Genomic DNA, 1107337 nt, shown 5'->3' with positions numbered 1-1107337 from the left:
AGACAGATCTGTCACGAGCCATGCAAACATCTCACCCTTTAGAGGTCAAGAGCTGAGTATGACACCAGTGAGCAAATACTGGCCCCACCCAGGACCTGGGAGGGCATCTCCTCCCTGCCAGCCCAGTGCTGGTGACCACCACACCACCAGTGAAACACCTGCCCTGCCCAGGGATCACTGAGGAGCCCACGGGCAGGCTTGACCTTCTGGTGCCTTCTCTCACTCCTAAGTGCCAGAGGAGTTTGTTTCCTGCTCTCTGGTCAGGATGTTCTCATCGAGATAACATCCGAGGGGAATGGCTCCTCCCGTCCTCACCCCCCGGCCACCCGGGGCTGGCACAGCCCCGAGGCACCGCTGGACCCTGGCTCTCAAACAACCTCCTCCTTTCCAGTAATTACTGTTTTGCAATGTGGAAAATAATAAAAGTCTTGGGACTGTTAAGAGTTCTGGAAGGAGAAGAGAGGGGGGAGCAAAAGACCCAGCTGAGCAGATTTCAAACCCCATCCTGAGGGCTTTTAGACTCTCGTGGCATTTTAATCCTCATTGCATTTTCAGCTGCAGGGATAAAGGAGCAGAAAACATCGGCAGAGATGAGGGGGCTTCAGGACACAGGTCTGGCTCTGACCAGCTGGGGCTGGTCTCAGTGAGGGAGCTCTGGGCTGGAGTGGACATCAGGATGCAGCAGAGCCCTCCCAGAGCCCCCCAGCATCATCCACTGGGTCCCTGTCCCCACCCTGTGCTCATGTGGGTGCTGTGGCACTGGGGAATGGGATGGCAAAGGCCAGCTATAGTGTGGCATGGCTCTAACAGCTCCTGAAAACTGTTGCAAGAATAAGGAAGGAACCAGAAAAATTCTTGCTTCAGATGCTTTGTTAAAAGTTGCATAAGGTGGAGAGACGTGGCTGCACTCTGTAGGTGTAATCATAAAATCCCAGAATGGCTGGGGTTGGAAGGGACCTCAAAACTCATCTAATCCAGCCCTCCTGCCATTGACAGGGACTGCTTCCATTATCCCAGGCTGCTCCAAGCCCTGCCCAACCTGGCCTTGGATACTTCCAGAGATGGGGGGTCCAGAGCCTCTCTGGGCAACAACGACCATTGTTGTTGTACAATGGAGATCGATCAGTAAAGATCAGTTATGTTCTAGGCAAGGTATGGGGAGAAATTACTTCATTCCACTGCAATTCCCTTTTAATTGCAGTGGGAAAGGGAAATGAACTCATTTTGGGGAGTCTGCTCACTGCCAGGGACTGAGGGTCTCAGCATGGCTGTGTCCACAGCCTTGCAGGACCTGATCTGTTGCTCCCCCCTTCACCAGGGGTTCTGCCCTTCCACCTGCACATCTCTGGCCACCAACATCCTCCTCCTGCCATCCCCTGCAGGCAGCAGGTCCTGCCACACCTCTGCCAGGTGGAACCTGGGCAGACACCACAGCCAGAGAGGGCCAGGGCCACGTGCTGGGGGCAGAGAGAGGGAACAAGCCTTGGAGAAACACTGGTCAGCTGTGCAAGAGACATTCCTTACCTCAGGCATCACCTGCTCCTACAACCCCATCCTCCCCTTCTTTCCAGCCTCACTGGGACCTCCACTAAAATCTTCCAGGAGTCTGTTCATGCTCAGCTGATCATTCCCTGCCTGAGCAATGCTGGAGAACCACTGGTCCCCAGCTCCACCTCAGCTCTGCCCCTGCCTTGTCCTCTTGGTCCTGACTCCAACACACAGACAGACTCCTCAGCCAGACCTTGGACCTACCTGGTGGTCCCCAGGATGTCTCCAACCCTGCCACTGTCCCCAGATCTGATCCCAGGCTCAGACCTTCCCCGTCACCAACAGATCCCAGGAGATCTGGACTCTGGGCTGAGTCCAGCTGCTATCCAGGGCCCATCCTGATCACTTTGGATGGAGACTGTGGGGGACAAGGAACATGCTGGGGTCCCCATTCCTTTGGGAGCAATCAGCCCTTGTGGTACCCTGGCATGCAGGCAAGAACACAAAGCTCTCCCCTGGTTAGACCAAGCTATGGGAAATAAGACCCCAGCTCTTTGTAGGGCTTAGATTCCATACCCCAATCCATTTCTATCCCACTTTATCCTAGGCAGTGGTTTCTTGTATGCAGCAGTAAGATTTTTCCATCAAACCAAACATTTCTACTGAGCCTGGCTCATCTCACAGATGTCCCAAGCTGACATCAACACCACCCTCATAAACATGCCATAGAGACACAACATGAACAAACAGCAGGAAGAGCTTTGTGGAGATTCTGTTACAAGCAATATTTTTGTTCCTTTTGCACATTCTCTGAGGTGGGAAATCCCCAGAAAAGGACCGGGCCTTTGGTCAAGGTCATCAGCCTTGTGTAATGACAGCAGGCTCGGGGAAGTTGGAGCCACCAACCTGTGTCTCCTTCCTTGTCTACCACGAGGGATGCCAGCACAGATTTTCGGAGGACAGCAGCAAACAGCTTCCCAGGAGAGAGCTTTACACCAAATGAGCCATCACCTTTTTTCTCATTAGCATAATATTTCCATTAGCAACTCTTGCAGGCTCTGACTGTGGCAGAGGACTTATTAAACTGCAGAGGACAAATGAAGGGAGCAGGTTGCACTGGCTTAGTCCCTAACAGATAAATCTGAGCTGCCTCCCTCATTCCAGAGTGTTGACACCTTCAGAGGGTAATTACATTAGGGGTACCATGGAGTATCCCCTGTTAAAGGTGGTGGCTCAGAGGTATTCCCACCTTCAGCAATCCAAGCTGAATTAAAGGATTAACTGCAAGTCGAGCTGTTCTGGTTTTAAGGAGAGCCTGCACTTGGAGCAGTTCAGGGTTACATCTGTTGTGCTCACAAATACCAAAGTACAGCCTGCTCACTTGTCCAGCAGCCACGGGGCAGTTCCTCCTGGTCACAGGTGACCAACCAAAAATAAAAGAGGTCTAAGCAGAAAGGGCACCAAGGGAACACAGAGGATGTGCCATGGCCAGAGTCCTGTGGCAGGGACATTGCCCCCAGCTGGGGCACCTGGAGTTTGGGACTGTGGCCAGCTCCTGCTCCAGTCCTGGCAGCACTCAGGGTCCTGGCTCGAGGGGACAAACCAGGGGACAGTATCCCAACCCAAACCCTGGACATTATCATTCTCTGTAGGATTTCAGTGGGGTGCAGGCTCTGCTCAAGTAATTTTCCTCCATCTGCAATCTTGTTGGCTGAGCCAAGAAGGGAACTCCAGCTCTCAGGCACAAGACACAGCCCTGCCCCAGGAACAGCACATCCAGCTGGACCTGGGGCTGCTCTTTGAGCTCTAACACAATGCAGGATTCCCACTCTGGGTTCTCAGTTTGAGGAACTATCCCCTCTTCTTTAACTCATCCCTTCCTCAGTTCCCAGTTGGCAAACTCTCATGTTCACACACCTCCTACTCAGAGATTTGGATGGTGAAAGGGAAGACAGGGGACATCTAGAAGGCTGTGATCTGTAAGATTAACTAGGTTAAGGAGCAGTGTAAAGGTGCAGAATGGTTTTATGCACTATCCCCTGGTGCTGGTTGTTCAAAAGAAAATAATTCTCCCAGACTGGCAGAGGAACATCTGGAAAAAGACACCTCCTGCACCAACAGAAGGACAGTGGTCTGAAGGTCTTTGAAGAGTCCATATCCATTCCCTGGGGTGCAGGAGTGGTTCTGGAGGAGCATCATGCCCAACCCTCCGTGGAGCTAGCACACATGGGAGCACACAGACCAGCCCTGCAGACTCTCTGAGGCTGCTGGAAACCACTGCAGCTACACAGACACCCAGAGAGCTCCTCCACTCCTTGTGACCTGCCCTCACATCTGTCACTCATCCCAAGGCACGTTCAACCACTTATATCTCTGTGGCTTCCCCTTTCTGCCCCTTCAATGCCAAACAGCTCAGAGTGCTCCAGTCTCTCTTTCTGGGGCTCAGTTCCTCATCTCCTCACCTCTCCCCAACCTGGACCTGCATTCCCCTTACTCAGAAATTGCCTTTTCAAGGATGGGCTCAACCACTGGGAAGAGGAGACAGCTCCTTTTGGGAGGTGGTGTCCCAGCTGATTGTTTGCAACAGATTCTATTCCATTCTTCCCTGCTTCCCAGCCAAGTTTTGCTGAGTATGGTGAGTATTCTTCAGCATGGATCTGACAGGGGAAAGATGTCTCATGACCAGTGCCAGTTGTAGTGACATGCCCCCCAAGCCTGCACACACCTCTTGCTTTCACCCACAGTATGTGCCATCTGCATTCCCTGGTTTTGCAGGGAATTGGATGTTTTCCTAAATATCAGCTCTTGCCTCCTTACAGCATCCCAGAGACAGGCTTCAAGAAATGCATCAGCTCTACTCAATTCCATGTCTGGTGGGACTGAAGCCCCTCTGAGCAGTCCTGCCAGCTGCCCCAGGTCAGGCTATTGCAGAAGATACAGAAGATAACTGTGAGGAAGAACCATGAGGCAGCAAAGATAGAAATAGAACTTATCCCAGGGAAGCTGTGGCTGCCCCATCCCTGAGAGTGTCCAAGGCCAGGTTGGACAGGGTTTGGAGGAACCTGGGACAGTGGAAGGTGCTCCTGCCCATGACAGGGGGGTGAACAGGATGAGCTTTAAGGTCTCTTCCACTCCAAACCATTCTGTTATTCCATGACAAATGGCCCAGATCACTCCCCTGGCCCACAGCAGAGAAAAGAATCCAGAGCTAAGGCAGCAGAGGTGAGGGGAGCACAAGTTGTAATAGGTGATTCCCGGAACAAAGTTCAACCCACCTGGAGCCTAATGAGTCCCATCTGTGCAATCAGCAGCTGCTTGCTCAGCAAACACTCCTGCCCCAGCCTTGCTGCTGCTGCCACAGCCCTGACAGCACTTTTGGAGAAGGGGATGTTTGAACATCTGCAAAGAACTGGTATTTGGGCCACTTTTGCAACTGTGGGGTGGGGGATGTACCTTCACACACAGCCCCAGTGCACCCCATCCCCCTCAGTGACCCACAGCAGAGCAGGGACTCCATCCCCACCTTCTTCAGCTCCTTGGCTTTCTGTAGGACTCCCTTCAGTTCCTGTGGGACAAATGTGCCCTCACACTGCACAGAAAGAGAGATCTCTCCAGGCCAAAGAGCCAGAGGAGAAGGGACATCAGAGCCAGGGCAGGAGGAAGAAATGAAGGCAGCCACAGACCTGGTGCAGGGGCAGAGTGTGTGTGGGCAAACACGCAGGAAGGAAACGAGCGCATTGTGCTCCTCTTCCTCACAACATCCACCTCAATCTGCTCATCCCCTCCTGCCCCAGAGCCCCACATGGTGCACCCACTCTGCTCCTGAGGCCTCCCCTCTCAGTCCCCAGCATCTGTCATGATTCTGATGAGTCACAGCTCTCCTCACACATAGACTCTGGACCCAAACCTGTCCCTCTGAACCTCCGACCTTCTGCTGCCAACAAGAAATGGCAGCGGCAGCCTTGGCCCGGCACGTAGTGCTCTGTTTGCACAGCCCTTGCTCAAACACAATGGCCAGAGCTGGCTCTGCAGCCCCCCCAGCAGTGCCACCACCTCCCTGTGTCCATGGCAGGATCACAGTGGAGCACTGAGCACCTTCACCTCAGCTCAGGCACCTGCAGGAGCCCATGTGGCCACAGGGCTCCCCCTGAGGCTCACCTTGTCACTCCTCAGCCACCCCACACTGTCCCACAGGGCACTGACACCCCAGTCAGGGCAATTACTGGAGCTGGATATGGTAATCAACCATAAACAATGGTTTAGAGTTAATTAATTTGTCACCATATTTTCTGAAAAATCCCTTTGCCAGGATTTTTTCTCCCAGGAAGCTGAGAAGCCTCAGAAAAGAAATGTAAACATTATCTGATTGCTTCTCCCTGTGTTTTGCTGCTTTGGAATGTGGCAGGTGCATCTTCGATTAGTTCCATGTTAATTGTGTTTATTTAATGGCCAATCCCAGTCCAGCTGTGTCAGACTCTCTGGTCCATTAGGGGTTTTTATTATCCATTCTTTTCCTTCTGATGTATCCTTTCTCTTTCTTTAGTATAGTAAAAAATAATATAATATAATATAATATAATTATAATATAATATAATTAGAATATAATAGAATATATCAGCCTTCTGAGAACATGGAGTCAAATGCTCATCTCTCACCTCGTTCTGAGAACCTCACAACACCACATTAATTAACCATATAGCTGATGGTTTAATTAACCATAAACAATGACAATATTGCCCAGTGGGGCTCAGTTGGTCTTGGAAGAGATGACAGTGACTTGGCCAATGTCCAAGCCCTGGATACCCTCGTGTCAACATTGTCCTGAAGACAAGAAGGGATGGGAATGATGTTTATCAACAGCCTCAATGCCAGCAGAACCAAGGAGGGAGTTGGGAGCCTCAGCAGGAGCCTGACCTGCAGCTCCTGCTTGAGCAAACACTCCCCATTGACACCTTGAGCCATGAACTCCCCCAAAGCAGCACCATCACACGAAAAAGCCTCAAAATTAACAAATAAAAAAATAGATAAATAAATAAATAGATATAACTGATAGATAAATAAACAAACTGATCAACAGGTCAACAAAGGACCAACTCCCCTTGCAGGAGAGCTTCAAGTGCTGCTGGAGAAAGGAGGACTGGCCACCCTTACCTTCTGGGGTCATTTATGTGTGTGATAGAGCAGTTGTAGGAACAGAGCATCAGCTTTTCATTCATGGTTGAGAGTGTCACACACTCACCTGTGGGAGCTCCAGGGACCAGACCACAAAGCTGGTGGGACCAGCACAGCTCAGACCTGAAGGCCTTCCTGGGAGGATTTGATTTAAAATTTTTTCCTTCTTGGGATGAAGATGATGGTGATGAAGGAGCCAGGCCACAAAAGACCTGGAAAAGCAAAGGTGTAAAGTGAGGCTGTCTGTGAACTTTATCCCCTTTGCAGGTTTCCAAGGCCCAAAGATTAATTTTCTTGCCCTTAAAATGTGTCAAGATTCCTCCATCGCAACTGAGGATAGAAAACACAAATCTCAGGGGCGTTTTTCCCACAAAAAGTAACCCAGAGCAGGAACTAGTTCATTGTACCTGTTCCCTGGGCAGATACCTGGATTTCCACGCTGCTTTGATGACCCCTGCAGGGACAAGCAGTAACTAACTTGAGTTTTAATTCCTTCCTTACCTGGAAGTGCGTGGTGTGGTCATGGGCACTGCCTCGGGCTCCTGCTGGGCTTGAAAGGAGGAGTCAGTTCCCAGAGATGTTCAGGTGTTAGGAAGAGCTTGGGATGGAGGCAAGGCTGCTCTCTGAGGAAGGAGCTGGGTGTTGTGGCAAGAGCTTGGCCTTTTGTCCCCTGGCATCTCTAGGAGAGAGCCCCTGTGTACGTGGGGGGGCCTGGGGGCTCAGCCTGCAGCCCCAGCAGTGCAAGGGAGCTGGGCTGGCAAGGAGGATGGAGCTGCCCAGGGCTGGCCATGCAGCACCCACGGCCCCGTGTGAGGCTGGGCAGGACAGGAGAGGCTGGGCTGAGCAAAGCTGCCTGTGGGGGGACTCCCATGGCTGGGATAAAACTCTCCTTGTGCAGGGCCAGGCTGTGGAGCTCAGCAGAGCTGCTCCAGGTTGAGCTGGGGAGCTGAAAGAGCCCTGGCTGGGATAAAACTCTCCCTGTGCACGTTTGTGGAGCTCAGCATGGCTGCTCCAGCTGAGCTGGGGAGCTGAAAGAGCCCTGGCTGGGATAAAACTCTCCCTGTGCAGGGCCAGGCTGTGGAGCTCAGCAGAGCTGCTCCAGACTGAGCTGGGGAGCTGAAAGAGCCCTGGCTGGGATAAAACTCTCCCTGTGCACATTTCTGGAGCTCAGCATGGCTGCTCCAGCTGAGCTGGGGAGCTGAAGGGCCGGGAGCCCTGGCTGGGATAAAACTCTCCCTGTGCACATTTCTGGAGCTCAGCACGGCTGCTCCAGGCTGAGCTGGGGAGCTGAAAGAGCCCTGGCTGGGATAAAACTCTCCCTGTGCACGTTTGTGGAGCTCAGCATGGCTGCTCCAGCTGAGCTGGGGAGCTGAAGGGCCTGGAGCCCTGGCTGCTGCCAGCACGCCCCAAGGGCAGGACTCGCAGGTGACTTTTGATCCAGATTGTCCCTGGCTATGCCAGAAGAGGCTGGGGTGGGAGGATCAAAGGGACTGGCCCTGCCAGGCTCTCTGGGGGCTGCTCTCCCTCCCCGTGTCCGGGCAGGGGCTGCGCTCGGTGCTGCCCGGCAGGAGCCGGGGGCGGTGCCGGGAGCGGCGTGTCCGGGTGTGCTCGGCACGGAGGTGATGATCCAAAGAGATCCATCCCCGTTTGGCTGGAGTCCCCTTGGGCATGGAGGATGGACCGTGGAGCCCAGTAAAGAGAAGGGAAAGTGCTGTCCTGGTTGTGCCCTTCTGCAGCTCCATTCCCTTCCCTGGACACACTCCAGCCCCTCACTGTCTGTCTTGTAGTGATGGGAGCAACTGTTCTGTACATACATGGAGATGCTGAACTTTCCTAGAAACCATAAAATCTCTCCTAGATTTCACTGTTTTGTTGTTTTTTCCGCCAGGTGAGGCATCACATTTATCTGGACATCCTGTCACACTTTCCATAAATAGGAGGCGGCATCAGTTCGTGAGGTCCCCACCCTGTTTGCCTGCTGATACCTTTCAAAAGGCATTTGCTCTGTAAACACCTGCTCCACCCAGTTTCCCTCGATCAATACAGCTTTTCTCTCCAGGTTTCCCCTGAAAACTAGGTCTGCTATTTTCCTGTGGGCACCAAGCTCTGGCTGAGACAAAGCCCTTACCACTTCCCACTCCTCAGGGTCAGACACAGCACATGGCTCCTGCTGGCCATGCAGAGTCCTAAAGACATCCTTGGCCTTCCCTAGGTCCAACACAGCTTCCCTGGCCCCAGCAGCCTCTATTCCCACTCTGCTCAGTGCTTGTGAGGCCACACCTGCACTGCTGGGGCCAGCTCTGGGCTCTCCAGTACAAGGGAGATGCAGGGACTGGAGCCAGTCCAGTGCAAGGCCATGAAGGTCTAAAGGATCCTTCATGTGAGGAGCAGCTGAGAGGGCTGGAGCTGCTCATCCCACAGCAAAGTAGTCTTGGAAGGGCTTTGTAGATGTGCATAAACATCTGATGGGAGGGAATGAAGGCAGGAAACCAGGCTGTTCTCAACAGTGCCCTGTGACAGGACAGGAAGCAATGGGAGCAAACTAAACTGCATGAAATTCACCCATGGGAGCTGCCCCACAGAATCCCAGGATGGGACCACAGTGAGTCCATCTGGTGCCACCTCCCTGCTCCAGCAGGGCCATCCCAGAGCCCATGGCACACATTGTGCCCAGACAGCTCTGGGATATCCCCACTGAGGGAGACCCCACACCCTCTCTGGGATCTGTTCAGGGCTCAGGCACTGCCCAGGAAAGTTCTTCCTCATGTCCAGGTGGAGCTGCCTGGGCTCAGGCCCTGCCCGTGGCTCTGGTGCCATGGCTGGGCCTGGAGCAGAGCCCGGCCCTGCTCTGCCCCTCCCTGCAGCCAGGGCCAGCCAGGGCTGAGGGCCCCTCTCAGCTGGGGCTCCTCTCCAGGCTGAGCAGCCCCAGCTCCCTCAGCCTTTCCTGGGCACCCACATGCTCCAGGCCCTTCAGCATTTTTTCATCCTCCATTGGACCCATTTCAGGTGCTCCAGGTCTCTCTTCTGAACAGCCCAAAACTGGACAAAATATAATGACAAGGGGAGGTTTGTCCCACCTCTGCTGAGGAGAGCCCATGGCACCCCGTGTTTGGGATGCCCAGTTCAATTTCTTCTTCTGCTGACAGACCAGCAAATCCTCCCAGTAACCTGATGTCTTTGATGAAGACAACATGCATAGTCTCAGGAATAGTTCAGATCCTGGATCCTACAAGGCCCTGAGGAATCTGATCCAATGTCAGTCACCCTAAAACACAGATGTCTTTCAGCACTCAAGTGCTGCAGCCTCCAGAGGCTTAAAGGCAAAACCCAGGTTTGTGAGGGATCACTTAATCTCCTGGAGGTCTCTGGCAAGCAAACAAAACCAACCGAAAAGACACAGCAAAGCCTGTTCTCCAGCTGAGCAGAGATGTGTTTGGTTGTTCAAAGGCTTCTGATAAGGTGACTGAGATTAAAGAACAAATAAAAGTACGATTAGGGCCAAAGTCCCAACTCCAGCCAAAACCACACAGCCAGAGCAACAACGCACTCCTTGCCTAAAGCCACACTTATCCAGCTGCTCCTCAGCCTTCCCAGCCAAGAGGAGTTCTACCCAGAGCTGGCACAGGCTCTGCCTTGTCTCTGGGACAAGGTCCCCAGGACAGTGATGTCCCACACAGCCCAGCAGCCACAGCACTGCTCCTGCACTCAGCTCCCACCACACTCTGCTCCCAAATTCCCAGCTGGATGCATTTTCTCCCTGAGCATCCTTTCAGAGAGCTGGTATCCATGGGCATGGCCACTGCAGGCCAGGCTCCCTTCAGTGTCCAGGAGAGCTGTTGGAGTTAATGGGAAATGGGCATGCCTTGCTCTCTCTGCTGGGTGTAAAATTAACTAAAGATCAATTTAGGTGGGTGCTGCTGGAGTGTGGTGCCCGGCAGCGGAAGGAGAGGCCCAGGGGCTGATAGATTGGAGAACGACTGGGAGAGCAAACTGCACCTTGCTGATAAAGCAGAGTGCTGGATACCCCTGAGAGAGTCATCCAGAAATTATCATGGGGCAGTCCAGGAACAGGCCTGTCTGGAAACTGGTCTGAAAAGCAAACAGAAAAATGGTTCTCTGGCAGCGAGGGGACCTTTCTCAAGTTTCTCTCCATTGAGAGTTTTGTGGGAATAATTGCAGACCCAGGAAACTGAAGTGTCCCAGAACTCAGCTTCTCCAGTCTGTCCCTGCATCTGGGACTGCCAGCTGATTCCTGCTGGGACAGCACACACAGTCCTCATGTCTTTTCAGCCCCCTTTATGATCCAGCAAGCTCCAGGCTGCCAGGGTACAAGTGACAAAATGAGCACAGGCTGGCAGAAAACAATGGAGATAAATCCTTGTTTAAGCAAAGTGCATATGCAAACACACAAACATAACGTAAATATAAAAAGAAAAAATAAATAATTAAATACAGGGGGAAAACACAAGCAATGTGAGCAGGGTCCTTGTGGTCATCTGCAGGGAGGAATGGAACCCAGTCCCACATCAGGCATTACTTCCCTGTCTTATCCCAGTGGCAACAACCTCCTTCCAGGTCCTCAGGCTGTGGCTACCTGCAGGAGGCAAAGGGATGAGTGTGGAGCCAGGAGACTCTGTGCTCAGGCACCTGGGCTGCCACTGTGGATGCAGCCAGTGCCACCCTGGCACTGCCCTGTGGGATGGCTCCTCATCCCCTTGTACCAACCAGGCTTCTCTGGAGTCTGCCCCACCATCACAGCACTGCCAAGAGATCTTCCAGGCCCCTCTGACATGAGTTTATGAGTAGCACTCTAAATCCTGGACCTTCCCGGGATAATTTTAACCCTGGATATGACTTTTCTGTACCTCTCCAGTTTACCTGCTCCAGCTAATGGGCTCACTTAAGCAACATGGACTCCTTCTTCCTGAGGTTTTTGTTTATTTTGCAGATGTTCAAAGCAAGGAGCCATCTCCAGCAGGAGATCCATCCCTCTCCATCCCCTGCTAAGGAAACCTCTGCAGGCCGTTCCAGACCAAGGAAATTCCCAGATATTGCTCCAGCTGGCAAAGCCCTACAGCAGTTCCATCTTCCCCAGGATTCCAGACTCTGCTGCTAACAAAGAGCCCTCCCTGGCTGCCTGCACCCTCCAGGCTCAGCTGCCTCCCTTTGCCAACACATACGAGGATGTGGGACTCCTCCTTAGGCAAGGAATTGTCCCCGGGACTAACAGTGGCTTTTCTCCTGCTCCTCACTTCTGCAGCACTTTCCTGCCATCCAAGCTCTCTCAGAAGATCAAGGAAGCTCCCTCAGGAGAACAAAGCTCCCCTGCTCCTGCCTGGAAGCTCCTTGCTGGCTGTCACCCTTGCCAGGAGCCCTGTTGTGCCGCCCACCTGCAGGCAGCTGTTCATAGCTCAGGGCTCAGCAGGGCTCAGTGCTGTTGATGGAAAACAGAATCTGCCAGCAGATTCTGACCCTGACCCTCAGCCCCTGCACCAGAGAGGATTTGATCCCTGCAAGCTCTTGCATGGCTCTCAGGCAGCCCCAGACTCCCAGGGAAGCTGGCAGCCCTGGCACAGAGCTGGAGCCCAGGATGGGTGGAGAACATGAGAGCCCCACAGGAAACTTGTGGTTTTGATGAGGTGGACAGGGAGAGGCAGTGCCTGCCTGTGCCAGGGTGAGTGAGGGGAACAGCTGCCTCCCTGCTGGCAACAGGGAAGGAGGGAGCCCTTCTGTCCCTCCAGAGAGTCAGGGTCCAGGCTGGAAGTGACTTATCCACCTTTTATACACTTCCTGAGCCCCGTGGGAATGGGTCACGGGAAAGCACACATGGCCAGGGTCATCTCCTCCAGGGCCAGGAGGCACATGGGGCACCTGCTCCTGCAGACAGTGTGTGACACAGCTGGAGCCACTCATGTCCCAGCCACCCTCTCCACCTCCACACTAGCCTGGGAGTGTGTGCCCAAACAAGAGAAGCACACAGTCCCTGCCAAACTGCCTGGGCCCAGTCACACAAGGGCATGGCTGATGCTGTGCAGGATGCTGGGATGAGACTTGAAGGGGAAGGATGTGGCCAAAGGACTCCATGGTAGAGGGCAGCCTCTTGTCCTCCTTTGAGCTGTCCTACATTGCCCATCAGCCAGCAAGAAGCAGAGCCAGTGACCACTTTCCCAGTGGTCCTGGAAGCCAGCTGGTCATCCTGGCACAGCACAGTCCCAACACTGTGCTGACAACTTTGCTTTCCCTCATCCCATTCACCTCTCCAGACACCACACATTGATGTCTTTCATGTGCCATCCTCAGACTGGCCCCTGTGCCCCCCAGGCCAGCAAAGGAGGGAGCTGGGGACAGCCACATCCCCAGCCCAGCATGGATGGAGCCATGGTGCACTGGAGAGGACAAGGTCCCTGCCATGCAGGGGTGACCCAGCCACCACAGAGCCTCAGCAGCACCGACCTGGAGACACCAGGATTGCCAAGAGCTCAGCAGTCACAACCAGCTCTGCCCTCAGCTTCATCAAGAAGCAAAACCAGGAAGAGAGAGGGTCAAAGTGGACACCAGCAGCCATGGGTGAAACCAAGGAGTGAGCAGGGACAATGGCATCGCGTGCCCAACGCTCTGTGTGACGTGGCAGGGGTGAAGGTGCCACTCACCCTCCCAGAGGCTGGGCACTCCCTGGGGCAGGCACAGGGCACGGGTGGGAAGGTCTGACAGGATCTGTGTCCCAGTGCCCCCCCTGGGGAGGAGCCTCTGGCCACAGCACACAAGCCAGGCTCCAGGTGTTTGCTTTCCAGTCTCCTGGGCGGGTGATAACCACCCGCTCCCAGCCAAGGCTCCAGCTCACCATGCTGAAATTCAAGAGGTATTTGATCACGTAAGTGGAATATTTTTATGTATTTATTTAAGTCAAATACTATTTCCCTAAGTAAAATTCTCTTTCTGTCCTACCTGGAGGTGATGTTCTGACGTCCTTGCAGACCCCTCCATGTTGGGAAACAGCTGAAGTGGTGAAGGGAATGGGCAGGCAGATGTTTCTGCTCCTCATCACTGCAGGGCAGTCTGGGGTGATGGGGATTTTCCCTTCTGGTGATGCTCCAAGGGCAGCTGGAACACTGCATCTTTTGTGAGGCTGTTGCCACAAAGGAAGGAGAATGGCACAGACCTTGGCAGGGCACTGGGATGCTGGTCCCTCCTGCAGCATCCCAGGATCACCAGAGGAGTAGATGTGGAGCAGAAATGTGTCTCTGGGCAAGTTTTTCACATGGCAGCCCCTAGGGTGAGGTGCCCCCTTCCACAGGCTCTGATTTGGACAGGAGGGATGAGGGAAGGGCAAGGCTTGACTCTGCAGCAGAGTCCTTTGGCTGGGGGAGAGCTGCAGGGTGAGAGGGCTCAGGGTTATTCCCAACCTAGCTATCAAGTGTAGGGTGGGCACTGATGCAGGCAGGCAGTGCCATTGTGCCCTTGCTGTGCTACCTGAGCATCCTGCTGACCATTTTGCCCAATTTCTCATTTACTGCCAAAAAAATTGGCTCCAGTGAGTGGTCAGAGGGAGGCTGTGGCTGGTGTACATACTCTGTACATTAATTCCTTGTGCAACTTTGCTCACTACCTGGAGAATATCTGGGCACAGCAAAACTGTAAAATCTTTTTTTGCCACTCACCTGCCCGGTGAGCTCAGCCTCAGCACCTGGGTGGGACCCTGAGGGCCCCAAAACATCCAGCCAGCCCCATCCTGGCTGGGGCTTTTGTCTCTGGGAGACAGGGAAGGGCATGGGCTGGAGGGAAGATCTGCTTGGAGCAGGAGGGGAGTAACAGAGGGGAAATCTGCAGCCCTGCTGAGAACAAGTGGCACCCTCTGCCCTGCTGGGGCTGGCACTCAGACAGCTGGAGCACCATCCCTTGCAAAGATTTGAGCATCAGTTCAGGTTTGGATTCAATTCCTGGAGCCAGCAAAGGGGGATCCAGCTGCTCTGGCTCTTCCACTGAGCCCTTGCAGCCAAAGGCATCTTTGGGGTGCTGCATCCAGCTCTGCACCCTGCTTGTCACTCCTGGAGGTGACAGCACCCAGGCTCTGGTCTGAGGGGGCTCTTCAGCTATCGCCTGCCCACAGATGGAGGCATCTCCAAAGACTCTGCAAGAGCTGGGCTCTTGCAGCCCAATCTGCCCTGCAGGGCTCCAAGTGCAGCCTGGACACCTTCCTGGTGCTCTGGTCTCAGGTGTTTAACTCTGCCCCAAGATACACAGCCCTGATCCCATCCCAGAGTGTAAATGGAGAGCAGGCTGTGCAGCACAGAGGGCAGCTGAGCCTTTTGAAGGTTTGTGGTTCAGGCACTTCTTGCCAACCTGCTCCAGCCTCCAAGACAAGGGCTGCTCATGCACCATGTGCCATTTAATGGGTGTTTTGCTGCCTTCAGTGCAACTTCTTGGCAATTTGAGCGCTGCCACTTTCTCAGCACACCCTCCTTGATGTCCCTGTATCTCACAGAGCCAGCCCAGAGGAGGAAGGAAAGGCTGTGGCTTTGTGCCAGCCTGGCCTGCCCCAACACATGTCAGCTCAACACGTGTTGTGTTCTCAGCTGGGTGTTCCACCAACACACCAGCCACCTCAAAAGAGCCAAAGGACCTGGATCTTTCACAGATTCTCTCAGGTTGAAAGTTTAGGACCTCTGTGGAAGCAAGGCCAGGATTATACCTGCACCAGATCCAGATAAGGGAGTGGCAGAGGGTGCTGTCCCCAGCCCTGCCTGGGGGGAAGTGTTCCATCATTCTGCCTTCACTACTGGGTGCTCCTGCAGGTCCCCCCGAGAGTTTGTGTGTACCACTAAATATCACAGTGGGGCAGCTCTTCATTCCCTCATTGCTGCTTGTCCTACCATGGTCAGCCAGACCAAATGATGACCAGCCTTGCCTGGAGTGATGGGAAAGGTGGATCAAGCCTCCAACCATCACTTCATTCTGGAGCATCTCCTCCCTCTGTGGTCTCTCTGATCTTCCACATGGAATTATTTTAACAAACCTTTCCTCACACCAGCTCTGCTCTCTGCTTCAACCCTCCCTCTTTAACACCTCTTGGCATTTTAAGCTCTCTTTAAGCATTTGGCATTTTTCTGCTCTGTTATTTGTCACATCTGTTAATCTCTGACCTCACAAGGGTTTCCTTGTGCTACTGGCATGGCCATGCAGTGACCCACACGTGCATCTGCCACCTCCTGTCTCATCTGACTTGGCAGCCTGCTCCTCAAGTGGCAAAGAGCATGGGCACCTCCAGGTTGCCATGGGGATTGGGGATGCTGTGATGGGCAGTAATCCTGTGCAGTGATGACACCTTCTGAGTCCTCAGCAGCACTGCCATGGCCTAAGACCTCCCAGCCTTTCCAGTCCTGAGTGCTTCAGACACTAAAATCCTCCTGGGAGCAGCTGGGAGTTTCAGCTCAGTGAAGGCACATTTCTGGGAACAGAGCAGAACCGTGTCCATGAGTGTCCAACCACTGCAAGCAGTGCTGTCATTATCAAACCACTACTTAATCATGACAGCTGATGATTTTCCTGGAACAAAGCCAGTTTCTGAGTAGCAAACCTAAATTCCTGACCTGTACCCATGGGATGCACATGACCCCTTCAGACAGCCCACATTTGTGTCACTGCTGCCTCACCAAGAGAGCTCACAGCAGTGCCCAGAGCAGGATGTAAAGCACCATGGAGGTGAGGAAGCTCTGGGACAAGCAGCTCTGTGCAGTCCAAGTCCCACTGTCCTGATCCAAAGCTGACTACTGCAGGAAGGCAGAAATCCCAACAAACACAGGTTGGCTGAAATGTGGCTTCCAAGCAGGCTGTGCCCAGATTTCTGCTGTCATTAATTCCTCCCATTCAGATCCTTGCTGCCTGTGAGTCTCCCTCCCTGTGAGGGGAGGGCAACCACCTGGGGCTGACTGGCTGGACTTCCCCTACAGCAGAGCCCAATCCCAGAGGGTTTTACCAGATCTTCAGGACAAATCATCTCCTGTTATGCCACAATGAGCTCCCTGGGGAAAACCCAGCAGCATAATGGCATCATTCAGGTTGCAAAAGCCCTCAAAGATCATCGAGTCCAATCTTTCCCCCAACACTGCCAAGGCCACCATTAACCCATGATTCCAAGTGTCACATCTCCTGAGACTGGACAACCTTTATGTGAAAAAAACCAAACAAACAAATCCTTTTTTCCAGGAAATTCAGCCCCTCGACTGTTCCACTGAAGATTAAAGCTACAATCAAGCTCCACCAGGGTTTGCAGCAAGCCCTACAAACAGAAGGAGCCCTCTGGCAGCATTTCCATGGCCTTAATGTCACCATACACAACCCAAAGCCTGACAGCACAATTCTGATGGCCTGAAGAAATAACACTGTTGTTGTAGACATGGCTAAAATCAGACCAAAACCCAGGCACTGCTGGGGCCCTCATGGTGGCACCACATCTGCAGCCACAGCTGGAGCCTGTGCAGATGGCAGTCCAACAGCAGAGAGTGGGGAGAGCAGGGAAAAAAGAGTTTTATTGTCCAAGACAAGATCCTGATCCTTCTTGGCCAGGCAGGGCAGGGAACACACAGGCAGTGCCCTGTTCCTGCTGCCCGGGGGGAGCTCTGGCTGCTCCAGGAAGGTGTCCCTGAGCAGCCAAGGGACTCAGTGGTTATCACTGTTTGCTTTTCAGCACAATGCCTGTGGCCCATCTGGAAATTTCCACGAGGCTGCACTGCTGGGGCACAGCCTCGGAGGTTCCCCAGTTATCGCTGCCTCTGCATCATTTCCGCCCCTGAAAACGTGACCTTACCTTAAATATATAAAAAAAAAAAAGCCTCAAGGTGCCTCTCCCACCTGCCTCACACACACCACTGGACTTGGCTTTTCCTCCCCACAAATGGGCTCAAATGTCTGTTTCCTTGCAGGAAGCTGAGTGCAATCTACAGGTGCCAGCCAGGTCGGCTCTGGATCTCCTTCAGCCTCCTCGTCCTCCTCCTGGTCACACTTCAGGTTGTGGAGAAGCTGCAGCCTCTTGGGTAGGTCCTGAGCACAATTATACACCTGCACCTCCTTCTCCAGCCTTTTGCTGGCCACTGAGGTGGGCTCAGAACTGCCCTCCTGAAAACCACCCAGCAGGGTCTTCCTTAGGGAGGAAAATCCAGGGGAGAGAGGGCCCTTTGGGGGTCCCACAGCTCACCCCTGTGCCCTGGCCAGAGCTGAGCCCGCCCTGGGTCAGACAAGGCTGCTCTGGGCTTTGTCCTGGCTTACCACAAAACTTTATAGCCCTTAAGCCCAGCCCTCCCAGTCTAGGGTTATCTGCAATGGTTCCTCCAGCTTCTCCAGACCACCAGCTCTTCTGTCTCCTCACCTTCTCTTGCTCTGCCCCTTCCACCATCCTGTCATGCTCCAGCAGGACAGAGACACTGCCACATCACTGCTGACCTGTCCTTCTCCTCTTCATAGAATCATTAAGGTTGTAAAGGACCTCCAAGATGATCGAGCCCAAGTTCTTGCACCCCCAGCCCTCAGGGCAGCAATGAAGCCCATCAGCAAGGCCACCCACCCCATGAAAAGGAGGGAACATGTTTTGGGTTGACTCTGGGGGGTGAGGGGGTTCATTGGGCTGCACCCTCTGCATTGTCCTCCCACCTCCTGCAGCTGAGCATTGTGTCCTCCCCATCACAGGAGCTGCCAGTGTGAGCTGGAGCGGGGTCTGCAGCAGACCACAGGCCACGAGCTCAGCTCTGCCCTGCACAGCCCCCACCTGCTGTGGGAGGATGACTCCCCTCAGGGGCAGAGGAAAATTGAGCCAGCCCTCACCTCGACCGAGGATGTTTCCAGGATGCATCTGTACCTCAGACAGGAGACCCCTCCGGGCAGCAGCCAGGAGGAGAGCTGGATGCAGCAGCCTGGGGAGAGCAGTGAGAAGGTGAGAGCCCATCTGTCACCCACAGAGCTGAAACCCCAGTTTCCTGGCCTGGAAAACGCAGCCAGAGAAAATCCTTCTCTAAGCCCTCCCGGGAGGGTCGCCGCAGATTTGGCAGAAGCCGTCACCAGCAAGTTCATCATCTTTGCAAACAGGCTGAGCACAGAGGAGCAGAGGGGAATGTCCCCACCTGGAATGGTGCAGGTGGAGGTACAGAGCCAGACTCAGCCTCAAGCTGTGAGTTCTCTCCACCCTGAGTGGGGCACCTCATTTATACAGCCCATCCCAAACTCACCCCAACCTCTGCAGGCAGAGGATTCTTACAAAAGAGACCTGGGGACAGGATTTCTCCCAAGCTGGACAGAAGCCTTTAAGATTCAGGAGGTAACAGCTGGAGAAGCCCAGCAGGCCAGAGGAGTCACCTCTCAAGGGAAGACGTGCAAGCCCAAGACTGACATTGTTTTCCTGAAGGTCCACAAGAGCGCCAGCAGCACGGTCATGAACATCCTGTTCCGCTTTGGGGAGATGCACAACCTCACCTTCGCCTTCCCCCAGGGCGGGGGCTTCCAGCTCTACTACCCCCACCACTTCCTGGCCAAGTTCGTGCAGGGCTTCTCCCCTCTGAGCCCCCGGCAGTTCAACATCCTCTGCCACCACATGCGCTTCCTGCAGCCGGAGGTACGGGCAAAGCTGCCACCCCCGGGGGCACGGGCAGGGAACGGGGACAGGGGCTCGGGGGGCACAAGGAGGGGCATCTGTCGAGCACATCAACTCTGCAGGGATGAACTAAAGAGAGGCAGGATTGCCCACGGGTACCTGGTGTGTTGTTGGCACCTCCTGAGAGATTCTGTGAGCGGGTTTGATGAAGCTGTGCTGTGAGCCATGGCAAAGTGGGAGACAGCACTTGTAGCAGCCAGCAACTCTCATCTCTTTCTTGCCTGGTGAGCCCTGGGACATGTCCTGCTCCCTGGACAGGCCCAGAGGGGACCAAGAGGAGAACAACCAAAGTGCATCAGCTCAGGTCAGCTGTGCCCAGCATCCACCCCTCTGGGTGCCACCTCAGGACAGGTGGAGATGGGTAAAAGGAAGGAGATGGGCAGTATCTTCATCCCAGCCTGGCCACACAGCTGTAGCAGCCCACTGTGGGGAGCTTTGCTCACTGCTCTCCCCGTGTGACTCTTCTGGAGCTCCCTATAGTTATCATCTTATCACAGGGGTTCCATACTGTTATCTCCTTATCTCAAAAGTTTCACAGTGTTTCTCATGGGCACCTCCTCAGAACACTGCCTCTTTCTTCTCCACAAAGCAGCCAACCAACTCCAGTTCCCTCCTCAACCAGCCACCCCATTCTTTTATAGCATCTTCTTCTCATTGCTTACAGCTGTGGCCTGTTAAAGTCAGGCCTGTTCCTAATCTTTGATAATTGGCCCAGCTGCAACTCCTTAGGGGTAAGATTACTTTCTACACTATCTTTATTTTCTTATATTCTATCCCCTACCTCCCCACAGCTCCTTTGATGAGCTGCACCCTGAAATCCTCCCCAGCACCCACCTCTGCTCACCAGCATTGTGGGTGAGTGGGTCTCTTCTCCCTGCCCTACCTTCAAACCCTTCTTTTCCTCCTCCACAGGTGCAGAAAGTGGTGCCCAGCTCTGCCGTCTACTTCTCCATCCTGAGGAACCCCGTGCAGCTGATGGAGTCCTCCTTCGTGTACTACAAGGGCGCCTCGGCCTTCTCGCGCGTCCGCAGCCTGCAGGAGTTCCTCAGCCAGCCCTGGCGCTACTACGACCCCGCCAGCGGTGACCGCCACTACGCCAGGAACCTCATGACCTTCGACTTCGGCTTCAACCCTGACGGGGACGTGTCCCCCGAGCGGGTGCAGCTCATGCTGAAGGCCATCGAGGCGTCCTTCGACTTCCTGCTCATCTCTGAGTACTTCGATGAGTCCATGGTGCTGCTGAAGGAGATGCTGTGCTGGGACCTGGACAGCGTCGTCTCCTTCCCGCTCAACAGCCGGGACAGCAGCACCAAGTCCCCGCTCCCAGACTCCGTTGTGGAGAAGCTGAAAGCCTGGAACAGGCTGGACTGGGAGATCTACACGCACTTTAACAGGACCTTCTGGGAAAGGCTCGACCGCCTCATCGGCCGGGAGCGGCTGCGGCGGGAGGTGAGGGCGCTGCGGCAGCGGCGGGCGGAGCTGGCCCGGGCCTGCCTGCAGGGCACGGGCAGCGTGGGCCCCAAGGACATCAAGGACAGCTCCCTGCGGCCGCTGCAGCACGGCGGGGCCCGGATCCTGGGCTATAACCTCAAGCAGGGCTTGCCTCGGGAGCTGGAGCGGACCTGCCGGCGGCTGGTGACGCCGGAGCTGCAGTACAGCAGCCTCCTCTACAAGAAGCAGTTCCCGCCGCCGCCACCCCCGGAGAGCCCCCGACCCGCTGCGTCCCCAGCCCCGCCTCACCGCCCGGAGCCCACCCGAAACTGAGAGCCCCCGGCCCGCTGCCTCCTCAGCTCCATCTTCCGCAGCGGCCGGAGCCCACCCGAAACTGAGCCCTCCTGGACCCTCGGGCATCCTTCCCCATCTGCTGAGGACAGCGGGGCTCCATCTGCTGCGGACAGCGAGGCTCGGCCCTCAGGCATCCTTCTCTATCTCCTGAGGACAGCGGGGCTCGGCCCTCAGGCCGGGGATGCCCTGCCCGAGCCCTCTGTCCGTGCCCCGCTGGGCACAAGCTCCGGACAGGCTGCAGAGGGGGTCCCAGGGGCTGGACAGGACTTTTCCAGAGGGAAATCCCCTCAGACAGCAGCTGGAGCCTCAGGACAGCACCGGCTCCAGCAGCGAGGAGCAGGTCCAGGAGGGCAGCCCAAATCATCAGTGGGGTGTGACAGAACAGAGCTAAGCTGTAAATCAGAGCTGTGGGCAAAAGATCCCAGCGGGATTGACTCTCCCAAAAAATCCCAGCAGGATTTATTCTCTCAAAAAAATCCCAGTGGGATTGACTCTCCCAAAAAAATCCCAAAAGTTTTGATTTACAGCGTGAGAATGAGTCTGTCTGTGCAGCTGCACCTTGTCCCTGCCCCGTTGATGTTACCATGCTGGAAAAGCAGCCTCTTAATTAAAAATAACAACAGCCACTGTCACTCCTTAAATTCCTCTTAATTACATCGGTCTGCTCAGTAGATGACCTCCTCAAAAGCCCCAGAAGCACATCCCAAACATTTGAATGTGTCCTAATATGTCCTGAAAAGTGGGGGGAAAAAAACCCCAAAAAAACTCCAAAACAAAACAAAAAAAACCCCAACCAACCCCCCCCCCCCAAAAAAAACCAAAAAACTCCAAAAAAAACCCAAATAAACAAAAAACACAAAGAAAAAACAACCCAGAAAAAAGGGAGTCCCGAGCACTATTTTGTGCTGACTGTGGTTACAGGTTGCCTATGGATGCTGAATTTATAGGATCAACAGCCTATTCTGCAATGTCAGACTCAAGTTCCACCCCTGTGTCCTGGGAAATATCCCACAGGAATGGCTTGTGGACGGGCAACCCAGCCTGATTTTTCCATCCTGCACTTCTCCTTGAATCAAAAGCAGAGCCAGCAAATCAGCTGGGATAAACAGGAGCCCCATCTGTGGCTTTTCAGCACGATTTCCAAACCAAAAAAGGTTCTGAAAAATTTGCCCAGAAGGATCTGGGTGTCCCTGGGGCAGGTACAAAGAGTCTCAAAGGTTTCAGCTTCCACCAAAGGTCTCCTGCTCAGTTTAACCAGGAAAAAAGCCAGACTGTGCTCCCAGAGCCTTTCTTGGGGCAGTGCCAGGCATCCAGCCAGGCACAAGGAGAGGGCACCATTTGGGGATTTTGCTCCTTGGCTTTGGGGTTTTTTATGAAGTTTCATCTCTGGGGCACATCTGTGCATGGCTGTGTTGGTCCCTTCCCTCATTTCTCCTGTTGGGATGTGGGGTGGGCTCATGGTGTCAGAGGTCTGGGGTTCCTACAGGTGCCTCCAGAGGGCAATCCCAGAGGAAATCACCTGGGATGGGCAGCCCAGAGGCCCAGCAGCGCCCTGGGGATGTCTCCCCATGGACACAGCAGAGTGTGGACAGGAGCAGGGCTGCACACTGGGTACCAAACCTGCATCTGACACCTCCACTCCAGGTTTTCACTGGGTGCCTCTTGCTTATTCCCTGTTTGCACCTCAGGAAATAGGAGCAGGTGATTCCTGTCAGGAGCTCTGATCCAGGGCAGAGATACTGGAACAGCCAGAGCATCACAATGTCCCTGTGCTGTCACCCAGGGTGCAGCTCCCATGGGGTGCCCTGGCCCCAGCACAGCCTGGGGGGATCCCCATTGCCAGGAGGTGTTTCCCCCCTTTCCAGAGCAGGCAGCAGGAAGGGCAGAGGTGGTTTGGGCACCACAGTGACTCCCATTTTCAGGGATGTCTCCCAGGAATGACATCACTCACCCAAATGCCAACCACAGCAATTTATTTTTTCCCCCCCCCCACAAACTGTAATTTTATAGTTAGGAGTATTTCACCTAGACATGGAGCAGAGCACAGGGATGCACAGAAGCTGCCTGGGTCTTTTTTTTTTTTTTTCCCCCCTAACCACAGACCCTTTTTACACCATTTCTTGATGTTTTACAGCACCAAAACCCAGGCTAAGCACATCCCCAGAGGAGCAGGTCCTCCTGTGGCCAGTGAACTCTCTTGCTTTGGAGCATTTTTAATTCCTCTCCAAGACTTGCCAGGTTCAGCCTGTGCAACTCAAGGACTTCAGGCCAAGTTTAACTCAAACCCCACCAATTTTCAACCAGTATCCATTAATAACTCAAAAGATCAAAGCCTGTTTCCTCCCCATCCCAAGTGTCCCGGTCAGTTACTGGCTTATGCTTTGTTTTTAGGGCTGCAAGAGACCCAGTGGGGTTATTGCAGGCACTGCACGATGCAATAACCCCGGGTTGCTCAAGCCTGCCCACGGAACGGTCCCAGCTCTCTGTAAAATTCCTGGCAGCACAAGACAACCGGCAATTTATGCAAAAGCGTTCCGTGTTTTCTCTCTGAGCCAGCAGTGTGGGCTTGAAACATTTCGGGCTCTCCAGGGAGGCTTTCAAAGCAATTCCCAAAGGAGCTCAGGGGCATCCTGCAGGATTCCTTTGTGATTCTTTAAGCACTGAACGAGCTGCAAAATCCTCCGCACCGGGAAACCCTTTCCCAGGAAAAGGGCTGCCGGGACCTCTGGGCTCAGGCACGGGGCTCCGAGTTGCTCTTCCCTCCTTTCCTCTTCTTCTGTGGTTTGTCACCCTCCACCTGCGCTGTCACCTTTGCCTTGGGCACTTTGTATTTGCTCTTCTGGCTGTAGAGGAGGTTTTTCTGGAAGAGGCGTGGGATGTTGCCCTGGAACAGCAGGAGGGCAGCGAGCATCCCTGCAATGAGAGCACAGATCCCTTCCGAGTGCTATGTGGAGAATCTCCAGCCTCCCCACAGCTCAGCAGCGGTTTTGGGTCCTTGTCACAACCTTCACCATGACCAAAAGGCAGCTCAGCACCACTGAAGTCCCCACTGAGAGCTGAGGGACCCTCGCTGTTCTGCTTTAAGGAGAATTTACCACTCTTATGTCCTTAACATAACAAACAATGCTTGTTTTGACCCATAAACCACCCCAGTTTTCTGGCAGAGAATCATTAAAGTTGGAAAAGTCCTCTGAGCCCATCAAGCCCAACCATTCCCTCATCGTTGGTCGTGACCCCAGTGCCACATCCAGGTTTTTAAATCCCTGCAGGGACAGTGTCTCCACCACTGCCTTCAGCAGGGTGCAAGTGCCTGACCACCCTTCAGGGAAGAACTTTTCTCAATAGCCAACCTAAACTTCCCCTGGGGCAACTTGAGGCTGTTCCCTCTTGTCCATCTGGGAGCAGAGCCCGATCCCCACCTGCTCCACTCTCAGCACACATCCAGGTCCCCATGACCACACTGGAGCTGGGGACAACCCCAAAGCACAGCTCAGCCTGCCATTGCCCTAAAACACCTCTGCTAAACCTCCCCAGACTTTGCTTTCAGGGAGATTTCTGCCCTCGTACCACGCAGAAGTTGGATTTTAAAAAACTGGATAGCAGAGATGACCCCAGAGCCAACAAGGCAGGATGAAAAGTGACACTTGCCACTGGCAACCCCAAATTCAGCTCTTTGCCAGAACAGTCCATGTCACACTGAGCATTTCTGCCTTGTCCCCATGCCAGCTCCTGCCCCTGGGAAGATCTCACCTGCGAGGGGACCCAGCCAGTAGACCTGGATGTAGTCCCAGAAGCTGCTCCCCGAGCAGTGGAAGGTGGTGGCTGTGGCCAGGGCAGGGTTGAAGAAGGCCCCCGTGTACGGTCCAGCTGTGTGGGAAGAGAAACGTGGCCAACAGTCCCACTGCATCCACTGGAACACTGAGAAAGGGCTGAGACCCCTCCTGTCTGCCTTCTCAGACTGGGGAAATCCCACCCTTGTGGCCCTGAGCTTTGTGGGAAGCAGGAAAGCTCAGTGCAGGACTGGGGGATTGCAGTAGGGGAGGTTCCAGGGAAGGGATCCCAGTCTTGAGCTACGGCTCTTAGCCAAAATTCACCAGCAGCCTGTCACTGTCACATTTTCTAAAAAAATCCCCTTGCCCAGGATTCTTCTCCTGGGAAGCTTCCTCAGAGAGAAAGGAAAACAATATTATCTCATTTGCTTCTCCTGTATTTTGCCCCTTTGGAATGTGTTTGGAGATTGTTTACCCACAGGTGATTGTTTCATTGGATTCTGCTGTGAGTTGTTTTCACTCTTTGGTCAATGAGAGCCAAGCTGTGCTGGGACTCTGGAAAGAGTCACGAGTTCATTATTATCTTTTAGCATTCTGTAAGTATCCTTTCTATATTCTTTAGTATAGTATTCTTTTATATAATATAGCATCATAAAATAATAAATTAGCCTTCTGAGAACACGGAGTCAGATTCATCATTCCTGCCTTTGTCTGGGAACCCCGCTAATACAAGAGCAGCCCAGATAGCCCAAACTGTCACCCTCATCCCAAAATGAACACTCCCCAAAATAACAGAAAACAAACACCTTAGTAGTCATTACCTTGTTAACCCCTACCTCTGCAGTCCTGGAAGATGTAAAACAGGGGGCTGTTCCTCCCCCCAAATGAGGTATTTTTCCAAATGACTGAGGAGAAGAAAGGCCAGTGCTGCTCACCTGTGTAGGTCAGGAAGGTGACAGTGGCTGCCAGCGCAGGGACCCGGTACAGGGGGTGACTCTGTCGCACCCTGAGGAGGATGAGGTGGAACAGGAAGGAGCAGGAGCCCTCCACGAAGGCAGCGTGGGGCAGGGAGGCGCGGATGGAGGAGCTGCACTCGGGAGCGATCAGGTTCTGGATGAAGTGCAGCTGTGTCAGCTCCCAGGACCAGTAGAGCCGGGTGAGAGCCCAGCCCGTCCCTGCACCCACACCCTGGGCCAGCAGCTTGGCTCCTGTGGCTGCCAGGCTGGACTCCAGGAGCAGGAACTCCTGCAGGGACACCGTTGGGTTGGCGGATGCTCCATCCAAAGAGGCGCCGTGGACAGCAGAGAGGAGGAAGAGGAGGGTCAGGACCACGTCCAGGCCAAAGCCACCACCCCAGGGGCCGATGTCCATCAGCATCCTCAGCTCCAGGCAGCTCATGCACAGCTGGAAGGAGCCAGCAAATTCCCTGACAAGGCAGCCATGTGTCCCAGGGGACAGAAGCCTCTTGGAAAGCCACCTGAGCAGCTGGCACACCCCAAAAGCCAGGAAGAAAAAAGCAATGGAGACATTCAAGCCATCCATAGTGAAGGCTGTGCTGGGGGCAGCCTGGCAAGGAGCAGAGGAAGCTCCTGCACCTCCTCTTTATAAAGCCAAGCAAAAGCAAACGTGGCACAGCCTGACAGGCCTGGGAAGGGCCCCATGTGTTGCCCCCATGGGACAATGCCAGTGGCACAGGGAGCTGCTGGACTCACAGCAGCTGGAGCAGCCACCCAAGGTGTTTGTCCCAGGAAATCCTGGTGTTATCTCCACCAGGCACTGAGCCCCCAGCCCTGGCATTCACACCTGAGAGCCCACAGCTCTTCCAGAGCTGACAGCTCTTCCAGAAGGAACAAAAAACTTCATTTGCTTTCTGCTTGGCTCCAATGCCCGTGGCTGCCCCTGGATCCCTGGAAGTGTTCCAGGCCAGCTTGGACAGGGCTTGGAGCAACCTGGAATAGTGGAAGGTGTCCCTGCCCATGGAAGGGGTGGAAAGAAATGGGTTTAAGGCCCCTTCCAACCCAAACCATTCTGGGATTCCATGGTAACCAATACCTGATGCATCTTCTGGGTCATTTCCCTGATCTGCAGCAGAAGTGTCACCACTCTGAACCCACATTTGCCATCTCTACAGGACAGGCAGTGTTGGCAGGTAACCCAGCTCCTCTCACTGCCCTTCACACACACAGAGCCACAGCTTTGATTTGGGCCATTTTATTTCCCTTTGTGTCATTTATAAAAGAAATTACCAGGAAACCCAGGTTTGAAGCACACTTGGGCAGGGATGAGGCTCTTCATACAGTTCAAGGTGGCTCCAGAAGAGCAGCCCAAGCCAGGAAAAGCAGGAGCAGATACCTCAAATGCACTGGAGCCTCTCCCTCAAGAGCCTTTGGCAGCAGAGAAGAAACAGGACATTGTGGGGATGCTTGTGAAGGGCACAGCTCAGCACCTCCCCCTGCACCACCCTCCCTCCTCTCACCTTCCCACCCCCCAGTGCCCACCCTGCAGGGGTTTTGGGAAGGGTCCATGGGATCACTGCTCACAGCCCTGGCTTTGGGAACCATGGGAGGTCTGGGCAAGGAGAGGGAGCAGCTGCCAACCACCCATCATCCAAGCCCTCCTCTCCTCCCACCCAAACCTTCTGGCCAGCCTGCCTCAGAACTTCTCCCATTTTAACCCTTTTTGCCACAATTCACTCTCCAGATGGCAAAACAAGCACCCATCTTTCACCTCAAATGAACAAGCACTTTGCTTGAATAACAGAAGATGAAATATTCTTTAAGAGTCTCATAAATCAGTAATTTTGTCCTGAAGAAAATTGACCTCTAGCAGCAACAAAGTGCTGGTCAAAGCTACTGCAAAACCAACCATAAAATACCCAACATCACAATCCAACTCAATTCCTTCCACCTCCCCTCCCTCCTCCTGTGTTTCTCAGGAGTAGAGAAACCAGTACATTTTCCTCTTTAGAAACAAAACCTCACAAGGACCCAGCAACACAGCCCAAATCCAGTCCCTGGAAAAGAACCACCAGATCATAGGACACAGACTGGTAAAACTGGGAAAGAAATTCCAATTTTTCCTTCCCCCAGAAATGGATTTTCCCCTTCTTCTCAACCATTGTAAGAGCTGGGCCTTAGGAAATAAACATTCCAAGGTTTAAAAACTATTTCCCACCCATTCTTGCAATTCCGCCCATGGCACAGTTGTGGGACATTTAACCCAGGCTGGAGAGAGGAGCTGGGAGCTGTTGAATCCAAGGATAACTACAGGATTAAACAAAGCCAGGGGCTCATTCCCTATTTGTGTTAGTGCTGACAGCAGACCCCATGCAGCTTTGCAGGGTTGCTCTTCTAGGAACAAAACCATCTAAAAGTTCCAATATTCCCACCAAAAACCCCTTTTCTGTAGGTGGAACATCAGTGTCCTTCTAAACCAAACATGTTTCCAGGGCTTAAAATGCAGGTATTGAAGTTTAGCCACTGGAGAGGAACAAGTTGGCACTTCCAGATTTCAGTAAAATAAACACTCCCCAAAAACACTGAACAGTCACAAGAGCTGAGCAGAACCACCCTGGCTCCCTTGATCTTTTTGCCCTCAAAGAGGCAACAGCTACAGGAAAAAAGAGTTATAAGGTTATTTAAGGGAAGTTTCACTGGGCAGAGGGTGGATTAGAGCTTTCCAGGAGCAGCCACATGTTCCCAGCTGCTGAGACAAGGCAGCAGGAACCTGGGGCAGGTTTCCCTTCATGGTCAGGCAGGAAAATGGCTCCAGGGGATCCAAGAGTTAATTGTGCTTTGTGAAAGAACCCAAATCCTTAGAATGAGCATTCACTGAAGGGAAAAAATAACAAAGATGGGTCATCCTTGGCTCTAGAAACCTCAAGGAATCCAGAAGACATCAGTCCTGAGGAAGGTCAGCCCTGCACATGGTGTGGACACATCTCCCCTGAAGACCATTCCAAGGGGCTGCCCTGAGTCCCCCCCTCAGTGTCCTCAGCATTGATCCACAGCTGGACCAAGCTGGATTCACTGTCCAGAACCCTCCAGGGAACACCAGGATGTGGAGCCTGTGCACTGAGGCACATCCATGCCTTGACACAGCCTGTCTGCCCTTCCCTCCTCTGCACTGACTCAACACAGCTCCAAAGCAGAAGTCTGGGGGCCCCCAAGGACAGTGAGCAACTCCTAACTTCCCACTGGGAAAATCCCATCAGAAAACCCCAACCACTGGTCCCTATGGGCTGTTTTAACAGTCAGGTCAACGGGGATTTGAAATCTTGATGGATTTGATGATCCTAAAGGTCTTTTCCAACCTCTCTGATTCTGTGATTTGAAGTGATGATGTGCTGGAGGACATTCCCACTGCAGACACCAGCTGGGAAAAGCAAGACAAGCAGTGTTGGTGCTGCCCTGCTCCCTCCAACAGGCTGCAGGTGAAGAAGTCACAGAAAGTCATTGTTCTCACTTGGTGGTATTTCCCTCCCTCAAGGAAAAGAAATCTGTCCTTATGCTGGATTCAAAGCAGGGAAAACAGCTCTTAGAGAACCTGCTTCCTCCACACATCTGGAGAGCAATAGCCAGAGTTTGGCTGAGCTCAGCAAACTTTCATGCTGCTTTCTCACATGACTGAGGACAGCTGTTTTTATTAAAAATAATCTTGAGAGCAAAATGCAAGTTATATTTAAAAAGGGGAAAAAATGTAGCTGTGCAAATCCCTGGGAGCAGGGATCTATGGACAGCACAGTGCTCCAGCACAGGAGCCACTGGAACTGCACTGAAATCCAACAATGCTCTTCAGGCACCACCATGAAAATGCTGGTCCTCACTTTTCACCCACCTTGGTTTTAAGCAGTGTGCTCCTGGTGCTGTCCAAACAGTTGTGCTCAGCTCTGCAGTGACTCACTGCAGCTGAACAGCAGCCCAGAGAGGGAGAAATTGCTGCCCCCAAATTTACTGCCTTCAAGAACTGTGTTTTAAATACCCAATCTTGAATAAGCTGATCTCAAGAAATGGGGCTGCTCTTGGGTTTAGTCTCAGACAGGTCCAAGTGTCAGGCTCAATGTAAGGGATGAGCAAGTTCACACAATACTTAGGAGGATTTACCAAGGACTTGCAACTTTCAGCCATGCAAGCCAAAATCAGCCAAAGCCCTGCTCTCCTTCAAGTACCAAAATCCCAACAGTCCTGAGTTCCACTAAGCACCTTCTCCTCCTGTCCACTTTTCCCCCAGAAATTAAATGCCAAATCACTTAAATGCAGTGTTAAAGAACACCAGTTTAAATGCACAAAGAGTGGCTCATATAGGAAGACAAAGATACTACAACAAACTGGTAACCCTGAAGAGACAGGCTCTGAGCAAACCAACATTCTCCTGTGTGGGTGAGGCAGCTGCTGGAGATGAGTGGTTTCTTCATTTCCCTTTGTCAGTGTAGCAGCAAAGCTTGTACAACATGCAAGAAAGGGGAAGAGCCCATTTCCCAGCAGCACACAGGGAACACAGGACATGCCAAGTCCTCACCATTCACAGCCGAGGCAGGAACTTCATCCGGAGCCAACTGACCCGGACTCAATCCCAAAGCAAATCCCTCCTTGTCCTTGGCTGGACTGGCAGGCCAACATCCCACAGCCTTTTTGTAGGTCCAGTGGAAAACAAAAGTGGCTCTCTGCAGCCTTGGAGGCCAAGAGGCACCATGGATCTCATCCCAAATCCTCGAAGAGCTGTCAGCACCCGGTGCCCTCACTCCCATGGTCCAACACCGATCAGCGCCAACGGAGCAAACCCTGGAGCCAAATCTTCCCAGCAGCCAGCAGGACAGCTCAATTCCCATGGATCCTGTGCCATAATAAGCAGGATAGTGGATGGTGCCCATGGTGCAACAAAGCAGAGCTCTTGGGAGCAGCTCCTGAACCACCAGCACATCTCCAGAGGTCACCGGGCCCATGGGTCCCACCCCAGCACTGGCCAAGGAGGGGGAAGGTGCAGCTGGGATGGGCCAGGCTGGGGTTTGCTCTGCTCCCTTCACATGGAGGGCGAGGGATCTCTTCCACACTGGGTGAAAAGGGTGTTTTGGAGCTGCTCTCCTCCCATCAGCCATCCAGGAAAGCTTGTGGGGATCCCAAGGCTGGTACTGACACTGATGAGTAATAAAACTTTAAAGAAACAGGCTGGTATAGCATAAAATTATATCCACCATCATTAAAGCATTCATAAAAGCTTAATTACAAATACATTCTGTTAATCTCAGTAAAACACTGACATATTAAACCCTCTTGTTATCAAAGGTATAAACTCATGACAGGGAAAAGGGGGGAAAAAAAACCCAAAGGTTTTTTAAAAGTTTATTTCTAGCCCTGAAAGAACAGTTATTAAACAAAGTCAACAAATACAGTAGTTAATATTGCAGTAACAATTAAATAACATAATGGGATTAAATTACACAAAAGGCAACATTAACATCTGAAGACAGTTAAAAAAATAAAAAGAAAGCTTGCACCTACTTCCATTCCCATCAACAGCATAAGGAACAGAGGGAAAAACAGACCAGAGAGATTTATTGACTCAATTCCAGCTGGAGAGACCCTTAATCACATTTTTGCTCCCTCCCCAGCCCCTCTGACAACAGGACCCATCTGCTGTAGCCAAAACTTTGCACCTCCCTGCACAGAGAGCCAGGGGGGAAGGCTCCAATTAATCTCATTAACACCTAAGGCAGGGCAAAGTGCTCATTCCCATGGTTATTTTTAATAAGAACTCTGGTTTGTTCTATGATAACATCCCAGGAATCTCACACTCCCTGCACACTTGCACCTCAGCCACAAGCTGCCCAGCTGACACTTGACAGGGGTCGTGTGCACATCTGATCCCCACTCAGATCTTGGGTGGGCACCCAAGAGGGATGCACAGGAATCCCCACATTTGGATGCAGCTCATCCCTTCCCATCATTTCCTCCAGCTCTGGCTGGTCCCCACCTGCCACAGCAGAGCTGTCAGCCCTGCACCCACCCCAGGACTCTGCTCTGCTCCCAGCAGGGAAAACCCACACCTCGGAGCTTCTCACCGTGCAGACACCCTCAGAAAAGTGATGCCTGACCCTCCAGACACAAAAGCACAACACAAAAACCTTCTTCTCCTGGCTCTCCTCTCCTGCCAGCCCCACCTCTGATCCCCATGGAAACCTCACCACAGAACAGCTGCTGCGTGGGGCCAGGGAGATGCTGGCACTTCCCAGCCTTGGAGCTGAACATCATCCCAGGTCACACACACACTATTTGGGAACTTGGGACTGGGCCAAGTTTTGTGCATTAGGATGGCTGAATCTTCAGAAATCGTCTCCAAAGCAGGCTAAATTGGACAAATTTTGCAACATATGTTTTAAACCGTTCTCATTCACCAGTCAAAGTGAACTAATAAGTTAAAAATTACTTATGATTTCTTGTTTTCTATTTAAAAAAGCTAAATTTATCTAGATTGTGCCATTAAAAAAAAAAAAAAGATGAAAGAAAGAAAAGCTCCCATTTTAACTCTGGCACAAGGAGTTTCACCAAGTCCATTGCCAGCAATGGACAAAGAGGGAACCACTGGTACAACAGGTTTTTTCCTCAGCCAAGCCTCCTCACTGCTCCATTTGACCAGGGAGCCAGGACACACTCAAAACAGGATGATTACAGTGCCCATGGCTCATAATAAACTTTTTTCCAGGCAAATGCACTTGGATTACCTTACCTGGCATGAGACACTTCCTTGAGTTTAAAATTTGAAGCCATAACTGTTTTCACACTTACAGCAAGAGAGATTTATCCCTGTGAGGAACAGTTAAGATAATTAACCCAACACAGATTTTAACTGCCACACAGGAGCAGAACACAAGCTGAACCTGCCCAACAAGGCACACCCTGCTGGCCCCACAGGGGCTGTGAGACCCCAGCCCTGCTCCTTTCCACCATCCCCCCCCAAACTGCCTCTGCCATCCTGCCCAGCCACTCTCACCTGGAAGTTTGTTTTGTCATACCTTGGCTACCAGTCCCCAAAATGTCATTCTCTCTAGAGAGATACTGAAATTCTCCGAAAATTATTTCTATCCCCCATAGCCAGCAATGTTTGGAAAAGTGTGCAAAAATTTTTATTCAGGGTCCTCTGTCCATACCCAACCGTAGCTCTGTCTGTCCCAGGCCCTGTCCCCCTGGGAATGCAATACAATCCCACTAAAGTCACGGTTATTCTTTCACAGACTCATTTGGCACATTGGTACTACTTGGCTCTTCCTTAAACACTTGGGGAGGTTGAAATGCATAGACTGTAGCATTAGAAGGGGCACAGGCTCTGCTAAACTCAACCCTGGCAACACCCCAAGAACTCAACCGCTCAGGCTGTCGCTGTCCTTCAGAAGGAAGCCCTTATTGTTGTGTTGAAGGGTTGGCTGCAGCCATCCTGGCTAGCACAGAATCCTCAGTGACAAGATCAGAGTGACACCAGCCAGTCCACCAGGCCCCACGATGGTCTGACAGCACTGCTTCCCCTCTGCTTCATCTCACAACTTTGGCATCTCCAGGTGTTCATCATCATCTGTTCAGATCATGTTTCCAAAATCCTGTATCGTCAGTGTCCTCAGATCTGGTTATTTGTTCTTCTGGTTGCATTAGTACAAATGGAGCACATACAAAACTGGAAAAAAATAGCTCTAATACTTTAAACTCTGACAACTCCATAGGTTGATGCATTATTTGCTTGGCGGGGGGAGGAGGGGGGAAATTACAACATATACAAAAATGTATTTGATACAAAGAAGGGAAATGTAAAATAAAAAAAGTCAAAGGCACCAGCATAACTTCCAAAGCCCAAGTCAGAGCACAGATACAAGTTTGTGAACCACCCACTGCACCAAGCACGTTATCCCTCAAGCTTCTGGCCAGCAAGTCTAACAGGGGAAAAAAGAGCAGACAGGAAGACAGCTGGAATTTTTTCTTGCCCTGACTAGAACTGATCATTTGATCATAAATAAAGTATCTGACCCCAACCTACACATCCATAACCCACATCCAAAGACTTGACCGATCATTAAGGTTCTACAAAGAGGCCACATTTTTGATTTAAAAAAATGTCCACAGAGCACAGGTATGAGAAACAGCTGAATACTTCTCTTCCCCCTCTCTCTCTCTCTCCTTTTTCATCATAAAAAGTGAAAAGAATCTCCATACATTGTGATTCCTTAAGTAACCGAGTTGTTGATTCTACAGTACAGCGACAGCTAATCCGAAAAAGAAATGAGGGGCAAGATGTACCTTCACATTCGCCACACCTGCTGTGAATCTGGTCACTGGGAGCTTCCCACAGGGATTGCAGGTAGAGGGGAGGAAGAGGAGAGTCAAAGAGATCAGCAGGTAAAATTAGTACTGCCCTCTGAAAGCTTGAATCTGTCATTCAAGTATTGAAAGTACCCAGAGGGTACAACGGGAGCTGTTACAGCGAAGTCGTTAAAACCCCTTAAAGCCCCGGGCACAGCAAGTGGTATTTCTGGGCTGTCTGGGAAACAAAAAAATCAGAATAAAAAAACCCCACAAAGGCCAGTAATTCAGCCCTCAATTCCTTCTGGACCCCAGACAGGGATCTCTAGAGTCGCCACAATGTACTTGGGTGTCTTCTGGATGAGAGTTTCTTCCCTTTTGCAGACGTTTCCCACCCCCACAAAAACCCCTTCCCTCCCCCTCCCAAAGTGTAACAATTTCATATATTATAAAGATTTGTAAAATACAAACAAAAAAAAAAGGAAGAAGGCTGTGGCAGGATGTTAGCGGTTACTCTTCATTGCTTCTTTGGCTGCCAGGATCAGTGGCGTCAAGCTGGACAGAGGTTTGGCCAGTTTCAAGAAGGGATGCTGCCAGGAAGACAGAAACATGAGGAATCAGTGAAAGACACACTTTTAAAGGTTTTATTTCCAGCAGGATTCATGTTTCCATGGAGCTTGGCAGCAATGAATCTGCATTTTAACTGTTCAATTGTGTCATTTGTTTCTCCTGATGGTTACAAGGACAGCACGATCCCAAGCTGGCTGGGACCGCACTGCCTTACCCAACAGAGTTCCTCCTGGAATATCTCACTGGTTTTGGAAAAGGTGAGTATTGAAACTACACTTGCAATGAGCAAAACAAAGATCTAAACAAGGAATAATCAGAGAAAGGTAAGAAGCAGCAGCTAGCTTTACTGGGAAAGCCTCTGCACCATCTGCCTCAGAGCTAATCCTTGCTCTCCCCAGGAATGGCATCAGTGGATTCTCTCACACCCTCACACAATGCTGCCTACAAGCAGATCTCATGTAACAAACCAGCCTTTTTCCAGTGCACAGAAAGTATTTAAAAATCAAAACTAAAAGGAGAAATGGTGTCACTGCTCCAGCTGCTCAGCTCGTAGGGCAAAACCCAGCAGGGAGAAAGGAAACTTTTCTTTTCAAGGCTTGAACACTGATGTCAGACCAGCAGATTATTTCATCAGGAATTCTGAGGGGGACATTTGCAAGTGGAGGTACGAAAAGCAATGCAAATGCTATCAATGGCCACCCTCTAAAAGGAGTTCCTAAACTGCTGGACACTTTGGCAGTGACAGAGTGAAATCACAGATTATGATGGAATAACTTTGGAGTATATTATAAATCTTTCCTGCCAACTGCTCTCACTACAGTTCCCAGGAGAAAACACAGAAAAAAAAAAAAGAAAGGGTGCCAATCTATAGTGCAGTTCATCACAGGCTGACCTTACTCTGCCTTCTGGACCTCACTGTGAGAAGAAGTGGAGTCTCACCTGTAGCAATTCTTTGGCTGATCCTCTTTTCTCCACATCCATCTCCAAACATCGGTTCAGGAAATCCCGGAATATTGGGGACAGTTTCTCGGGGTTCTGGAGTTCTGGTGTGCCATTAGTTGCTATCAAATATAAAGCCTGTAAAATGAAGAATAAGATGTAGCCAAAACCAAGCTTTAAAAGATCCCAAACTGACCTGCCTTGTGGCAAGCCCTCAGATGAGAGTGCTCTGTAGCTACTTGTCCTCAGCTTCAGAGACTAGAACTGTAAAAATGCCACACATGTAGGCACTCATGACCTATCCTTGCTAGCAGCAAAATAATGTTCAAGATCTTTAGGCAACAGATACTGACCTTAGCAAAGAAAACATCAGTTTGTGACACAGCAGCACTTTCCATAATATCTTGGGTTTACTATCCCCAGACTATCACAGAGGCCTGAGGTCAAAGTCCTGTGTTTTATTTACAGGCAGGCAAATCTTCTAAGTACCATCACAGAATCCCAGACTGGTTCAGGCTGAAATGGACCTTAAAGCCCATCTTGTTCCACCCCCTGCCTCGGGCAGGGACACCTCCCACTATCCCAGGTTATTCCAAGCCCTGTCCAACCTGGCCTTGGACACTTCCAGGGATGGGGAGTCAGGGTAATGCTGATTGCAAATTCAAGACAGCTGTCTTCCTTTGGAAGAATTTTCTTGTACTGCTGAAGCTTGTTGGCTTTTTCATTTCATTTTCTTTTTAACACAGATGTAATTAATGAACAATTACTGACAGTGGTGAACACCCAGTTCCAGCAACACCAGGAGCTTCTTACCCTCAGGGGGTTCTCGTTGAGGTATGGGGGCTCTCCTTCCACCATCTCAATAGCCATGATGCCCAGGGACCAGATGTCCACTTTGGGGCCGTAGGCTTTCCGTGTCACCACCTCGGGAGCCATCCAGTACGGAGTCCCCACCATGGTGCTGCGCTTGCTCTGCTCAGGGGTGATCTGGGCACAGAACCCAAAGTCAGCTGCAGGACAACAGAAGTTTAACAGGTTAAACTGGTGCACCCCAAGAAGTGGTTTTTCTAGAAGACTTTTCTATTGCTACACATACATTTCATTGAGAGGGGTTTGGGGGCAGTTTCTTCTTTCCTCCCCCACTACATTCTCCGTATTTAAAAAGCCAACGTGCAATGAAAATACAAAACCTGAAAGTGCTTAAGCAGGGCAGAATTCCGTGGAGTGAAGACAAGGCTTTTGTCCTCTGGAAACAAGAATTACCCTGCAGAAGAATGGTGTTTTGCCCAGTCCTTCCTTCAAGAGTTCTACAATGGTAGCAAGCCAAAATAAGCAATCGGGCAGAACACAGGCAGAGTGTTCTGCATATGGTGTGTTATGTAGCCTGAATTAGAAGAAATCCATCCACAATCCATGGCTTCTGCCCTGCTAAACAGATTGTACTTGTGCAGCTACTGAGGTCAACATTTCACAGCACTTTGGCCATCTATACAGGTACTACAGCTGACAGACACGGAAACAAGGCTCCAGGGAAGTGCAGTGCTACCCCACTCAGCAGCAGGAACCTGGACAAACAAACCTTTCCACAAGGTAACTACCAAAGAGAACAACCACACTCAAGAAAAGGAGAAAAGTCACCTATTCCTATAGCCTTCAGGTGCAGCAGCAATGCATGTCCCATCATGTTACTTTATCCAGCTGCAGCACTCCCACTTCCCAGGCATGTAAAGCATCAATAAGAACACAGTTAAGGCAGGAGACAGATATTACCTTATCATTGACACTAAGTTAGAGAAAGAGAGAGAGAAAGAGAGAGGGAGAGAAGAGAGAGAGAAATTTAAATTCCAGGGTGATTTTGGAAGTGTTATGCCAAGCAGTGCTAAGGAAAGAGCCAAGTCATGGAAGTGCCAAGTTGAACCAAGACCATTTAACACAGAACTAACCCACCCTGACAGTCAAAAGGATGCCTTAAAAAAAACCATACAACAAAACCAAATAAAAACCAACCCTATAGGAGTCACCAAGTTCCTCCTGCACTTTTTGGCTTATCAAGGTGTCACAGTCACCTCCCAGCATGGCCAATTTATGTGACCAGCCCAGGGAAGCAGCAGCATTGTGTTCTCCTGACCTTCCAGCCAGGCCTCCAGCACCAGCCACCAGCACAGAGGAAGCAGACAGGCAGGAGCACAGTTTCACCCACCAGCAGCAGGTGTAGCTGCAGTGGTGACACCTGTCCTGTGACCACACTCCTTCAGAGAAAAGTTCAAAAGAAGGTGCAGCTTCTCCCACCCTAAACTTCTGCTAAAGCACTATAACCACATAGCCCCAGAACAGCTTGCTCAGCACTGATTACACCACCTCCCCTTCACAGAGGGAATTTTTGCAGCTGACTCCTGTCTTCTCCTGTGTCTCCTTCCTCCTCATCCTCCCCCAGCCTCCTGGCATGATGACTTTGACTCAGATATTAACTCTGTCCTTTGGCCACTTTGCTTTGACACCTCTTTTGCAATTTTGATCCTTCTCTGGCTAACTCTTCTCAGCCACATCCTCTGCTGTAACTGTTCACTTCTCTTCAGCCTCTGAATCCACAGCTTGTGCACAGACACATCACATCCTTAAAATAAAATTCCCTATGCAAGCAAGCAGTGCATCCAACAATGCTGGCATGCAAATAAGATTGCTGGTAATCTTTCTTCACACTCCATCTCATAAATAAAATGAGACTGCAAACCATCTAGAATAGGAATATTGCTAAGACACATTTTCATGGCACTTCAGATTCCTACTGAAAACACTTTTTGCTCCACACCTTTTTGCCTTAACTCTTTGATTTTTATATGCTTGGTACATTCCTATATACAAGAAGGGCAGATAATGCACCTGTTTCTCAACAGTCCTGACAGATACCAGTACTTTCACATCATTTTTATATACACACACCAGAAAAGGATTTATTGTCCAAGCCCATGCATGCATAACCATTACCTGAAAAGCAAGTGGTTTGTTTTGTCATGATTATATTAATAAAAGTGCTACACTTCCAGTCCAAGAAAAGGTACACAGTTAGACTAGATTGCAATAAATGACCAATAATGCCCAATTTTCTTGTTAGTGGCCTTTTCATGAATGGGGCAAAGCATTAATATCAACTCCTGACATCCTAACAAAGCCACTGCAGTTTGCTGCAACTTTGCTCTTGCAATCATTCCCATTTTGCTTCACTGTCTGTGCCAGTTACTTCCTATTTACCAACGAATTCATGGGGCCACAGGTTTGCTTCATCATCCTTCTGGGCCAACACATTCACAGCCCCTGTCTGAGGGCCCTCAGAGTATCAACACCTGCTGTCTGATACATATTTTATAACAGAATTGGTTTCTATTACTCATAATCAATAAAAACCACCTTAAATTTCCCTGCTAATTCTCCTTCTACCGATTTACGCACTCCAAGGCAGAGATTCCTGGAAAAGGGAAAACAGAACATGAAACAATTGTCTGCTACTCACTTAATTTAACTGATCCATCCATTCCTAACAGCACATTGTCACTCTTGATGTCCCTGTGGATCACCTGGTTGGCATGGAGGAACTCAAGCGCTTGCAAGCACTGGATAGGAGAGAAAAAAACACCACTGAACATCCAGGAACAAAACTGCTGCACTTGAGCACAAATTCAAAGCCAAGTTCACAGCCTCAGCCAGCTCTGAGTGCAAGAATAGAAAGGTATTATTGAAAATAACCAGCAGAGGAAGCTCTTGGGCTAAAAAAAATACACTCTGGATTTCAGGAGCTCAAAAATCATTTCACCGTGGAGTTTCTCTGTCTCAACAAATGAATCCTTTAAACTCCTCATCACCCAAGATGCTCTCAGAAATCCCTGATGGTAATTTTGGTACATCCCACAGATTCTGCAGTGGAACCAGAAAGGATTAAGTGAAAGCTTCTCAGGCTGAGGTCTCACCAAGAAGAACTGGTGAGGCTTCATGTCCAACATCCACACAACTTCTACAGTGAAGGCTGTAAAACATCTTCATTCTGAAAGGCACTAATACTGGTTTGCATTGTTTTCAGATGAAAACCTTTCACACTAAGTTGCTGCCCAAAACCATAATGAAATTTACTTTTGTTATTTGAGAATAAAAGGCAAAAGAACAAAAGCCAGATTTTTCTCTTTCTATCTAAGTAGAACATTTGCCATTTGCAGCTTGGCACAGATGTCCCCACTGAGTTTTCTTTTTAACCTTGGTTTGCTTTAGCAAAGTGACACTGATTTGCAAAACTAAATGTATCTAAAACACTGGGCAGCAGAGTTTTGACAGAGAACAATAGTTCAGTATTTGATTTCTTCCTCAGAAAAGTTGATTACTGTCACAGTAAACAGTTACTCTTTTGGTTCTCTGCTTCCAGCTCTGGTTTCTCTGGAAACCATTCCCTGTCCATACACGTTACTGTGCAAGTTTGCTTTCCCTCCCCTCCCTTGGGGTGAGTCACAAAACCTCTCGTCATGCTGATGGAGTCAGATGGGCTTTTTAAAAGCCTCCAGTTTCTCCTGCACAGCAGATAACACAATTCTCCTTCTGCCATGATAAAATCAAGCCTGAGCTGGATACTGGCACTTGCTCAGGGCAGAAACCACTGATAAGATGTGATATCAGCTGCTTTTAACACTTTCATTTGAAATCTTACTGCAACCTCCAAGTTATTCCATCTACAACCTTCTGGAGCATTATTTTCCTGAGAAATCCACAAAGAAAGCTTAGCTGGCACAGAACTATGGATGCCACACATTAAGGGAATGACTGAAGTGGGAAAGGGATAGTCTGCACTCAGTTCATCTTTATTTTAGTGTATGTTTAAACTACTCCTGTTTCAGCAGATCCACTTTCAAACTGTGAGCAAACATCATTCCCCTTCTTCCTTCTGGAAAACACTTCAAAGCTTTCAGGAGTTTTTATTTTTCTTTTTTCTCCTTTCTACATTACCCATACATGAATATGCAGATTTTTTCTTAGTGCCTCTGAATGTTCTTTGTTAGTCCAAATTAAAAAAGCCTTTCCTTCCAGCTGCTAAACTTCCCTCTTGCTCCTCCCTGAACTTTATTCATATTACTCTGTTAATAAGAGTCCACATTATTAATATCTTTCTGTTAACACTGTCAGCAGGATGAGGCACCCCAGGTACCAAACCCACAGATTTTATTTGCTCCATCACCAAACATTCTCAAAAACCACTGTAGCTCTTTTGTCTTACAACTTGCAAAGCCCCAGTTTTCTGAGGTAACCCAATTTTGTTATTTTCTGCACTTCTGATTTCTGCTCATGGTACCATTCATTCTTTACTCAACAGCTTCAGCAGCAATTGTGGCAATTAGTGCTAACCTGAGCATGCCATAAAAATTTAGGGAATAGGGAGCACCTTGATTCCTCCACCCAGCCCCTCACACTCACCTCTCTGCAGACAGCAGCAATCTGTGCTTCATCCATACATGTCTCTGTGACCACATCTGTTAGAGAGCCTCCAGCCAGGTACTCCATCACCACAAACAATTCATCCCCTACAAGGTAACTACAAAGAGAAAACCAAAAGCATGTCCCTGTGCCACCAGGGGGACAGTCCAGAGAGAGCCTCACCTGCTTCCAAGACCCTCAGGTAGAGAAGAGCAGGTGTGAGCAAGGGATAACCTCCTGTAACCCTTGGGATGAGGAATCAGCCAGCTGGCTGCATTTACCTGTCCAGGAAGTTGACTATGTTGGGGTTCTTTAGCTCCTTCATTACCAAGATCTCATTAATTATCAGCTCCTTCTTGGGCTGTTTCTGCAAATTGATCTGTTTAATAGCCACCTGAATAGGGCAAAATAAAACAGCAATCTCAAACCTCAGCACCCAAACCTTTCAGTCACACTTAATACAATGAAAAAGCAGAAGGAATTATGTAACAGGATTAAAGGAGTTTAGAACAGCTTGTGGCTGGCAAATTGTTAATTTATCAGCATACAACTTAAAAGAATTCAGCTTGATCAGCACACAACTTGCACCATGGCCAACACCATCCTCTTGCAGCTGAAAGGATCCACAAACAGTGAGAGAGGCCAGACCACACAGCAAAGGGCATTCAGGAGACAGAAGGATATTCACTCAATTCCATATTAACAGGCCTGAAGCAGAACAGAATCCTGTAGCAACTCAGAGATAAAATTTGAGCCCACCAATGCAAGATGAGGCAATTTATTGTTCTTTATTCTAACCAAACTGGTGTTTGGATATAAGGAATGCTGGGAGGCAGAAGGAATTCCTCTCAAAGCCATTAATGAACTGCCCAAGACAGAAAAGGGAAGATAAAGGCCCACCTCATCCAGGAAATAAGCTAACAAGGACAAGTACAGAGTTTAGAATGGAGAAGAATCATCCCAGCTCTGTTAACTCCAACACTCTGAGGAGGCAGTTTGGAGTTCTGCAAGGCAACCTGGGCTGACTCCAAAACCAAACACAAGAACCAACATAATCCTGTAAAAATTATTGTTATTATATTGCTAAGGACTTTGAAGGAAGAAATTCTCATAATTCTGCAGCACACAGTGACAAAATAACTATGACTGGAGGTGGAGCAGGTTGCTGAGGGTCTTGTGGGAGTTTGGAATGGAGACCTCAATGAGCAGATATTCCACAACCCCTCTAGAGCTCCTGCACCATGCCCAATCATCCTGTCTGAGAGGGAAATAATTCTAATATCTAACTAGAATTTCCCTTATGGCAATTTTTGTCTGTTCCCTCCTGTCCTGTCACTGTGTAGCTCTAAGAGGAGTGTTCTTTTTACTGAACAAACCTAACTCTGTGCTCAGGCATTAAGCAGAGGAAACCTGAGCAGTGCATGAAGTGGCACTTTGCCATTCTGGGGCCCTGGACCTCAAAATTCCCTCTGCAATCAGAAAGAGGACATGAATAGTGCAGTGTGTAGAGAGTAAATTAAGAGACACTGAGGTGATGGCAAGGCTCATGCTGCATCAAGATGTAGTGCTCCACTGCAGGACTGCTGAATGTGGTTACTGCTGAAAGGACATTTATTTATCAGTCACCTAAAGAATGCCTACTTGTGGATTTTTAAAGGAAAATTTAGGAAAGAAAGGAAATAAAAATTGAAATAATATTAAGGAAATCTGAAGTTAAATAGAGACAAATAATTCCTAAAATCTGAGTCCCAAAAGCCCTCTGTCTCCCAAGATATGGACACTGGGTGACAAACATGCAGAGTACTGCTGATGCCAGCAGTTCCACTGGAGAAACCAAGGGATGAAAGCAAAGAGTAGGATATGGAGAAGACATTCTGAGGGCATCCCATGAGACAAGCTGCTTCCCTAGAGACAGACACAGCCAAGTGTGCCAAGGCTAAACAAAATTTTATTTCTTGTTCTACAGCAATGCCTGCAATTCTTGAAGGATAAGCCATTTTACAAAGTCACTTCTGGAACACCTCACTCTCTCTGCTTTTCATTGGAAAGACTGTTTTTAGCTTTCACCATCTGATTACTATAGAACAAGGCACATTGTTAAAACTGACTATGACAAACAGATCTGAGAGGTGATAGCAGCAATGGGAGCCACTGAAGGAAATCACTCAAATCACTCTGGCCACTTACAGAAGAACATTTAAACAAAAAATGAACATAGAAATCTTACCTCCTGCCCTGTTGCCACATCAATAGCTGTGAAAACTGTACCTGAAGCCCTGTGAAGAGAAAGAAAGATCTTAGAGCAAGTTGCACAGCCAAGTCACAAACACAAAATGGTTTCAGTTTTCAATTCAAAATTTCCACCACTTTTCCAGTGATGCCTTCACTGTTTATTTACTTTACTGTTTGCTGCCCAGAGAGGTCACAGCTGCCTCATCCCTGGAAGTGTCCAAGGCCAGGCTGGACAGGGTTTGGAGCAACCTGGGCTAGTGGAAGGTGTCCCTGTTCATGGGAGGGGGTGGAACTTTAAGGGATGGGCTCTAAGGTCTCTTCCCACCCTAAATAGGGTGGGATTCTGTGATTTATCTGCTCAATGCCTGCACAGGCAGTGGTGTGAGGCAGAGAACAGCACCCTGCTGCTAACGCTGGCCCACTGGGGATAAAAGTTGGGGTCAATACTTACCCCTGCCCGATTTTTTCATATCTGGTGTATTTTTTCTTGGGATCTCCTATGCTTACAATAGTGCCTGAAAGACAAAAACAAACAGTCAGTCCAATCCCACTGCCCCCCAACAGCAGGGCTGGCCTGGTCAAGATAGGCACAAGAGTGGGTCAGCTCAAATAGCAAAGCTGGTGCACCAACAGCCAAAGCTGCAGGGGAGCATTAACACAGTGAAAAATCATCACCAAGATGATTATGGAACAAGCAACAGCAGAAACTATTTTGTTACTATGGTTTGATGGAAATCCAGTTGTGACACTGTGATGTGCATGTATGATACAACCCCAAACCTGCTCTATCCCTGTTTTTCACCCCACAGGGCTCCAAGCATTACAAACCTCCCCAAGCCAGCGCAGCGCTCTCAGCTGCTGCTGCACACAAAGCCACCCAAGCACTGCACACAAAGCAAGGCTGAGGCCAAAACTCTCATAGTGCTCCCCTGCTTATCTGAAATGAAGGCACCTACGTAGTTTTTCCATGATGTCTTCATCTGACATCTTGGTTTTCTTTTTCTGTTTATCCCCTGCTTTGGAGGCGCTGTCGGCGCAGGTGTCACCGGCCGGGGCAGGGATGGGGTCAATTACAGAGCGGGTGTAAATCTGCAAGGGACACCAGAGACCTCAGCAGCTGCTCTGCCACCACTGACCTGCAGCTGAAACCCACCACAGCCCTGCAAAGATCCCCAAGCAACATTTTATAACAGGTATGAGGCAGAAATTAGAGCTGAGACACATTAAAGCTCCATAAAACAAGATGCTGGCAACATTACTGACCCTTCAAAGAGATCCAGGCACCTCCTGAACAGAGAGGATGCCAGGAGATTCCACAGTGGGTTGCTCAGATTTTTATCTGCTTATTCTTTATAATCCATACCAGTTAACAGAGCAGAAAGCACTATTTAATAGTGAGATCAACTCTCTACTAAGATCTAAAGGAAAAAGATGTTTGATTGCCACAAAAAGAAGGAGGAGATTCTCAAATACTTCCCTGTTGTACCCAATTTAAGGCTTTCCTAAAGGGATTTAATTTCTTGGAGCTTTATTTAATTTCCTCCTGAGCTGTTCACAGATCTACACAGCTACTCCAGAAATATCCAGCTGTGGATCTCTCACTTTTTATATGGCTAAATCCCAAGAGTGGGAAATTATCAAGCAACATCCCTAGACAAATAAACATAATTCACATTTGCACTCCTGGAAAAAGTGGGCAGCAGAGAGGCAAAATGTACAGCTCCCACAGCCAAAAGAAAAAGCTGGAGTAAGTGGGACCCCTGGGACACCATTACCAAGGTGTGCAGATGAGGGCTGCCCTAAAACTTAATTAACATCTTCTCTAGCATTTCCTGTAGTAATTAACATCTTCTCTAGCATTTGTTCCTGTAGTGCTGATGACTTTGTGAGTGAAATAAGCTTTTAAATCTAAAATTTGCATTGGTTGGGGTTTAGGTGGTGTACTTGGGAGGGGCTACCACACTGCAACCCAATCAAATAAAGGAAAGAAAATACATTACACCTGTATCACTGTGCTGCACAAAGTTCCACAAATGGCCTACAGGTTTTATTTAGGAATAAGAATCCTCCTCCTCCTCCTCCTCACATGTTGGGTTGAAGGATAAGCATAACTAGATATCTTCAACACAAGCTGACAAACAAACTGACAAATTTCAGTGATCTGAGAGGTTTTTTTCAACCTAAATGATCCTACGATTCTATTAACTACAGGACTTCTAATCCAACTGATATTCAGAAATTAGGTATTTTCTTAGCAAATTCAAAAACCAGAACTTTCCCCTAAAAACTAACAGCAGCTTATTGCCCAAATAAAACACTTCCCTAAAAAGCAGAAGTTCTGCAATGCTGAGAAATGCAGGTCTGTCAGTTTTCCAGCTGCTCACCGATTTTGTGTGATCTGGCCGTGGAGCAATCACAGGAGGAGGAGCTTCTTCATCATCCTCATCATCATCTGCCACAGCTGTTGATGGTTCTGAACCTTTGGCATTGGCCTACATTTTTACCAAAGTTTAAAAAAGACAGATAAATGAATTCTCTCCCACAGTATTAAAGACTTTACATTTTTCTTCTTCACATGAAGAGAAAATAATTCTTACCAATGTCAAAAGAAAATAACTTAAACCACCAGTCTACCCTTCAGTTATTATATTTTATTATCAGACTCAAACACTGTTGCTGCAGTAAAATATGTGATTGACCACCCAAATTTATGTTTCTATTTCACAAAAAAAAAAACCTCTTAATTTTTATACTTTTAATCTTTACACAGTTTAATACTTCAAGATTCAGGATATAACAAGTACAGAAAACCTGAACTTGTATGCAGCACAGAATAGCCAAATAATAGTAAACACACTCACCGTTGGTGTTCCTGAAGGGAAACCATCTTTTTCTAAACAGGACAAATAGCAGAATACATAAAATCATCAGAAAAGAAGTAATACAAAGTGAACTTGTCAAGCACAGGGTAAGAATATTACAAAGCCTTACTACTAAGCTACTTTTGCAAAGAATTTGGAAGAAAAGTTGTAAAACTGCACCTGTTTGTGGGACAGTCCTTCTCTCAGCCCCCAACTAGGAGTCACAAATTATTCTGCACTGCTGATGTCACCAGCTGCTGACATCAAGTTCAGAGACAGCTGTGAGGAGCAAGGCCTCCAGCACAAAACCAGTTCATCCCAGTCCCAGAGCCCCAGCTCGATAAACACAGCCCATTCAAGCTCATTTTGGCTGCTCTTCTGAAATGATGCAGTTCCCTTTCTTCCCCTCTCCACTTAAAACAGGAAATTAACTGGACAACGCCAGTTTCCAGTCAGTTTGAAATCCATCTTTGTATATTTGTGCCTCATTGAAATGCACCTTGATTTTAGCACTTGAACCTGATTTATCATTCTGACACAGAGGAAGACAGTGCTCCAAATTCCCAACTCCAGTGTCTTGCACACTTGGCTCTCACCTGGAGCAGAAAAACTCAGATATTTCTGTTTTGCTGTGTCTTTGGAGTCGTAGAATTTCAGCACATCTAGTACCGCCTGGGGGTTTTTCTTCTGTTCTAGCTTGGTGATATTTGAGGTCTGCAGCAGCCTAGCCCATTGTTCTGGCATTCCCTGAAAAAAACAGGGGATTTAAAGCACCCTTTTTGTATTTTAAGGTTTTTTTTAAAGCAAAAAAAATTTCTTTCCTCTATCAAAGTATAACATGCACAGCCTTATGCACACAACTGAGTAGGATGGGGAGGCAAAGGTGGAAATACAGATCACAGGATACAACTCCTCCAGGTATGCTGGGGCAGATGTGAGGAGTGGGAACACAAAAACACTCAACAGATCCAGTGTTACCCAGGAAAGAGAGCAAACTGAAGTGGGTTTGTCAGGGAGGGCTCTCCCAGGTGACACAAAGCATCAGATGTGACACTGGCATTGCAGAAGAAATAACAGGTCACAGTGTGCTGTACAAGCACAAAGGGAAAAGACTTCCTTGGTAGAAACAAAGACTAAATTGCTCTTTATTCTAAAGCTCTGCCTTGGCTTCAGTGCAGCACTGACCTATGGTGTTGCCTGAGCTGCTCCAAGGCAGGAATACTCACAGTGAACTCTCCAGTGACAGCATCAAAGCCAACATGGATGGTATGTTCAAAATCTGACGGTGGGGAGATTTCTGGCCTTTCCTTTTCCTTCTTCTTGCTTCCTGAAAAAGATATTCAAAGATCTCAATGTTAGAAAGAAATCCTTCCCTGTGAGGGTGCTGAGGCCCTGGCACAGGGTGCCCAGAGCAGCTGTGGCTGCCCCTGGATCCCTGGCAGTGTCCAAGGCCAGGTTGGATGGGGCTTGGAGAACCTGGGATAGGGGAATGTGTCCCTGCCCATGGCAGGGGTGGAACTGAATGGGCTTTAATTCCCTTCCAACCCAAACTGTGCTGGGATTCTGTGATTCCTTGTTCCATTCAAATAATTTATACTCAGGCAGCAAGAAAAGAAAGAGATTAAGAGCACCAGAGTGATGAAATCTAAACATATTAAATGTTTACAATGCAAAAAAGGACATTTTAATATAGATTAAGAATAGCAGAAAAGACAACTTCAGTTCAACCTCAAGTTCACCCTAAAGACACTTAAAACTCAGTTGCCTCACTGCTTCAATTCAAGGTAATTAATGCAAACTAAGACTTCCTGTGATGAAGATAAGAGTTTATAGCCTCAGAGCAATTACCTAATTTAAATTAAAGGTGGGGGAAGCATAATAAGTACCAGAAGCAGGAACAAATAATTAGAGGGACCACATGCACAATCCAACCTAGAGTCAATTGAATTTATAAGATATTTTCTAACACCTCGGGCTTTGGATTTTTGTTTGTTTGTTTTGGGAGTTTTCAGGGTGTGGCTTGGGAGGGGGGGTGTTATTTTAATTTAATTTTTCTGCTTTGTTTCTAAATTCACCTTAAAAGTCCTGTTGTTTGAGTATAGAAAAAGCAGGTAAAGCAGCACTCTCTTGGTTACTACACAGCAAGCAAAGCTGGTGCTGCTCAGAGGCAGGAATCCATGTGAAATCCCCTCCTGCTGGGAAGGGAAGCACGGGGAGTGAGGACAATACTCAGAATGAAAAGCCATGTGGGCTGCCTGTAGCTGAACAATGCCATGGAAAGACACGGCTGTTATAAACAGGATATCTTTAATATGGCTGCACAGGGCAGAGCCAAAAAGCAAACAGGCTGTCAGATGTTTCATTAACACACAGGAGAAACTCGTTGCTGTGAGAAGCAAGGGAAGCACCATTTCTGATCTATTTCTTGCAGTTTTTTATGTGGAAGCAAGGGAGAACATGATATATATATATATATATATAAAGTTGTATTTCTTAGGAAAGCCCCTGTTTGGGAGCACTTGACACGCAGTGAACAGGAGCTGGTGCTCAAGCCCTTCAGCATGTGCTGGGTAAATAAACCCACTCCTTCCAAAAATACACAGATCCCATGAGTAGGCAAGGCAAGGAGACTGAAACCCATTGCTCTGCCCACAGGAACAGCAGAGCAGCACTTCAAACAAACAGCCCCAGCCAGAGGCAAGCCCGGTGAGTCATGTGCTGGCAGGACATCCTCAGCTCTGAGAACAAGGCCATGGTGAGGCTACGCTGCCTCCCAGCCCTGGGACTGAAACAGGAATCCCCCCAGTGCAGGGCAGTGCTCCTTCCCAACTGCACGTGGTGAGCCCCAAAGTACAAAGTCTGTAAGGAGAACATGAGAAGCTACCACAGGTTGGTGGCTGCACCCCAAAAGAGATTCCAGCTCGCTGAAGGTGCTGAATGTGGCAGGTCTGGGTGCTGTGCAGTGCTCTTTGTCTGGAGGAAGTTCTGCCTTACCCCTTCAATCCTGCAGAAATGGGTGTTTGACCATCTTGTTATTGGTTATGGGACCCAGAATTTGGCCCTTGGCCCTGCAGAGACACACAGGTCCTTTGGAAGGATCTGGTGAGCTGGAGAAAAGCTCTGTGTGGTTAAGAAGGTGCTTCAAGTACAACTGGACTCTTCCCCCAGGGCAGCCACAGGCACTCAGTACGGTGCCAGCCTTGGTACTTCCCAGGGCCAAGTACCTCAGGGTGCCCTTGCTTGCCACCAACCAAATTCCACACACAAGGCAAGAAACACAGCTGTTCCCCAACAGCTGGAGGCAGCAGGCAGCTGATTCCAGATGTGCACCTGGAGTTGCTGAGCTCCACCTGAAACCACACTGAAATGTGCCCCCAAACACGTGATGTGCAGGATCTGGGTGATGCCCTCAGCATCAATGCTTTCTGCTCAAAGACAAACATTTCTGGTTTTAGGGGACTATTTTAAAGCTTTCCAAAACCACACAGAGGTTCCTTTCACTTCAGAAGTCAGGCCAAGAAAATTCATGGCAATAAAGTGCTCTAGTAAGAAGATGACTATCACTTCATTTATCCTAAACAATGGAAGCAGGGGGGGAAAAAAAATCTTCCATGACTGGTGATTAAATAATCCCTTCAAACCCTTAGGATTATTTCAGCACAGAACTAGCTCAGACTTGGGACAGAAACTGTGTAATTGCTAAATCTCTTCATCTGCAAGTCCCCCAAAGCACAAGAACCTCCCAAGAGAGGATCCAGAAGCAGATGAGGCTGGCCAGGAGGGACCTTGCAAAATCATATGGACAGAGATGTGCAGACAAAGCCAAACAACATTCCTGGATAATTTTTTCATTTTCTGAAAAGGAAAACTGAACATTTCCGTAGTGATTTGTTAAACTTACTCACTGCCTGGAGACATTTTTCCCATGACAAAATTTCTACCCCAGGTTGACAGATTATTTTTCATCTAGTCCCAATGTATTTTTTAAATCTGAGCATGAAGTTAATATTTCTGTAAAGCTTCCCAGCAGCTGAATTTAAAGAAAAGAAGGATTTAAAAGGGCATTTCTGGGGAGGGTGCGTCCCAGCCATGCTAATGAACAAAACAACTAACATCTGACCATTGTGTGAGTGCCAGAAAGACACTGGGCCCACTTCTGCTCTGCTTACATTCAACAGCCAGTTTTGCAGACTTGAGGGCCAAAATCCCTTCTTTGGATATTTATATTAGCCTTGCTGCAGGTCATGCAATAGACAAGTTTCTTCCAAATTAAAAAAAAATACAACTTCCAGATAGTTTCTCTAATTTGGGTAATTCAATTTCCATTTTTCCTAATATCTTGCCATGCAGGAAAGCCTACTTTTCTTTCAGGAGGACATTAATTGAATTACTTTTTAACATCTAGAAAACACAAACTGACACTCATTTCCCCTAAAATGCAGTTTTCTCAGAAGAAATCCTTTCTCCTACTTTCAGTTTGCAACACAAAGTATCAGTAGGTAGATGCTAAATAAATATGGAGATTAATTTGCCTAAACTTGGTACTTGTCAATATCTAGAGTGGTCTGAACAATCATCAAAGGACTCCAAAGCAACTTGAGATGAGCCAATACAACTTCAGATAATTCTTCAATCACCTCCCCATTCCAGCAATGAACAAACCCACCATCAAAATGAAAAGAGAAATTGTCCCTGGAAAAAAAAGGTGCCATGGAATGTCACAAAGCTCTCACTTGCATTCATAATCATTTGTTACTAGTTCAGAGCAAGGACAACCTTCCTTAATGTGGGATTTATGTTCTACTTTAACATGTCCTACTTCATCCCCCCTGTAAAAGGGCTCAAATGCTCTGATGAGCCACCAATGCAACAGCATAAAGACAAGTGCCATCCCAGCTCCTAAACTATTCTCCTTGCCTGAAGATGGACAGATTTGGTCCTTCCATGTGATTTTTTTCCAGTATTTCCTTGTGGGACCAACAAGAACATGGTCAAACACCCATTTCTGCAGGACTGAAGGGCTAAGGCAGAACCTGCTCCAGACACAGAGCACTGCACTGACCTGACAGCACCAAACCTGCCACCTTCAGCACCCAAATTCAGCACCCCAAGGGCTGGAGTCTCTCTTGGGATGCAGCCACCAACCTGTGGTAGCTTCTCATGTTCTCCTTACAGACTTTGTACTTTGGGGTTCACCCATGTCAGTAGAGAGACCATCACTGCTACAGCCATGGACAGGCTATTTCACAATAAATGACCTTGTGAAAGAACTATTCTGCCTCCAGAAGCTACACTGGCCAAATCCTTCCATCCTCCAAAAAAGGAAACACACCTTCCACTGCTCAGAGCAGAAAGCTAGGCCCTGAGAACAGAGGGAAACCTGTCTCTCTGGGTTTGATCTGCAGGGAGAGGCAGACTGCAGAGCTGCTCACACAGCTGAGAGAGAGTGAAAACCAGCCCTGGGGAAAACACTGAGCCAAGAGAATAATCAACCAGAGGAGCAGAATCTCTTCAAACAACCAAACCTGTGTCAGCATGACTGAACCAGTCCTGCCCAGCACACCAGCAGTGAGGCACAGGGAGCCAAGAGCACAGAAGGCATCAAGAGCAGCAGGGTCCACTCCAAGGTGCATAAAAAGTCATGTTAACCAGTAGATTAATAAAATGCTGAGCAGATTCAGGTCAGGCTTAAGTTCCTGTGCAGTTTTACCATCTCAGATGTTAGGAGGTGTTTTTATCTGTTTTGTTGTACATGGACACGTTCTTGAGAGCCAGGAGCAAGAGCTCCACTGCTGTACATGCACTTCCCATACAGAAAAGAGGACAAATAACACACAAATACAGTCTAGTATTCATTATAGCAAACTTTCTTTCTCAGAAATAAACCTGATTTGCTGTAAAAAAGATTATCTATCCACTAGTAATCAATCCTAACAGTGCAGTTCCACAGACAAAAATATGTAATTTCTCTGAATTTTCTTTCATGCAACTGCACCTTCACCACTACTTCTTTACTGACTTTTTTTCCTCCTCAAGGTGCCACATAAATGACCACCAACATGAAGTAACTTCCAAACCAGCTGGGTGCTCAGTTTGAATCAGAAATCTGCATCTAAGTAACATAATCCCCAGGAATGCCAAACATTGATTAGGGCTGTTTGGATATGCATTACTTCAAGCTGGGCAGCAAACAGGGGCTGTTCTTCCAATCCCCTACACTTGGACAGGCTGGACTCTGACATGTAAAGCACCACCAAAACTTACAAGGAGAGTAAAGAATAAAACCAGGAGTGGATAAAGGAGGCATCTTACCTTTTTCATTATAGAATATGGAGATGATTTTATGCCTGGGTTTCCTCTCTTCTGGGACAGAGGGCAGGGGTTTAAAGCTGTTGTTGGTTGGTAACTGGTCTTTGCCCCCTGCACTGAAGATAGCGCTGCTCATCCGCACAGGAGGGGCAGGGGGCTTGTCTTCCAGTTCTCCGTTGTCAGACATGGTTCTCAATAGCTAGGGGAAGCCCTGGAAGAGAAAAAAAATGTGATTTGAACACAGGAAAAGAGCATGGAGCACATGAATGTACCGTTCCTTCTGCTGGCACAGGGGAAGGAGGCGTGAATTCAACTCTGAGGAACGCAGACACTGCCGCCTCCACCAAAGGAAGCAAATCCCTTCCTCATTCCCACTTCTGGGCCACCCATTCATTTGTGCCAGCAGCAGCATTTGTGGGATGGAGCCACAAACATTTCCAGTGATAAAAGTAATCCAGACCAAATGAACAATTCCCTGATCTGGCTCTCTGTTCACACAAAGGGCCTAAGTACAACATCCTTTGGGGGTAGCTCTAGTCCAAAAAGCTTCATGCTCTAGTACCAAACAGCTTTAAAAGCCTTCCCCTTCTTGTCATCTATCAGACAAAAGAACAGCTTGTGTTTGTAAGCCATAATTCAGCACGCTATCCACATTAAGTGGCACTCAAAACATCTCTACCCAAATCACACAGCCTACATTAAAGAGCTCAGCACTGAGATCCACAGGATCCACTTCTGAATGAGGCTTGCTTTGCTTCCCCAATTGGTGCCAAACTTTCTCCACTTGCAGAAAATAACACATAAGTATCACCACAATGTTCTGAATCCTCAACAAAACCATGAGTGAAAACACGGACAAACAGCTGCTAGAGCTGCAACCACAGCACAATAAAACATCTACGTGACACATTCCCCATTCAGAAAGATCTCTGCTACCATTTCCTCCCTCCTTGTAGTATTTCAGGGATTTTTTTCTGATCACCAGGAAACAGGCAGCCCCTCTGCTACAGAGTAAAGAGCAGAAAGAAAGAGAGAAAATACTTCTCAATGACAGGTAACAAAGAGTAACAAATGTACCCTCAGTTCCTCTGTTCACTCAAATGACAAGTTACTTCTTTGGGACAGGAGCCAACACATCTTTGTGTTGACTTCCTTCTCCTCTCACAACAGTTGGAGAGGGAAATGGCAATTTCATTGGGAAATGAATGGCCTCCTGATGCCCACCAGCTTCCCATCACATCTCAAGGCATGACTCACATGGTCAGTGCCATTCACGAGAGCCACAGCAAGGCAGTGCCATCCCCTGCCAATGACTGTGCTCCAAACAGCACAACACCTGCATCCTGCCCAGCAGCACAACTAAAACAACGTGGGCTGTCATTCCCTGGCATTTCACAGGGTGGCTGAATGCTGCCAAATCCCAACAGAGAGACACAAGCCAGGCCAGCAACCTGGACTGGAGCAGCACTCTGGTTTATGTTGTGAAGCTCAAGGAGATTAACATTAATTATTCCCATAAATGGCCATGAAAGAATGTAATTTCTGTAATATATCATCAGAGGCACAAGCAGCACAATGTTCTGGCAGAGCAGCAAAAACTGGACACGTGCTGGTTGCTCCATGACTTGGAGGGCAGGGGGAAGACCAATCCAAACTGCACAGCCCTGCCTTGGAGCCTTCTCTGCTGATGGAATTATGAACAGACCTGACACCTGAATGTGGCTGCAGGGATGCACCTGTGAATCAGGGACTGAGTCCCAAGTATGGAGGGGCTTGACAGCTGGCCTGCAAGCAAAGCTGAGTTAATAGAAGAAATAACAATTAATGATTTTCAATTGTATCCATAGCTAAGAAGAAGACAAGGTCATCTGCATGGAAACAGATTAGAAAAAATAAATGAAAAATTTTGTAAGCTAGACTATGTGCCTAAGTAGATGTGCACAGGTGTCTTATTAAATTTCTGTAAAACTTTTGCCAATTATATTGATGCAAATTGCTTTACACCAATGAGTATAAGTTATTGTGATGTAGGTAATGACTTAAGATCACGCTTTGTTAAGAGTACAGAAGCTAAAAAACATGCAGAATAAAAAACTTTTTTCTTCTTAAACCCTGATCACGTGTGTGTCACATCCAGCCTAACAGTGACACCAACACTCTTCCAAATCCACTTACTGATTGCTATTTCAGGTGTGGCAAGTTATCTGCAAGATTGTCTTTTTTCCACCACAATATGGGGTACAAAAATTAAGTATCCTGCAATCCAACAGCAGGCTTGAGCAGCCAACCCACAGGGATTTTAATTGCAAATGCTTCCCTTACAAGACATTGCAGCAAGGACATGCCACCCATTTCAGATGTATAAATCAAATAAGGTATTGGCTTTATTAACATATAATAGATCCACCAAATCCAACTGATATACTCATATATATGTATATATTCCTATACATGTATATTTATATATACAGATATATATTGAAGTTGAGTTTGGAGTGATGGTAATACAGGGAACCATAATCTATGTCCCTTCTGTTAATCAAACCTCAGAAAAGAGGTGGATATAGGGTCCTTAGGTATCCAAATGGGGACAGGTAAAACAAAAAAATCTCCTCTTTGCAGCCAAATAAACCACGGCAGGTAAATAAGTGCATCACATAACTTCAAACCCAAATTGGTACACTGGGCAAAGAAAACAACATAATGAGTGGCCTTTTGTATTTTTCTAAAGGAAACCCTATTAGTACCTCCATCTGTGCAGTTTTTCTGAGGTGTCTGATAAGAGCAAGAGGAGGATGTAAGGATAAACAACTCACCTGCATCTGAAACTGGACAAGAACAGACTTGGCACTCCAAACCCACAGCAATTCCCCACACACTCCCTTAGAGAGGCAGTCACTAAATCAACAACACTGCCATGTGATATTCAGGCTACAGATTTAAAAAAACAAAAAAGCAACACACCAAAAAAAAACAACCAACTGCACTTCTGCTTATTTTTTAAATAAAATTTAAAATAATTTAGAATTTTATTTTAAAATAAATTTATTGTGTTATAATTCTAAAATAAAATTCTCACTCTAGCAAAAATCCTTCATTTTCAGTGACAAGCAGCTCATCACATACTCAGTCTTGAGCCAAAACAAATTATTCCTTAGTATCTTGTGTGCTCAAGAGGAGAGACTGTGAAATAACAAGTTGGAAGGAAGGATATGGAAATCCAAATTTATTTCTGGAGAAAATCAGCACCCCAAGGAACTGGTGTAGAGCATCTGAGCAGAACCCTGAGCTCTGAGGAGCTGCTGACTGTTCAGAGTGCTCAGAGATCCTTGACCTCGCTCAAAGTACAGCCCAGGAGCTCCACAGCAGGAAAACAACCTGTGGGGCTGGTGGGGCAAACTGGAGTGACAGAAAGAGCTCAGGCATCAGCTTCCACCCAGAGGACTGCCTCCAGCACCAAAACCCTTCCAGCTCAATAAATCTGTGGTCTAGGAAAACCTCAGCTGCAAGGAACAATTTAAACTGTGATTTATTTAACAAGACATGGTAGAATTTCTCAGTGGCCGTTTCAAAGATCATTAATAAAATAAAGTGCTGAATTCAAACCTAGTTTGCACAAAGGCCTATTTCAAAGCCTTCAATTCATCATTTAAATAAATGACAACAGATCCACTCAGGCCAAGAACATCATGAAGCACAGTTCTGATTCTTCAGTCATCATAGGAAGTAAAAAATCAATCATTTTGTCCAGGTTCAAATTCAAATAGCCCTCTTATTTCTGCACTCAGCTGTAGAAGAGAGCAGTTCCCCTCTCCTTTATCCTTATCCTGCCTTTATCACGCAAAGAAAGTTTCCACAGTGTCAGGAAGTTTTTGGAAATGGCTACAGAGGTTTGGCATTATAAGCAATGACTGGAACAGGGACTGAAAAAAGGAAAAAAAATTAAAAGAAGAGTGCAAATACCCCCCAAAGCTGTTCCTGCTCTCTCAGGCTCCAAAGAGGAGAAGGAGCCTGTTCAGAGCAGCAGCCAGACAGAATCACTCCTGCACCATCACCCACTGCCTGCCCTGCTGATTTGCAGGGAATTGCAAAGACATGGGGGAATTTTTTTCCAGTGCCTGCCAGGAATCTGTAACCCAGCAAAGGGGATGTCAGGCTCGTATTTCTTTGACACAATCAGACAACACAAGTAATGGTTGGTTTTTTAGCTTGGCTGAAAGACATGCAGCCGAATAGTGAACCTGAATTTGAGCAGCCCTACAAAAATAGGCTAAAGGTAATACATGGAAGAGGGATTCACTTTCATCTTTGCCAGTGAAGGAAATACCAGTAATAATAATGTATTCAAGCACATCAGCAGCTCCCCCACAACCACTACTCACACTACATTTCGTGCAAGAACTAGAAAGCAATGGATTGAACCACAGAGAGCTGAGAAGCTGCAAATAACACTTAACTACAGCCTTCACACAGGTTCAGTCCCACCACAGGACACAACTGCAGCCCAAAAAGACAGACAAAAAAAGCTAAAAGCTTTTCTCCCCACAGTTCTGCTGCTTAACCCACAAAACACAGTCACAGGTGCCAGTGCTGGTGACCACAGGGCTCTGATTCTCAGCCCTCATCCCCAGGACATGACACTCCTCCCTCCTTTTGACAAAAGTTTCTTGCCCTGCACTGGGGCAGTGAAAATGAAGTGCTCTCTCCATCCTACACAGCCAAAGAACAAATGTGCTCTTCTGCAGAGGCAGCAGAGAGGGTCCAGAAGGGTCTGGGTGTCCTGAATCCCTCACCACCAACGCTTGGAGAAGTTGGAGAAGTTGCTCACAACTGCAACTCCTCTCTCCCATCAGATCACTGAGTCCAACAGTTCATTCAGCACCATTAACTCTCCCACCTTTGCCCAGAGAGGCTGAGGCAAGACAAGCACAGGGAGCTCCTTGTGTGGTTGAACCCACCTCTGGTCCCTCCCAGCCCCTGCAGGGACCTGCCCACCACGTTCACATGCTCCAAGTTTCATTTTTACAATCTACATCCTGCTGCTCACTGTCTTTCCTCTTTTGGGGATGGAAAGGGCCCCAAAACTCAAGGTCATGGCCAGGTCACAGAAGAGAGACAGCCATTCCTGTCCCTGGTGGGGAAACACCCAGAGAAACGTAACCCTGCCAGTGAGTAAAAGCTGAAGCGAGGCTTGGGCAGCGCTTTCACAAAGCTGACAAACACACGCTGCTGCAGCACGTCAGTCTCAATGCTTTGGCTTTGACTTGCCCTTTTTTGTTGTTTGTCCCCCCCAGTTCCCCTTGTGTGAACATAAAGCTGGCTGCTTCCTGAAGGACTTCCTAAGCACAGCTCTGGTGCCAGCCCAGCTCCCTCGTGATGGGGATGGAGCGTGACACGCACTCCCATCCCAGCTGAAGCTCTGTGCTGCCCTTCAGGCCCCCTGATTCTGGAAAAAAACAAACATTTTTCTTCTCCAACTTGGCTTGCAGACAAGGAAAGGAAATAAAAGGAAAATTGAATAAAAGGATGAAAGGAAATAAAACAAAATAGAAGTCAATCACTCTGCTATCTGCTATTAGTGCACACTCACATTTTCCCTGGAGCACTTGTATTTGAGCAGATTCAGTTTTAAATCTGGATTACAGTGCACACAAATGAGCTTTACAAAGCCCTGAGCAGGGGTAGGAAGATGGCACTGTGTGCCAAACCAAACAGCTGGTGTAGAAAGTTCTCACATCACAGTGACCTGAATTTGTCCTCTTAAGATGTTCAAATTAATGAATTTGAGCAGTCTAGGCTGCACCTGTATTTCACTGCCTGGGACACAATGCAAAACTACATCAGGCTACTGCTTGGAAAAAGAAACCAAAACAAAACAGATCCAGATTAGAGCTGCTTGATAACATGTCCCTAAATTCCTGCTGCTGGCACACAACACTGTGCTTTACACTGCCACTGATCTCTGAGGAGTCAGAGCTGAATCAGTGAAATACATCAAATAAATGTCACAGGAGCCACAGAGAGCTGCAAACTGAACTCAGCTCTTCACTGCAGGTAAATATTACTCAGCTCATTTACTATCAGCAGCACAACACAGGAGGAGCAGCACAAACATCACATTTAAGTCCATTTGGCAGGGCTGACCAAAAAGGAGGAGGAACGAATTTGAGGCTAGTAAGGCATTAAGAAACAACCACTTTGCTTTTAATGTGCCACTACAGCTGCAGGATACTTTTGGGACAACACCTGAAACACTTGGGCCATGCACACAGCTTGAGGGCAACACAGCAAAACTGTCTGTGGCCTGGCAGAAGGAACTGAAGAAAAGAGAACAGGCCAAAAATGAAGGAAGGGCTGCTGGTGGGTGCAGTCCCTGCAGAGGACACCAGGGTTCCACTGCAGATCCCCAGGCAGAGCCTTCACCACTTCCCCGGGGGCCTCAAGGGGCCACTGGCCACACGTGTCACTGCATCAGAGACAGCCACAACCAGAGCAGGGGAAAAGAGCAAAGGAGGCGTCCAGGAAAGAAATCTCCAAGGCAGAAGGTGTCATGTGAAAAGGAGCACAGAGCAATACAAGAGCTAGTGTGTGATGCTCCAAGGGAAGACTGGAGTGACAAGGCAGATTTAAGGTAGTCATGTCCCACTCTGGCTTTACATTCTAAAAATCCTTGCTGAAAATGCCTAGAGACTCATTCCCATCCCCTCAGGACTCCTGTGCTAGTGGTAGTTTCCTTAAACACAGCCTCCCCACACCACCACCTCCTAATACCTGAAAATCACCACACTGCAAGAGAGGAGGCTTGATGCTTCATTATTCTGGAAAAGAGGTGCAGTTTTAAAGTGGAGATTGAAGGGCTGCTTACTTCATCAGATATTCCATTTTCTTAGATCAAACAGATTTTGGTGTCCAAAAGCAGAATGAAAAATCTCCATGGGTATTCTTCTTTTCTCCCTGCCCCCCTCCTTTTTTTCAAAGGCTCCTGTTGAGCAATAGATTTCCTGTGATTAGCTCACTTAGTGCTGATTATAGCTCACTTCCTCCCAGGGATTAGCAGAGAGCAGCTTTCTGACAAGTTTTTATTCAGATGGTGCTACCTAGCCACAGCTTCCTGCCCCATCACTAGCAGCCTCTTAGTTCAGCAGCTCAGCAGCTCGAAATTATTTCACTGCTGCAGAAAAATTCACAAAACCAGCACATCTCAGACTGTCTTCTCCATGAAAAACAAAACAAGTCTTTTGGGATGTCTAGCTTTCCAACTTGAAGCGTTTGGATCCACGAGATTTATTTAATCAGCTCCAAAAAGGAGTTTTTTGGAACAGAATGAGACTACCTTCAGAGCCTGAAAATACTTATCTCATCATTTCAACTGAGAAAACCGTGCAAAAAAAAAAAAACCAGCAGAGGCAGACAAAGAATTGCTTTCTTGCAGACTTGGCAAACATAGTCCTAGATCTTCTGCCTGCCAAGAGAGGACTCGTGCAAAAGCACGGACAAGAGTAACTGTGAGAGTGGCCAGGAAGAGGCAGAGGGATCATCTGTTCCACCTACGGTTATTGGAAACAGCGCGGATGCTCAGAGCCAGCCCGCAAAAAGCAGGTACCCACTTCCATGGGATGTGCTGGAACCTCTCCTTCCAGCTTCAGGGGGTCTCAGAAAAGAGGATTTGGTCAATGCCAAACCACACACCCGTGAAAACCAAGTTATTTTTATTTAGTTTTCTTTATAGGGAGCGTAGAGGAACCTACGCTGACCTAAAATACTCCGACCAAGCTCAGATTTACAACCACAAAAAGGCAAGACACTCACCCTTACAAATGATGCAGCTAAGAAAACAGCTGAAAAAAAACCCCAGAAATAAAAAATACCTGAGCCAAACCAATCTGTCATTAAGATTTACAAAGGGACACAGTAACCAAACCAACTACCATGAAATTTATAGACAGGTCAGGTCCCTCCTTGCCTCAGCAAGACACTTACTCTTCAAATGATGCAGTTAAGAGAACAGCTGAAAAAAACCTCCAGAAATAAAAAATACCTGAGCCAAACCAATCTGTCATTAAGATTTACAAAGGGACACAGTAACCAAACCAACTACCATGAAGTTTATAGACAGGTCAGGTCCCTCCTTGCCTCTTCCCTTTACTGCTACAGGTGGCAGAGAAAACACACAATATTCCCACTCCTAACAAGGGTGTAGGAGAAACTCAGCCTGACTTGGCAAAATCCAACTGGATGACACACAGAACATACCCAGCTAAATTCTTTCCAATTTGTCTTTTTCCAACCCATTAATTTCCTTAGGATTTTTGCTGAGTCACACAAACAGCAAGAAAACATAGCAAAAACAACTGTTAATTGCCAAGTGATAAAGAGATTTAGGGGAAAAAAAAGATAAAAATCACAGTTGAGTGGAAGGAATAAAAAAAGCAGAGAGGAAATTATCTTTAGCACAGAATAGCCAAAGATGTAATAAATGTGCTTACCATGAACTGAGTTACACAAGACAGATGTGTATTGAGGGCTATTTGAAAGGGTTCCTAAGCTTTCCTAAAGGAAAATATTCTTCAAACCCACTGCCAAAGTCCATTACAACCTGAAGCAATTATTGACTCTGTAAGGCACTGATCAGATGTGCAAAGTCTTGCACGAAAAATGAGTGACCAGACTGCAAAAATGTCATTTTTGAAATCAAAAAGGGATCTCAGTCTTTTGAGGAGGATCATGGCTGAAAAAAATAAACAGGGAAAATCTGAGTTGGCCCAGATGTGCAAGCATCCTGGTAAAAACCAGTAAGTTATTAGCTATGAGTAATAGCAAATTTAAGCAAATTAATGATACTTGGCTCACTGAATACTGGAGCCACCTGTAAGCAGTGATTCATCTTCACCTTGTCCCTTGAACCCTGCAGAGCACTCAGTGCCCACCCGAGTCATCACTTCTGCTTCATGAAACAAATGTGGCTCTGCTGAACTGTGGTGGCATCTCACCATCAACAAACCAGGAACCTCTTCTCTGCTTTATTGCCTCTGAAAGACCTCAAACACCACAGGTGACAGCACCAGATGGGCCTTAGAAGTGACTTCCCGACTGCCCTGATTTCCCATTTCCCCTAAATTTGGCAGGAAAGCTCACTTTGGAAGGCAGCTGATGAGAGCAGCACACAGAACCAAGGCAGAGGGATGTGCTGATGGACACAAACACCCATCCCCACCATTCTCTGAGGCAGCCCTTGCAGGAATACAGAGATCTGAGCAGTGTGGTGGAGGAGGAATGAAACCAGAGGGATCCAAGGGATCCATTCCCAGCCAGTGCCCCAGGGCTGGGGAGGTGCCGCCTACCCACCAAATTCAGGCCACGCTCTGTTTTTATCCAGCCCGCAGCCAGAGTTTTCCCTTCAAGGAACCATTGTGCAAAGATGCATAATGATAACACGTGCTCCAAGGTGTTTGAACCAGCCTGTTCAGCAATGAACAAGGAAATTATCCTTCTTGTGCCTACTGAAAGTCCTGAGTCAACTAAAGGCAGACAAGGCAGCCGGCGGCACATGCAAATCCGTGAGTCGAGTCGGGGTGTTTGTGCTTACTCATATTTCACCACCTAGCAGACACTTTTCAGTCTTTATTTTTATAGCTGAGGTTTTCTAAAGATCAAAGGAGAATAGGGAAAAGGGCAAGTATGGAAAGTTTACAAGAAAATTTAAAAAAAAAAAGAAAAGAAAAAATAAAAGGTTTGCATCTCATTGTTGAGATTCTCTCTTAATTAAAGCTGACATTTACAGGCAGGGAGGGACCACACATTCCAGAGCAAAAGTTATTTGACTAAAGGCTGCCCTGCATGAGGCACCTGTACAGTTTGGTGCATTTCTGTGTTAATAAGAGCATTCCCAGCTCTTTAACCTGGAGATTCACCATGCAACAGAGCTCTAAAAACCTCAGGCTGCTGGCAAAGTGCAGAAGGGTCACCAGTAATGCCAACGCAGAATGAAAGTGCTTTTTAAGTTTTTTTTTTTAACCTCTAGAAATATTATTGGGCAATGGTAAGACAAGGCCATGGCTTCCCCATCCAGATTAGAGATAAGTGGAAAAAGAAAAGGTAACATGAAGTGTTTATGAGGGTGGCAGAACCAGAAAGAATCCAAGGTTAAGGGATCTTGTACTCCCCCATCACACTGGAAGAGCTGTCAAATGTCAGCTAAGGGAAAAAGGAGTAACAAGGAAGAAGACAAAGGGGAAAGATGAAACACCTCCCTCCAGAAGAGCTGTCTTTTTCTCAGGCACCAGAATAGAGCTCTTTGTTTCTCTCTAGTGGCTGCCCAAGGCTGCTCCAACCACAGTAACCAGAGGATACTGGGAACTTCAGCTTGGCAGAGCAGTCCTGGGGCCAAACCTTGATTCTTCCAACAGGAGTGCCAACCTGCCACACAATGCCACAGGGGAAAACCCCAAGGGACATCAGTACAGCTGCTGACCAGACAGTCACAGCCCCTGGGAGAGGTTCAGCAGTTTGCTGAAACCCCTGCACGACACAAGCTCAAGGTGCTTCCTTTCTCAAAGCCACACTGGACACAAATCTGGCAGAGAGAGAGAAAAGGCTTCAAGAAATCAAATGCACGAGCTGAAAATACCAAAAGAACTTGAGCATGGCAAAAACAAATCCCTTCCAGAGATGGCTCTGGTGGACACAGCTCATTTCCAGTGTATTCAGCAGCACCACACAGAAACTAGAGACCATTTCTCCTGGGAGAGCTTTATTCCATTTGTGTCACAACAGACCACACTGGCTTCTTCACACATGGAAACTTCTACAGGACTTGGGTTCCCTGCAGCATCCCACTTCTGCACCAGGAATTTCACTGCTGATAGCTGGGAAAGCTGTTTGTGGAAGGGACCATAAAGCTCAGCTCATTCCATCCCCACCATGGGCAGGGACACCTTCCCCTATCCCAGGTTGTTCCAAGCCCTGTCCAGCCTGGCCTTGGACAGTTCCAGGGATCCAGGGGCAGCCACAGCTTCTCTGGGCACCCTGAGGACAGGGAGGAACTTCTTCCCAACATCCCATCCAAATCTCTCCTCTTTTATTCTAAAACCATTCCTCACTGTACTGTGTAAAAAGCCTCTCCCTCCTTTTTGTAATCCCCCTTTAGACACTGGAGGGTCTTTCCTGGAGCCTTTTCTTCTCCAGGCTGGAGACCCCCAGCTCTCCCAGCCCAGAGCAGAGAAGCTCCAGCCCTTGGAGCATCTCCACAGTCTCCTCTGGACTTACTTGAACAGGTCCACATTCCTTCTGCTGAGGACTCTGGAGCTGGATGCAATATTCCCAGTGGGATCTTTTCATTAAATGAGATTGCAACACAGGAAGGATCATCCCAATATTTCCCTGCCAACAGCAGCTCAGGATGAAATCAGATCTTAGTAAAATACTCTCAGAGCTTGGTAGTGAAACCTCACTCACATTTCTGCATGAGTGTTTCAGGACTGCCACATCTTCCTTACACTGCTGAGGTTTGAAGGTTTACAGATTTTATACAAGGACACAACCCCTCATTTTGTTTTTTCTTGGCATCTTTAGGTCTATCAGGAGAGGTGAAGTACCTAGATGAGGTATACAACCAATTCTGCAGCCCAGGCAACCCCTTCCCCATTATTTCAAGACAAAATAAACAGTACAAAAAGTACAAAGCACAGCTGCCACAAATTCAAATTATCCTGAATACTCAGATACAATTCTGAACATTAGACCTGGATTCCTCAACAGAAAAACTAAATACTGTAATCATGTTTTCCTTAAAAAAGGGGGGAAATGAGCAAGGCAGAGGTGATCTAGAAATCACACATTGCAGTTCACACCCAGTGCTCCTGTTGTGACACTGCCAGAGTTTTTCCTGTGTGCTCTACAGATTTTCTACTTTAAAATTACTTGCACACATATAAGCAACATATTCACTTAGCCTGATGCAGCAAATTCCCTGAAATTTGGGGTAATGTTCTTGTATGCTTTTCAGGGAGCCAGAACACTCATTTGGACACTGGAAACAACAATTTTCTCTTAAAATGCTGGCTGCCAGAATGAGTTTTTAAACTAACTTTCTGATTTTTCTTTTTTAAGTCATTCCTTGTAAAACTACCTCTCTCACTCTTCTTGCCCACAAACAGGTTTTTATCTGAAGTGCCAAAGGAAACAAATCCAAACCAACTAGAACTGTACACAGGCTACACATCAATATATATTAAACAGTCAGAAAAAGCCTGAAACTATATCATCATTCAAAATATATAAATAATTCTTATGCTGATGTGGAAATTGATTTTTGCCAAGCCTACAGGACAAGTACAAGAAAAAATATGAAAAGACCCAACATTTGTGTTAAAATGACTACCCTCTACTTACAATCTGCAAATCAAATATATGATAAAAATGCCCTAAACATAGATTTTTAAATAAATGTACAACGCTTTAAACACCAATTGTGAGTGGTTAATCAAACTGAATTTTCAAAGTGATTTAATGCATCCCACCAATATTAGTACACTTTGAGGGAGTTACTATCTATGGCTGTTTATATAGGATGCAGCAGCACCACAGCCACAAAAATTGATTTTACAGCTCAGGAATGAAATGCTTTTTAAAAAATAAAAAACACAAAATGAAGAACACAGTTACCAATTGAATAGACAGAAGGCCTGTGAATACTACAACCAGCACCCTGGGAATCTGAAGAGCTTCCAAAGGAAGCTGTCAAGTTAAAATAATATTGAAACAGTTGACAAAACATAATACTGCATTTAGAAAGCTGCAAAAGGCTTGGAAAGATCTACTGATATTGTTGCACAAATTCTGAGTTTAACACATAAGCATAGGTAACTGTGCCTGTTCATTAAACAATAAATGGCATTCCTATAGGCAGAATTAGAAGATTTCAGGGAAATATGACAGAGCAGGAGTAAAGCTCCAGAAAATGCATTTTCATGAGGCTCAGGCATTTACACACCAGAAGAATGCAGCTCTCAGACCTTGCTCCACCTTATTCTCTCGCCCCAATAACAGCTGTGCAATTCTAAAGCAGATGAAAATATTTGTGAGAGTGAGACTGAATTAATGTCAAACAGACCTCCAAGACCAATGTCTGACAGCCACAAAACACAAACTCAGTGAGGTGACAACACTGAGGTGTCTGTCCATGATGTCCTCACACACAGACACCACCCCAATTCCAAATTAGAGCTGTTTATTTTAATAGAAATAAGAGAGACAGCACTTATCTGAGTGGTCTAATTCCACTGCAAGGGATGCATGATGATAATTATGGAAAAACATCAGACAGCACTGCCTTCACCTCCAGCCTCACTGAGCCCTCATCACAGGAGGGTGAGTGGAGGCAGCACTAATAATCCATTCCTTCAGCCAGAAGAACACAAACAACAGCCCAAGCAAATCCTGGGCCACATCCCAGCTCCAAAAACCCATCTAACAGAGTGCTTCCACTAAGCTGGTACCATCCCAATGACACTGCAGTCACCACATGGGGCAACTCACATCACCCAGCACAACAATTTGATGCCTTCCAAATCTTCCTCTTTTTAATTCACAATACCAGTAGCTGCTACCAGGCAAGGGTGAACATAGAAACAAGGGCATAAAACATTTTTGCTGCAACAAATGAGCATGGAAGGCTTACACTTTCTGTGTTTATGAAAATTCAAATGCATATATTTTTTAATTTAAAAAAAAATATTCTCTTAATAAATTTTATGGTAACTAGGGAAGAAGGTCATACCTTTAGAAGTGGTCAGCTTTCCAAGAGTTTGTCATCTAAAGGAAAATTTTCTCAGGTCCTTTCAGTTGTTAAGAAAACAGGAAGCAAATTTCAGCAAGCCATTTCAATAGAGTAAAACAAGAGATAAAGATCTCTATTAAACTTGGCAGCAAAGACAGAAGCCACAGAGTAGCAGTCTGAGCAACCCCTTGCCACCAGCCTGTCCCACTCTGCTCACTGGGGAATGAACCATCATCCACTGCCAACCAGCTGTGGCTGCCCCATCCCTCTGGAAGTATCCCAGGCCAGGTTGGACAGGGCTGGGAGATACATGGGATAGTGGGAAGTGTCCCTGCACCCAGCAGGGAGTGGGACTGAATGGGCTTTAAGGTCCCTTCCAACCCAAACCATCCTGGGATTCTACAACCAGGTATATGTGAGAGCAGAGGCAGTGAGTGAGAAACCAAAAGAAAGCACTGATGACATCCTCATCTCATTTATGAAATAAAAACATGGCCAAGAGAAAGGGAAATAAAGACCCCAAGTGCTGAGGATTATTGGCAAGTTATTTGACAAAACCCCTCAGGGTTGGGCAGCAAAAGCTGCTGCAGTAGTGCAGGACACATGGTCACTTGTGTGTGGAATGAAAGTCACAGCTACTTCAAATCTTGACCAAGATCCTGGAAACAAAGAATTCTCCAGTTCAGATGTGTTTGAAATTAGAAAGCTGCACCTCTCACTCTGGTCCATGGGCTTTGGAAGTGCTGAGGAAGTGAAGTGCATCCAGCATCAGTCTCTCAGCCAAGCAGGAGCAGGCACAAAGGTGCTGCCAAAGACTTACAGCCAAAGATCTTCGATCCCAGAGCAAGAGAGATCTCCAAGGAGCCCTGCCCAAAGTGTTACAAGATAAAACCCAGTGCCAACCATTGTGTCTGACAAGTATCTCTTAGGAGCAAGGAGGGAATGAAAAAAAAAAAAGTCATTTAAATCCTGATGGTGTTCGTAAAAAAATTGTTTTGCAGGAGTAACAGTCATCACTACCATGAATTAAACGAAATTAAAAATAATTTCATCTCAGTATTTTCACTTATCTTTCATTCTTTCAGTTTATTCCCTAACCCTTCATTCCAATTCTTTTAAGACACTAAAATTTTATTATACGAGATGCTCCAAGTTGTAGTCAGATTGATGTGGATGGATAGGTTCACCAGAAGTCTTAACTTCTTCCACAGCAAAACTCCATCCAAGTTTACCAAGACTGAGTACATTTCCTTTTGCTGCAAAAAGACTTTCCAGCATGCACACAACAAGCCAAGGAGAACGAGAATTATGCCTCTCAGAAGTAAAATATTTTACAATGGAATAATTATTAATGAACAAGGAAATAAAATACATCACAACTACACATTAAAACACAGAGCCCTGCTTGTGAAGAAACCACCCAAACCAGCTCTACTGAACTATCCTGAATTTTTATTTTTCATTTCCAGCAGCTACCTGGGAAAATAATCTACATCTAAAAATCTCAACACCAATTCCCCCTAAAAATATATCTATAAAAATATAAAATCCCTGTAAATAGGCCCAAAAGGGCTGAAAAGAAAAAGCAATGAGTCCTCAGCCAACACATGCTTTGGTTACTGTAAAATAGCTTCATCCCAAAAATCAGGAGGAGGTACTTGCCTGAACTTCCTGGCTGCAGCAGTCAAGGCTCTCTTCACCACAAAGAATGAATTCCTAAGCTTGGGCACTGGTATCAAAGAGCCTTAGCACGTTGGCATCAGATTAAAATTAACTGTTCTTGCTGCTAAAGAGCTTTGAAAATCCCCAACTTCACTCTCCTCTTTGCTTTTTCCACTGAAGGGGTAGAAGCAGAAAATATTTCACACTTGGTGATAATGCACCGGCTCTGACAAATCAAAGATTTCACATAATTTATTTTTATAGTAGTGACAGCTAGCACTTCACACATTGGAAATAAAAGGCTGTTGCAAAGCCAAAAATCATTTAACAACATTAGGGACCTATTTGCTAGGCCACAGAAAATGATGGTGGTATTTTGTGAGATCCTGCTCATTTTTATGTGTTTGATCTGAAGCAAAAGCTCAGCAAACACCTGAAAAAGGCAGGAAGAGCAGAAAACACTCCCAGGCTGTTACAGAGAATTAGTGTCAGATCACTCAGCAACATTCCCAAGCCAAGTTTAACATCAGGGATTCCTTTTCCAGCAGCCAATTCCCTGATGTGGATCCCCACAAAGGGACTTTGGGATCACTGGAATAACTGGTTTGGGGCCAGGGGAGGGCAAAACCTAAACTGTGGCTGCTGCCACCTGCCCAGGTGGCCCCAAGTAACAAATTCATGGTCACATATTTTTGTCTCAATTAATGCCAGCAGGTGGATTTAATGTCCTGGTAAAATCTCAAGCATTCAGCTTATTTAACACAAGTAGAAAATACCAAGTTTACCTTTTAAGCAATGTTTTGAAATTTTAAAAGTTGCTCACTTTCAAACATTAAGATATTTTTATTTTATTATTTTGGTTATTTTATTTGGTTTTATTATTTTGGTTCTTTTTCAGGGTAAAGCAGATAACTCACAAGCTGAAGCCCCTGCCAAAGAGCTATTTCCACAAAAACCTGCCCAGCCAGGTCCTGCCTGGAGCCCAAATCCCCAGATCCCTTTAAAGAGCCTTTTGCTGCAGACAGGCTTAGGGGAAAGATACTGTCATTCTTCCAGGTTCTCACTTTACTGGAGACCTTTTCAACAGGAAATGGGTTAAATATTCAAAGGTGACTTTAAAAAGCATCTTCCAGAAGCAGTTTTTTCTTGCTCTTGTGCAGGAGATACCTCTGCTAGCTAAAGCAGTTCTAAAATGACTGTAAATGAAAAACTAATGCAATGTAGAGTAGAAACCATCCCATTTCTAAAATAAACCCCACACTATCAGATAACTCCAATTTTACTCATTAAAGAAGCTGTGGGAAAGCTGACAGTGGGTACACACTGAGTCAAACATCCAGCACCTAAAACAGGAAGCAGAAAACTTTAGGGGAAAAAAAAAAAAGTAGAAGTTGAACTGGAAAAACTTTTCAGTGTATTTCCATTCCTTACTACACCTGCCAGCTGCCCTCCCTCTGATTCACACGATGTTAAATCCCTCTCTTAACACTGAGCACCACTGAAATCACACTCAGCACTGCCCCAGTGTGCTGGCTCCTTCCCACAGCTGCTTCTGTGTTAAATCAAACTGCAGAATTAAAAATAATTCAACCTGTCTTATCAAAATCATTCCTTTCAAGATATAAACCAACTTTTGCTCATTAGCTGAGAGAACAGCCCCAACCTAATGTGCAAATATCACTCAGCTTTGGGTTACACCACCACCAGTGCTGGGCTCAGATCTTTTGGGGAACAGTGATCTATCAATTCTACAAAGCCTCCAGTACTTCCATGAGTATTAAAAATATTCTATTTCTCTAGTAAAATGTATTCATTCAAACAATTTTAAGCACCAATACATCATTAGAGGCTGAAGATTTTTAAAAGCATTTTCAAATTCAGAAATATAAATTAGATATATCCAGCTGAGAACTTCAAAATCCACTTGTTTTGCCTGAAGGTAAAGAGCTGCCTCACCAATTTTTGGAGCATTTCAGTGTACTGTAACCTTTAGAGAGCACAAGGAATTCCTACTATGAATTCACAGTGTATCTAATCAAAATTTATCTCAACAGAAAAACTGAAACTCAGTTTAAAGTCATCTTCTTAACACTTACATCCCTCCCTGCCAGGTGAGACATTTTCAAAGCCTGGTTAATCCCCATTTCCAGCTGAGAAAACAGAAAGAAGCTGAGAAAACATTAAGAATGATCCACTTAAAAAGCCAGCAAGTCAGATAGAGAACTAGGACCAAAACCTGCATTTCCAGCTCTCAGTGACACTACATCAGTGAAAATACAAACCCTGAAATGTGTATTTTCCCTTTAAAGGAAACAACTTTAACAGCTTTAGGTAAAATTATGCACTGAGTTCTCACAAACCCTAAATAGTGAATTAAGGCTTGAACTAAGCTCCATTTGCACTTCATACCTAGTGGGTCACTAGGAGATTTCTTCTCACCTGCAAGCGTCTACTACCTCTTACCACCTGCATTTAAATGCAAATAAGAGCTTTCAAAAGTCTTATCAAGCTCAAGACACGGGAAAGCAGAGCATGATAAGAATCCTCCAGGAACACTGCAGATTTTCCTTGCTAAAACGAACCAGTGCCTTGCCCAAGGCCTTCTTGTCCTTTGCCCCCAGGTGAGTACTCTGGACTCTTCTCTTCCCCACCTCCTCCTGAGAGCTGGCAGGAGATTCTGCCTCCTCCAATGGTGCCTTCCTGGTCAAACTGCCCTTGCCAAGATGCAGAACCAATCCAGCTCGGCATTAACTGGACTTTTATCTTTCCTTGGAGCCAGCCTGGCAGCTCAGCCTGGCACCCAGCTGCTTGGTTATCTCTGGGAGGGCAAGTGGCAACCAGGGGCAAGGCACCTGCAGAGGTTCAGTCCCTGGCACTAAAACTCTCTGAGAGGACACTGTGCCCTCCAAGCCCAGGGCCAGACACATTTTGCTCAGAGAAAAGGAGGCTCAGAGGTGCCCTCATCACTCTCTACAGCTCCTGAAAGTGATTGCAGTCAGCTGGGGCTGGGCTCTTTCTCCAGGCAGCACTGACACAACCAGAGCACACAGCCTCAAGCTGCACCAAGGGAAATTCAGGTTGGATATTAGGAAAGAGTTTTTCACAGGAAGGGTGATAAAGTTCTGGAATGGCTGCCCAGGGAGGTGATGGAGTCCCCATGCCTGGGTGTGTTTAACAAAGCCTGGATGTGGCACTGGGTGCCAGGGCTGAGTTGAGGTGCTGGGGCTGGGTTGGACTCCGTGGTCTTTAAGGTCTCTTCCAACCTGGTCATTCTGTGAATTCAGATTTAGGAGGGAGGTACCTGCATGGAAACTGAAAATGAAGCACTGCTGAATTAATCCCAGCCCCAAGGAGTGCCTTTGCTTTGATCATGCTTCCAGGGAAAGAAGGGGAAGAATAAAATCAAAATATCCACCACCACCTTACTTCTGCCTCTTCCCAGCTGCCAGCAGTGGCCAGGATGAGTTTAACCCACAGGATGAGTTTAACCCACAGGGTGAGTTTAACCCACAGGGTGAGTTTAACCCATGAGTTTAACCCACAGCAGGTGCCTGCCTGCTCATGTCCCCTCCTTGCCCTGGCTCTCCCCAGCACCAGCCCTCTGCTCCATCTCCCCAGGGATGCCTGGAACACTCAGCTCCCTCCCAAAGCTGTGTCCCGGTGTGGGAGGCAGCACTGGGAGCTGTGCTGGTGCTGTCCCTGGGCTGGGCCATCCAGAGCAGCCTCTGTGACTGGGGCTTGTTTGCAGAACAAAGAGCTGCTTCACAGGCACGCAGGAACTGTGCGTGTTGTGAGCAACCAGAAAACACTGGCACAAACCTCAGAGCACAGAAACCTCCTCATGCACAAAACAGATAAAAGGAGGGAAAACCCAAACAAAACCAACCCAAGACAGATGTGAGGGCTCTGAAGCAGAAAATCTTACTAATAGCACACAGACCTACACTGGGCTCCTACAGCTTTTCTTGTCACAAGAACAAAACCAAACCTGCAGCATCAACCAATACCCTGAATTGTGAAGTTATTTTGAAACCAAAGGTGCTTGAATAATTTCCCTCTTTAAACACAACCAGAATTTTGACCAACAACAACCCAAGTTTTAAAACTTGGGATTTTAAGAGGGTATTAATTTAAAATGTGCCCAAGATTGGAGCTGCCTCACGTGGCTGAAGCATTCACCCACCTAGGCCAGCATCCAGCCCAGAGAGGCAGCACCAGCAGGTGCCTGCAGGAATCAGCTCCCACTGTTGGTCAAAGGTCCAAGATGTATCCCAGCACAAACTTCATCCCAGTAAATCTGCCTCTGACAAGCAGCTGCCCAGCAGAGCACAAGCCTCAGGTGCACTAAAAAAGCTGTGTGGTGATAAAAAGTGCAAAATATGCAGACAGAGCCAATATTCCACAGTTAACAGCCTGGTATTTTTGTTTTAACAACCACCTCTGTACAAAGACCAGCCAAATTCCATATGCAACTTAGCAGAGAAAATCCAAGTTACCCTCCCTCAAGCATTTCTGTTCTGCCCTCCAGAACTGCAATATCCAACCAATGAACTTTAGAGTGAGGTTTTTCCTGCCTCTGAAATACATTACCCAGAGCATTTTGTTTAAAATGCTTTTACTAGCTCAAAGATTCTACTCAAAAACTCGTAAAACAATGACTTTGCATTTTTGTATTTCAACTTTTCTTCTATTTTATTTCAGTCTGTAATGACCAACCAGTTTCCTATGCTTTAACCTGCCTACACAGTATCTCTGTAAGGTTAATTACTTCTGTCTCTAAAATGAACAAACCTAAGCACAAAGTAGCTAATCCCAGGTTTTTTTAAGGAGATACCACCCCAGAACTCACATTATGAGGACACTCCAACTGCATAGCAAATCCAGACTCTCTAGAGCAGGCATTGCTTTTGGAAGCATTAAAAAAACACACACAAAAAAAAAAAAGCAAAACCTGAAAAGACAGAAACAATAAAAACTTCACAATATACCATGTTTGAATTGCACCTTACATTGCTATTACTGCAGGACCTCCAGAGCAATGTTTATATTCCATATCCAGACATTGCTGGCCGTAGGGCAGCTGGTGAACTGGTTTATTTTGACTACAGCAAAGCACAGCCTTGCTCCTCGAAAGCAGCAGATGAACTCTCTGCTCCCAAATCAGCCTTTGGGCACTTGCCACATGGACCAGGCTACATCCAACTTTACTTTCCTGGCTCCCCACTGCCGTTAACCTACTAAGAGTATATTTAAATCAGATATTAGCAAGAAATTGTTCTCTGTGAGGGTGCTGGCACAGTTATCCAGAGGAGCTGTGGCTGCCCCTGGATCCCTGGAAGGGTTCAAGGCCAGGTTGGATGGGACTTGGAGCACCCTGGGACAGTGGAAGGTGTCCCTGCCCATGGTAGGGGTGGAAATGGATGAGCTTTAAGGTCCCTTCCAACACCACCCACCCTGCTTGGCTTTCACGGGATAAACACAAAAGGCAACCACGGAAAGCAGGCAGAAGCACAGGGCACAGTAAAGCGGTGGGTGCGGAGCCCAGGGAGCAGCAGCAGCTTTTCGCAGGGACGGACAGACGCGGGACCGCCAGCACCGGGGGCCGGCGGGCTCTGACAGCGCGGGGCCCGGAGCGCGGCTCTCCGCTGTAACCCCGGCGGGGCCCGGAGCGCGGCTCTCCGCTGTAACCCCGGCGGGGCCCGGAGCGCGGCTCTCCGCTCTGACCCCGGCGGGGCCCGGAGCGCAGCTCTCCGCACTGACCCCCGGCGGGGCCCGGAGCCGCGCTGTCCCGCCGCTGCCGGGGCTCGCCCCGCTGCACGCAGCGCCCGGCGCGGCGCTCCCGGGGGCGGGGGCCGAGGCGGGGCCGGCGGGGCCCGCAGGAAGCGGGGCCGAGCGGCGGGGCCGCGGCCGGGGCGCGCGGGGGCAGCGGGGCCGAGCCGGAGGGAGCGGCGGGAGAGCGGGGGAAGAAGCGAGGGGCGATCCGCGGCCCGGGCGCGCCCGCCGCAGGCCCGGCCCGGCCGGGGCCGCACAAAGGGCGGGGGGCGCGGCCGGCAGGTGTGAGCGGACTCACCGGGTGGGGCGGCGCCGCCGCCTCGGCGGACGGACGGAAGGACGGACGGAAGGAACGGGGCTGAGCGGGGCGGCGGCAGCGGGACCGGGAGCCGGCGGGGCGGCGGCGGCGGCGGGGCCGGAGGGGAAGCGGAACCGCCGCGCGTGGCCACAGCCCGCGGGGGCGGGGGCGGGGCGGAGCATTGCCGCGGGGGCACCGCCCGCCGCGCGCCGGAAGCTGAGTCACCGCAGAGCATGACGGGAGTTGTAGTCCTCCCCTGGCTGGTGGGGAGCGTCACTTATATCTATAAACTATATCTAATATTTATGGATCTTTATTTATAAATATATATTATATAAATGTAAATATATATCATGAATATATATTTTAATATATAAATATATATAAATATATAAATATATAAAAATATATATAAATGTATATATATATTGGTTCTTTCTATATATATATTTTATATATATAGAAAAAATGTTATATTTTTCTCTGGACCAGAGTCACAGAAAAATAAAAGAGCCTGACAGCATTTAAAAATTAATTATATATATATATATAGTATGCATAAAAATATTTATATTACGTGCTTTATAATAAATGTTATATATATCATGTGTGGTATAGTAATTAGATTGTAACTATAAAATACATATATTTCATGTATATACGTTATTTAATTTACAATACATATTTTTAATAATGAAGGTTATGCACAATATATGTATATTATATATTATATACATATATCCAAGAAATCCAGCAGGAACACACCATATATGTGCCCTCAAGGCTTCTCCCCCAAAATTCCCCTGGTCCATTTAATCTACCATGATTTCTCCAAGATTCCACCTGCCCTGGGGACTGGATTTCAGCTCCTCTATGCACCCAGGTTTGCAGCAACATCTGATTTTCCTTGTGGAAGGAGCAGGACAGCAGGAGTTTCCTTTCCCCAGCTCTCAGGGAAAGGATCCACAGACACCCCAATCCTCCCGCAGGTCCAGGCACATCCCAATTTCCAGCTTGTGGCTTCCAGCCAACACCTGTTGGCTGTCTGCTCCCTCACTCTGCAGAGCCACAGAACCCCTGTCCTGCAGATGTGCCCATTTTCCAGGAACATTCCCAAGTGACCCCCATCCAATCCCCTGCAGGCACAGCCGTGCTTTCACTTCTCTTCCCACGTTTGCTCTTCCCTCTCTGACTCAGCCCAGCCACTGCTAATTCACCTCTGCAACACCCCTGGAGAAGCTCCAGCTGGTTTGTGGCTTCACCCTTCCCTTGGCCTTCCTCCCATCCCTCCTCACCTCTCCATGCTGCCTTGGCCTCCTACCCCCAGCCCCTCTCAGCTCCAGCTCCATTTGCAGGATCCTGACTCCCCTCCCACCCTTCTGTCTCCCTCCCCAGGGAGGGTTTTTTTATTTTGGTTTTTTGTCGTTGTTGTTGGTTTTTTTGTTGTTGTTGTTTTGGTTTTTATACCCATTTCTTTGTGATTCAGAAAGCCTTAATTCCCAACACAGCCTTTAATGCCCCAACCCCTTTTCTTTCCCTGCACTGATCCAGTCCTTACACATATTGAGGATGGGGATATTTGTGTCCAACCCTCCTTGTGGTGATTTCTTGCCAAGAACTCCTGAACACCTCATTCCTGTCTCCAAAACTGCCAGAATTTTTGCACAGGACTTACAGCTCCTCCTCTGATCTCTGTGATCCCTCTGGAGCTGGCACTTGAATACTCCTGCATGGCACACCTGCTAAATTCTGTGCTGCCTCAGTGACAGCAGTTTCTGCTCTGAGAGAGATATTCACTGGCAAATTCCTTTGTAATTAACACTGCTATGATTATCAGATTATTTACAGCTTGTAAGGAAAAATGTGTCTGCTATATTTATAATACAAGTGCAGTGGCAAATATTTGCCACAACAAAACCCACCCCTTGTGAAGCTCTGCCATTCCTCTCATATTTTACATTAATCAGAATCAATTAGTTAGGTTCAGTTGAAAAGGTGATTGATGGAAATCTTGATATACACTTTACCTCCAGATTTTCCCACCTGCAATAATTTTTGTTCCATTGCCATTCCCCTTCCCTAGGTTTTGTCAGGGAGATTGATTTAGCTGAGGGATTCAACCTATGATTTTCAACTGGTGTTTAAAAACAGGCAATGAAATCCTGTCCCTCAGCTCTGACAATCTGGGATGTTGCCATTCCAAGGGTCAGGCTCCAAACCTACAGAGCACAGGAACAAACTGAGCTCTGGGAATGAAACATCTCACTTGGAGACAAGTGACACAGTGCTGGCAGGGCTGGACAGCCCAAATCTCTCCTTGATTGTTTCCCAAGGAATTCACTCTGTTCAATTCCAGCAGGAGAAAGATACCCAAGGGACATGGATGAATTTTCATTCACCCCCTCAAACACACACACTCACCCAGATTCCCTGCTTTGATTAATTGACTCGAGGTTAATGGGGAATAAAATCTCTTTTCTCCACACGGGGTTACCGTGGGCTCCCAGTGCCACCTACCGACAGCTGCAGACAGCGCCCGAGCTCTGCTGCTCCAGAGCCTCTCGGCTTTTCCATTAGCTCATTTCCCTTCCATTTCCTTCTATTTATCAACTGTCCTGGAGACTGAATGTACATCTTCTAAATATTTGCTTCTGGTCACTATCCTGTCCCTCACTTTCATCTTCCAAGGGTTTCTTTCCACTCATGAAATAGGGTGAAATTTCTTCAGATTTTCTAAATTCTCAATTCTGACCAATTGTTCAGCCTGGAGAAAAGGAGGCTCAGGGGAACCTTCATTCTCTCCAGAACTCCTGACAGGACGTGGAGCCAGGTGAGGGTCAGGCTCTTCTCCCAGGAAACAGGGACAGGACAAGAGGAAACAGCCTCAAGCTGTGCCAGGGGAGGTTCAGGTTGGATATTGGGAAAGGTTCCTCTTGGGAAGGGCTCTCCAGCCCTGGCACAGCTGTCAGGGCAGTGGTGGAGTCCCCTGGAGGGGTTTCACAGACCTGTGGATGTGGCACTTGGGGACATGGGTTAGGAGTGGCTTTGGCAGCACTGGGGGAATGGTTGGTCTCAATGATCTTAGAGGGCTTTTCCAACCTTAATGACTCTGTGATTCTAATTAGGCCAAGAGCAGCCAATCCCTCAGAGTCATTAGGATGGGAGAGAATATTGAGGTGTCCCAGGTAGGCACAGAATGTATCTTCACAACTTCATACATAACCCATCTGCACAACAAGCTTAAAATTCAAAAATTTTAATGACTCAATGATGTTTTTCATACCTTAATAACCAATCCCTGAGTGAAGAAATACAAACACCTCTGCAAGAGGCAGCACTATATTGGAAGCAGGTTCTGGGCCAGGAGGAGGGAAGAGGAGCCCCAAACCCACTCCTGATTGTTGCCTCATTGCCCACAGCAGTGCTTTCAGCTTTTTGAGACTTTTTCCTACTCTCCATCTGCTTTGGATATTGATAACACACCCAAAATGTTTTGTGGGCTGTGAAAGGCATTTGTAAGCATTATGAGCCAAAGGAACCATAATCCATTATGGGACTCTGGCACCCCCTAAGAGATCACTAACAGCAGAGCAGGATCCATCCAGAATCCCAGTGCAATGTGCAGTCAGTTGTGCTGGAGGGAGCTCAGCCATCCCACATTCCTCAGGTCACTGTGAGAAGTGTCCATACTTGCAGGCAGCAGCCAGGATCAGGCCAGAGCAGAGCCCTGTGGTGAGCAGGGTCAGGGCACACACCAGGGAATTGTGCTCCCTGAGCCCCACAGGAACCCTCAGCATCAATTCCTCATATGCCTACAAAGAAAAATAAATATATAACACTCATCTGGCCAGCTGTTTCTTTTTGACAGGATGAGGAACCAGAAGAGCAGCCATGCTAAAGAGCCAGAAGACCACAATCCCTGTAAACACAGCAGAAGGGCAGGATGACCCCCACTAAAAGCCAGTCAGAAAGGGAAAAAGGATTAAAAATTAATCCAGAAAGGTGTTAATCCCAGCAAAAAGGCAGCAGTTGTTAAAAAGAACCAGAGGGAGAACTCACAGGTCTGTGTTTTGTGGTGTGCCACTGACAGGAACTGTTGGTGTCAGGTGAGCAGGGAGTGTCCACTTCAGCGGGTTCCCAGCACTCTGCAGACAGCTGACCTAGGGAAAGCATTCCTGCATCACCAGGAGCCAGGCAGGATGAGCAATCAGCCTGCAAGCTTTTCCAAATAAGAGATTTTTCCCCTACAACAGCTCAACAGAATCAATTCCCTGGGAGCCAAGTGGTGAAACACCTCTGCATGGCCAAAGTGACACTGGGCAGTCTTTGCAGTGGACTTTACAACTCTTCCCTTCCTGATACAGGAGGAACCCAAGAAAGAATCTCACCTGTGAGGTATCTTGGCCCTTCTGTCCTTAACAGGGCAAAGAATTCCTGGTTAGCCTGCAGACCCCTCAACTTCAGCCATGTAGTTAGAATTTCCCTCAAAATAAGTAAGGCCATTTCTCTTCTTGGCCTCCTGTCAGCACATAAAAGATCTCCCTTCCAATACTTCAAATCCCTCCCCATTATTCATTAATAATAAATATTTTCCTGCTTATAACTGTAAATGTGCCAGGAAGATTTAACACCCCTTTTTTAAGTGACCAGGTAGTCCTGCCTGTCCCTATGCTTATCCAGAAAATTATTGCTCAAATTATGCACAGGTAAAGAAAAAGGAGTTGAAAATCATGAGTGTGCTTGACTTGGCAGGAATGATTCTGTGAAGGGACACAAAATTTGTAACAAAAATATAGGATTTTATAGTAGAGGAAATGTTTTGTATTTGAATTTCTGTATAGAGGCTTTGCGCCAGAGGTCCCAGTTGTCCTTGATGGGCTGCAGCTGTGATGTCCTTAATTGGGCTGCAGCTGTAACCAATGAAGATAACTGGGATAAAAGGGGGGGTGGGTTAGCCAGTCAGGGAGAGCCTTGGAGGAGCCCTGACCTGAGAGAGAACAGCATGCAGCAGACAGAGTCTGTGCTGTGAAGATCTGCAGCCATGAGAATACACCAAAGAGGTATGGACTTTAGAAATCTGATAATATCATTATGAGACTCTAGGGAAATAATAGAACAACAAGAGCCTTTGGTGACCCCGATGTGATAGTTAGCAGGAGATAAGACAGCCAAGAGCTGTGACAGAACATAGCCTTTGGGTCAGGGAGCTGTGAAAGAGTATGGCCTTTGAGCAAGGAGCTATGGGTGTTGTACATGGCCTGTGAGTTGTGAGAGAATATGTGGGTTGTACATGGCCTGTAAGCTATGGAGAAATGTATGTATTGTACTTGAATATCTGTACAACTGTTAACTCGTGTAAAAGAAAAGGGGGAAATATAATAGAGGAAGTGTATTTGAATATCTGTATAGAGGCTTTGCTGTAGAGGTCCCAGTTGTCCTTGATGGGCTGCAGCTGTAACCAATGAAGATGACTGGGATAAAAGGGAGCAGGATAGCCAGTCAGGGAGAGCCTTGGAGGAGCCCTGAGCTGAGAGAGAACAGCATGCAGAAGAAGGAGTCAGTGAAGATCTGCAGCCATGAGAATACACCAAAGAGGTATGGACTTTAGTAGTCTGATAATATCATTATGGGACTCTAGAGAAATAGAACAACAACAGGATTTTATTCTTCACATAACTTGAAATACTAATTGTAGTGGATATTAGGCTCTTGTTTCACCAGAGTTTGAGACTCCAGCCATTCCAAGCTTCAGGCACAGTTTCCTACATTCTCCCTTTATATAAAGGGAATGCAGCAATAGTGTCAGAAGCTATTTGAACACTTTGATTACTGTGAATAGCTGACAGTGGCTACTGAACACACCCTGCACAGCTCTAACTGCCAAGAGAAAAGTGGTCAGAGCAGGGGGCCTTTGGCAAGCCAGGATCATGACAAACACAGGTTGTGACAACTGCCACATCTTCCAGCTGGAAGACCCCACTCAGCACAGGGATACAATGGCAGCAGCACAAGACAGAGCAGCCTCTGACAAGCCCCTGCCTTTGGCCAGGCAGCAGCACTCAGTGAGACAGACCTTTATCATATCACAGAGGATTCACAAGAAGAAGGATGGGAGGTCACAGATCAGCAGTCATATAATGCCTAAAAGGCAGGTTGACAGTGAGGCACTGCATGGGATTTTTTTTTCCATGTCATTAGGGCTATCCAGCCAAAAAGGAGCAGGAAGGAATCAAAAGGAAGGAACCAAAAATTCACAGAACTTCAAAACTCTCTCAGCAGTGCAAATGCATCTTCACAGTAAGCACAGAGCAAGTGAAAGGTGTCAAGGAGCTCAGTGGGGTGCAGAGGGAAGGCTGAAGGGAAAAGGATGCTAGGAAGTTGACCATAAGGGTTTCTCCATTCCCTCATCATCCAGAGGACCACAGCAGCCTTTTCTAGTCCAACTTCCTCCTCAAGGATCCAGTGCATCTGCCTCTACCTCTTCCTCACCTTCCAAATTCCCTTGGCTTTGGTTATAAAATGTGGTTATAAATTGGGGAAATGGGATCACCTGATCAAGTTCTGACACTTGGAATGATGCTGACTTAAAAGTATCCAGCAAGATAATCTTTATCATGTTCCTGAAGGAGAAAAGTCTCTAGATTTTAGCATCAAAAGGAAGAAAGCTCCTTATCAGGGCCATGCCTTCTGCTTATGTTCACACAACTACCAAGAGCCCCATCTCAGACACAACTGTTGGAATTCAGGACATCCCTCTGGCTGTCCTGGACTGCCAGGACCCCTGCCAGGGGGCTCAGAGACCCTGGCACAGAGCCCAAGATGCCTGTGATTTTGATTATGACCCATGGAGCAAATTACCAACCTTAGATGAAGATCTGCAAGCCACAACAGTTTAAGTAGAATGATAGTGAATTTATCACAGGGTGAAAAACAGATGTTTGGGGTTTCTAGAATGGGAGCTCAGAGGGCAAGATGGAGGGATCTGGGTGCGTCCAGCCTTTCTCCTTCTTCCTCTTGGCCTCTATCTTCTGCTGTGATGTTGGCACTTTTGGATTGGTTTAGAGTAGAAGCTCATTGTCTAACATAGGTGATAGGTATTGGGAAGTGATTGTAAACATTGTATATGTAGTTTTTAGTATAAAAGGATAACACAACCTCTGAGGGGGGCAGAGTGCCTGGACTGTCCTGCTGAGCAGACCTTGGCTGGACAGGTCTCGGGATCTTTTCATGGCTGCTGTGACCCCAAGAGATGCTAAAAGTCTCTTTTCCCAGCCCAACACTTGAAGAAGGAGTCAGAGCTCTTCATTTCTCAGTCTCAAGGTTGTTTATTGTTTCTTATCTATAAAAAATTTTCTCCTGCCCTGCCAAGGTCCATCCAACAGGACAGTCAGAGGCACTCTGCCTGCCCCCAGGGCAGGGTTATGTCTTTATACTAAAAATTATGTGTACAATGTTTATAGTTACTTCCCAATACCTATCACCTGTGTTAGACAGTGAGCTTCTACTCTAAACCAATCCAAAAGTGCCAACATCACAGCAGAAGAAGGAGAAAGGCTGGACATGCCCAGATCCCTCCATCTTGCCTCCTGAACTCCCATTCTAAAAACCCCAAAATCTACTTTTTCACCCCATGATAACTTCACTATTATTCTACCTAAACTGTCGTGGCTTGCTGATCTTCATATAAGGTTGGTAATTTGCTCCACGGGTCACAATCAAACCCACAGGTGTTTTGGGCTCTGTGCCAGGGCTTCTGAGCCCCCTGGCAGGGGTCTTGGCCATTCTGGACAGCCAGAGGGATGTTCTGGGTTCCCACAGACAAGAGAAAGAATTTTATAGATAAGATACAGCAAACAACCTTGAGACCAAGAAATTAAGAGTTCTGACTCCTTCTTCAAGCGCTGGGCTGGGAAAAGAGACTTTCAACGCATCTTGGGGTCACTGTAACCAGCTAGAGACCCCAGACACAGCCAGATTTGGGACTGCCCAAGAGCACCCATGAGGATCTCACCGTGGCAGCAGCAGAGCAGCACCTCAGGGCTCTGCAGAGCCACCAAGGCCTGGTGTGTGGCCCGGGCTGGGCGGTGGTAGCGGGCGTGCACGGGCACGGCACCGTGGAAGCAGCGGGAGCAGCGCGCCTCCGGCTCCAGGAACAGCAGCAGCACAACAGCCTTGGCCAGGTACTCAGGAGCCTCCAGGTCTATGGCATCAGGGAATAGCACTGCCTGCAAGCAGGGAGAGACACAGCAGTGGTGGTGATGGAAATCAGAAAGTGCTTCCCCCACCTCCTTCTGACACTGAGAGTGATTCTGTGGTCAGGATCATCAGGTTGGGAATTCCTTAATTCCCAGCCTTAAGCTGTTCCAAAATACCTTTCCAAGACTGTCCTCAAGGAGTGTGGAGAAAGTTCACAGTGCCACTGTGTCTACAGCCAGACCTGTGAGGTGTCAGCTCAACAATGGTGCCCACAGCCTTTGACTCATGTTTTAGACCAATTAAGCACCTAAGCAGATAAAAGCCACAACCTTTGCACATCTCTCTAATGCGAAGCAAAGACTGGGCAGCAGCACAGAAAGCTGGGATAAAAACCAAAGGAGCTGGGAAGCTCCTCAGTCCAACCACAGCACAGGACTTAGAGCTCACCAGCACCTCTCTGGGGGTTTCTGTGGTGGTGTTTGCAGGGGTCTCAGGATGAGGGAAGATATGAGAATCTTGGCTCCACGTTTCAGAAGGCTGATTTATTATTTTATTATATGTATATTATATTAAAAGAAAATGATATATTAAAACTATACTAAAAGAATAGAAAAAAGGATTTCATCAGAAGGCTAGCAAGGATAGAAAGGAATGGAATGATAATAAAATCTTGTGACTAACCAGAGTCTGAGACAGCTGGACTGTGACTGGCTATCAATTAAAAACAACCAACATGGACCAATCCCAGATGCACCTGTTGCATTCTACAGCAGCAGATAATTATTGTTTTTCTTTTCTTCTGAGGCTTCTCAGCTTTTCAGGAGAAAAATCCTGGCAAAGGGATTTTTCAGAAAATATCACGGCTACTGGTTTCCCTTCCACCTTCTGAACTCCAGGCCCTTTTACCACAGCTGCTCACCTGGGGCTAAGAGAGGAGCAGCAGCTCCCTGGTACATCCCCTGTGTGTGACAATACCAGCAGCACCAGGGGCTGCCAAGCAAGCTGGGCTACGAGGAGACACCAGGAAGATTATAGTGTTTGGCACCTCCTTCCAGGAATAACCACCTTGGTTCAATGAGCCAGATAATGAGCAGACATTCCAAGTCCCTGAGTCCTTCCCTGACTCACTGCCACATCTCCTGGTGCTGGGGCCATTACCTTGGTCAGGTTGTGCTGCTGCAGCGTTGCCAGCTCGTAGGGATCCACGTAGATTCCAGGTGGCAGATGCACGTGAGCTGCCACTGCACATCCTCCTGCATCCTCCCCCAGCTCTACCTTCACCAGCAGGTCCCTTCAAACAGCAACAGGAGCAAAACATTTACACCCACACTTCAAAAGTAGGGCACAAGTGCCGTGAGAGACATTTCTCAGAGGAGATGAGATCTCACACCGAGTGCAACTCATTCTGATCCCATTTCCCTGTCCAGCTTTCTTAACCTCAACCCCACATCCACGGCCAAAATGAAGTTTCACTTCTTTGTTAATGCCTCAGAACCACCAACAGCCTCCACAAAAGCTTTAGAAAGGGACCTCCTATTTTCCCTCCACTACAGCTGGTTAATCCCTTGGTGCTGTTAATACATTCCCAGGAATCATGGCCCAGGGAGTTGCTACAATTCCACATGAAAAGAAGAGCAGTTTCTTCCAACAGACAATCCTGGGGCACGTTATGGTGATGGAGGGCGGGGAGAGGACTCACCTGTGAAACCCCTCCTTCAGCAGCTCCTGTGTGACAGTGGTGACCCGACAGGCTGCCTGCACATCTAAGGTGACACAGAGCCAACACTGTAACAGCACAGCGACCACAGAGGCTGGAGAAGCTTTATAACTCATGAATGCCTCATCTGCAAACCCTCTCCCAGAAGAAGGGAAGCAGTACTTGACTGTGACCAAAGAGCAGAAGAGCTTTCTTGGTTCACTGGCTGAGCCATAGTTCCCAAATCCAGAGTCACAGGATGGTTTGGGTTGGAAAAGATCTTCAAGCCCATCTTGTCCCAACTCTCAGCTTTGGGCAGGGAGGGAGCCCCAAGACCAGGGTGCTCCAGGTCTGTCCTTCAACACCTCCAGCCACAGCTGCTCTGGGCAACCTGTGTCAGGGCCTCACCACCCTCATACGGAAGAATTCCGTCCCAATATCCCATCTAACCCTGCCCTCTGGCAGTGTGCAGCCATTCCCTGTGTCCTGTCACTCCATTCCTCGTCCCCAGTCCCTCTCCAGCTCTCCTGGAGCCCCTTTAGGCACTGGCAGGGACTCTGAGCTCTCCCTGAATCCTTTCCTTCTCCAGGCGGAATACCCCCAGCTCTCCCAGCCTGGCTCCAGAGCAGAGTGGCCGCACCCCTCCCACCCCGCGCTCCTTTCGCGGCGCGGTTCCCCGCGGGCACTCACGGAGGGCGCAGAGCAGCGCGCCCAGCCCGGCCCCGACCCGCACCGGCCCCCGCCGCCCGCCCGCCATGGCGGCCCGCTCCTCACGGCCCACGCGGGCTGCCCCTCGCGCCGCCTGACCGCGCGGGGCCCGCCCATCCCTTGCTCCGCGGCGCCGTGTTCCGCAGGCGTTGGTGAGGGCAGCCCGAAGGGGGCCTTGAGTAGAGGGGGCCTTTACCGCCGGGGCTCGGCGGCGGCGGCGGAGCCATGGCAACCGCCCGGAGAGGCCGGACCGCCCAGGGGGAGGAGCGGGAGCGGGAGATGGAGCTGGAGGAAGAAGAGGAGGAAGGAGAAGAGGAAGAAATGTGTTTCTGCGCCCCCCGAGGTGAGGGGACGGGGCGAGAGTGTAAGGGAGACAGGGAGTTCCTGGAGCAGGGCCAGCGGAGGCTGTGGAGGAAGGGCCTGGAGCATGTGGGTGCCCAGGAAAGGCTGAGGGAGCTGGGGCTGCTCAGCCTGGAGAGGAGCCCCAGCTGAGAGGGGCCCTCAGCCCTGGCTGGCCCTGGCTGCAGGGAGGGGCAGAGCAGGGCCGGGTTCTGCTCCAGGCCCAGCCATGGCACCAGAGCCACGGGCAGGGCCTGAGCCCAGGCAGCTCCACCTGGACATGAGGAAGAACTTTCCTGGGCAGTGCCTGAGCCCTGAACAGATCCCAGAGAGGGTGTGCAGTCTCCCTCAGTGGGGATATCCCAGAGCTGTCTGGGTACAATGTGTGCCATGGGCTCTGGGATGGCCCTGCTGGAGCAGGGAGGTGGCACCAGATGGACTCACTGTGGTCCCCCCTGCCCCTCCCAGGATGGGCCCGGCTGGGAGGGACCAACCCGGCCCTGCCCCGCTGCCCCTCGAGCTCAGAGCTCGGGCCTTGGCCGTTCGTGCGGCTGAACCGCGGCTCTGAACGGCCCCGGCCCTGACCCACACCCGGCTATGCTGCCGGAGCCGCCGGTGACGCCGGCAGGGAAGGGCTCAGCCCGGTTACCGGGAGATCCAAACGCTCTTTGCCGCAGATCCGAAGAGCTGCTCCCGTTTGTGCTTCTCATCTTCGCAGAATCCCGGAATGGTTCGGGTTGGAGGGACCTTAAAGCTCCTCTCGTTCCAGCCTCTGCCATGGGGCTACTCCATGTTCCTCCAAATCCCCACCAGCCTGGCACTGGAAATTTTCACTATTAAGGACATTACTGCATGTTCGAACTCTTTCCTATGTGATTTTATACAAAGGAGGAAGTGTTTCCAATTCTGCCTCAAAACAGCATTTCAACAATAATGCCATTTTTCTTGATGTGGAGAAATACATTGGTTTTTGGGGGTAAAATATGTTACTTTGCCTTACTACAGTCTGGAAATCACCTTCGTGTTTGACATATTTTCACTCATTTAAAACCAAATTTTTCTTTGGTTTTAAACCAATAAAAATATTTAAACCAACAAAAACACTGGGTTTTAACCAATTTATTTTATTCAAAATAAAAGTAACACCTGCACTCAGTGCAGTCCTCTGAGCTGGGAAACAGGATCTGCAACTCATCTGGATTTTTAAGTCCCCTCTAATTTAATTTCATAATTACATTAGAATGGGTTTTAAGCCCATTCTGACCCAAGCCACTCTGGGGTTCTGTGATTTTGCTGAACTCCTGACAAAAGGAGCACCACTGAGTGTCACTGCCATATTTTCTGGAAAAATCCCTTCACCAGGATTTCTCTCCTGGGAAGCTGAGAAGCCTCAGAGAAAAAGGAAAACAACATTGCCTCATTTGCTTCTCCTGTGTTTTGCTCCTTTGGAATGTGGTTGGAGATTGTTTATCCAACGTGTGAATTGTTTTTACTTAATGACCAATCACTGTCAAGCTGTGTTGGGACTCTAGAAGCGGTCATGAGTTTTTCATTAGTATCTTGTTCTGTAAGTATCCTTTCTCTATTCTTTAATATTGTTTTAGTATAGCATTCTTTAATATAATACCATAAAATAATAAATTAGCCTTGTAAGAACATGGAGTCAGATTCATCATTTCCTTCCTGCCACAGGGTACCCCAGAAAATACCACAACTGAGAGACTCTGCCCCCTGTTTTCCTTTTTCCCTGTTTCCCAGGGACAGCTGCTGGGGACTCTGATGGAGCCAGGATGATTTTCAGTGCACAGAAATGTGGGGTCTGCTTCCAGCCCCCTTCCATCATCCTCATCTACAGAGACAACGTCCAGGACAAGACTCGCCAGCGCATCATGCCCATCAGGAATTTCTCCAGGTTCTCAGGTGAGGGGCATTCCTTCCTGAATGCATTCCTTCCTGTCTGCAGGAATGAATTCACTCTTTTCCTCCAGCTGCATGCAGAGGAGCCCGTTGGTAGCAGCACCCTGAGTGCCCTCCCAGCAGCCTGCAGGGAGAGGCTGTGCTGGGGTTGTTGTAAATCAAAGGCAACTCCGACGTTGGTGAGGGAGAGAGAATGATGCATCTGACTCCATCATCAGAAGGCTAATTAATGATTTTATTATATTACACTATGTACATTGTATCTAAACTGAATCTGCCATGCACTCACAACTCTTTGCACTGCTTAGAACTGCACTCATCTCTGGTTCTCTCGTGACTGTCCCATGACAGTCTGACACACACACACACTCTTGGCCCTGATAGGCCACGGGAACAAAACATCCTCACTTTGAGTAAACAATTTCCACATTGCATTCTACTTTAGCACAACACAGGCACAGCAAGTGATAAGAATTGTGTTAAGTTCAGAGAATGTGAATCTCAGAAATCTTTGAGAAGAATTGTGCCTTGCTTTTTTCTGTGAAGAGAAATGTGGCAACGGGGTAATGTTGCCTCTCCCAGGAGCCCACATGTCAATGGCTCTCTGAGCCTGGAGGGTTTGGAGACACCCCTGGGGAGGGTTTGGGAGGAGGTGTGTCAGTGGGAAGAGGTTTGTTGGAGCTGTGTTGGCTCTCCCCAGACTGCAGCAGGGCTGCTGAGCAGCTGAAGAACAACCCTCGGCACAAGCCCTACCTGGAAGGGGTCTCCCTGCGCCAGCTAGAGAAGCTCTACAGCTTGCTGAGAGATCATCTGGAAGGACAGAGCCTGTCTGAGAGCTTGGGAAGGTACCACCACGAACACACCATTGACCCAGAGGAGGACATGAACAAACTGGATGACAAGGAACTGGCCAAAAGGAAGAGCATCATGGATGAACTCTTCGAAAAGAACAGGAAGAGGAGGGATGACCCTGACTTTGTTTACAACGTTGAGGTGGATTTCCCACAGGATGAGCACCTGGAGGCCTGTGCTTGGGACACGGAGTCAGATGAAGAAATGTGATTCCAGACAAAGACAGGATGTTCAGAGACAAGTCTCAGTGTCCCAGCAGAGAGAACAATGTCACCATACACTGGCTCAGGAGAACCCAAGGTGCCACAGCAATCCCAGGCTTAAGTGAGCTTTATTTAAGAAGCCAGACTTGATTAAATGGAAACTGCATAGCTGAAATTGTTGGCTGGTTTTAGTCTTTTTCTACATAAAAGAATTTTGAATTATTTAATCTTTCCATTTTTTACATTTCAGTCAGCTTTGGCTGAAAATGAGGTGTTAAATATTCATGTCCTGAGGACACTGTTAAAGCTGTACTGTACAAATAGGGTGATTATTATTGCCTGCTGGGAAGTTAAATATGTATCAGTCATTCTGGATAAATCAACTCTGCATTGAGAATATTACTCTCACATTTCCCTAGCATGATTAAATCTCTAGTTTTATCTTACACAAAAATAAGTCCTTACATGTAAGAGAATAGGAATATCTTGAAAATGAATTAGTCTTGAAAGTACTTTTGAAAACACAGTCATTTCAAACTGCTAAAATGGGATGATTGGATCCTTACACTCCTGGGTGATGCTTCCTCATAAGTGCTCAGTTCTGGGAGAATGTGCTTAAAGTATCTGAAAAACCAGAGTGGTAGAAGGTCAGAGGCTGGGGATGGTTCTAGAGTAAGACAAACTTGTCCCACTGAAGGTTTTAATCCAGCTGTCTGCCTTGGCTGGCCTCTACTACATCAGTCCTGCTCTCATGTAATACCTGGAGGACTAAGATTAGGATTCTTTGGGAAATTTTACAACTCCAAAAGCTTTCTGGGTTTTGGCTTTCTGAACCCAGGCAGCTGTGAGGGCTGAGGGTGAGATGGGCCTTCATCCCAAACTGAGGGGCCTCAACACACTGCTGAAATAACTAAGAGGAGTGGCTGGAGGAGCAGCTGGAAGAGCTCTCCTCCTACACCCCAAAATGAGTCACTGCTGTGAAAAACATGGAGCAAGTGTCAGTTAAACCAGAGTGCTTTACTAGAGAGGACAAGGGAGCTCACACTTGGCCAAGGGGGTCTTCAGTCAGGAGAGAAATAAAAGATGAGGCCTCACTTGTCAAAATTAAAAAAAAAAAGTGAAGGCCGACTCTGCTCTCCCAGGACAGGAAAGGGCATGCAGGGGTCTGGCACAGGCCTTGCTTCAACAATTGCAACGTAACAACACAGAAAGATCTCCCACTTGGGAGGGAGAGGGCCCCTGGGAATTTCTCCTGACTTCCAGCCTCCCCCAGCTTCATCCTGACCAGGACATGGCCTGTGCCCAGCCCCAGGCATGGCCCCCTCTCCAGTGAGGGCTACATGAGGCCAAAGGAGTGCCTGGACTGTGAGGTTCCTGGTCCCCATTCCTCCAGCCCAGCCCAGACCTTCAGCAGGGAGCCATACTGGTCTTCCCAGTTTGGGATCCTCTGGGAACATGACAGGAAGGCTCTTGACAGCCAGCTTTAGATCATGCATAAAGACATGACATGGGACAGATCCCAAAACAGTCCCCTCAGCAGCCTCCTGGTGAGCACATCCCACCAGCCACAGCCCTCTGCACTTCACTCCCACCGATCCTGACCTGCCTGGCTGCCCACACATCCAGGCCTTGACATCTGCACTTGTAGGCAGAACATTGTGGGACACTGTGTCCAAAGCCTTGCTGAGGCACACGGAATCCACCACTCTGCCCTTGCCTACACACCCATCCATTTCATCCTGAGAGGAAAGGTTGGGTCATCCTGAAGGCAGGTTGGGCAGGCATAATTTAGCCTCAGCAGCCCATGCTGACTTCTGACTTTTCCAGCCACCCTCTTTTTCTAGAGCTGTGCTCCAAACAAAGAACATTTCTTCCATGGGTTTCCCAACGTGAGGGTGACTGCCCTGTTGCTCTCTGGGATGGCCTTTTGGCTGTTACTGAAGCTGGGTGGGACCCCTGGGTTCTCCAGTCACCAAGGACCTTCCCTGATCACCATGGCCTGGCAAAGATGCTGAGAGCAGCTTTGTAAGGACACCTCAGAAAGTGGAATCTCCTCCTGCTGCCCCAACATCCCCTCACATCACAGCTCCAAGTGAGCCATGGCCTTCCAGGCACCATGATGAGGGAATGTTGAATATCCCCATCAGCTCCATACAATTAAGAATCCCTCCTTATCCATGCCCTGGGCAGTGCCAGGTGCCTGGGTTCCTCCCTGTGTGTTCTCCCACAGCTGCACCCCATGCCAGATGGAGCAGCAGCATTGGCTGTGGAGGTGGGGAAGGACAGACATCCCTCTCCAGCTGTGGAGGTGGGGAAGGACACACATCCCTCTCCAGCTGTGGAGGTGAGGAAGGACACACATCCCTCTCCAGCTGTGGAGGTGGGGAAGGACAGACATCCCTCTCCAGCTGTGGAGGTGAGGAAGGACAGACATCCCTCTCCAGCTGTGGAGGTGGGGAAGGACACACATCCCTCTCCAGCTGTGGAGGTGAGGAAGGACACACATCCCTCTCCAGCTGTGGAGGTGGGGAAGGACACTCATCCCCCTCCAAGCCCAGCCCCAGGGAGAGGGGAGCTCGCAGGGGCACCCACTCACCCTGCCAGCAGGGAGACACCAGAATGCAATTGGGGAATGGTGTAGGGATGTATTTATAGGTCACTGCTGTCCCCCAGGGTGCAGCTTACAGGCAGAAGAAGGGTTGAAATAGGCTGAGGGATTCCCCACTTGGGGCCTGCTTTGGTTTTGGCTATTTCAGTCTAAAACTGGGGCAGAAAGCGGTCATTTCCCAGCCAGATCTGACAGATGGGTCTCCAGAGCCTGTACTGCTCTCAGCCCCAGTGGAGCTGCTGGCTGGTCTAGCAGGGTCTGACCCATGCATTTTCCAGCCTTGCACAGCCAGCAGCCACACCAGGCTCCCCCATGAGCCCAGTCCCACACCCGTGCCTGGGAAGGGTTTGCCCTGCTGCCAGCCTTGGCTCCCCTGCCTGCACCATCCCCAGCATCCTCCCAGCTTCAGACCAGCCTTGGGCATCTCCATCCATCACCTCACAGGGCAACTCCACCAGGCTTGATCCCCAGCACACCCCACATCACCGACTGAGCCCACCCACACCCAGGCAGGACAAGCCCCCAGAATTCCACTCCAACCCTGCTGCACACTTCCCTGTGCCCTGTTCCCATTAAACACGTTTCACTAGAAAAATCCCAACAGTGCCACAGGAATAAAGCCACTCCTGTTCTCAGAAGGGCTTTTGAGTTAGCACAAACCACCATCACTTCTCCTTTCCCCTCAGTGACCCCCGAGGAGCAGAGCAGCACTTCCCCAGGTAGTGCTTGCTGCTCTGGCAGAGGCAGAGCTGCTGTGAGCAGAGCTGGGTGGAGGAAACCCCCGGGCACTGCCCGCCAGAGCAGGGCTTGCAGAACAAGGAGGAAGGATTTCTCGTTTCCTTTGTATGTTTAATCCAGCAGTCACTGGAGAAATATAAATCCATGATAAAATATCACTGAGGGATGTAATTTACTCTCCTGCTTTTCAATCGATATTTCCTGTTGCTGCAACTTGGGCTGTTTCTAATGGACTTTTCTGGCCCAGACTGTGACTTAGTGGAGAAACAACACCCCAAAATGTGTCTTTGAGCCCTGCTGACAACGCCTGTGTTTATCAGCACACCCACATGGTGCATGAGCAGGGTTGCCTGCAGTGCTGGCAAGAGCAGAGTGGAAAGCTGTGGCTACAGAGACCCTTCTCCACAAGTGATGTTTGCTCCAGCCTGGGGCACTTTGTGGAGGCTGGTTGCAGATCTGGAAGACTTTTTGAGTTGGCTACAGGTGGGAATAAATAAAAGGAACTGCTGGAAGGTCGGGGGCAAAGCACTGCTGGAGAAAATTGTCACAGAATCCCAGAGTGGTCTGGGTTGGAAACGACCTTAAAAATCCATCTGGTTACAACACCTTCCTCTAGATCACATTGCTCCAAGCCCACTCCAACTTGGCCTTGTACACTTCCACACATGAGCATTCAAAGATTTTCTGGGCAACCTGTCCTTTCAGCCAAGGCATGTTTGATGTCATGTCCACCCAGCTCTCACCAGCACCAGCTGAAGGTTTCTGCTGCAGACACGTTCCTCGAGGATTCCCAGCGCTCCATCACCAGACACAGCTCTCACCCTTTGGTACCATGAGGGCAGGAATGGCAGCTCTCCCAGCACCTCCTGTCCTGCATCCATCAGCTTTCCATCTTGACCACCTCGGAGGGGTTATCACCTGCACTCCTGACCACCCCCTCTTATTGACTCTTCCCGAGCCCTTCCTCTTCCTCAGCCATTAGTAAGGGCTGGACACCCCACACCGATTTTTCACCATTTTCAGCAGCTTCTCCTTGAGCATGAGGAAGACAACCACGAAGGCCACCAGGAGCGTCAGGCAGGTGGGCAGAGCCAGCACCAGGTAGAGCAGCTCCATGTTGGCCGTCTGCCACTGGCAGCTCTGCAGGACGGGCTGGGGCAGCGCGCCGGGGCTGAGCGTGCGGGGGCCGTGCCTGCAGGTCACCTCCTGCCTGTCAGGGACATGCAGGCCCTGGGCCTGCTGCAGGGCGTCCCACCAGCCCAGCGTGCAGCAGTTGTAGGGGTTCTGGCTGAGGTAGAGCTCCCGCAGGCTCCTGCCCAGCGGTGCCTGGTGTGGCAGGTCCCGCGGCAGGGCCGGCAGGCAGGTGTCCCGCAGGTCCAGGCTGCGCAGCCTCAGCGCGCCCAGCCAGGCGGGGAACGCGGCCAGGCAGTTCCCAGAAAGGTCCAAGCGCACCAGGCTGCTCAGGGCAGAGAAGTCCGTGGTGGAGGAGAGGCTGGTGTTCCTCAGAGACAGCACCTGCAGTGTCAGGACGAGGTCCTGCAGCCAGCCCAGGTCCCTGGACAGCAGCTGGCGGTTGTCAGAGAGGTCCAGGTGCATCAGTGATGTCCCCTGGAAGGGGCGGCCGCCCATCCCCTGCAGACCACAGCCAGCCAAGGAGAGGTGGCTCAAGGTCTCCACGCCCCTGATGTCCACGCAGGACAGACTCTGGGCCTCACCTGGCTGGGGACAGAGGTCAACCCGGTTGTAGCTGAGGTCCAGTGTAGTGATCTTCCTGGTGTGGGTGAAAATCCCAGGAGGAAGAGCCTGCAGCCTGTTGGAGCTGAGGTTGAAGAGCTTCAGGCTGGGCAGGATGTCCCCAGTGCCCACCTTCACCCCCAGCTCCACCAGCTGGTTGTGGCTGAGGTCCAGCTCTGTCAGCATGGCCAAGGGGTCCTCCTCCGACAGGTGAAATGCCTCCAGGCAGTTCTGGTTGATCTTCAGGTGGGTCAGGGAGGGCATCTGGGCAAGGAAATCATCTGGCAGGCCCCAGACCTCGTTCTGGCTCATGTCCAGGAGGCGCAGGGAGGAGAGGTTGCTGTGGCAGAGCTCATCCCAGAGCCTGACCGTGGTGATGTTGGTGGAGTTGCCATCGATGATCAGGAACTGCATGGTGACGTTGGCCAGGGAGGTGCCGTTGGGGAGCCGCTGGTAGAAGCTCATCCTGTTGTCCTGCAGCAGCAAGGAGTGCAGCTTGCTCTGCCTTGGCAGCACAGGGAAGAACAGCAGGCGGTTGTGGGACAGGTCCAGCACCTCCAGCTCAAAGAGGTCATCAATTTCCATGGTCAGAAACCACTCAATGACATTGTTGCTGAGATTGAGCACCCTGAGCTGGGTCAGGTCAAACCCCACCAGACATGGGAGGTAGTTGTAAGCTAAGTTCAGCCTCTGCAGCCTCTGCAGCCCTTCAAAGGCATTGTCAATCTCAAAGATGTAGTTCTTCTCCAGGTTCAGCTCCAGCAGCTCTGTCAGGTTTGTGAAGGTGGACGAGTCCAACCTCATGATGATGTTCCTGGCCAGAGACAGGGACTCCAAGGAAGAGATGTTCGAGACTAAAACTGATACCATGTCCTCCCTGAGCTGGTTTCCAGTCAGATCCAGCATCCTCAAGGCCGGCAGAGCAGAAAGAGCAGCAGCTGTCAGCGAGTAGTTGGTGAAGAGCAGGTTGTCTGTCAAGGAGAGCACCTCCAGGCCTTGGCTGCTGAGGAAGGCACCGGGCTCAATGAGCTCCAGCCGGTTCCTGGTCAAGCTGAGATGCCAGAGCTGGGGATACAGGAGCAGGGAGGCATTGCCCAGGACCTGGATAGTGTTGTCATCAAGAAACAGCTCCTCGGTATCGCCTCGAAGGTTTCCTGGGATGGAACTCAGCCATCTGCCAGTGCAGTCCATGATGCTCTGCACCTGAAGAAAGAGGAGGATATCTAACACCACCTGGGAGGCAGGAGATGAAGAGGGAGCAGTCTGGGGAGCACAGGAAGGGGGGAGGAGGTGGCTCTTTGCTTGTAGCCTTGGCACACCAGTCCGCTCCAACCAGTAGCTGGGATGGAGAAGGTCTGGAGATGCTGAGCTGCCTGGGCTTTGCCAGGCAGGAGCAAGCACTCAGACGGGTGAGGGTTCACAAGAGAGGACTTACAAGCGCACAGCCCCCAGGAGATGATGCCCAGGCTGCATCCATCCTGCTTCCCCATCCCACTGCCAGGAGGAGAAGAAGCAGGGAGAGACCAGGGAGCGGGGCCTCCATCTCAGTGGCGGCACTCCTGTGGAGAGGGAGGCAGAAGGGAGGAGGTCAGGAGCTGCAAACTGTCCACCCCAAAAGCCCCAGGTGATGCTGCCCGTGGAATAAAGGGCACAGAGCCTTGGCACTGAGCCCACCCACCCCTGCAGAAGCCCTGGTGGGGCTCCCCCAGTTTGGGGAAGGGCAGGCACGGGGGTGGCAGCACACGGGGGGAAGGCACTGTCACTGCTGCACAGCTGCTCGTGAAGGCCACTGAGCTGCATCCTTCCAGCAGGGTGTCCCCCCAGCAGGGCTCATGTGCCCCCTCTTGGCACCAAACACTCCCCCAGGGGACACCAGCCCACCCCCCCATGTCCCCCCAGTGCCCATGCCTGCTGGGGACCCTTCCAGGGAAGGCAGAGGCTCTCCAGCAGGAGCTGGCCCATCACTGACCTGGTGGGAGCGGAGCTGACGGCATTTGCATCTGGGGAAAAGCTGAAACTCAGGCAAATGAGCAGTGAGGGCTCAGCCAGTGTTTGACACACAGCACTTTCACAGCTGCCACTGCATGAAGGAGAAACAGGGTTATTTTGGGTAGCCAGGGAGCCAGAGCCTCTCAGCACAGAGGGAGCAGGGCATGTCCTGGGCTGTCTCCTTCCTTGGGACAGCCAAAGTGTTGAGCTGGTGCCTTATCAAAGCAGGATTTATTTCTCTGGGGGAGATGGAGGGGCAGTCCCCTTTCCCCAGGCTGCAACAGACACACAGCACCTTTCACCCTCTCAAATCCTTGGGGTCCAGCAGCAACTCCTACCCAGGCACGGTGGCAGGAGAGGAACCCTGCTGTCCTGGACCTCGGTCCTTGCTGCACCCAAAGAACACAGTTTTGGTTCTCTGCAGAAACTCCCACTTTCCTTCACCCACCTCAACCTTCCTCAGCTTCTCCCGACACCAGAAGCACCTCCATCCTCCCAGTGCTCCCTGGAGCTGGTGGGATGGCACCTGGCCAGGCAGGAGAGGAGGCAGCAGCCCCAGCAGGAAACCCTTGCTCGCAGCCCTACACCAGAGCCCACATCCAAGAGCTCTGGGAGCTGCCGGGCTGCTCCCCACGCTTCACACCAACCCCAGCATGAGCCCACGCAGCCACAGCCCTTCGAGCACGGCTGTTGGTGACACACAGGTCCCCACATGGGCTCAGGAACCCCCACGCTGGATGTTTCCCCCAGCACAGGTAAGGGGTGCAGTTACTCACCGCGTGGGCTTTGGCACGCTCCATCCTGCAGCCCCTCAGCTGCTCTCAGGGGGTGCTGGGGACAGGGCTAGGGGTCTGTGTGCCACCCTGGGGGTCCGTGTGCCACCCTGGGGGTCCGTGTGCCACTCTGGGGGCCGTGTGCCACCCGCCCTGTGGCTGAGCACCAATTTAGGCTTTGCGGAAGGAGCGACGGAAGCTGCAGTCACATGGAGGCAGCGAGCGGGCCCTGCTGCTCTGCTCACTGAGCACAGCACTCCCTGCACGGGTCATGCACTCACTCACACCCTGCAGGGAGGAACCACGGGGCCCAGCAGGCAGCCAGGGTGTCACACAGCTCCTGGGGACAAGCCTTGCATGGTGACTCCTCTACGCAGCTCCAGGGGTCTCAGCCCACAGAGATGGTGACCAGGGTGGTTCTGCCCTGCACAGCCACGCCATCACTCCTGCAGGATGGAGAAATGCCACCCCTGCATGGCATCTATTGCCCCTGTGTCCCTCCAGACCCCTCTTGCCTCCAACCCCCAGCTCAGGTCTTTGAGAGGAGCCAAGGGATGTGTGTCCCATGGGGGATTAAGGTGCTGGTATTTCCTGTTGCATCCCAAGCCAAGCTGGACATGTCCCAGGTGTTGAGTCTCCAGTAACTTTGGGAAGCCAGTGCCTGTCCCTCACATTGTCTAAGTGAGATTCAGGACACTCCTATCCCCCTGCTCCCAGACCTTTGGGTGTCCTGGGGCTGCTGGGGATTTCAGCAAACCCAAGTCAGAGACACCCAGATGCAGGGACCTCCTGAGTGCTAATCCCAGTGTGAAAGTCAGCAGAAATGGCTTTTCAGGAAAGAAAGATCCACATTCCCAAGGCAATATGCACAGGGAGGTCCCCTTCCTCCTCAGCCCCATCTACCCCTGCTCTCCATCTCCTCACCCCATGTCTCCCCCTTCCCAGGGTCCTCACACACCCCCAAGTCCCCAGCAAACCCAGCCTCTGAGGAGGAAAACTTTGCCCAGATCTACCCAGCTGGGAAAGGGTTCAGAACTATGGAGAAAGGGTCCAGCCCTGCAGCAGGACCTGTCTGGGATCATCAGGTCCATGCTCCACATGCCACATGTTCCATGGTGCCCATGGGATATTTGCAGAGTCAGGAGATGAACTGCCAGACCACGTGGCCCCCAAACTCCTGAAACCAGCAAAAATGACCAGGGAGATCATTTTCTTGCCTTCCCCTTAAATTTCATTTCTTCTCTGGAAGGAGGCTGACCTCTCCCTTGTCACTCACAAAAAAGCCCTGTGGTTTCATTTCCTCCATTTTCAAGGAAGTTTGATGTATAAAAATCAAGAAGGAGAAGAGAGAAGCGAACAGGAGTTGGCAGAAGCTCACAGAAGGGCAAAATTCCCATGGCATTGCTCAAGGGCACACAAAAAGCTGAGAGCAGCTGATAAGCACAAATTCCTCACCCAAACCCTGCCAGGAGGCCACACTCAAACCCCTCACCTGGTGCTTGGAGACACAGGAGCTGGCAGAGCTGTAGCACCTGGGTATCCTCCACCCTCTGGATCAGGAGGCTCTGGGAGACCTTCTGGTGGATTCTGATGGATTTGGGAGGCTTCTGATGGATTCTGATGCATTTGGGAGGCTTCTGATGGATTCCTTTCTGTGGTGCCACCCTCAAGGTGATGCCCTGGGGGGTCAAACAAGCTTCCTCCTGCAGCCCAGCAGGAACTGGGAGACCAAACAACCTCCTTCATGCCCTGCTTGGCCCCCAGCCCATCCCCACAGCCAGGGCAGTGCAACCCCCATCCCCAGCAGCTCCAGGGGCTGGCAGAGCCCCTGCAGGGCCCATCCAGGTTTTCCCCACGCTGCTGTTCCTGGAAAGCAGCCCCACTTCAGGGCTGACCCCACGGCTCTGTGCTGCTGCTGCTCTTCACACTTTCCCCACATCCTGCAGCCGGATGGCTCTGAAAAGGTCCTGAAGCTGCTGTTGGGTCCCCTCCTTTTCCTCCTCTCACACCCCCACCCAGCCCTCTCAGCAAGGATTTGATGTGTGCTTCGAGAGGGGGTGTGAGAAACGCCCATCACTTGGTTTTAACATTTTAAAAGTTTAATAGTAATAAAATGGTTATAAAAATAGTCATATAATTAGAGTAATAATAATTTGGACAATTTGGATTAGGACAATATGAGACAATAAAAACAAAGAGTTACAGAGAGTCCAGGTACCTCTTTCTGGGCAACATGAGCCAGAAAAAGGACACACATTAACAGAGGATTAACCCTTAAGAGCAATAACCTGTTGCATATTCAAACACCTCATACATGATGCATAAATTCCATTCAAACAAAAGATTCTGTCCTGTCAGTTTCAGCTTCTTTCTCTTAATCCTGATGGCATCAGTTTGTTTCTTCCGATAAGTGAGCAATAAATTCTCTTTCTCTGAAAGATTTAGGTGTCCTATGGCTGCTATCTCAGTGGGAGTCCCTCGTTCCTCTCTTTTAAAAAAGGTATCTTACAGAGCATAGTTTCTATTTTAACATTATGTTATAACCTAAAACTGTATTTAACACACTACTTAAGAGAATTAACACAGCATTACTTTCTAACACAACTCATCGAATATTCATTTTAATATTTGCAAAAAGCCAATCATAAAATACGCATTTTTCACAGGAGGTAATTTATTATTTAATACCAGCACAGGGAAGGGACAGGGATTGAGCTGCTCCTCTGATCAGCCCTTCAGGAAGCTCCAGTGCAGCTCAAAGGCACGGGTGGGTTAAACTGAAGGAGATTCAGCTGCCTGGAGCCATGTCCAGACGTGCAGATGCAATTCCTGGGAATCCCCTTATGGTTTTACACCCAGTGAGCTTCTTCTGTTCCTCCCCCCTCCTCCTCCTCCTCCAATCTTTTTCCCTTAACAGCCTTCAAGTTGTCAAACCCAGCCCAAGAGCAAAGCTGTGATAAGAGGGCAGGTTCCCTTCTGGTCTCTCCTGGAACGCACCCAGCACAGGACACAGGAAAGGGGAAACTGCAACAGGAAACAGCAGCCCCATCATTGAGCATGTGTTTTCCTGCAGGAAATGTGATTTATTCCCAAGTGGAAGCAGCAGAAGGGTCACTCATGGTTCACTCAGCAGCAGAACCTGTTGAGTGGGGGAAAAGGGAAACAGGAATATTTCTCCATGGGCTTCCTTGACTCCCAGTGGGATGGAGAACTGGCAAGAATTTTAAAAATGGTTCTGCAAGGGATGATGGTGCAAAGCATCGTTAATTTAATTTATTTTATTTAATCACCTCTCAGGATAAAACAAGCCTGAGGTCTCCTGTATTTCTGGAGCTGCCAGCAGCAGTAGTTGCCTTCAATTTAAGAGGAAACACGAACACAAAAAAGAAAACAGAATTTGATCCATGGGCAAAAGGGAAAAGCTGAAATGGACAGCTCGATGCCTGAAGCTTAAACTTGAGCTCTGGAGTTTCATCTGGCTGAATTTCCCAAAGGGAATTTAACCTCAGGGGTAGCCAGGGATGTGTCCCATCCCAGGATGGTGCCTTGCTGACCAGGAGTGTGGGCTCAGAGAGCTGCAGCAGGGCTGGAGCTCTGCAGGAAGCACAGCTCCTCTGGGGCAGTTCCTGCAGGGCAAACCAAGGGACAAAACCCAAGGATCTGTAATCAGCCTCAAAACCAACTTTTCCCCCAAGCTGTGCCCAAACCACCTCCCTGCTGCTTTACCTGGGTCCGAGGAAAGGCACGTGCCAGCTCTTGCATCTGTCAGTAAAAATCCAGGCTCTGCTTTTGCAGTGACTTGTGTGTCTGGGAGCCCCTGGAGCCCCCAGCACCCCCCTCTGGGAGGCCTCCATGCCACCCCTGCCATGGGCAGGGACCTTCCTACAGCCCAGGCTGCTCCAAGCCCTGTCCAACCTGGCCTTGGACATTCCAGGGATCCAGGGGCAGCCACAGCTGCTCTGTGCCAGGGCCTCACCTCCCTTACAGCCAGGAATTTCTTCAGCATATTTCCAGCTGTCAGCAATCTCCTAGCTCTTGCCAGGTTTTCTGATGGAAAGCAGGGCTCAAAGAAGGCTTCTTTGAAGCCAGGAGTAGTTCTGGGTTGTTGTGAGCAGAGCCCTGGGCTTGCCCAGCCACCCTTGCAGCATCACACTGGCTGCCAGCACCAGAGGAGTTGGGGCTGTGGGAGATCAGGGAGGAGAGGGAGGCAAAAATGCCCCCAGACTGACAACATGCAACAAGCCTACAGGGATCCAGGTGAGCTGCAGCAAAAACAATTGGGGAAAATCATGTCTTTGGGCTTGGAGGACATTTGGTGAAGGATCTAAACACCGATCAGGATCCCACCTTTGACCCCTCAGTGCCCAAAAGGTGCCCATTTCCTCTGTGGGACTCAGAAGAGAGGGAGGAACAGGATTAGCGGGAGTCAAACCCACGTTCCTGAGAGCGCAGGGTGGGAAGGGGAGAGGGATTTTTGACTGAACACTGGTATGGATGCTTGTGAGAGCTGCCTGCAAAGGGAGTGGACCTCCATCTGCTGAAGCCTCAGAAGGCTGTGGAAGGCACCAGAACTCACCCAGCCTTCACAGTTAGCACCAACATCTTCATGTTGTTTTCTTTATTACCTGTTTATTAACACTTTGGTTTCTCAGATAAGGGTGATGTTTTTCATTTCCTCAACAACTGCTTTTCTTGCCAGGAGCATTTGTTGCACATATAAAGGCACAGCAAGGACATTCAGATATTCACACACAAGAACAGGTTCTAAAATCCACTGTTAACAGGTTCTAAAATCCAGCTCTGGCCTGGCATTACAGCGCTTAACACATCCCTGTTCCAGTGAGCCAGGGATGTGTTAAGCATCCCTCTGCTTCACCCTGATTCCAACAAGCAGCTATGGAAGGGCTTGACAGCTGGCCTGCAAGCAAAGCTGAGTTAATAAAAGAAATAACAATTGATGATTTTTGAGTATATCCATAGCAAGGAAGAAGACAAGGCTGTCAGCATGAAAACAGATTAGAAAGGATACATGAAAATTTTTGTAAGCTAGACTACGTGCCTAAGTAGATGTGTACAGGTGTCTTATTAAATTTCTGTAAAACTTTTGCCAATTATATTGATGCAAATTGCTTTACACCAATGAGTATAATAAGTTATTGTGGTGTAGTTAATGACTTAAGATCACGCTTTGTTAAGAGTATATAAGCTGGAAAACACACAGAATAAAAAACATTTTTCTTCTTGAACCCAGATCACGTGTGTGTGTCACATCCAGCCTAACAGTGACATTAGCCAGCACTGGAGGGCTCTGTCCTGAGATGGCTCTGTGGCTCGGTTTGGAAAGACAGGAGGCTGCTAAGGAAGGCAGGAGCCTCCCCTGAAATGGAGAATGTAAACCCTCCCCACCCCTCCAAATTGCTATAAATTTTAAATTAAGGGGCTCTCAGGAAAAAATATGGGAGCAGGAAATAACAGTTCTTTAATAGGGAAGAAAATAAAAGGATAAAATAAACAATGCAGTAGACTGGAACAACACTGACAGAGTCAGAACCCAGCCTGACACCCTGTGGGTCAGGGTGTTGGCAGCAGTCCCATTGGAATTGTGGCTCAGCCCTCCTGCAGTGTCAGGGGTGGCTCTGCTGGAGCAAGGGGGTCCTGTAGAGAAGGATGGATTCTGCCTCTGAAGATCCAGTGGAAGAGGCAGCTGCTGTTCCTCTGGGAAATCCACTGGAGAAGCTGTGCTGGTGTTCCAGAACCTCCAGATTATATCCAGGTAGGAATGCTTGGCTCCTCCCTCTGGGCTCACATCTCCCAATGGGATGCTGTATTTCTTATCAGCCATGCAGGGACATTCAATGGCTGTTATCAGCAATGTCCCCTCCCGAGGGAGGAGTGATTGTGAGCACTCAGAGAGAGAGATAAGGAAAATTGCCCACTTGACAAGACAGCAGCCGTACAGATGGTAATAGAATACATCTTGCCTTGCAATCTGGAACACTCAGTCAGTGGCTGGGCCACAGCCCCTTCCCAGACCCCATGCAGGGCGTGAGGCTCTGCCCAGTTCCCTTCCCACAGGCAGGTCCAGCCCAGGCAGCTCCATCCGTGGTCACAGCTCTTCCTGCTGGGGCTGTAAATGAGGAGGAAGCGGCTGCAGAGGGAAAGCTGCAGCAGGGATCTCATTTCCCCTGCCCCTCCCTGCAGCACTGCTCACAGCCCTCACCCTCCTGCTGTTCCCAGACTGGGGTCTGGGGGCTCCTCAGGATCCACATCACGAGGATGAGGTGAATTTCTCCTGGGAGAGCAGGAGAACATCTGGATCTCTTGGTCCTCAGAGTGCTGTGGTATTTTCTGGGGTCCCCCGTCGTTGGAAGGAAGGAAAGATGAATCTGACTCCATGTTCTTAGAAGGCTAATTATGGTAATCTACAAAATTAGAGGGTTTTGGGAAAGCTGCAAAAGGCAGATACAGCAGAACTGTGAGTAGAGCTAAAGCAGCAGGCATGAGATAGGTCAGCAGAAAAAGTATTTAAAATGTAGAAAAGCAAGGGCAAATAGAACAATGGCCTGTGTATTAACGCTTGTCTGAATAGCTCTCTAAGCTACAGAAAGTTTATCTAGCAAGATATTAGGAAGGTTGAAGCTTAATAATAGAGCTCTGTGCGTTGTGTTTTAAGGCTTACAAGCAGGTATTGTATTGGAAATAAGCAAGCATTGTTTTAACCAAAGGCACGAGTGCTTATGGTGATTGGATAGAACTACTGTCAATGTGCTTTTGCTTTGTGTGATTGGTCAAGAAGCTTATAAAGTAAGTTGTAACATTAAGTTTTTTGGTCTGCTGCCTGGAATGTGAGCTGCTGGCATCTTCCCATTGTCATAATCATGTAATGAGACTGATGCTGAAAAATAAACAGCTCGAAGCACTGTCCATAGCAGCCCCGTCTCGTTCGTGTCTGTAAATAGCCCCCCGTCCGGCGTCACTAATTTATTATTTTATGGTCTATATTATATTAAAGAATACTAAACTAAACTATACTAAAGAATAGAGAAAGGATACATGCAGAAGGCTTAAAGATAGTAATGAAAATTCGTGACCCTCTCCAGAGTCCCGACACAGCTTGACGGTCATTGGCCATTAAGTAAAAACAATTCACCTGTTGGATAAACAATCTCCAACCACATTCCAAGGCAGCAAAACACAGGAGAAGCAAATGAGATAATGTTGTTTTCCCTTTTTTTCTGAGGCTTCTCAGCTTCCCAGGAGAGAAACCCTGGGCAAAGGGATTTTTCCAGAAAATGTGACAGTGACAGAGCACAGCATGCAGCAGGATGTGTTGGACGCTGAAGCAGCAGAACCTCGTATTTCTGAGCAGCTGGAAGCCAAGTGCATCCCCTCCCTTGTGATCCAAGACAGTCCAGATGCTCTGGAGAACATCTGCAGGAGAAGCCAGTGCCCAAAGTCAGAGAAGACCTCTGATCCTTTGCCAAGAGTGGCTGTGGCTGCCCCATCCCTGGAAGTGTTCCAGGCCAGGTTGGACAAGGCTTGGAGCAGCCTGGGATAGTGGAAGGTGTCCTTGCCCATGGCAGGGGGTGGGACTGGATGGGCTTTAATGTCTCTTCCAACCCAAACCATCCTGTGATTCCTCCTAGATCTCCTCAGGGGCTGGAAAGTCCCACAACCAGGTTGCTTTCATCTAGTTTGGACTTGGATTGCAGTTAGAGCTGAAGGAGCTGCCCGAGCTTTTCCCACAGGATTGCCAAACGTGTGGATAAATTGACCTTTGTTGTACTGTACAATAAAATAAACACTGAAAGCAACAAATCCCCCTGACCCAGCTACCCCAGCACATTAACCAGTCTTTTATCACAGAATCAGGGAATGGTTTGGGTGGGAAGGGACATTAAAGGCCATCTTGTCCCACCCCTGCCATGGGCAGGGACACCTTCCACTATCCCAGGTTGCTCCAAACCCCTCCAACCTGACCTGGAACATTTCCAGGGATGGGGCAGCCACAGCTGCTCTGGGCAACCAGAGAGGGAAGAATTTCTTCCTAATATCAAATCTCAGCCTCCTCTCTGTCAGTTTTCAGCCTAAAACTCTCAAGACTGGAGACTGTAAGTCACCAGAAGGAGAAGGTTTGGACAAGTCACTGCTGTGACATCATTCAGGAATGCAAATTTTGACCAAAAAAAAAAAAAATAATACCCCCATCTGCAGCCCCACAAACTCCCTCCCTGCTGCCTTTCTGCTTAAGAGAAGTGAGTAATTCAGTCACAACCCCAAAGGGAAGTGAAACTCTCTCAGCTCCTTGCAGAGCTCAGCATGTCCCACCCATCTTCCTCTCTGGCCACAAGGGCCAACATCCCTGTGCCACAGCCTGGTGTGCCAGGCAGACCTGCTGGAAGCAAATGCTACAAAAATTCCTACAAAATTCTCTTTTCTCAGGTTTTCTCAGGTTTTCAGCCATGGGACACAGCATCCCTGCATTTCTAGCAGGCTCCCTGAGGGACCAGGACAAAGCCTCTCTGTGGGTTTTGGGTTTGGAGCTCGCTCTAGCACCTTGGACATATCCCTTGGTCTTGGGTAAGAAAACAGGAAAACTGCCAGGATATTTCTGTGGGGTTTTAAAACAAACTCGAACATGTGACACCAGTGTAACAGAGGTGACATCACTGCTGTATCTGAAATGCCATCTCTGGGAGAGACTGAAAGCAGCTCCAGCTCTCAGCTGGGGACCTGAATCAGCACAGGAGCACAGGAGGGGAGGTTCAGGCAGACTCAGGATCAATATCACATCTCCCTCCTGCTCTCCACCTTCCTGCCAGGAAGAGCAGCTCAGCAGAGTCACATCCCAGAGCTGCACAGCACTGTGGGGTGAGGTGGGCACTAAAAACCACCTGGTTTCCATCCTGCACCCTCTCCTGAGCCCCACTGATGTTCCAACTCTGACCCACTCTGCTCATGTTGATTATTTACCCAGGAATAGATCAAACCTTATGCTGAAGCTGAGATAAAGTCTTTTGGCTGCTTCCAAAGCAAGATGCCACCCTCAGCTCTGCTCTTGCCCAAGAGCCTGTGGAAGGAGTCAGGTGCCCAGTGTCAGATGGGACCTGGTGTGAGGAAAGTGGCCTCTGTCACCTGAGCACAGAAAAACAAACAGGAAGCCATCAAAGAAGCCCAAAAGGTGATTTGGGGCTGGCAAAGGCTGTACAGCCTGGTCTAGTGGAAGGTGTCCCTGCCCATGACAGGGGCTGGAGATGGATGAGTCCTTTCCAGACCAAACCAATCTGGATTCCACAAAAAATGTTAACCCCTGCAGTATTTGAATGCAATAAAAAAGCATTTTGGCCAACATCCATTTTCCTTACTAGAAGGTTTGTGCAGCACTTTATAAAGCCACACATTGGGGCTGGCAGAATTTACTCTCTTAGATTGCTATTTAAAAGTGATGGGATATGGCTGAGTTCTCCTAAGAAAGGGAAGCTCCACATTAAAATAAAAAAGTCAAAATAAATCAAGTAGACATGAAACCACTGCAAGTAGCTCACACCACACCTGCCAGTGCAGGCATGAAGGGAAAATCCCTTCAATTCCTGACTTGGTAAAACTGCAGAAGAATGAACAACACTTGTAGCATACAAGTTTATTTTCAAAATTCCTTTTCAATTACTCTGATTTATTTTTTTTTCAATTGCAATGGATTTTTAAAAAATAATCTTTTGCTAATATCACTATTTCTTCATCAGAAAGGCCTGAGGGGAAGAAAAGCAAGTCTTGGAAAAAGTGGACCTTGAACAGCAAATCTGACATTTTGCTTGAGCCTCTCAAATCCCTTTCAGTCCTTTAAGGTGATCTTGGAGCTTTGGTGTCACTAAAAATAATTTTCTGAAATGCAAATATTTGCTCAGCCTATTTCAGGACGCAGGGCTCAAATGAAGGAGTGAATTTTAAAAAATTCTATGTCCATCACCCACTTCTGTTGAGGTTTTTTAGCTTGGTTTGGTGTTTGAAAAGAACAGGAAGTAATTGTTAAGGGGGAAGGTTCCACATTAAAAACATTTATTGTACTCAGCACTTGTCTGAGCACAGGTCGAGGCTCCCACAGCTTTGCCCTCTCGTGGGCAGATGGGAGAGTTCCTTTGGTAGTCACACAGCCTCACCCAGCTGTAGGAAAAAAATGCTTAAGGGATGAAATAGCAAGTCCAGCAGGAAAAGCTTTCTGTGGTCATTCACTGCTTCATTCATTTTTTCTTTCAATCATACTTTAGCACAAGGTGGGCTACTGTCACTTACAGAGTCAAGCATGGCCACTGCCAGCCCCCTGAAAAGCAGCTTTTTAAGAGAACAAAGGATCTTAATGCAATTTCAATATTGCTGCTTTCTGTCTGCAGATTTCACTGCAAGTAAGTGAAAAAAAATTCACTTACACATCTAAGAGCTATTTATAACATGTAAAAACTGAAATATTCACATGGAAATACACAGCTTAAGGAATGACTGAGGGCTGCTCACCTCTTAAATACTTTGAAAAAACCAGTTTTGCATGATCAGACTATGATCAGGCCCAGGGTTATTTTAACTCAAGGCTGCTGTCATCAACCCAGCCAAAATGGAAGAGGAAAAAAAAATAGAGGCAGCCATCTGGAAACACACCCAATGTACTCAGGGAGTTTAGAAATGTAGATCAGAGACAGGCAGGGAGAAAAGTTGGATTTCTCACTGTCACATTGGGAGGCAGGCAGGGAAGAGCACAGCCACAGCACCGGGGCCATCTGCTCCTGCCTGGGTTTGTCACCTGAAACGTGGCCAGGAGGGACAGGACCAAGGGGCCTTTGCCAGGGGAAGGAGCACACAGGGCTCCCAAAATTGTACACCCACTGCAGCCTTCCAGCTGGGATCAAAGCATTTTGCAGGAGGGAGTTTCCCAGCCCACCTTGATTTATCAGTGTGTCAGCAGCACCCGAGGTGTCACACAAGTGGCTTAGGGCCAGCACAAAGTGCCACCAAGGCCAGGAACAGCCTTTGTCCCCAAACCAGTGACCACATGGAGCTCCTCACCTCCCCAGAGATATGGCAGGGACAGAGGACTGACTGTTCAGCATCCAACAGATTTCACAGCACACTCAAACCACAAGGAATTCTGGATTTTATTAAAATGACAGATAAAAGGCTCACTTATCCCGAAATCCTGTAGGAGTCTAAAGTCAAGACCTGTTAATCTGACTGATTTCTGTTATGGGGGCTGTGAACACTTGATGCTCCCCCTGACCAAAGCCCTTAAATCCCTTGTCAGGGCAGGAAAAATAACCCAAACAACTGCTCAGCTGACTCTGAGGTACCTCAGGCTAAAAAAACCATCTCTGCCTTCTTGGCAAACCAGCACAAACCTCTCTGCTCCTGCAGGAGGTGTGGCACAGACATCTCTTATGGAAAATCCTTTCCTTAGGATTGTTCCTCCTGAGAAGCTGAGAGGCCTCAGGAACAAAATGTAACCAATGGTTATCTGCTGCTGGGGAATGCAACAGGTGGATCTTTAATTGGCCCATGTTGGTTGTTTCTAATTAATGGCCAATCAAAATGAGCTGGCTCAGACAGAGAGTCAGAGCCACAAATCTTCGTTATTCATTCCTTCTTTTTCTATTCTTAGCCAGCCTTCTGATGAAATCCTTTCTTCTATTCTTTTGGTATAGTTTTAATATAATGTATATCATAAAATAATAAATCAAGCCTTCTGAAACATGGAGTCAGATCCTCGTCTCTTCCCTCATCCTCAGACCCCTGTGAACACAGTCACAGAGTTGTCAGCCAGGATTTACTGCTTAAAAGCAAACTCTTGGTGCAGAGAGTTTGGAAAGTGCCTCAGAGCTCAAACCCACAATACTTCTTCCTAAAAGCACTGTGAAATATTGAACTTCTACAGGGAAAGCAAAGCAAAGAGCAGGAAGCTGAGGGGGAAGGAGACCCCTCGGTGCAACAGTGCTGCCCACACCACCCCATCTCCACCCCAGAGGTCCCCAGCAGGCAGGAATGCCTTTCCCACAGTCAGGAGAGAGCATCCCTGTTTCAGAGGAGGCCATTTCCCATCAGAGCTATCAGATCCCTGAGTTTCCAAGCCCTCCCTAAGCACTCAGACTCTGTCTTTCCCAGCAGTCACACAGCAGATCACACACCCCCAACACCTCTGTCCTCTTGGGGCACCAAACTGCAGCTCCCTTCTTCCCATCTGTGGGGTTCTGCAGATGCCATTCCAACAATCCACACCAATAGATCCTTCTCAATGATAGCAGAGTTTATTTTAATATTTTGTACAGCCAGCATTGGTCTCCAGGAATAAGTTATAATCACATAAGTGAGTCAGCCCAAACCCACCCTTAAGGAATGTTCAACTTTCAGCATTTCTGATTTAGAGGGAAATTATTTAGAGGGTAAGATGCAGTCTGAAGAATGGGAATCAATTTGAATTTGTGATTAAAACTCCTCAGAATTCTCAGGGTTTCCTTGCCTCTAACTGGATCATGGACAACAGCAGAGGTTGCATCTTTCAGGACTGCACTGAGGATACATTCATCCTGGGGACTATTTATTTTCCTAAACTGGGCAGGGTTTTGTTTCCTTTATCCCCAACTCTATGCCCCACGGTTCTGCTCTGCAGACACTTCACAGTCCAGTACAATCAATGCCTGTAACAGATTTGTCCAGGGACTTGGATGCCTGTCCCACATCCTTTATTTGGCTGCTCTCAGCACCACCTCAAACACCTCCACTGCTCACAGCACATTCTGGCTGCTGCAGCAAGAGGAACACACCTTGATTTGCCTTTCAGCAATGAACACACAGAACAAATAAATACTTTAAAATCCTTTAAATTGTAACAACTTACACAGTTCCAGGGCAGAACCTGGTGATCTACCTGGCCAAAAGCACTCCAAGGCAAAGCCTCACTCACTTCCTTGAAGAACAGGGAAGGGGATGAGCAACAGCCCAAGCGGAATTCCTCTTTCTTCCATGCTCAGAGAATTGCCAGTGTCTGGTACCAAGCAACTCACATTCTCTAGCACAAAACAAAACAAAACAAAACAAAAACAAAAAACCAAGCAAAAAGAGGTTGTATAAACATTTCCTTTCCCTCTCTGAAAAGCAGCTCTGAAACAGCCCAGGCAGCTCTGGGAGATGCCAACCAGCACCAAACCAGAATCAGGAGCCAGTCATGGGTCTCACAGCCTTCCTGCCCTGCTAAAGGGCCCTCCCTACAGACCTTCCAGCCTCACAGCAAAGTGGTTTCACCAGGAATTCCCTCCTCACTACACCTGGCAGCTTCCCAGCCTGCACAGGCCAGCACACAGACACGCCTGGGGGGTCTGGACATGGCTTTGAGAAAATCAGTGAAGAGCACAAACACTGAATGTGACCCAGAATCCCCATCAAAGGGCTGGTGAGAGTATTACTAGTCCTGGGCAGGTGAATGTGGGGGTGCTGGGGGATTTCATTCAGTTAAGAAAGGTTCAGGCAAGCCTTAAAGCTTTATAAAGCCACTGAAGCTGAAAGTAAGGTCTGGTTGCAGAAGCCAAATGCTCCTTCCACATTTAAGTTGAGACATCTCACAACAGTGATCAGCAAGTGAGAGAATGCTTTGAAAAGGTGGCATTTTTGACATGGAAAGGAAGGCAGGCTCAGTGCTGTGCTCAGCCTTCCTTCCTGAGGGGAGCACGAGCTCTGCTGAAAGGAAACTCATGGGGAAAATGTTTTTGTTTCCTACAGAGAACAAACCTGTCACTGAAGCCATGGAAACTTTCACAGGAAACAACCCAAAGCAGCACCTCACTCCACAAGAGCATCCCAAAACACATTACAACAGAACTGCACTGACATGAAGGCTCTACACCTGTCCCAGCTGTGTGTTCTGGTGCCAGGGAGGGGGGGGTGATTTTTTTTTTCCCCTTTAAGAAATTCTGTCCCAGTTAGAATAAAGCAAACCCTTTCTTTTAACTGTTCTTTTCAACGTTTTCTTTATATACAATCCTTAAAATACACTTAAAAATAGCTGCACACGTGTTGTATGGTAATACCAGAGAAGGGCAGTTGCACAGACCGTGCCTCTGAGGACACTAAAAACTGTAAATACCCCCAGCTCTGCTCCAGCCCCCATGCTGGCCCCAAGGAGGGAAGGAGGGAAGGAAAGAAGGAAGGAACAAGCAGTTTGGAAATGGGAGTCTCTCACAAAACACGCCACTTACAAATCCCAGGGTAATTTCCTCAAGCATTTTTGTATCAAGTCCTTTCATAAATGTTTGAGGTCACACTGCCATTTTAGCAATAAAATCTGTTGCGACATGCATGTGTCAGCTTCCCACTCAACCAACTGCAGCCCTGAGGATTTTTCTGGCCTGGTAGAAAGAGGAAATGTAACACAATTTCTGAAGTACGGCTGGTCCTCCGTTTCCAAACTCCATGTGGTTCCCTCGATGGCTCTTGGACACACACCCACACTTTTTTGTTCTTTTTTTTTCCTCTAATACACGTTTCCCTCTAACCAACATGCAGATTTCTCCTCCCATCTCGACGTCCCAAGGAAACAATCCATGTCATCCATCCAGAGGCTTTCCCAGGTAGACCAAAGTCACTTCTGTGTTACCATACACAGCAGACACTGCTGGATACAGGCAAACTTTTGGCAGTCCTCTGAAGGCAACTCCCAAGAACTCATAGCCCCTCTCAAACGCTAATGTTTTGTCTTCCATGTCCAGGATAACTCGAATCCTTTCACCTATCTGGAAACAGAGACGGGAGGGAGAGTAAAAATAACACAGAGAGAGAGAGTCAGCATGTTCAGATGGAAACAAAAATAATGCAAAGTGTAACATAGCAGAGAATTGTAAAGCAGGACTGTCCTGTGTCTCATGATTGATTGCTCTTGTGATGGGAATTTCTCAATTTCACCATGATCTGAAGCAGGACAGCATCCACCACCTGTTTACAGTAATAAAGATGATCTTTCCATATGAACCTGTGAGAGCACTGAGAGCAGGCACTATGTGCTCTGTGCTTTGGAAATACTGCAGAGCTCTGGAATCTCTGCAATGGGCTCCAAGTTACCTGAACTCTGTGTTCAGCTGCTGCTATCACTGAGCAGCAACTGCTCTGTGAGGAGCATCTTTAAAGACAATGGGTTTCAGAAAGACAAGTGCCACCTACCAAAAAATCCCAGAATAGATTAATATGCAGGTGCTGTCGCTGACAGAGGTGTTCCCTCACCAAGGTAAAAGGAAATTTCAGTACAAAAATGTAAAATGAAACCCCTAAATATATACATATACATACAGACACACAAGTGAAACCAGCGTTGACCACAGCAGGAGCCTTAGATCCAGGCAGGCCCAGAGCTCCCTACATTTATCTAGCACACATTATTTCAGATACCAACAAAAGTCCCAGACAACAGCCACAAGCAGAGCAGGCACCACACAAACTTCTGACTCTTCTCCAGCCAGCTCCAGCACTGGGAATTTCTTCTAGCCAACACTAACACACACATGTGTTTCCTGCAAGCACTTTTTCTATGAGCAGATCACTGCACAGGGCTTAATAAACACAAAATACATCAAAGGGTCACTGATTTGAACTTTCACACAAAATTTAGGAATATCAGATGCAAGGCACTACATAGATCTTCACTCACAAGTGAAACAAAGCCATGGCACTGGGGGTCACGCTGGATTATTTCTGAAGTCCCTTCTAACCCATTCTCTGAATATGAGATGGAAATAACAATGATCCAGTTTAAGTTGTAACACGAGCAAATCCAGCAGTGAAAAGGCAGTTGTGTGAGCAGGCAGAATGACAAGACAAGCACTTCTATAATGACAAAAAGGCAGGGTGGCCTCTGCTCTTTAACATCCTGAAGTTATCTGAATATCAGATTCCAGATAAGAAATGTCACCCACGGAAGGTGGCCAGTGAGCAAAGCAGCAGCAATCAGCACTGCTGCAGGTTTTTGCAGGAAGAATCTCACCTAAGCACTAACTTCAGCTCACCCTGCCAGACAACAAGGCCCTCAGACACTCACCTTGCTGTGGGGCAAGTCGCTACTTCAGAAAGCTACAACAGTCTTTCAGGTTTTATTCCAAAAAGCACCACGATGTCTAAGCAGACAGCCACAGTACAGGTTTCACACTCAGTGTTTGAGATTAAAGTTGGGAACAACCCAGGGTCAGGTGCACTGAACACCAGACAGGTGTAGCCTGCACAAGCAGTAAATGAAGGGGGGAAAGAGCTCACAAGGTAGAATCATTTGCCTTCTGCAGGGAAGGCAAAGAGACCTTTGAGAGTCACTTAGGAGCAATTCAGCAGCCAGCCGGGACAGTGAGGGACAACCAGCACCTCCCCAGCCCACTCCAAACCCCCTCACCTGGTATTTGGGCGCGTTATTGCACTGGGGGAAGCTGCCGTTCACCTCCCCGTTATGCAGCAAGTTATTGTCCACCAGGTTCCAGCCCCAACTCTGGTCGTCGCTGCCCAGCAGGGCCACGTAGCCCTGGCACTGCATGGGGGCGCGCTTGGTGGCGATGCCGATGACGGCCACGGTGCCCAGCGGGCCCTCCCACCACACCTCCCAGGCGTGCCGGCCCTCGCTGAAGCCGATCTTGGTGCGCGCCCCGTCCGTGCTCTGCGCGATGGGGTTGCGGTGCAGCGTGAAGCCGTTCTTCTTGATGTACACGTTCCTCGAGCAGTCGTTGGTGCTGAAGGCGTGGTGGAAGGCACGGACCTGGGCGAGACAAGGCGGGAGGGGGAGATGGACGGGGCTGGGACCAGCCTGCTCTAGTGGGAGGCGTCCCTTCCAACCCAAACCATTGTGGCTCTAGGAGATAAAACCCCGTCGTGTTCCCCAGCCTCCCGCCCCCTTCGTTTCCAATGGGGGGTGGGCCGGAGGGCTGCGGGGGTGTCCCCAAGCGCCGGGGGAGGCGGTGAGGGGGTGTCTCGGCGGGGCGGGGGTCCCGGCCTCACCTTGCCCTTGTAGGTGGGCACGTTGCAGAGGATATCGGTGCGCAGGGCCTCCTCGGCCAGGCAGCGGGCGGCCAGGCTGCGCCACACCTCGCTGTTCTCGTCGCCGTGCAGGACGCGGTGCCACAGCTTGCAGACCAGCGCGCAGCTCCGCAGCTCCCGCAGCTCCAGGTACGAGAACACCAGCTCCAGCACCCGCCCCGGCAGCCGCCAGCCCGGCCCTCCCCACGATGCCGCGGCCGCCCCGGGGCCGGGCCCGGGGCCGGGCCCCGCCGCCATCGCCCCCCGCGCTGCCCTCGCCCGCCCGGTGTGGCCGGGGCCGCCCGAGGCCTCACGGCGCGGGGGCGCGCGGCGCCGCCATCTCGGCCGCGGGCACCGCCCCGCGCGTGCGCGGCGGGCGCGGGGGGCCGGCGAGGGGCGGGGGCGGCGGCGGCGGCGGAGCCGAGCGGAGCCCGGGGGAGGCGAGGGGAGCGCGGCGGAGCTGAGGGGAGCTGAGGTGAGAGCTGCGGGCCCCGCGCCTCCCGAGCCCCCCGGGACGGGCCCGGCAGCGCCGTGCCCCGCGGGCCCCGCCGGACCGGGGCGGGGGCGGCCGCAGGGCCGGGCCTGCCGGGGCGGGGGGCGGTCGGACCGAGCTGCCGCGGGGCCCGGAGGTTGGCGGGGTACGACTCACCTGGGGCTCCCAGGGACCGGCGGCCGCGAATCGGTCCCGGTGCGAGCTGCGGGGAAGGTATCGGCCTTCTCTGTGGTGTTATTTGATTGCCAAGAGCGAAGTTCCTCTGGTGGAATGAATGGGAGAGCTCTGGCTGCTCTTTAGATCTGGGTCAATAAGAACCACATGGAAAACATAACGTGGTAAAAAAACAAAAGAAGGTAAAACCACCAGAAACAAGCCGTTTGTTGCCCAGTAGTTAAATTAATGCATGGACCATAGGGCAGCGAAGCGGCTGCTGGGCTGTCACACAAGCCCCATGTGCCTCTCTCCTTTTTTCCGAAGCGTCCCAGTCCTTCCAACACTTTTGTGCTACCCTTTTTCGCCCCTCCCTTAATTTTCTGCTGATGTGCTGCCCTAAGCAGTGCTGTGACACAGGCGCTGTGGGCAGTCGCACCAGGGAGGGTTAAGGTTGGTGAGTGCCATGGGTGTGCTCTGAGAACCAATTAAATATGTTGCAACCTGTTTTAAGTTAGTAATACTTGTGAAAAATGTGTATTTTGTGATTGGCTTTTCGCAAATATTAAAATGAATATTATGTGTGTTGTGTTAGAAAGTAATGCTGTATTAATTCTCTTAAGTACTGTGTTAAATACAGTTTTAAGTTATAAGAAATGTTAAAATAGAAACTATGCTATGTAGGATACTTTTTTTTAAAGAAAGGACTCGCAGTGAGACAGCAGCCACAGGACACCTCAATCTTTCAGAGAAAGAGAATTTATTGCCCTCTTATGAGAAGAAACGAACTTCTTCCTGCCTCGAAGGCGCTGTTAGGATTCAGAGGAAGAAGTTGACACTGACCAGACAGAATCCTGTGTTTGAATGGAATTTGTGCATCACGTATGAGATGTATGAATATGCAACAGGTTATTGTTTTTAAGGGTTAATCCTTTGTTAACGTGTGTCCTTTTTCGGGCCTGTGCTGCCCAGAAAAAGGTACCCAGACATCCGTAAGTCCTTGTCTCTATTGTTTCATCTTGTCCTAATTCAAATTGTCCAAATTATTGTTACTCTAATTGTACTACTATTTTTCTAACCATTTTATTACTATTAAACTTTTAAAATTTAAAAAAAACCCAAGCGATTGGCGTTTTTCACAATACTTCTTTTACAAAGTCTCATTGTATTATTTTGGTTGGAAAAGACCAGTCAGCACCGTGGCTGTGCCTGGTGTTGGGAAAGCTCCATTTGGATACTGAGCTGTCCTGTCGAGGTGCCCGTTTTAGCTGGACACCGCAATTTCAGGATGATCTTCTTGCTTGATAAGTTTCTGCTGTAACCACACAACCACCACCTCAGCTCAGGGCTTGTTTTGGTTTGTTTCAGGGTGTGCGTGGAGCATGGCAGTGAAGTGGAGCGGTGGCCATTCCTGCTCCGTGCTGTGCCTGACCGTGAGCGCGGAAGGGCTGGTGGCCTCCGGCGCGGAGCGGGGCGAGCTGGCGCTCTGGGACGGGGGAGGCTCGCCCGTGGCTCAGCTGCGGCTCCCGCAGGCGGAGGACGTGACCTCGGTGCTGTTCTCCTGCCGCCGGCCCAGCACGCTGTACACGGCCCACGGGGAAACCATCAGCGTGCTGGATGTGCGCTCCCTGCAGGAGCCCCTGCAGCGCTTCCACGTGAACGAGGAGGAGATCAACTGCCTCTCGGTGAACGACACCGACGGCCTGCTGGCTGCGGCCGATGACTCGGGGGCCATAAAAGTTGTGGACTTGGAGAGCAAGAAAGTCAGCCGGTCCTTGAGACACTCCAACATCTGCTCGTCTGTTGCCTTCCGACCTCAGCGGCCTCAAAGCCTGGTTTCCTGTGGACTGGACATGCAGGTGATTTGCATACGTTTGCACGGGTATTAATGAAGTGAAACAGTAATTACCCACCTGTGTAGTGAGGCACCCACAGACTTTCACTGAGCACGAAGGTGTTCAGCCTGCAGTCACTGGAAAGCTCCCTCACTATTCTGAAGTAGTTTCGGCCTAAAACCTTACTGTTGGGGCTGTTTGTGCACTGAGCAGCTTCTGCCCCTGTTTTTATCTTCATTGACATTTACAATTCAAAAGTGAGTGGGGTGAGGGGAAATCAGAATACAGTGCAAAGCTGACTTGTGCTGTATTAGCTCTTTGATGGACTGAGCAAAACCAGCAGCTGTCCCTAGGGATCAGTTGTGGCTGCAGATCAGATGCAAATGATGATGAGGAAAAGGCACAGTGCTTGAGGCAGGCAGGTAGAGCAGCATCTTTCCAAGTGGAGCATATCACTGTGAGGACAAGTGATTTGTATAATTTATCCTTTGTTCTGTTAGCATCTTGGAAACATGAAGTGTTCTTTGCCTTTTAAACTTTCCTATCCTCATCAGGAGGAAACTTTGTCCTTTGCATTCTGAGAAGAGCCATGCTGGTAGTTAAGCCCAGAACAGATATTTTTCAGTAATTTCTTTCCAGTGGTTGAGGTGTGACCACATTCCTGGTTTGGCCCAATATGAAAACTGTCACTTCTCAAAAGTTTCTGTGGTTCCAGCGGTGTCAGGGTGAAGTTTGTGTGACAGCTTTGAGCAGTTTCACCCTGTGTTCTTGAAACCAAAGTACATCTCACACCCATTGGAGCAAATACATGCTGATATTTAGTTTAAACTCATTTTTCTGTGTTAAAGCCACGATGATAGATCCTGTTTGGGAGGAGTAAACACTCAGTCCCTCAGCTGGCTTAATTTTGGTCCCTAAAATGCAGATACACAAGCTTGTGGCTGGAAATTTTTAATCAGAATTGTAAACATTTATGTACAACTCAGTACAAGTGAGCTGATTATTTTTTGTGACTTTTTAGTATTAGTTTCATTTATTGTAGCTCAGCAAGTTGGTTTTTAGGTGAAAGTCAGTATCCCAAACCAGGATTTCATTAGTGTGCTTTGGTACAGTGAAAAGAGCATCATTCTGCATTGAGGCTGCATTTAAGATACATCATTTCCCAGAGGGGAGCTTTGCTGCAGAACTCTGAAGCCCTGTGCTGCACCATGCCTTTGGACAAGTTATGAGCTCTACAAAACATGTTCTGGGCTTGTCAAACCCTCAGGGAAGCTGTGCCTGATGAGAATTGAAATTCAGGTTGCTGGAGTTCTTTCAGGAGTTTTGATGAAGCAGGGCAAATGCTGTGAGGACAGAAAATACTTAGTTTGCAGAAAACTCTTCAACAGTTGATGGATTCATCAGATTGTTGCAGTCCTGTCTCTGATGAAAGCAGGAGTATTTTCTGTAAGCATCACCCAGCCCCTCTGATTAACAGTAAATCACAGTTGTTGTGGAAGTAGTTTTAGTGCAGCAGCAACAGCAGTAACTGAAACAGGAAAGTGACAGGAAATATGTTTCAGATGTTTTAGTGTGATTTGGATTCCAGAAATGCAGAGCCAGGCTCTTTTGTGAACTAAATTTAAAGACTCCTGTACTTCTTATTGGTGTTTACTACTGAAGGAATATTTTTATTAATAACAAATTGAAGCTTAGCTTTATGAAGCAAACAGTACACCAGTGCTGCATTAGACTGACTTGTGGTTTTTGGTTTGTTGGCCTTGAGAATGCTCAATGTCAATTCAGATCCTACAAAAGTCTTGAGAGCATTATTTTTAATTGCTCAGTATAAATCTGTAGTGCTTGAACTGCTGTACAAGAGACACAGGATTCTTCACTTGGAGGTGTGGTGGCATTGGAAAAAGAACTCTAAAAGCACAACCTGCCCCCATGGAATAGGTAAAGCACGCCCTACTCCATAGCACAAACCAGATCTACTCACTGGATATGAAAATAAATACAAATATGCCTGTTTAAAAACCACAGCCTCAACTGCTGTTTGCCTTTTGCTGTCCCATTTTTCAGACATGTTCGTGGAAGTGACTATTATAGGCCAAGTAGCAGAGACAGAAATCCAGAATGATAATGATCTCTATTCACTGCTAGGGTTTCCCTGTCCCTCCTTCTCAATAATTGATGTGCAGTATGTCATGATTACTACTGCTGAGATGAATGCAAAAGCTTTTAGAGCAGTGTTTGCATCTCTTCCGTGGTCTAAAGGTCTGAGTCATTGACTGCAGAGTGTGGTGGTGGGGCTTTGGAAAGCAGGCCAGAAAGATTTGCTACATTTATTAGGGCAAGTTTAACCACATACCTTACACCCCTTGGAGTCACACACAGCCTTTGCTCTGCTTGGACAAGAACTGTGGTTGCTTATTTTACTATTAAACATCCAATTTGAAGTAAAACACACAAACAATTGATTTTTTTTTCCAGGTGATGCTGTGGAACCTGCAGAAAGTTCGTCCTTTGTGGAGCACCAACCTGCAGGAGTGTGAGATGGAGGAAGAGAGCCCCCAGTCAGCTGGGCAGTTCTTCAACCCACCTCTTGCACATTCCCTGTCCGTGGCCTCTTGTGGCAACATCTTCAGCTGTGGAGCTCAGGATGGTAAAGTCCGACTGTTCCGAGTCACTGGTGCCAGGTTTGAGCGGGAGCTGGAGTTCCAGGCTCACAGCCTGGGAGTCTCACAGGTGCTCTTTATGCCTGAGGGCTACTGGTTGTTGTCTGGAGGAAACGATGGGAAAGTCTTGCTCTGGGATCTCAGCAGCAACCTCGGGAAGCAGCAGAAAAGTCCAGCAAAATCTCTGCACAGGAAAAAGGCCCAAGCAGCTGCTTGCAGCAGAAAAGATGGGAAGCTCAACAAAGCAGCCTCAAATGAACACCCTGGAGTTGTGCCAAAGCTCAGCATTGAGCACGGAGAGAAGGTGAACTGGCTCTCGTGTGCAGAGATCAAAGGCTCCAGGAGAGTGTTGGTTGCTGACCAGAGCAGCTCTGTATCAGCCTATCCATTGCCAGAACCTTAAGGCACCCAGGTGCTTACAGAAGTCTGGGGGATAAAACCACTTCTGAGAGCCAGTTACATGCACTGACAGAGAACTGGACAGTGAACCCCTCTGGGTCCCTGGGAAGGGAAGGGGTTTGCTGTGCACTTGTGATGTCCCTGGCCTCGTGCTGGCTCTTTGTGGCTGCTGTGCTCACAGCCACTCTCTCTTGCAGGGTTGGCAGCTTGCTGCTTGAATTTAAGTGAAACGGGTCTCTATATTTAGGGGTAACATTAGTTCATGGCTAAGCTGACGTAATTAAGGCTGGAGGAGAAAATTAGTGCTCAGGAGACACCCACAGTGCCAAGTGAGGCTGCTGAGCAGTAGCAGGGCTGTCACTGGCTCAGCCCTATGTGGTTTGGGCTGTTGCAGTGCTCTGTGTGATTTCTCCCATGAAGCTGTGTCCCAGTTGGCTTAAACTGGTCATGGTGCAATCTGGTTTTCATCACACTCTGTCAGCAACTGCATAAACTAGAGATGCATCAATTAACCAGTAATCAAATGAGTTTCCCTGTGGTTGCCAACTGAATTTTTTCACTGCAGCAAAAGAAGGAGCAGGGGAGCTGTTACACCTGTTTGCTTGGTCAGCTGTCAGTTAGTTGTGTATCCCAGGGAAAAAGAACTATTACATTTGTCTTAATAAATGCTTTCTCTCTCACTATTCCCTTGTCCTTAGAATCACTCTAATAGTGCCAGACTCACACAAAATTGTGTCCAAAAGTTTATTTTACCCCCATCACAGGGTGAATCTGAGGGGCCAAAGGCACAGCTTCCCCTTATCCAAATACTTCCTGTCTTCCCAAAGCTTTGAAACATAATGAGCAGAACTTGGCTTGCTATAAGCTTCCCTTCATTTGCAAATTGAAGGTAGGAAGACCTAAGTGGAAATATTACAGCTCTGGGCATGTTCAGTTCATGCTGGATTTCCCATGAAGTGGGCAAATAATTTTTTAAAAAGGGAATTTTTCCTGGGTTATCCTTATCTTGTCACAGAACTGAATTCCTAGTGCTGGCTGAGGACCTGCTGCACTGGTGGTAGGTTTGGGTTTGTGCTGCTGTGTTTCACCAACTGGGCTGTTACCAAACTCATATTATATTGGAAAAATTTCCAGCTCTATTCTTTTACATACTCAGCTCTGGAAAATCATTATCTGGTTATGCTGCCTCTCTCCATCCTTTATGGAAGAGATTCCAACTGTCTTGGCTTTGCTTAAAGCAGCTCCCTGCAACCAAACACAACTCATTCTCATCCAAATCAGATTTTACCTTCATACCTTTTTAATTAAAAAAAAAACAAAGGCAATCTGCTTGTACAGCCTTTCCCAGCAGGAGACTTTGGCCCAAGACATGATCTGGTGGGTGCAACAGCAAATCGAAGCCAAAACACAGCAATAAAAAAAAAAAAAAAGCAGAAAATTGTGGTTGCTCCCTTTTGTGTTAGCTGTGAATTAGTTCATGTGTGAAGCCATGGGATCAGTGGGGCAGAGGAAGGGGCTGTGTGGTTCAGTGTGTGACATGTCCATGGTGCATCCATGGCCTATATTTGGATATACAGGCTATAAAAAGCCTGGAACAAACAACCTCCTGCAGGACTCAGATCCCCTGTCCCTGCTGCCGGCTGCAGCAGAGAGCAGCCAGCCCACTCCAGCTTTTATCCCTTCTCTTGGTGTTCTCCAGGAAGATGGCGAAAGGCAGCATCTCCCTGCGCTCCCTGAACGAGACACTGAACAGGTGCTGGGGGGCTGGGGAGGGGACAGGGAGGGCTGGGACATGGGACACCATGCCAGGGTAACCTGTGCTTCTCTGGAAACTTCTGTGGGCAGCAGGGTGGGGTGTAAACAGGGAGAGAGGAGCTCATGAACAGGCTTGATCTCTCCTTTGCTCACTGGGGAGGAAAGAGGGACAGAGCCATCAGCTCCATGGTGGTTTTCATTCCCTGGCTGCCATCCTGGCTGTTCCCTGCAGGATTTGGGCAGTTGCTCTATCACCCATGGCCTGCAGCTGCATGAGGGCATTTGGTCTGTTCAGCCTGGAGGAGACTGAGGGGAGACCTCACTGAGGTTTACAACTTCTTCATGAGGAGGGACAGACACTGATCTCTCTGGTGCCCAGTGACAGGACCTGAGGGAATGGCCTTAAGTTGTGTCAGGGGAGGTTTAGGTTGGATATTGGAAAAATGTTCTTCTCCCATAGGGTGGTCAGGCACTGAAGAGGCACCCCAGGGAATGTCACAGCACCAAAGCTGCCAGAGCTCAAGAAACATTTGGACAATGCTCTCAGGCACAGGGTGGGATTGCTGGGGGGGGCAGGAGTTGGATCCTTTCCAACTCAGCATATTCTGTGTTTCTGTGAAATTCAGGCTTGCTGTTCTAATTGGAGATTTGAGGTGAACTTCTGATTTTCAGACCATGCCTCAGAGTCTGGAGGGTTCAAAGATAGGGAGTAAGCGGTTATCATGAGCAAAAAAAGACCCCTAAGAATGGACCTTTCTTAAAAGTTTAAGGAAAGCAAATCACCACCACTGGGGAATCAGGTGACGCTGATTCACCCTCCATTTCCAAAGCCTGCACTTGGCAGAGCAACGTGACCAACAGGTTCATGGACTTCCTGAAAAACAATCCAGCCTCAGCTGCCCCCACTGGCACTGCTCTGTGCTGGGCTGTGCAGCAGCAGGCACCAGTGGTGGTGGCTCAGAGCAGACATCAAGATATGAGCATGGATCTTCAAGAAAAAGAGTCAAAAGAGGGTCTGAAATTCTCAGCAGTTAGAGGCAGGCAGGATACTGTCCCCACTGTCTGGATTTTCACATTACTGGGAGGGAGGTGAGGGCCTGGCACAGAAGCTGTAGCTTCCCCTGCATCCCTGGAAGTGTCCCAGGCCAGGTTGGACAGGGCTTGGAGCAACTTGGTCTAGGGGCAGGCGTCCCTGCCCATGGCAGGGGGTGGAATGAGCTGAGCTTTAGGGTCCCTGGTCCTTCCAACCCCAAACATTCTGGGATTCTGTGACATGGTACATTTAAAGGCAAACTATGCAGTGTTGAGACATTTAAAAGTCAAATCGGGTGTCAGACATACAACTGTGGTTTACCTGCAGTGAAAAGGATCCCTGTCCAGAGTATCACAGCTGATGGGATGCAGTACTTCTGCTCAGGAAATGAATGATTGTGTTGACAGACAGACAGCTGACAGACTTGGAAAGAATCTGCTCCTCCTGTCGAGGTACTGCTCATACTGTTGGTTCACCCACAGCCTGGCTGACTCTGATTCACACAATGGTGAACACAAAAGTAGCAACTGGAGACCTGACCAGAGGGAGAAATGGTGAAACAACTCCTGAAAGAAAAAAGGGAAAATTAATTCTGTGGGAAACTGCTTGAAGAAGTGTGTGTCTAATGTACCAAGGAGTGAGGGAAGGGGGAGAGCTTGGAGAAGTGTGGGATGCTGCACTGGCCTGGAAAATCAAACCCACAGAGTGACAGCTCCAAAATGTCATTTTCTGTAAATGCCTGAATAGCAGAAATAAGGTTTCACATAGAACCACATTTGCAGAGAATTGGGAATGCTGGAGCTTCTACTGCATGGCTTCCAAGTATGTTCTGTGTGCTAATGAGAGGAATTTTAAAAGCTTTCTGGTAAAGAATGGGGATGTGGTTTGTGTGTACACTACTCAGAGTCAGAGGTCACTGACTTAGTGGTAACTTCACTTACACCAAAGGAAAAAGTGTTCAGAGGTCATGATGGAAATGAAAACAGGAGGTTTAATCCATTCTTCCTCTTTTCATTCCAAACTTAGATCAAGAGGCAGCAGCACTCAGTCTATCAGAATTCACTTAGAGCTGTGGGAATTCAGTGTGGTATAACTGAACAGACATTTTTAGATCCAAAATCGGCAAATGCTGAAATGTTTGTTGCAGATGCTTAAAAATACAGAAGATTAATTTACAGACAGGCAATAAAAACAATGTTTGAGAGACAAAACTGGTCAAATAGTAAAGTGATGGACTGAAGGTTGCTGAGGAACTACTGCTGCACTGAGAGTAGCGTTAGTGATGAGATCTTAGATAACTTCACTCTTACTTGCAGAGGAGGAAGTTGGAGAATGGGCTGTGAGGAAGCTTATTTACCATGATAAAAAGCTGCAAACCAACAATTCACCGGCAAGAACACTCATTATCTGACAACCCAGCTCTGAAAGTCACTCATAGCAAACCCCAACTCACCTCACCTCAGTTTCTGCACTTGCTCTCTCTGTGCTGACAGATTCAATCCAATTATGACACATCAATCCTTCCAGCTCTTCTCAAGTCCTTACATTTCTACATGTCACCAGCTTAGTTTTCCAATTAAAGTTCTATTTTCGTCCCAAAATTCTTGCTGAAGCGAGAGGAGTCCTACATCAGTAAGAGGAACTTCACCAGGCTGCAGAGGAAGCCTCTAGCCTCAGGAAACAACAGAAAATCGTTAGACAAGCATCTCCACAATCGGCCAGACAATGAATTAAGGCCGGGGATACTTAGTAAAATATGCCACTGTTGAAATATTTTTATTTTCTCCTCATTCAGGTCAGCTGCAGACAGAATCCAAAGAAGGGTTTGGTTTGGAGAAGGGGGAGGCAGGAATAGAGACAGGCAGGGAGAGGGAGGAGCTGCTGATAAGAAAAAAAAAAAGGCATTTTTGATCCATCTCTTATGACAAGAGGCATTAAAACACTGTGGGATGTATGTGAAAGAATGGGAAAATATTTGAAGGGTTTTGTTTTGGCTTTTTATCTTTTAATGTCATCACCAGCTGCTGTGTATTTTGTCCTTACAAAAAGTTCATCCAAAGATACAGGCAATGGAGTGTTTAACACAGGTCGGTCACAGAAGCAGTGGAGCAAATTAGGAATGAAAAAAGGAAAAATATGTAGGTAATAATATTTTCTGATAGTGTAGTTATTGTTAGCTGATACAGCCTGATGTTTTGCCAGTAAAATAAAAAGGAAAATCACAAAAAATTCTATAAGGAGTAGGTGATGTTCTGCTAGTAAATCACTATTGACTACATGGTACTGAGATAGTTGTTTAGTGCTTAGGAAGGAGCCTTGAATTATTTACATTAGCTTTCAGATCCTCAGGATTCTCAATAACACACCTTGATGTCAATCAGGTAACTGAGGAAAATGTGGAGAAAACTAGGTTTATAAAAACCACCCACAGTGACAGAAGCCCAGCACAGCCTGTATCTCCAGGAAAGAGAGAAATGGGTACAAAAATAAATTCTGGCATTGCCTTGTACCTTGTCTCAATACAGCAAGTTCTTTTAAACAAGGCAGTTTTCTTCAGCAAAAGTGGAGTGGCTTAAAACTCAAAACCTCATCTTTATAATTTTCAGTTTTAAATAGGCAAAACCACAACAGATACCAAATAATGAAAAAGCAGTTAATAAATACAAGCTATGAAGTAGTTTTTATCACAGTCATTCCGTGGAAGGAGTTCTATTTAAAAAAAAGACTGCTGGTGGCTTGTTTATTATTTGCATAATTTTTACCAGAGGAATAATGATAAGTTCTGCTCAATGTTAAATGAAAATGGTTCAAAAGACCATGACATTACAAATAAAAACATAAATCCCCTCAAAATGTGTTAGAGAAAAACCTATGCCACTGATAATGCGTATGGTTGAGAGCCACAGATATGTCTACATACTAATTTTGCAGCTGTATTTGGAGATGTCAGGATCTCTGCACCAGCAAACTGCCAAAAAGACCTGACAACAAACCTTGACTTTTACTGTTGTTTGTTCTCACAAACCGTGGGAGGACCCCCAGAACGGGGTCTGAAGCTGTTCACAATGCAATGCCACAGCAGCAAGCCCCAATTCCTTCTGAAATTCCCTTACTCTCGTTTTCCACCGGCCAGAGTAGAAAGCAGGCTGCTGTCCCTGGAGGCTCGGTTCGCTCAGCTCGACTCCAGCCTGCAGAGCCTGGAGCACGAGTTTGACCGGCAGGCGGAGATGCTGGAGGAGGACCTGAGGCGGGATGTGCCCTGGGCACCTGCGGCCAGGTGAGCTCAGCCAGGGAACAAACCGGGAAAAACGCCAATCCCTGGGTTTTAACATTTTAAAAGTTTAATAGTAATAAAGTGGTTAAAAAAATAGTCATATAATTATGACTATAATTAGAGTAATAAAAATTTGGACAATTTGGATTAGGACAATATGAGACAACAAAAACGAAGAGTTATGGACATCAGGGTACCTTTTTCTGGGAAACATAAGCCCAAAAAAGGACACACGTTAACAGAGGAGTAACCCTTAAAAACAATAACCTGTTGCATATTCATACACCTCATCCATGATGCATAAATTCCATTCAAACACAGGATTCTGTCTGGTCAGTGTCAACTTCTTCCTCTTAATGCCAACAGCATCATCCTGCCTGAGTGAGGCAAGAAGAAGTTCGTTTCTTCTAATAATGGAGCAATAAATTCATCTTGTCTGGAAGATTGAGGTGTCCTGTGGCTGCTATCTCACTGCGAGTCTTTTCTTAAAAAAAAAAAAATCTTCCATAGCATAGTTTCTATTTTAACATTATGTTATAACCTAAAACTATACTTAACATACTACTTAAGAAAATCAACACGGCATAACTTTTCAACATAACACATCTAATATTCATTTTAATATTTGCGAAAAGTAAATAGGCATTTTCCACAAAACCAAGGACCAAAGCCAGGGAGCAAAGCCCGGCTTCAAGCCCGCCCGGCCGGCCTCGGGCACTGTCGGGCATAGACCGGCCACGGCTCCCCCGGGCCGGCCGCGGCTCCCCAGGCCAGGCTGTGCCGGGCCTCAGCAGCCTCACAGGGCAGGATTTATCCCTCCCATCGCACCTAACGCTGCTCTCGGGCCGTGCGAAGCCATTCCCGCCCGACCTATCACAACAGCCGAGCCCGCCTTCCCTCTGAGGGCCTCTGTCTCCCAGCAGGCTCGGCGCAGCAGGTGGAAGAGCAGAAGGAGGAGACAGAGGAAGAAGAGGAGGAGAAGAAGGAAGGAGGAAAGGAGAAGAAACAGGAGGAGGAGGCGGAGCCCTGAGGCGGGCGGCGGGAACAGCCCCTGAGTGAGGGGCGGAGCGTAGCGCAGCCGCCGCCGCCATTGCGGGAACCGCGGCCTTTGCCGCCCTCCGGAGCGGTGGGTGCCGAGTCCGCGCTGGGACCCTCAGGGGCTGGGGGTGACGGGGGGGCCGCAGGGGGACCAGGGGCTCCCTTTTCCCTGGGCGCCGACCTCCTGGGGGTTATTTTTTATCAATAAAAATAGCGGAAATAATAAAACTCGCCTTAACGTGTATTTGTCTCCATGGAGAGTTTTCTGTGAGGAATGGCAGCCTTTTTTTTTCAAGGGCCTCCTGTCTCTAAAGCTGCCTGTTTAAAAAGCTTGTAGCTTAAATATCAGTGGGGTTTTTATTTTGCTGTATGTGTCTTTTGTTTTTTCTCCCACAGTATTGCTGGGCCAAGTGGAAAAATCGTGTGAGGAGACAGATGACCCCCACAGTTTCAAGTCGTACAAGAAGGTGGTGAAGTTTTAATTCTTAATTTATCTTGAGAAAAAAGGAATTTTAGCTTTATAGTCCTAGCTTAAGCAAGCAAATGAATGAGGAAGAAGCTGCTCTGCTCTGTTGTATTTCACCTTCAGAACGTGCTGGGATCAAGCTTGTGCCAAAAGCAGCTCTCAAAGGATGTGCATATATTGAAAAAAATGAGTGAATGGAAAGTTAAGGTAACTGGAGTAACAGTTACATCCAGAATATCCAGCATCTCTTATCATAGATAGGGAGAAGAGGGGAGTAACAGAGGTGGCTGGAAGAGCTCTCACCTTCTTTTCCCCCCTCTCCTTACCACCTCCTTGCTATTCCCAAAGCATCTGTTACAGCTCACAGAAAAATGCAGTAGGAAAAACTGGTACAGTTTTTCCATGAGTTCTGTAAAGCTCTGCTTCCTCCTCAGGAATCTCTCAGGCCCAGAGAAAAGCAACCACTTAAGCAGGCTTCTAAATCCACTAGCATTTTCTTGAAGTAGCTGTAAAACATTTTGTATTTTCCTGTTATATTTTACTTCCCGCAAGGAACATAAATGTTTCTTTTTGCTCTCAGGCCCTGATGTTGTCCTAGTGCTGTTCCTCTACCTCGAGTCAGTATGTCAAAGAAATCCAAGGCCCCGCTGTCCTTGTCCGACTGCCTCTGCCAGATTTGCATGGAGATCTTTGTGGAGCCTGTCACGCTGCCGTGCAGCCACACCCTGTGTAACTCCTGCTTCCAGATGACCGTGGAAAATGCCAGCCTTTCTTGCCCCTTTTGTCGGCGTCGAGTCTCTTCCTGGGCACGGTACAACACCCGCAGAAACACTCTGATCAACTGGGAGCTCTGGGAGAAGATTCAGAAGGATTACCCCGAGGAGTGCGAGCGCAGGATGAACGGACAGGATTTGGACGAGGAAAGTAAGTGAAATGTCACTTGTCCTGGGATGTCTGTGCTTTGTCACAGGAATTGCTGTGGGTGACTTCAGATGTTGGGAAATACAGAGCTGTGGGTATGCAGGTGTGTTAGTGCTGGTAGAAACGGAATTCTCCTGCAAAAGGGGCAGGGGAAAGGTGGGGAATGCCTTCTTCATTTGTAGCACAGAGGATAAGAATTACATTGGCTGGTGATTTCAGTGGGTACTTGTTCATGCCTCTGGTGTGGGGTATCAGTGCCTGGCCTTGTTCATTGCTCATTTGCAGCTGTAGCATCTGCATGCAGTGTGTTTGAGTCTGTGGGTGTGTTTCTTTATCATTGTCAAGTGAGTGAAGTGGTTAAAAGATTTTCAGGTGTTAGTTAGTTTGGTTGAAATTCCAGGGGTTCAGTCAGTGCAAGAATCTGTGAGGTGAAAATTGTGGTGTCACAGAGAAGGAAGTGAAATCTGATTAACTTTTTGAAGAAGGATTTTGGGGTTTATGATGTTGCAAGCGCCCTTGGGGCACATTTTGATAGGTTTCCCTTAGGGCAACTTGTTCCACTTGCAGTGTTCTGAGGTCTTTTTAATGAAAGAGAGTGAAATACACAAATTATGGTCAGTGTACCAACAGAGAATGAATGAGGGAATGGTTTGGGTTGGGTGAGACCTTAAAGTTCATCCTATTCCACCTCTCTGCCATGGGCAGGGACACCTTCCACTGGACCAGGTTACTCCAAGCCCTGTCCACCCTGGCCTGGGACACTTCCAGGGATGGGGCAGCCACAGTTTCTCTGCAGACTTGTTCCATTATATTTGCTTTATATACAGTGCTTGGGAAATGCTGCCTGTTCCTGCCACTCTGTAACACCACGCTTTTCTACTGTGTAAACTTTATTCCTTGGTACTTTTTGCTTTATTCCTGCCTTTTTTCAATCACAGCACTTGATTTAAGTCAAGTCATTCTCATGACAGGGTATGGAGTTAAAATCCTTTGTTGTTGATGGACTGTCATGACTTTGTTGACTTTGGTTTTTTCCTCTCCTTCCAAGTCTGTCTCCCCAAGCCACAGCACCAGCTGAGCAAGCCTGGGGAGCTGAGGCAGGAATATGAAGCAGAGATTAGTAAGGTAAGTCTAAAAATATGTTTTAAAAGCATAAATGCTTTTTATCCAGTTATTTGAATTGTTCCTACAAACAGGTGTAATTTTATTTAATAATAAAGATACTTAAAAGGGCACTGCAGCTGCAAGAACATACTGGTCACTCCTGAATCATGAATTAAATTGGTGGAAGAGATTTCTTTGTATTTGACATGAGGTGACATTCTTGATCTATACTTCCTGCCTCATCTCTCAGTCAATGTACACAAAAGTAGCAAATGTAGAAATTTGAAACTGTTTGGGCTTTGGTTTTATCTTTGTCTTTTTGATTTCCCTCCAAGTAAGAGGCTGCAACTAGATAACTTTCAGTAATGACCATAGAGCATTTTCTCTGTTCTTTGTTCACTCTGTTACCTTTGCATATTTGAAAATCAGTAAAGATTTTAAAGAATTCTCAATTTTGGCCTATTTAAGGATCCTTCCTCCAATTCAGACACAGTAGCATTAAGATTTAGAGCTGGAATGTATGGGAATGCACCTTTCCCTGACAGCCCCTTGCTGGTGATTACAGGAGCACATGAAGCAGAGGACTGGGGGAATTTCCAAAGACAGCTTTATTCTTGAAGTACTTTGCTCTCCTTGTGGAGTTGCTGGTACCTGATCTCCCAGCATGTCTGCTGTAAGAAAGGCAGATGTAAAATTCCTGGCCTGCTGCTTTGGGTTTTGCATGTTTCAAGAAGAGAGATGTGCTGTCTTTGGGATATATAATGATAAAAGCAGGTTGAGCAAATGCTGTGGGACAGCTGGCATCCAGCCTTAGACAGAATTCTAATCCCACTTTCTCTGTAGATCCATGTACTTGGAGACCTTAGCTTTGTTACTAACACTTTGAAAAGGTGAAGAATGGAGTTGAACCTTGCAGTTTGATGGTATAATCTTAGAGAAACCAAAAGGTTTGCCACTGGGGTCAAACCCAAGGCTCTACACACAGCATCCATGTGATCCCTACATCTCTGAGACTCCTGCAATGAAATGCTGCTGAATTTTGTGACCAGTGAGTGGTTCAAGTTTAAGCAGTGTCAGCTGAGAGGTCCTGGTGTAAAGTGTGGCCCTGCAGTAGTAACCAGGTGGGTTTTTTCCAACACCTGCTTTAGGTGGAGGCAGAAAGGCGAGCACATGAACAGGAGGAGAACAAAGCGAGTGAGGAGTACATCCAGCGGCTGCTGGCAGAGGAGGAGGAGGAGCACAGGCTGGCAGAAGAGAGAAGGAAGGAGATGGAAAAGCAGCTGAAGCAAGATGAAGAGCTGGCCTGGCAGCTCAGTAACAGCCTGGTGAGTTAGGATTGAGTGGGACAGCAGCAAATATCAATGTAGTGCAAGTAACTTGGACTTCTGAGAGCAAATGAAATTTGGAATAGTTCAAATTTATTTTAGTTGTAGTTGAAAGTTGTTGTCACCCCCCAGTACTTTAAAACCTTGATTGACCATTGATTTTTGAAGCCTGTGTAATACACACTTGAAATCCAGCACCCACCATGTGTGCTGCATGTTTTCATTGTGAAACATTTTAAAGCATTGATTTTCTGCTGTATGCTTCCTTTTCCTCATCTTTTTTAAAATCCTTCTTTGGAAGAAATGAATATGTGTAACCTGTACTGGCAGAAAGGAACATACAGTGAAAATGTACCTTACCTCTTGGAGTTTTGGTTTTGGGGGTTTGTTTGTTTGTTTGTTTGGAAGTTTTTGTTTTTTGGGTTTTTTTTTTATTAATTTGTTTTGCTTAGTTGAATTTTTGCCACCCAATGATGAAATCTGTGTACTTATTTGAGCAAAGCCTCCTGTCCCTCAGTGCTAGATCCAGGAAAGTGTACAGAACAGGTAACATTTCTTTCTCCAGAACCATGTGTTACTCACAGTTCTAGAATTCTTTGGACAACAGCAACTGATTCTGCAGCAAAATCTAAGCAGTTCCCTGAGGTTTCTGCAGTTTGTGTTGTGTTTTGTTTTACCTAATGCTATTTTTACTTGTCTGGAAGAATGAAGATCCTGAGGGACACGTGCCTGGCAGCCTGTCACCAGCACACAGCCTCTCCCTTCCAACATCCCCACTGAACCTGAGCAAGGCAAAGAACAAACCAAGCAACTCTGGAGACATTCAGAAGTAAGGGATTCAGCCAAGTGTTTCTTTAATTATTGGCCTGTTTCAGTGTCCCTCTGCCCCATTTGCTATTTTGGAATGCTGTAGGCCAGCTTCCTGAGATAACTGGGGACAAATGTGAAGTTTTGAAGTTTAAAACATTTCCTCGTAGGAGGAGAAGGGAAACACTTGCCTTCTTGTTTTTTTTTGTTTGTCAGAATGAACCTGAAGACCTTGAATAATTCAAAGGACTGACAATTCAAGGACAAAATGTTTATCCTTTTTTTCTTTTGAAGGTATCTGTCTCCAAAGAATTATGGTATGTTTGGATCAGTATCGTCCTCCAGTACCACAGGAAGAGGCAGGAGCAACTCTATCTCTGGGGTAACAAGAATCATTTTGTTACAAATCTCACAGTTACTAATTATGGGATATTTTCCCCTTGCCTGTAGGGTTCCAGTCCTCTATTCCCCTTGCACAGTGGCACTGGGTAGGTTATATTGCCCTTTTTAAGCTACCTTTGGTATTCATGATTGGCAGTTCTGGAGCCTGCTGGAAGAGGGTGCACCCTGATTTACATCATTCCATGGCATTCCTGATCATTCCTGTGAGGCCTCCAAAGAAGATGAGCAGGCTTGCACATTTAGTCTGAATCACTGATAAGAGGAAAATGCTGTGGTTATGGTTTCAATCCTTTAGCTGGGCTTCTGCAGTTATTTTAAATACTTTCATTGTTATTAAACAGGTATTTTTAAAAAGAGAAGTATCTGAGTTGCTATCCCAGAGCACTCAGGCAGTGCAGCCATGAGAAGTGAGTTTGGTATTTATTCACACCCATGGGCTTTTGATAAATTTACTTCATTAGTGGTGTCCTCCTTTTCTTCAGGAGACCAACAGCAATGAAGGCAGCAGTTCTGCAGTGCAGGATGAGCAAGAAGAAATGCCAACCCTGTCTCCACAGCTGACCAGTGTAAATAAAGATTCTGGAGCTAAGGATTCATTTTTGGAATCGTGCATGAACTATTTCAATGCCTCAGCTTCAGGTGAAACTGCCACTGTCAAGGAGGAAAAACCACCAGGACCAAATGGTTTAGAAGATGGAGTTCCAGATGCACTTCATGGAACCACAGAAGGGGAAGGGTCTAGGACAGTTCTTCTTACATCCAATGGAGATGATGATGATGGAATTGAGTCAGACAGTGGCAATTTGACACATGTCCAAAGGGTAAACCTTGAAAAGGCTGATGGAACTTGTACCTCTGGTCAGTTAGGAATGAACTGTGTGATGTCTGTGTTGCCTGGTCTGGGGAAGGAGGCTGGACGCTCACAGGAAGAGACACCAGAAAAGCCACAGAACTCTAAGGAGACTCCCAAAAGGAAGTTAGTGGAGGTCCCAGCTGATGCCATGATTGACTTGGACATTCTTGATAAGAGGAGAAGAACCTTTTCAGAAAGTGTAGAAGACCAAGGAGAGCAGATGAATGATTTTAACTTGCAGACACAAAGAGCCTTTGAGCAGGAGTTCTATGAAAGGCGCAGGCAGGAGGAGCAGGACAGGCTCTTGGCTCTGCAGCTGCAGAAGGAGCTGGACAAGGAGGAGAGGACACTGAACAGACAGAAGGGCTCTCCTGATGAGTACCTGCTTCGTACCAAACCACCTCGCTCTGGGAAAGACTCTGCTGCCAGGAAGGGAAGCTCCAAGGGGGCAAAAGACTCAAAGGGATCAAAAAGTCAGGCTGAAAACAATCACCACAAGACTAGGAAAGGTTCCTGCAATGAAAACTGGCAGACCCCTGCCAAGGTCCGGGTGAAATCCCCCAGCATCAAGGAAGGAAAGGTTTTGAATTGTGTGGTTAATACCAGTGACACAAATGATATTTGTTCATTGCCTAAGAACAAGCAAAAGACAATCCTGCAGATGTTTAAAAGCCCTGTTGCAGAGTAGATGAGAGCCATGGACACATGGTGGAATGGGAATGGGAACTGTGGTGATGTTCTCCTGTGCTAGGCAAAGCTTCCCTAAGCAGTTTTGAGTGGTTGCCTTGGAGGGGAACCACTTTGGGCAGCAGTTCTGTGAGTTCTGAGAAGTTCTAGCAACATACACCACCAGAATTTACCATTTTTTAATTGTTCCTTTCTTGAATATTATTTTCTAGCACTTGCAGCACTTCTTGCAGGTATGGGAGTATTTCTTATTTTCTAACTTGCATTTACATGGTTTGGAGTGTGAATACTGGTAGTGTTGGAAAGCAATGATAAGTGATGGTCTGATCTGGAAATGAGAATCTGAGGCCTTGAATGGAAAAAATGCCCATTCCATGGAGGAAGGAAATGAAAAATGAGTTTGTATTCCCAGCTGGCTGTCAGCTGCAAGGTTGAAGCTTCCCTCAGCACAAGCACAGTTCTGTAAATTGCAGCACCTTGCTGGAATTTCGGCTGTTGCTGCAACTGCATTGTTGGCACACCCATTAACAGGAGTGGAAGCAGACAGCCACTCTTTCCCTCTCATGTGCTAACCCCTCCCTTCAACAAAAAGGAAACAAACAGGTCATTCTCCCCTGGCAAAGCCAAGGATCCTTCATGGATGCCAAGGCTGTGGGCTCCCATTCACCTCTGTTCACAGAGATCCCTCCTGCAGATCCCATTTTCCCTGTTATGAACAGGATACTTTTGTTTTCTTGTTGTTAATATCCTGTTAATGGTACCTATGAATGTACAATGGTGTTACTATACTTAATGCTGTTTCATTTTCGTATCAAACTGGTTTGAATGTGATTAGAACAATAGTCCAGAAGCCAGTTATGATGGAGAAAGTTGAAAGGGAAAGAAGCAACTGAAGGCTGGAGTTGTCAGTAATGATAACTGTAATTAGAAATTCACATAACTGCCCTGCCTGGCTGTAACTGTTCCCCTCCATTTTTAGAGGCACTACTAAATACTGTTCCTGTTGGGTTTAAAACTGAACTCCTCAAAAAAATTCTAATTTAGATGTGGAGGTGCTGAGGCCTGTAGGAAGTTGAGGCTGGGGAAGAGGCAACCAGATCCTACTATGCAGAGGAAGTTTTCTTGTTTCATCTGTTGTTTTATGAAGCCATATTTTGGCTGTTTGCTTCTTTGGAGCTACTTTTGCACTGTCTGTGTTTGAAATGGAGCCAAGTGCCAGCTGCAGTGCTGAAGAGTGTGTGCTAGTCATCAAAGTCAGCAGATGTTTGAGTTCTGTCCTTTTTGTGAACCCCATTGATGACTTTAATTCTGTTCTAGGACGTTCCTAACAGACTTGTTTCTTCAGCAGCATCTTCTGATGGTTTAAGTTTCAAAGAAACAAATTTTATGGAAAGCATGACCAGCACACTGAGCCAAAAATATGAATTGTTGGGATTTTTTTTTCCCCAGAGCCTGCACATCTTTATCATTGGTGGGCTCCTCATAAATAAATAAATATATGTTCTGTTCAGAGATGTTTTTTGAGAAAGTTACAACAGGTGACCAGTGGCAAATAATTTGCTTTTTCTCCTGCTGCCTCAGCCATTGTTCTGGAAGCTTTCCTTCAATATGGGTCTGTTTTTCCTTAATCCTTAACACAGTTGGGATTATTTTCTGGTTTACCCATGATGTCAAAAAAACTTAATTAAAGGGTTTTTTTTTAAGGCAGAGCTTCTGACTGTTTCCATGCTGGTGACTCAGCCTGTCCAGTCAGGGTAAGCCTGTAAAAAAACAAACCCCATTTTCAAAGCAGAATACAAAAAAAAAAAAAAAATCAAAAACCAAGACTAAAAATTGATTGTTAGTTAAAACCCAAACTTAACTGCAAAATATACAAAACCTGTCACCTACAGCAGCAGCCTTATCTAAGATGGGATGCTGCAAGCCCCCAAATGATCCCATTCCTCACCATATCCATGGCACAATAAATCCTCACCAGGCATAATTTGGCTTTTAGATCTTCATTGTTAGAGGGTGGAATTTGGCTGAGTTGGTTTTGGTTGTACCAACAGCTTTTTTCTGACCCTGTGGTCTGGGAGCTTTTTGAAGGAGGTGAGATCAGCTTTGTTTTACTGGTGTTGGTGAAGCAGGAGTATCTCTGTGTTTGAGATGGCTGAGCTGGTGTAACAGTTCACTGCTGCTCACCTGCCTTCAGCCCTGGTGATTAATTTGTCTTGTTTGTGAACAAGCTCAGCTCATCCAACTGCCAGGAAAAACAAAACAAGTGCCAAAACCCCAAATACTTCACAGGCTTGGTTGCTTCTCTGAGCACCAGAGCTGCTGTGGGGATGGGAGACAATAAGAGAGGGAACAGATGGACCTGTTTCCATGGCAGTGAGGTAATAAATTATTAGAATTCTTGGGAAATCTCAGCTTTTTGTGGTACTCAGAGTTCACAGGTGTTACTGGCAAGGTGTTCAGCCTCAAGGCAGCCACATTCCTGCTGTGTCAGGAAACTGGAAAGGAGTAAAACATTCCTTTCCTGACATCCCTTCGGGGGGCCTGGGGATCAGAAACACCTGGTACAGTAGGTGGGGACAAATCCAAGGGTTTCCTCCTCTGGCTTTGTGACAGTGATGGCAGGGATGCCCTGTGGGTGCAAATGAGCTGTTCCTTGACCACCTCAGGTGCTGCCCCACAGAATCCCAGAATGGGTCAGGCTGGAAGGGACCTCAGTGGGTCCATCTGCTCCAGCAGGGCCATCCCAGAGCCCATGGCACACATTGTGCCCAGACAGCTCTGGGATATCCCCACTGAGGGAGACTCCACACCGTCTCTGGGATCTGTTCAGGGCTCAGGCACTGCCCAGGAAAGTTCTTCCTCATGTCCAGGCGGAGCTGCCTGGGCTCAGGCCCTGCCCGTGGCTCTGGTGCCATGGCTGGGCCTGGAGCAGAGCCCGGCCCTGCTCTGCCCCTCCCTGCAGCCAGGGCCAGCCAGGGCTGAGGGCCCCTCTCAGCTGGGGCTCCTCTCCAGGCTGAGCAGCCCCAGCTCCCTCAGCCTTTCCTGGGCACCCACATGCTCCAGGCCCTTCAGCATCTCCACAGCCTCCCCTAGACCTGCTCCAGCAGCTCCACGTGTCTCATCTCCTGAGGGGCCCAGAGCTGGACACAGCACTGCCAGGCTGGACAGAGGGACAGGATCAGTTCCTGACCTGCTGGCAGTGCTCTTCCCAGTGTCCCCCAGGGTCCCACAGGCCCTTCTGGCCCCCAGGACACTCTGCCGGCCTGGGGACAGCTGGGTGCCTGTCAGAACCCCCAGGTCCTTCACCGCAGCGCTGCTCTCCAGCGGGTCAGCCCCGGCCTGTGCCGGTGATCCGGGCTGTTCCTGGGTGTCTCCCTGCCCACAGCACTCGGCCCGCGGCCTGCCCAGCCCCTCGCTGCTGCGCCGCGGGCACCTGTGATGGGGAAAATCCGCGTGGGAACCCCAGGTGCGTGTCCTGGGAGTGCCGCTCCGCCTCTCAGGCCCGTGTCCCCGCTCGGAAGCGGCGGCGGGTCGGGAATTCCGGGGGCATTCCCAGGGAAAGTCGCAGAGGCGGCGGGGGAAGGAGGAGGGCGTTGCCACGGCAACTCCCGCCTCCCGCGCGGCAGGAGGGGGCGGGGCTTGTTCCCACGGCAACCGCGCCCTCCTCCCGGCCCTCGCGGCGGCGGCGGGCGGGGGAAGGGGCGCGCGCGCGGGCGGGCTCCGCGCATGCGCAGCGCGCGCCGGCCGGCGGCGCGTGTGTTGTGGTGCGGCGGCGGCGGCGGCAAGATGGCGGCGCCCGGGGGCTCGGCGGGCGCCGCGGCGCTGAGGGCGCTGGTCCAGCAGTTCACCGCCATCACCGGTGGGTTCGGGGCGCGGGGCGCGCCGAGGTCGCGGGGCTCACGCGGGAGGGTCCCGCCGGTCCCCTACCGCCGGCGGGCCGGGGCCGGGAGGCGCGGGCCGAGACGGAGCGGTTCCGGGCGCGCTGCCCCTGCCCTGAGAGCGCCTCCCGCGGGGCGCCGGCGGTGCCGGGGCCCGTCCGCGGGCGCGCCCCGGGGCCGGCCCCGCTCCCTGCGCGGCGGAGAGAGCTCGCCTCCCTTTGAGCGGCGGCTCGGAGGCTCCTGTCGGTTGTCCCGGTGGCGCGGGTGCGCGTCCTGCTCCCTCCTGCCCCTTCCCTCCGTCCCTCCCGCCCGCGCTCCGCCCCGGCAGCCGCTTCCCGCTCCCGCCGGTGACTCTGACCGCCGGGAGGGACCCGGGAGCTGAGCCCCGAGTCCGCCTTTGAAAAAGCAGAAACGTCCTACAGCGCGGGCGGCTCGAGTTGGGGAACGGGGAGAGCTGGTCGCTTTTCCGTGGAAGTTCGCGTCAGGTGACAGCTCCTGCTTCACGTTGTGTGCTCGGAGCTCTTGACCCACTTTGTGTTTAATCTGCTTCGCCGTAGTTACTAACCCCTGGCTGATGGCTTTGCGTGTCAGATGCTGCGGGAGTGGTTAATAAGATGTGTCAACTAAACAGCCAAAGGGAAATGAAACTGCTCTAATTCCGTTGTCCACACACCAGCTCCGTTTCAGATTGTGTCCCTGTACTTGGACACACTTAAATCCTCGACAGGATGTAAGCAGGGAAATTACTGATCTCTCAGCTATTCCTAAAGAATCTTTATAGAGTAAACCCTTTGAACAAAAAGAACCTACAGCAATTATATATCAGTAGTATGTGCCTGTGTGGGAGATTTTTGCTAAAAACGTGACCCAGAACAGGCAGAGCTGTGCTGGTTTCCTCCTCCTGACGCCTTTTATGTTTAGACACATATTTTATGCATAACACAAGAGAACCCTTCTATGCTTTCAAAACCAAAAAAGAAATCCCCTGCTGGGCTTCAGCCATCCACTATTAAGTGGAGTTTTGAAGTTTTGTTTTTACCTTTAACAGAATTTAAGGTTGCATCTAGGAGTGTGTGGAGCTTGTCTGTGGTGTGACAGGTGCTCACACCTCAGTGCTTTGTGTTAGTAGCTTTTTCAACTCAGAGTTGTAAGTGTTTCCAGTCACTCCTGTCTGTGGGGAAAAGGCTGAGGGAATAATCTCCAGCATCAGGGATGAGGAGAAATAGTCCTTGATGCTTTTCTTTGATCCTGGTGGCAGAATTGTGTTTCTTTGGTGCTCTCAACCAGGAAAGTACTGCTAAGAGAATGTAACTCCTGTGTGTCTTGCTGCCTTAAGTTTCAGTTTTCACATTTTCCAGATTCTGTTCTGCATTAGTATATAACTCTGAACTTCATATAAAGTGTTAGCAAGTTATCCTCACGGTTTAGTCAGACAAAATCCTGTTCCAGCCCAAGAACCAAGGACACCATTGCAGCTTCAGGCCCCAAAAGTATAAAGAGCAGTGAATTGAGGAGAGCAGGCTGAGAGGATGGGACTCCATAACCTGCAGCTGTAATTGGACAATTAACCCCAATATGGAAATGGACCAAAACTTATAAAAGTGTGGAAACTTGTGATTCTGGATCCATCTTGGGTGTAGCCTTGGCCAGGCTCTTGTACTCCCAAGGTGTATCCTTTGAAGGCCTTTTAATAAATCCCTACTTTATTCCTTTAACTCTGCCCAGCCTGTCCTAGGTAGCCTCTCAAGACATGAGTCTTCCCCAAGGAAATGATAGGATATCTGTGAATTTTGCTTTGAAACTTAACAAATATTTAGAATTTTCTGTTTTCCAGCATGAGGACTGAAAGCTTTGATATGCTGGCCCTTTCCTCAGGAATGATGAGGACTCAGTGAAGGCACTTGCTGTGTCAGTGTCTCTTTTAATAACAACAGAGGGTTGAATATCATTTTTCTTCCAGTTCTTGAAAATGAATCTTTGCATGACTCTGCAGGGAGGTGTAGAGTGGGGTCTGTGTGCTCCAGGCTCACAGGTGTGGTTTCATTGCTACAGCTAACACTGAAAAGTGCTGAAAATGCCAAAAAATCATCTGAGTGAAGAACTTGAACTTCTTGGTTTTTTGGGATGTTACTAGTTTTTATTTTGTGCTTTCTTCAGCTCAGTTAAGGTCTTAAAAATACAGCTGCCTGTCATCCCAGTGTGCTTGTTGTGGCAGGTTGGGTGTTTTGGGAAACCTGTTCCCTCAGTCAGTTTGGCTTTCTCCATGGTTTGATGTGCAGGTTAGTTAGAACTGATTGACCTCCACAGTTTCAAAGTGTATTCTGTGCTCAAACCAGAGCTTTTTGAGTCTTTCCCAAAAAATCTGAGAAATACCTGAAGATGTTTTGCCCACACTGACGTTGTCTGTGAGCCTGGTTTTGGGCAAAGTGTTGGTGTCATTTTGGTGACTTGCTGTGAACTTAGGAAGAGTTCCTACATATCCCAAAGCTGCTCCCAGACTGGTTCAGCTGCATTTTACCACTCTTCCTCTCTACCAGCCTTTCTAAAGGAAAAGAAGCTCTTTGGCAGTCCACCACCTAGGGAGGAGGTGCTGTAAAGAATTGGGTTGCAGGAGAGCTACTCCTGAGGGAACTTCTGCTGATGGGATGGTTTTTGAGGAGAAGTTGGGGCATAGAGGCTCATCCTCTGAGGAAGGATTTACAGGTTGGGAGCAGCAACATCAAAACTGGGATTAGTTGCACTTTAGGTGTTCAAAGCCAGTCTGGACAGGGCCTGAAGCAACCTGGGGTAGTGGTAGGTGTCCCTGCCCATGGCAGAGGTGTAGAACTGGATGAGCTTAAAGTTCCCTTCCACCCCAAACCATTCCATGATTCTGTGATTTGAATAAATGTTAATCATTATACAAAGAACTCTGTAGAAAAGTATTACTTTCTCCCTCTTGGCTGCTTTTTTCCCCTCTTCTTATATAAAGTGAGCTTCTGCTGGTTTGATTTTGCCTTTCAGCAGAATCAGTAAATCAGAGTGTCTTTTCTTCCCTCTCTAAATGTCTGTTACAAGTGGATAAAAATTTTTAGCAGTTGATTTAATATTCTTCCTGTTAAAATGTTAAGTCAGGTTTTCATTTTTCTTTCTGTATGCCTACTTATGTTGGAAAATCCACAGAATCATGGAATGGTTTGGCATGGAAGGGGACCTTAAAACTCATCTTGTTCTACCTGCTGTGATGGTCAGGGACACCTTCACTGTCCCAGGGTGCTCCAAGTCTGTCCTTGGGCACTTCCAGGGATCCAGGGGCAGCCACAGCTGCTCTGGGCACCCTGTGCCAGAGCCTCCCCACCCTCACAGGGAAGGATTTCTCCCCAGGATCTCTCCCATCTAACCTGCCCTCTATCAGCCATTCCCCTTTGCCTGTCCCTCCATCCCTGGTCCCCAGTCCCTCTCCAGCTCTCCTGGAGCCCCTTTAGGCACTGGAAGGTGCTGTGATGTCTCCCTGGAGCCTTCTCCTCTCCAGGTGAGCACCCCCAGCTCTCCCAGCCTGGCTCCAGCCCTCACAGCACCTTTGTGGTCTCCTCTGGACTCATTCCAACAGCTCCATGTACCAGGAAAATGCCTGACCTCTAGAAGAAAATCCACATCATGCTCAAACCCCTCAGATGGTTTCCTGTAGGTTTTCAGTTGCTGACAGGAAGAAGCCTGGCAGTCCTGACTGCAAACATCCCCTTCCCCCTGAGCTGTGTACGTTTGTCTCCTTTCACAGTTGTGCTTCAGGGATAAATGGCAGCTGATGAACTGTTCCTCCTAATTATTAATGCTTTGAGAGAGAAAGCTGTTCTGGGCACTTCCAGTCAAAATGCTGTTGTTACTGTTATATTTTATGAAAAATCCCTCAGCTAGGATTTTTCTCCTGATAAGCTGAAAAGCCTCAGAAAAGAAATGTAAACAATAATTATCTGATTGCTTGGAATGTGGTTTAGAAGTTGCTTACCAACAGGTGCATCTTTAATTAGTTCCATGTGAATTGTTTTTACTTAATAACCAATCCCAGTCCAGCTGTGTCGGGACTCTGGTCAGTCAGGGGATTTTTATTATTCATTCTTTTCTCACCTTCTGATGTCTCCTTTCTGTTTCTTTAGTATAGTTTTAATAGATCATTTTCATTTCATTTCATATAGTATAATATAATACAATATAATGTAATACAATGTAATGTAATACAATGTATAATATAATATAGCATAATATAATATAATACCATGTAATATAATACAATATAATGTAATACAATGTATAATATAATATAATACAATATAATATAATACAATACAATATAATATAATATAATATATAATATATCAGCCTTCTAAGAACTTGAAGTCAGTTCTCACCTCTCAGCTCATCCTAGAAACCCTCACCACACCGCAACAATTAATAACCACTCGTTGTGATTTCTTTCCCTTTGGCATTGCAGGTGCCAGTGAAAGTGTGGGGAAGCACATGCTGGAAGCCTGCAACAACAACCTGGAGATGGCTGTCACCATGTTCCTGGATGGAGGGGGCATAGCAGAGGAGCCCAGCACCAGCTCTGCAGCCGTGTCTGCTGCCCGCCCTCACCCCGAGTACGTACCCTGGGCACGGCTGTGCCAGCCAGCCTGGCCCTCTGATGGCACTGAGATGGCACTGGGCAAAGCACAGCAAACCAGGCAGCTGCCACTTCTCAGCACAGCATTGCACACTGCTTTGCTCTTGGGCAATTGATTGCTCCAGTGTTCTGGTTTGTGAGTCTCTTGCACTTCAGAAGTTTTCTGGAGCTTTCACCTGGTGTTTTTTACAAAGCCCGAGTCGTTAAAGTAGGGATGCAGTAATAACTAATTTGGCAGTTAGAGAGTTCTCTTGATTTGGTTCTTATAAATGCAGCCACCTTACTCCCATTTCATAAATTCATAGAATTTAAGGTTGGAAAAAACCTCTAAGATCATCAAGTCCAGCCATCAACCCAGCACCACCACCACATTCACCTCTAATCCATGTCCCCAAGTGCCACATCCATATGTTTACTGTGACTCCACCACTGCCCTGGGCAGCCTGTGGCAGTGCTTTACAACCCTTTCTGTGAAGAAATTTACCATAATATCTAACATAAACCTCCCCTGGCACAACTTGAGGCCATTTTATCTCATCCCGTCTCCTTATCTGGGAGAAGAGTCTGACTTGTGAGGGTTTTATAGTGGTTGTTTAACCAGTTTGGCACTGGAAAAGCCAGGCCTGTATACCAGTATGCAGAGGAATCAGCAACTTCAGCACCTTCACCAGTCTCTTACACATCAGTTGCCTGCAAAGGGAAGAGAATTTCCACTTGAGCATATCAGAGAATCTCAGTGCTGCCTATTAATGTGACTGCTTGAGATAAAGGGAATATCTTGAGTGATATAAATCACATTCATTAAATATGGTAAGTTAAACTTAAGCCAGGCTTTTGTACTTATGAAAATCTTCCACTCCAGGAAAAAGACAGCTGACTTATAGAGGAAAATCCTTGCCTCTCATACTTCTGAAGCACATGTAAAAATTTAAATTTAAATAATTCTTTTAGTGCTTTATAGCTGATGTGAGGTGCCTTCCTACTTGAACCTTTAACAAAATTAAAATAGGTATATAGGTTAGTGTTCTTATTTCTAGACAACTTCTGGCACATCAGTGACTCCAGATTTTTCTTGGAATACTTTCTTTTTTATACTCAACACTCTCCAGGTGCTGATCAGCTCAGCATTCCTTATAGGAGGAGAGAACAGTAAATATGCAAATGGAGAGTAACTAGCTGCACAGAGCAATGAAAGTTGTGGAGGGAATGAGCAGGGTCAGTGCATCCTGCTGACATCCTGAGTTACCTTTTGAAACCTGCATGGTCAAGAGCTGCAGAGTGCACTTCTCACACCTTGGGAGTCTGGGGGAAGAGAGAGCTCACAGACAGGATGTAGCAATGGATGAATCCTTCTGCACAAAGATCTGTGGGCCAGGTGACCACACTGTTGTCACAGAGCTGCTTGTGATTTCTTTGTGATTTCCTCTCTTCTCCTAATTGTAGTTTTGGATTACCTGTAAGTGTCTGCAAGTGTAACTGACTGAGCTGTGGACATGTGAGGGAGCCCAGTTATGGACTGGGACTGAGTCCTTAAGCCAAGGACTGCTTCAGAAATGGGGGAAATGGCCATCTTGACCTGGTTTCCTCCTTCTGGAAAACAGACAGGTGTGACTTTCAGGTGGAAGCAAAAAGTCTTCTGACAGACAAAAGCTGGTAAACAGGAAGATAATAGTTTTTTCCATGTAGGTAGCAAGGAAAGTAGGATGGCAAGTAGATTATTTAACATCTTTTGGTAAGGTTTTAAAAACTTCCAAGTTCTAACAAAGTTATTCAAGAACAAAACATGTTTAAATATAGATTGACAGAGTCTGGGATCAAGTCACTCAGGGGTTTGTGTAATGTTTTATCAAAGGTTTTCCATGCCAGCTCTCAGTGCACAGGGTACCAGGTCCAGCAGCAGTGCCATGAGTGGGAACAGATGCTCCCATGAGGTCCCACTTAATCCCAAACCCCTTCATTCTGTGCAGTGGTACAGCAGCATCTTTAACTGGTTCAAGTTGCAGGAGCCTTGGAGCATAATGAGATGTGGTTTGTAAGTACTTGGAATATTATCATCTCTCTGATTTTTCTTTTTTGTTTCTTCTCCTTTGATAGGGATGAAGTACGAGCTCCAATTCCTCAAAAGCAGGAAATCTTAGTAGAGCCTGAGCCCTTGTTTGGAGGTAGGCTTGTGTTCTTAATTTGTTTCTGTTTTCTTTACCTTGAGGTGAGCTAAGTGACAAAAGAAAATCAAAACTTGTTTAATAAGAAGAAATAACACCAGTGGTATTAAAAATCTCACCCACAAGAGATGCTTTATTCCCAGGGGTACTAATTTGCTAAATCTTGCTTCATGAGACTTTGTAAGGTGGCAGCCAATTAACTTAATTAAGTATACATCTGGGGGCCTAGAACTGTGGGGTACTGCTGTGGAAATGTTTGAGGTGCTGGGATGGAAGATGGAGCTTTGGCTGACAAGTGAAAATGAAGAGGACAAATGGCTGTATCTTGAGATGACAGATCAGAAAGAAGGGCTGAACTCTGTGATTGCTCATACCCTTCTCCATTTCTCATGCAGGAATTTAATTTGCTCTTTAGGCTGTGCTGTGCACAGCTCTTCTTGTCTCTGTCCTTTTCATGTGGACCAGGTCATTTCTGGGCTGGCCTTTGCCATGTCAGATGGATTGAGAGCTTTGCTCTTTTCACCAAGAAGGCCTTGCAAGTGCTTGTCACTGCAGTGGTCTCACCCCATGGGAAATGCTCTTTCCTATCATTTAGTAGAAAGGGGAAGGAGGCCAAGCTTCAGGTGTACCCTGGAACTGATTTTTTCTTGACTCTTTTTCAACATCAGAGAGGTGTTTAGCCAGGATGCACAAGTGGAGGGTGGTTCAGAGGGAGCACACAATGCCAGGCAGTACAGGTGCACGCCACTTCCCTTTTTGCTGTACTTGCACTGATAGCAATATTAGCTTTTCTAGTTTTAGTCCTTCTAGCAATTTTTTTCCCTGTCTGTTTTGGGAGCTGGACAATTTTGACTCCTTTAATATGTTTCATTCCCCAGTCCCATCAGAAAACGTTTATTCCTTAGACAGAATATGAGTCACTGAAATGGACTAACTTAACTTCTACTTCTACATACTGATGTGAGATGCATAAAGTAACAACAATTTGAAAAACTTAAGTTGCACTTGGGCAAAAAGGGAATGATATACAAAGTATCTGCTTTCCTTGAAGTGTTTTTGCACTTCTGTGAGCTTCATTGATGTAGTTTTGTGACATTCCCCTTGCTGCTGAAAGGCCACCTTGTCAGCAGCAGTGAAGCTGGACTTTGAAGGTCTCAAGCATAAGAAGCAGTGACTTGAAAACAAGGACACACTGTGTTTGTCTAATCCTTGCACTTCCCATCCTGCCTGGATTTTGGAAGTGGGGAGTTTAGCAGTTCTGCAGCAGGAAATGTGCATCCAGAGGAAGATGCCCTGCTGATGCCTCTCTGAAGATAGAGGAGCTCTCTGCACTTTTTCCTGTGTCCCAGCAGTGTTTTTGACACAGATCTGTTCACTCCTGTGGGTTATTAGGATTCAGATCTGCTGATCCTAACGCTTGGTGTTCTTACACCTACCTTTTCCACACTGGTCCCAGTGACATGTCACTGCCCTGGGTCAGTGATTCCCTCCTGGCACTCTGATCCAGCAGTGCCACTTGTGTTTCTGGCACAGAGCAGCCTGACAGAGTAGCTGAACCTGAAGAGATAATTGGTCTCAGCTGTAGCCTTACAGCAGGGGAGGTGACAGTTTCTGTTTTTAAGGGTCATACTGAGCTGGTTGTATAAGCTCAGGTTTTCCCAGCTGAAGAGGTGACCCTGTGTGTTTGTGCCCTGCTGGGTACATGGATCCCAGCATTGAGTACAAAGGATCCTCCTGGATTGCTGAGAGCCTCTTCACCTGTTCTGCCTGGCAGGGCCATGCTGCTTTTGCTGAAGTGGTCCTTCAGCTCCTGTTCCAACTGAGTTCAAGTTGTTCTGAGGTTGGCTTGTGCCTAAGCACTCAGGGTGAAGGAGACCTTACTCCCTGGAGTTGAGAGGTGTTATTCCCCAGCACATCCCTTCTTCAGGCTTGCTTTCTGCTGGATAATCACATTTCCACTGGGTATAGGTTGTATTTATTTCAATTTGTTTGTTATTTATTATGTCTTGTAGCAATTGGGCTTTGAAAGTTCTGTCTTGCAGTTGATGGGAAAGGAGATAAGTAGCTGCAATAATCTTGACAGGCAGTTCTGTTTTCCTTCCAAGTTCAGTGTTTGTGCTGTACCTTAGGATTTTAGTGGGACTTGAGGGTGCTATTTCTGATTCCTTCCTGGGCTCTCTGCAGATAATCAGTTCTGAAAGTTTCCTTGCAAACAGCAATGCTGGATCTACTGGAAGAGTGTAGTTGGGACAGGATCAGGATAAGAGTTTAGAAAAGAGTAGAAATGCATTGTAGAAAAATAAAAACAAAAACAATTCTCATGGAATTTAATCTTTTGAAGTTTTTCATCCCTTTGAAGGCCTTGGGTAAAATCTTGGCTGGAATTGTGACAAGGTGATGCTGTGACAGCACTGCCACTCCATGCTGAAGGGTCTTGGCAAGCCCATCAGAAGGGGCTTTAAGCCTCTCTGTATTGTTGGTACATGTTTTGTTTCTGGGCTAAGGTTTGCTGGAGGGAGGATGTGTTAGGAAATGGAATTTAAAAATTACCTTCTGCTTATTTCCATCCACCTCCAGCCCTTCCCAATGACCTCTACTCCCACATAGTCCCTGCTTGGGGTTCCTATTCTCTTCTCCTACACATGTGATGGAAAGTACTAATATGTATTTATTTTGATAATATACTTTTCAAATAATTCTTTCCTTTTTTTAAAGCTCCTAAAAGACGCAGACCTGCTCGCTCAATATTCGATGGCTTTCGGGATTTTCAGACAGAAACCAGTAAGTGTCTACAGATCAGTAAGCTTGATATTTTATTTTATTTTATTTTATTTTATTTTATTTTATTTTATTTTATTTTATTTTATTTTATTTTATTTTATTACTTTTAATGCAAATAAGATGGAGAAATCATTCCTGTTGTAGGCTAGGACAGCTTTCAGTTGTTGAAATGTTTTTTAAATTGTCAATTGTGTAGCAGGGTACATTATTAGAAGTATAGAATTATCAAATTATGATTATCACAGTATATTCTGTCTGCTTTAGTGTTGCTAACTCTCAAAAAACCCCTTTTTCTGCTCTAGAGGGAACTGAAAAGGGGGAAGAATCCTAACACCCAAGTGGGAATTAAATTAATCCACTGGATATTTCTTGGCTAGGCAGTGGACATTCTGGCACTTGAGTTACATTGGAGTAGCCCTGAGGCTTCCTCCTTGAGCAGGAGGTTCTAGTGGCTTTAATTGCTGTTTGCCCTTGGCTGTTCATGCACAGAATCTCCAGATGCCAAAGCATGGCTGTTATTTCATCCAGGAAGTGTCACAGAATGTGATTCTGTGACAGCACAGCACCAGGTGTTTCACATCTGAGCTATGGCTGTTGTGCTGATGTTGCTGGAGCGTTCCTGAGGTGTAACCACAGAATCAGGAAAGTTGGAAAAGTCTTCTGAGGCTGAGTCCAACTGTTTTCTCAGCAATAGCAAGGCCACCACTGCCCCATGTCCCCAAGTGCCACATCCACATGTCTGTTAAATCCCTGCCAGGGCTGGCCAACCCTTTCCATGAAGAAATTGTCACTAGTATCCAATCTCAGCCTCCCCTGGTGTGACCTGAAGCTCTTTCCTCATCCTGTCACTGGTTACTGGGTCCATGGACCATGTTCCCACACAGTTAGGGGTTGGCTGCCAAACTGACAATAGGTGTTGATAGTTACTTTCTTTCCCCTTTTCCAGCAATGATGAACACAACAAGTATTGACATCACTGGCAGCTTTAGAAGTGAAAATGCACCATGTACAGAATCAATACCCTGAAATTTTTTCTCACCATCTTCCAGCCTGGACTAGCAGAGGGTGTTCCAGCCCATGGCTGATCTTTAGGGTCTTCCAAACCAAACCACCCTGTGATTCCATTCTTAAGACATTTAGAGATGCCCAACATGTGAGAGATACACTGTAAGGGTTTATGGTGAAACTTTATCATGTTTTTTGGCAGAACTTGACAGATGGACATCACTGTCTGGCTGTCTCTGGAAAAACAGCCCTGGCCATGAAATTCCAGATTATCTCCTGGCTCATAGGGCTACTCCACAGGGATGCTTTATTCCCTGTATGTCTGCTCAAGCATGGTTTTTATGCTTTGGCCCATTGACAGCTCCTTCCACACTGGAAAAGTTGTGGCCATGGGATTGTTATTGCCCATTTCAGCATAAAATGGTTCCATAAAATACATCATGTATTTGCTGTGATTTACCTTTACTGTCCATGGTCCTGTCTGGGTAGGAAATGTGTTCTGTATTATTTCAGATGGAATTGATACTCTTTGAAAGAAACATCCAAAGAGATTTCTCTATGTAAACTAAATCTGTTTCTTTGTTTCTTTGCTGTGGGATTGCCCCACAACCAACTAATGGAAACACTACAATAGAAACATTCCTTTTAAAAGCTACATTGCTACAATCTAGCTGAGTTTCCCATTTAAAAGCATCACTGGGGACAAATCACGGCTTTTTTTGGCTCCTTTGTTTTCAAATATTGGTATGTGATCCCTCAGGTTTATTAAGATATTGTTTAAAAGAGAAAGTTGAGACAGGGAGGTTCTGCCCTTCCACACCAGCTAATCTTGTTCAGTGGGGTCTCACCCTGGCACTCTCTGTAAGAGATATCCTGGGATTGGCACTCACTAGCTGCCCTAGCCTGTTCTCCCCAAAGCTCCCAGGAGCTGGAGAGAGTTTCACCCCAGCAGCTGTGTGTTTGAGCATTTAGGCAGTGATGAATGGCCCTGGTGAGTGTGTGTGTGTCTAACTCCTGTCCCTTTCCTCCTGGGGCTGTGCAGTCCGGCAGGAGCAGGAGCTCCGCAACGGAGGGGCCGTGGACAAGAAGCTGACGACGCTGGCAGATCTCTTCAGGCCTCCCATTGACCTGATGCACAAAGGCAGCTTTGAAACGGTGAGGGCTCACCCTTGGGGGTCAGCATGGATCCATGGCTGGACAGTCAGAGGTTGCAAAAGACTGGGCAGTGATAAGTGTTTGGTGGACTGCCCATGGGAATGTTGGTGATGGTGTCACCTGGAATGGACCCATCAGATCTCTTCAGGCCTCCCATTGACCTGATGCACAAAGGCAGCTTTGAAACGGTGAGGGCTCACCCTTGGGGGTCAGCATGGATCCATGGCTGGACAGTCAGAGGTTGCAAAGGACTGGTTAGTGATAAGTGTTTGGTGGGCTGCCCATGGGAATGTTGGTGATGTGTTGAAGGAGTTCACTGGTGATGGTGTCACCTGGAATGGACCATCAGGATCATCAAGTCCAAGTCCTCACCATGCAGACCACGTTGTTTTGTGTTTCAATATCAGTGTGGCAAATCACATGTGGTGAAAGGCTTCAGTGAGCAAGGGAGGCTGGTCAGGATGGGAAAATTGCATCCCTTGCACTGTCTCCATAGAGGACACAGAAAAAGCTGGAGTAGGATTGCTTTGCACAGGTGAGGGAGGATTCTGCAAAGGGCAGTGTGGTTTGCAGCACAGCCCTGCTGAGAAGCTCAGGTGGAGTTAACATGGCTGAGTGGCTTCTGATACCTGAGTGAGTAGAAGTATTTGAATGTGTCTTTGCCATCAAGCCACAGCTTCATCCTCAGTGGAGCTGTTGTTCTTCTATAAAATCACAGTGGCTGTCTTTTACCTCTGGTGGTGCTAGGGAAAGTATCCCAGAGATACAGGACACTGTCAGCTTTAAACAAGCTCAGGTGTCACCTTCTCTGACTGTGTAGGCATGTGTGGATCTATCCCTAAATTGTTAAGATATGGATCAATGACTTAAGTAATGATTAGAGAACATGCAGGTTGGTAGATATTTTTAATTTTTGAGTCTGTAATTTCCAGATATTTTTCAGAAATTCCAGTTACTACTAAACTTTCTCCTGGTCACCTTTGAATAGATGAGCTTGATGATGGAAATTATCATTATTTTTACTGCATGAGAATGCAAAGTAATGAATAAATGGTGCAATACAACTGCACAAGTCTGCAATACAACTGACAGACTGAACAAAAATATTATTTACCTTGTTTTCACATGTGCCTTGACTGCTGTGCACAAGTACAAGAGCACTGCTGGAGAGCTTTTGGTGAAACACTGTGTGCCTTTATGGAGTCTCCAGCTCTCATCCCATTACCCTCATCTCTCTTTTTATGCTTCCCATATCACTGGGGATCAGTTGCCTTGTCACTAATTCCTGTGTTCTGAGGGTGCCCTCCACAATCTCCTTAACAGAATTCTAGCTGTGAGAGGATGCTGGCAGAGAACAGCAGTGTCCACCTTGGGGAGGAATTTGGTGCAGTGGGAGCAGAGGAGCAGCCTTAAAAGATGTGTTTCAGGTCTTCCAGCTGATGGTGCTTGCTGGGCCTGGGGTCTAGAGCTGTTGGTGACTGTGGCATTTTCAGAGACCCTCATCGAAGGGAGGAAAGGGTGAATCTGACTCCATGTTCTTAGAAGGCTAATTTATTATTTTATGATATTATGTTATATTAAAGAATGCTATACTAAAGAATAGAGAAAGGATACAGACAGAAGGCTAAAAAGATACCACTCAAAAACTGGTGACTCTTTCTTCAGAGTCCAGCACAGCTTGGCCCCTGATTGGCCAAAAAGTAAAAACAATTCACTTGAAACAAGCACCTGTTGGTAAACAGTGTCCAAACCACATTCCAAAGCAGCAAAACACAGGAGAAGCAAATGAGATAATATTGTTTTCATTTTTCTCTGAGGCTTCTCAGCTTCCCTGGGCAAAGAGATTTTTCAGAAAATATGACAGTGACAGGTGACACCAGCAAATGTGTGGTTAAAGGCACCAGTAAGGGGAATTGACATGGCAACAGGCAGTGCTGCTGCAGGAGCAGTCAGCAAGTGCCCTCTGAGCTCTGCTGTGGAGTTGGAGATGGGTGCTTGTCTCTCCTTGGGTCTTGCTGGAAATGTATGAAGACTTCAGCAGTGTTGATTGTGGCATCTGTCACAGTCAGAAGTGGTGTCAGAGTGTGAAATAAATGATTGATGGATTTGTTTGTCCTAAAGTCTCTGCATTCTTATTCAGTCCTGAAAGGTAATTTAAAAAAGGGGTGGGCTGGGGTTGGGGAATGGGTTTGTGTATACTCACATTGCCCTGCTCTGTGCAGTACCTGCACACTTTCTGGTGTTGGCACTCACCCTGCTGTGTTCTTGTCCAGTTCCTTGTCCCATGGGATACCCTTCATTTCACACTGATGCTCCTCAGCTTCCTTGCAATGTAACTCTTCTCACCTCCTCACTGTGTTGACCATTTCCCTTTGCATTTTACCTTTTCTGACTGCAAACTGCTCTACTGCTTCAGCCTGGAACAGTGTAAGGCCTCAGTGACCACAGCTTCCCAAAATTCATCTCTAGCAAGCTGCTCTTGGCTTCTCCCTTCTCTGTATGCTGAGATAAATGGATATAAACCATATGATAAACCAGAGATGCTCATCACATTCCAGAATATCAAAGACCAAATCCTGTCATTGTGATGCTCTTGTAGTTAAGCTTTGATCTAAGTGGGGTTTTCTTTCCAAGGCTGGGGTGTGGTGTGTTCCAGCCTCTGGAGGGGTGGGCAGGAGCACTCTGCCAGGGTTGAACCAAGCACATTTATCAGAGAACCATTTAGGATTTAGGGCTTCCTTGGCAGGAGTAGTGACATCTGGGTTTATCTGAGTATCTTTGTCACTCATCAGCTGCTGCTGCTCTTTGGGTACTTTAAGATTGGTTTTTGATAGTAAGTGTATGTAACTATTTTTATTTTTCCCCAAGAAACCTCACTTTTCTTGAGTTACAAGGAAACTTTGTTACCAGTAAGGCCCAAAAAGTTGCTGTTTCATTTTAACTTAGTAATACTAGCTTTAGGAATAGGTGGGGTTAACTCCATGGCAGAAAAATTAATTTGAATTAAAATTAATTTCAAAAGTAAAAACTTTGGTTTGGGGAATAAAGTAATTTTTGAGTGTTGAATTTCAAAAGTAAAAACTTTGGTTTGGGGAATAAAGTAATTTTTGAGTGTTGAATGGCAGGTTTTTTTACCTGCTTTTTCATATAAGCATTGTGCTCCACATGCAGAATTGATCTGCTGCATCTGCATCATACAGCTTATGATCACTGTACTTGTAAGGTTCAGTGTGTGACTGACTAAACTAGAGTTCTCCCATTAATGTGGAATCTGTTAGGAGTAAATCACTCAAGTAAAATAAATAAATTACACAGCAAACATGTCTGATAGAGGAGAGTGTGGTTTTGTTCTCATCTCAGGCTGCTCTCAAGAATTGCAGGTGTTCTCTCTACATGCCTGTGATGTGAGAGATGAGTGAATTTGAGGAGGACACACCAAAGGGACTTAGCTTGCACTTCTTGTGGGCAAGGGTGGGTCTGGTGTGTGGAGTTCTGTGCTTAACACTCAGCAGGGTTTCAGTGAAGTGACTGAATGTCACATTGCAGAGTTTCAAGTCTGTCTATAAGATTTCTTTTTCCCATTTAAGAATAACCTTTTTTAGCTGCTGCCTGCTTTACAGCTGAGACTGAGGGGTTTTTTGTTTCTACTTAAAAAGCAGCAATCATTTGGAAGCTGACCTTGTATTCAAGTGGAGCAATTACCTGTGCATAAAGTGCTTCTGGCCTGGTTTGGGTCAGCAGTTGCAGGTACAGCTGTGGCTCAGGGGTGCCTGGGTGCTGAAAGGATCTGTGCCCTGCCCCAGGTAGGAAGGAGAAGTGTGGCCTAAACAGGAGATTTCTTGTTTGGTTCTGTCTTGCTCTGACTCTCTGTCAGCTGTTATCTTCCCCACTGAGTCACAGAAATGTCCAGAGAATCACAAGGTGCTGGCTCCACTTCCTTCTTCTCTCTGCTGCCTTGAAAGGATTGCATTTCAAAACTGAGCCAGCAGGAACCACCCCAACATTTCTAAACCATACATGTTCAGAGAAGTCAAATGGGAGGAAAACTTATTTTTAGTAGTGCAGGAGCCAGTTCCACAGAGATCCAGCACTGTGCATAAAGCAAGACTTGTCTCACAGATTGTCTCACCAGGTTGCTGGTGTAGTGATGAATTGTGTGACTGGGCAGAAAGGGTAAAGGCACACTTAGGGCAGATTGGATTGCTTTGGGTTGGTTTTTGCATCTGGGCTCCACTGGCTCTGCTCTCAAGGAGTGGCTGTCCTGTACTGCCCTGTCTGTGGGCTCTGTGAGTGCCTTTATACTTCAAAGGAGGAGGGGAATGGGGGCTTGCACTTGGTCTTGGAAACAGAGGATCTAAATCCATCAGATCCCAGCTTTTGGGATACACAGGCCAGCTCTTGAGCCTTCCCTTGTTGCCTTGTCACTTACCAAAATGACCCTAATATAATCTCCAAATCCACAGTGTTTCTTCTCCTCACACTGTTGTCCTTCCACCCTCTCAGAAGAACCCTTTGAGCTGTGTAAGAACTCTGTGTATGAGACAGCAGCAGTTTAACTTTGCCCTTTAAATGTTAAATCCAAAGTTTGCCTTTAGAAGGAAGTTAAAAGTAATTTCAAAAGCTCTGACTGTTCTGCAGGTGAAAACTCAGTTTTATAGATTTTCTTTTTGGAATTTCCTGCTTGCATCCTTCCAGGGCCCTCAGCTGGACAAAGGAGAGGTAGAGCCAGAGGTTTGCATTAATATTAAAATATATAGAGAGTGAGGGTAGAAGAAGGAGATTCACCTTCCAGCTTTCTAATTACATATTTTTGGGAGTATTCTCTTAACAGACTGCATGAGAACACAGAACTAAGGCAATCCAATTGACTTAAATAACATAAGGATTTTTATTCCCTTTAAACTTGGGCAGTGCCTCTAGGCCTCATCTCATACTGGTTTCTTAGAACTAATTCTCAAAATGCAGTTAGCTCAAAACAAGTCCTTCAAATAAAAACATGACAATTATTTATTATTTAAGACCCTTGCCAGTTACTTAGGTGTCACCTTCCCCACTTTTCTCACCTGGTGACCTGGATGCTGGCAGTGTAAATTAGTGGTAAGTAGTTAGTGTGAGGCCCCTTGTGGGAATAGGACTGTTCCATGCTTCTGCCTTCATTTTTTTTTCCTTTTTAGTAATACAAAAGCTGCCTCTGCAGGGCTCTTGGCCACACAGACTGATTTTGTAGGCTGAGATTCTTGCCTTGGTGAAGCTGAGTGTGTGGGGTTCACATGTCTGTCTGTCACACAGGTGACAGGCAGACTGTTCCAAACTGCACAGGCTAAAATTCATTTCAAAAGTACAAACTTTGGTTTGGGGAACAAAGTAATGGCCAAACAGCACCATCTTGCATAACATCCTGATTCCCCTAAATTTTTTTATCCTTTGAATTCCTTAACAGTAGATTACCCAGCAGGATGGTGAGCATAACTTTTAAATTTATTTTTTTTTAAAGCAAAGAGAGTTCCTATGTCAGCTCCAGTCTTTCCAGGTGGTAAGAGCATTCCTGCTGTTGATCTAGCCCTCTTTTTTTCAACAGGTATGACAGTTCAGCGATCAGAATTACATTCTTGATCAAACTCCTACCATTAACTTGCAACCAAGCAATCAGACAGTGCCAGCTTTGTGACTCAAACCAGTAAGATTTCTTCCTGCGCCTTCCTGTCTCCCTCCCCACTTGCAGTCTGGATAAGCAGCATCAAAAAAGGATGCCTAATTGGGCAGTTGGACAGTCACAGAGTAACTCAAAACTTGGAGAGGAAAAGAAAACATGCAGAGAAGGGGTGCTGTTGAATCAATGCATGTCCTCTGTCAATTATGCAGCCTACTTAACTAGATGGTCCATGGGTTTATCTTTAGACTGAGCAGGTCTTTGTTGTCAGATCAGTGGGACTGACTACACTTTTCCCTGAATAAATACTTTATTCAGCAGTGCCATGTGTGTCCCCCCTCTGAGTTGCTTTTCCCTCCCTGTGCTTGGCTTGTTGAAATGCAGCAGCTCTGTTCATCGATGTGATTCTGTAATTCAACCAGGCTCATTTAAAGCAGATCCTTCAGCCCTGCCTTCTGTTTTGTGGGTGCCTTTTCACTAGCTCTGTCCATCCTCCTCACTGTGAAGGGGTTTGGTGGAAGGTCTGGCAGTGGTAGAAGCCATCTCTGATCATTGCTGGCATCGGTGCTGTCTGGTCCTTCATTCTCATCTAACCAAGTTTTTCCTTCTGCTTCCAGGCCAAGGAGTGTGGTCAGATGCAGAACAAGTGGCTCATGATAAACATTCAGAACGTGCAAGATTTTGCCTGCCAGTGCCTCAACCGTGATGTGTGGAGCAATGAGGCTGTGAAGAACATCATCAGGGACCACTTCATTTTTTGGCAGGTGAGAAATTGCCTGGGGGTGGATGTGTGGCTAACTCGGTGCCTTGGTAGATGGGACAGTGGGAAAAAAAATTGAATTATTTGGAAAAGATGGAATTCTCCTGGTGAATCTGCAGAAAAGGTGTGTTTCATGGAGTGTATGTAGTTTATGGATGGAGGTGGAATTCATGGATATGCATTTGAAGGCATAAACTGCCTTTCACTTGTGCAAACAAGATATTACCATGTATTTTCTAATACATGGAGAGCTAGAGGCTTAATTCCAGCTTTTCAGAGTTACAACTGTTTGTACCATTTGCAGTTTATACTGTGGAAGAGAGAAAAACACTGTGCATTTTCAAGGTACAGTTTGTTTTGTTCCCTCCCCAGCCACTAATGTGCCCAATTTTGTAGGTGTACCACGACAGTGAGGAAGGCCAGCGGTACATACAGTTTTACAAATTAGCAGACTTCCCTTATGTCTCCATCCTGGATCCCAGGACAGGTAAGACAAGTGGCAGCTGCTTTGCATGCAGTTATCCCATGGGAAGCACTGACAGTTGTAGGCTGGAATACTTTCCACTGCAGTTTGTGTTACACTGGGCTGAAGAATCTCAAGGACTGACTCAGCATGTTCCCAGAGGAACTAAGGGAATTAAACACCCAAAACTTGCAGAAATTTTGTGTATTTGAAGCTTGGCAAGTATTTTGCTTAGAAAGTGAAAATAGTTCCATCTGGTGGAAAAACTCTGAATTCTTTTTTTTGAAGTCTTTCAAAAGCTTCTTGAAGTCATGTGATAAATAACTACAATATTTGTAATTGCTGCATGAATCTGCTTTCTGCTCCTCCCACAGAGCTTTGTGAGGCTCAGCAATGATTTTAATTGCTTCTTAATTTTGAAATACCATCTTGGCTTCGAGTTTTTGTTTTATTTTGCTTGGTTTTTACCTGAACAATCAAACTTCTCCCTCTCCCTACAGCTCTTTCAAAGTTTTTGCTTTTTCTTCTGTATCCAGCAGCTTCTTTTATCATCATATAATGGAGCTGCCTGGTTATATAATGTTGGTCTGGTCTCCTGTGTCTAAGGACTGAAATGATAGAGATGAGACCTCTGTGTAACTGACTTAAACCACCTAAAAATACATACATTTTTTAATACTGCAACAGAAGTTAGAAAACTCTTCTTAGCACTTTACTTCTGGGAGCAAATGCTGCTTGCCAAGGGTTAGAATCACTTTAACAAGAATGGAGAAATCCTTCTTAATAAACTCAGTGGTTTTGTTTGAGGCCAAATTCACCATTCTGTGCTCACATTTGCATTGGTTAAAAGACAAGAATGGAAATAAACTGTGTCTGTATCCATGTCTGTCCCTTTTCAAGGGGGTGGAAGGAGGAAGCTCCATAATTATCAGGTGGTAATTCCTGTGGGAAGCTGGGTAATTCCTGTGGGAAGCTGCAGTTCCTCAAACAGGGACTTCTGCAGCAGTGATTTGGTGTGTTTGATGTGAAAAATGTCAATCACTTGTTTTTAAATTTTTAAAAGTTTAATAGTGATAAAATGGTTATAAAAATAGTCATATAATTAGAGTAATGAAAATTTGGACAATTTGGATTAGGACAATAGGAGACAATAGAAACAAAAAGTTACAGACAGTCCAGGTACCTTTTTCTGGGAAACATAAGCCCAAAAAAGGACACATATTAACAGAGGATTAACCCTTAAAAACAATAACCTGTTGCATATTCATACACCTCATATATGATGCATAAATTCCATTCAAACACGGGATTCTGTCCCATCAGTGTCAGCTTCTTCCTCTGAATCCTAAAGGCATCTTCAGGGCTCAGCAAGGCAGGAAGAAGTTTGTTTCTTTTGATAATGGAGCAATAAATTCCCTTTCTCTGCAAGATTTAGGTGTCCTGTGGCTGCTATCTCAGTGGGAGTACCTCATTCCTCTCTTTTAAAAAAAGTATCTTACATAGCTTAGTTTCTATTTTAATATGTTATAACCCAAAACTATATTTAACACACTACTTAAGAGAATTAATACAGCATCACTTTCTAACATAACACATCTAATATTCATTTTAATATTTGTAAAAAAGCTAATTATAAAATACACATTTTTCACATCTGACCACTAAACTGCGGCGTTTTGCTGAAACTTTGTTTGATAACACCTTTTGTTCCCTAGGCCAGAAGCTCGTGGAGTGGCACCAGTTGGATGTGACTTCTTTCCTGGACCAAGTGACCGGGTTCCTGAGCGAGCACGGCCAGCTGGACGGCCACTCCAGCAGCCCTCCCCAGAAATGCTCCCGCTCTGTAAGTGTGAGGCTCCCTGGGGACAGCCTGGAGCTCTCAACACTCTGACCTGTGCTTGTCCAGCTCTCCTGATTTCCCAGACACGCTCAAGGAGTTAGTGCAGGGGCGTGCAGAAACACAGGGAGTGCCTTCTCCCAGGGTCACTGTTTGTGCTTTTGGCACTTGGTTTGGATTTAGCAGTCAGAGTGTGAAAGGAATATTGATTACTCCATGCAGAACTCCAAGGAGAAACCACTAATTACAGCATGCCTAGCTTTCCCTGCTGTGCATTCCTGACAGGCTTAGTGGCTTCCCTTCTGGAAGACTGATGTCCTTTTGGTTTTCAGTACATGTTTGCAGGCAGTTGTGATGTGTTGTTGAATTTGCAGGGTCCTCAGGACAAAGGGGGAATTGAGAATCTGACTCCATGTTCTGAGAAGGCTAATACATTATATATCATATGATAATATTATATTACATTACATTATATTATGCTAAAACTATACTAAAGAATAGAGAAAGGATACAGACACAAGGCTTAACAAGAATGATAATGAAAATTCATGACTCTTCTCCAGAGTACAATACAGCTGGATGTGATTGGTCATTAAGTTAAAACAATTCACATGAAACCAATCAAACAACCACCTGTTGGTAAACAATCTCCAGACCACATTCCAAAGCAGCAACCACAGGAGAAGCAATCAGATAATTATTGTTTTTATTTCTCTCTGAGGCTTCTCAGCTTTCCAGGAGAAGAATCCTGGGCAAAGAGGATTTTTCAGAAAATCTGACAGTGACATGTTGTGTGCATCCCACAGGAGAGTCTCATCGATGCCAGTGAGGACAGCCAGCTGGAAGCTGCCATCAGAGCCTCCCTGCAGGAGACCCATTTTGATTCCTCCCAGGCCAAGCAGGAGAGCAGGTCGGATGAGGAGTCGGAGTCAGAGCTTTTTTCTGGAAGCGAAGAGTTTATTTCTGTTTGTGGATCTGAGGAGGAGGAGGAGACAGAGATTCCAGCCAAGCTGAGGAAGTCTCCACACAAGGACTTGGGGTATAAAAAAGAGGAGAGCCGGAGGCCTCAGCCTGAGCCCTCTGCAAGGACTGAGCCTGGGACAACATCAAACCACAGAGTCTTGCCCTGCATTGAGGCAGGGGCTCTGGAGGAGTCACCTGACAAGCCTGAAAGTACCTTCAGGGGCCTGGACGTGAATGGTAAGTGCCCCTTTTTATTGCTTGTGCTGGGGCTTTTTTGCCTGAAACTGTTCATAGGCTGCCAAGCCTGGTTTCAGCCCTTCTTTTAAAAGTCCCTTCTGATTTCCTCCCTCCTTGCCAGCAGACCTGTGAGTGGTTCAAGAGCAGCACCACTTGGGCACAGCAGTGCCCCAGCCTGCAGAGCCCTCTGGGTTCCCTGACTCAGGGCCTGCCCAGGAGTAAAATCCACTCTGGTGTAACACAAGTGCTCTGGGCACTGCCTGGGGTCAGTCACTGCTGCTTTGGAAGAGTCCTGAGCCTTGAGCATTGTGATAGAAATTTATCTCCACAGCCTGGAACCTTGTGTTTGTCTCCAGTCCCTCACCCTGCTGTGCTGTCCCACCTAAAATCTACCCAGGAGCTCACCTCAGCTGCCCTGGTGTTAACTTGTGATAAATTCCTTTGTGTAGGACCAAAGGCACAGCTGATGCTGAGGTATCCAGATGGAAAGAGGGAACAAGTTTCACTGCCTGAACAAGCTAAACTTCTGGTGAGTGGCCTTAATGGGAATCCTTGTCTGAGCAGAGGAAAGATGAAACTGGAGGATTTCTGTGCCTGGGGAGACACTGTTGAAATCTCTGGTGGGAGAGTTGTATCCAGGGGGTGCCTGCACTGTGTTCCATGTCATTCTCTCTGGTTCTGTGTCTCTCCACTGCAGCTTGGGTTTTGTGTACACTCCAGTGTCTTCCTCAATCCCCACACTGCTCATTTCATTGTAAAATGAATCTAAATGGCTTTTGCATGAATTGTTAATTACCATGAAATGCTCTCAGCTTCCTCATTTCTGGGGCTTTGTTTCTAAAGTAGTTGGTTCCCGTGGTAAAATCAAAGGGAAAACTCCTCATTCTCCATCTCTCCCATCATACTTCCACCCTCCCTTCTGGACATGGATGTTGGAGCAGACTTTGGAGGAAGTTCTCCCCAAACGAATTTATTACACAATGTGGTGGTTTTGCATGGGAGGTAGAATTTTGATCAATTACTGTGCCTCAGGTGTGTGTCTCAACTGTGCTTTGGGCTCCTTACTTTGGAGAATTCCATGTGAATGGCATTTCCTTCAAAATATTCCAGGGACCAGAGTGTAAAGAGGTTACTGTGCTCCTGTTTGCCATCAGTTTTCAGGACACAGTGGCCATTTAAGCTCATTTAAATGTAGTCAATCTAACAGCTGGAGTCATAGGGAAGGCAAAAGCACACCTCATCAGAAGGATTTTGTGTAGATTTGGGAGAAAAGTGTCCTGTCTTTGACAGAAAATGGGGCTATTGCCTAGCCAGCAGCTCTAGGAATATACAGTGTCCTCAGCTTATGTTCTCATCCTTGACTCTCCTGCTTGAAAATAAAAGGAAAAAAAAAGCTTGGCTGCCTTTTGAATGCAGATTGTTAAGTAAATTTGCATTGCATTGTTAAGTAAATTTGCATTTTATCAGACATGTAGCACTTTTGAATACTTGAGCAATTCATTTAGGCAGTACAAAAGTGTTAAATTGAAATAAATCCTGACTTTTGGTTTGGCTGCTTTTATTGACTGTGGAAGTTAAAGGAAATTAATCTCAGCATATGATTTCCCTTTTGCTCTAGAGTCAGCAGAGGAATTTAGCTGAGTCAAGGTTTGTGGGTAAAGACATCTTTTGGTTGCAGAGCTGAACAAGCAGCATTTGTGCTCATCTCATGTGATCTTCTGGAGCCTTTCACTCAGATCCAGATTGATTCTCAGGTGTTTCTTTGTGAACATCATTTCCATACTGATTTTTTTCAGCCTTTAGTTGTTTCCATTTTAAAGCTGGCCAGAACTAGCAAAAGAAATTGCTTAAGGAGACAGTTGCACTTCAGGAGTTTTAACTGATGATACTGATCAGTTTTAGCTGATGATATAAAATGTAAAAAAAAGTTTTATTTTTAATAATTGTGTTGTTATTGACAAAGCACTGGGTTCCTTACACACATTTCCAGGAGGTGCTTATGCTTCCAATATTACCATGATGCCCTTTCTTCCCCTCAAGCCAAGAAAAAAAAAGAAATGGTGACGCTTTTAAAAGGAAAACAGGATTTTTTTTCCCATTCTGACTTCTGTGACAGTGGTTTGCCTTCCTTTCTCCCCAGGCTCTTGTGAAACACGTCCAGTCCAAAGGATACCCCAACGAGCGCTTTGAACTGCTCACCAATTTCCCCAGGAGGAAACTCTCCCACCTGGACTATGAGATCACGTTACAGGAGGCAGGCCTGTGTCCTCAAGAGACTGTCTTTGTGCAGGAAAGGAATTAGCACTGTGGCCTGAGTTCTCCCAGCCTTCCTCCCTCTCCTCTTTGCCTGGGACAAGAGTGGTTAAATATGCAGTTAAGGGTCATGGGATTGCAGTGCTGGAATCAGGCAGCTGACTGGCCCTTCCTTCTCCCTCCTGCTCTCTCTCCCTCCCTTCTCCCTCTCTAGTGACCAAATGAGAGTGCTCAGAGTTTTATTTTCTTCCTCAGCTGCAGAGAGCATTGGGAAGAACATCTTTCCTCTGCTTTCCTGGAATAAAGTAAAACAGTGATCTGTGTATCCAGCATGCTGGAGCTTGGAGTGGCCATAATACACAAACCCTTCTCGCTGCTATTCTTAAATCTGTTTTGTTTAATTTATTTTTGAAAAGAGTGTGTGATGAGGCACAGAGGCATCTCTCTGGAAGGAGAGGGCATAACCTTCAGGACACTCTTTCCTTTGTTTGGATTCCCCACACAAAAGGTCTCCATTAACCTTCCAGCCTTCTCTTATCCAACACTCTGGTTTTGGAAAGGAGTTGGGTTGAGCCATGGCAAAATGCTCTGCTCCATCTCATTCAAAGGCTTCTAGATTGCCTGCATGTTTTCCTCCTCCTTTAAATTGCCAGTGGACATAGTAAAAAAAAAAAAACAAAAAACAAACCAATTCCCCAGAAATCCAACTGTGCTCCATATGGGCTTGACTGCTTGGCCCAGAGGGAAAGCTGTGAGTCCAGTGCTGGAGCAGACCCAGCTCCTTTGTGGGGGTGGGTTATCCATGTTCCCTTCCCTGCACCCTCAAAGTGTCTCCTTACTTGCTCTCAGGATTTTGCAAATAGTAACAAGGGTACTGTAAAGGTTTTGGATTCTCTGAAAACACCTGCCACAGAGACCTGACAGTCAGATGGCTTTTTTCCCTCTTTTTCTAGGAGTGGGTGGCTTTACAGGGGTTTTACATCACTGACAGCATTGACCATCAATTAATGCATCATAAAACACTTCCCAGCCTGGTGGCTTGAATTCCCTGGGGTGATTTTTGTTCTATTTCTGTGTTCATCTACTGTCACCTCTAAATTTGGAGGGCTGCATGGAAAGCTGCTCCTTGGTGCAGGCTTTCCTTTCAGCTCTGGAAGCTGGCACACAAGTCAGTGCCCTGGTTTTCCTCCAGTATCTCCACCAGAATGTCATCCTTCAGAAGGATTTTGGATTTTTCTGATGGAGATCGTGGCCAGTTGGTGTTTCAGCAGATGGGACAGGAGTTAACTGGCACAGCCCTCAGCACAGTGTGGTGGATTTGTGTATTTACAGCTAAAAACTCAGTTTAACATGGTTTTCAATCACTGAGGAGAAAGCACATGGGACCTGGCATAACTGCTGACTTTTTCTGCCTCTCTCAGATGATTGTCTTTGTTAAAGACTTTAGTAGTCAGAAATTTACATTTTCCAGTTTTTCAAGATATTTTGCCTTTGATTTCATACTAGCATCAGTACTTTGGAACCTTTAAATGCAAGAAATCACAGAAAATGTCTGGCATTCCCCATGAAAACTTCAACTCACAGCTGTCTCCTGCTCCTAATTGAGCTTTGACATGTAATCATGCAATTGTAGAAGTTGATTTCCCTTTCTGCTGCAGGATGTAGTGTCAGGAAAGCAGATTTTCATCTCAGTTTCCTGATCAGTGCTTGATGTGACACCAGATGTCCTCTTTGGTTTGTAAGGACCCCCAGGTGTGGAGGCTGCTCCCAGCAGGGGGAAGTGAGGGGGGTCTTGTGTTTGGCCTGTGGAGCAGCCTCTGGACTGAAGGATCCTTTAGATCCTGCATATCCAGACCCCTAACTCACATTTCCATGTAGTCCTAAAGCTCCCAAAGCAGCTCCAGCTGTCTGGTTGGAATAACAAGAACCAGGTGTGGTTTATTGGCACCTTTCCTCCCCTGCCCCTCCTGGGCCTGCTCCTGTGTGTGGGGCTGTGATGAGACCAGGAATTGCTCAAACAGGGGAAAGAAGATAGGGAAGTTGAACATTTACACTGAAAATGGCATTTTCTCATGGTTTCTAGGAGTTTGTTCTGTTCCAGGAAACTGAGTTGGAGTTTTTCTGTCTCACGGTGTGGTTTTTTCTATCACTTTTCTTTTGCTTTGCTTTGAGAACAAGAAACAGAGAAAAAAAAATTTAAGGAATACATGTCCCTGCATGTGGCTCTTCTCTTTGTTCATTCCTCCCTCTCTCTCTTGTTGCCTTCTTGTGAAGGCCACGGCGACCTGGTTTCAGGGTCCAGCACTTCGATCTCCTTTGTGGGATCCCTTGTGGCCAATAACGGACGCTGACACCAATGTGGTGGACGGTTAAAGGCGTTTATTGAGAGATCTTAAGGGTATTTATGGACTAAGGGGTCTCTCTACGTCAGACAGGGGTTTGGCTATACTTTCTAGGGTTAGTATGGAGTGGAAAGTTACTGGCATGCATAGGTTAGGGGGGCTACACGTCTGGCTACATTCCAAGGGTGATCCTTATCTATGGGGAGGGGGATAGAAGGATTCCTGTAACTTTCCGTTACAGCCCGAAATCTTCCGAGCGCCTGTCCCTGGCCTACCACACTCTCTCTCTCCCCTTCCCAACCCAAACAAACCCAGTGCCACACATCAGCTGTGCTATGGGGGCTGATGAGAAATTGCCCCAGCCAGGATACAGCTTCTTCAGCTCTTCATCCCTTTGGAGGAATGTGTTTTGCTGGCCTGAGGAATGTGGTTGAAAACACAAATCAAGTCCTGCCTGGGACAGGACAGCTCATGGCAGTGAAGGTGATGGGTTGGGCAATGCTTAAAGAGTCACTTCTAGATGTGAAATCTGAAGCTCAAATTGCCTTTGCTGGAAAAAATGTGTTGGATTTGGTTGAGAAATCCAATGTTGAGCTGTGAAGGACAGAGGAAGCCAATCCTTCAAAAGCTGTGGTTTGTGGCTTCCTGTGGGTGTCACTGGGTCAGGATTTGCTGCAGGGCTGGTGGCAGCAGAGCAGCAGCAGTGCCTGTGGGCAGGGCAGGTTTTCCTGAGTGAGAACTGGCAGGGCTGTTTTGTTTGAAGCTGGAGCTCCTTGCTCTTTGGAGATGTTCCCTTTGCCTGTGCTCTTCATCTAACACAGCTTTGTTTTGAGGTGTAAAACACATCCCATTTGGTCACAACCAGGATCCTGGAACAGAAGGGGAAACAAGCTCTGGCTTTCCCTGCCAGGTGCAGCTGACACATTTACTTCCCATTCAGAGGCCCACAGAAGGATTTTGGATTTTTCTGATGCTCTGTGCTCTTAAGTCAAGCTGGTTGACCAGCCTCAACCTCACAGCATTCCCCAGTGACCTGAAATGGGCCAAACACTTCTGGCCATACTTTTGTTATTTTCTTTAGGATTTGAACAAAAGTCTGTGACTGTTATGATTTCTGACATTCATGGACTGCAGTGCATTGCTCTTCCTGATAAATCAGTTCAGTTGACACCACTGATCTTGGAGGAGTGTCCAGGATCTGCAGGTGGCTTTGTAAAATACAGTTGTCTATAGAAGGCATCCAGATGTATCATTATTCCTAAGTGGGTCTAAACAGGAATTTTCCATCAGCTCTTCCCAGAGCTCCCTGACCTTCTCCTCACTGTTAGGAGAAGTGACACCTCTCCTTTGTCCAGCTTGTGTTTCACAGGGTCCACGTCCTTCAGAGCTGATTTGTACACTCAGCCTGCCCTGGCACTGCTGCTGTGGTTTGTACCTCTGGGTTTGGTGCAGGTTTTAGTAACTCAGCCTCTCTGCTGAAGGGTCTCAGATTCCTGTTCCTGTCAGAGCACCGAGCTGCTTCACTGGGACTCGAGCAACAAGGGCTAAATTAAAACCAGTTTTCTTTTGGGGGCAGGGCAGCATTTTGGGCTGTTTGTCAGGTAGCAAACACTGCAGAGATGCTTGAAACATGGTGGTTTTTTGGTTAACCACATAAAAATGAAATATGACCACAGGGACCTGTGTAGGAATGTCCGTGTGAGTGGGAAGATCTGTATCATTTCAGGGCCTCATCACTTCATTTTTATTCCCTTTTTAGTTTGTACTAGATGTCATTATCTTCTTCTGGTTTAACCCCTGTTTAGTGAAGTTGATTATCAGGTGTTCCAAGAGGAGAAGGGGTGGCAGAGATGTGCTTTAGGTGTGTGAAGGGCAAAGTCTCTGTCCTTAAGGACTGGCTGTGCCTGGTCTGGCTGTGCCTGGTCTGGCTGTTCCCACAGGCTCAAATCCAGCCTCTGCTCTCCCTCACCCTTTCTATTTATTTATTTTCACCAGTGATTTTCTGTAAGTGGAACAGCTCCTGTTTCAAAGACAACACAAACTGATGCTGAGCCCTGTGCTGGCTGCGTTGGTGGAAGCACCCCCAGGCCCGTGTGGGTTTGGAGCTGGGCAGGTCAATGGATGCCCTTTCCCTGTCTCCTCTTGTCCTTGGGATGCTTGGTGTCTGTGCAGTCCCCACAAACAGAGCCATATTTATTTACACCCACAGGGCTTCAGTCAGAGACTGCTGCACCTGACAGCAGTGCCTGGACCTGCCTCGGGTTATGCCCTGTGTTCCATGGGCACCCTGGGAGGGAGGACAGAAATTGGGGATTTGGGCACTGACAGAGCACTGGGAGTGTCTGCAGTGCAGAGAAAAGTCACTTTGTAACTCTTGTGAAATGGTGCCCACGTTGAAGGTGTGGAACTGAAACTGAGTGGAGCAGGGGATGAGGTGCTATTTTATAGACCAGATTTATATGAAGAACATCTGGGTAAAACTCAGCTCAGAGACACCAGACTCTAGGACAGATGGTTTTTTAAAAATGAGGCTGTTTCCTGGAACTGGGGAACATCCAGTTTCTAAGGGACAGCTTTTCACAATGGTCAGTTTATTCAATAATGGCAACTTCACATGGGAGGAGGGAGAGAATTAATTTGGAAGTTTTCAGCTCACTGTGCTGGGAGGGACCAAACTCAAGGAAACCTCTGATCTATATACACAACTGCTGCATTTTTTTATAAATATATGTAAATGTCCTATTGTAATATTTGATCCTGGAAATAAAACAAACTGTTTTCAGTAGCTTTCTTCAGCTCTTGCTTTTTTGGGGTTGGGGTTTATTTGTTGGTTTAGTTCTAATGGAAGTCTGTCCCTGTGTTATTTGTGGAGTTCCTGAGTTTTTCCTAAAGATACTGGGCTAGAAGGATTAGAAACTTGATGACAGCACTGCCCAAGAAAGCTTCAGGCTGTTGTAGAGGATAGAAAATCTTGAAGTGAGACAAATTTACAGGACCTTGACAGGAAAAATACCTGTATGAAACTAATAAAAACAGGCAGGGCTAGGATTTCCCATCCTTCCCAGTGAAGGAGCAGAGGAAATGAGGGTTTCTATTCGGAGCTGTCAGTGTCCTCCCAGTACAGGTGGTGGCAAGGCAGAGCCTCTGACTTAGGGAGTTTGGGTTCCTTGGGACATTCCTGTTGTGGCCTGGCATGAAATGCTGAGGAGCAGGGACCCTTCTGGGCCAGGGCTTGGCAGGTCCAGTGGAGAAACAGAAATTAAGAAATCAGTTTTGGGTCATCCTCATGTTCCTGACTGTAGGTGGGACTCTGCTGTGGAGCTCAGCCCCTGCCAGGGTCTTGAAGCTGGAAAACCCTGAACTCTTCACACAGCCTAGGAAAATATTTCCAGTTCCAACTGAGTCAGGAATCTTTTTACATCAGGTCAAGGAACTGCAGGGATATCTCAAACTCGAAATACCTCTTGGGTTTCATTTACCTGTTCTTCCTTTCTGTAAACTTCCAACTTTTCATGGAGTTGGTTTATCTGAACTGTAAATTCAGGTGACATTTCTAAGCCCTAAAGGGAATATTGTGCAGCATTGTGTTGGTGTTCCTCAGTTCTAGCCAAACACCCTGCAGGACTTTGTCTGAGGGGATTTTGGAGAAATCTTGGCTAAGTAGTGGCACAAACAGGTTTGCAGGTGCTGAGGAGAGGAGTGGGAGAGCCAGAGATGTTGATGCTGAACATCTTCCATCCAGGAGCAAGGTGGAGGCTGCTTTGGCACAGAAGGTTTCCTTCTCACCAGGTCAGGCTCAGCTCAGTCTCCTTGGTTCTCCTTGGAGCCAAACCAGTCTTGAGACCCAGGCTGCTGTGCAGTTTCCCCAGCCCCAGAGGAGCCTGGGGAGGCAAAGGCCAGGGGAGCAGGGAGGTGAAGGCTCCTGTTCAGCTCTGAGGAACCAGCAGGAGCTCCTGGCCAAGCTGGAATTGCCTTAGGTGGGACCACGTTTGGCTGCACCAGGACTGGGTGACTTGGCAGCAAATTCCTTGCTGTGCTGACACTTTCACAGTTGCACTTTGGTGTGAGAAAGGCAAGCACTCAGCTCCTCACGTGCAGGGCTAAAATTACCCTTCCATGAAGATTATTCTTATAAGGAAAAGATCAGCAGCCCAGGGAGCAGTGTCAGCTGGATGCTTCACACTTCCTGGCGTGGGGTTTTCTGTGGGTGATGGAGCAGATCATGTGTGTGCTGGGAACCTCAGGCTGCTGTGACGTATGAAAGGCACAGGATGAGGTTGCAAAACATTTTCTTCCAGCAGAGTGAAAGATGGGTTCCCCTCTTTCAAAGTGAGAAAAGGGAGGAAGGAAAACTCGGACTCTGCTTATCCTGCATCTCTGGATAAATGTCTGTCTTCATTTTGGAGACTGATTTGTCTAATTTAAGGATGAAATAGCCTGAGATTAACTCAGGTGCTTGAGCCCAGTGCCAAGGAATGCCAAGGTCTCAGGTTCAATCCCTGCATGGGCAACTCAATTCAGCGTTGGGCTCCATGATCCTGCTGGGTCCCTTCCCCCTCAGACTATTCTGAGATTCTCTGACTAAAATGGGAATTCCTCTCCTGGTGCCAACTCTGATTTTCCTTTCACAGGGACTGTCTGATAACCTGCTCCTCAGTTTATTTTTGCAAGAGGAATGGAATTGCCTGCTGTAACTCAGCCTCACCCATTCATCTTTTCCCATGTGGCTCTTGGAGGCCTCTCAAAACTCTTCTTTGAGGTTCTTCCTTGTGCCTGCACAGCCCATGAGCCATTCTTCTCTTTGCTTGTGCCACCTGCAGCTCTTCTGCCAACAAAACTGCCCCATTTTTGCCATTTTTGGTGCTGTTGTTTCCCTGACCCCTTTTCTCAGACACAGAGATCACTGATGTTCCCCTGATCCTGTTCCTGACCTCTGTGGGAATTGGAGTTTCCCATTGCACATTAACTGCCAGCCATGGCAGATAGGAAATGCTGATATCTGATAACTTTTAATAATGAAGATACCCAGAAATAACCTTCCTCTCTCAATCTCATCACCAAGGCATGCGACATATGTGTTGGGGATGCACTCAGCACCTGAGGAAAAGCTGAGACACCTGTGAGGAGCAAAAGGTGGGAGGTAGGAGCCAGTTAACACAAGGGAATGTTTATTCTGAACTTTTATTGAAGTATTAGAGAGGAAAGCATTATCCCAACAGGTTGTTCCAGGAGCAACAATGTTCAATACTCAGGCAGTGATTGAGGCAATTAGTGCAGACGTGGTAGAAGCCTTAAAGTCTGAGGGTGTGCCTGTTTGGGTGAGCTCTGCCAGGGTAAATTCTGAAATGGGGAAGAGCAAGGCAGAGGCTGGCTCATGCAGCCACTCATCCTTCCCTGGGATGGGGACATGGCCCGAGGGTCACGCTCTGGTGGGCGGCCCCTGGGGGCAGAGGGAGGGGAGCCCAGGCTGAGGTGCCATAAATATGGGAGATCCTCAGGGCTCAGCAGGGCTGGACACTGCTGCTCCTTGAGGCATCGCTCCAGGTAAGCTGGGAAGGGGGGAGAAGCTCCCTGGGCTGTGCTGGAGTCTCTGTGCTTTTGGTCATGGGGCTGTGCTGGCAGAAGGAGCCCTGCTGTCCACATGGACACGGGAGCACCTGCACAGGGGTTTGTCTGTGCTGGCTGAGGAGCTGCGTGCTCAGGGGATGTTTGGAAGGGACAGCATTCCCTGGGAGATTCCCAGGGGAAAGAGACTCCTGCCATCCCCAGGGAGAGGGCAGCAGTGGTGGGGGGGAAGGAGAATGCTTGGAGAGGTGGAAGGGAGATGGGCAGAAAGGTGAGAGCCCAGGCTGTGAGCTCAGAGGAGTTGGAGCTGTTCCAGAAGGTGGAGGGGAGGTGGGACTCTGCACAGGGCACTCATGGCTGTGGCAGGAAACAACCACACACAGCCCCTGGACTGCAGGCAGGGATTGAAGGGGGCAAAGAGGTCCTAAATTCCCTGTAACCAAGGCAGGGAGGATGGAAATCAAGAGAGGTGGGATTCCAGGGTGTGTGGAGCTAATGGTGCTGCTCAGGTGTCTCAGAGCCCTGGCCCTCCATGCTCAGCCCTCCCCAGTGCCCTGCTGGGACCAGTCCCAAGCAGATCCCTTGGACTGGTGTCCCCCAGCCCCTGGGGCAGTGCCAGGGCTGGATGTGCTGCCCTGGGCTCCTCCCTGGCCCCGGGGCCCTGCAGGAGGGGCTGAGAGCTCTTCCACAGAGCCAACCACGGTGCCACAGCTGCTGCTGCTTTGCAAAGCCAGAGCAAGAAACATCCTGAGCTGGGAACTTGTGCAAAATGGGCTGCAATCGAGCAGGAAAGGGGGAAATGCATGAGCCCAACTTCAAGCCAAAAAACTCAGGGTAGAAAACATCTGGGAGCCAGGACAGCAGCAAACCATGCTGTTTTCAGCAGTGCCAGAGTGACCAAAGGACATCCTGTACAGAAAGGGTCTTGTAGGTGCAGGAGAGAGGCAATTTTGGACAAGGTATCACCTGGAGATGGGCAGGTGCTTTCTAGATAAACTCATAACTTAATAAGATGCCAGTGGAACTGGAGGATAGATAATAATGTTTTCTTAATTAAATTTAATCGGTTTCATGCTCAGACCTCGGACAGGGATGGAATTGCTGTTGGATTCAATTGGAGACTGATGTGCTTTCACAAGTTCTGTATAAGGATTTTGCCTCTTTCCTGGCTCCTCCTGCTCGCTGTAAACCCTGAAAGCCAAGCTGAGCTGTGGTGGGTGCTTGGCTCCCTGCAGTAACATTTCCATACAATCTCAGACTGGTTTTGGTAGGAAGGGACCTTAAAGAAAAAATCCCCCATGTTCCCCTGCCAGGAGCTGGGACACATTTTGGAAGAGCCCTGCAGGTCTTGGGGCTTGGTGTAGGAACACCAGCGCCCATTTAGCAAACAAGAATTAGAATTTCCATTGGAAATTGCCCCAAGTAGGGGCAGTGCCAGCAGGGTGGGCTGACACCCAAAAGCACAACCCAGCAGCTCCCACCCACCCACCCACAGCTGTGAGATGGGCTCGGGGTGGGCCAAATGCAGCCCCTTCCTCTCCTCCTCCTCTTCCTCCCCGTGCCCATGCAGGACAGCCATGTGCGTGGGGAAGTGCAGCCGGATCGTGGGGCCCTGCCTGCTGGTGCTGGGCACGCTGTCCATGTTGGCCAGCGTCCTGCTGCTGTTCCCGGCCGGAGCATCCCGGTACCTGCTGCAGGGACACCTGGGCCGCCACGCCCGCGCCCTGCCGGGGCTCTGGGGCGGCGGCATCGCCGTGAGTACCGCGGGGCACAGCGCCCTTCCCGCCGGGCCAGGGGCGCGGAGCGGGGCCAGGGGCGCCGAGCGGGGCCGGTGGCTCCCCTTGGTCCCCCAGCTCTGCTTCTGTCCCCGCAGGTGCTGCTGGCAGCGACCCAGGTCACGGCGCTGGGCTGGCAGCGCCCCGGCTGCTCCGGCCGCCACAGCGTAAGCCAAGGGAGCCGGGAAGCGGCGGGGATGGGGCCGGGAGGCGGCTCCTTCGTGCCCTGCTGTGGGACACGGCAGGGACCTTCCTGTGCCATGGAACCGCTGTGGGACAGGGCAGGGATTCTCCTCTGGCCCCACCTGGGACAGAGATCCTCCTCTGCCATGGCCCCAGGGTGGGACAGGGTAGGGATCCCCCTCTGCCATGGGACAGGGCAGGGATGCCCCTCTGTCCGGCCCCCGGTGGGTTGTGTCGGGTCCCTCTCTCCTGTGCTGGGCACAGATCCCTTTCTCAGGTGCCACGGTGGGGTGTGGAACGCCCCTGTCCCACAGCGGGTCCTGAGGCAGGGAGCTGCTCTCCAAGGGCCCTGTGGCAGGCTGTCCCCTCCCCAGGTGCCACGGCAGGCTGTCCCGCCCCAGGGCGTCCCGGGATGGGCTCTGCCGGTCGCTGCCTCTCCCTGCCCGCTTCTGCCATCCCAGCGGTGCCTCCATCCCCAAGCACAGCTGGGCAGGGCAGTTCCCCCTGCCAAACAGGCTGGGCTGGTTTGTACCCCCTGCTCGTGTGTGTGCCCCCGCAGGCGCTGCTGTCCGTGCTGCTCTCCAAGCTGGCGCTGCTGGGCGCCGCCGCCTGCTTCGTGCTCTGCGGGGTGGGGCTGAGCACCGGCCCGCTCTGCCTGCACAACAGCACCGCGCTGGGCCCCGGGCACGCCGCCCTCTGGGGTTACCCCTTCCTGGATCCCATCGACCTGGGCGCTGGTGCCAGGTGAGGGCTCAATCGCTGCTGCCTCATTCATTCATTGCTAATTAAGTGGATTAAGGGAGGGGGTGGGTGGGTGCTTGCTGGTGGTGGTTGATGCGGGACCCTGGTAGCTCGAGGAATCCTCACCTTCCATGGGTTTCTGAGTGGTGCTTTCCATCTTCATCACCCTCCCACCTCCTAGCTAAAGTAATTGTAATAACAAGTAACAGAATAGAACTTGAATAAGAAGTTGCAGCGCTGTTTGCTAGTTTGTTATGAATGATCCCTTTGCATTCACTGTTTGAACCCCACTGCCCCATTTCTTTACTCCAGACTCTTACCAACATTTCATCTTATCTGAACCCATGGTTAATGTTTTATTCCAATGATTTTGCACTGCAACATCTTGACATTAGCTTCCATGAGTTTGCTTCCAGTGGCCAGGTCAATTCTCGGAGAGATGGCAGAATTATTGTATAGGTTTCTTTCCCTCCTGTCATTGTATGTGCTACAAAATAATTCTGTTCTCTTTTTAGATTCACACACATGAGTACATGTGATTCTTCTAACCATTCTTTTTCTTGCCTGTTCCTTGCTTTTTTGCTTCTGAGCTTTTATTCTGCTCATCCCCTGGATGAAGGGTGGGGTGTCTGGGGGATGTTTCACGGCAGAAATCGATGGGATCCTGCACTTTATCCCCTTCCTGTCACGCAGGGCTGAGAACTACCTGTACAACCGGAGCACCTGGAGCACCTGCCTGGAGCCCGAGGGCATCGTGGCCTGGCACGTGGCGCTGTTCTCGCTGCTGCTGCTCATCAGCGCCGCCGAGATGCTGCTGGCCCTGCTCCAGATCCTCAACGGCCTCCTCGGCTGCCTCTGCGGCTCCTGTGACGGCAAGTAGGGCCCGCCAGGAGGAGGTGCCAGCCCGGGTGTCCCTGGCTGCGGGCACAGAGGGCACAGCAGGAGCCAGAGCCCTGCGTGAGACGGACGGAGCCCCCGAGGGGGATGGACGCCCCCCGAGGGGGCTGGAGCAGCTCGTGGGGATGATGAGCCAGGGGCTGCTCCTGTGCAGGTCCCTGGCCTGGGCCGTGTCCCCTCCCTTGGGGCTGGGACTGGCCTGGTAAGGGACGGAGGGGAGGGCCTGGCTGCCTCAGCCACCCCTTGTGATGCTGAAAGGAGAAGAACTGAAAGCAGACAGCCTTGAGATACTGCAAGGCAGAGAACCAATTTCCTGCCCCAATCTGGAGCATTAGAAAGCAGGCACTCCTCATCCCAGAGCTGGACACGCAGGATGTCTCCTCTGACCCAATGTGTGCTGTGGAGCCTCACAGCAGGGTTTGTTCCACCATGGTCACACAGGTTCATTACAAGGGGCTTCCTGGAGAACACAGAAGCAGCACTTTGCCTAGAACCTCCATCCCTTCCTGGAAAAGGGATTTTTGTTCCTAGAGGGTTGTCTACAGGGGTGTGTGCTGGTTGTACTCAGTGCCCCAATACTGTGACCTTGCCTTGAACCTCTCTCAGGGCACGAGCTGCTGTTTCCTGTTATATAACTTTGCCACAAAAGTCACCATGTTCCAAAAGGTTAATTTTTTAATCCAGAGGAGTTATTTAATCTGCTATAAAACTATAAATATAGCTTAATTGTTTGAGGTTGACATCCTCACTAAGAGATAAATAAATCTGTGGCATCACATTCAAACAGTTCAGTGAACACCCAGCATTACATATTAGCACCCAAAAAGACACAGTCAGATCTGAAAGCTCCATCAGAAGACTTGGCCATTTGTTGTAGCTTTGAGTTTTCTAAGAAAACCAACACCCTGAAAACAAATCTCCATTCAACACTCACCATGTGTTGAATGTTCCCAAGAAACACAGCAACAACAGTGCTAAAGGGATTTGTCCTGATAGAGAAGAAACAAGTTTACATGAAATGTTTTAGGGATTGTCAGTAACCATCAGGCGTAAACCAATCACCTTGACAGCTCATCTGTCTCATTACCTGTTTCTCCAGTGGTTCCAGATGTGTTTAGCATCCTGTCTGCCTGCTTTTACACCCTTTTGTCTCACTTGCTAGTAAGTCTTTAAGTACTATTTTGCAGCTTCCAGGGAACTGAAAATTTCTATTCTATGTGTTGTCTGTCACTTGTCAGCCTCCACCCACCCTGGTGGAAAATGAGGCATGGTGGTGTCACAGACTGAAGAGCTGGGCACTCCTGTTAATCAGTTTTGTTAATCAGTTTTGTTAATCAGTTTTGTTAATCAGTGCATGTTTAGGGCAGCTGAGCTGGTGTTTGTCACCAGGCCAGGACAGGTGAGGGAGCCTGAGGCGCTGTGCTGGGGGAGGCAGAGCAGGAATTGAGGTGCACCCCCAAAGTTCACCCACACACAAGGGTCAGGAGCAGCTGCTGCTCATTCCCTGGAGCAGGACCCCCCTCCTGTGCTCAGCCCCCTCCCCATAACCTTTATAGGACCCTGAGCCTGATGGGCTGGGAGGGGCTTTGTCCCCAGACTGACAAGGGTCAGAGAGCAGTGATGGCCCTGGCACATGAAAAACCCAAATCCCACAGCAGACAAAACAGTAACTGGGCCATTGGGGTGGTTGAACCCCAGCTGGCACCTGAGGACCACCCAGCCACTCACTCCCATGCCATGGGAGGGGGAGAGAATTGGAGGGGTAAATGTGAGACATCTCCTGGGTTGACATAAAAACACTTTAATAATGGAAATAATAAGAATAAATTGTAATGAAAAGGAAAATAACAAAGAAAAATCACTAAAAGCCCAGACAGACAAGTAATGTAATACAAAATTTTCTTTATCATCAGCCCAAATATAAAACCCAGCCCCATCCCAGCTACAATGAAGGGACAGAACTCTACCCCAGCTCAAACCCTCAGAGTGATTTCAGAGAGATCATTGAGAAAAAGCCTTTCCATGAAAAATAAAGAATTTAGCATTATATATACCACATTTATATAGCATAAGAAGGGGAGGAAAGCCCTTGGAGCAGGGGGGTGGTACCAGCCATCCCACATGCCCCTGAGCCAGCACCTGGCACACGGGGGTGGCACAGGGCACCCCTGGCTGCCTCCCCCCTGCACTGCTGCTGCTGGCCCCCAGTATTTGTTTCCAGAGGTGGATCTTGCTTGGAGAGGAGCCTGAGGCTGGGCTGGCTGTCACAGACGTGTTTTATGAAAAATCCTTTTGCCAGGATTTTTTCTCCTGAGAAGCTAAGAGGCCTCAGAAATGAAATGTAACCAATGGTTATCTGCTGCTGTGGAATGCAACAGGTGCATCTGGGATTGGTCTCAGGTGGTTGTCTCTAATTAATGGCCAGTCACAGCTCAGCTGTCTCAGACTCTCTGGTCAGTCACAAGATTTTATTATCATTCCTTTTCTTTCTTTCCTTTGCTAGACTTCTGATGAAATCCTTTCTTCTATCCTTTTAGTATAGTTTTAATATTTCATTTTCTTTTAATATAATATATATCATAAAATAATAAATCAGCCTTCTGAAACAAGGAGTCAACATTCTCATCTCTTCCTTCGTCCTGGGACTCCTGTGAGCACCACCAGAGCTGGGGGCAAAAGCCTCCCCACCCAAACCAGAATTTAAAAAGCAGCAATAAAAATGAGACAGAGCCCAGTGTGGGGACAATGACACCTCCGTGTGCTGGGGCCGTGCTGGACGGTGGCAGGACCCAGCCGAGGGGCGGATGCTCCAGGATCCAGCACTGGGGTAGTGGTGATGGGGGAGCACACCTAGGCGGGCTCTAGGAGATGAAGCAGCTCCTCCTCCTCCTCCTCTTCCCGCCGCGGGGCCGGGGGGGAGCAGCGGCTGTCAGGGGGATGTTCTGGAGCACATCGTGCAGCGTGAACATGCTGAAGGAGATCTGCTCGTAGGGAGACCTCACGCCGTTCTCGTAGAGGCAGGCGAAGGCGGCGGCGGTGCCGCCGGCCACGGGCGCCTCCCGCTGCGGCAGCTCCAGGTACGCCAGGTCCGAGTAGGCGCTCGGGCCCTCGTAGATGACCCAGGGCTCTGTCCAGCTCTCGGCGTCCCTGGGGAAGGTGCTCAGGTGAACGCCCATGTTCACCCTGGACATGGGGCTGGTGGGGTGCGAGTACAGGATCCACGTTGGCGCTTGGAAGAAGGGAGCGGGGCTGGGGCTCGCCGCAGAGTCCCCCTGCGCCAAGGTGACACCGTGGGCATCACCGTGACGCCCTGGGGTGGGACAATCCTCATGGGGCTCAGGGCGGCCGCCAGCGGGGGGCTCAGCTCCTCCTGCCTGTCGGGTGGGCGGGTGCCCAAGCGCCCGGAGCGGCCCGGGGAGCAGGCGGCGCCCCGAGCCCCGGGAGGGCATCCCGGCGTCCCGGGAGGCAGCGGGGACGTACACGAGCGGCGCGGGGAAGCCGATGACGCTGCCGTGGCAGCCGTGGGGCGGCTCCACCAGCCGCTGCACCAGCTGCCCCCCGTGGAACACGGCCCCGTCGTCCGTGCTCAGCGCCTGCACCCTGAAGCCCAGCGGGCTGCGCGCGTTGCAGTAGAGGACGTTGGAGCCGTCCTCCTCATCCACGGACACCAGCTGGCACTCGCCCGACTGCAGGTTGGGGATGAACTCCCCGAAGCGCCAGGCGCGGCCGTGGTCGTCGCTGTAGAAGGCGAAGGAGTGCGGGGTGGTCTTGCAGAGCTGCCCGAAGCACTCCTTGCAGTCGATGTGGTAGCTGTAGGCGGGCACCAGCAGCCGGCCCGAGCGCAGCTGGATCCCGTGCCCGGGGCCCAGCGCGAACGTCGCCCAGTCTGGGGAGCAGAGGCGGCGTGGGGTGAAGGTGGGATGGGGTAAAGAGGGAGCACCATGGTGCCCGCCATGCCCAGCGTGGGGGGGTCCCCGGGGCTTCCCCTCGAGCGGTGGGGTGGGGTGGGAGGGTAACACAGCCCAGCGCTGCCTGGCTGTCCCCACTCATGCCTCCCCATCTTCTCCCCACTCCCACGAACTGATATGCAGGCTCCCTCCCTCCCTTCTCCCCTCTGCCTGGAGTCCTCCTCCACCTATTTGGAAGCTTGGGGGATTCCTGTGTCAAAGTCACCCCCAGCAATGTCACAGGTGGCTCCAGGACAGCAAAAGCCAGGGCCACCACCATGCTGGCTGCTGTCCCCTTGTCACAGACATCTTTTATGAAAAATCCTTTCCTTAGGATTTTTTCTCCTGAGAAGCTGAGAGGCCTCAGGAACAAAATGTAAACATTGATTATCTGCTGCTGTGGAATGCAACAGGTGCATCTGGGATTGGTCTCACGAGGTTGTTTCTAATTAATGGCCAATCACAGTCAGCTGGCTCAGACTCTCTGTCCGAGCCACAAGCCTTTGTTATTCACTCCTTCTTTTTCTATTCTTAGCCAGCCTTCTGATGAAATCCTTTCTTCTATTCTTTTAGTATAGTTTTAATATAATATATATCATAAAGTAATAAATCAAGCCTTCTGAAACATGGAGTCAACATTCTCATCTCTTCCCTCATCCTCAGACCCCTGTGAACACACGGTCACATCCCCTGTCCCCCAGCACCCCCTGCCACTGGGTACCTTTGATGGTGGCACCAATCACCTGCTGTGTCAGGTCTGTGGCCGTGCTCCAGCTCAGGCCCTGGTCAGCGCTGGTGACACAGCACAGGCGGGTGACATTTTGGCCAGTGACAATCTGGTAGGCTTCGGGCGTCCTGCCCAGCACGGTGATGAAGAAGAGGAAGAGGGTGCCCGTGAACTCATCGTAGAGTGGGCAGGGGTTCATGGAGCGGTGGTGCTGCAGCGTTGCTGTCTCCAGCACACGCATGTCTTCCCACTGCCCACGGAGGAGGAGGAGGAGGAGAGGACAGACAGGGGTAAGGACCATCCCAGATTTTGCCCAGAGCAGCTGTGGCTGCCCTATCCCTGGATTGTTCCCAGCTGGGTTGGATTGTTGGAACCCTGGAAATTCCTCTGACTGCCCTGGAGGACTCGAGACCCTGGCAGGGGCTTGGAGACCTTGGCACAGAGCCCAAGACCCCTGTGCCTTTGATTTTGACCCATGGAGCAAATTACCACCTTTATATGAAGAATCACAAGTCAAGAGAATTTAAGTAGAATGATAGTTAGTTTGTCACGGGGTGAAAAAATAGATTTTTGAGGTTTTTAGAATGGGGGCTCGGAGTCCCAAGATGTGGGAATTTGGGTGTACCCTGTCCTTCTTCCTTCTTCTTCCTAGCCTCCATGTTCCGGGTGATGCTGGCACTTTTAGATTGGTTTAAGGTAGAAACTCACTGTCTTACATAGGTGATAGGGTATTGGGAAGTAATTGTAAATGTTCCAGGTGATGTTGGCACTTTTAGATTGGTTTAGAGTAGAGACAGACTGTCTAACATCGGTGATAGGTATTGGGAAGTTATTGTAAATAATGTACATGTAATTTTTAGTATAAAAAGACCCTCTGAGGTGGGCAGTGTGCCTCAACCCGACCTGCCAGACAGACCTCGTCAGGTCAGAGAAAAAATGTTATAGATAAAAAATAATAAACAACCTTGAGAATGAGAACAGAAGAATCCTGACTCCTTATTCGACTGCCAGGCTGGGAAAAAGAGACTTGTACGTATCTCAGAGTCACTCTGACCAGCAGAGATCCTGAGACTGGATGGGGCTTGCAGCAGCCTTTGAGATCCACCCAAAACCAGCCCGTGGCCCTGTGACTCACTCCACCAGCCATCCTCCCCTCCCGGTGTGGCAGTGTCCACAGCCTGGCTGTGCCACGCCAAGCGATGGGGACAGCCCCAGCGTGTCCCCAGGCTGGCACACCGCGTCCCACCTGCACGTAGCTGCCGTAGATGGAGCCGCGGCGCAGCACCAGCAGGTTGGCGTGGGCATCGTCGGCGCTGAGGCGCTCCTCGGCGAACGCCAGCAGCTTGGCCACGCAGGGCAGGTAGAGCAGGGCGGGCACACGGTAGGTGACACCGCTGGATTCCTTCTCGAAGAGCACGGTCCGCGCCGGGAAGTGCCGGGAGCCCATGGCAGCTGCTGCGGCACAAGGATGCGGCGGGCCTGATGAAGGCGGGGGAGCGGCTGCTGGGTGTCGCCCTGATTTTTTGGGATTTTCTAAGCTTTCTAATATTAACATTCTTGTAGCGAACTTTCTCACACACTTTCTGTAAATAACTCATTGTTTTGCGTTCTTTTATGGAGGAGGAGAAAGCTGATAGACTGTTGGTTTGTCCAGTGGCATTGGAGAGGTGGCACTGTCACCCTCCAATCCACTGTCACTTTTAGAAAACTGTAAATGTTGGAGTCAGAAAACAAACTTCCCTTTTTTCCTCACCTTAAGAACAGCGGTGTGCGCTTGTGTTCTTTCGTGTCCTACAGCCACAGCTGGGCATGGCCAGGGGTGTGGGGCTGTCCTTGGAAGGGTTTGGGCTTTAACTCGGTGGGCTGGGGTCGGGGTAGCCCCCGGAGCAGGGGCTGGGGTGGACAGGGGATGATGAGTGTGTGCTGGCCACTCACCACAGCTCAGGGCTGTCAGGGCATAGGGTACCAGCGAGGAGGCTGAGCTAGGGACCCCAAAATAAAATGAAATAAAATTAATTTGATCTTTAAGATGCTTGTCTGGGAAATCAAGGCCAGTGAGCAGAGAGCAGGGTGAGACCTGCAGCTGCACCCCTTGGGAGGGCAGAGCCCACAGAGGAGACCCCTGGAGCAGCCCAGGCTCATCGTGACAGGGTCAGGGGTGCTCCTGTGCCCCTGTGCCTCCAGTGACACGGACCCGGCTGAGCCCTTGCTCCCCCTCCTCTGTGGGGGAACCTGAGCTGCACAGCTCGGACAGCGCCGTCCCCAGCTGGGCTGTCCCTGTGGCACCGGCTGAGAGCTGTCCCCAAAGCCTTTCCTTCAGCGACAGGTCAGCTGTCCCCTGCTTACACGTCCCTGCATTTCCCTGGAGATTAGAAGGAGATGGGCACCCACTCCAGGCTCAGCTGGAGCTCTCACCTGTGGATTCATCAGGAGCTTTTGCTGATTCAACCCCCCGGAGAAAGCGATGGCACTCACCGTGTCCCGCTCGGCTGAGTGTCCCCTCTCCGTGTCCCTGGCCCCAGCACGGAGTAACTCCGGCTCTCGGCAGAGCCGTGGCCTCCCCGCTCGGCCCCCCTGTCCCGCAGGGTCCCCCCTCCGCTGGGTCACGGGGCTCCCCCGCTCGAATCCCTGACTCAGCAGCGGCGCTGCGGCGGCGCCCGGGCCACAAAGGAGCCCTTATGGGCACAGCGGGGCCCGCGGCTGCCCGGACACCGTGCTCGGACCCCCGGAGGGGAAGCGAGGGCATTCGTGCACCTCCTGCCTCAGTTTCCCCCCTCCTGCAGGCTGGGAGAGGCCAGACTGCCCTGTCCAGGGGCTCCAGCCCATGTTCACCCCAGTGCACCCCACTGTGAGCTCCCCAGCCTGGGAGCTGTGGGACAGAGGGTCCCAGCCCTCCCAGGACCCCCAACCTTCCATGGAGCCCCAGCCCCCTCAGCCTCTCCAGGATCCCCAGCCCCCCCAGGACCCACAAACTTCCCAGGAAACCCCAGCCTTCCCCAGGATCCCCAGCCTTCCCACGACCTCCACCTGCACATAAATCAGCTATGAAGAAAACATTTTTATACCTATATTCCAATATTCCATCTCTGTGATCAGTTTAGCTAAAAGGGTTTGACAAAATCCATATGGCAAGTCACAGGTCAGAAGCTCCAAGGGGAAAACAGGTGGAGGCTGCAGAACTGTTCAGGAAGGGCCCCTGGGATGGCCCAGGGTGACCAACTGTGGTTCCTGCAGCTTCACCTGGCTGCTACAAAAGCCTCAGGTTAATTTTAGTGAAGCAAAGTGCTGTTAACCTGGGTTGTTCCTGCTGGGCTGCCTCAGCAGCTGCTAAACACAACTGAGGAAAGTCCTGGCTCTGCTTCTCACCCCCCTCCCTCTGACAGCATCACCCCTGATTCCCAGCTGGAGCTGCTGCCCCACAGCTTCACCCCAAAGGCAACATCTGGACCCCAGAGCCATCCTCCCCATCCTGCCATCCAGGGCACTGCTGCTGGGGCAGTGCAGGAAGGTTTGTGAGGGTGGATTTGGTGTCACTGTCACCTGTCCCCAACACATCTGTCAGTGCCAGCTTACCCTGACAAAACCCCAGTGTTTAAAGCTGGGCCAGCATCTCCTCCTGCTCATGCTGGTCAGGGCAGCAGTGGGGACCTGGATGCACCAGTGTGCCCAAAGCTGTGCCTCACTCCATCCCCTCCTCATCTGTGCTGGAGAGTTTGGCCAACACAGCAATGGGAGCCCCAAAAAACTGTCTGCTTTGCCAAAAAAGGGCTTTGGGGATGCTGCACCCAAAGGAACATCCATGCCCAGGCACCCTTGCCTGGGAGCGAGGGGCAAAACCACAAAACCTCCTCCCAGGGGAGCACTGAGCTCTCCCACATGGGACAGAGGCCCATTCACCTGGTGACACATGTGAGAGGCACAGCTTACATGCCACTGGGCAAGGCAGCCAGCCTGCCTGGCTTTGGGCAGGGTGCCTGGGGCTGCCACAGCAGAGGCAGCTCCAGCAGCGTGTGGTGGTTTGTCCTCAGTGAGCGTGGATGCTGCTGGATGGGACAGCCACCATCTCCCCTGCTCCTCTGAGCACTGTGTCCCCTTGTCACACCCCCCTGACTTCCCTCCCCCTCCCCTAAACCCTCCAAAATCAGGACCTGCTCCAGTGAGCTGTGACCAGACTGATGCAACGATGGATATCAAATAAAATCAAATGAAGGCAAATGATCACGCTCCTGATTAATGATTAAGAGGCTGGAATGTCTTGGCCAGCTGCAGCCAGCCTGGCTCCCTCCAGCCAGGAGCAGGCAGGTGGGATCACCCAGGACCTGGACAATGCAAAGCCTTTGGCTCAAGGTCCCCAAAGAGACCAACCACCAACTTGGTGTCCCTAAACAAAGCCCCACTGCCTCCCCCTCATGCACAGGAGTCCTGTGGGTCAGTTCCAGGTCAGACAAGGGGGGATGCAAAGCAGTGGGAAGCCACAGTGGGCTGCCACATGTCCTAGTTGGACCCTGGGAGCTGCATCTTCTCCTGGAGACTGGTCCACAGCAATGGCAATCCCACATTTTTCCTCTTCTTGTGTGGGTGCTGGACAGCATAAAGGTAGGAGGTGTACTGGAGCTCTGGTATGACCATTTTCTGGCAGGTTCTCAGAGTTGTGTTGTCCAAGTCTTGTTTGAGGTTGTAGCCCAGGATATTTGCAGCCCCTGACTGGAAAGGCAGGAGAGCTTTATTCCTGATGTGGTCCTTCCTTACTGCCTCCTGCTCTGACAGACAAGTCTCCATGAGCTCCTTCTGTCTGGTCCGCAGGTGATCCACCTCCTTTGCCAGCACCTCCAGCCCTATGGTCTCCTCAATTCTCCTCCAGAAGCTCTGGTTGAAGTGCAGGTAGAGCTTCCAGTCCAGTGAGCACCAGGCTTTTATCTGCTCCTCACTTTCCGGAGTCAACGTCTGGACAGTGTCCTGGCTTCTGGAATTGAGCTTGAAGTAAATCACATCATCCAGATCCCAGCACAAAGTGTACTTCAGGAGGATCATGGACTCATCAAAGTAGTCTGCTATCAAGATGAGGTGGAAGTTGTGCTCGATCTCCTCCAGGACAGCCTGGGTGTAGTTGGTGTCATCCTTGGCGTTGTTGTTGTAGCCAAAGTCAAACCACATGATATTCCTGGCGTAGATGTTGCTCCTGTAATCTGCTGGCTGGTAATACCTCGTGGGTGACTCCAGGAACTCGTTCACGTTCTTGGAGTTCCTGAAGGCAGGCACATAGTCCTTGTAGTAGATGTAGGAAGACTCCAGCAGAGGAATGGGGTTCCTCAGGATGGAGAAGTAGAAGGTGTTGGCTGCCATCACCTTTTTTACCTATTTGTGGGAGGAAGAAGAGGTTACTCTGTCTCAGAGGAAAAGAAAAACCAATAATTATCTGCTGCTGTGGAATGCAACATGTGCATCTTTGATTGGTCTCATGTGGTTGTTTTTAATTAATGGCCAATCACAGTCCGGCTGTCTCAGACTCTCTGGTCAGTCATGAGATTTTATTTTCATTCCATTCCTTTCTATTCCTTTCAAGCCTTCTGATGAAATCCTTCCTTCTATTCTTTTAGAATAGTTTTAATATATCAATTTCTTTTAATATAATATATATCATAAAATAACAAATCAGCCTTCTGAAACATGGAGTCAAGATCCTCATCTCCTCCCTCATCCTGGGACCCCTATGAACACCACCACTGTTAGTCCTGTCCCAGCCAAGTTTCTCCTCAGGTGTCGTGGCTCTTTCTTACCTCCGAGGGGTTAAACCGCAGGTGATTGCACATGATGTTGTAATTTTGGCCTATGGTTTCAAAGCCCTCCACAAAGTGGGCCATGAAAGTGCTTGGGTAGCCCAGGTGGAGGAGCTTGTCAGCAGGGAGGGCGACAGTGAGGTTGTACCTCTCTGCAAACCTGAACATGATGTTGAGCACAGTGCTGCTGGCAGTCTTGTGGGTTTTGAGGAACATGACGTTTGTCTTGGCATGGCACGGCGTGGGAGGGATCAGCAGCTCCTCGTGGCTCTTTGAGATTCTGCAGGGAGGTGACAAATGGGGCAAAGAGACTCTCTTGGTGCTGCACCCCTTCTCTGAGACCTGGCAAAGCCAAACCCAGCTGCTCCTCTGACCCCACACCTGCAGTGGTCCAAGGCTGCATCCAAATCAGCCCCAACCCTCCAGTGTAGGTGTTTTCCCCCCTCCAGTTTTCCCCCTCTCCAGACTCTCACTTACCAAAGATTTCAGCTCAATCCCCTTTTCCCACACAGCTGATTTTGTCCCACAGAGGCTGAGCTTTGGCTAATTCCATTCCTTCCCCAAACCAGGACCTAGTTTGGAGCCACCCCCCTTTGAACATTTGCACAAGGCTTCATGAGAAATAAATCAGATGTCAGAGGCCACGTCCTGGCTGCTCCAGGTACAGGAAATTGTGCAACCTTGCTTCAGCCTCCCTTACCTGTAACTCTTACTCTTCATATGGAAGAATCCCGAGAGGCAGGAAAGTCCCAGGCAGAAGCTGAAAATGATGAGACACCTGGCATGCCTGGAAAAAAAGAAGAGTTTCAGTGGATTTTTACCCAATAGTCCTTTCCCAAACCACCACATTTTGCATCTTGCCCTCAGGAATGCGAGCACAGTTTTATATTTCCGTTTTGGCAGCCAGCTTTGGACCCTGAGCAGGTGTTAAAGGCAAGACAGTGAGAAACTGCACTTTCCCTATTACTCTCCTAATTTTGCTTTTGGCAAGACACAGTGCGCTTCAGGCAGAGCCTGAGCTCTTCCCACAGCCTCCTGCTCTGCTTGGCTGCCTTTTGTTTTGCTTTTCTTTTGGTTTTCTGGGGCTTTAGAGCTTATTCACTATTCAAACTCCTAGATTATTCACCAGAAAACGAGCCCTTTGTAGGGGTATAAAGACTTCCCTGGTGAGAAACCTGAGCAGCTCCTGTAATCACATCACTCCAGAAGATGAGGTTTAGGAAAAAACACACTAACCTGAGGGAAAAAATCCACTAAACTGAGGTACTTTTGCAATAAAAATATGATTTTTCAAGACTGAAATATCAAATAACCCAACAACACCTGTAATGGATTTATTACACCCCACTTTGAAATGGGGGGGGGGGGTGAATAATGATGAGGGAGGAGTCTTTTCCAGCACTAATTAAGCAACCATGATGCATCAAGGGTTCCCTGCACATTGCAGGGGGTTGGAGTGGGATGGTCTTTAATGTCTTTTCCAATTCAAACAATCCTGTGGTACCATGATCACCACCAGTGTGCTCCAGCTGGGACACAGAGGGGATCTTTTGAAGGTTTGGTGCCCACCTAAAAGGAATTTTTCACCACCAAGTTTGATCTGACTTCTCTCACCCTGGAAGCTTTTTTAGCTCTGTGTGAATCTCATATTTGCAGACATGGCCAAAATGCAGCAGATCTGGCTCAGGCTTTACACTGTTTTAAGAAGATATCATCCCAATTTCCAGCATGCTATGGTCACACTTGTGGTTTCCACTCTCCAAAGGGAGCAAGCAAGCCTTCAAGCCTTCCTCCAAAAGCCCTTCCCAAGGCCAGGGGAGACCCTCAGCCATAGCTGGTACCAACCTCTGTCAGGAATTTGCAGCACAGCTTCTGCACACAGAATTTCAAGACAGTCCTGCAGGCAAGATTTCATCAAGATTTCCTAAACTTTGTGCCCCAGGCCTGTTAGGGGGATGGCAGTGGGACAATGCCCTGTCCTTGGAGATGAGGTGGGAGAAGAAAGACAGAGGAGCCCATGGGCAGCGAGCAGGCTCCATGCAGCCCCCACACCAATCTTCTTGGTCTTTCATTTAAACTGAGGCTGCCTTCTATCTGATGGTTTTCCAAAGCACATCACCCTGCCTGCCTGCCTGGAGGTCCTTCCTAAGCTGACATCCTCCTGCTGCACCTTTTCTGTCGAGTTTAATGGGTGCAGTAACAGTCCATTTATTAATTTAGGTCGTGTCCCCAAAATGGCAACTCTGAATGATGTTTTATGGGGCAAACAAATCACATACACCCAAAATCATCCTGAGGGCAGATACAGATCACAATATGCTCTAGAAGACCCAGAGCATAGGTCCCCCTTCTTGTTCTTCTGGCTCAAGCTGAAAATTATAGACATCTGCATCAAACTAACAAGGTTCTTTTAAATTCAAAGACCTGGAACACAGGCAAGAAATACTAATGGCAAAATCCCTTCTGCTGCAAGAAGACAGGCTCTGTAGACCTCTGCACCTTATCACCTCAAGGCATCCCACAATATTTTAATAGCTGTTTGCTTAAATGAAGGATTACACAGTGCCATTCTGCCTCCCAATATTCAGACACATTTAGCACACCAAGCCCAACCCCAGCCTAAGTGAATGTTCCCAGAGACCCATTTTGTCTGGACATGCCCCAAACCAAACAACAGCTATATTTTGTCCCTGGAGACACAGGGAGGAATGAACCTTTGAATTGTCTAGACCAAAACTATTTCTTCCTGGAATGGTGAGTTTTAAGGAGCAAGAGTGACTGATCTCTGCAGAACATGGTCCATGCAGGTGCCAGTCCCCAGGCAGAAAGGGCAGGATCCTTGTCCCAGGGGTGACAAACAATGCATTATCATGGCATGGTGCTTGTTCCTGTGCCTGGGATGGATGGATGGATGGATGGATGGATGGATGGATGGATGGATGGATGATGGATGGATGATGGATGGATGGATGGATGGATGGATGGATGGATGGATGATGGATGGATGATGGATGGATGGATGAATGGATGGATGGATGGATGATGGATGGATGGATGGATGAATGATGGATGGATGGATGGATGGATGGATGGATGATGGATGGATGGATGGATGGATGGATGGATGGATGGATGATGGATGGATGATGGATGGATGATGGATGGATGATGGATGGATGGATGGATGGATGGATGGATGGATGGATGATGGATGGATGGATGGATGGATGGATGGATGGATGGATGGATGATGGATGGATGGATGGATGATGGATGGATGGATGGATGGATGGATGATGGATGGATGATGGATGGATGATGGATGGATGATGGATGGATGATGAATGATGGATGGATGATGGATGGATGGATGGGTATCTGCCTTCCTGTCACCATGATATTTTCTGAAAAATCTTCTTTGCCCACGATTCTTCTCCTGGGAAGCTGGGAAACTTCAGCTTCTCCCTGTTTTGCTGCTTTGGAATGTGATTTGGAGAATTGTTTACCCAGCATGTGAATTGTTCTTAATTAATGACCAATCCCAGTCCAGCTGTGTGAGACTCTCTGGTCTGTCATGGGTTTTTATTATTCATTCTTTTATAGCTTCCTGATGTATCCTTTCTCTTTCTTTAGTATAGTTTTAGTATAGCATACAATATAATACAATATAATATAAATAATATAATATAATACAATATAATGTAATATAATATAATATAATATAATATAATATAATATAATATAATATAATATAATATAATATAATATAATATAATATAATATAATATAATATAATATAATATAATATAATATAATATAATATAATATAATATAATATAATATAACATAATATAATATAATATAATAATAAATCAGCATTCTGAGAACATGGAGTCAGATTCTCATCTCTCACCTCATCCTGGGGACCCTCATAACACCACAACACCTTCCAGCCCAGGGAACAAGCAGGGAGTGGTGACATGGAGGGAACTCTGCTGCACCTCAGCCCAGCAAAGGTGAGCAAGGAGGGTGTCCAGAGGAAGAGCCAAGGGCAGGGATCCAGGAGATCCCCAGGGAGGAGTGTGGGGATGAGAGGAGGGCTGCAGGTACACAGGGTGCAGGTCAGTGCACCCATGGAGTCCTGTGCCCATCACCCCTGTAGGGCACTGCACTGTCAGGGCTGTCCCTGGCTCCAGGGTGACATCCCCACACACACTGGGGGAATAAGGGGGCTGAATAAACAAATCTCTCACACAGCAAACTGATGGCACTTTTCCCTCCTCTTGCAACAAGCCTCCATCATTTCTGCACATCTTGTGCTTGGAAACAAATGAGCTCCTGAAATGTTTCAGGGTTTTTACTGACAGAAAGGGTGTAGGATCTTCACCTGGAGCATACACAGTGTTTTGAACACAGTGTGACTGCTCTCCCAGAAAACAGCACAGGGCCAGTGTGGGATTTGCTCCCAGACCTGCTTCCAGTGTTCAATCCAGAATAAGACATGACAACTGCTTGAAATTCTGCAGAGAATGATTACATCTCAGGCTCTCTATGTTTCAAATGCATGCAATGGAAATTATGAGAATATCAAGAAGCACCTGGAAAATGCTGTCATGCACTTGGTATGGTATTTGGGATCGTCCTTTGCAGGACCAGGAGTTGCACTCAATGATCCCTGTGGATCCCTTCCAGCTCAGAATATTCTGATTCTCTGTCTGCAGACCTGCACTGGGGTTTCACCTCAGCTTGGCCCCCACCACCCTGGCACATCTCTGTGAGAGCCTTAAGCTGTGCTCCCTTAGTATCACACACCCCCTTTGTCACAAGACTGCAAGGCTCTGACCTGCACAGCATCATGGAATTGTTTAGGTTGTGAAATACCTCTAAGATCTGGTGCAGCAAAGTTCAGGAGAGAAAGTCCAAATCTGAATGCTGTGCTGAAGTTACCTGAACGAGCCTGGAAAACCTTTGAGCAGCACATGGGAGACTCAAAATTCTAAGAAGACAAAAAACCCACGGAACACTTGGTGCCAGAGGTTCCACTTGCCTTTCCAGCCTCTGCTGTGCTTTTTTCCCTTCTGGGAAGAAAACATGGAAATCTACCTCTCTTACACAAAATCTACCTCTCTTAGAGGTGCAGCTATAGATGCTTTAAGGCTTGTGACCCCCTTCTTGTTCCTTTGGCTTAAGCCAAAAATAACAGACATCTGCATCAAACTAGCAAGGTTCTTTTAAATTCAAAGATCTGGAACACAGGCAAGAAATACTAATGGCAAAATGAATCCCTTCCCTGGAGCAAATTGTAACTAACTCTGTGGGTTATTAACAACTTCCAGGGATGACTTGAAGCAGACCTTCCTGCAAAGCAAGTTTTAGTTGGGCACCCCCAGCACTCAGCACCCTCTGCCCTTACCTTGGAGTGCACCCAGGGCTCTTCATGCTGCTGCAGGCTGGGAAATCTCTCCTTTTGCAAACTGACTCCAGTGCCTGTTTGTCTCCTCTGGCTCACAGTGGCCAAGTCTCTATTTCTAGCATCTGTTCACTGCTATAAATGGCTGGGATAGGTGAGGATGAAGGGAGTGGCTAGGTGTTCCCAGAAGGGGGTGGGAGTTAATTAATAAGCCATGAAAAGTGCTGGTATCCAGGACATCAACACGGGCATAAAGAGCTGCCTCGGGACACGGCGTTTGCAGCAGCTTTGCTGGGAAGGAGAGGCTGAACTGGGATTCCTTAGAAGGGATCCTTTTCTCTCCTGGCTGCAGGAGGGAGGCTCACAGGGGCTGCTGGAGGGCACTGGACCTTTGTCACCCTGCACCAGGGGCCATGGTCAGTGACTGCTGTCCCTTTTATCTGCTTCTTGCTCGATGGGTAAGGACAGGAATTCCCTGCCAGACACATTTGGCAAGAGCAAACAGGAATGGTGTTCACCTATGGGAAATTCATCTTAAAACATTTAGACTTCAAATTTTTGGTAAAAATGCAATTACTGTAGCTGGAGGTTAAGAGCTTAATAGACTTGGCTGTATGCATGCCTTGGGAGGGAGAAATCTTGTCCCTAAAGGGGCGTTATTTTATCTCTGGTGTCATTAACAACCGTTACAATTCATATTATGCAGGAATTTTAGATTCCACTGAGGCTGCTGTACACCAGGACTTCACAAACTGGATTTGATGGTTGCAGTTTGCCCTGGGAGAGCAGAATCTGTCCTGCAGGTCTGCAGGGGGGGTCATCTCCCTGCTCCCCATACTGGGATGAAGCCACTGCTCTCCTCATTTGGGCAACTAGAAGTGTACCCACACCTCCCAGCCTGGATTAGGGGGCACTGAGTTGTTACTTTGGTCTTTTACAGCCATGCTGAGTTCCATGCACCTCCTGGTGGTCCCCTTTCCCTCCCCTCACACAGTGCCACCCTTCTAACCCTTGTGTACTGTTGGACCCCCACCAACAGCCAAATCCTCAGCACTCCAGGATCCTTCAGCTACATTGCTGCATTTCCAGAGCACCGAAATTCACAGCATTTCTTTTTAAATCACAGCTTCCCCAGACCAGCCCCAACTCCAGCACTTACCAAGATGCAGAGATTAGCAAGGTGTAGGGTTGCTTTCCTTGAGTTTCTTGGTAGAACCTGTGTCAATGTGCTCTTTTATGGAGAATTTCTAGGGTTACTCTTGGCACAGCACCAGCTGCTGCTGGCAGGGAGGGCACATTTCAGCGACCTCTTTCTCCTGTTACATTACACACGTCAGCTGTGCCATTTCTCACTCAGGAGCTGGTAGAGCCCGCAGATCACAAAAGCCCATTTTTTACACTTTTACAATTGATTCATTGCTCTCTCCTGGGGTGTTGTCAGCTTTGGTTACACCAAAAAAAAAAAAATTATGCCAGGCATGAATACTTGTTCTGATGTGGAGGTGGGCTGGGGCCGGGAAGGGCAGCCAGGTGACACAGAATTAGTGAGTTGGGTGGGATTCATCACTCCATCCTGCTCTGCTTCCTCTTGGGGGTCAGGCCCTGGGAGAGTTGCCCCTTGCAGCAGGATGGGGAGAATCAGGAGGAAATGCAAAAACTCGTGGGTTGTGATAAGGGCAGTTTAACAGGTAAAGCAAAACCTGCACAAACAAGTGAATCAGAAGGAAATCATTCCCTGCTTCCTGCCGCAGGTGGGTGCTGGGCCATCCCAGGAAAGCTGAGCTCCATCACCCGTAACGGTGACTTGGGAACACCCCCTTCCTCCTTCCTGCCCGGTTTTATTGCTGGGCGCCGCCTCCTCCGGCGCTGTGCTCAGCCAGCTCGGCTGGGTCCCCTCGCAGCTCCGCACTGGTGAGGAGCAGAACAGACCTTCATGTTGTGTAAGCACCACTCAGCAACAGCTACAACATTCCTGTGCTTCCATCGCCGATCCAAACACAGATCCAGACCAGCCACTGTCAAGAAAATTAACTCTGTCCCCGCCATAATCCTGTACAGAGAAAGACAAAACCAGTAGAGAGAGCCAAGAAGACCACTGGTTCTAAGTGCAGAGCATTCACAGCATTCTAGTGTTTAAGTCTGTCTCAAAAAAAATTAGAATTTTGGACAAGAAATGCCTGTCACACTGATTCTTTCTAAAAATACACATGCATGTACCCACCCTGTCTCTCCCTGCTACAAACAGCAGTGCACCACTATGTGAAAGCATCGCTGAGAACACAGAAGTAAGGTCTAGGAAAGATAAAATAACCCTACACTGCCTCCTCCCTTGTATTCCCCCAGGGAACTGCTCTATTGTTCAGTGCAACAGTGCAACTTACATGGGGCTTTAAGATCTGCAAGTGTAAGGAAGATGTTAAATGGAGCTATGCCAGAACTCCCCTGGCCACAGCCCAGGGTTGTGTGTCTCCCTCCCGAGCACCCTCTCTGTACACAGCTGAAAAAGAGAACTATGGAAAGTTCCACTTCCCCAAAAGAGCTTTTCATGTGGAAAGTCTGTATTTTACACAGTGATGGTCAGTAGTTTAGGGGGAAAAAAAGAAATAATGGTGTAGGGAAAGGGCAGAAAATATAAACAGCTTGATTCAGGAAGAACTAGCTGCATCCTGGCAGATTTCTTTTCCAAGGACATCATGAACTTCCCTTAGCTTTTCATCACCCCATACCCAAGCAGCACAGACTGTCTTCTCTTTTCACAGAGCCACAGAAGTCCAGAACCATTTGAGCTGGGAGAGACCTCCAAGACCACTGAGCTCAGCCTGTGAGCAATATCCACCTTGTAACCAGCCCAGAGCACTGAGTGCCACATCCAGGTATTCCTTGAACACCTCCAGGGACTCCAGCACCTCCCTGGGCAGCCCCTGCCAATGCCTGGGCACCCCTTCCATGAGAAAATTCTCCCTCTTTGCAAGTGATGGCATTGTTCACTTTGCTTTAGCCCAGAAGAGGACAATCAACTCCTCTCTGACTGGTCCTGAAGGATGCAGGGAGAGGTGGGGAGTGTCCCATAATAAAGAGAAAGGGTTGAATGGCCAAGAGTGGAGAGCAGGACTAGGGACTGGCAGGCCATGGAATATATGGAGGTATTTCTGTCAAAAGCATCCACAAGGCTAAGCTGAGAGAGATGTGGTCTTAGGAACTGTATTGAGAAGGGCACTGAAACACATTGCTGAGCACAAGCCAGCATCCTTAGTGCAGTCTGACAGTGTGCAGCCTTTGTACTGCCTACAAACAGAAGAAAACACTCTTTAGGATGGTTTTTCTTTGAAGAACAAGGCTCTGGACGGAACATTTATTTCACTGCTCTGTGGAAGAGCCAACAATCACAGAAAAGCAGGTAGTGGAGAAGATGGCTACTGCATAAGACACCACCTTCCCTTCCCTACTCTCATGGCATCCAGTAAGGCTTTCCAAACCAGTACAGCTGAGTAAAATCCATCAATGGGCTCCCTCTGAGCACAGCCTGAGCCAGCTTATTACCTGTCCCCCAGCCCACCCAGGCAGCCCAGGAGAATGACAGAATCACAGGATGGTTTAGGTTGGAAGCTCACCCTGTTCCAGCCCCCCTGCCACTAGCAGGGGACACCTTCCATTAGGCCAGGCCACTCAAATCCCTGTCCAGCCTGGAGAAGATTGTGGGAAAGAGCATAACAGGCTTTGCTGACATCCACTGCTCTGCCCATGTTGAAAGAAAACATCCTTTTGTTGTAAAAAGTTATCAGCTTAGTGAGATGATTTACTTTTGGAAAATGCTCTGGCTCTTTCTTATTACCACCTGCTTCATTTGGATACAAAAGAGCCTAGATTATGAGTGACACATATCAGCAAATAAGGATATAACTAACAAACACCAAGTAAGCCAGAAGATGAATGATTCACTGCCTCTGTAGCAGAAAGGTGACTGTGGTTTTGTACAACAAACCATACATTACAAGACACTGTAGCAAATAAAACCAAACCCCAAAACCAACAAAACCCTTCATGTTAGAATAGAACAGTTCAGCTGGAAGGAACTTAGGACAACCATCTGGTCCAACTGCTTGACCAGTTCAGGGCTGCTCTAAAGTTACACCACTGCTCAAATGCCTCTTGAGCACAGACAGTCTGGGGCATCAACCATCTCTCCAGGGAGCCTGGTGCAGTATTTGATTATCTGCTCTATAGAGAAACACTTCCTAATGTCCAGCCTGAACCTCCCTGGCCCTGCTTTGAGAGCAGCATTCCCATGAGATCAGCACTTCCCTCTCCGTGCCCCCTCCTCAGGAAGCTGCAGAGGGGATGGGGCTGTGCCTCAGCCTCCTTTTCTCCAAAGCAGGCAAAGCCAGAGCCCTCAGCCTCCTCCCAGGTCACACCTCCCAGCCCCAGCCTGGTTCTCCTGGGCACACTCGAGCCCCTTCCCCCATCCCTGACCCTGGAGCTCTCTGGGTGAGGCTGCCCAGAGCTGAGCACAGCCAGGCCATGCCCTCTCCTGTGTCAGTGTCCCCAGGATGCCACCTGCCCTCCTGGCCATGGCTCCTGCTGAGCTGCTGCCCCAGCACCCCCAGACCCTTCCAGGGGCTGCTCCCCAGCCTCTCCCCTCCCAGCTCAGCCTCGTGCCCAGCCTTGCTCCCCCTGAGTGCAGAGCCCAGCACTTGGACTCAGCAGTTCTGTGCCACTGGCACTGCCCTGTGGTGCATCTGTGCAGAGCCCTCTGCAAGGCCTCTCCTCCCTCCAGAGAGCCCACAGCACTCCCAGCACAGTCACACAGTGGTTTGGCTTGGAAGGGCCCTGAAAGCCCATCCCATTCTACTTCTCTGCTATGGGCAGGGACACCTGCCACTAGACCAGGTTGCTCCAAGCCCATCCTTTTGGATTATCACTCCAGGTTATCCCAGGTATTATCCAGCCAGGTTGGGAGGGATAATTTTACACCTCTATGTGAGAGCAAATCCTGATTTGCTGTGAAGAACAGACTGGAAGTCAAGGAAGCAGGAAACACTGGCATGCCTAGAGCCTGCCCCTGGCCAAGCAGGAGGGCTGGGATCCCCCCCATCATCCTGGCTGCTGCTATTTCTCCTCCAGGTAATAAAATCCAGAAGCTGAGTCTCCAGAACCTTTTCTTCTCCAGGCAGTCCTTCCAGCACTGCAAACCTGTACATGGGACAACACTGGTACTTATTTGGGACAGCCTGGAGGTGGCATCACTAAAGAGGCCATGGCCAGATGTTGTTGTGGGCTTTGGGATAAGTGTATTAGATAAAACAAGTGAGGAAGTGTCTCAGGTTTGGCTGGTGTGTATTAAATTACCATCTGGTAAAGGCATGGCAACTATCCTCTGTTCATTGGGCAGTTTGTTTTATCTTTTCCACACCCAATCCTCCCTCCAGGAGATCTCTTGTAAGTGTCCCTGCAGGGCTGATCCAATTCCAGCATCCCATGGGGAGATGCTGCATTGCCCAGGGCAGGAGCCAAGCATTCCTACCTGGATCCAATCTGAGCCTGGCACAGCCCAGCAGCCTTTGCCCAGTGCATTGCCAGAGGAGCAGCTTCTGCTGCCCTGCATTGCCAGAGGGAGCCCAGGCCCATCTCCAGCAGCCCTGGGGCTGCAGAGGAAAACTCCCCCCTTGTGCAGGATCCTTGCTCCAGCAGAGCCACAGCTGGCACTGCAGGAGGGCTGAGCCCCCATGGGATGGGGCTGTGCCACCCCCTGACACACAGGGACAGGGCATGCTCTGACTCTGTCAATGGTTTTGTTTGTTTGTACTATTGCAATTTTATTTTAATTTTCCTAGTAAAGAACTGTTATTCCTATTCCCATATCTTTACTGAGAGCCTCTTAGTTTCAAAATCATAACAATTCAGAGGTAGGGGGTTTACATTTTCCATTCCAGGGGAGGCTCCTGCCTTCCTTAGCAGACACCTGTCTGTTCAAACCAAGACAGGAAGAGCAACACCTTCACTTGGAAGACTTACATCCACAGGCTCTCCTGTGTCTCTGATGCTTCACTTGCACAGCCCAAGTGAGAAAACGCCTCCTTTGGCTGCTGTCACTGATAAATCAAAGCAAACCCAAGGGGACAGAGAGTTGGAATACTCATACACACACAGTATCTCCATGTTTGGTTTCAGTGTTCAGACTAAGTAGAAAACCCAGCAGTGTGTTCTTCAGCAAGAGCAGGCACCCCCAAAGAGAGCAACCACATTCCTTTACTTGCTCCATCCCACTAACAAAATCAAACACAGAGCACTCCATGTTCTTGCTGATCCAGGATGCTTATGGCCCAAGTGCAGGTACAGAGCTGGAGCTGCCCTGCTCTGCTGCCTCCTCAGCACGTGCTCCCCTCAGGAGCTGAGGGCAGAGTCTTGTAGGGGTTGAGGATCCCTTTGGGGTCCAGCATGGCTTTGAACTGCTGCATGAGCAGCACTGCCTGGCGTGGTTTGCTGTAGTGAATGAAGTGCCTCTTCTTGAAGCCCAGCCCGTGCTCTGCACTGATGCTCCCACTGTATCTGGCAGTCCATTCGTACACGAAGGGCTCGATGGCATCCAGCAGGGAATGGCTGTAGGACTCTGCAGTGATGTTCAAGTGCAAGTTCCCATCTCCTGGAAGAAAACATTGCACAGCTGGGTCTGGGAGAAAAACCTGGTGGCCCTGCAATGGATACTCATTCCTGTTCTCAAACAACAGGGCCTTTGTTAGTCTGCAAACTGTGCAGAAAGGACAAGCTCACTGTCCTACAAATGTCAGCCTCTCCGTGCACAAATAATTCAAATGGGATCTTTGCTTTTCCATGCTCCAAGTGCAGTATTTGAGGAAAGGTTCTGAGTTAAGCTACTTTCAAACTCCGACTTTTGTGATTTTCAAATTCCCACTGTGCTGCATTAATGTTTGTGCCACCACCGTGATGCAATGACAAAGACTTGCCCAATGGCATTTCATAATGATTATTAGATTTTAACATGGTCCTTCATCACTTTTTCTCTCCCTATTATGTTTGTGCAATGCCCTAAATGTGCTTTGGCACTGTGTCAATAGAAACAAAGAAAGCAGAACAACTTCTCCTTTTGCCACTGTGTGTGACAGGATTTGATTAAGCACAGAGGAGTTGCTGGGTACTCCAAAAGACAAAACACACAAAGAAAAATACAACTTGCTCATCCTCCTCCTGCATCCTAGCAAACCCTCACTGCACACAGCTTAGTCCTCAAAGAGCTACCAACAGGAAGCTTTTGTTATGCAATGTGTCTTTCAAATGATCCCTAATCAAGTGTGCTCTACAGTGTTTCAGATTTTTTTGTAACAGAACAGCTCTCCTAAATGACCAGTTGACCTGCTTGTAAAATCAGGTTAGTTTCCTAGCAAGCTGACAAATCTATCAGCCTTTCTGTGCATTTATCACTCTCTGTTGGAGGGTTAATGGCTCACAAAAAACTGATTTCCAGTAGGATTAATCACTTTGGACAATAAAGTGGTTATCTGCCAAATGTGTCTAAGTTCATCCACCAAACTGATGGCCCAATTGAACAAATTACATATTTAAATAGAAAGTACACAGCCAGAAGATACAGGTGACCAGTTCCATGGCTCACTGGCCAGAAACCTGCCATCAGTACATGGAAAACAGTCTGAAAGCAGTGAAATTCAAACACAAAGATCCTGATGCATCCTCCTCTTCCACAGCCCTCAATTTAAGCCTCTCACCCACAGCACAGAGGGGCCATCACCTCCTTTCCCAGCACCCTTGTGGCATTCACATTCTCCGAAAAAATCCCTTTGCCCAGGATTTTTCTCCTGGGAAGCTGAGAAGCCTCAGAGAAAAGGGAAACAATTCTTGTTTCATTTGCTTCTCCTGTGTTTTGCCCCTTTGGAATGTGTTTGGAGATTGTTTATCCACAGGTGATTGTTCCATTGGATTCTGGTGTGAGTTATTTTGACTCATTGGCCAATCAGGGTCAAGCTGTGTCAAGACTCTGGAAAGAGTCATGAGTTTTCATTATTATCTTTTGAGCATTGTGTAAGTATCCTTTCTGTACTCTTCAGTATAGTTTAGTATAGTATAATATCATAAAGTAATAAATGAGCCTTCTGAGAACATGGAGTCAGATTGGTCATTCCTGCCCTTGCTGGGGCGTTCCCTGCAAATCCAAGAGAGCCCCACTTACCCAAGTGGCCATAGCCCACCACGTTTTTGGCAGTGTGGCCCAGCCGAGCCCTCATGTCAGTGACGAGCTCATAGAGCTTTCCCAGGGGCAGGGAGATGTCGTACTTGTACACATAACCCTCGTGAGTGAGGGCCTCGGTGATCCTCTCCCGCAGGCTCCACAGCACCTGAGTGAGGAGGGATCACAGAAATCCACATCAGCCAAGCAGCTCTTGGCTTCCATGCATACACCAAACCTGAGTCTGAACACCTGCCTATATAAAACACAAATCCACATAAAGAGGTTTGTGGGAGAGGAAACACTGACTTGCCTTTATTTTCTTCTCGTCCGTTGCCACAGTTCCATCAGTGACCAAACCAGAAGCCATGGCCCGTTCTAGGAAGCTGTTCAATTTTTCTTCATCATGAGTTGAGTTGGAGCCCGAAGTTTCAATTAAAACATAAAAAGGGCTGTCTGAGAATGAGGGTAAACAAAGTAAGTAGATGCCCTGGGGCAAAACAGAGGAATTCAGGGCAGGTTTTTGAGTTTCCCCCACATGTTATGTGCCCAGACTCCCTGGTGCCAGAGAGAGCACTTCACTGACATGCTAGATCTTTTATTAAGCAACCACTTCCCAGAAAGCTAGCAGTTTTGTGAGGACAAATACAAGTAAAAAGTCTCATCTTTAAAGATAAAAGGTGTTTGGAATGGATATACTAGGTACAAAAATTATGAGGGATGCCCACACAATCACCAACCTTTTAAAAGTCAGTGAGTCAACTTTTTAAAATGAGTCACTTTTTAGAAGTGTTTAGAAGTAGTCTAAAAATCCCCAAGCAGGGGATTCCCTGCCCCTTTCTACAGTGTGAATATCACTGGTACCTGCCACTGGGCTGGATAGCTTGAGATGTGTCTCAACCAGTTCCATGCACTTCTCATCCATGAACTCGTAGGCAGACAGGATCTCACCCAGCATGGCTCTGCAGGTTGTGAATGTTTCCAGAACCTTGGCAAAACTCTGACACCCTTCAGACAAAACAGACAGGAATCATGACCAAAAACCAGACACCACCCCAAACCCTCTGGAGGTTTCTAAGAAGTAAAACAATCTCAGTGAAGGCTTCCCACAAACAACTCTGGACCTGTTGAGGGACATCCAGAAGCAGCTTTTAAGCAGCCTGGCCACATACTCTGCTGATCCAGAGGCTGACCTGCAGATGTGATTTCTCAGCCTTGCCTCATCACCTGGTCACTCACCTGACTCCTGGATGGTGGCTGCCTCTGCCTGCTGTCACAGTCTTGCCCTGCTCATCTCTTGAGCCTGTCAGACCAGGCCCTCCCTCACCAGTGAGGGGACTGTCCTGCCTGCCTGCTCACCCTGCTAAGCTCCTGGCTCCACTGTCCTTACAGAACAACCTGCCCTTGCAGATATTTCAACAGGTATTAAATACCTGCACAGGTATTTTAGCACAGAGCCGTACACTATTTCCAAGAAACCAGTTGATGCTGGCAGTCCAGCTCAGCAGGCTGAGCAATGCTTTCTCCTCTCTATCCCTATTCCCAGCCTTTGAATTCAGGTGTGAAGTCATATCAGCTTCTACCTAGGAATGCCACATTCACAGCCTTGGGCTTCTGAGGACAGAGTATGGAGACAGCAGTGATAACTCCCAAGGTCCCCTCGGATCCGATGAAGAGCTGCTTGAGGTCATAGCCTGTGTTATCTTTGCGCAGAGAGGTCAGGCAGTCCAGAGCTGAGCCATCAGCCAGCACCTGTGGGAACAGGGGCCCAGTCAGAGCACCTGCCTAGGAATCTGCTGCCTTTGGGAATGAACTCACCACCAAGCTGATGGAAGTGTCACAGTGTCACTCCCCTTGAGCACGTGACACAGTTGCAGCCCATTCCCACACTGCTCCTCCATTCCCAGCTCTTCCCCCTCTCTATATCCTACCCCAGTAGGATAGAGTAGGTATTTCCTTCCTACTTCTCTCCTTCCATCAGGAGAAGCAATAGCAAAAGATCCACTTAGCTCTGCTTTTCATACTAATGGTGGAGAAGACCAGACATTCTCTGCAGCTCTAGCTCCCACTATCCAGCAGAAAAGGAAAGCTACTTGAAACAGTGAACAGTCAAGCAGAATGAAGTAAACCCTCTGCCACTTGAGCCTTAAATTAAGGCTGAGTATCTCCAAGACAGGTTATTAAAGGCTTTTTGACATTAGAGCCAAACTGACCTCAGACAAATGCTCTCCTTTCTAAGTCTACACAGTAAAACAAAGCCATGCTTTTGTTCCCTGCCCAAATTTTGTCCCCAGCCATGAAAACTTTTAGAACTCTTAATCCAGCCTTTACATCCCAAGGCACTCGCCTGTAGGACAGGAGCAGCTGAGGAACAGCAGAGACTCTAGGACACAGCCAAATGAACCCAAAGCAGACAGCTCTGTTATGGGGTGGGCTTTAAACCCTAATCTTCAAAGTCCCATCCAACACAAACCAGTTTGTGATCCTATGAATTTATTAAAATCCGAGTGAGCAGCCACTAGAAGAGAGTGGTGCAGGATGGATTTAGCAGAGTGTTCCAGAGACCCTCTGCTCAGAGGAACCAACTCCATGCAGATAACCTGGGACGGCCCAACCTCTCCCTACCTTCTTTTCACTTATCTGGATTAGAAAACCACCTAACACCACCTCTGTCAGCAAGCAGTGGAAGTCAGGAAGCTGGAAACTGCAGCAGCAATAACATGCTACACACATGAAGACATGTGCTGACCCTTCTCAAAAGAGCCCAACAAGGAAAAGATAAAGAGTGGAAGCCTGGAGAGGAACCTGGCAGTGTGCTGGGCAGTCAGAAGAGCAGGAAGCAGTGCAGCAGAGGATTATACAAGAAGGGAACTGCCAGGTACTCGCCTTACCACTTCCAGGCCCAGCACGGTCCCTCGCAGAGAGCCGTACCTCAGGAGCCGCAGGCCCCCGGCGTTGGTGGCCACGTTGCCCCCGATGTGGCAGCTGCCCTTGGCTCCCAGGTCGAGTGGCATGATGAAGCCCTGCTCCTCCAGGTACTCACTGAGCCTCTCCAACACACAGCCTGCCTGGCACACAAGGATTCCTGCAACACAAACACCATGCTACAAGCTGATGGCCAAGAAGAAGGTGCCTCCTCAAGAAGCAGGAGCAGTTTGAGCAGATACAAGCACCACCTTCTTCAAAACTTCCTGGGATTCGGTTTAAATGCAGAAATCTGTGCATGTTCCAGGGAGCTGCCCCCTCCTCAAGCCTCAGGGAGCTTTGCTATTGTCTCAATATCCCATCACCCACAGCTGTAGACTGGTAAAACACAGTCACATGAAATGTGTCTCTGCCTGTTGTTCTCCCTCTCTGAACAGAGATACTCACACCAGCCTGACCCCCCAAATCCAAACAAACCTCCTTATGATGCTGCTGGGCTGAACCCCGCTGATCCTGCTGCTATCTGTTCCCAGGAAAATGCCTGTTTTGTGGCCTGGGGCTCATTTCTGTGCTTCACATCCCTGGAATATTTACCAGACACCTTGTCAAAGCTGATGATCTGGTTCATGAGAGCAGTGGAGAGAATGATCTCGTCAAAGACAGGAACGCTGCCCCCAACAAGGCCTGTGTTGCCCCCCTGAGGGTTCACTGCCAGGTTCCTCTCATGGCAGTACCTGGAAGGAAAAAGTTCTCTGAATTTTTATGCATTTAAAAGCCACAATCAGTCTGTCAGAGAAGTTTCATCTCTACATGAACGTCACTGTTGTGACAGTGCTCCTTAAAATTAAGCAGCATTTCACTGAAAGAATAAATTGATGGAAGGAGAGAGTTTCAATGACAAAGTGAGAAAGAACAATTTCTGTCTGAACTCAGCCTAGGGCTGAGCAAAGAACCAACACTTGAGGTTAGACCCCTACACATGTGGCACACACCATCTGCCTGGAAAGCACTGCTTCTGTTTCTATAGCAGTCTGTTCTAACAGCTTGGGCTCCCCAGTGGGCTCTGTCAGCCATCCTCTGGCAGTGCTTTCAGACATGAGTGCCCTCCTCCTCCCAAGAAATTCATGTCCTGTAGGCAACAAAACGTGCACCTGAGCCTCAGCTGCTGCACCTGCCACATCCCTGCCAAGCAGCACCCACCACATCCCCTCTGAGCTCACAGCAGCTCCTGCACAAGGGATGGCACAGAGCCCACGGCACCAGAGCTCCCTCAGAAGCCCTGCCTGCCTTTCCTGTGCCCTGCATCCCTGTTTGAACAGAGCCAGGAGCACGTTCCTGCAGCTGTCAGCTCCTCAGCCAAACAGTGACCTGGCACAGCACTGCCCCAGCAGAGCTGTGCTCACACCAGCGTGGATAAAACAGACCCTCAAACTGCCCTAACCTTCTTCACCTTCTCAAACAGACCCTCCTGAATCTTTCACAAAACTGCTCTTTCCTGAGCACCTGTATAATACCTAATTTCAGCCAGTTATCAGAGCAGAAAAGTCATGAAGAAAACGAACTCAGCAAGTCCAGTGCTTAAGGAATTGGTGTCTGAACACCTACAAGCTGCCTTCAGGTGCTGGATCATCCCTGACTCGACCCAAGTCTCCTCAACACCAAGCCCAGCAGAAAAGGTGTGTGTTACCTGAGAATCTGAGACACCTCTGCTGTGGTCTGGGGCTTCAACACCAGCTGGCTGCAGCCTGCAATGAAAGCAAGGGACTCTCAAGGCAAGCTGTGGCTCTGCAGAGGTCAGAAAGAAACAGGGGGGGAAAGGATGAGGTGGGAAATAACAATGCTCCCTCCACTGTTAGGCATTTCAACCACTTTGACAATAAATATTTCAACAGCAGCCTTTCCCTTTAAGCCCTGCAAAAAACTTTGCATGTATAGGCAGACTTGGGTGCCAATGGAGGCAATGGGAAACAGTTTAAATTCTCATGAAATCTTTGAGAGAAGGAACAGAGAATTCACAATGCTTGATTTAGAAACACAGAATCACAGGATGATTTGGGTTGGAAAGGACCTAAAAGTTGATCTCATTCCATGGGCAGGACACCTTCCACTAGCCCAGGTTGCTCCAAGCCCTGTCCAGCCTGGCCTTGGACACTTCCAGGGATCCAGAGGCAGTCACAGCTTCTCTAGGCACCCTGTGCCAGGGCCTCAGCATCCTCCCAGGGAAGAATTTCTTTCCAATATCCCATCTATCCCTGCCCTCTGGCAGTGGGAAGCCATTCCCCCTTGTCCTGCCACTCCAGGCCCACATAAAGTCTCTCTCCCTCCTTTTTATAAGCCCCATTAAGGTACTGGAAGGCTGCAATCAAGTCTCCCAAAAGCTTTCATATTCGTTTGTGAGGTTCAATCAAAACTGTTAGCTGAATCAATTTGTCTCAGGAAAAAATTAAGTTAGAGGGTTTAGATTTTTTTTTATTTTTGAGAAAGCCTTTAAGTTTTCCAGCTATCAGGTAATTCTTAAAGGAATAATTTTATGAGAAAAACTAATTTTGGATGGGGAGGCACTCATCTGTTCTCTGGTGACCAGTGACAGGACCCGAGGGAACAGCTGGAGCTGTGTCAGGAAAGGGTTAGGGCGGCTATCAGGGAAAGGTTCTTACTCCAGAGAAGGCTCCCCAGGGAATGGGCACGGCCCCAGGGCTGCCAGAGCTGCAGCAGCATTTGGACAATGCTCTCAGGCACAGGGTGGGATTGTCGGGGTGTCCGTGCAGGACCAGGAGTTGGACTCCATAATCCTCATGGGTCCCTTCCAACTCTACGGCCTGTACAGACGCGATCCGCCATTAATAAAGAAAAGCTTTCCTTTGGCAAACTCCTTGTTCCGGTAATTAACGGAGGCAGGAAGGAGGTTTCACCGCGCAGCTCGCTTACCTCGCACCGACTTCAGCCAGTCCACATTAAATGGCTTCACCTCCTCCTCGCCGGTGACCACCCTGCCGGGCATGAGGCGCTCGAAGAAAGCCACATCGCCATCCGCCAGCCGGCCGAAGGGCAGCCTCCGCACCGCGTACCGCTCGCAGGTCGGCACCACCTCCCGGGAGCCAGCACAGCCCCTGGCCCGGGCCACACCGGGGAGCTCCCGGTTCCCTCGGCAGCTCCTGAGCCAGGCGGCCCCGCGGCGCCACACGACTGCGGCAGCCATGGGCAAAAACCGCGGCTTCGCTCCGTGAGGGCGGCTCTTCCGCTGCTCCCACCGCGACACGCGGCCTTCTCAGTGTGGTCTAGCGCGGGCCGGGAGGGAAAATTCAGGATTATCCCGGTAAAACGGAAGATTCCAAGGACGCTCCGGGGCCTGGAAGCGGCGGGGACGCGCCGCTCGCCTCACTCCGAGCCGCCAGGGGGCGCTGCCGCCCGCCGCGATGAGCGCGAATGCGCTCATCGCGGCGGGCGGCAGCGCCCCCTGGCGGCCGGAGGTTGCAACAGCACCCCCTCACATTTCTTCCCCCCCAAAAAACCCCCCTCACACATTTATTCCCAAAAATACTTTATTTATAATATAATCCAACATCTCCAAGATCCAAAAATACAGATATACATTTTTTTTCTTTTAAACATTACATTCCTTAATTTTTTTTTTTTTTCGGGAATTGGGTGAAAGTCGGTATTGACCTCCAGTTTGGATGAGCTGCAGTAAAGCTGGGCCCCCCTCTCTTTGCGTGGGGTTTTTTTTTTTTTGGGGTTATGTTTAGTGGGATATTCCTTTAGGGATCACCCTTTTGTAGGAAATATTTTAACACTGTACATTCAAAAGTCAGAAGATTTAAATCTTTTAGTAAGCAAAAATGAAGGCTGCTGGTATTTCTGTCTACAAGGAGTCGTAAAAATTCTCTACGACCAGGTGTAAAGAGGGCAGGAGATGCTCCTGAACCCATCCAAGCCCTGAACTGGCATGTTCCCAATGGGAGAGTTTATTGCTGGTATCAGATCTCAGATGCTTTACACATCACAGGTGTTGTAAAGAACAGAATGTTGTACCTCCCACTATTCATCATTCCTAGCAAATTATCCTTCCTTTTGAGGGCTCTACCTTCCAGAGCTTGTTTTCCTTTTTGTTTTGCTGGTTCAAGAAGAAAATGCTCTTCAAAGCCCCAAAAGTACTATTAGAAATGTGTTTTGTTTATCCTACCTGACCAGAATTTTAGAGCTGAGGGAAGTCAGCTCCACACTGGCTCACCCAGAGCTGCTCTCCCCTCATGGCACATTTCCAGCAAGATCTCCAGAGTGGAATTCTGAGGTTGTTTCCTATCAAATGCTTAATCCACAGCAATGCCAGTACCAACAAAGCTTAGGAAAATCAGGAAGAGAAGCTGCCTACAATACCATTGGGTGGGAGGGGAAAACAAACCCTGGGACAGCATCAGGGACGGGATTACAGGCTGGCTCATGAGGTACCACAAATTTGCTCTCATGAAGAGGCAGGAAGAAGAAGAGGGCTCACTGAACTCCAGGTTTTTGTGACTGCTGTTCCTCCTCCTTCCATCCAGAACTCTGGCTTTAATTTCCCTGCCTGCTGTTGTCCATGTACTGCTCTGAGGCAGCAATGACAAATGTGTATCACAAACGTGCATTTTCATGCACACAACTGTGGGAACTTCATCTCTCTGTGATGCAATGCAGTAAAGACACCTGCAACACCACACTGGAAATGACAGCACCCTGAAGACAGGGATTTCTTCCTAAAATCCACCCTTTTTTCCTGCCACAAATCAATATTCATGGAAAAGCTGCCTCACAATTGAGAGGTCTGTTCTATGTCAGCAGCAGGCAGAAAGCCCCACAGAGGGAAGGAGAGGTGGCAGGAGCTGTGTTCTACTTTCCTTCATTGCAAAACAAGAGTAAGAGGCTCAGTGTAACAGGAAAAGCCACCTTTCTTTTGAAAACAGGTGCCAGAATCTGAGCAGAAGTGTTTTTAATCTTCTGTACTGTTTTTTCAGCAGAAGAAAAGTTTATCTGGGAGTTTCTCGATGCCTTCCCAGCAGTCTGTACCAAGAGCTCCTGCACACTGGTATGGGAAGCAGCACACAGCCCTGCACAGAGCTGCCACCAACACCCACTGGGAACCAGAACCAGCAAAGTCCTTGAGTTTGGGGCTTTTTTTCCTCCTTTCACCAGCAGGAAGGAAGCCTGGAACACCTTTCCCCACTACATCTTTCACTGAAGGCAGGGAAGCCTCATGATGCAGGAGACAGATATAAAAGCAATTGCTCTTCCCTCAAAAAAAAAAAAAATTGCTCTTCCCTCAACTTCTGTATCTCAGAGGAAGAAAAAGACAGAATTTTTGCTGTCCAGCTCCTGAGTTCCTCTCTCTCTTCTGCTGCAGCCACTGACACTGTGCTAATGCAAGGGTTCACATTCATCATCTGAAAGGCAGCTAGAGAAGTCAAGAACATGCTAATGTGGCCAATTAAAAAAAGACAAGAAGTTCTGTTAGAACATTCCTGATGGCCTTCTTCAAGAGCAGAGCCACACCATCATGGGAACAAACAAATATCCTCATGGAGCCTTTCCCTAAAACCTGATTTACCCATGTGCCACACAGGCAATCACAGCCAACAATTGAGGCCTTCATCTTATTTGGTGAATAAATCCGACCTTCTCTCTCCAAGAATACTGCAGGTTTCATCTTCACAGTGATGTACTTAAAGAATCTTCAGGGAAATGGAAACAGCCAGAAAAGGCAACACCCTCCCTCAGTATTATTGTGCAAGACTAACATAAATAAAATCTCCGTGGCAAAGGGATTTGGGACTCCCTCCCAAAGTCACTGTCTTAGGAAAGAACAGGAATTTCAACTGGCCACTGGATAATTAAATATCATACCAGAAAAAGATGGAGGATAGACTAACAAAAAATAATCAAAGGTAATATTGCAACATGAATGTAGGAATATATTAAATTCTTCTTGCCTCGGCGGTGTATCCCTCTCTACTGCTTACTTCTTTTTCTTTCTTTCCTGAACACAACGAGGACAAAACCTGTAGGAAAACAAAAAAGAGGCAGTAATTAGCTCCTGAAATTACCAGCACAGAGCCTGAGAACTGTTTTTAACATTTGGGCACAATTAAGCCTGTTTCTGACTGACAATTGGTAATTTGATTAAAACAGTCCATTAGATAAAAATAACAAGCCCACAATCCTTTCCAAGATAAGCACAGAGTAAAACCCTGACAAGTCTTCAAAATTTGCCTCCAGAAGTGAAACAAAGAGGTACCTGGGTCTGTTTTAAGCACAGCCACAACTAGTGACAATGGAGCAAATGAAACATGTCCCTGTTTACACAAGCCTCAGGTCAAAACCTGCTCTGTTTATCAGGCAGTTTTGCTCCCATCAGTACCTAAGACTTCTGTGGAAATGATTTTTTTAACAAGAAGATTCATCTTGTATCTTCTACCCTCAAATTAATCCCCAATCACAGAGGATGCAAACTGTCAGGGTCACAGCAGGGTTTTAATTCTTGCTGAGGCAAACTGCAGCCTGATAAAAACCCCAAAGCTGAATGCTGTCACACTCACCATTTCCCTTTTGGTTTGGTGGTCAGGTCCACACATGCAAAGTGGAACCACTCGATTGGGCACTGCAAAAGAGAAAGGAAAAACCCACAGAGGAGATTCTTAGTGGCTCACAAACATTCCCATCATTTGGCATGAGCTAACTGAGAAAGGACCCCCTCCTTGGGCTGTACAGGGTTGGGAGGCAACAAACACCTGAAAATCAATAATCTCTCAAGTGCTTACATCTGGGTTGTCACAGCCAATCATCTCTCCATAGGACACCTGGTGACACAGGCAGTAGGTGGGCTCATTGGGATCCACTGGCATGTCCAGGACATCTGAGGGATGCACTGACAGGATGGTATCAGCAAACTCAGACCTGTGGGCAAGGACAGAGTCAGGACAAAACACTTCTCAACTGCAGACAGCACTGTGTACAAGGGCATGGCTCCCCACTGCCAGAGGGAAGGGTTAGATGGGATACTGGGAGGAAATTCTTCTCTGTGAGGGTAGGGAAGCCCTGGCACAGGTTGCCTGGAAAAGCTGTGCCTGCCCATTGCTGAAGTGTTCATGGCCAGACTTGGAACAACCCAGGCTAGTGGAAGGTGCCCCTGCCCACTGCAGGGGATGGTCTTTAAGGTCCCTCCAAACCCAAACCATTCTGGGATTTGGTGTTTCCAAGATCCAAATCCTACTTGGGAAAATTAGTGTTTTACAGTATCTTCCCTAAACCACACTGAGCCTGTTTTAGAGTTTGTATTACATTACCAGTAATTAAAATCATACGGCAGGTTGGATCAAACACAGTATGACTGGAAAGAATTAAGAGAGGGATTTGTAGCTGTCATGAGTAAAGTAACAAATTATCATACAGATCACTCCTGGTTGTGGGTACAATAACCTCTTTGGGGTTTTTCCCAACCTGTTTCAATACAGATTTTTTCTCATTGTTAGGCATGAGTGAACCCTCTTACCCTGACAGGGATGTGCTGACATGCCAGTAGCAGTCCATAGAAACTACTTTTAGTTTCCTGCCACCTGAAAATAGCATAATAAACTGAGCCCCTTTAATATAAATCTCATCTCAGAGAGGGGACAAGCTTTCCTCCTTGCCTCTCAAAACCAAATCAGATTATTCAAGGCTACCTAGGACACAATTCTGTGAAAACAACCCCCCAAAATTCTCCAAGATTTCTAGAACAGCAGCACAACATCAGTTTCTGTCCTGATGGCGAAGTTAATTTCTTTTACCATCAAGACCACAAGCAACTGTTAAAAATAGCCCTGTGACAAAAATCAAAGCTATTTTCTCCCAGCTTGCCAACAGCAACAGGATCTTGTCCTTCCAGTCAGAGTGTTCCAAGCATGCTGAGCTTCCACATGCCAACCAAGGAGTTAATTAACAATGCTGGCCTGTCCTAAGCAGGACATTAATGAAATGGTATAAGACCAGAGCACTCCTAACACTGCTCTCCATCTGGGCATGAGTCACAAACAGGGTAATATGAGCCTGTGGAAAATTCATCAAGCGTCACCACCAAGGCCCTGGAGTTGTGCCTGGCTCTGCCTTACCCTCCTTTGAGCTTCTTTTTCTTTGGTGTATCTTCTTCAGATGTTCTCCTGCCTCGACCACGAGAGCTTCTTTTGTCTTTCTGACTTCGTCCCTCTAGAAAGGAAAAACAAAACTTCAGGCTATCTGAGTGGCAGAAACATCCCCAGCTGTTCTTTTGATGCAGTTACTGGCTTGAAATCCCTATTTCATATGCAACTGAGTAATCCTTATTATATATGTAATTGAATATGCCGACTGAAATGCATTTGTAAGCCACAAGTACACCAAATTAATAACAACTGAGCACCAAGCTCTTGTGTTTGTAGTTTTGGCAACAAAGCACTGCAGTGTGTCATAAACAGCATCACACTTGATTAGACATGCAGTATTTTTTTTTTCATCTCAGTGTATTTTAAAGCACATTTAATAGATTACTCAATAACTAACATAACTTTTATCCCCACCTCCTTGCTCCTACCCCTTATTTCATTGTTCAAAGGCATAAAGCTGTGCTGCACTGCTGCTTTTAATTTTAAATCTTCTTTTGATTCCTAATTTCTCCCAAAACTAAGACTGTTATAGCAGTGCAGTTTTGGCACAGCACCCTCCTTAGAACCAGTAACAAGCTCAGGATGAAACAGTGACAGTAAATTTGATCCCAGCACCACATTTCTCTTCATCTCTTGCCCACTGTAAGAACATTAAAAACAAACAGAACGACACATTTCTTTCCTTCCTCCAGAAATAACAGCCTATTTTACATCTCAGCCTTCCTTCTTTGATACTCTAAGTGCTGGAAAAGGCTGCCAACTGTAAAATTCACCCACTTTTCAGGCTCCTGGATGCAGGGGTTTCAAAGTCGCTGCCTTCCAGTTTATCTTTGAGATCAGCTTCAAAGCGCGCCAGGTCCGCATCCAGCCGGCGGATGTGCTTATCCACCTGCCCCGAGAGGAAACCACAAACTGAACTGCAAAGAAACACCCCAAAAAAGAAAAAAAGAGCCCCAGACAAAAACAGGAAGGGCTCAAACTTGGCTGTTATCAGCAGGAGCAGTGTGGTGGTGCAGAGTGAGGCAGGAAAGGGGTATGGGGTGGGGAAAGGGAAATGGCACACGCAGAGGGAATGAGGAGGAAAAGCACAAGGATCCAACCCCTCCACAAGCAGGCAGAAAGGAAGAAGGGAGGCAACAGACACTCAAAGCAACTCAGAGTAATGATTTTCAGAACAAAACAAGATGAGAGATACTAAAAAAATGGTTTTGTCCCTGCAATTTTCAAAATTGAAAGGCAGTCCTTGAAATGTGTCGAGCTGAGCAGTTTGGGTTTTTCCCAGGGTACTCCACTGTCACGTGAATCAAAGTTTAACAACAAATACAGACAGAGGCCGGCTATCCTCAGTATCAACTCAACACACACTAATTAAGTACCTGAACTACCCTGGCTGCAATAAAGTGACTTTCAGAACAGGGATTTCAAGCCACCCCCCCAAACTGTGCTGCTACAATAGTTTGTCATTAAATTAGTGCATTAATTATCAGGGCATTAATATCCTGGGACATCATTTCCTTTTTTGCAGTGTTTGATGGCAGCCAAACACCTACTGCAGCTGTAGCAAAACTCAAAGCATCTCTGCAAGCTGGACAGCAAACATTTAGTACAGTCAAAAGGATTCCCCTCACTCAACTTTCATCCAGGGGGTAAAACAAGTGGAGATAAGAAATATTCAAGGGATAGAAGGGAAAAAAAAAAAAGTGGAAATCTGCATCTTAAGAAATGGGATTTTCTCCCAAGGTCTATAGAGGAAATTTTCAGGTCCAATAAACCCAGGCAACTGAGCAGAATTCCTGCTGTTCCTCCACAACACAGCACAGCAACTGGCTTAAAAAAAAGACAACCAATTTGCTTTCAACTAAGTGTGCCCTAAATAAATTATCAGTGACAGAGAGCTGCTGGGGAGGAGGGAGTGGGGTAAATTTGCTGGCATTATCACACAGCAGACGAGTACTGCTGATAAAGCCACCTCCAAGGGGGGGGGGGTAAACTCACTAATTCTTCAGCAAAAGAGAAACCTGGTGCCAAAGGAGAAAGCTCTTTGGGGATGGCAACAGAGAGAAACAAACTTGAGGACTAAATTTCTTTTGGTAAGAAATTTAAGTCAAAAAGAAGAAAAAGTGAAGGGAAGCTGACACTGTGAAGCATCTCCACGTGTAGCATTCCAGAGGATGCCCATTTTTCCATGGCTCACCATCTCATAGGTCTGCATGGCCAGCTGTACTTTGTCATCACTGTACTCCTTGCACTTGCTGTAGGCACTCTGGATCTTCCTCAGGTGCTCCACCCTCTCCTCAGGTACCATGTTCTTCACAGACTCAATGTATGCTGCTGCCAGGCTGTCAATCTCTGCTTTCTTATCTGAAGAAAAGAAAAAAATCTTTTTTTTTAGGTTTTCTATTTCCATTTAGGAGACCCTTCCTGACAGCTGTTATGCTCCCCTCAATTCCTTAATGCATTTTCTTTTTTAAAAACAAAACCTGTTAAGTTAAAGGTGTTCACTGTTTGTCACTTGTGGTGTGATTCTGCTTTCTCAAGTGTTCTACAGCTAATTCACAAGTTAATTTACAGTTAATTCACAGTTAAGATCATGACCTGAACCCATGGGTTCACAAGTTTCAGCCTCTCTTCCCACATACAGAACATTTTACTTGTTGGGCTGTCACTTACTGTTCTGATGGTTCAAAATTAAAATAATTAATGCACAGCCAGACACCAACAAAAACTTCAAAAAGCAAGAAAAATCATCCTGCAAGGCACAGAGGAATCTAGAACTTGTTAGATATGGGAACAGGGGGAAGGAAGGCCACTGAATAGAGTGATCACAGAGCTATGAATTTAAATTGGAAACAAAATCAAGCCCTGCCATGTGAGCTACATCCTCAGAGGAAAGAGGCAAACACTGCAGAGCACTCAGCCTGAGAGAAGGAACAGCCACGGCCTCTAAAGCCCGGCCTCCAGGGGGCTCTCCCGGCTCTGCTTGCCGGAACACCTGCACGTACCTTCCGTCCTCTGATCCAGCTCCCGCATCAGCTGGAAGTTCCTCTGCAGCTCGCACGGCAGATTCTCAATACCTACAATAAAAATGCTGCTAAATGCTCTGAGCAACCTTATCAACAGAATGTGTCCCTGCCTAGGGCAGGGGCTGGAACGAGATGAGTTCTAAATCAAACCAACCAACCCAACCCAACCCAACCAAACCAAACCCAGCCTGCGAGTCACGCACCGTGAGCCACCCGCTCACCTCAGCAGACTTTGAGCACCTGGCTGGGTTTTGGAACCACCCAGAACCACGGCCCAGGGGGGCAGCGGGGCCGTGAGCAGAGGAAAGGGACGGGAGCGGGGCCCCGAGCAGCGGGAGAGGACAGGAGCGAGATTCAGAGCAGAGAGAGGGGACGGGAGCGGGACTCCCAGCAAAGAGAGGGGACGGGAGCGAGATCCCGAGCGGAGGGAGGGGACGGGAGCGGGACCGAAGGCAGAGAGAGGAGAACAAGCGGGACCCCGAGCAGAGGGAGGAGACGGGAGCAGGACCCAAGGCATAGGGAAAGGACAGGAGCGGGCCCCAAGCGGAGGGAGGGAACGGGAGTGGGATCCAGAGCAGAGAGACAGGACAAGAGCGGGACCCTGAGCAGAAGGAGGGGACAGGAAGAGGATCCAGAGCAGAGAGAAGGGACAGGAGCAAAACCCCCGCCGCTGACCCCCACAGCCGCCATGGCTTCACTCCCACTCCCTAGCGCACACCGCTGACGTAGCCCGGCGCCGGCTGATGACGCAATCACCGTGACGCGCCCCCCCCGCCCCCCACTCCCCCGCGCTGCCCATGGCGCAGTTTTAATTCCCGCGCTGCCGCCGCCGCCGCCCCCGCCCCGATCCCGCCGCCCCCGCCCCGTTCCCCGTCCCGGCCCCTCCGCCGCCCCCGCCCCGCGCTCACTGTCCAGGTAGTGCTCCAGGTACATGGCAGTCGCCATCTTGCGGCCCGCGCGCCGCTCCCCGCCGCCCGCCGGGCCCGCATGACAAGGCCCGCGGCCTCATCCCGTATTCACGGCCCGCCCGCCTCCCATTGGCCGCCGCCGCCGCCGGCAGCGCTGCATATTCATGAGGGGCGGGGCGGCCGGCGATTGGCGGGCGCGGCGGAAGGGGCGGGGCCGGCGGGCGGCGATGGCGGCACGGCGCGGGGCGCTGATCGCGCTGGAGGGCGTGGATCGGGCCGGGAAGAGCACGCAGGGCCGGCGGCTCGTGGAGGCCCTCCGGGAGGCCGGGCACCCCGCCGACCTCCTCCGCTTCCCGGGTACGGTGCTGGGGCGGGAAGGAGCGGGGGCCGGCCGGAGGAGCTTCCTGCGCGCCCAAACTCTGCGCGGGCCCGCGTTTGAACGGAGGGACCGCCCCAGCCCTGAGCTATAGAGCCCTCCCACCCTAGACAGACCGACCGCCTCCCACCGGACAGATGGACTCCCACAGCCCGGACAGAGCCATGGGAGGATAGACTCGTCTCGGACAGACAGACCCCCCCGGGTGGATAGACCCGTCCCGGACAGACAGAGCCCCGGGCGGATAGACTGCTCCCGTCCTGGACAGACAGACAGAGCCCCGGGTGGATAGACCGCTCCCGTCCCGGACAGACAGACGGACAGACTCTCATCCCGGATGGACCGAGCTCCTCTCCCCCAGCCTGTCACAGGCAGGTAGATCCAGCCCCTTATGGACCGACCTTCTCCCACCGTGGCAAATAAACATCCCCCTCACCCTGGACAGACCTCCTGCCACCTCTGATGGACAGACAGACTGATCTCAGCTCATCCATGACTGACAGACTGACCCTGCCCTGCTGAGAACAACCTCCCACCCGTGACAGACAGACTCCCCTGGACAGACACCTCTCTGCGAAGAGCAGTTTGGGGCAGCCTTTGCGTTTTCTGTGTTTCCTGCAGACAGAACGACAGAGATTGGGCAGCTGATCAGCTCCTACCTGGGCAGGGAGAAGAACCTGGAGGACCACACCATCCACCTGCTCTTCTCTGCCAACCGCTGGGAGCATGTGTAACGTCATGTTTGCTCACTTGGGAGAGAAAAATGGCTGGGGTGGGCTCCCACGGGCTTTGAGCTTGCAGTGGGCACAGGAAGTACAAGAATGTGATTCTGTTCAGACAGGGGAACAGGCTGGAAATGGGGTCTTAAGGACTCAGATTTAATCACAGGATGGTTTGGGTTGGGAGGGACCTTAAAGCCCAGCCAGTGCCACCCCTGGCATGGACAGGGACACCTTCCACTGTCCCAGGCTGCTCCAAGCCCTGTCCAGCCTGGCCTTGGACACTTCCAGGAATCCAGGGACAGCCAGAGCTTCTCTGGGCACCCTGTGCCAGGGCCTCCCCACCCACACAGTGAAAAATTTCTTCCTAATATCCCATCTAACCCTGCCCTTGTAATCTTAGATCAGATCCCACAGTTTGGGATTTTTTTTGGAATCATTGGTGCCATATTTCCAACTCCTGTGCTGTACTGGATTAAAACATTGGGCAGCTGAGACTGAACCAGTTCAGACTGTGAATTTATTCCCTTTCCTGAAGATAACCTTGCTTTGCCAGGCAGCCCCTGTGAGTGACAGTGCTTAAGGAATTGGCTGTCCTTGCTTTAGTCACAGAGCCTGTGTGTGGACATGGGGAAATCACTGTTGGCTGTTGTTTCTACCTGGAAATACAGATTCCAAAATGTTCTCATTTTACAGAAAAGCTTTGCTGGCTCTGCTGTAGTGGCAGTGCCAGTTAAGCAGAAGGCACAGAAGTGAGCTCTAAGAAGAAGTGTCATGAATAGAGGTGGCAGAGCATGTCACAAAATCTGCTGTACCACCTAAAAGGGCAAGAGGACTATCTGTCCATGTCAATATAGTTCATCTTTGATCTTGCCTGGAATCCCTGGAGCTGCCTAGAGCAGTGCCCAGTGCTGGCACCCTGAGTTTGGGTGTCATGAGGGGGTATTTGGTCAGTGCCTGGTGGGGAATACAAACATCTCTTCACCTGCCACCTGCATCACAGCTGACCTCCCTTAATGATGACATATTTGGAGTTTTAGATGAACTCCTTCCATTCCTGTCACCATAAAGGAGTGCAGCTTTGTTATTTTATCTCCCCATGGTTCCAGACCGATGATGAAGGAGAAGCTGCAGCAGGGGATCACGGTGGTGGTTGACAGATATGCCTTCTCTGGAGTGGCCTTCACGAGTGCCAAAGGGGTGAGTGAGACCTGCAGCAGCCCCTGCCCCTCTCTTCCTTGGGGAAGCAGCCCCAGGCTGTTGGTGTGGATGGCCCAGGGGCCATTCCTCTGGGAGGTGAGGGGTGGAAGGGTCAGCTCAGATTTTAACATGGGCCCACCCTTCCCCACAACAAGCAGAAAAACTTATTTGGTGACTTTTTGTAAGTCTGGACAGACTGCTGGACTGGAAGCTGACCTGTAGACTCTCTGTACTTGCTCAGGCTGCTGGCCCATCAATTTGTGGAACAGAACCACATACATTAGAAGGGACCTGTGGAATTCAGCCTCCAGCAGGGCTGACATAAGCAGGCTGCTTGGGCCTACATCCAGCCAAGGTCTGAGTGTCTTCAGGGATGTAGATCCATTCCTTTCTGGGTTCTTCTCTGCTCACCTTCAGAGTAAAAGTGGTTTTCTTCATTTAGTCTGAATTTCCCACTTGTCCTTGCCAGGGCAGGGACACCTTCCACTATCCCAGGTTGCTCCAAGCCCTGTCCAGCCTGGCCTTGGACACTTCCAGGGATCCAGGGGCAGCAACAGCTTCTCTGGGCACCCTGTGCCAGGGCCTCAGCTCTCTCACAGGGAAGAATTTCTTCTCAATATCCCATCTAACCCTGCCCTTGTAATCTTAGATCAGATCCCACAGTTTGGGGTTTTTTTAAATCATTGGTGCCATATTCTAACTCCTGTGCTGTACTGGATTAAAACATTGGGCAGCTGAGACTGAACCAGTTCAGTACCCTCAGAGGGAAGAATTTCTCCTCAATATCTTGGGAATTCCCACTTGTGCCTTTTGGCTTTCAGAACAAGTCAGCTCTGTCAGCCTCTCTTGGAGCCATTCTGCACAGACACTTGTCCCACTCCCTCAGAAGTGTCCTGTTCCTGCTGAGTAGCCACCAATCCTCTAGGAGTGGTCACAGAAGCTCCAGCCATGCCTGCAGCACCAGCTGTGACCTGCATTCATTCCTGCCCAAGCCTTTCTTGCTTCCTGGAGGGACTGAGGAGATCCTGGGCCCCCCAAGCCCTGCACCCTCACCTGCATCTTCACCCCCCCTCCTGCTTGCCTGGACATTGTGTAGCTTGAGACAGATGCATTGAAGCATTTAGGTGCTAATTAGGTGTCTGCAAAAGCCCCAAATTAAGAGCCAGGATGTGTAACATGAGCTGATCACCCCAAAATAGTGATCCCAAATCCACATGGGCACAGCAAGGAGTGCTCTGCTGCTTTCTGGTGGGGGAAAAAAAGGTGTCTTAAAGTGTTTGCATTTCTTTGAATGTAGCTGGTGAGCTGCAGGGCTCAGCCATGTGGATGCCACCCTTGGGAAGCAGGGATGGCATCCTTTGCTGCTGGAATGGGCCTCCTCTGCTTCTTATAAGACTGGAGTTTGGCATGTTTTTCACTCAAGAAGCATTTCCAGGAGAAGGGGAGATGTTGATGGCCATACCTAAGACAAAAGTCTGCTGGCTGCCAGATCTCACACCCAAGATGTTGTGGCACTTTCAGCTTCTCTTACCCCCTCATGGGATTGAAAAACCCACTGCACATACATCCCAAAAATACCCAGATTACCAGGATACAGAACATCTGGGGAGAAACTGGAGGGGCAGATGTGCCAGCTCCTCCTAGAGGGATTTAAGATGTGGATGAGCAGTAAGTGGACTCTGTAGTCTCACCAACATCATGTATTCATTCATGGATTCCCTGGTGAAACTCTTCAGACCTGTCAGCAAAATCCAAAAGCTGGAAAACTGCATCTCTTGTGTCTGGGCTGAAATTCCTGGGGAGGTGAGTATTGGGAAGGAATTCCAGGGGCTCAGAGAGATCTGCATTGCAGCTGTGTGGTGTTTGTGTTTGGGAGCAGCTTTCTTCTGGACTGAGCAAGTTCTGGAGTGGCACTGGCTGTGTGGAGGCCCAGAATGTGCCTTGGTAGAGCTCAGATGGGATCTGCAGCAGAGGCACAAAAAGCTTCCACTCTCTCCAACTTGAATAAGCACAGGAGGTGCTGAACACCTGACAAAACCTGCTCACCCCCAGATGAGCTGAATTCCCACATGGCCAGCTGGGCTATCACCTGTGCACTTCATGGCCTGTGCTGAGTTTTGGGTTGCAATTCCTGCCATCCTTGGCAGTTCCTTCCCCACCTCACTCTCCAGCCAGCCTGCTGCTTTCCTGTCTCTGTGTCTCACCTCACACTCTCTTGTCCTTGCTTGGGGCAGAACTTTGGCCTGGACTGGTGCAAACAGCCTGATGTTGGGCTCCCAAAGCCAGACCTGATCCTGTTCCTCCAGTTAAACCCAGAAGCAGCAGCAGAACGAGGCAACTTTGGACAGGAACGTTATGAGACCAGCTCCTTCCAAAAGAAAGTTCTTCAGTGCTTCTATTCCCTCATGGAGGACAAGACCCTCAACTGGAAGGTGAGGAATTAACTCTAATGGGCTTGTCATGGACTGAGGGTCTCTAGTGAGAGCTCCCAAATTTTGCCTGTCACATCCCTGTGCTGCCCCTTCCCACTTTGCTCAGCAGGACATGTTGGGGACCAGCCAAGAGCACTGTGAGATGTGGCAGAGAGGGCACTTCCCTGTTCCAGGAGACCCTGGGCAACTCTTGGTGCACCTGGGATGAATCCCCAGCTTACCTGCCTCTGTCACACACTCCAGACACTGCCAGCAAACAACATCCAGCAGCAGCTCCTTCTGTTTACCTTCACCCACCCTCACATCTACTTCTTAAATGTCTATTCCTACCTATTTTGATTTCTCCCAAATGCACTCCAGAAACTGCAGAGAGGTGTAATTAGCTCATTTCACTACTCAGGAAGAATAACATATTGAGTAATGGGGGGTAAGCAGATGTTAACAGCAAGGTTTTTCTCATTTCTGTGTTCTCTGTTATCTGTCCTGTGTTTTTGTTGTCTTGGAAACAGACAGTGGATGCTTCAAAGAGCATTGAAGACTTGCACAGAGAAATCAAGTCCATTGCAAAGGAAACTATGCAAGAGGTTCAGAATAAACCTTTGGGAGAACTCTGGAAATGAAACTTCATACAGGTCTAAAAGAATAAAGGAAAGGTCACTTTTTGTATCTTCTGCACTTGGATGACTGTGACATCCCAGCAGCTTAGATCCTGTGTATTCTTTTGGGTCCAACATGCTGCTGATGTCCTTTTTATTTTCTGCTCCTCCCTTCCAGCCTGCAGAGTCCCTTCTGCATTTTTTAAATGAGCATGCCATGAGTGTGTATCAAATTCCTTGTCAAAACCTCCCTCTCCCAAGCTCCTGTTCCAGCTCCAGTCCTGGAGTGCAGATGTGGGTGTGGAGCCCAGGCCACCCCTGGACACAGACAGTTCCCATTTTTAGGGAACTACCACATTTCTGATCATTCATCCTCTCTAGAAAATGCATCCCCCCATGCTCAAACCAGTTTGTAGAGGATTTGCTAATAAATTACTCTTTTAAGCATTTGGCACAGGGCTTTTGTTTCAGTATGATCATTTATCTTCTAGAAGGATATATGGGAGTTGAAAGTGCTGCAGTTCAGGCATGAAATCCAAGGAAAACTGTTTGCTAGAGCTGTGGAAAAAAGGGGAGAGGTGAATTCAAGCCTTCTCCCCAGCTGTGAGCAGGTAAGAACTTGAAATAGATGGATGAGCTCATAGCAAGGCCAGTCTGGAGGACAAGAGGCACATAAATTATTTTAGACTGCCCAAGATGAGAGGAACAGTCACTGGTGGCTCCTGCACACACCTCAGTGCAGTTTGAAAGCAGACCAGCTGTGAATCACCTAAATCACCAGAACAAACTGGAATATTTATCATTTCCAAGGAATACTGAGAGATGGGCATGGCCAGGGGAGTTCAGGTCTCTCTGCTGAATGTTTGAGTCACCTTCCAGCAGGGTGGACTGCTCTGATCCCCACAGACTAAATCCTCTCTAACTCAGAGAGAGGCAGATTGAACTGATTCAGGAGCAGGAAGAGGAAGCTAAATATTTAAAACAACATTGCTAATACAAGCATCAGCTAGAATGGCAACAGCTTCCTTCCAGAGCTGCCCAGCACTTGGCAGCCAGACACTCCTGGTGAAGGAGGTGAGCCCTGCAATGCTGCATCAGGCCCTGACAGTAACACTGGGACAAGGCAACACACTGAAGAGCCAGAAATGCCTGTTAAAAGATTTAAGAGAGAGAGCTGAGCTTAGCTCTGCTATTGGGGTTGTGTGAACACTCGGGTAAAATCTTGTCTGGCAGAGCTGTCCTTAAACATAAACCCATGAATGTGAAACAAACAGTAGAATCACAGACTGATTTGGGCTGGAAAGGGATCCTAAGGATCATCTTTTTCCAAGGTCAGGGACACCTTCCACTAGACCAGGCTGCTTCAAGTTCTGTCCAAGCTGGCCTTGGACACTTCAGGGATGGGGCAACCACAGCTGCTCTGGGCAACCTGTGCCAGGCCTAACCACCCTCTGAGTGAAAAATGTCTTCCCAGTATCCCCTCTAAGCCTGCCCTCTGGCAGTGGGAAGCCATTCCCCCTTGTCCAAAGTCCTTCTCCAGCTCCCTTGGAGCTCTGTACACACTGGACTCTCCTGGTGTACTCCATACTACCCACACTGCCTTCAACGTGTGCAAGGACATCAGGACAGGCAAAGATTTTACATCTGTTTATTCAGATAGAAATTGAAAGCAGATGAATGGAGCACAGCCCCACTTCCTCTGCTGCCTCTTCCCCTGACTACAAGAGAGAAGAGGAGAAGCAGGCAGAAAGCAGCAAATAATAATTTAGTGACAGAAGCATTGTGGTTCCCAGTTCAAACCTCTGCTTTCGGGTATCACAGGGACAGTTAGAGCATCAGTAGGTCAGTCACAGGGGAAACAGGTCATTTCTAGCCTGGTGGCACCACCCTTGGGCACACCACCATCATCTGACAGGTTCCAAACCTGAATGCACAAGCCTTGTAAACAGGGTTGAAGTGTGCAGCACACACTGAGGAAACCATGGCAGCACTTCCCTAGCAGTGTGCATGGAGACAGCTCTCCTCCACAGTTTACCCTTCTCTCTGTGGAGAAGGGCCCCAGGCAGAGCTAAAATTTCCAGTATATTTGGACCTTCTCAAGGCACTCTGCCCTTCTTGGGATGGTCACCTGACAGGGGTTTCTCCAGGTTAGCTCCTACAGCACCTCTGGGCACACTCCACAGCGAGGGGAGCTGGCAGAGGCAAGGCAGCAACACAGCTCAGAAACTTACTCAACCTTCAGGCACCTCTTCTGCTTTGGAAAGGGAATGTCTGAGAGGAGGAGCTGCAGGAAGTGCTGACCAACCCACCCAGGGCACCTCAAGAGGTTTTACAGCTTGGGTTTTTGGCAGGACATCACTCCCTAGTCACTATGCCAGCACACTGGTGGCACAGGCAGAAGCCTAGCACATGCCTGGCAGATAGATCTTTGTTGCCTTGTTTCAGCTCTCCCAGCTCTGGACTCTTTTTTTCCAGGGCTGTGGAATTCAGTTTTCTGTTCAAAGCAGCTTTCCTGAAGGTACTTGCAGTAGAGACTATTCCATTGTAGAAGCACAAGGACTGACTTACTGAGCAACACACACATTTTCTACTCTTCCATTCCTTCTGTTATTTAAACTGGGATTGAGATGCTCCCCAACAGCACAGCACTGCTCCACACTTCACTTAATGAATTCTCAGTCACTCAGAAGTTCCCTCAATTCCCTTTCTATAGCTTGTGGACAGGAGAGGTAGTGCTGAGTGTCCTGCAGAGCATGAACAGGAGTTGTACCGTAGGCATCTGCACTCCGGAGGCTTCACAGCTGTCTGTGGGACATGGCTGCTGTTCCCTGGCATTGTGAGCTGCTGTCCAGGTTGGCCAGTGAGAAGGGAAGCTGCTAAAGGCATTAACTGGACCTTTCTCCTGCTAAATGACGGGTGGGCTCTACTTAAGCTTCAGAGGGGAGTCCCCATGGGAGGATTGAGGATTCAGCGCTCTAACGATTTCCGTGCCTCCCCCGGAAGGCCCAGCTGACCTGCTGATGTAACAGATAGGCTTTGAACTCCTAAGCACCACTGCATCCACTTCCAGCAGCTGTTTGCTGCTGAGCAATTGCAACTGCAGCCAGTAAGGCTGGAACACCCTCTGGGTTCTTCATCCCACTGCAGACACCGCTCCGAGGCTGCACGGAATGCCGGGATGGACGGGAGGCAGGGATGGCAGCAAGCGCCTATGAAAACCGGTAGCCCCAGGCTCTCGAAGGAGCTTCCCTCCCCCCTTCTCCCCACACATACACAAATTTGCAGAGTCAGTTTCCTATTTGTTTTCAAAGGGACAGGATTTCAAAGTCTTCATCTTCCGAGTCAAAGAACCTTTCCAATCTGTCGGCATCAGAGGAGTCTGGAAGAGAAGAAGCAGAAAGCGCTGCCTCAGTGGGATGCTGTGACTGTCAGTGAGACCAGCAGCTGGAGAGCATCACAGGTTGAGTGCCAAGTGCCTGCAAGTTCTAAAACTCAGTGACAAACCCTAGTCAGGGCTCTGAGGAGGGTAAGAACATGTCAGTGGTATGGAAAATGCCCCAGAGAGAATTACATGGAGCACAGAAGCATGGCATCTTTCACAGATCCAAACACATTTCTGCTGCCACTGTTTTGTACAACCTTCCTGTGCCCCAGCTCTGCATTAGCAGGAGACTGTTCTGCCTCAAGAGGATCAGAACAGGACAACTTGCCAGGTCTGGACCAACACCCATGAAGATTTCTGTCCCAGTTAGAGATACATCTACCCCTATGTGTTAGGGAATAGTTTCTACTATAGTGGTTTTGGTGTAACTGTTAGGGAATGTAATTACAACATGCACTCTCCTAAAAGCAATTAGCACAGTTCACTTTGTGAGGAAAAGTAATGTTGATCCCACCTCTCCATCCTTTCAACTATATGGTGAAGAAGGAGCTCACACTTAAAGCAACTTTAGCACAGGGGGAAGGAGAAACCTTTATCAGTTCAGGCTGGAAAGTTACAGAATCCCAGAATGTTTTGGGTCGGAGGGGACCTTAAAGATCATCCAGTCCTGCTCCCCTGTCAGGGGCAAGGACACCTTCCACTATCCCAGGTTGCTCCAAGCCCTGTCCAGCCTGGCCTTGGACACTTTTAGGGGTGGGGCAGCCACAGCTGCTCTGGGCACCCTGTGGCAGGGCCTCACCTCCCTCACAGGGAGGAATTCCTTCCCAATACCATCTAACCCTGACCTCTGGCAGTGGGAAGCCATTCCCACTTATCCTGTCACTGTGCCCTCTCCAGCTTTCTTGGAACCCCTTTAGGCCCTGAAAGGGGCTCAAAGTTCAATGACTCCTTCTAGTGAGAGACAGGACTAACAGAAATGAATGGCCTTGGCAGATGGGAGAGGCTCTGCAAGCCAGGGAAGAGGGAGAAGGACAAGTAGTCCATTACAAAATTTTAAGAGTAGGAAAGACATTAGGGACAATTTAAGACAGGCAAAGATCAATTAACAGTTTAAGGGAATTGAGCATGCTTAACAGCAAAGGACAGTGTGATAATGAAAGCTTTTAAGGGAGGGCAGAGAAAGGGAGAGAAAGAGAGAGAGAGAGCAGAAATGCAGGGTGCAGGTTGCCAGGAGGCCTCCCCATGCCTGGTGATAGGATAGGCTTGCCCACACACTCACTGCTCTTGGCAGAAGCAGCCAATGGCTTTATCTCCTGCAATGTTTGCTCATGTCATTAATGTGATAAGCAGAGCCTGACAGGCAAGGTTAGGGCCCAGCACTTGTCCTTTTTCCCACTGGTAATGGTACATGCCAAGAAGGAGGGAGTGCCTTATGCTGGAACTAAGTGTGACCAGCCCTGTCTTGGAGCATTTTCATTACCTACAAACTCGGTTTTCAGCCTTTCCACTGGACACTTTTGATTCCTCCAAGCATCCCCTCAGAAACCACAGGGTCACACTGCCATGACAGCCTGTGAGCTTGTTTGTTCTTCTGCTCAGTCACCATCACCATTCACAGATTATTCTAAAAACCATCCTGAGACACTGTGGGATCTGCAAACCTCTAGCTGAAAGCTGAAGAACGACACCAACCGACCCAAGAACTCCAGGTTAAATTCCAGTGGGAACAGGAACATACCAGAAGTCATCATGTAATTCCACATGATTTGCAGACAGCCAGAGGGAGGTGCCCACCCTCAGCTGTCCCTCCTGGTGGCCTCACCTGGTGTGAGATTCAGGACGTCGGGGTTGGAGAAGTGGGAGGGCTGGCGCTCCACCAGCTCGAACATGGGCAGCGCTCCTCTGACCAGGGACAGCTGTGGGGACACAGCACAGCCATGAGAACCACAGCTCTGCACTGCTGGGGTAACAGTCATCTCCTGGCACTTCACTCCAGCTGGGAAAATGGTTTTTAAAGCTTTTGAATCACATCATCAACAGGGTTTCAGAGCTATGCTCCTTTTGGTAGTTTAAAATATTATTATATGCTTAAAATGGGGTCATGCTGCTGCTACATGGTCTCTATGCAGTGGTTTGGAAACAAAACAATACCTGATATTCCTTTCCCAGGGACAGAGAATCAGAGAGAGGGAGAGAGAGGGAAACTGGACAATAACTCCAAGATCTTCGAGTCCAACCATTCCCCCAGCACTGCCAATGTCACCACTAAACCATGTCCCCAAGTGCCACATCCACATGCCTTTTGAACACTTCCTGGGATGGGGACTCCACCACTTCCCTGGGGAGCCTGTTCCAATGCCTGACCAGATCTATTAACACAAACCTTTTTGATTTGCTGGCACCAGTCATTAAAGTCTGCCTCTGTGTTGCAGAAAAAGCCCTGGAAAAAAAAAGAAGAAGAAAAAGACTTTATCTTTCTATATTTTAGATTGATAATTTCAGACTTAAGGCCCTGTGCCAACACTGAGTACCATGATCACGACTGGGAGCAGTTACTACTCCTGACTGCCTTGCTTTAAAAATGTGCCTCACACTGCCCTGTTAACACTCCACAAAGGCTTGATGTGACCAGGCTATCCAAGTGCTGGAATCATCAATATTTTCTTTACTGCAGAAGGAAAACCAGGAGGAACAAAGGAAACAAAGTGCAGGCATCTCAGGTTCAACAGAAAACAAGCCATGGTGCATCATCAGATGGTTTCAGGAATGGATTCAGATCTGCCCATCAAAAGGCTGGAATCAAAGCCCAAACTAAAACCCAGAGAATGACACTGGCTCCATGAGGAATGGTATTTAACTGCCATGCAAGGGGGATGTCACTGTCAAATTTTATGAAAAATCCCTTCACCAGGATTTTTCTCCTGAGAAGCTGAGAAGCCTCACAAAAGAAATGTAAACAATAATTATCTGATTGCTTGGAATGTACTTTGGAGGTTGCTTACCAACAGGTGCATCTTTGATTGGTTCCATGTGAATTCTTTAAACTTAATAACCAATCCCAGTCCAGCTGTGTCGGACTCTCTGAGTCTGTCACAGGTTTTTATTATCATTCTTGTCTAGCCTTCTGATGTCTCCTTTCTGTTTCTTTAGTATAGTTTTAGTATATAATTTTCTTTTAATATAATAGAATATCTTAAATAATAGAATATCTTAAATAATAGAATATCTTAAATAATAGAATATCTTAAATAATGTCTTAAATAATAAATCAGCCTTCTGAGAACTTGGAGTCAATTCTCATCTCTCACCTCATCCTGGGGACCCTCACACCAACACCACAACGACTGGTGACCACAGGGGAACTTCCCTGACACAAGCCACTCTCTGTGAGGAGCTGCTTTACCAGTGTCCCCAAAACCCAGAGCCCAGCAGCACAGAGTGCCCAGGCCATGCCCAGCCCTGGGGAGCAGGAGGAGCAGGACCCACCACGGCGATGGAGGGGTCGAGCTCGGCGATGCTCATCCTGCACGGGGGGTGCTGGCAGTGGAAGCTCTCGTCGGGGAGGCAGCCGCTGTCACCGGGCTCCACCGCCGGCTGCGTGGTGTGGGGGTCCAGGTAAATGAGCTCCTCACCTGCCCACAAGGCAAGGACACATCAACAGCAGGACACAGGTTGTGGAGAGCTGAGATATGAGGAGGAGGAAGAGCAATGGCAGAGCCAGCTCTCATAACCACACAGAGGAATTCACATGCCAGCGACACCTTTCAGCCACTTCCCCAAATGCTTCTCAGCCAGGCACAGCTGTCAGCACAACCACAGTGGCCACTCCACTGAGACACTGGAACTGTTTGGGGTATTGTTCCTGCTCATCCCTTCCTGGGTGAGCTCAAATAGACCCCAGAAATCTAAAGCACAAATAACCTAAGATCTCTGGCAGAAAGGAAACCAGAGGGAAGGAGGAGAGTAACAGGAGTTTGTAGGGTTTGAGGAACACCTAAAGAACAGTTAAATCCAGCCAAGCTGCAGAGGGAGGTCAGCTCTGAATGCAGGAAGCAGGCTCTATGCACTCCACAGACCAGATTTCATGTTATGCCACTGTTCAAATCTAAGTTTATGGCCACTGTTCAAATCTACATCACTCAGCCCACAGCAGCTTTCCACACTTCCAGCAGGAAAGGAGAACCCTGCAGCATGCACCACAGGCTAAGCAGGAGAGCTGTGCCACCCCACAAGCATTTTTTAGCCAGGGGGAGATTCTTTGGACAGTCTTTGCAGTCCTCTGGGCACTCACCTACATAGCCAATGAAGTAGTGAGCACTGTTTGGCTTCCCTCCAATCACTCCCAGGGACTGGGGCATCATGAAGCAGTGCTGGAAAAGCAACACAGAAAACACACAGCTGACAGACAGTGAAACAGCAGGTGGCAACAAAGGCAAACATCCAAAAATGCAGTGGGAAAGATGGACAGGGATATGGAAAATCAGCAACTCTAGCAGCAAAACCAGCCATTTCTGGAGAAAATCTCCATCAGGCTGCAACACAGGGCTTTCTAGGAACATGGAAGCAGCTCAAAAATACTTTAAACTGCTGACAGGAGTAGACAGGTGGCCCAAATGAAAGAAGCTGCACTGCTCTAGGACTTGGCCCTGCTGCAATCAGTAGCAAGATCCCTGAAGCTGTCATCAGGTTGCAACAGTCCTCTCAGGAGGGAATTCAGGAAACAGTTTAAGTAAGTTCCTTATCCACCTGGAGCAGCCAAGCATGATCTACTGAGTTAAGGGAAGTAACCTCCCACAGATCTGAATCTGGAGGTCTCTTACCCTAGCTCAGAGCTTGCTAGCATTGTGCTCCCTGTCTTGTGTACACCCTAAATTCTGCAGCTTCTCAATACTCCAACCTGCAACCACCCGACAGCTCTTAGCCTCAGTCTGCAGCACAAACTTCAGCATCTGAGCCAAGGGGAGTGTGCAACACTGTATTAATTAGCACTCAGGCTACCACCAAGCAGGTATAGCTGTGCTGAACAAAGGCTTCAGCAGGTTGGGACCATCTGCACACAAAGAGAGGCTGAGATCTAAGCTGTGAAGTAAGGTTATTGAAAGAAAAAAAACCCAACCCAACCAGGAAAGGCCCAACCCCTCAACTCCCCCCCATTTTCCTGACTACAGCTTGCAAGAACCTATATCCTGACCTCTGACAAGGACTGTCTCTAAACACATTTTTCTTTTGCAATAACTTCTGAGCAATTACTTAATTCACAACAGGATCCTTTAGCATGCCCCCAGCAGGAATTGAGCTCCAAATTCCCTACCTTTAGTGTTTCAATGTAGGCTTCATTGATCTCTGTGAGCCCGAGGCGGAGAGGTATCAGCAGCACCAGTGGTTTCCACAGGGGGAGCCTCCCTCTGAGCCCCAGGTCCTCTGGGCACCCATTGTAGAGCACATCTGAGTCCAGGGCAGGGCATGCTGCAGCTCCAGCACATGGCACATTGGACTGGCACAGCCTCCCTATGGGAAGGGAACAGCAGCACAAAGCATCAGGACTCTGTTCCCAGGCCTTCAGCCATTCCTCTGATCAACAGCTGCTCTTGACCAGAAGCCTACAGCATTTAAACCAAAGAAGAGCTTGAAGGGGTTGAGTGCTGGGGCTGTGTGATGTGTGCTGAGCTCACACCAAGCCACAGCAGCTTGTACTCACAGCTACCAACTGCTGGGCAGTGAAAATGCAAATTGTTCCAGAATGCAAATTCTTCTGAGCAACCACCTGTGCCAGCAAAGCTGCAGGGGTTGATTAGCTGGTCAGACAACTGTCCTGAATTCACAAAGCTTGTAGGCAGAAAGAAGAAAGTTCTGGAGTGTTCAACTCCAGAGGAGTTCATGAATGAACAGCATTATGAGTTAACACAGGAAATATTCACCTGTTATTAAGTGCTGCAGCAAGACACAAACATGGTATCTGTCTAGAGTAGTTATAACTTCCCTAAAGGTCACAAAAAGCTTCATAAATTTTCTTGGAGATCATTTACAAGCTACTTTACAGACCTAAAGCAGTATGGTCATTAAACTCTGCATTTTCAGCATGAGCTCTGCCTCTAAGATATGGGGCAGCAGAACTCCTCAGGGCATACACATGACATAAGCACTCTGCATTCTCATCCTAAAGGCTTGACAGACACACAGCCTGGCTGTAATGCACCCAGATTATGTAAATTCTGGTCCAGAAACAACTCCAAGCCTACCTGTCTCACTGGCCAATTTAATTACTTGCTGGGTGTGTGGAAAAAAAAACCAAACAAACCCAACCCAAACCCCAAAGAAACCCACAGCATGATTAAAGAATCATGAAGCCAAGGCAGTTGGACAGAATGCCAGAGGCTCATTTAATTTATTCCCAGTTTAAACTGAATGCCAGGACACTCTAGCAGGTAGGATGTGATGTAAACACCTTAATCACCAGCCATTTGCCATTTCAGCTGGGCATTTGTTCACTTCTGACAGCTTCAAACCCAGCTGAATGAGGACAATATTCCACCCGAAATTAGAAGAAATAGGACTTTGATCTAAAGCCTCAGGAGGAGAGACAACCTGCACAGATGTTTGCAGTTCCTCAGGAAGGGAAAAGGTGTATCTGATGCACAGACATGGTTACCAGAGGTTCTGAGGAAACTCAAAACCATTATTTGTAGCCATTTCTCCTCCTAAATCAGGTTTTTTGTTGCAGTAGCCTGCCTGTCCAGATGATGTGAAATCAGCTGCCAAGCCAGGGCTGTTGCTGAATGGGGTGTCACTGCAGGTCTCCTCATCAGGCAATCCTGCACTGTGGATGAACATATTTACCTGCAATTTAAGCAGCAGAGAGCTTGGCACAGGCTAAATTCCCCCTGCTATCTGGCAGGCTTTGCAGTTCTGTGGTGCCCCAGCAGAGCAGAACCTACCTAAAGCTTCCCAGCTGGATCCAAAGCATTTACTGCAAACATATTCCAACAGATCTGACATGACACCTCTCCTGCTGGCAGGTACTGGCTTCAACTGCCTTGGATTTTCACCACCTTTGTGATTCTCCTCCATCTCAGGTCTAGCTGAGATGCCCTTTCTCATGGATAAAGATTTATGTTCCTTCACTGCTGTAACAAAAGGCATTTCCTCTGAACCTCTGGCTGAACCCTATCAGTGACAGAATTAACAGATGTATGAAACAACATTACTTTTATCCACAATGTTTGGGGCACAAGGTATCAAACACAAACCTATAGACATGTAACACATCAGACCCACTCTCACAGTGACTTTCAGTCCCTGACCAGGTAGATTATGATCCACATTTGAGGAAAACAAGCACACACACCCCTGCCCATGACAAGCTGTATGAACATGTCACTTGAAGCAGCATCAATGCTGAACAGCCAGTGCCACACAGACAGAGCCTGCAGCACACCTGAGCCTTGTAGCCAGCATGCTCTAGTAGTGGTATCTGCAGGCTGAAGATGAAATAAAATCCAATTTCTGTTTTAAAACTGGCCTTTATTTAAGCCAAGGGCATCAGCACATGCCTTCAGCTAAGGTTAGGCACACACTTCTCTGTCAGGCCCAACTGAGCCTACCTGACAAGAGATGTGACTTTACAAAGGGACTGTCCTGCACTCCAGGCAAAAACTGCCTGGTTATTGATCCTGGCCTGTGGCAGCCAAGCCAGCCTAAATGGTGCCTGCCACCATCTCACCTGTAAAACCCTACCCCAGCTGTTTGAGAGCACTGCCCTGGCAGAAACACTGCTAGGTTTGTGCTGGGTGAGCTCATTGCCTCAGGAATTAGCCTGAAGCCAGCCATGGGAAGGCTGCTGAGGCCAGGACCATGCAGGGCTGCAGCAACCACTAGTGCAGGAGCTCAGCTTTGTAGCTTTGGTTACTGCAGTGCTGCAGCCAGAGCAGGCAGGCTCACGATGGGCAAGAAGAGCTGCTCAGCCTCCAGAGCCAGCCTGGGGGCAGGATGCCTCAAAAAACAAAGAAGGAAAAAAGAGGAAACCATCAGTGAATATTCCATAAAATAATGAGAGTGGTGGATTCCTTTCTTATCCTCTCCCCCTGCCAATTTTGGCCCTTTTCATCTTCAGATCTGTTCTGGCTTTCTCACTCTGTCCAACAGCAGAACCCTCCCTACCAGTTATGTGACAGCCATTTACTGCTTGCTCCCTGTGGCCATAAACAAGGCTGACACTGCCTACCAAGCAGCTCCCATAAGCTGTCTGAAGGTCAGCAAACCTCCTCTCCAGATCCAGAGGCATCAGCAGATGAAATGAAAGTCAAGCAAGGCCCTTCCTTGCCCTGGAACAGCAATTCTCACCTTGTTTTAGCACACCTGGACACAGCTTTCAGAGATCATGAGTGTTGGAAGGGACCTTAAAGCTCATCCAGGCACCTTCCACTATCCCAGGGAAGTCTAAGCCCCATCCAACCTGGCCTTGGACACTTCCAGGGATGAGGTAGCCACAGCTTCTCTGGGCAACTTTGCCAGGGCCTCACCACCCTCACAGAGAACAATTTCTCCAAGACAGAACATGTACTTCATGCTTGTGCTCTCCAGCTTTTTTCTGGCTCTTGCTGCCCAGGATATACCAACCACATCCCAGCTCCAGGTGACACTTACGGATTTCTTCCATCACCACTGTGTTGTCCATGGCTATGTGTACTGCCAGGGAACTCCAGGTATCAAAAGTTGCAAGTTTTCTAGAGGAAAGTTAAAAACAAGTAAGTAATGAAGGATTAATACAACTGCAAGGCAGAGATGGTGGTGTATCAGAGAGGAGAAACTGGATTAGGAGAGACTGGTGTTACCAGTTATGCTGTGAAATGTGCTTTGAGATGGGAAAACTGCTGTTAGGCAATTCCAGCCTATTCCAGGGAGCTGCCTGCTCATCTACCAACATGAGGGGAGAATGTGAGAAGAGGGAGGGTGTTATTAAAGGCAGAAGGTGCCAAACACCAACAGCCCCTGATCTGCCAGAGAAAAGGAAAGGGCAGCACTTACTTGAGCACCTGTGCCACCGTGTTCGGGCCGTACCACTGGCCTATGGATTTTCCCTCCCCGACTCCCATCTGGGCTGCAGCACAACAAAAAACCAAAACAACAGAGTCAATAACTTCATCCACACTGCATCCCTTCCTAATCAGCCTTGTATTTAATAGGGAAGAGTTCTCACTTGGAAACTGTATTGAATCAGCAGTATTTAGTATTTCATGGGGGTGAGAAGGACATCCTGAAGGACTGCAGAGCAAATCCTTTCTCTAAAATGCAGCAGCACAGAAGTTCAAAGGGCAGTGTTGCATCAGAAGGAGCTTTGATCACTAGACCACCCCTATGACCTGAGTTCTGGAAACACTGGCACAGGCTGCTTCTCTGATTTTTCAGGGAAGTTTGTATCAAGGTGAGAGCCTTCCTTAGCCCATTTGCTACATCTGAGCATTTCTTTCTTCTTACCTATCTGGTGAATGGAGTAGTAGCTGTCTTTTTTGTCAATGAAGGCATTAAGAACGTTGAAGTAATTATCCATCTGCCTCTTCCCTTTTATCCACCTCCAGTCTAGGACAGACAAGGGATATATGAAATAAACATGGTACTTATTAGCAACCAGAGGCTGCAAGCTGCAATTCTCTTCCTGTGTATTGACCAACTCAATTTTCATGTCATCCTATTATTACTAAACATCTGAGGCATTCCCAACAGTGAAGGGCTAATTTTAAAATAACAGAAAACATTCTTACAGCTGGGGTAAGATACCATCACCCATAGAAAAGCAAATAAACAAACATAAAATCAGAAAATACAAATATCCCCAGAGAGTTCCAAGTAGACTGTTCTCTCAACAGCCCTGAACTTGAGAAGAGTGAAGAAAAAAAGTTACAGAACCCTCAGCAGTTCCCAGCTGTGTCCTTGTTATCCCTGTTCTTCCAAGTGCTGCACTCCTGGGAGCACATGGCCCTGGAAGTCAGTGTGGGCTGTGCACTGCTTTACCTCTTCCCAAATGCCTGCAGACCAAGGCCTGAGCAAAGATCATCTGGCCACAGCGCAGCATGCAGCCCCAGCCCGTGTCAGAGGTGGGACCCGTTCCTCCTGGAAACAAGGACAGAAAATAAACAGGGGGTGAGTGGTGAGACAGAGCCAAGAGGGAGGAGAATGAATGGGCAGCAGGCTCACCAAGAAATGAGGGAATGAGGATTAGCTTAGCTCACACAGCCAAGGCTGAGAACCAAAAATGTGGTTACTGATGAGTAACTTAGTGGTGTCCTTTAAAAACAAATAAATAAATTCCACTAACACTATCTGAAAGGGGAAAAAAATTCCAAGGGAAATCTAAACAGCCCAAGGGAGAGCTGAATTTCTCAGGAGAACAACAGCCCTTGAGCCTGGCTGCAGACTCTCAGCCCAATTGTGACATTCGTACATGAAGGTGTTTGTTAAAGATGACTCTTGTAATCCTCATCTTGAGAAGGCAACTCACCCTGCAGAACAAACCAGTCCCAGGGAATTCCCACATCAAAAGTGGCTACAAATAACATTCTGAAGTGAACAATGCAGTCAGGCCAAAAAAATAAAGGCATCAGCCAAAAAAAACCTACCCAAGCAGTGAAAAAAGACACATCCTACATATTGTTGGAGAAAGCTGGATATCAGCTTGTGCTAGAAAGTCTAAGACAAAGGACACAAGGCTGAAAGCATTTCCCTGACAGACCTTCCAAAGGAAACTGCTGCTCCTCCACTCCAGCTCTGGCTGTTAGTCCAAATAACAGAGATCAAATGTTCAGTGTGATCACAGCAGGTAATCTGTGCCTGGGCACAGCTTCTGCAAGTCTTTGTAATGCTGCTTTCTTCTTTTGGTCCTAATCAGGGAGGAAAAGCACCTGGAGGACTATTTAATCAGCTTCTCAATGGTCACCAGTTGTCTTCTATAATTTCACCAGTAATTCATAACATGTACAAATTCCAAAAGTGATAATGCTTTACAAAATTAGCATTAGACTAATTAGTTCCCTAAGCCTTACAATAATTAAGTGGGCTAGCACAGAGGGAAGGGATGAACAGTAACAGGGGTGACTGGGAGAAAAAATACTGGAAAAGGTTTACTGTATATGACTTGCAGATCATATCTATGGTGTAAATGGGAAATGACTCAGAAAATGGGGTCTGTCTTCACCCCACAGCCCTTTAATGACTCACAAGGAAACCAAAACTGTGTCTGTGAGCCAGTTAAACATGTGCTAACCCTTTGTTCTCAAACATATGTTTAACTATGGTGCACAAACATGAATTTAAAGGGATTAAACTGCATCAAAGATGTCTCAGAGCTTGTGAGGCAGAGAGCTTCCCATCAGGGAAAGAATAGCACAAGCCAGAAGGACCAGTTAGGAAGAAGTCTCATTTCCAATGATGAGCCATGTTCCTTTCCCACTGACTGCTGGGCATGACAGTGACAGAAGGGGCACATGGAGTCCTCTTTACCTGCTCTTAGATCTCCTCTGATACACCTTGCACCAAACACCAACCCCAGAAGAGGCCATGCAGAGTATCTTAAGGAACCCAGACATCCTCCTTTGAGCTCATTGGGAAATACTCCCCTGTCACTACAGCTCCTGTGTGTAACAGACACTGCAGGCACATAACTCCCCCTAGACAAACAAAACCCCCACGTAGAGCCTGAAGCAGATGCACAAAGGCAGCAGTTTCTGTAGCATTCTCTAGGCTTCATCATTTTAATCCACTTCAAGCCCAAGACCATCATTCAGCAATATTTCACACTAGGATGTGATGTAGGATGTGATGAAGTACAAAAATACTCCCATGTTGCCTAAAAAAAGAGCAGACTTCCCAAACTTCTCCTTATGTCCCTTTAAAAACCACTTCTATCCCTCCTACCCAAGGGGATGAGGAATTCTCATTATCAGATAAACAAAAAGTCTGTCTAATCAATTAGATGAAGCACATTTCCCACTCTCATGAATGGAAATGATGCCATGTTTGTGGGGACTGTTTTATTAGGGATATCTAGATTACAATCATTTCCTTTAGACTCCCCCAGAGTACATACCAATAGCAGGAAAGTTCTTTCTGTAGGTGAACCAAAGCCTAGAGGTCACATCCAGCAGGATCTCTTCCTTCTCTGCAAAGTGTTCAGCATGGAAAGGCACACACATGAGGGGGGCACCAACACTGCCAAATCCACCTCCCACCCACCTTCCCTAGGAATTCTGCTCCTCACAGTCTGCAGGCCCAGAGAGGCAGAGGCTGCCTGAGGAACAGGGCAGTACTGCTGTGCACAAAGTACTTCCTTTCCCCCCTAAAACAGCTGCAATCAACCCAAAGATACTATAGCCAGAGGCAAATTATGAAGCAGCAAACCATCCTCCTGTCCCCTGCCTCCACCATGCTGCCCTCATGACATGTCCCAACAACTCCCATGTGGTAACTTCCTGCACAAAAATATTCCTGAGCTCACAGAAATGGCCAGCCAGACAGAAGCATGGCAGCTAAAACCCAAGTGCAACACTAACAAAGTCCTGTGGAGCCTTAAAACATTGCACTGTGCACAGAAAATACCTGTAAAAACACTGTATTTCCTGCCAAGGATCCAAACAGGTTCTTTGGTCTCAGGGAAGTCTTCATACTCAAACCTGAGGGTGTCGTAGGTAAGCGTAGCTGGAAAGAGAAAGGAGAAATCACAGTCCTTTGATAGCTTTTCCTTTTGTTTTTAAAGCCAGACAAAGCTGCAGAATCAGAGCTGCTGTGGCCCAGTGAGTCCCAGCCACCCCCAAAGGCCCTGGGCTGGCAGGAAATGGTCCCAGCGCTCTGCACTCAGCTCTGGGAGGCACAGACCCAGCCCTGGCCTGCTCCTGGCTGCTCCACAGGCAGAAGAGCAGCAAGATTCCCAGGTTAAGCCAGCTCCAGGTTCTGCCTGGGGCAGAAAACATGTAAAGCTTCACCTGGCAGCTACACCATTTCCCAGAACAGGCACCATCATGCACAGCATCAGCTACAGCATTGATGTTGAGGGCCTCTTTTCCATCCAGCAAAGTGGTTCAAATCCTCTTGCAGAGAACACAAATTTTGAGGGAAGAACATGCAAAACACAGATCACCTTAAGGTGGGAACTAAACCTTGCTCAGTCCCTTCTCAAGAAGCACAAAACCCAGCAGAAGCCTTTACAGCTGTCACCCCACCAAGTGAGGAACACAAGCTGTGAAGATGTGCTCATGCAAAGGTGACAGGCACAACTTTTGTCTCTTTTACTGACTCCCTTCACAGCATGGCATCCATCAGTGCCTAAAAATCCATCCCCTTCCAGGACCATGACAGAACAACCCAGCAGCCCAGGTTGCCCTTGGATCAGGATTCAGCTGCTGTGCACAGGGTACAGACAACAGGGAGGAAAAACCAGAGGAGCTGGATGAGCTGTGCTCCACTAGATCTGTGTTTGGAACACAGACTTTAAAGTAGTCTGGGAATTCTGGAAAAGACCCACATGATTTTTAAGGTGACAATTCTGTAACAAAGTACCTCTAACATTTAAAGCAGAGCTAAGGCACACTGTTCTGTAACTGTAAAAGTAGTGACTGAAAATATCTCTCACAGCAAAGGCAATAAAATCTGTGGTAATGTGATGTGAGTTTAAAGCAGGACAAAGGAGTTCATGGCCACAAGCTCCTGTCAGCCCAGTTCTCTGCACAGCCACCCCTCTCCATGGGACACACACTTTTGGCTTCTTCAGAGCAACCTGCTGCTACAGAAGACACTTTGGCCTCCTGAAGTAGCTCAGCCTTCTAATGAGGGCTCCCTGACCTGGAATTCCAATTCCAAATGTCCAAGAAAACACTTGAGCAGACACCATCACTAAGACCAACAAGCAGGAACCCCAGCAACAGAAATGACAACAGGCTCCTAAATCAAATTTTGAATCGCTCTGCCTTAATTCCAGCCCACAAGACTTAAAGCACATTCTTTGTGTGAATTAGTCTTTAAGACTAATTTTAGGCACCTTTAGGATTGCACAGGCCACATGGTCCCATTGCCACCCCATGATGTGACTCCTCAGCAAGCTGAACAAAACAATTCTGCTTGCACAGAAATGTGCCAACAAATCACTGCTGCAGTCTGCTCCTCTAACAAACTTCCGCAGGGAAAGGAAGGATTTCTTTCCCAGCTACCACCCAAACTTGCAAATGTCCAGATTTGAAAAGGTAACTGGCATGATCTTAACAGAAAAAGTGAAGTTCTCAGGAAGGTTTGGAAGCTACAAGGAATATTCTGTGGTTTGTCATGTATCCAACTCTCTGTCAGGAGTCTCAAATAGCCTAAGGAAAATGAGTGAAACAAGGATGCTACAACAGGAACATCAAGCTATCCACAATCCCTCCTTCTCCTTCCCAGCAACATTCCCTGACCTGCTCAAATATCACAACCTCTGCAGCTGCACAGTTTGCAGGGCACCAGGTCCTTAGTAAGGACAGGATTTGCAACTGGACACTTCACAGCAAGGATCAGCAGCTGGAAAGGAGCTGCTGGAGCCTTTCCCCTCCCACCAAAGCTCAGAGAGGAAGGGGGCAGCAGATAGAGGGGGACCAGCCACGTGTGCAGGGAATGCAGCACATGTGTCATGACACAGCACATTGGGGAGGAGAGTCCCAGCCTTGCAGCCCTTCAGCTGGATGCCCAACATCTGGCTCTGTACAAGGCTCTGTGTGTCCAGCTGTGCATCCAAAGAGGTGGTCAGACATTTGTGTTGGCATTTGGGGAGAAAACAGTTGAAAAGGCACAACTACTAAATGCAGGAGTTCAGGTTTTCCCACCACAGGGAAGAAAATTCAAGAGGTTGCTCCCAGTGAGTATCAAGGACATTCTAATGAGAGCAGAAAACTCCCCACAAGGCCTGAGGTCACTGAGTGCTTCCTTTACAAGCCTCCACCTTCATATGTTCCAGCACTTTTCCAAAGTCCATCCATGGTGCTATTTGCCCAGATAGGTTAAATTCCAGCCAGTGGGACCCAAACAATTCAGGCACGGCACAAAGAACATCACAGACTGCACAGGAGCCTTTCTCTCCTTCTTACAGCCAGAGATGAAGAAGAGAAATCCATCTGGAAATTCACCAAGCAGAAATCCTGTTTGAAGCTGCTCCTCTCAGAGCTGCAGAAGCTGGGTGAGATCAGCATATTTCTCAGGCAGTGCTCCAAAACTTCACCTTCAGAAAGCCCTCAGTCTATTTTAATTACCGACCTCTGAGCATCCAGGACAGTGGAGCAGCAGTTTCTGCAGAGAAGGATGTGCAGTCTCTGCACATCAAACACAGCAGCTCAACTTCACAAGGTTTTTAGAGTAAAAAAGCAGAGTGTGAGCCCTGCACAGCTCACCCTGAGAAAGGCAGCCTTGCTTTCCAGGAGCCTTGCACACACTGGGACTGAGGGGAGGCTGCCTGGATTGCTGCCCCGTGGGATCTGCAGAACACCTCACCCCAGAAAGCCTCAGCAGGAAAGGCAAAGCTTTGTCCATGCCACAGCAGAATCCCAGAATGGTTTGGCCTGGAAGGAACCTTAAGGCTCATCTCATTCCACCCCCTGCCATGGACAGGGACACCTTCCAATAGACCAGGTTGCTCCAAGCCCTGTCCAGCCTGGCCTGGAACAATTCCAAGGATGAGGCAGCCACAGCTTCTCTGGGCAATTGTGCCAGGGCCTCAGCACCCTCCCAGGGAACAATTCCTTCCCAAGATCCCATCCATCCCTGCCCTCTGGCAGTGGGAGCCATTCCCTGTGTCCTGTCACTCCATCCCTGGTCCCCAGTCCCTCTCCAGCTCTCCTGGAGCCCCTTTAGGCACTGGAAAGGGCCCTGAGGTCTCCCCAGAGCCTTCTCCTCTCCAGGTGAGCACCCCCAGCTGTCCCAGCCTTTCCTCACAGGAGACGTGCTCCATCATCTCTAAACACACAGAATTAGGGTAGAAAGTGACATTTCCCATTTCCCCTCCTTTCTCATAGCCTTAATCAGCACAATGAAACACTGGAGATAAAAACATTGTCCCAACTTGTATCAAACACACCCAGAGGCACAGCTGGGCGCTGGGAGCAGCTCCTGGGTGCTGCTGTCAGTTTGCAAACGTGCTGGAGGCCAGGCCTGTGACAGCCCCTGAGGGAACACAGCCAAAGCCATTTGCTTCACCATCAACTCTGGGAAACAAGTAACAACAAGTGCAGGCTTGGGTGACTCAAACAGAAACACAGGAGGTGATTTTCACAGCACCAGCTACCACGGTCAGTCAGATGCTGAAGAACTCCTCACACAAAATGCAGAAGCTGAGTTTTGGAGCCTGGCACTGAAGGAAAGCCAGGCTTTGCCATACCTCCCTTCCCAAACTGCTCCTGGAGCTTCTCCTTTCTCTGAAAAGGCTCTCATGCCTTCCCAAATCCCTTAGTATCCAACTAAGGCCACCCCAAAAGGGGCAGAAATGAGGTGGATGATCTCTCCTTTAGCTGATACAGGTACCTCACCCAAGGCACAGGAAGAATACAACTGGATGCAGAACATTTTAAAGATAGTCAAAAAGAGAAGGTAAATTTACCACTTTAGTAAAACACATTGCTGGAAAACACCAAACAGCTCAAACCCTTCCTTCTGCCCTTTGCAGAAAAAAGACTAAATCTTTTCTTTCCCCCAAGCTCTTTCAAACAAGACAAATCCTGATTATCCAAGCACTAACAAAGAGACAGACAGTGAGGAAAGTCAGGCTACTGAAGGATGGTGCTTTCTTGAAGGCCTGGAGCAAATAGTTCCAAATTTTGCTGTCAGCTCCCTGACCATCTCAGGATCAGGGCTGGACACAGAGGGGCTTGAGCCCAGAGATTCTCCTCCTCCTCCTCCTCCTCTCAGGGAGGAGACCCAGCCCCACCATCCACCACAGCCCAGTTTTCCTTTGCCCTCGCCCCAAGGGAAAGCAGACACATCTCCCGGACTGGGGGCGCAGGTTCAGGTGTGACACGAGCCGGGGACGCTCTCAGCCGGCCCACAGTGACACCAACAGCGGCACAAAGGCCGAACCAAGCCAGGAGAGCCCTGCGGAGGGACAGGGGACAGGGATCCCGGCACACCGTGCGGAGGAGGAGCCCAGGGAAGCGTTTGTTGTTGTGGAACAACACTTCTGTCTGCCGAGGGGGTGGGAGCCGCTACTACGCTAAGGCTGGAGGGAAGCGGGTCCCAACACAAGTGCAAACACTTATTTTTACTTTACCCCGCACGAAACCAAAATCTCTACCACGAGCAGCTGTGCTAGAGCCCTCTGTGAGGGTGATGAGCGGCTGAGTCGCCTTTTTACCCCCCGGGGACACCTTCTCACCCCTCTAAAGGCACCCTCTTACCCCCACGCTGCCTCCCCGCTCCTCGAGTCCTCATGGGGAGCGGGACACAGCGACACCAGCCCTGTCCCCGCTCCCCACTCCGGTTCCCCCCGGGCAGACCCGACCCGGCAGGGCTCCGAGCTTTCGAGGAACGACGGCAGCAGCGGGGCTGGGGAGGGCAGGGGAACTCGCCGCCCGGCGGCCCCGCAGCCGCCACCTTCCCCTTCGCCCCACCGGGGAGCGCCCCGGTCCCGGAGGGCCGCGGCTCCCAGGGCCGTGCCCAGGGCGGAAAGCGGCGCCTTCCCCGCTGCCCGCCGGGGAGGCCGCGCCGCGGAGCCGCGGGCCTCGAGCGGCAGCCAGGCTAGGCTGGGCCGAGCCGGGGAGCCCCGAGGGGAAGCGCGGCCGCCGCGCCACGGGCAGGGCCCACCCGAGACCCACCTGCGTCCATGGCGGCCCCACCGAGGCTGCGGCCGCCACCGACTCTCACGCCCGGCGCGGCCCTGCGCGGCTGCTGGCGCGACGCGCCGCTCCTGGCCAATAGGAGCGCCGCTCGCCGCCGGCCCCCGCGCCAATTGGCTGCCGGTGATTTCGTCACAGCGCGGCGCCACGCGCCGCTACCTGCGGGCAGGGAGCTGCCATGTTGCCGTACGGAGAGGCGAAGCGTAGCGCGGGGCGGCAGCGGGCCGGCAGTGGGGCTGAGATTGGGGATAGAGGGCGGCGCGGAGTGTGACCGCTCCGCTCCTTGCGCAGAACGCCGACGGGCGGGTCCTGTGACACGTACACCTAGGAATGATGTGATAAACGGGCGCCGCCATGGTGTTGTACGGAGCCGGTCCAGCCCCGCCCCTCCGTTCCCCGTGAGAGCAACCCCCTCCACCATGCCCGCCCCACTCGGAGACGCCTTTCAGGGCTCGGCTGCCACGGACCGAGCGGCTCGTCGGGAGGCGGACGCCCAGCTGCGCCGACGAGGCAAGCGAGAGACGCTGGGAGCGAATCCCCCTTTCCCCACCTGCCCCACGCCGTACAGCTGCTCCCCGGCCAAAATGGCGGCGGCCATGTGGCGGCCGCCATGTTGTGCCGTACAGAAACCCCTTCCCCACCGGCGAGGGGCGCCGGGGTGACCCGGCTCCGCCATCTTGCCGTACGGCGGCGCGGCGGGGCCGGGGCCGGGGCGGGGGCCGGGGCGGGCCCGGCCGGCCGAGGGCGGCGGCGGCGGTCGGAGATGGTGATCTGCTGCGCCGCCGCCAACTGCTCGAACCGGCAGGGCAAGGCGCGCCACGGCGCCGTCTCCTTCCACAGGTAAGGGCGGCCCGCCCGGGCCGCCGCAAGTGCCGCGGCCGGGCCGCCCGCGCCCCGGTCCCGCTCCCTTCCTCGGGCCCCCACGGCGGCGACCGCCCTTTGTTTCCCTCAGGGGAGACCGGCTTGGGGCTCCCGGATCCTCCAGCCCCGGGCGGGCAGCGGGAGCGCCCCTCGCCTGGGGACCGGGCCCTCCCCGGCCTGTCACCCCGACCCTCCCCCGGGCTGTGCCCCCGCCGCCTCAGCCCTCGCTGGGGATGCTGCCGGCCGTGAGCCCCCGGGGAAAGTCCCTGTCTCGGGAGTCCCATTGGAAACGGAACCCGGCTCCCCTGCTCAGGGGCTTTCTTGCACTGCAGGCATTTCTACAGCTAATTAAATGTTATTAAGCACACCCGGTGCGAGCAGCACCCGGGTCACGCTGGGCAGCGCGCTGGCTGGGCTGGGTGCTTTGGTGGTGGTCACATCCCCCTTCCTTGTGGCCAGGCTGTTTGTTCCTCCTGGGGCTGGTGAGGGCAGTAATGGATCGATTGCTGATGGAAATGGAAACAACACCTTTTAGTCCTACGCTTGTTGTAAAGTGGAGCTGTTGACGCAGCGAATGAATATCAAATGTTTCAGCCCAAAGTGAAGTAATTCTTAAATGAGCGTAATTTAATTTGTAGATGAGTGTAACTTACCAAAACACAACTTTCTCCAAAACCTCCTAAACCTAGCCATCGCCTTGGACTTGGTCACCTCAGAGGTCTTTTCCAACCTCAACTGTTCTATGATTCCATGGTTCTGCAATTCTTAACGTACCAACCCTTCTGATTCCCGAAATGTAGCTTGTTTTTTAGTGGGTTTTCTCTGTTCCCTTTTCAGATTCCCCCTGAAGGATTCGAAACGCTTGATCCAGTGGCTGAAAGCTGTTCAGAGAGACAACTGGACGCCCACCAAGTATTCCTTTCTCTGCAGCGAGCACTTCACCAAAGACAGTTTCTTCAAGCGGCTGGAAGACCATCACCGCTTGCTGAAGCCCACTGCTGTCCCCACCATCTTCCAGCTGGTGGAGAAGAAGCACGGCAAGCTGGATTATGTCAGGAGCAGAAGGAAAATAGCCAGGCAGGTGCTGGTACAGGATGGGGAGGCCCCGCAGGAAGGAGGCGGTGAGGTAGCACACAGGTCTCCATCTTCTGGCCAGGACTTCATGGTGATGCAAGGGACAAAAGAGATGGAGGAGGCCACTCTGAAAGAGGAAATAGGATCCATGCCCAAGGAGGAACAGGCCCTCCACAGCCAGCTGGACGGCCCTCGGAGAAGGACGTTAGGGGATCATTTGGGCACCAAGCCTGGGGTGCAGGTAAAGCCTGAGAGGTCTCCTGGCAAGGACTGTGCCAGGGGCAGCTGGGCAGGGAGCTGGGTGGCAGACAGGAGCGGCGTGTCCGTGGACGATTTCACCCCTCCTGCCTCAGGTGCCTGCAAGTTCATCGGCTCCCTGCACTCGTACAGCTTTTCCTCCAAGCACGCCAGGGAGAGGCCGTCTCTCCCCAAGGAGCAGCTAGAAAGGAAAAGGCCAAAGAGAGACGTGGAGCCCAGCTGCAGCAGCCAGCCCTTGGGGCACGACAAGGCCGTCACAGAAGCGTCCCCGACATCATCGCTCACGGCCACCCCCCAGAAACCCTCGCAGGGTCTGTCAGCATCCCCAGCTGACCTGACCCCTCGTCCCGCCGCCGAGGCCGTGCTGGGGCGCAAGGGGGACACGGACGCCAACCCCATGTCCATCAACGAGGTGATCATGTCGGCCTCGGGCGCCTGCAAGCTCATCGACTCCCTGCACTCGTACTGCTTCTCCTCCCGGCAGAGCAAGAGCCAGGTGTGCTGCTTGCGGGAGCAGGTGGAGAAGAAGAACGGGGAGCTGAAGCTCCTGAGGCAGAGGATCAGCCGCTCCGACAGCCAAGTCAGGAAGCTGAAGGAGAAGCTGAACGAGATGAAGCGCAACAGTTTCCCTTACTTGAACAGCCTGATATCCCAGGACTGTGGTCAGTATCGCCAGGGGTGCTGCACTGAGGTGGAATTCCCTGCTTTCTTAAGTTGGGGGCTGTGAAAGGTGTGATGGGGAAAAGGTATGACACTCTGGGAAGGAGAAGTAGCAGCTTGGTAAGACCAATGGATACAGATTAAAGAATTCACTCAGTGGGCACACAAGTTAATTCTTACATCCCTAACCTTCCCAAGATGTGGAATCAGAATTTAGATTGTGGTGTTACAGGCAACTCTGTTCATGAATTTATTTTCTTTTCTTTCTGAATTATTTTAACTTGTTTATGAAGCAGTGGCTCCTGCTAGGATTTTCCTTCTTCCTTTGGCACGTGCCTGTGATATTTTTTTCTGGTGTCTTAATGAGCTGTCCTAGCAGCAGGTATCTAGGAAAGCTGTTACTGTCCTCAGTGGCATAAGAAATAGTTTTGATATTGGATTTCATATACTGAACTCAGTACTGAGGATACAGGAAATGCAAGTGAGGTGGGAGGTATCAAATATGACAATGTCATGATGCACATCGAGGTCACAATTTGTAAGCAAATGTCTTTGCTTTGATCCTTTCTTCTCTTGGAAGGCAGAAAAAGTTGGGAAACATAATAAAGCAGGGAAGATGTTTCTCTATCAATTACAAAAATAATAATTAAGCGCATGAAAGCATAGGGGAACTCAGTGATGGATGAGGTCATGTAAAAAGTTTGTTACCTAGAAGCCAAATGGGGCCCTTCTTGCAAAAAAAAAAAGCATCTTTTAATGTACAATATGCACACAGTGACTGTGATTGCAAGGTGCATTTCAGGGCAGGAGTTCAGGACCATCTAATGCTGGTGTGCATGGTTGCTGAGAAAACATTGGGTTGCCTTGGGAAGGATCTGGGATATGGGGCTTGCTTGGAGAAGTTGTCACCTGTGGAGGAGGGTTGGGTGTCTCCTGATGGCTAATCCTCACCTTTCCTTTAGGAGAAACACTCCATGGCTTCTTCTGGAGATGCTGGGAAGTCAGAAAAGTGATGCTGGCATAGACAGGCACATTCTCCAGGCTGTTATAGCATGGCCAACTTCCTCACTGGAAGAGGAAAGTAGACTCTAAAATGCATGAAGCTCAACACCCAGCACTACTTTCCCCATATTTATCTAATTTTTCACAAGATGGGGAAACTCACGCTTTTATTTAGGTAGAGGGGGAAAAGTTTTGCCCTAGGAAATCAACATAGTCTTGTTTGTACCTTCTGGTCCGTGTTTTTGTATTGTTTAGGTGTCAAACGAAAGAAAATAATGAAATATTTCCATAGTTGTCATTCATATATATAGATATATTTATGTATATATATGAAATATTTATTTATACATATATTTATTTTGTTGGAATACCTTCCCTGAGATACTAATTGCAGAAAGAGTATCTTTAAGGATATTTTTCTTTTTTCTAATAAGCACTATGATTCTTCTCCTTTTTCCCAAGATTAGTGTTTTTATGGATACGTCTTTAAGAAATGAAAATTTAATGTTCTTGTAAAAATATTCTTAATATATGAGCTACATGCTCTATTTTACAAGGGAAAATGTAATTTTCCTTAATGAATTGACCAATTCATTACCCATTCTCCCATCTTTTATCAACAAAACTGGAGATCAGTGTGTGAAAATGAACCATTTTGGCAGTTGTAGCTTGGCATGATGGGAAGTTTATATGGAACCCTTTGGCTGGGAACTTTTTTAATGGGTTGGTTGGTGACTGACTGGCTTTTTTTTTTTTTTAGCTTCATCTTGGTGTTTTTGTGTTTTGGAGTCTTTTTTTGTGTGCTTGTAGTACTAGTTTATGGCAGTGAAAATAGCTGATGAAATGCAGCCAGCTGAGTCTGGTTCATGCCCAGACACCAAGTTTTACTGTAATACCAAGCTGAGTTAAGAAAGGCTTTTAATATTCATAAAAATACAGTCAGGTAACACATCAGGTTAATAATAGTCTTTGTTAGCAGGCCTGTCTCAGTTGTCCCAGCTCATCTGATGTGTGGTTGAGGTGATGGCTTTAGCTGTGAACCTGAGCCTGCATATTTTTTTCTGCTGAAGGCAGTTCCTTGAGTGTAAGTACCAGGCTGGAGTGGCTCTGCAGGTTGTTACCTGTCTGCATCCCTCACCTTCAGCTGTTTCCACAAAATCCTGAGCACAAAACACCAACTTTAGGCCCACACCCACTCAGCAGGACTTCATTTCAGTGCTAGTTCTCACATATTTTCCTCTAATGAGACCAATAAATTTCTGCTGGCTGTCTCCAAGCTGCAGCAGGCTGGGAAGAGCAGGTTTGTGCAGGACTGCTGCCCAGCACTGCCTGCCAGCCACACTTGGGGCCAGGTGACTCAGGGTGGCCAAGTGGCTCCAACTCCAGCTGTCACAATGTGCTTGAGGGCTGTTTCCCAACCTGTCTTACCAGAGGCATCAACTGGTGTAGGAGAAGTCCCAGGCTGTCTACAGCACAGCTGCCATGGTGGCTTTTTCCATCTAAACTTTTTGAATTTAGGTGTTTGTTTGGTAGAAAAAGATTTCCTTCTGCTTCATGAGGTCCATGGAGGCTGAGGAATGCTGCTGGTGGACGAGTGGGGTTAGGCACAGTGTACCAGGCAGGACAGGGTGAGATGTGGCTTCTGGAGGATCACAGGATGCACTGGAGAAATGAGGGAGAGCCAGCAAACAACCAGAGATGTGTCCTGGAGAAGTCATGGGTGTGCTAACAGCACTGTCTGACCATCTGCTTCTGCATGAAGGTTTCACAGCTCTGCTGTGTCAGCTCTGCTCACTCAGACAGGAGATCCCAGCAGCTCCTTCCACAGCACCACCTCCTCTTGCCGTGCCCCAGTTTGGGCTGGTTGTAAAACTACATCTCCCAGCAGGCAGCAGGATCAGTGTTTTACCCAAATATGAGCTCATTTCCCTCATAGCCATCTTGCCACCCTGTGCTTTCTGGGGCAGGGGGGGCTGCAGGTACAGAAAATAGCAAAATATCTACAAACATGGCTGTGCACGGAGCAGACACAGGTAGGATTCCATGGGATTTGAGTTTCTGTGTTCATCAGAGAGGTAAAGCTCTTGGAATTCAGCTGCTTGGGGGTGTGAGGAGCCTCTTCCATGGTGCATGTCCGTTTTCATGAAGGTCATATTAAAGGCAGGAGAGTTTGCACAATGAGTTCATGTGAAAAACAGTTAGAACTTTGCTAGGAATCCGTGGGGAATCTGGCTTGGATTTGTATTTGAATATCTGTGCAAAGCCAGTGTAGAAATGGGGTCGTTTACAGGACGTTTTGCATGCAAATGAAGCAGAGTTGGCAAACTTCAGGCAAGCAGAAGGACAGAGCACTTAATGTGTGGTTTTGTGCTGAGGTGGAGTCCTGAGACCTGGTCTGTGGGGCCTGAAGTGGTGCTGCCCATCCTGGTGGCAACAGATTTCATTCATGTTGCAGAAAAGGAAAAGCAAAATCCTGTTCCTGACTGGCATTGAGAAGTGGGGCTGTTAATGGTGGAGGTGCTGTGCTCTCACCTGGTTGGGGATTGTGCATGGTTGGAGGTGCTGTGCTCTCACCTGGCTGGGGATTGTGTCTGTGCTGTGCTCTCACCTGGCTGGGGATTGTGCATGGTTGGAGATGCTGTGCTCTCACCTGGCTGGGGATTGTGTCTGTGCTGTGCTCTCACCTGGCTGGGGATTGTGCATGGTGCAGGTGCTGTGCTCTCCCCTGGCTGGGGATTGTGTCTGTGCTGTGCTCTCACCTGGCTGGGGATTGTGCATGGTTAGAGATGCTGTGCTCTCACCTGGTTGGGGATTGTGCATGGTTAGAGATGCTGTGCTCTCACCTGGCTGGGGATTGTGCATGGTGCAGGTGCTGTGCTCTCACCTGGCTGGGGATTGTGTATGGTTAGAGATGCTGTGCTTTCACCTGGCTGGGGATTGTGCATGGTTAGAGATGCTGTGCTCTCACCTGGCTGGGGATTGTGCATGGTTAGAGATGCTGTGCTCTCACCTGGCTGGGGATTGTGCATGGTGCAGGTGCTGTGCTCTCACCTGGCTGGGGATTGTGCATGGTGCAGGTGCTGTGCTTTCACCTGGCTGGGGATTGTGCATGGTTAGAGATGCTGTACTCTCACCTGGCTGACAAGGACTGGACCAGCAAGGGGCTGTTGTCCAGCTCAGCTTGAAACTGGAATGTGTCTGATGGGTCACAGAGATGTGCTGTCAGGAAAATTGCATCCACCAGGGCAGGCACTGTTAGCCTGACAGTTGCATGTTAACTTGGAGCAGGATTTTGGGAGAAAACTGCTTTTATTGTGAGATAGCAGGTGCTGCTTGGGATTTTTTTTTGTGCCTGTCTGGGGTGGGAACGGCCAGGGTAGAAAGCTGGTCTGTAGGGTGAGCATTGCAAAGAGCAAAGAGAGCCATAAAGTAAACTGAGAGTGAGATAAGGAGTAGAAATATGTGTGCACAGGGGCTGAATCCATGGCAGGAGGTATCTTGAGAGATTTCATCATGGCCTGAGCACTTGGGTAGGAGGTGAACTGTTTTGTGCTCAGCATGGGAGCACAGTGTGCAGGAACACCAGCTCTGGGACTTGATTGAGGGAGGTGGCTCTTTGACCTCCCCCTTGGAGAGAAAGTTGGTTGGAAGGGAGGAAACAAGACATTTTTGCACTGCTGTTGTTTTTTGGTTTTTTTTCAGTGCGATGGTCTTGTTCTTTCCAGGGTTTTTTTTTTTGCCTAATAGTCTATAGAGTTTGTGCATTAAGCATTTAATTTTGCAGTGAGTTGGCAATGACTCACAACAAAAACCCAGCTTGCAGCTAGGAAGCAATGAAACAGCAAACTAAGGAAAACTCGAGAGAAAGTCAGGCTGAGCTCAGGTAGGGTGTTTGGTTTCTCATGATTGAGTAGAAATTAAAAAAAAAAATTCTCTGTATTTTGTAAAGCAGAACTCTGGCAATGACTACAGGCACTGGAGCATTACCACCTTGGAACTTGGCTGTGAAATGAATTACTGAGTCTATAGCATGGACATTTGTGAATATAACCCCATTTCCAGCTTTTGGAGCAGAGATGGGATGATCTGTTCAACAGCTGATCTGCTGGCACCTGGTGGGATGCATCTTTCTTGGGGGAGAAAGAATTCTAGCACAGGAGCTGCTAGAGCTTGTTGATAGGGCCTTAAACTAGCTTGGAAAGGGGAAAGGGACAAAACCAGGGTCACCAGGGAAGAGCAGTGGGCTGGAGTGCCTAAACTTGAGGGAAGGAGCACTAATGGGATCCCTAAATCTGCTTCACCAGGTGCTGGTCACAGTGCACCACAGCAGAAATATCTCTGCATTAATGCACCCAGCAGGAGGGACCAGTGAGCAGCTGGAGGCTTTGGCTCAGAGGTCTGGCATCACTGGCATGAGTGAAGCCTGGTGGGAGCTTTCCCTGTGACTGGAGTGCCCTGAGGGACAGTTCCAGGCTCCTCAGGAGAGGCAGAGGGGTGGCACTGTGTGTGACAGAAGGGCTGGAGTGTCTGGAGCTCACAATTGGCAATGTTGAGAACCTTTGGATAAGAATCAAGGGGCAAACAAATAATGCCATTTCACTGTGGGAGTCTACTCTGGACCTCCCAGCCAGGATAATGACACTGATAAATTATTCCTTGAGGAATTAAGGGATGATTCCAAGTCATCTGCCCCAGGGGACTTCAACCTGTCAGGAATTAACTGGGAGCATCCCACAGCTGGTACAGCCTGAGCCAGAGGGCTCCTAAAACACCTGCATGACAACTTTATGGAACAGGTCCTCAGGGAGCTGACTTGGAAGGATGATCTTCATCTCCTGCTTGTCATCAGAGAGGATCTCATGAGCAAAGTGAATATTGGGACCAACTTGGCCACAGAGACCACAGAGCCATCACCAAATCTCTGGTGACAGGAAGAAAAGTGCCTGAAAAACCTCAACTCTGGCCATGAAACCTCAGGCTGCTCTGGGAATTAGTGAGTAAGGTCCCCTGGGAAATGTTTCTGTAGGTGCTGGGGTCTGTCAGTGCTGGTCACTTTTAAACATCATCTCCTAAGGGCACAGGAACAGCAATTCCTGAATGTCAGAAGTCAAGCAGGTGAGGCAGAAGGCTTGGCTGACCAGGGATTTCTCTTGGAAATAAGAGGGAAAAGGAAGGTGTGTGCCCAGTGGAAGCAAGGTCAGGTGATGTGGGAAAAACATAGAGATGCTGTTCCCCACTGTTGGGAGAAAATTTATGCAGGCAAAGCTCAATTGGGGTCAAAGCTGCCAAAACCCTATTTTTTCAAATATATAAATGGCAAAAAGCAGTTTAGGAATAACATTGCCCCATTCCAGGATGAGAATGGTCACCTCACAAGCAGGGACAGGGACAAGGCAAAGATGTTGAATGCTTTCTTTTAAACCCAGTTAGCAACTGTGCTGAAGGAAGAATTTCAGGGAACTGCCCAGTTGATGCTGCAGACCCCACACTTTGAAGACTCAGGGATTTTGTTTTGGGGATTTTTGGTGGGTTTTTTGTTGTTGTTTGTGTAGTTTTTTCCCTCAAGTTTTCTGCAGGAAGTGTTCCCCAGCTCAAGGAAATGGGTTAGCTGCCTTGTTAGCAAGCAGCTGGCCACTCACTGTGGCTTTACTGATAAAGCTGTGTAGGAATTTGTGCCAGCTCAGCTTTCTGTGCCAGGGATCCCACTCAGAAGCAGGGAGAACTCAGTATCTCCTGGTGCAAAGCCTGGACAGCCAGTTCCAGTGCAGGGTGGGATTTGGCTTGGAAACTCTTTGGGGATGGAAAAGATGTAGGAACAGTCTGTCTGTGAGCTTGGAGGGGTGGAGCAGGGGCAGGTGGTGACATGGAGCTGACCTGTGTGCTCAGGGCCTGGCTTGTGGCCTGAGTGACTTCCTGAAGGAAAGAGATCAAGGTGATCAGGTTGCTGATGGGTGTGTGGCTTTGTCTCATGAGTGTCATGTGAGATTTTGTAGAACCACAGGATTGTTTGGGATGAAGAAACCTTAAAGCTCTTCTTGTTCCAACCCCCTGCCATGGGCAGGGACACCTTCCACCTCACCAGGTTGTGGAGGAATAGGGTCTTGGAGATGCTGGGTCCCTAATGGCTTCCAGAAAGTGCAGGAGAAGGTGACTCCAGGAATGTTTTTGTTAAGAAAGAGGATGCAGAGAGAGCCTTCTTGTAGCAGGCAAAAGAGGAGCTGTGCATATGAATGCAAGAGAATCAGCATTTAAGAGGGCCCCCTCTGAGTGTGAAGCTTTAAGTGTGCAGAAGGGTGACCAGGGTCTCTTGTGCTGCAAATTCTCAGATGTCATTTGCATTCTTGATATTATCATAGACTTACCTTTTAAGCCACATTAGTGGGGTTTTTGTACACATGATGTGCTAGGAGTTTAGACCTGTAAAAAGGGACATACAGGCTCCTTCACCAGTGTCTTGACAGTGACTGTATCTATAAACCTGAAATTTGAAACAAAGCAGCTCAGCATAGAATTTCTTGTTGCTACAATAGTCTTGCATTTACCAGCCCCAACCATGACATAAAAAAGCAAATTGCTTTTCAAATAGCTGCCCTTTGTTTTGTTTTTTTTCTGGTGGATTCAATCAGACTCTCTCCTGTCTGTCTCCCCTCTTGCTTTTCCACTCTCCCAGCCCAGCCTTCCAGCCAGGAAGGAAAAAATTCTTAGTCCACAAGTCAGAGACCAACACTGAAGGTAAGAAGAGCATGGGATGAGATCAGGATACCTGCACTTACCTGCACTTCACTGAGCCCCTGCTCCTTATTCACTTCTGCTGCTCTTGACTTTTCCAAGCCACATGAGAATTAAAGAGCTCTTTAGCTTTGCTGCCATCTAGGTAATTTAGAAAAGGAATAATAATCACTTGGCTGTGCTGTTTGCCCAACTGCCAGAGACTCCAGGATGTACAGTTCCATCTTCACTTCTCAGCTGGCTGCAATTCCAGCCCTTTGGAAGTGAGACCAGGTCAGGCACCTCCAGCCTGGCTGGGTGCTGCACAGCAAGGCAGTGGGATGGTGGAAATGGCTTCTCTTGGTTTATAATCAAGTCTATAGAGTGGGAATGGCTGCAGCCATTCCTTTCATCTATTGTTTTGATGCTTTTCCTGAAGTGCAAGCAGGAGAAAAGGAAGTGCCCTATGGAAGCACTGTGGTGACAGAAACTGGCCTGCTCCTGGCATGCTGACCCAGGAGAGGGCAGCAGCAGCCCAGGCTGCAGGCTCCTCCAGCTTTTCCAAAGCTTTGCTTTTCACTTCCATCATGGGAAATGAACCTGCAAAGAGCTTGTAAAGAAATGCAGCAGAGAGTGAAAGGCAAACATCAGCTGGAGGGAGGAGCAGTGTGCTCCTTATCTACAGAACTGTGTGCTCCCCTCATGGGACTGGAAAGGTGAGCACAAGGAAATACTGTGCAGTACACTGACACTGCTCACAGATTGTGGGAACCCCTTTCCAAGGCCTGGGCAAGCTGCACAGTCTGTCAGGCTGTTCTACAGATCCTGGCTCTGATGCTGTAGGCCTTTATCACTGATTTCCTAGTGAGCTCTCATGTTTCCTCATGTTGCTTCCTTTGCAAAATACTTCAGCATAGAGCAGAGCAAGCAGCAGCACTTTGCTGACATGGGCTGGCTTTTCAAACCTGCTGTCTGGGGGAGAATGAGTACCACAAGTGGTCTCTCTTACCCAGGAGAGCTGCTCTTCCTTCTCCTCTGGCATTTCAGGTCTGGACTGTCCTTCCTCCTTGCTCAGTCTCTTAGTCTGACATTTCATAAAGAGCACAGTGAAACTCACACTGGTTAAGCAAATTTTGGCCACAGCCTTATTCTTTTAGGTTGTGATTTCTGCCTGCAGTTGAGTCTGTGCCTTTTAGATCAGCCAGGCAGCTTGTTCTTGTATTCTTGATCTCACTAGGTGTGGAAACACCCCCCTGCAGCACCCACCTTGCCAGGATGCAATGTTTATCCCATGAGGGGGAAGAGGACATGCTTTAAGCTGACTTCAGTCATGTTTCTCTGCATAACAGACTACTGAGAGTAGCAGGCACCTTGTTTGTGTGGGAATCCATCTTTCCCAACATCCTGTGGGTGATGTTTGGCTTTCCCTCCTTACACCTTAGTAGTGGATCTGCTCTCCTCTTCATGTGGCTTTAAGTTGTCTGTCTCCATTTTCCTGATGTATTTTTTTCAGGTCACAGCCTCTGAAAGTAAAATGCAAAACTGTTTCTCAAAACTCTCCTACAGCACCAAGCCTGACAGAGTTCAAGAAGCATTTGGATAACACTCTCAGGCACATGGTGTGACTCCTTGGGATGGTCCTGTGCAGGGCCAGCAGTTGGACTTGGTGATCCTTGTGGGTTCCTTCCAGCTCAGCTTATTCTGTGGTTCTGTAAAATGATTTGTTAAAGAAGTTTTACCTTTGTGAAACAGGCTTTGGTTGCTTTTTCATAGCTGCAGTGACAAAGGGAAGTATCGTTCTCTTCCGTTTACTCTTTGCCTGACAGGCACCCAGGTATTTTTAACATGTTTGCCTTAGTCCAGAGCCTTAGTAGAACAGCTTCTGAATGATCCTTCCTTGTCTCTTTGTACAAGTTCAGGCCATTGTTAACCTCTTAAAAAAATATTATAGCCAAACTTTGATCTTGAATATGTACACAGCCTGATTTTCTTTTGAAATGAGGACTCATTTCCTCAGCCTCTGGAACAAACAGGAACAGTATGAACTCAGTGCTTGAGAGAGATGAGCCCAGAGTGTTAGAGGTTTCATTATCATTTAATGATTATTCTTTGTGCTGAGCTTTCAGTCATCTTCTTCCCTGCATGTGTTTGGGAGAGGGCTTTTCTTTCAGATCAAGCTACAGAGAGGAGTCAGAAATGGACCACCTGCAAGAATGCTCTATGTATGACTGGTTTGAGGGCTGGTTTGGGAACAGACCCACTTTCCATGACTGTTCATTGTTCTCCATCTGCCCCCTTGGAGCTGGCACTGCTCTGAAGAAAAGCATTTCTGTGGTGTTGAACCATTTCTGAGGTGTTTTGTGCTCACTTCCAGCCAGCTGGAGGCTGCTCACAGCAACCTGCAGGGCACAGATCCTTGAGTTTTCATTCTTCCTTCTTTCTTTTCCTCCACAGAGACTCCCCAGCTGAACCCTGTGATGGAACCCCTGTCCTGGATGCTGGGCACCTGGCTCTCAGACCCACCAGGAGATGGCACCTTCCCTACAATGAAGCCCTTCCAGTACCTGGAGGAAGTGCACATCTCTCACGTGGGACAGCCCATGCTCAACTTCTCGTAAGTCAGGAGGTCTGCCTGTGTTAGCAGCAGCTCCTGGATTGGAGCAGGCATGGATTTGTTAGTTGAGTTTCTTTTCCAGTGGCAAAGTACATAAATTTTCACCTCAATTCACCAAAGTACATAAATTTTCACCATAATTTTCACCTCGTTTTCAAAACAAGATGATGCTGTGGTATGTGACTGCATGGTCTAACTTTGATTTTCCTTGAAAACTTGTGATTAATTGGCATTACAAATGCCAATTACAGTGGCCCTTGAAGGGTAATTTTAGATGATTGGCTTTAAGGCATTTGCAACATAGTGTGGCAAAAGCTGATAGGCCAAGAAATGCTTATAATATATTGCAATTAAGAAAGAGTTAGCTTCTGATTGAGATAGCATGAATTATAACATCTGTATTGTTCACCCTTCACATGAAACTGAAAATGAAATAAAAGTTTTTAAAACACCTCTCAGTTGCCCCATCTCTGAGTCAGAAGAGAGCATAATCTAACAAAAAACTTTTGATTAATTGGCATTCTTTGTGAAATTCCCACTTAGAATAAATGCAGGACCTATGGCATGGCTACCAGGTTTCTCCATTTTAAGCTGTGGTCCTCAGTCTTCACCACTGTGAAAATCTGAGAAAAATTAATGCTTTCAAACAGGAGGCAGGTAGCTTAACTACTTGTTTGGCTTCAAGTGGTTGTTCCAAGAAATATCAAAAGGAATCCAGAGCGAGGGAAGTGACAAGCTGGCTACTGCTGAGCAGTGTTCCAGTGTTCCTTCAGGAGGGGTGAGTTGGAAAGTGTGTTGCTTTGAAAACCAAGAAAAGAAGAATTACAAGATGGAAGTGCTGGGTGAGAGATGCCCTGTGTTCCTGGAGTGTGCTGGAGCTGCCAGCTCACCCTGGGACTGCTTTAGTCCAATTTCCAAAAGAAACAAAGCTCTGACAGTCTTGCCCTGGCTGCACCTCCCTCCCCAGCTTGTGAACAGTTTCTTATTTGAGTCACCTTTTTTTTTGCCCCTCCTTTTCTTTGTGCCAAGGAGTTACACAGCTGTGAGCTGTTGAGCTTTAGGAAGCACCAGGAAAACAGGCAGCAGTCCTGGAGGACAGAAACCCTGTGCTTTCCTGGAGCAGTGGCTCTTAAGAGACAGTCCCTGTATCCCTTAAAGGCTCCAAGCACTGAAAACTGCCTGATTTCAGTTTGTTTCTCCTTTGATAAGTATAATCACCCATGTTATGGGTGACCAAACCTACAGTTCTTAAGGCCTCCTGAAGAATAAATAAGAGTCTGAGCTGAATTTGTTATCTTTTTGAAGGAGGTGATGGGAGAAATATGTCTGCTCTGTTGCTTCCTACAGCAAGGAATATACAGACAAAACAACTTTTCCAGGTGTAAAAGCTGAATAAAGATGATACAGTAATTCCAGATATTTATTTGAGAAAAGGAAGTTTTTGAGACACATGTGGCTTCAGCATCTGTGAAACATCTGAGTTCCTGAGGGCTTTGTGAGCTAGTTCTTAGAAGGACCTGGGGGTCATGGAAAATCTAAAGCTTGAACTTAAACTTAAGGACTTAAGTCTTTAAGTTTAAGTCTTTAAGTGAACTTGAACCTAAAGACTGAACTTACTTAAAGACTGAACTTACTTAAAGACTTGAACTTAAAGACTTGAATTTAAAGACTGAACCCCAGCTCTAAGAAATAGCTGTGCCTCTGTAAAGTAAGCATATTTTTCCAGGTTTTCATCTCTCAGCTGTGAACTGTTGTCAGTCTTTTACTCTTCAAAGAGTACTGCAGGCACTCATGTGGTTAAATAAGAAGAAACCAGGCCAAAAAATGTCTTTTGAGTACAAAACACATGAGATTTGTGCTCTGGTTTGCCCTCAGGTTCAACGCCTTCCACCCGGACACCAGGAAGCCCATGCACCGGGAGTGTGGCTTCATCCGCCTCAAACCCGACACTAACAAGGTGGCCTTCATCAGTGCCCAGAACACAGGTACACTCCTGATAGATACCCACTCTGGGGAAAAGAAGAGGTTCTTACTCTGCTGGGCCATTTCATCACTTTTTCAGACAGTTCTTGAACCTCTCACAGTTTTATTTTATTAATTTTTGCTGTTGGAATCGCTGCTCTTTGCTGCTGGACCCACAGTGGATCCTAAACTAGGAGAGCCTCCCAGTGTGTAGATGCAGCACCTTGGTGCTTCTTGCCTTATGGGGACTGAATGAGAGAGAACCATGTCACAGACACATTTTCTAAAAAATCCTTTCCTTAGGACTTTTTTCTCCTGAGAAGCTGAGAGGCTTCAGAAAGGAAATGTAACCAATGGTTATCTGCTGCTGTGGAATGCAACAGGTGCATCTGGGATTGGTCTCATGTGGTTGTTTTTAATTAATGGCCAATCACAGTCCAGCTGTCTTGGACTCTCTGGTCAGTCACAAGTTTTATTATCATTCCTTTTCTTTCCTTTGCTAGCCTTCTCATGAAATCCTTTCTTCTATCCTTTTAGTATAGTTTTAATATATCATTTTCTTTTAATATAATATATATCATAAAATAATAAATCAGCCTTCTGAAATGTGGAGTCAAGATTCTCATCTCTTCCCTCATCCTGGGACCCCTGCAAACACCACCACAGAACCACATCTCTGTTATTATAAGCGAAATTGTTAAAGCCCAGTTGATGCTTAAGTTTGCATCTAAAATGAAGGTGCTGAAGGGAGGAGTGCCAGTTGTGCTGTGACACTCATCCTACACAGTGTGAATAAGTCCAGCTGGATTTTTGTGAGCAGCATTCCATGTCTGAGGCTGTGTGGATCTGCAGTTGTCAACAAATAAAATTAATTAGGGCAAATAAAACCATTTTCCACAGGGAGTGCTGGTCTGTTAAGCAGCCTAATAGAGCATGGAGTGGTTTGGGTTGGAAGGAACCTTAAAACCCCTCTCATTCCACCTCCCTGCCATGGTCAGGGACACCTTCCACCAGACCAGGTTATTCCAAGCCCTGTCTGACCAGAGTTTGAATACTTCCAGGGATGGGGCAGCCACAGCTTCTCTGGCCTCACCACCCTCACCCTCACAGGGAAGAATTTCTTCCCAATATCTAACCTAAATTTCTCCTCTTACAGATTAAAAACTTTTTCCTTGTCCTGTCCTTATCTGAATGTGTATAAAGTCCCTCTTCCTCTTTTTTATAAGCTTCCTTTTAAGTACTGAAAGGTCAAAATAACAATTGTGACATGCTTAAATAACCTTTGTAGCCTAATATGTGTGCCCTTGCTTTTCCCTAGGTCTGGTGGAGGTGGAGGAAGGGGAGGTGAATGGACAAGAGCTGTCTATAGCTTCTCACTCCATAGCCAGGATCTCCTTTGCCAAGAAGCCCCATGTAGAGCAGGTGAGTGCACACAGAATGAGCCATTCCCACAGAATTGCTTGCCCCAGGAGGAGTCTGGTTGAGAGGTTGTGTTATTTAGCATGCTTTAATTGCAGAATGCCATCAGGGGTTCTTGGAAATACTGCATGGCATCCTGGCTTATTCTTTCTGTAAGAGCCTTCAGAAGAGATTTTGTACATTATGAGACCCAGAGGGATCATTATGATAAAAACTGACAGGCTGGATCAGAGCAGCTAACCCAGAATCCTGTCTCCAAAATGGCCAGTAGCAGGTCCTTAGGGAAGAAAAGGGGAAAGTCTGGACTAAATACTCTTTTATGGCAATGGGATTAGTTATTAATGCTGGTTTTCTGGATTGATTGCAGTATGAGGATGCAATTTAAGGTATGGTCAGTACTGGGCCTCATGAGGATGTTTCAGGAACATCTGCAGTTCTTGCTCTTTGCTTTTCAGAGCCTTCAGACCTTGCTCTGGGCTCTTTTCCCATCTGTGGCTGCAGGGTAGGGCTGGCACTTACTGTCAGCTGCACCTTTGGTTGGCTGCTTTTGGGGGTTTGACTTTTTTGGGTGTGCAGTGGGGGTGTGTTGATACAGCTGGAGGGGTACAGCCAGCAGTGAGTGCAGTGACACTGCTGGAGCCAGTGTGGCATCCTGAGGTCACCTCTGGAAGTGTCACTGTCACATCTGAAGCTGTGGTGGCTGAGCAGCAGCTGAGAGACAAGCTTTCACAGCCTGGCTTTTGAGTGCTATAAAACTGGCCCTTAGACAGCAGAGAGCACAAGTTTGTGCAGATGTAGACAAAAATTTGATTTGCCTACACAGATAGTGTCCTAACTTTGGGAAGTCCCAACTCCCCTGCCTTTGGGTGCATGTTTTCCATTGTTGGGCTTCCTCTTTCCCAGAAACAGCTGTTCTGCCTCCTTCCCATAGCAGAAGTGAAGCCATTAGATACTGTGGCTGTCAGCAGGGAGGCAGAGCTCTGGATTGCAAACATTTAAATTAAAGGGACTGTCCTCCTTGAGTCACTGCCTGGACTGTGGGCAGATGGACTGGCAGGAGGAGAGGGCAAAGCACAGAAAGCCAGCAGATGTATTCCTAATTGAGGGCTCCAAGGCTGGCCTTGGCTGGGAGAAGGAAGGAAGCTCTGGGGCTGGAGGTCTGTGCCCATCTGGCACCTGTGGGAAGCTCAAGCCCAGGGACTGGTCCTAGTGAGTATCTGAGAGGCCCTTGCTGGTGAAGGAGGGTGTGGAATGAGAGGGGATGTCAGGAAACCAGCTCCCAGAGCCTTTTCCCCTTTACCAAGAACAGCTTAAATTACCTGTGGAAACAAAGAGGCCCCAGGTTTGTGAGAAGGACATGTGTGCTACTGCTGGAGTTGCTCATTTTGAGAAAACTTCACCATATTGTTGCATTCCTGGTGAAAAGTGATTCAGGGTGGCTGTGGCTTGGCTGAGCTATCACTGAGGCAGGAAGGCTCATTTCCTGCACCAGGCTGTGTCATGAGTGGTTTAGGTTGCTTGAAGAATCACCTTTAAAGGTGTTATCAATGCAGATTTAATACAAATTTGTGAAAGCACAGCTTAACAAAATTTAATGGCAAGATTCCCTCTGTTGCTACTCATGGATGAGGAGGGGCAAGGACAACCTCCATTCTTTATTGGATGCAGGGGGAATATGCAGGAGAAGAGGAGGCTCAGGGGAGACCTCATCACTCTCTGCAACTCCCTGAAAGGAGGTTATAGCCAGGTAAGGGTTGCTCTCCTCTCCCAGACAACCACTGACAGAACAAGAGGACACAGGCTTGAGCTGCACCAGGAGAGGCTTAGGTCAGACATTAGGAATAAGCTGTTCACAGAAAGGGTGGCTGAGCTTTGGAAGGGGCTGCCCAGGGAGGTGGCACAGTCACTGTCCCTGGAGGTGTTTAAGAAAAGCCTGGATGTGGCACTCAGTGCCATGGTTTAGTTAATAAGATGGTGTCAGGTCTGGTATTTAGTTAATAAGATGGTGTAGGCTGGACTTGATAGTCTCCAAGGTCTTTTCCAGCTTAGTTAATTCTGTAATTCTGTGAAGGTGCCTTGTTCCATGGGTAATGGCCTTGGAGCTGGTGTTGTGGCTGTTTTCTTTAGGAGAGAAACCTCCTTGTTTATTTGCCTGCTCTAGTGAGGATATCCTTCCTTGGTGGATGGCAAAGGGAAGAAAGCACAGCTAATGGATTCAGCTTGTGGACACTCATTGCTTGATTTCCTTATTTCTTTTTCTCCCCCCTGGTTTAGATTACCAGAAAATTCAGGCTCAATTCTGATGGGAAACTCGAACAAACTGTCTCAATGGCAACCACTACACAGCCCATGACTCAGCACTTACACATCACCTACAAGAAGGTGACACCCTGATACCAGGAGTGCTGGGTCACCTCCCTGAGGGCAAGGAGCAAGGACATCATGCACCAAGAGCAGCAGCAGCAGCAGCTCAGGAGCACAGCATGGCAGACCCCAGATCTGGCTGCCTGTGCTCATCCCTTGGGCCCCAGAGCTGCCTGTCCTGTTGAGAATGTTACTCAGATGTTTCTGTAATGGTATATAAAGAAAAAATAAATAAAAAGCTTTTATTTTTATGGCTGTGTCTTTGGTGTGACTGCAGGGTGGTGTGTGCTGCCTGCTGCTCAGCAGTGCTCTGGAGGGGCTTTGTGGTGCCTGTTCATTAGTAGGTGTTGGGGTGGAGATCCAGCCTCCTGGACAGCCTGGAGAACTCTGGGGAAGCCACAGGTTCTGGAATGGGTTTGCACTGCAGGGAAAGACCCTGAGAACTGCAGAGCCTGTCCAATGAAACTTGGCTTGAATAGCAAGAGAGAGCACCTACACCTTGCTCTGGGAGTTTGTCCAGCAGTTTGAGGGGAATTGCTGCAGTGTGGGAGGGATATCAGAATATCACAAGAGTTTGGGGGACAACTGTGAGCCAACAAGCAAGAGAAACTGCTAACAGTGGGGTTCAATCTCCAACTCTCAATTTCCAGCTCTGGAATCAGGATGCAGCCTTTGTGAGATCTGTCATCAAGTCCCTCAAAAATGAGGGAGCCAAAGGACTGATCACTGCTGGCCTACAGCAGAGACTCTTCAGCAGGGGCTTGGGCCAGATGGCCTCTGGAGGTCCCTGCCAGCCCCAGGCACTCTGGGAGTGTAACAGTGGCACAGCCCCACCCCAGCAGGGACTGCCTGGAAGGGATCTGGGCAAACACTGAGGTGTGCAGCCCACTGCCAGGTGGGCTTTGTGCCACAGGATCTGTCTGTGGATGGGGAGCTCCTGGCTGTGCCCTTCAGAACCCCGTGATGTCACCAGAGCCAGCATCACTCACCTGCAGTGGGTAACCATAAACAAACTGTGACCAGCAGTGCTGGGCAGTGCCAGAGCACCCAGGCTGTGACCCACGGCAGCCGAGGAGCTTCAGAGTCCTGCCAGAGGCTGAGGAACCTCCGAGTGCCCCGAGTGGAAGCCAAGCCTTCGAGTCCTGCCCGCGGCTGGGAGCAGTCAATTCCGAGAGCAGCAATGTCGGAGGCCAGGGAGGAGCCAGTGGCGCCCCGAGCCGTCCGGGTGTGCCGCATCTGCGTGGATTTCCTGCACAGCCCCGCTGCTGCCGTGGAGCCCTGCGGACACGTGTTCTGCCACGCCTGCATCCAGCCCCAGGCCGCCCCCGACGCCGCCGCCACCTGCCCGACCTGCCAAGGGCCCATCGGGAGCATCCGCGTGCTGCAGGAGCAGGAGAGCCGCCCCGGGCCGGTCCCGCGCCGCCCCCGCCGCCGCCTCCATCCCTTCGTGGTGCGCTGGCGCCAGCGGCAGCAGCGGCAGCAGCAGCAGGAGCAGCAGCAGGAGCAGCAGCAGGAGCAGCAGCAGGAGCAGCAGCAGCAGGAGTAGGCAGCTCCTGGAGGGGGCCAACCCTGGACATTCTCCGATGGGGACAGGGTGCCGAGCCCCCCTGGCCCCAGCAGCATTCCCAGAGAGTGTCAGGGGAGCTGGGCAGAAACAGGCCAGGGCAGGCCTGGCCTCGGGACCACGTGCACCTCCTCCCCTTGATCCCATTTGATGTGGATCCTCCATGGCCCCTCTGAAATGAAAACCAGGATGCTGAGAAGGGCCTCGCCTGGTTTCTTCTGCTCCTTTCTCATTAGTGCAGGACTGGGGGAGTGGGAGCTGTGGGAGAGGGAAGGATATGGCTGTGGGAACTTGGACAGAGGGTGGGATAAGGCTGAAGAACTGGTGGAGAAGTTCTTCAGCCTTATGGGGCTGAAGCCCACTATGGCTTCTGGGGGGATGGAGAGGGGTCATGGCTGAGAGAGGCTTGGAGTGAGATCCCAGCTCCAAAAATCCCCATGAAGCTGATCCCAGCTCTGCAGCACTGGCAGGAGGTTTGCTGTGCTTTGGCAGGAAAAAGCACCCTGGATCCCAAACATTCCTATGGCTGAATGTGACCTGGGGCAGGGGATGTGTGTGATGTGTGTGCTGTGTGTGCAGGCACAGCCCCTGGAGCACAGCCAGCCCTCCACGCTCCCACTCCTGCAAATGGATGTTAACTTGCTGGCAATTGCTCTCAGCTTCGCTGGTTTCTAGCTGGGCTTTTAGGAGGAGCAGTGGGAACCACCCTAGAGCTGGCTCCAGGCGAGTCCCACTGGCCCATGGTGGTTTTGGCATGTGGAAAAATGAAATAAAAGCCCTGTTCTCTGGAGAGCCAGCCAGCCCAGAGCGGATGAGCACTCCCATTAATGTGTCATTAATGTGCAGCCCTGGCATCCGCTCTCTTGGCACTGCAGAGGTAATTACAACCCAACTATAAAGCCCTGCACATGGATTTATTTACTGCCTTATTAGCAGCATCTGTTCTCCCACAGAAGTGGCTCAGCTGTTTGCTCTTGTTCAGGGAGAGCAGTGGAGCTCACCTCCTTGGGCTGGAGGGTGAGCTGAGCACACCACTGTGGTTCCATTCTCACCCTGCTTGTTGGTTTAGTGCCTCTGCCCAGCACAGCATGAGGGGGGCACAGAGCTTCACCCCAAACCTGGAGGACATGGCTGTGTTTGAGATCCAGCAGCATTTCTCTTCCCACTTGTCTCCTAGCACATCCCCACAATGTTTTACCATCAGGGAACCCCAGAATCATGGAATCATCAAGGTGGGAAAAGCCCTCTAAGGTCACTGAATCCAACCATCAACCCAGCACTTCCACTAAACCATGTCCTCAAGTGCCACAGCCACACATTTTTTTGAACACTTCCAGGGATGGTGACTCCACCACTGCCCTGAGCAGCCCATTCAAATGCTTGACAAGCCTTTCAATGAAGAATTTTTCCTTAATTTTCAGCTTAAACCTCCCCTTGTGCAGCTTGAGGCTACTTCCTCTTGTCCTGTCCCTGTTCCCTGGGAGCAGAGCCTGATCCCCCCTGGCTGCCCCTTCCTGCCAGGGAGTTGTGGACAGTGAGAAGGTCCCCCCTGAGCCTCCTTTTCTCCAGGTTGAGCCCCTTTCCAGCTCCCTCAACCATTCCTTGTAAGGCTTGTGCTCCAGACCCTTCACATCTGTTTCCTTCTCTGGACACAGCTCTCTCCTCCAGCAGGAGCCATGGGATGAGTGCCCTGGTGCTACAGGACCCTCAGCTCTCTCAGAGCTGCAGTTGCCCAGGCTCCCAAGTGTTTTTCTGCTGCTGCTGATCCACAGCAGCCAAATCACTGCTGCAGCATCCACTGCCTTGGCTGCTGGCCTGGCCTGGCTTTGCTGCTGAGCACATTTCCCAAGGAAAACGGATGCTGGGTTTGTTAACTGAGTGTTGTGGCAAATGCAAGTTAAGTGGCTGCAAATCCACCAGAGAACCAGTTCATTCAGGGCACAGAGCATCACAGCAGGAGGGAAGCACCATCCAAAAGGCTTTTGTTGCCTATGGTGGGACATGAGGTTCCTCAATAAAAATTCAGATGTGGCCCATGCCAACCAAAGGTGCCAGGTTGGGATGCAAAGCTTGGAATTACAAAGTGTCAGTATTTATTCATGGGTGTGAGATGTCCCAGCTAAATCAGGGCACCCAGGTGGGGTTTTTTATGAGGTTCTTTAGTCCATCTCATGCTCGGGTACAACACAAATTGACTGAGCACTGACACCCACACTAACAGATCTCAAATCACAGTAAAACTTGGCAAAGCTGCTCTGTTTCTGCTCGTCCATGGATCCAGGTGTCCTTGAGTCCCTCTGGCTGCAGTGACTGAGCTGTGACACCAGACCAGCCTGGGAGGGTCTCAGAGCCTGGGATGCTGTGGTACCTTGGTCATCCCAGGGATAAAGCTGTTCTTTATCCCCCAGGGACTGCTCTAAGCCTCCAAAAGCAAAATCCTGCTCTTCAGGGCCAGGCTGTTTGTTTTACTTCAGCACAAACAATCCCAAAGTCTTCAATAAACACTCAACTGCTTCTTTACATCAGTATTTAATTAATACATATAATATATGTAAAGTTAATATACTTTTTCACTATAAAGGATATTTGACAGTTAGAAAAGTGATTTTTCATCACATTTACCAAGCCTGTCACACACCTGGGCTTCCATCAGCACCACCAGGCTGCTGCTCCTTTCTGTCACCATCCATCCCCCAAGTAGCCCCCGCTCATCATATCAGCCAGCAGAGAATGAAACAGCTCATGCCTCAAACATTAATAGCTTTTTCTCATTATAACAAGAACTGTATAAAGGAGCTACTAGAAAAGAAACCTCCCTGAACATGCCTGACTAGGACTTTGAACTGAAAGTCAAACTGCTGAGATTAGATAAAGGGAAAACCCTGCCACAGCACATGTCACAGTTGAGATGGCCACCATACACAGAGCATCACCACACAGCTTCAGAAAGCTTCAACCCAAACAGAGTTAACACCTTACCTCATCAGAAGGCTGCAAGGCTCTGCCCTCCTTGCTCTTGAGCCCAGCCTTTTATCCCCTCCTGTTGATGCACTGCACCTGTGTGCCCTCTGCTCCCTTTGGTGGTTGGGCAGTGCCCCTGGGCACTCCATGGCTCATTGCTGTCAGTGCTGCTCACCTGCTGCTCACAGCTGTGCCCATTGAGGCTCAGCCCCACTCCCAATCACCACAAACTTCCAAAACCCATTCCTCAATCACCTGAAACAAACAAGTAAACAAGGAAAAGAATGTGAGCCAGCCCCAGCAGCTGTGCTAAGAATCATCTCTGGCTTTCTTTGGGATGGGGGAGGCCATAGCCCACAGACCCATTTGCTGGGAGTGGGTTTGCACAGATTTCTCCCCCAGCTGAGGTGGAGGAAGAAGTTCGGGTGTGCTGTGACCTCTGCTCAGGGTGAACCCATCCATCCTCCCTTACACAGATTGCTGTGGAACCCCCAGTCCCAGGAAGGCCACATCCACAGGACATTCATATGAGAGGCAGCTGAGGTTAATTAATCCATTAATCCATCAAAGGGCCTCCCAAGTCATTCCTGAAGCCTTGCACCACAGGGCTGCGTGGGATGCAACAAACCCAAAATCTGTTGTGAGAGACAACGGCAAACTCCCCCTGCCACCCCCACCCTTCCCCCAGGGAATTACCTGGATTTTCCTGCCTGGCTTGAGCATGTATTAAACCACTGAATTCTATGCTTTTTGGAGGGGACCTTGACCATCAAGAAGACCAGCAGGAGAGAATCAGCAGAACATCACTGAGATCCACAGAGAGCTGATATTTTCCTTATTCTGTCCCTCTTTCTATCCCCCACCACCTATTTCTTATTTCTTTATTTCCCATATGGGGTTAACTTAACAAACAAACCCCATACCATTGTCACTGACCTACGTGACAGCGACATTTGCACTTCTGACAACCTCAATAACCCCATCCCGACATCTGCCCCGAGGGGTTTGGGTGCAGCGAGCCCTGCCTGGGGCTGGGGGCAGCGGGGCTCGCTGCGGGCACTGCCAGGGTGACTCAGCCTCTCCAGCAAGCTCGGGACCGCCTGGGCTCTGCGGCTCCCCGGCACGGATCGCTCCTGCAGCCTGATTTGCTGGGAAGCTGCCAGCGGCTGCCGCCTCCTCCTCTCTGCAGGCAGCTCTGCCCCGCTCCCCGCCGCTGCCTCCGGTGACAGAATGACAAAATGACCCGGCGGAGCGGAGGGACACGGCGCTGAATCGCTGTGGGGACACGGAGCGCAGAGCCGGGGATGCGGCCGGAGGATGCGGCACGAAAGGTACGGGCAGCGCGGCGGGTGTGCCGGGGAGGGGCAGGAACTGGGGCACTTTGCAGGGGTTTAGGAGCACGGGCAGCTTGCAGGGGTTTAGGAGCAGGGGCACTTTGCAGGGGTTTAGGAGCAGGGGCACTTTGCAGGGGTTTAGGAGCAGGGGCAGCTTGCAGGGGTTTAGAAACAGGGGCACTTTGCAGGGGTTTAGGAGCAGGGGCAGTTTTCGGGGAGGCAGGATCAGGGGCAGTTTTCAGGGGGTTTAGGATCGGGGGCAGTTTTCAGGGGGTTTAGGAACAGGGGCAGTTTTTGGAGCGGGAAGCATCACAGGCAGTTTTCAGGGGGTTTAGGATCACAGGCGCTTTTTGGGGTTGGTAGGATTATACCAGCAGTTTTCATGGGGGTAGGGGCAGTTTTCAGCGGGGGCAGAATCAGGGGCAGTTTTCAAGGGCTTTAGGATCACGGGCAATTTTCGGGGGGGGCGGGGGGCAGGAGCAGGGGCAGTTTTCAGGGGGTTTAGGAGCACGGGCAGTTTTTGGGGGGGTAGAATCTAAGGCAGTTTTTGGGGGGGCAGTTTTCAGGGGGTTTAGGAACAGGGGCAGTTTTCGGGGTGGGAAGCATCACAGGCAGTTTTCAGTGGGCTTAGGATCACAGGCGCTTTTCGGGGTTGGCAGGATTATACCGGCAGTTTTCAGCGGGGGCAGAATCAGGGGCAGTTTTCAGGGGACAGGAGCAGAGGGGCAGTCTTTGGGGGGTTTAGGATCACAGGCAGTTTTCGGGGGGGTCAGGATGGGGGCAGTTTTCAGGGGGTTTAGGAGCACAGGCAGTTTTCAGTGGGGGCAGAATCAGGAGCAATTTTTAGGGGGTTTAGGCTCAGGGGCAGTTTTCAGCCTTGCACTCCATCCTGCTGGGTGCTGTGGCCACCCCACGCGACCCAGGGCTGACCTGACCCCTCAAGCTGGGGGGCAGGCAGTGTGTGCCACGGGAGGGGCTCTGTCCTTGTCCCCAAGCCCCTAAGGACAGGAATTCCAGGTGCTGGAGGATGGACAGGTATTCCAGGTGCTGGAGCCCTTCCTGCATGGGCTTATGAGCTGTTTGTGGCCATGCCCCAAGCCCCACGAGCCTGTGTGCCTTGTGGGGCCATGGACAAGAATTAGGAGTGCATTTGACCTTATTTCAACTGCTCTTTCTCCAAAAATCAGATCTGCTGGGGGTTGTGCTGATGCAGAAATCCAGCCTGCCAAAATCTGCCTCCCAAGGTCAGTGGGGCTGTGGGAGATCCCAGGAGGGAGGCTGATAAAAGAGCTTTTCATTGCTACTCCATGATTTAGCATCAGCACTCCTTTTTCCCACAAGGACTCCCCACCCCTGGGTGAAATGCAGGATGTGGCTTGAAGAAAGCAGAAAAAATCCTCCTTAAAAACAGACCCCACAGCTTGACCAGAGCATCACCTGAGCCTGGTGCTTCCTCCATTACCTAATCCCAGCTCTCCTGAGAGGACACCACCCCCTTGGGCTCCAGAGACCCCAGGAGCATTTCCACCTTTGCTCCAGCAGCTCTCCCATCTCAGCAAAGGAGACTGTGGGTGTTCAGGGGGGCTCAGGAGTTTTGCAGCAAGCCCATGTGCATCTTGGGGCTCTCAGGGCACCTTTGCAGGGGACACAGGACTCCAGCACCGGGTCCCTGCAGCCTTCATGTCCATATCCCCAGATTTTCCATGCAGGGCCACGCTCAGGCTGCTCACACAAGAGACCTAGTTTCTGCTCTCCCTGCTGCCAGAAATATCCCAGCTGCCTGCAGTGGAGAGCAGGTGAGAGAGCCACAGGCTGGGGCACTTTGTGGGCATTGAGGGGCTTCCCTGGGGAGGAGCAGTGCATGCTGTGGTCACCACACACAACCCTGTGTCAGGATTGTGCTGAGGAGATGGCAGGTGGACCAATTTCCACCCTGGCAATGATGATGGATGGAGCACCTCAGTGCTCTTAGCTCATGGGCATCCTTTGTTTCTTTGAAGGCCAGGTTGGACGGGGCTTGGAAAAACCTGCTCTAGAGGAGGGTGTCCCTTCCCTTGGCAGGGGGGTGAAAGGAGATGAAATTTAAGACCACTCCCCATCCAAAGCATTCTGGGATTCTCTGATTCTCTTCCACTGCCCTCAGGATGGGGATGTTGAGGAGCTCCCAGCCTAGGAACAGGAGAAAGGAGGCAGAGAAGGCCGAGCCACAGGAGCCATGTCAGCGCGTGGCCGCTGCGCCCGGGTGCTCCCCTCCGAGCTGAACAAGGTGTGCCCCGAGAGAGGAGATGAGCCTGCCACGCACCCCAGCAGGATGAGCGACTTCGAGGTGGTCCCCAACCTGCAGCAGAGCAGCAGCAGTGTCTCCAGGAGCAGGAGAAAGGCTCATTTCCCCGCTGGCAGCAATGAAAAGGCAAGTTCAGGAGGTGCTGGAAGAGGGGGCGGTTGGGAACACGCATGAAACAGCATTAATGAGTGGCTCACTTACAGGAGCATTAATAACTGATCAGGTTGGTTTTAGGGACAGACAGAAAACCTGCAGACGCCTGAGGCACATGGCCAGCACTCATATCCCTCCTCCTTGGAGTGCATCTGGCTTTGTGCTTGCAGACAGCGATGAAGCTTTCATCCTTCACACCCCAAGGAGCGCCCAGATGTGCTCCCATCCCCATGGTGTCTGACCCCTGGAATAACTTCTGGCCCTTTCCAGAAACCCTGACCCCTGGCTGCTTTTCTTGCTCCACCAGGAAAATCTCATCTCCTGGATTCCTGAAAACATCCGAAAGAAGGAATGCACCTATTTTGTGGAAAGCTCCCAGACATCAGATTCTGGGTAAGTGAGGCACTCCCTCCTTCCCTCCCCTGCAGGAGAGCAGAAGTGAGGGTTGGTGATAAAGCTACAGCACCAGAAAATCCCGGCTTTCTGTCACAGGGATTCAAAACCCTCTTTTTAACTGGTTCTTCAGCATGAGGTGAGTCACCACGTGGCTGAGATTCATGTCCCGGGGAAAAACATTTCCAATGCTTTTGCAGGCAGTCATTTCCACCCTAAATATTTCCGTCCTAAATATCTACCTGTGGAAATATTTGGATTTTTTCCTTTAATTTCCCTCCAAACATTGCCCTTGTTTCTGCACAAGTTCTGAGCTGGAGGAGTAGCTGGGTGGGAGATGTGGGGTCTGTGATGTTCCTGAGGAGAACAGCACCTCCTGCCCAGGCTGAGGCTGGGCTTTGCCTTTGGGGTTTCTCCATGGAGCTGTTGGTGTGTTTTTCAGGAGGATCGTTTGTGAGTGTGGCTATCTCAGGGAACAGCACCTGGATGATGCTGCCAAACCTCCCATCTTCCTGGGGAAGGAATGGGACCCCAGCAGGCACATCCAGGAAATGCCAACGGATGCCTTTGGTGATATCCGCTTCACAGGGCTGGGACAGAAGACAGGGAAGGTGAGCTGCTTGTCCCCCTGTGGGTTTGTGGGGAGCCAGTGCTTGGGTCAGTGAAGAGCTCATAGGTGTTGTGGAAGAGGACACTCAGTTTGCTCTGGATCAGGGCGATGGTTATCTTGGTCATGGGCAGGTTGGCCACCTGCACGATGACGTGGGAGATGGCACAGGAACATTTCCCTCCTGGGTGAGAGGACATTGGGAAGGGCTGGAATTGCCCCAAAGGCAACCGTGACTCAAGCAGTGGAGGGGCTGAGACAGGACCCCTCCTCCCAGCCTTAAACCCTTTCTGAAGCCACAAGACTCGTGATTCCAGGAGGGGCTGTTCCCTGTCCTTGACCTCAGATTTGTCTGGGGAGTGTTTGTTCCAAAGAAAGCGAACAGGAATAGGGTCATGGATAAAGACCTGGACCAGCAGCAGCAGGACTCTGCTGTGGAATGGTGTTGGGAAGCCTCTGGGGTGGGACAGGAGGAATTGTGTTGGAGGAGGTGTCCTGTTACCCTGACCCTGTTGTTTATACCCAAAATGTGTTTATGGTCCCTTTGTCTGCAGTACGTGCGTGTCTCCTCGGATACCCCCCCAAGGGTCATCTACCACCTCATGACACAGCACTGGGGCCTCGACCCCCCCAACCTGCTCATCTCAGTCACTGGGGGAGCCAAAAACTTCGTCATGAAGCCAAGGCTGAAGAACATCTTCCGGCAAGGGCTGGTCAAGGTGGCCCAGACCACAGGTAAGAGACTTCAGAATAATCAAATTGCAGAATCATAGAATAGTTTGGGTTGAAAGGGACTTTTAGAGGTCATCTGGATGCAGAGGGTCTGTGGTGGTGTCCACAGGGGTCCCAGGAAGAGGGAAGAGATGAGGAGCTGACTCCATGTTTCAGAAGGCTAATTTATTATATTATGACATATATATATTATATTAAAACTATACTAAAAGAATAGAAGAAAGGAATTCATCAGAAGGCTTGAAAGGAAAGATAATAGAAAGATAAAAGCTTGTGACTCTCAGAGAGTCTGAGACAGCTGGACTGTGTTTGGCCATTAATTAGAAGCAAGCACATGAGCCCAATCCCAGATGCACCTGTTGCATTCCACAGCAGCAGATAATCATTGGTTACATTTTGTTCCTGAGGCCTCTCAGCTTCTCAGGAGGAAGAATCCTAAGGAAAGGATTTTTCATAAAATGTGTCTGTGACAAGGGTCTCCCTGTGGTTGTACCTGGCCATGCCAGGTTCAGTGAGCGGGGCTGTTCTGGTGATGCTGAGCTGCTTTAGGAGCCCTGTAGGTCCTACCTGGACCATGACCACCAGGGATGGGCTGCTCCTTCTCAGCCACTGCAAAGAGGCTCAGAGAGGTGCTGAAGAAGGCATTGCCTGTGCTGCCAGGGCAGGGAAGAGACATCTTGTGTGGGATGGAGCACCCCAGGGACCCACAGCCACACGGGGGAGGCTGGGAGATCACTGTGGGCAGAGCCTCTCCCTTCCCATGGCCCTCTGTGACCCCCAGGAGCCTGGATCATCACAGGGGGGTCCCACGCTGGTGTGATGAAACAGGTGGGAGAGGCAGTGCGGGACTTCATGCTGAGCTGCAGCCACAAGGAGGGCGACATTGTCACCATTGGCATTGCCACCTGGGGGACCGTGTACAACCGCGAGAGCCTCGTCTGCCCCATGGTGAGCCAGGCAGCCCAGGAAAACCCAGCTGTGCCACAAGGGATGCCCACAGAACTCCAGAATGGGTTGGGTTGGAAGGAACCGTATGGCTCACCTTGTCCCACCCTCTGCCATGGGCAGGGAACCTTTGCTTAGACCAGGCTGCTCCAGGAGCCATCCAGCCTGGCCTTGAACTCTTCCAGGGATGGTCCCAGGCTGACATTTGCTGAGAAGCCCCCCTCACCCCGCCCAGTGGTTCTGTGCTTCTCCTGGGTGGACTCTTGTGGGTGTGAGGGCCAGTGGAGCATGGGGCAAGGCTGATGTGAGCACTGTGGGGGCACAGGGACAGTTTGGCCAGACTGTCCCCACGTGCTGGTTACCTTGGCTGTCTGCTGCTCCTCTGCCAGGCTCCTCCCAGAGTGTCTCCTCCTGCACCTTACAGGGGGGCTTTCCTGCTGAGTACGTGCTGGATGAGGAGAACCAGGGCAGCCTGTCCTGCCTGGACAGCAACCACTCCCACTTCATCCTGGTGGATGACGGGACCCACGGGAGGTACGGGGTGGAAATCCCCCTGAGGACCAGGCTGGAGAAGTTCATTTCAGAGCAGACCAAGGTGAAAGGAGGTAATGGCAGCACACAGCCTGGCCTGAGGCAGGGATGGGCCATCCCCCTGGAATGGTGTCCTTCCTGGGCTCCAGCAAGGGGCTGTGGCTTCCCCAGAGGATCCAGGCACAGGGTCTGAGAGGATTGCCATGATAAATGTGGAACCTGGTTCCTCCGTGACAGAGCAAAGAACCTTTCTCTGCCAGACTTATGGGATCACTAAAGGAGTCCCCAAACCTTGTGATGCTGAGTTGTTCAGGGAAAGTCATTTCTCCCAGAGGGCCAGGTCCCAATGGAGCTTCCAGGTGTCATCCTCTCACTGTGCAGATGATCTCCTGCCATAACACAGGCATACCTGTGCTCACAGAACCCCAGAACCCCCTGAGCTGGAAGAGACCCTCAAGAATCCTCTAGTCCAACTCCTGGCCTTGCACAGAACACCCCCAAAAATCCCACCATGTCTCTGACCTGCCATGCCAGACAAACACTGGACATGGTTTTCCTCCCCTCCCCTGAAGCCTGACATGTCAGGGACTGCTCCCACCTTGCCTTCTGCACTCCAGCACTCAGAGGAGACCACACGGGGGGATCAGCCCTATGGGAAGGTCACCCTGGACTTGCTTCCCTGCAGGTGTTGCCATCAAGATCCCCATCGTGTGTGTGGTGCTGGAAGGAGGCCCTGGGACTCTTGATGTAAGGAACTGCTTGTGGCAAGCTGAGGGAGAAGGCAAAGGAGGGACAGCTCCTTCCCGGGGTGCTGCTCCTGTTGGTGCTGCGCTGACAGGAGCGCTGGGAGCAGCAGAGGGTCCCAGCTCAGACAGGGCCTGCAGGTGTCTGGTGGGGACCCTGACCAAGCTCCCTGCTCTGCTGCAGACCATCTACAATGCCATCACCCACGGGACCCCCTGTGTGATCGTGGAAGGGTCGGGGCGCGTGGCCGATGTCATCGCGCAGGTGGCCAACCTGCCCGTGGCCAAGATCACCATCGCCCTGATCCAGAGCAAGCTCAGTGTCCTCTTCCAGGACACCTACGAGCTCTTCACTGAGAGCAAACTGGTGGAGTGGACCAAGAAGGTGAGTCCCTTGCAGCCTCCTCTGGGCTTTGGGAGACCAAAGAGCTCCCAGGGTCATGCCCTATGAGCAGCAAGGGTCCCAGAGGGGAGTTTAAGCCTCATCTGCCCCCAGACACCCTCATCATTGTCCTGGTGGGCTCTCCAAGGGCTCAGGCTCCCTTTGGGCACAGAGGGAGTGTTTGTGACCAGCCCATGGTGGAGGACACAGCACAGGGGCTCTGCAGGAGTGGAGGGCAGTGAGGAATTGCCCAGCACAGTGGGGAGCAGCAGGGAGGAGATGCTGCTGCCCACTGCTTGCCAACGGCTCTCCTTGTAGATCCAAGACATAGTGCGGAGCCGGCAGCTCCTGACCGTCTTCAGAGAGGGCAAATATGGCCAGCAGGACGTGGATGTGGCCATCCTCCAGGCCCTCTTCAAAGGTGAGGGCTGGGGCCTCCCTGGGAGGGTGGGGCAGGGTGAGCAGGACAGGCCTCAAGTCACCTCCTACCTCTGCTTGACTCATGGGGTCACCAAAGAAGTCCCCAAACCTTGTTACTGGGGAGAGATGATTATCCAAAGGGCCACACGTCCAAGGAGGCCCCCAGGTGGTATCTTCTCACTGGGTGATGCTCTGTTCTAACCTGTGCACTTTGCATGCAGCATCCCGAAACCAGGACCACTTTGGTCGGGAGAACTGGGACCACCAGCTGAAGCTGGCCGTGGCCTGGAACAGGGTGGACATTGCCCGAAGTGAGATCTTCACAGATGACCACGACTGGAAGGTAGGGCCACGCCTGTGCTGCTTGTCTGGTCAGGCTTACAGCTTGTCAGGCACTTCTCACCTTGGCTGTGGGAGAGTTTTCAAGGGATTTCTCCTGGACCCTGAACTCCCAGTGCATTAACTGGGGCTGTTCTTCAAAAAATGCTCTCAAACACCCAGGGCAGAGCTAAACACACACAAAGGCAATTGGTATTTTTGTTCAAAACCAGTGTTTTTAAAGATCCCACCCAGAACATAAAATACCTCTTGACAGCTCTGCCCTGTGGTCCCTGCTCAAACAGCAATTTGTCTCTAAAGTCATCTCACCCAGCCTGGTGCTTCCCTGCTCATACCTTACTACAGAGTGGGGCAGGGGCCAGCTCTGCCATCCCTGCCTGATCCTGCTGTTGAGAAGCCAAGGCTGAGCAGTGTTTTCTGTCCTTCCTGATGGGGCTATGGAACTTGGAAGGGATTTTCCTATAGCAGTCAACAGTTTGGGTTCCCCCAGCTCACACACCTTTGGTGAGACTGGGAAGGGCTGGTGGGAGCTGGGAACCCAAAAGTGAAACATTGGAGGATATAAGCCCCAAATGTTGAAGGTCAAGCTGGCAACCTGGACACCTGCAAGGCATCCCTGCCCCTGGCAGGGGATTGGAATGAGATGAGCTCCCAACCCAAACTGTCCTGTGATTCTGTGATATTCCTGAATTTGGGATAGGTGGTCTCTACCCTGCCCATCCCTCTGCCCAGCAGCCAAGGGGGCAGAGGGCTCCACTGCCACAGAGGAGTGCCCTCTTCTAACACCCTGGGAAGATCCCACAAGTTTTAGTGCATGCCATGTGCTCTTTCACACCCAGAGACTCCTCCTGTGCTCAGGGACAAAACCTCCCCCCAAGTGAAGAGCACGGTAGGGTGCTGCTCTGAGACCAGGGAGCCCCTCACCTCTGCCTCTGGCCTGCCAGCCCTCAGATCTCCACCCCGTGATGGCAGCTGCCCTGATTTCCAACAAACCCGAGTTTGTGAAGCTGTTCCTGGAGCAGGGAGTGCGCCTCAAGGATTTTGTCACCTGGGACACCCTGGTTTACCTCTACGACAACCTGGCGCCGTCCTGCCTGTTCCACAGCAAGCTGCAGAAGGTGCTGCTGGAGGAGAGGGAGCACACGGCCGGCTCCAAGGTGCCGAGGCTGCAGATGCACCACGTCTCGCAGGTGCTGCGGGAGCTGCTGGGCTGCTCCACGCAGCCGCTCTACCCCAAGCCCAAGCAGGCGGAGCGGCCCCGGCTCTCCATCCCCGTGCCGCACATCAAGCTGAACGTACGCATCTCAGGTTACCGCCGGGGAGGGGAGGGACACCTCCTCCGGGTCTCTGTCCTCCTGTCTGCTCAAAAATGGTACTAAAAGTGCCTTTTAGTCGTCTAAAAGGGGCAGCTCCCAACAGCTGTAGCACTGTGTGGATGCGCGATGCTGGTGGGGTGGGTGCACGGTGGATGCACAGATCCACCCGATCCCACTAGAAAAAGGGAAAATCCCGGGACTGATCCAGTCTTGGCCACCCCTGTAGCTGGGCAAAGCCCTTTGCATGGGTGGTGGAGGCAGCAGCAGGGGTTTGAGCATGGCACACCTTGCAGGTGCAGGGCTCCAGCCTCAGGTCCCTCTACAAGCGCTCTCCTGGCCGAGTCACCTTCACCATGGACCCCGTGCGGGACCTGCTCATCTGGGCCGTGGTGCAGAACCGCAGGGAGCTGGCAGAAATCATCTGGGCACAGGTACTGCAGGAGCCAGGGGGGTGGGACAGACAGAGAGCAGAGATCTCTGAAGCCAGGTCAGGAACTTGGGGTTCATTGCAAAGGGCCTGGGTGCAGGGCCCTGCTGGGAGCTGCCAGGCACAGCTCAGAGCAGGACTGAGAGAGGATGAGAGGGAAAGAGAGTAGGAGCATACAAGAGTAAAAGGGGTAAGACCATAAAAGAGGCAAGAGAGCAAAAGCATAAGAGAATAAAAGGGGTAAGAGAGTAAAAGGCAAGAGAGCAAGGTTCCCCTTACAATAGATCTTCTCCTGTGTTGAATATTCTGATTCTCACTAACCAATCTAGCACAATATACAAATCCTATAGCATTTCCATACAGCCTATAAGAATCACTACATTACCATACTGTGCTACATTTTAAACCCTATAAACTCCTCTTTGGGCCCCTTCTGCCAAGCTGGCAGGGTCTGCTCTGACCCTTGGAGCTGCCTGCAAGCAGAGGGTGTTGTTCCATCAAAAGGGGATCACCTTCAGCCAGCCATGCCATTGTTTTCCAGTTGTTCAGTAACTAAAGGATCTCAAAGCTTGCTTTCATTTCAATCTCACTTATAGTTTCCATATTCTCAAAATCTTTTGCCAGGCAATCATATTTGTAAGGCTTTCCTGTTTCATCTTCCCCAACAAGGTACCACAGCCCAGAGCTGAGGGGCTCACATGGAGCCAAACCTCACAGCCCCACTGGGATTTGGGGTAGTGGGAGAGTTCTCCTGAGCCTGACCCCAGCCAAACAGGAGCCAGCCAGCCTGAGGGCACTTAATGTCCATCCCCAGCCACACCATGAGGCCAGATCCCTCATTTCCTGGCCAAAACAGGCACAGGAGATGTGCTGGGCCAGAAGTGGGCTAAGTCAGGCTGAGAAGAGCCCCCAGGGACACGGCAGCTGGGGTGGAGAAGGCTTCCACCATAAACAGCATTCCAGGACAAGAGGCAGTGCAGCTGGTGGCACAGTGGGTATGCCAAGGAGCCACTCTGTCCCATCAGCTGAGGGCAGGGCTGTTCCCATATTCCCCAGGCAGGGGGTTATCCACAGGTGAGCATGGCTCAGCCCTTGTCATGGCAAACTGTCCATCCTGAGCACCAATCTGCTTGGGCCACCCTCCTTCCTTCCTGTGGCAGCTGGGCAGGGCTTGTCAAGGCTTCTGGGACGTGACAGACAGAGTGTCCATGCTTTCCTTATCCTCTTCTGTGCCAGAGCCAGGACTGCATGGCAGCTGCACTGGCCTGCAGCAAAATCCTGAAGGAGCTGGCCAAGGAGGAGGAGGACACGGACACCACTGATGACATGATGGCCCTGGCTGAGGAGTATGAGCACAAAGCAATCGGTGAGCAGGAGGGCACCAACGCCCCCAGAGCTGCTCCTGTCTCCCCAGATCTGCTCCTGCCCCCTCCCCAGAGCTGCTCCTGCCCCCCATGGCTGGTGAGCTTTACCCAGGAGATGTCTGGGGGTTGAGAAATGAGGGTCCCATCCCCACAGCTGGGGATTATGCTGCACAGGCCATGCCCACACGCTGGTGGGAGTACAGGGAGTGCCAGTGTGTGGTGCCATGTCCTGCTCCTGCTCAGAAGGGTGAGGACTCTGTGAGCCCCAGAGCTCAGGCTCCTCCTGCTGGTCCTGGCCCTTGCAGGTGTGTTCACAGACTGCTACCGCAAGGACGAAGAGAGAGCCCAGAAGCTTCTCACCCGTGTCTCTGAGGCCTGGGGGAAGACAACCTGCCTGCAGCTGGCCTTGGAGGCCAAGAACATGAATTTTGTGTCCCATGGGGGCGTTCAGGTGGGCTGCCAGCAGTGGTCCTTGGAGGGAATGTGCCCAAGAGCTCCTCGTGGGTGGCTGTGTGACTCTGCCCTTCGGCCTCTGTAAGCAGCACTCCTCTTTGTCACCCTTCACAGGCTTTTCTAACCAAGGTCTGGTGGGGGAAGCTGTCTGTGGACAATGGCCTTTGGAGGGTGATCACGTGCATGCTGTTCTTCCCACTGCTCTACACCAACCTCATCACCTTCAGGTATTCTGGCAGCTGGGACGCTCTTGCACTTGTCACAGACATGTTTGATGAAAAATCCTTTTTAGGATTTTTTCTCCTGAGAAGCTGAGAGGCCTCAGGAACAAACTGTAAGCAATAATTATCTGCTGCTGTGGAATGCAACAGGTGGATCTGGGATTGGCCATTAATTAGAAACAACCGATGTGGACCAATGGATTGGCCATTAATTAGAAACAACCACATGGGCCAATCACAGATGAACCTGTTGCATTCCACAGCAGCAGATAACCATTGGTTACATTTTGTTTCTGAGGCCTCTCAGCTTCTCAGGAGGAAAAATGCTAAGGAAAGGGTTTTTCATAAGACATGTCTGTGACAGTGCACTGAGGCAGGGCTTCCTCCAGCCTCCCCCTGCAGCTGGCTGGCTGGGGGGAGATGCTGTGGCACCTCCTGAGCAGCTGAACCCACGTCCACCCCTCCTGCAGCAGGGAGAAGAGGCTGCAGCCCCCCATGGGCTGCCTGGCGCGCCTCCGAGCCTTCTTCACAGCGCCCATCGTCATCTTCCTCATGAACACCCTCTCCTACTTCACCTTCCTCCTGCTCTTCGCCTACGTGCTGATGGTTGACTTCCAGCCCGCGCCCTCCTGGCGGGAGTACCTCATCTACTTCTGGCTCTTCTCCCTGGTGTGCGAGGAGACCCGCCAGGTGTGGGCAGGCACAGCTGGGGCTGGCAGGTGGCACAGGAGGGGATGCAGCCCTCTGGGTGCTCTGGGAGGTGCCACCACATGGCTCATGGTCCCGTGCTGCTTCTCGTGTCACCCCCTGTTCCGAGAGGCCCTGGCACGTGGAACCACCCGATCCCCCATGTCTGAGGCCAGGGATTCTCCTTGGCTGCAGCTGGCTTGGCCCTGTGTATTTGCAGAAGAAAATGCTGTTGGGCTGGTGGGCTTTTCCCAGGAGGTATCTGTGTCTGTTTTGGGAATGTCAGGAGATGGAGGGAGCTCATCCTTTGGGTGAATTCCCAGCAGGATTTCCAGGTTTTGCTTGACATTTGAGATTTTCCAGCTTTTGCTTCAACATCTCAGTGCCTTTCTCCTCCAGCCTGAAGAGCCCCAATGTCCCAGGTGTCCTCATGCTCCTCCCATGCCCCTAGAGCAAACCACATAGGCTCAGGTTTCCTTCGGGTCAGCAGGAGTGTCCAGTGATGGCCAGATGATCTGTGTGGTCCCTCCCCTCCATGAGACACGAGTATCTTACACCCAGCCCCTTTTCTCTTCCCAACAGCTGTTGTATGATCCAGATGGACTCGGGGTTGTGAAAATGGCTTCCCTGTACATCAAGGACTTCTGGAATAAGCTGGATATCTGTGCCATCCTGGTCTTCATTGCAGGGCTGACTTGCAGGTGAGCTGCAGAGCTCAACAGTATTTTCACAGAATTATGGAATCTCAGAGTGATTTGGGTTGGAAGGGACCTTAAAGCCCATCCATGGGCAGGGACACCTCCCACTCTCCAGGTTGCTCCAAGCCCCATCCAGCCTGGCCTTGGACACTTCCAGGGATCCAGGGGCAGCCACAGCTTCTCTGGGCACCCTGTGCCAGGGCCTCACTTCCCTCTCAGCAATTCCAGCCTAAGTGATTCTGCGTGGTTCTATGGTGGCACTGAGGTGTTTCCTTTCCTCTCTTTCCTGTCCAGGCTGATCCCATCAACGTTATACCCTGGGCGCATCATACTGTCCCTGGCTTTCATCATTTTCTGCCTGCGCCTGATGCACATTTTCACAGTCAGCAGAACACTGGGGCCCAAGATCATCATTGTGAAGCGCATGGTGAGAGCTCCCCTCTGTCCTGGGGGGTGAGGCTGGACCCTCCTGCTGCAGCAGCTGGGTGTGCCACCCCTGTCATCCCATCCTGGAGAGGGGCTTGCTCCAGGATACAGCCATCCTCCCCCTCTGTCTTTGCAGATGAAGGATGTCTTCTTCTTCCTCTTCCTGCTGGCAGTGTGGGTGGTGTCCTTTGGGGTGGCCAAGCAGGCTATCCTGATCCACAACGAGGAGCGCGTGGAGTGGCTTTTCCGTGGCGTGGTCTACCATTCCTACCTGACCATCTTCGGGCAGATTCCCTCCTACATCGATGGTACAGGACACTGGCTGTGGCAGCCATGGCACGAGCAGGGTGGCTGTGGCAGCCATGGCAGGGTGGCTGTGGCAGCCATGGCACGAGCAGGGTGGCTGTGGCAGCCATGGCACGAGCAGGGTGGCTGTGGCAGCCATGCCGTGAGCAGGGTGGCTCTGCCAGCCATGCCGTGAGCAGGGTGGCTGTGGCAGGGCTGGTGTACCAAACTCATGCTGTGCTGGCCCATGGAAGTGCCACAGAGCTGGCAGTGAGCAGAGCACCTGGTATGGTGCAGATGGAGGTCAAGTCCCTGCCTGGTGCTGAGCTCCCTGGAGCTGTCTGAAAACAGAATGTGCTCCCCAAGACACCCAAGGTTTGGCCACTGTAGAATCACACTGTGCCCTCCCACAGGGGTCAACTTCAACATCGACCAGTGCAGCCCCAACGGGACTGACCCCTACAAGCCCAAGTGCCCGGAGACAAACGGGGACAACAAGACCCCCATCTTCCCAGAGTGGCTGACAGTCATCCTGCTATGCCTGTACCTGCTCTTCACCAACATCCTCCTCCTCAACCTCCTCATTGCCATGTTCAAGTGAGTCTGGGGGGCCCTAGATGTGGTGGAAGCAGTGGGATCCCACCTGGGGATTGTAGACGTGGTAGGAGCAGCTGCAGCTCAGGGCTGATGAGGGAGCTGGGTAGAGCTGGGACACCGTCCAGCCACGATGTGCCCCCTCATCCCCACGGCACGGCTGACACCTGGGCTGTGCCCCAGCTACACCTTCCAGCAGGTGCAGGAGCACACGGACCAGATCTGGAAGTTCCAGAGGCACGACCTGATCCAGGAGTACCATGGCCGCCCGCCCGCGCCGCCGCCCCTCATCCTGCTCAGCCACCTGCAGCTCCTGCTGCGCCGGGGCCTGCTCCGCCAGCCTGCCACCCACCACAAGCTCAGTGAGCACCAGCATCCCCTCCTGCCCTCTGCCCCCTCCTCGGGGCATGGTGCCACGCACCGAGGCACAAGGCTGGGCACAGGGGCTGTGCTCCTGGACTTTGGGATGGCCAGGGGTGTGACTGCACTGCTGTCCTCTTCCCTGGGCAGAGGAGAAGCTGGAGAAGAATGAAGAAGCTGCCCTGCTCTCGTGGGAGATGTACCTGAAGGAGAGCTACCTGCAGCACCAGCAGTGCCAGGAGAAGCAGAACACAGAGCAGATGATCCGGGACATTGCACAGAGGTATGGCTGCCCCCTGGGAAGGAAATTCCTACTGTCCTTCGGTGTCCTGGGCATGGAAGAGTTGGGATCAGGGCAGGGGTGGCTGCTGAGGGTGTTCCAGCCTGCACTGTCTCTCCAGGGTTGATGTGCTGGCAGAGCTGCTGGACTTGGACAGGGTGAAGAGGACGGGGGTAGTGGAGCAAAGACTGGGCTCTCTGGAGGATCAGGTGAGGCAAAACCAGGGCAAGAAAGATAAAATTTTTCCAGGGTCTGAGTCAATTGAAAGGTGAAATTTTTCCAGGGTCTGAGTCAATTGAAAAGTGAAGTTTTTCCAATTTTTCAATTTTTTCAATTGAACCAGAACGTACAATCTCTCTGAGTCAACACCCTTTGAGACAGTTTGAGTTTCCTTGCTATTAGCCGTCTGAGGGTTAAAGGTTTATAGGAAAAGCTCTGTTTGACTCCAAAGTAAACAGGATGCAGGTGGGAAGTGCTGGGATGGGCCACTGCCCCCACTGGTCACCCAAAGAGTTAGAGCTGACCCAGCTCTTCTCCTTTGTTGTAAATCAAAGGCAACTCTGGCGAAGGGGAGAGAATGAGGAGGAGGACTCCATGGATATCAGAAGGCTAATTAATTATTTTATTATACTGTATTATATATATTTCATCTAAACTGAATCTGCCAAGCACTCCCTCTGCACACACCTGCTCACACTGCACTGAATCTTGTGACTGTCAGTGACAGTCCCAACACACACACACACACACACACACACACACACCTGGCCCTGACAGGCCAAGGGAACAAAACACCATCACTGTGGGTAAACAATCTCCATATTGCATTCTGCTGTGGCACAAACACAGGCACAGCAAGTGATAAGAATTGTGGTTTTCCCTTTCTCTGAGGTTCAGAGAATGTGAATCTCAGAAATCCTCGGGAAGAATTGTGCCTTGCTTTTCTTTGTGAAGGGAAATGCGGCAACACTCCTTGGCCTGAGAGGGCCCTCCAGAGCTCCTGGGGACAGAGGCTCTCTGTCCCCTCCCTCTGGAGCACTGGGGTGCCCAGGGAGCCAGCCCATCTGTTTCCATCTCCCTTTCCACCTGCTCTGTAAGAATATTCCCCTGGAGAAGTTTCTCCAAGGCAAACACCAGGACACAGCCAGGCTCACAGGGCGCGGCGGTCGGTGCCCAGGGTGGCCGCGCCAGGGCAGGGTCCCGTGGCACTCGGGGGACAGTGGGGCTGGGGGTGACCCTGTGCTGTGCCCTGCAGGTGCATCAGAGCGCCCAGGCCCTGCGCTGGATGATGCAGGCGCTGCGGGGCAATGGCTTCAGCTCGGCGGAGGATGCGCCGCCCGTGGGTAAGCACAGCCGGCTCCTCCCCAGCAGCACCGGGCTGGGCTGCCCCCCACGCCCCTCTGCCAAGCAGGGAGACACGGGTTCCTTTGCTCCTGGGAGGTTTGGTGCCTCCATGAGGTCATCCAGCCCCTCCTGAGGCCGTTCCCACCCTCCCCGGGGTTTAATGCCAGAAGGGAAGCCAGGGGACACCAACATCCCCATGGAGAGACCCAGGCAGCCCCCTCAGCAGGGCCCCAGCCCACAGTGCTGGACATGGGCCCTGCTTTGTGGGACCCTGCAGTCTGTGTCTGCCCCACAGGCTCCTCCACAGCCCTGGGCACCAAGGAGATTGCCCTGGAGGGAAGAGCTGAGGAGAGGCAGCCCCCGTGCCACGTGCTGGCCCGGAACCTCCTGTATCCAGGGTCCCACATTCTCCGCTTCCCTGTGCCCGATGAGAAGGTGCCCTGGGAGGTAGGGGCTGTGAACAGGGGCACTGGGGCAGGGAGGAGAAGGCACATCCTGACAGTGGTGGGAAGAGGAGCCCATCATCCATCATTTGGGAGCTGTTGTTCTTCCCAACCCTGAGACCCTTGGCTTCCCGGAGTCGCTGTTTGAGTGACCCCAGAGAAAAGGGCTGGGATCCATTCCTGCCAGGACCTGCAGTGCCAGGAGTGCCTGGGGATGCTTGGTGGGACACAGGGGGTGCAACCAGCCACCTCTGCATTTCCTGAAGCACGGCTGCCTCAGGGGCAGGGACAGGATCCAGTACTGGCTTCCATGGGGGTGTGTGAGTCCTCCAGCCAGGACTCTGAGCTCAGCCCCCAGCAGAGCCCGGAGCATCCCACGAGCTGGGCAGAGGAAGAGCCTGGACCCTGAGGTGTCCCTGGGGTCCCAGCCCCTGCCTGCTGTGAGAGCAGGGGCACGGTTCAGGGGGCAGACCCAGCCATGTGTTGTGCAGGTGGATTTCCCGCTCTACGACCCCCCTGCCTACTCGGCTGAGCACAAGGACATGGCAGTGCAGGACCCCTTCAGCCTGTGAGTGTCCCCCCACGGCTCCCCAGCCCTCCTCCCCTCCCTGGGTGGCACAGCCAGCCCTCCCAGCCGGGCTGCCTCCCACCCTGCAGCTCCTTGGAGTCTCTGCTGAAGATCAACTACAACACCATGGACGGGCTGATCGACCGGCAGAGCTTCCACGGGCTGTACACCGTGCAGGACGGGCTGCCACTGTGAGTGCCACTGTCACTGTGTGTCACTGTGAGTGCCACTGTCACTGCCACTGTGAGTGCCACTGTCACTGTGTGCCACTGTCACTGCCCCTGTGAGTGCCACTGCCACTGTGAATGCCACTGTGAGTGCCACTTATCCCTGTGAATGGCCACTGTCACTGTGTGCCACTGTGAGTGCCACTGCCCCTGTGAATGCCACTGTGAGTGCCACTGTCACTGTGTGCCACTGTCACTGCCACTGTGAGTGCTACTGCCCCTGTGAGTGCCACTGTCACTGTCACTGTGAGTGCCACTGCTACTATGAGTGCCCCTGCCACCGTGTTTCCCACCACCATGGCAGCTGCCTGGCAGGACAAGAACGGGCACACAGAGAGGCCAGGGCTGCCTGGGCACATCCATCCCATCCCATCCTCACTTTCCTATGGGGCAGGGATGACTGCATGCACTGTCCTTAGGGCTGAACCCCAAAAACACCGCCAAAGTGTGGGGTGCAGGGGTAGGGAAGGGTTATGGGGTGCACAGAGGGAGCCCTCACTGTCACCCTGCAGGAACCCCATGGGCAGGACGGGGCTGAGAGGCCGTGGGAGGCTGCACTGCTTCGGGCCCAACCATGCCCTGCACCCCGTGGTGACCCGGTGAGTGTGGGGTGAGGATGTGGGGTGGAAAAGGGACCATGGGGTCACCCCAGAGACATGGCCCAACCCCACACTGCCAACGTGAGCACTGCTGGGCACAGGGGAGCCACAGCTGCAGCATGACAGGGGCCTGTCCCACAGCTGGAGGAGGAACTTGGATGGGTCCATCATAAGGAAGAGCCTGAAGAAGATGCTGGAAGTCCTGGTGGCCCAATACCCCCTGTCAGATGTGTGGGCTCTGCCTGGGGTGAGAGCTGGCAAAAAACAGGGAAGGGAAGGGAAGGGAAGGGAAGGGAAGGGAAGGGAAGGGAAGGGAAGGGAAGGGAAGGGAAGGGAAGGGAAGGGAAGGGAAGGGAAGGGAAGGGAAGGGAAGGGAAGGGAAGGGAAGGGAAGGGAAGGGTCACACAGAAAAGGGGGAATCACAGGCATGTGTCCCAGCCTGGCTGAGGAGGTACCTCTGCCCCTCCTGCAGAGCACCTGTGTGACTGTGTTCACAGGGGTCTGAGGATGAGGGAAGAAATGAGGATCTGACTCCATGTTTCAGAAGGCTTGATTTATTATTTTATGATATTTATGATATTAAAACTATACTAAAAGAAGAGAAGAAAGGATTTCATCAGAAGGCTGGCTAAGAATAGAAAAAGAAAGAATGATAACAAAGGCTCTGTCTCGGACTCTCTGTCCGAGCCAGCTGGCTGTGATTGGCCATTAATTAGAAACAACCAACATGGGCCAATCACAGATGCACCTGTTGCATTCCACAGCAGCAGATAACCATTGGTTACATTTTGTTCCTGAGGCCTCTCAGCTTCTCAGGAGGAAAAATCCTAAGGAAAGGGTTTTTCATAAAATGTGTCTGTGACACACCTGCATGCCAGGCTGCTGGGGGAGCAGTGCTCTCCTGACATTCCCCCACTCACCCTGACCCCCTGCCTCTCCCTCCATGGCTTCAATCCTCACATCCTTTATGTGAGCCTGTTAAGCCATTGGCAGAGCATCCTTTGGCAGACACTGGATCAGGCAAACTCAGACATCAGCTTGGGCAGAGCTGAGGACTTTGGGCAGCAGAGGGAGGGTGGGAGGCACCAGCAGACCTTGTGGCATCTTCTGCAGCAGTGGCAGGCCTGATGGCCAAGCTGTTGGCAGGGAGGGAGGCTGGAGTGTGCTGGTGGCAGCCCCCAGAGCTGACATCTGCTTTGTCACAGGGCTCCCTGGAGCCAGGGGAGACGCTGCCACTGAAGCTCAAGTGGATCCTGCGCAGGGAGTTCTGGCCCCAGTTCCAGAACCTGCTGAAACAAGGCACTGAGGTGGGGACACACAGGGGTCCCCGTGGTGTGGGGTCACAGGAGGGCTCAGGGGTGTGGGCATCACCCTGGGTGACACACAGGTGTCACGGGGACATCACCACGGCACGGGGACATGTGGCATCATGGTGTCACAGGGCCACATGGGTGGGCCAGGGTACAGAGGCAGGGTGCATCCCTCTTGGCACTGCTCCCACCAGAGGGGAAGGGGCAGGGGAGGTGAGAATGTGCCATAATTTGTGTCTGGGGGTCGGGGAGCAGCCCAGAGACCCCGGGGGAGGGCTGCCCACACCAGTCTGTGCCTGCAGCAGTGACTCCCCACGGCTCTAGGGGCAGAGGAAGGGGCAGGGGAGGTGAGAATGGGCTGCTCCCTGACCCTGAGACATGAATTATGGCACAGAGACCCTGGGGGAGGGCTGCCCTCACCAGTCTGTGCCTGCAGCAGTGACTCCCCATGGCTCCAGCTGCACTGGGAGCAGGGCTCCGGTCTCCAGCAGGGCAGAGCTGCAGGACAATGCCCCACCCACCCCCAGGGTGCCCTCAGAGAGGTGATGAGGGCTCTGCTCAGGTGTCATCCCCATGCACAGGTGCACAAGGGGTACCTGGACGACCCCCGGAACACGGATAACGCCTGGGTGGAGACGGTGGCCATCAGCGTGCACTTCGACACCCAGCACGACCTGGAGATGAAGCGGCTGAACTCGGTGAGGGGCTGCCACCCCCGGGGCTCCCTGGGCACAGCAGCCACATCTGCAGAGCCACAGCCCCACAGGACTCTGCTGCATGCAGCAGGAGAGGAACGGGGGATGAACATGGGGTGGCACCTCAGTGTGTGCCCCAAAAAGAGGCAGGAGGCTGGGGATGGGAGGTGCTGTTGGGTGTGGCTGGCAACACACGTGTGACCCTGGTCACAGGGGTCTCGGGTTGAGGGAAGAGATGAGGATCTCATGTTTCAGAAGGTTTGGTTTATTATTTTATGATATATATTACATTATACTAAAAGAATAGAAGAAAGGATTTCATCAGAAGGCTGGCTAAGAATAGAAAAAGAAGGAATGATAACAAAGGCTCTGGCTTGGACTCTCTGTCCAAGCCAGCTGACTGTGATTGGCCATTAATCAGAAACAACCCCATGAGCCCAATCCCAGATGCACCTGTTGCATTCCACAGCAGCAGATAACCATTGGTTACATTTTGTTCCTGAGGCCTCTCAGCTTCTCAGGAGGAAAAAATGCTAAGGAAAGGATTTTCCATAAAAGATGTCTGTGACACACACGTGTGCCATCTGTCCCCCTGCAGTTCCTCCAGGGCTGTGACCCCGAGCTGTGCATCCGCTGGCAGGTGCTGGACAAGAGGATCCCCCTGCATGCCAACCACAAGGAGCTCCTGCACAAGGTCTCAACCCTCCTTGGTGCCTACTACTGAGGCTTCCTGCCTCCCAGGCTCTGGCTGGGACCTGCAGCTCTGAGAACACGGGAGCTGCTGGAGCTGAGGTGCTCTGGGTGTCTGTGTGAATGTATGCTGCAGGTCTCTGGGAGGAAAAGTGTCCCCTCCCTGCCACCTGAGCCACCAAGTTCAGCCCCAGCTGGTGTCTTGGTGCTTCCACATCAGCCCCCAGCACTAGTCCAGAGCTTGGGGCACACAGAGCCACAGAGCTTTTCCTGTGAGATGGTCCTTCTGTCCACTCCAGCCTGCTCTCGGCTTTGGGGTGGGCACTGGGGGCTCACCAGCCCCAGCTACCCCTCCTCCAGAATCTCCATCCCTGCTCCCTGCTCCTGCTCCGAGCCCTGGCAGCCCCAGTGCCACAGATCCCAAAGGATTGCTCTGGGGAAGGCCTGGAGCCACTCCTGTGGTGGCTGCACCCGTACCTCTGGTTGCCTCAGACCCAACAACATGGTCCTGAGCTGTGAGCCAGCACTCCTGAAGGTGTGAGCAGCTCTTGGCTTCTATACCTATGGTTTCACAGCCCTGCACAGGCCCACCTGCCATGCCCCAACCTGTGTGTGATCCTGCTTGTGTATGCTGAGCACTGGCTTCTAGCTAAACTTCCCTCCTCTCTCTGAGCTAAGCGTCACCTGCCTGTCCCCACCCCTCGTGCACACGGGTGGGAGGTGGCAGCTTGCTGGGACACAGGTGATCCCTGCTCTGTGGTTCCTTGGGCAGGTGGGGACAGGAGAGGGGACATCTGTGTGTCAATCCCAGACATCCCTGCTTTTTAGGGGTCTTTCACTCACGTTTTCTGCTGCCAGTGGACACATTTCCTGATCATTCAGAAGAGCCCCACAGCAGCGTGTTATGCCTGGCACTGCTCAGGAGGGGATTTTAGTCCCCCACCTCCTCCCCGTGGATCAGACCCTGGCCAGCCAAGGCTGTTCATCCCACACTGGTGGCCACCAGAGCACAACTGCAGTTTTATCAATGCTGCACGGGGCTTTGGCAAGGGGAGGGGGCTCAGTCTGGCAATGTGTTCAACCCAGCTCAATAAACCATTATTAACCACTGCACGCTGCTGGTGTCTGACAGCTGTTTATCCAGGGGCTGCTCCTGGGGGCCATGCTTGGAGCACACCTCAGGGATAAGCCAAAATCCCACCCCAATCTTGCTGTACAAACTCACTTTGCCTGCAGACTCACCCCCAGGGATGGCTGAATCACAGAAGGGTTTGGGCTGGACAGGATTTCAGTGATGATTTCACTTCAAGCCCCCTGCCATGGGCAGGAACAGCTTGCAGCAGGCCAGGCTGCTCGAGAGGACTGGCCCCGTTCAAAGCTGGTGTGGGAGCTGTGCTGGCAGGGCACCTTCTCCTCCTGCTCCTGGACTGATGTCTGCTCCTGCTTTCCTGGCACCTCCAGGCCGGGGCCCGGCCGGGGAGGGACAATCGCTCCTTACAGCAGCTGATGAAGCTTCTAGACTGGCAGCCCGGACCGCAGCCTCCAAAACCTGCGGGAATCTCATTAGCAGCACTCAATTTGTGCGCACTGGGCTCGGCGCGGCCACTCTCCCGCAGCCCCCGGCTGTCCCACCACGCTGCTCCCGCCGCTCCGCTCCCGCACTGCCCCCATCCCCATCACCGCCCCCATCCCCATCACCGCCCCCATCCCCATCCCTATCCCCATCTCCGCACCGCCCCCATCCCCATCCCCGCCCCTATCTCCATCCCCATCCCCATCCCCATGCCCGCCCCCATCCCCGCCCCCGTCCCCATCACCGCCCGGTGCCGCCGCGGCGGGGCCGCCCGGCCCGGGGAGCGGCCGCAGCAACAGGTGGGGCCGGCCGGGACCGCGGCTGAACGGAACCGAACCGAACCGGCACTGACACCGGCACCGAGCCAACAACCGGAGCGAAGCAGAGCCGCCCTGCCGAGCCGGTAAGAGACCGCCGGGCTCCGGGGTCGGCGGTGCTGCGCGGAGGAGCCCCGGGTCCCCGGCAGGGCAGCGGGGCGGGCCGGAGCATCTCCCCTGACAGCCCCGGTCCGGGGAGGCTGCGGCTCCTGAGAGCCCCCGGAGCCCTTGCATGCGGTGGGAACCGGCATAACGCGTCCTTGTTCCCCCGGAGAGACGGAGCTGTGAGAGCTGCCAGAGCCAGGGGCATTTTGCAGGGCCGGAGGGATTCCCGGGAAGCCCAACTTCATATCCCGGGCAGAATCCACTGCTGTGGGCAGGGCTGAGGGCAAAGCTGCAGGCAGCATCCCTCGGGTATGAGCACACCTCGGGTGTGAGCATCCCTCAGGTGTGAGCACGTCTCAGGTGTGAGCATCCCTCGGGTGTGAGCATCCCTCGGGTGTGAGCATCCCTCAGGTGTGAGCATCCCTCAGGTGTGAGCATCCCCCTGTGGTACCCTGGGCACACCTGAGGGATGCTGCTGTTGCCAGGGGAGTGCCATTAGCAGAAGGATTCTGGTGCCAGAGGGACAACCTGGTGTCCATAATGACATCACATGGGACATTTAATTCCTGTGAGAAATGTTCCCTTGGCCTCCCAGACCTGCCCTCAGTGAGGATCTCTTCTGCCAGGCTGGCCAAGGCAGCAGCAGGGACATGAGCAGCACCAAAGGCAGAGGAAAGGTGCCCCACCTGCTCCACCTCCTGCCTTGCCACTGGCAGCACTGGGGTGCCCTTTGGGGCTCCTGCATCACCCCTTTTACTGTGCCAGGCAGTGGCTCCTCCCTTCCCCTCCCAGCCCCAGAGTCAGGCTGTCAAACCACACTCTTTGTTTACTTTAAAAACACAAACTCACCTCCAAACACTTCTTTGGTGAAACTCGTGCAAACGTGGCTTGTACCAGCTCGCAGACCAGAAGGGAAGGGAAGGGAAAGCAAAAGAGCTCCACATTTTGTTATTTAAAACCCTGGGGGTGATTAAATCACTCTGATGATTCTTGGAGTCTGACTCATAATTTTTTTTAAACACTCAGGGTTGGTGAGATAGGGATTTACCGCTGCTGCTCTCCAGCAGCAAACCAATGCATGCCCCCTGGAAACTGGCAGCAGGATGGGGCAGAGGCTCCCAGCCCATCTCCACTCCCCATCCTGCAGCTCCCTTTGTCCACCTGGGTGCTCTCTGCAGAGACAGGGGTAGGGCAGCTGGGGTTTCTATTCCTAATGAATCCAAATTAAGCTGTCCTGGGAAAGACAGCCAGTGTCACTCCAGTTTCATGAGCCCAGCCTCTCACCCCCTTGCCAGGCACATCACACATGAGCCATGACCTCTGTTGCAGGCAATAATGCTGTGTCACATTGTGATGGTGTTCACAGGGGTCTTAGGATGAGGGAAGATATGAGAATGGTGACTCCATGTTTCAGAAGGCTTGATTTATTATTTTATTACATATATTATATTAAAACTATACTAAAAGAATAGAAGAAAGGATTTCATCAGAAGGCTGGCTAAGAACAGGAAAAGAATGAATGATAACAAAGGCTTGTGACTGACCGAGACAGCCCGAACAGCTGACTGTGATTGGCCATTAATTAGAAACAACCCCATGAGCCCAATCCCAGATGCACCTGTTGCATTCCACAGCAGCAGATAACCATTGGTTACATTTTGTTCCTGAGGCCTCTCAGCTTCTCAGGAGAGAAAATCCTAAGGAAAGGCTTTTCATAAAACGTGTCTGTGCCATCACATCCCCTCCACCCACAGCTTCCCTCCAGCCATGGCAGAGGCCTTGCAGGGACGCACAGGGACCCTCCTGGTGCCCAGGAGCTGCTGCCACGCCCGGGGAGCTGCCAGGGGCCGTGCTCAGCTGCCTGCCTGCAGGATGACCCTCACCAGCACCACCAGCGTGGCCCAGGCTTTCTTCTGCCTCCTGCTCTGCATCCCCTGGGGCAGCTCCTGCCCCCGCAGCTGCCGGTGCACGGAGCGGGCCGGGGCCAAGGCTGTGCTCTGCAGCTCCCAGCACCTGCAGGAGATCCCCAAGGACATCCCCAGGGACGCGGTGCTCCTCAAGCTGGATGCCAACAGCATCACCAGGATCCCCAGCAACGCCTTCAGGCACCTGTCCCACCTGCGGGAAATCGACCTGTCCGGGAACGCCATCGAGCACATCGACAGGGCGGCTTTCAGAGGGGTGGCAGCCGGGCTGAGGAGCCTGGACCTCTCCGGGAACCGCATCCGCAGCATTCCCAAGGAGGCGCTGCTGGCTCTCAGGGCCAAGCTGCGGCTGGCCAACAACCCCTGGCACTGCGGGTGCGCCCTGCAGGAGGTGCTCGGGGAGGCGCGGCTGGACCCCGACTCCGTGCGGGGCATCACCTGCCACACGGCCCCGCGCCACGAGTACGTGGGCAAGCCCCTGCTCCAGGCGCTGGACAGCGGAGCCAACTTCTGCAGCGTGCCACGGAGGAGCACGGACGTGGCCATGCTGCTCACCATGTTCGGCTGGTTCGCCATGCTCGCCGCCTATGTCATCTGCTACGTGCGCCACAACCGGGAGCGCTCCCGCGGCCACCGGGAGCACCCGCGGGCACTGCCGGGCACCCGGGGCCGGGCCGAGAGCTCCAGCACCGCCCTGTAGGGAGGGCTGGGTGCCAGCTCCAGGCTTAGCCACAGGGAGCCCAGGGCAGAGAGCACCAGTCTCGGGGTCTCCAGCTGGTCAGAGTGACCCCAAAATAGGTTAGAAAGTGTGATGGTGTTCACAGGGGTCTGAGGATGAGGGAAGAGACGAGGATCTGACTCCATGTTTCAGAAGGCTTGATTTATTATTTTATGATATATTTTATATTAAAACTATACTAAAAGAATAGAAGAAAGGATTTCATCAGAAGGCTGGCTAAGAATAGAAAAAGAAAGAATGATAACAAAAGCTCGTGGCTCAGACTCTCTGTCCAAGCCAGCTGACTGTGACTGGCCATTAATTAGAAACAACCCCATGAGACCAATCCCAGATGCACCTGTTGCATTCCACAGCAGCAGAGAACCATTGGTTACATTTTGTTCCTGAGGCCTCTCAGCTTCTCAGGAGGAAAAATCCTAAGGAAAGGATTTTTCATAAAAGATGTCTGTGACAGGAAAGTCTCTTTTCCCAGCTTGGCACTTGAAGGAGTCAGAGCTCTTCATTTCTCAGTCTCAAGGTTGTTTATTGTTTCTTATCTATAAAAGTTTTTCTCCTGTCCAGCCAAGGTCCACTCAGCAGGACAGTCAGAGGCACTCTGCCCACCTTGGTGTTATCTTTTTATACTAAAAACTACATGTACAATATTTACAATTACTTCCCAATACCTATCACCTGTGTTAGACAGTGAGCTTCTACTCTAAACCAGTCCCAAAGTGCCACCATCACAGCAGAAGATGGAGGCCAAGAAGAAGAAGGAGAAAGGCTGGACATGCCCAGATTCCTCCATCTTGCCCCCTGAACCCCTATTCTTAAAACCCCAAAATCTACTTTTCCACCCCATGATAATTTCACTTGTTCTACCTAAACTGTCGTGGCTTGCTGATCTTCATACAAGGTTGGTAATTTGCTCCACGGGTCACAATCAAACCCACAGGTGTTTTGGGCTCTGTGCCAGGGCTTCTGAGCCCCCTGGCAGGGGTCCTGGCCATTCTGGACAGCCAGAGGGATGTTCTGGGTTCCCACACCATCACAGCAGAAGATGGAGGCCAAGAAGAAGAAGGAGAAAGGCTGGACACGCCCAGATTCCTCCATCTTGCCCCCTGAACCCCCATTCTAAAGGCCCCAAGAATCTATTTTTTCACCCTGTGATAAATTCACTATCATTGTACTTAAAGTTTCGTGGCTTGTAATTCTTCATATAAGGTTGGTAATTGTTTTTTCCAAGGGATAAATCAAAGGCACAGGGGTCTTGGGCTCTGTGCCAAGGCCTCTGAGGCCCCTGGGCAGGGGCTCGAACCCTCCAGGGCAGCCAGAGGAATTTCCTGGGTTCTGACACACCAGCACCACCCTGTAGTGAGTGCTGGGTACCAGCCTCCAGCACCTCCACAGAGAGCTCATCACCACCTGATGGGCATCAAAGCTTCTCAGCAGGATTCTCCAGTGCTTTCTCCAGACCAGTGCCCCAATCCTCCCTCCCCAGCAAGGCTGGACTGAGTGTGAGCAGGTGACATGGGACACCCCACATGGGTCTGTCCGTGGTGAGCAGCCTCTGGGGACAGACAGCCCCAGCCAGAGCCTTTTTCCCTACCAGAGCTGGCTCGCAGGGAATGCAGCCCCAGGCACACCCTTGTGGTGGGAGAGATGCGTTGTGGGGCCAGGAGGTCCCTGCAGGGGTGCACAGGGCTCACCCCATCCTGGCTGCAGCGAGGCATCAGCCTTGCCAAGGGCAGGACAGGCTCCCCAAGGCCCTCAGCACCAGGGAAATCCAAAACCTTTGTCTCCTCAATAAAGGCCTGCACTTAGGGAAAAGCCCTCAGGGTTTGTGCTGTGCTGGGAGATGGTGGAGCTCATGGTGCTCGTGGGGCTTATCTTAATCCAATCTGTCCCAAAGCAGACCAGCCTAAATTCAATGTACCAGCACAATTCCCATTAGGTGCCATCCCCTCCCACCCTCAGCCCAAATACATCTGGTCTTGCCTTATCTTGCCCTTCTCAGGGCTGGATTAGAGTTGTTGCTCAGAGCTCAGTGATGGAAGCAAATCAAATTCTCCCTTTTCTCACAAGGGAGAAATGGTCCTTCCTGGCAGAGCCAGCTGCACTGAGCAGGAGGGAGAGGAGGGAGGGATGCAGAGGCTCACTCTGCAGCTCAGGACCCTGCACAGGCTCAGGCTGTGACCCCCCAGCCCTTCGTGATGGGGCTGGCACCTCCTGAGTGCTCCCAGTGCTCAGCTCTGGGGAAGGCTGAGAGGTGCTCTGGGACACTCAGTGGGGCTGGGTGGGGGGAACAGAGGGGCACCCCCAGCCCAGCACACTCCTGAGCTCAGGGCCACCTCATCCTCGCTGCCCATGGCCATTCAGGGGTGTTTAGTGGGTGAAGGGATGCAGAGCAGCTGGGTTACCCATGTGGGAGAGAGGCTGGGTGCACACAGTTTATTAGAGCTCTGGTTAAGCAAAAGAGTCCCCCCCAGCAAAGGTGAGGAAAAGAAAAGGCCACAGTTTCACCTGAAGCAGGTTTGGGTTTTTCCCCACTCCCATGCAGGTGGATGGGTCCAAATGCAAAGCAGGTTTTCTCAGGGGTCCCTAACCCCAGGCAAAGGTGCATGGAGCAGCAGTGGCCCTGGAGCACACCCACAGCTCTGTACAACACACACAACCCTTGTTGAGGGACACCCAAGCCACAGAGGGAGGGTGGGCAGGCTCTGTGGCACACAGGTGACATGAAGAATGGCTGCAATGCCAAACCAGATGGTCCTCAGGAACATCACAGGTCCAGGCAGACAGAGCCAAGCCTGGACACACTTTTCCCCCCAATTTCTCACGTGTTTACTCCCCTGTGCCATGCACCCATCCCAGCAGCTCCTGCTCTGCTCTGCCTCTTCCTTCCCTGCCTTTGTGCAGGCTCTGGGTCCCTCCTGGGCACTGAAATTGCCAAGCACCACGGTCCTGGCTAAGCCAGGGGATGCGCCCAGGCTCCAGCAGCCTTGGCTAGGACATGGCTCTGGAGCGTGGTGGCAGAGCTTTCCCAGGAGAAACAGCCCCTGGACAAGGCTGCAGGGAGCCTGGAGCTCTCCCCTCCTCCTCCTCCTCCCTTCCTGCAGCAGCCCCTGCCCGGCTGATGCTCTGATGCTGCAGCCATTCCCGGGCTCCGTGTCCATCTGCGCCGATGGGCTGGGCGTGTCTCAGCTGCCTCAGGTGGTTTTCAGCTTGAGCACCTTGGAGAGCGGCTCCTTGGCGCTGGAGTAGAGCAGGAAGGAGCCCTCGGCGGTGTGGAACGCCTCCCAGTCTCTGCAGCCCACCGTGGGGAGCTGGTGGGCGGCCACGAAGCCTTCGTAGCCTTGCCACCTGCACAGGGAGGGCAGTCAGCTCCCGGGGGCAGGGAGGGCACCTGGGAAGGGCAGGTGCCATGGGGATGCCAGCTCCCAGCTCCCTGCTGTGGCTCAGGGTGGGATGTCCCTCCTCAGAGCTTCCATGCCTGCCTGAAAGCAGGGAATAATCCTGCCCACCCTCCCTGGGCAGGTGCAGCAGGGTGTGCCCCGGGTGTCCCCGCTGGGAGCAGCCCCCAGCCTGCCCTGTGCAGTACCTGTAGATGATGCTGTTGACAGAGAAGGTGAAGCCATCGAAGGAGTTGGCCACCACCAGGAAAGAGTCGTCTCCCACTGAGAAGAACTCCCAGTCCAGGGCACTGGGGAGGGAATGAGCAGAGGGACAGGTGAGGTGATCCCCATGTGGCCAGCCCACCCCAGTCTCTGACACCCTGAAGACACACAGAAAACCCTGCTCTTCCCCCCAAGGCTGTTCCTGAAAGAAATCCACCCTCATTCCCAAATCTAGGCCCTTCTCCCAGTCCCCACTGGGATTTGGTGCCAAGGAGCCATCACCCACCACCCTCCCCACCAGTCCCAGTCCCTGGGAGTGTGAAGCCTGCAGGAGCCCTCCAGGAGACAAGCAAGTGCAGATTGAAACTGAAAGAGGAGAGGCCCTGGCACAGGGTGCCCAGAGCAGCTGTGGCTGCCCCGGGATCCCTGGCAGTGCCCAAGGCCAGGCTGGACAGGGCTTGGAGCAGCCTGGGACAGTGGGAGGTGTCCCTGCCCATGGCAGGGGTGGAACTGGGAGGGCTTTAAGGTCACTTCCCACCCAAACCATTCTGGGATTCTGTGAGACCTTTGGGGTGCTCAGGGGAAGGGCACAGACCAAGGAGCACCCTGAATCCGTGCACAGGTACCTGTAGGTGAGAAGGTCCTGGAATTTAACAAACATCTGGGCCGTGATGTTCAGCTCATAGATGGAGGAGTTGATGGCATAGAAGTTGGAGGGTGCTGGCATCCCACTGTCATAGCTGTGGCTGTTGGCAACAGCCAGGAACACTCTGTCCCCAATGTGGAAAACCTCCCAGTCAGCTGCACCAAATGTCTGTGGGGAAGGAGGCCATGAGGAGCTGGATGTGGCTGCCCTGTGTAAACACAGAGGAGCAGGGGCCAAGCCTTACCAGGATAGACTGGAAGAGCTGGAAGGAGCCCCTGAGCCAGATGTAGATGTGTGAGTAGATCCTAGTGGACGTGCCATTGAATGTGTTGGCTACAGCCAGGAAGGAATATGGCCCAATGGTGAAGAACTCCCAGTCGTAGGCTCCAGAGGTAGGAATGGTCTGGTTAGTTTCAAACAGCCCTGTCCTGGGGTTCCACCTGTATATCACACTGTCTATGTTGTGGTTGTTCCCTGGGGGAGACAGATGGGCACCATGAGGGAGAGCAATTCCTGCTTTGTGTAGGAAACAAGACCCCAGAACAGGCTCAGCTATGTTAACATTTACCAGCAGGTCACGAGGCTGTTTGCAAGTGACCTGCTGCTCCCCAGGAAGCAGCCAAAGAGACCCTACAGCCTCCATTCCTGCCTAAAGACCCCTCCATCCCTACCCAGAGCCTCCATCCCATGGAGCACACCAACAGCCTGGCCCACGGGCACAGTGGCAGCAGCAGCTTTGTGGCAGCCCTGGCAGAGGAGGGACAGGGAGGGGCTTTGTCCCCACACAAGCAGCACTCCAGAGGCTCCCTGCCAGCAGCCCAGGGTGGACAAGCTCTGCTGGCTGTCCCACAGGATGCATCCCTACACCACAGCACATGTGGCAGTTGAGATGGCCACCATACACAGAGCATCACCACACAGCTTCAGAAAGCTTCAACCCAAACAGAGTTAACACCTTACCTCATCAGAAGGCTGCAAGGGGCTGCCCTTCTTGTTCTTTAGCCCAGCCTTTTATCCCCTGCTGTTGATGCACTGCACCTGTGTGCCCTCTGCTCCCTTTGGTGGTTGGTCAGTGCCCCTGGGCACTCCATGGCTCATTGCTGTCAGTGCTGCTCACCTGCTGCTCACAGCTGTGCCCATTGAGGCTCAGCCCCACTCCCAATCACCACAAACTGTGTGCCTGCAGCCCCAGCATCCTGACACTGGGGGCTCCCCCCTGCCCTAAAGCTCCATCCAGCTCCTGGGCTCTGCTCAAGCATCTCCACCTCACGCCTGTGTGGGACCCAAAATCCTCATTGCAACAGGGACTTGGGCAAAGAAGGGCAGCAGGAAGAGTGGGAATGGCCACATGGATGAGTGGCAGCTCCTCAGGGACTGAACCCCCAGCCCCCTCTAAGGGAAACATCCCCAGCTTGGCTTGGCCGTGATGGTCTCAAGCCCTGTGTGATGTGCATGGCTGCCACAAGGGAGGGTCTCAGCCACCTGGCCCTGATGGAGTCCAGCAGGTGACACAGGGACTTTCCAGCCCAGCAACCAGCTCTGAGCCTGGTGCCAGAGGCAGTGATGCCCCCTGAGCCAGCCCTGGTGGCAGGGAAGGAGCCAGTGGCCATCACCTGAACCCAGCTGGGAGCATCCACAGAGCCAGGGCTGTGCTGTCAGCCAGGGCTGCACATCCCAGCCCAGAACGACTCCTGGGGAGGGGAAGGAGGCTGGATCATGGCTGCAGGGTAGCCAGGGAGGGAGGTCAGCTGGCTCTCACTCAGTTTCCTGTGTGCTCACAGGGCTGAGGATCTGGCTTGACCAAAGGCTCAACCTGTGGCACTACCAGGTTACACAGAATTGGGGACAAAAATGAAAATAAGCAGAAAGATTCAGCACAGACCCCATCCCCACTCTTTCCTTGTCCCTTGCAGCCAGAAGCCCGGAGGGTGACTGTGTCAGCCACCTGCTCAAGAGCTTTTCTCTCCTCCCAAGGCATTGGGTGTCCTGGGGGACCCCAGGCTGAGTGCTCACCTCCCCTGCCCTCCTGGGCATGCACGGGGAGCCTCCTCTGAGCAGGGCACTGCCAGGCTCCCAGGCTGTTGGGAAGGATGGAAGTTTGACAAGAAAGTCTCACAGATATGTGTGCTTAGCAGAAAGATTTTTGAATGGGGAGCCTGAAGAAAGAATAGAAATGAAAGCAAGTTTTGATATAGAAGAAAAGAATTGCTGAGCCAGTTTTGCTGAATAACCAAGGAGGCAAAGGGTGTGTTAGTTAGAAGGGGTTTTTATGGCTTAGAGCAAAGGATAAACCCACCTCAAACAAGAAGATGTTTTTACCAAGCAGAAAGACAGCACAGGCAAACAAGGCAGCAAATGTGGCAAGTAGAAAAAATGTCTCAGAATTTTCCACTGCAAGAAAACTGAAAACCAACTTCTAGCTTAAACTGTAATGTGCTAACTTTGAGTGATTGGAGAACAGTAACATGAATATGGTAATTATAGTAGTTATGATAGGCTATAGGTAATAGTTAAGGTATAGATTGGTTCTACTGTATGAAGATGCTAAGCAAAGAAAAGTATAGAATGCATTGTAACCAAAAGAAAAGTCTATAATGCATTGTAACCAAAACCAAAGGGTCTCCAGGCCTGCCTGCAGCTGGAGCTGACAGCTGTGGGCACAGCTCTGTCACCCACCACCCTGGGCTGCTGTAATGTCTTGGATACCATAAACTGCATTTTGGATGGAATAAACTGCATTTTGGATGGAATAAACTGCATTTTGGATGGAATAAACTGCATTTTGGACGGAATAAACTGCATTTTGAAGAGTCCCACACCCCTCATTTTGGCTCCCACACCAGACACCCCCCTGCAGGGAGCACTGAGGGCTGGCTACCTTCTCTGTGGTTGACCACAGCCAGGAAAGCCTCTCCCTGGATGACAAAGGCCTCCCAGTCGCGGGCGCTGTGCGTGCTGATCCTCTGGTACGCCAGGAACTTCGCCTTCCTGCGGCTCCACTTGAAAATCACTGAGAACTCCTGGCCCCTCTCGTTCTGCTCAAAATTCGCCACTGCCAGGAAGATCTGGAAAAGGAAAAGCCAGGATGGCTTGGGTTTCTCCTCTCAAAGCAGCATGGGCAAGGAAATGCAGGGGGAGGTGGGATGGAGGTGGCTGGTGGGGGATGAGATGGTCCTTGAGCTGTCCCCAAGCAACACAAAGTGGGGACAGGGACCCAGTGGCCTGTGGGGGTCTTTGTGCATGGCAGGGGCACAACTGGCAGCCAGCAGCTCCTAGACAAGGAGTGGGAGAGCTGAACTGTCTGCACTCACACCCTCCAGCCCCAGGAAGGGGAAGCTTGGACATGAAATGCACTGGGGAAGGAGGGAGGTTCAGCTGACAAACCCCCCTGAAGGCAAAGGTGGTTCAGAACAAAAAAAGGCAGGTGTGATAATAATAACAATGACAATAATGATAACAATCCCCTGAGACAAAACATCTTCCAGACCAAGAAACCCAGCAGAGATGGCCAAGTGCAAGGCAGGGAGCACACCCAAGCTCTGTCATGCTGTGCCAGCCCAGTGTCCTTCAGATGGAAGGAGATTATGCAGAGATTATGCCCCAGTTTGGGCCACAAAGAGGCACAGGGCCACAGCCCATAAAGAGGAAAGAGTCAGTGGGGGTGTCTGCTGCCTCCTGGCCTGCACAGGACCAGGGCTTTGTTCAGCCACCCCCAAGGACGGGGCTGTGCTGGGCTGTCCCCCCACAAAAGGTGAATCCCCAGCTCTGCTCTCTCTGCAAGCACCAGTCCAGGGAGCCCCTTTGGAGCATCTCCAGAAACAGCTTCAGTGGGAAGAGAAAACCCTGGGGACAAAGCCAGAATGGGTCACAGCAAAGGGGGAACAATCCCAGCTTCCCTGGGAGCCCTGCACAGAGCTGGCTCTCAGCTGATGGCTTTCCTGGGCATCCCCAAAGTGCTAAGTAGCTTCCCAGGGAGAGAAACCAGGCAAATCCTCTGCTCAAGCCCCAGGGCAGATTGCCCAGGGGAGGAGAGGTAGCTCTGAATTCCTGGAATAATTTAAAAGCAAGAGAATTTAAAAATGCAACAGGTTGGACTCAGTGGGTCTCAAGAGGGAACTGCAGGCCCTGATGGCTCTTTAAGACCACAGGCAGAAGATCTGAGATGCAGAGACCTATATTCCCTAAACCTATATTCCCTAAACCACACCCAAGACTCCAGGCTTAGGAGAACCCAGTGTTGGGCAGCTGCAGTTTATACCTTCAGTTTATACTTTATACCTTCAGTTTATACTTTATACTGAAACATGGGAGCACCTTCCTGGCAGCCTCACCTTCTTCCCAATGGTGAAATACTTGCAGGACTGTGCCTGGTGTGTGGGGATGTTCTGGTAGTGCACAAACTTGCCGTCAGTCCACCTGTAGATGGCTGAGCCGGGGGGTGTCAGCCGGTTGGCCGTGGCTGCAAACAGCCCCAGCCTGGGGATGGTGAACACCTCAATGCCCATGGTCTCCGAGTTGGTCACCAGCTTCTGGTGCTCCTCCACGTAGTCCAGCCTGGGTTGGACTGGGAGCACACAAAGAGAGGGATGAGGTTAGAACCAGGTGGGTTTGAGCTGGAGAGGAGCCCCATGAGGGGGGCTTAGCGTGGGTATTTTTGCCCCCAACAAATGAGAGGAATGGTGAGGAGGACTCCATTGACATCAGAAGGCTAATTAATTACTTTATTATACTGTATTACTCCATTGACATCAGAAGGCTAATTAATTACTTTATTATACTGTATTACTCCATTGATATCAGAAGGCTAATTAATTACTTTATTATACTGTATTATTCTATACTATATTACATTACATCTAAACTGCAGCTGCCAAGCACTCAACTGCCCAGAATTGTAGCCATGATGTTTTCTGCAAAATCCCTTTGCCAGGATTTTTTCTCCTGAGAAGCTGAGAGGCCTCAGAGGAAAAGAAAAAACAATAATTATCTGCTGCTGTGGAATGCAACAGGTGCATCTGGGATTGGTCTCCTGTGGTTGTTTCTAATTAATGGCCAATCACAGCCAGCTGTCTCAGACTCTCTGGTCAGTCACAAGATTTTATTATCATTCTATTTCCTTTTCCTGTCAAGGCTTCTGATGAAATCCTTTCTTCTATTCTTTTAGTATAGTTTTAATATAATATATATAATAAAATAATAAATCAGCCTTCTAAACATGGAGTCAAGATCCTCATCTCTTCCCCTGTCCTGGGACCCCTGTGACACCACCACACAGAATCTGGTGACTGTCAGCCCACAGTCCCAACAAACACACCTGGATTCAATTGGTCAGTGAATCAAAACACCCACACCAGAATCCAATTAATTACCAATTCCCTTCAGGTAAACAATCTTCCACAATGCATTCCACTTGTGAACAACACAGGAGCAGTAAATGAGATGAGAATTGTTTTTTCTTCCTCTGAGGCTCAGAGGATGTGAAACCCAGAAATATTCCTGGCCAGAATTGTGCCTTGCTTTTCCCTGTGAAGAGAAATGTGGTGACCCTGGCTCAGTGGCACCTGCTGCTGTGCAGAGCTCTGTGGGGCACATGAAGGTCCTGGTGCCACTGGGGGTGAAGGGCCAAACCCAGGGGTGGGAAGAGGCTGAATGCAGCACATCCAGCCCTGTTCTCCAGCAGAGAGCAGAGCTGTGTCCCTGGGAGCAGGGAAGAACCACATGCCACAGATTTTGATCACTTTGATGTATTTATCCTCTAGAGAACAAGGAGGAGATGACAGCAGGAGAGGTTAGGGGAGGCTAAGACAGAATTCATGTCAGAAATTGGAGCAGAAACCTCCAGAGTGGCCCTGATAGCAGACAGATGGGGACTGCAAGGGGCAGTGCTGGTGGCACCAAGGGGCACAGGTCAGTAAGACCCCACCATGAGCTCTCCTTGGGGAAAGAGGGAAACTGTTCCAATCCTGATGGCCTCCAGAGGTAGGGAAGGAAGGGGGGTCCCATCACTGCTGTGGGGAACAAATGGCTCATCCAAACCCACCCTGTGGGTATCAGCAGAAGAAATATGCTGGGAGAGGAGGGAAGGGAAGGACAGCTCAGTTAGGGACTTATCCCATCCTCCATGTCCTCTCCAGGGATCCTGGGAAGACAGCCTGGAGTGAGTGAGAGTGCCAGTGGATGAAATCCATGTCACTATTGAAGAACACCCGTCCATCCCAGGCTCTGGTTGCCTTTCCCACCTTGGAACTCCCACTGATTTCCTTACCAGAGCCCAGATGACATTGAGACCTGTGTCTGCCACCCTCCCAATCACCCCCAGCATTTCTGGCAGCTTTGGGGTCTCTTTGTTTCCCCTTATCCACCCCACAAATGCTTCAGCACTGGGGCAGCACCCCAACACCCTGAGCATGGCTCTCCATGGGGTAAGCTGTCCTGCTCAGACAGGTCAGGAGCTCATCCAGCCCAGAAAATTCCCAGGAGGGACAGATAACATGGAGAAGGACAGAGGCACTTGAATCCAGGGGTGCTCTGGAAGCCTCATGGGCACTGAGAGCAAAGCAAAGCCAAGCCTGGCCAAGCAGAGCAGAGACGGGGCACAGCCCAGCCCCTCACTGCTGCTGATTCCCATCCCAAAGGGGTCTGGAGGGCAAACTGTGGTGTTCACATGCCCTCTGAACAGAGAGAAGCTGTGAGACAAGCAGAGAAGAAGGAAAACACAATTCTTATCACTTGCTGCGCCTGTGTTGTGCTAAAGTAGAATGTGACATGGAAATTGTTTACCCAAAGTGAGGATGTTTTGTTCCCATGGCCTATCAGGGCCAGGTGTGTGTGTGTGTGTCAGACTGTCATGGGAGAATCAGAGACGAGTGCAGTTCTGTGCAGCTCTGAGCAAGAGTGAGTGCATGGCAGATTCAGTTTAGATGAAATACACATAGTATAATAAAGTAATTCTTTGGCCTTCTGATGATGGAGTCAGATGCATCATTCTCTCTCCCCTTTGTCAGAGTCACCTTTGATTTACAATAGCAAAGCTCAGCTCCTGCTCTGCTGCAAGGGTCTCCTTCCCTTCCCCAGAGCCTCCCCTGGTACCTTCCAGCATGGAGAGCCAGGTGCTGCCGTTGCAGAGGTAGAGCCCTCGCTGGGAGGCGTTGAACCAGAACTGAGCCTTCTCCTGCTTGGAGCAGCGGGGCCGGGCCCCCAGGGTCACCTTCATGTCAGTCTCTGGGCACAGAGAGTGTTGTCATTACATTGCAAGGGTTCCATATTGCTAGAGTTTTTTTGTGCCTCCTTGATGTTTCATGTAGGCAGCTCCTCTGGGCACTGACTCTTCCTCACAGCAGCCAAGTGACTCCAATTCCCCCCTCACCCCACCAATCCACTCTTTTATAACACTCTTCTTTTTGGCTACAGCTGTGGCCTGTTAACATCAGGCCTGCTCCTAATCTTTAATAATTAACCCAGCTGCAACTCTTTAGGGGGTAAGATTATTTTCTATACCACCTTTATTTGCTTATGTTCTATCCCCCTACAGGAGAGGAGCCAGGCAGGAGCCTCTCAGTGCACACAGTGCAGGAGCACAGAGGCAGGAGGGGCGAACATCCTGCTCTCATCCTGATGATGGGCATGGGGGAAAATGGAATCCCAGCACAGATCTGGGAAGCCACAGACTGGGAGAATCTGTGTGGGGCCACTGACACGAGGCCAGGGAGCCAGGCAGGGCCACCTTGCCTGTTCAGGGAGATTTTGGACAGGGATCCCAACACACACATACACACTGAGAGTGCTGGGAGCAGGAACACCCTCCTGCCCTCTGCTCCTGCTTCATTCCCAGCCCCTTCCTGCCAGAGGTGGAGGAGGCAGCAGAGCCTGCCATGGGGCACTGACCGTAGGGGTATTTGAGCACCTCGTTGCTCACTGCCTTCGCAGGCACATCCTGGAGGACACTGGGCACAGAGAGCGTTGCTACTTTGAAGTTCAAGCCGTGGCACATCCGGGGGGTGGCATCAGCTCCTGGCAGCAGGACAAGCTGTCTCAGCAAGCCCTGGGAAGGTGGGAGCAGAGGGATGGAGACCAAGTGCCACAGATCACAGGATGGGACCTGCAGGCAACCCATGCCTTGGGCTTCCTGCCTGCCTCCTGCTGCCCTCCCTGCTTGCATGCACAAGTGCCCAGGGGATTCGTGCACATCTGTCAGATCCCAGATGCACAGCTGGGGCAATCCAACAGCTGGAGTAAGGGGAGCATTGGCACGGGGCTTGGAGCAGCTGCCCTGCAGTGCCCTCACATGGGAGGGACCCACAGGAGGGACTCTGCCTCCTGTGCCATGGCCCAAGCCCTGCCAGCACAGGGGACTGACTGTGGGTCACCCCAGAGCAGCCAGGAGCAGCCCTGAGCCCACCTGGGCATCCCACAGCAGGGGCACCTACCGTGAACAGGCCTTTCCTCCTCCTCCTGTTGCCCAGGTAGAAGCTGGCTCTCCTCACGGACAGCGAGGCTGGAAATGGGGTCTCCACCACCCTGGGGACGGGCAGAGGAGACGTTTCACAGAAAGGGACAGTTTCAAAGCATCTATTGGTGGCCAGAGGAGATGTGGGTTAAATGGGAAAATAATCTAGGTGTCAGGTCTTAATTGGATAGTTTAGCCTTAAAAGACCTTATAACAAGAGATTGCTGGCCATTTTGTGCCTTCTAATGAAAAGCTGCCAAACTCACAGTAATGAGACTGTTTTACTGATAATAAATAATAAAAAAATAATAATAAACCTGAGTCTGAACACGAATTACTGTCTCAAGTCTTCAATCCAGACCCAGAAAAACCAATGACTGGTACTCCCAGAGTGCAACAACATCACCCTGCCCACCCCACTGAGCCCCCCAGTGCTGCCCCAACCTACACATCCTTGGGGGTCTTCATTGGATAGTTTAGTCTTAAAAGACCTTGGAACAAGAGATTGTTGACCATTTTGTGCCTTCTAATGAGAAGCTGCCCAACTCACAGTAGTGAGAGTGTTTTACTGATCAGAAACAATAAACACCTGAGTGTGAACACGAATTACTGTCTCAAGTCTTCAATCCACAAAAACCCACAACTGGGACCCACAAAAACCCACAACTGGGACCCACAAAAACTCACAACTGGGACCCCCACAGTGGAAGAACATCACCCTGCCCGCCCTGCCGAGCCCCCCAGCGCTTCCCCAACCTACACATCCTTGGGGACGCTGCAATCCACCGTCAGGGAGAAGGACTGTCCGGACACAGCCAGGACGAGCGTGTGCCAGCGGCTGTCGGACAGGGACACGTTGGGGAAGGTGACGCGGCTCTGCCATCCCCCGGCGCGCTCCTGGCTCCAGAAGAGGAAGTGCAGCTTGTCGGGGGCGTAGCGCAGCCCCACCAGCACGCCGGGGCTCTCCTCCCCCATCAGCGTGAAGATGTACTCGTTCCTCTGCGGGAGGGCACGGGCTGGCACCTGCGGGGCCGAGCCGAGCCGAGCCGTGCCCAGCCGTGCCCGCGCTCACCTGGGCGGCGCGGCGCAGCGCCCGCAGGGTGACGATGATGGAGAACTCCTCGGGGAAGCGGTCGCAGTGGATGAAGAGCCTCGAGGCGGGGAAGGCCAGCGCTCGGGGCCGCGATGCCGAGAGCTGCAATCCTCGCAGCCCCTGCGCCTGCAGGACCCGCATGCCCCGGGCCAGCCCCCCGGCCGGCACCGCCTCCGACAGCACGTCCAGAGGGCGCAGGTCTGTGCCGAGAGACAGCCCGGGGGGTTAGCCCCAGGTGGGATGTGCGGGAATTTATAAAATTAGAGGGTTTGGGGAAAGCTGCAATAGGCAGGCTTTGGATAGCAGCAGAGCTGTGAGCAGAGCTAAAGCAGCAGCCATGAGATAGGTCAGCAGAAAAAGTATTTAAACTGTGGAAAAAGCAAAGGCAAATAAGAATAGCTTGTGTATTAATGCTTGTCTCAATAGCTTTCTAAGCTGCAGAAAGTTTATCTAGCAAGATATTAAGAAGGTTAAAACTTAATAATGGAGCTCTGTGCGTTGTGTTTTAAGGCTTACAAGCAGGTATTGTATTGGAAATAAGCAAGCATTGTTTCAACCAAAGGCACGAGTGCTTATAGTGATTGATAGAACTACTGCCAATGTGCTTTTGCTTTGTGTAATTGGTCAAGAAGCTTATAAAGTAAGTTGTAACATTAAGTTTTTTGGCCTGATGCCTAGATTGTGAGCTGCTGGCATCTTCCCATTGTCATAATCATGTAATGAGACTGATGCTGAAAAATAAACAGCTCGAAGCACTGTCCATAGCAGCCCCGCCTCGTTCGTGTCTGTAAATAGCCCCCAGCCGGTGTCAGGATGGGGTACCCGGCTCTGGCAGAGCAGCAGGATGGGCTGGTGTGCTGCAGGAGCATGCCAGTCCTTCAGCCCTTCCCTGGGGTCTGCCCCGAGCCCCTGCTCCAGGGCCAGAGGAGAGATTTGCCCTTCACACACAAGGCCGGCATCTCCATCGCCACAGGGGAACAGCGGCAGTGCAGAACCGTTCACTGAGGCAGCTCTGAGTGCTGACACTGGAGCTGGGACCTGCCAGCCAGGCCCTCCCTCGGGATCCCCCGGCCCCAGCAGGCAGGGATGTGCTGTGAGCCCTTTGGGATCAGTTCTGAAGGGGATTGGGGGAATTGTTCTCAGGGTGACATCCCCAGGTCGCAGTTCCCCAAACCACACTGGGTTCCACACCTGGAGCACCTTCCCCAGCACGGTGGGATGAGGCCTCCATCCTCAGCTGCTTCCAAGGCTGCCACAGAGCTGCTCTCAGGGCAGTGGGGACAGCTCCACCCCTCCGGTGCCGCTCGGGCTCTCCCAGCCCAGCCCTCATTGCACACACGCACTCTCCCAGCAGGCACCAAAACCACTCATTAGAAATAATTACCCTCTCCCCTGAGAAGAGAACGCCGTGCCCAGCCCCAGGGCATCGCCCCGGTGAGAGCACACAGCACAACAGCACCAGAAAGAGCCACCCCATGGAACAATGCCAGGTCCAGCGTCGTGGCATGGGAAGGGCTGGAGCAGCTCTGGGGACTTCTCCTGGCCTTGGACCCTCCTGGTTTTATTTTGGAATGCTTTTCTGGCAGAGGAGGGAGATGGTGCCCGAGAGATGAAGCAGCTCTTGGCTGCACTAACCAGCCCTGATTCGGTCCCTCCCCGCTGAGACCTGGCTTTTAGCTCCAATTTGTACAAATAAATCCGGGCTGCTGGGGCACAGCAGGAGGGCTGGGAAGGAGGGAGCTGCAAGCAAGGCTGGGCTGTGTGTCTCAATCCAAACCAGCTGCAGAAGGGAAGTGCTTCCTCCAGACACGCCTGGCCAGCACCAGCCCCGTTCCAGGTGGGCAGAGCCAGGAGGAATCTGCTCATGTGGCTCCAGCCAGACCAGAGCAGGGACATGGGTGAGGTCCTCCCCACCCTGGCAGCTCTGTGTGCCCCCTGCCCACCTCACTGCTGGTTTAAGCTGTTCCTAAAGCAAAGCCCTGGTGGGGGGGGTTTAACTGGAACAGCTTATTTCAGAAATGCATCTCTCAGGCAATGGCCAGTTCCTGTTTTTCCCAGCAAAAAGTACAAGCTGAGCTCAGGCTTGGATTTGCAGAGGGGTTTAGGAGCCCCCAGTTGCCCCTGAGATGCTGAGGATGAGCTGGGGGAGAGCTCAGTTGTGGGCCAGGAAGGGGCCAAGTCCTGAAACCAAACCCAAATCCCTAAATCCAAAGGTGTGCCTCCCACATCCATCACTGCTAGGGCTGGCAGGGCAGCTGGGGTGCTCCAGCCCAGCTTGGGCAGCACAGGGGGGGCCAGGGGGCCTCGTGCTGGGGTCCCCAGGATGATGCTGGGGCCTCAGCACCCCCAGGATCCCCCCAGCCAAGGCTGCCTGGGGACAGCAGGGACATTCCCAGAGAGACTGGAACCCCTCAGGGAGGAGGCAGAAACTCTCCAATCCCTCCCTGTTTTTCTTCTCACATCACCTGGGCTGGAAGAAAAAGCAAACACAATTGCCATCACACTGGGACAAGCCCTCAGCAGCCCCAAAAACGGAGCTCAGGCTTCGCTGCCTGCAGAGCACAGGGGTGGGGAGGGGACGGCAAAGCCGGGGCACCGGGACCCTCCTGGGCTCGGGAATGGCACCGGGGACGGCGGGACGGGAACTTGGGCTGCCGGGAGGGTGGGGATTGTGCCTGTCAGAGCACAGAGGAGTCCGGGCAGGAGGGACTTTCCAGGGGGACTTCATGGCTTTGTCCAGTCCTTCCCCTGCCCTGTGCCTCCAGCAGAACCCGGGACCAGCCCTGTGCAGCAGGGACAGGCACAGCTCTGCCCGCAGCTCCCAGAGGGCTGGGGGCTCCCCTGGTGGCCCTGCCGGGGCTGCAGGCACGGCAATGACCCCACACCCTGCCACCATCCATGGTGCTGGCATGCAGCCCTGAGGCATCACTGAGCACCCAAACACCAGGGCTGGGCTGCCAGGAGAGGCTGACCCAAAACAGAGCACATCTTCTGGGCTTTGCCCCCCAAAACAGAGCACATCTTCTGGGCTTTGCCCCACAAATCAGAGGAGACCTTCTGGGCTTTGCCCCCAAATCAGAGCTCACCTTCTGGGCTTTGCCCCCAAAACAGAGCTCACCTTCTGGGCTTTGCCCCCAAAACAGAGCTCACCTCCTGGGCTTTGCCCCCCAGAGCAGAGCTCACCTTCTGGGCTTTGCCCCCCAAATCAGAGCACATCTTCTGGGCTTTGCCCCCCAAAACAGAGCTCACCCTCTGGGCTTTGCCCCCAAATCAGAGCTCACCCTCTGGGCTTTGCACCCCAAATCAGAGCTCACCTCCTGGGCTTTGCCCCCCAAATCAAAGCACACCCTCTGGGCTTTGCCCCCCAAATCAGAGCTCACCTCCTGGGCTTTGCACCCCAAATCAGAGCTCACCTTCTGGGCTTTGCCCCCAAATCAGAGCTCACCTCCTGGGCCTTGTCCCGGCAGCGTGGGGAGCAGCCCAGCGCTGGGAGCAGCCCGGTCCCGGCAGGTGAGCGCACCTGGCCCCGGTGCAGCATCCCCCGCGCTCGGCCCCTACCTGTGCAGTGCTGCCAGGTCCTGCCCGCCCGGATGAAGCCCCCGCCGCTGGCCCAGCGCAGCAGAACCACCCAGAGCAGCAGTGGCGCCGACATCGGGGCCCGCCCGAGGGGGGTCCATGCACCGGGACCCCCCCGTGCCCGCTCCCGGCCCGGCTCAGCGCCCCGGGGGCTCCGGCATGCGGGACCCCCGGGTCAGCCCCGGCGGCTGCAGCCCCGCTCTGTGCCCGTGCCCTGCCCGGGCATCGCCCCCGGGGCACGGCCGCAGAGGCAGTGCCGGCTGCAGCCTGCACACAGACATTTAAATGAGAGGTCGGTGGTGGGAGAGGAGGAGTCCCGGCTCCTCCGAGAGCTTTTATCTTTTGCCCAACCCTCTGGAAGGCGGCTTTGGGGAGGGATTTTTTAATCTTTTTTTTTGCTTGCTTTCTTTGCTTCCTTTAATTTTTGGTGATTCATTTTTCTGGGCTCACGTGGGAGTAGGTGAGAGATTCACCCCTGCCTGGAGAGAACCGGGTGGGAACCCTCCTGCCCCTAAAATGCATTGGTTTTCAGCTTGGATTGGATGAGAGACCCTCTGGACCACTCCACTGTGGCCAGATCCCCAAAACCGTGTATTTTTCCCTCAGAATTGTCCCAGGCAGGTGATGCACATCCCCCAGGCAAGGCTCCCTCCCAAGGGCCAGCCACCAGACCCAGCCCTGCCACCAAAGTGCCACCGACTGAGAAACCCTCCAGGTTCTGCTGCTGCAAGGGAAGCACCAGCAGTGGGAAAGCTCCCTGCACACAGTGAGCTCTGCTGGGCTCCACCATTCCCCAAACAATTGGAACAGGCTCCCACCCCCTCGTCCCCACAGCCTCCCTGCGAGGCGAGCGCTGGAATGGAAAGCGGATTTTTGGCGAGGACCAAACGCCAAAAACTGTGTCGCAAACTGGGGGTTTTGTCAGCGAGGAAGAGCCAGAGCCGGACCCACAGCCCTGTTTGCTGTCAGTCTGTCCTCACCCCAAAGTGCTGGGGCTGAGAGTGCAGCCCAAGGAGTGCAGCACCGTGCCCACATCTCGGTCCCACAGCCCAACAGGAGCTGTGCTGAGCCCCATGAAGCACAAGAATGTTGGTGCCTCTGTCTCAGAGCTGGAGATGGCTGTGTGTCTGTCCAACAGCCCTAGCAGGGCTGCCTGGAGCTCCCCCCTCCTAACAGCCTCCCTTGGGCCATCCCCCAAATTTGGGTTCTACCAGGATTGTGCTTAAACAGAGCTTGACCTCTCTGCAAGAGACAAAACACTGCTGTCTCCTCATCCTCATCCTCATGCTAGGGATGGTGTCCAGTGGCACAGACATAATCAAACCTGGGGGTCCCAAAAGGTAGGTGGGGGTCCTGAATGGCTCCTGGGAGTTCCAAATGGCACCTGGGGGCCCTGAATGGCTCCTGGGAGTTCCAAATGGCACCTGGGAGTTCCAAATGGCACCTGGGGGCCCTGAATGGCAGCTGCTGGAGGTGAACACAAGGCATGCAGGAGGACAAACCATCCCATCTCCCCTGACAGGCACAGTCCCTCCTGATACTCCTCACAGCCCTGAGAGCACCCACCAGGGCTGGGACTGGGAGCAGTCACTCCACTGGAACCCCAGGCCATCTCCAGGATGGATTTGGTGTTCCAAGCATGTCTGGCAGAGAGGTTTGCACTGGAGGGAAGGCTGCTGTCAGGTTGGAGCTGGGGAAGGCATCACAAACAAGAATCAGAGCCACCACAGTTCCCAGGGCTGCACACATGTGTCAAGTTAAGCGTGGCTTTGGGAGCTGGCAGAACTGCCCTGAGCAAGGGAAGGATTTGGGGAAGGCTCCTGCTGAGGCTCTGCAAGGGTCCAGGGAGGGAGGGAGGGAAAGTCCTGGCAGAGATTCTGAGTCCATTGGTTTTCCAAAGGGGATGCAGCTACCTTTCAGTGCTTTCTTGGCCAAAAAACCCAGTCAGTGGGGACATCCTCAGAGCCAAGGATGTGCTGTGAGACACAGGGAGACCTGTGGATTTCCAGGCAAGAGGTGGAGGGACTGAAGCCCCCCAGTGATGAGCACAGAGGACGTGGTGGGCTCAGGCTGCCCACGTTAATGAACAGTCTCCAGGTGAGGACAGGGACATTGAAGGTCCTGAAGGGTTTTCCCTCTCCCTGGGCTGGGATGCTGGCGTGGCAGGAGGAGGTGGAGTGGCTTGGCCAGGGCCTGGAGCTTTGCTGGAGTTGTGATGTGAAGTAAGGACAGGGACACATCGCTCCCCTCTGTCACATTGGGTCCAGGACCTGCTCCTTGTCCCCAGGACAGTAGGAAGTGGTCTGCAAAATAGCTCCTAAGCACACAGGCACACATTCCTGTGTGCAGAAACAAGCACGAGGGGATGAAATAAAAGAGACAAACAGCGAGACGTTTGCCTAATTCTCATGGGGCGTAAATAAAACCATGTGGTGGCTCCGCAGAACAAAATGATCCTTGGATTTTCACCAGAAAGGTTTGGCCCTCCCTGGGTTAGGAAAGGTTGAGAAAGCCATCAAAGCAAGCAGAGCTTTCCTGCAGGGGACAGAGTGAGGAGGGCACCTCGCCGACGCCAGGGGCCGGCCGGACCCTGCACACGGGGAACGTTCCTGCTCGTCCAAGGCTGTAACTCATTCCTTATTATTTGCAGACACAAAGCCGTGTTTCAGGGCTTCATGCCTTATTCATTTCAGTCTTTATTCCTGACATCTGTATATAATCAGAGGATCCTTTAGGTTGGAAAAGACCTCTCTAAGTCTGTCAAGTATTTTTCCCTGAAACGCAGCGCAGGCATCAGCAAGGGCAAAGCTTTGAGGGACCCCATAAGTAACTGATGGACAAATGCCCACCCCATGGTGTCCCCAACTTTTGTCTGCTCTGCTGTCTGCATCATCAGAGCCTGCCACACTCACATGCACGGGGAGAGAGCTGGAGGTCAGTGATGAGCACGTGGAGCTGGTCTCACCTGTGTGAGCAGCACGATGGACATCAGCCCTTAGGGATCAGCTATGAATGGGATGGGGGGAATTGTTCTCAGGGTGACATCCCAGGTTGCAGTTCCCCAAACCACACTGGGTTCAACAACTGGAACACCTTCCCCAGCATGGTGGGATGAGGTGGACATCAGCCCTTTGGGATCAGCTATGAACGGGATGGGGGGAATTGTTCTTAGGGTGACATCCCAGGTCGCAGTTCCCCAAACCACACTGGGTTCAACCTTCCCCACCTTCCCCAGCATGGTGGGATGAGGCCTCCATCCTCAGCCACTTCCAAGGCTCCTCCCTTGTCACCTCTGCCCTTTCTCCCAGGCTGAAAATCTTCCCTGGAGCAACTTGAGCTCCCTGAGTCCAACCCAGCACCATAAGCAGTTCCGGCGAGAGATCCCCACCCCAGGGAACCTGTCAGCGTTGTACAGAAGCGCAAACGTCTTTAACCCCAACGCCTTTCAAAAGCTGAATTCCCAGAAGTTTTGGAGAGGTTCTGCCAGGAAAAGTTTTGTGAAAGACTGGGAGGATTGCAAAAGGCACCGTTTTTAGGAAAACCACCAAAAAAAAAAAAGCACAAAGCCGCCCCAACACAGCAAGTCCTGCTGCCAGCTTCCCAGCATGGAGCTGCCTTCGGGAGCAATCCCTGCCAGCCACCAGCATCGTGTCCCAGAGCCCTCCCTGGCCCCACACCCACTGCCAGCCCCAGGGAAGGAAGGAGCTGGGAGCCCCCAGCCTGCTTTGGCCATGGGTTGCAGCCCATGTGCCTGTCCAGGCAGCCAGGAGGAAGCTGAGCATCCTGCCCTGCATTTGGAGGACACATGGCAGCTGAGCTGGCAGGCTCTGAAAGGGCTCCAGAAAGCAGACTTAACTTTCACCAGTACAAGGGAAGACAGGCTTTGAGACCATGCTTTGAGACCATGCTTTGAGACCACGCTTCCACACTGGAGTTGTTTCAGATGGGGCTGTGCAGCCCCCACAGCTGCATCTCCCCTCATTTCGCCCTGCATGTGACCAACAGCTCTTCACTACTGCCTGTCCCTTGTTGATGTAGTTGTTTTAATTTTTGTCACCTTCCCCCAGTGTGCCCAAACTTGTTGAAGAGGCTGAGCCACCTCCCCACAGCCACAGGATCCCCAGACTCACCACTTTGGATGGACAGCATCCAACCCAGGCAAACATGAGCACACCAACTGTGGGAACAGTGCTCTGGGTATTTTCTGTACATCTCAGAGGCAAAAGAGCAGGACAGGGGCTTACAGCTCACTGGGTGGTGGTGCAAGAGACCCAGGAGCTCTGCCTGGACCCCCTGCTCCACCTGCAGTGGGAAAATTCTGCTTGGCTTGGAGCTCAGCTGAGATCTCTCCACAAAGGGAATAAACAGAGTTCAGAGGCCAAGGGGAAGGAGGCAACACTCATGTTCCTTGCTCACTGCCTGTGCTTTAATCTCCTTCAGCAATGACTCTTGTCCCAACACCTGGGGTTGTGCAGAGCACTGGGTTTTGGAAACACCTGAGCTTTCCTCCCTGCATCAGGATCAGCAGCTCACCAGGCTGAGCATGCACACCCAGGGGAGTGTGTGAGTGGGGAGCTGCCAGCCTGGCCAAACAAGCCCCATGCCAAGTGCTCTGTGCTGACTGTTGCCCAGAGATGTTGTGGGCTCTCCATCCCTGAAAATGCTCAAGGCCAGGCTGGATGGGGATTGGAGCAACCTGGGCTGGTGGAAGGTGGATTGGAGCGAGATGAGCTTTAATATCTCTCCCAACACAAACCACTCAGGGATCCTGATGCTGTGATCTCTCTCTGTAGGCTGCCTTGGAGTAACACCTGAGCCCCAGGGCTGGCTCTGGCATGGGGAATCTCCCTTGGCAGTGCAGGGGGAAGCCCTCCCCCACCTCTGCTTGCAGCCCTTTGATCTGGGCAGTGACCACAGCACCAGCTCTCAGCAGGCAGATGGCTGTCAGCAGCACAGGCAGCCACAGCAAGGAAACCCAGGGATTTTCCCCACGTGCTCGGGCCCACTGAGGGCTGGCAGGGATAGCAAACGGGAAGCACAGTGCTGAAATGATCCCATGGCTGCCAGGTTAGGGACAGTCAGCAACTTCTGTGCCACAAACCCACCTCAGACTGCCTGCCCCGGGAGAGTGTGGGCACCACAACCCCCAGTGCTGGCAGCAAATCTGGGCTGAGATCACGGGGTGAGGTCCCTGAGCAAACAGCAGCTTTAGCATCTGCAGCCATAAGAAAACCTCCTGCCCCCAGACACAGAGAACCACTGGCAAATTTTATCTCTGACTCGTATGACAATGTCAAACTTTAATATGAAAAGTGCATATTATTATATGGCTCTACGCAGATATTTACTATATGTATTTTGTTGTATTGATTAGTAGTACTGTATTAACATTTTAATAGAATGGTAAATGTAGTTTTGTAGTTAAAAGGTAACTTTTGTAGTTAAAATAGGAACGATGTATGTGGGATTTTTTTTTAAAGAAAGGAAAGAGGTAATTGCACCAGATAGCAGCCACAGGACACCTAAATCTTTCAGAGAAAGAGAATTTATTGCTCTCTTATCAGAAGAAACAAACTTCCTGCCTCGCTCAGCCATGAAGACACCATTTAGGATTAAGAGGAAGAAGTTGACACTGACCAGACAGAATCCTGTGTTGGAATGGAATTTATGCATCATGTATGAGATGTATGAATATTCAACAGGCTATTGCTTTTAAGGGTTAATCCTTTATTAATGGGTGTCCTTTTTTGGGCTTATGCTGCCCAGAAAAAGCTACCCGAACTGTCTGTAACTCTTTGTTTCTGTTGGCTCATATTGTCCTAATCCAAATTGTCCAAATCATTAATTCTCTAATTATATTACTATTTTATAACCATTTTATTACTATTAAACTTTTAAAAATTTTAAAGCCAAGTGCTCGGCGTTTTCCCCGTTCAATTCCCGCAGGAGCGATGATCCCGGCGCGGGAGGAGCGGGGCAGGCGGGCTGCTGGTGCCACGCTCGCTCTGCTCTGCCCACCCGCCGGCTCCCTCTCCTCCGACATCCGGCAAGGAAAGCGAACAAAGGCAGAGAACAATTCCTATTGTTTTCCACGACTTTCTTCAGGGCAGCTCTTCCAGCGCGGTGCTGCTGCCCAGGCTCTCCGGCTGCGGCACCGCAGCCCCCTGCGCTCCGGGGACGGGGTTCCCCTGCCAGGGAGCCTCCGAGCTCTCCACCAGCGCACAGACAGCAGTGCCAGCAGGGGCATCCACCCACCACAGCTCCTCTCCAGCTCCACAGCAGCGCTGCGCATTCCTGAGATGCTCATGCATGGGAATATGGCAGCGCTGGGTGGATGGTTCGTCTCCCCGATCTTAGAGGTTCTTTTCCAAATAAACGATTCTGTGATGGCTCGCGGATCCCTGTAACCAGCCTGGCACAGTGCCTGTGGTGGGGAAGGGGTGAGCTCAGCACGGGCTCAAAGTGAAGGAGAACACCCTGATCACTTCTCAAAAAGGAGATCATCCTGATCACTTCTCCAAGCGAAGGAGATCACTCTGGTCACTTCTCAAAGTGAAGATCACCTTGGTCACTTGGCAAATTGAAGGAGATCACCCATATCACCTGTCAAAGTGAAGGAGATCATCACCCTGATCACTTCTCAAAGTGAAGGAGATCACCCTGATCACTTCTCAAAGTGAAGATCATCACCCTGATCACCTCTCCAAGTAAAGGAGATCACCCTGATCACTTGTCAAGGGAAGGAGATCATCACCCTGATCACTTCTCAAATGAAGATCACCCTGATCACTTCCGTGTGTCTCCAAGGGGGAACAGAATCTAGAATGATTTGGGTAGGAAGGGACCTTAAAGCTCATCCAGTTCCACCCTTGCCATGGGCAGGGACACTTTCCACTGTCCCAGGTTGCTCCAAGCCTTGTCCAGCCTGGCCTTGGACACTGCCAGGGACAGGACAGCCACAGCTTCTTCTCTGAGCAAAGATCTACTGTGTGAGAGAGAATTCAACCTATGTGTCTTGTAGGATGGTGATGAATGGATAAAATAAAGCAAATGCCCCCTGGTCGCTGACTGGGTGTTCCAGGGACAGATGCTGAAAGTTTCAAATGCTATGTGAGGCTGGATGGGGACACTTTGGACAAGTGGTTTCTCCAAGAATACTGATGTTTTTGTAAAGCCACTCTTCATACAGAGCCTTAGGAGCTTCCCACAGCCCACAAACCCCAGGCCTCCCACCAAGGCCATGCCTAGGTTCCAAGGAGAAGATCCCATATCAAACCAGGATCTGGCCAAGGACAAAGCTCAACTTCTAACTGCCTCTCCAGGCAAAGTGAGCTTGAAAACCCCTGGCCTGCAGCCTGCCTGTCTGCCCTCCTCCTCCATTGAAAGAACAGGTGAGAAAAGCCAAGCTCTGGCTGAGCAAGGCCCCTCTGGAGCCACCCTCAGAGCAAGCCTATTAGATACCAAAAAAGGATCTCCAACACCAGAGGTTTTTGCTTCAGAACAAGTTCACCTGATCCAACCCACTCCATATTTCATCATTTCCTAGCTCCCAGAAGGATGAAGGGCAAGGGGAAGCACGGCATCCCTGGGGATGAGCTCTGCTGTTCATTTTCAGCTTGGAGACCTGGCCATGTCTCTAACACACCTGTCTCACAGAGGGAGATCCCCCAGCACCTGACCTGCTGACCAAGCTTGGAGGGATCCAATCTGATCAGATCTCAGGGATCTGACCTGAAGATCCCTCAAGACAGGGATCCTGGTGAAGCACCACACCAGGAGAGGAGTCTGTGTGAGCCCATCCCAGGCAGACTTTGCAAAGAAACCCGATTCATTCAACATCCCCATGCCAGCCCAATTGGGTTCAATCTGCCAGATTATTTTGGCATGGGGAGAACTGTTTGGGGCCCAAACTTCCATCCCAGCTGTGGGTGGAGAACCTCCCCATGCTGGGCCCTGCACACAAGTGCGTGGGTGCCCCCCAACCCCTGCATGTTGCATCCTGCATTTCTCTGCTTTGAACCCACCCCTGGCTGCAGCAGGGGTGTTTGCCTTCCCTCCTCAGTGAGCTCTGGCCCAGGACAGCCCTTCCTGGCTGCGGCATTCACATTCTCTGAAAAAATCCCTTCACCCAGGATTTTTCTCCTGGGAAGCTGAGAAGCCTCGGAGAAAATGAAAACAATTCTGATCTCATTTGCTTCTCCTGTGTTGTGCTCATGTGGAATGTGTTTGGATATTGTTTACCCACAGGTGATTGTTTCATTGGATTTTGGTCTGAGTTGTTTTCACTCATTGGCCAATCAGGGCCAAGCTGTGTTGGGACTCTGGAGAGAGTCACAAGTTTTCATTATTATCTTTTAACATTCAGTAAGTATCCTTTCTGTATTCTTTACTATAGTGTATTATACCTTAAAGCTCATCCAGTTCCACCCTTGCCATGGGCAGGGACACCTTCCACTATTCCAGGCTGTTCCAAGCCCCATCCAGCCTGGCCTTGCACACTTGCAGGGATCCAGGGGCAGCCAGTTTCTTCTCTGAGTCACAGTTTCTTCTCTTTCTTCTGTATTCTTTAGTATAGTATATTATACTATAATATAGTATAATAAAGTAATAATTTAGCCTTGTAAGAACATGGAGTCAGATGCATCATTCTCTCTCCTCGTTGATGGACCCACATTTTCCAATGCCTGGCCACCCCCTGCAGTCCCTCCAGGCAGGGACACCCAGCTCTGGTCAGAGCTGTGACAGAGCCCCAGCCTCATCCCCCCCTCAGGATGGAGCATGGAGGGAGGGGACTGAGGCCAGGACTTGGCAGGGACATGACCAGACAGACGTGCTCCCAAATCCCTGCTGAGAGCTCCCCCACACACACACACTGCTCCCTCCAGCAGCTCCCCTGTAATAACCCACGGGCCGTGGCACTGCCATTCATTATCTATTAACACACCCCATCGCCTCAGCTACTGCCCAGTGCCCTCTCAGGGCTGTGAGCCACCTTCAAAGCCACCTGGCTGGTTCTCCTGGGGCTCTTACACCCCCTGCCCAGGGAGAAGCCCCATGGAGAGGCAAAAGATCACCAGGATTGAAAGGCACAGATCTCCCAGCCATCCCATGCTCCTGTGGGGCCATGAGAGCACCAAGCAGGACCACCAAATGTCAGATGGCTTCAACAATTCCCTCCTCAGTGATGGTTTCATCCCTGCTGCACCAGGGAGCCTGGCACAGCACTTCTGGTGCCCAAGACATCAGGTGGCACCTGGCAGCAGGAGAGGGGGCATCAGGAGCCCTTGCAATGCCACATCCAAGACAATCCCAGTCTCAGCAGCATGGCTGGCACTGGGAAGGGACATTTCAGATCTCTGCTGCTTCTCCTTTCCATCCTCACGGGGGTAAAACACACAGAGCATCCTCACCAGGAAGGCACCTGGCACAGAGCTTCCCTGCTGCATCCATCCCAGAGCAGAACAGCACCTTCCATTCAAGACAGCACCCCAGAAAGGCAAAAAAAGAGCTGGCAGGGAGCCCAGGGCTGGCTCTGCCCCCGAGCTGCAGCCGTTTCATGTGGCTCCAACGCCTCTCACACTTTCAAAGGCACACCAAGCCAGTTAATGGATGTCTCCCAGCCCACTGTGTGTGTTCTGACACAGCCCCTCTGCCAAGGAAAAACAACAGTGAGCGTGTGTGGATGGGTGTATATACAAAAGCTTGACAGAGGATGTTGCTTGCATTTTTACAGCTTTGTTGGAGGGTTTGGTTGGGGTTCTTTTTTTAATATAAAAGCCTAAAGCAAATACAATCCAGAGAAAAGGATTTTTAAAAAAAAAAAAATCTTTAATACTTTCCTACATGCATGACACCTGTAGAGCTCTGACACTCCCCAAGGAACATGTTTTATAGTAAGTGTTTCAGGCTGAAAAAAGACAACTGCTCAGAAAAACATTGCTACTGGCCACTACTGCACATCCTGCCAACATGAGTGCTCATTCAGGGACACAATTAAGTCTTTCAGGGAAGTCTATCCCAGGAGCTACACACCTATTTGCCAAAAAGAACTAAAACTTCAGGTGTTCCCCACCTGCAGGAGCTGAACCCTCCTGCTCTATGCAAGGATTCAGTTTGTTGCAGAATAATGAAGTTTTAGTTCTTTTTGGCAAATAGAAGCGGGGAATCTAACCTTTAAACCTTCCACAGAATCCCAGAATGGTGTGGGTTGGAAGAGACCTTAAAGCTCATCCCATTCCATTCCTTGCCATGGGCAGGGACACTTTCCACTATCCCAGGTTGCTCCAAGCCCTGGCCTTGGACATTTCCAGGGATGGGGCAGCCACAGCTGCTCTGGGCAGCCTGTGCCAGGGCCTCACCTCCCTCATTCCTTCCTAAATGATCACAAAGAACAATGAATTTCAATGCACACAAATGCTCACCCTCTGCCTGCAGCTGAGTAAACAGCCACCAGGGTAGGACAGTTCTCACCTCAACACCAAGTTTCAGTGCTCTGAGGTGAACTTCTGCCATCTTTAAGACTGAGAGGTAGATATTGTCACTGGGTGGCTTCAAATGCCCATCAGCAACCCCACTGCATGTCAGTCACTTAAAAAGAAAGTTTGGGTTTTTTTACTTTTGAACAGAGATTTGAGGACTATGGGAGCTCTGAGTAGGAACTGGGCATCTGAGAAACCTGCTTGAGTGGAAGTTGTCCCTGTTTGTGGCAGGGGGCTGGAACTAGATGGTCTTTAGGGTTTGTTCCCATCCAAACCTTTCAGTCATTCTATGATCTACGTGTTCTCCTCAGATCCAAGTGCTGATACCAGCACATTCTGAATGAATTCACCTGTTGCATGTTCACAAGAACTTCCTAGGCCAGACACATGGATATAATGACATAAACTACACCACATCTGCCCACCATCAGATTTTTATAGTTTTCTTTTAATTACCCAGCCACTGCCAGCATTAGAGACAAGACATTTGCCTGGAAAGTCCATGCAATCATGTCAGCTCTTTCACTGCTAAAGTATGCCATGTTTTAGCTGGGTTAGAATGAACCCTTCCACCCCTTTGGAGCAGGTCTCTTGGCTGTGTGGTTACTCATGTACAACACCCACTGCAATACATTTGTGTACAACTATAAAAGGAGAAAATATAAGCACTTTATTTTCAGTATACAGACTAAATCCCACCATAAAATCAAGATAATGAGCAAGCACACATGAATAAAACACTCAGCACTTAAGCAAACCCCACTTTTGCCATGTCTGTGTTTCTGCAGTGGCTCCTGCAGCTCTCCAGGGTTGTTCCCAAAGGTGGCTGCAGTACTCCCAGGAACAATCCTCCCTCTACTCCAGAAAACACTCCCAGTTTGCATAAAGTGCTACATTTTCCTGTATGCCTTGAAATACTAGTTAGGTACAACACTATTTCATCATCTCTGCTCCCAAACTATGTCCAGTCCCACTTCCACCCTGACATCAAAGCCACAATTATTTCTACAAGGAGGTAAAATCAGCAGGTTGTAGCAATACAACTCTTCAGAGGTGCACAACAATGGCAAAGTGTGATCTGCAGCACAGACAGCAAGACAGAAATGCTGAACAGTTGTACCACACACATGCACACGATCACCTCTGTAAAGCTTTCTTCATGGTGTGACTCCTTCCACATCACACTTTTTCACATTAAAAAAAAAACAACAGCCCTTGTCAAATTTAGCCCATTTAAAGCTGCCAACAAAATTGGATTCCATGTGCTATCAATGGGCATGTTATTGCTTGTAGTAAATTGGAGAAATTTGGACCTACACATGAGATTGGCTTGCGAAGCAGAAAGGTCAGCAGAGGCCCCTCAGCAGTTTTAGGAACTGACCAGCTGGTATTTCCTGCACCCTGGCTACAACACTGCAGATGTCCAAAGCACACCTGGTACCATCCTCCAGCAAACAGCCCATCCTCTCTGGCTCCTATTTAATACACCAGAGCACTCAGGTGATTTTTGTAAGTCCATCATGCTCACCTTGGCTCGTTCACCTGAAAATGGGGGACAGGTGTAACTGCAGAGCAGTGCCAAATCCTCTCAACACTCACATGTCACCAGAGCAAGCTGGTACTCTTGCAGAGCTGTGAACATGCCCAGCAGAGCAAAAACATCCTCACTGGATTTTGCAACTGCCAAGGACCTACCTCACCCAGGTGACCTTGCACAATGCAGCCTTTACACCTTGTGCCTCTGAGTGTGAAGTTTACAATTGAGTGTCCTCAAGGAGCAGCTCTTGGGATTTCTGCCAAGCCAGCACTGACTCAAAGGCTCAGTACAAACTCACAGTGGTACATGGGAACACCAGGCCATTCCAGACCCCAACCAGCCCTCACAGCTCACTCCCTGAAGTTCCTTTCTTTGCTAACACACCTTGACTACAGCTCTGCTCTACAGCCTCTCCTGCTAACTAAACTCTTCAAATCAGCTCTGACTGCAACTGCTGCCCTTAACCTAACAAGTACAGAATGGATAGAGTAATTCCTGTCTACTGCTGCTCCAGATGCAATGCTACCTATAAAAACACAACTAATTCTGCCAGCAGATGATCCAAACCAGCACTGCTCTCCAACAGCAGATGGGTGAGGGAGGGCTGCAGATTGCCAAATCTCCAGGCTTTCCACACCACAAAGGAAGGTAGCAACAAGCAGCCTTTGAAACAGCATTGTCTCTGTATTTTTCTCTACCATTAAATCCCTTTTCCACACAATTTAGTGAGTGAACTAGAGGCTTCTCTGGAGCAGTGGAAGAAAAGAGATGGTAAATAAATAACAAATTATAAGAACTAGGCCAATAGTTTTACAAAGTTTTCCTTTTTGGTACCAGCACTGAGCACTGCTCGTTTCCAGGTGGAGAGAAATACAAAACACTTCAGTCTCTCTGTGAGCTTAAAGTCCAAGTGACTTCTGCACAATCTGCTTGGCAATTTTGTTAAATTGTTCTCTGTCTTCCCGCCACATCTTGGAGGCGTCTACGTTGGCTCCACTTTCATCATTTGGCTCTGAAACAAGAAAGACAAAGGTAGGTGGGCAATGGAGCTTCTTGCTTTCTCAGGAATGCCACTTCCCCAGGGCTTTCCAACACTTCTCCTCCTTGAGGCTGCAGAAACACCACTACAGCAAATCCAGTGACAGTTCCTGCATTCCCAGAAGGTTCTGATTTGACCGACCACGAGAGAAAGGATATCACAACAAGTTTGAGTTTAGGCAAGAAACAAGGGGCACAGGGGCAGCAGGACTTTCTTTTGTTTGTGCTTTCAGCAGTGGAGCCCCACCATGCACATGGCCAACACAATGTGGCACCCCCAGTACTGTCAAGGGCTTTTAAAACCGTGTGTTTCTCCCTGCACGACGTTTTTTTCCTTATTCTCCAGCTTCCCAGACACAAAGCCCCTCCAAGGAGGGACCCAAACAGGCTGTCCCTTGTTGGGATGGTTTGGTCTATTAGAAACCCACAAAATAATCCAAGGAAACCCATGGAATATGCTTTCACTTCTGCAACATCTTTCATCAGATGATTTCAGAATGCTTTATGAAGCACAGGGAGGTCTCCATTTTTTATGGAGGTAAGCTGAAACCCAGGGTTTACAAGATCTGTGGGCAGCAGGACACTGTCCTGGGGCTCCAGAAGGCACTACCATCCTCTGCTCACCTCCCTTGACACAGAGTCACACCCACCCCAGCCCAGTTCATGGCAGTATCTGGGTTCCATCCTTCTCCACGTGGAATATGCCCCACTCTGCCATCTCTGGTTCAGAGGAAGGCTTCTTGAGAAGAGACCTGGGGTGAAAAACTTTTTGTGGAGCCTTTCAAATGGTGCACCTTAAAAGCCAGCAGGTGTGCAGGTCCTCCAGCCTGGTGAACCTGGGCTTACACTACCTGCACAGCCAGGGCTCAGAGGTTTCCAGTGCCCTGAAAGAAGCTGGCCACTGGTGTTTCAGCCTAATTTCTCCAAAAGCCATGGGAAAACAGGATGCAGAGGCAGAGAAGGAGACCAGGTGACTCCCACACCTCCCAGTCCAGGTGAGGCTGCACCACAAACCAAGCTCTTGGAAGCCATGGGACTCCCATGGGTACTGCTTGTCTGCACAGCTTCCCAACTGCAGGTTACTATTCCAAAGCTGAAACAGTCCCATGCAGGAATCTGCTGCTTGCTCTTTGGTCAACTTTGCAGCTTCTAAACCCATTTATCCTTCACAACCAGTTCTAAGGGACATGGCTCTGCCCTCTTCAGGCAGTTCAGTGGCTCTGTCCACTGTGTGGAAAATGATCCATCTTTCAGAGAGCTGTACATGAGAGAGCTGATCCACAGCCCTTGTTAGATTTATGAAAAACCATTTGAAAGGCTCCACAAAAAGTTTTTCACCCTAGGTCTCTTCTCAAGAAGCCTTCCTCTGAACCAGAGATGGCAGAGTGGGGCACATTCCCAGGCTAGGAACAACAAAGGGAAACAGAGTGTGCTGGCTTCTGAACCAGAGGCCATGGGCTCCAGTTTACTGTACTGGTTTGGTCTGATAACCCTTCAGCTGCCAAAGGCAAATCCAACACAGCTTTAAAACATAAAGAACAGCACAGCAAATACAAAGAGGGCTTTGTCCAGCTGAGCCTCTGGGACCACCTGACCCATCACTACTTCCCAGCCTGGAAGGAAAGCCTTGCAGTAACCCCCATTACTAATTCAGTTGCATTTTTCCCAACCCTTCTCAGAACACTGGTTCACTAATAAATAAATAAACCCCAAGGCTTTAAGAACTGTGGCTGCTGCTGAGCAGCTTTCCACATGCTTTGCTCAGTGAACAAAGCAAAAAGCAAGAGGCTACACTCAGGGAGGGCTGCCAGGACAGCAGGGCTCACCTGCCAGCATGCTGACAACAGACAAGAGGATCTTCTCCACACTCTGCACGGGGCTCCACCGCTCCGCGCTGCTCTCGTAGCCCATGGGGTCATCCCCAGGAGCGTGAAGGATGGAGATGCACACTCTCCCATCTGGGTAAACTGCACAAAAAGCACACAGGATTGCTTGTTACTTGGTGGAAATGCTCAGCATCTCCATCTCTTAGGCACAGATCAGCCTTAAGACTTAGCTCTTCTATGATTAAAACTAAGTTGAGGTTTAAATTTCCTCTATAAGCAAGAGGACACAAAGTATGATAAACAAAACCCCAGGGCAAATCTTCTTTAAGCAACTCCTTCCCCAAATGCCTGCTGGGAGCACTTGTGTCATTTAATAACCAGTGGAAGGCTCCATGGAAAAAATGAGTGATGGAGCCTGGTGGAATAAGGCAAGAATTTATGCACAGACACAGCTCCAAGCAGGTAACCAGTCCCACTTAAATGGAAATGAATGCACTGAATGCACACTGGAGTCCTCCACTGGACTGTGACCATGAAAAGGATTACACAAAGGAGGGAAAAGTGTTATGTTATATATATTATAAACATGAGAAAAAAATAAAGTGTTATGTTAAATATATTATGAACAGTAGAACTGATCTTTTTTTGAATATTACTGAGGTGCAATCAGAAGAATTCCCACTACTATTTTTTTTTTTTTGCTTAAAGCTCAGCTGCATTAAAGCACCTGGAAACAAGGAAACCTATGAATTAAGGATCCAGGTGCTTCCCCTCCCACCTTTAGCACAAGCAACAGTACAAGTTGTCTTCACAGAGACTGGACTCCACTGACTTGGTAATGAAACCAAACAAAGGTTGAAGAGGCACCTCAAAAGAAAACACTGCTCTACCAACATGGCCTAATTCTCCTGCATGGCAGGCTCTTGAGGAATGACAACCTTAGCACAATAATTTCAGGGCTCCTATTCCTCAGCTGACCAAGCTGGTGCCATTGCCAGGAAAGCAAGACAAAACAAAAAGTGGGAATGACTGCTGGAAGCAGCTGTGCTCATTTCCAGCTCCTTCCATTCACCCAGCTATGCCCAAGCACGTAAGCACTGTGGAGCACTTCAATTTACAGTCCTTCCTGCAGCCCCAGGCTGGGGACTGGAGCTGCTCTAAACCATAGCTGGAAGAGGTGAAAACAGCAGGGCAGGTGCTGAATCAGCACTTCCTGCAAGTCAGGAACCCACTGGCAGAAGGGATTTCACTCCTGCTCCTGTGCAGTGCCTCATTTAAAACAGCTGGAACACAGCAGCACAGTCAAGACATCAAAGGCTGATTGCAGGAAGATGTATGGAGCTGCTGTGCCTCTGCTCAGGTGAGACCCACCCCTGTCCAGCTGTGGGGCCCCAGCCTAAGGACGTGGAGCTGTTGGAACGAGTCCAAAGGAGGCCACAGAGAGATGCCCCAGAAACAGGCTGGGAGTGCTCAGCCTGGGAAACAGAAAGCTCCAGGAGACTTCAGAGTCCCTGCCAGTGCCTAAAGGGGCTCCAGGAGAGCTGGAGAAGGACTGGGGACAAGGGGCAATGGCTTCCCACTGCCAGAGGGGATATTGGGAAGGAACTGCTCCCTGTGAGGGTGGGGAGGCCCTGGCACAGGGTGCCCAGAGCAGCTGTGGCTGCCCCTGGATCCCTGGCAGTGCCCAAGGCCAGGCTGGACAGGGCTTGGAGCAGCCTGGGAGAGTGGGAGGTGTCCCTGCCCATGGCAAGGGGTAGGACAGGATGGGTTTTAATGTCCCTTCCAACAATCCTTCCCAAACCACCTGTGATCCAGTGATCTCCCCACACTGATGCTCAGTGCCAATGCAAGCAATGCCTTTCATCACTATTCAGTTACTTTTGCCAGAGTATCCAAGGTCATTTTAATATAAGAGAAGACAGAAGTTCTGTGATATCCCAATTCACCCTTCACGTAAGATAAACTGCAAAGATGAGGGGACACAGCAGACTTTTTAAACATTTTCCTTGTGATTTCTCACAGGGGGAGAAATAAACAGAAAAAGCACAGCCCAGCCACCCCTTTCTGGGTAGAAGCAGCCCACCACAACCCCAGCTGAGAAGAAAGATTCAAGTGTCTACTTCAGGTGATCTCAGCTTCAGATTAAGAAGACTCAGAGACTCAGGGCTTTAAAGAGCTGAGCTGACCATCCAGTGTGTTCCAATTATCCCATGGAAGATACACCCATGTGTAAAGCCACTCTTTAACACAGGAGTCAGGCAATTTGTGCTTCTCCACACCCCACTCCTCCTGGCAGTGCTGCACACAACACAGCTGCAAGCAGTGAACCTCAAGCCAAGGCCACAGCTGGAGCTGCAGGGACAAGGATTTGCTCAGGGAGACCAGTCCTGGCAAGAAGTTTGGGTAAATTAGTCCAGCTGGAGCAAGGTGCTGACATGGCCACACTGCTTCCAAGTGCCAAAGTGCTCCAGAAATGATGCCACAATGCCTTGGGCATGTCCACACAGTTCTGTGCTGTAACATGCAGGTGTGTCCTCCACAGGAGAATAAAGATGTGGATTAAATGGGCAAGAACCTGCACAGGTGGTGCTTCCAGAAAGGAATAACAGAGAAACTTCAAGAAATTGCAGAATTCCTTGTATATAGGGTGAAATAAATTGATTGCCAGCTGAGATTATGAGCTGTGTTTTCCAAGTGCAAGAATGTCAGCTGAAGAGGCAACACTAGGCAGGAGCACAGCATTTGCCTTTTCCTTAAGGAACCTTAAGGGTTTTTAAAAAAAACTTAAGGTTTTCTTCATGTCCAGGGCTCAAAGTTGTTAACTGTATTTCTTGTCACTGCAATTACTCCCACTGAAGAGTCTTCAGGAAATATTGTCACCATCACAGATTCACTAAGGCTGGAAAAGGTCTCTAACTCAATCAGTATCACAGAGCAAATGCCAGCAAAGTCTTAATATTAAACACCTGTAAATGTGTTGTCTGCTTGGACAGAGCACTGTATTTCAGAGATCCCTCAGAAATGTTAAACCCGTGATTTCATGGGCCAAAAGCCATGGGCCAAAAGCCAAATAAAGCTGGACCCATGAACAACCTTTCAGTCATCAAAATAACACCAAAATACCTAAATACAAGCCATAGAGCAAGACTGAGCTCATGGTGTGTTGGGACAATGCTCTCAGGCACATGGTGGGATTCTTGAGGTGTCCTGCATAGGGCCAGGGGTTGAACACCGTGATCCTGATGGGACCCTTCAAACTCAGCATATTCTATGATTCTGTGTCTGGAAAGAGCCTCCATTAATTCACTAAGTCTCACATCCTGTACAGAAGATTTAAAGGCATGGAATTTGCTGGAATCCTTTTTGGATGAGCAAAAATTTTATGAGGAATAATGGGATAAAGATAAAAGGACCTTAAGACAGAGCAAAACTGCTGGGCAGCTGAATGCTCGTGCTGCCTGCTCAAGGTTGGGAAGGGAGAGAAGCACCCTTGGGAAGGATGCCAGATCTTCTGCTGCAAAAGTTTCTTTTTAAGCTGCACAAGCAACCCTTCCCCATGGTCATCCTGCTGCATCAGACTCACTGTTGGGATGGAACATCTCACAGGTGAACCTCATCTTGGGAGGGCTCAGCGGGTAATCCAGCGGGAAACTCAGGATAGCAGGGAAAACCCCATACTCAAAACAGGTGTCTTCAGGACCCCTAGAAACAGAGAAAATGTTATTCACCAACCTTTTAAACAGCTCTTTCACCCAAATTCTTGTTTAATGAGACTTGTGAGGCATGGGTTACATCATCTTCTCCAGGAAACAAAGAGTTAAGGTGCTCTTACCCCACACCTCATAAACTTAAATCCAAATATGAGGCTTGGGAGGCAAGGGGGAAATCAAAGCTTGCACGCTAAATTACTAGGAAGGTCACAACACTGTTTAATTAGCAGGGTGTGTCTGGATATAATTGGAGTATCTGGCTCCAAGGCATGTTCCAGGATTTGAGTGTCTGCACGTCAGAAAGCAGAGGCAGGTGTGGGACTCCTGTGCCTTTGAAGATACTGTTATGCTCTGCAAGACAGAGATGTCAAATGCTGGAGCTCAAAATTAATTTATAAATGCCACAGAGATCCCAACTGGCAGTATCTAGGACAACCACACAAACACTTATCACTGTCTGATGCAGAAAGCACAGCAAAGGTTTGTAAAAATAAAAACACAGCTCAGAGACCATAATTGTCAGAAGAGATGCAGGACAACAATGTGTCTTTGCAGACTTCAGCTACTGAGTTTGCCCTCCCTCGAGTGCAGGTGGAGAACAAATGGCTTCATCAGGGCTCTTGTAGAAACATTTCCTTATTGTGTTCAGAATCTAGTTCAAAGTGCAGCGGAGTTGAGAACATAAAGACAACTATTTTACCCTGCCTACATAAAACACTTGTGGAAAGTGAGCAAAAAACAAGTTATTTGAGAGCAAAAAACGAGTAATAAATCATTAGCCATGATTTATTCAAACTTGATGAACCATCTGGAAGTTGTAACACAAACATGATTTCCCTTGATTGGAAAGATGACGAAAAAAGCTTCAGCACCAAAAATGTTGCTAGGGAAACCTCATGTATTTAGTAAAAGGCCATTCAAACAAAGGTTCCACTGTCTGGGAAATAAGGGTTAGGAATATATTCATGTTTCCTCCTCCCAGTCCACATTCTCCACACAGAAAGAACATTAAAGTTGGAGAGCAGCAAATCCTAAAGCACTGGAAGACTGTCTCAAACTTGGGGATTCAAAAGACTTGGCTGGCAGATAAACACAAGAACTATGTGATTTAAACATGGATATTGACACTGGCAGGTAAGGTAAGAGAAATGCACCAACATTCTGCAAGAATGAAAGCTAAACTGTCTCAACCACTTTGTTCCCTTTCTGGCCTTTTCCCTAAATTTAGTCAGGATTCAATTCACATCTGAGAGTAAACTGAATGCATTTTTTCCTGACCATTTTAATTCCAGCTGCATTTTAAAGGCTTATTGTTGAAGTTCTGAGAGTATGTACATACAGGCATTGAAAAGCTGGTGGGTGTCTATGTTCTGTTTTGAGAGCAAACCCACAGCCTTAAGGGCTCTTCTGTCAAATACACTCAACCCAACATACTCCATTTTAGGCCCTGTATTATGTGAGCAAAATGCTTTTGTTTTAGCCACTCAGCGCTGCCAGGATCAACTTCAAAGAAATTATTAAAGTTAATCCAAGACAGCATTTGCAGCTACAAAACACTCAGCATTTGAACTTGACAGCATCACTTTTAGCTCACAAAGGACATTGGCAGGGCCAGGGAGGTAAGAGCATGGCAGCTGCTGCAATCACCCCCTGCTCTGCAGTGATTCCAAAGCTGACAAGAAGACAAAGCATGAAAATGAGAAGCTCTGCCCTCCAGGAGCTGGCTGTAACTCATGCAAGGGGCAGAGAAGAGTGGTGGGTATCCTCCAAACAGGAGAGAGAAGTACCTTGAGGAGGACAGCTAATGGGAGTTTGGAGAAAAGGCACCTCAGGGGGGACCTTCTACACCTGCCTGACAGGAGGGTGCAGCCAGCTGGGAGTCAGGTTCTGCTCCCAGAGGACAAGAGACAAATCAAGAAGAAACAGCCTCAAGTTGCAACAGGGGAGGTTTAGGTTGGATATTGAGAAAAATTTCTTCCCTGAAAGGGTTGTTCAGGCTGCCCAGGGCAGTGGTGGGGTCACCATCCCTGAAAGCATTCAAAAACCATGTGAATGTGGCACTTGGGGACATGGTTTAGTGGTGGATTTGTCAGTGCTTGGGGAATGGTTGGATTTGATGTCTTAACAATTCTGTGATTCTAATTCTATAATCACAGCTTCACATACATTTGCAAATGGCTTATTTGTGAAAAGATGCTGGAAAAACACCAAACCCCACAATCATCAGATGCCCAAAAGGGGAATGGAAACAAAAGTCATAAGCCTAATTATAGATCTAATTACCTTTCTAAACAGCTTTGTGATAAGTTGACTTCAATTTATGCTGTTTTGTTTTCAAGCAATCTTTAGGCTAATAAAGTTCTTAACCATTGCATGCTTTTGTGTCTTTTGGGGATAAACTTTAATAGCAACACACACTCATACATGCCAACCAAAGAGGGCAAAACTTGGCCTTGAAAAGTTAAATCCATGAACACAACACAGCCTGGAGGACCTCACACAACGCTAGGGAATGGAGCAACATAAGGCAAACTCTCCTGAAATGATGTTGCAAAGACCTGGCTTTCAACAATGCTCCCCACCTCTGGTCTTCAGAAAGGTTTTCACATGGGTATTTTCAGTTCTGTGGCCACCACACTCATTTTAGGAGTGTAAGATTTGTTCTCTCCTTTATTTTATTATGGTCTTAACATTCATATGTTTCATATTCATCCAGCATTGCTGCTGCAGACCAGAACACTGGAGATACAAATAATTATTATTTCCATTATTTAAAAATGCAATGCTTTATCTCCAAGTCAAGCTCTTACATCAATCTATGTAACATTACCCAGCCTACCTTTGAATTGATAAATGAGAGATGTCTTTTCTCTCTTAGGTCTCTTTTTTAAAGTTATGTGCCATTATATGTGCTCCAGCTTTATATAAATTGGGTGAAGGAAAGAAAGTATTCTGCTCTTTTCACAATTATGTCTCTTACCATTTGCACTTCATCTGTCTAAAAATTTGAAGGCAGCTTTACTCCCATTTTCTCATCTGCACACCTCATTCCCTGAATCTCACACAGCACATCTGAGATTACAAAACACTGGAGGGAGACCACCACAGACAAACACAAACAAGTCATGTAACTTACTTTCCAAAGGCATTGCAAACACTGCTACTAACAAGATTTGTAAAGAGATGAAAGTAACCAAATGTGTTTGGGGTAAACATGTTTCTATTGTATCACACCTTCAAAATTGAGCAGATCTTAAAATATAACTTTATTATGACACACACACCATATAGAAACCAAAATTAAAGCACCTCCGCCTCTCATTTTACGCTGACAAAGACCTGAAGCTCAACACTCAGCACTTTAAAGGGCTTTCAAGTCTGCAGAGCAGCTCCTCTGTTCTTTAAGGATGTGACAGGAAACATCAGAAAAGGTATTTTCTAGGCAGTTCAGGAGTACCTCTGAGTGTCCCTCAGGAAACCTCTACTCAGCCACAGCACTTTGCTAGGAGGAAGCACTAATAAGCAGGAATTTCCTTCCATGTTCCAAGAAGTGCATTAAACCCTCTGGGATTTCCACACTGCCAGCAATCACAGCTGTCTGACCTGAAATCTGGCCCATTACAAAGCAGATGTGCTGACTATACCTCTCACAGAAAGCCCAAAAGACCCTCCAGCCAAAATCTCTGATGTCAGGCAACAGAACAAACCAATTCCCATGCTAAGTGTTTCTTTTCAGGGGACTGAGCTACCAGGAAGCACAACCTGTTATCCCAGGAGAAATCACTGCACATAAGCAGAGGCATTTGCCAACTCTTGCCATCAATGAGCAAAACAAGCAGTGGTAATCAAAACCTCCACTCAGCAAGGTCTAAAATAACTCAGAGCCGTGCAGCAGGATCACCCACACAGGCACTTTGTGTGGAATAGGGAACTCAGCTTTTGGATTGGTTGCACCCCTGAGCCCAAGAGACAGAAATCTTGTTTTTCATCCCTAGACAACACATCCCAAGCAAACCCAGCTAGGAAAACTCTGCCACCCACACCAGCTGAGAATCTCCCCAGTCAGCACTGGTGGGTGCAGGGAAAACCTGCCCAGATCACAGCAGACACAGAGAGAGCAGGGTCACAGCCACTGCCTGCTGTCCCCAGAGCCCTCTGGGACAACCCAGGCCTGGCTGAAGGAAAAGAAATCCCCAATTCTTACCAAAGGAATCCTGAAATACAGAGCCAGGATCCACCCCAACAACAGACCAACAGACCACCAACTTCAACATGAGCTCCAGTGGTCTGGAGCTTCTTCATCTTTTAATTGTGCAGTATCTGCATAAATTGTCAGATGTGAATGACAAATGTTTTTTTTGCTCTCCTCTAGCATTTTAGAAGTTTATTTTGTAAAAATCACTGGTTATTCCATGTACTCAAAGTGCCCAAAGGAGGTACAGCTTGAGTAGGAGTACAAGAAAGAGAGAAGACAACCTGTAAGATGCTGGGCAAAAAGATTTTGTCTTTTCATGGCAAATTTTGCTACCAACAACCACACCCATGAGCTGGGGAGTGGAAGAGAGAGAACACAGCTTTGTAAGGGAGTTTTCATCAGCCCCAAAACACAGCAGGTCAGGATCAGAGCTATTCACCAACAGAAGAGTGAATTTTTTTCTACACAAAACCACTGCATCCAACCCTTGGCAACACCAACTGATTCATGAAGGGTAAAGAACTTCAAAAGAATTTTTACTTAAATTTCAATACTTTTTCTGACCAGAACATTTCAATATTTCAAGAAAAAAAAGAAATAGTAAGTAAACTAATTTTAGACATTGATTTTTTTTCTCCTGTCACTAATAATTTGTGTATTTTGCTCCACTCAAAACTTGTCCTGCACTTGCAGTTAGGCAAGGTTCCAACAGGTATGTGTGATCTACAAGCAACTGTTTGTTTCCTACAGTGTTTGTAAATGTACCATATAGCCAAGGGAGCCCAAATGAGGATTCCTGACAAATTTGTGAGCTTGTTAATATGACACCTGTACAACAAGTTGTACACATCACCAATGCTGCCTCTGTCACTCTGTTTAAAGTCCAAATTAAGTCCCTGCTTGGATCAGAGGAGTTTCCAGGCCAATGCTGATGTCATATAGAACTGAAAGTACTTTTTTAAATTCCTGCTCTCCTAGAAGCTCATCACAGCAGCTGCTGATTTCAGACACCAAACAGAATTTAACTCACATGATCAGGGCCTCCCATTCAAAGAAGTTCTCTTCATTCATGGGACCTGTGAAACAGAACAGGACAATGCTCAGAGCTACCTGAACACAAGGTCACAGCTCCAGAGGGCACAAACCCTGCTCAGCTCCTCACCTGCCACAATCCCTTCTGGTGGGTTCAGGGTCAGCTCTGCAAAAACAGAAACACAAAGAAGATTGAGGTGACTTGTGAGCCCAAGAATTTCAGGGAGTGTGAGAGTGGCCCTGGCTTAGCACAGGGGCCCCACCACCATTGCTTAATGCAGCACAGTGTTCTAGACAAAATGATTTGGCACTTTGGGGTTTTCCAGGCTCCTAGAACTAGCCTTGGAATCACAGAATTGTTTAGGTTGGAAAAGACCTCTAGGATCAAGTCCTCTGTCTTCACAGAGGCAATAATTTAAACCTGAGAAGGAAGCCAAAATCATTTCACAAATCCTGGGAAAAGCTCTACTCTTGCACCCCTGTGGTATCTGCTGGATACCATAACAGCCTAAAGTTTGTATTTCTGTAACCTCTCCAGGTTTGATGCACCTCAGTGCAAAACCCAGAACAACACAAAAACAGCAGAATTCAATCCAACCTCCTGCATGGCCTGGAAAATGTGAGTTTAAAAAAAGCAGCATCAATAAAACAGCCATGGCTGCACAGCAAGTTTGGATCCATCAATCCTCACTTTCTCTAGGAAACTGATACAATTCCAAACTCATGAAACAATCTGCAGCATCAGTCCCATACTTCAAGCTGGTGAAGGCCAGTACACCACGTGCTGATAAAATAACAACCAGGTTTTCTCTATCTAGGGGACTGACCATCAGTTTCTAGGTTCTGATGTTCTGCAGGGAGGCAGCAGCAGCTGAGGCACAGCTCAGCCACAAACAGGCAACCAATTCCTGGGGGCTCAACACCAACCCCAAGGCTCTGAGTGAGCCAGGGGGCAGCTGCTGCAGCTGGTGGCAGGAGGTGACACTCCCAGCTGCTTATCCAGCACTGTTTCCTCATCAATGACCTCTGGAGCACCTCAGGAACACACAGAACACAGCCAGAGACACTTGACCTAATTCCTGTTCAGGCTGTAGGTGAAAGCTGTATGGGCAGTGCTGCACAGAACAGATTTCTGTCTTAAAACAGCTCCTTTAGTGCAGCATTCAAAGAAGATGCTGAGATGCATTGCCAGGAGAGATCTCCAGTTTCCTCAGAGTGCCCTTAACCTTGGCACAGCCCTCTCTGAAGTTCCAAAGGCCAGCAGCAGACTGAAACTCAGCCCTGCTGTTTTCCACACTTCTGACATTCCATGGCAGGCTTTTCCAGCTTCACAGTGGGTCTCCAGTAGCTTTTCTTGTTGATGTTTTTAGACAGAAAGAGGGAGATGTCAAACACAGGAGCTCCTGGAAGCATTTTGCTCCATCTTGTGGTTCTCTCTAAGAAGAAAATCCCTCTGATGTCTCCCTGGAAAAGCTGGCAGCAGTCCCTGGGGTGGGCAGCCACATGGAATTGTGTCATACAGCACTCCAAGGAGAACAGGGGCAATGGGAATGAACAGCCAAAGCCCACAGAGCAAAGGGTCTTCATGAGGACAGAGGTTCCATTCTCCACCTCCTTACTCAGCTCTCCCCTCAGAGAAAGGTTTCCATCCTTGAGGATCAGGTAAAGATGAATCTGGGCACTCAGGGGCACAGGAACTAACTTTGATTTTCCATCTTGTGGTTCTCCCTAAGAAGAAAATCCCTCTGATGTCTCCCTGGAAAAGCTGGCAGCAGTTCCTGTGGTGGGCAGCCACATGGAATTGTGTCATACAGCACTCCAAGGAGAACAGGGGCAATGGGAATGAACAGCCAAAGCCCACAGAGCAAAGGGTCTTCATGAGGACAGAGGTTCCATTCTCCACCTCCTTGCTCAGCTCTCCCCTCAGAGAAAGGTTTCCATCCTTGAGGATCAGGTAAAGCAGAATCTGGGCACTCAGGGGCACAGGAGCTTTGATTTTGAGTGGCTGCACATGATCACTGAGAAAGGTCTCCATGGGGACAGTGACATCCTACCCTGTGACTTCCCCAGAGCTGTTCAAAAGGAAACTGAGAGCCCAGCTGAACATGAAGCACTAGGAGCTGACCCAGCATCAGCTCACCAGAGCCTCCAAAACAGGGTCACTCCAATGGAATGTCAGGGAGGTGTCCAGTTATTTGTAAGTGAGCAGCAGAAAGCAGGGAAAGGCTAAAACCAGTGCTCTGATCACATGCACAGTGACTCTGACAGAGCAGCTAGGCCAAGCAGTCCCACTCAGTGCAGAAATTTTCCATAATAGCCAATCTAAACCTCCCCAGGTGCAACTTTTTATTTGTTCCCTGGGAGCAGAGCCAGATCTGGTGAGCTTAAAACAGAGAGCTGACATCAGACAAGTGTGATGCCTCTATCAGGAATTCAGGGCAAATTTGCTGCACACACAATCAGCCCCTTCCTCTTCATGTCACTGCTCTTTGTGGAGTCATTAGCAGCCATTTCCACTGTGGAGATGGTTCTCAGGGGAACTGAAAACACATCTTGTGAAAGCACTGAAGAGACTGAGATCATCCTTAAAAGAGAAGTTCAGCAGCATCCTAAAAACTGCAGCAAACCTGCAAGGGGATTAAAAGCCCAGGACTCAGGAAATATTATGGGTATGTGCTCAGTGCAGTATCTGACAGCATCTGGACTGAGAAAAACAGTGAGTTTTCTTCTGACTCCACACAATCTCCCCAGGCACTAAGGATGGGAGGTACCCAATGAAGCCCTGCCAGGTTCAGAAGGTTTTTTGTTTCTGTGACTTCCCAAATCTCACAATTCACATAAATCTTTTATTTTCAACCTGACAGCACTTCCAAAGAAACCTGTTGGCATTACAATCCACTGCCCTGCTGCCTGTTTGTACCAGGAAGGAAATCCAGTGCACACAGTCAGGGACTGCAGTTCTCAGGTCTCTAGAGATTTAATTCTTCCACAGTGACCCATTTTAGACTTGAAATTTCAGCCAGCATAAGACATCTTCAAGATCTGGCATCAAGAAACAGTAAACACAGAAAAATAAGGTTTCCAATTTTTAACTCTCACAAATATAAGCTACTGAGGGACTTAGGTCAAGCTTTAATACTATTATACATCTAGAATTAACAACAGGCACATGCTCTAATAAAAATGATGCCCTTTTTTATATCTATTTTTTTTAAAGCTTTAGCCAAACTAACTCTGGCAGAGTAGAGAGTAAATCTGAGAAAGCAAAAAGTCAAACATGCAAAGATCCAAATGAGGACAAGAAACCAAATCTGTGTCATCTGGATGCCCACAGCTTCCCTTCCTTCTTTAAAAGGAAAGAAAACCAGTGCAATTTCACAGCCTCTCCCAAAATGCAGTAATATATCTGGGCTCCAACAGATAGAAACTCCTCACAATGTCAAGAATTTTTCACAGAAGGAAACAATAAATCTTTAAATTAAGACTTAAACATGAGTGTGGGCATGCACAGAAAAAGATGAAAGACAAAAATTGAAAAAGGAAAAAATGGAAAGAATTAGAAGTCTGGTAAGGAAAATACACCCACCAGCAAGGCACTGACAGCCACACTGTCACAACTAGAAGTAACTAAAGGGAAGAGCTGGAGGAGAGGAGGGAAAATGAAGAAAAAAGAAGTGTCCACAACTTTGTAGATAACACATACAAGATTTCACCCAAGGTGAGCAGGCAACAGAGGGTCACTGAAAACCATTCCCATGCCCACATTCACCCAGGGCAACACACATCATCAGGAGGGAGAAACTTCACACTGAGCTGAAGCTCAGACTCCAGCCCTGTCCCAAGGCAGGACTGGCTCCTTCTCTGCAGAAAGAGGCAGCAGAACTACCTCCAACCAGGAGCTATTTTTATTTTTCACTATAACTTCAGCTGAAAATCTCTAGAGGGCTGAGGGATTCTGCAGAGCTACAATTAACTGCCAGTCTTTAGAGAGACACAAGGGAAAGGCTGTAAGTCAGGCTTGATTCTGGGGTTTGTGCTAAAAGAAAATAACAAACATGCAGCAGAGGGGAATCCACAGACACCAAAATGTCTGTTTTACTGCACTGCTGCAGCTCAGGTTTCCAGAAAGCACTGTGCACTCAGCCACTGCCAGTTACATTCATTTTTTACAATACTGTGTTCTATTGGGCATGGGAAAGTGCTTGTAAAGGCAGATCACAGACAAAACATTATCTCTGTTCCTGCCTAGTGTTACCCTGGGAAACTAGGCAGAGAAGATTCACCTCATGCCTGCCTGTGGCATTAAGTAAAAATCTTTCTGAGATCATTTTATATAATTTTTCCTAAAGATTTTGTTCATACAAGACACTCCAGTAAGATCTCTGTGCTCCTCAACAACAAAGGATCATAAATGCTTTTTTGAGACTTAGGGCATTGATATGAGAGGACAGAAGCAGTGCCAAGACTTTCTGTGGTTGTTTTTCAGGTCACTGCCTCTGGATTACAACAGGAAAATGCAGATTTCTAGGACACACATTGTCAGCACAAAATACAGCCAGCCCAAGCTGGGTGGGGAGCCTTGGCTGCCCAAACACCTGTGTGACAGCTCAGCTTAGAGAGCTGCAGAGCACCCTGAGAGCAGGCACAGTGCTGGCAGAAAATGTGTGTCTATAAATGCTCTCCTTCACACAGGCTGGAGTATTGCACTGAATGATGACAGAAACAAGTCCCTGCCTCTGGACAGAGCACAGGAAGTGACCTTCCCTGGAGCAGAGAGTCTGTTCTTACAGCCCAGCTCCCTCCAGCCCCACCAAACATTTCTTTCCTCCATTCTACTTCCTTGCTGTAAATAAAAGCCAGAGCATTAAAGCCCAAAAGCACCTAGGTACACGAACAAGTATTTCTTGCCAATAAAAGGCACCTCTGGACACGTCTCAAACCCATGAGGGAGCAGATGAGCCATCCCAGAAGCTCTGGGATTCCCAGAGGTCTGGTCTCTGGTCCCTGTGGTGAGCATCACTGCAGCCACCCCCTGCAGCCACATCCCACAGTGGTTTTTAAACAAACAAGTCTAGTCTTTCACTACTAAATTCGAGTTTAAATCCTTTTACTAGCCATTCTGCTTCCATTAAAGATTCCAAAGAATTACAGAATCATTCAAGTTGGAAGGGACATTAAAGTTCATGTCATTTCACCCCTGCCATGGGCAGGGACATCTTCCACTGGCCCAGCTCTCCCCAAGCCCTGTCCCACCTGGCCCTGGACACTCCCAGGGATGGGGCAGCCACAACCAGAAGGATCTGTCCTGACAAACACCTCGACTTATCTTTGCTGTAATAACAAAGCTCTGCAACGGAGATTTCCATACCTGTATTCTGTCCCATCTGGAAAATTTAACAAGGAAAACATCAAAATAACTGGCCGCTTGCCCAGGGTTACCAGCCTCCCCCTGGAACAGCGGAATCCCAGAGGTGTCACCCACACACCGAGCTGTCCCCTCGGTGTCCCGGTGGGACACGGGGCAGGACTCCCTTCCCACAGCCCCCTCAGAGCGGGCAGTGCCCCGGACCCGTCCGTGACCCTCAGCCCGCCCCGGGAGCTCTGCACGGAGGCAGAGAGGACCCGGGGCACGGCGAGGCCCGCGGCCCGGCCTGCCCGGCGGCCGTCACGGCCCCGCCCCGGCCCGCGGGCCCTGCCGGGCTTTGGGAGCGCTCCCCTTCGGGAGGGCAGCGCCAGGGGGGGCCCAGGGAGCGCCACTCACGCTTGTACTCGGCCATGAGCCGCTTCAGCGCCGTCCCCGCCATGGCGCGGCCCCGCCGCCGCTTCCGGGTGCGCGGCCGGAGCGGCCGCCGGCGGGGCGGGGCGGAGGGCGGCGCTCTATCCGCCCTTATCGCCTCTATGGTAGCGGCCGGTCCTCCAGCCGGCAGCAGGCGGGGGGGGAAACCTCGGGAATTCCCTGTGGGAAATGTGAAATACAAAGCTGTGTTTCGTGTCAGATACATACAGGCAATGTGTGTATTTGTGATTGTGAGATGTGTGGAGACCGACAATGGGACAGTTGTGAATTCTAATAATAACTGAGGAAAGTAAAGCATGGAAGAAGGCCTTTGAACCTATCTTTTGTTTGCAATTAACCTTAGTTGATTTAGGAGCATTGGAATTAAAGCGTTAAGGATGTTGCTTTTTGCTTGTAGTTAATCCTTACAGAGTTCTGCAATAATAACCTTTAGAAGTATAATTTTAGAATATTGCTTGTATCCTTTAAACTATAGCTTTGGAATATATGTAAAGGAAATATGCTTATCTCATGCCTTAATAAAGCAGAGAAAAACAGCTTGAGAAAGGAAGATGAACATCAACTCAAGGATTTATAGTTTCAACCAAGGGAATCTGGACATCACTGTTGTTAGATTTATAGTCTTTGCAATTAAAAGGTGGACCCGCATTTGGGGAGCTGGACTTCACCAGATGGGATTCATCTTTCTTCTTTCGGAAACTGGACCCCCACCATCTGGGGATGCTCCTTTTGGGATACATCCTGAGAAAAACTAAATCACAATAGTGTATAGAATTGTGATGTAAAAATTGGGAATAGAAACTGCTGAGAAAGCTGATGAGTACCCCTATAAATACCTGTAAGCCTCAACTATGGGTGTGCAGTTGGAGGGAAAACTCCCCCCACTGTACCCAGCGCTGTATTGCTCATACTTTACCATATTAATTAATAAATTGATTGCTGCTTGAATATTGGCCTAGTCAAGCTTCTCCTTTATAACAGCAACAACGGGGAGGATGCAGGAGAATCTGCAAAACGCCCCAGGGAGCAGGGGTAGTGCGGAGTAGCCCCCACGGCGCCTTTCCTGCACAGAGCGGACCCGAGTCCCAGAGGGGATCCATGGGATATCCCACCCCAGCTCACTGCCACCCCAGAGAAGGGAACAGGGACCTTTCCAACCAGATTTCAGCAAGAAGGAGCACAGCTAATGTGAACAAATGGAAAGAGAAAAGGCTGGGGATGATTCCATGGAGCAGCAGGACAGCCTGAGTTAAAATTCCTCTGGAACGGGCTTCACAGAGCCCAAACCACCACACAAATAATTAAACCTCAGCAAGGCTGGAGGGGCAGGACAGCCGTTTATTATTATTATTATTATTATTATTATTATTATTATTATTATTATTGTTATTTTGAAGACACCTAAATGTCTCTCCTCACTTACTAGCTCTTTGCACAGTTTGGTGACATTAAAAGGCATTTTCCCCCTCTCATTTACCAGGTTTATATACCAGAAAAGAGAAATTAAAAAGAAACCTGAGGCCACAGACTTCCAGTGCCCACAGAAAAAGACTCAAAGTTAAGGGGCAGAGGGACAGATGCTGCCCAGCCCTCAGCAAACAGCTGGAATTTCAGTGATGGGATTTTTTTATAACCTTGCACAACAAAAAAACACGGCTACTCTATCACAAGCATTAAGTTTTTAGACCAGCTGTCCTGCTGCTACATCCAGTTATGCAATAGTGTAAGCCAAAAAAAAACCCTCTAATTTCTGCACTTAAAAAGTATATTTTGGCCTACTTTATCATAATATGAAAAAACACATGTAAACCTTTAGTATTTAAACACTATCCCTAAGCATTGTATTGTGTTCTAGCCCCAGTCAAGGGCAGGACGCTGTCCAAGGGACTGACTGAATTTGTAACACGAGCTAAAAATTTAAAACCTGTATCTGTGTTCCTTCTCTCATGCACATCTTAAAAGGAAACTTTTACACTCACACTTGGCATGAAAATACATTGAACTATTTATATAGTTTGAGTTAAAACAGAGGGACAAGACCAACCAGAGACAGGAATGAACACTCAGTGTCCCAACACATGGATGAATGCTTAGGCCACAAGTTTAAAGAGAGAAAAAAAAGATAATACAACACATTTTAAAAAAGGCTAACAACAGAGAGACAACACATATTACTTAATCTGAATTTTAAATGGTGAAATTCAGACACAGCTCAATCCCTGCAGATACTATTTTGACTTGTGCACACAGAATGTCAAAGACAACAAGCAACTTTGGTAAATATCCTGTGAAGTTTCAAAGAACGTTCATCTGTTCCCTAATCAAACAGCAAATCCAAGGAGAGATGAGAGAGTGGGGTGTGATGAGGATCCTCAAAGTGTTCCCCAAAAGATGCTGTGTCTTAGCACCCTCCTCCTGTCTGCTGCTGGTACACTTCGATCGTGTCATCGTGTTCCATCTCCAGCTGTGGGAGTAACACAGGGATTATTTTAACATTTTAAAAATAAAGAAATTATGAGAAATATAGAAAACTTGAAAAACATGTGGTGACAAAAGCACGTGGCTCTCTGCTCCTCATCAGCACTGCAGGAATAATTAACTAAGACATGAAACACTTTTCATCAGTCACCCTGCACACATTTGTTGGAACATGCTAAACTCACAGCAACTATTTCAGGATCATTTTGATTTCAAGCCCCTTTGATCACCACTCAGACACCCGAATATCTGTGTAACAATTTGCAGTAAGAGTGTTTTTCATACCTGTGCAGGTGTGTCTGCTTCTTTAATGGGCTGTCCATCAAACAGGAACATAATGTGCTTCAGTGACAAGCCCTGCAAGTTCAAAGTTATAGATGAGAAACCACACTTGATTTCTGAATGCAAACTAAGTGTTCATGGATTTACTATAAGGACACATGGTAACGAAATTAACACTCAAAAGACAAAGGGGATGACACAAGATAGATTTAGATTAGGTATTGGGAAGAAATTCTTCCCTGTGAGGGTGGGGAGGCCCTGGCACAGGGTGCCCAGAGCAGCTGTGGCTGCCCCTGGATCCCTGGCAGTGCCCAAGGCCAGGCTGGACAGGGCTTGGAGCAGCCTGGGATAGTGGAGGGTGTCCCTGCCCCTGGCAGGGGTGGCACTGGATGGGCTTTGAATTCCCATCTAACCCCAAACCATCCAGTGATTCTCTGATTAAGATTTAACCACCAGGACACTGAGTATATTTGTCTGGCTGTCTACACTGAGGGAAGGTTAGATGCTGTTAACTTTACATTACCCTTAAAACCTGAGTTACCACACTACTGAATCCTGTTCTGACAGTGTTTAATCACATGAGGAAATCTTTATTCCCTGCATCAGGGATTGAGGACCTTGCTCTGCCCTCTAAAATCCATGTGATTCACACTTCTGTCACACACAGGAATGCTAAAACTCCTGTACCTCTCCAAAACCCAGAGAGGTGTCAGGGTGCAGCAGGCACAGAGCAGGGCAGAGTGTAAATAATAATAAGCAAATAAAGGATTCAGCAAGTAACAGAAGGGCAAGGGCAAACAAAATCTGACTCCGTTTCCAAAGCCATTCACATGCCCACCCTTTGCTCTGTGTAAAACTGGGAGCTCCAGGCTCAGGAACTGAGCTGTGGGATCCATCCTTCTGTTCAGTTCAGGATGGCACCGAGGAACAGCCTGTGACACCTGTGGGACACAGGTCACAACTGTGCAATAGGCAGCAGGAGACACAGGAGGGGAGAAGGAAACAACCCATGAGAAAGCTGTGGCAGAGAATTTATTTTGTGCCGTTTTCCAAACAGAAAATGCACTCAAAGTTGATGAAGTTTTTGAAGATGACAGGACTGAGGGGTTAGTGCATTGTCTCAGAGTCAGGAATGGAACTGGAGGAATTTTTGTAACTCTGTCACGGGACATTAGGGAGCACACATTAGGGAGGAGGAAGAGGCAGCTTCCATTCACCAAGAAGCTGCCAGCATCCCAGCTCCTCATTCTCCCACACACCTGGACACCCCCATCCTGCCCACAAGCATGTTCCACGATCGGGGCAGAGAAGCAGCGAGGGTTCCACCAGCACGGGGATGCTTCCCCGGGGTGTCGGAGCCCTTTTGGTCCGTGGGAGTCCGCACGGAGCCTGGGGCCGTGCCCTCGCCTACCTGTCGGCAGCAGTACGCCTTCATGAGCTTGCTCAGCGGAGTGTGCCGCTTGATTCTGAACTGCACCACGGAGCCGTCCTGCCCGGCAACTTTCAGGTCGATGTGCTCGTTCTCCGTTTTCACGCCTTCCTGGACGGAAAACTGCAGGATGTGGCGGGCTCAGAGCCCCGCTCGGGCCGGACAGCACCCGCCACATCCACCAAGGCCGCCCCTGCTGCCCCCGGCCGGGACACCTCGGCGGCCTCGCGCCGCGGGCGAGGCGGAGCCGCACCACAGCCGCGCCCCCGGGACGAGGAGAGGCGGCCGCTCCTCGTTCCCTCCCCGCTGTCCGCTCCTCCCCTCCCGCCGGCTCCTCCCGTCCCGCCTTCCAGCCGCTCCCCGCCCGCCGGCTCCTCCCTTCCAGCCGCTCCTCTCCCCGCCTCACCGGAGGCTTCTCCTCCGACATGGCGGGGGGGGAGCAAGGGGGTCGCGCTGGGGGCGTGGCCAACGGCCAAGGGGCGTGGCGGGGCCGCGTGCAGGCGCGTCCTCGCTGAACCTCACGGGGGCGCTGTGCTCCGGAGCGGGGAGCGGCGTGAGGGGAGAGCCCGGGACACCCCGAAACAGCCCCTGGACACCCCGAAACAGCCCCGGGATAGCCCGAAGCAGCCCTTGGATAGCCCAAAACAGCCCCTGGACACCCCCGGGACCGCACCTTCCCGGTCACACGGCAGCTCCTGTGTGAGGGAAAACGGGAGGAGAAGCCTTCCATCAAAGCACCCAATGTCTCCAGTCCAGCCCAGACCGGTGCTGGGGTGTTCAGATCCCCCTTAAGGGGAGGAGAGGCAAGTTTGCCTCGATCCACAATTGAGGAAAGAATTAGATTCTAAACATACCCGAAAGCGAGATTTAAAACACAAACGAGGTTAAATATTGGGATCCAAAGCGATATTTCAACCTTTATTTTTTTTTCATATAAGAGAAAAGAAAGAAGATAGAAAAGTGGGGATAGCCAAGAATAATAACGTGAAGCAGAGGGAAGGTGTTACCACCACCGTGGGTCCAGCGCCGCCTCACAGAGTGCGATGGGTGTTTCACAGCTGAATTCCATCCGACAGCTGCCAGTGGAGGAGCAGAGCCGGGCAGCTGGACCAGCACTGTGGGAGGGCACGAGCAGACAGCAAAGACTCCCACACTTTGTAGATTTAGCAGCTGCAGCTTCTGTGGCACTCGCTTATAGAGGGTTTTGAGAGTGGCAATGTCATATCCACCTCAAAGCAACAGCACACCCGTGGGCAGATTCATGTTTGCTCCCTTAAACTTCTTTGGCTGGTCGTTGGAATCCAGCTGAAGTTTGCCTGATGTATCAAAAAGTTTATTGCTTGCTTTTCTCATAAATCAAGCTTTGCTGCTTGGTTGCCTGATGTATCAACTACAAGCTCTCTTCATGACTTCAAACAGGGTTTATTTTCCAAAATAAAGCAGGAATTAAACTTTTTGCTAGAGGCAGAGCAAAACTTTAATTTTTAAACTTGAATCTTCGAAGAGGCAATGGAGAAAAACATTCCTTACTTTTTACTCGTTCACTACACAGGGCCGGGTGAGAGCAGGACGGGGGGTTTGTGCTGAGGGAGCTGCCCCTGCACGGAAGGGCAGAAAGGGGCCCGAGCTTCTTCAGAGGAAACCCCCTAAATATGAGATCCATCCCGGCTGAGTCCACTTCTCCCACAGGCAGTGCCCTTGAGCCGGTGGCCAAGGCTGCCTCCTCCAGCCTCAGGGGTGTTGTGGGGCCAGGAGAGAGGAGGAGGTTCTGCCCCAAACCTCCATCTCAGCCTCTGTCCTCACCCTGACCGTGAGGAAAGCAGACACTGGTCCCTTCAGCATATGCTCAAGGGTCTTAAAGGATTTTCCCTTTTCCATTCCCTTTCCCGGCTGTGCCCCCTCAGAGATGAGCAAAGTGGCACAGAATCAAGCAGGAACGGCCCCTGTTGGAGTCTTAGGAGTTGGCTTTTTTGTTTTTCCCTTGAGGAATTTTCCCCAATACGTGTTGCCAGGATACAGTAATGACTAGATACTTAAGAGAGACAAAGAAGTCGTCAGGTCAGGGGAAGGCTGGGTAATTTCTCTTTACCTGAGGTTTCCCGTGGAGGGCAGAGATATCTCGAGATTTGGACTGGGAAAACTGGGATAACTGTCGATATTAGGAGGGGAGAGAGGCTACGGTCGCTGTAGGGAGAATTCATCACCACTGCGGGGTTCTGCCTTCTGCTGCCTTTCCTCTACCGTGAGTGGAGCTCTGCTCGTAAGCTCGTTGCACTGGGACCCTACTAACACCCTACCTCACTAAAAGTGGGATTTTTCCCCATCTGCTCGGCTGCCTCAGTGGAAAACCCCGGGATCCCGAGCCCGCCTTTCCCTGCCCCCGCCGCTTCTTCGGCACTGCTCCGAGCATTCCCTGCACTATAGCTCTTCTTTCCCTGCCTGCCGAGACGCCCCGTGGTTCCCGCTACAGCTGTGGGGTTTGATACATCTCGTTTACCACCCGAGATTGTAAAGCAAGCCTTTCTTCCATCCCTGCCCATCTCGGTAGAGCCGCCATTAACTACCGCGTGTTCCCCGAGCTGGCAGCGGAGCGCCCCCTGCAGGCGCGGGGGAATCACCGCACCCGCCCTGCCCGCCGGGAGCCAGCAGCGCCCCTGCCGGCGGTGCCCGGAACTGCATCGCAGGGGAAAAGGCCTGCGGCCCAGAGGGGCTGACGCTGGATTTGTGTTCTCTTCGGTGCTGCTGTAGTTATTGCTGTTTGTTTGCCTTATTAATGTTTGTTTGCCTTGTTATGCATTCATGGCAGTCACTCTAATCATTGTATGTGTTTGTATTAACTGTTACAGTTGTTGCAGCACTTTGGGCTGGAAAATGAAGTATTGGGACTTGCCTAAAAGAGACAGTCTTAAGAAAAGGGGGGGCTTGATAAATAACACAGAGACTAGAAATTTTCAGTTCCCCTGAAGATGCTGAATAGAGCTTTAGGGCTAACTAGCAAAAAAGATTAAAGGTATGCATAAAGGAGGATAAATGTAGCTGGAACCAGTGGAGAAAAAGATAGAGGACTACAGAGGGGTTTTTGCAAGTTACGTAACAAAAAACAATAGTGCATACCAAAGAAAAAGTTCAAAGAAAGGTCACCAGTAATACTGAAGCATTCAGTGAATATGACCATGAGACCCCCCTGTTAGATGACCTCCAGGACCAAAAAAGGACTTCCAGTTAAAGGCGAACGCATGCAAATTAGTTCTAGGGAAGTGGTGTTAGCGTATTGCTAGGAGACACATTGTAATGAATATGTATGATCAGGATGGAATAAATACCCTGTTGTGAATTTTCACCACACACATCAGATTAAAGGAGATAGATACACTTCTGCGTGTCCAGCACTGATAAAGAATGACTGCTTTCTAACGCTTTAAGTTGAAAAAAACGTTTATTTCATAGCGAACATCCTAACGAACATCCTAACATCCTAACAAACATCCTTAACATCCTAACAAACATCCTAACATCCTAATATCCTAATCTCCTAATATCAATGTCGAACTCTATCCCCAAGTTTCTACAACTACATGCTTTCCCTCCCACAGTTCCCATTCTCCTAGTCTTGAAGTAATATGCAAACGGGAAGAAGAAATCAGACGAGGCCCTTCTCAGCATGCTGGTTTTCAGTTCAGACGGGCCGTGGAGGATCCACATCAAATCAGATCACACGGGGGCGGTGCTGGTTGTCCCCTGCGGCCATGGCTTCAATTCCCCTCGGTGGCCGCTGTCCCAGCCCGTTTCTTCGCAGGTCATCCAGCTCTCTCCGGGGACGCTGGCGGGGCACAGGGCTTGGGGCCCTGTCCCCATCAGCCAGTCTGCGGCGCCGGCCGCCTCCAGGAGCCGCATCCTCCTGCGCCTCCTGCTGCTGCCGCTGGCGCCAGCGCACCACGAAGGGATGGAGGCGGCGGCGGGGGCGGCGCGGGACCGGCCCGGGGCGGCTCTCCTGCTCCTGCAGCACGCGGATGCTCCCGATGGGCCCTTGGCAGGTCGGGCAGGTGGCGGCAGCATCGGGGGCAGCCTGGGGCTGGATGCAGGCGTGGCAGAACACGTGTCCGCAGGGCTCCACGGCAGCAGCGGGGCTGTGCAGGAAATCCACGCAGATGCGGCACACCCGGACGGCTCGGGGCGCCGCTGGCTCCTCCCTGGCCTCCGACATTGCTGCTCCCGGAATTGACTGCTCCCAGCCACGGGCAGGACTCGAAGGCTTGGCTTCCACTCGGGGCACTCGGAGGTTCCTCAACCTCTCGTGGGACTCAGAGATTCCTCAGTCTCTGGCAGGACTCAGAGGTTCCTCAGTCGCTGGAAGGACTTGAAGGTTCCTCTTCACTCACTGGCAGGACTCAGATGGTCGTCTCCACTCACTGGAGTAATTCAGAAGCTCCTCGGTCACTGGCAGGACTCGAAGGCTCCTCGGTCACTGGAGTAACTCGAAGGCTCCTCGGTCACTGGAGTAACTCGAAGGCTCCTCAGTCACTGGAGTAATTCAGAAGCTCCTCGGTCACTGGAGTAACTCGAAGGCTCCTTGGTCACTGGCAGGACTTGAAGGCTCCTCACTCACTGGAGTGACTCGAAGGCTCCTCGGTCACTGGAGTAACTCGAAGGCTCCTCGGTCACTGGAGTAGCTCGGAGGTTCCTCGGTCACTTGCAGGACTCGAAGGCTCCTCACTCACTGGGATAACTCGGAGGTTCCTCGGTCACTGGCAGGACTCGGAGGTTCCTCGGTCACTGGAGTAACTCGGAGGTTCCTCGGTCACTGGAGTAACTCGGAGGTTCCTCGGTCACTGGCAGGACTCAGAGGCTCCTTGGTCGCTGGCAGCACTTGGAGGTTCCTCCTCAGTCACGGGCAGACTTGGAGGTTCCTCACTCACCGGCAGGACTTGGAGGCTCCTCAGTCACTGGCAGCAGTCAGGTTCCTCAGTCACTGGCAGCACACAGAAGATGCTCGCTCGCTGGTAGCACAGAGGCTCCTCAGATGCTGGCAGCGCTTGGAAGCTCCTCAGCTGCTGTGGATCACAAGCTGAGTGTGCTGGCACTACCCAACGCTGGTGGTTATAGTTACGCAGGTGGTGTCATAATGACCATGAGTGACACGGCCTGACATCACAGGGCTCTGAGGGCCACACCCAGGAGCTCCCCATCCACAGACAGATCCTGTGGCACAAGGCCCACCTGGCAGTGGGCTGCACACCTCAGTGTTTGCCCAGATCCCTTCCAGGGGGTCTCTCCTGGTTTCCATGCCATGTGCTGGGGTCTGGGGCTGCACCTCCCCAGCGGGAGGACTCTGTTCAGCCCTTAGTTGAACTTCAGGAGGTTCCATCAGCCCATTTCTCCAGCCTGTTGAGGTCCTTGTGGGTGCAGAGTCACCTTCTGGTGTCTCAGCAGCTCCTCCCACTGTAGGAAATCCAGCAAACTTGCTGAGGGTGCCCTGGACCCCTTTATTCAGGCCACTATCAAGAAGGAAGAGGACTGGTCCCAGTGCTGATGTCTGGGCTACACTGCTGATGATCAGCCTCTATCTCAGCTTCATGCTGCTGATCAACATCCTCGACTTAAAATCCAGTGTCAACAGTTAAAATCACTTCCTCACAGGGCAGAGCTTATTTGCAAAGTTCTGCTCCCGCCAAGCCTCCTGCTTTCTCCAAACTCATGAGAAATGTCTGGCTGATCCTTTATCAGCCCCAGTGAGCATTTTCCCCTTCAAATACAGCAGCTCTGGAATACAGCAAAGGATCTGTTGAATCATTTGCCTCTTCCACCACTTTTCCTGAAATATACCTGAAACATACCTGGTATTTTCCTGAAAATACCATTGTAGCACTACACACCGACACCAGCTCTTGGAATCATTTTGTGCCCTTCGCAAAGAGACTGAGGTTGTTTGGCAGAGACTCTCCAGGACCAGGCAATACAACAAGGCACCTCTAGGGCCCTGCTGCTGCCACCATAGCCCTGCTGTGGATGGAATGGAAGAGGCTGTGATGGCAGCAGGCCACCCCAGCACAGTTATCCACCTGTAGCTGGGCAGCCTGTGCTCACAGCTCAGTCTGTCCCTGGGATTTCCCCCTCAGAGTGCTGGCTGTTTGTCCCACCTTTCCTGTCACATGGCTGGAATTGGCCTAGTGCCAGCTTTTTGTGGCCTTTATGTGCAGGGCTGTAGAACTCCCCTTGGGCTCAAAGCCAAGCTCCCTGTTACATCTCATTAACCCCTTCTTTCCAAGTTCCCTTGTGCGTCCTCCTAGTACCCAATGCGGGTGGTGGGGCACTGTCCCACTCCTCAGCTGTGATGTCCCCATCACTATCTGCTTACCCATCCCACTCAGGACAGATTTCCATTGTGGCAGCCTTGCAAGGGACCAGTTAATCCTCATGAAATGTCTTTTTAGCTGCCAGGCTCCACTCTCAGTTACACTGCAGGCGCTTCTTCCCAGACCTGAGTGGCACCTTGGCCACCCAAGGACACAGCTTCACCTCCCCACCAAGGCCCAGCCAAGCCAAAGGGTTCACCAGCTTTGCAGTGCCTCAGCCACATGATCCCTGCACACAGAAACGTTCACAGGAGGAATTAGAAACATCAGTAGCTCCATGCCAGGCTATGGGAAGCAGCCCCTGGGATGAGGATGCTGGAGCCCAGGACAAAGCTCAGGATGAGAGCAGAGGACACAGTGCCTCTGTCCAGGGACACTGGGTGCTGCCCTGGCAGCATGGCCTGGCCTCTGCTTGTCCCCAGGGCATGGCCACATTCCATCCACCATCCATCCTGGCGCCCAGCAGGTCTCTCTGCTGCCCTGGCTCAGCAGAGGTGGACAGAGCCAGTCACAAGTGGGGTTTCAGGAAGAGGAACTCGCTTGCAGGGGTCTCCCATCCCTGATAGGTTTGGAGACATCACCCCTTAGTGCCAGTGGGGGCACTTAGGGAACCCAAAATGAATTTACTGGTCCCAGTCCCAGGGCAGCAGGGGGACTGGACCCTCGTGCAGGGGAAAGGCAGCTCAAAAGGATTTAGCACCAGCTGTCCCTGGATGTTGCTGGCCCTCAAAGTCCTCACAGCTTTCCCTGTACCTTTGGTGGGCAGAGACACCATGGGTCCTTTGGGCCAGCAAATACAGGACCCCTATCAGCGCTTTCCCTTCTCTTTACTGGGCTCCGCGGTCCATCCTCCATGCCCAAGGGGACTCCAGCCAAACGGGGATGGATCTCTTTGGATCATCACCTCCGTGCCGAGCACACCCGGACACGCCGCTCCCGGCACCGCCCCCGGCTCCTGCCGGGCAGCACCGAGCGCAGCCCCTGCCCGGACACAGCGAGGGAGAGCAGCCCCCAGAGAGCCTGGCAGGGCCAGTCCCTTTGTTCCCCCCACCCCAGCCTCTTCTGGCATAGCCAGGGACGATCTGGATCAAAAGTCACCTGCGAGTCCTGCCCTTGGGGCCTGCTGGCAGCAGCCAGGGCTCCCGGCCCTTCAGCTCCCCAGCTCAGCTGGAGCAGCCGTGCTGAGCTCCAGAAATGTGCACAGGGAGAGTTTTATCCCAGCCAGGGCTCTTTCAGCTCCCCAGCTCAGCCTGGAGCAGCCCTGCTGAGCTCCACAAACATGCACAGGGAGAGTTTTATCCCAGCCAGGGCTCTTTCAGCGCCCCAGATCAGCCTGGAGCAGCCGTGCTGAGCTCCACAAACGTGCACAGGGAGAATTTTATCCCGGCCAGGGCTCTTTCAGCTCCCCAGCTCAGCTGGAGCAGCTCTGCTGAGCTCCACAGCCTGGCCCTGCACAGGGAGAGTTTTATCCCAGCCATGGGAGTCCCCCCACGGGCAGCTTTGCTCAGCCCAGCCTCTCCTGTCCTGCCCAGCCTCACACAGGGCCGTGGGTGCTGCATGGCCAGCCCTGGGCAGGCTCCAGGGCAGGCAGCTCCATCCTCCTTGCCAGCCCAGCTCCCTTGCACTGCTGGGGCTGCAGGCTGAGCCCCCAGGCCCCCCCACGTACACAGGGGCTCTCTCCTAGAGATGCCAGGGGACAAAAGGCCAAGCTCTTGCCACAACACCCAGCTCCTTCCTCAGAGAGCAGCCTTGCCTCCATCCCAAGCTCTTCCTAACACCTGAACATCTCTGGGAACTGACTCCTCCTTTCAAGCCCAGCAGGAGCCCATCAGCCTTGCTTCTGCCTCCCCCAGCTCCCCCCAATGAGTCAGAGCCACATACCAGTGACAACTCCATCTGCCACTACTCCCAACCTGTGCCTGCCATGGAAGCAGAATTAAACTCTTTCAGACCAGAACAGTAATTGAATCAGTTTAATATACAGTCAGCATATTGTAAATGCACTTGAAACTTACAGTATTGCTAACAGATGTGGCCATTGAGCCCAAGACCACCTTTCTAGAAAGGCACAGAGAGGTAGGAAAGTTGAGGCATTTCCCCAGATTAGTTGCAAGTGAGAAGGTGCACATAAGACCTTCCTCCTGGAAGCACCAGATCACCAGAAACTTGTGCTCTTGCAGAGGACTGCTAATGTGCTGGGATAAGTGCAGGCACCTGGAGTGACAGCCAAAGCCTCCTGCTGACCCTGATGTCAGGAAACTCGTGCTGGCTTTTGCATATACTAGAAGAAAAAAAGAAAGGGAGGGCAGAGCAGAAGAGCCTAGCTCTGTGTGCATGAAGTGTTCTTGGTGAGGCAGGAGTGAGGGAGAGGTGTGGCATTGCTTTTGCCCTTGGCTGGGACAAGGAGTGTTCTGTGCATTGCTTTGAACACCACAAACACCCTGGGGTGAGTGAGAAGAAATGCTCCATCCTCCAGTATTGCCACCATAATTTCTTGCACCAGCAGGGCAAGAGCAAAGCTCTGGCCAGACCAAGCACCTGGAGTGGGGACAATGGTGTCACCAAGGATTTGGGTCATCTTCTGTGGCAGTTGAAGTGGCACCATGGTGGTGGGGGAAGCCTGGAGACTTTTGGCTCTGCAGAAGGCACTGTTCACCAGGGTGGGTGGGTGTGTCTGGAGATGCTAATTCTCAAATTTTGCATAAGGGTTCTCTTCCTTGAACAGACCTACAAGAGAGGAGAGATTTGTTCACACAGCAGCTCCCACAGTGGTCACAGCCAACAAGAAAACCAGTCCTGGGAAACAACTCTTTGTCATTTAACCCTCCTCAAGCCTCCCAGCTGCAGTTCTCCCAAAACACCTGCTCTTACTTGAGCAGTGCCCACAGTCAGCACTGTTTCACTCTTCCTTTCTGCACAAGAGGAGACATCCATAGAGAAGCTTGACCTGATGGCAAACTCCTCTCCCAGGCAGTCCAGGTAAAGCAGCCTGCCTAATCTTCCAGTGTTCCCTCTGCACACCCCTTCTGTCAGACTGGACTTACAAGCAGAAAGCCCAGACCCAAATTAAATTAAAACTGTTCTTAGACTTGCTTCCCTGCTCCAGCATTGAGACTAGGAAGCAGCAAGGCAGGGTATGGGGCTGGCTTTTGGGCTAGCAACAAGCCATGTGCCGTGTTGTTTGCTGCTTTCCCAGCTCAGCACTTTTGAGGAGCAGCCACAAAGGACAAGATTGCAAACTCTTGCTGCAGCAAGACAGCCCTGACATGGCAAGACAGGCCCAGAGCACAGCTCTTCCACGGGAAGATGCTTCCCATCCAAGAGCTCCTTCAGGAACAGCTTTGCCTGCTATTTCTTCCCCAAAGGAGCCTGCCCATCCAGAGGCCCTGGGATCTCCTGCCTAACCTGGACCTGCAGCAGGCAGCAGTTGCAGGCAGAGAAAAGGTCTCTAGTATTCCCTACAACCCCCCCAAAGCCAGAGACCACCAAATGCAGCATGCATGACCCCAAATGCCCCACAGCCAGCCACTGGCAGAGCCCCTGGCAGCCCCAGTGGGCAGGCTGTCCCCTGCACAGAGCAACTGGCTGTTCCCTGCTTCCTTCCAAGCTGATGTTCCCCTCAGCTAGGTCCAAACCTGGCCCAGGTCTGTGGGACTCACTGTGCACTCCCATCCCCAGGGGACTGAGACACCACTGCTGGCACAGAGGACCAGAGGGATTGGGGTGGGATTGGTGCCTGCTCTGTGCTCCTGCAGCTGTGGCCATTCTGATTCCTACCTGGCCCCACACCCCAGGCTGCTGGTTCACCACAGGGCTACTGGAGGGCTGTGCCTGAAGGGTAACAGCATCATGATGGTGCTGTGTCTGCCAGCTTCTGCTTCTCCCCTCCAGTCAAGCTCCATCAGCTTCTCCCACAGGGTAAGCTTGGAGGACACATTCTGGGGAACATTATACACTTCCTCTTCCCTGCCCAGGGAAAATAGCCCTGTGTGGGCTCACACACCATGAGCCCAGCATCTCTACACTTACTCTGAGCCAAGAGAAGCAGGGACCATGTTTTCCCTGCTGGCCAGGTCTCATCTACAGCTGTGACCATGGCAAGGAGCACAGTTACAGAGGCTGCTTCACCTAAAGCTTAGTTTGCATCACTCATGTCAGCACTGTACCGTATTTTCTTCGGATTTCATCATGCCGTGATTTCATCTCCGCTCTCCTGCGAGAGGCAAACAGAGAAGCCATGAGTCAGTAATTGCTGATACAAAAGGGAACAAAAAGAGCCAGAGCTCCTTGCTTATTCCCAACCGAGGGAGCTCCAGGCTGGCAGGTTTGCTCAGCCTCCCACCTCAGGGAGGCTCTGGGGACCAGCAGAGCAGCCCTTGGGGAGCTGCACACACAATACTTGTGATGCTACATCCACGAGTCACCCCAGCATGACATTCCTAATGAGGCTTAAGTGTGAGCTGGGGCTGAAGCAGCCACTGACTGCATGTGCTGAGCCCCATGTGCCTCCTGGCATGACATTTGATGGCACAGACAGGAGCCAAATCATCCTGCATCCCCAGGGCCTGTGGTACAAACTCACCTCTCCTCCTGCCGCACCCGCCTCTTCTCCCGCTCCCTGGCTGCTCTCTCGTCATCCTTGTCTGGCCTGGTAGACAAAAAAAAACTCTCAGTGCTCTCAGCACTCAGTTCTGCAGCAGCACATGGCTGCATCTGAGCTGCCCCACAATCAGGGGACCCCCCCAATACTTGCTTTTTGCTCTTTTTCTTGCAACAGCAGCAGCAACAGCAGACCCCCAACATGATCACAAGTGTTCCTCCCACCACGGACATTGCAATGATCAGGGCTTCAAAGTTCACTGAAGGATTTGACAAAAACATGTTTAGCACACACAGACACAGCTGCCTGGGGTTACAATATAGGATCACAGGATCATTAATGTTGGTAAAGCACTCAAAGAGCATCAAGTCCAACTGTTCCCCCAGCACTGCCAGGTCTTCCAGTAAACCATGTCCTCAAGGGCAACAGCTCTGTGTTTTTCAAATGATTCCAGGGATGGTGACTCTACCACTGCCCTGGGCAGCCTGTTCCACTGTCTGACCACCCTCTGAGTGAAGAATCTTTTTCTTACTAGAACCTAAACCTCCCCTGGTACAACTTGAGGCCATTTCCTCTTATCCTACAGCCATTTTCTCTTGAACATAGAGCTATTGTCACCGGCAGCTTCAGTGACTGGGCTGTAGATGTGCAACCACCTGGGAAAGCAAATGGACATTGTTAGCTGCAGATAACAATGTAGATATACCAATGAAGATATAGCAAGTGTTGGTACCCACAAATAAACACCAGCTGAGCACATGTCCCTGCTAACAGGAGTGCTCAGTTACTGGCTGTGAAGAAAGACAAGGAAAAATGCACTCAGGTCAAACTCCTCTGGCAGAAATGGGAGCAAAGCTATCTTAATCACTAATCCAGGTAAAAAGTAACCATCAAGGAAAAAAACCCAACAACTGAAGGGTTCAGGGCCAAGGAAGGATCTCTGACAGGGAGGAATTACTGTCCATGGGAGCCAGCCTCAGAAGTCATCTCTGATGAGATGAGCACTTAGAGGTGTCTGAAGTCCTTGGGGAAGGGAGAATCTGAAACAAAAGCTGTTGGGATTTATCAGCTTGGGGGCAGCAGTGCTGCTCAGGCAGCTGAAGGCCAAGTCCTCCTTCCTGCTCCTGACTGCCATGTCTCCCCAGGGCTGGGGGGCTCTGCTTGCCCACACAGACATCAAAACCTGCTGGAACATGGTGAGGCAGCAGCCACGAGCCCTGGTCCCTGCTCATCCTGCTCAGCTCCTGCAGTAATGGCAGTAGAGACACCAGCCAAAAATGACACATCTAGATGCCAAGGATTTCAGGCCACAACAAAGAGGAGTTTCTTCCAAGCGTGGTTCAGGCTGTTCAGAGACTTGTGCCTGTGGAAATATTTGTTTAGGAGCCACTTTGCACACAACAGCCAGGCTACAGAAATCTCAGTGCATCTGAACCTGCTCAGAGCACGTTTGAAGGTCATTTAGTCCAAGTCCCTGCCATGGGCAGGGACATCTTTCACTAGACCAGGCTGCTCACAGTCCTATCCTGCCCTTGAATGTTCCCAGGGATGGGGCATTCACCATCTCTCTGGGCAGCCTGTGCCAGTGCCTCATCACCCTCATTGTAAGAGACTTTTTCCTTTTATCTGTTCTCAATAGATCCTCTTTCAGGTACTCAGCTTTAGCTGACTTCACCACTGAAATTGTTTTCAAAGCCTGCAGCAGCATCAGTGCTTCTGAAAGCCTTTTGGGGTTTCAGGGTGAGCCTGGGGTTCAGCTCCCCCCTTCCCACACAGAGAGGTCTGTGCAGAGCACCAGGCACTCCTCCAGCTGATGACAGATGCTAAGTCACACACACCAAAAATGCAGAATCACATAAGAGCTAATCTCCCACAGGACTAATCTCCTCACAGCAAGTTTTGCAAGCCAAGGAATGTGATCTTTTATAATGAAACCTTTTGTGAAGCTACTCACATCAAAACTAGTATTTCAAGGACTTACAGAAGTTTCAGAAAAGCATACCACAGGGCTCACAAAGAGGAGATTCTTCCTCCACAAGCATAAGAGCAGTTTGAACTCCTGTGGGCAGACAGCAGAGCCCAGCCTCGAGCATAAAAGATGACAGGCCATGGCAATTCAGCTCCAGGCTCCTCATCAAGGGGGTGGATAAGAGCAACCACTCCCAGCTTGCTTCCTTCCTGCTCCAGCCCCCAAAAGCTGGTTCCTGTCCGAGCATGAACATGCACTAAGCTTGGTCTAAACAAGCCACCAATCTCTGCAGAAATCCTTCAGAAAACAGAGCAGCAGGGAGGAGAGGCAGCTGTCCTTCAGAAAAAGCTCCCAGAGGAGACCTGCACGTGCAGGGGTAGTTTTAGAGGAGGTTTTTTCTCAGGTGGGTAAGAGCTGAGCAGAAGCACAGTGCACTCAGCACTAGAAGCACACACAGGCTCCCAGAGAAGTCACCACACCTCTGGTTCCAGGAGCCCACCTGGGACAGCAGCCACGTGAAGAGCCAGAAGCAGTGCACAGAGTGACATGCCAGCTGCAGGGGAGAGATCTTCTGGGACTCAGACACCAGGAAGGGCTGCACAGGCCCACACAGAACCTTCCACTCCTGTTCCCAGGCGCCAGCCACGTCTGGAGCCTCCATCACACCACAGCAGAAGGGATGTATTTTGGAGCAGCTAAATCCTCACGGGTCCTACTTGCCAGAAGGCAGGAACTGCTCATACTCTGCTTCCCCGCCCACGCTTCAGCAAGTTTGCAGAACCTTGACTGCCTTCAGCCTGTCACTGCTGCACTGGCAGAGAGATGGGAGGCAGGGGAACCTCCCACAGCAGCAGGCACTCCCACAGTCAGCAGCCCAGGCTGGCACTTACCCCAGCAGACTCCCCAGCGGGCAGAGCGGAGCTCACACAGGTCGGCCGGGGGCAGGATCCTTCTGACAGGGTACTCCATGCACCTCCTGCTGCTGGCACACCACAGGCACTAGGAGACAGGGACCAGGCAGCACAGAGTCACTGCTGCACTGCCAGTGAGCCACGCTTTGCCCTGGCAGCCACAGCACAGGGCCACCTCTGCTGGTACCACCCAGCAGACACAGGGTGCTCAGGAGTAAGAGCTGTGTCAGCACAGATCACACCAGGAGAGGGGAGTGCAGAGTTAAAGATGCTGAGAGTCCTTCTCCTGGCTTAGAATTGTAGACTATCCTGAGCTGGAAGGGACTCAAAGATCATTGAGCCAACTGCTGGCCCTGCCCAGGACAGCCTTAAGAATCCCACCATTAATAACACAAATCCTTTACATCTATTTTTGGGATAAGAAGAAAGCCTTTGAGACACTCCACACACACAAAGCTGATGAGCAGGACAGGTGTGCATGTGCCCAGCTGTCACAGACATCTTTTATGAAAAATCCTTTCCTTAGGATTTTTTCTCCTGAGAAGCTGAGAGGCCTCAGGAACAAAATGTAACCAATGGTTATCTGCTGCTGTGGAATGCAACAGGTGGATCTTTAATTGGCCCATGTTGGTTGTTTCTAATTAATGGCCAATCACAGTCAGCTGGCTCAGACAGAGAGTCTGAGACACAAGCCTTTGTTATCATTCTTTTTCTATTCTTAGCCAGCCTTCTGATGAAATAATTTTTTCTATTTTTTTAGTATAGTTTTAATATAATATATATCATAAAATATTAAATCAAGCTTTCTGAAACATGGAGTCAGATCCTTGTCTCTTCCCTCATCCTCAGACCCCTGTGAACACGGTCACACCCAGCCACTACAGACCATCTGCAGAGCTTTGCATGCTCCTCTCCTGGTGGCTCCAACCCCCAAGCCCAGCATTCAGTAGGGTTTGGTCAAACTGGTTCTGGTTACATCAGCTCCAAGATCTGACTCAAGTTCAAGTTTGCTGATATCTGTGATAAGGCAGCAGGGACTGGCAGGACACCAGTACACATCCTGCACCCACCCAGTGCCACAGCCCAGCTGCTGGAGGGGAACCTGACCAGCCAGCCCAGCTCACTCAGCCCCTTCTCCAAGCCCATCCATCAGGAAGCAGCTCAGCCATTCCATTACTCTAATCAAAAAGCACACAACAAAACCCACCCAGTTTCTAGCAACCTCTTTCCAGAGCACCAGACAGGGACTGCCCTCTCACCCTCATAGCTGGGTGGAATTTGCAGCATGTCTGGGACAAGGGACCAGCCCTGCTTCCAGGAAGGAAACTTTTTCAGGTGTGGTGAGAGGTTGGGAGTCTCACTGCTGCTACTCACAGTGACATTTTTCAGGCATTCTTCACAGCTCCTGTTCGTGTACTGGCGACAATCTGCAGGGAGGAAAGAAAAGACACCTCAGGACTTTGAAGAACTTCAGTGGTTTAAAACTCTGGGTTCCTCCAAGCCTGCTCCTGCCCACCACTGGGCCAGCAGCAGTGCATGCTGCTGCTGCAAGAACCATCAGCTTCAGCATGTGCTCTGTGTCACGGTGGGAAGCCCAAATGCAAGGCAAGTTCTGCCTTGCTCTGCTGACAAAGCCCTAAACTGTGAGTTCCTCTCTTGGGTTTTATTTCCCTAAAAGCCTGAGCATCAGCTGTGACAGTAGGGCAGCCAAGGGACACAACCAAGGGACACAGTAGGTCTGGAGGGACCCTGTGAGGATGAGGGCAAGCAGCTCAAGCAAACAAGCCCCAGAAGTTGCCCCAAACAAGACACAAGCTGCTACCAGGAGAAGTAGAGGAGCACATGGGGACACACAGAGCTACAGATCCTGCAGGAAGCCTCCTGCTGCACCCTACCCCAGCCAGTTCATCCAAATCTTCCTTCAGCAGGACACAGTCCAGGCAAAGGGAGCAGCACTGCAGCCAAAATCTGTGCTCATGTTCAGAACCTGTTTCCACCCCCTCCTCTTTCCAGACCCAGGTTCTACAGACACAGGTGGCTCTCAGGACCAGAGCCACCACGGATGAAGGCACCCAGCTGGGCAAGGGAATGGATAAAGTCTGAACACAGGACAAGCTGGCCCCATTCTGAGCTTAGCTACATCTCCCAGCAGTGCTCCTGGAAAACGTCTTTCGACAGGATATTCACCTGCAATTCATTGGTGTGCCTCCCCAGATCTGGAGGGAGGGTGCTTTGCCAAGCCTCAAGAATGAGACATTTAAAACTGACTCCTGCTTAAGAGTCTAAGCAGAAGTCTGTTTGACAGTGGTTTAAAAGGAAAACTCAATTTGCCTGACCACTCACTGCTGGCTGAAGGATCATTGCTTTGCAGTGTCGTAATCAGGAAAAAATCAATCCCAGAGGTGCTTGTTTTCCACTCTCACAATCAGCAAAGCTGGATTTTCTCCCTCCAGCTGGCAGGAACCCTCAGCTATGACCCACTGTCAGCAGTCACATGCTCTGTATAGCCTTCCAAACAACTGGGCAATTGATTAACATAGCTCAGATAAGGGTGTTTACACACCAGAGAGGCTGAGATTGCAGGTTTTAAACACTCTGAAGCTGCATCTTCCCTATTTCTTCAACTGAGGCTGGAAAAACACAGCGGTGCCTCTGCTGCTCCAGTGCTGTTCTTTACTAGGAGTCACAAAACACCCTCCCACACCACAGGAGGCCAGTGGTGGGCAAAAGTAGAACTTGTGGTTTTAAATAGGTTTTGCTTTCGCCCAGGACATCCCCTCTCCCTAGCTTGAGGCATCATCCTCCAAGTCATTAGGTCAAAGGCAGTGAATGACAGCTGTTTGGGAATGGACTGCTTCGAGGACACCACAGCCCTTCAGGATTTGTCCCAATGTCCCATCTCAGGTGAGCAGACAGCTCACATGGCACAGGAAGCCCTGCACTCCTCAGGGACAGAGACACAACAGCAGCTCTTGCTGTGCTAGAACCCCCCTGGGTAATGCTTTTGGCTACAGGAGGAGTGAAGTGAGTGGAGAACAGCTCCTGGCTTGGAAGAGGGGGCATACTTCTTAGGACACACTGAAGGCAGTCATCCCCACCCTTTGCTACAGCTTCTTCTCCACCTGGTGCAGCACCTCTGGGGGCTCTGCTCCATCCCCAGCCACTAAGGAGGAGCAGCTGGACACCCATCCACATCCAACAACACCCATCTTCTTCCTGGTCCGAGGCTGCCCAGCCACTGTCCCACACCCTCCAAAGGGCCATCAGCAGGAGCTTGGCTGCCCCCTGGTCAGGGAAAGTAAGCAGCTCTCTCACCTCAGCTGTTATCATCACTAAATCATGGAAGCATAGAATGGTTTGGGTAGGAAGGGCTTCAAGCCCACCATAGGCAGGGACACCTTCCACTATCCCAGGCTGCTCCCAGCCCCGTCCAACCCGGCCTTGGACACTCGCAGGGATGGGGCAGCCACAGCTCCCCCGGGCATGGAAGTCCCATTGCAGTGGAAGCCGGAAAAGCGGCGAGCAAAGCTCCACTTGCAGCACCCACCCAACTTTCCCGACTTCAAGGGGACACACGGGGCTGCACTGGGTCCCGCCCTGCGGAACTGCCACCGAGGGACACGGCCATCCCTCACTGCCCGCAGCCCCTGACCAGCTGCTGCCGGCCTGCTTCCCGTCCCTACACCCCACAGACACGGGCTCCAGAGCCACTGCCCGCCCGGGATTTTGGGGCGCTGTGCGAGGATCACCGGCCGCCGCCAGCCCCACGGCGGGGCCGCGGTCACCGCTTACCTCCGGCCGCCTCCTGCGCGGCCACGGCGGCGGGCAGCAGGGCCAGGGCCAGCGCGCAGAGCGGCAGCGCCGGGGCCATGGCGGAGCGGGCCGGCACCGGGGGCGGCCCCGCCGCTATGTAGGGCCGGCCGGGGGCGGGCCGGGGGCGGCCCCGCGGGCCGGCGAGGGCCGGGGGCGGCGGGCGGAGCAGCTGTCACGGGGAAGAGACCTCCGGGGCTGCCGGACCTTACCCTTACCGGGGACCCGCTGGACCTTACCGGGACCCACCGACTCTTACCGGCGACCCTCCGGCCGTTACCGCGACCCGCTGGCCCTTGCCCTTACTGGGGACCCCGCCGGCCCTTACCCGTACCGGGATCTCACCAGCCCTTACCCGTACCGGGATCCCGCCGGCACTTGCCGTTACCGGGACCCGCCGGCACTTGCCGTTACCGGGGACCTCGCCGGGCCCTTACCCTGACCGGGACCCCGCCGGGCCCTTGCCCTGACCGGGACCCACCGGCCCTTGCCCTTACCGGGACCCCACCGACCCTTACCGGGACCCCGCCGGCCCTTGCCGTTACCGGGACCCCGCCGGACCTTGCCGTTACCGGGACCCTCCGCACCCGCGGCCGCCCGCAGGAGGGGGCCAGACCCCCGCGGGAGGAGGAGCGGGAGAGACCCGGCCTTTCCACAAGCTCCCCGGTAAATCACTCCGGGAAACTCACCCCAAAGGGTCCCGCATCAGTTCATCGATCTTTACAGCACGGAAGTGTGTTAATGGTAAAATAAATATTAGTGCTCATGACACACCGCGGTGTGATGGGGTAGTGGAGTTTTATTGGAGACTTTGGGATTGTTTGTGGTAAAGTGAAACAAACAGGCTGGCCCTGAAGAGAAGGATTTTGCTTTTGGAGGCTTAGAGCAGTCCCTGGGGGATAAAGAACAGCTTTATCCCTGGGATGACCAAGGTACCACAGCATCCCAGGCTCTGAGACCCTCCCAGGCTGGTCTGGTGTCACAGCTCAGTCACTGCAGCCAGAGGGACTCAAGCACACCTGGATCCATGGACGAGCAGAAACAGAGCAGCTTTGCCAAGTTTTACTGTGACTGGAGATCTGTTAGTGTGGGTGTCAGTGCTCAGTCAATTTGCATTGTACCCCAGCATGAGATGGACTAAAGAACCTCATAAAAAACCCCACCTGGGTGCCCTGATTTGGCTGGGACATCTCACACCCATGAATAAATATTGACACTTTGTAATTCCAAGCTTTGCATCCCAACCTGGCACCTGGGTCAGCACTGGCCAGGCGTGAGTTTTGTGCTAGGAGCTCCCTCCTGGGCAAAGCCCTGGCCATACACCCATGTGTTCCAACATTCAAGACATGAGAAGCTGCATCAATATAAATAAGGATTTTCACGTGCTGTAGGTCAAGAGTGAGCTGGGCACTGCCCTGGCACCCCCAGATGCCCCCCTCGAGGAGCAGGCAGCCTGGCACAGGCAGTGGAATGCTGAGATGTGAGTTACCCTGGCACGGTGGCCAGAGCCTCCCTTGGGTTTAGGCTGAGGGACTGAGCACTGCAGGGTGTTCCTCTGGGAAAGCTGCCTGGGTTTTGCAGGGCAGGTGAGGGGTGCTGTGAAGGTACCTGTAGGTGAGGATGGGAGGCAGCTCTGCAAAGTGTGGGTGCCAGGGAAAAGCTCTGGCTTGGAGAGTCACTGACCCCTCGGCATGGAGGCAGCTCAGGGAGCAAGAAGAGAATATTTTAGATTGCCCTAAACAAAATGAAGAAGATAACCAATATTTTTCAGCAAAACCCCAAAGAAAGCAATCCTCTATCTTGAACAAACAGTGACACTGGCCACCCCTGCATCGTGGAGCTCACCATCCATCTGCTCAGAAAGCTTTGTCCTCCCTGCTGTGTTCTTGGTGTCCTTGAGAGCCAGATGGGCTGGCTGCCGGTGACAGAGCTCCTGCAGGCTGGGAGCGTGAGTGGCCAAAGGCACTGAGGGTTGGCATGTTGGGGAAGATGAAACATCTTCTTACAAATATGATTGCCTGGCAGAAGATTTTGAGAATATGGAAACTATAAGTGAGATTGAAATGAAAGCAAGCTTTGAGATACTTTAGCTACTGAACAACAGGAAAACAATGGTATGGCTGGCTGAAGGTAATCCCCTTTTGATGGAACAACACCCTCTGCTTGCAGACAGCCCCAAGGGTCAGAGCAGACCCTGCCAGCTTGGCAGAAGGGGCCCAAAGAGGAGTTTTTAGGGTTTAAAATGTAACACAGTGTGGTAATGTAATGACTCTTATAGGCTGTATGTAAATGCTATAGGATTTGTATCCTGTATTAGATTGGTTAGTGAGAATCAGAATATTCAACACAGAAGAAGATTTATGGTATTGTAATGGGAACCTCATTCTTTTACCCTTTTACTCTCTTGCCCTTTTTACTCTCTCACCCTCTCATCCTCTCTCCCCCTCTCTTCTCTCAGGCCTGCTCTGAGCTGTGCCTGGCAGCTCCCAGGCCCTTTGCAATGAACCCCCAGTTCCTGCCCTGGCTGCAGGGATCTCTGCTCTCTGTCCGTCCCCCCGTCCCAGCCCCCGGCTCCCCCCGGGCTGCAGGGGGCTGAGCCGGGCTGTGTGTGTGACCAGAGGTGCGTTCCTTCCTCTTCCTCCCTCCGCCACAGGCGAGCGCTCTGCTGCCAGCAGCCGCCTGTGCCTGTGCCTCACATCTTGGCAGCTCCTCAGGAGAAACACGGGGCTCTTCACGTGTGATGGGCACTTGGGCTGTCAGAGACATGGGAGCTGTGTGTTTGCTGCTCTGAAAGCAGCTGGTGCTTGAAGCTGGGCAGGCACTGATAATCACCCTGGTGTTTGCTGGCACAGGGGAGTCTCCCTGAAGCCCTCTCTGGGGCTGAGCAGTGCCCTGACACCAGAGTCACTGCTGGATGCTTTGGGAAGCAGGAGGAAGCACCAACTGATCCATTTCTGTTTGCAAAGCTCTTCATCCCTTTGTCCTGGGTCTCTCCCTGAGGTGACACCTGGACTACAAATCACCCCAGTGGCGTGGGCAGGGACCCAGGCAGCAGGAGCAGGCAAGGAAAGTCAGGGGAGACACGAACACCACTCTGATCCCAGCGGCCTTTCCTCTCCCTCTCCTTATTTGTCTCTGAAGGGGATTTTCAAACCCTTCAAGATGGCCTCAAGTGGTTTCCAAGGCGACGGTGCTAGAGTCATCACTGCCATGGAAACCCTCTCTTTGGCATCATATAAATATTTCCCTTGAAGGAGGCTGGATGAGTGGGCGATGCACTATTTTCTAGCACTCCCTGGCTGCAACAGGACAACCTCCAGGAGATGGGAGGGAGCCTGGGAGGTTAAAATTAGCTTGCCATGCTGGCCAGCAATGGAAAGAGGTGATTGCTGATGTTTCAGCCCAAAACCTGGGGTTATTTGTGTCAGCAGGATCCAAATGAAATAGATTTCCTCTGTAGGGAGACAAAAACGAGGAAAAAAAAGGCAGGGAGGAAGTAAAGTTGAAAACTTGTGCTTTTTTTGCTGTTCTTCAGAAAAACTTCTTAAACTTTTCCCTTTAATGCCAATCCCACATTCTCTTGGGTCAGAGGGGACTGAAAACACCGGCTCCTCCATGCTGAGAGCTCCTGGGGCAGCTCAGAAATCCCTGCTGGCTGCTGAGAGCTGGCATGGGGGGTGACAGCCACGTGCTGGGCTGGTGTCCCTGCAGGACACTGGGAATGCTGCTGGCAGCCCCTCCAGAGCTGTGCCCTGGGGCTGGGCACAGCCAGAGCTGGGCTGGTGCCCATGCCATGCAGGGCACTGGGAATGCTGCTGGCAGCCCCTCCAGAGCTGTGCCCTGGGGCTGAGCATCCTGGCTGGGCAGGGCTGGAGGGGATGCTGGGCTGCAGAACCACTGGCCCTTAGGGGACAGCACAGCTCCAGAGAGTGTTTTGAGGCTCCTGTCCCACTGCCTACGCTCAGGATGCAGGCAGACACCTCTCCCTGTGCTCCTGTAAAGGTGCTGGTGAGTTGATGAGACAGAAGGGAGGCAACTAAAAGCAAAGCAAAACACCTCAGCCTTGAATATGCTGCCAGGAGAGGGTGAAGTACTCCAAGACCTCCATCTGCCTGCACCCTGAGCATAGGCAGTGGGACAGGAACCCCAAGACACTCTCTGGAGCTGTGCTGTCCCCTAAGGGCCAGTGGTTCTGCCAAGGGCTGCAGCCCAGCATCCCCTCCAGCCCTGCCCAGCCAGGATGCTCAGCCCCAGGGCACGGCTCTGGAGGGGCTGCCAGCAGCATTCCCAGTGCCCTGCATGGCAGGGACACCAGCCCTAGGGCACAGCTCTGGAGGGGCTGCCAGCAGCATTCCCAGTGCCCTGCATGGCAGGGACACCAGCCCAGCTCTGGCTGTCACCCCCCATGCCAGCTCTCCGCAGCCAGCAGGGATTTCTGAGCTGCCCCGGGAGCTCCCAGCCTGGAGGAGCCGGTGTTCTCATAAACAGAGACGTCTGCCTTCAGCACCGGGGCCAAGCTCCGAGCAGGGACAGGCTCTGCAGAGGGCGTCTGCGCCCGGGCTGCTGCTGTAAACACCTCCTGTCCCCGAGCAGATGGCTCCTCTCACATCCCTGCTGCAGGCAGATACCAAAGGGCTTTCCTGACAAACAAAGCACGGCCGCCTGCAGCCCTGGAGCGCTTCTGGCTTTCCTGGAAGAAGGGGATGCTCCCTCCTCGTCGCACTGCCCAGGCTATTTTTAGACCTGCATAGCAACCAGAGGATGGGGAGACACGGTGTCCCCCCTGCCACCCTCTCACCTGCTGGCTGCTGGCCTTTGGCAGGGCTGCGGATGAGTGTGGGTGCTGGCTGGGCTGGAGGAGAGGGTTTCCAGCTGATCAGCCCCCAGCACCACCCCAAAAAGTCTCCCGGGAGGCACAGAGCTGCTCCAAGACCCACTTGCTTTCCCCACTCCAGAAGGAAATCTGGAGACCAGCAAGGTCAGGCCCCAGCACCTGCTTTCCTCTTTCTCCCTTTAGAAAAAAATAACAACCCACCCTAAATCCAGAGCAAACAATTAAAATGTTCCAGTTGCTGGCTCAGAGCAGCGATCCCAGATAAAACCCCAAGGATCTGCCAGCTAAAAATAGCCTGAGCCCCATAAATTAAACAAAAGCTTTTTGCTGGGCTCTTGGAAAGCCAGTTCCAGTGCAGTTTTCTCTATGTAAGGTATAACTGTAATGGTATTTGTTATTATTAGCCCTACCTCCCCCGTGTCACCGACCTTCCCAGCACCATTGTTTAGGAACAGGAATTTTACAGAGCCAGACTTCTTCCTCCTGGCAGCTCCTCTGCTGGAGTGGGATCCCACCTCAGCCACTTTCCTGCCTTTTTATATTAGTTTAAACCTTTTTTTTTCCCCTTGCGGGCAACTGATTATTTGATACGAAGACATTCTATGTTTTGTAGGGCCACCCTCATTTAAGGCCTGTCTCAAACATCTGCTTAATTTCTATCCCTATCAGCTGTCCTGGGAGCTGTGGACCCTTAAATTAATTCCTGCTTGGAATGCAAATGTATTGGGCAGCCTTTGGTGGACACTGTGCAAGCCAGCATGCATGTAGGGGCTTGTCTCACCTCCTTTCTGTCATCAAGCCCATTAACAATATTTCCTCATATTATATTTTATATATATGTGATGTTAGACAGCCAACAACTTACAGCTTTCTGGGAGTTTTCTCCTCCAACCCTTTAAAGAGCTTCCAGCATCCCACTGCCTCAAGCACACGTGGCCAGCTCATGAGGATGACTTCTCTCCAGTCCTTCTCCAATGCTTTTTCCCAGCACTCCATGCTGGCTGTGAGGAGCACATCCAACACCTGCTCTCCCATCCCAGATATTTAGGCTTTATTGCTTTTTCTATTGGCTTTTACAAAAGTATTTCACTTACTGCACTGGGAGCAGCTGCATCCCAAAGCCCAGCTGAGATCCCTTGCTCCATCCTCGTGCTGGACTTCAATTTTTTTGCTTCACTTGCCAGTAGTTCTGTGGCTGAGTAATCCAGCCCACATCTCCAAGAGGTGTGAGCAGGGCTGGCAGCTCAGAAAATCCACACTGCCTTTTCCAAGTGAAAGCACCATCTCCTTGCTGAGTTTTTCTCAGCTTTCCATCCCAGCAGCAGGACTGGCTCTTCTGAAACCACCCAGCAAAGCTTCTCCTTGCTGAGCTGTGTGTGACTGAGTTTCCACAGGTGCCACCCACTTGGTGTGTCCCAAATTTTTTGGCTCCCTGCAATGTTTTTTAGGCTGTCAGACCTTTCTGGGCAGGGTGTGAGGAGGAGGACACCTCGTCTGGTTCCTGCTCAAGGGCTGGAGACAGCCTGAGTGCTCTGCACCCACATCTGCTCCACCCTCAGGACCATTCAAGGATGTGCAGGAGGAAGGGTGATGTTCCCAGCATCCCACCATGGCCTTGGGTTTGTAACTGTGTTTGTAAACATGCCTCTACCTGCCCCCTCAGCAGGGCACAAAAAAAACCTCAACATGCTATTTTAAGTGAACTCAAACCAAAGGAAAAAAAAAAAAAGGAAAAAAAAAAAGAAGTCAACTCTGAGGCTGTCATGTCTATATTTAGTTGGAACTTTTCTGTCCAGGATTCAGACTCTATTTGGAAACCCTGTGCCTTGGCATGCAGCCAAGCATCTCAGTTTTATACAGTAATCCCTCAGCATATGGCAAACGTTTCTCTTCTCCTGGTGGCTGCGGCAGCAGCAGCCTGGCATGGAGGGGTTTAAGCTGAACCCAAGATAAGCTGGCTGGCTGAGGATTCACATCACAGACCCAGAAAGTCTTTTAATAGCAACATCTTTTGGAGGAAAAATCCCTCAGGGTGCCCCTACCCCAGGCCCCAGGGCCAGGAGGGCATTTTTGGGGTGCAGGCCTTGGGGCATTTCTGCTGGCTGCTGGTCTGGGGTGATGGGGATGGAGATATGGCACATGCCAGGTCACATCCCCAGGTCTCCCTGGCTGCTTCAGCTGTCAAGGTGGGAAACAGCTTCTGGCTTGTTTTGCCTCTCTCTCCACTGAAAATGTAATAAAATTCCCATCCATTATTCTGAGATTTCACATGCCAGGACTTCTGGGATTGACACAAATGTTGCCCAGTGCATGGTGTAGTTCCCAGTATGTGTTTTGTCCCTGATGGTATTTCAGTGTCAACAATTTTGTCCTGACACCTACAGGTGTCTGACTGATGTTTGGGGAAGCAGCATCCTTGTGAATCCTGCTCCTCTCCTCTCCTCTCCTCTCCTCTCCTCTCCTCTCCTCCCCTCTCCTCTCCTCCCTTTCAGATTAAACAAGGCTTGTGACAGCACCTCTCATGAAAACTCAAGAAACCTCTCATGAAGGTAGCTGAGAGTAAACTTGCACATTCTGAGTGCCATGCACATTTCCCCACTCTGTGGCAGATGTGGAACAGGGAGAGCCAGAAGCCAGATGAGAAAAGGTGATCACACAGTTATTTATACAGCCCTTCCAAATATTTGAGGCTTGTGACACACGTGATGATGTATAACAAAAATATCTCCTTCAAAAACCTTCCAAGTTAAATCCCACATCCGTATTTGAATTCAGGAGTTGAAGGGATTTAGGGAAGTGTACACTTGCAGTGATTCTTATCACTGGCAGTGAGCAGCTCTCCAGCCAGCCCTCACAGACAGTGCCCAGGGCTGGGACAGAGCTAAAACCCTGCACCATGACTCTGGGGAAGGGGAGCCTCAGTGGGGACAACAGGCTGGGCCACCTGTGGGAATAACACAGAGGGGAGGTGTTGGGGAAGATGAAACAGGAAAGCCTTAGAAATATGATTGTCTGGCAAAAGATCTTGAGAATATGGAAACTATAAGTGAGATGGAAATGAAAGCAAGCTTTGAGATCCTTTAGTTACTGAACAACTGGAAAACAATGGTGTGGCTGGCTGAAGGTGATCCCCTTTTGATGGAACAACACCCTCTGCTTGCAGACAGCCCCAAGGGTCAGAGCAGACCCTGCCAGCTTGGCAGAAGGGGCCCAAAGAGGAGTTTATAGGGTTTAAAATGTAACACAGTGTGGTAATGTAATGATTCTTATAGGCTGTATGGAAATGCTATAGGATTTGTATATTGTACTAAATTGGTTAGTGAGAATCAGAATATTCAACACAGAAGATTTATTGTATTGTAACAGGAACTTTGCTCTCTTTACTCTTCCTTGCTCTCTCATTTTCTCTTTACCATGATCTTGCCTTCTCTCTCTGAGCTGTGCCTGGCAGCTCCCAGCAGGGCCCTGCACCCAGGCCCTTTGCAATGAACCCCCAGTTCCTGCCCTGGCTGCAGAGATCTCTGCTCTCCATCTGTCCTGACCGTCCCCACCCCCCTGGCTCCTACAGGGAAGGGTCTGCAGGGATGCACAGGATCAGCACCTTTGATTTGGGGACCCCCCTCTCCCCAGCAGAGTGGAGACTCACTGTCCCCTGCAGCCTGGTGCTCCACTGCTCAACATAACAGGATTTCTAGTGAAATTAGTTTAATTTTGCTCACGCAGGAGAGGCCAAATCATCTGAGGGAGCTCTGCAGAGCTCAGGAGCTGGAGGTGGCACCAAACATTCCCTGGGCAGGCCAGTCATGGCAAATCTCAGCTCACACCAACATGCCATGCTGGGACCACATGCTCCATCCCAAGGCAGCCATCTACAGGTCCCTTCCTGTTGCCCTGATTTTTTAAGATTTCTAAGATTTTTTAAGATTTTCTTCTGATGTTTACATTCTTGTAATGAACTTTCTCACACACTTTCTGTAAATAACTCATTGTTTTGCATTCTTTTATGGAAGAAGAGAAATTTGATGGACTGTTGGTTTGTCCAGTGTCATTGGAGAGGTGGCACTTTCACCCTCCAATCCACTGTCACTCTTAGAAAACTATAAATGTTAAAGTCAGAAAATAAACTTCCCTTTTCTTCACCTCAAGAGCAGCAGTGTGTGCGCTCTGTTTATAGCGACACTTTCCCTTGCTTTGGGGATCCCCACGGACACTGTGGAGTTTGGTTCCCCTTGATGCCACAAGGTATCCCCAGCCCTGGGAGGAAAATCCTGGGGAAAGGCAGGAGAGCACGTTCCTGCCTGCCCAAATGTCTGCTGCAGCTGAGCCAAGCTTCAGAGAGCTTTGCACCACCCACCCGCGTGTTCCCTGCAGCCCGGTGATTCATCGATAGCCACTTGACTCAGCTCTACCCTTTCAGCGTGCCTGAATGTGGCATTTCCCACATCACATGGGCTTTTTCTGCTGCTGTTCCACACCTCCAGGCCCAGCTGCTCCTCTGTGTGGTGCCCTCCTGCACTAGGAGTGCTCACTGCCAGCCCGGTGACACGTGCTGCCCCGAGATGACACAGGGGTTTGGCACAGCAGATTTTATCCCCACAGTGTCCCCACAATTCTTCTTCCCCCAGACAGGATTTCCTTCTCACAGTTATTGCTTCATGCAGCTGCCTGTGTCTCTTGGGACAAGGACAAGGCAGGATGGACATTCTGATAAAGGCTGCTGGAAAACCTGCTCATTCTTTTGATTAAGGATGCAGGATCCATGTGCACATTCCCAGGTGAGAGGAGTGTCTGTGGGAACCAGGTACATCCCCAGAAGTGACCCACAGCTGGATCAACACATCCCAAAAGATGCCAGGAGTTTCCCAGGAGCTCTGTGCTGCAGGAAGGATTTGGTTGCAATCCTGATTTCCTCGCTCTCACGCTGGGGTGTTGGAGCTCGTGGTGCCAAATGCTGCCCCAGCCTGTTTATTAGTGCTGATTGTAAAACCCTGGCACTAGCACTCCCAATCAGGCCTGCAGAAATCCTGCTGGATCTGCTGCCTTCCAGACAGATGGGCCTTATTAAGAGGTGTCACAGCACTAACAACATCTGACAGCTCCTGTGCTCCCTGCCCTGCTCTTCTCCTCACAATCTGCGGGCCAGGCAGCAGCCAGAGATGGAGACAGGAGGCAGATCCCTCTGTTCCCACACCTGCCCCCAGGGCACAGAGCTGGGGCTCTCCTTTGCATGAATTCCTGCACTCTGAATTTGCTCCATGCTCTTCCCTTGCCCTCCTCCTCCCACCTCCCTTCTCCACCAGGGAGGGCCCAGCTGCACCCATGGCTGGGCAGTGAGGTGTCACCCCCAGCACTGGTGCTTGGGGTTGCAGATGATACATCAGATCTCTTACAAGAGGGGGTTTTCCATATATTTTGTTACATTTGGGATTTTTTTTCACTAGGTGCTCTGTGTGGGTTCTGATGTTGTGATGCTGTGACATTATTATGTTCTGAGCTGCTGCATTGTCACTGTGGCCATCTCAAGTCTAGAAGAGGCCACAGAGTTGTTTGGAGGGATGGAATCCCTCTCCTATAAGGAAATTGTGGGGATTGTTCAGTCTGAGGAAGAGAAGGCTCCAGGGGAACCTTATTGTGGCTTTTCAGTACCTGAAGGGTCTCCAAGAGAGCTGGAAAGGCACTTTGGACAAGGACAGGGTTAGGTGATAGGAAAAGGCAGAATGGCTGTACACTGACAAGGGCAGGGTTAGACTGGAGTTGAGGAAATAATTCTTCCCTGTGAGGATGGTGAGGCCCTGGCACAGAGAAAAGATGGATGCCTGGAAGTGTTTCAGGCCAGTTTGGATGGGGCTTGGGGCAACCTGGTCTTAGTGGAAGGTTGTGACCGTGTTCACAGGGGTCTTGGGATAAGGGAAGAGACGAGGATCTGACTCCATGTTCCAGAAGGCTTGATTTATTACTTTATGATATATATTACATTAAAAATATACTAAAAGAATAGAAAAAAGGATTTCATCAGAAGGCTGGCTAAGAATAGAAAAAGAAAGAATGATAACAAAGGCTTGTGGCTTGGCTCTCTGTCTGAGCCAGCTGGGCTGTGATTGGCCATTAATCAGAAACAACCACATGAGCCCAATCCCAGATGCACCTGTTGCATTCCACAGCAGCAGATAACCATTGTTTGCATTTTGTTCCTGAGGCCTCTCAGCTTCTCAGGAGGAAAAATCCTAAGGAAAGGATTTTCCATAAAAGATGTCTGTGACAGAAGGTGTCTCCACCTGTGGGGATGAGATGGTGGAACTGGATGATTTTTTGGGTCTCTTCAAACCCAACCATTCAGCAATTCTATAATTCTGTGGTCACCTTCTACCAGCTCTGGGTCACTCGAGGGAAATTAGGACAGGGGCAAAATTGAAAGTACCCATGGGTGCTCTGACCACTCTCAGTCTCCCTGCTGGGTTTCCCCAGCCTGTGCTGAGTTCCTGGGCTCAGAGGTAGCCATGGCTCTCAAGGCTCCATGCTCTCAGCTCAGAGTCCTCCTCCAGCCTCAGGAAGATGCTGCTGTGCCAAAATCCCTGACTCACACCATCTTTCCCTGACAGCAGGCAGGTTCTGCAATTGGAGCTGGGCTTGGGCACGAGCCACAGAGCCCTGGAGAGCTGCTGCTGGCACTGCTGTGGATGTTCCTTCTGACTGTGCTGCTGCAACCCTCTCCTGCTTCCTGTCAGCTCCATGGTTTCCCAAATCAGAGTTATTTCACCCCCCAGAAAGCCACCCTGCCTAGAAGTCACCCATGCTGTTCTGCAGGTGCACAGGCAGGGATGGAGTCAGCTGGCAGCCAAGTTGTTGTTCCCTCGGTGATGCTCAGCACCCCAAGGCTTGGGAAAAGCCTGCTGGGGTGACACCAACTTCTCTGGGAATATCCACAGTAGTGAAAGAGCAAGTGAGTGCCCTGCCCTGCCTCTGGCTCCTCTCAGTGCCTGCAGGATCCCAGCACAGTGCCCAGGACACCCAGATCACCGTGGCTGGCAGCTGGGAAGGAGCCAATTCGGCCACGCTGGCATCTCCTGGCTCTTCAGCCAGGCCCCTCTCAGGGGACATCCCATCCCTGCAGTGTTTTCTAATTTCCAACCTAATCTACCTCTCTCCAGGCTCACTGAGACTTAATATAACACTGGCAACCACCCATGAGCTCATCCTTCTCCCAGGGAGCAGATCTGTGCTGAGCAGAACTGTAGAAAAAAAAAATCATCCTGGAAATTTCTTCTGGTTTTATGGGGTTTTTATCACCTTTCCTGTGGTCACTGAGAAATAACTGGGCTGTGAAGTGCTTCCCAAGCAGCTGTTAGTCTTTGGAGCAAGAGCTGGGACTGGGGGAGCCTGGGCTCATTTTAATTTTATCTTGACTGCAGTGCTCATTGCTCTGCAGTTCCCATTTGTAATCACACGTTCAGTAAAATAATCAAGTTATAATTGCTTGGGATTCCTTCTCTCCTACGTCACAGAGCCCAGGAGGGGAAGCAGTGCTACAACTGAGTCAGCAGCCAGCCTTGGCATTGCCTTGGGCCAACATTTCAAGAGAAAATTAACCACAGTTAAACCAAGAAGAGAACTGATAAAAATCTCCCAAATCTGCCCAGGTGACAAAAAGAGATTTTTAACCTCTCCTTTTCTTGTCATACTGAAAAAACAGCATCTTCTTGCCTGTGAGTGCCCCCAAAATAAGGCTGGATCAGTGCCCATCCTTTGCAGGGCAATCCCCTGTGTGTGCCCAGGGTGGTCAGGGAAGGTTCAGCCCCTTCCCTGCTGATCCCTGCTGGGTTTGGGCTCTGCCAGGGGCAACCAGTGAAAGAGAAGAAATCACAGAGCATGATTTCAGAACAAGGAATCATAAGTGACTCAGGTTTAAGAAGAACAATTTTTTGCCAGGCAAAATGTAATGGCTTTTTTGGACAGGGATGGAAAACAGGGCTGCAGCTCTCATTAACCCATCAAATGCCTTAATCTGGGGAGTGAGCCTTGGACAGACCTGCCCTTGAGGAACTGGGCTTGGCAGAGGTCTTGTGCCAAGGGGCACCTGCAGACACACCTGGGGCTGTTTGGTGGGTGGTGGGGCATCCCACCAAGGGGATGAGCAGAGGGAATATGGGGAAACTGGCAGGGACCAGGGAGGCATCTCCATTCTGGCACCTTGTCCTTCCTGCTTCTCCAAACTGGGCTTTTCCTCCTGCATGTGCAGAGGCAGAGCTCAGAGGCTGCACAGCTCCTGCCAGGCCCCCTGGCCCGTGGGCACTGCCACCCCAGCAAAGGGATCCAGCAAAGGGATCCTCCTCATCCTCATCCTCATCCTCATCCTCATCCTCATCCTCATCCTCATCCTCATCCTCATCCTCATCCTCACAGCTCCTGCCAGCCCCCCCAGCACATGGGCACTGCCACCCCAGCAAAGGGATCCTGCTCCTCCCTCAGGTGTGGAGCATGGTCAGGGCTTTCAGACTCAGAGATTAGTGTTAAGCAGGTCTCCTCCTCCCAAATCTGACCCCAGAGTCCCACTGAGGGAATCAGTCTGGGGGGGTGAATCTGCTGCTTCAGCCCTTTTAGGGACTGGGAGTGTGTCAGGACACAGACACATCATCACTGGGGCTTGTGCCTAACCATAATCATTTGGTTATTCTACCCTTTTAATTTACTAATTAATCCCTGGAAGGGATACTTACTGGGATGCAGGGAAAGAATGAAACTCTCTCATCTGGGAGTGCTGAGGATTTCACCAATAGCCCTGGCAGAGCATTAGCAAAGTCAAAGCAGAGTCCAGCATCTCACTGGGCCAGCAGCTTCTCATGACTGAGCTGGCCACATTGCCTGGAAAAAACATTCATTCTCCACTCCTGCAGGGCCATTCCCATGGCTGGAAAACCTGTGAGAGCTCCTGGCTGTCTGGAAAGCCCTGGGAGACTGCTGCTGGCTGGAAATGATGGCAGGAGGTAACACTGCATCCTGAGTGTGTTGCTCCTGTGAGGGCTGGGAGCAGCCCTGAGCTGGGAAAGGCATCATCTGGTGTGAGTTGTCTTTTGGGAAAGGGGCTCTGTGTCTACCAGCTGAGCCCTTGCAGGAGGAATTTCACCAGCCCTGGCCAGGTCTCTTCCTGCCCAGCCCAGAGACCACAAGCCCTGGCACCCTGGATGCAGACAGACACAGGTGTCTGGCCAGGAGACTTCTTCATCCTCATCCTCCTCCTCCTCTCACCCATGTGTTTGACAAACTGCTGCCTCCATGCAGTAGTTGCTAATGATAAAACTCATTTATTATTCATTTCCTATCCTGCCGCCCCCACGGTGTCTGGGCTTTCCCTACATCCCAGCCCAGCCCTGTGCCCTGAGGCCCCACTTCTCCATCCCCATCCCTGGCAGGGAGAGCTAAGCCAGACAGGATGAGCACAGGACTGGGACACTCAGGGGAGAGGAGATGCCACCTGCCCTGGCTCAGGCTGACACAGGTACAGCTTCTGAGGGAGGTGGCTGGCATGGATGGCAGCAGGGAGCTCAGGGTCCTTTCTCCTGCTCTGGAGTGTGACATTTCTCTGTGCTTTGGCACAGCCCACCATCAGAGACCAGTTAGCTCTTTGAAGGGATGCTGCTCTTTCCCAGGCACAGATGACAAGTGCCACCATCAAAAGTTAAAGGTTGGACTCACAGGTCTTTCCCCACCTAAATGATTCCATGATCCTGTCTCCCCTGAAACTGGTGTGGCTCTGGGGACTCCATCATTCTCAGCACCCCAGCCAAGAGCCCCAACCCATCTCTCTGGGGTCCCAGCCAGAAGAGAGGGAGGGAAGGTGAGGCTGGGGCTGAAGAGATCCCTCACACAGAGCAGGAACATCACCTGGGACTGGCACACAGTGAACAGCTGTGGCTGCCAAACCTGCTCCTGTTTCTCTCAAGAAAGTTCAGTCCCAGCTGTCTGTCTCCTTCTCCTGCTTTTCTTTTTTGAAGTTGGAGAGCTACGTGCATGGATCACGTCTCTAATTAATATAAATATAGCGAAACATAAATAATAGACATGCCTGAAATAGTGTCACTCCCAAGCAGGCAGGCAGACGCGTCATGGAAAGAAAATAAAAATGCTTTTTATCTGTTTTGGCATTTTTTTGTTTGTTTGTTTTCAGTGGTTTGTTCTGTTCCTGAGGAAAGAGCAACCTTTGCCATGGGTGAAACTGTTTGAAAGTGAAAGACCGAGGTGCAGGGGGAGGGAAGGCCCGAGGAAGAGTGAAATGGGGACTGGGATGGGGACAAGGATGGGATGAAGATATAGATGGGGACAGGGATGGGGACATGAAGATGGGGACGTGTGAGGGGATGGGGACGAGGATGGGCTTAGGGCTGGGCATGGGGACAGGCACGGGGAGCGTCAGGGCTGCGGGGCAGTGTGCGCGATCATGGGGAAGTGGGGAACACCCTGCCGCCGTGGGGAGGTGGGGATTCATCACAGATGAGTTTTATGGTGCGAACCCGTCTGTCTCCCGCCGCCCCCGCACCGGCTGCTCCCGCCCCGCTGCCCCGGGCCCGCCGGGCTCTTCCCTCCAACTCCTCCTCCTCATCTTCCTCCTCCTCCTCCTCGTCTTCCTCTCCCTCCCGGCCCGGCCGCCCGGTGCCGGCGGAGGCGGGCGGAGCGGAGCGGGGCGGGCCCGGCCCATTCGCATCCCCATCCCCATCCCCGCCCCGCCGCGGGAGCGCCGGGCTGAGCAGCGCTGCCCGGAACCGCCGGGCTGAGCAGCCCTGCCAGACACCGCCGGTACCGGAACCGCCGGGCTGAGCAGCCCTGCCCGGTACCGCCAACCCCGGAACCGCCGGGCTGAGCAGCCCTTGCAGGCATCTCCAGCCCCGGAGCCGCCGGGCTGAGCAGCCCTGCCCGGTACCGCCAGCCCCGGAGCCGCCGCGGCCCGTCCCGCCGATGGCACCGCGCTGCCGCCGCCAAGTAAGGGGACAGCGCGGGGGGACGCGGGGCTGGGCGGGGGGGGTGGCGATGTCTTGGGCTCACCCCTTTCCGTCGTGGGGAATCCCCCAGATCCGCTCGGGATCCCCCACCCCAGGCGGGAGAGGCTCGGCAGCGCTCCCCGGTCCCTCTGTGCTGCCCTCGGAGTCCGCGACCCTTGCCCGGGCCAGCCCCGACCCCTTCCCCTGCGGTTTCGGGAGCGGGGCAGCGCTGGGATTGGGGAATCGGGATTCCCTGGCGTGTGGTTCCACTCCTGAGGAGAGCTTCCCGAAGGGTGGAGAGAGGGCAGCGTACCCCTGTCTGCAGGGTGAGGAGGATGGCAGCCAGGGGCTACACCACCCTAAACCCCCCTACACCACCCTAAACCCCCCTACACCACCGTCACTGGTGTCTCAGCGTGTGTTGGTTCTATAAAGCCACCCGTGCTTTGGCTGGGCAGAAGAACAGCCCAATCCAGCTGCTCCTGTGTGTTGCCAGGCTGGAAAAGCTCGTTAGTGTCTTTCTTGTTAAGTAGAAATTGCTGGGGCCGTTGGCTTTGGAGGACTTTGGAAGGGCTGAGGCGGTGCTGGTGTGGCTGGCCCGTGGAAGGGGGCTGGATGTGACTTGTTCTGCAGGTTGTGTTGGGGGATGAAAGGGGAGAATGCCTTTCCAAGCTACCAGGAAGCAGCTTCATCCTGCACAAGGTGTGGTTATAACCCTCTGGACTCGTGGCCGCGGGATTCCTGCAGGGAGAGAGAGCCAGGGCTTCCATCTGGCAGGTTTGGAGGTGTCCTGAAGTGCTGGGCTTACATGTGCAAGGAGATGGAGGTGGGATCCTGGGGTGGATCCCAGTCCTTCCAAATGCTGCAGGCCCAGCATTTGCTGCCCTGTCTGGAGTGGGAAAGGGCTTTTCCATGAGACCAGGTCTGCTTTGAGTGGGACCTGCAGGTCCAAGGGGAAGGGTCTTGCTCCAGAGGTATCCCAGCTCAGATCCAGTCTGCTCTGAACTCAGCCAGCAAAATTATTCTCTGAAAATCCAGCAGTACTAAGTCAGGAAGTTGTTGGTGTCTCTGGGGGATGAGCTGAGCTGTCCTGGCCTTGGCGGTGGGTGAGTTCCAAGGAAGGCTGTGCTGCCACAAGGTTGAGCCAAGCTCTCCCAGCACCCAGCTGGGAATTGGTGCAGCCACAGCCCAGCCCTGGCTGCAGCCTCCCACCTTCCCTGTGTCACTGCTGCCTGGATGCTCCAGGCACCCCTGCCAGCACCTCTTATCATCCTGGTGCCATGAGGGTCTCCAGAGCAGAGTTGGTGTGAGGCACCTGGACAGCGTGCCTTGCTCTGTGTGGGTGTTGGTCAAAGGGTCAGGGGAATGTGTAGACAGCAACAGGTTTGGAGAATGGAAAAACCCGATCCTGAGTGTCCTCCCGGGCTGGCAAAATGCAGAGAAGTGCCTTCTCCTGTGGCTGCAGAAAATAGTTTGAGCGTGACTTGGTTGGGGTTTGTTTGCTGCAGTGGGACAGGAGGGATTTATACTCCACCCACCGCCTCAGGGGCCTCTCCCCATCCAACACAAAAATAGGCTGATCTTTCCAAAAGATGGTGGGGGAGGCCTGGAAAATGCCATTCCTGCAGGGACCTGCCACGCTTGTGCCCCAGGAGATGTGGCACATGACTGTGGCTTCTGCAAGCCCGGGCAGGGAAGCAGGGACGAGCCCAGCATCGTTCCCTGCTGTATCCCACTGCTGCCAGAGCCTCTGCACGTGTGTGTGAGCTCAGCAGCAGTGGTGCCTCCTCCTGCCACCTCCTGCAGCTCAAGGAGCCCATGGTTTCCTTGCTAGAGGGCATCTGGAGCAGGAATCTCCTGTGGGGCAGGTGCTGCAGCCCCCTCCGCACATTCCTGTGGAGCTGATGGGAGGCTGGAGGCTCTGCCAGCACCTGGCAGCTCCCAGCCCAGCCCAGCCCAGCCCATTGTCTGTGGTGCTGTGCCCCAGCGTGGGCAGGGCTGGGACCCATCAGTAGCTGTGCCAGAGGCTCCCAATGACCCCAGAGCTGTGGGATGAGGAGCTGGGTCCTCCATCCACAGCAGCACCTGGGGCTGGGCAAGAGGCTCCAGGCAGGGATGTCTGGCTGGGAAATCAGCTCCTGTGCCATCCCACTGCTGCTTCTGGGATTCCCCATCCCTGAATACCAGAGGGACAGCCCTTTCTTAGGGACATGGGCTGTGGCTTGGTCCTGCCTGGTGTCCAGGCTCCAGTCCCCACCGTGGGCTGGCCATGGCTCACTCCAGCCTGGCATTTCATTTCCCTGTTGATGCATTTCAGGCCCTACATGGCTGCGCCCTGGCTCCCTCCAACAGAGCTGCACCCATCCCTGCTCCCAGCAGCTCCTCTTCCATCCCTGCAGCTGCCAGGGTGTTCCAGCAGCTCCCCAAGAGCTCCAGCCCTGCTCATTCCCTCCCAGGGAGGTTTGGGAGGCCCCGGGGTCCCCCTGTCCTGTCCATCCTCCCCCGTTCTGAGTCAGGGCACGCCGGTGAGCGCCTCCAGGCAGGGTAATCCGGTGTTATTTGTAACACTAGTAGGGAGCTATTTTTAGAGAGAGGCAAATTTGATTTAACAGAACATAATTTGCTGCTGACAATTCAGAGGGCGGCCAAACGAGGAGCAGCTGGATTCCTGAGGAGGCTTTTCCCTGCCCTTCCTGAAACCCGAGGCTGACGTGCCACCAGTGGCATTTGTTATTCCAGCAATTGCTGGGGGAAAGCCCCTTGGGATGGCCCAATTAGCTCTGCTTTGCTTTCCTCCTGGAGCTTTGTTCTACCCCATCACCCCCCAGTAAAGGAAGCCAGGGATGGTTTTGCTGCCCTCAGTGCCCCCCAAACTCCTCTGGGGAGCTGGAGCCAGCCAGGTCCCCTCCCTTTGCCTTTTCTTCTGCACTCTCAGCCTCTCCTTGGGTAAGTTTAGGATAAAAAAAGAGGTTCTGATCAAATCAAACAGCTTGTGTGCCAGGAAAGCGGAGTCTGTGTGCGTTCCTGGGCATTTCTTACGGGCTGAGCTCTTCTGGACCAGCCTCAGAGGTGCTTTGGGACAGACCCATCATCCAGCATAGGAGCAAACACCATCTTCTTGCTTGTGCTTGCAGCAAGATGAAGATCCCCACAAAAGCAAAGGCATTGGGTTGTTTTTCCCTAGCCATAGCCCTGCTGTGTCCAGCCTGTCCCCAGCTGGTGGCACAGGGCTGGGATAGTCACAGGCTGCAGGTGAGTTGCCGTGGGGCTGCAGGGCCCCAGTGAGCATGGGAAGGTGAGATTTTCCCCAGGATTGGTGTTATCCCACCAGGAATCACATTCCAGTGAGAGCACTGCTCCCTGTCCTGGGCAGGAACAGCCCCTTGAGGGGTCCCCAGAGCCCTCCAGGCAGCCTCAGGGGCAGCCGAGAAGTGCCAGGCCATGGAGGGGTGCAACAAGAGCCCAGTGGCTTTGTCCTCCTGGAAGGAAAGGACTGGACAGGACTAAGGAGGGTTGTGCCATTGAACTCTGGCAAAGGCTTTGGTGGGCTCCTGTCTGTGTGCAGCCACTCCCTGCAGCTGGAAACCCCTTGGCAGCCATGCAGGCAGCCCTCAGGGGTGCCCATCCTCCCTACAGCCCCAAAGAGGGTTTGCTCCTTCCTCTGCCAACACCAGGCTTTGCCCCTGGGACCATCTCTTGCCCTGGAGCATTTTCAGCAGTTGGATGTAAAGCCAGAATAGCATTAGTGAGAATATGAGAATAGCATTAGTGCAGAGATGTGGGCAAAGTCCTGGGGATGGGGGGTGAAGTGACTGCTCCTGGTGCACCCCCAAGTGTGAATGTCCCTAGGGACTCTGTGTGGGGTTGGTGTGGCATGTGGGACCCGAGGGCTCCCCAGAATTACTTGTTCCTCTTAATCAAAGGTGTTTTTCTGTGAATGGAAAGGTGCAGCCAGCTGGGGGATGTGGGTGCTCCCCAAGCACCATCCCAAGCCCTGGGATCTTGCCCAGCTCATCCTTGCTCTGCTTTCTCCAGTCTGTCAGCTTAGGCTGGTGGAAACTGGGAGCCAATATTTAACAGGGAAACAGCCCTAAAATGGAGATCAAACTCCTTGGAGAGCAACCACCTCCTCCAAATGCTGCCCTTTGCCTGATGACCAATTTGGTTAAATGAAAAAGACTAAAAAATTGTGAAGCCTACAAATGGGTGGCCTGGAGAGAGCCCTTTGCTCAGGGTTATTCTGTGGCACAGGTCTTTCTGTGGCACTGTAGATTTTCATTTACAATGATTCTCTGGAAGGAAACACCAGCTTCAAAGGTGCAGGAGCACGCTGGAAGTTTGTATTCCCTGCTTCCAGCTTTTGCATCTTCTTTAAATAATCGTGCCCTTCCTCCTGCTCCCCTTGCTGGGTTCCCCTGGGAAGTGCTGGGGGTGACAAGTTCCTTTCCTTGGCCTCTGTCAGCCCTGGCCTCACATGCTCTGGCCATGGGAGTTGTGGCTGTGGGGTGGCACTGGGCTGGCTCTGTGGCAGAGCACACCAAGGGGACACCAGTGAGGTGCCCTGAGCCCTCCTTGTGCTCAGCCCCATTTCCCTGCAGCTCACACACTCTGCTCCCCATCCCCTGGGGTTCAGATCCCCCACATCAGCAGTGGGGCAAAGCCCCCCTGGCACCCCATTTCCAAGCTCCCACTACTGAAGGTGACTGTCCCCAGGGACAGCAGGACCCTGGCTCTGCCTCCTGCTGACCCCTCCTCTCTCTGTGTCCCCTCCAGGCCGACCAGGTGCCCTGAAGCTCTGGGCTGGCTTCCCCCAGGCTCAGCAGGATGATGCCAGCAGTGCCAGAGCCACCCCTGCCCCTTGTCCTGCCGATGTGACCGAGCTCTGCTGGGACCTGTGGCACTGAGGCAGTGGCTGGTGGCCCCTGCAGTGTCCCTGCTGCCCCAAGATGAGTGATGGCACGTGGATCTCGCTGAGCCCCGCTGAGTTTGCCCAGCTCCAGCAGTACACAGACTGTGAGTACCCTGGCACGAGAGGGTGGGATGAGCTGAAAAGTGCTGCTGATCTGTGCTGGACTCGTGTCCTACCTCTCCTCAGTGTCCTCCTGGACAACTCGGTGATTCCTTAGGTTTTTATGAAGCCCCTGACCCCTCAGCCAGGCTGTGTGGGGTCCCTGTGCCTGCCTGGCTGGAGGATGGAGCTGAGCTCTGGGGGCTGCACACGTGAGCTGGGCTCAGTCCGTCTGAAGGCGGCGGCTCCCACGTTCTCAGCAGAGTGAAATGCCAAGCAGGAAAAGCAGCCTGGCTTTTCCCAAACACACCAGAGCAGCTCCACAGCGTGCTTTGGGCTGCCAGCCCTCTGCAGTAATTTTCCTTAGTGCTTTTGCAGAGCAATTCTCTGCTGCAGCTCCTGCTGAGGAAAGGAGATGTGCAGCAGCACCAAAGGGGTCCTGGAGCTGGGGGGTGCTGCAGACAGAGCCTGGGTGGAGGCCAGAGTTCAAAACCAGGTCCTTGAGGTCGAAAACCAGGTCCTTGAGGTCCTGCCTGCCACAGAGCTGGAGTGTGGGCGTGCTTTTTACAGCAGAGGATGGAGAAGCAGTGCAGCTCGTGAAGGTGCTGAGAGCAGGGCAGGGTAGGGCAGGAAAACCACAGGGTGAAGGGAGAAGGGTGTGAAATCACAAGGGTGCTGCTTTGCATTGTTTGCAATTGTCATCACCCTGGGGTGAGCAGGCTGGCTGGGAGGTGACTGAGAGCCAAAGGGGACACAGTGAGCTCTCTGAGGCTGTCCTTGGGGATGCTGTACATCAAAAGGGGCTGGGGACAACTTCCTCATGGCCATCCCACCCCAGCCCACACTGCTGAGAGCATTTTGGGGCATTGCCTTGCCAGGCAGAATCTGGGAAGGATTTGTTCTCCCCCTCAAAGCAAATGACTTGGCCAGCATGGGGATGGGACAGCTCTGTGCCCTCTTGCTCTCCTCCAAAGAAGGTTGGGATTATTTTTTCCAAGGGGATTATGTTTTCCAGAGACCTCAGGCAGGGCTGCAGGCAGAGGTTTGTGTGTGTGCAGTATCCCTCTCTGCATCTCATTCTGCCTCACTGGAGGATGATGGGCTTTGCTTTCCTGAGTCCCAGACCATGGAACACCCTCTGTAACACTGGCCTCAGAACCCTGATGGCATCTCAGTTCCATGAACCAAAGTGTGGCCAGCAAGGCTGCAGCAGGGGCAGCTGCCTTCTCCCCTGTAGGATGGCTCAGCACTGGGCTGGGGAATGGGATTGGGGGTCTCTAAAGAGGGCCAGGATCCCTCTCCTTGAGTGCCCCAGACATCCCAGACAGCTGTGGGCCAGTGCCAAGTTCTGTCCCCAGCAGAGGGCTGGGGGATCAGAGCCAGCACAGCCCTCACATGGAGAGAGGATTTCCCAGTAATTAACAAGGCTGCTGTGTCTGAGAACCTTTTAATTGCACGTGCCCAGGGATGTGTGTGAGGTGAGGGCTGAATGTTCACTCACATTGATCTTTTTTTCTGCTTTTCCCTTTTTTTCCCCTATTTTGAAATGATGAATGTCCCTCCAGACACTCCAGGCTTAAGGACACTCAGCCAGGGTGTGTTTACTACTTGTGTGGAAGTTTGCATGGACAAATCCAGTGGCAGGACAAGAAGGAATGGCCACAAGCTACACTAGGGGAGGTTCAGATTGGATATTCAGGAAAATTTCTTCCCCAAAAGGGAAGTCAAGCACTGAACCAGGCTGTCCAGGGCAGTGGTGAAGTCACCATCCCTGGGGTTATTTCAAAGCCATGGAGATGTGGGACATTTCTATCTTTGTGCTGGTTAATGGTTGGACTTGATGATCTTAGAAGGCTTTTCTGACCTAAATGATTCTGTGAATACAGTTCTATTTCTCCCTCCTGGCACTTCCTGGAGATACCAATGGGCATGCCAAGGCAGCCTGTGGGATGAGTGGCCCTGCCAGGGGTGCCAGCAGCCACTGGGGCAGGGACATGCAGGGTGTGCTGAGCGCGCCAGGGCGGCTGGGACTGGAGTGTGATCCACACCTTCCTTGCTTTGTTCTGGGCCTGTGCTTATTTTCATACTGGCAAGAGGAAGTCCTCTGTGTATGTAAAGCTCCCAGCTTTCCATATCTGCCCTGCCCTTGACGGTGGAAGGGGAAGCAGAGCACGGCCGGCCTCTTCCCGGCACGGAAGGATCCAGAAATTGTACATCCAGCCCATAAACCCCTCTGCAGCACCCTGCTGGTGGATGGGAGAGGCAGCCCAGCAGGGCCATGCTCAGCAAGGTGCTTTTCTCTCCCCAGACTCCAGCAAGAAGCTGAAGGATGTTCTGGAGGAGTTCCACGGGGATGGGGTCCTCTCGAGGTACAACCCCGAACAGGTACGGCCCCGTGCCCGCCGCTGTCCCCCCGTGCTGCTGGCAGCCCCCAGCCCCCTGCAGCTCCCCCAGCCCAGCTCCCCCAGCTGGGAGCAGCCAGGAGAAGGCAGGGCTGCCTGCTGGCCCCCAGCTCTCCCCGTGGTTTTGCACCCAGGACTTGATTCCCTGCCCAACCCTGGACCGTGCCTGCTGCATGGCCATCCCACCCCAGCCCACCCTGCTGAGAGCTTTTTGGGGCAGTGCCTTGCCAGGCAGAGTCTGGGGAGGATTTGCTCTCCCCCTAAAAGCAAATGGCTTGGCCAGCATGGGGATGGGACAGCTCTGTGCCCTCTTGCTCTCCTCCAAAGAAGGCTGGGATTATTTTTTCCAAGCGGTGCTTTCAGAGGGACCTGTAGGTGTGCCAGCAGGACAGAGCCTTCTGTGGGGCTGTAATCACTGGAATCAAGGCAAAATGAGAAAAATCAGTGGGCTGAACATGCAAGGAGGGGCACAAAGGTACCTTGTGTCCTGTGGGGCTGTAATCACTGGAATTAAGACAAAATGAGAAAAATCAGTGGGCTGAACATGCAAGGAGGGGCACAAAGGTACCTTGTTATTCCAGGGCACCACAGGACCCTCACTCCAGCTGGGGCTACAGAAGCCATTGAGAAATCATCATCCTCACACAATGGCACTGCCCAGCAGGGAAGGAGGGGGCACAGAGTCCCCAGGAGGAGGACAGTCCCCATGGGGCTGGAAAGTTCCACTGCTCTGCCCTTCCCTGCCTCTCTGTGACCATGTTCACAGGGGTCTGAGGATGAGGGAAGAGATGAGGATCTGACTCCATGTTTCAGAAGGCTTGATTTGTTATTTTGTGATATATATTACATTAAAACTATACTAAAAGAATAGAAGAAAAGGTTTCCTCAGAAGGCTGGCTAAGCTAAGAATAGGAAAGAATGATAACAAAGGTTTGTGGCTCGGACTCTCTGTCTGAGCCAGCTGACTGTGATTGGCCATTAATCAGAAACAAGCACATGAGACCAATCCCAGATGCACCTGTTGCATTCCACAGCAGCACATAACCATTGGTTACATTTTGTTCCTGAGGTCTCTCAGCTTCTCAGGAGGAAAAATCCTAAGGAAAGGGTTTTCCATAAAAGATGTCTGTGACACCACTCCCCCAGCTCCTGCTGTCCCCTGGCTCAGCCACACTGGCACTGGGCATTGCTGGGTCCCTTCAGGTTACCCCAGCCACTGGGATTTGGGAAAGCAGCAGCTTTGGGGAGGGCTCTGCAGCTGCTGTGCCCAGTGAGGGGGGCCAGGCCATGCAGCCCCTCATGGTGACCTGGGCCACCTCCATCCTCCTCCTCCTCCTCCTCCTCTGTCTGCTCCCCAGCCCATCGACTACGAGGGCTTCTGCCTCTTCATGAAGACCTACCTGGAGGCTGACGTGCCTGAGGAGCTCTGCCAGCACCTCTTCACTTCCTTCAAGCGCAAGATCTGCCCAGCCTCCCCCGAGAGCCAGCAGCAGAGCCCTGGAGTGTCCCAGCACAGCAGCCTGGGTGAGCCAGCCCTGCCACCCAGCTGGGCACTGGGGCACCCTGCCACACTCCCACCCTGCCCACAGGAATGAAGGCTGGGGTGGCACCTCCAGGGGTGGCACCTGAAGGTGCCAATGTTATGGTGTAGTGTCAGTGCTTCTATGAAAATATATATATATTTTTTTAAGGTTTGCTGTGAGATGTGACTAGAAATAGAGCAAAGTAGGCTTTAGCTTAGGAATAAAGGGAAGAACTTCGTTAATTTACAATATGAACACGCAGAACTTAGAATGTGAACTTTCTAGAAACTTTTGTTTTCTTCTTTCTAATTTTTAACAGTACACGGTGAGACAAAACTTTGGATTTTTAATTTAGTTACTACTTTTTAGAGAATCGACTCTCAGTTCATCACTACTTTTTAGATAATCAACTTTTAGTTTCTTAAGAAGAGAAGAGTTTTTTTTTGTACTATAGGCATTTTTAGGAACCACAGTTGAAACTTTTTCTGTTTTTATGTTACACATGGCACTGTTTGGAGAATATTTGCTATTGTGACTTTTTTTTAATGTTTAGTGTTTTTTCTCCTGTGCATGGACTAGGGCTGCTTTTAGGGTTTTTCTTTTAAGGATGTTTTGCTTAGTTTTAAAAAAGTAACAGTTTTTTATTTTTGGGACACTAGTTTTTTTTTTTTTAATTTATTTTTTGGGGTTGAGGGGTTTTGAGAACAGAGATTTATTTATTTTTTTTTCCTGTGGCATACAGACACATATAGACAACCCCACCTGTCAGATGGGCTGCCAAGGCTGCTGCAGGGAGGGATTTCTCCAGGATGCAATGGAGAAAGTGCAGAGGAAAGGAGATTCAGAGCCCAGGTCACTGTGTCAGCATCTCTGTCAGGCTGGGGGGGCCTGTGCTGTGTCACAGGTGCCAGCAGCCCCCTGCACCCAGAGCAGGCCGTGAGTGCCAGGCACCCAGCTCAGCCTGGGTGCATTCCTGGCTGCTGGGGACATCTGCTGAAAGGACTATAAACTGCAAAGGGAAAGGGAGCACGTCCCCAGCTCTGGCTGGTGATGGAGGAGCACATGCTCCCTGCCTGCTCTGAGCACTGTGGTGTCCATCACCCGGGCATGGGAGCACTGCTGGGCCAGGCAGGAGGGTCAGGAGGGTGGGGAGCTGCCTGTGCTGCCCCTCAGAGAGCCCTGGGGCTGGGCTGCCAGGGCAGAGAGGCTTGGGCTAGCACAGAGGGCACAGGGTGAGCACCCAGCACCAGTTCCTGAAGGAAGGGACGTGGACACCCTGGTGTCACACTGCCCTTGGGCCTGTCTGCTTGCAGGGATCAATGGGAAAAGCCTCCGCAGTGCTCTGGGACGACACACTCCAGAGCCCAAGGGCAGCTCAGCTGAGCCCCAGCCAGCATCCCTCACCCTGGCATCCATCCCCAATGCCTCCCCCAGCTGGTCCAGATCATCCTCCCAGAAATCCACCACTGGCACCACCTCTGCTCACAACTCCTCAGGCTCTTCCAAGATCTCCTCCGTGTCTCTGCTCAACCCTCAGTCACCAGGTGAGCTTGACTGGGGCTCCACAGGGGCACTGGGGCAGTGACAAGTGACAAGCCCTGCCCAGCTTCTGGTCAAGTCCCCAGCGTGGTGGCAGTGACCTCCCAAACTCACTGGGTTCCTGGCATCTTGACAGACTTAATCTACAGATCCCATCCCACAGAGCCCCCATCAGCGATGTCCTAATGAGCTGGCAGCATCTTTAGGGAGGGGGAATGGGGCAGTGAGTCACAGCTGCCCCTTGCCCCAGCCCCTGAGGAAGGGCCCCTCTGCCAGGAGCATCCCTCCTGCTCTTGGCACAGGCATCAGTGAGCGTGGGCTGTCCTGGCACCCTGGCAAGCTGCCTTGCTGCCCACTGAGCTTCTGCCTCCCTCTGGCTGGATGCTTGTTCCCATCAGGACACATTTCTCCAGCTGCCCATCCTGCCCATGGCTGCAGGGATGGAGGTGTGGCAGTCTGCTGTGTTAGCAGGGACCCCTGTGGCAGGGAGGGAGGAATGATGCATCTGACTCCATGTTCTCAGAAGGCTCATTTATTACTTTATTATATTATATTATGTTAAAGAATGCTATACTATAGTAAAGAATACAGAAAGGATACAGACAGAAGGCTAAAAAGATAATAATGAAAACTTGTGACTCTTTCCAGAGTCCTGACACAGCTTGGCTCTGATTGGCCAAAGAGTGGAAACAACTCACAGCAGAATCCAATGAAACAATCACCTGTGGGTAAACAATCTCCAAACACATTCCAAAGCAGCAAAACACAGGAGAAGCAAATGAGATGAGAATTGTTTCCCTTTTTCTCTGAGGCTTCTCAGCTTCCCAGGACAAAAAGAGATTATTTCAGAGAATGTGAATGCCACAGGGATCTGCACCCCAAGGACTGAGTGGCACTGCCCAGCCCTGAGCCTGTGATGGCACCAGCCCCAAATCTGCTTTGTGCCCCCAGGCCTGCAATGGCACCCAGCCCCAAGTGCCCTTTTTATGCCCCCCATTCCTGTGTCCCCTCTGTGTCCCAGCCCTGTCCCTGTGGTGTCACTCGGTCCCACTCCGAATGGATCCCTCCCCAATGTTCCCATGTCCCACCTGGTGACAATTCCTGCTCCAGTGTCATCCCTGTGTGTGTCCCTGCCCACAGGCACGAGGAGCGTGGAGAAGAGGTTGCCCTTCAGCCTGAGGAAAGGCTCCAGCTCCCTGAAGGCCACCCCTCCTCCTCCTCCCACCCCCGTGGCCCAGGTGGTGCACCTGAAGGACATTGTCTGCTACCTGTCCCTGCTGGAGAGGGGACGAGCAGAGGACAAGCTGGAGTGTAAGTGTCACCCTGGGCTGGGGAGGGGGACCAGGGGCTCAGGCTGTCACCTGCAGGGGGGTCTGGCTGCTCCTGTCCACTTGGAAAATGCCCTCAGCATCCCCTTCTGCTCCTGCCTGTGTCTGTACTACTTGTGTGGAAGTTTGCATGGACAAATCCAGTGGCAGGACAAGAAGAAATGGCCACAAGCTACACTAGGGGAGGTTCAGATTGGATATTCAGGAAAATTTCTTCCCCAAAAGGGAAGTCAAGCACTGAACCAGGCTGTCCAGGGCAGTGGTGAAGTCACCATCCCTGGGGTTATTTCAAAGCCATGGAGATGTGGGATGTTTCTATCTTTGTGCTGGTTAATGGTTGGACTTGATGATCTTAGAGGGCTTTTCTGACCTAAATGATTCTGTGATTCTGTGAATAAAATTCTATTTCTCCCTCCTGGCACCTCCTGGAGATACCAATGAGCATCCCAAGGCAGCCTGTGGGATGAGTGGCCCTTCCAGGGGGTGCCAGCAGCCACTGGGGCAGGGACATGCAGGGTGTGCTGAGCACAGTGTCTGCCCAAGGGGCCTGGATTCTGCACAGCCCTGGGCTCACATCTCAGCCTGGCTGAGCCAGCACAGTGCTGCTCCCACCCTGAAGCTCCAGCAGCCTGGAACAGGGTCCCTGGGGCTGGGCTCTAATTATCATCCCCTTCTCTCCTCCCCCAGTTATGTTTCGCCTCTATGACACCGATGGAAACGGGCTCCTGGACAGCTCGGTGAGCCTTCCCTTGGGACACAGAGCAGGGGCTGGGAACATGCAGGACACTGCTGGGGTGTGCCCTGCCCTGCTGAGGGGCTCCACAAAGGGGCAGGGATGTGGGAAGGGAGGAGGAAAGCAGCAGCTGGGCTGCAGAGCTGGGAAAAAATCCACCCACCAAGAGCTGTAGCACTACATCAGGTCATGGTGTTTCAGGGAATTAAAAATCATGCACAGCTCCTTCCCCTATGATGTTTTCTCCTTGTTCTTTGGGTATTGCCTGTGAAACCCGCTGCAAATAAAATATGGTTGATCAGAATAGTTCTTCCTAAGGAAAACCTGTTACAGATTTTCTTGCACGGCAGAAGGCCCTGAAAAAAGAAGGAGCACCCATTGAGGACTGGGGTGTTGCTGCCCCTCCTGTGTGGCTGGGACTAGGGTAGCCATGGGCATTTTGGGATGCAGACCCTGGGAGCTTGGGGGTGGACACTCTGCTGATGCCTGGAGCTCTCCCTAACCCTGGGCACTGTTTTCTGTGTGTGTGTGCTTAGGAGCTGGATCGTATCATCAACCAGATGGTGCACGTGGCTGAGTACCTGGAGTGGGACTCCACCGAGCTGAAGCCTGTGAGTGCTGGGGCTGGAGGCACCAGGGGCAGCTCCAGGGGCTCTCAGCCAGAGCCCTGGCTGGCCTCACTGTCCCACACCACTTTTTGTGCCCCCCTCCAGATCCTGAAGGCCATGATGGAGGAGATAGACTACAACCACGATGGCACTGTGACGCTGGAGGAGTGGATCCGGGGCGGCATGACCACCATCCCCTTGCTGGTCCTGCTGGGCATGGAGACAGTGAGTGTCCCTGGGACACCTGGTCCAGCCTACCCCCAGCAACCAACCACACTCTCATGGAGCACCACACAGCCCCACACTGGCCCCTTCACACCCAAATCTTTCCAAGTTAATTTTTGAGCTGCTGTGCCCAAGCAGGCTGGCCTTGCTCCTTGCCATGGCAGTGCACTCCAGTTGGGTGAACATTTAATCAAAGCCTAAAATGAGAAGGTCACAGTCACAGCTGCCCCTTGCCCCAGCCCCTGCCACCCCCTGAGGAAGGGCCCCTCTGCCATGGGGCATCCCTCCTGCATTTTAGGTACCTAAAATGGCATTTCCTCTTGTAGAGTGAGGCTTAAAGGGCAAAGGTGGGGTTGTTGGGACCCCCTTTATTTCTCTGTCTTGTTTTTTCATCCTTTTGGCCTTGATTTCTTTCAAGTGCACCCCTGGCCATCAGGTAATAATTTGCAGGGAAAGACGTGATGCCCATGGTTCCCCTGGAGAGGTGGGGTGGGGGACAGGCTTTCTGGCAGAAAAAGTCAAGAAAGCAGGGAATTTTGACAGGCTCCTGAAAAGCACTCATGCCTGGCCCCAGATGGAGGGGTTTGTGCCTTTGTCACCCCATGGTGGCAGTGGTGGCTTGGCCCCAAATGTGAAGTCACATTCCTGTCAGCTGCCAAGATCTTCCCTGTGGCTGGGCTGTGCCAGGGGTCTGTGGGAGCTGGAGCTGGACGTGCCCAGGGGGATGCAGTGGCAGGGATGCTCTGGGGAGCACCAAGAGAGAAGGGAACAGGAGGAGCCCATGATCCTGCCAGGAGCAAACTCCCAGAAACACCATGGGGGTTTTAGGGGGGAAAAAATTATTAAAACGATGGGCTGAGGGTGCTGGGATTCTTGGCAGCAGGGGAGTGACCTCTACCCTCCACTTCCTTGCCCTGCAGAATGTGAAGGACGATGGGCAGCATGCCTGGAGGCTGAAGCACTTCAAGAAACCTGCCTACTGCAACTTCTGCCGCACCATGCTGCTGGGGGTGCGCAAGCAGGGCCTCTGCTGCTCCTGTGAGTCCTGCCCAGAAGGTTGCACTCCCAGTCTGATGGCTCCTGCCACAGCCAGAGGTGCCCTGGGGAGGGGGGACTGGTCCCTGTTAGTGCTGAGCCCCGTGGGTGCTGCAGGAGGCTGAGAGGGGAGGGGGCAGCTGCCATGGTGGGGGTGATGCTGGCCACCTTGTTGGTGGCACTTGGGGTAGCGGTGCCCTGGCGGTGTTGGGGTAACAGCTGGACTGAAAATGAAATTATTTCAAACCCAAATGATTCTGTGACTTTATGGTTTTTGTCTCTCACCAGTCTGCAAGTACACAGTCCACGAGAGGTGTGTGTCCAAAGACATTGCTTCCTGCATCAGCACCTATGTTAAATCCAAGAAAAACACAAGTGTGAGTAAGCAGCTGGTGCATTTCTGAGCCACTGGGTGTCCCAGTCTCCTGCTCTGCTTCCCCACAGCTTCTTCCCCTGGGTTTTGCTCCTCACATCCTGGGCAGCAGCTCATGGGCATTCCCAGCATCCAGAGCCTTGCAGGATGCACCCCGTCCCCAGTCCCCAGGCACCCACAGCACCTCCAGCTCCAAGATTTGCTGTGGCTCTGCAGAGGGGCAGGATTGGATCAGCAGCATCCTGCAGGACAAGCTCCCAAAATCCTGACAGGCACCCTTAGCAGGAGGGAGGTGCCTGTGGGTCAGTGGGTGCTGTGCCACCATGTCCCTGTGCCTTGCAGGTGATGCAGCACACCTGGATCGAGGGCAACTCACCTGCCAAGTGTGACAGATGTCACAAGAGCATCAAGTGCTACCAGGGCATCACTGGCCTGCACTGTGTCTGGTGCCAGATCACGGTGAGTACCCAGGGCTGGGCACACCCTCAGTGCCTGCATGGCCAGCTCTGGGCTCCTGCTCAGGGCAGGGCAGGTGTCCTCTGCTCTACATCCCTTCCTCCCACCCCTGCAGCTCCACAACAAGTGTGCCTCCCATGTGAAGCCAGAGTGTGATGGGGGCCCGCTGCGGGACCACATCTTGCTCCCATCCTACATCTGCCCAGTCGTCCTGGTAAGTGCCCCCCTTTGTCCTGGTGAGCACCTTCCTTATTCTGTAAAGTGTCCTGGTGAGTGCCCCCCTTGTCCTGGTGAGTGCCCCCCTTGTCCTGGTGAAGTGTCCTCCTTGTTCTGGTAAATTCCCCCCCTTGTCCCGGTGAGTGCCCCCCTTGTCCCGGTGAGTGTCCCCCTCCTCACTGCCAGTGACAGGGACCCAGCAGGGCCCTGCTGAGGCTGCTGTGCCTCCCCTGGCTGCTGGCACTGCCTCGTGGGCAGGGTGGGCACCCACTCCTTGGTTCCCAAAGGACAGGCAGTCCCACTGCCGGCGCTCCGAGAGCGACTCCCCTGCCAGCACCAGCCCCGAGGACAGCCAGGCCTTCAAGTTCAACTCCACCACGGTGGATGGGCAAGGGCTGCAGGTAGGTTCCAGGTGCTGCAGGTGAGCTCTGCCCCTGAAAGCTGCACAGGCTGAGGAATTCACAGGTGCCTTTTCTGCCCCCCAGATCAGCCCTCAGCCCGGGACACACCCGCTGCTCGTGTTTGTGAACCCCAAGAGTGGAGGAAGGCAAGGGGAGCGGTAGGTGGGCTCCTGCCTGGGAACAGCACCCTCCTGGTGTGGGAATCACCTTCGTGCTGTTAGAAATGAACACTCCAATCTAATAATTAAGGAGGTTTATTAAATAATAAAAGTATACATTTGGAAAAAGCCACAAGCAGTTTCGACTCTGAGCAATCAGAGTCAGGGAAACCCAGGATTTGGCCTCTGTTGCACCAAATCCCCGTGGGTGTCCAAATGTCATTTCTAATGTCTATTTCTAAACTAAAAATGTCATTTTTCAATTTATACAGTCTTTTGGGCTCTGGAAGGGGCTTCTCTTTAGCATATTTTTGGATATTATCATAGTTTTTCTTTCTTGCTGCCGTGTTTCCCGGTGGATCATTGCTGGAATCCTGTCAGTGAAAACTTTCTAGGATAAACTTCTGATGATGCCTATCAAATGCCTCCTGCTGGGGTCTTGTCAGACAAAAAAAAATCCCTTGAAATGTACATCCCTGGAGACAGTCATCCTCCTGGTGTTTGAATTTCTATCCTTATCACTTAGCTTATTACTGCTGGTTACCTCACTGGTTTTAGTACACAAAATGCTGTGGTTTTTCATTTCCTTTGGCACTAATTATTTTGTAACATATGTTAGAAATTATTTTATCACATACATGACGTCCCTGACCCCTCTCTCCTGCCAGGGTGCTCCGGAAGTTTCACTACCTGCTCAACCCACGCCAAGTGTACAACCTGGACCGTGGCGGGCCCACGCCAGGGTAAGGAGCTGCTGCTGCAAGGGATCCTGTCAGGGAAATTCATCCTCAAACACCAGAGGTTTATGTCCAAAAAGGAGACAGAGGAGTCCTTCTGGCTTTATTCCAATAAAGGGAGAGGCCATGGGGCATTCCCCTGGGATGTCTCACATTTTTGGAGGATGCAGCCTCCCTTTTTATCCCAATTTCCTGGCTGTGTCTTTCCCTTCTCTCTTTCCCCATTGGCTGGGGTACTTGAGAGGTACAGACTTCCCAAAACACCTGATACCAAAGATTTCCCTCTAATGTACAACCCTCCCTTTTCATTTTTAATTCTTACGGAATTTAGGGGGTTTCTTTCTTCCCTATTGTTTCTTTCATCTCTCAATGTCTAATTTCATTTATCAGCAAACCTAAAGTTTATTTGAAAAAGCAAATATCTTTTTCCATTCATCAGTCAGTGGAATCCTTCCCACTGTTCCTTTTATCTTCCAGAGCTAGTTTTACCTACCAGCAGACCCACAGCTTGTTTGTAAAGACAAATCTGCTATTTCTCTCAGTGCTCTGCCCCCTGTCCCCCATCACCCCTTGTCTCTCCTGGCTTTCCCCAGGCTGAACTTCTTTCGGGACACCCCGGATTTCCGTGTGCTGGCCTGTGGAGGGGATGGCACCGTGGGATGGATCCTGGACTGCATAGGTGAGCCAGGCACAGCTGTGTTCCTGCTGAGCATCATCCTCCTGCATCCTTGGTGGTGGGCCACAGATTCCCCATATTGCCCCAGGGAAAGTGGAGTGGTGATTGTGAAAAACACCAATCACTTGTTTTTAAAATTTTAAAAGTTTAATAAAATTGTTATAAAAATAGTAATATAATTAGAGGAATAATAATTTGGACAATTGGGATTAGGACAATATGAGACAATAGAAACAAAGAGTTACAGACAGTCTGGGTACCTTTTTCTGGGCAAAATAAGCCCAAAAAAGGACCCACGTTAACAGAGGATTAACCCTTAAAAGCAATAGCCTGTTGCATATTCATACACCTCATCCATGATGCATAAATTCCATTCAAACACAGGATTCTGTCTGGTCAGTGTCAGCTTCTTCCTCTGAATCCTGATGGTGTCTTCAGAACTGAGCAAGGCAGGAAGAAGTTCATTTCTCCTGATAATGGAGCAATAAATTCTCTTTCTCTGAAAGATTCAGGTGTCCTGTGGCTGCTATCTCAGTGGGAGTCCTTTCTTTAGGAAAAAAATATCCTACATAGCATAGTTTCTATTTTAACCTTTTGTTACAACCTAAAACTAAATTTAACACACTACTTAAGAGAATTAACACAGCATAACTTTCTAACACAACACATATAACATTCATTTTAATATTTGCGAAAAGCCAATCATAAAACACGCATTTTTCACAGTGACCCTTAGCCAGCAGCATCATTCCAGACTGGGAATGGGGCAGGGAATGAGCCTTGCCAGCCCCAAACCTCTCTTTTCTCTTCTCCCTTGCCCTGCAGATAAGGCCAACCTGGTGAAGCACCCGCCGGTGGCCGTGCTGCCCCTGGGGACGGGCAATGACCTCGCTCGGTGCCTGCGCTGGGGAGGAGGTGAGGACAGGACAGCCCTTGGGAACCCTTCAGCAGGGCCATCCCCAGGGGAGGGAGGGCTCCCAGGCTCCTGGGGTGCGGTTCAGAGCTGCATCTGAGCCTGGTGCCTCTCACTCCTTCCAAAAAGAGCAGCTGCTGCTCTCTGAACCCTCCATAGCTGGGTGTGGGAGCATCAGGGGTAGCACGGTGGGGATGGATGGAGATGAGAGATCTCTGCAGCCAGGTCAGGAACTGGGGGTTCATTGCAAAGGGCCTGGGTGCAGGGCCCTGCTGGGAGCTGCCAGGCACAGCTGAGAGCAGGACTGAGAGAAGAGAGGGGAGAGAGGATGAGAGGGTAAGAGAGTAGGAGCATAAGGGAGTAAAAAAGGGGTAAGGGAGTAAAAAGGGTAAGAGAGTGAGGTTCCCTTTACAATACCATAAATCTTCTTCTGTGCCGAATATTCCAATTCTCACTAACCAATCTAGCACAATATACAAATCCTGTAGCATTTACATACAGCCTATAAGAATCATTACATTACCATACTGTGCTACATTTTAAACCCTATAAACTCCTCTTTGGGCCCCTTCTGCCAAGCTGGCAGGGTCTGCTCTGACCCTTGGGCCTGTCTGCAAGCAGAGGGTGTTGTTCCATCAAAAGGGGATCACCTTCAGCCAGCCACACCATTGTTTTCCAGTTGTTCAGTAACTGAGGTATCTCAGAGCTTGCTTTCATTTCAATCTCGCTTATAGTTTCCATATTCTCAAAATCTTTTGCCAGACAATCATATTTGTAAGGCTTTCCTGTTTCATCTTCCCCAACAGCTGGGTCCTGCCCAAGCTTTTCCATTTGGAGAGCCTTGCCATGAGGCAAAATCTCTGCCACTGCTGGAAGGAGGTGCCATTGCAGCACCCCCAGTGCTTGGCACCTGGCTGTGACATGGCTGTGCTCTCCTTCATCCTCCTTCATCCTCTTTCCCTTCCAGGCTATGAAGGAGGCAACCTGATGAAGGTGCTGAAGGACATAGAGCACAGCACGGAGGTGATGCTGGACCGCTGGCACATCGACATCATTCCCACTGACAGGGAGGCCAACGGGGACCCTGTCCCATCCACCATCATCAACAACTACTTCTCCATTGGGGTGGTGAGTTCCATGGGGCAGGAGTTGGTTTCTCCCTCCCTGTTCCTCCTTGCTCACTCTCCCAACCTCCCTCCATCTCCTGGGGTTGAGTTTGCAGGCAATCCTGACAAGGGAAGAGATGAGAATCTCGACTCTGTGTTTCAGAAGGATGATTTATTTTCTTATGATATATATAATATTAAAAGAAAATTATATATTAAATCTCTACTAAAAGAATAGAAGAAAGGATTTCATCAGAAGGCTAGAAAAGAAAAGAATAGAATGATAATAAAATCCTGTGACTGCTCACAGCCTCGACATAGGTGGCTGTCATTGGTCATCAAGTAAAAACAATTCACATGCTGGGTAAACAATTCTCCAAATCACATTCCAAAGCAGCAAAACATGGGCAAGCTAAAGCTTCTCAGGACAAAACATTCTAATGAAAGGATTTTTCAGAAAATATGTCCATGACATCCTGGTTTTGTCTTTTTTTTCTGGTTTTATTGTCATTTGTGAAGGCAGCACCAAGACACATGAGCAGGCATGGGATCTCTATCTTCCCAGCAGGAATGTTGCAAGAATGAGTGTGAAGGGAGTTTAAAAAGGGTTCAGGAAAGTTTGGGGTGCCAAAGACAAGGACACCCCACCTGCCAAGACATCAGCAAAGCCCTGCTTTGGTGTTTGGACCCATGTTTCCCCACATTTTCCTGACCTAGGGAGACTGGGGAGCCTGGGGATGGTGACAGCCCTGTGCCATGGGGCCAATCCTGAGAGCAGCAGTGTTTTGGGGAAAGCCCCTCTCTTCCCAGGGGCTTGCAGCACTTTTGTGCTGTGCCATGGCAGGGGTCACTCGCCTGCAGCTCTGCAGGATGCTCCTGGGCTCACAGTGGCTCCTGCTAATGCAGGTGGCATTTGGTGACAGGGCTTAAACATCCCCCCTGTGCACAAGGAGAGGTTGGGATGAGTTTAAGGAGAGCTGCCATCCTGCCAGGGTGCAGGGTCTTGGGGTGTCCCCAGAGCCCCCCTGCTCCATTGGTTGCCTTTTCTCCCCTCTCATCATCCCCTCCATGCAGTGATGAGGGAAGGAGGCCAAGTGCACTAATTAAGTCCCACCTAACAAGCTTTGGGAAGAGCCTGGCTGAGGGTTTCTCCATCACCTTGGGCCATCAGTGTCATCCTCTGTGTCACTGTGCCACAGGGACCAGCATGAAGAGCTGAGCAGCCCTGCCCTGGCTCATGCCCAGGGGGCACAGGGTGTGGGTTCTGTTTGTGTTTCTGTGCCTCTGATGTCTCTGTGCTCCCCACAGGACGCCTCCATCGCCCACCGCTTCCACATCATGAGAGAAAAGCACCCCGAGAAATTCAACAGCAGGTGAGGGCTCCCCAAGGACCCCCTGAGAGCTGGGGGGTGTGGGGAGACCCCCTGCCCCAGCACCCCATGCAGCATGCCAGGAGGGTTTGGTGTTTGTCCAGCCTGAGGGACAGGCACCAGCCTGGTGGGGCTTTGGGATGCTCCTTCAAGTCCTGTGCGGTGTAGCAGGCTGCTCAAAGTCAGCCACACCCCCAGTTAGGTTCATTCATGCTTTATAATTAGTGTGGAATGCCAGGACAGGCAGGAGCAGGCCGGGCAGGGAGGGCAGGGCAGGCAGCAGGTCACAGCTCGTTCCTGCTGTGCTCAGGAAATGTGCCCAGCAGGAGCTGTGGCTGGTGATCCCCATCCCAGGTTTAGAAATGCTTCTAGAAAAATCCCAGAGTGGACCAAAATGTCTGGCTGTGCCCCCAAGTTAGCCCCTTTTGGATGACAGCTCTCACAGCTCCCCCTCCAAGCCTGGCCCAGCAGCTGATGCAGGAACTGAGCCACGGTCAGGGGGTGCTGGGGGCTGGGACATCCCCTCCAGAGGGTGCCCTGTGCTCTGACAGCACATCCCATGCCCTGGGAGCACCCAGCACCCCCGTCCTCCCCCTCTGATGGGTGCCAGAGCCCCCAGGCACACCCTGGGCCCTCCCTAGGGCCAGCATCCCTCTCCACAGTGGCTTGTGTCCTCATCCATGGCTCGTGTCCCCATCACAGCAGCTCCATTCAGTCTCTGGCAGTCTGTCCTGCTGCTGGCTGGGGTAGGATGCTGCTTCCAGGTGGGATCCTGACATGTCTCTGTGCCCCAGGATGAAGAACAAGCTGTGGTACTTCGAATTCGGGACCTCAGAGACCTTTGCAGCCACCTGCAAGAAGCTCCATGACCATGTTGAGGTTGAGGTGGGTTCCCTGGCATGGCCCCTGGCTCTGGCCATGGCACAAAGGCTTTTTGGATGCCCATGGATCCCTCAGCTGTTTGAGGAGAGGGTGCCACCACTTTGACCCCTCACTGTGGCAGAAGGACAGGGTGGCTGTCAGGACCCCTTATTGCACTACACAGCCCTGGCTACAAAGCCAGCCAGCTGTGGGCAGAAGAATAATCCTGTATTCCCCACTTCCAGCTGTATTTGAGAGCATGCCTGGAACATTCTCCCTGTAAATTCTGCACTGCTCCCAGCCCTCATTGGATGACATGGAAACAGCCTTTAATTAGAGCTGGGAGGAGGGCCCGTGGTTGCTAAGAGTGCTGTCACTTCTCTGTGCTGGGGATTTGGGCTGTAAACTTCCATCTCTCCCTATCTCTGGATAATCCACCCTTTTATAACTTAGGCTGGAGGGTGAGGGGAGGAAATAGCACTTGCCAAGAGCTGGTGGGTGCAGGGTGCTGGTGGTGGGCACAGAGCAGAGCTGGCCCCGCAAAGTGTGCCCATGGGCAGAGGGATTTGGGTGCCTCTTTCTATACAGGGAGTTTCTTCCCTTCCCAAAGCCTGGGCTGGGTAGCTGCACCCTTGGAAACTTGTGGGAAGGGGCAGGAGCAGCATCACAACCATCTCACCCCCTTCCCCATCCATGCTGGCATGTCCCAGGGTGGATAAATTCCGTGTTTGTGGAGCTGAGTGCTGCTGGAGATGGGCACGAGGTGCCCCCTGTTCCTTCTCAGGGTGCTCCCCAGCAAGTGTGCATGCCCAGCAGCCGAGCCCACGGGCAGGAAAGGGTTAATCCCACAGCATTTGGAGTTGAAAGGAGCCGCCTGTCCTCCCTCCAGCTCCCAGGCAACTGTCAGCCTCGCCGAGAAATAGCAGTTTTGTTTTGGAAATTGGCACTCCTTCCCCCTACAACTCCTGGAAATGAATTTGCTTTTTCCCCCAGCTGCAAATTTCTCCTTCCAGCCTCGCTGCCGTCAGCTGCCCCTGCTCAAAGGGCCCATTGTGGCTCCCTGGCAGGAGCAGGAGCAGGGAGGGCTCTGCAGGGAGAAGCCAGAATCCAGAATCGCTCCTGCCCGCGGCTCTGGGCGGGCGTGGGCGGCTCTGGGCAGGAACAGGCTCCTGCTGCAGCATCCCAGCATCCTGCACTCCTGGCAGCCAGCTCCCACCCCATCCACCCCATTCCACCCCACCCCATCCCATCCTATCCACCCCATCCCACCCCACCCAATCCACCCCATTCCACCCCATCCCATCCTATCCACCCCATCCCATCCCATCCATCTCACCCCATCCCACCCATCCAATCCATCCCACCGATCCCACCCCATCCCACCGATCCCACCCCATCCCCACCCCATCCCCACCCCATCCCCACCCCGTCCCCACCCCGTCCCCACCCCATCCCCACCCCATCCCCACCCCATCCCCACCCCATCCCCACCCCATCCCACCCCATCCCCACCCCATCCCCACCCCATCCCATCCCATCCCACCCCATTCCATCCCATCGACCCCATTCCATCCCATCCACCCCATTCCATCCCATCCACCCCATCCCACCCCATCCTATCCACCCCATTCCACCCCATCCATCCCATCCCATACACCCCATCCCATCCCATCCATCCACCCACCCCACTGGTAGCCACTGCTCAGAGCATTGAGGTCTTTTCTCCCCCTACAAATCACAATATCATTACATTGTATTGAGAACTCAGGGATTAACATCCTTTCCAAGCCTTGGAGAGACAGCTCTTCCCTCCCAAACCAGAAGATTCCTGCTTTTTTTTGCTTTTTTTTTTGCTTTTTTTTTGCTTTTTTTTTTCTTTTTTTGCTTTTCTTGCTTGGCTAAAAATAAGATCCTGCAGCACCAGGGGAGGCAGGAAGGATCTGACACATGGAGGTGTGAGCACCCAGCTCCTCACACACAGGGTTGGAGTCCTCAGCAATGGCCAGAAGGGTGGGAAAAATCAGCTCCAGACCTTTGTTCAAGGAGAACCCCCAGAACTGGAGCAGCTCATCAGCCCATTTCATTCCTCTCAGCACAAGAAGTGAGGGCAGGGGTGTCTTTGCATCACCAAAATGCAAGGAAAAAGCTGTTCTGGGATTTGCTGAGGCACAGAGTGGCAGGTAAAGAGCAGATGCCTCAAGGAAAATAGGAATGTTTTATAGAAATTCAAGCTGAGAAGTGGCTGCTTTGACCAGAGGTGTTTAGGAAGGGGATCCATGTCTGGGGAGTGTGAGAAGAGCTGAAGTTAAGAAATGCATTTCCATGGCTGGTGCTTTCAGTTCTGTGGGAAAGCTGCAGGCAATGGATATTTTAACTTTCACAGGGAATTTTCAGCCCTGCTGCATGACAGCAAAGCCTGAGATGCCAGTTCTGTGTGCTGTGCTGTGCTTTGCTCTCCAAAACCTGACATTTTCCCTCTGACACCTTCCCCTAATTTCCTTCCAGCTTTATTTCTCTTTTCCAAATGGCTCTTGAAGACAAACTGGTGTGAGCTACATTTTGGGCAGCCAAACTTTCCAGTCCTTTGGAGTAGTTTGGATAAGGAGAGGGGGAAATCAGGTGCTGGAGCTCCTTGGGTGGAAGCTGCTTTAGGGTCAGGGTGGTGTGACCGTGTTCACAGGGGTCTGAGGATGAGGGAAGGGATGAGGATCTGACTCCATGTTTCAGAAGGCTGATTTATTATTTTATGCTATATATTATATTAAAACTATACTAAAAGAAGAGAAGAAAGGATTTCATCAGAAGGCTGGCTAAGAATAGAATAGGAAAGAATGATAACAAAGGTTTGTGGCTTGACTCTCTGTTCAAGCCAGCTGACTGTGATTGGCCATTAATTAGAAACAACCAACATGGGCCAATCCCAGATGCACCTGTTGCATTCCACAGCAGCAGATACCATTGGTTACATTTTGTTCCTGAGGCCTCTCAGCTTCTCAGGAGGAAAAATCCTAAGGAAAGGGTTTTTCATAAAATGTGTCTGTGACAGGGTGGTGTTGCCTCCCATTTTGGGTGACAGCACCAAGTCTAGCCAAGGTTTTATGTGCTCCCCCAGGAATTTCCTTTTTGAAGCTGACATTTTGGACCTGTGGTAAAACTCCTGTGGAAGCAGAGGGGAGAGCAGCACAAGGAGTGTCAAGGAGTTGACAATAAATCTAGGAAAAAGTGAGGGGGGTATTTGCATCTTGCATATTTGGCCTCAGCCACTCTGGAGCTGCCAGTGTTCCCTGGAGCCCACCCAGTGTCACACAGTGCTCAGGGAGCCACATTTCCATGGCAGGGAGAGGAGGGGGCTCCCTGAGGCGGGCACAGCTCCCCCTGACACCCCCCATGTGCCTGGCAGTGTGATGGGACCCTGCTGGACCTGAGCACCACATCCCTGGAGGGCATTGCTGTGCTCAACATCCCCAGCATGTACGGGGGCTCCAACCTCTGGGGAGAGACCAAGAAGCAGCGTGGCTACAACAGGCTGGGCAAGAAGGTGCCAGACAAGGTGCCAGGCACGGTGGTCACCGATGCCAAGGAGCTCAAGTTCTGCGTGCAGGGTGAGTGGAGGGCACCAGGGGAGGGTGGGGGCAGCACAGGGGCACTGGGCAGCACCTGCCACCATCTCTGGAGCAGCAGCAGCAGCAGCACTGGAGGAGTTTGATCAGCTCTGTGTTTTTTGGGCTCAGCTCTGTGTCTTTTGGGGTCACTCCTCTGTATGGCAGAGGGAGAGCTGGAACCCAGCAGCAGAGCTGGCTTTTGTCAGCACCTTGCCAGGCTCCAGAAGCACTGCCAGCCTGGATGTGGGGTTTGGGAGCAGCAGGACCCACACTGAGCCCAGCTGGCACCTCCCGGCCACTGCTGAGGCCACCAGAGCCACCCCCGTGGGCAGGGACAGCCCAGAGCGCTGGCACTGGGGAGCAGAGGGGTACAAAACAGCAAAATCCACAGAGTGCCTGGGTTTTGCACCCGGCAGCTCCCACAGCCTGGGGCTGGGCTGGGAATCAGCCCCCCAGAGCAGCAGTGTCACATCCCTGGCTGTCACTGTCCCTTGCTGCCTGAGGCAGTGGCAGCAGGGAGTGGGATACAGGGCAAGGCAGCCCCAAAGGGCTGCAGGGGACAGCAGGGCTGCTGCCCTGGGGACATCCCCACTCCCAGGTGGGAAAAGGGTGTGGGAGGCTCAGAGGATCCCTCACAAGGCTGATGTGAAAAGGGACCCTGAGGCAGAGCTGTGCCATGGCCTGGTGTCCTTGCTGGTGGCCCAGAGGAGCAGGATGAGCTGGGAGAAGAGGCCATCCCCTGGGATTTGACCAGATCCTCTGCCACATGTGCTGGCTTCTGGGTTTGACCAGATATTCTGCCACATGTGCTGGCTTCTGGATTTCACCAGATATTCTGCCACATGTGCTGGCTTCTGGATTTCACCAGATATTCTGCCACATGTGCTGGCTTCTGGGGAGCTGCAGCCCCCCGGGGCAGCCAGGCAAGGGGTGTCATCCTTTCATACACTGCAAACAAACAGTGCAAGGGGCTGGTGGGGATCTGGGCTGGCACCGTGCAGACCCAGGTGCTGTTTCAGAGTTTTCCTCCGAAGATTTTGGCTAGCAGCGTTGCCCAGTGCTGGAAACACCCAACTTGGTGGTCTCAGGACACAGAGGACATCAGGATAAATCCCCTCAGTGCCACCAGGACAGCTAGCAGCCCTGCTGTGCTGGCCCTGAGGTTTCCAGTGAGGGCAGGAGGAGGGGGATTCCTGCTCAGACCCCTGTGTCCTGCAGATCTCAGCGATCATCTCCTGGAGGTGGTGGGGCTGGAGGGCGCCATGGAAATGGGGCAGATCTACACGGGGCTGAAGAGCGCGGGGAAGAGGCTGGCGCAGTGCTCCTCCGTCATCATCAGGTATTTGTCCCCTTCCCAGCGAAACCTGACCCCCGTGTCGCCGAAACCTGACCCCCGTGTCACCAACTTCCCTCCCTTGTGCCTTGCAGGACGTCCAAGCTGCTGCCCATGCAGGTGGATGGGGAGCCCTGGATGCAGCCCTCCTGCACCGTGAGTGCCCAGCGAGGGGCAGGGGCTGGCAGGGGCTGGGGATTGGGGAGAGGGGCTGGTAAGACATGGGGATGGAGAGAGGGGCTGGCAGGACGTGGGGATGGGCACCAGGGGCCGGCAGAGTGTGGGATGTGCAGGATGGGCTGGCAGGACGTGGGGATGGGCAGGAGGGGTGGCAGCACAGCAGGCTGGGACAGCCTTGGCTCCTGCTGGCAAAGCTGCTGGGTTTGGAGGGAGCCTGGTGCTGGCTTTGGAGGGAGCCTGGTGCTGGCTTTGGAGGGAGGCTGGTGCTGGCTTTGGAGGGAGCCTGGTGCCTGGTTTGGAGGGAGCCTGGTGCTGGGTTTGGAGGGAGCCTGGTGCTGGGTTTGGAGAGGCTGGTGCTGGCTTTGGAGGGAGGCTGGTGCTGGCTTTGGAAGGAGGCTGGTGCTGGCTTTGGAGGGAGCCTGGTGCCTGGTTTGGAGGGAGCCTGGTGCTGGGTTTGGAGGGAGCCTGGTGCCTGGTTTGGAGGGAGCCTGGTGCTGCTGCTGGTGGGTGGCCACAGAGCTGAGCTGTGACTCCGTGCCCTGCACTCTGGTCACTCCCATTCTTGCTGGATGGGCACAGCAGCATTCCTCTCTGGGGAGCTGCAGCAGGGTCCCCTTCCATTTCTCCTCTTCCTCTTCCCATCCCAGCAGGACCTGGATGTGATTCCAGAGCTCTTCACTGGGTGCTGAGCTGCTCCCACCTGCATGGGGTCACTCCTGAGGGTCCTGGGGCTGGAGGGTGCCTGGGAGAGCTCAGGCTCCTCTTACTGAGCTGGGTTTTTCTGCTTCTTTTTAGGTGAAAATCACCCACAAAAGCCAGGTGCCCATGCTGCTGGGGCCCCCACAGAAGAGCAGCTTCTTCTTCCTGAAGAGGAGGAACCGAACTCGGGATTAAAGCATCACCCAAGGACCCACAGCCTGGAGCATCCCAGCCACCTGGGGATTATTTATCCTGGGAAGGTCTTGTAGGCTCCTTCCTGATCACCAGAAGCATCCTCTCAAGCTGGGATGGAAGAAGGGGGAGAAGGCAGGCTGGAGCAGTGAGCACATTTGCTAGAGCAGCACTAGGACTGGGATTTTATTTTTTTTTCCCCTTTATTTAAATTCCCTCCAGCCAAGCTGCCAGTGAATGTGCTCCTGAGGCAGCACTGAGCTCCATTTATTTATTTATCCTCCTCCTGAAGACCACTTGATGTCTCACTGCAGTGGCTTTGTCCCCCAGTCCTTGCAATGGGAGGAATTATTTATTTCTTGAGCCCAGAGGAGCCATCTCAGGCACTCACCTCTGTGCTGTGGGGTTTGAGAGAGATGCAAGAGCCATTGCTGCCAGCCCAGTGAGCCACAGGCTGGGGACAGTGCACAGGGACAAGCCTGGGGTGGATGGCAGGAGATTGTGTTTTTACAGGGAAATGGCAAAAAAAGGGATTTTGGGGGGAAGCAGCCCCAGCTCTGGGCTTTGTGTTCATATTTATGTATTTATTTAGCAAACTTTGGACAAAAAAGGGACTCTGGGGGTCACCTTTATAGGAGCCCAGACACAGACACCACCTCCCTTCTCTGCTGGACTTTTCCTCTCTCCTGAATCCTGCCAGCCTGTCCTGGGGGCTGGAGACCCTGGGCACAGACATCCAGAAACTCTTCTCCCTGGAAGGTGTCCCCAGCACCTTTTACACATCTCCCAGTGTGTTCTGCCAGGCTGGTGCTCCCCCTGTGCTGCCCCTGGTGCTTGCACCTCCCTTTCTCTAGGGCCAGCTCTCCCCACTGCCCTCTCCAACCCCAGGAAGCCTCATAGGTGATGGCAGCTGGGATACACAGGCAGGTCTTGGTGGCATCACCCATGGATGCACAGAGCAGGGCATGCAGTTTCTCTCCAGGGACCAAAAGGAATGCCAGGAGTTTGTGGTGGTCTGGATGCACTCCCAGGGGCCAGGAGCTGGCAAGGGTGGCCATGGGAAGGGGCCAGCAGTCACCCAGTGCCTCCAGCAGTGGCCTGCATGCAGGATACAGCCACTTCCTGAATTAAACCTGCCCCCAGGCTGCTCCCTTGGGCTGGTGGAGGCTCCTGTGCCGCTGGGAGCAGGAAAACTCCTGCTTGTCCCCTGCCACAGGGTTGGGACAAGTCCCCCTGTCCTCCCCAGTGCCCACTCAGTCCCTGCTGATGCTGCAGGTCCCCCTTCAGCAGCATTCTGTGGCAGAGGGTGCTGCCAGCACTGCTCCACAGGGGCTGGGAGGGACTTGCTGGTGCCCTGTGTGCACAGGCATCAATCTGTCACCACCGTGCATCAATCCACTGCTGTTCTCCTCCTCCTCCTCCTCCTTGTCCCCCAGGGCAGCTGTTTATGAGTAGCCAGGTGAAAGCAGATGGAGCAAGGCCAGGCAAAGCCCAGCTGCCTCCATCTGCCCAGCCCATTGCCAAGGGCAGCAGAGCCTCACAGCCCCACCCCGGGGGAGGGTGACAAAGCCACCTCAGCCACCTGCAGAGCTCTGCCAGCAGGAGGGTGACAATCTGTGGGATGGCAGCACACGAGGGCAGCAGGTTTGGTTCCATTTCCCTGCCCAGCCAGCCTCAGGGCAGGGTTGTTTTGTCCCGGATGGGGAATCAGCAGTGCATGAGCAGTCAGCTGTGGTTTCCCTGCCCCTTGCCCCTGTCTCAGTTTGCTGGGCTCGGGGCAAAGAGCAGCACTGGGGGCTCTGCTGAGCTTTGCTGTCTGTGCTGGCAGAGCTGGGAGGGCACTGAGCCCGTCCCTGCTCCCTTGGGCTGGAATCCAGGGCTGAGCACTCAGCCACGTCCTGCAGGGCACAGGGAGCCCAGGGCCACCCCTCTGGGCCATGGGACGGTGACACACACCAGCAGCACTCTGCCAGGCTCCAGCCCAGATGTCCCCTCTGGGGGCCAGGGAGGTGATCCCTGCCCCAGGGGCTCCATCTGCTCCCACACTGCCAAAGGCAGGGTCCAACAGGCCTGCCAGCCCCCACCTCCTCAGCCTGATGGGGCAAAGCTCCTGAGCCCAGCAGGGACCAACAGGGGCTGGGATTGCAGCTCCCACCTCCTTATCCTGATGGTGCAAAGCTCCTGAGCCCAGCAGGGACCCATAGGGGCTGGGATTGCAGCTCCCACCTCTTACCCTGATGGTGCAAAGGTCCTAAACCCAGCAGGGACCAACAGGGGCTGGGATTCCAGCTCCCACCTCTTACCCTGAAGGTCCTGAGCCCAGCAGGACCCCCAGGGGCTGGGCTCCATCCCAGCTGTCCCTGGTGTAGGGAGGATGAAGCCATTGCAGCTGGGGGGCACCCGAGGCCTTCACCCCCCCATTCCCCAGTGCCTCCCAGTTCAGCCCAGCTCCCAAGGGCATGGGGTGGAACCAAACCCCCAAACGAGCCCCTGGGCACTGGGGAGCCCCAGCTGGAGCCCCAGGAGCTCAGCCCAGTCCCTGTGTGTGTGTGTGTGTCCCGTGCTGGTGCATGGAGTGGTGTCCGTAGCGCGTCTTGCCGTGTGCACCCGGGTGCTGTGGCCTTGCCTCCAATAAAGATGGTCATGAACTCCTCAGCTGCTCCTGGCCTGCATGGGGGTCATTCCTGGCCAGGTGTGGCCCTCTGGGGACCCACAGAGACGGTGCCACTCCAGGCTGCCGGGGCTGAAGGGGTGCAGGCAGCGCAGCAGCCATGGAGTGGTGCTCAGTGCGAGCTGCATCCGGCTAAATTTGGAGCCTGCAAAAAAAAAAAAAAATTTTTTTTTTTTTTTTTTTCATCAGTGGGGGCTAAATTTAGCAGGCACCGGTCACCATCCCCCCCCCACCACCAGCAGCCCTGGCTCTCCAGGGGTTTCAGCTCTTCCTGTGAGCTCCCACCCGCCTGTCCCACGGCTGGCACCTCTGCGTGTCCCCGGGGTGCTGAGCAGCCCCCAGCCCCCAGATCTGCAGCTGCCCTGGGCTCCCTGTTGTGCCCCCAGCTCTGCAGGGACCCCCTGATCCCCAGTGCCCCCCATGCTCCCCAGGCTGGGTTTTGCCACCTGCCCTCCCATGTGTCATCTGCTAATTTTACCTGCAGTGATTTCATCGCTTGCCTCTGTGCAGAGGGGAAGTGAGAGCCTGCAGAGCCCCCAGGAACGAGCTCTGAGCAGCAAGGACACCCCGTGCCCTCTGTGCTTCCTGCCCCCAGCAGCCCCCCCATCATTCCAGCCGGGACACGCTGGCACATGAGCTACCTGCCATGATCCCTGGGGCTGGAGGTGGCCCTGGGGGACTCTGGTAGCTCATGAGTGACCCAGCATCCACAGAGCAGCTCCCTCCAGCAGCTGGGCAGCTCGCCCAGGACACTGACAAGCCCATGAGCGGAGCATTTCAAGCTGGCCAGGACATCTCTGTACTGACAGGCTTCTGAATCCCTGGGCAGCTTCCCAGGATCCGAGCAGAAGGTTCCTCTCCTTCCCAAGCTGAGATGTGCAGTGTGTAACCAAACACTTTGTTTTTGCCTTCTCCAGCAATTGCTTCCTAGTCTCCCTCCCCAGCAATGTGAGGCCTCCCCACAGCCCATTTATCCTGTCCCTGAGCAGCCCCTGCCAGCTCCCCACGGCGGGTCTCACCCCCTTCTTACAGGTAGGGAAACTGAGGCACTTAGCAGGGAAATGCTGCAGTGAGGGGCCTGGCAGGCACCCGGCAGCTCCATTGTGTCCTAAATTCATTCCCAGACTTCTGGGACGTTTGGTGTCCTTCAAGGGTGTGTGTCCATGGATCTGCTTGGAGGGATCCATGGCTCCAAAGCCCTTGCAGGTGGGAACTATTTTTCCCATGCCCCTTTTTAAAGGCAGCCATGGCTGCAGGGCAAGGCTGCCGAAATCAGTACTCAGGCTTGGCTTAGCCCTGGGATCGCACGGACGCTGCCTTGTTTGTGTGAAACCACAACCCAAGAAAGCAGAGGGGACCCCACGGCCTGTGAGGCCCGAGCTCCGTGCCATCTGCGTGCCTTGCTGTGTGCCAGCTTCTTGGGCACGTTGTGCACCGACCCGCTCCTTCTCTCCTCGCCACCCTGAACCCGGAGCCGGGGTGTCCCCCTCAGTTCTCCCTCCCCAAGGCCGCCCGTTGAAGCCCCATCCCCGCTCCTGCAAAGGGCCGCGGCCCCTTTAAATCCTGCGCGGCCCCGGCCCCACCCGTCAGTCTTTTCCCCCTTCTATTTTTTTATGAATGAAAAACGTTCGGGGCGGAGCCATGCAAATCCCCGCGCGCCCACTGGTTGTCTCCGCCCCCGCCCACTCAGCCGTTCTCAATGGTGCTCGGCGGAGCGGCGCGCGGGCGGGCGCGGGGCGGCCCCGCAGCCAATCAGGTGGCGCGGGCGGCAGAGCGGCGGCACGCCATTGGCCGGCGCGGAGGGTAAACAAGCGGCGCGGGGCGGGGCGTGGCGGAGGCCGCTGGCTCGGGGGCTGCGGGCCGGCGCAGAGCGGCAGCGCGGTGCCCGGGCTCCGAGAGGCGCCGCTCCATCCCCGGCCCCGCTCCCGCTTCGTCCCGCCGCCGCTGAGGCTGCGGCGCCCCGGCCGGGTAGGTGTGGGCCTGGCGGCGGGGCGCAGCGCGGCCGGGGCCCGGGCCCGGGGCGGGGGCGGTGTTTATGAATGGCGCGGGCCGCGCGGCGTGAATGGCGGGGGGCGCGCGCCAGCGGGCGCTCGAGCGCGCGCTCGGGGGAGAAGCGCGGGGAGGGGAGAGGAGGGGAGGGGGGGCGGAGTTTATGAATGGGGCGCGCGGGGTGGCGTGGGAACGAGCCCGGCTGCGGTGAGGGGCGGGGGAAGGGAAGGGAAGGGAAGGGAAGGGAAGGGAGGCGAAGCGAAGCCAAGCGCGGCCCTCCCCGCTGCCTCCTCCCGCTCCTACGGCGCGTGATGTCACGGCCGTTTCTATAGAAATTAGGTGACATCACGAGCCGGGGGGCTGCGACCCGCCACGACAGGAGCGGGCCGGCTCCCCGGGGAGGCGTGGCGGCACCGAGCCAGCCCCGGGGGTGGCAGGGGCCACGGTGTGACCCCTCCCCGTCCCCTCCACCCCCCAGCCGCGCACCTGCCGGAGCCCGGGCGGGACCCCCCTTCCCGGGCCGGCGTCGATGCTGAGCGGGCCGGGGGCACTGCCCGCTTCGCCCGCACCATGGACGGCTTCTACGACCAGCAGGTTCCCTTCATGGGCCCCGGGGTAAGTTTGCCCACCCTGATCCCCCCGTTGACAAGTTCCTCCGCGACCTTGGGGACACCCCTTCCCCATCCTCGGGTCACCCATTCCTCATCCTTGGGAGTGCCCCCCTCGTCCTTGGGGGCTGCCACCCTCACGGGCAGCTGTCGCCCTGTTCCTTGCAGAAGTCCTGCACAGAGGAGGGCCGAGGCCGGCCGGGGTCCGATAGGAAAAGAAAATTTTTGGAGACTGACCTGGCCCATGACTCGGAAGGTAGGCAGGGCTGGCCCCGTGAGACCGTTGTTTTAGAAATAATCCTGCAAATAATGGCAGTTTGATTTATTCTTCTGTGGAGCACATAAGTCTTTCACTCTGTTCCAGAGCTCTTCCAGGATCTCAGCCAGCTCCAAGAGGCCTGGCTAGCTGAAGGCAAGTCTTCACCTCCTCCTTTTGTCATGTAAAACCTCTCTGTGAGCATCTTTTTGAGAACTGAAAACGCCATAAACCCACTTTTTTTGTTTGTTTTTTTTAGCTCAGGTCCCCGATGACGAACAGTTTGTCCCAGATTTCCAGTCTGACAACTGTGAGTGATTGTTCCTGGGTTTTCTTCTCTGGGGGTAGACGTTTGGGTGCCTGTGCAAACATTTGCACTGGGTTTGGAGTTGCTTCCTTGGGAAAGCAGTTGTTCCTGGGGCTGAAACGTGAAATCACGGGCTTTTGGGAGAAAGCACGTGTGCTTTGGGTTCATCGAGATGCAGCGTGCAACCTCCTGCCTTTTGTTAATGGGGAAAACCGTGGCCAGATGCATGGAAATAGCTCTGAACTGCTCTCTGGGCTCCTCTGAGGCGTGGTGCTTGTTCCTAGTGAGGTGCATTCCCTCCTAAACCCTCCTTTTCCTTTTCAAGTGGCAGAGATAACCCGTGCTGGGCTGCTTGGTTAGCCACAATCTCTGCAGTTTCTAGAGCTTTTCCGAGTCCTGGCCCGGCGCTGTTGGCAGGAGCGAGCGCGAGCGGTGAAACTTGAGCCGCTTTAAGCAGCATTAATCACTGGCAAGGCAGCCTCTTTAAAAGGAGGCCAGTGAAAATGCAGTCCCTGGTGAATTGCATAAGAGCCAGAGTCGGTTCTGAGGCGGGCTGTGTTGCCAGAGAGGGTTGGTGGCGAGGGCAGGGGCCGGGGATGGCGCGTGGGGCTCGCACAGCTCCGGGGGAGAACGGGGGCGGATTCAGGATGTTTGGAGTTGTTACCTGGCAAGCACAAGTAGTGGCTTGGTGTCGGTGGCTGGGTTTTGCTGCTGAGCCAGGCAGCCAGGGAGCTCGAAGGAAATCAAATTTAGCCTGCAGTCGAACAGATTTTTTCATTCCAGCTCTGTCACAGCATGCAGCGGGGTATCTCCTCCGACAGCAAGCCCTGTTAATTATTGCTCTTTGCTTACTCTGGAGTGGGAAGCTTGCCATTGAGCCCGTCCAGACAGCCCAAGTTTCAGATGTGTTTTTTTTCCCCTGTCTCCCCTGAGATAAAAGGCGAGCCCGGAGTCAGAAACACAAGGGTCTGTTGACATCCCCAGCACAGCCCAGCAGCTCTTGCTCGGAGCAGCAGAAACTGCAGTGTGCGTGGGAGGGTGGCTCTTGAAGCTGAAGCTGTTTCCAGTGCCTTTTGGCAGTCTCTTTTTCCTTGTAACCTGAAGAGCTCAGAGAGGAGAGACAAACTTTTCTGGGTGATGCAGGAAAAAAGAGGAGAAGAAGAAGAAAAAGGCGTTTCTTTGGTCAGGACTCTTAAAATGTTCTGATCTGCTCAGCCTGTGGAGCTGGCGTTGAAATGATTTTGTCACTTGAAAGATCTGCCTGCGTGACTCCCTCCAGCAATAACCTTCTTTAACTTGCCTGGGGAGAGAAAGCAAAGGTCTCTCTTGCTGCTGCAGTGCTGGCTGTGCAGGGTCTCAGACTGAGGCAGAGGGGAATGGGAAGCCCAGCTCTTGCATCCCTGCACTATTGAGAGTTTACAGAGCAGAGAAACTCCAGTTTTGAGCTGTGTGCCATGTAGAAAGGGAGAGAAGGATGGCCCTGGTGCAGCTGAGGTCTGCACCCAGCTTTCACTAGCAGGGACATGCTGCCTTCCTGGGCTGCCAGCCACAGTGGAGTTCAGCATCCTTGGCTTCTGAGGAAAGGTAGATCCCTCCTCAGTCCCTCTGGACGTTTGTGGGCTCTGTTTCTGCAGCTGTGTGGCTCCATGCCTTTTCCCTGAGGAAACTGCTGCTCTCTTACCCTGAGCAAACCTCAGCCTTGTGCCCCATCTTGCATTCCCTGGGCCTAGCTTCCCAAAAGGGACGAACCAGGCTCCATTTGGACCCCACTGCAATGGGGAATGTGCCACGTGGAGTCTTGGAGATGCTCAGAATCCTTCTTGCCTTGCTGAAACCCCCTCATAGCTGCCTGCAGCTCTGTTAATGCTCACTCTCTGTTCCCAATTCCATAGCCAAGATCCCTGGCACACAGGGTATTAAAGCTGGGGCTTGGTAGCAAAGTAATATGGAGGGCAGTGGGTCGCTGTGCTGGGGAGGAAATCCCGGTGTAAGGAAAGCAAGGCTGCTCCAGATGAGGGATGCATTGTTCTTAGTGCCCTGGACTGGGTGGCAAGAGGCCAGATTCAGTGCTTTTCAGTTGCCCAGGGAAGTGTTGGATCCTTCCATGGGAGCCAGGAGGCTGTGGTGACCCCACAGAGCTCACCTTGCTGCCCCCCTGGCTGGGTATGGGTGAGCTCAGCAATGTGGTCCTGTGGCTGAGGGTGTACATCCAGTGTTGTGTCTCCACTGATTGTTTAAGTACCTGGGAGGTGATGGGATCATGCTGAGGAGATCAAGCTCCACAAGCAGTGATTTTTATCCCAGGGCACCTGTGGCCTCCCTGCCCAGGCAGCACGTGGCAACAGCCATGGGCAGGGCACAGAGTTTCTTACACACCAGAATGAAAGAGGGAGGTTTGTTTGTGAGGAAGAGTTGTTCAAACAAAGGAAGGCAGGATCCTGGCTTCTATTTCTGACTCCTCTCCTGGTGTGACCTTGGGTGCCTCCTGTAGTGCTGGGGGATGGAGGGGCAGGCGCAGAGCTCGGCTCCCAGGGGACAGCTTGAGTGGGTGCCAGTGTCCCTGGGCTGGAAGTGTGCCTTGGTTGCCTTCCCTTGGCTCATTCAGAGGAAGCCAGTGCTCTCTGAGCTTAGTCTCATGGAGGTCCAGTCGTGCTGATGGGTGGGAATAACCTGCCCTGTCCTCCATCGAGGGATTCACTGGGAATTCAAGTCCTCAGGCGGCTCTGTGGTGTCACCCTTTTCCATGGGACATGGCTGATGGTTGGCATCGGGGGCATTTCTAGTTCCACTGCTTTCATGGCACTGGGAGGGTTTCCCTGAGCCTCCCCTACGTGCCCTCCTGGCTGGGCACAGCTGTGGCACACGTGGCTGCTGCCTTGCCTGGCCTGCCCAGGGTCCCTCCACCTCCAGAGGGGCTGCCAGGCACCCTCGGGTGTCCTCGCTGCTGCTGTGGCTCAGCCTCGGCGTGGATCTGCTGACACATCTGCTCCAGCCCTCTCTAGAGCTGAGCTGCTCCCTCTGAGTATTTTTCTATATTTTTTTTAGCTTTTAATTACAGTGCCCAGGGCAGGACCGGAAAGGGTAAAAGCGCTTGTGCGCCCGCTGCTCCTTTGAGGTGTTGGGTGCTGCTCCTCCCACCTGGCTGCTCGCTGCTGGGGCCCAAACCCAGCTCCTTGCCCCAGAACTGCCCCTCAGTGCCCCCCAGGCTCCTCCAGAGCCTGCCTGCCCGTGAGCTTGGCACGGGAGCCGTCGTGCTGAGCAGCGCCGGCCGGCCCCGCCGTGTTTGTGTAAGGAATCCAAACGTTGCACAGAGCCCCGGCTTGGACAGCTGGTCTCTGTTAGGATCTTAAGGCTCATTTCCCTTTTTTTTTGAATGGCAGTGCTAAGCTCTGGGGAAATTTTTCCTTTCTTTTTTTTTTTTTTTTTTTTCCCCTCCCTCAGCCACATGAATGGAGCGCTGCGAAGTGTTTGTGAATGGAGGGTGGTGCCTGCTCGGGGACTGGAGGCTTTTTTTTTTTTTTTTTCAATGAATAACCAGACCCCATTGTACGGCTGGCGGAAAAACAACTCGCTCCAACAACACGGAGCCTGTTTGGGAGAGCCGTGCCCGCGATAGGCAGCTGGAGCCCTTCCAAAGCCAGTTCCCCTTTGCTTTCCCATGGCTCAGGGGGTGCCTGTGCTTCGCTGCTGCCTTGCTGGCCCCCTTTGAGGGCTGGAAGTGCTGAGAGTGGCAAAAGCCGGCTGGGGAGGGGGGAAGGAGGAGTGGGATAAATCCGGCTGGGGTGGAAGGCGTGTGGGGGGCTGTGCTGGCTCAGCGCTGGGCTTTGTGTTTCAAATCCTTCCCGGGTAGGGACGGGGGGGTTTATGCTCTTGGTACCAGCTGTATTGAGGCCTTTCGAGGGGGGGATGGGGAGAAAGGGGAGTCAGCAGCTCTTTAAAGGTTTTGACAAATTAGGGGAGCAGCTAATTACCTGGCAAGCTGTGAACAGTTGTCCTGGAGCTATTTGCTCCTCTCCAGTGTAGCTGGGCTGTGTTTAGGCTTCACATGAAGCTAATACTCCACTTCCGATTAGTCTTGGCTCTCCTCTGAGGCACTATTTAGGTACAGAGCTCTGAGGCGCTTTCCCTTTCCTAGGGCGCCTGCTTTTAGAAATTAATTAGCTTAAGCGTATATTACTCAGTTTATAATTATATATATAGCAAGTGAGCTTGGGAGTGGGTGGAGAGGATTTGGGTTTAATGGGATGTTTGTCACTTGAGCTCATACAATTGTGGGACCCCAGGACCAGATCCCATTGGACCACCTCGGCTGTGGGAAGGTGGATCCCACTTAAAAGCTCTGCGAGTGGAAACGCCCGTGTGAGGGCAAGTTTATGGTGTGGGTATGTCCCTGTGAGGCCGAGTGGGTTGGTGTTTGTGAGGCCCTGGAGCTCCAGACTGTCACCCCTTGCTCTGTGTCACAGCCACTGCCTGTGGTGCCTGGGCTCTGCTCCGCTCACTGGGGAGCTGGTGATAGCTCATGTCTGATCTAAGGCTGTTGTGGAGCTGCCTCACAGCCCTTGCAGCCCTTCTGAGAGCAATGTCCTGGGCTGCTGTCACTGTCCCAGCTCTGCCCTCCCCTGCCAATGCTGGGATCTGAACCCTGGTTCAGCTGCTGAGTGCTCCCAGGGCATAACTCAGCCCCTTACTCCCAAGCACAGAGCTGATGCTTGCAGGGCTGATGCTGCCATGGCCCTGTCCCCTGTGGCTGAGCCTGTGTCCTCCTCGGTGTCCCTGCAGTGGTCCTGCACGCCCCACCTCCGGCCAAGATCAAGCGGGAGCTGCCCAGCCCGTCCTCGGAGCTGTCCTCCTGCAGCCACGAGCAGGCTCTGTGTGCCGGCTATGGGGACAAGTGCCTCTACAACTGCTGGTAGGTACCGGGGCGCTGCGCTGCCTGCGGGGCCCTCGCCTGCTGCTGTCCCTCGGTGTCACCATCGTCCCCTGTCCCTTGGCAGTGCCTACGACAGGAAACCCCCCGCCGGGTTCAAGCCATTAACGCCGCCCGCCACGCCGGTGTCCCCCGCGCAGCCCGGGCCGGCGCTGCCCCCGCCGGGCCCCGCCGGGCCAGGGGCCGCTCACGGGGCCACCCCGGGCCCCCAGGTGCTGCAGGAGCAGCGGCAGCAGCCGCCCTTCGCCGTGCCGAGGCCGCCACACCCGCCCATCCACATGCCAAAGATGATGTCTGAGAACCAATTCCCCGCAGAGCACAGGTAAGGCAGCCCCCAGCGGCCACAGGGCTGCTCCGGGGCTTTGTGGGCACTCTTGGGGTGGGTTGGTGGTCCCAAAGGGTAAGGGAGAAAGAGCCACAAGATCCCGGTAGGAAGTGGCAAGTTTTGCCACGTGGGACCACAGCCGACAGCATTTGTCCCACCAACTGCAACCGCAGCACGGGGACAAAGGCACAAGCATTTCTCTTTCTCCTGCTCCTTCCAGTCCCTGAACACTGCAGAGCCTTTGCTCCCCTCTTGGGAAAGGCAGGGGAGGCAGAGGCTGACTCCTGCATCCTCCCCAGTTCCAGCAGGGGCTGGTCCTGAGTCAGGGCTCTGCTCTCCTCCTTCCCACCCACTGCAGCTCTGCCTCCTGAGCCCGTTGGGCTGTGGAGCTGTGCTCAGCTCTGTCCTGCCCGTGTGCACCCTGGGCTGGGGGTGATGCAGAGCTCCCCCTGACATCACCATGATTTTGTGGGCTGTGGTGGGAGACCCCTGTTCCCTCCTTCCTCTCCAGGCTGTGGCTTTAGTCCCCATCACTCCCACATCCCTGGAGGCTTTGCCAGTCCCTTCCCTCACCCTGGGTTTGCTCCTGTGGGTGCTCTGCTTGTGGCCTCTGCACGTCCTTTGCTGTGAAGCCACCGTGTCACCCCTGTGGGCATGGGACAAGATGTGGCAGCCTGGCAAAGGCCATGCAGTGGGGCCAGGGAAGCCCTTGGAATGTGCCCATCCAAGCAGGCAAGCATCCCTCCCCAGCAAAGCTCCGTGTGACCTTCAGGCAGTGCAGGGGGCTGGCTGCGACCCCTTGGGAAGCACGGTGCCAGCACGGGGCTTGGGTTTCATTCAGGAAGGGCAGAGGGACATGGCTCGGAAATGGAGTAATCCCAGCCCGGCAGCTGGGAGGGCTCGGGTTACAAAGGCAAATGGCGCAGGGCCGGCTGAGAGGAGCCGGCACGGAGATCCAAGATCACCTTTCAAGGTGCCGGAGGAGGACGAGGGGATGTGGCAGCACCCCCTCGGGATGGTCCCTCACCCTTTGCCACCGGCAGAGACCGTGCTCTCAGAGCAGTGGTGGCAGCACCACAGAGCCCAAAATAGTGCTCCCTGCTGTGGAGTTCAAGGTTTAATCCCAGCTGCGCGGGCGGATTAGCAGCCGGCTGGAGCTGCGACATGGATTTGGCTTTGCGTAAGCGCCCACCCCTGCTCAGCATCCCTGGCCCCTGCCCCCCTCGCTGGGCACTGATTTTACTGCTTTACAGAGATACCTGCGCTGGGGGGGATGGTATTTTAGTCCTTTTCCAGATATCTGAAGGCCAGAGTGCTTTACTGTGTTATCCTACTTTACTGTGTTATCCTACTTTACTGTGTTATCCTACTGTTCCATTTTGGGGTTCTCAGAGCTTAGGGGGACACAGGGCTTCTCAGCCCCCTGTGGTGGCTGTGCTTCTGAGGAACCACCCCAGCTGTCAGGTGGCTCTGGTTTGGGCTGGGAGCTGAGCCCCACTCCTCAGTAATGCCACGTCCTTCCCCCCAGGTTTCAGAGGCAGCTGTCGGAGCCCTGCCACCCCTTCCCGCCGCAGGCCGGGGTCCCCGGGGACGGCCGCCCCCTCTACCACCGGCAGCTGTCGGAGCCCCTGGGCCCTGCTGCCCCCCGCCCCCCTCAGGGATTCAAGCAGGAGTACCACGACCCTCTCTACGAGCACGGCGGCCCTGGCCTGCCCGGGCCCCCCGGGCACAGCTTCCAGCCCCCCATGGGCATCAAGCAGGAGCCCCGGGACTACTGCATTGACTCAGGTGGGTGTGGGTCAGGGGACAGCCAGGGGGGGCTTCAGTGACACTCCAGGGAGCAGAGCATCTCTGCCATCAGCGTGGCAGGGGCAGGGTTGAGCCTCAGGCTTTGCCATTTTCTTTCCTGCTTTCCCAAAGCCAGGGGATACAGCAGGAGTTCACCTGATGCCAGTGGTGTGGTCGGGGCTGTAGCCACGGGCTGGGGTGCCCCACAGCTCCTGGTGGGTCCCCCCTTGGCTCTGGCCTAGGGCCAGCTGTGATTGCTGGCTGCTGGACCCTAGCAGCATCACGGAAAAATCCTCTAATCGCCTTAGGACCTAAAAATACCCCAACCTCGGGATGGAGGGTGGCACAGCCAAGCAGATGGTAGGGGAGGTGCAGCAGTGCCTCCCTTCATGTAGGGCCTGTGAAAACTCGAGTTGCTCCAGTCTAAATTCCAGTTCCCCCCCAAATCATACTGGGTTTCTTTTCCCCAATGTTGAGGGTGGATGTAGTGGACCAGGGAGCATGGAGAGGGGGGGAAAGTTCCCAGACTTCACTGCAGGACATGGTTGGGGTAAAGAACATGCTGCCAAATCCATGGGTTTACAGCCCTGATGTAATTTCCTTTCCCCCTCAGAAGTGCCTAACTGCCAGTCCTCGTACCTACGGGGGAATGTCTTCCCCAACAGCCATGACGGTGAGTGACCCCCACTGTCCCCTGGTGTGACCCCATCCCTCCCTTGTGGCAGGCAGCACTCCCTGGGCACCCAGAAAACACCCATGAGAGCCCCTGGGGCCTGTGAGGGCACAGCAGTGCCGTGGAATCTGGGATAATGCAGAGCTGCCAATAGGGCTTGGGAGCAGTGAGGGGGGCAGAGCTGCACAGGACTCAGCCACTGAAGGAGCTGGGAATGGGTCTGCTCCCAGAGCTGTGGATGGGGTCCTGAGCTGGATTCAGCCAAGGCAGGGTTTTTGGGGTCCAGCCAGGGTAGTGGAGGGGCCCTATGCTCACAAAGGGTCTTTTCCCCACAGGATTTTCATATGAAAAGGACACACGATTGTATTTTGATGACACCTGCGTGGTACCCGAGAGGCTGGAGGGTAAGAGCCTGGCCCCAGAGGAGCCTGCAGGGGAGCTGGGGCTCATGGAGGAAGATGTGGGCGCGCTGGGATCTGCAGTGCTTGGCTTATAAAGCCAAGCAGTGTTGGCACGGTGCTCTGAGAGCTGCTGAGCATCATCCCACGTGGCAGCTTGGCATCACTGCCTTGCTCCATCTCTGTCACTGACACCTACCTGCCTGCAGCACCATCCCCAGCACCTCTCCCACCCCATGGCCTGATCCTGCTCAGGTGTCTCAGCACAGGGATTGCCCGTGTCGTTGTACATATCTCCTGCTGGTGACACAGCCTGGGAGAGGGGCAAAGCCAGGCTGTTTAACCAGGTGTCTCTTTGTGTGAGCAGGTAAAGTGAAGCAGGAGCCCACCCTGTACCGTGAGGGCCCTCCCTACCAGCGGCGTGGCTCCCTGCAGCTCTGGCAGTTCCTGGTCACCCTCCTGGATGACCCTGCCAACGCCCACTTCATCGCCTGGACCGGCCGGGGCATGGAGTTCAAGCTGATCGAGCCCGAGGAGGTATGAGGGGTCCTGCCCTGGAGCTGGGGAGTGCCTGTGGATCCTTTCTTTAGTACCTTCCACTGCCTCTTGGCGTGGCCCGTGCTGGCTCCCAAAGCTGGCAGTGGTCACCAGCCGTGGTGCTGTTGCCTCTCTGCTGTGCCTTGCTGCGTTCTGCTGCTCTGCCACAGCTCCCTCCTTCCCAAGCTGCTCCCATCCTTTGCCCTGGGTTTCCAGGAGCAGCTCTGTGCTGGAACCACACAGCTCCACGGGAGGGTGACACAGAGGAAGGAGCTGTTTGGGCAGTAATTGAGAGCAGCTGTAGGCAGCCCCGAGCTGCGCATTGTGGGTAATTACCCATAATATCTCTTGCGCCATGCATGGAAATTGTGGTATTTTGAAGCAGCTTTTTTGGCAGGCTCTGCCTAATGAAATGACTTTTGATTTGGCCCCTGATCTGGCAGTGGCTGTGTGGCCACAGCCCGAGTGTTTATCATGGCAGACGGGGAACCACTCCCAGACCACGATGACACCTTCGCTCCAGCTGCCCCAGCCCCCTCAAACCAGCCTCCAGCCTGCATTTCCGCTGTGATTCCCTCTGAGGATCCCTGTTCCAGCCCTGGCTGGAGCCCTGATGGCTGCCCCTCTCTCCCTGTAGGTAGCACGGCGCTGGGGCATCCAGAAGAACCGGCCAGCCATGAACTACGACAAGCTCAGCCGCTCCCTGCGCTACTACTACGAGAAGGGCATCATGCAGAAGGTGAGGCCACAGCAGGCTGTGACCGTCCCCTGCTGTCCCAGGGTGCAGCAGCACAGGGATTAGGTCCGATGTGAGGGCAGGGAAATGCTCAGGGCACCCCTCACTCCCGTGTCCTCCCTGCAGGTTGCCGGCGAGCGGTACGTCTATAAATTCGTCTGTGACCCCGACGCCCTCTTTTCCATGGCCTATCCCGACAACCAGCGCCCTTTCCTGAAGACAGAGCCGGACTGCCCAGTGCCAGAGGAGGAGACGGTGCCCCTGACACACTTTGAGGACAGCCCTGCCTTCCTCCTGGAGATGGATCCCTGCGGCAGCCTTCCCTACGCGGAGGGCTTCGCCTACTGACTCGGCCGGCTGGCAGAGCCATTGGCACTAGCGCATGCACCTGGGGCAAACGCGGTTTTCTAAAGAATATTTTTGGCTGTCCGTAAGAGGGAAAAAACAAAACAAAACAAACAAAAAAACCAAACCCCAACGACAAAACAGCATGGGTGCGCACGCAAATTTGAGGAATTTAAAACGCCCCGTGTGTGTCGCCGCCGAATTCCCACCCTTCCTTTCCAAGGGCTAGTGCACAGGACTGCCCGTGGCTGGCACCTCCTGCCGTGCATCAGTGTGATGTCTTGGGGCGCCGGGAGCCTAAAGTTGCAGTCTCTTCCCCAGGCCCTGGCTCTGGCCGTGCCCCAGGGCTGGGCTGCGTGGCTGCCGAGCCAATTGTCACGACAATCTGCTTTGCATCGAGCACAATCCGCGTAGCTGCCTTGTGTGGTGGAAAGGGCTTTGATTTGCACAGAGAGAGAGGAGGGATGCGGGGGGGCCGCCCGGGCCAGCGCCCCGGGGCTGATGTGCGCAGCATCCTACCCCAACCCCGAGGAGCCTTCTGCCTTCTTCCTGAGCCCCCTCCCCATATAACCTCCTGTTGTTCCCGTAGAACCTCCTGCATCCTCTCCGTGCCCTCCATCCTCCTCAGCTCTGGCTCTGGGCCATGGGTTGCATTTTGGGGGAGGAGACCCTGACACTAACTTCCTCTTCGTTTTTGGTTTTGTTTTTTTTTTTGGGATGTTTTAGGAAAATACTAAAGGTTTCTAAACTGATTTTTGTAGATTTTTTGTATTTTAAGGCAAAGCTATTTTTTGCAGCTCGGCTGCTGTCCCTGGAGCCCCTGGGGACACCCCAGTGGCTTTCCTGGTGGCAGGGGGAGCTCTCGATGCCTGTGGCTTCCTGGGATGGCTGCCGAAGGATCTGGTCCACTCCATTTCACTGCTCCAGTCCTGTTTCCCAGGGGAGCCAGGCCTGAATCCCAATACTGGCTCAGCTACGCTCCCCCTGCTCGGCATGGCCTCGGAGCTGGGCTGCAAGGCTGAGGTGGGCAGGGATGGGGATCCCCCCTTCCTCAATGCCCCACTTCTCTCCAGCTCCCCCACCCCTCGCTGCACCTCTTAACACTCCTCCACCACTCATATATCCATACCTGCCTCCCCTGCACCAGGCTACATGTTTTGTTGTAAATGCTGTATAGGAATTTTTTCTCTTCTTTAGTTAGCTTTGGTTGGAATTTTTGTTTGGTTTTGGTTTTTTTTTTGGTTGGTTTTTTTTTTTTTTGTCTGATTCTTTTTTTTTTTTTTTGGGAAGTATGAAGATTAACTCTACAATGACTTGGTTGCTCTCCCCATGGTGGCTGCAGTGGCCTGTACCCATGGGGAGCACTTGGTTTTGGGAACCCCACCCTTGGGGGACAGGTTTTTAACCATTTGCTCGGTGTGGCAGGTCTGCAGTGCAGAAGGAGTTAATCTGAGGACTGATTTGAAATATCTTTATTCAAGCAGGGCTATGTATCTCCTGCAAAGCTGCATTACATTCTGTACTGTGTACAATAAAGGATCTTGCTTCCTGTTCCTCCCTGACTGCCTGGGCTCCTGCCTTGCCTGTGCTGTAGGATGCTGCTGGGCTGGGAGGAGCCCCTGGATGTGCTTGTGGGGTCTGTAGTGGTCCAGGCTACAGCCCAGCACTTGGGGCCTGCAGCATGGTGTGTCTGGAGCTGGGACCAAGGCACCAGGTCTGCTCTCTCCCCAGCCCCCCTTCCCTCTCCCCAGTTCTGGATTTGTTGCTGCTGGGTGTGGATGGTGCCATGGCTTTCACAAAGCCAGATCCCATGAGAGGATCCATTTGGAATGGGGGTGGCTTCTGCCCAGTAGGTGCAATTTAATATTTCCTCTTGCCAGGGTTTCTCAGTAAGTCCTCCACTCCCCTGGAAACCCGAGTACCTGCCATCAAGCAGGACTAAAGCTGGTGGGGGCCTCTCAGGACAGCCCCTCCACAAGCCACTGGCAGTGGTCCCCCATTGCCCCCATTGCTAGGCTGGGAAAAATTCAGGGTTTGCAAAAAGTTGAAGGAGGTGGGTGGAGGGCAAGGGCTGTTCTGTGAGGACTTGATTCAGCTGAAGTGTTTCTCCTGACAGACTGCAGAAAAACTCAAAACACCCCAGAGCTCCCACTGCCATTGGCCTCAGTTTTAGCTGGGCTGAGCCAGGGTGTCCATGGGCTCCCAGCCCACCCTGTGCAGGGGGCTGGTGTGATGCTTTTGAGATACTCTGACACGTTTTCTCCTCCATCTTATTTTCACAGCCCAGCCAACCCCCATCCCTGGATGTGGTAGTGGAGAGATGAAAGGTCCTTGTGTGCCATGATGCTTTTTACACACCCACCCCAGCTCCCCTGCATCCCCTGCTGGCTGCCAGCCACGGTGCTAATGGGTCCTTAAGCTGCTCTTCCATCATGCCTGAAGGATTAAGCTGCATGGGGAAGTGTGGCTGTCTCCCAGCCCAGGCAGGGCAAAGCAAGCTCTAAAACATCCAGCAGAACCAATTCCTCTGGCATGAAGCCTTCAAGGAGCTAAATCAGCTGTTTAGCCTCAGGAGACATCTTACACTCCCAACCCGTTCCACCTTTATTTTCCACCAAGTTCTGTGCTCTGCCCAAGAGTGCAAAACCCAGGTGCTCAGAGCTGCAGACAGTGCCTGGTAATCCCACCCCAGTGGGGATTGCAGCAGGCTGAGTGCTGGGGCTCAGGATGGAGCCAGGGGAACTCGGGGCACCGGCAGCGCGGCCGGCGGGCAGATGGCCGAGGGGCAAAGAGCTGGGGCCAATTATGGAGGCTGAGGATGAGGATGAGCAGATAAAGCAAAGCCTTCCAAAGCCTTCATCAAGCGTCTTGGCACACCACAACGCTGACCCTGGCCCTGCAAATCTTGCTGTGGGCAGGGCTGGGGCCCCAAGGGCGTCTCTCATGCTGCTCTTACAGCAGGGAGAGGTTGGGTAGAGGGGTTTTTCTGGTCCAGTTGTCAGTGTGACACAAAAGGGTTCAGGCCACAAAGGGTTTGACACCTCACTGGCTTTTATCCCTTAGGACACCAGGAATTTGCTCCTCATTTGATCCTGCTGTGTGTCCCCCCTCCCTGTCCTCACGCTCCATGCAGAGGGGATGGAGCTGCCCTGGGTGCCTGGACCCACTTGTCCCCACCCTGAGGCTGAGCAGGACACAGCCAGAGCTGCTCAGTGTCCTGCCTGCAGCCTCCCAGGGATGGGGGCAGGAGCTCCCAGCAGAGCAGGGGCTGGCCCAGCATTGGGAGATGGAGGGGGTGCAGGTGGGGAAGCATGTGTGCTCCCTTCTCACCTCCTGCCCCATCAAATGCTGCTTCCAGGCACGGGGATGTGCCCTCTCAGGACATGCTCCAACGTGCCATGGGATGGGGAGCACTGCTGCAGCTGCCACCACTGCCCCCAGGGCCAGGAATGGCTCAGGCTACCCCTGCTCCATCCCCAGGACTCACCACCTTGGCCCCCTCCTCCCATATTCCCACACCATTTGCCTCCTGCCTTCCTCCCACTCCTCCCAGCCACAGGGGAGGATGAAGAGGAGTGAGCAGAGAGGATGGTGAACAATGAAGAACCATTTTGTGGAGGATTCACCTATCCAGGCTGGGAAAACCTTGGTGCTGGTGTCCAATCCTCCAGCCCACAGCTTCCACCTCTGTGTGGTGGTTGTGGTACAGAGTGGGGTGAACAACAACCTGTGGCCCTGGGTAAGCAAACAATAAAATGGCAGCTGGTATTGAATGGTTAAACAAAAACAAAAAATGGAAAAAGCAAAAAATGGAAACCAAACAAAAAAAATGTGGGTTTTTTTCCCTATTTTCTTCTTTTCATGGTTTTTCTAATGTGCCCCAAGTTCTCCCCTCCCTGGAATGAGAGTTTGGAGTTACCAGATGGTCCAAGAGGCACAGGTTAAAAATCATTTGGAAAAGAGGAGCCTGTAAAAGGGAGAGGATCATTACAACCCTTTACACATCCATAATTCATGGAGCACATTTCTGCTCTCCCTGTCTTGGAAGCATATAGCAGGACTGGAAAATGTTCAAAAAGCAACAGAGACAGCCAAGGGTCTGCTCTGGCTCTTCCATGGGAGTGTATAAATAGTCTGGCACTTCCGACTGGGGCAGGATTTGTGGCTCAGGGGCTTCATATTTAATAGCCCATGACAGAGTTTTCCATTGCTGCCTGCAAAAGCATTTTGGGGAAGAATTACTGCCCACGCAGCTCGTTCTTCTGGCAGGGCTGACAGGGCCAGAACTGGAGGTGCTGCAGGGCCCACCAGGGGCAGGGAGGCACAGCTGCCCCCTGGCCCATGTCCCAGGGCCCTGGTGGTGGCCTCGTGCCTGTGCTGGGCAGCTGGCTCTGCCAGGGTCACACCACAGCAGCTCCTCTCCTTCCCAGCTCTTCAAACACTCCATGTTTTCAATAAGTGGGTTGATTTGGCTCCTAAACACCTGGAGCAACACGAGTGGCTCCATGTGTGGGGCCAACTTCAATATGAGTCAGCCCCAGAGGGGAAAAAAAACCCAAAAACAACCACACCAAAACAAAACAAAACAAAACAACAACCAAAAAGATCAGGCAAGCAAGATCTGGGCTGGTGAGTGAGGAAAAGTGAGGAACTTCCACCTGGGGATGTGCAGGACACCCAGCTCCCTTCACACTGGTGTGGCACCACCTCGTGGATGTCCAGCAGCTGCTTCTGGCCACCACGGGGTTTTTGGTGGCACATCTGCAGAGGTTTTGGTGTCCAGATGTGGTTCATACCCGTGGGCTGGACGCTCTGTGGCAGGCAGGGCTCAGGCACAGCTTGTTCCCCAGGGCTTCTCTCTGCTTTGTGCTGGCTTTCCTGGGAGATGTGGGTCTGGGTCACTGACTCCAAGCCTCTCACTCCTGGCAGGATGCAGGAAGAGGGAGAACACTGAGCCCACCTCGTCCTGTGCTGCACTGAGAAGGGAGCTGGGGCTCCACCAAGGCCCCAGAGCCCTCCAGCACTGAGCTCCCAGCCTCTCACAAGGCACTAACACTGCAATGAGCCTTTAAGTAGCTCCTGAAGCCATGAGCCAATTGCTGAATTAAAGGCTCTCAGAGCTACAGGGGAGGCTCCATCATCCTCTTATCATTAACTATGGCAGTAACTGTCTGTGTTATTCCTGTGTTCTGTAGGTGCCCATGGACTACTCCCAGCCATGGGACACCTACACAGGATTTTCTGTCTGGAGAACCTGAGGAACCTGCAATCCTGAGGCAGGCAGCCTACCAGAGGGAGGTGTCCCTGCCCATGGCAGGAGGGTGGAACTAGGTGGTCTTTAAGGTCTCTTCCAACCCAAACCACTACAGCCTTCTATGATTTCTTGGCCCCTTTTTGGAGAGGCTAGCAACTGGACCCCAGGGGCTCAGATTTTGGCAGGAGGTTGCCCCCATTTGTTGCAGAAACAGGAGATTCCCCCCTGCATTGAAGGGCTGGGTGCTCACCTGGCTGGTGCCTCCCTCTGGCCAGGAGGGGTCCTGGGCAGGGGTCAGCCTGGGTAGGACAGAGCAAAAGATGCAAGATGAGGTTTTGTTCCAGCTGGGAGTGGAGCCAAGGTGAGGGGCAGAGCTGGGAACTTGTCTGCAGCACAAGGAATCAACCATAGCCTCTTATTTAGAAGGATTTTTAGTTTAATACAAATAAAACCATCCTGGACAGAAGAGGCAGCAGATGAGGTGAGAAACCCTGAGCTCCCACAGCACTGGGTCAGCCCAGCTGCACCCCTGCACTCCAAGCTGACCATCCATTGTCCTGCCATGAATTGTGCTGGGATTCCTGGAGGGATCTGACAACAAAGGCACAGCCAGGCCAGCACTGTGCCAGCCTGGGCAGCATCCCTGGGCCTGGCACCCTCCAGTGCTGCTCCCTGCAAGGATGAGAGAGGATCTGCCAAGGGTGGCATGAACCCAGGCCTGCGGGGATCTCTTTTAAAAAAATCATCTCTTGATTTCTTGGCCACCTTGGACCCAGGAGAGGGCAGCAGCAGCCCAGGCTGCAGCCTCAGCTACCCTTTCCAAAGCTCCTCTTCATCTCCTAGGCTTCTCAGAGACAGCAGAGAAAGAAAAGCTCCGTATGGAGGGAGCAGTGAAGAGCAAAAACCCTCTGGGTGGGCTAGTGGTGCTCTCCTGGGCTTCGAATCTTTTGCTTTCAAGATGGAAGTGGAAAGAAAACAATATTTCTTTGAAAACTAATTAGAGTGCCAGGCCTTTCCATGGCAGTGTCTCATTCTTTTGGAGCCAGTGATCCCTGTGGATGCTTGTAATGGCAGCAAAAAGTGAGGTGGTGAAACTGAGGATGTTCCCAAAAGAGGTGGGAGGAAAATATGTGCGGTGTGTGCCCATCATGCTGCTGCAGGGATGCTGAAAGCCCATGAGATCCCCACTGTGGAGCTCTTATGGCTTCACTCAGAGCCCTCCAGGGGGATAAAACAAGATTACCAGTGCTGCACAGGCATGCTGGCTGCCTTGGCCTGGCTGATTTTGTTGTGCCTGAAGGAACAGTAAAGGGAAGGCTGGAAATAGGGACATTTTCTACTCCTCCACCTTGGCACCCCACACAAGGCTCCCCCCCAGCTCGGTGCACTGCTGAGCACTGTGAAACTCAGGCTCCCACTTCCAAGGCAGCATCAGAGGTGTAGGTCAGCATCTCCAGGGGCAGCGGTGGCATTTCCACCCAGCCAGGCTGGCAGCACCTCCTGCCTCCCGGGATGAGCTCACCGGGCTGAGTCACAGAGCAGGTGAGTGGGAGGAGACACCCTCAGCCCCAATTCCTGCCCTGCATTCCCAGCCACCTGCTCTGACAACAGCCAGCCTGGTGTGGAGCCAGCCTGGGCTTTGCTGAGGCATTTCCATTTCTGCCTGGCTTGGCGTGCCCCGAGGCACAGGGGCAGCAGCGTGCCCCACTCCTGGCTCAGAGCACACAGCTCAGCCCTCTGGCCTCTGCTCCCTCATGGGGTTTTTGTGTTTGGTTTGGTTTTGGGGGTTTTTTTTGGTGTTTTATTGTGGGTTTGGGTTTTTTTGTTAGTTTTTTTTTTTTTTTTGTTTTGGTTTGTTTTGGTTTTTTTTTAGTTTACACCCTCTGAAATCACAGAAGTGCAAAATTATTGCTTACCAAAGCTGTTCTCCTGAAATGAGTCATGAAACAAGGAGTTTTGTCACTCTGCCAGACACAGCCTGGCTGCTTTTCTAAATTGAATGGCACCAGGGAACAGCTTGCTCCTCCCTTTGGGTTTCAACCCACCTGCACCTGGTGTTACCAGCCTCCCTCCAGAGCCTGGAGACAGAATTATTCCCACCTGCATTATTCTCCTGCGTTATTCCCACCTGCATTATTCTCCTGCATTATTCCCACCTCTTCAGACCACCAACCCTTTGTACCCCATTTTTGGGTCAAGCTCTGCATGGTGTGGTAACATTTTGGTGATGCCATGCTTTGTACCAAGCTTGTTTGGGGAGCTACCACTGTGTGCACAACTCCTGCAAAATAAATCTCTTATACAGATCAGCCAGTCAGGGTAGCCTTGTCCGTCCATCCATCCATCCATCCATCCATCCATCCATCCATCCATCCATCCATCCATCCATCCATCATCCATCCATCCATCATCCATCATCCATCCATCCATCCATCATCCATCCATCCATCCATCCATAGAATCACAGACTGGTTTAGGTTAAAAAGGACCTTAAAGCTCATCTTGTTTCACCCTGGGGCAGGGATATCTTCCTCTAGACCACATTTCTCCAAGCCCTGTCCAACCTGTCCCGTCTGTCCATCCATCCATCCATCCATCCATCCATCCATCCATCCATCCATCCATCCATCCATCCATCCCCACCAAACCCCTGCAGCTTTTGAACAGTGGCTGTTTTGAAAAACCTTTTCTTTTGTGGGGGAGATACAAATCTATCCATTTATACAAATATATCCATATATACAAATATATCCATATATTTTTGAGCTCCAAAACCCAAACATGTACAAGCATCAGGGAAACAGGCAGCTGGTTAGAGGTGGAAAGCCATCTCCTCCCAAAGTCCTGGAGATGCTGCCATCTGACACCTGGCACTGCCACCTTCGAGTAGCCACCTGTGTCTGGTTACGTTGCCTTCGTGAGGAAATACTGCATGGCATCCTTGCTTGTCTTCTCTGTCACAGTCTTCAGAAGATATTTCATGGATTACAGGATGGAAAAGGATCATTTAGAGGGCAGGTTTAGATTTGATATTAGGAGGGTGGGGAGGCTCTGGCGCTGTTATCCAGAGAAGCTGTGGCTGCCCCATCCATGGAAGTGTCCAAGGCCAGGTTGGGTGGGGCTTGGACCAACCTGGGACAGTGGCTGCTACCATTGCAACACCACTGCCAGCATCCCAGCATCCCAATACCTCAATACTCCAACATCCCAACATCCCAGCATCCCAGCATCCCAACACCCCAACATCTCGATATCCCAACATCCCAAAATCTTGATATCCCAACATCCCAGCATCCCAATATCCCAATATCCCAGCATCCCTATATCCCAAGATCCCAACATCCCAACAGACCAACAGCTCAACATCCCAGCATCCCAGTATCCCAACATCCCAGTATCCCAATATCCCAATATCCCAAACATCCCAGTATCCCAACATCCCAGCATCCCAGTATCCCAATATCCCAATATCCCAACATCCCAATATCCCAACATCCCAGTATCCCAACATCCCAGCATCCCAGCATCCCAGCATCCCAACATCCCAGTATCCCAATATCCCAATATCCCAACATCCCAATATCCCAACATCCCAGTATCCCAACATCCCAGCATCCTAGCATCCCAGCATCCCAACATCCCAGTATCCCAGCAGGCTGGGCAGAGGGCAGAGCTGGAGGATCAGCAGCTGCTCTTGAGGCTGTTCTGGCTGAGTGGTGGCAGAGAAAAGCAGGAAGCTAAAGTGGGAGTTATCAAAAATGGACACAAGCTTGTTCTTGCATCCACTTTGCTTTCTGGTGTTGGCTGGGAAAGCAGTGTGGCTGCCATCCAAAGGGCACAAACACCAGATTTCATTTAGGGTTTGAGTTTGTGTGGATAACTCCATGGCTTCAGTTGCATTCACAAATCCACATTTGTACCTGCAGAAGCAGCATCCCAGGCCTGGAAAGGCAGTCCAAACTCTGCTTCCTTATGAAATGCCTTTTTTTTTCTGGTTTGTTTAGTTTTTCAGGAGTTGCAACAGTGTCTCCTTTATTTAATGGCTTTATTTTTAGTACTTTATAGGACACACATCAGCAGGGAGCCAGAGCTCTTAATTACAAACATTTCAGCAAAAAATGGACCATCCCACTGTGTGGCGTGTCTCCTCAGCATCATGCTGCTGCCTTGGAGGCCTTCCTGCCTGTGGGCATTAGAGCTGGCTGGGAGGGGCTGGAGCCACAGGGATTAGGGTAATGTTTAAGTTCCCAGACTGTTTTTGAGTTAAATAATGTATTTTCAGCAGGTTGAACTGTTCCTAAAGGAGGAGATGAAGGTGTCAGGCTTTTTTTCTAAACCTACTCCTTATGTTCTCCCAGGAGTACATTTGCAAATGTTTTTCCCCTTTTAGAGCTGTTTTTCTCAGTCTTCTCTGTGCACTCTTGACACTCCTGCTGCTGGAAAGTAAGGCCAGGAAGCTGGTGCCTGTAAATCTGTAAATCCCATTTGTCTGTGCTGTGTATACACACCTCTGTCTGGGACCCAGGGGCCCCTTGAGATGGTGACGTGCATGAGAGCTCTGCAGGGACACAGCCCTGGGATTTTCCCCACCTCCTGGAGCTCCAGACTGTGGGAATCAGCACTGGAGGCTCCCCAGGAGAGGCCACTGCTCTCCATCACACCAGGCTCCCACAGCTGCCCCCTTAAGCTGCGTATTTTAAGGGGCCAGGTTAACCCTGCTCTGCTTTCTCTGCCTCTCATGGCCTGGCAATGGCCACTTCCAGGACCTGTCAGCCATGCAAAATGAGATTAATCATGGAATGATGAAGGTTGGAAAAGCCCTCTGAGATCATGGAGTCCAAGGGCAGCACTAACCCACATCTCCAAGGAGCCCCTGCCCCAGTGCCAGCCTGTCCCAAAGCCACCACTGTGGTGACCCAGCCTCTGGGGGAGGAAGAGCCTCCCTCTACAGAGTCAGCCTGAGAGTGACAGACATACCCTGCAAATGCAGAGGCCAACTGTGCTGTCCTAGGCTGGGTCTAGGGTGTCAAATCACCCTGTCCCATCCCTTGGTTGCTCCACTCTTCCTTCTTCCCTTGGTTCCTGGCCGTGGGATGGGAATGTTCAGCTCTACATCCACCCATCCATGGATGGCAATGTTCAGCTCTACATCCATCCATCCATGGATGGCAATGTTCAGCTCTACATCCATGGATGGGAATGTTCAGCTCTACATCCACCCATCCATGGATGGCAATGTTCAGCTCTACATCCATGGATGGGAATGTTCAGCTCTACATCCATCCATCCATCCATCCATCCATCCATCCATCCATCCATCCATCCATCCATGGATGGGAATGTTCAGCTCTACATCCATCCATCCATCCATCCATGGATGGGAATGTTCAGCTCTACATCCATCCATCCATCCATCCATCCATCCATCCATCCATCCATCCATCCATCCATCCATCATCCATCCATGGATGGGAATGTTCAGCTCTACATCCATCCATCCATCCATCCATCCATCCATGGATGGGAATGTTCAGCTCTACAATGGCAACAGGGCAGGGAGGGCCATGCCCATGTCTGGCTTCCTTCAGACAATCTCCCAGTATTTCGCTCCCTCACAGCCTGAGGACATCACTTCGAGAAGTTTCTGGAGTAAATTGGAGGCACTTTGTTAAATCTTCCAAGTGAGAGATGGCAGGATTAAATTCCACTTTTGATTTAATCCTTAACCCTCTCTTCAAGGCAAATGCAGCTTTGCCTCCAGCCCTGGCTGGTGCCTCCATGCTGAATCACTCTGATCCCAAAGTAAATAAAGCTCTTTGAAAAAGGGCAAATGTTTTCTCAGCTGCTCTTCTTCCCTTCAAACGCGGGGCTGAGTGAAATTTTTATGTCTGCAGACAGAAATATATGCAGTCAACAAATGCTCCTTGCTAGGAAGCTGTCTCCACAAGATAACTGGGTTTTGGAAAGTACACTGAGAATCCATGGGATACTCCTGGACCACACTGCTCTCCTTACAGCTTTCCTTTCTCCTCTCCTTAAGTGCTTTACATTTTATGAACTCCTAAATGAGCAGATTTAAGGGACTGCACATTAATCTTGGCATGTAGACAGTCGAGGCTCCTGGTGTCCTCAGGACTTTGTTTCTGCTCACCCTGGAGCTGTGCTTGCTGTGGCAGACAGCAAACAGAGCCAGCCCTTTGTCATGAGAAGCAGCAGTGATCTGAAGGGCCAGAGCCCCCTGTGGGGCCAGGCTGCCTCCTGCCAGCTGCTGTCACCCATCCCTGCAGCTCTGAGTGCTCCTTCCCTCCAGCTCCAGTTCTGAGAAGCCTCAATCTGACAGGAAAACCTTTCTGACAGCTCTGAGGGCAGAACATCCCACTCAGCTGCCCCACACATCTTCTTCCCTCCAGAAACTCCCTCAAGGCTGTGAATTCAATGTGAACACAAACCATTCTACTAACACTTTATTTTTATTGAACTGCTTACATTTCAGCAAAGCTGCTGTGCAATTTTTCCAGTCTTCCCCCTGATGTGCTGCAGGGTTTGGGAAGGGTGCCTGATCATTTAGCTCAAGCTAGCTCCAACCCCCAGTAGGTTTATTGCTTGTAATAATACACAGCCTGGGCTTGGCTCTGAGAATTCATTGCTCCCCCTCAGAGACAAAACACTGCTTTGAACATGTAAGTATTTTTAGTTGTGCTGTTCTCCTCCTCCAGTTAAAACCCAAGGGCACAGATATTCCAAGCACCTTTCCCCAGCTTCAAGCACTCTACCACTAGGCACAGATTACAGGCTCACTGAGAGCCAGGGTACCCAAACCTTGCAGAGGCAGCAGGAGGGGCTCTGAACACAATCCTTGGAGTTTGCTCCCTTCCAGAAGCCAGTTGTGCTCTCTCTTTTCCCACTCTGTGGAAACACAGAGTACCAGCCCCAAAAAAAGAGAAAACAGGGCAGGAAATGGGGCACACTGACATGCAGGGAGCACCCAGCTCTGCCTTGTCTGGGGCAGAAAACAACCTGGCTCAGGTGGCCATGGGCATCAGCCACCTCCAGCCAGGACCAGTGCCAGGGAGCTGAGAGGGAGAGCTGAGAGCAGAAGGCACAGGGACTTGGCTGGCAGAAACTTGCCAGGCTTAAAAAGGGCAGTCTGGGCACTTCTGGCTGAGGAACTGAGAGCAAAGAATGTTCTAGCAGCTTAGCAGTGATTGAATTGTTCTTTTGAAGTGACAAGGAGATTGAAATAAAAGGCTATTTTGGTGGGGGTTTTTTTGGTTTTTTGTTGGTTTTTTTTTTTTTTTTTTTTTTTAATCCCCTTCTTAGATTACCAGAAAATCCTGGCTCAGCCCTGGTGGGAAATAGGTACAAACTGTACCCAGCCACCACTGCACAGCCCCCAACTCCCCTCCACCATAGGAGGAAAATGGCAACACCACAGCGTTGAGAGGGCTTCAAAATCAGCTTTCAGGTGGTTTTGTGTCCCTTGGGCAGTGGCACAGAGCACGGGGAGAGTGGATCTGCACAGCAGGGACCAGTGCAGGATGTGCAGCTCCTGCCTGATGAGAGCTGGGTGGGACCCTGGGCGGGCTGGACCTGCCAGGCAGCCCCTGCTCTCAGCTCCCATCCCAGCAGTGATGCTGCAGGGCCTTGATGCTGCCCATATCTCAGGTTTTTGTGGTTGAGATGACTCTCCAGGTATTAGAAAGTTCTTTTTTCTTTTGCCTCACAACTGGAGAAGAAGTTGAGATTCATTGGTTTTGTTTTCTAAGGTTGTTTATTTTTTATTATCTGTTATATTCCTTCTCTGACCTGCTGAGATTTGTCCAGCAGGTCGGGTTGTGGCACAGTGCCTGCCCTTGGGGTGGTGTTAGCTTTTCATATTAAGAACTACATGTGTTTTATTTACAATAATTTTCTAATACTTATTACTTATGTTAGACAGTCTGTCTCTAAACTAATCAAGAAGTGTCACTATTCTAGTAGAAGATGGAGGACAAGAGGAAGAAGGACAGGACATGCTTAGATCTTTTCATTTTGCTTCTTGAACTCCCATTCTAAAACCCCAAAATTCTACTTTTTCACCCTGTGACAAATTAACTATCATTCTACTCAAACTCTTGTGGCTTGTAAATCTTTACACAAAGTTGATAATTTTTTCCATGGACTAAAATTGAAGGCACAGGTGTTTTTAACTCTGTGCCAAGGTCTCTGAGCCCCCTGCCAGGGTCTTGAATTGTTGCCATGAATTTTCTGAAAAATCCCTTTGCCAGGATTTTTCTCCTGAGAAGCTGAGAAGCCTCAGAGGAAAAGAAAACCAATGGTTATCTGCTGCTGTGGAATGCAACAGGTGCATCTGTGATTGGTCCATGTTGCTTGTTTCTGATTAATGGCCAATCACAGTCAGCTGGCTCAGACTCTCTGAGAGTCAGGAGCTTTTGTTATCATCCTTTCCTTTCCTTTCAAGCCTTCTGATGAAATCCTTTCTTCTATTCTTTTAGTATAGTTTTAATATATCATTTTCTTTTAATATCATATATATAATAAAATAATAAATCAGCCTTCTGAAACATGGGGTCAAGATTCTCCTCTCTTCTCTTGTCCTGGGACTCCTGCAAATTCACCACCACATCCAATCACCCAGGGCAGCCAGAGGAATGTCCTGGGTCCCAACACCCAAAGTCCTCCAAAGCCCAAACCAGGTGCCCTTGAGGTGGCTGAAAGGGACTCAAGAGCAAGCCCAGGGCAAGTCACACTCCAGCAGGGAGTGGGGAATAAAAGAAGTTTATCTTGCTTAAACACAGAGCTCAACAAAAGCACGAGAGAAGGTCACGAGATAGGGACAGCAGTGGAAATTTGAAACAACAGGAGGTTGTGTTTGACACCAGTAGAGAGGTACAAGCAAGTTTTCCTCCTGATGGAGAAGAGTTAAATGCTGTTTGCTGTCCTCTAAAGGAGGCCATTTCTCCTCAGTTAAAGCTCTGAAATAAATGTGCTTTAAGGAAGGAAGCTGGAAATTCCCTTCCCAACTCCTTCCTTCTTATTTTCTTCCTTCTGTGAGAGGGGAAGTTTTTTCCATCTGACCTTGCTGGACATGGTCTGCCTGCCATGTGATTGACCCAGGAGCTCTCCCTTTCCCACAGGCTGGAACATGCAATGCATTTCCAGGTCCTGGGGACAGTGTAAAGTTCAATTGAGGATTGCTCTGTTTAGCTGTGCTGGGGGCTCATAATCCCAGTGGGTCTAAATGTTTAGAGTTAAAGAGGTTACAGGCTTTTCTGAGGCAGTATTTAAATTCCAGCTGTCAAACCATTTGCATAGAAGAAATTTGTAGCCAGCAGTACATTAAATTGCTGTTTTCTTGTCATTAATCTAGTAATATGCATTGTTTTCCCGTTGCCATAAGAGAGTAATTAATCTGTGGCAATTTTATGCCTATAAAATGATAAAAAGTAGGCCTAAAAATAAACGGCAGTGAAGAAATTCAAGGGGACACACATTGATGAGACCCTCATCAAAAAGGCTCTTGGCAAAGCCCTTGGAATGCCTGCAGGGTCTCATCTTTTTCCCCATCTTTCTCAAGACTTTGATCCAGACTTTTCAGGGTCTGATCTTTTCAGAAACCCAACTAAGGGACTTGCAATCTGCTTCATATTCAGTTTAACTGTGCACCAAAAAAAAAAAAATCCACTCGCAGACTTTTCACATTAAAAAGAGAATTAAAAAAAAATAGAGCTTTTTCTTGGGGTCTATAAAATGAGCATGAAAATGAGGAAGTTTGGTGTTGCAATTTCCTGGGAAACCTCAGTCTCACTCCCTGTCATTATTGTACTGTACTTTGTAGCACAGATGCAGGGCTGATAAATGCTGGGTGTCACAGACTGTTTTCTTTCCCTTTGCAGGAGAAAAAGCAGTGCAGGAACAAAGGTGACATCTGCTGCCAGACTGAGCTCACTCTCTTTGTGCTGCTTTGAAGAAGGTGAACCTGCTGCAGGTGTTTGATAGGGGAGAGGCACCAGCCAGGCTGTGGCTGGGCCAAGGCCATGTCTAGGACACGATAAGCACTTCTGAAATGCTTATCACTGAAACTGCCCAGCCAAGAGGGCTTTCCTGCTTCCCTCCTTTGTGAGAAAGGCTTTGCTGTTGACTCAGTGTAGGTTCACTGTTGGGAAGGATGAAAGTTTGACAAGAAAGTCTCAGAGCTTTGTGTGCTTGGCAGAAAGATTTTTGAATGGGGAGTCTGATGAAGGAATAGAGATGAAAGCTTGATATAGTTTGATATAGAAGAAAAGAATTGCTGAGCCAGTCTTACTGGATAACCGAGGAGGCAAAGGATCTGTTAGTTAGAAGGGGTTTTTCTGACTTAGAATAAACCTACCTCAAACAAGATGTTTTTACCAAGCAGAAAGACAGCACAGGCAAACAAGGCAGCAAATGCTGCAAGTAGAAAAAAGGTCTCAGAATTTTCTACTGCAAGAAGACTGAAAAACAACTTCTAGCTTAAACTGTAATGCACTAACTTTTAGTGATTGGAGAACAGTAACATGAATATGGTAATTATAGTAGTTATGATAGGCTATAGGTAATAGTTAAGGTATAGATTGGTTCTGCTGTATTAAGATGCTCAGCAAAGAAAAGTCTATAATGCATTGTAACCTAAACTCAAAGTCTATAATGCATTGTAACCTAAACCAAAGGGTCTCCAGGCCTGCCTGCAGCTGGAGCTGACAGCTGTGGGCACAGCTCTGTCACCCAGACCCTGGACTGCTGTAACCTCTTGGATGGAATAAACTGCATTTTGTATACAATAAACTGCATTTTGTATACAATAAACTGCATTTTGTATACAATAAGCTGCATTTTGAAGAGCTGCCTGGAGTCCCACATCCCTCATTCAGGCTCTTACTGTTCACTAGAAAGAAACAGAGAATGAGGTTGGTGTTGGATGGGGAGAATCCTTAATGGAGCAAGTTCTGTGAACAAAACCAAGATGAGGCTCAGGTCCCTCCAGGCTCTACTCTGCTGTAACCACAGGCAAAACTCTCCTCTGCAAAACATTCCACAGCCCCAAAAATACTTGAGGTGCCGTTTTCCCACCTCCATCCAACCCTTTCTTCCTCCTCCTGCTTCTCCCTAAGCACCTCCCATGCCACTCCCTGACCTTCCCTCACCTTCTCCCTGAGCCCCCAGTTTTTCTGGTGGCACAGAAAGGCAGGGGGCAGCTGGGACTTGGCTGGGTTCTGCAAGGGCCCAACAGGGTGAGCAGCAGCCACATCCCCCTGTGCTGAGAGGAGGTTTGTCCCCTGCCACTGTGACTGATGCCCTCAGCAAAAAGGGATGAAATTGGGACTGAAAGGTCACTATGGACAGGGAACAGCCCCCCAAGACAGCTTGTGAGTCTCATTTGGAACATTCAGTGTGTGAAACAGCTCAAAAAAAATGAAGGCAGCTTTTACTGCAAGCAGATTTCTCAAGCAGATAGTTGGGAACACTGGGGGAAAAGAATGAGGTGGTTGGTTTGGGGTTTGATGATGGAAGAGGAACAACAGACTGGCTTTTGGTATGGGGGAGCACAATAATACTAACCTTGGTAGTTGTTTTTTTCTTCTTTTTCTCTAACAAATAAATTAATTGGATCCACTCCTAAGACCTTCACCAATCATTTAAAAGGAAAATGTTTATTAGGCTGATAAACAACCAACCCTGATGTCTCCCATCAGGTAGGACTGGCAAAAAGAGAAGAGGGAATAGAAAAATCACAGAGCCCCAGAAGAGCTGAGATTGCAAAGGACTCCTGGAAGTACTCCAAAGTGACTGAATATTACAGATAAGACAGAACACAACATAAACACTTGTCTGTATTGTGATTAATACTGTTAGCTCCCAAAAGCACAGTGGTGTGTGCCATTCTTTCTGCTTTGCTGTTTATTTTGGTGACCAGGCTGGGGGTGATGTGGTTATTACAGGAGTGAGAAGGGTTGCAGGACCCTCCTTTAACACCCCGTGCAAGGTGAGCAGCACACTGCTCAGCTCTGGCATGTATTTTGCAGGGACTAGCAAAGACAGAGAGAAGCCAGAGAAGTCTGATAGCTGTAGAGGGGAGCCCCACCATCTCTTCACTATCAGCAGTTTCCAGGCTGAGCCTTTGTCTGCCTCTTGTAAGCCCCTTCCCACCCACACACATTCCTTTCCAGCAATGCTGCTTTATTTGGCTTGTCATTATCTTCTTGTTAAATCCACTTAATTGGCGCATTTAACTCTTTGTGTTCCTTAATAGATCCTCTGATATCACTTGTTTACCGAAAAAAAAAAGAAAAACCCATAGCCTAAAGTATAACATTTCAGGACAGCATCTGAATTGAGACAGGTCTTGCCAGTCCCAGGAACTCCCATTTACTCCATGAGACTCAAGGCAAGCTGGACTTGATGAGCTGTGAACTCATCCAAGTCAAAGTCTGCACACAGCCAGGGTATTTCCAGAAATCCAAAATCTCCTTTTCCACAAGCTCCTTTAGGACAGTAAATCTGCATCCCCTGCTATGGACTATAAAGCTTTTAGTGCCTCTGTTGCAGACTGGAAGGGTTCCTCTCTCTGCTGCTCACAGGTGATTAGTGCAGCTCCTCATGTGCTCTGTACCTGCTCGAAATTTCCACAGCCAGATCTACCGAGAGTCTAAGGAAGAAAATCCCGACTGAAAGTGATGCCAGGAAAATCCCTAATGCCGATATGTCGACAAATTTTTAAAACTTTAAATGTTCCTCTGGCATTTTTTGTTTTATCTGGGGAATTGCTGCAAGCTTTACACACATAAAAATGCCCCAACTTCATGGCACCATGGCAACTTCATCAGTGTAACCCACCCCAAGTCCCTGCAGCCACTGCCCAAGGCAGCACAGAGCTCTGGTGTGCAGTGGGAGGCTCTCTCCTTCTCACTGAGTGTTTTTGGTGAAGGGCTGGGGATGGAGGTTACCCCTGAAGGGCTTTGATCCACAAGAATTGCTTTGCTACTGAAAATGTGCTTGTGGACCAAGCTGGCACAGCGCTCTGCACTGGGGGTGCAGCACTTACAGCTGGGCACCTTCATGCCAAGGCAGCAGCCAAGGTGCAAAGGGCTGGGGCAGAAAATGCAGGAATGTGCAAGGATCCAGCTCCTACACATCCTCTGCTGTGGAGGATGTCTGAACACACATTTTAGGGGACCTGATCCTCTGCTGGGGCTTCTGCTGATCAGAACACAGCACTACTCACTGTGAGTACAGACCTGGCCCACAGGCAGTACTCAAAATAAAGGCTCTGCTTTATTCTCAGACCCCTCTGTAACTCCTGGATGAAGAGTAAAGCCCCTCCAAAATTTCAGGAGGGAAATCAGGGGAAAAAAAACAGCAAATCCCCCTATAGTGCCACATATTCTCAATCCACTTTTTTTTTTTTTTCTCCTCTGCCTGGTGCCACAATTTTGGGAGCAGGGAGTCTCCAGAAGGCTTTGGCAAAGAAGAGTGCTGACCTCAGGGAGGCCCTGCATCTCTTGGTGGAAACAGCATGTTTCTGACATGGCAACAACATGGGTTAAATTCCAGACAAGTCATAGCTTTAACATGTTAACATGCTCTACCAGGGGAAAAGCTGAAGTATTTTTAGCATGGCCAGAGTGTTTGTCTCTGCACTGTTCTGGCCTTTTTTGGAATTGTTAACTCTGCTCTGGAAACAAATACAATAGCCTTTGCAGTAGTGAAATACCACTTATTTTCTTTTATTGTTTGCCACAAAGAAGACTACTGGGTTGTACTTGAAGGAGATTAAAGGAGAAACATACATCAGCTACTTTCAGCACAGCTCACTGCTTTTACAATGCCAGCCACTTCACTTGCTGCTTCCCTATTTCTGCCCACACCCCCAGCCTTTCCTCCTTACATGCCTAGCTCTGACAGAATCTCAGTGGAGAATGCATTTTTCTTCATGATGAAACATTTTTCTTCATGCTGAAGTTCCATCCTGAGCTGTTGCTTGAAGGCATTGCCCCTTGCTCTCCTGTTTGACTGGGGTGAGTGCAGTAAGAGGGGTCAGCAAAACACACATTGCTCTGCCATCCTGCCCCTCACACCAACCTCCAAGACATGGCAGGGACAAGCATCTCTTCACAGATTACTTGGTTTTATCTCATTAAAAACCCACCACACTGAGCCCACCAAGTGAATCAGGGACAAAGGAGGAGATGGAGTTTAAGCACAAATGAAACAACAAGAATCAACACAAGGCAAGTCTGAGGACTAAAAGGGAAATCACATGGAGTGAAGGAGGGACTCTCCCCTTCTCCTGTTTTCTTATCCCATTTCAAACAATATTCCCTTCCTCCTCCCCTCTGCCTGGGGCTAGCAGAAGCATGCAACAGCCACGAGGAGCAGCCACCTGACAGCCCCAGCCACACCTGGGCCACACATGCAGGATACCCAGGGAAACAGGATTCTTGGAAGGATTAATGGTGAGAGAGGCTCCTGTGGCTGCAAATGGGAGACTGAGGTTGATCATCTGCTCCCACTTGATGGGAGAGGAGAACAAGCCTTTTTTATTGTCCCAGTTCTTCTCTTCCTCCTCTTCAGAGATTGCCATTACCAGTCTGGAATTACTTCTCCAGTTACTTCTCGCTGCTTCTGGAGTGGGAGAGAAGATGGGGCAAGGGGGTTGTGTTTGGAATCTCAGACTCATCTCTCAGGCAGCAGGACAAAGAAGATGGCCTTGAGGAAGTGCCCAAAACTGCAAACAGCAGCCACGAGCCAGTGGGAGCGAAGGCTGGGGTCAGTGTTCACCACACACTTTGTGATGTCTGCCTAAAGAGGAGGGAGGAGAGATTGTCAGAGACATCCTGAGACACCACCTGGCATTTGCACCCCAAGGAGCAGCTCAGTGTCACAGCATAAAAGACTAAAGCTTGAATCAGTTATTAAATCAGTTGGGTCTAGTACGTATACAGTAGTTGATAAACACTTGTCATGTGCTACATAGGCCCAAAAAATATTTTGGCAAAACACTGTGGAGGTATTAGAATACTCCCAACACAACTTTCATAGGTTATTCTTCACCTGCTTCAACACCTCCTATGAGAGGTGGATTAAATCTGTGACTATCCTCAGCCAAAAAAAAATGAGCTACTGCACCAAAATCTCTTGTGCTGACTCCTGATAACTTGCATTAACTTTCCTCAGCCTTTACAGCTTCTTTGTTTGACCTTTAGTGCCAGGTCAGCCCCTTCTTCAGGCTGTGCCAGCCCCACAGCCCAGGGTATGGCACCACCCCTGCTGCAGCACCAGGGGCTGGCTCTGACACTTCCACACACTCAAAGTTATTAAATCAGGTTCAAGAGCCCTGCAAAATGCACTTTCCTAATTCCCCACCAGTGAGGCAAAGTGTCCCCCTCTTCAGCCACCCCTGGGGAAAGAAATGCTACAGGAAGATTATCCAGCACTTCCCATTTTGGATAGCTAAATGCAACTTTCTTTCCCTGTTCAAAAGGTCTAGGAAGCCTCAGCAGTATCAGCATTCCCATCCTTTTCTGTAAAGCCAGATGCTTCCCAGAGGTTGTCCTGGTTAATATCAGCTCAAGCTGCTTGTACATTTTCTCTTGCCTTAATGCTTTCTTTGGAAGGCATTCAAGCAAGCCACCCCCCAGTTTAAATCTAAAGCAATGCAAGCTTTGTAGCTTTGTTTGTGGAAATCCATATGCCAGCAGAGATGCCTCCCAGATGTGTGGGCCAGATTTAAAGATCACTTGGGCAGCCAGTTTCAAGTATTAATGAGAAGTTGGCCTGCAATGATTAAAAAAATTAAAAAAAAAACCAAACTAAAAAAACCCCATCAAATTGATAGAAATAGGGTCTCAGCTGGCATGGGAAGGAGAAAATAGAAAATATCGAGAAGGTGAAGTGAACAGAACAGAGGTAGAGAGAAAAATGCATTTTCTAGTGCAGGAATCAGAATTAAAAGCTTTGCCCATGATGTAACTGAGTTCTGGTCAAACTCCAGCCCAGCACAACAAGATGTGGACTGAGGCTGTGCACTGTTAGCACATCAACCCCCTGTGGTTTGCAGAAACAGCTTTTGGGAACAATAATCACATCACAAGGATGGCAAATGCTCACAGCCCCAAAAGTTTTTTCTTTACAAGCTTAGCTCAGCAGTCTTCCAAATTTTCCTTCTGACATAAATCTCTCATTGACCAAGCACAGACAAGTGAGACTCTCAACCCTGAGGTGTTCCTCACCAAAACAGGACACAAGAGATGATGAGTGCTCCAATAATCTTCTCTATTCTTTCTGCTTGTGCTCAATACGTGCATGAGCCTTGCCTGACCAACCTTGGTCATCATCAGAAGAAAGGAAAAAGGGGCTGAAGGGACAAATCCCAGAGTCTGGTTGGTGGGTAGAGCCACACTAACCAACCCCATCATCATCTACAGACCACAGCTGTGCTGCCAGCAGCCTCTCACACATTCCAGCAGCTCCTTGCTCACCAGGTCTGGAAGGCTGGCACAGTACAGCTCACCCCATTGCTGACCTCCTGGGAGCACCAGCAGGAACTGAGCTCATGAATAAGTGACAAGCAGAGACTGCAGAAGGGAGGAATCCAGAGCATGCAGTGATGGGAAGGAACAGGATGGCAGGAGAGAGCTGGGTCAGCACCAAGGTGTGGAAATACTGCTGAAAACCATGAGCAAACAGAGCAAGCAGAGCCAAGACAGCAGTGGGGATGCTGCAGTGTGGTACCAGTGGTCACAGGTATTGTGGAGGAAAGCAAAGTGGGTCTGCCTGAACACTTCCTGCACACTGACCCTATTTCCATTTGAAAATAGTCTGAACTGAGCCTGTCAGATTCCAGCAGCCTGCACGGGGTCAGGTTTAACACACACTTGTGTCAAACTGTCCCTTCAGCTGAGGGAAGTCATGCATGCAGGACCTGTCTGAACACACATTTTAGGGGACCTGATCCTTGATAACAAAAGCTCTAATGGGCTTTAGTGCCTCCTGTGAGCCAGGACAACCAGCCCAACACACCGGGCTGATTACAGCCATGAGGGGTTAACAGCCAAGTGAGAAAATGAACTCCTCAAAGCCCTGCTCTGTTCTCCCAAAGGCAATGACCTCACTGCTCTAACCAAGAGGAGCTGCACTCAGAAGCACTTAGAAATTTCTATGGGGCTTGCTCTGATAAGCAAAATTGCTCAGCTGTTTAACAATTGCCTCAGCTGTTGTTATCCAAATCAAGCCTACCTGATAAGGCAATGGAATTGAAAACTTCAAAGCCACTTAGGGCTTTTTGGCTGGGCAGGCACTGATAAACTATTGCAATGGCAGTTTGATATTCTGTGTTAATTGTTCAAACAAATTCAAGTCACCTACACTGCTTTGTAACAAATGCTGCTAAAAAAAATGTAAATCTTTCTATTCTACTGTAAAGCCACTGTTGAGGCTGCAAACTCTTCCCAGGAGGAGATGATGCCTCAAAGGTTCTTTCCTGCTCTTCCTGTGAGGTTTGCATTGGTTCTGCAGTCTTCTCCACCCTGTGGAAGCAGCATGGGAACCTGCTGCTGAATGGAGAACTCCAAATGCCTTTCCAAAATCTCCATGGTGTCTTCCCTGGACCAGCTCTGGCATGGGGGTTATTCTTGGCAGCCTCAGCCAAGGCTGATGAGCAAGAGATGGGGAACAAGGATGGCAAGGCAGGACAAACCAACACAGCTGGGCCTGGCAGTGGTGAGAGGGCTCCAGCAAAGAGCTGCTTGGTCTGGCCTGTGAGGGAACAAGGCTGGGAAATTCCTTCCTGCAGTGCCTGGATCAAGAGGAAGAACATTCAGGGAGGCACAGCTCAAGATGGGATTAGCAGCCTTTTCCCAGATTGAAGAGACCCCTCATTTCTAGAGGGAAATTATTTCCTTTTCACACCCAGAGCTGCTGCTCAGGGTGCTGGCAATGGCTGCATCAGAACAGCCCAGCAGCCTCCACAGGCCTGAGCTTGATGAGGGGCAGTGAAATTGGCTTCCCTTCCTCAGGGCCAGATCCCAGGAGCAGTCAGCATGGATTCAGCAGCCCCAACAGGAATGTGCTGTCCATCTAAAGGGGGATGGCTGGAAAAAGAGCCAGTGGTGCATTTATCTCCTGAGCTGCACAGAAGCAGTGCTTGTAGCCACAGCTCTCTTCACAGAGAGCAGACAGGCACAACTTCCCAAGGGTATTTCCTGGGAATGGCAGCAAGGAACCTCAGAGAAAGAGCAAACAATTCTTGTCACTATTCTCTGCTCCTGTTGTTCTTGCACATGTAAAATGTGTTAAGGAGGTTGTTCACCTGAAGGGATTTAGTAACTAGATTCTAGTAATAGTTCTTTATATTAATTAATCAATTAGGTCAAAACTGTGTCCTAACTGTCTCGAGACAGTCACGAGTTTTTCTTTAGTATTCTTCAGTATCTTTTTAGTATCTCTTAAGTAATTTTTTAGTATCTCTTTAGTATAGTATCTCTTTAATATACTATAGTATTGTAATGTAATATAGTATAGTTTTAATAAAACAATTATTATTATTTATAATTATTTATATTTATATAAATATATAATTTATAATTATATATTTTAATATAATTACTTAATAAAACAATTATTCAACTTTCTGAATCAATAGAGTCAGATACCAATCGTTCCCTGGGTCCTAAGACCCTACATACAATAAGTGCTGGTCTGGAGATGGGTTTTGAAGCTTGTTTGCTATGCAACAAATTTTCCAAAAATATCTTTTTGGAGCTATCCAAACATTCTGTTTTGAACTCTAATGAAGCAATACAAAAATTAAAACAAGATGCTAGCTTATCAGACCATGCAAGTTTCACCAAAACAAAATAAAAATAGTTGGAAACTAGAAAGAGATGTGTTCATACACAACATTTCTGTTTTAATGAAACTAGATCTTAGGGGAAAAAAAAGTTTCAGAGAACACATTTCAAGCAGCTCCACAGGTATTCAGTTAAAGAAAGCCTGAAATGATACTGAGGCAGGGACTGGCATTCAAAGGCAGGAACAGTGTCACTTAATTCCAGGATATCCTCTTCACCTGCCTCAGCACAATTAATTTTTGGAACACAAAATGAAACAGATCAGGGCATTCAAATCAAAGGTTACTTTTAGCCCAACCAAACAGTTCCCTGAGACAGCTGGCCTCGAGGTGACACAGTTTTAGAGAGGGCAGGGATGATTTAAGGTAGGATGGGTACTTAGTAAGTGCAAGGGATCCAAAATCAGAACAGTGATACCTTCCCAGTTCTTCTTCACACTCCTGAAGAAATCAGGGAACTGAACCAGCTACTGACACAGTTGGGAAGTCTCAGCACAAAGGAGCAATACTAAGTTTGGAAAAAGATACCCCACTCTCTCCAGATCTGTATGGGTGAGGAGCCTGACCATTGTCTGACAGCTTAGGAATAAATTTCACCTCTTGGAAAAGAGGGAATGTGCTGCTGTGGCTCAGTCTGGAAGGAGTGTATGCCTTGGGAACAAGATGTCCTCTGAACTGAGCGGTGTCTCAGGGCAATATTTTGCCCCAAGCAGCACCTGCCCAGCAGCACAGTGGAGGATCCAAGGACTGTCTGTGTCCCTGCCTGGTACATGCAGACATCCCCCAGCTGCCAGGCTCACACAGCCAGCCAGTCTCTCCACTCAGCTGGAGAGGTCGCTGGGAAGGCATTCAGCTATGCCACAGCACCAAAATAAAGTTCCTACTCTGAACCATCCTCCACAGGAACCAATGCCCACATTAAGAGAGATCAAAGAAATCCAGTGCTTAGAGGTGAAATGAGAATTAAGCTGGCAGGCCTCATTTGTTGCCAGTTTCTAGAAAACAGCTGGCCAAGAATATCACAGAATCAAAGAATGGTTTGGGTTGGAAGAGACCTCAAAGATCATCCAGTTCTACCCCCTGCCATGGGCAGGGACACCTTCCTCTAAAATCAGCCTGCTCCAAGCCCCATCCAGCTTGGCCTGAACACTTCCAGGGATGGGGCAACCCCAGCTTCTCTGGGCAATCTGTACCTCACAGGAATGACCCCTACAGTGCCCCACTATGGCTGGCTGTTAGCTCTGGAGAAGATCAGGAACACAACAGGTGCTGGTGGGTCAGGACTGAAATAAGAATAATAAGACGGAGAACGATAAGAAGAAGAATGAGGAGAAGAGAGGGAGGAGGAGGAGAAGAAGGAGAAGCAGAAGAGGAAGGAAGGAAGGAAGGAAGGAAGGAAGGAAGGAAGGAAGGAAGGAAGGAAGGAAGGAAGGAAGGAAGGAAGGAAGGAAGGAAGGAAGGAAGGAAGGAAGGAAGGAAGGAAGGAAGGAAGGAAGGAAGGAAGGAAGGAAGGAAGGAAGGAAGGAAGGAAGGAAGGAAGGAAGGAAGGAAGGAAGGAAGGAAGGAAGGAAGGAAGGAAGGAAGGAAGGAAGGAAGGAAGGAAGGAAGGAAGGAAGGAAGGAAGGAAGGAAGGAAGGAAGGAAGGAAGGAAGGAAGGAAGGAAGGAAGGAAGGAAGGAAGGAAGAATTATTGATGGTTTTGAGGATGGGACCATGAGGCAGTAACAGAGTTCTGCAAGTCTAGCACAGGTGTAAGGTGTAAATAGGACAGAGGTGGCCACAGCATTGTGAAAGAGAAAATCCCACAGCCTTTTTCTGCGTAAAGCTGTGGAGAGCACACTCTCACTTTGATTAACTGGGATATTTCCTGGTCTGAACACACAGAAACAAGTCCAATGAGACATGCAGCATTTCTTACCCAGCCTCCTCTCCTCTTCAGCCACGTCACCAAGGTCTTGCGGACGAACTCGCCCAGGCAGTCCACGATGGTGTGAACCATGGCTGGCTGCGCGTGCCGCACGCAGTCCACGGCCAGCCCCGCTGCCACGGCGTACAGGGACACCACCTTGCCCCACGTGATGCCTGGAGGAGGGAAAAGGACACTCACATTGGTGGGAGCCTGAATGAGGGATGTGGGACTCCAGGCAGCTCTTCAAAATGCAGTTTATTGTATACAAAATGCAGTTTATTCCATCCAAGAGGTTACAGCAGTCCAGGGTTGTGTGTGACAGAGCCTGCGCATACAGCTGTCAGCTCCAGCTGCAGGCAGGCCTGGAGACCCTTTGGTTTAGGTTACAATGCATTATATACTTTTCTTTTGGTTACAATGCATTATATCCTTTTCTTTTGGCTACAAATTCATTATATACTTTTCTTTGCTGAACATCTTAATACAGTAGAACCAATCTATACCTTAACTATTACCTATAGCCTATCATAACTACTATAATTACCATATTCATGTTACTGTTCTCCAATCACTAAAAGTTAGTACATTACAGCTTAAGCTAGAAGTTGGTTTTCAGTTTTCTTACAGTGGATAATTCTGAGACCTTTTTTCTACTTGCCACATTTGCTGCCTTGTTTGCCTGTGCTATCTTTCTGCTTGGTAAAAACATCTTGTTTTATCCTGGGGGTTTATCCTTTGGTCTAAGTCATAAAAACCCCTTCTAACTAACACACCCTTTGTGTCCTTGGTTATCCAGTAAGACTGGCTCAGCAATTCTTTTCTTCTATATCAAAACTTGCTTCTGTCCCTATTCCTTCATCAGACTTCAGATTTAAAAATCTTTCCAGGATTTTTAAATCTTAGAAAGCATACATATCTGTGAGACTTTCTTGTCAAACTTTCATCCTTCCCAACACATATTTAAACACACAAACTCAGTTCAGTCCTGAATAACCAAAGGAATGACTCTGCTTCATTTCATGTGCCCGTGCTGCCTGCGTGCAGCCACAGTTCTGTGTGCTCTCCACATGGGGGGAAAGAAATAGTAGGGGACCAGAATTAAGGAAAATTCTCCACATGGAGAAGCAGAATGAAATAATCTGTGCTTGGTATGGTTTGATTGCCTCTCAGCAATGGCTGCACAGCTTTGGAAAAAAAGCAGCCCAAAGGCATCATCAGGATAGGGGAGATGTGCACTGCTATGTTTTGAATTGCCACTGGCTCTCAGCCATGCACGTGCTGCATAGGAGGTGACAGAATTCAAATAGTTTGAACAGCCTGGGGGTTTTGCCTTCAATATAAAGCTTAAACACCCTTAAACAAAGCATTCCTGTTTTTTTTTTCTATGTGACACTCAAAGCATACAAGATAAGCATCTTCAGTTCTATAATGGCACAAAAGCAATGAGGGGAGGCAAAGATACAGGGCCAAGACAGTCATAGCTGGAATAGAAGATTCACAGAATCCTGAGCTGGGGGGACCCACCAGGATCATTGAGACCAGGTCCTGGCCTGCAAAGGACACCCCAACAATCCCACCCTGTGCCTGACAGTGTTGTCCAAATGTTTGTGGAGCTCTGGCAGCCCTGGGGCTGTAACATTCCCTGCTGTACCTGTTCTTCCCCACACTCTGGGGAAGAATCTTTTCCTAATACCCAATCTAACCCCCATGACAGCTTCGTGCCATTCCTTGGGTTCTGTCACTGCTCACCAGAGAGCAGAGTGCCTACCCCTCCACTTGCACTCAGGAGGGCTGGTGTCCTCCTCAAGGTAAGCACCAGGCTTCAGTCTCCACCTGAAAAACCTGAAGGCAGCTGCAAGGATTTGGCCACTGCCTACTTAACATTGCTGTGCTACCCTATCAATGCAGGGCATGCCCAGCACAGGGAGTGATGTGCTCTGACTCCATTGATTCAGAGGGCTGAATAAATTGCTATGTTATGTTATGATTATATATTAAAGAGATACTATATTAAAAAGATACTAAAGAAAAACCCATGACTGTCCCAACAGTTACAGCACAGCTTTGACCCAATTGGCCAATCAATCCAAACAACCATTGCCAGAGTACAATTAACAAATCACTCTGGGTAAACAATCCCCATAACACATTCCACATGTGCCAGACAACAGGAGCAGCAAGTAGAGATAAGAATTGTTTTCTCTTCTCTCTCTGAGCTTCTCACTGCCTTCCCCAGGAAAAATCCCACAAGGGAGAATTTTGTCTCTCTCTGTTCAGAGAATGTGAGTACCACACTACCCCACTGAAGGCAGTGCAGGGGTGGAGAGTCAGTCAGTTATCTAATCTCCCAGAGCACAGCCTTCCTGCCAGGCTGCCCTGACTGCAGCAAGTGCTCCCCAGAAGCTGTCCCAGCAGCTGGGACCATCCTGGTGGTGTCAGTGACGAGGGTGGGAGCTCAGCTTGAGGTACCAGCCAAGCCCCTGGGGCTGCCCTGCGCCTCACCAACACCCCTGGGCATAAATCCTTCATGCTCAGACATTGCAGTCATAAATCCTTGGTGCTCAAACCCTGCAGTCATAAATCCTTCATACTCAAACCCTGCAGTCATAAATCCTTCATACTCACACCCTGCAGTCATAAATCCTTCATACTCACACCCTGCAGTCAGCTGCCCCTCATCAGGCTTTGCTCAGGACCAGTGACCTGGAAACACAACCCTTTCACTCCCATGCAGAACTACTGCTGCACAATTTACTTTATTATCTGTAATAGCCATATTTGTCAAGCACACTGGGAAGTATTTTACAGTGTTGAGTCTCTATGGAATCTGTCCAAAGTCTCTCCCAAGCACAGGCAGAACCTGGTGAAGTTCTAAGGTTTAAAAAACACACAGAACTGTTCTCAAAGGATTGCAGCAAGGTGAGAGGATGGAAGATGTGTGCAGTGATTAGATGGACCAGGAGGGGTTAAACACACCATTAGAAAACTGGATGTGCTCAGCAAGCAAAAATACAATTTAAATGGGGTAAAGAGTCTCCCTCTTCCCTTCCTTGCGCTCTCAGATCCCGAGGTAGCCTGAACCAGCTCTGGGATGGAGCTCCAGCCTCCTCACAGCAGTTCTCATTGCAGCAGAATGCCCTATATTTCTTTAGAAAACCTGCAGATTTCAGAGCATTTCCACAATTCTTGGACTTGGTGCCTCAAAAGGGACATTCACACTAACAATTTTAGAAATTGCTTGCTTTTCTCTTCCTTTAGAAAAAAAAAAACAAAACACAACAACTAAACTTTAGAGGAACTCTTCAAATGTCAGCCACGGGAATACCTTGTAACACTGAAGAAAATCCATTCAGCATTACAAAAAAACCCATTTTTCATGACTAATGCGAGATAAAAATCTACAGATGAACCTTTTGTGAGGGTCTCAAATCCTCTGTGACACTCTGTCCTTCCCCAGAACTATCCCTGAGATGAGGGGAAGTTTTTAATGTAGCTAAAGTGACTGTTCTTCTTCTGGCTTTATTTGCTGAGCAGACCCTGCGCTGTCCCTGACACCAGCGCTGTCACTCAGGAAGTTCACTCCCTGTTTTGCATTCACACTATTTATCTGCCTTTCTCACATTGTGTGTCACCATGACAGCCAGCAGAATGAGCCAGGAAGAGGCTATGAAACCACACAAGAGTAGACAGAGGGGTTCTCCCTGCAAGGAAGAGGCTGTCCAAGTGCAGGTCAATGCAGTTCTACCCAATGAAAGAGGCTTTCAGGGGTTACACTCCTTACTGATGATATATTCAGGACCAGAGCCTCAGCTGGCTTATATTCAGCTTCAGTATAAGTCACTTTTACAGTTCTCCATCCCTGCAGAAATGTGGTTCCCTGCATCTTGAGTTACATAACAAAAGTTACCCAAAATTCCAGGGAAGAGTTCACTGGCTTACTCCCAAGCTTTTGCTGACAGCACTCCTCAAATATCTGAAGCAAGTCCATTAGCTCTGAGATATTTACGTGGCAGTAACAAAGACTGACAGGACTGAAGTCACTCTGCTACAGAAAAACAGCTCCAGTCTTGGTTAGTGCTGTTTTGAGCCCAAGTTTCACTTTCCAATAGAAGAAAAGTGTATCCACAACCTGTGAAAGACAGAGACCCCTGGCTTCCCCAGCACAAAGCAGCTTGCTCTGTGGCACATCAGTCCAGAGAGGATGGAGAGGAAGCCCTTCAGCTCCAGTTTCCCTGCTAAGATTGTTCCTGCTGCAGGATTTGCACGAGGTGAGTGCTTTCCTGGCACGTGGAGAGACCCCTCTCCCCTTCACAGCAGAAAGGGAACAGATCCTTGGTTAATAATGGTGATGGATGTGGAGGGCTCAGGGGTCACATCCTCGTTCCAGAGCACGCCCAAAGGAGTCAAACCAATCCTTCAGGCTGCCTTTCCTGTTAGAGTCAGTCCATGGGGCAGGAGAGGAGGAAATCCCTTCCTGATTTCCACTTGTTTGAAGTCCCCTTGCCACTGCTGGAGGCAGAAGATGGAGACAGCAGGCTGGCTTCTCACTCACAACAGCAGGGCACAGTTTATGCTCCTCCTCTCATATTGTAGGAAGCAAGGGAAGAGCAGGCTCCTCCAACACCTGGGCCATGCTTGTGGCTGGGCCCCTGCCCAGGAGGGCTCCAGCACCCACCCAGCCCCAGGCAGGAGAGGCAGCAGCCCCAGCAGTTCCCCTCTGCACCTTCCCAGGACACCAGCTCCATGAATTTTCCCTCTCAAGGACTCCCTTGGCAGGGACAGAGGAGCACAGGTGCCTCTGTAAGTGCCCCTGTCCCCTGTGATGTCCAGGCCAGGCTCAAAGTGGCACTAGTGTGATACATCTCAGTATAATCTAGAGCTGCATCTGCCCAGTGCACATGAGAAGTGAAAACACATTGGCTTGCTCCAAATCCCTCAGAAGGGCTGGCTGTCATCCACGCTGGGTGAAACAGGCACTCATCACCAAGCAAGACAATCCATTCACAGCTTCCCACTGCGTGGATTAACATGCACAGGAGCTAACAACAACAGGGAATGGAAAGCTGGTCCAAAAAGGAAGCAAAGAGAGAGAAAGCTCTGCTCACAGACATGGAACAAAAGGATATGGAAAAAGTGAAGGGCTGCTTAGAGGGCATTATTAAAAAATAGGAAATACAAGTTGCACTCTCTAGGCCAGCCATGGAGCTGAAGGTATGGAAACCCTGCTGAGCCCAGGGTAAAATGAATTAGCAGGAGAGGAATGCTTTTGAAAGTGTTCCTGCTCATAGGAGCTTGTCTGCCCCAGGGGAGAGATGAGGAAGCCATGAGACACCAGGGCACCACACAACCTGAGGTTATTCAAATAAACTCAGCATCAAAGTCCTGCTCACAAATCAGACCTTAAAGAAACACCAGCCACTGCTGCACTCCAGCAGCTGGGAGAACACAGCCAGACACAGCAAGCTTTGGAGAGAGAAAAGCTGAGAGGGGTGTGCACAAGGCAGGAAGCTCAAGCCATAAGGCCTAAGTGATGAGGGAGCAGCAGGATGCATTTCTAACAGAATTTCAGAGAAATGGTCTGGGTTGGAGGGGAATTCAAAGCTCATCTCATTCCAATCCCCTGTCATGGGCAGTGTTTCACTTAATTCCAGGGTTAAAACCAGGGTTCTTTTGCTCTGGATAGATTCAAAGGAGAAAATCCCAACTAGATGTGATCAAGAGGTAAAAAAAACACATGAAAGTTTACTGGCAAACTACTGAAAATTAAGGAACACTGGCAAAAGAGTAAATGCAACATAACATCACCTACCATTGCATACACTTAGCCCACAGAACACAGAAAACCTTTAAACCCATTCAATGCCTTGTTCCATGAGAAGAGATAAGAAGAAAGGGAGAAAGACAGGAAAGATACAGAAAATTCCAACCAGATATTCTCAAGAGGTGAAAAAAAAAAACCCACAATAAAGTTTGCTGGCAAACTACAGAAGATTAAGGAACATTGGAAAAAGAGTAAATGCAACATAGCATCACTTATCATTGCACAGACTTAACCCACAGAAAATAGAAAACCTTTAAACCCATCCAATGTCACATTCCATGAGAAGGGAGAAGAAAGGAGAAAAACAAAAAGACAGGAAAGGTACAGAAAAACAGACTTATAACTACTAACTCCAGTTCCAGTGATGTAAAACTCCAAAATGAAGGTAGGGTCTGTCACTGTTATATTTTCTGAAAAATCCCTTTGCCAGGATTTCTTCTCCTAGGAAGCTGAGAAGCCTCAGAGAAAAATATAAATAATAATTACCTGATTCAATTCTCCTGTGTTTTGCTGCTTTGAAATGTGGTCTGGACATTGTTAACCAGCAGGTGGGTGTTTGATTGGTTTCATGTGAATTGTTTTTACTTAATGACCAATCACCACCAGCTGTGTCAGACTCTGAGGAGTCAGTCAGAAGCTTTCATTATCACTCTTGTTATGCCTTCTGTCTGTATCCTTTTCTTTTTTTAGTATAGCTATATATAATATAATATAATATAATATAATATAATATAATATAATATAATATAATATAATATAATATAATATAATATAATATAATATAATATAATATAATATAATATATGCCTTCTGAGAACAAGGAGTCACATTCTCATCTCTCACCTCATCCTGGGGCCCTCACAAACACCACAGGGTCAAAGGACAGTGTTTTTGCCTCGTGGTCAGGCTTCTTACAGCTTTGGCCCATCCTGGCCCTTCCTCCCAGCTGGGATGTGCAGTTTCTTGGCCACACTGGGGTGCTGCCTTCAGTGGCTGCCATGGCTGACAGACACTGCAGGGCTGGGGGTGCAGGGCCAGGGCACCACCCCACCACAGCAAGGGCTGACCCACCCCTACCACACATTCCAAGCACCCTAAGATGTCTCAAAACAGATTCCATTTTCCAGTCTCTGACAGGCAGGGACACCTTCCACTATCCCAGGTTGCTCCAAGCCCCATCCAGCTTGGCCTGGAACATTTCCAGGGATGGGGCAGCCACAGCTTCTCTGGGCACCCTCTGCCAGGGCCCCACCTTCCTGGGGAAAAATCTCTTCCTTATATCTAATCTAAACCTACTACCTGTTAGTTTGAAGCCATTCCCCCTCATCACTCCAGGCCCTTGGGAATATTCTCTCTCCAACTTCCTTGTTGGCTCCTTCAGGGCCTTGGAGGCCACACTGAGGTCACCCCAAAGCTTCTCTCCTCCAGGCTGAGCAACCCCAGCTGTGCCAGCCTTTCCTCCCAGCAGAGCTGCTCCATCCCTCTGCTCACCCTGGTGCCTCCTCTGGACTCTCTCCAGCAGCTCCAGGCCCTTCCTGTGCTGGGCCCCAGGGCTGGGGACAGGTCTGAGCAGGGCACAGGGGCAGAATCCCCCCCTGCCCTGCTGCCCAGCACACAGGGGGTCTCTGGGTCCCAGTCACAGGGCTGGGGCACGTCCAGCTCTCCCCCAGTCCTTCTGCCAGGGCTGGTCTTGATCTGCTCATCCCCAGCCTGGACTGGTCCCAGCGGTTGCCCCAGTGCAGATGCAGCATTAGCACTTGGCCTTGTAGAACCTCATGAGATTCCCAAGGGTCACTTCTCCAGCTTGTCCAGGTCCCTCTGGATGTCACCCCATCCATCAGGTGTGTCAACAGCACCAGCCAGCTTGGTGTCACCTGCATCCACTTGCTCCTGCAGGGAAAGTGCTTTGTCCTCAGAAAGCATTTACCCTACATTCCTGCTGCACAGGGCTCACTTCAGCCCAGGCACTCTTGATGAAAAGCCAAACCCAGTAAAAACCAGGCTGAAAGCTTTTAAAAAGCCCTCATGCCTAGCAGCTCTCATCAACAGGGTAAAACTGCTTCCTTTAGGAAAGGAAAATGCCTCTCCCTTTTCTACTCCTGTTTTTCCACCAAGTGACCTCTTCCTTCTGGCATTTGTTTTAAAATGTAAGGAAAAAAAAATGTCAGCTTAGCCAGGCCCCAAACCAAAACTTGTAGAAGTCAGGGGAATGTCTCCTGCTACCTGCAGAGCAGCTCTGGACCACACATGAGAACAAGTGGTAACATCACAGAGGTGATGGTGCTGCAGATCCTTCACCATCAAGAGCAGATCAGGGCTCTGCAGGGCTTGTCTCCACACAGGTGGGCTCACCTCACCCTGAACTAACTAATGAGATGTTTGGAAGCAGGGGAACAAAACACAGCTTGAGCCTAAAGTCTGTTCTCCCAGATGACAAGCCATGGGACAAGAGGAGATGGCCCCAGATGGCACCAGGTGATGCTCAGATTGGGTATTAGTGAAAAATTCTTCCCTGAGAGGAGAGGCATTGAACCAGGCTGCACCAGGTGATGCTCAGATTGGGTATTAGTGCAAAATTCTTCCCTGGGAGGAGAGGCATTGAACCAGGCTGCACCAGGTGATGCTCAGATTGGGTATTAGTGCAAAATTCTTCACTGAGAGGAGAGGCATTGAACCAGGCTGCACCAGGTGATGCTCAGATTGGGTATTAGTGAAAAATTCTTCAGTGAGAGGAGAGGCATTGAACCAGGCTGCACCAGGTGATGCTCAGATTGGGTATTAGTGCAAAATTCTTCCCTGGGAGCAGAGGCATTGAACCAGGCTGCACCAGGTGATGCTCAGATTGGGTATTAGTGCAAAATTCTTCCCTGGGAGGAGAGGCATTGAACCAGGCTGCTCAGGGCAGGTCTGGGCTCAGTCAGGACTTGCAGACAGTGTGGACAGGAAATGAGCACAGACAGCTCCAGAGTGAAGACTCAAAACCAGACCAGAATGTGGAAGATAGACATGTAAAAGATTAAGAAAGAGAAAACCTCTCCAGAAAAAACAAAGGGTCAAAATCCCCTGCTTCCTTGCTGGAAAGGCATTTTAAGTGACTTGTGGGGCTCCCCAAGCTGTCTAAGCACTGTAGTGTCTGACTGTAGCTGTTTTCTTAATAAACTTGGTAATTGGCATGAAAACTCACCCTGAACTTGAGTGTCTGGTTTCCTTTGCTCAATAAGAGCCTCTTTCCTCTGAAGTATGAAAAAAAATAAAAAAAGGAATGAATGTCTTGCTGCTACAGCCAACTCCAATTTGCTGGATTTATTGTTAAATGCTGAGTTTTGAGACTGCAGTGGGATCCAGGAATGCTACAAAACAGCAAGCTCCTACCCCTCTGCCACTCAGCAACCTTCTACCTAGGAGAAATTACAATACAAGCTGATAAAAGCAATTAAATGCACAACTCCCAGCAGAGATGAGAAAGAATTAAGAGCATACATGGAGAGCTGTGGGAAGGTTTGAATCAGCACACCAGCAGCCATTTCTGCAGCAGGGTGGCTCCAGAGGAGGGGCAGCACTGTCAACACAGTCCAAAGCCCCCAGCATTGTCAGCCCCAGAGGGCTGAGTCCAGATTCTATTCTTAATACCCTGAAAACCCAGGTTTAGAACGATGAGATATGATTCCTACTTTAATTTGAAACTACCCACACATTTGGCTCCTGAGCTGAGAAGCTGAAGAGCACAAAAAAAAAAAAAAAAAAAATAAAAAAAAAAAAAAAAATAAAAAGCAGCTCTCCATGAATTTGTCAATGCACACTGAGAGCAGAATTCCCAGGAGACAGCAGCTTTCTCCCCAGCATCCTGGCTGTGCAGCACCACAGCACACACAGTCTGCCCCCCCTGCAGCATTCCTGGCCTTCTGCCTTAGCTCTCTGTGCCACTCCAGCCCTGGAGGTGGCCCAGCCCCAATGCTGCAGTCACCAAAGATCACCTGCAATGCAAACTGCACCTGGGCCTGCCAACCTGACTGCTGGCTTTCAGTAAAGCTCAGCACTAAGGGACAAGACAGGGCACCTGCACTCTGTACACAGCCACAGTGACACATTCCTGCCATACTTTCCCAGCTCTTGCTCCCTGAGCTCCCAGGCCCTCCCAAGCTGCTCTGAAAGGCTGGTGAGTGCTGCAGAACCAGGCACTCAGTCCAATTCCATCCATTTCCAGTGCCACAGCATCCATTTCCCTCACCCAGGGAGTAAAATCTGCCCTGCTCAAACTGCCAGGAGCCCTGCTTGGGCAGTGCCTCTCTGAGATCTATTTTGACACATGTTATGATTCTGGGGAGGATCTTTGCTCTCCACCACAGGGCTTCAGACCTTCTGCATGCCAGGGCTTCTCCAGAGTGCCAGTGGTTCCAGATAAAGCAGTTATTAACAAAGTTGTTTGTGAGGATTAAAAGGTTTTGAGTGAGGTAGCCTATTTGAAAGTACAACTGAAACCTGGATTTCTATCCTGTAGCAACTACTGCCAAAGTGACAGGAGTTACTGCATGCTGTGACACCTCTGTGCTATTGTCACTGCTTTCAGTGGTTTCATGCTGCTAGCAAGGTGCTTTCTTTGGGCTTTTTTTCCCCTTTTTTTGGTTTTGTTTCCAATATTTAACATCTACCAGCCCTTCCACAGACAACACAACAAGACACTGCAGAAAACCTATAACCATGTCAGAACCTGCCTGACATAAATCCCTCTAAAAGGCTCCTCTTCCCTCCATTCCCACAGGCTGCTTTTCCAGTTGTGAGCAGGGATTGTTTCCAGGAAAAGCTGAATGCAGCACAGGGCTTATTTTTGCTTTTGACCATCATCTCTGGAACCAGTCTAACAGCAGCAGCAGAACATTCACATCTAAGCAGAGAGAAAGCTCAAAGCACCTGCTCATCTGGAACAGCCTTAAGGAGCAAGGCTTCCCCAGCATGAGAAAGGAAAAGGTCTCATTGCAGCTCTGGGTGTTGCTGTGGGAAAGGAAGCCAGGAGGAGAGGAGCTCCCTTGTGATGAGCTGATTCTGGCTCCCAGCATCAGCAGCCTGAGCTGGAACAAGGGAGACTCCCATGCAATGAATCTCCTGCAGCTGCCAAAGGTGAGCAAAGAAGCTTGGAATGAGTGACCTCCCTCTGCAATGAGGCAACAACCACCTCCTAATGAGGAAGGGCAGGAGGCGCCTTCTAGAATGAGACAGAACCTACTGGGAGGATATTACAACCCAAGACATTTCCCTGCCAGAAGACAGCAGAGAGGAGCCCTCATTAAATCATTAAAGCAGGGCACAGTGCCAAACTGCCCACAGCCCTTTGAGAAAGCAAGCCCCACCTTGCAGGCTCTGCCTTCTCCAAGAGAGGTGTTGGATAATACCCTTTTCTTGACTCAGAGATGGGGCAACTGAGAGGTGCTTTAGAAACTTTTATTCCATTTTCAGTCTCATGAGAAGGGTGAGACAATTCAGATGTTATAATTCACGCTATCACAATCAGACTATTTCTAATTACAGTACGTTATAAGCATTTTTTGGCTTATCAGCTTTTTACCACATCATGCCTTAAAACCAATCATCTAAAACTACCCCTCGTGGGTCCCACTAGAATGCATCTTTCACAATTTTATTTAGTCTTATTTGTAAGGGTATTTTTAAAAAATTTTTAAGCTCTATTTCTCTCTCAACAATATCTCCCCTCTTCCACACCATCTCTAAACCAACATTTAGAAGACAATTCCTTGTCTCAGAGCTCAGACACAAATCCACACTATGTAAGAACTCCCTCCAAACCCATTCCCCACAGGAGGTGGCTCCATCCTGCTCCTTGCAGCCAGCCCTGCTGCTGTGTGTGTGTGTGTGGGGACCATACCTGCAGTGAAGATCTGCGTGGCCACGGCCAGGAAGGCGTCGGACACCACGGACTCGGAGTGCAGAGAGATGTTCAGCTGCCGCGCCACGTTCCGGTACACGTTGGGACGGATGTACTCCAGCTCATCCCCTGCCAAAAGACAGCCAGGTCAGCTGGACACAGCACCCAGCCCTGCTCCCACCATGGAGGAGTCCAGGGATGCCATCAGGTCAATGTGCTCCAGCTCATCCCCTGCCAAAAATAGCCAGGTCAGCTGGACACAGCACCAAACCCTGCTCCCACCATGGAGGAGTCCAGGGATGCCATCACGTGAATGTTCTCCAGCTCATCCCCTGCCAAAAATAGCCAGGGGTCAGCTGGACACACAGCAGCACCAAGCCCTGCTCCCACCATGGAGGAGTCCAGGGATGCCATCAGGTCAATGTGCTGCAGCTCATCCCCTGCCAACAAATAGCACCAAGCCCTGCTCCCACCACGGAGGACTCACAGCTAGGGTAATTCCAGGGATGCCATCAGTGGATGTACTCCAGCTCATCCCCTGTCAACAAACCAGCCAGGTCAGCTGGACATAGCACCAAGCCCTACTCCCACCATAGAGGAGTCCAGGGATGCCATCACGTGAATGTTCTCCAGCTCATCCCCTGCCAAAAAACAGCCAGGGGTCAGCTGGACACACACAGCACCAAGCCCTACTCCTACCACGGAGCAGTCACAGCTGGGGTAACTCATGGAGGAATCACAGCTGGGGTAACTCCAGGGATGTGATCAGGTGAATGTTCTCCAGCTCATCCCCTGCCAACAAACAGCACCAAGCCCTGCTCCCACCATGGAGGAGTCCAGGGATGCCATCAGGTCAATGTGCTGCAGATCATCCCCTGCCAACAAACAGCATCAAGCCCTGCTTCCACCATGGAGGAGCCACAGCTGGGGTCACTCCAGGGATGCCTTCAGGCAAAGAGCCCTGTGGAAACCCAGGGCACCACAGGGAATATTCCTCTGTCTGCTCTGGGGTGCCCTGACCCCCAGGGAAGCACTGGCTTTGACCTTCATTCATGGAGAAAGTTTCCCAGACTTCAAGATAGACTGGAATCCACAAAAATGTGGAATAGATTATAGAGAGCAGTATAGGTAAATCACTTAGGTGAGAAATTGAGGTTTTGGGATTTTTAGTGTGTTGTGGATGGAAGCAAGATGGAGGGCACAGGATGTCATCCTGGGTTTCTACTTCATGCTGCTTCTTCCTTCTTCTCCATGGGTTTGGGTGGCATTTTGTAATTGGGCAGAAAAGTCCCCATTGCAGCTCTTTGGGATCAGTTATTGGGCAAAAAGGAAAATAATCCAGGTGTCAGTTCTTAATTGGACAGTTTAGGCTTCAAAGGCCTTGTACCAAGAGATTGTTGGCCACTTTGTGCCTTCTAATGAAAAGCTGCCAAACTCACAGCAGTGGGACTGTTTTACTGATAAGAAATAATAAACACCTGAGTCCCAGCATGTAATACTGTCTCAAGTGCCTTCCATCCAGACCCAGAGAAACCCACAACTGAAAGCCCCACAAAGCCCAGCTCCAGCTGAGTTTAGGCAGGCAAAGGAGTGCTTGGGGTTGCTGAGATGCAATTTCATCCCATCTGTGTGGAAATCACAAATCCTCTGAACAGAGAGAGGCACATCTCTCTCCCAGGGTTTTCCTGGGAAGCTGTGAGAGCGCTCAGAGAAAAGAATGAGAAACAATTCTTATCTCCACTTGCTGCACCTGTTGTTGTGCACATGTGGAATGTGTTAAGGAGATTTTCTTACCAAAGGGTGATTTCTTGATTGGACTCTGGTGATGGTGTTTGGATTCATTGACCAATTGGATCCACGTTTGTCTGGCAAGGGTGATGGGTTTTTCTGAATGGTATAGTATTGTGAAAAATGCGTGAATGTATTTTATTTTATTAAATTATTATTTTATTTTCTTGTGAATGTGTTTTATGATTGGCTTTTTGCAAATATTAAAATGAATATTACATGTGTTATGTTAGAAAGTTATGCTGTATTTTCTTAAGTAGTGTGTTAAATATAGTTTTAGGTTATAACATAATGTTAAAATAGAAACTATGCTATGTGGGATACTTTTTTAAAAGAGAGGAATGAGGTACTCCCACGGAGACAGCAGCCACAGAACACCTAAATCTTGCAGAGAAAAAATTTATTGCTCTCTTATCAGAAGAAACGAACTTCTTCCTGCCTTGCTCAGTCCTGAAGACATTGTCAGGATTAAGAGGAAGAAGCTGACACTGACCAGACAGAATCCTTTGTTTGAATGGCATTTATGCATCATGAATGAGGTGTATGAATATGCAACACGTTATTGCTTTTAAGGGTTAATCCTCTGTTAACGTAGGTCCTTTTTCAGGGCTATTTTGCCCAGAAAGAGGTACCTGGACTGTCTGTAACTCTTTGTTTCTATTGTCTCATATTGTCCTAAATCCCAATTGTCCAAATTATTATTACTCTAATTGTATTACTATTTTTATAACTATTTTATTACTATTAAACTTTTAAATTTTAAAAACAAGGGATTGGTGTTTTTCACAGTATCATACAATAAAGTACAACAAAGCAATTTATCAGCCTTCTGCAATCATGGAGTCAATGCTAATTACTCCCCAGCAGGGATTGCTGCTCCCACACATCTGCACACTGGGACTCCTGAAGGGAGCATGGGCAGGTAGTGGCCCTGTAACAGTGGTGTGCCTGCAGTAACCCCTGATATAAATGCTGGCTGCCTGGCTTTCCTCCAACACAGGAGACAGGCCTAGGATAAGCAAAGCCATGTCATTTTATTTCAGAAGTGAGAAGGAGGCATGAATGTGGTGTTGTGAGGTCCTCAGGATGAGGTGAGAGATGAGAATTTGACTCCATGTTCTCAGAAAGCTGATTATATTATATTATATTATATATCATACTACACTATATCATATCATATTATATTCTAAAACTATACTAAAGAAAGAGAAAGGATACATCAGAAAGCTAAACAAGAATGATAATGAAAGTTTGTGACTGACTCCTCAGAGTCCGACACAGCTGATGGTGATTGGTCATTAATTAAAAACAATTCACATGTTTCGATAAACAATCTCCAGACCACATTCCAGAGCAGCAAAGCATGGAGAAGATGAGGCTTCTCCTCTTCCCAGGAGAAGGAATCCTAGCAAAAGGATTTTTCAGAAAATACCATGGTGACACATGTACGTCCATGGCAGCTTTTGAGAGCTACGCCCTTCCTCAGCACCCCATCAGTACAAAAATGCCTCAAGTGCAAGAGAGTGACTCAAGAATGCTGATGAAAGCCAAGGATCCACCCAGAGCTGCACAACATTAATTAAACTAAGAGACTGCCAGCTATTTTATGCTCACACAGGCACTTGAGAGTCAGTCTGGAGTTCTTTCTCTCCTCCAAATGGTTAAAGAGATGCTCATCTGCATGGCTGACTGCTCAGCAGCAAGGTACCTGACACACACACAGATGTGTTTTCACCTCCAGAGTGCTTTCTGCTCAGCTGGGAAATGGTAGGAGGTTTTATGCCAGCTTGAAGACCAAAAAACAAAAAAACACCAAGGACAAGCAGAGAACCTCCTCCTAAAGGACTGACCTATGGAGCTTGGGAAACAACAGTAAAGCTTTTCCTTTTGTAGCAAAATAAACAATTTTTTGGGTAGTAGAATTAGCAAAGCCCAGTTTCCAAGGGATTTCTCTCTCTGTAGAGGTTCATGGATATTTAATGAAGGTGGCACAGCTGCTGTAGGAGCGTGACACAATGCAGACCCCCCATGGGACCAAGCCCCTTTGTGCACAGAGAGCCCTTTTTGGCCTTGATTTAGGCCACACTGTGCTCCTCTCCTGCACAAGGGTGCTCTGGGAAGAGGGAGAGGTATCCCAACAGCTTTATATCCCACTGCAGGACCCAGGTGACTTGGCCCAGCCAGGGGGCAACTGATCTTCCTCAAAATTTCATTTATATGAGAGAGAAAAAAGAAGATATCAATGCAATCAGGACCTTTTCATAGAGCCATTAGCTACTGATCCTAAATTCATTTATCTGGCACTCAGCACAAAGGCAAACCCCAGTTCTGCAGAATTCCACAGCTGAGCTCTCCCAGCCCTTTCTGAGTGAGGGATTGTCCCTTGTTTGACAGAAAGAGGAAACCTGCCAACACATGGTCAGCCCTGATAAGAGGAAACCTCACTTGGACTGCTCACCAGCTGTTTTCTCCTCCCAGGCAGCACACAGGCTTCCTGGAAAATGCCAGGAAATGGGGATAGCCCAGCTTAGCTGAGAGGGAGGCCAGGAGCCTGGGATCAGCCCTTGGTGGCCTGCCACTGCTCCAGCTTCCAACAAGCAGCTCCTGCAGGCCCCAGATGAGATCAGGGTTTGGTTGGAGGCACACATGCCCTGTTCTGCAGTGAGGCCCATGGCAGGCAGGAGCATCCAGGGAAGGAAAGCACAGGAAAGCATTCCCAGGCTTGGAGAGCCTCCCTGCCCCAGCAGCACCAGGACCTCCACATTGGTGCCCTTGTTCTCATGCCCAACTTTGCAATATTTAGGGTAATTTGGGGGCTTCTCCTCCTTTCTCCAGTGATTATGGAGGAATTAGCAGGGCAGCAATGGCAGTTTCCATGTGCAGAAGCTCATTGCAGTGGTCAAAGGGCACCTCCCAAGGCCAGAGGAAATACAGGTTCAGATAAACCAGGCCTATGACAGACACAGCACCTTGGTCTGGGGTGCCTCATTTGCCTAGACCATTAGGGCTTACCACGTCTGACTCATTAATTGCACTAATTAGCAGCTAAGCCTCACTGAGCTGATGGGGTCTCCCTCCCTGTGACCTCCAACAGCACTGCCTGTGCCCAGCACTTCTGCTGGCCCACCAGGCAGCTCACCAGAGCCTCTGTGTGCAAGTGGGCTAGGAAATACCCAAACTTCCCATCTCCACAGGCTTCTCTGCACTGTCATGAAGGAAAAAACTGGTGCTGCTTGCTGCACTGCTCAGGAAGAGGCTGAGGATTAGCATTCCTGGCAGGTGGCTGGATACCAGCTGGCCTTGCACTGGTCAGAGCAGCAGAGGGGAAAAGAAAGGGATGGGCCCCGTGACAAGTGGAGTTTCCAAAGGAACAGGATGGAAATTGTTCTTCATCTTAATGAGGAGCACTGCTCACCTTTCTGGTTGCATGGGTACCACGTGGTGCTCTCCAAACAGATTTGCTCAGAGAAGGCACCAAGTTCCTGGGACTATCAGCCAAATCTTTCCATCTGGACAATCCAGGAGACGCCTTCAGATCCAGAGAGCCACCTGCCTGCCCTTTCTCATGTTCCTGGCCACCCACAGAATTTTGGGTTGAAAGCACATAAATCTCAACCCCCAACACAGGCAGAGAAGAAAGGGAGTAGAAATAGACAGTGAGATTGACAGAAGAACAAGAAAATTTCCCCCAAAACCAAACAACCACTGGAAACAAAAGCAGAAGTAAAATCAGCATAGAAGAGAAAAAGTGAAAAAGAAATCATTTTAAAAAAGAAGTCCTTTAAAACAAACACAGCTGTGCCTTAAAAAGAAACTAAGGATAATATCAAACTGGTAGAAAGGGGAGAAAGTGGGAACACCAGCCCTGGTCCTGACTTTGTTAGGCCCAGCTAATGCTTACTTCACCAGACCTGTTTGAACTCTGATGTAATTAAATCAGATGCAAATTCTGGTGGTAGTTTCAGCCAGATGTGAGCTAATATACCAGCCTGCAGGCAAAGAGGGATGTTGGAAGCAGCTTCCAAGAATAAAGGTGTTGGGTTCCCAAATAACAAACAGGATTTTGAGCCAACTTGAGCACAGAGGATGATGCTACACATCCCAAAAGAAAAGACCAGGCAACTGTTAACATTTAAAGGGTGCTGCTGGTACAAGCTCTAAAGCTCATCTTCATGTCACCAGACACGACCCCCAAATTGCTCTCCCTGAAGCCCCCACAGTTGCTGTGTTGTGAAGGTGGCACCACATGGCAGTGTGTGCCAGACAACATCAGCCAACTCCTTCTTGCCCAGCACAAAGCAAGAAAACTCAGGTCTTGCTGAATAACTAAGGTAGACAAAGGAAAATTAAACACAGTCATTAAAAAGCAGCTTTTATAAAATCTCCAACAACACATTTTCTGAGCACCTACCCCCAAGTTAAAGCTGGGTGAGCTACTGCTGAAGCCCAAGTCCAGCAGTAGCAGTGCCCCAGAAGATGCCAGATGTATTGTGGCAATCAAGTCACTCACTCAGGAGAAAACCCTGCCAGTCCAGTTAAAACACCCAGCTGAGAAAGGCTGCTCTAAGTGCTGTGGGAACAGCTGGTGCACAGCTGGAGACCTGTGCCCACACAATCAGTTTGCTGCTGGGCTTTCTTGGACTGCTTTGTTATTTTGAGCTGTTGGAGGTCCTCAGAAAAAGGCAACTTTGCAGAAATCCTGTGCTGAGCAGTGCTCCAAGAGACTGAGGAAACTCAGGCAAGGGAGCTGTTTAGGGAAGATCACCAAAACCAAAAGCAGAGAAGAAAAACCTCTTTATTGCAGTGGTCAAAGGGCACCTTCCCTAGGCCTTGGCCAGAGGAAATACAAGTTCAGATAAACCAGGCCTATGACAGACACAGCACCTTGGTCTGGGGTGCCTCATTTGCCTAGACCATTAGGGTTTACCACGTCTGACTCATTAATTGCACTAATTAGCTGCTAAACCTCACTGAGCTGATGGAGTCTCCCTCCCTATGACCCAACAGCACTGCCTGTGCCCAGCACTTCTGCTGGCCCAAAAAGCCTCTTCCAGGAGCCTTATTCTGGTGCAAATCCCTCCACCCCAGCTGAGTTCCCCTGCCAGCACTCACCCAGTCGTAGCAGTATGGTGGAGACCTCGGCCAGCTTCCCCCCAGGCACCGGCGCGTTGTACTCGGGTTTGCTCCAGCTGACACCCGCCTGCACCAGCCTGGAGTTTATGTAGTCTCTGCACAGAGCCTTGGCTTGGGACACAAGCTCTTTGTCAGTGGGAGACCTGTCAAAAACCTCCATCACCTCTGCAGCAAAGACTGAGGAACGACGCAGAACCTCCATCCTGGACTGCTGAACCCCCAGCTCTGGCTGCAAGGCCGAGCCACAGGAGAATCTGCAGGAGAATCTGCAGGAGATGTCCTCAAGGTCTGTCAGAGATCCCAGCAGCTCTTCTCTGCAGGCCACTTTTTCGTTTTAGCTGGTAAATAAAAGCATCTGTGAGTCCTCTAGCATTGCAAAGATGTACATCAGAAGCTCAAGAACACAGTTATGCTCAAGTCAGTAGTGTCACGTTTGCAAAACATTTGTCTGGGTCCATCTTACAGAAAAAGTCTTGCATCTCTCAGCCACTGACTATCCCTGGCAGGATGGTCCACAGTTTGGAACTCTGGAGGTGTTTCCTCTTTTCCCATTCAGATTTGGCAGTTCTAGAATTACCCATCAGAGAGACTAGACAGTCAGAGCATGGAAACACTTCATACAATCTGCAGAAAATCTCAGCTTGTTTCAATTAAACTGAAAAAAAAAAAAAAGAAAGAACCCCGAATACCAGTTACAGTAACCTCAACCAGATGTCAACAGACATTCCAGCTCAGTAGGTCATGGATCTTTCTGAAGAAATGGCATTATTGCAAGAACAAGGCTATGGGAGCATTGGAAATGCCTTCATGGAGACACTTTTTGGGACATATTCCCAGTTTAGGTTTTGGTTGTGCCACTCTTTTTCCCCAAAACAACATGCATGCTACTACTTGAAAACATCTAGCAATAGCAGAGAAAGCAAAGCAGAAATGTAGATTTTTGAAAAGGTTTAAGCTGTGAATACCTTAAGGGAAACGTCAAAATTTCTTCAGAGGCACCTGAATTCATCTGCTAAACTGAGTTTTTAACCCAGTGCTGCTTATGAAGTCAGAGTCAGACCAGTCTTTATTCAGAGGTTAATAAATGCATTTTTCAGTCTGCATTTCAGTTTCAGACACCTACTTACAATGACAATTTTCAGACAAAACACAGCCAGTTATCCCAATTTGCCCAAGTTAAAATACATTTACCTCTCATGTTGCACTTTTTCCCCCTCAACGATTTCTTTTTGGGCTTGGTTTCATGTTTCTTTAGAAGATCTGCATCACTGGTCACCTGGTTCAGGATTCACAGGTGACTGTCACCCTGCTCTGCTGTGCTCTCCACGGGGCTCTGTCAGCAGCGCATCCCGGCTGGGCTCCAGCCGCGGGATCCTTGCGCTTGTTCTCCTGCTTTTAAGGGAGCCAGGCGCCGAGGAAAGCTTCAGGCTTTAGCCTTGTAAGGAAGATGAAATAAGCGGGAGGTGGGGTTGCTGTAGCCAGAGGGAGACGCTCTCTCCTCCCCTCTGGTCTCTCTTAAGGAGGCTCTCTGCTGTTCTGCGCTGGGCTCGGCTCCAGCCTCAGCGGGAGCCTGCGAGCATCATTTCTGACCAAACAGAAGGGGATGAATGCGCTGCTGAAACAGGAATGATTCCTGCTGGATTCCCAGAGCAGCTACGGCAGAGCTGATGCTGGCCGGTCCTTTTCGCACAATAGCCAAGGGGGGAGTTATGCTCTGTCATATTCAGCAGTGGGTTAATCCCACACTTCAATCACTGCCATCCTTTTGGACTTTGTCCCTGCCCATGCAGGGGGCTTCAACCCCCAACAGATGATCTGCAAGGTCCCTCCCAACCCAAATCATTCTGTAATTCTACAATGATTTTATTATTAACACAGAGATGTTGGGAAGGATGAAAGTTTGACAAGAAAGTCTCGCAGATATGGATGCTTAGCAGAAAGATTTTTGAATGTAGAATCTGAAGAAGGAATAGAAATGAAAGCAAGTTTTGATATAGAAGAAAATAATTGCTGAGCTAGTTTTGCTGGATAACCAATGAGGCAAAGGATGTGTTAGTTGGAAGAGGGTTTTGATAACTTAGAGCAAAGGATAAACCCACTTCAAACAAGAAGATGTTTTTATGAAGCAGAAAGACAGCACAGGCAAATAAGTCAGCAGATGTTGCAAGTAGAAAAAAGGTCTCAGAATTTTCCTCTGCAAGAAAACTGAAAACCAACTTCTAGCTTAAACTGTAATGTACTAACTTTTAGAGAATAGTAACATGAATATGGTAATTATAGCAATTATGATAGGCTATAGATAAAAGTTAAGGTATAGATTGGTTCTACTGTATTAAGAAGCTCAGAAAATAAAAGTCTATAATGCATTGTAACCTAAACTCAGGGTCTCCAGGCCTGCCTGCAGCTGGAGCTGACAGCTGTGGGCACAGCTCTGTCACCCATGACCCTGGGCTGCTGTAACCTCTTGGATACAATAAACTGCATTTTGGATGGAATAAACTGCATTTTGAAGAGCTGCCTGGAGTCCCACATCCCTCATTTCAGCTCTTACATAGAGAGCCACAGCTCAGGGCTAAGGAAAGCAGTGCTTGCAACTCCACTGAGCTATGAGTAGTCTGGTTAAAAAAAATGAAGTGGCTTTGTTGATAGGAAATATCAACATATTCTTTATCCAGGATGAAGTGTATTGCAGGAACTTGCCCACTTTATCTCAATGTGTTATGAAAAACATGTCAGTGAGTTCCAATATATTTATAAATTAATTTCAACATCAACTTCTTGTTGCAATATTATCATATTGATGCCACAATGTTCAGCCTTCTTCCACGTGCATGTGTGATACCATTCCATCTCAATAAACCATATTCAAATATTGGCTTTCTGTGTTACAATTTGAAACAAAAGAAGTTTTGATAATAGAAGTTTCCTGCAGCCAAGAAATTCTACCAGACCAAACAGAAATTGTCCCCAATAACAGTTTGTATATTAGCAACTGGGCATTGGGCATGTCTGAAACACAATTTTTCCTAAAGGAGGTCAGAAATGAGATGTAACTGTTGTCATCTTGTTGCCCTCAAGAAAAGACAGGAGAAAGTGCACCTCTCCAAGGTGTTGAGCACATAAATCCCTCCAGTACAACGTGCACCAGTGCTGGTCTTTATCCCTCCAAATCAAGGGATGAAAAGGAACAAATGAACTGCATGAAAAAACCCTGATTATGTGACGTGTTGAACATTCTGGCCAGCATCCAGCACAGATTAACACAAAGCATGTTGGCTGCTGTTACCTGGATTGCTGGAGCCTGCTTTGCTGTCTTGGGAAAGGGCTGAGGTACCTCACACCCTTCAGATTTTCTGTCTGAGCTGGCTTTTCCAGGGAAAGGAGCAGGGTAGAGGAGAGGTGCATGCAGTGATGCAGCTGGGACCCCAGCTCAGCTCAGTGACATCTTAATACAGCAGAACCAATCTATACCTTAACTTTTATCTATAGCCTATCATAACTACTATAATTACTACATTCATGTTACTATCCTCCCAGATCAGCTCAGCTCAGTGGGAACTGTCCCCAGTAACAGTTTGTATATTAGCAACTGGGCATTGGGCATGTCTGAAACACAATTTTCCTAAAGGAGGTCAGAAGTGAGATGTAACTGTTGTCATCTTGTTACCCTCAAGAAAAGACAGGAGAAAGTGCACCTCTCCAAGGTGTTGAGCACATAAATCCCTCCAGTACAACGTGCACCAGTGCTGGTCTTTATCCCTCCAAAACAAGGGATAAAAAGGAACAAATGAACTGCATGAAAAAACCCTGATTATGTGACGTGTTGAACATTCTGGCCAGCATCCAGCACAGATTAACACAAAGCATGTTGGCTGCTGTTACCTGGATTGCTGGAGCCTGCTTTGCTGTCTTGGGAAAGGGCTGAGGTACCTCACACCCTTCAGATTTTCTGTCTGAGCTGGCTTTTCCAGGGAAAGGAGCAGGGTTGAGGAGAGGTGCATGCAGTGATGCAGCTGGGACCCCAGCTCAGCTCAGTGGGATCAGGGTGAGATGCCAATAGTGACTGTGCAGCTCCAGCACCACATGTGTTTGCTCCAAGGTTCTCCCAAAAATCTGATTTTATCCTCTAGCTTTACTAAAATTTAAATACAGACAAAGGCCTGTCCCACAGAAGCTGAAATCAAGACTCCAGATATTCTGTGCAGCTGCCTACCCTAAACCCACCTATTCCCTGCAAAATGGGCCTGATAGTGTCTTGGAAAATTGTATTTTTGCCTTTGCCACCTTGATGGCTGAAAAAACCATTAAAAATTATGCCTTAGCTTCCTGCAGCAGCTGACAGCTTGACACAGGGGCCCTATCTAAACTGTTCCCATTCAGTGGGGCTATGAAATGAGGAGGAATGTTTAAATATCAGTATTGCTTAACTAATGATAATTTTTCCCAGAAATCTGGCAAATATGCAAGTACCACAGTGCTTCCCAGCTCCCTGTGAGTGCCAATCTCATCCCACATGTGTTCCCTGCCCAACTGTCACAGCATGCAGCACCCCCTCAACTTCCACCCTGCAGCAAAGACACAAAACCTAAAAGCATGAGGGGGTTGTGCATAAAAAACAGACTTTGCATTACAAAACCCCCACCCAATAGTGCATGGTATCCCACCTATATTATTTACACTTTTTAGTTAAAAATACAGTTTCACGCTGGAAGATGCCTCAATAAGTAAAAACAGATGAAACCACAGCATACAGTGCTCAGCTGACCAGAAAAGAAGAGGGTGTGACAATCCAAGGTGCTGTCAGTGTAATCAGAGCCCTTTTTTCTATAGAATGTTTATGCTTAAGGACTTGATCTATAATGGGAAGACACCTGTGGCAAAGGAATGACAGGCAACAGCAAAAAAGCAGTTTTTATCCCCCCAAAACACTGTTTCCAGTGTAGCTGCTCCTGGCATGACAGTGTTCCAGCCTCCACACCACAGCTCCTGTCTCTGGTGGGGTGACCCAAACAGCTTGGAGCACTCCTTTAGTAAAACCAGGGGAGCACAAGGATGTATTTTATAAATATGTAAAGTGGGAACAAACCCTGGAGAAGCCACATCAGCAAGAACACAGAGTTAGTTTAATTGTGAACAGCTTTCGTTCAATATTAAGCAGTTCAATTGCTAGAGAAGGAAGTCTCTGGGAATTACTTTCAGCAGGTGTAGTTGAAGGAAAATATCCAGTGAAGGAAAATATCTCTGCATGGCAGAGTTGCTGCAAGAGCAAGAGAGCAGCCCCAGAGGCCAAGGAGGTCGTTCAGCATCGTGTTCCCACAGCCTGGCCCTGACTGGGGCTGTTGTGGTGCCTCACCTTGCAGAGCTGTCCCAGCCACTTCACACAGTCCACAACTGCAGCAGAAGCTGCACACACAGGTGCCATGCTATGAACACCTGCAGAGCAAGGACTTGGAGGAGCAGATGGTGCCAAAGACACCCAGGTAATCTTCAGAGAGGCTGGGAACCAGCCCAGCCCCTACCTGCTCTAAGGAGTGTCCCTTCAGAGACAAGATGCTCAGGGAAAAGTCTGGCACTGTAGCCAAACCAACTCCTACCAAACCAATCCTGACTCACCTTCTGCATTGTCTCACCTACTTTTAAGGTACAATTTAAAGTGATTTTTGCAGCAATGCTTCCAGTCTGTGTTTGTGAAGTTATCACCTCTGCAAGCATAGCAGTTTGTGATTTTGAGTGCAGCAAAACATTTTTAAACCCTTGATACACCTCTAGACTTTGTGGAACTCCACACTGGCAAAAGTTTTCTTCAAGGCTGCACTGGTTGGACAAGAATGACCCCTCTTACTCTGTGGAACAGTACAGGGCTGTTTTGCTCAGCAGCTACAGCAACCTTCATTAGTGTCCAGCTGCTCACAGCAATTCCTAAATCATCCTTCCAACCCAGCCCCTACCTGCTCTCAGTGTCCCATCAGAGACAAGGTGCTCTGGCAAAACTCTGGCACTGCAGCCAGACCAAGTCCACATCTGCAGAGACGTATTAGTACAAGCAAGGAAGTTACAAGAAAAAGGAAACAAATTCAGCTTTTCCATCAAGAAAAATGCCCAGGAAGCAATTGCACTAGTGTTGATTGTCCACATGAAAATGCAGCTGTGGTGATCTGGAGCTTCCTAGTCCACTGCAAAAGACAGAGAAATACTAAGAGAAAGAAATCAACAAATCCTGCTGTGAGCTCAGCATGTCTGGATTTTCCTGCATTATAAGATGAGAACTTTTGTGGCTTCTGGTGGAAGAGACCTTAACCAGAAGGAGGAAGAAGGAAAAAGGAAAAAAAGACATGGTAATGTTCTATTACCTGACATTAGGGTATCCAAATCTGGCACTTGCAATAGCCAGGACAAAAGCAATTCCCACCTTCAGGCTGAAACACGAGCTTGATTTTGGTGTCCAAAGCAGGGTTAACTTGCATTTGTTGACCATGAATTTCACTGTCTCCCTTACTTCACTCCACTTTGGGCTGGAGTGTTCCCATGATTCTGAAAGACAGTTCAGAGTCTGGGTGCAGTAGCTGTGTCACATTCATATTTTCTGAAAAATCCCCTTGCCCAGGATTTTCTCCTGGGAAGCTGAGAAGCCTCAGAGAAAAAGGAAAACAATTCTAACCTCGTTTTCTTCTCCTGTGTTGTGCTCACATGTGGACTGTATTGGAGATTCTGTATCCAGCTGGTGATTGTTTCATCGGTTTCTGCTGTGAATTATTTTGACTCTTTGGCCAATCAGGGCCAAGCTGTGTTGGGACTGGAAGGAGTCACGAGTTTTCATTATTATCTTTTTAGCCTTCTGTCTGTATCCTTTCTGTATTCTTTAGTATAGTTTAGTATAGTATTCTTTAATATAATATAGTATCATAAAATAATAAATGAGCCTTCTGAGAAGATGGAGTCAGATCCATCATTCCTTCCTGTCACGGGGCACCCCACAAATACAAGAGCAGCTGCCATAAGTGTTTGGGATCAGGTGATCCATGTGCCCACCCCTGCTCAGGGAGGAAGAAAAACCTCACCATCATCAGCAACCCCTCCTCAGGCTCCTTAGTGCATTCTGGTTGGAAAAGAAGTGCCACAGGTCTTGAACCATCAGTTCAGCAAGAACCAGGAGGCTCTTGGGGCTCTGCTTCTTGCCCAGCCTGCAGATCTCCAGCGTGTCCCTGAGAGCTGCCATGACAACAGCAAACATCTGGCCAGATGTTAAAAAAAAAGGACTGCCAAAGGTGCTCAGGGTGGGCCCACTTTAGTCAAAGTGATTCAAATCAATCTTAATCACATTTAGGAATCAGCAAGCAGGAAATGTTGTTTTGAAGTCACTGATTTGATCTGTTTCTAAGGGAAGGCGAGTCAGAATCACCTCTCACTTGTGTCTGAACACAGCTCATTGCCAGGGTTTCTCTCTCAGCAGAAAAGAAGATAAGTGATGTGTATTTAAGCAATTTTACAGCTGATAGCAATCAGAAATCTGAATGTGTCCAGGGTGTTCTGTACTTGTGCTATCTTAACTTCCTGTTGCTAGTGTATGCACCCTTTAACATTAGGAAAAAAAAATTAAAATGCAAGGGAAATAGAATAAAATTATGTCTTTAAGTGCGAAATAAACTATCAAACATGAGCTGAAAAGCGTTTTGGAGTGCAGAAAAGCACTCAAGACCAAAAACACCCATAACACAACCATTCTTATACAGGTATTGAACTGAGTCAACTGTTGAAATGATTCAGCAGTTAGAAACCAAAAGCCTTCTCTGGGGACAAATTCAAGACTTCTGAGATGTTGCAAGCTCAGATAAGTCTTTCTTACTGAGCTAATTCAGTTTGTCCTTTGACTATGAGGAGCCAGAGAGGTAGAGGGGGAAAAAATCTACTACAAATTAGGCAAGATTAATTACTTTTCACAAAAATCCTGAAGAACCACCTCAACATAAGCAATGCTGGTTGCTTGTATTTTAAAAGTCAGTCAAATTTTATGCTTTGCTTTCCATGACTTAAGAATTTCAACAAATCCTCACAGCTTTGATTTTTTTTGTTTTACAGCAAAAAAAAGTGTTTAAATTGGACTTGATGATCCTAAGTGTCTTTTCCAACCCAAATGATTCTATGAAATATTTACTTACCTACATGAATAAATGAAAATTTGCACCAAAAGGTCCCTTTAGCATTCCACAAATTTCACCTGAGCAATGAACTCATTGCCTGAACTGGCCATGAGTGCAGTGAGCCACAGGTGATTTGGGGGAGAAACCAGCAATACTCTGGCCAGGTTAAATCTGAAGTCTCCCAGCAGCAAGGAGGAGGTTAATAAGTAAAATAAAAATAGGGAAGTGTTTTCAAAGAATGAAGCAGAAACTCCTAAAACTACAGTTCTGGGGAAGAGAGGTTATCTCCCAGCGTCTCAGCTGAAGTGTGGAGTTACTTCACTATTTGCAAGTCAGTGGTTTAAGGGGGAGTTCAGTGCTGCTCAGCATCATTGCACGTGGCAAAACCAGTGAGAAATAACACACAGCCAAATCCCACAGAACTGGATAGGAGCAAGCAATGAGAGGAACACTCCCAGGTAGATTTTCACTGCCACCAAGGCCCTGGGAGCAGCCAAACACATCTCCTGCTCCATGAGGAAGCCACTGAGCTGCCTTGTGCACTTCCTGCCATATGTTTGCTGTTTAAGGGACAGTGGTGCCCCTGGCAGAAGGCTCAAAGTAGGGCAGATGAGTAATTTAATAGGCAATCTTGATATAAAAGAAGTAGATGCTGGTGATCATGAGTTATCAGAGCAAAGGCAGCTTCACACAGGCCTGCACAGGGTCTGTATCTTGTGGTGGTGTCACAGGGGTCCCAGGACAAGGGAAGAGATGAGAATGTTGACTCCATGTCTCAGAAGGCTGATTTATTATTTTATGATATATATTATATTATATTATATTATATTATATTATATTATATTATATTATATTATATTATATTATATTATATTATATTATATTATATTATATTATAATGATATATTAAAACTATACTAAAGGAATAGAAGAAAGTATTTCATCAGAAGGCTTGAAAAAAATAGAAAAGAATAGAATGATAATAAAGTCTTGTGACTGATTAGAGAGTCTGAGGCAGCTGGACTGTGATTGACCATTAATTAAAAACGTCTGAGGCAGCTGGACTGTGATTGACCATTAATTAAAAACAACCACAAGAGACCAATCAAAGATGCACCTGTTGCATTCCATAGCAGCAGATAATCATTGTTTTCATTTCATTTCTGAGGCCTCTCAGCTTCTCAGGGGAAAAAATCTGAGCAAAAGTATTTTTTATAAAATATGTCCATGACAGTGTCTCTCACCAACTCCCAAAGCACATCTTCACTTAAGGTTCAATTTCTCATATCCTGGAAAGCTCAGACCAGTTTCTCTGGATAGAAGCCAAGGCAGGATACAAATTCTTGCTGGCATTAACATCCACACAATATTTTCTTAGGAGAAATATAATCTTTGTGACTTCAGCTGTAGAAGCAGCTGTGAGTTCATCAGGCCCACACTGCAGTGGCCTGGAGTGATTTACATAAATGAGTGATTTATGTAAATGGAGTGATTTACAGAAATGATGAGTGAACCTTGCAGGACCTCAGGAGAACAGAGGTTAATGTGGCTTTGGCCCAGCCAGCAGAGGCCAAGGAAGTGCTCACTAATGAACAGAAGTTTGATGCTGGCACAAAGCCCCTCAACACAAAGAGGCCTAGAAGAGCAGGTAGCTTTGCTACCTTGCTTGAAAACAGAAAGCAAGCTCTCCAGAATCCTAATTCGAGCAACTATTAACTCAACCAGGTAACTGCATCTTCCTGTTTCAAAATGCTGCTGGACAAATCTGGTTGAAGATGTCCCTGCCTTTGCAGGAAGGTTGAACTAGAGGACCTTTAAAAGGTCTCATCCAACTTGAACTATTCTATGAAATAAAAGAGGAGGCTTTAATTAATTTCTGGTTTTCCCTTCCACAAGGTATGTTGGGAGTTAATGGGAACATGGACTCAGTTCAGGTTAGTTCAGTTCTTTCCTCTTAAATACACGAATCTGAACAATTGGTTTTATTTAGTGTTATATTCTAGTTTAATGCCTTGGAAAAACAGGTTTTGGTAAGAAAAAATGCTGTCAGAAAGGGGAATATCAGCTGTCACATCACCTCTAGGTTTTTGTCCATGAAACCTTGCATGCTGAACTCAGACCCAGGGATCAGCACTACATTGGTTTTACTTCACTGTAGTTCTCTACACACAACAGAAACCCTGAGATTCCTTTCCAGGAGTCTCCAAATGGCTCACACATACTGTACTGGCCTCACAAAGCAGCAGTTAAGGCAGTGCAAGCACAGAAGGCATAATACAATTTTCACAGGCAAAAGTTGGAACACAGAGGGGTCAGAAGCACCTCAGAATTAATTAGGAGATCATTTTGAATTGCAGAGATCTTTGTAAACACACATGTGGCCACACTGTGTGGTTTTGCCAGAATTACAGCTGAGTATTCCTGCTCCTAACTGGGACAGGAGTGAGAAAATAGGTGTTTGGCCAATCTGCACAGGCAATAGGCAGCTAGAACAAGCTGATTTTCTCCAGCACTTCTGGACAGTACCATCTTTCTCCTTATTTTTCTGGGTGGAAAAACTCAGTGGGGATTCAACCACATTTAGCAGCTGCAGTTTAAAAGCACAATGCCATGCTATCAGTTCCAGCAGAACATTTTTTCCTCTGTTTCAAGGAGCCTTTAAAACAATTTTCATAGGGATTATGTGGTACCAGACAGGAGCTACCCCTGAAGTGCTCAGTGAGTGCCAGGTCCATCACCCAGATAAACCATGTGCCAGCAGCCATCCCTCACAGCTCTGTTAAACAGGGCTCTCCCCACTCACCTGCATAACAGCTTCCAGGGCAGCCAGAAGAAATAAGCAGCAAAGCAAAAATCCCTCCAGAATTACATTAGCCACATCCATTCCTGCCTCTGCACAGCACAGAGGCCTGCAAGAGCCCGGAATTCAGCTCAGCCCTCTTGAACTGCCTGCTACCACTACCCAGAAAAACAAGCATTCCATGCTCTGGGCTTGGAGGAACCATCATTTAATTTAGGGATGAGTTGCTGTGGGAAGCAAAGGGCTGCTGAGCCAACAGAGTGTCAGCTGCACTCTGAGCTTTACAGCTGCAAGCATCACTCTTGCTCATTCCACTCTGCCAGCAAGATTGAGAGATAAAGACTCTTTTCTTTGCTCAACACTCAAGACAGCCTTAAGAGCCACACTATCAGCAGAAAATCAGCCCTGTGCAGCCAATATTGCAAGATTTGTAGTGATAGAGTCTGAAAGCAGGAAGGAGACTGATGTAGCTTTAACAGCCTGCTGCAGTCTCCATACAAGCATAGATCTGAAGAGCCATCATCAGAGCCAGTGGATTTGCACAGTACCAGCTCAGACTGAGCTGTCTGGTAAAGGGTAGGGATTTCTCTTTGAATTCTCCCTGGCTTTCCTACAGTGAGCACCATGTAAGGCCTGGAGCAGGACATTACTGCCAAAACAAAATAAGCACATTATACTTATCAATAGCTGTGATGCACCCAAATAGAGCAGAACTAATGTCCCGTGCCTTACACCAAAGGAAGGAGCAATTTAGATTCTGAATGCTCTCTGCTCCTAGTTTCCTTTGTTGAATTCAGGTAAGGGACTGCTGCACTTCAAAGTCTTCACCAAAAAGCAAGGTGACTATGGAGAACATCCCCATTTAAAACTGTCAATGCAGCTTGCAAGCTCAGGCAGAGACTGTTTTGGCATGAGCTTGGCTAGCATCTGCTCTACAGAAGCTCAGGGGCCAATCCAGACAAAGAGTAAAACTGCCAACGAGTCCAGCTCTTGCTTCTTTCTGTACAAGTGCATTCTTTGCTAGGGCTTGAAGGCTCCACTTCGCACTGGGCAAAGCCATATGCCCTGGGGACATGACAGATTCAAAAGGATCCTCTTGTCGAGAAGATAACTTGCCTTCTGTTCCTAGGGCAGTAGTGTTTAACTGCATAATGCAGCAATGGTGCTCCTCCACATCACTGCTCTCCACAATTCCACTCCAGTCACAAACCACTCCAGCCTCTTGGTATCCAAAAGGAGCCAGAAATAGCTCCTCTCCAAAGGAGCACCACAGCACCAAGAGAGCTGTTCTTGCAGCACATTTTACAGGGAAGTTTGACCCCCATCTATCCTGCTAAGTAATTCTACCTTTAGGGAGAGCACTTAACACCCAGCTCTCGGGCTAACCACTCTGCTCCACAGCTCTGTTTATGCTAGCAAAGTGCTACCACTTCTCAGGGCTCTCAAGGTGCCTAAGCTGCTGCTGCAAATAATCATAGAATCGTTTGAATCATAGAATGGTTTGGGTTTGAAGGCACCTCAAAAGTCATCTCCTGACATGTCCCTTAGTGACTCCAAAGCTAAGGTGCCAGACCTGATATCAGCCAGCCACCATGTCCCCAGTCACCTGTGACTGTACCCATCTCCCTGCACAGTTATTGTCACCCTCCACGATGCACTCCACTCTCTGCTGGTTTACCCTCACCGTGCTGAATTTTTAATGTGGTACCCAGAGTAGGCAGAAGAAATTGAACCAGATTTGACCCCACTCACACAGCAGGAAAGCTCAGAGTTCCAGGACAGAGATCCAGGCACAGGATTTCCAGCACCCAGCCTGCTGTTCCCTCCTTTGGAAGGGAGATGCCAGCCTCAAGGCTGGGTGAGCAGCCTGGAGCTCCTGGCTTTGAGCAGCGCTTTATGCAGCACTGTGGTGGTGTTTGCAGGGGTCCCAGGACGAGGGAAGAGATGAGAACCTTGACTCCATGATTCAGAAGGCTGATTTATTATTTGATGATATATATTATATAAAAAGAGAATGATATATTAAAACTACACTAAAAGAATAGAAGAAAGGAATTTATCAGAAGGCTTGAAAAAAATAGAAAAGAACAGAATGATAATAAAATCTTGTGACTAACCAGAGAGTCTGAGACAGCTAGACTGTGATTGGCCCTTAATTAAAAACAACCACATGAGACCAATCAAAGATCCACCTGTTGCATTCCACAGCAGCAGATAATTATTGTTTACATTTCATTTCTGAGGCTTCTCAGCTTCTCAGGAAGAAAAGATCCTAACGAAAGGATTTTTCACGAAATATGTCCGTGACACAGCGGCTGTGATCCTCAGGAAAGGGATGAGCAGTGACAGAGTAGCGAGGATGTGGCAGGAGCAGTGAGCGAGCAGCGGGGATGTGGCAGGGGCAGCGCAGCCTTTGTTGCGGTGACCGAGTGGGTGCTGCAAGGAGCCGGGGCTGCAGGGCGCTGTTGCCATCTGCTGGCACCATCACAGAGCAAACCAGGCTGGCTTCCAAAACCTCTTCACACACATCCTCAACTTGTAGTATGATTGATCTGTAGTCACAATTGCTAATTTTAAAATAATTAAAAAAAAAAAAAAAAAGAGAACTAGCCTGCTAGGAATAAATACAGCACTGACTGAAAACCAGGGAGCAAGACTTTGGCTCCAGTTGATCATTCTGGAAATCAAATGGAGGTGATGGTGGATACAAGCATGCTATGGACAACCCTGGAGAAGTCAGGGACACCTGCTTCCCCAGGGTCAGCATTTGTTTCTGCATTCTTCTGAGCACATTAATAATCTTCTCCCTACAAAACAGGCTCAGAAACAGCTGCCTGACAACAGAGAAATCATCTCCATGCCCTGTACCCCAGCTCATCCAAAAATACCCAACCAAAGTGTCCAAAGTGACCAGCTGCTGATCCATAAATGGTTTCCTCCATGTGGTGGCCAGACCAAAATCCCACACACAGTCTCTCCTGCCCCATCCATGGAGCAACAGGCTACGAGGCAGATGAGGAAAAGCAGCAGCCCACATTTGAGCCCCTCTGTGTCCTGTGCTCCTGAGGCAGCTTCAGCAATTTCAGAAGGAATTGCCATGCTAACCCCACGTGACAATCACCCTTAGGAAAGACTTATCCTGAACTGACAAAATAAATTAATTGCTGCTCCTGTGTGTATGTTCAGACTTAATAACACATTAATTAACATAAGACTTCTGCCCTTTGGCCTCATGCCAACAGTGGCTGAATTAATGACTGAAATGAATGTGACAAGAGGTGGAGAGCTGAGGCACTGGGGTCAAATTAAGTAACATACCCAGGGACTCAGACAGAGAACAGATCAGCCCTTGGTCCTTGCTGCAGTAGAATCAGAGCAGAACTTCACTCTTTGTGCTTTCCTGCTTCACATGAAGCTTTAGTTTCTGTCTGTTCATAGATCTCCTAAGTAAAGGTGCCATGTTGGAATAGTGAAGATGTCATGTTGGAATATCATGTCTCACCTGTTTATGAGACAAGATGGTCAGATTTTGTGGGGCTAGAAGGCTGGACCTGCAGGTATCAACTCACAGCTCCAGAAACCCTAGGATCCAACAGGCAAGAGTTTTGTGCAAACCTTCCAGTGAGGCACAGCTGATTTAGATACAAAGCCAGAATCTCACTGCAGGAGTTTTTGATAGCTGTACTCTCTCCATTTGATGTTTTCACTCAGGTACCTCAAAGTGCTGATTGATTTGATCAGGGGCAGAGAAAGAGAAGGGAGATGGATGGGGGAGGAAATGCAGGAGGGAATAAGAGGAATGTGGAGGAGCTGCTGGCTGCTGCCAGACTCATCTGCCCATGCAGCAACAGTTCCAGGTGTGAAAAACGTCAATCACATGGTTTTAGAATTTTAAAAGTTTAATAGTAATAAATGGTTATAAAAACAGTAATATAATTAGAGTAATAAAAATTTGAACAATTGGAATTAGGACAATAGGAGACAATAGAAACAAAGAGTTACAGACAGTCCAGGTACCTCTTTCTGGGCAAAATAAGCCCAAAAAAGGACACATATTAACAGAGGATTAACTCTTAAAAGCAATAGCCTGTTGCGTATTTATACACCTCATACATGATGCATAAATGCCATTCAAACACAGGATTCTGTCCCATCAGTGTCAGCTTCTTCCTCTGAATCCTGACGGCACCTTCAGGGCTGAGCAAGGTGGGAAGAAGTTTGTTTCTTCTGATAAGTGAACAATAAATTCTTTTTCTCTGCAAGATTTAGGTGTCCTGTGGCTGCTATCTCCGTGGGAGTACCTCATTCCTCTCTTTTAAAAAAGTATCTCACATAGCATAGTTTCTATTTTAACATTATGTTATAACCTAAAACTATATTTAACACACTACTTAAGAAAATCAATACAGCATAACTTTCTAACATAACACATATAACATTCATTTTAATATTTGCAAAAAGCCAATTATAAAATACGCATTTTTCACACCAGGGTTGCTCCTCTTGCTACAGCTCACCTGTGCTTCAGAGCAGTACCAGCTCCCCATTAGAAGCAGCCGGTTGTGATAAAGGCTTTGTGTATCAGCACCACGGGTAAACCTCTGCCTGGTTTGTTCAGCCCAGGACCAGCGTTAAAGCTGCCTGGTAAAAGGCTAAAAAAATTGGGTTAGTTTTTTTTTCTTCCTTTGAAAAACGTGAATCAGTCACTGACATTACAGCACGTGAAGGAAAACCCAACCCCGCAGAGAACGAGGCCATGAGAGAGCGCCGGTCCCCTTGGCTCTCCTCCTCCCGCCCTGCCGGGGTCCTGGCGTACCGGGGCAGCGGCAGGGGACAGTTCCTCACCCTCACGACGAGCAGCGGGCACAACAGCTGAGGGCGGGCCTGCCTGGCATCACCCGGGGGGCTCCCGGGCACAGTCCCATAAAGGCTGGCGAGAGGACAGCCCCGTGAGGCCAGGCTGGGAGCACAAGAGCGGCTGTCCCGCTACCTCCTCCCCGCCAGAGCGCGGGGGCTGTGGAGCCGCCGGGCCGGGCAGCGCCCGCCCCCCGCGCCTCAGGACTCCCCGCCCCAGCCGCCCCCGCGCCGCCGCCCCGCCCCGCCGCTGCGCGCGCGGCACTCTGGGTATTGCAGTCCAGAAACTCGGTTTCACTGCCGGGCGGCCTGGCGTGGAAACTACATCTCCCGGCGTGCCGCGCGGCGCGGCCTCCCCCGCCGCCGCGCCGTGTTGTTGCGCCCGGCCCGGCGCTCTCCCCCAGCCGCGCCTGGTGTCGCGGGGCAGCCCGGGGCGGCGGCGGCTCCGTGCGCCAGGGCCCGGCATGGCGCTCCCGACGGCCGCGCCACGCTGCCCGTAGGTGTGGCGGCGCCCAGGGCTGGGCGGGCCCGCGGCGATGAGCCACAGAGGGACTGTGAGGGTGCCGGGCGGGGCGCGCTGAGTAGCCCATGATGGCGAGGGGAACGCGGGAGGGGGGAGATCTCTGAGGTGTGAGGCGGGACGAGGTGTCCGTGGCGGCAGTGGGGGTGGAGGGCAGCTGTGGGGCCGCACCGTGACGGGGGATGCTGGGCTCGGGGGGCCTGCAGAGGGCCGGGCCGAGGGGCCGGGCTGGGTTGGGGCTCAGCTGTGGCTGGGGTGCAGGGAGGGAAGGGCCGCTGAGAAGAATTGGGGAACGGCCAGGGAGGTGCAGGGCTGGGGCTCCATGAAGGGGAAGGTGTGAGATGTAGAGCTGGGGTTCCCTGAAGAGGAAGGTGTGAGATGCAGGGTTGGGGTTCCCTGAAGAGGAAGGTGTGAGGTGCAGGGTTGGGGTTCCCTGAGGAGGAAGGTGTGAGGTGCAGAGCTGGGGTTCCCTGAAGAGGAAGGTGTGAGGTGCAGGGTTGGGGTTCCCTGGAGAGGAAGGTGTGAGGTGCAGGGTTGGGGTTCCCTGGAGAGGAAGGTGTGAGGTGCAGGGTTGGGGTTCCCTGAGGAGGAAGGTATGAGGTGCAGGGTTGGGGTTCCCTGAAGAGGAAGGCATGAGGTGCAGAGCTGGGGTTCCCTGAAGAGGAAGGCGTGAGGTGCAGGGTTGGGGTTCCCTGAAGAGGAAGGTGTGAGGTGCAGGGTTGGGGTTCCCTGAAGAGGAAGGTGTGAGGTGCAGGGTTAGTGCTCCCTGAAGAGGAAGGTGTGTGCTGAGCAGCTGAGCTTTGCCAGTGGCTGTAGCAGGGACAGTGGGAGCAGAGGAGCGCTCCCAGTGAGGGGATTGCTGAGGAGGAGCAGGAGAAAAGGGCTGTGTGAGGATGATGCTGGGAGTGGTGGTGAGGCAATAGAACTGTGGGGTTAGCTGTAATACTGGGGACCGTGCTGAGGTGATGGCAGGGAAAATGGAGCCCGGGACTTGGTCAGTGTGTAACATTAGAGTGAGGTTCCTTGACACATCTGGAAGGCATTTCTGCAAAGAATTGAGAAATGTGGTGTGCAAGGAGAGCCTGGCATACTTAGAATGTGCTGGCAGGTTCAAGGAGCACTTCAGATGAAGGAGAGAAAAAAGATGCAGGTAACTCTTCAGGGGAATGAGCCAGCTTCCAAGAACCTCACTTCAGAGCTCTGTGTTCTTGCTTGTCACAGTTGACCAGTGGAGAAATCATCACTTTCCTGCTGTGCTGCAACATCCTAATCCTCCCTGATTTTGCAAAAAACCCCATCCTGTAGGCATGGCTCACCTGAGAGAATTTGCTAGCCAGGTAAGTGGTGATTAAAAGTTTGTTTTAAAACCCTCTTGGAGGGTTTACATAATGGTGTTTGCTCTTGATTACAAGGGTTTCAAACAAATAACCAGAAAATCACTTTTTGCCACTCTTTATCTCTGTTGCACAGGTCTCAGCTTACTCCTGTTAGCTGATTGACCTGTGCCTGACTCTGTACCTGGTGTTGGGCTGATAGTGATGTGTTGCCAGCCATACAGAAAGTGAATTCTTCACCCACTGTCGAGCCTTTCTCTGGGATTAAGTGTGTTCTTTTTAGGGAGACAGGAGTCATTGGCTTTCTGAGCATTTTTGGAAGGGGAAGTCTAGAAATGGGAGTAGGAAAACTGTGTGTGCTGACCCTACCTACCTTTCTAAAGTGTTCATGGCATTAGTCTCAGAAAAATGGTGCCTGTAACCTTGCTGCATACGAGGCAGTGATATTTGATACTGGGTCATAACTCTTCCAAGAGATCTCAGCCTCCGTGGATGTGGTTAAATGTTGCTGTTGTGATGACATTTTCACAAGGTGAGTGTGGAAAGATGATACCAGGATTTGGGACTAAAAGCTAATCCACATTAATAGTATTGCCTTGCATCTTCTTCCCTCTGAATTTGGTTGTGAGGTGTGTTTGATTATTGGTATAAGCACAGGTCTTCTTATACCATGTTTTGGGGCATTATTCTGTTCTGCTCCTTGGTGTAGAATTACTAAAAGCTTTAGTGGTTTGAGCTAGTGCTTTCTCTGAACCTTTACTGATTTAAAATTGATTTGCAATGCACCTTAGTTTACCTGCTGTCTTTCACATCAACTGTTTCCCCAAAGTGTGTGTGGAATTAAATGTAAATATAATGCCTGGCTGAGTCACTGTAGAGGGAGAGAAAGGGAAGGATACTGTCTGATTAGGGCTGAAAACAGTTCTGGAGCTGTAGAGGAGGTTGCTCTGAAGCTTTTTTTGTACACAGCATTCACTCTTGAAGCTTATCAGCATTCTGGTGGTTTCAGCTCTGAATTTATTATGGAAATGTTAGGCATTCTCAGACCCTGTCATCCCATGACTGTCTGGGCCTGGAATAGAAAACCAATCTGTGTTGTCCATTGCTCCAGTCTTTCCAGGAATCCCTGGTGTAACTGAGGCTTGCTGGGAGGGCAGTGGGAACTGCCCTGAAGTTTTCTTCCCTGGGATTTAGGGAGCAGTGAGAGGTGCTGTGAAAACCAAGAGACTAAGACTTGCATTGGGCTGTCAGAGACTGGGCTTGTCTTTGATTCTCAGCCCTGGTGCTGATGGGCAGAGTCACCTTAGGCCACTGCCCAGGCTGCTCTGCCTCTGTGCTGCCATTCCCCTGCTCAGCTGGTTCTCCTCTCTTTCCCTGCCTCCCTTGTGCTGTGAACAAACAGCACTGCAGGCCTCTGGTCTTGCTCTGAAGCTCTACCTGCCAGGTGATGTATTTGTGATAGTTACTATGTTTAAAGCTCTGATTTGAGCTCTGTTTCTAGATTTGTTGTTCCTTACCTGGCCTTGGAGAAGCCATTTAGGGTTTTTTTTTGGCTACAAAATGCTTCATCTCCTGAAGCAAAAGAATACTATCTGTGAAGAGAGCTGGGGGTTTCAGACAAACAGTGTTTCCAAGTGTTGAACACAAACTTCCCTCTTTTCTGTACTCCAGAAATTCAAAACTGTCCCAGGTTTTGGCAGTTGCAGAGAGCTATGCACAGATTTCATATAGACAGGGAAGCTTTCAGTGGTTCCAGATACAAAGCTGGTTTCACCAGAGACTGTTGGTAGCTCAGAGGTGAGTGTTCATCATGCTGGGTGGGAAGTTGGGGAGCAGAGGAGGCAATGAGGGAAAAACAAGAGCAGATGAGTTCCATTAAAACCAACTTCCTTCTTCCACTGTGTTTGGCAGAGCAGAATTATGTTTGTTTGTTTGTTTGGCTGGTTGGAAAGTGCTGCAGTCAGAAATAACTCTAAATGTGGCTGCAGTTCCACATAAACCCTTTGAAGTTGCTACATTCCTGGTCAGCTTCAGCTCATAAACTATTGTGGCCTTGGCAATCTTCTGTTGCAGAGCTCTCCCATACAGAACAGTGATTCCAATTCCAGCCTCCACCAGATTAAGGAGTTCTCATTTCCAGGAGAGTTTAAGTACCCCTCAGTGGTTTTTTGCAACAAATGCAGGCATGATCCTTGCTCTTGAATATTTTGAGAGTAAAATCCAGCTGGACACAGCACAGAGAGAAGATCTGCAGCTGCTTCAAATGGTGTTTGCTTCTGTTCCCCATATGCAGCTTATCTTTTCAGCAGTAGCTTTGAAATGAGGGCAGATAGTTACCCTTCTTCTCTAGTACTTACCCACTTCTTCTCAAAGACTGTGGCTATCATGTCTCAGCAGCTGGAGGTGCCAGAGCTGCCAAAACCATTCTTTCCCCATGAAGCAGCTGGTGTTACTGCCAGGCCTGTCTCATAACACACTGCAATTCCTGGTGGCTGCAGTGAGTTGGTCTGTTTTAAAACATGGTATCATCAGTCAGGATGGCAAACACTCCCACACCTGTCAGGACAGAGCATCCTTCTTTCCTGTGCTGTGAGATTGGATCCCAGAGGGCAGAAGTGGAGCACATTACCAGGAAATTGTCATCATCCCTCTCATACTTACTCCCTTCCTGCCCTTGCAACTGAGCTGGTGCATTGTGTGCCCTCCCTCCCAAGCAAAGCCTGCCCAGGCCTGCCTGAGCCATCTCCAGGGCCTGACTGGCTGCTCTCAGTGGACAGGAACAGCAGGAGGCTTTTTGCTTCAGAACTGCTGTGTAACAAGCAGTCAGCCAAGGAAGAAGTTACAATGTAGAGATCATCCCTTAACAGCTTTACATGTAGAACAAGGAGCAGCTGCTGCTGACCTGGAGCTCTGTTTTTCAGCTCTGATGGGTTCTGTGCATGTGGAAGAAAAATGGGAAGAACCCAAGCTGGTGAGCAGTTGCAAAGGTGACAGGTCCTAATAAGCTGCTTTGGGTTATCTGTGCTCATTTAAGCAGGTATAAATCATTTCATCTGGATTCTGTTGCTTCCTGCTAATGAAGTTTTCCAGGTGTGTTTGTAGCACTGCAATTCCAGAAGATTTCCAGCCAGGGTGGTTCTGTGACAAGATAACTGGTACTGAGATAAGTTATATTGAGGAGAAGGAGGGCTGGTGCTTGTTACACCTCTCACCATGCTGCAGGTGTGCTGGGGAAGGGGAGAGTCAGGAGGTTCATGGAGTGCATCCTTCTCTCTCCTGACAGAGCAGTGCAGTTCCATAGCTCAGCATTCCTGCTGGAACTGCATTTGTGCTGCTCTCTCATGAGTGCTGAGGCTTTTATGCCCACAGATCTGAGCATTTCTTTTGTCAGCACAGGTCACCATGTGGTGTCTCAGACTGGATTTTTTTAATGGACAAGGGCTTTTGACCAATGTCCTGCAGACAGCACATCTTAGTTTGTTGTGGAAGTTCAGAGTTGCTGAAAATGCCACCTGGCAGTTTCTTCTGTGGTGTCCACAGTGGTAATTCACAAGGTGTGCTCTTGAGCAGACATTGACCTGCTTGAATTGGGCATGGTCCTGTTTCCTCCTCCCTCTTACAGAAAGGGAAGAAATTCATCAGCAAACTGTGCTCCTCCAGCAGTGTCTGGTGTGTCACAGTGTACCTGTGGCTGGAATGGCTCTGTACCCCTTGGCCCTGTGCTGGCTCTGGGTTCTTTCTGTTGCTGGGTCTGATTTCTGCAGTTTTGGCCAGTGCACTGAGGGATGTTGATCCTCAGACTCTCTGCAGAGCCAGACCCTTACCCTGTCACCTGTGTGCTCTAAAGCATTTCCAGGTCACTATTGGGAAGGTAAATCCAATGTCCTAATATTTCCACCCTAATGGGGGTGGGCCTGTCTCACCTGCCCATCAGTTACATTGTTCTCCTGAGTCTCTTGGGCAGAATTTCTGTGTGCTTGTCAGAGGCTTTGTCTCCTTCACCACACACACCTGAACTTCTTTGTTCTACAGAAAACAGGATAAACCAACATCCAAGTCTGGAAGGTTGTTTACAAAGCTGTCCATGATTACAGAGCCTGCCACATAAAGTGGTGGCTGTCCCTAAAGCTGCCTGCCACAGCCAATGCTCTTATGTTTGATGTCTTGATCTGGAGAAATCAGTCCTGTCTCTCTGATGTGTCCTACCAAGCTGAGGGGGGAGCAGTTACTTCCACTTTGCTGTTTCTTACCTCATGGAAAAGTTACATGGGAGGGGAGGAATGTTTTCATGAAGATTTGCTTCCCTGCAGTATTCATGTGGGTAGTGTTTCTTTTCTGAGCTGAGCAGGTGCTTTTAGCAGATGATTTCTTTCTCTCCCTGCTCCCTGATGTGTGGGAGTGGCTGATGTGTTGTAGGCATTTTTAGGGTGCAGTAGGTCACTGTGCACAGTAATGTTTGGGGCACTTTCTTGCCCCGTCCTCCAAGTTGGTCAACAGGTGGAAAGTGTTCCTGGTCTGTAGTGAGCCTGGACTGGTCAGACTCTTCTCCCTGCCAGTGGTCATCATTCTCATGTTGTCCCCTCACATTTCTCCAGCTCAGATCCTCTTCCCCCCACCTCCTTCTCTCCAGTCTCTGCTATGTATCTCCAGTTCTTATCTCTGAGCATCCTTTCTAGTCTGTTTCCAGTGCATTTGTTCAAAGCACAGCCTGTTTGGGTGTTGCTAGGATGCAAAAGGATATTTAGTTATCCTTCTATATCTTGGGCTGGAGTTTGTGTGGAAATCCTGTTGAGTGAGCTGCCTGTAAAACTCACCTGGGCCTGGCTTCCAGCAATGCACAGAAGGCAAACAGCCTGTGATGACAGACTGGCTTAATCATTAAGCAACACCTTGGGCTGCTCAGTGATGGCTTGCTGCTAGAACGTGGTGTGAGATGGAAAAATGCAGCCTCTGTGTTCTCTGATAAAATCTGCCAACTCAAGGCCCTTGTGAGAGAGCACTCGCACTGGGTGACGTGTTGGAGGTGAGACTGAGAAGTTCTGGGTGTGGAAAATTCCTTCTAATGGCTTGGCTGCTTCCTAAGGTCAGGCCATATTTTCCAGGGTTTTTTTTTTTTCAAACTATTAAAGAAAAAGGCAGAAAAGCTAATCACAAAGAGCATTTTAGTAGCATGAAACTAGTAGTGGCATGAAGGACCTCCTGGTGTGCAGGTGGACTGAATGAAATAGCATGAGAAAGTGACTGTGATTTATTCCCTTTCTTACCCATACCTTAGTGAAGAATTAACTGTGCAGCTGCTGTTAAAAATCAGTATTTGTCTGTTAGTAACTGCCTAGTTGATGTGCTTATCTAATGAGGGAGATGCTATTTGCCTTCCCATCTGAGGGTGCCAGCTAGAGAAGAGGCTGGTACAGAAAAGCAGCTCAGGAAGATGGAGTGTCCATTCTGCTCTCCTGCCTCCTCCTTGCTGCTGACCTTCCAAAAGATGTGAGGCTCCATCTGCAAACATCTGAGGAGAGCTGGGCTGGGAGCTGCCTGGAAATCAGGCTGCAGCAGAGGAGACAGTAAATGTGAATTCATATTACTGTAATAGTTCACCTTCCAGACAAGTAGGGAAGGGTGCAGATCTTTCTAATCATTTCAGTCTTTGAGTGCAGGAAGTCTAACTAGGGAAACATTTTTATGGCTTCTTGCTTGTGCCCATTTTCTCATCAGATCTCCAGGAGAAATCTGGTTCTGGTAGCCCTTGCTGGTCTGTATTGAAGTGTGAACAGATGCTTGCTCATGGAGCTGCTTAGGCACCAGTTGGTGCCTGCAGTTGAGCAGCCCTGTCCCAATGGAGCTGACACTTTCCATAGCAATATTTGCTGACATTCCCATGCTGGGCTTCCCTCCTTTTCCTCCCCCACTGTGGTCTGCAGGGTTGGAAAGCCTGTGGAAAAGGTTTCTTCACTTGTAATCTTGGATATATTCTGTGCTAAGTTTCTAAGACTGTTTAGATAGGCGAGTTTCAGGTGAATTGATCAATTTGCACAGATATGGAGATGAGCTGTATGTGTGTGTGTGGTGCTCTGCAGCCTGGGAACTTGATGGGATTCTCCCATGTCATGGTTTAGCACTCCAGGGTGGATCCTGAGGAGCTGTTCACCAAGCTGGAGAGGATTGGCAAGGGATCCTTTGGGGAAGTGTACAAAGGCATCGACAACCGCACCAAGGAGGTGGTGGCTATCAAGATCATTGATCTGGAGGAGGCTGAGGATGAGATTGAGGACATCCAGCAGGAGATCACCGTGCTCAGCCAGTGTGACAGCCCCTACATCACCCGGTACTATGGCTCCTACTTGAAGGTACAGCAAACCAGGCTGCTTCCTTGCCAGTGCTTTGGGAATGGGGAGGTGGGGTATTTTCTGAGTGCCCCATCATGGGGAGGAAAGATGAATCTGACTCCATGTTCTTAGAAGACTAATTTATTATTTTATGATCTATATTATATTAAAGAATGGTATACTAAACTACACTAATGGATACTTACAGAAGGCTAGAAGATAATAATGAAAGCTCATGTGTCAAGAGTCTGACACAGCTTGATGGTGATTGGTCATTAAGTAAAAACAATTCACATGAAACCAATCAAACAACCACCTGTTGGTAAACAATCTCCAAACCACTTTCCAAAGCAGCAAAACACAGGAGAAACAAATGAGATAATATTGTTTTCCTTTTTCTCTGAGGCTTCTCAGCTTCCCAGGAGAAGAATCCTGGGCAAAGAGGATTTTTCAGAAAATGTGATGGTGACAGGGAAGGCTGCTCTGTGGATGCTGCAGTGGGTGGTGGCATGTGGCACTGCAAAGGGATGTGTGAGAGGCAGCATGGCACAGGAACAGTGGTGCCTCTGCTCACTGCATTGATGTGCACTTGATAGCAGACTGGCCTTGAAGGCACTTGCTAAGCACATGGAAATGAGGTGCGCTGTACTTTGGGGTACCAAGAGCAAGGCACTTCACTGAAGAGCAAGTTATTTGTTGAAGACTGAACTTTCCCTGTCTGACAGTTCTGGAAAGGAAGTTGATGAAATACTTTTCTAGAATAGCACAGTGTTAAGGCAGTACCACTGAGGGATTTATGCCTCTGAAAAAAAGAGGGGGTTGAAACTACGCCATCAGAAATGGTGAAAAGAATATAAACTGAGTCTATGTAGGAGCACTAATACTGCTTCCACTGAGAGCAGGTTTAGGAATCCCTATGGAAGTGTTGATCAGAAGTGGCCTATGCATGCTGGCTGCTGGAGGTGAATGTAGCAGTGGGAGGTGAATGTAACAGTGCAGCAAACAGTTCCTGAGCTCTTTGGGTCCTGAATATTCCTCCTTTATTTTTCAAAGGCCATAATGTATTTTCTCAGCCTTCTGCTGTAGTTTCATGGACCTGCTGCTTATCTTCTGTTGAGACCCTGGAACCTCAGCATGGAATCTGTTCTCTGAGGAGTAAGAGTGTCTTGCTGATTGTGCCCTTCATGCTGGCAGCTCTGTTAATGAGATCAAAAGCTGCAATGCTCCCCTGCCACTGCCAAGAAGGATTTATGCTGGCTGAGCTGTTGCAGAAATGTTAAAGGGCTCCAGCCTAGGAATAAGCTTATCTATGGGCTGGGCAGTCTGGTGCCTGTAGGGGCACTTGCCCACGTAAAACTGCAGACTGAGAGTTAGAAATGTGCTGGAGGCAGGTAATGCTGTGGCTGCAGAAAAGAGGGAGCTTGGGGTTCCTTCCTTAAGCCCCTGAGAGCTGCAGTGTGCAGCATCTCTTGGATTGTGTACAGCACTACTCTTGTGTCTTGCTGCCTCATGGATGTCTCACTTTTCTGTCTGCTTTTATTGCTGCCTTTGCTCTTGATTTGTGCTCTTGCTTGCAGGGCACTAAGCTGTGGATAATCATGGAGTACCTGGGAGGAGGCTCAGCCCTGGACTTGGTGAGTAAGTGGCAAGTTCTGGACTATGAATTTACTGTCTGAAGACTTGGTTTGTGAAATGCCCACAAGCCAGACACTCACTTGCCACATTCCATCATTTAGGCAGCCCTGTGCCCAAGGGTAAGCAGTGTAGGACACACATGTTGGTCATGCTTATCCCAGGACTGAGGGAATGTTTTCATGGAGCTCAGCTGTCTCAGCACTGTTGTCCAGCATGCTGTGCTGCTGTATGATGGAAAGAGCCAGTGAAGTGAAAAGTGAGCACAGCCAGTTGGTTTTGAGCAGTGCAAATCTGTACTTCACCTAGTCAGAGTCATGGTATTGCTCAGTGCTTGCATAGCTCAATAAGGACATGGTCTGTGATTAAGTTACCCCAAATTTTGAGAGAATACAAATGCAGAATTTACCCATAGGCAAAGGTCCACTGCACTGTATTTTGTCACAGCATTTTTCTCTTCTCTTTAGGACAATCATGCCCATTTTTCCAGAGAGATAACTAATGATGTAGGGAAAACTGCTGAGCCTACAGTGCCTTGGAGCAAGGTGTAGGGGGGTGTTGTCATCAGCAGAAGTTATCTGAGTGTCAGAACCTCAGTTGTTGCACTGAGAAGGCAGGATTTGGTTAGAGGAGAGCTGATGGAAAGGAGAAGAGCTTTGATACAGTACTCCACAGCCTGAGGGTTGATGTCTCAGAGGCTGAAATTCAGTACTTGCATGCTGGCAGAGAGACCTGAACAAGAGAAACTGTTAAAATGTTCTGTTAGCCAGTGTATTTCCAGGCCAAAGTGAGAGATAAACTGCTGTTTGTTTGGGAAACCTTTAAAAGACTGATAGGCTAGCAGAAAATCCCCAAAGTTTTGCCATTGAATGCTGCCAGGTGCAAACTCCAGCATTCTGCTTGTAGCACCTAAGTCAGGTGTGCAAGAAGGTGCTTCCTGCTTGGCCAAGGTTCCCAAGTAACAAACTGAGAGCCTGGAAAACCCAAGGCATCAGTCACCCTCTTTTAAGTCATCTTTCTGCCTTTTGTTAGCTGAAGCCAGGACCACTGGAGGAGACTTACATAGCTACTATCCTGAGAGAAATCCTAAAGGGTTTGGATTATTTACATTCAGAGAGGAAGATCCACAGAGACATTAAAGGTAAGATTGAAGAGCTCAGCTCCCTTTCTTGTAATGGATGTTAGTAACATAATACTCAGAGGTATTTAATTCACCATAATCTGCAAGGTTTCAAAGACTTTCTCAGTGCTGCTTTTCTTGTTGGGTTGCTGTTTTGTGAATCTGATGCCTATCACTGTATTACAACTCATGCTTTTCATGTCTTTAGGGTTTAGAGTAACAGTGAGGATCTGTAGCTCTCCTCTGGCACTTGGAGTTTGGACAAGTCAGGGAGTGAAGTGAAGGAGTCAGTGAAAGGCATGCTCAGATATTAGCTGACTTGTGTCTGGACATTTGCTTTTCTGCTGGACCCCAAGGGTGTGTGTGCTGGTTATTGTGCTTGTAGCTCACAGCAGGAGTGAGCTGTCCTCATGCAGGGTTCACAGCCCTAGAAAATCAGGGCAGCTTGTGTCAGCTTATCCTGTTGCTGTTTTTTATAGTCCCTGGCCACGTGTGGTGTACAGAGCTGGCATCTGCCTCTCAAAGAGCAGTGTGCCAGCAAGCCCAGGGCATCAAAGCTCTGCAGGAGGATGGAGGGACAGAGCTGTGGAGCTGGGCCAGTGCCAGATGCTCACTGCTCTGACCCACTGCAGGAGGGGGTGTGAGCAGTCAGGGCACAGAAACCTCAGGCAGGGAGATTGGGAGAAAAGATTTTGTTGTGTATGTGAGACAGTGTGTTTCTAGCACTGCAGGATGTGTAGGGGTGTTGGCTGCCAGTGGTGGGGAAATGCTGAAAGTTGTTAGGTAGGGTCTCAGGATGAAACCCTCATTCCTAAACTTGCACAATGTTACAGTCTTATGGGTGAGTGGGAACCAGTACAAGAGTGGGCCCTGAGCTCTTTAGAAGGATCTGCTGTTTAACCTGTGCTGAATGCTACTCTGGGAATAAATCAAGAGCATTAGAGGCTGTGTTACCCTCCTGTTGCAGTGTGAAGCAATGTCCTGTTTTGGCTATCCCAGTCCTTTCCCAGGTGTGGCAATACCTTCTCCCTTCCCTCCCCTTGCCTGCTGCTAAGTGCTGTCCATCAAGCTTAACATTCCAGCAAGGGCCAGGCCTAACATTCCAGCAAGGGCCAGGCTTAACATTCCAGCAAGGGCGTAGTCTGGTTGGTGAAGTTCAAAAGATGCTTCTCAGCCCTGGGGTCATTGGCCTAGCCAAGTGTCATTGTCCCCTGAGACTGCCCCCTCCCACCTGGTTGGTGGCTCACCTGTCCCTTCCCTCCCCCTGCCCCCGAGCTTGAAAGGACACTGGGACCACGGGGTCACGATTCTGTGGGAGCTGTTACCAAGATTCAGAGATCTGTGACCCTGGAATAAAACTCTGGATCAAACCCTACAGCAGAATCCATCTCATTTTCTCCTTCACCATTGCCTAAAGCCTTTCCACCAGAGGTAAACCTGAGTTCCTGCTTGCCTGGACTTGTTCCAAGTGCCAGCTGCAGCCTCCAGCCAGCCAAAGGTGTCTCTGGGGTGAAACACCACAGCTGCCACCTCTGGTCAAGCAGCAAGGGCCAGACAAGCCCAGGCACGTTCCACCTGGTAATATTGGGATCATATTCCAGTACCCTCCCTTCTCTGTGTGGCCAGCATCTAATTGATGGTGTGGCCCTTCACACCTATTTCCTGTTCCTACCTTACCAATATTCCCCTTCTGATCCAACAAAGTGCCTGAGCTTGTTCCATGTTACCCAGTGCAGTTCAAAGCATGAGAATGGGTCTGAGGCTGGAAATCCAGGCTGAGAGTTATCACTGGGGTGAAGGAGGATCCCACAGGAAGGCTCAGCTCAGTATGCAGTTCTGTGTGGGCTAGAGGTGATTCAGAAGCCAGCAGGCTTAATTTCTTGTTTGTGCATACAGCTGCCAATGTGCTGCTCTCAGAACAAGGAGATGTGAAACTGGCTGACTTTGGGGTGGCTGGCCAGCTGACAGACACCCAGATCAAGAGAAACACCTTTGTGGGGACTCCATTCTGGATGGCACCAGAGGTCATCAAACAGTCTGCTTATGACTTCAAGGTGAGCTGGGAGCAGGATTGCTGCTTGGGGCTGCCATACCTGAGGTGGTGCTAGGACAGAAACAGGGATTGGAAGTGCTGCTTACTGCAGGAATTATTCCTTTCTGTTATGATGCAGAGTCTGCTGGAGAAGTTTGTGTATTAGACATGAAATGCCCCATCTGATTTATGTGATTATCTGTCCTAAAACTGTGCTTTCATGTTGTAGAATTGTTCCTTGCTGTTCTGTGTTCTTCTTCTTCTCTTTTCCAGGCAGACATCTGGTCCCTTGGGATTACAGCCATTGAACTAGCAAAGGGAGAGCCTCCAAATTCTGACTTGCATCCTATGAGGGTTCTCTTCTTGATCCCCAAAAACAACCCTCCAACACTTGAGGGTCACCACAGCAAGCCCTTCAAGGAGTTTGTGGAAGCCTGCCTCAACAAGGATCCTAGATTTGTGAGTATTGCTGCCCACTGTGAATTTGGGTAAAGGCCAGCAGAGGCCAAAAATGCCTTCAACAGGAAGGTTCCAGAATTTCAGAGAGAGAGAATTGTTGAGCTTACAGGATGGACATGTGTGCCTGGCAGGACTCCTCATGAGGGGACATGGAGGGACAAGCACTGATCAGTTCTCTCTGATGACCTCAGTGGGACCTAAGGGAATGGCATGAGGCTGTGTCAGGGCAGGTTTAGGTTGGATATTAGGAAAAGGCTTTTCCCCCAGAGGCTGGTTGGGCACTGGAACAAGCTCCTAAGGGCAGTGGTCATGGCCTCAAGGCTGCCAAGAATTCAAGGAGTATTTGGATAACACTCTCAGGGACTCTGTTGGGGATTGGTAGCATTGTTGGGGGCTGTCCTGAGCAGGGCCAGGAGTTGGATTTGATGATCCTTGTGCATCCCTTCCAGCTCAGGATATTGTGTGACTCCAGAAGGAGTCAGTGAGTGTGTGTTCAGTGTGCAGGGATGGTTAGATGTGACATGCTTTCCTTGTCTGCTCCAGAGGCCAACAGCTAAAGAATTGCTGAAGCACAAATTCATCACACGCTACACCAAGAAAACCTCGTTCCTGATGGAGCTCATCGATCGCTTCAAGCGCTGGAAGTCAGAGGGCCACGGAGAGGATTCCAGTTCTGGTGACTCTGATATGTACGTGCATCTTTTGCATGGAGGGGTGCCCTACTGCCCCTGCTTGCCCCAGGGTGGCCTGCTGCAAACAGCTCAGCTCCTTTTCCCACCTGAGATCTTAACCTTGGAGCTTTTGTCTGTGGGAGCAAGTGAGTGCTGGTACCTCCTGTTCAGTGGGACTCTGTTGTGGTCTTAACCTGTGGAGTCTCTTTGCTGAGTGTGAGGAATCAGAGTACTGACACAAAACATTTAGTTTGCCTGTAACCAGTAGAACAGGGCTCTTGTGGCCTGTATTTTATGCACCCTTCATTAACTACAAGAGCTCCAGGCTTTAGGAACTGTGGCAAAGGCTGTGTTGGTGTGTATGTGTACTCAGGGGAAATCTTTGCACTGCCATGCAGGACAGTCAGGTTATGGGCCTTGGGTGGGGAAAGGGCCCTTAATTGCCAGAGTGGTGTCACAGAGCTGTTCTTCACCTGTGGCAGCACTCAAGTGACCAAGCACTCAGAGAAATTGGCTTATGACATCTAAGTCTGGCCCCTTGCATTGTGAGCTTGGGTTGTCTTGAAATTCTCCTAAATTTAACTAGCACTAGAAACTTCTTCAAGCTGGCTGGATCAGAGAGGTGATGTGGTGATTTGGAAACATGATGTAGTACTTAGCTCAGATCTCTTTGATGCTGAATAGGTGTAGTAGAGACTGAAGTGGTTTCTCTTCAGAATTTTTTCTGAGATAGGGAAAAGCCTGAAGGCCTGCAGGAATATGGCAGTCAGCTGGGGAGAACTTGTGAATCTGGGAAAGTGTGGGCAAACCCCCAATGTATGGAGCTGAGGCTTTGTCTTGACTTTGCCCTTTTCATTTGCAGTGATGGAGATGCAGAGGATGGAGACCAGGGTCCAATCTGGACATTCCCACCAACCATTCGCCCCAATTCCTTGAGCAAGCTGCACAAAGGAATGGCTCTTCATGGTTCCCAGAAGGTCTGTGTGCTGTCTGGTCTTTCTGAAGGGGACTGGGTGTCTTGGGGAAGCCACCAGGCCCTCATCCTCTGTCTGAATTTGACTTCAGTCTGGCACCAAGGGCTGGTGCTCCAGAGCTGCCTCTTCCACATCATCAGGGTACTGTGACTTGTGGCTTTGCCAAGAGCTGGTGATGGGATTGCTGTGGAGGTGCTGTGAATTCACAAAGGCTGAGTGCCTCGTGTGCCCTTGCACAGCTTTTCCCTGTGCTTGTAACTTCTTCTTGTTGCTTTCCAGCCTACTGAGCCCATCAAGAGGCAGCCACGGTCACAGTGTCTCTCCACACTTGTTCACCCAGTTTTTGGGGAGGTGAGTAGAACCTTCTTGGTGTCTCTGCTGGTTGGAGATGAAGAGATACCTGACATAGATAAATGGGAAGGATTTGGAGAAGGGAGGTGTGGAGAGGTGTCTAGTAGGGTTAAGGGACTCTGAAACATTTGAACCAGTTCAGAGGGCTTGACCATATATGAGGAAAGTGAGTATGTCCCTGGTGTGTCCTCCTGCAAACACTTGTATTGGAAGAAAGGCATTACCCTTCTGGCAATCTGTGTTCTGGTGAGCAGCTGATAGAGGAGTATTTGTCTCTTAAGTGCATCTTAGGCTTGCTGATGCCTGGGCAGCTCCAGACTCTGATGTCTGTGGCTGAAGTCAGCCCTTGTTAGAGCAGACTTGATCTGTTTGTCACTGTGCATGTCCATGGCAGAGTTCCTGAGGGGAAGGTGAGTGGGTTAGAGCAGGAATGGGCTTTGCTGGTTACTAGACCATTTCTTGATCTCTACAGACTGCTGTTGGTAGAATGCCAAGACCAAGGAGTTCCCTGCCACCCAGCTTCTGGAAGGCAGGCAGAGAAAATCTGTTTAGAAAACTGACCCAAGTTCCCCTGCCTTGTGCTCTGGATGGGGATGTGGAGTAAGAGCTGCCATTACTGACAGGATGGTGTCTGTATCAGCATCACCTTCCCAGCTGGCTGATGTGGTCAGGGAAGAGGAGGAGAATCATAAGTTGCTGCTGGCTATGAGCTCTGGTTGCTCTTTCCAGCAGAATGGCAGGAAAGGAGGTTATGCTTTGGAAGAAATCAATTAGATGCTGCATGTCAGGGTTCTGCTCTTGAGCTGCTGCTGACAGACACCCTTTCCTGGTCCTGAGGAGTTCCACTTCTGGATCCTGATGGCATGGCCCAGCAGAGGGCTGTGCTTTTCCCAGGAATAGTTTCTGAACTCTGTTTTCTCAGGTCTGCTGCTCTGTGGAAGGAGGGTTTGCTGCATGGCAGGCACCAGAGGTCATTCTGAACAGCAGACTCTTGAGACTGCTCTGCTTTGGAAATTGGGAGTGTATCCAACCAGCCTCTCTGTGCTCCATGGGCACTGACCTGGCTCTTGCAGGCCCAGAGCTATGAGATGAAGCCACATTCAAGCCATGCTGGTTTGTGATGCAGTTTGTTTGTGCAGCACAGTCACTGATGTCTGGGTCTCTGTTCAGTTTAGGAGCCTCCTGGGGCAGAGTGCTCAGGGCTGTGACTGTAAATGAAGTTTGTGCTTTTCCTTACTCACCTTGCTGCACCAGTTCCAGGCAGGAAGTGGCTTCCCAGACATTTCATTTTTGCTGGTTTGATTCCCTTGCCCCATTTTTTTGATCCCCCTTTCCTTTGATTAGACTTTTGCTGGCTGTGAAAATCTCACTGAGCAAAATGAGGAGCAGGAAGGTTCTGGGCAGTCTCAGAAATAACCTGGCTTTTGTGTGCAGTAGAGAGGGCTTGAAAGAAAACTTCTCCATGTTGGAAATCTGCTTCTCTGCTGGTTGCATGTTATTCTTTGCTATTGGTAGAGAAAACTTGGTTCTCCTCACTGTTGTGTGATTGCATCTCAAACCAGCTTGATCCCCTCATTCCCTAAAGGGGCTGAAGCTGGGCTTTGTGAATGGAAATCTGACTGAGATGTTCTTTGTAATCTTTCATCTGCCTTTCCTGCATGTGAGTTATTGGATGTTAACACTGAGAACAGCTCGTGAGGAGCCATTTACAGGTGTGGGGAGCTGCAAATCTGGAAGCAGGGAGGTAAAATGACTTTTTCAACCTGGTAAGGTTGAGCTCAGTGCAGTGCTCTTAACTCCTGCAAGCCTCCAGAGAGCTCCTCTGCAGTGGAGGAGACAGCCCAGCACACTCTGCTCCCATCCCAGGCTGCTGGGCAAGCTGAAGTTCAGGGGCTTGGCATCCAAGGCTGATGACAAACTGGCTCCTTACCTCCAGGACAGACAGACCCTGTGCTTATTCTGAGGCAGGCAGCCTTTGGTAGGTACACATCAAATCCTTGCTCTAGCATCACAGCTATTTTTGGCCTAAGAAATCAGCATCCTTGATGAGTAACTGAGTTGCCCTCCATGCCCCTGCCACTCTTGACTGAGCAGAGGGGTGTGTGGGTTGTTCCCACAGCTTTGTGGCAGGGAACAGTGCCCCTCTGAGGAGGCAGTGGCTCTTTTTGGCTGGGAACTGTTTGTTCCCAGCAGGGACTTGGTGCACAGGAATGCCTGCAGCTGGGAATTAGCATTCACACTGCTCTGCTTTCTGAGAAAAGGTGAGCTCCAACAACAGGGAAGGCTGATCCTAGAATTGAGGGAAAGAACTGCAAGGCTTATGTAAAGCCCTTTAATCAGCAGGGCCTAATGAGAGCTTCATTGAACTGGACCAGATATTGCTTGTTCAGCAGGATTCTTGATTGTTGTTCAGCTCCTTGTGTGCTGGTGCCCTGGGGAAGGGGCTGTCAGATCAGCAGCTTGTGGGAAGAGGGTGGGGAGCTGCTGCTGGGGGTGGAAATGTAGGATTTCCAACAGCAGCCTCCTTCAGAGACCTGTCAGGTTCCCTCTCGACAGAGCTGTGGCTATTTCAAGTTAACAACTGGAAACTTGTGCAAGCAGAGGCCATGAGAGATGTGAGCTGCTGTAGGTGCTGTGTGTGGAGGTCTTGGTGTGTGGACTTTGTTCCCCTGCCCCCTGGGTAAAGCTCTCTTAGAGAGGAGTGTTGGAGGCCAAGGGGCTCAGGATCCCTGCTGTGGCAGTTTTCTGCCTTGGCCTCCCAGTCACTAGAAGCAACTCAAGACTTTTTTGTGGTTGTTAAAAGAGGTGATAACTGACTCCTGGCACTGGGTATATTCTGCCCAACCTGCCTGTGAGCCTGTGTGTGTGTCTGGGTGCTGGGCTGTCATTAGCAGCAAAGGGGATTGTACTGCTTCAGATACACTTGGAGTTCTTTGTGCTGTGATGAGTTTTCAGGGCTGTTGGTCCATTCCTTACAACATTTAGTTAGTTTAAGAATGCATCCTGATAGGTAAGGGCTTTGATTGCCATTAGTACCTGGAGGCAAAGGTGAACCCCAGACATTGGACTTCTACCTTGCTGACCTACAAATGAGCTCTTTTTGATTTAAGTGGAGTTTGTGTGCCCTTCTCCACCCTGGTGGGGTGGGACAGGGTCTTACTGTGAGTGCTGCACTTCTTGTCCAGTGCTTTCTGCAACAAAATGAGGCCCTAATGCTCTGTTTCTGGGTTGCAGCTCAAAGATAAGCACAAGCAGACTGGAGGCAACGTGGGAGCCATGGAGGAGCTGGAGAATGCCTTCAGCTTGGCCGAGGAGTCCTGCCCAGGCATCTCTGACAAACTGATAGCACACATGGTGGAGCGGGTCCAGAGGTGAGCATGCCCTGGGGTGGAGCTGCCACTGACACAGACAGAAGTGCCTTCCCAGCTCCTCTGGCACTTCTTCTAACTGCTTGCATTTAATGGCAACAGGTCCTTTGCCTCAGAAGCTTTTCCTCATGCTGGACAGGTTTCTGTAGTGTGGGTGGATGTTGTAGGGCACAGAAAGATGCTGCTGCTCAGTTCATTTTGCTCATGTATCTGTGTACACATGGTGTCCTGCTGGTCTCATTACCCAGGCAGCAGGGACTGTGTAAAATCTCACTGGGATTGCTTCTGGGATATAAAGTTTCTGTTAATAAATACCTGTTTCATTGCAGGGAATGTGCTTTAAAGCACTAGGTGCAGCTAGTCACTGCTTGCCCACCTTTAGGTGTACACAAAAGTCTACTTTTCCTACAAGAATTATTTATTAAACCAGTGAAGGAATGTAGCCTGGTAGAATTTAATTCTTTGCTGGGTCAAACTTGGCTCCATTGCTGGCACCAAGTCCAGTCACATCCATGTGTTGCAGGTACCAGCACAGTTAACCTGGTCACAGATTTACCAAGCTTTATTTAACATGAATTTGGCTTTTCTCCCTTTCACAGCAGGCTATCCTAAATCTTGCCCTTTCCTTACCATGAGAGAAATTTAACATTTGGCTCCTCCCTGGTTAGCAGGCTGGGAGTGTTTTACCATAGCAAAAGAAGCTGTTCTGTGCTCTGGCTGCCCCTATAAACACAACCCAAATTATACAGTCTTTACACCCTGGAACTCAGGCTTTCCAAGCATTTCTTTCTGGTGGGTTAATGTTTGTGCTGTAATCCAAGTTCCTATTGAATAGAGGAGAATCATTAAGGTTGGAAAAGGTGTCCAAGGTTGAATCCAGCCTTTCACTGATCCCCACTGTGTCAGGCACAGTGAGCAGGAGGTGCAGGTAGATATGTGTGGGTGACTGCAGACAGCTTCCAGCATCATTCACTTCTGTCAGCCCAGAAATGACACTGCTGCACAGGGCAGAAACACAAAATAATTGTTTTTTTGAGGGGCTTGCAAAACCTCAAGGACCTGCTTGCTTTCTTACCATAAAACATCAGTGCTGAAAACTTCTTATTAGGTTGAAATTGAATCTTAAAAGCCTGAAGAAGCGCCAAACCACCTTGGCTCTTTGCTAAAAGTGCTGGTTTTGTCTGTCAGGACTGCAGAACCTGGCAGTGGCAGTGGGACAGAGCCAGGCAGCCCTGCCCAGTGTCCCTTGTCCCCTCTTCCTTGCAGGTTTTCACACAGTCGGAACCACCTGAGCTCTGCCCGCTGACACTCACCTTCCCTGCTGCTGCTGCTGCTGCCAGGGGGGAAGGATTTTTTCCAGCTTCATAAGAACTACATCTCTAATCCAGACCACCATCTGTTGGATGTGACATTGTGATGGACCCCAGGACATTTCAGAGCCTTCATGTTAGCCGTGTTTCCATGATAACCCAGGGTGGGTTTGCAATGCAAGTACAATTTAGACCTTTTGCAGAACCCGAGATGGGTGGTCTAATTGTTTTTACAATGTAATCAATGCAGTTTTTAATTGTTTTCCTACAATGGATGTGTCCATTTTGGCTTGGTTTGATTCACAGCTTGTTTCTGGTAAATGCCTGGCTGCTGGAAAAAGGGAGATTCTCTTCCATTGATGGATGTTTCACAGGCAAGTCTGATGGGTTTAGTCTCCTGCCCTTCCTAAAGAAGTGTTTGTGAGCAGTCTTGTGTGAGTGCAGGGATGTTGGGAAGCTCTCCAGGCACTTAGGGCCTCTGGGAGAGTCAGAGCAGCTCTCCAGTTGTTCTGGAGGATCACTTCAAGCCCTTCACACACCAGGAACAACACTGCCCAGTGCTGCAGCAGCTGAGCTGATTGATACACGGTTGCTCTTTCCCAGCCTGTCATTTCATAGGAGGGGTTGCTGATTGTTCTTTTTTTGGCTCTGGGACATCATTTTGTGTTAGGCCTTAGTTCATCTACTTCAGGCAACAGCAGAACTTGCCTTGGGTCTGCAGGGAGCAGGAGGCAAAGGGGGTGTGGAGTCTTTGCTGTGGGAGCTGTGCAGTTCCTGGTGCTCCTGGCAGTGCTGGGCTGAGCTGGGCAGGCCCACAGGGGGCAGAAGGGTAAAAAAGGGGAGTGGGGGAACACAACAGTGCAGGGCTTTGGTTCACAGGGCAGAGGGACACTAAATAGCAGTTTTTGGTGTAAAAACCTGTGCTCTACAGGAAGACATAAGCTGGATGGCTCACAGCAGTGGGGTAGGGCTGGCAGTTCCCAAAAGCTGTTCTAGGCCTCCCTCTCCTTCTCAGCCTTCCCTTGTGGCTGCTCAGACTCACTGCAGCCAGGGCTCTGCTCCAGCTGACAGGCTGGGCTGGTGTTTGGTAGCAGAGAAATTACAGCATCCACTGCTGTGTTGGCTGCTTAAGGTATCCCAGCAGAGCATCCCCAGGAGCTTTGCTTTCTGTATCATACTGGTTTATAGATCTTTAATTCAGGTAAGCACATGGATCTTAAATCTACATTTTAAAGGTCTAGAAAAATAGACTTAGGAGAATAACCCCTGATAGCTGTGAGATTGCTTAGAGAGCTGCTCTCTAACTGAGAAGAGACTGCCATGAAGTCAGCAGGAACTCAGTTACCCAGCTCTTTCTGTCTGGGTGTTTGTGTGTGGATGGGCTGGCTCACCCCAGAGCCACTGGGAACAAAGGCTGGAGCTGTTCAGCATTTTTTAAAGACAGGCCACTTGGTTAGAAACAAGGCTTGGTTTTTGGTACTTAGACTCAGACCTGCAGATTTGAAGTGCTGGGCTGCAAGTAGCTCAGGGGGCCACAGGTTCCCTGCTCCTGGTGTAGGGTATTCTTTACCTTATGAGTGTCCTTTATTTCTCCTGATGGATAAAGCCAGGCTCAGCAACACTATGAACTTGTACAGTAGAGAAGAGGTGCTGCTGTTGGCTCTCTGCTGCAGGGCAGTGTTCTGTGCTGAGAGCCAGCTCAGAGCTTGCAGTTAGGAAGAACAGAACACACCCACTTTTCCCTCAGGAGGAGAAGGTAATGTACAGACAGGAGGCTTGGAGAGGGGGAAGGCAGAGGCTGCAGGCCAGCACAAGGGCCCCTGCTGCTTTTCAAGTTGCTGTTCACAGCAGTAGCAAAGGTGTTGATAAGGTACCCGTGTTGTTCCTCACATGCTCTGCAGTGCAACGAGGAAACTTTCTAAAGGAAACAATCCCCACCCCTTTGCCCAGTATTCAAAACCAATGGGTTTAGTTTTCAAAAACATTGAAAGGGATCTGCCACTTTCAATAAAGTAACAAAACCAATGAGGCTGGTGTAACTGTGTTATTGGGGGAAAAGGATTGCTTCCAGCTGCTTTTCTCTGAATTCTTCTTGGTCCTCCCCCACATCTTCCTCATGCATCTATAACAGAGACCCCAGAGCCAAGTGCTGAGTGTGCAAGGACAGCAGCTGCAGGCACATCAGTCCTTGCTGCTGGCACTCCACTGTTGGCAGAGGTAGAGCTGTGCACTGAGCACATTGCACTGCAGGGCTTTGCTGGAGTTTGTTCATTACCTGCAGTCTTTAGACTCAGGTGAGACTGGCACCAGGGCTCTCTGCCTTCCTCTTGGTGGGCAGGGGTGCCCAGGGAGGTGGTGGAGTCTCCATCTTGGGGGATAACCCACTGCACCATTGGTAAAGTTCCCTGAGGTGAGGTGCTTGCAGTTTTGGCAGGAATACCAACAGTTTTGGCTTCCCTGGCTTGAGCTCCTGCACTTGAAATGCACAGATATTTGAGCTCAGCATTGTCAAACCAAGAAGGGACTTGAGCTGCCTGCTGTCCTTCCAGAGGCTCCTGGTTTAGAGACCCCACTCAGCCACTGCATCTTCAAGGGAGATGCTGAGCTGTGGGTTCAGCACAGCAGCAACAAAAGGATCATTCACTCACCAGCCCACAGACCTTAAGAGAAGATTCCTGCTCACTGTGGGAGCCCCAGTTTGGATGGAGAGCACTTGGTACAGGATGAGCTGGAAAACTACTGAGTAACTTGAACCTGGATGGTGGGCCCAGGAATGGGGATAGTGAGCTCAGGAATAAGAGGCTGAGAGAGTTTTATACCAAGATGCTATTTACTTTGAACAGTCATATTCAGCCACAGTATAACATGTCTAATCAATCCACATGGATACACCTACAACACGTAATTAAAAAAATAATAAATGAAGACACTAATAAATTAAGTACATTTAACTTAGATGGGACAATGGTCTTTGTAACAGCAGTGGCAAAGGCTGGGTCTGCAGTCACTCCTCTAGGATGCAAATGCCAAGCAAGAAAATCCCTCTGGATTCCCCCTCCCCTCAGTCCTCATCCCACAAATGCTTGAGACCAAACCTGAACACTCCTGCTGGCCTCTGTCCATCCCACTGTCCCATGGCATCTCCACATTCCTCCATCCCCACAGCATGCAACACTTTCCTCTTGCTTTCACTGCTTCACTGCCTTGTTCCTTCCATTGCTACACAAACACTTTTCTATCTAACACAAACCAGAGTCCCCACAGGCCATCAAAGCCACGTCCAACAGCACCTTGTGGCACTTAGCAAATGTCAGTCCTTCTGTGGAGGCACCCAAAGGTGACAGCTGTACAAAAGAGAACAAGCTGCAAACATTTCAGATTTAATACAGAAATTTAATAGAGTCCACAGACACTAATGCTCCATCTGGAATCCAGTGACTTTTACACCTTCATGAGAAACAGAAGATGGATCCCACCCTGAGCTGAACTAGAAGATTAGGGATTTTCACAAGTCTTTGCATGACAAAAGCACAAGCAACACTGACTTTCAGAGGCTTGTTCTCCTACAGTGCTTAAATGCCTTGAAAACACCCACACCAGAGTGGAGAGTGTTTGCCATCCCATGCCTTACTTAACTCTTACTAAGGGATAAAGGAACTGGAGCTGTGATATGAGAACAGTGATTGAGTTCAGAGGACAAACCATGCACCCCCCTGCACCGAGCCACAATCCACCAACACCTCCACAGAGACTCAGCTTGCCTGGAAAGCTGCTGCCTTGGCAGCTCCTGAGGAGCAGAGCTGTGCTGGGAGAGCTGCAGTGGCTGCTCAGGATGAGCTGGGAGTGAGGCAGCACGTGGTGTGTCCCTGTTTGTCTGAGGCAGCTGTGCCAGCTGATGTTACAGCAGCAGAGCAGCACAGGCTGTGCTGCCAGCCCCACCAGCAGCAGGGCAGGGAGCCCTGGCACCCACTGCTGCCAGCCAGCTGCACCCCTGGAGGCTGCTGGGTTTCCCCCATTGGTGCTGATCATCCAGTCAAGATGTAAAAGAAGGTGGGGCCAGCCTTGAGGGCAGGTGAAGGTGTCACTGTACAGGTACCATGGAACAAGAACCCCTCCATGATAGTGCAGCCAGCACTGCTCTTGTTGGGCTGAGCAGGTCCAGCTGGAACAGACTGACCCTCTCCCACACCCTTGGGAATGGATGTGATCCCTGGCTGCAGCCCCACCTGCCATTCTGGGGGGAAGGAGCCTCCTGGCTCTTTGCTTTGCCAGCTCCAGAGCCTCCTGTTCCTGCCTGGTTGTTGGTGTTGCCAGCAGAGATCCAGCTCTGCCCTGCATCACTCTGTGTGAGTGTCCCTCTCCTTGGGCAGCAGCAGGCTCGACCTGGCTGGAGAGCTGGTGGCTCTTTTGATCACCTCCATCCACCTGCCAAGAAAAGACATGAGAAATGTTTAACCCTCACTCACAGGGAATCTTGTGCTTTGTTATGAGCTGTACCCCTTTCCAAAACAGCCATTTTCTTTCTTTTACAAGTCTTCTGGAGAATTAACTCTTCAAAGGGACACCTTGAGATGTGGCAAATACCCTGCAGAATGTGGTTGCCTGTCCAAGTAATGAGTCCTCAGTGCTCTGAGCTCCAGAGAACTCTCATGAGAGCTCACTGTGCTCTCTCCTCAGTGTTACCAAGGGTGACAAGCTGATAATAATCATTGCTTTTCTTAACAATAAATTACTAAATAGGTAACAGCCTTGCTTCTGTGGAAGAAAGCAAAGCAACAGTGAAAAAAGCAAGACAAATCCACTGTGAATTGGACATTTTTGCCCTGAAATCCTTACCAAGAGCCCAGTGCATTAAAGAGCACAACTTATGGCTGAGGTAGCTGATACCTCAGCTGTTCACAAGTGTGTGACACTCTCCCAGGGAAGGGGGACATGTGACACCTCAGTAAAGCCACATTCCAAAACTACCACTCCAACCCTGCATGGCAGGACCCAGGGCAGGGGTTCTCAACACAGCAGCAAAGTTTTGTGGTGCATTTCACACAGTTTGGACTCTGTGGAAGCCCCTAAGAGCAATTAATTGTAATTACAGAGGGTAATAATAAAATGTGATCACAGAGAAAGCAGACAAGTGAAAGGGAGCCCTGCACTTGTTGCTCTCAGCCTTGTGTTGTAACTTCTACTCTCAGAGATGGAAGATAAAAACCAAAAAACTCTTTCCAGAACCTGGAAATCTGACTCCCAAGAGCTGGAGGAGCTGAGAGCCCACAGCCCTTCCCCTCCTACATTCCTCCCTGGCTCCAAGGAAGCCCCAGACTCCTGGCACAAAGCAGAGCTCTCAGCTCCAGGGGTATCCCCAGCTCCCCCACACACAGGAAGGTTCTGTCAGAGGAGGGATCTCCAAATATCACTGGTGGGAAAAAGAAGGGAATGTTATTCCTGAGAATGAGCTGGAAGATCACTCAGACTAGGAGGAAAGAGAGTGTGGCATTCACATTCTATGAACAGAGAGAGAGATATTTCTCTCACAGGATTTTTCCTGGAGAAGCACAGAGAGAAGAAGAGAAAACAATTCTCATCTCTACTTGCTGCTCCTGTTGTTTTTGCACATGTGGAATGTGTTAGGAAGATTGTTTACCTGAAGGGATTTGGTAATTGGATTCTGGTGATGGTTGTTTATGTTAATTAACCAATCACTCAAAGCTGTGTCCTGACTGTTGGGAGACAGCCCTGAGTTTTCTTTAGCATTGTAATTACTAGTTATTGTATTGAATTTAGTTATTGTCTTAATTTATTTACAATAAAAATAATTGTAATTAATTTTGTATTTTCTTTAGTATGGTAATTTAGTATAGTATCTCTTTATAGTATTATAGTATATTTATAGTACTACAGTATAATGTAATATAATATAGTTTTGATAAAGCAATTGTTCAGCATTCTGAATCAATGCAATCACATGCCAGTCATTCCCTGATTACTATAAAAGAGGATGGAATGATCAACCACTGATTTAAGAGCAGGTTATAAACCAAGACAGAAAAAACAGAAAATTACCTCTCAAAGGTGTATTTGCTCTCAGCCCTGAAGAAATAGACGTGGGACTTGAACTGCAGCTTGAAGACGTAATCCTTGTGAATGCCATCTGCCTCCACAGGGCTGCTGACCGTGTAGCCCAGCAGGGGGAGGCTGGCCAGGGGATAATCATCCTGCAAGAGCCCAAGAGCCCAGCCCTGAGTGCCAGGCACCCTGAGTGCCCCAGGGCAGGGCTGTGCACTCTTGCTCAGGAGACAACAGCAGAACTCTTCTGCAAGGCCACCAACAGTTTATAATTAAACCTTCCCCCAGCTCTTTCCATTTTTTAATGGTTATTTGTTTCTGCTCCTCTGCCCAATGCCACCTCCTGGGCTCCCTCTTCCTTCTTCTTCAAGAAGCCAGAATAACCCAATTACTGGGTTATCACAGTTTATTTGGTTAATAAGATGAAAAAGTTGCACTGCACCATGGTTCATTATCAAGCAGGCACTGAATGCACCATGGGCAGAAAAATCCCTGGAGCCTGTCAGGCTGAGCTGAAGCCCAGCACAGAGAGAAGTGGGCAAAGAAGGCCCAAAGGCTGCTGTGTCCCTCACATCCCTCAGTCACTGCATGAGGTGACATTTCCCCCTCACCCACACAAGTTCAGCACCATCAGAACTGGAAATTCTGATTAAGTTCTACAAGAAGTGTGTTGTCATCTTATCACAGGGGTTCCATACTGTTGCTCTTTACCTCAAAAGTTTAATATCTTCTGGTGTTTCTCATGGGCACCTCCTCAGAACACTGACTCTTGCTTTTTCACAAAGCAGCCACCTGACTCCAGTTCCCTTCCTAACCAGCCACCCCCCTCTTTTATAGCATCTTCTTCTCATTGCTTACAGCTGTGGCCTGGTAAAGTCAGGCCTGTTCCTAATCTTTATAATTGGCCCAGCTGCAACTCCTTAGGAGTAAGATTACTTTCTACACTATCTTTATTTTGTTATATTCTATCCCCCTACAGAAGTGCCCACAGCCTTTCAGAGACCAGCTCCATTATGAATTGCCTCCTCTTCCCCTTGGGCTCTCCCTCAAACAGCAGAGATTGAAAGGCCAGGATCCCCAGGTGCCCCCAGGACCCTGCCCATCACCCCCTCACCTGGTGTGTCTTGTAGAAGAACAAGCAGAAGTTGGTGAAGACGACCCACAGTTTCTGCCAGCCATTGCTGTTCTTGAACTTCCTCAGCAAATACCCAGAGAGCTGATTCTGGCACAGAAGGAAAAGAGAATTCCCTGAAATCACAGGCTGCCATCCTGCTGCAGCCCAATGCTGCTCCTGTCCCTTCACCAGGCATGGTGACAGCCACCAGGGTCCCTCCCCTTCAGCCACCCTTTCTGACATGCAGAAAAGCCACGTGGAACACACTGTGTGAGAAGGGAAATAAAGCAGGAGAGGACACAGAGGATTGCAGAGCTGGGAGATAAACAACACTGGCAGCTACACCAAGCAAAGCTGGCGTGGAAGGGGCTGCAGGGAGGGGAACACCACTGCCTTGGAGTCAGCCAGCAGCACAGGGAAGCCTCTGGCATGGAATGGCAGCACAGGAATTTTGTAATTTGAGAAAAAGACAGGATTTGTGGCAGATTTACAGAGAGAACCATTTTTTTGAGGCATAAACAGGAGAACCTGTCTTAACAAGGCAGTGGTACACGTCTGCCTCTGAGGATGAGGATCCTCACGTGAGCAGTTAGGAAGCAGGACATTTTCCTGGACATCCCATGGCTCCTCCCCACCAGCACAACATGTGAGAGGCATCTTTACCTGGATCATGCACAAGTAATCAGACAGGGAAAGGCTCTGGTTCCGGTACCAACAAACATGGGTGATTGTGTTGGGCCGTTGGGCCTGGCCCAGCAAATAGCGAGGAGGAAGCTCTGGAGAAACAGCAAGAGAGCAGAAAACTGAGCAGAGAAAGGAGGAGAGAAAGAGAAAAACAGAATGTTAGGGTGAAAGGAGTGATGCAAGAAAGGTGGCTGTCAAAGGAAAATGGATTGTGAAAAAATGACGGTGTTAGAACATGGAACAGATCAGAGAGCGAGTGCAGGAACTCACACGTTCCATCCCAGAGCCTGCAGCAGGGTGGGCCTGTTCTCCATGCACAGAACTGTCAGCTGGTGTCTTTGCCCAGCTGTCAGCAGGGAAAGGCCTGGCCCCTCCAACAGAAACCACAACAGCTCAAGAGCCCAATGTCTGTACCTTGAGCCCAGGTCACATCTACAGCACTTCCTTACCAAGCTGATGCACACAGTCTCGACCAGAAAAACACAGGAGCTCCAGTGCCCAAAAGTTTAACCCCCCCTTAAACAAGTGTCTCAAGAGCAGAGCAGGACAGGCAGGCACAGACACAGCTGCAGCCCCTGCCCCATTGCTTTTGTCAGGTTAGTGACCTCCTTTTTCTGTCCATGTTATTTAGGGTCCTTCCCATTTCTGGAAGTCTTCCCAGCCTCCAGGCAGGTGTCCTGCCCTGCCAAACTGCTGCCTAAAGTAAAACCAGAGTTGCTGCAAGCAGTGTAAGGAGTGCTGAGCTGATCAGCCTTGAAATCTGCAGGATTCAGTGCCCAAATGTGCCACCAGTGCTGCCTTGCACTGTGGGGAACAGCAAGACTGCAGGAACCAGTGGCTCACAGAACCCAAAAAGGTTTGGGTTGGAAGGGACCTTAGAGCTCATCTGGTTTCAACCCCTGCCATGGGCAGGGACCCCTTCCTCCAGACCAGGTTGCTCAGACTCCCATCCAACCTGGCCTTGAACACCTCCATAATGAACACCTCTGCTCAGCATAAAATGATGGTGCCATGAAAAGACACTTGGCTGCTCAGTCCTGCCAGGAAAGGAAGGGCAGAGAATTCCAACTGAACTCTCTCTTCTTAATTCTGGGTGCAGTACAGCAGCTAAGCAGAGCTCAGTACAGCAGTCAGTCTCTAAAGGAAAATATCATGGAGAGGGGACCATTATAATCATAGAACCATTAAGGCTGGAAAAGACCTCCAAAATCATCAAGTCCAACCTTTGACCTAATCCCACTTAACAATTTAGCAAAGGGCCACATCCACACATTCTCTGAACATTTCTGGGGATAGTGACCCCACCACTGCCCTGGGCAGCCTGTTCCAATGCTAACCACTCTTTTTGCTAAGAAATTCCTCCTGATTCTCAACTTGAACCTCCACTGTGCAGCTTGAGGCCATTTCCCTCTTGTCCTGTCCTTGTTCCCTGGGAGCAGAGCCCAACTCCCACCTGGCTGCCCCCTCCTGTCAGGGAGTTGTGGAAAGCCAGAAGGTCCCCCCTGGAGATGCCATGGGACAGAGAGAGAAACAGCAAGCATTTCTCACAGCAGCTTGTGGAAAGTTTTAGGGAGCTAGAAAGATGTGATAACTTGTTGACTATAAACAATTTGCAAGTAGTGTTTTTCTACTTTATTTTTCTGTTCCTCTCAAAGACAGTGGATGAGAAAGATGTTTCTGTTAGTCAGCCAATAGAACAGAATCTATTGTACCACTCTATAAAAACCACACAGTTCTTTTGAATAAAGCCTTCTTTGCCTTTGCTAAAAAAACCCCCAAAAATAAAACCAAAAAAATCCACAAAAAACACCCCCTAAGCCTCCTTTTCTCCACGTTGAGCCCCTCCAGCTGCTCCTGGTGCTCCAGACCCTCCCCCAGCTCCACTGTCATTCTCTGGACACGCTCCAGCCCATCAATGTCCTTCTTGTCAAGAGGGTCCCAAAACCCCTGGATTTGAGGTGCACCAGCAGTGCCCAGCAGTGCAGCAGCAGTGCCAGTGCCCAGCAGTGCAGCAGCAGTGCCAGTGCCCAGCAGTGCAGCAGCAGTGCCAGTGCCCAGCAGTGCAGCAGCAGTGCCAGTGCCCAGCAGTGCAGTAGCAGTGCCAGTGCTCAGTCCTCCAGCAAAGCATGGTGACACCCAAAGGAGAATTCAGCCCCAGCATATCCTGGCTTTCCTTTAACCCTTCCCCACTTTGCTCCTGCTGCCCAAGCAAAGCCCTGCTGCACGGAGAGCAGACACACAGACAGCCAGACAGGGGACAGCATGCAGAGGGGGTGGGTGGCCACGCTCTCCCTGGGCACAGCAGCTGTGCCAGGCTGAGAGGGGGCAGGAGGGGCCAGGGCTGGCCCGGGTACCTCGACGGCCGCGCTGTGGTCGGCCATGGAGACGCTGGTGCTGCGGTACCAGCACACGTGCACCGTGGTGTTGGCACGGGGCTGGCTCTGCCTGTCCAGGGAGCTACGGGAGGAGTGAATGTCATCTTCTGACTCCTGCTCTACTGACACCTCATCAGAGGATCCTGGGGGACGAGAACGGGGTAGTGCTTTAAGTGAACTGTGCAATAGAAAAGGAAGAGAAGCTGGGATGCCTGAGAAAGGAGGTTTTCTCTTGCCATGGCCGTGTTTAAGAATGTCACACTGAACTGGTTACACAGCTCCTGCACCACTCTGAGCACGTCAGTCTGGGTTTCATTACTCAGTTCTGCCTGGGGCAGCTGGCTCACAGGATCAAAGGATGGTCTGGGTTGGAAGGGACCTTAAAGCTCATCATTCCAACCCCCTGCCATGGGCAGGGACACCTTCCACTAGAATAAAATCACAGAGTGGTTTGAGTCAGTGCTGTGACAGTTCTGTTCCTTGAGTCAAGGAACAGAACAGAGGTCTCCAAGAAAAAATACTCCATGTTCCAGCCATAGCACCACCAGACAGGCACAGGAATACTGGGCTATAAGTGCTGACCTCCACAGACTCTACATTTTGGACAAAAAAACCTCACCACTTAGTTAAAGTGAGAAAAATCTATGTGAGGGTTTTTAGGATTTTATAAAACCCCTTTATAAGGGACCTTATAAAATTAACAACTCTGCAATGGGAGCATCTCTGCTGCATTTAAAGCTATCTTGAACATCAGTCTAGGAAGACAAGGATATCTCTTTTGATTAAAACCAAAGCCCAATTAATTCTCCATCATCATATGAACTATAAAAATATGTCATTTATGTCCTCAGACTCACAGAAGGCAAAGCAGAAAGGACAGGACATCTGCTGCTTTCAGGGGGCAGGGAACAGCACTCACTGTTGGAGCGGTTGCAGACGGAGTTTTCCAGAAGCATCTCCGATTTCTCTGTGGATTTCTTGGCCATCTCAATGGCCACATTCAGATCTTCCATCCACTTGCCCATCTCCAGGCGGGTGCTGCAAGGGAAGCAGGGGCAATGGGCATCTGCCAGCCCAGGGCTGTGCCCAGGGCTGAAGGCACAGGTCACTGCCCAAAACAAGGCACAGAATCATTCCACTAGGTAAATAAAACCAAAATTAGAATTCCTCCAAAGCAGGAGCTTTCCAGAAGGGAAACTGACCTCATACAGCCTCCACCTCTATAGTAAAGCCTTGAAACAAGATTAAATTAACAATTAAACACTTGGACTCTACAGCAAATAAAAGGGACAGACAGCTGGCAGGGGTCAGGAGAAGAATTCTGGAACATTCTGGGGGATATGAGCCATGATTTTTTTGAAGGATAAATGGCAGCCTGAAGCACAGCCCATCTTTTAAAGAGCACCTGACATCTCAAGCAAGTAAAACCCAGAGTGCAGGAAGAGGAAACCTCCTTCCCCCTTCCCAGGATCCTACAATGTGAGACCTTCCCAGCCCTTCAAGGTGTATCTGTATCCACAGGGATGCAACAGTGGCAGGTTTGGCTTTAGACACAGCCACAACATTTCCTTGTTTTGGTAACCACCCCTTTTTTCTGAAAGTTTTTAATTTAGACTGAAAATTCCACACGTGGCCTAAGCCTAGCAGCAATTTTTATTTTTGATAGGTAACCTTTGAGCTATTTTAAAGTCATGACAAGGTAAAAATTCTATTTATTTTTCTAACTTTAGGAATCTTTCAAGTACCTTATGACTCACAGCTGCTGAGAAATGGTTGATCTTAAAAAAAAATAAATTCCATTCTCAGGTGTTAGGTTGGAATTTAAAAAAATATATCTGCATACCAAACATATTGGCTCCTGTGCCACTACACACCTGATTTATAAATATAGTCTAGTGGTTATTTTTCAAGAACAGGTCAGCAAGCAGTAAAACCCCTGGGATTTAAGGTTGAGATTTAGTGCTCCCACCCTGCATCATTGGCATTCCTGATTCCAGCTGGGTTTTCACAGCAGACTTGCAGAGAGACAAAAACTCCTAAAGCTGATCCTGACTCCTTCAGGAGCCACCCTAATTACAGAAAGGCACCAAACTCACTGCACAGGGATAATTGAGGCTGAAAAAGGATTCTTTTTATTTCCAAGTCAGCCTTTAATTTTTCCCCAGCTTCCTCCATGAGATTCTGCAGGAACTGTCCCCTCCTCACAGCAATTCATATGTTCTGAATTGTCATTCTTTGGATCTCTAAAATATTTGTATGTTTAGATTTTTGTCTTCTGAAGTGGTTTGAAGGATGACACTGGCAACTCCCAAATAAACAAACACAATGGCAAACTTATTGCTGCTGTTTGTGTTTTGGGTCAGACAGAAACACAGAATCACAGAATCACAGGATGGTTTGGGTGGGAAGGGACCTTCAAGCCCATCTCATCCTACCCCAGCAGGGCAGGGACACCTCCCACTGTCCCAGGTTGCTCCAAGCCCTGTCCAGCCTGGCCTTGGGCACTGCCAGGGATCCAGGGGCTGCTCTGGGCACCCTGTGCCAGGGCCTCCCCACCCTCACAGGGAAGGATTTACTCCCAATATCCCATCTAACCCTTCCCTCTGGCAGTGGGGAGCCATTCCCCCTTTTCCTGTCCCTACAGGCCCCTGTCCAAAGCCTTTTTCCATCTTCCTTGTCAGCTCCTTCAGGCACTGCAAGGCCACAATTTGGTCACCCCAGAGCTTCTCCTCTCCAGAAGGAGAGGAGAACAAGCCCAGCTGTGCCAGCCTTTCCTCCCAGCAGAGCTGCTCCATCCCTCTGCTCACCCTGGTGCCTCCTCTGGACTCTCTCCAGCAGCTCCAGGCCCTTCCTGTGCTGGGCCCCAGGGCTGGGGCAGCTCTGCAGGTGGGGTCTCACCTGAGCAGGGCAGAGGGGCACAATCCCAATCCCTTTCCTGCTGCCCACCCTGGGATCAGCCCAGGATAAACTAACTGCTGCTTCTCAAAATCCAACACTGAAAAAGGAGCTGTGAAGAGTCCTGGGCTTATTCTGAAGTCCAGAGGGTGCATGAAACACCCCCCTGGCTCTGCACCACTTGAGCAGTAACTTTCTGGAGAAGGAATGCATCAAAGCCACAGGAAAAGCAGGATTACCTGGCTGCCACTACTATGGTTTTCTGTGCAGAATAGATTGTGAAGCAGTGTGGGACAGACCATTCATTCTCACTCTCCTCCACCTGCAGGAAAAGAAAAGATTTTTCTCATCAGTGCTCAGTCACCAATAAACACTAAAACTGTCCTGTGCTGGCTGGGACTGGAGTCAAACAGGATTCCAGCCTGGCTGCAGGAGTGCAGAACAGCAACTCTCTGATGAATACCAGCTACTTTCAAGTCTATTTTGGCTCTCTATGGAAATCTATGGTGTGTTTCTACTGCAGGGGCACAGCAGCACTTCCAGCAGGGCAGGGAAAGGAAGGGTTGGAGCAGATTTGGCTCATTACTCACCGGGGGGTCAAGCACTATCAGCTGCAAACCAAAGACAGAAAGAACAATCCTGTTAGAAAAGGTGTGGGGAGGCAGGAGCATTGATTACATGCCCAGGTGTGTGCAGGGGGACAAAACACCAGAGTAAATAAATCCCTATTTCCAGATCAGCCTCTCACAGCAGTGTGAAAATGAATGGGCAAAAGAGTGTGCTCCAGCTCTTTGGCTAATGTGGAAGGAACAGACTGATCACCTGCAGATAAAGAAAGCTCTGTTTGACACATATCAGGGTCCAATTGCTGCTGAGACCTGCCTTGGAGCAGTTTGTGGCTTTGGTCCTCGTGTTCTGAAGGATTTCCTCAGCCTGCCTTAGGCAAAGCCATTTCCTTAACCCTGTGGTGCAACATGGAACCACTTACCAACATGCCATGCAGAGAGAGGTGTCCGTGGATTTTGAACTGATTTGTCCCTGTGACCCCTTTGCTTGTGTACAGTAACATATCTGAGAACTGGAAAGGCAGGAAGAGAACAATCAGTGCTCTGAAAGCAGCAGGCAGGGCCAAGGACATCTCCTTGAAAATCTTTTTTGACATCTCCTTGAAAATCTGTTGTTTAAAGGCCACTGTAGATGCATGAAAAATGCCATTTCTCAGCCAGTTTGGCCAACTACCCTTCCAACCTCTCTTTTGTTTACTCATAAAAGAGGAAATTAATTTTTTTAATTCTGTTAAAACTCTGTGCCATTAAGGAACCAAGCTGACCAGAGAGTAGTACCACAACCACACCCTCTAAAAACATTGCTTAGCATGAGTTTTCAGTCTCAGGTGCCGATTTTAAGCACAAGTACATAAAAACACACTTCCCCAACAACTTTATCTTGAAGACTTTGGGTTTATAAAAGTCAGGAGCAACACCCACCAGAAAGAACATCCTCTGCTGTAAGCCCTTCTTAGTGAGCTTGTACAAGCAACCTTCCCGGATAAACTCCTGCAGTGGAAAAGGAAAAGTTAAACCATATTTGATCTTCCCTGACTTGAGGGAATTTTATTTTCATCCCAGAGTACACAGCTGTTGATTGATGCCCAGCAATGACCACTAACAGATTTCTTGGAGTCAATGACACCTTCCTTCCTTTTTTGTGACATGAATCAGCTCCTTGCTGCAGCCAGCATTTAAATCAGTGAAGGAAGAGAGGGGAAAGGAGCAGAATTCCTGTTGGACACCAGCAGTTCACCTGTCACACTTACATCCCACTGCAGTGACTGCCAGAGCATCCCCAAAGCCCATGCAATGCTCCTGTATTTATATCAAAAACAAACAAAAAGCCAGGCAGGAACTGCACAAACTCCCGTAATACAGAGGCACCCACACCAGTTCAGCCCAGTGCTGTGCTCTCACCACCCCTGTGCTCTCTGAGTTTGCACCAGGCAGACACAAGCAGAGCTGGGAGTGCATTTCCAGTAGGACACACCCCAGCACACCCAGTATCTGTACTGGGAACACAAAACTGAGCCAGAGTTTAAGCAGAATCTTCCTGATCTATTCCTCAGAATATCAGTAAGGTGATGATCCCATCATCCATGGCATTCACTAAGGGACAGTTACATGAAGCTACACAGACCAGAGGGGCAGTGATGGCAAATCCACTCTTCAAAGGCACTTCCTTGGAGATAAAACCAGCAAAGGCTCTAAAAACTAAGCAGAGGCACTTACCCTGCCAGGTGCTGTGAGATTGTCTACCCCAATCAGGTCATGCTGCAGCTCTGTAAGCTTCTGGAAGTTTTCCAGGCGGATGAGGCTGTGCTGCAGCTGTGAGGTCATTTCTGTGACTTCCTTCAGGGCATCTGTGTGGAGAACAGGACCAATGGGACCAGAGCAGAGCAACCCAGGCCACCCATTTCACCCCTGTGAAACTGAATCTGAAATTAAGATCTGAAATTTACAGCCAATTCTGGAACAGAATGGTTCATATGGAAGGGACCTACAATGACCACCCAGTCCAAATGCCAATTTAAGTGTATTTTAGAGAAGAGTAAAAAGAGCAAGCAACTTCACAGCATTTCCTATGCTTCTGCAGATCATTGTGTATCTGAGATTTTGCTTAAACAAAAAATATTCACTATGTTGCTGAAAGTAAATGAAAAAATCAAACCAAACTATTTCTGCCAAAGATTACTTTGTCATGAATGGACTTTACTACACACACTTCTGATGCTGCAAAACAAGCATTTTTTGGTCACATTTTTACATCTAAATGACAAAAAGGTTGTAAAAAAACCTCCTCTTTCTTTCCCTGCTAGGAGACAAGAAAAGGATTAATTTTCCAGCTTTGGGATCCATCATGAAAAAACAACTTCCTGGAATGCCAGGAAAAGGAGGCACTTACATTGAATTTGTGGACATAACTGAAAATAAGTGAACCAAGTGTTCAGGGCCAGGCTGGACAGGGCTCTGAGCATCCTGATCTAGCAAAATTATCCCTGTCCATAGTGGAAGGGGAATGAGCTGACTTTAAAGCTCCCTTTCAACCCAAACCATTCTGAGATTCTATGAGTGTGTAATTCTTGTGTTCCCAGGGCACAGGCTGGGTTTAGGGCGTCCATGGGGAGGGTGCTGCCAGCAGGACAGGGCTGGGCTGTAGAAAACAGGGGAGTGGGATGGACAGAGAGCAGAGATCTCTGCAGCCAGGTCAGGAACTTGGGGTTCATTGCAAAGGGCCTGGGTGCAGGGGCCTTTTGGGATTTGGGGTTCATTGCAAAGGGCCTGGGTGCAGGGCCCTGCTGGGAGCTGCCAGGCACAGCTCAGAGCAGGCCCAGAGAGGAGAGGGGAGAGAGGATGAGAGGGAAAGAGAGCAAAAGGGTAAGAGCATAAAAGGGTAAGAGAGTGAGGTTCCCATTACAATACAATAAATCATCTTCTGTGTTGAATATTCTGATTCTCACTAACCAATCTAGTACAAGATACAAATCCTATAGCATTTCCATACAGCCTATAAGAATCATTACATTACCATACTGTGCTACATTTTAAACCCTAAAAACTCCTCTTTGGGCCCCTTCTGCCAAGCTGGCAGGGTCTGCTCTGACCCTTGGGCCTGCCTGCAAGCAGAGGGTGTTGTTCCATCAAAAGGGGATCACCTTCAGCCAGCCACACCATTGTTTTCCAGTTGTTCAGTAACTGAGGGATCTCAAAGCTTGCTTTCATTTCAATCTCACTTACAGTTTCCATATTCTCAAAATCTTTTGCCAGCCAATCATATTTGTAAGGCTTTCCTGTTTCACCTTGCCCACACTGGGCGCTCACTCACTGCGGCAGTCGGCGAAGTCCCGGTGCTCTGCTGTGTAGTGCTTGCACAGCCTCCCCAGGATCAGCTTGTAGTGCATCAGTCTCTGGATGGGTTTGAGCAGAAAGGTGTTGAGGGGCAGGTAGCAAACCTTCTGCAGCTCAAACTCCTTATAAACCATCTCCAGCTTCTTGAGGCGTTTGGTTGCTTTCTCCAGTTCCGTCAGGACCTCGTCGTGTTTCTGCAGGTAACCGGTGAACTCCTGTGGAAATGGACAAAAAGTGACTTGGATCAAAGGAAAACAGCCTTTCATCATTAAAGGAAGTGGCAGGCAGCTCCCAGTCAAGGTCAAAATAGGTGTTTGTATGGCATTGTGCCCCTGCCTGCTGGGAATACCAAATGCTGGTGGAAATAGCAGTCCCACACTCCTGCACTCCCATTCAAGCCACTGGTTTTAATTAAATAATTACTCCACTACTGCAGCACTAATGTAACTGTCCCACATAGGCACTCTGCTGCACCAAATAAAGCTGATTTCATTTCAGAAGAAATTATTCTGCCTTGTGAATCAAGGTCTCAATAGGGGAGCTAAATAAATAATTTTTCTTTGTTTTCTGCTCAATAAGCAACACCTTTTCTCAAGGTAAATGTAGGTGGCTAAATAAGCAACAGTGATACAAAACCTTCCTGCAATTATTTTACCATGCTTTTTTTAAAATTGTTTCTCAACAGGAACTGTTTGCAAGTTATTCAAGATTGACTGAAAAAGAAAAGGTTTAGATGAGACATTGGAAAGAAATTCTTCCCTGTGAGGGTGGTGTCAGATACTAGAATCTGATAGTTCATGGCTAAAACTTTGTTAGGAACATTTTTCCTGGTGTGTAAAGAAGCTACAGTCACAGAAGCCCAGCCCTCCCTGAAGATGCCTGACTGGAACTTTGGACTGAGAGTTAAGATGCCTTGATAAGATAAAGGGAACACTATTATTCAATAATCATGGGCCTAGGGAAAATAAACAAGGCAGAGGGAAAAAAATGCATGCTCAAAAAAGCCAAACCCAGCAGGAAATCATTCCAGTCTGGTTTGGGTGGGGGAGGCCATAGCCCAAGAGGCCAGGTTCGCACAGAACCCCCCCAAAAAAGGGGAGAGGAGGAGAGTTTTGGGTGCTTAGCAAAAGCTCTGGTCAGAGGCAGTGAACCCCCATCTTCCCCCAGACCAACTGGATCAGTTGTAACCCCCAACCCCAGGATGGCCACATCCATGGGACATGCACGTGGGAGGCAGCTGAGGGGGGGTCATAATCCATCAAAGACCCCCCCAAAGTGCTCCCCAGACTCATTCCTATGGCCTTGCACCACAGGACTGCACAGGGATTCAGTCTGCTGCAACAGACTGTGTAAGACTGGCCCCCCTCCAGGGGAGGTACCTGAGCATTCCACCTGGCCTGAGCACATTTTAATCCCTTGGATTCTATGTTTTGTGGGGGACCCTCACCACCAAGAAGACCAGCTGGACAGGATCATCAGGACACTGGTGGGATGCACAGAGTGGTGATATTTCCTTTAATCTGTCCCTGTCCTGTCTTTCTTTTCCCCCTCCTCTTTTCTATTTCTTTCTCTTCCCTCTCTCTCTGATATTTACTATTAAATAAAGCCCATACTATTGACTTTGGCATATGGTCTTATTTGCATTTCTAATTTTTTTTGCAGTTCTAATAATTTTAAGAACCAGACCATAACAGGTGGTGAGGCCCTGGCACAGGGTGCACAGAGCAGCTGTGGCTGCCCCTGGATCCCTGGAAGTGTCCCAGGCCAGGCTGGCCAGGGCTTGAAGCAGCCTGGGATAGGGGAAGGTGTCCCTGCCTTGGGTGGGGGTGGAATGAAATGGGCTTTAAGGCCACTTCTAACCCAAACCCTCCTGGGATTCTGTGATGAATGGAAATATTAACCCTGAGCTCTGATCCTTGACAAAACAAAACAAAACAGAACATCTCAATAATCCCCAAATTCCAGGTCTTGCATCCTGTGTTACCTTGAGAGCGTGCATGTTCCTGAGCATGACATCCCCGATGCGCTGGAAATCCCCCTTCACGTGAGCATTGCTTCTGCCCTCCCTGGAACACACATGAGGAGCAAAGAAAAAGGCAACATGCATGGGGAATCAAGAAATTTCTGTTTTCTCCCTCCATCTTCCCTTGTAATTCACAAAAATCTTTATGCATTTGATATTCTGATTTCACTGTTCAGATTGAAAACTTGGTACGTTAAATATGGATGCTGCACAAAACAGCAAACACAAAGACATGCTTAAAAAACTGAGAAAGGACTAGAAAGGAACTGGAGTGAAAGTCTGTTTGAAAGCTTTATGTTTCATAAATGTCATGACAAGACCCCACCTGATTTTGTGAATTTATTTTTGTTCATACTTTGTTTATGTTGATCACCTCCTTTTGAAAGGGAGTTATACTGTAATATATAACATGGCAGGTCAGGAGAAAATAATATAAAGTTTAAAAGACTAAAAACATCATCAATGAAATATACTGCATTGCAAGAACCAAACTCCCACCTTAATCACAAAAATGTTTCCTAGATTTTCACCTGGAGATTTCATTAAAGGTGGGGAAAAAACACCTGCATCATCTTTTTGATCTTGTGTTCCTTCTTTTTTCTAAGGCTTAATAAGCACTATCAGGTTATATCAATAATTGATGATCTTAAACGTGTTTTCCAAGGTAAATGATTCTGTGATTACAAAACCCTCAGTCTGGTGCACAAGTCATACAGCTACAGGATATTATATACAAAGCAAAGATTGGAAAATGGCCTTTGTGCAACAAGGTCCATACTTTTTTCATAGCTTTAATTTCATAAAAGATTTCTCCTTGCTTCTATTGATGCGGAAATACCAACTGCAGTGTGGTTTTGATGTGAGGATGTATAAAGAGGTCCCCCTGGTCACTTACCAGAGGGAGAGCCTCTGTTCAATCTCCTTCAGAAAGCCTCTGTGGAACTCATAGATGGGGTCTATGTTGGAGAAGAGCAGGGTCATCAGGCCCTCGGGCATGGCGTTCTCCTTGATCACAGCACTGCGGAACCACTGCCAGAAAGGCACAAAGTCTCATCAATGTCTCTGCTTCAGAAATTCATGGTTAGCATGAAAATCCCTGCTCCTGCAGTGATGGGGGAGGAGAGGGTATGCACAGGGAAAAAGCAGGAAGGAAGAAGTAATACTTAGGGAAGACGTAATTTGTGAAAAATGAAAAGATGGGATTTTTTTTTTTCCTTGCCAAATATGAGGAAGATGAGGCCCATGGCTGGCTGTGGGCACAAGCTGGTTTCTGAATGCAATGATGGGATGGTTGGGGACAGCTGAGTGACAGTCAGTTACCCAGGGGCTGCCCCAGCTGCTGCCACTTCCACGCAGATAAAACTGCCCTCATAGGCCTGGAGCCTGTGCCAGTCACTCAGCTGAAGACATCTCGTTGAGGTCACATTCCACACCTTTAGTGCTTCTGGCAGGGATGGGGATATTACAAAAATCCTCTGAGATTTTTCCCCCTTCTTTTAGGAGAAGTGCTGGGAAGCCTGTAGGAGGAATTGGAGTGAGATGGTGCTCAATGAGCTCACAGAGAACACCTCCACTGAGGCCACGCAGCGTTGAGGGACTCAAGCTTTTCTTAAATGAAATTAAAACAACAGCTTATAGAAAGGCAACAGTCACAGTGCTCAGACATGGAGCTCATGAACAAAAAAAGCTCTTTTAGAACCACATGAACTAGGAATTCATGCTGCCCTCCAAACTGGGACTCACTTGTCTATTCTGGGTGAAAGGAGGAGGAAGAAACAGAAGCAACAAAACAAGAAGAAACTCTTCAAACCCCCATGGGTTCGATGCCCTTTGCAACTGCCACCTGCTCACAGATCCAAAGGCTAAAAGCTTTCCAAGGCTAAATGCTTCCCAAGGAAAACCACAGAGGACACAGCCAGGTTATAAGCAGAGCTGGCAGATATCACTGAAACAGAATGTTGTGCAGTTGCAACACAAAATCAGAGTTAGCCTGAAAACACAGATTACTAAAAATCATGTAATATGAACAAGGTAAGGGACTCCTGCAAAATATTTTTAGGCTTTCCTTGTTCACAGTTTTCAGAGCAAAAGTTTGCCTAGGTCATCAGGATGGCACAGGATGCAGCTGCTGGAAGTCCAGGGAAGGTATCTGCTCCCCCACAAAAGGAGCTATGCAACAAGGAAGGGGACAGCTACTTGGCTCATGGTTTATGCTACATTACAAGAAGAAATTCCAAGTTTTTCCAACCTAACAACCACCAATCTGTCATAAAAAGGGAAAAGAAATAAAGCAAAAGGCACTTACCACTGTAATGACCTCCAGGTCCTTTAAATAGGTGCGTTCTGTGGCGAGGATCTCCTTTGCTATGAAGTAGGCCTTGTCAGTGGGGCAGCGCTGGAAGGACACACAGACACCAGTGAGTTCTGCAACACAAACCTCCATTTCCTCCTGGGCATCAGCTCCAACCTCACATCCACTTCCCTTTGCTGTGTGCAAATGGAGCAGCTCGTTACTAACAGGACATCTCTTTGTTCAGTATCATACTCCCAAATGCTGACTTTACTAGAAAATATTCTTTCTATTGTTAGAGTATTAAAAATAATGCCAATTATCTGTCAATTATCTTAGAATCATAGATGGTTGAGGTTAGATGGGACCTTCAAGCTGATATCATTCCAGTCCCTGCCATGGGCAGGGACACCTTCCACTACACCAGGGTGCTCCAAGCCCTGTCCAACCTGGCCTTGGACATTTCCATTACAGGAACTTCCATCTCAAATCAAGGGAGTACTTTACAAAAATATGGAAACACCTAATCTAAGATACCAAGATTTTAAACACTTCTCTAACCACCAAACACAGCCCAACAGATTTGCAAGCAGTCCTTTTCCAAAACTGTTTATTTCCACTTACAGCTTTTACTCAAGCTACTCCTTTGAAGACCACATTAATTAGCTAAGAAAAAAAGAAAATCAAACCACAGCAGTTGTTGGCTGCATGATTGCTCTGGGCTGCTCTTTAAAGAGAAGACAGAATGGATATGGAAAAACAAAGGAATGAAATGGTGGCAAGAGATGCTGTGCAGTTACAACACAAAATCAGTTAGCCTGAAAACATGTACTACTAAAAATCATGGAATATTAAGGAATTAGTCACTCTTTAAGGTAAGGGACTGCTTTGACTCCTTAGCTCACTATGCTGTGCTGTTCTGTGCCAAATGCCACTGAGTTATGTCAAAACTTGGTCTCCTCCACCTCTGCCCCTCCTGAGGGAAACACTGCTTTGAAAATTCTTTCTTCTGTTTCCTTGTATATTCTGAGCTAATAAAAAATTCTCTTTATAGAGTCACTTTGAGATGCCTCCAGTGCTGTCAGCACTGAGTGTTTCCCAATCCTCCAGCTCAGTGTAACCCATGGAGGAGACATTCTCCTGCTTGCTCAGTAACCTCTGCATTCAGTCCACAGAATCCCTAGAGGAGTGTATCCTCAAATAATTAATTTTTAGACACTGTCTAGTCTCTTTTCAGGTTATTTTATTCTAGTTATTGTAGTTCCACATGTCAGCCCCCTCCCTGGAGGAAGCAGAGGATATAATCCTACTCACCCTACAACCATTCCCATCAATCTACCTGTCTCATGCTGTCAGGCAAAGTCCTACCTAATCCTGGATTTTTTCCCTGGCCTATTTACCTGACTGCAGCCTCATTTGCTGTGGGAGCTCAGTGGGCATCCTCCATAAGCAGCCTCTTCCCAAAGGAAACATCATCATTTTCCTGGCCTCCCTGGCCTCAGGTGGCACAGTTTCACCATCTCACTTCTCAGCCTCAGTTCCTTACAGACAGGAGAGTTTCTGCTGTCAGGGATGTTTTCTCACAGCTCTGGGTACATCCCCTTCTGGACTATGTACAGGATCTTACTGCACTTCTTACAAATCTTACAGAGCCTGCAGGTGTGTGAAATGGGAGCATGACTTCTACACAGGCAGGTAGTGATGGGGGAACTTCTTTAAAAACTAAAACCACACCATGGTCATAACCTGTCACTCCTCACAGCCTGCATGGATCATGTTTTTCTCCTCCTCTGAACACTTCTGCAGGTTTCTGCTTCATTCTCCAGCTGACTCTGTGCTCAGCTGGGGCACAAGAGAGCTTTTATTTTTCCCAGGCATCTTCTCTTCCTTTCTCCCCCTGCAGCACATCAGCCCTTTCTGTTTATTCTCAGAAGTTCCTGCTCTTTCCAAATTGCTCCCTGGTGGAATTCAGTGCCCTTAACTTGCTTTTCTTTCAGTTTTGCAGGAGTCCTAAGTGCATCCCTTGTGCTGAGTGCTGGCAGCAGCGCTGGGCAGACCCTGCACCAGAGGAGTGGAAAGGCAGTCACAGTGCACAGGGCCCTGCCAAACACCTTCACCACTGCTCAGGCTCTGCAAGGGGAAAGAAAATCAGCTCATGCCTCAAAAGCCAAACACAAGAGCTCTCTGAGGTGGCAGTCTCCTTCTGGAGTCCAAAGAAAATGTTTCTACAACCACAGCAGGCATCCAGGTAAAGATCCTTACTTGGAAAAACTGATGTTTCACCATATAATATACAAACAATCCCACCTGGAAACCTTCAGCACTCACCAGATACAGCAACCCCAGCTTGTGGGGAGGGAAGAGCTCTACTCTGAACTTGCAATGGCCAAAAATGTTTAACTTTTCACTTCAAACATCAGGCTTCAGAAATGTTAAAAATAACTCTGAGTGGGGGAACTCCCCCAAAAAGCCCAGTTTCAATGTCCCTTTTTAAGTGGTTGCTACAACCAACCTGCTTTAGAAAAGGAACAGGGAGAAATCTACCAGTGAGATGAAAGAAAAGCACAGTGATTTTAAAAGAAAAAAAAAAACCCTCATCTTTCTCAAGGTATCAGTACTGGACCAGCAGCACCATGGCAGCAAAGAGCATTCAGCACACATTGTGAGGGCTGGAGAGTTTGCAGAACCTGCCCTGATTAACCAGGTGGAACTACAACAGTATCACCTTCAAATCAGAGCTTTGGTCAGTGAGATAGTGCAAGATTACATTTTTTTTGTACAACAAAGCTGTAAAGCTCCTGTGAAAGGTATCCAATTTCACACTGGTTCCCTCTTGTGTCTGTTTCACTTACAACAATGTCTCTGAATAGATATCAAAGCCTTGGAATATTCAGGAGTTGATCAAGCTTAAGATCAATACAATAAAAAGAAGTTCCCTTCTAAGTTTCAGCCTGAAGGAGAACACAAGCTGCCAAAACACCAGACCTTGCAGAATGTGGCAGAAATGGTTGGGCTTCACATTTAAGTCAGCTAACACAGTCTCTGCTCATTATTTCCAAGCTATAAGGATAAATGAGAGGAGTTATTTTTAAAATAACTATGGAAACTAACAGTAGAGTGATCAGCCAAAGCTATAAACTCCACCTCAGGAAGTCTAAATGAGACAGGGAAGCTGCCAGTGGAGTGGGTTGTGTGCAGCTCAGCTCCCACTTAACTGGTTAAACTTTCCTCTTTTTGGCAAGCACTACTCACACCACATCCACACCATGGGTGTTTCTCAACAGCATCACAAAACTGCCTGGAGGTGCTCAAGAATGTGGTAAAGACACCAAAGAGCAGGGCCTGTGGCCTTGCCTGAGGATTCTGACAGAGGTAAGACAACCAGAACACTGGATGGGGCAAGCAGAAGAGCAGAAGCAAAGACCACACAAGGTGGTTTCTTCTTCTTTGTGGCTGTGTGGAAAACTGCAGATGCCAGTGTGGCCACAGACTCCACATGGAACTGAGTTTGGACAGTGGAGCCTTCCTTGCACTGTAATGGAAGGTCCTGGATCCTTCTCAAGCACCAGAGCCAACAAACCTCTCTGCAAGCAAGGCAAGGAGAGCAGAGAGCCTTCCAGAAAAATGGTCATGGAACTCTACTGTGGACTTCTTTATCCTCCTGGAAGAAATGCAGCAAATCCTGAGCTCCACATGGGGGTGAGGAAAACCCCACATCATGTGGGGGAGTCCCTGGTTAAAGCAACCAGTGCTCAGTGGTAGGCAGAAAGAAAACAGCCCAGGCATGGAGCAGCACCCAGACATAAGCACATGTTTTTAGGTCTTGAAGACCTAAAGCTGTTCCTGGTTTGAGACTCACTCCACCTGCAAAAGTCAGGAGCATTTTTGTCCCCCTCTTTCCAGAAAGTGAGCCTCAAGCTTCTGCAAGGCCAGAGCACTGTGTACCCCTCTCCAGACAGAAGGGTGAGCCATGGAGAGGACAACTTCAACAACACAGCCAGCTCTGCTGACCAAGCCCACGATGAAACGGATGTGAGAGAATTCACACTGAGCTCAGGTCCTCCACAGCTCAAAGGGAACACCACAGGACCCCTCTAAAGGTCAGAAAGCATGACCTGGAGGAACAATGTATGGTGAGATGGAGCAATGAGACTGTGATGAGATTGCATGGCAAGGAAGGAACTCAGGAAACAAACTCCTTATACATTAACAAATAAGGATCTCTGAGGATCACTGAGTCCAGCTTCCTACTCCTTGCAGATCCACCTGAAAATAAACCATATAAATGGAGGCAGCAGCCAGATATTCCTTGATCTTTGTTAGGCTTGGTGTTGTGATCACTTCCCTGGGGAATCTGCTCCAGGGATCAGCCTTGGGGTGAAGAACCTTAGAACCACTTTCCCCTGATATCCAACCTGAAGTCGTTCCCTTGGGTATAAAAGGTGGATCTTGAACACAGCTCCTTGACACACTGCTCCTGCTAAACCAGAGGGAGGTGCTCCCAGTGGCCATGCCAAGAAGACTCAGGATGCCAGGAGGGCAGAGGGGACTCCTGCCACAACAGCACAACACATCCAACCAACCTTCAGCACTGCCCCAGCCACCACAGAATAAAACACAATCAGCATTCAGCAAGCAAGCACAGCTCCTCACTGGCACCTGCAGTGCCCAGCACAGCTCCCACATGGCACCATCACTGCCCAGCTCTGTGCTCTTACCTTCCTTTTCATTTCATCATCCTCTTCTATCCTGGCCCCACCAGCATCGCTGAGCACAGGGCTGAGCAGAGGGGACGAGCCCTGGGTGGCTGCAGTCACCTGAAAGCCTGGGCTCAAACCCAGGGGACTCTTCAGCACAAGGGAGGACAGCTGGCCATGGTCCACAGGGAGGCCTGGGTGGGAAAACAACAAGAAAATGGAGTGGAAAAGGAGAGAAAATTATATTAAAGATAGTGCAAATAAGGTGATTATCCACTGTTACAGCAAACCAGCATTGCAATCTCATATTATTTTTAAAAAGGTAAAAAAGGAAAAAGGCATATAAATCCAAAGACTTCAGTGTGTATCTTAAAGTAAAGGGAGTGTTCCCTGCATCCCAGAGGTTATAGGGCAGTGCAGTAAGGACAGACACAGTGACAAGCACAGTAAAGGGAAGGATAAATTGCTTATTGTCACAGAGTAGCAGCACAGTTCACAACACAGGGTTATACTGCAGCAAATGGAATACAGCTTTTAATTTTTGCTTTTTAATATAAGAGTTGCTGTTCAACGCAGGGAAAAGCTAGGATGAATTATTCCATGACTTGCCACTCCAGAACACAAAGTATGTTAGAAATACATTCAGAAATGAGGGTATCTCCAAAACTGATCCAAAGGGAAAGGAAAGCCTATTGCTATGCAATGAGAGAGCATGGAAAAAAATTCATTCCTGGCTTTTTAAAGTATACAAACAGAATAATCACAAGGAAAACAATTTTGTAGCACTGAGTATTAACTGGATGGACACAATCCACAGCTAAACGTTAGAAGCAACAGGTACCACTTTGCTTTAGGTTATTGAACTTTTTTTTTTAAATTATTATTACTATTTTGTGGACCCTTTAGAGATTTCTGACACATCACAGTGAATTTAAGCCTCCTCTTTTCAGCACATAGATCCCCCCGCTTGGGGGTGAAAACGACCATTCAAGATCAGCTTTTTTGGACCAAAGGAAGGTGACAGACACACTACACCCAGAAAATTCCTCCTAATCTCACATACTGTTTTTCTGATCTTCTCTGTGATACACAAATGAGTTTTCTCAGATCAGGTAACCAAACAGGTATCAGCACTTAAACCAGGAAAACTGAAACAGCCTCCCAAGCCTCCCCAGCAGGATCTGTTGTGTCACGAGTGCTGAACCACCCACCCAAAGACAAATGGGGAAATCAACAGCCAACCCCAAACTGCCAAATCATCATTCCCCAAACTGCTTAGAAATCATCACAAAATCTTAAAATGTTTAAAAATCAGCCCTCACAGGTATCCAGTATCCCCTCACACGGTCATGGGTGCTGCAGGAGGAGCTGGGAGCTTTCGATTCCCAGCTGCTCAGGCTTGGAGAGCACACCCAGGGCGAGGCAGCCCCAGCCTGTGACTGCACATGGACAAAGGCAGGAAGCTAAACAGAGCTGCACTCGGTCACCTGGAAGAGATTCAGATCATCCAGGCTGCTGAGTTAACTATTTGTACACTAGTCCAGCACCACTTCTGGAGGAGATTTTTGCTCCTCCCTAAGCGTTTTTGTCCATTCACCCCAGGAAAGCAACATTTGTTTCACCTATCCAGGCACAGGATTCAAGTTTGCTTTTACATGCCAGGAATGCTGAAAAAACCAGCTTCCAAACAAATGAGTTTGCAGGGGTGAGGAGCTTCTTTAAGTTCCTGGAATTTAACATGAAGTAGCAACAAATTCCAGAATCTGTAACTTGAACTGCTTCCAGACAGCCTGAAAGCTCAGACACAGAGGGAACAAATGGGATATAACTTGTTATAAACCACCCTGCTTTTTAACTCAGGTTCTTCTACCTTTTATCTCCTCCAACAGAAGATGGCCAGGAAATTAACTGCAAACATTGAATCTGAAAGCAAGAGCTCCTCCCCAAAGCCAGAGTGCCTGATGGAAATGAGGCACTTTCACAGAATCTTAGAATGGTTTGAGTGGGAAGAGACCTTAAAGCTCACCCAGTCCCACCCCTGCCATGGGCAGGGACTCCTTCCACTGTCCCAGGTTGCTCCAAGCTCTGTCCAACCTGGCCTTGGACACTGCCAGGAATGGGGCAGCCACAGCTGCTCTGGGCAACTCTGCCAGGGCCTCTTCACCCTCACAAGGAAGAATTTACTCCATCTAAAACGTCCCTGCTTCAACTTAAGGCCATTCCCTCCTGTTCTGTCACTTCCCCTTTTTTTATTTTCCCTGGAAGAGGCTATAAGAAGTCACAGAGCAGCTCAAGTCAGCTTTTTGGCTAACAGTTCTTTAATTAAATATTTGATTTGAGCTCAGTGTGATGGCAGATGATATTACAGGTGAGGACTGAAATTTTCATTCTCATAGCCCAAGTCTTCTCCACCAGAGCAGCACAAGAGGACTCCAGGCAAGCAGGTAGGAGGTACAGCAATTCCTCATTCTCACAGAGAAGGATGGTAAAGGGAGAAGCCATTTCAACTGCTGCTCAATGTAGAAAACTCCTAATTAGGTGGAAATATTGATGTGAAGATCAAAACATGTGAATGATTCCCTCTGACATCAAACCTTGGTGCTCTGAGGTCTTCCCCACAGGCAGCATCCTCCAGTTTCATTAAAAGGGATTACTCTTTCAGAGGAATGTTTCTGTGTTTCAATGTTCTGCATCAAGTGGAAATTTGTTCTCTACAAGTCACACAAACATCCCAGATTGTTGTCTGTAAATGCTGGGAGCCCAGCCCTCCATGCATTGATGTGGGAATTCAGAGTTGTAGCCCACACAGTCAGACATGGCTGCATCCTGTACACAACAAATTTCTGCCTCTCCATCACACTTAAGGCAACATCCAAAAATGCATCAGCTCAGTGTAATATTCCACATACTCAAAGATCTTCAAGTATGCTCATACTTAGTTACACTACACAGCTAGAAACGTGCCCTTAAGCAAACAAGCCCACAGTTTCATAGAGCCCAGCATACACCTAATAGAAATTAAAAATAAAAACTAATCAATAAAACATTATAAAAGCTCTGTAGTATTCAAGAGCACAGCTACAGAATCTGGTGAGAATGCTGAGGATATCCTCCACAGCTACTGTGTAATGTTGGTCATGTAGAAGCAGGCTCCATTTGATTTTCACTGAGATAACAAGCAGAATAATAAGATAACAAACTTTTGGCATCACTTCTCAGTTAGTTTTTCAGCAGGTATTTCCATTCTTCAATCTAAATTCAATTCCTACACAGAAAGCCAGATTTGAGTGTACAGGCTGGCCAAAAAATACAGGTTCTCTAAGCTTTATGCATGGATGCTTAAAATAATTCAAAGACAGACCACTAAAATAGTACCCCAATAATACTGAGCATTATGGGATGGACAAAAGCTATGTGAAGGTCAAATGTCAGCAACAGCTCCTTATCAAATGGAGTGACAGAGAACCTTTAGAGATGCAACTTTATTATTATATCATTGCTATTTCTACAGCTCCAAAAGCAGAGATTGTTTTCAGGCTAAAGCCCTGCAGAGGCTGAGCAGAGGCCAATGGGAGCCTGCTCTGAGCCTCCCACCCCAGGCCCTGCTGAACCCATCACATGCACAGACCAAATGATTATTTCTAGAGTGAAACACACAGTATTACTTCCAGAGTGAAGTCATTAACAAGCTGATGTACTACAAGTAAAATCCTGGATATTTTCCCTATCTTTCACATCTAGCAGATTTTCTGCATCACAACTAGCAGATTTTCCCTCTGCAAATCTTCCCTTGAAAAAGGTGAGAAATAGTTGGGAGATAAGAGAAACTTGAAAATTATCAGAGCCTAAAGAACTGATGCAAGAGACTTCAAATTCAAATATCTCTCTTTTTATCTTTCAACAGGTACAGGTCATGTAAAACATTAAAGCAAATTTACAGCACTTGGCATGTGCCCAGTGCTGTGTACCTGTGAAGTCACATACCACAATCCTAAGGTTGGCCCTGGTTTTATGGTGATGCCCATAAAACAGCTGAAACAATCCCAAATAATCACCCTCCTTTTGCCACCTTTCCACCTTGTAAAAGCCCTGTTTGCAGGGAAGAGGAATTACCTAAACACTGGCCACAGACACCTGAAGGAGAACCTGCCAGCTAGAAAACATGCAATCACCTTCACATGCTGTGTTTGCAAAAAAAAAGGACAATCTTCCAATAAAAGCAGATACAAGAGAGAGTTCAAGGGATATACCCAGTTTAAAAGAAAAGGTCTCCACAATAAATATCATTCCTACAAAGAAATCTGAGCTTCTAGTCCCATTTGTATTCCAAGCAAAAGATCTGCACGGAGCAGGAATTTGAAACCCACACACCAGTGTTTGCCTACTGTGCTCTATTTCCAATGAAGTGCTACAGGGGGAAGGAAAACTGTGTGGAGAAAGCTGAGAATAAAACTATAAGATGCCTTGGCTAGGAGAACAAATATTTATTCTATTTCAAAGGTAAGGGTAATGAAAATAAAGCTAAAAAGCCCATGTTGTCATTTATATCAAAGTTTTCCTTGTTTTATTGCATAAACAATTAAAATTATGAATTAGTACAAATCCGTAGGTTCATAATTGGCAATCTGAACAGACACAAAGATACTCAAAAACCCCAACATATAATTCAATAAACATTTCCCATATAAAAGATAAAGTTCAAGAGATCAATTAAAAAATTCCAGCTCTCTTTGTTTGAATGCAATCTTTTCCTGGCAAGAGTAGCACCTATGGAACTGGGGAGTCCCTCTAACCAAGGCACACGTGCCCCTGTTCGTACCAATAAACTGGAATGTTGGGATTCCAGCAACTGCAGAACATTCTTTGATTTTTGAAAATGTACAGGAAACCTTCCCACAGAGCAGGTTCAATTCATCATGTTCCAAATTTGAACTTCCAAACCTCCAGCTCAGCCACTGGAGTGATCCTATGGGAGCCCATGGGCAGGTAATTAATGAAGAGGATTTGATGATGTGTTTGGAACTGCAAGGTCTCCCCATCCTCAGACAGAGGATGTATATGTACAGCCATACATATACACACAGCCCTTGTGACAAGTGAGGTGGAAGAGTCCCTAAAAATGACAGGCAATGCCAGCTAAAGGACTGCATTGACCCCTGTGATTACACTCATTCAGTACTGAGTCATTATGGCTTAGAACATTTTTCAAAATGACAATAATGGGAATGACTTACCGACAGGTTTGCACCAAAAAAAGCATAAAATTATAACAACTTTTATTAGTATCTTCACAAAACCTTATCCCTACCAAGACTTGCAGCTAGACAAAATCTACCACCACCACCAAAAAAAAAAAATCAAATAAAAACACCCAATATCAAACCATAACCAAGCCACCAAAAAAAACCAAAATAAAAATCCCTTAAACAAAATCACCTATGACCACAATACAAATAAGCACAGGAAAGAGGAGATCAATACTTGGTATTATCCAGATTATTCAGGAACTCTGAAATTCACTGGAAATTAAAGTGAAAGTTGAGGGTAGATTGATATATCACCCTATTCCACCCTAAGATAACATATGGCAAGTCCTGGGAATATACAGTATGTATTACTTGACTAATGAATACTTGAAAATTACAAAGTCTACACACAATAGGTAACACAGGTTAGTAAACTTAACAAAGCTTAACCAGGTGGTGGATAGGTCAGAGAACATTCCATGACCCATGTTTTGTGCAAATTAAGTTTCATTAACTGCATAGATGATGATCAAAAATGCTCTGATGTAGTGCTTTACATTTAATAAATGTCTTTAAGCATCAGAAGGGTTAGGAGTACACACAGAGAAGTGCAGGTGGGGATTAAACTGCTCACTCACAACACCCATTTTGCTTTCTCTCAGGGTTCAGGTGAGCACTGCAGAGTTAAGCCTGGCAGCCTCACTGGGAAAAGCCACCAATATTGGCATGCATCCTACAGGTGCCTGTGTTTGCTAAAACAGAACAGAGAGATGTGGAGGGATGGAAAAGAGCCCTGGCCCAGTCCCTTTGCTGAGCTGCAAACAACTGCTGGGTGCACTGTGCAGAGCAGGGAACACAGCTGGACACCCCTGTGGTTCTCCTACTGGAAAAACACAGCACCAAAGGCTGTGCCCTGGCTAGAAATGCTCCCAGCTGTGTGTGCCCAGCTCCCCACGGGGTGGGAGGCACAGAGCAAATGTGCAAGAACCTGCAGAGGCACAGACTGGGAGGGGTGGGGGCATGACCACAAAGTTTACACCCAGGTTTTATCTGCTCTACCACAGTTCCTCAAATGCTGCCTTTTTGCATGTGATACTTGGCAAAGATCTTCTCCATCTTGTCACTTTTCCTAAGTCATTTCCCCTGTTTTCCATGCTGCATGGTTCCCACAGCAGAGGTCACTGCAAGGCTCCAGACTCTCCCACTGCCAACTCACCACTCACCTTCATGAAAGGAAGGCTTGTGTTCTCAGGAAATAAACAGAAATCAGTACCAGGAACTAAGTTTTAGTATCAATACAGTAAGAAGAAAACAAAACAAACCCCAGGGAACAATGCTGGAAGTTAAGCAGCATCACCAGGACTCAGGACACAGCACACTCCCCTCATGCTACCCACAAGTGAATGAAAGGGACAGAGCAGGGACAGACCTTCCTTGTCCCACCTTCTCCTGCCACCTCAGGAGCCAGCCAGGGGAGGAGAGGACAGCTCCACTGCACTGAAATAACCCACACAGCTCCCTGGGAAGGTCTGAGCTGCTGCATTCCCTCAGGGCAGCTGGTTTTCTCTCTATCTCTACCAGAAAGTGAATCTGATGTCTCTGAAGGAAATGATGAAGAGCCTTTGCTCACAGCTTTCTTGCTATAATAAAAACTCTACTTATGAACCAAATTTTCTGCTCTTTTGTGTCTGTCTGGGAAATCTTGAACAAAACAACACAGCTCAGCATGCAAAGATATCCTCAGAAGCCATATGGCTTTGGAAACCAAGTGAAGCACAGAAGGAAACCTTGATGGCTTGCTCTATGCTATCAGTCAGCCAGAGCACAGATAGCACTAACAGGGGCACAGCAGCAGCTCTGAACTCTCATTCTGTACCTAAAACCTTCATCTAAACACATCTGTACCAGGGTCAAAGGTCCCCTCACCTCTTCCTCACCACAACTTGCCCTAAGATAGAAGACTGGAATCCTAGTCACCAGCATTCCTTTGGAAGACAAAAGGGGCAATACACTAAGAATCTTATTGCTTTCTTAAAAAAAATAGAAAATCCCTGAGAGTTAGAACTGCCAATAAATGATCTGCACAGTTTAAAATAAAAGAAGAAAAACATTGAAGATGTCTTTTCAAACTAACTGTGGTGCAAGAAAGCAAATTGGCAAGCCTGTACATTGAAAATACAGGCAGCTTTTTACCAAGATCTTTTGAAAACTAAGAGAATTTAGTTGGATTTATTCCCTGTTCTGACACATTTAAAGGAATGCTTGTGACTGAGGCACAGGACAGGAAATAGAGGCAGCACAGTTGTATGTAATAGCTGAATCCTGATCCTCTTTTTAAAAGATCAAAGATATCAACAGCCTTTCTCTACATCTTAATCTATATACTTGTCCCTGATGCCACCACCTGTTATAGAGTCTGCAGACAGAATTCTGTCTTTTTGCTGATTTTCTTTCTCTTCCTTAGGTTACATAATGTAGTTCATTCTGGGAAGAAATCAAACAAATCACCTAAAAACTTAGTTAAAGGCACCAGCTCTCTACACCACTGCCCTGTTTCAAAATGTCCCACCACACCCCCATGACATCATCTCCACAGGCCTGAATAAAGTCCCACAAAGAGCCAGAACACACATTCAACAGGAAAGAAACAAAATGGAAGTAACATAGAGCCAAAAAAAGAGCACCTTGTAGTAGGTTACTGGAGATCTGAGCTAATATTTTGTTCTCAATGTGCTTTGTCTTTCTGGGCTGCTGGCAAAGGGGGCAGGTTTCTCATGGGACAACACACATTCCACTCAAACACAGATAAAAGCAAGCACTGTGCAGAATAGTAATACCTTGGTAGAACTAACCTGGAAGAAATGGGTGACTAAAGGAGGTTTTACCTCCTCGAGTTCTGCCTCATGTTGAAAAGTATTCCATGGAAGTTTTGGTTATCAGAATTTTGAGAAATAATAGTATTTTTTAAATGCTTGAGTAAACAATGCAGGTCTTTAATGATATATCAAGACCATATTTAAACTGGTAGCAATAATATGGACCATAAAGTTATGTTTGTAACTAAGCTGCTTATTTGGGAGGCATCAGCTGTAATAGTGCTGCACCCTCTCTGCAAAGGACTGAAAAGTGGGCAGAAGGAACCCCAAAACCAAGTGGCTGAAGGAGATGATGCTTTCCACAACAAGATTTGGGTCAGGTGTTATGGATTTCCCATTCTTGCTTGCATATGGTCTAAAAAATGTCCTCACAAGCTGAAGCTCAGAATTTCACCTCCACAATCCACAACAGTTGGGAAGGACATTTCACAACTTCTGTTGTTTTGCCTCAATAAATGTTGCTAAATTAAATGTGACCAGTTAAGCAACAATTCAATTGTCTTTTCCATTACACTTCCTAACTTACAGCTCATGTCTCATGTAAAAGTCACCTGTCTAAAAGAATTTACAAAAGCCCTGAAGCTCTAACTGTTGTCTATAGTATTTACCTCTCCTAACAACTCAATTTCGCAGAAAAATTACAGTATTTTTCTGAATACAGTCCATATTTTAAAGAAAAAGTTAAAGCTAACACCAGGTTTACCATTAGCTGTCCTCCACAGACACAGGACACTTCTCTGAATTTCTTTGTATTTTTATGCAGAGTGATTAATAATAAGAAAGAAGGGAAATGTGATGGGGATTAAGTGCTTTTAAAGTCTCTGTATATCTCCAAACTGCTGCAAAACGTTTGCTGCTGGACTGCTGAAGACACCTGCAGGTCAGCAAATAAGCTTGTCTTCACAAGAAGTTTGGAAACTGCTATTTCCATTTGGTTGGATACACATCCCCTCTTCCAAAGGTAGGTAGAGTCTATTTGTTCTTCAAAGCATACCACAGATACGTTGCATAGGTTGGTATTTTAAAACTGCCCTTCAGAGATGATTTGAAGATTCTTCAGGGGTTTTTTTTGATGATGGAAACAAAAACAAACCCAAAATGAGGATCTTGCTACAGTGCAGGAAAACAGGCAATTTTTGGATGCAGCTGCTGGTTAACAAGCATGTGCAGAAGTGACTGTTTTATTTGGATTTTGGAGGAACAGTATACTATATGAGACTCGTACAGATATGTTTACAGCCGAAGAAATCCTTCAGTGTAGTGTAAGTTGTGATGTCTGCATGAGCCAGTTGATACTTAAAATTCTCTGAAATCAGTGTTTTTTCCTAAATGTAGTATTTTCCAACATTGTAGCCTATTATAACCCATTCTTGATGTAGTGGGATGCACAGAAACACAGCACCAAAACTTGGATGCTTTGAGGGACACCGAAGAGGCACACAAATTTAAAAAAAAAAATTAAAAATCAACTATGTTAAGTGATTTAAAATCCAGCCATTGGATTGAGTGATATCACACCCTATTGACTTCCAAGCCTGAAAAGCATTGAGGAATCCATCCCAAAAAATCAAGACCATTCAATTGATCTGTGACTTCTCTGTCCAGTCTTCTTGAGTGAGATTTTTTAAATTATTCTGAAAGTCAAAGGCATAGTTATCCCCTGTGCTTTGAGCAAAGGGGTTGCTAAAGAACAGGTTTACATCCAAAGGTGCAGCTGTTTCTGAGTCCCAGGAGTCGGTGTCTGTGCTGCTGGAGTCCTCTGTGGTGGTGGGAGGGCAGCTGAGCTGCTCCAGCTGGTCGATGATGTCCGTGAACTGGAAGGCGGAGCTGGACTCGGAGCGCACGGAGCAGGCGGGGAAGTTGAGCATGGAGCTGGCAGAGGAGTGGTTGGCAGAGCCGTGGGTGTGCAGGGAGCAGCTCCCGTTCAGGGCCAGGTTGTTGAGGGAGCTGCTCTCGGAGCGGTTGTTGATGAGGGAGCTGGTTTCAGAGGGGCTCAGCAGGCTTTGCATTCTGCTGGCTTGGGCCTTCACCTCAAACAGCTCCGAGGTGTCCGATGGCCTCTCGTTGCCGTTGAAATCGCTGCTTTCTTCAAATTCAAACTCCTCTTCCATATTCATATCCACGGCCTCCGTTGAGTACCTGTCAGGGCTCGACTGAGCAGAGACTGAGCTTTGCTGGAGGGCATCTGCAGCTAAACCAGCTGGCTCTGACAGACACTTGGAAAACTCAGAACCCTTTAATTCTAACCCACTGTACACATAGGAAAATGCCTCAGAGCCCCCAGCAAAAAAGGACATTTCTGCTGGGTCATCGTCAATAAACTCCTCTGACAACTGCAACTGGGAATTTGCCAGTGTGAAAAGAGGGGCCCCACGGCTGCCATGCTGCTGCTCTTTTTCAGCAATGAATACACCTGTGGTAAAGTCATCCTCATCATTGTCATTTTTACAACCAGCAACCCTGCTCTCCTTACTACTTCTCACTATATCTACGTCTACACCGCAACCACTCTCAAGGACAGGACAAGACGGGTCACAGTTTCCTGCAACACTACCAAACCCAACACCTTGGAGCACGGGAGATCCAGGCTGCTGCATCAGCTTCCTCCCCACTTCTTCCACTGGTGCTGCAGTGGTTTTGTCTGGAATCCTTGTGTACGATGCTCGGGGCTCCAAGGAGGAAGGGCTGGGCTCAGCAAACATGGGCAGGATGGAAGCGGGACTGGCCAGGGAGTGAACCGAGTGGAAGGGGGCAGCTGTTGAGGCAGGAGACCCTGGAGTTCTCAAGCCCTCAGTGAATGGGGCACTCTAAAAGGGGACAGAAAAGCAGAAACACAACAGATAAAAAGGTTTTTGTAATACATAAAACAAATGTAACATCCAGTTACATCCATATGAAGAAGGAATATATGGTTCACAGGAGCTCACTTGACAGCAGACACTGAACCTGATCCAGCAGCCCATGAAAAAGGCAAGGATTTTTTCCTTAATTCTGATAACTGGATGGAAAGTTAAAAACATAGATTTTATAGCTGAACAAGCATCCACAAATAACAACAAAATGACAGTGAAAGAGCATTCAGTGAAATGATGGTTTCTTGCTGTGTCCTGCAGAAGGCATCTTACAACAGCTTTAAGACTGCCAGAGAGCAGTCACAGAGTACCTAGAGATAACTAATCCTCTGAAATAACATCATACTAGAAAGTTCAACACTTCCTTTTCAGTTCAGTGGAACTTTGAGTAAAATATGACTCACTTCACACTCCACTGGCTACAACTATCAAATCAGTAACACCAATAAAAAGAACTGTACAGCAGACAAAGAGCAAACAGTGGCAGCAATTCTGGTGACTTGACTCCTTCACTATCACCTCAGAGAGCTGTCTGTCCATGCCCCTGCCCACACCACAGCTCAGAGAGTGCTGCACAACTGACCTGCTTTGGCACGTCTGCGTTCGAGGTGCGAGTGGACGCTCTGACCTTGCTGTGCCTCCTGTGGAACAGAGCAGCCTGTCAGCATCCCAGACATGCTTCAGCCTCATTCCTTCCCCCATCACTCATGGCCATGCCAATAGCCAACAGAAACATCTCAAGCTCTATTCTATCTGTGTTTTGTTAATACCTAGTTCAGGTTTTAAGAGGTCAAAAGAGTTGTAAAATAAATGATGCAAGATAAGAAATGTGCAAAAGTAGAATAAAGGAAGATCCAGATCATTCACAGAATCAGAGAATCATTAAGATTGAAAAAGGCCTCTAAGATCATCAAGTCCCCTGGGTTAGTGCTGCTCCCCCAGCACTAACCCATGTCCCCAAGTGCTTTATCTCCACCTTTTCTGAACACCTCCAGGGATAGTGACTCCAACACTTCCCTGGGCAGCCTGTGCCAGTGCCTGATCAATTTTTCCCAGTATCTGACCTAAACTTCTCATGGCACCACTTGAAGCCATTTCCTCTTGTCTGTCACTTGTTACCTGGGAGAAGAGACTGACCCCACCTGGCTGGTGGGGATGTCTTGGTACCACTGAAGGAGACTTCAAGAACAACTTGGGATTGAATACTAACTGAATACTAAACAGCACATTTTAGTTTAACTCCATCCTTTTTCATTATTATAAACATCTACAGAAGAATGGCTTCAGAACCAGAATGAGTTAATAATTGTACAAATTTTTGTAAACTCAGTCAACCATATAAAATTTTGTACATTAGACTCCAAAAAGTGATATCCTGCATTACACTTGAGATTCACTCTATCTCAATAATTAAGTAGAAAATCAAATTTTCAAACAGAAAAGGAGTTCAACTGGAGTCTGAGACATTAACAATACCTATTAATAGTAGAGGAATGCAAACTTTTTAAAATTCCTATTAAGCCCCTATAATCTTTTGTATTAGGAGTAAGATTTCCCAGACACAGTTTGGATTTGGAATAGGAGGAGTTTCCCATGTGTAGACTGGATAGCATTAGAGTCAAGTAAGGAAAAAACTGTTTTATAATGAAAGCACATACTCCTAAACTGTTTTATAATGAAAGCACATATTCCTAATTTATATATTTATATGTTTAGAAACAATTGAGTATTTTAGGTCACAGTTTCAAACTTGCAGATCCCAAGTTCTGTTATGTGCTCTGCCACTGGCTGATTGCACAGCTACAGTGGCACAGACAGGTCCTCAGTAACATTATGGAATCTTCAGCATGTGCTGAAATTTCACACAGCTAAGCCACATTATCCATAGACATCAAAATGTGGAACCAAAACTTTTCAAAGCCTCTTATATCACCACAAAATAATAAATTTTTTACATTTTAGTTCAGCTACCTTAATGAATGAGAATGAGCCTGCCTCCAAGCAGCATTAAAACACTGAAATTTAGGCAAGAAGGGCACTGTGAAAGTCTCAGCTATGTTTTGCCTTACAAAGCCATTTCATCTTACCTTTCATATGGGGTTCTCTTCATCCCACTGTCCTTAATATAATCCACTAGTTGCTTCTGTGTTCGCCCACTGTGAACCCACAGAAGCACAAAGGTTACCAAACACAGGGGATGAGCATTACAGAGGAATGTCTTTAGAAAACTTCTTCCTTTTGCTCTCATTTTCTAAGACACAATGAGTGTGCTGTGCTTCTCCCTACCTGTATCTGAAAGATGAGCCTCTGGTGAAGAACACTGCTTTAGCCTTTGGCTTTGGCTGGTCGAAGAGCCTAAAGAATGTGTGATACTCAACACAGATTTTCCAGAAGTTTTTACACTCATCCCTACTTCCCAAAAGAAACTCCAATGTATCTTGATATGGGCCCTGGGAAAAAAACATACAAGTTCAGTAGCACCTAAAATGACAGTAAGGAGAAAAGGATGGCACAAATGTGTGTCACCAAAAAAGATGAACTCCAGCAAGATGCAGGATTTTGCTAAGTCACTTCTCATCTGCCTTAAAACAATGGGAGTGATTCTGAATGCAGTTAAAATTATTTAATAGCTGTCCAAAATGTTTGCTTACCTTGAAACTGTAAAAGTATTTTAAAAGCACTTGACTTTAGAAATATGCTCAATATAGCCCACCTTCAGAAAATTCAGAGGAATTTAAATATTTAAGTGAAATAGAAGCTATTTTAAAATACTATTCCTTTTTTAGGAGTTCTGATGCTTGTCCCCTGGAAATTCAGACAAAACCAGAAAATACTGCATATGTCAGAGTACAGTTATCACATGAAATTTCTGAGGGTCGCTTTGTGAGACACATTGCTACATCAGCAGACAGTGGGTCCTGTTTCAGGTATTCTTGATACATGAAATTATATTATGTCCAAAGTTGGTCTTTTTCCTCTATTTTAATATAAATTAAACACTGAATGCAATCTAGTCATCCAGCATGGAAGGAACAATTTTGATGACATCTGCAATGAAAAACAATCAACTGTAAATCATCTACCTATGCAAAATGACACTTGTGCTATGGAGATGTATAGAAAAGATGAAGAAAAAGTAATCACACCATCCTTAAATTTAAGCTATAACAATACAATTTCAGTCACCTATTTCTACCTGAGGTGTATCAGATAATTTTTATTTGAATCAAGAAGGTGGATGCAACTTTTCCAAAGGAGAAGTACTGAGAAAGGCTGCACCAAATACTTGGGTCTGGTAATTTTTTTCTGTCTTACATTTATACATGTGTAAGCTTGTGTCAAGGATAAGCTGAGATTGAAACACAAAACCTAAAGATCCTAAATTGTGGTGTGAGAAAGGAAAGATTGACACTTGAATGATGCAGCCAAACCTGCCCACTGAGGCTGTTTATAAAATCACAAGCTCCAGAAATGTTCATAATAAAATGAAGCACAGGTATTTTTTTCAACACTGCCCAGTTGATATTACAGTAAAAGTTACACAGACCTCTGGGTGGAGCTTAATAAGGAATCTTTTCCTCTTGAAGCTCAGCTTACGGACCTTGGACCAGTTGAAGGTATTGATTTTTGTGTTACCCTGAATCAAAATGAGAATGATCAAATGTTAGCAAAAATTTCAGAAAAGCAGAGTAGCAAACAAAATTCTGTTGTGGGTATATAGATGTGTATGTGGACACATCCAGCTGGATTTTTAGTTCTGGTGACAATATCTCCTTAAACAAGAGAGGTCACTGAGCAGTCTGAGAGGGACTGCAGGACTGATGCACCTCCAAAAGAAGCTGCCCCACAGTAAGAAAAGAACAGGTACCCAAACAGAAATATTTCAGTAAGTCAGCTGCCTCTGTGTTTTGGGGAGAGGAAAACCCTAGCATTGCATTCATAACAGGACTCTGAGCACTGAGCTTCTTCTTTAATACAACAAACATAGTGACATTATTTGGTCCAATTACTGCAATCAATCAGCATTCCTATACAATAAGAGCAACAAGACCCAGCAAAAATCCCCTGGAATATTGAAATAAGAGAAACCAAACCAAAATTCCAGGATGACAGACCTGTCCCAGGGCTGTCCCAAAAATGAATTAATTGATGATTTTCTCTTATCACACACCTAACTTCAAACAAAGCCCCTCTACCTCACTGTCACTTGGCTTTGATGTTCTGCTCTCTGCACAAGAACAAGCTGCACCAAACAGAATTTTGGGGGCTTAAATGACACTCCTTGACCACAGAACCCATTAAATTTCCAAGGCATCAGAGACACCTGATGTTCAAATGAGAGACTTACTCCAAACATGCTAAAGGACAGAGTCTGCCATCCCTGCCATACCTGGAACACCAGCACACCCATGTGTGAGACTGCCAGGTTGATTTTGGTGCCCTCACGGTCAGAGGCAAGGTGGAATCTGATGCCATACATCTCCAGTTTCCTGGCAATTTCAAGCACTTGAAAGTCAGATTCAGCAGGAGTTTGACCCCTATAATGAGGAAGAAAAAGAAAATTTTAAGAACAATCTGATCTACAACACAGCCAACACATTTAAGTCTGAACTCTGGCACTAAATGAGACTTTTCTATCTCATCTAGTTGGGTGGTTTCACTCCATGTCATGTGTCACATTGAAAGGTCTGTAATGACACAGCTGATGGCCAATGTCAAGTGCATCCCAAGACAGAAACTGAGAGAGATATTAATCAGCTCAGAGCTTTTGCCAGTTGAGAAACTATAAAGTTGAACAAATCCAAATTCAATCCACAGTGCTCCTCCTTTTGCTTGCTTGTGTACACATTAGCATTAACTAAGATAAGAAGTGAGAGTTGGCAGAGTTGCACAGCCAGCAAAACAGAAACAATGCAAATATTGCAACAGAATGACCCTTTTCAGGTCAGGTTTTGGGACCACAAAACTATTACTCTATTACTACCAGGTGCCTTTGGCTGGATAATTCCCTCCCTGCCAAGGAATCCAGAGAAGAATCTTTAAAATAAAACTTCATCTGTTGTCAAAATTACTTAAAAACAAGAGGAAGCTGTACATAGACAGGAGCAAGTGCTCTGTAAGGGTGCACAAGGTCCAACACAGAGACTGTTCATAACCTGGCACAGTTTCAGCCCTCACTGACTGCTCCCCAGGTTAGCTGACATCAAACCACTAAGATTTTGCTCTCCTACATGAAAACAGTCCTTTCTTTCCTCAATCCCCCTTGTTTTTTCCCATGAGAGGGAGTGCATTAGATTGTAGTGCATTTTCAGTGGGTACTTGTACTGGCAAGAGCATTTCCCTGTAAGTTCATGAGTCCTGACAAAGAGTTAAAGATCCTCCAAGAATGAGCAAATGGTGCTGTGGAAATGAAGGATTTCTTGGAGTCATAGAATCATAAAATTATTAGGGCTGAAAAAGACATTGAAGATGATCAAGTCCAGTTATTGCTACTGATCATGCCCCAGTTACAAAACAAAGACTTTTTTGCCCCCAAAGCAAAAAAGCCTTTATCACAAACATGAGCATGTCACCCAAGTAGGTCTCTGAACTACAAACACCCTGCAAGAAAATGCTCCAACCCATTTTTAGGCACAACATGGTTCAGGAGAAGCAGGAGAAGCTTCTCCTGTGCTAACCCCAAGGAAACCCCACTGCAGAGCTGCTGATCTGGGGTCCCCAGCCTAAGTGGCCACTCCATAAGATGAAGCAAGATCAGAGGAGATCACAGAAATGCTGCAAGGGCTGGAGCCCCTCTGCTCTTGAGACAGGCTGGGAGAGCTGGGGGTGCTCCCCTGGAGAAGAGAAGGCTCTGGGGAGACCTCACTGTGGCCCTTCAGTTCTTAACAAGGGCTTTTAAAAACAGAGGGACTTTTTCTATGGACAAAAGGTAATAGGAGATGGGGGAATGGTTTAAACTAGAAGAGATGAAATTAAAATTACATTAGGAGAAATTATTCCCTGTGAGGGTGGTGGGGCCCTGGCACAGGGTGCCCAGAGCAGCTGTGGCTGCCCCATCCCTGGCAGTGTCCAAGGCCAGCTTGGACAGGGCTTGGAGCAATCTGGGACAGTGGAAGCTGTCCCTGCTCGTGGCAGCAGATCAAAATTTCAGTTGCCTTCCATCCCAAACCACTCTGGAATTGTGTGAAACACCAGCAGCACAGGACCTGCTGGGGGATTCAGAGCAGTGAGGCTGCAACAGTCACAGCTGGATAAACTGACCTCCTACATCACTACTGACAATGATTAGAAATAATAAATACCAAATTACTTCCATGTGCAAGTTCACTAGGATAAATGTAATGATACACAGAAGATGCAGGTGCTCAAAAATTATTATTCTATTTACAAACAACCAGTGCTGAAACCAGATTAGATTTCTGCACACACAGACTAAGCAAATTTTACAAGCCTTTTTTTTCCAAGAAGAAAGTGGCCTTCCTTTCATAAATCTGCAGTTCATTTTATTAAAACAGATCACAAACTATTTTTAGCATTACCTATTTTTGTGTACTATGCTGTGCCAACCACAACATCACTACTAAATAAATTCTCCTGGTCCCTTGACTGGCTTTTCTAGTCATACTCCTAAAAATACCTCCTTCAACCTACCTAGAGTCATGTGTTAGATCAAACAATTGTTTAGCTCCATATAGATTTTTTTTAAAATACAAATAGAAAATACTGAAGTGAATTATTACATTTGAATTAACAAAACTAGGATGATGACAATACACATTAACCCCAAGTAGGGACTGTATCTACAATTCAGAATTCAATTATGAAATTTATTTCATATGCTACAGTTTTAAAAATAGAAGTTGTTAGAAAAAGCAATGATTTTTTTTATAGTTAGTAAAATTCTCTTTAGTGTAAAACACACACACACACACACACAAAATGCCCTGAGAAAGTGAACCTGAATTCACACAGCAGCATTTCAGCAGTGTTCTGCTGCCTTGCTCATTCTGGAGGGAAAACAAAGAATCTAAAACACTACAGCAGGAAATCACAAATTTATTTTGCCAGCTGCAGAAGGCAGAGATTCAATGACATTCCTTACTTTACAAGCTCACTCCATAATCCACCCTTATCCAAATGTCAGTATTATGTGACCATGTAACAGAAAGGGAAGAACCTAAGAGGCACAAAAACCTGATTTCAAATGGAAACAGAAATGCCAAACAACAGAGAGAGTAATTTCCACCACTGTTACTACTACATGGAGTAGTTATGTCAAAGAGCTCAGACTGGTACAGCAGATTTTTCTTCCCCTCACTGAGCTGAGTAACACTGGAGTGAGTGCTTTTAACATTGCCTTTAACTGTTGTTTCATTTCCACCACAGATTCCTCAACTACATCAAAAAACCTGGAGCACCATGGTTCCTATGTATTAAATACACACAAGACAAAAGAGGTAGATCATAAATCCTGCTTTTGGCCAGGGCTCCCTGAGCTCCACTCTGAGCTCTGTGTGTAACTCCCACCCACGCTAATTCCTGCTATAATTCTTCTGAACACAGCGACATTAAGAATGAAAGCAGGGCTTTGTCTTTTAAAAAGGGTGCTGAGGTTGGGAAGGAGGGTTGGAGGGGAAGGAAGGCAAAAAACCAAAAAAATGGCAACTAGAAAATTGGAGCTCTACAGTACTAAAAATTCCTCATGAACAGTCTGGTGTAACTGGGGAAAAATCACTGATTATTATTTCATATACCATTAGATAAGATCTCAAGCACAGCACATCTCAGAAAACAAAACCAAAATAAGATAGCAGGCAATTTTAAGAGTGTTCACTTGCACACAGGCTGCCTTGTAGCCAAGAGAGAAGGCTGAACCTGGTGTGGAGGAGCTGGGAGCAGAGCCAGGCAGCTCTGATTGAACCACAGACAGGTACCAAGAGAGGCAGCTCCAGACACTGCCCTCAGATGCTGCCTGCAGGCTTAGCTGCACAGCCCAGCCCCAAAACAATCTGCTCTAATTTTGTTCAGCCATTAAGCAGATAAATCTACTTAATCTTCCCCAGGTCAATGGATGACACACTAATATCAGTATTTCCAGCAAAAACTGCTGTCAGTGCAATAGGTGTTGCTGTAGAGGTTCCTTACAAGCATCCAGCTAGACAAATGTTGGTTGTGATACAATATTCCCATGGCAAAGGACTCAAAATAAATGCTCTCAAGTGTTAAGTGATTTACAGAGCATTTAAACCCAGTGATTAACATAGAGCTTTAAAGATGAAGTGTCAAGTTAGAGTTTTTCTACTTTACAGGCAATTTAAAGAATTTAAATTCATGGACAACTAAGCTAACAAGTTGTGAAAGGACGTGAGGGATATCAGTAAATGTAAATATAAATCTATTAAATCTTTTTCTTCTTTCCTGATTTAACTATGCACAGACAAAGAAACCACAGACATGTGAACACAGGCCAAATGTGTCATGTTGAATCCTGCACTCACCTTGCAGCAAGTATTGTACTACTCACAGGAAGGCAGAAAACATTGTATTTTGGGTGTCTGGGTGTCAGGAATTAACTGCACCAGCACCAAAACACCATCTACAAAATATACATCTTTTATTTTTCATAAACTATAGAAGATGGTTTTTATTTATTTCCATTTTATAGAAATAAAATAGGTTAATTCAGGCTCTTGCTGAAGCAATAATTAATGTGCTACACCAAAAATATAACTCATCTTGTTTACCATTGCTACATTTGCAAAGTATAGAAACCATATTCCTATTCTTTATGAAAGTAAAAGTATTTCCAAATGTAAAAGAAAAAATATGTTTAGTAGAAAATAAGCATTCAATTGCCATCTTTCCAATTACAACATTCTCTATTTACAGAATGGATTGGATACACAGGTTCTGTTTTACTCAGGGTGATGATGTTCTCCCACTTCTAATAGCTACAGTGAAGCAATTAAAAAAAAGAAGGAAAAGAGGCAAAAAGAAACAATCTGGAGGAGGTGAGCCATCCTGCCAGAAATGGGTTTCTCTTCCTGAACACCTGGTTTGTACAAGAAATCTTCCAGGAGCAATGAGCAGTGGAGGAATCACAGAATCCCAGGATGGTTTTATTACATGAAAGCTTTTTTTGGGACCTTATTAAAGGCACACTGCAAAAATCACTTGAGAAAAACTGCTGCCCAACAACTCCATCCTGCCCATGTAACTATTGCTACCAACCTTTCTTGCTCAGGGTAAATGGTGTTTAATTTACACACTCTTAATGTCATCCTGCCATGCAGCTGCTCACCCTCCCCTAGGCAAGCCCAGCTGCTGCCCAGGGGTTCCCTTAGTGGTTCACATTAATCCTCACTTACACATGCTTCCTGTGGAAGTCCAGGATCTTTCCTTCAAGTTTTTCCTGATTTGGCAAATATTGGTTTGTTTTAAGGTGTTCTCGATCTTCTGATTCATCAAAATCTCCTATTTCAGCTACAACAGAAAACAAAACTATGTTAGAGGAAGAAGAAACAATGGAAGAGGAACAATGACAGAAAATACTTGGTAAGGAATTAGAGAGATGTTTAAGTGCTTCAAATTTGTGCATGATGTTTTGTATCCAGCTTCATTTTACCAAAATCACATTTATCCCAGGCTGACTTCCTGGGGATTACAGCAGTATTTGAACATTGTCTGGAATATTTAGAATTCTTAAGGGTGCAAGATGTGAAACTTTTAGAAGACCTGGGAGGCGGTCTGAACATTTCCTCCTTACAGATACCTTATAGCAAATACCATATTTCAATTTATTTTTTGCTATATATATATGCAAAATAGTAATTTTACTATCTATATGTAATATAGTAAAAAATAGTATTTTTTTACTATATATATGTAAAGTAGTGTCCAGTAATATACAAGGTTAGTTGGGAAGATGGCAAGTTATATCTGGAATTTTGGTCTCCCCTTCACATATCCATGTCTTTCAGATGCAATGCTGTGAATTTAGGAAGATTTACAGAAGAAAAAAGCATTATTGTAAAGTGCAGAACAGCTTCCACCTGATACAACACAAAATAATCACAAGTCTTTGGCTCAGAATACAAAAGCACAAGGCAGGCAGAACATGTGGCAAATGTACATAAAATTACAATTGAATAAATAAATTTTAAGGATTTCTTTTTTCTGATAAAAAATATGAAGTTGCAACATTTAATTCAAAACCAAAATGTTTTAAAAGATAAAAGTACATATGTTGTCCTAAAAACTTCCCAAAAACTAAGCTGTAAAGCTCATTTCTGTGGAAGGATGCCAAAAATATAAGGAAATTCAAAAATTAGATAAATACCAGGGCAACCAAACAGATGCAGAGTCAGTCTGTGGTGCTGTGTGTGCAGTGATTATGGGATGGATGCAGCAAAGGAAGAGCTGCTCTGTGTCTGAGGGCATCTGCCATCAGCTATGGCAGAGAAAGGAGCACAGCAAATCCTGTTTAAAATCTAGCCAGCACAAGAGGGAATGAGTAAAAAATACTGACTATTTTTGAAAATAATTTCTGTTGAAGATAAAGCTGTTCTTTCTCACATTTTCCAGAAAAGCAAATCAGGCTAAGCAAGGCCTGATGCTGAGATTCTCTCATCAGCTCCACAGTGCTGGAAAACCACGAGCAGGTTTTAGTGGTGTCACTCACTGATGGCACCCACACAAAGACAGATTTGCTCCTCCCATAAAATCACCAGAAGAAATACTATTATAACTGTATTATTATATTGCATTGCAGAGTTAGACAACCAATAACTACTCAGCAGTGCACATGTGAAGATGAATCATTGAATCATTGATCAGCTTTTGCTTCCAGCCAGCCAAGAGCCACCAAGGCTGGGCTGCAGACCTGTGAACACTTCAGCTGCAGCAATTTGATGTCTGAACTAACTCAGGGTTTCCAACCTCCTCCTCTCAAAAGCCACATTTTAGGTTTTTTAAGCATGTATAGACTGAGCCAGCAGCAGCATGGAGTGCTTCCAAATAAATTGCTTCCCATTTCCATGTTCAGTCCCAGCAAGGAGGAAAGCTGCTGACAGCCCCCCTACAGAACCTGTTCCAGCATGGTTCTCAGCTGCATTTCAGCCCAGTTCCTGTACAGCCATCTCCTCCCAGGACAGGGAAAGTGAGAACTGAAGCCAAGGGAGAACTTAGACAGGTGGGAACAGCTGTCTGGGAGATGTGGAGTGCTGGCAGCAGAGCTTGCAGAGCCAGGGAAACAGCAAGGCTGGTTTTGTAATACCCTCTGAAGCCAGATTTACCTCATACATAAGCACCAGCTGTTCCTCCCCCTGATGACTGTCACCCTGATTTTTTAAGATTTTCTGAGCCTTCTGATGTTTACATTCTTGTAATGAACTTTCTCACACACTTTCTGTAAACAACTCATTGTTTTGCATTCTTTTATGGAAGAAGAGAAATTTGATAGAATGTTGGTTTGTCCAGTGTCATTGGAGAGGTGGCACTGTCACCCTCCAATCCACTGTCACTTTTGGAAAACTATAAATGTTAAAGTCAGAAAATAAACTTCCTTTTTTCTTTCACCTTGAGAGCTGCAGTGTGTGCTTGTGTTCTTTTGTGTCCTATAGCGACTGATGACCCTCCCAGGGTTGAAACCCAACATTTTTACAGTGTGTGGAGAAGGAAATACTGTGAGACAGAGACTTCTTCTAGTCACCAAAAGCTTCTGGATGTGATTTAATGTGGGTTAGCAGTGGCACCATCAGCAGTGCAGCCCAGCTGGGATACTCACACTGCAGCAGGTGGGACACCAGCAGAGCAGCTGTGTTGTCACTGCAGGTCAGCCTCTCCTCTGCCAGGTCCCTCTTGATTTGCAATGCAAACAGGTACCTGCAGGAGAGGCACAAGGGCTGGAGTTACATCCTGACACCAGAAAACACAGCAGAACCACTGAGCAGGAGCTTATAAAAGCAGCATCTCCTGATCCTTCCACTCTCCAAAGAGTAACAACAGCCTGGCTACCAAGGAGTGTCAAATCAAACCAAAATATCCTGTGACTGTTCCAGGGCAATTTATCAGCACAGAAAGACTCACAGCAACAAGGAAGCAGGAGGAAAACCATGTTTTAAGCAGGTTTCATCTGTGCAGTAACAGCAGCTGTCATTTTTAGCTGGAAAGAAACTTAAAGAACACTTCAAGTGATCTTATCTATTAGAAAAAAATATTGAAGAATATCACTGATTCCAGTATTTTGTTAGGAAAACTGATAAGCTTTTCTGTTAGCACTCAACTAATCTACTCAGCAGTTGTATTTTCCAGAACTATATTAGCAGCCTACAAAGACAGTAAGAAGTTCAATTTACTTTTCTGATACTGCTATATTAGTTCAACTAAAATATTACCCATTCAGTTGTTAAAGAGCAATAATTTCTGTTTAACAGTTTTGTATGCTGTTCCTTTTACTTGGAAGGAGATACAGTAAGGACTCCAGGAAACAGGCAACAACTCACTGCTATAAACCTTCAAACTGACAGACTGATTCTTTTTCTTTACTGAATTATACCCTAAGAGATGGTAATAAGATTTTTTTAAAAGAAGAATTTATTTTAAAATTTTATTCCTGATGTAAAATATATTAAAAGTTACACATTTTGAATAATAGGGTTTTTTTAAATTTTTAAGTAATGCATTAAAGGATTCTCAAAAAGTATGCTCTGCTTTCTGTATGTCTGATGAGCTCTCAGTTTCTTCAGTACACTCATAATAAAGAATACACTATCATTAACAGCATCATTAATTACCCAGATGCTCTAAGTGCAGACCATAAATACTCAATAAATAGGCAAAATACAGTTCCTGCTCTAAAAAGCTGTATTCCTAATGAATTCCCTATATGAAGCAGCAGTTAATAGAAGAAAATCTAGTGCAAAGGAAATATTTAAATAGTTTATCTCCTTACAAGAGACAATCACAACAGTTGTCATGCTGGTTTGTTCTTAAATATATCTGAAGGATAATAAGGAACCTTTGGGAGGAATTCCAATTGAAAGTAGTGAAACTGAAAAGCACAAAATGAGCTCTTTAAACAGCAACATCTGGGTAATGTCCTTGTGAGAGGCAGACTTCAAACCAGGTCCCCAGGTGCCAGCAGGTGGACAGGGCTGCTTAACTGACCACAGATCCATCAGCAATCCCCAAAAATAACCCATGGTGAGGACAGTTTAAACTGTGAACAGTAAAGTGTGTTTGGAAGTTTAAATCACTTATTAAAACATGTACTGGTTATTTTATATTTATTTTTCTAGACACTGTTTATAAACATTAGTATTTTCTGCATACTCTGACTCCCTTGGCACCAGCATGCTGGAAAGCCCTAACCTGTGCTGTTTTCTGTTTGGAAAGGATTTTTTCTGATAACATTCAACTGCCAACACATGTCTGCTGAAACTGTAAGTGCTCTTTTACTCATCTTCCACCTCAGTTTTGCTTGGAAGCAGCTGTGCTGCCTTCCTGCTCTATTAATTCAGTATACAAAGCATGTCCAATAATTCTAAAAACACTTTACCTAGTATATTCCTCTTGCAGCTGACCAGGGTCAGGAGGGAAAAACTTTACAGCCAGACGAAGCATTGTAGTCTTTGGTCCTGGAAGAAAAGTTGGTCATTTCACAAAAACACCCCCTGCTCTTCAGAAAAACTTGCATATTTTGTTTGCCAACAGGCAGAGAAACAACAGAGAGAAATTCTGGCCAGTTTCAAACCCCAGCTAATCACAGCAGGCTCTGGTGTTGATTGTTCATGTCCAGTGAGATAAAGCAGCTGTTTCCAGAGGAACTTGGATACCACTGACAAGGTGAATGCACAAAAGCAGTTTCCTGCACTGTGAAATCTGTAATACCCCAAAGCAGCTGCTTGGCTGCATCAAAGACCCTCAGAGGTGACCCAGGGAGAAGGTTCCAGAAGGGAGACACATCCCCCCACAGGCTCCCAACAGCCAGCTCACCATCAGGACTGATGCAGATAAAAGGGTGTTTGCAGCCTGCTCCCAGCATGCCTGGTGATACACATTTCCTCCCATTTCCAGAAAATTAATTTCATTTTCAAAATTATAGAGAACCCTTGGTCACTATTGGGAACAGTCCATAATGCTGCAAATTTCCAGTTCCAGCACCACAGCTCAGCCTGTGGAGCCACAATGCCAGTTTCACCTGGATTTCTGAAGGAATTACTACAGAGTACAACAATTTCTCACCATGCCAGGACTGGGCACCACCGTTTTCCTATGGTTTTATCCTGCCTGAAAGCAAATGAGGCCAAGTATTCCAGAGGCAGGCAAAGCACTGGGCAGGCTGTGCTTCCAGGAGCCTGCTGAGCATCCACCTGATGTGCACAGGCACCCCTGGGCCAGGGCCAGGCAGTGTCCCCAGGGACTCCCCGTGCTGCTGCTGTTTCAAAGTAAACTCAGCCAAATTAAAAATAAATCTAACTTGTTGGAGCACAAGCAGCCTGCTTTTGAATTTATTTTAAGCACCAGGATCTCTCAAAGCTTAACAAAGTCCAGTTTAACCCCATCAGCCCCAAAATACACTGATTTTTTTCTGTCTGGAATATCTGATTCCCACAGGCCAAACATTCCTTCACCCATCCTCTTGTTTGCTAATGAGAGAATATCAAACTTTGCTTTTTTGACAAGTAGCTGGGAGAGCTCCCAGACTATCACAGCTGTGACAAGAGCAGCTCCCAGCCTCCAATTCCAGAATTACCAAAGCTTTGGTCAACAACAACAACAAAAACCCACAAAAAACCCCTAAAATCCACATCCTAATTACAGTGTAGTATCTAGAAATGAAAGGAGGCTGGAAATAACACCCTATAATGACACAGAAAGCCCACATTTGGCAGAGACTACGGATTCTACAGTTCTAGACATAGACCAAGTGAGGGAAATAAATAGTTTTAATGATTCCAGTGAAAAGAGCAAAACTTTACATCAAATTTCTGAAAATACTGTGAGCCTCTGGAAGATCTTCACAAGGTTAAGAACAGTCCTGCACATTCCTGATGCCAATCAAGTGGAAGTATTAATGTGGGAGCAATTTTGGAAGTGTTTCAAGCATCATTTACATCAAATGATAATAAATATAAAAAAGTTAAAAACATAATACTGCATATTAGCTTCTGTAGCACAACCCTCCTCTTTCTGTTTAGCCACCCTTGCCTTTCCTTTATGAATCAGTTCCTCTCAAATCAGGAAAAGAAACACTTGCCCAGCCTTAACCAATATTCAGAATTTATTTTAAGAAGCCAAATCTGAGCAAAAGAAAGAAACAAAAAGGATGTGAGGAAAAATCACCCAGGGAAGAATGGTGAATACAACTCTGTATTATATAAAATAGCAGCACCTCAGAGAAGGTACCCAAATGTCAACCTGATACTGTGTGTCTGGTAGGAGGCTGAAAATTTGGATCCAAACTCCTTCCCACATGGAGTGATTCACTAGAAAAACTGCCTGCATTCATTTGAAATTAATTTAAAAACTCCAAACCTCATCACACAAGACAAAGTTCAATGGGTGTGACAAAGCCAAAACTACCTGGGAGTAAACCAAGAATTTCTGTTTTTAGAGAAGTGTCCATGTGCAGGTACACAGCAATCACCAGCAACATCAACCACAACCCTGAGCAAGATCACCTTAAAGCCCATAGCATCTGTGTTCCCCTGCAGCTGGACTAAATGTTAGAAGTTTAACTTCAAAATCATTACATTCTACAGAAAAAGGGAAAAAAAAATCCAAGCAAACAAAACCCCCAGTATATAGAAAATAGGACATTTCAGTCAATTTAAAATTGATTTCAGAACATGAACATTTGCCAGACAACTGACTGGTATCTCTTACAGAATAATATTAAATCAATAAAAATTAAATAAATCTTTCTGTTTCACTGGCAACACAACATGGGTGGCAGACTGTAAAGCAGCCATAAATCTCAGTACACCCCCATGATTTTAGGCCATTTTAGAACAGTATTTGTATCATCAGGGAACACTGTCTGTGGTCTAAGGTCAAGTTTCCACAATTTATACAGTAGAGGATACAGAAGGAGTAACCAAGCAGCACTGCAGGCCTATGATCCATCAGATCTTCTGACTGGGACAGAATTCCTTCTAGCCACGAGCATGTAAAGAGACAGCACTCCCAACATCTTTTTGGCAGGGAAAATAGAGTGAAAATATTCTGTACTCTCCCAAGGGAGCCCTATTTTATAGATTATTTGGTTCTTCTGCTTAAAAAACAGCGTTGACAAAAGTCAAAAATAATGACCTTAGAGTTAGAAAATGAGCTAGAATTGATGATTTCACATTTTCTGGCAATCAATTTTAGACAGAAGAGTAGCTAAAAGCTACTTCCCAGTACTCATTTTCAACATATTTCAATCAAGATTTGCAAAGGAGTAGGAATCCACCACACCCTCCTGATCTTGTTCCTCCACAAAGCCTCTACAATCAGAACCACAAAACAAACAAATTGCTTAACTGTGTTCTACAGAGAAAAAAACAAAAAGCTGGATCTAATCTTTCAACATCTGAAGAACCAACCAGCAACCTGCATTCTTCAGCTGGTTTGGGCCTTTAAATTGCCTGTCACATTCACACTTTTGAGGTGGTATAAAGACCACATTTGAGAGCCAAGGCAGAGGCTCTGACACTGCAGCCACCACCCAGGTGGGACATCCCCACCTCTGCTCCTCCAGGGCAGCTGCTCCTGAGCATGTGGAAAGAGCTGCCATGGGAATCAGCCAAAATGCTCCTTTTTCTTCCCACGGTATGACAACACAACTTCCAAAAGCTAACACAGCAAGTGTTATATTTCACTTCAGTCCAGCAGCAGCTGAGCCAAGCTATCCAGATATTTATCAGAGAAAGAACCCTACCCGCAGGAAGTTTCCATTCCACCCACCACATTGTGCCTATTAAAATGTCAGGTTAGCATGCCCCAGCAGGAACCACTCTCACCCCTGCCATGTGTGTTTTACAGGGAAGCATAACCAGTAAATCAAGTAATAATTGTGAAAGCAACCCACATAAAGAAGATGCAAATTAAGGAAAACTTCCTTTTTTAAAACTACTTACTCCGTACTTGTTTAATAACAGGTTTCATAGGTTCCAGCCAAATCTGAAATTGAAGAGAAAAAAATTACAAACTTGCATTCTTATTTAATAGAATATGAAAACATCAAAAGGAAATTCAAATTAAGCAGTAATTTATGAGTAGCATTTCTTCCTCAATGCAGTAATTCCTTTGCTTTACAAAAAGTGTACCTATCTGTTTGAATTGACATTTCTCATGCATCAATACAAAAGCCACTGATCTGTGCTTAAAGCTCATCTGGACAGAAGAGCCAGGTCAGCAAAAGCAGAGCCCCAGTGCCAAGAGGGCAGGAGTCATGCCAAAACCCACAGTCTGACAGGAGCCAGGCTGCAGAATTACAGAAAGTCTGCAGAACATGAAAAGCTCCAATGGTTTTTTTCCCTTCTGTGCTATTTCTGTCACTCTTCCCTACCTACTTAAAGCTTTTTACTCAATATTAACTTCCCACCATTTTTTCCCTTTTGACAAGCACATTTTACAAGAAACACGTTTGTTCTAGTAAAAGGAGAATCCAAAAAAGCAATGCAAAATATTCTGCAAGCTCAACCTTTTATTTTCCCCACTCTTCCAAAGAAAAAATTGTTACAAGGCAAATATGTTTGGTCCTTACTAGTTACTGCTCTGTTTGTGAGACAGCTGAGGATTTTAAGAACATTATTAGCTGCATGAACAGTTTGCACACCATGCACAAGCAACAGAAACTAAACAAGCTTTAGTGTATTTCCTCAGCTCAAGAGCAGCATGGATAATGCCTTTAGCACTCCCTATATTCTCAATCACATTCTCTGCATGTGAGTCCTAAAACTAAAAAAAAAAAAAAGTAATTAAAAAAAAAAAGTTGAAAAAACCAAAACAAATCAAAATGAAAGGAAAGTTTGGGGAACATTTTCTAGTTTAGAAGCCACACTGTCCTCTTTGCAAGGTTCAGGATAAGTGACTAGGAGGCTTAAAGGTGTCAGCATTGATCTAAATCAATGATTTAAAAAGCTTGCAGCCCTTTGTGCCTGCTGAGGTTTTTGTTGATTAGAAAGAGGTTTGTAATGGGTCTTCAGGAAAATTAATTGAAGACTGAATTAACTGAAGATAAATACGAACACTACCAAAATTACACACCACAATTTGATTTGGTAAGTGCTCTGCAGAGTACACTTTGAGTTCATGTTTCTCCTTTCAGAGGAAAGGAGGATTTTATTTCTGTCCCTGCAAGTGGGAACATCAGCAGCTATTTAAGTTTATACAATTTCTGAGACTTAACAAGAAGCAGGATCTGATTCCTCCCTTCTTCTTCAATAGCTCTTGTCATTCTGGTGAGTAAAACAGATTTACAAGAATCCAAGAGATAATCCCACAGGAGACTACAGGAAACTGCAGCAGGCTGAGAAATTTTTGTCACTCAAGGAACTGCATTCACCCAACTTTTTTATTATACCAGATTTGTCAGGGAACTGAACTCACCCAATATGACTGGATATTCTGGAACTCAATTCCAAAGTAGTCTGATTCAATCAAATTCAGATGCTTGTAAACTTCTGTCAATAATGTCTGGCCGTAACATTTTGACTAAGGAAATAATAAAAAAAAAGTTACAGTGAGATTAATAAGAAAAAACAAGAGTAAGTTTACAGCAAAACCAAATGGCATCTTTATAAACTGGAGAAAAACATCACAAAGTATAGGAATGTGCCTTTTGTTGATGGAGTGACCAAACTATCCTTTGTTCCCTCAAAAAGGAAAGAAGCCCAGAGGTTTCTCTCCTCGATTAGGTGAAAAAGCTGCCTCATAAGACTTTGAGGACTTCACCTCAAACTTAAGGAGAGCCAATTGGACAGAAGCCAAAAAGTCCTGCCTAAACAATTTACCAGAAAAAGAAGTTAATAAAGAAACTAATCACTTTTGTAAGGTGTTTCACCAGGGGCAGGAGGACCTCTTGCACCTGGCTCGATTTTTCTCTGTTTGTTATTTTGCCTTTTATTAAACCTTTTTGTTTCCAACACTGCAACAGAAGCCATCCTGCTGATTTCATGTCTCCAAAGGTAGCTGAGCTATCTTGGGTGAGTACTAGACCTCCAAGAGATGATGAGACCTGGCTCGAAGAGGCTACTATTACTACAAAGATCATTCACGGCGTTCTTGTCACTGTAACACACAAATATCCAATATACAAGACTCCATACAAAAATCCTCCACAGAAGCAGAGGAACTGAAGTTGACAGGGGCCACTGGAGGTCACGTACCCCCAGCCTCGTGCTGCCAGCAGGGTCAGCAGAGAGCTGAGGACAGCAGCTGCGGGCTATTTGCAGCTCCCTCAAGAAACCCACACGTTTGTTTGTGTAGCTGAGTGCTGTGGCCTGGAGCAGGAGCTGCCAAAGCCCTGCTCCACACAGACCCTCACTCACTCCTTCCCACCGCAGGGACCCCAGGGCCACCCCCAGGCTAGAAATGCCTGCGGACAGCGGGAACCCATCCAAACCTCCTCTCACACCACGCTGCCTGGGCAGTCTCGTCAATGAATCCCTCCCTCAAGAAACTCCCTCACTCACAAACCCTTTCTGAGAGCCAAGTTAGGGGCAAAGCCACAAACATCAGCAGAAATCAGCTACAGCAGAGAGCAGGATAATGGCACAGCACACCCAAAGCAGTGACACTTGGGGCTGCTGGCTCAGTCACCCCCTTTGCTCTCAGCACCTCTCACTGCAGCAGGCACCAGGAGAAAAGCAGCATCTCTGAACCCACACATCAGCACATCTGCATCACTCAGCAAAGAATCCAAAGGGCTGTCACAGCCCATCTCAGCAACACACAAAACCTAGCGTGGCCACCAAGCTCCACCTTGGGCCACAAAGCAGTGGCCCAGCTGTGGGGACAGGGTGTGGCACCATTCTGGATGGATGCCTGGGTTACCCAGCAGAATGCACTGACAGCCTTGATGCCACTGTGGGTTTGCTTATTTGGAAAAGCCCAGTGATGGAAGACTCTATGACTTTCCCATCAAAGCAGGCACAGAGTTCTGTAATGACTCTACACACCCAGAATAGTACCTGCTTTAAAAGTATTAGGCATTATAATGAATTATCACAGAGTCACAGGATGATTTGGGGAGGAAGGGACCTTTAAACTCATCCAGTCCCACCACTGCCATGGGCAGGGACACCTTCCACTGTCCCAGGCTGCTCCAAGCCCTGTCCAGCCTGGCCTTGGGCACTGCCAGGGATCCAGGGCCTTCTCTGGGCCACCTGTGCCAGGGCCTCACTACTCTCACATCAGGGAAAAATTTCTTCTCAACATTTCATCTAAATCTACCCTCCTTCATTTCAAAGCCAAATTAGTGATAGAATTAGAATAATTTAATACAATGCAAATTAAAATATCTGAAAGCAAGAATGTGTTATTTTAGGCTTAAAAGATAAAAAACAAGGGGTGACATTGGGAAAACAGTTTCACATGATTGAGGTGCATAAAAAATTCAAAAGTAATCACCTCTTACAGGAAAAAGATATAAACTGTCAAAGTTTTTAGAGCAGTGCAAATGCCTCTACGACTCTTAAAAAACCCCTAACATTTCATAGAGAAAAAGTCTGAGAGCCCTGCAGTGCTGCAAATCTGAAATAGCTTTGGTATCTGCAGTGGTGTGAGCAAAGCTCACTGAATCCAACCTCAGAGAAAAACAGAGAAGCAGGACACAAGATGGGTTTGTACCTCTCACTCAGGCTTTCAGCAGCCATGGTACCTGTAAGAGCAACCACAGCTTCACTCAGGTGAATTCATCTGGTGCAAACACCAATCATTCAAAAAGTTGCTTGGTATCACACTGGCTCAGGCCACTAATGCTGAAACCCCTAAATAAAACTGCAAGTCAGGAGAAATGATGCAATTCTCACTCACTGCAGATGGGACAGAGATGCCAGGCTGAGTGCTGACATGGTACATGAATTTGAGTATTCATATCTTTTTCTGAACGGGTTCTGTGATGTTTAAAAAGGCATTTTCTTGGTAAGAATACAGCTGCACTGTTTTAGCCAAAATCTGTGCTTCCAGAGGACTCTGTGGGTATGGGCTTTGGTTTTTAAATGGTGACAATGAAATAAGGAATAATACAGGTAATGGCAAGCCACATCTCCAGTAAATTACATTATTTCTCTGCTGTCTCCTGAACATTTCCCATGCAGGTTACAGACTCTGCCACAAGAGACATTTGTGCCTGGAAAAATGAATTTTGGAAATCAAGTTTTTTAATTTTCAACTGAAACACATTTCTTGCTATTCACAGAATGACCAGGTTGGAAGAGACCTTAAAGACCATGGAGTCCAAGCCAGCCCCAACAGCTCAACTCAACCCTGGCACCCAGGGCCACATCCAGGCTTTGTTAAACACACCCAGGCATGGGGACTCCACCACCTCCCTGGACAGCCATTCCAGAACTTTATCACCTTTCTGTAAAAAACTCTTTGCTAACATCCAACCTGAATTTCCCTTGGCGCAGCTTGAGGCTGTGTGCTCTGGTTGTGTCAGTGCTGCTGGAGAAAGGCAACACTGACAGAACAACCCCAACCTGAGCACAGGCACCTTTCAGGGAGTTGTAGAGAGTGATGGGGTCACCTCTGAGTCTCCTTTTCTCCAGACTGAGCACCCTCAGCTCCCTCAGTTGTTTCTCAAGTTCCCTCAGTCACTCCTCCATGTATTATGCTATGGACTTGTGCATAAATCTTAAAATAGGAACAGAAGAAAATATCCTCAAATATAGCAGGACCCTTGTTTTTTAAGGTCCATACCCACACATCTGTTACTGTGCACCTCCTTTTCCCAGGCCCCACAGAAGGGAACACTTTTCAGGCAGCAATGTCTGTGGGGAGGCAGCAATACCCTGACCAACCTCATGTGCAGAAAATGGGACGTGCACCTTGCCTTTGCATGGTACAAACCTTCAGAAGCCTCTGAACAGGACATGTCCTGTGCCCCAGGTCTCTGATTTCTCAGTCATTAAACAAAACCCAGTTCTGGTTCCAACATCACCTTTTGTTAGAGCTGGCACAGTTGGATTAACTCCTGAAAGATGCCTGCTGACAATCAGACAAGTTTTACAGCCAAACTGAGCTGCACAAGGGATCTGTGTGCAGGGCTACTTCCATCCAGGCATTAAAATGATCCCAACTGGATTTTAATACACAGCTTTCTTCCTTTCCCACTCAGCCACAGCTCCTGGCTCCATCAAGGTCTGTGCCTGAAGACAATCCAGCTGCCTTCACCTCTCCCAAAAAAGAGGCTTTATGGCACAGATCCCTGGCACTTCTCCCCTTCCACTGTCAAGTCCACACTCCTTCAAGATAAACTGGAGATGAAGAAATTTAGATGGTTGGAGCTGGAAGAACTTGACAACCAAAATTATAATTAAATTATAAAGGTGCCATCCAAATGTTAAAAGTGTAAAATAATTTTGCTTGGGTTACCAACTGTAATTTTGGGTGTCATTTACAATGAAAAGCTAAGAAAAACCTCAGTTTAAGCTCAGTATCATTTTGCATCTTTCAAAGGATAAATGTCACATTTTAAAAGAACAGTATTAATTTTATTTTAGAATAAAAATGGAGTTCAAAAGCTTGAGCCAGAACAGTCTTTTATTATTTTGCTTCAAATTCTTTGGGAAAACTCCTCCTAGAAGTATTTGATTCCTCAAGTTGTTTATTGCATTTATAACCATCCTTTCCAAAGAGTTGAACATTTTGAAGTAGACAGAAATGAAAGTAACATAGTGGGCAGCTCCATGTCATTGTTTAATTTGCATAAAAGCAGCACAAAGCAAAATATTTGACGTAATTTCTTAATTACTGTAATTTTGACAGCAAGGCAAGTAGCTGCATGAATGCATTTCATAAAGGTCCTGCTTTCAATACAAATTCACAACATGGCATACTTTCCATTCCAAACCTCTCAATTACTCTTTATTTTCTGCCAAGACAATGACTACTGATATTGCTGAATTATTTCACATTAAAAAAAAAGAAGAAAAAATTGGGCAAAAAAACCTAAATAGGCAGCTAACAACAGCTTTCCTTGGTGACCCTGCTCTAACTGTACTGTGGATAATTTTAATGAGTCACCATTAAAAGACTGATAAGTAGAATAGATTTATTTCAAATTGATTTCTATAGTGAAATCAAACTTTAAAAGTTCCCTCCGAGCTGCACAAGTGCCAGCAGGTGCCCTGGCAGCCAGTGATGGCACAGAGAGCCCTGTGTGGCAAGAGGAACCCCAAACCAAACCCCAAAACCCTCCCAGTGCTAAGACAGCATCAAATAGGAGCAGCCATTCCCAGCTGAAGGTTCCTGCCTCAAGGAGATATCTTTATTTTTTACTTTATAAGAATAAACATATTTAATGTTAGGAGTGCTTAGGACAGAGGTATAAAATATAAATTTTTTTTTTAAGTAGTAACAGCAGTTATTTTTGTTTTATAGAACAATATAATCACAGGATGGTTTGGATAGGAAGGGACCTTAAAACCCATCTCATTCCACCCCTGCCATGGGCAGGGACACCTTCCACTGTCCCAGGCTGCTCCAAGCCCTGTCCAGCCTGGCCTTGGACACTGCCAGGGATCCAGGGGCTGCTCTGGGCACCCTGTGCCAGGGCCTCCCCACCCTCACAGGGAAGAATTCCTTCTCAACATTTCATCTAAATCTCCCTTCTTCATTTTAAAGCCAAATTAGTGCTAGAATTAGAATAATTCAATACAATGCAAATTAAAATATCTGAGAGCAGGAATGTTCTATTTTCCACTCTCCCAGGCTGCTCCAAGCCCTGTCCCCATCCTGGCCTTGGGCACTGCCAGGGATCCAGGGGCATCCACAGCTGCTCAGGGCACCCTGTGCCAGGGCCTCAGCACCCTCAAAGGGAACAATTCCTTCCCAAGATCCCATCCATCCCTGCCCTCTGGCAGTGGGAGCCATTCCCTGTGTCCTGTCACTCCAGGCTTTGTCCCCAGTCCCTCTCCAGCTCTCCTGGAGCCCCTTTAGGCTCTGGAAAGGGCCCTGAGGTCTCCCTGGAGCTTCTCCTCTCAGGTGAGCACCCCCAGCTGTGCCAGCCTGGCTCCAGAGCAGAGGGGCTCCAGCCCTTGGAGCATCTCTGTGGCCTCCTCCAGACTGGCTCCATCTCCTCCTGATGGGGTCTCACAGAGCAGAGCAGAGCAGAGGGGGACAATCAAGCCAAGTGTAATTTGCTATTTTCTCAAATATCACTGCTACATGGCAGATTCCCCCTCTGCCATGAAGTCTGAGCTTAGGAAGAGAGAAAACAAACTCATAGCCTAGGATTTTCAGTAGACCATAGCTCAATATCATAGCTCCAAATCAGGCTTCCTCTCTACCTCCCAAACTTGTCTTCCAGACATCTTAACTTTCTGTTTCCACATATTTTAATTTAAAAACCAAAAACCCCCATATTTTCATAAGGACTAGTACTCTCATCTTCCAAAACTGGCAAGCTGTCCTTGCTCCAACTTTCCAAAAAAGAAATCCACTTTTGGCAGCAGATAAGCTGGAAGGGAAAATCAGTCCAAAAGTCAAGAGTTTGGGAAAAAAAAAAAAAGTGTTATAAAGCTGAGGTTTAGAATGGAAACTCTTGTGCAACCAGAGCCACTGGACCCTAGCACCAGCAAACACCTTGGATTTTTGTGTCACAGAAATGAGAAATCAGCATCTGTCAGGACACCAATTCCTCTGGTTAACAGTGGATGTGCATGAGAGGCACAAGTTCAGGTTTGACATCATCACTCACAAGCAGCCAACACAGAGCACCCTGTGAATGGCCAAGGCAAACTAAACTGATTGAAATAAAGGTCAATCCAACATGGATTTTTATTGTTTTTTCTTCTTTGGGGCGTTTTAAAAGTTTTCCTAATGAAAAAGTGATTTTTCACTTTATGGCAAATTAAAAAAAAACAGACATTTGCAACTAAACATAGATTTGTTATTTCCTTTCTTAATCAGAAATATGCAAACATTTTGGTGAGTTTATAGCTCTGTTTATCTCCAACTCTTCTGTAATCTGTTAGATCTCTGTCCAAATGAAGCGTGAGACAGAAAAACAACCCTCAAAACCCCCTGTTAATAATCACCATTAATGCCACATGTAAACAAAACTGCATTTCTGAATACAGGCTGGACATCAGAATCTTTAGTAGAAAGAAGGAAATAATCTCATGTGGCAAGGAGTACCAGCCATCAGCTTTGTGCTTCCATGGCTGAAACAAGATGACCTTACAGCTCCATATCAAATATTCAATCTGCAGACTGGAAGAGCAAGAAACAACTGCCTTCCTTTTCAGTACTTTATCAGTTTTCTCAATTCTGATTGGAACTAGTGACTCCAATGAAAATACTCCCTGATTCCCCACAAAAACAAGTACCAGGTAACAAGTCTGTCAAACACTGTTTTCATCTGCTCAGCCAAATTGCTTAAATACTATTTTATTTTGATCATCTGAACATTTAACAATAACTTTAAGCTTCAAGTCTTTCAATTTTTTCTTTTAACTCTTTGTGAAGAAAAGGGTATTTTAAATACACTTATTTTATCCACCCTTCTATACTGACAGGTCCCAGCTGCAGGTTACTTTACTAAGAGCACATCAAGAATATTCTGCAGGGCTTTTAACAGCTTACAGAGCACAGGATGCAGCTTCATTATCACAAAATGAGCTAGAGTGCACTTTCATCTTGAAAGTTCTTCTTTATAAAAGAAGATTATGTTACAGAAAAAGATATTATGTTACAGAAAGAAGAATTATTGTGTTACAGTATTTCCACACAACATTGAAGTATCATTTACTCAAGTATGGAAGCTGAAAACCCAAATAAAAATCTTGGAGCTATTTTAAGTTCCATTATTACACTCCATGCTGGGCATTTTTTTGTTTAGGAAAAAAAATAAAATTCTAAGACTCTCTCCCATTTTTTTTTCTCCTAGGATGTCAGTGGTTGGTTTTGATGTGGTTTTGTCAGGGTTTTTTAAAGCAGAATCCACAGCCAGACAAATTATTCTAGAAATGGAAGCCTCTGGCTCATTTAATTAAGGCTAGCTTTAAAATTATGATCATTTAAAGGGTAATTTAAGGCAATGTCAAAGCACTGAACCAGCTCTACCCAACAAACAAGCTTTTCCAGAGTGGTTAAACTTGCTGGATGCCTGAAAGTAGGAAAACAACAACTGGTTGACATGGGAAGACATTCCCAAAAGGGAGGGAATTACATGAATGAGACTGGGAAATGTACACTTAGGTAGAGAGCACATGGAGAAAATGGCCCTAAGTTTTAGAAATGGTGCTGTGCTGAAATACCTGGAGTACTTGGAGTAAAACTGCTGTAGACTACTTGGGGAAGAAGAAAGTCACATTAATTAACACCAGGGGCCACATCCTTGGACAGAGTTTCACAGATACTGCTGGAGGATTTGGCAGCAGAGCTCCTGCTTGTTAAAATTAAACATCCAGGTGACAGCAGTGACAGCACCACAGAGAGGAGCAGCTTTGGGGTAGCTGATCCCAAGTTCAGGCTCATACCAGAAAGTCTGAGCACCTCCTTTGTCCACACAAGCTCACAAAGAGAAGGAATGAGAAGGGATTGATCTCAATTTTCCCCCCTTGAGCATTGTTCCTTGCACAAACCCTGAACTTTCCTACAGCCATTCCCTCAGGGCTGGCCACCCCACACACTCAGAGCTGCTGCTCCTGGGACCTTGCACAGCTTCATTCCATAGGCATGTACATGCATATAAATAAAACTCTGTATTTTTAAGTCATTTTAAACAAAGAAAATACTCTGTTTTCCTCTGTTCATAAAAACAAAAAAACAAACAAAAGAAAAAGAAAACACCACCTCACTAAAATTGCAAGTCTTTCTCCATTAATTATGCTTTTGCCTCAAAACCCTCATCCATGCCCACATTCACCAGATTTGATCTGGCCTTTCATACAATTACTGAATAGTTCAGGTTGGAAGGGACCTTAAAACCCATCTCATTCCAGCTCCTGCCATGGGCAGGGTCACCCTCCACTGTCCCAGGTTGCTCCAAGCCCTGTCCAGCCTGGCCTTGGACACTGCCAGGGATCCAGGGGCAGCCACAGCTGCTCTGGGCACCTGTGCCAGGGCCTCAGCCCCCTCACAGGGAACAATTCCTTCCCAATATCCCATCCATCCCTGCCCTCTGCAGTGGAAGCCATTCCCTGTGCCCTGCCACTCCAGAACCTTTTCCCAAGCCCCTCTCCAGCTCTCCTGGAGCCCCTACAGGTGCTCAAAGACCTCAGAAAGGTCTCCACAGAGATTTTCCTTCTCCAGGCTGCACAATCCCAATTCTCCCAGCCTTCTCTCCTAGGAGAGGTGTTCCAGCACCCAGGGACTGTACTTCCCCTGCAAGGCTACTCCAGGCTGACACTTCTTTGAGGAAATCTGCCCAAAGGAAATCATTTAAAACATCTAGAAGACAGCTATGACAGACTCTTTGGACAAAAGGCAAATACAAATTGGGTATTTTTATAGAAAAGGCCAAAATTCCCTTTTGTTTTGTGCAAAACTGAAATGGTACCAGCTGTCCTAACATCACACCCCACTGTACTTTGAGCAGAGGTGGTGATGGGTTAATAAATACCTACAAGCCAGATTAGATAAGGCCAAGCTTTTCTAACTTCCCCTTTGCCAGCAGGGGTTTCCTACAGCACTGCCTTCAGGCTGCCTGCCTGACAAGTGGGCTGAGGGCACAGCAACACTTTTCCTTCATGATTTCAGTTGAAGATGTGTCAGACAGCTCTAATAGAGTCTCTACAAAGCTTTGGGGGTTTTCCCTTCTCTAATTCTTGTTTTTATTAATGAAAGACTGCTCAGTCAGAGAGAGGGGCCCACCCCCCTCCCATATCCAACACTCCAGCCTTGAACAGTAAATCTCTCATGCCAGGCATTGCCACCATAGCACAGCTTTTTAAATATTCTATATATATGGTCTCTCTTTTACCCAAGCAGGCAGCACTGCCCTTTCCAAACAGGAATTTGGCTGACACACAGGTGTGTTTAGCTAAATGCACATCCCAAGTCTGTGTGCTCTGAACCTTTAGAGCACCATGACACACAATCCTTGCTCAGCTCCAAATCCCTTTTTCCAGTAATCACAAACTTAAAATTTCTCTGATGTGCCTCTCAGCACACTGAACTTCTGTGGCTGTGTTTAGCTGCCCGTTGCCTGATTCTTGGTTTGCTCTTGGGTTTTCTTCCCTTTCAGGCTCCCTATATTTTACAGAATTACCCATCTGTGGGCCCCACCTTGAATGCCACCCACACCCAAAAAAGGTTTAAAAGGTTTCCAGTGGACTTCTTATTTTTGGGGTTTTTGTAGAATACAGCATTTCCTATGCCATTTTGGTTGAGTGGCATAGGACTGACTTCAGCTGATTTTCATTATCCTACATCAGTAGATTATGAAAACAGAAACAAACACCTGCCTAGCCATACAAACTGTTAGGAATTCAATTCACTACTATTAAAAATTATTATTTCAAGGACTGTAATAATACTTGATCACCATTTTCCTAAACGGTTTCTGTGTTTTAAGATGCATGCATATAATCAACTTTTTGTACAGGGCTATTCAGACTGGTTTTTCTTTATTGCAGTACAACACAATTTTCTTTACATATAATATATATATAATATGACACCTAAGGCCAAGAGAATTGTAAAATAATAATTTTGGCTTATACAATTCAAGTTCATATTTTTCAAAAAAAACCCAAAAAACAAAAAAATCAAAAAACACTTGAATGAACAAAACACACTCTAAATGTCTGTCAATAAAATGGCTGTGGTTTCACCTTTCCCCACCCCATACCACATTCCTACATAGCATCAAAAAAGTCCAGCTTCCAAACACAAAATAACAGGCCTAAAAAATATATGGAGGAAGCAAACAGCACACAAAATGCAAAGCTTTAGTTACCTTCTTCTTAAACCCTGTAATAATTGCAAATTTAAAAGAGTGAATTACTAACTTTCTCTTCTGAGGTCAGATAAAAATAAGTCCTAAGGCAGCTTATTTGCCATATTTAGGAGACTCAAACTGAAGCAATGACAAACATCTGGCTATGATTCTTTCTGGAATTTTGACTATTTCTTCCTGGCTAGGGAAGAAAAACACTGTGAGCTGACCAACAGCACCTCGATTCCTCCAGCACAGCACTTAATAGGATTCAGCAGCAGACTATTCCTTGACTCCTCACATATTTAAGCTGTTAATACTTTCACAGCACAGAGGGGGAAAGCTTCATGCAAGGAAGGTCTAAGCAGGCACAGGGAGAGCAAGGCAGAGGCAGGAGGGCACAAGTGCCAGTGCCAGAGCCAGGACTGGGCTGTCTGTGCCACCAGCAGCATGCCCAGGGCTCCTCATGGCACACAGCAAGAGCTTTTCAGTGCCCACAGCATCATCCCAGTGTTTGACATATTTCTTACTTAAAATTATTCAATAACAGCAGTTAAAAGTTGCATCATTTCTGCACCATCCCCATGAAAGTTCTTGGGGACACTAAAGCCACCAAAAAGCTGCTACTGAGAGCAGCATTTGCCATGTGCAGAGTGGGAAACACTCCCCAAGTCATGGGAAGGATATTGCTTGGCTCCTCACATATTTAAGCTGTTGATACTTTCACAGCACAGAGGGGGAAGCCATGCAAGGAAGGTCTAAGCAGGCACAGGGAGAGCAAGGCAGAGGCAGGAGGGCACAAGTGCCAGTGCCAGGATTGGGCTGTCTATGCCACCAGCAGCATGCCCAGGGCTCCTCATGGCACACTGCAAGTGCTTTTCAGTGCCCACAGCATCATCCCAGTGTTTAACATATACATATTTCTTACTTCAATTACTCAAAATTACTCAATAACAGCAGTTAAAAGTTGCATCATTTCTGCACCATCCCCATGCAAGTTCTTGGGGGCACTAAAGCCACCAAAAAGCTGCTACTGAGAGCAGCATTTGCCATGTGCAGGAGTGGGAAACACTCCCCAAGTCATGGGAAGGATATTGCAGTCAGATTGCTTCCTCTGCCATCCCAAAAACTTCCTGCAGCCCCAGGCCAGCTCCTGATTTCAGGGCCTCCAATGGCTGCTCAAAAACAATGGGCATCCCAGGGGAAGCCACTTTCATGGCACCTTTTCAATCACAGATAACTGCAGACTGCACAGAAACCAGAATAACCAGAGTTATTCTACTCCATGCTGAACACAAGGATGGAGAGTAGCTTTGCACTTTTATTAATGCAATTTATAAATTCCAATAAGCCAAGGAGGTGCCCAGCAAAGACACAATCACTGTCAGAGTAATCATCAAGTACACATGTTCAGTTTAGTACAGAATAAGCCACTTTGGTTCTGCAGTAATTAATAGTTTTGCAGGCTATGTCAATGAACACCAAAGCAGACAAGAGCAGTGAGAGGACACTAATTCATAAGAAAATAAAGGGAAATTACAGTGTAATCTTATCTAAGCAGCTGTTCCCAAGAAGGGCAGTGGAGTGGAGCATCTCCCTGCTAGGAGTCCACCCCTGTCAGAGGGAAAGGGACATCCCAGACAGCATGGCAGGGATGCAGAACATCATTACTTCATTGCATTAAAAATAATTGAAAAGAACAGACTTTTGTTCTCAAAACAGCCCCACAAAGATTAGCACAAAAGAAAAAAAATCCACTTTAAATTTTTCCTTAGAATGGAGCAGGCAGGCAGATCCTATAATAAAATGTACAAATATTTTTGATTCCCAAATTCCATTTGACATCCAAGCAGAAGGAGAAGAGGAAGTACATGCCATTGAAGAAGCACCAAGTTCTCCCCCAACAATTCAGTAAACTTGAAGCACAATAATATAAACTACTTTTTCTGGGGCACTTCCTCATAGCATAGAGAATAGTTCATGTAAAAGAATTTCCTAAATGACACATATCACACAGGCCAAATATTAAACATCATCTGTTGGCAGCAATTCCATTAAATGTCATTTTGGTGAATTCAACCCAGCCCAGACCCTTTTACTTAAAGAGTCTGCCACATTTTTGTGTTGATCAAAAGCCTCCAAGTTTAATCTCTTCAGAAAATCTGGAAAGCTGGCAGAACTTCTACTGTAAAACCCTGCTTACTTTGAAGTGTGAACAAAATTGAATTTGCCAATCAATCATTCATCTCACAGTGTGCAAAACCACCCTTTGGACAGACTTAGTTTGGAGAGAAGAGGCCAGGTAACCCATGAAATGGCACAAGCAAGATTTGAGCTGACTAAACAAGCTGGCGGTAAAAAGGGAAAAAAAACAACTCATGGAAATAATGAATATTGCAGCCTAGCTCTGAATGGATGTGTTTCATTCTCTCTTCTGTTTTGGAAGGGAAAGGAGAACCCATAAATAGCTCATTTTCAGTTTTTCAAACTCCAGAAAACATTGAGTATTTCTCCATCCCCTAACAATCAAATCAGATTCACTGGAGAAAGTTTCTGCCCAACATACTTTAAAGAATAATTCCCTCTTAGTAATTAATAAAATTCCTACTTAGAAATCAAACCTCATGAAACAGATGGGGAAAATTGACAGAGCCAATAGACTTCAAAGGTGGTTGAATGTAGCTATGTGGAACTTCCAGCACACTGTTCCAGATACACCAAAAACACAAAGAAATAAAACTGTTCTTTCCCATTTTGTTCTCTCTCCATCCATTACATCACTCTGGCAGTCTCTTTCCTTGCTCTTTGGCAAGTTAAGAAGTCAGGTGGGTTACCAAACCCACCAGGAGAGAAGCAACTGTTTTAACCACATCCTGGAGAAAGGAAGGGCTGGCAAGGTAAAGCTGCATGGATTCCCTTGTTCCTGTGGTTACTCTGTTCATCCCATATGGTTAAAAATGCTGCTACTGTGGCTCATTTTAGGCAGGGAGGCAACAAACAGGGCTACTGCAGCAGGGAAGGGTCTCTGCAGGAGCTGATCCTACACTCAGTCTGTCTGCCCTTCCATTGACACACCAGTTTTCCCAATAAAAAGTCACTTGCCATAGCTCTTACAGATAGAAAAATTATTTTCCCCAAAATAATTTGGAAAAAAAAGCCCCAAAGCACCTTTTGGGATGACCCCCATCTCCCCAAGCAGGCAGTGCCAAAACCCCATGGGAAAGGCCTGTGCCCCTGCACTGACAAAGCACCACTGACCTGAATCAAACACAAACCCCACCTCACCACATCTTGTGACAAAAATGACAAAAGCAAAGAGAAGTGGGCAAGTGGCAATCTGAACCTGCACTCTCTAGGACAGCTGCTTGGCCACCAGTTTCTCTCATTGCTTTTTGAAAAATGACTGTGCTAGCACACACCACCTATTCAGCAATGTCTTTTCCTAATTCCTGCCCTCAATCCCAAGTGAAAAATTCCCATTTTCCATAACAAACAGCAGTCAGCAGCTCCTGCTATCCCAACAGCTCACCAAAGAAATCAGGCAGATGGTCACAGTTTAATACCTCATGCCTGTTTCCTATCATTTGCTACCTTATTTAGCCAAAACTGAAAGGCCATGGAGGCAGTGTTAGCTGGACTGTAATGCCACAGCTGCTGACTCTGGACCTTTTTGTGCTCAGTGCTCTGAAGCTGACCCAAGGCTGACCCCTTTTCCTCATCACTCACAGCATCAGGCATGAAGTTTCTAAGTTTTTCAGTTCCAACTAATCTCATAAAGAAAAGCAGCACAATATTAATTATGGCCTCAGCATGCTAGTGCCTGAATTTGGGTGTTTCTGTGGGTGCCATAATCAGAGAGAGCTTTCCAGGTAAAGAAAACTAAGATAGCTTCTAATTATGGTTAACACATACAACACAACAGCTGAAAGCCCCATAAACCTGGCCTTGCACTGACTTTCAAAATTACAGAGCTGAGGGTGTTGCTTGGAGTTGTTTTTTTTTTTCTTTTTTGAATCAAAACACAAAAGCACCATCTACATCAATGTGGAAAAATAAATAAAATTATCCAGCAAAAGAACCAAAGTCAGCGGATTTTCTAAAAAAATATTCTAACATAATGTAAAGGGGAAAAAGAGGCTTTTGTGTTCTATGTGGTACATGAGGGATGGGTGGGTTTGCAGTACCAGACACTCTGTGCTCAAGTGCAAGGATACAGGCACAGCCTCACTCTTTAAAAAAAAAAACAAAAACAAAAACAAAAAAAAAAAAAAAACAAACAACAACAACAAAAAAAAAAAAAAAAACCCCAGATTTCACATCTGAGACTTGAACAGCTGGACAGAATCTGTGGAACACACCCCCAGATCCAGTATTTCTTCAGAGTTCCACAGAAATCTTTTTCACTCTATTTGAAAAATCCTTTTTGAGTCTATGCAACAAACTAAGGCTCCAAGTGGTAATTATAAATTACTCATTACAGTTTGATACTAATGTAGAATATCTGATAGCTGAGTATCTTCATTACAACACACTTGTTTTCTAACAGCAGATCTCAGGCAAACTAGAATTAAACTCAGAGGTTAATGCTGAAAATGTAACAAGAATTGGAAGAAAAAAATTGTTTCAAAGCAGAATCTCCCTAATCTGTGCATGGCTTCTGTGTCTTATGGCAGATTTCCCCAAGCATGCTTTTAAATAAACATTTTCAGAAACACTGAACTGACACTGCTTTGGTGCATCCCTCCTAAAGCATGCTGGCAATCAAAGACTTTCAAATAGGAGCAAGTTTACTTGGAGAGGATACAAAGCATTAAAATAATTAATATAAAGCAGTAACTAAGACACAGCTCTTCTGCTCTCCCAGCTGCCAAACTGACAAAGCTGCATGTGGCTCAGGAAGCAAGAACATTTTGGCAGGACACAGTTGGTGCTCCCCCAAAGCAAACAACAAATAAAGACTCTCCTTGCAGTATGTGCCTGTATTTAAAGTCTGTTAAAAACACAAAACATCTGTTATACTTGAAAGATTTTAAAAAACAAGCCATGCAACTGCTATCACTACTTGTAAGCAGGTAAATCCCAACAGGAATCTTAATGGCTCAAAATATCCCAGCTCTCTACAGAGGCACATCCTTGTGAGCTTTAAATTATCAGAGCTTCAGTGTACTTGAAATCAGGTTTAAATCTCTCTTACCTCAATGTCAAGAACTTCCACTGTGTTGTCCAACATCTTGATTTTGACGGGGAGGTCGCGCTCGTGCGCCTTGGCGGGCGATGATGCCATGGCAGTCAGGAGGTTCTGCCCTGGCTCCAAGGTACTCACTCCTGAGCTCTTCTGGGCACCCAAACGAGAGCCAGGCGTCTGCAGAACTCTGTAGGTTCCTTCTATCTCTCCCATCTTCCAACAGCAAGCAGAGTCTGTAGAAACATGGAAGGAAACAGAGGCTTAGGGTTACAGCCGGAAAGATTTTACACTGATATTGTGGATGAAAATTCCACCCAGTGAAGCACTATCATAAAATCCTTATTTAACACTCTTTATCCCACTAGCAAAATCAGTAATGAGGTTAATGAAGCTCTGGATAGGGCTTGGAGCAACCTGGTCTAGGGGAAGGTGTCCCTGCCCATGGGAGAGGTTGGAACAAGATGAGCTTTAGGGTCCCTTCCAACCCAAACCATGCTATAATGACTAAAATCCAACAGCTGGGAAGAAAAACCATTCTGAAGCATGGTTAAGAAATGGGATAGTCAAACTTGTGCCTTCTGCCCTGTCAACATGAACATTTTTGGTTTTGACAAGGTTTTTCTGCTGATGAGCCTCCTCCCACCAGCAGCATGAGCACTGGGGACAGAGAAGGGTGAGGCAGGTGCCTCTCATGGGTACCCAACCATCCCACTGATAACAAGATAACAACAACTATTAACTTCCTGCATCCCCAAAATGATGACTCAGGCAAAACCCTAACTGCTGGCAGCTCAGAGCCTTCATCAGGCACTGCTACAAGGTAACAGCTCCTCACCTCACTGGCAAATTTGTGCCATAGCCAGATTAAATCAGTGGGCAAAAATCTCAGTTACAGAGACTGACACTGGTGAGTGTAGGCTGACTCCTACACATGAGTCTTGCTGTCATGGCTTAGTGACAGCTGTGCAGAGCCAATCTTTAATTTGACATGGGGAAAATGTCCCATGAGGCTGTCCCCAGCTCTCCCAAGCCACCAGGGCAGTGGTGATATTTGCATGGGGAACTACATGAAGGTGAGGCCTGTGTGCTCAGAATGCAGCACAGCCCCTGCTCCATGCCCACCTCTGGCACTGAACATTTGGCAGCCAGGTGCAAAGCACACAGGGAGGCTCCCTGGGCCTTTTGGGTGAGTTATCCAAACACCACAGTGTGTGCCAACAGCCCAGAGTGAGTGGGTACTGCAGTGGGACAGCCTTCACTCCAAAGGAGTGACAGGTTATTGTTTTGTAAAAAATGTGTTTTGTCAGAAGAGAAGCAGCTGATGACAACACTCCTTTGTCTCTCTGTGCTCAGAGTAGGTAGGCAGCCTACCCCAAGGATTTGAATGAAGCCAGCCCTAGAAGTCCTCACAAATTACTTGGGGGTGGTTTTTGTTTCCATTCTCACACACATCAAGACTGGTCAAACGTCTTCCTAGCTTGCAGCCCAGTGCATTTTAACATTTTGGGGGTTTTATTTTTATACTTGTAGATCTCTGTAGAGATAAACTGACTCCAGAAGGGCAGAGAGATGCCTCCCCACCTAATCACACCCACAAAATACCCATTTCAGGGAATTGAGCCCCTGCAGAGCCCTGTCCAAGCAGCACAGCTGAGACCACCCAGAGATGCCACCAGCCTCCCATGCAACAAGAAAGTGTGACAATCACAGAATAATTGTGACTGGGAAAAGTCTCTGACATCATCAAGTCCAACCCCTAACCCAGCACTGCCAACACCACCACTAAACCACGTCCCCAGGTGCCCCATCCACACTTGTTTGAACACTTCCAGGGCTGGAGACTCCACCACAGCCATAAGAAGCCTGTTCCAATGCCTGACAAACATTTCAGTGAATAAATTGTCCCTGATATTGAATCTAAATGTGCTTTGACACAGCTTGAGGCCATTTCCTCTCGTCCTGCCCCTTGTTCCCTGGGGGCAGAGCCTGACCCCCACTTGCTGTTCCCTCCTGTCAGGGAGTTACAGAGAGCAAGAAGGTTCCCCTGAGCCTCCTGTTCTCCAGGCTGAGCTCTCCCAGCTGTGCCTCACCTGATTTGCTCTCCAGACCCCTCCCCAGCTCCACTGCCCTTCTCTGGACACGAACCTAAAACCAAACCCAGCATGAAGGATGAGCTTAACCTTAAAGTGGGCACACACTGCCCTGTGCCCAACTTCCCAGCTTTGGGTGACAAATAATCAGAAAGTTTCTTTCTTGGGCTGTTTTGTGTGTATTCTGTGGCTGAACTTCTTGGTTTGTGTGGCCACATAGGCAAGGAGAAAAACTTTTAGGTCATAAATTTTAAAAGCACCCTAGCAACAAAATTCAGATGTGTAAACTGGGTATCTCTTTCTGCTAACTGCTAATCTGAAGAGAAACCAGAGCTTGATCTGGTCATCTGCATCCCCTTGATATCGTGGCCCTTATCAGGAAATCCCATGGTAAATTTTTGCTGTTGGCATTCAGGAGCCTGTGATCAACTGGAGCTGCCCAGGATCAGTCACACTCCTCACAGGGCTCTTTATTAGCCAGCCACTCTTAAAATTAGTGCTCCAGGAGCACTCATTCCCTTCTGAATAAACAGCTCCTGGGAGAGACACACTCTGCAGTTACTCAAAAGGAAAAAAATGCAAGCAAGAGCCGAGGCAGCAGAAGGAACAGCCCTGCAGAGCCCTCAGCAGCCTCCCCTCCAGCTGGAGGCAGCTGCTTCCCCAAGGAAGGCAGGCAGGCCACCCAAGGGCGGGCTCAGGAGGAGCTCCTGGGCACTCTGCAGCTTTGGTCACCAGCCAGGAGAGACCAAAGTCACATCAAACAGGAATTGCACGTGCCAAAGTCCTTCCCACAGGTGGTAACAGGGAAAGTGAACTCAGTGGGGCTTGATCTCACGTCCTACTGATGACACGTTCCTAAAAATATCTCCAATATTCAGATTTTAAAGGCCAAACAAGCACTGGGCAGAAGACATGATGTGCAGAAGCATGATGCCCAGAAGAGCAGTGGCATTGGGAGCATCCCCCTGTGCCACAGGCTGCTCCCTTCCAAGGCACCCACTGGTGCCACCACAGCTGCTGACAACCCCCAGCTAGGCCAGCCTGCTCCCTCTGCCTCCAGCACCCAGTGTGTGAGGAGTGCCAGCCAAGCCAAGCACTAGCTCCAGTTTCACCACCAGAGTTACAGATGGTGTTTTAAGTCCTCTGACTACATATGACATTTCTGGACAAAAACCACAGTGTCATGGCTCAGCAAACACTTCAGTTCAAGGGGCTGACTACATGAAAAGAGGAGGAAAATGAGCTAGAGACAGGCTGCAAGCTCCAAGAACAGAATTTCCACAGGCAGAGCAAAGCAGAACATCCCACCAAGAGCCTCCTGCCATGGGTGAGCCACAACAAGGTCTCAGCACTGCAAAACTAAAATATAACATTATCCCAATACTGATGTTCTGGGATTAAAAAAACTCTTCCTTGCATTGCCTCTCCCTGAACTTGCTTGCACCTAGTGTTTATCCTGATCATTTCCTACAAATTGGGACCCAGGCACTCAAGCTAAATCTGCTCCCTGAAGCACAGTGACTGAATGAGTGTTGCTCTCAGCCCTAAATGAAGGAGTAAACAAAACAAAATTTAGGTAGCAGTAAGTGCATATATATTTTTTTTTCTTTTTTTTACTTTTTGTACCAGGTACTTTTTGAAATACCTTTTAAGTCACAATGAGTTGCTACTTGGATGGAATAAATTAATTTTTCAGAAGCAAGACAGCATTTTCAGCTACCAGCAAATCTGGAAAGGCAGCTTATATCTAAGGATATGCAAGGTCATAGAAATATAGAGTGGCTTGGGTTGAAAGGGACCTTAAAGTTCGCACCCCTTGCCATAGCAGGGACACCTTCCAGTAGACCAGCTTGCTTCAAGTCCCATTCAATCTGGCTTTGCACACTTGGGTGACACCAAGGGCTTTCCAAGGAGCTCCTCTGAGCCCGGTGTTTTTTGGTCCATGGCAGGGTCCATGCTCCATCCCTCATCCATGCAGGAGGCAGACCTGAAGGGAGGCCAATTTCCCAGAAGTGTGAGCAGGGTGGTCCCTGCTTTCCATAGGAAGGCATCGCTACACACGGAGCAGCAAGGAAGTACAAAAGAGCAAACCTTCCTGTCTTAACTCTTAAAGCCACCGACACCCGTTAGCACTGCTACACTGAGCTGACACAAATGATGCACCAGGAATCCCCCATCTCAGTGAAGATGGATGAAGATTCCGAGCGCTCAATGGTGAGAGGAGCGATGTGTCCCCCCCTGAGCCGCACCTCAGGCTCCCCTAGGACCCCGTCCCTGCTCACGGCCCCGAAGGGTTCCATGGCTCTCCGCTCCACACGCCGGCCGGGACGGAGCAGCATGGGCGGGGACAGCGAGGAATGTCCGCGGCCGGTGCCCGCCAGGTGAGCGGCGCTTCAGCAGCGCCTCTGGGACCGAGCAGCCGGGCCAGGCAGGACGCTCCCGGCCCGAGTCCCCGCACGGAGGCGGTCAGGGCACGGGCCGTGCCGGGCCGCGGCTGCCCTCACACTCGCAGCCCGGCAGGGCAGGGGCGAAGCCGCCCAGGCCGGACCTGCGGCAGCCCCTGCGAAGGCGCTCTCTGAGCCCCCGGGAAGCCGCTCCCCAGGCCCCGCAGCCCCCGAGCCGGAGCCTCGTCCCGGGGCTGGCAGAGCGCGGCCCGCAGACCCCGCGTTCCGTTCCCCGGCCCGGCTCCCACACAAGCGCCGCGGGCCGGGGCCGCACCGCCGGCAGCGGCGGAAGCGCGGCCGCGCAGGCGGGGCCGAGCCACCGGCCTGGGGCGCCGCTCGCCGGCAGCGCCGCTCCGGCCCCCTCAGCCCCGGCCCCCTCAGCTCCCGCCCCGCGCCCCAGCCCCGGTTCGGTTCGGTTCGCGGCCCGGAGCCGCCGCCCCGCGCTCACCTCCAGGCCGGGCCCGCTCCGCCGCCGCCCGCGCTCACACCGGCCCCGAGCGGCCCCGCCCCGCCCCGCCCGGCAGTGGGCAGCGGGACCGGGGCGGGACCGGCCCCACCCTGCGGGCGGGTAACGGGGCCCGGGGCAGGGCCCGCGGCTCGCTCCGCGCACGGAGCTGCAGAGAGATACGGAATACAGACTGCAGACACACACCGAGCCCTCCTGCTGCCCCACCGGGATCGGAGGATTATTTTATACCGAAGCAAAACCCAAAGTGTGTTTTGCAGCACGAGGAAGGCTTTAAAATAATATTTCCATGCGAAGCTGAAGGACAGCCAGCTCACAGGCTGCTGCCCAGGGCCTGCACCCTAAAAAGAGGCACATGAAATCCCCCAATGCCACCCCAGACATCCATCAGGCACACCCCACAGGTCTCATTTGCTCAGGGGAACACCACCCTGGGGGACAACACCGTGCCAGTAACCAGCCCCAGGCCAAGTAGTGGAAATTTTAGGTCTTGACTAGGTTAAATTTTTTACATATGAATTTTAAGTGGGGATAGAAACAGACTCAGCACTACAGAACAGGAGAAAAGATGGGTGCTGCACAGGGGCATCAGGCAGTGTTGCTGGCCAAAGAAGATGAAGACCACAAAATCAGCATCCTCCTCCTCCCTCCCCAACCAGCAAGCCCTCACTGACACAAACAAGAACAAAACACTGTAGGAAATTCAGCACAGGACAAACAGATCTTTGCACTGTCTGGATTTCATCAGCTCTAAAGCTGAGGCCAAGGCTGGCAGATAACAGCCAGGAAAAGAGCTCTTCCTGAAAAGGGCCACCTTTCACAAGCCCTGAGTCACCCATAGCTCACTACAGTCTGCTCTTCAAGACAAGAAGCAACAGGCATGAGAGAAAACCTTGGGTTTCTCTAGATATGGATTGTTTGGCCAATAGCATGAGAAATGCAAGGAGCCATCTTATTTCTGAGAACTTGACCTTTTCACAGCAATATGAAAAACAAAATACTGGCATAGCATATGAGTTTTGGTAATAAAAAGCACATAAATTATGCAGAACAGCACTTTCAAACAGAAGCAGCTTCATTACTCTCACTCACGAAAAGGCAGCTTGCAAATTTAGTGAGTAATTCCTGACTAACAGCATTCTCATCTCTTCAAAAGAACAAAAGACACAAGGTTTTAAGAAATACACCCCATGATTTGTTCTCCTTAAAAAGTGATGTGGAGCTGAAGAATCTCATGGATACAGAAAAAAAAACATAAATAGGAAAGTTGCAAAAGTGTACACAACATTTTAGACAACTCCATTTCTAAGAGCAATGGTGATTTCAGTCAGGTGAAGTGCTTTCATTACTGATAGGCTGTTTCAGTATCTTATTTGCATGGCTTTTTATTTGCAACTTAACTGCTAATACAGTTCCACATCCTTCAAAGTGCAGACACTTCAGAGACATCTTCATTTCAATCACTTTCTTTAACATCTAAAAAGAGCACTAAAGTTTTCTTGTCCAAAAAAGCAGCTGCCACTAAGTCAGAGAACAAATCTGATGTGATCACTCTAAAGCCACATATCACCACACTCAGGAGAGGAAGTAAAAATTACAGATGTGGCAGAGCCTTTAGAAATATCAACACCCTCCTGGCTGCTCTTTGTGCTTCACTCAAGAGTCCTGACTTTGTTGCTTACCACAAACACAGGTAATTTGCTGAACTGAAACAATGCAGTTAGGAAAAGGCACAAAGGTTCAGTGTTTAATTGTCCTCATCCTGAACACCTCTGTTTCCACATGCAGCTCATTTCTGACCGGTCTACTCACACAAACAAAACAAAACAAAATCATTTCCATCATATCAGAGAATTCCAGAATAGTTTGGGATGGAAAGGACCTTAAAAATCATCCAGTTTCAACTCAGTTGCCATGGGCAGGGACACCTTCCACTATCCCAGGTTGCTCCAAGCCCCATCCAACCTGGCCTTGGACACTTCCAGAGATGGAGCAGCCACAGGGTACAATTAAGAAGGGCCATATCAGTTTGAACTTCTGTTCTATACACTCAATCATTTATTAAATCCTCAGCAACTGTAACAAAAAACATGCTTGAGATGTGGTGTTTGGTGAGTTTGAAAACTAAAAGAGGGAGTGGATTGGTTATCTCTACCAGACTCAGCAGTATGTTCTTCACAGCTGTCCACAAAGACTTTTAAGTTTCTGGAACAGCCATGAAATCAAACTTTTCAGCCATCCAAGCAGTGTTTGAAGCCTTTACAGGAGGAGGAAGAAGTTTAGAGACCAAAACTAGAAGAAGAATGTCATTACACATGAAAGCCAGCTGTTGCTGTTGGAAGGATGCAGTGTCAGGACAAAGCACAGCTTTCTCCTTTTGAGATAAAAACTGATAACAAGGTGTAACTCTCCCACTCAAGTAATACAACAGGTAATCTGCACCATGTTCTCCTCTTGGCCTGAGCAGGACAATTAGAATTACCCTTTCACTACACTATAATATCATCTTTTTCTTTAATCACCCTCTGGATGAGGTTTGAGGAAGTCCTTCAAAGCAGACTTCTTATCCAACCAAGATAATAGCTGGGAAAGCTTCTTTTTGTTCAGATCCTTCACCATGACAAAGAGAAACTCTGCAGACTGAAAATTATGATTTTGTCAGCAGATATTTTCCAAATTCACACTACAAAGCTCTGTCTCTCAGAGGCCTCCATCTCAGAAGAACAAGGCAAGCAGTTTCAAATGCTTACATTGTGTCTTCCCTGCTGTCTACAGCAGCAAGTTGGCACAGCTGAGAGCAAAAATATTTACAACCATTTAAGCTAGCATTTCATACCATGTGCACCAAACTAACTGGGCCACATGTTATCAGTTCACCTCTCCAGTGTGTTGTGTTGGGCACTCTACAATGACAACACACATGGGCACACCAAGGATGAAGAGGAAGATGGATTGATATGGGTTTCACTGCAGGTGGGTCACTGAAAGCACCAGAATCCCTTTTGGGGCAGTTCACAGACCTTTGACTGCCACAGTTCACTGCCATTGTCCTGCTTTAGTTCAAGTCAGAGCCTTGTATGACAATCCTTCCATTTGTTCCTACCTGGAGATATTCAGCAATTTGCTGTAGGCATCATTAACCTAAGCCTAAGTGTCACTTAGGACTAACTGGAAGGGCTGAGAGCTTTCTCCACAAGAGAATCACTTTTGAGGACATGGTGAACCACCTGTAGAGCACCTCAGAACTCCACCAGGGGAAAAACTCACTTTTCCAGAACTGTGTTTACATGTTAGATGAAAAGTCATGACAATTAGTGACCACCCTGGCCATGGCTCTGGTCTGGAAGTGTTTCAGCCCTGAAGGGTTCAGCCTGTAGTGGCTGTGCAGCAGAACCTGACAGAGAGCACTTGTCTTACTGACCCATCCTCTGGATTGCCTCCCACATCACCTTAGACATCTCAGCAGGGACCAGTCTGCAGGATCAACAAGTCACTCCTCAACCTGCCTCATTGCAGATTAACAAGTTCTCTACCCAACAGTCACAATGAGCATAAATTTGTTTCTTAAATAGCAAAATCAAGCCAATTTCAGCAATTTGAATCAGTGGTGTTCTGTCCTAACAGCCCACCAGTACCCCAGATGGTAGAAAAACTGAAAAGAGTGAAATCATAAAATCTGACCAATCCACTGACTCTCATTAGCAGATGACAAAAGACTCAAGTCAAGGTGAACAGGAATTGCTGGATAAGCAGAGATATGATCCACACAATGAGCACAGAGATTGAACAACACAGCCATACCTGTACATGCCACTAACCAGAATTACTCTCTCACTCCAGGCTCACTTACTGTTAAAATTTACTGAAAGCATAGGAGGGGTATTGTTGTTCAGCAGCAATCAGTGAAGATGCTTCCAAAATGGTCAGAATGCACCTCCTTCTACTGGCAGGGATGGAATGGCAAAGGCACTCAGCACCAGCAGTGCCTTGCTAAACCAACTGATTCCCAGGCTACAGATCCTTGTGGACTCTGTGGTTGGGATTTGACACTTCCAATACTAAATAATTCTGCCCCCCACAATCATGTTCTAGCACTTCTCCCAGAAGGAAATCTTTGAGCTTCTCAGATTGTTCCCTTTGGAGTATTTTTCAAGAGCCCTTCTATACACACTGCAACTTTTAATTACATTGGCCTTTATAAAGCACAAAGTCCACCAGCCTTAGACCATGACCTGGAATTAAACCCTCATTATTCACCAATTCTTTAGAACAGGCCTGGTAGTTATGTACAGGAAAAACTTCTGCTAACAGAAAAACCCCAAGAGGCTGCAATCCCTTTTTGCAATCACCTACTTTGACTTTCATAATTATATCTCTATTTTAACTTGGCTCTCATGGTGAAGGTGGCAATTAGAACAAGTAAATTAAGCACAGCATATGTTCCTACCTGCACACACACAGACACACACTCACTCAGCAGCTTCTCTCAGTCTGACTGGTGAACTTGTCCAAGCACGTCCTCCCTGCCCAGAAGGTACAGTCTGTAGCCAGCAGCAGTTCAGAAGCCACAGCACAAAAATAAAGAGCACAGACAAGCTGCAAACTGCAATAAAACAGAGCTGCTGAGCCACAACACCGGAATAAAAGTCCAGGGAAAAATCTGACAACTGTGTCTGCTGTGTTCTCATCCACAGGTAACAGCTGAGACACAGACAATCCCTTATTGCCCCCACGTGGTGCACCAATCTTACTGCACAAAAGCACAAATGGGCCCAGAATTCCTCTAAATTTGCTTTAAATTGAGTCCAAAGGTTTTTTGATAGATGTTAGTTCTGTGACTGTAACAGCCTGAACGTTAAGCTGCTATCAAATAGTCTTTTCTGCAATTATATTGATTTATTCCTCTCTCACACTTAATAATGTCTGCACAGTGAGGGCAACCAAGCATGTCTGAAGCAGCAATGCCTGAACACCACCTCCCAAAAAGCTCACCCTGCCTTTTATTTTTTTATTATTTTTTAAATCCCATTGAGGTTCATCTCATTTCCCTGCCCATCAAATCAGCCTAGGTTTTGTTACCTCAGAGAAGTTGCACAAGGGTTCAAGTCAGTCATGCCTTGTACAATGCCTCAAAGATCTACATGAAAAATGTCTGTGTGTGTGTTTGGGAGTGGGGAACAAGACATCCCCAGACAGAAACCACTGCTCCCTCACAATCTGAAATTTTGACAAGCAAGATCACCTCATCTTCACATACCAATCAACTTTAGTCAACAAATCAACAAATGCACAAATGCCCAGTTAAATATAAAAGAGAAAAAGAATAGTTCTATTTCATGCACAGGAAACTTAGAATAAAAGGATAAATTTAGGCTCTCCAAACACTAGACATGGATAAGCTTGGCAATTATTTTACTGCCAGATAAACCACAGCTGAGGCTGTCAGTAACATCAACTCTGCTGCATTAAGTTCTTTCAGAAATGAGGCAGCCAAACACAGATTGCTGGCAAAACAAACTGGTGGATTGCCCACTCTGCCCTCAACCCAAACTGGTGGATTGCCCACTCTGCCCTCAACCCAAACTGCTGGATTGCCCACTCTGCCCTCAACCCAAACTGCTGGATTCCCCACTCTGCCCTCAACCCAAACTGGTGGATTGCCCACTCTGCCTCAACCCAAACTGGTGGACTGCCCACTCTGCCCTCAACCCAAACTGGTGGATTGCCCACTCTGCCTCAACCCAAACTGGTGGACTGCCCACTCTGCCCTCAACCCAAACTGGTGGATTGCCCACTCTGCCCTCAACCCAAACTGGTGGATTGCCCACTCTGCCTCAAGCCAAGGGCTGTTCCAGCTGTTTTTGCCAGGACACAGAGCACAGCAGTCCCACTGCTGCCCTGACACAGCCCCTGAGCTGAGCCCAGCTGTCAGACACATGGACAGCCATCCCTCCATGCTGTTTCCATGTTTCAAAGCAGTCTGAGACTATTTGCTGGCAGGAAAGGAAGATTCAAACCAGTTTTCTTGTGCTGGGTGCAAACTTTCAAAGAGACTGAAATATTCCTGGAGAGCCCAATTGCTTGTTCTCTGCAGGGGAGAAGCTCTGAACTCAGAGCAAGTACCACTACAGGAACAGCTCAGCCTAGGTTTTGGGCTCTACTTTATGGAAAAGCTTCTTAAAAGTAAAAATAAATCAAAAACTTTAAAACAACAGGGGGATTGGAAATTGCAAGGCACAGGAGTGAGCATGTACTGAACAAAGCCTTTTCTTGTCAGTGCCTTTTTTTTCTTTTTTTAATAAATATGCTACTGAAGCAGCACAGGATCTGGTTTAATGAGTGTTTTGCATTAGCTCTCATGGGTGTGTATATTTACCTATTTTATAGAATACACTGAGTTACCTTCATGACACTTGTGAGCTCCTATGCTTCCTACATGGGTTTTTCCCCATGAATTTTTGGTTTCTGCTTTTAAAAATGAGGCAATTCTTCATTGCCCCACCAGCTTCAAATTGCTTGTCAATAAAAACCAGGGGGATAGCCAGGCTGAAGCACTTTGAGCATGATGCCTCAACATGATGAAGCTGCTAATGGAAGGCACATCTTAAAACTCAGATCTCCCTGACTTTTTGTCCTATCTTCCTGCATGTGACTTACAGGGCTGAACAGAAATTTCTATCTGGCAACGTGGATCACTCTTGGAACAAAGCCTTAAACCTGACACCATTTCCATCACCACAGATGAGATGTGCAAAGCTGAGAGCCAGGGAGGGCTGGGACAGAGCAAAACCAACCAGCTCCATCAGTTCTACAGAAATGTTTATTGCAGGTTTCAAAGGCAGCAGGATAAGCCCCAGGCTTGGGAGAGAGCAGAGCTCCTCATTCTTTTCCTGCCTGGGAGTTCAGTGTTCCCTACAGCACCAAGCTCTGCACTGCTTGCTGTGTGGGACTGCTCCATAAAGCCAGGCAGGATGGCTGCAGGGCTGGGGCTGCCCTCACCCTTTTGGGGTAGCTCCCCACAAGTGTGTTGTTCTCTCTCTGAGGTAGCCTTGGAACAAAGCCTTAAACCTGACACCATTTCCATCACATGAGATGTGCAAGGCTGAGAGCCAGGGAGGGCTGGGATAGAGCAAAACCAGCCAGCTCCATCAGTTCTACAGAGCTGTTTACAGCAGGTTTCAAAGGGAGGCTTGGGAGCCTTCAAAGGCAGGCTTGAGAGAGAGAGAGAGAGAGCAAACTCCTCATTCTTTTCCTACCTAGGAGATCAGCAGTAAGTGCTGCACTGCTTGCTGTGTGGGACTGCTCCATAAAGCCAGGCAGGATGGCTGCAGGGCTGGGTCAGCCCTCACCAGGGGAGCTCCCCAAAAGTGTGTTGTTCTCTCTCTGAGGTAGCTGGACACCTCCTGTGCCTTGCTGGACTGACAGGCTCTCATTCCTGTGGGTGGGAGTGAAATTCATTTGCCTTCTGCATTTCAAGCACCGAAACTGAACTTGCAAACACACAGCTACATCAGATCTTGCCTTGCTAAATGCTGCAGAAACTCCACAAGGCACCTGAAACTTGGGCACACCCTGCTGTGGCTGTGAGCCAGGCCCAGGTGATCCCATCATGTCTGGGCTGCACTGGCAGGGTTTCTGGCCATCACACCCCTCCTCAGACAAAGCTTTTCCTCCTCATACTCCATTCCCAGTTTCTGGGCTTGACCTGTAATGACATCAAATGTAACTTCACTGCACATGGGCACTGTGACACAGCCTGGGGCCAGCACCTTTCAAGTCTTCATATAAAAGGACACACAAGCAGGTGACAGCACCTCCCATTTTTTGGATTATGAAGGGATTTTTTAGGAAACAACTACACACCAAGGCTTGCTCCAGCACAGGGACAACCCCAGCCTCCCAGGTAAACTGACCTGCAGTGCCAGCCACATACCTTTGGGGCTGTCCAAAGGAACAGCAGCCCAGAGCCTTGTTCAGCATCTCTGGTGGCAGACATGGCAGGAGCAGGGCTTCAGGACAACAAGCTGCTCATCAAACTGTTATCTCTCCTGAGAAATTGCCCTTGGGAATCGTGGGCTGTGGGAAAATCTCTATGGCAAGCTGAGTTATGAAGTGTTTTAATCACAGCTTTCCTGCACTGCAGGAATCCTTTAAGCATTTCTTTCTGGCTTTCTCTGACAGCAGGTGCCCTGTGTTAAGCTCTTTGAGCTCTATTCCATACACAGCATTGAGAGAAAACAGCAAATAGGGAAGAGCACATAATTCCATGGAGTCCTTTGCACTGAATTCCAGTACAATGTCCTTCCAAGCAATGGTTTCAGCTCTTCCCAAAGCCTTTATGGATTATATTCGTGCACATTCTGAGCAATTACCACCTCATTTGTCCTCTAGTTCAGACACTTCCCTAAAGCATGCAGCATTTCAGGATCTACTACAAAGTGTCCTGAGAAAGGCAGGAAAAGTTACATTTTTCATTTTTCTTTACTCAGATGACAGGAAACAAAAGTTTATAGATATTTTGTTCACTTTCTTTCTCTGTAACCACTAAATGTGTGTAACAAGCTAGCAAAATGCTGATAGAAATCCTTCTCCAAGGCCCAGAAGCCAGATAAACCAGCAAGAGCACCACAGAGAGGTAACAAAACAGACACAGGAGGTGTGCTCAGCCCTGTCCAAATACTCAGAAAGATCCAGGCAAGTGGAGTATTTGTCAGTGTGGAGCAGGAGAGCTGCCTGGAAAAGGCACTTCTCTGCACCCATGCTGTCCATTGAGTCAGAAACAGCAAAGGACTCCACTGACATTGAAGTTACAACCCATGAACCTGAACTTTCATTTCCTTCAGTCCTGAGAGGATTTCCTACTAAATGCCTTCTGAATATAGTTGGGATTGGTAGCATTTGTTAATGAATGCCAAACATTCCCTTCCACTCACATCACAGGAGAGCTTTCTCCTCAGCAGCTTACTCTGAGGTCATTAGAGTGTGTATGAAGGCAGGGGTGTGACTGATTCATCCACAGGAGTCACACTAATGGAAAGCCTGGGAGCAAGCAGTGTCAGAATTTGATCTCCAGCCCAGCCATCCTAATATTCCAAACCACCTGAAAAGGGCACACCACAGGCTCTGAATGATCTTTTTCCTCATTCTTTGCTGAAGAGCCATGATGGCTAGGGAGTGAACTTGAACCACTCTCCTCAGAAAAGGGAACATTTGGGCATACAAGCCACCATCACTCTAACCAGGACAAGTGGAACCTACAAAATGCTACCCCAAAAGTATGGATGAAATACAAGGAAAAAGCTGGGAGCTTGCAGGATCCCAAAAGGAAGGAGCAAAGAAAGGGAGAGAGTCTAAAGACAGCCATGGTGGCTGCTGCTCTGCTTTCCTCCCTCTCCCCAGAGGTGCTCTCTAGTGATGAGCAGGCTCCAGGAAATAAAAGCCAGGGCTCAGCACACTGCCAGAGGTTTCTCCTCTCTGGGGTTGCCACAGCATTCTCCTTGCAAATATTCTGTCACTTTAACAGTGTATTCTGTACTTCTTTAGGGGTGAACTTCCAAGCCACTGGAGCAGAGAATTTCCCCAAATCCTGGCCCATTTTCTCCCATGCTATGCATGTCTATTCATCCTTGGGGGCAGATCTCTGAATGACCTCCCTAGAAATCTCTGTCCTGATTCTCAACATGGTTTGGGGCCCACTGAATAGACCTGGCAGACCTGGCAACAAGAACATGCTTTCCTTAACATACAAAGGGAATTCAGAACTCTCAAAAGCTCTTGTAACAGGCTGCAGGGAGGAAAAAGGGGTGAAAAGCTGGGGAAAGTCATCCTTCCCTGTTCTCCCTGCAGGGCAACACTGATCATCAAGTGACCCTCAAAGTTATCATGTCATGAAGTGGCATCCCACAGTACAGCAACAAAGCAAAAATCAAATCCTGATTGCTCTCCCTGCCCTGAAAACCCCCCATGAGGAGCATCTATGGCAAAATACAGAGAGTTAGGCATCACACCCACTGAACAGACCAAGCAATATTGTGACTACTCCAATACAGAAAATGCTTGGATCAAACCTGTTTCCAGCCTGTTCTGGGCAGATCTGTGGTTATCTCACTCTGTGCCCCACACTGGGGCTGAATTAAGGCTGTCCTGGTTTAGGAAACTCCAAACTGAAAACTCTGACTGAAACTCCAAACCAGGCTGCCCATCACTTGCTCCCTCTTCCTCTCTCCCTCTTTTCTGCATCAGGATGGAAAGGAGAACTGGAAATACACAAAATATTATAAGAAGAATTTCCTGGAAAAAGCAATGAGATAAGAAAAGGAACAGTAATAGCAACCATATTAAATAACAAAATGGATACAAACAAGAGAGAGAGCTTCACATGGAAAAATGCCCACCATGGAGCCCAATCCCACCCACTGCCACTTCAACCCTGCCCCAAAAATTAACTCTGTCCTGGCTGGAACAGGACAATAATTCAAACATATCGCCACAAATTAACAATGAGTATAATAAAGAATCATAATAAACACAAAACAGTATTTTAGCATTTTTTATTACAGTTTTAGCTAATTGTAGTACATAGATTATAACAGGTTTTTGTACCAAGAACTAGTAACTTTTGCTATCAACTATAAAGCTCTGCAAATTCAAAAGTATTTTTACTCCTAATATAAAAACCATCACAACACAGTAAAAGAAAAAGAACTGTGGCCAGTTCAGCAAGCCACCAAACAGAATTTACCTTTTGTCCCCAAGCCTTCCTGCTACTCATATTTTTCTTTTACCAGCAGCTTTTCTGAGCAAAGTAGTCTTGCTTTTCATGCCTTAGCACAAAACCATCCATTTCAAGACCATCCCAAGAGAAGTGAAGGGGAACTAGACCTTCAGAGACATCAGGCACACAAAGAACAACTGTCCCAAAGGCTTGGGAAGAAGCAGTAATTAATTACCTAAAATGGCTAGTGCCATAAACTTGATTTTTCCCATTAAATGCCAAAACAACATAGAAAAATATTTCTCCTGTTGAATTTTTAGATCAATTACTTTTTTTTTTGCTTAATAATAACATGAAATGCTTTATCCTGAACAAATATTTTAATAGATATGTAAATATTCCAAAGAAATAATTTCACAGATGGTGACCAAACAGCACTAAATAAATGGACAATGTGCTCTTGTTCCCATGCTAAAAATAGAGGAAAAAAACCCAATATACACAGTGAGAGTGACAAGTACAACCAGGCCCCTGTGCAGACATTTCATATTTCACAGTTTTTCTTCAAGTACAGGCTCATGGTAATAGAAATAAATAAGGTGTTGTGGAGTGTTCTCTGACAGTGCTGCTACATTACCTTGGTCCTACACCTTCTTTTGAAAAAGCAATTCAACAATTTAGAAGTACATGTCTTTCCATCCAAGTTTTATATGCAGAGATTTGACCAAATGGGATTTGACTCTTCTGTGCATACAAAAAGGTTCTCATTTTCACTTTTGTAAAGGTTAGGGAAGGTCAAATGAGTCGTGTCAAAGTTTGTTTGAAAGAGAGAGCTGGAGATCCCCAGCTACAATGCAGGATTTTACTTCACATTTTTAGAAAGATTCAAACATAAAACAGCAGTTTCAGGTAGGTAAAAATTTCAGTTGATATTTATATTTCATCTAGCCACTGAAGCACCACTGGAATTATACATTAGCTGTAAAAATTCTATTATTTTTTTCACAGGAACATTAACAAAATTATAAAAGTCACAGCTGCACCTGAGCTCAAAGAGCCAAAAGAAGTTGCAATTCTATCTATTTGTTTATTAGCTGCTCAGATAAGGATGTTTTGTGATAGAACAGATGAAGAAATCTGATTGCTGGCTTTATCAGGAGCAGCAAACAACCCAGGGTGTGTCACTGCTTGTCCTGTTAGCCACCAGCTGGGCACTTGTGTTGATTATTGATTGTTTGCTGCAAACACAACACAAGGAATGATCTGCAGCACAAGCCCAGCCAAGCTAAAAACAGCCTCCTTTGCTACCAGGATTAAAAAAGTGATAAAAGAAAACAGAGTCTCTCCTGAAGTAATACTGCTGACTCTATCCTGGAGCAAGAACTTAAAATACAGTTTGCATTGATCCTGTCAGGAACAGGTCACTTTTAAAAACACAAGTGTGCTAATATATATTTTTACTACATGTAACAGTTTACAATGCCCTAAAAATAGTATGAAAATACTTACTAGGAATTATAGAATTTCTCATCCTTTGGATATAGGAAACATCCATGCATAGAAAACTACTCTTTGGAGTTTATCTCCTTCAACAATAAAATCAGCCTTACTGAAGTTGATTTGGCTACAATAAAGCCAGAAAGTAGAAGCAGTGATTTGTGATGGCCTACAAGAAATTATTCAAAGTTAGCTGCAATAGAATAAGAGATTTTAGGAAAACAATAACCCTCAAGGTTAAATCTAAAAGAAATAATGCCTGTCATGTAACATACAGTGTGCCTCTCACACACTGAGGCATCTCCTCTTCTTTCTTTTGCTAAGACACAAGGCATGCTTGAATTTTCATTTGATATTCTGCAGAGGCCAAGGAAATCCTCTGCTGTGAGCAGAGACAGAGAAAGGGCTGCTGGTCTCACACACACATGTAAACACTGCAATATTTATAAAATTAACCTTGCAGGGGTGCAGCCTTAGTGAGGTGACTGTTACCTGGCACTGAACAAGGTATCACTGGCAGCTGTTTATTTCTAAATGGAATACAAAGTTAAAAGCAGGGAGCTAATAAGGTGTATTAAAAAAATATTATTATCTACTGCATATCAGGCTAGAAAACTTTCAATGACTATTTTGTATCCCTAATAGGAAATTTAAAATAACCTCAAGAAAAGAAGGACTAAAGAAAATGGAAGTCAAATGTGTATAATATATAAAAATACCAACTAACTACATGTTATGAAATACATCTCACAAGATGTTACCACAAAACAGTCCCACATTAAACTCCACAGCAAGCTCCAGATCAAATGGAGGCAAGAGGCATCCTTTTGTCCTCCACTACTGCAATCCAGCTCCAGGAGGTCTCCTGTGAGGCAGGGGGTAAAATCATCTACAAACAAGACAGGAAAATACCATTTCAGATCAGCAGTCTTCTCACATTAAGAAACCTGAAAGAACTGCACACATTTTATAAGTCACAAGTAAACAATGACTTCATCATGAGATTAAGAAACCTGGTTAAACTATTTCAAAGACTTCTTCATAATTCTTACCAGGATATATTGTATTGACTTTCTGGGAAAATTTTATATGTATACACACACACCACCACACTGTTTAGTTTGACTCCAAGCCATCTAACTTTGCAAACAGCAGTTAACCCTTATAAATTAAAATTCAGACTGAAACCTATGGAAACCCATCTCATTAACATTTTTCCAGAACTTCTTAATACCAAGCACATTAGAGAGCAGCTAAAGGAGAAGCCCTTTAAGTGGCTGTTTGAGCATCTTACCCAAGACTTTACACATGATGCCCATGAACTGCACTGCTGTCACCTTCTCCACTTTGCATCTGCATCTGCATCTGGGCCTGCATTCTTGCAATCATCTCCTGCATGCGACGCAGCTGGAAAAGCAGCACAGAGGAATTCTGGAGCTCAGAAGATAATTCTTCACTGTCACCACTCTAATCCTTATTTTTATTAAAGAGGGATCACATATCTGCATTTTCTTTATCTGACAGGTAATGTATTCAGGTTATGGCATCTTCTTTTACTGCTCTTCATCACTGAAGAGGCTAGCATTTATTGACTGAAATAAACAGGCTTTATTATTGTACTGTGGGAATTGACTGAAATAAATAGGCTTTATTATTGTACTGTGGGATGGGATTTTTAAGCATCTCTAAGTGGAAGTCTCTGATGTTACAGGTATAAAAATTATGGTTCTGAAATACTGAACAAACATTTACACTTACTAAAGTTTATCAGAAAAAAAAAAAAAGCAGGCTGGTTATGTCCCTCCAAACTACTCCTGTACCTGTCATCCAAAAACAATTGTCAGGATTATTCCCCAAGTCCCTTGCTAGGCATGACTAGGTGGAAGAAAGTATTACAGGCAAACCATCCAGTGAGACACAAGCATGACTACACTTGGCTGAAGCTCAGTTTTAGAGTATTGCATTTTAGACTAACAGACTATGTTAGAAGTGGCTTTTTAAATTGAAATCAACCATCTATGAATCCCATCAACCATGACCTCATGTTTGTGTGGTAGATTCCCATTCATCCTGCCATCTGTGATCATGTCAGACCCTTTCCCTTCTGTCACCCACTTCTCAACAAGGCTATTAATCTCATCTACCCTAGCACAGGACCTGCTTCAGGTCTCCACTTCAGCCTTTCTGCCCACATTTTGCTTTTCATTGCACTTTTTCTAGTCTTGCCTATCTATAACCTTTATAGGTTAGAGGAACAGGAAAAGCAGCATTAGATCTGTGCATTATAAATTTGTAACAGTGGCAGAATGAGAATTTCTGTTTCATTTTTTATTTCTGACTGTTTTTACCATCATCCTCTCTTTTGCTGCAGAGCTGAACTGACTTTGTCCCAATCTGCAGCTGTTAACTGCAGAACCCTTATTCCCATGAGGATGTCTCTCCTTGCCCACACTGTGTGTGTTACATCCACTGCTGATCACTAAAATGGAATCATGTTTTACCACATTCCACTTGTCCCAAAAAACCCCTCTCCTCAGTCTCCTCTCGCCTCTTCTCATTCTGCTTTCTTAGTGAACCTTAAATAACCTTATATTGGCATATAACTGCTTTTCCTTTATGAATTACCAAGATCATATAAATGTTTGCTCTAAAGTAGCAACAAAAGAACAAAAATTCTCCCATTACGAAAATATAAAGTTCTGTCATCTTACTTCTGCTTCCTTCTCAAGCAGAATCTGGTCTTTATTCACTTCTTCATCTTCTATTTTCCTAAAATAATATTAATATTGTTAGAAACATAAAATCATTAAGGTTAGAAAAACCTTCTAAGATGGCTGAGTCCAAGCATTAACCCACCACTGTGTTCACCACTAAACCATGTCCCCCACTGTCACTGTCATATTTTCTGAAAAATCCCTTTGCCAGGATTCTTCTCTGGGGAAGCTGAGAAGCCTCAAAAAAGAATGAAAACAATAATTATCTGATTGCTTCTCCTGTGTTTGCTGCTTTGGAATGTGGTCTGGAGATTGTTTACCAACAGGTGCATGTTTGATTGGCTTCCTGTAAATTGTTTTTAGTTAATGACCAATCACCATCAGTTGTGTCAGACTCTGAAGAATCAATCACAAGGTTTCATTATCACTCTTCTTAAACTTTCTGATATGTCCTTTCTCTTTTTTTAGTGTAGTTTTAGTATAGCATATAATATAGTATAATATAGTATAGTATAATATAGTATAATAGTATAATATAGTATAGTATAATATAGTATAGTATAATATAGTATAGTAGGATATAGTATAGTAGGATATAGTATAGTAGGATATAGTATAGTAGGATATAGTATAGTAGGATATAATATAGTAGGATATAATATAGTAGGATATAATATAGTAGGATATAGTAGGATATAGTATGATATATGATATTATATGATATATGACAATGTAGTGTAATATAGTGTAATATAGTGTAATATAGTGTAATATAGTGTAATATAGTGTAATATAGTGTAATATAGTGTAATATAGTGTAATATAGCGTAATATAGCGTAATATAGCGTAATATAGCGTAATATAGCGTAATATAGCATAGTGTAATATAGCATAGTGTAATATAGCATAGTGTAATATAGCATAGTGTAATATAGCATAGTGTAATATAACACCCTCTCTGTAAAGAAATTTCCCCTAATATCAATCTAAGGCTCCCTGGTGCAACCTGTGGCTGTTTCCTGTTATTGCATCACTTGTTACTTGGGAGAAGTGACTGCCTTCCCCATACCTGGCTTTATTCAAGATTTCCTACCACTTTACTAATAGCTTTCTCCTTCTCCATGTCACAACAGGGAGGATCTACTAATGGAGCTAATCAAGCAAGTGCCATCAAACATGTCAAGCAAACAAATTGGTGTTTGTTAAAAAGTTAACAGAGAAATACTTTGTAAAAAAAATCCCGTGTAAATAAAAAAAAAATTACTGTAAATAAACCCTGTGCAAATAAATACATTGTAAAAAAATCTGCTGTGCCCCAAAACCTCTGAGATCATCAGTGAGCACAGTCAACAAACACCTACTGTAAGCACTCCTGGTAGCAGAAGTGCAAGCTTGAAATAAATTCACATGAAATTTACCCTCACTTATTGTAAACGTTCTAGTACCATTTCAGAAATGGGAAAGCAAATGGGCCACTTAACTAGAAAATAAACAAAACATGTTTTAGTTTCACATACCCAACTTAACAGGAACTTGAAATCCTCTAAAAATTGGATGACCTTAGGTCACATTACCTCTAAGGCCTTTGTACACACCTGTTGGATAAGAGGTGCCAGAACTTGGGAAGTTTGGGGACTTTTACCTTGAATTTCAGAAAGCAGGATTTAAAATCAGGAGAGAAGAGCATTTTATATTGCTTCTAGGCCAATGCTACAGGCAGAAAACTCTAAAAGGAAAACTCCTTTTGCTGAAAACTGACCAGACATGTTACAAAATGTCTGTTAACAGCTTGATGGGGAAACTTTTGCAAAATGCCCCAAAAACCCCAAAAAGTGCAATTTGGAGCCCCTCTAGTGGCTGTAAGAAGAGATGCAGCTGAAACATCTAAACCAGGAATCGTGCAGTTACCCTCAAGCCCTCCCCAGCTCATCTTTACAGCCCCTGCTATTGTATTTAAAAATGGGGTGGATTGCCCAGTTCTCTTTCCAGGAAAGCTGTGCCCTATCCAAGGCAGCTCAAAACACGGCCAACAGTCTGTGACTGCTACTATTTATGTATGTCATGTTTAATAAAGCAAAATTGCAAAAAATTTGATCATCTCTTTTGAAAGGCCCCATCCAAATATTCTGGTTGTTAATTCTGAAAAAAAGCCCACACTCTTTTTAAGATATCAGCTCTGATCTAATTAGCAGATTTTTTTAAGACAACATTTATCATAGACATCTGTCCTACTTAGTACCTTCAACATTCCAACCCAACTGTGTTTAAGCCTGCCTCAGATCAAAGCACAGATCTATTCCCACAATTCCCTAACTCCACCACCATCACTTCAGATTTACCAAATATTTTTTGCTACACTCTTTGTAACCTGCTCTATAGAACTTGATGTTGACTGGAGTTACAGAGCTTGCCCTTGTCTACCAAATCCTAAGCAATGCAATGGTAGGTGAGACACAGAGAGAGCAAAATACAAATTCAGAAAAGGAAAAAACAACATGGAACCATGAGATAACAACCTGCTGCCTCGTTTGAGCCTCTCAGAGCGGAAATTCTCATAGTGAAGATCCTGGGTCACCTCCTGAAGGTCCTGCATGTGGGTGCTGGAGGAAGCACAGGGATTAAAAGATAAAACATCCTCGTGTCACATCAGTTTGCTTAAGCAACTCTCACATTCAGCACTGTCTTGGATCAACGTGCTCAGCATGCACACCCACTTAGCAGACTAATTTCAAACTAATTTCAGTTCAATTGGTGCAATAAAGGACACAGAGAGGTCACCTCAGCCCTGAGACTGCCCTGACAGAAGCTGCACTCCTGGGTGAGGCCTTTGAGGAATCTGAGCAGGCAAGACAGAGTAGCAAAGACCAGGAAAAAAAACAACCAGGGGCTTTTCAGGTCTGCTCCCTTGCAAATGTATCTACTTATAGATATATTGAAATAGATATATTGAAATCAGCACTACCTGGTTTATGTTCCAGGGGATCTGAGTAGTAATACAACACTACATTGGACAAAATAATCAGCAAAATCATTATTTTCACAGAATCACTGAGTAATTCAGATCAGAGAGCACCTGTGGATCCTGGGTGGTCCAACCTCTGACTAGGCCCAGCTCAGCTAGGTCAAGGCTGCTCATGGCATTCTCCACACAAATTCTCAATGTGCCCAGGGATTACAGAACTGCTGCAAACCCTCAGTGCAGTGCTTGATTATCTTGGTGATTATTTTGTAAACTACCACTTAATTGGAATGTTCTAACTTACATTAACATGGTCCTCAGCTTCAGGAAGTCATTATGCTCTGGATTCTCCACTTCAACTACACCCCAGGGGTAGAGCCGACCTCTGACTTTTTTACCTTTTGCTTCAATGAGTTGATTGGACCCCACCACACAAAATGGAATGCTGGCCTGAAAGCCAAAAGTGAAAAAGTGACTTATAATGAACCAGGACAAACAACTCCAGGAACAACTCTTGTTCTGCTCAGCACTGCATATGGTAATAAGTTCATAATTATTTTAAATTAAAGGTGTAAAATAAATAAAAGGAACTTCTGCCACCATCTTCCAAGCTGGAAGCCTGGGCAGAGACACAGTGACTCACTCCAGGTTGCACTGCAGGTCCTGTCCTAAAGCCATCTGAGCAGTCTGAAAAAATACAATATATTATCCATGTATATAAACTATTAAACCAGTCACACCTTCAGGAGTCTGGTCTGCTCTTTAAAATCTTCATCCTCATCTGATTCAGCATCAGGCAGGTGATAAATTTTGATGCCATGCTCTTCTATTTCATCCAGAATCTGAGATATGCAATAAAAGAAATTGATATAATGTACATGGAGAATCAGTACTTTTAAATCTTAACATAAAATTACTTAATACACAATCTCTTAAGAAATCTGGATTTATCTTATTGATCCAAATTGCTCAGCAAGCATTTGGTTTTAAATACCATATTTCTTCATGATATTCAACAACTACTTCCCATGGACTTTCATACAAACAAGTGTTCACAAAACCACCATCCTTTGTGGAAACTGTGCTATGTCAAACCTTTGCAATTTTTTTTGCAATAATAAAGGTGTTAACTCAGAAGTTATACTTGCTTTCTACAGTTTAACCTCCTTGCTCTCACCTCTGAATTACTACTGGGGGGGTAGGGGTGGGTTAGTTTGAAAAACTGAGATATAAACACTACAAATACCTTTTTCCTCATGATTGACAGTAATGCTATCTGCACCAGGAATCCATCTACCATAGACCCCAAATTTTGCTCTTTAAAAAAGAATAATCTTTATTTCTGCAGAATCCTAGCACCCTAGACATACCTACTAGAGTATACCATATAAAAAGTCTTTATTTTTAATCCAGATTGGGTGAGATAACTATAAGGATTTTCAGAATAACTGACAAGAATCATAAAGTTTTCAATGCAAGAGCTAAGACTGGAGCATGCCTTTGACAAGTTAATTCTAACACTTCTTTCTAAACTTCAGAGCTGTTATTAGCTCATGGTGTTTTGTTGAATCCCACCTCCTCCCAGCAAATACAGCATCAAGCCCTGCATGCCTGGATGTGTTAAAAGGTCTTTCCTCTGGAAGACAGTGCTGGAATACTTTAGAAGGAATGACATAAGGGAAGAAAAACAACCTCACAATCAGAAACATCTCTGAAAATCCCACTTTTTAACCACCAGAATTCTGACTGGTTAAAAACCCCAAATATAATATGTACATTCTATATGCAGATACTATCTCAGCTTTGGGACTGATTAAACAGGTAACAGAGCAATTACCATCAGCAAAGGTATTTAAATATTTTTCCAAAGTTTCAAAATTCACTAAATCTAATTGTAAATGTAGCTAGACTGCCATTTAGCAAACAACATTCTAAGGACAATTTCTCATTTAAATACATGACAAAATATTTTACAGGATATCAAACTCCATATTAAGTGATGCTACACTGTGCATGAGATTATATTTTCCTCAGCTAGGACAGAGCAAGGTTAATGAGAATGCCCCTCTCTTCAGCCACCACACTGCCACAACCACATTTCTGCAAGCCAGGAAAACACTCACCCTTTTCTTTAGTCTCTCTCGCTCCTTCAGAGAAAGTGTATCAGCTTTTGCAATGACTGGTACAATATTTACTTTGTTGTGTATGGCCTTCATAAACTCAACATCCAGAGGCTTAAGGCTAAAATTAAAATATGGAAAATTTTTATTTATTTTTACTCTAAATTACCAATTTATTTTCACTCCAACATAAATATCTCTCTTTAAACAGAAAGAAAGAAGACAGACAATTAATGTCAGCAGTTATAGCAGTTGCATAACTGATTCTGAAAACTTAAGTCAACAAGCACAAACCAACTCTCTAAAATAAAATAATGGGGAATAAAAATGACAGAGAAACACCTACCCATGACCAAAAGGTGAAATGAAATAGAAACAGCAATGAACTCGATTATCTATGATATGTCTTCTGTTCAATCCACTCTCATCATGCAGGTATCGCTCAAACTGCTCATCAATGTAAGAGATTATGGTCTTAAAGCTGTAAAACAAACACAGATTTGAGGAATCACACAACATAAGGACTCTTTCAAAGGTAATATTAAACCACTAAGATAGCCTGCTGATGAACCAGTCTTCTGTTGGACAAAAATTCATTTACTGATTCTATAGAACAGGAAAAATAGAAGAGCACATCTTAAAATTTTATTGGAATTCTAGAATAAAAAAAATAAGCATAGGTACTATGTATATTACATATGTATACAAAGATAATATATACATAACCCAGCCTCAGTTCTACAACAAATTTCTCTTGGGTTAGTGTTTATATCTTGATTAACATTAACCACACATTTTCAAGATATTTTAAGGTTCTTGTTGCAAACTGATTTCAAATCATAAATGGTTTGTGTTGGAAGGGACCTTTAAAGATCACCTATTTCCAAGCTACTGTCATGGACACCTTCCATTAGTGCAGGGTTCTCTTGAACACTTTCAGGGATGGGGCAGCCACAGCTTCTCTGGGCAACTGTGCCAGGGGCCTCAACACCATCCCTGGAAAAAAGTCTCTGCTACATCCAACCTAAATCTACTTTCAGTTTCAAGCCATTGTCCCTTGCTCTGCTGCTGCAGGCCCTGGTATTAACTCTCTTTCCATGTTTCCTGTGAGCCCCTTTGATATATTTCAAGTCCTCAGTAAGGTCTCCCTGGATCTTCTCTTTTTCAGATGGAACCCCAACTCTCCCAGCCTCTCTTTACTGCTGTTTTAGCCCTTGGATCATTCTTGTGATCCTCCTGTGCACCTGCCCCAACAGGTCCATGTCTGGCACGTGTTAGAGCCCAGAGCTGAATGCAGATCCCACAGGAGTGGGGCAGAACTCCCTCCCTCAGCCTGCTGGCCACACTGCTTTTGACACAGCCTGGGACACTGATGGCTTGCAGGGACTGCCCTGTTCATATCCAGTTGTTTTTATCCACCAGTGTCCTGATTCTGATCTACAGGAGGGGACAACTCCAAAGAGGAGCAACTTATTGCAGTGTGCTGAGCCCTGGCTTTTATTTAGTGGACACTGCTCATGCCTAGAGAGCACCTCAGGCAAGGAGGAGAAAAGCAGAGCAACAGGCACCATGGCCATTCCAGCTGCAGCTGAACCACTGCCACAACCTGCGCCACAAACAGCTGCCCCTACACTGAAGAAGAAATCCAAGACCACCAAGACCAAATCAGTTTGCTTAGTGAAGGATGAAGAGGAAGCAGCAGGAAGAGGCAGGGCCAGAGATAATGCCCCAATTGCTACCTTTGGTGAGCTGCAAGATATGTGAAAAGATTTCAGCTGCCATTTGGGGGAGACCCTGGCAACCTGGCTGCTCTGGTACCAAGACATGGTGGCCCACCATGTGGAACCAGATCATAGGGAAGCCAAGCAACTGGGATCCCTGTCCTGGGCTGTGGGCATTGACAGGGGGACTGGGAAGAGGACAGAAACTCTCAGCTCTGGTGGTCACTTGGTGACAAGGGGATTGGGAAGAGGACAGAAACTCTCAGCTCTGGTGGTCACTTGGTGACAAGGGGATTGGGAAGAGGACAGAAACTCTCAGCTCTGGGGGTGACTTGGTGACAAGGGGATTGGGAAGAGGACAGAAACTCTCAGCTCTGGTGGTCACTTGGTGACAAGGGGATTGGGAAGAGGACAGAAACTCTCAGCTCTGGTGGTGACTTCTGTCAAATGTGAGGGAAAGGCATTGTCTCAAGGATGATCTAATGGTGTGACCAGGCAGGTGGAAGGCCATGGATGAAGGTATGCAGTACCTGAGAGAATTAGCTGTGCTGGAGGCAATCTAAAGGGGTCCAAATAACCATCAGTCCCCTGTAGATCCATATGAGGTCCACTGTACACCATCCACGTGGCAGAAGTTTGTACAGAGCACAGCACTGCTGTGTGTCAACTCATTGGTGTTGTTGTCAATGCAAGAAGGAGAGCAAACAGTGCTTCAGGTGACCCAACTCTGGCAACATCAACATAACTTTTTTTCTTCCCTAGCACCCTGCACCTCAGCTGTGGAAAGACTGTCCAAGATTAAGAACAGGTATAAAAAACTAGAGAGGAAATGTTCCATACTCCACCAGTATGGGCCAGTCTCTGCTCTGGGAGCAAACAGCCCCATCCTCAAGAGACAGGATGTATACTGTGTGGTAACCTGTGGTTTTACCTACATGGCCACAGAAAAGACATCAGGAAGTGGATGGAAAACCCACCACTGCCTCAGCAGCAGGGGTGCAGGAGTTGAGAGGAAGTACAACCACCACAGGAAGCTCTTCAAGCATAAATGCAGCTCCAGCTTCCAGTGGGCATGTCCTCAGACAGAATAGAAGGGCTGATGTTACTCCTGAAGTGGAAGGCTTCAGAACACTTGCAGTACATTGATGGCATCATCATGTCAAGAAACATGACAGAGGAAGTTTTTGAGCAAGGGGAGAAGATAATCCAGACCTTCCTGAAGGTTGGTTTTGCCATAAAACAAAGTAAGGTCAAGGGATCTGCTCAGGAAATCTGGATTTTAGGAGTAAAATGGCAAAATAGGCATTGTCAGACTCCAGTGGATGTGGTCAATAAAACAGCAGCTCTGTCCCCAGTGAGCAGCAGGAATGAAGCTCAGGCTGTCCCAGGTGCTGTGGGCTTTTGTAAGGTGCATATTCCAGAGTACAGTCAGATTGTAGGGCCTCTCTATCATGTGGCCCAGAAGAAGAATGAATTCAAGTGGGATCCTGAACAACAACAAGCTCTTGAACAAATGAAACAGGATATTGCTCATGCAGTACCCCTTGGGCTCACAGGACAGGACATGTGGCCTTGAAGCTGAATTTCACTTCATTGGGAAATTTAATTTCCAAAATTATGGGGAAAGGCAGAGGTTGCCTTGAGGTTCAGGGGTCTGAGAGATGTGGGAAAAGGGATTACCACTGAAAACTGATTTGACCTCAAGATTAGATCTCAATATTTACTATTAAGTAAATTTGTAAAAAGAAAAAAAAACTAAACAAACAAACATCCAAAAACTAAGTCAATGAAAAGCATTTAAAAATTAGGCACAGAATCTGAGAATGCTCAAGTGAATGTGGACAAGATTTAGGAGTGAGTTTTTGCTTGCACTGAAGAGTAGGTGATTTACTTTCTCAGAGTATTCTTGAGAATCAAGGTCACTTTCACTTAAAGTTCTTTCAAGCAAAATGGAAGTTAACAGAGAAAAAAAAGTGCAACAAAATTAATTTCAAGTTGTGTCGCAGTTATCGATGCCTCTTCACACGTATTGGAATTAATTCATAACACCAAAACCAAACTTCTACAAAATTAGAAAACCAAAAACCCCAGCATTTCACAGCCACACAGCACAGCCCCACCCTCCAGGAGAGCTAAGCAATCCCAGTGATTCCCCCAGAGGGATGAAGAGATAGATGCTCTGTGGGCACGTACCAGTCGCGGCAGTTGATGGCATCCCCGTAGCCCGGGGTATCCACCACCGTCAGCCGCAGCTTCACGCCCCTCTCCTCGATCTCAACCGTGGAGGCCTCGATCTGCACCGTGCGCTCAATCTTGTCTGCAAAACAACAACTGCACCCTGCACCTCCAGTCTGAGAGCCTGGCACCCTGAGATAGCTCAGATTAAACTGCAGAATTCAACTGCAGAAATATTATTCCATCCATTGCATTCTAAGGCCTGGTAACAAAAAGGCTCAGTACATCAATTCCTTCAGTGTTATTGGAGGACTGAGTATGAGATTTCACACTTAAAAATAATCTAGAAATTAAGGCAAAAGGGACTGAGACAAAACCATCAGTAATGGGAGAACAATATAAAATTATATGTAATGGATTTTTTTCCTAAGGTTGGAAGTTCTAAGTATCCTCAGCTAACATGATAAAATCATTAAAGCAAGTCATTCAACAGGTAGCAAAAGGAGAAAAATTGCATCTTTTATTTTATTGCCATGTCCTCTTTGCTGAGTTATTGCATACAACAAAAATAGGATAAGGAAATGAAGAAGAATAGGAAGAAGTGAAGTTCTCATTCACTAAATATCAATCTAAAGTAAATGAAAAAAGGTGCAAACTTAGGCATTCATATGCAAAAATATGCAAACATATGCAAAAATAAGGCATAAACAATTCATATGTTTACAATTGCAACATATTAAAAACGAAATAAATTCTCTGTTTTAGTTGATTGTTTCTCTTCCTGTGACACAAAGACTGTTTTTAAGCAAAAGAAGGGACCAAATTTCTAGGTGTTCATATGAATACACCCAAGGACTAAATAACAAAGACCTGATAGACATCCTGGGTGCAGAGGAAAATGGATTTATCACACAGTTCAAGTGTCAAGAAATGCATTAGAAACTACTGGAGCTAGAAATCACAGATAAATGCATTCAACTCCAAAAACCATTGAGCAAAGATGTATTTACCAGCAGCTCCTGGGATTATCCTTTCTGGGTAGAGATCTGTCAGGAAGAGGCTGTTTATTAATGTAGATTTTCCTAATCCAGATTCACCTGTGATTCAATATAAAGATAAATTCAACATATTTACATAAATAATTTCAAGAATATCTGACAGTATTATCTGACTAGAGATTTTTTCATATTTCTTTCAAAGTAAGAATTTACATATTTTTCATTTTGGATTAGCCAAGTTCACACAAAAAGGTTGAAAAGCAATTTTTACATCTTGCCTTTGTAATTCACTTTCCCAGAGCTCACTGATGATCTGTAATTAATGCTGCTAATCAAGTGGAGTTGTGACCCATTTAGATTTAAGATTTTCCATTTCATGTCTCCTGATTTTTTAAGACAAGCTTTTCTGTTATCAGTTATCAGAATGTGAAATATCATAACCAGTTTGAAGTTATATCCTGTCAAGGCTTTATCATCAATTTAAGCAATGAAAAATGCATTGCTGAACTTCTGTACAGCCAGGCAACATAAAGTGGATTTATTTCTGTTTTTTAAGCCAATATGGCACTGAGCAATTTTTTTGATACTGATGAACTTGGGGATTACCAAATTGTACCATAAGTTTATTTTTGTTCTAGAGATACTGATGGTCATGAGGAAAATTTAGACTCATTAAAGATCAAGATTTTAATCAGAACAAATGTTTATAGCATAAAAAAGAGTAGCAACTTGAAATGTTCCATACTTGAGCTCACTGAAGAGATCTTTTTCTAGAATTTTAGTTTTATTTCAGGTGTTGATAGCATTAAATCTAAAAAAATGTTAAAAAATGATGGGCCACAGAATCTCTGAGTAACACTGCAATATGAATCTGACAAAAATATCTGAACAACAGAAAAAAAGACAGAAATTGTTTTGGAATTAAAGAAGAGTTGCCAGTTTTTAATGCCTTACAGAATGCAGCTTTGAAGATCAGATTGTGCCAGTCCAGCCTGCACCAGTGAGGGTGACAGGCACCCAGAGTAACTCAACAGTCACATGGAATCATTTCAGCAAAATCAGAAAAGTGTGATTTCATCCAATGCCACATTCCACTGTCTCAGTAAGGGTAAATATTACACATGAACCAAATCAGTTTTCATAGTCCCTCTCAATGATTATATTGGCTGCAGTGGTTTAGTGACTCTAAAGTGAAAAAAATGTTTAGATGAAGTCATAGCTTAATAATGAGAAGGAACAGAAAAATAAACACAAGTGACTGGGATTTCTTTGGGAGCAACACAGCCAAGCAGCCAAATTCTTATAAACTCCAGCTCATATTTTCAGATACCACAGTAAACAATAGCAGGAAAAAAAAAACATAACCAAAAGCTGTGTAAAAAAGCAAAATCATTAATTAGGATTCTTTCAGCACAGGAAGCTTTTAAAATATTATCCTGCTCAGAAATGAAGGAGGATGGCAACTTAATGAAAAATGATAGTTCAAAACAGGCCCTGTGACACAGCCCACAAGAGAACATCCTTAAACTCCATGCATATTTGAAGAGAAAGCATTCACATTCCAAACTGCTGAAATAATCAACAATTTAAAGCACAGTTTATTTTATCTTACATCAGCTGCCTCCCTCTGCTAGTGTATCTTAAAATACCACTCCAAATTTTCAATGAAATCATTTTTTTCCAAGTCCTCTTCCCTTAGTTTTTATTTATCCCTTAAAATACTGGCAGGCAACAACAGCAAAGTTCCACTTCACTCCAGCATGGGTGGATTAATTCTCTTTCTGTTACTCTTACACCACATCATTTCCCCTCTATTTCTATTTTACAAGAGACAAGAAACAACTGTTGGTCTATATAATTTGACATTGCTCTCTTCCAGAACTGTTTTATGTGGCAGAATTTGCAATTAGAATTCAAAGAGATCTGGAAGTTTAGTTTAGTTACAGCAGACAAAGCAGATCTTTTCTTTCTCAAAACTGTTCACACTTGTAAGATCACTGAACAGTAACTTCTGAAGAGTTAGAGGAGACAGAATAATTTGAAGCAGCTACTTAGAGTTTGGTTTTACTCTTAGATTTTATGAGCTACTCTTTATGGCATCATGCAAATCACATACAGCAAAAAATACAATAAAATTCTAGGAAGGCAAAGATGAGGGCAAACTCTGTACAACACTGCAGAACAAAATCCAGAAGTAGGACAAAAGCAGTGCTAGGGCTGTCATTTGGTAAAACTAATGAAAGGTTTGAGGACAGACTCTCCCTGTAACTACTGAAATCCAAAACCATTAAGAAGTTCAACACCTCCTATCATCATCACTATCTCACCTCTCCTGCTCATTCCCACTGTGATCTCTCTTAGGCAAATCTAGCACATTAATGGGATTTATTTCTTGTGCTGCCAGGTAATGAAGAGCCTAATTCTATCAGGGTACTTTTTGTGAAAGCCTGTTTAAAAGCAAGAATTACAGAGTTCAAACACCAAAACTCACAAGTTGTGGCTCACAAACAGAAAGACAGAGAAGATACCCAAGCCTGATTTGGGAATCTATTTAATTTTCAACAATAGCAACCAATTTCTCAAAGGATCAAGGTATTTCTGCAGACAGCAGATTTTTTACCAACACAGAGTCCCAATGAATTATCAAATAGAACAACACTTCAGGTCACAACTGCTAACATAAAACCATGATCAAAGTAAAATTAACAGCTCAGATCAAAACCAAATGGTTCCATTCTCAGTCCTTCTCCCTCTTTTACAAGAGAATTTGGAAGGGTTGAAAAGACTAGAGTTCAGATTGTTTTGAACTCAAGAAGCAGAAACAACATTTGAAATAGAATGAGTCTCTTAATCAAAACACACAAATGAACTAAGACAGTATTCAAATGCAAAACCAGTTTTAAACTACATTTTAAATGGAGTGCTGGAATCCTGTAAGACAGGGGAGAAGGGAAGGGAAGGGAAGGGAAGGGAAGGGAAGGGAAGGGAAGGGAAGGGAAGGGAAGGGAAGGGAAGGGAAGGGAAGGGAAGGGAAGGGAAGGGAAGGGAAGGGAAGGGAAGGGAAGGGAAGGGAAGGGAAGGGAAGGGGGATTGCTGGAGTGCACAATAAAATTTATCCACCCACAAACTTATTAATGTATTCAAGCATGATTTCAATGTGGTAAACAACTGCTGCAAGAAGCAACAAAATACAAAAGAAAGCTAAATGTAACAGGAAAGGAAAGTTTCTGATGCAAGCTGAAGCCTTAGAACAGTGCAAATAACATTTGTTTTAACTTCAAATTCCCTGTGAGCAAGCACTAATTGTGAGAAAAACCATAAAATTGCTCCTTACCAACCACCATCAGAGTAAATTCAAACCCCTTTTTCACAGACTTTCGGTGAACCTGATTGGGAAGGTTTGCAAATCCAACATAGCCAGGAGTTTCTGGATTGGTAAATTGAGCAGGCTGTTGCTAAAAATGAAATAAAATAAGACTAAAATAAGACTTAAAAAATAAAATAAGACTACAATAAGCAAGCACTCAAGACTTAGTAGTTTGTAGAACTGCTTTCCTCAGTTAAGTCAAAAGGTTTGAAGTTATGTGACAGAGAGGAAACTACTCAGAGGTTCCTACTACTCAAGAGTTTCACAAAGAAGGGCAGAACAACTACATTGACCTAGAGCTTAAGAAACACTTGTTCAGATATCCAGCTAAGCTTCACTTGTTCAGATATCCAGCTAAGATCACTTTAAGTAAAACAGAAAGAAAATCCCAAACAATTCTTTATCTCAGTATGACAAAGTATGAATTGTGGGCATTAATCACTTTTTGAACAGTCTTCACACACAGTTAAAATAAAATAGTTTTCTATGGGCTTGAAGAAAAAGATGAGCATTCCTGATCCTTTTTTAGCACATCCAAAGGAAAAGCCTGAGCAAGTTGTGCAGTGAAAGCCATCTGCTGGAAGTGCTCTTCAGAGAGCTCTCTTCAAGTGTGGGGAAGGGGGATTTACACAATAGAATGCTCACTGCTATAGACATGGCAGAGAAATCTTTCCATCTCTTAGTTCCCTCTTCAAACACATCACTCAAGCACCCTTTATCACTCATTTCTTTCCAATAAACCAACATGGGTGTTTTACCCAACATAGCAAATGCTGGGGGCCAAGAATTAGATGAATCCCAGCATGACAATAATATTTTAGGTTATAATATTTGAAATCAAGGGTTTTATTGGAAAACCAGTTGATTCTATTAGTAAAGAAAGAAATTAAAACTAAACCACCATTTTCTTAAATGATGCCTGCTCAAAACAAAATTGCAGAAAGGTTTCAGTGAAGAGGCACCAGGGAGGTTTTATACAACTCTGACCAAAATGAAATCCTTCCAGGAGCATTAGTTAACTGCAGAGATTTATGCTTGCATGAAACTACTTTAATCTATGTCTTACATCACTCATCTTTCAATATTGTGTCTCAGTAGGCAGTAGATTTTGAATACCCTTCATCATCAAACAGATGCAAGTTGCACAATTTGTCATTGAAGATTAATATTTAAAAAGAAAAATATGTATTTCTCATTGTTACATTAGAAGACAGAAATGTTATTCTTACCTTGGACATTTTTAGGCAAGGACAGGAAAAAATCTGAAAAAAATAATAATGTTTTTCAGCTTATTAAAAATTGTATGAGGAAAAAATTCACCTACAAAGCAGTGTAATATCTGCTGTTGCACAGTAAATTGAAAAAGGAGCATCCCTGACTGGATGCCCAGACTCTGAAACAGTGTGAACTTCTTCACAGAGCACAAGTATTTGACTCTTCTGTACTAACAAGGGGCAGAATTTTCAGCTACCATTGCTCCTATAAATGGAGCCAGACAAGAAATTCAAGCAACATCAATGTGGGGTGCTGAAGGCAGCAGATGTGTGACAAACCATTCTGAAGCCCTCAAAGTCCACATCCTTTCTGGAAACTCACCAAACCAAAGTTGCTAAAAAACACCTTGCTCTTTAGAGAAAACAGTTTCTTCAAAGCCAAAAAAAATAAACCAAACCTAACTCATGTATTATTTTTCTTTTCAAGCCTCTTTCTCCTCAACATTTCCATCCACGCTTGAGTGTTTTGTAAAGAGCTCACAGCTTCAAAATGAAACTTTTTCTCTTCCTCTTTTATCTAGATGCTTGCAAACTCAGTCATTCCACCTCCTGTTTACCAATATAAAATTTTCATATGTAGCTGCATGTAAAAGATGAAACAGGCACAAAAAAAATGTTTAAAGATTTCTTATCTAACATTTCTGTACAAAGAGTCTCTTAACCAAGACTCACCAACCACTAACTTGCATGATTTCAGGAGATCATGTGATTTACTGTGGCAACATAAAAATGCCTGCATATGCTGTGATAAAGAGGTCAATTCCCCTTTCCAGTCCCTCCCTTGGCTCACATTCTTACCACAAGGTATCAGTTCCCACTCCCAAAGCCCTCAGCCACCTCTTACCTAGCTCACTCACACTTTATTTCCATGGATTTGAAGTTATCACTACCTGATTCTTTCCATCCTCCAAGGAGATTTTGTCAGCAAGGTCACCTTTGTGTGAAATTACACAAAACTGCTTCAGTTTGCAGCAGCCTTCAGTCTGTTCCTCCCAGCAAAGAGACATCTTGGAATCAAAACAAACTGCCCAGACTTAGACAGCAGAAGCCCAACTTTTTTGTCTCAGGCACAAGGTAAAGTTGTTCCAGTGTGGGAATGATTTCCAGGATTTTCTTCTCAAAGCTACCATATAGGTGTGTTTGTTTACACGATTTTAACCTCATTAGGGTTTGATGGGAGTTACAGACTGACAATGTTAAACACTGAAGCAATTTGGTGTCCTTTCTCATGAAGCCAATTTTGCTGAGAAAAATCTGGCACCCTGATTACTGACACAAAATAAAAACTGGATAGCATGCTTCTCAAGTGAAACTGCAAGATAAAAATAAAATCTAGTGTCTGTAACATCTGTATTTCAGGCCACAAACCAGTCTATGAGCTATGATGGATGCAGCTAGTGAAGAACTTATCCGTGAGCCTGTTATCATGTAAGATTGCTCTGATAGCAACTCTTCCTTCCAAGAGTGTTTCCTGCCCAGTGATGTCATTGATTCCTGCTTAAGCATTCTCCAAGAGAGGTTTTCAATGCCAAACAAAACCAGATCCTGCTGGAACACAGAGGAACATTCTTTTAATTTGTGAGACTTGTCTGTCACCCAACTACTTCTCAGAGGCGGGCTAAGAGCAGAGGAAAGTTTCTCACAGCTCCTGAGGAAACGAAGCAGCGAGCAGAGTTATGCAGACGGCTACAGCTACATTATATTTTAACATAGAGAACAAGCACAGAAACTTTTCACGAATGTTTCCCACAGCGTTCCCGCCAGGTCTGAGCGCTCCCACACAGGCGGGAGCACACCCGAGCCCGAAGGCCAAGGCCCGCAAACCCGAGCCAAGGGCATCGCACGGGGGGCTTGGGGCTGAGGTCGGGGTTCGGGTGCCTCGAAGCAGCCCAGACTTTCCTCGGGAGCTGGTCGGACATGTTCCTCACCCTCCGGTCTCTACAGCGAGGCTGGAGTTTTCTACGAGAGCACGTTCAGAAGCGAGTGCCTTGCCCGCCGTGGGAGGGGCCCCGGCCCGGGGGTCCCATGGCGGCCACACGAGCACCAGGTCCCGCGCTGGGAGAGCGGCCAGGGCGCCTCACACCTCCCGGGCACCGCATCGCCCATCGTCCCGCTCCCTCCGCACCAGCATCACCCCACCTCAACCAAACCCCTCAGGTTCGGGGGTCCGTCTGGAAAAGGACAGACCCCTTCCCAGCGCTGCTGCCCGCCGTGTCCCCCTCACGCCCGGTGGGACCCCGCGCTCCCGGGGCGGGGCAGGGCCCCTCCCTCACCTCAGCGCCTCCCGCAGCCGCCGGCCCCGAGCTCCGCTCCCGCGCGCGCACGGCCGGCCGAGGGGGCGGGGCCGCCCCGCCTCAGGCCCCGCCCCCCGGGCGGTGCGGGGCCCCGCGCGCACGCGCGCGCCCCGTCCCCATAGCAACCCGCTGGGAGGGGGCGGGGCCGCCCGCATGTTGTAGGTCACGCACATCCCCTCTGCTGTACCAAGATGGCGGTCGGGCCGTCGGCCTCGTACCCAGCATAGGCTTCGCTGCGGGCCGACTAGAGGTAACGCCGGGCCCGGCGCGGGAGGGCGGGGGCGGGAGCGCCTCCGGTGAGCGGGAGGAAGGCGCGGGCCCGGCGCCGCGGCCGGGCTCCTTCCTTTGCCTGCAGCAAGATGGCGGCAGCGGCGAGAAGGGCGGCGGGCGGGATGTGCACGGAGCGCCCGGCCCCGCTCTATGGTCGCGGCCGCTGCCATTGGCGCAGCGCGGGCCACGTGCCGCCCGCGCACCCCGCACCGAGCCGGGGTTCCGGGGCTCCGCTCCGCCGGCAGCGCCGCCGGGCCGCCCGCGAGCGGACAAAAGCCGTGAGTCACGTCCCGCTTCCTTCCCCTGCGGCGCACCGGCCGGGGCTGCGCCCGCGCCGCGCTAAGGGGATGCGGCTGAGGGAGCGGTCACTGCTCCCCCCCCGCCTTCGACCTGCCCTGTGCCCCCGGGCCCGCACGGCTGCGGGCTCCCCAAGGGCAGCGGTCTCCATTCCCAGCGCTCCCCAAGCTGAGGATGCGCCACAGGCCGCGGTGGGGGAGGGTTGTGGCCTCACCTGTGACACTGCAGGTAGCGTCAGCCGCCTCTGGGCATGATAGCAGCGGAAATTCAGCTTCTGCTGACCTGCTCTCTATGCCTGCAGTGTGGTTTTATTTCGGGTTATTTATAGACCGGGATGATCCAGCAGCCCTGAAGAGGGTTAAGCACCGGGGCACTGATGATTCTTGAGCTATAGCTGAAATGGCACATGATAAATAGCATTTCCCATGATGGCTTTCCCCAGCAGTAGGGGAGGTTTCATAACTGGGAGGCATAATTTCTTCCAGTGAGAGACAAGAAGCAGGAGAGGAGGTTGTTCTGGGAGTATTGGTAATCTAGAGATCAGTTAACTTGTAAGATAAGGCAAGAGCTTTGAATTCACTAAATTTAGAATTTAAAACATTCTCAGTTCTGTGCTTGTGAAGTTAAGATTAGTGACATTCAGTCCCAAGGTGTTTGAAAGAGTAATTTCTCATCTTAGCCTGTTGTGTAATGGCAGAGAAAAAAAACTGCACACTCATATGTGCTGCATTGCTTTATCACATCTCTTCTGTTCAGTAAGGTAGGTGAAGAATCTGTCTGGTGATTTAGTCTCCATTTTTCCTACTGGTTCTATTCTGACAACTGTCTTCAGTTAGATGACAACAAATAGCAGATTTGTGTTGGGTTTTTTTTTCCCCCCAAACCTGAATTGAAAGTGGTGTTTCATGTGTTATTTCATATGTGGGCTGGGCATCCCTCTCTGTGCTAAAGGAATATAAATCAGAGGTGAAGCAGGAAAGGAAGCAATAACCTGATGTGTGGCTGTGTATCTGCTAAAGCTCTGTCTCTCTAACCCTTTGCCTGTTTAGATTCAATCTGTTATAAAAACCAGTATTCCTATTTGTACATGGATTTTCATAAAGCATGGCCCACATCATAGGCAGAGCCATCCACAGCAAAACCACACAACCTTTTTCATAAAGGTCCACAGTAGAGTTTTACAAGGATCAGAATGACAGGCACAGGAAGAGCTCTCACTAGATATGAAACAGTAACTGGTGGTATGTGACTGCAGGGTGGCAGAGGCAGTGTCACCAGCCAGCCTGAGCTTTGCCACCACTGCTGCAAAGTGAGTCCAGATCATTCTCAAAGGACAGTTTTCAAGTAGCTTCTATAAGAAACAGTTAAAGATTACTCCAGGTTTGTTCTGTGTAGCTCATTCTGCTGTGTCCACAGCTGGTAGTGTGATACACACTCCTGTCTCCTCCTTTGTTGCAAGTTAAGCTGATATTTTTCTGTTGGCTTCTTTTTCATCTCTCCCCCAGTTTTGCCTGATAGGGTGAAAAAATTGACATTTCTTCTTATGATTTTGAAGGTTATTATGGTCCCTACTTTTTCATTAGTCTCACTTACCTAGACTGGGATGAGGAGGGAGGTTTCTCCTTGAACTAGAATCGGATCATAATGTTCTTGTTGGTTGTTGCACAGCTTAATGGCAACAATAGTAACTTGATTTTGGTAGGTTGGGGTGGTTATTCTTAGTGGAGTAGCTGGTCTTTTCCCATTTAATATTAGGCTACCTCTGAAGATAGTATGGTCTGTTAGAAGAGAGCCTTGTAACCTTGGGCTTTCCATAGCTGTTATCTGGGTGGGAGCCATCCCAGACAAGGCAAACTGTGCAGTTGGCACCTTTTTGATGAAAATTGGGATGTTTCACTGGTTACAGTATTTCAGGTGATACTGCCTTTTCCAAAGCATACTGTTCTCTTTATATATAGAAGCTTGTTAAGCTGGTACAAATGCACTTAGGATTGTGCTGCTGGGAAAATTTGGGTAATTCCTCCAGTCACTACTCCAATCAGATGGTCAGAGTAGTCAGCAGTGGCACTGGGACCAGTCCAGAGCATTCAAACTGAATGCAGGTGTGTGGTTAGAATCACAGGATCATTTAGGGTGGAAAAACCCTCCAACATCATCAAGTCCAACTCTTCCCCAGCACTGACCCATTCCCACATCCATACATCTCAAACACTTCCAGGGATGGTGGCTGATGATGCTTCCCAATATCCAATCTAAACCCTCCCTTGTGAATGAATGGTTCTCTTGCCATAACTGGGAGGGTTTTGTTAATTACAATGGTGGGTTTGTGGAGAGTATCATATTTATGTGAAAATGTTTCTCTTTGAAAAAAAGTCACTCAACAATGGCTCAATTTTGGTTTGTATTCAAGAATTCTACAGAAGGAAATCCTCAGGCCTGTATTGTGCACAGCTTATAAAATAAACCTCAGAGTGAAATAATGAGACTGGCAAGTGTTCCCATGGGTGTTTTGAACCCTTAAGTGAATGTTGTTACAGTCTTGACAAAGATACTCAGAATAGGGGTGGCTTCCCCATGCCTGGAAATGTTTAAGGCCAGGTTGGACAGGACTTGGAGCAAGCTGGCCTAGTGGAAGGTTCCCTTCCATGACATGGGGTGGAATTGGATGGTGGTCAAGGTTCCTTCCAACCCAAACCAGTCTGGGATTCTGGGATTCTGGGCACCACTGAAGAAGTTGCAACAGGGTTTTTAAGGCAGGCTGAGAAAGGTGTGTTCACCCAGGAGGTAACAAGTCTGACTTGTCCAGGAGCATGGTGCTGAGAGGCCCAGGGCCTGCAGAACTCCTGCAGTGTGTGTCTGTGCAGAAATTAAGTAGGTGTTATTGCATTAAAATATGAAAACAGATCAAGAAGAGACAGGAAAATAAAACCCAGCTGCAGGATTAAGTCTCTGTTCCTCTTCCCAATTACCCTACCTTTGAAAGCAGAATGCTATTGTGTAGCTTGTTGGGCTTTCTCATGTTTTTTTAATTTTACTTATTGTTTTTTCTAGGCCTTTGGTCTAGAAGCTATTCCTGCAGGGTCTGTGGTGTTTATTGTGGCTGTGAGACTGCATTTGGAGTGGAAGGGAGAGCCTTGGTCAGTAGGGCCTCTTGGGGAAGGGATTGCAGAGGACTCAGGACACTGGAGGTGGTCTCTGGCCTCCAGGTGTTCATGCTAGACTGGTGATGAAGTCAACAATCTAGGGCTTGTTTCAAGAGCTCTTTCCATTTTAGGAACTCCTAGCTTTAGAAGAACAATTTTGGGGTACTAGCTTATCCTGGATGTGGAATTAGACCTGAGAAATTTGCATTTATATTTATATTTGTATTTATTTGCCCTTTAGCTTTAAAAGAAAGCAGATTTTTAGGATATAAACAGTCTATTAAAATCTTGTGATTTGCATTCTCATCTTAAATGATAAGTCCTGAATGCCTAATGACTTAAGTGATCTTTTTCCACATCTTCCTTCTGTGCACTCATGGTGTGACTTCAGTGGGAGGAAATCACAAAGTCAGGCTGGAAAAAGATGTATCAATAAATGGGGAGGAAAATTTCCAACCAAAGCAAGGGGAAAAACTGAGTTGCTAAAGGATTTATGTGTTTAAGGTTTTAATTGCAACAAGGAGGAGTAATCAGGCTGTGATTAGTGTTCTGAGTTTGTTTCATAAAAAAAGTGTGTTAAAACTGAAATACTTAATTTGTCCTTCATTTAGGTGATGATCTGTGGTGTTTCTACCTACACAAGCTCTGATATTTTCCCAGCAGTTTTGCAGAAGTACAGGAATCACTTGTGGCAGCTGCCATATAATGCAGATACTTTGATCCTGCTGCTGGACTTCACTTGTCTCTCACAGCTGATTCTGTGCTGTTGAATCTTGCATCTGGCAGATCTCTCAAGGCTCAGTGGTACCTACTAATATTTTACAACTTCTTTCTGGATATATTAGCATGTGAGTAGCTAAAGTACACGTAAGCACTCCTTGGGTGCAGAGGGCTGACCTTGGCCACAGCTGCCTGCCCTGGGGGAGCTGGCTGTGTTGCTGAGGCACAAGGGAAGCAGGGCTTGGAGCAAGGAGGCACAAAAAGAGGCACTTGCAAAGCAGCAGGCAGAAAAAAAAATCAGGGAGAAACCTGAGAGAAAAGATAGACCACAAAAGGCTCATCTAGAGGAAATCATAATGAGTTTAACTTCAGTGGAAAAACAGCACTAGAAGGGAAGGGATTGGTTCAGTAGCTGCAAGACACAGAGAAATGGTGACTCACAGGAAAAGTTTTGCCTTTGAGGGGATTGAATAGCACAGGCATATTTATGCGACCTCCCTTAAATGATGTTGTTTAATTTAATTGCAAAATAAAATGGATTTACTTGTTGACACAGAATGGAAGTAGTACCAGATTCTCTTACACCCCACAGCAGTGTCTGGAGCTGTTTTCCAGCAACAGTTTTGCTGTTTTAGTGACAATTTTTCAGTGATGAGAGAACCACTTGGGAAGAGTTTAGGGATGGAACAGATAGATTTATTTAGCATTGATGAAAGAAAAGAGACATACCCATCCCTCCCCCCTGAATAAAAGACCCCAACAACAAAACAAACTCAAATATGGAAACAAAACCAAGAAACAGAATTCTGTAAGGAACTTGCTTATAAATGTGTGTCAGTGTCATTCTGGTAAAAGTATCCACACATATATAACTTATGTGTATGCCACATCTTTTACCTGCAAGAGAAATACCTGTGCAGGAAAGTTTCTGGGAGTCCTCACATCATGGTAATTGATACCTGTGTGCTGGGAATTCAGCAACATCCCAGCAAATCACTGGAATTTAAGGGGAAAGACTTGGAACCCTGTTGTGTTATGACTACTGCAATCCTGTTTGGAGGAGGCAGGACCCAGCCTTCTGTCTGTGTTATTGAATTGATAGCTGCTGGTTGAGATCTCTCTCAAAGGAAGGTTACTGGTGTCATATCTCCCAGTAAATACCATGAGGCAGGTATAGCTGACTGTCACAAAGGTAACCTCTGGCATGTTTTTCATCAGGGATTGGATAACAAATAATCTTCTTACATCATTCAGATTGCAGGCTTGGTTCCAGCTATTGGCACACAGCATGGGCATCACTCCCCTGCCTCTTTTCCCCACCCATGCTGGTTTTGGTTGACTGGTATTTCAATGGTTTTACAGCAGGTTGCTGTAAAAATCTGCAGAGCCTTTTTCTCAGAGGAACACTGACAGCTTTGATGGCCAGTGCTGGATTCAGGTGCTTCCACCTGCTGTAGCATCACTTGCTTCTTCTCTTCTGCTTTTTTGTAGTCCTGTGTTTTTGTCTATCCCTGCATTTGTGGCACTGGGAATTGAACTGGCTATTTCACAAAATAAATGGGATATTTGCCAAAGTTGAGTGACAAACAAAGCTGAGGGCAGGCTGTGTGGCCAGAAAAGGGACCTCAGGCATGGGATGGGTACATGGGCTGAGTTAGGAAAAGGGAAGAGAGTAAGAGACAGAATTAACATTTCCCCACTGGCAGGGACAAAGGCCAAGCCAGCAAAAGCTGCTTTGGGGAAGGAGGCCAGGAGTGATTGCAGTGGACTTGTTACTTCTTGCCCCAAAAGTTGGGGGGCATTTTTGTGTTTCCAGTGGGCACTGGAGATGGTGTGGGCTGCCTGACTTCTGCATTTCTGAAAGAGGAGAGCAGGGTTCTGCTGTTTGTACAGCAGCTCCAGCAGTTTCCATTGCTCAGGAGAAAGTAAGTTTGCAGTTATCTCTGTGCCAGTGATAAAGTTGAATGTAAACCTGTGCTGGAGCAGTTGAAAGGAAAACTGGGAAAAAAAACTCTCAGAGCAGGCAGGGTGAGAGTGGGAATGGGAATGTATTATGGTTGACCTGCTAGTACATATGCCTTTGTTTTCAAAGTGAATACTTCAGCAGCTGGTGCAGTGTGCTGGGATTTAGGTGTTTGGTCTCACAAGGAGCCTTGGAATGTCTGGAGAATAGCAAGTTGTAGGTATATGACTATTGCTTAAAAGTAGAGCTGGTTATGTAGCATTGAAGAAGCTTAAAAGTGATTTTTAAACTCTTGCTCTTATAAATAGTTTCATTATATTAAAATCCTGAGTAGATGGCTCTGCTGCTTGCAGCATAGCTGTGGGTAAAATGAGAGCAAGCAGTGAGTATTTACAGAAGGTTAAAAGTTCTTGCAAATTTAGGAAACATTACCCCTCTATTTTATTTGAAAACTCATCTTGCTCAGGACACCATTCCAAGTGGGTGGAGGACTGAGCAGCATGAGGTATCAAAACAAAAAAATTGTACCCAAAATGGTTCATGTCCTGTCCCAGTTCAGCCCAAAGATGAGCAGGGTAGAACTGGGAATGATTCAGTTATGAAAAGGGGTTTTAACTGTAAAATAATATTATTTGTAACAATTAGGGGGAATAGTTTTACTTTGACTTCTCCCTATCTGTCTTTCTCTCCTTTCATAGCAGGCTTAGAGTGGCCTTGCAAATTTGGAAGGGAAGACTGTCTGGGTTTTTCACTGTCAGTTTAGATCACTGTGATGTAATTCTGTCTAACACATGAAGAGCCTTTTGCTTGGCCTAGTAGAGATTAGGAATTAGTGCTTGTCTGTGGATATGCTGAGCCCCTGTTGCATGTGCTATGAATAGGACAAAGGGAAGGCAGTGCTTAAATAGTGAGGGTCTGAGCATTGCTTTTCCAAAGGGGAAATCATTGCTTTTCCAGTTGGAATCAGATATTTACTTTAATGCTTTTTCAGAGGAATTGTTGCCAAACTGAAGGTGGTTTTTTTTCATTTTAAATAGTTCTGTCCTGCTCCAAACAAAGCACTAGCCTCCCTGCAAGTTTCAGGCTTTTATTCTTTCAAGTGTTTTGTTTGTCACAACAACACTGACTTTTCTGGGTTGTAATTTCAAGCTGCTTATTGCAACTGAAAGATAGAAATAAAGAAAAATAAAATTTACAGAATTAAAGAGTCTCGTGAAGCCATGTGACTTGGGAAACTGGAATTCAGAGCAAAACATACCAGAGCACAAAGAAGTTTATAAAAATGGAGCTCTGGCATTCTCTTCTCTTCGTTATCCAATAAACATTATGAACTGAGGAATCTTTAACATCTTTCAAGGAGCCTTGAAGAACTTTGCTGAGTTTTTTTTATATAATACATCAAATCAAAGTAGCTAAGCAAGATTAAAAAGAACTGGAACCCAAACAGAGTGGACAAAACCAAATGTCTGTTTACATTTTTGCTTAAGTTGCAATTTTTCTGCTCCTCCCCTGAAAAGTGGCACTGGGGAGGTCTCATTTAGTTTGCCACTGTTCTTTTTTCTTTTCTTTATTTTCTGTATATATTTATCCAATCAGTAGGAAAAGTGGCTGTTGTTGTCTTTATAAACTGCTGTAAGCAAGTACTGAAATTCTGCCCTGCAAAACAGCAGCTCAAGAGTACCTGGAGGGGGGTCTTGGTGGGTCTGGTGACAGGTTTGAGCCCAGGGACATAGCTGACTTCACATTTTCTAAGTATAGGACAGTTAATGTGGGAAAAGGTAAGTTTAGGGCTTGCAAATTCCTTGCCTTTTCAAGCTAGGTAATGTAGAGTGGATGAGAGCTGCTGGCAGCATTTCTTTAAAAAAAATTGCCACGTGTTCATTTTATATTGCAGTGGCCAATGGAGAGAGATCAGGAGACACTGAAAGGTAAACAAAAGCACTTCAACCCAATAGCCAAAGGAGAGCAAAGTAAAAGTTTCCATTTGAAGAACAGAAAAAAAAATAGTGCACGCTTTGTTCTGCAGTATCTCCAAAATCCTCATTTCTTGGGTAGCTGGGATATTAGCAGGCTTTGGAAAGCACCTCTCAGCTCGCTGATTGTGGAAGATTTTTGTTCTTCTGCAGTGTAGAATGGCAAACAGTGCTGCAGCACCACTCTGAAAGCACCTGGGAGTGATAAGCACACAGTGTGGTGGTAATTGAAACTAAAAAGCAAGTTCAGATCAGCATAAGAAGCCAACATTGAAATTCTAACTGCCAGTAAGAAACCTTTTTTCACTGTAAGGATAGTCAGGGATTGGAATAGGTTGCCCAGAAAGTTTGTGCAGCTAAGAAGGTTTTCAAGACCTGAGTGAGGAAAGCCCTGAATGCCCTGGTCTGACCCTGCTTTGAGCAGGCCCCAGAGTCTCTGACCTCCATGTGTTGCCAGATATTCTGAATTTCTGTGATTTCTGTGCTGTTCCCACTTTCCAGGCAATATATTTGGAATCTTTGCTTTCTGAATCACTTTTTCCATTTTGAGTCAAACCAGTGTTTTGCTTTACTGTGAAACTGGAAAATACTGTATTTTACTTTATCCCTCATGTTTATTCCTCATGAAAATGTTTATTGGCTCCCCAAGGCCAGGAACCTGAAATTTGCTTCTACTCCTTAGCAACTTCTTGAAAGCCAAGTTTATGTTAAATCAGATTTCTCTCACAGTGCAAGTGGAAGGGCAGACTCAGATTGGTCCTCTGTGGCTTCTCTCTGCTTTGCTTTTGAATTGATTTTATTAAACTGTCCATTGATTTTTATTTTTTTTTTCTTCCTCATCTCTGAAAAGAGATGTTGTTTTGTCACAGCACCTGCCATCCAAGGATCACAGCATTCTGAACAACTTGAAATGAAATAACGAGTCCACAGAGAAAATCAAGATGTTCTGTGTGTGTGCACAGCCAGGGCAACCAAGAGAATTTTGCTGGTCAATTCACCAAATGTGCAGCAAATCTAAGAGCAGAGCTTGAGTCTCTTTACTGGGGTTTTTTTTGGTTTGGGTTTTCCATTAAATATCACTTTTTCACAGTGTCCCTGTGTAAAGCCAGCAGCTTTTCTCCCTCTGCAGTCAGAGGGCCTGATGCTCCTTGTTGACACTAGAACTCTGTCACACCAGTAACTTGCTGCTGTTTTTCCTACCTGTTCTGCATGCCCCTTGTTGCAGAGCACCCTGGGATAGCCTAGGAAGGGCAGTGTCTATATTCTTTGCTAGCTGATGGTTTACATGATTTTATTGTCAGAGTGCCCATGAAATAAGTCTTTTAAAGACCCATATTTGCCTGAGAGCCCTCCTGCAATGAGGTTTGTCATTTTCCTTCAATATCCAGATCCAGTCAGCTCTTCTGTTCCTGCAAGAGCATTGCCCTCAATAAACAATGTAGGTTACCAGGAGAAAGGCAAGGGGTGTTGCACCCACCTGGGACCCTATGTTTTCTACCACAGATCCTGTGTGAGACAAACACACACAGTAACTCATCTTCCTTCCACTGCCCTCTCTTCCTCACAGCATCACTAAGTGGTTGGAGCTGGGATTAGTGTCTAGGCTTGGGTAGACTTTTCTCTTTCTACCTATAATTCTCTAATTGGGTATTTGCAGTGGGCCTCTGAAGATGGTGGAGCTGCATTAAGTACAGCCAAGGGGCAGAATTTAGCCTACAGAATCATTTCTTCCCAGCACTGATGTGTGAATGGGGAAGATAGGTATCTGATTTGCACATCCCTGAAACTTTTCTTCCTCGTGGCAAATAAGTAAAAACTAATCTCAAAGTCAGAGACATAAGCAGTGTGGACTCACGTTCAATAATTTCTTATGATGAAACTTCTTTTATTCTCTTAGCAGAACTATCTATATAGTTTGACTCCAAACTTCAGTTTAACAGAGATTTTCTGTAGAAATGCCAATGTTCTGTTGGAAGATCCCCTGGCTTGCCACAGCGATAGCTGTGGAGCTGAGACACAATCCTGCTTTGGCTGGGAACCTCAGCACTCCCTGCAATACAAGTGCCCTGCATCCTGAAGCCTCTTTTGCCTGCTTTTTCTAGTGTGATGCAAAGCATACCCCCAACCCTTTTCTCTTAATGCCTCTGGCAAGGGATGTGATGAAATGGATGCTTTCAGGGGGTAGCTCCTTTGTGGTGTTCTCTGACTTGAGGGTGTAGGATAAGCACCCAGAGTACAAAAAGGGTGCTTATTTATACAGTTTTAGAAATCTGGAGTTATATTTAACAGGAAATAAAATCACAGCACACACTCTTTGGAACATACTTGGGTTGCTTTCCAAATAAGGCTTTTGGTTTCTGGCAGGAAAAATAGGGCTCTGTTATAACAACAGAAAATAGGAATAGGCCAGAAGAAATGCTTTCAAAATCCCAGCTCAGGCGAGGGTAGATGTGCCAGCAAAGACCAGCCTTTTTGCTCCAGTAGTTTAAGGTGCACTTTGCTTTCCCTTCTCCAAGAGCTCTGGGGTGAAGTGATCATAGAAAGCTTCTTAACTCCTCAACCTTGCCTTCACATGGGTGAACACATGTTCCAAAAAAACAAGCCCCAAACCAGTGCAGTGTTACTTTTATCTCTGTGTGTGTTTGATGTTTCTGCTGGTCCCATTTGTGTCCTCCCTCAGACTGGTGATATGAGCTGCCAGTCTGATAAGCCATGGAAACTACACACTGCCCAATCCTTTACCCTTTCTGCCACCCTTTGGTGCTCTCTTTAGGAGGCTTCTTTTTCCTTTATTCCAGCAAATCATGACATTGGGGCCTACTGTAATGCTGCCAAAATACAGGTTGCTTGAGGGAGAGTGGTAAGTTAGTGTTTGTCAAGGGGTTGGATACCTTCTTCTGTCTCCATTCCCCTCAGCTACCAAAAATTCCTGCACCTGGCTTGTAGAGGAGCCATTTTATACACATCTCCATGACAAGTGGATTTTTAATTTATTTTTTAATGTGAGATTGCATTTTTGGGCAAGTAAGTAGAACAGACCTGAAGAACAATCCCTGCAAACCCCTCTCTACCCAGACTCCATAGCCTGATTGAAGAAAAGGTATGGGATGGAACATGGATGGTTGATGTGCTGGTGGGAGCAGGAGGTTGAAATGAGCCTCCTGGTACCCTCTAAATGTGTTTTTGTCCATGCACAGTATATTGCACTGAATGTGGGAGGAAAGGTGAGGTTTTTTCCCCCATACACACACCTTTTTCCCTGTGGAAGATCTTCCTCTAAGGAGAACAGCCTTAGAAACAGTGACACGTTTCCTTCAGCAGAAATCATTATTTGAGGGTGGCACACAGTGAGGTGCTCCAGGCCTTCCAGTAGCTTCTGGGACTGGCAGACTTCCCTCCCACCACTTGCAACTACAAATAAAGGAAGAGCAACAGGCAGAGGAGGATTGCCTCTTAAGCAGACCTGGAGAGGAAGCTGTGATAAAAGCAAGAAATCCATAATGATCTGGCAACCCATGGCTGCAGTAGCACTGTATAGAGAAAGCAGGAGAGCCATGCTGTTGTCCCAGAGGCACAAGGTGGCTTGTCCCCACAGAGGGCCCCTGCTAAACCAGATAATGAGGTGGAGATGAGGGAGAATGATGTTGGTGCCTTGATGTGATGCTTCTGTGGTTCCCTGGCACAGGGGACCGTGGTACTTACTCATGTTAGAGTTAATTGGAAGTTAGTGTTGAGAGAAGCTTTGCACTGGGGAGATAAACACAAGGGAGCACCTGAAAAGCATCCTGCACCTTAAGCAAGGTTCTGAGTCCCAAATTACAGCACCCTTCACTGCAGCTGCTGCCCAGAGTCTGGAGGTGCTGAGGTTTGCCCAGGTCCCTGGAGCTCTGCTTTTGCATGAACCCCCAAATGCCTTGGTAGGCACCAGCCTGCTTGGGGGCCTTAGGGGTGCTGGTGGCATCCCCAGCTCAGGTGCTTTGTGCCAGAGCAGCCAGAGCCAGCTCCTGCAGCAGATATGACATGGCAGCAGTGGTCTCTGCCTGTCTGTGGAGAACCCCCTGCCTGGAGTGGGATTCCTGCATCCTCCCAGAGATAACAGGCTTTGAGGAGAACCTGGGCTGGGGGAGAAGATCACAGAGGTGCCCGGCCATGGTGTCAATCCAGTCCTGATGACTGTTCTCTGTTCAGCAGAATTCCTTATTTCACCCACAAGTGTATCTTTATTTATAGTTATAAATTGTTTGTGTCAAAAAATTCAAGTGTTTTGATGATGTCCTCCCAGTCATAAGATAAAAAGAGGAGAAATGGAGAAATCTACTCTTGTTTACTAATAAGTAAAATTTTACTAAAGGCTAAATACCATCCATGTTTCCATAAATACAGTGCATGAAATCTCTAAAATTTACTGCCTGTACTCAAAAGCAGTTAACCCAATGACCTCAGATTTTTGTGGTCAGAGCTCCACAGAGCAGCTTTCGTTTTGTTTGCTAGGATCTGGGAGTGCTCTTTCTCAAGGTGGGAATGAGAAAACCAGTCACTAAGTGTAAGTTAGGAATTACGAGAAAGATTAATCCTGTGTAGGAAAATGAGCTAATGCAAAAATCAGTTCAAATTGGATGCATTTTTACAGTGATGGGAATGGGACAGGGTTTTTTCCTTGGTTCCCTGAGGGTGCAGAGCTAATAATTAAAAACATCTATATTGCACAAAGTAATAAACATCCTCCGTGCAGGAAAGGAGGGTATTGTGCTTGCTGGCTTGCCTCTCCCCTCTTTCACTCTTCCCAAATTGGAGATTGGAATAAGAAGAGAGGTGCGCTTTTTTTTAATTTCATTTTTCTGGGGGATTATGTTGTGGTTTGGGGGGTTTTCTGTGGTTTTCTTTCTATTTTTTTTTTGTACTCTTGCTCTTACCTTGCCCCTCCTGCCTGCCTGCAGCCTCACTTCGGGTAGCTGCTGCTCTGACAGTGCGTGCAGGAGGAGGTGGATCAAGGGGCCTCTCGGGGCTGGGGCCTCGCTGTCCCTCTGCACCCGCGGGACCTGGCAGGAGCCCCAGCTGCTCGCTCTCTTCTCTAAGCCGGGGTTTTCAGGCTGATCAGAGCCCTCATGAGCCACTGCTCACTAACCCTGCGTGAAACCGGGCTCGCCCAAAGCGGGCAATCCTGAGCTCTGGGGCCGTCGCGGGGCTGGGTAAGGGCCCGCGGGCGGTTCGGTGCTGCCACTGGGCTGCGGTCGGGAGGCGCGTTCCGCGGTCAATCCGCACGGAAGGTGCACAGGTCCTGTACCGCGGATATCGACGCGGTCCCGAGGGCGCAGAGCGGGCGGTAGCCACCCGCGATTCGCTTCCCCGGCCGTGCGGGAGTGGGGCCGCCAGCAGAGCCGCAGGCTCCCGGGCCGCTCGGCCGCAGCGGGGCGTCCCCGGCGGCGCAGGGCACGCGTGGCGGGCCGGCCCCGCCGGGAAGGGGCATGTCCCGCTGACGTGCGGCCCGGGGATTGGCAGCGGCCCGGCCTATATAGGCGGCGGGGCGGGCGCCGCGCCGTTCTCCCAGGAGCGCTCCGTTTCTCCAGAAGGGCGGGCGAGCGGGCACCGGCCGGAGTGAGTCACGGGGGACGGGGGGCGGCCCCTCCGCCGCGGCCGCGGCGCCGACGTGGAGGCTGGCGGGGAGGCCCGGCCCGGCCCGAGGCGGCCTTGCATCCTCCCCAGGGCACCGACGTGTCGGCGCTGCCTGCAAAGTCCGCGCTAACTTCCCGCCGGCCGGGCCGGGCAGGGCAAAGTCCGGCGAGGGAGGGCATCCGGCGGCGGGAGGTGGGGAAAAGTCTGGCCCCGCGGCGCGGCCTCGGCCGGCGGTGGCATGGCTGTGCCGGCCGGCAGCAGCTGCCGCGGATGGCCGGCGAGTGGGGCCGGGCCGATGGGAAGGCCGGGCCCCGCGGCTGCCTGGGGAGGGGGCGGCCGGGCCGAGGCACGGCGTGGATCCCATCGTTGGTGGGAGAGGGTTAGTGGCGCAGACCGAGGCGGCTCCATGCCGTTCCCGGCCGTCTTAGGGTTTGATTCCGATAGGAGCCAAAGCGGCCGGAGGCGAGCGCTCGTCCGGCGTTGGTCAGCCCGCGGAGCGCCGGCGGCGGGCAGCCCAGCCTGCCCCGGGCCGCGGGCCGAGCGCTCCCCTCCTGCCGTGGCTATAGAAGGACGAGCGCCCTGGCCACCGTCGGCGGGGGGAGGTGCCAGCGCCGGGCCCGGAGGTGGCCGTGCCCGCCGCGCTGCCCGCCACCGGCACCGTTCCGGCGGCTGCGGAGCCGCGCTCGAGGCTGTCACTGGGCCCCGCGGGAGCTCCTGCCCCCCCGCTCGCCTGATGCGGCCACCCCCGGCCTGCAAGCCGCAGGGCCGCGGCGGGCTGGGGCTGCCGGAGCTGGGGCTGCAGCTGCCCCGTGGCACTGGCCGCGCCCCGACCCCGTTCCCGCACGGTCCCGGTGCGCTGGGCGCGCCCCCGCCGCCCCCTCCCGCTCGGCCCCTCGGGGGGCGCGGTGACAGCGGGGCCCGCCGGGCCCTTTAAGGGCGCCGCCCCGCCCCGCCGCCCCGCCCCCGGTGCCGCCAGTGCTGAGGTGGCGCTGGCGGCGCCGCCCGCCCGGCCGGGCCCGCGGGGCCTGGCGGCTCCCCCGCCCCTCGGCCGGGCACGGCGGGGCTGAGCGGACAGGCGGCCCCGCGCCGCTGCCCCTGTCCCAGCCCCGCTGAGAGGCGCCGTCTCCGCCTGCCCCATCGGGCCGGCCAGCAGGACGCGGCCGGGTGCACGTCCTCGGTGGCGGGGCCGCCACAGGGCTCCTCCTGTCCGGGGCCAGCCGCGGTGGCGGGGCCGGCGCTGGTGGAAGAGTAAACATGGGGGATGGGTCAGGGCTGCCCGCGGCCAGGGCTGCGGTCGGGTTGCACTCTGTGATGCATTAAGTCGGGAATCGCCACGAAGGGAGACTGCGTTCTGCCACACAGCAGCTGTCTGTCAGCGCGATCCCCTCCAAACCAGGGGACCTGGGCCTGCAGTCTCGGAGGGAGCCCGTCGGTTTTCAGAAAGGAAGTATTTTCATCTATGTCCACTCATCAACCAAGAGGGTGCCCTGTCCTGTGTGAACGTTTGACAGAGGACAGTGCCTACCACAACCAGCCCAGCCCTGTTGCTGTGTGTGGTTCTCACTGCATCGCATTAACAAAGTAATAATGTTTTTATTAAATATACTTTTAAATAACGTGTAACTGACATTTCCGTCCACAAGAACTGCCTGTATTGGTGGTGTAACTCATGACTTTGCCTTTGTTTCTCTTCATACAAATGTTTCCCGTGTGATTAGATCTGGCCCTTGCTGGCGGTTATTTTTAGGATGTTTCTCTTTATTCGAGAATTCGTTCTCTTTATTGAAATGGACTCTAGACTTCTGTAACTTTATTTGGTGCACAAGGCCAGAACTACAGGCAGTGTATCAACCAGGCAGTTTGAAACCTGTTGACCCAGTCAGCTCCATGCTGGCATGACGTAGCTGTAACCTTAGTTTCAAAACCTAAGTAGGAAGCCAAGGAGGTGTAAGGTCCAAATGTAGTGCTTGAACTGCTGGTTTTGATGTTACATTTAAAATACCATTCTAATGGTTGCCTCTGATTTTGGCCAGAGATGAATCCCTGAGGCCTACAATATACCAGATGCTTGGGATTGCTGGAGATGAGGAGTATTTGTTCTTAGCTTCTTGTATGGGTGACGAAGCAGAAATTCATATGGATAAATGCTGCCCTTTGATTCTGCATTGAATGTCTGGCTGCTCTCTGAGGTGGAGGCTGAAGGAGGATCTGTGCAGCTGCTGTGTACACAGTGAAACCAGCAGCTGTGCCTTGAGGTTGTGTCTTTCAAGTAGGTGCTATATTGGGTGTTGTTCACTGACTTCTCATGCTTACCCTCCTCCTCTAAGGAGGAAAATACGTGCAAGATCAGCCAGGTGGTGTTTTCTGGAGAAATGAGAGTTATAAGCACATCTGTGCCTTTAGCAAGGCTCTGGCCAGATCTTGACAGCTGTTTATGATGTCTAGCATGCCTCTCCCTCCTGCCTCATTTGGAGCTTGCCATGAGGTGGTGGCACCCTCGTTAGTCACCCAAGGGGCTGGAGGAGCTGCCACAGAGTCTGCAAGCCTTGGTGAGATAGTCTGGAACAGGTGCCATGGCAGTAACTTGCTTTCCTTGGACCTGCAGCAGCTTGAGCAGCACAGGCATGTACCATGGACACGTAACCATGTCTTACACTGGGGTGTAACCCTGGACAGCAAGGAGATTTCTCCAAGATCAGGTTGCTAGCCACCCTTTCTGTACACAGCAAATGCCTTGCAGAGATCTGCATTGCTGCAGCAGCTGTACTTCAGCAGCATGACTGGCTGTCCCAGTACCTGCTGCCTCATTCCTGGATTAATTGCAGCATTAGCTCTATTGCTCTGACAGCACAGTTTGTGCTGCCTTCTGCCTCTTAAAGGCATGTTGAAGGAGGGGAAAACAATGGCCTTGGCTGAGATGCAGATCAGGCCTATATGACTCTGTTGCATCCCTGTTTTCTCTGTTCTTCCCTCCTTTCCTTCTGCCACCATCAGCCTCCCTTATTGCATCACAGCTGTAGCATAATGTGAGACACTCCGTTGGCAACACTGTGTTTTTAGGAGTGACCCTGGTTTGGGGAGCATTTTCTAACATATTGCAATGTCAGAGATGGCAGCTGTCACTTTCCTGAAAAGCAATCAAGCTGTACAGAAGATGGTCCAAGCAGCTCTGCAGGGTGTGTGTGGGAGAGGAGCCTCTTGTCCCATGAGCAGGCAGAGGCACTGGGTTTTAGGAGAGTGCAAGCCCTGCAGAAGCACAGAGCAGCTCTGGGGGACTCTGAGTGTGGATGTTGTACAGCTGACACTCTGTGTACTGTCCTGACTTTTACATTTTCACTTGTATTCCTAAGCACTTTTTCAGTAAATCTGCAGATCTAGATTCGGGAGATGGAAGTCCTTTCCCAGCAGTGTATTTTTCTTCTTGGTTCTGCCTTTTGTACACATTTAAAATAGTCCATGTAAACCAGTGCAAATTTTCCTCTTCAAACTTTCAGATTTAGGCCTGGAGACAGAATTTAGTGCCTGGTGCATGATCTTATTGCAATAAAAACTGCAGAGCTGGACTGCCCAGCAGCTGAGTGTAGAGAGCCCTGAGTGTTTGCCTTGGTTTGTGAGGATGTCTGTGTTGATTCACCCAGGCTCCACTGAACTACATTCCTAACTTGTGACTGATGGCAGTGTTGTTGGCAGGTTTTCAGGTTGTTAGTCTCTTCTGACTAGAGAAGATCTTGCTTACAACCCTGAAATTTCATTTTGAACATCTGCTATTAATTGACTATTTTTTTGCCTGATATTGGATGGCTACTCTTGTAGCCACTGTGGTGAAAGAGTAACTACTCCAGACTTCCTGCTGTGAAGTTTGAGTAGATGGTGGCACAGCTAGTAAAATATGACAGGTGTCATGTGTGGGGAGATGCAGCTGGGTATGAGAGTGTTTTGGATAAGGTGCAGCTTTGAAAGGTACAGGCAGTGCTCTGTTGGAAGTCACAGTAAGAGGAATGTCATGTTTTCTCTTGTCTTGGACCTAATTTATTTATTTTAATTTTTTTTTTCTCTACAGCAAAAGCTGGCAGGCTGACAAACAGGCAGCTTACAGGACGGACTCTCTGGCTACTGACCATTTAGCTGGTAAGTTCTTATACCATTTAGCTGGTAAGTTCTTCTTTTGGGGAGCCAAAGATCTTGCTGCTGCTGAGCTTGCTAGTCAGAGTGGCTTTCTGAGTGTCTCCCTAAGTCAGGCACCTAAATAAGTTTCTAATGAAGAGGAAACAGCTTCTTGGGTCCTTTCTCTTTTATCTCTAGGGGTACACAATGGTCTTGGACTGACTGTCCAGACATTCACATACTCATGTAAAAATTGCATGCCATTAATAATTAATAGATTAATGAGACTGTACTTTAAGTTAACTAGAGTATGCTTTAAAAATTTGTGGTGTCCCCCTTTCCAGTGACCTTCTTAGGTTACACGTCCTCTGCCTTCTTAGGGAGGAGCTCTGGTTTTGGTGACCACTGTGTAGGGAGGAAATATTCCCCCAAAATTCCTGTTTCAACAAGGAAATCAGGCAGCCAGTGGGCCCTGGGGGTGCTTTTCAAGAGGAAGACTGGAAGAGTGCTCAGTAACATATACTGTGTCTTCCTGGACTGACTTTGTTCACCCTGGCTGCTGTTGGTAATACTGTTGCCACTTGCATCTCTTCCAGTGGCATACCCGGATTGTGTGTGGGTGGGAAGTCGACAATGAGCTCTGTGGCAGTTTTGACCCAGGAGAGCTTTGCTGAACACCGCAGCGGCCTGGCCCAGCAGCAGGTGAAAGGTGAGTTCCTGTGATGTGCTTCTCCATCCAGACTGCACAGACCTCTTAAAAGTGTGCATTTTCCTTTCCTAAATTAGTGTTTTACTGGACTAGCTTTCCACTCCCAGCAGCACAGTGGTGGTGCTGCACAATGCAGGGCTGTGAGGAGATGGGCCTGGACACTTCAGAGAGCTCTGGCTAGCAGTGCTCTCAGCCCTGGGATGGGGCACATCAAAAGTGGGGCACTGAGCTGCATGAGAGCCTCATGGATCAGTGTGCTGGGCTGTTATTTCCACTCCTTGCTCAGCCAGGTGCTGGGGGTGGTCACTGACCATACAAACTGACTCTGTGGTGGGTTTTGGCATCCATTCCCAGTTGTGAACTGCTCCATTTAGTATGGCCCAGTGCACAAGTGAGTCAAACATAATGTACAGCCATACAGGCTTTCCCTAGACTTTGCCCTAACTGTAGTCCTTCTCTGCCCTTTCCCAGACTTTGCCCTAACTATAGTCCTTCTCTGCCCTTTCCCAGACTTTGCCCTAACTATAGTCCTTCTCTGCCCTTTCCCTAGACTTTGCCCTAACTATACTCCTTCTCTGCCTTTTCCCTGGGCTGATGTCTTATCCCCTTCTGACCTGCACCCTTTGGTCCTTTCCCTCCTCTCAGCTCAGCCTGTTTTCCCCTAATTGAACTCCTCTTGACAGAGTTGGCAATAAGGTGCTGTTCATTCCCTGCACCCCCTGTGCCAGCTCAAACAAGGCTGGTGGTTTGTGGCATCCACTGCAGTCTGTGCTGTGCTGATGTCAGTCGTGCTCCAGACTTGGCAGCCCCATAGGCATAGTTGTAATAGGATTAATAGCAGGGCACAAGCCATTTGCTCTCCCTTGTTAGTGGTGCCTAATTACAATTGCACTGCCTGTGAACAGGGGCATTTCTGCAGGGAAAGTGACTCATTTGCCCTATTTGCTTTATTCCAGTTACAGCTTTAAACTCTGAAGAAGAGAATGATCCTCCAACCTACAAGGAAGCCTTCCCTCCACTCCCTGAGAAAGCACCATGTTTGGAAGCTGCCCAGGAACCTGCTGGTCCCTGGAGCAAAATTCGACCAATAAAGGCTTCTGTCATCACTCAGGTTGGTGGGAGTGGACGTCTTATATCCTGTCTTTTCCCCACTTCCCAAAGTAGGTGAAGTGAAGCATTCTCTGGAGTATGAAATCCTTGGGATGTCAGCCTCTTTGTTGTATTTTACCCTGGTACTGCAGCTGAGAGCTAGGACTGCTCTGGAGGGGAGGGATGTGTTGGAAAACTGTCCAGAAGGAGCTCTGCATCCCTGTTCCATAAATAGCTGAAGCAGGCCCAGGGGGAGGATTGCAGAATTCCTGTAGTGAGTGCTAATCCCCCTTTAGGAAGAGTCCTAGCGTGGGGCTCCTGCACTTCCCTGGGCACAGCTGGTTGATGTGCTGCACAAAGCTGGGAGGTCAGCTCACCACCAAAGTCCTGCATAGCCATGAGAGAGAGAGGAACTGGCAGGCAAAGCACACTGACAGCTCTCTGTGCTCTTTTTGTGTCTGTGGCTGAGCAGGTGTTCCATGTGCCGCTGGAGGAGAGGAAATACAAGGACATGAATCAGTTTGGAGAAGGGGAGCAGGCCAAGATCTGCCTTGACATCATGCAGAAGACAGGAGCTCACCTGGAGCTGTCTCTGGCAAAGGACCAGGGCCTTTCCATCATGGTCTCTGGCAAGCTGGAAGCAGTCATGAAGGCTCGGAAGGAAATTGTTGCTCGGCTGCAGACTCAGGTGAGGACAGCTAACTGTTTCTCACTTGATCCTTGCTCTTCCCCAAGACTCCTGAATGCTTTGAGACCCTTGGGTGTGTATGCTTATAAGCCAAAGAGGTGTTATTAGATGACTAATTCAGCTTTGCCATATATTTTCAAAGCATACAGTTGGCAATTTGGAATGGAAATGAGGCTTAAAATAGGGTTCAAAGTTAATTACAGGCCATGGTGTTGCATGAAGGGTGGAGTCTTCACCCTGTGACTTTGTGCTGAGGTGCTGGTGCTGGCAGGGTACAGGCCCCTCACACAAAATTCATGGTGTGTGAGAACAGAGTGGTGTTTCTCTGAAGTCCTTCAGAGAAGAATGTGGAGGGATGGGAGAGAGAAAAGTAGAGAAGAGGGAGTTCTGCCAAATGCTGGAAGTTTCAGATTGGGGTTCTGAGTTGTGTAACTTGAGCCCCATTGGTAAGTAATTACAGACTGCTTGTTTCAGTTGCTTCTCCTTTCAGTCCTCTGCATTTTGATTTCTTACTTTCAGGTTCTTGAGTTCATTATCAAAATGGTACTTCTCGTTAAGATCCATCATAATCAGGTGTCATGGTGTGTTTTAAAGTGTAATGTCCAAGGTAGAAAATGCAGTAGTTAATACCATGTCTGCTCAGCATGTGTCATACCCTGCCAGAGGGACGAAAAAGGGACAAACTTTACATAATGAGCATCTGAAAAAATAGTTTAGGTTGTACTACCACAGATCCATGCCCTGCTGTCCTCAAATATCCCTCCTACTTGGCCCCAGATCTGAAAGGTGTGTCTGTATTGCAACTTCTCCTAGGCATGGCTGGCATCAGTATGTGGACAGGAAGTTGAAGAGTCACACCAAGTGATCTGGTTTTGATTTGATTTATTTCTTTTTCCATTGTAGCTTGAATTATAAGTGCCTAGTTAGTTAATAGTTACATGTTCACTGGGATCAACAGCATAGTAGCAATCCTAAGCTCTCAGGCCAATAAAAACTCATTGAGAAGGGTAGAAGTCAGGAATGCCTGTTACAAGCCAGACCTTTAATACTAGATTGAGAAAAGTTCTGGGGACCCCTCTTTTTCAAGAGAGAAGCAGCCCCTGAAGCAGCATGTGCTGCTTTGAAGACACCTTAGCACTCAGTAATGGTAACCATAGTTGAGCTGTCTGCCTGCTGGAATAAGTTTCTGGTGTTGAATTTCAGTTTCCTAGGAGTCAGGCTATGTCTTCTTCTTTGTAGCCTTGGCAGCAGATATCAGAGTTCAGATAAACTCTACCCCAGAGCTGTCATCCCAGTTGCTCTCTGGTGCTGAGAGACTGTGAGACAGTGGAACATAGACACCTCCTCATCTGTGCCTGAAGGCTTTTGCTTGTTCAGAGTGTTGGTCCTGGGAAAACAGAAGGCTTTTTAGGGAATAGTGGGGTTTAGACTCCTGGAATACAGGCCCTTTAGATCAGCTCCTCTGGCATAGTGTCAATCTTCTGCTAGATGGATGTGCTGGAAGACATTGTGTTTACTCCTCAGTTGTAGCACTAAGCAGCATCTGAAAAGCTTTCCCTGTACAGGCAGGGGCTCTCACAGATCCTTGGCCTTTGTATTGCAGGCTTCAGCGACAGTTGCCATCCCCAAGGAGCACCACCGCTTTGTCATTGGAAAGAATGGTGAGAAGCTGCAGGACCTGGAGCTCAAAACTGCAACCAAGATCCAGATCCCCCGCCCAGATGACCCCAGCAACCAGATCAAGATCACTGGCACTAAGGAAGGGATTGAAAAGGCCCGACACGAGATCTTGCTTATCTCTGCTGAGCAGGTACTTCAGTCCTGTGATCTCTCTCGTGCCGTTATCTGAACGGCCATTTTGGTGCTCCATGGTATATGAGATGTTTGTAGCCACTCTGACCACAGCCAGTGGTAACACTGTTAGTCTGAGCAGAGATGTATAGCATTCCACTGCCTGTTTGAGCACTGCTTCTGGTTCTGCACCTTCTGCTTGTCCCTTTTGTCCCTCTCTGAAGTCAGATAAGCACTTTTCATATTTTGAAGTGAACCACATTAGATGCCAGCTGAGATAAGACAGGAGATTAGAGGTGAATATCATAAATTGGGAGCAGCAGTGTTTGTAGATGGAAAGGGATGGAGCCTGCAAACTGGAAAGGATGCTTGGGGCTAGAGTGTCAAGGAATTCAGCTGTGTGTGGCAGAGATGGTAATATCACCAGCAGTTTCCCTGAGGGCTGTTGTGGGTTCCTGCAGGATAAGCGTGCCGTGGAGCGGCTGGATGTGGAGAAGGTGTACCATCCCTTCATCGCTGGCCCTTACAACAAGCTGGTGAGTGAGCTCATGCAGGAGACAGGGACGCGCATCAACATTCCCCCGCCCAGCGTCAACAAGACAGAGATAGTCTTCACAGGGGAGAAGGAGCAGCTGGCCCAGGCTGTGGCTCGTGTTAAGAAGATCTATGAGGAGAAGGTATGGATGGTCCCTAGAGCTTCCCATCTTCCCCCCACCTGCTCACAGCCCCTCTTCCCTTCTTCTTCTACTTCTGTGCATCCCTCAGTTGCATACTCCTCGTGTCAGCTCTTGCTCAGCAGCCCTTGCAGTACATGGACCTGGGTCTTACCATTTCCTTGCTCAGCAGAGTGGGACTTGGGGTGATTCTGTTGGGGAGGTGACAGATCTCCTGCTTTTTTGTGTGTGGAAATTAGCAGACCACAAAGAGCTCTCTAGGTGCATGTTTTCACAGGTGCTGCAAAGGAAGGAGGGAGGTGTGAAGGCTACAGTGTGGCCAACTGACAGTATCAAAATTGTTACATGAGTAGAAGTTGCTGAAAAGTAAATTTCATCTCAGTTTATTTTCCATTGCTAGCGTCACTGTGAATATCCTTGCTGTGGGTTGTTGGTCTGTTTTCCTCATGGTTACGTCTGCATTTGTACCAGTCTGAATTTCAACACAGATAATCAGCTTATAGCGTGGTGTTGCATTACAGCACTGCCTGGGGACAGCTGGGCATTGTGCAAGGGCAGGGGTGTGTATGTGGTCTCTTCCATGCAGTGTCCCAGGGAGCTTGAACAGAATTTTTGTATTTCACCTGTCAATTTTTGAGAATAAGGCTTTCTGTAAGCAGGTCCCAAAGATTCTAGGGTACTGCAGAACTCCTGTGCTCACCTTTGCTTTGATCTTTCCTGGGTGCTGAGCTTCACTGCATCTTGTGTCTCTTCCTTTCACTTTTGTCCTTCCCTGCTCCCTTGTGATTGATGCTCCAGTGCCTCTGCTCCTACAGAAAAAGAAGACTACTACCATCGCTGTGGAGGTGAAGAAGTCCCAGCACAAGTATGTCATCGGCCCCAAGGGTAATTCCCTGCAGGAGATCTTGGAGAAAACTGGAGTCTCTGTCGAGATCCCACCCACTGACAGTAGCTCGGAGACGGTGATACTGCGAGGCGAGCCTGAAAAGCTTGGGCAGGCATTGACTGAAGTCTATGCAAAGGTACTGATGGGATAGGCCAGGCTCCTTTTGAAAGTCCACAAAGAGGGGGCTTTTTTAACATCCCTGGACACTGACAGGTGGAGGGGGATGGTCTCTGTCAGGCTGTCAGAGATGCAGCTTAGAATTGAACACTGAGGGTGCAGCATGGGAATTGGAAGTGAATTTTTGTGAAGGCCTCTTGCAGTCTGTCCATCAACAGCTTCTCTGTCTCTCAGGCCAACAGTTTTACCGTCTCCTCGGTCTCAGCCCCCTCTTGGCTTCATCGTTTCATCATTGGAAAGAAAGGACAAAACCTGGCCAAAATAACTCAGCAGATGCCAAAGGTATGGATGAACTGTTAGCTTAGCACCAGTTGAAATAGAATGTGGTTTAGTCCAGCTCACTCCTTGTAGAGAGAGAAATGTATTGTGGTATGGATAAAACCAGGGAGGAAATGACACAGGTCTTATATTCAGGGGAATTACCAGATTCTGCTGCCTTGAACACTTCCCATCCTATGCAACTTCCAAGTGTTGAGTCCCTAAAGAAAGCTTTATGTGTTAGTATTTGGAGAATTGATGTAGTAGGAGACCTGGAAATGCTGAGTTCAATGAGACTTCTCCCTTGTGAGTTAGATGGTATCTGGAGAAAGGCTAGGTGAGGAACTTCCCCAAAGCCTTTGCAGACTCCAGGACAGCACCAAAACCTTGTGCTCTAGACACCAATATGGCCAAAATTGTAGGTTGCCTGCTTCAGAAATCATGTGTACCCTTAGTGGTAGGGATTGATGGTGTAGGCCTGACTGACAGCATTGACCTGGCTCATGTCTTGGAAAGTTCTTACTGGTTTTCCTTGCTGTGTGTCTCAAGGTTCACATCGAATTCACTGAAGGAGAAGACAAAATCACTTTGGAAGGACCTACAGAAGATGTGAATGTGGCTCAGGAACAGATTGAAGTCATGGTTAAGGATCTGGTAAGTTGCTAGTGCTAGTTCTAGTGTATAAGAAGAAAGTGGGGAAAGGTGGGGAAACAGAACAGAGATGAAGTGTAGCTCATGTCTGTGGGTATCTTCACAGGCTTAACAGAACTTGCAGAAGGGAGGTTGTGTGGCAGGTGAACAAAAACCTTGGTTATGCAGCTTTTCTTAAAAAATCACGAGCACATCTTCAGTCTTTTGATGCAGACAAGGAAAGATTCTCTTTCAGTCACAGCTGGAGAGGCATTTAAGTCTCTTTAAATGTTTCACAAGCACAGTGCTCTCAGCTCAAAGCAGAGAAGTGTTCTGCTCTGCTCACTAGCAGGAGGAGTGCTTGTAGCTGGCAGCTGGAGTCAGTGCCTGCACTGGCAGTGGGCACAGGCAGCAGCAGAGGGGGCCTGCCCTGCCTAGCCCTGTACAATTCTTTGTAGATCAACCGGATGGATTATGCAGAAATCAACGTTGACCACAAATTCCACCGACACCTCATTGGCAAGAACGGAGCTAACAGTAAGTGGGGCACCTTTCTTATCCTTCCTCTACTCAGACTCTCTGTGATAAGCCTGTCATATCGTGGCTCTGCAGCTCAGCCAGGGTGCTGCCTCCATTATATTGCCTCTGCCTTTCTAGAGTGAAGTTGGCACAAGAATATAAATGGGCACTGAGGCCTTGGGATGGCTTTAATGTCTTGGAAAGTGGAACAGATGACTTTGCTGTGTCCTGGCAGAATTTTTGTGTTTTGGGGAGGTTGGATAGTTGTCTTTTTTCTTTTTTTTCAAGTTGGTCTATGTGAATTTCATTTTAGAACTCAGTTGGAGGGGTAGAAATCTGCATGGTGAGTTTTTCCCCAAAAAAGAATTTGGGATTAGAAATGAATTAGTATCTTCTAGTCTAAATATGGTGCTGTCCGGGAAAGAAACAGATTCCTCACTTTGGCAAATGAACTATTGCCCCTAGATGCCATAGTATTTAATTGTACAGATTCCTGTGTAGAATGGATCTGCTCTTGCAGATCCAAAGGGAAAGAGGCACTTTCCCCTGATTCAGCTCCATCCCTCTGGCCTTTCCTCAGAGGCTGATGTACTTCTTAAGGCCTCTAGTCAAGGTGTCTTTGCTTCCAAATCATGCCCTAGCAGAGTGTGTCACCACAGCCCTTGCCTTGCAGTTAACAGGATTAAGGACCTCTACAAGGTGTCTGTGCGCATTCCCCCGGACAATGAGAAGAGCAACCTGATCAGAATTGAAGGAGACCCACAGGGGGTCCAACAGGCCAAGAAAGAGCTGCTGGAACTCGCTTCCCGTATGGTTAGTGGGATGTGATGCCTGGGAGGCCACAGGGTTTGAGCTCTTGTGTTCCCTAGTAACCTTCTGGTAGAGGTGTGTGCCCCTGGACCGCTTGTACTTGTGACAAGTACAAGTTCCTCTATTCCCTTGGATCCCCTTCTCTGTCAGCCTAGAGTGAATTATATCTGGAGGAAAAACACTGATGACCAGTAAGCTGTTGGGCAGCAAACTGGTAATGACAATTATGTGTGTGGCTCTCCTGCTGAACACTCCTTGTAAACTCTGTTCTCCACAGGAAAATGAACGCACCAAGGACCTAATCATTGAGCAGAAATTCCACCGGACCATCATTGGGCAGAAGGGCGAGCGGATCCGGGAAATCCGGGAGAAATTCCCAGAGGTAAGGCTTTCCAGGAGATGAGGGATTCAGAGGGCATAGTTCCTCCATGGCTAATAGACACATGATCAGTAAAGTCATAAATGGAGTGTCTCTGTGAGCATGAGAAATATCTAACTGATCTGTGTGTGCTCATACATCTAAAATCTATGAGAAGATGGTTCTTCTGGCCAGAGACTGATATGGTTACCTGCTTCCAAATGGGAAAGGAGATGTGCAGGAGCCCCCCAACCTTTGCACATGTCTGACATGACAATCATTGTATTTGTTTGAGCTGACCCTAAGTGACCATTTCCTGCAGGTTATTATCAACTTCCCAGACCCTGCACACAAGAGTGACATTGTCCAACTCAGAGGTCCCAAAAACGAAGTGGAGAAGTGTACCAAGTACATGCAAAAGATGGTGGCTGACCTGGTAAGGGAGACTTCTATCTACTATTCTCTCTTCCATGCCTGAATAACTCTGGAATAGAAGAGAGCTGTAGTGGCTTGGCTGGGGCTGACACACCTCAAGATGAGGGAACTGTGGACATGGTTCTGTATGTATGGGGGAATGCAAGTAATACCTGTTATTTAAGGGCTATAGGAGAGGGTACATGTCTTTGCTTATTCTTGGAAGTGTCCCATATGAAGAATTCCTTGGGTCTAAGCCTGTTGTCAGAAGCTTGTTTATCAAGTTCCTGGGGTGGGGTCTCACTTGCCAGGATGGTGTCATCTTCAGTTCTCCCTTCCTTTCTCTCTTAGGTTGAAAACAGTTTTTCTATTTCTGTTCCTATCTTCAAACAATTCCACAAGAACATCATAGGGAAAGGAGGTGCCAACATCAAGAAGGTGAGATATTTCCTTTCTTCGCTGCTCATTACCATGATTGCCTGCAGTGAAATCTCATTCACTGGCCTCCCCTGCTCATTGGTAATGCAAAATAAAACCTCCAAGGCCTTTTTTTCTGACATGGGACACCCCTCAAATGATTTTGCTGGGATTTTTTTTTTTTTTTGGTGGCAGATCCGTGAAGAAAGCAACACCAAAATAGATCTCCCAGCTGAGAACAGCAACTCGGAGACAATTGTTATCACGGGCAAAAAAGCAAACTGTGAGGCTGCTCGCCACAGAATTTTGGCTATCCAAAAGGAACTGGTAAGTGAAACAACTGGCCTGTGGCAGATCAGGGACTTGAAAATATAAATATAGGAGTTCCAGGGGATATAAATATATAAGTGCTTGTAGTGGGGCGTGGCAGGGGGGAGACAAATATGGATGTCTGTCTGTTCTTGATGCTTCAGCTGAAGTTTGTGGCTGCTCATGTGTTAGGAGTGGGCAGTCCCAATTCCCTCTGGTCAGGCATTTCTGACACTCAGCTCTGCAAAGCTCCTGGCAATGTGGGAGTTTGGGGGCAAGCAGAGTCTGTGCAAACACACAGCTATAGCTTGACTAACATCCCATACTGTTCTCACTTAGGCCAACATCACGGAGGTGGAGGTCTCTATTCCTTCCAAACTCCACAATTCCCTCATTGGCGCCAAAGGCCGCTTCATCCGCTCCATCATGGAGGAATGTGGTGGAGTCCACATCCACTTCCCCACAGAGGGCTCTGGCAGTGATACTGTGACCATCAGGGGCCCAGCCCAGGATGTGGAGAAAGCCAAGAAACAGCTGCTACATCTGGCAGAGGAGAAGGTGAGTCTTGCCTTACAGGGGAAGGTTGGTTTGACCAGCTGTTTGTTTTTGGAGGTTGAAGTGATTCCCTCTGTCTGCATGGAAGCCTTTGGTGTCCCTCAAATCTTTTGAGGGATTTGAATACAGTTTGGATGATTAAAAGAAAGCTGTTCTTCCATCCTTGTGACAACGAGTTCTTCTCTCATGGGCAGAACTGTCTGTAATGCATCTCTGGGCAGACTGATGATACACTCAGAGTTAAGGCACCCTGCTTTTGTGGTTTGAATGTTCTTGGGTATCTGCACTTCTCTGAAACACTTTACTCTGCAGATCCCTTTCACTATTTTATTGATCTCTGCATTTCAGCTCCAGTTCTTCCATTTCACTGCATATATTCAGATTTGAGAGCTTTTGGTTACAAGACCTTGCTCTGAGTTGTGGCTGACTGACTCAGTCATTTTAATAGCAAGCTTTCTAGGGTCAGCATGTGAACATGTTCTCTGTGGGAATTGGTTGGTTGCCTCTGGGAGCCTGGCTTGCAGCAGTTAGCAAATGATTGTGTTGCCTTTTGTGCAGGTCAGACCCTTCTCCTGGGGAAGTCTGCTCATATTCTATTGGTCATGCTGAGTGTACAGTTAGTTTTTTAGCCCTGAGAACATCTTTGGGGTAGAGTTTTTAATTTAAGACATACTTTCAACAGTGTGCTGCATCTGCCTTGCTTTTGCAGCACTCTGCATGTGGATGCAGGTAACGTATCTACATGCTGACTGCTGGTGCTGGTAGTATTTTCTGTATATTGACATGTTCCATGGGTCTCTGGCTCCTTTCAGCAAACAAAGAGTTATACTGTGGACCTCCGTGCAAAGCCAGAGTACCACAAATTCCTTATTGGCAAGGGTGGTGGCAACATCCGTAAGGTGCGAGACAACACAGGGGCCCGCATCATCTTCCCCACCTCTGAGGACAAAGACCAGGAACTGATCACTATCATGGGGACAGAGGAGGCTGTCAAAGAAGCACAGAAGGAGCTGGAAGCCCTCATCAAGAACTTGGTATGAACATTTCCTACTTTCTTGCCTCTCACTATTACAAGGGGTAATGTCAGCATGAAGGACCTGCTTGTCTAAAACCATTTGCTGCCCTTTGTGGAAGCTCAGGAAGATCCTTCCTTACCTTGGGGTGAGGTTGTAAGCCGATTGGAGTTGAGTGCAGCCAACTCGTGCCTGTCACTAGCACAGGTGGGGTTGACTGGCTGTTGTGTGTTGGCAGGATAACGTGGTTGAAGACTCCATGGTGGTGGACCCCAAGCACCACCGCCACTTTGTCATCCGTCGAGGACAAGTTCTCCGTGAGATTGCAGATGAGTATGGTGGTGTGATGGTCAGCTTCCCACGCTCCGGCACCCAGAGCGATAAAGTCACCCTCAAGGGAGCCAAGGACTGTGTGGAGGCAGCCAAGAAACGCATCCAGGAGATCATCGAGGACCTGGTACGTTGTAGAAAAACTGTTCCTTCTGTACTCTGTTCCCTCAGCAGTGTCCTGCTGAACCTGCTATATGACCAAGCTTTATGTGAACCAGTCCCATGGTAGTTCTTGGATTTGAACCTTTGCTGTCAACATACAGGGTCTGCAGACTTTAGATCCTGGCTTGGGGGTAGCAGCTGGCTCCAAAATGCCAATGCTGCATGAATGAATCTCCTCTGACAATCTTGGTTTTTAGGGGTGGAAGTAGGAGGCCACTCCTTGATGTACATATAGACATTAAAATATTGGAGCCTTCTTGTGCCTCGCCATGTCTGGCCTTGGCCAGTGGTTGCTTTCAAGGGTTTCCTGCACTGCTAGTATTGGCTTTTGGAAGCAATCAAGTGTCAAATCTGTTCTTTTCCCATCTATCTTTATTTTTTTTTTCATTTCTTCTAATGCTTCCTCCTCTTCAGAGCACTAAAGAGTTTGAGCTTTGCTCTTGGAAGTCTTTAATGTCCTGAGTTGAAGGCAACCTTCTATAAATCCTCTGCTCTTCCAAAAGAGGAATGATTCTTGGCAATTTTGAGTTCTTCCACTGTCAGCCATTGTTATCTTTTCTGACTCCTCTCTGTGTCCATTTTGGATTTCACCATGCACAAACATCCTGGTTTGTGGTGTGAAAGAGGCTGCATCCCAATAGAGCAACTCTGCTTTCCCACAGGAAGCTCAAGTGACAATCGAGTGCACCATTCCACAGAAGTTCCACCGCTCCATCATGGGCCCCAAAGGGTCCCGGATCCAGCAGATCACCCGGGACTACGGCGTCCAGATCAAATTCCCTGACAGGGAGGAAAACCCAGGTATGTCTGTGGATGCATGCTTGGATGGTAGTTGGGATGGTCAGATAAGTGTAGTGTAGCCTACACTCTGTACCAGTGGGTGTGTTCTACTTTAAATCTATGGAGAGAACTGACCCCTGGTGTTCCTGCAGTGTCCTTGATCCTGGGCTTAGCATCAACCTTGTCCTCTTGGGAATGGGACCGTTTCAGGAGGTCAAACTGCAGACCTGGGTATTGTGAACATGTTGTCACTGCAGAGTACAGGGAGAACAAGGACTTACCCTGACAGAAAAGGCTCTGTGAGCTTAATGAGGTCTCTCTGAGCTCTCACTGGTGGCTGAGCCTTAGGATCTGGAGGAGGGAGATGATGAGTGAGGAGGGGACTCTGTGCATTGAACACAAAACTTTCCATGTTTTCAGCCCCTGTTGTGGAGCCAGCTGTGCAGGAGAATGGTGAGGAAGGTGGGGAAGGCAAGGAAGGGAAGGACGCAGATCCCAGCTCTCCGAAGAAGTGCGATATCATCATCATCTCTGGCCGCAGGGAGAAGTGTGAGGCAGCAAAGGAGGCGCTGCAGGTGAGTGGCTTTCTCAGCCCCTTACCCCATTAAGGTGGTGATGCTTGAATGTAATTTTTGGTGGTGGTAATAAAAGCTGCTCAATCCAGGTGCAATGCAAGTGGTCAGTAATGCTGGCTGTAGAGGGGGTCTGCACTGCTCAAGGGAAGCCCCTCTGCTCTGTGACTTAGCCTGGCAGCTTGAGTCATAGTGCCTGACTTCGTAATGACTAGTGCTTGTAGGCAGCCCTAATAGCCATAAAAGCATGACATGATTGTTTTATGGAGCACAGCTGAGAAGAGGAGGAGTCTGGTTGAGGCTGAGTCATTCCAGGTTCAGCAGACCTTGCCATGCTTCTGTAGTGATGTTTTCCAAGTCTCTGCTAGAATGAAGCCAAGGATATGAAAGCAACCTGTCCCACAGGTGGGGTTTCAGATGCTTCTTTTGAAAACATGCAACAGGTCATTTTGGTGTTCCCAGCTGTGCTCTCTTTCTGTCAGATTTGTATCCTGACTACAAGGGAATGTACCTCTGTTCAGCAACATGTTCTTTTGGGCAAGTATATGGCAAGCTAGAAGAGAGAAGTTTTTCCACTGGTAAACTGTGCTCCATCCCCTGCAGGCTCTGGTTCCTGTCACCATTGAGGTGGAAGTTCCCTTTGATCTTCACCGTTACATCATAGGCCAGAAAGGAAGTGGGATCCGCAAAATGATGGATGAGTTTGAAGTAAGTTGTTGCCTTTCCTTCCATCTCCTCTGTCCTGGAGAATCTGTTAGTGACTCTCTTGGGGGTTTGGACAGTTACAACATACCCCCAGGTCTGCCATGAAATCCAAGGCTCCATAGTAGGAAAGTGATCCCTGGGTGTTTTGGACCCTGGATCCAGGTCTTGCTAGATTTCGTGCTGAGGCAGTACAGTCAGGGTTGATGTTGTGAGTGTTGCATGACTTGTTTGGTGTCTGCAGGGATTCCTCATCAGTGTGAGAGTTGTTTTCCTCCCTGGGCCCTGGGAAACAGCTCTGCTGTGCCTACCCATTCAGGAGAATTCTCCAGAGCCTCTGGGGCTGATGCAGGTGGACTACAGTCAGTGTTGTTGAACATATATTTGTTTCCTGGCCTCTCTAGGGCAGCACAGGGGCTGGAGAAACAGAGTTCTATTCTAGAAATGGTCCCAGGCAATTGACTCCAGGTGGCCCAGCTTGATGCACTCCAGAGGTCCTTTACAACCTCAGCCATTCTGTGGTTTTTAGGCTGCCTGGGTGGGAGCTGGTCTTGGTGCCAGGGGAGACCAGTGAGATGGCAGCTTGCAGTCAGAGGCATCACAAGTGATACAGAATGAACAATGATACAAAATGATAATTGCTACTTGTTACTCAGGTGAACATCCAGGTGCCTGCTCCTGAGCTGCAGTCAGATATCATCACAATCACTGGGCTGGCTACCAACCTGGACCGTGCCAAGCTCGGGCTCCTGGAAAGAGTGAAGGAGCTGCAAGCTGAACAAGAGGATCGGGTAAGTCTTGTGCCTGTCCTTCTTCCTTCCAGCCAAACATGGCTTCAGCCTCTGGACACAGACTCCTGGAGCACCTCATCTTTTAGGGGCACCCGTAACTGCTCTGTGGGTGTGGAATGGTCATAAATGGTTTATTCCAAGGTTTACCATGAACTGACAGGAGAGTCTGGGAATGTAACTTTGGACTGTCCAGGTCTCTCTCACACCTTCACGTACTTTTGATACACTGGTGAGTGGGAACCTCACTGTGCTGCCAGTCTCTCTCTACCTGTCCTCACTGAATCCTTTTCACAGCTCTGAATAAAACGTTAGGGATGAGTTGGGTGGTTGTTTGCTATTTGCAGTTTCCCTCTGAACTTCACAAAAGCACAAGGCTCCAGTGGATGAATGGCTTGGGTGCTCAAGCATGGCCCTGCAAAATCTGTTCCATGCATCTCAGAAGGCAGAAGGAGATGCTGTGACTTAAGTGGACATCACTGGATCAGCCATGGTGTGTTCCCTGCTCTCACTGTGCTTCTCCTGTTCCAGGCCTTGCGGAGCTTCAAACTGACAGTCACTGTAGATCCCAAGTATCACCCTAAAATCATTGGGCGGAAGGGAGCGGTGATCACCCAGATACGCACAGAGCATGAGGTCAACATCCAGTTCCCTGACAAGGATGATGAAAGCCAGGTAAGAGATCAGGCACAGTGCAAGGATGGCTAGTGGTTATCTGTGAGCCTCTTCTCGAGAGCTCTGAACTCTCTCCACTGCCTTTGGATAAGGTGGGTGGTGAAGGGGATTAGCAGGGAGAAAGCTTGCTCAGCTGCTTATGAACTTGGTCGTGCATTCACATTCTCTGAAAAAAATCCCTTTACCCAGGATTTTCTCCTGGGAAGCTGAGAAGCCTCAGAGAAAAGGAAAACAATTCTTATCTCACTTGCTTCTCCTGTGTTTTGCTCATGTAGAATGAGTTTGGAGATTGTTTACCCACAGGTGATTGTTTCATTGGATTCTGGTGTGAGTTGTTTTGACTCTTTGGCCAATCAGGGCCAAGCTGTGTCGGGACTCTGGAAAGAGTCACAAGTTTTCATTATTGTCTTTTTAGCATTTAGTAAGTATCTTTTCTGTATTCTTTAGTATAGTATAGTAATCTTTAATATAATATAGTATCATAAAGTAATAAATTAAACTTCTGAGAATGTGTAGTCACATGCATCATTCCTCCCTGCTAATACAATCCTTGGTCTCTCACACATCTCTCCTGGTTCCCCAGGCTCAGGACCAGATCACCATTACTGGCTATGAGAAGAATGCTGAGGCTGCCCGGGATGCCATCATGAAGATTGTGGGCGAGCTGGAGCAGATGGTTTCCGAGGATGTGACTCTGGACCATCGCGTTCACGCACGCATCATCGGAGCACGTGGAAAAGCCATCCGCAAAATCATGGATGAGTTCAAGGTGAGGGCACTGCCACACAGGCCAGGCTGGGCCTGGCCAGCCACGTTCTCCTGTGGAAAGAGCTTGGTGCTGAATGAGGCTCACATCTCACGGTTCTTGTGCCTTGTGCCTGCTCAGCATCTTCAGCTAGAACAGACATGAAAGAAAAGCCAGTGCTGTCCTGCTCACCTTCAACTCCACCAGCATATGAGCAGCATTCCTGGCCCAGGGCACCCTGATATGCCCGGGGCATCTGGGCTGTCTGCACACCATAGTCAGACACCAGCTGAAGCATCCCCACACCACCTCAGCTCTGTGTCATGTTTTTCTGGGAGCCAGGCCAGAAGCTTTTTCTGTTTTGCTGGAGCCCAGACTAAAGTGGAACCTAGAAATGCTTCCTTGGTGCTCTAGATGAGCTCTGCAAGCAGCACTAAGTTCTGTCTCTCTCTGGAGCCCTTTTGTTTGGTTTCTTGCAGACAGGGTCCCAGATGTTTTTGAGAGAGAGGAGGAAGTGTGTATGTCAGCTACTCTGATTGCTGGAAGTGGGCAGCCAGGCCTCTTGCTGGGATGCTGTGCGAGGAGGCTGTCCCCAGACCCCCCAATTCTGGCTTTCCTCTAGGCCACTGTGGATCCCTTTGACTCTGGGAATCACGGTGTATTCTCAGGGCTGTGGATATGGCAAAGTTGGCTGGCTCTGGGAAGGTCAGGGACCTCTGCCCTGACAGCATATGGCATCAGCAGCAGCTTTACTGCAGGGCCAGCACTCAATGTGAATACTGAGGGATGGGATTTTGGAGACTTGCATTTTGGCTGGGCTCAGTTATTGAAACAAACTGGTTCCCAAATGAGCAGCCTTTGGGTTTGGTCCTGTCTTGTTTAGATTTCTGGCACCCATCTGGAAGGCAGGGTGTGAGAGAGCACAGTGCTTGTGCATGGAGTGCACTAGGCCAGCTCTGTAAAGCCATTGTCAGTCAGGATTATTCTGTAGCAGAACACAGAAAGCTCATTGTGCTTTGTGGTGATGGATCAGTGGTAAAAATGCTTGCAGCAGTGTGAGGACATTGTCTGGAAATGCAGCCCCTCTCCTGCCTGTACTGCCCAGAAAACTGAGCCTCTGGGAGTGAGAGCAGCAGGGGCTGCTGGAAATTGGGTCCTTGCTACAGACTGCTCTGCTTTCCTTCACAGGAAACTGGGCAAGCTTTGGGGCCAGCTCTATACCTGCTCACCCCTCAGTGTCTGAGCTGTGGAGATCTAAAACAGACTTGTGGCTGTGAACAGACAGTCATTAGGGCATCAGTGACAGTGATCTGTGATTCCAGTGACAAGGGTCAAGGGGAGTCTCTGGCATTTCAGAGGTGCAGTGTAAGTGTTGTGCTGTTCCTTGTGTTCCAGGTGGATATTCGCTTTCCCCAGAGTGGAGCTCCTGACCCCAACTGTGTGACTGTGACAGGACTCCCTGAGAATGTAGAAGAAGCTATTGATCACATCCTGAACTTGGAGGAGGAATATGTAAGTTCAGCAAATCTGTGATGAGCTTAGCAAGAGCTTCCCCTGCCATAGAGCTAGATGTCTGAACTATGTCCATGAGGTATTTTCTTCCACTGCATCAGAGAAATTGAGCCCTGTTCAGGTGGCTGTGAGCCTCCACTGCAGCTGTCTCTCAAACCAGCTGGACTGTCCCCTCTGTCCAGGAGAGACAGTGAATGAGAATGCTGGGGCACCCCAGGATGTGCATGGTCTTGCCTTGTAGCAACTTGCACCAGTTAAAAGTTGTGGCACTCAGACTAGTGCAGACACCATTTCTGGTCATTGTAGAACAGGCTGGTGAGCTTAAACAGGTTTGCAGTGTGGTGAGATGGAGGGGTGGGCATTGTATTACAGTTTGAGGAGCTATTCAGATCCCCCCTCACTGGTTGTGTTACTGCAGCTTGCAGATGTGGTGGACAACGAGGCAATGCAGGTGTACATGAAGCCCTCCTCACATGAAGAGTCCAAGGCCCCATCCAAGGGCTTTGTGGTGAGAGATGCCCCCTGGGCCACTGTCAACAACGAGAAGGTGAGTGCTGCTTGTGCTGCAGGCTGGGGGCACAGAGCCTGGGGACACTTGTGTCTGTGCTGGAGACACAGCACTCTCTCTCTGGTGACAGAGAAAGCAACTTTTAGCTGCTCTTTGTGGCCTGAGCACAGGCCTGGGCTCTCCTGTCCAGCTTTCAAAGCACTTCCCAGTGTCTTGTCAGTGTGGGGCAGTTGGGCAATGGGGGATCCTTACCAGAAAGTGTCCTTCCAGGCTGTGTTATTTGTAGGGGTAGGGGTAGGGCCTGGGACTTGAGACTCATGCTGCAGCACAGAACTGGCTCAGTGTTTGCAGCTCCGAGTTGGGACATGTGGCAGCTCACCCTCAGCTGCCCCAGTGCTGCTGCAGGGCTGGCCTGACCCTGCTCCAGTTCCCCAGTTACTGAGCTGGGATCCTTGGAGCCCTTTGCACCTTATCTGCACCCTCCTCAATGTCACCTCTAGATGTCCTGGGGCCACAACGATCCTTTTTGTCCCTTCCACATTGTTTCTCCTCCTGGGATATCAACGATGCTGCTTAGCTCAGGGCCTCACCATATAAGTTCACAGCAGGGCAGGAGCTTAACTTGTTCCCTTTTTGTTTGCTCTAGGCCCCTGATATGAGCAGTTCTGAAGACTTCCCCAGCTTTGGGGCTCAAGTGGCCCCCAAGACTCTTCCCTGGGGACCCAAACGATAATGACCTGGAAGCAGAAACTCCTCCAGCCCGCTGACCTGACACTAACCTGCCACAAATACTTCCTGTCTGAAATCTGACCCAGCGGCTGGAGCACAAATCAATTGTCCCAAGAGGTCTCCTAATGGTGTCTGGAGTGCTAGACCCCATCCTGCTCCCCTCAGCTATCACCGTGTCTAGGACCTACCCTCATCTCTTGATGGATATTCTTTCCTCCTTTGGAACAAGACTTCCACTCAGATTCAAACACTAAATGTGTGTGTTTTTGTTAGAAACTTCATAATTGACTCCAAGTGGCTAAGATTTGCAGCTTCCCAAGCGCTAGCAGAGCAATCTGCTCTCTTGAGCATGTCTGACTAGGCATTCTCGCCTTCATTAGGAGACCTCCTTTACTGTGGCTAGGAATCTACTTCCTGTCTCATGACCTCAGGAAATAAATTTCCTTGACTTTCTAAAGCCAAAACGTTTGCCCTCTTTCCTTTGTGTTTATCCCAGGCCTTACCTTACCTTTGTAGAGTGCAATCAACTTTTTTTCCTTTTAACTGCCAAAAATTCATTTAATGCTGATAGCTGACTGTGGGGAGAGAGCTTCAAATAATCTATAAGGTCAGAAACCTGCTTTTTAAAGAAACAAAACCTTCAATAGGCTGTAGAGACACCAGAGATGGAAGGGGCCAGAACAACGTATGGCTACCCTGGTCAGGAAAGCGCCTGTGAGCGCAGCGAGCGCGCGTCCCTGCGCCACACCAAGCACAGCCCCAGCCTGCACACTTGACCAGTCTTCCAGTGCTTGATGACAGCCCCTGCTCCTTGTTCCCCCTTCCCAGCAGTGTGAGCAGGCAGGAGAGCCAGCACACGGCAGCGTGGCCGGATGGGACAGGTTTGGCTGGGCCGAGGTGGCTGCAGTGGCCTGGCTCAGGAGCAGCTGGTGGGATGCACAGCCTGCAGAAGCTGTAGCTGGCTGTTAGTGCTGCAGCAGCTCGGCCTGAGCGGCAGTCACAGCGCTCCTGTTGCCTTCTTTCTACCTCAAACAGCAGTATGGTGGGGGCAGTCGATGGTGGTGGCTTAGCAGCTGCTCCAGCTGTCACCTGGGCAGCTGTAGCAGAAGCGTGGAGGAGAAGCAAGAGGAGCCTTGTGTCTCCGCACAGCTGGAAGAGCTGCTCCAGAGGGAAGCAGAGCTTGGTGGTGCTGAGGCAGGCTGTGAATTGTAGGACTGCATGCTGAGCTAGCACAGGGCTTGGCCCCAGGGCCGTGGCTGCAGCTGTGCCGTAGCCCTGGGCTGCAGAGGTTGTGTGAGCCAGGCTTCTGCTCCGACAGCACTGGGGGTTGATGTGTGTGCTGAGCCCTCCTGAGACCTCCATCATGTGGTAGAGGGTGATCCATAATCTGTACCTGGGGCCTTTTGCACCTAGGCCTTGCCACAGCTTGCTCAAAGGGTGTTGTCTGAGCTCCTCCGGCAAGTAAGAGGGAAGCCATGTCTTCATGGAGGGAGGCATGTAGCACGGGCTTTTTGTGTGCCCCCACTTCCCTGCATTGGTCCTACAGAGCTTGTAGTCTGAGCCATTCTTCTGTCCCAGCTGCTTCAGCTCTTGGACAAGCAGGAGTCCCCAGCCTCTCTTGTCTAGTGCTACTGACAGAGCACAAGTGTGGCAGGCTGAGCCCAGCTGCCTTGCCTCTCCCTCTGTGGGACAGGCCGAACACGCCGATGCTTTTCCTTCCAGCTCTTCTTGGCAGAGACTGCTATGCAGAAGTCAAACCAAAACCTCACAGTGCTCTCCTTTAGTCTGAGAACCAGGTGAAACAGACCATGGCCCGTTGTGGGGTGCCTGGTTGCCCCTGAAGGACAGGGTGGCCTCGCCTCCAGCACGGGAGAAGGGGAACTAGGGTGGTACCTTGCCATCTGCGTCTGTCAGAAAATGGTTAATACCCTGTAGCTTAGGTCTGCCCTGCATCACCAAGCCTATCGCCCCCTCCTCCTCTTTATTCCCCCGTGCCCTCACCAGTTGCACAGCAAGGCTTGAGTTACATCCAGGGCACCCACTGCCTTGGGCTCATGCCCCACAGCCCAACTTTCCACTCTAAAGAAGGTCATGAAGTGATTGTACCTAGTACTGTCCCCCCAGCACCCTCCTTCCGCAGCAGACTGTGGCATGTGTCCATTTCTTCTCTTTGACGTCTTCCATATTGTACGTTTCCATAGCAATGATCCCTTGGCCTTAACTTTGGAATTTGGAGACTATATGCAAACATGTAAAAAGGCTCATGAGTATGGATGACACTGGAATTTTATAAATTCTAAAATAAAACCTGAAACAGCTTGGAGTGTGGTGGATATTATTTCTGCTGGTGGGGTGAGATCCAAGACAGCCTATGCTGGGCTGGGTTTGGCCAGGGATTTAAGGACTTCAAGTTTGCACATCTGAGTCTTTGCTGTGGCCTTGCCCTTCAAGGGGTGGGACTCACATGGCAAGTGGTGGGTCCAAGGAAAGGGGTGGGGGCTTTGCCCTCCCAGTAGGGAAACAAACCTGCTTACCTCCAGGCTGCTGGTGCCAGGGATGCTGCTGGTGTAAGGGAGGAAGGGCAGGCATCAGCCATGGTCCCTCTTGCTCAGCTACTCCACAGCCAGAGCCTCTTTGGCCAGGTACTGTTCACACTTCATCTTAAACCTCAGGATGTCAGGTACCAGCCATGCAATCACACATCCAGTAAGGAAACACAGATGCTGGAAGTCAATGGGAGGTGTGGGGTGGCTGCTGTGGTGAGTCCACACCCTGGGCCACCCCGTTGGGCTCAGCAGCTGGTACCTCAAAGGTGATGATGAAACCCGAGCACATGGCCAGCAGCTGCCAGTCAGTGAAGGGCTGGCTGCCATCCTGGTCCCTGAATGCTCTGTAACTCAGGGAGCAAAGTGCAGCAGGTGCACACTGAACTCCCCAGCATTCCTCCTGCTCCCAGGCTGGCGTGCCAGAGCACAGCAGAGCCAGCCCTCAGCCAGCTTCTGCTGGGACCCGAGTCTCACAGGTAACCCAGCCCTGCTGGAGTTTATTTTTCACAAAAGCCCCTCTCTCCCTCCACCACAGTGTCCAGTGACCCTCCCCACGCCCCTGCACGCAGACACGTCCAGCCACACTCAGCCCTGGCACGAGTGAGGGCCCCCAGCACCTCAAGGAAGTGGGTGGAGGACGTGGACCTGGCTAGAAGTCGCTCTGCTAAAGAAAATGTTTGCTGTGGCAGAGGCAGAGAAAGGCAAAATCCCGGCCTAAGGAAGGAGGAGCCAGCCGAGGCAGGAGCTCCCACCTGCATGGGCTTTGCTCTGCAGGACAGAGTCCTGTGGTGTGTGCACCAAGGTGCAGTTCAGGTGCAGGCTGTGGATGTACCTGTAGTATGCACGGGGCAGAAAATCAGAGGTGAAGGCTATGAGGAAGGCCTGGAAGCAGGGAGCTGTGCTGCAGCAGATCCCGCAGCTGGGGGACACCCCATCCCCACCCTCCTTCATGCCCTGTGCTTCTGGGGTGGTTTTCTGTCTCTCCTTGCCCTCAGCCTGGCAAACCAGACATGACACTGGACTGGGACAGCAGAGATCTGTTCTCTTCTTCAGTTATTGCCAAACAAGGCCCAGAGCATGGCAGCTGCCCACTGCCCATGGCTGGAGCTGCACCTTCTGCACAGGCAGACCCACCCCAGCCACTGCTGCTCCCCTCATCATGCTGCATCCTGCAACACCCAAACAAGTTCAACACCCAAACCCATTCCCTTACTCCACCTGCAGCCCCGTCACTCCCCAATGCCCAGGCGAGTGCTGGCCTGCAGGGTGGAGAGCCAGGTGCCAGTGCCCCATGCCCTCTCAGACACAGGCTGCTGGTGGTCACAGATGCACTTGTGGGCATCCAGGAGATCTCCACACTGCTGCTGAGCAGGGTGAAGAGAGTTGCCAGGGGACAGGCTGCCATAAATATGGTGCTGAAGCCAAACTGCAGGACTAGGAGGAAGAGGAGGAAGAGGAGCAGGGAGGGACGGACAGAGATGACAGCATCAACTGCAGCATCTCACAGCCCCATCCTGTGGGGAGTGGGGCAGCCCTTCTCCCTCCAGCCCCTGCCGGCTGCTCAGCGTGCAAGCTCCTTCCTCCGGGGGACTCCTGCAGTTTCCTGCCTCTCCACACCAGCTTTCTCTCTCGCAGCACCCCTCAGCACTCCCCAGCCCGAGGCCAGTCCCCATCCATCCCCAGGAATTCACCAAGCAGCCCTTTGAACCCCAGCAGCTGGTGGCCCACAGCCCTGTGTGCCTGCTCCACCAGGGCTGACTCCCCCTCCTCAGCCTCCTTGGTTGAGAGGAGCTTCTGCTTTTGCCACCAGCACTTCAGCTCTCTGGAGGAACCAAAGAAGGGCCACCATGTCCTCTGCTACTGAACATGCCCTTGGCATCCTGTGTGAGCTCAGGGATGTGTGACAGCCCTGACAAGCCAGGGCACACTCACAGGATGGCCACCTCCTGCATGTTGGTGCTCATCTGCTTCCCCACCATGATAGGCAGCAGCTCCTGTGCCAGCTCCGTGGGGCATCTCCTTGGGCTGCCCTGAGGGGACAGTGGGACATCTCCTTGGGCCGCCCTGAGGGGACAGTGGAGCTCACACTTGGGCTGCCCTGAGGGGACAGTGGGACATCCCCTTGGGCCGCCCTGAGGGGACAGTGCGGCTCCCCCTTGGGCCGCCCTCAGGGGACAGTGGGGCTCCCCCTTGGGCTGCCCTGAGGGGACAGTGGGGCTCCCCCTTGGGCTGCCCTGAGGGGACAGTGGGGCTCACACTTGGGCCGCCATGAGGGGACAGTGGGGCTCACACTTGGGCTGCCCTGAGGGGACAGTGGGGCTCCCCCTTGGGCTGCCCTGCGGCGACAGTGGGGCTCACACTTGGGCTGCCCTGAGGGGACAGCAGGGCCCTCAGCCTGCTGAGAGTTAAACAAAATGTTTGCTGTGGCACCCCGAGCATGGGAAGGCATTCCCACAGCCCACACAGCTGGGAAGGCCGGTGCAGGGGCTGCTCGCTTGTAGCAGCGTGTGGCTACAATGAGATCGCATCCAGGGAGGCCACAACCCTTCAGCGACAGCAGAGGAAACAGACGAGACAAGTCTCGTCGTCATTTAGGCCGGGAGTCCATTTTATTAATTTTATTTCCCCCTCACGCCGTGTCGGGGGCGGGAGCAGGAGGCCCGGGAGCCCGAGCAGAGCCCCGGAGAGCCGAGGGCAGAGAGAAACGAGAGCAAAGCCGACCCGGGGCCGGGCTTTTATCAGGTGTCCCATGGGAGGAGTCTTAAACTCAGATTAACCTCCTCAGAACACGAATGCTCCGCACTGCTCTGTCCCACCTGGCACTCAGCCCCTCACCGGGGATCCCCTGAAGGCTCAGGGAGTCTGTGGGACAGCCGAGAAAGCTGCAGGAGCCAGGGCAGGGTTGTGAGGGGACAGCCCAGGCTCTGAGCCCGGGAGTGCACCCAGAGCAGCCCCGGGGAAAGAAGGGCTCCTCTGGTTCACATAGAGCCTCTTCCAGTTTGCCAAGGGGGGACAAAAGGGCTGATGATGGGTCCCAGACTGGGGGAAAAAATCTTACCTTGACTATTTCCTACAGGGATCAGTTAACCCCCAGCCAGCTGGCACTGCCTCAGTCCCAGGCATCCTGTGGCCACCTGGGTGCTCCCACTCTCTGCTGGGACAGTCCCCCCAACACAGTGCCCCTTGCCCATGTGGCAGCAGCACTCCCCTGTCCTTTAGCCCTGCCCAAGGGCCCAGGAACCTGCTCCTCAGGAGCCAGGGAGAGAGGGGATGGGGCTCTGGAGGAGAAGCTCAGAATCCAAATGAAATCCTGTTGGGGAAGATGAAACAGGAAAGCCTTACAAATATGATTGTCTGGCAAAAGATTTTGAGAATATAGAAACTATAAGCAAGATTGAAATGAAAGCAAGCTTTGAGATCCCTCAGTTACTGAACAATGGGAAAACAATGGTGTGGCCAGCTGAGGGTGATCCCCTTTTGATGGAACAACACCCTCTGCTTGCAGACAGATCAAGGGTCAGAGCAGACCCTGCCAGCTTGGCAGAAGGGGCCCAAAGAGGAGTTTTTAGGGTTTAAAATGTAACACAGTATGGTAATGTAATGATTCTTATAGGCTGTATGGAAATGCTATAGGATTTGTATCTTGTACTAGATTGGTTAGTGAGAATCAGAATATTCAACACAGAAGAAGATTTATGGTATTGTAACGGGAACCTTGCTCTCTTGCCCTTTTATGCTCTTACCCTTTTACTCTCTTATGCATTTGCTCTCTTTCCCTCTCATCCTCTCTCCCCCTCTCTTCTCTCAGTCCTGCTCTGAGCTGTGCCTGGCAGCTCCCCAGCAGGGCCCTGCACCCAGGCCCTTTGCAATAAACCCCAAATTCCTGACCTGGCTGCAGGGATCTCTCGTCTCTGTCTGTCCCGACCATCCTACCCCCTTGGTTCCTACAAAGTCCCACAGCTGTCCATGGGACAAGAGTGCTGGCTGGGGGTCTCTGGGTCCCCTGGAAAGCAAGGAGGCTGCAAACCCTATCAGAGCCCCACAGAAATGCAGCTGCTCATGCAGAGGGGCACACCCAGGAGCTCTGGGGCACTGTCCCCTTCCCCTGCAAGCTTGGGAACCTCAGCCCCTCACCTGCAGAGGCACCCAGAGCTGGAGCTGCTGCTCAGAAGCAGGGCAGGCTGCAGGGTACATTCAGCACCACCTTCTTCTCCAGATGAGTCATGGGCTGTGGGGACAAGGTGGCTCCAGCAGAGATAAAAGATAAGGCTGCTGGCACCTGTACCTGTCTGTGTGGGCAGCACTGGGGTGACTGTGCTGGTGTGGATCAGCCTGGCAGAGCTGACCCAGGAGATGAGCACAAGCACATCACAACCCTGCTCCATTCCTGCAGGAGGCCCCCATGGCAGGGCACATCCTCCCCTGGATCCAACAATCCACAAATCATTTACCACAAGGGGATGGAAATCTGGAGTCAGATCTCTGGGTACCTTTTCTATGTGTATCCCAGCAGAGTGAAGCTTGTTCAGAAGTTTCTTCCTCCAGGTCCTGTGGATGGCAGCAGATCTCTCCTGCAAATCCCTGTTCTCAGTGTCCTGCTGCCAGCTCAGCTCCTGGGGGATGGTTTCCCACACCAGGACCAAGCCTGAGGCAAGGAAAGGGATCTCATGATGGAACCCAAAGCCATGTTTGTCCTGCATGTCTCCCTCCTCCAGGACTTTGTGCTCTTGTGGGACTGGGCACTTTCTGGTGAGTGAAACAAAGAGCTGGGGGAAGGCTGTGCCTGCTCTGGAGAGGGCTCCAGCCACTTCACTTGGGTGTTCCTAGCAAGGGAAGCAAGAAGCTGGGAGAGTTGATTAACATGACTGAGGACTGCAGCTGTCCCGTGGAAGGAAGGGAAGGACTGGAGCACCTGAGTAGGGTGAGTAGGATGAGTAGGGTAAGGTGAGTAGGGGGAGTAGGGGGAGTAGGATGGTGTCTGCCAGGGCTTGGGGGTCCCGTGCCCTCTGAACATGATGTATGGACCAGCTGCCAGCTCCAGCCATGGAGCACTGGGGCTTTTCCTGTGCTCCTCAGCCTAGCAGACCCTCTCCTGCCCCAGCCTCCTCTCCAGGATGGAAAGGAGTCAAACTCCAAGCCAAGCCTTTCCCCTCATCTATCCTTGTGCAGCTGTTGCTGAAAACATTGGCCATGCTCCTCTTGTCCAGGACTGCAATTCCAGGTGTGTTATCCAGGCGGGGCAGAGCCTGGGACAGGAGGAGGAGGAGGGTGGATGTGAATGGTGCGGGCACATTCCCCATTTGGAAACGCCTTCCTCCAAGCAGCCGGGAGGAGGCCCTGCCTTTGTTTGAGCTGGAGGAGGGGGCCTGGGTGGCCCTGAGCAAAGAGGGCTCGGGGGGGACTCAGGGAGAGGCAGCGAGAGGGAGCAGCTCCCCCTCAAACCCTGGAGGGGCTGGGGCCCGGCCAAGGCACCGGGATCTGGGGGCACCAGGGAAGATTTAGGCACTGTGTTCACCTCACACCTACAAGAACATGATTTATGCTGGTTTGTACAACTGTGGGGACAATCCCAGCTGGGTGCTGCCAGCCATGGAGCAATGTGGGGGTACAGCAGCCCCAGAGTAACTGAGACACTGCTGCTTTTACAGCCCCCAGGGAGAGCTTGTGGCACTCTGAGGGACTCAAAGCAACTCAGCACATTCCCAGTTCAGTGACATGGAGGGGTGCAGCCCCCCAGCCAAGCCCAGTCACCCCACCAGCTCCACAGCATCACAATCCACAGCAGAGCTGCTGGTGAGCAAAGGCAACATAGCCCACAAAGGGGAACTACAATCTTTTACAGGGCCACACTGTCCTGCCTGATATGCCCAGTCTCCAGCTGAAGAAGGGATTCATCCCACTCTTCCAAAGATACAAATTCATGTCAGATCAGAATGAATCCAGCTACCACCAAGAACACATTTTCAAGCACTCCTCCAGTGTTTTCCTTGTTCCCCTGGATGATGACATGGCTGCTGCACAAACAGCAGCAGATGGCAAGTGCTTCCCAGGCTTTTTCAACTGCTGCAGAGATGCAGTTCAAGGGCCCAGATCAAACACAGGTGCAGAGGGACAGCAATACCCCACTGCCATCTTCAGTAGGAGCAGGATGTGATTCAGGTTTTCTGTCTGCAACAAAGTGCTACCAAACCCTTACCTGGCTCACCATTAATATATTAACACCAGTTTCTCCCCAGTCCTCTCACAAGCTTGTAGCTGGGTTTGAAAACATGAATACAAAAAGACTACTCCCCCTGCAGCCCCAGGCTGTACCACCAGGTATACCTGGTAACTGGGTCAGATCTTTTTTCACCTTTTTGCAGGCCACTGTTGAGCCTTGATCTGGAGGTGGTGTTTGTGAGGACACTCCTGACCTGAACTTGTGTCACAGAGTCACCAGTGGTCAGCAAGTGCCTCCCATGACTTCAGCCTGCTGCAAACACCTTCTGGTAAAAGTATTTGCAGCAGGCAAACCACCCCCCTGCACGAAATAAAAACCACAGGCACACTGAAGGCTCTTGTGTTAAGATTTAATAATAATAATAATAACAACATTTCAAAAACAATGAGTGCATTGTACACGAGACCTGGTTTCAGTGCTTTCTGTTGACTTTTTGCCCTGTGTGTGTTAGTGTACTGAAGACCTGGGCAGTGGTGAGTGGATAAAAAACCCTGCTGGGACATTTCTTGGAGGAGGGCAGGGGAGGGAGGGCACGGGAGGCTCAGAACCGCACGAAGGTGGCGTCGATCTGCCGCACGGTCGGGAGGGCCAGCATGATTTTGCGCCGGTACTGGGGGTCCTTCTGCAGGGGGTTCCTCTCCAGGTACACAGTCTCCAAATTCTTGGCTCCTTTCAGCTCATCCAGGTCGCTCCAGCTCTCCACGAGGTTGTCATTCATCTGCAGAGCACACACAGAGCCATGTTCACACCCACAGGGAGCCCCAGGGAAAGGAGAGCAGTGGTGGTGCTGTGTCACTGCTACCGGGACAGCACCGCCTACAAACACCTCCCCTACCACATCCTTCTTGTCCTGCCTGGGAGCCCTGAGATGAGCTCTCCTGTCCCACAGGCCAGGCTCAGCACTAAACCCAACTCCCCTACCAGATCCTTCTTGTCCTGGGAGCCCTGAGATGAGCTCTCCTGTCTCACAGGCCAGGCTCAGCACAAACACCTCCCCTGCAGATCCTTCTTGTCCTGGAACCTCTGAGATGAGCTCTCCTGTCCCACAGGCCAGGCTCAGCACAAACACCTCCCCTACCAGATCCTTCTTGTCCTGGAACCTCTGAGATGAGCTCTCCTGTCTCACAGGCCAGGCTCAGCACTAAACCCAACTCCCCTGCCAGATCCTTCTTGTCATGGGAGCCCTGAGATGAGCTCTCCTGTCCCACAGGCCAGGCTCAGCACAAACACCTCCCCTACCAGATCCTTCTTGTCCTGGGAGCCCTGAGATGAGCTCTCCTGTCTCACAGGCCAGGCTCAGCACTAAACCCAACTCCCCCACGCTGTCCTGGCTGCTGGGCAGATGTCCCACCCTTCAGACAGCAGATCCAGCCCAAGCAGGGTGCTAGGAGAGACCCTGCAAGGCACCAGGCCAGTCTCCACACCATCTCCCACTCCACTGTGCATTTATGGGCTGGAAATCTTTATATCATAATTTATTTCCACTGTGACACCCACCTTTACTTTTATGACTTCTCAGGAAACATTAAAAAAGGTCCCAAACTGACAAAAAAAGCAACATTTTCCTCTCTCCTCTACATAAATTTCCCTGCAAAACCTGATTCTGCACTCTAGAGGAAATGCCAAGCTCTCTGATTTGGGTTCTTCTCCTGCCTCATTGTTGGCTCAGCAATTGTACACAAAGGAATGAGTGCTTCAGGTGTCCAACAAGGAAGCAAAGCTGCAAGGTGGCCCCAGGCTGTCCAACCCTGAGACAACAGTGTCCTTTGCTTTTGGATACAGAATCACTGCAGCAATGCCACCTTCACATAAAATACAAAAAACCTCCCTGGAGTGTCTCATTCTGCTACAGCACAACACAATGTTACTTCAGCCAAGTCACTCAACCTTCAGACATCTCAGTCCCTCCACTGGGGATGTGCTACTGGGAAACTGCTAGAAGACTACCACAGTGGATAGGATTTTGGATTTGGTTTACTTAAGGTGTTAAAGGACACTTTTATGTGGCTTCAGTTGTGCAGTCAGTGAAAAAAATATAAATTGGGAGATACAACACTGGTTTCCATTGAAAATTCTGCCCTGCTCCTTTTCAAACAAATCAGTTTTTTTAAACATAGTGTTGGAAGGCTGGAACAAAGCCAGGAGGGCATTTTCTGTGCTCAGCTGACAGATCTTGGCCAGTCCTCTGCTCTGACAAAGGACTCTAAACACACTGGTGCTTTTGCAAAGGAATCCAGCCAAGCTCAGCTCTGGCCTCTCCTTTCAGTACAAGTGCAACCAGTGCAGACACCTTCTATCAGCAACAGCAAAGAGGAAAACAGGAAGAAAATTGCACAGGATCAGGGCAGGCCCCACACCAGCCACACTGCACTGCCTCACCTCTACTGCCCAAAAGACTAATGAGCAGTTGAATGGGCTTCTCAAAAAGAGAAATGCTCCTTGAAGAGCTCCCTACAGACAGGCATGGCCAGGTAACACTGCTGGCTGGCTCCTCAGCCACACTGCAAGATGAGGAACACCATCTAAGGAGCCTGGGCTGCAGACTCCAGCTGGGTTTCATTTGAAGCTGCTTTCCACTCCTTTGCTCTCAGCATCTGCCCAAGAGTTTAAATCACCCCAAATGTCAGACATTACACAGCACAGCTCTTATTCCCAGCCTTGAATGCAGACACTCTACAAGACTAAAGCACCTGCCAGCTCATCAACATCTGCTGCTGCTTCTCCATTTCCTCACATCAGCACGTTTGTGCACAGCTCCCAGACATGGCACAGTGCTGATGCTTCAGGACAGGGCATCTCTGAATTTCCTGACCTAGGAAAGCCAAGGAGCTCAGCAATTCAGGGTGCCAGAAAGAAACAGAAGCAATCCTAAGCTGTTATCAGCCTCACAGGAATGGAACCAGAAGTTGGTTTAGTTTTCTTCATATTTATAACACCATAAATATAAATATAGCAACCCTGCTCTGAACAAGCTTGTGGTTATTAATTTGGTTGTGGTATTGTGAGGGTCCCAGGATGAGGTGAGAGATCAGAATTGACTCCAAGTTCTTAGAAGGCTGATTTATTATATTATATTATATTAAAATAATAAATGATATACTATACTAAAGACTATACTAAAGAAAGAGAAAGGGGACATCAGAATGCCAGACAAGAATGCTAATAAAAACCTGTGACTGACCAGAGTCCTGACACAGCTGGACTGGGATTGGTCATGAAGTTAAAACAATTCACATGGAACCAATCAAAGATGCACCTGTTGGTGAGCAACCTCCAAACCACATCACAAGCAATCAGATAATTATTGTTTACATTTCTTTTCTGAGGCTTCTCAGCTTCTCAGGAGAAAAATCCTGGCAAAGTGATTTTTCAGAAAATACCACAGTGACACAAGCTCTGTGCTTCTCCTGGTACTCTGCCATGCTCACTTACAGAAAGAAGAGCTGCAGAAATAGGACATGTGGGGCTGTTTCATAACCAACCTGGGCATGAAGGCAGGGCCCATTTCCTAGGCACAGACAGGCTCCTCACCACTCAGCAAGACATTTTTAAGCTCTTCCCTTTCCCTAGGGAGAACCACCACACACTCTATGCAGACTGTCAAGACCTTAAAGCTCATCACCAGAACCAGAAGAGCTCCCTCCAGGGCACACATGTCCATGTGCTGCCCATCTGAAGGGTTTCCCCCACTGTGGCACAGACATTTTGGGAAACAGCTCTGGCCTGTGCTTACCCAGAACTCCTGCAGCTCTGTTAGGTGACTGATATTCTCGATCTTCTTAATTCTGTTGGCTGCAATGTCCAGCATTGTGAGTTTGTTCTAGACAAAGCAAACACAAAAATATTAGATCTGATGTCTTTAAATCTTCTCTGTGCCACTTTTTCCAGGCCCAGAGTTGGAAACTGTCAGGAGCAGACATTACTGCCAGCTGCTCACATTCAGCCCAACTCCTGCTGCCTATATGGAAAGAGAAAGATTGTTTTCCATTAAGCTGGGCTACTGACCCTCCCAAATGTGACAAAAATGAAGGCAGTTACTGGCTGGATGGCAACTGCCAGCCAAAGGCTCCTAAAAAGTGAGCTTTCCTCAAAGTACATTAAGAGGAGGATTAAAAATAGGATCCAAAGTGTCCCCTTGAGCAGCAGAGTTAAACAAACTCTTAGCAGCAGGAAACTCAACAATTTTAGAAAAGCTTTTGCTAGGTGAGAGTGAAAATGATACAGGCTTCTACAAAATCCATCCCATCCAAAAAGACAGACATGTACACTGACAGGAAGGCAAGCTGCATGCCATGGCTGGCCTCTCTTCCTCCCAGCTCCAGTTCTGTCCTGTTGAAAAGCACTCATGGTTATTTACAAGCTGCTGTCTGAAAGGCTGCAGCAGCTGTGTCCAGGAGCCTTCCCATGGCTGAGGATCAGCCAGGCTACTGCTTCAACCACATCTCCCTTCCCCATGTCACAAAAACAATTCAACTGCAGAATATCTGGAGGATCTTTACCCACACAAGTAACTTTAACATACAACAAACACTTGGGCATTTATGGTCTCTCAAGAGACTCAGGAACCCACACCTAACTGGGGAAACTGAGGCACAAAAACTTCCAGAAAAGCCACTAACACAAGCAGTCAGGGCAGCACTTGTGCTGCAGAGTCAGGCAGAGCCTCACATTGTTCTCCAGTCCCTCGATGACCTCGATGCCGTTGTGGCTCAGGTACAGCTCCCGCAGGTTCACCAGGCTCTGCAGCCCCTCAATCTTGGTCAGACGGTTATTCTGCAAGTGCAGCAGCTCTTTAGTACCCTCAAACAAACCCAAACCCATGGCACTCACTGGGGGAAAACCATTCTCCTAAAGTATGGCTGGGAAGGGGAAATAGTCTGCTTGGGCCCACACAGATCTTGGGAGCACAGCTGGTTGATCTCTGCACCCCTGACAGATCTTGGGAGCTCAGATCTCTGCACCCCTGATGCATGAGGAAGCTCTATGGGAGACTCCAGCAAGAATCAGACTCTGACCTTCCTATCAGAAATTGCAGCTAGAAAGTTTTTGGCTTGGTGTCTTAACAAACAGCAGGCCTGTGCATGAATTTTGTAGGACTTTGTATTCATTTTGCAGGTCTTAGTGTTCATTTTGCAGGTCTTTAAAAATGGGAAGGCCAAAGAGGAAGTTACACCACCTTAATCACACTGCACTCTTGGTCTAGTCTGCACTCTTGCAGGATATAATGCTAATTCTTTATGTCCTACAGAATAATGGCACCCACAGCAGGTGGTCAGTGTGTCTTGCCAGCAGCTTTAGGAGATATTAGAATGCACAAGCATTGTCACATGGATAAGAAGGAGATTCAGTGAAAGAAATTAGCTGAGTGTATTTTGTTCCACCTTTTAAAAAAAGGAAGAAACTGTTTGAAAGCTCACTGAGGACAGATTGCATTCAGCACAGGCTTGTTCACATTTCTGGCCTCCTCAGTGAGAAGGCAGTGACACTGAGCCACTGTGACTGTAAGGACCACCTGGTGGCATCACACTTTCAGTGTTATTGTATTGTACATTAGGAAACAGTGTTTCAGGAAGGAAGAAGGGAATAACTCTCATTTCCTGTTCTTTCTTCCATAAAAATCACACAGCTGTTTTATAATTTTATCAGTGTCTGTCAATCTCAAGTAGCATGAAAGGATGAAAAAAGGCAACACAAAGAATATCTCACTTCCTTCCAGCACAGAAGTTTGACTCTAACACTGCAGATCTGCTAATGGGGGGCTTACAAGAGGCTGGAGAGGGATTTTTCACAAGGACATGCAGTGACAGGACAAGGGGGAAGGAAGGTTTAAATTAGATGTTAGGAAGAATTCTTCTCTGTGAGGGAGGTGAGGCCCTGGCACAGAGAAGCTGTGGCTGCCCCTGGATCCCTGGGACACAGCCTGGGATGGTGGAAGGTGTCCTGCCCATTTCAGGGGGTGGAGAAAGATGGTCTTAAAGGATCCTTCCAGCCCAAACCATGCTGGGATTCTGGGACTCAGAAGAGCTGATCCCATCTCACAGGGTGGTTGAAGGCTTTTCTAACACAGTACCTGTATACTGAGCACAGTCAGGTTTGTCAGGGCATCCAGGTTCTGGAGCTTGGTGATTTTATTCTTTCCAAGGAACAGACTGTCAAGATTAGCCAAGGTGTCAATGTTTTCAATTACCTGTGTGAGAGGACCAGAGGAGACAGTGTTACTGCAAAACCCCACCTGGGAGATGTGGCTGCCACTTTGTAGCCACATTATAAACATGTGGTGTATCCTGGGTGGAAGATACTCATTTGTGAATTAAAAAAATAAAAAGCTGTTACTAGTGAATGGAAAGAGAATCTGGGAAGAAAAGAAACAATTGCAAATTTAGTCCTGCACATCAGTGACTGTACAACACAGAGGTGACTTGCTCAGCTTCCCTGCCATAAGCAAAGTTAGCTGTCTCACAGGGGTGTGTGTTACTGGATTTCACTACTGGCTATACAGCCTTGCTTCTGGCAGAACACAGCAGCCTGAGTGATGTGCACTGTTTAAATACACACAGTACTGGGAGAACACAGCCACTGCTCCAGTTTAGCTCAAGCTCAGCCTTCAGGAAGAGAAAATCAGGATTTCTGTGAAGCATCAAGGATGTTACAAAGGAAGGGAGAAAGACGAACAGAAGAGCGGAAGCAGCAAAAAAAGGGTAAGATTACAAAAGGCTCCTGCAAACAAAAGGAGACACTTTAATTTCACAGGGAAAAGCCTCTGAATTAAAAAACCAAGATGCTGTTAAAAGCAACAAGGACTTCACAACCAGACTTGAGGTCACAGTAAAAACAATAATATGGACACAGACACACCCAGAGCTGTGTGTCTGCTGTGCTCAGGCAGGCTGTGACAGCTTTTCCACATCTTCCTGCCTGCCAAAATCTCAGTTCAGTAGTGCTGGGGAGCCAGGCCACTGAGTCCAGCAGCACCTGGCTCACTCTGGGTGCTCACCTGTGCATGCAACAACACAAGGAAGGAGAAGATGGACACTCAGGAAAGGACCTCTGTCCCACAGCTGCCAGAAGACTGAACATACAGTGGTAATCAGCTCAAATGTGCATTCACCCCTCTTCTAGATTATGGACTTAGCCCTGTTGTGACCTTGCAAGAAAAATTATAGATTTGTTGCTCATTGGCAGCTTCTCCAGCCCTGAGGAGGAAATACTGATGACTCAGTACAGGGAGTGGAATGGAATATATGGACATGAGGGGACAAAAACCTAAAACCAAGTGAAGAAGTGCTTACATTACAGCTGCCTCAGTCCAACTTTAAGGAAAAAAAGCATTAAGTATGTCAGCTCAAGCATAAAGTTCTGCTCCCCAAAAGAAACAGAGCAAGAAGCGCTAAGTCATGAGGGATTCCCAGCTAAGAGCACTCTGGGAGGTTTGAGTAGGCAAGAACAGCTTGAATACAAGGGAAGAAGTCAATCAGGCACCTCAGGGCCAAGAACACTGCCTGAAGAGTCCATAGGCTGGTACCCTGAAGAGTTTAGGGTATGTCCAGCTTTAAACACACACTCTACACCAAGAGAAATCCAGCCCAGGAGTTCTGGGTACCCCCAGACAGCACCAGATTTCTCTGTGCCAAGCCAAGTCACAGGTTACTCACTCCAATAAAGCAATTAGAAGCACAGAACACTGCTGTTTGAAGAAGTCAAAATAGAATTAACAGACAAACAGAAAAAAACCCACTAAAAATAAAGTAATTTAAGGAGCTTGTGTTACCCATACAGCGACAATTTAGGGGTTTTTTGTTTGTTTTTTCTTAATATGCTCAGGCTCAACACTGAGAAAACACATAAAATAAAACTAATTTTATTGTTAAAAAGATATCCCTTGGCTTGACAACATAATTGACTATGTACTGCCTAAGTATCAATTCAGAAATCCAGCTGGATTTCTTTTTTTTTTCCAGGTGACAATGATGCTTAGATACAGAATACAGTTTTTGTTTAACCCACCTTCTGTAATGTAAGGATCAGTGTGCTGAGCTTGCTCAGCTTGTGAAAAAAGCCAAGTACTTCTCTCCAAAACTCCTGTCCCCCATCCCATGCAAACTCTAAGGTTCCTAATCCCTCATCTGACCTGGCTGATGTTCTCACACTCTAGATTTATCCCCCTAAATAATTTCATTTCCAAAGCAGAAATTCCTGGAAAACAATTCAGTCTAGTTTGGCTTTAGGAGCAAACCAAAATTTTTCCTCTTCAAAAAGGCAGCACACATTTCAGCCTTAGAAGGCTGTTTTTAATAGCTGCAGTTTCCTTCTTTTCTACAAAGACAAGTGTTCTTCCACAAGTCCTGAAACAAAGAGGACAAACAGATCTTTTCCTAATTTTTTAGCATAACAAGTAATTTCTCAGAGACTATAAATGGGCAGCACCAACTTACACCCCACTGATTGAAATGCACTCATCTTCTATGAGTATTTTCTAAAGAGCATGTAATTAATAAAAGCTCTTTAAAAAAGAGCTTATTTTCCATGTTGCAAGTCTTTTGTCTCATCTCTCTGAGCAGTTCTCTTATGAAGTGAGCAAATGCAGTGAATCATACCTTAGGGACAGGAGAGACTGCTCAGAACTGCTCTCCTGTAAGCAGCACAGATTTAAAATTGAAAAAGTCACAATCTGCACAATAAAACCCCTAAGCAATCAGCAGGACAGTACCAAGTTTTAGGTTTTAAAGGCATTCCAGAGCAAAGCCTCAAGAAAATTTTCTTCCTAAACAAGACTGACTTCCATAGCAGGCTGTCAATGGCACCTGCACATCAAACTCATTTTGCTCTCAATAGGTTTCATGGACTCAGCACCAGCCTGTAGAAAGGTAAGAGAAAACAACTGCTGGTTTTGATAGGCTTGGCTTCCTAGCAGGGAGAAACCATCCCCTGCAAAAGGAAACACACAGGGGATATAGGAGTTCATTAAAGACACAAATTCACAAATGGTGATTTAGCAGCCAGGTACTAATGCATAATGAAAGGCTCCAGCATGCACAGCAATAAGCACAGGGAGTGACTGGAACAAGAAAAACCAACAAAATTGCAAATCCAAGTCAATGCAGTGCACTTTCAGAAAATGCCAATATCACAGCACAGAGCTGAGAACTCTGCAGCCAACATCTCAGAGCAAACCTACCCGAATTCGATTGGACCCCAACTCCAACATCTGCAGCATCTGCAGGCTGCTCAAATTCTCAATTTTAGTGATTTTGTTGTTGACAAGGAAGAGCTTTTTTAGCTGGGTGAGCCGATCCAGTCCTTCAATGTGTCGAAGAACATTAAAGGAGATGTCCAGGACCCTGGGGCAAAACAAACCAAAGGTCTCATCAGCCCATCAGGCAGGGATGATTCTGAAAGAGGCACTTGTAAATGGGTGTAGTGTGGTGTTTGTGAGGTGAGAAATGAGGAATCTGACTCCATGCTCTCAGAAGGCTGATTTATTATGATATGATATGATATTAAAAATGCTATACTAAAAATATACTAAAGAAAGAGAAGGATACAGACAGAAGGCTTAACAAGAATCGTCATGAAAAACTTGTGACTGACTCCTCAGAGTCCAACACAGCTGATGGTGATTGGTTATTAAGTAAAAACAATTCACATGTTTGGATAAACAACCTCCAGACCACATTCCAGAGCAGCAAACACGGGAGGAAATCCTGGGCAAAGAGGATTTTTCAGAAAATATCATGGTGACAGTGGGGAATCTCCCTGACTGCAGAGATCAAGCCTTTGCTAGGCCTTAAACCTAAAGTCATGAATGCAATTTCTTTTTATTAGAAAACACAACAAATAAAACTTTCAAGATACTTCTGCAGTGTGTTAGGGAAAAAAAATCACCTGCCACATGCAGAAGTCAGCCATTATTTTGCCCAGCCATGGAGCTGCCACGGTGGGAGGAAGCCAATCTGCATTTTCCTTGGGAAAGGTTTTTTTCCTTGCCTGCCTGCAAGATCTGCCTGTGACAGGACCATGTCAAGGGCTCCCCTGGGCAGGAAAAGGTTGTGATGGTGAGAAGTGAGCCAGTCCTGCCCCATGGGGAACAGTTTTGTAATGTACCTCCAGAGTGATCCAGGCAAATGTCAGAAACTCAGAAACTTGGAAGGGTTCTTACTCCTTCCCTAAACCTCCTAAAAAATAATAACCTTACCTGAAATCTCTTGTCATTTTTGCAGGAATAAACACCTGTTACCCAGAGCTCTGACTGCAAGAGCAAAGGGGACCTTTGTGGAAGCTACAACCAGCAGCCATCCTCACTGCCTCACACAGCACAGGGCTCATTTCCAGCTGCTTTTTGCAGCTTCAGGATAATGAAACTTGTGTACTGCACAGGTTAAATACCAATAGAGAATAGATATTATCCTTCACAGAGCACCAAAATAAATCCTGAGAGAGGCTTGGGTGACAAACATTGGTCCAAGTACAGCATGAGTAACACAGTGAGTAGCAAATCACCCCCAATCTAACCCTGGTGATTGCCTGGACTCACTCAAGGTCCACCAGAGCCTCCAAGTTCTCAATCTTGCGGATTTGATTGTCATAGAGATCCAGCTCCCGCAAGGTCTGCAGCTGCTCCAGGTTCTCAATGTGCTTAATCAAGTTCTGACGCAGACACAGAGTCTAATGGTGGAGGAAAAGTTGAAAAAGAAACAAAAAAAATGGCCATGAAGGATTGCATGTAATGCCTTACAGACTAAAGGTGTGGGTGAGGGTTCCCCCATTAAGTTTTGCTGGGAATTTGTTGGGTTTTGTTTGATTTTTTAATACAATCTTTTCTTGGTATACTCCAATTCTACAGAGGGAAATCTTTCAGCCACAAGGGTCAGATACAGTAACAGCAGCACAGAGAGGATACAAAATCTCCATCCTTGGAAACATTCAAAAGCTTAACTGGACATGGCCTTGAGCAACCTGTTCTAACTGGGCCTGCTTTGAGGGCTTTACTGAGGGCTTTACCATCCACATTATTCTATGTTCAGTCTGCTCTACCAGTCTAGGATGTGCCCTGATGCACTGCCTCTCATCCACTTCCAAAACACACTTGCAAAATCCCAAGATTTTTATTACTACTCAACAAATAGGTAAAACTACATTTTTCAGCTAAAAATTAAGCAAACCCACTAAATCTCAGCCAAAAAGAGACTGTCTATCTGTCCTCTTATAGGTTAGATCTACAAAATCCCCAGTTCCAAGAGGCATTCTCTGTTCCCCAGGACTGTTACCTTCACTTTCTTGAGCACCTCAAATCCTTCAATCTTCCCAATCCGGAAATGATTCAAGTCAACATCCTTAAAGAGAAATGGAGGGATTTAGCAGTTGTTCCAGAACAAATCTGGTCTTTAAAAATCAACCTGGTACTTTGTTCTAGGGAAATCATAGTATTACAAAATGTGCAGCTCATTGAGACTTCCCTTCCAAGAGCATTTGTAAAATGGGTTTGGCACATGATTTTACCACCACAACTGAGACACATGGCCTGAACTTGTCAACTGCAAATGCAAAATGTCAACTGCATACAATGCAACAGCCCTTTCCTGAGGCTGAGCACCACCAAAATTAGAAATCTTCAGAAATTTATTGAAATGGGAAAATTCTTGCATAAATAAAGCTTTGCATAAAGTTCTCTTACCTACTTTTCTAGGGCTTAATAAGAACACAAGTTGCCATTTCCAGTTCCAGGCCTCAGATGAGCAGGAGTCACTGCCAGTTTGAATAACCAGTGGTTTTGTGAATGTTAATTCTGCACTGGCAATCAGCTGAGGCACTTCCCATCTGTGCTGTTCAGCCCCAGATGCTCCAGATTTGAAAGTCAAAGAGAAAGAGAGCATTTCCCCAGCCTCAAAAGCAGCTCAAACCCTCTGCTGCTAATGGGCTCAGGAGGTTGCTGATGCCAAGGCACTGGGCTGGGTAAGTGCCTGTTCCAGAGCACAGGGCTCACAGCAGCTAACAGCTCACTGAACAGACTCCCTGAAGCTCACAGCCCAGCAGTGCCTCTTGCAGCACAGACACACTTTCAGTGCATCCATGCCTAATTTAAAATTCTAAAGTACTGACAAAATGTTTCAGCTAGTGATGAAAAATAGAACACCTCTACTTCTACTCTGAAGGCTCTGAATCAGCTCTGGGGAGGATCACAGCAGCCAGCACCTTCAGAAGAATTAGATCTTCAAATCAGGTTTCAATACTTGCCTTTGCCTACCTTTGCTTCCTGCCGAATAAAGGACAAAAATCTGCCTTTACCTCAGCCTCTGGGTCCAGGCTAATGGTCTCCATGTCCACTGGGGTCTCTGCTTCTCCTGCACAAGAGGCAAACACATTACCAGCTCCTGCACCACACAGCCAAAGGCAGGACAACAGCCTCACCCTGAGAGCAAATGCTCCTCAGGAGGACAAACACATGAGAGGCACAGTTCACACATTCTGCTTCATTAAAGCCACGAGAGTTACAGGAAAATCTTTCTTTACAGCAGGATTTCATGCTCAGATGTAAAACACACAGAGATCAGCCCAACCTGCTGGAAACTGCAGGCTCAAGGATGGGCAGGATGCCTTTCCTTCACACCTACCCCATCCTAAGTGTCTGTGCTCCTCTGACAACACAATAAAACCTTGCCAAGAAGGAATCCTAACTGCCTAGGGAGATGGGCAGGAATGACCTGGCATCTCAGCAATCCTACTCTTCGGGGTTTGGGATGTTTTTATTAGCACTGCCACTTTATGTCACTGTTGTGAACACTTTTGCCTGGATCTCCCTTCCTTTGTTTGGCTGAACTCCCTACTATGCCAGACAACACTGTTTATGCCACTGCATGAATTTCCTTGGGAAATGCTTTTACAGCTCTGGAAAACACCCCAGCATTTGCTGTGCTTCTACCACAGCACATGAGGGAGGGAAATTTACTGGAGAATTCATGCTGAATAATTCATGCCCATTGCCATTTGCTGGAGGTGGCTTGCTGGTTGCATCAATTGCTGAAGAAAAACAAAGTCTGATTCAGCTTTGCAAAACTGACATACAACACGATTTGCAAGCTTCTTCTACTTCCTGTGCAAAGCTTCTCTGAGTGCTACCAAAAACTCAAGCAACTTTAATTACAGTGACATCCCAAAGGCTCTGCACTAACTCCTGCATGTATGCAAGTTCAATCCCTTAACCCAGCAGCAGTGACTATTTTCACAGCCCAGAATGGTTAAATCCCTGTAAATGTCAAGTGCTCCTATTTAATGAGTGTTCTTCCTGCTAATGCTTGGCTTTGTAAGCAGCAGTGCAGGCACAAACAGTACCAGCATCACCATTTTTAATGCCACCATCCAACTCCAAGGGTTTGGTGGTGCACAGATCATCACTGCCCTTCCTGTATTTGGGCTGTTGCTCTTGCCTGGACATTTAAACAGGAAAGAGACTCACTGAGCTGATTCACAGAAGTTAAGACTGAAAAAGCAATCCTCTTTTTTTCTTTTTTAAATAGCACATAATAGCAGGAAACATAAATTATATTTTGGGAATGCAAAATGAGCTGGTAGTCTTGGGGATGTTGAACAGCAAGATAGAAATGCCACCAAAAATTGACAGGCATACACGTGCCAGTCAGCAATGGGCAGTGAGCAATGTCTGCTTTTTCTTATTTTGGTTCCATATCGGGAGCTCTGCCCTTCAGCAGGGGAGTGGGATACCCCACCCTGCTGCTATCAAGGCTGGAGCTCTTTGATCTGTTTCCTGGGTGCAAAGACTCTCAGAGAGAAGTGCTCCAAGCCAAACAAGCAGCCTTGCTGAATTTACAGCCCACAGGAACAGTGCCCAGCTTTGGAACAACAGTTATTTGAGATATCACATGAAAAAATCCAAATTATGCCCCTGGTATTGTGTGATACTGGCAGTAACTTAGTGTTCATGGTGAAGGAACCTTTTGAGTTTCAAGTCCTTTGAGATTTTAAAGTTGTCCAACAGTAAAGCCAACCCACACATGGTAAAGAAAAAAATCTTCAGGAAAAACCCCATTCAAGTAAAAAAAAAAATTGATTTTCTTTGGCTAGGAAGATTGAATATTTTAATTTATAAACACTAGATTTAGGTAATGTGTTAAATACTCTGTTCTGAGGCTCCTCTTAATTTTGACATGTGGCTTTGAGAGACCTCTCATGATAGCCAGTGTGGAAAACAGCACTCAAATCCAAAGCTGCAAAACCAAACCACATAGCTAAAATAAAAGAATAAAATAAATAAAAATAGAATAAATTTAAAACTGAACACACAGGCAGGGCTGTTGTGTACTGAAGTCAATTGCCATGAAGTCTCTGCACTGTGTATAAAACATTCAGCAGCTTGAGGGAGATGTGTGTCTGGTATCAGCTGTAAATCAGTATTGGTAGGGAAGTGGTAAAATACATTTTCTCTCAAGAGCAGAAAAACAAAAAAAAAAAAAAAAAAAGAGAAAGAAGAGAAAAATGGTTCTAGCAAATTTACAGTCATTTATATGTCATTTTATTTATGAAGTGACTGGATATAAAAAAACCTCTAAACTGACCCTCCTACAAGCACTTTACAGCCAGGACTGCCATTTCCCTTGCAAATTGCTTTACTCCACACTTCTGAATGGAAAATATTCCCATCACTCTGGCTGTGAAGTTTCCTAAGTGAATTTCTGTGTAACCCATGCCTGCAAGCCACATGCCTTTGCAGAGGTGGAAAAAAAAAATCCACCATTGAGAAAACTCAAATTCCACAGTGGGAACAGTCATTACTGAGTTATGTAAGTTCCCAGTACCACAAGCATTTCAATCAACAAAAAGCCTAACTACACTCTTAAAGTGCATATGCATGAAGAATATTATAAATAGCTCAGTTATATGATTTCTAACCAGAGGCTCTATTCCTCAGAGAATTAGCTAAATGATGAATTTGAAATTTCAGCTGTTCTGAAGCTACTTAAGATCTTCTGTGAAAAAATGTGGAAAACTCATCATTTTCCTTTCAGCTGAGAAATTCAAAGCTGGCTGTGGAAAGTATCTCGAATGTTCAAAAATGATTCCTCTGCTTGGTTCCTGCCCTAGATTTCTGAATGCTTGGAGTTGGAAAATGTAACAATACAGTCATTATATTAAACAGTACACAAATGTAACTCAGCAAACAAATCTGAATGTGCTTTTCTTGCTTTCACTAGAGAGTACATCACTTCTGTAATTCCTTTCATACAATTCCCAGGGGAACAAAGTGCAAAATACAACCTCCAACACACAGCTAAATGATGGCAGCTGAGCAAACACTCAGGATTCAGGCATGCAAAGGAAAGCTCTGTCTGATCTGCAGGGTCCCATCAACTGCACAGTTTGCAGAGCCATGAAAAATGGAAGAGCATTTCTTGAGTAACATTTAGGGGGTTAAAATTATCAGCAACAATTAGATCTAGATAGAGTGCATTTAGTCATGAGAAGAGATTTAAAATTCTAGTAACAATTTATCAGTTTGAGAGATACTTTGGCAAATCTCAATGTGCAAGGTTAAGACGAGCAGGGATCCACTGTAAGAACTAAAATTTCTTTCATTATTTCCCTTCCAGTATCCCAATAACAATAATAATAATAATATGGATATCACTGTCAAAAGAATGATGTTACACTTCAGCCTGCACCAAAAGCTCAGCTCAGATCACCACACAGGGTGTGCAGAGATGGATCTGCTCTGACAAGTTCCATGCAAGCCACTGAAAACCCTTCCATCAAACATCCACAGGCTCTAGAGTTTGTCAGTATTTCTACCCCATGTTCTAGTGCAAACAGTGGGATCAGCAGGAAAAGTTTACACCCAAATACATATTTTTGAGATATCTCAGAACTTTTAAATTAAAACAACAGAAGGTACAAGCTCCTTCAGTCCATCTAGAAATGGTCTTTGTTGCCTTCCAAAGGAATCTGGCAATTCCTTAGGCAAAAAAATGACATAAACTAAGGCAGAATTAGGAAAAGCTCCTCATGATAACTTCTAATAAAAATCTTTCCACATAAGGTTTCTAAATTTCCATAAAAGAAAAGAATAAAGATGCTTTGCATTTTGATATCAAAGAGAAATGCGGATGGGTAAATAAGCAAGGCAAAAACTAAAAAAATCAAAGCTCTACTACTAGCAGTTCCATAAAAAGCAGGCAACTTTATTCTAGCAACAAATTTATTGAGCTTTCAGGAGGCTGGCTCTAGGGCAGGTTCCCATGGATACCCGGCCAGGAGGAGCACAGGGGGTGCTGCAGGCTGTGCACACGCGGCCGGCCGGGACTCCTGGAGGCAGTGCTGAGGCTGACACGGTACCTGCGGAGTTCTCGCCGTTCTGCTCATCCCGCAGGCTCTGCTGGCTCAGCTCTGTCACCAAGCGAACCGCCTGCTTCCTCCCCTCCTCGTCCCCCGACTCCTCGGACTCGATCCTCTTATCCACTGCACAAGACACAGAAAGGCACAGTCAGGCTTTTCCCAGCAGCGGGGCACAGGGCAGGAGCAGCAGGCAGAGAAAATAACCAGGATTCACATAAACGACTAGGCAGTTAGTAGAAATCCTAAGTTAACTAAATGAAAGGTTTAGTCTTAAATAAAAGGCCTCTTACCCCTTGTTTCTACTTTGATTTTGGATGCACTTTTTCCTCCCATCACATCTTCCTAAAACCAACAATCTGGGAAGAAGACTGGAGGAAAAAGGAAATTTCTTAGATCAATGAAGTGCAATTCCAAAGATTACGGAGATGGAATTAGAACGATTACATTTTAAGAGCTTTTAGACTTAAAAAAAATAAAAAAATCAGTATCATGTACTATAGTACCAATGACACGAAGAAGTGAAGGCATGGATAAAAAAATCCTCGCAGATAAGAGCAACCTCCCCAGAACAACCTGCCAGATCCCTTCACGTTCACCGAGCCACTGCTCCGGTGGCCACCCTGAGCCTGGACCAAGCTCCTCGCTGGCCCCCTCAGCCTTTCCTCTCGTCTCACCAGGGCACTACGGAAAACCAGCGCCATCCAGAAGGTTTCTTTCTCGTTATCTTTACTTTTTACGTCACGGCCATCTCCACAACCCCACTCGTTCTCCCTGTGGGCACGGAGCCGGCCGGGATCCCGCCCTGCGGTGACACCCCGGCCCCGGCCGGGCCCGGCCCCCGGTCGCTGGACACTCGGGGGCTGCACGACCCCGGAGGGCACGCAAACCACCCCCAGCGCGCAGCTGGCAGCCGCACCGCCCGGAGGCAGCGCTGGAGCAGCCGGCCGCGCCTCCCCGACCCCCGCAGCCCCGGCAGCAGCCCCGGCGGGCTCTCACCCTCCATCATCTCCTGCGGCCCCGCTCCGCTCTCCGCCGCCATATCGCTCCTCCTCCCACCGCCCCTTCCGGAAACCGCCTCCGCCGCCGCCGCGGCCAATCAGAGCCCGCCGCCACTGCCGCGCCACAGCCAATCGCGCGCAGCTGGCGCGCCCAGGAGGCGGGGCAGAGACACCCCCCGGCTGTGCCCCGCGGGCTCCTGGGAGTTGTAGTTCTCTGCAGGAGGGGTGGGAGCCTACTCTCCCTCCGCCGGGACCTGCTCCCCCTCTACCGGCGCCTGGAGCGGGACGCCTTACGCGCTGCCTTCGGCCTCGTCCTCCCGCCTATAAACCCCTGGGAGGAGCAGCTACCGTCCTGCGGAAGGGTTTTCACCCGCAGCCTCCCTACCCGGAGCAGGTCGGCCGTGCTGCCTCACGGAGCGCGGGCACCGCGTGTGGCGGCGGCAGCGGCGGGGAAAGAGAAGGGGTGGCCGGCGGGACCAACGAACCTCCGGGCTCTCGAGCTGTTTTTCCTCTTCCCGCCCTGGTGTCCCATTTGCTCCGCTCCGTGCCGCTCTCACAGGGCCTGTGCCCATTGGGTGGCGTGGCTGCTCAGTCCCGCCTGCCTCCCCTTCGCGCCCTCCGCCTGTGGCGGGCCGCCCTTAGGAGCCGCGGCCGTTGCTGCGACCGGAGCGGTTCGTCCCGACCGGTCCTGTCCCCTCCTGTCTTGTCCTGTCCCGTCTTGTCCTCTCCTGTCCTGTCCCGTCCCGGACCGCCCGTCCTTTCCTGTCCCCTCCTGTTCTGTCCTGTCCTTTCCCGTCCCCTCCTGTCCTGTCCCGGTGGGCGCCGCTGGCCGCGGGCCCCCGGCCGGCTCCCTGTGTGGGAGAGAGGGAGGGAGGGAGGGAAGGAGGCTGCGCTACACTTGTTGATTCAAAACTGCGAGTGACTTTCCAAATTACCCAGAAGTTTTGATTTCAAAGCCAGCAAAAGGGGGGGAGGTTGCTGGCTGGGCGCTCAGCAGCTCTGAGAGAAAGAAACGCGTTAGCGGAGTCCTGTCGGTCACACAGGGTTGGAAGGGACCCAGAAGGATCACGGAATGCAACTTTTCAGTGAACGAAAGGTCCGCAGAGGGATGGAACCCTCTCCTGCACAGGATGCCAAGTCAGCAGTCAGCTCTGTAACAAGCCCACAGACATAGCAGGATGCTCCGGAATGAGCGTTTTGCTGTCACCACAGGCTTGTGCCAGCGTCGGTCCCTGCTGCCAGCCTGACTCTGTGTCCTTTGATTCTCTTGCAGATGGTGGCTCCAGAGGCGGGGCTGGCGACCAGGGTGTGATCATGGCTTATAGCCCCTCTGAAGGGGCCCTTCTGTCTTCATCAGCAGGCTTAGTCCTTACTCACTTGAATGACTCTGATACTCTGAGCAGATCCTTTCCCTCGGGCAGCAAAAGCAGGAGAAGTCGCCTCTCTGGGCTCTGTCAGCTTGGAACATCACTGCCTGGTGAGCACTCTGTGGTGAGACTGAGTTCCCATGGAGCTTTTGGGCACTTTCAGATCTTGCCCTTCCTCAAACTTAGAGATAACAGCAATATGTATCTGCCAGGATGCACTTGTTCAGTGAGACATGGAATTGCTGCAGGCTGGGAGAGCTTATAGAGAAAACATCACTGGATAGGTGCTCACAGAGCGTTTGAAATTTGTGGTGCAATTACTTGGCACTTTGTAGCCTAGAACATTGGTGTGGACACAGGTATTTCAATGTCACATACTGTGAACAGTTAATTAAGTGGCTTTCTACTAACACGGTTTTTAATAAGGGCTTGAGCACTTACTGCAATTATTTAATGACTGTTTCATTTATAATTAGAGAGATTTCAAAACATTTTAAGAACTGCTAAGTAAAAAATAAAAGTTAACTAGTCTGGTTAAAACTTATGAATGTTGGCAAGTTGTATGGACTAAGTTTATATGTTCCAGATTCAAAGAGATAAATTTATTAGAATACTTTCTGCTTTCTTTAGTTTCACTGATTTTATTTTCTTTAAAAATCTAGAAGCATGTATTTTGGGATTACTTGACAGTTGCTTCAGCTGACAACTTTTTTATTCTTTAATCCATTCCTCTGATACTCCTGTTACAGCAACATTGCTGACCTTTGTGTTTTCACAGGGGAGAAGTGGAGCTCTTACTGTTTGTCCTCTCTGACAGCTCGTAACATTTGTACCAGCAAAACTGGGAACTCATGGGCTCAGTGGGACTCTGCCTCTCTCTCTGCTTCCCCTGGCAGTTCCTGCTCCTTTTTGCACACCCCAGCTGGGGAGGAAGCCAGCCAGCACCTCCCAGCTGCTGCACGCAGCCCCAACCAGGCCATCTTCACCGTGGATGCCAGCACCACAGAGGTACCTGCAGCCCTGAGCTGCCCATAAATGGTAGAGATTATGTGAAACAAGGCTAAAATGTCTGTTTTTCTCTTGTGTGTCTGCAGGTAATCAGTGTCATGAAGGCATTTTGTAGTCTGCTCCAGCTCAGTGGTCGCCTAAAGGCTGATGAGTTTATTTCCTTTGCAGGTTGTAGTTAGCAGAATACACAGAATAATAGCAGAATACATAGAATAATAGCAGAATACACAGAATAATAGCAGAAGCAAGGGTGTGTTGAGTCTTTTCTCAAACAGTCCAGGGAGGTTGTGGAATCCCCATTCCTGGAAATGTTCTAAGCCAGGATGGATAAGTCTTGGAGCAAGCTGGGCTGGTGGGAGGTGTCCCTGCCCATGGCAGGGGGGTGGAAATGGATGAGCTTTGAGGTCCTGTCCTACCCAAACCATTCTGTGATTCAACGTTTCTATAAGAGTGCAGCTGTGGAGTGACATGAGGGAAGAAAGGAAGAGCAGAATGTGCTTCAAGCCTTCTCTCTGTAAAGTACCAGCCCTGAAATGTGTTTGTGGTGGCACAAGATTTCTTTATCTGCCCCAGCAAACATTTCATTTGCATTGGGAGGAAAGAGTTTTTCTGTTCCTGTCCTGAGAGGAATCTAAAATTGGGTCCTGATGCCTTTAGAGAGCTGTGCCATGTTTTAGTTTGAACTGACAGTTTGGGTTTGCCCCCTTTGGAGACACTGAGTCCCAAACTGCTCCATTGCACAGGCTCCAGTGTGCCAGTGACTGGTGTGATCACTGCATACCTCTGAGCTTGGATGCAAGTTTGTGCTTTGCCTGAGGTTTGTTTGCAAATACAACTTTGTAGTTTTGCCTCCATGGATGTTGTTGTTTACAGTTAAAAGAAAGCAGGAAACCTAAAAGGAAAGCAATGTCTCAAAACCTCTTAACCAAAAAGAAGTGTGGGCAAGGGATGTCCTAGAAGAAGAATCTATCATGAACTTAGAATTGCAAAGAGCCATTTTATTTCCACCAAGAAAAAGGGATATTATAAGACATTAAAGCAACAACCTGAGGAGATGATGAGCTCTTAAAAAAATTTATTCTTTGTTGAGGTTTGGGTTTTTCTGTTCTTTTCTAGATCCTAGTGGCCAATGACCAAGCTTGCAAGCTGCTTGGGTGCAGTAGTCAGGAGCTCATTGGTCAGAAGCTGTCCCACTTGATATCCAAATCTGGCCAAGAGGCATGGGAAGCAGTGGGTGAGGAGTACCTAGAGACTTCTGAATGTTCTTCAGTGGTTTCAGGAGCTGTGGTATGTCAAATGTTCAAGGAAATGTTCTCCACCACATAAAGTGGTTTTGTAGGCTTTGGTTGGGGTTTGGTTTGTTTTTTTACATTTTCTATATAATTTCCTGATGTATTTAACTCCATGGGCATTTGATAATAGTGTCATTTGCAGGAGTGTTTTGTTTAAAAGTTTGCAGGTGTGGGAATTCAAAGAGCAAAAGATGATTTAAGGGGACACACATGAGAACCTTGCAGCTTTCAACACATGGAGCCACTGTGAGATGATCAAATCAGAACTTATAGGACATTAGATTTTTACAAAATTGCTTAACAAGGAAAAAGTCTATTGTGGAACATCTCCCAATTGTCTGTCCCTTAAAAATGTATTTAATTTTTTTAATGTTTTCTTTTAAAATATATTTTAAATCTCAATTTGGATTGTGCATATTATAAAGGTTGAAGCCATTGAAATACTGTGAAATGTCTGTGTCAAAACACCATAGTTTGTGCAAAAGAGTGGAATTGATATTTTGCCTGGAATGGGGTTATTTATAAGAGAACTGCATGAGAAAATCTCCATATTATTTTCTTTTGCTGCTGTTGTGAGTTGCCACTAGAGATTCCTTGGAAAATGAGCTCATATTCTTTCTGGTGTGTTATTTTGGAACTGAAATTGTTGGTATCTCAGAGCCTTATCTTCCTGAATCCTCAGCTGGATATGGGGTGGGGGAAAAGATCTAAGTTTGATTCAGTGAGAATTAAAATTAAATGTCTGACAGAGGCACTTAATCCAAGCTGTTCCAAATACTTTATAGGAGTCAGTGTGTAAATCATAAACCCATTCTGTCAAGATAATATAAAAACCATAAAAGGCTTGGGATGAGCCTTGCAGGCTATAAGATAGATAAACATTTTCTGATCTGAGAAGAATCTCTTCCCATAAGAAATTAAACTGCTGTTTTACAGCTGAAAGTAAGGACTGTGTTACTAATGGGGAATGTTCATTAACACCATGGGACATCCCTTAAATAGGACATCTCTGAGAGGCACTTCACACTGAGTGCAAGGTGTTAGAGTGGGACATTTATTATTCTGAAGCCTTTATGCCTTTAGACTTCCTGAGGTGAGGACAGACAACACAAAAGTAACAACATTTTGCGTAATATTTTCAGATATTTTAATCTCTGTACCAAAACTGTATAAAAATCTCTGTATAAAAATGTTTGTTCCCATAAAATACTAGTAAGTAGTCAAGAAATGGTGTTTTTCTAATAATGATAGGGAAGTATCTTGGCTCAGTATCTTAGTCCTGTTTGAAATTCCCTCTAAGTAACCACAATCTTAGTAAGTCATGTCTCCATTTCTGAATCTGGTGGGCAGGTGGATGTTATTGGCCACCTCAATGAGAAGATCCCTGTCTCAGTGTGGCTGAGGCAAATAAGAAGCAAAGACACCCAACTTTGTGTGGTTGTTCTGGAACCAGTGGAGAGACTTTCAGCTCGTGTCTCCTTCACAGCTGAGGTGAGTGTTGTCCTAACAATCAAACAGGACTGCAGTTTGTGTGGGAGGGGAAGGTGTCTGCAGTTTGGGAGGCTTTGTGTGGGAGGGGAAGGTGTCTGAAGGGCAGCAGGCACAGCAGGTGGCTGTTTGTGAACATGGAGTGTGTCCATGCAGGGCTGTGCCTGCAGGAGCTGTGCTGGATCTCTGGTGAGGCTCACCCTGATGTGTTTGATAACTCACACAGAAATAAACTCTCTCTCCTCAGGGGATGTCTTACCTTGAGCAGTGTTGGTTTGGCAGGGGGTTGATGCTTTGGGTGTGAATGTCCTTGTGTCCCTGGATGTCCAGGGATCATCTGGCTGAGGAGCAGTTCTGTGAGGAGCACTGGACACCTCTGCCTGTCTCCTGGGCAAAGGGCAGGCTCCCTGCACAGTGATTTGGGAATATTGGTTTATGCTGGGTCTGCTTTTGCTGAGTGAGTTGTGTCCACCAAAGGACAGCAGAATGAAATTTCCTGCCACTGCTTAGGTAACTGCAGAAACCATTGTCAAAGCATTGAGTGGACTGTGGCTAAAGTGTTAAAATTTTAACAATCCTGTAAATTTTCCTCCCCAGGGAAACATTACATCCTGTGATCTCCTTTATGCTCATCTCCATGGCTACCCAACATTGGAAGCAGTAGTTGGACTCCACATTAAGGACCTGATTCCTTCTGTGCAGATCCCTCCTCTAGGCAAAAAAATCCCAAAGGTAGAGTACAACCACCAACCTCATTCTTCCTTAGCCTTCCCATTTGGGGTGCAGGCTGCTTTCCCTCCTTACACAACAGAACAAAGCCTTTTCAGAGAGAAGCCTGGTTCCCCTGGGAAGGGGTGGGCTGCTTTTTTGTGGAGCTGCTGTCTGAAGAGTCCCTAACCTGGATGAGACCATGCCCTGACCTCTCACTCCTAGCTTTGTAAGACACTGTGCTCTCTCTGTAAGCTCTTTAAGATTCCTTCTAATTCTTTGCCCATTTCAATCATGTCTGTCTGAGGAGTGAAAGAATACCCAGGTCTTGCAAATGCCATGAAAATGGGCAGATAGGGAGTGGAAGGAGGCCTTCTTATGAATGCCTAATTTGTTGAAAAGTTGCAGCATACACCAGTCTTCATCTTCAGGATATTTATTTAGTAGTTCAACACTGGATTCCAGATCTTTAAAAATCCAGATGTTGTTCATTTTGATACTCACAAGATTAATTCCTTTTCTTTTCCTGCTCCTTTTTTCCTGAGAATTCCTGTGTCATTTTATATGAACAATGCAATAAACCCCAAACATTTGTTCAGTTAGAGGTTTTATTTGAGTTTTATTTAGTTGGGGTTTTTTTGCTTTGATTCAGAACCTCAGGATCCAGCGAGCTGCAGGCCAATGCAGAGAGGGCACCATGTTTCCTCTCAGTTTAAAGCTGGAAGTCACCCATCTGGAGGAGCAGCAAGCAGTGCAGAAAGATGAGACTCCACAGGCAGAAGGCTCTCTCCCAGGCTATCAGTACTCTGCTACAGTTGTGGTTTTCTCCACCATCAGTGGTCTGATCACTGTCCAGTCAGATGGAACCATCTGTGGCATCACAGATAATTTTGCTTTAATGCTCTTTGGCTATGAGAAGAAAGATCTCTTGGGAAAGGTAAGATAAGTTCATATCCTCCCAGAAGACTGCTGTATGTGGCAGCATACCCACTGAAATTGTGCAGCTGTTCTACACTCCTTGCCATCCCAAAACCCCAGTGTTCCACAGGTTTGGTGGGGGATGACATGAGAATTGCCATGCTGGAGTTGCTGAGACTTACAGAGCTGAGGAGCTGCTATGGATTTCAAGCAGCCCAAAGCAAGCTGCACAGTTCTGTGCTCTCCCCTGGTCATGTGGATCACTTTTGCCTGGCTGTCCATGAGAATCAGGCTCACAAACAGGGATTGTCAGCATTTACCCCCGTCCTGGGAGAGTTGGCTTAGCTTTATAAGGCTTTGTTTTTGTTTTAGAACATTACATTCCTGATCCCTGGTTTCTATAACAACATGGGAAGAAGCAGTGGCTGTTCTTTGCCTTTCCCTCCTCTGGATGATCCCACAGGGACAGAAGGTGAGTGCCTTTTTGAAGGTGTCACTGCCTGCCACAGCTGGCTCTGGCTGCTGTAACCAAGGGGAAATGAGCAGACACAAGAGGTTCACCCACAAAAAAGAAAACATTCTTCACAAAAGCAATGCCCCGCCATGCAGTTTTAAAATCAGGTTTCCACTATAACCTCAGGTAAAGAGAATTTTTCACCCAGGATTGAGCTTCTCTCTTTGTTGCCAAGAAGATAAAACTGAATATCCAATTTGGAAATCACAGTGAGACTAGAGAACACTTTGTACTTAACAAGCACTTCCTTTCCCTCCCTTCTCTGCTAGGACCCTGTGGTATTTTAAAATGTGTAAAATATAGCTTTTGTGACTGTATTGCAGCAGAGCTGTAGCTACTTAGGATTAATATTTTAAGGGAAAAAATCCAATATTCTGAATTGGCTTCTGCTGCTGGCTAATAGTCAATGTTATGGTTGCTATATTTCAATCAGGGAGGCATCGCTTATTCCTCTGATGAAGTTTGCATCAGAATTTACCAAAATTTTACTTCACTGAACACAGCATGAATAAACAGAAGCAAAGAAGCCTCATATTTACATATGTGTCTTTTGCAGCCAGCTCTGTCCAACACAGAGAACACCAGCAAGTTCATGCTTTCACCCATATCACATTTTAGGCTGGCTTTATCTCCTTTTTCCCCCCTATTTTTTTTCTCTTTGCTTAGAAATGCAGGTCTGTGCTGAAACCAATACACCCCACTGGAACAAAGAAGAGTTGGTAGACAATGTACAATTTCTTAGGTAATTCTTTGATGAAATGATGCCCCTAATCTAGGAGTAGTTCAGTTCTTCAGTGAGGAAGCATTGTTGGCACTCAGCTGTTACTAATTAAAGGATTGTTCTAAATTCAAATCTAGAGTTGTTCACTCATTACCTTCTTCTGCAGCAATAACACTTGGTTTACTTCATCTTCCAAACTCATGTTTTTCTTCTGATCTGTTGTCACTGGGGGAGGAAAGACCTTAACTTCCTCTTCTTTCAAACATGTTTATATTCTTTTTTTTATCTTACAGCTTCAGTGAGTTACATAAATACAGTCCAAATCTTTCCATTAGATGGGTTAGGAATGGGCTGTATATGTGTGCTTTGAGCTTTAATTTTTAATGCTGCTGCTGTATGATGATTTTAATTTCAGTCTCTTTCCATTATTGGCAATTTTTAGGCCTCTGAACTTCAGTTCAAGTAGCTAACATGTGATACCAATATCTGCCCAAGAGCTTTGCTAGAAAAGCAAATTTTGGCAACCCTAAAACACGCAGATTCCTGCATGTAGTGACTTCAAAGTAGAATGGAATGCTTGTATTTTGACTGTTTTGCCTCAGTCAAGCCTTTTATACTCAATTCCTTAGGAAAAAGACAGACCAAGGCAGTTCCAAGTTTATTTTTAATCACTGTAGCCTCTGAAGCCTAAATATAAGAGTTTAAATTGGTGTGGTTTTGTTTCCTGTTTGGTACAGAGAGCAGCTTCTTGGCTGCATCTTTAGCACACCTTCTGTCAAGAGATGAGGAGCAGAAATTGGAGCAACAACACCAAGATGACAAATTAATACATGATGAGGATAAACAAAAGAATGGAACCAGTTTCTTTTCTCCTCCCTCACCTCCTGAAGCAGCATCCACCCCCAACAATAGGTAGGCATTTCACAGAGTGCATATTCACTTGGCAAAGTGAAGAGCTGTGATGGCAATCACCAGCAAAAGCTGATTTTTTCACCTGTTTGATGTCTGTGGGGAGGTGTAGCCAGAGCCTTCCATGCTTTGCTGTCTTTAGAATCTGGGTGCTGTTTGCAAGACAGGCTGAGCTGGCCCTGCCTTTGATTTTTATTTATATCTGCACAAGCTACCATTGTAAAGGCACAGAAATTCCAGCTCTAAAGGGGACCAAATGTTTCATCCAGACTAGAAATTAAGCTGGAGATGGAAATTATCCATAGGGAAAGAGTGTCTTGTGAGTGTACCTGATCTTCTTTGGTAAATCTGTCAGGATTTTGTGTGCCTGTGCAAACAGCTTTCTGCCTTTTGCTTTTAAACTTGAAATAAATCTATTGGTCCAGGTTTCAAATAATGACCATATTTAAAGGGATATTACACACTAGGACAGTTCTCTTATTTTGTAATCATGATATTGCTGATAACTTTGAGTCCTTGCACTGAGGACAGCCTTGCTACAGATGAGCTCTCAGAGCCTTATCCCAAAAGCTGGCTTGACACAACCAGAGCAGTGGCACAGTGTAGAACAGTGGAAACTTGAGGATAAATAATTCTCAGAAGATGCTCTCTGCAAGGCTCTCTCTCACATCACCTGACTCACAACAGTGGGATTTAGGTCAGAACTTGGAGACTGCAGAGAGAAGCAGTCACAGTGCAGGATCTCCTGCAGTAACTGTTGCCTGTTTGTTCCAGACTAGAAGAAAATCGAAATGCCCCAGTCTGTAAAGACCCAGTGCAGCTGCCTCCTGCAGCCACCTGGAACTCACCTGGAACACCAACACTGGATGAGCCATGGCCTGGGACAGCTCTGAACTGCAGACAAGTCTTGAAAAGCCACATGGTACCAAGGCAGGTGTCAAAAACAAACTCGATGTGTGATGCAAGACATTCCAGCCTGGAGCATGTTGCTGTTGACAACTGCCTGCTAAATGATCCTTCCACCTTCTTTGCATGTGAAAGAAAACCTGGCTGTGATGTTTGCTCAGGAGATAAACCAGGCTGCAGTGCTTGTGCACCAGGAGCTGCCACAGCCTCTGAAGATGTGAAAGAATCTGAACTGAACTGTATTTGCTCTGGTCTTGAAGTGCTGGGGCTGAATGCTGGTGTCAAGGGGAGCTCAGACAGTTCTGTCGGTGTTACTGCAGCTCCTGCAGGAGGATGCTGCTCCAATGTGCTAATTGACACCAACGGTGCCTTTTCCACCCATCAAGGAAAGCAGCTGCTGAGTGCTGCTGCCACAGAAGCTGATTCTGGATGGCTGGCCTCCAGGAGGCATTTACAGAACTCTGAGGAATCCTCCAAAGCATTTCCTGGGCAAGCTGAAACCCTTGCAGAAACTGTGGGGGACAATTCCAGCAGAAATCCCCTGAAAAGCGAAGGCAGGCCTGAAGAACACTGTCAGTTCCTCAGGCAGCAAAATATGGAGATCAAAGCAACATCCACCCCAGTGAAAGAAGAAGGCAGGCTAAATCCAGCAGCTCCTTTGACCTGGGAGATTCTGGAAGGCAGCTACACTGGGAATTGCTGTCACAGAGATGGTTCACAGTTCAGTAAGTGAAGCCTTGTCCCCTTCCCAAACTCTTACTGGGTGCTCCTTTCCACCCACAGTTTTGGAGAATGCAGACAGTTCTGGTTAGAAGCTCACAGTGGAGAGGAAGGAAGAAGCATCTAGAAGAAAAAATGGTATTTAAGTCTACCCAGAGGGTATCAGAAAAGGAGGTGGTATAAAATACAGAGTTGGTAAGAAATTAATCCCTACTGAAAAGTCAGAAATACTCTCAAAACACAATTTAAAAGTCTGAACCTGATAACTTTTTCTGAAAATACAAACTCCACTGTAAAACTGTAAATTAAAAATTGTATCATGGAGTTTGCTTCATTCACTCCTTCAGCTGCATTCAGTGGCTTGTTGAATAAAATCCCTGTTTTTATGTAATCTAGAATAACAGTTGAAATGAATCATCACAATTGGACAGTGACAAGTCTCTGCTGGAGTGGGAGCTCTGGAGGTAGCTGATAGAAGAGCTGTGCTGGTGGCAGCCCCTCTGATGATTCTTTACTGAGAAGCTGCTCCCCAAACTCTGAACTTTTTGTCAAGAGCTCTGAATTTAGTCCTAAATCATCTGTGATCTTATTCAACACTAAAGTTACATTCTACCATTTTCATTTCCTCACCTCTTTCTGCAGGCATACGCTTTGAGGTGAAATGTGCAGAGCTGCAGGATCCCACTGTGCTTTTCTGTGTCTGGGTGGTGAAAGACATTTCACAGAGCCAAAAAGAAGCTCTAGCAAAGACTCAGCATCTCCTTGCCAGCCTGGCAAGCTCTTCCCAGTCTGTGGCTGATCTTTCTACTAAAATTCTTGGAGAAGTAAGAAATCCTATCTTTGAATATTGAGCATTTCTCTCCTTGTTTGACTGCTAAGCTGAAGCTAAAGTCAAGAAGATTTTCATATTAATGACATGAGTTGGTGGAGTGGATGTTGCTGTTTCTTTTTTTCCCTACTTTTTTTTTTAACATACTAAAACAAAATCTCAATTGCTATTTTGTAACACTTCTGATGTTACCTTTGCAGCCTGAACAGTGCAGTTCCAAACTGCAGGATACTCACTGTCATATACCTATATATATCTATATCCAAATATTTACTTATACACACACATATATAATATATATATATATATATACATATTATAAATATAGTGCAGCTCTACCAAGGATTCCTCATTTTATCTATTCTTGCAGATGTGCATGTTCTTTTCAGTATTTATTAATTTTATAAATGTGATTCTATGCCTGTTCATTTTTTGCTGCTATTGTAACCTATATATCTGTACTTAGGCCATCAGATCAGCTTCACTTTTCAACAATTCCCAAAGAGCTGAAGATCTTGAAGGATTAAGAGCATGTGAGGGAGAATATGCAAAAAATTACAGCACTCTCAATCTTATTGGCAAAGGCTCTTTTGGCTTTGTCTGGAGTGCCAGGAGCAAGAAAGATCAGCAGGAGGTGAAGTATTTCTTGTTGCTCAATAATAATTTAGGATGAAAACTGAAAGGTTAGAGCATTCATATTCTGTTAACATTATACTGTCAAAAGCTTCTCTTTGGTAGGTTGGAGCTTTGTTTTGTTGAAACAGAAATCTGTAATGGAAACAGGACAGCAGAACATTTGCATTGATGCTGTGTATAAATGTTACCTGAGACAACAGGTGCAGAATGAGTTAATGAATTAATTAATGCAGCTAATTGAACCTCCTGAAAGAAGTGGACATTAATCTTAACAGAATTATAGATTTTAGTCTTCTGTTACTAAAGAGAATGGCAAACCTCAAAATCTTTATTGTGCCATGACTCAAGAATGGGGAGTAGATGTGTTGAGATGATGGCACCTCCTCTTTTTCAGGAGAAGGATTTTGGGTGCTCAGAGGGCAAGTTCTGGTGTTTCTCCTGCATGGATGTTTAATGCTCTTTCCCTCCACTGCACCCATGTGCTGTAACTGCTTGATAAGAGAGCTGGCTTGCCAAAACCTTTGGAATTCAGAGCAGCAATAAATAGATTCCATTTATGTGCATCATTTAGCTTCCAGGACTAAATTAATTTAAGCACATTCAAATATACTCTGAGCTAATCACATGGGGTTACTTCCATGCCTCTGGTAATAGGAGGCACTAACAGATTTCCTGCAAATTAATTTACCTGACACTCCAAGGCATGCTTTGGCAGATGATGCTGAATGCTGTTGTCTGTGTAGGTTATTGTAAAGTTCATCTGGAAGGAGAGGGTGCTGGAGGACTGCTGGGTGGATGATCCTGACCTGGGCAAGGTCACTCAAGAAATTGCAATCCTGCAGAAGCTGCAGCACCCCAGTATCATTAAGGTACAGTGGCTGGGAACTGATGCAGTTTGCACTGCACCAGGTGCTTGGTTTGCATCCTGGGTGTCTGGTGTTCCTCTTCAGCATGAAGTGTCCTCTACTGAATCTGTCTTTTCAGGACAGAAAGGAACCTGTTTATTCTGCTTTGCTTTGGAGGGTGGGTCCCAGCAGATTGTCCACACTTCTACCCCAAACTGATCTGAAAATGGGATTTTTAACAGAAAAAAAAGCTATTTCAAGATAAGATGCATATCTTGGAAGTGTGATGTCACATCTGAACATGTACCAACCAGTTCAGTAAATAATCTGGAAACATCTTGTTTCATACTCTTCGTTTTGAGGTTGTTGGTTTTGGTTTTGGAATTGTTGGTGTTTTTTTGGTTGGTTGGTATTTTGCTTCAGAAAGAGAACTCCTCTCAGATTTAATTCTGCTCCAGTTTTAATCCTGTACTCTTTTCAAGAAACATTTGTGCTCAGTGAAATGATACTTTAAAGATTATAATATACACCAATTAAATCTCCAAGAGGAGAACAGTATTTGTTAAGAAAAAAAAGGCAATTTTTTGCGGATGAAGCACATGATTAAACAGGCCTTTTATTTATAGGTTCTGGATGTATTTGAAAATGAAGGCTTCTTCCAGCTGGTGATGGAGAAGCATGGATCTGGTCTGGACCTCTTTACATTTATTGATAATCAGCCCAACTTGGATGAGCCATTAGCCAGCTACATATTCAGACAGGTGAGAGCAGAATTGCTACATGCAGGTGAGAATTGGTTAATGTAAGAGCCAGGACTCTGTTCTGGTTAATTCTGGCTGATAACTGGCACTGGAGTTGTGCTCAATACTTGCAGAACCTTTCTCCACCATTCTGTGGGGCTGATTGAAATGCTGCCTGCAGAAACCTTGTTAAGGTTCACTTAGGAATAATAAAAAAGCCTTTCCAGGACCTTCCTGCCTGTGAGGGTTTCCTGTGGAGCCATGGCCCCTCAGCTGTTCCCAGGACAGCTCACAGCCCCTGTCACCCAGACACTTCATGTAGCACTCACATTTCCTCTGAGAGAGGAGGAAAACTCACAGAAGCTGCCCCAAGCCCACAAAAAGCCACGTTTTCACTTAGTTCAGTGCTTAGTTTAGATTGGTTAAAGGAGTAAAGAGCTCTGCTCTTTAAATCAAGAAATTATATTGGATTTTAAGGTGGCATAATGCAAAGTAACTCAGGTTAGTTTCCCATGAGCCAAGAGCTTGCCTGAGGGCTGAACTGTCCTTTGTTTAGTGAGTTAACCACAGCAGCAGTCCCAGGTAATTTCCCCTCAGAGTTTTGGAATAAATTCTTGCTCTAGGATATGCAGGGATTGCTGTGCATGTGGTAACCCCCCCACACTCCCTTGCTGTGCCCACCCTGCCCTCAGCTGGGGTGCTGATGGAAGATGGAAGCCAAAGGTGCCCCTTTAGCCTTGTGATGGATCAGCCCTTTCCTTAACCCAGCCTGGGGTTTGCAAGGCTGAATTGTTCCCTCAGATCTGCACTGCATTTCTCTGCAGAGGCAGATTTGTATTATAAATAGAAACTTTTCTCCCTCAGCCATCTGCTTTTCTTGTTAAAAACATTGTAGGAGTTTCAGGATCATCTCCAAGGTGATATCATTCTCATATTATCCTTAATTATGGCATTAAAGCATGAATCGTGCAGGAAAAAGAATGGAGTTTAGGAGTGACTGTGTTATTTATACCAAACTTGGCTCTCAAATGCTTTGTCATCCTGCAGCATGGAAGGCACACAGTCAAATATCCTTCTGGAGAAACCAAAGGACCCTCCAAATGAAGCTGGGATAAAAATAGAGTAACTTGCAGGATTGTAGCTCCAATGCTCTCAATCACATCCTGACTGCAGCATCCCCTCCTCCTGCACATCTGTGAGATGAAAGCAGCAAAATCCCTTTAAAGTGTCTCTTCCAAGAGCACTGCAGCAGTGATGACAGGCAGGCCTGAGGCCATTTCAGTTTCCATAATTAGGATGTAAATCTTGTTTAGGCAGTGTCAAAACAAGCCAAAATGTGGCACTGGGAAAGCTGTGATGCTACATCAATTATTCAGGGACTCTGTGTAGTAACACCCAGTTCCTTCTGTCTCTTCCAGCTTGTATCAGCTGTTGGGTATCTCCACTGTAGGAACATCCTTCACAGAGATATCAAGGATGAAAATATTGTCATTGCTGAAGATTTCACAATTAAATTAGTGGATTTTGGTTCAGCTGCCTACCTGGAACCTGGGAAATTATTTTATACCTTCTGTGGGACAATTGAATACTGCTCACCAGAAGTGCTGTCTGGCAAACCGTATGTTACCCTCTGAAAAGTCATTTTTGTGCCATCACACCAAAAATAACCCACGTGGGCAGGGCTGGAACAGAGAAGCCAAGCTGCTGTGCCATTGGAATGCTGCTAGAGTATCCCACCAGAGGAAATGCAGCGAGATTTAAGGCACTGCAGTGGCAGAAATCACCGTGAAGGTCTGAGTGCATACAAAGTAGGGCACTCTAGTGACAGAAATCAAGTTGCAAAAGCTTGAATATGTACAAAGTAATTTCTAAATCTGTTGTCAGGCTCTCTCTAGCAAAAGCTGCTCTTTCAGAGACATGGAGTAAGCAGGTATTGCTTTGATAGCACCTTCTCCTTGCATGTCTGTGCTTTGTATCCTCCCACTCTCATCCTCTCTGTTCTCTTTTCCACGTGCTTTCCTCTATTTGAATTTTTGCAGTTTTGCAGATCCCTGTTCATCTCCCCACTGATTTTTGTACTCCTTGGGACTCAAGGATTCTTCCCTTGCAGTTTCTTTTGCTGCTGTTTTGGATGTGCTGCCTAAATCTTGGCTCTCTTCCCTCTTGTGTCCCTCTCCAAGTGCTCTGTACCTGGCAGGTGGTGCTCTCCCAGCTGCTCCACAAGGAAGCCTCCCCATCAGAGGGGATTTTACAATTTCACAGTCATTTTTTACAATTACTGCTGTAATGGATGGATCTTGCTCCTGCTTCACAGCTGTTTCCATGGGTCCTCCTCCTAAAGCAGTGGGGGGAGAAGCAATGCAAGGAGGAGAGGAAATTCCTGCTGGGAATGGGATGAAAGGTGAAGCAAGCAGCTCTGGCCCAGGAGTTCCACCTCTTACTGTGTGAAGGAACTGGCATGTTTTCTCAGATGGAATTGAGATAGTTAAGAGTTTTTTCCAAGTAACTTTTGTTTTGAAAGGGCTGGGAGGATGTGTTTGCTCTTGCAGTTAAATATTTACTTGACAGTTTTGCCTGATGATGAAGAAGGTGGAGGGGTAAGTTCTTGTCACCAGTTTATGAATGTGGAAGTCTGGGTGCATGTTACACCTCATACTCATCAACAGAAACTGGTTAGCTGTTCTGTGGTAGGTTTTATTTCCTGGAGAAAGAGAATGCAGATTCTTCAAACACATGAGAACCTTCTTAGAATTCCCACAAACTTCCTATGTTAAAATAAACATAGGAAGCAAGGGCTTTCAAGGCCCTTTTTTTTTCTTTTCACTTTCTTTAGCATATAGCTCTGTAGTTGCAATCTGAGTTGAAGCAAGCTTATCTCTGCACAGGTACCATGGCCCTGAGCTGGAGATGTGGTCACTTGGCATCACCCTTTACACCCTGGTGCTTGGGGAGAATCCCTTCTGTGAGCTGGAGGAGGCCTTGGCAGCTGTCCTGAGTCCTCCTCGCCCCGTGTCTGAAGGTGAGCTTGGCTTGGTTTGAGCAGACAGGAGTCTGCTAAGGAGGGCAGGAGCCTCCCCTGAAATGGAAAATAAAAATCCCCTCCCTCTGAATTGTTATAAATTTGAAACTAAGGGAGGCTTTTAGGCAAAATATGGGAGCAGGAATAACAGTTCTTTATTGGGGAAGAAAATAAAAAGATAAAATAAACAATGCAGTAAACCAAAACAACAGTGACAGAGTCAGAACACAGCCTGACACCCTCTGGGTCAGGGTGGTGGCAGCAGAACCATTGGAATTGTGGCTCAGCCCTCCTGCAGTGTCAGGGGTGGTTCTGCTGGAGCAGGGATCCTGGAGAAAGGTGCAGTCTCTGCCTCTGAAGATCCAGTGGAAGAAGAGGCAGCTGCTGTTCCTCTGGGAATCCAGTGCAGAAGCTGTGCTGGTGTTCCAGAATCTCCAGATTATATCCAGGCAGGAATGCTTGGCTCCTCCCTCTGGGCTCACATCTCCCAGTGGGATGCTGTAGTTCTTATCAGCCATGCAGTGACATTCAATAGCTGTTATCAGCAGATGTCCCCCCTGAGAGAGGATTGGGTATGGAAGAGATAAGGAAAACTGCCCCCTGAACAGAAGACAGCTGCCATCCAGATGGCAAATAGAATACCATCTGCTTGGCAATCCAGGACAGAGCTCTTCCCATTTGCTTTTCAAAAGGAGCAGATCTCCTGGGAAAGTATAAACAGTGTTTTTCCACCCAAAATAAAGGGGAAGACTGAAAGAATGCTCCCTACTGTGTTCTGTGATGATTTGGAAAGCTGCTCAGTGCAGCAGAGTTGGGGAGATTTGTCATTCTTTGAGCACAGACTGTCTCTCTCATTCCCAACCTACCTAAACTCCAGCCTAAGCCATCCTGTGCTGTCTCTGCCCAGGGCTCATGGATGTGCTGGCCGGGCTCCTGCACCTGGATCCGGAGCAGCGCATGACCCTTGCCAGGCTGGCAGAGGCTCCGTGGCTGCGCCAGCCTGTGAACCTGGCACATTACACCTGGCAGGAGGTGTTTGCCTCTGCTGAGCCAGCTGACACCTCAGTCTAAAGGCTTCTTCAGCCAGGAACGACTCAGATAGGTCTGAGCTCTGTTAGCAGGATAGGTCCCATTGGAAGGTTACCTGCTGATACCCACCTATACTCGGTTTATTGCTGTTCTTACCCAGGATGTGTTTCAAAAATGTGAGGCAAAGAGTTAATATTGTTTAAATTCTTCATAAATATTTTTATTGCCTGGTTTTACTTTTTATATGTAGTTTATATATTTTTCTGAAAAGTGAATGAATAAATGAATGATAACATGTCTGGAGTATGTGTGCACAAAGGAGACTAAAACCAGACATGCAATTGCATGATTTGGGTGGGAGGGGTGGGTTGGTAGTGTCCTTTTTTTAAATATCAGTGTCCTGTCTATATTCAGGAAAACAGTCCTCAATTTTGATGAGACAGAGATATTGGGAAGAATAAAGAGAACTTGGCTGGGACATGGGTAACAGGAACAGTTTGCGGTACAGGTCAGCCAGGGTCAGGCCGAAAGCAGCGGTTTGGCCGGCTGCTGCAGCCCTGCAGAGAAGCAGCAGGACTCGTCTTAATTACTAATTAGCTTTGAATCCAGCTTTGCACTCTGCTATCTCCAACAACTTGTCCTCACCTGCGTTCTGTGGCTCCGCGCCCCGGCTCTGCCCGGGTGGGGATCGGAGCGGGCAAAGCCCTCTGCCGGGGGCTCCGGGCTGTTCCTGCCCGCGCTCTGCCCGGGGCACCGGGCTGTTCCTGCCCCCTCTCTGCCCTGGGCACCGGGCTGTTCCTGCCCTCACTCTGCCCCGGGCTCCGGGCTGTTCCTGCCCTCACTCTGCCCTGGGCACTGGGCTGTTCCTGCCCCCTCTCTGCCCTGGGCACCGGGCTGTTCCTGCCCTCACTCTGCCCTGGGCACTGGGCTGTTCCTGCCCCCTCTCTGCCCGGGGCACCGGGCTGTTCCTGCCCCCTCTCTGCCCAGGGCACTGGGCTGTTCCTGCCCGCGCTCTGCCCGGGGCACCGGGCTGTTCCTGCCCTCACTCTACCCTGGGCACCGGGCTGTTCCTGCCCCCTCTCTCCTGAGGGCACCGGGCTGTTCCTGCCCTCCCTCTCTGCCCTGGGCACCGGGCTGTTCCTGCCCTCCCTCTCTGCCCTGGGCACTGGGCTGTTCCTGCCCCCTCTCTCCTGAGGGCACCGGGCTGTTCCTGCCCTCCCTCTCTGCCCTGGGCACCGGGCTGTTCCTGCCCGCGCTCTGCCCTGGGCACTGGGCTGTTGCTGCCCCCCGTGTTCCACCCCTGCCTGCCCGGAGGGGCCGTGCCGGGCCCGGCTCCCACCCCGCCCCTTCTCCCGATCCCGCGGCGCTGCCCAGGGCGGGGTCGCGGCCGTTCCGGGCCGGGGCGGAGCGGGGCAGGCCCGGCCCCTCCGCGGCCGCGGCCATGGCGGGGCGGCTGCTGCTGCTGCGCGGCGCCGGGCGGGCTCTGGGGCCGGGCCGGGCGCTCCCCGCCGCCCCCGGGCCGTGCTCTCGGCGCGGCTGCGGGGAGCTGGCGGCGCTGCGGGCCATGGGCTTCAGCCAGGAGCAGGCCCGGCGGCTCCAGGCGCTGCAGCCCCGGCTCGGCCCCGAGCACCGGGAGGCGGCGGCGGCGCAGCTGCTGCTGCTCGGGCTGAGCGCCGAGGCCGCCCTGGCGCTGCTGGAGCGGAGCCCGGCGCTGCTGCGGCTGCCCACGGAGCGGCTCCGGGAGCGCGCCGAGGAGCTGCGGCGCCTGGGGCTGGACGGAGGTAGGGCAGGGAGCGGGGCCGCGGGGGGACAGCGGGGCTCTGCCGCTGAGCCGTGCCCGCTGAGCTGGTGCTGCCCGCAGGGCGGCTGCAGCGGGCCCTGAGCCGCTGTCCCCAGCTGTTCCACGTGCCCCGGAGGAGGCTGGAGGCGGCGGTGCGGCTGCTACGGGAGCGATGCCTTTTCACGGCGGAGCAGCTGCGGGAGGTGCTGGGGACCTGCCCCGCCGTCCTGCTGGAGGAGCCGCGCACCCTCCATCACCAGTTCCAGGTGAGGGGCGGGAGCCGCGTTCCTGCAGAGCCGGCTGCGGGAATAGGGCTGTGCCTGACACCCCCCGTTCCCCCCGCAGTACGCCTACTTCAGAATGGGGGTCCAGCAGAAGGAGATGGTGAAGGCTCGGCTCTTCCAAATGCCCTTTGCCGAGCTCCGGAATCGCCACATCTTCCTGGAGCGCCGGGGGCTCTACGAGACCCCACACAAAGGACAGACCCAAATTAGTAACCCAAAACTGAAGGACATCCTGCAGCTCCCGGAGAAAGACTTCCTGGCCAGCCTGGCCTACTCTACCCCAGAGGAGTTTGAGGTCTTCAAGAAGCTGCTGGCTCGAGAGGAGGAGGAGAAGGAGGAAGAGGAGGATATGGATGCACTGTACACAGAGGATGATGATGATGATGATGATTTGGACAGTGATGAAAGTAAAACAGCCCGGGAGTGAGGAGGTGAGGCTGTGAGGTGCCAGCCCTCCCCGCTGCTGCACTCACACTGGGGGCTTTGGGCTCTCACCCCACTCCAGCACAAGCTTGGGATGGGTGCAGGACCCCATGGGTGGGGTACCAATAAATCCCATCTGTCAAATACAACACTTATTCCTCCTCCTTGACCAACTACTTAGAAAAACCCAAAGCAAAACAGTTTCCATAAAGTGTTTTTATTAAAAAAAAAATCAAACAAAACCCCCTAATTTATTTCCAAGACTAGGTTAAAACCTTCTGGCTGCATTACATACTGAGCCAGCTGTGGGACAGGAGCTGTGGGCTGCTCTGCTGGCTGGCAGTGGGACCAGGCTGCCTGGTGCTGTAGGGACAACTCCTGTGGATACAGAACTGTCCCATGGCAGGGCCACCTCCACCTCCACAGCCCATGTCAGTGCTGATCTCGTGGCTGACAGAGCAGGGGTGCAAATACTTTCAGACCACAGCTCCAAACTCTCCTGTTTGGGTTTCCCCTTGCCCTGCTCTTCCTGCTGGGGAGGGCTGGCTGCTTCTCCTGCCCTGGGAAGGCAGGGCTGCTGTGCTTGCCAGGCAGCTGGAGCAGGACCAGGCAGCCTTGGAGGAAAACAAGGCCTGTCTGTCCTGTGGGAGCAGAGCTGGAGGTGGTGCAGGAGGGGAGCAGCACACTGGCCAGCTGCTCTTGGCTTCACACTGTCCCTGCCCCCAGGCTGAGCACTGTTACACTGCTCCAGGAGGAAGAGGGTGGTGGCAGGAGCATTGGAACTCCTGGGCCTGCCCTGCTCTGAGAGCATCTTCCAAGCTGCTGTTTGAGACACGTGGCTGAGCAACAGAGCCCTTCTTGGCAGGAGGGGAGGCCCTCCCCACCAGAACAATCCCACTCTGCTGGGGCCATGACACTCTATACCATAACTGTGATATATCTCTGGTATGTGTTAATTTATAATATACACCGTGTACGTTAATACACAAATCTATGTTTAACTAGTGTTGTCATACAAACTCACAAAAACTAGGAACGTTTCTAAGCTACACTTTTTCTTTCCTTGCCTGGCCTGCTGCAGTGCTGGGTGCTTGGTCCTCTCCTCCACGTAACCCTGCAGCACAGGTGCCACAGGGAAGTGCAGTGCAAGGGGATGGAGTGTGGGGCTGGCTTCCTCACCAAGCCTCTGCTGTGCCCTGCACTGGTGTGGAGGTCGCCACTGGCATGCCTCAGCTGACAGATTTCACCCTACAGATCACATTTTAAATTCTTTTTAGGTGCTCTGTTGGTTTCTGAGCTGCAAATTTGGTTAAAAGCAGGGCTTGTGTACAAAGCAAAGAAAAAAGGCAGGCAGTAGAAGCTGCCTCAGTTTCCCCTGCTAGAGCAGAGGGAACAGGAATGCTCCTCTACTGCCCGTGCTCGCCTCACCACTCGGAGCTGCTCACCATTTCTAACTCATCTACACAGGCTGCTCCTCAGAGCATGTTTCTGGGGGCCAGATTTCAGGTGATGGCTAAAGCTTTTTGGTCTGCATTAAACTGTTTTATTTGAGGGTTATAGGTAATTTATAACCTTGGATTATGAAAACAGATTGGTTCAGATGCTGTTGGCAAGGGGCTGGGCTGATCCCTGAGTGAAGCGGGGAGCCCGTGGCTTGTGCAGAGTGGCTGGGGGTGCTGAGCAGGGCTGGCCCCCTCAAGGGGGGTGCTCAGCTCCTCAGGGGCAGAGAGGGGGCCAGCAAAGGCAGTGCTGGGCCAGCAGGGGGAAAGGGAGCACTACTCAGTGTGCTGATCCAGCTGCGTGTCCCTAATGGGCTGGAGGAGAGGGAGAGGTTGACACCAGGCAGGACGGCTCCCCTGCTGTGTTCAACCCAGTGAGCAGATCTGATCTTCCTGGTGTTCAAAAAGCCCTTAGATGTGGAAAGACGAAGCTTCTACTGCTTTAAGCCCTGTGGAGGAGCAGGAGGAAAATGAGCTGGTGTGCAGAGTCTGGCAGATGCCCTGCCTCTCTCTTCCCACCCTGTGCACCACCTTGTGCTGAGAGAGGGGACCTGCTGCCTCCAGGACTCCAGCCTTTGCCTGGCACTTTTTATGCAGGAATCTCTTGCTCATATGGAGCTACAGAGCCAGGGGGAAGCAGAGCATTGACTCCTGCTTCTCTACCCCAGCCCCCAGGGAGCCCTCAGCCATAAGCCCTCACACCCCCTGGACATGGTGGCATGAGCCAGGGTTGTGCCCTGGCCTGCACCCATCTCCCTGACTCCCTGCACGAGAACTGCCCCTGCCTGCATCTGGGGAGGGCTGGAGCTGGTACTTACTTCTATGGCTTCTTCAGTGTGTGACTGTTGCTTGGCTTTCTGCAAGAGAAGGGAGGACAGCAGTGTCAGCCCCATGCCCCTTGGCCAATGCCCACAGGCAAACACACAGCACTGGCATCCATGCCTTGGTCATGTCTGCACCCCTCAGCAGTCCACCCTCAGCCTGGGGGTCCCCCTGCATGCTGGGGCACAGCAGCCAGCCAATCCCCCTGCCCAGGATCACAGGAAGGCTGGCACATCCAGTGGGCTGCTGTGGGCTGTACCTGCTGCTTGTCCTCTTGGAAGTGGTGCTCTCACAGCTCTCCTTGTAGCAGATATCCTGGTGTACCTTGTAGACTCTCCTGGACCTGCACACACAGTGGAGATGGGGGAACAAAAGGGGGAGATGTGTTTTCATGAGAGTGAAGGGGAAGTCTGGGTATTTCCCCTATTTCCTTCCAGGCTGCAGTAGCCAACCTTGGCAGGAATGGGACCAGATTTCCCCCAGATTTTTTCTGCTGTGCTGGAGGACTGATCCCAGCCAGGCCTTTGTGCCTCCATCACAGGGGGGCCAGGGACAGAGCAGAACCCCCCCTGCCCTGGCACTGCATCAGGGCTCCCCCAGCCCTCTGCTCACAGATAGAGAGGCAGCCAGGAGCTGGGTGGGATCTGCTGCTGTCTGGGGGTCACACACACCAAATCCAACCTTGCTGCCACGTGGGTGGGTAACACCAGGATGGGGCTGTCACTTCAGCCCCACCCTGCCCTGATGCACAGCTGGGGGAGGGCACAGGGGCACGCCAGGCTGCTCAGCCTGCTGGGGAGGGGGCAACTGCCAGCTGGGGTTGGAGACGGCCTTGAGCTCGCTGTCCCTTCCCCAGAGCCGAGCTGCAGGGAGACATCCCCAGCTCAGAGCACAAGGGGAAGGGGGCAGCATCACCTGCAGGCAGTACTCACAGATAGTGGCAGGTGCCTCCTTCCCACACTGGGAATGCCCTGGTTTCCGAGTACAGCCGTGTGCACGAGTGTGGCACCTTCTTGCAGGCTGCTTGGGGAATAGGAGAGGGGAGCTATCACTGAGCCCATCCCTGGCCCTGCCTGCCTGTGCCTTGGGGCAAGGGGCTGCTGAGGCCCCCCTGGCCTCAACACAGCTGACCCAGCAGCAGAAGCAGAGCCCCCAGCCTCACACTGCCTACACAACTCTCTGGGTAAGGCAGGGGCTTGGCAGAGAGCTCAGCCAGGAGCAGAGCCCAGCCCCTCTCTCGGCTGCCAGCACGACACAGATCTCTAGCAAAGCCTGGGCACTGTGGGAGCTGGCAGGGTGTGCTGGGTGACCTGCATGCTAGGGGACATGCTGTGTGAGGGACAGCCAGCAGCCTGGCCCTCGGGCATGGCGTGGCACTCACCCAGCTGGCAGAGCCGGCCCTTGAAGCCCGGGCGGCAGGCACAGTGGAAGGACTCCTCATCTCGGGTGCAGGTGCCTCCATTCCTGCAGGGATTCTTGGAGCAGTTCTGCCCCTCTCCTGCAAAACACGCTCGACCATCAGAGCCCAGGGCACAGCTCAGCCCTGCCAAGGCCCTGGCATTGCCAGGGTGCTCCCAGGAAGAGCAGGTGGGCAGGGGTTCCCTCCAAGGAGGGCAGGCTGGTGCTGAGCAGGTTGCCTGTGGGGCCAGGGCTGGTTCCTGCTGCTGTGGGTCTCCCCCTGGGACTTACTCTTGCTCTTTGCCTCACGCAGCTGCAGTGCCAGACTGTCCCAGCTGGACACCTCTGTGTTCTCCAGCTTCACTGGAGCCTCTGGCTCTGGACAATGAGAGGATTAAATGTCACCTTCCAGGCCAGAGCCAGACCCAAAGGCAGCCCCTCCAAGGGGATCCAGCCTGCCTGCAGCCTTGGGGCACTGCTGAGGCCTGAGGCAGTGCTTTAGCCCTCCCCAGCTGGCATCCCTAGAATTGGGATGACACTCTCACATCTCCTGGAAGGGGCTGGGACAGAGATTCTTTGGCAGAACCAGGATGTGCAGTGAGGCCAAGGGCTGTCCTCAGGTGTGCCAGGCCCCTTCCCCATCCCATGGTGTGGGGTTTGCTCTAGGGTCTCTTGGGTTGGCACTTGGGTTGGTTCCCAGTCTTCTGGGGATGGAAAATGGGGGCTAGGTCTGACTAGTGAGGGGTTTCTCACCCAGGACCCTCCTCAGGTGTGAGGCTGCTCTTGACAGTGGGGGCTGAGGCTGCTGGGCAGGCAGGGGCTGCACTGGAGGGCTATGGAGCCACTGCTCAGGCCCCTGCTGCTGCTGGCAGGAAAAAAGGGCAGGCACAGTCAGCACTGCCTCCCATCAGCAAGGGGCCTTCTCTGGGCTCTCCCAGCCGCTCACCCCTCTCCTCGGGCAGGGGTCTAACAAGCAGAGCAGATGTTTGCTGCCCAGGGCCAGGTGAGAGGGCTCCACCCTCCTCTACAGCTCCCCCAGCCCTCCTGCAGCCTGCCTGGCTGCCACCTCAGCTCTCAGGGAGCTGCAGGAGATGGTACTGGCTGACAGGAGCAGGACACAAAGGCACAGGAGCACTTACGTGTTTTCACAGTGATGGATCTTCCCAGTGCAGGGCCAAACCTGGCACTGATCCTCCCTCTGCCATCCACCAGCTCCGTGAACCTGGGACAGGAGAGCCATGAGGGTACAGGGCACTGCAGGCTCTGGGTGCTGGGGCTCATGGCAGCTGTATAAAGCATTCACTGGTGGCATCAGGCTCTGTGCAAGTCCCATGGGGGAACTGCTCTCAGGGTAAGGGGCCTGGCTGAGAACCCCAGTGGGTGGGCAAGAGGCTGCACCCCAGCTGGGCATGGAAGCTGGGAAAAGGGACTGGCTCAGCCTAGTGCTTGGGCCCAGAGGAAGAGCTGAGGCAGTGCCTACCTGGGGGCAGGCGAGGGCTCCTCAGCCGTGTCGTGATCTGCCAGCAGGCGGAGCTCCGGCAGGAAGGCTGGGGGCAGCCTGTTCCGCAGGACCCGGGGGTGCCCAGCTTGGCTCCACCGCCTCTCTGGAGCCCCATCCCTCTGCACTGCAGACCAAAGGATGAGGCTTAATAGAGGCAGTGTGAGCCAGCAACCGACCTCCCAGCCAGTCCCATCACCCCCAGGCTGCCAAATGGCGATGCAGGTGCCACAAACACTCTCCACACACGGGGGATGCAGGTGCCCATGACCAAGCTGGAGCTCTGTGTCTGCTCTTCGCTAACCCTACAGCCCCCACCTCCCATTCCAGTGGAGCTGTGTCCTGTCCCCACAGCCTGCTGCAGACACCCAGTGCTGGGGCAGCAGGGCTTGTCACAGTGCAGGGCTTGTCACCCTCTTGGCCAACTGCTTTCCACCCCCTACCCCCTTCCCTACCATGCCACTGCCCCCACAGCCCAGCAGAGCCCGGGAGCACTTACAGGTGCTGACGTGGAGGTGGATGGGCTCGCTGTGCAGCTGGCCCTGCTCCGTGCTCTGCACAGCTGTCAGGGACAGGTGGTAGCGCTGCCCTGGCAGCAGGTCCCGCACCGTGTAGGACACCAGCTTCCCGTTGGGCACGTAGCGGCTCTTGACGCTCTGAGCCGTGGTGACATTGATGATGTACCCCTCCATGGTGCCAGCAGGCGGCTGCTCCCACGCCATGGACACCGAGGTGGCGGTGACATGGGAGGCAGTGAGGTTTTGTGGAGGGAGAGGCCCTGCAGCAGGCAGGGGATGGGGAGGAAAGTGGTCAGAGCTGGGGTGCCTGGATGGTCACTGCCCTCCTTGCTCACATCACCTTATACCAGCGTGCCAGGGCCCAGCCTGCTTGGCACTGCCCAGGCCAGCCCCGAGCCTGCTCCAGCCAGGGGATGCACAGTGAGGGGATGCTCAACACTTGGTCCTTGCCAAGACAGACAGAGCCTCACTGCACCCTGGCACCCACCCTTGCCTTCTGACTGCCAGACAGCAAGGGATGAATCCATGCATGGGGCTGGGCTCATGCTGGTCTCAGAGACTGAACAACATTTGGCAGGGGAGGACATGCCAGAGTCTTTCCTGGCCTCCCCAGCCCTGCCTGCACACCTCCTGTTTGCTGTGCTGGCCAGACAGTCTGGCAGCTCCCACACCTCTCCCTCCCCACAGCTTTCCTGCCAAGCCAGGATGGCAAAGACAACCTCACTCACTTGTCCACACATGAAAAGGGGCTGTGGCCAGGCTCTCTGAGGGGTGGTCTTCCACTCCCAGGCCGCTCAGCGTTGTGACATGGATGATATATCTCTCTCCTGGCTGCAGGTCCCTGTGCAGGAAAAAGGGTGGGAAGGGGTAAGCAGGGCAAGCTGAGGGAGGCAGAGCCCTGGCACCCAGCAGCAGGCACTCACAGGAAGGTGTACTTGGCCACGCTGCTGTTCAGCTCCACGGTGCGGGCTGCCAGGTCCCCCGTGTGGCGGATGGAGACCCTGACCCTACTGACAGTGGAGTGCTGCAGGCGGTGCAGAGCCCACTGCACCGTGATGGCACTGGCAGTCACATTGCTGATCTCAAAGCCTTCCACCGGGCGCGGCCCTGGCCGGAGCAAGCACAGAGCACTGCGGTCACCGTGGGTCACCCCCTCCCTTCCCTGTGTGCCCCCAAGGGCGTCCTGCTGGCACCTCTGCATCACCTTCCCCAGTGGAACAGCTCAGTGCCACCTCTCCCACTGAACTCATGCTCTCCTCACAGTCTCCAGGCAGCTGGGAGGCACATCTGTCTGCCCACCCACAGGGCCTTGGGCTACTCAAAGCAGCACTGAGGTTGTCCCCTCTGCCCCAGCTCCAAAGGGGCTGCAGTGCCCAGGCCCGGCCCTAACCATAGGATCATCAAGGCTGGAAGAGACCTAGGATCATCCAGTTAAACCATCCTGCCAGCACTGTCACTATAACCCCTAAACCACATCACTCAGCACCAGATCCAGATGCCTCCCAAACACCTCCAGGGATGGTGACTCTACCACCTCCCTGGATATCTGATTCCAATGTTTGACCACCCAAAGAGTGAAACATTCTTTACTACTATCTAATGTGAATTTCCTGTCTTGGCTTTAGGCCATTAGTTCTTGTTCTCTCTCTGCATTCATGACAGAAGAAACCAGCCCCCACCACACTACAACCTCCTGTCAGGGAGTTTTGGAGAGTTATGAGGTCCCCCCGAGCCTCCTCCTCTCAAGGCTAAACAAACCCAGCTCTCTCAGCTGTTCCTCACAAGGTATGTTTCCTAGACCCCTGACAAGCCTTGTTGCCCTCTCTGGCCATGCTCCAGTGCCTCAATGTCCTTTTCAAAGAGAGGGGCCCAGAACTGAATGCACTGCAGCCTCAACAATGCCAAGTGCAGAGGGATGCCCAGTTCCCTGGTGCTGCTGGCCATGCTGCTGCTCTTGATACAGGTCAAGATGCCATTGGCCTTCTTAGCCATTTGGGCCCACTGTTGGCTCATGTTCAGCCAGCTGTCAACCAGCACCCCCAAGTGCTTTCTGCTGAAGAGCTCTTCACTCCTCCCCCAGCCTGGAGCTGAGGGGGCTGCTGTGACCCAAGTGCAGGACTCAACACTTGTCCTTATTGAACATCATGCTGTTGTCCTCAGCCCTTTGAGTGTGCCAAGGTCTCTCTGCAGAGCCCTCCTAGCCTCAAGCAGATCAACACTCCCATCCAACTTGGTGTTGGCTACAAATTTACTGAGGGGTACACAAAATCCCTAGGTCCAGACTATCAGCAAATATGTTAAACAGGACTGGCCCCAAACCAAGCCCTGGGGAACCCCACTAGTGACTGCTAAATCCATGGCACACTTCAAGTGGGTATCCTGATCTCAGCATCCAGCTGTGGCTTGAGGCCCCATGAGCTGCTGTGCCCAGCATTATGCTGCCATCTCCTCCCCTGGGCTTCACTTGGTCTCAGCCTGCTGTGAGAGATGGGGCTTTACCACCCCATTCTCCTCTCCTCAGAGGCCATCTGCTTTCCTAATCCCCTCCATCCTCTTTGCATTTGATTTCCACACCTGCCTGCCTTAGGAAGTGGGATCAAAACTCTGCCTGTCCATGGCCCAGAGGCATCACTGTGCCCCTTCCTGTCCCTGACAGCCCCTGCCCTTGCTGGCATGTTCCTACACCAAGCCCAGCAGTATGGCAGGATTGGTTCACAGGATTGCAGAAGCCCCACTGCCTGCCTTGCACAGGGGCTCCTCATGTTCTCCTGGGCACAGTGATAAGGAGCAGGACAGCCTGGCCCCAATGAACAGGGCTCAGGAGCAATCCCCACTTCAAGCTCCCTTACAGCCCCTGGACAGGGTGAGCCACAGGGCATCAGGCCTTTTACTCACAGCAAAGAAAACAGCGATTCTCTGTGTCAAGCACTTTCCAGAGGCCCCCAGCTGGATTTTAGGATCTGCACCAGCAAGCCTGCCAGGTTTGATACCATGCTGGAGCTGGTGGCAGGCTGGAGGTGGCAGCACAAACCCTGGCACCTGCAGGGGCCACGCACGCTCGTGACCGTGATTGTCACAGACATCTATTATGAAAAATCCTTTCCTTAGGATTTTTCCTCCTGAGAAGCTGAGAGGCCTCAGGGACAAAATGTAAACAATGATTATCTGCTGCTGTGGAATGCAACAGGTGGAGCTGTGATTGGTGTCATGCAGTTGTTTCTAATTAATGGCCAATCACAGTCAGCTGGCTCGGACAGAGAGTCCAAGCCACGAGCCTTTGTTATCATTCCTTCTTTTTCTATTCTTAGCCAGCCTTCTGATGAAATCCTTTCTTCTATTCTTTGAGTATAGTTTTAATATAAAATAGATCATAAAATAATAAATCAAGCCTTCTGAAACATGGAGTCAGATCCTTGTCTCTTCCCTCATCCTCGGACCCCTGTGAACAGGGTCACACGTGTTCCCCCTGGGGACGCTACTCACTAGTGCGCGTGGTGAGCATGACGGGCCTGCTGATATCATTCTTGTTGTTCACGTTGCGTTTGACTGAAAAGACAGAAATATTGTAGGCTCTGCCGGAGGTTAGTGCCCGCAATTGGTGGGCAGAACGACTTCGGTCCACAAAATCTGTCCTGCGGTAAGAGCCGTCGAGGGATACGTACGTCACGGCGTAGCCGTCAATGAGTTGCCTGGCAGCTGCGTCCTCAGGTGGGTGCCAAGAAATCAACACACCAGTGTCCTCCACCCTTTCCACCTTTAATGAGGTTGGTGGCAGCAATTCTTCAGGGTGTGTGCAAAAGCAAAGGGGAGAGGTAATGCCATGAATCTTTAGAGAACAGACCCTGTCAGCAAGCGGCAGAACAGCGGCGATAAGAGGACGAGGTCCTCGCTCGTCTCGCTTGGCACACCTGGCAGGGGCTCTCTGGGTGTAAGCCAGCCCTGGCTCAGTGGGCACAGGAGGAGCCAGGGTGCCAGGAGCATTCCCTGGTATCACTGGTGGCCAAGCACTTGTGGTCACTGCGGGATGGGGTGAGGGGTTCGGGGGAGGCCAGTGCCAAGAGGCTCAGACGCCTCCGCCTCCCCTCCTGAGGGCATCCGAGGGATTGCCATTGCTGCAGGGGAAATCTGTCCCCCGTGTCCCGGTGCCAAGCTCGGCACCGGTGGCAGCGACTCAGCATGCCAGCACCCACCCATGGCACTGGTGGGGCACAGGCTGCCCCCCCCACCCAGGGCGAGCCCCCAGCCCTGCCCAACTCAAGGAGTGCTGCTGGTCCCAGATGGTGCTGAGCCCCTCGTGGGTGGGTGGTGGGCACTGCCAGGCTGGTGTCAAGCCTCACATCATGTCCTGGTGCTGCTGCTGAGGGCCTTTACCTTTTTCGCAGTTCTTGCCTGTGTAGCTGACTTTGCAGGTGCAGCTGTGGGTGCCATTGCTGGGCAGGCAGTAGCCTCTGCTCCCACAGGGGCTGGAGAAGCATGGGTCACTGGCTGTGGGAGAGGTGCCAGGTTTGGCAGTGTCAGCAGTGCCCCTGACGCCGGGGCCACCCTGTGCTGCCCTCCTGCCTCACCTGTCTCACAGTGGTAGCCGAAGAAACCCTCTGGGCACACACAGAGGTAGGAGCCCCCGTAGCTCTCACACTCCCCTCCATTTTGGCAAGGGTCTGACTCACAGGCATCCACTTCTGGAGGGGGAAGAAGGCCAACAGTGAGCATGCCAGTAGCCACCTCCCAGCCTCTATGAACGAGCAACAGACCCCCGAGGGGGCAGCAGGGCAGATGCATTGCCCAGAGTTTGGCACAGCTGGGCTGGACACTGAAACCCTCACTGTACACCATGGTCCCCACACCCCCAGGAAGGGGTGGACACCTTGGAAAGGGAGTCCATCACTGGTGGACACTTCATTCCTTGTTCCTTCCCCCTCAGAGCAGTTTCAGCTCTGCCCCCAAAACTACAGGCAAGGAGGTGCAACAATGAGCAACAAGGTGTTGGCTTGGGCTCAAGGTGTCCAAGACAGCAACCAGCCACCCAGCATGGTGCCAGCCCTGGCAGTGTCCTGGTGCCACAGTCCAGCCTCCCACTGACCCCAAGGAAGGGAGAGCCCCTACCTGTCTCACACTGGGTGCCCAGGAAGCCCTCAGGACAGGAGCAAGCAAAGGACCCGGGGAGGTCTTGGCAGGTCCCACTGTTCTTGCAGGGCTCCGACTGGCACTCGTCAACATCTGGGGTCCGATGGGAAGAAAGGCACCAGCTCAGCACAGAGATGGCTGGTGCTAGGGACAGGGGCTTGGAGAGCAGCACTTCTCCCACTGGGCATGGACCCTTGCCATGTCATTTGCTTTCCCAAGCCCAGTGGCCAGGAACATCCCTGCTCCTGGATGTCCATTGCCTCAGCCCTGCTCCTGAAGAATACGGCATGGAGACATTCCTTCAGGGACACCTGGGGACAACTGGCGGTGTGGGGCTGTGCCAAGAGCATCCATCCCATAGGGTGCCTGTGTCATGTCCCCTCACCTAGCTTCCAACAGCCCACCTTCTCCTACCACTGTCCTCTGCCAGATCCCAGGGAGCTGGACTGGAGCCACCTGCCAGAATCCCACCACCTCCCACATTGCTCATTGTCCCCAAATAGGAGCTGTGTCTCCCTGGTGGAAAACCCTACAGTTGGCTGGGAGCCCTGGGAAAGTAGCCTTTGCCTCAGGCTGATCCAAGCACACACAGCTCCTGGTAACCTAGCTCCTTTGCAATCCACTGGGGCTTTCCCAAGGGTGGAGGGTGAGGGAGGGATTGTGACAGTCCTGGAGCATGGTCTCTTACCCAGCTCGCAGTGGTGGCCGGTGTAACCTGGCTCACACAAGCACAGGAAGGCAGAGACACGATCCTTGCACTGGCCACCGTTCTGGCACGGCTGAGACTGGCACTCGTCGATCTCTAAAGAAATTTGAGCAAAGGAGAGACATGAGCCCAGGACAGGGATCCCAGGGGAAAGGCAGCAGACAACTGGAGTACAGATCCTGGGGTCACCAAACCATGGTGCTGACCTCAGGCCACTGGGATGGTGTCCCAGGGCTTGCCCACTCCCCAGCGCTCCTCACCATCACACTCGGGGGGGTCGCTCCAGACACCTGGCACACGGCACACACGGGGATGGTTGTGCTGGCTCAGGATGTAGCCCAGCTCACACTGGTACTCAGCCAGTGAGCCCACCTTGGTGGAGTTGAAAGAAGCCTGGGCATGCTTCACCTCACTGGGGATGCCACAGTCAACCTCTGTGGAGAGACAGGGGATGAATGGGGCCCACAGAGGCACCCCAGGTTCCCAGCCAGCTGGGGAAGTGTGAGACCCTTACCAAACTGGCAGTGCTTCCCTACATAGCCCAGGGAGCAGGTGCAAGCATAGCCCCCTCTGAGGTCCTCGCAGGTAGCCCCATTCTCACAGGGGCTAAGAAAGCAAGGGGAGGGCACTGGAAGAAGAGCAGAGCAAGGAATGAAACCAGAGCCAGCCCCCTTCCCCTTCCAGCAGGGCACAAGGAAGAGTTGCAAGGAAGGGGGCTCCAAGCAAGCAGCGAGCTCCTGACAGTCACGCCCACCATGCCCCCAGGCAGTGGCACACCCTCCTCAAACCTACCAATCTCGCAGTGCCGGCCGGTGTAGCCTGGGGGACAGTCACACTTGTACTTGCCGATGTAGTGGAAACAGGTGCCTCCGTTCTGGCAGGGCCCCGAGGCACAGGGGTCCGGCTTACCTGGAGGCACAAGGCGGGCGTGAGCTGGTGGGCGGGGCAGCTGCCACCTCTCCTCCCATGCGGGGCCGGGGGGCTGTACCGATCTCGCAGTGCTTGCCGGTGAAGCGGTAGGGGCAGGAGCAGTGGTACTCGCCGTCCGCCTCCCTGCAGGTGCCGCCGTTGCGGCAGGGCCCCGTGCTGCAGAGCCGAGGCTTGGCTGCAGAGAGAGCCCAGAGCGGGGTCACCCAGAGCTGCTGCCCCACACCAGCACCCACCAGCCCTCGCTGAGGGAAGCCTGACTGCATCCTGGGTCCTGCAACACCACAAAAACTACACCCGTGCAGATGTGTGCTGGGGCCTTGGGGGCCAACAGGTGCACGATGCTGGGAGACAGCTGGCTGCTCCCAAGGGCAGAAGTTGTGGCATGTAAATAAAAAACATCAACACTGATGGTGTTGTACAGGAAACAACTGGATCTGCTGCTGCAACTGTTGGGTGTCATAAAGGGAGTCATTCAATCCCTCCCTCTATCCTGCAGGATGGGATGGGAAAACCTGCACCAACTTCCAGCTCTGCAAGCAACTGTTCATCTCCCAAGAAGGTCCAAGCCCTTCTCCCAACCTGTGCCAGGTGCTGGGGCCACAGGGGGCACTGTGGAGGTACCTTTCTCGCAGTGCATGCCAAGGAAGCCTTGAGGACATTCGCAGCTGTACGAGTCATCGTGAACCTTGCAGGACCCCCCATTCAGGCAGGGCTCTGAGTCGCAGGGGGATGGCATCGCTGCAGAGCCAAACACAGGGATCACTGAGGACATGTGGCCAGGGGTACAAGGGCAGCTTCCCTTGAGGTGAGGTGAGGGTATCCCTGCTCACCCCCACCCCAGGGCTGTTCCCACATCCCTGTGGAGTCTTACTGTGGTTGGTGCCATAGTTGGTGTGGCAGACACAGAGGTAGCTCCCGCCATACTCCATGCAGTACCCACCGTCCGGGCACTGCGTGTTCATGTTGCACGGTGTCGTCGTGACTTCTGCAAACACACGGCCAGTGCCAGCCTCTTTCAGTTAGTGGCAGGAGGACACCCACATGGAAACAGGAGTCTCCTAACTTTGCAGGGTCCAATGAGGCAGGACAGACCCTCTGGCACAGACAGTGCAAATGGCAATGCCCAGCCTGGATGCTTAGTGAGCTTCAGCAAGGGAGTGCACAAAGGTCACGACTTCCTCCCCACCCATGGGATCTGAGCTGAGGCAGAGGCTGGGAAAGGCACAGCTCCAAGGGAAGGAGCTGATGGAAGTGGAAGCACTGCCATCTCACCAGGTGACAATATTTCCAGGCTCAAATTCAGTGTGTGTCCCTGGCACTGTGCTAGGCCCAGGCATGGGCAGTGCCTCCTTGCTGACCCACAGGCTGCCTGACTCAAGCATCCTGGAGGGAATGAACACAGCAGGCAAGAAGCGTTCACCTACCAAATTCACAGAGGAGACCAAAAAACCCAGGAAGGCACTGGCAGACGGTGACGTTCCCCTCCAGACAACTGCCCCCATTACGACACTCACAGCCCTCAGAGAGCTCTGCAAGACAGGAAACAGAAGCTTCCTAGGACCTCTCCTGCTTGTGGGCTAGGACAGATGCCACTCACAGGGGAAGCTCAGGTGGGCAGCAGCCCTGAGGCCCTCAGACACACAGGCACAGCCTCCTCCAGGAGGACAGACCTACTCAATCCCAGAGCCCTGAACAGGCTCTATGGGGCTGTTACTTCTCCCTCTCATGAGCACAAAGGCTCCCCTTGACATGCTGCACCCCACTAGCAAGTCCCCTGGGCTGTACTCACGGTCTCGGCAGTCCTGTCCAGTGTAGCCCTCCTGGCACTCACAGACATAGCCCCTCTCAGTCTCCACACAGCTGCCTGCGTTCTGGCACGGCTGGGAGAGGCAGGCGCCGGGCACGCGGGGCCCACCTGTGGGCAATGGGGAGCCTGAGCTGGAGAGCTCCAGTTCGGGGCTGGAATATCCTCTGTCCTGGTCATCATGCTGGAGGATCCAGCACAGTCAAGCAGCCCTGCAGGAAGGTGTTCCCTCCTGGCAGCACCACGGCCGCTCTGCACACGCCAACCACCAGTGCCTATGACTGACACAGCCCCTTTGCAGCCATTTGCCCATTCCTGCCCAGTGCCCCTGACTGCAGTTCCCATGCCAGGCTGGTCGAGGCACAGCCTCACGCACCGTACTGGCAGTTGTTGCCGTAGTAACCCGGGGAGCAGGTGCAGATATAGCGGCCAGGGCGGATGTAGTTGCACGTCTGCCGGTTCTGGCAACTCCGGTCCTCGCAGGAAGATGAATCTGGTAAGGGGAAAGCAAGGAAGTGAGCAAGAGGAGAGCCTGGGATTGGGAGAGGGCCATGATGGCCAGCAGAACACGTGGGACACAGTCCCTGCCATGGGTCATCCTGGGGCACAGGCACCTGTCTCGCAGCGCTGTCCCACAAAGGGCTCCAGGCACACACAGGTGTAGTTATCGACCAGGTCCATGCAGTGCCCGCCGTTCAGGCATGGGCTGGACTCACATTCATTCACCTCTGCAAGGGGAGGCCAGGAAAGGTCATCAGGTCATGTGTGGGCACAGCCAGCTCACCTGGTGCCTCCTTCCCAGCCTGGATGATGCTCAGGAGGGTGAAGGTGATGGACAGAAAAAACAGGGGCCATTGGCAGTTCCAAACATTCCCCTCCCAAAACTACATCCAGGAATGAAGCTGACTGGGAAGGGAGCTTGCCAAGGTATGAAACATCACCATCTCCATCCCATTCCTGTTTCTGTAACCCACCTGTTTGGCAGTCCTCCCCTGTGTACCCTGCTTGGCACACGCATTCTGCTGTCCTGTTCACCACCTGGCAACTCCCACCATTCTGGCACACCCTGTTCTCACATGGTGATTCTGCTGCAGAAGAACATCAAAAAAGAGGGACAGGGGTGTCAGCCTAGGTGCAGAATTAGCACATAGCACCCTCTACATGTGGTGATACCAGGCCTAGGCAGAGCACAGACTGGAGCCACCCATGCACCTTCTGTCAGGAGACAGTGGCCATGTCCCCAGTCATGACTGTCCCCAAAACCCGTCCTTAGGCAGCTCAGCTCTTTCATCCCACCACACCTCCTGGAAGTCAGTGTGCTCTGCTGGGCATTTCTCCCTCCCTCCCTTCCTCCCCCACAAGTCAACTCCCTTCTCGCCTTTTCCACTGGCGCGGCAGCTTGCTGGGAGCCAAATGCTTTGGCGGCACTTCCACTGGCAGGCAGAGGCCAGCAGTGGGGGAAACCTGTAACCACAGCCCCTGCCAGGCACTGGGAGGGTCTCCCCTGGCTTTGAAGAGCTTGGGACCAGAGCATCACCTGCAAAAGCAGGGCCTGCAAGGCTTGTTTGAGCACTGGCTGCCAGCTTTTCTGGCTAAGGGAGTGGTGGTGGAAGAGTGCTGGCAGCAGTGCAGAGCAAAGCCCTCAGAAGAGTCAGCAGAAGGAAAGGCTCATGGCCAGAGAAAAGTTTCTTTTGCCTGAAGCAAGCTGAAATCCAAATTGGCTGTCACAAACTGCTAGAGCCCAGCAGCTACTGCAGGAGCCCTGGTCTGAAGAGCCCTCCCAAGAGCAGAAGTGCCCCCCAAGCCTGGGGTCTCTGCTTTCCAAGTGCCACACTGCTCACCAGTCTCACAGTTGTTGCCTCTGAAGCCGGGTGGGCACCTGCAGGTGAACCTGCCAGCACCGTTGAGGCAGGTGGCTCCGTTCTGACATGGGTGGGAGAGGCACTCATCCACATCTGAAACAGAGCCCCGGGTGGGGACAGGAGCTCAGGGTGGGGACAGACAGACTGTCAGCACGCAGCAGTGACACTGAGAGCGAGACCTGCTCCCTGCAGCAAAGTGCTCACCAACATGGCACCTCTTCCCAGTAAAACCGGCCAGGCAGGAGCAGGTGTAGGAGGGGTTCCCTGTGATGCAGTCCTCGATACACTTCCCCCCATTCAGGCAGGGCCGCAGTGTCAGGCACACAGAGGCTGTGGGAACAGGCAGTGACCCCTGTCACCCCACCCTGGCAGGGCTCACCTGCCACCTTCCAGCCACACCAGTGCCAGGGTCTCTCCCTGCACCCGCCCAGCTCCCTCGGGTGCTTGGGGAGCCCGTGGGGCTGCCTGCCTGATGGTGGGGCAGGGGCTGCTCCTTGCGGGCTCCCCTGGGACAGGGGGCAGTTTCACTCCTCCTGTGCAAGGGGGAGAGGCTGCACAGGACTGCAGCCTGGCTGGGGGGAGGTCTGCTCCACTGGCTGAGGGGACATGAACATGCCCTCACTTATCATTCAGGGCAGAGGGAAAGGGGACGGGGAGAGCCCATGTACAGAAAATCCACCGATAACGCAAGACACACAGAGCACGAGTGGGAAAACATAGCTGGGGGAAGTGGGGATGAGGAACCGGAGACCAACAGCTCTGTGGGGGACATGCCAGGACCCCCAGAGTGGGGAGCATGGACCAGGCCCTGGCAGCCTAACCCCACATGGCAGGCTGGCATTCAGCAGCCCTCCATTTGGCTCAGCCCAATGTACGAGGACTGATGGACATATGCACCCCCCCCCAAGGGTGCTGGTGCCTCATGCCCTGCCTGGCAGTGGGCTGGCAGGGGCCCAGCTGTGCACATCACCTCCTCCCCAGCCTCCATCAGCACTCCCCACAGGCTTCTTTAAACTAAGAACTCTTCCTCCCCTTCCCGTTTGCTCTCCCAGCCGTTCCCAGCCCCAGGGCAACCACAGGTACCATCCCCAACCACAGCTGGTGCTGAAAACAGTCCCCACATAGCTGCCTCCCCTCCCTCCCCAAAGCCCTTCCAGACATCTCTTCCACCCCGCGGAGGTGGGGGTTGAGGCAGGGAAAGATGGGGCTGGAGAACAGTGTGGGGTTGGGTTGGGAGTTAAGTAAACCTAACTGCTGTCCTCTTACTTGTATTGCTGCAGCCCCCCACTTGCACCTGGGCATCATCGATTCTGAACACCCAGCGCCCGGGGATACCCACATTTGTCGTCATCTCCACGTCAGCGATGTCATCGGTGCGGGATCCGGGGATGTTGAAGTAGCGCTTTCCATCACCAGCGTTAAAACCTGCCTGGAAGGACAAAGGCACAGAGTAAAGAGACATCACTAATGCATGGGAAAAGGCAGCTGGAGCACCTCTTGTCATGTGGCACCACTGGTGGCACCACTCAGACCAACTTTCCCTCTCCACATGCCACAGGCCAGCGCTCAGTCCTGTTCACATGACAGGACTACAGGGCAAAGTGGATGCTTGGCCTGCTCAGTCCCTTCCTGGGAATTCAAATCCCATTTGCTTCCTCTCCACCTGCAGCATCCTGCCTGCTGCAGGCTGGCAAGCAGGGAGCCAAGCACGGATCAACTGTCGGTAAATTCACACATCCAAGTGGGCACTGGGGTTTTTGCGGGTGTGGGTGTTGGCTTTTTTCCCCTTTAACACAACAACACACACAGGGATGAAATAAAACTACAAGCAAAAGCTGTGCTAGCCATGGCAGCTGCTCTTAAAGGCTGAGGTTAGGAAGGAAAAGGGACTGTGAAGCAGCAGCCAAGGCAAAGATCTGTGGTTTCAGGATAACAAAGCCCCCTGTATGGTCTCAGCTTTGGGAGCCAGAGCACACACAGATATTTAAGAACTCTGAAGAAGAAAAAAAAAAAAAAACAAGCAGGGGGAGATTTTCCACCTCCAAGAAACCCAAACAGGAGCCACGAGCTCTCAAGGTGGATGTGCTACCCAGGCACCCCAGGGGCTACATTTGCCACTTACCTGTGCTGCGATGCCACCGAGCCCAGCAAAGTCCCCCCCACTGCTGGCGTGCATACCCGTGGTCCAGGTGATGGACTCATAGTTAAAGATGGTGAAGGAAAGCTTGCCATCCGTGATGAGCACAATCTGGAAAGTGTTTACCTGCAGCAGGGAGGGGAGGAAAGCAGTGAGGGACGATGAACCAGTCCTAAAATAAAGTGACAGAAACTACATTCAGCAAAGGGATGTTTCCTTCAACCCCAGTCCTCCTCTATGAGCAAGGGCATTAGAGTTTAATTATTTTTAATCCTAACTTGTTGTGATCCTGAGCTAGAACAGCTCGCTTCTCATCCCAGAGGAATGGGGAAAATGTGGTAAAATATGGACATTGAACATCTGGAAGGCAAAAGGTGCCTCACTTTTGCCCAAGAAGGCTGATGATGTAAAGCCTCCAGATGGCACAAAGAGGAGGGTTTGGTATTGCTAGCCCACTACTGCTCTGTCACAGCAAGGTATGGTGACAGAGCCATCATGGTCAACGTGGCCAACATCCTGGGCAGCTGAGCTCTGCTAACAGCTCCGTGCCAAGTGGCAGGTCTGGCACCACACTGAAGGCACACAGGTGGGGTGGCTGCATTGCCTCAGCTACTCACTGGTGAAAATGAGTTGCCCCCGAAGAAGGTGACTCGGTACCAGGTTGCAATGAAGACCCACTGTGCAGAAAACTCTGGGAACTCAGGGAAATACTGGGCAATGTCCCTGCTGGCTCTGTCCAAGATGGGCTGCTCAGTGCTCTCTCGGTAATATATTTCACCTGCCCGCCGATTATCCACATCTGCCCAAAAAGCAGCAACCACACGCCGGTCCTTGGAGATGGGGAAGGCCACTGGTGTGAACTGGGAGACCTCCTTCAGGAACGAGATGATCCCATTGTTGTTTACCTGCAGAGAGCAAGGGAAAGAAACGGGTGGCCACAGCTGACTCCTGCTGCCAGCAGGAATCCATGTTTCAGAGGTGCTTTCCATTTCATCTTTCTCTCCCCCTTCCCTTTCCACAAACATTGGAGCGCTTCCCCTTCCTGTCCTTAGAAGCAGAGACGTGCCTGAGCACCCACAACAGCCCCAGCCCCCCGGCCCAGCCTCCTGCTCGCTGGAGCGCGGCTGCGGGCCACTGCCCGAACAAACCCAGCCCTGTTCTCCGGGCCAGGGGAGGGGAACAGCTGCAAAAACTGCAGGAGCCCTGCGCATAAAACAAACAGTGCCCGGTGCGTGGGGCCAGCTCACGGCACCGCTCTTGGCAGGGGAGAGCCCTGAGCTCGCTCCGCAGCCCCACGGCTCCCAGGCAGCCCAGGGGGCTGGACCCTGCTGGCAGAGGGGCTGTGGGCACTGGCCCAGGGTGGGAGGAGCCCTGCTCCATCCTCCCTCCCACCCACCGGCGTGCACAGCACTCCGGGTGAGCCAAGGGGCTCCTGGTCCCCAGGTGAGCAAGCGCCACCGCCCCGTGCGAAGCTGCTCTCGTTAAAGTGGGGGATGCCAGACCCCCAGGGTGACATATTTCAAGCTGTTCCTCAGTACTTACTAATTGGGGCAATTAGGGTTCTGGGATGCCTGGCAGAGGCAGCCTGAGCCCAGGGAAGGAAACTGGAACTAGTGGATGTTGCTGCCTGGAGTGCTACCTCCCAACTTGGGGATGCAGTGGGAATGAGGAAGGTGAAGAAAGCCCCTGCCTGCCTGAACAGGGATCAAAGGGAAATGCTCTCACCCAGAGCTCCCAAATCCCCTGGAGGTGACCCTGCCAGCACTCTGCCACAGCGCCACGACTGGCAGTCCAGTCAGCTCCAAGCCACTGTGTTCCCAGCCCACAAGTGACCGTGGGACAGGCAGGAACACACAGGCTCCAGCCAAGCTCTCCAGGCAGGATGGAAAAGGGGGCCTGGTACAGGCAAGAGGCTCTCAACTGGAGAGAGCAGCTCTGGCATGCAGGCAGGCAGTGGTGTCACACTCGTGTGCCAAAAAGGAGCTGGGAGCCAGCATCCCCAGGAGCCATGTGGAAGCCAGAATGCTTTCACCCCAGCTGCCAGCACACCGAGGCACGGGGGGCTGAGCTGGGATGGCCTTGTGCAGTCCCTGGGGGAGGTCCCCAGTCCCTGAGGAGGGTTCATAGCCCCTCCATTTGAACACAGGGCAGTCCTTACTGTGACTAAGGGAAAGAGGATTCTGTTTTCCCAAAGCCTCCGTAACCCCACTGTGTCCGCAGAGGAACATTCTTCCCTTGATTAAAGCAAGATGGGAGAGAACCAGAGCCAAGAAGGGCTTTTTTTGTTGTTGCTGGTTTTTGTGAAGGAGGAGGGGGGTGGTTGGAGGCAGCCCTTGAGAACAGAGGTTTCCAGGTGAACTCAGCCCTGTGCCAGTCCCCCTGGACAGCAGCTCCCTGGAGAGGAGGGCCCCTGCCACATGGACTTCTGAGCTGGGGGCAGGCAAGCTGGCCCTGCAGAGCCCTGGGGTTTTAGCTCAGGGAAAGGGGATGCACTGTCCTTTGATCCCTGCAGCCCCTCCAAGACCTAGAGCTACCCTATGGATCCTCTATGGGACAACCATCATGTCACCTGGTTTCTCCCAGCCCCTTCTATCCTCCCACAGTGGCTCAAGCCCCAAGCCTGGATCATTCCCACCCGATGGCAGGGCTGGTGCTTTGATCAGGGGAAAAACACAACCACGTAGGACCAAGGAGCCCCTGAGCTGAGCCAAGGCAGTGGAGTGGTACATGAGCCCAGCTCTGGGATGGCCTTAAGGCAATGCTCAGCCCTCTCCTCTGCCACCTGGGTCTGGCCATCATTAAGCCCAGAATAAACTGGGGAGATGTGATCAGGACGCTGAAGGATTCACTGTACCAGGTGGAAATAGGCATGGGGAGCCCAAATCTCACTTCTGGATGCAAGACAGCACCACCCAAAAGACTCCATGGACAACCAGGCCCTTGGGCTTGCCCCTCTGGCCACAGCCACAGGGGGACACGATGGGCCAGGCATGATTCAAGTTCTTTGGCCACAGTCCCCCCCCCCGGTGGCTTAGGGGTTGCAAGGGAGTGTGTCACCAACAGTCCCAGCAGCCCAGTGGGTGCAGGGAAAGGCAAGGGAATCAGATGTGCCGAGTGGGCAGCCCAAAGTGCAGCTGTCTTTATTCTACATCACACCCAGAGCCCCAGCAACAGCCCTTGGCTGCAGCAAGGGCCACCAGCCAGGGGCTGCAGCACACCAGCCCTGGGCTCTTGCCCACCAGATGTACCCAGCTCCCTGCTGCCAGGATCCCCCAGCATGTCACCAAGCCAGTCCCACACGGTGTGGGCACGCAGGGAATGCAGGCTCCAGGCAGGGCTCAGTCCAGGCTCCCCACCGTGGGTGAGCATTCCCAAGGCGCTGGGGCCAGGATCCTGCCTGGGGACCCCCACACTGACCCAGGGGTCCTGCCTGCTCCCCAAAGCCAGGGCCCCCGCACCATCCTCGGCACACCGCTGCTCCTCTGATGCTCCCAGTGAAGGGGGCACCACCTGATGGCCCCCAAGGAAACTCGGATTCATCCAAGCAGGACAGGAAAGAGGGAAGAAGAGGAAAGGAAGAGGAAGAATGAAATAGAGAAGAGGGAATAAGAGGGAGGGAAAAAGAAGGAATAGGAAGAAATAAGTGGCAGTTACTCACATAGAGGCCGGTGTGCCCCGCACCGAAGAAGGGGAAGGGGATGGAGAGGGGCCGGAGCTCGGAGCCACCATCGTCCTGCTTCCGCGTGGCGGCGTCGCCCTGGGCCGGCCCGAAGGGGTAGAAGTCCCCGAGCGGCACCTCCGCAGCGGCCCACAGGCACCAGCCCAGTGCCACCAGCACGGCCCAGCCTGCCAGGACCTGCATGGCCGCCGGCACCTCCGCTCGCCTCTCACGGGGGCACCAGCCACGGAAGCATGGCGGGGGCGGGGCAGGGCGGGGCGGGGCGGGGCAGGACGCCCGCGGAGGGGCACGGGGAGGGCGGGGGCTGCTGCGGCTGCTGTTGCTGCCCGGAGCCGGGCGCTGGGAGCCGGGAGCGGGGAGCCCGGAGCGATGCCCTCAGCGCCGCTCGGAGCAGAGGCCCCTCAGCCCCACAGCGCTCCGAGCGCCCTCACCCTGCCGGCCGCGCCCCCGCGCCTCATTTGCATAGTCGGGGTGTGGCCGGCCAATGGGAGCGCGGGGGGCGGGGGGCGGGGCTCGGGGGCGGGGCCGTGGGGGGCTCCCCGAGGAGCGCGAGCGGCCGGGGGTCCCCCCCTGTCCCACCCCAAAACACGCGTGGGGACAGAGAACCCCCCCCCAGCCCGTGGCCAGCCGCTCCCCCCAGCCTCCCCGACCCCTTAAAACACAGGGCTGCATGAGAAAAAAAAAAAAAAGAATAAAAACCTGGGTCATTTCCCTTTTTTTCCCTGTTTTTTTGGCTTTTTTTTTCTCCTCCTTTTTCCCCCCCCCCGCCTTATTTTTTTTTTTTTCAGGTGCTAAAAATATTATCAGGAAATTCTTTTCAGGAATGCCGTGTTTTAGGTTACGCTCCAGGCTCAAGGGCTTCTTTGTCTTTACTGGAGGAAAAAAAAAAAAATAGCAAAGCAAAACAAACACACCCACCCTACATTTATTATCGGGAAATGGTTTGACTGGGAGAGGCTGAGCTCCCAGGAAAGGAGAGGGCTACTCCCAGGGAAGCCCCACGAAAAGCACCAATGGTTCTGAATAATCATCAGCTCATGATGGGTTGATAATTGTGCCACAACTCAGAGCTGGACCCCAAGATCAGCCTGACTCCTGGGATGCCAGTGCATCCATCAGTGGTCCAGGACCACAGGCAACTCTATCTGAGCCCTACTGCTGATCCCAGAGAGCTGACCCTATCACTTTAAAAATCTCTTGGAAGAAAATGTTAAAAGAAAGGAGAAAAAAAAAAAAAAAAAGAGAGAGAGAGAGAAATCCAAAATAAATAAGCAGCCACATCCGGATTTCTCCCCTAGGACGCTAATAAAGGTTTTATGGGTTTGATATGAATTACCCTCCCTGGCCATTCATCGCTGATTTTCTGGAAGGCATTAGGCTGCACAGCCCAGTCCCAGGGGGATGCAGGGGGGCACTGCCATCCTCCCTGCCCAGGCTGGGATGCAATGGGGGCACTGCCATCCTCCCTGACTGAGGTGGGATGCAGGGGGGCACTGCCATCCTCCCTGCCCAGGCTGGGATGCAGGGGTCACTGCCATCCTCCCTGCCCAGGCTGGGATGCAGGGGGGCACTGCCATCCTCCCTGACTGAGGTGGGATGCAGGGGTCACTGCCATCCTCCCTGCCCAGGGTGGGATGCAGGGGGGCACTGCCATCCTCCCTGCCCAGGCTGGGATGCAATGGGGGCACTGCCATCCTCCCTGACTGAGGTGGGATGCAGGGGGGCACTGCCATCCTCCCTGCCCAGGCTGGGATGCAATGGGGGCACTGCCATCCTCCCTGCCCAGGCTGGGATGCAGGGGGGCACTGCCATCCTCCCTGCCCAGGCTGGGATGCAGCAGGGGTCACTGCCATCCTCCCTGCCCAGGCTGGGATGCAGGGGGGCACTGCCATCCTCCCTGACTGAGGTGGGATGCAGGGGGGCACTGCCATCCTCCCTGCCCAGGCTGGGATGCAGGGTGGCACTGCCATCCTCCCCCATGCCAGTCTGTGGCTCTGCCATGCCCTTCTCTTTAGGGGAGTGACTGCAGGGCCATCTTCTGGCCGTCACCATCTACCACCTTACCCCCACCAGAGTGAGCCCTGTGCTCCCAAATCCCATCTCCTGGCCCTGCCTACCACAAGCTCAGCTCCCAAGGAACACAGGGATGTTGTGGCCGGACCTGCCCCTCCTCCAGGACCAACCCCACAGGGCCATCCTGGGCTTCTCCTGGTGGGTTTTCCCTCGGGAGAGGGGAAGGGCAGCCAGCCCAAGCGTGAGGGGAGGATTTTCTTCCAGGCAGGCTTTGCACAGGAAAGCATCCCCACGTTCCCCCCATGTTGTCCAGCCCAGCTCCCCGGGATGTTAAATTGGAAGCAGTAAATGGAGCAGGGAGAACAGCTGTGGGCCCCAGCTGCAGACATTTCCTCTGGGCCTGGAGCTGGAGCCAGTGCAAAGCTGGGCTCTGTGCTGAGAGTGCTGGGGGGAGTGTGGGGGAAAGCAGCCCTTTCTGCACAGCATCTGGCCAAGCTCTGTCCTCCACCACCCACTCCATCTCCAGCAGCAGATGCCCCTTTCTGCCACCTCCTTTATGGTGTCCAGCCCTTTGATGGCCACCAAAAGGGGGCCAGGATCTGCCCCACCCATCCCCGTGGGGGCTCTGGTGAGGCTCTGGAGGGGACCCTGGAGGTTCCAGGGTGTCCTGGACTCTCACCCCAGCTGCAGCTGGAGATGCTCCCCAGTGAAGAACCAGCCCCAGGAGGGAGAGTGGAGGCAGAGATCCTTCTGCTGCCCCCAAGCCTGTCTCTACCTGGCATCCCAGTTCCAGGGCTGCCCCCAATCCACAGGGAGTCACCCCCTGCTTTCCCCCAGCCACCACTCCCAGCCCCACGACCTCCCACAAAAGGCAGCCCTGGAAAACCACAGGGAAGGAGCAGAAACCCTGCCCACCCCCAGCCCGTGCTGGGGGGACAGGACATGTGGAAGGGGCCTGGGGAGCTGTTAATGATCCAGAGCGCATTCAGCACGGAGAATTCAGGCAGAGGGGACTGCAGGTCAGCACATGGTTTGGATTTGGCTCTCCCCTCCCTTCCAGCTAATTGGGCCAAGCCCAGAGAGCGTTCCCTGCGGATGCCAAACACGTGTGTGGCACAAGCATCACCTCCTGTGGGGGGAGAACTACTCCTGGAAGCTCCTTCCCCAGGGTGGGACAGGCAGCCAGGTAGAGCAGGGAGGTGTGTGGATGTTGGAGGGGAGCTGGGCTTTGGTGAAAGGGTTTGAACTCGTTGTCTGGCCCGGGCTCAAAGAATGCAGCAACACAGATCACGTGCATGGCTGTGGGTGGTGGGAAGGGGCTGGAGGGCAGCCAGGAGGATGGAGGTTACTGCAACACCCAGCTCCCACTCCCCCAAACCCCCAGCAACGCCTGCTCCACCCCACAGGGCCAGGAACGGGGGGGGCCTCTTCCCCTGTCCCCTTTGTCACCTCCTCCTGCCACCCTGGGACCCCTCTGAGCCCCAGGCAGCTGGTGGCCATGTGTCATCTGAGCTCTGGTGGCAGGGATGCTGCTGGGTGCTGGGTGCCCTCCCTGCTCCTAGGGCACTCCCAGATGAGCAGAAGGACATAGGGGATTCCAGAGCTGCTCCCCTTGGAAGCTCAGGGCTGTTCCCTGGGGGAACATGGTGCCACTGGGACACAGCAAAGGAGCTGTGGCTCTGGCAGCCACTGCTGACACCAGCACAGATGGGGACGTGCAGCCCTGAGATGGACACAAATCCTCTCCCCTGGGGCAAGCCCTGGCCCAAGGCTCTTGCCCCATCACTGCCAATCCCAGGGTTTGAACTGCTGAGGGTGCTGCTGCTCTGGAGGGATGGGGATGCCAATCCCAGGTTTGGGAGTGCTGTGGGTGCTGCTGGCTCTGGAGGGATGGGGATGCCAATCCCAGGTTTGGGAATGCTGAGGGTGCTGCTGGCTCTGGAGGGATGGGGATGCCAATCCCAGGTTCTGGAATGCTGAGGGTGCCGCTGCTCTGGAGGGATGGGGATGCCAATCCCAGGTTCTGGAATGCTGAGGGTGCTGTTGCTCTGGAGGGATGGGGATGCTCTCAGGGAGTGCCCCAGCACCCCGGGAGCACCAGGGTCACCCTGTCAGCTCAGCTGCCCCCCTGCCACTCCCCACAGCAGCCCCTGGCCTCAGGAGGGACAGGGCCTCCCTGTCTCAGGGGAGGACAGGGACTCAGCACTTCACCCAGGGATACCCCAGCTCCTGGGGCAGTCCCAGTGCAGGGCACGGTGCCAAAACCAGGACACGAGGCTGAAACCAGAGCCTGGTCAAGTCCTACCCTGGCTGAGGCTCCTGCAGCTGGGTTAATGGAAGTGAAAGCCAACCCAGCAGCAGTTCTAATGAAGACTTCAAGCCCTTTGTGAAGCCACATTGGCAAGAGTGGCACCACACAGGGCTGGCCACGGGCACCTCCAGCACTGCAGCGCAGCATTGGGAAGCAATGTCAGCTTTCCCAACCCAGCTGAAAGCTCCTCGGATTGTTCTGCTCCTTTGATTATTTGACAGGCCATGTTTTTTAAATTATTCTTGTATAAATATTTACACATTTTTACAAGAACCATGCTTTGAGCAGCGGGCCACGGCAGATGAAGGGCCAGAGGGGAGGGGGCTGGATGCTGGCTCGCTCCATCCCTTCCTGCAGGTCGGCTGGGGGGTGAGCAGAGCAGCAGGGATGCAGGGCAGCGCTCCTGCCTGGGGCCCTGGGCAGTGCTGGGTGCTGACAGCACACACACCCCACCACCCCCCTGGGATCCTGCCTTTCCCCCTCCCTCCCCAGGGAACAAACCCAGCCAAACAGGGAACACAGGGCTGGCTGCTGCTGGGAGCCCCAAACTGCCCCAAAACACTTCCCACAAACACCCTGAGCCACAAAACTGCCCCAAAACACTTCCCAAAGACACCCTGAGCCACAAAACTGCCCCAAAACACTTCCCACAAACACCCTGAGCCACAAAACTGCCCCAAAACACTTGCCACAAACACCCTGAGCCACAAAACTGCCCCAAAACACTTCCCACAAACACCCTGAGCCACAAAGCTGCCCCAAAACGCTTCCCACAGACACCCTGAGCCAGAAAACTGCCCCAAAACACTTCCCACAAACACCCTGAGCCACAAAACTGCCCCAAAACACTTCCCACAGACACCCTGAGCCACAAAACTGCCCCAAAACTCTTCCCAAAGACACCCTGAGCCACAAAACTGCCCCAAAACACTTCCCACGGACACCCTGAGCCACAAAACTGCCCCAAAACACTTCCCACAGACACCCTGAGCCACAAAACTGCCCCAAAACACTTCCCACAGACACCCTGAGCCACAAAACTGCCCCAAAACACTTCCCACAAACACCCTGAGCCAGAAAGCTGCCCCAAAACACTTCCCACGGACACCCTGAGCCCCAAACTGCCCCAAAACACTTCCCACAAACACTCTGAGCCACAAACTGCCCCAAAACACTTCCTACAGACACCCTGAGCCACAAAACTGCCCCAAAATACTTCCCAAAGACACCCTGAGCCACAAAACTGCCCCAAAACACTTCCCACGGACACCCTGAGCCACAAAACTGCCCCAAAACACTTCCCACAAACACCCTGAGCCACAAAACTGCCCCAAAACACTTCCTAAAGACACCCTGAGCCACAAAACTGCCCCAAAACACTTGCCACAAACACCCTGAGCCCCAAACTGCCCCAAAACACTTCCCACAAATACCCTGAACCACAAAAACCCCACTGGGCAGCAAGGGCAGTTGGCAGGGGGGAAATCACTTCTCCATTGCCCACTCCCACCTTGGCTCTGCACCCCAGCCCACCCCAACCTCAGAGCAGATCAAACAAATACCAAAAATCCCTGTTTTTCCTGGGGGCCCTATATCTGCCCCCAAAGCCCTCGGTCTGCAGGGATAGTGCCTGCAGCAAAATCTGCTTCTGTGCTTCCTGGTGGGAGCCCTCCCTGCCAGCCCTGTCCTGCTCCCCTGGATTGTTGCTGTGGATTTTGGGAAGGATAAGGGTGAGCTCCCCCCATCCCCCATCCACAGATGGGATCCACAACCCAGCCTCGAGTTTTCCACCGAGCTCAGCAGAAATTCACCCAGAAGGTCAGTGACCAGAGAAAGGGATGATCCATCATTAAATAAATTGTTTTCATTTCCCAGGATAAAGGGGAGGAAAAGGGGAGGAGGGGAGGTGTTGTTGGATCAGGACTGGAAAATAAAAGAGCACAAGGCAGGAAAACCGCCCCCTGCACTCCCTGCAGAGAGCAGCCCCAGCTCCTTCCCTGAGCCCTCACAAGAGTTTTACAGCCAAAGCTCTTAATGTGATTATAATAATTATTTCTTTCCTAGCAATTCCCCCCCCGCAGTTGGTTTTTTGTTGGGTTGGTTTTTTTTTTAATTTTAATAAACAGCCTATTTTGAAATGTCACTGGGGCAAGCCAAGACTCCAGCTGAGCCCTGGCCTGGAGGAAGGAGCAGGGCCAGGGGGAGCGTGTGAATGTGTGTGAATGCGTGTGAATGCGTGTGAATGTGTGTGAATGTGTGTGGATGTGTGTGAATGTGTGTGAATGTGTGTGAATACATGTGGATGCGTGTGCATGCGTGTGAATTTGTGTGGATGGGTGTGAATGCGTGTGGATGCGTGTGAACGTGTGTGAACGTGTGTGAATGTGTGTGAATGCGTGTGAATGCGTGTGAATGTGTGTGGATGCATGTGAATGCGTGTGAATGTGTGTGGATGTGTGTGAATGCGTGTGGATGCATGTGGATGCGTGTGAACGTGTGTGAATGTGTGTGAATGCGTGTGAATGTGTGTGGATGCATGTGAATGCGTGTGAATGTGTGTGAATGCGTGTGAATGTGTGTGAATGCGTGTGGATGCATGTGGATGTGTGTGAATGCGTGTGGATGTGTGTGAATGCGTGTGGATGTGTGTGGATGTGTGTGAATGCATGTGGATGTGTATGAATGCGTGTGGATGCATGTGGATGTGTGTGAATACGTGTGGATGTGTGTGGAAGTGTATGAATGCGTGTGAATGTGTATGAATGCGTGTGAATGCGTGTGAATGTGTGTGAATGTGTGTGGATGCGTGTGAATGTGTGTGGATGCATGTGGATGTGTGTGAATGTGTGTGGATGTGTGTGGATGTGTGTGGATACGTGTGAATGCGTGTGAATGCGTGTGGATGCGTGTGGATGCGTGTGAATGCGTATGGATGTGTATGAATGCGTGTGGATGTGTATGAATGCGTGTGAATGCATGTGCAAGCATGCAGCAAGCGTGTGCACGTGGGAACGTGGGCACCACGTGGGTACCACCCCCCTGCAGGCTGCAAGCCCAGCCAGACCCTGCGAACCTGCCCATGGCCCATGGCCCAGCCAGGAGCAGCCAGGGGACCCCCTCTGACCCCCTCTCCCTCCCCCTCAGTCTGGGTGCCCCACTGAACCCCCCCATCTCTCACCCCTCATCTCCCACCCCTCTGTGTGGTCCCCCCCAAGCCCCAGGGCCGAGCTTTGAAATCTGTTGAAAAGAGACCCTTTTTGCCAAAATAAACAGCCTGTCATGTTAAATTACTCTCTCTTCCTCTCTACCTTCCCTGCCTTTGTCCCCCCTCCCCATCCCAGCTGTTTTGCTGGGGGCTGTGCCCCTCTGGGGGCCTGTGGGGTGCAAAGTGCTGGGGCAGAGCAGAACCCACCCCCCTCATCCCAGTGCCCCTGTGCCTGCCAGCTCCTCAACACAGCTCAGCACCCCAAAATCTTCCTGCTGGCTGGTGATGGCATCTTGGAGCAGTCACTCTGCACAGCCCTGCAGAGGGGCAAGGCTGGGGGACACTGGGGGCTCCTGGCAGCTCCTGCCCACCTCTGCTGTGCCAGGTGCCCCCGGGTTTTTTCCTCTCTCTTGCTTGTACTTGCCCTTTAGCTTGGGGTTGTTTTCTCCCTCCTGTTTCTAACAGATCAAAAATTCTTGGAGCTGTAACATGCCAAGATGGAAACAGTGATTAGCTCATTCAGGCCAGACTCTCTGCCAGTACCAGGGCACTTGCCACCAGCCTCTGGTGACTTGCCCAGACACTCTGCACTCCAGCCATGGCTTCCATAGCCTGACCTTCCCAGCAGGAATTTTTTTCCTGCTGTTTTTGGGCCAGTGGAGCTCAGCTTGGGCTGATTGTGGGGTTGAGTGTCCAGGTGCTGCCCCAAATGCCCAGCAGTGCCTGCAGCAGGGTCACTCCCTGTGCTGCCTGTGCCTGGAAAATGCTCCTCCAGGGCCCCTTGCCTATCCTATGGGGCAGAGGAGGGAATGAGAAGGGGAGAGGAAGTGATAGAGGAAGGGGAAAGGGGAATAGGAAAGGAGAAAAACAGGGTGAAGAACAGGAAGGAGGGAAAGAGGAAGAAAGGAGGAAGGGAAAGGCAGAAGGGGGAAGGGGAAAAAGGGGAAAGGGGAAAAAGGGGAAAGGGAGAAAGGGGGAAAGGGGAGGTCCCAGCCTGCAGGAAGGCAGCATTTGCAGCACCAGCCTCTTGATTGTGGCACCCAGAGGTCTGAAAAGTGCAGAGATGAGCCCAGGGGATCACATCCCACTGGCTCTTGCTGGTGCCAGAGCTCTGGCTGCAGGATGCCAGGGTCACGCTGTGGCAAGAGGGCAGGGTTACCCCACTAGCACCAAGACATCTGGGGGCACAGCCATGTTTCCCTGCCTTGCCCAGCCTTACCTTCCCACAGAACCACTCCTGGCTCTCAGTTCAGCTTGTGCATGGTGCCCACAGCCTCCTCCAGCATCCCTGCCAGGCACTGACAGAAGGAATGTCCTGGCTGCTGCTGAGGCAGGGACTCCCTCCATGACAGGATAATGCTCCATGGACACACAGCAACCCTGCCAGGAGTGAGCCATGCCCCACCACCCCCAGAAAAGTGGTGGCCTGCATCTCTCTGCCCTCTTTTTCCCACACCAGGGCATGAAGCAGTAATCTCTTTTGTCTGGCTTGGGTTCAGCATTCTTCAGGATGAGCCCAAGCCACTCTGCTGGGGTCTGCTGCTTTTGGTCCCTCTCTGAGATGCCAGCTTGTCTTCCCCACATGATGGAGGAGGGCAAGACCTGCCCCCTCAGCCCTGGCTGTGAAGCCATTGGTGTGGGGCCCTGAGCATCCCCTGCTCAGATGGCTGAAACCTGGAGTGCAGGGCTCAGCTAAGGAAATGCAGAGCCCATCACCCACTGTGGGGGTTTAAAATCTGGCTGAGATCCCCCAGCCCAGAGCACCCACAGCCTCCTGGTAGTGAGAGGCCCAGTGCAGACCTAATGGCCCGGGCTGCAGGTGCTCAGGGATGCTCTGCAGGTGGAAGCTCTGACCCTTGGAAGGCAGAAGGGTCAATGAACATGAGAGACAGACTCCTACCTTCACGGGGAACTGAAGGAGGCACAAGGACGAACTGGAAATAACCCCGGGGAGATCCAGAGCCCCCATCTGGGCTGTTTAAAAGGGTAAGCGTGCCTGCAGGAGATGGGAGGAGCAGCCATGAGCTCCATGGCACTCTCCCTCCTTCCTCACAAGCGGTCCCCACGCTCGTCTCCAGCCTCCCCCGGTTCCCCGTTGCTTTCCCTGCTCCGACCAAGGCAGAATGGGTTTGCAGGAGAGCCCGGGAGCTGCACACACAGCCCCGCTGCCAGAGCCCAGCCCGCAGCCATAACCACCGAGTGCCGCTCCAGCCTGCAGAGCTCGGGAACGAACCTCTGGAAGGTGACAGCACTCACAAAGATAACACGCCCGAGAATCCCCATTCTGGGATTTGTGCGAGATGGGGAGAAGCGAGGGCAGGAATGAGGGTACGGGCGCAGGCAGCTCGGGATGCGCGAACCGCGGAGCGGGGCCGGCAGCGCCTGCGCCCCCTGCCCGCGGCGGGGCTGAGGCTCCGCACGGAGCGGCCCCGTCACCCAGGGGTCTGGGATGAGGGAAGAGATGAGGATCTGACTCCCTGTTTCAGAAGGCTTGATTTATTATTTTATGATATATATTACGTTAAAACTATACTCAAATAATAGAAGAAAGGATTTCATCAGAAGGCTGGCTAAGAATAGAATAAGAAGGAATGATAACAAAGGCTTGTGACTGACTGAGACAGTCTGAACAGCTGGACTGCGATTGGCCATTAATTAGAAACAAGCACATGAGACCAATCAAAGATGCACCTGTTGCATTCCACAGCAGCAGATAACCATTGGTTACATTTTGCTCCTGAGGTCTCTCAGCTTCTCAGGAGGAAAAATCCTAAGGAAAGGCATTTTCATAAAAGATGTCTGTGACAGGCCCCGCCACTCCCGACCTCCCCACGGCGGCTTCGGGCTCCGAACCCCGCTTTGTGCCTCCTCCCGGCTCGGTCCTCCCGCAGCCCGGCGTGCGCAGCGAGGCGGGGCCGCTGCTGGAGAGGGGCGCACCTGGGAGAGCCTGATGGAGCCTGATGGAGCCTGAGGGAGCCGGATGGAGCCAGATGGAGCCGAGCCCGCTGTTGACAGAGCCGCACTGGGCCTGCAGGGCTGCTCTGGGCACCGGCAAGGCAGGCTCAGGGTCCTGCAGCCTTTCTACAGCCCGGCTCCCGTGGTGCCGCACAGGGTGGGAGCAGCCGGGCGGGAAGGGCTGAGCTGGGCCAGGACAGGAGGACAGCGGCTCCTTCAGCTGGCACTGCCTGGGAGAGGGTGCTGCCGGCACCCAGGCGGTGCCAAGGGCGGTGTGGGAGAGCACAGCGTTCCCCTGGCGTGACCCACCCGCTGAGCACTCGCTGTCACCCCTGTGGAGTGCCGGGAGAGGGGACACGGTGTGACTCAAGCCCCCGCCCTGGGTTTGCCCTGTACCTGTCCCTGGGAGTCACCCAGCACTTGGTGCTTGTCACCGCCCGGCCCTGCTTCCCTCCGCCCGCCCCAGCCGGCAGCAGCCCTGCCCTCCCCACCCACACACCGCTCCTGCTGCTGGGGCAGCGTAAATCGGTAGCAGAGCTGCCATGGAAGCCAACACTTCCCTCTGGCGCAGCTACCTCGGCGTGATCCTGTCCCGCGAGAGGCAGCGGATGGAGCATTTCCAGCGGGCCGAGGACATCCTGCTCACCCTGCTGGAGAGTGTCCATGCCAGGGATCCTCGCTTCCTCGTGGACTACGCCAGGAACCTGGAAGCCTTCGAGTTCTCTCTCTGTGCCTCTGAGGACGCTGTGACTCTCGAGGTGCCCCTGCGCATCGACGGTGACACCGTGCGAGTGCTGGCACGGGGGAGCAGCCCGGAGCAGGGCAGGCATCCTGCAGAGCTCCACACCTGCTGCCTGGAGCTGTGCTCTCCAGGGGCTGATTTGGAGGACTGGACTGGTGCTGTGGATGGGATGGAGCACTGCCTGCTTCCAGGCAGAATCCTGCAGCACCTGAAAGAGTTCCTTGTTTCAGCCATCGTGCGCTGCCAACGCCTCTTCCTGCTGCAGCCAGGTGCGTACACTGGCACGGTGCTTCCCAGCCAGGGGCTGCCTCCAGGGCCTGCCCAGCTTCCCAGCTTGGCAGTGATCCCTCTGCAAACGTGCTGGGGCCTATGTTCCTGGGCATGTGGCCCACCCAAAAGCTGCAGGGGCAGGTTAGTGAGGACCTTGCCGTGTGCTGGGATGGGCTCTGCCCCCAGCTGAGGAAGGGGAGATGCAAACTGTTCCCTGCCATCCCAGGGCATCAGAGTCCTCCTCAGGCATCCTCACCTGGGGCTGATGGCACACTTCTTGGTGGGTGCAGGGTCCACCCAGCCCTGCTCTTAGTCCCCAGGTAGGGTTTGCTCGAGGACTTGGTGGGCCTGGCTTACCCTCAGCACATTCTCCCCTCCGCCTCTTGGCCTCCAAGTGCCCCCTGCTCCCTGTTTGGAGAGTTGGGAATGCATCAGAGCTGGACCAGGACCCTAGGACATGGGTCTGACCCTGTGAACACGCAGGCCCCAGCTGGCAGCAGTGACCTCAGAAAGGACTTGGTGGGAGGGGACCAGGGGAATTGCCCATAGCTGCTCCATAAGCTTGTTCATGCGTTTGCATCTCCCAGTGTGCTTCTTGAAGGAAAGCTCAGCCAGGGTGAAAGGGTAAAATGAGAGGACCAGTGGGTCTGAAAGTCTCTTAACCCAGTCCCAGCAAGTCCAGCATCCTCTCCTTCCTCCATGGCTAAGCCAGTGACCTTCACCTTCCTCCACCCCCACAAAGCAATGAACCTTTCCTGATCCATTTTTCTTGGACTGCTTTGCTTTTCTTGGCGCTGTTCAGCCACCCAGAAGCACAGCTCTGTTTGACTGCTTGAGACTTCCTCCTGTGCCTGACCCTGACCCCTGCCATGCCTCTTCCTGTAAAACTACCCCAGCATGGCTGGGAGAGGGATTTTACCGGGAACTGCACCCAGACTGCAGCCCTGGGAAGGGCTGACTCGAGTGGGGTGGGACACGGCCACGGGTGCTCAGCACAGACCTGGTTCAGCCTGCGGGACCGGCTGTGCTAACCTGCTCACTGCTGCCAAACCCTCTGCATCCAGGTGACATCAGCGCTGAAAACCTGCGGGAAGGTGCCCTGGAGCTCTCCCTGCTGATCCGCGGCAGCTGGAAGCCCATTCGCTTTGACATCGTTCCTGTGGTGAGGAGGCAGCAGGAGCCGCTGCAGCTCCGGAGGCGGCAGAGCGACAGGGGCTTCCCCGCAGGCAGCCTCAGGAGGGCCACGGACGAGGCTCACTTTGTCCCGGCCTCTCCCCTCTGCTGGAGGTGAGAGGCTCGGCTGCACCCACAGCAGGGTGATCCTGCTCCAGGGATGCCCCCTGGCTGGCAGCACTGCTGGGTGTAGGCAAAAAGAGCTTGGGAAAGGGTGGGGATGTGTCAGCAGGGGTTGAAGTCACCCCTTCATGATGCCCAAACCCTCTTCCCTGTGTTGGAGAAAAAAAAAAAACAGCCAAATTTCAGACAGCTCAGGGAAAGAGGGGGAATGCAACTGAAGGAGGCCCTGAAATGATCCGCTGGAGCTGCACCCCAGCTGTGCAGAGGGGGCAGCTCTCAGATCCCTGCAGACACTGGCCGTGGCACCTGGCAGCAGCAGGGTGATGAGCTGCCTCCCAAGGGGGGCTGCAGGACAAAACAGGCCTGGACTGACGTGTCTTGCCTGCCCCATGGAGGGGCTGAGCAGCCAGCTGGACCAGTCCATGTCTATTTTGGGAGCAAGGTGTTCCAGCTGGATGCCCAGCCTCTCATTGGGGACCAACCCAGCCTCCCCTGCCCACCACACATAGGGGAGAACAACCCCACTTCACCCCACTCTTGGTCCTCCTGGGAAGGCAGGAGCTGCTCAGCAGTGCTCCCATCTCTCTCCACACCTCTCAGGCTCTGCTCTGCCAGAGGCAAGCACAGGAGGTGGATCCAGGAGGATCTTGCAGATCCAAGGTGCTGCATTGGCTGGGACCCCATGTGTGCCATGGAGGGATCCCCTGCATGCCAAACCACTGCAGGCATGCTCCCCCCATCCTGGCAGCATGCAGGTCCTCCTCTCCCCTGCCAGCAGACCTCACTCTCTTCCTCCAGGTCCTCCACTCACCTTCCCCTCCTGAAGCTGCTCCAGGGAGTGGATTCCCTGCAGGGGCCCCGTGTGGACAGCCTCCGCCTGCTGGACCAGCTCCGCGAGCAGGACTGGGGGGGCCAGGCTGGGACGGGCCCTCTCACCTTCCACCACCTCAAGGTGGGTTGGTTCTGCTGGTTGGGACCGTGGCTCTCTGGGCAGGCAGAGCCAAGGCTGCTCCCCTGCACTAGCAGCCACACCAAGGGGTCTGCAGGGTTTGGGGTGTAGCAGCCCGTGGCTGTGTTTGGGAAGGGTTTGTGCTGCTGCCAGCCATGGATAGAGGGCTTTGGTCCTTCTTCCTTGGACTCCAGCAACCCCCAGCTGGAGACACTTGGTGCATTCAGAGCTGGGGCTCTGCAGGGCATCATCCCCTGTGCCACACTGCCAGTGCCTGCAGGATGGCATCCCTGTGCCACACTGCCAGTGCCTGCAGGATGGCATCCCTGGGCCACACTGCCTGTGCCTGCAGGATGGCATCCCTGTGCACACAACCAGTGCCTGCAGGATGGCATCCCTGTGCCACACTGCCAGTGCCTGCAGGATGGCATCCCTGTGCCACACTGCCCATGCCTGCAGGATGGCATCCCTGTGCACACTGCCTGTGCCTGCAGGATGGCATCCCTGTGCCACACTGCCCATGCCTGCAGGATGGCATCCCTGTGCCACACTGCCAGGCTGCCCATGCCCTGTGCTGGGACGTGCCTGTACAGGGCTGAGGGTGGTGTTTCTGCTGAGAAAAAACCTCCTCTCCCCACCCAAGCTGTTTTCAGCACTCTGGAGCCAACTGGCCATGCTGGGGACAGCACCTGGTGGCACAATCCAGGTGTGCCCTGCCTTTTGATGGCTCTCCAAGCTGAGGGTCAGGAACAAAGCAAGGATGTTTTCTGCTTACAGAGTGGCTCCAGCTCCAAGGAACCCAAATCCTGTGTACTTTGCTTTGTGCTGTATTCTTTGATGTTTTGGGGGTGGTGGTTGTGGGAGTTTTTTTAAAGAAAAAGGGCACATGTATGTGTTTGGCCTTCAGAAAAGTATCATCTGCTCCAGCCCCCTTGGATTCAGCCCCACAGGTGGCTGCAGGGTGTGAAGGGACAGCCTTCCCAGCATCAGGCCTTGTGCCTGACCCTGTGCTCTTCTCTCCCTCCTCACAGATGGTGTTGCTGTGGGGCACAGAGCTTTTCCCCTCCCCGGAGGACTGGCAGGACCTGGAAGGCTCTGTCTACAGGCTCCTGGTGATCCTCCTCCGCTGCCTGGCCACCCAGCACCTGCCCCACTTCCTGAACCCAGAGGAAAACCTCTTCCAAGGAATGGCCCCAGACCTTGCCTCCCTCTACCATAAGGTGGAGAGCTTTGCCTGGGACCCCCAGCGCTTCCTCCGCTTCCATTTTGGCCTCCACGGGATCAGTGGCAGCTGCCAGGCAGACCCAGAGACCAGAGCCCTCCTGCAGCTCCCCAGCAAGGATGGCTCCTGCTGGGACACAGCCTACTTTGACATCCTGCTCAGCCAGGTAAGCCCAGCCCTTCAGCTGGGCCAGCACCAGGAGCCACCTGGGCTAGGAAGCTTGGGATGAGCTGCAATCAGCCCCACGAGCCTTCTGTGTGCTGTGGGAGGCTGTGGGAGGCTGGCAGTGCTGGGCATGGGGCTCAGGCAGAGTGGGGAGCCCTCTGCCCTCACTCCTCACCCTCCTTCAGTTCCAGGTGTTCCGGATCCAGGACAGCACGCGCCGCTCTGCAGCATCCCAGCTCCTCGCCAGGATCCGCCAGGAAATCCCTCAGCAGAGCTGACTGGGGCCCTGCTGCTGCCCCATTGGGGTGTCTCAGAACTCTGGGGGGTGCAAGGAGAGCTACAGGGCCAGGGAACAGCGTGCTGCTGTGTCATTTTATTGAGGAAAGGTGGTACAGGGGAGAGAGCACACCTGCTGCAGCTGGGGGGGCACACACAGCCCCTGGTGGAGCTGGGGAGGGGGCACACAGCCCCTGGTGGAGCTGGGGAGGGGCACACACAGCCCCTGGTGGAGCTGGGGAAGGGCACACACAGCCCCTGGTGGAGCTGGGGAGGGGCACACACAGCCCCTGGTGGAGCTGGGCACTGAGAGCTGCATGGCACAGAAGCAGGAGGGGATGGGGCCATTCTGCACTGCAGGGTGGGGAAGGCTGGGGTGTTGGTGATGGGAGGGGTAGGGCCCTGTGGTCAGAGCCTGCATCCAGCCCCTGCCAGCTTGCTGAGGATCCCCATGCCCTGGCGCCAGGGGAAGGGAAAGAACTGAGGGCCCAGAACACTGGGGGGTGATGAGGGGAGCGGTTTTGAGCCATGCCTCACATCTGCTGAGCACAGCCCTCTCCTCCATGCCCCCTGCTATCCCAGCTCCTTTCCAAGTGCCTTGGCTTGCTGGATGTGGCTCCTGCCAGCATCCCAGGGCGGCGGTGGAGTCCCTCTGGTGCCAGGCATGCCAGGCAGTGCCAGCCACCTCCCCGGGCAGGGAGCTCACAGGCGGCTGCGGGGGCAGCGCTGGAGGGCGTCCCGCAGGGCTCCCAGCACTCGCTCCACGCTGGCCCTGGATGAGTTGCAGCCCATGAGGCCGATGCGCAGGACCTGGAGGAGAAGGGCGAGTGTCTGTGTCTCAGCAGGGAGGACTGGGGGGCACGCAGCCAGGTGCGAGGGGTTGTGCACAGCTCCCTCGCTCGTATTTAACACCCCATTCCCTATAAAGAGGTGTCACCGCGCTAATTACGCTAATTACGTGCGTGGTTATTCAATTAGGGGTGACTGTGTGTGGTTAGGATGCTCTGCGTTGCTCCGGGCAATGGCACAGCCAGGGAGGGGCAGGGAGGGCGGGGAGCTGTGCCCAGCCGTGGGCAGCAGCAGCAGGGCAGGGCAGGGCTGTGCCCACCTTGCCCACCGTGGGGCCCAGGCCCCCGGCGATCTCCACGCCGTGCTTGTCCATCAGGAAAGCCGTGATGTCCTTCCAGCTGTAGCCCTCGGGCACCCTGACGGTGGTGATGGTGGGCAGTCTGGCCTTCTGAGGAACAGAGGAACTGGTTCCAGTCCCACGGCCCCTGCTGACCCCAGCACAGCGCCAGGAGAGAGCATCACAGAGCAGGGAGACTTTTCTCTGGCACCAAAAGCTGCCCAGGCACATCTCCAGCTGCTCAGGGCTGTGTCCTCTCTCTGTGGTGGTGGTGGTGGTGGTGATGATGATGGTGGTGGTGGGCTTGCCCTGCACCCACCTCCTCCTCCACAAAGAGCTCCAGCCCCATGTCGAGCAGCCCCTGGCACAGCAGGCTGCAGTTGGCCCGGTGTCGCTCCCAGGAGCTCTCCAGACCCTGAGGCCAGAGAGGACAGAGGAGGTCTCTGCTGCTGACAGGCACCTCCAGGCACCCAGGGCTCCTCCGAGCCCCGCGGGCGCTGCTGGAGCTGCCCTGCCCGCCCGGTGCCACTCACCAGTTCTGCCAGCAGGGCCAGGCCCTCCCGCAGGCTGAAGAAGCTGTTGATGGGCGCTGTGTGGTGGTACCTGCAAGGGGCACCCGGAGGGGTTCGGCTAGCCTGCAGCGCGGCAGCCCCGTGCTCATGGGGAAACTGAGGCACAGCATCCTTCCCCCTCATTACCCAGAGCAGGGGGGTTGAGGAGCAGCCAGCCAGGGTGGTGGGGAGGCAGGGCTGAGCCCTGAAGGGCAGGCAGCCCCCGAGCCAGCGCAGGGGCTGGTGGGGAGTGTTTGCAGCCGTGTGTACGGGGAGAGCCCGCCCTCACCTCCGCGGCTCCCCGTCACAGCCCCAGTAGTTTGCCAAGCAGCCCATGTCCAGATAGAAGGATGGGGGCTTCGTCTTCCTCCTCAGCAGCTTGTCCCTGGTGAAACAGAGTGCTGGGGAGAGGTGGGACCTTCACGCCACCAGCTCCAGGGTGGGAGGGAGCGCAGAGAGCTCCCACCCTACAGTGAGTGCAGAGATTGGCTCCAGCTCCCAATCACTGCCCAGGGATGGGATGGGATGGGATGGGCTCCATCCCCATAGCACTGCAGAGCAGGACAGAAGCAGCAGAGAGGTGACAGCCCCCCCCAGCCCCATCAGCTCCCACCCAGGCTGCTCTTACCTGGCTCTCTCACTGAATGAGATGGGGGCACTGCCAGGGGGTGCATTCAGGACCTTCTGGGACCCCGAATACAGGACATCGATCTCTGCCCAGGAGGGAAGACAGCTCCTCAGGAATCAGAGGCTCCCAGCAGGAAAATGCTGAGCTCTCCGACCTGGCTGCAAGTGCTGGGTGGGAAGCACAAGGGTGGCACACAGGGCAGGTCCTGCTCATGTTCAGGCTGCTCTGGGAGGGCTCCTGGCACTGCTGATGGTCCCCCAAGGGGAACAGGCTGGACCAGTCCTAGTGCTGCTAGCCAAAATGGAGGCTGAGGGGCTGCTGATGCCACTGCTCTCTCTCCCTGCCCATGAGCCCCTTTGTCCCCTGGCTGCCCATGATGGCACTGTGGCTCTTACCCTGCTGGTCCATGAAGATGGGGGCTCCCCCAAGCGATGCCACTGCGTCCACCAGCAGCAGGCAGCCGTGCCTGTGGGAGGACAGAGCTCAGCCTGCTGCTCCTGCCACCTCCTCTGCCACACCTCTGCCTGCAGCCCTGCCGTGCTGGTCCCCACAGGGGCTGTGTGTCTCACTGGCACCAACTGCTTCCAGCACAACATAAAGCCCAGCACAGATAAATCCCCAGGCCCAAATGCCCAGTGGTGGCCTTGGGGTGCCCAGCATGCACTGACCGGTGGCAGAGCTGGCCCAGCCCCTCCAGTGGCTGCAGCACCCCTGTGGAGGACTCGCCGTGGGTGATGAAGAGCACCAAAGGTTTGTGCTGCACCAGGCCCTGCACGACACAGGGGGAAGGTGACCACGCTGGAGGTCACCTGTGCCCTCTGCATAGTGGCCAGCACTCACCTGCTCAATGTCTTGTGGAGTGAAGTACTTGCCCGGGGGCTTCAGCAGCTCACAGACATTGGCTCCTGGGAGGAATTTGGGCAGAGGAGAGTGAGGTCTGGGCATGCTCCTCACCTGCTCCATGGGGGAAGGGGTCAGGCATGAACCAGGAGCAGAGCCACCTGCCAGAGTCTGGCCTCATGCAGATTTGCCCAGTGGAAAAGCCATAAAGCACCATAAATAGAGTGGCATCATTCTTGGAAAAACCTCTAGCAGAGTGCTCTCTGGTTTTATAAGCTGTGTCACCGAGCACTGCCAGGGCTGGGACAGCAAACCAGGGCACCCTGCCCTCAAGCCCGGTCCCCTGAGCCCTGCCCCAGCTGCCTGTCCCAGCATACCCAGCCTCCTGGCAATCTCGGCAGCACGCTGTCCCCAGATGCCATTGATGGCCACCAGCACGGTGTCACCTGGCTCCAGCAGGTTGAAGAGGGCGGCCTCCATGGCACAGTGGCCGCTGCCGCTGACGGCCAGGCTCAGCCTGTTGCGTGTCTGGAAGGCGTACTGGATGCCTGCCTTGATCTCATCCATCACCTGCGGCGGCAGCACGCTGGCCAGCACTGCTCCTGCTCCTCTCGCCCCAGCAGAGCTGCTCCAGCCCCTCCTGGGGGCGAGGAGGAGGAGGAGGGGAGGGAAGGAAGGCTGGGCTCACCTGCAGCACCTCGGGGTGCATGTGGCCCAGGAGCTGGAGCGCTCCCGCAGCCCGGATGCGGCGGGGGACGTTGCTGGGGCCCGGCCCGAGCAGCAGCCGCTCCGGCACGGCCAGGGGCCGCAGCAGCTCCCCCGGAGGGCACACGCGGAGCAGGCTGGTGGCCATGGCACGCCGTGCTGAGCCCAGGAGCTGAGCCCAGAGAAGAGGAGTGTTGGAGGCTGCCTGAGCAGCTGCCAGCATTGCAGCACGGTGGATCCCGTGCTGGCAGTGTCCAGTGTCCCCATGGACCTTGACCCAGAAATCGGTGCTCCCCCCTGCCAGTCTGGACTCTACCCCTGGCTGCCTCCCCTGCCTGGTTAATGTGTCACCAGTGCTATCCCTGCTGTCTTGGGCCCCTCGTTTTGGGGGATGCCCCCTTGCTGGTGCTCAGGGCAGCGCTCTGCAGGCACCCCAGCCTCTGGGACTCCAAGCACTGAGGCAGTCCCTGTCCCCACAGCCCCCACAGCACCAGGGCTGGTGTCTCCCAACAGCATCCCAGCAGTGGGATCCCTGCTCTGGGCACCCAGAGCCTGTGCCACAGGGTGGCTGTGCTGAGACTGGTCTGGCACAGCTGCCATGGTCGTAGCTCCTCCTGCAGCAGAAAGTTCCTGTTGACCAGAGCTCCCTGCCCTGCAGAGGCACATCTGGCTGGGTGACAGCCTGAGGGAGGCTGCCAGTGGACTGATGTGCACCTGGGCTGTGGTCTGGGACACAGACACAGTCCCTGCCACAGCGAGCTGTGCTCTGCAGGCTCAGCCTGGACCATGAGCATCCCAGTGTGTCCTGGGGATGCCACAGGCCCCACGTGGGGTCGATTGCCTGTTACCTGCTGTGTGTACCCACAGCACATTGCCTTGTGCCCAACCTCTGCCACATCCTGAAATGCAGAAACCTGACCTCTGCCAGCTTTAGAAGAGCCATGAGTGGATCCCTGCCCCTCAGAGCCCCTCAGTGAGCAAAGCTTTGGCTCAGGAGGGCAGCACAGGGGTGGGAATTGCCAGCTGGCAGAACTGGCACCAGTAGCTGCTGCTGAAGAGAGGGACAGAGGCACGGGGCCAGGGACAGTGCCAGGTGAGAGCACGTCTGCCCAGCAGCTGGATGGAGACCACTGAGAGGAGCTGGGGGCAGATGAGTTTGCTCCGACATGGCTGATGGAAGCCACCGCCAGCCCGGGGACGGCTGCCCAGCCATCATCCGCTAAAGCGATGACGACATTTCAGATGGAGATGTCCCTGTTTTCTGGGGAGATTTGGGGCATGGCTGGGGCGGGGAGGGCACGCGTGGCCTCGGGGCTGCCGTGGGGCGAGGCTGGCCGCGCTGCTGGAAACAGCTGGCAGCCAAGGAATAAAGGAATAATCCGCTTTCTGCGCTGGCTCCCAATTCCGGGCGCAGATGGGCAGGAGCGGCCGTGCCCCGGGCGGCGGCTCGGCGGACGGAGGAGCGAACTGACGGCACCGGGGGCACAGGAAGCCCCGGCCGGGGCCGCTCCTCGGAATCCTGCACCGGGGAGCAGCGGTAGCGGTGTCCGGCCGGGGGTACCGGGGTACGGGGGTACCGGGGTACGGGGGTACCGGGCCGGTGCCGGTTGCCAGGCGACAGCCGCCGAGCCCCGCCCCGCCCCGCCCCGCCCCTGCGGCGGTTCCGCAGCTCCCGGGGCCGGGGGATGCGCTGACGTCACCGCTCCATCCCCGCGCGCGCCCTCCCGGTCCCCGCGTCCCCCTCCGGGCGGCGGCGGCCGCCAACCAGCGCGTGGGGCGGGGACCGCAGGGGCGGGGCCGCTGCCACCCGCACCGGCACCGACACCGGCACCGACACCGGCACCGGCACCGGCACCGCATCGCTCCGCGCGGCTCGGCCCCATGCCGGCGCCCCCCGCCCACGGCTGAGCGCCGCGCCCCTCCGAACCGGCCACGGCCCCGGCCGCGGGCATCACAGGTAGGGAGGGGCGGGCGGCACCGCGCAGCACCGGGCAGCACCGGGGCGATGGCCGCGACGGGAACCGGGGCTGCTCCGCGGGTGGCGGTGCCGCCCCTCGTGGGCCCGGCGGGTGGGAGCGGGATGCGCATCCCCGAGGGTCCGGCGGGGCGGGGGAGCTGCGGCCGGTGGCCATTTTGCGGAGCCCCCCCCCCATGCTCGATGTTGGGGTGTGGGGGAGCTGCCCTCGGGTGCCCAGCGCGGTGCCCGCCGGGTGCCGCCCCATCATCTTCCAGAAGGATCCAGCCGGGGTGAGGCGGGGGGGGCTGCCCGCGGACGAGGAGACGCCTCTGCCGCCCCGGCCCCGGGCAGGGTGCGGAGGGGGAGGATGCCATCCCCGCAGCCCGTGGCGGGGGGCACAGGACCCCCTGGTCACCCAGAGGCACCGCTGCTGCTCCGCGCGGGGCAGATGGCAGTGGTTGTGCAGCTGAGCCATCTTGCGTCATCACCATCAGGATGCTCCAGAGTCAAAGAGCAGCGATGCAGGGAGCGGTGGGTGCCCCGCCTGGGGCTCTCCCCGCGGGTGCCTGGCAAAGATGCTGCGATGCTGAGCCTGTTCTTGGCCCCCAAGGACGAGCAGCTGTCGGTGACCTTGCGCTGTGGGGTGGCTGGACCAGGGCCGCCATGTCACTGCGGGCCAGTTGCGGTGGCTGCAAGCTGAGGAAGGGGCCGGTCCCGGGGCGCGGGGCGAGTGCGGAGCTCCGCACTTGGTCATCCAGGCTCGCAGGGAGCAGCCCTGCACCTGCCCCATTGTCTCACTCCTCTGCTTCCTTCTTCCCCTCCTCCTCCTCCTCCTCCTCCTCCTCCTCCCCCTCGCGGGGCAGTGACCCCTCCCCTGCAGACCCCCTGTGATCCGGGCTCCTGCCTGCTCGGGTCCCATGCGACAGCACCAGCGCTCGGGGAGGACCAGGGACCAGCCGAGCATCTCCCGTCCCACCCCAGAGGCAGGCACAGCCCCCGGAGCAGCCCCGTGCGGGTGGCCTCTGTGGCTCTGGGGACAGGGAGGCAGCAGACCGTCCCCCTGCGCCGGCTGTGGCCAGGGGTGTGGTGGCTCTGCCATCTCGGCATGCTGCTGCTGCTGACCTCCATTTTGTCTGGGAGGTGGCAGCTGGCGCTGGCAAAGATGCTGCCACCACCACCCTGCACCTCCCTGCGTGTGGCAAGAGCTGCAGCCCCTCAAGCCCTGGCTCCTGTGGGAATGTGTTGTGCACCCCCTCCCTGGCTGCCCTTCCCCGTGCCCAGCAATGCCCCCAGAGCTCACTGCCCTTTCTGTGCAGCTGTTCCCTGCTTTGGGCTGGCGTGGCTGCAAGAGAGGATGGAGAGAGAAGGGATGGGGGTGGGGTTACTTTGCAGCAGAGATGGGGAACAGAACCCCTCATCCGTGTCCTTACATTTGCTACCTGTAAACTGAATCTGCGTGGGAATTCTCAGGGAGCTGCAAATTCTGCCCTGGGGCTGTGTCCCCCATTGGGGTGGGCAGGAGGTGAGGAGGCAGGGGGCAGGGTGCTGGGGAAGCTGGGCTGGCTTTCATCTGGGTGTGGGGTGGCTTTGTCCTTGTCCTGGGCTGTCCTCTGAGCTGCTTCCCTGCCTGCAGGTGCTGCTCTGGAGAAAACTGCACCGTCATGGCCCCTTGTGCTGTGTGGGGCGGGAGGTGGGTGAGGACCGTGGATGGTGCCATGTCATCCAGCAGCGTGTTCCCTGCTGCCCTAGAGGCAGCACAGAGTCCCGTGGTCCCAGTCAGACCCCAACAAAGGCTGCAGGGGAAGGGCTCACCACAGCAAAGCCTGGCAGCTGCTGAGAACACTCTGGTGCAGCCCAACGGGGCGTCCACCCTCGCCCTGGCTGAGGTGACGTGGGGCTGGATGTGAGCAGACAAAGGGAAACTCACCTTGGATTCCCCTGGCTGAGGCAGCTCCTCATCTGCTGGAGCTGGGGGACTGGCAGCACAGCACCTTCCTGAGCATCCTTTGGGGAAGAGCTTGCTGGTTGGTGGCACTTGGGGACAATGCTCCCTGTCCTGTTGGTCACCTCTCAGCAGGAGAGGCTGCCAGTTGTAGCCCCTGGACTAAAGAGTGGTTTCATTAGCTAATCTCTGCCCAATTAATCTGGGCTGATCCAGTTAATCATGGCTCTCCAGGCCTTTTGCTCCTCTCTGGGGGTGCCTGGTGTGTCACAGGGATGGGCAGGGCCAGCAGGGTGCACGGGAAGGGGGGGAAGAGGTGGGAACTGGGGACAGGTCCAGATGTTCCCCCTGGCCCCAGGACATGGCCATTGCTCTCTGCAGCCTCCCCTGTGATCAGGGCAGCCCTGGGAGGTGGCAGGGAGGGAGCAGGGAGCAGGGCTTTGGTGCTGGCACCCTCCCAGCAAAGGGCTGGTCCTGGCTTATCGAATTTCTCTCGATGGCAGCAGATTAAGCTGCTCTGGCTGCCCCCAGGCAGAGCGAGCTGGCCGGGCTGGAGCTGCCCACAGGCTGGGGGGGCTGCCTGGCCCTGCCCTGCCCTGCCCTGCCCTGCCCTGCCCTGCCCACTGCAGCCTGGCCCTCTCTCCCCAGGATGCCCAGTGGTGCCAGGGGTGCCTCCCTGCAGCTGAGCCAGGGATGTGAGTCAGGGGAAGGAAAGGAGGGTGAGAAGCAGCTGGGCAGTGTCTGCTGGTGGCCCCCAAGGGCACAGGATGGGCTCCATGTGCTGCCGTGGCAGGGGTGGAACTGGAGAACTGCAGAGGAGCAGAGGGAAGCAGTGCACTGCCCACCAAGGATGCTGAGGGAAATGGATGGAGCAGAAAATGGAACTGGGACTCTGCAGCAGGGAATACTGGCCAGGAGAGGAGCTCACATCACAGCCAGATTGGAATACACTGGGATGTAGCCTGTGATGGCAGGGAGAGAGAAAAGGTCCTGCTGGCCAGGAGGGAGGTTCTCACAGCCAGCAGTGGTGGGGGTATGGGGTGTGGGGCTGAGCAGGCAGAAAAAGGCAAAGAAAGGAAAGCAGCACCAATGGAGGGCACACAGCAGGATGGGGAGCACGGGAAAGTGGTTCAGAGGAGAAACCAGAGTATCTTTGTGGGAAGTGATGGGGCTGGAGGGGCTGGGAGTGGCCCAGGGTGGGAGGGGATAAGAGCAGGGGCTGAGGTGGCCCGTGGCAGGCAGCAGGGGCTCCTGGTGGCCTCACTGGTGGGTGTTGCTGTTCTGGGGCTGTGCAGGGACCTGACCCACCTCTTCAGAGCCCTGGTGGCTGGAGAGGCTGCAGAGCTGGGGGAAGGGAGCTGCCTTGGCTTGGGGGGAGAGGGAAATGTGTGACATGGGCAGGTGTCAGGTGCAGCCTTGGCCCGGGGGTGAATCCATTGTCCTTGAGTGGTGCCACAGGGTGGAGCAGCTCGAGCTCTTGGCCTCGTGAAGATGCAGCCCTTCCACATGGGAATACATCCAATCGTTTTCATGGGAAAAACAACTCCTTCATTCCCCTTTGGCAAGCACTGCTGTTTAATTTTTCCTTTCCCCCAGCTGAGCGAGGAGGCGGAGGCCACTGGGAGGCAGAGCCCTCTTGCTTGCTTAGGGACTCAAGGGTGGTGTTAAACACCTGCTTAAAATAATCCAAGCTCAAGAAAGCCTGAGACCAAATGCTTGAACTCTGGGATTTATGGGTGTGATCCCTGGCTGAGCACAGTGGGAGCTCCGGAGCCATCCCAGCAGGAAGATAAGAGGGGGGCTTGGGAACTCCAACAGAAGCAGCTTTGTCCTCTGCATGCTGTTGGACATGCCAGCTCACTTATAAAATAGGCAAAGGGTTTCTGAAAGGCAGTGCCAAGCTTGTAACACTTTCTTGATGCAAATTTTTCCACTGTGTCTATGGTTTCCTCTCACCCCCTTGGAAATCAAACCTCAGCTGTCACACCTCAGGTAGTTTTAAAGCCATCACCTTCCCTTGGGATACTTTCTATTCTGTGGATTTGTTTTTTTTCTTCCCTCTCTCCCCCCTTTTTTCACAAATTCTCCTGAATTTTTCATTTGCAGTATGGGAAAACACATCTCATGTTCAAGGTCCCTCCTTCTGGTCATGGCCCATGTAACCAGAGCTGGTGCTCACTCACGATCTCATTTCTCCCTGATCTCCTTCCTCCTGGAGCAAATATCCTGCTGGCAGAGCCCAGGCTTGGAAAGCATTAGGGAATTCACACACACCCTTGCAGGTGGAATGCCAGAGGATTGGGCAGCTCCTGCCCTTTTTCTGAGGGGTCCTGTGCTCCATTTTCACCAGCAGGCTCAGGATGGGGAGCCAGGGAGAAGGGAAAGGCAGGAAAAGGGATGGATGTTAGAAGGCAGAATTTGTGTCAGGTCCAAAAGGATCCTAAAGGAATCAGAGGAAGGATCCCAGTAGAATTTTCTGGGCAGTGGTCTTGAGGCTGAACTGCAGCTGAGGGAAGCTGGGAATGGCCTGCAGAGCACCAGGGCTGGGATGGACAACTGCTCTGGGAGTGTTGGGGAGGGGTTTGTTTTGTCTTGGTGAGATTTGCAGGTAATTTTTTAGCAAAAGGACTGGCAATAGGATGGTAAACTGGGAGCTTCAGCTGAGTGCAATGGCCACTGGCTTCCCAGGAAGGGCTGCTGGTGCTGATGCTGCAGGTCTGCTCTGAGGGAGCTGAATGGGAGGCGCATGCTCAGCCACCGCCTCCGTTCCCAGTGGAATGCCATCGCTCCCTGCCTCCCTCCCTGCCCTGTCCTCTGCCCAGCCCCTGCTTTGCTGGCCTTGGAGGGGAGACAGCAGGCTCTGGTAACAGGCAGGGACTTTTCTTGCAGACTGGGGGGTACCTGCTCGGTGCCATTGGCACCCTGGGGTGAAAAAGCTGCTCCTTGGGGTTGTCAGTGGCTCTGCCCGCTGCTGTGGGTGCCCAGGGTGATGGAGGCTCCAGTGCTGCCCTGGGCTATCCCAGGGATGGCCCCTGGGACTGAGCTGGGGGTCCTGACCTGAGGTACGACAGGGAGAAGAGGTAAAATGAGGGCAGATAGAGGCATGAAAGAAAATGTCGTATTTCGGGCAGAGACAAAGCAGCGCTCCCAGCAGTTTCCTTGTGCCGGCCTTCCATTCATGTAGCTCAGGTGCAAGGTGTGGATCGTGCTGCGGCTGTTCCTGACCCCCTTTCCCTCCGCAGGCCAGGCAGCGCTCCCCGGCAGCAGGAGGCGGGCGAGGCCGGCGCCATGGCGGGAGCCTCGGTGAAGGTGGCGGTGCGGGTCCGGCCCTTCAACTCCCGGGAGATGAGCCGCGAGTCCAAGTGCATCATCCAGATGTCAGGAAGCACCACCAGTGAGTGCCCCAGGGGCAGAAAGGGCGGCTTTGGGTGCTGCCTGCGAAAGGAGCACGGGTGGTGTGGCCACAGCAGCAAGCGCTGGCCTGGGGGGATCTGTGTGAGGATGCCCGAAGCATCTCCAGTGGTTTGGAGGAGGGGATGGGAGGAGTTCAGCTTTCCATGGGGAAACGCTGTTGGAATGGCAGTGGTGACAGTGAAAGGGGCGGTATTCCCCAGCAGGCAAGGAGGGAGGAATCACAGGATGGTTGTTTTGGAAGGGGTGTTAAAGATTATCTCGTTCCAGCCTTCCACTATAGGTCAGGCTCTTCCACCTCCAACCTGGCCTTGGAGCTGTGTGTGTGTGTGGGCCAGCAGCTGGTTTTTGTGTGCCTGGCCAGGTACCACTCACTGCAGCCTGCCAGGACCCATCCCTGCTTCTCTGGGGCTCCTGGAGGTGCAGCAGCAGCAGGATGAGGGGTGGGAAGGGGCTTTGCCCAGGGAATGGTGTGCTCAGGGCAGGGGGAGCAGCCTGGAGCCCTGGGGCTGTGTGTCCTGCCTGGCTGTGTGTCCTGCCTGGCCTTTGCCTCTCTTTAAACACCAGCTGCCGGCAGTGGGATGTGGGACTGGCACTGAAACCCCTCCTCTCTGGCTCTGGAAGCCTCCAGATGGGGCAGTGTCTAAAATAACTCCTGCCTGCGTCACCGGCGGTGGGTGACACACTGGTGGAGCCACCCCCGCCCTGCAGGCTGCCATGACAACCCTGCTGCTGGCAGGGGACAGCACCCAAGGGTGCAGGGGGGACGCTGGGACCCCGCTGGCCACCCCCGGCCCAGGGGAAAGGTCTGTGGGGCAGCCCCTGCTGGTCTCTGGCATCCTGTGGGGTTCTCCCTTCATGGCTGGACAGGGATTCTCCACCTGCCTGGGGGGCAGAGCTTCTGTCCTCATGGTGAGGAAGCCTCCTGTCCATGCAGAGGATTCTCAGCTGCCCAGGGCCAGGAATGGGAGGGCAGATGTTCCCCATTCTGGTTCTGGGGGGAACTGTCGTGCCTGAGTCCCAGTCAGGAGCCTCAGGCATCCCCCAGCTCCACCATGGCTGTGTTTGCTCAGAGCTCACCCTGCTCGCCCTGGCTGTGCCCCCACCCCTCTGCACCAGGGAGGGCAGCAGGGCTGCAGGCAGGAGCCCTTTGCTGACAGGGAGGATTTTCTCCATGAATGCACAAACCACTGGCTAATCCTCTTGGCCAGGGGGCTGGGGAGCAAGCGTGGGGGGCTCTGCTGCTGCTGTGGCTGGTGGAGGCAGGAGGATGCCAGCAGAGCAGGGCTGTCCCAATCCCCCAGCTCCTGGCAGAGAAGCCAAGGATAAACATATCTGAGGGGAGTGAGAACAAGTTTTCCTCTTCCCAGGATTATCAGCAGAGACCTTTGCCTGTGCTGGGGTGGGGAGGCAGCTTCTTCTCCTCCATTGAGCCCCCTGGGAGGCAGAAGGGCCCAGGGAGGGAAGGGATCTCAGCCTTTCTCTGCTGCCCTTTCACCTGCAAACTTCCAGCTGCCCACCAGCCCTGCTGCTCTGTTCCTGTGCTGTCCTGCACCCTGTGGGCACCATTCCTGGCACCAGCACTCCTGGCCCCCTCTCCTGATGGCTCCCACCCCTGGCTTTGATCCCAGTCGTGTTCTCTGGCTGGAGCTGTGCCTCTGCTGCCTTTAAACCCTGGTGATTATTTTCTCTGAGCTGGGTTCTGGGCTTTCTCCTGCTTTGTGCCTGCCCACTCCTGCTGTGGCTCTTCAGGGCAAGGTGAGGGACAGCTCCAGATGTTTTCCTCCCTCCTGCCTCCTTGTTTCTATGTTTGTCTTCACCTCCACACCCCTCCTTGCCTTTTCAATCCCAATGGCCCAGAGCATGAATTTTTTGGAGCAGCTTTGCACAAGTCCTATAGGAAAGAAAAAACTCCACCAGCAGCATCCATCTGCCTGCAGGCAAATAAATGGGAATGGCAGGGGCATGGCAAGAGTGTTTCAGCTCAGGACAGGAGATGCCTGCCCTCGGGATGCTCCCCTGTGTCCCAGTCTCTGGTGTCCCATGCCAGCTGGGAGCTGCAGCTGGGGTGCCTGGAGCCACGTGGTGCCATCCCCGGCTGCTCCCCTGCCCTGTGCCCAGCATGGGCTGGCACTGGGATGCAGAACAGGCTCCTTGTGCAGCCCCATCCCTGCTCCACAACTCATCTTTGCTCCTGTTTGCTCAGTCAGTGCCACCTCTGCAGGGCAGAGCCAGGCCTGGTGACCTGGTGGAGCTGCCAGGCTGAGCACCAGGAGCCACCAGAGATGCTCCATCCCACTTCTTGCACAACCTCTCCTCCTGCTTCTCTTCACAACGCCCTCAGCACCACATCCAGGCATGGGCAGGGGTCAGGAACATGCTGCCCACAAAGCCCTGCTCTTCCAGGGGCCTCCACATCCTCCCTGCCTGCTGCTGCAGGATTCCCAGTTGTTCCCTCCCAGCCCTTTCTCCTGGTATTCAGCCTGCCTGGGATGCAGCAGGTGCCCAGAGCAGAGGGGCCGGGCTGCCTGCAGCAGGTGGGCAGGCAGGGAGCCCGTGCCAGCCCCTCTTTGGTGCCAGAGCTGGGCTTCTGTCCATGCCAAGGAGCATCTCAGCAGCACCACGCTGTGGTTTTGTGCCTGGGGCTGGATGCTGACCCCCCTTCCCCAGTCTGCTGCTGCTGTGCTGGGCTGTTCTCAGGTCACAAGGGGGGGACCCTTCCCACGGGGATGGAAGGTGTATCCATTGTGGTGTTGGAGGAGGGATTCAGAGCAGAAAGCATCTCTGTGCGTGACACTGCACATCTGGAAGCACATCTGGCCACCAGAGATCCCAGCAGTGAGCTGCCCCATGCCTGGGGCTGCCCAGGAATGCCCAGCTGGAATCAGGAGTGGTTTGAGCCCTGGCTGCCTGAAGGGCAGAGCAGGCTGGGCTGGAGAAAGTTCAGGGTTTGTGGTTTCTCCATCCCTGGTGGTGGCAGGGAGCAGCTGGGGCAGTGGGCACAGGAGCTGTGCTGTGCAGGTCTCAATGTCACTTCAGTGTCACCTAACATGGCTGGTGGCTGAACCTCGTGATTGCCCGCTGGTCTGGGCTCCTTCTGATGCATCTGTTGTTTCAGAAATAAAACCACATGGTAAATGCTCTACAGGAGGAAAAAAAAACCACCCATGGCATGAGGAAGAGCAGTGATGCAGTCTCCAATTTCCATAGCAACGTCCTTTTCATCAGGGGATGACAAAAGCAGACTCTTGTTTCCGCTGCTGGTGTGACACGAGGCATTAATCACTGCTGGGGCTGGGCACCTGCAGGGGAAGGAGCCAGAGGGGCTCTGGGGGAGCCCTGGCAGGGCTGCAGCTGCTCCCACCCCACAGGTGCCACCATGGGGGCTCTGGGGAGAGCAAGGCTGTGACCCTCCTGTGTGACCGTGTGTTCACAGGGGTTTTCGAATGAGGGAAGAGACGAGAATGGTGACTCCATGTTTCAGAAGGCTTGATTTATTATTTTATGGTATATATTATATTAAAACTATACTAAAAGAATAGAAGAAAAAGTTCTCATCAGAAGGCTGGCTAAGAATAGAAAGGAAAGAATGATAACAAAGGTTTGTGGCTCGGACACTGTGTCCAAGCCAGTTGAGCTGTGATTGGCCATTAATTCCAAACATCCCCATGAGCCCAATCCCAGATGCACCTGTTGCATTCCACAGCAGCAGATAACCATTGGTTACATTTTGTCCCTGAGGCCTCTCAGCTTCTCAGGAGGAAAAAAACCCAAGGAAAGGATTTTCATAAAAAGATGTCAGCAACGCTCCTGTGCCATGCTGGGCTCCCATGGGCAGGTGCCACAGCAGGAGGGACCCTGAGGGAAGGAGTCATGTCCCACTCTCTGTGTCCAGCAGGAGGGTTGGGCAAGTCTCTGCCCTGTTCCCTGGGCTCTGCTGGCCATGGCATCCACCTCCTCTGCTTTCACAGGTGGGGTCTGGGGCTTCTGGACCCACCTGCAGAGCTGGAAGATTCCCAGTCTGCCTTCTGTGACCGTGTTCACGGGGGTTTTCAGATGAGGGAAGAGATGAAGATTTGACTCCATACTTCAGAAGGCTTGATTTATTATTTTATTATATATATTACATTAAAACTATACTAAAAGAATAGAAGAAAAGGTTTCATCTCAGAAAGCTAGCTAAGCTAAGAATAGAAAAGAATGAATAACAAAGGTTTGTGGCTCAGACACTGTGTCCAAGCCAGTTGACTGTGATTGGCCATTAATTAGAAACAACCACGTGAAACCAATCACAGACCTGCCTGTTGCATTCCACAGCAGCAGATAATCATTGTTTACATTTTGTCCCTGAGGCCTCTCAGTTTCTCAAGAAGAAAAAGTCCTAAGAGAAGGATTTTACATGAAATGATGTCTGAGACAGCCTTCCAGGACTGTTTTGGACCGAAACCCATCACCCTTCATCCCTCCCACATGGTGGGGGGCAGAGGGGCATGGGGCAGGGCTCCCAGGGGTGCCTGGTGGCCTCATGTTCCATCTGTTTGTCCCTAGCTATCCTGAACCCAAAACAGCCCAAAGAGACACCAAAAAGCTTCAGCTTTGACTATTCCTACTGGTCCCACACCACGGTAAGCACTGGGAGGGCTGAGCCCGCCTGGAAGGCTGGGCTGGGGAGAGGCAGGAGGGCCTCCTTACCCAATTTCTCCATGTCCCCCTCCTCTGTGCAGCCTGCAGACATCAACTATGCCTCCCAGAAGCAAGTGTACCGGGACATTGGCGAGGAGATGCTGCAGCATGCCTTTGAAGGCTACAACGTCTGCATCTTCGCCTACGGGCAGACAGGAGCTGGGAAATCCTACACCATGATGGGCAAGCAGGAGAAGGACCAGCAAGGCATCATCCCACAGGTATGCCTGGGGAAAACTGCCTATCCTCCCCATTCCCAAAGGGGTGCCCAAAGGAAAAGCAGAGCTGGGAGGAAAGAGGCAGCAGGGTGGGGGTGAGGCTTTGCCAAGGTCTAATGTAGCACTGCTGTGACAGTGAGCTGGCATGGCTCCACCAGGAGGGGGTCATGGAGGGTCATCCAGGCTCTCCAAGGCTGGAAGGACTATGGTCTGGCCACACAAGGCCAGTGGATGTGAGCAACAATGGCCCAAGAGCTGCCATGTGCTGGCCAGGGGGGACATGGTGGGGCTCTGGGGATGCTGATTGTCCATGTCAGCATGGGGGGGCTCTGCCAGCTCCCCAGGAGCTATCCCAGCACTCACTAGCTGGTTTTTGGGGTGAAAAGGTAGAAACCCCTGTATCCTGGGCACTCCTGTGTCCACAGCTGTGCGAGGACCTCATCTCCCACATCAGTGACACCACATTGGGGCTCTGGGGATGCTGATTGTCCATGTCAGCATGGGGGGGCTCTGCCAGCTCCCCAGGAGCTATCCCAGCACTCACTGGCTGGTTTTTGGGGTGAAAAGGTAGAAACCCCTGTGTCTGGGCCCCCCAGGCAGGCGCACTGGGGCTGAGCCTGGCTCTTGTGTCCACAGCTGTGTGAGGATCTCTTCTCCCGCATCAATGACACCACCAATGACAACATGTCCTACTCTGTGGAGGTAGGCACCCCTCCTCTGCCTGCCCAGCCCCTTCTGGCCTCCCAGCTGGCTCCACAGGTTGTGCCAGTGTGCAGAGCCCTCTTTGGGGCCATCCTGCTAGCTCTGCCCGTGCCCTCTGCTCTAGGTGAGCTACATGGAGATCTACTGTGAACGTGTGAGGGACCTGCTGAACCCCAAGAACAAGGGCAACCTGCGGGTGAGGGAGCATCCCCTGATGGGTCCATATGTTGAGGACCTTTCCAAGCTGGCTGTGACCTCCTACAATGATATCCAGGACCTCATGGACTCTGGGAACAAGGCCCGGTGAGTTGGAGAAGGGCAGGAGATGGGCAGGGTTTGGGAAGCTTGCAGTCACTTCTAGAAGGTCCTGCTTCACTCCCTGACTTTGCCAGTCCAGCTGCCCTGGAAGTGGCAACCCCCTCCTCGCTGAGGGAACCCCCACTTGCTTTCACCTCACCTTCCTCCTGCTTTCCAAGGGCACTGGAGACAGCAGGGAAAATCTTGAACTTGTGCACATCTTCTCTCAGAGCCCTCTCTTGTCCTCTATTCTTGTCTTCCCACCATGTACCCTGTCCTGGCCCTGGCCCCATCACTCCAGTGTCCCTCACAGAGTGTCACACCTCCCTGTCCTGCTCTCCCTGCAGCACAGTGGCTGCCACCAACATGAATGAGACCAGCAGCCGCTCCCACGCCGTGTTCAACATCATCTTCACGCAGAAGCGGCACGACGCCGAGACAGACATCACCACTGAGAAGGCAAGAGCAGGGCTGGGGGACTCAGGGGAGCCCTCATGGATCCAGGAAGGACTTTTGTGCTCTTTCATCAGCACTTGGGGCATGGTGGTGCAGCCTGGTGGAGGGCTGGAGCAGGAGGGAGATGAGTGCCAGGCACATTCTAGGCTCGTGGTCCCTTCAGGGACTGGCCCCTGCACAGGACATTTGGCAGCTGGTGCCCTTCAGCCCTGCCTGCAAGGGTATTAGCCCTGCTCCTGAGCAGTTCCTGCAAGGATGACCCTGCAGAGCCACTGCTGCCCTCAGAGCGGTGCCATCCTGCAAGGGGTTTTGGCTTCGTGCTGGGTTTGCTGTGCCCACAGGGCTGACAGCCTCCCCTCTGCCTGCAGGTCAGCAAAATCAGCTTGGTGGACCTGGCTGGGAGTGAGAGAGCTGATTCTACAGGTGCCAAGGGCACAAGGCTAAAGGTGAGAGCTGACCTGAGGTCCCCTTCTGCTGGTGGGACACCATGGCCTCCTCCCTCATTCCCAAAACATCTCCTTGCCTGGTTCTTTGCACACTGCGCTGCCAAAATCCTTGATGGGATTGTGTTTGAAAGCTGCCCAGTGCCAGTTTCACCATGAGTCCCAGCTGGGGGGTGCTGGTTACCCATCAGGACCAGCTGCTCTTTGTCCACACCATGCTGGATATTCCTCATTTTCTCCTGGGCTTTAATGTGGCTCTGAAATGGGGCCTTGAGCATTTTCCTCTTCTAACCAGGAAGGAGCAAACATCAACAAGTCCTTGACCACTCTGGGGAAAGTCATCTCTGCCCTGGCAGAAATGGTAGGTAGCTGGAGAGAAGACAAACATTGGCACTGGGGGGAATTGGGCTTGTGCCAGCAGGGCTGGGCTCAGCTTTGAGGGATGGAGCATCCCAGCTCCATGGGATGGGCTCAGCTTTGAGGGATGGAGCATCCCAGCTCCATGGGATGGGCTCAGCTTTGAGGGATGGAGCATCCCAGCTCCATGGGATAGGCTCAGCTTTGAGGGATGGAGCATCCCAGCTCCATGGGATAGGCTCAGCTTTGAGGGATGGAGCATCCCAGCTCAGCTTTGAGGGATGGAGCATCCCAGCTCCAAGGGCTGGGCAGACACATCCCAAGCTGTCCCTGCAGCTGGGACAGGCTGGGCTGCTGGAGATGCCATCTGCATGGGGACCTGTGGCTCTCTCTGTTTGAGGGCCAGGGATCTGTGGTGGGTGCCAAGGAAAAAAGCAGCTCCCCTAAACAGTGTCTCCGTTTCCTTTGCAGGATTCAGGGCCCAACAAGGTGGGTGCCCAGGCTGGATGGGGAGGGGGTGTTGGTTTTGAGCACAGTGGGAGTGGGTGGGAGTGGGTTGCAGGGTGGTTTGGGAGTGAGATTGGCTCGAGTTCAGGAACATTCTTCTCCTCATTCCTCCTCCTCCTCCCTCTGGGGCTCTCAGTAGCCAGCTCAGGGCATTTCACAGGCAGGACCTGTGGACCTGGGCAAAGATGCCCAAGGTTTCCATCCTGCTCCAAGTCCCCATGGCTGGGGACCAGCTGTCACCTTCCCTTTGAGGAGAGCAGGCATCTTGATCTTGACAGCCCTTCCCTTTGCTCTCCCAGAACAAAAAGAAGAAGAAGACAGATTTCATCCCCTACCGAGACTCGGTGCTGACCTGGCTGCTGCGGGAGAACCTGGGTGAGGACAGCTGGGGGGTGTTCTCTGCCAAAGGCTGCCAGGCAGGGCGTGGCAGGGGGCACAGGGACCAGCATCTCCCTCATGCCTCTGTCTTACTGGGCAGGAGGCAACTCCAGAACTGCCATGGTGGCTGCTCTCAGTCCTGCTGACATCAACTACGATGAGACCCTCAGCACCCTCAGGTAGGAAGAAGTGCCCTTGTTCTCCCTGCAGTGAGCAGGAACAGGGGAGGCTGAGGCACAGGCACTGCCACATGCTCTCCCCACCTCTGTGGTGTCCCTCCCTGGGGGTGTGCTCTGGAGGGAGCCTGCAACCCCAGACAAAGGCCCAAAGGATTGTCCCAGCACTGGGATCCTCCCTGCTGGAGGGGCTCTGCAGCACTCTTGCTTGTCCAGCAGCTGGGGTTTTGCCTCTGTTCTTGTGTTGTTCAAGACCCTGCCCCTGTTTTTATGTTGCTCAAGACCCTGCCCCTGGTTTTGTGTTGTTCAAGACCCTGGCCCTGGTTTTGTGTTGCCCAAGACCCTGCTCCTGTTCTCAGTGCTGTTCAAGACCCTGCCCCTGTTCTTGTGTTGCTCAAGACCCTGCCCCTGTTCTTGCATTGTTCAAGACCCTGCCCCTGTTCTCAGTGTTGCTCAAGACCCTGGCCCTGTTCTCAGTGCTGTTCAAGACCCTGCCCCTGTTCTCAGTGTTGCTCAGGACCCTGTCCCTGTTCCCTAGGTACGCTGACCGTGCCAAGCAGATCCGCTGCAATGCTGTCATCAATGAGGACCCCAACAACAAGCTCATCAGGGAGCTGAAGGATGAGGTGGCTCGTCTGCGTGACCTGCTCTACGCCCAGGGCCTCGGGGACATCATTGACAGTAGGTACCACGGGTGCTCCCTGCCACTGGCTCCAGGCAGAGATGGGCTGATGTCCCCACAGCCTCCCTGCACCCTGCTACCCTGCCCCACAGCAGCACCACTGCTGCCCCTGGTGAGCCCCTGCACGCATGGGCACAGCCCCCAGCCCCTCCTGTGGCAGGGGGAGCTGCTTTCTGCCCAGCAAACCTTCCCTTCTTCCCTTCCACCCACCATCTTCAGCATCCAGCACCCAGCAGAGGTGCCAGGAAGGTGTTACCGGGGCTGCACGTGCCCATGGGCTCCCCTCCCTGTGCTGTCTGATACCCTACTGAGATGAGCCCCCCCTTGTTCTGTTCTCTCTTCTGTTCTCTCTGTCTTACCCCCCTCCCTGCCCTCTCTTTCTCTCTTAGCCCACCCTGCTGCGGGAGGATCCAAATGTGTGTATTCCCCATCACTGGTACTCTCTGTTGCTTCACAGCTTTTTGGAGATCTGGGCTGTGCCCAGGGGCACCCGTGCAGCATGGGGAGGGCTCCTGCAGCCAGCCCCTGCTGCTGGGGTGCTGTGTGCCTGCAGGCTGCCCATCCTCAGGGAGCTGGCACAGGGCATGGTGCCAGAGTGGCAGCTAGCACCTGGGCTTGGGCTAGTGCTGAAGGGACCAGTGTCCTCCCACCTGGCCATGCCAAGGGCCCAGGCACCACGGGGACTCCTCCTTCATGCTGTTGTGATGTTTCCTGTCGCTGCTGCTGCTGCTGCTCTGCTGCTGCTGGTGGCTCACTGGGGCTGGAGCCTGGCACGGCCTCGGGTGGGATGGAATGGTGCTCTACTGATGGATTGGTGGGTGGTGGTGGCCAGGAGGCTTTGGCCCGTGGATAAGCACTGGGCCCTGTCCCACCCCAGGTCAGGCAGTGCAGCCAGGCTATGGTGAGCCTGCTAAGGAGCCAGGGGCCTGCTTGTGCCCTCCTGGCTCAGCTTCCCTGGGTGTGGGCTAATGGAGATGGGTGAATAATCCTGCACCTTCTGACCTGTGCCCTGCCTGCCTCTTGCACACTGCTCTGAGAACCAGTAACTCCTCAGGGCTGGAGGAGCATCTCCCACACCTGGTCCTAAGCCACCACAGCTTGCAAGCTGGCAAGCCTCCCTGCCTGTAGTCCTGGCTTCATTCTCTGGCTGCCTGGCCAAGGTGCTGCTCCAGCAGGCCATGGGCTTCCTTTGAGCAGACCCTGTGAGGGAATCCTGATGCTTCTCCTGCCCTGTCTACCTGACCCTTTGTAGGGCAGAAGGCCACCCCCTCTCATCCCCTTCCCTTCTCATTCTCTGCTCCCAGATCTGGCTAATCTGGGGCATCTGGGCAGGGAAAACCACACAGGCTGTGAGAGATGGAGAGAATGCCAGAGGCAGTGGCACATACTTGGGGAGGACATTTGATCCCAGACCTGATGGATGCAGGACCTGAGGTTGCAAAAAAGTGTCCCTGGGAGCCCAGGATGGCTGCTTGCAGCATCTGCCTCAGCCAACAGCCCTGTTCCCTGAGGGGAAGAGAGTGCCTGCCCTGCCCTCTTGCTGTCTGTGCTGCTCTGCTCTTGCCTGTGCCTTTTCCTGTAATTCCTGGCTTTTTTTCTCGACGCACCGGCCACTCTTTTTTTTTTCCCAACAGCTTTTCTTGTCTCTGTCTCTCTCTGTCACCCTGTCTGTGTGTCTTTCCCCGGCCCACCCCTCCTTCCGCGCCCGTAGATGTGTCCGACCTTGAGAACAATAATGATGCTGGAGGGGCAGAGCTGAGCCAGCGCCATGACAATCTCTCCACAGTGACCAACGCCATCGCTGGCATCAGCCCCTCTTCCTCCCTCTCTGCCCTGTCCAGCCGCGCTGCCTCGGTCGCCAGCCTCCACGAGCGCATCATGTTTGCTCCGGGCAGCGAAGAGGCAATCGAGAGGCTCAAGGTAAGAGGCTGCTGCCTTTCCTTTCCTTTTGTCTTGGTTTGGAAAGACAGGAGGCTGCTGAGGAAGGCAGGAGCCTCCCCTGAAATGGAGAATGTAAACCCTCCCCACCCCTCTGAATTGCTATAAATTTTAAATTAAGGGGCTCTCGGGCAAAATATGGGAGCAGGAGATAACAGTTCTTTAATAGGGAAAGGAAAAAAAGGATAAAATAAACAATGCCATGCACTAGAACAACACTGACAGAGTCAGAACCCAACCTGACACCCTGTGGGTCGGGGTGTTGGCAGCAGTCCCATTGGAATTGTGGCTCAGCCCTCCTGCAGTGTCAGGTATGGCTCTGTTGGAGCAAGGGGGTCCTGTAGAGAAGGATGTATTCTTCCTCTGAAGATCCCGTGGAAGAAGAAGACAGCTGCTGTTCCTCTGGGGAATCCTGTGGAGAAGCCGTGCTGGTGTCTCAAAAACTCCTGGACTATATCTGGGTAGCAATGCTTGGCTCCTCCCTCTGGGCTCACATCTCACAATGGGATGTTATAGTTCTTATCAGCCATGCAGGGACATCCAATAGCTGTTATCAGCAATGTCCCCTCCCGAGGGAGGTGTGAATGTGGTCACTCAAAGAGAGAGATAAGGCAAACTGCCCACTTGCCAAAGGTAATCTGCCATACAGATGGTAATGGAAAACAACTTGCATTGCAATCTTCAACACCTTTCCTTTCCCTTTCCCTTTCCCTTTCCCTTTCCCTTTCCCTTTCCCTTTCCCTTTCCCTTTCCCTTTCCCTTTCCCTTTCCCTTTCCTTCCCCCTGCCCTCCAGCATGCAGAGGGGTCTCAGTGTTTTCTGGAGCCCCATGAAGGGTGATCCTCATGGAAGAGATACTCAGATGTGCTCTTGCAGAGTGGACAGACCTAGAGCTCGCCCACCCTGAGGGTTTGGGTGTTGTAGGGTCCTCCTGGTGCTGCCTTGGACCTGTGGGACAGGTGCTTTGGGCTTGGGATGGGCACAGTGCTCCTGATCCTGCATAGTGCAGCAGTGGGCTGGCAGCAAGGCAATGGAGAGGGTGGTGTCTGTGCCTCACTCTTTGAAGGTGGGACTGATGGAAAGATGGGGGTGAAATGCTGCTGAAACTGGGACTGGTGTCCCACTGGAGCACACTGTGCAGAGTGGCCAGGAGTGCTGCCCCAGGATGGTGTCACCAAGCCCTGTTTAACCCCCCTGGCAGGAGACAGAGAAGATCATTGCAGAGCTGAACGAGACGTGGGAGGAGAAGCTGCGCAGGACAGAAGCGATACGGATGGAGAGGTGGGTGGGCTGGGGGACTGGGGCAGGATGGCAGGGCACAAGTGGCATTCCTTGGGCACTTTGTTAGAGCAGTTGGGTTCCTGGGACAGCCAAACAGTCTGGATGTCCAGCTGGACCCTGGGTTGCCCCTGGGGACCCCAGTACCCACCATGTCAGCCTGCACAGAGGTGGGCTGCTCTGAAAAACCCACCTGGACTGTGATGAGAGCTGTGGCAAGCCCTGCATTGCAATCCATGGGACAAACCAAGGGCTTCCATCCTAGAGGTGCATGGAGTTTTGACAGGCACTCCTTTCTCTTGCTCCTTCAGGGAAGCGTTGCTGGCCGAAATGGGGGTGGCCATGAGGGAGGATGGAGGCACCTTGGGTGTATTTTCTCCTAAAAAGGTAGGATCATCCTATTCTCTTCTTCCTGGGGACTGGTTTGTACCCCTGCAGCTCCCTTCTGATCCACTCTGTCACAGCTGGCCAGTCCCATATCCTTCACTAGCCTTTTCTTGGCTCTGAAACCTGTGGGGGAAATCCCAGCATTGAGCCTGCTGGGCACAAACATGGGTACAATACGTGGATAAATGTCCACCCCCACTGCTGGCATGCTGTCCCCTGCATGAGGGGATTTGCTGATGATCACTCTCTTGAACTTCAGTGTTAACTCATAAAAATTCATACTTTCAGATATTTAAAATTGCTGCCCCTGAAGCCAGCAAGTCCTTGCTAAGAAATGTGGGCGGGCAAATATTCCATCTCTTTATTGCTTGTAGCATTTGGCTTGGCCAAACCTCTTAAATGTGTGTGTCCCCAGCTCAGGTGGTGATAAAGACTTCACAGCCTTCCTCTTATGAGGCCAATCTGACTTTTAGGATAAACTTGTGCACTGTTGTCTTTGTTTCTTGTCCCAGCTGCTGCCTGTTAGGAGTCCAGACCTTTGGGTAGGAAGCGTGGGGGTTTATTCCCCAAAGCAGGTTGGTCTTGGAGGTGGGGCATTGCTGTGGTGGTCTTGGTGCCTCCTTGCTCTTCAGCTGTCTGGCAGGTGGAAACTCTTCTGACTTCTCCAGTGGCTGGTGAGGAAAGTTAGTGTTGATAGTGTGCAAATCCATTTTGTTATGGGCACTGCACTTTGCTGTCCTGCTGTGTGCCATGGCTGGGGTGGTTACAGCTCCAGGAGCTCAGTGGAAGGTCACCACCAGCTTTACAAATCTGGACAAAAACTGCAAGTGAAGGAGGTCTCGAGCCCCCCAGGGCTTTATGTCTATCCAGTGGGGCCAGAGGTTAAATGTTGCAGCCAACTTCTTCCAGCCACCATGGAGAAGAGCCCACCTTTCCCTTGACTTCCAGCTCTGCTGCCCTGTTTGCAGTGAGTTTCTGCTGCCAGCCAAGGCTAGTGGCACCATGGTGAGGGGCCCCCTCTGCATGCTGGGTCTCAGCAGGCTGGTAAGGTGTTCCTTACAGCCACTATTCTGTCTGGTACACTCAGAACTTCTCCCACTGGTACTCCTGGGGCTGCCCCGGTTCCCTGAAGGTGTAATCCCAGCAGCTAAGCTGGCTCTAACCTGAGAGGCCTTTGGCTGGGGGAGAAATTTTCCTCCTATCAAGAACAAAGGGGTTTGTGACCCAGAGCAAGAAAAGGCTGTGAGGGACCTGTTAGGAAGAAAACCAGAAAGTGAAATTCAGCCTGCAGGTCGGGCTTCAGGTCTGCCCTCCTTTTGTATGAACCTCTGGGACCTGCTCTTTTTGGATGCACCATCTGGTGCACAATCAGTGGAGGAAAATGGGCACTTTTACTTCCTTTTTGACCTGGCAGAGGGCAGGGTTACATTAGGTATTGGGAAGAAATTCTTCCCTGAGAGTTGTGATTAAGCCCTGGCACAGGTTGCCCAGAGAAGCTATGGGTGCCCCTGTCCTGGAATTGTTCAAGGCCAGGTTGGATGGGGTTTGGAACAACCTGATCTACTGGACAATGTCCCTATCCATGGAAAGGGGGTGAAATAAGATGTGGTTTTATGTCCCTTCCAACCCACAGCATTCCATGATTCTATAATATGGAATTATATTCTCACAGTGAGAATATAGTGAGAATATCGCACAAGTGAGAAGGGTCCAGCCCCAGGGGATTCTGAGTCATATCAGGGATTCCCCATGGGAAGGTTTTGGCTTTGTGTTGGGCCTGTTTGGAACATGAATTTTCAAAGGAGGCCAGAGGAAGGGTAGCTAGGACTCAGCCCTGTGAGGAAGAGAGCAAGGCATCTTGTGGAAGCAGGGATCCTCATGGCAGCCTCTCTGGGCAGTCCCCTGGAAAAGTCTGGATGTGTCACCCTGAAGATGCAGAGGGCAGGAGAGGCTGTGCAGGGGCAGCCTGCAGTGCTGCTGAGCTCCCTCCTTCCTGCAGAGCACCCTCAGTGCCCGGGCAGGCAGGGCACTCAGGGATGGCTCCTTGTTTGTCCCTCCCAGACACCACACTTGGTCAACCTGAATGAGGATCCGCTCATGTCCGAGTGTCTGCTCTACTACATCAAGGATGGGATAACAAGGTGAGGGCCAGGTCCCACGGAGAGGTGGCAGCACTGTCCCTGTCTCAGTGTCTGACTTCCCCAGGTGGGCAGGGGGGTGACAGCTGTCCCCAGGCTGGGCACTGTTCCCAGGGCATCCCCGAAGTGCAAATCCCCAAGATTTTGGTCCTGCAGTGCACCAAGAGTTGCTCCTGTCAGCTCCAAGGATGGGGCTGGGGGGAGACTCAGGAGGAGCTGCTTTGAGGGAGGACTGAGCTGGATTTCCCCCGCAGGGTTGGCCGGGAAGATGCTGAGAAGAGGCAGGACATCGTTCTCAGCGGGCACTTCATTAAAGAGGAGCACTGCCTGTTCCGCAGTGACACCAAATCTGGTGGTGAAGGTACTGCTTGTCTGGAGGGGCTTCACTGCCCTGGGGACCCATCCCTCTGCATCTCCTCAGCCCCTGCCCCCAGATGAATGTCCTGCCCTCCTCAAACTAGCTGGGCTTTACTGCATGGCTACTCCATGCTTCCAGAGGAGCTACATCCCTCCTGGCTGGGAGGGGAGCTCACACAAGGCATGTGGGAAGGAAGGAAGGTGAGGAGATCAGGGCAGGATGGCTGAGCAGACTGTAGATCATTCCCCCTCTTAAGTTGTGGAGCAGAATCCACCCCCTAAAATGGCAGGAACCTGGGTGTGAAGGAGCTGTGGGAGATGAGCCTGGGGAAGCTCTGGTCTCCTCTCACATGCAGTCTCCAGCTGCCTTTATTCCTTGGGACTGCTCTGATTAACACCAGGTTGGCTGAATCCTGTTACCTGCCCATGGGGTGGGTGCTGCTGGTGGGTACCAGATGTGGCTGGGGTGACTCTCCCTTCCTGAGGCTGCTGGAGCAGGGGAGCAGCACATGCAGGATTCATCCTTCTGCTTCCACTCTGTCTCCACAGTGATAGTGACCCTGGAGCCCTGTGAAGGTGCTGACACCTACGTGAATGGCAAAAAGGTGACAGAGCCCAGCATCCTGCGCTCAGGTGGGTCCCGGGGCTGGCAGGCCAGAGCTGCTCCAATCCCCCTTCCTCCCTGCCATGGGGCCCTGCACTTGTCCCACATTAACCCCACACCTTTCCCCGTGCCCACGGCTGCAGGAAACCGCATCATCATGGGCAAGAGCCACGTGTTCCGCTTCAACCACCCCGAGCAGGCTCGGCAGGAGCGCGAGCGGACCCCGTGCGCCGAGACCCCCGCGGAGCCCGTGGACTGGGCCTTTGCCCAGAGAGAGCTGCTGGAGAAGCAAGGCATCGACATGAAACAGGAGATGGAGCAGCGGTGAGAGCACGGCCTGAGGTGCTGGGGAGTTGGGGGTTCACTTCCAGCTTGGTCATCCTCTGCTTCCCCACTTCCATGTAGGCTCCAGGAACTGGAGGACCAGTACCGGAGGGAGAGGGAAGAGGCAAATTACCTTCTGGAGCAGCAGAGGCTGGTAGGTGGCTGGGACATGGCTGCTTCTCAGGCATGACTGAAATCCTGGCAGATGTTTGTGTGGGGTGGGTCTGTGTTCTAAAAATAAGGGCAAATGTGTTGTTCCTGGAGTTGTCACCACGAGCACTGATCCAGAGGAGGGAGGAGGCTGTGTTCCTGCAGGGAAGAGGAGTGTGATGTGGCAGCGTGGAGGAAGGTCACACCAGTGGGTTGCATCACCTCTCTTCCTGTTTCCCCCAGGACTATGAGAGCAAACTGGAGGCATTGCAGAAGCAGATGGATTCTAGGTATTACCCTGAGGCAAATGAGGAGGAGGAAGAACCTGAGGATGAAGGTGAGGGCTGGGAGCCGCCAGGAGGTTTTGATGCTTTCTGTGGGAGCATGAGGAGTGAACTGTGGGTCAATGTCCTGGCAGTGGGGTGACTGTCCCTCCATGTCCCCACAGTGCAGTGGACAGAGCGGGAATTCGAGCTCGCCCTCTGGGCCTTTAGGAAGTGGAAGTGGTACCAGTTCACCTCCCTCCGTGACCTGCTCTGGGGCAACGCTATCTTCCTCAAGGAAGCCAATGCCATCAGCGTGGAGCTGAAAAAGAAGGTGGGTGCCTGGACTCCTTCCTGCCTGGCTGTAGCACCCACAGGTGCTGAGGAGAGGTCGCCAGAGGCAGCACACGAAGCCTCCTGCCCTCCAGGTGTCTCACCAGCCCCTCTGCCCCTCCCCAGGTCCAGTTCCAGTTTGTGCTCCTCACGGACACGCTGTACTCGCCTCTCCCTCCCGACCTGCTGCCTCCGGATGCTGCCAAGGACCGGGAGAAGCGGCCGTTCCCCCGCACCATCGTGGCCGTGGAGGTGCAGGACCAGAAGAACGGGGCAACGCATTACTGGACCCTGGAGAAGCTGAGGTGGGTGACAAGATGTGACTGTGCCAGTAGGGTTTGGCTGCCCACAGCCCTGTGTCTCACCACCACCATGGGCGTCCCCTGTGCCTGCAGGCAGCGCCTGGACCTGATGCGTGAGATGTATGACCGAGCAGCAGAAGTGCCTTCCAGCGTCATCGAGGACTGTGACAATGTGGTGACTGGAGGAGACCCTTTCTACGACCGCTTTCCCTGGTTCAGGCTGGTCGGCAGGTGAGCGCTTTGGCTCCTTCCAAGCGTGGCTGGCACCCACAGAAGGTCCTGCAGGAGGACACGCTGCCAGTGCCACCCACCGCGCGCGGGGCGCTCACCCCCCGTGTGACAGCTCCGGTGTCACGGCTCTCCTGCCAGCGCCCCGAGGGGCACACGAGCTGCTGGCAACGCTGCTGCTGCCTGCCTCACCCAGTGCTGAGAGCCACAGGCTCCAGCTCGGGGGGTGTGGGGGCTGTGGCTGTCCAGCAGGCAGGGAGCCGGTGCCGTGGTGGGCTCCACGCGGTGGGCATGTGGTGTCCCTGTGCACGCGCCGGTGTCTGAGCGTCCGTCTGTCTGTGCAGTGTGTGCCGCGTGTCCCCTGCGCTTCCTGCACTGGATGGAAGGGTGCAGTGCCAGCAAGGAGGATGGGCCACCCTGGAGAAGGCTGGGGCAGGGCAGGGGGAGCAGGGGGCTGAGCTGTGTGGCCTGGAGGCATTCCCCTGTGCTGTAGCACAAGGAGGGATTCTCTCCAGCAGCAGGGATAGTGGCGAGCCTTTGTGCCACCTGCTCTGTCCCTGCGTTCCCTGCAAACCCAGCAAAGGGTGTCCCCAGCATTCACACTGGTTCCGTGGGTTGCTCTTTTGTCTGGCTGTTGGTGGCTTTAGAGATGCGCCAGATGGGCAGGTCTTTGTTCCCAATGTCCCTCGATTGAAGCAGACAAAAAAATCCCACCCCAAAACCTAACCAAGAAAAACCAAAAAAAAAAAGCAAAATTCCTATTCTTTCTGTTTGGAACAGCTGGTGTTAACATGTCTTCTATCTTGTTGTACTAACCTTAGTTCAGATATCTCTGGCTGCAACAGCTCTCCTCTTTTCAACACATGCATGAGCGAGCGCATGGCTGATCTCACCCCCTCCCCTACCTTCTCGAACCCCGACTCCGACATCACCGAGCCTGCTGACGAGCAGCACCAGGGGCAGGAGGAGGAGGAGGAGGAGGAGGAGGAGGACCTGGAGGAAGACATCTTTCCGGAGTGCCCGCTGTGTGATGGCCGGGATCCATTTTACGACCGCTTCCCCCTGTTCAGTTTAGTAGGAAGGTTGGTGAGGTTTTAGGAGAGCATGCCGGGAAGGACCTAGCTCTTTCGCATGAGGGAGCTGCTTTTGGACACGACTCCCACCTCCGGGGCATCCCGGAGGTGCAGGCTGGGCTGGGACTGCCACCAAGCCCGGGTGCCTGGCAGGGTGGTGAGGTCCCCACTGAGGTAGGGCTGTGAGAAGCATAGTGGGGGAAAGGGATGGTAGGGGAAGGTGGACGGTGTCTTCCTTATGTGGGCACCTTTTTGGGCACATTGTCTTTTTCCCCTGAAAAAGGGAGCTGTGTTGTGTCTCCAGCACCAAAGGAATCAGGGGAGCCACCTGGGGGCATTTCTGTCCCAGGAAGGAGCACCTCCCACCCGGCTTGGGATGACCCTATGGTGCCACTAACTGGGGCACACAGATGCTTCAAAACCCTGAGTACCTCTGGCACTGCATTGGTCAGGGTGAGCCCCCCTGAATCTGGAGGCTTGGATGTCCCCAAGTGGTTGTGGGGGATGAAGCTGAGGGGAGTGAGTTGAGAGCTGGGTGCAGAACAGAGTGCCAAAAGCAGTGTTTGCTCTTCCAGCTCCAGCCAGTGCTTGGCTTGGGGCCACCTGCCAACTTGGCATAGGAGATGTCCAGGGAAGTTGTGGGGACCTGGGTGTAGGCTCCAGCTCCTCTTTAGCTGGAGCCAAGGACAAGAAACTTTAATTTCTCATACCTGTTGGCTGGAGACCCCTTGGGCTCCACCAGTCTTGGTGGAGAAGCCCACCAGCTGCCCCAAACCTGGCTGTGCCACCAAACCTGGAGCCATCTGCCCATCCCTACAATGGACTGAGGAGCTGCCAGCTTTCTCTGGGGTTTTCCCAAGGGGGTGTGCACCAGGAGCTGTTCTGAGAGCCTTTGCCCCATGCAGGGGCTCCCTGACCAGGGTGAGCTGGGGCTCCTCTTCCTCAGTGTGCCAGAGCCAGGCAGCGTGGTGGGAAGGAGGGAGCAAGGCAGGCAGAGAGGGTGGAGGTGGGCTAAGAGTCCTGCAGCCTCAGACCGAAAGAGCTGGGTTCTTCCCCTTTTATTTTCTTTTTTCATTTTTCCTTATTTAAAAGAAAAAAACCAAACATATCAAAACAACCCCAAAACTCTCAAGGGCACCTCAAAAAACCAACTGAGGCCCTGTGGCAGCGACCCCACTCCACGCCGGGGGCGTGTTCCCCAGAGCTTGGTGCCTCCTGACTTCTTTTGAGTCTGCCCTGGGTTTGGCTCCCCGCGCAGCAGCTCCGCCGGCCACATTTCTTGTGAAGTGTGCTTGGATTGGTTTATGATTGGATCCTTGTCTTTGATTTTCTTTTTCTTTCTTTCTTTCTTTCTTTCTTTCTTTCTTTCTTTCTTTCTTTCTTTCTTTCTTTCTTTCTTTCTTTCTTTCTTTCTTTCTTTCTTTCTTTCTTTCTTTCTTTCTTTCTTTCTTTCTTTCTTTCTTTCTTTCTTTCTTTCTTTCTTTCTTTCTCTCTCTCTCTCTCTCTTTCTCTCTTTCTTTCTCTCTTTCTCTCCCTCTCTCCCTCTCTCCCTCTCTCCTTCTTCCTCTCTTTCTTTCTTTCTCTTTCTCTCTCTCTCTCTCTTTCTCTCTCTTTCTCTTTCTCTCTTTCTCTCTCTCTCTCTTTCTCCATTTTTTTTTAATTTTGGTTATTTTAAGGGTTTTTTATTCTTTTTTTTTTTTAGCTGCTGGCTCTATCTCTTCAAAGCTTTAGCAAAAATTGGGGTCCTTTCACTTTTATCTTCCTTTGGAAAGGCTTTTCTTTGATCTGAGCATGCCATCTTTGCACCTCACCAATCTTGTGGTTAGTGTCCCTGCCCTCCTTCCTCTAGTGACACACTTGTCCCCCTCCTCCCTGCCTGCCCCACCTCTTTCCCAGTCTTCCCTGCCCTTTCCAGTCCTTGCTTCCACTCCAGCTGCCCTGTGATTTTGGGTGGGTGGGTGCACACAGATCCCTGCGCTTCCGAGAGTTCCCTGTGGGCTCTGCCCCAGCCATGAGTCCTGCTGGGAACCCTGCCATGGTCTGACCACCTGTTCCCAGTGGCATCTGAGAAGAGATGGGTTGAGATGGACCCATCAGGAGATAATGATTTGGCATCAGCTGCTTCCACAACTTGAGTCCTTTGAGATGTTTGGGTGGAAAAAGCCTCAAGGAGCATTGAAGGTCAATGGGAGTCACCAGTGCAGGGGAAATCTCCGGACTTGGGGGTTGGGGTGCAAGGGCAGGGCTGCAAGAGCCCCCTGGGCACTTTGGGATGCCACTGAATCTGAAGATTCCTGTGAGGCTGGGATGCCCTGAGCAGCACAGCAGCCGCCTGGAGATGCAACCCTCATGGGAGCCTCCTGAAGGAGAGATGTCCTGGCCAGCCCCCAGCACCATCCCACCCCACCACACCTCAAGATGCTGGTGGGTGCCACAGGGAGAGGTGGCAGGCAGCCCACGCCCCATCTTGCTGGAAGTGGTGCAGCTAGCTCACACCTTCTGGCAGGGAGCTCAGTGCCAAAGGTGACTTGTCACCATGGAGGGTCCAGCATGCCACCATGGCCAGAGCTGGATGACCATTGCAAGCTGACAGTGAGGCGGAGGGAGGCAGCAAGAGGACCCAAAATTCTTGAGAAGCAGAGAGCAGTGGCCTGACAGGAGGTGCTGACAGAGTCATGGTGCAGCCATTGTGTTGGACTCCAGCGTGGCACCTCGCCGTGGTGGCATCGGTGACCTGGATGCTGCAGAGGAGAGCAAGGAGGCTCAGACCTGCCAGGCATGCTGTCCACCCCTGTGACCTGCTGGCAGGTGGCCCAGGACCCTGAAGCCACGTGTGTGAAGGGATGGGGAGGGGGGGTATGTACAACCTGATGCTGCCAGCCACACCATGCAGCCTCCCTCCCAGTGGTCTCCAACACGGCGGGCAGAGCCAGGGCCAGGAACCCCCAGCAGGTTCACCTCTGGAGGTCCAGGACCTTGTCCTCCAGCCTCCTCTGCTCCTGACAGCCTCCATCTCCCTTGTCACCCCTTCCTCCCCCCTGTCTTGCCCCTGTCCTCCCCGTGGTGACTCTGCAGCTGCCCCCCCAGTCATGTTGCAGCACCTCCTGCCCAAGTTCTCCAGCTCTCTACCACACAGAAGGTCCTCCCGCCCTACGGCTTCACGGTGGCACCAGCGCAGCCCTCTCCCCTCCTGCCTGCCACGGAGGTGACGGTCGGAGAGGTCTGCAGCTCTGGTGTGTTCTGTGGTGTTGTCCATGGCGTGTGGCACCCTCCTGCCCACCCTCCTGCCCGCGGCACGCTGCCTGCCCGCTGCCCCAGCCCCTCCGCCTGGCCCTGGCTGCCTTCTCTTTAGTTTTGCTTTGCAGCGCTGCGGTCGCGCCCTGAGCAGTGACCTGGGATCCCGGCCACTGCCGGCCACGCCAGCCGTGCCTGGGCACCCACGGGTGGGAGCAGTGACCGCTCTCCCCCCTGTTGTGTGTCCCCCCCTTCTCTGGCAGGGCCTTTGTCTACCTGAGCAACCTCCTCTACCCCGTGCCCCTGGTGCACCGCGTGGCCATCGTCAGCGAGAAGGGCGAGGTGAAGGGCTTCCTGCGCGTGGCTGTCCAGGCCATCTCAGGTAGGAGGGAACCCCCCCTCAGCAATGTGCTCCTGGCATCCCCTGCACCCTCTGTGCCCCTGGCATCCCCTGCACCCTCTGTGCTGGCTCACCCCGATCTCTCCTCCAGCGGATGAAGAAGCCCCTGACTATGGCTCTGGTGTGCGGCAATCAGGGACAGCCAAGATCTCCTTTGATGACCAGCACTTTGAGAAGGTAAGGTGGGCCTGGCTCTTGGTGGATGCCCATGGACCCCAGATCCCTGCCAGCCACCTCAGTGCATCCCCATGGGGACCCCCAGGCTGCTAGGGGTGGAGGGAAAGGAATGTGTTCTTGGTCCACCAAGCCTTGGGTACCCACCGGTGCATCCTGCTCTCACCCATGTCCCAGGGGGGCTGCAGTGGGGTGGGAGAAGAGAGCTGGAGGTGCCTGGGTGCTTGGGATGCTGGTGGGGGTGCAAGCAGGACCACCAGAATCCCTGAAGTCCCCTCCTGGCTCAGTTCCAGTCGGAGTCGTGCCCAGCTGTGGGGATGTCTCGCTCGGGGACCTCTCAGGAGGAGCTGCGCATCGTGGAGGGGCAGGGGCAGGTCAGCGACGTGGGCCCGTCTGCTGATGAAGTCAACAACAACACCTGTGCAGGTGAGCAGGGGTGACAGGCACTTTGGGAGGGCTCCCTGCACCCTCCCTGGCATTGACAGCCCACTGCTCCCATGGGGGGCTGCTGGCAGACAGAGTCACAGAGGGAAAAGCCTTGGAGATCTTTGTGTTCAACCTATGACCTGACACCATCTTGTCAACCCCCATGGCACTGAGTGCCACATCCAGGCTTTCCTTAAACACCTCCGGGGACAGTGACTGCACCACCTCCCTAGGCAGCCCCTTCCAATGCTCAGCCACCCTTTCTGTGAACAGCTTATTCCTAATGTCCGACCTAAGCCTCCCTGGTGCAGCTCAAGCCTGTGTCCTCTTGCTCTGTCAGTGGTTGTCTGGGAGAAGAGAACAACCCCCACCTGGCTACACCCTCCTTTCAGGGAGTTGCAGAGAGCAATAAGGTCTCCCCTCAGCCTCCTCTTCTCCAGGCTAAAAACACCCCCAGCTCCCCCAGCTCTGTTGGACAAGGGTGTTCACACCCTTCATCAGCCTTGTTGCCCTTCTCTGGACATGCTCCAGCATCTCAACATTGTTCCTAAATGTTCCTAACACTGCGGGGAAGATACCCTGCCTTGCTAAGGGCCTTCTCCTCCCTGCAGTGACCCCAGAGGATCTTCTGGACAGCCCAGAGAAGCCTGCACAGGACGGGCCACTGGAGGTGGCTTTGGACCACCTGAAGCTGGGCAGCATCTTCACTTTCCGTGTGACAGTCCTGCAGGCCTCCAGCATCTCTGCAGAATACGCTGACATCTTCTGCCAGTTCAAGTGAGCCCTAGTGCCCCCCAGCCCTGCTTCTTCCACCAAGCTCCAGCCATCACCTGGGGGCTCCTGGTGAATTTGGGAAGTTTCCTCCACCCCTGAGCCCTTTGTGGATGGGGAGGCAAAACCAATGGCTGTGAAATCTGCCCAAGCACTTGTTTAGTCACCGGCAAAAGGCAAGAGGAGATTCCCATCAGCTTCAGGGGGTCCTGTGACAGCCAAAGGGGCAGGCAGCAGCCCCAGGGGGAATAGGCTCTTGTTGTGGTCCCTTGCTTTCACTCCTCTCCCTGCTCCAGCATGTCCCCATCCCTGAACAGCCCCTGAACAACCTTCCTTCCCTCCACAGCTTCATCCATCGCCATGATGAGGCCTTTTCAACAGAACCCTTGAAGAACACAGGACGGGGGCCACCCCTGGGCTTCTATCATGTCCAAAATGTGCGTACTCCTCTCCCACCACCTCTCTGCTCCTGCTCCTGCTCCTGCTCCTGCTGGGGTCTCTGCAGGGCCATTGGCTGGATCCTCTGCCAGGGAAGCAGCTTCCTCCTGGCTTTCCCAGCCCTTCACAGACACCCAGCTAAGCCAGGCTTAGATGTGGTGGACATGCAGGAAAAACACCAGAAGCCACTCCCAGCCCCACCTGAAAAGGCTGGGATTTCACTGCATGGTCTTGGTGGAAAGAGGGAGGAGTGGGTGAGGGATGCAGGGGACTGACAGTCTTACACCCTCCCACATCCCAGGTGCTGTTGCTGGCTCTATCCCCCTTCCCAGATAAACTGCCCTGTCAGTGGCTCAGCAGCTCTTTCTCTTCTAGATCGCTGTGGAGGTGACAAAATCTTTCATTGAATACATCAAGAGCCAGCCAATTGTGTTCGAGGTGTTTGGCCACTACCAGCAGCACCCCTTCCCACCTCTCTGCAAGGATGTCCTGAGGTGGGCACATCTGGACCACCCCCAGCCCCTGCCTGTGCTGTGGGCTGCCTGGGGACCCAGCATGGCCCCAAGGCATAGAGGGGGCTGGCTGGGTTTGGGGGTGCCTGGTTTTGGGGGTGCTATAACCAAGCTGCTTCTGCCTGCAGCCCACTGAGGCCATCCCGACGCCACTTCCCCCGTGTGATGCCACTCTCCAAACCAGGTAGGGAACCCTGCCTCCTACTCCTGTGCCCACCCATGGTTCCCATGTTGGGTGGGTGTCTCCTTCCCCAGAGGCACCACAAAATGTATTATTTAATTTATTTTTTATGGGCCATGGCACTCAAAAGGCCTAGACACCCATTTCCACAGTATTCACCAGTTGGAAAGGCCCCATCTCACCTCCTGCAGAGCAGCAGGGGGGAGGTTCCTTGCTCAGATGCCCCCCAGCCCCAGTGTCCCACAGCTGCTGAGAGACACAGCTGTGGGGGTTTGGCTGTACAGTCAAAACAGCAGCTCAGGGGGAGCAGCCTCCCTGTGGTGGTTCCTGAGCAGTGCCTGGAGCAGCACGGTGTGATTTGGGATGGGCAGGCACACTGTGTGCACCTGGGGATGGCTGAGGCCAGTCTGTTGCTGACACTCCATGCTGGGCAAAGGAGACAGCACTGCCAGTGATCAGCAAGCTCCCTGGGATGAGGCTCTTGCTGCTGCCTCTATGCATGCCCTGAGGTCCTTGCCTGCTCTGCCCTTCCTCTGCCATCATATTCCTCATTCTGAGTGCCAGCAGCAGGCTCAACCTCTCACTTTGTCTTTTCTGCCCCACTGCAGTGCCTGCCACAAAGCTGAGCACCATGACTCGGCCCAGTGCTGGCCCCTGCCAGTGCAAGTACGACCTGATGGTTTTCTTTGAGATCTGTGAGCTGGAGGCCAATGGAGAGTAAGTCCTGCTGGGAGAGGGAGGCAATGAGGGATTTGCCCAGTGCTCAGCACCTCTGGGCAGGCTGGCAGGATTCTCTTTCATGCTGCAATCCTCTCTTCCAGCTACATCCCTGCTGTTGTGGACCACCGTGGAGGCATGCCATGCCATGGGACCTTCCTCCTTCACCAGGTACGCTCTGCCCAAGGGGCTGTCCTAGCTGACCCCTGCTGGGATCTGTGTTAACTACTGTCCCTTCTCTCTGGCCTCGTGGGTCTCAGGGCATCCAGAGGAGAATCAGTGTCACCTTGGTGCATGAAACAGGCAGCCTCATCCGCTGGAAGGAAGTGCGGGAGCTGGTTGTGGGTAAGCCAAACCAGCCCCAGCCCACTGAGCTCCCAGGCATCCTCTCAGACTCACCCTCTTCTTTCTTGCCCACATTCCCATGTCCCCACATGGAGCTTTATGCCTTGTCTCCCCTCCTGCCCTGCAATAGTAAAGCAGTGGTTGCCTGGCAGGTGACCCTGGGACACTGCATGGGCAGGACACCTCAGCCCCTGTCCCCGTGTCCAGGAGCTGGACCAGGATCTCTGTTGCTGAATGGCCAGGGGGGGCTGCAGGCAGGCAGTCTGCCCCTGCCTTCACAGGAGCCCTCTGCTGTCAGCTCAGAGGTAACTCTGTGTGTTTGCAGGTCGGATCAGGAACACCCCAGAGGCAGACGAGTCTCTCATCGACCCCAACATTCTGTCCCTGAACATCCTCTCCTCCGGCTACATCCACCCCTCCCAGGACGACCGGTGCGTGATGCTTTTTTTCTTGCTCTTCCCCTGCTGTGGTGAGGGAGGGAGGGGTTGAGTAGCAGCCTCCCTTTCCCCTGGAAGGCTCTTGGCCCTTCTGCTGAGGCAGGGTGTTTCTGAAGCTGCATGGGGTCTTGGGGTACAGGGCTGCCAACCCCCTTCCTCCTCCTCCCCAGGGCCTTGCTGTGCTGGGGAGGGCACTAAAGGGAATTTGTGTGTGGATTCTGCTCTCTGGTGCTGGCTGTGATGGGCTGGCACAGGGAAGCAGTTGGTGCTGGTGCCAGGAGGATGTCCCAGCTCCATGGCTAGAGGGGAACACTATTTATCCTGTGTCCCAGCAAAATTGCTGGAAAGGCCACTTGGCACCCATGGCAGATCCATATCTGTGTGTAAGTAATGCAGAAAAGCCATTCCCACCCACTGTGGGTGACTCCAGGGATGTTCATGGTGCCACCCTGGGGACCACCTGTTGTTCCCTATCCCAGGGGGCTGTCACAGAACCCCAGAGTGGTTTGGGCTGAAAGGGACTTTAAAGATAATCACATTCCAAAGCCCCTGCTATGGGCAGGGACACCCTCCACTAGACCAGGTTGCTTAAAGGTGTCCCCACTGTAGTTTGGCAGGGTGTGAAAGAAGCAGGACCAGAAGATTTGTTTTCTCCAAGATCTCCCTGTGTGAGTCCTGCAGTGGCAGGGGGAGTCGTGGGTATGGAGGGCACAGCTCTCCTCTGCACCAGGGCTACTGGTGGAACTTGGGGGACTGGTGGGGGTCTCTGGCCAGGATGTGTGCATGCAGGCAGCTGTGACAAGACAGGGATGGTTGCTGCCAGCACTGGGAGCAGCAGGACTGGTCCTTGGCTGTGTGCGTTGTGGTCACTGGTGTAGGAACAACCTGGAGAGAAATGGGGACCACTTTTTCCTTCATCTGCTTTGTGATCACCACTGTCCCAAGGAGGCCTGTCTCCAGGCAGGGTGGTTTTGGGGGAATGGTGGGGGTCTGGATAGGATTTGGTACCCTAAGCACTCTCAGGGCAGCTCCTGGACCTGGCAGAGCAACTGGCACAGAGTGTCTGAGCAGCAGAGGCGAGTCCTGGGCTCAGCACACGTGCAAGTGTCAGACCAGGAGACTTTGTCTCAGCCTTGGGGATACAGAAGGAGACCAGATGGGAATGGTCAGATGAGGAGAGCCCAGCCCAGTGGAGCAGTGATGGTTTTTTTGCTGGGAGCTGGGTGCTGTGGCACCTGTGGGCTCTTGGGGCTGCACAATTTTTTGTCAGCTCCTCATCTGTTGGATTGTCTGGTCCCAGATGCAGCCATATGGGATCTTCAGCGTGCCTAAGGTAGCCTGGCAGGAGGGATGTGCCTCCTGCTCTGCCTTCCACCCTGTGAGTCCTGCAGGACAAGGGGACACGGCTTGGGCTGGGGGGGATACTTGGGGTGTGGAGAGAAGCGTGGAGACTGGGGGCCCATTTGGGGGCACAGACCGGTGCTCATGTCATATCTGTCCCATATCTATTCCATGGAGCCTGCCCGTGGCGAGGCAGGGGGAGGAGGGGGTGGCCAGCTGCCTGCAGGGCGCTAGCTGCAGTGCCCCCCACTTCCACTCCACATGCAGACATGCATGCTTCACCCTGCAGCTGTGAGGACAGGCAGAAGGCAGGCAGAGAGCAGAGCCAGCGCCCACTTCACCCTCCTCCCAGCCGCTTGCGCTCCCCGCTTTGCTGCCTTGTGCCACGCAGCCTCCATTGCCTGGAGCAGCCCTGGCTTCCCCTCTGCAGCCTCCCCAGCGCCCTGGAGCCCCTCAGGAAGAGGCTGGGAGAGTGGTTCAGCTCTCTCCTCAGCACCATCCATCCCCGCATCGAGCGCCCAGGGCGGAGGCGCGGGGGGCAGCGCCTGGTGTCCCCCCTCGCTTCCCTCAGCTGCTACTGCCCATCTGAGCCCACACTAACCATGTGATTGTTTTGTGTTTTCGCAGGCAGTTTCTTGATTCGGATATGCCTAGGTATTATTTGTTTCCATTGGTTTTTTTTCCACCCTTCCTTCTTCTCTCCTTTCTTTCTTTCTACCCCCTTGCCTCGGCACGCTCACTCCCGCCAGAGGCAGCACTTGGACATCCGGCCCCTCATCCCTTCACATGCCCCATCCCTCCTCCCCACTGCGCTGGCACCTCTTGCTCACTCGACCCCTTTTGCTGTTGGTGTGGGCCACGCTCTGGCTGGCTGCCGCTCCCCCTCGCACGCCTGCGTCTCCATTGCCTGATTTGGGTTTTATTCTTGCTTTTGGACTTTGCTACTCTCCCATCTTTTCTGGCACCTGGCACCGAGCGTGCCGAACCCTCCATTGTCTCCCACCCCAGCCCCAGCTCAGCCCCTGGTACTGCTTGGAGTAGCTGCAGGGCTGGTGAGGACAGTGGAAGTTTTGGGGCTTGTCCTGCCCTGTCCTGGGCACCTGGTGACGCTGGCAGCAGTGCAGTTGGCAGCAGTGCAGTTGGTGTGGCAGCAGCTGCCCACCCTGTGCAGGATGTCCTGTGTGTGTAGGCGCGGCATACTGGAGTGTGTGTCTGTGTGCAGGTGTGACAGTGGGTGCACACGTGGCACAGACTGTTGTACCCCTGTGTAAAGGGGTGGTTTGGGGACTGCAGGCTGCAGCTGGGACCACTGGGTGAGCCTGGCATATGCGTGAGAGGTGCCAGATTTGTGGGTGTGCCACCAGCCTCTGGATGGGAGCGTTGGTGAGGCCTCAGGGCAGGGGGCCACGACTGTGGCCTGTGGCAGAAGAAGAGGGGCACGTTCCTAGGAGACAAGGGATGGAGTGTCTTGAGTCCTGGCACATACCTCTGTGCCTGAAGGTTGTCCTCCCTACAGCAACTCAAATCTGGTTGTGTTCAGAGATGTCTGAGGGCAGAGCTGTCCCTGCAGCAGCATTCTGTCCCCTCCCAGGGTGCAGGAAAGTGGGTACAGCATTGATCCAGCCCCCCACCACAAGAGAGGTGGGTTCACACTGGCACTGCCTGAGGTCTCTCATCACAGTGATGCTTTCCTTGTGGACCAGGGGATGGGCCAAGGAGTCACCTGCTGTGTGAGTGGCAGTGGGAAATCTCCTCCCCTCAGCTGGCACTGTCCCAGGGGACTGCGCTGGGTGGGAGCTCCTTGCCCTGGGATGGCACAAGGGCAGAGTTAAGGGCATAGGGAGCACATGTGCTTCCTCCCCAGCTGCTGGACCATGAGGAAAGTGGGAGGCAGAGGGTTTTCACCCAGGCTGGCAAGCCTCTGTCTGCCCTCGCTGAGCTCCTTTTGGTTCCCACTTTGGGTTCAGCTAGGCTGGAGCTCCTCTGGCCAGCAGTGCTATTATGTGTGAGTCCCTTCAAGAGGGGCTCTTCTGACCTGTCGTTTTTCTGTGTGTGTACATGTGTGTGTTTGTCCTTGGGTCACCTTCCACTTATAGCATTTCGCTGGGAAATGACACTAGGTATTTCACGCGCACCTGCTCGGTCTGGTCCCTCCTGCTTTTCTCTTCTTCCCCTTTGCCTCCTCCCTTTGCTTTTTGCTCTTTCTCCCCTCCCCTGAGGCTCCTCTTCTCCTCCTCCTCCTCCTTGGGGAGCACTCTTTTCTTAAGCAACCTGTGTCTGCAAAGCAATCCTTCGCCTTGGCTGTGTCTCACACCGGTGGGGTTATGTGTTTTATACACCTTCTGAAAGCGTCACTCTCCCTCTTCTTCCAACATGGGGGAAATTGCAGTTGAGAACCTCTCCCTACTCCCGCTGGCTGCCCTGGCTCTTGTTAAAATTGCTCCTCAGCCATCTGGATGCTGCTTCAGGGACGTGCTGAAGTATTCTCATTGAGATATGGCTGAACCACAGCTTCCTGAGGATGCTCAGGCGGGAGCCAGGGCCGCAGCAGCTCTGGGCGGTTTTGGGGAGTGGGTGTACCATAAAGGCAAGGCTGATCCGGGAGGGAGCCCAGGAGTGGTGCAGGGGGTGAAATGGGGATCCCCCATGCTCTCTCACCAGAGCCACCTCCTGCTTCCTCACCATCAGTTGCTCAACCCAAGGAGGGCAGATGCCACTCTTGATCTGGGTGAGCTGTGCCATCCTCTCTGGGATCCTGTAGGCATGGGTGAGTGGGACCAGGTGTCCCCTGCTCCTTCTCCCAGCCTAGGAGCCATGGAAAACACAGCAAAGGGGCCTGAGGCAGCAGAGTGGGAATGGGGCTGGCAATGAGGGTAGAGCAAGAGCCAGGGGAGACAGCCTGACAGGGGCCGGCCACCAAATCATAATCCTCAGCTTCTCACTGGGGCCCAGGGCTGGCAGACAGGGGCAGCCCTGGGGAAGGGGACCTGGCTGCTGGGGGGGCTGTGCTCCCAGAGGTGGGCTGGCAGCACATCCCCAGTGCTGAGCATCCTCCCTCCTTTCCCTTCTGGCCATCATCACCCAAATGGCAACAGCCGCTCCTGGCAGGGACTGGGAGGTGCTGTGTCCCAGGCTGGATGCTGGGGACTGGCCCGGGTGCACTGGGGGTGGCAGCCCCTGCTCTGAACACAGGGGTGGGGCATGAACCCTCCTTCGCCCTCCTTTGCCTTCCTAGCCTGCTCTGCCTTGCCTGCTCCCCATCTGAGCCCCCACTCCCCCGCGGTCCCGCCTCCCCAGAACCCTGGTCCATTGGCCATTTCAAGGGTGCCGTGTCCCCTTCCCACCATGCCTTGTGCCCTTTGCCTTGAGCCTGTGTCCTCTGGAGTGGCTGTCCCCATCTGTCCCCACTGCGCATGCATGTCTGTGTGTCCTTGCAGGCCTGCTGCAGCGCTGTGGGGGGGACAATGACATCTCTTTGCTCGCCCGCCAGGGGTTCCAGGGAGGTTGTTTTACTGGACCTGCTGGGTTTTTTTGGCAGGACTTTCTACCAGTTTGAGGCGGCGTGGGATAGCTCCATGCACAACTCGCTGCTGCTCAACCGTGTCACCCCTTACCGGGAGAAGATCTACATCACCCTGTCAGCTTACATCGAGGCAAGGACCTTGCTTGGGGTCACTATACATCAACAAAGTCTGGTGTTTCCTCTGCTGTTGGGGTGCAGCCAGCGTGAGCCCTTCCTTAGCTACTGCTTATGGGGTGTAGGGTTTGACTTGGTGTGTGGGGGCCATCTGGGACCCTGGGACTGGAACCTGCTGGGCACAGGGGAGGGAGAGACATTCTGGGCTGCCACCCTGCAGCACCTTTGATGCCTCCCTCTGCCCTACTGCAGATGGAGAACTGCACTCAGCCCGCCGTCATCACCAAAGACTTCTGCATGGTTTTCTACTCCCGGGATGCCAAACTTCCCGCCTCACGCTCCATCCGCAATCTTTTTGGCAGCGGCAGCCTGCGGGCTTCTGAGAGGTACCAGGATGCTCCTGTTGGGGACAGGAGAGCCATCAACTGGAGCTCTTCTAGGGCATCCCAGCAGCCTGGCTAAAAAAACCTGGGGTGTGGGGATGGGACAAAGCCAGTAATGCCTCACCTCTCTTTGCTCACAGCAACCGTGTGACAGGAGTCTACGAGCTCAGCCTGTGCCGTGTGGCTGATGCCGGCAGCCCAGGTGGGTGCCACGCCTCTGCCCAGGTGTTCAGCTGGGACTGGGAGGCACAGCCAGGCCTTCGGGTTAGGGGCTGTGTGTCTGTCCCCCCAGCTGTGTATCTGTGCCCACAGGCATGCAGAGAAGGCGCCGGCGTGTGCTGGACACCTCTGTAGCCTACGTCCGGGGAGAGGAGAACCTGGCTGGCTGGCGGCCCCGCAGTGACAGCCTCATCCTTGACCATCAGTGGGAGCTGGAGAAACTCAGCCTGCTGCAAGAAGTGAGAGTCCAGGCTAGAAATGGGCTGGAATAGTGCAATTCACAGTTCACTGGCGCTGGGGGGATTCTCCACCCCGGATGGCACGGCTGCCTTCGTTGTGGGAGGAGGCAGGAATGGGGCTGTGCTGCCAGTACTCCTGTGCATTGCTGCTAGCCAGGTGCCAGCAGATCCAAAGCTAATGAGTAAATGGGGTTAAGGGGGCCTGGGTGTGGGGGAAAGGGCCACCCCTGAGCCTGGGTGTCTGTGCCCAGGTGGAGAAGACAAGACACTACCTGTTACTGCGTGAGAAGCTGGAGACGACCCAGCGCCTGGGCATGGAGACGCTGTCCCCCTGCTCCAGTGAGGATTCTGAGTCCCGAAGCACCTCCTGCATCTCCTCCCCACTCTCTGCTGATGGAGCACCTGAAAGCCGCACCTCTCCCCCTGAGACCCCCAGCGAGAGGCAGAAGGAGCTGGCTGTGAAGGTACCATCCTACAGCAAACCCAGCTTGCTGGGATGAAGCCAGGAAGTGGCTTCCACAGGGTGGCTGAGGGTTGTGGTGGGAGGAAGCCAAAGAAGAGTGAGAGGTGGAATGTTCCTCCTGCCCCACTGTCCTCCTCCTCTCTGCAGTGCTTGCGCCTGCTCACGCACACCTTCAACAGGGAGTACAGCCACAGCCACGTCTGCATCAGCGCCAGTGAGAGCAAGGTACTGCTCTGCCCCTGGCCTGCTGGGGCCAGGGAGGGATGTGTGCCTGGGTGGGGGCCAGATGGGCACTATGGCACAAGTCATGCCTTCCCTGGGGTGTCTGCTCCCCCTGCTTGCTCTGGTTTTTCCCAGAACTGGTGGCTCTCAGGACTATGCCAGGAGGGGATCCTGCCAGCCAGGATTCTTGCTTCTCCCTGTATGAGCAGGAGCCTGGTCCTCTGCACGTGCCTGGCTTTGCACAGAAACTCTAGTTCACACCTCCATTACTTCACAGCTGTCTGAAATGTCTGTGACCTTGATGAGAGACCCTTCCATGCCAGCTCTTGGGGTCACCACTCTCACCCCCTCCTCAACCTGCCCATCACTGGTGGAAGGATGTTACAATGCCATGGAGGTCAGGTGAGAAGCTGGCTGGGAGGTTCTGGTGACATATCCCAAGCTGTATCACTGGGATCACATGGTCCTTGTCTGTGGATGTTCCCTAGCCATCACTCTTCCTACATTCCATCCTCTCCTCCTTCCCCAGACCCCCCCAGGTTTCCTCCAGGGCAGAGAGCCCCGATCTGGAGCCTGTGATAGAAGGAGAGCAGAAGAAGTCCCCAGCCCGCCGGCCTGAGGAGGAGAAGGAGCCGCAGCGGTTGCTGGTGCCTGACATCCAGGAGATTCGAGTCAGGTAGGAGCAAGCAGCCAGCAAGGGGAACACCTATGGCCAGGGGGGCCATGCCCTACCACTGCCACCTCCTCATGGTCTGTATCCCACCCCTTCTGCAGTCCCATCGTCTCCAAAAAGGGCTACCTGCACTTCCTGGAGCCTCACACCAATGGGTGGGTGAAACGCTTCGTGGTGGTCCGGCGTCCGTACGTCTACATCTACAACTCGGACAAGGACGCGGTGGAGAGGGCCATACTGAACCTCTCCAAGGCCCAGGTGGAGTACAGTGAGGACCAGCAGGCCATGCTCAAGGTAGGGCACTGGGAGCCAGCCCCACTCTGCACACCCCACTGAGGGAAGCACTAAGCTCTGGCTCTCCCCCCGCAGACTCCGAACACGTTTGCGGTGTGCACCGAGCACCGGGGCATCCTGCTGCAGGCGAGCAGTGACAAGGACATGCACGACTGGCTCTACGCTTTCAACCCTCTCCTGGCTGGATCCATAAGGTACCAGGGGCACCTGGGGGAAGGGGGATGCACAGAAGCCATTGCTGGGGGGGCTGCAGGCTCCCAGTGCTTTCCTGCTACTGCCCCAGCCAGGTGTGGGGAGCATCTCCTGTGCAGACCTGTGCCAGGACAGGCTTTCAGCAGGCAGAACTTGGACCAGATTAATTTTGAATTCAGCTCATCCACATTTAAATGCTTCAGTCTAGAGCCAGATTCCAGGTGGTACAGAGGCGTTGTTGTGCTGAGCTCAAAGCAGCATCTATGCCTGGTGGCAGAGCCTCTGGCCTGTCACTGTTTTTGAGACCATCCTACAGAGTTTTTGAGTCTGTTAAGGAAACTTTCCAGTCTCACCATCCCGGAGCCACTCTGGAAGTCACACAGGAACCACCTGAGCTGGGACTGAGGCTCCTTCACAGCAGGTGGTTCCTTGCTTGACTTCTACACTCACCACACACACACTCAGATAAGGTTTGCTAACTGCCTCAGTCACAGGTTTCCCACTGCAGAGTCTCAGACATCTCGATCCTTAAAATAATTTAATCATGGTGCAATAACAAAATAACAGCTGGAGCTGGGTGCCTCTGAGAAAGGACCCTGAACAAAGGAAACCCTGGGCTTTGACCCTCTCAGTCTAAGGGCACTGTCCCTGTGTCCTTCACCTGGCCGTGCCGCAGGTCCCTGTGCCCTTTGTTATGCAAACGATGGGCAGTTCCCAGGCTCTGGCCTCAGGCTGCCCCCCCTGCAGCTCAAATCGCAGCTGCACACCAAACTACCTGCACTAAATACTTTCATTCCTCAACAAGACCATCCCATGGACTTCTTGAGATCACCTCAAGCGGCAGGACTAGAGGAATGGGAATACACGCACACAAATCTGTGTGCTCTGGCTAAAGAGAATTTAATTCTATGTCCCTCCAGCTGTCCGGATTCAAGTGTCAGCCTGGATGCAGGACGCTGAACCTGGGAGTCCACACCTCTCCTTGTCCACATTTTTTAACGTCTTTTGTCCCTTGTTTTCCAAATCAGATCCAAGCTGTCCAGAAGGAGAACAGCCCAGATGAGAATCTAACCTGAAAAATACCCTCCACCTCATCCGTCTGCCAACAGGATCAAGATAGCTGATTCTGTCTGAAGACTCCCCATGTTAATATCTGATCTTTCACACCATCTGCTGCCCCAGCTCTCTGCTCCATGGAAGGATCTGTCTTGATTCACAGCTTCACAGGGGAAACTCACTTCTGTTTGTAGCTGCAAAAGCCTGGACCCGCCTGGGCAGGATTCCTTGTGCACGTGCCATCTTCTGCCTGTCCCTCCATGGGTGACCTTCATATCACACCATCTAATGCTCCAAAAAAGGTCCCTATCAGAGGGGAGGGAGTGAGAAAGGTGGTTTTGGCTAAAAGCTGGTCTTTGATCTAGAGAGATGGGAATGCAGCAAAGCTCAGAGCTGGGAGAGCAGGAGGAATTGCCCTCAGGCAAAGGGAAAGTGGTAATTTAGATGTGGGGTTTCCCTAATTTACCGGTGTTTCTGCAAGAGACAGCAGAGTAAGATCAGGTGTCAGTACTTTAAGATTATATTTATAAAGTATTTATTTCTATTTACATCACAAAAATCCCCGAAGTTGAGTCCTGGCCCCCAGCCAATGCCTCCCCCAGGCAGGGGAGAGCCTTGGTGCTGGGCCTGGGTTCCAGAGATGCCTTCCCAGGACACCCCTGGCTTGTGCCTGGCAGCAGTGCAGCTCTCACCCTCACTCGATGCCCTTCCCCAAATATTTGCTTTGCCTTCCCCTACAGCTTAAACTACTTTTCCCCTGAGCAGTGGCCAGACAGCCCACCATGTCTTCCCAAAGAAGGCAATTCCTACCTGTCCCATCTACCTCTGGAAGGGAGGAGCCCAGAGTCTCAGCTGGCCAGGGCACCCTGTCCCTGCAGGTGGGTCACTGCACTTTGGAGCTTGGTCCTACTGGAGGGAAAAGGAGAGCTCTGGGTATGGCTCTGTCTGTCACCCCATGCCGGGCTACCCTTTCCTACACAAAGCACTTGGGCCACCTCCCCTATCCCAGCCTGGGACCCCCAGATGTCTCATCCAAAGGGATTTCCCACTCTTAGGGCAGGATGCCAAGGATCCCAACCCTGCAGGGAGTGTGGAGGTCCAGGTGGAATAGGAAAATTCCCCAGGAGCCACAACTAGGAATGACTATCCCACCCTACAGGATTCTTCTTGCCCTTTCCCAAAAGGGTTTGCACATCCCTTCTTCTCCCAGCAGGATGACAAACTCAAAGCAGATCAAAGGGTGTCAGGGTGGGGATGGGGCTTCTTTTTTTCTGTTGTAGCTGGTGTTTTCTCACTCTTCCTCTGCTGCAGAAGCGAGCACCCACCTCCCCCCACCCTGCCTCCATCAGCATGTTAATCTGGAGGCTTCCTGCACAGAAGGTGTTTTTGCTGAAAAGACCTTCTTCCTCCAGCCATCACTGCTTCCCACCTCCTCCAGCAGCAGCTCTCTCTCTTCTCCCATCTCTCACCCATGACTAGATGTTTTTGTTCAGGGCTTCCCAAGTGGCCAGCAGCATCTGGCACTGCTCCGTGCTGGAAGCTGAGCATCTTCCTCTGTGCATCTCCTCAGCATCCCCCCAGCTCTGCTGTCTCTTGTCCAGCACGGCTGCGCCTTGGCTCTGCCACACCTCCCTGCACTGTCTGTGGGGTGTGTGTGTGTGTGTGTGTGTGTGTGTGTGTGTGGGGGACGTGGTGCTGTCTTCTCGTTACACTCGTGTTGTGGGGGCACGGATAGGCAGGGACGTGGCAGAGGAGTAGAGGCTTGCACTGGCCCCCTTGCTGCATATCAGGCACCCTTTAGCTTGGGTTTCAGGTGACAGAAAGAGTTTGGGGATTCTTCTTCAGCACATGCTGGTTCTGCCTGGCCTTGCCACAGCTCCTTGGGCATCTCACCCCATTACTACAGCCCAAATCTGCAGTGGGGCTGCTCCTCTCAGCCCAGCTCCCCTGCCCAGGACAACCTCCCCAGCAAACTGGGCTATTTTCCCCTCTGTGATCCTTTTAGACCTGAAGGCCAACTCGTGCCCTTTCTGTATGAAGAGGAGCCAGCCTGGAGGCACAGAGAGGCTGAGCTGGGGCAATGCAGGGGCCCAGGCTCCAACATCCTGGTTCCCGTGCTCTGAGCAAGGACTAGTTAGTACCATCCCAAATGTCACTGTAAGAGGCTCAGGGTAGAGAAACAGGGAGTTCCTGAGGGGAGGCTCCTCCAGAATGGAGGCAGCTTCTGGCAGAGACGGGACCAGTGTCTGTCAGGGACCAGACACAGGTTCACTGGCCAGGGCCGTGTGGTGCTGCCTGTGCCACAGACAAGACGCAGCCAGCTGAAGGGCACCCTCCAGCCAGAGCCGAGCCATGCCTGAGGCCAGCAAACCTGCAGAGCAGACGGCTCGGCTGGAGGTGGGAGCCGAGGGACTCAGAGCTGCCCGCTGGATGCGGCACACGGGCCGCCTGCCATCTCACAGCAGCGCTCTGACCGCTCCTCGGCACGGCCCTGGCCCCATCCCCTCGGCAAGGAATGCACACCGGAGCTTCAAGCACGACGAAAGCCCAACGGGAAGGGAAACTGCACAGGGCAGCGGGTGGCACGGAAGGCAGGCGGGCATCGGCGGGCGGGCCGGGGCCAGGGAAGGAGGGAGGCCGCGCTCCCCGCCCTCCGATTCCCGCCGGCGCTCCCTGCCGTGTGCCAGGGGGGCGGTACTGCGGGTCCTGGCCGTCCGTGCGCACGTGAGGCTTGTTCGGTTCTGAAATAAATGTCGCATTTAACGCAATTCCCGTGCGCTGAGCGTGCTCTCCGGGGCTGGCGGGGCAGCGGCAGGGACGGGGCGGCAGCGCCGCTGAGGGGGGCGGGAGCGGCGCCGGGGGCAGCGGCAATGAGGCGAGCGGCGCTGATGGCAGCAGCGGGACTGAGGGGAGCGGAGCTGAGGGCGGGCAGCGCCACTGAGGGGGCGCCCCCTCGCGGGCGTGCTCAACACGGCGGGACAAGGGGCGGGGCAACGGCGCTGACGGACAGCGCGATCCCGCTTGCGATTGGTGCAGACGGCGGGCACGTGCCGCTGTGGGCGGGGCGGCGCGGTGTTTCCGCTGCCGGCGGGGCGCGGGCCCGTTTCCGGCCCGCCGCGGGTGCGGGTTGGGCCGGCGGCGGGCGGGCGGCAGCGAGCGGCGGCCATGGACCTGTTCGGGGACCTGCCCGAGCCCGGGGCCGCCGCGGGTGAGGCCGCGACCCGCTCGGGCCCGCGCGGTCCGTCGGGCCTGCCCGGCCGCGGCCCGTGGGCTCGCCTGAGGGGCCGCGGGCCTGCTGCAGCTCGGCCGTGGGCAGCGTGGCTCCGCGCGCTGCCAGGCCGCCGCCACGGGGAGCTTGAGGGGCGAGGGGGAGCGTGAGGGGACGGGTTAAAAATCGCTGGAGAAAATGCCGGGTTTGGTGGGTTTTGTGGTTTTGTTTTCCCTGGGACTCCCCCCGCTGCAGCTTATACCGTGGTTTTGCATGTTCTGTATGAACTGCAGCTCCCCGCGGTTTAGACCATGTTGGAGTCTTGCCTCTCACTGTGCTGCTGTGCTTAGGGCATTGCTAGAAAAAAACAAACCCCAAAAGCCTGTTCTCAAGACAAAAATTCATCTCAGCCCCAGGCAGGTGGTTATTTTGCTTGTGTAGCAGCTGCTAAAATTACAGATGGAAGTAAGGCTGTCCTGGTTTACCACACGTGTGCTGGCCTGGGGACAGTCCTTTCAGAGCAGCTCCCCCAGGAGTGCCTGCACTGGTTCCTTACTCTGCCCTGGTGCCTTGCAGGGAAAGATGCCCAAAAAGGGCCTCTGCTGTTTGATGATCTCCCACCATCCAGCAGTGCTGACTCAGGTATGGGTGCTCTGTTCCTACCATTAGTTTCGTTTTCCGTGTTTCCTGCATCAGCATCTCTTTCAGATGAAATGTGTGTGAATCCTGTTCTTTGTTAGGCAGAATAAAGACAGTAGAGTTATCAGTGCTGGCATGCAGACCAGCTGCATCCTGTTTGGTTTTTTTGTAACCAGGGTGTTATAGATGTTCCACATATATTCTATGAAACATTCCTTAAAAAATGTTCCCTGGAGCAAATGCAAAGTCTGGATTTACCCAACTTGTAATGGAAGTAGAAATTTGGCTCTCTTTGGTAAACTGACCTCATTTTTTCACCTCAGGAGAAACATAGGCAAAGCATTATTCCATGAAAGGAACAAAGGTATTTAATTGTTTTTGTCTTCTTGTGCTCCAGGAAAAGAAGGCTCTTTGCTCTTCGATGGTCTCCCACCAGCCAGCAGTGGTGACCCAGGTAAGGAGCTGTGTCCCTCATCAGCCTCTCTGGGAAAAGCCCAGCGTGCAGCCTGGTGTGTTGGGCACATAGCAAGTTACCCTGGTGCTTATTTCTCCAGTCCAGTTGGCAATTTGTGGCCCAATTGTTTAAATCAGGATTCTGAATCTTAAAAATAGGCCTGTTCCCAGAAGTACATTCCTGTCTTTTGGGGACCATGGTTGTCTGTCTGAAAGCTCCCTGCTTTGGGGGGGAAGTGCCCTGGTGCAGCCACTGCCCTGGCTGCTGCTCTGGAAGGCTTTGTGCATGCAGCCATGGGCTTGCTGTCACCTGGGAGGAGCTGAGAAAATTCACTATGCCCATAGGAGCCTCAGTCTCCAGAAGGACAAAGCCACAGTTCTGACATCAGGTTTTTGCTTGCTTGCTTTAATTTGTAGCCTTCTTCTGAACCTTCTAAAAAATATGCATGTTCAGAGTAATAAAATAAGTTCCTCTGCATTGTTGTGGGCAGAGATCAGAGAGGATAATAATAATATAGAAATGTTCCAGCCTGTAGCATTAACTTCCTGAGCAATTAACTGCAAAAAGAAATTAAAAAACAAACCTGGTAGCTAAGGAATAAAACCTGTGTGTTGTTCATAGTAACTGTGGTCACTTAATGCTGTGTGTGTGAGCCTGCACTCCTGAGTGTGCTTTGGTATAAAAGGACTTGCTGCTGAATTTATGCAAGAAAAACAGTCCTGGAACACTTTAGCCACCTGCATTTTTGCTTTCTTTCAGCCTCCAGTGCTACTAAGCAAGTCTCATCAGCAGAGAGCCAAGAGAAAGGACAGAAGAGAAAGTCCTTGGAGGAGGAGGAAGAGAAGAATGGCAGGGAAGAACTTGTGGAAAAGAAAGTTTGTAAAGGTTTTCAGACAGTTTGAAAACAAATGTACTCAATTTGTACTTTTGGCGTTGGGCTGAGTAAGTCCAGAACAAAGCTGAGCTTTGGTTCTTCAGTCTGCTTGCCTTTTCAGTCTGTTGTAGGAAACAAACTGCTGCAGGGGTCTGTGGCAGCTCTTTAAGCTTCCTGGCTCTGTCTGTCTCCTTCACCTGGGCCTTGTTTCTGTCCCTGCTGGGCAGCAGGCCCTCAGCAAGATGAGTGCTTGTGCTGCCGACAGGGGGATTGGTGTGGAACCTCTGTAACGCTGGATCCACACCATTTTCTTCTGCCACATCCCCAAATCTCTGCTGGCTGCTAAGGATGCCAGAGAGGGGGACAGACAGGCTTGTTACACACAGGGCCTTTGTGCCTCCAGTGCCTGTGTGTGCTGTGTTGCAGCTTTGGGAGTGAGATGTGTTCAGGGGTACAAAGGAAAGGATGTGTCCTGGGAGCATCAGACCTGGATTTCCTGTCCTTAGTGCACTCTCTAAAGCTGGGCTTTATTAAGCTGCAGGTTCAGCCCCGTGCCTCCCCTGCCCACCCTGTCCCCTGCTCCTGTTTTAGACTCCTGTCCAATGCCCAGCAGTCCTGCTTGGCTACAGCTGCCTGCCAAAATGAGGGCAGGCTGCTTTTAGAGCTGCTGACCTTGGGGGCACATAAAAGCCCATGTTACAAAGGGAACATGGCCTGCTCAGCAGCAGAGGTTTTGTTGCAGGACGAGGGCTGCACCTGCACTGCCCTTTGTGGTTTTTAGCCTGAGCTGAGGAGACAGAGGAGTTTGATTTGCATGTGTGTGTCTGCTTTGTTCCCCTTTAGGATCAGTGGGCATTCTTGGCCTGAAGGGTTACGTGGCAGAGAGAAAAGGTGAGAGGGAAGACATGCAGGATGCACACGTCATCTTAAACGACATCACCGAGGAGTGCCGGCCTCTGCCCTCCCAAATGTGAGTGGGCCCAGCTGCCAGAACAGCCATCCTGGGGCTGAGGGAGCCCCAGCTTGCTTCAGCTAAGCCCAGGGGATGATCCTTTTTGTTTTCAACAGCTGATGCTCTTGTCTGCCTCTCTTGTGGTGCATGGTTTGGGCTTGTTATGGGAGATCTGGTGTGTTCCCAGGCAATTCACAGGGCTGCTGTGTACAAACACCTTCCTTTGAGGGGTGCTTAGTGGATTCAGTCACTGACTTTATGAGCACCATGAGGGCTTGATAACTCTGGATGTTGATCCTCTATTACCCAAATGTAGGTGGGTATGTAAAATGAAAAGAATGTTCTCGAGCATCACCTTGATACTGGATTTAGCTTCTGAACTAGTACTGTCCCAAGAGGATTGTGTTTTGAGAGATCCAAGTTTTTTGTCTGTAGCATAGTTGGAACAAGCTTAGGCATGGAAGGTGCTGTAGGATTGGCTAAACTGATGTCTGTAATGCTGGAGAGCTGCAATGTCCTTGAGGTAAAATGTTTATTTGCTTTTATGCCAAGTTGAGGTCTGTAAACCCTTTAGCCCTTCATTTTCTTGAGAAGTGGAAAATTACAAGAAAGTTCTCAGTTCAGTGCTAGAACACATAAACCATGTAAATGCTGAATATATGAGCTCAGAGACCTGCTGCCTTTTGTGCCTTGGAGTGCAGGATTTCTGGAGTGGCTGACACAGGGCAGGGTGGTTTGGAGAGGGATGTTCTTGTTGCCATTCCCTGGCCTGTGGCCCTTCTCAGCCTCCTCCTGCTGCCTTTTGTTCCCCCACAGCACACGTGTCTCGTACTTCGCTGTTTTTGATGGCCACGGCGGAGTGCGAGCCTCCAAATTTGCAGCACAGAATCTGCACCAAAACCTGATAAAGAAATTTCCTAAAGGTGAGAGGAGTGGAATAATGGCTGTATGACAACCATCACCTTTTCTGTCTTGGCAGTGGGTAGGGAAGCTGATCTGTTTGGGTGTAGTCCTACAGTACCCATCCCTTATTACCAGAGGGCTTGCAAGACTGCTGTGTCTGCTGGGGAAGAGGGCTGGAAGCCTTTTTGGCACAAGGGTGCAAGTAGCCAGCTGTGACTCACTAAACAAGTGTGGGATGTGCTGTTGCCAGTTTTGGCAGTGCCACATCAAATATGAAAATCCTCCTGTGGTGGAGAGATTTATGTCATAAACTCCACATACCCTACTGCATGGATTTCTGGTAGGGTAAGCCCAGGATTTGCCCCAGCTGCTCTGCAGAGTCCAAGAGATGCACTGCCTGACTGAATGTTGGATGAGCAAAGGGACAGACTAGGATAGATCAGATATGTTTTACTTGGAGCTTAGATGCTGTTTTGTCTGACAGGCGAGGTAGCCAGCGTGGAAAAAACTGTGAAGAGATGCCTTTTGGACACCTTCAAACACACAGATGAGGAGTTTCTAAAGCAGGCATCCAGCCAGTAAGTGCAAATGCTTTCTGCTAATTGTATTTCTTACTGTGCATCTCTGAGGTCTGAGCTGTGAGCAGGGCAGAGGAAACCTTCATTGTGTCATTCCTGTGCTTTGGCAAAACTCCACACAGCTCCACTGTGCCAGGCTGTGCCTCTGCCAGCTGAGTACTGGCTAGAACTAGATCATGGCATGTTCCACTCTTACTCTGTGGCCAGTGGTCTATAGGATCCCTTAGAATAAAATGTTTCTGCAAAGGAAGGAAGCAAAACAGGTCCAAGGACCACCTCTGTCCTTAAAGGATGGAAGCAAAACAGGTCCAAGGACCACCTCAATCCTTATAAGGATTGTTTGATTTCTTTTTAAAGACTTGCCATGTTGCTGAAGGGATTTGTCCTGTGCTGCCTGAGTGGGGTCTCTCTGTTGATGGCTTCAGTGTGTGGCAGGAGGGGCTCTGTAGAGGCCACTCAGCTTTCTTTAGAGCTCTGCTTGTCAGGCTGGAAACATCCCTGAGGTAGCTTTTCATGCCCTGTGTTGAAAGACCTACATCTCTCAATGTAAATTTAAATCTTGCTTTCTTCTTGAGAAAACAAAGATGTTATGAAGAATGTCCCTGTGTGGGGTAAATGCCAGCCTGCCTTGCAGCTGGGTGTGGAGTGCCAAGCACCCTTCTCTCAGTCTCTGCTGAACTGACACACTGAATGTGTGTCCCTAGTGTGGACTAGGGAAGATACAGATTGCATTTCAAACACAGTCACTTTGTTACCAGTCCTTCACAAACATTTGGTTTGGGATTTTTCTTGTTACTATTTCACAATGACCCCTCTCTCACAGTTGGAGACACTGTTGATGCATTTGATTCCCTGAAAGCTTCCAATTTTAAGTAAATTGCAAACTGGCTCAGTCTCTTAAGCTGAATCAAAACAACAGGTTTGACCAGGCACAAGGAGGATGCTTTCTTGAGTCTGTCAAGAACTATCAATAGTGTCCTTCTCAAACCAGCCCCTGGTCAGAAGCATGACTTATGACTAAGGATTGCTAGCAATAGCTGTATTGGTGGTGAAATGAATCATGTTCATGCAGCCACACTTTCAAAGTAAGGAAAAACTGGGTGAAATATGTCTAGAAATTAGTCTCTCAATGAAGTATGGCATCATAGCCAAGCTTTTTGTGGACAGGACTAGTATGGCAGCTGTAATCTAAGAAATGCTTCTCATTTTACCTCGAGCTCTAGAGATAAAAGCTTAACTACAGGAAGTGAAACAGGAGGAGAACAACTGAAGGAGTGGTGGTGCTGCTGCTGAGGTGGGGTGGTGAGGGCTGAGGTGGAGCAGGGATACTGTGAGAAAAGGAGGAGAATGTAAGCAAAAAAGAAGGAATTTCTGCTTCAGAGTTTTGGTGCAAAGAAGCTTCCCAAGGAGGAGTGTGGGGGTTTTGTTTGCTTGTGATGCTGTAGCTTTTGGGCAGCCATCAGGGCTGAGCCTGCTCTGCTCACACATGAGGTTTCCTGGGAGCTGAGTGTGAGGAAGAGTTGGTATGGGAGCTGTGGTTGGCAGCATTTGCACCAGCTGGGCATGGGCTGTGCATTCAGAAATCTGCAGCCTGTGTAGTTCCTCTGTCCCTGTCCAGTTTGTTGTTTGTCACCAACCTGAGCTGCTGGCAGGCAGCTGCTGTGGGCTTGTGCCACCTGATTGCTGTGTTGGCACAGGACACTGCTTTGAGTCCCCAGGAACACTCTGTAACTTCTTAAGTGTTGTTTTTCCCCTTTAGTAATCCCATTTTTGTTCCCTTCAGGAAGCCAGCGTGGAAGGATGGCTCCACAGCTACTTGTGTCCTGGCTGTTGACAATATTCTCTACATAGCCAACCTCGGGGACAGCCGGGTAAGCAGAATGGAGACCACTGGTGGCATCTTTATTCTGCCCAGAGCTTTGTGGGTTTTTTGTTAGTTTGTTTGGGATGTCTGAGTTGTCATGAGCTACTCAACTGTTCCTACAAAGCATCTTGCTTTGGGTGGGTTCAGAGTACTTCTGTGTTGTCTCCCATAGTGTAATGCAGTGGTGTGTGAAGGTTCTCTCTTGGTAGTGCTAAATATCTCACAGGATCAAGAAGAGAATCTTTGAATATTTCAGTTGGAAGGGCCCTATGACAACCATCTGGTCCAACTGCTTGACCAGTTCAGGGCTGCTCTAAAGTTACACCACTGCTCAAATGCCTCTTGAGCACAGACAGTCTGGGGCATCAACCATCTCTCCAGGGAGCCTGGTGCAGTGTTTGATTATTGCTCTATAAAGAAACACTTCCTAATGTCCAGCCTGAACCTCCCTGGCCCTGCTTTGAGAGCAGCATTCCCATGAGATCAGCCCTTCCCTCTCCGTGCCCCCTCCTCAGGAAGCTGCAGAGGGGATGGGGCTGTGCCTCAGCCTCCTTCTGTCCAAAGCAGACAAAGCCAGAGCCCTCAGCCTCCTCCCAGGTCACACCTCCCAGCCCCAGCCTGGTTCTCCTGGGCACACTCGAGCCCCTTCCCCCATCCCTGACCCTGGAGCTCTCTGGGTGAGGCTGCCCAGAGCTGAGCACAGCCAGGCCATGCCCTCTCCTGTGTCAGTGTCCCCAGGATGCCACCTGCCCTCCTGGCTATGGCTCCTGCTGAGCTGCTGCCCCAGCACCCCAGACCCTTCCAGGGGCTGCTCCCCAGCCTCTCCCCTCCCAGCTCAGCCTCGTGCCCAGCCTTGCTCCCCCTGAATGCAGAGCCCAGCACTTGGACTCAGCAGTTCTGTGCCACTGGCATTGCCCTGGCTGCAAGGCCTCTCCTCCCTCCAGAGAGCCCACAGCACTCCCAGTGTGGTATCACCAGCAAACTTGGTAATGCTGCATTTGACATTTGCATCCAGATCACTGATCAAAGCACAGAGCAGCACCTCCTGCCTAGCAATGAGCCCTGAGAATCACCCCTGGCCACCAGTCCCTGGCCTGATGTGGCACCATTCAGTGCAGTTTGGGGCTGTCTCCAGAAGCTGTGCTGCAGCTGGGCTGTTGTTTGATGGTGGTTTTTTGTCAGCACAGGCGATTCTGTGTCGCTACAATGAGGAGAGCCAGAAGCACACGGCCCTGAGCCTCAGCAAGGAGCACAACCCCACCCAGTACGAGGAGAGGATGCGGATACAGAAAGCTGGGGGAAACGTCAGGTGAGTGCCTGAGGTGTGAATGAGCTGATCCAAACCCCAGCCTGATTTGGGGCATGAGCGCTGAGGTTTTGAAGCTTCCTGAGCCCAGTATGCAGGATGAGAGAATGTGTTGCTGCTTGAGGCCTGTAAGGATTCAGTTACTGGGGCTGGTTGGTGGTTCCCAGAGCCTTAGGATGGCCAGGGCAGGTGCCATGTGAGGGCCTGGCAGTGGGATACCAGCATAGGCAGGCTTAAGCTTGACCTACAGGTTTGGGCCTACAGAGCTGGATTGGATTGTTGAGGAAGTGCTTTCTGCACTCTGTGGTGCTGAACAGAATTAATTTCCTTGCAGCATGACTCCTCTGTCCTTGTCCTGTGATAGGGGGCATGGTTTGAGAGAGCACAAAAAGCCCTCAATGTCCATTGGTGTTGCTCCCCTGGGATTACTATATACACTGAGGCTCTGTGCATTAGGAGGGAGTTTTCTGGAGCCAAAATGTGATTATCTTAATGTTCCCGTGCAAAAAGGAGTTCATGGCTGTTTGGGGAGTGGGTGCCAAACACAACAGCTGAGTCTTATTTCCGTGGCTAGGTTCTCTCTCTTCTTTGGGGGCTGTTTCTTGATTTAGTGGCATCTTCACAAAGAAAGGATTCAGTGGAGGTGAAGTATCTTCATGCCTGTGGAAGCAAAATGCACCCAGGCTGGAGAGGGGTGGGCTCAGTTCTGTTGTGCTGCCGTGTCTGGAGCGCTTTGTTCCCCTTATCTCTGGGGAGCACATGCTGCCACTTACACTCAGCACTGATCTCTTTGCACATGGCAAAGAGATGCCCAGTGTCTGTTAGCTCCTTTAAGAACTGATCCCTGACTGCCTGGGAGCCTCTCCCACTGCTTGCACTTCAGTATTTTGGGCCCAGGAGATAAGCCACAAAGTGTGTGAGTGTCAGATCTCTTCTCTGTGACATGCCTTGCTTCTTGCTTTTATCTCAAGCAGGGCTGCTTGGACTATGAGATGAATGAGCTTTGTGTATTCTCAGAGGGCACAGAAGAGCCTTTTTGGGGAGAAGATGCTTTATGGTTAGAAAGGTGAAGTGTGGGAAGCTGTTTCCTAGGGAGCTTTGTTAGTTAGAAAAGCTTGAGGTGTTTCCTAAGGGGTGTTGTAATGCAGGTTTCACAGAAACTGCTTGCTGCAATCAGTGGTTACTAAAGGCCAAGTGATCAGGAGCATGTTGTGTTTCTCACTCCTGGGAACTGCCTGCAGCTGGGCCAGTCTGTAGGGGTTGGTGTCCTCAGACAGGACACAGGAGGGGCTGCTGACTCAGACCTCTTGTCTCTGCCACTCTGCTTCTAGTGAAGAGCAGTTTGCTGGATATCTTGCCAAAAAATAATCTCTATTCAAACTATGTCACTGGGAGTTCAGCTCACATATAATTTTACTGCCCCAGTTTGCTAGGCTAAGCAGGCTTTGAGTTAGGGCAGGGTGACAGAAAACAGCCTTGAAGTCTCCTGACTTCATTTCCTCCTCACTTGTTTCCCAGAGCTTCACACAAACATACAGAAAGGGAAGGGGACTTTAAAGGGAAGATTTGAGCTTGCTGGGGAAGTGGGTCATTGTCTGTACAAGCAGATGGGTGCACGCTGTGCCCAGCAGGCAGTGCAGTGAAATGCACACGTGGGGAGGCTCTGAGTGCTTTCTTTCCTCGTGCAGGGACGGGAGAGTGCTGGGAGTGCTGGAGGTGTCCCGCTCCATTGGGGATGGCCAGTACAAGCGCTGCGGTGTCATCTCTGTGCCAGACATCAAACGCTGCCAGCTCACACACAATGACAGGTAACGTGTGCCCTTGCACAGGGGCAGTCTGTCCCAGCCCTGTTTGCTCTGCTGTGAGAGCCAAGGCACTTCAGACTGATCCCCCCAGAATTAGAGGATGCTCTTACTGCTGCTGTCTCTCTGCTTCTGTTCCTTATTACAACAGTGGGATAATCTGCTGCTCTGCCAAGATGCTGGGCAGGCTCCTCTTGGAGGAACCAGCCTCATAGCAATAGCATACACAGGCCTTAGATGTCGTCTGTGCTCTGATTAAGTTCACAAATCAGTGTTCAAGCAGGTAGTTGAGGCTTGAGTTCTTGGGTCTCCATTCTGTCCAGGAGTTGTTTTTAGCAGCTGTGGTGCCAATAAAGACTTTTGCATTCAGCTGTGATATTTGAAGATTTGAGATACTTTTCCATGATATGATTGGCAACGACAAATTGCAGTGAGCTTTTGTGTCAGTATGGCCCTGCAGACTCTCAGAGGTGAGTGTAACCCAGTACTGCTGCTTTTTCTGGGATTAGAGTTCCATATCAAGTGATCCACTAAAATATTTCTAAAGATACTCTTGAGTATCATGCACTGAAATGATGTCTTCAGAGGCATGTGCAGACTGACCACTTCTGTGGGTTTGTTGTAGTTTTCCTTGCCCTGGGGACTCAGGTTAGGGCTCCTGGTTAATACAATTCCCTGTGCAGGCAGGGAGTGCACTGCAGGCTGCCTCCCCATCCTAAGGGGGGTGCTGCCCTTGCCTTGGGCTTTGTATCTCCTCAACCTTCTGCAGCCTGTGGCAGTATTTTGTGTCAGAGTTTTCTGATCACAGTTGTGTCATGTGTTTTTCTTTTGAATTTTCATATTTAAATTACCACATACCTCAGGAGTGTAGAAATGTAAAGTGATGTACATGAGGGATTCATCATTGTTTCTCTATTTCCTTGCATTAGCTGCTTCACAGGGATAATACATGAATGAAAAGGACTCAAAGGAAAGAAGCAGTTCTTAGAAAAACAATGGAGCATTTGACCAGGATCATACATGATCTTGCCAGTGTTGTAGCACAGCCAGGATGTCCTGATCAAGGCCTTGCATTAGTTGCCTGGCTCTTTGCCCTGTATTTTGAATTGCCATGAATAGTAGGTCCCAAGGGATTTTCAGATGAGCTTTTACAGCATCTTCCCTTTGGATCCAAGTGTGGATGTTCATAAAATAGATTGGAGTGATTTTGTTGTGGTTGAGAAGCCAAAAATTCAGCCTTGGAATCTGTCTCCACTTGATTTCCAGGTTCATTCTGATAGCGTGTGATGGCCTCTTTAAAGTCTTTACACCAGAAGAAGCTGTGAACTTCATTGTGTCCTGCCTGGAGGTGAGGAGAAGTGGCATGGGAGGGCTGGGTTTGTCACTGCAGAGGGCACAAAATGGGCTTCTGCCAGAGTGTCCTCTAGGTATCCCCTAGGCTGTCTGCATTTGTTTTGCTTCCCAGTGTTTGGAAAACACAACCCCACTGTCGCAGGCGGCAGCAAGGGCAGAACCAATATAACAGGGGGGGAAACTGGGATAAACCAAAGTACAACTTAATGCAATTAAAACATATAAGAACACAATACAACACCCCACCTTTGCTGGGAGCAGTGAGATTGCTCTGTCCCAACAGGATAAGAATATCCAGATGAGAGAAGGGAGGCTGGAGGCCGACGCTCGCTACGAGGCCGCGTGTAACAGGCTGGCCAGCAAGGCCGTGCAGCGCGGCTCGGCCGACAACGTCACCGTCATGCTGGTGCGCATCGAGCACTGAGGCACCTGCTCAGCCAGGGGAGAGCTCTGTGGGCATGCATGTGTGCCTGCAGGAGCCTGGCTCCTGCTGGGTGCTCTCCAGTGTAAATAAAGATGGGGTTTTTTCTAATAGCTTGATTGTAACGGTGTTCGCAGGGGTCTTAGATCCTCGTCTCTTTCCTTATCCTGACCCCATGTTTCAGAAGGCTTGATTTATTATTTTATCATCTATATTATATTAAAACTATACTCAAAGAATAGAAGAAAAGGTTCTCCTCAGAAGGCTGGCTAAGCTAAGAATAGAAAGGGCAGAATGAAAACAAAGGCAGCTGTCCCAGACTCTCTGTCCAAGCCAGCTGACTGTGATTGGCCATTAATTAGAAACATCCCCATGAGACCAATCCCAGACCCACCTGTTGCATTCCACAGCAGCAGATAACCATTGTTTACATGTCATTCCTGAGGCCTCTCAGCTTCTCAGGAGGAAAAATCCTAAGGAAAGGATTTTTCAGAAAATGTGTCTGACAGCTGCTGTCACTCTAGAGCATGGCACGGCACAAAGCACCAAGGCTCCATCAGAAGGGTGTGCAAGAGAGATTTATTAGAGCAACATGTTACTTTTATAGTTTTTCAAAGATATTCACATTTCACTTAACAGGCACATTCACTGCCCATTGGTCATAAGAAAGAAACAAAGTTCTCAATAGGTGAACAAGGAGCCACATCATTCTGTGAGCCAGCTAGAGTCTGTATCTTTTAACTTTCTCTCCTTCATCACATCGCCTTGGTGTCTTCCTTGAGAGAGATATGGGGCTTTCCTTATCTTTAGGAAGCCTTTGCTTGCTCACAAGAACAGCACAAAATGCCTTTCCTACAGGTTTAGCTCACTTAGTGTTGAATGTCTCTGCAAACACAGTGAATTCACTTGGCAGGGGTGCTACCAGGAGGCATCTGGGGGCATCAGCTGTGCCAGCTTTTAATGGGACAGTTCTGCTGTCCACATCCTTGAGCTTTGTGCAAGTCCCTGGGAGAGTCAGGAGTTCCAGGACTCAGACAGGCTCTACCATACAGACTGTGAGATCCTCCAGGCCATCAGTTTGGGATCTGGTATGAGCTGTCCTTCACACTGGGTAGGAAATCTGGCTCTGAAGCTGGGCTGTGAGGTTGCTTGCAGCTGAGGGACACAAACACCCTTGCAGAGCAGCAGCATACCTGCCCTGTGCTTGCAGAACACATTGGAGTTTTACCACAAAGTTTGTATGGAAAACATGGCTGGAGTTTGCTCCTGATGTTTTTTGGAAAAAGCATTTTCACCAAATGGACTTGGTGAAAAGGCAGCTGAGCTGCAGGCAGGCTCTGTGTGCTATCTGAGGAGAAGGCATCTCAGGTTTTAGGTACTAATTAGTGTCTGGTATCTCATCCTGTCTCAGTGCCTCTGCCAGCTGTTGCTGCAGTCAGTGTGCTGTTTTCCAGAGAAAATTTGGCCTAAGACCAAATGACAGAATGAAAGCTAAATGGATTGGGCTACCTAAGCCCTGAAGTTTCCCATTTCCCACCCTGTGTGTGAGGGGGCTCCCAGGGAGGGAGGTGGGCTGAGGGATGTGCATTGTGGTTGCCTCCTTGCTCTGATGAGGCACAGCTGTAGTCCCAGGGGATGGGGGCAAGGGCAGGGTGGTGCCTGCTGTTTTGTGCAGGGCTGTGAGGCTTCCCTGGCTCCTTTCTGTTTTCTGTACCCCTGGAACTCTGGGATTTGGTCCCAGCTCCTGGGCTGTTTGCTGGAGCACACGATGGCTGTCCTGTTTGGGACAGGTGGCTTGACCATCTTAATTCTATTTCTGCTCCAGCAGTAGTGAGTTACACTTCATGGGCTGAGGGTGCACACTGACTCTCTGCATCTCCTGCAGAGCACTGAGGAAGGAAGTGGCCCTCTGGCACAGATTTTGGGTAGTGCTTGTCCTCTGCCAGCTTGTTATGCTCCCAGCCATTCCTGTGTGTTTTGGTGTAAGGTTGCAGTGCAGGATGAGCTGGGAGGGAATGCCTTTGTTAGCAGCACACTCTCCTGTTTCTACTCTTGAAAGGCAAATTTGGAGAGCCCAGAGCAGCATAGAGTTGCTTCTGTTTGTGGCAAAATAAACCCTGATGGCAAATTTCAGAAAGGCAACTTGCTTTCCCTTCTCAGCTCCCCCTTTTTCCAGACCCAAACACCCCTACCCATGAACTGCTGCATTAACAGCTCCTTCACCAGGCTCCTCAAGGAGATGCAGCCCGTGGAGAAGGGCAGGGACATCCCTGGGAGAAGGTGGGGCTGTTAGCTCAGGCTATCTTGCAGTGCTGCTGGCACCACTTGCCCAGCTCTGAGTGCTACTGGGAAATCAAACGCTCACCGTTCCTGGTGCAGCCCTGGCTGTGTCACGTAGCCTGTGCCCTGCTGAGCCCAGGGGCAGCTATCACTGCCAGAGCAAAGAGCTGGGCTCTATCTGGGCTGCCACAGCCAGGCCCTGTGCCACAGGCAGGGAGTGCCTGCTCTGCAAAGCCACGGCGCAGGAATTTGCTTTAATCCAACATGCAGCATTGTTGGGACTTTGCTTTGGTGATTGGTGGGAAAGATGTTGGCTCCTGCCAGAAGCCCCTGCTCACACACTGCAGGGAGCTAAAGCAATGCAGAATCTGGCCTGGGCTGCTGAGACTAAGTCTGGGCAGGGAAGGGAAGTCCACCAAGGGCAAAAATGGACCTGTGGGGCTTTGTACCAGGCACGGTGGGAGCTGAGCCCCAGGCAGCCATCTGCTGCCACTGTCAGCAGTGTTTTCCAAGATAAACTTCTAGGTCTAGCCTTCAGATAAAAGTGAATGCCTTTAGGTCCTGCTCAGGCTGCTTTATTACTATCATCATCATCATCATCATCATCATCTTCTTCTTCTTCATGATCTTTTGTCCATCTTCAGCTGGTTCTGCAGCACGAGCAGTGTCAGACCAGACTGCAGCTCCCTGTATGAGCAAATGGTCTTCCTTAGGCTGGGTGCTGAGCAGGGGAGACGATGGTGGCTGGCACAGGGAAGGGTGTGGCTGCTCCTGGCACAGGTTCAGCACGGTTCAGCCTCTTCACACTCCCAGCAGCACAGCACTGAAATCGGAGCCACTTTGAATGGTGAGAGGAGAGCCTGCAGTGTTGTCCACAAAGACAGAGGCATACTGGCCAGCCTGGGGGGAGAGAGGGGTTAGCAGGGCAGGACACCTCCCCCGGGCACCAGGCATGGCCTGGCAGGGCCAAGGAGAGAGCTCTGCCTGCACACAGCAACCAAGAGCTGGAGGAGCTGCCCCTCCCCTTCCTTCTGGGAAAAGAGCAGCACAAGGCCTTTAGGGCAGCCCAGCCACAGGCTGTGCCCTAGCAGAGCTCTGACCTGATTGTCTCTGGGACCTGATGCCCAGCCCTGGCCTGGGGCCATGGAAGGCACCTTCCTGCCCAGCACTGTGCCAGTGGAGCTGGCCCCACTCACCTGCAGGTAAAGGGTGCCCGTGACAGAGATGGTGAAAAGGTCCCCGCTGCTCTCCAGCTGGGACACACTCTCCAGATGGCTGCAGAAGAGCAAGGGCAGTGGTGGGGGGAGCAGCCCCTCCTTTCCCAGCGGTGCTGGGCTCCTTTCCCCCTCCCTGGCCCTGGCCCGTACCTGTTGTGCTGGCAGCAGGACTGCACACAGATCAGCACCCGCAGGCGGCTCCCTCGGCATCCCTGCCTCTTCCTCCGCGGCTCCCTGCGCGCTGGGACAGAGCGGGGGGTGAGGCCATCCCAGCCTGCCCCGGCAGCGCCGCGGGGCTGTCGGAGGCCTCACCGATGTGCAGCGTGCTGCTGAAGGTGTAGAATCCTGCAAGGGGGGCTGTGTACTGCCCGCTGGTCAGGTTCAGCCCCGGGCCACGGTGGAACATCTCCTCCCTCTCAGGCTGGCATAGGGAATGGCTCGAGTTAGAGGAGGAGTCCCTGTGCCAGGACAGGTGCCCCTGCAGACAGGGAAAAGGGGCAGGCTGGGCACTCACAATGTAGAACGGTCCCAGCTCCTGCCACGCCTTCTGCTCCACAGCGATGTCTGCACGCGTTTGGCAATGGAAAGCTGCTTCCACACGACGCTGGGCCCCGGCCTGGCCGCTGCCTTTGCTGCTTTGCTCCTCCTTAGACCCTTCCCCAGCTGTCCTGCACATCTTTGCCGTGCCTGACCCCGAACCCCACCGAGTCTGACGTTAGGAAGGGAACCTTCACTTTTCCTGGCTCTGCTGCCCAGCCCTGCTTCGCCTTGTCCCGCTGTCCCCACAGCTCCCACCCTGTGTCCCCAGCCCGGTACCTCTGAGCAGGAGCTGCAGCTCCCTCAGCAGCTCCTCGGGCACGGCGGGGGCGGCCGGGCCGGCCCCGGGTCCCGCGGTTGTTTTTCCCGGGGAGCCGGGGCCCGCTGCTGCCGTGAGAGCCCCGGAGCCGCCGCGGCCCCGCTCGCCGCTGCCCCTCCCGGGGCTCCCGGCCAGCAGCATCCACGCCTGCCGGGGATCCACGCGGGGCTCCCCGCGTCCCGGGGCCAGCGGCCGCTCCCGGGCTGCCCGCGGCGCTTCGGTGCCGCTGCCGGCGGCGTAGAGGAGCGCCAGGCACAGCTCCGGCAGCCGCATCCCGCCGCCGCTACCGGAGGGCGGCCCGGCCCCGCCTCGGGCCCGCCTCGCCACTGGGCTCTGCCCTCGGGGCCGCCCCGCCGGGAAAAGCTCCCGCGGGCCCAGCGGGGCAGCGCCGGGAGAGGGACGTGCCAGCCCCGGGGCTCCTCAGCGCCCCGTGCTTGTAACGCCTCGAAAGCACCGAACAAGCGGAGCGGGAACAGCTGAGCCGTCCTGCGGGGCTGGCTGTGGGCCCAGCCGGCGGGGAAACCTCAACTTGTGCTCGCCCATCCCTCTGCCACCGGCTGGGGCAGGAGCCACCGCACCAGCGGGGCTCACCCAGGTGCCAGCTGCTTCACCATGGCCATGGATCACTTCCCTGGGGTGCGTGCCGAGTATCCCAGCAGAGAAACCAGGATTATGCACAAGCAGCAATGTCAGGCTTTGATGCGATGAACCACACTTAAAATACCCTAAAATCTTTAGGGTTTGGGGGGGTGGGAAATGCAATTCTAAAAAAAACACAAACCCACAAATGAAAAGAAGAGAGCATTAACCAAAGCGTGTTTATAAGGAAAAGCCTTTTCCCTGCAGTGGTGGGGGAGAACATGCTCCTGGTGCCCCAGCCAGCCTGGCACAGGGCTTTCCACCTCCCACTCACCAGTCTGAACAGGCAGCAGAGAAAAGGGGAGCATGGCTGCATAGGGTGACAAGCATTACTGAGGCTCTCCTACCACCCATGGTCACCCTGGAAAGGTTCTGTCCATTTGGAGGTGTCCATGAAGATGGAGGAGGAGCTGTGGAAGAGCCAGAGGCAGGGCAGGGAGCCCTCGCGTGTCCAGAGGTCCTTGGAGCAGTCGTACACCTCCATTTCTACCCGGTAGTCCCCGTCCATGCCCTTCCAGTGGCCACCGGTGACAAAGAGCCGGTCACCCAGTGCCACCATCCCACCGTTCTCATGCAGGGTGTGTAGGAGCTGCACCTGTGTGAGGGACAGGGTGAGACGTGCAGGGACTCCTGGGTGACCTCCTACTCCCACCACAGAGGACAGTGACCCCCCCCAGATGTGTCTCCCTACCCCATCTTTTCTTTCTGTGGGGCTTGGGGGCCTCTGGTGCCTCGTGCCTGTATGATGGGGAGTAGGGCAGGAAGGAATGGGGCACCCTCAGCTCTGCAGGTGTAAATAGAACCAAGGGATGAGTGGGTAGGAGGGAGAAGGGGTGCTGGCACTGAGGGGAGGCAGCTGGGAACACCATCCCCATAGCCCTGGGAGGCTGATCGTGCCTGGTCCCACATCCCACCTTCTGCCAGATGTTGGCCTCTGGGTTGTACACATGGACCTTCTTGGTGTTATCCCCGATGAGGTAGATGAGCCCACGCAGAGTGGCACAGCGTGGGGCTGAGAGGTACTTGGGGATGAAGGGAGATGTGATCACACTCCACAGATCTGCAAGGAGCAGTCATTAGCAGCGCACCCCACCCTTGGCTCTCCATGCAGCTGCCATTGCTGAAAAAAGCACTGCTATTTCAGGGAGAATTTGAAAGGGAGGGGGCAGACCAGCCAGGCAGACGGGCACCACAGTCCCCATCCCAGTCGAGGGTCTTGCACAGGGGGGTAGGGATGTGGCTTGTACTGGTGCTGTGGGATGGGAAGGAGTCTGCTTGAGGAGGTGGCATTGTCACAGGGTGTTAGTTTCTCCCTAAGGCAGGCAGCTGTGGGAGCTGCTTAGCTCATCCCAATGCCCCAGAGATTGCACTCCACTGAAGCTCAGCTCTGGGGTTTGTCAGGCACCCGTGACTCAGGTTTGTGCTGCTAACAGCCCCACCACAGCCACCACCACAGCCTCTCAGCACCTGCTCACATCCCACAGGACCGTGCCTGGCAGTCCAGGGCTGTCACCTGCCTGGGGGTCCCCCTCAGTCCCTGTCCCACTGGCGGGGTGGCAGCAGGGCCAGCTCTCACCTTGAACGGGGTTGTAGCACTGCAGAGTGAGCGCGTTGTACTTGACGGCGCAGGAGCCCACCAGGTAGAGCTTGCCCAGGCAGCTGGCAGCTGCAAAATTGCTCACGTACTTGAGGGCTGGGCTGATGGCACACCAGCTCTTGTTGTATGGGTCGTAGCGCTCCACCTCCACCACGTCCACTGTTGTCCCTGCAGGGTGACAGGACACTGCAGCCACCCTGGGGCACCCATAGAGCCCCAGCCCAGCAGCACCCCCAGGGTCTTTGCAGCCTCACCCCCGATCACGTAGATCTCGCCGTTGAGGACGGCGCTGGTGTGGTTTGTCCGGGCTCTCAGCATGGATGCGATGGGCTGCCAGACCCCATCCCTGGGGCAGAAACACCAGGCCTGTGTCGTTGACCACGTGTCATTCTGGGAGCCCCGGGAGCCACCTAGAGAGAGACAGGTCAGGTGGGCCACCCTCTCCAAGTGCAGCTGTCCCTGGGTATTCCTTGCCCGTGGCCAGATTTGCCCAAGCAGAGAGTAAGGAGAGGATTTTGCTCAGAGAGGAGCCTCTGAGCTCATATCACTGTTCCCTGTCCCCCATCCCTGCTCCTTGAAGCCCCCACCCTGCACCAGCAGCTCTGGCACTGACCTGTGACATACACATCATTGTTCAGAGCCACCAGGGAAAAGCCCCACTTGTTGTAATCAGGGAAGTCGGGCAGAGCCATCCATCGCCCTGAAACACAGCAGAGCCAAGCAATCACCCCACAGCCAGCTATGGCACTGTGTAAGCCACCCCTGTGTTTCAAGCCCATCCCAACGCAACCAGTGTCTCTCTAAACTGACATTAGTTTGGCAAGAGGTGGCCTCGGGGTAGGCAGATGGTTAATTAACATGGAGGGAGCTGGAGGAAGTGGGGGGCACTTACTGCTCTTGGGGTTGTAGAAGGCAAAGTTCCTGGTGGCAGCCGGCATTTCCAGCCCCCTCTCCTCATCCTCACCATCCTCCAGCACACGGCCACCAACCACCACCAGCACCTCCTCCAGCTTCTGTGGTGGGGTTGGGGGGTTCTTCAGGGCACCGGTGCCACTCTGTCCCTGATGAAGAGGCCAGGACAGGACCATGAGGCTCCTCCTTCCCAGCTCAGGGAGTGGCATTGAGGGAAGGGGGTACCCACCATGGTGCGGGAGCGGGCGACGAGGGCCTTGCTGGCATCTGAGTCACGAACAAGAGGCTCAGTGGCGAGGAGGTTTTGCAGGTACTGGTCAGGCAGCGAGACAAGGTGGGTCAGCTCCAGCAGCTCCGGCAGGAACTGGGCTCGGGATCCCGGGTCGTGGCGCACCCAGCGCAGCACAGCCTCAACCAGGCTCCGCTCCTCCTGCACCTGCAGCTGGTCATTGGAGAGGTAGACAGCCAGCCTCTCCTTGGAGAGCTGGAGGAACTCCTCCTGAAGAGAGACGGCTTCAAAGTTCTCCTGCAAGAAAGACCAGGCCTTGGAGGAGACCTCAGGGCAGCCGTGGCTCTCACCAAACTCACAGATACCTAGGCAGTTGGTGGCATCCATCTGCTGCCGGAGGTAGCGGCTGCAGACCTTCTGGATGGCAGGGAAGTGGAGCTGGCTGGAGGTCCTCATCAGCCCCTCCACGTTGCCCTGGTTGATGGTGACCTTTCCCGTGTAGGCAAAATCAAGCAGCATCTCCAGCGCACTGGGGTCGACTTCCTTGAGCTCCACCCGTGCTGCGATGCTCTCAGCAAAGTCACCGGAGAACATGGCATAGAAGTAGTGGCTGCAGAGGGCCAGGATGCCTCGGTGGCAGGGAAACTCCCGCCCGCCCGCCACCAGCGTCACGTCGGCCAGTTTGGGGTTGGTGCGGAACTGCTGCAGCCCCTCCAGCACGCCCTGGGCGTGCGAAGGCAGGCAGAAATCAAAGTCGTCCATGTTCCTCACCATGGTGCCGGGGACGGCCGCGGGGGCTGGCAGGCGGGCGGTGCCCGAGCAGCGGGAGGCGAGGGGGTCCCTGCTAGGAAAAGGCGACGGCGTCTCCCTCTCGTCCTGCCGCGACATCCTCCCGCCTTCCCAGCGCCCGAGTCAGGGACAGCAGCGGCCGCACAAGCGCCTCCCGCACCCCCCTCCCACGGGGGCCGCGTTTTCTCCTCACCACGCCGCAGCTGCCCCGCCGGGCCCCGGCCTTTTGGGGATGATTCTCGGGGTGATTTGAGCCCTCTCGGCGCGGTCGCTCCCGCTCTCAGCAGCGCTCCCCAGCCCGGCCGACCCGCGGGAGGGAAGGGACCGCGGTCCCGGCGCTGGGCAGGGACACGCCGCATGACACGGGATCAGCCGGGACGGGGGGCACTCGCTATTTTTAGGCGGCACCTGGACACTGCTCCCTGCTCTTAAAGGCACCGCACGGGCAGAGCTCTCGCCGCCGCTCATCCTCGGTCGCTGCCTTTAGGAAAGCCTCCCCCTCGCGAAGGGGTCGGCTGGGCACCGAGCCTGGAGGGACAAGCTCCCACAGCACCCTCCCTGCACCCCATCGGCAGCAGGGGTCCCCGCGATGCCCCTCCTCGCTCCTCGGGCTCGCACTGCCGGGGCCGCTATAAATATAGGTCTTTATCTCACCCCGCGGCAGCCGTAAACACGCGGCGGCAGCCGAGGCCTGAAACACCCGCCCGGGGAGAGGGGGAGCTGGGCTGCTGCGGCGGCCCGCCCAGCTTAGCAGCTTTCTTCACCGCCCCGCAAAGCCTCGCTCAGCTGGGACAGAACCGAGAAGGTTTTTATTGCAGCCCGCGGCCTCCGGAGCCCCTCGGCATCACTCCTCCAGGCTGAAGATCTCGGCCTCCTTCTCCTTCCAAAAGGCGAAGCTGCGATCGATGTAGCGACAAATCTCGTCCCCCTCCTCGCCGGGCTGCCCGGGCCGCTGGGCCGGGCTGTGCGAAGTCCCGAAGTACCGAGCCTTGATGTCGTCGAAGCCGTCGCGCCAGCCGCGCCGCCCGGCCGCGATCTCGTCGATGACGGCGCGGTGGAAGGCCCGCACCGCCCGCCAGCCGTGCCGGCCCAGCTGCTCAAACACCTCGAAGCAGAGCAGGTGGCGGCCTCGGCGCTCCTCGGGGGACAGGTCCTGCTCCAAGATGCGGAAATAGCCCAGCATGAACAGCTCCAGCGACAGGCTCTCGTACTCGGCCGGGCCGCCCCCCGCCGCCGACACGAACTGCTCCGGGGAGAGCAGGGTGCGGGCGGGGGGCGGCGGCGGGGGGCGGCGGGAGGCGGCGTCCCGCCAGCCGCTCAGCAGCTTCTGGATGGCCGCTCTCTGCCGGGCCAGGCGCGCCGCAGCCCGGGCCCCGCTCCCCGCTGTCTCCCGAGGGTCCCCGGCCCCGGTGGGTCGTAAAGGCGCGTACGCGGAGCGTCTCCAGTGGCTCAGGAAGAGCATCACGATCCGTTCCTTCCTCAAGCTGCCCCACTCCGGCCCCGGCCGCTTCCCCTGCCGCGGGGAGCCGCCGTCGGAAAACGCCTCCTCGCAGCTGATGCCCGAGTCGCTGGCGGCCTCCGCCTCGCCGCCCCCGGCGGGAGCGCTCCCCGCGGCCCCCCAGGCGGGCTCGAAGGCGCCGCGCAGGCTGCGGACACAAACTCCGCACTGCCGGATCTCCCGCTGTGCCAGGCTGCCCCCTGGCTCCCGGGGCTGCCCGCCGGCCGCGGGGAGAGCGGAGGGTGCGGCGGGCGCGGCGACGGCAGCGCGGGGAGCCGGCAGCCCCTCCATGTTGCCCAGCAGCGCGGCCAGGCTGTTGACGGCGCCGGCCAGGCGGCCGCACCAGAGGGGCAGGGGCTGCCCCGGAGCAGGCGGGGGGCTGCGGACGGAGATGCTGAGCAGCGGCGCGGGCAAGAGGGAGCGTAGCTCCCGCACCAGGCGCCGCAGCTCGCTCTGGTACACCTCGCCACGCCGCCGCAGCCGCAGGCTCTCCACTGCCCTCTCCAACTGATGCAGGTCTGCCTCGGTCAGCAGCTCCCCGAACGGGCCCAGCACGGCTTGGTGGGAGGGCGAGAAGCTCCAGGAGCCTGCATCCTGCGGAGAGAGGCGGTCAGCGACTTCCGACAGCCCGCGCCCCCTCTGCTCCCCGTGCCCCTCGTACCTGCCCTCCCGCCGGGTCCTCGTCCGCCAGTCGGGCCCGCAGCCGCCGCACCATCACCTGCCGCTTCCACTCGGGGATGAGCCGGCCCCGCTCATCGTGCGTGGGCACCAGGGATTCCGCGTCTACCTCCGCGGGGTCCGGCCTGGGGGGCCCCGCCGGCCCAGGCGCCCCGTCCTGTGCGGACAGAGTCATGGGGGGCTCGAAGGGGCACGGCCGCCGAGGGGACGAGCCGGGGGCCGCGGGCCGAGCCAGCGACCTACCGAGTGCGCGAGGAAGGGCGCCGGGATCCTGGCCCGCTGCGAGGGCTTGCGGAGCTTCAGCTCCGCCGGCACCGACCTGCCGGGCTCCATCCCCTGCCGGGCCGGGCGGCTGCTGGGGGCAGAGGCGCGGGCCTCCTCCTGAGGGAGGGCAGCAACGGGAGGTGGGCCCCAACACCTCCAGGGCCCCCCCAGCTGAGGGGTGACCCGACACATCACCCCGGACCTTAGGGAGAACCCGCCACGGGTGGATCTGATTCCTTCAGAGGACAGGACGGAGCTGGGGAATCCCTGCTGCCCGCTATCCCCCTGCAGGCAAGGACCGAGCCCGGGGCCGCCTCATGGCTGCCATCCCTTCTCCGGGCATCTCGTGGCCCCAGCCCGTCCTCCCGCTCCCTGGGGTGACAGGCTGGCACTCCTCGGGGATGGGGGTGCCCATTCCCCCAGCCCCAGTGGGCTCTTACCTGCTGCGGGGGGCTGAGCTGGCTGCTGAAGGGGGTCGGGTGCTGTCGTGCCCTGCTCAGGGAACACCCAGAGGTGGTGTGGCTGCACCCCCAACGTCCCTGTGTGGGGAGCAATGGGCAATATAGGGCAGGAGGGGAGGTTGGAGTGCTCGGGCAGCCCTGCAGTGCTGGGGCAGGGCACAGAGGCATTGAGCATTGTATTAATATTTGATGGGGCATCGAGTGGCAGCACCAGGGCTCAGTGGGTGGAACTGGCGCCGTTCCTGGAGATAGTGGCTTGGTGACTTGGCTCCAAGCCTTGTCCTCCTCTTGGGGCCAATGGAGAATGGTCGAGGCTGGTCATGGCCCCAGGCCAGGTGCTGGGGACAAAGGAAACATCTTGCCCAGGGGCACTGAGGGCAGGCTCTGGCAGCGGGGGATGCTCAGCAGAGGGTTCTGCTGCACCGCTGCCTGGGCATCGGTTACTGGCATTCAGCCACATTTGTGTTCTTTCCCTCCACCACCATCCATTATATATGGCTAGGATGGACTCGTGGGGCTCACTTACATGTGAGAAATTCAATCGAGGGGCTGGAATAAAATTAAGAAGCAGCAGATCTAAGCCTATAAACACCGATTAGCTGGCGAGGATCCATTACAGAGTCAGCCTCCCAAGCTTCCCTGGCCCCAGTGCAGGCTGACACCCAGCTCTCACAGGGAGGATAAGCTTATGCTGCCCAGCAGTAGAGCCACAGCACAAGCAGGTTATGCTTTGCTGTAGGAGGGGGGAATTTGCTGAAAGCCCTTTGGCAGAAGATTGTGCCAGGGCTGTCTCCCCCAGCCTGGAGAGCACCTCCCGGGATTTCAGCTTTCCACAGTGCAAGGGTGTGCAGGAGCATGAGAGGGGAGAGGAAGTTCTACCCTAAACCTCCATCTCTGCTTCTTTTCTCACCCTGTTTCTCAGGAAAGCAGGCACCGGCCCCTTTGGGATCTGCTCAGAGAGTCTTGGGGGACTCCCCTTTCCCTTCTTTCCCTTTCCCTTTCCCTTTCCCTTTCCCTTTCCCTTTCCCTTTCCCTTCTCCATTTCCTGGCTGCATACCCAGAAGGATGAGCAAAGCAGCACAGAAACAACCAATCATGGACAGCCTCTCTCCAGTTCCAACATCCACATTATTCCCTCTCCACCAGTTCTTCAGCCTTATCTCACCCTCTGTCCAAGTTCCCACAGCCATATCCTTCCCTCTCCCACAGCTTTCACTCCCCCAGTCCTGAACTAATGAGAAAGGAGCAGAAGAAACCAGGCGAGGCCCTTCTCAGCATCCTGGTTTTCATTTCAGAGGGGCCATGGAGGATCCACATCAAATGGGATCAAGGGGAGGAGGTGCACGTGGTCCCGAGGCCAGGCCTGCCCTGGCCCGTTTCTGCCCAGCTCCCCTGACACTCTCTGGGAATGCTGCTGGGGCCAGGGGGGCTCGGCACCCTGTCCCCATCGGAGAATGTCCAGGGCTGGCCCCCTCCAGGAGCTGCCTACTCCTGCTGCTGCTGCTGCTGGTTCTGCTGCTGCTCCTGCTGCTGCTGCCGCTGCTGCCGCTGGCGCCAGCGCACCACGAAGGGATGGAGGCGGCGGCGGGGGCGGCGCGGGACCGGCCCGGGGCGGCTCTCCTGCTCCTGCAGCACGCGGATGCTCCCGATGGGCCCTTGGCAGGTCGGGCAGGTGGCGGCGGCGTCGGGGGCGGCCTGGGGCTGGATGCAGGCGTGGCAGAACACGTGTCCGCAGGGCTCCACGGCAGCAGCGGGGCTGTGCAGGAAATCCACGCAGATGCGGCACACCCGGACGGCTCGGGGCGCCGCTGGCTCCTCCCTGGCCTCCGACATTGCTGCTCCCGGAATTGACTGCGGCCAGCCGCGGGCAGGACTCGGAGGCTTGGCTTCCACTCGGGGCACTCGGAGGTTCCTCAGCCTCTCGTGGGACTCAGAGATTCCTCAGTCACTGCTGTCATTCAGAGGTTCCTCAGTCACTGGCAGCACTCAGAGGTTCCTCAGTCACTGGCAGGACTCAGAGGTTCCTCAGTCACTGCTGTCACTCAGAGGTTCCTCAGTCACTGCTGTCACTCAGAGGTTCCTCAGTCACTGCTGTTATTCAGAGGTTCCTCAGTCACTGGCAGCACTCAGAGGTTCCTCAGTCACTGCTGTCACTCGGAGGTTCCTCAGTCACTGGCAGCACTCTGAGGTTCCTCAGTCACTGCTGTTATTCAGAGGTTCCTCAGTCACTGCTGTCACTCTGAGGTTCCTCAGTCACTGGCAGCACTCTGAGGTTCCTCAGTCTCTGGCAGCACTCTGAAGCTCCTCGGCTGCCGTGGGTCACAGCCTGGGTGCTCTGGCACTGCCCAGTGCTGCTGGTCACAGTTTGTTTATGGTTACCCACTGCAGGTGAGTGATGCTGGCTCTGGTGACATCACGGGGTTCTGAGGGGCACACCCAGGAGCTCCCCATCCACAGACAGATCCTGTGGCACAAAGCCCACCTGGCAGTGGGCTGCACACCTCAGTGTTTGCCCAGATCCCTTCCAGGCAGTCCCTGCTGTGCCTGTCACACCCACCAGGACCTGCAGAGGACCTGCCCTGCAGAGCTGCTCTCCATGCCGTGTGCTGGGGCTGCACCTCCCCAGGGCGGGGACTCTGCTCAGCCCTTGGTTGAACTTCAGGATGTTCCTATCAGTCTAAACTTTATATGTCATATCTTTGATATCTCAAAAGCAGTGTAAATCAAGGGAATGAGGGATTGAGGACCTCCTGTTTCTATACTTTGCAAAACTTAGTGCTTCATGTCTAACTGATCCTGTGAGGCAGCCAGTGGGAGACTGATGAAATCTGGGAGCCTCCCCAAGGACTGTGTCCTTGCAGAACTGCTGCTGAGAGAATGAAGTAAGAGGGACTGGGAAAAGCTTTCTGTTTTGTTACTAAGGGTGCTCAGTGAGCAGATTTCTCTCACAGCTGGAGAGCCCACGGAGCAGTAAAAGAGGCCAGGAGGAATCAGTCGGTGAACATCCCAGGAAGAGAAGGCATGACCCCACACACTGGGGCAGGGCACTGGCTGCAGACCCAGCCCTGCTGGGTGGGCCCCATTCTTTGCCAGAGGCTGTATGTGAAGCAGGAGCTCAAAAGTCCCATGAAGATCAGGGAGCAGAAGGGCATTGCTGCTACATCTCTACTGCAGTGCCCAGCCAAAAAGCTGCAGAAATGGGGCTGTTGAGTGTTTAATGCTGCCACCTCCCTGTTTCCCCCTGGAGAACAAAATACAACAATCATTCTGCTATTGAAAATGTGAGTATAAAACATTCCAAGGGTAGAAAATCTGGCAGAGCTGTAAATCCTGTAAATCCTGATCCTGAGTTCTAAGGAAATATACACTATATAACTATTATTAGTTATACAGACTATATAACTTAGACCAAAGTTACAAAATGCTTATATAACTTAAGTTATAAGATATCAATATAACCTGATATAGCTATATAACCTGATATCAATCTAGCCTAAATAATAACTTTTTATATATCTAAATAACCTGATATCTACATAACCTGAATCATAGCTTTTTATACCTATATAACCTGAATCATAACTTTTTTACCTAATAACCTGACATAAATTACTTTTTATACAATGTAATGGCTGGTATATGGTTAACTAGTAGCTTAATGCTGAATAGAAAAAAAAACCAAAAAAAACCTCGACAGGTGGATAGCTTTAGAAATAAATAAGTAATAAGTATAGTCTAATGAAAAATAGTAATAATATATATAATAATAATGAAAAATAGTACTATTACTGAAAATAAATAAACAAGCACCTGCTTTATAGACATCGGTCTGTGGGGATTTATTTCCAGCCTATCTTTTGGGCATCATATGCTGCCAGTCTTCGAAGAACCTTAAAGCTTGTTTTGGTAATCTATTTTTCTTTTGAAAGATTCAGTAAAAATCACTTATGTCAATAAATCTGTTAAAACAGAGAGTGAAAATTGGTGCCAAGCTTTAGAGAAAGAATGGAGAAAAGAACAGCCCATGGTAAGCATCCGTCCATGTAATTAGTACTGGAGACTGTTGAGGCCATAGATACACAAGAACATGTCACGACACTCTCTATGCTTGCCTTAAATCTGGACAAGAATAAAATAACTTGTGATTTTTTCCCTGCTGCCCAGCCCTGCTGTTTTGTGCCACTGCTTTGGGTTTTTCACTACACTTCAACCCCACACCTCATGTCTGCCCAGACTCCCGAGGCTCCTGCCAGTAGTTTTTGCTACACTTTGTTTGCCCCCTGGCTGTGCCCGCCTCTGCCTCTCGGGACTTTAGCTGGTCAGAGTGACCCCGAGATGTGTTGGAAAGTCTCTTTCTCTAGCCTGGCAGTTGAAGAAGGAGTCAGAACTCTTCTGTTCTCGGTCTCAAGGTTGTTTATTGTTTCTATAAAATTCTTTCTCTGACCCACCAAGGTCTGTCTAGCAGGTCAGGCTGAAGCACACTGCCCGCCTCAGAGGTGGTGTTATCTTTTTATACTAAAATCTACGTGTACAGTATTTACAATTACTTCCCAATACCTATCACCTATGTTAGACAATGAGCTTCTACTCTAAACCAATCTAAAAGTGCAAACATCACAGCAGAAGATGGAGGCCAAGAAGAAGGAGAAAGGCTGGACATGCCCAGTTTCCTCCATCTTGCCCCCTGAACCCCCATTCTAAAAACCCCAAAAAATCTATTTTTCACCCTGTGATAAATTCACTATCATTCTACTGAAACTTTCGTGGCTTGTAATTCTTCATATAAGGTTGGTAATTGTTTTTTCCAAGGGATAAATCAAAGGCACAGGGGTCTTGGCCTCTCTAGCAAGGCCTCTGAGCCCCCTGGGCAGGGACTTGAACCCTCCAGGGCAGCCAGAGGAATTTCCTGGGTTCTGAAATCCGCCGTTCCAGGCTTCACTGCGGGATTACATCCTGTTTTGCCGTCCGGAGGGCACCGGGACCGGCTGTGCTCCGTGGTTTTGCCAAGCAAAGCCGCTGCTCTCTCTCTGCGCCCTCAGCGGAGCCGCCGTCACCGTGTGAGGGAGGCGGCCGGGCCGCGGCACAGCGCCCCCTGCAGGCGCGGGGGAACCGCCGCGTCCCTGCCCGGCCGGGAGCGCCCCTGGCGGCCGTGCCCGGAACTGCCCGGAACTACAGCGAGGGGAAAGCGCCCGCAGCCGGGAGCGGCCCGGGGGTTGTGCTCGGTTTGCTGATGCTGCCTTTGGTGTTGGTTTGCCTTGTTTTATATATATTTATATTAGTGAAGAACTGTTATTCCTTTTCCTATGTCTTTGCCTGAAAGCCCTGGGGATTTGTGCTCGGTCACAGAAGATCAAAGAAACCTGCCACCAAATGGAGCAAAAAACTTCTGAACATCAGGACAAGGAGATCTCTGCTCAGAGACCATTAGTTGTGGGCAAAAAGCACTGGGTGTGGGCTACAAAAGAGAGACAAGTGTGTGTCTGAGGTCGCTGGGGCAAGAAGGTTGGCATCAGTATGAAGTGCACTTGTGAAGGCCATGGAGTGTCAGAATAAAGAGAAAATACAACAGTGTGTGTCCACAGGGGTGAGAGGGAGAGGAAAGAAAACAAACAGACAACTCCAAAGTGCTGTCTGGTGAAATGTGTCGTATTCCAGAGGACAATGAAGCTTGCAGAGGTAGGGACAGAATATTTTACCTGCTCAAGCATCCTCTTAAGGTCAGTGTTGAATCTATTACTTTGTATTCTCTTCTTTCGGGGTTGCAATTACACACTGCAGATATTCCAGGCTCTTCTCTGAGACTCAGGACAGCTGTTCCCATCCTGTAATGACTTGCTGGGCATTCAGAGAGGAAATTATGTGAGCTGGTGCCATGTGAACATTAGAAGGGTGTTAGAAACAACACGTCAGGGAGAGTGACTGGGCCAGGAGTGGTCAGTGCTAAGTCACTTCTCCTCCGAGAGACACCAAGGGGGGCAGTGCCAGGAAAAAAGAGGCACCGGGGGTGGGGTGGTGGGGGGTGACAGGACAAGAGGCACCGAGCAGGGGACACGGGAACAAGAGGCACTGTGTGACGGGCAAGACTGGACGAGACACCGGGGCTCAAGGCGGAGGAGCGAGAAGGCACCGGGAGGGGCTGTCGGTAAGGAAGGGGGTTAAACAGGGAGGTCCCGAGCCCAGCGGGGCTGCCGGGGCCTACCGGTACCTCCGAGGCCGCGCCCTGGCCGTGCCGCCGGGCCGGGCCGGGGCTGGGTGAGGGGTTTGTTGTAGTAACGGCCGCGATGGCGGCGCGGCCGGCTCTGCCCGACTCGGTGCTGGTGCAGGTCCTGGCGCTGCTGCCGCTGCGGGACCGGCTGCGAGCGGCCAGGTAGGGTCTGCCCGGGCGGGAGCGGCCGGCTGCCGCCTCCCCGCCGCGGCGCTGACGGCCGATCGCCTTTCCGCAGGGTGTGCCGGCGGTGGCAGCAGCTGGCGCAGGACCGAGCGGTCTGGACACATGTGGATCTGAGCCCTCACCGGGTACGGGCCGTCCGTCCGCACCGGGACCGCGGCGGGGAGAGTTCCGCTGTGGGCGGGAGGGACGGGGGGAAGCGGCATCACCCCACTGTGCACAGACACTGACTGGGGGGAGTCAGATCACCCCGCTGCGGGCAGAAGCTGAGGGGACAGGGGTGCCCTTCCCCAGCCGTGCCTGGAACCGGGCCCTGTCTCCCGCAGATCAGCCGCCGCACGCTGTGGCACCTGGTGCGGCACCGCCTCCCCGACAGCCTGTGCACGCTGCGGATGCGGGGCGTGCCTCGCTCCGGCGGCAAGCAGCGGCTCCTCTCCCCGGCACTGCTGGCTGCCCTTCGGAAGCGCTGCCCCCAGCTCCATCGGCTGTGCCTGACCGAGACTGACCTCCGCCATGTCCCGTACGAGAGCATGCCCGCCTCTGTCACCACGCTGGAGCTGAGCCTCTGCGACATCCCCGATGCCTGGTTCTCCGTGTCCCCTTCGGTGCCGCCGCCACAGGTACAACACCTCGCTATCCATAGCGTTCCCACCTTTTCTGACCATCATCTTCTTGACATTTCCTCACAGAACCACTTGAAGACGCTGAGCCTTTGCGGCACCTACCGCGTCACTGATATGGGGATCCAAGCGGCAGCTCCACACCTGGAAGAGCTCGAACGCCTGACTCTCCGGCACTGCATCATTGGCGATGCTGCCATGGTGTTCATCGGGCGGCACATGAAACAGCTCCGCTACCTGGAAATCAGCAACGCCTACTTCCTGACAAACAGGGGGCTGGTGGCTATTGTGACCCTGGAGCATCTGGAGACCCTGTGCCTTGACCTCTATGATTTGGTCTCCCTTGGTACTGTTATCGCTTTGTTGCAAGTGCTGCCTCGCCTGAACCACCTCAAATTAGGTGGAACTTGCTTTGAAGATGAACTCCTCGGTAAAATTCAGGAGAATTTTCCACATTGCACCATATCTCACACTCTGTCACAGCCTGAAGTTCTATAGTTCTATCCTTCCTTAGTACACCTGAAGTGCTTTTTTTTTTCTTCTTTTTTTTCTTTTTTTTGGAAAAACCTCTTTCCCTGTAGCTTTGGGACAGAATTCCCACTGGCCTTAAAATATTACAGTTTTTTCACATAAATATGTTAAAGAGCTTGTCATGTATACTCCTCCTTGTTTTCCATGGATCAGAGGAATAGGAAAGCTGAGAAGCACACTCAGCCTTTGGGAACCCCACTGACCAAAACCTGGCTGGGGTGATGAGAAGTTTAAGCTCTGTCTGCTCCTCTTTCTCCACTGCTGAGGATTAGGCAGCAGCTTAATGAGTGCAGAATTCAAGGAGTGAAGTGAAGCACCTTCCTGTCACGGAAAAAACAGACCTGGCAGCCAAAACCTCACAATTACAAATTCCTTCTCCTTTCCTTTAAATTCAGATCTTCAAGTCACTTGTCAGACTGGTCATGAGGATTCCTGAACACCTGGTCCCAAGGGCCAGACATCCCCTTTGCCCCCATGCATTGCTGGGGCTGCTGTTACCTCTGGGTTTTGCTGGTAACATCCACGTTTTCTCATCACCTTTTATTGCCTGTGTTCACATCCTCTTCCTCCTTCATCCCCCAACATCCTAACACCAGATAACCACCTCAATGCTATGTTGTTATTCTTAATTTTTAGTCAATATTTTTAGGCAAATATTGTATTCATTTTAAAAAACTTGCAAGCTTTTAACTTTCATTTGAATCCTTGTTTTTAGGACTTGGGTTTTTTTTTTAAATCTGCTTCAGCATCTTTCCTGCCCCTTAGGCCAGCCTTCCTTGTGACAAGAACATCCCACAGGAAACAGAGCAGGACAACTAATGCCTCAGTCAAGCCTTTTCTGCCCTGTTTTCATCCCAAACACCCCCTGCCCTCCATTCAGCTGCAGCACATGCAATAAACCTTTGGGTTTCAGATGGTCCTGGATGGCACTGACCCTCCCTGCAGTGAAATCCTCGTTGCTGTCAGGTGGCCTTTGTGCCCTTGCCTCTTTTTTCTTCCTAAACCCAGTCTCAGGGTAGCTTCAGGGCAAATATCCAAAGGTAAAACGTTCCAGCTCTGCTTTGGAAAGCATCCCAAGGCTGCTGACTTAGTAACTACCACTCTGTGTTTATCCCAGACAAGGAGATTAACACTGGTGGAATCAGCCTCATTAAAACCTCCAGCATTCCCTGTTCCAGCTCTCTGAGGTGGGGAGGGACAGTACAACAGGAAAAGGGAAAATCAAGAACAGCAAAAATCCATCAGTCAGTCAAGCCACAGTGAGAGGCAGCAAGAACCTCAATGTTCTCCTGATCTTTGCAGCAGGATCTTTGCAATCCTGATGACACAACAACAGTCACAACATGCCAGTTTTCCATTCACTGACTGCTAAATAGGGAACAGCATTTACAGACTGATAGGGTGCAAAGTGGAATGGTTTAGGTTTGGAAGCAGGAGGGGAGCTGTAAATATTGGATTACCATGGGCAAATTAGGGGAATAAACAACTGAAAGGTCTTTAATCAGCAGTTCTGGCTCTGCTCACCCTCCCCACATACCTGCCTGAAGCTCTTTGGAGGGCCATTCTTGACCTTTTTTTCTTCTGATTTCCAAACTCAAGCGGTTTCTACTCAGTTCATCTCCATTTCATCTTTTGCTGACTTGAGCATTTCTTCCCCCAGCCCCACCTTCTCAGTGTCCATATACACATCATTACATCAAAGCCCAAATGTTTTTAAAAACACATAATAAATGAGTTTAGCTCAGAGACAGCTAAACCTTCAGCAATACCAGGACACAAACATGGTCTTAGCATCCTGAGAGCAGTAGCAGTTCACAGCCCTCAAAGTGAATAGAAAACTCAGAGAAACCATAAAATTTGGGGTTATCAATCATTGCAGCAAGTGACCAAGCTGCTCCTCTGCCTCTTCACACACCAGCTTACACACGTGTACCATGATTTCATACATGTATATATTTAATATTCATACCCAGATGTTTTATCAGATCCAAATCCATTTTGTTTTCTCAGCCAAGTGCATCTGCTTGTGCCTTCTGTTTGGCTCCTGACTCTGAGAGCCTGGAGGATGCTGATGGTACACAGAGCTGAGGAGGAAAGTGCTGAATGACAGCAGAATGTGTGGGGACAGCTCCATGGGTGCACTGACAGTTCTGGCACTTTTGTGAGTACACTTTGGCTCGTGGTTTTCAAGTTTGTTGCTGGACTCCATGAGAGAGAAAAAATTCATTAGCACAGAGGAGTTGGTTTTGAGTGTGGTGCAAATAGGAGTTTGTTCTTGGAAGGGGAAGGTCAGTGAAATCTTTCTGTCCTGACTCAGTTTATTTGAGAGCAGCGACGTTTTGAACCTGCATCTGCATTTTGGGTGGTTTAGAGCTAGAAAAGGTGAATTTCCTTCTTTTGCAAGTACACACCGCCATCGTGTGGTGTGCTTTGTGAGCGCTGACAGCGCCCAGGTAAGAGTCACACCCTCTCTGTCCCGGCACTATTAGTGTGGGAGCAGCTGGTGTAGGGGCACCGCTGGGGATCCTGAATCTTCGAGACTGAAAGAATGTCATCCTGCATGTCACTGGGAAGGAATCGTCTCACTGTTGACTGGGCACTTTATAGGCTGCAAAAGAAAAGCCAATTCCAGCACGACCTCTTTCTCCTCTAGAACCTTTTCTGGGGTATGAACTGCTGAACATTCTTAGTTTTGTAACTGGACTCTGTGAGACTGCAAGGGGAAAGGGAAGGCCAGTGCTTACTTTTTGTTTTAGGACTGACAGTAGAAGAAGCATTGCTGGACATGTTAAGTTTTGAAGCTGGGTTTTGGAGAGTGAAAGAATGTGATGGTAAATGAGGCTGAGCAGGAAAATTCATGACTCCAGGGTGTGGTTGCTTTTCACAGGATGTTAGTTAAATGTTGAGACAGCACCAGCTTGCTGAACCTGTGCTGATCTGCAGCTTCCTCTTGCCTCATGTAAGCCATGCAAACACACTGGTGCAATATTGCAGTTTTCTTCTCAGCTTTCTACCACAACATTTGCTGAATCTCGGAGTCTAAAGCTAAACAGAATTGTTTCAACATAAGTCTTGGGAACCTGTGCCAGCACAGACAGTGTTCACTGACCTTCCCCCTCATGGCTGATAACCAGAATTTGGAAGGCAATTGTGGCAGTCACTGTCCTCTTGCAGCCTTTAAACCATGGTGCTCTGCAGGTTAATTCTCAGCCTTATGTAGCATTACACACTTGCAGTCTGTCAGTTTACTGTGGTGCAGAACACTGTATCTGCAAAGAAGCACTCCAGCACATTGCACTTGTGGAAGTGCAAATCAAATTTCCAGCATGGGCTCCTGGATGGGAATTACAGCTAATTTCCACAGGAAGGAAAGCATAGAGGCCCAGTACTTTAGGTGCAGGTCAGAAGTGACCCAGGGGAGGAAAGGTCCAAACAGACCCATCTGTCCCAGCAGCTTTGTCTGGGAGAAATCCTTGGAGGTACAGGGACATTCAGAATTTCTGCCACGGACTCCTAGATGAGAATGACAGTGCATTTCCATGGTAAGGAAAGCACATGGCACCAGTGTTTCAGGTGCACTTGAAAGCTGGCCTTGGATATACTGAATTTTAGAGGTGCAATCCAAATTTTGGCCATGGGCTCATGGGGAAAAAGGAATATTCTTCTCCATAGGAAGGAAAGCTCACAACCCCAGTGTTTCAGGTACAGATGAGAGGCAGCCCAGGGGCATCAAGGCCAGTGGGACCACTATGTCCTGGCAACTTCTGTCTGGGAGCAATTCTTGGTACTAAAAAGTACCACAAGTAGATTACAGCATAACACAAAACAGTACAGGATATCAAGGTATCATATTAAAGCTAGCAAAAGAAATAGTATTGATTAGGAGTCAAATGTAACTGACCACTGAAATGATGATAATGTATACAGATTCCTTTCACTTAACCTTCAGGGGAATAACTGCAAAGCAGGCAGCCCTGCTCGTGGGAGAAACTACACATTTCCAGGAAAAGTACAGAAAATGTCTGCTTTGTCAAAGTTTGGTGTAGCTTTTATAAAGTGAGGTGTCTGTCAGTCAGAAATCCAGCTTTATCTTCCAGATGCCAGACCAGTCTTAACCCCATGGCACCAAAATAACTCAATGCAAGACAGCTTGTCCTGTTTGAGTTATCTGACCACTTAACAAGCAACAGCTAAGCTCTTGTGTGGGGCGAGAGATGTGGAATCCCACGTTCAGCCCTGGGTGCCCGGCTGTGAGGGATGGCCCTTTTCCACAGGAAGGAAAGCCTCAGTGTCTGTGGGGCAGCTGAGAGGCCATCCCCAGCATGCCAAGGCCAGCGAGACCTGTCAGTCTGGCAGCTTTTGTCTGGGAGTAATCCTCGGATGTTCAGTTTTGGGAGATGGAATCCCAATTTCAGCCACAGAAGCCTGGCTACAGAGGAGCTCCCCAGTGCCCCAGTGTCTCCGGGCAGCTAACAGCACTCCCATGGGCCTCCCTGTACTCACCCTGGGAGGCTGAGCCTGCCCCTCATCACCCCTGGCCCTGCCCATCAATCACTCTGAGCGGATGCCTCCACATTTCAATTACTCTTAGTACCGCCTGGCAATCCATCTCCTGGGTTGATCCCACCTGTCAATCACTTTTAGTCCTGCCTGTCAATCACTGACAGGCTAATCCCAGGCTTATAGCCCTTCACGGCCGACACAGACCCCGTAGCCCTAGACAGTCCCCCCAGCCCTCACAGCGCAGAGCCCTCGCAGTCTCCACAGCCCTCACAGAACCCCTCGCCCCCATCGCCCGCTCAGCTCTGCCAGCCCTCAGAGCCCCCACAGCCCTCACGCCCCCCGCGCACGCGCCCTGCGCCTCACGCTCCCCGGCGCATGCGCGCCGCTCTCCCCAGCCTGCGGCCGCGTGTTCTGCCGTGCCCCGGATGTGGCCCCTGCCCGGGAAAATGGCGGCGCCGGGGTGGGCGGAGGGAGCGTTGTAGCGCCCGGTGCCGTCCCCGCCATGGCGGACCTGGGCCGGCAGCTGCACGAGTACCTCGCGCAGTCCAAGGCCGCTGCTGCCGCCACCGGTCCCAGCGCGGTCTCCGCAGCGCCGGCGGCCGGCGGCTCGCAGGAGGAGTCGGGGAACGGCGGCGGGCTGCGGGCCTGGCTGGGGGCGCTGAACCCGTTCCCGCCGGGCAGTGCCCCGGGCGCCACGGTGTGGCCTTGGACGGGAGAGGAGGACCCGTGGCTGCCGGGGCTGTCGCGCTGGCAGCGGCTGGCGGGCAGCGGGCTGTGCGTGCTTCTGGCGGCGCTGTGCTTCGGGCTGGCCGGGCTGTGCGTGCCGCTGCTGCTGCTGCGCGCCCGCAAGTTCGCGCTGCTCTGGTCGCTCGGCTCGCTGTGCGCGCTGGGCGCCGCCGCGCTGCTGCGCGGGCCCGCCCGGCTGCTGCGGGAGCCCGGCCGCGGGGCGCTGCTGTACCTCGGGGCGCTCTTCGGGACGCTGTACGCCGCGCTGGCGCTGCGCAGCACCGCGCTAACTGCGCTGGGCGCCGCCGCGCAGCTCGGCATCGGCGCCACGGCGCTCCTGGCCGCGCTGCCCGGAGGTGCCGCCGGCCTGCGCCGCCTCGCCGGGCTGCTCCGTGCCGCCGTGTGCGGCCGAGGCAAGGCAGCACTGCCTCTGTGAGCCCGGCGCGCCGGGGAGGAGCGGCCGCGGCCCCGCGGGAGTCCCTCACACACGGAGCCGGAGCCTCGCGCTGTCGCCAGCCGACTCCCAGACCGGGGACGCCGCTTCTCTTCGCCTCCTCCGCGTCCCGGCACGTTTTACTCGCCAGCGCTCGAGGAGCAGCAGCAGCGGGGCTGGCAGCCCGGAGCGGCCCCGGTGACTCGGAGCTGCAGGTGCTGTGTGCGGTGTCAGCCTGCCGAGCCGCCCCCGGGCTCGTTATCTGCCTTACCGCGCTGCCAGCTCCATAGCCGCGGCTTGGCATCGCTCCACCTCTGGGTGGGGAGCTGGCAGCATCCCGCTCATTCTCCAGCCCGGGAGCGTGCGGCTGCTGCTGCTGCGGCTGCTGCGGACCGCGCGGTCGGAGCCCATGCGGCGGCACTGAGGACTGAGGAGCGGCTGAGGTGCGCAAGGCTGACGGATGCTGAAACACGAAGATGATTTAGCAAAATGCCATCGAGGCTAGGGGAGAACATTGAAAAATTAACTGGTATTACCTCATTTTGTGCTGACCCCTACACTATGAACACATACTGGTTTTGCTGTCACCTCAGACCAGTGGTGAATACGAAGACTGTGGCCACTGAACTGCATTTCTCTCTATAAAGCAGCTTTAAAATAACCTTCCAGTAAGTGAAACAAACTTTCCTGGGGCTGCGGGTCACAAACACTGCCCATAATTGTAAGGGGAGGGGGTGTTCCTGCATGATGATGAGAGGATGCTAAGTGCTGATATTGGCCAAGACCATTGGCGTTTGCAGGTACTGCTGTTAGGGACCAAATTGGGCTTTAAAACGGGAGCTTCAGCTCTTAGAACTTCATTTTTGTGTATAGATATTGCTCTCTGAACTTGGGCAGGAGTTGCTTACTTGTCCCAGCCTGAGCTTCAGAAATAGATTTGCCAGTAACTGGAGCTGTGCTCCAGTGCAGAAGCTGAGCTGCCTTAGGAGGGTGCTGAATTCAGGCTGGGCTGGCTGCTCCTCTTTGGGCCGGGCACTGGACCCGTGCAAGGAAATGGGACACCGGGGCCTCACTGCACAGAGCCCCAGGGAGTTCTCACTGAGCAGCTGTGCCTGTGGAGAAAATAAAGCCACTGCAATACTTACCTGCTATCACTATTTAGTTTTAATAGATTTACCAAATACTTTTCTGAATTAAACTGAAATTGTTAAAGGGGGTGCTTAAGTGTACATAGATTGCTTTAATAAAAATATTTGTGTCCAATTGTCAGTATAGACATTTCACTAATGGTCATTTTTTTCCATTAAGAATGTAGATCAGAGCTATCAGAATAGCATTAAATTAGCTCTCTTGTTTTTACAATTTCTAAATTACAGTATATAAAATTAATTTTATTCCTAACAGCAGTGTAAAATTAAATTTGAGACAACCTCTGAACTAACAGGTAGAGCATAAGAGTCTGTGTGCAGCACTGGTAAAATAACATGACCTGAGGAATACAGAGGTATAATCCCATTAAATAACTGTGCCCATTTCCCAGTAATAGTGGGTCATGGTATCACAGAATGGGAAGCTGCTTCTGTCTTTGCTATGCTGTTACCTTCTAAGATTTTGTAGAAACTATATCAAATTTTCTTAGGACTTTTTGAGCATATGATTGTGAAATACTTCAAAACTCCATTTAAAAAGCTGCCCCTTGAAGAGTATTACTTAAGTACCTCAATTGTTTAAGGAATTAAACAATCACCAGAGGAAATAAAAGCTGTCTAGATAAAGCTGGGTTTTCTCTTGTTAGATACACTTTACCTTGTTTTGGTAGAGGACTGTGGTTTAATTAAAGCCTAAAGCTCACCCTCTGACTCACAGGGTCTAAGAATTAGACCTCTTTTAGTCCCTTTAACATATATTTAGCTTACTAAATAAATAAAAAAAGAGGGCAAGCTTTCCTCTTTGCCAGTGATTAAATCATTAGTATTTCTTATGAAAACTTCAGGACAAATCCCAACTCCCAGACCAACACTCAAAGTGCCCAAAGTCCTTCAGATAGAGCTAAAAAGCATTTTTTCTCAAGGGACAAACTGTCATATCAGATGCATCTCAGCTGTTTCTAGTTAATTCCTTTTAAATCTTTCTGTCTCTCCTGAGCTCCATGGAAAAGATTTTATAGGATTTTCAGTTACAATTTTCAAATGTGATTTGATACACCACAAATTAAAAACCAAGTAAAAAGTGACTGACTGAACCAAGAGAACAGCAGTTAAGCATCTGTGCTTTGGTGCCTTTGAGGAATATGGGACATCAGGACTTGAGCCAGTCTTTGGTAAACCTGCTTATGAGAAGATGCAGCAGCTGCCATGTGTTACTGCGTTGCAGGAGCCTCTAGAACTAAATCTCATCCTGATTATAGCCTGAAATTCAAGGCAGGAGAGAGGGAAGCCTGGTAGTGGTTTTTCATTATATGTTCTACTTTCAATACAGGACTTTCCTGGGGGTACCTGTACAATAAGTACTTATGTGATAACATTTTCACTGAGGCTTTAGGTGTTAAAGGAGCCTTCTGATAACATGGTGGCTGGAGATGATTAATAGGAATGATTTATGGGGAAAACAAACTCGTGGTTGGTAAGCAGCTTTATTATGAAATGTGGGAAATGGGAATAACCCCTCCTCCTCATTTCCCTCCTTTAGTAAAACCAGGTAACAATAGCCTAAAGAAAAAGACACTTAAAAAAACTTATTCTGGAAATGATGAATTGCACTTCAGCAATTAATGCACCAGACTCTGCTGAACACCCATAGCTTTAAACAGTGTGTCACACAGCTGCTGTAAAACATCCCAATCAAGCTGCTAAACTTTCTGTCTCAGTTTCTGAAAACAGATGCTGTTCTCAACAAAAATCTGTGGCTTGCCTAGGTGAAGTGCAGAATGCCAATCTTTGCTGTGATGTTTGTCTTAGGATCCAGGTTATGTAACTCACTCTATGTCTTTGGCAACTTGTTCTAAACACTATTCCACTCTTTTCTGTTTCAGGATGGCAGACTAGCAAGCAGTGGTGATTGCCTGCATTTTGGAATTTTGACCTCAGCACCATTGTAGACAGCTGTGACTAAAGGTGAAAATGAAACTTCTCTGTACATGATAAACCAAAGCCCTAGGAATCATCTCTCAGTATTTTAACTGGCTGAGATTTCAGGAGGTAGTGCTGTTGCTCCATCTGAAACACAAGTTTGCCTAAATACAACCCTCTGTAGTAATAGGTGAGTAAAGAATCACACACTGTTGATGTTTTTTTTGTTAATTTTTGCTCAAATTACATTCTGTATTCATACAAAACCAACGTAACTCTTTGACAAACTGTACATATAGAAACAAGTTTCTGTCTGGAGGTGAACTGAAATCTGTGGAGATGCTCCATGTTCCACAACACTTAAAAGAAATTCCAGCTCTTGACAAAACAAGAAAGTGAGGGGAATGGGAGTGGAAAGAACAAAACAAAGGTAGCTACAATATTGCAGCTAGAGGCAAATGACTGGTTCAGGAAAAGAAAGACCCTTGTTAGGAACTAATGCACATTCAGTTATCCCAGTTAAGAATCCAGGTTCGTGGCATTGCAGGTGAGTCCAGAGTAGCAGTCTATTTAAATATTGTCCCACAAGGACTGGGCATGACCCAGTCAAAGCCTCTTCTATCGGCCTCGTCCACCCCGAGATCCTCCTCTCCGGGACTGGCCAGAGTTCATGGTATTTCCTCTTCCCCAGTTGCTGCTGCTCCTTCCTCCTCGAGAAGGGTTATTGCCTGCCCCAGGGCCTCCACCAAAGGCTTCCTCCCTGTGGAATCCATCGTGGTGGTCTCCATCTAGAGAACTGGACCTCCCAGATTTCTGCGCTCTCTGTGAAGGTCCCGAATTTCCTCGTCCTGCAAAGGAAGCACAGAACCAGTTACTGGTGTAAGTTTGAGCTGAGTCTCTTCTCAGACATGCCAGATACTGAGCTGCTTCTACTGTAGTGTCATCATTCATAAAGCAGCTGTAGCTGAGACCTGCAATTTTATGCCTCCTCCCTCACTACAAGTTTCTTACACAGATTTAGTGTCTCCATTACAGTTCAGAAAACGGACAACAATCAAGCAATTCCTTGGGAATTAAAGGAGCTTGTATTTGATACTGTCAGCAGGCACTGAAATGAAGTCAGAATAATGACAGCTTTTCCTCCAAACTGCCAGTTCTTGTGCTAACACTGTGGTTCTCTCTGTGTTTTTATTGCAAAATACTTTTTTTTAATCCTAAACAAAGACATTGCACTGTTGACAAACTGAGACAGTTGAGGCTGATGGTGAAGATCATGAGTAACATTACTGGTTTTTTTCAATATTTTGCTAAAAATAATAGAAAAATGCTTTATTTTACTACACTAACCTGGAACAAAAAGTACTCAAGCTCTTACTGCCAGGAACAGAATGTTCTAATTCTCACAGAATAGAATTTTCTAATTCTCATATACCTTTTTGGTTTTGATATGTTTGCTATGAACAACAAAAAACCCCAACCCAATTCATTAGCCTAAAATAAGAAGCAGTATTTTGAGAAAACAAAATCAGTGGTAACCTTGTTTTAAGGACACACACTACAGCTAAATTCAGGTATTTTTGCTGCACTTTAGCAAAAGTGATTTCTGTTGACTGTGGTTGGTTCCATGTAAAACAGTCACCAAATTCTTTCACAGAAACATTCATGGAGTTTTAATCTTCAAAGGACTTTCCCAATACAACTGAAGGTGACACAGCCCACATATGAAGTATTGTTCATGGTTTGTTTATCAGGCTTTCTGCCATCATTCTAAACTTTCTTGAGCACATTATGAGTTAATTACCACATTTGTGCCTGGACAACAATTGTTTTGACTTTAACAAAGAATCTGACAGAGTTACCACAATCATTACTGAAGCTGGAAAGGAATCCTTACAGATTTGATAGATGCTGGCTAAATTGAGAACTACAGCATGTGATATGGAAGGAAAAATACTGGTAGAGAAGTTTATCAGCAGATAAACATCTGTGAAGGAATGATAAAATGTAAAACATCTGTGATAACATTTAAAACATCTGTGAAGGAATGATAAAACCTGGGAACAGAGTCCATGCAGAGGAGGAGTGGCAAGCAGTTAAAACTGAATGAGCTTTGGGACAGTGCTGAGAGAAGTGGGCTGGGATTCAGTGTTCAGTGGCAACAGACAGAGCTGTGCAGTCTAACAGCAACAAATTCAGCTGCAGGCTGCCAGCTCAGCATCTAGGAGCAAATGAGAAGGATGTTTGTCACTGATCAGTACCTGACAGTGGGTAGTCATTGTGAGGACGTTAAAGAAAGACAGTATTTACACAAGAAAACAGAAGCCCTGAGACCTGTAAGAAATAGGATCAAGAACTGGCCTGATGCTAACAGCACTGACTCCAGAAGAATGTGTTCTGTGGGTTACAGAAACATGGGACCACTTAGAGGGAACTACAACACCAGGAACTGTGAGGAAAGAATGGAGAAAATGGAACAAGTACAAGACAAGTGTAGAAATGCATGGCTACACCACATCTTAAACAGTGTGTGCAACTCCTAATTACCTCATTTAATTTAGAAAAGGAACATTTAAAACTCAAAATAGCACATACAGAGTAACATGGATAGTGAAAGAGACAGAACAATTTCTAGAAAGAATAAAGAAATCAGAGCTCTGACTTGGAGAAGAGCTGGTTCAGGCTGGAAGTGGTGGAGTTCAGTGCAATCAGAGGTGGCATTCAGTAATAACAGGGACCAACATTCAACTTAATTACAACACAAGACATCAAATTAAATTAGTGAATGATAAGCGTAGATCAAGGGAAAAACATTTTCCCTCTTTTTATTTTTTTAAAGCATAGCCTACTTTATTTAAGTTTTAGAGGTCTGTCCATGGATGTTGTGTATATCAAAAGTTTCTATGATTCTTCAAGCAATTAGAGGAGTACACAAAAGGTAACTAGAAAGCCATTAAATATAAAAATAATGTTTTAGTAAGTGAGATCTTCAGAGGTTTAGAGAGCACTTCAGGGACATATCACTCCAGGCTCAATGTTCTTATATTTGAGTTAAAGAATAACATCACAAGCATTAATATTTATAAACAACTATTCTGAAAATGAGGAAAAAATGTTCTTAATGAGTTTTTCAGCTGGAGTAACAGGGAACCAAAAACCAACTACTTTTCAACAGGGCAATAAAGAATGGATTCTGTGATGCTGGAGACAAGATTTGGATTTGATGTTTGAAAATCCCTCTGTTCTTATGTTCCTGTAAGACTGGTCTGTAACTTCCCAGCTGCTAAAATCAGATATTTGCCAGCTCAGCTTTATCCCCTCTGAACAGAGAACTTCTGGATACACTTAATACTGAAAATACATGCCAGTGTTACTTAAGGGTTGTAATCAAAGGGGCTTTTTACCTTTGCCCCTCTCCTCTGGAGGTCCACCTGGAGCATCCATGTCCCTGTGCTCAGAGGTTCCTGGTCCATCGTGCCAGGGACGTTTCCGTGGTGGCAGTGAGGCCATGTCCATGCCCTGGAGTGAAGAGGAGCGTTCTCTGTTGGCTGGAGAGTGCCCATCATGAGGAGGGTGATCTGGACGAGGACCTGTGCACGAAAACACAAGATAAGTAATGTTTATTGGATTGTTATTCTTCATTTTTGAAGGCAGCCACATAAATTTACAAACTGCCCACACTGTTTGGCACACAGTTTGGAGTTAAAATTATGTAAAGCTTCTCCTCTGTCCCATTTTTTAGTAAAAAAGCTAAAGGTAAAACAGATTTTAAAGATGATGGGAAAGAAAAGCGTGGCAGATGTAAAGTGTTCTTTCCAGTATAAAATACTTCCATGTATTTTAGAGACAATCACATCTTCATTTATTCATGTGCCATTTGTGCTTTGTTTTCCATGACATTCTACAGCTCTGTCTTGCCCCATATGGGGCTGCCTTTAGTAACACAACTGCAAATATAAGTTGTCAGACATTGCTGAAGAGATAGCAACACAGAGAAAGATTCCTGTTGGCATTAATAAAGATATTTAAAAAAACCCATGACATGTGATTCAGTCATCCAGAGGTGACAACTGCCTGGGCAGTTCTGGACTGTACAAGAACACAACTGAAAATCAAAGCTTTGAGGCCACAATCACTTTTATTCACTGTATTTAGAGACAGTTAAATTCTGTATAGTTCTTTCTTCCTAAATTTAAAAGACCAAAGAACTGCATTTGGCTTTTCTCATGGTAAAATACTGGTAACCAACGTGAGGTACAGGAAAAATACATGATTTTTAAAATAATTTTTAAAGTTATTATATTGTAGAAGTCTACAAAGCTCAAGAAATTTTTTACCTGGTTCTCTGTTTCCATCCCAGGAGTCTGGTTTCCTCCCTCCTTCAAAGCGTGGGAATTCATCTGGAGTAGGAAGCAAACCCTTCCGAGCTCCTGAGCAGTAAGAGAAGCAGGGGACAGGAGTGAGAAGAGACATTGTATTCATGAAAATAATGTCACCTGCCCAAGAAACGCCTTTCCTTCCTCATCCTTGTGTTTCTGTGTGGAAGAACATTCCCCTTACCTCTCGGAGCACCTCGACCTCGCCCCCGAGCACCGTGGTCCCTTCCTCTGGAGTTTTCATCTGGAGAGTCAAAAGCATCATCTGGCCCAAAATCTTCAGGGCCAGGAAAGCCATCTCTGCCCCTGGGCCCCCGGCCCTCGTGCCTCGAGGGTCCTCCTCTTCGGAAGCTACAACAAAGAACATGATACAAATGTGGCTTTTAGGCACAATTGAGGCAGTTTAATGATCAACTCATTTCTAAACTGTTTCACTTCATGCTACAGCACATACAGTTACTAGAACAGGATTTGTAGGTGGAAAAGTGCCCATTTCTGCCTTTGAGCACTTTGATAGTAAGCTTTGTAATCTTCCTTTCATATTTCCTTCCACTGATTATGTTGGCTTTTCATACAAGAAAAATATTATTAAACACAGTGCATTCATTTAATGAAAAGGTGGGAAAAACAATCAATGAGTGATGATAGATACAAGGTGAGGTAAGGCAAGGCAAAGTGTGAGTTCCCCTTAACTCTGATGCTCTTACATTCCCCTTCCCTTTTTTCCTTTCCATTTCCATCATAAACTGAAAACATAGAAGCAATGAGAGTTGTGGCTGTAACAAAACATTACAGGATCTCATTCCTATTAGCTCTATGATTCTTTTGCCAGACAATTCTCCTTTTCATTCCATTCTTCCAAGTTTACAATTCTAGCAAATGCATCTAGACTGCCCTTGGATCTGTAAGCACAGTGATGGCTGAACAGTGCACAGTGGCATTCTGCAACCTGAAGAGCAGTTTATCCAACTGCACTAATGAATTTTGTGTTGCAAAATATAATTACGAGCCTGATATTGATAACTGCTGTCTAGTAAGTGCCAAGGGCATCTTTCAGGAATTTGATGGGGTTCTGCACAGCACCTTTGCTGAGTACAGCTCCTCCAGCACTGCACTGAGGCCTTGGACAGCCCTTCAGAGAGGAGAATGGCTCTTGCTGAGCTGTCAGTGCCATGCCAGGTAAGCCTGCAGCTGGCTGTGTGAGTACCTAGCAGTTCTGTTCCTGACACAAGCACTTCAAACGCCTGGAGGTTTGCAAAGCTCACCCTGCCCTGTGAGGACGCCTGTCTGTCACAGCCCGGCTGAGTGTTCCGGTGGTGCAGGCACACTGGTGTCCCCACCGTGCCACCCACGCTACTCTGCCCCCCCTCAGTGACAGCACACGGTGTGGAGCTCTCCTTGCCCCGTCACAGATGCCTCCCACCTCCCCAGTGTTCCCAGTTCCACACTGGCTGAACTGGAAGCACACAGCGTTCCCGTGGTGTTGGCTGTGTGCAGCGTCCCCTTCCCCAGCTCATTAACGACACAGTGCATCCTATTACAAGCAAAACTTTAGATACTTTTATTTAGAATTTTAACAACATTAACCTTTTAATTACAAATTTAAATATTTTAACAGTAGTCATAACACAATACAATATTCTTAAACTTTTACATTGTTTTTAATAAAAAACAATAGGTCTGTCTCCACCTCCCAGAAAACAAACACAATACAGAGAGGAGGCTGCTGTGCCTGTACAGGTACAACAGTGGATGGAGGAGTGCTTTGTATGGACCATGAACCATTTACATTAACCTGCATGGTTTGGGAAAACAAACTCAACAGTTTCAGGTACAAATGGTTCAAATAATCACAGAGCAATATTGTTTAGCCTTGAAAGAGCACAGTCCTCTAGAGGTTTCTTAGAGGGCCTCCTGCTTTAATACTGATATGGTGTGATTCAACTTAGCTTGGAAATTACCAAGATTTTCAACATGAGGCCCCAGGGCTGCAGGAACAGGGCCTTTCCTATTTCAGGCAACTTATGGACACAGTTTGAGTTTTGAAATCTACGAAACCTACGCCTGACACAGCCACAGCTCCTAATATTGTGTTATGGATATCCTTATTTGCCTTTTTGTATCAGTCACACATAAAGCCCTGCCTTGCATCGGGTTCAGTTCCTGTTTGACTGCTCTCACATCTTCTTCCCCGAGGCCTAGGACCTTACTGTACACAACTACACACTGTGCAGATTAGCAGGCAGGAAGAGGCAGGTCTCTGCAGTAGAAGCATCATGTTGATAAAGAGTAAGAACAGGACAGGGATGAAAAGGATGGGAAATTAGAGAGAAACACACATACACACATTTGCCTCTCATGCTTGATCAAACCAGTTACAATCTCAATTTCAAACCAAGTCAGCTAAACGAGTGGTTGGGATTAAGTCCACCACAGCATCTGCAGTAAATGGCACCTAGTTCACCTTCATTCTAAGAAAATCATCAAATTTACAAGCACAGTGAGCCTTTTAGAGCCCTGTGCCATTTCACTTCAAACTTTCTGGGCAAACACTTGTACTCTGATAAATAGAATACTCTTAGTTCAAAAGTCAGATTTGCAGGTCACAAGGTTCTTGTTTCCCTTCCTGAAACTTTTTAAAAATCAGGACCATAATAAAATATTTGCCAGTCCCTAAACATTTTCAATATAAGATCTGAAAAATCTCTACTGAGCTTCTAAAAGTCTTGTCTGCTGTGTCTTTTAGAGTTCTATGATGCAGACCATTGGACCACTGGACCATCCAACTGGATTTTCTCTGGCTTTACTTTTTAAAAATGGCTTTAATTGTTACCTTCTTTAAGTTACTGTTCATTTCTTTTCATACTCTTCACACAAAAGGAAGTTACATCTTACAGAGCTAGGTAGAAAATAGCTAAAAGAAGAGCTGTATAGATGCAAAGTAAAAGGAATGTAAGAAAATGATTAAAAAGGCAACTAAAACACACAAAATTCACATTATGTGGAGACCACAGCATATTTGTAACAAGCACATGTTCTTATACATAGAGAGTTGGTGGTCAGTGAGAGGCTTAGACCTTGGAGGCCAAATTTCATTTAATTAAACTAACATAAATCTGGAGCAATTTTGCTGATAATTCATTTCAGTGACAGCATTAATTCCTCCATATTTACATTGGTAACTAAAAGCAAATTTATCCCTTTGTGATTTATTCGGAGATTGTGAGCAATGACAAGGGCATTGCTGTAAATCAGATTATTTTTGAGTTCTTCGCTTGGCATTAAGAAATAAGTCAGAAAGAGAAATAAAATTTCTACAAGCAAATGCATGAAAAAATAAGTCTCGACAGTCCAACAGATGCTGTAAGTCTGGCCCTTCTATGTGGCAGTCACATCACTGCTCCTGCTCCTTACAAGGGCATTGCATCTCATCCTACAGTCTCTACAGTCATACTGTAGTTTGTGACTGGAGACAGAATCTCAAAATCCACTTCTAGTGTTCAAAAGTTTGTCACTTTAACCTTTAAGTCTCCTCTCAATTTTCATCAAAACGGTCTCAGGTCTTCATCCTGTGTCACTGGATCTTCTCTACAAACTTTCCCCCTTCTCTTTACTTACTGTTTAAAGACACGGAAGCTGCTGTGTACAATGACCACTTTTCAAGTTTTCTTCTATTACTGAATGATTTTTATGGACTCTACACTCAGGTATATTAGAGTTTTCATTTCCTTATTGGTTTCCAGTTTATAAATCTGAAACAGATAGACTCCTTAATGAAAAGGAAACCAGGAATGAAAGGGTTCCCTCCATTTACCCTTTAACCCAAGAAAGAGAAAGGGATTCATTCTTACCTCTCGTCTCGCCTTCCTCGGAAGCGCGCATCCTCAGGATCCCGTGGGTATCTGTCATCCGAAGGTCTCCGTCCTTCCCAAGCACCAGGAGGGCCCCGGTTGGAACCACCTCCTTCAAACTCCCTGTGATCAGGAGGAAAGGGAGGCCCAGGTCCACCTCGTCTCCATTTCTCATCTTGCAAGGGCGGGCCTCCCCTCCCCTCGAACTCTCGTAAGCGATGGCCGAATCTCTTGTCAGGGTGGAAATCATCCCGGAAGTCGTCGGGCCGATCGAAGTCGTCGTGGAAGTCGGGGTGAGGTCCCCGCCTGTCGGGCATGCCCCTGCTGTCCCTGCCATCGCCCCAGTCCTGGCCCCCTCGGAACAGGCCCCTCTCGGGCCCGTGCTCGGGGCCGCCGCTGTTCTGCTCGTGCCGCCGGTCCGACAGCGGGCCCAGGTGATGGTTGGGTGGCCCACGGGCATCGCCTGGAGGGACAAGAAAAATCACAGCAGGTTTCTGTAACCATTTCTAAATCACTTCAGGATGCTCTAGTTCAAACAGTTCTAGAAAGCATATGGGATAGCTTTCACATGAAACAATATCTCTGAGAAAATTTTTCCTGTATATCCCACCCCACATCTATGGAAGCTTTTCTCTCAGCCAAGGGCCTGCACTGTGCTGCAGCCATTTCTCCCTGGGTGCACTGCACTGGGACAGCCCCTCTTTGAGGAGACTGACTCCCAGGAGAACAGACAATATGTTAAATTACCTTTATTAAGACCAGGTCCTTGGTTGTGAGGGCCCAGACGACCTTGTCCTCCTTGCTGGCCCAGGCCTGGTATCAGTGGAGGAGGACCTGGGTTCTGTCCATCCTGTGAGCATGGAAGAACAAAAGCCACATGAATTCCATGTGTGAGTAATGAAAAATGTTTGTAGGAGTGCAAAACAATTTTCTTTCCATAAGGTCTGCAGCTGCACAGGCTGTACACAGAAACAGCTCATGTTCCAATGGTTTCAGCCTCAGTTTGCAGACATTCCCATCAGTAATGCTTCAGTCACTGAGAAACACAGCATTCATAGGAAACAGCTTTTTTCACATTTTATCTGTCACGGCCAAAGATGATAAAGCTCATATTCTTCCTAAGTATGAATATTCTATAAGAATGTATTGAATTTATTGAGTATTTGATACAAATATTCTGTTCCTCTGGAAGAACAGAGGAATTTTCCTGAGGAAAATATGTAAATTTGGTTGAAAAATATCAGGTACTGATTTACAGGCAGTTAAAGAGCTTCACAGACCAAAGAATTCATTTGGAAACGAACAAAAAAGAGAAACTATATATGCAAAAATAAGTATCAAGAATGTTGGGATGAGGGGACAACAACAGGGCCATAAGGGAACCTCTTCTCTAAACCTCTGTAAGTTTTTAACATGGAAATACATGAGTTTAATTTTTAACATGACGGCAAAGTTCATTTTTCTTCATTTTAGGATTAAAAAAAAAAGCAGAGGCAGTAGAGTGGGCAGAATTTTCTGTGCCTTATGTGATCCCAAAGAAAAAAAATAAAGTATATAAGTGGTTTTTGGTATATTTTTCTCATTTTTGGTGAATTTTAAAGGATAAAATTATGATGTTTAAATTCAGCTGCTGTCACTGACTCATGAATGATTTTGACAGGACCTGCTGTGGTGACATTGGCAAGAAAACTGTGTCTGGATTATGTTCTGATTCTGCCTTTCAACAGCACAGGGCTGACAAAAAGTCATCACTTGGGGTTTGTGCTTGACTGGAACTGAAAAGGGACATGTACAGAATTTACACCACAGATAAAGAACCCAATCCAATTAAAAATATGAACCAGACAGAGCTGAATCCTGCAGGACTGCAATAGAAAACCTTCCTATGCTGACATGACCAAAAAGCCAATCCCTCCCCAGACCCTTACCAGAAACCCCTAAAAATGTAACTTTTTTCCTAGACATGTTTAGTATGCAAGATTTAGGCTTGGCCTTCACACTAACTTGTTAAAATCCTTCCAGACTGCAGTCTGGAAATACTTAAAGACCTGTACTCCAGCACACAAATGGGTCATAATTACACTGCTTAACTTCTCCATGAATCAAAGTGAAATCATTTTAATGCTCTACATTTATTTTTGAGAAACACTACCTTTTTGTTTCTGGTTGCAGGGAAGCAGAAAGTTTATTTGTGCATTTACCCCATCATATCCTGAAATATTGTTTTAAATTAAAAATTTATATTCAGCTGCAGTGTAGGTGGTAAAAACAAGAAAGCACACAAATATGTACTACAAACTTCATATTTGCAGTGATTAATTTTGTAAGAATGTTGGAAAAATAAGCAAAATAAAAGATCTTGCTTAATGCCCATTAAAAAAAACCCAAAATCCCCAAAAATACTTTCCTAGTGATGGAATGTTGACTGGAGTCCAGAACAAATCCATCCTCTGACTAGGTAAGAGCCAGCTATCACAGTGGCTCTGCTGTTCCTCAGCAAAACCTTGCTGGAGTTTCAGCATTTCCCATATATTTAGCAGATGCTTACTTAAAATAAATTTTATGGAACTTCTTCCATGTATGGAAGTGTTTCACCAAAGCAGCAGTTTTTAGCACTCAGTAAATAACTCCCCTTAGCAGAAACCTTGATTACAAACAAGCCATGCTTTGCCAAGCTGGGAACACAGAGCCCTAACTCTGCCTTTTCATGGGCTTTCTGTTTCAAAATTCATTCCAGGCCTCAAACTGGGAAATATGCAGAGTTTAGAAAGAGGTACTTTACTAAAAGTGGATTTGTACATCCCAGCAAATCCAGTGTACAGCCAGGGCAGGTAACAATGATATCTTATATGGAGATTAACCCTTGCAATTATCTGTAATTATTCTGTGTTCATGTCACAAGCCCTTGATAAAGCAGATATTCACACACTTCTGCTACTGAAAAGGAAGACAAGTGATTTGTACAGGTTTACAGAAGAAAAAAGCCACATCCAGAACACAAAACAAACTAAAGTCTATAGTTTTAAAAAAACCCTCACATATGGGGCGATTTTAAACATGAACTAGGCTGTATTCACATTACAAAGAAGCAAAACCTGACATTGTGAATTTTAAAATATGTTAATTTTTAAAAGCCATTACCATACTAAAGGTGCACAAGGAAGGAAGAATGGGTTAAAATACCTCACTGTGTCATTTTTTAGTATCTATAAAAGCCTTTAAGACAGGCTTGTTATTCAAAGAAAATAACCAGCCACCCATCAAAAGCACTCTAATGAATTCCAAAGTGTCAGTGGCAAGGGCAGGGCAATTATTCTCAAAGAAAAATGAGTCTCCCTGGGACAGCAATGAGAAACAACTCTGCTGGTTAAAGTTATATAGCTGGGGAACCAACATTCCTTTGGTAACTTGGGTGCTTTTGAAATCTTGGCAGCAGTGGCACATGAACAGCCTTCTGGAGAGAATTATTGATTTGTAAGGAAAAAATATTCAAAGAAAGCCACAACTTGTGGGCTACTGTGCTTCAATCTGAAAAGGAGTCCCTGAGCTAAAGCTCATTTGAATATTCAATTTCTCATTGTGTTTGGTACTGGAGTACACACTATGTCCTCTGCATGTCTAAAGCCTTGACTGAAACTATTGAGTGCAGGTCTAAAAGAGACAATTCTGGTTAAAAAACACCACACATTCTCTTTTTTCAATTAGGTATGTTTTTTTCCCCCCAAAGTTCCCTTTCAAAATTCACCTAGAACTGAAGACACTTGAGACAAAGTAAGAACTGGTGCTATCCAGCTGGGAACTTATGGGAGGCAATAACCACTGAGAGAGAGCTCTGTGTGATATGCAGTAGAGCAGAAAATGGAAAGTGCTGTGTCCCTCTGTATCCCTCTGCACCTAAAGTCAACTGTTAGGTGCAACCAGAGCTAAGCTGGTTCCAGGTATGTCAGCATCTATGGTAAATCCATCCCATAGTTTGGATTAACTACTCTGGACAACTGAGAGTTGGCAATACCTTGCTTTAATTAATACATTAATTATGTTTAATACTTTTCTTATGTTCAGTTTCTTTAAATTTGACTTTTATTAGTGCTTTTCTGCTCCCAGTGAAATACCCACTTAAGACAGTTCAGTGTCTTTAAATTAAAAAAAAGAAAAAAAAGGAGTTTCTCTTAAGGTTACATATTTTCATAGCAGACTGGTTTCTGTACTACTATTCCCAATAATCCCTTTTCCACAGTTTCCTGTCATAGAATCATGAATACTTTGGGTTGGAAGTGACCTTAAAGATCACCTATTTCCAGTTCTGCTGTTTCCATGCTACAGAACCCTTTCTATCATCACTTCAATTTCCCTGAGGCCTCAGTCCTGCCAGGAATACCCAACCTCCCTTGTCTCAGCTCCTGCTGTGCATTTCTCCTGCACACCCAGCTACCATTCCCACCTTCTGAGAGCTCCCCTTGTTCCAGAGACGCCCACGTACCTGACTGAAGGGGGGGCGAGGCCCATCCCCCAACAGAGGCGTTTTCTGCTGCTGGAAGGGCAGAGGGCCCTGGGAAGGGTGCGGCCCCCTCGAAGGGTTTGGCTGTCCCTGAGGTCCTTGCATGTTTCCTTGAGGCCCCACCATGGAGCCTTGTGGAGGTCCCTGCTGGCCCTGGGGACCTGGCGGCCCACGCATTTCTTGTGGCGGTCCCAGCATTGAACCTTGAGGCGGGGGTCCCTGAAGGCCCCGCATCTCCTGGGGACCATGTCCTAGTAAACCACTTTGCATATGAGGACCTCTCATTTCTTGTGGATGACCCATCATCATCCCTTGTGGATTAGGTCCCTGGTTATCTCTGGGTCCTGGTGGACCCTGCATCCCTCTTGGATTAAGTCCCATCAAAGGCCCTTGAGATATAGGGCCCTGCATGCCTTGGGATCCCGGAGCTCCTTGCATGCCGTGAGGAAGAGGTCCTTGCATTCCTCGTGGACCAGGTGGCCCCTGCATTCCTTGACCTCCAGGGGGACCCTGAGGACCCAGGTGACCTTGTGGGCCAGGTGGGCCCTGTGGTCCTAAATGAGTCTGGGAGCCGGGCAGGCCCTGCGGTCCCAAGTGTCCCTGAGGGCCAGCACTGCCCTGTGGGCCTGGGGGCCCCATTGGCCCGTGAGGGCCTGGGTGTCTCTGCATTCCTTGATGTCCGTGTAAATCCTGAGGCCGTGGCATTCCTTGTGGAGGCCCCTGGGGGCCTGGAGGTCCTTGTGGTCCCATGAACCCTTGTGGACCTCCAGCTCCTTGGTGTAATGGACCTTGAGGTCCCATTTGTCCTTGGGGTCCTGGAGGTCTGAACTGTCCTTGTGGGCCAGGAGGTCCCATCTGAGGCATATTCATTGGCATCTGCTGAGGTGGAAGGGGCTGCTGAAAGCCTTGAGGCATCTGTGACATTGGGCCTTGCCCTGGGAAAGGCTGAGGTCCATGGAGAGATCCTCCTGGGGGTGGTGGCTGCACTTGCTCAGCTTGCTTTTGTGCAAGTCTCTCAATCTTCAGTTGCTGTCCAAAAAAGAGACAGAAAATCAGTTAAGCACAGAAGTATGTTACAACTAAAAATCAAAGCAGTCATCCCATTTCACAGGAATTTAAGAATGCTTTCCTTGTAACTAACAGAAATCACCAACTGAAGAGAACCACTGGTAAGTGAGATGTGAGGGCCTCACTGAGAGATTCACATCATCACACATTAAGTGCAATATCCTGTTCAATTAGATGTCTTTTTGGAAAAAGTGAAAACAGCCAAACAGGTGAAACTGCTGCAGGAAGCTGCTCACTTTAGTGCTGAAATCCAAATCTGTCACAGAAAGGACTGAGGCAAACTTATTAATCCCTGTGTTTCCACACACACATACCTCCAGGAGTTGTGGGTTTGTGTACTGAAGTGCTGCCATTTCCTGCTCAATCTCTGCCTGTGATTTCTTCTTTTCCTCCAGCTTAATATCCTCCTTTCTATCATTCAATGGCTCAGGTGGGGGAGGCAAAGGAACTTTATTTTGCATCCATGCCTACAAAGATGAGGAAACACAAGATTAATTCTGTAGAACAACATGTGTGCAACACATTGCTGCAATGAGAAAGGATAAAAGGATATACTGAAACATTTTGTAGTATGGATACTTGAAAGTAAAAACAATGCTGAATAAAACTCCTGTATCTTTAAGTTCTTTCTAGGTACAGATACAAGATAGAAGGTATTTAATCCAATATTTTATGTTTAAATAGTTATTAAACTAGCTACTGTGGTACATTGCATGGGGAGTTGATACAGGAGAGCTGTAAAATCCAAAACATTTCAAAAGACACACTTTTTGAAGCTGGGAAAAGAACAGGTTGTTCTGTTCACTCTGTGCCAGGTACTTACCTGCTGAAACTGTGCTGGTATTGGTTTTGCATAGGGAACTTTTTTCTGTGGCACTTTCTTTTGGTCCTTTTGCATTACTTCCTCCATTCCCCAATCCAGTCCTGGGATTGTCATCTCAATGTCATTGGACTCATCTTTCCCTTTGGCACCAGGGAAACAAACAGTCAGAGCAATGCAGGCTTACACAAAGATCCTTTATTTTTTTCACAGAGGTTTTCAGCTCATCCTTCTTTACACAGGAAATATGAACAATCCAAAACTTTAGAAAAGAGCTCCCAAAGAATATGAAAAAGAAGTGCCACAGTATCTGGATTGCTCAGGAGAATGCTTCTCCATAGCTATTACTTACCCATCTGCTCCTGCTCCATAGCTATTTTCAACTGTTCAGGTATTCCCATCCCAGGAATGACTGCCAGGCTGTTGGGCTCCAGATCATCTAGAGAAAAAAAACAATAAATATTTATAATTGGAAAATATTTCTTTACATTACTACTTTATCCTTTTGGATTCTCACATGCTTGTACCATTAGTATCATATTCCAATAGTAAATAGATATTTTACAACTGGTAGGTCACAATTTAGTTTCATGTATGAATTACAGGATATTTAAGGAACTGCAAGTTCAGGTTCATAAATACACCCCAAAAGGTCAAAAACTACATCCTTTCAGGAAGATTATTTAGGGTAGAAGCTCAGAAAAAGAAGTAGTAACTCATAACCAGTCCCATTTTTGTTATAACAAATCTTATCTATTTTAAAATTTAATTTGTATAAAGTGCTGCATTTTAATCCCCCCTCCTCCAAAAAGAAAAAAAAAAACCACATATAATCAAAAATCTGAAGAAACAGATGCAACTACAGGTGGCTGAGTTGAACTGGTCACCATTGAACTGGTCAGTCCTGAGCAGCCTAAAATTATTGGGATAAATCCTTAAGAGTAGAGTTTAAAGGTTTTAGTAGAATTATTTTTGCTTTTCCTGTTGCAGTTCAGGACTGTGGGAAGCCTTGAAGACAGATGAAGTTTTCAGAAAGAAAAGGAAACTGGAGATATTGCCAGAGGGAGAGCCAAACCTCCTTCCTGTGATTGACAGAGCAGGTCTTACCTCCTGGAGCTGTGGAAACAGAAGAAAAGCCATTGTTGGAATGATGATCACTGATAACACAGGCAGTAAAATCATCCTTAGAAAAAGGTATTTTTGCCCAAGTGGTCCCCAATGCTATAATTCTGCTTCCTCATCTTACCCAAAAGTGTCACCTAATGAGCTAGGCCTGTTCCTGACCCCAATCCTGACCTAGGCCTGTTCCTGACCCCAATCCTCTTCCTTCCCTACTGAGGAAAAATGCCTCACCATATTCCACCCCATCCTCTGACATCCCAGGCAGCAGGTTCAAGTTGTAACGATCTCGCATTTTATCTCCAGGCCGATTTCTAGTCCAAAACTTGCTGTCAAAAGGAAGTTACATGATCTCATTAAAGGGTCAAGAGCATTAACAACTTTCAATCTAATTAGTTCTTTGATTTTTAGTATAGTTTCTTGATTATGTAAGGATTCAACTCTTACTAAATCAAGTTTAGCTCTAGATCTGAACACAGGGTACGAGCTTCAAACAAAAAATAAAAAACCCAACATTACAACCTAGAAGATACTTCAAAGTATAATGGGTGTAAGTACAAGGCATCAACATCAGATAATGAAAAAAATATTTCTAGTCCATTCCAAAACCTTCTTGCTCAAGTATATTCTTCATATACACTAAATATACACAGGCCCTCACAAAAATTTACTGCATTTATAAAATGCACTGTGTTTATAGCATGTCCAAACTGAAAATACAAACTACAGCCTCTGAAGGTGTCTGCAATGTGAAAAGACAGGACCAGCAGATGAAATTGCTGTGGAGATAGTACTTCTTCAGCAAGAAATGACAAGAATTCTTTTTTAAAAATTTTCTTCAGTGGATTTAAAAGCTCCCACCAACCAAAATCATAATATTTGTTACAAGAGGTCAGACTCTACCTTGAAATATGAAATGTCAATGCTGCCTAGTGCTTCCTAATTTATGTTAATAAGTTATGTCTCTGCTTTGGCCACTGGTTGTGTAACAGAACCATTCCAATCTATTTATTCACTGATGCCAAACACTGTTCTAGTTTCTAAAAGTAAATATGTTCCCTTAGACCTTCTCTTTAAATACTTGAAATTACCTGGTGTGATCATTTGAGCCTGAACACAGAATGTGTCCAAGGGGATGCCATGCCAGACTCCAGATCATTCCTTCATGGGCCATTTCCATTCCACCAACCTCCTTCTCAACCCTGAAGCATTAAAAAAAATAAAAATTAATCATACACAGCTGAATATCTCCTACAGCTACAACAGAAAACTTCTGCTATCCAGCTGTTCTTCATCCTCTATCCCATATTTTGTCAAATTTAAGCCTCTGTCAATTTTCTACTGGGTGAACTGATTGTTCCCTGTGGTTTTAACAGGCAGTTCAGTAATGTAGGGATTTTTAGTTGTACATTTAAAACCAAAATAACTACAGCACCTCAGAACAAGCTTTAAGAAACTAGGAGTTTCAACCATTCATCACAAAACACATGGCTGGTTTTGTGCAAGCAATTGTATCCTTTAAAGCACATTTCTACAGGAAAAGTTCTTTGTAAATGAAGCATATTAACAAATTCCTCAGGTACAGAGAAGAAGCATTATCATAAATACTCAGGTTGAATATGGACCCAAAGGGGAGAAGAGGTATTTTGTGTTTTGTCTAACAGCTTGCACAGCTGACCAACACCTTTCCAACATGCTGATGAAAATGCCACATACCCAACATGCCAGAACAGCAAGGACCCATCAGAGCCTCCACTGGCAAACAGCCCCTCATGAACAGGATGCCAGGCCACAGCTGAAACACACAGCAAGCCACAATCACAAGGTGTAATACCAGGATTTCAAATAAATGGAAATCATTTTCATTTTAAATCTAAGCTAATAATAACAATCTACATGCTAAAAAGAATTCTGACCTGTGGCCTCTTTCTTATGCCCCCTGAAGACCTGAAGTTCTTCCTTCAGGTTGCGGATGTCGAAGAGCTTGCAGAGGTGGTCACGAGAAGCTGTCAGCAGCCAGTTGCCATTGAGATTCAGTTTCACCTCCATCACTGTGTTTTTGTGAGCATGTCTGCAAGCAGAGGGAAACAAACAGATTGTTTGTCCTGAAGCTGGTTTCTCAGACACAGATATAAATGTGGTGTTTGCCAGTCACAAATATTCAGGTTAATCACAGGGCAGTTCAGGCTACTAAAGCAGAACACTGGGGCTTCCTGTGCAAAGGCCCCGTGCTTTGATCCTGGTCTTTTGTACTGCAAAGCAACTGGTAGCACTCACTGAGACAGTATCCACTTACTGTGCATGTTTCTACTGCAGCATAACAAAGTTTTCATCAGCCAGATGAAACACCTTGTTTGTTTTTCCCTATCTCAGTCTGTATGAGAACTGTGTGGCTAGATTGTCTGTGCAAAAGAATAAAGTAAATTTAAATAACAAATGCTAAAGACTCCATTTTCCAGGTAGAGAGTTGTCCTCATCTAACCTCTGGATTTTCTGGCACAGCTAAAGCACCAGCTTCATGTGTAAAGCAACTGTGTATGGCTGAAAAGTTGTGAGGAAAAGAGCTAAGGAGGGAACTAAGAAAAAGTTATTTTATAAAGTTAGCTTATATTTGAGCAAATCAAAAATCTGTGGGTAAGAACTTACAGTGTGGCAAGGCTCTGGCCAGTCTTTGGATCCCAGAACTTGATGGGCTGTTGGCTATCTTTACTTCCTGAAACAACTAATCCCTTGGTTGGATGCCAGTCAACACATTTCACATCTGCTCCATGGCCTGTTAAGATAAAAATTGTCCATTCTGAGATTTCACAGACACTGAAAAATTACAGGGTGCTCACCTTATAACTAATTTAAACTGAATGAAAAACATCACAGAGCACAGGTTACAAAACATAAAGTAAATAAAATCCCTGCCAAGATTTTTAGCTTGCCTTCCTTCCCACTAATCATTGGGAGCACTTTCTCCTCAGATTACGCCCTCAAATCAAGCTCACTGGAAAAATTATCTAAGTTTCTGTTTAAATTGGTATTTTTCTTTAGGCTTTGGCCTTAGACAACTTCACAGTATTTTAAATGTAGCACTGATGAAGCATTTATATGGAGGTGGTGAGGTAAAATGATTGTGTGACACTTCTTTCAGTGAAAAACTGAGGAAATATAAAGCAAATACCTATTTGTTCCTATTCTATCAGTACTATCCTTTTGCTGTCCTGTCAGAAAATAAGCAAAGAAATTAAATAATGGATCTGAAAACTAAATTAGTATATGATGAAAAGAAACCTTAAGAGATGTGATCTCTTACCAGTTTACAGGAATTCAGGTTTTTCCAGTGCTTAAGAGTTAGCAAAGAAAAACCCTTGTGATATAATTTCCTTTTGAATTGACTGAACTTGAGAGAGAATCAGTGCTGTTCAGATGAGCTAAAATCCATTAAAAAAATACCAAAAAACAAAAAGCCTGTTCCTGCTGCATGACAAAATGAGTTTCTGAGGTTAACTATAGGAATGAAATAACAAGCAATAATTTCTTTCTCCAATCTCTCTCCACACCAGCCCACTTCAAGGCAGGGCCAACAGTAATAGTCCATCCCAGAAAATGAGGCAGCATGCAGTAACTGAAGAAAAAAGCAATTTGAGAAAGGAGGGTCTGCCTGCAACATGAAGGCACTGAAGTGATAAATGGCATGGAAGGATGGGAGCACACTCCAGGAAAAACTAAGGATTGCCATCAAGTCAGACAGCTCCCACACAGACTGCTCTGCTACACAGTGCAACACATAAGTTAAAGCAGCACAAGCTGTCTTAACACACATCTCACTTTGACAAGACATTAAAAATAAGCATCAGCTGAAATTTTCCTGAGGCCACAGAAAAATCAAATTAGAATTGATGCCCTTCTGAGCCCTGAAATCACAAGCCAAAGATTAAAAGGATAAAGGTGGTTCCTGTTTATTGAAGGATGCACTTATGGCAAAATGCACATGTGATATAGGGCTATGACACTTTTATAAGCTTAGCAAATTAGCATAATTGACAAGAATCCCCAGTCAAAAGTACAGCTAATGAAGTAATTCCCCCTTGGTTCAGCCTCCTAGTGAAGCCTCCTCCCTTTCTCCTAGCCCCACATTGTTCATGTCTACACACATGGGGAAGCAGAAGAATGGCCTTGGTTCACTGAAGAAGTGAGATTAGAATGGGATTGCAGGAATGTGTCTGTCTAACAAGTGCTGGAAAAGTACTGAATGCTAGCTAAGAAACCATGTAACATACAATAAGAGTCTGCAGAGCTAGGAATATATGAAAAATATTTTAAAAAGCAAAAATCTTTTGGCATCAGAATAAAGAATATACTTGCATCTTAAAATAGAAGAAAACCCATAACATATAGAGCACACTCTCAAGTGAGTGCAACTTTCCTCCTCTCTGGAGGAAAGGACAGACAGGGAAGAGGTTCCTGACCAAAGAAGAAATGAATCCAGCCTTGGCAAGTATATGGGAACAACTATAAGACCTGACTGACAATGTAGATGAATGAACATAACTCTTCCCCAGGCACAGCAGGCAGAATTATCTCTGGAATATTTGGGGTTTCAGGGAAGAGCAAGAGCCTCAAGTTGCCAAGACCATCAATGTACTCTGGTGGTCTGGGCTACCAAGAGAGGCCCTCTGAGATGTAGGGTTTCCTTCCTCTCTGGCTTTTCTAATGCAGAAAGAAGTGACAGGCACTGAGTGCATTTGCTATGACTAAATCTCTCAACTAAAACATGAAGCTGAACAAATCTTGCTTCCCAGTGTTTATTTGGAAGCAACAATTCAGGCAGGAGTAAGGGAGAGAGTGCTCCTCCTGCACAGGGGAGGGGAATCCATGCTTGCACATTTCCAGCTAAGGATGTTCTGTAGGTAGCTGTCATCATGCAGTCCCCCCAGGGAAAGAGAGGAGATTTTAATTCAAGTCCCTCATAGAAAAACACCTCATTAAAGTTAATACTTTATTGAACCATATGAAAATGTGTTCAGACTAGAATGCTTGAGTACTATCATAGATATAAAATATACCAAGCCCATCAAAACCATAAAAATCTGCTGCCTGCATGGAGTGACATTGGCACTGTTGCTGTTCCTGAAACAAAGACAACTAGCAGTGGAAAAGCACAGGAAAACATAGGGCTAATTATGCTTGATGGGAAAGATTGCACCCAGAAAACAAGTGATGCTGGTGAAAGGCCATCTCTGGGTGACAGCTCAGCCTGAGCAAGGCCCTGCCTTAGGCTCTTCTTGAGTTAAGCCAGCCCAAAGACGAATACGTACCCTGAGAAAAAGAAGGTTTAGAATGGGCAATGTTGAACAGAGCAATTGAAGCACCCACCCTTTCCAAGTCTTCAGAAGGGAGAGGCAGTGACAGCACAGGCTGACAGAGCTGAGAGGCAGGAGAAGAGCCCAGGACACTCAGAACTTGTAACCAGAGCAGATAAACCATTGGTTTATCAAAACATATCAAAAGGCTTTTGGCTATCAGCACATGAATACTGTCCATGGGGATCAGAACTTATAATATTTAAAACCATAATTGTTATAATCTTTGTGTGATTAAACAGGTAATTTCTGTTTAAAACTGGCATTTCCTGCATTCTTTCAACCAGTGCACTCTGGATTATGGCAGCAGAGGAGAAAGCTGGGAGCCTCCTGTGTAATCAAACCAGTGATGGATCCTGCCCTCAACAGAGCCTGTCAGCCCCAGCTCTGCAGAAATGGGACCATCACACTTTTAGCTTCAGCTTCCCAATGCAATGAAGCTTTCTCAAGAGAAAATAAAATCTTTCCCAACAACAATTATGCTTTAAATACACTATTCTCAAGGGATGAACTAACTCAGAACATTTACATAACCAAAATAACTGAATAGCATCATCTAATCAGACCTTTCTTAATTTCTTTTTATATTGAAGCAACTGATGTTGTATATTGCTTTTCCTTCTTTCTGCTGAGAGATGGGCACACTATTATCTGTAATGAGACACACGATGCAGAAAATACATTTAAAATAACATTCCAGAGAAAAAGCCACCTCACAGATTTTATTTCACAGTTGTTTTCAGTTCAGCCTCTCCTCTGGTACAAAACCCCCTTGTCCCCAGACACCAGGCTCAGAAAACCTTAATTCATGCAAATCTCTGCAGTTTACATTCCCTGTTTGCTGGCAAAGCTTTTGCTCAACAGTCACACACACTTATCTGCCTCTCTGCTCAGAGCTGCAGGGTGAGAATTCCTCTCTGAACAATTCCTTCTCCTTTGCATGGGCCTTATTATCAACTCCCTGTCTCGTAGGGACACTTTAAGGATAAATGAACTGAAATGTGTGAATTGTGTAGGAGTTGTGGCCATAGAAATCCCACAAACCAACCAACATGAAAGACTGAAGGCAAAGATTTTTGAGAAACTCAAGTAATTTAAAATCATGAGTGAAAGTCTGAGCATAAACCTATATACAAACACTTGTTGGTTTTACTTACTACAACTTTTTCCAACCATTTAAAAAATTTGCAGAAAAACAAAGGCACATATAGCACCTTTGAAAAGCTTAAAAACAAAAGTAGTTCCCCAGTATTACCTTTCACATGCATAATAAATGCTTTGAGTGCCCTTAGTCACAATCTTCTTAATTAAAATACTGATTGTTAGTACTTCCAGCCAATTTCTTTGAAGGGTTGTTCTTTAAAAGACACTGAACAGGAATCCTGGCTAGTGAATAATAAGATTATATATAAAGGTATTTGATCAAATCAAGTATGTCAGAAGTCTGAAAAGTACACATATTATAAGGATATGATTTTTTTTCCCTCCTCACACTAATTTCTGCATTTATGACTTTCTGAACATAGCTTACAATGTAAAAAAGCTGGTTTGAATCACTGTCTTTATATTACAGTCTATAAAATATCCACATATTTTATAATGCAACTGTGTATAGCAGTTATAGATAGATCAGGTTTATTGCTGTAGCTTAACTTTATTGTTTTATATTCCTTCCCCATGGGATGTGCCCAATTCTGAAAGCACATAAATTCAAAGAGAATTTTATAGATGATATTGGAATATTTCTAGATCCTTCTCAGCAATTATGTAAATGTAGACACACACACTAAGATGCCAGTCTTAAGGCATCTTCACATTTTAACACCTACATTCCAAAGAAAATGGGTATTTATAACTTTTTATATTTTAAAGAATTAACCATCATTTAATTGCAATGATACTGTTTGTCACTTAGAATTCAATTTGTTTGGATATTTTTTTAAATTCTGTTCTAAATGGAGAGTAAACAGAGTTGTGTATCCCCCACCCAGCCTGGTTAGATCAGTTTTTTTGTCACCACACACTGACATTGACCTTCCTGTTCTCTGTGTCCCCAGAACAACATCACACCTCTCAGAGGGCAGGGCCTTGGCACAGGATTATCTCCAAGGGATCTGCAAAGAAGTCCTCCAAAAAATGAACCAAACAAATGTTTTGGAGTCTGCCTATAGCCTGTACCATTAACTTAAAAAAAGCCAAACCAGAAAAAATTAATTTGATTAGAATATCAAATAATTTGATGCCTCACAGTGACATTTTATGTCAAAGTAACTATTGGACAGCATTAGGTCTTACAAAAACCAAGCTAAGGTTCTCCACCCTTAAAAAAAAAAAAAAAAGAGGGCAAGGAAGAAGGGACAGAAAAGAGACCTGCAAGTCCAAGATAATGGGAACCATGTTAGCAGAAAGGAATTCTAAGTTTTAACATAATTCTATTAGAATTTACTATTTGCTTCCAGCCTATTATGCAAATTGGATTATTCTGCCATTATTCTGTTCCATTTTTATGAAAGGGTTTTTTGAAATGTCACATGGCAGTCATCCACTCCCCAGAAATCCCCTGTTCCATGCACAGCTCCCTGAGGAACTCAATTCCCCACAGCTAAAATAACTGGGCACTGTTCTGGTCCCACTGACCAGCTCAGCAGCAAGGACAGGTTTATATCTAATTTCAGTCATTTAGTGCTCCTTGTCCTATAGAGTTAAGTGAACTGTCCTCACCCAAGAGGTGTCCTGGGAGCTCCTGCACTTCCTCTTCTGCACTCCAAGAATGAATACCACAGAAATCCTCCCCTAGAGATACACAGCCAGCTTGTGCTTTTTAGCATCATGTGGGAGGTTGTGCATAAAAAATTCAAGAAAAAGTTCCTTTCAGTCTTCACTGATTAAGAACAATGCCTTCCACCCTACTTTCAGACTTCTGTACCACAAACACAAGTTTTGCTGTCCTTTGTTTGCTCAGTCTAGCTCTCTTCTAGTTTATTAATCTTGTTATCTAGAGCAACAGCAGAGAGATTGCTGAGAAGTTTTAGTCAACCTACAGGGGATATCTTCCAGATCCTTAGTATTCCACTAATTCAGCAACAGAAAGGGACATAATTCATATTTGTTTAAAAATTTATGAATAATTTTCTTTTTTTACACTTCTATAATCGTAATTTCTTCCCAGACAGAAGCTCTTGTAACAGGACAGTTTATCATCTGTGAAATCAGGAGGTTAAGAAACAATACTAATCACAAACCACTAATGAAACAGGTGTGGGTAAACATTACTTTCCCCAAGATCAGCCAGAATAGGTAATCAGTGTTTCCATAAATGAGTTTAGAATTTGTATGTGCTCATCCCAAACTTAAACCAATCAGTGAACAGTTTGAATTCTACAAAACCCTCATGAACTGGCAAAATAATTTAAATTTCATGCTGATTGTGTGTTTGCACAGCTTGGTAATGGTAAATGCACTGCAAGAATGATGAATTAAAGTTGTTACATATGTAATTAGCAGTAAAGTGAATTCTTTACACCTGTGGAAATTCCATGACAGTATCTTCTGTCAGGGCTGGCTTATAGCAAGGGGAAGAAAGGCAGCTGAGTTCCAGTGTACCTGGGAACTGGTCATGAAGGGTTCAGCTTTTAGGTACCCACATGTTCAACTTAAAGGGATTGTTTGAATTCTTCAATTCACTGAGGCTGAGCAACTCCCAAAGCTGAAAGGATTTCTTTGGACCAGAACCAACAATCACAGAGCTGAAGATGCTTGCTAGTTTAGGTCTGTGGTGGCAGGTCCATGTTTTTTAATCATTGACTATGATTAAAAAATGCTAGAGTTCATGCTAGAGTTTACAAACACCCTAAAGATACCTCTCCTTTTAGACATATTTTCTTTTTCCTAATTCCTGAAGTTATTTTTGGGCTTTATCACTACCTACACCTCCTCAGGTTATTTGTGCTGTAAAACATATCAGGACAAAACAAGTCTGACTGAGACCAGTATCTGTACCATGTTAAAAGGTGTTTAACATTCTCTTTGTGAGAACAACAACAACAAAAAAAATCAATTAAATATGCATGGTTCACAATTTCTAATCATAAGACACAGTTAAGTCATATCTAGACTGACCACAGATAATTATCAACACTAAGTTATTTTAGTATGTAAAAATATTACTAAAATGTCACTTAATTAGCATCCAGATATTTTAACTTAGCACCAATTTTATGCACTTAATCCCCTATTTATATCATTAAGAGCATCTCTGTGGTGGAGATCACCTATGTGATAATGCTTTAGATGCAGCACAATGTTTTAGTGCAATACAGCAGTCATTATTTCTACTTAAAAAGTCACTACTGATCTTAAAAAAAAAATTAGAAAGCTCAGAGTTAGCTCAGAAGAAATGACAGGGGGAAAAAAGGGCAGAAAGTGTCCAAAGAGAAGATAAACCACATTAAAACTTCCAATACCTACTTATTCCAAATAGAAATGAGAGTGCTTAGCAGTAATGCAGCTGAATTCAAGGACCAAGACAGGTTTTCCTCACAGTTCAATTATTTATGAAATGCAGACTGGATTCTACTTTGCACTCAGGCACAGTTATCTACTAAAATTCTTATTGTTATCTACTAAAATTCTCATTGCTATTTATGATTTCTTTGCATGTACTTATCAGAGAATTAAAAGGAAGTTTTTTTAATTGCAAAAGGTGGAACCAATTTTTTTTTTTGCTGTTTACATTACCTGTAAAGTAGCTGGGACTAGATGTTCTTTTCTGTTAAAAAATTAGCCAGCCTACTTTGAAAGCAGCAACACACTTGCTTTTCATTGACAGAAAATATTTATTTACAAGGGCATTTACATTTAATGATAAGAAAAATATCGTACAAGAAACATTAAAAAATGAACAGCAATTTTAAGAAAATCTCTCATGCTTCACAACATCAACATCTGGCAGGAGCCAAACCCCCACTCCCTCAGGAAGAGTGTCCCAGAGTTTTCTACTGTTTGTTTTCTGGCCCCTTCCTTAGAGTCCCTGCACTGGATCTGACAAAGGCTGCACTGCCCCTAAGGAGTGCTGAGAGTCTGGAGCCCCAGGCAGGACTGAGCTCATCCACACAGCAAGGGGAGAACAGGAGAGGACAGAACAGGGTGGGTTCAGCTGTGCCAAGAGTGGAACAACACTGGTCCTTCAAGGGCAGAAATGGCATCAACTCAACAGATGAGAAATTCCATTATTTTGGCAGTCATGAGTCTGCAGTTTTGATTGCTTTGTGGCCCCATAATTGGGTACAGAATCAAATTGCTGAGCAGTATTGCTCTGTAAATATAGACCAAAATATTTTCTGCATGAAAATGTTCCCAGTCAAGTCCTCCAAAAATGAACCAAACAAGTGTTTTGGATCTGGCCAGAGCCTGTGCCATCAAGTGAAAAAAGCCAAATCAGAAAAAAATAATTTGATAAGAATATCAAATAATTTGAAGCCTCACAGTGACAGCTTATTTCCAAGTAACTACTGAACAATCAGAACACACACTTGTATTTTATGAATCAAGAACAAAGTGAGGCATGAGTTAAAAACTGGTGCCTGAAGCTTTCAGGAACTGATGGGATTTTAAGATGAACTGAACCTAGAGTAGCTTCAGTGGGGTTTTCCAAACACATAAGAAACTAGTTCTGGGCACTAATTGTTGAAAATGATCACTTGGTGTGGTTGCCTCCTGCCAACAGGGAGTCACAATCCCCACCTTTCCACCAGCACTCTTCTGCCCAGCCCTTGCCTGTTACACCCGTGTCACAAAAAGTTTGTGACACTTTGTGACACCTAAAGTTTGACAGATTTACTGAAACTACAGTAAGTAATGCAAAGAAGGAATGCCAAAACCACAGTATGAATTTGGATGTATTTTGAAATTAACTTGGAGCTAATAAAGGAACTTTGGTGCATCCCAAAATTCAGACTGGCAATTTAGGTAACAGAGGGGGAAAGGAAGGAAATCAGGGCAGACACTGCAGAATTTAGTACCTCCTTGCCTCTAGCTCTCTGCTTTGACCAAAATTTTGGTCAAGGTTCTAAGTGGTAAAATCAGAATAAGCTCCTAGCTCTGGGAAGAGAACAAAGACTTCCAGAAAATCGAAGAGTAACCATTAGAATTAATTTCCAGTAATTATTTCCTTTAACATCCTGCTGGATACTCATTTGAGTTCTGCTGGTGATTATGGCTGTTGCAAGAGAAAAGAACAGCCCAAATACCTAATTTAGAGGCCAATTCAAGTTTCAAAGAAACCCCTGTGTGGGTTTCTTTATGACCAGAGAATTCTCTCAGCAAGATGTAAAAAACTAAAAAAAAGTATTTGTAGATCTCAGTAAAAGAAGTTACAAGAAGTCTTCTACTTTGATGTAACTCAATATACCCTTACTGCCAAGTGAACCCAGAATATTTTAATAAAACCACCCAATACAGAAGGACTACCAAGATCTTTCAGTTAACTTGATATTCTTTAACTGGAAGAATTTTTTCATGGTTAAGATGACAGGGCAGCTTCCTACCTTTTTAACATCCCTTTGAGAGAAGAACTATCACCTGTCAGTCAAGTCAATGACTTTTAAAGCAGCCATGGTCACCTGGCCAGACCCAGATGAGCCCTTGTCCACCAGGTGCTCACTTTAAGGGCCAGCACTTCTACAGAAATGCTGTTTTTCTTCTTGCTGGCCAAAAAAAATACATGTAAGCTATTTCTGACAGTCAGCTTACCATTACAAAATATCTCATAATTATGAGCCCACTATCATGGGAGGCTGGGAAAACTATTTTCTTTGGTTGGAGAGCAAAAAGTGCATGACTGCCAATACTCCCAGTATTAATAAACAGCAGCAGGCCTGGGGTGAGGTGAGAGGGCAGACAGAAAGGTTATTATATAGACTGCAAGAAAAGAATTGTGTCAGTCAATAATCCAATTAGCAAGTGTAAAAGATGCAGGAAGGGATATGAAGACAGAGCCATTCCATTTGCTCTGTGCATTTTGCAATGCCACCAAGGCTGAGCAAAGGGGGAGCAGCAGGTGCACTGCAATAAACTTTGGCAGAAAGCAGAGCACTGAGTTACACAGCACTGCTCTTCCTGAGCAGCCAGAATTCTCAGCTCAAGCCAAAAGGGCCAATTTTCAAGCAACTGAAATAAAAAAGGGCTGAAAAATGACAGGGACAGAACCCCACCTAATGAACAGAGTAGCATGAGCAGAAACAGAAAAAAATCTGGCATGTAATTATCATATGTAATATCCCACTACTATATGGGTATGTTTATTTTAGCTGTGATTTGGGGCTAATGAGAAAAAACACAGCAAAATTTAAAAGAAATAACAATCTCAGTGAAAAAGTGGAATTGAAATGCAGGAGACAAACAATGATTTGAATAATGTTGCAGACACCTAAGAGAGAGAAACCCTTCATTTGAAATTTTAAGCAGCAGAGATGAGGTCAGGCAAGAGACAGAACAAGGAATGTTTTCTGTCTTACTTTAAATTTCTGCACCATCAGTGATCTCATTTCCTCTTATTTTCCTGACTTTCCTGTATCACCACTACACTCCCAGTCCTCTCTTTCTTGCCACCTACTAATTCTGAAATTTAAGAAAATCTTTCCCTCTTTTACATTTAAAAATAACACTGCAGTTCCTAAGTAGAGAAATACAAATATATTTTAATTCTAAATAGAGGTCCCTTATTAAACAACTGTTCTGCAGTGTTGCTGTACAAGTATTTATGAAGCTAAAATTCTGTGTATCCCTATGTATAATTTTAAATTTTACAAGCACATGAATGGATTTGAAACAAAGTTCTTCACATGTGACTGAACAGAGAGACAGGGAAAAAGGTGATGTTCAAAACTTACCAGGGATTTTGTGCAATAAAACCTAACAAAGAAAGGGAGAGATGTCAACAGGAAGAAATGGGATAAAACAACCAAATAATACTTAAGTAACTCAGATATATCAAAACCAGGGGGGAAAGATATGGAGAACATGTAAAGATAACATATATGGGCATGAGAAGAAAGGCAAAAGGGTTATCACCAGTTTAAGTGGGTTTCCAAACAAAAGTGCTGGCAACAATTTGTGGAAAATCCTGTCCTCAGATTCCTTTACTAACATCACACAGAGATGTGAACAAAACAAGAGAGATGCAATTTTTAAAGTTAAAGCAGGGGAAAATATTGCTGCTATTACTTCTTAGTGTAAAAAAAAAAAAAAAAATATATATATAGGTGTGACACAGTTTCCTATGACAACATTTCAGAGAATGTTCTTCCAAGAGCAGAACAGAGGAGACAGGAATCAAACACATCCCACCACATCAGGCTATGGAGAGACTGAATACTTCCAACCCTTCTGTGCTTCTGCAAGTCATTAGCACTTAGAGCTTTTCACTGATTTTTGCACTGCTGGCCTCAAAGGAGTGAAAACATCAGCCAAGACAAGAATATTGTTCCCCTCTGTGATGCAGGTTGTAACTGAATTTGTATTTGAGTCAACAGGGACGTGTACTCAGCAGCATGTTACAAATTCCCAAAGTAAGAAAAAGAAATGATGCAGAATTTGACAGGAAATAATCCTAAAAGCCTACTGAAACTGTAACTGCAGTGTTCTCATGAAGTAATCAGAGCTTCCACAGGAAAAAAATGTTGATTAGGACAGGAAAATTACTCCTCAGAAGGAGAAAAATCTTCAATTTCAGTGCTACACCAACAGCTCCTGGCTGTTATTGCACACCCCTCCATGTTAGCACCAGATACATGGTCTAATATTTCAAAATGAAAATGTTTCAAATACTTAAATAGAAACTTTGTTAGTCAAAAATCTTACACTTAGAGGAAAAATAAGTTAGTCTGAAGTACTTTATGAACTAAAACTACTGTAGAGCTTTAAAAAAACTTTTAAAAAATTAATAAAAATTTTATAAACAATTTTAAACAATACATAGAGCCAAAATTCTAGAGAATACATAAAAAGTCATGTGACATGGCTAAAAGAACAGCCAAGACAGAGAATGTGCATCTATTTGTAAGTGAACATGGAACAAAAAAAGAAGTTTGACCATCTCTTCAGCAACACTGAGAAAAAAGAAACTTTTCAGTTTTTCTGAAACAATGATCTTGCCTGCAGAATTTTAACTCAGTCTTCTTTGATTTGGGATGAGCATCACAGGAGGAATATTAATACCAGAGATTTTAATTATCACCATTCTGGAAATACAAGTTGAAAATGTTAACAAATTATCTATGGGGCTTTTTTTGCCTGGATTTTGGAGCATTTTTTATACAAAACCAGCACCACAAAAGATACCTGCTAAACTTCAAATCATCTGCAATTGTATAAAAAATGTGGCTCAAACCACCAAAAGAAACCATCAACTATATGATAAATTTTAAATTAAAGGCAAAAAAGAAAAGTTGTTTTCTGGGATGATGTGGCTCAGAAAGAAGCTTTTTCCTAAGGAATCTTTAGATTTCTCTCAGTGCTTTCTGTAGCAGCTTTTAAAAAATTTCATCTTAGACACACCAAAAGGAAGAAAATACAAAATATCTTTCCAGTCTCAGAAATGTACAAAGCAGTTCCCATAACCACAATGGGCTGGAGCCATATATGAAGCTCTAGAGACAGGAGACAGCTAAAAAGCAAGTGCTCTTGGGAAGATGGGAAATATGGAAAATAAGAGGCAGAAGGAAGGAAGTAGGTTAAGCACAAAAATAATGAGGGGGAGGTCATGGCCAGGATGAGGCTGCTCCCCTGGCCTGGAAGGGAACTAATCTGTGTTCCTCAAATAAAACACCTTTTACAGTGCTGTGTGTGATCACTGTAGCTAAACTGAGGAATGTGAAAATGCAGGATTTATCTTCTAGGAAGTTGGACTTTAGAAATCTTCTGTAAAATAAAATTCCTGATTAAGTGAATCAGTGCTGTGGGGGAGGCAGGGAAAAAGTCACCTCTTCACTTGCACAGATAAATTTCCATACATAGTGTCATAAGGACAGACCAAAGAAAGATGACTGTCATGAGAGAAGATGGTATCATTTCTGTTTAAGAAAGACTAGGTAAGAGCATGGCATTGCTACTGAAGTAATCCACTGAAGAAACTGAAAAAAACCAAATATATTTGTTGGCCAAAGGATGCAAGTGCTGCCAAATTTACATTTTGATTTTCTTTATATTTCTGTTAACACAGCAATGCTGTATTGGGGAGTAAAGTGCATTTTTAAAAAGTTAATTAAAAAAAAAAAAAAGAAGCTTTAACAGGTATAATCCCATGTCAACAGTTTATTTTCAGTGCAAATAAAATACAGTTCTTGTTTTAGTACAGAGAATACACCTCAATTAGGCTGGTCTGGTTTTGGAATACCCACTCCCATGTGAATTCTCTGGTGAGCAGCTGCAAGCAGCACTGGGGACAGGGCAGCAGGCTGGGAACAGCTGAGCCTACAAACAGCAGCTTCCTGTGCTGGGCCTGGGCTGGCAGCAGCAGCAGAGCCCTGATGGGCACCCCCTGTGCCCCTGTGCCCCTGCACTCAGCAGAAAGCCCTGGGGATGAGCTCTGCATGCCACACATCCATGGCAAAGCTGCAGGAAATATTCATTCATGTACAAAGGAGTTAACCTTCCCACAAGGGTTTGGTATTTAAAACTTCTAGAGCCTGATCATCTATCAAGTGGTTTTAGGAAGGCTTTGCTGCTCTTCTGTGAATTAAACTTTTATTATTTTTTTCTTAAGGGGGATAGATTTTCAGAATTATTAGTGCAATTTATCATTTTTCACTAGCAGGTACTTTGTTCAGGCTGACTGGAACTAGAATTAGGACAAAACATCTGGTGAGCAGATCACATCACCTGAAGCAGCTGGGTGACCATTCCCAGCCCTGTAGATGTCCAGCCCACAGTAACTGCAATCCAAGAGCCATGGACAGCAACAAACTGAAAAATTAATTATCTCCTCACCCCTAAGCTCGAGTTCCTCCTGTGCAAGGACTGCAAGGAGTAGATACATCAGGAAAAACATTCTGATATACTCTTCATGTCTATTAAATGCAACATTAATTTCTAAGGTTTTTAATATGTCCCTTTATGTCAAAATAAATTCTAATTTAAATTCCCCACACTGTTCCCTTTCATATACCAGTAATGAACTATGCTTGTTAGTTATTTGTGATAATTGCTGTTGCTAAGTATTTCTCAGAAAAATTGCCTCATACCTATTCCTTACTTGCAAAATAAGTTGAAGTAAATTTACTTACCAAGTAAATTATTCCATCTTACAAAATTTTAAAAAGAACTTCTTCAAATACCAACATTCTGTTGGAACAAGTCATTAATTTGGTAACTAAATATTGTGCAATAGGTTAAAAACAACTTGTGGAATAGCCAGTAAGTCACTTCTGTGAAATAAATCCCCATGACTCAAACCTTCCTTAAATTTCAGTGAATTACTGTGATTTGCTACACTTGTGGAAGGGCTGATAGCTGAGATGACAGAGTTGTGCAGGAAATAATGCAGTTCAACCACTGCAGATGAATTGCCAGTATTTCTAGCCAAGCTTACTGGGAACAGACATCTTTGTGGTGAAACTGCAGATTGAAACACCCACACTAAGTGCTCTCAGGGACAAAGCCTGGATAATCCTTGAAGAATTCTGTGATGCAGGGAACAGAAAATGGCAGGGGAGAGCATCAGGCAGCGTGTGCAAGCCTGGGAGCGAGCAGCACGGGTGTTCCAGCCAGGAAGGGGTGGCTGCATCCCTCCAAACATGCCTGGCACAGTGCACCTGCTATTTACAGCTCCAGTTTTATGTGACCACAGGAATTCTAAATCAATACAAGCACAAAAATTCCTGATGGCATTTTTAGGAAAGGCCTGTTTAAAATTGCTGGCAAATGCAATCTGTACTACAGAAATGACACCTCCAACATGCTCATGTAGGTGACTGGAATGAGCTTTTCTTCCTCCATTCCTTTAGGAGCAAGGGATATTCCTGACAAACTAGTAGTGTGAAACATAGAACCTACCTTTGCCCAAAGAATAATTGCAGAGTAATTAAATGTAATTAAAAAGCTGCCTAGTTGAATTTAGCTTTTTACATTTGTAATTGTAACACCACGTGCTCACTCGTAAGGCTCTGGAGAACAAGGGACTTTCCAAAAGGAGAATGGCAATCAAGAGTAATCCATATTCATCAATATTATCAATATTCCTAAGGGCTACATTTAGCAAAGCAGCCAAAAGAATAATGCTTTTGTATGGTTAAACAGAAAAAAACTTTTACAGTCATTTTAAGTAGGCAAGTCCCTGCTAGGGAAGCAACAAGGAATTGTTGCTTGAAGATTTAAGGGCATAAAGCAACATCTGCAGGGAAAATGCATCTTATTATCCAATACATCAGCTGACCTAAAATAAGCAAGTTTCTGTATCCTTAAGAAGGGCTGGTCTAGCCTTTAAAAAAAAATCAAAACCAAACGACAAAACCCTACTCTTTCCTCTCAGTGTATCAGCTGGTCAAATTAAAACCACTATTTCTGCCTATGAATTATGCATGGGTAAGAGGAACAGAAGGCAGACAAAGAAAAGCAGATTCTTCTTGACCAGGCACAAACAGCAAGCAGTAACACCCAGCACTCTATCAAGCTACAGACTCAGTAAATCCTTAGAAAACAGAGATATCTTGCCAACAATTGGAAGTACCTAAGCTATACAGAAATAAGCTTTAGAGCTGTCCAGATTGTATTTCCCATGTGCAACTGTACCTTGTTCTCTAATAATTGCAATTCAAATGGGAGAATTTTGTCTGCAAGTTTTTAAATGTGTGGTTACTCCTTTCTAGACTCAGTTGTAGTAAAAACACCAAGACAAATTTGGCCTGCACTTTTCATGTTTTAAGACAAAACAACTTCTAATATTTTTTTTTAATTTTAAGATAACTGCAGTCTCAAAATAATATTTAGTAATGTGCAGTCTTCTGTTAAAATGCTTAAACCCAGAAATGAAATAATTTTGGTTTAGACATTACAGTCAAGACCTGGAAGAGGTGTGAGAATGAACAGTGAAATATATACTCTGTAAACCAGCTATTGAAAGAAAAAGAAGAAATAAGATAGGTAACACTCATTTCACCTGGATGTAAAGGCTCATTTTTGTAACAACAGCAGGGCTACCTAGGGAGTCTCTGGAGAAGCTGGGAATGTGATTTACAGAAATGCAGCTTCAGGAGCACTAATGCACACAGACTAATCTGGGCTGCTCTAGTCCAGGGAGTAAAGCACCTGCCAAAATCACTTTTTGCTTCTTATTTTTTCTTTTAAAGCAAACACTTTCAATTTAATTGTGCATGGATTTTACAGCTTAACAACACAACCTGCAAAGTCTTTTTCAAGACTGCATAATTTTGACACATAAAAAAAAGGAGCAACCAAGTATTAAGGTGATAAAATGTGCCACTGGGACCATTGCAGATGTTTATATAAAAATTATATATACAAATGTAACAGTTCTATATATTTCGTGCATATATATATACACATATATATGCATATATATATATATACACACACATATATATGCATATATATATACACATATATATATACACATATATATATTTACAACAAGGTTTTAATGCTTGTAGGACACAGGAAGTTCTGAAACTTCAGTGATGATTACTCTAACATACTGTTAGTTCCTAGGGAATGATGAAACATTTAGCATCTCTAAAAAAAAAAAAAGACCCACTAAACATGAATCCTTTCCAATCCACACAATGTGCATTTCCTCAAGGATGTTAAAAGCTGCCAGAAAAAAATGTTGATTATTTTCAAGATCAGTTCCTTATGTCACATATGGAATCCTACATCAGTAGGATTTTTGCTGGCTTTGGGAAAACAGGGGAATTCAGTTTAATTCAGCACCCCAGGAGCTCTGGGTAAGTCAGGCTGGAAGAAATCTCCAACCAAAGTCTCTTGGTCAATCAGCTGCTCAAAGCTATGAAGTCAGAGCAGGTTATTCAGGGATTTATCCAGGTTCAGCCTGAAAACCTCAAGGACAGAGCACAAGCCCTAGAATTCAGCAAAGCTCTCCTACTCTTACTGCCCTAGTAAGAGAACAGGTGAAAAAAAAGACCCTGAACATGAGATCATCTCTGCAGTGAAAATGGCCTTTTAAATGTATTTTCCACTGGAAAACAGAGACAAAAGGAGACAAACTATTTTCTTTTTTAGAACTTTCAGCTTTACTATAATATTTACTTTTATAATGGCTACATATCTAGAACACCAGTGAGTCTGAACTCATTTGAACTTCTGAGGATTCCCATTAAGCTTTTACTTAAGTGAGAAATTACATATGAATACCATCTCTACAACAATTTGTGCTACATATCTCCAAATATTAAAAAATGGTGAAAATTTCCTTTTCAAAGGAGAATGTTTTACTCTGTCAAACAGCTTGGGACAAGTGCCTCCCACAGAAGGCTGGATGGAGGGGTGGAATATCAGCTCTTCACTGAATCCCAAGATGACACTGAGACTTTTTTTAGTCTTTGAAGGTTGTGATTATTTTTAAAGCCAGTAGGAACCTCAATCTCTGATGAAAAATAGATCTCAAGGAGCACCAGGCTTTGTGTTAAGGTCTTTCTATCCAAATTCTGAGGACTGTAAATATGTATCAGAGCTACTCCTTCCTTAAATCTTAACACAGAGAAAAAATGAAGCTGAACATGGCTATCCTGGAGAGGAGAGAAGGAAGTCAGCTATAAAGAGAAATTCAAGTCTAAAAGTATTGTATAATTATTTAGACTTGATTTCCCCAGCATATAACAATATGCTGCTAATAATAGGATCCTGAGCTCCATTTTTTCATCTATTAATTTTACCCTTTGAGAACTAGAATAGTTACAGTAATTACAGCAGTATTACAGCTACTAATTTATAAGGTTATTATGACACTCTTTAGAGGATTTTTTTTAAGTGATGAAGTTCAAAATATAAAGATTTTAATACAATAGCTACAGCATTTTCATGCTCTCCATCATTCTAAATAAACAGGCAGAGAAAAAGACCTCTTGTACATGTGGTAGAAAATACCCATCTGCCAGCACACACAGAAAGCTGGGTTTGTTTTTTACTAAAAGGTATTTTTCTTCTCAATATTAAGCAGCTGAGGTAACACATTCCTTAGCTTTTCTGAATGAAAATTTGAAGTTTACCCTCCAAGATCTTGGTGACTTGGAAGAAGCACCTGTTGCAGTCCTGTTATAGTTAATGTTCAGCTTTTCAGGCTCATATTTATATATGGTGAGCTCCCTTTAAAAACTAATTTTGGTGAGCAAAAAGTTTCAGACAAAATTCCTATAAATGGTCAAAACCTGATGAACATCACCTTCTGTCTTCAATGACAATTTAAGTAAAGTATTTGCAGTTCTTGTCTACACCAGCAAATTAAACTGCAATGACAGAACTGCTTCTCTAAGTGGCTGTAGTTACATCTGGAATAGCTCTCACTACATAAATCCAGTGGGGCAAAATCAATGCATACACAATATGAAAAATATTAAGAAAATATAGTCTATATTTTAAAATATAATTATATTAACAATATAATAAAAATAAAATTAATAACTAGCTGATGCATTGAACTGGACAGCTTGTGTAATGTATCAAAATAATGTTTTGCAGAACTAGAAATATCAGAAACTTCCACTGAGTTAATAATTACAAGTAGTAATCAAGAATTGTCAAACCTTGTCTGTGAAACTTTTTATAAGACAAAATATATTCCAAGTAGTTTTAGATTTCTCCTTTATAGCTAGACTTGTCATACTTACAGGTGTGCTTCTTTGAAGCTAAGACACTTAACAGTCCTAATACTTTTGAATTAAAAAGAAAATCTCTCCCTAAAAACCTTCCCATTATAAATGAATATATAAAAATTTCATGACACTTACTTTACCTGCAAGACACATTTATACTTTCAACAGCAAAAATCAAAATGTCTTCCCCAAAAAGTGTTTTGTTTTCAACAAAAAGTCTTATCTGTGAGTAGCAAAACTAAGTGGCAATTTGTATTTTCAGTGTGAGATAAGGATCAGTCCCTTGGCAAGTTCTGGCACTGAAGTTTGTAAATCAGCTTTGAGTCCATGCTTGCATGCTTTACCTACTCAGCTATTTCCTGCAGAAGCATACACAGGTACCCTGGTCATATTCCCAGCTGAAATGAACCAGAGCTAACCTTAGAGCTGAGGAGCCACTTCAGATACTTTGGTTTTAGAGCTGTAAAATGACAAAACTTAAAAAGAAGAAAAACAAAAATCCACATAGCTTCAGAGGGACTACTAAAGAAGATAATGAATTTTAATCAGGTGGTAGAGATAGCTTTTCCTGGGTGCAGTGAGAATGATGGCATCCCTCCCTCACTGAACAGCACCACACTGGGCAATCACCAACCACAGGAACTTTACCAAGGGCAAGTGCTGGGTTCTGCACTGGGACTGGGCCCCCCTGGCTGTGTGCAGGACTGGAGACAGCTGTGGCAAGTCCTGATGGATGGATGGCAAGCTGAACATGAGTCAGAGGTGTCCTGGCAGCCACAGGCCAGGGGAGCCAGGCAAGGGGGGACTGGATTGTCCTGCTCTGCTCTGACCTGGGGTGGCCTCACCCCCAGTGCTGGGGCAGGGTGGGGCAGCACAAGGTAAGAGATGAAGTTTCAGAGTTCAAAGGAGGCCATGAGGATTGTGAAAGGTCTGGAGGGGAAACATCTTCCTTGTGGGGATTAGCTGAGGTCATTTGATTTGTTCAGCCTGGAAGAGACTGAGGAGACCTCACTACAGTCTGCAACCTCCTTGTGAGGGGAAGGGGAGGAGCAGACACTGATTTCTTCACTCTCATGACCTGTGACAGCAGCCAGGGGAACAGCTAGAGCTGAGTCAGGACAGGTTTATGTTGGATGCCAGGAAAGGTTTTCACCCAGAGGATGGCTGAGCACTGAACAGTCCCCAGGAAGTGATCACAGCACCAAGCCTGACACAGTTCAACAAGGGTTTGGACAATTCTCTTGGGCAAATGCTGTCAATCTTGGGGATGACCAGGACTAAAAGTTGGACTCCATCATTCCTGGGGGTCTCTTCCAACTCAGCACATTCTATGATTCACTCCATGTTCATCTTTGGAGCAAACATAGAGCATGTTCCTAACTCTACTCACTCAGCTGGAGTCTCTACAAGCCCTGACAGAGAACACAAAATGTAAGAGATATCAGGGGTACTGTTACCACACAGATTAGCACAGACACACTCTTGGCACATTCTGCACTGCCCATTGTGTCCACGTGTGTCACTCAGCCAGAAAACCCCAGTGGCTGATCCAGTGACTCAGGGTGCCCAAAATTATTCCCAAAATGCCCAGTGTGACTTGCCAAGTTCCACCACACCTCATTCTCATCCCCACACTCACACTGTCACCAGCTTTTCTCAATCCTTACACAAGCTGTTGTTAGTTTTTTCATATTGACACAGCCTCCACACTTGCCTCACATTTCCTATTCTTATTTCCAGCCACCTTTCACACAGATTTATTCAGGATTCTTGTTTATCCCTTTTTCCTGGTCTGTTATACAATCCCATTTCAGCAAATTCCCAGTTTCAATTTTGACTGTGTCTTCCTAAAAAGGCAATGTATCACAAGTAGGATCAGCTTTTTCATGAGGAAGTTCATGCCAGGCAGTTATGAAAGACATGGGAATAAAAGTCACTGAATTTTAGGGAAAACAGCAGGCTGTCTCCTCATGTCCCAGGGTCTGGCTGTCCCTAGCAACATGTAATCTCCAATATGAGATTATGGTACCATTCACGTGGTAAAACTTGATGCCAAGTGTCTCACTACTAAATCTAGAATAGCACTCAGAGCTAAATGTAAAAATAGCAGGAAATAATTTAAGGATGTACAACAGAAGTGATAGAAAGAAAATATCCAATGTTTTACAAGGTTTATGCTTACCTAGATGCACAAAAGCTTTTAGTGCAGTAACTGGAGGATATAAAAAGATAAAAGTTAAATAAATAAAGAGTTTTGTTTAACTCATGGAAGTGGCATCAAGAAGCCTGCAAGGTGAAGTTTCTAAGGACTGACATGGATTATTTTCATCAAGGAACTGTGTTTTTATATTTTCTGAAGACTTCCACCACTTATTCTGAAAGAACTTCATTTAATCTGTGCTCTCTGAGGAAACAGTATGTCAGAAAAAGAGAGTCCAGTAAAAATCTAATCAATGAAGTGTCCAATTCTGAGTATTCATGCATATAAGACTTTGTCAGAGATGAGTTGCTAATATAACTGGCTTAAGGCTAATTGCAGATAATTTTTTTTGTTGAGAACTTTTGCTATGGCAGATACTGGTGAGTAGATACCCAGAGGCCACCATCCTCAGTGGCACCCAGCCTGCCTCCTTTCCAACAACCACACTTGTGCTGAGAAAGGAAGACTGGTCACACCTTAACATCAGCATTCAAATGTCTCTGTAATTTAGGATTTTATCATTACTATCAATGTGATCTGCTTACATGGTGTTTTTCTTCCTCCACAATCATGAGTAGGGCTGAATGACAAAGCTCTCACTGCAGGGGGGTCCTGAGCCCTACACAGATTATTGTGCACAATTATTTTTAATTCCATGTGAAGTCACAACCAATGGAAATTAAGCTCTCATCCCTCAAGTTTTTATAACTAACAATCTGTAAAAAATACTTTTGCCTAGTTCAGCATTTATTTGCCCCTTGCAATCAGCAGACACACAAAAGGAGGCAGAGGCAAGAAATCTTAACAATGCAGAGAAGTTCTTATGGAAGCATCCTGTATTTCAGCACCATTGAGATCTGGCTGGCCTGGTTTCTCTGAGGCTTCTCATTATTCCTCCAAGCTTAACAGAATAGATGGGTTACAAATATTAGTATAAAATTTGCCCTTGGGCTCAATATAAGTGACTGTAAAACTTTCAGCTTCAGGACAATTTTAAGGGATGAAAATATTTCAAAGCTGCATCTGAAATAATCTCTTTCTTGCACAGCATCTCTTCATTCTTGTCTCATGAAAAGCCTTCACAGAAGTGTGCAGTGTAACTTTTTTATAGCACAATGCTGTGATTCATGTCTTGTGATCTCCTTTACCCATTCCTAGAGAATTCTATGTATTTCCTATTATTTTTCAGGATTTTCAAAACACTGGTTCTAGGTAAGAATCAGAACTCTCTAAGACATAGTATGCTGTACACTACTCACAAAATCAACTAGAGTTTTTAGGCATATCAGGTGCAGTCTTCAATATCCTCTAATTCTCCTGGAATTGTTTTAGGAAGCAGAGTAAAAGCCTGAAGCTATCACCTTATCACTATTTTTTAATGGTGGTTCCTGTAAACCACCTCAACGTTGTGGTTCAACCCCAAATTTTTGTTCAATCCAGAACACTTCACAAATAGAAAGCTGATGGAAGTCAATACAGCAGAGTATTTCTCAACTCTCAGAAGGATTTTTACTTCTAACACATAGAGAAGTGGCTATTTCAATGAAGCCTACCTATAATAAAGTTTCCTATGCAGAGAAAACCAATGCACTTTAGTCCTGAAAGTCATTATCAGGAATAACACCGAGTTACCAGGTGACATCTGAACATTTTTCAGTAACCTCAAGCAAGAAATGGGATTCTTCCAATGTAATGTAGGTGATATTCACCACCCTAACAAGCAGCAGCAACTGAGATTAGCTACAAGCTCAGGAAAGGGTAGAAGTATTCCCACCCCAAGTCCCTGGTGCTGCTTAACTCTGAACAAAGTGTAGAGAAAAATGCTAGGGAAATATATCTTGTGTGATACCTTCCACTTAGGAAGAAAGAGATTGTGTACAGTATTTGTGACTTTTAATCTCACAAAGATAAACACATTTCCTAATGAGAGGAGAAAAGTGCATGAGACTATAAAGAGCCCACCATGCACAAAAAATCAAAGGAGCAGCAGCAGGATTACTGGCATAACAGGAGCAGCAGAACAGCAGGGCTCCTGCATCACAGACTGTGCAAGTGATCTCGTTTGTGAAGGCAAAAACCTCTCACAGGTCCACTCTTAACACAAATTCCTAAACATTTCTTGTGCCTAATGCACATGAAAAGCACTTGGTGTGCCTCAACTGATTTAGCTGCAACACCTCTCTGCCCCAGCCCCAGCTCAGTTTTGGCAACAGACTGATGAAGATCAGAGACCTGCAACACCAGCTGGCAAACAAAAAACCCACCAACAAAGAGGTGAGCTGGTCCAATACCAGCATTCCAAAACAGAGCATCTTTTCAAGTGCAAAAATTCAAGGACTTGCCTTCTCTAGATTGATCTGGTTGGTGCCACTATCAGCCAGGTCTCATTTCATCCTGAGCTTCTGTTCTGAGTAAAAACCTTCCAATGCAAACTTTCATGCAGGGATGCACCTAGGCTAAAGATGTTTCAAATATACCTGAAATCCCAAGAGTCTAAAGAAGCAATCCCCACAAAAAACTCCAGAAGGTTTAAAAAATAGGTCTCCTAACAAGAAACATGGTATTGACATATATGCACTTCTGGAATTTACTGAGTTTTCTCTCTTTGTTGAGACAAGGGGAAAAAAAAGAAAAACCTCATATAAGGGTAATAAAGTTGGAAACAGAAGGGTTGGGGTTTAATTCTTTAAAATTACCCAATGTAGAGTTCAATTATACTCCAAGAAAAGGAAACAGTTTTAGAAGTTACTTGCTTCAAGGCTAAGAGCTGGATAACAATGCATGTTTAAAAGTGAGGGAACAAGCTGAAGATGTAGCTCTGCTCCTCAGGTTCCTTTTACCCATGGAACTCATGTCTAAATTAAGTTCAGGATTTGCTATTTGAGGGAAAGAAAACTCTGAAGAGATCCTTCACTTTCAGGCAGAAAGTGCAGAGAAAACAAACCATACAATAGATTCACAGCTTAAGGGGCTTCATGGTACATTATTTGTTCAAAAAGACTGAGAAACAGAAGAGAAGGAAGGAATAAATCCCTCAGTTATTTCAGGATGAATAGAGGTGGAAACACTTCTGCAGAACCTGTGAGCAGATGAAAACTCTGTTTACCACAACTGCTGTGACTTCTGCAGGCACAAACACAGGGGTTATTTGTAGGTGATAGTGTTAAAAATTAGATGTCGTTACAAACTGCACATTTCAAATCCAGGCAGAATGCACTAAGATCTTGATTGCCTTTAATTCTTTGAATTAGGCTAAGAGAAATCTTTTGTCAAGTCTACCACACTGGCTGAAAGATTGCTTATATCACCCTATTTTAGAGACAGAAAATAGAAGAACATATCTCCAAAGTATTTCAAAAAGCATGGGTTACAGCATCCTTCAGAGAGCTGGGTGGAGCCATCCTCCCCAAAAGAACTACTTAAGGCAGGTAACTCTGAAATCTGGGAATACAGAGCTCATCTACACTTCAGAATGAAACATTACAGTCTTCCCAAGAACTCATTTCGACTGGATTCTGTGAGAAGAAGGAGAAGGGAACTGAGAAATCCAAAATCTATTTGTAGCCTCCCAGCCCACGATGTTAGGCTGGGAATAATTAAGGAATCATGTGTTTATTAATGACCTACCCAAAATATTCCCAGGGATACATCAGCACAGACACACTACCCAGAATGTCACTGCCACCAGTAAAAATCAGCAATAGCATTAATTTCTCATATAAATAAAGGGACATGAATGTTGTACTGTTTTTAGTTATTCACTAGATATTTTCAGCATTATTAAAAGCCATCCATGTGTATATTCTTACAGAAACATTCCCAGCTTTAACATCATTGCAACAGTTTAGACAAAAAATCTGAGATCATTTTATTGGAAATGCCTTTCAGAGGAACAGATTGTTGTCATGAAAATAAAATGTTGCTACACTATAGCCTGTTTTCCATGTCTTATTTTTAAAATAACATTTTTTAACATCACTAAAGTTCCTACCTATGTACTTAAGTAAGTGCACTAAACTTATGCACTCATTGTAATGTAAGTGCACTCATTACCATCATCAAGATGGTGAAATGACAGAAATTGAGAGAGGTAAAAGCAGCTGGTGCAAAATCAGGACCACAGCAGCTCTACCTCAAGAGAAAAGCCAGGCAGTACCCAGGCTGTGAGGAAGCAATGACACTCAAAGCTATTTCCTCTACCTACAAGTTCTTCCAAGATAACTCACTTGAATTACTTAAAGATGGTTCCCCAAGAAAATAAGAATTTAATCCTATTTATTTCTTTAGGGTATTAAAAAGGAGCCTGACAAATCTGCACGTTCTGCTAACAAAGTGCCCAAACTCCCCCTCCTGTGCCCTGGAAAGCTGTGGTGGTACAAACAACCAAAGCAGCATTAGGCAGTGAAAAACTGGCCAGCAAAAAGGGACTTGGAGACTGAAGAAATGAGACTCAGAACCTCTGGCACAAGCCATGAAGAGCCCTGGAGGGTGTCCTGTTCACCTTCACCTTGAGGAATCAAAGGGAAGTGGATACAGTTGTGTATCTCATGCAGGCCATGTACTCACTGGTTAAACTACTGGGAAAATGCAGAGCCTATTCCAGACAGCTGAAAGAACTGCAGGAAAACCTTAAGAATTCATCTTATGTCATTGACCACTTCCATTGTTTTTCCAATACTCTTCAGAAGGTAAGTCTAGAATTGTTGCTTCAGGACACTTTTAAGGAAACCATTTCAATAAACAATAGGAATAAATATGAGTTTGCTCTAGTGCAAATAAGAGCACCTGCAGTAAGTGTGGAATTCTGTCTTTTTCATACCAGCAAAGCTTATCCCAGTAACTTTAATGCACTCTACAGAATTGCTTTAAAAGCATTCCTTACCATTAGAATCTTCAAGTCTGTTTTTTAAAATATGTTCCTTGTTGTTGAAAGATCATTCTGAACAACATATTGATATATTATCCCTGTGAGTGCTGATCTTTTTAATTAATACATCTGACTGTAAACTGATAGTTAGGTTTGACTTTTCTAATTCTGTGTGATAACTTGAAGAACACCTTAACATGTGAAGTGAAACTCTGGACCTAAAGGACACTGTAGAACTCCTTCAACTTCACAGCACCAATATTATCCAGAATAGCTGTATGATGTGTGAAAGGAGGAAATAAAAATAATTTCCCAGCATTGTATTTGATCTGAACAATGTACATAAAATCCCTTTGACATAGTGGCACCAAAAATTTAATTTACAGATCTCTAACTCCATGGCAATGGCATGAGCAGCTCCACAACAGCTGTACTCAGCAAAGTATCACAGGTCACAGTTGTAACCATGTAAAAGCAGAACCCACATGGAGAAGCCAAAAGCTGAAGATCAATACCCCAAAGCCATAAGGCACTAAACTCCAAATAAAAAGTGAAAGCTTGTATTTTCTACCAAGAAAATGATGTTACCCATCAGCTCTTTCAAACAACTCTTCTGACCATATTTAAAACCAGTCCTAGAGACTAAAGCCAAATCAAACCTGTATACTTGCAGAGACATCCTCCCAACAATCAGGGTTTGGGTATTATTTTGCTGCAGTGTGGAGGATGTTTTTGCTGTTGTTCTTTGAGTTTAGGTTGGAGTTTGGTGGTTTTTTGCTCATCTGACAGTAGAAAAAAGGAAAAATCTCCCCTGCTCAATTTTATCCAAAGATGGTAAAGTTTTCAAACCACTTTCAACTTATATGAATAGTGAAGTGTATCGTGGTTAGATGATACAAGCAGAAGCAAATGAATTCTTTATAGAATTACGTGCAAACTAAAAATTGAATATTGAGATGTATAAACTAAGAAACTCTAGGACAATTCTATCTGAGGTCTACTCACAATCAAATGTTAACATACAGAAGGGTAACAGAAGAAAATGTAGTGCAAGTTCTGCTCTCTATAATCTAAATTAAATGCTTTTCTCCTCCTACTTTACACAGAACACTGCAAGAACACAGAAGTGCAGGGATTTTTATAACCTTGACAACTCTGCATGGAGGCAATCCCTATTTCCTCCACATGGTTAGTAGTACATACCTGCAGGAGGGTACAGAATATGTTTAGGGCAGAAAGATTTCCTTGTAAAGCATCAAGCAGAACAGTCCTAAATCTGTTTGAGGCCTTCCAGAGTAACAGGTGTAAAGTATATAACCTAGAAATTTGTTTGCCAGGTCCTGCAAAGCACACACCTACCATAATGTCTATGGACACATGCTGTTAAAATGTCACCACTGAAATAATGCTGAAGCTCAATGTCTTTGCAAAGTAGTGATGTTTAAGAGTAACAGGCTTGTAAAAAAAGAGGAGACCTTAAGAGTCAAATGAAACAGGGAGAGCTCTACTTCATAAAATATGGAATGCAGGTCCAAGTTGGAAGCATTTATGAAAAAAAAAAAAATTCCTCAATTTGGGAAAGCACTGAACAAGCTCACACACCTAGAACTGAAAGCCCACGTTTTTATTCCCTACCTTCTTTGCAGATTATCTGCAAATCTACAGCCCTCAGTCTCATAACAGCCTTTTAATATATTCTTATTAAATTATGTACTTTGGACATCTCTGCAAAAAAGGAATAGCTCTCAGAAGCTACTGTTACTGCTCATTAGGATTGCAGAAAGAGAAGGAGAAAGACTCAAGAAGGCCAGTGGAGAGGCACCAGAATTTAGTGCACATAGATGTTGGACAGAAACTTTAACCATAGCTAGGATTATTTGCCTGTGCTACAAATGATGTGATTAAAATGTACCTGTTTTCTCTACTTAAATACTCTCTTCCTCTTAAGGAATGAGAAATAACCACATTGCCTCTGAAGAAATCAGAATGAAAGGTATGTCCCAGAAAAGAGTGGAATCCTCTGCATGAAGATGCATGTTCTGAAATAACAGCAGCCACAAAGATTAAGCTTTGGAGAAAGAGAAATGTATTCCTGACCCAGAAACAGCTGTTTCTACCTAATTAGGAGCAGTAAAATGTCCTTCTATCCACCTCCATTGTTTAGAGCTCAAGTGGAGAATAAACAGTGTAATGCCCTTGTGAACTGCAGCCTCTCTGTATATAAGGTACCTATAGCAGCAGCCAAACAAAATCTTGTTTGGAGCATTAAGAAAAAAATTGTAGACAAGCTGATACTTCTGTATTGTGAGCATCTAATTAAAAAAAAAATCAAAGTTTTCCCCCTCTTGAAATACCCCAATCAGTACTTTTGGTACACATACCTCGAAGAATTCTCTCCTCATGGCAACGTAGAAAGTCCCAGATTCTAACAGTGCCGTCGTCAGAGCATGTAGCAAATTTATTATCCGTGGGTGAGAAACTGTTACATGAAGACACACAGCAGGGGAAAGAAGTCAGCATTTAACAGATTATCTATGCTTCTCAGACAGGGCAAAATTATACTGTAATGTGTTATACACTGAAGGAGGCATTTGAACATAGGCACTTCTAAGTGAATATAGTGCCTGCCAAACGGCACTTCAGCACAAGACATGAATTCAGCATAGGATTACTATTGCATTGCAGTCCCCTGTCAAATGAGGAAAAAATCTGGCATTTGTTCTTAGCACCCTCCTATCTGTGACTGCACACAGGAGTGCCTTCTCTGCAGGATGAGAAGCAACATCAATATGGTTTGGTAACTGTCAGCCTAGATTTTAATGTTTGGGAATACCACAAGAAAGTGACACTGCATAGAAGCACAGGAGAACAGTTCTTAGGAAAAAAACTCCTCTTCAGCCACAGGTACTTTGCAGCAGAGAAGCAAAACATAAGGGAAAGCTGGTTACAGGAAAATGCTACTTGGTTTAACTGTTGGGGGAAAAAAAAAAAAACCTATACAAAATAAACACTTATAAGAGCAATTTGGAAACACTCCCTCTTATTACACCCCACCAACAACATGAAAAGAATCCTACAGACACGTAAGCAGCTTCCAGGTTCAGCAGTTAACATTGATTGATGAAAGTCACTGGAAAAGCAAGGAGTTATTTAACCATGTGAATAGGGCCAGAACACCTCCAACAACTGACAGGCACTCAACTTTCTTTCTGGTGCAGTGAAAGACCACAAGGGAGCCCTTGTGAAATCCTAGATCTTTATGACCAAGAAAGGGCCTAAAGCAGTAGAGAAATTCAGTGCATGGCCATGATAGTCAGACAGTAACTGAATCCAAAGTAAGCACTTCTCATAACCAAACTCTGGCAGAAAATGCTGCACCCTACCAAGAAAAATGGTGACTTTAGTGGAAAGTGAGTTTGTGGCAGTGAACCTTTATCACCATGGGCCAGCACCTGAACCCAAAGAAACACTGTTTTAGCACCATTTGGGATCTGCAGCTTCTCTTCAGGCTTACTTTAAAAACATTGACTAAAAATTATATGCAGGTTTGCTCTAGAAACACCCTTCATTTACATCTTACTGGTAAGTATCACTTTGGATTTGATTTTTATATAGACATTTGCACAACTGAGGCATCAACACTGAACCAAGAGAATATCCTACAATCTTCTTTTCAATGGCTTTCTTACAGTTTCAAGCTTGAAGAACCCATTCAGTATTAACATTAGACTTCTGTATGTGGCAGTCTGCGTGGGTATTTAGTATTACTGGAAGTCTTGGCTTCACCAAGCCAAGCAGTTCTTCACTTTATTTAGTGTTTTATTATTTTGTGAGAACTATGCAGGTGTTTTATTTCTGAAGGTTTTATATTTTATTCAGTTAGATTATTAAAGACTGAATTCTTTATTTGGAATGAAATTGTTGTCTTACACAGTGCGTATAAAAAGGAATAACTGATACACATCGTCACCATATAAAAATGAAAAGAATACCAGTGCAAAATGCGGCAGACAAATACATCTCTAACATATTGCAGAGGCGGATACTGGGACAATACTAATTCAGAAAGGTGCCAGCAAAACGGTGAGAATGTGGAAACAAAAGGAAATACTGTGTTTATGTGGTGCAGGAAGTTTCCCAGAATCTGACAGAACCCATGCATTTCTGCACCCAGAATACACTTAGAGAACAGTCTAATCATGGCAATAGGTACTACAGAAAATGGTATATTGTGTATAAACCTGGCCTCTCTAATCGCCTCCTTATGTGCCTGGAACATCTTGACGTTGTTCATGTTGGACTGCCAGTATTTCACATATCCCCCGTGGTCTGCTGTCAGCATCCACATATCATTGTGTGACCAAGTCATAGCCCTTACAGGGCTGTCGTGAGCCTGCAAATTCAGAAACAGAACTTCTAGCAAACACATTCCAATACTCTCTGATCCACACAAACACTGAAGTTACTAAAGTTCCGACTAAACAGCTGCAATGAGGAAACGAGAACAATGATGATCTAATTACATTCAAGATGTTGGGGAGGGGGGAAATCCCTTACTCTGTATACAATGGTCTTCTAAATAATAAGAGTATTTGCACTTTGATTCCAAAGTGTTTCTTTACCATTACAAATACTCGTAATGCATTCTTGAGAACTGTTAATATAGAGGATGGAGGTGGAATGAGAAGCATTAAGTGAATTGCCTGTAGCCATGGCCTGACATGGGATCACAACAGGACAGAAGACCTCTAAGGCTCCCATCACCACTCAGACCACAGACCCATGATGAACAGGGTGAAGATGTGTTCCTAAAACATGCTCCAAGACCTCAAGGAAATACAAAGAAATCTTGACAGATTACTTTACCTGCAATATTGTTTCAAAATTGAAAGTCAGTCCATTCCATAAAGTGAACTCCCCACTAGATGCACCAGTGACCAAGCGTCTCCCCTCAGGAGTCCACTGCAAAAGAAACATTTAACTAAACTGTGCAAATATAACATTCAAATATTTCTTCACAATTCTCCAAATAAATCATGAGCTTCTTCAGGGACTCTGTGGAAATGGAAGCTATTAAATTACTTTCTAGAGGATGCAAGAAGGCAAAAATGCAGAACTGTGCCAGAGGACTTTTGACTTTTGTAACAACAGGACAAAGCCCACTGTAAAAACAATGAAAAACTCTAGTTGTAAAGATGAAATAAGCTTATTGGCACCAGTGCATTTCTAGCACATAATATCCATACTAAACAATACTTGTGACATCTTGGAAAAAGTTGTTAAAAGCTGTTTAGAGACTCCAACAGCACAGAGACCAAACTTCCTTTCTTTTGAGTCAAGACATGTCAGGTCTCTGAAATGTAATAAGGAAGGTAGGAATTGCTCTCCAAACTCTGAGAGTAAGAACTCTAGTGTACTCAGACTTTACCATTTATTTTCCTAAATCTCTCCATAGAAAGACTGGACACAGAAGTAGTCCATACACTACACATGCTATTTTTATTTAAAGATGCTTTAACTGCCATTTTGTTCAGTTAAGAATCCGTCTAATTTAAATCAGACAACACAACAAAGTAATTCCAACACTGTACTCACCCTGACAACAAACACTGGGCATTTTACTTTATTAGTAGAGGTTCGAACAAATTTAGTTGTCACAGCATTCATAGGGTTGTTCAGCATTCCTATAGGAGGGACCAACTGTAAGAGAAGAAAGAAAAGATTTCCTGATGACATTTAAATCAGAACCTTCAAGAAAAGAACACATTCCTAAACACCCATTTTTGGAAAAGCAAGGTTATAATTTGCAGGGATATTACCAGATGTAAGTTGGTATAAGTGTTTCAAAGTCTGCATGATTAAAAACACAAACATCCAGAAACAGCATCTTCAAGAGCAGCTTTGTAACCAGTGCATGATGAAAGTTCTTATGCACAGAAATTAAAAGCCTGTCCAAGCTTAAGGTCCCTTTATGGACATGGATTCCAATAGAAAATAATGTAGAGTGAAAATACCCTTCACAGCTTTAAGGCTTTTTGCAGATACAAAAATAACCTCAGCTGACATGCAGAATCTTTCCTATCTTCTGGACAAATTTTATTTGCACAACTTGACCAGTGAAGAGGAAAATTCTACTTACATCATTGTAATATCCTGCATCGGGCTGGATCGCTCGCATATCTCGTTGGTCTCTCTGCCACACTCTATTCTGGAAAGAAGAAAACAACTCCTAGTTCATAATAGAGCATTTCCTTGTTAAATAACAGAAAATAAGAAACACATGGAGATCCTGATTGGGAAATTCTGAAGTGCTGCAAGGATTTTAGAATGAACTCTGTTAAGACTTTGGACTCAGGAAAAGGAACAAGTGGAGTTTCTATGCTGTAAGAAAAGGAGTCAGGAATGTTTAAAGTCTTAATTTCATCAGACTGAAGCAACTCCAGGAAAGCAGCAGTCCTGTGTAACAAGGAACATTTTTGTGCTACTCTGCTGCCCAGTGTCAAAGCTTTGTATTTACACCATGAGCAGCTGTGCTGATGAACTCCCCACGAAATCCACACAGCAGCACGAGCTACCAAAGGCCCTTCTGCAGAGCCAGCATGAAGACAATGCCTTCAAAAGGCCAAAACTTAGATCAAGGGATAACAATACCTTCAATTACTTAAATTTTGTGAGTTGCCAAACCAAACCTTTTCAAAAACACTTCTCATGAATTTAGAATTATTTATTTGGGCTTTGTGCCACAGACCCTACCAATTTGGAGCTGTGCACATATTGGAAACAAGTTCCAATTCTAGGTAAAACATTCCCAGCATGCACCACTCAAGTTTCCTACAACCTCCTAGGCCAAGAGCAAATTACACATTTTCTTGGTTAGTTATTTTTTTCTAGAACCACATTAAATTAAATTGGTAGTACTGAAGCCAGATGGAGATCAGATTTTTTTGTATGTTGTGAACGTTTTAATGAACAGAATTTTGAGGGTGCTTATTCCTGTCACAGTAAAAAGGTCCTGGACTTCAAAAATGTTTTTTAGAATAGCACTCTACTAATAGAATCTCTTTTGGGGCATTCCTAAAATGTAAGAATGTGTTCAAAATGTTTGATGTTCAAACAGATCTTAGAAGATAATGGATTAGTTATTACAAAAACCTTCTCACTGTTAACACCTACAAGCTATAACCATGCACTGGCCATAGCAGATGGAATTAATTTCATCACATTTTTGCAATGTTGCTCTTGCAGCTGTAACAATGCCAGTATTTCAATTTCATTCTTTTTCTTCCAGGGTAATGTCCAGTACTCATAGAGTAAATCTTGGATAAGAAAATTGTATTTCTTAAGTAATGCTATCCCATCAGGTGAGCTAAATAAGCATTTTTACAGAAACATTTCTCCAATGAAACCTAACGTTTTTCTCTATTTCTTAACTCTCTTTCTTAGTTTTTCTCTATTTCTTAAGTATAGAAATGACTTTCAGAGGCCACATTGCAAGCTGAAGAACTATTTAGTGAAATGATAAGAAAACATTTCTAGTGTCCTGATTTTGGAGGGGAAGGGGCAATGGTTCATGTTCCGTTTTGGGAAATTTCTACTTAAAAGCAAAAATAAGAACAACTACATTATTTATAATCAGTTTTTTATGTAAAGCTAGAGGAGTGTGCCCCTTGTTGATGGAGTGACAAAACTATCCTTTGTCCCCTCAAAAAGGAAAGAAGCCCAGAGGTTTCTCTCCTCGATTAGGTGAAAAAGCTGCCTCATAGGCCTAGGGGACTTCACCTCAAACTTATGGAGAGCCAATTGGACAGAAGCCAAAAGGTCCCACCTGGGCAATTCACTAGAAAAAGAAGAAAACAAAGAAACTAATCCACTTTTGTAAGGTGTTTTACCAGGGGCAGGAGGACCTCCTGCACCTGGCTCGATTTTTCTCTGTTTGTTATTTTGCCTTTTATTAAACCTTTTTGTTTCCAACACTGCAACAGAAGCCATCCTGCTGATTTTTATGCTTCCAAGAGTAGCTGAGCTATCTTGAGTGTTTTATAAACCTCCAAGAACTTCTTAGGCCTAGCTCAAGAAAGCTACTAAAACAAAAAGCCAGAACATTACACAAGATATTCAACTGCACACCAACTTGGAATTTCAGCACAAAATGTAAAAGTTGGTATTTACACAAAATACAGAACACTTGCAGTTTTACTACCAACGCTCAACATCTCCTTTTTATTTTATCTTTATTTATATTATTTTAACAAATCCACAAGCATTTAGAATTTTGCTTAAAAATGCAGCACTAGCTTATAGTAGAGGAAATGTATTTAAATATCTGTAGAGAGGCTTTGCCCCGGAGGTCCCGGTTGCCCTTGATGGGTCACAGCTGCAGCCCAATTAAGGACACTGCAGCTGCAGCCCATCAAGGGCAACCAGGACCTCTGAGGCAAAGCCTCTATACAGATATTTAAATACATTTCCTCTACTATACTAGCTCTCCCAGTATTCCAGACCGCTCCGCAGAAACCGAACAGCACAATCCCAAATATCAAGAAAAGAAAAAAAACTTCGAAACAAAACCCAAAAATCCCTTTACTGACCTCCAGATATTTGATGACAGAAGGATTGTAGTCGATGGTCTTTCTGTTGACAGCTTTCCTCATGCGTTTCCCGTCGAAGGTGAGCTGCTGCATGGCCTGCTGCTGGGCGAAGTCGGGCCGCTTGTAGAAGAGCTGCCGCGGCGCCTGGTGCTGGAAGCGCGGCATGTGGAAGAAGCGCGGCGGGGAGCCGATCTCCGTGGCCATGGCTGCGTCCTGCTGGGAGGCTGCACGGGGACAGGTGGAATATATCTTATAATTCATGATTAAGGGGAGATTGTGTTGTTAGGAGTAGAAAAGTTGCCCATTTTTTTTTAAAAGTTGCAGAGTTCACAGCTTGGGCTAGTTGCTGCCAGGGTGGAGTTCTAACTGTTGTTGTTAACTGCTGTTGCAGACATCTTTTCATGTAAAATCCTTTCCTGAGGATTTTTTCTCCTGAGAAGCTGAGAGGCCTTAGGAACAAAATGTAAACAATGGTTATCTGCTGCTGTGGAATGCAACATCCTGGATGTTTCTAATTAATGGCCAATCGCAGCCCAGCTGGCTCAGACAGAGAGTCTGGGACAGCTGCCTTTGTTATCATTCTTTCCTTTCTATTCTTAGCTTAGCCAGCCTTCTGAGATGAAACCTTTTCTTCTTTCTTTTAGTATAGTTTTAATGTAATATATATCATAAAATAATAAATCAAGCCTTCTGTAACATGGAGTCAGATCTACGTCTCTTCCCTCATCCTAAGACCCCTATGACCACTGTCACAAACTCCCTGTTGTTGATGGTTAAGAATTCCCCCTTTTGTCAGTGGCACCCTGCTGCTGCCTGGAGGATGGCACCCGGATGGTGAAGAGGAGGGGACATCGGGGCTGGCATGCAAATGAAGAAGCCCCTCACCAAACTTAGCAAAAACCCCTAAAAACAACGAGCCAACACGGAATTGACGGATCGAAGTGATGTCCAGATGTGAGGAACAGAATCCAATATCTGCCAAGACCCTTTTTACCCCTCACCCTAACCTAAAAAGATGTCGGCTGGACAGGGGACCTCGAATGTCAAACCAAAAAACAGGGAATCTCCTGATGCTCCTGTGAGGACAGAAGGCCCAGCTGTGCCTGCAGACCAGTGGACAAAGCTGCACTCTTCCTCCTCCTCCTCCTCCGTGCCACTCCTGGGAGCAGCAGCAGCATGAGCACAACCCGTTGGTTCTTCCCACCCAGGCTGATTTTTAATAAAGGCATTAAAAAGGAGAAAGATCTCCTGCACTATTTATTTCATGTATACTGTATGTGAAAAATGCATATTTTATTATTGGCTTTTTGCAAATATTAAAACGAATATTATATGTGTTGTGTAAGAAAGTAATGCTGTATTAATTCTCTTAAGTAGTGTGTTAAATATAGTTTTAGGTTTTAAAAAAAATGTTAAAATAGAAATTATGCTATGTAGGATACTTTTTTTAAAGAAGGGACTTCCAGTGAGACAGCAGCCACAGGACACCTCAACCTTTCAGAGAAAAAGAATTTATTGCCCTCTTATCAGAAGAAACGAACTTCTTCCCACCTCGAAGGCACTGTTAGGATTCAGAGGAAGAAGTTGAAGATGAGCAGACAGAATCCTGTGTTTGAATGGAATTTATGCATCATGTATGAAGTATATGAATATACAAGAGATTATTGCTTTTAAAGGTTAATCCTTTGTTAACAGGGGTCCTTTTTTGGGCTTGTGCCTGTACCCGGATGTCCATAACTCTTTGGTTCTATTGTTTCATATTGTCCTAATTCAAATTGTCCAAATTATTATTACTCTAATTATATTCTATTTTTAGAACCATTTTATTACTATTAATTTTTTAAAATTTAAAAAAACCCCAAGTGATTGGCGTTTCTCACACTATAAAAATTATAAAATCCAGCAAGCCTCTGACCACGAACAGGCCAGAGACAGATAACTCCTGTGGAATTACCAAACTCCTGAAGGCAGCAGGGGCACAAAGCTTCATTCAGAAATGAAAGAACGTGGCCAGCACAGAGATGGGCTTCCTGAGCCACCAGGGCACACCCAAGGGTGATCATTGTTTGATAGACACCATCAATCAAGACAACCGAAGCCAAGAAGATCCATCTGAATATGCGACTTCTCCTGACAGGATCAGGGCCTGCCATACCCAGGAAACAGCAACTGTCCAGCCCAGCATGGTGAAAGAAACTCTCACATATGTGGGGTCACAAAGGAAATCGGGGCACCTCTGCCTCAGGCATGAAGAACTGTGTAAAACAGCCCTGCTGAAAGGGCAGTGGTGAACAGAGGGGGACCCGGTGTGACAGAGGTCGGAGCCAGGTTCACCCAGCACCCATCCCTGGCCTGACGCCGTCTCTGTGGCTGTGGGTTTTGAGGACCATATTTTGGTGGCAAAATTAAAATCTTTTGCATTTATTAATTTGGATTTTTGACTGATCATTTATAACACAGGTATTGCTGGAAGCAAGATTTCTCTACAAATTCATTTCCCACAGAGCACAACAAAATCCCCCTGCAGCATCTCTTTTAAATTTAGAAATTACCGTTTCTACCTTAAAAAAATTTCGCAGATTCCTCTGAATAGTTATTATTTTTCCTCTGTGCCACATAAGACCAACATCAAAGCAGGTAAATACTTCTGTTCTCTATTTTAATCATCACTGGATAGAAACCTAAAGTGTTTTTACAAGAAAGATAAATGTTATTGAATGATTCTGAACAATATTCAGGTATTTTTAAGTGTTAAAAAGCAGAAGCTCTTGGTCATACTCTCCTGGTTTTGATACTACCAGTAGGTCAGGGCCCAGGTCACCTCAGTTGTTTGTAGTTAGGTCACTTTTCCTAGACCAGTCCTTGCTGAGATGCCCTTAGAGCAGGTGAGGTTTAAGTGAGGAAATGATGAAAATAGGAAGCTTTGAAGACAGAATTTCTGCCTAACTACATCCTCTATATCTGTATCATATACACTATATTATAAAGACACATCAGTGTTAGGCTTGCATTACTATCCCTAAACTAAAAATGTGCTGCAGGAAAAGAATGTCCTAAGTAAAATAGAATAAAAAATGCAAGAAATGGCAAGAACCTTCAACAGAGGCTGTTTCAGATTCCATTAATCATAAATTAATTCAGCTATTAAAAAAGTTTTCAAATGTTGACTCAACATCTTATCCTATGACCTAAAAATAAAATTAAACTCCTCTCCCACAGCTTCTTGTAAATGGACCACAGATCACATTCTACCTGTAGATATATTTTCAATTCCATGACTGCAAAATAAATGAATTACACATTTAACAAGGTTTAGTAAATAAACTAAACCTTTAACAAGGTTTAGTAAATTTATTAAAGAGTAGATATAACTAAGACTCACTGAGAATGTTAGGAAAATGTGAGGGACAGGAAGAAAATTTCAATATTCAGAATTTTTCTGACAGAGGTAAATGAGTACAAAACCTCATTTTTCAGTCTAAGAAATCCTTAAGTGGTGAGATCATAGCAACTCCCTCAGAGCAGAAAACTACAATTTACAGTCTTTAAAGTGTATAATAACTTCAGACTAAGCACTGACAGATGCTGAACCAATGAAAGCTCAAACTTCATTTTAAATATGTTCTCCCCCACATCCTAAAATCACTTTGGAAGACTTTTTGACCAAAAGAAACTAGCACTGCCATAAAGGGAATTCAAAAACACCTAGAAACTCTCCTTTGCACAAAGGGTTAAATGTGTACACAGAAGCAAACTGCATGTAATAAAAAAAGGAAATAGCAGATTTCTTTAAAAAAGACTACATAATATGCTTGTAAATTCATGGATGTACTTTCCTACATAGTCAAAATACTTGTGTCCTCAATTTGAAAGAGCTGCAAAGTTGTTTCACCGCCAATTTAAAATTTTATCTTGCTTTTTTTTGATCCCACTAAGTTCAAAAACATTTCCCTTTTTAAGTAGCAAAATAAAGCTAAGCTAGAAATGCTGGATATAAGAGACTGTTTAAAGCAGCAGAGAGTTTGATTTTATTTTCTAAGAGTTCTTTCTAAGCACTAGGAGCAGGCTGTCCTTCAGGGCTCAGGCAGTTTGCTGCCACAGAGCAGTGAGCAGCTCTGCAAACTCGGGCCTTCCCCTCTCCTTGCCATCCAACCAAGTGTGACAGCAGCTCTGAAAGAAGCAGCCCCCAGTGTTGCAGTGTGTCCCATTTCCTGTCTCACCTATGCCATCCCCCTCAGGTGTGCCAACCCTTCCCCTTCCCCCTGTGCCCTCCTGCCTGGCACCTTCCAGCAAGGCGTTGTGTGATTGGCAGATCCCCCCAGGCCTGGGCTCATTGGTTTGTCCCAGCGTCCACATCCCCTGAGCCTTCCCCTGCTCACACCTGGCTGGCCCTCACCTGTCCGTCCCCTCCCCCTGGCCCCGGGCCTTAAAAAGGACACGAGACCATGGGGTCGGGGTCTCTGCCGTGGTTCTGTCTCTGCCGTGGTTCTGTCTGGAGCTGTTACCACATTCAGAAATCTACCATGCTACAATAAAACTCTGGATCTAAGCTACGCAGCAGAACCCGCTCCTTTTCTCTTCACCGTTGCCTGAACCTTTTCCACCAAAGGTAAACTGAGTTCCTATTTTGCCTGGACCTGTTCTGAGCGCCCAGCTGCAGCACCCAGCCAGCCAAAGGCATCTCTGGGGTGACAAACGCCACAGCTGCCGCCTTTGGTCCAGCAGCGAGGCCAGACGAAGCCAGGCAGGACACACCTCGAAACATTCGGGGTTTAATATTTAATACCCCAGCTCCTCACTACACAAACAACTCCCACACCAAAGCCATCACAACTATTCTCCATTCAAGACAAACTAGTTCAATCTAGAGCAGCACTTTTCCAGGAGTGAGGTAAGGAAAGTTAACACCTTTGGCAGGTGTGGCATCTTATTAGACCAACTTGGTACCTGGAATGAAGGGGTGGGAGACAGAACAGCTTTCAAAAAGCAAATCTTCTCCTGAAGGCTCATTTGCCTGGAAGTTGCCCCATTTCAGGGCAGCCAGGTGGTCTAAAACCAGACCCCAAATGTGTCTGATTCTGGAACACACAGCTACTGTAACATTCAGGTTGGCTGAAACAAGGTATCCAAAGTTCCTCACACAGGAATCACTCCAAGACCCCCATAACCCATCTCAAATTCTCTTACTTGTCACGAGACATCAAACTGTGGGAAAGGTTTCAAGTGTTACATATCAAAGGTACAGATTTATTGCTGGGGGTTTGTAGGAAAAAAGAGAAAGTGGCTTCTTCCATCAAGCTGACATTAAACACACAAGTCCATCAACTCTCCTAAATGTAGTTATTCAATAGTCAGAGGAAAAAACCCAACAAAAACAAACAATCAAAAAACCCCACAAAAACCAACAACACACCACAAAAAGCTTCAGGAACCCAGATGAAATTTCTTGTACTATTCTTAAGTCTGAAGTTTGACACTCCCTTATATCAATCAGTGCTCTAAACCAGAGAGAAAAATATATTTTTTCAAAACCATACATCCATACTCTCTAATAGGCAATGCAAAAATAAATGTCAAGAACTGAGACCAAGAATGTGGACAAGGATCTATACTGGGGGACTTCCAAAGAAAAAAACAAACCCAAAAGATCAGCTATCATTTGCAAAAAAACATTACATCCCCAAAATCCCTTTTTAGGGAAACACTGCAAAGCAGCAAGTTAATACTCTATTTTCATGTTCCAGGGAATGAAATTCTGCTGAAGAAATTTTCTGCATTACTGTCATTGGTAAATACAGCATTAGGTGGATATGGGTCAATTTAGATTGCAGTAGTTTCAGGTGAGCCCAACCAGTGTCTAGCTTAAATCAGCATGAACAACCTTCACCTGAAGTGCAATCCATATCAGCAAAAGTAGGACCAAAGGCATAGGAAGGTTAATTACACCTCCTCATGCCTACAGATCCTTTCACACTCATGGTTTTGACAAAACAGTGACACCACAACTACAACAACATGATGGGGAGATTACACAGGGTCACAAAAATGAAGCATTTAAATTCTGTTTCTTCAACTTTTGAGAGAAAATTTCACTACTTCTCATCAACAAAGCCTTCTACCTGCTTTTACAAACTCTGAGAAAAGTATTGTTGATCCAGCAGCTGCTTAGGAATATTTTCTTCTAATAATTGCATCCAATATTATCTTTCATCCACATAATTCCCTCATCCCATCATGTGTGCAGATGACCAATATATAATCTATGAACAGATTTATAAAAAATGTGTGCACATACACATACATTAGTGCATGCACCAAGTGGAGCTTCCAAACAAAGCAGCTTTAGGAAGAAATGGCTTTGGCTCATAATTAGCACACCAAACCAGAGCATTTTTTCCAAAGACCCCTATTTGAGTCAGACAAATATTCCCATTGAATGGTTATCAGTATCCTGCTTGCTCGTTTGCTGGGACAAACCAAAGCGTCAGCAGGCTCTCCTCAAGATCTTTTTTATCAACTACAATGTCAGAATGCAGCATGTCTGTTACCTCAAGCTCCTTTTGTATGGGCAGTGTCAGCAGAAACATGCCAACAGATAGCAGAGGACATGGCACAATCCAGTGTAGTAACACCTGATTTCCTATTTTAAGCAAAGTATCAAACTTTTCTTTATTTTAGAGTCCATCAACAGGAGTTTCAATGGAAGAAACCACATTTTCCTTAATTCACACAATGAGAAGCAACAAGATTTATTTCCAACATCTGGCATAAGCCACTTCTCATTTTATTGTTTCTGGACAGTAATATTACCAAACAATTGCTTTTTCTTCTAATTCATTATGCCCTTATCATAATGTGAACTAAGTTTATTTCTCTATTCCATTTTTCCACACATCCTTATCAGTTTTCCTCTTTTTGTCCCCATGAACAGCCCTTTCAAAGCCTCATTTACACATTTTGAGATATAAATTCATTTGGGGATATAGAGCCTACAGAGCAAGACCCTTGTTCCTCCCCAGTGGTGCCATAAGGATGCCAAGCCTATTAATGCCATCAAGCAATCAGAGGGAGAACAGAATTAAAAATGAAAAAACTCCCAAAGATCTCACACCCAGAGAGCAGGGAGTAAAGGCAGATGGATTTGGGCAGTTTTTGTTTTTTAAAATGAGCAAAAAGTCACATACAGTAAAAGTCAATTACAGAAAATGGTTACCACTGAATTTATGTACCCAAATAAGGCTACAAAGGTAAAACTGGCATTTAACACAGTAGCATTATTACTTTGTCATCTTGTTTGGATATAGTTGTTCCTTTTATATAAAAATGACCCTTGAATTAAGTTTTGACAATTGACAGATTGCAACTTCAATCACGAACCAAAGCATTTCACACATAACTTCACTAAATCAAAACAAAACAAATTAGGCTACTCAAACCAAACTAAAACACCAAACTAGTAAAGCTTAGAGAAAAAGAGCCATGGCTTAGATTAAATACATCACTACTTATAGGTAGCTCAATACTACAAGAAAAAATCCCACCTGATTTATGTATAACTGACATATTTCATATGGTTTATGCAAAAAATAAAACTCATCATTAATAAAATGCAGTTAACTGGTAAATAAAACATCCTTGCCTATTTAATAGGGATTTTTAACTGAAGGTAAAGACACTTGGGTGGAATATCTCATTTAGTTTAAAATAATTGGAAGACAATTTATTTAAATGGCTTGGAGAAAAAACATTTAAATGTTTTGGGTTTTTTTCTGTGTAAGCCCCTCCCTGGAAATGTTATGATTTTAAGAACTTGGCTGCCTCTCCTCTCAGTCTTTAACCAGGATGGCTGGCTCTGTTTCTGTGTAATAGAGAAATGATGTGTGTGTACATGCATGCTTATTTCTTTAATATATATATATTTTTTATATTTTGTTTTTTAAAAGATGGTATGTTTCCAAATGGGAGCAAAGGTGGTTATGGTGCAGAGTGCAAGCAGCAGTCACTTTGCAAACCCCACAGTGAAGCCTGAAAGGCACTGCCTGAAATGGCCACAGCAGCAAAGGAAAAGGAGGGCTACACATTTCCCGAGTGCATCTATGGAATACTTCTTCCAAAGTGTATTGCTTCTACTAGAAAGTACACTGGGGTAGCTTGGTCCACTGATCAGTTGTATTGGGTCTGGATGCTATTAGCACATTGAGGGGCTGCTCTCAGTCTCGAGGTGTGGTCTAATTTTTGGAGGTTTTGTTTTGCTCCAAGGTCACCCCAACCGAAAAACGCAGACCAGAATCTTATGCATCAGTGAACCCAGTGAACACAGACTCTAAAAAAGCACTTTCCAGTGTAACAGCAAGGGGAGAATTGCCAGGAGTTATCTGCACTGCAACAGCTCAGAGGAGCTCAAAACATGGGCTGGGACACGTGGTGAAAAGACAGGACTGGAGAAGAACCCCCTGAGCTTCCCCAGGCCTCAGGAGAAGGTAAGAACAAAGGCAAAGGCACCTCACCCCGTTCACTGCTCAGTGTCGCTTTCTTTGATCACTTTTACATCTACAATGCATAGATAACTACATTCCTTTTAAAAATTAACAACTCCTACTGTCAATAGTCATCTCTGAGAAAACAGCTCTCTGCATTTTTTAATTTGTGTATTAAGAAATCTATAAGTACATCTGAATAAGCACGCCTGTTCAGAAAAACAATCATATAAAATACAATTTAATGTTATTTCTTTCCCTCTTTTGCAGAGTATCAACACTTAATGTCTGCATTCCAAAAGATCTGCCTTTCTTTTCTCCTTTGGGAAAATGACAATTTTTGCTCAGGACACCAGCAGTGGATCCTTCCATGGCTTCCCCTTCCTAAGGAAAGCTCTTTCTTGGCCCCCTCCTCCAGCCTCTTTCCTTTCCTGGAAATCCTACCTCTTCCCAGTGCAAAAGAATTACATGAAAAGATATATTCCAGGTAAAAATTTGCAAATTTTTGCCATGTTTTAAAAAACAAAACATATTAAAAAATTAAAAATAAATTATATTTAAAAAAAAGAAATAAGCATGCATGTACACACACATCATTTCTCTATTACACAGATACAGAGCCAGCCATCCTGGTTAAAGACTGAGAGGAGAGGCAGACAAGTTCTTAAAATGATAAAATTTCCAGGGAGAGGGTTACACAGAAAAAAACCCAAAACATTTAAATGGTTTTTCTCCAAGCCATTTAAATAAATTGTCTTCCAATTATTTTAAACTAAATGAGATAGACCCCAAATAATTTCTCTTTGAAACAGAAAATGAACCTGAGCAAAGGTTGGTTTTCAATCAGGGTTTCTACATCTCCCTTGCTTCCCTCAGTGATAGGAATGGAGCAAGAGAGCTGCAGGTATGCTAAAAACCTGCAAAATATCAGAAAATCCCATGACCAAAGCCATTGTAAAACCAACACCAGGAGCAACAAGCTTCTACCACATTTTGCTGAACGTACACTTGAAATCTGCCCAAACTCATCTGCATGTCTGTCAATGAATTCATCTCTCACAGCAGATGAGATTTGGTTTCTGCTCCATTCAGATACCATCAATTTTTAAAGAAAAGATTAATCCTATGTTTCCTTCACTGCACATAAGGTAAATCCACTCAGAAAACACTGACAAAAACATGGGAAAAACCCCTACTATGCCAAACTGCAGATGTGGTGAAAACAGCCTAATCTGACCAATTTCCCAAATTGCTTTGTGTTTCAATTTCCTACTGCATTGGAAAAACACTTCATCAGATTCACAAAACCAGATTACCTACCCAATGTCTGAGAATTCTACATCTTTGAGACAAAAAAAATATTAAAAAAAACCTCAAGTAATTTTGAGTACTTTTCTTATTATATGTAGGTTGTATTATTTTTATTTCAGAACAGATGTGAGACAGATTAAGCTGTTTCCTTAGAACATAATGGTATCTTCCCACTGATTATGAGAGAGAATTGGTGGATTAAGCAGGATTATAAAATCAGTTAAAAAACTAGATTCAATAATGAAAGTACAAAGTTGCTCAACCTTTTAGTCAAAAGCAGACCTGTAACAGTAAAAAAAACCAAACTGTGTAAGGTTCTTGACCTCTGAATATTTTAAAATATCATTCTCATTTTGGATTATGTAAAGGCTCTGCAGCATGCATTTTTGTGCACTTTTATATGTACATCTCAAAAGATTTTCTACAAGACATGCAGATGTGAGCACAGGAAGTTTCAACTTAAAACCAAAACCATTCTTACAATTTGAGAGACTCCTGAATTATCTACAGGTGCTGGAGGTTGCTACTACAGCAAATCAAGCAACTGAAGGCAGAAATACTGCCCTGTGTTATACAACACTGCTATTATGCAACATCCCCATTCTCTGCAGCAAGTACTTCTCCCCTGGCCTCTACTGCTCTGCTCCCAACACACATTTGCAACCATTCTCTATTGTATTCTATTTGTGAAGCAAACTTTCCTAGAAATGGGATTTAAATTCTGAACCATGCAAATCAAGGGAAAGAATTTAGCAGTTTTCCCCATTTTGGTCATTGTGTTCCAACAGAAAATGTAAAAAATAAAATAAAAATCTCATTTTTCATTAAAATTGTAGAAATATACTTCAATTAATAATTGTCTAAGTCACAATAAACTACTTTGCCCAAAAGGCTCACAGATCTGTTCTTATTTGGAAATACTCCAAAGCTTTTTGTTTTATGCACAGTCCAAAATCTCCTCCACTGCTGTGACCAAAACCCTAAAATGCAGCAGCATCTTTTCCCCTTTAACTTCAGTTCTGCACCTTCACAATGCCCAGATTCACCCCAAAGCTCAAACTTTGGACTTTCAACAGAACCTGAATATATTCACACACTGTACAGAGTATCAAAGGACAGAACATGCAACATGGCAAAATGGGATTATGGTGATGCAGTTTTGGATTTAAAGGGTTTATTCCCTGCAGGACAAGGAGTGCTGACATTTAATAGGCAAAAAGGGCCTGCACCTTTAAGTTTCACATAAAAACACACAATGCTCAAGAACTTCTGAAACAGGAGATCAAATTTACAGCAAATGGAGCTACCTAAAATCCCAAAGGGGAGCACCTTCAAAGAGCCAGCCTGGAGCTCTCTGTTACAGAGGGAGAAGCTTCAACAGCTGAGCCTGCCTAGCTGCATGTAAGTAACACACACTGTAATACCTTCTTTAAACACCCTGCAAATTTTGGGGTTCTACCATTCAACAAATACCTTATAATCAAATCACAAATGTTCCTTATTTTATGCTCAAGCTGAGCCCTTGACTCATTTCACAGCAGACATATTTACAGGAGATCATGTGCTTACATACATTATAAAAAACCTCAAAATACTTCATTTCACAGGACTCAGACAGCTCCTGCTTTGGCTACAGTACAGAAAACTGCTTTCATGAGTGCAACAGCCTGGAATCTTTGCCTTTCTGCACCTCACAGAAGCAACTTCTGTAAGCTTAAGTTTCTTGAGCTGTACTTCAAAACATGGGAGCAATCACAGATTGCACCTCAGCTAGAAGATAGACAGGATTTGGTTTGCTGCCATGATTTTACTCCTACCAATTGGATACCTTGCTTTTACCTTACAGTTTACTCACAATATTTATTTTAATAGAACATTTTTCCTCTCCCTAAACTTCCCAAATACACCTTTATTTCAACTGCTGCTTAGTATTTATCAAGAGGCGCATTATAACCTAAACTTGTCTAAACCTATAATCTAAGCTTGTCTAAACCATTATAACCTAAACTTGTCTAAACCTATAATCGAAACTGGTCTAAACCATTATAACCTGAACTTGTCTAAAACCTTTCTTTTATTGGGAGTCCCTATGACAAAAGCAATTCATCTTACCCAGCTGAAGACTCACAAGCTTGGTTTTCATGCTGAAGTGATTACTGCTGCTGCCTTCCCTTGCAGCTGCTACTTTGTCAGGAAACAAAACTTCAGGACTGATGTTTAAAACATATAAACATGTCATGACAGATACTAAAATACCTGACTTATGAAAAGAAGTTTAAAAGAAAAAGACTGATGTTTAAAACATATAAACATGTCATGACAGATACTAAAAAACCTGACTTATGAAAAGAAGTTTAAAAGAAAAAAAAAACCTGTCATCCCTGCTAATCCTAAATATCAAGACCCTCCTCAGCTGGTTACAATATCAAAACTTAGTGAATAAAAAAGGCCCAGCAGAATGTGTGGATCCCCTCCCAGTTTCATTCAATGATCAGTTCCCTTCCTTGAGAGGAGAATGCTCTGGTTGCTGTTCACTGCCTGAAGCTCTCTGGTTTCTCTGGGAGCAGCCTCTCCTTCTGCAGCTCCTGCAAGCCCAGGAGGCTCTGCCTGCCCACAGAGCCCTGCAGGTCTCCCTGCTCATTGCCAGGTGTTCTGGTGAGCAATTCCTCAAGTTCCTCTTGGCTCAAGTACCACTGTTGGGTACACAATGGATGGACAGAGACAGACAAGAGGAGGAGAAAGAGTGACAAGAAATTGTCCAAAAAAATTTCTTCAGAGGACTTTATTATCAGCAGAAGGGAAAAGGACTAGAAGGACTGTGGAAATGTGTAGGGCAAAACTTAAGTAGGCAACACAGCAAATTGTCCTTGCTTCAGGCACAACCTCCTGAAATTCTGATGATTAAGAAAAGAAAGTTCATATAATCTAGCAACAGTTTCCTTCTGCTCATTCACACTATGGAACAGAAACATACATTTTAATATACTAAACACAGTTCAGGATCTGAGACCCAAAGAGTTGCAAATCCAATGCTGACAAGACACCTAAATTTTTTAGTAAAACTTGGCAATTATCAAGAGTAGTAACATGTTACAAAGATTTGCTTTTCACAACCTTCATCAGTTAAATGATTACCAAACATACCCAGAACTCTTGCAACATTTGCTTTTGCATAGAAGAGAAGCTGCAAATATCCACAGAATTTAGGGAATCTTTACTTCATGACCCCAGGAATGCTCACTCCCTGCCTCCTTTAATGTTGCTCAGGCTCATCTTCTGACAAAACAATGCTGTTTGCTGTTCTGGTTTCTGGGCCAAATAAAGGCAAAAGAGTGTCTTCATTTTCTATAATGACACAACTGAAGTCTGGAAGGGGTAGCAGGAGGAAGGATGACAGTGCTATCATGTGTGATCATGTGGAAAAGTGTGCCTTTATATGGTGAGAAGTGTAAGAAGGTTAAAAAAAAACAACTAAAAGCAATTGTTTTCCAACAGTTATTAAGTGTATTCAAAGATCCTTTTCCCACTTCTCTAACCAAAAAGAGATTTGATACCTCAGTAGAAACTCCAAGATAAAAGAACTTTTCATTTTGCTGCATATTTTGATGCTAAAATCCATTTATCACTGCTGTCCATACCCTAACCTGCATCCAGAGGTGCAGACTGTGCAGAGCTCTCAACTTCTGGGCACCCCAAGGTTATTTAAACACCTCATGTACTCAGTACAAGAACAGACTAAACAATTGTACATCCACACTGCAGAATAAATTGCCTAGAACATATTACCCTACAATGCTTTCTTCACAATAGCCAAGAAGATTTTTGAAAGGGATTTTTAATTCTCTTTTCATATAAAGATGTGGCAGATGCACACATACTTCCCCAAGACAGAAATTTGTTATCTGCCCCAACAGCAGAGCAGCTAAATTAGCAACCATTTGAATACAGAATATGCAAATGAATACCTACAGTTGTTATGCCTAGACTCAGCTGATGAAGAGACATCATTAAGCAAAAGTAGTGGAATTGCAGCAAACAATTCCAAAACTATTGAATCACACAATGCTGCTAAACAAGGCTGATGAACCCTGCTAATTATCAATGCTCCCCATTTTTATCTTACTGCTGAAGCCAAAGAGTTAAAAACAAACAAAAAAACCCCAGCAAATCTGATCAAACATCTGCTAAATTAAGGAAACAGTCAAAGAAAATAGCATTTATAAAACTATTTTGATCAAATCAAGTTCTGACTGCAGATGATTTATGTGAAAATCTCCAGAACTGTAGCTTCTCACTGCCTGCTTCAGTTAAGATATGAAAGTCTAGCATATATGCAAACTTGGTTTTTTACCACAGTATGGTGTGGGAGATGAATGCATAACCCCTGTTTGCTGGTGGTTAGGCTAGGAACTGTTCAACCCCATGAGGAACAAACTTACAATAGCAAAAAAACCCCAAAACCCAGTGCTGTTTACTGCAGTTTCAAGCTCCCAGTGTATAAAATTACAGATATCACTTGAGCAGTCCTAAGCTTTGTCAGAAATCTTCACCTATTTTCAAACCTAACCAACCTAGATATTTCTCCTATAACAAGAAACTTTCAATACTAGAACACTTTCTAAACTGATGGGTGATGTATACACATCTCATACAACTGGAAATGAATTAGAAATGCATTTTCTTTTAACTGGAATCACAGAGCCAGTTTGTTCCAGGAATGTTTTCTGATCTTTGCTTGTGGATTACAAGCCCTGCAAATGCCTATATATGGTTATGTGTATGTATATATATATAAAAAAATATATATGTGTATATATATAAAATATATATATATGTGTGTGTATATATATATAAATAAATATATATATATAAATATATATATATACACACACACACAAACTGCTAAAAAACCACTTTAAAATTCTTTAGTAAACAGCCTTTGCTTTGGCCATTTAGTAGAGTTCAATAAAACTTTCTGTATCAATACATTTCTCAGTAAGGTCAAGCTCACACAAAGCATTTCAAGGAGAAAGGGTTCAGTGTCAGATTCTCCCTACATACAAAGTCATCCATCTCCCCATGAGAATGACAAGTCAATAGAACAGCAAATCACCAGAGAGCTGCAGTTTTGAAAGCTGGAGTTCTCCAAAAGTCTAAAATCCCTCAGCATTTCTCTCCTACTTCATATCTGCTGCCTTGAGAATATCAGCAAGTTTTCCTGTCAAAAGCAGCATTTTCATCACCAGTTCTAGGTCAGTATTTTCATCTTACTACACAGAAAGCTTGGCAGCTGTGGCTTGTATCAGTCAGAAATCTACAAGGATATTACTAGAAATAGCTACTTCATTTATTAGGCTTAGATTTGCTAAGGAGACCAAAATATTTGCATCCATCCATAGAAAAAGAATGTAAAATATGGTTTGATGACTGATTCTCATATGACTTTAGCTCCAAACTCAGTAATTGAGAAACAGTGCAAACATTGCAGAATAAACATACTCATTCAGCCTGCACTCCTCCTCCCTGCAATTGTGCACAATCCCCAACTTTTCCTGTGGTAGAACCAGAACATTTCACCAGGCTCTGCACGAGGTGCAAGGGTTTGCTCACAAACATGGCCCAAAGGAAGAGCTTTTCAAAGCTAAGTGGTGATTTTACTGATGGGATGGGGGAAGGAGGACAAGGGCAGAGCGCTCATTGTTCCTGTGACCACACAACCTGAGTGCAGCCACAGCTGCTGAGGGAACCTCAGCACTGAATTGCTGAGCTGACTGACCCAAATCCAAACTAAAGCTGCTGAGGCCAAACCAAAGCAGGCCTGGCTTGAGCCCAAGTGTGTGCTCCCTGCCATGACCCCTCCTTCCAGCCAACATAAACATCTGGTGACCACAGCAGACACACACCCAAAAAACTGCGCGTGTTATGAGACCATTTTAGCCAACATTGCTCAAAGCCCAGAGCAGCCTGGCAGGCAGCTGGCTACTGAGAATTCAGGGAATGACTCCAAGGGCCAGGAGGAAAACCAAAGGATCAGGAAGCAGGGCAAGCAGGCATTTCTATGGCAGATTACTGCACAGATGCACAGCCTTCAGGCTGTAAATCCAGCACTTCCATTAGCTGGAGCTGTGCTGCTGCTTAACCAGCTCCAAGGGCACTCCTGTCAAACCCAACCTGCAGCTGAATACTCCTAAACCCACAGGAAAGAAAATACAGGTGACAGTGCTGCCAAAACTGCACCCTGAACACAAAACTATACCAAACACAAACTGCTAAAGGCTCCTTTTATCCAGACTCTGGCCTCTTTCAAAAAAAGACACATTAACATATTCTTATGTATAATGTTTCTTTTGGATTTGGGATAATGATTTAAAGGAATCCTCAAATGCTTAAACTGCAGAAACATGGATTAATTCATGTACCCCTGTGCTCATTTTGAATGATATAAAATATTTTTATAAAGAACTGATCAGTACCAACAAATCCATAGTTCTAGTGGCAAACCTGCTTTTGGCCTGTCCTGGCAGACTATCCTGCTGAATTTCATGGACTCACTTTTGGGTAAAGTCACAGGTGAGTGACTAAGAGCCACTGAAATTCCAGGCTTTGTGACCAACTGCTTTGGATGAAACCTTGGTACTGCACACATGCCCATCATTTCAGGGATGGACTTCACAAGAGCTGATCTGTCAGATCAGACCAGTGCACGCTGCCTCTCCTCAGGCTCACCAGGGATTTACCATCACCTCCTCTTTCCCACCTCACCAGAACCCTGCATGTTTAACATGCAGGCCAAAAGAGAAAAGTGACCCAGATAAACACAAACACAAATATTGTGATAAACACAAATCCTATTTCTGCTCTCAGAAAGGGGCCCCCTGTACAGCCACCTGCACCACTGCATCAACTTCTGGACAGCCAAAAGAATACTATAATTTTAATGATTTTAAATGACTTACAATTATAGGTCAGTTACAACTACAATTACAACTACACTGATAGTATTTTCAAAGCTCCAAAAGTTAATAAAATTTTTGAACCAATATACTTCATTATATTGAAGACTAATTAAATAGCAACAAAGAGCTCATATGGCATGTTATTGTTCTTTGCATCAAAATCAACTAACAAAGTGAACAGAAAATTGAAAGTGTTCAGATTTAACAACAGGGTATGGAAAAAAATCCTATTTAAAGGAAAAATGAAGTTGAAGATAAAAGTTCTAACTTTTTTACTGATAGAAAAAAAAATGTACCAGGGTTACTGGATGCAATATATAAGAGAGGAAGAAATGCTTTCATTTGTGTCTAAAGAATGTGAAAAATTACACATATAGATAGAATATTAAAAAAAGTATGGGCAAGAACACTTACATGCAATTGTTTGGACCAACACAAGCTTTATCAGGCTTAGACAACAGTGATGCTCAATATTGTAGAGAGTCTTTCCTTCTACTGGTGGGAGAAAATGTGATAAAGCCCCAGTGAGTGGAAGTGCTCAGAACAAAGCCCAGCTGTGGTGCAGAGGTAGAAAGGATCAGTTTAACTCCAGGATCCCTCCACACACAGACTGAGCTCCTGCTCACTGCACAGCCCCAGGCAGGAGTGGAATCACTGCCAAGTCACTGCCAGCAAAGTGCTATCAGCACAGCAGAGCAACCCCTCACTGCTCTCCTGCTAAACACACACCTCCATCCCCACTGCAGCTTTCACAACAGCATGACTGGGACACCCAGCCCCAGTGTGGAGAGCAGGCTGAACCAGAAGGGACATTATGAAATGCTGAGTAGCTTTTTTTAAATACTACTGAGCAAGAACAGATTGCTGGGAAGTTTAGCACCACTTGGAAAATAGGGGACTGTGCATGCTCCAAACTGAAGTGAAATTACTAGCAAAACACAAATCAAAACCATTAGTACCTCTCTGCTCTTACCTTCAGATATTTTCTATGATAAGAAGTAAAATCCAAGGATATCTTAAGGTTTTAACCTTTTGAAGGACCCTGGGCACATCTCCTCCCCCTCACCATGCTCTGACAATGCTCAGTTTCTGTATGAACCACACCAACCAGGCCTGCATATCTGTGTTTGTACTTTTGTTAACATAACAATCCAATATCAGGAATGTAAACATGGCAAATAAAGAAGAAATTTTGTAAAATTCACAGACACACTGCAGATAACTTCCTGCTTGTTTGCACAAGTAGTTTTCTAAATTGTAACCTCTATCTGAGCAAGGCCAAAATAATTCTCATTTCCAGTGTTACTGAACCAACTCTTGAAACTCCCTAGACACCTGGCTAGCAGATGCACAAAATGAAACATTTTGCATGGAGTCATCCCAGTACAGATTTAAACTGTATTCCTTCCATATGGCTCCTCAGCCTAATGCCTTCTGCATGAGTGTTTTTTCCAGGTGAGTCAGACTCCTTTGCTGGGATGGGAACAAAACAGGAGATTTCTCATCCCCTCCTCAGACCAAGGTCTCTCTGCTGCAGCAAAAGGAGCCATTCCTGGTACCTCTATGTCAAGCACAGTTCAGGATTTTTAGGCTTTTACTTCCTGTGCTGATAGCACAAAGACAGAACTGATGAGAAATTTTCAATTCCAACAGTCCAAAGAGTCCAATATTTACTGCTCCAAGGGACCAACACTTCAGACAACAGGGAATGGCTGTCACTCTTTGCAGTAACTGATATTTGAGTCAAAAGGTTTCAGCAGCTCTATGAGGAGTTACTCACACCTAACATTCTCTGCACCTCTAAGGTTTTTTTTTTTCTCCCCCCAATCTTTCAATACTTTATTTTTAGTATCTATATTTTCAGATCTTCTCATTAGAACTATTGCAACACAACTGAACAAGATGTTAAGAATCAGATTTTTGAAACACATTTAATAATTATATATTCTCAGAGTAGGATGATGGCAGAATATTGCAGCAGATCACTGAGAAGTAAAAATCAGTTTACTTGAAAAAGAACTTAGGAGCAAGGAGCCCTGAAGTATTTTGGCACAACACTTTTTGCACACTATAAACTCTCTGACATGCAATATTACCTCTCTTAAAGGAAGGATAGAACTATAGTTAAGCATAAAAGTTAGAGCATTGAGTTAAGCATAAAAGAATAAAAATATGCTGCAAGAAGGATGAGGAATTGCTACCTACAAAAACAAAAAAAACCAAACAAACAGATTCCCAAACAGTACCCACAAACTGCAAGCAAGGCTATAATGAGGCACAAGACTTGCAGAGCACAGAACTACTTACCTATGACAACTCTGTCAGACAGAAGTGTTCAAGCAAGTGCTAATGTTAAAAAACACTGGATTTGAGACTATACAACTACTTACTCATAACAAAGAATCTAACAGCATGAGAGAAATAACATACACCTCTAACGAGGCAGGAAATTTAATGAGCTCTCTCCAAGGGAAAAACGCTGAGCTATTTTTTCAAGTTGAACACGTCCCTTAGGTTTGCTACCCATGCAGAGGCTGATGAGTCTCGGCCAGTGGAATGTGACACCGCACGATCAGCAGCCCCTCCACCATGCCAGCACCAGTGTCTGCTGCACACGGCTGTGTTATTACATTGCAGGGAACACACTCCAACAACGCTGGGGTTACACAGTACAAAACGTGAGAAACAGCCCTCTCGGGATCCGTAAGAAAACCGAAAATAATACTTTCTCATTCTTTTACTAAAGTTGATTAGTCCTATAGAACTAAAACCGTTCTTTACTGGCAAATGCAATTATCTCACTTGGCATCTGAGAAACTTAAATACTAACCTAACTAGTACTCTACGTCTGTGGCCTTTTCTTCTCTCTCCTTAAAACAGAGGATTTCCCTTGTAAAGAACCACATAGGTAAAAAAATCGAGGTATCTAACACGGTTCGTAATGGCCAGAACTTCCCAGCCCTATGTTCAAAGCAGCCACAACCCGATTTCCACCCGGACCCAAGGCGGAGAGAACAACAATCTTAAGAAATAGTAACATTAAAAGAAGTAGAAAAAGCCAGGATTGAGAGCCTGGGGCGAAGCCACCGACAGACACCTGTGCAGTGAGAACAGGGGCCCTGCTGCCGCTTCCAGACCCGGCCCTCGAGCACAGCCCACCCGGGGGCCCGGCCGCAGCACTGGGCCCTAGCTCGGCTCTCGCTGCTGCCCCGGCCGCCCCGGCCCGGGGACCCCCGTTCCCGCCGGCGGCACCCGCCCTGCCCCGGCCGCGCCGCTCCAGGGCCGCGGCCTAAAGATGGCGGAGGCGGCCGCGCTTCCCCGGCTGCTCCCCCGCCCCGCCCGACACTGAGCCGTACTCACCGCCCAGCCAGCCTCTCGTGCCGGGACTCCGCGCCCCACCGACACCTCGCCGCCCGCCTCGTCCTTCTGGCTCCGGCAAACTCCGCCGCCGCCGCCTCACGACCCGCGGCCGCCCGCCATCTTCCCTCCGCCTCCCCCGCCAGCAGCGCACGCGCCCCACGCCAGCGCGCACGCGCACTACGTCAGGGCGCGCGGGCGGGGGCGCCGCTCCTGAAGGGCCCCGGGCGGTAACGCGCGTGCGCACTTGGGGTGGGGCGGGGCGCGCGCCGCTTCCGCGAGCCGACCCGGCCGGCGCACCAATCACAGGGCGAGGGCGCGCAGAGCTGCGCGCATGCGCAGAGCGCCCGGCGGGGCCGTCTCGCGTGTGGCGGAGGCAGGGGGGGCGCCAAGGGTCCCTCAGAGCCGCCAGGCCGGGACCCGCCCGGGACCCGCCTCCGGACACTTCCGGGACCCCCGGGCCAGCCGGCTCCAGCTTGCCAAAGAGGCACTGCCGGCGGCCAGAGCGATCATTGCTTCCGGGCACGGCCGTGTTGTGCGCCGCTCCGTGATAGTTTTCTCACGCTCACCAAGGCCCAGGCGCTGCAAGACACTCCGCCTGGTGGGGCTCCCAGAAATACCTTTGGAGTTGCTGCCCAGGGAGGCGGTAGAGCCACCCTCTCTGGACGTGTTTAAGGAAAGATTGGCGGTGGCACTCGCTGCCATGGTGGCATAGTTGGCATGGTGGTGTTCGCTCAGAGGTTGGACTCGATCTCAGAGGTCTTTCAAACCTGATTGACTCCGTGATTCCATTCTCTGTCCCTGTTCCTGGGCTTCAAAACACCAACAAAACCTACTAATCTCAAGGCTCGTAATAATCTATTTGTGTTGGATAGTGCAAACTCGTGAGATCATTTACAGATCACTAGGTCTGTTACATTCCTCCTAAGGGTGCTTACAAAGGGTCATCAAGTAGTAACACGAGTGTAGATAGAGAGGTGCAGAATGGCTTTTCTCCCTGAATTAATTGTGATTAAGACTTAAGGGATCTCTGTGTTTAGATGAAAATGTCTTAAAGCTGCTTGAACAGAAACATTTTACAGAGCAAATCCAGTTCAGCGGGAGCAGCTTCTGGGAAGCATATGCTGTATCAAATGGGGACACTAAGCTTTAAAAAATAAAGATTTCTCACCTTGGTTTTTGGAGCCCACCTTGGAGCCCAAACAGTTGTCACACACCAGTACAGCCTCTCAGCACAGCAGCAACATTACACTTTTAGTAATATTTTATTTCTCTCCCTTTTGCAAGATCAGTGAGACTACTGCTTATTATCACAAATAATCTTAACACATCTGTCTGCCTCTTTCTCCCAACATTCTTTCCTGCAAAATTTTCCTTCTTTCAAGTGTGGTGGTAAAATTACAAGACTTGAAAGGGCTTGTTTAAGAAGTTTCTCCTATACAAAAGAACATTCCTTTCAGATAAAAGCTAACAATCTGTGAATCTCCCAGCAGCTGAGCTCAGGTAGCAGTGGGTGTGTGATCCCCACAGGCTGCACCAGGAGCCAGCCCTCCACTGTGCCCCATTATTTATGGTTCAGCTTCATCTCAGTATTAGGGCAGTTATAAGGAGTCCATCCCTCCAGGGGTGGATACCTGGCTGTGTTAACATCTAAATTATTATTATATTTCTTCACCTTTTTCTTTCTGTAGCAGGATACAGACTGGGTGTCTGCAATCACTCAGCACAGAACAGGGAGCAGAGAGGGAGATGCTGCCTCAATGCTTTCTCACTGTGATTGTAGTCACACCTCTGATATGTTCTAAACTGCACTGGGGTTATTACACTCTTGGGAGTCCCCAGATCTCCAGGATCTGCTCATTAAAAAGGTCCTCATTAACAAAATCATAATATGTACCTAATATTTATAAACCACACAACTTTAATTAAAAATATCTTTTAATTTACACTAAACAATAATAGAAAAATATTGAAGCTGTAAAAATTCACTGTCCCAATCAAACAATAAAACAAACAAAAACACCACAGATATTGATGCTGCTCATCACTGAACCTTCTGAGAACCAAGAACAAGTTTCTGCATCCTTTAGAAGTTCCTAAAAAACACAAAATCACATCCACATTTCTGCTAAAACCCAAAAACATTGAAAATTTACAGCCTGGGGAGAGAGATTAGGGAAGAAACAAATACTTGTGCCACGGGGAAAAGGCCTTTCAGGTTCTTTGCTCTCACAATTCAGGGGGTCCTTGCCAACATATACATGGAACAAACCAAAAGGACAATGCTGATCTCCAGTCTGAATGCACCTGTGGCAACACAGCACTGGAGCACCCTGCATCCACAGTACCCTTGCTCAGCTGGGAGCTGGACTGATCCAGAGGGCTGGCAAACAGCCCAGGTCCTCAGGATTTTGTGGCCAGATAAAGGGGCTGAGGGTTACCCTTAATACTGGAAGCTGCGTTTAGTCTGGATGTCATCGAGAATCTGTTGTAATTCTTCATCTTCAAACCGGCCCTCCAGGCTGCAAGGGAACAGCAGTAAGGAGACATTAAAGGTTTCAGAAATGATCTCTCTCCCTTGATTCATTTCAGTCAGAACTCTCTCCTGTCAGTCTCAACACACCATCACCCACTTGTGTAAGCACCAGGAACCACCTGGAACATCCCTGTAAGAAGAGTGCTCTAATCCCTATGCACTGCTTCTGTAAAGACAAAACTCCATTCTTCCCAGAACCCTCTGCTGAGTAATTTCAAAATGTGTTTTCAAAAAAGGCAAAGCAGGTGTAAGCAGACCTCTAAATGAAGTCCATGTAGCTGAATGTTCTTAAGCCAGTCCATTCTTGCTATGAAATCTTAACATAAAATCATGGAATGGTTTGGGTTGGAGGGGACCTTGAAGATCATTTCATTCCAACCCCGTGCCATGGACAGGGACACACTGCACTAGATCAGGTTGTTCAGAGCCCCATCCAGCCTGGCCTTGGGCACCTCCAGGGGCAGCCACAGCTTCTCTGGGCCCCCTGTGCCAGGGCCTCACCTCCCTCACAGGGATGAATTTCTCCCCAGTATCTAATTTCAGTCTACTCTCAGTTGAAGTCATTCCCTCGTCCTGTCACTACTCCTGTAAAAAGTCTCTTTCCATCTTTCTCGTAGGCTCTTTCCAGGCACTGGGAGCCCACAGCTAGGTCATCCCAAAGCCTTCCCTTTTACATAATGGCAAATAAGGAAGAAATTGTAATGCAGATGAATGTTTCATTCCTTTCTCTATCTCAGGCCATGAGGTAACCAATCAAGACATGAAGAAGCTACTGCTCCTCCTACATTATCCACAAAACACTTCATTTGCTCCAATGGAAAAAACTTCAAGGAACTCAAACACAGCCAGCTAAAAACCCAAATTTAAGAGGTTTACACCTGATCCAGTAAAAGCTCTCAGAAGTGCATAAGGGTCATGCACAAAGTGTGTTGCTGTCAGATCAGTGGGTAGAGGAAAAAAGACCAAAACCAAATATTTTTCCAGCAAGGGAGTTGGATTGAAGAGAGGGTACCAGGGCATGGCTGGCCTTAGGTCACAGGGAAGTGACAGCAGCCTTTGTACAATGTCTAAGTGCTTACCTAGGAATCAGAGCTTTTGCTTCCTCGGCTGTCTCAGGACACAAGTTAGCCAAACATGCCAGTTCAAACTTATGGAGCTTCTTCTGCAGCAGTAAGCTGTAAGGGAACACAACAATTTGATGGAATTACAAGACAGAAATATGGCTTAAACTGAAGCAAATGTTTATCCATTTATTTAGCAAATATTTTAACCAGTTGCACACTGGTTTTGGCACTGAAGTAATTTTTTTCAGGAGAAAAGACTCATTATATAAATGCATAGAGGAAAAAATAAAATCCTATCTGCTAACTCCACTTCCCCTGAAATATTCTGCAAAGTCTAGAAAATCCTCCTGTTTAATGCAATCAGCTGTCAGTGAAATACTGAAAACAAAGCACTTCAGAAGGCTTGACCTGGACAAAGCATAACCCTCCATCAAGAACTTCTTGCCTCGTTAGGAAGACAAAAGACTCAATTAAAGAACAAATCACTCAACACCACTAAGATGTACTTTTGTTAAAATGCGGGTGTTAGAATGGGAGGTGCTGCTGCCTATTTCTTGTCCCCAACAAACCTCTCCTGTCAAAAAGCAAGTTGAGTTAACATTCAGGCAACACAGACAAACCTCCACTCAACACCCACTGCAACCGGCTCAGCAACAGAAGCAAGAAAGGCTCTTTTGCAAGGTTTTATTCCAGCAGGGTAACACAGTAGCTGAAGGGAAACCCGGCTAGAAAGAGAGTGAATCAAGTGGAGCAGGCAGCCTAAGAAGGGGCAGGGGCAGGAGGCAGAGCTAAGGGCTGGGCTCCAGGGAAAGAGGGGTGGCCAGAGGGATGCCAAGCCAGTGAGGGGACAGGGGAAGGAGAAACCAGAGGAAGTTGTGACACAAAGGTCCATTTGGGAATCTGTTTTTTCCCCCAGGAAGGCTAACTCTATGGTAAGTAGTTACTGATGTTTCCAGGGCTGGGGACTTGGGATTCACCAAGGGGAGAGAGTTCAGGGGATACTATGTGTGAAAAACGCCAATCCCTTGGTTTTAAAATTTTAATAGTAATAAAATGGTTATAAAAATAGTAATATAATTACAGTAATAATAATTTGGACAATTTGGATTAGGACAATATGAGACAACAGAAACAAAGAGTTACTGTGTCCGGCTACCTTTTTCTGGGCAGCACAAGCCTGAAAAAGGACCCACGTTAACAGAGGATTAACCCTTAAAAGCAACAGCCTGTTGCATATTCATACACCTCATACATGATGCATAAATTCCATTCAAGTACAGGATTCTGTCTGGGCAGTGTCAAAATGAATGACACTTCTTCCTCTGAATCCTAACGGCACCTTCGAGGCAGGGGGAAGAAGTTCCTTTCTTCTGATAAGAGGGCAATAAATTCTTTTTCTCTGAAAGATTGAGGTGTCCTGTGGCTGCTATCTCACTGCGAGTCCTTTCTTTAAAAAAAGTATCCTACATAGCATAATTTGTATTTTAACTTTTTTTTTTAATAACCCAAAACTATATTTAACACACTACTTAAGAGAATTAACACAGCATTGCTTTCTAACACAACACACCTAATATTCATTTTAACATTTGCCAAAAGCCAATCATAAAATATTCATTTTTCACACCACTTGTTTAAAAGTCACACACTTTTAAACAAGTAGTGTTTTTTTTTAAAACACGAAGTTACACATTTTTTGTACAGCAGGATGGCTGTGAGGGGTGCAGCTCTGTGGATCCAGTTGCAGGGTGTTTGTTACAGACGCCCCCGCTCACCTGCGCACGCTGGCGATGGTCTCGCGGTTCTTGAAGCGGCTGAAGCGCGCTGTGTAGTTCAGGGTTTTCATGAACACTTCCGACAGCTCCTGCTCGTCCTCGGCGCTCTCGTTCTGCTGCTTGCGGTGCTCCAGCAGCATGTGCACCTCGGAATTCAGCAGCGTTTCCGCAGTTTCGAATTCTGCAGGATGAATGAGGGAATGCCAGCATGGAAAAAAAGGGGTTTGAGAAGGGGGAATGCACAAGTTTTTAGTGTAGTTTAGATCTGGGTAATAAAGAAGTGAAAATGTTTTTCACGGCAGTTGTGTGAGCCCTCTCATCAATGACTGGGCAGCATTTCATACTGAAAATGCTGATAAAAATTACACTCTGAGTGACAGTCCAAGGTGTTTGTTTTTTTTGACCATATATTTTACACTTGCAGCCCTAACATGCAGATTTGTTCATATTTGTGCAGTATGTTTTCTTCACCCATTTTGGCAGAAGTAATGCATGACTTGATACAGAAAAAAATATCTAGAACCCTAAAATTCCACAGAATTCAGAAGTGATGCCACAGTTTTCAGAAGTCTCTGAGCTCTTGAAGTAAATATGAACACTGTTGAATGTTTTTAAAAAGGCTTCATTTACTTGAAAAGTTAATTGACCTACTGAAATTTTATAATCAGAAAAAAAATTTAACCAATCTTAAAAATTCTCCCCCCCTTTAGCCAACTTTGAATTCATTCATCATCACCATAAAAACTGTATGTGTTCCATTAACAAGGATATCTGTCAACATCACAGTATGAGCTGTTCAAAGCAACAGGCTCAGAAGCTGCACCCCAGGGTGCCTGACAGCACTGTTTTATACAACCAGATAGAGGGACTGCTAGAAAGGGGCTGGCAACTCTTATTTTACATTGAGCAGTAAATCAGCTTGGGCTAAACATGAGGTTTTAGCATTAAAAAAACCTGAAAAATAGTCTTTCAGAACTTCCTTATTGTTCATAACTCAACAATGCAGCAATGCAGCAATGCACCATGGTGTCTATTTTTCCCCCCCTCCTTTTTTTTACAGTGCCTGTGAAGTGTAAATACATTTCTAGAATTTATACTGAATTAATTTTCTGAAAAAAAAACCAAAAAACCAAAAAAACAAACCACAGACAACTAACATCCATGGTTACCAACTCTGGATCTGGACAGCTGATTTCCTAACTGCAGCAGTATTCACAAATTTCCAGAACAGCTTAGGTTGGAAGGGACCTTAAAGCCCTCCCAGTTCCACCCCTGCCATGGCAGGGACACCTTCCACTGTCCCAGGCTGCTGCAAGCCCTGTCCAGCCTGGCCTTGGACACTGCCAGGGATCCAGGGGCAGCCACAGCTGCTCTGGGCACCCTGTGCCAGGGCCTCAGCACCCTCACAGGGAAGAGCTCCTGTGTCAAACATCACTGAAAAAGCTTATATAAAAAACCAATAACCTTTTCACTATAACCTGACAGGACTTTTTTTTTTTTTTTTTAATACCCAACACACACCTAGCGGCCCACCTAAGAACCGCTATATCCTAAAAATCATGAGATCCTTAAATATATACAAATAATTTATTATCCTGATTTTTAACACTCGCGGCTTAGTAGCTGCTGGAGGGGCGTTGAGCAGCGCTCCGGCCCAAGGAGCCGCTCGGCGAGGCCCGCACCCTCACAGGCGGCCGCACTGGCCTCCAACCACCACCCGAGCCCCGAGCCCGGGCTTCTCGCCGCCCTCGCTCGCACCTTTGGGGAAGACGAGCTGCGAGGCGTCCTCCTCCACGTCTGCCGTCCGCGGGTCGCTGCCGCCCGCCGCCATCACCGGAAAGCCACGGCGGAAAGGGCGGCCCCGCCTCACGGGAGGGCGGGCGGCTCTCTGGACTGGCGGGGGGGAATGGTTCTGCCCGGGTGAGGGCTGAGAGCTCTGCCCGGGTGAGGGGCGGGAGCGGCTCTGGCCGAGCGACGGATGAGGGCACTGCCCCGGGTGAGGGCTGAGGGCTTTGCCCCGGGTGAGGGGCGGGAGAGGGTCTGACCGAGCGAGGGATGAGGGCACTGCCCGGGTGAGGGGCAGGAACGGCTCTGCCCGGGTGAGGGCTGAGGGCACTGCCCCGGGTGAGGGGCAGGAACGGCTCTGCCCGGGTGAGGGCTGAAGGCACTGCCCGGGTGAGGGGCAGGAATGGCTCTGCCCAGGTGAGGGCTGAGGGCTTTGCCCCGGGTGAGGTGCTGAGGGCTCTGCCCACCATGAGGGCTGGGGTTACTGCCCCGGTGAGGGACAGAAACGGCTCTGCCCGGGTGAGGGCTGACGGCTCTGCCCTGGGTGAGGCGCTGAGGGCTCTGCCCACCATGAGGGCTGGGGTTACTGCCCCGGTGAGGGACAGAAACGGCTCTGCCCGGGTGAGGGCTGAGGGCTCTGCCCCGGTGAGGGCTGAGGGCACGGCTTTCCGAAGGGCAGGGCCCGGTTCTACCCTGGGCGCTGCTGGGGATAAAAGAGCTCGGTTGCCGCTGTGGGGCACTGCGGGGAAACAGCGGGAGCAGGGAGGTTGAGTGCTCTCCCAACAGAACAGCTCTCAGAAGTGTGTTTGAGCTCGCTTGGTAATTAGCTGCTTTTAGAGAGAAAGCAGCGGGATGCTGAACGTGTTATGTATGAGCAGAGGGCAAATAGCTGTGACAGACCAAGACTCTGCAAGTCCCTAACAGGAGGGTGTTGCCAGGTGTGGGTCGGCCTCTTCTCACAAGCGACAGGACGAGAGGACACGGTATTAAGATGGGCCAGGGGAGGCTTAGGCTGAATATCACGAAGAATTTCTTCACTGAAAGGGTGGTTGGACATTGGAGTGCGCTGCCCAGGGAGGTGCTGGGGTCACTGTTCCTGGAAGTATTTAAGGGAAGATTGGAGGTGGCCCTTAGTGCCATGGTCTGGTTGACATGGTGGTGTTCGCTTAAGGGTTGGACTCGATGATCTCAGAAGTCTTTTCCAAAATAATCGATTCTGTGATCTTGAGCCCAAAGTCTTACCAGCCATGAACCAGGGCCCGAGAGCAGGAGTGTGGGGACTGAGGGAAAAAGCTCTTGTCCTTCACATGAGCAAACTCTTCTGCTCTGTCCTTTAGAAGTTACCAAAGAGCTCAAAGCTGCACTGGTGCTCCTCACCAGACTGCACAGCAGCATCCATCTGCCCAGGAGCACCTGAGGACACCGAGGCATCAGAAAGCATCTTCATTCACAGCAGTGGATCAGGAGCTCCATTTCACTACCAGAACATCCTCCAGCTGGACAGCAAACCCTAACCTTAGGAAAACCTTGACTGTGCCAGAATTTCTGTCTATCTCACTGTGATTAATAGACCTTGGACTGTAAGGAGGGAATATTGATATCATAAATAACACACTTCATAAGGAAGGTCAATTTTCAGACTATCCAGAAGCAATCTACAAACCCCTAAAAGTCGTAGGCAGGCTGAAAATTAAGATAATTTTCCCATCACTGCCAGCAAAAAAACTTATGGAGCAGTGTTTTTCCTAGGGAGCTCACATGTAAGTGCCTAACCTAAGACTCTTAAAGTAATCATCTTATCAGCCCTTACTATGTCATCCTGTGCCCTAAAGAAAGACAAAAATAGACTGTTGAAGGATTTATGATGAAAACACTCCTGTTCTCATAAACTTGTATCTGAGCCTAGGTGAATGGTTTCCTGCATGCTGGGAAAAAGAATGAATTAAAAATAAATTAGAAGAATATGAAGAGATCAAATAATAGATTATTAATATTTGTTATCTGTATAATGAGCATGGCAGAGAAGCTGATTGGAAAGTAATTTGCTAAGTGATACAAGCAGAAAGACATTCAGGAAGATGGAATGGAAATATCTTGGGGAACATCTGGCAAATTAAACAATTTCAATTAGGCTTACGAGAAAAGAAGGAAATCCATGCCAGATTGAGGAGAGAAGCATTTAAAATCAGTTGGAATCCTGATGGCTTCTCAACCTGTCAACTCAGAACATTGTGATTCTCAGAGCAGCAGGTAACTCACAGAAGTTTGGGTTGTTAATTTCCCTTTTTGTTTTTCCCCAAGGATCCATTCTACTTAAGTATACAAAGCTAAGATTTTACAGGTACAGTTAAAGAGGCTATCATGAAAGATTAAGTTTATTGTCACTGGTTTGTTTGGTTAAGGTCTCAAGAGCAAAATAAAAATGTTCCTGAATGGAAGCTGCTTCCCCCCACTTTTTTTCTTTGTAAAAGAATTTTAAAAATAAACTTACAAAGCCCACAGTAAATATTGTTCAGCTGCTGCAACAAACCAAATGTAGCAGAGTACCTGACTTTTTGTTATTTTTAAAATGCACTGGCTTCTTCCTCACTAATAGTGATTGGTTTGGCATTTATCAACAAAATATGCATAGAAAAGCAAGGTGAGCTTGATTAAAATAGTCACTGACTAAAGGAACTTTCAGGCAGCTTTACTGGTGACATCCTAATACAAACCTATTGAAAAAAAAAAGAATACTTGGCCAAATATAATTAATCATGAACAAAGTCTCTAATATTCCATATTCCAGGGCAAAAAGCTTTGATTCTTGCTGGAGACAGGGTATTGAGGAGCAGATTGTTACACAGACCTCTCATGGTAATTCCTGTGTAGCCACAGTGTAAACACAGATCCTGGAACAACTCATTGCACCTACACAGACCTTACAAAGTGCTCAGCCAAGTATGTCCCTGTAATAAAATGTGGAAATAACTAACAACAAGGATGTCCTGTTACCAGCAAAAACCTATTGTGTAATATGCTTTCCTTCTAATTCAGCAGCAGAAGCACTGTGATTTTCCTAGGAGTTTTTTAAGCTTTCTAGCAGTAATGATGTCTTTCCTGTGGAGTGCCAGGGTGATAGGAGTAGATCCTTGTGGAGATAACCACCCCCTGATCCCTGTGGAGATAACCACTCCCTGATCCCTGTGGAGATAACCACCCCCAATTCTTGTGGAGATAACCACCCCCTGATCTGATCCCTGTGGAGATAACCACCCCCTGATCCCTGTGGAGATAACCACCCCCTGATCCGATCCCTGTGGAGATAACCACCCCCTGATCCCTGTGGAGATAACCACCCCTGATCCCTGTGGAGATAACCACCCCCAATCCTTGTGGAGATAACCACCCCCTGATCCCTGTGGAGATAACCACCCCCTGATCCTTGTGGAGATAACCACCCCCAATCCCTGTGGAGATAACCACCCCCTGATCCTTGTGGAGATAACCACCCCCTGATCCGATCCTTGTGGAGATGATCATCCCCTGATCCCTGTGGAGATAACCACCCCCAATCCTTGTGGAGATAACCACCCCCTGATCCCTGTGGAGATAACCACCCCCTGATCTGATCCTTGTGGAGATAACCACCCCCAATCCTTGTGGAGATAACCACCCCCTGATCCTTGTGGAGATAACCACCCCTGATCCCTGTGGAGATAACCACCCCCTGATCCGATCCTTGTGGAGATGATCATCCCCTGATCCCTGTGGAGATAACCACCCCCTGATCCCTGTGGAGATAACCACCCCCTGATCCTTGTGGAGATAACCACCCCTGATCCTTGTGGAGATAACCACCCCCTGATCCTTGTGGAGATAACCACCCCCTGATCCCTGTGGAGATAACCACCCCCTGATCCGATCCTTGTGGAGATGACCATCCCCTGATCTGATCCCTGTGGAGATAACCACCCCCTGATCTGATCCCTGTGGAGATGACCATCCCCTGATCCCTGTGGAGATAACCACCCTCAATCCTTGTGGAGATAACCACCCCCTGATCCTTGTGGAGATAACCATCCCCTGATCCCTGTGGAGATAACCACCCCCTGATCCCTGTGGAGATAACCACCCCCTGATCCCTGTGGAGATAACCACCCCTTGATCCTTTGGAGATAACCACCCCCTGATCCCTGTGGAGATAACCACCTCCTGATCCCTGTGGAGATAACCACCCCCTGATCCCTGTGGAGATAACCACCCCCTGATTGCTGTGGAGATAACCACCCCTGATTGCTGTGGAGATAACCACCTCCTGATCCCTGTGGAGATAACCACCCCCTGATCTGATCCCTGTTGAGATAACCACCCCCTGATCTGATCCCTGTGGAGATAACCACCTCCTGATCCCTGTGGAGATAACCACCCCCTGATCCAATCCCTGTGGAGATAACCACCCCCAATCCTTGTGGAGATAACCACCCCCTGAGAGCACCATGCGCCACAGTAGCCAGCATTGCACAGACAGGTGTGATTTTCATCTGTGCATTTAAAGTATAACTCTTCAGGTTTAGGTCTTCACACCATTTTACCTTTGTTTTACTCCACTTAAAATTTTATATCCAAAACTATAATGAACAAATTTGTATGAGCAAAGTAAAGTTATATTAATATCCAGTAATAAAGTCATAGTAAGACTCTGAATGCAAAACTACATGATCTGTTAAGTTTTTAAATACATGTATGGCATTATCAACTGGTTGTATAATACATAATTTATGCCAGAATTAATCTGACTCTAAGAGCAGTCTAGCTCACCATAGAAAAAATATGGTTCAATAATTTCAATAGTGTTCAATTTGTAGAATTGTATACTTTAAAGAACATGGAACAATACTCTTCTGTGCTTGCTGTGTTTTGAGAGTGATCATCAAACATATTCACAGATTGCAGCAAAACCATCTCAGGAACTTCCCTATCCCACTGCTCTATGTGCTGTCAGTGTACATGTTAGTTTACTGAGTTGTATAGGTAAGTGTTCTGATTTTCATTTTTATCTTCAAGATAAAAATGGCATTTCTCCATCACATATAAAATAAATTTCTTTTTTGTGTTAAAAAAATGCTAGTATTTTTCCTTTGAAGTACCCTCTAGAAGTTTCTGCTAATCTTTCTGTAATTTGGTTTGATGCTAAATGACTAATTCATTCTGTTTCTTATTTCAAACAGAAGTAACAACAGAAGAATCTGTTTCCAGGAGAATTATCCTGGTTTATATTTAGCCTGGATTGACCTATTTCAGTGTGCAGTCACATGCACACCCTTCTACCTGGCCTCATCCTCCCTGTGAGCTGCTGAGTGTTCCTGTGGTCACAGAATGCAATGTGCATGGAAGAACCTCTGATGAAAGACAGCAGGCAAAGATTTTATGTCTGATTCAATAGGAAAGAAAAAAAAAATCAAGTAGGAAAAGCATATGACACTAAAATACACAAATTAAGCCACTGTATTCCTGCCAACAAAGCTGAGAGAACACACTTGTGGGTAACTTCAGAATTCACAAAGAAATGCAGCTGGAATTCACCTGGAAATCACATTAGTCACAGCACCCAGCTCACATTGCCTAAGGGATTGGCTTTCTGGCCTTCCTAGTACCAGGGGTTTTTGCTCTGTAGCAGTTCTGTGATATATGAGATTCTCGGACATATTTAAGTCAAAACTACCCTCCCCCTTGGTTTGGTTGGGGTTTTTTTAGGGTTTTATGACTGTTTATTGACATCCAGGGCTGCTGTTCCCAAGAGCCACAGGCAGAAAATGTAGCATCTCTAACTATAGAGCTCCCATAGATAAAAAGTTAACAATTATCTGAAAATGTATGGAAAAAACATGTAAGAGATCCATTTCAAATTGTAGAATTGTAAAATTAAAATTCTACAATTCAGTTAATTCTGTCTCAAAGCAAACATTAAATTAGTAAGGATCTAGAAAGATGGGTGTTTCATTCCTCTGAAATTAGGTTTTTATATCACCTGAAGACTACAGCCCTAAAGTGTAGACAATTTGTTCTCAGTTCATTTTAGAAGACAAAACCCCAAAAGAACAAATTTGAGTTTCAGAAAGATTTACTGTACTCCGTAAGTATGTGCTTTATACATTTCACCATCATGACAACTGATAGTTATTGTCAAGCAAACATTATTTCAGGATACAGAGACACTGCTATGTCATTATTAACAAAATATATTTAATATTTGGTTTCAATTTTCCTACTATTTTCCCTTGCTTTCTTGTAGTGAGCCTGTTTGATTATTGGTTTGATTATTGGTCAATAATTATTAATTATTGATTACAGCTGTTTCCAGACAGCTGTCACCCCACTCTGGCAACCTCCCTGGTTTTGAATCTGTGGTGCAATTTACAGGTTTGCTATTCATACCTGTAATATATTGCCTGTCTCTGTAGATGAGAACAATTTCATCTTATCCCCCATAAAGGCTGTGGGAACTCATATAAAGAGGACAGTACAAATAATCTTTATCCATTATGATTTATTCTCTACAATACTTCATTAGAGGATAGAGTTCAATTATTTACACTCAGAAATTATTATATAGGTAGGAGGCAACCAAGTGTAATATAAAGAATTGGTCTGACGTCTCTGCACTGTAGGTCAAAAGAGGTCTCCTGCTTTAAGGAAATAAATTAACCAAAAAAACCCCCAACAAAACAACATGTAGTTTCTGAATACAAACAGAAAACAGCACTAATAGTCAGTGAAGACTGCAGAGGTTTGTTAATGTACTATGAAAACAAATTATTCTGTGCAAAGGTTAAAATGAACTCTTAGATTTCCTTACAGATTTTTTTGTTCTGATAAATTGTAGATATGTGATATTTTGACCATATAACATTCCCAAACCGAAATGGCTTCAGTTGAGATTGACTGTTGAACAACATGAAAAAAAAATTAAGAACCTCACAGTGGAAACATTTCAACACTGACAGACTCCAGTGATCAAAGACATTCTCCTGTAGTTACCATAAAACAAAGACATTTCATCATTGCAGTGAGATTATTTATCAGTCGTGGTTGTCATGAGAATAAGCCCTTCTAGACCAAAAGGCACTTGCTTCTAAGGATGAGTTAATCCAGATCAAACCAGGTAACAGTTGCTTTGAGGAGTAGTTCTAACCAGCTGTCCCAGCCAAGCAAACACAGAGAAAATCTCACATCAATAGGCCACTGATTTTGGTTGTCTCCATCTTGAGGAAATTCAAACTGCAGTTTGTGCCCACTTCACCTCTTTCATCCTTATGCATAGCTGCCATGTAATGATCTAGAAACGGGATTATTTCCTGAGACCACCTGTCCTTGTCACACCTTTCTCTGAGCTGACTTAGCTACTGACACAGTTCTCAACTGATTTTATAGCTGGACCCTTATGGGACTAAAGCTGAGAGGGCCTGTTCCTTAGGCAGCAGACCAGTGTTTCTGATCTGCCAGCTTCTCACTGCAACAAGACAAGAACACAGTACATATTTAGAGGCATTTATGTTTTGTTTGTGTTTTTTTAAACAGACTGAGTGGGGAAATAGAAGTGGGAGAGGACAAGACTTCCCCAGTCCCAAACCACCTGTCCCACTTCAGGCTTAAACCAACTAAGTTACTCAATCCTAAAATTCTGTTCTTTAAAAAAATGACAACTAACCCTCCCCACCCCACCCTTTAGTCATCCCCTAGTCAAAGAAACTGAAATCAGGAAAACACTATACACTGTTGAAGACACAGAACAGGGCAAACACCTGAAAAAGAAACAGTATAGTTGAAAAGCCTGGCACTGTATGCCTGCATGACCAGTCTCACCGAGCGTGCTCAGGGGTGAAGTTTTAGCACCATTTTTTTGCCTTTTTTTTTAAACCTTTTAGAAATTAAATTCTAACATAGAACACTTGAACAGTAATGAGTGTAGCCCTATGTATCATACTGTTTGACAGCTGAAAGGTGAGTGGTATGCCTGGAGCTGACCCCACCCTCCCCCATCACTGCACGGCACCTGGGGGAGCAACTACAAACTGAGACTCATTTCTTCTCAGCAGCAGAAGTCATGAAACAATCTTTTCATCTTCAATTCTTTCCAACAACATCACAAGGGAAAAGTGGCAATGTGTAGGAATGACCCAATACAGAAGGAGAGCTGGGTCAATATTGCACCGTTATCCAGAGGAATCCCCCTCACATCTCTCTCCTCCATACACCAACACGAAGCAAAATGGCACAAGTTGTGCCTTGCTTCCTTAGGACCAGGAGCAGCACACTGCAGTTCTCAGCTTCCTACCAGCCCTATTCCCTGCCACACCACAGCATAATTTCAGGCTTCAGACACCAGCCAATTACAACACACGGGCAGGCTCAGAAGATGTGTGCAACCAAACAGCCATGACTCTGCTATGCACTCGTGTTCTCTTCCCCAATCATTACTGACCCTCCAGAAGCTTGGAAAACCAAGCAACCTACCAACCAACCCCACCCCAAACTGCATTCTGAAATCCAGTTCTCTCACTGAAAGAGTGCCATAATTTAGAGTTTATGACATCCCTCAATGATGCTGCAGAATAACAACTGATAACTTCCTTTCAGAAAAGAGTATATTCCTTGTGATCATCAGCCACCATGGGAGAAGAAATACAGAATGCACACGAGTTTCATGCCATTTGGGTAATACAGATTTCCCCACTCACTGCCTGCATGTGGCAATGACTAAGCTGAGTAAGATAAATCTTACCAGCAAAACAGAACAGCACCATTCCATAGGCCTGGAATAAACTGGAACACCCACAGCCCCTAAGATCAGCAGTCATACCGGCCAAAGTGGCTGCTCTATCAAAAGGAAGGCCCCCAAGACTGTTAGCTTAAATTAAAACAAATCTCAGTCACTGGTCTCACTTGTACAACTACAGCCAATGCTCTGCAAAACCCTCCCCAGCCTAATCCTATCTCTTACAAATATTTGGAAACAAAATTTGGTCAAAACAAAAACTGTCCAGGGACACTCGAGGATCCTTTCCTCTGTGTACACAGCACGTGCCATGTCGCTCTTACAGGCAAAACACCATTGTATTTCATAGCAGGCTTCATCACCAAGAATCCAACCTACTAAGGATCTGAGCCTTAAAGCCTTCAAGGGTTTATTTAAATAATGGATTAATTTTTCACATATGTTCTGTCCATGAGGATGGGGTGCTATCCAGGTGTTCAACCCTCCCCAATATCATGATGTCCGCCTGTGATGCGTGGGGACTGCAATCAGCTCTCAGTACACAACAGATACCAGAGGTTAAAAAAAAAATTAAAAAGAACCTAAAAAATGTTTTGTTGGACTCCGTTGCCCAGGCTGCCAGGGGAATGCTCCTACTTGATCTGGGGGGCTTCCATAACAAAGAGCTCCAGTTTCCAGAGCGTCAGTAACACCCAGGAACAGATCGGTCCGAAGCAGCACTTTCACTCCTAAAGGTCTTCTGCACCTGACGACAGTTCGTAGGCATGGAGCCCCAATCCAACTGAACCCCCGCTGGGAGGGAAGGCTGAGATAAGGCTTGGGCCCCTGAAGTCCTGTGACGCTCTCCCCCTCCCCCCAGGTCAGTGGGAAGGCAGACTTGGCAACGGAAGCTAGCATCATAAAATGGTGCAGTAATAGAAGTAACTGGACCAGGAAGAGGAGGCGTCTGCCCCGATGATGTCATAGCCGTTGGCAGCAACTGGGGAGTGGGACTGGTCATGCAGCCGTGTGTCAGGAGTAATGATTGTAGAGGGGGGGGGCATGAAGGGTGCCATTCTGGAAGCAATGCTGGCGGGAGGCCATGTACTCTGCATAACTGATTGTCACCTTCTCACTGCGGTACCTGCGGGAACAGGCAGAAACACAATGTCAGCCCGAGCAGCGTGGGGCCTCGCATCCGCGCTCCCCCGACGAGGGCAGGAATGGTGGATCTGACTCCATCTTCTCAGAAGGCTCATTTATTATTTTATAGTACTATATTATATTAAAGAATGCTATACTAAACTATACTAAAGAATACAGAAAGGATACAGACAGAATGCTAAAAAGATAATAATGAAAACTCGTGACTCTTTCCAGAGTCTTGACACAGCTACTGAACTAATATTTGGCTCATCTGTCTTCAGAAGGTTTGTATTCAAATCATATTCCCACTGCTGGATATCAATCCCACTACAGGTTAGTTTGTTAAGTCAAATAATGAGGTGGGCAACATAAAAGACAGATGTTATTGTCAGCCTGCAAATACACAAAACCGGTTAAAATGCCTAAAAGCTTGGCACTGATTGGCCAATGAGTCAAAACAACTCCCAGCAGAATCCAATGGAACAATCACCTGTGGGTAAACAATCTCCAAACACATTCCAAAGGAGCAAAACAGAGGAGAAGCAAATGAGATAAGAATTGTTTTCCTTTCTCTCTGAGGCTTCTCAGCTTCCCAGGAGAAAAATCCTGGGCGAAGGGATTTTTCAGAAAATGTGAAAATGCAGGGACTCGACATAAAACATTCACCCAGCTCACAGCCAGTGATGACCAAGAGGAACTCACTGGTATGAATAACCTATGTGAGCTTGAATTAGCTCCAGGGTCCTGAAAGATGAGTCCTAATCAAGGTGATAATAATTAAAGGGATGCCTGAAGTAGCACACAGGAAATAAATGATTGGTTTGTATTCTTTTTTATCTACAAATTGCATGAAAAATTGCTGGAAGAAACTACAGTGACTAAATAATCAGTATTTCAGTATTGTTTACTTTTGTGGTTATCTCCACATTTGAAAAGGTAGTGAAAGAAATGGAGAGGTGGGTAAAGAGAGGTTTATTACAGCACATAAATGACTTGGTCCATGCTGCACAATCAGAATTCACAAAATGTGAAGTTCCTTTGGAGAGACTGGAGTTTTCCAAGTTCTTCTAAAGGACATTAGACAACAGCCAGCTACAAAGTGGTTGTGAGTTGCACTAAGATCACATGATTCTCATGTGAAATTTTAATGAAAACCTTCATCCTGTCACCTCCTGTTAAAGAAAACCCTGCACACTCACCTCATTTCTCTAGAGGTAAAGAATGACCTGATAATTTAGTGTTTCTATAGAAAACCAGAAAGTCCCAATTTTTACTAACATAAAGGGGGCAGAAACCAATAGGACAGCTGGGGGTATAGAAAAGCAAGCAAATTCTGAAAACCAGCCAAATTTGAGTGTGGTTTGGTTTCAAGACAGGTGTCACCTCCTAATAGCTACAGCATTCACAGATGAGCACACTGAGAAAAGGAAGTTCATTGAAAAGATGCCAAAAAAATCAACCTTTTAAACTCTCAAAGGCTCTGCTTCTGATCTTTCACATATATGGTAATATTAAAACCAGTGACACTTAGAGAAATGCCAACTTTGATCCTGCATGGGCCAAATCATTGTGCTTAATTCCATGTGCATTACATGCCTAACACGTGGCATTTGTGATTTGGTCTTTCACACTACATCTCCTCTGAAAGAGGCATAAAGACTTACATCAAGCACAAATATTTAGAATCACCCAGAAAACACTATAACGTAAAATCAAAAGACAACAAATATATCTGCTTACCTGGTAAGTTTAATTGTTTTCCTAAAATCATTGGTAATGGGAGCCTTAAAGCCACCTTTCCTGAGTAAGGAGTCTATGGTCTGGATCTGATCCCAGTCTATTGAAAAATAGAAGCAAGGCAAATTTTTCAATATAAAAAATATTTCAAAACCACAAGAGATGCATTAAAAGGACTCTACAAAAACAAACAACTAAACAGGAAACTCTGAGCTTTAGAAATCCTAGTGTTGAACTGGACATACATGGCCTGATGCATGCATCATCTGTACATGCCTACCCCTTTAAACTCATACTGGAGCTGGTCTATGAAAGAGCAATTCCATTTTCCATTCCATGTCTTCTTATAAAGGTCTGTGCCTTGCTACTGTTGCAGGGACCCCAAATTTTTTCATCAAGTGCCACTTAGCTCCCTTGAAAAGAAGATAATACTGATTTCTTTACAGAGACAAATTGGGATTGATGCTCTAGTGATAGCACAGTGCACTGCTAGGTGAGAGATCAGAGTTCAAGTTCCTACCTTAGTCTTTTGCCCCAGAGCCAGGAGGATGCGACCACTCCACTCTGCTAGGTGGAGGAAAGGAGGAGGCAATATTTTGAGCAGTTACCATGGTGACCACTACTCTATTTGAGTGGGAAGTGTGCTCCAGAGGGGCTGTGTTTCTAGCCCTCCTCTGGAGGATGCTACTTTAGCAAGAATGAGGAGGAAAGTGACTCTCCTGTTGGTGCTGTGCAGCGTGCAGTTATCCTAGTTGGTGGGAGAAACATAGAAGAGGAAAGATGCAATGCTGAATGAAGCTGGAAGATCCATACTTTGAGATCCTCTGTTTCTTCAGCCCTAAAACATTCTGGCACTAAAATACAGCTGTGCAAAGATATGGGATGAGACACAGGCCAGATGAAAACCCAGCAGCAATTCTATCAGGTGTCAGTTGTCCAGATTAAGCCTGGTGGTTCCATGGCACCACTGTGAGGACAGCATTGTATTCCAAGCCCCAAATTGACAGATTGTTACCCAATTCTGTGACACAATGTATTGACATGTTTGGCTGCCATCTCAAACCCACCTTGTTCCTTAGCAACCTCAGGTAAATACGTTGCTGTGCGTTTGACACCTTTCTCATTGATGAACTCTATTCTGATCCCATGGATTCCAACCTATAATTGGAAATGAACAGCCAGATAAGAGGTGTTTGCTAGCACTGAGCCCATGACTCAGTTGTCATTCCCACAACACTGTGCATCTCTCTCTCTGCACAGCTTGGCTTTGGCCTGGGTAAGGTCATTCTCTTCCCCACTCTCTGCTCTTGCCTGGCAGGTCTCACAAGCAGCTCTCAGCCATCTTTCCCAGACAAGCCTCACCAGTGGCCCTTCCAGTTCTCCTGAGCTAAGTCTTGTCAGCTTTCCATCTCTTGTGTCAGGCAAGAGAGATAAAATCTCTGCATGCAAGAATGATGCCTAAAATTACCTGACTATGAAGTCCATATATATATTCTTCTTGAATGAAATACACTTCAATGTACAAGGTCCTAAAAACCATTCATACCTTTGGTCTTAACTACTTTTTATTTCCAGTTCCTATCCACACCATCAAAATACCTCCCAGGTTTTTATACAAGTTTATACCCATTTCCTATTGGGCCAAGTCCATGAACCATTTGCATGTTTCTCTTATTCCCATTCAGATCCCCCTCAGCCAAAAGCATATTGCTGGGCCATCCTCTTCCTTCCTTCCTTCCTTCTAGCTTTTCAGCCCCATTTCTTCTATGCCCATACACCCCTGTAAGGAAGGAGATACATCACCATGTACTAACCCGAACCCGAATGGAACCAGAGAGTGATGCAGAGTTCCAAATGCACCTGTTCTCACCTCCCAGTCCAGGTAGTCACTGGCATCCTCAAAGTTAGTGAGGAGGGAGACAGAGCAGAAGAGTTTGGGCAGCTCCTCGCGGGTCAGGGGGGGAAATCGGCTGTCCTTAAGTGCACTAAAGGGAACAGAAGATACATCACCCAATACAAGCACCAAAATAAAGTGTCAGATGCTCAATTATTCCCCTTTTGATTATGCCTGCATGAAACATGCTTCTCTGCTACTGCAGAGAAAGTGATTTGCATTTCTCCCTAATCTAATGAACTGTAATACCAGTGGCAAGCTTCCTGATGCCATCCAGTGCCTACTGCAGGCTGAGAGAAATTATGTGCTACAGATGTCAAAACTGTAGGTATGCAAGATAGATTTGACAGCAGCCTTAAAATGCCAACTGCAACTCACCTTGTGCAAAGATGTTCCACCACATCCTGATACATCCCTTCACTGTAACTCTCATACACTCAGGTATAGTTCATTACGAAGCATATTACATTGAACTGTGTTGATCCAACATCAACCTAACCTTGAATCCTTACAGATCTTCAGTGAATGAACTACTTTCATATTAATTTCATAATTATTTCATTTTGGACAGTTACCTGGTTAATGTGTATTCCCTGAGTCCTGAGTGAAGATTCATGGCTGAAAAGGTCCCGATGCAGCCACGAAGCCGCTTGTCTCGCCCCGTCTTCCACGTCACAAAGAGTGGACTGAAAAGGCAAAACAAGAAAGAAACCCTCCAGCCTCCACAGATATTTGGCTGCTAAGGGGAGACAACCAGGGTATGAAGAGCCCCATGCCTTTGCTTTCTCTCCCTGCAGTAACCCCAGCAGGCAGGTTTGCTCACCTGCTATCTAGCAAGAACTACACTTCATGCCCATACCCCTCACATGCAAGCCCCAGCACTTCCCTCCTCCTTGCCAGCACACTCCATCCTGCTCAGCAGGACTCTGAAGTCCTCCATGGACACCTTCCTGGCCAGACTCTGCTGCCTTCTAATGACTGAAAGGGTTATTTGATCTGATTACCTGTCAGTATTGGCCTCACTTTGTAGCACCCACTCGTTTCCAGCATAGGTCATATAGAAATTAATAGAGATGATGCAAGTTAGTTCTTTAGACTGCCACTTCTATAAATCAGATTTGCAATAAAAGCTTTTCTTTTTTGCTTTTTAAGGAATGAAAAGAAACCCAAATTATTTTTTCTCCCTGTTATTTCCATGAGGATCTGACTTCTGGGTCCATCCCTAAGGCTCAAGCAGTTTATGTCCACATCTATTGCTTACCTTACATTTGATTTTTATTTACAAACATTTTCTCCTTTTGAACACATATCTAAACCACTACTGTTCCTACTCAAACATCACCTGGATTTCCACTTTCCTGTCTACCATGACAAATTTACAGGCACAACAGTAGATTCTCAAACTCAGCAGGCTCATTTCAAGCTGTTAAACTACACCTCCTGATTTGGCCTTAAAGAACAACAACTTCAGAATAATAGAGCTCTACAAAGAGATAAACAGGTAAAGATGACTGTGAACATTAAATACAGAAAAATTAACTTCTACAGGAATGAGTGAAATTGCAAAGAGCTGTAGAGAGGAGCACTAAAAGGACAGTGGTGGTTGCAGCTCTACAAGAATGTCCAAACATCTGCAAAATTCTGTAAGACAACTGATAATGCTGACCTAATTATAAAAACAGGATGATTGATTCTGTGCCTTGTTCAGAGAACTGAATGCAAGACATCAGTCTGTGGATTTCTACTGAACTTTAATATGATAGCATATGATTTTCTGGGATTAAAAAAACATTGACAGGAGTTTTGAACCATCAAGCCTGATTTGCCAACACAGCTCAGGCACTTACTTTCCTCAAACTCTTGAAGCTCTTGTAAGCAATGCACCTCTGCAGCAAACCTTACAAAAATACTAAGATGTTCTGTTCAGACAACAAATCCAGCATGGAGTGTGGATGATTTCTCAAACACAGCAACAAAACTTCTTAAGTCTAAGTAGTGAGAACATCATTTAAACTGTAGCAATAAATCAATGCCCAGTGAGGTTCCTCAGAGCAACAATGGAATTAAATCCATCACAGCATAAATTCATCATTCAGGATCCAGATACCAGCTGTGACCAACAGCAAAAGTACTGCCCAAAAGTGCAATTAGCCCTTGAGTGATAATTGTGGAGGACTTTGCCCACAGAGGAAGTGGAAACATCCTTCCACACCCAACAACAACCTCCTGGCTGGCTTCACCAAGACAGGGGATTTGCTTACAGGATATAATTTCCCTACATTTTCATCTATCTATTTTATGTTGAAAGAGCAAACAGAAAAAGAGTGTAAGAAAATATGTTGGAAAACTTAAAAAAAAAAGAAGACACTAAACCTAGACAGGAGATCTCTGAGAAACACAATTGTCACAAGTTCAGTGGAAATTTACCCTCATCTACTAAAAATTTTGAAAGTACTGTTCAGTCCATGTTACACTCACCCCAAAGAGAAAAGGCAAGGGAGAACATAAAAACCATCACACAGAGAATACAAATCTAAGTAAATTCCCCTTCAATTCAAATTGCAGGTTCACATTTTCAATTTATCTCTTTCCCCTTCCAAAGGGAAAAAAAATCCCAGAACCCATCTTTCCACTGAGCTGCAGCACAGCTTTATGCATCTATAATAGAAGAGATATTATCAGAAGGGAGAGGATAATTGCATTCAGAAGGCTGTATATTTTAAAATACCTTAAAGCACATTTAAAACCATTTTTCATTGTGGTCAGAACAACTGAGGCATAAGAAAAAGATATGATTCTGTACACACAGATAAAATTTCACTATTTTCACTGCAGAGAAGATGATGTTTCTGTCTCTGAAGAATAAATGCACTCAGCAAATTGCAGGTGCAGCTGACAATAAGGCCATTGTTCCAGAGCCCCTCCTTGAAAAGTGTTATTTCCCAGATGTACTGAGAAAAGTCACAACAATCTTTTGTCCATGTTCACCCAAGAGCATTTACTGGTACTTTGCAGCCATATCCTCAGCAGATTTTGTCAACTGTTCCTTCCCCAGCCACAACATCCCACTTTATATATGTTTGATGAGGGTTTTTAGGCTGAGAGGAACTAAAACTAACAGCAACTAAAAATTAGCTTCATCAGTTGCAACTACAAAGGGAATTTTAAAGTAGAAAAATACAGTTTGCTTGAATCAGGCTTTAGTTTGTGCTAGGGAAAAACCTGTTATAGACAGATCTTATGATGCAAGTATTATTTGTCTTGTATGGCAACTAGAAACTTCCATAGTATAGTTCTAGCACCAGTTTGTAATACCTACTATTAAAAAATCAGACTGAAATACAAAAGTGGAAAAAGTAACCAATCAACTACTTTCATAGGTTCCAAATTGTAATTACTTGCAGTGACATGAATAGTAAAGGGGATATTTCCTTCCTTTGCCAAGTTAATTCAGACATAACTACAAGGCTTGCAATGCCACCATCTCTCCACTGATCTGTGACCATCACTGCTAACACTGGAATAAGGGAACTTCACTTCAGGTGTCTACCAGCTCCATAATTCCCATGGATATGTCCATGTGCATATCCCCCCAGGCTGGTGACTGAAATTCATGTGGTTTTCAATCCATAACCCTGTAACTTGCATTTATTACACTGGTCATGCCAAATCCTGACCTTCACACCTGCTTTTAGCTTGACTTTAAAGTTCAGCAGTTTAAAAACCACTGTGCCTCTTTCTATTCAATCAACACTCTTGTCTCTGCCTGTCCAAAGACACTCCTGGTATAAACCTTTGTTTTGTCCAAAGATCTCTTATATTGACATTAATTATGTCACAAAAGGCCACAATGCAAATTATTTCTGTATTTTCACTTTGCTTACTCTTGTATTTGATAACATTTGGCTTAAAGTTCATTACTAGACTATCTCAAGTGGGGCAGTTCTTCCTTGTGTGCTGCTCTCCAAGAGAGCAAACCCCATGCTTTTCCCTGGGGCACATCAATTTCCTGGGAGCAGAATAAATGCTGAAACACAAGAAAATCCAGGTAAGCATTTGCTGACAGAGGAAGAGAAGGGAAGGGCTGGTTATGCTTTGTTGGTGTGCTGATCTAAAAGACTTGTAATCATGAGCACTGAAATAACCAGTGAACAATTTTTAACTTTTCAAATCTGGGCATAAAATTCAACCAGCTGTTATTCCCCAGAGGACATCCTTTTTGATACTAGTCAACAGAAAAAGCAACAAAATCCAGCCAGAAATCTCCTCTGACACCAAAAGAATGCAGCTTTATAAAACCATCTCTTACCGGCTTAAGAGAGCAACAGCAAATAACCCTTTGCACCCTGAGTGACAAACAACAGCAGACTGACACCAAATGCTCTAAAGGGAGCCCACCCAGTGTGGGTATCAATACCAGAAATATTGGGGAGTCCCTGGAACTGTTTGATATCCCAGTGCAGAGCATTTCTGTGTCCATTGGGATTTACAGTATCAAAGAGCTTACTCTGCGGCAGCATTCAGAACATGTATCCAGAATCCAGCTGGAATAATCACTGCAAGGAAGCACAACCTACATCCACCCCGACAGCAGAAAGGTGGGCAGACACCCAGTACACAGAAAGGAAGTCCTTGACCTGTTTAAGCCATTGTTCTTTACATCAATTTAAAATTCATTAGCTTAAATTAAGGATGTCAGCAACTTTTTATTTTATCTATTGTTCTGGAGGAGGCCCCGGAGGAGTGTCAGGAGGTCCATCTGTCACTGATCTTTCCCATATAATTCTTTTAACAAACATTTTAACAACATTAACATTTCCACACCTACACAGTCAACCTTCAGACAAACATTAGTTAAATCTCACCAAAGTGAAATAGCTTCATAAATCCTTCTCCTCACTTCTGCTCATACACATCTCCTTTCCTCCTAACCTTGGTACCGTCCTTGAAAGTTAACTCTCTTGGCAGTGCTGCCCTCATGGTTGGACTCAAAGGTTTTTCCAAACTAAATGATTCTAGGATTTCTCCCCACATTGCCAGCTAGTGCTATCTCCCTAACACATCTTCTATAACTGGTAATTTTTAGATTCCCCTCCCTGCTAAACCCATTCACTTGGACAGCTGAAAACTTCCTTGAGTGTCCTTGCCCAACCCTCACCAGCCCAACATTTGTTTCAGGATGAGCTGGAAACTTGTTCCAACTTCAACTTCCTACTTTATTCCCTTTCTGTTTGCTTTGCAGAAGGAAGTCTTTTCCCCTCTCCAAGTCAGTGTCCCACATTAAAAGCTGGAGCTTCTTCAAATTAATGACATTATTTAACTGATTTTTTAGTACAGTTTTGTAGTGGCACTACTCAGTTAATTTTTCACAGAGGAATCTACTTAGGAGGGGGCAAACTTTACCAGAACATTTCCATGAAGTGAGTTTGCACTCCTCCACAAAGAACACAGTGCCTCATGAACACACCAGACTGTGAGCTGAAGAAGCACCACACCTCTTCACACTTGGCCTAGCTCTTTCTGTAGAGCTCAGCTCTTTCTGTCTTGAAGGACACTCTTGAAAGCTCACTCACCTCCACCAACAAACAGCTTTTCAACCTTTTGTGCACTTACAGTGCATCCTTTTGATCCCAGCAGACAAAGCAAGGAGCAGAGTCCTCCCCTTTCTCCCTGCACACCACTCTTCCCACTCCCCAAAGGAAACCCTTCACCCTTCCCCAGCCACACCCCAGCTCTGGAAGCTCTGCTCCCCCACAGGGCTGTACTCACTAGGGGTCATTGGTAAATCGAGGAAGCCGTGGCTGAGGGAACCCGTAGAGATGACAGTAGAGGACATCAAAGCAGTAGCAGCACATCTCTGCTGTCACCACCAGGTTCTTGGTGCTGTTGGCAGTTCCATTGGGCCGAGTAAGTGGGCTCAGAGCTCCTGAAGTGGGATTCATTCGAGTAATTGGGGAATTTCCTGGGCCCAAAGTCAAGTCAGATACGTTCTCCCTTCCATTATTCCCATCTGTGTGCTGGTGGTTCTGAAGAGGACCTGAACTGGAGCTTGGTGCAGTTGTGGTCTGATTCCCATGACTGTGCGTTCCACTCCCAGACAATTTGGGCTTCTTCACCCCACAACAGCCAGCTGCCAGCTTGGGCTCAAGTGGAGGAACACAGCGTCTTTTTCCCATCCTGCTTCAAAACTCGCTGCCTGGAGCACTGCAGAACCCTGGCATGGAGGGGTGGGGGGTGAGGAAAAGCATTACACAAAGAGTTACAGGTGAAAAACCAACAGCTGCTTCCTTGCTTCTGCTGCAAACAGGGGAAGAAAACCCTCCAAAGCATGGGACCAAGCACAGCAGTAAAGGCAGCTCAGCAGAATGGGTGTTCTCACACATGGATTGGGAGAGTATGGGTACAACCTGCATGCAATCACACTTTCCAAGGTATTGAATACTTTAATGGGTGGCTCATCACAAAAAACTGTCACCAGACTTCCCATAAAAAGAACAAAACTGTGGGAAACAGAAGGAAAAAAGACTTGGGACTACAAATAGACCCTGTCCACTACTTTTCCTGCTCACCCATTCCTCCTCAGTCAATGCCTGCACCGGTGGCAAAAAAGTGCATTTCCCTTCCCTGTTCCTGAGAGAGAGTGCCAGCAGCCCAAAATGACACCTTTGGGGCTGGACTCCCAGGGGTGTTGCCCTTGATTTAGCACTGGCAACATCAAAGAAGAGCTAAAAGCACTAAAACCACCATTTTCTAAACTACAGACTATTTTCCAGACCACAGACTGGAATCTGTGTTTACTTTCTGGGACTGGGTGAATGAATACAGCTCCCAAATAAACATGCAGGGGGTACAAGCAAGACGTGCACGACAGGAAGAGCTGAAGCCAGCACAGAAAGTGATAATAGCAGGAAACAGGCATGGTATAAAAACCCCAACAACCCAGAGCAGTGTTCTGCCTGCAAAGATGAGAATATTAGCTCATGCAGCACAAGAAGGGGCGGAACAAACACAGGGAGGAAAGGCTGTACAGACAGAGATGAACAAACATGATAGGCAAGGATTACAGGTCAGTGGCAGGAGCTTAAACACCAACATCACCGTGAGATCTGAATATACAGGGGAGAGGAAACCAGGCCATCAAACGGGGCTCAAAGCACGGGCACGTGAGCCACAGGGAACACCACGGGGGACTGAAGCCACACTCGGCTCTCAGCAGCACCAGGGAACTACTGTGACCACCAGAGCAGCCCTCCAATCCTCCCAAGCTGAGAGCACAAACAGTGCTGGGGGGCGAGGGATGACACGCACTGAAATTCAGGTTGTGACAACTCCCTCCCTCCTCTGCACATGCAAAGACGTAAACTTTGTTCGTGAAGTTTCATCGGTCACAGCAGGAGCCACAGGACTCTGAACTGAACCAGAACTGATGGGAAGGGTGTTGAGAGGTGCACCTCGCATGCCCGCAGTGCTTGCTCTGCTTAGGAATCCTCCACCTCGAGGTTTTAGAAGGACCATAAGGAACAATTTACATGGCCGAAAGAAAATTATAATCTTTTCTTTGAGCTCTACTTTTGCAATAATAATAAAATTTTAAAAAACAAAACAAAAAAGGAAGGAAACCAGGCAGAAGAAAAGCATAACTTTGCCAAAGCGACCGTGTAAATTCTTCACTGCCTATTAAAAGTAACCCGGTCTGGCTCTTTGAGGTTCCTGAGCCTTATGAGCCTTCCCCAGTTACCACTGACGGCTCAGCTGCATTGGGGAAGATAAATCATTATTTATTTATCTGGAAGCACAACACTTGATTCAAGATCGGAGACGTGGCAGGGGCAGGGGGGAGCTTCCCTCTCTTCTCCCCTCCTCTGCAGCAGGGGCCTAACAAAGGCGGCCGCTCGGCTCCAGCCCCGCTTCCCGGGAGCGCCCCGCGGGCGGGCGGCCGGGGGCACACCGGGGCACCGCGGCGGCGGGACGAGCCCCGGGCCGCCGCACACAAACTTTGCGGGCTGTTCGGGGGGGTCCCGCAGCGCCGCCGGGCCCGGCCCGGGGAGACCCCGGGGACCCCCCGTGCCCCCGGCCCGACCCCCCCGAGCGGCCCCGGGGCCGCCAGGGGGCGCCGCGGAGCGGGACCCCCCTGCGGCCTCCCCCAGCCCGGGGCGGGCGGGCGCACGGCGGGGCCCCCTCCACCCGCGCCTCCCTCACACCCCCGGGGGGGTCACCCACCTCCTGCACCCGTCCCGGCTTCTCCTCCGCCTCAGCCCCGCCGCCGCCGCTGCTGCCCCGCAGCCTTCTGCCGCCTCATGGGGCCATGGGCCTGGGCGAGGCTCCCCGGAGAAGCGGGCCCGGCGGGCGGGGGAGCGGGCAGGGCCCGCCGCGGCCGGGGCTTCCCGGGGCGGCCGGAGGACCGGAGCGAGGCCGCGGGCAGGTCCGCCGCTATCCCGGCAGCCTCCTCCTCCTCCTCCTCCTCCTCCCGGCCGTGAGGTAATGAGGGACGGACACTCATAGTCCGCCAGCCTCCCGGCGGCGCCAACACAGCCAAGGCCCCAGGGCGGGCGCTCTGCCCCACGCAGAAACCATAGAGACGCGCACTTCCGCGCCCTCCCCGTCACGTGAGCAGCCCACGTGCGGGGACAAACAGTTCCGGGGGCGGGTACGTCACTCGGCAGCAGCGCCGCGCTGCCATTGGCCAGCGGGGGCGATGACGACATTAGGGGAGGAGCGCGAGGCAGGGAGCGTCCATTGCGCGGCTGGAAGCGGGGGAGTCTCTGCACCCCTCGGTGCCCGCAGCGTTGGTGCGGCCCGGCGCGCTGAGGGTGGGCACTGTGAGGGCGGCCGGGCCTGAGCGCTGAGGGAGCTCCGGCCCCGGGACGGCTTTAATTGTAGCCCCGTGTAACGGATTTAATTATAGCCGTGTGTAACGGATTTAGGGCAGGAGCTAAGACAGCACAACGGTACCAGCACAGAGATTACTCTTTTAGTGTTTCCAACCGCCATCGGGGCACCCAGATCCTTCCGCCTCCGCCCTTCTTCACAATAAAAAACCAAAGTAGAGAAGTAGTTACCAAAGTAGAGAAGTAGTTACTTCGTCAAGGGTTTAGGGACAGCTTGTAGAAATAGAGGCTCTGCATTCCACCCTGAGGGAATTCTCTGGCAGTGCACAGTTTGGAGTCACTCGGTGGGGAGCACAAGGGTTGGGTTGTTGTGGCTGTATGAGGTACATAAGGGATGGGATAGAGAAAACCACAGCACCCATTCCTGAATCCCTTCTGACAACACCGGTGAAACACCTGGGCACGATGAAGAGCAAACTTTGCATAGCCCAGAGTACCCACACTGTACATCCAACCCCAAGAGACAAACTGGCTGAACCCTTTCAAGACTGCAAAATGGAATATATATACCACTTCTGATCAAAGCTTAAGCAATAAAAAGGAGGCATAAAAATGTGAGCTGGAGAAATCTGGTTGAATGTCAGTGGATCTTACTGTCTCCTATAGAATAGAATCACAGAATGGTTTGGTAGGAAAGGACCTTCAAGCTTGTTTTGTTCCACCCACTCCTGTGGGCTGGGACACCTTCTACAGTTTCTACCTCCTGGCCCTCAACATTATGTAATCTACACAGTTTGCACAGCACTGTAATTATTGTCATTCTAAGATAATGGAACAGGATCATCCTTTTATGTCTAGATGGCAGCCCGAAATAGAAACTTAGGAAAACTAAGGTTACAAAGAATCGGGTGAGAATATCCAGAATAGATCAAGAGGGAGTTCCTAACTTCTGCAGCGTTTAACAGAATCCTTCCCTCCCTTCTTCCCCCCACATACCTCACTCTGCTGGTAATGCCTTGGATTGCACATCAAACCCCTTTGCCAAGATATGAAACAGTTTCCAACCTAATAAAGTCCAGTTCATAATCACCACAGAGCTTCTTGGGGAGTCCTTAGGAACCTGGGAGTGTCGGTGCTGTGTTTTATTACCCTGGCAACATCAAACAAATACTTCACCAGTTGTGCATGCTCTTCTGTTCCTGCAGCACAAGAAATGTGAGGTGATAGCAGCAGTTTAATTCCCACCTTTTCTGGTCTTACCTCTGCTTTTAATTTCAACATACACACATAACTTTCCTAATATCAAAGTTACAATATCATTATATTAGAATTGTATCTTACAATGGAAAGGGTTTCATTTGAATGAGCAAAATCAAGCTAACATGAAAGACTACCATCCAAAGCTGAAATAAACTTGGTTTGTATGTGTTAAAAACACAAAACCAGTGTGAATATGGACATTCTACTTACTTCTCTAATTATAAAAATCAGAAAATAAGAATTAAATACTGTATTTTTAATCTAAGTTCTGAAAGAACTCAGTTCTGAGTAAAGGCAAGATAACAGCACTATAACTGAGGAGCAAAATAATATATTCTTAACAGAGTTAGTTCATGACACTGAAGTGTCCTGCTGAGGAGACTAAAAATGAACTGATTTAGCAATTTCTCTAAAATATGAAGGTTAAATGCACAAGTGCATGGGGGATAATCCATATTTCATCTTTAGGACCTCAACTGCATTACTCACCCTCCACAGCACAGGGTGCTGGCTGCTTCCCAACATCCTGTCTTCTCCTCTCAGGCTCCTTCCAAAGCTTCGTTTTCAAGTTTACAGCTTGAAGAGTTTCACTGGTACAAAGGTACATGAACTGCTCACATACAAAACCCTCCAATTCCTTTATTCATGTTTTCAAGATGTATGTGGTACGTACAATTAACATTACACCAGCTACAGCACCTCTTGCAAGAGGTACCTCAACACAAGTATCCCAGAGCACCAACACAGACACAGACACTACAATATCACTTGGAAATTATTTCCCCCCTCCCCCCTTCTTTTTTTTTTATTTTATTTTTATTTAATCTTGACAGCTAGGGCTTCTGAGCTGTTGGAGATTCTTTGTGGCAGATCCCCTAGTGCAGTGGCACTGGTGTAAGAAGGCTGCTTTAGACACTGGAAGGTCAGAATGAGAACTGAATGGGGTAACTGAAAGAGGTGCCATTTCCACTGCTGGAAGCTTGGCTGCTGTCTGGGTCCATAGCTGTTTGTCAGCCTCCTGGAGTCCCCTGCACAACCTCCTGCCTCACAGGTGTCTCCATACCTGACACATCAGGAGTTAAACAGTGGGACTGGAAAGACTTTAAAAAGGGATGAGCCTGAGAGAAATCTTTGTTCATTATGACAAGATCAAGGACAATCCCTTCAGGTCACCAGGCTTCACGTGTCCATCTGTTCCCTAAACTCATCCTTTTTTATTCCGATGCTCTGCTTAAAAATAAACCCAAACTACAAAAAGGTTCAGCTCCGTTCTGTACACGTTCTCCATTTCCAAAGTCATTAGTCTGCGTTCAAACCTTCTCCTTTCGCTTCAATTTGGACACTTTCTTGACAGTTCCATTCTTGTTTAGAAGCTTCAAAACACGATCCTTGTGATCCAAGACCTTTAGCATGGAGTCTCGAGCCTCATTGATTTGATCCATCACGAGTTTACACCTCTGCATGTTCCCCTGAAAGGAAACACTTGTTATTAACCACAGAATGCCTGCTCTGAGCAGTGCCTTCCCTACCTGTGCCCCTTGTAACTGATGACACAGGAAGTGAACCCACATGGGGTTAGCTTTTACTAACAGCAGTAGGATGCCCTGTAACCACGGGTACGGTTTTGGGTTTTGGCCACAGGACCCACCTGTATCAGTTCATTGATTCGATGCAGGTCATCATCGGTCGCTGCCTTTTTCTTAGGAATGAGTCCCTCCTGCAGGGCAGTCAGTCTCTCATACACATCGTGCTCCAGGTTTGTCTAAAAGACATCAGCCCTTCATGAGAAGGGTCACTGCCAAGCTGGCAAACACTCGCCCATGTTAACAAAGCTCCACAGAAACAGTGACAATCCATTCCCCTCTCAGCTGCTCTGGTCAGTGATTCAGAAGATGGAGCCTCTGACAAAATGTGGCACTATCATTCCTTTTAACATCCTATTTACAGGATCGCTCCTCTTCTGAAGAAACATGGATCCTACCACAACTGCTTCCCCTACTGCTCACAATACTATTCCAGGAATGCAGAGGTTTTGGGGAGTTTGGTGCTAAAATGCAGAGCACCTACCTCACCCCCAACCTGAAACAGAAGCATCCAGGAATGTGGATCAGTGCTGCCTCCTCAGATCAGCCGCACCATCCCAAACAGACGCTTCTTCAGACCTGTGCATCAGCAGGAGGGAGTTGCCAGTTTTGATCATCTGTACAAAATACATCAGCTCTTATGTCTGGATCAAAACCAACACTCCAAGTTTCCAAGCCACTTATGCCACATTCCTGAGAAAGGGGAAAGCATGTCCCACTCCCTTTGGGCACTATACACCAGCTCCTTTAGGGAATCCCAGTGTACTGAGTTTGTAAGAATGTCTTCCTGCCTTACACAGCTTCATGTTCCCCCAAGTTGCAGGAAGCTCCAAGCCCCATGCACCTACCAGCTGTAGTAGCTGCGCTGCACAGAGATGGACCTTCCACCCTTGTGCACGACAGGACACACCCTTCTGATTGGCAATCTCTTGCAGCATGGCCTTCTTCTCTTCTGTCACCAGGAAACACAAGAATACAGGACTCAAACTTCAGGAGTTGGCCAGGCCTCTCCTCTCAAACAACAATAACCCAAGTTCTGCTCCCCCTACTACCTACTACATGACAATGAGCAGCATTTTGATTCAGACAGGGAAGTGACTTCCCATCTGCCATGTATCTGCCTGCTGGTCTCACTGACTAGCAGGTTATCTGTACTTTCTGAAAGATTATATCACAATCCATTTTTTCTCATTTAAAGAATGTAGTGCTCAATGTTTCAAACACCTGGCACAAACAAATAAATGGTTCATCTTGTACAACTTTTACTCTCTCCTAGATGTATTTGCACAGTTGTGAAAACCCAGTCTGCTTAAAAATTCTAAAATACTAGCTGAAAAGTCTGGAAGATGGTATCAGACCTCTGATTTCCTATTATTGGGTAAAAAGGTCTTCTTTAAAAGACCAATTGTTACTTGACAAGTTAATCACAGACATTCTGTATTTGGTGTAACTGGCAAGCATTAGGTGGCCAATGAGAACCCTCAGCTGCAGCCTATCACCACAGCACATCACTTTAATGAGGATACCCTTGGTGAGCACCTTTCTATCCCTGCACAAAAGCAGATCCATCAATAAGCAGAGCATGTTCTCATGTACAGAAGCAGAGGTGACTCAGTGCAGCCTCCTTCCCCCCTCGCGTGCTCCCTGCCCGCACTGACCTTTGACGCGCACGTCGCTGTACCTCTGGAAGTGGTGGTAAGCGGCTTTCCAGGGGTTGCGGTAGTGCCGCAGCAGCGTGATGGGCGGCCTGGGACGCACGGGGACGTATCTCACACCTTCCTCATCTGCAAAAGGAGCCACAAGTGCATTGTCATCCAGGAGTGAAAGCAGGCTGGAATCCTCAAAAACGCCAGCAGCAGGTCAGTAAGTGCTGCCTCGTACAAAATGTGTGTTGAGAAAATTCATTTTTCCTGACATTTTCCCAGCCCTATGATGTCACGGACATATTTTATGAAAAATCCTTTTGTTAGGATCTTTTCTCCTGAGAGGCCTCAGAAATGAAACATAAACAATAATTATCTGCTGCTGTGGAATGCAACAGGTGCCTCTTTGATTGATATCATGTAGTTGTTTTTAATTAATGGCCAGACATAGTCCAGCTGTTTCGGACTCTGTGTTCAGTCACAAGATTTTATTATCATTCCTTTCCTTTCCTTGCAAGCCTTCTGATGAAATCCTTTCTTCTTTCCTTTTAGTATAGTTTTAATGTATCATTTTCTTTTAATATAATATATATAATTAAATAATAAATCAGCCTTCTGAAACATGGAGTCAAGACTCTCATCTCTTCCCTCTTCCTGGGACCCCTGTGAACACCACCACACTATACAAATAGTGATGAGGAACAGATACTTGGATTCTCTATTACTCATATTTAGGAAGTGGGAATGTGACAGAGCACCTTCTCTGAGAAACAAACAGAAGAGAAAATACTGAATAACAACAAATACATCAGAGATGTCATTACCTATATACTCCTTTGGAGGAGACTTTCGCTTCTCTGCCTTCACCAGCAAACTTTTGGCAGTGGATTTCTCATCATCAGTGCTGTTTGTTTCCATCATGTCCCCTTCCTCTGTGGAGATGACATGCTGCTGCTTACGGGGTTTCTTCCTCGGTGAGGCACCAGGAGGCAAATCGCTTGGAGGCATGGAAAGATTGTTGGCCAGCAGTGCCAAAGATGGAGACACAGTACTTGTAGTCAAAGGAGGGACTGCTGAGAGGAAGAAAGAGAAGAACCCAGTCATCAGCAGTGGGAAGATAAGGCACTGTTTGAACACTACCCTCCAACAGTAGGTCCTGTTCCAGCACAGTGTGAGGGGTGTGATGTGCACAACAGGCCAGATGTTAAGCCAGCAGTAATTATTATGACAAGCCTATAAGCTAAAGTCTTTAGTGCCTCATATACATAAAGAATGAGAGCAGAGCTAATTGTCTGTCCCTCAATTGCTTCATATTTGAAGCTTATGTTAATTCAATGTTACAAAAAGGAGTCATGCTAACATCTCTCTGTGTTACTGTAAAAAACCCCTCTGTATGTACACCAGCACAGGTCACTGTCACAGTAAGCAAATCCCTACTCTCTCATGAGAGGAGAGTCAGATGGAATCAAAGCAGGACTGCAGCACTCTGCTTGCAGGGGTCTGCTTGTACTGCCAAGCCCTCAGCACTGCTCAGCAGGTCACTGCACCAACCAACACACCTGTGCAGCTGGCAGCAGTGTTCCCTCAGGTAATCTGAGGGAACACTCCCTGAACTTGGAAGGACAATCAGCCATCATAAGGCTGCAGCACAAAATTTCTGGGGTGGGATCTCTTGAAAATTTGGCCACAAATGCCAGGAAGAGACAGAAGGGCCCCAAAGAGCTTAATGCTATCTGCCCATGCTCCAGACACATCTGCAGCAAAGAGCTGCTTTCTCACAGGACAACACACAGCTTCAAGGAGAGTGATAAAACCACTCTGAAACCCATGAATGTGGGATGCATTCCTGTCACTTTGCCACTATACAGTGCCCAATAAGATCTGTAAGGATCTGAATTTACTGACCATGCCATTTGATAGCAACTGTGGCCAAGCTGGAAAAGTAAGGCAGTATAATGAACATTTTGTAAAGTTCTAGAGAAAAATATGCATGAATCACACAAGAGCCCTAGGAAATCTTGCTCTGGCCATGAATTCCTCACATACACGAAAGGCCACTGGACCTGAACAGTAGGATTTGTAAAAAAACTGAATTCAACTGAGCTATTCCATCATATGTCAGTACCACTGCTGAGCATGAGCATTTTAGGCAAGGAAATCACAAAGACTCTTTGGAGTTGGATCATTTGAACATGAACAAAGCAGCCACAATAAGAAGTGGATTCATGGGAGATTAGGAAAAAGGCAAAAAAGATCTTTATAAAGCATATGGGAACTCTGGTGCTCTGTGCTACCATGGAAGACATGTCCTTTCATTTTCAAGATGAAACTGTTGAAAAACCCTCCTAATCCCTCCACTGTCTCAAAACCAAAAAGAGCAACCTGATGATTCCCAGCCACGTACCAGATACTGGCCGCATGATGTCCATAGGCTCCATTTCCTCTTTGATTTTGATCTCTGGTACCACAGGGCCCAGCACCGCTGACAGGGCCCCACTCATGGTGGATGGAGGAGCAGGAGCTGCCACGATGGTGGTGGAGGTTGGTGGAGCAGCTGCCACAGCTCCTGGGATGGTGGACAGGGCTGCTGCAGGCTGGGAGGTGGGGCTGGCAGCTGCAATGATGGTGGGGATGGCAGAGGGGGGCTGCTGGGAGCTCGGGGGCACTGTGATGGTGGGCTGCTCACCACCTTGGTTACACACTGCCTCCATAGACACAGGCACTGGGGTGGCCATGGACACGTGGATTTCAGGCTTTGGCTTGCCCCTGTAGCACAAATAAAAGCAAAGAGAAATGAAGTGAACTGTATCTCGGTTGGGAGCACCCAGCACAAAAGGAATGAGCCAAACTGCAATCAGACTATTCAGTTTTTCCTGTACCCACCTGGCTCAGTAAAGTGTTTAACAACAGGAGAAGGTTTAACCTCAGTTATAATTCCTCCTCCTCTCCCCTTCCAATCTGTATCGATTACAGATCAATCTAATCTTTCTATCTGTATTGATTACAACTTTTTTTCCATTCACTCTGACAAACAAATCTCATGACGAATTCCAGGTAACTTCAAAATACTTGTAAAAGGATTAAAACACTTCTACAATGCAGCCAAGAGGAGCTTTTACCCAAAACTGTGCTGGCCCCATCCTCTGCAGGAGCTCCCACTGTGGCTTACAGTTATAAAACAACAAATTGTAAAGCCACTGAACTAAAGTGAAGCAGGGCTGAAGTTGCATTTACATTTCTTTAGCATTAATTTTCAAGTACTATAGAAAAAAGTTTTGAGGTCTATCTCCCCTTACACTAGCAGAAGGTTTTTGTTTGTTTCTGTGGAAGCTCATCACTACAAGTTTTAAAGGTAATTTCCTCAGCTTCACAAACAGCAGAACTTGTCAAACCTGTTCAAGTTTGTCACAAATTCAAAATAGATTGTTTCCCAAAAGAAAGAAAAGTGCTCCAATAGTCAAGGAACACAACTCAAGCAAATATAATGGAACTATTATGCTGCAGGTGGCTGCTCCCTGAAGTCTTACCCAGCAGGCCTTGGTGACCCAGACGTGCTTCGCATCGTGCTCTCCACACGTGTGCTGGCCACTTCAGGGGGCTGAGGGGGAATTAAACTTTTCCGGACTGCCAGCCTGAAAGAGACAGACAGATCAGGGATTCCCACCTCCCTGGTGCAAAGACAAACACCCCTGAGAGCAAAGAAATCAGCTCTTACACAAACCAGGACAGGAGTTATGGCTGTAGCACTGCTCTCTGTCTTCAGTGTAACCAAGTTGCTACACAGAGTCTCATTTTACTTTTCAAATTAGCTATTTTATTTTCTTTTAAAATAAAAGATAAGTTGCTCTGGCCTAGTCTCACCCAATTTAGGGCTTCTCCAAGCATGCCAGCTTTACTTTCATCCTGTCAGTGAGAACACTTTGATGCAACTGCCAGGCTCCAGCAGTGGACAAAGGGGTCTGGCCATGCCACTGCTGCTTCAAGACTGAGCAAATCATCTGGAGCTAAACAGGGCTCAGATGGGCATCTGCTGCCTTTAGCTGGACCTGACTGTCAGAGCCTGACTACAGGACCTCAAGGCCAGAGTGTGGATATTAGGATGATAAAGCTGATTAAGATCTTTTAGACACTATTTAGTCTCCCATGGGACTGAAAGTCAAACTGCTATCCAAAAAAATCAACAAATTGAAACAGTCTTTAGTGATCTATCTGACTCTTTAACGTCTCTTTCAGTTTTACAGCCTACAGCTTCTCTGCCTTAAAAAAGGTTTCTACCCACATAAAAAGTATGCAATTTTAATCTCACAGCACACATTAGTGCCACACATTTTCAGTTGCTAGCTGGGAGGAAATGCATTGTTAATTCTAAAGCTGTCTCTTGCCTCTTATATTAAGGCATTTAAAAATAGACAGGCAACATAAAATATTTTAAGAGTTTAAGTTACTCCCTCCCTTTTTCCTAATCAGTTTTCACAGCAGGGTACTAATCCTATCCTTTCCACTCATCCACATATTCTTCCAAGAAAAGCACTGAAGAAAAAGCACCCAATTCTAATTTTAGTAGACTATGAACTCTTTCTTCTTATCACACTAAGCAAGAAAGCCTCAAATCCACTTTCTCTCCAAAGGTCACTTTCAAGACCTAGGAGACAAACTGTCCTTCTCATTTTATTATTGACACTACAGAAAATTATACCCTGCTCTGGGGGAGGAAAAGAATTGTTTCACTGATCAGCAGGTTACTTATAACCATTGCTGACTGAATAATCTGCTGGAGTATTCCTTATCTCCACTGAAATGACTCCATTTGGCTGGGTGGATGGCACAGAAGTGTCCCCCACGTGTCACCCCCAGTTCCACTCACCCGTCCGTGGCTGGTTTCTTGCGGAGGATGCTGGGCCGTGGGGAGGAGCCCTGGGCTGGAGCACTGGCACTGGCACTCTGGTTGTGGGTTTGCACAACTGTAGTTGCTGCAGATGCAGTGTTGAATGTGTTGCTAATAGGATTGGCTACAATGGTGGCTCCATCTGCCAAGACTACTGCTGGGAAGGATGGACACAGACATGGCAGAGACAAAAACAGAGAGTGGAAAGCAGCAGTTACTTAAGGAAATGTGATGACAAAGCAGGTGTCTGCAGAGCAAATGCTGTACATTCTCTGAGTCCCTCAGTCTCTAACTGCAGTGCTTTCAGACTCCTTTGTAAGCAGTGCCTTTGCCACAAGCAATCTGATCACTGAACCTTCTGCAGGGAAGAAGGAAAATACTTCCTGCCTGACAACCACTTCTAGGGAAATTATCTTCTCCAGAAGACAAGGAAAATGCAGGAAGCACTAGGGAGATCACCTACACAACTGGGTCAACAGAACAACCCTTCTGGTAGAGCCCATGTGGCAACACACGCCAGCTGTGTGTAAGTGACATCAGCTGTGTTTGCATTCTGCCAGCCTGTCTGGCCAGCTGAGGGATGCAGAGCACGTGCACAGCCAGGAAGTCCCTGTGCAGTGCCTGCCAGCTGTGCAACACTTCTTCTCTTGGATGCCATCTCCCATTCCTCCTCTAAGCTCTTGGGGCTTCATCAGACCAATCACTTACAATGAAAGATGGTTTCTGCCACAGCTCAAGGTCAGGTTACCAGCAGCAGAAGGTACCTGGCTGGACTCTGATTGCTCCTGGGATCTGATGCACAGCCAGAGAACATCAGTCACTTGTAAATTACTATTGCTACAAGGCCTTAGTGAAGGCATTTGTTTAAGCTCAGGCACTACCAGTCTTTTCCACTGAAGTAACCCATCCAAGGCTACCCACAGGCTCCACCTAGCACGCTTTAAAAATAAATCGCCTCAGAAACAGCCAACAAGTATTTGCTGGGAGAGTATGGGCATGGATGTATTCAGTGTCCACCTCTGGACCACAGAGACTGTAACAACATCATCAGTCACAGCCAGATGTGCAGGACAGCAGCTCAGCTGCTTTGTCTCACTCTGGAGTGAGGACTTGGCTGGTTGCTCTTACCTGAGGTTTTGGTGTCTCCTGGTGGCTGCTGGGCCCCGATGGGTGCTGGCTGCAGCCCCTGGGCGCCCATGGGTGCAGCAGGGTGCAGTCCCTGGGTCCCAATGGGTGCTGGCTGGATGCCCTGGGCACTGATGGGGGCAGGCTGGATGCCCTGGGCACTGATGGGGGCAGGCTGGATGCCCTGGATGTGCCGGGCGTGAGAAGCATCCACTGTCATCAGCTGCATGGGGTTCAGGTGCACGGTGGAGGCCACTCCCACACCGGTCTGAGCCGTGATGGCCGAGTTGGGTGCCTGGGCTGAAACTGGAGCAGCACACACACCTCAGCAGCAGCAGCAGGTCACCTCAGTTCCCCCTCCCACCTCTTGCTCAAAAATACTAACTTTTTGAAGACTTTTTTTGCTTTGAAAAATTCATTTGCCCATCTGCTTGTTGCAGTAGTAAATATGAGAGTAGGGAAGATTGTCTGCCAGAGGAATTAATTACTGTTGATTTTAATTCAATTTTTTATTTCTAATTGCAGCAAGAGAGAAAAGAGCAGTTTAACTCTGCTTTTAGGTAGACTCAAATTACAGTCTCAGAATGCTGTGCTCTATTTTTGTTCATTATCGTATTTTACAGTGCTTGTAAGTACCAACACTTGGCATTTTTCCCTCCTTAAAAATAGATTAAAAGTAATCAGAAACCTAAGTAATTTATTGTGCTCTGAAGCTGACTCAACTCTGAAGTTGAACACAACCTTATCTGGCCTCAGAACAGGCCAGATGTAACAGGGATCCAGTTATAGGCTGGATCCCACAGCTCAAATGAACAAAATTATATTTCAGTGGCAGAACAATGTTCCCAACAATACACCTGCTCTAAGCAGGTCAATCATTTAAATAAATTCACAGCTCTAAACAACTGATTCCACCTTTTCAGATCCACTATACAGTGTATTACAGCTCTCCCATGCAGCACTTAAATAATAGCACTTAAATAACACTTGCAGACCCTGGATCTCCAGATTTCCAGGCTATGCAGAGCTGCACCAGGATTTCTGCAGCCACACACAGAATGCAAGAGTGAACTTGCCAACAATGGCCTTGATTGCTAACAATGCAGAACAAGCTGGTTTTATCATTGTCACAGGATTTCCATCAAGTTCTTATGCTGACAAGACACTCTAAAAACAGGCATCAAAAACTGAAAGCAGGTCCCTGAAAATGGCTCTGTATAAAGTGTGGCACATTTATTCTCTTTGTCAAAACATTGCTGTTGCAAAACTTTCTATCCAACAAAATCCTTTTAGGATACTAAATAAAGCACAACCAGCATTTGGAAAACCAAAATTCTGCATTAGCTCTCCTTATCTCAGTAATCTTTTAAAAAGTCTCCTCTGAAATGCTCTGTGCCCTTCCCCAGCTGTGCTCAGCATAGATGTACCTTCCTCCTCATACCCTGAATGCTCTGCTTTATGTTGCCAGCTCCAGCTGCCATAATTAATACCTTCCATGGATTCTTCAAGTCAATTTAACAAGTTAATTAAGTAAAATGCCTCTGTCAATAAGCTCCTGATGAAGAACATCCATCTGCATTTATACGAATGATCATTAGCCTACCAGCACCCCAATATCCCTCCTGAACTGGAACCCCTGACTCTGTGCAATTATGTTCTGTCAGGGAAGGTTTAGATTGGATATTAGGAAAAAATTCTTCACATAAAGGGTTGTTAAACCCTGACACAGGCTGCTCAGGGAAGTGGTGAAGTCCCCAACCTTGGCAGTATTTAAAAAATATATATTTTTATATAAATACACTAAATATATTAATATATATTAAATATATAAAAATATATTTCCCACTTGGGAAAATGTTTTAGTGGTGGCTTTAGGAGTGCTGGATTAATAGTTAGATTTGATGATCTTAAAGATCTTTCTCAACCTAAAGAATCCAGTGATGTTACACTTTCCTGTTCAACAAATGGGCTTTGCCACCTCCCAATCCTTCTAAATTTCCTCTGTACTGCTCAAAGGTATCATGCTGCCAGGAGACACAGATATTCCATGAAAATCCACATCCACAATCTGCATGTTCTTGCAGTCTGGATATTGGAAATTATCACATTATAGAGAACAGCCCTAAACAACCTGGTAAGGTAAAGTGTTCCAAATTTTGTCACAGAATCACATAAGCTTGGGTTGTGCATCATTTTTTGGACTGCAATATACTGTGACTGTTCAAATACATTAATTTCTCAATTTTTCTAAAAAGAACACTAATGCAAGTGTGCAATGCAAATTAGTTTTTCCCTTTTTGGTTCAGGTTTCTATCTCAAACTGTACATTCACGTGAAAAGATATTAAAGGAGCTTATCAGAACACCAGGGAATGAAGATGTATCACAGAGTTGGCTTAGTTTGGAGGAGCCAAACTGCTTTGATTTGTAAACTCAAAACTTCTACTTATAGACACAGAGCCCCTGGGATATCAAATACAAAACTCCTGAAAAAAACAACAAATCCTCAGAGACTTTTTGTGACTAATTGTCAGAGTTCCTGCCATCACTAGAGCAAGCTGCAAGCTCAACAAAGCCCTGAGGCTGCCTGCCCCAAGCTGGGCTTACCTGGGTACTGGCGGATGGTGGACACGGAGCTGGTGATGGGGGTGTAGGTGTGGGCAGTCAGAGGGTAGGCAGAGGGGGGGTAGGTGGGTAAGAAATACTGGAACTGGACAGGCACCGACTGCCTGCAGGCATCAAAAAGAGCAAGTGTTACACAGAGTTCAACAGGTGACCCTCAGTGCCCTTTAGCACTCCCTGAACTACCAAATCCCATCCTCCCCCTCAGTTTTTACAATGTTATCTCCACCACAGCAGAACAGGACGCTCAAACACCCTACTCACACACTCTCATGGGTAGAACTGTTGGTTCTGCTCACCTGTTGTCATTTCTGGTTTCCATGGCTACTGGGTTTGGAGATGCCCTGTGGCTGGACAGAGGTATGAGGTTACTCCTCTCTGCTGTGTAGTCAGACTGGATCCGGGGAGAAGTGTGGGTGATTTGCTGGGGAACCACTTTAGCTGCATAAAGACAAACATGTCATCAACTGGCAGTCAAAGGAAAGGCAAGTAAACACTGCAAAGCAAGATCAATAACCTTGTCAAACAAAACAACCAACACTACTCCCTTCCCTCTCAACCCAAATCAACCCACCCTTATCCACAAATTATTTCCTGCCCACAATAGGCCAAAAGAAAAAGGAGAACAAAGCATTTCTCATCAACTTATATCAGAATGGATGGATATTCTAAATACATATATAAATGATACTTGCTAACAAAGTCAATTCAGTGCTCAGATTAAGTTAATTTTTTTAGGATCAGCCCAAACCATTCTGATGTCAAGAACAAGAACACTGGAAATCAGCCCAAGGCAGACAAGTGTCTGTGGACAGAGGCCATGAAAAGGAAGAAAACACCTACAAGAACTTTACAAGAAACACTGATGTATGAGATACAATTTCACTCCTTGGAAATTTATGGTTGGGGAAGAGATTACAAGATTTCAAAAGAACAAGGAGGTCAGCAGAGAAATAGACAAACAAAAGGAAACTTATGCAGTTCTGTAGGAAACATCTCAGGCATATTCCACAGGCATCCAGGCAAATAAAGTTCCCACCTTTGGGCCTTTGTGTTACATTCAAGTGAACACACTAATCAAATCCAGCTAGGCTACACCTAACACCTCAAGAAGCACATGAAGTAACTTACAAAATCAACTATGAAAGCCATAGTCTATCACCAAGCAGTTAAAACTTTTAGAGTATCCAATGCAGGTTTTGAAATGCTAAAAGGCCCAAGTTTGTCTAAAAATTCAACAGAGAAAGTAAATGAGGCATTTTGTTGCCTGCTCCTCTTAGAACATCTATTTCTTCCTGATGTAAAAAAACCATTGAATACTAGACGTGTTAATTGGTTTCTCCCAGCTCAAACTGATTTTCTTTCCCTCCTTAATTTGCTAACATGCACAAACACTTCCAGCATGCAGAGAAAAACTGAAGCATGAGTTACACACTTGTCTGAGAACTGAAATCACTCACCAACTGGGATGTTTGAGGTTGTGACAGCTGTAGCATGGGAAGAATGTGAGGGCATTGTCATGGTAACAATGGTGCTTGTAGGCGCTTGGGTGTGAGATACAGAACCTGAAGGAAAAAACCAAACTTAACAGGAGATCCTTCTATGGAGCCCTACCATGCCAGTGTATCCATATCCTTAAGAGGGCAAAACCCCCAAACCAGACAACCTCCCTGAAAAACTCAGTAATTTCACTCCTGAAGCCATGCACCTCCAAATGCAGTCTTTATTATGAAAAAATATTTGCTCAAAAATTATTGGGTTCTAAATTCAAAGAAAGCCAACACAAAGCAACAAATCCCATCCCTCATGATGTTCCCACAACAGCATTATGAATACTCACCAGCTGTGGTTGCTGAAGCAATGGTATTTGTTGCCAAAATAGGTGCCACAGTTGCTGCTGCCACTGGAGTACCAGTACTGAAAATGGTTTTCTATGAAAAAAAAACCAAAAAACTTAAATTTAGAAGACTACTACATTTAACATCTATAGTTAGTATGGAATCACCTTGCACCGACCATACAGAACATTAATTTCTAACTCATACTAACTCTTCTCCAAAAGGTAGTGTTAGCCTGCAGGCTACAAACAAGTGTCAAGAAGCAGCAGGAGGTGCTGTGCTGGCTGCAGCTTACCTGGGCCATGGTGTGGAGCTGTGGTTTCTGGGTGCCTATGGCAGGGTGCGAGGGCAGCGTGATGCGCGTGGCCGTGTCCCGCGGCTGCGCCGGCCGCTGGATGCTGATGGCTGCAGAGGGCGGGTGCTGCTGGATGGACAGCGTGGGCCGGCTGCAGAGCAAGAAAAGAACTCAGCAAGGGAACCTTCTGGAGACTGAGTGTGGCAGATACAACACAGGCACACACATCAGGCCTCAGTGCCCTCCCCGGGGACAGCAGTGCTGCTGTCAATCACGTGGCAAAGCAACATAAGGAATCTGAGCTACACTGTTCTGTCCCCATGTGCCCTGTGCACCCAGCCAGGAGTTATCATAACTCTTATCAGCTGAACTTCATTTCAGCATTTAGTGTCACTTTTCACTGTGTCTTTGTAAAAAATATAGGCCAAATACCCACAAGTTCCTGCAACACAAACTCTGCTATCCAGGGAGCAGGACTACAAAAATGATTCCTTAAGGTCTTTCCTTCTCATAACACAGAGCCCTTATAAAGCCCTTTTACCATTATAAATGTGTATAAGTTCATGCTTATGCCCATTTTTATTCACAGAACTTCAAGGATTTGCACTGTGCAAGCATTACTATTTTCATTTTATATCCTCCCATAAGTAGAGGATTATCAGCTCAGGCTGATTAACATTTCCCCTTTTTCCCCTTGCTGCAATTTCTCTCATATTCAGAGTTTCTGTAGGCTTTACCTGAGGGTTGACTCTGTGGCATGTGCTGCTGTTGTGGTTATAACAGGGGACTGAGCTCTCGTGGCTGAGACAGTTGCCACCACTGCAGGAGGAATAGTGCTTGATGTTGTCACAGGAGGACGTGACTATTTAGGAAAAAAAAAAAACCAACAAAACATCAGAGAGAACATTCAGAAAGGAAATTCTGCAGTTTAGAGAACAACTAGGAATTACTTGATTAAAACTCGCTTCCCTGCACCTCGTCACTAAGTTTTGGCATTCTGAGATATTTCCAGTCTTTCTGAATTGATCTGCAAGCTCCTAAGCAGAACTGTCTTGGTTTTCAACACACATACAGCACAGGAACCAACAAAGTTAACATTAAAGACCTTGAAGGTCTTTAGGAAAAACCTCAAAAAGTCAGTTCCCTTCAGAATGAAAAGAAAAGAAATTCCAGTACACATGAAGTTAAGAGGTAATTTGGATCCTAACTGAAAGCACAGTGGGAAGATGTTTAACTCTCTGTCCTAGGGCTAAACACTAGCACTGCTGTAGGGAGACAAGATCTACCATCTTCTCCTTATACAGGTACAAAAGCCAAGATATACAGAAGCATATTATAGTGAGATTTCAAAAATTCTACATCAATTCAAATACTAAACAATAAATTAACACCAGCACATTGTACTGCACATTGGACCTTTCAGACTTTAAAACTTGAGCATGTCTGAAAGAAATTGTCTTCCCAGTTTCTAAACACTTTGGAGCTAGATTAAAACCCACCAAGTCTATGAAAGAAATACAGCAAATAGAGCTGGAAGAGAGGTGACAGTGGCTGCAGCCCAGTGCACACAAATAATTAGAGCTTATACATTACAGCTGAGGGCCAGGAAGGATTTGGAGGTCAGTGATGTGCAGAGCTGCCTGGCTGCTACCTGCCTGGATTGGCTGGTGGATGATGTGCTGAACTGCTGGCTGGGCTGCAGCTGCATTTGGCAACTGGGAGGCTGGTCTCAGGACTGTGGTTACTTTAGAACTGGACATCACTGCAGCAGCTGCTGCACCTGGGGAAGAAACCAAGCACGTTAAAATTCAGCTCCATCACAACCACAGACACACCCTGACATCAGCTGGTATTTCAGTTCTAATGCATTTCATATTCAGGGCAGTTCATGATGTTGGTGTAAAAATAAGGCTTTCAACAAATATACGTCAGGTTTACAAAAGCATGTCTGGAGGGGCAGGTATTATTTTAAATTAATTTGCTTTAGAAGTATTTCTCATTCCCCTATAATAGCCTTGTGTTGCACATCCCATGTTTTCTTATTCCAAGCTATGGAAGTCAATAGAAATAATTCAGTTTGATTACTGGGCCAATGTGTAAATAAGTCATCTGATACCAGCAATGATCTCACTGCAGCTGATGAAGTTCAGAAGAAAAAAACACTTGCAAAAGAAGGAAACCAAAAGAACAAGGAAACACCACACAAAACAAAACAAAGAGCTACACCTCCCCCCAAAAAACCAAGACCAAAACTCCACACTATTTAAACCTGCAACTGATTAATTTGTCTCCTGTCTGACGACTCCTGATCACAATAAATCACAGTAGCAGGCAAATAGCCTTGCAATAAGATGATGGACTGGATTGTATATTTTCTGTACATGTCCTCCATTGAAATTACCTCAAAAGTTAATATTCAAACTCAGAGAAAAAGGGGAGGTAAAAGAAGAAAAAGTGTACTGAGAGGTCAAGTTTGTGGCAGCTGTCCCCTCAGAATCAGGTGAACACCACTACTGTAGCTACAGATAAACCTCTACAGTCCTTCCACCTGCTCTAGTTAAAGAAGATTGTGTTTTTGCTCACATCAATTTATTTTTCTTGAGTGATCCAGCAAATAACATTGAGCATAAAAGGAAATAAAACTGATAAGTGGTACTTGGAATTCAGATCAATTTAAAGCTGAACTGCAAACCCAACCCATAAGACTTTGAAAGCAAAGCTGCAGTCAGAAATCTGCCTGGCTGTACTGAGCACAGGGCTGCATTAAGGGGCTGATCTCCTGTTTTACAAGCTGTAGCATCCAAAATGCTGGGAAACAAGAGCCTGTAGTTATCACCAGCGTTTAACTCCTGGGAAAATGCAAATGCACACAATATGATGTGCTGGCATGCATAACAATGCATGAGTGGTCCTGTGACAGGGGGACACAAGAATGTGGCTCACAACTGCCATAGGTGAGCAATACTTGCTACCCAGAATGTACATGACATTTTGCAGGGCAGGTGTGTCTCTACCAGTGGATGTTTATTCTTGATTGTTTTAACACCAAAGAATTAGAATAACAGATGTGCTGGTATCTGCCAGCATTTTAAACACTGTCACGTGGTTCTGCCCTAAATGGCTGAAGGCAACATAATTCTTAAAAGGCCAGCAGTCACTCACTCATGCCAGCAGTTTTAAAATCTGAAGGAACAGCTGCATTAGCAGTGAGGAGTTTCAGAGGTGTGGGCTAAATGCAGCAGCTGAGAGCCTGTGAGCAGAAGGCAGGGACAGCACAGCTGGATCTTTACCTCGGGGCAGATGAGAAGCTCCAATGTGCAGTGGAGGCCCAGGAGCACTGCTCCTGATGATGGACATCTGCACGTTGGTGGCCATGATATGATGCAAGTTACTGGGATGCCCCTGCAGAGTTCAAGAACAAAACAAGTCAGCTGTGTTGACAAAAATCAGTGGCCACAGAATCACCATATCTCAGCCTCAAAGACAGAAAAGAGATCCTGGAGGAATACATGGATACCAAGGCTGCATGCATTAAAAGCTGAGTGGAGAAAGAGGCAGGTGTTTGTACAGGATAAAGTTACAGAGCCTGCTGCCACTGGAAGATGCAAACACTTCTCTGTTTCACTGGTGTGTTTTGATGGTTGGTACCTGGGTGACAGTCACCCAGCAGCCACCCACAAACAACCAGAGTTGTCCCTTCTAGCATTGGTGACATTAAGGCATAGTTTCATACCAATAAGCTTGAGAGAATGGTAGAAACCTGGCAAATGCTGGAACAAATTCTATTTTTTTATAATTCTAGACCTCCTGGGGATATTAATATAAGATAAATCCACTGAAATTGCTGCATATCCTTAGCCAGACTAACTCAAGTCCACCTAAAGGCACTTTACATCAAAACCTTGAGAGGTTTAGTAATGACTGTTCTGACAAACTATTTTCAAACCAACAGGGCTGGCTCTGCAGCCAAGTCAGAGGAAAAAAAAATTAAATTTCAAATAATTATCTACACAGACTCCCTCAAATTTTGTCACTCCTAGTTCAGTAAGAACACAGTGCAAACCCATGAACTGTTCACTGGTCTCCTCTGATCTCCTCCCAGGGAAGCTGAAGAACAGTGCAATAATGAATCCCAGCAGTTTCTCTACAGTAGAAATTCTCCAAGTGACACACTGGACACACAGGAGCATCTAAGGAAGAACCCAGCTTTTGGGTATGGCTCTGCCATCACAGCATGGCTGTGCTATCTCAGCTGGATGATCCAGCAAATCAGCAGCTTTGGAAAGAGATGGTGATAACCAAGCCTGAAGTTTAATGGTCCAGGCAGCACTGAACAGGGAAACCTGCTCTCTTTACATTCCCTCCTGCTGCAAAAGCCCACCTCAGCTGTACTGGTATTATCTGAGCATGCAGTGAGATGGAACAGAAAAGCCACCAAAAAACCAAACCTGTTGCCCACTGATGGTTGCCACAGGGATTGTTGGAGCCTGTGGGATGCTGCTTTCCATGGTCACAGTCACTTGCCCAGGGACCTTTGTGGGAGCTGAGAGAGTGGAGGGTGGAGCAGGAGCAATGGGCCGGCTGGGCATGGTGGGCTTCAAGGGAGGCTACAAGAAATGGAAAGACAGAAACATTGGCAACTTCAAATGAGAGCTCAGTGTTGAAGCAGTAATCATTCTGTGGGGTCAAAGCCTGAGGAGAAAGTTTATGTAAGTATGGCTTAATATTTGGAGAGGAAAGATACTGAACATTTGGTTATTCCAAACAAAGAAAGGGCATATATTGTCCTGGAAATATGCAGGGTCTGGCATGGGTCATCAGTGGAATCTGTCAGGGGTATGGTATTGCCCTACAGACACTGGATATTAACAGTTAACTTTGTATCTTGCAGAGAAAAAGGAAATTTGATTGAAATCACTGCTGAAATACTAGCAAGTCCTCATCTGGAACAGCCAAACCCACAAGACACTGCACAGTTAGCAGAACATGCAAGGAAAGCTTCAGAAACAAAAGCAGGGAAGGTTTTGGTGTAATTTACTTTTTCTCAACACCTACTCATACAGATTGTATTTTTTTTCCCCAATGAATCCTCTCATTACCTTCATAAGTCCATCTGAAAAAGAAAGTGGCACAGCTGGAGTCAAATGTGCTGGTGGTGCTGTCACTGTCACTGGGGCCCCAGACTGGACAGGGTGGTGCTGTGTCAGCATCTGGACCTGTGGGTATGGCCGGACCACCACGGGCTCCTGCTTCTCCTCCCGGGGCTGGATGGAGCCACTGGGGCCCATGTGCTCCCTGGGAGCAACTTCTGGCTCACGACTGGATTCCTCACTCACTAGGGAAAAACAGAGAAAAAGGTCAGAATTGTTTGAAAGCTCGCTTTGGTCACCCACTAGGTCAGAGATGGGACTTTGGAAATATCTAAATTAAAGAAGTTCAGCCTTACAATTAGACATATTTCAGTGAAGGAAAAACTGGGAATTCTAGCACTGCTTCTATCTGCTCCCCTCAGAACTGATGGGCTGGGCAATGCTGGGGCAACCCGGGGTCAACCCTGAAGTCCAACTAAACACCTTCTTCAAACACTGATTAACTAAGTTTTCTTTCAAGTGAAAAATATTTAATTATCTAAGTAACTGCCATTGAGTCACAGATCAAACAGCATGAAAAACTGCACACTTAATGCAGTATGTATGTGAATATCGAGCAGAAGAAAGGTATAAAACCTCCTGAACACGAAGCTGCTCCCCCAGTCACTTCTGAAAAGCTGTCACCGTGGCACGGGCAGCAGGAGCTGGGAACACTGTTCCCGCCCCATTTTCAGCTCCATGAGATGCTGAGCGGGACAGGCACCTGCGCGGACACCGGGCAGCCGTGGCGCGTCCCGGGTCCGCCGGCGCTGTCCGGAGCCGCCAGCCGCCCGGTGCTCTCCGCACGCGGACCCGCGGCAGCTCCCAACCCGGCCCCGGGGCCGCCTCGCTCCTCCCGCCGAGGCGAGCGGCAGAGCGCGATGGGCGGGGCGGGGTCCCCGGGATCCCTCCCCGCCCCCGGAGCCGACAGCGGCGGGGCCGGGATGGCGCTTACCTGTGGCGGCGGGGGCGATAATCCCGGCCGAGCCGCTGGTGGGGATGGGCGGCGGCGCTGGTCCCAGGGCGGCGGGAGGCGCGCCCGAACGGGGGAACTGCTGCGAGCTCATGTCACCTGCGGGTCGACAGCGCGGCCGTTATGTCGCGACACGCCCGGCCCAGCCCCGCCGTGCCCGACCTCCCTCCGTCCCTCCCGCTCTCCGGGCGCGGCCCCGCGGCCCCACCCACCCCGGCGCGCCCGCGCGGGCGGGTTCGCGCGGCGCCCGGCCAATGGCGGCGGGGCGGCGCCGGCCAATCAGCGCCCGCCCTGCGCGCCCCGCCCCGCCGCGCTGGGCCGCAGGGCCCGGATGTGCCCGGCAGCGCGACGGTCCCGCCGCCTCGGGCCGGGCCGTACCGCGCCGCTCTGCCCTGCTGCCGTCTCTTCACGATACCCCCTCCGCGGCGCTTCCGCCGGCCGGAGGCTCGTTGCCCCCCTGCTGCCGTCGCGCTGTGAAGCGGCGGCCGCCGCCCCCTACCCGCAGCCCTCCCTCGGCGCCAGCCCCGGCCCGCAGATGTGGGCGATGCCGTGCGCCCACCACGGCAGTACCTGTGCCCGGGGCGGTGCCGTGCGCCGGTCCCTGAGGCCGGTCGCCCCGCGTCGCCGCCGCTGCCGAGCGCCGCTTCCGCCGCTGTAGCTGCCCGCACCCGATTGGCCCCGGTCAGCCCCGCCTATCCCGAGCTGCCGCGTTTCATTGGCTGTCGAACGCGCCCCGCGGGGCCGCCGGGAGATGTAGTCCTCCCTGGGGGTGTGGCGGGGACAGATCTCGCGAGGCGCGGGAGGGGCGGTGCTGTGCCCGAGCGCGCCATTGGCCGCGCGCCGCGAGGTCTCCGAGGAGACGCGGGGTGGGCGGGACAGGCCGCGGTCACCGCCGGGCCGCGCCTGCCCCCACGGACCCGCCACTGCCCCGCCACCGCCCCCTCGGACCCGACACCGCCCCCACGGACCCGCTCCGCCCGCACCCCGAGCTCCGCACCCCGTTGTTGCTCTCCACACCCGGCCAAACCACTTCCCCCCTCACACACTGTCCCTAAAAGTCCCCAGCACCCAGTCTGGGAAGTGCCAAGAGGACACGGCGGGAAGGCGTTGGGCGTCCCTGAGGAGGGCACGGAGGTCGTCAGCATCTCAAAAACCTCCCAAACCCGCCATAATTCGGGCTGTCCCCCAAAACTCCCTTGGGGGCCACCCAAAGTATTCCCACCAGTCCTGGGAAGGGGACACAAGGCCATGGCGGGGCTCTGGCGCTTAGCAGCCCTAACCCCCTAAAATTCGGGGGGTACCCAAAGCATCCCGGGGATTCCCCGAAGTCCCCAACCCTCATCCTGGGAAGGGACAAGGGGATATGGGCGGGGCATCCCTATCACTGGGATAGAGGGGAAAAATTAAATAATAACAATAATAATAAACCCCACAAACTTCGGAGACGACGCACATCACAGCCCTGAGAGACCACAGTGCAGGGCTGCCTCGCGTTTGGTTACAGACACGTCAGAACACCACCATTCTTCATGATATTGTTCTCATGATTTGAGGCTCGGACACGAACTCAGCTAGACACCTGCCACTTTCAGAGTTTTAATAATATTTTAAAACGAAACCAGGAGGAAAACATTTGAAATTTCAGGATCACATGTAAGTAATCCTTAGGTCTGCCTCGCAAACCTTAGTGTTTGTTGTGAACAGGAGCACAAACAATGTTTGTATTAGTGCCACGAGCAGCAGTTTGTCGCGGCGGGTGTCGCTCTCCAGGACCCGCACCAGCCAGCCTGTCCTGCGGTTCAGGTCCCCTCCTGAAACATTCCCTTCCCCCGTGCCTGGCTGGATTTACAGCGTCCTTCTGGCTTTCCTCGTCTCTCCTGAACTCCCAGAGCCGCTGCTGCACCTCCGTGCACCTCTCGGCAGGGCCCCGGTGCCCACGGAAGGCTCAGAGGGCGCGGCGGGGGCAGCGGGGCACGGAGAACACCCAGAGCCGAGCGGAGCCCGGCACGGACAGGGCAGTTCTGATGGAGAACGTGTAAAGGGTGCAGAGAAGATAAATAAAGAACGGCTGGTTTTAACCTTCTGTATGCTGCTTTCACTTCCCCTCCCGTCCCTACATTGTGAATAACCGAGCACAGCGTGTCCTTCCAGCAGCACAGGCTGCCACTGCTCACGGGCCAGTTAATATCACAAAAACCCCACAGGTTCCGCCTTTGCTTCGGGCGCTACCTCTTTAAACCGAGACCGCACGGCAGCCCGGGCACAGCCTCTGCTGCGGGCACGGCCCTGCCCCAGGCCCGGGCTGCGGGCGGCCCCGGCCTGTGCCCTGGCCCCGTCACTGCGCGGCGCCGCCGGCTCGGAGCGGAAGCGGAAGCGGCGCGGGCGGCGGGAGCCGGGCGGGCGCGCGGCCGCTCGCAGGTGCGGTACCGCGGTCACCGGCAGCGCGCGGCGGGGCCCTGAGGGAGCGGCGGCGGGGCGGGACCGCGGCGGGCGCCGGCGGCGGCGGCCTGGGGGGCAGCGGGCGATCGGGGCGGGCCCTGCGGAGGGACCGACACCGGCGGGGTCCCTCGAGCGGCCTCCGCGCCCCGCGGGGGTCGATCGGTCGGTCGGTCGGTCAGCGGGACCGGGGAGCGGCGGAGGCTGCGCTCGGGTTTAATGCTCCGCACCGTTTACACCCTGAGGGGCCGGGTTTAATGTGTGTTTTGAGCCCTGGCTGCTCAGCGCTTCAGTGGCTGATTTCTAGTCGCGGTTAAATCGCCGTGGTTTGGTGTCAGCGGCCGTAGCAGGCAGCGGGAGCCCTTTACAGGACGTGCTCCCCGGTGCGATCGGTGCCCGCTGTTCTCGGTGATCTCTGCCGTGCACCGGCTCGGTCCCGGTCCCCAGCGCGGTGCCTGCTGCAGGACTTGCCCCTCGCTCCCGCTTCCCTTTGCCCTGCACCCGCCTGGCACCCGACTGACCTCGCAGGACATGGCACTGACTGTCAGTGTGGGCTGGTTTATTCCTTCCCCCGAGACTGGATGTGCGAGCTGTCCGGAGTGTTTTAAACGGAGTAATTGGAAGAAAAATAAGGGGGAAAAATATTTACACTGCTTTGAGGTGTCATAATCAGATTGGGTTTTGCTTTTTTATCTGGCACAGAGCTGGATCTCCTTGTGTCACTTTTGTTCATTCCCTTGCCTCTTGCCTCTTTTTCCGTGGTGTATTTTTCCTTGAGATATCAGTCATTCCTTTGTTTTATGGCTGTTATTATTGAGAACTTGTAGATATTTCTAATCTGCGGATTTTCAGTTGGCTAAACTGTGTCAGGTGACAAATGTGTCATTTGGTTTCTTTCCTGTTTCATACAGAAAAAGGCCTTTAATTCAGTTTTTCCCAGAGCAGGAAAGCAGGCACAAGAGAGCAGCATAGGAGCTTTAGCCATGAGAGTGCTGCTGGGTGTATTCATTTACCTATTCCAAACTCCAGTGTATGATTTTCAGAGAAAAAGAAGGACCCATCTTTGGGAGGAACTGTGAACTGTGGTTTTTCCTTGCACTTGGCAGAAGCCAATGTTTCACTCCACAAATATTGGCTGAGCTTCCCCCTCTGCACACAGGGAGTGATGGCTGTGCTCATTCTGAGATGCCATCTGTCTGCTTCCCAGGTGTGGCATAAAGCAAATGTCGTGTGCAGCTCACCAGGCTGCTCTTTGGAGATCACAGCAGGAATTTCTGGTTTTATTCCCAGAAAAAGAACAATGCCTGAGTTATTGTTGGGAAACATTTGGCTGGAGGGGTGTAAACTTTTAAAGAGAGGAGGATTTGGTTTATTTATGTATATATACAGGTAGCTTAGAGCTACAGATTTATAACCCTGTTCTTTATATTGAGATGGTAATGAAAAAGAGACAGAAGTTAGATCCTGGCAGCTTGTTGGGTGTGATATATCTAGAATTGCAGCAGGACGTTTTTTCAGGTGCAGGGGAGACATGGAAAATGAGTTATCCAGGAAAAAAAAGGTAAAGAAATGAAAGAGTACTTGAGTGCATATTGGGAGTGTAGTAAATATAAATATACTATAGTCAGAGAGGGGCAAAAAAAGCTTAAACTTTTGGAGACTGTAATGGAAAGCCAACAAAAGAATTCAGGTCTTCCATAAGCTTAAGAGCTGTGGGCAAGGAAATTCCCCTTTGCTTTGTTTTGGGATGTAGGCCAGAGAATACAAAGGCTTGAAAATACACACAAGGAAGGACAATAAAGAAATGGAGTAATTTGGGGTTCTTTTGGTCACTTCTCACAGTAGGTTGTATCATTTGAGTCTGTTTGTGTGATGTCATTCATTTTTCAGCTTTTAAATTTGTTGGTGCTTGGTACAGTCAGGAAATACTTGTTTCTTCATTCCCCAAAAAACCTAAAGGACTGACTGGGGTTCCTCACCCTTGCCTGGATCAGTCCACAGCTGCTGGGTCTGTGCTGACACAAAGTGTGATTTTCCTTCCCATAATATGATCAGTGGGCTGTTTTCCCTCCCAGTCTGAAATGTGTGCAGTTTGTAAAACCTCTTAAAACAAGAAGTATGTGTGTTGGTGTCCTGGAACAGAAGCAAGCTTATTTGAAAGCATAAACACAGAGGAAGATGGAATTGATTTAGGTTTAATTGCATCTCAGGAGTAAGTTTGTAAATTCCTTGCCTCTCTTCAAGTTTGTGATTTTGTAAGCCCAGGTGAGGGGATGATAATCTCATTAATGTATTGCATTAAATGCAGTTTTAAAGTCTTAACATACCTCTCAATATATTTGAGATCCTGTATTTATAAGAAGAGACCATGCAAGACTTATTATTTTCCTTCATCATTTTCAGTGTCCTATAAAATGGGAATACTTATTGCAGTTCTTGGAGTCTGGTTCAGCTCTTCACTTGTAAAAGCAGATTCTAAGGCTGTGACAACATCTCTAACTACAAAGTGGTCTTCAACTCCTTTACTCCTTGAGACAAGGTAAGTGCTTTGTGATTTTCTTCATTGTCAAAAAGTAAACTTTACTTAAAGTGTTCTCTTTGTTATGTGGCACTTTAGTTTCTTGTCACTACCAACAGTAATAACAGGGGAATGTGATCCCTGCTGTGCATAGGGACATAGAAGGAGGATTTTAGAGGAGGCAGTAGTAGTTGTTTTGTGTGATAAATTGTTTCATTTTGCACTAGAACAAACATTAATAACCAGAAACAATTACATAGTTGGTATTTTTTGCCTTATGAAGTTTTACTCAAAGCATTAGATAGAGAGTTCAGCATGGTATTGTAAGATTCTGTTGCTGAATGTATTTTACTTCAGTGTTGTAGCTTTTGATACACATCTGCTGCTTGTGTATATTTAGCTTGGTAAAACTTGAGTTTAACTTTGTTCATGTGAATTTTGCATTGATTAAAGTCAATTGCTTTGCTAAGAATTGTGCAAGTCACCCTGGGAACATTTATTCTATGGTATTAAAGACTTTATTTCTAAGATGTTGTGTAAAAAGAAAGCAACATGCTGTCTTTTCAGTGCTACTCTGCTTAGCTCTTTTGAAATCCCTCATTGTTTAATTTTGTCATGTTTTAGTTTGGAGATGTCAGTAGGACTTTGAGAATTTCAAGTTAGTATGTGCTTAATTTTGTATCAATTAAGGGTATTGCCAAATGTGGAATTTTGTCTGTTTTACTGCAGATTGTTTCACATGAAAATAGTTGAGCATGGCTGGGTTTCATTCACATGAGCATGGCTTTCATTCAGAGGACAGGTGTGTCCTAGGTGAAATTACTTTTCTGTAACCTTCTCTGGAGAAGCTGAAGCCTGAAAGTTCCTTAAGCAGTAAAATGCAAAACACACAGGTTTTAATGCCAGGCTTTAGATACCCCGAGACTGTGTGACAATGTGACATTACTGGGGAAGAACTCAACCATAGAGAGTGTGAAACAGCAAGCAAATAATCAAAATAACATGCCAAAGACTTGATCTATTGTAGCCAGAGGCTTTGGGTAGGGCAGGGTAGCTCACCTGGGATGAACTGCAGCATGATGCAGCACTGCAGTGTAAAATCCTCCTGCAGGTCACTGCACTCACCCAGCCCTGCAGTTTGGCACCCAGGGGTTCCAGCAGCACTTGCCCTTGGATTGGAGCACACAGTTACTGTGGCACTGAGCAGGCTCCAAACCTCCTGTGGTAGCATCCTTTAGCATGGCAAGTGTGTTACAAGTGTAGATGTGATACAGTGTTTGTGCCTAGCAATGTTCAGGGGATGAATTTCATTATCTAGCCTTCTATACCTGCCCATTGTATGCTTCATATGTGGGAATTATAACGTGGTTTGAAGCTGTGACTTCTCCTTTTGCTTGTTCAAGAACAAGCAAACAGAAAACCTCCACCAAAGCCCACCAAAGCTCATCATTCCAGTTGGTTTCAGCAAAATAAACAAAAAGATGTGTTTCTCATAAAAGAGGGATAGCAAAGAAATGCATTAGGGAGGAAAGCTCCCAGGATGGACCCTGCTGCCTGTTAATGGCATTTAAAGGATCAGGAGGTGCTTTACAAGCTGCTTCCATGTACTGTGTGTTTGTCCAGGTCTGCAGTGATTATTTGTTTGGGTTTGTTTGTTTTTAGCTTTCCTGCAGTGCTTTTCCTAGTTACACAGTTTGCTGAGACAGGTGGTAGGTGCTAACTTTCTGTAAAGCATTACAAGGTATCAGAGTTATAATTTGAGAGAAAATTTGTAGATCTAACTCACTCTTCTCATCTTACTTAGTGAATTTTTATCAGAAGAAGGTCAAGAAAAATTCTGGAGCTTTGTTGAAGCTAGTGAGAATATTAAGACAGCTGAGCATGATGGTAAGATTTTATAGTTTTTTTCTCAATGCTGACTAATAGTTGAAAAATATACCACAGTGTTCTGTCTTCCATCATGTTAATCCTCATTTGACTTCTATAAAATACTTATTTCAGTAGTTTTTTTTTGTTGTAATGTGCTCAAGGCTTTTGGATATCCATTTGACAAAAGCTGTAGTGGCTGAGTCTGAAACATTTTGCTTGCCAGATTCTTTTTCAACATGAAGGATGAAATATTTTAAATACCTTTTCTCTCTGTGTTACTATTTCTCAGCCAAAATTAAATGGGAGCTCTAAACCGTTTCCCTCCTCCCCTGCCCATGTTTACATCCTCAAGAATGAATTCAAGTGTACTTTCCTGGATCTCTGTTGAAGTTCCCTCTCATCCAGCTGTAGAATTGGCTGTAATGAAATTGGAGGAGGAATGGTGCATGCTCAGAATTCATGTCATGGGCTTCTGTTGGTATAAATCACACTGGGATGAGAAGCCCTCTTCAATGAGACTATGGGATAGAAAGATAACTGCTTGTACTTTGATTTTGCAGGTAGTGATTATTCTTCTTACCAGGAAATGCTGAAAGTGGCCTGCCAGACTCTGTCACCTTTGCAGCAGAATTTGTTGAAATTTTCTCTGTCTTTACGCTCCTACTCTGCAGCAGTTCAAGCTTTTCAACAGGTGAGTACAGGAAAAGCTCAGGTGAGGTGCAGAGCATTTTACCAATGCTCAGGAAGGAGGGACCTGTGGAAGGAACCATTTGAGATCTAAAAAACCTGAACTGATTAACTGCTCTGCACACCTGAGCTACAGAGTGGGTGTGTATAAAAATTTCATGAGGTGCTGAATTTTTGTCTAGAGTAGACTAAAGAATTGGCATTTTGACATGTCTGCATATCTTTGTGCCTGCTGCACTAAGAATTGGTGCAAAGATTTTTGGGAGGACCATTGGTACTTGGGATGCTGCTGTTCCTGTTGCTCAGCTGAACTAACTTGTAGATAGTAATCCATATATATATGTGTGTGTGTGTGTATATATATATAAATATATATAGAGTGATTAGAACTCATAAATAAAAGTTCATTGTGTTCTCTGTTATTTTTTAATCTTTTTAATTCTTTGGAAATTGTCTCACATTAGAATGTGCTTTATTTAAGTAATACTGTAAAATGTCTTCCTTGTTCATGTGGAGTCATTTTGTTGTTTGATACTTAACAAATACAGATTTTTGTGATGTCTAAGACAAAAAGAAACCCTCAACCAAAACCCCTACAATTGCAAGCCTTGCTTTCTGTACCTGCACCTAACCTTACAGTTAATAGTAACAGACTGAAAAATAAATGAAGGCTTGACTCCCCATCTTGCAATTTCACCTTGCATTTAAATTATGTCATAAACAAGGAAGAAATACTGGTTTGGAATGTAGGAAATAATACTGTTTGCTGCACAGCTACACTGTTACTTTTCACTTGTTCTAAGGGCAAACATTTAACCTACATTATTACAAATGTTTTATACAGATAGCAGCAGATGAATCTCCACCAGAGGGCTGTACCCTGTTTTTTGTTGTGCATGGGGAGAAAACATGTGAATTTGACTCTCTTGGAAACCTTTTACAGGCAGCTTCAGACAGGTATTTGTTTAATTTCCTATTACAGGATTAGTCTTAAAATCTAACCTAACTTTAGACTTACTGCTGGGAAGAGGTTGTAGTAAAGTTTTTGTTTCTGTGTCCTTCAGTGTTGATTTCTCCTGTCCATTGTTGGCACTGGAGTGGCAGTCTCTTATTTGGTATTAATTCAGATTGCAGTGATGGTTTTCTTATCACTTGCTCTTTGATAATTCTACTAGGAAGAGGAATGTGCCCAGGAAAATTTGGAAACACATTCTGGAAATAGCTGGAAACTGTTGAAGGACAGTAGGAATTCTCAGGAGTGTGTAAAACCTTCAGTGTGTAGGGAAAATAGAAGGAGCTGGGCTGCATATTCAAATGAGAGTTAATGTAACAAATTGTTTTATGAATGGCTGAAAGCATGCACAGTATTTTTTCTCTGTATACTTTTCTCATCATTGATAAAGAAAACCATTACCACACAATATATTTAAAATTCAGATTTCTCTATAGGAACAGAACTTGATTGTAACTGCTAATAACAAAAGGAAGGTATAAAATATAATACTTATTAAAAAACCTCAACCAAGTAATAAACCAAAACCAACCCAAATCCTTACATTTCAGTTTGTTTTCATAATATGAGAACATTTTTGTTTTCAATACAATTTTGTAATCTTGGTTATTTGGTTCTTTTAAGAATAAAGAGTTTTTTGTCAATGTGCAGGCATATGGCATCTATAGCTCACATGCTATTCTTCTGACTTACTGGGAATACTTTAAGTATTTATTGCACTTTGGACAAAATGTAAGCAAAGAAGCTGAAAATAGACTTTTCATTCACTTTTTTGTTTGCATACTAAGCCAAGGACCAGGTTCACATGAATTTGTTCCCTTGGCACATCTGTTCTATCAGCCTTTTTAATTTTTCATACAGAATTTATGAATCACCACGGGGAGAGAAAGTTAATTGGAAATCTAAGGGAAGTTGTTCATTTTTAAAATTAGGATCATATTCGATTCAAAATAGCTCTTAGTCACTTATTTCTTTTCATATGTTCATTTTTCACAAAGCTTTTGTCAATGTGCACAAAGTGCTGCCAGCCTTGAGATAATATGTAGGAATAGCTCAACAAATGTATTCAGGAAAATGAATAAACAGGGAAAAAATGTGCATTTTGCATTGAGTGAGGAAATGCTGTGACTCACACTGTGACTTTTCACTGTTCCCTCTTAGGCCAAAGCCATTTTTGTTCAAGGGGGACCACAAGTACCCAGCAGCAAACCCTGAAAGTCCTGTGGTCATACTTTATGCAGAGATTGGCTCAGAGGAGTTCTACAGACAGCACAGGAGCCTTGTTGCAAAGGCTGAGGCAGGAGAAATCACTTATGTGCTCAGACACTACATTGCTGTGAGTATCTTTGTGCATTGTAATACAGGTATTTGAAACTGAGTAACTGGCCTTGGTTTTCAAAAAGAAAACTGACCCAAGTTGGTTCCCTTTAAATTGACATTTGCCTACTGTCATTGTTAATTTTCTTGGAATACTCAAAGTTTTATTTTTTTATTGCATGTAGCTGAGGAATACAGAATATTTTAAATCTCCTGATTGTGTAAGTAAGATTGTTTGATTTCACAAATCCAGACTTAAATTCCAGATTAATTAGAGACTTCAGTGTAAAAAAAGTGTTTCTCTACCCATATTAGAGCATGGGAAGTAGTCAGATCTTTCACAGTCAGGCCATTTAGTCACTTGATATAAAAAGCAAGGATTAACATTTAGGTACCATCTTCAAAAGAAAGACATTCTTTCTGTAGTAATTTTTTTACAGAACCACTTACCATTTCCTGGTTTCCATCTTCCTCCACTAAATTGTGCATAGTCACTGGATTAGTATTTAAAACTACATTTCAAGAGGTATGAAGAACTGGAGTTCTTTGATTTGTTGCTTGAATATTACTAAGTATTGCCAAAATCTGCAGTGTAGCAGTCAGGCTTGAATGTGGGGGGGAAAAAAAAAGAGCATCAGCTGGTTAATTTCTAATATTACTTGTACTTTTAATAAAATAAAGTCATGCATTGCATACAATACTTCCCTTTAATAAAAGGAAGTAGTTGTTTGTTGGGAGGAATACATTCAAAATTCAGTGTATTGCACTTTAGATCTTGGTACTGTTATGTGACTCCTGTATACTTCAAAATACTTTTAGAAAGTGGTCATGTTTCTCTCATTAAAGGCAGAACTAATTATGCACCTATCTTTTGTCATTATTTTACTCCTACTCATTCTCTGTGGCAGCTCTTCAGTGAATGTTTCATTTTTGAACTTTGAGCTGAAGTTCCTTTCCACCCTTTATCTGATTTGATGATATTTAATCATCTGATTGGACTCTTATCTCCCTCTGCTTTGCTCACACACTGAATCCTGAAAACATTGTTTGGTGTTCCTCTTTGCTTTGTGGCTTTTGATGGTTTTTTGGTTCATAGAGATAATTCTTGCTTGCTGAACTTCAAGAAGTGTGTTGAAAAGCAGCAGGAAATAAAGTTATTAGAGTATGTTACTGCAGAGCCACTCACAGTGTTTGTTTCTGTCTACCCATTATGTCTGAAATCCCAGACTGAGATTTCTCAGCTTTTCTGGATCAAACAAAGATGGCAATATCACACTGTTGGCTTTTCCTTACAGAATCCCAGCAAGGAAAAGGTCTACCTCTCTGGCTATGGTGTAGAACTGGCTATTAAAAGTACAGAATATAAGGCCAAGGATGATACCCAGGTGAAAGGTGAATTTTTATTTGAAGTATTTTAATGTGAACGTTAAAATTTCGCCAAGGTAATTTTATACTCGTTTTGCTATGAATGTATGAATTGCAGATATTTTTCTTTCCTTAGCTCTGAAATCCCTTTTGGGAGCATGTTCCTTATGAAACAGATCTTTGCCATGGCACTTCCACATTTGTGCAATCCTGGAGTCATGGCCATGGACTGGATCTTAGTAATAAGATAACTAATAACTGTTTTTTTTACCAGTTACTCTGCAGGTGTAAAGCAAATTTCTCTACTTTAATTTGCCTTAACCTATCCATCCTTAGAGCAGACTGTGTTCCCAGCTCCTCATTTTTGGTTTGGTGTTTTTTTTTTGGGGGGGGCAGACAGAATTCTCAGAATTCTGCTTTTTTTTTTTTTTTTGCTTTTGCTGCTTTTATGGAGCAATGATCTCTGTTCTACAAACTCCCATGCATCTGCCAAAACTATTTTGATGGTGTAATCAGTGTGTGTACTTTTTCTTTACATGTGCACATACACATACAAACATTTTCCTGCTTTTCTGTTGGGAATGGCTTGATGCTAGTGGTGTTCTCTGTGTGTTTATAGGCACAGATGTGAATGCTACAGTCATAGATGAAAATGACCCTATTGATGAAGTGCAAGGATTTCTGTTTGGAAAACTAAGGTAAAACACAGTTGGACTTTGTCATACCAAAAAACTTTTTGTTCAGAAATGCTGGTCTTTTGCTTTATTATTATTTTTTACATGTCTGAGTTTTCTGTATGTGTTAGCAGCATATTTTTTTTTTATGTGGTAGTTTCTTTAAATTAGCAGCAGACTTTCTTACAGGAAACCACAGGAGTTGTTTGACCCTTGTATCCTTTCAGGCAGCTGTATCCTGACTTGTCAGAAGAGCTGAAAGAGCTCAGAAAACACCTTGTGGAAAGTACCAATGAAATGGCACCTTTGAAAGTATGGCAGCTGCAAGGTAATCTGGATAAAGGCTTTCAGTTATGGTCTAAAAAACTCAATGTAAATATGTTTTCTGGTGTTCTACACCATTGAGGTTGTTAGTGGCTGTGTACAGTTGACAGAGTTTGACTATAAATTCCTGCATTCAGTCTCACTTGGAAAATACTTGGGTTTTAAAGTATCTTTTCCTGTTGAAATAGCTTTTGGCATTGTTTCACAGGACTTCTGATATTAGGATTGTTTTCTATATTATGAAGTACAGTAAGCTACTTGCTCTTAAACTGAGCAAGTAGCTTACTGTATTTCATAATATAGAAATTTTCCAGATCATGGAAATTTTAAACTTTTAATTTTAAATTTTTTTTTAAATTTTAAATTTTTTAAAAAATTTTAAACTGCTTGTATAGTCTGCTGAATGCAGAAAAGAAAGGACTGCAAAGATTCTTTCCATGATCACACTTCTGATATGAAATCTTGAGATTTCTCAAGACCAGAGGAAAACTGTATTTCAAACTCAATTACATGCTGCTCTGGCCTCATTCCCTTAAAACATCTACAAAAGCCTATGCAAAAGCTTTTCATCCTCTCAAAGAGAGTAATTCAAAGAGCTGAATGTATGTTGTGGCTGTGGGAATCTACCTGTATCAGCTCAGCCAAAGAAAGAGGGCTGGTCTGGACTCACCTGAACAACCTGCAGGCAGCATGCACTGCTTCACTTGCAGAGGGTTACTTCCTTCAATGCAACACCTACAAGTTGAATACAAAGATGAGTTTAAAAGTATCTATAGGTGCAGATAGAAAGTGAATTTCCTTAGGGAACATGTAAAAAAGTTGCAAGATAAAGTTAAGATGTCTCTGCATTGCCTTGTTTTCAGTTTTGAGTTGTTGACCTCTGTTTTTTCACTTCTAAGATCTGAGTTTTCAAACTGCTGCTCGCATTTTGACTGCTCCCCCTGTGGATGCCCTGATGGTCATGAAGGATCTTAGTCAGAACTTTCCTACAAAGGCCAGGTAACTTGAATTTTGACTCCTAAAAAATTTTATTACTCTCCTTTTCCTGAGCAGGACCTGAGACAAGCAGCATTGGTTGGGTTAATTCTGACTTCCATTTAGCTGGAAGCAAACACTGGGGAATGTTCATGCTGGGAAGTTCTTCAGCCTACTGTTACAAAGAGGATTTCATGGTGTTTTTCTTGGGTGGCAGCTGATGTGGACTGGCAGAAAATTTGCCAGAATTGCCTGTGCTATTTTATTGTGAAATGCATCTAAACCTATTAAATGAAGTCATCAAGAATTTATTGGCTGGGTTTTCTGTTTGATGATCTTAGCATTTATCTGTTTACAGGGTCCCACTCTTCTTCTGGGGTCCACATTGCCAAACAGCCCAGTCAGTCCCATGTCAGAGGCTGATGTGCAATTCCACTGGTTTTTGCACTTTGTCAGTGACTGTCTGTAACATATTCAAATCAGTTTAAAAAACTCAATATGACCTGGCATGGCCAGCCAGCCTAGAGATATATTTCTCTTGAAAAATTCCATTGCCTGGATTGTGAAGATGCTATTACAGAGCCTCTTTGAGTAGGTGGGATATATACTTGAGATGAATGTAAAAATAAACTGATTTCTGATCTTATTTCCCATTACATGATGTTAAGTTGTTATTTAGAGCTTCTTAAGGCAGGCATTGCATCTCAGTGTGTTTTCAGGCTGATCTGTGGGCTGTACTCACCCACTCTGATGATGCAATCACTGCATCCAAAGTCAGGAAAGGAATGGGAACCCACCATGAGCAGTGAAATCCCCTATTTTCTCTTTTCAGCCTTCATCTTTACATTTTTGGCAGCTGCACACTTTTATTATGGTTAATGTGAAATTAGACCCTGAGAGTTGGCATGTGGTTAACATTTTTATGCTGCTGGATTATAGAGTGTAAGAAAAATGCTGCATCCTACTATTTATGGTGTCACCAAGTGCAACTGCTTCTTGCTGCACCTCTTTATACTAGAAGGTTCATTATGTTAATATGTAAGGTACAAAAGATAGGTAAGTAGATATCTAGCCAGTAGATAAACAGAAAGAGGATTCATAGCATGGTGTTTTTATTTTTGTAGAGCCATAACAAAAACTGTCGTTTCTTCGGAACTCAGAGCAGAAATTGAAGAGAACCAGAAGGTAATGTGTCCAAAAAGTAACACAGTGCCTTTGCACTCATGAATAGTTGCACTTATGAATAGTGCACTTAAGAATAGTTCTATGCCTGAACTATCTCATCCACTCATAACCAGGCTAACACTAAAACACTGACAGACATGAAGACAGCTCAGCTGAGTGTGAAAACAAGAATGTGCAAGAGGTTTGAAGCTTGCAGTCTGATACTCCCACTGTCTCACCATTACCTTGTCTGTAGATGCTCACTGGCAAATCAACCACCAGTAGCCCATCATTTGTTTGGGAATTGAAAGTCTTATGATGTTTCTGCAGTAGGAAATTGGTCCTACTACTGCTGAAGAGACTGGGCAGCCTATTTCTATCACATTACACTCTTCTGTTGGGCTTTTCTTTTTTCTTCACAGTAGATCCAAAGCCAGTCAGGTCAAAGTTAGCAGCTGTTGAAATTGCTACAAGCTTTTTAGAGACATGAAAATGTGTGCCAGAATTTTGGTTGAGATTGTCATGTTGCTCAAGATAATGACCCAGTATTTTCACACACAACTTTGTAGTATGCATCTGGGAAGTGAACAAGTGGTGGATTTTCAAACATGGATGAGGAACATAATTAAATTTCTTTACTCAAATATGAAAATACTGCTCTGGCTAGAAATTTATTGCTTGGAAAGCAGCCATATTAAGCATCTTCCTAGAGTTTTAACTGTAGAAAGAAACAGAAGACAATTAGTTCTCCATATCCAATTTGAGATGGTGCTTAGATATCTGTGTACATCAGTGATCACTAGGAAATCACAGAATAGATTCAGAACCTGCCATGGCTTTAGACTGATTCATTCTGTGTGGAGGAAATGGAGGAAATGGTTTCAATGTTGGTGCTTAGTGAAGGAATAAAATTTACCAGCTAAATCTAGATGTGCTTTGAAACAGAATCATAAAACTCCCCAGGTCATGAGGGGCCTCTGGAGGTCACTGAGTAGGCTCTGTATTTGCAGAAGTGTTTCAGACAGCTCAGCTATGTTCTTGGCATTAGCAAAGCACTGAAAAAAATAACAGCCACCTGGGAATTTTGTACAGGCTTTTGTACAGAAATTTGTGCAACTAAAATATGCCAGGTAGTGTGGTCTGTATAGAGACCAAAACAAAAGTTAAGGATAGTAATGAAAAAAAGTCAAACAGCAGCATTTGCTGTTTGAGTTACATTGCCCTGTTCACACATTTCAGTCTCATTTAGTATTATCAGAAAAAAAGGCACTCTGTGTTAAGTACACACATATTGTTTAGAAATCTATCTGGGGAGTCTAATAGTAAATGCAGAGCTACTTACAAGTCCCCTGAGGTTCCGGTTCTGAGAGAGAAATGCCTTGTTGTTCAATAGTGATAAAATCAGAGGAGAAAGGATGGGGTTTGACACTTGTCCCATGTGGTTCTGGAAGGGACAAAGCATGGGATGTAAGTCCAAGCTAAAGCTACCTGGTGGCCTTTCTGTTGTGTGTTAGATCTGACTCTGCTCCACAAGTAAAGCCATGATTCTGTGCATTCATTTTTATTCAGAGGATACCTGGGCTGCTACATCCAGACCAGGCTATATCCAACCGTGCCCTTCAGAGCTGTTCTTTGCACTACTCACTTTGTGTGGGTGTTATTTGATAGTTAAGTTCACTGCTACTGTTACATTAGAATTTACAATGTAATTATCCACAGAAAGATACAATTTAACACTCAGCTTTTCTTTGGGAGCCTTACTAATTTAATAAAAAATGTAAATTTTTTCTGATCAGAAGCTATTTTCCTGGTTTTGGTACTTCATGTGGTATTTATTCCTGTACTTGCTACTTAATCTTAGTACTTCTTATTCCTCTGTTTGCTTTGCTCACAGTATTCATATTGGTAGTGTTGTAAAATATCCAAACACAATGTTTCTCCTTCAGTGTTCATCATGTTTCTAAATAGAAATTTGTAACTGGTGCTGCAAGACAAGACCTATTGGAAAAAAAAAAAACAACATTAAACTCTTTAATGATATTTTCTGTGCAGAGCACTCTTCTAATGGCTTCCTACTTCTTTTCAGTATTTCAAGGGAACGTTAGGATTGCAACCAGGAGATTCTGCCCTATTCATCAATGGACTGCTTATTGATTTAGACACTCAGGATATATTTAGGTAGGAATGTTTTATTTTTATATTTATATTTATTTATTTATTTATTTATTTATTTATATATAAAACAATAATTGCATCCTCCTTAGAAACTTGCATCTTGCTTGTGCTTGAATGATAAAGTTATTTTTACAGTTTTGAACCTGCTTCATAATCTAGACTAGGTTTAATTGTTAAGTACTGTAAAAAGAAAATTATGGTTCCTTGTCTTATTCAAAGTGCATTTCCAACAAAAATTCTAATGTGAAAAGTGGAATACTCTTGAAGATTGGAATGAGAAGTCACCTTTGTGCTGTTCTTTTGACCTCTGCTGTGACTAGCAAGATTTTGTTTTCTCAGCTGTCAGCATACAGATTTATTCTGAAGACAGCAGAGTGATTCTCAAAGGATAAACCACTGTAAATTGTTCATCTGGAAACCACCCTATACCTTTGTCAAGATGTGTTTCAGTACTACATATATGTATATATATATATATAAAATGAATTAATTATCCTGATTTAATGTTGCTTTTCCTAGTTATACAATATTCATTGAATAGATTTAAGTCATCTCAAGTTTCTTAGGACGGTAAGAAATAGGTGATAAATAAGAACTAATGTCTTGTTTAGACATTTCATCTGTTAGGTTAAGATAAGTTATTTGCTGTGGGGTTAAAATTCAGCTCCATTTTGCTTTTCCTTGCAGCTTGATTGATGTGCTCCGCAATGAAGCCCGAGTTATGGAAGGCCTGCACAGCTTGGGAATTGAGGGAGTTTCCTTACACAATGTCCTGAAGTTGAACATCCAGCCATCAGATTCTGACTATGCTGTGGACATCCGAAGCCCTGCCATTTCAGTGAGTTTGGTTTTTGATAGAAACACTTGATTTGCTGTTGGGCAGTGCATTCTTAAACTGTCAGGGGAGCTTGTGTCCTTGTCTCACATGCAGCTCTGAAACTGCAGTGAAGTAAAAAGGATAAAAAGGTTATAATTAGCACTTGTTAAAAGCTTTATTTCTTCAATATAGTGTCTGATTTGAAAATATGTTAGTCTCAGACCAGAGCAGGAGGATTGTGAATCATTTAAATGCCTTTACTTTTCCTTAGTGGATCAACAATCTGGAAGTTGATAGCCGGTACAATTCCTGGCCTTCCAGCGTGCAGGAACTGCTGCGTCCCACATTTCCTGGTGTGATCAGGCAAATCAGAAAAAACTTCCATAATTTTGTAAGTAATAATCTGACTGGATGAAATGTGCATTTGTTTTGTCAAGAGCAGGAGCATCAGCTTTTGCAGCTTACCTCATGTATACACTGGATTCCCAGTCACTTAAATAGCTTGAGAGAGAGGATGCTTTTCTAAAAGGTTTTGTTCTCCTTGTATTAGTAAGTTATGGCTGAGATTCAGAGATTCCTGAGCATGATTCTGTGGCATCTATTAAATGTCAGGAGTTGTTTTGTCAATGGACAAAATTATCATCTGATAAATAACAATGTGGTGTGTTTCAACTTTGTGATAATACCTGAAGTTGGTTAATGAAATCCATCAAATTTGTTAACTGTTGTCATCTTGGCAGAGTTAAGACCAGCTTCAGTTGTTTCAGTTAGAAAGCATTCATGCACCAACACTTGATGATCAACAGCCCTCAGCTTAGCCCTGAGTGTCCTTTTAGTCTGTAGGTAAATTACTTAAATCTGATGAAGAGTTTGCAAATTGTGCACTGTCACTTGGCAAATTGGCCCTATGCAAATTGTGCACTGTCACGTGGCACATTGGCCCTATGCAAATTGTGCACTGTCACTTGGCAAATTGGCCCTATGCAAAACAAGAACTCTGATTAGGGGAAAACAGGCACTTGAACCATCTGAAACTCTGGGAGCTTGGATGTGTTACTTTTTTTCTCTGGAGTTCAATAATTTTAGCATAGAAATTTTAAAATTGGAAGACAACAGTTGCATGAATGAAGGGCCCTACATGCAGTCTGAATGGCACAGTTCTGTCTGGGTTGGGACAGCAGAGAACATCTTGGCAACACTGGCTCTCCAGGGCATGAAAACTTCTCACTTGCTGTTTGTATCCAGGTGCTGATAGTAGATCCTACCCATGAGACCACAGCAGAATTACTGAATGTGGCAGAAATGTTCTTCAGTAACCACATCCCCCTGAGGTAATAATAAAATAAGTGTTTTAATGTTTGGGTTTTTTTTAATATGAGCTTTTATGCATGTGACTTTTGCAATTGTAAAATTCTCATTGCTAGAACACTGCAGAAATGTTACATTCCTTGTGTTCGAGGTCTGTGTATATTTTTTGAGTATAACTTCCACTACTCTCTACTAGCAAAACAGAGTTCTGGTTTTTAACAGTCCAAAAGAAATTAAAGTTTTGGATGGGAGAGAGGTGAAAAGCAAGATTCTGATGGGCTCATTACATGTCCTAACTTTGATTCCTGGCTGCTCTCTCAACATCTTCCCAGGCTATTCTAGAAAAAACCTGTGTTTAAGATGCTGATCACAGCCAGAGTTGTGTGAAAAGTGGATTCTTTCTAGAAATGATGACCTGGGGATTTGTGTGATTGCAGGATAGGACTAGTCTTTGTGGTTAATGACTCAGAGGATGTTGATGGACTGCAGGATCCTGGTGTTGCCCTCCTGAGGACATACAATTATGTGGCACAGGAAATGGACAATAATTATGCTTTTCAGACTGTCATGTCTGTAAGTATTCATTTAAAAGGGAAATTAATGTTTTAATATTTTCCATGTACATAAGATTATGTTAATGGACTAATATGTAGCTACTGGAAAGAATTGTTCTTTGCCTGGGGTAGTTTGCAGAGTATCTCCAAATACTGGTACCACAGAACACATGTGTCCTTGTAATGTGCTTCTTTAACCCAATATTACCTAACTTTAACAAGTGAGACTAGGTTTCATTGTGCCACAGGTTTCATGGTGACACTTAACACTTTTACATGTTTTTCTGATCCTGTCCCTTTGCTCATTCAGTCTCTGAGTTCTGAGCTGCCCCATCCCTTCAATGTTATCATTGGGTTTGAACCATTCCAGCTGTGCACCTTGGCCACATCTAAGGACAATACAGGTGCTGGTAAATGAGTTTCACCTGTGGTTTAATACTTGTACAAACTGGCAAGCTGGGGCATACTGTGACATTGAATTGCTGGTTACTTAAAGACAGTTACTTTTATTCTTTTTATTTTGGGCATGTATTTGTAGCTCAAAGTAAAATCTTGTGCCTTCAAGAGGGAAAGAGGTCCCTGCTTTACCTGTGAGGTTGTATTGTTCATAAGCATATCCCAAGTTCTGAAGGGAAGGTAGCTCCTTGGATATGCTTTATTTGAGGCTTTTTTCCCCAGAGAACTCTTTTCCCTCCTCAAATACCTTTTCTAATTAAAGATGCAAGTTATTATTTAAAGAAGTGTATATATATATCTCACTGGAATGACTACAAGGTATAACAAGATGGCTACAAGTGCTTAGGAGCTATTGCAACTGATAAATATGAATATAAGTTTTGCAGTCTGGCTGTTAATGCCTTACTATAACTACTGCTGTAATACAGGTGACAGGTCAGTTTACCTTGTATTCCCCTTTCAGATCTATAACAAAGTGAAAACAGGAGACCAGCTGAAAGTGGAACATGTTGTCAGTGTTCTTGAGAAACAGTATCCTTATGTGGAAATCAACAGCGTGCTGGGAATTGATTCTGCCTATGATCAAAACAGAAAGGTAAGAATTCATCAAATAGAGCTTTGTTTTCCACTTCTTTTGCTGCAACAGTTCTGAAAATATAATAACATAGAATTTCTTGATCCAGTTCTCTTACTAACCAGGGACTATTTTGTTACCACCTTGGGGGATTTCTAGTAATACTTTATGTTCAGCACAAGCTTTATGTATTATACATAGTACATATAATGGAATATATATTTTAAAAAAAGCTATGTGTAAAGAACTAAGATATCTTTCTTGTGACTCATAATTCATGCTTTCATTACAGAATGCAGACTTCAGTAGAGTTTATTAGTGCTTGCAAAAAAATCAAAGTGATGGAATGGTTCATGGAAAAACCCAGAGGCTTAACATTGGGAGGCATCAGTGTGGGGCTTCTGAATCAGTATTTGAATACTGAGTGAGATAAAGCCATGACAGTGAATTCAAAATGCCTTTTCTATAGCAAGACATCCAACAGATTTCTGCAAATAATTCTTGAAGTGATTTTTAGGTCTGATACTTTTCTGTATGGAGAAAATCACTATATGTGAGATGAAGCAGATTTTATTTGAGGTTTTATGGGGGGATGTTTCTTATTTTTTATTGTTCTAAAATAAATGAAAATACTGTCACCAATAGCTCTTAACACACACGATGCTGCCTCCATCTGCAAATGTAAGGAATGCAGTCAGGGTTACAGAAAATAGGCTCCTATGCTTATGAGTCTTCCAATGCAGGATAGTGAAGAGAAAAACATTTTAGGGAAATTAAAATCCATAAAAGTAAGACAGGCATTTTTGTATGAGAGGAGAGGCCTCAACCAGAACCTCTAATCAGCAGAACTTAGTTAACTTTAACTTCTAACAGAGTATCTGTCAATGCTGGTGTACTTTTCAGAGGTTACATGAAACAGGGGAATTTGTCTTGACAAAATAACTCCCTGCTTCACAAGGAACTGTTTTCTTACAGGTTTAAGAAATACATTCTTAAAAAAAAAATAATAAAATTCCCTACCCTGTCTTACATTACAGCTACCACTGCTTGCATTGCATTTGCTTCCACAGACAAAGTGATGTTTCCTGTGGTGCATCTTTTGCCACTACCAGAAAGCACTCATTGGAATTAATTTACAAAATGAACTTAAAGGAGTATTTTACACTTCTGTATTGTGAAGTTGTGAAGGAACTTTTTTTTGCTTTGAAAGTTTCAAAGATACATTGTCTGTGTCTAACAGAAACGGTAAGGATCTCATGGTGTGTTCAGACTTGTTAGGAACCTTTGTGGCAAAGGGGTGAAGTGCTTCTGTTCCTGTTTTTAGGCAGCAAGAGCTTACTATGAGCAAACTGGTGTGGGCCCTCTCCCTGTTGTCCTGTTCAATGGGATGCCTTTCCAAAAAGATCAGCTGGATCCTGATGACCTGGAAACTGTGACAATGCACAAAATCCTGGAAACCACGAGCATCTTCCAGCGAGCCGTGTACCTGGTGGGTGCTAAGCTCCTCTGAGGCTTGAGAGAAACTAGATTTGGAAAAGCTGATTGACAAGTCCCTGGCTACATATTATACAAGACAACTTAGCTTTCAGAATTGCTTTCTAGCTTTTTTTTTTTTTTTTTAAGTTATGTAAGGCAATTTTATATGTCAGATAAGAAATAATGCTTCTTTCCTCTTTTCTTCAGGGTGAACTATCTAATGACCAAGATGTGGTTGAGTATATCATGAACCAGCCTAATGTTGTTCCAAGAATTAACTCAAGAATCCTAAGGTCTGACAGAGAGTACCTAGATCTGACAGGAATGAGTAAGGGATGCTTTTAATTCTGTTAAACCTGAAATGTCTGAGTGAAAGACTTGCTGTTCCAGTGGAAAGCTCAGGTGGCAAAGCATTAACAGCACCTGAAGTGATGACCCAGGCCTGCTACAGACAGATGTTTATGTACAACATTAAATGTCTACTGATTTTCAAGATGGGAATTTGTTTTGTTTTTATACAGACCTTAAGGGGAATATGACTCATGAAGCTGAGAAATTATATAATGCATAAAGCAGCAGTTTGTTTCTTAGTTCTGACCTTCTTTTGAACAGGTTTGACAGTCATCTCTGGAATGAATTCAGATTTAGCAAAATGTTCCCTTGCTAAATGAACACCCAATACAGTGACTGCAGTACAATGACATTATTCCTGCCTTTTTTGAGTTGCTTGAAAAATAGTGACAGAGTGGATTTTTCTATGTATATTATTTACATACACTAGTGTCTACTAAGTGAGACTTGGGAAATTCTTTCAACTGACTTCTCCCTATCAAATATGCAGTGTAGTTAATGTAACTTCTGAGACAGCAAAATTCATTTCTCAGCCTATATATTTATATATTAACAGTGAAAATGAGACACAAGGAGCAAAATGGGATGTGTTCTTAATGTTCTAGTAATAGTAGTGATTTTATTTTCAGTTTACATGGAATAGTTGCTTTGGCATTTAATGCTTGTTCTCTTCCTCAGATAATCATTTTGTGGATGACTTTGCTCGATTTACCACACTGGAGTCTAAAGATAAGACAGCTGCTGTTGCAAACAGCATGACCTACTTAACAAAGAAAGGTAACATCTGTGCTGGATTCTGAATCCAAGTCTGCTTTTATGGTTTTTTCCAAGCACATGTGCAGATCTTCACACACTCACTGAGCCTTGCCAGGCCTGTAGGTAACAGCATAGTCTGTTAAAGATTTCTTTTTCTTTAATAAGACATGACATCTGTATGGAACAAGAATTTTCCCCTCTTAAACCCAGTCCAACCTCTTACTGAATAATAAAGTCTCAACCAAACTGTTCTTTCTCTTCTGCAAGTGACCCCCAGAAATGCAGCAGTGTAAGCAAGTGACTAGAAAACTATAAAAGGGTTTTAGTTCTGTGTCCCATAATTCAAAATTGCTGGAAGTTACATGGATTCAGAAGAAAATTCCAACTGCCCATTATATAAGACATCACCTAATGTGGTCAGTGCTGTTTTTATTGCTCCAGTGCCTGCACTGCTTTTCCAATGGCAGTGTTGTCACAGTTGCACATAAAAGTGTTCAAACTTGCCTGTACCTCTCAAGTGTAGGAAATGCATGCATAGATATAATACAGAGCCTAACCAGGTCTAACCAGACACCATCAGGTGTTTCCTTTATCCATTTTGGTTAGATTCCAGAAATAAGCTGCTATAATTTGACCCAAATCCTCCTGTTCTTTTCTCCTGTCTTTACTAGACTGTCCCAAATTTCCCATTGCTCTTCCTGTCTCATGCCTGCTCTTCATTCATGCTCAGTCACTTGGATTTGAACAAGTTTCTGGTGTAGAGCATTAATTAAATCCATACCTTGGCATGCTTGTTGGAAAGTGCATTACTTTGCAATTCCATGGCTTGACATTTTTTGGTCACTGCCTCTTCTGTCACTTAAGGTATTTAAAAGCTGCTATCTGATTACAGTAATGCTGTAACACATTTATTTTCTGAAGTAATAGAGAAGTTCTATGTGTTGCTGGCTCAGCATCAGCACTGATACAGCACTGCCATGCTGCTTTTTAAAGAGGGAAGATAACAGCACAGTGGCACAGCAGTGTTTGTAAACAGTCTTCAGAATGATGTCCTCACCCTGTGGTATGAAACTGGTAATCTGTAGTATAATTAATGAAAATCAAGCATGAAAATCAAGCATCCATCTGTTTGAGGGGAAGAAAAAGTCAAAGCTTATTGATTGTAAAATTAAAACAAATTTGTTGCTGTTGGATCTGTAGTGATTCAGTTATGCCCAGTACAGTGCTGCAGCTTCTTGATACACTTTGGGATTACCATCAAGTTATTAATGTGTCTCTCCTTTTCCCCTTTCCTTTCTGCTCTTTGACCAGGAATGTCTTCCAAGGAGATCTATGGTAACTCATGCTTTGGCATTTTTTATATTGTTCTTGGAATTTTCTGGTTCCTTTATGACACTGGCTTTAGAACCAGCAGGCAGTGAAGGAAGCTGTTGGAATGCATGTTTGCTCCAGCACTTTTGTCTTTCTACAAAACTGATTTTGTAAATTAACAGCTTCAATACAAAGAAGTGATATGTCTGCTGGATTCCAACCCCAGTTGGAATCTCCAAGTTGTTTATGTGCATCTTTATGATTGGTACTTGAAAAAGTAGCAAACAAACAAAAATACTAAAAGAATCTAGCTTAGAGCAATGCATGCTGTCCCACATGGGTTTTATGAATGACCTAATAAAGACTAATATACCAATGCTATTAATTTTGTCTTACCAGGCTTCATAGCTTAGGTTCACCCGTTGCTTTTCTATGGAATTTTACTTTTTTTAAGTCTTTGCATGTGTGTCTTTGCAGTTTACCTCTAAATGAGGAGAAAATGCAGCTTTCCTTCCTTTCACTCTCAAATTTCTCTTTTTTTTTTTTTTAATAATTGCAGATGATTCCTTTGTTAGACCAGTTACTTTTTGGATTGTTGGTGATTTTGATAAACCTTCAGGGAGGCAATTGTTGTATGATGCCATTAAACATCAGGTAGGTAACATGTTCATTGGAATGGGTTGGCAGTGCTAACAAAGCCCTTGGTAGAGGCTTGTAAAACACAAATTGTGCATCTTCCTCTGGTATCACCTGCAGAGACTGGTTCTCCCTGCAGGGTCTCTAATCTCCAGCCTCATCTCTTTTGTAGGGACTGGAACATTGCTGATCTTAAGCTAGGACAGAATACAATAAATGTTATTTTAAACCCGTGGTGTTAAACTGAAAAATCTGTGTTTTGGTTTGGAGATAAACATAAGCATTGCTCTTTGCTCTGTCTCATTGGTTCTGGGAGGATAACTGAAACATAAAAATGCACAGCTTACAGCTGTGGTTTGCCAGACTGAGTGGTGGCCATGGTCCTGGATTTCTTAGGTAGCACAGGGTTATCTGGAGGATTGCTGTCACAGTGGTGCCTGTATACAAGCTAAATGTTTGATGTTAAATCAGTTAATTCTTCATTTAACCTTGTGCTGTTATTTACCCAATTTGGGATCTGATACTCTGGTTAAGAAATGCAAAGCTTCTGCCATAGTGTTTATTATATATTTATGGTATCTGAAATGTTAAATTTTCCCATCACTTGTTTTGTCAAACACAGAAATCCAGCAATAACATTCGAATCAGCATGATTAATAATCCCAGTGAAGAACCCAACAGCCAGAATACCATTGTAGCTAAAGCCATATGGGCAGCTTTGCAGACACAAACCTCAAATAATGCCAAGAACTTCATCACCAAGATGGCAAAAGAAGAAACTGTGAAGGCACTGGAGGCAGGAGCTGACATCTTGGAATTTGCTGTTGGGGTAGGGATGTCTGCTGGTGTTTTCATGGGGAGGGTGCTTTGCTTGTTCCTCAAATTCATTTTTTAGTGTAGTGTATTCATATCCAGAAGGTGCAGTACAGAAAAATAACACTGTTGAGTTTGAGATTAAAAAAGAACAGTTTGTTTTTTTTTAATCTCTGAAGGCCTTACCTAAATAGAACAATCCATCTAAACATCAAGTAAATCCTCATACTCATCAGAGCTATGTAACTTGGAAAAGGCAAAAGGAACATGGGTGCAGGGATCTAGTTAAGTGAGCTGTTTCTTAGGTGGTGAAGAGAACAATATTCTTTTAAAAGATGGGAAAAAATACAAGTGAATGTCTCAAAGTAGATTTTAAAAAGTTAGGCAGGAAGATTGGAACTGGTCTAAGTAGCTGTGGCCCTTCACAGCAGAAGTTGGGAGAGTGTTTGATGGTGACAAGCAAGAATTAGGTTTAAGGCCACAAAGAAAAGGGGGTCAAGGATCAGTTTTAGCAAGATTCAAAGATGTTCTTGAATGAAAACAAAAAGGTTGCTTTTAAAAAGTGTGCAAAGGTCTAGTTTCCTTCCTATCCCAATGTCAAGTATTCTTTTCTTTTAGGGTATGGATACCAATCTTTTCAAAGAAGCCTTTGAATCTCCCAAGGTGGATTTTATTCTCTCCCATGCTGTTTACTGCAGAGATGTCCTGAAGCTGAAGAAGGGGCAGAGGGCTGTGATCAGCAATGGACGGGTGAGATGATAACAGACAAGGAAAGAGACTTTGCAATGTGAGAAAGCATCAGATTTGAGCAGCAGAGTCTGGGTGGGATCAGACACAGGAGTGCCAGCCTGTTTGAGGTCTCAGCAGTCTTTAGGATCACTTCCAGTTTGGTTTATTCACACCTGTGTGACCTTTTCTTTTCACTGTGTGCAGTTAGTTGCTGGCATTTGATACAAATTCAAGCCTCTCAATAACAAAGTTCCTTTCATGCTCGTAGTGAATTGAATCCAGGGGTGGAAGGGGATGATAAATTTGCAAGACTATGCTGCTTCAGTTTACTGAGCAAAATGCTGCTGCATTTTGTCCTGACCAAGGTTCCTTGGTCTCTTCTACCATCTGTTTTTATTATAGTTTATCTGAAATGAGGTAAATGATGTTACCATAGTATTTCACTGCAAATAATGAAACACAGCTGTGTACAGCATTGGGTTTTCTTTTGTCATCTGTTTCTGGCTGGGAACAAATCCATTCATGTCCCAGTGGTTGCTGGGGTTAAAAATCTCAGGTGTTGAGTTGTTCTGTTCTATTTTTCTCACTAGCAGAATAACAAGACTTTTCTAGGTAGCTTTTAGGCTTCTGAAGGCTACAGGAAGGAGTTTTGCTGGACTATTAGAATTGGCCTGGCTTTCTGCTGTCCCTTCCAGATGTGGTACTTTATGTATAATTTTAGGTGCCTGACCCAGTGAAAAGTTTAAGTGTGTAGTTTATGCCTTAGTCTGGGGCTCTTGGCTCTAAATACCTGGATTTACCTGTTAAACTCTGCTGCCACTGACATTAATACCAGCCTAAATGGTTGGCTTCCACTGAGACTGGGCTGGAGTATTTATTTAATACATTTTGAATTTTGTTTCAGTGTAGCCTTTGCCTTGACCACCAAACTCCCAAAAAACTCATTTCCTTTTCAAACCAGGACACCTAATAATGCTGATTCTGCTATTTTTGGTAGATTATTGGCCCATTAGAGGATGGAGAGATGTTCAATCAGGATGATTTTCATCTCCTTGAAAATATAATCCTAAAGACATCGGGACAGAAAATCAAATCTCAGATTCAGCAGCTGGGATTTGAAGAAGATCTGTAAGTAAACAGCTGTCACTAGAAATCTCAGTTAATTCAAGAAAAGCTCACAGACCTGTAGGTTACAGTTTTGCTTCTTGGCAAAGGTGTGATGTACAAATCTATTTTCATTGAACTTTCAAGAGGTTTTACACCTTAAAGATTGAATATATGCTTAAAATACTAGACTGAAAAATTATGGAAATACTGAAAAAGAAGTAGTGCTTAAACATAATTATCTTTTATGATAGGACCCCTCTCAAAAGTTTCTCCACTTAGAGGATTGCTTCCTAGTGCTCAGAGTTGCAGTGTAAGATGGGAAGAGTAGTGGAACAAGGGTTTGATCTGAATGGCTTTCAGGTCTGAGTGGTGGTGAAGATCAGGAATGCAGTTCCTGTAACATGGGTGACCCCTAAAATACAGCTGTTCTATATTTGTTGGAGTTAAATCCTTTGGTATACTCAGTAATAAGGCTGCAAGCAGTTTAAATTACTGGTGGATTAACCCTTAAATATGTTTAATTCTTCAGAGCCTGTGCAGAGAGGTAGTAGGAGTGTTTGGTATCTGGATTCTGTTTGCCTTCTCTTTTGCTGCTGCCTGACAGAAATGTGATAACTACAGCCTTTTTTCTTGATATCTGAAAGCCTTTTTCTTTTCCTTCTTTTCAGGGCAAGTGACTTGGTAATGAAAGTGGATGCTCTGCTTTCTGCTCAGCCAAAAGGAGAGGCAAGGATTGAATATCAGTTTTTTGAAGAACGATACAGGTATAGAATTGCTGAACAAGGCTTTTCTGTGTCTTTAAAGTTCCCCATTGTTCTATGTTGCATTTAATTTAAAAAAATCTAAGTAGCAGTAGGAAAGTCCCCAACAGTTTTCAGAAAGATTCCAGAAATTCATTTTATCTCTATAAACATACATGTATATATGCCTGTTTTTTTCTCTATTAAGTTTCTGAAGGTGCACAGCATTTAGGAAGTACTTTCAGTTCAGGATGAGATGGATAACAGTGGGTTGTAATTTCAACTTGCATTTCAAGTGTTTATCCATGTATTTGGTACTTTAAAATTGTATTTTCTTCTGTTTAGTGCAGTTAAACTGAGACCAAAAGAGGGGGAGACATACTTTGATGTTGTGGCCATTGTTGATCCTGTGACCAGAGATGCTCAAAGACTTGCTCCATTACTTTTGGTACGTAGGCAGGGTTGTGAGAACTTCAAATTCCATCATTTTGGAATGTTTGCTTCACTTTGACTGTGTGGTGACCAGTGGCTTTCTAATGGTGTGTCTGAGTTTCACAATGCATTTATCAGTGGAAATACTAATTAAGCTGCATTACACACTAATAAAATCATACTCAGGTATTGTCCAGAGAGCTTTTAGTTTCACTGTTCTAACAGCTTAGTTTGCAGTAACTGTTCTTGAGGAAGGTCTTAGCATGCCAAAAAGAATTCCTGAAATATGAGGAGCAGGTAACTGTGCTTAAAACCACCAATTAAAAAGGGGAAAGGGGTGGTAAAGCAAACCACAAGGAGAAAGGATTTGGAATGAGCAGATCACATTTACCCTGAGGTCCTGTCTATAAAACAGTGGTCAGCTCTCCTCATTAGCATTTTAAGGGATGTCTCTTTCTCATTACTTTAGGTTTTGAACCAATTGATAAATATGAACCTGAGAGTGTTTATGAACTGCCAGTCTAAGCTTTCTGACATGCCACTGAAAAGGTAAGCAGTTCATGATACAGGGTGGGCAGAGAGAGAAACCTGCTGGAATGTGCAAGCACAGAAGCATGGTCAGCTATGCCATGGGAAATCTCAATAACTGCTTTGAGCTCATTTATATCATCATTTCCCATGGAGAATCTGGGAATTTATGTGTGGCATGAAGTAATTCTGCTATTTTACAAGTTGGGTGCTTTTATTTTTTTTTTTTTTTTTGGTATTTATATAAAATTAAATAACTTACTAGTTAAGTGTTGCACAGTTTGTTTTGGTCCTTCAAGATAGAAATTCTGACCTGTCCTAAGATTAACACAACTTGCATTGCTTTGGACAAAGGCTTGGAGACATTAGAGGTCAGGGAAAGCTGATGCCATCTGCATATACAATGAGAGTGAAATATTAGCAAATTTTGGCAGATGTGTGTTCTAACTTTTTCTCTCTGAAATTTCAGCTTTTACCGCTATGTTTTGGAGCCAGAGATTTCTTTCACAGCAGAGAATAACTTTGCTCCAGGACCAATTGCCAAGTTTTTAGATATGCCCCAGTCTCCACTGTTCACTCTGAATTTAAACACTCCTGAGAGTTGGATGGTGGAGTCTGTTAGAACCCCCTATGACCTTGACAATATCTTCTTAGAGGAGGTAAGAGAAATCATCATGTTTCTACTGCATTTAAATGGTGGTGCTTTTCCAGGGCTTGTTTTTTTAATGGGAAAGAAATGCAGAATGTTAAAATACCAATAAACATAGAGCTGTGGATATTACTGCATTTACAGACCTCTAAATGATTTCTAGGAGGGGAAGCATAGGCTCCCCAACAGCAGGATTGCTGTTCTCAATTACTTGTGGATGCCTGACACCATAGGCTTGGAGCAGGTCCTTCCCTTGCTCCTAGAAGCCATCAAGCTGGTTTCAGCTACTGTTTATTTTCACAGTTTCTGTTAACTGGCAAACACTGCTGTGCTCCACAGAAGGATGTGCAGTGTCAATGCAGCAGTAAAACCATGCAGCAGAAATCCACTCAGCTGCTGTAGGTTCAGGAGCTTGCTGCTGCTTGAGCAGACCTTGACTCAGACTGTTGAACTGTGGGTCTGGGCAGTGCTGCCCCACATACAGAGGGAGAAAAAGGGAAAATCCCTTATTTATTTACCTTATTGTAAAGGTATCACACACATGTGTGTACCAAGATGTCAAAGCCTTTCCAAAGAGGCCTCTGGAAAAGTGACAGTGTTTGCAGCCTTGTGAGCATCACAAATGTGGGTCCCCTTCTCACTGATCACTGTATGATTAGTCCCTATTATTAGTCCCCTCTTACTTCTGCACCTCTCTGATATTGTATGGGAATATGATGTGGTATTGTGGTATATCTGGTATTGCTAATCCTCTACTAGTTATTCACAAATCTAGGAAATTTGGTGTGTGTTTTATGGTTTTGGTTTTGGGTTAGTGTGTTTTGGTTTAGGAGTTTCTTGCTTTTCTTCTCTTGACCTAGCTGTGAAGGCATAAATGAAGCATTAATACTACATTTCAAGCCTCTGATTTCCATGCCTGCCCCATTGATTATTGAAAGCCTGAGAGAGGGGGGGATTAAATGCCTCAGGCATTCCAAGTGCATCCCTGAGCTTCTGAATAAACAGCAGCTTTACCTTTGCAGGTGCACCATTTCCAGTTCCCAATGTGCAGTCTGTTGGTGCTCTAGCAATTAATCTGTCATTTTGGATGTGCAGTGAGAGGAGATGCTTTGTGGGATTAGACTAACATTCTGCTTATGTACTGTCCTCAGGCTACATCTGAATTTGGCCTGGTAGGGACCCAAGTCTTTTGGGGTTGTGGGTTTCTTTTTTTTTTTTTTGTTATTTTTTCTCTTCTCTTTCCTTGGCACTTTTGTTCAGTACAGAAAAAAAGGAATGGGTGTGTCCTGATAGTACCCTAGTGCACTGTAAGAGCAAAACAAAATGTTTATTTCAGATATTAAGCAGGTTTACAGTCAAAATTCTGGATCCTATCATATACTTTTTATGAGATACCAACTCCATTCTCCAGTAAATGTTAAAAAAATTAATTGTGGAATAGAGCAACAATCCTTCCCTTTTCTTATCCTAGCATATGTTGAGATTCAAATTCTTTTGGTCTGGGCCACTCTTAATATTTGTGTGAGAATTATCACTTGAAGGAGCTGAGCTCTGAGGTTTTCTAGGTATTTGTCTAACAATAAAATTACTCTGGTGAAATTGTTTTTTTTTTTTAAATTACTATAGCTATTGTAGAGAATAAAAGCAGGCACTTTAAAGCTCAGCAGTGTCTGCTCCTTTCAGGTGGAGAGTGTTGTGGCTGCAGAGTATGAGCTGGAGTACCTGCTGCTGGAGGGCCACTGCTATGACATTACAACTGGGCAGCCACCTCGGGGGCTCCAGTTCACCCTGGGCACCTCCAGCAGCCCTGTCATCGTGGATACCATTGTCATGGCCAACCTGGTGAGTGTTCTCCTGCAGCTGGCACAGCCAGCACAGCCCCTGCCTTCCAGCCCTGGCTATTTCCTAGCATGGCCTCTGGCTTTGGGGTGGAACTTGCACTCCACAGCTGCTTGCAGATGCACCAGAACCCCATCATTCCTCACACTGGTGTCTGAAGCCTCTCACCTCTTTCAAGATGAGCTCCTTTCCCTTCTGAGATACTCTGGAATGTCTTTAAATGCTGCCAATATTCTCAAGCAGCCCCTTTCCAGGGGAGCTCCGTTGTTTTCCTGGGACAGGGTCCTCCTTGGGCCATCCACTCTGGTGCTGTGAGCCTCAGGCTGTCTCATTTCTGGGACCCATTTCTTCAGGAGATCTATGGCATAAATGGAGAGAGAGTCAGCAAGGATAGTTGGCATTGTGGAAAATAAAGGAAGTGTGAAAGAATGGAATTTGCTTATTTTAGGTGAGGAAAGGTGCTGGAAATCCAAGTGTGTGATTGTTCCCTGCAGCTGATTTTGTAATGTCACTGCATAAGGGATGTGTCTGTTCTCAGTGTCCACACTGGAACAGGGGACAGATATGGACTGAAATTATGGCCGAGGAATTTTGCCACTGGAGTGTTTTCTTGATATGTAATGTTAGTGAAAAACTGAAGTAAATTACCTTTTTTTTTTTAATCTTAAAGTTTTTTTAAGTTATTCCATTTATTTAAAGAATTAAAATAAAAACAATGAAAAAATATTCCTTGTTTCCTGGTGCTAAATATTTATTTTAGAATTCTAACTCATTTTCAATTTGTGCCTTTTCTTAGCCAGAGTATATCCTACAGTGATGTAGTATTTCTTACTGTAGAAAGAAAGATGTCCCGTATTTTACATGTGATCAGCCTTATTTTACATGTGAATTTACATGTGGTGTGTTTATGTTAGGGACTAAAACTCAGAAGTGTCCTTTTTCTAATTAACTATACCAAAATTTTCAGAAATATTTTTTAATTTCCTTTTTAAAGCAGCCTGGCTCACATAGGAGCTGCAAGCATTTGAAGCCACAGTACAAAAGTGAATGGGACACTAAAGCATCTCTACAGTTGCACGTTTCTTCTATAGGCCTCATAATCTAAATCACAGAGGAAAATATTCAGATCTGGAATCTGAAGCTTAAAAAGACTTGAACACAATATTTGAATTTTTAATATTTTTAAAATATTTTAATTTTCTGTAGAAGAGATATCTTGTAATAGGTAAATTATGATACTGCTTCTGCTGTAGGTGAATTACCACTCTGTAGAGCTTCAGAATTCCTTTAGATTTTCTTGTATAATCACAAATTAGTGTTTTGAAATTCCCTCACTCTTTCATGAAGGCAACTTTTTGCAGGAAAAGACTTTGGGTTTGCACTGATCCCATCAGGACAGTGAAGACTTTGATCTAACAAATAATGCCAGACTTGTTCAAGCTTCTATCTCATAGGGAAAACCCAACAATTTTGAATGGAATGATTTCTGGGGCTTTTCTCCTTTTGTCTGGGTTTAAAGCCCTTAATCAATGGGCTTGCAAATAATATTTTAGATCTGAAACAGTGAGTCAAAACCCATAACTTTAAAGCTAATTTTTCTCCATTTGCATTTTCTGAAAAGTGCCAAATATTCTTTTCACTTTACAGGGCTACTTCCAGTTAAAAGCCAATCCTGGTGCATGGACTCTAAGACTGAGAAAAGGCAGATCTGAAGATATTTACAGGATCTACAGGTAGGTCAGGATAAGAAATACTTCAGTCTTTTTCTTGTAAAACATCTGAAGTATGTAGGCATTGTAATATGTGAATCTAATGGTTCCCTTGTCAAAGTGTGGTGACCTGAACAGCAAATTAAACAGCAAATTACATTTCATACTGAACATAAGTTGTGCAAGGTGAAATTCATTAATTTAAAATCCCATTAAGTGTGTTCAAATAAATGCATTTGTTTCTTTGGCATGTCTGAAACCTGTTTTGCAGTGCTGAGGCTAAATACATGTATAGAAATGGCCAGAAGAAATAAAGAACATATTTTTGCTTTGTAGTAAAAGTCAGTATCTTGCTCTATTTTCAGCCACGATGGCACGGACTCTCCACCTGAAGCTAATGAAGTTATTGTTGTTCTCAATAACTTCAAGAGCAAAATTATTAAAGTGAAGGTGAGTTTATAAACCAGAGGTGCCCTTAAAGAAGTCTGTTTGACAGCAGTGGGGAGAAACTTGGATGAAGGCCTGAAGTTCCCTTCCCATGAGCATACACCTGAGGCAGTCTGCACTAGGCTCACCTCACAGTATCAGGGGTAGAGAGCATCACCTGTAGCCTTGATTTGGGTTTTTAATACAGGAGAGAATGACAAAGTCCTGTTCCTTGTGTATGTCCTTGAGCTACAATAATACTCACATTTTCCTGACTGCTTATAACTTCAGGAAAAAGCAGTTTTGTATGCCCTATGTCTAGTAATGTACACATGTACATTTTATATTACATATGTAGTACATGTCTAGTGATAAACCTTCAGTATGTCCCCTGAGCCAGCATTTTATCTGTCACAGATAAATTGCATTCATTTTTTTTTTGTGTCACTCTGACACAGGCTAGGTAAGAATACATTTGAAAAAAAAAAGAAAAAAAAAAGGTAAATTACTAATGTGCTGTCTCTTAGGGTTGCCTGTCAGGTAATGCCATAGCTGAGAAGTTCAAGGAGAATGCCTGGTAGATAAGTGATTGTCACCCTGAGTTTTTAAGATTTTCTAAGCCTTCTGATGTTAACATTCTTGTAGTGAATTTTCTCACACACTTTCTGTAAATAACTCATTGTTTTGCATTCCTTTATGGAGGAAGAGAGAGTTGATAGACTGTTAGTTTAACCAGTGGTATTGGAGAGGTGCCACTGTCACCCTCCAATCCACTGTCACTTTTAGAAAACTATAAATGTTAGAGTCAAAAAATAAACAGCCCTTTTTTCTCTTTCACCTTGAAAACAGTGTGAGTGTGTATTCTTTTGTGTCCTATAGCAACAAGTGATGGCTATAACAGAGCCAGTTCACACCTGACACCATTTACTTGTGCTGGACACTTTTGGGATGTTCTCCCCATTCACTGTCTTATTTGTGTACCTGCTCTGGAGTCTCAGTGCCAATTATACCAGTTAGAGACTGGTGGAGTTGGTGTGTTGGTTTTTTTGAGGGCTAGGGGTTATTGGTTTCTTTCTTTGCCAGAAAGATCACTGGCATCCATCTCATGAAACATCTCTTTACCATCCAGACTAACATGCCTTTGGTGTCTAAAAGCTCCTTTGGAACCTGTTTGGAAAAAGTCACTCATTACTGAGCTGTTTTCCCAGAGAACTTAGGTTATCTGTCAGCTCATGGGGTGTAATTTAAGTAGGTAAAAACAGAACCAGTGTCAGGACAACACTCCTGACAATATCTACTCAATATGTGGTTCCAACTCACTAAAGCCATGCCATGCTTCACAGGTTCAGAAAAAGTTTGATATGATGAATGAAGATCTGCTAAGTGATGGCACCAATGAGAATGAATCTGGATTTTGGGAATCTCTGAAATGGTAAAACTAATTCAATGATAACCTACAAGTTTCTTGAAACTGGAGAACTATTTGGCAATACCATGGTGGCTGTGAAATTCCACAGCTGTCTCTTAAGTCTGCTTGAATTCAGGGCTGTCATTCATTGGACTCCTCTGCTTCTGTTTCTAGAGCTCTGGGCTCCTGCTTTGCACCTGCTTTTACCTTCCTTTACCCCCCCTGCCACTTGGGATCCTGAAAACATTGCTCCTTCCCAGGAGCTGCACCTCAGCAGTGCTCTCTCAATCAAAGGTGTTCATGTCTGAGCTCCTGGACCTTCCCTGTCCTTGTGCACAGCACTCTGCCCTGGGAAGATGCCCTGGGCAGCAGGGAATGACACCCAAAGCCCACAGACCAATTGTGTTAAAGCAAAAATGGAGCCATTTTCTGTATTTGCAGCCTTTCCTTTGTCCTTCACAGAACCATGTTCTTCCTTTCAGGGGATTCACAGGAGGACAAAAGAATGAAGATGTGAAACAGGATAAAGATGATGTACTAAATATATTCTCTGTGGCTTCAGGACACCTATATGAGAGATTCCTACGGTTAGTTGAGAATTTATGACCCCAATGTGCCAAAGGGTGGTGGCCTTGCACCAGGAGAAAGGTTACAATCTGCAAGAGTATAAAAAACCACACTTTTTCAATGCTTCAGAAATCCACTAGAATCTGCATCTCCTGTGTCATGGGAACTTCTGTCTGCATAGCATTCATGAGTTAAAAATTGACTTAGTTTAATAGATGGTGTGTTGCTGTCCTAAATTTTCTCAATACAATATAACCAATGTATTGTTAAGAAGTTACAGAATAAGTCACAGTTGCTTTGGAAAGAATCTGAGTTTCTGTTGTTCTCAAAGGACTGTGAAAGCCAACAGGTTGTATATTCTCTGCCTAGTTAAAGTATAGAGATGGTGGGGGTTTACTCATTTTGTTCAAATTAAGCAATTTACAATAGGCTGAAGCTACCCACTTTTTCTTTATGCATGAAGTTCAGTTACCTGACACATAACTGCAAATAATTTAATCATGCAGCTGAGCAATTTGTAATCTATGACACAGCTCATCTTTTGTGGGTGCCACTTGTTGCTGTAACTGCTTTATTTTTTTTTCTTTTGATAGCATAATGATGTTGTCTGTGCTGAAACACACCAAGACTCCTTTAAAGTTTTGGTTTCTGAAGAACTACTTATCACCTACATTCAAGGTTTGTTACTAATTAGAAATTTGTTTGGTGGTGGGGGAAAGGTGCCACAAGCTGCTTCCCCCTCCCTTTCCCAGCATCACTTGGCTAAACCTGAACTCACCCAAAGCTGGAGGAAGCCTCACAGATGGGAATGTCAGCTGATGTGACAGTGGGCCAAGTTTTTCTAGTAAAAAAATTCTCCCAATGCTCTTCTCTCATTTTACATGCTCCCACTTACACTGCTTTGTACACCCCTAAACAATTGTCCCATCTGTGAATTTTTATGATTTGAGTCATACAGTCTCATCTGTGGATCACTGTGAAATGGCTCATAAGGAACTGTGTGGACAAAAATGCTGAAATAGTTAGTTGCTTTACAATTTATATTGATTGTTCAGCTTGGGCCCCAGTGTTTTGTGTGAATTAAAAATGAAACTGATTTTCTTTGTGGTATTTCATTTTCTGATGTTCTGTGCCTTCGACTGAAGTCTGTCTCTTGTAATGTGCTTTTCTTTTTCCTGCAGAGGAACAAAGAACTGAGATAAGCTGCTTTTTTCCCCTCCCTCTGCAGGAGTTCATCCCATACATGGCCAAGAAGTACAATTTCCAGTATGAGCTTGTCCAGTATAAATGGCCACGCTGGCTGCACCAACAAACAGAGAAGCAGAGAATCATCTGGGGTTACAAGATCCTCTTTCTAGATGTGCTCTTCCCATTAGCTGTTGATAAAATCCTCTTTGTGGATGCTGATCAGGTAACACAGTGGCTGCAGTTATTTGATCTGTTCTTTTTTTCCTATTTTTTTTTTATTCATGAGTTCTAGAATACAATTTCCATATTGTTGGAAGTGTTGCAAGTTTGAGCCCTTCACAGGCATGACTGGAGGTTGATTCTGTAATTATGGCATGCTTCACTGAGGGCTGGGTTTTATGCCTGTATCCACAAGATTGGTTTTGTTGGCCTGTCTTTTACTGTTATCTGGTTCCTCATTCACTCACTGTGATTCCAGATTCTCATTTCACCCTTCCATTTTTGCAGTTCAGTCTGTTCTCCCAGCCTGCAGATCACTTACCACAGACAGTATTTTCCTAAGTCACCAACAACTCTGCCCTCCCAGGCCCCTGCTTTTAACTTGACCACATCTGAGTGGCTTTCAGAGGAGGAGAAGGCAAATCCCTTGTGCACAAGGCCATGGGAGGCTTTGTGTGTGCCCCCTCCTCAGCTCCTGGGTGGGAAGGGCAGGCAATGTGCACAGTGAGAACTGCCAAAACTGCTCTCAAAAGTACATGTGAAATGAGAAGTGCAGATTATCAACAAGTGACTGTGAACTGCCTGGGGGTTTGGCACATGTACAGGGTGAAGCCATGCCAGGTCAAACTGAAGCTGAAGGACCAGTTAGGAGAGATTTCCAGCTCCCCAGTTGTGATTTTGGACAGTTTGTTTCTCTGCTTGTGAGAGATACCAGGACATTTATTTCCCCATTAGAGTGGTATTTTTAAAGTAGTGCTAGTGCCACATTTGTGTCAAAAAGCCATTGAAATGCTTTCATCCCTGAAGGGTCTGCAAACGCTGAATAGGAGGGGATACCAAGAATCCCAGTTCATGTATAGTGAGAATTCTTGCTGCTTATTAAGAAACACTTTTGCACTTCATCTGTCAACCCAACCCCCATCAGGTTCTTTGAAGTTCTATTTTATTTGCTCCAGCTCTAAGGGCAGGGGAGACAACACCTTTTGTGCTGTATTTTTGTACCACTTACACATAATGCAAAAACCTGCCATTTGCTCAGTTGGAATGAAATCCTGTACAGCATTTACAAACAACCCTAGAAGGGCAGGCTCCTAGAAATGAAAAGAAAATGTGCTTTCCCTTCAGATTGTGCGCACAGATCTGAAGGAATTGAGGGATTTCAATCTGGATGGTGCTCCTTATGGATACACCCCATTCTGTGACAGCCGAAGGGAGATGGATGGATACAGGTTCTGGAAATCAGGATACTGGGCAAGTCATTTAGCTGGAAGAAAATACCACATCAGGTATGAAGAATTTTTTTTTCTTTTTTTTTCAAAATAGAGGGATAAAATTTTTGTTGCTGCTTAGACCTAGCAGAAAACCAGCTGTGGTATGCAGTGCTGCATGAACCATTTGTTGCTTCCTGTTGCCTCTTTAAGGTTCTGTGGCCAATGAAGCACTAGAGACACTGAAGTTATTTTCAGTGTGCTACAACTTTTAGAGAGGAAGAACTGAAGTGTTAGCTAACAGACATCTTCCTTTGTTAATAACAAATGTTGGAACAGGGACTGCATGACAGCAAAGCTAAGACAGATTTCTTGAAAATTCTTTTTTATACATGCCATGACTTTGTTAGAACTGCTTTCCTGCCTTGTAATAGATCATAGATGTGCTGCCACCCTGAGATTGTTTTAGGGTATTGTGTCTCAGGGGTTTAGTAGGGCTGCAGTGTTACCCCCCCAGTGAAATGACTAATTGCAATCATTACTTAATTGCACCATGTCCATGTAGTGCTCTGTACGTTGTGGATCTGAAGAAGTTCAGGAAGATAGCAGCTGGAGATCGACTCAGAGGACAGTATCAGGGTCTGAGTCAGGATCCAAACAGCCTGTCCAACCTTGATCAGGTGTGCTTTATTGTGTTTGTTCTGTTTTACTGGGCTATGGTGTCAGGATGGGACTGATTTTCCCAGAGGTCTTTGTTTGGAATGGGATGAAGTGTGGATTCATCACTTCATATTTGCATTGGCAAAAAAGAAAACTCTTACAGAAATTAACCTTCACAATCCTGTTGGTTTAGGAGGGGGGTTGCTTCTCCCATCCTGCACCCTGTGGAAACAGCTACTAACTCTTACTCTGCACAACAGGATTTGCCAAACAACATGATCCACCAAGTACCAATTAAGTCCCTCCCCCAGGAGTGGCTGTGGTGTGAAACATGGTGTGATGATTCCTCGAAGAAGAGAGCAAAAACCATTGATCTGGTGAGTGCAGGATGATTCCCTCACTCTTACAGCACATGAAAATACAGCAAACAGTTGTAGAGGCACTTCCCTCCCTCAGCACATTTTCAGCACTTGAGTTTTTTGCCATTAGCTTCTGTGTTTCTCTTACCTGGAGCAGTGGCATTGTTGTGAACTTGGAAAGAGACTTTGCACTGTTCTCTGGCTGAAGATCCCTGCAGAGGGGAGCACACCTCTGTTGAGTGCAGAAACCTTTTGTAGCCTGTCTGTTCTGTTTGCAGTGTAACAACCCAATGACCAAAGAGCCCAAGCTGCAGGCAGCCATGAGGATAGTTCCAGAGTGGCAGGACTATGATCAAGAAATCAAACTACTCCAGAGTAATTTCCAGAAGGAGAAAGAAATGGGAACACCAGCTGAGATGCCAGGACAACACACACATGGTAACTTTTCTTTCTGTACTTCTGGGACTTTCTCTGTGCCTGTTGGTCTTGTGCTGTGTCCTCCCTCACTTGTACCATGCAAGGGCTGAATGATGGAATGAGGGCTGAATTAAATCATCAGGGAGTGTCATGGGATGGAAGGAGCTTGATGAGCAAGTCTGGTGTAATTTAACCTAATTCTGAAAGCCAGAGAACAGATTTGTTCTAGTTCTGTAAGAGACCCTCACTGTTCTTGCAGTTTTATGAGCTTGGCCTTTTCTTAACCCTTAAAGAAGTTCTGCTGCACACTGTGGGTGGGAATTGTTCTTCAGGCACTGGTACCTTGCAAAAAACAGCTCTTGGGAGCTTTATTGATTCTCAAACCAACCTGCCAACTGAGGCAGCTCAAACTGAGTGTTCATTTTTCTCTCCTCTTCTACAGATCCAGCAGCACATGTGGAATTATGATCCATGGAGACAAATTCAAGTTAGACTCTTTCATAGACAATTTTTATATTGGAAGCTAGTTTTTTTCCGGTGTGTCTGCAAAACTGCTGAATAATTGAATGGGATGATGTATGCATTTCTATTACTTGCCTTTGGGTTAATTTCTGCATATGAAATAGGATCTGGATTGCTGGAATTAGCATTCCTGGTGTTTTGCACCTGTGGTGGAGATGAAAGAGCCCATGATGGAATTTAGTGTTTCAGAAACAAAACTTCACAATCCACCAGAAGAGCCACAGCCTGTTCCTTCAGCTGTTGCTGCCTCCACCACTGCTGAAGCTCCAGTTTAGCCTCAGATCTAACTTGAGAGTCTGGGAATTGCAGACATACATCCTAACCTCAACTGATGGACACAAATTTTTCCAGGTAACATTATAAAGCTCGAAATTATGCCTTGAGTTTGGGACACTGTTTCATCTTCAGGTTTTCAAACAATTGAAAATACTTCTTGGATTTGTTCAGTCTGCCCTTGATTTTGTAACAAAATCAGCATTATTTTGATTTTCTATTTTCTGTCTTCATTTATTGCCCAACTTTTGATGGTTTGGCTTAATGTAAAGCTCTACCACAATCTCTTTAAATGCCCATCCAAATCCCTAAGCTCACAAAGTGAGCAGAACACAGAATTTGGCAGCTGAGTTCATCCTAGCCTCTGACTTGAATCAAAGTGCCCTCCCTTCCTCCTCCTCCAAGTGTAAATCAGTCTGCAAAACTGGCAGGGCCTTACTCTTGCTGTGGTTCACTGATTCATGAATGTTTTTTTGTTTATGAAAAATCTGTGGAACTTGGAAGTTTATCATCATGTAAATTTCATTAACTTTATTTTTCTTCAAACAGAGATGTTGTCACATCAATAAAAACTTCAGAGTTCTTAGGTCTTAAGCCTTAGTTCCCACTTTGATCATCCTTTTTCCTTGCACACATTACAGTCCTCATTTGATTTTGGGGTTTCTGGATATTTCACTTGCATTTGCTTTCATTCTGTGCATAGACAAGGAGGTCTCTTCTTGCAAGGGTTAATTACCCTGGGCTGTTTTATCATTCATGTCTTCATTTTGAAAGATGCTGCTGCTGCCATAGTTCTGTACTATGAACATACCAATTAAAGAAAACCCTCAAACCCAGTTTCCCCCTTTCTGTAGGGTTAATAGAGTCTGCTCCCTGTAACTCTGAAGAGTTGAAATGTAAGAACTAAAAGGAGATTTCTAGTACAAAATATAGTCACCTATGCAGCTTGAGAAATCCAAACTTTTTTGGGTTTTGTGACTCCCTTATTTTCATACAGATAAATGTTTTGTGCTGCAAGACCTTCAACCCAATAATCATATCTCAGTATAAGAATATTGAAATATTCTTCTGGAATTGCTGTGTTATAAATCCTATTATGTTTTGGAGGAATCTGAAAGAAGACATCAGTAGTATTTAAACTGTTCAATAGTGTGACTTAAGAGAAAAAGCAGCTCTTCTCCAGCCAGCTGAAGGAAGGGCACAAACTCTTAAAAAAAGCACATTAAGAGCAACTGACAGAGTTTATCAGCTTAAGTATTCCCCACTTAGTGGGGTTTTAAATTCAGATAGTCTGTCTGGTGTCTCTGGAAATGACAGGTGAGGTGCCTTATGCTTCCCATCAAAACTGCTCCACTTAAGGAGAAGCAGACTTAGAGTAGCAGGGCTTTTTTTAGTGTAAAATGCAATACACCTGCCAACAAATTAATTACATGTGATGTCAATTAGCCTCTTTTAAACAGCTAAGACAGCACAGGTAAGGTTGTCCTTTCTGTGGTCAGCTCCAAATCAGTTCAGCCTTGCTGGAGCACATGGAGTGGCACAGGGAGAAGTGGGCAGGAGCTGTACACCCCTTATTCCTTCTAGAGATGGATGGAGCAAGAATGGGCTCAAGCCCTCAAAGCAGGAGCAGCTTTCTGTGAAACAAGGCCCTTTCCTCTCTAGAACTGTATCTGGCTTCTTTTTCCCCCCCAAATTATATTAGGAGTCACAAGACTGGGAAGAAAGCCACCTCTTAAATTCAGCACATTTATAATGCTTTGTTGGATAAGAAAATACTTCTAAATTAAATGTCAGTTACAATGATTTTTTTAAATATGCTCCTTCATTCTGATAGTTAATGTATGTACTTGAGCACCCACACTGCATCCATTGTTTGTTTAATGATAGGATCTCTCTGGCTATGGAGGGTAATTTTGTTGTCTCCAGTTAACAGACACCATGCTCTTCATTTTTTATGAAGAAATAGAAGTCATCTAACTCACAATTGATACAGAAGAAACCAGAAACATACTGTGAGATTCTATACCTTTGCAGTATGGGAAGGTGTTCTCAAATAAAGTATAAAATGCACATGGTATTGATCATTCTGAATGTGAACTGTTCCCATTTTTCCTGAGAAGCTGCTATTTATTTCCACCCAAAAATGACAATCAAAAAGAGAAGAACCACTTCTTTTGGATCTGTGCATGTGTTTGCTCTTGGATGCTCAATGGGGCCTTGAAAGACAAATAGTTTTCACCCCCATGTAGAAAGCATCTTGGAGTGAGATGCTTAATGAAATAGAGCAGCTGCTCTCACATCACTGATGGCCTGGTCCTGTCACCAGCAGAGTGATGATAATTAGAAAATAGGGATTGCAGGGGTCACAGTGGGGTTTTGCATCCCCCAGAGTAGAAAAGCCACATCTGGGGCAAGGTGAAGGCATTGTTCCCATCTCTGCCACAAGCAGCTTGACCTCTTGGTGAGGAGTTCACACTTGAGAAATGCCCTCTACTTTTATTTCAAAAGGAACGTTTTACTAAAAAGCAAATAGCAAAGAAACAAAACTTTAAGATTTCTCTTTCCTTTAGCTATATGGAGTTATAAAGAAAATGAAAGGGACATGTAAAAGCAGTAAATACCCAGTAACAGTCTTAGGAATCAGAACATTGTTAAATTATGACCTGGTTTTACCCAAATCTTCTGTAATCTGTTCAAGAATATTCCATAACTCTGTGTGGCAAGTGATCCAAGGTGTGGGGGGTTCTCTTTACTGAATGGCACTGAGATCACAGTGAACTTCCTTAAGAACAAGATCCAACATAATAAAACCTCTGCTGTTCTTTACCCTTGTCTCTCCTGTCAGTTGCTTTGGGGCAGATAACTGAGGTTTTAGTAGTGTTCCTTGGAGTACATTTTTCACTCATTGCATGCAGGTGTTGGGATGCTGTTGAAAAGCTAAAAGGGAAAAAGAGGAAAGGGTTCCTCCTCCCAGCCAGTCTTCTTAATCAAGGTATTTGAGTAACCCCTAAACTTCTGTTAAACAATAGGAATATTTTATATAAATCTACCTTTTAGGTCTTTTTTTTTTTTTGGAACTCTACCTACTGCTACTGTAAAAGAATGTTTCTGTCAGCTTTTTGTAATTTCTTCATTTGATTTGGTTTTACACTGATACTTCACAGTAAGCACTGGGAAAGTGATCCTCCCGAAATACTTCCAAGTACAGAGATGTGTCTGAAGTTCTTTCAGAGTTGGGAATGAATTCCAAACTCCTATGGGACTCTAAAAGCCTCTTTTCCAGAGCATCTTGATTAATCAAAGATCTATAAAATGGACAGCTTGACACAGGAAGCCCAGCTGAATGCTACAGAGACCTGCACTTGACTGTTTGAACTTGCTCAGGTTTGGAAAGTGAGACCAAATCCTAGGAGACAGCTAAAAGAGGAACAGGAAGCAGCCAGAAAGAATAAATACACTTCATATGCCTATGACCTCAACAGGATTTTGCACTCCTCCCCTTTTGCTTTTTGAAGTCCCTATTGAAGCATGTACCTGTATATACTTAATGCTGAAGAACTGATCACCTTCCACCCCAAAAGAGCTGCATAAATGAGAAAAATTCTGATGGGGAGTGGGGAGAGGGGATGCAAAAAGTAGTTTTGAATCCTTTTTTAAAATAAAATTTAAAAAAATTGTATTAACCTGGATACAACAGGTTTCTTTGATGGGCAAAGTGTCCCATTCCTTGCTGGTTTGCTGTGTACCATTTAGGCTCTTTCTGGGGAAGTTACAAAGCCATATGAGGGCAGGCAGCACTTTGTCTACAGGTGAACAAATCACCAGGCCACGAGCTGCTCTTGCTGCCCATTTCCATGTATTTTATCTTAAAAGGAAAATGCCACTGCTTTACTAAAAGGCAAATAACAAAGAAATGAGACTTGAAGATTTCTCTTTCATTTAGCTGTGTGGGGATATAAAGAAAATGAATACTTGCACTGATTTAACAGTGCAAGTATTTAACAAAATGAAAAGTCATCATTTAACAAGATGAAAAGTCATAGAAATGCACTTTAGAGTCAGACAACACCAGTTGTGCTGCCCTTATCCTCAGGGCTTAGAGGGACAGGGATAACCCATGCCATTGTCCTATGCACACTGTGCTGATCCTGAAGGGGTCTTGCTCCCAAATTGCTGCTTTGGCCCATCCAAGGCACACCTGGCAGTTCCTGTGCATACAAAAAGATCCCTGAATTCAGCACTCAGCACACACCAGCACTCCCAGCTGTGCTCTGGGTGCAGCAGCCCTTCCTGCCCCATCCCCAGGCACTCAGCCAGCACTGCCTGGAGAGCCTAGGCCACTGGATTTAATGCTGTGGCCAGCAAGCAGCTGCAGTTTTCAAGGGAAAGCCCTTGATCCATAGAGGGCCTTCTGGCTGGAAGTTCTCTGCAGTCTCTGCCCAGTTTGCCAGGTCAGCCCTCCCACCACTCCCTGGGGAAGGTGCCCAGATTGAGGGGCAAACCCTCAGTGAGGATCCAGAGCCAGCCCTCAGCAGTCCTGGAACTGCTGTCCAGAGCTGCACGGTGCCTCTGGCACACACCTGCACCTGCTGTGTCCAACAAGCACAGCCTGGTCTGCAGCCTCTGCAGAAATGCATCCCAGGGAGGAGTTCAACCTGCACCCTCTGCAACCAAACCTCTCCAGTCTGCCACCCCAACTCAGCAATGGCCAGTGGGACACAAAGCACAAGGTTCCTTCAGGAACTGACCTTCCCAAAGCCTGCCACTCCCCCAGACCAGCCTCGCAAGGCATCACAGAAAAATTCGTTCTGACACTGGATTTACACTTCATGCTTCCACCCTGGCTAGCAGTGACAGTGTAAATACCCCAACATTCAAAGCTACCCACAAGGAAATTCCTCTCCATTTACTCCACCCATCTCCTCTTTGCCACATTACTACAGGGTTGGAAATGGGGGTGAGTATTCTATTGCCATCTGTTAAAGGAGGGGCAGTTTTTTCTTTATCTCTCCCCCAGCCACTCCTCCCTGCAGGAGATCTCTGCTGTCCATGGCCACTGAGTGTCCCTGCAGGGCTGATCCAATTCCAGCATCCCATGGGGAGATGCTGCATTGCCCAGGGCAGGAGCCAAGCATTCCTACCTGGATCCAATGTGAGCCTGGCACAGCCCAGCAGCCTTTGCCCAGTGCATTGCCAGAGGAGCAGCTTCTGCTGCCCTGCATGGCCAGAGGGAGCCCAGGCCCATCTGCAGCAGCCCTGGAGCTGCAGAGGAAAACTCCCCCCTTGTGCAGGATCCCTGCTCCAGCAGAGCCACAGCTGGCACTGCAGGAGGGCTGAGCCCCCATGGGATGGGGCTGTGCCACCCCCTGACACACAGGGGACAGGGCATGGTCTGACTCTGGCAGAGGTGGGGTTTTTTTTTTACTATTGCATTTGTATTTTAATTTTCTTAGTAAAGAACTGCTATTCCTATTCCCATATCTTTGCCTGAGAACCCCTTAATTTCAAAATCATAATAATTCAGAGGGAGGGGGTTTACATTTTCCATTCCAGGGAAGGCTCCTGCCTTCCTTAGCACACACCTGTCTGTTCAAACCAAGACATATATTTACCCAACTACGAGTACTGCTTATGGATTACACCACACAAATGGATTACAGATCCATCTGTTTGGAGCCAAAATGTGGATATTCACTACCTAGAGGACAAAGACCTCTCCCCCACTCCCTTTCTGACTGCAGCATGTATCCTGGCTGCTCCTTGGTATTGTAAACACGGGATGCCCTGACAAAGGCAGGAATGAGGCATCTGACTCCATCTTATCAGAAGGCTAATTTATTACTTTATTATACTGAATCATATTAAAAATAGACTATACTAAAGAATACAGAAAGGATACTTACAAAATGCTAAAAAGATAATAATGAAAAATTTGTGACACTTTCCAGAGTCCCAACATAGCCTGGCCCTGATTGGTCAAAGAGTGAAAACAACTCAGACCAGAATCCAATGAAACAATCACCTGTGGGTAAACAATCTCCAAACACATTCTACATGAGCAAAACAGAGGAGAAGCAAATGAGATAAGAATTGTTTTCCTTTTCTCTGAGGCTTCTCTCTCTGCCTTTCACTTCCCAGGAGAAAATCTCTGGGTGAAGGGATTTTTCAGAGAATGTGAATGGCACACTTGGAACCCAGGTAATTAAACAGCATTCCCTAACTAGGACACTGGGAAAATCACTTCTGATTCCAAGAGTTTATTGCTGCCTAGACTGCAAAGAAAGATTGCCTTATTCTTGGGATACATTGAATTTGTTCCTTATTAGCCACCTTAGAGATTGGTGAGGAATGAGAGCAGCATTTCTGTGTGAAGGGCTGGAACAAAGAACTCAAAGTACTCTGCAATGCATCTGATTATGGCACAGCAGGGTCCTCTGCTGCTCCTGGGCAACAGGAAACATGCTCAGAATTCTCCTCCTCTCACGAGTGTTGCTACACCTGAGCACAAACACACCTGGAGCCTCAGAACCTGCCTGGCCACAGGGCTGTGCCTGGGGATGTGGGTTTGCTGAGCCTGCAGGGTGTGGGGGTGTGTGAAGCACTGCCTGGCAGCACCACTGAGAAAGCCAAGAAATGGTTTTCCAGCTGACAGGGATGAGAGGGAAGGACCAGGACACACCGTGACCTCTCAGCAGTGCCACAGCTCAGTGCTCTCACCCAAGGCTACTGTTTTTCTCACCATTCCACCTGTACTCAGTTCCTCCTAAAAGATACAATGGAACAGCGAACCTGCTTTGTTTCCCTAAAATTAATTTTCAGCACTAAAGGTGGTGTTTTGTTCTTTTCTTCTTTTCTGGACAAAGTTTCCACCACACACAGATCTCCTTCCTCTGCTGGAAAGAGCTGATCTCAGGTCTTGGACTCCTATTCTCCAGCCTTTTCCCTCCATCTAGGCATTTATTTACTACAATAAATATACAGTAGGTACTTCCAGACATCAAAATATTTCCCTTAGCCTTCAGACTGTTTTCTTGATATTCTCCCCTTTGCTTGGTTGAGTGTTTTTTAATTTTTTGTGTGTTTGTTCATAAATAAAATGAGAACTTGGCACCAGAAGTGGATACATTCAGTTTCATCAATACTGCATCAAGAAAACATGTTTTTGTGCATGTGTATTTCTGTATATCCACCCCCATCCTCTAAGTATTGACCTTTTATACCATCAAGCTCCACAGGAATCCTTCCACCCAACCCCCTGAGAATTCCTCATGAACTGCTTTGTCCACAACAATCCCCAAACCTCCTTGTTGACCCAGAAATTCAGCCCCTATTTCCTGGAAGTCTTTGTGTTTCATACTCCTAAATGTGCACTTTCAAACTTGCCAAATTTCCAGCAGCTTTCTGTGGTTCCCCTGCAGAAAGAGACCTCAGGATTTCGTGTGTGATTCACTGCTGCTCAGCAGCTGCCACCACAATTGCTTCCAGTCCTCCAGGAAAGCACCAAATAGCACAGGGGAAAAGAATCTCAAACATCTTTTTGGTAGGGATTCCCACTAATTATTACTACTAAAACTTTGCTAACTGGGTTTTAATTCTTTTAGCACATGGCCCAGCAATAGAGTAACATTATTTATTAGTAATATATTAATATTATTATTTTATAATAATTAACATATTTTTTATACATTACAGTAACATATATCAAGGTACAAGCAACAAGGATTTTGTGAGCTATTTTGTTTATGTCTACACTCAGCGTTGCTATTATCTCAAACCTATAATTCCTCAAAGTTACACTGCTTTGACAAGAATGATGTCCCATAAAAAACCCTCAAGAGTAATTTTAGCTGTCAAGGCACCCCTGATCTCCCAGGACCTTCCCTCTAGTTTCAAATTAATGTCTGGACAAGGAGCTCTTTGCTGAGCTTCTCTGAATTATCTTATCTTCCACAGTTTATCAAAAGCCAACTTCATTGGGTCAGTGACTCCTCCAGCCATCTCTGCAGACTTGCTAAATACCAGCTATTGAATTGTCCCTTTAGAAAAATCTTAAAATACCAGCTACTCAACATCTACTGCATCAGATTGATGGAAGGTATCCCAGTAGAGGTGATATTTTAAAGATTTTTACAGACATGCATTCCCTATTATATACCCTGCTTTTTATTAATAAACAATTTTGGCATCTTCACCTAATAAAGCATAATGAGTTAGGGACATTTTCCCAAAAGTTCTGCTGTGTTCCAAGGGAAAAGCTGTGGAGGAAGCCATGATGTGGCAGTTTTGTGTTGCCCTTGGGATGCCTTTTGCAGCTGCAGTGTGCCCGGAGCTCTGGGCTTGGTGGTTTCAAAACCCTAACCCTAGGCAGTAAACACTGTCTTAGGCTAATGCAAAGCCAAAAAACATCCTAAGAAGCCTTCAAGAATCTCCTATATATCCTTAGAAGTTGTGGAAAAACTCTGAAAAAAACCTGCTCAGCCTCCAAGCCCCACCTGTTTCTCTGTAACCCTCAGATGCCTTCCCTACCTTTTTGCCATGGATCTTGTCCTCTGAGAGCTGTGTCCTTGTCCTGGTGTGAGGGTTGCTCTGAGAGCTGTGTCCTTGTCCTGGTGTGAGGGTTGCTCTGAGAGCTGTGTCCTTGTCCTGGTGTGAGGGTTGCTCTGAGAGTTGTGTCCTTGTCCTGGTGTGAGGGTTGCTCTGAGAGCTGTGTCCTTGTCCTGGTGTGAGGGTTGCTCTGAGAGCTGTGTCCCTGTCCTGGTGTGAGGGTTGCTCTGAGAGCTGTGTCCTTGTCCTGGTGTGAGGGCTGCTGTCCTGTCTCACTGGGTGGGTTCCACTCTGGTCTTGCTCTTAGGGTTGCTGTGTTGTGCTGCTGTTGGGGGAAGAAGATTTTGTTAGGGGAACTCCTTAGGCTGAGGGGTGCTGCACCTGTACCCTAACTTGCCTCCTTAGCTGTACCCTGCAGCCCTGATCTCCACTGCACTGTCCAGCCCTTAAAGCCCTCTCCCTTTAGCCCTCAAGCCCTCCCTCTGCCCCTCAAGCCCCTCTCAGCTGCCCCTCAGCTCCTGTGTGTCACCCTTAATCCCTCTCCCTTGCCCCTCAGCCCCCAGTTTCTCAGTGTCACTCTCCAGCTGCCCCTGCCACCCTCAGCATCTCTGTATGTCACCAACTGTGCCCTCTCCCTGCTCCTCCCTCATCTCCCAGCCTCTGCCACCCTCAAACCCCCACAGTGCCCCTCAGCCTCTGTCATGCCCTGAAAGGACCCAAAAAAACCCCATCAATTCCCTAAAAAAACCCCTAGTTTTCAAAGTGTCCTAAACACCCCACATATACCTAAAAATAGCCTCAGAATACACTAGAAATACCCTACTTTAAAAAAGTCCCTAAAACACCCCGAAAAATCCCCAAAAAACCTTTAAAAAAATCTCTACATAGTCCTAAAAGAGCTCTGAGAATACCCCTAAAATCTTTAAAATGCCCTGATAAGACCCTAAAAAAGCCTAAAAAAGTCCCTCAAAAACCCTAGAAATAGTCCTAAAAAAGTTCTCCATATACCTTCAATAGTCCTCAAAAAGCCCTAAAAACTTTTAAGTAGTCCTAAAAAAGCCCCAAGAACACCCAAAACCACCCCTAACCATTCCAATTAGTAGTAAGACAGCCCTTAAAACATCCTAAAAATTATTTTAAAAGACCTGAAAAAGGCCTCAAGGTGTCCTAAACATTCCCAGAGACTTCCTAAAAAACTCCCACAAAAAAAACCCCTAAAATAGCCTTAAAAATCCCTGAAAAAAACCTAAAAAAAAAAAAACAACCCTAAAAACTGTTCAACCCCTACCTGTAACTCTGTGTGTAACTCCAAGCATCATCTCTACCTATTAATTGGGGGAATTGCCTGCACCTGCTGGGAGGGTTCTGGGGCCATCCCACCATTACAGTAATGGCCTGCAGCTGGAGGGTTCTGGGGCTATCCCACCATTAGGGTCATGGCCTACACCTGGAGGGTTCTGAGGCTGTCCCACCATTAGGGTCAGCACCTGCACCTGCTGGGAGGGTTCTGGGGCTGTCCCACCATTAGGGCTGCACCTGTACCCTAACCCTACCTGCTACCCTGTGTCCTTTGCACCCCTAACCCTCAGGGTCACCTCTCCACCTGTCAAGCCCCCCCTGTCTTTGCCCCTCAGCCCGCAATGTCTGTGTGTCATCCCAAAGCTCCTGTTTGGGCTCCCAGATGCTGCTGCAGTGAGTCACCAGTGGGCAAGGAATGAGGAAAGGGAGGGATGGGGCAGGGGCAACCTGGATTTCAGACCCCCAACAGACAGCCAGGCACTTAGAACCACAGGGCCCTGAACACAAACACCAGCCTTTTTCCATAAGAAAAAGGCCTCACCAGGCCGGGTTCCTGATGGCATATGGCAGGAGCCACTTGGCACTGCCAAACCAGCCCGAGTTGGCACTGGCGCCAGCTTGGGTCTGGGAGGCATCCTGCATATTGCAGAATTTCAGGAGCCAGCCGGCCACTCCTGGCCACAGGCCCCCAGACAGCAATACCAGCCCTTCTCCCTGGGAAACAAAACTCACCACTCCAGGTCCCTTATGGCAGATTGCAGGAGCCACCTGGCAGTCTCACAGTAGCTTGAGTTGGCACTGGTGCCAGCTTGGGTCTGACAGGCATCCTGTGCAATGCGGAATTTCAGGAGCCAGCCAGCCACAGGCACCCAACACCAACACTGACCCTTTTCTGTTGTCTTATATATCAAGAGTTTTATTATCATTATAGTGCAAGGGTTCCATATCACCAGAGTTTCATACCTCCTTGCTGTTTCTCTCAGGCAGCTCCTCTAAGCACTGACTGTTCCTGGTCCTTACAGCAACCATCTAACTCCAGCTCCCACCAATCCACTCTTTCATAACACTCTGCTGATTGGCTACAGCTGTGGCCTGTTAACATCAGGCCTGTTCCTAATCTTTAGTAATTGGTTCAGCTGCAACTCTTTAGGGGATAAGATTACATTCTATACCACCTTCATTTACCCATACTGTGTCCCCCTACACTTTTCCCTGGCAAACAAAACTCACCAGCCCAGGTTCAAGATTGCAGGAGCCACTTGGCACTGTCAAACCAGCCCGAGTTGGCACCGGTGCCTGCATGGGTCTGGGAGGCATCCTGCGTATTGTGGAATTTCAGGAGCCAGCCGGCCACTCCGGGCCACAGGTCCCTGAACAGCAACCTCAGCCCTTTTTGCTGGCAAACAAAACTCACCACTCCAGGTTCCTGATTTCAGATTGCAGGAGACTCTTGGCACTGCCAAACCAGCCCGAGTTGGCTCTGGTGCCTGCATGGGTCTGGGAGGCATCCTGAGAAATGCAGAATTTCACTTGCCAGAAAGATCCAGAAACTTTTGTGAGAAACAACTGCTCAGTTTGAAAGTTTAAAAAGGTTTATTAAACCTTAACAAAAATACAACAAAGGACTATATAACAAAAAAGCTGCCGTGCTGAGAACTGCCCTTCTTGCACAGTTCACCTTCAAGATGGATGCTCAGTGTTTTATACCCCTGGGGTGGCATCAGCCAGCCCTGGCCCCTCCCAAAGGCTGTCACTCAGCTCTTCTTTGCCATTTATCAGTGCAAACTGCTTTCTTGTAACTGCATTGGAGCTCAGGTGTTGCCATGCCACACGCCCTAAGCAACAATTTAGCTTCATGACACTAAGTCTGTCGTAGTTACTTGACAAATTTGGCCAAACTCATTTAAAATGGAGTGTACTTAGAGCCTTGGACAGGGACCCAGATATTGTTAACAACTGGAATGGATCAAAAAGGGCTTGAAAGGATGTTTTCCCATCTGTTTTCACTAAAATATGAATACAGTTATGCATCATAAGAAGTACATGGGGTGTACATGTAAATCTTTAGTATGTTAAGGGGAGTAACATAATTGAGCCCTTTTGAATGACTGAAAGTGAAAGGGCTGCTCTAGCTACTGTCACTTGTATCTTTTGAAATTTCAGCCCTTGCAGTTGGGGAAACTGGTCCTTGGGTTTCTAGGCGGCTCCATTATTCAGAATTGTTTGTTGATAAATGAAGAAAATGCTACAGGTTGTTTTGACATCTTTAATTTTTAGCTTTTGTTGGATGTTTGCCATTCTTGCCAGTCTTATTACCTGCCTTCCCTTGGGAGCTCTGAGATGTTGAAAAAGAAAATAACAAATTATGCAATTTCCGTGTAAATTATTTTTATAGAGAATGTTAAATGTTTATAAAGTGAGCAACATGTTCTGTTTTCCAGAGTCAATATGATGATTATTCTCATTATATTACATGATCAATGTTATCACAACACATCACATATAACAATGAGATTAATTTGTATATGGACAAAATATTTGCTAATCTAAGTTTGTTTTTGACCCAGGACTATTGTGGACAAGAAAAATATCCCATAATAAAAATTTTGTAGCCACTGCCTTTTATGTGTAGCACAGGATTAATTGTACAGTTCAATGAAAAACATTGAAAACTAAGTGAGAAGATTATCTTAAGAAATAGATAATCAGGATAATGTACCTTGGAGCTAAATTTACAGTGTAAAACCAATAGTGTACATTGATAGCACCGGAGAGTAATGCATGTACTAGGGAAAATTATATTGCAATATGCCTTGATTACCATCTGCTTGATTTTAATTAATTTCCTTAATTGGAGAATGATGCATTTTCTAATTACACATGAAAACACCACCAGCTCTTGCAGTCTTTCTCTACTGCACCAACTCTCCTGGTAGCCCCACTGCCTGTCTGATTTATAAAGCCTCATCTCAATGAACATGGGCTGTTTAGCAGACCCATGACAATTACTCAAATTAATTACATATGAAGCAACATTCCAAACTTGTAATTTAGATGCAATAAAATTCTAACTGTGAATAACTCAGCTCACATGGATATAAGGATGAAACCTACACCAGAAATGTAATTAGAAAACAGTCCAGTTGAAGCTAGAATCAAATTTAAAGTGAAATGTATCATCTGAGTAAATGCTTTGGAGATAATGGCTTTGAACACAGGAATAGAAATTAGTCTTTTTACTTTAGACCAAAAAGGTAGTATAATATAAAAATAACTTATCAGGTAGATAATAAAGTATTTAAGCCACAAAATCAAAACATCAATCCCAGAGGATAAATTGATTCTACTTGTAGCTCTATTGACAGTTAACTTAGTTTCAGACAAAATAAAACTGGCTCAGTGATTTGAACTAGCATTTCTTCACATCAAATGTCCCTCTTTTCTGCAGAGTAATGGAATAAACCCATCAAGGTATTTCTGTCTTGTGGCTTAATCTCCTTTTGGATATAGTCCATTGCAGTTCAGCAAGGTTCCCTTTCACAGATTCCCATTTCTCTGGCTGGAGCTCGAGTGTCCTGAACAAGAGGGGGAGCGGCTCTTATCTGAATTATCATCTGCCTCATTTTTGCAAGATTAATTCTATGCCAGGTATTCCAGTTATTTTGAAATGGGATCACATTTGCCTGTATTATGTGTTCCTGCCTTCAAGAGCAAACTGTGAACTCGGGGCAGTGCCTGGAGTGGGAGGAGGAGTCCAGACAGAGAACTCCAGGGGTTTCCTGTTCACCTTGGAGGGAAGCAGTTTGCAATGCTGCAGCCAAATAGTGATGCTGTGATCATCTGCTGCCTACTTATTCATCTGGACACCTCTGTTGATGCACAGAAATGTACTTTGAGATCTAATCTGATAAGTGGCACATTTCTGAAAGTTTTAAATGCACAAAACCCCCTGAACTACAAGTTCCTGTTCATACTTTGCAGAGTGGAAAGCACTGATATGATATTAAAAAAGTCAGTTTGGTGCAGAACTCAGCACAACCTTTTCAGTACATTTGACCAATTCCTTACTGGATATGAGATAAAGTTTCCCTGCATGGTTTTGATTCTCCATTCTTTAAGACCACTATTAGATTAACAAATTTTGCAGTGACTAAGATTAACTCGGATGAGAAAGAGGAAAATAGTTCAAATTGCAGCATATGCAAGGCCTGAAAGAAGTATCAGACAAGAAAATTCAGGAAATGAATCAGCCAGAGGGCAACTGAAAAGGGTTTCATTTCCAAGGAGAGACTGAAAAGGGATTTGGGAGAAACTGCAGCACAGGTGAATGCCCAGCCTGCCATACACATGGAGGGGAGGGCCTGGTTACTTTATTCTGCAGCTGTGTCCCTGACTGAGATGGGACTTTTTGGAAGAGCTGACATGTATATGATTGCAATATTTCCACAACAAACTGCATACCAAGTGTTTTTTCTATAGTTGTTATTAAAAGAAACCAACAGAGAAACGTCCCCAGTGCATTCTTAGGATCACAGTTTCTTGTTGCTTGGCTAGAATGTGTTTGGAGGCTTTCCTGTGCAGGTTTGAATTTCTCTGCAGGCATTCTATTGTCTACAGATATGAGGTCTATACATTTGTTTTAAACTGAGTTTAATTAAAGAAAAGTGATGTTTACTTTGACTCTTGATGTGCTTTTGTGTTGCTCTCATACCCTAAACCATTTCATTTATGTGTTGTGTGTGTTTGCCAGTGGCACTAATGACTCAGTGTTGTTCCTTTAAGGGAACTTGAATGGAGCTCTTTGAATGTGTCAAAATGTTTTTAATTATTCAGTATTAGGAAAGCTACAAGAATATGGAAATTGATCCTTGGAAACAAAATACCTGATTCAGGAAGGAAAACTGATTTGCCTCGGAAATTATCATCCAGACTGGGGTTTTGTGATGTTCTCTGATAATCAGGTTACACAAATTGACATTAACAACCTCTTGTTGTCATGCTTAAATGCAAAGGCTGAGCCTGGACCTCCATCTCTGAGGACTATTGTCACCTGAGGTAAAACCCCAAGGTGTCCCAGGGAACAGACAGTGCAAAATGATAGTGTTGGCTTGTGTTATTTCTCTATCCAAGCAGGTGGGCTCCCCTTGCTGAAGGTAGCTCCGTGTAATCATTTTTTCTCTGCTGCATGAAAAGTGTGTAAGCTGTGGATTGCATGTCCAGGAGCACTGGGAACAACACACAGAGCATGGGAGAGGGTGATGTAAATTATATGAACTGTGACTGTGTAGAAATAGGTGCTCATATGGCAATGAGTTTGCTGAGAAGACCTAACATGTAAACTGTTGGAATGCAAGCCTCTCTGAGTTCCTCAGAGACAGAGATGAATGAAGGGGTTGAATTCAAGTCTGTAGAGAAATTAAGATATATTAAGCCACATGAAGTGGAAGTTACAGTTTTAAGCAAGTAGAAATACATTTTAAGTGCCTTAAGAAACTGTGTTAGTAAAGGCCCTAAGGCCTGGTTTAAAGTTCAGTAACTTAGTTCCAGACATAATAAAAACATAGCAGAACTTTGCTTACATCTCTAGACTAGAACAGATAGAAATATATGGATGAACAGATAGAACTATTCATGTAACTAGATAAACTTACATACGTAAATTTTAAGTAAGAAAACGATATTTTCGTAAATAGATAATATATACATAGTTTTTTAGGTAAGAACTGACACTACTTTTGCACATTAGAATTAAGTTTAGATTGGTTTAGAAAGAATGCTTTAGAATTGTGTTTTTAGCTGATTGGTTGTTTTATGCATAAAAATTCCCCTGTATTGGGAAGAGGAGAACGGCCACAAGAAGAAGAAGAAGGAGGAGGAGAAGGAGAAGAAGAAGGAGGAGAAGGAGGAGGAGAAGAAGAAGGAGGAGAAGGAGGAGGAGGAGAAGAAGAAGAAGAAGGAAAAGGAGGAGAAGAAGAAGATGGAGAAAGAGAAGAAGAAAAGAAGAAGAAAAGGCTGTGGCTCCTGCTGCTGCTGCTTGGAACATCAGACTCTCTGCCAGGGAACAAATGTTGCAGCTGCAGCTTTTCCTTGGGACTCCATGCCAGGAAGTTTTTAGCACAGGCTTTAATATTTTAGTACAGACTTTAATACCTTGAACTCTTTGCCTTCCAGACTGATGTATTCATGCAATAAACAACTTTATAGCAACTAACAACTGCTCGTGTCTGTTTGAAGACCTGAGGCCCAACTAATGCTCAGCAGTAGACATAATGATGAAATGAGATTTTTCACATAGTTTTTAAATGAGAAAAATGACAGTAATCCCATTTCTCCTGTGCCTTCATTTCTCAGGGTAATACTGACTCTCACTAAAGTAGTATTTTGTTTGATTGAAAAACAAACCTCCTGTAAAACTGGGCTTACTCTGTTGTTCTGCCAATTTAATCACCAAACCCAATGAAGCTGTCAGATGTCAGCTTGAGCATTGTATTACAGCTGCATTGTAAGGCATGTCCAGGTTATCCCTTTGTGGCTGTTCAGAAAGGATGTACTTGAAAACTTTTGTCAATAATCACTTCTTTTTATGTGAACTTTAAAATTTTTGTCAGTGATTAGAAACTCATTACATCATACAGAGTTATCTGGCAGCTTTACCTGCCCTCCTTATTCTCTTCTATCTCATAAATGTTCTATTTTAACACCATTATTCACATAAATAATGGTGATTTTTTTTTCAAAATGGAAGACATAACTCCCTGTTAGAAGTATTTATAATGGTCAAATAATAGTAGTAAAAATGTATATGCAATTCTTCTGTATCTGGAGTACGGAAAACAACTCAGGAGAATTTTATTCTCCTAGTTTTAATTATTTACCTCATATACCACCAAGAAAGAATGATGAAGATAGTCTTTCCTCATGAACACTATGAATATTGTGGTTCAAATATGATACATACAGATTTCAGGAGGCATTTTCTGGGACTCATAGATGATTTAAATATTTCAGTCATAGGAAGTATTAAATTTTGACTCCTACTTCTAGTGTGACTTTCAATTATTTTAGAATATTTAAAGAAAAATTGAATTGTTTGAGAAATGCATTCCTGAAGCTGGCTCTCAAACAATCCATCTCCTCCATGTGGAGCAGGGATTCCCAGTTTGTCCTGTGTCATTCCTGGAGGTCCTGCAGGCTCCCAGCTCCAGATCAGCTGTCACAGGACTCTGTGCCGCTGTCTCTGAGCTGTTCCCAGCCCTGCTGGCAGGAGGCTCTGGGAGCTCTGCAATCCCAGCTGTGCCTCCTGAGCCTTCCCTGCCCAGCTCAGGCGGTGCTTGGGGACACCCTGAGTGCCACCAGGGCACAGAGACACCTCCTCCTGCACTGCTGGGACATCCTGCAGCTGGCAGCTGAAAGGGAGTTTCTAACCTCCTTAGGCTGCGTTTGTTAGCAGGAACCTTTCCACTCACTGCCAAGGGAATGGATTCTGCACTAGCAAGAAGTGCCAAGCCTGGAGATTCACATCAGGAAGGGAAGTTTCTCTGACTAGGCCAGGAAATGTCAGTGGATACTTCAATATTTCATATTTCATAATTTCATAAAGTCTGCAACCAGCTTTGTGGTCTCAGGCATTCTTACACTTGTTTTATCAAAGTGTTGCAAAGCCTTATTTTATGTAACTTTCAAATCCTAACCATATATATTTTGCTATCTAGAGATATATAGAGATATATACCAAAATAGAGATAAATTGGGCAGTTACACTCCTTTGTGTAAAAAAATGTGTATAGGATTACACTTTTTATTGCAGAAGCAGTATTGTCAGCAAAGTGAGATAAGAAAATTTAAGGAAGTAGAATTTTGTTTCAAGTGGCCTAAGTTATTGTGCTAGGTGTAAGTTGATATTATCTCTACTTCCAGTCTACTAATTTTTAAATTTAGAAATATAGTTAATGAACATGCTGCATCTGACAAACTTATTCAGTCCTTGTGATGCCATGAATAAATATTTAGATTGAGACAGGACAGCTTTCCCTAGCTGAAGAAGCAGGCAGACAACAGAATGGTGATGTGTATCATGCAGGAAATTAATTTCTTCTCAGGAAAGTTCCATGGAGATACTGGGCATAGCAGTCCAAGGCAGTATTATGGAATTTATTTGACATCTGTACCTAAGATTAAATCTCTGTAAGAGTATTTGAGGAGTGCCTTTTCCTATAGGACATTTTTGACAGCATTTGGTGGAACTCACAGATGTTGGGCCCTTAGGTGACAGTTGCCTTGATAGAATTTTGACAGAATCCTGCAACTCTTTTGTTAACAACTGGTAGGTGCAGTACAGCAGGAGGGCAGTACTGACCTATTTGATGGTCCTGAAGCAACAGTCTCCTCTAACAATGATTTGTGAACTGTGGTTGGTGAATTTCTTGTCAGAGAAGTTTACACAATTACCAAACCTCTGCTAACTTTGACAGCAAAATGATGAATAAATGTCTCTGGAGTCTTTTTTTGACATGGGCATGTAAAGCCTGCCAGCAGTAAGGATGCAGTAAGTAATGCAGACTTGCCAGTGCATCTTCAGAGAACTGTTCCTGTGGAATTTAAGCTGAAGGGAATGATTAGAGAGTGGCTGTATTTTAAATGGCAAAATTCTAAATTATCTTCCATCAGCTTTACAGGAGTGGCTTTGCAACAATCAGAATATTGTCTATTGAGAGTACCTTGGGTTTTGTTTCTAAGGTCATTGTCTTTCAAGGATTTTCTGCTGAACTTTTAAACTTTCTGACTCATTTCACTCTGAAGGAACAAAAGACAAACTGCAGGGTAGGCTGTAGAAGGGCTAAATTTCTAGAGATTAAAAAGTAATGATGAATTGTGTGCAAAATGGCACTGGTCCTCCTGCACCCTTCCCTTGGCAATTTCACTCCTCTGTCTGGAGGTTCAGCTGCCTAAAACTATTCCAACATCGAAAAAGAGGAAAGCTTTCCAGCCTGGGGGTATATGATATTTCATGTCAACAACAGAAGAAAATGGATTGACATGATTAGCTACATTTTGTATCCAACAAGGGCTTGCCAGGAAGATAAAGAACGTTATTGATGGTCAATTAATCTTTTCTTTTTGAAAGCCTAGGATGGGAAAAGGCCCCTTAGGGTTGATTTGCAGGCTCAAATAGACACTAAATCTTCTTTCAGATGCCAGTATTTAGATGTCACTAGCATTCACAAAAACCTTTACTCAGCTCTTGACTGACCATGGGGGCAGTTGTCCCTCAGCAGCGACGATTTTGCTGGTGAAGCACCTATAAATCTTTTTCTGTGTATTTGTGTAACTACTTGATGACAGTCACAGCCCATACCTGAGATGTGCCAGGATTCACCTCATACCCATGATCTGGGGCTCTTTATAACACTGGTAAAACACCTCTGTACAGTGGTGCCTCTGGGAAGGAGATGAGAACTGTCCTGCCTTGGAGCAGGCACGTGCAGTGGGGTTTTGGGTGTGGGGCTCCCATTTCTCCTGACAATATCTAATGTCTGATGCAGAGAATGTTCTGGAAATAATCACAGACCTCAGTTCTTCCCCTTGTTCCAGTTTCTGTATAAAGGAAAACACTTCTCAGACTCCACTTCTGAAGTAACCATCAGACTGCAGAGTCACTCTCAAATTGTCACTGGCCCAAAACTTTCTTAGAATGGGCAGATAAAAGCCACAACTTTTAACAGAACAGACTGGAGATCAACCAGTCACATCAGTGCTTTTGGCAAAGGTACATTGGAAATGGTAACTTTATTTTGGAAACTTCATTTATTCTACATATTTCTGAATGAGAATTTTAAGAAACAATCATGTCTATAAATTGAAAAAGTATTGTAATGTGCACAAAAGGATTTATATGTAGGGCTTAAATAATTCAACTCCAGTTCCTTTCAGTCTATCCAATTGCTCTCAGAGGCTTCCCCAAGAGTGTTTTTATCTTTTAGGAGCCCTTCTGAAACAAATAGTTTAATTTAGTAATTGCTTCTAATGGAAATGCTATTTGAGAAATGAGAGAAATTGGTAGAGGTTGCAGTACTGCACAGGAGAAGGTAAGATTCTACAGTCTGAAGGTTAATGTTGTTGGAAAAACATTTTAATATTCCCTGATGCAAATTTAGGCAAAATATTAGGCTTTACTTGTCTACCACTAAGATTCCACATTTTATTTTTAAAAAATGTATTTCTCTTTTGAGAAGTACAGATGGCAGTGTTGAATAAATTTCTGGAGCTGTATCTTGACAGAAAATATGGAGATTTAGTTTTTGTGCTGATAATCTAAAGCTTAGTGAGTGTCTCTCTAATTATTCTCCCAGGTCAGTGACCACTTCATTGTATTATCTTAAATAATTAAGTGGGTAAAGCTTCTGCTAATACTGGAGAACAGCAAAGATTTTGTGTCCTGTATAAATTGAGCATGAGTGAGGTGCTTGCAAGGTAGTTAATCAAAGTAAAGGGCAGCATTTTGAATCCAGCTTTTTAGTTCGTTCAAAAATTTCCAAAAATTTCAGTTCTGTCAAATGCATTGAAATTATGCAGATTACCTTAGCCATGCATTCACTGAATGCATATTTTGAAGTTTTTCTTCCTATGACTAAAAGCTCTTTTAAGCTGAATTATTTCATAATTAGCTATTATTTGCATTCAAAGGCATTAAAGGCATTTGCTGGCTTCCCAGCTGGGTGACATCAGAGCCTGGCCCTGAAGGCCTGGGAGCTGTTGGTGTGAGTGGGCTCTGCCCAAAGCTCTTCACCTCTGGCTCTGTGGGAAACAATCCATCCAAAGGATGGCCACAGCAGCCACCAAAAACTCTGGGAATTCCAGCATGAGCCCTACTGAAGGCTCTGCTCTGGGCTCAAGAGCTGTTCCCAGTGCTGCAGAGGACTCAAATGTGGGGTTTTGGAGCTGTAACTGAGGGTTGTGCATTGTAGTTGAGTGCCTGTCATGTTAAAGAAGCCCCGACTGAAGACTGAGTAAAGATATACATAAAGTGATTTATTTAATGTAGTTTCTCTGGTGTCTAGCATGGAATATTTTTAAGTCTTCTGTCTTGTGGTTAAGTGTCAGGGAACCTGGCCAATGCATCTATCAGGTAAAGACTGAGAAGTTTTTGTACCTACAGTAGGAAAGACTCAGCTTCCCAAGAAAAAAACAGAATTTTTGGGTGAAGAGGAATGCTCAGAGTGTGAGAGGGACCAGGACTGCACCAACTCTGTGCAGCTGAGTGGCTTCTGCTTTGTGGGAACAGACAGAGGTAGAAAAGTCTGGAGGAGAGACAAGCTTTGATACAAATTAATAGCCAGGAAGGGGGAGCCTCCCCTCCAGGCTGGGGATTGTCATATCTGTCATTGCCAGGTACGTTCTCTGCCTTGCAGAGTCATTCTGGGGCTGTTCCTCCTTGTGTATTTTGTGTCTCTCTGTGTCACACACACAGACACGGGGACAAGAGGCTGTGAGAGTGGGCAATAGGGGATGCCACATACACATCACCATGACCTCTCTTCTCATTTCTAGGGACTTTGTTCAGTATGACTGAGACACCAACACTTCATTGTCACAGACATCTTTTATGGAAAATCCTTTCCTTAGGATTTTTCCTCCTGAGAAGCTGAGAGGCCTCAGGAGCAAAATGTAACCAATGGTTATCTGCTGCTGTGGAATGCAACAGGTGCATCTGGGATTGGGCTCATGGGGTTGTTTCTAATTAATGGCCAATCGCAGTCCAGCTGGCTTGGACACAGAGCCCGAGCCACAAACCTTTGTTATCATTCTTTCTTATTCTATTCTTAGCCAGCCTTCTGATTAAATCCTTTCTTCTATTCTTTTAGTATAGTTTTAATGTAATATGTATCATAAAATAATAAATCAAGCCTTCTGAAACATGGAGTCAGATCCTCATCCCTTCCCTCATCCTTGGACCCCTGTGAACACCATCACACTTCTTTTAATTTTTTCAACTCCAGCTACTCTCCCTTCTTCATGAAGCAAAAAAAAGTTCAGGTCTTTCTCTTACAATTAAACAAAATAATGCATTTTTCTCTAATTTCATCTTCAAAATCAACTGAACCTGTTGTGCTGAGGGATTGCCAAAATATTAATTTTTAAATGGGGCCAGAATTAATCTGAGAAGATATTGCAGGAAAGTACTGGTTGGCTTTTAACAAAAAACCCCACCATTTACATGTGGGAAATGAGTCTTGGCATTCAAATGCCAAAAACTGTGTAAGTTTAAGAAAAATAGCAGCATATTTCAGAAATGGCAAATCTTGAACTGCTGTGGATCTAGGATTTCACCCTGTGATATCCATAGTCACACTGGAAGTATGTTAATGCTGGCAGAAATGTAATACCATCACTTCTGTTCTTCATTTAATTTCATTTATCTCCTCCTACTGCTCAGCCTACTCTTATCTGAAGTGCCTGCTGAATTGTGCTAGGGTGCCTCATCCCCAGATGAAGCCAAGGGAAAGCACATAATCCCATCTCCTTGTCAGAATGTGTTGAGTTCAGTGTACTCACTGTGCCTCCAAGGAAAAGAGCAGGGAAGTAAGCAAAGGCAGCAGAGTTAGGGAAGGTGTTTGGCATTTAGTTCTGCTATTTTATGAAATGTGAGCAGAAAGGACAAAGAAAAGGTGAATAATTTTTGTTTACATGATGCCCTGCTGGTAAGACATAAACCTTTAGATTACTTATCTATGTCCTGTGGAGCACCTGATGGCTGGGGAGACGTACTGAGGATCAAACTGCTGTGATTTTTACATGCAATATTTTCCCAGGCAATGTTCTTGTTTTCCTTTATAATTGCATTTGTTGGATAGCACAGTCATGCATAGGCTGGCTCACCTGCAAATGCAATCACTGTCACTATCACAGTTACACAGAAACTGAAGGGCTTTATTCATATCTACATCAAAGCTTCTTTAGTCTTCTTTGGTGTTTTAATGTTGCAATAAATATTCTTCAAATCATTTTACACTGTCAGAGTGGGATGAAAAACCTGACTGCATGTGAGAATCTGGCTGAGCGTGTACAGACAATTCACAGAATGGTTTGAGTTGGAAATTACCTTAAAGATCATCTCCTTCCAACCCCCTGCCAGGGGGGGACACCTTCCCCTGTTCCAGGTGGCTCAGAGCCTCATCCAACCTGGCCTTGGACACTTCCAGGCCTGGGACAGCCACAGCTGCTCTGGGCACCCTGTGCCAGGGCCTCTCCACCCTCACAGGGAAGAATTTTTCCAAAATATTTAATCCAAATCTTTTGTCAGTTTGAAGCCATTCCCCCTTGTACTGTCACTGCAGGCTCTGGTAGAAAGTTTCTCTTCATCTTTCCTGTGGGATCCCTTCAGGTCCTGGAAGGCTGCAGGTTACCCCAAAGCCTTCCCTTTCCTAGGCTGAACAACCCCAGTTTCCTTAGTCTTTCCTTGTAGCCAAGGTGCTCCATCCCTGGGATCACCTTGGTGGCCCTCAAGTCACATGGCACAGAGCATGTGAAAATACAATCTATTTAGGACTGTGTTGTTTTTTTTTTTTTTTTTCCTATATGCTGATGAGTTTTGCATTCATTTTTATATCTAAATACCAGCTTTTTCTCTAAACTCCAAAAGTAAATTTTTGGTGATTTTTTTTTTCCTCCTAAGTCATTGTAAGAGAAAGAAATCTGTAGAATACCTTGGGAGAAATCAGTCAGTTCTGAGTTTCTCTCTGTAAGGGCAGCTTGGCTGAAGGGAAGGCATGCAAGGCGTGCTTGCATGAGAAGCTGGCAAATGGGCAGATGAGGCTGGGAGCTGTGCCCTTAAAAGCATCCTAGGAGAGATGTACATGTTCAAGGAAGTGCTCTGGGAACTCTGAGACTGTGCTGCTTCATTTATCCTTGGAAATTAAAATGGAGAAGAAGATGCTGTGAGCAGCCCAGTATGATTATCATTTGTGACATGCTGCAGGACTTAAAATTGCTTGTGGCCGTGGCCTTAACTGCTAATGAGTAAATTTATCCCTTGGTTATGCCTGTGCTGCTCCACTGACTCCATGGATCTGTTGTGGCAAATGGGAGTGAAGCTGGAATAAAGCACTTAAAATGCGCAGCTGTAACTGAAATGCTGATCACAGCAGTGAGCATTTTTGGAGAGGACATTGCAAGAAACAGGTACCTGTGTTTTGTTTGTATTACTCATTCTCAGTCTACTTCTCTTTCTCCTGTGAATAAACTGTAAAATGATCAAACACAGGCCAGATCGTAAAAAAAAAGGGTGAACTAAACATAATGAGTGCTGCTCCTTTCTCAGAAGATTCAAATGAGAGGGCTGCTCTGCTATACACACATATCTTTGGACACACATAAGAATTCTGTGTGGATGGGCCACACTGATATCCAAATTGGCTCAGAAGCTGGCATTATGGGATTTGAAATATTTGAAGCTGAGGCTACAACAGTTTCCTCCATTAATGTGGCTTCATGAGTTAAAGCTCCACAGTGTCCTGTTTATTCATAATTACTCTCAAGAAGCCCTTGTTAAAATTCTTGCTGGTTTTGACAATAAGATAGAAGCCTTGTAGTGAATGGCATCTTTTAAATAAAACATTTCTGCTTGCATCACTTAATATCAACTTTTTCTGGCATGTGCTAGTTTTCTATCTTCTGTATATCTTCTGTGTTTTTTGTTTTGCTCAAGAGTCATTCTCCTCACGGGAGGTCACAGACATTTGCAAACCTTCTGCCTGAAACAGCTCCAATGAATTTTCTAAGCATAAGCATTGCTCAGCTGTATGACTGATGAGCTCTGAGCAGTTCCTTCAGAGGAATAATACTCAGCCACTGGCACTGCTGAATGAGGGCAGACATGTAAGAAAAACCTCTTTTAATTATGGTCTCATAAGAATTCACAAAATTAGCTATATGCAATGGTGAGTAGATACATTGACATGGCTTGAGATACTGGTAATATTCCACACAGGTTACACAGCTGAATTTACCCCAGTTTAGAAATAGCTGAAGTTCTTTGGAGGCCACTCCTTCGTCTCTGCAGCATGGATAAGAGGGTTTCCAGTGCTAAACAGACAAAAAATTGGATCATTCATTAGTTTTAGCCACTGTGGTAACAATGAGATTGTTGTAAGAAGTTAATAAGAAATAAGGTGGTTAATGAAACTGTCATATTTAATTGGATATGAATTAATATGGCAGATAAAAGGTTATTCCCAGCCCAGGGGCAGCCATTCCAGAGCTGGACTGAAGCATAGCAGTACACAGGAGCTGCTGTTGTCTTTCCTTCTCTACTGGTAAAAGAGGGACTTGGACTCCAACACCTCCATTCTGGCCTTTTTTACAAGAATTACCAAAACAAACTTAGCCCAAATGATGTGGCAAATTGCAAGGACTTTGGTGTATGTCACATTTTATGCAGTTAGTGTTGTGGTTGGTAAGAGAGGTACTTGCCAGGTTAATGCACTGTGAAACCTCTCCTGGATTACTGTTCAGTCCCTTTGGCCTGCTGTATCTCCTTATCACATCATTCCCTATTGGAACAAGGTTTAAAATGATGAATCAAGGTTGATTACAGTTAAATATGTCCTGATTAAATCAAATGGTTTGATGGGCAGGGCAATCTTTTGATAGATGTATTATTTATAAAGTAAAACACTCCTGTTGGTGACACCCTGGCTGTTTCCACCTGGCATGGGTGCCAAGGGGACACAAAACTCATCTACCCTGGGCATTGCAACCACGGTTACAGCTTCTGTGCTACTCTTTGGATAATGCTGTAGGAGCTTGTTCTGGTTTCTCTGAGTGCCACTGAGGGAACCCCAGCCAGCCCCGAGATGGTGAACAGCAGTGGGGGGAACAGAGGGCAGCCAGGCTGATCCTGGGGTACAGAGGGACAGAGGGGAGCCAGGCTGATTCTGCGGTACAGAGGGCAGCCAGGCTGATCCCTGGGGTACAGAGGGACAAAGGGCAGCCAGGCTGATCCCCTGGGGGTACAGAGGGACAAAGGGCAGCCAGGCTGATCCCTGGGGTACAGAGGGACAAAGGGCAGCCAGGCTGATCCCTGAGGGTACAGAGGGCAGCCAGGCTGATCCCCAGGGGTACAGAGGGCAGCCAGGCTGATCCCTGGGGTACAGAGGGCAGCCAAGCTGATCCTGGGGTACAGAGGGCAGCCAGGCTGATCCCTGGGGTACAGAGGGCAGCCAGGCTGATCCCCAGGGGTACAGAGGCAGCCAGGCTGATCCCTGGGGTACAGAGGGCAGCCAGGCTGATCCTGGGGTACAGAGGGACAGAGGGCAGCCAGGCTGATCCTGGGGTACAGAGGGCAGCCAGGCTGATCCCTGGGGGTACAAAGGCAGCCAGGCTGATCCCTGAGGGTACAGAGGGCAGCCAAGCTGATCCTGGGGTACAGAAGGACAGAAGGACAGCCAGGCTGATCCCCATGGGTACAGAGGGCAGCCAGGCTGATCCCTGGGGTACAGAAGGACAAAGGGCAGCCAGGCTGATCCCCAGGGGTACAGAAGGACAGAGGGCAGCCAGGCTGATCCCTGGGGTACAGAAGGACAGAAGGACAGCCAGGCTGATTGCCTGCAGCAGAGGAGATGCTGGAACAATGGCGGAAGATGGAGTTGACTCTTATCCAGGGTTAATCCAAGGTTTATTTCAGGAGCTCCAGGGAGCCCCTACACCTCAGGGGGCTCCTGCTGAGAGCCCTGGGAGATGCGCCAAGGTTCCATTTAAAGGGAGGTGGAAACCCAAAGTAGAGAACATTTTACTGACCCATAAGTGACCCTAAGGGATGGGTACTGGAGGATGGACATTTAGGACAGCGTATGGGGCAAGGCTTGGGGGGCTGACCCCTGGCCTCTGGCTCATCACTCGACATCCTGGACCGAAGCTTCCAGATGGAGGGGATGGGATGCTGAGTGATTGACAGAGAGCCAGGGTGGGGATTTGAGGATGATCTCGGCAAGGGAAAGGGATTGCACAGGTAAAGGGAGGGGGTACAATCTGGGGTAAACCATTTGGGAAAAATACAGGGATGTAGGGGAATAGAATATAGACAAATAAAGGTGGTATAGCAAGTGATCTTACCCCCTAAAGAGTTGCAGCTGGGTTAATTATTAAAGATTGGGAGCAGGCCTGATGTTAACAGGCCACAGCTGTAGCCAATCAGCAGAGTGTTATAAAAGAGTGGATTGGGGGAACTGGAGTCACTTGGCTGCTGTGAGGACAAAGACGAGTCAGTGCCCAGAGGAGCTGCCTACAAGAAACATCAAAGAGGTAGGAAACTCTAGCAATATGGAACCCTTCCACTATATGTGACAACATGGGGATACAAAAAACTATTAGAAAGTATAAAAACACACTACAACAGGAGCTGAACCTATTGCTGAGAAAACTCATTTTTCCACACACTCTATTGTAAACTGCATTGCTGAACCTTGTGTGTACAAAGAAGCAATTTCCTGGCCCTTTGTGCCTCACCAACTTTGCAGCTCTAGCCCAGTGAGCTCAGCATAGGAAAGTTTTCACCAGGTGTCTCTGTGACAGGTAGATTGTTTTTAAAATGCCAGGAACTTCAATTCAATATGGAGAGCTGCAAGAGGAAGGGGTAGTAATGCTGTTTTACTGCTGATTGTGAAATAAATTTGACAAAGATGAATCGCTAAATGGATGTTGCCTTGAAAATACTCTGATATTTTCTTTAAAAAGTTCCTGTTGTGTAGAAGTTTATTACTTCTTAATTGGATTTCATTTTATAGTGAGAACATCCTGAATGCACGTTAATTGTGTGATATCAAATGAGCCATGGATTTCTATAAATGTGTTAAAATAAAAATATACCCAAGAAATAATATGCTGTATGTCTCTCTCCCTCTGTCATGATGCCTAAAATTTACTAATATTTTATCATTGTTTCAGCACAATTTTCCAAAATTACTATAGATAACACCAGTTATGAAAAGGCAGCTTTTTCTAGTACCTTTTCCCAAGTACCTGGGGTGGTGGTTAATTTGAATTTTAGCATGTGAGAGAGAACTAAGAACTACTACAACTGCTTATACAGTTTCCTGATTAAATATTAAATTCATCTGCTAATTAGTGCCTGGTTTAATTAGATTACTTCTGGTATTTGGACTAAAATGTTAAGTGATCTCACCTGGAAACAAAGCAGACATGCAGCTGAGATGAGCACCACCTCACAAGAGAGACAGGGGCAGATGAGCTTCTCATGAAGAGTGATTGTGAGGAACTACCAGGACAATGCAAAATATTACCAAAAATCTTGTCATGTGCCTTGTCACCTTACCAGGGTGAAATATTTAATTTCCCTTCTCTAGGCTGTTTATTGTAACTGGAACAAGGGAAAGCCCCCATCAAGCTGATAACTTGAGGATAGCTAAGGCAAGCATGGAACTGGAATCAGGAACATTGGCAGTAATAATTTCAGGATATTTTTAAACCTTTACCTCTCCAGTTGCTCTAAGTTCCCCAAGGGTAATATCTACACACAGCAAAGAGCCAGCTGAGCTCTCTTTAACCAAGATGATTTCAGGAAAGGGAATGGTAAAACTTTTTTTTTGTGTCATTACATGAGTTTTATAATGTCTTGCACAATGTAAGTAACTTCAAAGAGATTGTTGGTAGAAAACTCATGTTATTCTACAGCTCTTTCATTCATAGAAGTATTAATATACACATGCACATGACTAAATTGTTTATTTATTTATTTTAATAATACCAGTCCTCATCACAAAAGCAGTATTTTACAACTTCTTTCTATATACATATAGTCATATGTCTTCCAAGTCTCCTTTTGTCTTTTCAAGGTATTCTCTTGTTTCACCTATCTTTCTAATTCTCTTTAGTTGGCAGGTGTTTTTCTGAACACTGGTGTTATCCATATTCTAGGAGCTTATGAACTGTTCCAAAACTAATGTGGATTAGAGTAAATGTAAGAAACTAATGAAGAATATCCCTTTAGACAAAAGTCAGTAGTCACTATTTGGATTATGTATCAAATGCTCATTTTAGTTTGTTTTTTTTTTTTTTTTAAATACAGAAAAATAGAAAATATGTGCTACCTATTGTTGCAGACATCTTTTATGAAAAATCCTTTCCTTAGGATTTTTCCTCCTGTGAAGCTGAGAGGCTTCAGGAACAAAATGTAACCAATGGTTATCTGCTGCTGTGGAATGCAACAGGTGCATCTGGGATTGGCCCATGTTGGATGTTTGTAATTAATGGCTAATCACACCCAGCTGGCTCAGACAGAGAGTTCGAGCCACAAGCCTTTGTTATCATTCTTTCTTATTCTATTCTTACCCAGCCTTCTGATGAAATCCTTTTTTCTATTCTTTTAGTATAGCTTTAATGTAATATATATAATAAAATAATAAATCAGCCTTCTGAAACATGGAGTCAGATCCTCATCACTTCCCTCATCCTCAGACCCCTGTGAATGCTGTCACAACCTATAGAGATTTTTGTATATCATATTTTCAGTTCTAATTCCATTATTTTCATGACATTCATCCTTCAATTCAGTGTTAATGATGTGGCTGGCAAGAGGGCCTGTGATGATTCAGAATGCATTTTCACTGCCTGTTGAGAGGAGTCCTCTATCACAGTCCATGTTGCTGCCATCCCCAGTCCGGCTCAGCTGGGGGGAGCGTGGCATAAAATAGCACAACAATAGATGAATCTGCCCAAAAATAAAGATCTTTAACAGCAAAATAACAAATGCAGAAACTGTGCAGTCTGAGGGGCAATATCCAGAGACAGGGGAGCGTGGTGAACACAGCCTGGTATTGGGCTATTCTGAGAGCGAGGGTCCAGTCATGAACGCAAACCTTATTCATAACACAACCTTATTTGTAACAGGCTCTGAACTAACTGAGAGCAAGAGCCAGAAACATGACCTAATATAGAATAGTTCCATTGGCATCTTGACTGTGACAGTGTTCACAGGGGTCTCAGGTTGAGGGAAGAGATGAGGATCTGACTCCATGTTTCAGAAGGCTTGATTTATTATTTTATGATATGTATTACATTAAAACTATACTAAAAGAATAGAAGAAAGGATTTCATCAGAAGGCTGGCTAAGAATGGAATAGGAAAGAATGATAACAAAAGCCTGTGGCTCTCTGTCTGAGCCAGCTGGGCTGTGATTGGCCATTAATTAGAAACAACCCCATGAGCCCAATCCCAGATGCACCTGTTGCATTCCACAGCAGCAGATAACCATTGGTTACATTTTGTTCCTGAGGCCTCTCAGCTTCTCAGGAGGAAAAATCCTAAGGAAAGGATTTTTCATAAAATGTGTCTGTGACACTTGACTGCCATAACCACACTTTTCTCATCATGGCCTGACTAGGTATTTCCTTTTCAATACCCTGCTTCCCATGGCCTCAGGTTGATGCTTCCTGTATATGATACTAAGGCTAAACCACTGTTTATCCCAGCTGGTTTTGTTCCCACATGGAACAGGCACTGTTTGGTTGATTGCTTGGCTATTTGCATAATTATTCATTCAAAAAATAGTGCATGTGTGGATTTCAACAGCAGAGTAGTAGGTAACATGAATCTTCTTTGACTAACATATTATTATTTACTTATTTAAAGTATTGAATTTTAACTACTTAAATGAGAGTATTTAAGAGTGTTATAAGTGTTTATAGTAATTTCACTAAACAGATCTGCTCTTCAGATAAATTCTGCTTTCCCTTACTGTGATGAGACCTTTGGATTTAACCAGAATTAACATTTTGCCTGACAAAGCCTTTTTCTCTTTTCATCCTGAATTTCCTGTTTCAATTTAGTGTTCTCAGGATACTACAGGTAAGGAAAAGGATTTCTCTTAGCCTCTAGCAAAGCTTGATTTAGTCTACAACCAGTTAATTGTCCTCATCTTTTACAGCATACTAGAAATCAGCTTCTGAGAGAGTATTGGTAGGAATATCAGTGTTTAAAAGAGATCAACAAATTCCTTCCGATTATTTTCCGCACTTTTTTTAGAAGCAATAAAAGAATACAAAGCAAATTCCTGTATAATGGTTAAGCTGTAAGCCATTTTACCATGTGATGGCCCTTCTTGGATGTTAATCATTCTTGTCTTTAATAGAATTAGTCATAGTTGTGGTTTGTCAGAAGTAGTAGGATGGACCACTCTGGCAGAATCCATAATTCTACCTTTTTCCAAGGAAAATGTAGAGCAAACATTTCAATATGACCAAAACAGATAAATTTCAGGATGGGAAAGTGTGAATTGGTTGGATGCTGGGGGCCAAAGAGCAGAACTATAGCTGTTATTTGAATTTAAGATGGTAAGCAGAATGGAGCACTGCTCCTTGAGACATTTAGAGACATCATTGGGGTTTGTGGCAACATGGCCAGAGGAATTTGTGAGGGATTGTGTGGAACAAGGGAGAGCACTGAGAAGCACAACTACTGCACTCTGTTCTTCACGCAGTCATTGCACTTAGTGCTTCAGTTTCTTTGGCATTTTTGCTGATGCTGGCAGGAGGGGTAGGGTATTTATGCAAGGGAGAGATGGCTGATGAGGGCTGTGGGAGGTTGCATGTGTTTTGTCAGGGTATTAACACAGCTCAAGGTCTCTTAGCACAAGTGTTTATGGTGATGAGACAAATACAGAGCAATTACCAGTGACTGGGTAATAATTTGGCAACGCTTTCAAAGTGGTAAACAGAAGTGACTGGAGTAATATATGAGTTGGGGCATCATCCCAAAAATCTATCAACACTAATTACAGATTTTGTGCACCAAGTGATTGCTCAGCATACATTTGCAGCTCTTATGCGTTTTTTGTTTGTTTGCTTCCATGAGATTCAGTCCTCGGCGTGGGACCGCAGCTCTTCCCTGCCAGTCTCCCACACTGATTTCCTGGCTTCCTTTTGCACATGGATTTATCATGGAAAAAACAAGATATTTGGTAATTATCTGGGCTGGAGGAAACCAGTTATGCCTCATGGGCTATCTTTCAAGGGTGAAAATTATACTGTTAATAATTGATATACATGTTATTGTTTCTAATAAGGATGATGAGGAATATATTTAATTGTGAATTGTACATGAGACACCTGAGATCTGTTCTCAACTCTTTCTGTGTCAATATTGGTTACTGTTTGTGGTTACAGATCCTGCTTTTAAAGAGAAAGGATATTTCTTTGTGAGGGTAGCAAATGCACCTGTGACTGAAGGCAGATACCTCATTAATAAGGTGCATATGAATATATCTAGAATGGATGTGAAACTGTAGATAATATAGGTCAGAGTTGTGCTGAGGGACAGCTTTATTTGTAAAATCAAAATACTCCAGTTCATAAATACACTAACAGGCATACATTCCTAATGAATGACTGGGGGAAGGGAAGCAAAAAATCCAAAACCCCAAACTTTAAAACCACAACTGAAATACTGCCCCCCTACTCCCAATCCTAAAAAGACAAAAGAAAAACCAAACCCTTACAGAAAGCCAACAAACCAACAACAAACCCCAACCAAACACTAGGCTATTGAATATGGCAGTTCTTCCATTCAATCTTTAAAGTGACATTTTTCCAGCAGACTGCACAACCTCATTTTCAGCTTGTTGCTCCCATCTTCTGCCATGCAGGACAACTCTGTGCACAGGTGAGCTCGAGCACAGCAGCAGCTGCACTGAAATTAGGGAGGCTCTACATCTGCCTATCTGTACAGGCTGCAGCTGAGCTGAAATGGGGACACACTTAATAAAACTTTTGATTGCTTCTTTTGCTCCTGGTTTCCTGGCATCTTTAAGCACTTTTTCATGGCATTCACTCCCTTGTGAAAATAGGGAGTATGGTGGCAATATTGCAACTACTTCAGATTTATATTCTTACATGCATTTTTAACACAGGGATAATGTGAGAGGAGCTTTCAAAGGGGGAAAGAGTTGTACTATACGTTGGATCTTTCTTTTTGAGGGGATTTATTTTCAAAAATATTTATATTTAATGTTTGTGTTACTGTACTGTGTGTATTGATTTCCGAAGGGGAGTTTAATGTTCTTGCACTTGGGTAGGTTTTCCCTTAGATTATAGATGGAATGCTGCTGGTGGGAATGCTGCTGCTTGAAGGAGATAAAGGAGACTTCAAGTCTCACACAGAGCCAGCCTGGTGGCCTGAGCTCCAGCTGGTGACAGTCCTGCCGTGGTGCAAGGTCAGCCTTTCCCTCTGACAACTGCCACAGACCCTTGTTTCAAGGCTGTCCTCCCCCTCTGGGGCCTTTCTGCACCACTGGAACAGCCTCTGTGAGAACATGGTTTAAGTGAGCTCCTGTGATGTGATTTGCACAGTCTCATTAACTTCTGATCAAGCCTAGTCTGGGTCCCTGCAGTCTGTAGCATTTGTCTGCAGGCTTTGCCAGGGGATCTGACACTGCAGGGAAAGTGCTGGTGCATGGCTTACTGTTGAATCTGCTACCAGTGCTTGCATGAGCCTTGCTGAAGCTGAAACAAAACCATAACTTGTATCATGCTGTCATAAATCCATGATTTTTTTTCATTTGTAAAATAGGTAGTTTTTTTAGGGTAAAAGCATATTAGCTGGATAGTCCCTGGACACTTCTCCAGGGAGTGTGTTTAGTTGGGTCCCTGGGGCTTTGAGACTTTCTCAATAAGGTGTCAAGAATTTCAATTTATGTTAAAGAATTTAAGAATTCTTTCCTTAAAAGTGAAATAAGAGCCAGGATAGTAGCCCAAGCAGGTGCCTTCTCAGGGTAGCCAAGGATGTTAAAGCATTTGACCTTAACTTCACATTGCAAACTGCTGGTGTTATCTCACCAGTTTCTGCAGGCTGTCTGTACTTATCCTGCCTTCTGGGAGTAGTGGACTGGGGATATGAAAGGGATTTCTTGTGTTAATTTTGATATTATCAAACAAGTTTCAGTCTAAAAAGGTAATGCTGTTTAAAACCCAAACATGATACTGAGTATTCCAATTAATAATGCAGTAGTTTTCTGTGGATTGGGAAGGCTTGCACTTTTAGACCTTTGGTAGCTCATGAAGTGTCAGTAAGATCAACTGAATGAAGAAAGATTTGCCCAGTTATTATTGTGATTATTCTGGCACTTGTTTAAATCACTGAGTTTGTTACATGTGCAAAAAGCAGCAGCCCTGTAAGTGCCAGAACTCTCTGCTATTAAGTAGAACAAAACATTTTCATTTTTTTCTTGTGACTGCAGAAAATACAGTGTGTTTCCATAGCTAAGTATTATTTTGGACAAGTCTACCTCTTTTTGTTAATAATCCCACCTATGTCCTGATTCTGACTGAAATTCATTCTCTAGGCTCAAGTTGTTTAACAGGCTCTTCTGGCTTTTACCTCTGGGTGGCCAGAATAATTGGATATTACCAACTACTGATAATAACTGGGGATTGACAGGATCTGTAGAAGAGTTCCTGCTCTCCAATAACCCAAAATGTGCTCCTGAGGGTAGAAGAAAAGCAGTGGTAGAGAGTTCCACAGCCAGGGGTGTGGCCATAAACTACTTCAGAATTACCAGCTCTAATGTTTTCTTTTTTTCATAGTGAATAGAGGAGTTTAGAAGGCTGGGATGGGAGTTTAAGTATCTTTCAAGAAGGAGTGGCAAAGAGGTTGAAAGCTGCTTGGTTTTAAAGAAAGAAGTGAGAAGGTGAGATGAGGAAGTGCAGCATCCAGAGGAACACAGGAGTCTTTTAGGGCCTGTTTAAACAGAAACTCAGAAGTTTTCTTTCAATACACCTCAGTGGTTTTGTTATACCTGCAGTGTAATTCACAGTCATCCCACACACAGCCCAGTGTTGCTGTGCTAATTGAAGATTTAGTCAGCCAGGAAGATTAGCCCAGTGTACTCCTTGAAAATTACATATCGTGTCATTAAACTAAAGTTAATGCTGGACAGTTTGTTGCAGGAAGTTAATAATTTAAACTTTCCTCCAGATCCTTGGAGAGACATGAGAAAAATTAACTCTTTTTCAGAGTATAGTCTGCATTTTATTTTTCTGGTGCTAGTGGCTGTGCATTTAATTCTCATGCTGTTGTCTTTTTGATTCTGTTACTCCATGGCCATCACAAAATATACAGCATTAAGAAACAAAGTGCTACATTTACCAAGAACTCCATATTGTATTAGCCAAACTTTGCTATTAACATTTCATGAGCAGAGATTAATAAAACATTACAGAATTAAATATTTAATATTATCAATTGCTTCTGATTAGCAAGCTCATGAACACTGTGGAAAAATATGATAGGTTGAACACTCTTCAGTATTATATGTGATGCTGGAAGGGCAAACCTATTACTTAAGTAAGTCATAGTTGATTTGGTGCAAATCACACATTAATTTAGCAAGTTTATTCTTTTAACCAAATTAATAATAAATAATTGTATGTCACAACTTGTCAGTTATTAACTGGCATGCAGAAAGTTTAATTTTTTTCAATAGATTTCTTCCTGCATAATTTATTTGGCTAAACTTTGACTAAATAATTCTCAAATTGACCTGGAGGTGATTTGTTGGCAGGAAGACAGAATTTTTTGCACGTGAAAAGATTTTGTTCAGGTATTCTGTCTTCAGAAGAGCTGTTTCATGAGATGCCTATCTTTAGAAAGTATTTATGAGGCAATTCAATAGTATTTATTTATGCCCTTATGCACCAAAATAATGCAGTTTGTAAAAGTCTTGCTGAGGCTGAGGAATAATTTGCAAGAGTGGATTGAGCAAAGACAATCTGGCACCACTAATGTCACTTCCAAATGCTACCTCTTTCCCCAGTGATGGAGATTTTTCTCCTCCCAGTAAGTTTTTTCTCTTCTCTCCATTTTTAAAGGCTTTATTCTGGTACTGGGAGAAGACTAGTAATAGAGAATTATACTAATTAAAGCACATGCTCCTCTAGATACCTTTCTCTTCCATTTTTAGCTCTGAAATAATAAATCTCCCCATTCAGGGTTCTCTCTTCTCTGCATGCTTTCAGTTTTCACTGCTTAAAAAGTGGATATTTTCATGAGTCACGTACTAAAACTTATATTTTATGAATTGAAAGGGTTTTGATCTTTTCTGCAGTGGTTACCATGAAGAAAAAAATCAACATCCTCTCATAGCTTTGCTCACTTGGGAATTCAGCCACTTTTCTGGGATTTTATGTGGTCCCCTGTGGTATTTGATGATAATTCTTTAAATAGCAATGTATTCTGTCACCTTCTTCTGTTCCTTGAAGTTACTCTGTTTGTCCTGAAAAGCTCTTCTGTTTGTTTGTTGTGGAAATTCTCAGCTTTTCTGAGAAAGGGACTGGTAAAAAATGTCTTTATAGAAATTATTCATCTGTTGACAATCCTGCAACAACACAGCAGCAGGGGCAGGGTTTAGATAGAGGAACACAATGAAAGGAAAGGTAACTCAGACTGTCCTTCCCTCTGCCACACTGTTCCTGTAAAGGTGCAGAACTGATCCAATTTGTGCCAAGTGCTCTCAGATGCTGGCCTGGAAAATGTTTGAAATAAGGCTAACATGCAAAAGATGAAATGTAATGTCTGTCTTTTCTTGCTTCTAACTTTTTTAAAAATATAAATTACTTTAAACCTTGATAGGGGATGAGCCATTTAGAATAAATAGCACAGCTTAATCAAGACCTGTAAAGAAATTTAATTTTCTTTGCAACATCTTTTAGCCAAGTGATACAATATTAAGCTTCTATCACAATTATATCATGATCCAAAGGAGAAATTCAGTACAGATGTTAATTGCCCTTGTTTACTTAAAACTGTGAAAAGTGCAATTTGTGGTGTAAGGAGGAGAATACCTGAGGGTAATTGTTTCAAAAGCAATCATTAGGGAATATCTGAACTCAGCTTGTTTGAAAGGGAGGATCACCAAACATTTACATATGAAATGTGAATTTCTTTCACAGTAAGAGTGGCCAGAGTTAGAAAGCTTATCTGCATTTAGAAGATTACAAGGGAAAAGAAATCATTTTTTACATAAATGAACTATGTCAAGTAAGTGCAAACAAGGAAGGACAGAATTCACTGAACGCAGAAGTTATGAAAGAGGGAAAACTGTTTTCAAGGCAAGTTACCATTCATACTTTGAGATTTTTTCTGGGAGAAGACACTGACCAAGAAGTAAGAGTGAATTTTTATGAAAGTGTTGCACAGTGAATTTTGTCTTTACAGAGGCAGAGTCCCTTTTAGAGGTGAAACTGGAGCATCTCAGTCCTGAGAGGTAAAGGTGGAATCCTGGCTGCATGAAAAGCAGTAGTAAAAATTGTTAACTTTTAAAAAAGAACCAGGATTTTCCTCATTGTTACCTATTGGAGTAAGCACTGAACTAAGAACTAGAACACTCTGGGATTCTGACCTGAAAGTCCATATGATAAATTCATTGTCATGATCTTGTCCTCCCTTTTAGACCTGCATGGGGTTCCTCAGGAAGTGCACAGACAATTAAATAAAAGATCCTATTCACATGAGCAGTCTGCTATGGGGATTCAGAGACAAGCAAACAAAGGAGGAGGGAAAAACCCCCCAAGTTTTCTGCCTGGTATTTGCTTTAAAACTAAGCTCTGCTATAAAATGTGTACCAAGTGTATGTGGACACCCTGGCTGTTTCTGGGTGCAGGGGTAGGCATCCCAAACCAGGTAATTAACACCCTGCTGTGGGGCTAAATGAAGGAGGAGAGGATTTGGTGTGCAGTGAAGTTCATTGCTGTGGATAGTGCCCAGCCCTTCGGACTAGAGATTGATCCCATCACTTTCAATTTGCACCTATTTGTAATGATCAGTTCCCTGATGCCTAAAACACCCCCCAGGGATGTGTGAAGGAGATACAGTCTGTTCCCATCACACCTGGTTCACCTCAGTGAAGCAGTCCAAGAGTCACTGCCTGAGAGTGAGCAAGCATCAACAGGACTCTCCAAGCCAATGGTCAGAGGATGGAGAAGTTCTGGTGCCAGAACAAAGGCCCTGCAGAATTTTATCCTCACTGGAGGAGCCCAGGAGCATTCCTAATCTAGGATTCTCTAATTTCTGCTTGAGAAATCAGCGTGTGCCTGAGCACCATGGGTACAGAAGGGCTGATATGGCTGGACTGTGTTGTACCTACTAAGCATACTCTACAAACTTGGCCATGCATCTTGAATAGTGGAAGGAAAAGAATGTGTTTTTCACATGATTTAAAAAAATAAAGGACAGTCAGTGCACAGCATGTTAAATGTCTTTCAGTGAAAGCCAGTGGGTGATATAATTACAGAAATTCTCAGTTTATGTGTCATGGGTACTGGCCACAGTAAAAACATCTAGGTTTGTGTAGGTGTCTGAGACCCCTCATGTGAATACACATATACAAACATTTCTAGTTACACCTGTATTGTTTATGTCTACATAAATACACAGACTTGAAGAAATCTGCAGGTTTAGGAGACCATTTTTGAATGAAAGTTTAGAAATTAACAAGGATTTGGGTCTAAAATAAAAAATTAGTGATGCTTTAGATGGTTTAGTTATCTCTGGCTTCAGTCCTAAGTAAACAATTTGAATAACAAGGTAATACTGTGCAGAATTTCTTTCTCTGACTTAGGAAACCACTTAAATATTACAGTTCCATGAACTGCACTGTGACTTACATACACTCAAACTTTTATACATGCTTCAGTCAGGATTGTGGAATGCTTTTGGCTCTCTGATTGATAGATAGGACTTTTTTTCCTGGCTATTTTCATTGAATTAAAAATACTCTAATTTGAATGTAAACCAGATATTAAAACAGTACATATTTTCCTATGGTATAAAAATGGTGTTTTTCAAGTATTTATGATTTTGGATACTCAAATAGCAAACTCTAAAGTATCTAGAAATAATAAACCTTGTCCAATATTTTAAAATTAAAGATATAAGTATTTGTACAAATTTCTGAAAGAATTCAGAGCTTGAAAACATTTTGAATCTAATCTACTCAAAATATTTGGTTAGTTTCCCCTCAAACATGTTTTGTTATCAGGATTTAATTGACAATCATTTTGGGCAAAACACATATTTCTCTTCTATATTAAAAGGCAGTCATGGGAACTGATTAGAATTTCCCAGTATTCAAGTTTTCTACCACTTTTATGTTATATTCAGGATTCTGCTTAAATATTTTCCCAGGGTTATCAAGCATTAACCATTTCCTGACACAGGCAGCCTGGTTTGGATTCATATTTCTGACCTGCAGGTGAATGACATCATATCCAGTACAGCTGGAAAACATCTGCAAAAATATTACAAAAATATTATTATAAATGATTGATTAATTTTTCTACAGTTCATTGAATAATTTATTTTCCTGTCTGGTATTCAATAAACTCTACAGCCAGCCTTAAATCTATCCTAATAAGTAGGTATCAGCCATCATCTGTTAATAACTGATGCAGCATCCCTGCCATCCAGGTCCCAAAATTCTCCATTTTAATGGGAAAAAATGGTAAGTCTGGTCACCTTTCCTTCAACTCCCCTCCCAGCTCTGTATCTGAAAATAATGGAAGTGATCAGCAATTCCATTCAATAAGAATTTTGTTTTTTCATATCAGTAATAATTCTCATTTAGGCATTTCCTTTTTCTGCCGGAAGCCATGCTTCATTCACACAAGTTCTCCTGTAGAAATTTAAAAAGAAACAATTTTTGGGATGAGGATTTTTATCCAAAGTCATGACTGCTTCAGTTTGTGCTAATTATAGATTCCAAGACTGTTGATCTCCAGAAAGATTCTAACAGATCTAATGTAATTCACCATGACAGTAGGCTAAATTTTGAGGGTTTTAATCTCTAAGAGAAAAAATGAAATCGATTGCTGTTTTATATTGGTTCCTTTACATAATCTTCTCAACCAGATAATAAGACTGTATTTATGAATATTTTCTTCCTAGAGGCGTTCCAGTTGTTGAGTGGTACCGTGTACAGGCAGTTTTTTCATGCTTTGGGTTATCATCAGTTACACAAGAGCTGAGTCATCAGCTGGACACAACCTTCTAAGGTGAAATTTTTTTCTCTCCTTTGCAATGTCTTTTCTTCTTTAGGCCTTTAAACTTTGGAGTTTTAGAATTCGAAATTTAATGATCTTCTGTCTAAAATGATGCATGTCCTGAACTGAGAGACAGAAGGTGGGATAGAGTTCCCACAGAAGCCACAGTCCATCTGTATGCTTTCAGCTGTTATTTGGATGCTGTATTTCTACTCTTCTTTTGTATGAAATTTTTCATATGTTAGTACCTGCTACTCAGTGATAAGAAGAATTGGGACATTCAGACTAGAATGATACAACTGAATTAATGAGAATTAGTATCACATTTAGTGTTTGAATTATTGTTTATTTTTTGTTTTGAATTAAAATTTATTTAGTCAAAGCTGTGTTCATGGAAAGTTAACTTAGATATGTACATGTCAGAAATAGAAAAGTGGTTCCAGAACAACAGGGTCTTTCAAAGAGGTGTAATTTCTTCTAATGTGTGTTAAGTTACACAGGTAGGACAGTTACATAATTCTGTGGGTGGACAATTTTGAAATTTTGGGAGTGACTTCAAATGAATATCATGAGAAGTTTTTTGAATCACTTTGAGCTGCAAGAATAATTCTGAAAGTACTGGTCAGTTCCTAAGGTATTTTTTGTGTTGCCCTTTTTAATGGGAAGAGAGGATAGATGGGAGAAGTGGTGAACCTATCTTCTACATCCCTGCACAGGTGGAGATGGGAATACAGCAGATATCAGAGTTTATCAGTGCTATTTATAATGATTAAGAGAATTGTTACCAGACTGCAAGTGCTGCTGCAGGCCCACATCCATTTTATATCATGTTCTGCCTGCACCACATCAAGAATAGTGAGCAATGTTAGGACAGGACACAAAGATGTCTCAGGAACTGTGCACAGTTTGCAGATCTACATTCAATGACATAATTAACTGTGGTATTTTCTCCTTTGTAATTTCTTTTCTTCTCTGTAATGAACATTGTTTAGAGTTGACACTCATTGTCATCTTATATATAATGAGCCAAAATTCAGACTTTGGTGCCTAAATGCACCAAATAAAGTTAGAGAATTTAATATTTTTATTTTTAAAATATTGTATCCATTCCAATTTATGACCCTTTTCCTACCTCTTCCAAATTCTTTCTGATATTGTCTTTGACAAGTATCTGCCATCTTTCCAATAAAATGTGCAGTAACTTCCTTTATGTAATTGAGAGCCCTTTAAAACTTATTCTTAATTGCTGAGGGGCTGCCTCTGTGACTTTAGGATATATTGAGATTTATAGTTTTATTACTTTTCTACTTGAATATTGCAGTTTTCTCCTACTTGAAGTGCCCAAGAAATTGGTGAAAATATTTCAATTAATACAAAATGCCACTACTGGAATTATTACTTGCTTCAAAAGTTGAAGTATGTTCATGCTATTCTGAAACTTTCTATAATGGCTTCTGGTTCAAGCCTTTTTGCATTTTAAGACTTTTCACTTGACTTACAGAAGACCATTGTTGGACTTTAAATTTGTGTATTTGCATGATTTGCCCATCCACAGGTTTTCAGCCTCACCCATGTTTTATTGTCAGCTTTGCTCTGTGCCTTCCCTGATGTGCAGCTCTGATTTGGTATGATCAGTTCAGGGTTAGATCTGTATTTAGCTTGTCCTTCCAGCTTTAGGAGTACCTTGACTGCAAAGCTGGCTGTATGGTCATCTCCACCATAGCAGGGCCAAGACAGTGTAACTAGTAAAGAACTGTTATTCCTATTCTCATATGTTTTTGCCTGAGAGTCCCTTAATTTCAGTATTACAATAATTCAGTTTTGCCACATATGACAGTACAAGCTGGTTGGTACTAAGCAAACTAACAAGCCCCTGGGTTGACAGGGGCTTCACCCAATCACATCTCTCCTAAGGCTGCAGCCATTTCACTGGTCCAGAACCTGAAGGGGCATAAAGATCAGAACAGTGAAAATATCTGGATTGGGTTTTTCAAATGCCCTTGATAAGGAATTGTTTGAGAATAAACTCGCTGTGTTGCCTCATGACCATCGGGGTCCGTGGTCTCTCTGTCTCCAACGCACTCCACCTCCAAAGCCAGCCTCACAATTCCCATGGAGGGGGTTTGGATTCTCCATTCCAAGGGAGGTTCCTGCCTTCCCTAACAGACCCCTGGCTTTTCAACAGAGAATAGTCTTATCTTGCTTTGATCTTCGCTAGCTCCTCAGCCTCAGGAGCGTGATCAGAGCTGTTTGTGGAGGATGATCTGTGCTATCACCCAGATGCCTTTTGCTGGAAATGCAGTTCAGAGCTTGTCCAGGGGAAGGGAGAACCTTGTCCCGGCGAGAGATGGATCAGATGGCTGAAGATCACAAAAGATAGCCCCATCATTACCCACCAGAGCTTGGCTCCACAGGTTCTGACTGTCAAAAGCAATCTATATTTTCCCTTGAATGATGTGTTTTTAATGGCTTCATCTCGTGCTTTCACACTGTCTAATCATATCACATTCCAGAACACGATGGAAGGCAATTCACTTTTTTCTAACTAAATTAACAATGGAGGAGAGGTTTGGAAAATGTTCAACAGAATAACTTATTCACCTTCACCTTCTTAGCTTTCTTTCAAACTTCTGCAGGATTACTTTTGGCTATCCTTGTAACTGAACAGCTTGCTCCCTTGACCATTTCCTTGGGGAGTTTTTGGTCTTTTGCCTTGCCATATATCATTATTACTTTCTCCACTCACAGTTTCTTTCTTCAATTTCTTTTTCTGTTCCACTTGTTTTTGGGGTATTTCTTTTCATTTTCTATGTATTCTTATTTAGATTTACACTATGTACATTCAATTATCTTTACCAGATATGGCAATATTTTATGATATGCTCACCTTTTTCCCTTGAGGATTATTCACTTTAATCCTGATAGTCCCAATCTCAAGTGAATAATGTTTTGATCTGTTATTCATCGTGATGCTATTTTATCTTTCACTGTCTGCATCATTCTGTTTTGATTACTTTCTTTCTATATATGTTTTTTATTTTCTATTTACCTTCTGTCTACACCTCACTCGTATGCTAAGTCATCGCTTTAAAATGCACAGAGTAAAATTACTGAGCTGTAGTTTAAAAAAAAATGTATCCCAGATGGTAACCAATTATGAACTCCAAAGCTGGCAGCTTTTAACAGGACCAAAATGCCCTCTGCTCTTTATCTGCACTTAGAGGTGTCAAACTGCAGTTTGAGTGGCTCAGTCCTTTGGACACCTTGGTTTACAGTGGCAGCTGTGTTGGGAGCTGACAAGGGCTGAACTCCAAGTGCAACAGAGCAGCTGTGCCTCTACAGCTCAGGTCTGGACTTGCAGCTCACTCCAGGGGGAATTCAGAGATCTGAGCCTTCACTCCCAGCACAGATGTGACAGAATCCCACAGTTTTTTGGTTAAGATGCAGTGATTCCTCCTCACATTTTCATGTGTCTTTGTAGAGCATGACAAGCTTGGACAAAGAGCAGGCCAGCCTCTCTGCTCCAAATAATGCTTGTTTTATGAAATAAACTTAAGGGAAGTTTAGTATAAACATATGCTGTGATGGTGGTCACAGGGGGTCTTAGGATGAGGGAAGAGACATAGATCTGACTCCATGTTACAGAAGGCTTGATTAATTATTTTATGATATATATTACATGAAAACTATAATAAAGAATAGAAGAAAAAGTTCTCATCAGAAGGCTGGCTAAGAATAGAAAAGAATGAATAACAAAGGTCTGTGGCTTGGACAGAGAGAGAGCCAGCTCATTTTGATTGGCCATTAATTAGAAACAACCCCATGAGCCCAATCCCAGATGCACCTGTTGCATTCCACAGCAGCAGATAACCATTGGTTACATTTTGTTTCTGAGGCCTCTCAGCTTCTCAGAAAGAAAAAATCCTAAGGAAAGATTTTTAATGAAAAGATGTTGGCGACACATATGCGGATGCCATTGAAGTCATTAATTTCTGTTCAAAGTTACCCAAGAAACAGGTCTGCAGAATAGAAGCAAAGCTGGGTATTAACTTGTCACTTTTATTCCAGGTACGTCAAAAATAAAAGAATCATCCCATTTACCCAATTGTAAGTTCAATGATAATCATAGTCTGAAGACCCCAACAGATTTCTCAAGGGTAAAAGATGATTGTAAATGCTGCTTGGTGTCTGAGTTATTTCTTTAGGTGGACCACATTGATTTTCTGAGCGTGGTAGCAAAAACTTTGCTTTCCAGTTCTCAAGAGAAAACACAGCAGAAAATGAAAGCAGAAGGAAAAATTTATTACAACAAAATGAAGATATGTTCATGTGATGGATGCTGGCCTGATTTTTCATCTGCTGCTATTTAGGTAAAGTAATAATCCCTTCTGGTCCTCCTTGTAAGAAGGACTCAAAGTACTGACATTTTTATGTGGGAAGGCAACCTTTTTCTTCACAAAGCTCAAGATACTTAAAAAAAAATCTGGTTAGGACAAAGGAAGAATTATGACAATTCCTTTCTAGGGATAAATAAACACTAATAAATGAGAATTAAGACAAAACCGTGATCTGACATCTGCTAATTAGTCAAGTTCCAGTACCACAAATTGCAACTCTGGGGCAGTAACTTGGCTTGTTCAACTCCACATTTTCTCAATATCATGTGTGAATAGCAAATCAAGTGCTCCCTTAGCACAAGAAGAAATGTCTCCTTGGCAATATCCAGGCTTGCCCTCTGCACAAAAAGAGCTCTCAAATTTGCCACCTTTAAAGCCAAAACTATTCTTGTTCCACTGAATACAAAGAACACCTTTGGTGTTCTCCCAGTCTGTGGAGTTTGCAGGAACTCATTTGTAACAAAAAAGGAATTTATTTTCACAAGGTATAACAAGCTTTATTCCCTCTAAGGCAGAAGCATCGTAAAAAATAAAAGTAAAGCTAAAAAAGGAAAGAGGGAGGATTTCAATAAAACTAAATTGGCTGCAAGAAACCAGAGTAAATTTTGAGTAGTAAACATCTCCAATGCTAAGGAGTCACAGATATCACAGAGTAGGCAGGGAAGAATCCAGCCGAAAATGCAGAAGCAAGATTATCTTCTACTGACTAGGACTAACTGTGCTAGAGACAAAACTATCAAAACATATTCTGCTATTTGAATCCTCTCAAAGGATCTGAATATCCAGTTTTATATCAGCTGGATTTAGTCCCACCCCTCCGTGGGCCCAGACAGTTTTTCACCCAGTAAAGAACACGCCTGTCTAAGCCATAAGCTTCCAGGTTCTGCAGGGGAATGCTGTGGGAAACAGTCTCAAATTCATGGTAATAATTGTCATTCATCATCATGGATCAGGAAAAGCAAGATATTTTCCTTGCCCATTGCACTCTGCAGCATCCAGGAAGTTTGTGCTGTTAAGCCCCCTCTGCTTGAATTCCACTCATTCATCATTAGTTGATGGAATTTTTGAGATCAGCCCATGAACATAAATAAGTTGACCCCCAACTGCTTTGTGTAAGAACATAGAAGGAGTTTCACAAGCAACAGGAAAAAATGAGCCTTTCTTTTTCCATATTTGAAAGAAAAATTATTTATATCAGCTTTCATAATTTGGTCCTTTGAGATTCCAGTCATGAACTAAATTCTTTATTAGAATTGTATGACAAGATAAAAATTGATTGAAAGAAAAGCCAGCTGAATGTAGACAAGTGTAAAAGAAAGGGAGAATGATCATTGCTGGAACTGACATACATGATACACATCACTGAATGAAATTTAGCTCCTTAGCTCAGAGACGTTTGGCTTATGTGGAGATTTTTTTCTTAACTAATAATGAGATTATCCAAAGAAAAAACTTGTGCAGGTACATAGCTTGCATGACATTTCAAGAGCATGAAGTGTATGAAATACTGCAGTATGACATTGATCCAAATTTCCATTTCTAATAATAAAATAATCAGGTGCAGCCTTCTATAAGACTGATTGCTAATTTAAAAAGAAGAACATCAAGCTATCCAAGCAATATCCAAAACACACCCCGTTTATATAGAAAGAGCTAGATTTGTGACATCTTAAAGTTTCAGTCTTCTCTTCAAGCACAGCTCCCCACATTGCACTCTCAGTATTCTATTGCTGGCTGCTTCAGTGGCACAGAAACCACTGCTACTCCCTGTGGGGATCCCTTGGTGTCCTGGACTGACAGGGAAATTGTCTGAAATTGTGTTCTGTTGCCATCTGCATGGCAGTTCTTCTGTTAAGAGAGGGGGAAAGGAGGTGTGATTTAAGTGACTTGTTATGTTCTCCCAGCAAGGAGTACCTGCTGCAAATGAACAGCTGGTAGGTGGAATATGCACTGGAGTTTGCAATACAAACCTTTTGGCCAAGTCATATTAATTAATTGGAAGAAAAGAGGATTAATTCCATAAAGTTTCTTAAATGGAAAGCATACTACATCTATTTGCACCAAGTCACGTGGAACTAGTAAAGTCCACAATGTCTGTGGATCTGAGGCAGACATGGAGCATATTAGATAATAATTGCACATTATTTTCTGCAGCCAACAATGAACAGCAAATTCAGTTAATTATAATCACCACTATCATCACCTCTAAATGTAAGCCAAATGATTGCAAATGCTGCATCATTTTTCACTTACAACAGCACTGATGTATTTTGCTGCCCTACTGTAATACAGTAATGAAAATAAGGGAAAAATAATTTAAATAGTTGGTAGAGCAACCTAAGCCTTTAGGCAGAAGCATTCATCCTCTAAATCCCTGTTAAGTAAAAACTGTTGACAATGGAAACTTTGTTGACTCCTGTTGTGTTATATAAAGTAGGACAGAGGACGTTTAAAGAAAACCCTCTGCCTTTTCAAAACACCAGACAGAGACATGTCCAAAAGTTAAATAGGGAACAGAAGGAACAGCAATAAAGGACTGCCTGTTATGGTATAGATAGTGAAATTTGCAGTGGGAAATGCTATTCATCAGACGAGCATCCTTTATGTTACTACTGATGAGAAATCTGGTAGAGAGAAGCTTCATGCAATCACACAAACACTTCTCTGACATTCTCACACAAAAGGTGTGGCAAGGTTTCCGTGGTGGGGAGCTCCCCACAGGTGGCTTCCCTGTGTCCAGTGGAGGCACTGCCAGCTGGCTCCAGGATGGACCTGCCACTGTCCCAAAGCCAGTGATGATGGGAGCACCTCTGGGAGAACATAATCAAGGAGAAGGGAAGCAACCTGCTGGGGAGACGAGTGACAACGTGTGAGACAAACACAGGGTCAGTAAAGAGGAAGGGGCAGCAGCTGCTTCAGGAGTGAGAGCAGAGATTCCACAGCAGCTGGAGGTACAGGCAGGGAGGAGCAGAGATCCACCTGCAGCCAGGGCAGGACCTTGAGTAGGTGCATGCCTGCACTCCTGGAGGAATTCAAGGCCAGGCTGCATGGGGCTGAGCAACCTGTCCTAGGGGAAGGTGTCCTGTCCATGGAAGGGATTTGGAACAAGATGATTTTTAAGGTCCCTTTCAGCCCAAGACTATTCTATGGTTCTCCTTGGAGGAGGCTGTGACCTCCATGGGAAGCCTGCACTGAGGCAGAATCCTGGCAGGAACAGGAGAGAGGAGGAGAGAAGGACCCACAGTGGGACAGGGGAAGAATGTGAGGAGAATGGAGTGACAGATGTGGGATAAACTGACTTCAACCCACCTTCCCTGTTCCCCTACACCACTCAAGGGAAGAAACTGAAAGTGAAAAGAAACTAGGTGTAAAGCTGAGCCCGGGAAAAAGGGAGGGATGAGGGGAAGGTCTTTTAAATTCTGAGTTATGTCTCCTTGTCCTTATCTCAGCCCATGAGCCTTTCTTATTTTTTGTCTCTCTGTCCACCTGAGGAGGGGAGTGATAGAGAGCTTGGTGGCCACCTTTTGTCCAGTCAGGGTGAATGCACAAGAGGTAAGCACAGAGCAATAACAGGGGCAAAAGAAGGAAAAAAAAAAACCCAGAGCGCAAAACTGTAAGTAAAATTGAAAATTCACTGTTTGTGACACAATAGTTCCAGCCCTAATTCAAGTGCAAACTAGACTCACAGCAAAAGACTTTGTTTCAAGAAGCTTTTTCAGCTGTGCAGTGCATGCAGGCAGGTATGTTCTCTGTCCTCTCCACAGGGGAGCAGCAAGCATTGTCTTCAGAGTTTAATTAGAGATGAAGTGTTTACACTTGTTGATTTCCTTGCTGGGAGCTCTTTCCCTCTTCACAAGTTCTTCTAAAACTAACTTATTTTACTTTTCTTTTACATGTATGATAAACCTTCTCAGCTGGTGAGAAGAAGGAGCTTCTGGGGTGAAGGAAAATCTTCACTTCCCTGATCACAGGGAGCTTCTGCTTACCACAGCTTTAATTCCTTGTGCTTACCACTGCTTGTTCCATAAAGTCTTTACTCTCACCTTCACCACTTCATTTGTATTTTCCTCTCCTCCCCTAGGCAGTGTAAGCAATAAAATGAGTGGGTTTTTTTTCTTTTTTTTTTTTTCCTTTTAAGGAGAGACAAGTTATTAGTGCATATTTCACTTCTCAGATGGGCCTCCTAATAAGGTTGTTACTGCTTGGAGCCAGGCTAATCAGGAGAGGAGTCAGGATGTCCAGCAGAGACCAACACAAAAATGAAAACCAGACTAAAAAGTGAGGCTGGAGCTTGATCCTAGGCTTGGGAAAGCAGGTAGACCTTCAGATTGCCAGTCTGAAGGTGAGCAAGTGCCTTGTCACTGCTGACCATGACAAATATTTGGCATTAACAAGCACAGTTGTACTAATAGCCAGTTTTGTAATAGAATTTAAAAAAAAAAAACTCAAAGAAATTTGGATGGTTTGTAAGCACAGACAGTTGTTTAACATGAGTACAGCACCTTTTAATGCAGCCTGGCCCTAAATTTGAAATGTATTGGTTTGCAGCTGCTATGTTTGTTCTGGCTAACGCTGCTGCAGTGTTTGCTTTGAGCTGAAGTTTCTCCCCTGTGGTCTGAATAGCAGCACAGTCATGCCTCACCTTGAGGAGATGAAGACCCTTACTGTGGGCATAAGCAAGTCCAAAAAGAGTCCAAGGGGATCCAAAAGTGAGCCAGCCCAGCAACCAAAACACATCAGGCAAAGGATGTGTGTAACCACCAGGACAAGGACAACATACACAAGGGCTGGAGGGGAATCAGGGAGAGACAGATAATGCACAACCAATACTTTCAGTCATTCTGTAAAATGCCTTTATAACTCTTTTCATAACTGTTATAGGTTCCAAACGATGTCAGGACTCACTTTGTAAAACTAATACATAAAACAATAAGGCTTCATACAGCAGGAGTAAGGAATAGGTTGGAAAAGCCGATGCATTCAGACCCTAGTACCAATATTCATGCAGACTGTGGTAACAGTGTACTGTTGTAGTTCCTTAATATCCATGTAAAATAGTCCCTCTTAAGCATCCTGGAGAGATTCACTTAATGCCTTTGAGATTTCTGCAAAGGGGAATCAAATGCTGTGATTTCTCTCTCACACGAGCATTACAAAGCCCTTGTTCTGTGGGAAATGTGTCTCAACTAAAATGAGATTTTTAAGGATTTCTTCTAAATTGTATAATATTAAATTTCATCCAGTCTTCTTAGGCTGTGGCCTGGGTGGCACAGCAGCAGCAGCCCATGAAGAACCAAGGCAAAGGAAGAGGGAAGGATCACTTGCTTGACTTCCAAGGAAGTTTATCTCCCCAGGCAAGTCTGGAACAAGTGACCTCAACTGAGGGCAGAAGAACTGCTTTAAGGAAGGGAGGGAATCAGGGGAGGACACAACCTTTTACCAATAGGCAGGAATTAGGGCAGGGGTGCAGGGTAAGGGCTATCCCATAGAAGCCAACAAGGGGAAGGAGCAAACCTGACAATGCAGTCTTACTTTGAGGAAAGGATGAAGGACAGGGAACATTCCAGAACAAAAAGGGCTGTGCTATCTTGGACAGACAGGGGTGAGACTAGGGAACGAGGGAGGTACGAGGAGACTGACAGGGGCATTGACATACACTCAGCAGGAAAATCTTGGGGTCAACAACTCAGACTGAGCCATCAGGGAAGCCAAATGGGGTACATGGAACGAACCATTACAAACTTATAACAAGGAATATTACAGAAGAACAAACTGTGAAATAACAGATTACCACAGTCTGTATTCCTTGAGTGAATTTTATTAGGACCCGATGCTCTGAAAATATTAGGTTCATTTAAATGATTAAAAAAAATTATTCTAGACAGCTCTTATCTCTATATCTAAGGTGCTAATTGTGTTACTATATGATCTCAGTTAAGTTTGCTAATGAAGAAATATGCAAAGTTATATTACAAAATCCTTTCCTTTGGCATTGTATACTCAGCTTTCCCTCTGGCTCAAATTATTTACTCCTCAAATACAATATTTCTCATTCACAGTCAATCATAACAGTTGCAGTTTTTGTAGTGTACAGTAGTTACAAATTGAAATAAATTGGGCAGCAGATGTTTCTCCTTTTTAATGTCTTTATTAAGTGGTAGAAGGAAGTTTGTAATAATTTACCATCCAGTTCTTTCTCTGGGGTCAAGGCTTATGGTGCTCAGTGTGATATACTCCTTATCCAGCTTTAAAGCAATGAACAAGCATTAAAGCCTACCAGGGGTTTGTTTTTACCAGATGTTGACCTTGAGAGCAAATCCCCATCCCTGGTCTGGTCTTGCTGTTGCCTCCAGTGTGCCTCCTTAACAGCAAAAACTCCTGCTCAGTTGTGGAGATTTGAATGTCACCAATTCTGCCTTTTTTCAGAAGGTAGCAAAATAATTCTGCTGCTAGAAACATAAATCAAGGGTGGTTATTTCGCTAGAGGCAAAAAGTTGAATGAAGGATGAATAATAAGGCTCATGAAAATTAGAAAAAATGAGTGCTGTAAATTCTACTATTTCTTAAGTCACTGGAATTATATGAGGCAGAAGACAAGGTTGTCCAAGAAAAGCAGAAAAACACAATTCACAGAGAATGCAAGAAAAAGCAGTATGTTCCTGAGAATGATAAATGCACAGAGTGCTATTGACCTTATTTTCATGTGAATGTGAGAGTATCCAAGTATCAGCATGTGGTGCACAAGACACATATTTGTTTGTTTTCTTACTGTCCCACTTTTCCTTCCTCAAAAAACTCCACATGTATTCACAAATGTGTTGCAAAAGTCAGAAAAGCATCACCAGATCCATTATTTCTAATGGTCAAATTCAAAAGCCTTTAAAGTCCCCAAAATTAAATATGCACAGTAAAAAAGCATAACCCGTTGCTTAAACTGCAAAGACAAAGGGAATAAATAACATCCATTAAAGGTTCAGGTTATGCTATGGAAAGCTATTCACCACCCAAATTCAGTACTTATGCATGAAAATCCAATTGCCACAATAGCTTATAACCATTCCAAAGAAGCTATTATGGCCCATCATGTAAATGGTTATACATAATGACACAGCCATTATGGCCTGTAGGGCTCTGGATCGGTGAATTAAAATTTCTCTGGGCAGAACAGACTTGGAGCAAACAGGCTCAAAGGAGCTGTTACAATAAACTATGCTAAGACCTGTCTAACCAACTCCCAATCACACATTAACCCAAGTTAACTAACACTAGTTGAAGTGCTAAATTTTGGAAGATCATGTTAGCTCCAGTACAGAAACTGACATTAAAAGTCAGTGTTCTTGAATATGTACAATATAGATGTCGCTGTCCTTTACTGTTTCAAGAAAGATAATAAATTGTTTCAGATGTAAGTTGCAGATAACTCTTAGAAGGTGGATTTCCTTTTTTTTCTCTATCAAGTATGGCATTTAGATTAGAATGGAAATAGGGTGACTATCAGCTCTTTTAAACTGGATGTCTTACCTTCAGCACAGCACAAATCCATTTGGGGAAAATCACATAATATGAATACTGCCTATGAAATCATGGACGTCCTGCTACCTTCCCTAAGGCAAACAATAAAACTTAGGCATATTTATTAATAATATATGATTTTTCTATTGCAACTTTCATTTCTGAAGCTCTGCTTTAGCTTTGCTGCAAGGTAGTGATATTCTACTCACTTTGTGGATGGCAAACGTGGCCAAACAGTCCAAACAAAAGGGCAGCAAAGCTGAAATCTGAACTCTGAGAGTGCCAAGCTCTTTGTCTTGTGCTAGTTAGTGAGGTATTAGTGATGCTTCAGTTAATGTTCAGTTCATGCCAGGACGTCTGTGCAGCCTTTCCTTGACAACATGCTTTTGGTTCAACCAAGTCTCTAGATAGGAGTAAAGGTTTTAAAAGAAGCTTGAATTTTCAAACCTATTAAACAATTACAGTGTTGTCTGACTTTGAGAAGCTTCGTTTGAAATACTTAGAGGGATCATCACACCTGCATTCTAAAACTTTTGCTAGATTTTTACAGAAACCTAAATGTCAGCTCTTCATATAGTAAAGCCTAATTATTCCTCCAATACTCATTGTTTTAAAAAACCCTTCCCCAGACAGCAACGTTTTCCACTTTTTTCAAGGACTTGTGAGTTTTTGTTGGCGGTCTGTAGCTCCCCAGATATTCACCCATCTGGTGTCCCTTTTAGTTTATTTCTCTGTAGATGGGTAAGACTGCAATTTGGACCAGGTGGATAAAACCCTATGCAGCCCCTGGCCATGCATGGGAATGGCAGCCTTCCCTGCCCAGCAGTGCCCAAGGGATGCCATTTGTATGCACAGCCCTGTGCAACAGCCAAACTCAGCTCCCAATTCCTAGTGCATGTAAACTCTGACTCAGATCACTGGGAGAATTTTATCAATATCACTGAGACAGCAGAATCAGTCCAAAGTCACAAGCTTTAGGATTTTTGTTAATTATTGTGGGGCTGCTGGAAGCCTGCATCTCTTGTTGAACAAATTGCATTTCAAACATCTCTCTCTCAGCTGTTTGCTTTTTTTTTCTCCAGGGTTGCCTCTTTATTTTTGTGGGAGAAGAAAAAGATGGGTTAAGTTCTTTGCATGCACGAGGCAAGCACTGAACTGAGCATGGTTGAATCCCTTGGTGACTGGATAATACAGCCCAATTTACTGCACTCCTCCTTTCAATAAGCAGGTAAGGCAAAGAATGGCACAATTTTCCTTTTCTACTGCTTGCTGCTCAGTTCCAGCAATGGTGGGGAGGCATCACCATCTCTTACTCCAAGCAGACTTGTCTCAGCTGCATGCCCAGAAATTGAAATGTTGAGATGTTTATAAATAAGTAAAAAACCTGCCTGTATTTAATGCAATGTGATATTTGCATAATTACTTTTCAAGGTAATGAGTATAACAGAAGCCAAACCACAGAAGGTTGAATATTTTTAGAGCAGTCTGTGCCAGCAAATAAACACAGAACTCATATCAAATTGCAGAGAAGTTTAGGACCAACATAATTTATTTAGGGAACAATAAGTATCTGTTTGTGCTGGGCAGGTGGCCAAGGTGAAAAATGAAAGACATATATGTAATTGAATATTAGATGAGCCATTGTTTCATTTCCCACCATTTGTCTCTTGGAATATCTGTAACGAACCCTGCTGAACAAAACATTACAGAATAAAGGTGGCTGTCAAACCACCTCCTCCAAAGCCAAGAAAACAGTTGGGCTGAAGCAAATAATGAAAATTTGAAAGAAAATATTCTGAGATGGTGGTTCCCATCTTTGTTAAGTGATGAAGTCAAGACCAACTAGAAGCATTTTCTTAAGTCACAGCATTTTAAGAAAATAAAGCAGAGCAATAAATACATAAAACCAGCCTGTTGAAACTGTTCTGTTTTGGACTGTAATGCTATAAAATATAAAATATATTTCTCAGCAGCATTAGGTTCTGCAAACATAATTAGAAGAAAGAACAAAAATGAAAAAAGAATTAATAAAGTGGTTTGAAAAATCACAACTTTTAGCCCCCCAATGTGTCTTAAGTCAAAAGCATCTGGATAATATAGTTTGAAAGTATAAGCAGAACTCAAATAAATAGGAAAAAAGGGACTCGATATTCGCAAATAAAAATTTAAATTAAAAATACATGAAATGTGCCCATAAATGTATGGTTTTGGCTACTTGGCTCCTGCCATAGAAAACAGAATCAGAAGGGGAACTGGAACAAAATTCAGAATGGTAAAGTCTAGATAGTAAAAGGCAAACAAAATTACTGGAGATCAGAGAGGATTAATTTACACAGAAAAATTAAACATGACCTTCTCTGTTGGGTTATTGAAGACCTCCAGCTCTCACTAACATTTACAGGAAAGTTAATGTATGTAAGAGAATGAAGTTCTCACTATGCATCCAAGTGACAGCAAAGCAAGGATAAAGTAACAGCCTGCCTGAAAGGTGTTAACATCTGAGAGCAGGGAGAAAACTTCCCAGATGATTCTAGAATGTAAAACAGGGAGGTGGGATGAAAGCTTTGCCCAGTGTCCTACCCACAGTTTCCAACAGGGACCAGCAGCAGAGTGCCCAAACAGGGATATTTTCCAAGCTATTGGATGCTGTGGCTTGAGGGTTTTGTCAGCCACAGAGTATCCAACAGCTCACAAGTGTTTTCTTTGAATTTGTGTGCTGCCCTTTTGAGTTCCTGACAACTTTTTGCCTGTATTATAACCCCTGTGACAGGAGTTTCACCCTCTTTAGCAGTAAAATCAAACTTGAGTTTAGAAGTTCATTATACCCATCTGATATTTAAAATTTCTTTCTACCAGACAAAGCCTCTCTTATTGTCTAACTTTTTTATGAATGTCTGCAATCATGGAGAAAAAAATTCCAATAAGTAACTCAAATGGAACTAAAATAAGACATCTGCTAAGGGACTTCCTATCAAAAGTGCCAAATAAATGTAGGTGAATCTTGTTAAAAACTAATCAGGGTGATATTCGGAAATTTGAAATGGAAAAGGTAATAATCATTGTAAGATCTAAGTTTTTCCCTTATTCACCACTGTTGGTATATATTTATATGTGCTTGGGTGATCTTCTTTTAAAATATTAGCTTTTGCATAACTTTCTTTTGGGAAGCTATACCTTCCTAAATTTTCCAAGATTTATTCAGAAGTAGACAAGTGGTCAGGAAAATGCTTTATATAATTCTTTTGAAAACTCTGCAGTACAAGTTATGTCTACCTGCTACATTTTAAAAAAATCATTTTAGGGAAAGATATTTATCATTCTTGTTGTCACTGGTGGAAATCTGTCTGGAGAATAAATCATAGGGCAATGTCTCTTGAGTCAAGCAGAATCAAGCTCTGCATTTACTGCACATCCATGAACTGACCCTAAAGGTGACTGTGGTGGGAGTTTAGAAGTGGATAAGGCCATTACAGTGTGCAGAAATTTGGTAAAAATGCTGGTGATTTTATCTTGTATGGATCTTTTCTCAACAAAGAGTGAGCCAGTGAATCACTCACTGAGGAATAAATTTCAAGCAAGCCCTCATTCAAGTCCCAGTCTTGCTACAAAACTAGAAATCAAATCATCACAAGCTTATCCAGCCAAACATCCATCTGACTCCATTAAACACATTAAAAGTAGATAAAACAATAAAAAAGCCCTCTCAGCTGAGTTTATTCTTAATTAAACACAACAGACCAACTGTGCTGGGCACCTCAGGAAAATTCAGGGGCTACAGAAAGCTCTAGATTAGATTACAGTGTATGGTCCACAAACTCACCAGGAATTTTGCTCAGCTACAGGCATGTTTTATGTTCCACATGCATTTTCTTTAGAGAGTTAATCAGAAAATTCTGCTCACAGTTTTTTGTTCTCTGTAGGAATGTGCCCTCTGTTAACAGAATGAGAAAATTATCCTTTGTCTCCTAAAAAAGGAAAAAATATCAGTCTGATTAGACATGGTAACAGTAAGATATTTTGTGTGAGTAAGGGAGATCTTACTTTTAGTTCAAGAGTGTCATAATACTGAATTAAAAGTTCCCATTCAAAATCAGTCAGAATAAGTATTTGAAAATGGATACAGCTAATAGAATTGCATTTGTCTTCCTATTGTTTAATTAAAAAAAAATAGCTTTGTCAGAGATGCACATATGAAAAGACTTTCTGTCCAGAAATTTTGAGTTAAGGTTCTGTCTTGACATCACATAAAATTCTAGAAAGAGGGAGCAATTTAGACACCTGTTTTAGCACCAAGAAAGATATTCACAAACTCTAAACCACAAAAGACTCATAGGAGCCAGTAATTACTATAGCTGTGTTATCTGACCAGAGCTGCATCATAGCCTGCTAAATGTATTTCCACTTTCTTAGGCATCAGGTTTTCCTTTATAAAATTTCAGCAGGATCCTTAAATTGCCAAGCATCTCCATTTATTACATATAGCACTGATTTAAAAGGTAAGGTTTCAGTGCTCAGCTGCAATGTCTGTTTTTTATCTAGGAGGATGAAAGTCATCCTTGTCACAACTGATGAACTAACACACCTGCCAACAAATAACTGCCACGAAAGGCAGGCATGGCTTTGATGCTTAAATCATGTCATCCTTTACCTATCATGCTGTAGATTAAACTCAAAGCCTGATTACAGTTGTGATCATTAAGTTCAACTGAGCTAAAAACCTCTCACTGTCTTACATGTCCCCAGGCAGCTGCTTTCTTCAGGCAGTGTGACTCTGAAAGGACAAGGCAAAACACCCCAGACACCACAGAGCCATCCAATCAGCTGCTGCAGACAAGCACATCCCAGAACTCTGAGCACAATAAAATCCATCCTAACACCAAATGGCCCCTCTGCCCCTGTGAATTGCTGCTCCAGATCCTAATTCCATTCATAGTTCTTCGTCATTTCCACCATCAATTTGTTCAGGGGCACTGTAGACTCATTTTTTGTTATGCCAGCATTGTTCATCATCTGCAGTAGCTCTTGCAACCTCCATGGCGTTTATCCAAGTTTTTATAGAAAACAGGAAGATCTCTCTACACTTTTTTTTTTTTAGTTTGGCAAATATTAATTTTAAATATGAAGATACTGATTCCCTCCCTGCCCCTTTCTGCTGTTCTTGCAGAGGGCAAGAGAAAGCAGTATTTCAATGGCTGCCTGTGTTCATAGGACACTCTCCTGAAATCATTCCCTCTGGGAGCAGATCTGATTCTTCCAAGGACCAAATAAAACATGTATTTCCTTGCCATATGCCATGAGAACATCCATGCACACCCAAAACCTCCTCTGCAGCAGTTAAGAACAGGTTGTTTGCTGAGGTGTCTCTGCTGCCCTAGATTGAAAATGTCAATTATCACATTTGTATTTCACTGTGAGCAAGGCTGGGCTTTCAGAAGAGATTATGCAGGCACAGGGAAAGCCATTAGGATGGATATTGCCACTAGTTGTTCAGATCATTTAATCAAAATTCTCTGCTTTAACCTAGGAATTATTTATCATAATTTCCTTGACAAGCTAAATGTAATACACAGTTTTCTCATTTTAAGAAGCAAGCTTTTCCTGCCAAGTATTTATCTTTGTTTGAAATGTTTCTGTTACTACTGAGTCTACAGATGAATTGGCTTGTATTGAGGGGGATAATACATGATTTGAAACTGAAGCTACTGTCATTTTGATGCTTCAGAAAAATATTTTATTCTGAAACACTAACACTTTCAGGGTTCTACTCCTACGGGAGTCTTCAAATTAATTGGCAAGTCATATTTTCATTTCACTGCTATCTAAACAGAAATGGTTTTGCATTTTGTAAATATATTCTTAACCACTTCTAATTGTTTAAATCAGTATATAAAATTGATTAAACCTTGACTCCAGCTGGGTCCTTTATGTAGTATAGAAATGACACTGATCTTTCTGAAGCATTATGTTGCTGGATAAATAATACAGACACATGAGAGTATTTGAAATTAATTCTGTTTGTCTGTCAAAATTAGCATTTGCTATTTTTATATACACTCCTTTGGTTTTCTTTGCCAATCCAGTTATGCCCATTTTTCTTTCCAAACTGCCCCACTCTATAAGATATTATTAGTATGGTTATCTATCATTATACATTTTTTATTCCTTTTGTTTTGTTTTTCTGTTTGTTTGTGGGTTTTTGTTTTCTCAGATTTTTCCGTGGCAAAAAAAGATGTGTGAGAGCTGCTACAGGCCTCATAATATTTAGACATAAAAATATTTAGATTATTTTAAAATGGTGCTAAACTTAAGACACACTAGCACATGAGAGAATTTGAAGTCAAGAGAAACAATTCAAATTTACTGGATCTGATTCAAAGTCAGCTGGGAATTCCACTGAAAGATTCCCATTGCCTTGTAAATAGGCTTTCAATCAGGTCCATGGAGAGCACATTATGCACTAAGACTCTTCATGACAACTTCAGTCAGTGCTACTCACCAAGAAAACAGCTGTTCCTGGCTTGGCTCATTTTTTACTGCTGCTTTTACTCCTTTATGTGAAAATTGTAAAATTTTCCTGTAGGTTTATCTGTGCAACTGTTCAGCTATATAGGCTCTGCTTTTAATTTGAAACTTCTTATCATTAAGAAAGTCTTTGCAGCTACTTCAAAGTGAAGAACCATCAGAAATGTTATCAGAAGATTTAAAAATTAGATTAATTACTACAGTTAAGACATTATATAAAACCACACCATACCATACCAATATTAATTCCAGAAGCCATTAACAGACTTCACTTGCAGCAATTTCAAAGGCCACAAACCCCCATTAATTTAAAATATCTCCCTTTCCAGAGTGATTTATCTTTCTCCCACTCAGCATTCTCATGTTCTTTTAAGAATTTTCATAATATGTTTTGCAGTTGTAGATATTGTCTTTTAATTAATTCACCAACAACTGTGTTCTCTTTTCACAGTAACAGACTGCTCTTGCGCTCTTCGATAAATTTCATTTATTCAAATTAAGAGGTGAAGCTCTGGATAGGAAAGGTGAATTTGGGTACCAGGCAACTGCTTAGAAAGTTTTTATTAATTAGAACAAATGTTTGATTCAACCACTGCATAAAAGAATGGCACAGTACACCAACACTTATTTCTATTACGTTTGGCTTTGTTTGCATAACTCAGAAATAGCCTAATTTCAACCTTAGGACTGCTGCTTTGATAATAAAATACTTTCATGTATAATTTAGGCCTGACATTGGTTTCAGTTTCAGACATATAAAGCACGTTTTATAAAAGAAAGGAGATCAGATTTCAAAATAATCTTGCCCTGCTATATTGCTGAAGTGATCTAACTTCCTAATTGATCCAGCAGCCCATTACATGCTTTCCACTGCTCAAGACTGATGAAGTGATAATTACAGTCGATGTAGGTCTCACACCATGAAACAAACAGTTCATCACACTAAAAAACTACGAGGCTGCAGGCTGGACAATCAATTGATCCATGCAGTGTTTATATCACACACTGTAATATCACTGATACTATATTCCATTCAAAAATACCACTTAAGCTGTCATTTTTTAACCCTTTCCTGCAAATGGTTGCAGGTAAGAGTATCTACAGGGTTAGTCATGCTGCATTACTTTCCTCTTTCCAAGTGTCATTAAAAGCCAGCAGTTCATAAGGCCACTGAATGCCCAGGCAGCTGCCTTTGAGTGTCTTTTGACCACATGCTGAAACATCAGACATCTTTACACTGCTTTTTCAGAACCTTGGATAATGTTGTGGGGTATTTTTTTTTTTAATATTGGCTCAATATAAGTGGGTAAAATAAGAAAACAAATTTCAGTTACTTCCCTCTTGTTTTCATTGGCACAAAAGTGCTCCTTCAAAATCAGGATACGGATGGTGTCAGGAACAGGATCTTGCCTCATCTCCTGACCATTGAAATGGTACCAACAAAGCCCCACAACAGGCAGCTATAAAACTGTCTCCTCCTTCTTGCTTTAATATTCCCCTAAGAAATATTTTCCACCTATGAAAAGTCTTTCCCCTCACTCCGAGGCTGTTCTGAGCTGGTGCAGCACGCCAGTGCTGCGTGAGCCTTCTGTAAAATGGGAATTACAAAAATTGAACCCTTAAATCACTTGTCAGCACCCTCTTCTCCTTGTTTTCCTGCAATTTGACCATAACCACAGATCCAGGCAACTCTTCTGAGTCCATGTTTGCAATTATAAGTGACCACTTTTAGGATGTTAGGCAATTCAAGGAAAGGAGGCAAAAAGGGGACTGAATGTTAAATAAGTGATTGTATAAGACAAAATGGAATTTTCAAACAGAATAATTAACCACTATTATATTTCATTTACTTGTTTTACACAACTGCCTCATCTGGAATAGTCTTTGCACATGATGATTTGTGTTGCCTATGTCTCAAAGCTTCCATTCCCTCTGAAACATTAAGATCAATGGAATGGGGCTGAACCAGCTAAGAATTGGACCTAAGAGCTTTTCAAGTAGCTATTTTTTCTCCAAAAAGTAAACAGTATATCAGGATCTCATTGATTCTCAAAGTGTTGGTAATACTGCTTGGCTGCAGATGAGGCACTATTATTGTGTCATTTAAAGCATGGACTGCAAGTCTGAATCCCCTCATGTCAGTCAATAGCAAGAGCTGCTCTCAAAGCAGGCTTTTACCCACAGACACCAGCTTTTGGAAGGTAAATGTATGCTTCTGCTGAATATTGGGAGCAACTGGAGCTGCTTACAGGATGGTGAAAATCTCTAGAGAGATTGTTATAGAACAGACAAGAAAACCAAAAGCAATAATTGAGCTAGGGGAACTGAAATTACTTATTCTGCATCCTGGGCCTACTCAATCAGTAATGAGTCTTGTTGCTTTTTTTCTTCTTAAATAGATTTTTTTTCTTTATTTAACTTGTTTTTACTTATCTCCAGACCCACAGTTCCCAATTGGACTGCAAAGCACTTCCAGAAATACCCAAGGCCTGTGTTAAACCAGTTCAGCTGGGATAATCCCTGCTTTAGAAAAATTCTATCACAGTGTAAACAAATGACTCCAAGCATTTTGCACACTTCAAGCAAACAACAAACAGGGCATGCTGCTGTGGATGTCTGGCTCGTGCCAGGACAGGGACAGGGAGTGCTGCTTGCCAGGCTGCAGTTTACAGTGATCCCAAGAGTCCCTCACTTTCTTTGAGGTCAGCAAACTCACAGTTTACCCAGAAGTAAAGTTTCAATAAGAAAAATAAAGAAGCTTGTCAGAAAAACTCCTGGAAATGAGCATTGGCCTGTTTTCTCTTCTAGGAAGAAACTGTTCCTCTACAGCATTCAAGGGATGGACTGCTCTGGTAAAGTGCCACATTACGTAGTCTTGATTATTGGATTATTATTTCTGGACTCAAGATTTAGGAGAATTAGATATTCTACTATGTTGAAGTAACAAATTTTAATGCATTTACTAGATTTCCCAAACCACTGGATTAGGCTGACCCTTGCTGCACACAAGCCTTTGGCCCCAGTTTGAACAATTCTGTAGTTTCCTTTATTGCCTATTCTCTCACATCAGTAATGGTTTAGATTGTGTTATAACCCTCAAGTCTCTACACTAGAACCAGTCCATTTTTTGATGCAATTTCACAGCAATGTCACTGCCTCAAAAGCCTGCTGCTCCTCCACTGGAAGCTGCCCTATTCATTTTGGTTTGAATGCAAAGAAGGATGAAAGGAAGATTTTTTGCAGTTGCAATCTGAATATATTTTTATTTTATGTGCATTATATAGACACCTATCCTAATGTGTATATATATTATATATATGATGATATAGGATTAGATACACAATTTCTGTTAACACAGGACAGCCATTAACAAAGGGACATTCACATCCCCTATGTCCTTTATTCCAAATGGAGAGCACATTCCTCTCTGTTATGTATTTTTGTCCGTACCACTGACTTTTCCTGTGACCTTTGTCTGACTTAACCTTAGATATTTTTGCTTCTTCCTCACTACTTTCTCCTCTTGGAAGTCTTCCATAAATTTCAGATAGAAAACCACTAAGAGTTAAATATCAGTTACTGCTGGAATGCAAAAGCTTCAGCTCTAAGTTTGGAATTGAGGAGATGGAAGAACTTGCAGGATAAGGTCTTTTTCATTATCGCAGCCTTTGCCCGAACATACATAACAAATGTCCTTGACAAACCAAGTATGAAATTGCTACAGGCAAGGGGCATTATATATAATTGGTAAATCTGGTGCCTTAGGGAAGTAACCAAGATGAAGTTGCCTATCTGAAACTGCTGTTCTGTCACTGTCTAAATATAAACTTTCTTCAAGTGCTGCAGGGTGTAAACTGAAAGTGACTTGCTGAGAGGGTGCTGACTGAATACTCTGAAGGAGACTTCATCTGTGATGGCAGATCAGTACGTTGGCACATGCCAATGATGTATTCAGGGGGTTTAGGAAGGATATTTGTCAAGTCTGTCCTGTGGTGCTAGGTGTAGTATCTTGTCAAACTCACTGGTACCTGATATAATGAACTATTTGTAAGGCCAGGACACTGAACTATAAATTGTCTGTTTCTGCAAAGCCCACATGGCCTTCTCCTGCCTCATTCATGGAAGTATAAACTGTTCATGTGCTCATTTTCCTTATAAAGGACATATTGAGACTGAGATAAGATTGATATGCAAAGTAACAAGGCAAAAGTACACTTTCAGATTGATATGCAAAACCTGTCCACCTGGTAAGAAATGGCTTAATGTGCAAGAGTCTTAAGAAAGAAGATGATGGAGAAAAGCTCTAAGCATTCTGACCAGAATTATGGTGAGCAGTCAGTTGTGCTTACAGCTATGTATGGTGATCACCTTTAGCACTAAGAAAACCTAAATAAATACTTTACTACTGCTCATGGTGGTATTTGCAAGGAACGTGGCTGCTGCCTGTGATGCAGCATCAAAGGTGGCAGGGGATACACAGTGACTCATTTATCAGAGATTCCTGGGAGATGGGAGGGACCTGCTCAGTTCTACTGCATTAGTGGAAATCTGCAGCTTCAGACAGATTGCAGCCTTAGTGTTACAGACTTTCAATGGCAGAAAATTCACACTGCTAAGGTGAGAGCACAGACAGTTTCCAGGACTTGGTGTGAATTAACTGTTGAAAGCCAAGGAGATGCATTTCCTAAGAAAGGCGAGAACCACTGCATTAAAAATTTCAGATAAGGTTAGGCACAGCCGAGGAAACAGGCAATAGTAAACACTATGAAAATGTGAAAAGGGAATCATATCAAAGAGGGATGTAAAAGTGCAATTTTTTAAAGTAATAAATGATTCAGTGGGAAGCCAGGCAGCAGCAATCTTTCAGCACTTGAGCTTATGATCATTTGTGATTTTAGCTGTATAACCTCATTGTTTGCAGCATTTTGATTCTTTTGGAACTTACACAAAATGTCTTCATTAGGCCTTAGCAATACAGTTTTCCATTCCCTAATTTGATTGCTACTCAGGAAGACAAAATCTCCTCCAAAAGACACCAAACCCAGGATATCTACAAAACAGACCTTCAGAGATTAAAAGATAAAGTTTCTCAAAGATCATGGCTATCATGTTTTAAAAGTTATATTGCAGATAATGAAATCCATTTTGAAGCATAAGTTAGTAACTTCTTTCCAGCAAGGGATGTCAACCATTAATTGGAATTTGAGGCCGCTGAACTCTGCTCTCACCTGTTCTGCAGAAAACCTGAACAAATTCCACTGCAGTGGGATTCTCCCTCAGTGAAATCAGTGCCACCAAGAATACTACAGGTCACAGAGTCCCCTGCAAGGACTCTTACTCAGGTACCCTGTGCTCAGGGCCTTTCAGCTGCCATTTTAACCCAGGGATCATAGTCTGAACACTATTAAGTCTTTGAAAAAAACCATTATGACAAAATGTTGCAGTACACATTGTATTACTTCCTTCTTTCACCAGACAGAACTCTTATGGCAGAGAAATCCAAAGAGCCAAAATAACAAAACAGATAAAACTTTAATATTACATTATACTTGTTTCCAGAAATATAATTTCTGGCACCTCTGGAGTAATTCATATTGTAACAAGTTGCCAATCCCAAAGCTTTTCTAATTTTAGATGCCTCAAAAAATCAGTTAATAGAATAATATTGCTTCCACATAGTTTTCACTTTGTCAGAAGCCAAGCCAGATTATTTTGCTTAGCCTTAACTCACCTCAGCATGATGCCAAATCTCAGTACCTGATCTCATTGGAGTTGTCAAGAACAGACCTTAGCAGTGCCAGCCCATTTCTAACACAACAATAGGGAATATTCTAATTCCTACTGGAAAAAGGATTCATCACTGAAGCATCAAATATGCAGCATTGACATGTTCCAACAGAACTTGGGAAAAGGAAAATTTATTAATGAATTTGCTCTGCACCATAAATGAACTGCTACAGTCAGTGATACAAAAGCACAAGCAGAGGTTGAAGTGTGCATATTCTGAAAGCAAGAGACCAAGAGAGTAAACATATGGAACTATAGTAAAAAACAAACATGTGAAAGAGATGTTGCTTTTTTTTAAAATGACTTCAGTATCTGATTAAGCAGTTCTCTATTAAAATCACGGTCACAAGCCAACAGTTTCAGTAATCATCATATGATCTTGTAGAGCTCTGAATTTTAGAGAGTGCTGACTATTCCACCCACTGAAAAATAATTAGACTTCAAGATGCCTCAGACTGCCCACAAATTAAGGCAATAAAAATCCTCAGTGTGTTTGTGGAAGAAAACAATTTTCAACATCTATCTGTGAAGAGTTTGATGAAAATCAAAAGCAGCAGCTGCTAGTCTCTGTGTTTATTGTATACAATTAATTTGCAACTCCAGTGCCCTTACTGGATAAATACTGACATATGAAAAATAGCAGCATATTTTGTGAGTGGCAGTTATAGTAAAGTAGTTGATTAAATCCCTATAGATCTCTCTCCTATGTCACAAAAACTTGAATCTTGTACATAGGAAAGCACTTACTGAAGAATGTATTTATTCTGGCTAAATCAATTTCAAATGTTTAGAGCTCTGCAAACTCATATTTTCTCTTCACTATGTTGTAATTGCAGAAATGAATGTGAGAATGGTTATTTCATGTTTCTCTAACTCTCTGACCTTTTTCTCTACCCTGATGCACAGTATGTTTGGGAGAAACATCTATTAGGAATTTTGTTGTCCAGCTTATGTGAAACATGCTAGGGATGTATATCTAGACCAATTGGGTGTTTGGGGTTTTTGGATGGAAAACCTAAAAATTAAAGAGCCATTTGTAAGACCAGATGCCCACAGGGCAGCAGTATCTGATATACTGTATTTCATAAGGAGATGTAGAGTTTGACTTCATTCAGCAAAAAATGGAAAGGGTCGATTAGCAAGAATTTGTGGCAGCTGAAGCAACTGATTCATTCCCTCTGCAGATTCTGTTTAAACTCATTTCCAAGTGAGCAAGAGTTCCATATTTCTTAATAGAATACCATCATAAACCCTTTTCCTCAGAAATACTTACTACCTTTAGTGATATTAAAGCAACAGTTCAGTGCCTTACCCACACAAGCAAGGACATATGGATTTCGAAGGCGGCTGTCAGGGGTTTCCTATTTCACCACTTTCAGAGAATTAACCAAGTCCACATTGCTACCACTCGCCACTTAACTCGTGCTTGAAGCACTCCAATTCCTTAGTTCCATTTTCTTCACATAATCTTGCTTGAAGAAGCAAATAAAAAATATAAAACAAGCAAGTTTTAGGCTTCTCACAGGAAAAAGATATTCTTTTGATTCTAAGCTAAACATATCATATTTTATATTTTCAGCCTTTTTTTTTAATGACTAGAAAGTCAATTTTAGGTATCTCCCATATTAACAAACTGATATGCTATGTCTTCAATTACCAAAAAAAGTTAATAAAATCTAATATTTTTCCTGATGATTTGGACTCCAAATTAAATAAAAAAATAGTGGAAAACATAGTATCAAGTAGGTCCCAAAAGCAGATGAAACACTGATATGATGGAAGAAAATAACACAGTTTTGTAAGAGACATTTAAGACAGTCTTACAACTTAACAAAAGCTTGGTTTTGGGAGAAAGCAGCAGATGTTTTTATCTAAGAAACAGCCAAACTGACCAAATGAATACAGCTATTCATAGCTATAACAGGCTCACATGTGCTGAAGAAGGAAAAAGATCTGTGAAGACACAATAATGGGCCAGAGGTCAGAGCTCCTGTCAGCCTCCCTGCAGCAGCACCTTCACTGCACTGCTCTTCAGTGCTGCCCCTCTCAGTTTGCATTTGTTTGGACTTGCAAGAAACCAGGTGGTGCCAAAAGAAATTACACTTTGCTCACCATTTCTTTGCTGTTTTTTTTTCCTTCCTAAGCAGCGATTCTTCTTTAGCTGTGCAACAACCCCATTTTTTCTCTACAAAACACCTGTGGCTTAAAGCACCTTCAGCCACAATGGGAAGACAGAGTAGGGCAAGATGCATAAGATATCATAAAGTTGAACCACAGCAGACCAGCAGCTTTTGAGTCAGCCCATGAAAAGCTCTCAGAATAAAGCACATTTTCTCCTTGACCTTTACCTGCTGCTGGGCTCTGATTCACAAGATTGTGTTTTCCCTCGTGGTGAACCTGGGTTAAACCTCAGCCTCATTTGTCACAAGTTCTCACACAGACCTTTCACAGAGAAGAACTAAATGCCAAAAATGAATCAGTCTTTTTGACTGGACACCTGGGCACACATTACAACAATGACACCTGAGGTGGATCCCTGCTGTTACTTGGCTTTAACCATGTTCCTCTTCCATCATCTTGTCATAAACGGAGTACCTGCTTGGCAATTTTCTAAAGGTGCCACTTAAAAGAAAGATTGGAAAAGTTGCTAAATGCTGAAGATTAAAACTTAACATAAATTTCTTGTAGTTTGTTACTGTCACACAACACTGCAATAAGAATAAATTATATAAAAGTGTAAGGAAAAAAGAAGCTGTTTATATACTTGATTAGTTCAGAGTGTAGTATGTGCTTATCCTTTCCCAGCTGGCTGCCCAAATGAGCAGACTTTTCTCTTTATTTCTAAGTCATGGATGTGACAGGCAAAGTTGCAGTGTTTTCCAAAAACCACCTTTCCAAATAGCATTAGAAACAGGGACAGAAAACAAAATGAAGGCAGTGTCTGCTATCCAGGCTTAGAACTGAAGCAGAAATATGGAATTCTGTTCAGAATATTCCATATTCTGTTCCAAATATCAAAGCGTCAACCACTCAAAAAGGAGGTTTCAAAAACTTTTTCCCTCATCAGCAGGAACATAGAAGGCCTCCATCATACCAGAGGACAGTTATAACATTCAGAGTTTTAAAAGCTCTAGCCCTGGCTCAGTGCAGTAAACACAAGCCTAACAACTTTCTCACCCACGGTTTTCTACCAGTTCCTTAAGACTGGGATAGTTTAACTGTTTGTTAAAAAACAAATTGTCAAATATGCCATAACCTGGACTAGAACAGGCTTTTGCAGGCTGGAAATGTGAAAGGCACCGTGAGCAATGCAGACTTGGAGCTTCTTTTGAAGTGAACAGAAAGCTGGGCTGAGCCACAGGAAGGAGGGAGGATTACCCTCAGGAGACAGGTCTGGAAAAGAATAGACACCTAAAGTTGTGTGAAATACATCCACCATTTGCAGAATCTAAAATCTTTGGGTTTTAAGCCCTGTGCTTAATCTGGTGAGTTCAATTTTTATTTTATTTTATTTTAGTAACTTTTTAGTTTAAGTGTAGCTACAGAAGGAATGAGTTTAATTAAGGGAATTAAGAGCATAAAGCAGTATTGTTGGACAGTTTTCAAATGGATATGAAAAGCAGAATTCATCAGCAGATTGGTAAAGTCAAACTATCTGCTTAGTTTTAAAAATAACATGCATAATAAGGCTTCCCTAGTCTTTCACACAGGTCATATACCACACATCCAGTTCCCTTTGAGTTCCCTTGTTTAGTGATTGCAATTGTGGTCATCATTAAAAATAGTCTTCCTCTTTTGTTTCTATGGAGCTTTTGGGAGTTTTGTATGAGAAAAGCCTTGTTTTAAGTTGAATGCCATTAGATGCAGCCTTCCACACTGTGACTTTAGAGCCTAAATTTATCATTTATGGAAGTGATCAGCTACATGCCATTCCATTATACTGCATACCTAAATTGGATCCTTTCCTATAATAACCCACACTTTCTAGTATCTAAATTGCCTTCATGCTGACTTGCACTGATTTACTGGCATGTCATTTACACCACTTATGCCACCACTAAATTTGGCTCAAGCAAAGTTCCTGCAAGTGGCACCACGCTGTGCTACAGATAGTTTTGCTGGGCTTCACCAGATGGCAAAATTCTGTTTTGCAATTGCGCTGTTGCGAGTGTGTGTCCGTGTGGAAATGACAAGACAAGAAAACAAAACCAAAAAATCCTCATAAGAGAAAGGTGGGGAACCACTGTGAGGAAGGAGGCACACTTAGAAGGCAGATTAGCTCTATTAATGTGTTTATGTATCTCCTTTTAATTAAGGAGATCTTGTTTCCCACAAAAACTCCTTAGAGCCAGGCTGGTGGGTTTGATCTCCCTGTGGGCCATCCAGTTGAGAGTGGGTCCTTCCAACTCAAAATATTCTGTGATTCCTTTATTGTACCCTCAGTGGCAGTGTTAGTTCTTTCAGGCAATGTGAATAATGGCTATTAGGCAAATTCTCTCTTTGACTGAATAATTGTGGGAAGGAGAGTAGACACCCCTCTGGCTTAGATTTGCCAGTTGTGATTCCTAGAGGAGGGTTTTGCATGCCCAGTAAAATACTGAGAACCTGCTTGTTTTGTGATACAAAGTATGAAAGCTCAGTGGCATAACTCTGCTCTAAAATTGTCAGCAGCTGAAAAAATGAAGAAAAAATTTACATTTATATCAGAAAATAAATTGAGAACTCTTTTCCTTTTGTTCATTGAAGTAGCACAGATATTCTTATCAGGTGACAGATCTCCTCTTCCAGAAGCTGCAGTTCCTAATGTATGTGTGTACTTCAGATACCCAAAGTTCATTAAAAGCAGGTATAAGCAACTTGGTGTATATCATTTAGTACAAATTCAGGCAAAGCTGAGCCAGTTTGGAACTTCACAGAAAGAGCTCCTGTTGAATTCTACTGTTGAACTCAGAGCTTTTTCTTTTGCTGGGATGTCTATATTTTTCATGACTGAAAAAGACTGAAAATCTCTGAAAGAAAATACTCTATTGAGAGAAAAAGAGATTGATTTCTCTCATGTCACACTCACAAACTGAAAATTCATTGCCAGGTCTCCAATGTCAGCTGGAGAACTTAAGTGTAGATCTTTGTAGAAGGTGAGCTCTTGTTGCTGAGAATGCAGTATCCAGACTATATGTGCTTTAGGGATTTTATTTTGGAATATTTATAACCTGAGTGCTTGTTAATGGCTGTAGCACATCAGGTGAACTCTTTGAGCACATCTTCTAATTTAGTTGTATCTGAGAGCAAACCAGCTGGCAGGCTCTGAAACAAAAGCACCAGAGATAATGAGGATATTCTCTTCAAAAGTGTCCATCCAAATTAAAGGTAGATTCATGTACACTGCCCATCCCTAATTTAAGCATCAAAGGCAAGCATCATCAAAAGTGAGCGAGGATACTGAATTTTAAACTGAATTTTTAGCCAGATGGGTGGCCAGAAGAATGAACAATCAACTATTTTGAATGTATAATTCTTATTTCAAATGGCTAAACCCCTCAGCATTCTCTTCCTTGCCCTTTCTCAAATACCCTCCTGTTCGATGCAGTGATTCTTCACTAAATTTCCAGACCCATTTTGCAATTTCTTACATTTTATCTGTAATATCACTATGACTTGAGTTTGAAAATGCTGCTTCCAGTTTGCTGCTGCAATTAAGACTGAAAATTGACACATTAACTTCAGGGAATATCCCTGGAAAACACATAAGCATTTTGTTAATTTTCTTTTTATCCTAAGGATTTAGGGTCACGTTGATACAGAATTCTCTTTTTATTTTGTAATTGTAGCTCATGCAATGTGTTTTCTAAGCCAGACAAAGTAATGGTTGCTTTCTAAACAGTAATTGGCCCCAAGTTTTTATACAATCACTCTTATTTATTTATAGTTTGGGAGGTGGTCTCACTGTTTGAGGCTGCGGTGCTCTCAAAGTATGCTGACATTTCATTGCAGCCAGCAGCTGAATTTTTACATCCTCTGCATGGCACAATTATTCTGTGATTTTCCCCTCTCCCCTCTGCAATCTAAGAAATCACTTGCTCCATACACTAAAAACCTCAGGGAGCTCAGAGAGGGTGGAGGGTTTGGGGTGAGGGAGTTAAAATGAATAAAATGTAAGTGTATCCTCAGGAGCTGTGGTTTTGAATCAGGGCCTAATCAATACAATCAATATGGAAATAAAAATGCCACCACACTTGTTCAACTATTCTGCAGTACTTCTCACAGTTCTGGCTAAACAGAAAACATCATCCAAACCTCACCAGGAGAAGCAATTTCATTGCTCCTGCACCACAACCAGCCCCTGTAACTCAGGAGATAATCAAAGCAACACACGAGCAGGTCTCTGCATGTGTTTGAGTGTGCTGCAAACACCAGCCTAAATTCTGCTTTTGTCTGAATGGTTGCATGCAGTTATTAGCATTATCTGCTCAAATCAGCCCAGTTCATGACCTGGTCAGTCAATTAATCATTGTGTGCCTTGTAAAAGCAGAGAGAAACCCTTGTGCAAAACCAAAGAAGATGCCAGTGCTATTACTGGGGATAAGACTTGAAAATTTATTCCCTTCCCTTATGTGCTGAAATTACAGTTTTCTCAGAAGGGAAACTAAATCCATCGGTGGGTAATCATCCTTCAGTGACTCATAGGAACCCTCTACACAACTTTTGAAAGGGAGAAAAGATACAGTGTAAAAGTTAACTGGGTCATTTCAGTTGTGTTAAAAGGACCACCTTTAAGTTATCTCTACTTCCATTAACACATTACACAGTGCAGTTAAGACAGAAACTTCACTCATACAATTCAACCTGCACTTTTTTTCCCCCTCATTCAGCAAGGCTGACTAAGAAGCATCTGTAAGGAATTAGAAAACAGTGGCTTAACCTTTATAGGCAGGGGAAGAACTACACACCAGAAAATACTTGGGAAGAGATACTGTGGCCTCCCGTGCCTATGCACAGTGACAGAGAATAGTTCAGGAGTTCAGTGCCTACATTCCTAGTGGCACTAATTCCTAGTGGAGAACTGGCTGAGCCTACATTATTTATCATTATTATTTCTAACTGCTGCTGATATACAGAAAAACAAGGAGAAAAGATTAAAAAAAAACTAATAAAAATAAAGCTATGAGGAGCTAAAAACCTTTTTAGCTGTGCAGAATATTTTTTGCTCGCTCTTTGCAACCTACCTTAAGATGTTGAGATATGATATTTTCAACAGAAGAAATGGCAGAGGGGCTCCATACATAACACAAATTATGTAAGATATGATTCATAGACATCAGAGGCAGAAATTTTTTTAAAAAACAACTACTGTAGAGTGATATAAGGCAAGTAAAGATGACCTATATGAAGTACTTACTGGTTAGACATTAGTGTCTATTTGTATAATAATAATAATAATAATAATAATAATAATTCAGTCACAATCATCTCTCCAATTACAAACAGCAGCATTAATGGGAAGGATTGTTCTCATCTACTTTTAGATGCTATGAACTTTCAGAGGTATAAATATGAAACAGGATGATAATTTGGATAAGAGGGCAGCATGTAAAGATGAGGCACTCTATTGCAGATTCTCAAAGAAGAAGGGGATGGATCAGCAGTGAGAAGGCTGAAAGACAAAGGGGGTAAAAGTGGTACCTGATCCTGAAGTTAAATGAAGGCTCCCATATGTCATTCTAAGACAACTCATTAAAAAGAGCACTTCTTGGCTTACATAGATTGAATCTATGCAGTCCAGAAAACTGAAGTAACAACAAAAAACCTAGGGGAAATAAAAAGCACTACTAAGTAGATTTGTGATTTTCAAAACAAAAAAAAAAAGAGACCAGATACATATATAACTTCCTCTTTAAATAAATGCCCCATTTTCATACTATGACATTCCTCAAAAAAAGGTGTTATAGAAGTTCTTGGCCCACTCAAATGCTTGTTTTGGTTCTGTTCTTTTGAAATTTCAAGCAAAACATTCAGAATACCTCAGTGAACCTTGAAACCAACACAGTCATTTTTTAATGACTGTTTTCTCCAGGTTATAAACTGTGGCAGTCTGACATTTGTGCTCCACCTCATTTTCTGCAAATAATGTCCAAACATTTACAGAAAGCAAGATTCCAGGAAAGGTATGGCAGGGCATACATGTTTCAAACAGAATTTTGAAAATTGTTTTGTTCTCATCTAAAATAAAAGATCAATACATTTCCTTGTTCTCCACAAAAGGGTTTTGACAGGCTGCATCAGAGGCATGGGAGATACATCATGTGTTCAAGCAGAGCAGGCTGTGTGAGAGCTGATCCAGGCAGTGTCAGCTACCAGCAAGGCTCTACTAGAATTTCCAGCCTGGTTTTCTTAATGAAAGTAGACTTATACAATGACATCATCTGTTCATCTTTCACACTCTCACACATTCCTGATTTACTGGCCAAATCACAAACTTTGGAAGAGATCTCAAAGGCAGAAAGAATTTTGGCAGGTTTGAAGTTTGGGACTCTTTTTGGGGTGAGGGAGTGCTGTTGGTTTTCGAGTTGGGGATGGGAATTTTTGAGTTTTATGAGAATGTCCAGCTGGATAAAAGGAAGGAATGTGCAGTGTAATCAGAGCTGGGCTGGATTTGCTTGTGGGCTGTGAGCACAGCACAGTCCTGGCCAAGGGCAGCTGCTCCTGCCCATGGAACCAGTGGGGCCTGGAGAGGAGCAGAGCATCACAGGGGCTTCAGGGCACATCCTGGAGAATGTCCTGGGGAAGCCAAAAAGGGTGCAACAACACAGGAATTTATTGGAGGGACTTAAAAAGAAATGAAGCTGCTTCCACAGGCATGTAAGATAAATTCTCAGAAAACCAAGCTTCATTAGTTCTGTTGCTTGCAAAAGAACATTTTTAACTTAGCTATCACTGTGGAACATTTTAATTACACCTAATTAGGAAGTTCTGGCAGAATTCTGATAAAACATTTTTTCAGACACTACTGATGAATTGCAAGCAGTTTGGGGCACTATGGGCACCAGAAACAGCAATGAAAAAGAAGCATTTGAGGTACCTAACTAATATTACATTATTAAATTCAAAACCCAAGCACTTGCAGTGATTAAATATGTTTGAATGGTGAATATACTTCTGATATCTGAATCAATTAATTGGTATTTCATCATTAAAAATGCATTTCTCCTTCTGGAACACTGTCTGGATCAGAAAAATACAGTAACACAAAGGTGATTGAACTGAATCTTTTAAAGGTCTGTCCTCCTCACAGCCTCCTCTGCCAGAGGTCAAAGGGGGAGGTCCAGAGTGTGATACCCCAGCAAGTTAAGTCTGTGTGTGCTTCCCCCTTTGTACTTTTCAGAGCTGGTTTGAAGTCTGACAGAATCATGGAATCATTTATGTTGTGAAGGACCTTTAAGATCGATTCCAGCCATTATCCCTGCACTGCCAACCCCACCACCAAACCATATCCCCAAAAACCACATCCAGAGGTGTTTTAAATCCTCCAGAGACCGTGACTTCATCAGCCCTGGGCAGTCTGTTCCAAAGATTGAATTCCCTTGCAGTGAAGAAATTTCCCCTAATATCCATCTAAACCTCCTCTGGTGCAACCCACATTGTGAATGGGTGGGAGGGTATTTTTATTGAGCTCCAGTACCAATAAAAATGCATTGAGTATTTTCCAAGGTATTATCCAAAACTACTTGCTTCTTTGAAAGCTTCTTTTAAATGACAAATGAAGAAGTAATGGCCAAGGAGATAGTAATGAGAACAAGAACAGAGTTGGAAAATGGATTGTCTGAGGCATCCTAGGATGAGGTACTCAGAGATAGAAAAATGTGGAGTTCATTACTGGAATGGTGCCTGACTGGATGAGAAGAATCTGCACAGCCCAAACGAATAATAATAATATTGCTGTGGCCAACTTTATTTTTTCTAATTTCTACTTTTGCCATTACTTTCCCAGCTTAGTTTTGCTACGAGCTCGTTTCCTAGTAATGAGAGAGACTGCTGCAAAGAGACTTTCCTGGGGTATTGAATACAGGAAATGTGCAGCAGAGGTCAGCTACAAATGCATATTGCAGTCTCTCTTTAAGACACAGAATTGAGAACTGTGTTGAGACAACTTATTACAGAGTGAGGGGAAGATATCTTCACAAAGTATCCAGAGATTATAAGATTCTTTTCCCAAACTAAAAAACATTTTTATTTTCCTTAAATAGCAGCTTTCACTCCATTAGTGTCAATGCAGCATTAATCAATACCAGCTTGCAAACAGAATGCCAAATTTCCCCTGGGTAACCAGCAGTACAGCAATGAAGAAGCATCAGAGTGAGGATGATAGGCTTTTGTTTAAACTCCTGGTCATAACTTGCAGGAAAATTAGGTTCTTTTACTCATGAAGTGGCATCAATACTAATTCCTAAGATGGTAGGAAAGACAGAGTTAATTTTTCACTCTCTTTTTTCCTGTTACAGTCTGGCTCTACAAAAATAAAATGTCCTTGTTCCCACAGGAAAATATAAAAATTCCATTTGCCTTTTTCACTCCATTCAATGCTCTTGGCTATCTACAGCATCAGTGTAAGTGAACAGGTAGGGCACAGCATCAGCTGCTATGGCAGACAAGAATTTTTTGCTCTGTTCTTGAAAATCAGGAACTGATTGAACAAACGAATTATGGGGGGAAAAATATAATTTGATCTAATAATTTTTAGTTGAAAGGATAACTTAACACTAAACTCTACAAATAGAAGAGGCAGCAAATGTCTATAAAGATAGAATGACCGGAAAGTTAATTTATATAAAAAAATAAATTAGGAAATGGAAAGTACATTGAAATATGTGTTACAAGGTTCCAGCCTCCAACTGGGAATGGGTGGTATATTATCCAAAAAAAGCTGAATCCACATTTACTTTAATTTTCCTCAGCAGCTGCACACTCATTTCCCATAACAAGATTCTCCCTTTTATTTTTGTCCACTGTTAGAAAAATGACAAATGATGGATGTAATAGAAGATAAGAGATTTTCAGAAGTTTGGATTAGGAGCACAAATCATAGCAGAAAGAGATTTAGGAGCCAACTCACTGGGATTCTTGAACAACTCCTTTGTTTATCTTCTGTGGAGCAAGGTCTCTCACTTTACTTTTATTGCTGCTGTTTTATCTTGGAAGACAATTCTTTAAAAAGCTTGAACAGTTTTGCAAAGGCAGATTGTCAAAAGTTAGATAAAGGTTTTCCAGGTACACTTCTGCTACTAACAAACCTTGTAAGAACAGCTTTCCAAACTTTCAGTGGATCCAAGTGGAAGGAAATCACATGAAATTAAAAACAGCGATTTACTGAGGAAGTTCAGGGAATGGATTCTTATTTACAGGCTATATCCTTAGGCCCTCAGTCCAGATGCAAGACTCCTTGACTTTCAAATAGTCTGGCCATTGAAAGTCTACCCAGGCAAAACTGTAACAGAATCTAAGACACCACATCCTGAAATGTCAATACCTAGCACTGCTTTACTTCCATTGCCAGCTTTCTTGGCTGATTTGTCTCCTGTCATGGCCCAAGTCTAGCCCAGGAGAAATCAAATAACAACGAAATGGAAAAATACCCTAATAAGGAAATGCAAAAATAGCCTAGAGGCAAATGCAGAAAGATACAGGTTTCATTTAAAGTTGCGTCATCATTCCATATGTTCAAGGTAATTTTTTGTAGCTCTGCAAATCCTGAGAATTTCATGTCAGACCTAGCACTCTAAGAACTGTGCCATTTTAGGGTAAAATATTGCCTCTGTCAGTGAGTACTCAGAAATCTTTCACCTCTAACATCCTGTCATCAGTTAATTTTGCCATCCACACTGCCACTCTGTGTACAGAAAAAGTTTTCACATAAAAGATGAAATACTTAAAGCTTATCTTCTAGAGAATCAAATGATCCAGTATTCCAAACTGCCTTCTGACTGAGAGGATATCTGATACCATTTTTTCTTACTGGTGCTCCTACTTGAAGGCTACGTTCTTTTGGCACATCTTATTAAAGTCCTGGAGATAAGGATCTCCTGAGAGTTGATTACAGCTGTGCATTGCATTGAGGACAACTTGTCCTCTCAATTATCTTAACACCTTTTAGCAAGAGCCTGAGACAAGAGATGTGGGACTCCAGGCAGCTCTTCAAAATGCTGTTTATTTATAGAAGGTTTTACAGCAGTCTTGCGTGACAGAGCCACGCCCGCTGCTGTCAGCTGCAGCTATAGATAGGCCTGAAGACACTTCAGTTTTGGTTACATTGCATTATATATTTTGCTTTGCTGAGCATCTTAATACATAACAACCAGTCAATACCTTTACCATTACCTATAGCCTATCATAACTGCTGTCATTACCACTTTATGGTTAATACTATCCAATCACAAATTAATATGCTACAGTTTAAGCTTAAAGTTGTTTTTCAGTTTTCTTGCAGTGGAAAATTCTTAGACCTGTTTTCTACTTGGCACATTGGCATGCTTATTTGCCTATGGTATCTTTCTGCTTTTCCTAAGACCTATTTCTGCTTGGTAAAAACATCTTTTTGTTTGTATCCTTTGCTCTAGTCATAAAACCTCCTTCCAACTTGACTTAACCTTTGCTTTCTTAGTTGTCCAGTAACGACTGGCTCAGCAATTGTTAATTTAGACATCTATTGTTTTTCTATATCAACATTTGCTTCCATCTCTGTTCTGTTCTCAGGTTCCACATTCAGAGAGCTTTCTGCCAAGCATACGTATCTGTGAAACTTTCTTGTCAAACTTTTATCTTTTCCAACACCTTTTCCCAAAACTTGGAGGTTTCAAGAGAAGTGCCTGCACAGCTTGGTCTCATTAGGTCTGTATTAGGCCTGAGCATGAGACTGGACTAAAAGTCCTTGGTGGTACCTTCCAAAGTAGATTATTCTATAATTCTAAACCAGAGCATATTTTATAGCACAAACAGTAGCCCTAATAAAAATGTATAATAAGCAAAAATGAAATCTTCACCTCAAGATCTAAATATGTATTCAGGAAAAGATATCTGTAAATCTGCAGCAGCAGCAGCATCTGATGAATCCCACTTCTATTGCAGCTCTGTTTTCTAGCGTTGGCAAGAGCTACAGGATGCTCTAAGACTTCACAGACTGTTTACCTTAGATAATAAAATAGTAGGATTCATGTGGAGATTGTTGCTTGTTGCTCTTCCCAAAGAAAGAACCAACAAGACTGTGCTTATAGGTTGTTGCCTTCAAACACAACTCTGATTTTATGGTGCACTCTGCAGTGTTGGAACAGTTTTACTTCCCTGTAGAAATATTCAGGTTTTTTACCAATCCAGCAACATAAGATCCATAAAAACACATGTTGAAAAATGTAAAAGGGAAAATAGCACAAAATTAATGCGAAAGTTTGAGAACCTGGCTAAAAAGACTTAACCTTTAAAATTCAGTAACAGAATAGGCCTTGAAGTAGGCAGGAGTATGGAGCTCAGGTGTTGAGCAGACTTGCTGTCAAGCAACTTGTGCATGTATTTGAGCCCACAGCTCTGTATAAATTAAAATTTTGGCTCACCTAATTACTAGCATACTTTTGAAGGCTGATACTGAATTTTGACCATGAGATCTGTGCATCTGCCAAAAAGTTTAACAGTGCCTGACTTATTTTGAATTGAGGGATCTCTCATTTATTGCAAGGAGAGCAAGATGGAAATTCTGCTTGCAGAGAAGCAGGAGGAAGAAATGGAGCAACTGAATGTGCCAAGGCAATTCATGTGACCTACAGTCCACTCTCACAAACTGCAGGTGTAGAAACAGTATTGGTGCAGAGGGATACAGAAGAGCACAGAGACAGGGAGGGAAATAAATAGTGGTCGAGAGCAGCCTGGAGAGATATGGACAGAAAAAAAGATTTTCTGTGGCCGTGTAATTATGTTCCTTGTGTGCTGAATCCCATTTCAGGAAGAAAAAAGTAGCGAGTTTTACTCTGGAATTTTTTCACTCTGGAAGTGGCAATACTTTATGGATCCACTCATAGCTGTGGCTTAGAATAGGTGCATACTCAGCTGCTAAGGCATCGCTTCAGTAATCTCATCAGATTCTTTCCCCCTTGCTGCCCACATGAAGAGGAGGCAGTGATAGCACTTTGAGGTGTCTGGCATGACACCCCAACATTCCACCTCCTACTTTTCCTTGATGTGCTGAGTCTTATCTGGGTATGGGTTTACAGTATTCTCCAACCTGTAGAAGGAATTTCTTCACCACTTTTCAGAACTGGTGTGTGTCCATCTGAAGGCATGACTACTGCTCAGGTAAGGTCCTTTGAACAGAAGAGTCCTTAAATAAAAGCCAAACATGTATATGCTGTTCCCAAATCGAGTCTTTGTCCTGCTCCTTGCTTTCCTATCCTGTCTTGCACTTGCTGTGACCCCTTGTTTGGCTTGGCTGGGGGGAACTGGTGAAATAAGGGATGGGAATGATGGTCTTGCTTGAAAAAACAAAGACTTTAATAGCAAAATAACAAACATGGAAAACCACAGAGCTCGGTGATGAGATCAAAAGACCCAGGGGGTGTCACACACAACAAGGTGCAGGGGTCTTTTGATTGAAGGGTCCAATCACCAACGCGAACTCAGAGCACGACCTTATTTGTGTCAGGTACAGAACCAACTGAGAGCAAGAGCCAGAAACCTGACCAAATACAGGACAGTTCTATCAGCATCCTGACTCCCATGACCCCACCATTGGCCTGGCTAGGTGTCCCCTTTTCAATATGCTGTTTCCCATGGTCTCAGGTGGATGCATTCTGTATTTGCTGCTGAAGCAAAACTACTATTTATCCCAGCTGGATGTGACCCCACATAATATCTTGTCTTTTATCAGATCCAATTCATGTGCTCCCCTATCTGGGCTTATTTTACATCATTTGGAACTCGTAACAAGTGTCCACCAACACAAGACAGCAATTTTTCTAGGTGTCCCCACACATACTTTTCTAAAACCCATCACAACCCTCCTGCTTCAGATCACCTTCAGCCCAGTGCCATTACAAGAATGACTTTGCACAGAGGATCTGCTTAGGATTATATTTATCCTTAAATATCTTAAATCAGTTACACTGAGAGCTGCAGGCTGGAAAGACATTTTTGAAACAGATTTTTGATGAAGACAGGTAGAGCTGGCATAGCATTTCTTGCACTAGTTTGGCTCATAGTCATTCCTGTCCTCCTAAAGAACATAAACTTTGGTGTTTTGGACTTCTGATTGCAGAGAGCTGGGTATGAACTTGGGGAAAAAATTCCCATGTCAAAAAGTCAAAAGAAATGATGAAAGGATAAGGGAAAAACAGTGTAAGAATGCTCTGAAAGATCAGAAAGTTAGACACTCCAGTAGCCTGACACACTTTTAAAGGATTTTTAATTTTTCCAAATTTACAGTTTGCAGCTATTGTAGTAGTTATTTACATATTCACTTCACTGCATGCATTTCACTCACCGTACTGCAGTACAGCGGCCGTGACCACTACGTGCTAAAGACAAAATTAAGGAAAATCCCTTCCTCAAACACCAAATGTTACCTTGGCATATCTGAAGAAAGACATCTACCTAATTAGGTGTTTCCCAGCTCTTTCTGCCCTCTCATGGAAGTCTAAATTCCTAAATAATTGAAGGATAGACTCAATATAGGCCCATTTTTAGGGCCCATTCCTAGTAGTCCCCCTCTAAGTGTTAACTCTACTAAATACCATTTAGGGAAATTCTATAATAGGTTTCATTGTGGTTCTGCAAGGTAAGATACTACAGATAAAACTTCAGACTCCCTCCCCTTCTGCTGTTGTGCACTGCTGTCTTATTTTATAACTAATAGTTTATAACTAATTCATAAGGGAACTCAGCACTAACAAGCTGTGTGTCTGTGTTTATGTGTGTGTGTCCATCTGCATAGGGTGAAAAAGCAATTTAGATGTGAAAGATAGAGTAAACTGACTTGGCATTGTACATAGAAATATTTTCAGCTTGTCTGCCTGAAAATACATCTTAAATAATACGATTCATTCTGAGTGACTGATTATGTGACTCCTACTCATAAATCCTGAACCTGACATTCTCAAATCAGATTTTCTTTCAATTTTGAAGCAGTAGAAGGACTTCTTCATCTCGACATGATTTATCATTTTTTTCCTAGTTGAGCTAACTAACTAAAAAGGCCAAAACCTCTGGCTGCCAAGACTCATTACAAAATATCATCCTCTATTTATGGCATGCATCCTTTCCTTTCATATTTGTCTTAAAGAAAACAGATAAAAAAGTATTAAATTTAAACACAACAGGTTGATTTCTTTAAGGTCCTTGCTCCTTTCAATGAATGCATTCCTTTATTTCCCACAGCATACAAAAGGTGCTATATAATACATAACTGAGTGAATATGGGAGTATGGAGATTTTTTTAGCTTCCAGTAATCCTTATCAACTTGAGTAATAAAATTACTGATTTAACAAATCATAAACATCCCATGTGAAAATATTTCTTCTGGCCTGACCTGTTCCCATAGAATGTATCTCATCCAAAGTAATTTTCACCTTCTATGCAAGTCTCAGGAAAACATTACAGTTTACATAATTTGGATTTTTTTTATTTCCTACAGACAGCACACTGTTACTGTCCATAGATCCATTCTGAAAAAATACATAGAGGGTGACTTCAGCTATGTGGGTACAGACATCAATTAAAAGTGTGCCTGTGACTAAACCACATGGACTTCTAAAACTCCCTGATTTCATCAACTTTACTTGTGGGCATCTGCTATTGTTACACAAGTCTTTAATCACACACATTCCTGAAGCCAAGTAGGTTCCATAAAATATAAATCCCTTCCTACCCAGAGCAGAAAAAGCTTGCCTCAAGAAACACTTTGAGAAACTTTGCACATATAGGTCACTACATATAGGTTATTAATGGGGAAAGCAAAGTGCTGTGCCATTGAAAGCTGAATTCACATTTTCAAAATGAAATTTATTTTACAGCAGTTTATAATTTGGCCATGAAAAACTCCTTTGGGCTGAATTTCTGCTATGGAGACTTAGCTTAAATACAGGTTCTCTCTGAAAGTCTAAGACCTGGTGCAGACATTAGGAAGATTAGTAAAAATTGCAGATATAACACATTTCTCAACTGAAATTTGTAACAAAATCTGTTGCAACTGATTAAATTGTCAGAATGTAATTTTTCCAGACTCATTCTCAGATAAGCCATTCCATACACATTTATGCAAACCTAACTCTAGACTGGGAGAACTCAGAGCTCATGGGCCCAGCACACTGTGTGATTTTCACAGTCATACACTTAAAAATGCAGGGTTTTGAGAAGCCTGTCTACATTTCTAGTGGCTATAAGTCATATGTATCAATATTGCAACCAAAGGACCCAAATTTGTCCCAGCATGAACTGGACTACAGGTTGGGTGGTCTTAAACGTGGCAGAAAAGACACTTTGACACTTTTCTTCCAAACCAGAAGAAAAGAAACATTGACAACAGCATTGTTTGTCTTGAGTGTGAGGTATGGGAATGCTATGAAAGTGCATCTTTCAGGTTGTCTGCAAGGTGATTCTTGCTCCTTACAGAGGAACTAATTTAGTTTCAGTAAAATAAACGAAGAATTCTTCTTGAAGGGAAGTTGTACATTAAGGTTATAAAGGGCTGGATTCTACCCACATGAAAAAGACTGAAGTGTGTATTTAAGAGCTGTGTGAGACTATTTGGTTGGTCAGAGCAGTAGAGAATTTCTTGTTTAAGAGTCACCTAGGCTTTGTCTCCAGCAGTGATTTATCAGCAAACTGCCACACCTTTGTGCTTCATCAGTCAATTTTGCCACTTTCACACCTGTGAAATAATTTCATCTTCCAAACCACTTCAAATGAAACAGAACCTAAAGCCCAGACTGGAAATTGCTATGATGCTCTACAGTTATTAGAAAACCTCTTTGCCATTAAGCTTTTGCTCATTGCTGCCCTAAAAAAACCCCCAATCTATTAAAAAAGAGTCTATTAATTTAATTTTGGATCTAATCTGTGTTGCTTCTTCTTTTACATGGCCTTTTCAGGAACAGAAACAGGAACAGAGATTCTTGTGCACTTAAATTAGTGAGCTATTTAAACAGATAGAATATTTCTTACAAAATTACCCTCCAAAGTAAATGTCAGAAAATAAAACAGACCTTGTAATAAAACCTAAAGCAACAGACCTCAGGCTATTACTTTCACTGCCTGAATATCCAACCTACCTGAAACTTTTTAACCTAACACTCAGATATGTAACCCTGAAATAGAAGCACCAGTTTTGCTGTTCATAGAATGAACTCCTGGATATCTTTATCAGCAAATTATTTATAAATGAAGATAGACCAGGATATTAAAGGCCTGAAGGGCCAAAATAAAGTAAAAAATGCCTGACTCTGTATTCCAGTGAGAACAGAAGTTCCTTGCCAGTGCCTGGCTTCTAACTTTGGCTCCCTTTGCTGTCTTAGCATGAAATCCAATTAACTTTTAGTGAAAAACCACTAAGCAGTCCTTGAAATCCAGAAAAACTTCCTGCACTCCATTATTCTTCCTGGTTTATAGCTATCCAACAGTATTTTCATGCACTTTCAAAATTTTAATTGGATTTTGTAACATGAGGAATAAATTTTTGTCCTTAGGCTAATCTCTCAAAGATCCATCAGCTTCTGTGGACACCCATAACTAATATTCCTAAACCAGGAAAAAGCACAACCCAAGCCACTCAACCCTCACTCAGTACACCTGCAAATAGCAGTTATTGCTTCAGGATGCCACTGGCTAAAGCAAAGCTCTGGTTTTTCCTAAAGCAATCTTTAATCTTCTGGGTTTGCAACTCCAAATGTTGCTGAGCTGCCACACAGCATCCACACTGGTTTCTCTCAATCTGGCAGCTGTTATTGCTTGAGAAATGTTGTCAGACATAGTCACTTCACAGAACATATGCAACCCATCACTTGGTTATTTCATGGACAATCTGGGGGTTCCTGTGGTTGATATGGGCATAATGTGGCACCAAACTCATCAAACACGATGCTGGAAAGTGTAATGATTGTTTTTTGAGAATTCTTACATTCTCTGGGGACTCCTTTCCCTAATTGAAATAGATTACACATCTTTTAGAGCTTCTCAAAGGCAGGCAACTATTTTTGCACACATAAACATTAACTTGAAAACTAGACAGAAGTAGCTCATGTTCCTGTGAATTTCAGATGATGAATTCTCCGTTGCTGCCAGGATGGCATCAGCTGGAGCACTGGTGGCACCTGGGCTGGAGAGATGAGCCTGGCAGCTGCCTGCTGCTGCTGAGCCCTCACTCTTCCCCTGGCACTCACTGTGCTGCTGGGAACTACCAGATACAGCACACAAACCAAACCTGGAGTCTCATTACATACTTATGTGTCAAATATTCTACTTATCTGACTTGATTTCCAAGAAAGAGTAGGGTAGAGTGCAGTCCAAGAAATCCTACACAAATACTAGACAAGGTCCCACTGAACCCTTTTCTTCATTCACAGATTGACTCACACAAGCAGTGGATTGACAAGTGCCTGATGAAGGGGCCAAACCACACCTCATCCAGGGGGCTCAGAGACCCTGGCATGCAGCCCAGAACACCTGGGGGTTTGATTATGACCCCTGGAGCAAATTTGTATGAGCTTCTGAAAGTCACAGAAGTTTGAATAATGTAATAATAAAATTATCACTGGGTGAAGGGGTAGATTTTGGGGTTTTTAGAATGGGGGTTTTGGAGACAAGATGGAGAGATGGGTGTGTCTAGTCCTACTTCTTCTTCTTCTCTATCTCCATCTTCTGCTGTGATGGTGGCACTTTGGGATTGGTCTAGAGTAGAAGCTCACTGTCTAACACAGGTGATAGGTATAGGAAAGTAATTGTAAACATGTTATCAGTAGTTTGTAGTATAAAGAGATAACACCGCCCCGGGGGCGGGCAGAGCGCCGCTGTCTGTCCTGCTGAGCGCACCTCGGCTGGACAGGAGAAAAATTTAATAGATAAGATACAACAAACAACTCTGAGACCGAGAACTGAAGAACTCCAGCTCATTCTTTGGACATGTGGGCCGAAACAGAGACTTTGCACGTGTCTTGGGGCTGCAATAAACAACAAAACTCCTGAGACCAAATATTTCTGAAACCCCAAAGATCATTCATCTTGTCAAATAACATTGATACTGGTGTGGGTGGCAGGGAGCTGGCAGCAGGGCTGCCCTGAGCTGGACACAGCTCCAGTCAGCTCTGGTGCAGCCCCAGATTGCAGCAGAGCCAGGGAAATCCTGGAAAAGGTATTCCATGAGTCTTGGCCAGGAGGTAGCAGAAATGCAACTAATTTTAAATCTGTCTTTAAAGCTGCATGAATCAATAAATCCCAGAATTTTAACTCTGCCCTCCTCTCAACAACTGAATCAAGGTGCAGTTTGCTGCTTCTGGAACAGAAAGTTACAACTCAACAATGGCACCTGATGAATTCCCTATGAACATTCAGCCTCAAGCTGTTAGGAAAAAGCTACATGACAAGAATTTAGAACTGGAGAAGTGTGGGGAAATTAAGGATAAACTAATACCCACTCTGCAACTAAAGGGAGAGTAGATCATAAAAAGAAAATGGCTATTTAACTCTACAGGACAACAGGAACTACTCTCTTGCAGCTTGAGCATCCATTTAATGTGAGAAACAGAAACCATAAATCAGGGAGGATATCTTTCCTCTCCTTTGGAGGGGATTGGGAATTCTAGTGACAATGACCAGTGAGCTCATATACCAGCTAAATCCCTTAATAATTAACTGAATTACTACACTTACTAAATCCACCCAGTAACTGCCCAGCCAACATACTTTTCCCCAGCTATAGGTAATGTAAGGAGCAGCAGATCCCTCTCAGCAGCACACAGAACACAGGAAGAGGGACCATTTGGAAAATGAGAAATGGAAGTGACCTCTGTATGTCATTGTGTAAGGAAAACCAGCATTTTTAGGAAAAAGCAGAATAATCTTGCCAGTCTCAGTCTTTTAGATAATTTTCATGACATTTTTCTTTCAGACTCTGCTTGTACTTTTTACTAACTTCTGGTTTCTATATTGTCTATACTGGACCATACTGTTTTTCATATTACACATAATATTTTTTTTAAATTTATTTTTCAGAACAATCTTGCATTGCTCAGCTATAGAATCAGGGTAATTATCTTTGTGATTGGATTTTTCCTCTCTGTTCTTTACCAGTTTTACCTTTTCCCATACCATGGTTACCACTTCCCTGAGTCAGTGCCACAGCCAGCCTGTGCTTCCTCTTTCCAGAGGAACAGAACCTCTTTTTTGCCATGTAGTGGGGTCATATCCTTTGAAATATGCTTGAATTTAGCCTTTTCTATGTGAAAAACTATAACCTTGGCAAGTATCACACAAGTGGAATTTGAGAAAAAGCTGTTTCTCAACAGACTTCTCATCTGCTGAAGTTCCAATGTGTATGAAAGAGGATTTAACTGATGTCACCTTATGCCTAAGTAGGTGCAGTATTACCTCAATTTGATAGTGTGATGATTTTCACAGACAAAATGTTCCATCTGTGGTTTCAATAAATTTGTCTGAATAATATTTGCCGACTTTTAAAGTACATAGCTGAGGAATTTTACAAACATGAATATAAGACAGGAATATCAGGTTTGTGTAAATATTGCATCTAGTGGCACCTGTTCTTTTATTATTTTCAGAAGCATGAGGATATTTGCAAATAATGAGACAGCAAATGTTTTGTAAAATAAAATGTTGCTGAGAGTTCATAAATGCTGCATTTTGCAAGCTCTGCTACTACTACTTAAGGCCAATTTTCTAGCTGATACTTCTGCATTAGTGTTGAGCATACTGGAAAGAAGCAATGCAGATTTCAGTAGCAATTATGGACAGGGCCCAGGTGGGAAAGGACCTGGGGAATACTGGTTGACAAGAGACTGAACATGAGCCAGCAGTGTGCCCTGGTGGCCAAGAGGGCTCATGGCCTGTATCAGTGTCAGGGGAGGTCATCCTTGTGACCGTGTTCACAGGGGTCTGAGGATGAGGAGAGAGATGAGGATCTGACTCCATGTTTCAGAAGGCTTGATTTATTATTTTATTAAAACTATACCAAAAGAATAGAAGAAAGGATTTCATCAGAAGGCTGGCTAAGAATAGAAAAATAAAGAATGATAACAAAGGCTTGTGTCTCAGACAGAGTCCGAGCCAACTGACTGTGATTGGCCATTAATTAGAAACAACCACATGGACCAATCCCAGATGCACCTGTTGCATTCCACAGCAGCAGATAACCATTGGTTACATTTTGTTCCTGAGGCCTCTCAGCTTCTCAGGAGGAAAAATCCTAAGGAAAGGATTTTCCATGAAAGGTGTCTGTGACACATCTGTCCCCTGTGCTCAGCACTGGTGAGGTCACACCTTGAGTTCTGTGCCCAGTCTGACCCCTCAGTTTAGGAAGGATGATAAAGTTGAGAGGCTTGAGTGTGTCCAGAGGAGGGCAATGAGGCTGGTGAGGGGCTGGGAACACAAGCCCTGTGAGGAAGCACTGAGGGAGCTGGGGTTGTTTAGCCTGGAGAAAAGGAGACTCAGGGGTCACCTTATTGCTCTATGATTTCCTGAAAGGTGGCTCTAGTCAGGTGGGGTTGGTCTCTTTCTCCAGGCAACAGATGTCAGAATGGGAGGTCACAGTCTCAAGCTGTGTCAGGAGAAATACAGGTTGGATATTAGGAGAGAGTTTTTCACATAAAGAGTGATAAAATATTGGAATGGCCACCTGGGGAGGTGGTGGAGTCACCATCCCTGGATGTGTTCAAAAAAACACTGGATATGGCAATTGGTGCTATGATTTAATTAAGGTGTTTAGGGCATGGGTTGGACTTGATGATCTTGCAGGTCTCTTCCAACCTAGTGATTCTGTGATTCTGTGAATTACACCACTTATTGATGGGACATCAGAACAGCCAAACAGGGAAAAATGCCACAAAAGAGAAAAACCCAGACCAATATTCATCAGCAGGGTCCTATATTCACATTTGCAAATCAGTGACTGTTATTGAAGTGTGACAATTTGATTTTATCCCTTGCTTTAACCTTTACATTAGGAGATTACAAGGAAATGAGCTATATTTCTGCTGGTATAAATCCCAGAAGCCTTTACAAATTTCACAATGTGAGCTGAGAGGAATGTCTGAATTTGAAAGACATCCCTCATGTAGGAGTCCGAAAAAAAATCCAAAATGCATTCACACACACAAATGACTAATTCCTTGAGTTCATTGCTCTTGCTCACACTCAGAGTAATTGAAAGAGAGCTTCAGATAAAAGGGAATTTGGAGGAGATGGAAGGGAATGATGTTTCCAATTTGGTTTGGTTCAGCGTAAGAAAACCTGAGCTCCTGGTTAGTGCTGTTTTTTACAGAAGCTATCAAAACTATTAATGCAGTCACCAACAACTTGACTGCAAAAGCTCCCAAGCTGACATGTAGAGACTTTTCCTATTTTGGTGTCTTGAACACCAGCCAGTGCTCTCCTTGAACAAGTGAGTTGGTTTGTAAAGGCTCAATGCAATCTGAGACCACATCACCAAATTGTCAGATGGCCTGAGTAAGACAGAGCAAAGGCTTTTCCAAGGGGTCACTTTTGGAATAATTACTCTTGCTCCTCCTGCTTCATCTGTAGAAGTTATGGTACATACCCAAGAAAACATTTTTTCCAGAATTTCCTCTGTGCTTTTTACCATTTCAACAAATGAGAAACTTCTCATAACAGAAGAAGCAATCAGTAGAAAAATTTCACAATTAACCACCTACATATTTTTGAACAAGTTCCTCATAGTCCATTCTCTATTTGCTTGAAAGCTGGGGTGTTGCAATCCTGAACAGCAGACATTTCTTGCTTGCTAGAATACTGATTCATGAAATTATGTAAAAAACCCAACTACACAATCATGAGCGTTGAAATGCATCTTAGGAAATTCTTAGCTATCAACCCAGTGATTGCATTTCCCACAGTCATAAAATTACTTCTAAAATGTTGCGTTTTCAATAGAACAACAAAAACCTATCAACTCTAGATGGATCTCAGTGGGTGAGCTGGAATGAACTAGATTCCAGATGAGCCTAAATAAATAATTTCTAGCACTAATCTTTGCCCTTATTCCCCTGACTAGTTTCTTCCAGCGTCAGGTGCAGTGGGTAAGCCCTTTCCTTGGGGTAAGTGCCATCAGATCCACACAGAGTTGTGCTTCAGTGCTGCTCACTTAGCTCACAATCCAGCCAGCTGCTGCTCTTCTGCACAAACTGCACTCTCACCTTCCTGAGAAAACTCGATTCTGTCTAATCTTGAAAGGAGACAGTGATAAAGTTTGTTAGCCAAGGGCTGATCCTGGAGATCTACACAGAAACTGGGAGTACAACTGTCCCTGGTAGTTTTAAAGAGAGCATTCAAATAATCTATTGGCTGCTTCTGTAATTTCTGCAATGAGAGCATGTTTGTACAACCCTGGAATGTCACATTAATGGCTACTTATAAAAAATTTTAAAGCTCAGGTTTTAACTGATGGAGTGCAATTGGAATGTAAAAGCCCATGGCTGGAATAACAGCTCCACTGCTTGAACTACACCCTACATCCCAGGAACCTGCATTTTTGTTTGCCAATTTACCCTTTCCAATCCAGGACTGGTTGGGGGATTTTTTGAATAACCAAGTACCAGAAATGTTGATGTATCCTCTACACACGAGGAACAGGTGCAAGACACAAGGTTTGCCACAGGACTCTATGTCTGTACTGGAAAGATACAATACCAAAACCATTTAGCTGCAGAGACAATGAGATTTGCATCGCCACAGGTTACTATAACTGAAAATAAACTGAGTGAAATGCCACAGTAAGCTTACAAAGTGAACTAAATCTCATGATCCATAGAAAGGTTAAAAAACATGAATCCTGTGATCTCTGACAGATGAGACACAGGCTGAAATTCTTTGCTTCCTCTTGAATATAACAATAAAGGAAATGCAAGTCATTTGAATATAACAAGAAAGGAAATGCAAGTGACTCTGCAGCTCATGCCTGTTGCCCAGTAGGACACTGAAAGTTAAAATCCCTGTCAGTGCAAAGCAGGCAGTGCGTGCACTGTGCTGTCACTGCTCAGGAGGAAGGCATGGGACCTGTGTTGCTGTGCCCTGTGAATACCCCAGGCTGAAATATCCACTCCATTCTCAATTTCCAAGCGATTGCAGCTCTGTTTTAATGGACAAAACACAAGTTTAGGAGGTATGGCTGATCCCAGATCATTCTCCTGTCCAAACCTCACCTCTGTGACAGGCTGTTGGTTTGGTGCATGGACTGCTTCTCATGGATGCTCATCTCACCACAACAGGCCATCCACAAAGGACAGCAAAGTTTTGGTCACATACTGAGGTACTGTGAAGCATCCACTGACTGCAGTGATAGGCAGATTTCACCTAAATCAATTTCCTACATTCAGATGCAGTTAATTTCACTTTCAAACAGCAAATCAGTACTTAAAAGAGCACTGAGTTTTAGTCTGTGTGATTATATAAGCTAATAGATTTTGCTCATTGCTGAGAAATGGGAAGTGAAGTAATTTCTAATTAATTTCCCTTTACACCGCATATGTCACATTCACTGGTCACTGTCCAACTTAATAAATGCTTATCTCTTTACAGGAATTTCATATGATTGCAATTCTGAAAACATCTGCCTGAACTATGCCAATAAATCCTGTGGCATAGTTATCTTATCCTAACACAGTTATTTTATCCTAAAACGGGTGTCTTAAAAGCCAGCTTCTTTTACACCTATTCGGAGTTTTATTGACAATAAACTCTTACCCTCTTAAAGGGACAGGAAAAAAAGCACAGTTACACAAAACTGCTTAAAAAATAAAAAAAAAAAGTCCTTCTTCATTTCCAAAGGCTGTATGCATAAGAAAGTCAGTTTAAAAAAACAACAAAACCAAACCAAACCAAACCAAACAAACCCCATACATCCACCCTTTGTATATTTCTCAAAATAAAATTATGGATCCAGACACTAAACCTAGGTATTTCCATCAAAAAAGTATAGTACAAAACCACAATAAAGGTATTTCAGGAGTTTTTTACCTAATTGCTAGTTTAAATTGTCAGTTAAATACTTGTTTTAATTGTCAGTTACCAAGTGATAATTATTCTTCCAAAAACATTGACAAGTTAACCACGGATACAAAGCAGGCCTCTTCATGTATCTCATTAAAAAATTAAAGAAAAAAGAAGGAAAAAAGGACAAAAAATAAAAAAGACTTTTGTAAACGGACAGATTCTTCCAGAACAAGTAATGCAAAGAAGGATTTACAGAGGTCAATTTTTATGCATTTTATTTAGAGACAAGCATTAGAAAGTGTCAGCACTGAAGATATCATATATTTCACTTATCTATCACAGCCCAAAGCATGAGTCTTGAGGCATATTGGCATTTTTTCAGACCATGTTTTCACCAGAAATGACAGAAAAAACAACAGCAACAACCAAAATAATAGTGAATCAAAGGAAGATAGCGCCTAATGGGATGTAGGAGTGTTTGACCTGCTGGTGAAGCCTTGACTTTTTTTTTTGGTCAGCGTTTGCAGCTTTATATGACCAATAATAAACAGAAGGAAAGCTTTCTATCATTCTTGATGACGTTATTTGCTGCAGTGCGCGCCCGACCGCCGGTGATGTCTCTGACCCAGGGAGCAGCGGAGCGGGCAGAGATGGGCCAGCAGCAACACCCTGAGGTGATGCCAGCCCCTGGAGTCTCAGCCAGCTCTTTCAGGACACCCACAGCCACGCCAGGGCATTTGGAACAGCTCCAGGATGAATTCAGCAGGAGCTGAACCTCAGAGCTGCAGCTCTGCAGTGGGATTAGCTTTAGCAGCATCAGGGAGAAAAGGAAAAGAGTCAAAGGATGTTCTCTGCATCATCTCCCAACAGCCCCTTAATCCAGAAATTCTGTAAGCGAAAGAGAGAAAAAGATCAGCGCTCCAGGGGTTTATAAACAGGCCAAAACCTGGTGGTAAACCAGGCCAAACCCATTGGCTGGCTGTTTGTATGTGTGGGCGGGTACAAAGAGCCAGCCAATGGGATACCCCTAGGGGAGGAGCAAGGGGAGTGGTTTACAGAGCCAGTTCCAATGAGAGTGAAGGGGAGGAGAAAGAGGAGTGGTTTCCAAAGTCAAGGTAGATTTCTAATAACTGTCCCTCATGGCTTTTTTCCTGCCTCCATCAGCTTATCCATCAGCTATGCTTTGCTGTATGCAGTGGACAAGCTGCCAACTTCAAGTTTGTTGATAATTTTTTGTTTGTTTCAGTTTGTTCCTTTGATGCACCCTGAATGTAAAACTGTAGGTTTCAACATACTTTGGTTTTATTATTTATTAACAATTCCAGTCATGCATAATGAAAAAAACTAAAATTATGTTGATCTGGTGGGTTTTTCATCCCTTTACTTCCACTCCCAAAATGTATTTTGGTTTCCATATTTGTGAAAATGCAACATATTGCATAACATTTATTATTATAAAGGCATACTCAGTGGTCCAAAATTAAATTCTGTTTTGGCACCCACGCTAGTGCACATGGGCATTGCTGAGGTAAACAACAATATCAAGTACAGATGGTACTGATACAGTACAAGAAGAAAACAAAACAGATTTTAAAATTACCAGATTGATATTCACCAAAGTTTTGGGATGAAAGAGCTAATTTAGATTAAATAAGGGCTGGTCATGAATAAACCATAGGATTCCATAAGCTTAAACAGAAGCTAGTCCATTTATTTTCTTTCAATTTCTTTCCCTTCACTACCCAATATCAAAATCTTTGAAAAGTCAGAATTTTAACCCCAAAGGTAAAACTAAAACTAACATTCTCACAGGAACTCAGATGAAATCTGACATGAATGTCCAGCTCTTCTACATAACTGTAGTACTTTGCTGCTCAGAAATTTTAGGAGGTTTATCTTTAACAGTGATCCTATGAACCAAAGGATGTATTACCTATTTAAAAATAGATGAGGAGCAGAGAATAAAACAGTAACTTGCTCAAAGTTCAATAGAAGGAAGGAAAGACCAAAACATGGGCTGATAATTATTTAAGACTGCAGAATAAAAGATGACTCTTCCTAGCAAGCTTAAGAAAGATTAAAAGTATCTGATACAGTTCATCTGGGGAAAATTTCCAACCCATTTTTCATCTGCTTAATTCCATTTTAGATAAACACCCAGATTCCTGAGCACTTACTGAGACCAAATTGAAATCCTGGATGATCATTCATTATTACTGAGTACCATATGTCTAATTTTATTTTTGGAATTGTCTTTGGCAGTAACACACTCTGTCTGAAGCTCCATGGCAAGGACTCAAATCTGATTGTTCTGAAAAGACATTTCAAGGGGGAACATGGTACTGCTGATCCTGAACAGAATGTATAATACTGTACTGCTTCTGCCTTGGCTTTGCACAGAGGCTGTTTTGGTGACCTGTTGGCCACTAAGAACAAACTGAAGTGTGAAGAGATGAACAAAAATCTTTGCTTTGACTCACACACAAAGGTAGAAGTAAAGAAGATAGACAAATCCAATAGTGTAATTTTCCCTTGTCTAAGAATTTCTTGTACCACTTCTTAAGAAGTTGGCTTATTTGGCTTTTTAAAATCTTTGCCTGTCTAGTGTCATTAAAACCACATATTGCATATTTCTTTCAGGTTCACATCTCAAAGGCACATTTCTCTGCTTGTGCAGCTCCATCATTTACCACCCTCTGTCTCGACTGACCACAGAAATTTGCATGGCCTGGAGGCCACAGCCGTTCTCCTCAGTCACCACAACCCCTCTCACATGGACCTTCTCCACTTCTTTCATCCACTTAATTCAGACTATCTCAAAGAACTTAATTTTGTGTACTTGTATCACAGGGACTTAAAAGCAGCTCCATTTAAGGGACATTATATTTTTAGTCATGTATGATACTGTGGAAATGATCTAGTTCACTTATTTATCCCACATGAGACAGCTCTCATAGCACACAAGTGCCTATTGCTGCTATGTGGGGGTAGAGGTTTTTTCCACTTAAGCCATAGTAAAGGCTGAGGTTTTATGGGAAAACCTTGCTTCTTACATAAATAAGTTCATCTCTTTTGAAAGGACCTTTGCTGTGCTGTCAGACCCCCTGCGTTTTTTGGAGAAAGCTCTCTGCTCCAAAACACACCTGCAATATTCCCTTGAGCACAGGAAGGAGGTGCCCTGTAATGAAATTACAGCAGAACTCACCGGGCAGTTTCAGCTTTAGCACCACAGGTGAGGCTCTGCCAGAACCCACTGCACAGCTCTCCATGGCCCCATATGCATGAAAATACACACAAATGAAAATAACAGTGCTCTCTTCTGGGAAAATGCACCTCCAAGTGTGGCAGCATTTTGGTTAATTATGGCAGAGTTGCTGACTCGCTGGCAAAACCTTCCATCCTGGTTACTGCATCCCCCTTCAGATTTCTTTGTTAACAATTTAGAAGAAAAACCTACTATTTTTATATAACAGAGTTAAGTTAAAAAAATTATCAACTACTGTTTGAACTTTAAACTTGGATTAAAGATTACTTCCTCTTTCATTCCATGTTTTCTACTGGACTTTACATCTAATGCGACAGCAGAGCTCTATTATAATCACAATAGTGATTATAATACACGTACAATAGTCAGCTCTAAAGAAAATCAAAGCATGTATCGATGTTTAAAAAACTTACCATCCAAATTCATCTGCATATTTATGTATCTTTTATTCATGAAACATCTTTTACATCCTATTTATGACCACCACTCAACATTAAAGAGTACCTTGTCCGTGAACTAAAGATAATGCCTAAGTCTATAGCTTTTTGTTTTCATTTCCCATTTTCTCTCCCTAGGACAGCTTGAAATGCCTTGCATTGGAGCTACTGCAGTGAAAATGTAGGTATTTCAGTAAAAAATGTTCTTTTAAAAATTAAAATTAACTACAACACTGAGTTAGCATACAGACTACAAAGGCACCACAATGCCATTAAATGAGGTAAAGCAAAAAAATAGCCCTGAATTCTTGGATGCACTGAAATTTTTACCAGTTGAAGGAATTTTTTAATCAGATACTGTGTATTTATGTTATGTAGAGAGATAATGGTGAGGAAAAATGGGACACATATAAGTTTATTTGGTTTCCTAGAACCTACAAAGGATGTAAGCAAATTTATACCACCCAGGAAAACTCATTTGTTGCCCAGCACTAATTTGACAATCACTGAGGGCAGAAGAGGAGTAGTACCTACACCTGCAATTAACACAGAGCAGCTAATGAGATACTACAGCTTAACCTACTGACTGTTTGTATCAATTTCAAACACCAGCCAGAGTGCAAATAGTAAATAATATTTGAGAGAAGAAACAAATTGACAGCACATCCTCTAACTTATTTTTTAAATGAAATTAAATGGGAATAGACAATTAAAAATATTTAGCACCCAGTAAGCACTATAGGACAGGTTGAGGGTTAAATATGTAAATGATTGGAGCTGCATGGTTCAAAAAGCTAAAATTGAGGCAAAATGCCCAAGCAATGGCTGAAGCCAGAGGACTCCTAAGTGAAAGCAGTTTGCAGCTTATTTAATTTATGCCCTTGACAAGCAGTTTGTTCCAGACAATTTCATTGCTCCAGACACATTGAAACCATGACCTTATAAATGCTATTCTCCAACACATTGACTATTTTGATTTTGAGAACATATTAAAATTTTTGTTAAAAAGATAGAGGTGGCAGTGTATGGATGAATAACATGTTGTAATCACCTTTAAATAAAAATCCACAAGTATATGAATTAACAAAAACCTGGCTTGTTCACTTTTCCTAGTATGGGTTTGTACAGGTTCTTGACCATCCCCTTTTCTTTATGTGTCCTGATATAATTTAATTATTTTGCCGTTACAGGTGAACACAAAGCCTGACTATTTGAGCATCTGAGGACAGGGAGACATGGTTAACATTGGTTTATATAGGCAAGAAACAACAGATGATGTTCTTTCCTTAGCTTGCTTTACTGTGCTTGTGTTCTGTAGGAAAGATGAAAGCTTTCCAGACGGTAAGATTGATAAGCAGCAATCTTAACAACATTCAAACAATTCTTTTTCTTCAAACAATTCACCTTTGTGACTTTTTTTCCTTTCAGAAATCTCTGGATTGAAAAGTCCTGAAGGTAGGAGTCAGCTAAAGGGAAAGAGTGAAACTTGTAGAAGTCTGCAGAAATTTCCCGTGAAGTGTGTGACAGCTCCCTCTGTTGTCCCACTCGCAGGACCACAGACAGAAAGAGAGAAAATAGTCTGAGATCTCACTAGAGAATCAACTGCCCACCTCATCTGCAGCTTTCTCTCAAAACACATGACCAAAGGTTGAACACATAAATATAGAACAGGAGGAGATGGCTTAATCCAAGCACTCGAGCACTTCAGGAATGGCAGAAATAGAAATGGAATGATGTGATGAGATTGCTCACCTCAGTAGGAGGTGTCTCCTGCAAGTGAAGAAGTTGAATTCAATCTGGAAGGATTTTTTAGTATTCTCCTGCACTCCTTTCTGACTTTCTTCCAGAATGATATTCCTGAGGCATTACCATACATAATGTATAAATGATCTCTGCTCAGTTTTACATTTATTGCAATATGAAGTATTTTAAATGTTCATCATATGCTTCTTCATAGTGACATACTGGGACAAATTCTGAAATATAAGTCCCCTAGGTGACTAGAACTTCTGTTGTGCATACAAATGAATGCTTAGGGAAAGTAGTCAAAATAACCAAAATCTTCACAAAAGCAGACAAACTTTATTTTTAACTTGTTGATAAGCTCAAGTTGCAATACTTGCAGATGTCCCTTTCATGTTTTGGTATTTAGACCAATCCTAGAGGAATGATTATGAAGAAAATTTGATAATTAACATTTTTTCAAGATAGTTTTGAATTTTAATAAAATTTCTGTCCAAATTATGTGGGGAAAGTTTTCCAGCTTTCAGAGTGGACCTACTTTCAAATGATCCTTTAGAATCCTAATATGATATAAACCTAGTAAGATTCATTTTGATTTCAATTCTTGGTGAAACAATAAATTTAAAGTACAATGCAGAGGGCAGCAGCTATTTAAATTTTTTTTTTTCTTAATGACAACAAAATTTTTTAAAAACCTCCAAAAATGAAAACCCAAGCCAAAACAAATTAGAATAAAAGTAATAATGCCTTGATAAGCACAGCCTCTAAAATACAAATGATGCTCATGCATTTAGGAGAATGCTTATTACTAAAGCTTTTCTCATTAGCCCTATGGGTCACCACAACACTGCTATTGAAAATTTTGGCCTCCCAATAACACAGCAAACCCATATCATTGGAGAAGATTTCCCAGCACAACACACTTAGAGGATGTGACTGCTGCTTGCATTAATAAAGCACTTACATCTGACATTCTTTTCATCTCCCCAAAATCAGTTCCGAATTTATTTTTGTGTAAAGTGAAAATCCAGCCACAGTGAGGCGTGAACTTATTATGTGGAAATGCATTCAGATACTCTCACTCAGCACAACTCCCTCTGATGTCAGTGAAAATTTAGACCAAGTGAGAAGTAAGAACAAAATTATTCGCTGTTAAATTTTTCAGTTGATATTTTGGATCCCAGGATAAGATTCTCCATCTTTCCAAGAGACATGCTGGTAAGGAGACTTTTGAACAAGGTACTTCAGCTGAAACAGAAGATTTGGAAGGGACTGCCCAGACTATTGAGTTTTCTCTGCCCTCACAAATAATTACATCATGCCATCTCTTTCTGAAACTGATCTAGCTCCTCCTAAAAATTAGTTGGGCTTTTTTCCTCCGTACTAAAAGGCTGCTCTAGAATCTCGTTTGTGTGATGACTAAAAGCCATGCTCTGATTTCCAGCCTCAACATGCTCTTGGAAAGTTTGTATATAACTATTCCTTAGCTTGAGCACTTGCTTAGCATTACTGCACTATTTGCCAATTCAAGTTTTGTTTTCTCCTATAAGTTACTTCATCTTTCCAGATCTGCCTCTTTTCAGTAGTTTGATTACTCTGTACTTAACTTTTAAAAGATATTTCTAAGGAACTAGCAAAACTTCTTTAGTCCATATCACAAATTTGAGGTTTTTCAGGGTAGAATATTTTCAGGGTAGAATATTTATTAAAAAAGAATATTTTCTCAACAGGGCAGGTAACAGTTCCCACGTCATTAAAAGCTACTGGAAGAACAGGTAAAGAAATTGTTCTCCCCTATCCACAGGGGAAGGGACAACATGGAATGAGTTTATGGAAGAAAGAGACTCTAGGTCAGATACCAGAAAATCCTTCCAGCTCAGCCACTGGGCTTCATTGCTACATCTCCTTTGCTGTGGGTTTTTGTGGGATGTGAGACAAGAGTCAGCCAGGGAGGTGCTGGCTGACCACAGGCAGAGGGGTGGCCCAAGATGTGCTCTCCAGGTCACTCTCCACACTTGCTGCTGGAGTAAACTCAACTGTCCCAAGGGGGATATTTATTACATAGCAGGTTGGATCTGATAGGGGCCATGCAGACCTAGTGATTTTTCATGAGAATGAAAAGATAATGGAAATATCTCCAGGATCAATATCTTCTTTCTCAAGAAGCAGCATTGAATGTCTGTCTTTTAAGTTTCTTCTCTTTAGAGGCAGTAATAAAAAACTCCATGGACTTTACTGCATATTTCTTTTTTCGGAATTAAGCCATGAGAATTCCCCTATTTTCAAGGGCCTTAAAATCACAGCTCCTTATCATTTTCCTTTTCTTCAAAAAAGCCTGCAACAGCATTATGTAGTGTTCTTAAATAGGAAAAGTTACTTAAAGGCTAATAAGCATTCTAAACCTCCAAATATTGATTGGAGAAATATTTTTTCTTTTTTTTTAAGGGATAAACTGAAGTTATTTTTAAGTAAAATAAAGCACCTGACATTTCACAGTGTTGTGTACATATTGTCATTATTTTTAGTAAGAAGCCAAACTGAATGAAATAGGAGATGTATTGAACAACTTTATCTGGATTGTGATCCTTTTGTGTTCAGTTTAATACCAAAAATATGGGGTCGGTTCATCCTCAGTGGCTGAGTAATTGCAGAATGGACAAGGAGACTCTACCCAGAATCAGAAGCAATGCAAGTCTGATGAAGTCACCTACATCTAAAATTACATCTCTGTAAACCTCTTTTACACTGAAAAGCAAAACAAAACCAATGTGGATTGCTATGCAGAGTGCATCTTTGGAAGTTATGCCATTCAGCTGTAACTCCAAGAAATACTACTTGGAAGCCAAAATCAAACAGTAAATCACAGAGCAAACTCAGGCACAAATAATTTGGATATAAAAGTTATCTCCCAAGTTAATAAATGCACATGCATTGTGTAAAGGCAGGGATTAAACTAGAAATCCCTTTGCAGAAAGGGTCTGGCTTTCCAGCAGTCTTGAAGTTTTAATGCAGAACAGATAAAGAGGAGGTTTTTATTAGGAAAAGAAACAACCTGGAAGTGTTTCCCTGAGGAAGGCATTGTGGCCTAGCAGCTGCCACCACCTATCAACCTCCATGTGACTGCTTTAAAAATCAATTATTTGGGTGCTGGACATGCCCAGGATTGCTCCATCCTGCACTAGCACAAGCAATTCCCTTTGCACAACCCTGTGTGCCCCACGGAAGGAATTGCTTCCAAAACAAGGAATTAGCAAACAACAAGGATGGCAAAACACAACCTATCATCTCCTTCTTTCCATCACTATTAAGTAAACTGAAAATTATATTCCCACTGACAGCAAAATTTTGACGACTGCAGTTGAGACTGATGAGAGGTATTAAATGCAGAGATATTCTTTGGTGTGCTTGGCTTCAAAGGCACCACTTCATTTTAAGCACCAGGGATTGCCAATTACTCCTGCTTGAGGCACTCTGTCCTCCTGCCTTCCACAGCACTGGAGGGAGAGTTCACCTTGCACAGAGTTCTCACAACATTTTTTAAGAGTCAGTAATCCCTACTGGCCAACACCTTTCCGTTCACTGTCTCAGGAAATTCTGCATACTGTAAAAGCATCATGGATTGTGACAGAACCACTCAGCATTGCTTCTTGTCTCTCTCCCAGTGACAACTTGGCTCATGCTATTTCCCTGACCTGATTGCTTCCTCTTGTGGCAGCTAAGTATCCCCAAAAGCAAATGACATTTTAAGCCTCCTATGTTTCCACCAGCCAGGGAAATGTGAGCTACAAAGAAAAATAACACCAACACCAGATGTCACATGGGACAGAAAGTTAAATGAAATAATAGGATGAGTCAGCATCACAGTCTGGTCTGTGGGATCTGATTCCACGCATCAGCCTTGGCAGCAGAGATCAGGTTGTTCTCTTTTCTTTGCAGCAACAGTTCACCATTTGCCCCAACTGATCAAGTTCCACCAGGAATGCTACTTAAGTTTCTGGAACAATTTACTCTTTTTCAAACACCCTTGCAGCACACATATTCTGTCTTTACCTCAGTATTCCATGCAAAATGGAAGAAAGGCTGTCACACAGAGGAGGTGGGGAACCAGCTCACCCTGGAATTCAAGTGCAGCAGTTGAGAATAATGCACAAATGGCTATTTTTTTATCTGGAACATGTTCAGTCTAAGTTCTTGCCAACTTCATTCCAACAGTTATGGATTCATTTCTTGTCATTTGCTGTGCTCTTTTGCAATTTCTGACAGAGAAATGATGTATTTGAAATGGAATGCCTCATGTATTCTGTAGATTACCATTGTGAGCAGCACTGCTCTGACCTTTTCAGTAGGCTGTAATTTCATTTGCTGCCAGGGCTATTTAGGTTGTCCTCTTCTGTCTCAGGTTCTCTAAACTGCAGGTAACAGACAAGAATGGCCAACCAGCCAAACAACAAAAAACAGTATTTAAAATTAAGTCTCAAAGTATAACAAAAAAAATAATTGCACCTTGCAACAGGAACCCTGTGTTGAAAAGAAGTTTCATCCTGGCATTGCAGTTGATTCTGAACACTGTGACTGGCACCAGGTGAATCCATTCATCCAGCCTTTTCAGCTACTGTCACAGCACAGCTGGCCTGTAACTGCAAAGATAAATTTGTCTGGTATCAGACACCCAAACTTGACCAGCCAAAAGTAAAACAAACACAAACTGAGACCTCAGCCAGCCCCATTCAGTTTGGAATGCAGACACATCACTGATCAGAGAGCTGGGCAGTGCAGAGATCCCAACCAACTGGCTATCCAAACCCAGGAAACTCAAACCCCCTATAAAAGAAAGGTCTGAAATAAAACATGCTGTTTGTTGCTGACCCTGGGTGAGCCATGTTGTTTGTCTGTCTCCAATCAATGACCTCAAGTAACAAGCTACAATTAAACCCATTCCAGCTAAACAGCTACAACACTGTCATCCTCACTCAGGAATACTAAAATGTCTCAACTTTGTCTCTTCTTGGGTTTAGGATCTTTCCCTGTTTCAATTGACTCACAATGGAATCTGTCCATAGTACTGACTGAATCTCCTATGAAGTAGTTAAGTTTATATTAAGACAGGAGAGATGCCTTGATATAAAAAAAAGAAAACCAAACAAAAAAACCCCCAAAAGACAAAATATCCCAAACCATAAATACTGCCTAAATAGATGTATTTAAGAAAGTTAACAAACCTGAAGACAGATGAGTATAGACCCATTATTTGTGATCTGGTCTTTAGATTGCTGATATTTTTAAAATAATTTCTTATTAAAACCAATATCTTTGATATTTCTGTAGCATTAGCTGTGCCCTTCCTTTCCATTGAATACATTATTTTACCTTTTCCCCTTTAAGCACATTATTAACTCTATCATTCTATCCTCATTCTCTGTAAAGTTTGTAACAGTAACACAGTTATATAAAACAAGAACACAATTTCCTGCATTGCTAAATGCATGGATATTTATTCATACTACACACCGCAGCAGTTGCTCCCTTATTATTTTAGAAAATAACTATTCTTTCTGTGTAAGATAAAGGCCCAAAAGGTAGCATAAAACATCATGGCTCTCTAGACAGCAGCTTCTTGATTCAGTATATCTGCATTTAGAAATACTAAATTGAACACAGGCAGTTCAATGTCTTCAGTTCCTATTTTACCTTTAAAGCAAGGCTCAATACATCACTTCCCTATGGAATAAGGAAAGGTGTAAACTGAGAATGACTGGAAAATATATTTATTAAATAATATTCAGTCTTTCTGTGGAACATAAATAAGTCATTAGACCTTGTCTTCATTTCTTGTACCATTTACATCAGGTATGATTTTACAGCTCTTTACTGTGCATGTGGTGTCAGCACCTCTATAGTGCAGGACAAATACACAAGTGCTTTGCAGACAGTGCAGAAGATGGTAAAGAAGGGCCTTGAGCCAGACAGGAAACTCCTCTAGATGGGAGTTAGATGGAGCAATAAGCACAGCAAGAGAAAGAAGAAGGGGAACACTCAAAACTGACCAAGCCAGGGTATCCATTTGTAAGCAGATGACGGAGAATCTGAAAGGAATTGAAGCATTGAAAACCTTTTTTATTCATTCCTAAGTGTATCACAGCATCCTCTACATTTACCATAAGTACTCCCTTTAGCCACAGTCCTCTTATAATCATTACTTCCCACAGAGGTAAAGAGAAAAATAGAAAGTAACTATTTTAATTTTCGGCACAGAAAAAAGCACTCAATCTTCTGACAAGCAAATAGGTTGAAACAACTCTCCTGTCACATGTACAGCTATATCTTGGTAACTTTCTGTTTGCTTATTCAATAGAATTATTTATTTCTGATAGAGGTTCATTGGGAGTTCTTGGAACATGTTGCAAGTTTGTGCTAGACTGCCCTACAGAAAAAGTGCTTTTGGAGTCATCCAATTCATGTGCTTAATGAGGCTGTGGTAAATAAGGGGAGAGGAAAGGAGCCAGAATTTTTGCAGTTGGCAAGTGGATTTTTATGTTTGTGCTTTTGTGGGGTTTGTGCTTGTTGGACTTTTTCCAACATTTGCTGAAACTTTCCAGAACATGCCAATGCTTATAGCATTTTTCTCAAAGTACAGCTTTGCATAACTTTTACTTTTTTCTGTTAATGCAGGCTGTCCCATAGGCTGATCATATGGTCACCTAGAGCACAGATGGGAAGAGCAATCATTCCTATTGAGAAGAGTCTGTGTTGGGCTTTTTATTTTAGAAATTGGAAACAAAAGATTTTATATAATCTTACTGGTATTGCATAGTAAGATCACTGAGAAAGTCTATTAATTTTAATTAATAATTCAGGGCAAGACTTATCATCATGTCATCTGTGGTTTTTTCCAGACAAGGAGCTGCACCTCAGTCATGCACCTCCTGGAATGGCCCTCAGAGCACTCCTAAAGTGGCAATGGGTGAAATGTCTCCATGACCACTGCTGTGATGGAGCACAGACACCAGGCAGGAAACTCTCCATGACCACTGCTGTGATGGAGCACAGACAGCAGGCAGGAAACCCAGTCCTGGGTGTAGCATCTCTCAGTTTTCTGAGGCATAAACCCAGCTCCACCTCTCTGTCTGGAGCCTCTTGTATTAGTTGGCTAAAACACTAACATGAACTCTTCCTGGTTTTATCCTGTTCACAGGTCTCTGTACTCGTTTTCACCACCTAATTATGCAGAGCTGAGATCCTGATTCCATCAGGAACCACCAAAATGTTTACCCCAAACTGCAGTGGGGATGGAATACCAGTGAGATACCAAATAATGAAAAGGTTTTACTTCTAGATGGAGTCCAGAGGAGAAAAATATGATCTTCCATAATTAGAATTCAGCATGTTTCTTCTGTGACCCAAATATTCTTTGTAGCTCTCCTGAGACTGATCTATCTTCACAAGAGCAGTCTAAATGCTACACTCAGACTTACATAAAATATATTTAAATTGCAATAAGTGTTACCTCATATATTTTCACTGGCTGTGCTCTGTGATGCTTAAGCATCTCTGCTGCCACTTGCACTGTTCACACCAAGTAACTTCAGGTTCTGTTGTTTCCCTCCTAGCAATCAGACACTGCTTTGAAGGGTGAGCCATAATGATGACAGCACCTCCAGGAGAGCTCTGCAAGAGCTTCTGGTGTTCACACTGGGACATTGGTTGGGCTGTTCAATCCCAATCTAACCAATCTAACTCCCAAAGTAAAAATCCTCACAGCAATGTCAAAAACCTGAATACTAATATGTTTTCAGACACTAAGAGCCTCAGATGTAAATTACCTCAACTGAAGTCACAAAAGTTCATCAGTTCAGGAAACTGGGTTCAGTTCATTTGCCACACCAGTTTGAATTCTGATATTATCTAATAAAACAACAATTCAGGTTGCAGAGAGCAAGATTTCAAAATGGCTTCTCTCATTTTTGTCTAAAGTAATCTTGAGTGGAAAAGGAAGGATCTGTCAGCAAATAGACTGTGATGTGCCAAGCTATGGGGAAAATAAACACAGAAGTAACATTAGATATTTTTGAAATGTGTCAGTTCAGAGAAGGAGTGGCACAATTTGCTCTGCCATTGGTAAAATGTGACATCTGTAAGAATGGCCTGTTCCTGGAGACAGCCAATAACTATCAGAACAAGAAAACCAGGTTTTGAGATGGTTATAATACTTCCAAATATCCCAAGCATTCCATCTGCCATACCAGAAGTCATGTACTTCACAGGGTGTTGAGTCCTCTTGGGGATTCATATCAGTGTTCCTGTTGCTATTTCTGTAAATATTTAGCTGTGTTATTTATGGGGACAGAGCTGCCAAAAATCTATGCAACATTGTGTCATTAGAAACACAGAAAATTTAAAAATTAGCAACAAGCCCTTTTCTACCTTGCTAAAAATCAGCAAGTTACATCAGAATCTGAGCACCCTGAACTGCTGTCCCTGGCAGAGGAAAGTACAGCAGCCCCTTTTCAGTGCAATCCAAGCACAGTGACACTATAGAGGAAGGGGCAGCAACTTTGGCTATCTGCAATTATCAGTTCCCTGTTTTCAAGGTCATAGAGGGCAAAAGCTGGACAAAACTTCTGCTTTTCCCTCAAATACTGCGCTCTCCTTGAAGAGGTGGATGGACCCCAGGTGTGAAGTAGGATGCTATCTCTCTGCAGCTGCTACTCTGTATTTTATTTTTCACCAGAAGATAATGACAGGCAGTGCACAGAGCGCAGTTTTAAGGTAATGAAGATACAGCTCAGGACCCAGAATTTTGGGTAGAAATCAGTAGTGCTGCAACAGCTGCTGCAGAATGTCCTACAGCCTTACTGGGGTTCTGCCAATGAAACTGTTGGATTTGCTCCTGCCTGTGTGGCTGGATTTACTTCCCACAAAACACTGCAAGTTTCTACAGATGCAGAGGGAATCACAGCCTTAGAGCAGAGCAGAGAGAAAGTGGTGGTGGTGGAGAGGCAGGAGAGAATGACAAGTTCTTGCAACGTATGGAGTTATTGGTGGGTTCTGATAGCACAGCCAAAGGAATTTTTCCCTTTCTCATGTCGTGGCTTGGGACTGGCTGGATGCCAGGCACCTATCGCTGGTCAAGGGCTCTGTGCAAATCACAGACAGGATGGGATTGCTGTGGAACTGCCTTGAGCTGTTTTATTTTCCAGCATCAGTCTCATTCCATGGTGATGACAATGGGAAGATGCCAGCAGCTCACATTCCAGGCAGCAGACCAAGAACTTCATGTTACAACTCACTTTAGAAGTTTTTTGACCAATCCCACAAAGCAAAAGCACATTGACAGTAGTTCTATCCAACCACGATAAGCACAGGTACCTTTGGTTAAACAATGCTTGCTTATTTTGAATACAACACAACACACAGAGCTCCATTATTAAGCTTCAAACTTCTTAATATCTTGCTAGATAAACTTTTCTATAGCTTAGGGAATTATTTTAGACAAACGTTAATACACAGATCATTGTGCTATTTGTCCTTGCTTTTCTACTTTTTAAATAAATTTTCTGCTGACCAATCTCATGGCTGCTGCTTAGCTCTACTCACAGTTCTGCTGTACCTGAGGCTGCCTTTTGCAGCTTTCCCAAAACCCTCTGATTTTGTGGATTCCCACAGGCACCCACAAAAAAAGCTTGCTTTTTTTTAACTCCTTCTCTGAAACTGGACAGAGGAGACAAAATATAATGAAGCATTCATGGGCTGAAATATGGACTGGGAAAAAACACTCCTCAATTACCGTCAAGGGCAAAACTAGATCCAGCTTGGAGATATAAAGTGAATTTATTACGAACAAAATCAGAGCAGGATAATGAGAATTAAAATAAGCCCTTAAAAGCACCTTTCCCCCCCACCCCCAACAATCCCTCCCTCCTTCCCACTGACAGTGCAGAGAGCCAGGGAGTGGGGCTTATCCTCAGCCTATCACATCTGGTTTTACTCACTGCTCAGGGAGAGGAGCCCCTGAGCCCCTGCACTATGCTGCTCACAGATGCCCACTCTGTGGCCCCTGCACTCCCAAAAACCAGGCCATGCAAAACCCATGTAAGAAAAATAGCCCAAAAAACCAACAAGCTAAATCTAAGTCCAAATAAGTGAGAAAACGATTAAGAGCTGTCAATTCACAACAGCTGCAAGGCGTGCACTGTGTAATGTTGTTTACATCCATGTTTTTCCACAGCATGCTACTGAAGAGGCAGGAGCATTAGGTAAAAAAAAAAAAAAAGAAAAGCCTTTGTTCTAGGAAACTCACAATATATTATTTTAAAAAGAAAAATGAATATAGTGTCCACTACACAACTTATTGCACTTGCCAGAGGAAGTCCCTATGGCCACACATCTAAAAGCACATACTTTTAATAAACATACATTGGCAGATCAATACAAATTAATTGTTTTCTGCATTGGGAAATATTAACTTTATAGGTGCAGTTAATGAATTTTCAAACCCTGCACTTCTTTTGTTGCTGTGTGCAAAACCAGTTTAAAATGAGCCTCAAAACCTTAACTTAGTCCTCCTTCTGAGGTAGGATTATTATCCAGCAGGGTTGTCAAGTTTCTTGCAAACTTGTACATCATCTTGTCTTTACACCTTATGTTCAAATGCTGGTCACAAACACAATTGTTCTAGATTTGGTTTTGAGATAGGGCTATTTTGTAGGATTGCATGTGAAAGATATTCAAGTTTCAAACCACAGATTCCTTTATGTCTTTTATGACCTTAGACACCCTTAAATAATTTAAATAATTTAATTCCTTTTCTCCTCTTGAGCACAGTGAGAAAAAAAAGTTCACAAAGCATCATCCAGAATTAACAGTAGAAAGCACTACAATGTCCACTTCTGTTAAGAAGCCAACAGTGACCACCTAAAGCTCAAAGCTGTATTCTACATGAAAATTGGAAAACCAACAGTCATGCTGTTTTACCTCTGCTGTTGCCAGTAATTCTACTCATCCTTCTGGAGTTTGCTCCTGGATTTACCTGAACTACCTCTCTAGAGAAAGGAATTTATCTCTGAGCAGTCCTAACAGCAGAACAGAGCTGGATATTTGAGGTTGAGCTACTGAACAACAGTAGATGGAAAATAAGGATATTAGCACAGCTGATAAGGTCTCCCAAACTCATTGAGTGATATTCATAAGATGAAAATTATTAATTCATGTCTCTGTACAGGGTTAGGCTGATCCTTGAAAACCCATGTAGAAAATAAATTTGCAAAAAGCTTAAATACAGGTCTCTCACAGTGCAGACTGTGCATTCAGACTTGCATTGAATCCCCTGAGAGGATCCCTGTTTTACTGCAGCACTTTGGACCAGCCACCAGTTGAAGGAGTGACTGCTCCCTCCTGTGGGCTGTGCACCATCCCTGCTTTCACTCTAATATCGTCTGTGCTCACTAGCACGGTACAGAACAAAACCCACTGATTCCATCACCCAAAGAAAGCAGTCTGGTAAAACAGGAGAGCTCAGAATACACAGGGACACTGTGGGAATCTATAAAATCAGAGGGTTTTGGGAAAGCTGCAAAAGGCAGCCTCAGACACAGCAGAACTGTGATTAGAGCTAAGCAGTACCTATTAGATTGGTCAGCTGAAAAATTATGTAAAAAGTAGAAAAGTAAGGACAAATAGAACAATGGTCTGTGTATTAATGCTTGTCTAAAATAACTCCCTAAGCTATAGAAAAGTTTATCTAGTGAGATATTAGGGAGTTCTATGCTTAATAATGGAGCTCTGTGCATTGTGTTTTAAGGCTCACAAGCAGGTATTGTATTTGAAATAAGCAAGCATTGTTTTAACCAAAGGTACCTGTGCTTATGGTGATTGATAGAACTACTGTCAATGTGCTTTTGCTTTGTGTGATTGGTCAAGAAACTTCTAAAGTGAGTTGTAACATGAAGTTCTTGGTCTGCTGCCTGGGATGTGAGCTGCTGGCATCTTCCCATTGTCATAACCATGGAATGAGACTGATGCTGGAAAATAAAACAGCTCAAGGCAGTTCCACAGCAATCCCATCCTGTCTGTGATTTGTACAGAGACCCTGGCAGGCGATAGGACACTACCAAGAGTAGTTACTGCACTGCTTTAATATTTCTTAGCTCTTTTAGACATCTTTTTCCTGGCTGCAGGCTTTGAGAAACCCCTGTGTCCCAAGGCAGGCACTGGATCTTGCAGAGAGCCTGGCTCTGTGCTGAACACCCACCACATCTGCATCTGCAGAGGGCAGGGGCTCATCTCCCTGGGCTGGACATGTGCCTGATCCCTCCTCTTCTGCTCCCTCTGGGGATGTGGCAGTGGTCTTCAATGGCACACAGTCACACAGTGACACACACAGTCACACAATGACACACACAGTCACACAATGACACACAGTCACACAGTGACACACACAGTCACACAATGACACACACAGTCACACAGTGACACACACAGTCACACAGTGACACACACAGTCACACAATGACACACAGTCACACAGTGACACACAGTCACACAGTGACACACACAGTCACACAGTGACACACAGTCACACAATGACACACAGTCACACAATGACACACACAGTCACACAGTGACACACACAGTCACACAGTGACACACAGTCACACAATGACACACAGTCACACAATGACACACAATCACACAGTGACACACACAGTCACACAGTGACACACACAGTCACACAATGACACACACAGTCACACAATGACACACAGTCACACAGTGACACACACAGTCACACAGTGACACACAGTCACACAGTGACACAGTCACACAGTGACACAGTCACACAGTGACACACAGTCACACAGTGACACACACAGTCACACAGTGACACACACAGTCACACAATGACACACAGTCACACAGTGACACACACAGTCACACAGTGACACACAGTCACACAATGACACACAGTCACACAATGACACACAATCACACAGTGACACACACAGTCACAGAGTGACACACAGTCACACAGTGACACACACAGTGACACACACAGTCACACAGTGACACACAGTCACACAGTGACACACACAGTCACACAATGGCACACAGTCACACAATGGCACACAGTCACACAGTGACACACAGTCACACAATGACACACACAGTCACACAATGACACACACAGTCACACAGTGACACACAGTCACACAGTGACACACACAGTCACACAATGACACACACAGTCATACAATGACACACAGTCACACAGTGACACACAGTCACACAGTGACACACACAGTCACACAATGGCACACACAGTCACACAATGGCACACAGTCACACAGTGACACACACAGTCACACAATGACACACAGTCACACAATGACACACAGTCACACAGTGACACACACAGTCACACAATGGCACACAGTCACACAGTGACACACACAGTCACACAGTGACACACAGTCACACAATGACACACAGTCACACAGTGACACACAGTCACACAGTGACACACACAGTCACACAATGGCACACAGTCACACAGTGACACAGTCACACAATGGCACACAGTCACACAGTGACACACACAGTCACACAGTGACACACACAGTCACACAATGACACACAGTCACACAGTGACACACACAGTCACACAATGACACACACAGTCACACAGTGACACACAGTCACACAGTGACACACACAGTCACACAGTGACACACACAGTCACACAGTGACACACAGTCACTGCAGTGTAGGAGCCAGGGGGTAGCACGGTGGGGATGGATGGAGAGCAGAGATCTCTGCAGCCAGGTCAGGAACTTGGGGTTCATTGCAAAGGGCCTGGGTGCAGGGCCCTGCTGGGAGCTGCCAGGCACAGCTGGAGCAGGACTGAGAGAAGAGAGGGGGAGAGAGGATGAGAGGGAAAGAGAGCAAAAGCATAAGAGAGTAAAAGGGGTAAGAGAGTGAGGTTCCCGTTACAATACCATAAATCTTCTGTGTTGAATATTCTGATTCTCACTAACCAATCTAGTACAAGATACAAATCCTATAGCATTTCCATACAGCCTATAAGAATCCCTACATTACCATACTGTGCTACATTTTAAACCCTAAAAACTCCTCTTTGGGCCCCTTCTGCCAAGCTGGCAGGGTCTGCTCTGACCCTTGGGGCTGCCTGCAAGCAGAGGGTGTTGTTTCATCAAAAGGGGATCACCTTCAGCCAGCCACACCATTGTTTTCCCATTGTTCAGTGACAAAAGGATCTCAAAGCTTGCTTTCATTTCAATCTCGCTTATAGTTTCTATATTCTCAAAATCTGTTGCCAGACAATCATATGTATAAGGCTTTCCTGTTTTATCTTCCCCAACACTGCAGTACTTGACATTAGCAAACTATTTCTAATATCCTTTCCACACTGTCTCTTTCTCCACAGAGCCCATTCATCTCAAATATTTGTATTCCAAGACAGCCAGATAGTTAGAGAGTGGCTCCTTGAAACCTCTACTTTTAAGTAGAGGTGTAGTAGATTAGCACATTCTTCCTTGAAAAGCTAGTCTGTGACTTTCCTGCACATGTGAATGTGATCTTTATTGGCAGATAATGAGCATTTGACTACCTTCATGCTGCTGAATCAATAAATGCACACAGAATGCCAAGTAAGTTGAAATTCATTTGGTTGTCTCCATAAAAGTTGCATGAAAACATTCATAACCTTGTTACATATCAGCTTTACATCTGTCATCTCTCTTATTTTTCCCTTTCTTTAATAATTTCTTCTGCTTTTCTCCCAGTTCATCTTTCTTTTGTATTCTTTATTTTTGTGCCATTCCCTTTTATTCCAACTTGCCTTTTGATCTTGTTGCCAGAGGGCAAGAACTGATAGTGGTGGCACAGAGAAAGCATTCAAGTTTTTGAAAACAGAGGGGAATGAAGAAATCTCTCACATACACAATGATAGATTTCATTCATATTCTGAAACATCAGGATGAACACAATTAATTTTTTTTTAATTACAAAGAAATAAAAGTTTCCAGTCTTGAGTGATTTGGCACAAGTGAAAATATCCTGCCTTTCAAGCAAGAAATGTAACTTTAGCAGTGCTATTTTTGCAGGTCTGACAATTAAGTTGTTAGATAATAAAGAAAGATTATCTTATTATTTACAGAACTGCAATGTGTAAATACTATTTATTTTCAAAAGTATAATAGAATGAATGTTAGTTGGTGATAAAAACATCAATTAAAATAATGTAAAGCTGCCATTGAAACTCAGTCTTTCATTCATCTCATGTTGTGGACATATGGTCACCATACCAAGTTCTGATACTGCATAAGTTGGTGGGTCAGGCTGGATACACATGGAACCTAACAAGCAACTACTGTCAGTAACATTACTACTAAAAGAACCACGATTCAGATGTTATATACTTAGCTAGAAAATGCAGTTTCTTCATATTGACATTTAGAAGGTGTTCAAATGTAATGAAAAGTTATTCTTGTTCTATAGTTGCCTGATACAGCACCAAGTAAGCCCATTGGAATCAATGAAGTTCTGCTGGACTGCCCAGATTTCTTCAGTTTTTGGTTGTAGAGCTTCAAAATTGGTGGTAGAAACTGCAGGGATCCTTTTGTGTTCATTAGGGCAGCTTTTTGTCTCCTTACTTTATGGACTAGCCAGTGCCTTTTAAACTTCTTTTACTCTCATAAAAGCATAGAAGGAATGAATGCCATCTCTTATTTATTGCAAATATCTATTTTGCTATTAGGAGGAATAAATAGTAATACACATCATGAATTCAAATCAATCTGCATCTATATTTGTTCTGACAAATGTAATAGATACAGAAGTGATGTTATCTCAGCAATTGCTTCAGGAATGCAGTTCCAGTACTGTATATTAACCCAAGCACAGAATACAGGTCCACATGGCACAGTGAAGAAAAATACAGAATATAGCCCTTATGGGATCCCTTGCTGATTCAGTAATTTTGCTTTCATTATCCAGACGTATGAAATGGGGGTGTTTCATTTTGTGCAGCATTAAATATAGAATTGGAATAGAACTTTCCAACATTCAAGTTGTGTATCTGATTATTTTGTATTTGGGTTCATCCTTTTTAAAAGGAGGCAGATATTTTTTTTTTTTTCTAAATAACTTATGTACATGCTATACTGGTTAGCATCATACTGTTTTAAACTGAGGATTAAAATGAATGTTAATGTGCTTCAAAAAGTTGAGGACACAATGTCTTTATGTCACCAAATACAAGTTTGGTATTAACTGAACTTTAGTCCTAAGCAAAACCAGAATTTACTTAATAGAGCTGTAACCTTGCTAAATACATATACAATTCCTATTTTATGTCAAGAAGAATTTCATTAAGTACTTATTCAATCTTCTTTTGATAAATTTTCATAGAAATCCTGTATGCTCATTACCTAGTTTTTCTTCCTTCAGCTGTGGCTTCCAAGATTTATTGTGAACTATTTATGTTGTTGAAAGATCCTGAAAATTCACATTTTACATTGTGGGGCAACCTGCACTATCAAGTGTATTTAGAAATTAATTCTCAATGTCATGTTTAAGGGCATTAGCCATGTGCTCTTAACAAAGAAGCAAATATTTTTGGTGTGGTTTCTGTTCTAAACTTGGTGTTACTTATTTGCATGGCAAGTTGCTGAAATTGAATTATGAAGTACAGAAATGCTGGAGACATTATTATGAATAGAAAATTACTTCATTAATAATATCTGCTATTCTAAAAGAAGCAGGACAAAAGAACTGTCACTAGGATGTGTATGCCTGTTGTTTTATCTGTCATTCATTTAAAGGAACTGATATGATTTTTATTTTTTGATTCCGGGGGAGTGGTAGATGGCTATAAGACAATTTTTCCTCATGCTATTTTTTGACTAATTAGGAAGAAAATTCTCCCAGTTTAGTGTATTCTTTATCAACTTTGTACTTGTGTTCAAATGAAATTCTTTAATTGCAGAAAGTGCAACATTGGTACCACACAGACCCAATCAGATTTGAGAGTGAGACACTTGAGTATTCCTGTCCATTTTCTGTAAGACAACTCAAATTCACAAATTCAAATGAATCAATAATAAAAGACCAGTTCTCCTCACAGCATCCTCTAAAATCTCAGCTTTTGATTTGATTGCAGCACCTTTGGCCTAAAACTAAATTGCTTGTGTTTTCAGACTTCTAACTTCAAACCTCTTTTCCCCCAACCAAAACCCACATGGCACACGTGGAACCCAAAGCCTAACTTTACTCTGCAAGTACTTTTTGGGTACTTCTCAGTTCTCACTTTCTTTAGGCAACTTACTTGCTAGGACTGCAAGGAAAGTGCATTTTGAAACGAGGTAAAAGACACTGCATAGAAAAAGAATGACTGGACACTAGGTTGCTGTATCAACTGCCAGAAGCACAAGTTCACTGATTTGTACACTCCACCCAAAGTGGCTTTGTGGTGTAGAAGGAAAAATGGCCTCTGTATAGAACAAGGGACACCTCCAGCATCATTCCCAGCTGACCCTGACCTTAGCTCATCACCTGTATGAATTCCCTGAGCATTTCCTATGGGAATGTTCAAGTTTGGCTGCCTTCAACAGCCAGGTTACACTCAATATGCCCATAAAGTAAATATGGTTTAAATTATGTTTCTAACATTTAAAATTATTAATATTTTCCTTATATACCTATTTTTGATCACACACCAGGCTACAATTACCCATAACAGGAATTATGATGACCTCTGGGTCATATTTTCCAAATACAGAGTGAAAGATAAGTGCAGTTAGACTATTCCTAAGTACCACTGACCTTGCAGACCTGTTCAGAGCCTCTTGTGAGTGAAGAACAATGACATTGTAGCAGCATAATAGACAGCACAGTGGGTGATGCATGCTAACAGAATTATGTGTTTGATTTAGCATGACTAAAGGCAGCTAGTGACAAGATTACTGCTGAAGTTAAATCATCCTGAAAACATGATCCCTGGTGAATGCTGTGCAGAACGAGGCTGCACAGGGAGTTTGTGCACACAAGGCTGCTACATGGATGCCTACAACATCCACACATGACAACAGAACAGCTCCAGAGCTGCCCTAATCTCTCTAATCTCTCTGGTTCTACTCTTCTGGTGATCCAAAGTCAGCCCTGGGATGGTCCAAGTGCATGAATTACTGTCTGCTAGAGGTGCACCCTGAGGGCTTCTGTGTGCAGCATCACACGAGCCCTGCTAATGTCACCCTGTTGGTATAAACTGAGCTAGCTGGACCTTAAGGGACAAGATTGTGCACTGATATTGTAAGAGAAATTAGGTACTAAGAAGGAGGCTGGAGGATTTGAATATTTCTGCCTCCAGCTTAAGCAACACTAAATCTTGGTCTTTTTCTTAAAAACTAGGTGAATTAACCCATTTGGCATTCCTATGCCAAAAATGTCAGTAATACACTAAGAACTGTCAAAAGAGTAACAATTCCAATCCTTACTTTATAAAAATAATTCATTGGAAGAAGTCAGGAAGAAGGATGAAACATGCCAATATCCTACCCTGAGAATCATTCTGTTGATTTGCACAGGTTTCTTATTATATACCCATCTAATGCATTGGACAAGTAATTTGTGCTTGTGATGACACCAATACTTGCAAAGCTTACCAGATAAACCATGTTCTCTTCAGACAGCACAACATTTCTTGGTGGTTGCATTTGCTAATTACATTTAGACTCAATGTTCTTAAGGGTCTTTCCCAACCAAAGTGATTCCATCATTCTCTAAGTCGCACATCCTGCTTGTCCTGGTTTAGGGCAAATTTGGCAGCAAACCTCAAAAAGGGAGCTGCAGTGATGGGACAGCAGCCCAGCTTGTACATGGGACAGTACAGACCCAAATCGTTCAGAGCAGGGTCCTTTAGCAAATCCTCACCACACACTGCAGCTCATTTCAAACTTTTGGGATTTTGCAGGCATGGAGGAAGTTTCACTCCTCTGCAAAATAGAATGCATGTGCAATCTCTCCAGTAAGGGTTTCTGGAGACCAAGTGATCATTGTACTCTCTGGTTCTTTACTTCAATCTTCTTAATTTATAATCTTAATTTACTTTAGAGCATTTTTGTAGCGTAATGTCTCACTAGGATGATACAGGATATTAAACCATATGTGGCATATAAATTATATGGGTTATTGCCAATGACATTATAAAGAGTACATGGAGCATTTAATGGAATACTCTAATTTACATTGTAATGGCTCTGTTGCAAACAGGGATGTAGGGCACCACAACTGACATGTCAGTCACTCAACTGCTTCAGTGGCATTATATCATCTCCACAACTCTCCCTTCATCTGTCCTGCACTTAGTGCTGCTCAGCACAATCATCTTAATGCTTCCTTTACTACTTGCTTGTAGTAGCCAAGTCTGATAAAGGTAAATTACTTGTTTTGCAAAATGCCAGGAGGTTTTATTTGTACACTTCTTTTGTAAATCCTTCAAATGAAACTATCTTGCTTGTCTTCTATGCAATTATTTACAGAGGAAAAAATTTCAGCTTGAACAGAGTAACAGAATGCAATATCTGAGTGTTACTTTTTGAATTCACAGCAGTATATTCATAAAGGACTCAAATGATTTTTTTTAAATTATTTGAAATAGAAATCAAATTAGGACAAAAATATTTGAAAACTACTCTGATGAACGACTCAGACAATTCTGATAAAAATGCTCATTAAGTAATTTATGAGGAAAACTGAGATACTCCTCCCTTTCACTATCCCAAAACATACATAAGTTAATACTATTATATAATACTTAAGAATTAAGCTCATCCCTTTAAAGCTAGAATTTCATCTTTCAATAGAATAGTGTGCCCCCACTGTAACAGAGATTAGTACAGAGATGATGTGGAATGTTGCACATTGTGAGTCACAGACTGGCAGTCAAAATAGGTATAAAAGAGGTTTTATATAATATTTTTAAAATTATGCAAACATGGTTTCTTAAAAAAATTAATTGAAAAAGAGATTAAAAAAATAGAAAAATAACTCGTGTTTACTGTAGATAAATACACTTTATTCAAATTTTCAATTTACTTTCACTTCCTATAATAGGCCTATTTTGTTTGCCAGGCAAGTTCTCTATCACTTTTTCCATTGATTTTGATTGACATATGCACAATTAGAGTTACAGACATGTTAATTAATTTAGCAATTGAACACGATGACTGATCAGTGTTCATTAAATGGAAGAACAAAATTCAATCACAACTAAACATGTTTAAACAAGTCAGCTTTGTTTCAAAAGCATGGACTTATTCTAATAAATTGATTTGGATGTATAAGTGTCCCGTTATTCAAATAGTTTTAAAAGTAACATAGCTCAAAGGAAAATGCCATTTTCTACACCAACAGAGCATGTAATAGTTTGTAGTTACAAGCAAAGTTTAAATTGCACAGAAGTTGACTCTTGTTCCTTGCAAGCTTTGTTCTAGAAGGAATGGGTCAGACTTCAGCATGATGCATCATATTGACATGTTGACTGCTTGTTGCAATCCATTTCTAACCTTTATTTTAAAGGCATAAAAGTCACCTTTCCTTTCCATGGTATGTTCCTTACTTTTAGTGGCCTGTATTGACTGTAAATGCTGAACTGCATTCATCTGCCCACTTAAAACATCCACTCAAAAAGTCTAACATGAACTTTGAAAACCAGTTCACAACCGCTACACACACCTACATCAAAATTCTCTTTAGAATTCACTTACCCTGTAAAAGTTCCAGTACATCTTCATTTCACTATTACAGGAGGGGGAAATGCTCTGAATCTTCAGTTATTTTACATCCCTGACAAAGCAGATGTCCTGTATTATTTAAATGACTATTGCTGATTAAAAGCATATTTGAAGTGAACTCTGTATGGACACTCAGGTGCCACTGCCCCATCAACAAATGCTTGTGTCAGCCAAAGTACTTGGGAAGACCTGCCTTGAAGCTGAGTGCACACACATCTCCTCACACAAACCTGTAGAAAAATGTCATTCCTGGGCTTCAATGAGCAGGCAGAAGCTTTGAAGAACATTTGCACTTCAGATTAATACTTAAATGAATTCTCTCTTCTAACAGCAATACACCTTGTCCCCTTTTTCATCAGAAAACTGCTTGGAGATATGTTCTTTGCAGTTCATTCCATCTCTGAAAATTCTGGGAACAGAGTAACAGTACAGTGTGATATGTAGCACTTTCAACATAGGAATAAATAATATCACCTGAAGTTTATTTCTGTAAACACATTTGGATCTACAGCTTCAGAATTATTATAAAATCTAACAAGTCACAGCTCCTATTAAAAAAATAATTTTAACCTATTTCCTTACCTATCATTTGGGAGCAGATTTTTCTTCTATGCTCACATAGAAATTATGGACATCCTACAGAGCCTTGATCTTTTAAGAGGCTATTCCACCCATTTGGGCTCCTTCAGCTGAATAATCAGGAAAAGGTGTTCCAGAAGAGCAATATTATTTACAACTGGCATTTTAAGACACACCAGCAATGCCTGGGACAAATGGGAAAAGGAGCTGGGGTGGTTCATGGTGTTGTGAAAGACTCCATGGGGAAGCCTTTTCTGTCTGCCTAGGTGGGGAAAACTCTGTGGTAAATTCTTCCAAGGCAACGCCCTGGGGATTTCCCTGAGGGGGAAGGATTCAGAGGGTTCCACATATAATTATCATGATCAACTGAAATACAACCACGATAAGCAAATGTAGGTCAGATATCCAATCTAGGCACCCACCCATATATAATGAAATCCATTTAGAGAATCTATATAGAAAAAAAAATCTTCTATTTTGCAGCAAGAAACTGAAGCACATGGATATTTCATACTGACTTGAAGGAAAATGGAACTCAGGAGAATTCACATGCTTAAATACTGTTAATTGCCTTGAAGAAATAAGTGAAAAATCTGGGGATACCTCTGGAAATCAGTCTATTCCTTTTGCTGTCTGAGGATGTACATAAAACTTTGACATCAGGCTTTCATACTAAGAAACATTGGTGCAATGATCATGGTACTGTACAAAGAATTTATTTTACAGTTTAGTAACTCCTTCAGAATATGTCAACTGCATGTCAAGCATTACATTTTTGACTGCACTCTAACACTTCTCAGTGTTTCTGATACTACTGATCACAAACAGTTCTGAAAACTCATCATTGACTGGCATAGAATAAAGTTACTCTATTCTGGTAGAAAGAAGAGATTTTTTTATCTTGCTTTCATCTAAATAAAAATAAAGTAAACCTCTCATCATCATATTTTGCTGCATCTGTCACTAAAAATTTCACTCCCATTTAATCTATTCTAATCAAACTGAAAACAGGGTCTTCTATCATTCAGGGAGAAAATGCACAGAGAAATTTCCAGAAATGCAGGATTCCTGCATCTAATGCAACAGTGACATTTTGCTACAGTACAGAGAGAAAAACATTATACTATACTGATTGTGATAATATCTGCTTTGGCTAGAAGTAAAAATTATGTAAATGATTATTTGTGTAGCTTGAAGAAAAACCAAGAGGAAATGAAGAATCCAGACAAAAAATAAAAGGCAATAAATTCTGTGAGCTGTATAAGCCTACAAGATATTCTGGCACAAATAAACATGGAATCTGGATTCTTTCAGAACAATTTTTGAGTGACTTGAAACAAACATTTTTTAATTATTCAGTTTCCTTGCTGCAAAAATCCAAACAGGTACCAAAGGGGGACAAAAAAAAAGGCTGCTCATAAATGATGAGGTTTGCAATGCTGACACCAAACATTTAAAAACTACTTAGTGCAGCAATCAATAATGGTGCAGCTGCTGCTGGACCCATTGAGAAAAGGCTACAGAACTGATCAAGTTTCAGTAAGGATTTGATTACTTCTTATATATTTGGGACTTTCTTGTTGTTATGAGTTTAATAACACATAATAGTATCAATAAAGTAATTTATAAAACCACTGTCATTAGTTAACATTTTAAAATGTGGCCCCCAAACCTCCCAAAGGTTTTTATGTTTCAGAGACAGAGAAAACATCAAGCAGTAATTTTATTAAGTATTTTCCTGTCTGGCAAATCAGCCTGCCCTTAGAAGTGTCAAAATGCAGACAGGTTTGGGGTACATTCTGCAGCTCAACACTTTTTTTGGGGTAAAATGTTTGATTGTGTGGTGGGATGAAAATTGTGTTGCAGAAGAAGCAGGGAAGTGGTAGAGAAGATGTAAAGAAACAGAGACAGTGCTTTGAAAGACTAGAATTATATGGGCAATTATATATTATTTTGCTCACTGTGTCATTTCACTTGAAAACAAAACCAAACCAACAAACATAAACCCCCAAACAAAGAAACAAACAAAACCCTCAACCAAAACAAAAAAAAACCCAAACAAACAAAAACCCCAAAAATCCCTCCAACCAAGTTCAAACAATAGTTTTGAGATGGCTATGATTTCTTAATAGCAAATTCTTTCAAATTCTGAGACTAAAAATAGCGTAAACTAAAAGCCATCAAGATAGGTAGCCCCTAGAAAATCCACTTTCTATTGTATTGGTGCAATCTGAAACATATGAAATAATTCTGGAGCTATTTTATTTTCTTAAACATACAGAGTAGACAGAGATTTAACTGAAACTCTGTTACAGAAATGTATCTATTACTCAGGAAAGGCAGACTGATATTTTTCTTGGTACAGCATGTAGTATATTATAGATTTCTGTGGAATTAGAACTTAAGGATATAGTCTCATTTTATGCTCTACTTCAGAAGCCTCTAGGAGCTACCAATCTATGTCTTTGATAAAGTCTAACATTTGTCTTTAACCTTTCTGATAAAGAAGAGAAAAATGAAGGTGGGGGCAAGCTCACCTACTGTTTTCAAAAAAGGAGTTGGGACTTTAGCTAATATTTTATTAATTGAAACAAGAATATTTTTCTAGGCTTTCTAAAAAAGTAGTTGCCCTTAAGCTGTTGGTATAGCAGCATTTAAAATAAGTTTCTGGCATCCTCAAGATGTGGGGCTTTTTTCATTTGATCTCTCTTCAGACATGCTTAACAAGAAATTAAAATCAGTTCTTAGAGCCAGAAGTATCTCTATGGAAAACCAGGTTTTGGAATAAAAGAAAATTCCTTAATTTATATTGAACTGTAGTGGTTTTATTAATACAGATCTTTAGTCTTAATATGAGTTCAATATTTTACTTTTCATGCATTTTTGGAAATAGATTTCAACACATTCTGTTCATTGAAAGCATTTTGCCATTAGAATAGAAGATCACATGGCAGAGAGAGCTGAAGATGAATCAAAACATATGGTTTCCCTTTTCTTTCACATGAGAATCCTGGTGTGCATAAAAGCTCTATGCCACAAACATTAGTGAATTGTGATTTGCTGAAAGCAAATCTGTTTGCCAGGAGCTAATTTGTGCAAAAAGCTTCTCGTGAAGCTGCTATGATTTAGACCTCAGAATAAAAATCTGATCTTTATAGTTCTTTGTATCTCAGATTCTTGCCAGGAACATTTGCTTTAGTAGCTGACAATGCTGATGAGACAGTAAATCTGTTTGCTGTGAAAGTAAACAAAGGAACTGTGCTTGTCTTGGGAGTGCTTTGATTATTGAGAAGTTGTTTTTATCCCTTTAATTATTTCATCTTCAGGCTGGTATAGCAGTGTTTATTTCCTTCTTGGTACATAGCTGACAAAACTGTATCCACATGGAAAGAGAAACTGAAGGGAACAGTACTTTCCCCACCATCCTCAATGTGTTTTATCAGAATTCTAATCTTTCATGACTATAGTAGAGGTTAGTATGTAAATGTTGGATTTTGGGCTAGTCTTGTCAGCACCTACAGCAAGAATGTGAATGCAGGATATCTGATTTAGCAAATCAATTTAACAATTGTGTCACATCTCCCTGGTCTTTTCCATAGTGGACTGTTTAGCAGACAAGCTTATGAGGAGATTGAAGGATATTCCTATTGATATTCCTATATTGATATTCCTATTGATATTCCTATATTGATATTCCTATATTGATATTCCTATTGATATTCCTATATTTTAAATCTGATATGATTTCCTGTATTAATTTCCCATATTAATTTAAATCTGACATTATTTCCCTGTATTAATCCGTTATTCCAGAAAGTATTATCAGTTTGTCTGGCTTCTCAGCTTCCACATACAGTGTCCTCCTTTCACCTACATGTTTTCTCATTTTATATTTTATAATCATTACATTTATTTGTAATCATTTACACATTACATTTATATGTAATCATTTACAAGAGTTGCAGGTCTCTCCTGCTTTCTCAGTCTGCAGATTGATTTCCCTCTGAACTCTTTTTTGGCAGCAGCATTTCCATGAATGCATTATTACAAAATCTGATATTACTTTATTCCAAGTAGGAGCAAGGAGATGGCCTTTCCTCTAAGACACCCAGTGCTGCCTGTGTCAGACAGCTGAGCTGCCAGTCCCCCTCTGCTGCAGGATGTGTCCTCTGCAAGCAACTCTGAAGCATAGAACAATAATATGTTTTGCTAAGTGGCTGTTATGAGTAATTGTTTGTACTACAAGGGAGTCTGGGGAGCCAAGGCACAGATGAGGACACTGCTTGAGCCTGGGGCTAATTCCTCCATGATAATAAGAGAATTTAGCTTGATAATGAACTAACAAAAGCAAAGTTCTGAAGATCTGGAAAATAGAATGAGTGGTAGTGGACTTCAACACGTGTCATATTTTGTGTTTGTTCTTGGCAAACCACTGCAAACCATTCATTCAGAAGTTAGGCTGAATTTCTGAAATTTGGGAATACAGTTTATAATTGATAAATACCTGCTGGTGTAAAACCAAAAACAACTTCCCCCAAATGTCCATACACTTCTAACATTACAATGCAAGAAAATTAGATTAGAAGGAAAGTCTATTTTGCTTACAAGAATGTTTTGACTTATTTTGGCTGAAACATATTTTTCTGAGTTTTTCTTAGGAAGATGCAGAGAAAATTTTCTGTGAAGGCTTTTCATGCCAAGAAGAAAACTGAACAGTCTCTTTGCATGAGTCTAGGCTGGACCATTTTGCCAGTTTTTCTGCTGAGGGGAAGATAGTAATTTTTTCAAAGAACTTATAGTGTGTGAGTGAATAAACACTGTAGGTGGTAGGCAGATGCAGTGGACCTTGAGAAAGCTATTTCAGTGATTAATCAACTTCATTTCTGACACCTCTGATTCTTTGGCTCCTAAATATGATAGAAAGAGCTATGTGAACTTCAGTTCATCATGGTTTATAAAATGTAAGCACAGTCCCTGGTTCCATGATCCCCAAACTGGATTCTTCCTCTTTGCTGCATTTACACAGTCATTACATAGTAAATTGTCTGAAACCCATTCTAGAAATTTTAGGGGAAAAGTGAAGCCTTAATATTTGGAAATAGCGTTGCCAATGTGTATTAGAAAAAAAAAAAAGTCTTTTTTTTGTAATGATAGTTACCGAATCTTGGAATAACTACTAATTTTAGCATATTAACTTTCCTGGCATCCTGGCTGTAGCTTGTCCAGTAAAATGTGGGGAAGTGTACACAGGAATGCAGGTCCTGGGTGGTGGGGGAAGGAGGGATGGTGGTTGTGGTTTGTGTGATGAAATCTCTGTGCTGCTGTGTTATCCCAAGTCTGGCTTGTAATCTCTTGCAAAGAAACAATCACATGAGTAAAGTTTTTATATTCAGGTTTAACCTCTACAGAGCAACTGCAGTCTCTGTGGCATGGGCAGGGATTTAAGTGCTCTGCTGACAGTGGCACTCTCAGGGCTGCCTGGGACTGTAGTGGGAGCTGCAGCAAAATCTTTCGTTGGAAAGCTCCTCCCTTATGAACAGGCTTTCTCCCAATGAATTCTTGGTTTGGGTGTGTGTTTCTTGTACCTTTTTTCTTATGAACATCCAGAGCCACACACAGAGCAGCTCATCTCATCCCTCCCAGACTGAAGAGCTGCTGCCCAGCCAGCAGAGAGGAGAGCTGTCTCCTTCTGACCCAGAAATCAGCACTTTGCTCACCCCTCTCTTACACAGTTTCAAAGCACTTTTAGCACTGACCAGTGAGTCTAGGGAAGATCATCTTGCTGGTAAACCAACGTGACATTGCTCAGCAAAGTAAATGAGGAAGCTTTATTCCTGTTGGGAGGCATAATTCTGAATTATTTATATACACACTTCTCTTGTTCTGACTGCAAACCCAATAATTTCCAGGTTTACCCTTTATTACCCTGAATATCTGATTTGAAGATCATACTGTGTTTTTTAGGGAGCACACAATCCATGTACCCACAATGAATGCTTAGCCATCAAACTAGAGCAAAATCAGGACAATCATGTTCAGAAATAAGAACCTGCCAATGAAATACCTCAACAGACTGGAAGAAACCATATTTCAATCTCTTGCTTCCTCACTCAGATGACCAGAGAGACACCTGGAAGACCTGTAGTAAGCTACAGTCCAAAGAAAAGACATAATATATTGTGTTTCTTTTCACTGCAACTATTCAGATAGCAAGCTTGAAAATTTATCTTGTAAAGAAAACAAAGAAGTGAAACTGTATAGCTTTGAGGTTAATTATTTGTGTATAATGTGCAAACATATACCAACAATCATGCATATATGTTTAATGGAAATACATCTTAAAAAGTCTAATTTTTTCAAACATAGGAAGTTACATCATGGGGTGGCAGAGAAGAAAAAGAAAACATGATTGAAGATTCTAGTCTTCAGAGCTGTAAATGTGACTAACTTCATAAACACCATGTGTCTTAGAAATACATAACAGAACTTAGAAAGCATTTATGGAATTTAGTGACTGTGAAAATTGCAACTGCTGGTATTTGGAGTAGTTGAAGAGTTGCACTTTTTTACAGAAGATGACATCTTTATTGCCTTTGATGTCTATAACCATTGTTTTGTACACAAAAGAAAGAGGCATGTCTGTAAGAAAAGTATAAGGCTTGAGTGTCTTGAATGGAGATGATATGAAACATTGCATTTTATCTTAAATCCTCTACTAGTCAGTAAATTATGAAATACAGGTTATTTTTAATTTGATTAATTTTAAACCCAAAGTGGGAAACATTCATATAATCCTTAATATGTGACATATGTCTGGAGTCATTAGAACTCATAATGTGGAGTTAAGCAGGCTGTAAACATTTCTTTCTGTTCATTATTGCTCATCTCTGTGACAGCAAAGTTAGTGCAGCATACAGTGCATGAAAAAACTGTCACTGCATGAGTTAGAGAGGTTGGAGCATAACAGGAATTTGAAAAACTCTCTGTATTTATTTGTTCAATTGTTCATTACTGTAACCAGTAGATTTTCTGTGAATTTTCTCTCACCCATGTGAAAAAAGTTTCAGAAGGAGGAGTCAAGATCCAATTATCAGAACCTTTCCCTCCCTCATGTGATGGTGACTATGTACAGTTTTTCAGGACAATGCTGCTAAATATTGGACATGTAAAACACCTAACCTGAAGAATATCTTTTGTTTTGAGTAAGTTAATGCAGAGATAAGCATAAAAGTCTGAGTTTCTCAGCAAAGTGCCTTACCCTCATAGCTAAATAACCATCATCCCCCTTGGGGGTATTGATAAAGAATAGAAAAATGTGGAGAAGGAATAGTTTTGCTAATGTCCAAGACAGCAAAATTAGAAATACAGTAAGGACATTGCTGATTCAGTTTCACTATCCCATAGTAGACCCTTGAATCTTTTCCAACACATTCTCTCTTTTCCCTCGTTTCTTAGCTTATCCCATCTCTTTGCTTTGTAAGGTCTCCAGCCTTGTCATTAACTCTGTTTTTGCACAATGTCTGGTACCATAAATCCCTCCCCCTGGCTGAGATAACAGTGTACCACTTAGTTTTGTTTTGGCACAGGGTAAATACTGCTCTGATGCTGAACAATGACTGTAGTTGCCAAACAAGTAGGAACAGAGGGTGAGGAAGAGATGCTCCATTAAAATTAATGGCCTTGCCAAGTGCTCTTTCTCAGGCCTAACAAAAACTCTCAAATTCCCTTCTCTCATTTAAAAAAACTACCAGAGAAAGTCCAGGTATCTGCTGAAGGCAGAGATAAATAGCCTGAAGATAGTAAAGGCAAACAGATCACCTGAAGCTGTAACCCATGATCTGAGAAACTGCTTGAACCTTTTCTTTTTCTATGAAGAGTAGAAAGAATGAGATTAAAAAAAAAGGAAATATTGACTTTTCTGGACATAGCCTGTGCTGGCTATGGCTATGCCCACAGTGCATTCTGCCTAGCCCACAGCTTTCTTCTCTCAGCAGCAAACTCCCCACAACATTTGTATAGCACAGCAATAAGATATCTTTCAACCTTTGTAATCTGTACCTAGCTGAAAACTGGGTTGTCTGCTTCCTAACTCAGATTTTGTCTCAGTTTTGAAAATATTTCTTCTGTTTTGAGCTGTCTTTGGTAGCTAATTTTCAGTGGGAGTCTTGCAGACAGAAGGAAGCATTAAATTGACCTAACTGGGTCATATTCATCATGAAAAGAAAGCACAGGGGTCAGCCTGTGGTGGCAGCAGGAGGGACAGATAGATCACACAGAGATGCACCTTTTATTCTCCAAGAAAATTGTGTCCTTTATCTCTTGCCATGTATTTCTAACCCTTCTGCTGCCTTTTGCTACCCTGTGCCCCTGCTTATTTCCTGTCGTGGCAGCACAACAATAAGGATTTTATTAACAATAATGTACATCTACAGGGTTTTGTGAATTGGAGGGCACTCTACATCTGCTAATCTGTTTTATTGTCTTGCAAGGTGAAGGACTGCAAGATTTAAATAGATGTTTGGCAGGAGAAACACAAAATGGAGGTGACATAAAACATAAGACACTGGAAAACACGGTCAGATACAACCAGATGCACTAGAATAGCAAATGTAAAATGTTTGGGATTCTGCACTGACATCACACTATTCTTGATGTAGGGCTCCATGAATTCTCTTTCTTTGTATGTAGACCAAAATGCAAAGAAAGAAATCAGAATTATTTCTAACATGCTCTTTGATGACTGGCTTGAACTAAGATGCACAAACATGCATCTCAGAGATGTACTTCTTTAAAAAAATCAATCATATCCATTGATAAATTCTCCAAGACATTCACTGTAATTTGATTTATAACAATGTAGCATAACTTGAATTCTTGGCTGTGTAAAAAAGATCAATGTAAAGTCGCTCTTACAAAGATTTATTCATTGGTACACAATAGTTGTTGTCTGCCTAATTAAATCTATGGTATCCAAACCAATTCAATTGGGTCAGAGTTTGTGCACAGAGTAGTTGGCAAGTGCTGCATCTGCAGTGCCATTTAGTTATGGCAATTTGTCAGTGGCAGTCTTAAATCATGAGATGTTACAACCATAGACATTTCCTTGACATTGACAATGTCATTTCAGGCATCCTTAATGACATTATAATTTTTTATTGTTGTTGTTTGCTATCTCGTTCCTTCCCAGAAATGCCTCTGAGGCTTTCCAAAATAACACAAAAACTTAGAAGGTCACTCATAATTCTTTGCCTGCTTCCTCACAGCTTTGTTGTCTATAGAAAAGCTTTGCAAAGGAATAGAGTTTGCTCAAAGAGAAAATAAAAAGGTATATGAAGTTGCATATCAAAAGTCCTAGTTTATTGAAACAAAGATGAAAGCTCTCCATTTCAAGGGCTTCTATTCAGTTTTTGAAGATAATTACTGTGATTACATGGGTGTGTCTCCTAGTGAGTAACTTTCTGTGTAAGATGGGTAAGAAACAGTAGGTGTCATGCCTCACAAGGAAAACAAAAAGAAAGTAAAATGTGTAAAACTTTAGTTCTCTCTGTATTCCTATGGTGTCTGTGTTCAGCAGAATGAAAGAGCTTTACAGCTTTCTGTGCAGTTCCATAATTTTCTTGAAGGGAAAGAAATGTAGCTTGCAGTGGTTTTTTTAAATTTTATTTTTTAATCATTTTTAAACTGCACTTTCCTCATGTCCAGCACACACATATGAATTCATGATGGCTGGAGACTAGCACGTGATTTCCTGCTGGGAATGCAGTGACGTTCCTGGTAGCTCCCAACTTATTCCTGAATTTGTTCCATTTCTGAAGATTGTTTTGTCTCACTGCTGCATTAATCTGTCATTGCACTCCTATCATGAGATTGACTGATTTTCAGTCTAGAGAACCTCACAGCACTGAACCAGTTTGATGTTAGTTTTTTTTTTCCTGGCATGCTGTCCCAATGGAGTTGGGGATTTCTTTCACACCTCCTGTGAGGCATTTGAAGGAGAACAGCTCATAGGAACTTGTATTGAGAGGGACACTGAGACCCTATGGTTAAGGTATCAGCTAGGGCTGATAGTTTGTTTTTTGAACCCAAAGGAATACATCAGGAGGCAGAGAAGATGAAACCAAATTGAAAAATAGTGTCTTAGGTTGAAGTGGCATAGGACACTTCAGGAGCAAAATGCCATTCAATTAGGATTTTTACTGATGTAGTAAAAAACATGAATTAAAAGATTAAAACAAAATTAGCAGTAGATGGGACTTGGAAGTCAATTGCAAGAACTGTGTTTCCAGAACAAGCCAGTTTTTCATATATTTAATTTGCTTGTGGATAGTAAATCATGTATTTTAAAGATACAGATACATTTTATTTTGTATAATACTCCATGGGACAGGGGACTGAGGCACACAAAGTGAATGTGTTTCAAAGCCCCAGACTCTGGAATCCTGTCCAGCTGGGATAAATAGTAGTTTTGCTTCAGCAGCAAATACAGAATGCATCCACCTGAGACCATGGGAAACAGCATATTGAAAAGGGGACACCTAGCCAGGCCAATGGTGGGGTCATGGGAGTCAGGATGCTGATAGAACTGTCCTGTATTTGGTCAGGTTTCTGGCTCTTGCTCTCAGTTGGTTCAGTACCTGACACAAATAAGGTCGTGCTCTGAGTTCGCGTTGGTGATTGGACCCTTCAATCAAAAGACCCCTGCACCTTGTTGTGTGTGACACCCCCTGGGTCTTTTGAGCTCACCACCGAGCTCTGTGGTTTTCCATGTTTGTTATTTTGTTATTAAAGTCTTTGTTGTTTCAAGCAAGACCTTCATTCCCATCCCTTATTTCACCAGTTCCCCCCAGCCAAGCCAAACAAGGGGTTGCAGTGAGAGAAGACTGCGATACCAGATGTGTCCACTTTTGTTCAAAGCCTCTGGAAATATTACTGTGATCTCTATTATTGTTCTTCAAAAGGATCAGTGGGCACTTTCATTTATTTGATCTATGACACAGAGGTGAAAGAACGAGGGTATTTAATTTTTGGCAAAGTATGATGCTTCTGCAGTCAAAGCAAAAGAAAGGTATTTTTTATGGCAGATGCAGTCTATATATACATTGAAACTATATTTATACATCAAAATCTAAATATCCTCTGTCTGTTTTATACATATTTCCTAGGAGCTTTGTAAATCCATTTCTCTGTGTTCTCTGCTGGAAAACAGAACTGCAATACAAAAGTAAGATTTTATCTTTCTAGATGTCTGCCTTTGTTTACATTTCCGGTCTGAAACAACATTCTAGTACATTGTTTTGTCCAATACAAATGTTTTGCTATTAAGGTATCCTACCTAGTCATAAGAAGTTAGAAGATCCCTGTAATAAGACCCCATTTAAATTTTATTCCAATTTATTATTCCAGTCGATTGACTCGAGCAGTTCAGTTGGATAGAACCTACACAATCACCTCATCCTACTGCCTGACTATTCCTGTTTAATTCTAAAAGTCAACAATGACATTTCCTGCAGCTACTGTGCTCAAAAGGAGCCATAAGAAAGTAGCTTAAAAAATTCCATTTAACAGAAGGTAAATTATTAGACTATTAGATTTTTATATTATTAGACTATTAGGATTAGATTCTTAGATTATTATTAGACGATTTAGATTCTTTGGAGTTGTCCTTTTGTGCTTGGTTGCTGCTTCCAAAGTTAGGAGAAGAAAATGTGCACATGGAATAAGCACTGCAGAAATGTACAACCTGGGCCAGTTCTAACGAGTTCATAACCTAAGCAAGAAATGAAAGGGAAAAAGGTTTATTACTCCATTTAAGTAAGGGGAAAAGCAACATTTAAGAGCTGTCCTGACTTTGAAGACTATTATTTAGAGGCAAAACAAGGTGTACTCAGTATTTCGGAAGTAAACAGTTGTTGTGGTATTTTATTCCAATGTCAGTGGCTTCTGGATCTATTTTTATCTGTGTTAAAAATCTCTCTCAGAATGGTAGTATTGACTAAAACAGAGATTACTTATTCTTTGAATTTTTGTTCTTTCAAAAGGCAGATAAAACCTCTAATTGATTTCCTGCAGAGAGTGCAGAAAAGCAAAGTCCTGCCAAAATTATCCTTTGTTAAGCATTAGTTCCAATTGTAATTATTTGGATGAAATCTTTCAGATGAGAGGTTTGCAGAACTTTATTGTTTTGATAAGCTCTGTATTGCTTTGGACAGTTAAAACCAAGTCCCAGTCGGTGTTTTAAAAGCCTTCCTCTGTCAGGGATGCTTTGGAGTGAAGACTGGGATAAAATTCTCATCTTGGCAGAGTAAGAAATGCTGGTTCCAGGTGACAGCAGGGCAGTACAGGGGACTATCATGAGCTTCTCCTGTGCCACAGACATCTTTTATGGAAAACCCTTTCCTTAGGATTTTTCCTCCTGAGAAGCTGAGAGGCCTCAGGAACAAAATGTAACCAATGGTTATCTGCTGCTGTGGAATGCAACAGGTGCAGCTGGGATTGGGCTCATGGGGTTGTTTCTAATTAATGGCCAGTCACAGTCAGCTGGCTTGGACAGAGAGTCTGAGCCACAAGCCTTTGTTATCCTTCTTTCTTTTTCTATTCTTATGCCTTCTGATGAAATCCTTTCTTCTATTCTTTTAGTATAGTTTTAATATAATATATATCATGAAATAATAAATCAAGCCTTCTGAAACATGGAGTCAGATCCTCATCTCTTCCCTCATCCTCAGACCCCTGTGAACACGGTCACACTCCTGTGCTTTTCCAGTTAAGCTCTCTGTGGGATCTCAGCACATCGCTCCCGATGTCCAGAGATGCCAGGAGAACCCTTGAGGGTCTCAGAAATCCTGGAATGTTGCCAAGAGTGTTTGGTGGCTTGATTTTGATCCATCCGCAGAAGTGACAGCAGTTTGAGGACATGAGAATCACTTTAGAGTGAAGGGTGTAAAAGGGACATATTTAGAGGGTGAAATATAAACTTTAAGGTTTTTGGTACTGGGGGGTTATGGAGACAAGATGGAGGGATCAGGGCGTGTCTCGTCCTTCTTCTTTCTTCTTCTTGTCCTCCATCTCCTGTGGTGATGTTGGCACTTGGGGATTGGTTTCTGGTGAAGGTGCACTTGCCAACATGGGTGAAAAGTATTGGGAAATAAAGGTAAATATCATGTACGTAGATTTTAGTATAAAAAGACATGACCGCCCCGTGGGTGGGCAGAGTGCCCTTGGCTGCCTTGCAGATCAGACCTCTGTTGGGCAGACAGAAAATTTTGTAGATAAGAAACAATAAACAATCTGAAGACTGAAAAGCTGAAGAGTCCAGACTCGTCCTTTGAAACGCGTCCACCCAAGAACCACCCTGCCCGTGTCGGGGCAGAGACAGACAGACGGACCCGACAGCTCTCTAGAGCTCAGCTGCTGCCCCACCTTCCTGTGTGCTCTCCTCTCCTGGCTTAGCTCCATCCCTGCTCTCTCCTTCCTGTGTGGAGCAGGGATGTGTTCCTGGTGCTGGATGCAGCCCTGTCCTGCTGAGGGAAGCTGAGCCTGTGGTGATGTGCAGGGGATGGATTGTTCAGCAGGGTGAGGGAACACAGCTCTGTGCAGATACTTGGAAACTGCCAATTGTGCTGCACACTGGGCCTAAAGTGAGCCTGAGGTTACCTGTGGGGCTCATCCCTCCCCTCAAACAGCAGTATTTGCTAATTTAAGAGGCACACAGCTCCATTTAAAGTCATCTAGTATGACTGAAGCTTTTTAATACAAAAAGAACTATTAAAATCTTGATAAATATGTAACTTTTCAGGGCAGGTTAAGGGGAAGAGTTTTTTTTTTTTTAATGAAAGAGAAATGGGCAGTAGGACGAAAATGATTTTTTTTATTGGTCTAAAATCTTATTTGTGAGTGCAAGAGTTCTTTTTCTGACTGTATCACATGGGAGCTGCCACAGTGCATCCAACCAGTCATTTGTCTGTGGCAGTACAACCTTTCCAGCAGTGAAACACTCTGGAAAAGGCCAGGAAAACCTGGGAGGAGGCCAGAGCACTGATCCTGAGGAAAGTGAGGAAAGTGGCTTCTTTTTCCTCCTGCTTTTGTGTTGGTTTTGTCTGGATGAAAAGAATTGAAAGACAGCTCCAAAGCCATCATCTGTTTGTGATGTCATTTTAAGTTTTCCCTTTGATAATTCACCAAAAACTAAAGAAAGTGCTTAATGAGAATGCAAGGGGGGAAAGGGATCCAGCTGCATTAAAAAGTGCATCTAATCCAGTGTAGGAAAAAATATTTCTCCTCAGCACAACAAGAAAATGTGTGTATTACTGCATCTACCTTCTGCCCTCCAGCCTGCCCCTTCCATTCACCTCCTCCATGGCTGGTAAATGTGTGTGTGTTTCCACGTTCTTAAAGGTAAAGTTAGATTCTGCTTCCCCCACCTTTCCAAAGGGAGGAATGCTTGATGATTTGCCCAAATCCAG

At 47.7% G+C, this 1107337-nt stretch overlaps 49 protein-coding genes, 3 long non-coding RNA genes and 1 other non-coding gene across 131 annotated transcripts; 25 read left to right on the top strand and 28 right to left on the bottom strand.

Annotated features, from left to right (window-relative positions):
• The first annotated feature begins 13502 nt into the window (after positions 1-13502).
• On the top strand, positions 13503-21061 carry LOC129124154 (galactose-3-O-sulfotransferase 2-like). Its single transcript, XM_054638873.2, has 5 exons — positions 13503-13531; positions 17580-17690; positions 18340-18504; positions 18937-19258; positions 20210-21061. Exons 1-5 carry the CDS (start codon positions 13503-13505, stop codon positions 21059-21061), a joined length of 1479 nt encoding a protein of 492 aa, XP_054494848.2.
• A 1993-nt stretch (positions 21062-23054) lies between these two features.
• On the bottom strand, positions 23055-34548 carry LOC129124281 (aquaporin-12-like). 2 transcript variants are annotated; one of them, XM_077183739.1, is made up of 4 exons: positions 30370-34546; positions 25788-26256; positions 24833-24949; positions 23055-23995 (listed from the first exon to the last, which is right to left on the bottom strand). In XM_077183739.1, exons 1-4 carry the CDS (start codon positions 30370-30372, stop codon positions 23814-23816), a joined length of 771 nt encoding a protein of 256 aa, XP_077039854.1. In that variant the 5' UTR covers positions 30373-34546; the 3' UTR covers positions 23055-23813. The 2 variants fall into 2 exon arrangements, with proteins under 2 accessions (XP_077039854.1, XP_054495151.2); XM_054639176.2 differs by having other exon boundaries at positions 25788-34548.
• Positions 34549-34560: 12 nt separating this feature from the next.
• On the bottom strand, positions 34561-74168 carry PAK2 (p21 (RAC1) activated kinase 2). The gene is made up of 15 exons (XM_054639018.2): positions 74002-74168; positions 52496-52703; positions 47410-47510; positions 46780-46930; positions 46184-46215; positions 45707-45814; positions 44279-44411; positions 43774-43837; positions 43318-43366; positions 41372-41484; positions 41091-41208; positions 39151-39250; positions 36456-36652; positions 35643-35780; positions 34561-34723 (listed from the first exon to the last, which is right to left on the bottom strand). The coding sequence occupies exons 2-15, from the start codon at positions 52677-52679 to the stop codon at positions 34637-34639; spliced, it is 1575 nt and encodes a 524-aa protein (XP_054494993.1). The 5' UTR covers positions 52680-52703; positions 74002-74168; the 3' UTR covers positions 34561-34636.
• Positions 74169-77241: 3073 nt separating this feature from the next.
• On the bottom strand, positions 77242-84683 carry PIGX (phosphatidylinositol glycan anchor biosynthesis class X). 2 transcript variants are annotated; one of them, XM_077183738.1, is made up of 6 exons: positions 84584-84683; positions 83897-83960; positions 83356-83488; positions 82013-82226; positions 78061-78161; positions 77242-77813 (listed from the first exon to the last, which is right to left on the bottom strand). In XM_077183738.1, exons 1-6 carry the CDS (start codon positions 84648-84650, stop codon positions 77670-77672), a joined length of 723 nt encoding a protein of 240 aa, XP_077039853.1. In that variant the 5' UTR covers positions 84651-84683; the 3' UTR covers positions 77242-77669. The 2 variants fall into 2 exon arrangements, with proteins under 2 accessions (XP_077039853.1, XP_054495188.2); XM_054639213.2 differs by lacking the exon at positions 84584-84683 and having other exon boundaries at positions 83897-84573.
• A 112-nt stretch (positions 84684-84795) lies between these two features.
• CEP19 (centrosomal protein 19) lies at positions 84796-88087 on the top strand. Its single transcript, XM_054639041.2, has 3 exons — positions 84796-84944; positions 86699-86860; positions 87558-88087. Exons 1-3 carry the CDS (start codon positions 84827-84829, stop codon positions 87917-87919), a joined length of 642 nt encoding a protein of 213 aa, XP_054495016.1. The 5' UTR covers positions 84796-84826; the 3' UTR covers positions 87920-88087.
• Positions 88088-88223: 136 nt separating this feature from the next.
• NRROS (negative regulator of reactive oxygen species) lies at positions 88224-95895 on the bottom strand. The gene is made up of 4 exons (XM_054639039.2): positions 95758-95895; positions 94962-95072; positions 94428-94551; positions 88224-94195 (listed from the first exon to the last, which is right to left on the bottom strand). The coding sequence occupies exons 3-4, from the start codon at positions 94533-94535 to the stop codon at positions 92237-92239; spliced, it is 2067 nt and encodes a 688-aa protein (XP_054495014.2). The 5' UTR covers positions 94536-94551; positions 94962-95072; positions 95758-95895; the 3' UTR covers positions 88224-92236.
• Positions 95896-108019: 12124 nt separating this feature from the next.
• FBXO45 (F-box protein 45) lies at positions 108020-113137 on the bottom strand. Its single transcript, XM_054639040.2, has 3 exons — positions 112753-113137; positions 112157-112513; positions 108020-110519 (listed from the first exon to the last, which is right to left on the bottom strand). The coding sequence occupies exons 1-3, from the start codon at positions 113026-113028 to the stop codon at positions 110334-110336; spliced, it is 819 nt and encodes a 272-aa protein (XP_054495015.1). The 5' UTR covers positions 113029-113137; the 3' UTR covers positions 108020-110333.
• Positions 113138-114798: 1661 nt separating this feature from the next.
• On the top strand, positions 114799-118992 carry WDR53 (WD repeat domain 53). Its single transcript, XM_054639275.2, has 2 exons — positions 114799-115275; positions 117727-118992. The coding sequence occupies exons 1-2, from the start codon at positions 114799-114801 to the stop codon at positions 118312-118314; spliced, it is 1065 nt and encodes a 354-aa protein (XP_054495250.2). The 3' UTR covers positions 118315-118992.
• A 6303-nt stretch (positions 118993-125295) lies between these two features.
• On the top strand, positions 125296-133684 carry RNF168 (ring finger protein 168). The gene is made up of 8 exons (XM_077183736.1): positions 125296-125498; positions 125807-125877; positions 126457-126800; positions 127846-127922; positions 129050-129226; positions 129931-130055; positions 130328-130415; positions 130918-133684. The coding sequence occupies exons 3-8, from the start codon at positions 126500-126502 to the stop codon at positions 131974-131976; spliced, it is 1827 nt and encodes a 608-aa protein (XP_077039851.1). The 5' UTR covers positions 125296-125498; positions 125807-125877; positions 126457-126499; the 3' UTR covers positions 131977-133684.
• Positions 133685-135678: 1994 nt separating this feature from the next.
• Positions 135679-161923, top strand: UBXN7 (UBX domain protein 7). The gene is made up of 11 exons (XM_054639171.2): positions 135679-135834; positions 140322-140469; positions 142587-142654; positions 145370-145435; positions 147483-147595; positions 153863-154009; positions 154402-154492; positions 156184-156311; positions 157112-157505; positions 157955-158034; positions 159646-161923. Exons 1-11 carry the CDS (start codon positions 135702-135704, stop codon positions 159805-159807), a joined length of 1530 nt encoding a protein of 509 aa, XP_054495146.2. The 5' UTR covers positions 135679-135701; the 3' UTR covers positions 159808-161923.
• A 7319-nt stretch (positions 161924-169242) lies between these two features.
• TM4SF19 (transmembrane 4 L six family member 19) lies at positions 169243-171750 on the top strand. Its single transcript, XM_054639687.2, has 4 exons — positions 169243-169419; positions 169539-169607; positions 170183-170367; positions 171058-171750. The coding sequence occupies exons 1-4, from the start codon at positions 169243-169245 to the stop codon at positions 171242-171244; spliced, it is 618 nt and encodes a 205-aa protein (XP_054495662.1). The 3' UTR covers positions 171245-171750.
• Positions 171751-171910: 160 nt separating this feature from the next.
• On the bottom strand, positions 171911-178696 carry NEU4 (neuraminidase 4). Of its 3 annotated transcripts, none has more exons than XM_077183734.1 (4): positions 178411-178696; positions 177182-177390; positions 175930-176185; positions 171911-175147 (listed from the first exon to the last, which is right to left on the bottom strand). In XM_077183734.1, exons 1-4 carry the CDS (start codon positions 178679-178681, stop codon positions 174123-174125), a joined length of 1761 nt encoding a protein of 586 aa, XP_077039849.1. In that variant the 5' UTR covers positions 178682-178696; the 3' UTR covers positions 171911-174122. The 3 variants fall into 3 exon arrangements, with proteins under 3 accessions (XP_077039849.1, XP_077039848.1, XP_077039850.1); XM_077183733.1 differs by having other exon boundaries at positions 177182-177414; positions 178411-178545; XM_077183735.1 differs by having other exon boundaries at positions 177182-177387; positions 178411-178524.
• A 1452-nt stretch (positions 178697-180148) lies between these two features.
• On the bottom strand, positions 180149-192752 carry GAL3ST2 (galactose-3-O-sulfotransferase 2). Of its 3 annotated transcripts, none has more exons than XM_077183732.1 (4): positions 188282-192752; positions 182413-182499; positions 181713-181992; positions 180149-181290 (listed from the first exon to the last, which is right to left on the bottom strand). In XM_077183732.1, the coding sequence occupies exons 2-4, from the start codon at positions 182430-182432 to the stop codon at positions 180430-180432; spliced, it is 1161 nt and encodes a 386-aa protein (XP_077039847.1). In that variant the 5' UTR covers positions 182433-182499; positions 188282-192752; the 3' UTR covers positions 180149-180429. The 3 variants fall into 3 exon arrangements, with proteins under 3 accessions (XP_077039847.1, XP_054495243.2, XP_077039846.1); XM_054639268.2 differs by lacking the exon at positions 188282-192752 and adding an exon at positions 187126-188269; XM_077183731.1 differs by lacking the exon at positions 188282-192752 and having other exon boundaries at positions 182413-182898.
• Positions 192753-193273: 521 nt separating this feature from the next.
• On the bottom strand, positions 193274-201633 carry D2HGDH (D-2-hydroxyglutarate dehydrogenase). 4 transcript variants are annotated; one of them, XM_054639570.2, is made up of 9 exons: positions 201173-201633; positions 199932-199989; positions 198839-198978; positions 198211-198404; positions 196903-197071; positions 196184-196327; positions 195633-195775; positions 195323-195488; positions 193274-193762 (listed from the first exon to the last, which is right to left on the bottom strand). In XM_054639570.2, the coding sequence occupies exons 1-9, from the start codon at positions 201441-201443 to the stop codon at positions 193488-193490; spliced, it is 1560 nt and encodes a 519-aa protein (XP_054495545.2). In that variant the 5' UTR covers positions 201444-201633; the 3' UTR covers positions 193274-193487. The 4 variants fall into 4 exon arrangements, with proteins under 4 accessions (XP_054495545.2, XP_077039845.1, XP_054495546.2 ...); XM_077183730.1 differs by having other exon boundaries at positions 199932-200029; positions 201173-201308; XM_054639571.2 differs by having other exon boundaries at positions 198722-200029; positions 201173-201308.
• A 135-nt stretch (positions 201634-201768) lies between these two features.
• Positions 201769-210477, bottom strand: ING5 (inhibitor of growth family member 5). Of its 3 annotated transcripts, none has more exons than XM_054639670.2 (8): positions 210326-210477; positions 209397-209468; positions 208589-208755; positions 207172-207283; positions 206365-206458; positions 205036-205171; positions 204814-204875; positions 201769-204276 (listed from the first exon to the last, which is right to left on the bottom strand). In XM_054639670.2, exons 1-8 carry the CDS (start codon positions 210360-210362, stop codon positions 204234-204236), a joined length of 723 nt encoding a protein of 240 aa, XP_054495645.1. In that variant the 5' UTR covers positions 210363-210477; the 3' UTR covers positions 201769-204233. The 3 variants fall into 3 exon arrangements, with proteins under 3 accessions (XP_054495645.1, XP_077039844.1, XP_054495646.1); XM_077183729.1 differs by lacking the exon at positions 210326-210477 and adding an exon at positions 210093-210126; XM_054639671.2 differs by lacking the exon at positions 210326-210477 and adding an exon at positions 209639-210067.
• Positions 210478-210552: 75 nt separating this feature from the next.
• Positions 210553-216107, top strand: DTYMK (deoxythymidylate kinase). Its single transcript, XM_054639675.2, has 5 exons — positions 210553-210682; positions 211323-211431; positions 212530-212620; positions 214855-215052; positions 215562-216107. Exons 1-5 carry the CDS (start codon positions 210553-210555, stop codon positions 215670-215672), a joined length of 639 nt encoding a protein of 212 aa, XP_054495650.1. The 3' UTR covers positions 215673-216107.
• Positions 216108-217280: 1173 nt separating this feature from the next.
• Positions 217281-236995, bottom strand: ATG4B (autophagy related 4B cysteine peptidase). The gene is made up of 13 exons (XM_054639214.2): positions 236838-236995; positions 231619-231717; positions 231110-231181; positions 229039-229137; positions 228505-228606; positions 228055-228127; positions 227674-227753; positions 224342-224538; positions 223322-223400; positions 222517-222662; positions 221414-221470; positions 220853-220946; positions 217281-219027 (listed from the first exon to the last, which is right to left on the bottom strand). The coding sequence occupies exons 1-13, from the start codon at positions 236845-236847 to the stop codon at positions 218954-218956; spliced, it is 1182 nt and encodes a 393-aa protein (XP_054495189.1). The 5' UTR covers positions 236848-236995; the 3' UTR covers positions 217281-218953.
• Positions 236996-237524: 529 nt separating this feature from the next.
• Positions 237525-256031, top strand: THAP4 (THAP domain containing 4). Of its 2 annotated transcripts, XM_054639163.2 has the most exons (6): positions 237525-237698; positions 238557-239713; positions 249876-250035; positions 251911-252020; positions 253316-253419; positions 255691-256031. In XM_054639163.2, exons 1-6 carry the CDS (start codon positions 237622-237624, stop codon positions 255808-255810), a joined length of 1728 nt encoding a protein of 575 aa, XP_054495138.2. In that variant the 5' UTR covers positions 237525-237621; the 3' UTR covers positions 255811-256031. The 2 variants fall into 2 exon arrangements, with proteins under 2 accessions (XP_054495138.2, XP_054495139.2); XM_054639164.2 differs by lacking the exons at positions 237525-237698; positions 238557-239713 and adding an exon at positions 242604-242746.
• A 5395-nt stretch (positions 256032-261426) lies between these two features.
• On the top strand, positions 261427-283268 carry TRPM2 (transient receptor potential cation channel subfamily M member 2). Of its 2 annotated transcripts, XM_077183726.1 has the most exons (33): positions 261427-261636; positions 263783-264049; positions 264384-264469; positions 264912-265080; positions 265631-265811; positions 266590-266756; positions 267178-267358; positions 267970-268031; positions 268212-268412; positions 268728-268830; positions 269051-269172; positions 270113-270463; positions 270778-270915; positions 272148-272277; positions 272581-272726; positions 272843-272955; positions 273420-273639; positions 274219-274337; positions 274629-274761; positions 274897-275068; positions 275459-275642; positions 275823-276001; positions 276150-276282; positions 276401-276488; positions 277535-277622; positions 277919-278070; positions 278558-278634; positions 278724-278825; positions 279374-279460; positions 279602-279707; positions 280666-280767; positions 281352-281468; positions 282064-283268. In XM_077183726.1, exons 2-33 carry the CDS (start codon positions 263855-263857, stop codon positions 282187-282189), a joined length of 4530 nt encoding a protein of 1509 aa, XP_077039841.1. In that variant the 5' UTR covers positions 261427-261636; positions 263783-263854; the 3' UTR covers positions 282190-283268. The 2 variants fall into 2 exon arrangements, with proteins under 2 accessions (XP_077039841.1, XP_077039842.1); XM_077183727.1 differs by lacking the exons at positions 280666-280767; positions 281352-281468; positions 282064-283268 and having other exon boundaries at positions 279562-279687.
• LOC129124704 (Z6 small nucleolar RNA) lies at positions 280624-280709 on the top strand. Its single transcript, XR_008534888.1, has one exon. It is a non-coding gene; the product is annotated as a Z6 small nucleolar RNA (small nucleolar RNA).
• A 678-nt stretch (positions 283269-283946) lies between the features above and the next one.
• LRRC3 (leucine rich repeat containing 3) lies at positions 283947-287988 on the top strand. The gene is made up of 2 exons (XM_054639550.2): positions 283947-284131; positions 285905-287988. The coding sequence occupies exon 2, from the start codon at positions 285918-285920 to the stop codon at positions 286773-286775; it is 858 nt and encodes a 285-aa protein (XP_054495525.2). The 5' UTR covers positions 283947-284131; positions 285905-285917; the 3' UTR covers positions 286776-287988.
• Positions 287989-288120: 132 nt separating this feature from the next.
• On the bottom strand, positions 288121-304464 carry TSPEAR (thrombospondin type laminin G domain and EAR repeats). 5 transcript variants are annotated; one of them, XM_077183724.1, is made up of 12 exons: positions 304154-304464; positions 300575-300795; positions 300263-300501; positions 299483-299624; positions 298941-299097; positions 298146-298277; positions 295388-295620; positions 293935-294121; positions 291301-291530; positions 291037-291224; positions 290395-290496; positions 288121-290156 (listed from the first exon to the last, which is right to left on the bottom strand). In XM_077183724.1, the coding sequence occupies exons 1-12, from the start codon at positions 304245-304247 to the stop codon at positions 290003-290005; spliced, it is 2079 nt and encodes a 692-aa protein (XP_077039839.1). In that variant the 5' UTR covers positions 304248-304464; the 3' UTR covers positions 288121-290002. The 5 variants fall into 5 exon arrangements, with proteins under 5 accessions (XP_077039839.1, XP_077039840.1, XP_054495523.1 ...); XM_077183725.1 differs by having other exon boundaries at positions 299483-299573; XM_054639548.2 differs by having other exon boundaries at positions 299483-299573; positions 300263-300525; positions 300596-300795.
• A 10834-nt stretch (positions 304465-315298) lies between these two features.
• On the bottom strand, positions 315299-333878 carry UBE2G2 (ubiquitin conjugating enzyme E2 G2). Its single transcript, XM_054639011.2, has 6 exons — positions 333749-333878; positions 328118-328153; positions 327986-328031; positions 322634-322752; positions 319051-319191; positions 315299-317198 (listed from the first exon to the last, which is right to left on the bottom strand). The coding sequence occupies exons 1-6, from the start codon at positions 333789-333791 to the stop codon at positions 317086-317088; spliced, it is 498 nt and encodes a 165-aa protein (XP_054494986.1). The 5' UTR covers positions 333792-333878; the 3' UTR covers positions 315299-317085.
• Positions 333879-335765: 1887 nt separating this feature from the next.
• On the bottom strand, positions 335766-338400 carry LOC129124517 (small ubiquitin-related modifier 3-like). The gene is made up of 4 exons (XM_077183652.1): positions 338205-338400; positions 337956-338113; positions 336548-336619; positions 335766-336248 (listed from the first exon to the last, which is right to left on the bottom strand). Exons 1-4 carry the CDS (start codon positions 338398-338400, stop codon positions 336186-336188), a joined length of 489 nt encoding a protein of 162 aa, XP_077039767.1. The 3' UTR covers positions 335766-336185.
• A 7884-nt stretch (positions 338401-346284) lies between these two features.
• On the bottom strand, positions 346285-355710 carry PTTG1IP (PTTG1 interacting protein). Its single transcript, XM_054639382.2, has 7 exons — positions 355599-355710; positions 353181-353233; positions 351786-351894; positions 349080-349185; positions 348909-348974; positions 348493-348539; positions 346285-347053 (listed from the first exon to the last, which is right to left on the bottom strand). The coding sequence occupies exons 1-7, from the start codon at positions 355675-355677 to the stop codon at positions 347010-347012; spliced, it is 504 nt and encodes a 167-aa protein (XP_054495357.1). The 5' UTR covers positions 355678-355710; the 3' UTR covers positions 346285-347009.
• Positions 355711-371064: 15354 nt separating this feature from the next.
• LOC129124244 (diacylglycerol kinase beta-like) lies at positions 371065-401749 on the top strand. Of its 3 annotated transcripts, none has more exons than XR_013183596.1 (26): positions 371065-371421; positions 376194-376433; positions 378737-378813; positions 380189-380354; positions 381667-381897; positions 383033-383203; positions 383908-383957; positions 384490-384564; positions 384667-384786; positions 385707-385824; positions 386110-386198; positions 386537-386653; positions 386766-386864; positions 387154-387267; positions 387352-387425; positions 388094-388168; positions 388756-388841; positions 389664-389753; positions 390719-390879; positions 392166-392230; positions 393022-393112; positions 396489-396690; positions 397909-398029; positions 398119-398179; positions 398999-401264; positions 401405-401749. XR_013183596.1 is itself a non-coding variant. In XM_077183720.1 (25 exons), exons 2-25 carry the CDS (start codon positions 376367-376369, stop codon positions 399095-399097), a joined length of 2619 nt encoding a protein of 872 aa, XP_077039835.1. In that variant the 5' UTR covers positions 371065-371421; positions 376194-376366; the 3' UTR covers positions 399098-401749. The 3 variants fall into 3 exon arrangements, 1 of the variants encoding a protein (XP_077039835.1); XR_013183595.1 differs by having other exon boundaries at positions 398999-401334; XM_077183720.1 differs by having other exon boundaries at positions 398999-401749.
• A 1839-nt stretch (positions 401750-403588) lies between these two features.
• Positions 403589-416216, top strand: ETV5 (ETS variant transcription factor 5). Of its 2 annotated transcripts, none has more exons than XM_077183719.1 (13): positions 403589-403733; positions 404233-404369; positions 404531-404618; positions 404727-404774; positions 404878-404928; positions 409705-409834; positions 409920-410174; positions 411706-411965; positions 412579-412638; positions 412974-413042; positions 413404-413573; positions 414211-414312; positions 414436-416216. In XM_077183719.1, exons 2-13 carry the CDS (start codon positions 404325-404327, stop codon positions 414655-414657), a joined length of 1500 nt encoding a protein of 499 aa, XP_077039834.1. In that variant the 5' UTR covers positions 403589-403733; positions 404233-404324; the 3' UTR covers positions 414658-416216. The 2 variants fall into 2 exon arrangements, with proteins under 2 accessions (XP_077039834.1, XP_054495153.2); XM_054639178.2 differs by lacking the exon at positions 403589-403733 and adding an exon at positions 403931-403961.
• Positions 416217-433632: 17416 nt separating this feature from the next.
• BOK (BCL2 family apoptosis regulator BOK) lies at positions 433633-460767 on the bottom strand. 2 transcript variants are annotated; one of them, XM_054639061.2, is made up of 5 exons: positions 460496-460767; positions 459284-459642; positions 452384-452512; positions 440694-440857; positions 433633-434728 (listed from the first exon to the last, which is right to left on the bottom strand). In XM_054639061.2, the coding sequence occupies exons 2-5, from the start codon at positions 459504-459506 to the stop codon at positions 434603-434605; spliced, it is 642 nt and encodes a 213-aa protein (XP_054495036.1). In that variant the 5' UTR covers positions 459507-459642; positions 460496-460767; the 3' UTR covers positions 433633-434602. The 2 variants fall into 2 exon arrangements, with proteins under 2 accessions (XP_054495036.1, XP_054495037.1); XM_054639062.2 differs by having other exon boundaries at positions 433633-434724.
• Positions 460768-474123: 13356 nt separating this feature from the next.
• LOC143694865 (uncharacterized) lies at positions 474124-475296 on the bottom strand. Its single transcript, XR_013183594.1, has 2 exons — positions 475059-475296; positions 474124-474894 (listed from the first exon to the last, which is right to left on the bottom strand). It is a non-coding gene; the product is annotated as an uncharacterized LOC143694865 (long non-coding RNA).
• Positions 475297-475438: 142 nt separating this feature from the next.
• On the top strand, positions 475439-497218 carry STK25 (serine/threonine kinase 25). 3 transcript variants are annotated; one of them, XM_054639111.2, is made up of 12 exons: positions 475439-475596; positions 476838-476953; positions 483067-483297; positions 484854-484910; positions 485941-486049; positions 487925-488082; positions 488334-488519; positions 489063-489208; positions 490053-490167; positions 490444-490515; positions 493750-493886; positions 495150-497218. In XM_054639111.2, exons 2-12 carry the CDS (start codon positions 476924-476926, stop codon positions 495187-495189), a joined length of 1281 nt encoding a protein of 426 aa, XP_054495086.1. In that variant the 5' UTR covers positions 475439-475596; positions 476838-476923; the 3' UTR covers positions 495190-497218. The 3 variants fall into 3 exon arrangements, with proteins under 3 accessions (XP_054495086.1, XP_054495085.1, XP_054495087.1); XM_054639110.2 differs by having other exon boundaries at positions 475443-475592; XM_054639112.2 differs by having other exon boundaries at positions 475458-475650.
• Positions 497219-498001: 783 nt separating this feature from the next.
• FARP2 (FERM, ARH/RhoGEF and pleckstrin domain protein 2) lies at positions 498002-571627 on the bottom strand. 7 transcript variants are annotated; one of them, XM_077183714.1, is made up of 27 exons: positions 571470-571627; positions 566497-566720; positions 550802-550906; positions 549328-549370; positions 545763-545841; positions 543990-544087; positions 541573-541687; positions 536595-536742; positions 535752-535841; positions 534491-534654; positions 534292-534360; positions 532788-532845; positions 531919-532159; positions 521252-521424; positions 516549-516638; positions 515139-515272; positions 514205-514286; positions 512198-512435; positions 510604-510734; positions 509809-509877; positions 509310-509399; positions 508561-508643; positions 506346-506464; positions 505406-505569; positions 502368-502475; positions 501251-501402; positions 498002-499618 (listed from the first exon to the last, which is right to left on the bottom strand). In XM_077183714.1, exons 2-27 carry the CDS (start codon positions 566698-566700, stop codon positions 499531-499533), a joined length of 3135 nt encoding a protein of 1044 aa, XP_077039829.1. In that variant the 5' UTR covers positions 566701-566720; positions 571470-571627; the 3' UTR covers positions 498002-499530. The 7 variants fall into 7 exon arrangements, 5 of the variants coding, with proteins under 5 accessions (XP_077039829.1, XP_077039831.1, XP_077039832.1 ...); XM_077183716.1 differs by lacking the exon at positions 505406-505569 and adding an exon at positions 503031-503170; XM_077183717.1 differs by lacking the exon at positions 505406-505569 and adding an exon at positions 503031-503143.
• Positions 571628-582020: 10393 nt separating this feature from the next.
• Positions 582021-604126, bottom strand: SEPTIN2 (septin 2). 4 transcript variants are annotated; one of them, XM_077183712.1, is made up of 14 exons: positions 603301-603367; positions 602396-602572; positions 600983-601015; positions 599721-599841; positions 596399-596485; positions 595407-595530; positions 591839-591973; positions 591496-591613; positions 590113-590214; positions 589677-589822; positions 588930-589013; positions 586410-586467; positions 584993-585105; positions 582021-584587 (listed from the first exon to the last, which is right to left on the bottom strand). In XM_077183712.1, exons 2-13 carry the CDS (start codon positions 602531-602533, stop codon positions 585001-585003), a joined length of 1251 nt encoding a protein of 416 aa, XP_077039827.1. In that variant the 5' UTR covers positions 602534-602572; positions 603301-603367; the 3' UTR covers positions 582021-584587; positions 584993-585000. The 4 variants fall into 4 exon arrangements, with proteins under 4 accessions (XP_077039827.1, XP_077039826.1, XP_077039828.1 ...); XM_077183711.1 differs by having other exon boundaries at positions 602396-602575; positions 603301-603350; XM_077183713.1 differs by lacking the exons at positions 602396-602572; positions 603301-603367 and adding an exon at positions 604103-604126.
• HDLBP (high density lipoprotein binding protein) lies at positions 603433-642522 on the top strand. 3 transcript variants are annotated; one of them, XM_054638861.2, is made up of 28 exons: positions 603433-603571; positions 621361-621428; positions 622001-622113; positions 623070-623224; positions 623675-623890; positions 625494-625700; positions 626143-626358; positions 627171-627377; positions 627593-627700; positions 628226-628330; positions 628765-628843; positions 629499-629638; positions 629913-630017; positions 630316-630429; positions 630759-630845; positions 631020-631151; positions 631473-631691; positions 632501-632722; positions 632940-633158; positions 633856-633994; positions 634394-634548; positions 635149-635253; positions 635904-636038; positions 636567-636710; positions 637294-637479; positions 638851-638967; positions 639386-639514; positions 640122-642522. In XM_054638861.2, the coding sequence occupies exons 3-28, from the start codon at positions 622038-622040 to the stop codon at positions 640206-640208; spliced, it is 3804 nt and encodes a 1267-aa protein (XP_054494836.1). In that variant the 5' UTR covers positions 603433-603571; positions 621361-621428; positions 622001-622037; the 3' UTR covers positions 640209-642522. The 3 variants fall into 3 exon arrangements, with proteins under 3 accessions (XP_054494836.1, XP_077039825.1, XP_054494837.1); XM_077183710.1 differs by lacking the exon at positions 603433-603571 and adding an exon at positions 603801-603869; XM_054638862.2 differs by lacking the exon at positions 603433-603571 and adding an exon at positions 617196-617282.
• A 6783-nt stretch (positions 642523-649305) lies between these two features.
• Positions 649306-666440, bottom strand: PPP1R7 (protein phosphatase 1 regulatory subunit 7). Of its 2 annotated transcripts, XM_054638905.2 has the most exons (11): positions 666308-666440; positions 665602-665679; positions 665312-665434; positions 661253-661308; positions 660235-660300; positions 659502-659632; positions 658146-658308; positions 655041-655157; positions 653639-653743; positions 652704-652790; positions 649306-649688 (listed from the first exon to the last, which is right to left on the bottom strand). In XM_054638905.2, exons 2-11 carry the CDS (start codon positions 665642-665644, stop codon positions 649512-649514), a joined length of 1068 nt encoding a protein of 355 aa, XP_054494880.1. In that variant the 5' UTR covers positions 665645-665679; positions 666308-666440; the 3' UTR covers positions 649306-649511. The 2 variants fall into 2 exon arrangements, with proteins under 2 accessions (XP_054494880.1, XP_054494881.1); XM_054638906.2 differs by lacking the exon at positions 665602-665679 and having other exon boundaries at positions 666308-666426.
• Positions 666441-666860: 420 nt separating this feature from the next.
• Positions 666861-684254, top strand: PASK (PAS domain containing serine/threonine kinase). The gene is made up of 17 exons (XM_077183708.1): positions 666861-666980; positions 667583-667786; positions 668455-668684; positions 669801-669971; positions 671327-671467; positions 672062-672196; positions 672825-673109; positions 673463-673562; positions 675063-675237; positions 676009-676865; positions 677503-677684; positions 678156-678323; positions 679069-679194; positions 679797-679931; positions 681329-681528; positions 682796-682929; positions 683837-684254. The coding sequence occupies exons 2-17, from the start codon at positions 667624-667626 to the stop codon at positions 683998-684000; spliced, it is 3366 nt and encodes a 1121-aa protein (XP_077039823.1). The 5' UTR covers positions 666861-666980; positions 667583-667623; the 3' UTR covers positions 684001-684254.
• A 1110-nt stretch (positions 684255-685364) lies between these two features.
• Positions 685365-686596, top strand: MTERF4 (mitochondrial transcription termination factor 4). The gene is made up of 3 exons (XM_054638910.2): positions 685365-685739; positions 685820-686004; positions 686084-686596. Exons 1-3 carry the CDS (start codon positions 685400-685402, stop codon positions 686447-686449), a joined length of 891 nt encoding a protein of 296 aa, XP_054494885.2. The 5' UTR covers positions 685365-685399; the 3' UTR covers positions 686450-686596.
• On the bottom strand, positions 686414-708866 carry SNED1 (sushi, nidogen and EGF like domains 1). Of its 8 annotated transcripts, none has more exons than XM_054638902.2 (33): positions 708402-708866; positions 705361-705648; positions 704729-704869; positions 703873-704035; positions 702811-702936; positions 702586-702699; positions 701719-701832; positions 701359-701472; positions 701121-701237; positions 700730-700855; positions 700365-700469; positions 699812-699925; positions 699562-699678; positions 698999-699115; positions 698803-698919; positions 698525-698638; positions 698271-698444; positions 697993-698106; positions 697284-697397; positions 696746-696859; positions 696552-696665; positions 695664-695960; positions 693104-693287; positions 692909-693021; positions 692162-692440; positions 691645-691789; positions 691304-691386; positions 690456-690542; positions 690148-690264; positions 689699-689786; positions 689026-689109; positions 688763-688801; positions 686414-688393 (listed from the first exon to the last, which is right to left on the bottom strand). In XM_054638902.2, the coding sequence occupies exons 1-32, from the start codon at positions 708603-708605 to the stop codon at positions 688765-688767; spliced, it is 4335 nt and encodes a 1444-aa protein (XP_054494877.2). In that variant the 5' UTR covers positions 708606-708866; the 3' UTR covers positions 686414-688393; positions 688763-688764. The 8 variants fall into 8 exon arrangements, with proteins under 8 accessions (XP_054494877.2, XP_077039819.1, XP_077039816.1 ...); XM_077183704.1 differs by having other exon boundaries at positions 695664-695726; XM_077183701.1 differs by having other exon boundaries at positions 701719-701829.
• A 10470-nt stretch (positions 708867-719336) lies between these two features.
• On the top strand, positions 719337-723968 carry MAB21L4 (mab-21 like 4). The gene is made up of 5 exons (XM_054639689.2): positions 719337-719917; positions 720983-721205; positions 722013-722166; positions 723195-723551; positions 723736-723968. Exons 1-5 carry the CDS (start codon positions 719449-719451, stop codon positions 723826-723828), a joined length of 1296 nt encoding a protein of 431 aa, XP_054495664.2. The 5' UTR covers positions 719337-719448; the 3' UTR covers positions 723829-723968.
• Positions 723969-724172: 204 nt separating this feature from the next.
• On the bottom strand, positions 724173-727839 carry AGXT (alanine--glyoxylate aminotransferase). Its single transcript, XM_054639559.2, has 11 exons — positions 727660-727839; positions 727349-727541; positions 726972-727036; positions 726800-726900; positions 726527-726597; positions 726132-726216; positions 725793-725888; positions 725486-725555; positions 725272-725367; positions 724935-725063; positions 724173-724636 (listed from the first exon to the last, which is right to left on the bottom strand). The coding sequence occupies exons 1-11, from the start codon at positions 727822-727824 to the stop codon at positions 724529-724531; spliced, it is 1179 nt and encodes a 392-aa protein (XP_054495534.2). The 5' UTR covers positions 727825-727839; the 3' UTR covers positions 724173-724528.
• Positions 727840-729385: 1546 nt separating this feature from the next.
• Positions 729386-772381, top strand: KIF1A (kinesin family member 1A). 25 transcript variants are annotated; one of them, XM_077183688.1, is made up of 51 exons: positions 729386-729633; positions 734818-734969; positions 739535-739611; positions 739711-739890; positions 740524-740589; positions 740714-740892; positions 741234-741345; positions 741711-741788; positions 742081-742146; positions 742614-742631; positions 742949-743024; positions 743128-743206; positions 743742-743884; positions 744275-744301; positions 745597-745805; positions 747024-747103; positions 747412-747487; positions 749549-749628; positions 749880-749986; positions 750532-750615; positions 750730-750910; positions 750992-751064; positions 751304-751397; positions 751509-751657; positions 751783-751961; positions 752052-752189; positions 753008-753268; positions 756757-756875; positions 756985-757070; positions 757355-757493; positions 758105-758270; positions 758611-758701; positions 759078-759196; positions 759343-759398; positions 760004-760112; positions 760217-760283; positions 760373-760457; positions 760783-760888; positions 762863-762889; positions 764332-764355; positions 765774-765888; positions 766125-766258; positions 766396-766457; positions 766568-766713; positions 766965-767177; positions 767324-767401; positions 767676-767800; positions 767928-768074; positions 768173-768365; positions 768441-768559; positions 769586-772381. In XM_077183688.1, the coding sequence occupies exons 2-51, from the start codon at positions 734864-734866 to the stop codon at positions 769626-769628; spliced, it is 5487 nt and encodes a 1828-aa protein (XP_077039803.1). In that variant the 5' UTR covers positions 729386-729633; positions 734818-734863; the 3' UTR covers positions 769629-772381. The 25 variants fall into 25 exon arrangements, with proteins under 25 accessions (XP_077039803.1, XP_077039797.1, XP_077039794.1 ...); XM_077183682.1 differs by lacking the exon at positions 729386-729633 and adding an exon at positions 734418-734438 and having other exon boundaries at positions 745672-745805; XM_077183679.1 differs by lacking the exon at positions 729386-729633 and adding an exon at positions 734418-734438 and having other exon boundaries at positions 753032-753268.
• A 284-nt stretch (positions 772382-772665) lies between these two features.
• Positions 772666-784080, top strand: ILKAP (ILK associated serine/threonine phosphatase). 2 transcript variants are annotated; one of them, XM_054639303.2, is made up of 12 exons: positions 772666-772821; positions 773398-773463; positions 773858-773914; positions 774674-774799; positions 775632-775758; positions 776557-776663; positions 777128-777221; positions 779005-779092; positions 780273-780394; positions 782080-782199; positions 783460-783541; positions 783830-784080. In XM_054639303.2, the coding sequence occupies exons 1-12, from the start codon at positions 772779-772781 to the stop codon at positions 783968-783970; spliced, it is 1173 nt and encodes a 390-aa protein (XP_054495278.1). In that variant the 5' UTR covers positions 772666-772778; the 3' UTR covers positions 783971-784080. The 2 variants fall into 2 exon arrangements, with proteins under 2 accessions (XP_054495278.1, XP_077039788.1); XM_077183673.1 differs by lacking the exon at positions 773398-773463 and having other exon boundaries at positions 772694-772821.
• A 2758-nt stretch (positions 784081-786838) lies between these two features.
• On the bottom strand, positions 786839-788613 carry ERFE (erythroferrone). Of its 2 annotated transcripts, none has more exons than XM_077183674.1 (6): positions 788281-788613; positions 787979-788151; positions 787777-787885; positions 787615-787705; positions 787444-787522; positions 786839-787070 (listed from the first exon to the last, which is right to left on the bottom strand). In XM_077183674.1, the coding sequence occupies exons 1-6, from the start codon at positions 788591-788593 to the stop codon at positions 786957-786959; spliced, it is 879 nt and encodes a 292-aa protein (XP_077039789.1). In that variant the 5' UTR covers positions 788594-788613; the 3' UTR covers positions 786839-786956. The 2 variants fall into 2 exon arrangements, with proteins under 2 accessions (XP_077039789.1, XP_077039790.1); XM_077183675.1 differs by having other exon boundaries at positions 786925-787147.
• A 201-nt stretch (positions 788614-788814) lies between these two features.
• On the bottom strand, positions 788815-793223 carry KLHL30 (kelch like family member 30). Of its 2 annotated transcripts, XM_077183671.1 has the most exons (8): positions 792680-793223; positions 791698-792538; positions 791449-791617; positions 791170-791256; positions 790811-790966; positions 790536-790724; positions 789874-790019; positions 788815-789554 (listed from the first exon to the last, which is right to left on the bottom strand). In XM_077183671.1, the coding sequence occupies exons 1-8, from the start codon at positions 792952-792954 to the stop codon at positions 789303-789305; spliced, it is 2115 nt and encodes a 704-aa protein (XP_077039786.1). In that variant the 5' UTR covers positions 792955-793223; the 3' UTR covers positions 788815-789302. The 2 variants fall into 2 exon arrangements, with proteins under 2 accessions (XP_077039786.1, XP_054495567.2); XM_054639592.2 differs by having other exon boundaries at positions 791698-792820.
• Positions 793224-793322: 99 nt separating this feature from the next.
• ESPNL (espin like) lies at positions 793323-797220 on the bottom strand. Its single transcript, XM_077183649.1, has 4 exons — positions 797023-797220; positions 795367-795418; positions 794646-795043; positions 793323-794578 (listed from the first exon to the last, which is right to left on the bottom strand). Exons 1-4 carry the CDS (start codon positions 797218-797220, stop codon positions 793331-793333), a joined length of 1896 nt encoding a protein of 631 aa, XP_077039764.1. The 3' UTR covers positions 793323-793330.
• A 4434-nt stretch (positions 797221-801654) lies between these two features.
• Positions 801655-804385, top strand: FBXL12 (F-box and leucine rich repeat protein 12). The gene is made up of 3 exons (XM_054638876.2): positions 801655-801754; positions 801831-801903; positions 802102-804385. Exons 1-3 carry the CDS (start codon positions 801669-801671, stop codon positions 802891-802893), a joined length of 951 nt encoding a protein of 316 aa, XP_054494851.2. The 5' UTR covers positions 801655-801668; the 3' UTR covers positions 802894-804385.
• Positions 804386-807803: 3418 nt separating this feature from the next.
• SFT2D3 (SFT2 domain containing 3) lies at positions 807804-816646 on the top strand. 3 transcript variants are annotated; one of them, XM_077183667.1, is made up of 4 exons: positions 807804-809256; positions 811620-811846; positions 812348-815266; positions 816014-816646. In XM_077183667.1, exon 1 carries the CDS (start codon positions 807932-807934, stop codon positions 808589-808591), a length of 660 nt encoding a protein of 219 aa, XP_077039782.1. In that variant the 5' UTR covers positions 807804-807931; the 3' UTR covers positions 808592-809256; positions 811620-811846; positions 812348-815266; positions 816014-816646. The 3 variants fall into 3 exon arrangements, with proteins under 3 accessions (XP_077039782.1, XP_077039783.1, XP_054495725.2); XM_077183668.1 differs by lacking the exon at positions 812348-815266; XM_054639750.2 differs by having other exon boundaries at positions 812348-816646.
• WDR33 (WD repeat domain 33) lies at positions 811859-884494 on the bottom strand. Of its 3 annotated transcripts, XM_077183666.1 has the most exons (23): positions 884338-884494; positions 864234-864457; positions 861785-861853; positions 861241-861345; positions 860512-860607; positions 859887-860038; positions 858027-858124; positions 830032-830158; positions 829302-829456; positions 829102-829180; positions 828477-828587; positions 827620-827714; positions 827374-827382; positions 826619-826705; positions 826270-826409; positions 825761-825913; positions 824361-825407; positions 820628-820730; positions 819881-820343; positions 816214-816380; positions 815991-816083; positions 815058-815243; positions 811859-812504 (listed from the first exon to the last, which is right to left on the bottom strand). In XM_077183666.1, exons 2-23 carry the CDS (start codon positions 864435-864437, stop codon positions 812275-812277), a joined length of 3969 nt encoding a protein of 1322 aa, XP_077039781.1. In that variant the 5' UTR covers positions 864438-864457; positions 884338-884494; the 3' UTR covers positions 811859-812274. The 3 variants fall into 3 exon arrangements, with proteins under 3 accessions (XP_077039781.1, XP_077039780.1, XP_077039779.1); XM_077183665.1 differs by lacking the exons at positions 811859-812504; positions 815058-815243; positions 815991-816083; ... (11 more) ...; positions 829302-829456; positions 830032-830158 and adding an exon at positions 837558-840647; XM_077183664.1 differs by lacking the exons at positions 811859-812504; positions 815058-815243; positions 815991-816083; ... (11 more) ...; positions 829302-829456; positions 830032-830158 and adding an exon at positions 841273-851679.
• Positions 884495-886254: 1760 nt separating this feature from the next.
• Positions 886255-891625, bottom strand: POLR2D (RNA polymerase II subunit D). Of its 2 annotated transcripts, XM_077183669.1 has the most exons (5): positions 891468-891609; positions 889710-889890; positions 887950-888045; positions 886776-886856; positions 886255-886430 (listed from the first exon to the last, which is right to left on the bottom strand). In XM_077183669.1, exons 1-4 carry the CDS (start codon positions 891538-891540, stop codon positions 886778-886780), a joined length of 429 nt encoding a protein of 142 aa, XP_077039784.1. In that variant the 5' UTR covers positions 891541-891609; the 3' UTR covers positions 886255-886430; positions 886776-886777. The 2 variants fall into 2 exon arrangements, with proteins under 2 accessions (XP_077039784.1, XP_077039785.1); XM_077183670.1 differs by having other exon boundaries at positions 886255-886856; positions 891468-891625.
• A 429-nt stretch (positions 891626-892054) lies between these two features.
• On the top strand, positions 892055-893932 carry LOC129124654 (uncharacterized). Its single transcript, XR_008534855.2, has 2 exons — positions 892055-892477; positions 892832-893932. It is a non-coding gene; the product is annotated as an uncharacterized LOC129124654 (long non-coding RNA).
• A 2019-nt stretch (positions 893933-895951) lies between these two features.
• On the top strand, positions 895952-897421 carry LOC129124653 (uncharacterized). Its single transcript, XR_008534854.2, has 2 exons — positions 895952-896507; positions 896705-897421. It is a non-coding gene; the product is annotated as an uncharacterized LOC129124653 (long non-coding RNA).
• Positions 897422-898006: 585 nt separating this feature from the next.
• Positions 898007-913578, bottom strand: AMMECR1L (AMMECR1 like). Its single transcript, XM_054639743.2, has 7 exons — positions 913229-913578; positions 910778-911222; positions 905584-905694; positions 904985-905099; positions 904182-904272; positions 903118-903214; positions 898007-901375 (listed from the first exon to the last, which is right to left on the bottom strand). Exons 2-7 carry the CDS (start codon positions 911182-911184, stop codon positions 901264-901266), a joined length of 933 nt encoding a protein of 310 aa, XP_054495718.1. The 5' UTR covers positions 911185-911222; positions 913229-913578; the 3' UTR covers positions 898007-901263.
• Positions 913579-915715: 2137 nt separating this feature from the next.
• SAP130 (Sin3A associated protein 130) lies at positions 915716-935868 on the bottom strand. 5 transcript variants are annotated; one of them, XR_013183591.1, is made up of 22 exons: positions 935759-935868; positions 935171-935287; positions 934186-934421; positions 933535-933693; positions 932377-932488; positions 930742-930866; positions 929824-929948; positions 929087-929237; positions 928794-928884; positions 928414-928518; positions 927253-927394; positions 926939-927060; positions 924336-924638; positions 923187-923364; positions 921850-921954; positions 920727-921088; positions 919147-919395; positions 918338-918463; positions 917528-917631; positions 917164-917296; positions 916745-916858; positions 916542-916565 (listed from the first exon to the last, which is right to left on the bottom strand). XR_013183591.1 is itself a non-coding variant. In XM_054639205.2 (21 exons), the coding sequence occupies exons 2-21, from the start codon at positions 935280-935282 to the stop codon at positions 916407-916409; spliced, it is 3180 nt and encodes a 1059-aa protein (XP_054495180.1). In that variant the 5' UTR covers positions 935283-935287; positions 935759-935868; the 3' UTR covers positions 915716-916406. The 5 variants fall into 5 exon arrangements, 4 of the variants coding, with proteins under 4 accessions (XP_054495180.1, XP_077039776.1, XP_054495181.1 ...); XM_054639205.2 differs by lacking the exon at positions 917164-917296 and having other exon boundaries at positions 915716-916565; XM_077183661.1 differs by lacking the exon at positions 917164-917296 and having other exon boundaries at positions 915716-916565; positions 919147-919392.
• A 1580-nt stretch (positions 935869-937448) lies between these two features.
• UGGT1 (UDP-glucose glycoprotein glucosyltransferase 1) lies at positions 937449-978562 on the top strand. The gene is made up of 41 exons (XM_054639226.2): positions 937449-937606; positions 940028-940163; positions 941947-942029; positions 942572-942702; positions 943543-943655; positions 944872-945046; positions 946323-946419; positions 947012-947090; positions 947294-947394; positions 948290-948389; positions 949490-949550; positions 951616-951707; positions 952392-952542; positions 952793-952912; positions 953767-953852; positions 954267-954402; positions 955303-955434; positions 956738-956902; positions 957097-957217; positions 957919-958017; positions 959308-959331; positions 959867-959961; positions 960566-960772; positions 961375-961506; positions 962483-962613; positions 963261-963356; positions 963678-963780; positions 964234-964313; positions 964762-964951; positions 966625-966783; positions 968428-968513; positions 968855-968939; positions 970259-970347; positions 970806-970910; positions 971484-971568; positions 972119-972301; positions 973423-973583; positions 974071-974185; positions 974426-974542; positions 974803-974962; positions 975384-978562. Exons 2-41 carry the CDS (start codon positions 940039-940041, stop codon positions 975407-975409), a joined length of 4596 nt encoding a protein of 1531 aa, XP_054495201.2. The 5' UTR covers positions 937449-937606; positions 940028-940038; the 3' UTR covers positions 975410-978562.
• Positions 978563-1107337: the final 128775 nt, after the last annotated feature.

The sequence above is a fragment of the Agelaius phoeniceus genome, chromosome 10, assembly GCF_051311805.1.
Source record: "Agelaius phoeniceus isolate bAgePho1 chromosome 10, bAgePho1.hap1, whole genome shotgun sequence".
NCBI classification, from domain to species: Eukaryota; Metazoa; Chordata; class Aves; order Passeriformes; family Icteridae; genus Agelaius; species Agelaius phoeniceus.
This window is presented reverse-complemented; position numbering and strand designations above follow the sequence as displayed.

Bases quoted from the DNA above. Each gene is read 5' to 3' on its own strand.
- LOC129124154 (XM_054638873.2), top strand. From the start codon at position 13,503: ATGCTGAAATTCAAGAGGTATTTGATCAC. The intron at 13,532-17,579 runs GTAAGTGGAATA...GTTTCCTTGCAG, and splicing joins TTCAAGAGGTATTTGATCAC to GAAGCTGAGTGCAATCTACA. The intron at 18,505-18,936 runs GTACCTCAGACA...ATTTCTCCCAAG, and splicing joins GATGTTTCCAGGATGCATCT to CTGGACAGAAGCCTTTAAGA.
- LOC129124281 (XM_054639176.2), bottom strand. From the start codon at position 26,394: ATGGATGGCTTGAATGTCTCCATTGCTTTTTTCTTCCTGGCTTTTGGG. The intron at 24,950-25,787 runs GTGAGCAGCACT...CTTCCCACACAG, and splicing joins CACCTTCCTGACCTACACAG to CTGGACCGTACACGGGGGCC. The intron at 23,996-24,832 runs GTGAGATCTTCC...CTCTCATTGCAG, and splicing joins CTGGCTGGGTCCCCTCGCAG to GGATGCTCGCTGCCCTCCTG.
- PAK2 (XM_054639018.2), bottom strand. From the start codon at position 52,679: ATGTCTGACAACGGAGAACTGGAAGACAAGCCCCCTGCCCCTCCTGTG. The intron at 43,838-44,278 runs GTAGGTGCCTTC...TTTGTCTTTCAG, and splicing joins AGACATCATGGAAAAACTAC to GCACTATTGTAAGCATAGGA. The intron at 34,724-35,642 runs GTGAGACTCCAC...TCTTCCTGGCAG, and splicing joins CAGCCAAAGAATTGCTACAG to CATCCCTTCTTGAAACTGGC.
- PIGX (XM_054639213.2), bottom strand. From the start codon at position 84,030: ATGAGTTATAAAGCTTCTCCAGCCTCTGTGGTCGCTGTGCTGTTACAG. The intron at 83,489-83,896 runs GTGAGTCCTCTC...TGCTGTTTGAAG, and splicing joins CTGAAGGAGGGGTTTCACAG to GGACCTGCTGGTGAAGGTAG. The intron at 78,162-82,012 runs GTGAGATCCTCA...TGCTTTCCCTAG, and splicing joins GCTGCTCTGCTGCTGCCACG to GTCAGCTGTCTGCAGAGTGC.
- CEP19 (XM_054639041.2), top strand. From the start codon at position 84,827: ATGGCAACCGCCCGGAGAGGCCGGACCGCCCAGGGGGAGGAGCGGGAG. The intron at 84,945-86,698 runs GTGAGGGGACGG...CCTGTTTCCCAG, and splicing joins GTGTTTCTGCGCCCCCCGAG to GGACAGCTGCTGGGGACTCT. The intron at 86,861-87,557 runs GTGAGGGGCATT...GGCTCTCCCCAG, and splicing joins GAATTTCTCCAGGTTCTCAG to ACTGCAGCAGGGCTGCTGAG.
- NRROS (XM_054639039.2), bottom strand. From the start codon at position 94,535: ATGGAGGCCCCGCTCCCTGGTCTCTCCCTGCTTCTTCTCCTCCTGGCA. The intron at 94,196-94,427 runs GTAAGTCCTCTC...CTCTTTCTTCAG, and splicing joins CTCCTGGGGGCTGTGCGCTT to GTGCAGAGCATCATGGACTG.
- FBXO45 (XM_054639040.2), bottom strand. From the start codon at position 113,028: ATGGCGGCGGGGCCCGGCCCCGGGCCCGGCCCCGGGGCGGCCGCGGCA. The intron at 112,514-112,752 runs GTGAGGCCGGGA...TGTCTCGCCCAG, and splicing joins TGCCCACCTACAAGGGCAAG to GTCCGTGCCTTCCACCACGC. The intron at 110,520-112,156 runs GTGAGGGGGTTT...CTCTGTTTCCAG, and splicing joins ATAACGCGCCCAAATACCAG to ATAGGTGAAAGGATTCGAGT.
- WDR53 (XM_054639275.2), top strand. From the start codon at position 114,799: ATGGCAGTGAAGTGGAGCGGTGGCCATTCCTGCTCCGTGCTGTGCCTG. The intron at 115,276-117,726 runs GTGATTTGCATA...TTTTTTTTCCAG, and splicing joins CCTGTGGACTGGACATGCAG to GTGATGCTGTGGAACCTGCA.
- RNF168 (XM_077183736.1), top strand. From the start codon at position 126,500: ATGTCAAAGAAATCCAAGGCCCCGCTGTCCTTGTCCGACTGCCTCTGC. The intron at 126,801-127,845 runs GTAAGTGAAATG...TCTCCTTCCAAG, and splicing joins ACAGGATTTGGACGAGGAAA to TCTGTCTCCCCAAGCCACAG. The intron at 130,056-130,327 runs GTAAGGGATTCA...TTTCTTTTGAAG, and splicing joins AACTCTGGAGACATTCAGAA to GTATCTGTCTCCAAAGAATT.
- UBXN7 (XM_054639171.2), top strand. From the start codon at position 135,702: ATGCGCAGCGCGCGCCGGCCGGCGGCGCGTGTGTTGTGGTGCGGCGGC. The intron at 142,655-145,369 runs GTAGGCTTGTGT...CTTTTTTTAAAG, and splicing joins GCCTGAGCCCTTGTTTGGAG to CTCCTAAAAGACGCAGACCT. The intron at 158,035-159,645 runs GTGAGTGGCCTT...CTTTCTCCCCAG, and splicing joins CTGAACAAGCTAAACTTCTG to GCTCTTGTGAAACACGTCCA.
- TM4SF19 (XM_054639687.2), top strand. From the start codon at position 169,243: ATGTGCGTGGGGAAGTGCAGCCGGATCGTGGGGCCCTGCCTGCTGGTG. The intron at 169,420-169,538 runs GTGAGTACCGCG...CTGTCCCCGCAG, and splicing joins TCTGGGGCGGCGGCATCGCC to GTGCTGCTGGCAGCGACCCA. The intron at 169,608-170,182 runs GTAAGCCAAGGG...GTGCCCCCGCAG, and splicing joins GCTGCTCCGGCCGCCACAGC to GCGCTGCTGTCCGTGCTGCT.
- NEU4 (XM_077183734.1), bottom strand. From the start codon at position 178,681: ATGCCCTCGCTTCCCCTCCGGGGGTCCGAGCACGGTGTCCGGGCAGCC. The intron at 176,186-177,181 runs GTGGGACGCGGT...CTCCGTGGGCAG, and splicing joins TCTACGGCAGCTACGTGCAG to TGGGAAGACATGCGTGTGCT. The intron at 175,148-175,929 runs GTACCCAGTGGC...TCTGCTCCCCAG, and splicing joins GATTGGTGCCACCATCAAAG to ACTGGGCGACGTTCGCGCTG.
- GAL3ST2 (XM_077183731.1), bottom strand. From the start codon at position 182,561: ATGTGGTGGTTTGGGAAAGGACTATTGGGTAAAAATCCACTGAAACTC. The intron at 181,993-182,412 runs GTAAGGGAGGCT...ACCTCCCTGCAG, and splicing joins ATGAAGAGTAAGAGTTACAG to AATCTCAAAGAGCCACGAGG. The intron at 181,291-181,712 runs GTAAGAAAGAGC...TCCCACAAATAG, and splicing joins TGCGGTTTAACCCCTCGGAG to GTAAAAAAGGTGATGGCAGC.
- D2HGDH (XM_054639570.2), bottom strand. From the start codon at position 201,443: ATGGCTGCCGCAGTCGTGTGGCGCCGCGGGGCCGCCTGGCTCAGGAGC. The intron at 198,405-198,838 runs GTAAATATTCCA...TTTGTGTTGCAG, and splicing joins CAGCTTTGACAAGGTGTCTG to GAATCCTTGTGTGCCAGGCA. The intron at 196,328-196,902 runs GTAGAAGCTGAT...TTTTGTCTGAAG, and splicing joins TGTGAATGTGGCATTCCTAG to GGTGTCAGAGTTTTGCCAAG.
- ING5 (XM_054639670.2), bottom strand. From the start codon at position 210,362: ATGGCGACTGCCATGTACCTGGAGCACTACCTGGACA. The intron at 209,469-210,325 runs GTGAGCGCGGGG...TTTTTATTGTAG, and splicing joins CCTGGAGCACTACCTGGACA to GTATTGAGAATCTGCCGTGC. The intron at 205,172-206,364 runs GTAAGGCAGAGC...CCTTGCCCACAG, and splicing joins AAAAAGAAGCTCAAAGGAGG to GTCTGAGTTTGCTGATACCA.
- DTYMK (XM_054639675.2), top strand. From the start codon at position 210,553: ATGGCGGCACGGCGCGGGGCGCTGATCGCGCTGGAGGGCGTGGATCGG. The intron at 210,683-211,322 runs GTACGGTGCTGG...TGTTTCCTGCAG, and splicing joins CGACCTCCTCCGCTTCCCGG to ACAGAACGACAGAGATTGGG. The intron at 211,432-212,529 runs GTAACGTCATGT...CCATGGTTCCAG, and splicing joins GCCAACCGCTGGGAGCATGT to ACCGATGATGAAGGAGAAGC.
- ATG4B (XM_054639214.2), bottom strand. The intron at 231,182-231,618 runs GTATTTTCTGTG...AACACTTTGCAG, and splicing joins GAAATACAGTGTTTTTACAG to AGAAGGAAGAGATCCTGCTG. The intron at 222,663-223,321 runs GTGAGTGCCCAG...CCTTGTGGGCAG, and splicing joins CTACTTCATTGGCTATGTAG to GTGAGGAGCTCATTTACCTG.
- THAP4 (XM_054639163.2), top strand. From the start codon at position 237,622: ATGGTGATCTGCTGCGCCGCCGCCAACTGCTCGAACCGGCAGGGCAAG. The intron at 237,699-238,556 runs GTAAGGGCGGCC...TTCCCTTTTCAG, and splicing joins GGCGCCGTCTCCTTCCACAG to ATTCCCCCTGAAGGATTCGA. The intron at 252,021-253,315 runs GTACACTCCTGA...GCTTTTCCCTAG, and splicing joins CATCAGTGCCCAGAACACAG to GTCTGGTGGAGGTGGAGGAA.
- TRPM2 (XM_077183726.1), top strand. From the start codon at position 263,855: ATGTCAGCGCGTGGCCGCTGCGCCCGGGTGCTCCCCTCCGAGCTGAAC. The intron at 268,831-269,050 runs GTGAGGGCTGGG...CTTTGCATGCAG, and splicing joins CCTCCAGGCCCTCTTCAAAG to CATCCCGAAACCAGGACCAC. The intron at 278,826-279,373 runs GTGAGTGCCACT...GTCACCCTGCAG, and splicing joins GTGCAGGACGGGCTGCCACT to GAACCCCATGGGCAGGACGG.
- LRRC3 (XM_054639550.2), top strand. From the start codon at position 285,918: ATGGCAGAGGCCTTGCAGGGACGCACAGGGACCCTCCTGGTGCCCAGG.
- TSPEAR (XM_077183722.1), bottom strand. From the start codon at position 304,247: ATGTCGGCGCCACTGCTGCTCTGGGTGGTTCTGCTGCGCTGGGCCAGC. The intron at 300,796-304,153 runs GTAGGGGCCGAG...CTCTCGGCACAG, and splicing joins GACCTGGCAGCACTGCACAG to ACCTGCGCCCTCTGGACGTG. The intron at 295,621-298,145 runs GTACCAGGGGAG...GTGTGCTCCCAG, and splicing joins CTGGCTCTCCATGCTGGAAG to TCCAACCCAGGCTGGACTAC.
- UBE2G2 (XM_054639011.2), bottom strand. From the start codon at position 333,791: ATGGCGGGGACGGCGCTGAAGCGGCTCATGGCCGAGTACAAGC. The intron at 328,154-333,748 runs GTGAGTGGCGCT...CTGTTTTTGCAG, and splicing joins GCTCATGGCCGAGTACAAGC to AGCTGACCCTGAACCCACCA. The intron at 322,753-327,985 runs GTGAGTTAAATT...CTCTGTTTCTAG, and splicing joins GAATGGGAGGCCCTGATCAT to GGGTCCTGAAGACACCTGTT.
- LOC129124517 (XM_077183652.1), bottom strand. From the start codon at position 338,400: ATGTCGGAGGAGAAGCCTCCGGTGAGGCGGGGAGAGGAGCGGCTGGAA. The intron at 338,114-338,204 runs GCGCGAGGCCGC...CGGGGCTCTGAG, and splicing joins GCGGCTCCGCCTCGCCCGCG to CCCGCCACATCCTGCAGTTT. The intron at 336,620-337,955 runs GTAGGCGAGGGC...TTGAACTTGCAG, and splicing joins AGGCGTACTGCTGCCGACAG to GGCTTGTCACTGAAGCACAT.
- PTTG1IP (XM_054639382.2), bottom strand. From the start codon at position 355,677: ATGGCCCCGGCGCTGCCGCTCTGCGCGCTGGCCCTGGCCCTGCTGCCC. The intron at 353,234-355,598 runs GTAAGCGGTGAC...TCCTCCCTGCAG, and splicing joins CGCGCAGGAGGCGGCCGGAG to ATTGTCGCCAGTACACGAAC. The intron at 348,540-348,908 runs GTGAGTTTGTAC...TGCCTCTCGCAG, and splicing joins CGGGTGCGGCAGGAGGAGAG to GAGAGCGGAGATGAAATCAC.
- LOC129124244 (XM_077183720.1), top strand. From the start codon at position 376,367: ATGAGTGATGGCACGTGGATCTCGCTGAGCCCCGCTGAGTTTGCCCAG. The intron at 376,434-378,736 runs GTGAGTACCCTG...TTCTCTCCCCAG, and splicing joins GCTCCAGCAGTACACAGACT to ACTCCAGCAAGAAGCTGAAG. The intron at 387,268-387,351 runs GTAGGTTCCAGG...TCTGCCCCCCAG, and splicing joins TGGATGGGCAAGGGCTGCAG to ATCAGCCCTCAGCCCGGGAC.
- ETV5 (XM_077183719.1), top strand. From the start codon at position 404,325: ATGGACGGCTTCTACGACCAGCAGGTTCCCTTCATGGGCCCCGGG. The intron at 411,966-412,578 runs GTGGGTGTGGGT...TTTCCCCCTCAG, and splicing joins GGACTACTGCATTGACTCAG to AAGTGCCTAACTGCCAGTCC. The intron at 412,639-412,973 runs GTGAGTGACCCC...TTTTCCCCACAG, and splicing joins CTTCCCCAACAGCCATGACG to GATTTTCATATGAAAAGGAC.
- BOK (XM_054639061.2), bottom strand. From the start codon at position 459,506: ATGGAGGTTCTGCGTCGTTCCTCAGTCTTTGCTGCAGAGGTGATGGAG. The intron at 452,513-459,283 runs GTGAGTGCTGGC...GTCTTTTGGCAG, and splicing joins CACCATACTGCTACGACTGG to GGGATGAGCTGGAGTACATC. The intron at 434,729-440,693 runs GTAAGAAATGCT...CCTCCTCTTTAG, and splicing joins TGAAGAGGAGAGGAGGCTGG to GCAGACATCACAAAGTGTGT.
- STK25 (XM_054639111.2), top strand. From the start codon at position 476,924: ATGGCTCACCTGAGAGAATTTGCTAGCCAG. The intron at 483,298-484,853 runs GTACAGCAAACC...TCTTGCTTGCAG, and splicing joins ACTATGGCTCCTACTTGAAG to GGCACTAAGCTGTGGATAAT. The intron at 484,911-485,940 runs GTGAGTAAGTGG...GCCTTTTGTTAG, and splicing joins GAGGCTCAGCCCTGGACTTG to CTGAAGCCAGGACCACTGGA.
- FARP2 (XM_077183714.1), bottom strand. From the start codon at position 566,700: ATGGGAGAGATAGAAGGAACCTACAGAGTTCTGCAGACGCCTGGCTCT. The intron at 516,639-521,251 runs GTAAGAGCACAG...GTGTCCTTCCAG, and splicing joins ATGATGAAATGAAAAGGAAG to CGCTGCCCCACTGACAAGGC. The intron at 508,644-509,309 runs GTAAGTGGTTCC...CTTTTCCTGCAG, and splicing joins TCTCTCTGCATGGCATGTTG to GTGGAGGAGAGTGAGAATGA.
- SEPTIN2 (XM_077183712.1), bottom strand. From the start codon at position 602,533: ATGCTTAAGCAGGAATCAATGACATCACTGGGCAGGAAACACTCTTGG. The intron at 601,016-602,395 runs GTTTGTGGCCTG...TATTTTTTTCAG, and splicing joins CCATCATAGCTCATAGACTG to ATTTTTTCCTGTCCTTGCCT. The intron at 595,531-596,398 runs GTAAATACATCT...GTTGTTTTGCAG, and splicing joins GATAATCCCAGGAGCTGCTG to ACAAGATTGAGCGCACGGTG.
- HDLBP (XM_054638861.2), top strand. From the start codon at position 622,038: ATGAGCTCTGTGGCAGTTTTGACCCAGGAGAGCTTTGCTGAACACCGC. The intron at 625,701-626,142 runs GTACTTCAGTCC...GGGTTCCTGCAG, and splicing joins TGCTTATCTCTGCTGAGCAG to GATAAGCGTGCCGTGGAGCG. The intron at 627,701-628,225 runs GTATGGATGAAC...GTGTGTCTCAAG, and splicing joins TAACTCAGCAGATGCCAAAG to GTTCACATCGAATTCACTGA.
- PPP1R7 (XM_054638905.2), bottom strand. From the start codon at position 665,644: ATGGGAGGAAAAAGTGCATCCAAAATCAAAGTAGAAACAAGGG. The intron at 659,633-660,234 runs GTAACAGTCCTG...CTCCACCATTAG, and splicing joins AGGTGCTCAAGAAAGTGAAG to ACTCTGTGTCTGCGTCAGAA. The intron at 653,744-655,040 runs GTACTGTGTTAG...CTGCACTTGCAG, and splicing joins TGACTGTGCTCAGTATACAG to AATAACCGTCTGACCAAGAT.
- PASK (XM_077183708.1), top strand. From the start codon at position 667,624: ATGGCTTATAGCCCCTCTGAAGGGGCCCTTCTGTCTTCATCAGCAGGC. The intron at 676,866-677,502 runs GTAAGTGAAGCC...CTCTTTCTGCAG, and splicing joins CAGAGATGGTTCACAGTTCA to GCATACGCTTTGAGGTGAAA. The intron at 681,529-682,795 runs GTATGTTACCCT...ATCTCTGCACAG, and splicing joins GAAGTGCTGTCTGGCAAACC to GTACCATGGCCCTGAGCTGG.
- MTERF4 (XM_054638910.2), top strand. From the start codon at position 685,400: ATGGCGGGGCGGCTGCTGCTGCTGCGCGGCGCCGGGCGGGCTCTGGGG. The intron at 685,740-685,819 runs GTAGGGCAGGGA...TGCTGCCCGCAG, and splicing joins GCGCCTGGGGCTGGACGGAG to GGCGGCTGCAGCGGGCCCTG. The intron at 686,005-686,083 runs GTGAGGGGCGGG...TTCCCCCCGCAG, and splicing joins CCCTCCATCACCAGTTCCAG to TACGCCTACTTCAGAATGGG.
- SNED1 (XM_054638902.2), bottom strand. From the start codon at position 708,605: ATGCAGGTCCTGGCAGGCTGGGCCGTGCTGGTGGCACTGGGCTGGTGC. The intron at 699,926-700,364 runs GTAGGTGAACGC...GTGTGTTTGCAG, and splicing joins TGGTCTCCTCTGTGAATTTG to AAGTCACGACGACACCGTGC. The intron at 695,961-696,551 runs GTAAAGGCCCTC...CACACCCTGAAG, and splicing joins AGGCAAGAACTGCGAAAAAG to AATTGCTGCCACCAACCTCA.
- MAB21L4 (XM_054639689.2), top strand. From the start codon at position 719,449: ATGGAAGCCAACACTTCCCTCTGGCGCAGCTACCTCGGCGTGATCCTG. The intron at 721,206-722,012 runs GTGAGAGGCTCG...CTCTTCCTCCAG, and splicing joins GCCTCTCCCCTCTGCTGGAG to GTCCTCCACTCACCTTCCCC. The intron at 723,552-723,735 runs GTAAGCCCAGCC...ACCCTCCTTCAG, and splicing joins TTGACATCCTGCTCAGCCAG to TTCCAGGTGTTCCGGATCCA.
- AGXT (XM_054639559.2), bottom strand. From the start codon at position 727,824: ATGGCCACCAGCCTGCTCCGCGTGTGCCCTCCGGGGGAGCTGCTGCGG. The intron at 727,037-727,348 runs GTATGCTGGGAC...AATTCCTCCCAG, and splicing joins CGAGATTGCCAGGAGGCTGG to GAGCCAATGTCTGTGAGCTG. The intron at 724,637-724,934 runs GTGGGCACAGCC...CTTCTCCTCCAG, and splicing joins TGGGCCCCACGGTGGGCAAG to GTCCTGCGCATCGGCCTCAT.
- KIF1A (XM_077183688.1), top strand. From the start codon at position 734,864: ATGGCGGGAGCCTCGGTGAAGGTGGCGGTGCGGGTCCGGCCCTTCAAC. The intron at 741,789-742,080 runs GTGAGAGCTGAC...TCTTCTAACCAG, and splicing joins CCAAGGGCACAAGGCTAAAG to GAAGGAGCAAACATCAACAA. The intron at 744,302-745,596 runs GTGTGTATTCCC...CCGCGCCCGTAG, and splicing joins TGCTGCGGGAGGATCCAAAT to ATGTGTCCGACCTTGAGAAC.
- ILKAP (XM_054639303.2), top strand. From the start codon at position 772,779: ATGGACCTGTTCGGGGACCTGCCCGAGCCCGGGGCCGCCGCGG. The intron at 774,800-775,631 runs GTTTTCAGACAG...GTTCCCCTTTAG, and splicing joins GGAAAAGAAAGTTTGTAAAG to GATCAGTGGGCATTCTTGGC. The intron at 779,093-780,272 runs GTAAGCAGAATG...TTGTCAGCACAG, and splicing joins CCAACCTCGGGGACAGCCGG to GCGATTCTGTGTCGCTACAA.
- ERFE (XM_077183674.1), bottom strand. From the start codon at position 788,593: ATGCGGCTGCCGGAGCTGTGCCTGGCGCTCCTCTACGCCGCCGGCAGC. The intron at 788,152-788,280 runs GTACCGGGCTGG...GTTCGGGGTCAG, and splicing joins GCTGCAGCTCCTGCTCAGAG to GCACGGCAAAGATGTGCAGG. The intron at 787,071-787,443 runs GTGAGTGGGGCC...CTCCGATTTCAG, and splicing joins CGGGCACCCTTTACCTGCAG to TGCTGTGCTGCTGGGAGTGT.
- KLHL30 (XM_077183671.1), bottom strand. From the start codon at position 792,954: ATGAGCGGCGGCGAGAGCTCTGCCCGTGCGGTGCCTTTAAGAGCAGGG. The intron at 791,618-791,697 runs GTGGGTACCCCC...CCTCTTCATCAG, and splicing joins TCGCCCGCTCCCGCACCATG to GGACAGAGTGGCACCGGTGC. The intron at 790,020-790,535 runs GTGAGAGCTGGC...TGCTCCTTGCAG, and splicing joins GTGCTACAACCCCGTTCAAG to ATCTGTGGAGTGTGATCACA.
- ESPNL (XM_077183649.1), bottom strand. From the start codon at position 797,220: ATGTCGGAGGCCAGGGAGGAGCCAGCGGCGCCCCGAGCCGTCCGGGTG. The intron at 795,419-797,022 runs GTGCTGCAGGAG...TTCCCTGAGCAG, and splicing joins GGCCCATCGGGAGCATCCGC to GGCACGACAGCACCCGACCC. The intron at 794,579-794,645 runs GTACGAGGGGCA...CTCTCTCCGCAG, and splicing joins AGGACCCGGCGGGAGGGCAG to GATGCAGGCTCCTGGAGCTT.
- FBXL12 (XM_054638876.2), top strand. From the start codon at position 801,669: ATGGCGGCGCGGCCGGCTCTGCCCGACTCGGTGCTGGTGCAGGTCCTG. The intron at 801,755-801,830 runs GTAGGGTCTGCC...GCCTTTCCGCAG, and splicing joins GACCGGCTGCGAGCGGCCAG to GGTGTGCCGGCGGTGGCAGC. The intron at 801,904-802,101 runs GTACGGGCCGTC...TGTCTCCCGCAG, and splicing joins TGGATCTGAGCCCTCACCGG to ATCAGCCGCCGCACGCTGTG.
- SFT2D3 (XM_077183668.1), top strand. From the start codon at position 807,932: ATGGCGGACCTGGGCCGGCAGCTGCACGAGTACCTCGCGCAGTCCAAG.
- WDR33 (XM_077183666.1), bottom strand. From the start codon at position 864,437: ATGGCCACGGAGATCGGCTCCCCGCCGCGCTTCTTCCACATGCCGCGC. The intron at 829,457-830,031 runs GTAAGTTCTTAC...CTCTGCTTGCAG, and splicing joins GGCCAGAGCCTTGCCACACT to ACATGCTCACAAAAACACAG. The intron at 820,344-820,627 runs GTAATTTAACAT...TTGTCCCTCCAG, and splicing joins AGGACCTGGTCTTAATAAAG to GCGATGCCCGTGGGCCACCC.
- POLR2D (XM_077183670.1), bottom strand. From the start codon at position 891,540: ATGGCGGCGGGCGGCAGCGACCCGCGGACGGCAGACGTGGAGGAGGAC. The intron at 888,046-889,709 runs GTGAGCGGGGGC...GTTCCCTTACAG, and splicing joins ACCATCGCCAGCGTGCGCAG to CTTACTGCTGCAGAAGAAGC. The intron at 886,857-887,949 runs GTAAGCACTTAG...GTTCCCTTGCAG, and splicing joins GCAAAAGCTCTGATTCCTAG to CCTGGAGGGCCGGTTTGAAG.
- AMMECR1L (XM_054639743.2), bottom strand. From the start codon at position 911,184: ATGGGAAAAAGACGCTGTGTTCCTCCACTTGAGCCCAAGCTGGCAGCT. The intron at 905,100-905,583 runs GTAACTGTCCAA...TGTTCCCTTTAG, and splicing joins AGGGAATACACATTAACCAG to TGCACTTAAGGACAGCCGAT. The intron at 903,215-904,181 runs GTGGGTTTGAGA...ATTTTTCAATAG, and splicing joins TGAGGTTGCTAAGGAACAAG to ACTGGGATCAGATCCAGACC.
- SAP130 (XM_054639205.2), bottom strand. From the start codon at position 935,282: ATGAGCTCGCAGCAGTTCCCCCGTTCGGGCGCGCCTCCCGCCGCCCTG. The intron at 923,365-924,335 runs GTAAGAGCAACC...CATCCTTCCCAG, and splicing joins AGGAGACACCAAAACCTCAG to CAGTAGTCTTGGCAGATGGA. The intron at 921,955-923,186 runs GTGAGTGGAACT...TGTCTCTTTCAG, and splicing joins AAGAAACCAGCCACGGACGG to GCTGGCAGTCCGGAAAAGTT.
- UGGT1 (XM_054639226.2), top strand. From the start codon at position 940,039: ATGGGAATACTTATTGCAGTTCTTGGAGTCTGGTTCAGCTCTTCACTT. The intron at 961,507-962,482 runs GTGAGATGATAA...TATTTTTGGTAG, and splicing joins CTGTGATCAGCAATGGACGG to ATTATTGGCCCATTAGAGGA. The intron at 963,357-963,677 runs GTATAGAATTGC...TCTTCTGTTTAG, and splicing joins TTTTTTGAAGAACGATACAG to TGCAGTTAAACTGAGACCAA.